At 36.1% G+C, this 1153433-nt stretch overlaps 2 protein-coding genes, 4 long non-coding RNA genes and 3 pseudogenes across 20 annotated transcripts; 6 read left to right on the top strand and 3 right to left on the bottom strand.

The window, feature by feature from the left end:
* Positions 1–168260: 168260 nt before the first annotated feature.
* On the bottom strand, positions 168261–169490 carry LOC105486400 (large ribosomal subunit protein eL6 pseudogene; annotated as a pseudogene).
* A 25057-nt stretch (positions 169491–194547) lies between these two features.
* On the bottom strand, positions 194548–852359 carry LOC105486404 (sperm tail PG-rich repeat containing 2). 8 transcript variants are annotated; one of them, XM_011749285.2, is made up of 14 exons: positions 851930–852359; positions 843319–843431; positions 841072–841230; positions 837487–837651; positions 817728–817840; positions 814483–814594; positions 693602–693709; positions 687750–687909; positions 678819–678979; positions 650254–650364; positions 564740–564899; positions 465145–465260; positions 200854–201002; positions 194554–194876 (listed from the first exon to the last, which is right to left on the bottom strand). In XM_011749285.2, coding segments are annotated over exons 1-14 (1737 nt in total). In that variant the 5' UTR covers positions 852039–852359; the 3' UTR covers positions 194554–194875. The 8 variants fall into 8 exon arrangements, 5 of the variants coding, with proteins under 5 accessions (XP_070949387.1, XP_070949389.1, XP_011747587.2 ...); XR_011621153.1 differs by lacking the exon at positions 194554–194876 and adding an exon at positions 310907–310971 and having other exon boundaries at positions 200901–201002; XM_071093286.1 differs by lacking the exon at positions 837487–837651 and having other exon boundaries at positions 194548–194876.
* LOC139362364 (uncharacterized) lies at positions 223434–275465 on the top strand. Of its 2 annotated transcripts, none has more exons than XR_011621157.1 (3): positions 223434–223566; positions 224582–224698; positions 275332–275465. It is a non-coding gene; the product is annotated as an uncharacterized lncRNA (long non-coding RNA). The 2 variants fall into 2 exon arrangements; XR_011621158.1 differs by lacking the exon at positions 275332–275465 and adding an exon at positions 248116–248244.
* On the top strand, positions 441214–477429 carry LOC139362365 (uncharacterized). Its single transcript, XR_011621159.1, has 3 exons — positions 441214–441244; positions 446304–446377; positions 477370–477429. It is a non-coding gene; the product is annotated as an uncharacterized lncRNA (long non-coding RNA).
* Positions 725316–726227, top strand: LOC105486402 (large ribosomal subunit protein uL18 pseudogene; annotated as a pseudogene).
* LOC105486403 (uncharacterized) lies at positions 813553–821187 on the top strand. Its single transcript, XR_011621156.1, has 4 exons — positions 813553–813648; positions 813809–813943; positions 820284–820445; positions 821063–821187. It is a non-coding gene; the product is annotated as an uncharacterized lncRNA (long non-coding RNA).
* Positions 852360–980253: 127894 nt separating the features above from the next.
* On the top strand, positions 980254–1152937 carry LOC105486397 (Rap1 GTPase-GDP dissociation stimulator 1). 7 transcript variants are annotated; one of them, XM_011749275.3, is made up of 15 exons: positions 980254–980439; positions 1010949–1011056; positions 1051822–1051944; positions 1059467–1059592; positions 1093797–1093943; positions 1106960–1107088; positions 1119816–1119941; positions 1127720–1127863; positions 1128337–1128468; positions 1129612–1129746; positions 1130974–1131099; positions 1132187–1132326; positions 1144575–1144701; positions 1147614–1147742; positions 1152261–1152937. In XM_011749275.3, the coding sequence occupies exons 1-15, from the start codon at positions 980436–980438 to the stop codon at positions 1152386–1152388; spliced, it is 1824 nt and encodes a 607-aa protein (XP_011747577.1). In that variant the 5' UTR covers positions 980254–980435; the 3' UTR covers positions 1152389–1152937. The 7 variants fall into 7 exon arrangements, with proteins under 7 accessions (XP_011747577.1, XP_011747578.1, XP_011747576.1 ...); XM_011749276.3 differs by having other exon boundaries at positions 1010946–1011056; positions 1132190–1132326; XM_011749274.3 differs by having other exon boundaries at positions 1010946–1011056.
* LOC112427500 (U2 spliceosomal RNA) lies at positions 1062157–1062285 on the top strand (annotated as a pseudogene).
* Positions 1095197–1142352, bottom strand: LOC112427472 (uncharacterized). Its single transcript, XR_003019068.2, has 4 exons — positions 1142213–1142352; positions 1109154–1109309; positions 1100736–1100834; positions 1095197–1095343 (listed from the first exon to the last, which is right to left on the bottom strand). It is a non-coding gene; the product is annotated as an uncharacterized lncRNA (long non-coding RNA).
* Positions 1152938–1153433: the final 496 nt, after the last annotated feature.

The raw sequence follows: 1153433 nt of genomic DNA, 5'->3' as shown, positions 1-1153433 counted from the left end.
TTGAAATCATGCAGATATTTAGTTAACTACTCAGAACACAATTGATATTAACTAATGCTTACATATTGCTTTATAGCATGTACAGCATTTTCACGCTATATATGTCTCACATAATTTATGTGAGACACTTGAGAATATGTCTAAGAAACAGGAAGCCCTTCATAAATACTTTTTTGGTAGTTTAATTATCTTCTACAACTCATCAGATGAGGAGAAATAATACTGTAGTTTATAGTTAGCAAATAGAAAAACTGGCTCAAAAGAGAAATCACTTGCCTCAGTTTACACTACTAGGAACTGACAAATTAGAAACTGAACCTAGATGATACAATACCAAATTGCATATCCTTATCATTACTCTGTGTGACCTAATCCACAATTCATGAAAAATGACTAACCTGCAATGGATAGAAGATGATATTAGAAGTTAAAAGACTTCATGTCCTTCTAGTGGCCCGATGTATTACAGATGACACTTACTTTCCCTGATAATTTGTTAAAATTGTCTTGCAAAATTACGTATTGCAGTTCACACCTACAAAAACTATGTTATCCTGTGACATTTTCATCACAGATTTATCTTGTAGATAATTAAGCTACCATTTGAAGAGAACATACTATTCCTGAGGTCCTATAAAGCTAAAAACACTTTCATCATTTTTTAAATTTAATCCTCACCCTACCATAGGTGGTAAGTAATATTATTCTTCATTCGAGGGATAATTGATAAGGAATTTGAGGCTTAGGGATACAAATTGATTTACCAGGTACATCCAGTTAATTAATAGTAAAGTTAGGATTCTAAGCCAAATCTGTTTGCACTGTCACCACCACACTGTAGTACCTTGGGGGAAACAATGAATAAAAAAGTTAAATAAGCTTTTTATTAAATTTTTTAGTAATTCTTAGGTCTTTAATATAAATACAATGAGCCTCTCCAGATGAGAGTATAGAATGCATCATTACTCATATTTCTATGATAGCAGAACTATTTTTTTCAGAACATATTGTGGAAATAGTATTCTAAGACTATCAACTTCAGGAATTAGATGATTTCCAAGAAAACTTCCAATTCTATAGTTTTACTCTTAACTTTCCTAACTGGATCTCTGTTCTCTTTACATCTGGATCTGCTTTTTAACCAAGCCAGATCTCAGGTTTCTCTATTGAAATGATATCACATAAACACAGAGTTGTTGTGAAGATCATAGGTGCCATTTGATACAAATAACACAACAAAATAATGCAAAAAAAAAGCATTTGTTTCTAAAAAGTAATAAGTACTATGTAGATTTAAGTAATATTACAATAGATTGTATCATCGGTTGAAAAGCCAAGATAGATTTTTTCTAACTTGAAACATATTTTAAAAGTATTGTTCAAATAAGTGAAAGATTTTGGCAAGTGACACATGAGATGAAACTTCAACTGAGTTGAGGAGAATTTTAATCTATCTCCAAACTGACAGATCTCTTGACTCAACTTTGTCATTTTTGCTTACTCCCACATGTTCTAACTTTTTTTGACATAAAATTCTGTACCAAATAAATTTAAGGAGTCCAGCAAGCTGAACGTCTCATCTCCGACTTGTGTTCCTTTTAATGAAAGGTTTGAGGGTTTCTGAGACTTTCCCACCTGAGACCTCATGTTGGAAAGGGACACCTTGCTTTTCATTGTCTATACTCTACTCTGATTTGTGATATCACGTGGAGGATCATGACTGATAGAATCTGACACATCTTGTCATGGAGCCAGATGCACCTGCTGGGAAGCCCACTAAGCAACAAGTTTCAGCAAAGGCAACTTGGAGGATAAAAAAGTGTGTGTGTGTGTGTTGGGGGGGCGGTGATTCAACTTCCTAAGTTACAGAGAATCTTTCCCAAATCTAAGCCAAGGAAATGATTTACAATAAAATCAATGTACACTTTTGAATATAACAGGATTCTTGGCTAATCCTACATATATAACTTCTTGTGATTGCTTTTAAAATAAAAATTAAAACATACTCAATATTTTACAAAATGAAACTATTCATCTAGTATTTTTTTTTCAACTTTTATTTTTGACTCAGGGGGTAGATGTGCAGGTTCATTACATGAGTAAATTGTGGGCCACTGAGGTTTGGTGTATGAATGATTCCATCATCCAGGTAATGAGCATAATAACCAAAAGGTAGTTGTTCAAACTTTGATCCCTGCCATGCTCCCCAACCCAGTAGTCCCCAATGTCTATTGCTACCATCTTTATGTCTGTGTGTACTCAGTATTTAGCTCCCACTTATAAATGAGAGTATGTGGTATTTGGTTTTCTGTTTCTGCATTATTTTTCTTAGGAGATGGCCTCCAGCTGCATCCATGCTGCTCCAGAGAACATGATTTCATTGTTTTTATGGCTGTGTAGTATTTTATCATGTATATGTATATGTACCACATTGTCTTTATCCAGTCCACTCTTGACATGTGTCTAGGTTGATTCCATGTCATTGCTATTATGAATAGTATTCTGATGAACATACAAGTGCATTTCTTTTTTTTTCTTTCTTTCTTTCCTTTTTTTTTTTTTTTTTTTTTTTTTGAGACAGAGTCTCACTCTGTCACCCAGGCTGGAGTGCAGTGGCACGATCTTGGCTCTCTGCAAGCTCCACCTCTCAAGTTCACGCCATTCTCCTGCCTCAGCCTCCCAAGTGGCTGGGACTACAGGCGCCCGCCACCACGCCCAGCTAATTTTTTTGTATTTTGTTTGGTAGAGACGGGGTTTCACCGTGTTGGCCAGGATGGTCTTGATCTCCTGACCTCCTGATCCACCTGCCTAGGCCTCCCCAAGTGCTGGTATTACTGGTGTGAGCCACCGCGCCCGTCCACAAGTGCATGTCTGCTGTCCCATTACTGATTGTATACCCAAAGGAAAACAAATCATTCTACTAAAAAGACATATACTTGTTTTTTTCTGGAGAAAACAGAACACTTATACACTGTTGGTGGGAGTGTAAATTAGTTCAGGCGCTGTGGAAATCAGTTTGGAGATTTCTCAAAGAACTTAAAACAGAATCACCTTTCAATCCTGCTGTCCTGTTACTGATTGTATACCCAAAAGAAACAAAACTTGTAATCAGTAATGGGACAGCAGGATTGAAAGGTAATTCTGTTTTAAGTTCTTTGAGAAATCTCCAAACTGATTTCCACAGTGCCTGAATTAACTTACACTCCCACCAACAGTGTATAAGTGTTCTGTTTTCTCCACAACCTCTCCAACATTTGTTGTTGTCTTTTTAATGGTAGCCATTCTAACTTGTATGAGATGGTATCTCATTGTGGATTTGATTTGCATTTACTAATGCTGTGCATTTTTTTCATATATTTGTTGGCCACATATGTCTTCTTTTGAGAAATTAGACTAGCTTTTTTTTTTTTTTTTTTTTTTTTTGAGACGGAGTCTTGCTGTGTCGCCCAGGCTGGAGTGCGGTGGCACGAGCTCAGCTCACTGCAAGCTCCGCCTCTCCAGTTCAAACCATTCTCCTGCCTCAGCCACCCTAGTAGCTAGGACTACAGGCACCCACCACCATGCCCAGCTAATTTTTTTGTATTTTTAGTAGAGACGGGGTTTCACAGTGTTAGCCAGTATGGTCTCGATCTCCTGACCTCGTGATCCATCTGCCTTGGCCTCCCAAAGTGCTGGGATTACAGGCATGAGCCACCATGCCCAGCCAAAAATAATTTTGGGATTACATAGTAGATGTATATATTTATAGGGTATGTGAGATGTTTTGTTACAGGCCTGGAATGTGAAATAAGCACATCATAGAGAATGGAGTATTCATCCTCTTAAGCATTTATCCTTGGAGCTACAAACAATCCAATTACTTTATTTAAGTTATTTAAACAATACAATTAAGTTATTATTGACTATAGTCATCCTATCATGCTATCAAATCATAGGTCTTGTTCATTCTTTCTATTTTTTGTGCCCATTAGCCATCCTCATCCCCATCCCCACCCTCTACTACCCTTCCCAGTCTCTGGGTAACCATCTTTCTACTCTCTATGTCCATGAGTTCAATTGTTTTGACTTTTAGATCCCACAAATAAGTGAGAACATGCAATGTTTGTCTTTCTTTTCCTGGCTTATTTCACTTAACATAATGATCACCAGTTCCATCCATGTTGTTGCAAATGACCGAATCTCATTCTTTTTATGGTTGAATAATACATAAAGCACCCTCTCTCCACAGAGGATGCTATCTCAATCTAACAAACCATCATAATATATATGTACCATATTTGCTTTATGCATTCATCTGCTGATGGATGTCTTCCAAATCTTAGCTATTGTAATTTGGTTCCTTTCAAATCTTAGCTATTGTAGCAAACATTAGAGTGCAGATATTTCTTTGATATACTGATTTCCTTTCTCATGGATGTATACCTAGCAGTGGGATTGCTGGATCATATGGTAGCTCAATCTTTAGTTTTCTGAGGAATCTCCAAATTGTTCTCCATAATGGTTGTAGACTAGTATATTTTCAATAAAGTTCAAACTGCTTTGGGGTCATCCGATACTAGCAAGTTTTTAAAAACAGGAAAGAAATATTGTTTTTCATTGAATTCTAATAGAATATTGCAGGAAAATGGTCACTTTTCTCAGTGACCTATGGAGTAACTTGTGTTTTGTGTATGAGGGTGGGAGTATGTGTTTTCACACAACTGTCAGCCTTAGCTTCCTTCTTTTAGTGAAGCTGTTGATGTTGCCATGGGAAAATGTCTGCCTAGGTATTCAGCTGAGCTGACTTTATTTCTGCAGTCTTAACATTTAAAAAAATATATTTGCATTCTAAGAAGAAGGCCTGACATCTATGAGCATCAGGCAAAATGGGTTTGAACTTTGGCCTTTCATCAACTCATCCATTCCAGTGACACTGAATTCTGCACATGCTTTTTAATTTAATTTTATTTATTTATTATTTTTATTTTATTGAAGCGGATCTCACTCTGTCGCTCAGGCTGGAGTGCAGTGGCGTGATCTTGGTTCACTGCAACCTCCGCCCATTGCAACCTCAGCCTCCCAGGTTCAAACGATTCTCTTGCTTCAGCCTCCCAAGTAGCTGGGACTACAGGCACACACCACCACACCTGGCTAATTTTGTCTTTTTAATAGAGATGGGGTTTCACCATCTTGGCCAGGCTGGTTTTGAACTTCTGATCTCAAGTGATCCACCCGCCTTGGCCTCCCAAAGTGCTGGGATTACAGGAGTAAGCCATCGTGCCCGGCCTGCACATGCTTTTTTAAGCATCAGAGAAGTACATGTTGCTCCCATATTAAGGAGCTGATCTTTTCCTCCACATGCTTTTCCCTAATGCTTATCATCTTTCTTTTTTTTTTTTAGTAGAGACGGGGTTTCACCGTGTTAGCCAGGGTGGTCTCGATCTCCTGACCCCGTGATCCGCCCGTCTCGGCCTCCCAAAGTGCTGGGATTACAGGCTTGATGCTTATCATCTTTCATTCAACAACTGAACCCCAAGAAGGTATCTCTTGTCTTACCCTATTTTCCTCAATCAGCAAAGTAAATGAAATCAACTTTAGGTTAATATGAATGAATTATGCTTCCATAGATAGTTATGCCATTTCTCTAATTCTGAAAACAAAAATTCCTGGTACCTCATTAAAAAGAACATAAAACTTGATCCAGTAGGGTAAAGGTGGGAAATTGTATGGCCCAGAGAAGCAAAGCCCTCTGAAACACTTCTACCAAAGGACAACTCTGACCAGGATTATAAGAAATAAGAACATAGTCCTTGCTGTATGTATTAATTCAACAGAGCCTCTGCCTATACAAATATTTCCCAGTTAAGAGTAAAAGGCTCAGTTTCTGATTGTTTGCAGAATAAACTCTATTCATAATATCACTTTTGCTGTCAGTAAATGTCACCAAGGTGAGAATTGTCTATTTTTATTCTACTTCAGCCTTCAGCTTCAGCAAAAAATTTCAGAGAAAATGTATGAGTTACCTGTCTTGAAAGGCCTTGTTCATTGAGTCTTCTGTATGTGCTCCCTAGGCATCTAGAAGTTTTGCAGTGTTTCATTCAAGCTGTTCAAGGTTGAGCATCTATTCACAGCACTTTGCAATTGAAGCAGTCATAGCTTTTCCAAACCAGCCTGCCTATTAGGTCTAGGCCTTTCTATGCCCTGTCTCAGGGAAAATAATCAGAATAGCTTCCTTTTCTCTTTTCTGTACTTTATTATATGTTTCAAGGTTGACAAAAAAAGGCAGGATCAATGATTTTCCTTTACAATATGACATAGCTATTTCTTGCCCACAGAATAGCTACCATAGATTTTTTTCTCAGAGCACTGGTTGTGATACTAGATGAGGTTGGTTTTAATGAGCCAGTTTGGGGCTGCTTGACTCCCCTACTCTTCATAGGAGTAATTCACATATAGTCTTTACGTATATCCCTGCTGACACTTTAAAACAATGTGCTTGTTTTCTTTTAAGCACAGTACACAAAATGAAGCTCAGTCGCCGCTTCATCCACACAGAGGCCAAGACCGTATTTGAAAAGCTAAAAATAGAAGAATCTTTTTAAAAATATATTATAAAACACAAAGCATTCATTCTGACTGCGTCTAGAATACTCATTAAACATCAGGAACAGTATTAGCTGCATCACCAGAGATTTCTACACCTTGATTTTAATTTACTTTGGTGATATGACTATTAGCAATATTCTTTTTAGGTGTGGCAATTCCCAGGTTTGTGTTGAACAAATCCTAGTCATGTTTCTTGATATTGGGAAGATAATATCTCTGCTCTAGATGAATACATAACCAAGGGAAATAACATTTTCTAACAAAAACTGTAGCTGTCAGTTTTATTAACACATTGACTAGGACAGCAGAATTTCTAATAAACACAGTTGATGTAAGGTGGCTTTTTAGCAGCTTTACTCCAAACTGAGGCCAAGACAATTCACAGGTACCCTGAACTCATGAGGAAGCCAATTGTTTTCTCTTCCTTGAAATAAAAATGAGAAGCTTGAAATACATAGTTTAAGAGCACATACTGAAGTCAGCTATACTCTGCCAGTTATTAACTATTATTTAACCCCATGTGATCTTCAATTTTCCTGCCTCTACTGTAGGGATAAGAACAGGCAGGTGGAGATGATTCCCATGGGATAGCACGTAGCCTGGCACATGATAAACGTATAATAGAGGTAAACTTTGTTGATGCTAAACTATGTTTTCTTAACTTTTGCCAAGAGCATGAAGAGTTCCCCCAATTTCACCAAAACGGAACAATATTTCTAGACTCTTAGCCTAAATTCAATAACATAGTAACCAGCGGATGTTCAGAACAATCACCCCACCTTACACTCTGTGGGTGCAAAACGGAATCATCAGCATTTGAAGCTCCTGTTTACTCATTTTCTAGACTGAAATTCACTTCAGGTGGATTTCCTCAACAGCAACCAAATTGAGACCGTTCTGCCCACATAATTTTACTGCCTATTTTAGTTCTTATAAGCTATGATATGTAAATTAATAATTAATGATATGTAAATAATTTACATATCATAGCTTGTGAGAACTAGACTATACATAAATATATACATGCACACACATACACATTGGTGATAGTAGGACTGAGGTTCTGTGACTTCATGGTGAAAGTGTTTGTATTAAATTACCTGCCTTTAGGCCAGGCGCGGTGGCTCAAGCCTGTAATCCCAGCACTTTGGGAGGCCGAGACGGGCGGATCACAAGGTCAGGAGATCGAGACCATCCTGGCTAACATGGAGAAACCCCGTCTCTACTAAAAAATACAAAAAACTAGCCGGGCGAGGTGGCGAGCGCCTGTAGTCCCAGCTACTTGGGAGGCTGAGGCAGGAGAATGGCGTGAACCCGGGAGGCGGAGCTTGCAGTGAACTGAGATCCGGCCACTGCATTCCAGCCTGGGGGACAGAGCAAGACTGTCTCAAAAAAAAAAAAAGTTACCTGTCTTTTAAACTAATATGTCTCCTAAATAGGCAATTCCTATCATCAAATTTTATTTTCTTTCTTTATGATTGTATTTCACCCATTGCTAATTCCCTATTTTTCCTGGTTCTCATGAACTTCTTCCTTTATATCTTTTTGATTATCAGTTGTATGAGGACTGTGCCCCACAAAATGTTTTAACTAGTAACAAGTTTATATTTATTTACTCACTGAGCAAACATTAAGAAGGCGTGTACTATGTGCAAAAAAATGAGCTAAGGATGGGCAAATATACAAGGATAAACAAGATAAAGTTATTGTCCTTAGGGACCTCACACTTAGTAGAGAAAATAGCAAAGTACTCCCATTAAAGAATACTGTAAGACAAATTCTGGTAAGCTCCAAACATTGTCATCTCATTGGCTTATGGTACGAGATTTCAGTTTCCGGCCTTGCCTTTTTTAATGTCCACCTTGTGATGGAGTCATAATGATCTAAAAAATGCAAATTAGATCATTGCTTACCTTAAAACCCATCAATGGCTTCCATTGCTTTCAAGACAAACTTCAAACACCACAGAATGATGTTCAATGCTTTTCATGATCTGATCTCAGTTTAGCTCTCCAGTCTCCCATTTCTTTCCTCATTGATCTCAACCCTCATCCCACTTTCTGCTTACTTGTGTCCACCACAGAAACAATATCCTGTTTATTGCTCTATCCTTAGCACCTAGCTGTGCCTGGCTCACTGAAGCCAATTGATAACTATTTTAATTAAGGAGGGAAATCATGAATCTTTATTGAAAATATTGAATTCAAAGTTTTGGCATAATATTTAGACTAATATATTCAACAGTTAACTGCACATGTTGAGTTGATGCTTCAGCTAGAAAATGTGGCTCATTATATATATATACTTATATATTATATATATAAGTTATTACAAACACATGCTCCTTTAAAGCATAGCAACAAACCAGAAACCAATAAGAAAGTTTAAAATAGTGCTAGATGTTGAGTTACATATATTTACACATGTTTCTTTATGCTAGGACTTGGGAAAGACTCTACCATGCTATGGTGAATCCTCAAGAAGAGGTTATAATTTGCATATAATTTGCATATATTTTTAAAATATATTTGACCAAATAACATTTTTCTCACTGAATACCACTGATTTATATATGTTTAGAGAGGAAACAAAAAGAGAGGATAAAGGAAACATAGTAAATAAAGGTACCAAGGAAAACTGGTAAGTGAAGCATCATGAAAATAAAAGAATCAAGAATAAAATGGTGTTCAATAAATTAAGTAATGTTGGAGGATCAAAGAGGATTTGACTAGTGTAAATATTTCTAACAAAACAAAATATAACCAGTTTAGAAAATGGGTTGGAATGGAACAGAACGGGAAAAGAGTAGTGAGTAAGAGATGCAGGCACACAATAAAACAGTGTCATAGAGGATAATCCTTTGTGGAACTTTAAAACAGCTATCCAGAATTGTCCTAATGCTATGAAAAGGTGAAACCACCACTTTGACCTTCCAACTACATGAAGCACACCAAAGTAAGTCAAGAATTCTACAGTCTTAATTCAATTCATTTAGTATGTGTAGGCAAAACCCAAAATAGAACCTGGCTAATGTTCGTGTGTGGTGGAATTTTGTAATTGATGGGCCATAGTCTCTAAATTGAGCTTATTTATTTATTTTTGACAGTCTAATTCATTAGAGCAAACACATCGACTGTTTAACATTCCAGAATCATTTGCTGAGGGACACATAACAAATATGACCCCAGAGAGACTACTGACTGCCAATATAAGTGTGCTTACTTTACATTCGCTGTCCATTCACCCCACTTTCATTCCATTTTACAGATCATTTCTCTGTTTTACTTCACTTTTTCGCTTTGGAATCAGGTTTTCGATGAGTCTCATTTTCTGCTTATTTTCCGCCCTCCTTTTTCTTCCCTTCTCCCCGACGAACAAATGCTATAGAACAGACAGACTCATTCATCTCTGGAACCTTATCTGGGGGAGCATATGTTTCTTTTCTTTGAGGTCAGATTAACTATTCCTTATATGCAACAAAAAGACAAAATATGTGTTGGCAACAAATTCTCCTATGGTTAACCATCATTTCTGTCCACTATGTTAAGCCAATTTCACATGCTTAAACATGCCTTTTGTCATCAATAACAAAAGCAAAAGGCAGCTGAACTCTGGTTAATAAATCATTTTCTGAGGCAGAAAGACTGCTTGCGAAATATGATGCCAGACATTCAAGACTATTCTCTACAGAGTATTAGTCATGGGTTCACCCAATTTTCTCATGATTAAAACTGTTTTAACAAAAGACATTTTAAAGAGCACAAAGAGTAATTAAATTTAAAAACAAACTCCCTAAGTAGTTGAGGCCGACTTTATATTTGCAGAGTGGTTTATTGGATAAATCATATTTCCACAGAGAGGAATAAGTAATAGGAAGATGTTATAGAGGTATTTCGTATTTCAAGAAGATAAAACTACTAAGAAATGTTAGAATTTCTATGTTAGCTTGTATATTTTTAAGTCATTTGACCTATTTGAGCTTCCATTTTTATTAATTTGAATTAAATGCATTCATTTACTATTAACAGGGTATCTGAAAGTACATCGTAAAGAATTTATCATAAAAGACAGAATACCTAAGCATAATAAAAGAATAAGCTTGAAATCTTGACATGCTGACAAAAAACTGAAAGAAAATGAAGAAAAGAAAAGAGAGAGAGAGAGAAACCTCTGGAAGCAACAATATATTCAGCTGAAATGGACATATATTTAACCACACACACACACTCACACAGACACAAAGATACGATGACTGTTATGGCAAAACTTTCTTAAAGGTCAAGTTCTAGTGAGACTAGCTATAATTATCACTCAAATATTTGAAATTACAGCATAAACAGGACTAATTATTCATATTCTTGCATTTAATTTTACTATACCATAAAAAATGTGCTGCATTGTACACTCATTCATGTTAGGTAGTACATGCATTCAATTCAGGTAGAACATTTTCGGGTCAGGTGATATGTTTAGAAATTCATCTTCGGGTGGTCAGGGATGAATTTTTCTGGCCTATTATCTTCTCCTCCCACCCAGCTGCTATATGACTTTTAGAGCTTGAACATGCTTCCAAACTCTGAGCAAAGGGGAGTAAAAGCTTTTGAATACAGAGGTGCCACTGCAGGCAGAATTCCCCGTTGCCATGCTTACTGATGAATGTAGGGGAGCAACTAACAGTCCTGGCCAGATGACATAGTCATCTCCAGTGACATCTAAAAATGATATTGTTTCCCAATCAGATGAGCAACATTACAAAATAACATTGTCCATATGGGCACATTAGAGGAAAACTAGGCTGAATGGCTTTTAAGGAGATACAGCAAGCTGTGCTTTGACAGGAATTGTCCATAGCCAGTAGAGACAAGTAGCAAATCTCTGGCTATTATATAGCTTGCTGTAGTCTCTCTAGCAACATGCTCTATTTATATAAGTGCTTTGGCCTTAAAATAGTTGGGTTCTTATTTAGCTGAATGTACTTATAATAACCATATAACACTTAGATGCCAGTTACTGTGCAAAATATTAAACATTCATTATGTCTGTTTTACGTGAGAACATTGAGCTGATAGACCAAATTCTTCAGCATATCCCTTGTTATTATATTTTTATTAGCATTTTTAAATAGAAAAAAACACTACTGTGAGACAACTTCTGTCTAAATTTGAGGCTAGTTCTATTCCATACGTCTAATACTACCTCTGCCATCTTTATAAGGTAATATTTATCAAACACGTACTATTCTACAGGCATTATTTTAAATTCCTCATTCATTTAATGTTCAAAAAAAAATCTTGAAATGTTACCATCTTCAACTTACAGATGAGGAAACTGAGGAGCAAAGGGATTATTTACCAGAAATTTTTCATGTGGTACGAGGCACAGATGGAATTTGTAACCTGGCATTCTGTATATTTTTACTCACTTTAATATACTGCCTCTTCTAGCTAACTATAAAAAGTATTTCTTGTTTTTAAAATGTTGCACATCTTTAATAAAATAATGTTGGTAAAAGGAGCTTTGTATTTTGAAAAGTATTCTGCAAATGGCAGTCATTTATTCACCTATCCATTCATGCATTTATTTATTTTATTGCTTTATTCTACTAAAGAATGAAGTCATCTAAATCAATAGAACACTAATTACCAAACCTCTGTACTGTTTCACATGCTATACTGACTTTTCACCTCTCATCTAGAAACAAAGGATGAATAATATTTATGATAACCTATTCATTTTAAAATTATACCCTGCTAATTCAAATATGGTTTTACATGTGCAAGTTTTGTTCTGGTCACTTTTTAAGGTATGTTTCAGACAGGAATAATTAGATTGAAACTTACAAATATTTATCAATAAGATGGTCAGTTTATATAGTGCTTTAACTTGGCAGCACCTGCTTCAATTTCTCCTAACTTCCTGGAAAAGCTTGGAAAAGAAATACGTCATTCATATTTCTGTTCAAGTAACATTCCTTAAAAAAGCCTTCCTGACCTTCCTGTGAGAAATGATGGTCTTTCCTCTTTCTCCCCACGTTAAGGTACTTCCCAATTTTGCCTTATTTTCTTTAAAATTTGTATATCAATGGGAAATCATCATTTTTGTGTATGTATTATTTACCTTCTATTCCAATAGAACAGAGTCTGACACATGGCTGATGTCCAATAAATATTAGCAGAATGAAGGGTGAATAGAAACTCTTATGTGCCAGGATGAATATAAGGACATGTCCTTCACTTTGTCAAGAACAACTGAGGCATATCAACAACTGGCATCTTAAAGTAAAAGTGTATATGCATATAAAATACGGTATAGAGCACCTAATTATAACTTTGGAAAGGAAAATATCAAAATAATTATTTATAGAAGTCTTGAAGAGATGACACCTATGTGTTAGCAGTGGAATCTTTAAGAAATAATTATAGATTTGCTCTTTTGTTTGTCTCTTTTTAGTCACTCGTTTATATTCTATATTGTCTAGAATAAATTTCTGTTAGTTTTCCATATCCATGTGGGGGTACAGAATATCTACTGACAATAAAAACATTGGATTAGTGTTATAGACTGAAACTTTGTGGCCCCTTAAAACTGTTGAAGCACTAAAACTCAGTGTGGCCATATTTGGAGATGGGGTCTTTAAGCAAGTAATTAAGTCAAATGAAGTCATAGGTTTGGGCCCTGATCCAATGAATTAGTATTCTTATATTTTAAAAAAGACACTAGAAATCTCTCTCTCTCTCTCTCTCTCTCTGGGCATATACCAAAGAAAGACCACGTGAGCACCCAGTGAGACTGTAGCTGCCTACAAGCCAAGAGAAGAAGCCTCAGAGTGAAACAGGCCTTAGTGGCACCTTGATCTTGGACTCCCCAGAGCTGTAAGAAAGTGAAGTTCTGTTGCTTAAGCCTCCCAGCCTGGAATTTTGTTATAGCAGTCTAAGCTAATTTAGACAGTTGGTAAAATAGCAAATCAATCATGATAAAGTTGTTTGCTCTCAAGCTACATACTGAAATAAGGACAAAAGCCATACAAATCTTTGACTTTCCATAATGTTAAAATCAGAAAATCCAAGTAAGTTTTGAATTAAATGTGCTTAGTATTACGTGCATGTCTTTGTATACTACCAGATCACTTGTGGGTATGAAATAAAAATCTCTATTTTTAGATGTGCAAATGAACATCTTATACAGGGCGCAAAATCTCTTCTGAACCTAGTAATTCAAAAAAAAAAAAAAAACACTCAAGAGAGGTAATAAAATATTGCTGTTTAAAGATGTTCAATGCAACATCATTTATAATAGCAATGTCTAAATAAAGTGATAATTCAAGGTATATTACTACAATAGAGGGATACAAGTAATAAACATCACACTTTAAAGAATAATGCTTTGGAAAATCACTGATAACATATAATTAAGTGAAAACAAATAAGAAAGAATATATTGCAGGATTATAATTTTCTTAAAAAATTGTCTATAGTATAGAGATGCATTTGGGAAAAGCAGCATAATAGTAATCTTTGAGACAAGAAGTTGTTAATATTTATATTTTATTTTTATACTCTTCATAATTTCAAAATCTTCCACAATTAGCATCATCAGACAAAACAATTATAGATTATTTTTTGAAGTACAGCATTTCCTCTTACTATAATCTTGAGAAATTCAGAGACACAGTCAATATCAAGGAATATTAAAAAATAACATGCAACAAGAACATATAGGGAAATATATAAGTTATGATTAAGAAGCACAAAAGTGATATTAAAAGATAGAAGGGAAAAAAGTTGATATATTCAGCTATCCAGTAAAATGTTCCATTATTTCTTTCCATGAGACGAAACATAAGAATTAACAGTAATCCCTTTCCACCAATTTAGCACCAATTTTAATCCACAATTGTGTATCAAATTAAATTTATTTTCTTCTTTAGTTTTGCTCCTATCTATACTTTCCTTTGTTCAATACAGTTCTACACTGAAGCCAGTATAATTATTTTTCAAAAAATAATCTTATCCCAGCCCCTACCTCTAATCTCAAACTTTTAGTTATTCTCCACTGATTGTGTAATAACGGCAAGCTTTCTTCTAAGCCTAGCATGATCAAACCCTGTCTGCTTCCTGTATGGCACTCTTTGTGATCCGATTTTCATGATCTTATTTTAGTTGATCTAAGGTACCACGGGCCCTTCACACACACAGATTTGAAGATACTCTTGCCTGCCCACTGTGTGAATCAGTCTTCTAATTTTCTTCACAGGTTACTTTGCCAAAACTTGCCATGACGGATTAATAAGTAGTGTTCCCTTATTAGAAGCACTTTTAACATCATGTGTCTTTTCTTCACAACAATTAGCTTGTAACAATGCATTTATCTGAATGATTATTTTATAAATATGGCTCTTCTTTGAATTCTAAGTTTAAGAAGCTCCATGAACTCAGGACATTATCTACTTTCACTTATTGTTGTACCCTCAGACTCAACAAAATGTCTAGCAGGTGATTAATTAACAAAATATCTAGTAGGTGATTAATAAACATTTATTGAATCCATATCTTCAGATTATTTTAAAAACCTGTCAATCAGAAAGAGAAACATTGAAGCACCCATTAGAAAAATGAACAAAAGACATAGATAAAAACAAGAAAATTGATTGATAAATATATAAAAATATAGTCTTTCAAATCACATATACAATAAATATGATGTGCATATGCAAAAACTAAGAAACTTCTAGTCATACCTCAGTGTTAACAGTGGCATTTCCAGGTGTTGCTGCTACAAATCTTTTTATTTTCTTTCATTTACTTTTCCATATTTTCTCATGTGATTATGACAAACTTCTATTAATGTTATTATTATTTAAAAAAAAACAATTACTTTTGACTTCTAGGTTAAAAAAAGATTCAAACTAACTTAAACAATAAGGGTATTTATCATCTCATGTAACAAGACGCTCAGAAATAAGGAAGTTTTCTAGGTTGATAGATTCATTAACTCAGTGTTATCATCAAGAACCGAGGTTTTTAAAATTCCTCTGCGTCATCTTTCATCTGTTGGCTTTTCCTTACCTTGGGCCCTCAGGGTCCAGGGTTGACAGCATCAAGTGAATCATTGTCCTTCTTTTTCACATCTTTTGAAAGAGTTGGAGAAACCTCTCCCCCAATCATGGACTATAATTGGGCAAACTTAGCTCATATGCCCTCTTCTGCACAAGTAATGTCACCAGGGCAATGCCATGCATTTATTGGCTTAGATAAATCAGGCTCTGGTGGCTCAGTCAGTTTCCTCTCAGTTACACTGGGGACACATGCTTACATGAACAAAATTGGAGTTCCGTAACAGAAGAAAAAAGGTGAGAAATAGATACTAGATAGGCAACTAATAAGATCTGCATTACGCTTCGTTGACACACATAAAAATGTTTAAAAATAAAACAGAGAAGTAGGCAAAACATGATCAAATAACTCTAAGCACAGGAAAAAAATGTCTTATGCACATTTTGACTTTTCGCAATTTATATATTAAGGGAATACATGTAAATTTTCTCTGAGTCCCAGTGATAAATGTCAACTTTATGTCTTCCCAGATTAACACACTCATTCTGGGTAAAGAAAAAAAAATACATTTTAAAGTATACTGTTCTGCTCTGTATGCTACACATTTGATTCAGCCCAGATATCTATGCAGATCTACAAAAAAATAATAAAGTGGAATGCTGAAAGGAGCATCCAGTTGGTTCAACAGCATGGTGCAAATAACTTAGTTAAATGCACCCAACCTACTTTCACAGCTGCACGTGATAAAATTGAGGCTTCCACAAAGATTGTAAACTTGTGTCCACTTGTTTCTAGTACACAAAGGACAGATTTTCTGACTTAATAAAATTAACACAATGGACAAGTGGCAGTATCTCTAGCATATTTATATTGCAGCTACCCATTAAAACCTCAGGAATTAGGCTTTTAGAGGGCAACAGAAATCCAAGAAGTGTACTTTGGAATTCTAGTGTACTTTAAAATTATGGATTTCCTTCATATTTAATGACAGAGTTCCTAAAACATAGATCAGGTTGAAATATATACATACAAATAGTTCTTTTTTATAAAATTTGCATAGTTGCTTGTGTGGGTAGTTTAATTATTTGCACAATATAATAGTTTTGAATACCTTGTCATTGAAAATTTTGATAACTTATATGAATAATTTCCTTTCACATTTATATATTGTGATTAAATGAAGGAATAGTGTTCTCAAGTATAACTGAGATTCTAGTTGGATCAATGTACCTTGGATTTTCTTATAACTGCTGTAGGAAGAAAGAAATACTACTTTTGACCCTCTTCTCAGGAGTTTCTCCATGTAAACTTTGATTCTCAACAGATTTCTCAAGGAAACTGTAAATTACAACAAACCTCTAGATTTGGATATGCTCTCAGGGCATCTAACCCCGTCAAGGTCCTTGAAGTTGCAGATAGACACATTCAGACACTGTTTCTACTTCATGCTTCAGCAGTAAGCAGGAGGAAAGATATGTTCATTTGTGAGGACATATAGTTCAACAGGGATTTTACTTCTTGGGTATCAGTTGAGCACCAGTATTTACTTGCTCAAGCCAATCCGATCAGCAGAGTAGGGAGCCAGCGTCCATGTGCTTCTTGTTAGGTTGCCCTGAATGGATTCTCTCCACATGAGGGTTATTGCACGAGGAATGAAAAGAAAAATAAAAACTTTGTTTGATCTTTGTTTTGGAGTGAACTTACTTTCTATTCATATTACAAAAGCGTAAGTAAACATGGAAAACTACAAATATATACATCCATAATCTCCACATAATTTTAATAAATCCAGGCAAAGAATAAATAGATCCTGTCAAGTTGTAGGAATTTGTCTTTGTATATTACGTATGATATATTAATGAACATTTTTATAAATATTCTGATGAAGGAGTTAATATAGTATATGACTTATTTTAGGCATAAGGTTATTGTCAGTAAAGTGACTATTTGTCATTCCCTAATATGATTTCAGTCCTTTTCAAATAGTTGCTGTTGTCCTTATAAAGTCATAAGTCAAAGAACCTTACTCAAGTACAATTAAGAACAGAAACGTTAAGTCATAAAATGAATTGATCCAAAAAACATTAATAGATGGTATAATAGTGCCTAATTTAAAATAAGCAGTGTTTCTTACAAAGCAGGATGCTGTGGAGAATCAAAGGGAGCTTACAATATGAGTCTCCTTTCAAAGAATTGAATGTGTCACTGTTAGTGGACAAGGCGCTCATAAATGAATTATAGTAAATAGTGATGTTTGTCAGTATTTTGCTACATACAAAATAACTGATTCCAAGTGTAGATACAGAAATCTACAATGCGGGAAAAATTGGAAAATTTTTTTTCTGAAAGAGACAGAATTATAGAGGACTAACAGCTATGATAACAGATTATTAGGAACATACTACAACCTCTAATATACAACATATAGCCACCTAGAATTAAAAGATTACATTTCCCAGCCTACCTTCCTGCGAGATGTGGTCATATGATTAAGTTTTGTCCAATCAAATGTAAGATGAACTTGAAAATTATAAAACTTCTATGAAAATTATAGCACTTGCTTCATAAAACATAATTTTTCTGGAAGAGAAACCCTTTTTCCTCTTGTTTTCTCCTTCTGTGGGCCTGAAATTTAAATATTATGACACTAAGATGGCCATCATTCTAGGAACAGAAACAGAATCAATGATGGCTTCTTTTGTATAAGATAGTAATGAACTTCTATCTTGTTTACATTACCACCATTAACAAATATAGCTAAACCTATAATAGAGACAGGTGACAATAGGGAAAGTAAGGGCTCTTGCCTGGGACTAAAACAAGTTGTTTTCTTTGAAGTGGTTGCTTTGGGAAGAATATGACAGAGATTACATCTGCTATCAGAGAGAGCAGATTCTTCTTCTAGAGAAGAAAAAGATGCTGGGCAAGAATATTGTTTCTTTTCTTGATATCTTTTCTTAAGATAATCTTGAAGGTTCAATAAATTTGATTGAGTTGCGTTCTTTTGCAATGATAAGACAGAGGCTACATTCATATATGTCAGTTTTGCTATGAAACAGAGGTCAGCTGGGCTTAAAGAATTTTCGTTGTTATATATTTTGTCCCAAATATATTCCAAAAGTCAAGAAATAGCTTTGAATTGAATTTTACTTAATAAAGTATGAATATATAAAGGCATAGAGGTGAAAAACAATATATTCAAAGTATTTGACCAATAAAAATGACAAGGCAAGTTTCTTTAAGAGCTTAATAAAGAAAAGGCATGTTAGAAAACAATTTGTATCATCTTTCAACCGTTTATACAATATAATTTCTCTTAGGCAGGGAATCTTAAGCAAACAACAAAATAGAAGAATTTGGAGATTTTTTTTAAATTTGCTTTTTGGAATAAATGTTCCTTAAATGTTTAAGAACCACAGTTACTAAATTATGTTTTCAATGTTCAAAAGAGTTCACATTATCTTCAAAGTAGTGACTAAATTAAAATAAAATTACTATGTGTAAAACTTCAGAAATTATTATGTTTTCTTGCTTTGTTTTGTCTTCATTATGTATCTATATTATATATGTAAATATTGTAAATACATATATGCAAAATTTTCTGTAATAGAAGGAAATAAAAACAACTATGTACTTATAAATATATAAACAAACATGGAAGATTTTACACTCCTCGGATGGAGAGAAACACAAATTTCAAAGGTACTGGTAAAACCAGAAAAGAATTAGATAAATTACAGACACAGTTTGCCTCCCTCACCTTTTATAATTTTCTATCTGCATGTTGGAAAGATAAAATGCAGAAGCATTTTCAAGGATTATCTTAAAATCCTTTCCAAATGCCACTTGCCTTCTTGCCTAGATTAAAGCTACATTTCTAAATTAACACAGCCCCTTGCTTAGATTTAATTTGTGCACTTTCACTTTTTAAGGAGCTCTTCTAGACACTGGCTTAGGAGCCAGACATTTTAGACAAAGAGTTGAGTCCTATTGGGAAAACAGTTGGCAGGGGAGATCCCTCCCCCTAGTTTTTTGAGTATGAGGGTCTGTCAGTGTCAAATCTAATTGTTCTCAGGGTTTCCCACGATTGATGGAGTTGAAGCCAACAAGTCCATAACATATCTCATCGTTATTGCTCTCTCACCGTGGGGTTGATTGGTGCACCTGCCCATGTCTGACCTGCTCTACTTGCAGAGTAGAGCTGCCTCTAGCCCCAAACATAGGTTCTCTTGTCATTTAGATGAAACAGAGATTGGTTAGAAAATTCATGAAGAAACCAATACAACCAATTTAAATATGATACAGGCAAAAGAAAAACTGATCTCTCTATGTGAAGGATAATATGGATGTGTACTTAAACATTAAATAGATGGGCATAAGTATATACTAGCCACAAACTACAGGAAGAAAGACTTAGATGTAATAGCACATCGTGGAGAGGTAAAGAACACACACTGAGAAAAACTGCAGCTCTGATGGCTGCAGAGTCCAAGAGTCAACAAGTTATAGCCTAAGAAGTTCATGGAGATCATTTTATGTAGTATGAAATAAGAATGATAATCACACATCTCATTCTGTGTTCCTGGTGCTATGCTGCTTCTGACACAGTGATCCCTTTGAAAGGGAACTGTATGGAGAAGAGTACGCTTATGTGAGTTAATGAGTATAGCTACAGAGGTCATTTTCTTTTAGCAGAGAAATAATTGCCTATGAGGAATATATCTTAAAATGTTCAGATAAGTCATAGTATAGCAAGTGCAAGCACAAATATGTCTGCGTGCATGTGTGCATGTGTATATGTGTAGTGTGTGTAAAACTACAAAATCAGTAATTTATCTCAAGACCTGGAAGCATGTAATTATTGGTGGCAAATATGTATAGACATAAATGTTTTACTATAAATATGAGTTCTAAAATTATAACACATTTTCAGACTAAAAATCCAGAATGAACAAGATTCTTATAATTGTTTTCTTTTTCTGGCTTGGAATCTTGATTTTAACATCAACAATTAATCAACATAACTTAACATGGTCAATTGGCTTTCCATCCCAAAGGCCATCATATAGGACGGCAGTATGTTTCCTCTTAGAGACCGTGCCAGTTTCACTGCGGAGCAGATGGCAAGTCAACTGGGTTTAGGTGGGTAGTCTAGATTATGTCATATTAAGTGACATCTTCCAGCAGGATGTCAATTTCACCGGACGCTGGTGCCACCTTGACACACCACTAAACTATCTGCTGCTTTCCATCAGACCTGTTGCCACATGAAAATAGAGAATCTCCAGCAGTCATTGGAATATTCTAACAGTGTAATCCTAGAGGTTTATTACAAAAACACTCCAGGCTGCAGGTGAATTTCTGCCCTTTAACTGTTCAGGGGAGTGCGTATAATTTCATCCCACATTCTAGAAGAACTATTGGGGTAGCAAACTAGTATGTATCTTCTCTATACATCAGACATTTAACCCACAACTTTTTGTCTGGTTGAAAAAACAGATAGTGATACTGTATTTTCTTTCTCCCATGAAGTATAGTTGCCTAGGATAATCAAAAATCAGCATGTTCACAGTACAAAAGATTTTTAAAAGTATAAAATTCCTCCTCACTATTAAAGAAAACATATCTGATGCCCTATTTAGTTTAAACTCAGGCTAGGTTTGACCTGAATTTCTATAGTCTTAGAATTAGCTTGGAGCAGAAATAATTTCCTCTTATACTTTCCTAGAGCTCTGACTTTTATTTGACTTTAGCTGAGCACTGCCATTTCTACACCAGAACATGAACCCTCACTGGTATTCAGTTCCCCTGAATTGAAAAAGTGTTTCAGCCAACAATTCCAGTAGGTATCATGTAACTGGCATAGCCATGGCAGAAACAACACTGCGTTCTGCCAACATTCCATTTCATCTTTCCTGGGCAGCTTTATTATTGTGCATATGTTTATGGGCATGAATCTTCTTGTCTAAAGATTACAATACAAAAAAGAGGTCTCTGCCTCTGAAATGAGGACTAAAGCTTTAGAATGTAGTGTCTTTGATAGCAAAAGTTGTTGCTAGGCAATTTACATCCTAGAGCATAAAGGTAGCATACATTCCTATCTTTCTGCCAGATTGTAATCAGTTTTAAAATGGTCTCTATTTCACTGAAAGAAATATGCAGATTACCTTTCATCAGTATCTTTTAAAATTATTTGAATGCTTAGCTATTTCTTTATTTCTTGAATAAAATAGGAGTTTCCCTGGTGCATTTGCTCAATTTTTTATGGTATCCTTGAGGAATGATTGTGACCTTTCAACCTCAGTCTAGCATGCCTGAGTTCATATAATGAATTATCAACATTTTTAGTATGAGAAGAACCAAGCATTTTCCACTGACATCTTTGGCTTTGGGTTTAGCTTTAAAATTCATGTCATAGACACCTGTCACGAGGAGCCGCCAACATATTTCGTTCAAAGTTGACTTGTAGAGCCTTGGCTTGTGGCTAGGGCAGATGACAAGAAGTGATAAGAAAAATTTCAGTGGATCTGTATCTCACCCAGAATTGCCATGTGAACTCAGATAACATACATGTTCCATGTGTCTGTGGTATGGGAACATTTCACTCAACTTGATCTGTCTTTATGTACAGTGCACAGTAAAGCACCCATGCTGAAACAAAGATGGTCACTTTGGTTTACGTGTTTTCTGACATACCTTCTTTTTACCCTCTACTCCCAACCCAAGGCTCAAAGTCAATTTGTTTCTCTGTTTCTTTATTTGGTTAAGGGAAATTTAAGGAACCTACTCAAGGCAGACATGCAGGCACTGTATCAGTACTCGATCTATATGTTCTTATTTCATTCTTGCACCATTTAAAATAGGCATTATTAGCTTAGTTTTATAGAAAAGAGAAGCCAAGAGAGTTTAGGTAACTCTTCAAGACACGAGTTAGAGCTAAGGGCCAAGATTTGAACCCAGGTCCAAATGACTTCGGAACTCATGCTTTTTTCTACCACCAATGATGGCGAAAAAAAAAAAAAATTCAACTTTTGATGGGCAGTCGCTTCCAGGAACTTTGTCTTGAAAAAGATTCTGAAGTCAAGTTAAGGCCTAAGAGGGGAAAGTACTAGGATCTGTTAGTGACACCTGAGCAAGTTGGAAAAGGAACTTTTATGATGGGTGTTGTGTCGCTTACATGAAACCATTTGATCTACCAGTACAAAGCCTGCTTTTTAATCTACAGATTGGAAAACAGGATTTTATGTTTCTTCATGTTGTCACTCACAGATTAAGTGACATTATAGTAGGTTCTGCTATAATGCTTGCTTTGAAAACACAAGTTTGTTACAATAAGATTGCTATGTTAAGAAACAATGTGAGCATAACATAAATTTCATATTTGCTCATCCACAATTTCATCAGTGAAGAAAAGCTAGGTGATGTCAGAAAGCTGCACTTTCCTGAAGCAAACCACATAAGCATATATAAAATGCACACAGGGCTAGGTACTGTGTCTCACACTTATAATCCTAGCACTTTGGGAAGCCAAGGTAGGAGGTTCACTTGGGCCCAGGAGTACAAGACCAGTCCAGGCTACATAGCGAGGCCCCATATCTACAGAAATTACAAAATTTACCCAGGTGTGGCAGTGTGTACTTTTATTCTCAGGTACTCAAGAGGTTAAGATGAGAGGGTTACTTAAGCCTTGGCGGTCAAGGTCACAGTGAGCTAAGGTTGCACCACTGCACTTCAGCCTGGGTGAAAAAGTGAGACCCTGTCTCAAAAAGTAAAAAACTAAAAAATAAAATGCACAAGCATGCACACCTCAAACATTGACCTATTGTCTCAATTCACTGAGTGTGTTAGGAGCCACACATTTCCATATCTGGCATTACAAATTTCCAACTGATTTCAAACACCCTCCTTCACCATGTCACAATAATTCTCAAGCCACAATGCTTCTGAGGTCCATTTCCAAGTGAACTTCAGATCTATCAACGCGAAGTGCCATATTTAACTATTTATCTATTTGTTTACCATTTAAAATCTGTAAACTATGGCACCATTTTATTAGATTCTTATATATTTTTGTATGTATCACTGAAGAGAATTTTCAGTGTTTTGCCTCTAACCTCATTTTTCCTATAAGTACTGAGATCTTGATTATGTGAATTTTTAGTGATTTTTAGGAATGTGTATGTCTCAGTATATAGTGGCACTTACTGCTACGTGCTAAGATAAGACTTTGATAAACAAGTATTTAAAAAACACACCTGGAAAGAATGCAACTGATCCAACAGCAAACCAAGGGTAGGGCAACAGGAACAATCCCCCTGGCGTACAGGCAATAAAGAGAAGCACATCAGCCTGCTTTTCATTATCACCACACACAAGTGACTCTAAAGAATGTTGGGGTAAATTACTCCTCCATGAAAAAAAAACTCTTTTGATAATCTAAATTGTAAACAATTGCTGCAGTTACTGTTGAGTTTTACTAATCTACAAATAAGATTAACATGAGCACATTTTTATGGCATATCCTTTAATAAATACTATTTCCTACATTAAAGTGATTTCAGGCAAATTCCATTTATACAGTTGCCACTGATATGTGTGAACTCAACTATACATATTCATATCAGGTGTAAATTCACAGCAGCTCGGGATTGTTCAAGCTCACTCTCGGTGCTGTTCATTTCTCTATTGCCTGTGAAAACCCTGTGTTTATTTAGACTAGAATTCTTATATTCAGTTTGTTAGATTAGAAATAAACAAAACACAGTGATTTCACAAAGAAATAGAACTTATTTTTTTTTCAATTCTGTTCATTTGTGATTTCAGTGTAAAGCAGTGAGACAAAGAACAAATTATAAATCATAATAATTGGCCGGGTGCCGTGGCTCATGCTTGTAATCCCAACACTTTGGGAGGCCGAGGCAGACAGATCACAAGGTCAGGAGTTCAAGACCAGGCTGGCCAATATGGTGAAACCCTGTCTCTACTAAAAATACAAAAATTAGCTGTGCATGGTGGCAGGTGCCTGTAATCCCAGCCACTCAGGAGGGTGAGGGAGGAGGTTGAACCCGGGAGGCGGAGTTTGCATTGAGCTGAGATCTCACCACTGCACTCCAGCCTCAGCGACAGAACGAGACTCCATCTCAAAATAAAAGAAAAACCCATAATATTTGTAATTGGTATGATAGGCAGAATAATGACCTCCCACAAAATGTCCGTGCCCCAATCCCTGTAATGTATGAAAATGTCACTTTACAGGAAAAAAAAAAAAAAATAGACTTTGAAGATGTACTTAAATTAAAGGTCTTGTGATGGAAAGGTTGTCTGGATTATCCAGATGTGCCCAATGTAAGCACAAGGGTCTCTGTAAGTGAAGAAAAAAAAAATAAACAGAAGTCAGGAGAGTGAGAGGAGCTGTGATAAGGAAAGCAGAGGTTGGAGTGGTGTAATTGCTGGTTTTGAAGAAGGAAGGAGCACAGACTCTAGAAGCAGGAAAACATAAGGAAGGCGATTCTCCTCTGGAGGCTCCAGAAAGAACACAGCCCTGCCCAACAGCTTGGTTTTAGCTTCATGAAACCCATTTTTCATTTCTGGTCTCCAGAAGTGTAAGATAGTAAATTTGTGTTGTTTTAGGTTGCTAAGGGTGTGGTAACTTGTTACAGCATCAACAGGAAACTAATACAATTGGTTAAGTGCAGTTTTTGTTCACACACAAAATATTTTAATAAATTTAAATAGCTTTACAATTGCAAGTAATTCTCTTTCTAAATTTGTTTATTAAGAAGAAGTCAACAGAATGATTATTACTAAATATAACATGTTGTCCCTTAAAATAATTATTGTCACCAATAAGAGAAGAGTGTTGAAAGGAAGATGTCAGGTATGCTTGTATGCTTGGTACCTCACAGCATGGTGCTAACGTTCAAGAATTCTGTTGGCATTAAATAAAGGCATACCTGAGCTCTTCCCTATTCCACCACACTTACATGCCATCTTCTCTGATTCATGAATTTCCCACCTTTGCTGCCTCCATTATCTTCTCCATTTAGAACTCTAATTGAGTTAAAGACAATTTTTAAAAATTTGTATCAATATATTTATACTGCAGGATGAAAAATGAACAAAGATAAATTGCTTCCCTGACTTGAACAGTCACTATCATATCTTTGAGGGCAGAGACCAGGCTTTACCCAGGCTTCCTACCGGCATCTCAAACAGTGTCTGGCATCAGATAGAACAATCAATAAAGCTTGATTAATAAATGAACAACACAAAGAGAAGTTCTACATTTTGAATGTCCCTGCTCCCCAGATATCTCCTATACAACTCTGAGGTGTCTTTTAATATTCTGCTTCAAAGATAGATGTTTACCAAAGTATTCCTAGGTACCCTCTGCCCAGATCCTAACTCCTTCCTTTGCCAAATTCTCATGGCCTATTTGTACTACCATAAAGCTCTTAACATGGCCTGTCACATAGTAAAATAGTTATAAATAATTTTATTTCTTCTGCTAAATTAAAAGCTCTTAATGGCTAAGGGCATGCAGTTTCTTCAAATCTGTGGTCACTATAGAAGCTATAGGATAATTTGAATATGTTACATAATCAGTAAATCATTGTTCAAGTTGAAATTGCCATCTCATCAAAACCAACTTCATTTCTATTCAGTCATGTTTGTAAAGGTATAAACATCTTTACAGATACTTTCAAACCCATACATGTAAGATCATACCTTCCCTCGTTACTGGTACTTTTTTTAAATAACATAGTGTATCAAAGGAAAAAACTTCCCCCAGGGAATTCATTCTTTGAGATTTCAAAATATGTTATATATATTTGTCCATGGCCCAGGATATAAATTAGTTATTTTTCCTTTTCTTATCAAAATTGAACACTTTTAAGCTGTGTCTTTTTTATGTACATTTATTTTCAACACATTTTCAAAACATTTTAATCTCTGTAAATCCTCAATGGGCCCCTCCTCATGTTGCATTACTGCGTGTCATATTCTTGGCTCTTCTAAGTGGCCTATCAAGATTTATGGAGACTAAATGTAAATACCTTAACAAAAGATTTAACGTGAAACTGCCATTGTAATTTAAAAGAGTACATTTCCCATAGTCTTTCTGGAAAACGAAAATAATCGGGGTGTCAACCTTATTTCTCCATGTACAAAGGAGGCAGACAGCTGGAAATTCAGGCTATCAAACTGTCTACATTTTCTCTTGCTTTCCAGACATGCCAAGCTCAAAGCCAGTGCACTACTACCTGTTTGTGGCACTAACCTACTTACATCAAAGGGCCCCAGAGAACTGGCAGTTTTCTGAAGCCTGATGAAAAAACTTGCACAGAACAATCGTTACGAAGAATAGGATCTGGCTCTGGCTCTCTAACATTTCTGTCATCAATAACCCATACAGTGGAATCTTAGATAAACCAAGTCGAACTGTCTTGCAACAAGTAAGTGCTGAGTTTTTATGAAACAATGGGGTTTTTTAGGCTAACACAGAAAGAACATTTGAGAGAAATGAATTTGGCTGGAGGATACTGAGGAGAAGATTAAGTCTTTGCTCAGATGAGGCTACTCTGCGAAGTATGAAAACTCAGTAAAATACAGAAAACATGTCATTAACAAATACAAAACCCATACAAATATCTTGTCACAAAATTCAAAATTTATTTTAAATGCAAATGGTGGTTAAGGCTATGTTTTCATAGATAGTAAGATTTTAAATATCTCAGAAGACATTTGCAAAATTTTTTCCTGAAAAAATATATGAAACATATGACATTTTGACACTTGAATTATCTGTAAAAACACAGCTCCTCACTGCTTTCTAGTAATCCAAATGAGAAGAGATGTAGTAACTCCAAGAGATGATGGAGAGAGTGTTCTTTTAAAATATAGGTGGTAGCATGTGAAAAGGTGTGCAAGAGCATTTATCATCAGGGACATGCAAATCAAAACTACAATGAGATATCAACTCACCCCAGTTAAAATGGCTTATATCCTAAAGACAGGCAATAACAAGTGCTGGCAAGGATGTGGAGAAAAGGGAACTCTCAGATACCATTGGTGGGAAGGTAAATTAGTACACCCACTATGGAGAACAGTTTTGAAGTTCCTCACAAAAACTAAAAATAGAGCTATCATATGATCCAGCAATCCCACTGCTGGGTATATACCCAAAAGAAAGGAAATCAGTATCTCAAAAAGATATCTGCAGTCCTGTGCTTGTTACAGCACTGTTTACAATAGCTAAGATTTGGAAGCAACCTAAGTGTCCATCAACAGATGAGTGGATAAAACAAATCTGCTACATATACACAATTGAGTACTATTCAGCCTTGAAAAAGAATAAGATCCAGTCATTTGCAACAGCATGGATGGAAATGGAGATCATATGTTAAGTGAGATAAGCCAGACACGGAAAGACAATATTGTATGTTTGCACTTATTTGTGGGATCTAATAATCAAAAGAGTTGAACCTGTGGACATAAAGAGTAAAAGAATGGTTACCAAAAGCTGGGAAGGGTAGTGGGGGTCCAATGCTGGGGAGGTGGAGATGGTTAATTGGCACAAAAAATAGTTTAAAGAAATAAATAAGGCTTACTATTTGATAGCACAGCAAGATCACTATAGTCAAGAATAATCAAACATTTAAAAATAACTAAAAAAGTATAATTAGATTGTTTGTAACTCAAAGGATAAATGCTTGAGGTGACAGAAACCTCATTCTCCATGATGTGCCTATTTCACATTGCAGGCATGTATCAAAACATCTCATACGCCCCATAAATATATAAACTTACTATGTACCCACAAAAATTAAAAATTAAATTAAATTTTTAAAAAATTTTAAAAAACATAGTGGTATGCTGAGTTGTAAGTATTAAGGAAATGTTGTCAATATTAAGGAATTCTAATAAACCATTGGTAGTTTGATATTGACCACAGTGGAGATATTAACACCTTAGAAATCAGCAAGCTCATCATGTTAAAAACTCCCAATAAACCAATAAACTAGGTATTGATGGGATGTATCTCAAAAAAATAAGAGCTATTTATGACAAACCCACAGCCAATATCATACTGAATGGGCAAAAACTGGAAACATTCCCTTTGAAAACTGGTACAAGACAGGGATGCCCTCTCTCACCACTCCTATTTAAGATAGCGTTGGAAGTTCTAGCCAGAGCAATCAGGCAGGAGAAGGAAACAAAGGGCATTCAATTAGGAAAAGAAGAAGTCAAATTGTCCCTATTTGCAGATGACATGATTATATATTTAGAAAACCTCATCATCTCAGCCCAAAATCTCCTTAAGCTGATAAGCAATTTCAGCAAAGTCTCAGGGTACAAAATCAATGTGCAAAAATCACAAGCATTCTTATAAACCAATAGCACACAGAGAGCCAAATCATGAGTGAACTCCCATTCACAATTGCTTCAAAGAGAATAAAATACCTAGGAATCCAACTTACAAGGGATGTGAAGGACCTCTTCAAGGAGAACTACAAACCACTGCTCAAAGAAATAAAAGAGGACACAAACAAATGGAAGAACATTCCATGCTCATGGATAGGAAGAATCAATATTGTGAAAATGGCCATACTGCACAAGTTAATTGATAGATTTAATGCCACCCCATCAAGCTACCAATGACTTTCTTCACAAAATTGGAAAAAACTGCTTTAAAGTTCATATGGAACCAAAAAAGAGCCCACATTGCCAAGACAATCCTAAGCCAAAAGAACAAAGCTGGAGGCATCATGCTACCTGACTTCAAACTATGCTACAGGGCTACAGGAACCAAAACAGCATGGTACTGGTACCAAAACAGAGAGATAGACCAATGGAACAGAACAGAGTCCTCAGAAATAATACCACACATCTACAACCATCTGATCTTTGACAAACCTGACAAAAACAAGCAATGGGGAAAGGATTTCCTATTTAATAAATGATGCTGAGAAAACTGGCTAGCCATATGTAGAAAGCTGAAAATGGATCCCTTCCTTACACCCTATACAAAATTTAATTCAAGATGGATTAAAGACTTAAATCTTAGACCTAAAACCATAAAAACCCTAGAAGAAAACCTAGGAAATACATTTCAGGACTTAGGCATGGGCAAGGACTCTATGATTAAAACACCAAAAGTAATGGTAACAAAAGCCAAAATTGACAAATTTTGGAATCTAATTAAACTAAAGAGCTTCTGCACAGCGAAAGAAAATACCATCAGAGCGAACAGGCAACCTACAGAATGGGAGAACATTTTTACAATCTAACCATTTGACAAAGGGCTAATATCCAGAATCTACAAGGAACTTAAACAAATTTACAAGAAAAAATCAAACAACCGCATCAAAAAGTGGGTGAAGGATATTAACACACACTTCTCAAAAGAAGACATTTATGCAGCCAACAGACACATGAAAAAATGCTCATCATCACTGGTCATCAGAGAAATGCAAATCAAAAGCACAATGAGATACCATCTCACACCAGTTAGAATGGTGATCATTAAAAAGTCAGGAAACAACAGGTGCTGGAGAGGATGTGGAGAAATAGGAACACTTTTACACTGTTGGTGGGACTGTAAACTAGTTCAACCATTGTGGAAGACAGTGTGGCGATCCCTCAAGGATCTAGAACTAGATGTACTAGTTCAACTAGTTCAACTAGATGTCAAATCAAATGGTGATTTGACCCAGCGATCCCGTTACTGGGTATATACCCAAAGGATTATAAATCATACTACTATAAAGACACATGCACACGTATGTTTATTGTGGCACTATCCACAGTAGCAGTGACTTGGAACCCAAATGTCCACCAATGACAGACTGGATTAAGAAAATGGGGCACATATATACCATGGAATACTATGCAGCCATAAAAAAGGATGAGTTCATGTCCTTTGTAGGGATATGGATGAAGCTGGAAACCATCATTCTCAGCAAACTATTGCAAGGACAGAAAACCAAACACCATGTGTTCTCACTCACAGGTGGGAATTGAACAATAAGAACACTTGGAAACAGGGTGGGGAACATCACACACCAGAGCCTGTCGTGGGGTGAGGGAGGGGGGAGGGATAGCATTAGGAGGAATACCTAATGTTAATGATGAGTTAACGGGTGCAGCACACCAACATGGCACATGTATACATATGTAACAAACCTGCACGTTGTGCACATGTATCCTAGAACTTAAAATATAATTAAAAAAAGAAAATACATATATAAAAAATAAATCTACTAAAGCATTAATTAAAAAAAAAAAAAAGAAATCAACAAGCTCTAAATTAGGATGTCTGTTTCCACCTCCCCCTGACTGGTTTGTAAGCACAACACTAAAACTAGGAAAAACCTTTTCAATAATTCGTTTTGCTTGTTCATTAAATCTAAGTGAAATGATAAAATATTTTCTCATTTTTCTTCTTTCATTGAGATTATTACGTAATTATATATAAAAGCAACTGGTAGTGTTATTCTAAATAAATTCAGCGATTCTACTTTGTACAGATTTAATTTGTACAAAAAACTGCCTTTAATTGGATTTTACCATAACATGATGAATTATCATTAAATAGAAAGTTTGGGGACTGATGTTTATTTTTCCATAGAAATTATTACTATAGGAATAGAAATCATGTGAACAAGGAATGTGAAAGTATTTGAGGACAGATTTTTTAGGAGCCAGCACTTAAATGGCATCATTCATATCAAAAACTAGGGTTTGAGTATCTAACTAGAGCAATAGGCATGGTTTTGGAATTTGGAAAACATATCCTTACATAGCTTAATATTTTAAAATTAAATCATGCTTATTTATGCATAATTATTTAGCATACTTTATGGAACATTGTATAGCTTCGTGTGAGTTGCTTCATATTCTTGGAAGAAAAATGTATATATTTTAATAATTTAGATTGGCTTCTACTTAGCTCTCTTTGCAGGGATTTTACTGCACAGGATCATTGTTATTTTGTAATTGCTATCATGTTGTTAGGTGTGCCTGTGTTTTATCTCCTTAGCTAGTTTCTAAGGACCTCGTCGTCAAGAAGTATATTTTCTAGTTTCTGTCTAAAAGACCTGCAAGGTTACAAGGTTACAATGAATGCTTAATTGATGTTGGATAATTGGATAGATATTTCAAAGAAAGTTACTAGTATTCTCAAGTGGAAAAAAAATTTTGTTTTATGAATCTTTACTTGAGTTGGAAACTTAGTTTTAAAAGGAATATTGTTAAGAAAAATGTTTTATTATTATATTACATGTAAACACAAAAACTTACTCTCCTTGATAAATATCTTTCTCATTTTACTTGGCAGTTCCCTTAAAGCAAGGCTGATATTTTGTCTTTTTGACAACTTTGTATGCCGATCACCTAGAATGGTGCTTTGCAATATTTGATTATCAACAAATATTCATTAAATGACATATTAGCGCTCTCCTAATAGCTACAGTAGGAACAACAGCTCAGATGTCTAAGTTCCTAAGTGTCAGTTTCTTGTGTTCTTAATTGCAGTTTCTAGTTGCTTAGTAGTAGATTGGAAAAATGCTAATAATATTTGTAAGACTATTTCATATTGAACTAACTCTTTTTTAGCTTTAATTAGTTGTTGATTCTGTTGGGCTACGCAGATAATCATATAATCTGAAGATAAGATAGCCAGGCTCTTCAAACCTGTATTATCCTGTTTCTGTGATGGATATTCTTATCTTGTTCTTAATCTTAAAAAATGCATTTAGCACGGTGTTTGCTTAAAATACTTTGGTAAATACTCTGTACCAAGTGAAATTCCCCTTTTGCTCATGATTTTCTGATAATTTTTAGTATAATATTGATTTTGAACTTTAGCTCATACTGAGGTAATTGCAATTTTAATAAGTTAGACCATGTATATGTTGAATTACATTAATATCTTTTTTATAATGAACCATCAAGGCATTTCAGAAATAAATTCTACTTGGTCATGATATATTAACTTGTAATATAAATATTACAGTCATTTTTCTAATAATTCATTTAGGAATTGTCTATGTTTTTAATTTGAGCAGTCCTGTAATTTTGTTTTCTTTAGAAACTGGTCAGACTTCATTAGCTCCCTATTCAATACCAAACCCTCATGTCTTCTTTGCTAATAAAATTCTAATGTATTCAGTACAATGATCTTGTAGTTCATGAATCTTGATCAATCTAAGCCAGCAGTTCTCAAACCTCTTTTTTCAGGTCCCTTTTATATTTTCAAACAGTATAGAGAATCCCAACGCTTTTTTATTTATGTGGGCTAAGTCTACTGATAGTTGCTGTACTAGAAATTAAAACAGTGGCGGGGCGCGGTGGCTCACGCCTGTAATCCCAGCACTTTGGGAGGCCGAGACGGGCGGGTCACGAGGTCAGGAGATCCAGACCATCCTGGCTAACACGGTGAAACCCCGTCTCTACTAAAAAAAAAAAAAAAAAAAAAAAAAAATCTAGCCAGGCGAGGTGGCGGGCGCCTGTAGTCCCAGCTACTCGGGAGGCTGAGGCAGGAGAATGGCATAAACCCGGGAGGTGGAGGTTGCAGTGAGCCAAGATCTGGCCACTGCACCCCATCTTGGGCGACAGAGCGAGACTCCGTCTCAAAAAAAAAAAAAAAAAAATTAAAACAGATAAATGTTTAAAACACAAAAATGAGTGAGTATACATCCCATAACCATCAGAGCATTGACATGATCATACATGAGGTGATCTCAGGAAACGGGAAAAAAAAAAAAAAAAAACTGAGTGAAAATGGCAAATAACATCTTGGTATTATTATGAAAATTGTTTTGACCTTACAGATTTCCTGAAAAGAGGGGAGATCCCAGATCAGCCTTGGAGAACCTCTGATGTAAGTAAATCAAAATAGTCACGCCCCTAGTTTTCCAAATCTCCTTACAGCAACGTGTTACCCAGTGATCTGATTTTGGCCAATGGGATTTGGGCAGAAGTAAATAGAGGAGATTTATGGGAGAGCTCTTATTTTAGTGATAAAAAGGAAAAAGTGGGAATGTGACTGGCTCACCCTTTCTCCTCTGTCATTGTCTTAAAAGTGGTTATAAGCTGTGGAGCTGCAACAGGCCGCTTGCAACCATAAGACTGCAAAAAATGAGGCTGGAAGTCAACCCGTAAGGTGACAAGAGTAGAAAGTTAAAAATGAGCCCGAGTCTCTTATTTCATCATTAAGTAGCTGAATGAATAAAAGAGAATCATACCTCCCAGTGTCTGATGAGGGAAAATAAATCCCTGTTTATTTAAACCATTGTAAATTATTTTTTCTGTTACTAGAAGCTGAACACACTCCTTATCATTATCTTTAATCAGCTTTGAAATCAAAGTTTTATTAGCATTATAAAATAAGTTCAGGGCATTCCCATTTCTATTTTCTGGCACAACTTACAGAAGACAGAGAATATTTTGCTGAAAAGTTTGGTTGGTACTATGTATTCATAAAAATTGTCTGAATCTGGAGTATTTGTTGTTTAGTATATATTTTACAAGATTTGGCCCTTAATTTATATTCTTGCCTTTTTAGCTTTTTAGTAGTTTCAATAATATCAAGTGTTCATTTTTTGTCCTACCAATTTTGGCATATTTTTTTAAATAAATGTTTTTATACTTTTCAGTTTTCAAATGTATTGCTGTTCTCAATATTTTTAGCATGTTTTAACCTTGTTATGTCTGACTAGTTCTCTTTTAACATTCTCTGCATATTTTCTTGATCTGTCTTGCTGTAGGGTTGCCTCACTTGTGATTCTTTACAAAAAACTGATTTTCAATTTTCTGTATCTGTTCCACATTTTTCTCTATTTCATTGTATGAGTTTATTTTGTTGCTATTTTCTTATTTTTGGGGTTACATATTTGGCTCCTTGGCATTCAATCATTTTAAATACAAACTACAAATTTCTCTCTACAAGCTGATTTTAAAATATTTTATTTTCATTTTATGCACATATATCAATAAGTTTTTATAAAATACAGTTATTATTGGTGTCCAAATACTACAAATGGTTTCTTTTTTAGTTAATTGTATAGCATGGCTATTTTTCTGTGTCATGACTCTACAGCACTGTTGTAATAGCTGTTACTGTTCCATCATAGGGCTATGTTTTAGTTGGTTTAACCAAACTTCTGCTGCTGAATATTTCGGTTGTTTCTAGTGAATTTTTTGTTTATTCATTTTTTTAAATTTAGTTTTAATTGTTGTATTTACATAATAGTTTTACATATGGAGTACATGTGATATTTTGATAAAAGTATACAATGTGTAATGGTCAAGTTGGGTTAACTGAAGTATCTACCACCTCAAGCATTTATCATTTCTTTTTGTTAGGAAACTTTGATTCCTTTAGTTATTTTTAAATATGCTATAAATTATTGCTCACTGTAGTCACCCTATTGTGTTGCAGAACACTGGATCTTATTCCTACTATCTAACTGTATTTTTGTCCACATTAACAATCCCTTCTTTATTCTACCTCCCTAAAACCCTTCCCAGACTCTGAAAACCATCATTCTACTCTCTGTCTCCAAGTTCATTTTTTTATATTTTAGTTCCCACATGTGAATGAGAACATGCGACATTTTCATTCTGTACCTGGCTTATTTCACTTAACATAATGTCCTCCACTTCCATCCAGATTGTCACATACTGTTTTCTCTGTGCCGCATAAGCCCCAAAATTATTAGTGCTTTTTTAGTTCCCATATGTATAATATTTTTTAGTTATCATCTTTTAGCTTCAAATTTTATTGCAACTAAATTATGAGTTTTTAAAGTTATATCATTTTGCTAGTTATTTTTTGAAATTTTATTTGCAAACTTAATCACAGTAACATTTTTGAGTAGACCATGTGTGCTTGAAATGAATATATATTTACTGGCTATAAAGATTTGTTAGTTTGGTTTTATAATTGCTACCCCAGCTTTTCTATTGAATTATATTTGCTTGGAGTGTATTTCTCTATATATTTACTTAGAGAAACATACTGATTACATAATTTTATCAAATAGAGAACAGCTGAATGTAAAAACTAGTATTCGACCAACACTGAGGCAAAGGTCAAATATCACCACCAAATAACAAACGTGATAATGTGATAGTTCATCCCAAAATGATAATTTTATTACAATTTTGTTTAGCGGTCAAATTTGAGAAGTTCGACACTTTAATGTAGAAATAATTTCTTAGCACTGTTAGCTGCTAGACTGCTCCTGCAGGCATGATACTGCACACTTAGGATATTAAATAGATATCCACTTTCCACTGAAGCTAGTAGAAAAGTGAGAGTGTCTGATGCCAGGTATTTTCAGCTGTTAATGGTCATATTACCAAGTTATTTTACCAAATTAAAAACATATCACTCATTGAAATCCCGATTTAGACAATGTGATAGCACAATATAATTTGTGCAATTACTCAGAGGCTTTGCGTACCCTTTGAATATGTTTCTGAATAATTAAAAATACATATTTAAGATCATTGCATACAAAATATATAGAGAGAGATGATCAATAGATAGGTTATAAAACTGACTCTGAATCTTTCTGACAAGAGAGAACCTTTGCAGGTGGACTTATAAAAAAAAATCTGAACGATAAAGGCAGAGAAATTTCAGCAGATACCTACAACTAGCCCATTTTTTTATGCAAGCCACACTTCCTTCTTAATAAGTTCTGTTAAGTTGCTATTAAAGAGTGCATTTGCCTCAAGCAGTCTTTTAGATATGTAAAACCTGATGTTTCATCTTGTTTGAAAACATCGTATGAATATAAATCAAGAAAGGGTGGAAGAATAATATTGAAGCGAACAGTCAGCTATGTGTCCTTCCAAAATGTGAGACAAAACCCAATATCAAATAACAGATTTTGAAAAAAAATGTGGCAGCTAAAGCCGAACTTAAGATCATCCTTCATTTCCAACCCTTCTTCATCCTATATTGTCAATCTGTCTCTCTCGATAAATATACCACTGGACTTATTTTTGGTTTAACATCCAACATGAGAGTTGCTGTTTATTGATCATTGAGTTAATCTATATTGTATATTGTAATTATTGTTTTATTGGGATTTATTTCTGACATCTTATGTTTTCTATTTCCCTTTAGTTTTGGTTTCTATTTTTCTCTTTGCTTTTATCTCTTTAAAGATATATTTTTTAACTGACAGATTAAGTTATACATTTGATTTTAATTTGTGTGATGTTGACAACTTTTTAATACTCATATTTGTGTTATTTGTCTCTCTTAGTTCGTTAAGCTATTTTTTCAACAAAACAGATGTCTTTGCATACAATAATCTTCTTATTCTTCCCTTCCCCTCATGCCTAGATATGCCTTAAATTTTACCCCCTTCTTCTGGGACTCCTATACATGAACATTGACCGTTTCAAGTCTATCCTTTATACATTTTGTAATTACCATCTTTAATCCACTCTAATGCTCCTATTCCTTCTGTGAAATTCCTCCACTGAATCTCTCAAGTCACTAACTTCTTTTTTGGTTTTATCTATTTGTCTTAGTACTTTCTTAAAAAAATTAATGAGTAATAATGCACATAACATAAAATTTATCCTTTGAAGGTATACAACTTAATGGTTTTTTAGTATGTTCACAGTAGTGCAATCATTACCACAATAAATTTAAAATTTTTTCATTATCCCCCCCAACACACCCTGTACCCATTAGCAGTCACTCCCTGTTTCCTTCCAGTTTTGTCAGATCTGGGCAACCCTGATGTATTTTCTGCTTCTATAGATTTACATATACTGGCATTTTATGTAAGTAGAATCATGCAAAATGTGGTCTTTTGTACCTGGTTTCTTTCATTTGGAATAATGTTTTCAAGGTCCATCCATGTTGTAATGTACATCAGGACTTCATTTTTTGTTGCTCAATAATATCCCTTTGTATGGGTATTCCACATTTTAATCCATTCATAAGTTGATCAACATCTGTGTTGTTTCTAATAGTACTGCTATTAATATTCATATACAAACTTTTGTTTGGGCTTGTGTTTTCATTTGTCTTGTAGACAAGAATATACCTAGGTATAGAACTGCTGAGTTATATGCAAACTCCATGTTTAACCACGTTTGAACGGTCTGTCAAACTGTTTTCCAAAGTAACTGTACTATTTTTCATTCCAACCAGCTAAATATGAAGGTTTCAATTCCTTCACATCCTTACCAACGATTATTATCTTTTCTTTTTCTTCTTTTATTTCATTTTCTGTGAACATATAGTAGATGTATAGATTTATGGAGTACATGAGATATTTTGGTATAGATATGCAATGTATAATAATCACATCATGGAAAATGGAGTATCCATCTTCTCAAGCATTTCTCTTTTGTGTTACTAACAATCCAATTATACTCTTTTACTTGTTTGAAAATGAGAAATTAAATTATTATTGACTATAGTCCTCTTGTTGTGCTATCAAATACTAGGTTTTATTCATTCTATTTTTTTTTGTACCCAATGACATTCCTCACCTCCCCCCAAATCCTCCTCACTACTCTTCCCAGCCTCTGGTAACCATCCTTATATTCCCTATATTTATAAGTTCAATTGTTCTGATTTTTAGCTCCCACGAATAAATGAGAACATGTGATGCTTATATTCCTGTGCTATTTTATTTAACATAATGACCCCCAGTTGCATACACATTATTGTAAATGACAGAATTTCATTTTTACTATGGCTGAAAAGAACTCCATTGTGTACATGTACATTTTTTTATCCTTTCATCTGATGATGGACACTAAGGTTCCCTCCAAATCTTAGCTATTGTGAAGAGTGCTGCAACAAACCTGGGAGTGCAGATATCTCTTTGACATACTGATTTCCTTTCTTTTGGGTATATATCCAGCGCTAGGGTTGCTGGATCATATGGTAGCTCAATTTTTAGTTTTTGAGGAACTTTTAAACTGTTATCCATAGTGGTTGTACTAATTTACATTCTCACCCACAGTGTCTGAGGGCTCCCTTTTCTCCATATCCTCACCAACATTTGTTATTGCCTGTCTTTTGTACATAAGTTATTTTAACTGTGCTAAGATGATACTACTTTGTAGATTTAATTTGCAATTCTCTGATAATTAATGATATTGAGCATGTTTTCATATGCCTCTTTGCCATTTGTGTGTCTCCTTTTGAGAAATGTCTATTCAGATATTTTGTCCATTTAAAAATTTTGATTACTAGATTATTTTTTCCTATAGAGTTGTTTGAGCTCCTTATATATTCTGGTTATTAATCTCATATCAGATGGGTAGTTTGCAAATATTTTCTCCCATTCTGTGCGTTATCTCATTACTTTGCTGATTGTTTCCTTTGCTATAAGGATTTCTAACTTTTGATCTCATTTGTCCTTTTTTACTTTGCTTGCCTATGCTTTTGGGGTATTACTCAAGAAATGTTTGCCCAGATCAATGTCCTGGAGAGTTTCCCCAATGTTTTCTTGTAGCAGTTTCATAGTTTGAGGCTTAAATGTAAGCCTTTAATCCATTTTGATTTGATTTTTGTGTAAGGTGAGAGATAGGGGTCTAGTTTCATTCTTCTGTATATGGATATCCAGTTTTCCCTTTCCCAGCACAATTTATTGAAGAAACCGTCTTTTCTTAATGTATGTTCTCAGCACCTTTGTCAAAAATGAATTCACTGTAGGTGTGTAGATTTATTTTTGGGCTTTCTATTCTGTTCCATTGGTCTATGTGTCTGTTTTAGTGACTTTTTATTATGACATCTATCTTGTTACATATTGGTCTGTTCAGGTTTTATATTTCTTTATGGTTCAATCTTGGCAGGTTTTATGAATCTAGGAATTCATTCATTTCCTCTAGATTTGCCAATTTATTGGCCTATATTTGCTCACAATAGCCACTAGTAATCCTTTGAATTTCTGTGGTATCAGTGTAATGTCTCCTTTTTAATCTATGATTTTGTTTTGTTGGATCTTTTTTTCTCTGTTAGTCTGTCTAAATGTCTGTCAGTTTAATCTTTTCAAAAGACAACTTTTGTTTCATTGATCTTTTGTATTATTTTCTTCATTTCAAATTCATTTATCTCTCTCTGATCTTTATTATTTATTTTCTTTTACTAATTTTTACTTTAATTTGCTCTTGCTTTTCCAGTTCTTTAAGATGCATCATTGGGTTATTTATTTGAAGTTATTCTTCTTTTTTGATGTAGGCACTTAGAGCTATGAATTTCCCTCTTAGTAATGTTTTTGCTGTATCCCATAGGTTTAGATATTTTGTGTTGCCATTATTTGTTTCTACAAATTTATCAATTTCCTTCTGAATTTCTTTATTTATCCACTAGTCTTTCAGGAGCATGTTGTTTATTTTCCATGTGTTTGTATAGTTTGCAACATTCCTCCTGTTATTGATTTCTAGTTTTATTCATTGTGGTCAGAGAAGATGCTTGATATTATTTCATTTTTTAAAATGTTTTAAGACTTGTTTTTTGACCCAATATATAGACTATTCTTGAAAACAATTAGGTGCTGAGAAGAAAAATGTGTGTTCTGCAGCCATTGGGTAAAATATTCGGTAAATATCTACTAGATTCATTTGTTCTATGGTGCAGAGTAAGTCTAATGTTTCTTTGTTTATTTTCTGAGAGATCTGTCCAGTGCTGAAACTGGGGTGTTAAAGTCTACAGCTAGTATTGTATTGGGATTTCCCTCTCTCTTTAGCTCTAGTGATATTTGCTTTATATATCTGGGTGCTGCAGTGTTGAGCGCACATATATTTATAATAATTATATACTCTTGCTGAATTGACCCCTTTACCATTATATAATGACCTTCTTTTTCTATTCTCACAGTTTTTGCCTTGAAATTTATTTTACCTGATATAAGTATAGCAAATCTGCTCTTTTTTGGTTTCCATTTAGATGGAATATCTTTTTCCAGCCCTTTATTTTCAGTTTTCTTATGTATTTATAGGTGAAATGTGGTTCTTCTAGGCAACAGATCATTGATTCCTATTTTTTCATCCATTCAGTCACTCTATGTATTTTGATCTTTTCATTGAAGAGCTTAGTGTATTTACATTCAATGTTATTATTGATAAGTAAGAACTTACTCCTACCATTTTGTTATCTCCTTTCTGGTTGTTTTGCAGTATTCTCTTCTTTCTTTCCATCTTTCTTGTTTTCCTTTTAGTGAAGGTGATTTTCCTTGGTAGTATTCTTTAATTTCCTGCTTTTTAATTTTTTTATATCCATTGTATGTTTTTTGATTTGAAGGTACCATGAAGTTTGCCAATACTGTTTTATAACTCGTTATTTTAAGCTGTTGACACTTAATACTCTTTGCATAAACAAAACAAATAAACAAAAAGAAAGAAAAATAATAAAAACTCCTCACTTTAACTTCATCCCCCTGCTATTTCACTTTTTTTTCTCCTTGTACTTTCTATGTAATAAAAATAATAAGACTATTGTATTTTCTATGTCTTGAAAAGTTGTTATATTTATTATTTTTAATTGGTTAATCACTTAGTCTTTCTTCTTAAGTCAATACAAGTTTATATACTACAATTACAGTGCTATCATATTCTGTGTTTTTCTGTGTGCTTACTATTATCAGTGAGTTTTGTACCTTCAGATTGTATCTTCTTGCTCATGAACACTATTTTCTTTCAGAATGGACAACTCCCTTCAGCATTTCTTGTAGAACAAATCTGGTGTAGATTAAATCCCTCAGGTTTTGTTGGTCTGGGAAGCTCTTTATTTCACCTTCATGTTTGATGGATATTTTCACTGGATATGCTGTTATAGGGTAAACAATTTTCCTTGTAGCACTTTAAATATGTCATGCCACTTTCTTCTGGCCTATAAGGTTTCCATTGAAAAGTCCGCGGCCAGATGTATTGGAGCTCATTTGCATGTTATTTGTGTCTTTTTCTTGCTGCTCTTAGGATCTTTTCCCTATTCTTGACTTTTAGGAGGTTGTTTATAAAATACTTTGAGGTAGTCTTCTTTGGGTTAAATCTGCTTTGTGTTCTATGACCCTCATGTACTTGAATGTTGATATCTTTCTCTAAGTTTGGAATTTCTCTGGTATTTTTGTTTTGAATAAACTTTCTATCTCTATCTCTTTCTCTACTTCCTCCTTAAGGCCAATAACTCTTAGGTTTGCCCTTTAATGCTACTTTCTAGATCTTGTAGGTATTCTTCATTTTTTTTTAATTCTTTTTTATTTTGTCTCTTTGGACTGTATTTTCAAATAGACCGACTTCAAGCTCACAAATTCTTTCTTCTACTTGATCATTTTTTCTATTAAGAGACTCTGATGCATTCTTCAGTATGTCATTTGCATTTTTCAACACTAGAATTTCTGCTTGATTCTTTGTAATTATTAAAATCTCTTTGTTAAATTTATCTGATAGAATTCTGATTTCCTTCTGTGTGTTATCTTGAATTTCTCTCAGTTTCTTCAACACAGCTATTTTGAATTCTCTGTCTTGTTTCTCCAGAAATGGTCCCTGGTGCCTTATTTAGTTCATTTGGTAAGGTCACGTTTTCCTGGATTGTGTTGATGCTAGTAGGTGTTCTTTATGCTCTCGGCATTGAAGAGTTTGGTATTTATTATAGTCTTCAGAGTCTGGGTTTGTTTGTGCCTGTTCTTGGGAAAGCTCTCCAGGTGTTCAAAGGGACTTGGGCTCCAAGCCCTATAATGCTGTGGTTTTTGTAGACTCATAAAGGTACTTCCTTGGTGATCCTGGATAAGATCCAGGAGAATTCTCTAGATTATCAGACAGAGACTCTTGTTCTTTTCTCTTACTTTATCCCATGCATACAGAATTTCGCTCTCTGTTCTTATGCATCTGGGACTGGAGATGTGGTGATTCAAGTACCTTTGTGGCCACCACCACTGGGACTGCACTGGGTCAGACCTGAAGATAGCATGGCACTGGTCCTTCCCTTCAGGGTGGTAAGTTTCCCTAGACCCTGTACATGTCCAGAAATGCTGTCCAGGAACCTAGGCCTGGACTCGGTTTCTCCAAGAGCCTGCTTGTTGCTCTATCCCACTGTAGCCAAGCCGGTACCTGATTTTTGGTTCTTTTGACGGTGCTTTTCTGTATAAAAATAGTTGTTAAAATTTGGTGTTCCAGTGGGAATGGAGGTGGTGGAAAACAAATAATATAGGCTTCTACTCTGCGCTCTTGCTCTGTCTTCTTATTATCTTTTCTATTATAGCCATCCTAACGTGTGTGGAGTGATATCTCTTTATGGTTTTAATTTATGTTTCCCTTATGTCTACAGATGTTGAGCACTTTTATGTGCTTATTGGCCATGCGTACATACATCATCTTTGAAAATATGTCTGTTCAGATCCTTTGCCCATTTTAATTGTTTTCATTATTGTCTTTGTCTTTCATTATTGAGTTTTAAGTTCTTTATATATTCTATCACATATGTGATTTAATAATGAGACATATGTTTTGCAAAAATTGCCTCCATCCTCTGAGTTGTCTTTTCAGTGTTTTGATGGATGCTGTACCTTTAACATGATAAAAATAAATAAACATGTATTGGATAAATGCACTAAATCATGAATTCTTCTAATTATTTCTGTCAGTCAGTTCAATTTCTATTTATAAACAAATTTTCTTGGAAACTTACATTCCTCTGAGTGCTTCAGCTTCATTGATTTGTTATTAGTTACTTAGGGGAACAGTTGTACACAGCACAGAGATTTTGCCCCTAGGACAATTTAGCGGAAATATGTGGGACACAACTCGAGGAAGAGAGTCTTTGTTATTATCAGCTACTCACCCACCTCTGGTGCACTCTGTTCCCATACTCCACCCTCACAAAGTTACTCTGTCTCAAACAAAAATTCCCATAACTTGACTCATATGATGTTTTCGTTAGATTATATTTTGTTTTGTTTTAAAATCAACATCAATACTTGCCCTTGAATTGATATTTTCTCAGTATATCTTTTTTGATCCCTGGCTCTGTTCTTTGCCCTGAGCTGCTTCTCTCAGTTAGAATTACTTAGATAAAGAATGGGGAGAAGAAAATTCTCAGGGGCTAGCCCACTTATTTGCTCTAAATATAATCAGTTCAGCTGGACTTCCACATTGTAGTGATGTCACCCTGTCACCTCTGGCTGGTTCTGCTTTGGTACTACCAGTTTTATGTGCACAATAGTGCATATACAAGCAACTGCCCCTTCAGGGTTAAGTAGGGGAGAGAAAAAGGCACAACCATAAAGCTGTCACCCAGTATGTGACATCTAATTCTCTTCTGACCTCAACTCCCAATGTCTCCATTGCAGATAGAGTCCCAAATATTTTCTCTCTCCCTAGGAGTTTATTACCATTTGTCTTAGGTCACAGAACACATCAGTGTCATTCTCTTTTCTTTGTCTGGTTTTAGGTTTGAGGAGTAAACCAGCAGCCATGGCAGTTCATCTTGTTAGGACTCAGAAGAATTTTTTTTTCTTGTTAACTATTTGTTACTGGAAATTTCATATTTAAAAAATTCTTACCCTGTGTCACTGAGTATCCTTGTCACTTTCCCTAAAGGTTACTAACATTTAACTAGCATCTAGAAATAACCTTTAAAATACTATTTACAATAACGTCTCCCAGGATTCACAAAAAAACATACAACATAAAATGCTTTTATTAATAACGTAAGAAAGAGTAAGTGTGGGAAAGAAGAGTTTGGGGGAAAAGTATATAGAGAAAGAAATCTTTTATCATAAATACATTGTAAATAGAATATTTTTTAAATACTGATTTTGGCAAATGCCTATGGTTTTTCTCTTCTCCTGTTTTATTTTATTTTTTTCTTTAGAGATAAGATATCACTTTATTACCCAAGCTGGAGTGCATTGGCATCACAGCTCACTGTAACCTTGAACTCATGGGTTCATGAGATCCTCTTGCCTCAGACTCCTGATTAGCTGGAATTACAGACACACACCACCATGTCCAGCTAATGTTTTAAATTTTTGTAGAGACAGGGTCTCACTATGTTGCCCAGGTTTGTGTTGAACTCCTGGCCTCAAGTGATGCTCCTGCCCTGGCATCCTAAAGCTCTGGGGTTACAGACATAAACCACCATGACTGGCCATGGATAAAACCTTAACTAAAGGTAATATTTCAAGTACAAAGAAAAAAAATTGGGGAAGCAAGGAAAATAACAGCTTAAGAGAATTTGAGACAGGATACCCTTCCAATGTCCCTCGAATGTTGAAAATTGCTTGCGTATTTATCTAGAACTGTAGCTGTGTTATCAGAATTAGAGCAAGTTAGATAATTATCACATATGAGATAAAGTTGATCTCCAGTTTTTCTCCTACAGCTGTTTTAAGAATGCTTCAGTCTATAAAAAAGTTTCAATTGAAGAGTAGTGATTTTCTTATCCAACTTACAAGTAGTATATGTACGAATTTAATGATTTTTGTTTTTCATTCTAAAAAAGTCTCCAGAAAAATCAATCCATTTCAGAATGTTTCTTTTCTTTCAATGGCAAACAACGTGCTTTTCAAGAAATGTTGATGCAATTAATATTGATATAATAAAGAAATTTGAATCATATTCAAGACAACAGAAGAGTTGTCTTGAATGCCAGTTAAAATTTCAGTCTGTCTTCTATTAACAGTAGATGATAAATCAGTTTCAGTGTTGTGATTGCATATTGGTAAAACAAACCTAGAGAGGGAGTGACTTCACTAAGATGGTAGAATAGAAGGTAACCTGCACATATCCCCCAACGACGAGAATTCTGCACCCATCCATAGTCAACAGTCTCTCTACAGGAGTTTCAGGATTCAAATAGAAGTTTGTAAAACCCCAGCGGAGCCCAAAACCTTGGAGGATCATTTTGAAAGTGCAGACTCATATCCAAGTGGCTGATCTGCCAAGCTTGCTTCTGGGTTCAAACGTTGAAATGTCTCAGTCTCCCAAAGGGCTTGGTTATAGCCCTGACTGGCCTAGAGCATGCAACCAAAGCCATCTGCCAAGGGGTCCAGAAGGAACTGCACACACTAGTGCCTTGGCAAAAAGGCTTGTCTGCCTTCAGCTATGAACCTGAAAGTTGTCCTGTGTCTCAGCTGCAGTCACTCTCAGCTGCTCCCTGAGCTCAGAGCTACTCACACAAGAACTCACAGGGAGACTCACCCATATCTTGTAGCCCAGGAGTCTGAGCCTCCCTGATGGGCTCACAAACCTCCATCCCACAGCAGATCCCAAGAGGACTCAGTCTCAGCTCCAGGTCCTCCCATTGTAGTGAGGGAATTATCCCTCTTTGCAGAGGTTTTCTGGGAGACACAATTTCCTCTGAGGCAACAAGACTGTACTCTTCAGCCTCTGCCCCACAGCAAATCTCAAGGGTGGGGGCAGTTTCAGTTTGAGTCCATCCTGATGTAGTCAAGAAACTATCTCATCTATGCTGTGAGAACTTCTGGGAGATGCAATACTGTCTGAACCCATAAGAAGGAAGCTCTAGCTTCTATCCAACAACAGATTCTGAAGGGGTTCACATGCAGCTCCAGCCCCTTCTACTATAGTTGTGGAACTCTCTTATCTGTGTAGGGTCCTCTTAGGAAACACATGCCTTTCAAGCCAATGAGACCAGGCTCCATCCCACAGTAGATCCTGGAGGGACCCAGTCTCAGTTCCAGCCACTTCTACCACAATGAGGGAACTATCCTATCTGTGAAAGTTTGTTGGGCAGCGTGCACCCTTATGAACTAAAACTAGGATCTCCAAACTCTTTCTACAGCAGATGCCAAGAGTGCTGAGTCTCAGTTCTGTTCCCTCCTACTATAGTTAAGGAACTATCCTATCTGTGCAGAAACCTTCAGGGAGATGCACATCCATCTGTGCCAATATGGTGCACATGGCAGCCTGCATCACACAGCAGATCTCAAGGGGACCCAGTCTCAGCTTTGGCTCTTTCCATTGCAGATGGAGAACTATAATATCTGGGCAGGAACTTGCTTAATGATGCACACACCTCAGAGTCATGACCAGGCTCTCCAGCGTCTGTCCTAAGCATACCCCAAGGGAGTGTCACCTCAGCTTTAGGCCCTCCTGCTGAAATTAGAAACCTATCCTGCCTTCCTAGGACTTGCTAAGAGACACATGGTCCTCTGAGCCAACAAGACCAGGCACTCTAGCTTTTGTCACACAGCAGATTCTGAGGGGGCTCAGACTCAACTCCAGACTTTCTGCTACAGCTGGGAAACTATTCCATCTGTGCAATGATCTTCTGGGAGATGAACACCCATCTTGTCCAACAAGACAGTCACCAGCCTCCTTCTCACAGTAGATCCCAAAGGGTCACAGTATCAACTTTATCTCTTCTTGCTACGGTTGGGAACCCATTCCACTTGTGCAGTGACATGCTGGAAAATATGCCCATCCAAGCCACTGGGACAGTCTTCTGGACTTAGTTCTCTGGCCAGCATGTCCACACAGTCCCAGTAACCTACTTGGGTCTTCCCCAGATCTATCTGGGCTGGAAAGCCACATCAACCTCACAGTCTTGCAAGACATCCAGCAAGCCTGGACTTAGAGCATCCTTTAGTGCTGATGCAGGTGTAGTGGTCACAGGTTCAGGGAAGATTATGGTCAATCTGCTTAGAATCCCTGGAAGACCTTCTAAGAATAATCATAAAGTCAGAATTCAGAGGCTAAAATTATTACCTAATCCCTGATGCATATACATTGTCACATATCCACAGTCATAAAGAACATTAGGAAAATATAAACTTATCAAATGGACAAAATAAGGTAACAGAGACTGACCCTAAAGTAATGGAGATAAATAACCATTTTAAGGAAGCTCAACAAATTTAAATAAAACACAGAGAAACAATTCAATATTTTATTAGAGAAATTTAACAGCGAGACTTAAATAATTTTTTAAAAATCAAACAGAAATCCTGGAGGTGAAAAATACAATGAATGGAATGAAAAATGCAATGAAGCACATCAAAAACATAATTTATCAAACAGCAGAAAGAATCAGTGAGCTCAAAGACAGGCTATTTAAGAATATAGAGTTAGAGGAGATAAAGGAAAAAAGAATGAAAGTGAATGAAGTAATCTTGTAGATTCTATAGGACAACATCAAAAAGGCAAGTATGAAGGTCATTAGTGTTAAAGAGGGAACTGAGAAAGTCAGAGAAATAGATTATTCAAAGAGATAATAACAAGAAACTTTCCAAAACCAGAAGCAGATGTAAATGTCCAGGTACAGGAATGTCAAGGGTCAACAAGCAGATTCAACCGAAATAAGAATACCCTAAGACATATTATATTCAAAGGTTCAAAAGTCAGAGACAAAAAGAAGATCCTGAAAGCAGCAAGGGAAAAGATGCAAATAACATATAAGGGAGATCCAAAATGCCAAGCAGCATACTTCTCAGTAGAAACCTTATGAGCTAGAAGGGAGTAGGATGACATACTCAGAATGCTGAAGAAAATAGAAAGCAAAAAAACTGTCAACAAATAATACTGTACTCAGTAAAGCTGTCCTTCAGAAATGAAGGAAAGATAAATATTTCCCCAGACAAACAAAATCTGAGGGAATTGATAACTACCAGACCTGTCCTACAAGAAATGGTAAAAGAAGTTCTTTAAAACGAAAAAAAAATTTAAACAGAATGCTACCAATATTGTAATTATGGTATGTAAACCTCTTATAGCTTTACTAAGAAAGCTAAAACTATTAAAAATACCAATAACAATTTGTTGAGAGGCAATATATTAGTGTAAATCACAACACCAAAAATTCAAAATGTGGGGGAAGAACAGAATTAATGTGTACAGCATTAGTTTTTTTTCTTGTTGGCTTGGTCCTATTATTTTTGGAAATCAAAGTAAAGTTGGTACCATTTCTTAAAAACTTCTTATAACTATAGGATGTTTTTTGTACACCTCATACTAACCTGTAATAGCACTAAAAGTAAAAATCAATAAATTAAAACATACTACCAGAGAAAATTACTTAACCACAAAGGAAGATGGTAAGAAAAGAAGAAAAACAGACAGGAGTTACAAAACAACTAGAAAACAAGTAACAAAATGGTGGTGGTAAGACCTTCCCTATCAATAACAACATTGAATGTAAATGGACTAAATTCTCTAATTAAAAGACATACAGTAAATGAATGCATTTAAAAATAGGACCCAAATACATGCTGCGACAAGAAACTCGCTTCACCTATAAAAATAAATTGAAGGCCATTTGCACTAACACGTGAAACACAATAAGGATGCCCATTTTCACCACATTTATTCAACATAGTTCTGGAATTATTAATGGGAGTAGAGCAATTAGGCAATAGAAAGAATAAAAGGTATCTCAATTAGATAGAAAGATATCAAATTATCCTTGTTTGCAGATGGTACATTATTTTTATATAAACTAGTCTCTACCAAAAACTCTTAGAACTCACAAATGAATTCAGTAAAGATGCGGGATATAAAATCAACATATAGCAACCAGTAGTGTTTATATATACTAACAGCAATCAATCTGAAAAAGAAATCAAGACAGCAATACCATTTACAATAGCTACTTAGAAGTCAATTTCAAAAAAGAAGTGAAATATTTCTACAAGAAAAGCTATAAAACACTGATGAAATAAATTGAAGCGACACACAAAAAATGGAAAGATATCTTAGGCTCATGGATTAGAAGAATTAATATTGTTACAATGTCTACACTACCCAAACCAGTCTACAGATTCAATGCAATCCCTATAAAAATGCCCATGACATTCTTCACAGAAATAGAAAAAACCATCCTAAAATCTGCGTGCAACCACAAAAGATTCAACATAGCTAAAACAATCCTTGCAAAAATAATAAATCTGCTGGCATCACACTATCTTATTTTATATTATACTACATAGCTATAGTATCCAAGACAGCATGGTACTGGCATAAAAACAGACACCTAGACGAATGGAACTGAATAGAAAGCCCAGAAATAAATCCATACATCTACAGCCAACTCACTTTCAATGAAGGTGTCAATAATATATATTGGGGAAAGGACAGTCTTTTGAAAAAAAGTTGCTGGGAAAACTGGGTAACCACATGCAGATGTATAAAACTGGACACTTATCTTTCACTTGGTACATAAATCAACTTAAAATTAATTAAATATGTCCATGTAAAACCTGACACTATGAAAAAACTAAAAGGAAATATTGGACAATGCTATAGTACATTAGTCTGGGCAAAGATTTGTAGGCTCAAAAGCACAGGCAACCAAAGCAAGAATAGACAAATTGAGTCACATCAGACTAAAACACTTTTGCACAACAAAGAAAACAATCAATAAAGAGACAACCTACAGAATGGGAGAGAATATTTGCAAACTATCCATCCAAGAAGTAATTAATAACCAAAATATCTAACAAACTCAAACAACTCAATAGCAATAAGTAATCTGATTAAAAAATGAGCAAAAGACCATAATAGACATTTCTCAAAAGAATGCATATAAATGGTCCACATGTATATGAAAAAAAAATGCTCAACATTCCTAATCATCAGAGAAATGGGAATCAAAACCACATTGATATATCATCTCACCCTGGTTAGAATGGTTATCAACAATACAACAAAAAAAATCACAAATGCTGACGAAGATGCAAAGAAAGAGGAATGTTCGTACACTGATGGTGGGAATGTAAAGTAGTATAGCCATTATGGAAAAGTATGGAGATTCCTAAAAAAAAAAAATAGAACTACTATGTAATCCAAGAATGCCACTGCTGAGTGTATATCCAAAAGAAAGGAAATCAGTATGTTGAAGAGAAATCTGTACTCCCAATTTTATTGCAGTGTCATTCACAACAGCCAAGATATGGGATCAACCTGTCTCCATGAACAGATGCAGAAAGAAAATGCAATATATATACACAATGGAATATTATTCAGCCATACAAAATAATTAAATCCTGTCATTTGCAGCAACATGTGTAGAACTGGAGGCCATTATGTTAAGTGAAATAAGCCAGGCACCGAGACAAATATTGCATGTTCTCACTTATATATGAGAGCTAAAGCAGTGGGTGTCATGGATTTAGAAAGTAGAATGGTGGTTACCAGAAGTTGAGAAGGGAAGGGATGAAGGAGGATAAAAAGAAGTAGGTTAAGGTATACAAAAACACAGTTAGATATAAGAAATAAATTCAAGCATTTGATATTAGAGTGTGGAAATTATAGTGGACAATAATTTATTGTATGTTTCAAAATAGCTAGAAAAGAAGAACTGCAATTTTCCCACCACAAAGAAAAGATAAATGTTGGAGGTAATAAATAAACCAATTACCCTGTTTTGATCATTATACACTGTATACAGGCATCAAAATATCACATGTATCCCCAAAAATATACAACTATTATATATCCATAAAAAATAAACTTAGAAACATCCGGGCATTTCCAAACACAAAGTTAAATCTCATCCATGGTACAGAGTATACTTGGCTATTTTTATACTTCTCTAACAACCTGGTAGGATTTCCATTTATTGTAAACACTTTGATGTGGACGGTATTCATTTTGGGAATTCCTCATATGTTATTTCTGTGATTATAAAGAGGACTAAGAACTAAGGTGAATTATCATCTGATGAGGTTGAGAACAGAAACCATTAGATTTTCCACCCCGAACCCCAAACTATATCTTTTATTCAAATCAACCCAAACTTCTTAAAATCAAGTTAACAGAACCAAGTTTACATTTTTCAAAATTCATAATAACACAGAAACCTCAATTAATCTAAACATTAAATTCAACTTAGTTTTCATTCTTTCTAGTTTCATATCTAAACACCAGTCTCATTTGGTATTGCTACCACTTTGTTAGTTATTTGTTCATGAACTCAACACATTTTCACCAAGCCAGAAATTCTTTCAAGTTCTAAAGATTTTTCTCTGTAGAACAGTTCCCTTGCTTACAGAGCTTACAATTGAATGAAAAAAGACAAAGAATTAACAAGTAAACAAATAAGCCAGATAATTTCAGATCATGATTGTAACTACGTAGAAAAGGAAACTGGATGCTGTATTGGTGTGAGAAGGCAGTGGAGGAGGTGGCATTAGGTAACGTGGTCCCTGAAAGAGCTCTCCAAAAATGAGCAAGCTAAAATTTGAATGATAAGAAGCAGTCATCCATGTGAATATCTGAGGAAAAAAACATTTCAGGCAGTAGAAAAGGCAAGAATAAAAGACGGAAATTCAAGAAATCAAAGAAACAAAAGCTTGAAATGTGGTTGAATTCAATTTAGTCATTAAATACTGTAAGGGCATGACCATAATGTGTTGGTTTGTCTGCAGCAATCTGTGTTTATGCCTATTGCCCAGGCCTAATGACTCATCTAGTCACTCTTAAAGTGGTCTGAATTCATGAGAAAATGATATGGTCACTTGGGTTATAAATATGAGATAACTGTAACTACTCATAAGATAATACTAGAAATTATGAATATAAATTTTACCATATTTATTAAACTTAGAAAACTGGTTTGACACATTACAAATATTTTCTTAGGGAAATTCTCTGACTTTAGAACAACCTATTTTATCATCTTTTTCTATGATTCTTATACTCTGTCCTGTTAATTTTTTACCTATGAGCTCCAAAGTTGAAAAAACAAAATGAAAACAAAGCTGAATCTTAAAACAGACCACTCGGGGGCAGAGCAAGATGGCCGAATAGGAACAGCTCCAGTCTCCAACTCCCAGCGCGAGAGACACAGAAGACCGGTGATTTCTGCATTTTCAACTGAGGTACTGGGTTCATCTCACTAGGGAGTGCCGGACAATCGGTGCTGGTCAGCTGCTGCAGCCCGACCGGCGAGAGCTGAAGCAGGGCGAGGCATCGCCTCACCTGGGAAGCGCAAGAGGAAAGGGAATCCCTTTTCCTAGCCAGGGGAACTGAGACACACAACACCTGGAAAATCGGGTAACTCCCACCCCAATACTAAGCTTTAAGCAAATAGGCACACCAGGAGATTATATCCCACACCTGGCCAGGAGGGTCCCACGCCCACGGAGCCTCCCTCATTGCTAGCACAGCAGTCTGCCATCTAACTGCAAGGCAGCAGCGAGGCTGGGGGAGGGGCGCCCACCATTGCTGAGGCTTAAGTAGGTAAACAAAGCCACCAGGAAGCTCGAACTGGGTGGAGCTCACAGCAGCTCAAGGAAACCTGCCTGTCTCTGTAGACTCCACCTCTGGGGTCAGGGCACAGCTAAACAACAACAACAAAAAGCAGCAGAAACCTCTGCAGACACAAATGACTCTGTCTGACAGCTTTGAAGAGAGCAGTGGATCTCCCAACACGGAGGTTGAGATCTGAGAAGAGACAGACTGCCTACTCAAGTGGGTCCCTGACCCCTGAGTAGCCTAACTGGGAGACATCCCCCACTAGGGGCAGTCTGACACCCCACACCTCACAGGGTGGAGTACATCCCTGAGAGGAAGCCTCCAAAGCAAGAATCAGACAGGTACACTTGCTGTTCAGCAATATTCTATCTTCTGCAGCCTCTGCTGTTGACACCCAGACAAACAGGGTCTGGAGTGGACCTCAAGCAATCACCAACAGACATACAGCTGAGGGTTCTGACTGTTAGAAGGAAAACTATCAAACAGGAAGGACACCTACACCAAAACCCCATCAGTACGTCACCATCATCATCAAAGACCAGAGGCAGATAAAACCACAAAGGTGGGAAAAAAGCAGGGCAGAAAAGCTGGATATTCAAAAAATAAGAGCGCATCTCCCCTGGCAAAGGAGCGCAGCTCATCGCCAGCAACGGATCAAAGCTTGACGGAGAATGACTGACGAGATGAGAGAAGAAGGCTTCAGTCCATCAAACTTCTCAGAGCTAAAGGAGGAATTACGTACCCAGCGCAAAGAAACTAAAAATCTTGAAAAAAAGTGGAAGAATCGATGGCTAGAGTAATTAATGCAGAGAAGGTCCTAAACGAAATGAAAGAGATGAAAACCATGACACGAGAAATACGTGACAAATGCACAAGCTTCAGTAACTGACTCAATCAACTGGAAGAAAGAGTATCAGCGATTGAGGATCAAATGAATGAAATGAAGCGAGAAGAGAAACCAAAAGAAAAAAGTAAAAGAAATGAACAAAGCTTACAAGAAGTATAGGATTATGTAAAAAGACCAAATATACGTCTGATTGGGGTGCTTGAAAGTGAGGGGAAAATGGAACCAAGTTGGAAAACACTCTTCAGGATATCATCCAGGAAAACTTCCCCAACCTAGTAGGGCAGGCCAACATTCAATCCAGGAAATACAGAGAACGCCACAAAGATACTCCTCAAGAAGAGCAACTCCAAGACACATAATTGCCAGATTCACCAAAGTTGAAATGAAGGAAAAAATCTTAAGGGCAGCCAGAGAGAAAGGTTGGGTTACCCACAAAGGGAAGCCCATCAGACTAACAGCAGATCTCTCAGCAGAAACTCTACAAGCCAGAAGAGAGTGGGGGCCAATATTCAACATTCTTAAAGAAAAGAATTTTAAACCCAGAATTTCATATCCAGCCAAACTAAGTTTCATCAGTGAAGGAGAAATAAAATCCTTTACAGATAAGTAAATGCTTAGAGATTTTGTCACCACCAGGCCTTCCTTACAAGAGACCCTGAAGGAAGCACTAAACATGGAAAGGAACAACCGGTACCAGCCATTGCAAAAACATGCCAAAATGTAAAGACTATCGAGGCTAGAAAGAAACTGCATCAACTAACCAGCAAAATAACCAGTTAATATCATAATGGCAGGATCAAGTTCACACATAACAATCTTAACCTTAAATGTAAATGGACTAAATGGTCCAATTAAAAGACACAGACTGGCAAACTGGATAAAGAGTCAAGATCCATCAGTCTGCTGTATTCAGGAGACCCATCTCACACGCAGAGACATACATAGGCTCAAAATAAAGGGATGGAGGAAGATTTACCAAGCAAATGGAGAACAAAAAAAAGCGGGGGTTGCAATCCTAGTCTCTGATAAAACAGACTTTAAACCATCAAAGATCAAAAGAGACAAAGAAGGCCATTACATAATGGTAAAGGGATCAATTCAACAGGAAGAGCTAACTATCCTAAATATATATGCACCCAATACAGGAGCACCCAGATTCATAAAGCAAGTCCTTAGAGACTTACAAAGAGACTTAGACTCCCATACAATAATAATGGGAGACTTCAACACTCCACTGTCAACATTAGACAGATCAACGAGACAGAAAGTTAACAAGGATATCCAGGAATTGAACTCATCTCTGCAGCAAGCAGACCTAATAGACATCTACAGAACTCTCCACCCCAAATCAACACAATATACATTCTTCTCAGCACCACATCGCACTTATTCCAAAATTGACCACATAATTGGAAGTAAAGCACTCCTCAGCAAATGTACGAGAACAGAAATTATAACAAACTATCTCTCAGACCACAGTGCAATCAAACTAGAACTCAGGACTAAGAAACTCAATCAAAACCGCTCAACTACATGGAAACTGAACAACCTGCTCCTGAATGACTACTGGGTACCTAATGAAATGAAGGAAGAAATAAAGATGTTCTTTGAAACCAATAAGAACAAAGATACAACATACCAGAATCTTTGGGACACATTTAAAGCAGTGTGTAGAGGGAAATTTATAGCACTAAATGCCCACAAGAGAAAGCAGGAAAGATCTAAAATTGACACTCTAACATCAAAATTAAAATAACTAGAGAAGCAAGAGCAAACACATTCAAAAGCTAGCAGAAGGCAAGAAATAACTAAGATCAGAGCAGAACTGAAGGAGAGAGAGACACAAAAAACCCTCCAAAAAATCAATGAATCCAGGAGTTGGTTGTTTGAAAAGATCAACAAAATTGACGGACCACTAGCAAGACTAATAAAGAAGAAAAGAGAGAAGAATCAAATCGACGCAATAAAAAATGATAAAGGGGATATCACCACCGACCCCACAGAAATACAAACTACCATCAGAGAATACTATAAACACCTCTATGCAAATAAACTAGAAAATCTAGAAGAAATGGATAATTTCCTGCACACTTACACTTTTCCAAGACTAAACCAGGAAGAAGTTGAATCCCTGAATAGACCAATAGCAGGCTCTGAAATTGAGGCAATAATTAATAGCCTACCAATGAAAAAAGTCCAGGACCAGATGGATTCACAGCTGAATTCTACCAGAGGTACAAGGAGGAGCTGGTACCATTCCTTCTGAAACTATTCCAATCAATAGAAAAAGAGGGAATCCTCCCTAACTCATTTTATGAGGCCAACATCATCCTGAAACCAAAGCCTGGCAGAGACACAACCAAAAAAGAGAATTTTAGACCAATATCCTGATGAACATCGATGCAAAAATCCTCAATAAAATACTGGCAAACCGGATTCAGCAGCACATCAAAAAGCTTATCCACCATGATCAAGTGGGCTTCATCCCTGGGATGCAAGGCTGGTTCAACATTCGCAAATCAATAAACATAATCCAGCATATAAACAGAACCAAAGACAAGAACCACATGATTATCTCAATAGATGCAGAAAAGGCTTTTGACAAAATTCAACAGCCCTTCATGCTAAAAACACTCAATAAATTCAGTATTGATGGAACGTACCTCAAAATAATAAGGGCTAATTATGACAAACCCACAGCCAATATCATACTGAATGGGCAAAAACTGGAAAAATTCCCTTTGAAAACTGGCACAAGACAGGGATGCCCTCTCTCACCACTCCTATTCAACATAGTGTTGGAAGTTCTGGCTAGGGCAATCAGGCAAGAGAAAGAAATCAAGGGTATTCAGTTAGGAAAAAAAGAAGTCAAATTGTCCCTCTTTGCAGATGACATGATTGTATATTTAGAAAACCCCATTGTCTCAGCCCAAAATCTCCTTAAGCTGATAAGAAACTTCAGCAAAGTCTCAGGATCCAAAATTAATGTGCAAAAAATCACGAGCATTCTTATACACCAGTAACAGACAAACAGAGAGCCAAATCATGAATAAACTTCCATTCACAATTGCTTCAAAGAGAATAAAATATCTAGGAATCCAACTTACAAGGGATGTAAAGGACATCTTCAAGGAGAACTACAAACCACTGCTCAGTGAAATCAAAGAGGACACAAACAAATGGAAGAACATACCATGCTCATGGATAGGAAGAATCAATATCGTGAAAATGGCCATATACTGTCAAGGTTATTTATAGATTCAATGCCATCCCCATCAAGCTACTAATGAGTTTCTTCACAGAATTGGAAAAAACTGCTTTAAAGTTCATATGGAACCAAAAAAGAGCCTGCATCTCCAAGACAATCCTAAGTCAAAAGAACAAAGCTGGAGGCATCACACTACCTGACTTCAAACTATACTACAAGGCTACAGTAACCAAAACAGCATGGTACTGGTACCAAAACAGAGAGATAGACCAATGGAACAGAACAGAGTCCTCATAAATAGTACCACACATCTATAGCCATCTGATCTTTGACAAACCTGAGAAAAACAAGAAATGGGGAAAGGATTCCCTATTTAATAAATGGTGCTGGGAAAATTGGCTAGCCATAAGTAGAAAGCTGAAACTGGATCCTTTCCTTACTCCTTATACGAAAATTAATTCAAGATGGATTAGAGACTTAAATGTTAGACCTAATACCATAAAATCCCTAGAGGAAAACCTAGGTAGTACCATTCAGTACATAGGCATGGGCAAAGACTTCATGTCTAAAACACCAAAAGCAACGGCAGCAAAAGCCAAAATTGACAAATGGGATCTAATTAAACTCAAGAGCTTCTGCACAGCAAAAGAAACTACCATCAGAGTGAACAGGCAACCTACAGAATGGGAGAACATTTTTGCAATCTACTCATCTGACAAAGGGCTAATATCCAGAACCTACAAAGAACTCAAACAAATTTACAAGAAAACAACAAACAACCCCATCAAAAAGTGGGCAAAGGATATGAACAGACATTTCTCAAAAGAAGACATTCATACAGCCAACAGACACATGAAAAAGTGCTTATCATCACTGGCCATCAGAGAAATGCAAATCAAAACCACAATGAGATACCATCTCACACCAGTTAGAATGGCAATCATTAAAAAGTCAGGAAACAACAGGTGCTGGAGAGGATGTGGAGAAATAGGAACACTTTTACACTGTTGGTGGGATTGTAAACTAGTTCAACCATTATGGAAAACAGTATGGCGATTCCTCAAAGATCTAGAACTAGATGTACCATATGACCCAGCCATCCCATTACTGGGTATATACCCAAAGGATTATAAATCATGCTGCTATAAAGACACATGCACACGTATGTTTATTGCGGCACTATTCACAATAGCAAAGACTTGGAATCCACCCAAATGTCCATCAGTGACAGACTGGATTAAGAAAATGTGGCACATATACACCATGGAGTACTATGCAGCCATCAAAAAAGATGAGTTTGTGTCCTTTGTAGGGACATGGATGCAGCTGGAAACCATCATTCTTAGCAAACTATCACAAGAACAGAAAACCAAACACCGCATGTTCTCACTCATAGGTGGGAACTGAACAATGAGATCACTTGGACTTGGGAAGGGGAACATCACACACCAGGGCCTATCATGGGGAGGGGGAGGGGGGAAGGGGGAGGGATTGCATTGGGAGTTATACCTGATGTAAATGACGAGTTGATGGGTGCTGACGAGTTGATGGGTGCAGCATGCCAACATGGCACAAGTATACATATGTAACAAACCTGCAAGTTATGCACATGTACCCTGGAACTTAAAGTATAATAATAATTAAAAACAAAACAAAACAAAACAGACCACTAAAAATATGTCTCGTACTATGAGATTTCTTTAATTATTGTTACTGTCCTCTTAATCTTTATTATGTACTGGGAAGCGGAACTATGGGAATGCAAGTGATTGATTAGATTTTTACCATGCTCCTTAATATGTGCTCAGCCATGAGTTTATTTCCCAGTTCTCTGCAGCCAGAAGGTGTGTATGATTTGAAGCCAGTTTGAAGGCTGACTGCATAGACACCCCAGGACCGGACATGGAGATTAACAGTTAAAATGTGGGATGTGCAGTACAAATATGCCAAAGAAGCATTCTTTCCATTTTCAAGCTCTTTTAAATCATTTATACTAAGTGGAAAGCACTGTGAAATACATATATTTTTACATGGAGAGAGAGAGAAAGGTTAGATAGAGATAGATAGATACATAGATGCATAGATGATAGATTAGATGATAGATGGATGACAGACAGACAGATGATAGACAGATAGATATAGATAGATGAGAGAGAGAAAGAGAGAGAGAGAGAGAGAAAATACATACAGTTTCTATCAGACCCCCAGTAAATAACACTAATTGTTTTTATGTTTAAAACCTCAACAATCCTGAGAAACTAAAAAGCATAAACGTTAGACAACAAAGGTCAATGGGGATGTGTATAAAAGTGTTTCTTGTGGTATTTTTAAGGTTTGATTTATATCACCAGCCAAAACATCACTCGCATTTAATTTTTTTTCTTTTTTAAAAAAGAAAATTCAGAGAATTTAAAGACATTCAAATGTGCACTTGGCTCCAAGAGCCCTGGGGGATAAACATGATAAAGTCACATACTTTTATCTCTTTCTAGCATTCCATTTGTGCATATGTATTTGTCAGTGGGCTAAATATTTAGAAGCCAACTGTGAATAGGGAGGTATAATTAATCTAACAATATAATATGTTTGTTAAAGGAGTAATTGATCTTGGAGTGCATCAATCACTATACACTCACCAAAATAAATATTCCTTTAATTCTACATTCTGTACTTTAAGATTAACGTGAACATATGGGGAAAAATTACTTGGAAGGAGATTTGAAAATATAGTATCCAAAACATTAAAAACATAATATTGTGTACTGGAAAAATAGTATATATCTAAAATTCATCCTTCAAAGAATTCGGCATCTACAATATTCCGGGCATTTTGGCTAGCTATAATATTTAGTGAAAGGAAAAATTGCTATTCTCACAAAGCTTGAATATTAAGAAATTGGAGATGTCTTTCATGGGAAATTAAAACTATTTTAAATTAAATGAAAAACTACATGTGCAAGCGGGATTATTTCTTATGTATTGTCTTAGAAGGGAGAACAAGAAAGAAGAGACCTGGGCCAAAACTGGAAGGAAGGGCTGAGAGGAGAAGCTACCTTCAATATCAAATAAAATCAAAAATACTACCATTTCTTCATTTCTTCAACTACAAGGGAGAAAAATTAATATATTTTCCTGAGTCATCACAATTTTCATGGCTGAGACCCCTATAACAAAAAGACTAACAAGAGAAAAGCATACACATTTATTTAAGTTTTGTATGCCACAGTAGCCTTCAGAAATTAAGCCCCAAAGACCCAGAGAACACTGTATTTTTGTGAACAGTCACACACATGTATGATTCGAAGACAAAAGGAATGATCCAATGATACTAAAGTTGGGGAAAGTTAGCAAGGTCTGTTTGTTCAGTTTCTTCTGGGCCTTTTTGTGTAACATTCCTTCCCTCAGCATATAGGGCAGGACACTTGTCACATGAGCGTTTTCAGGGGAGAGGAGAGGAAGAAGGTCAGAGTCACTTTCCTCAGTTTATGGTTTGCTTTGGGGATGAAGAGGTGAGGGGAACTCTCCTCACTTCAGGAGAGAGGGCGGAAGAAGGTCAAAGAGACCTGCCTGCTTCTGCAGTTTTCTCAATTTCCTTCAGCTTAAAATACTCAGTACACCAAGGTGCCACATTTTGGAGTAGCATTTCCTGCGCTCCATCACAATATACATTTGTTAGGCTCATATAAAAGGATCTTTGTAATATACCAGGAAAAGCATTAATATTCTCACATTCGAGTAGTATTTAATTCTTATATTTCTAAAATTAAGTTTTTGGTTCCCACTGATAAACATATGCTACTAGTTATGATTATTAGGCTGTAGGTAGTACAGAAATATTTTTATGAACAGTTTTATATAAGTTTCCTGCTATAAATTTACCTTTTTGAAAGCAAAAGCACTAAAGTAATGCACATCACGTACAGTTATTGTGTCGTCCACATTGAAGTGTCCATATTAGAAGTGTCAATGGTACACCAAAAATGAAACATGTATTCTGGATGTGATAACTTCTAATGGCTATTGTTATTCTGCCAAGATGGTTTGGTAGATTGAAATTTCTGATATGATCCAATGTTTACCTATTTATCCAAATTAACATCTAAATTAGATTCAATGTTTACCTATTTATCCAAATTAACTTCTAAATTACGTAATACGTTGCTAGAAAAATAAAATCAATGCTCTATCCATACTTAAATATAGTATTGGCAAATTCCTAATCATGCCCAGACCTAGTATATTGCTTGACACTAGAAATAATCGATGAGAGTATTTTTCTACTGCCTGAAAGATTCACACACAAAAAATTGTATATGTAGATATGGGACCTCAAGAGATGTTTCTGAAGTCAGAATGCTACTGGGCCACTAAGGAATATAGCTCCAGGCCAAAATCCTGTCATGACCTTTCAGGCATAACCACACACAATCACAAGGCCTTGTCTGGCACATCTCAGACGGGGAAACTGCCCTCCCTATACCACAGCCAGTACATCATAGTTTTCTGGAGCGCGTTACAGTCAAAAACATCCCCCTCCAGCCCCCGACTTCTGCCCTGCCACAGCTGACCATATTCATACTCTCATACACTATCTGCATTCCTAGCCCAGCTTCTTCCACTTGGAGGTCTCCTTGTTGCGGGTCTTGCCTGAGACACTTTTATCCACTTTGACTTGGTACTTTTCTATACCTAAGCCTTCCCCTTCGCTCTCCCCTGCCCCAAACAGGTCCATCAGAAGGAATGAAACTTTTGTTTGGGTCTCCTCGTCAGTGAGATGATTCCCCTCATCTGTGCTGCATCTATCTACTCCACACCCTGTGGCCGTTCCACGGGGGAAATGAAACTGGAGGGAGCAGGGGCCTCTCTTCTTGCCCTTTGTTTGCACTGTAGCAGTAAGCAAAGAAAGACTTGATTGTTACTTTAACTCATTGTCCTAATTGACCACCTGGATATATAATTGCATGACAGTGACTAAAATGGTTTTTGTACTAAATTTACCCTGAAAGTTGTTCATGAAAGGAAGTTGCTAACATTCCTTCTCCAAGAATTAGAAAGGGATTTGCCACCATATGGCATCATGGCACATGTTACTTATCACTATGAATAGAAATTGGCAAATATTAAACATCATACAAGAATTTCAGCATAATCCAGATTTTCTCAGAAGCACTCATTACCCAATTAGCCTAATGAAATGCAAATATTTGTATAATTAATTAAGGAAATCCTTCCTATCTGTTTAAGTCTGGTTCAGGTCATACCATGTATTCTCCACCCCCAATTCCTATGACATTTATAACTGCAGGTGTAGACAATCTATCCTTTCAATGCTATTTTATTATATTTTCCTCACATTTCAACCATATGTTTGCCATTATTTGACATAGAATGTAGTTACTATGCACATCTTTCTTTTTCTCTCCATAGATTGCAAGCTCCTAGAATAAACTTTGAATTCATCATTTCCACTTAACCATTGCAATTATCACTATGTTTTGATTGCAATAAGCATTGAAAAATATTTGTTAAGCCAAAATATTGATGTTAATTTGGAAGTTGTAAGAGCAATTAATCACCGAACAGCTTCAAAAGCAAACCCTGTCCAGGAGTCATTTTCTGGTGGAAATTAAAGCTTAGGCCTTTTAAATTTTTTAATTATGAGATAATTGTAGATTCACATATAGTTATAAGAATTAAAACAGAGATATCCCATGGACACTTCATGCAGTTTCCCCCAATGGTATCACCTGCAAAACTGTAGCACAGCATCTCAACCAGCATCTTAACACTGATACATAACAAATTTCAGCCCCACAGGGATTCTTTCATCCTGCTGCTCTTTTCTAACCACAATCATTGCCCTCCGACTACCCCTTTATCCCCTGGCAAATCCCCTGACAGTAGTTTATTATAATTTCTGTAAGTTTTTCATTTCTAAAAAGTTACATAAATGGAGTTTTATAGACCATAACCTTTTAAAATTAATTTCAACTTTTATTTTAAATACATAGGTTTCATGTGCAGGTTGCTATATGGAAATATTGAGTGATGCTGAGGTTAGGGGTATGGATCCCATCACCCGGGTAGTGAGCTGTATTAGTCCATTCTCACACTGCTATAAGAAACTTCCTAAGACTGGGTAATTTATAAAGAAAAGCAGTTTAATTGACTCACAATTCCACATGGCTGGGGAGGCCTCAGGATACTTACAATCATGACAGAATGGGAAGCAGGCATGTCTTACATGGCAGCGGGTGTGACAGCAAGTGTGTGTCTATACAGAAAAAGCTACCATTCATAAAACCATCAGATCTCATGAAAATTCACTCACTATCAAAAGAACAGCATGGAGGAAACGGTCCCCATAATCCAATCACTTTCCAGCAGGTCTCTCCCTAAACACCTGAGGATTACAATTCAAGATGAGACTTGGGTGGGGACATAAAGCCTAACCATATCATGAGCATAGTACCCAGTAGGTAGTTTGTCAGCCAACATCCCTCTTTCTTCCCATCTCTCCCTCACACCTCCAGTAGTCCACAGTGTCTATTTTTCCCATGTTTATGTCCATGTGTACTCAATGTTTATCTCCCACTAATAAGTGAGAAAATGAGGTATTTGGTTTGAGATTGGCTTTTTTCACTCAGCATATTTCTCTCAAGATTCATCCAGGTTGTCCTGTTTCGATAATTGGTTCTTTTTTGCTGAATAGTATTCTGTGGCATGAGTTTACCACAGTTTCTTTAACCTACTGAAGGCATCTGAGTTATTTCCAGTTTGGGAATATTATCAACTGTTACAAATATTCGTGTACAGGTTTGCAATGTGCACACATCTTTATTTCTCTGGGATAAGTGCCCGTGGGTATAATTGTTGTCTCATATGGTTGCTGTATGTTTAGTTCAAAAAGAAACTGCCAAATTGTTTTATAGAGAGGCTTCACCTTTTCACTTCCCATCAGCAAGTCTGAGTGATCCAGTTTCTCCACATCTTTGTTGATATTTATTGATGTAACGTTTTAGAATCATTACTTTAGCCATTCTTATAGGCATTAGTGATATCTCACTGTGGTTTTAGTTTGAATTTCCCTAGTGACTAATAATGTTTCATGTCCTTATTTGTCATTTGCATATCGTCTTAAGTAAAATATCTCTTGTCTTTTGTCAATTTTTTAATTGAGGTGATGATTTATTTTTATTTATTTTTTGCTTTTGAGATTTGAGAGTTTTTATTGTATTCTACGTACTAGAATCTAGTATCTTTGATCTAGATACTAGAATCTAGTATCTCTAGTGTCTTTTGTCAAATACATGGTTTGAAAATATTCTATCTCAACAGGCAATTTTTCGTTTCATCCTCTGAACAGGTATTTCTCAGAGCAAGTGTTTTAAATTGTGAAGAAGTTCAATTTGTCATTTTTTCTATTAGGGATTGTGCTTTAGCATCGAGTTTAAAAACAACCTAGTGCTAGATTTTCTTCTACTTTTTTTGTTTCACAGTTTTAGGTTTTGTATTTAAGTCCATGTCTATTTTTGAGTTAATTTTTTGCATAAAATGTGAGACTTAGGTTAAGGTGTTTGTTTGTTTGCTTGCTGGCTTATTTCTTTTGGCAGAGGTCTATGGATGTTCAATTACTCAGCACCATTTTTTAAAATGCAGTATTTTCTTCAATGAATTGTTTTTGCACCATTGCCAAATGTCAGTTGGGCATTTCAGAAAGAAAAAAAAATGAACCCTTTTTTTCTTCTATTCTCACACACCACTCAACACATTTCTGATACAAGGTGTTGGAGGGGGTTGTGGTGGATTCTCCCCACAACAAGCAGTTCTCCATCAGATACTAGATGAATGTACTATAATTCAATTCAGTTCTGACTATCCGGAGATAGCATCAGATCCCACAGGCTGAGGGCTCAGTCCCACAAGAATGTCTCCCACTTCAATGCCAATCTCAAGTCCCTGGTTGTGATCTGTGCTCTGTCCAACTGGCTATAGATCAGGATTCCTACAACTGCCTCTTTGAGTTGCATTAATTTGTTAAACTGGCTCACATAATTTAGGAAAACACTTTACTTAGTTTGCAAATTTATTATAAAGGATATCATGAAGGATATAGAGGAGCAGTCAGATGGAAACGGTGCATAGGGCAAGGTAAGAGGGAAAAGGTGTGGAGCTTCCATGCCCTCTCTGGGAACACTACCTCATGTGGCCAACAATCTAGATGCTCTCCAAATCTTGTTCTTTTAGGGGCTTATGGAGGCTTTATTACACAGTCATGGTTGATTTGATTATATCATAGGTCAAGATGGTCAACTCTCAGGACTTTACTCCTTCTCCTGTCCCCAAAGGTTGGGGTGTGGGGCTAAAAGTTCCAATTCTCCAATCGCATGGTTTGTTCCCTTGACCACAAGTCCCCATCCTAAGACTATACAGAATTCCACCAAGAGTTCCCTCATGAAAATAAAAGATATTCCTATCATCCAGGAAATTCCAAGAAATTAGAAGCTGTGTGCCAGGAAGCAGGGACTATTAGCACAATCCCTAATAGAAAAAATGACAAATTGAACTTCTTCACAATTTAAAACACTTGCTCTGAGAAATACCTGTTCAGAGGATGAAACGAAAAATTGCCTGTTGAGATAGAATATTTTCAAACCATGTATTTGACAAAAGACACTAGAGATACTAGATTCTAGTATCTAGATCAAAGATACTAGATTCTAGTATGTAGAATACAATAAAAACTCTCAAATCTCAAAAGCAAATTATATATTTGGACAAATTATATATTGGGACACAGAGACCAAATATAGAATTCTTGTTATATTACAATATCACAGATATATTTGTGTGAGGACATTTATGAATTCTCTTTCTTTTCCATTAATCTATGTACTAACCTTCTGACAATACCATGCAGTCTTTACTCCTGTAGCTATATACCAAGTTGAAATTAGGTAGATCAATTTCACTCACTTTATTTTCTTTCAAAATTGTTTTATTCTAGTTCCTTTGCCTTTACATAAAAATTTTAGAAAAATCTTGCCAAAACAACCTTAATGGGATTTTGATAGGAATAGTGTTAAACCTACACATCAATTTGGGGAGAACTGACATATTTGCTACAGTGAGTCTTCCAGTCTATGAACGTTAACATGTCTCTCCACATATTTATTTGGATTTACTTTTACTTCTTTTATCAACCTTGTGCAGTTTCAGCATATAAATCCTATGCAAGTTATGTTAGAGTTATACCTAAACATTTAATTGAGTGATCATTAGTGGTATTATGTTATTGATTTTGGTGTCCATGTGCTCATTGCTAGTATATGAAAGCACAATTAATCTGTTTCTCCTGTATCTTGTGACCTTGCTGAACTCATTTATTAGTCCTGCAAGTTTTTTGTAGATTCCTAAGAGTTTTCTATGTAGACGTGTCATCTGAAAATCAGGACAGTTATGTATATGTATTTTTCCAATCTGTATTGCTTTGCTTTGCTTTATTATACTGACTAGAACTTCCAACACTGTGTTAAATAAGAGTGATGAGAGCAAACATCCTTACATTGCCCCTGATCTTAAAAGAAAAGTATTCAGTGTTTCACCATTAAGTATAAGGTTAGCTCTAGAGAGTTTTTTTGTTTGTTTCACAGGTGGTCATTATCAAGTTGAGAAAGTTTTTCTATTTAGTTTTTGAGATTTTTTATCATGAATGAATGTTTAATTTTGTCTAATTATATATCTATATCAAAGCCTGATCATTTGGTAGACAACATTTTTGCATATTGAACAATTATTGGATCACTAAAGCAAATATCACTTGATAATGATATATAATTCTTTCTATATATTGCTAGATTTTACTTGTAAATACTTGTAAAGACTGGATCAATTTTCATGAGGAATACTGGTCTATAGTTTACTTTCTTTTTCTTTTTTCTTTTTTTTTTTCCTTTTCTTTTCTAATGCTGCCATTATCTGGTTTTGGTATCAGGGCAATACCAGCTTCATAAAATGAATTGGGAAGTATTTTCACCTTTTCTATTTTCTGGAAGAAATTGTGTAGAAGTAGTGCTAATTCTTCTTTAAACTTTGATCAAATTCTTCAGTTAAACATCTAAGCATGGAGATTTCTTTGGGGGGAATTTTAAAATGTTGAATTATATTTCCTTATTGGTTATAGGTCTCTGAGAGGAGAGAGATCTCAAACAGTTTTTCTTCTGCTCTCCTATCACAACAACAATCAACACAGAAGACTTCTGGGACCAAATGTGTATGTGTGTGTTGTGGGTGGGTAGGGTTCTCCACATACCAAGCAAACAATTAATTCTGTAGCACACACCAACTGGTTGTCCTCTAATTCCATTCCGACAACATCTACCTGAGGATAGCATCAGCTCTCACAGGTTGAGGGCTCAGTCCCCAAGACTGCCCCTCCCACACTTCCAATGCCAATTGCAAGCCCTAGGTTGTTTTACCTGTGCTCCTCATTTACCAGCTCTAAATTAAGGATCCGACGACCTTCTCCTTGGATCTCATTAGTTTGCCAGAGTGGCTCACAGAACTCAGGGAAACTTACATTTACCACTTTATTATGGATACTACAAAGGATACAGATAGAGATGCATAGGGTGAGGTATGGGAAGAAGTGTGGCACTTCCATGCCTTCCTCAGGCACAGCACCCTCCAGGAACTCTATGTGTTCAGCTATCCAGAAGCTCTCTGAATTCTGTCCTCTTGGGCCTGTTATGGATACTTCATTGGATAGGCATGAGTGACCACTATGTAGAAATGTGACTGGACAAAAAGGTTGTACTAATAGACCAAGTGGGGTAGCCTAGCAAGGCCTGTCTGTTCAGATTCTTCTTGGCCTCTCTGTGCAGCATTCCTTCCTCCAGGGTATGGGATAGAACCTCTTCTCAAATGAGGATCTTATGACCCACAATCCGCTGAGAGTCTTGCCTTGGGCTGCTGAAAGGAGGGCAGGAGAAGATCAGAGAGAAAGATTCTGCTTCCGAAAGCTTGCTTCTAAGGCCTAACATGCCCCAACATTATAACAAAGAGTAATAAGGGCAATGGAAGTGTGAGCCAGGAATCGTGGACAAAAAACCTGTGTGCGTGTGTGCGTGTGTGTGTGTGTGTGTGTATAAACACATACATATATACACATATACATATATACATATATACACATATACACATATATACATATATAATATACATACATATACATATATACATATGTATATAATCATAGGGCTATACTGCTTTAGTTGTGTCACACAAATTTTAATAAGTTGCTTTAAATTTTTATTCAGTTCCATGTATTATCTTGCCTAGACTTCTTTGACCCATTGATTATTGAGGGGCATGTTTAGTTTCCACATGTTTGGAAATTTTTCATTTGATTTTTTGTTATTCATTTCTGGTTTGATTCCATCGGGGTCCGAGAACATACTCTGTATGATATCAATTCTCTTGAATTTGTTAAGGTCTTTTATGGGCCACATATTTCTCGGTTGCCAGCATCTTCTGCTCCAAGTCTTGGATATAAGAGGCAAAAAGGAAACCAAGGGTACTCACCACTGTGTTGTTTCTCAGTCCTGAGGTCCCTAGCTTGTCTGTTTTTTCCTACTCCAGCATCTCAGAAGTGAAAGTGAGGCTTTGTTTTATCCACCACTGTTGCTGATTTTCACTATTTTTAATATATTGCTGTCATATTATGAGTACTGACATCGATTAAGGAATGAGAAACATTTGTGAAATCATCAAATCAGTCTTTTAAGGCCTGTGTTACACTCTGCAAAAGGTGAAGAAAATGACATTAGATTGATCTATTGCTTTTCTCCCAACTTTCCTGAATCCTCTCTTGCCTCTCATCATCTCCTTGAAATTCCCACTAATTTCCCAATTCTCCTTCAAACATTTTTATCAATGGCATTTAGTGAGCTACCTGGTGGTAGAGAGTGGTGGTGGTTGCGGTAGGGAGGAGGTAAAATGTGTGTGTGTAGGTGTGTTAGCTTAATATACTCCTATAGAAATTTCATATGTATTAATAATAAAGAATGAATTGGACAAAAAAATCACACCATAAGAAAATGTGAGCTGACAGTAAATTACAGGAAAGGTTAAGGACTAGAAGTACAAGTGATTGAAAAAATCATAAAGAGAAATACAGATAAATGTTACTAGTGTTAAAAATATCTGACGGCTACAAAAAGAGCACACAGAATTAAAAGCAAATGCACACCTATGTATATGTGTATATATAGGACATATAATTAATTATGAGATCAGTAAGATTCGAAGAAACAATTCACAAAAATAGGAAGTATGCATACCTAATCATTAAATGACCAAACTATTAAAATGCTAAAAGTAGAATTAATGATTATTCAGACATAAACCACTTGAATATTTATTGTGTCACATACACACTATATATCAGATCAAAATTTGAATTAGGCTCATTTGATAGAATTTCTTTTACAACAATAATACAAGAAATTCCTTTAGGACAAGAAATATCTATGTAGGTTCTCATAGCTGAGGACCACATACTAGCTGTAGGTCCAGGGAAAATACTGTCTTCAAGGCTCAGTTTCTTTATAAAATAAATAGATTAATATCTATTTCATATGGTTATGAAAACTAAATGGAAAATACATAAAAGGAGTTAGTTAGCACATTCCCTGGCATGTAGTAACCACTAAATAACTATTGGCTAAATTATTGTGTGTAGTTTATTATTTATTAATAAACAGAAATTTTATTGAGCAGTCAATGAAGAAATGTGAATTTGGGTTCTACTAATATCCCTACAATAGATTTAATATCTGCACCTTAGAACATCCCATTTTAATAATGATAATTACACTTAAAAATATGCTTTATAACCAAAAATATGTCCTTATTATTTTGTTCATAATTCTCCAGTAATTCAGAAGAAATCGGCAGAAGTAGCAATTTGAAAGATGCAGAAGATTCTAAATTGGTACTATCATAATATGATATGAATCTAGTGTCCTTTAGTCTGGGCCTCCTAGTTTTATGTAGGGTAACTAGTGACTGAATGTGAATTAAACTAATTAAATTAGAATATAATGAAGTAAATTGCCATGAAGTGCAGGAGAAGCTGATGACATCATAGTCTCAAAACATCCCCAAAAGTCAAAAATGCTTTATTCATTTTTTTCTGTCACCAAGGAGCATTGACAACCTTAATGACATCTAGGTTTATTTCCAGCCAGTGGATTTTGGACAGGGTTGAAAGTTTTTTGTTTGAATGGTTCACAGCCCCAGTTAGAAACAAAATTAGCCACTATCACGGGATGGATGATTATTTTCACAGAAGACTTCTTCTGAGTATATTTGAATTGCAAATATCAAAACCCCTAAAGAAAACGAAGGCACAAAAAGAAATGGTGCAAGTTTCCTTAAAAGTAAGTCATTATCAAGCAATTAGTGTTGTAATAAGCTCCCATTTCTTAGTTTGGAATATTTTGTTCAATATTGGAAATATAATTATGATAAAGGTTGAAGACACAGTACAGTACTTACATGTTAACCATTTATAAACATTTTATCTCTAATGACAGACAGGAGAGCATGTAATTACACTCAGCATTTCCAGAAAGACTGACTATTTGCCAAACAGCACTCCATTTGATTGCCTTTAAAGTGCAATCCTAGGTTGTTAAAGTGAAAATAGGATTTTTGGTTGCAGGTAATTAACTTCCCCCTCGTGCCCCCCACTATTCTTTTCATAGTTCTTAATGAAGGGCTTTTGAAGTCTTCATTAACAATGGGTATTTGTCAATGCCAAAAATATATAAAAAACAGCCCCAAATCCTTCAAATAACCTTTTTCTCTATCATTCTGTGTAAAATCTTTGAAATAACTAATGATGTCCTGAAAGGTGCAAAGGGCAAAGCTCACAGACTGAAATGAGGCAAGTCATCAAGCAGGATGGGAGAAGACAGCCAAAGAAAGGAAAGTAATACCCAACTGAAGGAGGATAGAGAGGAATTATTTGAAATATAGATTCTTTCAGCAAAGGCTCCTTCTTCAAAGCTTTTTGGGAAAAAAAAAATATACTGCAAAAAAATGTATGAAGTATAAGGATAAGTAAAAAATTTTAAAAGCATATTTTGAAATCCATACATGATCATAGGAGTTCATTGTGGACTGTGAATGGGTCCATATATTTGGTGGCATCTGCCTTTAACTAGGAATAAGGCCAAAATCAGTCACAGAGTTGGTCTGCTCTATTTGTCTCGGAGATCACTAGATATATTTCTAGCACTTCTTTTTCTCCTAAGAGTCTAGCATTTATAGTATCTATTCAAAAAGAACTCACAAGTACAGCATTTCATGAGCTATTGATAAGCTGTCTGAATCATGCGCCATTGTGCCACAGATTTCCTCAAGCCCTTTTCTTTATTAAGGTTCATGAACAGACTGTGAATTCCTGATTTGCCTTTGTTGTGTCTCCTCTGTCCAGTTTCTACAGGGTCCTATTTGAGACTAGTCTGCTTAGAGCTCATAATGAGCTCTCTAATGTTGATAGATTTTGGGGTCTCATATTCTTATATCTTTTTCTGAACATTCAGAATAAAGAGAGCTAGTATTAATGGAAAACATACTATGTGTAGTAACATCGTTTTCTCACTTTAACCTTCCAGTACTTGTGAGGATAGAGAGATACTTTTAATTAGTTCATCATTTCCTGGCTTCAATTCCTATTAGTCTAGACTTGGTATTCGATCACTTAAACTACTCTCCCAACCATCACTTTGACGCCGTGTGCAAATATTCTTTGACAAAAAATATCTAGATGAAATCCAAACTTCGGAATAATCTAATCATCTGCTTTATCTGTTATCTCACTCTATAGCTTATCCCATGTTATGACTTGAATACTTGTCCCCTACAAAACTCATGCTGAAATGTAATCCCCATGGTGGCAGTGTTGAGACAAAAGGACCTTTAAGAAGTGATTGGGTCATGAGGGCTCTGCCCTCATAAATAGCTTAATCTTTTTATAGATTAATAGAAAAAGGATTAAAAGATTAATGGGTTGCCATGAAGGTAGAACTGGTGGCTTTCTAAGAAGAGGACAAGAAACGTGAACTAGCAAGCTCAGCCCCCTCACCATGCGAGGCCCTGTGCTGCCTTGGAACCCTACAAAGAGTCTCACCAGCAAGAAAGCCCTCACCGAATGTGGGCTTTGACCTTGGATTTCTCAACCTCCATAACTGTAAGAAATGAATTCCTTTTCTTTATAAATTACCCAGTTACAGTTACTCTTTTAAACACAACAGAAAACAGACTAATAAATCCCACCTATAGTCTGTTCAAATGATGCCTCTTCAAATTTGCCAAAGATGTGCTTCTCTTTTCAACATACATTCTAGACTGGGCGTGGTGGCTCACACTATAATCCCAGCACTTTGGGAGGCCGAGGAAGTCAGATCACCTGAGGTCGGGAGTTCAAGATCAGCCTGATCAACATGGAGAAATCCTGTCTCTACTGAAAATACAAAATTAGCCAGGCGTGGTTGTGCATGCCTGTAATCCCAGCTACTCAGGAGGCTGAGGCAGGAGAATCGCTTGAACCCGGGAGGCGGAGGTTGCAGTGAGCCAAATTCATGCCATTGCACTCCAGCCTGGGGAACGTGAGCGAAACACCATCTCATAATAATAATAATAATAATAATAAAGAAATAAATATAAAATAAAAAATAAATATTCTATAATCTCTGCCATTTTTAATGAATCTTCTTTGATCTCCTCTAGCCATCATCCAGTCTCTTCTTTCCTTAAAAGCCTATAGTTCAGAAAGAGTGCTATATACACACTGTCTCCAGAGTCATTTAATTAGCCCACTGAAATCTGATTTCTGTACTTCACATTCAAAGTTACTATAGCTAACATCATCTATTATTTCCCAGTAGCTAAATCCAAAGGAGAGTTTTTATTCCTTCCCTCAATTGGCCTCCCTATAGCTGTATAAATATCTTTTCTCCTTTGGGTTCCAAGATTCACTCTTTCCTTGCTTTCCCATCTATCTTAGTTTCCTCTTCTAGGATGTTCTTTCTGCACTCATAGCTTGAATTCTGATGTTTCCTAAAATCAGTCCTTGACTTTTTTCTCTCCTTATGCTAACCACTTCTTCAGATCTCTTATTTCACCTAATGGCATCCGTATCTATGACTGAAGTGTGGTCTCTTTTTTGAGCTCCAGACACAGGTTTTAAACTTGAATTACAGGCCCACGAAATCTCTTTGTAAATAACACATAGTCCCCTCTTACTCTCCCCCCTACACATGAATATGTTCATCCTTTATTATTCACACACACACACACACACACACACACACATTATTATCCATAGATGAGCTAGGCCAGATTATAAAGTCTAGTAATAGATGAAAGATTAGAGATGGTAATGGTTTGACCTCGCACAAGTGTACTTTTCTCTGGTCTATTCGTGAAGAGACAATAGGAAGTACAAAGGATAAAACTGGTGAACATGACTGTCTATTTCTTCCCTTCTCTCATGAGAAGGAGCACTGAAAATTTGGTGTTCTTGACCACCCATAGAGAGGAACAAGTATGCCAAGTGAGAGAATAACAGGACTATGGGCCCAAACTCCTGGTTTCAAGTGATCCTCTTGCCTCAGCCTCCTGAATAATTGGGATTATAGGAAGAACACACTATGCCTGGCTCAAACTATGGAATCACTAGCTCTTTATCTACTGCTACCTTAGCACTCTGAAACAAAAGACCAAATAGGGCTACTGTGTTACTTGGGCCTCGAGGCCTTGACTTTCTTGCTGTGCCAGCACTTGAGCAATCCTTCTTGATCTATACTTCTGCTACCAGGCCCTATGAGTTTCCTATTTATGTCCTTTTAGGAGCTATTTGTGGGCAATCCTAATCATGGCCCACCACAATTACAGCAGTTACCCAAGTCAGAAAATTTGAAATAGTCCTTGCTTTTATACTCTCCTCCACCATCTATACCCAACAAACGATTACCTTTCACCACTTCTTCCCATTAAATATATTTTACGTACCCACTCCTGTCTGTTTCCAATGTTATTTCCACTATCATCTCTCTGATGAAATATTGCAAAAGTCTCCAATGTGGACTCTAACCTCAAACTTTGTGCTCTCTCCAGTTCATTCTGCATTCTACTGTCAGCAGGAACATCCTAAAGCATAAATATGATGCTGCCTCATTTCCTTTCAAAAACTATTTAATGACTCCCCACCACCTTCAAGATAAACTCCAAGTTTATCCAACATAAGCTGGGGCCTACTGAGTTCTGAAATCTCATTTGTCATTTCTTCTCCTTCTTCAGAGGATTTCTAATTCCTCAGGCATGCATTATGTCCTTAAGCCCCTTGTAAAATGTGTAGAATGCTGTCTTCCTATCTTCTCCATGATGTTTATGATGTTTACTAGTCTGCCAAAACTCTGCTCAGGTCTACCCACATACTCTCTGCAAAACTTATAACTGCCATTTTCAGAGCACATTCAGACTCCAATCATTTCTTTATCACCTCTTCTCCTATCACCTGAGTTCAAGTCACCATGACTTTTGAAATAGATTATTACAATATTCATCAAATTAGTCTGTTGACTTAGTGTTTTTCCTCCCATAGTAGCCAGAAAGATTCTTGAAATCCTATGTCAGATCATATTACTTCCCTGTTTATAACCCATGGATGGACTCACTCAGAGACAAAGTTAAATTCTTTATAATGATCTACACAGCACACATTATCTGGTCCCCAATTACCTCTGTGGTCTCATGTCACATGTTTCACCTGCTCTCTCACACTACTTAAGCAACACTGGCACTGTTATTCCAGCAACACACTTCCATCTTAGGATGTATTCCCTGTGTCCATAACTCCACCTTCAGATTACATACACACATATGTATATATCTGATACATACATATGTATATATACATTTCTAGCATACTGTCATGGACATAAAAATTCTTCTGTAGCCTATTAGCATCTCTAGCTGGGCCTAAGAATTAAACTAACATATGACAGATTCTCAGGAGAAAAGCATACATATTTTATTTGGTAAGTTTTCTATGTACATGGGAGTCTTCAGAAGGAAAATGAAGACCTAAAGAAGAATTTAGAGCTGAAAGCTTATATACTAGATTGGACAAAGAGCAGTAAATTGTGAAAATATAGCAAGACAAGGGGCTTGGGCTCAGCCGGTTAACTGTGGAAAAATGACTAGGAAGATAAGAGTTAGTTTGAAAAGCTTACTTTGTACAAGTTTCTCTCAGCCTTCCCTCCTCATGTCTGGTGATAAGAATGTCTTCCTTCCTTCCCATGTGAAGAGCAACCTTTACATAGAAGTTTAACCTCCTGCTTTTAGGAAGAAAAAGCAGGTCAGGGTGCCCTTCTTGCATCTACTGTTTTTCAAGTGCCTTTAACTCAAAATAATCAATATGCCAAGATGTCATATTTTGGGGTGGCCTGCTTTCAACCCCTTACAATATATATAACTATACAACCACATGCACACAAACATATAGACACACAGATATACTGATACAGGTAATTTTCTCATTCTATTCAAGTGCCACTATATGAAAGATACCTCACCTGACAACCCCAACTAAAAGAGCAATGTCTCATCAATATTCTCCATCTTCTTATCTTACTTTGGATTTTTCTCAGAGCATCACACAATCTGTTCTTTATTTTAGTGTTTCTGTTTGATTACAATAGAATGTAATCTCCATAAAAGTAGATCTTGACTGTTGTATTCATTGGTGTATCCCTGAAAGACGATAATGAATAAATGAATGAACAGATAAATGAATAAATGGAGAGATTAATCAATTATCTTCCATTTTGTTTTCCTCTCCACTATAGAATCCAAATAAAAATGCACTAAAATATTTTCATTAATTTTGTAATTCTAAAGACAGTTTGTTCCCCATTTTGAGACATTTGGAAACAAAGGTCATTACATTTTATAATATATATGTTATAAATAACATAACATTATATATATGTTGCAAATAACAGCATTATATGTGTGTATATATATACTTTCTATATGTGTGTGTGTGTGTGTGTATATATATATATATATATATCTCCCTTCATTTGTTCACCTCAAGGAGCTCTAACATTCCAGTCAAATGCCGTGTTGGGAGATGCTTAGCACCAGGGAGCTACACAACAGAGGCAATTCTTAAATGTTACATTTACTTTTATTCTCGCTTAAATTAATTCCATTTGAGAGCTAACCCAGAGCAATTAAAAATAAGATGGTTTAAATATTCCACATGTATTAGTTTTATAGCAGCATCATAACAAAGCACCACAAATTGTGTGGCTTTAGACAACAGAAATATGTCCTGCCACAGTCTGGAGGCTAGAAGTCCAAAATTCAGGTATTGGAAGAGCCAGGCTCCTTCAAAGCCCCTAGAGTCCTATTTCTTGTCTCTTCCAGTTTCTGGTAGCCTCAGGTATCCTGTGGTTTGTAGCAGGACGATTCCAGTCCCTGCCTCTGCCTTCATTTCTCTGTATCTGTCTCTCCTTTCTTTATAAGAACACCAGTCATATAGGATTAAGGGCCTACCCTACTCCAGTATAAACTCATTTTAATTAAGTATACCTGCAACAACCGTATTTTGAAATAAGATCATATTCTGAGGTACTAGGAGTCAGGATATCAACATATTATTTTGAAGGACACAATTCAACCTATACACTAGGAAAATAAAACCTCTATGTTCTGCAATGGAGGTTATACTTTGATTCCTTGCATAATCATTTATTCAGCAACTCTTTTGTGATATGCACAATATCAGATTCTGAACAATAAAAATGAATTAAATCTAGTTCTTATCTGTAGAGATATATGGAAACAAATATTTAACACTTAAAATACTACATTTAAATGTGATACGAGTGGTATCATCAGAGTACCCTGGGAGCATAGATTACGTCTGATTAATTCAGCCTATGAGACCAGGAAAGGTATTAGAAAGATAATTTTAAACTTAATATTAATGGAAGTCTAAGATCTAAGCAGGTGCAAAGATCAGAGGGGATCTTCCAGATACAAGTCCATTAAATACACATATATTGGGTATCTGCTGTATGCCAAACATAAGAGTTAGGTGCTGGCATACAGATAAAATTTGTGTTAGTTTCTGGGAATACAGGCATTAAGTGCACTTGTCTTAATGGGATATTAATTTAGTGCGAAAAACAGTAAACAGATAATGATAGAACTATGATGAAGCTGTAACAGAGTGAAGGAAAGAAATAATTAGGCTTGAATGCCACATTAACTGACATGACAATATTATGAAGACTATTCTATAAGAAAGTGAAATTATACATTCTGCTAAAATTTTTTTAAAAGACACCTATAGCGCATGCTATTGCAGAATAAGGAATACTTCAGATAGTACAATATCAATCATTTTTTCATTTTAAGTTCAGATTTTCATGCATTCATATCAGCATGCCCTTTGCTAGGTGTTACTTAGATATTATATGTTTTTTTTCTTTATTTCTTCTAAGAAAATAAAATACAATGGGATACATGTGCAGAATGTGCAGGCTTGTTACATAGGTATACATGCACCATGGTGGTTTGCTGCACCTATTGACCTGTCCTCTAAGTTCCCTCCCCTTACCCTTATCCCACAACAGGTCCTGGTATGTGCTGTTCCCCTCTCTGTGTACATGTGTTCTCAGTGTTCAACTACCACTTATGAGTGACAACATGTGGTGTTTGGTTTTCTGTTCCTGTGTTAGTTTCCTGAGGATGATGGCTTCCAGTTTCATGCATGTCCCTGCTGATACACACAATATCAGATTGTGCATATGAACATGATTTCATTCATTTCGTAGCTGCATAATATTCCATGGTATATATATACAACATTCTTTTTATCCAGTCTGTCACTGATGGGCATTTGGGTTGGTTCCACATATTTGCTATTGTAAATAGTGCTGCAATAAACATACATGTGCATGTGTCCTTATAGTAGAATGATTTATACTCCTTTGGGTATATACCCAGTAAGGGGATTGCTGGGCCAAATGGCATTTCTGGTTCCAGATACTTGAGGAATCACCACACTGTCTTCTTCTACAATGGCTGAACTAATTTACATTCCCACCAACAGTGTAAAAGTGTTCCTATTTCTCCACAGTCTCTCCAGCATCTATTGTTTCCTGACTTTTTAATAGTCACCATTCTGACTGGCGTGAGATGATATCTCATTGTGGTTTTGATTTGCATTTCTCTGATCATTAGTGATGTTGAGGTTTTTTTCACATTTGTTGACTGCATAAATGTCTTCTTTGAGAAATGTCTGCTCACATCCTTTGCCCAAACCTTTTTGATAGTGTTATTGGTCTTTTTCTTGTAAATATGCTTAATTTCCTTGTAAATTCTGAACTTTAGATCCTTGTAAAATAGGTAGATTACAAAAATTTTCTCCCATTCTGTAGATTGCCTGTTCACTCTGATGATAATTTCTTTTGCCATACAGAGGCTCTTCAGTTTAATTAGATTCCATTTGTCATGAAGTCTTTGTCTTTTTGTCATGAAGACTTTACCCATGCCTGTGTTCTAAATAGTATTACCTACGTTATCTTCTAGAGTTTTTATGGTTTGGGGTTTTACATATAAGTCATTAATTCATCTAAGTTAATTTCTGTATAAGGTGAAAGGAAGGAGTCCAGTTTTAGCTTTCTGCATATGGCTAGCCAGTTTTCCCAGCACCATTTACTGAATAGGAGATCCTTTCCCCATTGCTTGTTTTTGTGAGATTTGTCGAAGATCAGATGGTTGTAGATGGGCGTTGTTATTTCTGAGGTATCTTTTCTGCTCCATTGTTCTATATGTCTGTTTTGGTACAAATACCATGCTGTTTTGATTACTGTAGCCCTGCAGTATAGTTTGAAGTCAGGTTGCGTGATGCCTCCAGCTTTGTTCTTTTTGCTTAGGATTGTCTTGGCTATGTAGGCTCTTTTTTGGTTCCATGTGAATTTTAGTTTTTTCTAATTCTGTGAAGAATGTCAATGGTAGATTGATGGATATAGCATTGAATCTACACATTACTTTGAGTAGTATAGCAATTTTCACGAAAATGATTATTCCTAACAATGAGGATGGAATGTTTTTCCACTTGTTTGTATTTTCTCTTATTTCCTTGAGCAGTGGCTTGTAGTTCTCCTTGAATAGGTCCTTCACCTCTCTTGTTAGCTGTATTTCTAGGTATTTTATTCTCTTTGTAGTAATTGTAAGTGGGAGTTCATTCATGATTTGGCTCTCTGCTTGCGTATTGTTGGTGTAAAGGAATGCTTGTGATTTTTGCACATTGGTTTTTTAATCCTGATACTTTGCTAAAGTTGCTTATCAGTTCAAGAAGTTTTTGGGCTGAGATGATCAGGTTTTCTAAATATAAAATCATGTCATCTGCAAAAAGAGACAATTTGAATTTCTTTCTTCCTCTTTGAATACTCTGTTTATTTCTCTTACCTGGTTGCCGTGGCCAGAATTTCCAATACTATGTTAAATAGGAGTGATGAGAGAGGGCATCCTTGCCTTGTGCTGGTTTTCAAAGGGAATGCTTCCAGCTTTTGCCCATTCAATATGATATTGGCTGTGGACTTGTCATAAATAGTTACTATTTTGTGATATATTCCATCAATACCTAGTTTATTGAGAGTTTTTAACATGAAGCACTGTTGAATTTTGTTGAAGGCCTTTTCTGCATCTATTGAGATAACCATGTGGTTTTTGTCATTGGTTCTATTCATGTGATGGGTTATATATATTGATTTGCATATGTTGAATCAGCCTTGTATCCCAGGGATGAAGCTCATTGATCATGGCAGATACGGTTTTTGATGTGCTGCAGGATTCAGTGTACCAGTATTATATTGAGGGTTTTCAGATTGATTTTCATCAGGGATGTTGGCCTGAAGTTTTCTTTTTTTGTTGTGTCTCTTCCCAATTTTGGCATCAGGATAATGCTGATTCTTTTTATCCTAATACTCTTTATCTTCAACTATAAACTAGCTACCCAGGTTCTAAAGCAACAGATGATAAGTAACAAGTAAATAAGACAGGTCGAGTTTCTATCTTTCCCTTCTGTATCAAACTAATGAAAAATACAAAGGGAAGGAAAGCAACAAATCAAAAATGTTTTGATAATATGAACATGAATTTAAATTATTTCTGTGCATTTGTAATAATATAATCTTCTTTTGAATCACTGAGTTCTGTAGTTTGATAAAATTTGGAGAAAATCTTCCTTCTTACCAGAGACCTCTGTTTTTAACAAACACATTTTTTTCATGATTATCCTTTTGTTTCAAGGGTGCCTTAGAAATAGTTGTATATGAATGAATACACATAAAATAAAATAGTTTTATATGAACAAATACATATAAAAATTTTAAGAACTAAATATGAGCATACATATGCCTGTACATGCCATGACTTTATCTCTCTCTCTCTCTCTCTCTCTCTCTCTCTATATATATATATATATATATATCTGTATATATATATATACACACACACACACACACACATAAAATTATATAATACATTGACCACTGGAAGCCAATTAAAAAATTGACAGAATAATTTGCTAAAATTGTTAAACATAAAATTCTATCAGGGAGAAAATCTTTTCCTCTGCCCAAATAGGTTCTTTAATTGAGAGTCTGTGAATTAAATGCATAAAAGACAGATTAGCAAGATAAAAGACAGATTTTAATTGCCTATGTACCTAAGGCAGTTCACAAAGAAATATGACTCAAAAAGACTGGTTAGAATTTGGGGCTTATAAACTTAATAGGTGAAGGGGACAGGAAGAAGATCACTTATGAGGGAAAAATGACTTCACAGAAGTGAGGAAGGGAAAGAAAGGGCACACTTAGGGAAAACAAATGACTTTGGAAAGATAAATGGGCCCTTAGGAGAACGGAGAGGAGATACAACAGTTCCGTGGTAATTTCTGTTTAGGTGTGGTGCCAACTTCTTTTTGTCTTTGATGGTAAGAGTCTATCTTCCCTGGTTGCTCTTTGGGAGGGGATTTAAGATAATTGAATCTTTTGAGTTCTTTGCGGAGTTTCTGCTTTTAAACAGAGAAGGGATTTTGAGGACCTCTAATGCCTTCAATTCAAAATAATTTTTATGCCATAGTAAAATATTCTGGATTCCTTTAATCCAGAGAACAGAAAGATGGGTATAAAGTTTAACAGAAAAATAGAGACAACAGGACCCTCATTGGTGCTGAGCACTCTGCATCTAAGGGAATAATCTATTTGTTTTGTGATCTCACTTTGTAACTGGGTGGCTACCATCTCTGATGGAGCATTTAAGGATAAATAAGTTTCACTTCCAAGTTGTAACTTTGGGGCCAATGGGCTATCTGTGCTGTCCCTCACCTCCCTTATTTCTCTTCAGCTTTCAGAGGAAGAATAAAAACAGGTTAAGTTAGTAAAAATCCTCTTTGTGACTTATTTTCTTTTCTTTTTTTTATTATTATTATACTTTAATTTCTAGGGTACATGTGCATAACGTGCAGGTTTGTTACATATGTATACTTGTGCCATGTTGGCATGCTGCACCCATCAACTCGTCAGCACCCATCAACTCGTCATTTACATCAGGTATAGCTCCCAATGCTATCCTTTCCCCCTCCCCCCTCCCCATGATAGGCCCCAGTGTATGATGTTCCCCTTCCCGAGTCCAAGTGATCTCATTGTTCAGTTCCCACCTATGAGTGAGAACATGCGGTGTTTGGTTTTCTGTTCTTGCAATAGTTTGCTGAGAATGATGGTTTCCAGCTGCATCCACGTCCCTACAAAGGACACAAACTCATCCTTTTTTATGGCTGCATAGTATTCCATGGTGTATATGTGCCACATTTTCTTAATCCAGTCTGTCACTGATGGACATTTGGGTGGATTCCAAGTCTTTGCTATTGTGAATAGTGCTGCAATAAACATACGTGTGCATGTGTCTTTATAGCAGCATGATTTATAATCCTTTAGGTATACACCCAGTAATGGGATGGCTGGGTTAAATGGTATTTCTAGTTCTAGATCCTTGAGGAATCGCCACACTGTTTTCCACAATGGTTGAACTAGTTTACAATCCCACCAACAGTGTAAAAGTGTTCCTATTTCTCCACATCCTCTCCAGCACCTGTTGTTTCCTGACTTTTTAATGATTGCCATTCTCACTGGTGTGAGATGGTATCTCATTGTGGTTTTGATTTGCATTTCTCTGATGGCCAGTGATGATGAGCATTTTTTCATGTGTGTGTTGGCTGTATGAATGTCTTCTTTTGAGAAATGTCTGTTCATATCGTTTGCCCACTTTTTGATGGGGTTGTTTGTTTTTTTCTTGTAAATTTGTTTGAGTTCTTTGTAGGTTCTGGATATTAGCCCTTTGTCAGATGAGTAGATTGCAAAACTTTTCTCCCATTCTATAGGTTGCCTGTTCACTCTGATGGTAGTTTCTTTTGCTGTGCAGAAGCTCTTTAGTTTAATTAGATCCCATTTGCAATTTTGGCTTTTGTTGCCATTGCTTTTGGTGTTTTAGATATGAAGTCCTTGCCCATGCCCATGTCCTGAATGGTATTCCCTAGGTTTTCTTCTAGGGTTTTCATGGTATTAGGTCTAACATTTAAGTCTCTAATCCATCTTGAATTAATTTTCGTATAAGGAGTAAGGAAAGGATCCAGTTTCAGCTTTCTACTTATGGCTAGCCAATTTTCCCAGCATGATTTATTAAATAGGGTATCCTTTCCCCATTTCTTGTTTTTCTCAGGTTTGTCAAAGATCAGATGGCTGTAGATGTGTGGTACTATTTATGAGGACTCTGTTCTGTTCCATTGATCTATATCTCTGTTTTGGTACCAGTACCAAGCTGTCTTGGTTACTGTAGCCTTGTAGTATAGTTTGAAGTCAGGTAGCATGATGCCTCCAGCTTTGTTCTTTTGACTTAGGATTGTCTTGGAGATGCGGGCTCTTTTTTGGTTCCATATGAACTTTAAAGCAGTTTTTTCCAGTTCTGTGAAGAGAGTCATTGGTAGCTTGATGGGGATGGCATTGAATCTATAAATAACCTTGGGCAGTATATGGCCATTTTCACGATATTGATTCTTCCTATCCATGAGCATGGTATGTTCTTCCATTTGTTTTTGTCCTCTTTGATTTCACTGAGCAGTGGTTTGTAGTTCTCCTTGAAGAGGTCCTTTACATCCCTTGTAAGTTGGATTCCTAGGTATTTCATTCTCTTTGAAGCAATTGTGAATGGAAGTTCATTCCTGATTTGGCTCTCTGTTTGTCTGTTACTGGTGTATAAGAATGCTTGTGATTTTTGCACATTAATTTTGTATCCTGAGAATTTGCTGAAGTTGCTTATCAGCTTAAGGAGATTTTGGGCTGAGACAATAGGGTTTTCTAAATATACAATCATGTCATCTGCAAACAGGGACAATTTGACTTCTTCTTTTCCTAACTGAATACCCTTGATTTCTTTCTCTTGCCTGATTGCCCTAGCCAGAACTTCCAACACTATGTTGAATAGGAGTGGTGAGAGAAGGCATCCCTGTCTTGTGCCAGTTTTCAAAGGGAATTTTTCCAGTTTTTGCCCATTCAGTATGATATTGGCTGTGGGTTTGTCATAAATAGCTCTTATTATTTTGAGATACATTCCATCGATACCGAATGTATTGAGTTTTTAGCATGAAGGGCTGTTGAATTTTGTCAAAGGCCTTTTCTGCATCTAAGGATACAACATACAAGAATCTCTGGGACACATTTAAAGCAGTGTGTAGAGGGAAATTTATAGCACTAAATGCCCACAAGAGAAAGCTGGAAAGATCTAAAATTGACACTCTAACATCACCATGAAAAGAACTAGAGAAGCAAGAGCAAACACATTCAAAACCTAGCAGAAGGCAAGAAATAACTAAGATCAGAGCAGAACTGAAGGAGATAGAGACACAAAAAACCCTCCAAAAAATCAATGAATCCTGGAGTTGGTTTTTTGAAAAGATCAACAAAATTGATAGACCACTAGCAAGACTAATAAAGAAGAAAAGAGAGAAGAATCAAATAGACTCAATAAAAAATGATAACGGGGATATCACCACCGACCCCACAGAAATACAAACTACCACCAGAGAATACTATAAATACCTCTATGCAAATAAACTAGAAAATCTAGAAGAAATGGATAATTTCCTGGACAATTACACTCTCCCAAGACTAAACCAGGAAGAAGCGGAATTCCTGAATAGACCAATAGCAGGCTCTGAAATTGAGGCAATAATTAATAGCCTACCAACGAAAAAAGTCCAGGACCAGATGGATTCACAGCTGAATTCTACCAGAGGTACAAGGAGGAGCTGGTACCATTCCTTCTGAAACTATTCCAATCAATAGAAAAAGAGGGAATCTTCTCTAACTCATTTTATGAGGTCAACATCATCCTGATATCAAAACCTGGCAGAGACACAACAAAAAAAAGAGAATTTTAGACCAATATCCCTGATGAACATCGATGCAAAAATCCTCAATAAAATACTGGCAAACCAGATTCAGCAGCACATCAAAAAGCTTATCCACCATGATCAAGTGGGCTTCATCCCTGGGATGCAAGGCTGGTTCAACATACGCAAATCAATAAACGTAATCCAGCATATAAACAGAACCAAAGACAAGAACCACATGATTATCTCAATAGATGTGTGACTTATTTTCTAACGAGCTTTGTGGCTTAGAAAGAAAATCTGCAACTGATTAAAAAAAAAAAAAAGTTAAGGATCTTTAATTAGGACTTTGAAATCTAAACACAACAATATATCCCTGTGTGTGATTACAGACACAGGAAGCATCCAGGGTGTCAGCAGTGAGCCCAGGAATATTAGGTCAGGAAGAATGACTGAATACCAGGTGCTCACCTGAAGAGAGCTGCCTGTCCTTCTGGGCACTGCAGATGAAGGAACCTTCAGACATAGTGCCTGGCAGTCCTGCTGTGGGGATGTGAAAAGAATGAGAAAGGAAATGGTGTCTGCACAATCAGATCATTACCTTCCCTTCCTCACAGGCTAATTTTGATAACACTACCATCAAACATGCTTTGAAATTATCTGTACTAAACATACATGATGCGAATTGTAATCCGAGGTCTTTTTCTATAAAAATATTAAAAACACATTTATCTTTCTTTCATGGACCATTGTTTTCTTGTTCTCTATATTTCTACTACAAATTCTGTGGTTGTAGCTCTATTCTTTTCTATTTTTTACTCACTTTGATATACAGATGAGAGGTTTTAAAAGCCTTCTCTTTTGCTGAATATAAAAACTGAAGTGTCTCTGAAATCCTTAGCAGAGCAAACTAGTCTATCACACACCATTACTTTCTACATTGTTTGTGATTACTGGGCTGACTTTAACAAAAGGCTTCATTAAAAACCAAGGGCAAGATCCCACGTTTGTGAAAGAATCTATTAAACAAAACCAAACCCATGATATTTGGGGAGGAAAGAAAGAAAAAAACAAAGAAATAGCTGACCTATTTTTAGCATGCTGAATAAGCATCAGTACCTTCTATCAGGAGATTCTGAACAGTGGCGTTAGCAGACACTTAATCCAAATATGAAGGCAATTTGAGTTAAGCTGTCTGTATGCCTCACAGTCTTTCATTAATTATTATTAATTACAATATCAGTAAATGCACAGTAAAATACATGTGTTTTATATACACATATGTACATGTATATAAGTGTATGTGTGCGTGGTTAGGACAAATACAAGCACGCATACACACACACACACACACACACTAAAACCACATTAAGTTGAGTCTAAAAAATGTGTATGCTTTTTCAGGTGCTAAATGTGGGGTGTCAGGTACTCAGTGTCAACAAAATAAATATGATCTATTATGAGATTTACAGTCGTCCAGGATTTATAAGCCTATTTTAAGTATTATCTCTATTTTGAATAAAGAAATAACCTCACAGAACCTATAACTACTCAAAATTATGCCACAATGTAGTATTCAACATATCCAACAAGTTTCTATGCATTACCAATGAAACAGAACAGCAGTGACTAAAAGTTAACAGAATTAATCAAGGGTAGGGCATATCCCGGCTGTTACAAGTTATACAATTCTGATGACTGCTGTCTTCATCTGAGTTCTTTGCAGAAAACAAGCTTTGCAAATGAGGGTATATAACACATAAATACAATTATTTGACTTCTGATCTATATTAGAAATAAGCATGATTTTTTTTGTATAAGTAAAACTTTTGGGTATTTTTGCACATTTATTTCTTTTTCATCAATCTCGTCTAAATGTCCAATTTACATGTATCCATCAAATAAACATAGTATAAGTGACTTTATAAGAAATAATCTTTGACCTAGTCACTTATGCCATCTAGCCCATGTCAGTGATTTGAATGCATGATTTTAGGTGACAAGAGATAAGTGAAAACTCTGACACCCCAAGACAAAGCATCCTATTCACTCCATGTATGACCGTCCTCTTGTCATAATTGCCTTGCCAACATTTGGGGAAGAGGTACAAAATAGGACTACAATCCAATATTAGTACAAATATTCTTAGCTGCTACAGCATCTGTTGTAGAGACTGGTTAGAATCAGCAATCAGCACGATTGGTTTTGAGGAAACATCAAAACACAGTCTTTGTCTTTCTTTGGTTCCATATTAAAAGTGAAGTATTTTACTCAGCAATTTTTCTTCTAGTCCTGACATAATGGGACTCATGATGGGTGATGGACAGGTGGATGATTGAGTTGTTTTTGAGATAAGCACTGCTTAGTGGAAGAGTTATGGAGCACAGCAGCCAATAAAACCATCTACAACGACTAATGGATAGTGATGACAGAGCTATAAGCACAGCAGGGAACATTTTTAGCTCCCTTTCCTGTCATGGGGTGTAGTTTCCTCTGCATTAGCAAGGAGTGGGTCAACAACTGCAATATAATGCATTTTAAATTTCAAATGCGAGATCACCCTACACAAGAGAAAAATGCTGTATCAGATTCCACCTTCAGCTTTTTGGAGCCTTTGTTACTGTGTAACCATCTAACAAAACACATGGGGCTAGACGTCACAGGAAGAAAATAACCCGAATTATGACAAATTCTTAACATCTGATAATCCCAACTTGTTTACATATTGGGAGAAAGTTTGGCAAAATGATCTAATCAAAACAACAGACAGAACATCAGTTCTTCCTCAGTCCCATCCACAGAAAAAACTGTTGAATGAAAACGTTTCATTTCTAACTGCTTATTTCAGTTTCATTTCTACTATTATCTTTCCAAGTTATTTCTGAAGAGAAGTGGAGAAAAATAATGGGGGTAGAAAGAAGTCCTGGCTTGAATGTAAGCTGGTTTACTCTTGGTCAAAACTGGGAAACTTAAAGAGCAGAAAAACCTAGTTTTATGAGAAACTAAAAATTTCCTTAGAAAGAATTCAGACTTAGAGACACTAACCAACCCTTATTATTTGGAGGGCCACAGCAAAGAGAGCCACTTATTAAAATTGTCCCACTGGATATGTAGCTAAGTGGAATGTCTCATAAATAAAAACCAAATAGTCTGCTTTACTAAGATCTTGACAAGACACAGGGAGACCAGAGTGGGACATAAGAGTTCTCTGGATTGGTTTTATTTGTTGCCTCTTCAAATAGATTTAAAATATTTTTCCATTCAGTGCCTGTTTCACGGGAACAAGGAGAAGTAGATTTTCTTCTGTATGTTGTTTAATAAACAGGTTCACATGTTATTTCTTTTCATTGCCTGAGTCAGACCTGGTCTTTTGAAAATAGTTTGCAAACCATCTCCTTTTTTGATAGTTCTTGTTCTTCAGTACCATTGTGATTTTCCAAAACTTCTTGAGAGCCATGTTAATAGCCACTTACAATTGACATAACAAAAAATGAAAATTATTGTTAGTATACAGCGCCATACCACGCATTATTGTTTTCAGGTTTTCAGTTGACTGTGACCACTAGCTTTCATCTAAGGTGTGTGACCTTGCAAAATTAACAGAAATAAATCTGCGTTTACAAGGAGCTGTCGTTGCTCTTGCTGTATCTTGGTTCTGTTTGGTTTCATTTTAGCCTAGGGTCCAGTCCGTTTCGCAGGGAGTAAACATCATCATTGATACCCGTAATGTTTTGTTTCTACTACATACGGCTGGCAGAGCTAGGCCCTAGCTGACACACTCTTTTCTCAAACGCTTCACCAGGACAAATCCTATTTCACATGATCGGTACCTTCAATTTTAGACCAACCTTTTAAGGGGAGGCATTAAATAGTCCTCCAATTTGCCTCAGAACACTACAAAGTATTAGGAAATATACTATTCCATGTTTGTATGCGTGTCTTCCTCCAGCCTGTCTGTTCTTCCTTTAGTTCCTCCTTTCCACAGAAAAGGGACTGATTGATTGGATGGGTGAGCTGAGGAGGATCTGTCACCCAGTTGTCCACGTTGCTCAACTGATTTGTGAGGCACATGCCCTGGGACCTCATTCTTTGCCCCTATTATCAGGGATCTGTGGGAATGAGGCTGATTTTCCCTTGCAGCCTGTCTGTGTAAACAACCTGCATATTCTATTCCTAAAAGGACTTTCCCAAAATCAGAACTTAGGCAACGGCTACTAGAAAACTCCATGTACGGTCACAAACCCAAGCTGTGTTCGCTAATCCACTTCCACTGACAATCAAAATGATGTTTTAGTGTATATTTATTGAGCTTCTGTGTCAGTTTTTAATGAGCTCTAAGCTTGAGGGAAAAGGAAGATTGTGTACTATCTTGGTTCCATTTCAACTCTCAACTCACAGGTCCACCACCTTTAAAGCTCCAGGGCATTGTTCCCAGAGAAGATACTGGAAGGGGTAGGTTCCCAGGTACCCACAGAGGGAGGCCAAAGCAGAAGAAAAAGTCAGAAATAGTGGATGGCATTTGGCAGTTGACTGAGAATACTTATGAGAATATGAGAGATAGTCTCTGGAAACTCACAGAACAACTCAGAGGGGGTATTTCAGGAAAAACTCAGAGGTGAACTTGCAAGCTGTGGATCAAAACACTTCAAGTTATTCTATATGAGGTTTCAGCCTAGTGAAACCTGTGAAGTTTAGGTTACCTGTGCATATATATTACAGTTATAAACAACGTATATGTGCAAAGCATTTGGGAGGGGTTTATAACATTTAATTATAAGACCATATCTGTGAAGTAAGGATAACCATAATTTTTCTATTTTACATGTAGCAAACTGAAGCATAGAAGGCTAGAATTACCTCCATGCTATATAGCTGGCAAAAACTGGGGAAGGATTAAAAAGATATACGTTCCCTAATTTCCAGACTGTTTAAGTCTAGAATCATTTAGAGTTCCTTAAGCCTACAAATACTCCTTTAGAGAAATATTTATACAGAATTTTGCAAGAATATGGCATTATGTAGACATAACTAGATTCGAAAACATAGATATACTTTAGGGTTTAATAATTGTGATGGGTAGACTCCTAAGATGACTTCCAATGTTCCCTGCCATCTGTTATTCATACTCTTTTGTAAGCCCCTTCCTTTGAGTTTAGGCAGGATCTGTGACCTCCTTTTAGCTAGGAAAATTCAACAAAAGTGATGGATGTTACTTCCATTATTACATTATATGAAATTGAGGTTTCCATGTTACAGTAGACTTGGATTATTGGCTCTCCCTCTTGCTGGCTTTGATGAGACAAACTGCCATATAAAAGGGCACATGTTACGAAACTAAAGGAAACCCCCAGCTAACAGCCAGCAAAGAACTGAATTCTGCCAACTACCATGTAAACCTAGAAGAGGATCCTGCCTCAGTTAAACTTTGGATGTAGCCCCATCCCCTTTAACGTAGATACTTTAGGGTAGCCTATGCCCTGATTCCTGACCACGGAAATGGTCAGGTAATAAATGTGTGGGTTTTTAAGCCACTAAGTTTGTGATAATTTATTGTGCAGCATTAGATAACTAAAACAGTAATTGATCTATTTTCCTTTCAATAAAACAACAGGAATTCTCTTATAGGTAAAAGCTACCAGCAGGCCTAACAGTTATATTCACTCTTGTCATCCTATTTCACATGCTGCCTTAACTTGTACTGGGCCATATAATAAGCACTTGTGATTTGTGCAGCAGACACTGTCTTTTTACAGTGTTCTCCCTTATCTCCCTTGCAGAATTCAATGCTCGGTTGTCTACAGGCTAGCACTGCAAGGCCAGAATCATTTATTGTAGAGCATTTAAGAATATTTCTGTATTAACAAGTCCTTGTGACATAAACACTAATGGAAAGCATAATTCAGTCTCAAGGTACCTTATAGAACATTTATCCTGAATTGCCTTGCCAAGGCTTGGAAACAGGTGATCAACATTCTCCTCTGATGATGTATGCAGCCCGGGACTATTGTGTCAGAAGAGAAAGAAAGAAAAAAGAAATACATATATATATATACACCTCCCTACATTGTTCCCTGACAGTTTTTCATTTAGAAGGTCTATTTTATAAATATGTGTTTTTATTCGTCTTTTTCCTCATGCAAGTATTGAAAATGAGAAAGAAATTGGTTTAATCATTTTCTGAGAAATCAGCTAAATTCTAATGTTGTTTGATCATATCCAGTAGCAAAAATGTCAAGTGCATTTCCATTTAGAGTGCTTGCTTAAATAGCCGTGCAAATAGGGAACACCGGAAAATCAGCATATATCATGAGAGCGTTTTGAATTTTTTTCCAGCACACCCTTGCATTAATCCACTCTCTTACTCTTGAAAATAATGCATTTTTCCAGCACATCATTCCTTAAATGATGGTGATACATCACCACTGGAGATTCACCAGTGAGGCACATTAATAAAGGCAGACAGCTTCAGTTGTGTCTTTTGGGGAGAAGGTTTGGTTCTCCTGAGTACAATGTTTGGTTGCTTATGCCAAAAATCAAACCCAGATGTTTCAACAACTTCTATTTTCCTTGCTAGAACATTTTCCCAGATAATAATCTATGGGAACTCTCATTTCATTCTTCACTAAGAGTGCTCATTTCAAAATATTTTATTTGACATAGAGGATTAGGATTTTCTCCTTTCTTCTGAAAACTAAGGAATTAAAAAACGCTATCACAAGTAGACATCATATTCTTTGATTAGTTCAGAACTATAAAATGGTGAAACACACACATAAACACACATACACACACACACATTTTCAAACACCTATTTGAATAGTAATCAGTGAGGCTGAAAAATCCAAAATTTAGAACAATTTCTAATTTTTATTAAATTACTTTTAAATCTTAAGTATTTTTGGATTATTTGCTTCCTGAAAATGGGTAATAATGGGACCAATGGGAAAACTGAACACTGAATTTTGATCTTTAATTAGATTAAGAATTAGCTAAGTGATATTTTATTGAATAAAGTTATACGGCATTTTTTCTTATTCAAACCCAATTGTGTAAGTGCATCACATATGTAGGTGATGCACAGTGTAAACTCTAAATTCTCTTAATTCTAATATTTTATAATCTGGGCTATCCATATAGTGGGGTGAACTCTGCAGCATAACCACATTTTAACTTGGATGAAAAGAAGCCTTCATTTTCTTACCTTCATTTGAACAATTCCATACTTAAACTATGTATGATGATTAAAATGAGTATCTATGTTTGTAGTGTTGAATCAGATATTTAATCACCTCAATAATATTGAAAATAAAAAATATCAAATCTGTAAATCAAATAGTGTTCAATCTCATAATGTAGTTATAAAATTTAGAAAAATATAAAAATAAGATATGTAGAAACTCCCTAGAGTAGATTACATTTTTATGTTATTCTTGATTAATGGATTTGATGGAATTCAATTAAAGGCATCTGAGAAAATATATGTTGATTAATCATAGTAACATACTTATATGAGGGATCCACAGGAAGAGAGATCCATGTTGTTATTTGAAACATATCTTATTAAACATTCTTAGTAGAAACCACAGTGAGTATCTAATAGCATGGAATTACCAAGAAAAGGGCTTAAAACAGAAGAGAATTACTGTAAGACCCAGATTTGAGATCAGGAAAAGTCACGTCTTTATATAAAGAAAAGCTAGGTGAAAGAAAGAAACTGTAAATTCAAATTAATTGAGGAAGTCAGCACAAAGAAAAATATTAAAGAAACAAACTGGAATGTTTAAAGGCAAACACTGAGTATGGAAAAGAAACATGGTATGAAACAAACAAAGAGACTGGGAATAGATAAATTTGCATGCTTGATATTTTCCTTACAATTTCCTGAGTTTGACTGTGAATTTCAGTATTCCAGAGCACCAGAGTTCAAATTAGTAATACTAATTTTTAAAGGTTGTCCACAGAAGTTCACTAACTAGAGTTAAGACAGAGAGACTTACAAGTAAGTGTCATTTCATAGAAACAATTAAAACAACCTGGACAAGCTACAAAACTACAGCCTAAAAGAAATAGAAAATGGAGGCACGGTCAAGATGGTCAACTAGAAGCAGTGGCAATTAGAGGGTCCCATTGAAAAGATCCAAAATAGCATGCAAATCCTGCCCCAGCAAGTGAGGCATCCAGGTTCTTAGGACTGACTAGGCAGCTGACATGACCCACGGAGAGGAAGGAAGAACAGTGTGGTGCTGTGGACCACCTGAGAGCCACACAGGGCAGGGAAGCTCCCACCCCCAGCCAAGGCAGGCAGTGAGTGAGTGTGCTACCCAGTCTGGGAAACCATGCTTTTTCCATAGAACTGTGCAACCCATGGATTGAAAGATCCCACTTGGAAGCCAACACCACTGAAGCCTTGGGTCCCAACCATGGAGCCATGCAGATTCTCCACACCTAGTTGGCTAGAATCAGCCTAACCCTGCTAAGTTCCTTGGGGGAGGTGTGGCCATCACCAATGCTATGGCTGCCTGTAGTCTAAGCCATCTGAACTTCATGGAGGAGGGAAAGGAGCCATCACTGTGGCTGCAGGGCCTCCCTGCAGGAACTCCAACTCCAGCCAGGGGCTAAGGGACAGAACTCTGATCTCCCTAGGCCTGAACCTCTAGGGGTAGGGGTGTCTTTAGTCTCCACAAACCAGTAGACTTAGTCTTTCCTCTTGCTTGCTCTGAGGAATCCGGGCACCCAGATGAGTGGGTTTTCCCCCAGCACAGCACACCACCTCCACCAAGGGACAGCCAAACTGCCTCGTTAAATGGATCTTGCTTCCTGTACCACCCAACTGGGTGAGACCCTCCCCAACAGGGGTTGTCAGACATCTTACACAGGAGCATTCTTACTGGCATCAGATTGGTGCCATTTGAGGCCAGAGATCCAAGAGGAAGGAGTGGGCACCCATGTTTGTGGCTCTCCAGCCTCCTTGAGTGACATCTCCAGGCACAGGAGCAAACTAGATGAATAGGGTCTGAAGGGAACCCCCAGCAAACCACAGCAACCCTACTGAAAAGGGACCTGACTATTGAAAGAAAAACAAACAGAAAGTAACAACAGCATCAACAAAAGTCCCCACAAAACCTCATCTAAGAGTCAGCAGCCTCAGAGAAGAAAACTAGACAAACTCATGAAGACTAATAAGAATCAATGAAACAATGCTGAAAACCCATAAAGCCAGAATGTTTCTTCTCCAAATGATCACAACACCTCTCCAGCAAGGGCACAGAACTGGACAGAGGATGAGATGGATGAATGGACAGAAGTAGGTTTCAGAAGGTGAGTAATGACAAACTTCAGTGAGGTAAAGGAGCGTGTTCTAACCCAATGCAAAGAAGCTAAGAACCTTGATAAAAGGTCAGAGGAACTGCTAAAGAGAATAATTAGTTAAGAGAGGAACATAAATGACCTGACAGAGCTGAAACACAGCACGAGAACTTTGTGAAGCATACACAAGTATCAACAGCCAAATTGATCAAGCAGAAGAAAGTATCAGAGATGGAACACTATCTTGCTGAAATTAGGAAGGGAGACAAGATTAGAGAAAAAGGAATGAAAAGGAACAAACAAAACCTCTGAGAAATATGGGACTATGTAAAAAGACAGAACTTACAACTGGTTGGAGTACCTGAAAGAGGCAGGGACAATGGAACCAAGCTGGAAAACACACTTCAGGATATTATCCAGGAGAACTTCCCCAACCTAGCAAGACAGGCCAACATTCAAATTCAGGAAATACAGAGAGCCCTACTCAGATACTCCATGAGAAGATCAACTCCAAGACACATAATTATCAGATTATCCAAGGTTGAAATGAAGGAAAAAATGTTAAGGGCAGGAGAGAGAAAGGCCAGGTCACCTACAAAGAAAGGCCGGGTACCTACAAAGACTAGCAGCAGGTCTCCCAGGAGAAACCCTATGAATCAGAAGAGAGTGGAAGTCAATACTCAACATTCTCAAAGAAAATAATTTTCAATGCAGAATTTCATACCCAGACAAACTAAGCTTCATAAATGAAGGAAAAATAAAATCCTCTCCAGACAAGCAAATGCTGAGGGAATTCATCATCACCAGGCCTGCCTTGCAAGAGCTTCTGAAGGAACCACTAAATATGGAAAGGAAAAGCTATACCAGCTACTGCAAAACAAATGAAAATATAAATACCAATGATGTTATGAAGAAGAGGTATCAACTACTGTGCAAAAAAAAAAAAAAGATAGCATCATAACAATAGGATAAAATTTACATATAACAAAATTAACCTTAAATGTAAATGGGCTAAATGCCCCAATTAAAAGACATGGACTGGCAAATTGAATAAAGAGTCAAGACCCATTGGTGTGCTGTATTCAAGAGACCCATCTCATGTGCAAAGGTACACATAGGCTTAAAATAAAGAAATGGAGGAAAATTTACCAAGCAAATGGAAAACAGAAAGAAGCAGGGGAGGCAATCCTAGTCTCTGACAAAACAGACTTTAAACCAACAAAAACCAAAAGAGACAAAGAAGGGCCTTACATAATGGTAAAGGGGTCAATTCAACAAGAAAAGCTAATTACCCTAAATATATATGCACCAAATACAGGAGCACCCAGATTTACAAAACAAGTTATTAGAGACTTACAAAGAGACTTAGTCTCCCACACAATAATAGTGGGAGACTTTAACACCCCACTGTCAATATTAGACATATTCATGAGACAGAAAATTAACAAGGATATTCAGGACTTTAACTCAGCTGTGGATCAAGTGGACATAATAAATATCTATAGAACTCTCCACCCCAAAACAATGGAATATACATTGTTCTCAGTGCCACGTGGCACTCACTCTAAAATTGGTCCCATAATTGGAAGTAAAACACTCCTTAGCAAATGAAAAAGAATTGAAATCAAAATAAACACTCTTTCAGACCACAGTGCCATCAAATTAGAACTCAGGATTAAGAAACTCACTCAAAACAACACAACTACATGGAAATTGAACAACCTGCACCTGAATGACTCCTGGGTGAATAATGAATTAAGGCAGAAATCAAGAAGTTCTTTGAAACCAATGAGAACAAAGAGACAACATACCAGAATCTCTGAGACACAGCTAAAGCAGTATTAAGAAGGAAATGTATAGCACTAAACGCTCACATCAGAAAGTTAGAAAGATCTCAAATTGACACCCTAATATCACAATGAAAAGAACAGAAGAAGCACAAGAAAACAAATCAAAAAGCTAGCAGAAGATAAGAAATAACTAAGATCAGGGCAGAACTGAAGGAGATATAGACCAAAAAACCCTTCAAAAATCAATAAATCCAGGAACTGATTTTTTGAAAACAAAATAACAAAATAGGTAGACCACTAGATAGACTAATAAAGACAAAAAGAGAGAAGAATCAAATAGACACAATAAAAAAATTATAAAGTGGATATCTCCACTGACCCCGCAGAAATACAAACTACCATCAGAGAATACTATAAACACCTCTATGCATATAAACCAGAAAATCTGGAAGAAATGGATAAGTTCCTGGACAGATACACCTACTGAAGACTAAACAAGGAAGAGGTTGACTCCCTGAATAGACCAATAGCAAGTTCTAAAATTGAGGCGGTAATAAATAACCTAACAAACAAAAAGCCCAGGACCAGACAGATTCACAGCCAAATTATACCAGATGTACAAACAGAGGCTGATAGCATTCCTTCTGAAACTATTCCAAATAATTGAAAATGTGGACTCCTCCCTAACTCATTTTATGAGGCCAGCATCATCCTGATACGAAAACCTGGCAGAGATACAACAAAAAAGAAAATTTCAGGCCAATATCCCTGATGAACATCAATGCAAAAAACCTCAACAAAATACCAGCAAACTGAATTCAGCAGCACATCAAAAAACATACCTACCATGATCAAGTCAGCTTCTTGGGATGCAAAGCTGGTTCAACATATGGAAATCAGTAAATGTAATCCATCACAGAACCAATGACAAAAACCACATGATTATCTCAATAGATGCAGAAAAGGCCTTTGATAAAATTCAACATCCTTCATGTTAAAAACTCTCAATAAACTAGGTATTTATGGAACATATCTCAAAATAGTAAGAGGTATTTATCACAAACGCACAGCCAATATCATACTAACAGGCAAAAACTTAAAGCATTCTTTTGAAAACTGGCACAAGACAAGGATGCCCTCTCTCACCACTTCTATTCAACATAGTATTGGAAGTCCTGGCCAAGGCAATCAGGTAAGAGAAAGAAATAAAAGGTATACCAATAGGAAGAGAGGAAATCAAGTTGTCTCTGTTTGCAGATGACATGATCCTATATTTAGAAAACCCCATCATCTCACCCCAAAGACTCCTTAAGCTGATAAGCAACTTCAGCAAAGTCTCAGGATACAAAATCAATGTGAAAAAAATCACAAACATTCCTTTACACCAACAATAGGCAAGCAGAGAGCCAAATCATGAATGAACTCCCATTCACAATTGCTACAAAGATAATAAAATATCTAAAAATACAGCAACAAGGGACATGAAGGACCTCTTCAAGAAGAACTACAAACGACTGCTCAAGGAAATAAAAGGTGACAAAACAAATGGAAAAACATTCCGTCCTTGTGGATAAGAAGAATCAATATTGTGAAAATGGCCATACTGCCCAAAGTAATGTATAGATTCAATGCTGTTCCCATCAATCTACCACTGATATTTTTCAGAGAATTAGGGGAAAAAAAGCTACTTTAAAATTCATATGGAACCAAAAAAGAGCCTACATAGCCAAGACAATCCTAAGCAAAAAGAACAAGTCTGGAGGTATCATGCTACCTGACTGTAAACTATACAAAAAGGCTACAGTAACCAAAACAGTATGGCACTGGTACCAGAACAGACAGACTGGTACCAAAGTAGATGAATGGAACAGGATAGAGACCTCAGAAATAAGACCAAATATCTACAACCATCTGATCATCAACAAACCTGACAAAAACAAGCAATATGGAAATAATTCCCTATTTAATAAATGGTACTGGGAAAGCTGGCTAGCCATATGCAGAAAACTGAAACTGGACCCCTTCCTTACACCATATACAAAAATTAACTCAGGATAGATTAAATACTTTAAAAGTAAAACCCAAAACCATAAAAACTCTAGAAGAAAACCTAGGCAACACCATTCAGGACATAGGCATGGGCAAATATTTTATGATGAATTCACCAAAAGAAATTGCAACAAAAGCTAAAATTGACAAATGGAATCTAACTAAAGAGCTTCTGCACAGCAAAACAAACTATCATTAGAGTGAACAGGGAACCTACAGAATGGGAGAAAATTTTTGCAATCTACCCATCTGACAAAGGTCTAATGGGTATTAGAATACCAATTCCAATGTAAGCAGAACTTACAAGGAACTTAAACAAATTCACAAGAAAAAAACCAACCCCATCTAAAAGTGGGCAAAGAATATGAACACACTTCTCAAAAGAAGACACTTAAGCAGCCAACAAACGTATGAAAAAAAGCTCAACATCACTGAACATTAGAGAAATGCAAATCAAACCACAGTGAGCTACCATCTCATGCCAGTCAAAATGGCAATTATTAAAAAGTCAAGAAACAAGAGATACTGGTAAGGCTGTGAAGAAACTGGAACCCTTTTACATTGTTTGTGGGAATGTAAATTAGTCCAACCATTGCAGAAGGCAGTGTGGCGATTCCTCAAGGATCTGGAATCAGAAATACCATTTGACCCAGCAATTCCATTACTGGGTACATAGCCACAGGAATATAAACCATTCTAGTATAAAGATACCTGCACATGTATGTTTATTGCAGTACTATTCACAATAGCAAACACATGGAACCAACCCAAATGCTCAGCAATAATAGACCAGATAAAGAAAATCTGGTACATATATACCATGGAATACTATGCAGCCATAAAAAGGAATGAGATCATGTTCTTTGTAAGGACATGGATGAAGCTGGAAGCCATTGTCCTTAGCACACTAACACTGGAACAGAAAACCAAACATTGCATGTTCTCTCTCATAAGTGGGAGTGGAACAATGAGAACACATAGACACAGGGAGGGCAACAACACACACTGGGGCCTGTTGGTTACAGGGTTAGGGTGGGGAGGGAGAGCATCAAGGCAAATAGCTAATTCATGCAGGGCTCGAAACCTAGGCGATAGGTTGATAGGTGCAGCAAACCACCATGGCATACATATACCTATGTAGCAAACCTGCACAATCTGCACATGTATCCTGGAACTTAAAGTTAAAAAATTAAAACATTTAAAAAATTTTTTAACTTGAAAATGGAGTAACAAATAAACCAAAATGAACCAAGGATCCAGAAAGTTATGTGTGCTTGAATAGCCACTTTCACCCTTGACAGAGAAATGAGAGGAGGAATTTTCCAGAGATAAGATCAAGGCATATAGAACATTGACTAATCTTTAATGAATGTTCTCAGCAGTATGTAGACTGTTATAATTGATGAGAATCACTAGAAGCTTTAGCTACAGTCAGTTCATAGCCACTTGCCAAGTCTTTCTCTACTTATTCCCCATGATGGGGTATACTTAAGCCTGAGGCCAGGAAAAGATAACTGAGAGACATTCTCTCTGAAGTGCCTGGGACCTTTTCCAAGGACAAAGCAGCAATGCCCTGAAAGGTGGGTCTGGGGACAGAGCAATGAGATAAATTCATAAAGATGATACTTGACTTTTGTCAGCTGCACTGTAGAATACTAAAGGCTGGGAACCAGGCTGGAGAATAGAGATAAATCCCACTGAGAAATTCTGACCCTTCACCAAGTACATAGCACCAGGCCTCTAAAGTCTAAGGGCACGTGGCAAGACAGAAAGAGATCTTCCAAAGAGTAGAACTGGAACTCCCTAATGACCCAGAAAGCTGGAAGCTGTATATAAATATAAATATAAAGGACATCAGCAGACTCTTACCAGTGATTGGATGCCAAGCCTTGGTAAAAGGAGGCATATTAAGTCAGTTCTTCAAAATGTTTTAAGTCAGTGATTAACTGAATTTAATTAAAACAGCACAAATGTCTAGATGGAAGCAGAATAAGGATTAGACTGATTTAACGTACATCACTGACAAAAGAAGGATAACTTTTTTGGAGATAAATATTATTTACATTAATCTATTAAATACAGTGTCATGGAAAAACAAATAAAGGCAAAAAGGAACAAAGAAGCAGTGTTACCTTTGGTGAAGAGAGGAAATAGTCAATGGAAACAGAACTAGAATTTGCTCTGATGCTGGAACTATCAGACAGGAGCTTCAAAATAACTAGGAAGAGTATGCCCAGAAGAATTGGTAAACAACTTACATGTGCAAATGAGGAATCTTAACAAAGAGGTGGACATTATAAAAATGGAAAATCTAGAAATGGAAAATACAATGTCAGGATTTTTTCTATGAAATTAACAGCAGACAGATGCAACAGAAGAACAAGTAAAATTGAAGATCATTGTCAATAGAAATTATCCAAAGTGTAAACCAAAGAGACGAGAAGAAGAAAAAAATGGAACACCTGAAATCTGTTGAACAATATCAAATGGTATAATACATGTATAATTGCTGTCCCAGAAGGAGAGAAAATAGAAAATGGACCTGAAGAATTATTTTGACAAGATTATGACAGAGGTTTTTCTCCAAACTGATAAACCATATCAACTCATAGTCTGAGAAGAATCAAGAAACTCCAAGCAGCATAAATGCAAGGTAAAGTATAACTAGTTTCATAATAATCAAGCTGCTGAAAATCAAATATAAAAGAAAACAATCTTAGAATGAACTAAAAAAAAATTCTATGATTACATAGAATTAATATTGTAGCTGACTTCTCACCAGAAACAATGAGTACCAAGTATGATTGGTTGACATCTTTAAAGTGCTGAAAGAAAGGAAACAAGAACTATCAAACTGAAGTTCTATATCAAGTGAAAATATTTTTCAAAATTCAAGGCAAAAGAAAGATATTTTCAGACTATTAGATGCTGAGCAAATTCATCCTTAGGAGGCCTGCATTATATGTAATGCTATGAAATATTCTTCAGAATTTTATTCATTATATGTAATGCTAAGAAATATGAGTAAAAATATATTTTATATTTATACGTATTTTTACCCTATCTAGTCCCTTTATTGGTTTCTGCCAAATGTTACCAATTCCTGATTGTTTTTTCTTTTACAAATAGATGTACAAATTTATCTTTAAATGTTTTAAAAAGAATGTTGACTTAATAAAGCAATATACATCTAGCATATAAAAGTAAAATATATGACAATAAGAACACAGAATTATATTATTGTACTTTTTTATCATGTTAATGAAGTAATATGATATTTGAAGGTATGCTGCAGTAAATTAAAGATGCATATTGCAACATATGGAGTTATGGCTATAATACCAGTGAATGTGATAAAATGGCATACTAAAAAACACTTGGTTTACCCAAAAGAAGACAGAGAAAAAGGATACAAAAAACAAATAGGACAAATAAAGAATACAAATAAAGATGATAGACAAACTCAAACATATTGATAAATATACTTACTTAAAATGCATATTTTTAGTAGAAACAGGATTTCACCACGATGGCCAGGATGGTCTCACTCTCTTGATCTTGTGATCTACCTGCCTCAGCCTCCCAAAGTGCTGGAATTACAGGCGTGAGCAAAAATACAAAAATTACCTAGGCATGGTGGCGTGCACCTGTAGTCCCAGCTACTCGGGAGGTTGAGGCAGGAGAATTGCTTGAACCTAGGAGGCAGAGGTTGCAGTGAGCCAAGATCACGCCACTGCACTCCAGCCTGGAGACAGAGCAAGACTCTGTCGGGGGGCAGGGGGAAGCATAATCACTCCACATGAAAGGCAGAGATTGTTAAACTGGGTAAAAAAGAAAAAATCAATTATATGTTGTTTACAATAAACAGTTTAAATAAACAAAAATGGTAAAAATAAAAGCATGGAAAAATATATTATGCAGACACTGAGCACAGGGAAGATGTGCCTTTGTTAATATCAGAATGTATGTCTAGATAATGATTATCATTAGAACTAAAGACATTTTCAAAATAACTAACATGAATTCATTAAAAAGACTTAATGTATGAAAACAAAGTTTTGGGACCGGGCGTGGTGGCTCATGCCTGTAATCCCAGCACTTTGGGAGGCCGAGGCGTGCAGATCATCAGGTCAGGAGATTGAGACCATCCTGGCTAACACGGTGAAACCCCGTTTCTACTAAAAATACATTAAAAAAAAAAAAATTAGCCTAGCGTGGTGGCGGGCACCTGCAGTCCGGCTACTCAGGAGGCTGAGGCAAGAGAATGGCATGAACCCGGGAGGCGGAGCTTGAAGTGAGCGGAGATCGCGCCACTGCACTCCGCCCACTGCACTCTGTCGTATGTCCAGGCATACGACAGAGCCAGACTCCATCTCAAAACACAAAACAAAAAACAAAAAAACACAAAGCTTTCAAGTACGTGAAGCAAAATTTGAATACTAAAGAAAGAAACAGACAAAATCTACATGTGGTAGATATTTTGAGAACCTTTTCTTTAAAATGAAAAGTTGATAAAATTATCAGTTTCATTATAGAAGACTTAAATGACACTATCAACTAAGTTAGCCTGATTGATATTTGTAGAACATTTTACCCAACAGCTATCGATACACACCTTTTTTTACAAGCATACATAGAATATTCACCAAGAAGGACAATATGCTGAGGGAATGTCTCAGTAAATTCCAAAGGACCAAAATAATACAAAATAGGGTTTCTGACCACAATAATATTAATTAAAAGTTACAAACAATAAGATATCAAGAACATCACAAAATATGTGAAAATATAAACACCTTTTTAAATAGCCCATGGTCAAAATGCAGAACTGGATCAATCTGGCAAATTTTCAGATGCTGTTAGGAAACCAGGTTGTCAGTCTATAGCTATATATTTGATGACCTTTCATTTAAGAGCACAAGGAAATGATTGGTCTTTCTAATGTGATGTAAAACTGTTCTTTTATGTTTCATGATCACTGATAGTTCATTGACTACTTCTTGGAGCATAGTTCATTGAATACTTATTGGAGCCTTGATCAACTCTGCTACTCATTTCTGTGCTATATCTGGAGAATCCTTTTATAATTTCTCTGCAATTCCACATCTTATTCTTTATCCGTAGTAAAACAGTGTACTATACTAGTGCAGGAGTCAGAGGGGGCAAATATATTTAGTTTCCCCAGGAATCAAGAATGCAAATGTTATCATTCTAATTACAGAAAAGGTACAGGGAATGTTAGACTCTGGATGTGGTCAAATCGTTCTCACAGTCATAATTTAGGTAATGGAGTGTTGGCATAGCTAAAAAAAATAAATAAATAAGTTCTCTAGTATTAACCGAACATCTTATAATCAAGTAAGACAAACAAATGCAAAGATTGGGATGTTATGCAAATAATAGAACATAAAAGCCATGACGCACTTTTCAAGAAATAAGTGCAGCTGCATGAAACTCAGGTGCATAAAACTATTTTATTTGACTTCCTTAAGAATATTTGATAGAAACTGGTAAAGTACACAAAAATCAAAAGATTTAACATCTGATTGTAACACTTTATATCTACAGAATAATATTGTATCACAATATTTTCCTTTAATTTCTAGTAAGTATTGGGCTTATTTTCGCATATGTGATTTAAGTTTCTCCCTTATTTAGAAGATATCTTTGTTCTTCAGATTGTTTCTATAATCAAAATAACCTTGTTGTTCTATTTTTAAAAAATAATTCATGGAGATTACTCAAAATATCACATATAGAGATGTCCAAACTGAAGAAATATATGGAGGAGAAAATGAAGTTGCTCCTTAAGTCACCCTAGAGACCATCACTGTTTAACAGTCAGTATGCCCTCAGATTTGTTTATATACACAGACAAAATTGGAGATATATGTACTTGTGGATGTTTGTGTATAAAACATTTATTATGTGTGCATATAAGTACAAATGACTATATATAGAGAAATATACATATTGTGTATCATCTGATTTTTTCACATCATTAATACAGTGAAGTTCTATTTTATAATATATTATAGATAACAAACTCCGGTGCTTATAATAGCTGTATGCTGGCCATCTTTTTCAACATTTGACATTAATTAACTCATTTTATCTTTACAATAACTTGTGTGTTAGATACAATTATTATTCTCATACACATGTGAGAAAAAATCAAGTGTAAAGAGGTAAATTGTCCAAGGTGTAGAGGTAGAAGGGGATGACCCCTTTTCTCCCTATCATAAGGGTCATAGATGATAGCCCTAGCTAACAAAAGACAGGTTAACAAGATAAAAGCGAATTTATTTGATCATACTATTATGAGATATGGCAGGCTTCAGAATGAAGACCTAAAGATACAGGGTGAATGATCCATTTTTATACTTAGGTTTGATAAAACACGGACAGCCATGTAGAAATATAAGTGGAGAAAAAGGGTATGATCTAATGCTAATAGACTGAATGCGGAAACTCAGCAAGGCCTGTTCACATTCCTCCATCCTGGTTATAGGATAGGATCCCTCCAGAATGAGAGTCTTAAATTCTTCATAGCCAGTTACACAGAAAGGTGGGAGAAGGTTAGGGTAATATATTCAGGCTTTATGGCTGGCTTTGGGGAAAAGAGGTTCCAGTTTCTATGATGCACCTTGGGAAAGAGGGATTCTCATTTCTATGGCTATCCTCAGAGGAGACTGAGGGGTGAGAGACAGCCAAGGACAAGAGAAGGTCATAGAGAAACTTTGCTTCTGAGGCTGCTTCTGAGGCCTTTACTTTGGTGTATTGTTTTCTGACCCCTCAGGGAAGGTTAACTCACTAAGAAGCAGAATAACAAAGGACCTCCTCCTCTTTATTAGGCACTTTGTAGCCCTAGTATAGATGTGCATTGACTGATTTTATGAATCCCATATGGATGAACATTTAAACTACTTCTGTTACAATCAATGTTGCAATAAACATTCCTTGATTCTCTGGCATTTGGGAGCCTTGTAGACCTGGGAAAGACTGCTCCTCTCAGGGCTAGCTAATTTTCAAACTTATTGGCAAGCAGGTCTTTTATAGGCAAACCAACCGATGGGGAGTCTACAGCCTCAACCATCTCCTTATCTAACTCTCACACACCAAGCCCATATTTTCCCTGCACTATATCATTTTAGCACCAGGTATCAGGCAACTAGATTGCAGGAATATCACTCAAAGCCTGACAGAATCATTCAAACTAGCTAATCTTATTCAAACCTGCCTTATCTTTCCACAGAAATCCTAATAAAGGCTCTGGCCTATGACTTCTCCTAACTCATCCTCTGCCTCCTCCCCATCCTGATGTCCACCAGATGGCCCTATGTAACATGCCTGGTGTCGCCCCTTTTTTCAGTAAATATGAGTAATAAATTCTTTTTTTAAAAAAATGATATTAGCCTCTCTTTTTGCTGTCACTCAGTCACCTCCCTAAATTAAAATTCTGCCATACAAATGGAGACAATTTCTCTCCACATACCCTTACCAACAATCTTTGCAGAGAAAACAAACACACACACACAAACTGTTTCTTCTATTTGTAGTGTTATTATGCATTTTTTTCATACAGTTTATTCGTTATTTGTATTTACTTTTCTTTTTTTTTTTTGAGACGGAGTCTCGCACTGTCGACCAGGCTGGAGTCCAGTGGCGCGATCTCGGCTCATTGCAAGCTCCGCCTCCCGGGTTCCCACCATTCTCCTGCCTCAGCCTCCCAAGTGGCTGGGACTACAGGCACCCGCCATCACGCCCGGCTAATTTTTTTTGCATTTTTAGTAGTGACGGGGTTTCATCGTATTAGCCAGGATGGTCTCGATTTCCTGACCTCGTGATCCACCCGCTTCGGCCTCCCAAAGTGCTGGGCCACTGCGCCCGGCCTACTTTTACTTTTCACAGGAGTATTTATTCTGATTTTCTCTCTGCTCCAGGGAGCTATCATTCCATATTGTGGTTAAAGTTGGGTAACTATGCTTCTAGGCTACTCAGTACTCTCTAAAGGAGAGCACATGTTCCCTATAATTCATCTACAGTTAAAATAAAAGTGCTTGGGAGTTGGCCTTTGTGAGAGGAACACCTGCCTGGAGTGAGAGGAAAATAGGCTCATAAGCCCCACGAGTGATGCGTCTGCCTGTTTTGTAATGCAAAGTTTGTTAATAAGAGCCAGCTGTCTCTTACAGAGCCCGGGTGTTCCTGCTCAGAACATGTTCACTAAAGGCCCCCTCAAAATGACAACCAACTGGGCAAGTATCCTCAAGCTGTTTTTAAATTAGAGAAAAGAAGGAGAAATGGGGTTAAAAATACATTTTATAAAGCTCCTACTGAAAAACTTCACGAAGCTTTCCAATAAATTTAAGGTGGCACTCAATAAAGGAAAAACTTAATTCATTGTAAAAGTTGCTTTCAAGAGCTCATGCAAAGGCTAAGCAGTTTTTATGACCCTTACTGTCACTCATTTTCCCTTCATTTGGGCCATTTCATCAATGCAACTTCTAATCTGGTAATGATGCAGATCTTTTTTACTAGCTTAAAATATATATCAATAATCCATGTTTTTAGTCTCGTGGAAAAGAATTTCAAGATGATGATTATTCCTTGATCTGAAAATGAATGCCTTGAAATGACTTTTTCAAAATGAAGTGTTAACTCTTAACCAGTGCTCTTTTTAAAGCACTTTAGAAAAAGGATACTGTACATTTTATCTGGAAAAATTTAAGAGGCCACTAAGAACTTTTTAACTGTTCACAGAAGAAAAATTGGGAAAGACAAATTAATAGAGTTGTTTAATGTATGGGTTGTAATTTGGAATGTCCTGAAAACCAGGACCTAGTTGAAAGAGATCCTTAAAAGGATTTCATGCATTAAACCATGTCAACTCAAGCAGCATTTTACTCATTTGGAAGTCACAAATTTTGAACGATCTAAAGCAGTAATTCCCAACCTATGGGAATCTGGGAGAATTATGTAGATATACTGAGTTTTTGCATAAAGTTGAATAATATCGAAATGCAAAGCAAAGTGTAGTATGACAGAGTCGTTTTCTTACATTTAAAGAATTCTTGCAAATCAGAAAGAAAAAAACGATAATCAAAGGAAAAAATAGTGGGCAAAAACTAAAAATGGGGATGAGGTTTCGTAAAATACCTACAGGCAGGACATAAAAGTTTTAAATGTTTATTTTCTGTGGGAGAGGTCAAATGGCATAGGGTTGAGAGCACCAGGTCAGGAGGGGAAAAGACCTACAGCAAGGTACTTAAGGTATTCTAAATCTCAATGTCTTTTTTTATAAAAGAAAAACAATAACAGTTCTTACCTTACAGTGTTCTGTGAAAAGTACAAAATGAATGCATTGGTGGCTGGCATACGGCAGTAATTCAAAAAATGCTAGCTAGTATAGAAATGAACATTAAAATAACAATGAGATAGCTTTGTTTATTATTTAAAGATTTAAATAATATGATTTACTGTTAGCATGATTTTGAGAAATAAACATACCTCATGATATGTAGAAGTCCAACTTGAATCATATTGCCAAACTGGAAGGAAACTTGGTGTGTTAGGTTCTCCAGAGAAAAAGAAACAATATGATACATATAGAGATAGATATATATAGGGAGATTTATTATGAGAATTGATTTATGCAGTTATGGAAGCCAGGAAGTCCCACAATATGCCATCGGCCAGCTAGAGAAACAGGAAAGCCAATGGAGTAATTCACTACAAGTCTGGAGACCTGAGAACCAAGGAAGTCAATGGCATAACTCCCAGTCCAAGTCCAAAGGCTTGAGAACCAAGAGCTCCGATGTCAGAAGGGAGGAGAAAACAGATTTTCCAGCTTTAGAAGAGAAAGTAAATTTCCCCTTTCTCCATCTTTTTGTTGTATTTGAGCCCTCAACAGATTGAATGATGCCTACCTATGTTATTAATGGTAATGCTCATTTTGTCTACTTATTTAAAACCTAACTTCTTCTGAAAACACTCTCACAGACCCATCCAGAAATCATGTTTTACCAGTTATCTGGGCATTCCTTAACCTAGTCAAGTTGGCACATAAAATCAATTCTCACACTTGGAAATATGAATCAACAATGAAAGTAATTACACATGTAGTCTCCATAATAAACACAGTTTAAAAAATGAAAAGTATATACACAAGGTTATTAGCTAATTTGTTTCTATTATTAGCTAAAAATTTTCTATTATTAGCAAAATATTAAAATTTTCTAATATTAGCAAAAAGTAATTCTAAGCATATAAAATTCAGTGCTCTAATTCATTGTACATGTATATAATGGACTATAACACACTCATTGCCAATAATATGGTAGATTGATTTAATTACATGAAAAGACTTCATACTAAGTTGTTAAATTTTTAAGAAGATTTAAAGTGATCTTTACACAATGACATCATTTTATAAGAAGTTTTAAAACATAGCATTATTTAAAGTATAGAAAAATATATGTAAAGAATTTTATCAATTGCTGTTTCTATATAGTGAAATTTTAGTTGTTTTATTATTTTATTACTTCCTTTAATTGTTCAATAATAAAGGTGTTTTATTTACTTTTTGAACACTATATAAGTACTTCAAATAGAAGGCAAGTATATATTTCTTAATTATGATAATAACACACTTTACCATTTAAAGGGGTACATGTTAATGCCTGTCAACCTGGATCATACACTCCCTTGACAATAACAGGTAAATTAACAGGTAAATTAAATCTTACCTAATTACTTATTTCTTTATCTTATATTTTATTATCCTTATTGTTGGTAAGGTGACCTACTGTAAAGACGGAGAAAAATGTTTTGAAATCTGAGGTCCTGTCCTAGGTCTACCTTCTCCTTTGAGAAAAATTATTCTGAATATTCCTTTTTTTAAAAAAAAGTTACAAAACACATCATGCAGCTCCAAAGAGTAACATTTATTTTGCTTATTTTGCTAAGGTTTCCCATCTCATTTTTTACTGAAGAAGCACAGCAATCAATGCTAGGTCACTGTTTCATTTATTGATCCAAGAAACATTTATGTAATATCAACTGTGTGCTAAGCATACACCTGGAATTGAAGCCTAAATGTAAATATGGCTAAATATGTCAACTGCTATCTAAAACTAAGTGCTATTAATGATTGAAAGAATCTGATAATGAAAGAAATGCTAATTGCATTACTTTTCTCCTCAATCACTACAGGATAATAACATGCAATAAACAACTGAAAAATAATAATAATAAAATTCTAATCAAAGGACTGTATAGCTCTGAACTCATGTAAGGAAATTTTTTTCTTTTATTTTCTCCTTTATTTTCAACTGATGAAATTTCAGCTACTAGATTTTATTTGAATATTATTTTAAAAGGTTACAATGATAGCATTCCCGTTACTCATCTATAGTAGAGAGAAATAGGGAAGGTAAGATGGAACTATCCTAATACAGACATGTGCCTCGTAAAGATGTTTTGGTCAATGACAAACCATATATATGAGGATGGGCCCATAAAATTATAGTGGACCTAAAAAATTCTTATCACATGGAGGCATCATAGCTGTCATAATATTGTAGCTCAGTTACTTATTTTTAAATAAACCTAGTGTGTCCTAAATGTACAGTGTTTCTAAAGTCTACAGTAGTGTACAGTAATGTCCTAGCCTTTCACTTTCACTAACCACTCACTCACTGACTCACCCTGAACAACTTTCAGTTCTGCAAGATCCATTCATGGTAAGTACCCAAGAAAAGTGTACCATTTTTGACCTTTTATACCATATTCTTACTGTGCCTTTTTTTATGTTTAAATATGTTTAGGAACACAAATACTTGCTGTAGGCAATTGTGATTGCAATTGCCTACAATATTCAGTACAGTAACATGCTATCCAGGTTTGTAGCCTAGGAGCAATAGGCTATACCACATAGTTGAGGAGTATTGCAGGGTATGTCATCTAGGTTTGTGTTAGTACACTCACACAAACATGAAATCACCCAACAACACATTTCTCAGAACTCATTCCAGTCATTAAGCAATACATGACTGTACTTACTTGTTGTATCCTAGATAAAATATTTTACATATATCAGAATTTATATCAAAAGATGTTATGGGTAACTTTAATATAGGTTGAGTATCCCTAATCCAAAGATGTGAAATCTGAAAAGCCCCTAAATCCAAAATTTTATGAGTTCTTACAAGATGCTCAAAGAAAATGCTCATTGGAGCATTTCAGATTTGGGGTTTTCAGAACAGAGATGCTCGACTGGTAATGCAAATATTCCAAAATCTGAAAAAATCCAAAATCTGAAACACTGTGGTCCCAAGCATTTCAGATAAGGTACGCTCAACATGTAATACAAGAGAATACCACCTTATTTAATCATGACTGTCTGAGCTACAATGTGTGAATTCAGAAACACTGTGAATTTTCTTAGCTAATTTGTTGCTTTCTTTATAAAATGAAGATTATGAAGAGAAATGAACAACCCACAAGAGGCTCACTTCAAGTTAATTGAATCAATTTGCTTAATTTCAACAAACGTTTATTGAACACCCATTGAGTGTCAAATCTTGGGCAATGGAGTAATTGATTCATGAAGGCCTGGATGGTTATCAATTAACAGTACTTGCAATGTTTTCATTGTTGTATGTGTGATTAGGTAGGGTTCTGAGATACTTGACGTATTAAACACTATTAATTCTTAGAGGAATGATACAGAAAGTTAAATAAATATTATTTCTCTGTACTCATGACTATCACTTCTTCTGTAATAACCTTTGTTAGAAAATTGTGTATTAAAAACAAATGAAAAATTCATAGCTGATAACAAATGTAAATAGAAATCAAGTTTGCAAATTATTTTGAGACTTTACAAAAATCCTGACAAATCCACATCTGTTCTCAGAAAGTTACTCAGACATGCTAAAAAATAAAGAAAAATGAATTTATAAAATCATAAGGCTAAATGAGATTTCAGGATAAGTGTCTCCCTTTTTTTTTTTTTTTTTTTTTTCGTCTTCTCAGGAAAAAGAGTACCAAATTCTTCATCAAAAAAAAAATTTTTTTTTTTTTCCCAAATAGAGACAAGGTCTCACTATGTTGCCCAGGCTCGTCTTGAACTCCTCTGCTCAAGTGATCCTCCTGTCTCTGCCTCCCAAAGTGCAGGGATGAGCCACCATGCCTGACCAAAAATGGCTATTTTATTCATGTAATCTCCAAAAGAAATTTTTAAAATTGGGATAGGAGAGTAATATGTTCACAAAAGTAATATTTATTGAATTCCATGGAAATCCACTTAATATCACTTAATATGGACAAAACCTATTGAGCTTACCATTTAGCTGAAGATTTCCATTTTTTTAATACTGAATTTTCTTTTGACTTCTCAGATTTTTCTAAAATATTCCACACCCCCAGGCCTCTTTTTAGTATCTACTGTAAAAATTATCACATAGTTATTTTAATATGTACAATATCTAAACATCTATAATTTAACCAGAGTATAATCTTAGTGGATAAACTTTTATGGTAGATAAAGCACAAAAATTCAAGATTTTTATTTTATATCCAGTTTTCCTTGCCACCAATGGTTTATCTGAACTCTAGTCATTGGTGAAGAAAACTACTTACACAGGATGCTCGATGGTTCAGACTTGGGACAAGAAATTGTACTTCTGTTAAGTGAGGTACCCATGGGTGGTAAAAAACTAGAAAAGGAGACTGGGCTCGGTGGCTCACGCCTATAATCCCAGCACTTTGGGAGGCCAAGGTGGGCAGATCACAAGGTCAAGAGATGGAGACCATCCTGGCAAACATGGTGAAACCCCATCCCTACTAAAAATACAAAAATTAGCTGGGTGTGGTGGCACGCACCTGTAGTCCCAGCTACTCGGAAGGCTGAGGCAGGAGAATTGCTTGAACCATAGAGTCAGAGGTTGCAGTGAGCCAAGATTGCGCCTCTGTACTCCAGCCTGGCGACAGAGTGAGACACCATAAAAAAAAATAATAATAACACAAAAAAATTTTTAAAAAGCTAGAAATGGAACCTCAAAAGGGAGTTTTCAGAGTCAGCCCTGAATGGTTCTGCTTGGTCATTTGCTTTCTGTATGGCAATGTGGCTTAGAAAACAGGTCTACTCTCAGGAACGGGCATGTGGCAGATGCAAATCCACACCACCAAAAGTTGTGTGTGTCTGTGTGTTTGGCCATGAGGAATTTCTGATGATACATTGCCCTCCAGTACTCTAGTACACAAACTCTGATAAGTCAAAGTCCCTCTTCCTTCCCACTGGACACTCACTTTCAAAGTCCCAGAGAAAGGAATTTGACTGCCGAGCTTGGCTGCACTTCCAGAAGTGACCACATGAAATGACATTTACTCCAGAGAAAAGGGTGTGTGCATTTTAGGGGCACAATTCACAATTAAATACTGGGCCTCTGTATTAATCCATTTTCGCATTGCTGATAAAGACATACCCGAGACTAGGAAGAAAAAAGGGTTTAATTGGACTTACATTTCCACATGGCTGGGGATGCCTCAGAATCATGGCAGGAGGTGAAAGGCACTTCTTATGTGGTGGCAGCAAGAGAAAATGAGGAAGATGCAAAAGCAGAAACCCCTGATAAAACCATCACATCTCGTGAGACTTATTCACTACCATGAGAACAGTATCGGGGAAACCACCCCCATGATTCAAATTATCTCCCACTGGGTGCCTCCCACAACACGTGGGAATTATGGGAGTATAATTCAAGATGAGATTTGGGTGGGGACACAGCCAAACCATATCATCCCACCCCTGGCCCCTCTGAATCTCGTGTCCTCATATTTCAAAATCAATCATGCCTTCACAACAGTCCCCCAAAGCCTTAACTAATTTCAGCATTAACTCAAAAGTCCACAGTCCAAAGTCTCATCTGAGACAAAGTAAGTCCCTTCCACCTATAAGCCTGTAAAATCGAAAGCAAGTTCGTTACTTCCTAGATACAGTGGGTACAGGCATTGGGTAAATACAGCCATTCCAAATGGGGGAAGTTGGTCAAAACAAAGGGGCTACTGGCCCCATGCAAGTCTAAGATCCAGCAGGGCAGTGAAATCTTAAAGCTCCAAATATGTTCTTTTTTGATGTCAGGTATGACATCTGGGTTATGCCAATGCAAGAGGTAGGTTCCAACGGTCCTGGACAGCTCCACTCCTGTGGCTTTGCAGGGTACAGCCTCCCTCCTAGCTGCTTTCATAGGCTGGCATTGAGTGTCTGTGGCTTTTCCAGACACACAGTGCAAGCTGTCGGTGGATCTACCATTCTGGGGTCTGGAGGAGAGAGGATGGTGGCCCTCTTCTCACTTGCTCCACTAGGTGGTTACCCAGTAGGGACTCTGTGTGGGGGCTCCAACCCCGCATTTCCCTTCCAAACTGCCCTAGCAGAGGTTCTCCATGAGAGCCCTGCCCCTGCAGTAAACTTCTGCCTGGGTATTCAGACATTTCCACAGATCTTCTGAAATCTAAGTGGAGGTTCAAAAACCTCAGTTCTTGACTTCTGCATACTCGTAGGCTCAACACCACATGGAAGCTGCCAAGGCTTGGGGCTTGCACCCTCTGAAGACACAACATGAGCTCTATGTTGTCCTCTTTCAGCCACAGCTGGAGCAGCTGGAACACAGGGCACCAAGTCCCTAGACTGCACACAGCACAGGGACCCTGGGCCCTGCCCATGAAACCATTTTCTCTTGGGCCTCTCGGCCTGTGATGGGAGGGGCTGTCGTGGAGCCCTCTGACATGCCCTGGAGACATTTTCCCCAATGTCTTGGGGATTAACATCCTGCTCCTTGTTACTTATGCAAATTTCTGCAGCTATTGTTACTTTTGCAAATTTCTGCAGCTGTCTTGAATTTCACCTCAGAAAATGGGCTTTTATTTTCTATCACATTGTCAGGCTGCAAATTTTCCAAGCTTTAATGCCCTGTTTCCCTTTTACAACTGAATGCTTTTAACAGCACCCAAGTCACCTCTTGAATGCTTTGCTTCTTAGAAATTTATTCTGCCAGATACCCTAAATCATTTCTCTCAAGTTCAAAATTCCACAAATCTCTAGGGTAGGGGCAAAATACCACCAGTCTCTTTGCTAAAGCATAACAAGAGTCACCTGTGCTCCATTTCCCAACAAGCTTCTCATTTCCATCCGAAACCACCACAGCCTAGACCTTATTGTTCATATCACTATCAGCATGTTTGTCAAAGCCATTCAACAAGTCTCTAGAAAGTTCCAAACCTTCTCACATTTTCATGTCTTCTTTTGAGCCCTTCAAATTGTTTCAACCTCTGTCTGTTACCCAGTTCCAAAGTTGCTTCCACATTTTCAGGTATCTTTTCAGCAACACCCTACTCTACTGGTACCAGTTTACTGTATTAGTCTGTTTTCACACTGCTGATAAACACATACCTGAGACTCAGCAGGGAAAAAGAGGTTTAATTGGACTTACAGTTCCATATGGCTGGGGAGGCCTCAGAACCATGGTGGGAGGCAAAAGGCACATCTTACATGGTGGCAGCAAGAGAAAATAAGGAAGAAGCAAAAGCAGAAACACCTGAGAAACCCATCAGACCTTGTGAGACTTATTCACTACCATGAGAACAGTATAGGGGAAAAAACCCCCATGATTCAAATTATCTCCTACCACATCCCTCCATAACATGTGGGAATTATGGGAGTATAATTCAAGATGAAATTTGGGTGGGAACACAGAGCCAACCCATATCAGCCTCTCTGCATACGTTTTCAAATAATGATTAGGGAAATATGTGATAGGGACTAGATTTATTATCACATAAATGTTTCTGCCTTCTTGGTTACCTTCCCCTCCTCCTTTCCCCCAGGGAAAGATATAAGGTCTTGAATATACATGACAATATGTGTTATGAGTTATGATAGTAATATGTATTATGGGAATTTTTACTTGGTTATTAAAATGTGTACTGTCTTTTTCTATATATTAGAGAGTAAAGAGAAAAGGATATGTGTGTGTGTATACACACACTCCCATATATATCTATATAAAACTCCCAATTAAATATCAATATAATATATGTTACAATTAGGTTCCAAAGATATTTTAGCACTGTCAGCCTAAAAATAAGTAATAAAAAGCATGCTCATATTACCATTCCCTCCCATGCCCAAAATAATCAAACTAAGAGATGCAAAAAAAATAAAGAAACAAAAGACAGCACACCAAAGTCAAACAGGGAGTATAATCCGTCTATGAACTTCTTGTCACTATACAATTACTCTTGAGGTAGTCTAATACAGTTCAGTGGATTAAATACCATCTTTAAGTTCATGTCTTCCAGCCTTCTATATCTAGTCTAGATCATTCCCTTGAATTCCAGACATAAACCAGCTCTTTATTCTCTTCACTCAGGTATCTAGTAAACATCTCAAACCTTTCATGTCCAAAACTGGGCTCCAGAGACAGTTTCTCCTAGATCTGTTCCTCTCACAGTTCATTAGTTCTATTTTTCCCAGGGGCTTAGCCAAAATCCTGGGAGTCACCTTTTTTTTTTTTTTTCTTTTTGTTTCTTTCATATTCATATCTCATCTGTTACTAAATCCTGTTGGCTTTACTCTCAAAATATGTCCAGAATCTGACCTCTTGCCTCTCCCTCCATTGTTATCACCCACCTCTTACCTGAAACCTGGTCTCCCAGTTTCTGTTCTTACTCTCTCCTTATTCTCTTCCCCCAAAAGACACTTGAGTGATCTTGTTCAAACCTAAATCAAGTATCTCATCACTGTTCAAAACTCTGCACTGATTTCCCACCTCACTCAGATTAAAAGCCAAAGCCCTCACAAGGCCCCCAAGGCTCTTTGTGATTTGCCCTCTCCCATCCCTGTAGGGCTTCATCTCCTATTCACCTCATTCTACCTCACTCTGCTCTAATGCATCACTCTCATTGCCATTACTGAAGCAACATGCTCTAGCTTGAGAGCATTTATACTGTGCCTGGGGTTCTTTCTCCTCACGGCCACCTGGCACCCCCTATTCCTACTTTTGATCCCCCCTCAAATGTCCCTTTCTCATTGAGACCTCCCTGGCCACGCTAGCCAAAATTGCAACCCTCACTCCACACTGAAATTTCCTAATGCCCCTCTCTGCTTTAATTTCCTCCCTGGTACTTATTTAGTTATTTTAGTATCCAGCACCTCACTGCCACCCATATATGCTTCATGAGGGCGGGTATTTTTGTCTGTTTTGTTCTAATAGAGATGACCTGCACATAGTGCCTAGCTAATAGAGGTGGGCAGCACATAGTTGATACACAACAAATATTTCTTAAATTAATGAATGCATTACCCATGGAATGATGGTAGTAATCTGGGAAGATATCTGAGTCAAAAAGGAAATAAAGAAAGGGAAAAAAATACTTATTTAAGAACATCTGGGGAGGATAGCTACAATTTGCCCATCAAATGGATTAATGGATGGTGAAAATAAACCACTATCGGCCAATTTTTGTTGTTTCACTTTCTCTACCTACCAGTCTCACTGTAAAAATATCTTCAGAGACCTCATTGTTTTAGTGAGTTTCTAGCAATCTTGTCACAACCAAACTGCTTTCACAGTCCCCTTCTCCCAGCTTATACATGAATTAGAAAGGGAATACTTTAACAGTATCTGGACATGCAGGCTACATTTGTCAATGTCCAGATGTATATAATAGAGATTTAAATTGCTGAAGAGAATAAATACAATCATTGGAGCCATTTACATTTGCATTGCTTTAACTGAACTGGGAAATACGTTTGGAAAAGCAATTGTATATTTAGTGTTGATGTGTCTACCTGTTTCAGTAATTGACTAAGGGCGGGGACAAATAATTAAAAAATGAGACAACACGTGTTACACTTGTTTTTATTTCAACAAGATCACTGGATAGAAATTTTTGACCATGTTTTATAAAAATCATCTGTTCGATGCAGTAAGCTCAAGCAAACATAAATGTAACCTTCCATTTCTCTCTGAGGACCAAGTGACAATGATTCAGAAGTGCCATATTCAGAATATAATTCATAGATAATTATGTTCCATATTTGTAAGGAATCTAGTACATAAATCCTTAAATGGAGCAGTTTAACCAACTTTAAAAGAATGAACAGCTGAATTGAATTGTAATGATATAATGTAGAATCATAAAAATTGAAAGAGTATAGTCACCTTGTAAATTTTCTCCATTTCATATTTATGTTCTCTCCTCTATTTATTGTGTCATATATCAAATGATTCTGCTTCCTCAGAAACCCGTTTTTATAAAACTAGCACTGTGTTACAGCTATGGTAAATGCGGAGTAGGAAGTTAAGGATACATGACCTCATATATGTTCAAGATGGCCTTGTATGATTTCTTCAATCTTTCTGAAATGCAAAGAAGCCCTATGGAGATCATTGAATGGTGATATTTAAATACTCACTAACCTAAGATTTTGTTGGGTGAAGAAGTATGGACAAATATGTACACTTGGAAAGCAATGGAGTCTTAGCTATTTCATAGGGCTGCTGGTAGGAGTCATGGCTAATCCGATGAGTTACCAAATAAAATAAATTATGTTGTACCTTGAACAAATCCCTCATTCTGAGTGTCAAATTAAAGTGGCTAATATATCCATGGGTCTTAGAAATATCCATGATTACTGTTGATAAAACTAGATTATTTAAATTGCCACTGAATTGCGCCCGACAATTACTTCGTCATGATCAGAGAAAAAGCTGGCTGTATTTCACAAGGTGATGTCTAAGCTATTACACAATGTGATAAATGAAGCATTTGCCAGTACCTTTCTAAGAAGAAATTTATTTCATAAGCTTCTGATTTATAATTTCTAAGATATCCCTCTGTTTGTTGCTAATAACTACTTTGTCTACTTGGACTACCATGACAGAATATTCCTATTTATCTCTCTGTCACATATATTTAGGTTTCCTGAATCTCATCCATGTATATTATTTTATTAAAAAAATAAAAATTGTCATTAGCATATTTCACAGAAACATTCAATGCTATCCTTCTTTGTTATCTATGATAAGAACACAGATATGTAATATATTTACAATTTATAAAGTAGTTATATTTACAAAGCAGTTATATGACAGAAAGTTCTTCAAGTCAAACCAAATCTTTTCAGGACATCAATTTTACTCAAAAGTGAATATAAAACAATTTTTTTTTATTATATTTTAACTTCCAGGGTATATGTGCAGAACGTGCAGGGTTGTTACATAGATATACAGGTGCCATGGTGGATTGCTGCACCCATCAACCCATCATCTACGTTAGGTATTTCTCCTAATGCTATCCTTTGCCTACTCCCCTCCCTCGACAGGCCCTGGTGTGTGATGTTCCCCTCCCTGTGTTCATGTGTTTTCATTGTTCAACTCCCACTTATGAGTTAGAACATGCAGTCTTTGGTTTTCTGTTCTTGTGTTAGTTTGCTGAGAATGATGGTTTCCAGCTTCATCCATGTTCCCACAAAGGAAATGAACTCATCCTTTTTTATGGCTGCATAGTGTTCTATGGTGTATATGTGCCACATTTTCTTTATCCAGTTTATCATTGATGGGCATTTGGTTGATTCCAAGTCTTTGCTATTGTGAACAGTGCCGCAATAAAAATACATGTGCATGTATCTTTATAGTAGAATGATTTATAATCCTTTGGGTATATACCTAGTAATGGGATGGCTGGGTCAAATGGTATTTCTAGTTCTAGATCTTTGAGGAATCATCACACTGTCTTCCACAATGGTGAACTAATTTACACTCCCACCAACAGTGTAAAAGCATTCATATTTCTCCACATCCTTTCCAGAATCTGTTGTCTCCTTGACTTTTTAATGATCACCATTCTAACTGGTGTAAGTGATATCTCATTGTGGTTTCAATATGCATTTCTCTAAAGACCAGTGATGATGAGTTTTTTTTCACATGTTTGCTGGCTGCATGAATGTCTTCTGAGAAGTGTCTGTTCATATCCTTCACATACTTTTTGATGAGGTTTTTTTTTTAAATTTTCTTGTAAATTTAAGTTTTTGTAGATTCTAGATATTAGCCCTTTGTCAGATGGATAGATTGCAAAAATTTTCTCTCATTCTGTAGGATGCCTGGTCACTCTGATTGTGGGTGTTCAATCAGACTGATGGGAAAAATATTAAATATAGTTATAGTAATAGCCACAAACCTTCTTGGAAGGCCAAGAACTTTGCATAACTGTAGCAAGGGTTATGGCTAAAGGCAACCTGATCCTTAACTTAAGTGAATAGCTTAAAGTGAGTACAAAGGAAGGCAGAATAGTTTACCTAACTAGCTTGTTTACTCATGTGGTCCAAAGACTAACCTTTGATCTAGTGTGGGTGCTTAATTGCTTTCTACTTAGGAGGTCCACAATGTCAATTACACTCTAGTGATGTTTGCTCACTACTTTTGTCAATTAATCTTTACTAAACAAATGCAAGTCTCACTGACTGATCAAGCCTATGGCTGCTACTAAGTGACCCAGATGCTCAGCTGGACTGGCAAAGCAGAATATCTATGTGTCAATATACATTATTCATCCATCATTGGACCAGGGTCTGCAGGATGAACCCCTGCATCTGAGGAAAGATTCTTTGGCTGTGCAGAAGCACTTTAGTTTATTTCTCATTTGTCTATTTTGGCGTTTGTTGCCATTGCTTTTGGTGTTTTAGTCATGAAGTCTTGCCCATGCCTACATCCTGAATGGTATTGCCTAGATTGTCTTCTAGGTTTCTATGGTTTTCTATGTTTCTATGGTTTTACGTCTTACATTTAAGTCTTTAATCCATCTTGAGTTTATTTTTGTATAAGGTGTGAGGAAGGGATTCAGTTTCAGCTTTCTGCATATGGCTAGCCAGTGTTCCCAACACCATTTATTAAATAGGGAATCCTTTCCCCATTGCTTGTTTTTGTCAGGTTTGTCAAATATCAGATGGTTGTAGATGTGTGACGTTATTTCTGAGGGCTCTGCTCTGTTCCATTGTTCTCTCTCTCTCTCTACACACACACACACACACACACACACACACACACATATATATATATATGTTTTGGTATCTGTACCATGCTGTTTTGGTTACTATAGCCTTGTAGTATTGTTTGAAGTCAGGTAGCGTGATGCCTCCAGCTTTGTTCTTTTTGTTTAGAATTGTCTTGGCTATAAGGGCTTTTTTTGGGTTCCATATGAACTTTAAAGTATTTTTTTCCAGTTCTGTGAAGAAAGTCAATGGTAGTTTGATGGAGATAGCATTGAATCTATAGATTACTTTGGGCAGTATGGCCATTTTCACAATATTGATTCTTCCTATCCATGAGCATGGAATGTTTTTCCATTTGTTTGTGTCCGCTCTTATTTCCCTGAGCAGTGGTTTGTATTTCTCCTTGAAGAGGTCCTACACATCCCTTGTAAGTTTTATTGCTAGCTATTTTATTTTCTTAGTAGCAATTGTGAATGGGAGTTCACTAATGATTTGGCTCTCTGTTTGTTTTTGGTGTATAGGAATGCTTGTGATTTTTGCACATTGATTTTGTATCCTGAAACTTTGCTTAAGTTTCTTATCAGCTTCAGGAGATTTTGGGTTGAGACGATAGGGTTTTCTAAATATATAATCATGTCATCTGTAAACAGAGACAATTGGACTTTCTTTCTATTTGAATACAGTTTCTTTCTTTCTCTTGCCTGATTGCTCTGGCCAGAACTTTCAATACTATGTTGAATAGGAGTGGTGAGAGAGGGCATCCTTATCTTGTGCTGGTTTTCAAAGGGAATGTTTCCAGCTTTTGCCCATTCAGTATGATATTGGCTGTTGGTTTGTCATAAATAGCTACTATAATTTTGAGATATGTTCCATCAATGCCTATTTACTGAAAGTTTTTAGCATGAAGGGCTGTTGAATTTTATCAAAGGCCTTTTCTACATTTATTGAGATAATCATGTGGCTTTTGTCTTGGTTCTGTTTATGTGATGGATTATGTTTATTGATTTGCATATGTTAAACCAGCCTTGCATCCGAGGGATGAAACCAACTTGATCATGGTTCATAAGCTTTTTGATGTACTGCTGGCTTGGGTTTGCCAATATTTTATTGAGAATTTTCACATCGACGCTCTTCAGGGATATTGGCCAGAAATTTTCTTTTTTTGTTGTGTCTCTGCCAGGTTTTGGTATCAGGATAAAACAAAATTTTATTAAAGATAGTGCAATGGATTAAGGAGTAGAATTTTTAAAGTTATATGCATTTTTCATAGAAAAATTAATAAACTAAGTAAATTTTGTGTTTGTGTGGCTAACTCAAATTTAGCCACAGATTCTCAATATTATATATTTATGCCCATAGGACCTCAAGACATACTTAGGTAGAAATTGAGACACATTGAGTTCCTTATGTTGTTTTATTATTCTAAACAATCTAACAACTGTTTATGGTAGTCAGGGCAGAAATTAACAATCTCATTTTTACAGGGGAGGAAGCTGAAGTTAAAAAGAATTAAATTATTACCATAAAATAATAAAATATTAAGTGCTAGACCTGATCCCACATCTTTTAAAAAGTCTAAATCTCCTTTCTGAATTTTATTTGTTTTAATAATAGTTGTGATGGACAAAGAATCAGAAAGGAAAAAGTAGTTAAGGCATAGACAAGAATGGATTTAAATAATCAAATCAGGAATCAATGTTCTTCCCCAATTCTAATATATACTTTTTCTGATTTATGTACATTCATTTTGATAAATTTTATCACTAGGGAACTTTTGATACAGCTCAATTGCCAAAAGTATCTGCCATGAATCACTCACAGGTACTATCTATTATCTATCTATCTATCTATGTATCTATGTATCTATCTATCTATCTATCTATCTATCTATCTATCTATCTATCTTTCATCTACCTACCTATCTACCTATCTAGCCATTTATATGGCTACCATGAGTGAAGTGCAAGAATCAAAAGCTAAAGGAAATATTCCATGATCACAATAATGACTACGATAAAATTATTTTCTGCAAGACAGCAGTGGCCTGGTGTGATCTGTATTGGGTGCTGCAATATGAAAGTAATGTGGCATATTAGCCAAAGGATCTCAGCAGCATATGCAGCTGTTAATTGACAAAAATAAATTCAGCTGGTACATGAACTCATACCATGAACCATGTTTTATATTTCAACAATTTATGTGAAACTGAGTGCAGCCCATATGGCATAACAAAACACTCTCCATTGCCACTTTTTTTGTATCCTAAGTACTTGGATAGTTTTATGCTTCTTGAAGACAAACTCATTACTTAAAGGTGGTCGATAAATAAACCCCTCAAAATTGTTGAGATATTCCGTTATTTTGTATATCTACTAAACAGTCAATCCAGTTCAACTCAAATTGAGGGAATTATTTTAAATTTGAGTTTAAATTTCGTATTTCTTAAAATAAAAATTTGTAAAATTCAAATGTTCAAAAACTAGTGTTAATGGAATAATAATGACTTAAAATGAAATATATAGTCAGAAAAATCTCTTCATAGAGCATATATTTCATCTGTTAAGCAGACTGGGTTATGCTACAGACACTGTTTAAAACAGATACCGTTTCTTCTCAGTATACACATTTTGACTCTTGCCTGAGAATCAGAAGGAAGTTTTTTATAAAAACAACAAAAAAAGTATAAATAGCATTTTTTTCTCAATTTTTGTCTCACTTTACTAAATATGTTAACATGTATTCTATCATTTACTTCTCACAGAAAAACTAGTAAATAGACATTTTTTGTCTGCATTTTTCCATAAGAGTAAGTCCAGGTTTACAGGGGTTGAATAGCCCAAAATCACACATTAGAATTGGTGTTTGATCCTATAATGTTTACTGTATTTGTCTCTCAATGAGTATAGGGAACTTTTAAAAAGCAAAAAAAGGTCTTTTTTTTTTTATTTTCTAAGCATAGACAATCATGAAATTTGACTAGCAGACAGACTCTAAGGTGACTCTGACCTCATAGTAAAATACCCACCTGCTGATATTCACACTCCTGCATAATCCCTCCCCTTGAGTGTAGGTGGCACCTGTGTGACTTGTGCCTAATAGTATATGAAAAAGTGATAAGATGCCACTCCTATGATTACATTACATTATATAAATCTTGCTAGTCGACTGCTTTAGAGCTTCTCCTTGCTGGTTCAATGAAGTAAGCAACTATGTTGAGAAAGTTCACATGGCAAAGAACTCCTGGTGGCCTGTAAGACCTGAGGGCAGCCTCCAGCTGAAAACTGATGGGTAGAAAAAAGTCAGGGCCTTCAGTCTCACAGCTACAATGAAATGAATTCTGCAACAACCTGATTGAGCTTGAAATCAGATGCTTTCTCAGCTAAGCCTCCCGATGAAAATGCAGCTCAGTTGAAACCCTGACTGCAGCCCTGCGAAAACGACCAGAGAACCCAGCCAAGTTGTGACTGGAGATTCCTGACTTATGGACAATAAGAGGTAAGAAATTTGTGTTGTTTTATCCACTAAGTTTATAGAAACTTGTTATTGAGTAGAATAAAACTAATATTCTGGATGTGAAACCAGATTGGCAGCAATATTTCAGAAAGTAAAAAAGACATCTTCATTTCATTTCACTTGCATCTGAATCATATCTGTGTGAATTATCCTATCTTGAAATGTATACTCTAGACCTCTGAGATTACCTTAACTGTCTTGACCTTGAGACTTGGAGCAAATCCCAAAATGAATAGTGTTCACAGTGTCATCTTGTAAAGTGTACAGATAGAAGTTTTCCTTTTTTCAAGTTAAAGTATTTTTATTCTGCAAGTGAGAAATCATCTCTTGAGTCATTATTATTCAACATCAAATATGCAATATTTGAATTGAGATTTTGCTAACTTGCCAGGTAAAAACATAACATTATTCTTTTATTTTTCTTGTTGTCCCTTGATTTTCTTGAGTGCCCTTTATAAAAAGTCAAGATATACTCAGGGAAAAGGTACTGAATTTCGGAGACTTTGGGGTCATGTTGCTTAATTTCAGAAACTATTAAATGTCAGAGAGACACCTGAAAGGAAGGTGAATATGTTTGGTAATGGGGTATTCTTTTGGTTGCTATTACACTTTGAATAATGTTTGGGAGAAATTTAGCCAGATGCATTGACAAGCACTGTGGTGTTTCCAGATATTATCTGTATAGTTTTTATCACTGCCATAACAAATATCACAAACTTAGTACCTTATAACAACACAAAATTATTCCCCAGTTCCATAGGTTAAAAATCAGTACATTTGGCTGGTTTCTTTGCTCTGGGTCCCACAAGGCCAAAATCAATGTGTCATCAGGGCTTTATTTGTTCTGGAGGTTTTTGGGGAGAATCCATTTCCCTGCTCACTTAGAATCCAGTGTTTTGACAGAGTTCAGTTCCACGGAGTTGTGCTACCGAGGCTCCCTCCTGTTACTTTGCTGGATGTTGGATTAAGGTCATTCTGTTTCTAGAAGCTGACTATATTCCTTGGCTCATTGCCGCCTTCCTCCATCTTCAAAGCAAGCAATAATGGCTCAAGCCCTTCTCACATTTCATGTTGCTCTGCCTCATATATCCCCTCCCTTTCTCTTCTGCTGGATCTCTGACTGTTGGCAGAGAAATTTCTCGTTTTTAAGGGTTCATGTGGTTAGATTGAGCAAACTTGGATAATCTAGGATAATCTCCCCATCTCAAGCACTATAACCTTAATTATATCTGCAAAATCCCTTTGCCATATAACCATAATACATTCACAGGTTCTGGGAATCAGGAAGTAGGCATTTTAGGGAGTCAGCATTCTGTCTACCATATTACTCTTTAGATAAAGTTATAATTTAGTACAGTTGTATAGAGCCACAAACATTTTTAAGTTGGGGGCAATTAATTGGATCAGTCTGGAATAGGGCACACAATCTTGATTGCACATAATGTAAAATGTACAAAGCAGAAAAGCATATAATTTCTTATAGCACTTTCTCTCTTTCCTGTACAAAGACCCATCTGAAAGTTTCCCTGCAGTTACAAAAATTTGTAAAGTTTGACTTTACTCTTTTAATAGCTAGTTGTCTAACAATGACACATTCTTCTATTTTTCTCTCTTTACCCTGAATATTTAGTTCACTGACATTTAAAAAATCATAATAACACAAAACTTACATTTTTAACCATTTTAAAGTGTACCATTCAGAAGTATAAAATACATGCACAATGTTGTGTGACCATCACCACTATCTATTTCTATAACAATTTTGTTATTGGAAATAGAAACTATACCCATTGAGCAAAAACTCCCATTTCCCCTCCCCCACCCCACCCTTGGTAACTTCTATTCTATTTTCTGTCCCTAAAGATTTTCCTGTTCTAGATACCTCATGTGAGTTGAAATATATAATAGTTTTCCTTTTATGTCTGGATTATTTCAGTTAGCATAATGTTTCAAAGTCCATCCATGCTGTAGAATGTACCCGAATCTCGTTCCTTTTGATTGTTGAATAACATTCCATTACGTGTATATCACATTTTGTTTATTCATTCATCTGTAGATGGACACTGGGATTGCCCCCACTTTTGGCTATTATAAATAATGCTGTATAAACATGACCACACAAATAACTCTTTGAGATCCTGCTTTCAAGTCTTTCAGGTATATATTCAAATTGCTGGGTCATGTGACAAATTATATTTTTAGTATTTTGAGGAACTATCTTTCGTCGTGGTCACATTATTCAGTGTTCTTACCAACAATACACAAGGCTTCCAAATTTTTCCACATTCTTCCCAATACTTAAATACTTATTTTCTGCTGAGTTTTTTTCTTTTAGTTTTGTTTTTGTTTTTGTTTTTGTTTTTTTGATAGTAGGTATCCTACTGCGTGGGAAATGGTAGCTCATCATAATTTTGATTTGCATTTACCTAATGATTGGAATGATTAGTTCTGTGGTCTCAATGTCTGTGTCCTCCCAGCCCCCAAATTCATATGTTGAAACTTAATCACCAATGTAGCATTATAGAGGTGGGTCCTTTGGAAGGTGATCTAGGTCATGAGGGATCTACTCTCATGAATGGGATTAGTGTTCTTATAACAGAGGCCTGAGGAAAGCTTTTCGCCCTTCTGTCATATGATGACACATAGAAAAGATCATCTATGAAGCTGAGAGCCATCATTAGATGCATGAATATAGTAGTGTGTTGATCTTGACTTTGTAGCCTCCTAGAACAGTGAGCCATAAAATTTCTATTGTTTATAAACTACCCAAGTCTAAGGGTATTTTGTTATAGCAGCCTGACATGGACTGAGACAATGAATGATTTTGAATCCCTTTTTAATTTTTTGTTGGTCATTTGCATGTCTTCTTTAAAGAAATGTCTATTCAGATCCTTTCCCCATTTTTAATTGGGTTGATTTGTTTTTGTTTTGGAATGGTATGAGTCATTTATTCTCAATATTAAACAATATTTAGATATAGTGATTTGTGAAATGTTTCTATCATTCTATGGGTTGTCTTTTACTCTCCTCTGATAATAATCTTTGAGCACAAAAGTTTTTAAATAAGTTCAATTAATCTATTTTTGTTGCTGTTGACTGTGCTTTTGGTATTATATCTGAAAACCCATTACCAATCCAGGGTCATGAAGATTATCCTTCTAAGCTTTTGTCTGAGAAGTTTATGGTTTTAGCTATTAAATCAAGTCTTTGTTCAGTTTTGAGTTCTCACTGATTCTTACGCTTATAGTTTATGCTTCCCGATTTTTTAAGCTTTTGATTCAGACAAAAATAATTTGTTCACATTGTTGTTATATTATTTTAATGGTTTGGCAGCAGAAAGGAATTCCTCCTTATTTAAAAAAATGGAAACGTAAGAAATGAATAGTATGGTATTGGGTTTTATCTATTTTAATAAAGGTAGTGAGGAATGAAGGTTGTAGATATTTTATAAACTATGGCCATCCAACTTTTTCTCTATTTCATTTCAAAATGCACACACAGATATTCCAAAGAGCTTAAATGTTTTTCTGCTCTGTAAGAAAGTTGTTAAATTTTGTATTTACCATTGTGTAATGAAGAATTAGTCTGGCATCCCCATTTCCTGGGAGGTAACCTTCTAACTCTTGAATTTCTTCCTCCTCCCTCCTTCCTTCCCTCCTCCCTTCCTTTCCTTCTTTTCTTTCTTTCTTTCTTCTTTCTTTCTTTCTTTCTTCTTCTTTCTTCTTCTTTCTTTCTTTCTTCTTTCTTCTTTTTCTTTCTTCTTCTCTCTTCTTTCCTTCTTCCTTCCTTCCTTCCTCCTTCCTTCCTTCCTTCCTTCTTCCTTCTTCCTTCTTCTTCCTTTCTTCTCTTTCTTTCTTTCTTTCTTTCTTTCTTTCTTTCTTTCTTTCTTTCTTTCTTTCTTTCTTTTCTTTCTTTCTTTCTTTCTTTCTTTCTTCTTTTCTTTCTTTCTTTCTTTCTTTCTTTCTTTCTTTCTTTCTTGAGACAGAGTTTCGCTCTCTCCCCCAGGCTGCAGTGCAGTGATGCAATCTCCGCTCACTACTGCAAGCTCTGCCTCCAGGTTCACACCATTCTCCTGCCTCAGCCTCCCAGGCAGCTGGGACTACAGGCGCCTGCCACCACGCCCAGCTAATTTTTTGTATGTTTAGTAGAGACATGGTTTCACTGTGTGAGCAGGATGGTCTTGATCTCCTGACTTTGTGATCCACCTGCCTCAGCCTCCCAAAGTATTAGGATTACAGGCATGAGCCACAGCACCTGACCAACTCTTGGAATTTCTTGAGTGATAGGGGTATCTTTGTTATCCCATGATAGACCCCTGATCACATCTGATGTGTATGTTAATGAGGTGACTCATGGCAGGACCCCAGATCGCTTATGCTAATGAGATTACTCAGATGGAGACTAGTTATGTCAGAAAAACCACCCATGTAATTAGAGGATTTTGGGCTTTGAGCCAAGTGATACCAACCCTTCCTCTGCGGAAGGCTTTGAGATTGAGTTTATCCACATGACCAATGTTTCAACAATCATGTGTACTCAATGAAATGTCAACAAAACTTCTGGACACTGAAGCTTGTGTGAACTACCTTGGTTGTCAGTATTCTTTGAGCATTGTTGTACTTTGATACTGAGAGAGTAAGACATCCCTCTGGACAATGGAGGCTTTATAAATAGAACTCTTGCAAACTTGGTTCTATGCATCTCTTCTTTTTTCTGGTTCTCGTTTGCATCCTGTTGCTATAATAAAATTGTACCTCGGTTGTCAGTATTCTTTGAGCATTGCTGTACTTTGATACTGAGAGAGTAAGACATCCCTTTGGACAATGGAGGCTTTGTAAATGGAACTCTTGCAAACTCTGTTCTATGCATCTCTTCTTTTTTCTGGTTCTCATTTGTATCCTGTTGCTATAATAAAATTGCAATGATATGAGTAGCATTTTCAGTAAGTTCTGTAAGTCTTTTCCATAAATTGTTGGACTTAAGAGTGGTCATGGGAAACCCTGAGGTATCTAGTCAGAACCGTGGGTGGCTCTAGAAACCCCAAACTTGGAGCTGATAATTGAAGCGAGAGCAGTCTTGTAGAGAACTGTGCCTGATATGGTTTGGCTGTGTCCCCACCCAAATCTCATTTTGAAATGTAATTCCCACAACGCCCACGTGTCATTGGAGGAACCTGGTGGCAGGTAATTGACTCATGGAGGCAGGTTTTTCCCATGCTGTTCTGGTGATAGTGAATAAGTCTCATGATATCTGATGGTTTTAAAAATGGGAGATTCCCTGCACAAGCTCTTTCTCTCTTTACCTGCTACCACCCCTGTAAGATGTGACTTTCTCCTCCTTGCCTTCCAGCATGATTGTGAGGCCTCCCCAGCCATTTGGAACTATAAGTCCCTTAAACCACTTTCTTTTGTAAAGTGCCCAGTCTCAGGTATGTCTTCATCAGCAGTGTGAAGGCAGACTAATAGAGAGCTTCTGCCCTCCAGTTTTGACAAATTCCAGTACCTATTCAAATACTGTGTGACAAAGGAGATAAGCGGTTATGTGTATGCTAGAAGTGCCCTAGTACTCCACTCTCCCACCACAAGCAACTTAAATTTTACCATTAGAATAATACAATGAAAAGCCACGTATCTCCAGAGAAGTCTTTTAAAATTCAAATGCACCTGTGATTGGTAATGTATCAAATTATTTTAATCACCCATACCTAAGGCTATTTATTCTGTTAGATTAGTAAAAGCAACCTACAATCACATTGTGAAGGAGTAGGAGTTTCAAGAAAGGATAGTAACCTGAGACAATTTTCCAAGTTAGGGTTTCATGAGGAGCCCGGGTGGGCATTACGCACTCTGGAGATGTAGGTGGAAGAATGAGATTGTAAAGAGAGGGGGAAAAATGCTGTAAGAGTAGAGTGGGAGTGTCCCCAAGGCAAATCACCAGTTTTATCATTTTTCCTCAGGCTAGCTATACATTTTGAAAGAAAAATTTCTAGTCTCAAAAGTCCCGTAAGATAAATGGGTATTTGTTTGTTTGTTTTTGTAAAAGAAAGTCCTCTTATGTTTATTGTCCTTAACACAGATAACATGAAAATAGCAGGGCAGTCTCAAGTCATAAACCAACAGTAAAACACAATGAATCTTTATTTGTTGATGTAGGTACTTGCTGAATTATAGACAAATAAACCGAATAACTGTGAAGGAGACTCATGTGATCCACTAAAGGGAGTTCTGAGTTGTGAAACTCATGAATTAAGTATTCATTGAGCAGTACCCATATTTCATCCATGTACTAAATTTTATAGGGTATTCAAAGGAAAAATCAGGATCACACTATTTTCAGGAATCTTATAATTATGTTAGAATTGTATATAATTATATTTGTAATGTATAATTAATTCTAATAAAGATGGTGGAAAAAGATGAACAAGTACAGAAACATCTTAAAACCACTAGTTATTTCTGGAGAGGTGTTTCAGGAAAGCTTTTTACATAAGGTTATTTCTGAGAAAGAAACATGTAGCAATATTATGGGAATATCACAACAGGATACATATTTTGGAGAGACAGAATAAAGTATAGTATATTTGAAGAACAGAAGTAGTAGCGGCACAGATTAAAAGAGAAAGTAGGACAACTCTAGAAAATAGCAGGGCAGTGTATTAGTCTTTTCTCTTGCTGCTAATAAAGACGTACCTGAGACTGGGTAATTTATAAATAAAAGATGTTTAATGGACTCACAGTTCCACATGGTAGGGGAGGCCTCACAATCATGGTGAAAGATGAAGGAAGAGCAAAGGGACATCTTACGTTGTGACAGGGAAACTCTCATTTATAAAACCATCAGATCTCATAAGATTTATTCACTACCATGAGAACAGGATGGGGGAAACTGCCCCCATGATTCAATTACCTCCACCTGGCCCTGCTCTTGACACATGGAGATTATTACAATTCAAGGTGAGATTTGAGTGAGGACATAGTCAAACCGTATCAGGCAGTATCTGGCCATAAGTCAAGAGTTAAACCCATTGACCTTTATAAAGCTATAGAAAAGTTCAATAAAGGAAGCCAAGTAAAGGGTTAACAGGAACAGTAATAACTGTTAAAAATAGAAAAAGACTGACTTTAGTGTGGAAGACAATTAGATGGGAGTGCAACAGAGGCAAGGAAACAAGTTAGAAGTTTATTGCAATAATCTTGCTAAATGATGATGAGTCCATAATTGATTTATTGAAGCAGGTCAATGGCAGTGAAGAAAAGGGTAGAAATTGAAAATAATACAAGGATTTTATTTCTCAGTGATTGGGTGATAGTATCAACCATGAAACATATACACCCACACACACATCAAAAGGTGACTAAGTTATTGTTGTTGGAGGTGGTGGCTACAGATTGAAAGTTTTTCTTCCCTAAAAATGTATGTGTTGAAATCCTAGCTCCCAAGGTGATGGTATTAGGTGGTGGGACTTTTGGAAGGTGATTGGGTCATAAGAGTGGAGTCCTCATGAATGGCATTAGTGCCATTATAAAAAGTGCCTGAGAAAGCTCCCTTCCTTCTGCAAGGACACAGTAAGAAGTCTCCATCTGTGAACCAGGAAATGGGCCCTCACCAGACACTAGATTTGACAGTGCCTTGTTCTTGGACATCCCAGCCTCCAGAAGTGTGAGAAATAAAAGTCTGTTGTTTAAAAGCATCATAGCTTATATTTTGCTACAGCAGTCCAAATGGACACGATCATAGGTAAAAGTGGTCTTATAATTAGTTCACTTTTATCATGTAGTATTTTAGGTATCTGGAAAATTCAAGTGTACATCTTCATAAAACAAATAGAGAGATAAGCATAAAACTCAGAAACAAGAAAAACTACATTGTGACATATTTATTAATAGTTGAGAGTTAATATTAGGTTGATTCTAGTTGAAGCCTAGGAGTAGATTAAATCACCCTGAGAAAATAGATTAGATAAATGGAAGACGAAGAAGAAAATCAAATCCGTAATCCTGAAAAACACTAACTCCAAATGAGAAGGAATAGACAGATAATCCTGCAAAGAAGATTGATATAAAGAACAAGCTAAAAAGTAGAAGGAAAATAAGGAGAAAGTGGGGTGGCAGGCAAAGGAAAATCTTTCCCAAAGTGGCAGCTGACAATGTCAATTACCACATGAAAGTCACATAAAAAACACTGAAAATAGTAAGTTGCATTTAAGAATTAAAGGTTACGGGTAACTTTGTGTCATACAGTCACAACCCGGGGGTTAGCTTGACCCCTATGACTTGAAGAAGAAGTAAATGGAGACAACACAGTCTAGTTTGACTGAAAAGACCAGAAGTTGCTGAAAAGCATGCAGTGAGAGGCTTGAACCTGTGTGTGTAGCAGGACAAGCTGCAGACAAAACCTTTCAGACACTGAGTTGTAGAAGGAAAGGCTTTATTCATCTGGGAGCATCGGCAAGCTACCATCTTAAAATCTGAGCTCCTTGAGTGTACAAATTCTGTCTTTTTTAAGGGCTCACAACCCTAAAGATTTTACATGAAAGGGTCTTGTTTGATTGAGCAATCTAAGGGATATGTGACGGGGGTTTCATGCACTGGTGCTCAGAGTGAAACAGAACAGAACAGGGAGTTTCATAATGTTCTTCTATATAATGTAGTTGATTTGTAACTACTAGGTTTAGGCCAGTCTGGCCTAACACTTCCTTGTTTTTTTTCTTAAAACATGTGCGGAGTATAAAACAATATGAAACAATAAGAGAGAGGGTCTCTCTCTTCCCTCATGTGCACATTACAGAAAAAGACACCCTTGTGTATCTGAAGGACACAGTAATGGATACAGAAAACCACTAATGGAAAAGAGTTGAGATGGATTCAAGAGTTCAGGGGGAGGGTGAAGCCTCACAGTTAATGTGAACATGTGCTGAATATGCGAAAGAAAGATTATTCTGGGCTGCAGGAATCTGAGAGAAATTCGTGGAGGTCTCAAGGCTTGTGCAGGAGCTTAAATGCAGACCAAAGTTAATGGGAAAGAAGATGCGAGAGCATTCCAGGCAAGCAATGCAAAGATGGTCACACAAATTACTCATCAATTTCAGAGAAGCTTCATGGTGTGAAGATCTAAAAGTAAAAACTGAAACTTGAGAAATTTTTTTTTCCATAATGTATCCCATAAATTAAACTACAAGAGTTTTGTAGCTAATGGAATGGCCTGAAAGATATTGCCAGGTTTTCCTTAATTTACTATTGTATCCTTATTTTATTATTGTATAAATAAAGGTAGATTATATGCCACAAAATATAGTACTTAAATTCATCACATGGAACTAGGATACTTACATTCATTTCCTTTCCTTTTATTTTTAAATCATAGGGCAATTATGTTTATTTTTAATTATCATAAAAGTGTACTTGTATAATATAAACATTATTTTTTTTTTCTCTACGTTTAAAACTTTTTTAGAGATAGAGTTTGGCTTTGCCTAGTTCTGTTCTAGAACTCCTGGGCTCAAGTGATATGCCTGCCTCAGCCTCCTGAGTAGCTGGGCCTACAGGCTTGTGCCATCACTCCTGGCAATATAACAGTTATTTTTAATAAAGATAATGTATAGAAAAAAATCACTAATACTATTTCCATCCAAAGATAGTAACTACTATAGATAATAACCATATTTTTTTCTGGTAAAAATCCCTCTAATCTGCACTTCTTACATAATTGAGATGCTACAGATAGAGACATATATAGAGAGAATTCTACTTTAATTACATACATTTATAACCAGTTTTTCACGTGTTTTAAAAAGTCCCATAAAATCTTTTGAAGGACTGCAAAACATACTCTGCTATATTTTAGACATTTGCCTATTATTAACAATTCAGTTGTGTTCATTTCCATAATTCCAAGTAATGTTTATGTGCATAAATTATTGTCTACATTGAATATCGTTACCTTACAATAAATTTACAGGTATTATATTATAGAATCAATGAATGGAACTGACATATCTTGACCATCAACTTCTTTATCAAAATTGTAAAATATTTGTTTTAATGAATGACCAAGGAATCATAATTCCCATATATGCTTCAAACTTCTTTCTGAAGGCTATTTTTTTCCTATTGGTGCTCTTTGATATTGTAATGTTATGAAATTTGTGGGAAATTATTTTGTGAAAGCACTTGGTTTGTTCAGTTGAACTGAGGAACAGAAGTAAAATAGTTACAGTAAATACCTGCAACGGTGGTACACATCCACTGTGATGCATGGCAACTAAAATAAAATATGATTTATAATGGCATTTAGAACACAAGCACATTCTATTAAAGAGTGTATGTGGAAGAATGCTTGCTTGGAACCTGAGTCTGCCTGTGCCTCCCAAACTCAAAGTCAAAATTAATAGGGAACTTCCATTTATTAAATAGGTTAACATAAATTTCATGACAAACCATAGCATTCACTCCTAGAAATAGGAAGAAAGCAAGCAAGCAAGAAAGAAAGAAAGAAAGAAAAAAAGAAGAAGAAGAAGAAGAAAAAGAAAAGAAAGGAAGGAAGGAAGGAAGGAAGGAAGGAAGGAAGGAAGGAAGGAAGGAAGGAAGGAAGGAGGGAGGGAGGGAGGGAGGGAGGGAGGGAGGGAGGGAGGGAGGGAGGGAGGGAAGGAAGGAAGGAAGGAAGGAAGGAAGGAAGGAAGGAAGGAAGGAAGGAAGGAAGGAAGAAAGAAAGAAAGAAAGAAAGAAAGAAAGAAAGAAAGAAAGAAAGAAAGAGAAAGAAAGAAAGAGGAGGAAAGGAGGGAGGGAGGGGGAGAGAGAGAAAAAAGGAAAGAAGAAAGAAAAAGAAAGAAAGAAAAGAAAAGAAAAAAGAAAAGAAAAGAAAAGAAAGAGAGAGAAAGAAAGAAAGAAAGAAAGAAAGAAAGAAAGAAAGAAAGAAAGAAAGAAGAAAGAAAGAAAGAAAGAGAAAAGAAAGGAGAGAAAGAAAGCATGATAATTTTATGCATCAAATTGAGTAGGATAATGTGCCCAAATGTTTGGTCAAATATCAGTCTAGATGTTACTGTGAGGGTATTTTTTAGATGTGATTAACATTTAAATCAATAGACTGAGTAAAGCACATATAATGTTGTTGGCCTTTATTCAATAGTTGAAGGACTTATCTGAGTCCCTTTGAATTGCTATAACAAAACACCTAAGACTAGGTCACTTATAAACAACAAAAATGTATTTCTTATAGTTCTGGAGTCTAGAAAGTTCAAAATCAAGATATTGTCAGGTTCTGTGTCTTATGAGGGCCCTCTTTTCCATAGATGGTGCCTTCTAGCTATGTCCTCACATAAGGAAAAGACGAGCTAGCTCTCTAGGGCTTCTTTTACAAGGGGACTAATAAGACAGAGTCCTCGTGACCTACTCCCTCCCCAAAGGCTTCACCTTCTAACACTATCAAACTGGGAGTTAGATTTCAATGTGTAAATTTGGAGGGGCACAAGCATTTATACCACTGCAGGCCTTAAGAGAAAAGACTGTGAGGTTCTCTAACAAAAAGGGCATTTTTGTCTCCAGACTGCTTTTGGACTTAAGATTGCAGCATCAATTCTTACTGAAATTTCCAACTGCCATACTGCCTTATAAATTTCAGACTTTTTAGCTTCCACAATTGTGTGAGCCAATTCTTAAAAATAAATAAATCTCCAAGAGAGAGTGATCAAGATCCTACTGGATCTTTTTCTCTGGAGAATCCTGACTAATACAGGTAAATGGGTAAGTAGATAGATGGATGGATGGCAAATGTATGGATGGATGTGAATGAAGAGATGGATACATAGATAAAGAAATGCCGCTTCCAAGTGGTTTGAAATTTTATGCTGAAAGCACACTGGAAGAGTAGTGAAAAGATTAGGGTCTAAGTCCTGGTTCTTTCATTTACTAGCTGTGTGGTCCCCGAAAAATTTTTAATGTTTCTGAGTTAGTTTCCTCATCTATAAAATAGATCAATAGTATATTCTCTACCTATCTTGTCAGGATGTTATAAAGATTAGTAATAAAAATAATACACATAAGGACTGCTAATAGTTATTAGGTGCTAACTATAAGCCACGGAGTAATCACTTTGCATACATGATGTCATTTACTCCTCACCAAAAATCTTCATATAGAAAAAATTAATTAAAATTACCTGAATTTATGACACAAAATCTTATGTCAAATATTGTTTCCTCAGAGAATCTTTCAGGTAGATAAAATTATTATCCTGATTTTATGGCACAAAATCTTTTGTCAAATATTGTTTCCTCAGAGAGATCATTCTTGATCATCTTACCTAAAGTAGTACTCCCTCTGTGGAACTCTAATTCCCTCCCTTTTTAATATCTTGAGTACTAATTACAATCAAAGATTATCTTACTTAAATGACTTGTTTACAATTTCACTATTAACATGGCAGACAGTAGGTGCTCATATAATACTTGACAAGTGAATGAATGAATACCTGCATGAATGAATGCATGACTAATTGAATAAATGAGACTTGTTTTAGGGAGGTGTGAGTATATGATAATTCAACATATGCAACCATTCAAAATTTAGAATCAAAAGCTCTAGAGATGAACATAACTAAAGTTTACACCAGTACAAATGTGAAAGAACCTCAAAGACTCATCTCTACTCTTACCGAAGGTGCCTAAGGCTCAAAGCCACTTCTCTGGCTCCCACTTCCACTCCTCTATAGAGCCAGAGGGCTGGGAAGCCAGGATAAAGCAGGAAGATGCACTCATGAATGGTTCTTTCTCCCTGAGCAGTACTTACCTTAAAAATATATATTATTCAATGTATAATGTTGAATCTTGTCCTCCTATATAATAATTATCCTTTTAATGCACCCCAGTCCTTCAATAAAAGAGTTCCTTTGACCTGTACATTTTGGCATTGGTTTTATTTGAAGGATCTAGATGACAAAGAAGAGGATGGATTTCTTCTGCCTCCATTTCTCCAGTAGCTTTCTGGACAACACACTGCACCCTATAGAAAGAAGGAGTTCTAGAAGGTAATCAGTGTTGTCAGAAGTGGAAGCCCAGTGATGTTGGGCACATGTGCAAATCAGAGGCTAAAAAGAACTAGCACCTGAATTTTCTGATCACAGTCTAGGGTAAGCCAACCTCAAAGGAATAAACAGGAGATTGGGGAGGAATGTGAGAGGAGGGTATTTAAAGAAAAATTTTATTCATGGGGGAACTATTACTGGACAGATCATGAATTGCCCAGGTTTACACTTTAATGGCAGAGAAAGGTCTAGAACTCTACTAATTCTTTCTACCATATGGTGTTTCACCGTTTTTCTTAACTAAAAAGAATTACACAGCTTTTTCTCAATAAATACATTAGAATAATAAAAAGAAGAAAATGATATTTCAGAATATGATGAATGAATACTTGCATTTGGCAAGGCATTCTCTTCCCAGAGGCCTAATTTGGTTATAATTTCAAAAGATGATTCTCTGATGGTACCTTTACTATATTTTCACATGTCATATCTTATGCCCCCACCTAAAATGATGTTACAAATGGTCCAGCAGCTGTTGTAACCAGGCATCAACTTTTACCATTATTTAGGATTTCACTGAAATTCTGATTTAGTCGATCTTATCTTTAAATGCAAAGTCAAGTAAAAATACTACTTTCCATTTCCAGGATTAATGTTTTTAGACCCAAGCTACAAAGGACCCTCTCCATTTGGCATCTTATGGGTTGAATTTTGAGATCCCATCAAGCAAAATTAAGCATGACCTGGTAGACTGGTGAGTCTCCTGCTGGAGAAGCTGCACTTGAAAGTTCTGAGGATGATTGTTGAAATGATTCAGGCCCTCAAACTCAGTGAGACAAGCCAAACTCTGATTTGATATCACACAATATGCCAAACCTCATGCTTACCCTTCAGCCTTGGTGGACAGTTTGTGAGCTGTTGATCTCAAAGGACTTATTTATCTTTTTTTATATAACTCAAGGTATTATGAGCCTTTCTTTCCTAAACACACTCTTACCCAGAATCACGGGTTCCTTCCTTTTTCTGGGATATGCTTTTGTGCTCCTTTTGCATTCTTTCTATTGTCATTTTTTTATTTCCTGGACCCTTGTTCTTACTCATTCTTTTCTCAGTTCTTGGACAAAGAGTCCACAAAAGGAAAACTATATTTTAATGCATAGTGGCATTGGCACTCTGTCGTTTTACAAGAACGTAACAAATGCAGACTCTCCTACCAAGTATGCATGTTTTTCCATAGGCCTTAATTATATATTTATGTTAATTGAAGAAAGTGATATGCTGCAATAAACTTTGTCACAGTGTTACTGTAAGAACAATACCTGTGATGGTTAATACTGAGTGTCAACTTGATTGGATTGAAAGATAAATCCTGGGTGTGTCTGTGAGGGTGTTGCCAAAGGAGATTAACATTTCAGTCAGTGGACTGGGAAAGGCAGACCCACCCTTAATCTGGGCAGGCAAAATCTAATCAGCTGCTAGTGTAGTTATAATATAAGCAGGCAGAAATATGTAAAAAGAGAGACTGGCCTAACCTCCCAGCCTACATCTTTCTCCTGTGCTGGATGCTTCCTGTCCTCAAACATCAGACTCCCAAGTTCTTCAGTTTTGAAACTCAGACTGGCTCTCCTTGCTCCTCAGCCTGCAGACAGCCTATTGTGGGACCTTACAATTGGTGTGAGTTAATACTTAATAAACTTCCATATATATATATACACACACATATGTATATTCCATTAGTTCTGTCCCTCTATAGAACTCTGACATACAGATATCGGTACCAGGAGTGGTTCTAGAGGAAGAGAATATTAAGGATTGAGTTCTTTCATTGGTTTGGGGGTTTCTGGAGTTGGCTGCTTTATATGATTACACCCAAAAATGCTAAGGACCCTACTTCTAATAGTATGGGGAGCACTGATAGTCCTTGGCATGAACTGTTTAGAGAGTTATGCAAAATAAGTGCACTGACAATCCTGATTCATCGCTTGTGAGAGGCAAGTTTAGTGACTCCATACATAATACCTTTGACCATATGTGGAGAACCAAGGAACATAATGAAGTTGGTTGGTTGCACCTATGTGGACAAAGTGATGATAGAAAATGATGAACTCAGGGGACCAGCTTCAGAAGCAGACACTGAGCCTCAAATCTGCTAAGACAGACCTGAGTGAGAGTCTTATCTCCTGTAGAGAAAGAGCTGAAATTGTGGAAAAACAGACACAAGCTTCTATCATGTGAGTGGCTGTCCTGCAACAAAAGGTGCATGCACAGTCTAGCCAGGTGTCTACTGTTAAACTGAGGGCATTGATTGGAAAAGAATGGGACCCTGTCACTTGGAATGGGGATGTGTGGAAGGACCCTGATGAAGCTGGGGGCACTGAGTTTGTAAACTCTGATGAACCTTTTTTGCCAGAAGAAACAGCTTCCCCATACCCAGTAGTGGCAATATCCCCTCCACGACCCTTGCTGCCATCAGCTTTCCACATTTGTCTGAGGAGATAAACCCTGCACTGCCTGAGATAACAGTGATGACCTCCCTTGAGGCAGTTGCCAGGCAAGATAATGTTGATTCTCCTCAGGAGCCACCTCCAACACTCCTATTTGCTTCTAGACCTATAACTAGACTAAGTCCCAGCGGGTCCATAGAGATGAGGTTGAGAGTGTGACCCATGAAGAGGTGTGCTACACTAAAAAAGAATTTCTTGAGTTTCCTAATTTATATAAACAGAATCTGGAGAACAGGCATGGGAATGGATATTAAGGGTATGGGATAATGATGGAAGGAACATAAAGTGGGATCAGGCTGAATTTATTGATTTGAGCCCACTAAGTAGGGACTCTGCATTTAATGTGGCAGATCAGGGAATTTAGAAAGGTTCTGATAGTTTATTTGCTTGGTTAGCTGAAATATGGATTAAAAGATGGCCCACTGTAAGTGAGCTGGAAATTCCTGATCTCCCTTGGCTTAACGTAGAAGAAGGGATCCAAAGGCTTAGGGAGATTAGGATGGTGGAGTGGATTAGTCACTTTAGTCCTACTCATCCCAGCTGGGAGGGTCCAGAAGATATACCCTTGACCAGTGCCTTGTGAAATAGATTTGTAAGGGAAGCACCTGCATCTCTGAAGAGTTCTGTGATTGCTGTTCTCTGTATGTCAGATCTAACAGTGGGAACCACAGTCACTCAACTACGAAATTTAAACACAATGGGAATAATTAGATCCCAAGGTGGCAGGGGCCAAGTGGTGCCACTCAACTGTCAAAGGCAAGGTGGGTGTAGCTACCATAATGGACAGCAAAGGCAAAGTGGCAATCAGAATAGTCTGACTCGTGTAGAGCTCTGGCATTGGCTAACTAATTACAGTGTTCTGAGAGGTGAAATTGATAGGAAGCCTACTGCATTCCTACTTAATTTATACAAGCAGAACACTTCTAGGTCGTTGGACAAAAGACTACTTTGAATTATAAAAACAGAATCACAGCCTCAGTCAATTTCCAGACTTGATCCAGTTTACAGACCAAGAAACACTTGAATAAAGGGGAGGCCAGACCCCATTATATTACCAACAATTTAGGCAGTTAATCATTCTCCCATTCTTCCCCAAGGAGACTGATGTTGTTTTACCAGGGTAACTGTGGACTGGGGAAAGGGAAATGATCAGACATTTTGGGGACTACTGGACACTGGCTCTGAGCTGATGCTAATTCTAGGGGACCCAAAACGTCATTGTGGACCTCCAGTTAAAGTAGAGGCTTATGGAAGTTGTGTAATTCATGGAGTTTTAGCTCAGGTTTGACTTACAGTGGGTCCAGTGGGTCCTCGGACTCATCCTGCAGTGATTTCCCAGTACCAGAATGCATAATTGCCATAGACATACTTAGTAGCTGGCAGAACCCTCACATTGGCTCCCTGACTGGTAGGGTGAGGGCTATTATGGTGGAAAAGGCCAAATGAAAGCCATTAGAGCTGCCTCTACCTAGAAAAATAGTAAATCAAAAGCAATGTCACATTCCTGGAGGGATTGCGGGGATTAGTGCCACCATCAAGGACCTGAAAGACTCAGGGGTGGTGATTCCCATCACATCCCCATTCAAGTCTCCCATTTGGCCTGCGCAGAAGACAGACGGATCTTGGAGAATGACAGTGGATTATAGTAAGCTTAACCAAGTGGTGACTCCAGTTGCAGCTGCTTTACCATATGTGGTTTCATTGCTTGAGCAAATTAACACATCTCCTGGTACCTGGTATGCAGTCAATGACTTGGCATTTGCTCCATTCCTGTCCATAAGTTCCATAAGAAACAATTGGACTTCAGCTACCAAGGCCAGCAACATACCTTTACAGTCCTACCTCAGGGATATATCAACACTCTGGCTTTGTGTCATGATCTTATTCAAAGAGACCTTGATCACTTTTCACTTCCACGAGATATCACACTGGTCCATTATATTGATGACATTATGCTGATTGGATCCAGGGAGCAAGAAATAACAAACACACTGGACTTATTGGTGAGACATTTGTGTGCCAGTGGATGGGCAATAAATCCAGCTAAAATTCAGGGACCTCTACTGCAGTAAAATTTCTAGGGATCCAGTGCTGTGGGGCCCATTGAGATATTCCTTCTAATATGAAGGATAAGTTGCTGCATTTGGCCCCTCCTACAATCAAGAAAAAGGCACAACACTTACTGGGCCTACTTGGATTTTGGAGGCACCACATTCCTCATTTCGGTGTGTTAATTCATCGCGTCCCATTTATCAAGTGACTTAAAAGGCTGCGAGTTTTGAGTAGGATCCAGAATAGGAAAAGGTTCTGCAACAGGTCCAGGCTGCTGTGCAAGCTGCTCTGCCACTTGGGCTATATGACCCAGCAGATCCAATGGTGCTTGAGGTGTCAGTGGTAGATGGGGATGATGCTTAGAACCTTTGACAGGCCCTCATAGGTGAAACACAATGGAGGCTTCTAGGGTTTTTGGACAAGGCCCTGCCATCTTCTGCAGATAAATACTGTCCTTTTCAGAGACAGCTCTTGATCTGTTACTGGGCTTTGGTGGAAACCAAACATTTGACCATGGGCCATCATGTCACCATGTGACCTGAACTGCCTATCATGAACTGGGTGCTTTCTGACCCATCTAGCCATTAAGTGGGTCATGCACAGCAGCATTTCATCATCAAATGGAAGTGGTATATACGTGATCGGGCTCAAGCAGGTCCTGAAGGCACAAGCAAGTTATATGAAGTGGTTCAAACACCCATGGTCTCCACTCCTGCCACCCTGCCTTCTTTCCTCCAGCCTGCACTGAGGGCTTCATGGGGAGTTCTCTATGATCAGTTGACAGAGGAAGAGAAGACTAGGGCCTGGTTCACAGATGGCTCCACATGATAAGCAGGCACCATCCAAAAGTGGACAGCTGCAGCACTACAGTCCTTTTCTAGAACATCCATGAAGGACAGTGGTGAAGGGAAATCTTCCCAGTGGGAAGAACTAGGAGCAATGCACCTGGTTGTGCACTTTGCATGAAAGGAGAAATGGCCAGATGTGCAATTATATACTCATTCATGGACTGTAGTCAATGGTTTCACTGGATGGTCAGGGACTTGGAAGAAGCATGATTGGAAAATTGGTAGCAAAGAAATTTGGGGAAGAGGTATGTAGTTGGACCTCTCTGAATGGTCAAAATCTGTAAAGATATTTGTATCCCATGTGAGTGCTCACCAACAGACCTCAGCAGAGGAGAATTTTAATAATCAAATGGATAGGATGACCCGTTCTGTGGACACTACTCAGCCTCTTTCCCCAGCCACCCTTGTCATTGGCCAATGGGCCCATGAACAAAGTAGTCATGGTGGCAGAGATGGAGGTTACGCATGGGCTCAGTAACATGGACTTCCACTCACCAAGGCTGACGTGGTTCTGGCCACTGCTGAGTGCCCAATTTGCCAGCAGCACAGACCAACACTGAGCCCTCGACATGACACCATTCCTCAGGGTGATCAGCTAGCTACCTGCTGGCAGGTTGATTATATTGGATCTCTTCCATCATGGAAAGGGCAGAGGTTTGTCCTCACTGGAATAGACACTTACTCTGGATATGGGTTTGCCTATCCTGCATGCAATGCTTCTGCCAAGACTACCATCCATGGACTCACGGAATGCCTTATCCACTGTCATGGCATTCCACACAGCATTGCCTCTGACTGAGGCATTCACTATATGGCTCAAGAAGTGCAGCAGTGGGCTCATGCTCATGGAATTCTTTGGTCTTACCATGTTCCTCATCATCTTGAAGGAGCTAGATTGATAGAATGGTGGAAAGGCCTTTTGAAGTCAAAATTACAATGCCAACTAGGTGACAATACTTTGCAGGGCTTGGGCAAAGTTCTCCAGAAGGCCATGTATGCTTTGAATCAGGATCCAATATATGGTACTGTTTCTCCCATAGTCAGGATTCACAGGTCCAGGAATCAAGGGCTGGAAGTGGAAGTGGCATCACTCACCATCACCCTTAGTGATCCACTAGCAAAATTTTTGCTTCCTGTTCCCATGACATTACATTCTTCTGGCCTAGAGGTCTCAGTTCCAAGGGAGGAACATCGCCACCAGGAAACACAACAATTTCATTAAGCTAGAAGTTAAGATTGCCACGTGGACACTTTGGGCTCCCTCTACCTTTAAGTCAACAGGCTAAAAAGGGAGTTCCAGTGTTGTCTGGGGTGATTGACCCAGATTATCAAAATGAAATCAATCTACTAGTCCACAACAGAGGTAAGGAAGAGTACACACGGAATACAAGAGATCCCTTAGGGTGTCTCTTACTATTACCATGCCCTGTGATTAAGGTCAATGGGAAACTACAACAGTCCAATACAAGCAGGACTACAAATTGCCCAGACCTTTCAGAAATGAAGTTTTGGGTCACCCCACCGGGAAAAAAGCCACGACCTGCTGAGGTGCTTGCTGAAGGCAAAGGGAATACAGAACGGGTAACAGAAGAAGGTAGTCATCAATACCAGCTATGACCACATGACCAACTGCAGAAATGAGGACTGTAATTGTCATGAGTATTTTCTCCTTCCTTTGTTAAAAACATGTTTGGGCATGTATACAATTGTACTAAGAAAATATCTTCATTTTATTTCATTTCTCCTTTATCATGGGACATAACATTTATTGACTTCCCATCAGCATTTGAGTATTATTAACTTTACGTAATAGTATTTGGGCTGGGGATTGGTGTGTTTCCGGTTGTATGAAGGATAGTTGCATTATGTTAGGTGTAATTATGAACTTATTATTGTCTTTATTTGAAGATTATATATGATCTCAGGAGATGTGTATGGGTTCAAGTTGACAAAGGGTGGACTTGTGATTGTTAATACTGAGTGTCAATTTAATTGGATTGAAGGATACAAAGTATTGATCCTGGGTATGTCTGTGAGGGTGTTGCCAAAGGAGATTAACATTTGAGTCAGTGGGCTGGGAAAGGCAGACCCAACCCTTAATCTGGGTGGGGCATCTAATCAGCTGCCAGTGAGGCTAGAATATAAGCAGGCAGAAAAATGTGAAAAGAGAGGCTGGCCTAACCTCCCGGCCTACATCTTTCTCCTGTGCTGGACTCTTCTTGCTCTCAAACATCGGACTCAATGTTCTTTAGTTTTGGAACTCGGACTGGCTCTCTTTACTCCTCAGCCTGCAGACAGTCTACTGTGGGACCTCGTGATCATGTGAGTTAATAATACTAAATAAACTTCCATATACATATGATTATATTGGATTATATGTATTGGATTATATATATGTGATTATATATTTTTTATATAATTATATATAATTATAAATATATAAAATTTATATATATTTCATTAGTTCTGTCCCTCTAGAGAACCCTAATACAGTACTCATCCAACTAAACCTCTCACTTAAATGAGAGAGACCAGGTAAAAACATCTAGATGGGCTCCAGGTAGTATCCAGTCTGCTGTGGGTTTTTCTTTCTTTCTTTGTTTTACTTTTCGTTTATCTTACTTTAACTAAAGAGGGAAGAAGGAGTACTTACTTGTGGAAGTTTAACGAAAACTATAAAAGTGGCCACTAGTGACCAGTGAAATCTTGTCCATAGGATGAAACTGAATGTACAAGAAACAGCAAGGCCTGAACAATGTTCCTTTTAAAGGTGTTAATAATAGACTAACAGAAGCCAGAAACCTGTGTACCTACTCCGTCTGTGCTAGGAGGAAATGCTTATAAATAAGAATCATTGTTGAGAGAATGTGCATATACAAATGGACTACACTCACATCAATGTTTCCAGGAAACCCTGTTAAGCCTACATTTAAATATACCCTGATTATGATCAGTGCTCACCACCTTGGTTCAAACCCACAAATTCACACCTAGGTTACATCAATGACCTAATTTCCTTTCCTTTCATTCTTGACCCTCACACTGTTCTATCAAATCAGCACTTATATCCTTTTAAAATATAAATCTAACTAAAGCAAACTTCAACTCAAATTTGGCAATCTCTCACTCAGTGTGAAAGCCTTGTAATGACCTAAACATCCTTGCTGGATGTAGACATTTCTGTTTTGATCATTTATTTATGGCTATGTAACAAATCACCCCCAATAGTTAATGAATGAAAGCAACAGTGATAATTTTATTATTATACCTTATGTTTCTAGGGTTAATTTGGCTCAGCTTGGCAGTCCTCTCTCAGGTCCTCTCACGCATTCAGAGTCTGATGGTGGCTAGATGGGGCTGGAATCATCTGACAGGCCTTCTCAATTACAAGCCTGACAATTGATGCTTGCTGTCAGTGGACTGTCGGCTATACCCCTACAGGTAGCCTCTCCATATGGATTGCCCTTCTCACATCTTGCTAGCTGTGCTCCAAGAGTAAGCATCCCAAGGAACAGGAAGTAGAATATGCCATTTTCTTAAAGTCTGGCCTGGAAACTGGCACAGCCTCAAGTCAACCATACAATACTGGTCAAGCAGTCACTAGGCATAGATTCAAGGGATGGGGTCTAAGCCTTCTTCCTCAATGGGAGGAGTGCCAAAGAACTTCAGAGTTATGTTTTAAAACCACTGTAGCTGATCACTTCTCAGATCTCATTTCCCACTTCTTGCTCACTCATTTCCAGCCATACTTACCTCCTTGTTATTCTTTCAAAAGACCAGACACGCTTCTTCTTTCAGAACACTACTATTCCCTCTAGGCTCATACATGAAAATACTCCCTCTCTGAATATGCGCATTGTTTGCATTCAGTAGTGTTCCTGAAAGTTAAATCTAAAATTCTCCCCCTGAAAGTATGCTATTTACTATACTGGGTTATTGGTTTTATAAAGAAACTTGATCTTATTCTTTCCTCGTTTTGCTTAATGGATCAAGTCATCACTGAATATAAAGTGAGTTCACGAGTGATGACACATTGATATTTATAATGAATTAAGGGTATGAAAACATCTTTAACTCATGAAAGAAATTAAATTATGTTTGGTATGGTATAGTTAGTGAGGTATGAGATGAAAAGTTTATTTCTAACACGATTTTCAATAACATATATCGATATAGGGCCGGGCGTGGTGGCTCAAGCCTGTAATCCCAGCACTTTGGGAGGCCGAGATGGGCGGATCACAAGGTGAGGAGATCGAGACCATCCTGGCTAACCTGGTGAAACCCCGTCTCTACTAAAAGATACAAAAAACTAGCCGGGCGAGGTGGCGGGCGCCTGTAGTCCCACCTACTCGGGAGGCTGAGGCAGGAGAATGGCGTGAACCCGAAAGGCGGAGCTTGCAGTGAGCTGAGACCCGGCCACTGCACTCCAGTTTGGGTGACAAAGGGAGACTCCATCTCAAAAAAAACAAAACAAAACAAAACAAAACAAAACAAAAAAATATATATTGACATAAAGAGATAATCTTGGTTAATTTAGGGTTAACCAGAAAATAATTTGAAATACTTCTTTGATTTCTTTTAGTTCAAGTTTCCACTGAAATAAACATGTAAGCTATTTTATGATAGATGGAAATTGCACCTTGTATTTATCTTATGTATACTCGAATATAATGTTCAAAGTTTTGTGCTGTAACGTGATATAATAGTTTGTTCAAAGATACATTTTTTTTTGCTATCGTAGGAACTGACAAAAAATTATAAATGGATGAACATTTTCAGGCTTTTAACAAGGTAATTGAGAAATGCCTGCTTTCATGAAAAAGTATAAAATACAGGCGGGTAATATATAATGTTACAAAAATGCCCTTTGATGAATGATGAAGGAGGAAGGGCTAAAACATAATTATCCTATGTCACTCCTCAAGTCCAATTAACCACTAAGTGCTATTTATTCATTCTCTTGAATCTGTCCTTTTCTCTCCACCTTAGCACCAGCACCTTGAATTATGCCGTCATCATTTCCCAGTCCACTATGGTAACAATTTCCTAAATGGTTTCCAAGACTCCTGTCTTGCCCCCTTAAGTTCACTTTTCACATTGTCACTGGAGTAATATTTCTTAAAATAAAAGTGAATCATACAGTGACACATTTCCCTTCTTAAACTCCGTCAGTATTTCTCCATTGGCTTGAGGGAAATGTAAGTGTGGTGCAGTGTCTGCTCATTAGTTAGTTTCTCAACATGCATTCGTTGGGAATAGTGGATACAGAAAATTATGAATAAGTCAGATAGTTCCAGAAAAAGTAGCTGCAGTACCAAGACCAGGAAGGACTGATCAGCTGAATGGTCACACAAACAGCCAGATCAAAAGGAAGGGCCAACAGTTTTACTGCACCACTGAGCCTTGCCTTTACTGTACTATTGGGCTAAGGGTGAAGACACACTTCCTTTCTCTCAAGTTGGGATAGATGAATGTACTTCCTGTTATGCTGTCTCTGCCTTATTGATAGTAAAGAAGGCCAAAGACACGTGGGGTCTCTGGGAAATTTCTCTGGTTGCACTGGATTTAGTGTTTGTGGTTTGGGACCTAATAGCAAGAAACAATGGCCAGTAGTCAAATCTGAGGATTAATATCCTGGACTCCCGGAAGACTTTCCTTACTTCCTCTTCTTTCCCAGATGAGGTGATGTGTTTTTCTTTGTGCCAGTGGGAGTCTGTGATTATTTCTGTAACAGCATGTGTCAACCTCTATTCTAAATTCTTGCTTATTTTGTTCCTCCTCCACGTGTCTGTATGCTACTTAAGAACAACTGTAAGGACTTCACCTAGCACAGTTCCTGACACATAGTGGACTCTGTATTAATAAAATGAATGAATTATTGAGATGTTGAATAACATCAAGGATTGAGACTATCACTACAGTATAGTGTTATCCTCAAATCCCAGGGCTGCAGGGGCAAGTAGAGGACAAGACACTGCTGGATAAGAATGTCTCAGCTTACTTAGTAAGAATCTTGGTCTTAATATATATGTAAAACAGCTGTAAGTTAAAACATAGTGATCAGAGTTGACACCCTTGCATTATTTCCAATCTCAAAGGAGAGTGATGAATGTTTCATCATGTATGATGTTGGCTGTAGGTTTTTCATAGATGTCCTAAATTAGACTGAGAAAGTTTCCTTCTATTTCTCATTTTCTGAAAGTTCTCATTAAAATGAGTGTTGAATATTACCAGATGCATGTTCTGGTTCTATTGAGGTTATTTTATATTTTCTTCTTAATATGGTGAATTAAATCAGTCAAAATTTTAGTGCTCAACAAAGAGCATTTCTGAGATAAACTCTGATCACTATGCATTATTCTTTTCCTTTGTCATGTGATTTGATTTGCTAATGTTTTGTTAAGAATTTTGTGAGTATGTTTATAGGTTTCAGATTGTATAAGTTCTCTTGACATCATTTCAGGTTCACTGACTCTTTCCTTGTCTGTGCCCAGATTGCATTAACTGATCAAATAAATTCTTCAGGTTTTTTATCATATATTTTTATTTCTAATAAACCCATTTGTTTCATTTCTATAGTTTTCATCTCTCTCCTGTTGGACCCTAATGTTGCTAACCTCTTCTCTAAAGCATTTAGCTTATTTCTCATAGTTATTTTAAAGCTTTTGTCTGAAAATTCCAACATCTAAGCCATCTCTGCATCTGACTTTATGACTGTTTCCCTTCTGAAGATGTACTAATTTTTTTGATGTTTTATTTGTCTTAGAAGTTTGGATCACATGATAGTGATTGTGTGTTAAAAAATACAAAATAGTATAATGCTAAATAAATGTTATTTAGCACCCAGAAAAGTTTACATCTTGTGTTATTCTGTCCTCACACTGCTATAGAGAACTACCGGAGATTAGGTAAATTATGAAGAAAAGAAGTTTAATTGATTCACAGTTCCACAGGCTGTACAGGAAACATGTCTGGGAGGCCTCAGAAAACTCATAATCATGGTGGAAGGAAAAGAGGAGGCAAGCACCTTCTTCACATGGTGGCAGGAAAGAGAGAGCAAAGGGGAAGAGCTATACACTTTCAAAAAACCAGATCTCATGAGAATCCTATCATGAGAAGAGGAAAGGGGAAGTCCGACCCCATGATTCAAGCACCTCCCATTAGGCCCCTCCTTCTACACATGGGGATTACAATTCAACCTGAGATTTGGGTGGGGACACAGCCAAACCATATCACATCCCTGTTCTGTCAGACTGCCAGTATGGGGGCCTAAGTTAATGTAATCTATATTTCATTTTGTCTGAGCTTAGTTATACTTGTAATTAGATTTAGTTCACTACTGGCTTCAATTTCAGGGCAACATGACAGCCTTTCTCTCAGAAGAGGCTGGAAATGAATGACACTGTTTTTGAAAACAGCAATTTGATTTGGGGATGGTCTTTGGAAGATGCAATACACTTTTAATATCCTTACTGTAGAACATATTTTTACTCTTTAAATATACTTTTGGTGTTTTAAAAATAAGTAAAAACCTTTCAGTCAACTGTGTTAAATAGAATTAGTATGACTAAAGGATAAAATGTTATGATTGCAGTAAGGTGGTGTGGCCGCAGTGGGAAGATATTGATTTCTTAGAGTGTTTTCTGCTTTGGCCCAAAGCAAAGTTCATAGCAGATTTCAAGCAATGGCAATCTCTTTGAACTAGGTTACTACCCAAGGCAATTACTTTGAAAAGGGCAACATGTCTGAATTAGTAATTTGTTCTCATCTAGTGCTTCTCGAAAGTTAATGTGCATACAAATTACCCGGGAATTTTATTAAACTATGGTTTCTAATTCAGTATGTCTGAGGTGAGGCCTGAAATTTAGCATTTCTACTAAGCTCCCAAGTGATGTCAACCCTGGGATTACACCTTGAGGTGCGATGGTTTAGTCTCCTGGCCCTAATATCATAATTCGTGACTCCCTACTACGGTAGTTAGCTTCCAAGATGGCCCCTTTGATTCATACCTGATGGCATTGTACACAGACCAATACTGTATCTGGATTTGTTCATGTGATCAATTAAATATCAGAAGTGATGGTATGTCAACTCCAAGATTAAGTTACCTAAGACATTTTGGCTTCTGTCTTGGTTGATCTCTCTTTTTCAGTCTATCACTCACTCTGGTGGCACTAACTGCCACATTGGGAACATTCCTATGGAAAGTCTTACATGACAAGGAACTAAGGCCCAAAGCCAACAGACAGTGAGAAACTAGATTAGATCAGAAGTGGATCTTTCAGCCCTTTTCAAACCATCAGCTGAATGTATCCCCACATGACAATTTGCTACAACCTCATGAAAGATTCAGAGCTAGAATTCTAGATTGTAAGCTACTAAAATTCTAGATTCCTGATCCTCAGAAACTCATAATAATAATAATAACCAATAATAAAGCTTTATTGTTTTAATTTGGTGTGATAGTTTCTTATGAAGAAATAGGTAACGACTAGTGCAAGTAGCTCAACTTTTCTATTTTAAACTCAATAATCTCAGTAGGTTTCAGAACACTTTAGATCACTACTTTTCACTTGGATGCTACAGAGGGTTGAATTGTGTTACTCCCCTCCCCCAACCCCCCAATGGTGGGTCCTGAATTCAATAACTGTTGTCCTTATAAGGAGACACAGAGACACAGACACACAGGAAAGAAGCCCATGTGACAACAAAGGCTAAGAATAAACTGTTGTAGCTGAAAGCCAAAGAATGCAAAGGATGGCCAGCAATCACCAGAAGGTAGAAAGAGGAAAAGAAAGAAAGAGCCTCGAGAGGAAGCATGGCTCTGTCAATGTCTTGATTTTGGACTTCTAATCTCCAAAACTGTGAGAGAATATATTTCTGTTATATTAACCCATTCAGTTTGTGGTAATTTGTCATGGTGGCACTAGGAAATGAACATAGGTGCCCATCAGAATGACCTGTAAAACATATAAAAATATACATGCCAAGTTTATCTTGGAGACACTATGAATAACAGTCTCAGATGTGGGGCTCAGGTACGTGCATTTTTAACTCTAAAGCTTATGATACATAGTCAAGCTTGAGAACCTCTGAACTAGATGACTATGTAGTCCTAAATCTAAAAGTCAATGGCTTCAAGTCCTAGTGAAATTTTTTTAAGTGTGTTAATTTATAAGCCTACCTTGATTATTCATGCAAGTGCACGAAAGACATTTGTAATTATTTGCATGGATACATACATAAACCTAATGAACTGCTTTGCACATTGACATTCTAGGTGTTGAGCTGTTGGCATTAAGTTGTTTGTTTGGAGTTAATATCAGTTTTAAAGACAACTACATTTAGATGTTTAAAGATTTATAATTATCCCAAACAAGAACAACATATGGTTTTGCTCCTATAAGTGCTTCACAAAGAATAACTGCTTGCATTCTGCTGCATTTTTGGATTGTGTAATAAAGTGGAAAATTATGAGGATCTGGCTCGCCAGTTTTGACTAAAATAATTACTGAAGAAATTGAACAGATGCTGGGTATAAATAAATTTTATAAACTTAGATATTTTGGGGTTTTCTGTGGATTCTGGGCACACTTGTGGTGATATATTTATGATGGCTCAGTGAAACAATTAGTTTGTACTTTTCCAGGTCACTGCAGTGAGGTGAATCTCTCACCTCGAAAACACCATAGCAACATAGAGTCTGCATGTCATCATTTTTATCTGGCTGTAGGAGGGAAAAACAAACTCTTATTCCTATACAAGCAGAGGCTCCAGTCAGAAATTACTTCTAAAATAATACTGTGATTCTTTTCTGTTCTCTATTGGCAGTACCCAAAGCACAGGAAGCAAAATTTCCCTACTGAAAATAGAGATTCTAAAATTTGTTTCTATGAGTTTTGAGACAAGAGTTGCTACCAATAGGATATGACCTCATAAATCTCAATACACACAGTTTGGTGAGAAAGGCTGCCACTTCCACATCATCACATTTATCAAAGTGGACTAAGCCACTCATTCCCTAGCCATTACTAGGAAATTAAATTTACAACTGCTATCAATGCCACACTCAGAGTTATTAAGGTAAAATAAGATGACGGCCACCAAAATGGAGAGAAGTATAAGATTATGTTTTTAAACATCAGACACTTACCAGAGGGCAATTCTGGATGTATGATGATAACTGCATATTTAGGCAAAAGGAGTGGGCATGCAGTAGAAGCTGTGATTCACATGTGGGCTTTAGTGAAGGCCATCAAAGAGCATCAAGGGAACAAGATACAGGAGGAGGAAGATAATTAGAACTTATTCTTAACATTCCTTAATTGTCAAACCTTTATCAGTAGCAGATGGTAGGTGAGCAGGAATTTTGGGAAATAACTACCTTTTTGACATTATCTCCAATTAAGAAGTCTTTCTCAGCTATCAAGACAAACTTTGAAATTACTGTATGTTCCCAGGTCAAAATTAAGTTGGAAAGTTTAATGAAATCTGTTTTCCTTCTGTCTATCATTTACTCTTACTGTTTCCATCTGTTCTAAGGTGAAAAGATGAACTTTTCAATGATTCTATTCCAGGCTGCATACTCAGAGGCCCTCAGTGACTCATAAGTGTTACTTCTCATTGGATAACTTTTAGGGGAGAACTATCCTAATTGCACAATTAAAACAGACCTGCGAGAATGAAAATAGGTTCCACTATGTCAGATGGCCATTATGTCATAGCAAGGGAATTTGATATAAAACAACAATGGCACAAAACATTGCTACTTAGCGTTCAGTGTGAGTGCAGTACTCTTTGGAGAAGGAAACCATCCGACGCAAATGCAAGAGCAGTGTAGAACAGTTGAAGGTTTTGTATATCTCTTCACAACTCACATACTCAGCAGGATCTACATAAGACAATTGCTCTGCCAAAAGCGATTAAATATGTCTGATATGTGCATCTGATAAATGTGTCCGGAAAAAAATGACTTCACAGAACTTGATCACTTTTGACAACTTCTGTTTATATAGAACATTTGTCACTTAGTCTATGGCAGTGATTCTCAACATGTGGTCCCCAAACAAGCAGCGTCAGCATCACCTGGGAAGTTATTAGAAATTCAGATTCTCCAGCCCCACCACAGATCCAATGAATCAGAAATGTTGGGGGTGGGTCTCAGAAATCCATGTGTTAACAAGCCCTCCAGTCTTTCTTTTTGTTTTGTTTTGTTTTTGAGACCGAGTCTCTCTCTGTCGCCTAGGCTGGAGTGCAGTGGCTCTATCTCGACTCACTGCAACCTCCGCCTCCTGGATTCAAGTGATTCTCCTGCCTCAGCCTCCTGAGTAGCTGGGATTATAGGCTCTTGCCATCACACCTGGCTAATTTTGTATTTTCAGTAGAAACAAGGTTTCACCATGTTTGCCAGGATGGTGTCGAACTCTTGACCTCAAGTGATCTGCCCACGTTGGCCTCCCAAAGAGCTGGAATTTCAGGTGTGAGCCACCATACCTGGCCTAAGCTGTCCAGTATATCTGATGCAGATTGATGATTTCAGCTATGATATTAGGAATAGACTCCAGTTACTGGATAATGCCAAGTACTATACTAAGTGCTTTATAAGCATTATGTCAGGTAAACATCATGATAACCATGCAAAATATATTCTTTCATTACCCCCATTGCAGAGGTAAAGAATCAGAGGCTTATCAATGAAATGTAACTTAGCTACAGTCTGAAAGCTAACACATGGAAACTAGGTTTCTAACTACATTCTGATTAGTCTAATGCTCATACTCTTAGCTTCAGAAGAATACCCAAGCAGAAAAGGACAAGAAAAGAACTTCCCTAATTTTGTGCAAAGATATACTGTAGGGCCTATAGAAAAGTCAACTGAAGGCCCAACACAAAGAAGGCTACATACAATTTTTCTAGGAGTCAGCAATTGACCCAATGCTTAGAAAAATGACCACTCTTAAAGAAATAAAAGTTTCTATACTATGAAAAAAGAATAGCTGTACCATTTAAAAATATAATGTAATAAGTGTTTTCCAAAATCTCAGTTAAGAAGCAACTAATCTAAAACACATTTTATCAGTTAACATCTTGGAAATTGTGGCCACTAGCTTGGGCATTCTGTCTTCATTCCATCTAATGACCATATGAAGGTTATATGTAGTCTAGCTTCCCTTAGAACCATCTTTAACACATTTTATTTCTATGCTAAACATTCAGTTAAAAATAAAAGAGTGAATGATGGCCATACCATGTAAAAACCACTTTGGCATTTGTTTTATGGATTTGAGTCAAGAAAATGTTGAAAAGATTATTCAATGTTCCTCTAAGGACCCACATTAAACAAGACTTTAGTATTACTTTTCCATAATGGTGATCCGTGATGAGTCATTAGATCTGCAAGATTTTAGTGAATCTTCCAGAAAACATTGTTTTTCTGTCCAGTAGGTCTGCAAATACTACACTGCACCTAGTTACACTTATGTCTCCATTGAATATCCTCTCAGAGCCTTTAGCATGCTACTGTGTTTGTGAATTTCCAAGGGAGTCATAACATGGATAAAGTTTCCTAAATTTTTTGAACTATGGAATCTCTTTTTGGAGGATCACTATGAAAGACCAGGGTTCACGGAATATGTGCTAGAACGTATTTTTATGACTAAATATCAGGATTTCCTGAGCTATCATTATGCTCCATTTTTGTCCTATACCCTAGAACTCAGAAACAAGTCAAACGTTCTGTTGTGCAAACAGCATAGTTTAGAGAAAAAATAATTACTTCCAAAACATGTCTACCTGGACTCAAATCCCAGTTCTGCCATCTGTTAATTGTGTGACTATAGCAAGACACTCAAACTCTCTGTGCCTCAGTTCTCTCATCTGGGAAATAAGATTTTTAAATAAGCAGATTTTTGGGATTGTGTGGATGATTAAAACCTGCAAAGTGTTTAGAAGAGTATTTGGCCCACAGTAAATTCTACATACATATTTGTTAACTAGCAATTAAACTAACTATCATGGCTAATATTGTTGCTCTCTCCTGCATGGCAGCATCTATTTCTGTTTTTTCAATTTAATGTATGTGAGTCATTTATGGATGGCATACTTTTTTAGAACTATATAAATGATAGCATGAGGACAATATAAATGATAGCATGAGGACATGATTTCAAAATGAAGCAGGTGGGATAACAAGCAGTGTTCAAAATAAACCTCATCAGTCAGTATTCCTGAAAACAGTTCAGGAAAATAAATGATCTGTCAGTTTAATGTGAACATAGTTGATGGAGTCCTTTCAGTGGATCTGGCTGGTCACTGGTAGGTGCCAGCTTTGTGACATCCCACCACACTTAGTATTATCTAATTTCATTTGCTCTGACCTTAACAAATGTATGGCATCAAACTGATTTCCCAAGAACACTTTCCTATAGAGATAATGACCTATTGTGAATATATGTTTTCCTCTTAACAGTTTATTGGTGTATGTACTTTTCTGATGGGGGGTAGCATAAATTAATTTACCAGATTAATTGATAGAAGCATGCATGTCTTTATACAGGCAAAAGTGGATGCAGAAAAGGATGCAGAGGAAGCTGAAATAGCAACTACAATGTCCACAACTGGGTGACGTGGTATTGATCATACTAGTGAGTCGGCTCTGCTTTCATTCCTAGGACTGGCACAGACTCTTAATGGCAGGGGGTTGTGCTTTACAAGTAGATCTGGTGATGAAGGCATTATTTGAAGAAATGGAGAAAACCTGATGAGAGTACAGTTGTGAGACAATAATTAAATCAAGATGGAGACCAGGTTCAGAACCTGCCAGTGTTAATGAAGATTTATTCACTAGTGACATTTGATCAGATCTACTGGGTAGATTCTTAGAATTCATTAGTTAAAGACATAAAGTGGTCTCTCTGATTAAAGAGGGGAAAAACAGTAGGGAGCACCCATAAATTACTATAGCTCAATTAGGTGCAGACAGTTTAGTGAGTGTTTATTACTAGTACAAAGGAAGATTTTCCAATTAGATTAAAAGGTTTTGAAAACAACAGTTATAGGCACAGTGATTTAGGCCAATTGCTAGAATAATGCATTGTGAGAAACTTTATTGATTAAAAAGTAAACCAGTAAGTTATTTGTACTGTTCTCATTGTTTGTCAGTAGAATCCCTGCTGTGAGGTACAATTTTCTTCACAAGATCAATGGGAGAACTGGGCTAATTTCTCCTTGCCCTGAAAATTGATAAGCATATAAAGGGCAGCTATATCACTGCTGAAAAGACCAGCATGATTTATTCAGGTTAATCATCAAGAAAGTGACACTGCATAAATCACTGGGGATGTACCCTGCCAGGCTGGGCCCTTCAAGCTGGCTTCACTGTCATAAGTTGGGCCAAAGAGAAACAAAAAGAAGCCTAGGATTTAATCAGACAAAGCCTTTAGCTTGCTAAGCTGCCATGAACTATTGCAAAACATGGAAATGGCAAGAAATCAAAGGGGAGTTGCATAGATGCCTTCTCTGGTAGTGACCACTAGAAGTTACAATAATAGTTTGGTGGAATGCAGCCTAAGATGCTGTCTGGTAGCTCATGTGTCTCTTTGTTTTAAAGTGTCCGTATGGATTCTAGGAGTGCTGAACATGCCGGAAATTGCTCTGCTTGGCCACAGGTTTTGGAGTACACATTTCATTGGCCTCAATTTACTGCTTTCTGTGTTTAAATATGAAATAAAGAAAGAAAAGCAAAGAACTGATAGTTGAGTACCTGAATTCTTCAAATGCAGGAGCTGTTAATGTATGCTACATTATATTGCAACACATATTACAAAATTCTGCATAAATGGGATAAACACATTTTTTACCCTTAAAAACTCTTGTTCTTTTCTTATTATTATACTGTAAATTCTCGGGTACATGTGCAAAACTTGCAGGTTTGTTACATAGGTATATACGTGCCATGGTGGTTTGCTACACCTATCAACCCATCATCTACATTAGGTATTTCTCCTAATGCTATCCCTCCCATAGCCTCCCAACCTCTGAAAGACCCTGGAATGTGATGTCCTCCTCCCTGTGTCCATGTGTTCTCATTGTTCAACTCCCAGTTATGAGTGAGAACATGCAGTATCTGGTTTTCTGTTCTTGTGTTAGTTTGCTGAGAATAATGGCTTCCAGCTATATCCATGTCCCTGCAAAGGACAGCAACTCATCATTTTTTACAGCTGCATAGTGTTCCATGGTGTATATCTAGTCTATCATTGATGGGCATTTGGGTTGGTTCCAAGTCTTTGCTATTGTGAACAGTGCTGTGATAAACATACATGTGCATGTGCCCTTATTGTAAAATGATTTATAATCCTTCAGGTATATACCCAGTAACGGGATTGTTGGATCAAATGGTATTTCTAGTTCTAAATCTTTGAGGAATCACCACACTGTCTTCCACAATAGTGGAACTAATTTACATTCTCCAACAGTGTAAAAGTATTCCAATTTCTTCACATCCTCTCCAGCATGTGTTATTTCCTGACTTTTTAATGATCGCCATTCTAACTGGTGTGAGATGGTGTCTGATTGTGGTTTTCATTTGCATTTCTCTAATGACCAGTGATGATGAACTTTTATTCATATATTTGTTGGACGCATAAATGTCTTCTTTTGAGAACTGTCTGTTCATACCCTTTGCTCACTTTTTGAGGGGGTTGCTTTTTCTTATAAATTTGTTTAAGATTTTTGTAGATTCTGGATATTAGCCCTTTGTCAGATGGATAGATTGCAAACTTTTTCTCCCATTCTGTAGGTTGCCTGTTCACTCTATCAATTTTGGCTTTTGTTGCCATTGCTTTTTGTGTTTTAGTCATGAAGTCTTTGCCCATGCCTATGTCCCAAATGGTACTGCCTAGGTCTTTTTTTAGGGTTTTTATGGTTTTAGGATTTACATTTAAGTCTTTAATCCATCTTGGGTTAATTTTTCCATAAGGTGTAAGGAAAGGATCCAGTTTCAGCTTTCTGCATATGGCTAGCCAGTGTTCCCAACACCATTTATTAAATAGGGAATCCTTTCCCCATTATTTGTTTTTGTCAGGTTTGTCAAAGTTCAGATGGTTGCAGATGTGTGGCATTATTTCTGGTCTATACATCTGTTTTGGTACGAGTACAGCTGTTTTTATTACCATAGCTTTGTAATATAGTTTGAAGTCAGGTAGTGTGATGCCTCCAGCTTTATTCCTTTTGCTTAGGATTGTCTTGGCTATGTGGGCTCTTTTTTAGTTCCACACGAAATTTAAAGTAATTTTTTTTTTTTTTTTTTTTTCCAATTCTGCAAAGAACATCAAGGGTAGCTTGATGGGGATAGCATGGAATCTATATATTACTTTGGGCAGTATGGCCATTTTCATGATATTGATTCTTCCTATCTATGCGCGTAGAATGTCTTCCATTTGTTTGTGGCCTCTCTTATTTCCTTGAGCAGTGGTTTGTAGTTCTCCTTGAAGAGGTCCTACACATCCCTTGTAAGTTGTATTGCTAGCTCTTTTATTCTCTTTGTAGCAATTGTGAATGGGAGTTCACTCATGATTTGGCTCTCTGTTTTCTGTTATTGGTGTATAGGAATGCTGGTGATTTTCACACATTTTGTATCCTGAGGCTTTGTTGAAGTTGCTCATCAGCTTAAGGAGATTTTGGGCTCTGATGATGGGGTTTTCTAAATATACAAACACATCATCTGCAAACGGAGACAATTTGACTTCCTCTTTTCCTAATTGAATATCCTTTCTTTCTTCCTCTTGCCTGATTGCCCTAGCCAGAACTTCCAACACTGTGTTGAATAGGAGTGGTGAGAGAGGGCATCCTTGTCTTGCGCTGGTTTTCAAGGGAAAAGCTTCCAGTTTTTGCCCATTCAGTATGATATTGGCTGTGGGTTTGTCATAAATAGTTCTTATTACTTTGAGATACATTCCATCATTACCTAGTTTATTGAGAGTTTTTAGCATGAAGTGCTGTTGAATTTTGCTGAAGGCCTTTTCTGCATCTATTGAGATAATCATGTGGTTTTTGTCATTGGTTCTGTTTATGTGATGGATACGTTTATTGATTTGAGTATGTTGAAACAACCTTATATCCCAGGGATGAAGTTGACTTGATCCTGGTGGACAAGCTTTTTGATGTGCTGCTGGATTTGGTTTGTCAGTATTTTATTCAGGATTTTCTCATGGATGTTTAGCAGGGATAGTGGCCTGAAATTTTCTTTTTTGGTTGTGTCTCTGCCAGGTTTTGGTATCAGGATGATGCTGGCCTCATAAAATGAGTTAGGGATGATTCCCTGTTTGTCTATTTTTTGGAGTAGTTTCAGAAGAAATGGTACCAGTTTCTTTTTGTACCGCTTGTAGAATTCAGCTGCGAATCCATCTGGTCCTGGACTTTTTTTTATTGGTAGGCTATTAATTGCTGCCTCAATTTCAGAACTTGTTATTGGTTTATTCAGGGATTTGTTTTCTTCCTGGTTTAGTCTTGGGAGGGTGTATGTGTCCAGGAATTCATCCATTTCTTCCAGATTTTCTAGTTTATTTGTGTAGAGGTGTTTATAGTATTCTCTAATGGTAGTTTGTATTTCTGTGGGATTGGTGATGATATCACCTTTATCATTTTTTATTGCATCTATTTGATTCTTCTCTCTTTTCTTCTTTATTAGTCTGGCTAGTGGTCTATCTATTTTGTTGATCTTTCAAAAAACCAGTTCTGTAATTCATTGATTTTTTGAAGGGTTTTTTGTGCCTCTATCACCTTCAGTTTTGCTCTGATCTTAGTTATTTATTGTCTTCAGACAGCCTTTGAATTTGTTTGCTCTTGCTTCTCTAGTTCTTTTAATTGTGATGGTAGGGTGTCTATTTTAGATCTTTCCTGTTTATCTTGTGGGCATTTAGTGCTATAAATTTCCCTCTACACACTGCTTTAAATGTGTCCCAGAGATTCTGGTATGCTGTGTCTTTGTTTTCATTGGTTTCAAAGGACATATTTATTTCTGCCTTCTTTTCATTATTTACTCAGTAGTCATTCAGGAGCAAGTTGTTCAGTTTCCGTGTAGTTGTGTGGTTTTGAGTGAGTTTCTTAATCCTGAGTTCTAATTTGATTGCACTGTGGTCTGACAGACTGTTATGATTTCCATTTTTTACACTTGCTAAGGAGTGTTTTACTTCCAATTATGTGGTCAATTTTAGAATAAGTGTGATGTGGTGCTGAGAAGAACATATATTCTGTTCATTTGTGGTGGAGAGTTCTGTAGATGTCTATTAGTACCACTTGGTCCAAAGCTGAGTTCAAGTCCTGGATGTCCTTGTTAATTTTCTGTCCCGTTTATCTAATATTGACAGTGGGGTGTTAAATTTTCCCACTATTATTGTGTGGGAGTCTAAGTCTCTTTGCAGGTCACTAAGAACTTGCATTATGAATCTGGTTGCTCCTGTATTGGATGCATATATATTTAGGATAGTTAGCTCTTCTTGTTGCATTGATCCCTTTACTATTATGTAATGTCCTTGTCTCTTTTGATCTTTGTTGGTTTAAAGTCTGTTTTATCAGAGACTAGGATTACAACCACAGCTTTTTTTTCTTTTCTTTTTTGCTTTCTATTTGCTTGGTAACTATTCCTCCATCCCTTTATTTTGAGCATATGTGTGTCTTTGCACATGAGATGGGTCTCCTGAATACAGTGTACTGATGGGTCTTGACTCTTTATCCAATTTGCCAGTCTGTGTCTTTTAATTGGGATATTTAGCTCATTTACATTTAAGGTTAATATTGTTATGTGTGAATGTGATCCTGCCATTATGATGTCAGCTGGTTATTTTGCTCATTAGTTGATGCAGTTTCTTCCTAGCATTGATGGTCTTTACAATTTGGCATTTTTGCAGTGGCTGGTACCAGTTGTTCCTTTCCATGTTTAGTGCTTCCTTCAGGAGCTCTTGTAAGGCAGGTCTGGTGGTGACAAAATCTCTCAGCATTTGCTTGTCTGTAAAGGATTTTATTTCTCCCTCATGTATGAAGCCTAGTTTGGCTGGATACGAAATTCTGGGTTGAAAATTCTTTTCTTTAAGAATGTTGAATATTGGTCCCCACTCTCTTCTGGCTTGTAGGGTTTCTGCTGAAAGATCTGCTGTTAATCTGATGGGCTTCCCTTTGTGAGTAACCCGACCTTTCTCTGTGGCTGCCCTTAACATTTTTTTCCTTCATTTCAACCTTGGTGAATCTGAGGATTATGGGTCTTGGGGTTGCTCATCTCGAGGAGTATCTTGTGGTGTTCTCTGTATTTCCTGAATTTGAATGTTGGCCTGCCTTGCTAGGTTGGGGAAGTTCTCCTAGATAATATCCCAAAGAGAGTTTTCCAACTTGGTTCCATTCTTCCCGTCACTTTCAGGTACACCAATCAAACATTGATTTGGTCTTTTCACATAGTCCCATATTTCTTGGAGGCTTTGTTCATTTCTTTTCATTCTTTTTTCTATAATCTTGTCTTCTCACTTTATTTCATTGAGTTGATCTTCAATCTCTGATATCCTTTCTTCTGCTTGATCAATTCGGCTATTGATAATTGTGTATGCTTCACGAAGTTCTTGTGCTGTGTTTTTCAGCTCCAGCAGGTCATTTACGTTCTTCTCTAAACTGGTTATTCTAGTTAGCAAGTCCTCTAACCTTTTTTCAAGGTTCTTAACTTTCTTGCATTGGGTTACAACATGCTTCTTTAGCTCAGAGTAGTTTGCTGTTACCCACCTTCTGAAGCCTACTTCTGTCAATTCGTCAAACTCATTCTCCATTTGGTTTTGTTCCCTTGCTGGTGAGGAGTTGTGATTCTTTGAAGGAGAAGAGACATTCTGGTTTTTGCAACTTTTAGCCTTTTTGTGCTGGTTTCTCCTCATCTTCATAGATTTATCTACCTTTGGTCTTTGAAGTCACTGAACTTCAGAGGGGGTCTCTGAATGGACGTCCTTTTTGTCGATGTTGAGACTATTCCTTTCTGTTTGTTAGTTTTCCTTCTAACAGTCAGGCCCCTCTGCTGTAGGTCTGCTGGATTTTCCTGGAGGTCCACTCCAGACCCTGTTTGCCTGGGTATCACTGGCAGAGTCTGCAGAACAGCAAAGATTGCTGCCTGTTCCTTCCTCTGGAAGCTTTGTCCCAGAGGGTCACCCACCATATGCCACCCAGAGCTCTCCTGTATGAGGTGTCTATCGGCCCCTACTGGGAGGTGTCTCTCATTCAGGATACAAGGGCGTCAGGGACCCACTTGAGGAGACAGTCTGTCCATTATCAGAGATTGAACACTGTGCTGGGAGATCTACTGCTGTCTTCAGGGCTGCCAGACAGGGATGTTTAAGTCTGCTGAGGCTGTACCCATAACCGCCCCTTTCCCCAGGTGCTCTGTCCCAGGGAGGTGCAGGTTTTATCTCTAAGTCCCTGACTGGGGCTGCTGCCTGTTTTTCAGAGACACCCTGCCCAGACAGGAGATAATCGACCTGGAGAGTCAGTCTGGCCACAGTGGCCTTGCTGAGCTGTGGTGGGCTCTGCCCAGTTCGAACTTCCTGGCAGCTTTGTTTACACTGTGAGGGTAAAACCGACTGCCCAAGCCTCAGCAATGGCAGACGCCCCTCCACCCACCAAGCTCGAGCATCCCAGGTTGAGCTCAGACTGCTGTACTGGCAGCGACAATTTCAAGCCAGTGGATCTTAGCTTGCTGGGCTCTGTGGGAGTAGGACGCACTGAACCAGACCACTTGGCTCCCAGGCTTTAGCCCCGTTTCCAGGGGAGTAAACGGTTCTGTCTCTCTGGCGTTCCTGGTGCCACTGAGGTATGAAAAAAAAAAAAAATAATAATAATAATAATAATAAAAACTCCTGCAGCTAGCTGGTGTCTGTCCAAATGGCTGCCCAGTTTTGTGCTGGAAACCCAGGGCCCCGGTGGCGTAGGCACCAGAGGGAATCTCCTGGTCTGTGGGTTGAGAAGACCGTGGGAAAAGTGTAGAATCTGGTCTGGAGTTCATGGTACAGTCCCTAATGGCTTCCCTTGGCTAATAGAGGGAATTCCCCAACCCCTTGCACTTCCCAGGTGAGGCAACGCCCCACCCTGCTTGGGCTCGCCCTCCTTGGGCTGCACCCACTGTCTAACCAGTCCCAGGGAGATGAACTGGGTATCTCAGTTGGAAACGCAGAAATCACCCACCTTCTGCATTGATCTCACTTGGAGCTGCAGACCAGAGCTGTTCGTATTTGGCCATCTTGCCAGAAATGACCAAAAACTCTTGTTCTTTAAAAAGTATTTTAGAAAGGCTGGGCGCGGTGGCTCACGCCTGTAATCCCAGCACTTTGGGAGGCCAAGGAGGGCAGATCACGTGAGGTCAGGAGTTCGAGACCAGCCAAGCCAACAATGGTGAAACCCCATTTCTACTAAAAATACAAAAATTAGCTGGGCATGGTGGCACACATCTGTAATCCCAGCTTCTCAGGTGTCTGAGGTAGGAGAATTGCTTGAACTCGGGAAGTGGAGGTTGCAGTGAGCTGAGATTGCACCATTGCACTCCAGCCTGGCTAACAGAGTGAGACTCTGTCTCAAAAAAAAAAAAAAAAAAAAAAAAAAAAAAAAAAAAAAAGGTTTAGAGAAAAGCAAGATTCCTTTTTCATTCCCTTATCGAAGAGTCTCCTAAATGTGTTCTGATAGAGTTACCCTTTATTGGTTCTATTCTTTCGCTTTCACTTTTTGTAACTTTGACTTTCCTAACCAACACTTTGAAGCAGGAAACAGCAGTTTGAAACATCCAAAGGGCAGAATAAGACAACAAATTAGCACTCCATCTGTTGTGACATTTAATATTTGCTTTTCCTAGGAAACTGCTTATTGAATCAATTTAATATTAGCATTAAGAAATTAAGATCTTAGTTCACATTACACACACACACACACACACACACACACACACACACACACACACACACAAAATTTCCCCTGAAACTGGAATCAGGCTGCCTGATTTGAGTACCTGAACTGCTAGCTTCCTAGCTAGCAGTTCCTAGCTGCATGTGTGAAACACTGGACTAGTTTCTTAATCTCTGATCCTCAGTTGGCTTGTCTATAAAATGAAGATAATAGTCTCTCACATACATGATTGTTAAAAGGAATAACTGGAAGAATATATGCAAAGTGGTCCACATGATACCTGGTATATAGGAAGTGTTCAACATGTGTTAATTTTCTTATTTGTATTATATTTTATGTTTTTCTATAACTATATTAAATAATAACATTGACACAATATAAACATTTTCTTATCTTTCACATAACATCTAACATTTTCATCATTAACTAATTCTGACTGTATTTTTTCGATGTAGAAGAGGAAAACATGTATACAAATGGGAAATTCACTTCTCATTGTTTCTTTTTTTTTAAAAATTTATTTATTATTATTATACTTTAAGTTGTAGGGTACATGTGCATAACGTGCAGGTTTGTTACATATGTATACTTGTGCCATGTTGGTGTGCTGCACCCATCAACTGGTCATTTACATCAGGTATAAATCCCAGTGCAATCCCTCCCCCCTCCCCCCTCCCCATGATAGGCCCCGGTGTGTGATGTTCCCCTTCCTGAGTCCAAGTGATCTCATTGTTCAGTTCCCACCTATGAGTGAGAACATGCGGTGTTTGGTTTTCTGTTCTTGTGATAGTTTGCTAAGAATGATGGTTTCCAGCTGCATCCATGTCCCTACAAAGGACACAAACTCATCCTTTTTTATGGCTGCATAGTATTCCATGGTGTATATGTGCCACATTTTCTTAATCCAATCTGTCACTGATGGACATTTGGGTTGATTCCAAGTCTTTGCTATTGTGAATAGTGCTGCAATAAACATACGTGTGCATGTGTCTTTATAGCAGCATGATTTATAATCCTTTGGGTATATACCCAGTAATGGGATGGCTGGGTCATATGGTACATCTAGTTCTAGATCCTTGAGGAATCGCCATACTGTTTTCCATAATGGTTGAACTAGTTTACAATCCCACCAACAGTGTAAAAGTGTTCCTATTTCTCCACATCCTCTCCAGCACCTGTTGTTTCCTGACTTTTTAATGATCGCCATTCTAACTGGTGTGAGATGGTATCTCATTGTGGTTTTGATTTGCATTTCTCTGATGGCCAGTGATGATGAGCATTTTTTCATGTGTCTGTTGGCTGTATGAATGTCTTCTTTTGAGAAATGTCTGTTCATATCCTTTGCCCACTTTTTGACGGGGTTGTTTGTTTTTTTCTTGTAAATGTGTTTGGGTTCTTTGTAGGTTCTGGATATTAGCCCTTTGTCAGATGAGTAGATTGCAAAAATTTTTTCCCATTCTGTAGGTTGCCTGTTCACTCTGATGGCAAACCGGATTCAGCAACACATCAAAAAGCTTATCCACCATGATCAAGTGGGCTTCATCCCTGGGATGCAAGGCTGGTTCAACATTCGCAAATCAATAAACATAATCCAGCATATAAACAGAACCAAAGACAAGAACCACATGATTATCTCAATAGATGCAGAAAAGGCTTTTGACAAAATTCAACAGCCCTTCATGCTAAAAACGCTCAATAAATTCGGTATTGATGGAACGTATCTCAAAATAATAAGAGCTATTTATGACAAACCCACAGCCAATATCATACTGAATGGGCAAAAACTGGAAAAATTCCCTTTGAAAACTGGCACAAGACAGGGATGCCCTCTCTCACCACTCCTATTCAACATAGTGTTGGAAGTTCTGGCTAGGGCAATTAGGCAAGAGAAAGAAATCAAGGGTATTCAGTTAGGAAAAGAAGAAGTTAAATTGTCCCTGTTTGCAGATGACATGATTGTATATTTAGAAAAACCCATTGTCTCAGCCCAAAATCTCCTGAAGCTGATAAGCAACTTCAGCAAAGTCTCAGGATACAAAATTAATGTGCAAAAATCACAAGCATTCTTATACACCAGTAACAGACAAACAGAGAGCCAAATCAGGAATGAACTTCCATTCACAATTGCTTCAAACAGAATAAAACACCTAGGAATCCAACTTACAAGGGATGTAAAGGACCTCTTCAAGGGGAACTACAAACCACTGCTCAGTGAAATAAAAGAGGACACAACAAATGGAAGAACATACCATGCTCATGGATAGGAAGAATCAATATCGTGAAAATGGCCATACTGCCCAAGGTAATTTATAGATTCAATGCCATCCCCATCAAGCTACCAATGAGTTTCTTCAAAGAATTGGAAAAAACTGCTTTAAAGTTCATATGGAACCAAAAAAGAGCCTGCATTTCCAAGACAATCCTAAGTCACTTCTCATTGTTTCTAAAGTGAACGCTCTTTTTTTTTTTTTTTTTTGAGACGGAGTCTCGCTCTGTCGCCCAGGCTGGAGTGCAGTGGCCGGATCTCAGCTCACTGCAAGCTCCGCCTCCCGGGTTCGGGCCATTCTCCTGTCTCAGCCTCCTGAGTAGCTGGGACTACAGGCGCCCGCCACCTCGTCCGGCTAGTTTTTTGTATTTTTTAGTAGAGACGGGGTTTCACCGTGTTAGCCAGGATGGTCTCGATCTCCTGACCTAGTGATCCGCCCGTCTCGGCCTCCCAAAGTGCTGGGATTACAGGCTTGAGCCATCGCGCCCGGCCAAGTGAACGCTCTTAAGCGAGAAGATGTAATGCTCCTCTAACCTGGCCCACATACTTGGGGGTTCAGAAGTTAGAACCATCTCAAAAAATCGTCTTGAAGACATGCCTGAGGAATCAGCATTCTTCAGAGGATGAGTCAGGGTAACCAGATGCACTAAGTGTACTTAGCACTAACTAAACAATCCTTGAGGCAGACAGAAATCAGTGATCAGTAAAAGCCATTACTTAAGCTAACTAGCCTGCACTGTTTGTATGTGAATGAAAGAAAGGAAAAAAGAAAAAGCTCTAAATAGAAGTCAGCAGAAGATTGAGAGCCAAAGACTCTGACTAGGCATCAGAGAAAACGACCGTTATTCATGTACTAAGTACATGAACAAGGTGCTAAGTGAATGATTGTTTCGGAAGATTTTATAACATGGTTAAGTTGGATGTCCTACTGAGCATTTGGATTTAACACATTTTTTGGTCTTGCTAGTAGTCATGTTTCAGGGAAATAAATCCCTTGCAGAAAGTAGGTCTAAAGTACTTCTACTAATAACTTCTTCTACCTTAAAATGGAGATATTTTGAGTTTATACAATTTAAAAAATGTATTAATTTCATTTCTTATTACAGGTAAGCACTATTTAAGTATTCAAACAAACCATCTAGGACCCATTTAGGTTACAAAAGACCCATCTAGGGCATATTTATTGAGATTTACTGTTTCAGAGAGAATGCCAAATTGATACGAACTCTTCAGATGTCTGTCCTAACAATTTTCAGTTCTGAGAACACAAAATGGCTATGGACAATCAATTGTGGCACTTGAAACTGATTTGGTTCCCTTTCCAGCATCCATCCTGAAATAAAACAAGTAGCCTCATACTGAAAATCATTAGCAATCTGAACAATCAGCTTTGCAACTACCAGTTAACATTCTGTCATGGAGTCCGGTCCATGATGCCCTTGAAATATCATGAGTATCTCTTCATTTGTTCATATGTACAACCTTCATTTTCATTCTGTGTCATTATTTCTTCTACTCTAAACTGCAGAAATTGTCTTCTAAATGGTTCCATTGCTTTTTTTTTCTTTTTATTCAAAACTGTGATCCTAAAATCTTTTATAAGCTACCACTTCCTGAGCATCTACTATATGCTGCATATTCTGTGTCATCCCAAAAGCTTGATACAGAGAATTGAATCTAGTCCTCACAGTAATTCTGGGAATTAGAAGATGATAATGTAGACTGGTTCCTTCAAAGTTTATTCTAATTTTTTCCCAACGTGCCTTCCTGGGCTGAGGTAGGCAAGCTAAATGCCACATTACCCAGACTATTCCAGTCCAGGTTGCGGATGTCACTTTGTGCATTGTTCCCATGTGTTCATGCAAAACTTGAATTAGAACTGAATGAAGTCAAGAGACATACAGAACTTGAAGTCCCCATTTACCTGTTGTAGGGTATGGCAGAGATTTTGTGATGCTGGACCTGAGAGATGTAGTGGTGACTTGTCAATATGACAGTAGCTTCCTAATCATGGCAGGAGCAAACGTTTCTTTCCATGGTGGTCTAGTTCTGCAATGTGGCTTTGGGCAGCATTTTAAAACATTTATTATAAAGACCATTCTCTTCTTCCAGTGCTTCCAAAAGTCACTTAACATTCTGCGTAACTCTCTTCATGCTTAAACTATCCAGAATGGATTATGATAACTGCAACTGAGCAACAACCTGTATATGCAAATATATTCCCACTGTACGTCTGACACAGAATGGTTACATTTCTGTTAAATTTAACAGGTAGTTAATAGTAATTTAGGGTTCAAATTGAGGCAGAACTATCTGAACCATGCTTTTCACCATGATGTTCTAATGTGTGTGTACTTTCACTAGTCCATTCTCCCACTATACATTCCTTACTGCTAAAAGCATCATTTGAATTTTTCTTGTTATCAAAAGCCATTTTTAGTTTATCCCAAGCTCCTTTCTTGTGTTTTTTCTTATTTTTTTGGTCAGATAGTTAATTAGGTTCTTCTTAAGACGTTTAGAACACCCATTTGTGAGGCTAAGTTCCATTTGTCAGGGCAAACACAGATTGCAGGTAGCCCTGGAGCTGAGGAATAGCTTTGATTTTTTGTAAAAATCTGTGCATCTCCAGCTTTAGGATTAATTTTGTGCTGCTGTGTAATCTCATATTTCTCTTTTTCCGTGTTGAAGACCTCACCTTCTTGGTGTCTGGGCTTCCACAGTTTCTTCTTCTGGAAGTAAGCATCAGTAAGGTGTTTAGGGGTTTTTACATTGCTGATATCAATTTTGGTTGAGGTGGCAATGACAAATTTCTGGTGTGTTCTTAGTAGAGCAACCTGATTGAGTACCAGAGGTCCAGTCACAAGTAACAAGCTACTAGCCAGCTGCTTCAGGAAAACCACCCTCTTGCACCTGTGGTGTCCAGTGAGGACGATCAGAATGGTCCCGGGGGTGTTGCTGGCTCACAGTTTTCTCACATGCTGACTGAAGGGTTTTTGCTGTGGATCAATAACTTTCAAGGCACATCTTCAGTAGGACAATATCTAGGCGTTTTGTGAAGTTTAACCACCCAGGTACCACTGTTCTTGTCACCACCAAATGGTTTTGCAACAGTTGCAAGAACCTTCTCCTTCTTTTTCTTTTCACCCTTGGATTTAGCGGCTGAGTACTTCCTCTTGTACATGGCCTTTCTGGAATACATGGCAGATCGACAATACCTGCCAATTCCTCTGACAAGGACAGGATTGCGGCTGCAATGGGGCTTCCCCTTCTTGGGCTTTTTAGCCTTGAGGATACCCTTTTTTACGTTGGCACCAGCATCAGCCTTCTTGGCTTTGGGTTTCTTCTCTTTAGTATCTGGCTTCTCAACTTTTTCACCGGCCATGCAGATGGGAAAGAGTTCGTGTGTGTGTGTGTGTGTGTGTGTGTGTGTGTTTGTTTTGGTTTTGTTTTTTTTCTCCTGCAAAGCACTCTACATTCCAGTGATGCTGAACTTATTCCTAGCCTTGCCCATCTATGTTGTTTTCACCGTAATTCTTTCAACTGGAATCCTTTGCATTCACTTAACCCCCCCAAAAGTCTGTCTATAGCTTGAGGAATTTATTCTCAGATTATATGTTCCTCTGAGAAAATTGTAGTGTGCAATTATCTTTTCTTCTTAATTTCATATCTCATAGTATATCATTTCTTTGATAATTATACATATTATGCCTTATCGTATTTCATTTACCATTATCTTATCCATTGAATTTTTTTTTTTTTTTGAGACGGAGTCTAGCTCTGTCGCCCAGGCTGGAGTGCAGTGGCGCGATCTCGGCTCACTGCAAGCTCCGCCTCCCGGGTTCACGCCATTCTCCTGCCTCAGCCTCCCGAGTAGCTGGGACTACAGGCGCCTACAACCGCGCCCGGCTAATTTTTTGTATTTTTAGTAGAGACGGGGTTTCACCGTGGTCTCGATCTCCTGACCTTGTGATCCGCCCGCCTCGGCCTCCCAAAGTGCTGGGATTACAGGCGTGAGCCACCGCGCCCGGCTATGCATTGAATTTTTAAGATCTGTGTCCATTTTATCTTTGTGGCTAGAAAGAAGGTTATTGGCACATGGACTTCTTATAGTTCACTAAATGCTACTTACCAACATAGATCATAGCAAATCCAGGTGATTGGCTTCTTTTATTCATATAGAAAGTTTAAGATTATGGTTTTCAGTTGTAACTCTCACAAGTGTTCCATGGAAAGCTCCTTAAAACATAGATTCCTGAGCACCACTCTAAAAGTCTTACTCAGTAGGACAGGATCTGAGAATCTGTATTTTTAATGAGCTCCTGGGTAAAGTAAATGCTCCTAATCCTAGGACTACACTTTGGTCCAGTGGTAAGAATAGTGGTAATTTTTATAAAACTTTATATTATTTGTCACAAAACTATTTCATTTGCTCACTACAATAGCTGTTAAATTTCTAGTATTATCCCCAATAAAAAACTTAAGACTTTATCTATGAAGTATAAATCATTCCCTCTGGTCACACTGCTAATAAGTACACGAACCAGATTTCTAACTCACGTTCATTAATTCTATGAGAGAAAAATAAAATCGTGGTACCCCATACTCACTAAGCCAAAGGAAAAAGTCAATCTGGGAGCTGCATCATGCAAAACTGCCCCGCATTTTCTTCCTAAATAGATAGCTACAAAGATAAAAGGCTACATACCTGTCTCACAATTTGCTCACAATTCCTTGTGGGCCTCAAGGTCTTTTCCCTAAAACAGTTCTATTGAATTTCACACTGACAATGTAAGTTAACAGCTTATTTTCACAAGTACTGGACAAAGGACAGGACTTACAAGTCAACCCTCCCCTGTGCACAACTCACCTGAGGCAAATGCACATATGATAGTTTCTTCTGCTCTGTGCTGACTTCTGGAAAAATTCACTGAGTACCAGAGAAATGCATAACCATTTTCCCACTTCCTCCTCGTACATGTAAAATGTGGATTCAGTAAATGATCAAAGACTAAAAGAAATGAAACTGTTTGTGCCTTTTTTCTACCTTATCTACCCTTCCTTTTTCTTTTCCTTCTTCTTTCCCCTACTGCTTGTCCTTTCCCTTTTAATATATATATCCCAAAACCCTCTTTGGAAAAAGCACGAATCAGAGATGTTTCTTGTGGTTTTGTGTTCCTTTTTCCTGGGCATATCCTCAATCTTGATGAAATAAACCTCTAAAATGATGGAGACTCACCTCAGTCATTTTCTTTGATTTACAATTCCAAATTCTATTCTTTTCCTTGATTCCATACTGCCACTTCACTCTCTTAGAGCTTGAATATAATATATAGCAAATACTTTTTCGTTAAAATTAGTTTATTTCTTTCCATCATGAAGATCAGAAATAAAATTTTCTTATCATAGATTTATTTAATAACTTTTGGTTATACTAAATTTATATAAAAGGAGTGAAGAATAAAAGACAGTTGTATACAACTTTGATCAAATAAAAAATCTTACAGAAGAAAAGGGAGGGTGGAACGAAACAGGAAGCATATATTCACATCTCCCTGATAATCCGGAAAAAAGCTAGAAAATTGAATACATGAGTCAAGACCATTTTGGTTGCATATGACAGAAATCTAATCAGTTTAAGCAAAAAATAGAAGTTAAGGAGGTTGAGCTTCATTTAAGGTTGTATCTAGGTACTTAAACAATCCTGTTAATCTTCTCATTTTCTCTTCCACTGTCAGTAATTCTTTTCTCTGATATGAAGTATTCTCATATAAGCTATATTCTCATGGTGGCCAGAGGGTCACCAGTAGCTCCAGGGATGAATCTTAGTAGTTAATAAACCCCCTGAGAGAGACAGTCTTTCCTCATAGTTCCTGTAAAAGTTGTCAGGCTCACATCTGTTTGCTCTGATTAGCTCAATTTGAGTCATATATCTGCCTAAGAACCAATTATTGTGACTCTTTAGAGTGCAGAATACCCAAATGAGACACAAAGACTGAAAATGCTGTTGATACTAAGAGTCTGACTTTGTAAAATATTTGAAGAGATTTATTCTGAGCCAAATATGAGTGACCAGGACCCGTGACACAGCCCTCAGGAGATCCTGAGTACATTTGTCCAGTCTAGAAGGCGGGACAATTTGAAGTGGGAGAATGGGGGTGAGGGAGGGTTCCAGGTCATACTTAGATGTAGATTCAAAATTTTCCTCATTGGCAATTGGTTGAAAGAGTTATTGTCAATAGAAAGGAATGGCAAGGAATGTCTGGGTTATGATAAAAGGCTGTGGAGACCAAAGTTTTATCGTGCAGATGAAGCCTCCAGGTAGCACACTTCAGAGAAAATAGATTGTAAATTTTTTTTTTAAATCAGATTTAAGGTCTGTGTTGATGTTAATGCTGGAGGGTAAATGAGGCATGTCTAACCCCCCATTTCCCATCATGGCCTGAACCAGCTTTCAGGTTAAATTTTAGAGTGCCCTGGCCCAGGAGAAAGTCCATTCAGATGGTTGGAGGATCCTAAGAATTTTATTTTTGGTTTACTTTTGTTAACAGGTAATTTTTTAAATGGGGCACTATTACCAAAAGTCAGGAAGTTTTCCAAAGTAGGCAAAAGCAAAAGATGTCTAACAGACCACTAATTATTCGGATATAAATTACAGGAAAGTCAATATGAATCTCTATATAAGGAAACACTATGTTGGTTTAGGAGTTTGAAGAAAGTAATCATGCATGTGGATGAAAGTATGCTGATTAGATGTTTTTTGAAGAGGCTTCCATGAGGTCAAAGAATTGTAGTCATTTCAACACTACAATTATTGTTTTTCTAAGAGATTACAAATAACAAAAAAAAGCCTAAGTAGAAATAAAAGGGCACACCTATGAAGAGAAAATTACTAATATTGATGTTTTTCGGGTATCAGAATTGTGACTGGTTTTTATGGTAGGCTGTGTTATGTTCCAAATTATTTTCTGCCTCCTCCCTTGTTGGAAGATTACACATTTCTACATTTCATCATGTGAATTTCAGTGTCTTTCTATGGAAGGCATATACTTCCCTATCTCTTACACCATAATTGTTCAAATGATTTGCTCTAACCAAAGGAATGTGAGTAGAAGAAATAGTATGTCAGTTGTGTGCAGAAGCTGCAAGGTACACTGTTGGTTTTGGATTGGTCTCCTTTCCTCTGTCACAAAGATAGGACGTTCTCAATAAGGTCTTTAGGCTCCATTTTCAGCCTGGATCCTGGAATAAGGAAAAAATGTGTGATAGGAGCAGAAATACAGCTAATTGTATTTGTTAATACAATTATTGTATTGTATTAATTGTATTATTAGCTGAAATACAGCTAATACAAAAGGAAAAGAAAAAAGGATAAAGCAAAAAAAAAAAAGTATTTGTTCTTTAAAGCTATTTGAAATTTTGAGAAGGGAGCATTTGGTATAGCAACCTAAAAAAGAAAAAAAAAACTGACACAATCTTATGTAAATTTTGTTAAATGACCTGGAAAAAGGGTTGCATAGTTTTCCATACAATTTGCAGATAACACTTGGCCATCTTGAATAATGAAATAAAAACAAGAAAATTACCTGAGCCAAGTCTCAGCATTATGCTAAGAGTGTTTCCTACTTTATTTTCAGTATCTTATTTGATCCTCTCTAAAACTCCATTAAAACATTATTAATTTATTTACATATACAGAAACTCACTGGTCCAGAATTATATATCTACTGCCAGACAGATTAAAACCTTGGCTTCAAGTGCCTGGCTTTCAAGAATGTACAAATTTTGGAGTGAATAGATAATACATAACACATGTACTAAGTGCTAACCCCCAAAATGGTAATGGAACTATGGACCCTAAAAATGCAGAAATTACTCTAAAAGGCATAGAGAAGAGCATCTTTCCTAAGACACCTGAGTGAAATCAATGAGAACACTATAGACATGAGGAGGGAAATCTGAAAGGAGATACGATTAAAATCTAAAAAGTCATGTGGACTGTCAAAAAATAAACACGGTCTCAAATATAAATTTAACTGTAATCAGTTATGGTCTTTTGTTACATCAATACATTTAATTTAGAGTTAATAAAGTTATGCTATGATCAGAATTATGTCTCCCCTCTCCAAATTCATACTTGAAGTCTTAATTTCTACTACCTCAGAATGTGACCTTATTTGGAAATAGGGTTGTTGCAGATGTAATTAGTTAATGTAAGATGAGGTCATACTGGAGTAAGGTGGGTCCCTAATCCATTATGTTGGGTGTTTTTACATATAGGAGAAATCTGGACACAGGCATGCACACAGGGAGAACACCATGTGAAGATGAAGACAGAGATCAGGGTGATGGAGAAGAAACTCGGGAACTTCAAAGATTGCAGACAAACCACTAGCAGCTAGGAAAGAGACCCGGACGGACCCTCCTTCACAGGCCTCCGAAGGAACCAACTCTGTCAGCAACTTGATCTGGGTTTTCTAGTCTCTAGATCATGAGACAACACTCTCTGTTGTGCAAGACACTTAGTTTGTGGTATTTTGTCACAGCAGCCTTAGCTAACAAAGATAAATGGATTATTAACTTAGAAAATACATTGTAAATGTAAAGAACACATGTCACTTTGTAGTGATAATAATTTAATAGAATAAAAATAAGTTTGTATAAATTCATAAATCATAAAGCTATAATGAGCTGCAAAGGAAAACTGTAATATTATTGTTCATGCTTTCAGTCTTTGATGATTTCAGGGAGGAAAACCTGAAAGAAGGAAAAGATTTCATTTTGTTTTATTTTAAAGGAATAAACATTGGTGATTGCTTCGATAATTACATATTAAGCTATAATAATTTTCTAGACTTAATTTTTAGACTTTGCCAAGACTGTCTAATATCTTATAGTAAATTTTTAGTTATAAAATGTTAGCATAGTGGGAAGGGCAGAAGTATTTTGGCCTCATGTAGGAATAATATACATTTTTATACCCTCCAGCCTTCAGCTAAAAATGGTGCCCTGATGGCGGGAGAGAGTTAATTCACATCCCAGATGCTTAACTTACTCCCTGAGAGTAGATTACTCATTGGCAGGACACGGTAATTCTTCATTTTAACCATTACTATAGCATTTTGTATTGTCAAGTGCTATGTGGTTTTGCAATCCTTAAAATCCCTTGGTGAAGTAAAGGGGATGACAAACAAAATTATGTCTGATTTACAGACTGGGGACCTGGGACTCAGTCAAGAGACAAAGCCGTCATTGGTAAGGGCCATCCCAGAAGGCAGGAGCTCTGGCTCAGGTCTCTGTTTATCATTTGGAGTGCAGGAAAAAAACCTGAGGGATATCAGCTATGCATGCAACTTCTTATATTTCTTGGAACTTTAGCTCCCCACCCAAGCTGATTCTTGGCAACAGCCATCTGTCAAAAAAAAATTAAAGTGACAAAGAAAGTTAAGTACAAATTGTGTACAGTGTGCTAGAATTTTAGCTATTCAGGGTTAGAGATGTCTACAAAAGTAAAACAAAATACATTGTAACTTAACATTGACTCTCCTAAACTATATCACAAAGACTAAGGGCAAATATTCTTTACAATCTGCCACTACTTTCACAAGTTAATCCTGTTAAAAGCGTCAGTGGAAGGGCATTAAGGGGCCAGGAGTTGCTTAGAAAAAATTCAAAGAACAAATTTTCTGTTACTTAGTATAATCTCATCTAAATCCATATGAATTTGAAAAAAATTAATATCTCTACCTTGTCACTTAATGATGAGATCAAACTGCCACTTAGCATTTATTCCACCAAGCATATTTTACCTACTATCACAGCTATAAATTCAGCATTTGTCAAGTTGTTGCTTATAAAACAACGCTGGGCTTTTTGCTGTGAGTGTTTTGAGGGAATATGCTCATATTTCAGCCTGCAACCCAGGATTCCAGTTTTTGAAAACTGATAAAAATTTCAAAATGAAATATCTAAAAAAGAGTTCTTTAGAAGAAATCAACATTTGGCTCTCAATTGGAATCAGACATTAGACTATAAGGTCAGGGATGGCTGGCTAGTTCTCAAATTCCTGAAGTTGAATGTTGGCATTTCATGTCTGCTTTCAGTTGACTTTAAGATACAAGCAGACAAAACAGATATGATTTTATGTAATTTAATGTTTACTTGCTTTGATTTTATAAAGTTTAAAATGTTCTAACCCATTTTCCGGCTGCCAAGCAGAGATCTAGTGTGACCCTGGTGTCCCATTGATTCTAAAATCAATGATTGTGCTACTAGTGCTTAGAGAGCATGATTGCACTTTCTTTTTTTTTTTTTTTTTAATTTATTTATTATTATTATACTTTAAGTTATAGGGTACATGTGCATAACGTGCAGGTTTGTTACATATGTATACTTGTGCCATGTTGGTGTGCTGCACCCATCAACTCGTCATTTACATCAGGTATAACTCCCAATGCAATCCCTCCCCCCTCCCCCCTCCCCATGATAGGCCCCGGTGTGCGATGTTCCCCCTTCCTGAGTCCAAGTGATCTCATTGTTCAGTTCCCACCTATGAGTGAGAACATGTGGTGTTTGGTTTTCTGTTCTTGTGATAGTTTGCTAAGAATGATGGTTTCCAGCTGCATCCATGTCCCTACAAAGGACACAAACTCATCCTTTTTTATGGCTGCATAGTATTCCATGGTGTATATGTGCCACATTTTCTTAATCCAATCTGTCACTGATGGACATTTGGGTTGATTCCAAGTCTTTGCTATTGTGAATAGTGCTGCAATAAACATACGTGTGCATGTGTCTTTATAGCAGCATGATTTATAATCCTTTGGGTATATACCCAGTAATGGGATGGCTGGGTCATATGGTACATCTAGTTCTAGATCCTTGAGGAATCGCCATACTGTTTTCCATAATGGTTGAACTAGTTTACAATCCTACCAACAGTGTAAAAGTGTTCCCATTTCTCCACATCCTCTCCAGCACCTGTTGTTTCCTGACTTTTTAATGATCGCCATTCTAACTGGTGTGAGATGGTATCTCATTGTGCTTTTGATTTGCATTTCTCTGATGGCCAGTGATGATGAGCATTTTTTCATGTGTCTGTTGGCTGTATGAATGTCTTCTTTTGAGAAATGTCTGTTCATATCCTTTGCCCACTTTTTGATGGGGTTGTTTGTTTTTTTCTTATAAATGTGTTTGAGGTCTTTGTAGGTTCTGGATAATAGCCCTTTGTCAGATGAGTAGATTACAAAAATTTTCTCCCATTCTGTAGGTTGCCTGTTCACTCTGATGGTAGTTTTTTTTGCTGTGCAGAAGCTCTTTAATTTAATGAGATCCCATTTGTCAATTTTGGCTTTTGCTGCCGTTGCTTTTGGTGTTTTAGACATGAAGTCTTTGCCCATGCCTATGTCCTGAATGGTACTACCTAGGTTTTCCTCTAGGATTTTTATGGTATTAGGTCTAACATTTAAGTCTCTAATCCATCTTGAATTAATTTTCGTATAAGGAGTAAGGAAAGGATCCAGTTTCAGCTTTCTACTTATGGCTAGCCAATTTTCCCAGCACCATTTATTAAATAGGGAATCCTTTCCCCATTTCTTGTTTCTCTCAGGTTTGTCAAAGATCAGATGGCTGTAGATGTGTGGTATTATTTCTGAGGACTCTGTTCTGTTCCATTGGTCTATATCTCTGTTTTGGTACCAGTACCATGCTGTTTTGGTTACTGTAGCCTTGTAGTATAGTTTGAAGTCAGGTAGCGTGATGCCTCCAGCTTTGTTCTTTTGACTTAGGATTGTCTTGGAGATGCGGGCTCTTTTTTGGTTCCATATGAACTTTAAAGCAGTTTTTTCCAATTCTTTGAAGAAACTCATTGGTAGCTTGATGGGGATGGCATTGAATCTATAAATTACCTTGGGCAGTATGGCCATTTTCACGATATTGATTCTTCCTATCCATGAGCATGGTATGTTCTTCCATTTGTTTGTGTCCTCTTTGATTTCACTGAGCAGTGGTTTGTAGTTCTCCTTGAAGAGGTCCTTTACATCCCTTGTAAGTTGGATTCCTAGGTATTTGATTCTCTTTGAAGCAATTGTGAATGGAAGTTCATTCCTGATTTGGCTCTCTGTTTGTCTGTTACTGGTGTATAAGAATGCTTGTGATTTTTGCACATTAATTTTGTATCCTGAGACTTTGCTGAAGTTGCTTATCAGCTTAAGGAGATTTTGGGCTGAGACAATGGGCAAGCTGCTGGGTAGATGTGGCCTTTTTGAGTTGGACCAGTTTTTACTACAATGAGGCAGAAGAGTTTAGAATCAGTGTAATAACCTATTTAAATTGATGTCATTCAGGTCTAGAATTCTACTGGCAAAAAGACTTAGAGATGAAATTTATTGTTTGAGGAGTAACAATTTTGGACACAGCTACCACAAATCTATGACAGAGAATATGCCAATGTTATTTTAGTAAGTTTGCAATTTAATAAAATAAATACAATAATTAGACCTAATTGTATGATCCAAATCACTGCTTTTAAATCAATTATAGAATTTTTTTATTTGGTGGCACCTCTTAGTATCTACTGAGCTAAATAACTTTCTGAAAGAATAAGCAAATTGATTATCATCATATGCTATTATATGTAATAAAAGGGGAAGAGTCCTCAAACGTTCTTTTACTTCGATTTTTAAGATAAAATCACACCCATTGCAAATGTTTGGCAAGAAGCTTCTACTTTAAGGAGAAACTAAACTTTAAAAGAATATAAATTATCAATTTTGAACAGCATTTTTTTTTTTGAAATTTTTTTCTTTCTTTCTTTTTTCTTGGCCAGCCACCTTGACCTTACAGTCTAAGGCCCAAAATTTCAGTTGAGACTCAAAGGTTGACTAATAACATTGAATTCACCATTTTAACTTTTTTAAAGTGTACAACTCAGTGGCGTTTTTTATATTCACCATGTTGAACAATCATTTTCAGGGTTTGGGGGTAAGGAGGAAAGAGAAGTGACTACATGATGGCTACAGGATTTCTTTTGGGGTGACGAAAGTGTTCTGGAACTAGATAGTGAAAATGATTCCTTACTAGTGTCCCATCAAAAAAAAGAGGTAGAAGGAGCAAAAGGAACTATACCTAAAAGAACCTCAGTCTCTGTGTTCCAGGGGTGTACTCCACCTAGCTGACAGATTAGGGTTGGGGCCAAGGTTGCCTTCACGTGTGAGCAGTAGGAGGCAACTGGAGGCCCCATGTGGCATCCAAAATCTATTGGAGTCCAAAAACAAGAAGAGAAGCTTAGCTTTAGTGGACACAGGTGCATAATGAACATTAACTTGTGCTGTGGTAGATTTAGCTAGTGTCTTTTTTTACCATCCCTTTATACACTGATTCACAGGACCAATTTGCTTCTCCTTGGAGTGGCCACCAATGGCCATTCCAAGTGTTGCCCCAGGGTTATCTACATACCCCACTATTTGTCATGGAATAATTGCTAGAGACTTAACTTGCAGCCCAATGCCACATTCTGTTAAACAGTTTCATTACCTTGCTGATATTATGCTAACCTACAAACACTTGTCATTGCTACAGCAACACCTTGATGCCTTGTGCACTCGTCTCTAATCCAGAGGAGGAGCCATTGAACCACAAAAGATATATGACCCAGGATCAGCTGTGAATTTCCTAGGGGTCACTTAGTCAGGTAAGATGTGCCTTATCTCAAGCATAGTAATTGAAAAAATACAACAATTTTTCACACCTAAAACAGTTAAACAGTAACAAAGTTTCCTAGGTCTTTTGGGATACTGGTGGGCTTTCATTCTATATTTAGCTCTATACCAACTAGTAGAACAGGGATCTAGTGGGTGCTGGAATAAAAAACATGAGGAAGCATTTGAGAAGGTTAATTTACTAATGACTCAGGGAAAAAGTCTTATGTTCCTCTCTTCCCAGAATATCAATGTCTACAAATGGGATCATTATCCCTGAGTGAACCAGTTGTTCCCTCTGACAAGTCCATCAAGGGAAAGCAGTTCCCCTAGGATTTTGATCACAACTATGGAAGGATGCTAAAATCCACCATTCCCCAACTAAGCAACAGATCCTAGGAGTATACAAGTCTTGCAGCAAGTTAAACCCGTAACTACTGCTTTACTGGTAACAGTAAAAACAGGCCTGCCTATCACGGGGTGGATAGAAGGGTTGTTTGCCAGGCCTGCCTCACCTATTGACCAGGCCTCCACTTTACAAAAGTGTCATGCATACCTGCAACAATGTAGCTCCCTCTCCACCAATCCCCTGGGAGATAAACCACATGCTATTTTAGGGCCAGTACACTATCAGACCAGTACTGGTCCTACTCTGGAGCCCCCATAGTACTTCACCCAATTTTTAGTAGGATTGTTTGTCTTTCAGTTGTTGAGTTGTAAGGGTTCTTTATGTATTTTGGATATTAGACCCTATATGAGTTGCAAATATTTTTTCATATTACGTAGGTTGCCTTTTCACTTTCTTGATACTGTCCTTTAATGTACAAATGTTTCAATTTTTGAATAAGTTCAATTTACCTATTTTTTTTCTTTGGTTGCTTGTATTTGTGGTGTCATATCTAAGACTATCAAATCCAAGGTCATGAATGTTTATTTCTGTTTTCTCCTAAGAGTTTATAGGTTTAGCTCCTACACTTAGGTCTTTGTTCCATTTTTTGCTTAACTTTTGTATATTGTACGAGAAAATGCTTCAATTTCATTCTTTTGCTTGAGAGTATCCAATTGTCTCAGCACCAAATAGCCTATTGTTAAAGAGACTACTTTTTCCCATTGAATGATATTGGCACCCTGGTCAAAAATCAATTCACCATGTATTGGTTTGTTTAAAGATTCTCAATTCTATTCCATTGATCTATATGTCTATCCTTATGTCAATACCATACTCTTTTGATTACTGTAGCTTTGTAGTAAGTTTTGAAATTAACAAATGAAGTTCTGTAAGAGTATTCTTCCTTCTTAAGATTGTTTTGGCTATTTGAAGTCCCTTGCAATTCCATATGAATTTTAGAATAAGCTCTTCTATTTCTGCAAAAAAAAAGGTCATTGCAAGTCTGATAGGGATTATGTAAATCTGAACGTTATTTTAGAAAATATTACTATTGGCCGGGCGTGGTGGCTCACGCCTGTAATCCCAGCACTATGGGAGGTCAAGGCAGGCAGATCACAAGGTCAGGAGATCAAGACCATGGTGAAACCCTGTCTCTATTAAAAAAATACAAAAAATTAGCCGGGCGTGGTGGCGGGCGTCTGTAGTCCCAGTTACTCAGGAGGCTAAGGCAGGAGAATAGCATGAATCTGGGAGGTGGAGCTTGCAGTGAGGTGAGATTGCACCACTGTACTCCAGCCTGGACAGCAGAGCGAGACTCGGTCTCAAAAAAATAAAAAAAATAAAAAAATAAAAATATTACTATTTTAACTATATTAAGTCTGCAAATCAATGAACACAGTATATTTTTCTATTTATTTAGTCCTCTTTAATATCTTTAAGCAGTGTTTTCTGGTTGCCAATGCAAAAGTCTTATAACTTTGTGGTTAAATATATTCCTTCTATTTCACTCTTTTGGGCTAGTATAAATGGAATTGTTTTCTTAATTTCCTTTTTGGATAGTTAATTGCTAGTATATAGAATTACAACTGATTTTTTTGTATGTCGAACTAATGTTTTGCAACTTTGCTGAATTAATTTCATGAATCAATTTACATTATAGTAACTAATCAAGCACAGTAGAGAATGGCTTAATAATTTGGGTTCAGTAGGCTAGTAGAAAAAAAAACTACTGTATTTAAAAAGAAGAGAAATATTTTCTTATATTTTTATTTAAATTAATATTATATCTGTCATCATATATCTCTTTCACACAATAAAAGTGTATTTAAGAAAAACTCTCTGGCTGTGACCAAAATAATCATAATATACACTGGCTTTCAGAATGACTATTTTTTATGTCAACAAAACATTGTTTGTCTGGTGGATAAATAATAAACCCGCCAGACCAAACCTACGAATCATTGGATAAATTTTTTTTAAAAACCTAAGAGTTAAGAAAAACATATTTGAATTAACAGGAATAGTTTTAAAAATATTCAAAGGCCTATTTTAACACTCTAAAACTTGCAGATATTTCTTGTGCAAAAAAATTTCAGTGCGTGTGAGGCTATATGCCTTCTCTGCTGATCTATTAGTCAAAACTTTATAGTATTTACACACAAGCTAAAACCAGAGCACCAGAAAATCTACCACCACAAAGAAAACAAATACATGAAATTTAGGTCCTAAAGTGTTAAGAAAATTTGATCAATAAGCAAAGATTATTTATAAAACATTTAAAATCTTAGAGATAAGAGAGAAATGACCAAATGCCATGGAAAGAATCTAGCTCAGAGCTAATTTTATGATTTAGAAAGGGTAGAAATGAGAATTTAATTCTCTAGCAATAAAGAAAAAAAATGAAGGCAGAAATAGATTGCTTCAGGGATAAGACTGATCACAAAGAAAAACTTTAGGAGCTAGATGGTTAATGGCCAAATACAGGAGACAAAAACCTGGGTAGAATCAGATTTCAAATTAAGAGCTTCATAAACACAGTAAGTGATGTATAGGGAGCTTAAACCACATAATTGTGAACCTATAACGTATCTGATTATGATACTGGTAGTACCTGATGTCCCTACACAGTAGTGTGAAGTAACTATGTAAAACACTTTCGTAGATAAATGAAAGTAAAAAAGATGAAGGTTTATGGCAAAAATGGCATGTTGTTTAAAATAACTTTTTGTTAAGGCTAAGTTCCCTTTAATAGTAATAGTAAAGTGACCCGTTAGTTTTTTTTTATGTTGTTGTTTGTTTGTTTCTGGTGTTGCTATATGCTGTTTTATCATGCCGATCTGCTAGTGTTTGAAACTACCATAAAATGATGCTATAAACACCTTTACACAAATAAACTAGAAAATCTAGAAGAAATGCATAAATTCCTGGACACTTACACCCTCCCAAGACTAAACCAGGAAGAAGTCAAATCCCTGCATAGACCAATAGCAAGTTCTGAAATTGAGGCAATAATTAACAGCCTACCAACCAAAAAAAGCCCAAGAGCAGATGAATTCACAGCCGAAATCTACCAGAGGTACAAAGAGGAGCTGCTACCATTCCTTTTGAAACTATTCCAAACAATAGAAAAAGAGGGACTCCTCCCTAACTCATTTTATGAGGCCAACATCATTCTGATACCAAAACCTGGCAGAGACACAACAACAACAACAACAACAAAAACAAAATTTCAGGCCTATATCCCTGATGAACAGCGAAATCCTCAATAAAATACTGGCAAACTGAATCCAGCAGCACATCAAAAAGCTTATTCACCAGGATCAAGTCAACTTCATCCCTGGGAGCAAGCCTACTTCAACATATGCAAATCAATAAGAGTAATCCATCACACAAATAGAACCAATGACAAAAACCACATGATTATCTCAATAGATGCAGCAAAGGCCTTTGATAAAATTCAACAACCCTTCATGCTAAAAACTCCCAATAAACTAGTCATTGATGGAACGTATCTCAAAATAATAAGAGCTATTTATGACAGATCCACAGCCAATATCATACTGAAGGGGCAAAAGCTGGAAACATTCCCTTTGAAAACCGGCACAAGAAAAGGATGCCCTCCCTCACCATTCCTATTCAACATAGTATTGGAAGTTCTGGCCAGGGTAATCAGGAAAGAGAGAGAAATAAAGGGTATTCAAATTGGAGGAGAGGAAGTCAGATTGTCTCTGTCTGCATATGACATGATTGTATATTTAGAAAACTCCATTGTCTCAGCCCCAAATCTCCTTAAGCTGATAACCAATTTCAGCAAAGTCTCAGGATACAAAATTAATGTGCAAAAATCACAAGCATTCCTATACACCAATAATAGATAAACAGAGAACCAAATCATGAGTGAACGCCCATTCACAATTGCTACAAAGAGAATAAAATACCTAGGAATACAACTTAGAAGGGATGTGTAGGACCTCTTCAAGGAGAACTATAAACCACTGCTCAAGGAAATAAGACAGGATACAAACAAATGGAAAAACATTCCATGCCCATGGATAGGAAGAATCAGTATCGTGAAAATGGCCATACTGCCCAAAGTAATTTACAGATTCAGTGCTATCCCCATCAAGTTACCCTTGACATTCTTCACAGAATTGGAAAAAACTACTTTAAATTTCGTATGCAACTGAAAAAGAGCCTACATAGCCAAGACAATCCCAAGCAAAAAGAATAAAGCTGAAGGCATCATGCTACCTGACTTCAAACTATACTACAAAGCTACAGTAACCACAACAGCATGGTACTGGTTCTAAAACATATATACAGACCAACGGAACAGAACAGAGGCCTGAGAAATAATGCTACACATCTACAACCATCTGATCTTTGACAAACTTGACAAAAACAAGCAATGGAGAAAGGATTCCCTATTTAATAAATGGTGTTGGGAAAACTGGCTAGCCATTTGCAGAAAATTGAAACTGGTCCTCTTTTTTACACCTTATACAAAAATTAACTCAAGATGATTAAAGATTTAAATGTATGACCTAAAACCATAAAAACCCTAGAAGAAAACCTAGGCTAAATACCATTCAGGACATAGTCATTGGCAAGGACTTCATGACTAAAACATCAAAAGCAATGGCAACAAAAGCCAGAATTGACAAATGGGATCTAATTAAACTAAAGAGCTTCTGTACAGCAAAAGAAACTGTCATCAAAGTGAACAGGCAACCTACAGAATGGGAAAAAATGTTTGCAATCCATCCATCTGACAAAGGGCTAATATCCAGAATCTATAAGGAACTTGTTAAACAATTTTACAAGAAAATAACAAACAACACCATCAAAAAGTGGAGGATGAAGGATATGAACAGTCACTTCTCAAAAGAAGACATTTATGCGGCCAACAAACATATGAAAAAATGCTCATCATCACTGGTCATGAGAGAAATGCAAATCAAAACTACAATGAGATACCATCTCACGCCAGTTAGAATGGTGATCATTAAAAAGTCAGGAAACAACAGATGCTGGAGAGGACGTGGAGAAATAGGAAAGCTTTTACCCTGTTGGTGGGAATGTAAATTAGTTCAACCATTGTGGAAGCAGTGTGATGATTCCTCAAGGATCTAGAACCAGAAATACCATTTGACCCAGGAATCTCATTACTGGGTATATACCCAAAGGATTATAAATCATTCTACAATAAAGACATATGCACATGTATGTTTACAGCAGCACTATTCACAATAGCAAAGACTTGGAACCAATCCAAATGCCCATCAATGATATAATGGATAAAGAATATGTCACCATAAAAAAGGATAACTTCATGTCCTTTGCAGGGACATGGCTGAAGCTGGAAACCACCATTCTCAGCAAAGTATTGTAGGAACAGAAAACCAAACACTGCATGTTCTCACTCATAAGTGGGAGTTGAACAATGAGAACACATGGACACAGGGAGGGGAACATCACATACTAGGGCCTGTTGGGAGGTGGGGGCCTAGGGGAGGGATAGCATTAGGAGAAATACCTAATGTAGATGATGGGTTGATGGGTGCAGCAAACCACCATGCCACGTGTATACCTATGTAACAAACCTGCATGTTCTGCACATATATCCCAGAACTTAAAGTATATAAAAAAGGAAAGTTCAGGTCAACATCCACCAATGTAGAAAATCATTTAGCACTCAAAATTTCAGAGGGCATTTATACCTAAAGGTGAACTCTGCCTCCAGCAAAGTCAACATAGGAATAGATTGGGTATCTTAAAACTAAAAATGTAAATTAGTGGATGATTATTTCTTTCAGGAAATGGTTTTTCATTTACAAAATTTTTACACATGACATCCTTCTTCTAGTAATTGAAATGATCCCAATGTTAAAAAAATTTTCATAGATTATTAGAACACCTTTTATACTAAGGTGAGATAAACTCAGGAGGATATTCATTCTTCTATCCAGTGGACATTGTAATGCAATCCTGAGGTTCCTTTCAATGAAGGACTTACAGCCTCAGCTGGTGGAGAGTGATGTTGACTGACAGCTTTGAACAGTCAGTGCTTTCAAAAGATTGACTCAGCTGCAGAGAGCCACCTTGCACTATGTCACACTCATTCCTGGATGGCCCACATCCAGTGACTGATCTAGGCAAAGGTATAAAGGCCACCTATCTTAGCCCAATTTAGAACAACTCTGAAGGTCCAGTCTGTCTCCAGAGTGCCCACTAGGATTGACTGAGCCTGCTGTTGAGTTTGTATTACTGCTCAACTTCTGCTCAATCCTTCTTCCTCCCTCTCCGTTTTTAGTGTTGATCTCAAAGATTCCTTTTTTTTTTTTTAATTTATTTATTATTATTATACTTTAAGTTGTAGGGTACATGTGCATAACGTGCAGGTTTGTTACATATGTATACTTGTGCCATGTTGGTGTGCTGCACCCATCAACTTGTCATTTACATCAGGTATAACTCCCAACGCAATCCCTCCCCCCTCCCCCCTCCCCATGACAGGCCCCTGTGTGTGATGTTCCCCTTCCTGAGTCCAAGTGATCTCATTGTTCAGTTCCCACCTATGAGTGAGAACATGCGGTGTTTGGTTTTCTGTTCTTGTGATAGATTGCTAAGAATGATGGTTTCCAGCTGCATCCATGTCCCTACAAAGGACACAAACTCATCCTTTTTGATGGCTGCATAGTATTCCATGGTGTATATGTGCCACATTTTCTTAATCCAATCTGTCACTGATGGACATTTGGGTTGATTCCAAGTCTTTGCTATTGTGAATAGTGCCGCAATAAACATACGAGTGCATGTGTCTTTATAGCAGCATAATTTATAATCCTTTGGGTATATACCCAGTAATGTGATGGCTGGGTCATATGGTACATCTAGTTCTAGATCGTTGAGGAATCGCCATACTGTTTTCCATAATGGTTGAACTAGTTTACAATCCCACCAACAGTGTAAAAGTGTTCCTATTTCTCCACATCCTCTCCAGCACCTGTTGTTTCCTGACTTTTTAATGATCGCCATTCTAACTGGTGTGAGATGGTATCTCATTGTGGTTTTGATTTGCATTTCTCTGATGGCCAGTGATGATGAGCATTTTTTCATGTGTCTGTTGGCTGTATGAATGTCTTCTAAAAACATTCTTCATGTTAAACTGTGTACCAGAGGCTATTTTCCATAGATCCCAACATAACATTATAGAAAATGCATCAGAGATAGTAGAATATTGAAGAAAAATGAAAAAAAAAATGAAGGACTTAGATATTAGGGAGTATAGAATTAAGATTCAAGCTAATTAAATACAGTAGTTTAAAAAATGTTTATGTATAATCTAAACGATATGACTTTCAATTTTTAACATAATTTTTAAATTATGTTACTGGAAGTAAAAAAAAGGTATTCCCTTTACCTCCTCCCATCTATAAGAAAATATAATTTATATGCACTTTATTATTGATGAATAAAATAAGAAATACTAATAAAACTGAAAAAAGTGGAAAAATGAAACAGGGAAAGGGCAAAATTCTATGATCATTTTACTGTACCAGTTCATCTATAGTTCTTTTCCATTTTCACTTCTAATCCTGTTCTATACACAGATGCTTTTTTTCGTCTACTTTTACCAAATCAGACATTTCCTAGAGATTGTTGTTGACTCTGAATCACAAACATGTATTCTTGCCACAGAAAGCACATTGTAAAGTTTAAACATGGAATCCATTCTTATACAGCCTAAGTAGCTATATCCAAGTTTTAAGTTGTTTATGATTCATAGCATAGTAGTTTTCCAGGGCTGCCATAACAAAGTACCACAACTGGGTGGTATCTTAAATGACAGAAATTTACTGTTTAGTAGTTCTGGTGATTAGGAGTTGATCAAGATATGGGAAAGGTCAGTTCCTTTTGAGGGCTGTTAAGGAGAATCTGTACCATTCTCTCTCCTAGCTTCTGGCATTTTCTGGCAATCTTCAGTGTTTCTTTTCTTCAGGAACACTAAGACACCCTGATCTCTGCCTTCGTCCTCACTTGGTGTTGCCCATGTGTGTATGTTTCTGTATCCAAATTTCCCCTTTTATAAGGATGCAGTCATATTGGATTAGGACCCACTCTAATGACCACATACTAACTTAATCATCTGCAAACACATATGAAAAGATTTTTTCATCTGTACAAGTTGCAAGAAGTTCTACTAACATGTACATTGAGAGTAGCCTAATACTTCCAATAACATTGCTATAATATTTGTGTATATATAGTATATATATATTTTTTTCTGATGGGCTTCATCCAAATTGCTATAATATTTAGCCTGAGCAATAAGAAAACATCTTATTTTGTTGTGCAGCATTTCTTATGTTACCAACAACTTGTCATGAGCAAAATTTAACTCAACAAATCAACATATATTGACTGATTGACTGTAACATGCAAAATATTCTGCTATGTATTTTGGGTAATATGAAGACATATAAAAGGAAGACTTTCCTTTTGAAGACTTTATAATATTGTGTTTATATAAACACCAAGGATAAATAAAACAGACACACAGACCAATGGAACAGAATAGAAAGCCCAGATATAATGCCACACCTACAACTATCTGATCTTCAACAAAGTTGAAAAAAACAAGTGATGGGGAAAGAACTCCCTATTCAGTAAATTGTGCTGGGACAACTGGCTAGCCATATGCAGAATATTGAAACTGGATTCCTTTCTTACACCATATATAAAAATCAACTCAAGATGGATTAAAGACTTAAGTGTAAAACTCAAAACTACAAATTCTGGAAGATAACCGTGGCAATATTCTGGACATAGGAATGGGCAAACATTTAATGATGAAGACACCAAAAAGCAATCACAACAAAAGCAAAAATTGACAAATGGGATCTAATGAAACTTAGGAGCTTCTGCACAGCAAAAGAAACTATCAAAAAAGTAAACAGATAACCCATAGAATGAAAGAAAATATTTGCAAACTATCATCTGACAAAAGTCTAATATGCAGCATCAATAAGGAACTTCAAATAATTTACAAGAAAAAAACAGGACTTCATTAAAAAATAGCCAAAGAACACAAACAGACAGTTTTCAAAAGAAGACATACGTACGACCAACAAGCATATGAAGAAAAACTCAACATCACTGATCATTAGAGAAATGTAAACCAAACCACAATGAGATACCATCTCATACCAGTCAGAATGGCTATTATTAAAAGTCAAAAAATAACAAATGCTGGCAAGGCTGCAGAGAAAAAGGAATGCTTATATACTGTTGGTGGGACTGTCAATTAGTTTGACTCTTGTGGAAAGTGGTGTGGTGATTCCTCAAAGAGCAAAAACAGAACTACCATTCGACCCAGCAATCCCATTACTGAGTGTATAACCAAAGGAATATAAATCATTCCACCATAAAGACACATGCAAGTGAATCTTCATTGCAGCATTATTCACAACAGCAAAGACATGGAATCAACCTAAATGCCCATCAATGACGGATTGAATAAAGAAAATGTAGTACATATACACCATGGGATACTATGCAGCCATTAAGGAAGAATTAAATCATGTCCTTCGCAGGAACATAGATGGAGATGGAGGCCATTATCCTTAGCAAACCAATGCAGAAAAGGAAAACCAAATACCACATGTTCTCACTTATAAATGGGAGCTAAGTAATAAGAAGTCATGAACACAAAAAGGGGAACAACAGATACTAGGGCCTACTTGAGGGTGGAGGAGGGGAAGAGAGACAGGATCAGAAAACATAACTAGTGGGTACTCAGCTTAGTACCTGAGTGATGAAATAATCTGTACAACAGTCTTCCATAACACGAGGTTACCTACATAACAAACCCGCACATGTACCCCCGAACCTAAAGAAAAGTATTTTTTAAAAAACAAAACACACCAAAGATACAAAAGACATTTATGTTCACTGTCTGCAGTTTCAGAAAAACGTTACATAGTTCTTCAGTTTGGCCCACATCTCATCATTGCAAAATTTGTTTGTACTCTGACAGCTTAAAGTTGTAAAAATTCCTTGAATCTTGAAATTCTATGAATTTATACAATTAATTACATTGAGAATGACTGTAATAGAACAAGTACTTATCAACTGTTAAATTTAAAAACTGGTTTATTGTGGTTTAAATAAAATAAAATAATAATCTATTTTCACCAAGTTTTAAATTGGTAAACTACTGTGTTGCTCTAAGATCAACAGTTACATTTATTTGACACTCAAGAAAAATTATCCCGAGGTATCAACTTCATGTTTTTAGTTGACAGTGAAGTTTTAGTCATAGAATCTGGGTAACTTCCTGCTAAATAAAAACTTTTTTATTGTGGTTTAAATAAAATAAAATAATGATCTATTTGCACAAAGTTTTAAATTGTTAAATTCATTGTTGCTCTAAGATCAGCAGTTACATTTATTTGACACTCAAGAAAAATTATTCCCAGTTATCAACTTCATGGCTTTAGTTGAGAGTGAAGTTTTAGGCATAGAATCTGGATGAGTAATTTTCTGCTAAAAATTTGCTCTGTGACCCCTTACCAAAAAACATGCAATACATCATTATTTTTACATAAAACACAGCATGATTAATGCTATGCTCAATTTGTTGTCTCACAATTGCTTAAAAAACAATAATAATTTAGGCAAGTAAGAACTACTCTCTAAGAAGATAGGCTTGTGTCATGTTCCACATAATCCTATAGATTACACAGATCCTATTGACTTCTAAAGCAATCTACAAGATTAATTTTAAAATAAGATAACTTTTATTTTTGGAATAATGTCTTTTTTATAAATCACTTTGCTATCAGATTAAAGACATATTTAAACTCTGAGAAGATAAATTTCAGCATTGAACTTTTTTTTTAGGCTTACTAAGTGTCTCTGCTTATATTTATTTATTCACTTATTTATTATACTTTAAGTTCTAGGGTACATGTGGACAACGTGCAGGTTTGTTACATATGTATACATGTGCCATGTTGGTGTGCTGCACCCATTAACTCGTCATTTACATTAGATGTATCTCCTAATGCTATCCCTCCCACCTCCCCCACCCCATGACAGGCCCCAATGTGTGATGTTCCCCACCGTGTGTCCAAGTGTTCTCATTGTTCAATTCCCACCTATGAGTGAGAACATGAGGTGTTTGGTTTTCTGTCCTTGCAACAGTTTGCTCAGAATGATGGTTTCCAGCTTCATCCATGTCCCTACAAAGGACAGGAACTCATCCTTTTTTATGGCTGCATAGTATTCCATGGTGTATATGTGTGACATTTTCTTAATCCAGTCTATCATTGATGGACATTTGGGTTGGTTCCAAGTCAGATGAGTAGATTGCAAAAATTTTCTCCCATTCTGTAGGTTGCTAGTTCACTCTGATGGTAGTTTCTTTTGCTGTGCAGAAGCTCTTTAGTTTAATTAGATCCCATTTGTCAATTTTGGCTTTTGTTGCCATTGCTTTTGGTGTTTTAGACATGAAGTCCTTGCCCATGCCTATGTCCTGAATGGTATTGCCCAGGTTTTCTTCTAGGGTTTTTATGGTTTTAGGTCTAACATTTAAGTCTTTAATCCATCTTGAATTAATTTTTGTATAAGGAAGGGATCCAGTTTCAGCATTCTACATATGGCTAGCCAGTTTTCTCAGCACCATTTATTAAATAGGGAATCCTTTCCCCATTGATTATTTTTGTCAGGTTTGTCAAAGATCAGATGGTTGTAGATGTGTGGTATTATTTCTGAGGGCTCTGCTCTGTTCCATTGGTCTATCTTTCTGTTTTGGTACCAGTACCGTGCCATTTTGTTTACTGCAGCCTTGTAGTATTGTTTGAAGCCATGTAGTGTGATGTCTCCAGCTTTGATTTTTGGCTTAGGATTGTCTTGGCAATGGGGGCTCATTTTTGGTTCCATATGAACTTTAAAGGTGTTGGGTTTTGAGGGTGGATGTCTTGTGGATAGCTTGATGCCTTCCCCTTAGTAAAGAGTTCACAGGAGATCTGGTTATTTAAAGAGTATGGCACCTCCTCCCTCTCTCTCTTGCTCCCTCTCTTGTTGGCTCCCCCTTTGCCTTCTGCCATGATTGTAAGCTTCCTGAGGACTCACCAGAAGGTGGTGGTAGCACAACACTTCTTAAACAGCCTGCAGAACCATGAGTCAAATAAACCTCTTTTCTTTATAAATTATCCAGTCCAGATAGTCTTTTATAACTATGCAAAACAGACTAACATCCTGGGAATAAAATATATTAATGAATCAGTATAATACTATTTTAGTTGTGTTGAATTTTGAGCTGAAGAAGGCAGCTGTTCAGTATTTTTACAAACATTTTTGTCAAAGTTATGGAAATTAGCCATCCCTTTCAACCTTTCTAATTTGAAGCAATCACTGTGTTCTGCAGAATACATTCTCAGAGAATGGGTAAATCATTATCTCCCTTGGGATCTCTGGTTCCAAGCCTTTGAAAAAGGGGAAATCTTCCAGTTTTACAAAAGTTAATTGCCAGTGACTAGTCTACACGGACATGATTAGGAATGCAAAATGGGGCATATCTGGGATCTCCTAACCATCCCAACTTAATCATTATTTTTATTACTTGTTTCCCTGTGAATTCTGTGTTATTAAAGCTGAACTGCTACATCATCGATTGTATTTTATAAATTGTTAAATTTCCCTGTTATCAATAATGTCACTTTTAGTTCAATTAGCTGAGTTTTCTTTGCGTCAACATGTTCCAACTTCAGAATTGTTTGCTCTTTTTTCACAGAGGAAATGTCTTTTGAAAGCTTTACTGACTCCAGGCAGATTTCTTTCAACAATTTCTTGCTTCTTGTGGTAAGTTTGTTCCAGAGAAAGATTAATAGTCTAAGACCCTCTATCTTATTCATATTTTTAATAATATATAATGTTTTCATAGTCTTTCATGTTGTTTGATTTTATTTATATTTTTACTCATCTTTCCAAAGAGATAAATATGTGTGTATATATATATACATAAATATAATGCCTTTTCTATTTTACTATTGTATTTTTTCTGCTTATCTCTTCTGTAGTTCTCTTAAAATTATTAATTTAATATTACAGAAAGGCTATCATTTTAAAAACAAGATTATTTACTCTCCCAAAAATTTCAAAATAATTATGCTTCCCATGCAATGTTCACATATTGAATTCTCAACTTTGTTTTTAGGTGACAAGAAGTTTATATTATTTTGTTATAACAGTAGTATGAAAATTTATATATTTTTACTAGTTCTGGTTTAGAAAATGTTAATATGTAAGAAGATTATAGACATAAGAATTATTCTACTGAATAATTAAAACATTGTCTTAAAAGTTGACTGGCAATTCTCTCCCACGTTCTGAATTTTCATTTTTCTTTTCTTTTTTCATGAACAGGTTTTGCATATTATGTAATATATTATAGAGGAAAAGAATTAAAAATAAGAAAGTAAAAATCATCCCATAAGGTTTTTTTGTTTGTTTGTTTGTTTGTTTTTAAAGAATACATGCAAGGGTGTTGCAACACATGTAATGCACGTTAAATACTCTTGTTTGTCTGAGTTTTCTGCAACAAGAACTACATTTTGCATGGTTTATATGACACATAAAAAGGTAATTTCCAAAATAAATACTATAGGGATGATAGAAACCTTGGGGATCATGTACCTAGAGCTTAACCACATCACATAAAAATCTATAGAAAAATACAGGCTTCAGGACCTATTTCAGAGTACAGGCAATACTAGGTGGAGAGTTGTTAGATGTTGGAAAACTGTGTTATTCTACCACCTCACTTGGTAATTGTGAAACATCCTCTATGTTTGACATCTACTGGTCTAATATACCAACTGCTTCATTTTGGAGCTATAGAACAAAGAACTAGGTGATTAACTAGTTAGTTTAGGGTTATGTAACTAGGAGATGAGCTCAAAGTCTCCTCTCCATCAACCACCAGTTCTGTGCTGTTTTCCCAATTCAATTCAATTCAATTCAATTCATCCAATTCAATGGAAGAGCAAGTATTTATTGGCCATTTGGGGGGGAGGGGTTTATTGTTCCAATCTTGAATGATTGATTTTAGGCACATTAATGGAGATATTTTAGATACAGTTTTCTTAAATCAGAATACATTGAAAATTTCAGGAGCACTTGAATCTTTTAGAATTATGTTAATTTTAGATTTCTTGCATAAATCCACTTTCATCAATGAGGTTTCCATAGCATTTGTTAAAATTTCAAAGAGGATATGCTCCTCTAGAAACATTAAATACTATTGATAAATCCTTATCTCCAACTAATTTGTTTTACTAGACCATGTTAGTAAATGACATGTTAGTAAATGGCATTTACTAACATTTACTAACATTGCTATTAATGTAATAGCATTAATGCCAAAAGTTTTGGGATGTGATATTTAAATTTACCTATCTTCCCCAACTATGTAGGCTATTGAAGATAATTCAGTATATTGCCACAGTTTAATCATTTTTTTCTTTGCTTTCCTATTTGCACATAAAAGTTATACAAAGTAAAACATACTGAATATTCCTTTTATGATTTTTATATTCTACTTTTAGCATTTCAGAGAAATGAAGAGTAAGAAAATAAGTCAAGGGAATACCACATATGCATAACAACATCGTTCACTTTGTTTCAGCATGCCCGGTATTTGGAAAGTAATTGCATTCTCTGGTTAGAGAACGAGACTCTAAAGTAAAAAAGAAAGGCTTTTCATCAGATGTCTTTATTCAGCATTATATTTTATATGGATGCATCAGTAGTATATGCTTAGAAAGAATGCAATGAATATATATACTGCTTTTGTAATAGGAAAATTTTTCTGAAAAAAAAAAACAAATATCATGTAAGAACAGATATTTCTATCTCTAGATGTTAGAAGAGCAATTATGTTCCTGTGAGCAGCTGATGGAGGACATCATCAACATGGAAGTACTCCTTTGTGAGAGAAGTATCAGCTTACCTTTATATTAATAGATATTACCTTTGGATATATCTGTGGGAAAAGAAAAGCTATTTCAGTAAGTGGTATCTCTATTGTACTTCTCCACCTAAGTCAAAATATTCTTTCAGATGGCTTCTCTAGTTAAGGTACTTCCAATAAAAAAGATATAAAATTTCACAAAATACTCTTTTTTTTAACCAAATTAATGTCAGAATTATGACATAATTCTGGCTTCTGTATTTATTGTCCTTTTGACTCTGCTGAAGATTTGAGTAGTTAAAGGCATATATAGAAGTATATATTCTTCAATTGTTTAGACATTACATCATGATAATAGTGAGTCTAATAAGATAAAATGTTACTGACAGAGCAAAAAAGAAATAGAAATCAAATAAGCTGTTAAAACTTCCACAATATAATTTATTACACTATTTTCTCCACTGACAAGTATTTTGAGAATAAAAATCTTTTACAACAAATTTAGTTATAAAATAAACTTGTAACACATTAGAGGCTCTACTAGATATTATCTTAGCAGAAATACCATTTTTTCACTAAGCTTCAGGTATGTGAGACTACCTATATGAAAATATTTTATGTTGATGTCCATTATGGCTAGGAACAGTTGAAGAAAATGAGGCTTAACCCAAGGGCAAACCTGTGAATTGCAGAGAATTTTTTCTGGCTGTATCACTTTTACTACATTTTTTTTTTATTCATATGGTTACTCTTTCCCCATTTTCAATCATCCAACACTCTTCTGTTATCTAGCTTGTTCTTCCTTCATGCAAACATAATTAGAGCTGATAACAGCTATTTGAACATGTTAACTCACTCATTTTCTTTAGAGTTAGTGTAGTAGCTCAGCCAAGCATTAAACTTCTCTCTCATTGTAGAATAAAATTGTTTTTAATTAAAGTTAATTAAAGTAGGGAGACTCCAATGACATCATATTTACTGAAATGCAGAATAATTCTGAATGCAACTCTGGTAGCTTTTTGAGGGTCTTCAGTGGTAATAATATGAGAGTGTAGAAACAGAAAGGATAGAATTGGGACTTTGTGTCCATCTGTAATGGCAAAGTTAGACAGGGGGCTAGTCTGGCTTTGCCTGCTGAAGGCTTATTTAACAGAGGACTTGGAATGTGAGTGAGCATGCCTGGAATACTAAAACATTTCTAAGGGCTTATTTTTGTGTAACACCATGAAAAAATAGTTAAATAATGAAACATACAACCTTAACATATTCTTAGTTTCTAATGTGACAATGGTAATTCTCAAAAGATAAATCTGCAAGTAAGTTTAATAAATAAATATATTTCCTTAAAAATGGTGTGTGCTTTTTATAGAATTATGAGCAAATAGTTACATGGCAGGATACCTCATATCTAGGATATATTCTTTTTTAATTGTAACTATTCATTGAAGATATAGGATTTCATAAATTGAGAGATGAAAGGAAAGGAGCTTGACAAACTGGTAAAGAAATTCAGACATGGCAAAGAATAACTTGTTGCAGGCCATGCAATACATAAAATCTATAGAATTTATTTCTGTTTAAACCTATTTAACTGAATGGAAAACTATACAGACAACCAGGTTTTGAGGGGCCAGAAATTTGGTGAGAATAGTGAGGCAGGCGTAATACTGAGGTGAGCCTTACATTTCCCTTGAGGAATCTTTTAGTTTCTAAATAGCACAAGGCCAAAAGACCAAGAAGACAGCCACAAGGCAGATAAAAACCTAAGCTAAGACTTTGGCCTTATTGGGATGTCTCAAGATAAAACTTGTAGTTTAAGAAAGCAGGATGTCAAGAGACTAAATTACAAAGAAAAAGGGAGAAGAATAAGGGAATTTTAGCATCGTGTCATGTTCCTCCTTAAGACGTTTGCTAAATTTTATCTGGTATAGGGCTAACAGGATATCAAATGGAGTCAAGAGTAGCAGCTAAAGGTATGGGCAGCAAAACAGGGTATTTGGCAGTTTCCCAGGATTGAAGAAGAAAAAATTGGAGAAGGGACTCTAGTTAATATCCCTGACTTCTTATTATAAATAGAATAAAAGAAGGTTATACTCCAAAAACATAGGTAACAAGAATTATATCAACTCTTAACAAAAATGTGAAACTCAGCTCCGGACAAGCACAACCCCACAATGGAAAAGCAGGTCTGCCCCATATTTAAGGTACCTGAGAAAAATCTAAAGGAAATCCTCCCTGAAGGAAGAAAATATGAGACAAAACATCAAATTATATCTATAATTTTTCATTAGCAATATTCTACATGTGATCAAACTTACTAGGCATGTCAGAAGTCAGAATCAAAAAACAGAAAACTAAAACATAATATAAGCAGATACAAAGGTGAATTAGAGTTGGAGATATCCATCATAGATTTTAAAATAACAAAGAATAAAATGCTGAACAAAATTGTTAGCAAGATCAAGAATCTCACTATGCAACTGGAATTTATAAATAATAACCCAATGGAAATTACAGAACTGAAAATGTTAACATTTAAATTAAGAATGCAATAGATGTGCTTAAACAGTTAAAGAGAGGATTTTTGAACTAAGGAGAGATCATTATAAAATATACAGACTGAAGTTCAAAAACTAAAGAGAATCTATAATATACAAAAGAGCATACAAGACACATGAGACAATTTAATATCTGTAATTGTATTTGTATAACAAGAGAAGAGAGAAATGTTAAAGAAGCAATATTTGAAACTATAATAGGTGAGAAACTTTCAGAGCCAATAGAAAGACATCAACCCACACAATCCAGAGCATTAACAAACACCAAGGAGAACTGGGGCATGAGGTAGGAAAATCTAAAAGCATTAGAGTAAAACTGACCTTTTTTTAAATGCATAAAAATGTTGTAAAAGCAGTCAGATAAATAAAAGACATTATCTTCAAAGGAAAGACACTTCATTAGAAACTATGGAGGGCAGAAAACAATAGAATGACATTTTGTAAATGCTCAAAGAAAATATGCCAAACTGTACTTGTTTATTCAGCAAAAATATCCTTCAAAAAGGGAAATTAAATAAAGATGTTTTCAGCCAAACAACTGAGAAAACTCATCAACAGCAAACCTGTGCAAACATACATATTTAAAGGAATTCATTAGACAGAAGACTAATGATCTAAAGAGAAGCACAGAAATGAGAGAAGGAAAGAACAATGAAAGAGTTAAATATGTGGGTAAATCAAAACAAAAATAACCTAAGTAGACCGGGTGCAGTGGCTCACGCCTGTAATCCCAGCACTTTGGGAGGCTGAGGCAGGCAGATCACAAGGTCAGGAAATTGAGACCATCCTGGCTAACACGGTGAAACCCCGGCTCTATTAAGCATACCAACTTTTAATTCAAAACTGCTTCATAATGCAATTTGACCAAAAAAGTCTACATGCTAAAATAAGATATAATCCTACAACAACTGACTAAAGCATAACATTACAAAAATTTATTTGTATTAAAAAGATAGGTTAATTAAAAAGCAACTCACCTGATTAAGGTAACTATTTTATGTTGTTATTAAAGGCAAATGAAAAACAGACTTTATAAAAATGTAAAGATCATGTACTGGCTATTCCTGACCAGATTAGCACTTATCTCTAGAATAATGCAGATTGTCTTCTATTATAATCTGTTAATTATACCTTGGGGCCATAAACACAACCAGTTTCTAGAACAGGGATACAAATATATTGCTTTGAGGACAGAAAAATATATCCTGACCAAGAGATTGTTTATGGCAGTTAATTTATGGATTGTAAAAATGTAGTAACCATATAACTCGGGGAGGACAGGTGTACTCACTGACATGGTTTGACTCTGTATTCCCACCCAAATCTCATCTCAAATTGAAATCCCCATGTATCAACGGAGAGACCTGGTGGGAGTTGATTGGATGATGGGTGCAGTTTCTCCCATGCTGTTCTCATGATAGTGACTGAGTTCTCATGAGATCTGATGGCTTGATAAGTGTTGGCAGTTCCTCTTCCCTCTGTCTTTTCTGCCACATTGTGAAGAAGGTACTTGCTTCTCCTTTGCCTTTCACCATGATTGTAAGTTTCCTGAGGCCTTCCCAGCCATGCTGAACTGTGAATCAGTTAAAACTCTTTCCTTTATAAATTACCCAGTCTCGGGTACTTCTTTATAGCAGTATGAGACTGGACAGTAAATTGGTACAAGAAGTGGGGTACTGCTATAAAGATAACCTGAAAATGTGGAAGCAACTTGGGAACTGGGTAACAGGCAGAGGTTGGAACAGTTTGGAGGGTTCAGAAGAAGACAGTAAGATGAGAAAAAGTTTGGAACTTCCTAGAAACTTGTTAAATGGTTTTCACCAAAATGCTGATAGTGATGTGGACAATGAAGTTTAGGCTGAGGTGGTCTCAGAAGGAGATGAGGAACTTATTGGGAACTGGAGTAAAGATCACTCTTGCTGTGCTTTAGCAAAGTGACTGGCAGAATTTTCCTCATGCCATGGAAATCTGTGGAACATTGAACTTGAGAGAGATGATCTAAAATTGTAACTTATATTTAAAAGGGAAGTGGAGCATAAAAGTTTGAAAAATTTGCAGCCTTACCATGTGGTAGAAAAGAAAAATCTATTTTCTGGGGAGAAATTAAAGCCAGCTGCAGAGATATGCATAAGTAATAAGGAGCCAAATGTTAATTGCCAACAAAATTGGGAAAATGTCTCCAGGGCACATCAAGAGACCTTGGTGGCAGCCCCTGCCATCACAGGCCTGGAGGCCTAGGAGGGAAAAAATGGTTCTGTGGGCTGGGACCAGGGTTTCCACTGCTGTGTCCAGCCTCAGGATATGGTGTCCTGTGTCCCACTGCTTCAGCTCCAGCCGTGGCTAAAAGGGGCAAGGTATGGTCCAAACTGTTGCTTCAGAGGGTGCAAGCTCCAAGATTTGGTGGTTTACATGTAGTGTTTGGCCTGAGGGTGCACACAAGTCAAGAATTGCAGTTTGGGAACCTCTGCCTAGATTTCAGAGGATGTATGGAAATGCCTGGATGTCCAGGCAGAATTCTTTCACAGGGTCAGAGCCCTTTTAGAGAATCTCTGCTAGAGCAGTGTGGAAGGGAAATGTGGGATTGGAGGCCCCCTCAAAGAGTCCCCACTGGTGCATTTCCTAGTGGAGCTGTGAGAAAAAAGCCACCTTCTCCGGACCCCAGAATAGTAGGTCTACTGACAGCTTGCACTCTGCAGCTAGAAAAGCTGCAGGCACTCAACACCAGTCAGTAAAGGAGCTGCCCAAGGCTGTGGGAGTCCCCTCCCCATTGCATCAGCATGCCCTGGATGTGAGACATGGAGTCAAAGGAGATTATTTTGGAGCTTTAGGATTTAATCACTGCCCTGTTGGCTTTCAGACTTGCATGGGGCCTATAGCCCCTTGGTTTTGGCCAATTTCTCCCATTTGAAATGGGAGCATTTATCCAGTGCCTGTCCCCATACTGTATCTTAGTAACTAACTTGCTTTTGATTTTACAAGCTCGTAGGTGGTAGGGTCTTGCCTTGTCTCAGATAGACATTGGACTATGGGCTTTTGAGCTAATGCTGAAGTAAGAGTTTGGGAAGGCAAGATTTGTTTTGCAATGTAAAAAGACATAAGATTTGGGAGGGTCCCAGGGGCAGAATAATATGGTTTGGCTCTGTGTCCCCACCCAAACTCATCTCAAACTATAATCCCCACATGTCAAAGGAGGGATCTGATGGGAGGTAATTGGATCATGGGGGTGGTTTCCCCTATGCTGTTCTTTTGATAGTGACTTAGTTCTCATGAGATCTGATGGTTTTATAAGTGTTTGGCAGTTCCTCTTCCTTCTCTTTTCTGCCACCTTGTGAAGAAGGTACTTGCTTCTCATTTGCCTTCCACCATGATTGTAAGTTTCCAGAGACCTCCCTAGTCATGTGAAAATGAGTCAATTAAACCTCTTTCCTTTATAAATTATCCAGTCTTGTGCATTTCTTTATATCAGTGAGAGAACAAACTGATACACTCACCATTTAGAAGATTCTATTTTGCCTCCTTGGTGTTTTTGTTTGGCTTTTTGTTCTAAAGTAGAAGTGTTTTCTCTATCAATGAAGAAAGAATTTGGCAGAGTTACATTAAATGTTCTCTTCAGAACAGTATGCCTTAAAAACGGACTGAGCTGTGGACATTAAAAAAAAGAATAGCATATTTTAATTGTATCATTCATAAACTTTGAAGTATTATTTTACATTAATCAATAATGAACTCATTAACATATAATAACTTACCAACACCATTTATTGATATCTTACATGTTTGGATTCCTAGGGCTAACATACATAAGTATAATTTAAAATATCCAAAAGTAAAAAATAAAATAAAATATATAAAAGTTATAAGTCATGAACTTAATGCATGTTTAATGTTCTTCTAAAAGTCATATATATTTGGTAGAGGCAAAAACCTTTGATGAAATCTAAAATTTCTTTTAAAAAAAGCAATATGTACATTTTTGCATGTATTAATATCAAATAATTTTTATTCCCAAAATAAATCTTGCTTCCAATGAAAGCAGATATTGACTTTCCAGATGTGTCTTCTCTCAGCATTTATTCTTTCAACAAATGTTTGTTAAATGCATATTATCTGCCTATTTTCCAACTATTAACATGCAGTAACAAGATAAAGTCAATTTACATTCACCATTCAACATACCAATGAAAACATTAAGAAAGACAAAAATTCAAAGGAACTTTTAAAACTAAAACAAACTCTTATTTCCATTGCTCTGAGGACTGTCCACCAAATTTCTTGCAAAAAGGAGCTGATTGAAGAATGAAATTAATGGAATAGTCATTCAATCAATATTTATTTGAGTGCCTCTTATGTGATATGTATTAGTCCTAACATAGCTATTATCAATGATCCTCTTTTTTAAATCTTCTCCTCCACAAGAACGTCATATAATAGGATATATTAAAAAGTTAGAAATTGAGATGCATATTTAGTAGGTACAAGTTGAGAATATTGCATTCTTAGATTTACAGTTTTTCATTGCCTGTCTTCATGTAATAGAATGAGGGTTACAGGTTTAAAGTCAGCTTCATGTGGAAAGATAATTCATAGAAATTTTTGACTCAGATATTTTCAGTGTCTGTGGACTTCAAAATGTTACCTCCCCTTTCTGAACTTAGGTTTCATCACTTTTCAAATGGAGTCAAAGCGATCTATTTTATGTAGGTTTAGGGGTTATAATAATTGAGTTAAAGTATGGAAAGTAGTCCTTTATCTTAAAAAGGCAATATAGCTTAGTGGTCAAAAGCATGAGCCTTTCATTGGTTGAAACCCTACTCCTGCTATCTGCTTTCTATGTGTTCTTAAGCAACTTACTATCTCTGTGCTTTGGTTTTGTAGCTGTTGTTGTTTTTCTTGAGACAGGGTCTCACTCTGTTGCCCAAGCTGGAGTGCAGTGGCTCAATCTCAGCTCACTGCAGCCTCAGTCTCTTAGGCTCAAGCCCGGGATTCTCCCACCTCTGCCACTCAAGCAGCTGGGACTACAGGTATGCAACACCGTACCCTGCTAGGTGCTTTGGTCTTTACACTTGGAAAGAGAAGATGCTAAAATAATAAGATATTTTTATGAGGATTACATGAGTTAATAATGTATAAAGCATATCAAGCATGGCCTATCAAAACCATATGTGTCTATTACTATTATCCTCCTCCTCATCATCATCTTGTGTAATGTCTCCCAATGAGTAAATATTTACATCAAATTAATTAAAAATAAACTTTTATTCTTATAATTAGGGCAGTGGTAAATAGGGCAGTTAGAATTTGCCCTCAGTCCAACAGTCTGTAAAGACAGTAAAAGTTCATTGAGGTAGATTATTTTAGCATATCATTAGGATAAAATTAAAAGGAATAGTATTTCCATGATCAGGGTGAGAGCACAGAGCCAGGGCAATCCACATGTCCTACTGTTGGGAAGTTTTGGTTTTGCACAGACGCCTTCTTTTAAAAGCATAAACAAACAGAAACACAATTCCAATGCAAACAACATATCCTAAAGGAAAGTAGCATTAATTTGAAGCTATATTGTAAAAAGTCACCAATACTTATTTATAATATGAACAAAATTAAGTTTCAGAAAAAATATAAAATTGGAACTGAAGAAAGTTTGTGAGGTAGTCCCTCAATCATTAAAAAATCTAAAAAGAGCCTATCGAATAACTATGGAACTAAAGAGAAATATACATATAAGTCAAATCACTTAGAAAAATAATACAAAAGAAAAAATGAACATTCATAAAATTACCCCCAAGCTTTAGTCATAATCCAAAATATTTCATGATTTATAGAAGGAAAATTGGGAAACTTCCACTTATTCCCTCCTCCTTTTATTTATTCCATGAGTGAACATCAAGTGCCTATTATATATCAGGCACTGTACAGAAATCCAATAATAAAATTGTCAGCCAAAAATACATAATCCCAGGTTTCATAAAATCTATTACCAATAATGAGATAATCATAAAATGCATATAAAATCAAACATTGATAAGAACTCCCAAGAAGAGGTACATGGAGACAAAATAAGAAGAATGGACCAAGTAAAGGAGATCAGAGGGTTCAATAAGGACATGACAATTGAATTGAAATCTGAAGTAAAGACAGGACTTAATCAGGCAATGGTGGGGAATAGCGTTGGGGAGGCACTCCAGACTCAGAGATCAACACAGGCAAAGATCCTGTAGCATGTTGTAGTAACTGAAAGAACGCTAATAAGCCTAGAGTGGCACGGAGCAAGGTAGGCCTCATGAGGGATGATGCCATAGACCTGTGTAGGGCATGTTAAGGATTCTGGTGATGACAAAAGTAATGAGAGGCCATTAAAGTTTATTACAAAGTTGGTAAGAGATTATTGCTTTTGTAAAATCACTTATTATTGTATTTTACATTAATGTTTTTATTGTATAAATATTAAATATCCTACATGAACTTATTTACTAAAATAATTGTGTACTACTAATTTCAAAAGGAATTATTAATATTTATTTATATACATATTTTTAAGTAAGAGTAACTCATCAAGATGTTTTTCAGGTTAGAATTACCTTCTGGAGGCAGGAAAGACACTATAGACCAATGTTCAGAGGGGGAAGTATGGGTAAAAAATGAAAATGTGTGGGTTATCTACAAATAGACTACTGAGAGATTATAGAATGAGAAAAAGATCCAGGTTCAAGACTTTATGAACTCTCAAATTCATAGCCAGATATGGGGTAGGAGCCTATAAAAGAGATCAGAACATCAGAGAGTGGTATGTTAGGAGAGCCAAGAGAAGTGAATGTATATGTCTGGTTTTAAGATTTCAGTACTATTGAAAAGTGAAGTGGACAGAAATATGCCCATTATATTAAGAGAAATGGATATTAATTAGTTTAGTTGAGGTAAATTAAAATGCATATAATCCATACTGGAGAATATTGAGAAGTGAAGGGAAAAGGAGAGGAGAGGAGAGGAGAGGAGAGGAGAGGAGAGGAGAGGAGAGGAGAGGAGAAGGAAGGGGAGGGGAGGGGAGGGAAGAGGAGGGGAGGAGAGGGAAGAGGAGGGGAGGGGAGGGAAGGCAAGGTGAGGGGAGGGGAAGGGAGGAGGTAGAATAGCAACAAACTTCATTTTAAGGCATTTAGTTTCAAAAATAGGAAATAGAGATCTTTCTTACAATTTTATTTTTCTTTTGTTAACAGAAAATATTAGAAACTAAAAGACAACAGGGATTGCCTTGTACTTGAGAGAGAAATAACTGATAGTGAAATGTGCCAGAAAATACAGAAGGAAATAAGATCTAGAGTATATATGGAGGTATCAGAATAAGTGAAAAGGAGTGATTTATTCCAAGAGTTGCGAAGGATTATAAGACAAATCCAGATATATATAAATTATGAATAAAATGTAGTGGAATTGAGAGACTCTCCATCTGATATTGTTTTTCTCTCTTACTGCCATCAAGAATTCTTCCTACTCAAATTCCCATGGAAACTACTAATAAAACATACAATTAGAGAAAATCATGTGTTAAAGTTGAAGAACAGAGATAGTGATGGCAGCAGCTGCTGCAGACAGCCTGAGACTGCCATCAGACAGGCTGCAGCAGGGAGGTGCGGCCAGGGCTGCACACTCCATGGAGCCTGTAGGAGCTGGGGACAAGTGGGAGCCCTACCCCCACTAAGTTGAGGCAGAAGCTCCCTGGGTGCCACTGCAGCTACCCAAACTGCAGCTGCAGAGCCAGGTCTCCCACTCCATAGAGCAGGCAAGAGCCCCACCACCTCTAGGCACAGCTGCAGCTGTAGCTGCCCAAACCCTGGCTGCAGACTTACACATCCCTACACACTTGGGGACCCAGGAAGACCCTCATGCCCTCACAGGCTCAGAAGGCCTGCTCCTGCTGCCTGGCTTCTCCCTGCTCTCTGCACCTTCTCCAATTTTGGAGCAAAGTCAGGTGGAGCCTGGGCACCATGAAGGACAGCTGGAGGCAGACAGATTCCTGGGTGGAATGGGGCAGGTCTCCACAGAGGCCTCACCTTTTTTAGGCCAGGAATAGCCTGAAGGCTGGGTCAGGCTGCCAGTCCCACAAACCAGAGTGGGAACTTGTGGTGCCTTTTCTGGGCCTGCCATGGCTGCCCATAGACAAATTGGCATGTAATGCCTTCCCTCTGAGGCCCATAAAAGCCCCCGACTCAGCCAGACATGAGCAGATAACTGGACAACCAACTGCAGAGAAGAGCAACCCTTACTGTTGATAGAAGGAGATGTCAAGATGACCAATAGCGGAGAGGAGCTACCCACTCTAGGGCCTCCTATCTGCTGAGAGCTTCAGAGACCTGCAGAGTCACTGGGACTACCAGCTGTAGAGAGAAGAAACCCACTCCAGGGTCTCCTCTCCACTGAGAGCTGGGAAGACAATGGGATGACCTGCCTGCAGAGAGGAGCTTCCCAATCCAGGGTCTTCTCTCTGCTATTGGAGCTGAACACTCATCAGAACCCTCTGCTGTGGAAAGGAGCTACCCCCTGTGGGTCTCCCGCAAACTGTTCTATTGCTCAATAAAACTTCCCTTCATCTTGTTCATCCTCCACTTGTCTGTGTACCTCATTCTTCCTGGTCACAGAGCAAGAACTCAGGACCCACTAAATGGTGGAGTTAAGAGAGCTAGAACACAAACAGGGCTGAAACGTGCACTTGCTCACCACCTTGTGGACAAAGAGGAGAGAAGAGCTGTGACCCTTCAGGGGTCCCAGACTTGGGAGATCCCTGAGTCAGAGCTGTGACTCCCTCTTTGGAGTCCTGCAGTACCTGGCATCTCCAAGCTTCCAGGTGCCACTGCATGTCCTGGAGCCAGCAGGGAAAGCTGCTTGTGTACACCTGATCCAGCTGCAGCCTCACAGAGAGCTGACAGCCATGTTGGCACTGGAGCTGCCCACCCCGCTACAGCAGCCAGCATGTCTGACTGCGCAGAATCTGGAGCCCACACTTGCTCACACATCCTTCACTGCTCCATGCCTGACTCTTCCTTGGCAGGCATGGGACCCAGGCCAGTAGAGTGAGCTGAGCACAGCCTGCCAGGCTGAGTGGGCAGAACCAGCCCAGCAAGCCTGAGAAAAGCTCAGGCAAAGGCACCACCAGCCAGAGGTCTCAGGTCAGAAAAGCAAGACTTCAAAGATCCTGTGACAATAGGATACTAATCTCCTGAAATTTTCAAAGAATTACTGCTTGACATAACAGGGACAGCAATGGACTGAAGGGAGGGTAAGAGAGTGAATTCAGGCCTTCTGTTTCCCATCCCCAAATAACTTCCAAGAAAAAATATTGACTTCAGGAAGTTGAAAGTTTGCCATTCTCTAAAAATGAAGAATTAGTGTGGTATCATTGAGAATAGTATACTGGAGTCCGAGCAGTATTGAGAGGTCCCAGGTTTCAGTCCCGGCACCATGCTCAGCACCAACTTAGAAGTAAGCATAGTCAACTTTGTTTCAGACATAGGAATCAGACCAAAAGGAGACACTAGGATGTCTGAATTTGGGCACTACAGAAGTAGAAGAGAGGTAGAGGGATCAGGCTTTATGTAGAGCACAGGAAAGAAATGAAACTCTTCCTAAGTTATTCCCTGCAGCCATTCTCCCTATACTCTTCCCCAAAGGCTCCTAGATCTGAAGGAGACTAAATTGAAGATCGTTCTTAGAAAGATTTAGAAAACTGAGATAGTACCATACATTATAAAACAATATAAATATATAGTATTTAAAACAACATGGCTTAAGCTTAAAAACAGGTGGTAACTTTAATGAAAAAGAAGCTTGCCAGGCTTAAAATAGACATTTAGTGTATAAGCTGGCATTTTAATCAACAGAAAAGGGATTCAAAATTTGCCAGTACTGGAATAATCAGTTTTGCATTTGTAAAAATAAATATATAGTATATCTTCATGTTATGTGCCCATGCAAAGTTACATGTTTAAATCTCTAAAAATCTGGAATATTAGAGTAACTAAAAGAAAATACAAAGGAATATCATGCTTAGAATTTTGTCTTAGGAATATATCCTGACTATATACAAAGAAGTATCTGAGATGATATTTATATTGCTGTTTTATATAATAAGAAAGTCAGTGAAGTCTTTCAAAATGTCTAGAAAGAATTCCTGACGATGTTTTAGAAATTATGCCTAATATAGAAAAAATAGAATGCTGTGACAAACATATAAAGCTGGTATATTTGGTTCTAAAACACGCCTACTGTTTACTATAGAAAAAATGCCTACTACAGCACTTCAAGTCTTACTATAAAGCTGCAGTTATCAAGACAGTATTTTATTGGTGGAAAAAAGAAACAAACAGATCGATAGAAAAAAAAATATCTGGACACAGATCTTACAACCTTCACAAAAATTAGCTCAAAAGAGATCACAGACCTCAGTGTAAAATGCAAAAACAGAACACTCCTAGGAGATAACACAAAAGAAAATCTAGATGACCTTGTACTTGGCAACGACATTGATATAGTAGTGGGGCAGGGAAGGGCTGGGAAGAGAAGGGCAGGGCCCATGGGTAGGGCTCCACCCACAGACCTAGGTAAGGACAGGCATTTGTTTTTGTGCCCAAATGTTGCATTTCCCAAGACCACCCTGGCCCACCATGCCTCCATCCTGTGCCTATAAAAACCCCGAGACCCTAGTGGGCGGAGACACAAGCAGCTGGATGTCAAGAGGAACACACCAGTGGAAGAACACACCAGCAGACATCAGCAGATGTTGGCAGGCCATCCACCAATGGAACAACGTGGAGTTTGCCGGGGCAGTCAGAGGAGAGCCCGGCTGCTGAGCAGCCTGACTCTGGGGGAAAACCACCTTCACGCTACACCCTCTTCTGGCTCTCCCATCTGCTGAGAACTACTTCCACACAATAAAACCTTACATTCATTCTCCAAGCTCACATGTGATATAATTCTTCCAGTACATCAAGGCAAGAAGCCCAGGATACAGAAAGCCCTCTGTCCTTGCAATGAGGCAGAGGGTCTAATTGAGCTTAATGACACAAGCCACGTATGGATGGCTAAACGGAAAGGGCACACTGTAACACACGCCCACTGAGGCTTCAGGAGCTTTAAGCATTCCCCCCTAGACACTGCCATGCAGATGGAGCCCCACAAATTGCCCATCTACATTCTCCTCCCAGAGGTTTGAGCAGTGGGGCACTGAAGAAGTGAGCCACTCCCCCTGTTGCACACCCTGCAAGGGGAACAAGGAAATGTTTCCCATGTCAACATTTTACATACAACAATACCAAAGGCATGGTCCATGAAAAAGCAAACTGTATTTCACTAAAATTAAAAACTTTTGTTCTGCAAAAGACACTGTCAAGAAAATGAGAAGACTAGCTACAGACACCAAGAAAATATTTGTAAAAGACATATTTAATTATATTAGTCTGTTCTCACATTGCTATAAAGAACTACCCGAGACTGGGTAATTTATACAGAAAAGAGGTTTAACTGGCACAGAGTTCCACAGGCTGTACAGGAAGCATGGCTGGGAGGCCTCAGGAAACTTGCAATCGTGGTGGAAAGTAAAAGGGAAGCAAGCACATTTTCACATGGCCAGCAGGTAGGGGAGAGAGAGAGAGAGCAAAGAGGGAAAGTGCCACACACTTTTGAAAAACCAGATGAGAATTCACTCACTATCATGAGGACAGCAAGGGGGAAACCTTTCCCTGTGATTCAATTACCTCCCACCAAGCACCAAGCACCAAGCCCCTCCTCTAATGCAGAAGATCATAATTCATCAGGAGATTTGGGTAGGAACACAGAGCCAAACCATATTACTGACAAAGGAATGTTATACAAAATATATGAAGAAGTCTTAAAACTAAACAATAACAAAATAAAAGACAGGGCCAGGCACGGTGGTTCACACCTGTAATCCTAGCACTTTGGGAGGCCGAGGCGGGTAGATCACAAGGTCAGGAGATCGGGACCATCCTGGCTAACATGGTGAAACTCTGTCTCTACTAAAAAATACAAAAAATTAGCCAGGTGTGGTGGCGGGTGCCTGTGGTCCCAGCTACTGGGGAGGCTGAGGCAGGAGAATGGCATGACCCCAGGAGATGGAGCTTGCAGTGAGCCGAGATCACACCACTGCACTCCAGCCTGGGTGACAGAGCAAGACTCCATCAAAAAAAAAAAAAAAAAAAAAAAAAAATGAGTAAAATACCTGAATAGATACCTTGCCAAAGAAGATTATATAATGGCAAATAAGCATATGAAAAGATGTTCCACATCATATGTCATTAGGGAATTACAAATGAAAACAACAATGGGATACCACTACCTACCTATTAGAATGATCAAAGAGCAAAACACTGACAATACCAAATAGTGGTGAGGACGAAAAGCAAAAGTACTCTTGTTCCTTGCTGGTGGGAATACAAAATGGCACAGCCACTATGGAAAGTATTTTGTCAGTATTTTAACAAAACTAAACATATTCTTTCCATGTGATCCAGTGATCACATTCTTTGTTATTTAACCAGATGAAATGAACACTTATGTCTACGCAAAATCCTGCACATGAATGCTTACAGGTATCTTGTTCATAATTGCCAAAACTTAAAAATAATTAGGAGGCCATTATGCTGAGGCAACTCCAGTGCCTATGTAATCAAACCAAACCCAACTCAGTGTAAACAGTGAAACAAGACTGAAGCTTAACTAGGCATAGGCCACCAACTAACATTTAACTAGGAACATTCCCCTTTAGCCAAGCAAATATTTTCATTGTCTTGCTTCCATGAACACCTTATATAAATTTTCACCTCACACTCCCTAGGTGGAGTTCTGAACTACTTCTGGTCTGGTGCTGTCCAAGTCCCGAATCACTGTTTGCTCAAAACAAACAAACAACAAACAACAAAAAAACCTCTAACATTTTAATGTGCCTAAGTTTGTCTTTTAACAGTTTGCAACAAAAAATAAAGGGTTAAAATCACCATTGCTGCAAATAATACGTGGAAGTAGAATGGTAAGTATATGAAGAGACAGCTTGGGTTTGGAAAAGACTAAAAATCTGGAACTTAAGCATGAAATTTTAAACTGCAGAGCATTTGAGGAATGGGGTGATGTTAAAAGAAACCTAGAGAAAAAATTAATGGCTTAAATAACCATGACGAAGAGGTGCCAATGATGAAAGAACTAAACTTTAACACTCATTACACTGTTAGGTGAAAAAAATAAAGTGAAATGGATGACAGCACATATTCAGAGGTTCATAACTGCAAAAACATTTTCCAATTAACAACTTACTTTCTCTTAAATCATGTGCAAGTGGGAGAAGAAAAAAGACTAGCATTCTTACTAGAGAGATGAAAACAGTTATTTTGTATTCAAAGCATTTTTCACCTGAAAATAGGAATGAATACAAGATGGGTCCTAAGTGTATTTGATCTGCATTGAAACCGTGTTCAAATTGTAGCTTTCAGAATACAAAAGTATCTGAAAGTACTTGTCTGCAGCAAAGAGTGCCTAATGTCCACTTAGAATTTTTATATTCTGTGTTCTATGGATGCAAAATTGGTTTAAAATTAATATGAACTAAAGAACAATTCATTTGTCATTTCATTGAAATTATGATGAATGAGTTTGAAATATGAATTATAACTGAGGTAAAATCAATACCATGTTTAAAAAGCTGTATGTTTTCTTTCTCAAACTCATAATGAAATGAAAGGCAAAATGATTTTCCGTGGTTTATAATTCTCACTGAAATTATAAATATATAGTATATATTAATTATGTGAAGAAAAACACATTGTTTAAAATGTTTCAGTCACAAGAGGTTATTAAAGTGTTTTAATTCATATGTTTGATAGAATAGCAACTAAATATATTTTTCCACTGGAGTGATTAATGCCTTTTCAAAGCACAATGGGAAATTTTTTAAAAAATCATTACATTGTTCCCTGTCAAAGAAGGATGAGAGGATAACGACCGGTTAACTTTTGTAGTTCTGATTAGACACACACGTTAGGACAGAGAATCAACGAATACTGCAACTAATCCTACCAAATAGGTTCAAAAAGGTTGATGTCCCTGAAAGACAAAGAAAGACTGAGCAATTGTTCTAGATTAAAGGATATTAAAGGAACATGATAACTAAATTCAATGGATGACTCTGGGTGTAGAATATCATCAGGACAATTTAAAATAAAGACTATATTCTAGATAATAATATTGTAACAATAAAACATTTCCTGAATTTGATCATTTTTTGTGGTTATATAGGAAGATTATCTTCATTGTTAGGAGATACATGGTAAAGCATTTGAGTGTAAAAGATATCTGCTAGATTCAAACGGTTACACGATATATCTCCTAAGAATATATTCTCCAACAATAATAATAATTTATAAATATGTGTGTATCAGTGTGTGAGACTGAGAGAGAGAGAGAGACACCCACATAAAGAGGCAGAGAGGAAGAGTGCAAATGATACAACATATTAACAATTAGTGTTTCAATATTTGAATTTTTCAAAATAAATTTTGAAACAAAATTTAAACTCTAAACACGAAGTCACTTTTCTAGACATTCAAGTGTTCATCTTCTCTTTAGCTAATATTCTGGTTACAATTCATCTTCCCTAGAAACCAAAGTCCTCTACTCAATCCAGTATCATGCAGTTCAAAGGATGCTTCTTTTGAACAATGTCAGTTTCTACTTTATATGGCTTCAGATTTATTTTTCACTTTGAGTTTTATAAAATCTATATTACTGTGTTGCTTGGGTCCTTCTAATCGCTGAGTTTATTTGCATAAACTCTATCCACACATACTAGAGAGAAGCATTTTCTGTTTCCTGTCTGTCAGTCTTGTTATGTTTCTTTGATATTTCACTCTTTCAGATAATTAGAGAATGATAGTGGAAGCAACATTATGCTTCACTTATGAAAGCTGTACAGAGTCTTTATATAACACCAGGGCATTCACCTCACAATCAGGTAATTAGTAATTGAATTATGGTTTAACTATAGAGAATTAGCCACAATGCCTGTAGAAGGAAGTTTCACTTTCTCTTCTTCCATCAAGCCCCGCCACTACATCAACCCACTTTCCTGTATCTGCACCCCTATATTATGTCCCTTTATACTCAGTAGGGTTTTCCCTGGAAGCCCCATTTAATATTTCAACATTGTTCCTCAGACCTAACATGTGATAGCTTCCTTCTCTGCTTTAATTTTTTCTATTTATTACAATATGCATATTATATATTTTATTGTGTATTTTGCTTTGCTTCTTATCTAGCTTCCCGGAAGCTGTTTTTGTCTATTGGTTATATAGTACTTAGATCTATTCTTGACACAGACACTTGAATTATTTTCCTTTTTTTTTTTTTTTTTTTTTGTAATTCTGGAGACTTTAGGTCTTCGCTTATTTCTGGACAATCTCAGCTAAGATTATTTTGTGCATCTCTTCTCCATTTTCTTCTGTTTTTACTTGGTACTGCTATTAGGCATGTTTAACCTTCTTAAACTATTCTTCATGTATTTCTTCAAGTAAACATTTATTAAAAGCATAACATACATATAGAAAATTGCACAAGTAACTATAATTTAATGAATTTTCAAAAAATGAACACTGCTATGTAACCAACACCCAATCAAAAACAAAGTGTCACCAGTCCTCCAAAACACTCTTACGTTCCCACACCCAGTCACAACTCCCCATATGCACTCCTGAGCCTGCAAGAGCCACAAGAAACTTGACTTCTAATACTATTATTAGATCACCATTGCCTAATATTGAACTTTAGATAAATGGAATCACATAGAGAATTTCCTCTTGAGTCTGGTTTCGTTCATCCAACATTATGCTTGTAATATGGATCCGTGTGGTTGCATATAACATTCATGCTCAGTTCTCCTCTTCATTCCATTTTATAAATACACCACGATGTATTTTATCCACTCTACTTCTGACGACCATTTCTGGGTTGTTTCCAATTCTAGCTATTAAAAATAGTGCTTCTATCCATCATTGCACATGCCTTTTGGTGCACATATCTACACATTCCATTTTGTTATATACCCAAAAGAGAGTAACTCTTGGGTCATAAATTATTCATATATTTAGTTTTACAGAATCTACCAAGTAAAGCATGTGAGAGTTTCCTTTTTCCCCACATCTTTTCCAACATTTGGCTCATTCTCTCTCTCTCTCTCTCTCTCTCTCTCTCTCTCTCTCTCTCTCTCTCTCTCCATTTTAGCCATGCTAACGGGAATAAAGTAGTATAACACTGCTATGGGCAGAATGTTTGTTCTTCACCCAAAATTCGTATGTTGAAATCCTACCTCTTGCAATCTGATGTTACTAGGAGGTGGTAACTTTGGGAGGTAATTAGATCATGAAGGTCGAGCCCTCAGGAATGGGATAAGTGCCCTTATAAGAAGAGGCCAGAGGGCTAGCTAGCTTTCTTTTCAACATGTGAGAAAACAAGAAGTCAGCAGTCTGCAACCCAGAAGAGGGCCCTTACCAGAACTCAACCATGCTGGCATAGTGATCTCAGATTTCCAGCCTCCAAAACTGTGAGAGAAAAAGAATTCTGTTGTTTATAATCCACCCAGTCTTTGGTATTCTGTTACAGCAGCCCAAACTGACTAACAAAGACACTGTAGTTTTAATTTATCACTTATAATGAAGTTGAGAACGTTTTCATATGTTGACTTGTCATTTGCATATCCTCTTTTCTTTTTAATGTGCCTGTTCAAGTCTTTGTCCATTTTTATTGACTATCTGCCTCTTTTAAATCTATTTTTAGAAGTTCATTTCTAAATTCATTTCTAGATATCTGTAATTAGATATCTTCACTCTTCTCTGTGTCATGCTCTTCCATTCATTTTAATGGTATCTTTTAATCAATAGATGCTCTTTATTTAATGTCATCCAATATATCATCTTTGTATTATTAGTTAGCATTTTTTATGTCCTCTTGAAGTATCTGACTAACAACCTCATGAAGATAGTCTCCTACTTCTTCTTTTCTAGAATCTTGATTTTTTTTTTTCATTCTTAGATCAACAATACATCTGGAATCAATTTTGTATGTAGTATAAGATAGCACTCAAGATTCTTTTTATCCCATATGGAAACCCAGCTGAATAAGCACTGGTTATTGATAAGACCAACTTTCCATTGTCCTACATATCTATGGCTCTATTTGTTACTTGTGCTCTTCTCTCTCATTTGTCTCTTTATTTTTATGTCAATGTCATATTACCTAACTTATAGTAGTTTTATATAAATCTTAATATTTGGTATGTAAATCCTCTAGGCTATTTTCTTATTCATAATTGCTTTCATGATCAAATTCTATATAAATTTTCATATAAATTTTTAAACCAGCACGTCAATTTTCACACACACATACAATCCACTGATATTTTTAATTGGGATTACACTGAATTTATTTAAAGGTTAATTTTTGAAAAACTAGCATCCATAAAATATTGAATGTATAATCATAATACCTTCTTCTATTTATTGATGTAATTCCTAGTTTTGGTCAATAATTTTTTGTAGTTGTCAGTTTAGAGGTCTTGTGCATCTTTTGTTAGATTTTTGGTATTCTTTTTTATATCATTGGCATGAAATTTTTAATTTTTATTTTCCAATAATTTGTTGCTGATAGCTATAAATTTTAATTTATTTTTGTTCACCGACTGTGCTAAACTCATTTATTTTCATATAACTTACCTGCAGATTATTTTGGACTCTTAAATTTCAAAATGTGTTATCAACAGACATTTGCAATTTTATTTCTTCCTTATTGTATGGACGAAGACCTCCAGTATAGAATTGAATAGCAGTGGTTATAACTAGCATTCTTGTTGACTTCCCAGTCACAGGCAGAAAAAGCTTTCAATAATTCACCATTATAATTTTTAAAAATTTCTTTATCTGATTATATATTTCCTTATATTTCTTTGTTAATTGTTGTTTACAATGAGCATAAATTTTATTCTTTTATTTCTGAATCTATTAAGATGATCACATAATTTTTCACCATTACTCTATATGCAAATGTGGTAAATTATAATTTTTTCATGTTTTATTTTTGTTAACCTTGTTCTTCTGAAATATTTTCCAGCTTTCAAGCAGTCTTTTACATTTTTCATCTCTTTATCTTTTTGAATTGTACTGTAACTGATACCTCACATTTACCTTTACTTCTTTGCTCAGTTGTGCCCAGTCACTACATTTTTTTTATTTAACTGAATTTATACACATTTATATATAAATTCCAGATGTTTTATTAGCTTTTAATAAACATTTTATTTAGGTATAGCTTTAGGTTTATAGAAAAGTAGTAGCAAGGATATTAGAGAGTTTCTGTATGTACCATACCACTTTCTCGTATTGTGTTTTTGTTGTTTGCTTTTTGTTTTTTGTTTTTTTTGTTTTGTTTTGTTTTTGAGACGTAATTTCACTCATGCCACTTAGGGTGGAGTGCAATGGTGTGATCTCGACTCACTGCAACGTCTTCCTCTCAGGTCCAAGTGATTCTCCTGCGTCAGCCTCCCAAATAGCTGGGATTAGAGGTGTGTGCCACCATGCCTGGCTAATTTTTGTATTTTCAGTAAAGATGGCGTTTCACCATATTGGCCAAGCTGGTCTTGAACTCCTGACCTCAGGTGATTTGCCTGCCTTGGCCTCCCAAAGTGGCAGGATTATAGGCATGAGCCACTACATTTGGCCTCTCCTATTGTTATTATCTTACATTAGTATATTTGTTATCACTAATGAATCAATATTGATACATTACTGTTTAGTAACACCATATGTTTTTTCAGATTTCCTTAGTATTCATCTAATGTTCTTTTTCTGTTCTGAGATCCCATCTTGATACCATATTACATTTAGTAGATCAGGTCTTTCTGTGACTTTATACCGCACTCCTTTCTATTGCTGTGTAGTATTCCATTACACAGATGTACTAAAATTTGATTTTCCATTCACCTACTGAACAACATGTTGGTTTCTTCAAGTCTATGGCAATTTTGCATAAAGTTTTGTAAATATTTGCATGAATGTTTTTATATGGACATGAGTTTTCTAGTCAGTTGGATAAACACCTAAGAACACAGTCATTGGATTGTACAGTAAAGATACATTTAGCTCTGTAAGAAATTTTATACAAAGTTTGTGAAATATGTGGGGGAAAAACATAAAAATGCAATAGACAGTAAAAAATGACACAAATAAAAGTATGCAGTATAACAACTACTTATATAGCATTTACATTGCATTAGGTATTATAAGTAATCTAGAGATGACTTAATACTTTGGAAGATGCCAAACTATCTTCCAAACTAGTAGTGGTGCCACTGTTCATGCTGGAATTAATTCTGTTATAGTCAGTGTTGTTCCTCAACCTCACCAGCAATTCACCCAGTTCTGTCACCCAGGCTGGAGTGCAGTGGTGTGATCTTGGCTCACTAAAACCTCTTCCTCCTGGGCTTAAGCGATTGTCTTACCTCAGCCTCCCAAGTAGCTGGAATTACAGGTGCACACCACCATACCCGGCTAATTTTTGTATTTTTAGTAGACACAGGTTTCCCAGGCTGGTCTCCAACTCCTGACCTCAGGTGATCTGCCTGCCTTGGCCTCCCAAATGTTCCTTATATTTTTACATGCTTATTTACCCTATCACTGGTACTTGCCTGGTACATGTCACCATATAATAGTGGGGATAAATAGTGGGTGAATTGAATTATTATTTATCAGAATATTTGCAAGAAATCTAAATGTATTCTTGCATAGGTATATATCAACAGTCATAAAAGATCGTATTTATGTCCACTCAATTATAGTACTCAACACATGCACCCTTAAAAAAAGTCATTATTTTTTTCTGTGCCTCTGTTTTCTTCAGTTGGAATAGTTTCAGAATTGTATTAGGTTAAGTTCTTTCCCCCAGAGAGTAGAATTTTATTTTGGAAAAGGTTACAGTCTTACTTCATAATGCTTACTCCTCTCTCCTTTGAAGGAATGTTTCCAGGATTCACGCTACAAGAACTTGTGGGTGAGCTACTAGAGAGGAAGCATGTGAATATGTGGGTTAGAAAGTCTGGAGCTTTCTAATTCCCAAGCTAGTTCTGGATCAGCCTCCAGCAATTTGTCAAAATTACCATTGTATTCCTCCCAGTTGATGGATCCAGTGGTTTCAACTCCTGATCTCATTTGCTGTATCAATCTCCATTTGTCTCTGTTCAGATTTCAAAATCATGGCTGTTACTGCAACTTGTTTTTAGATGGATCCAAGTGAAGTCATTATTTTTCATTTTGTCCAGATTTTTCTTATCGTAAAGAGTGATGACTTTCAAGCTCTTTATATATTACAGCTGAACCCAGAAGTCTATTTGGATATTTGAAAAATATATCTGTTCTTTGTGTATATATGCTTTCCCGATTATTCATTCTGTGTTCTATTATATCATTTGTTTAATCATATTAATCATGTATTTCATAATCTCTTATCAGATTCTTTTATCATGTACAGTCTTCTCTTGTATCCATAGGGGATTGGTTGCAGGAACCCCAGTGGATACCAAAATCCTCAGATGCTCAGGTTCTTGATATAAAATGGCATCATATGAGCATATAACCTATGCACATCCTCTCATATACTTTAAATCATCTCTAGATTACTTATAATACCTAATACAATGTGAATGTTACATAAATGGTTATTATACTGTATATTTTATTTGTATCATTTTTTCTGTTGAATTGTACTTTTTGGTGTTTTTCTCCAATATTTTTGATCCGTGGTTGGTTAAATCTGTGGATAAGGAACCCACAGAAACAGGAGGTCCACTGTAATGTTCTCGAATATATTAAATCTCCTGTTGTTTACATGTGTTTATTCTTCCTCACAGTGGTTTGTAACTTTTTGGTGGTTGTTGTTGTTGTTAACTCATTTTCAGAGTTTAGGAAAGAAAAATTTGTTCAAAACCAAAAATAGCCCTACAGAGAAGTTTTGTGTTTGTTTCTATAAGATTCCAGGGTTTTAAATAAATCCTTTCTATCTATGTATTATAATACCAAAAGGTAATAAAGAGTATATCCATGCCTATGATTTACTCAAGCCCATCATTTGAATTTTTCCTGTTCCAAATATCCAGCCACATCCAACTCGTAGCACCAAGGCCACAGAGTCTATTTGTCTGAGATAGAAATGTTTGTGTTTATACAGCCTTAATGAGTGTGTAATTAATAGAAGTTAGGATACATCTGCATCAGTTTTGTTTCTGAATATCTAGATATGCCCTAATCACTTAACTTTTAGTGATAATGGTTAAGATGAGTATGTTTTCTTGAACTATACTGTCTACATTTAGAGTCAAGCACTGCCTCTTAATAGTTTTGTGAATGGGGCTAGGTACTCAGCTTCCTTTTCCATTAATGGGAATGAGCAGTTCTTAGAAGAGGGCTTGGGACATAGCAACTGATCAACACTTGTTAGTTATCTGTGGCATTTACTAATATCCTATTTCTACTTCTTTCTGTGGATGTTGTGTTTATTTTTCATATAAAAGTTTTAACTTTTTAGATGACTAAGTCTATTACATTTTTCTTTTGTGAGTTTCTTCCATCGTTTATGGTTATATTATTCACACCTTCACAGAGTTTATCAAAATCATCCAAAACGTAAGTAAACATAGCAGAAATGTAAGAACAAAAAAATGAGTCATTTGAATAAGTTGGTAAATTAATGAATATTAGAAAAAGAAACTAGTGATCTTTCCCCATGTCATTTCAGAAAACTGGATCATAGATTATTGGAAGCCATATATCATGCATTCAAGTGTGAAATAGGATTACCTATAAGTTGAGAAATAGTTATAGAGTTTGTTAAAGATATTTGCAATAGACTTTCTAGTACCCAAGCTACTATAGTCAAAACCGAGAAATGTGTGAAGAAAAAAAATAGTTAACATTTTAGTGACATTTTTAAAAAGTTCACAACATTCAAAAGAAATACTATAGCTGAGAAATGGAAAATGACTAAGTTATCTCCAGTATCTGAAAAAGGTCACAAGAATTGCATAGCCACTGAATTTAACCCTATCTTCTGGGGAAGCCTTAACCAGACAGTACTTTGACATTATTACAATCAAAATCTGATTATATTTAAAACCTTACTAAATGAACATTTTTCATTTTCATGGCAATTATAAAAGAGGTTTATCATTTCATAAATTAAAATGTTAAAAGTATATGATTTTAGTTTGATGATTTTAATATTTAAATTAGGTAAAAAGCATATAAATTCTTAATCATATATTACCATAATCAAATACTCTTCTTCCTTTATTCATATAGAAAAAAAAATCCCAAGCATCATCATTCAATACTAATGGCAAGAGTAAAACAGAATAACCAGATGATGATTCACCAAACGAAGTTTTCAACTTTAAAATAAATTACATATATAATGAGTTCAAGAATTCATTTTACATTCATACAGTATTCATGTTATATGAACCACAAGGCATATTAATAATAAAGTGATTTTTAAAACCTATTAAAAAGAAACCAGTCTGTTAACTGACTATACTCAAAATGGAAATGGAGAAAAAACCATTATGAGAAAGTAGGCAAATAGGCTAAAAAGTTTAGATTGTTTTGTTGATTGGATCAGGAGATAAATGCAAATGCAGAGTAGGCTAATGAAAAATAATTAGATAGAGAGCAAAGAACACTGCCAGGAACTCTATAAGTCATCTCATAGTTTGAGTAAGAATATGGCTGATAGAGTTTTTAAAGCTGCTTTTCCTTTTTTTTAAAAAAAAAAAAAGATGGCATAGGACTCTACCTACTGCATTAAGAATGGATTTGCTCCTAGGTAAGGTACTTATGTGGCATACTACATAGACTGTAGAGAATAAACATTATATTATCTCTAACAGAGTAAGTTGATAGGAAAAAGAGAGGCATTAGCATGTTTAAAGATTTTGATACATATCCTTATAAAGATTAATCCAGTGATTAAATTATACTTTAACATTCCATCATTAATTTCTTGTTTAAACAACAAAAACTAAAAGAAAAGCTTCTATATCTAGATTAAAGTTTATAAGACTCTAAGAGATTAGTTAGTACACAAAATATTTGTCAAACTTTTTTTCCAGTGTAATGGTTTCTTCAAAAATCTGTGACAGTGACAAACTTGTATATTACATTTTACTAGTCTTTGAAAGCAATGACGGAAAGTTATTTCTTTGGGTTTTAAAAATCCATATCTATGCCCAACCAAGTTTGTTTCTTTTTTAATTAATCAAAAATAAGCACATTCTTTTCTTTTCTGATTGACCATCAAGAAGAAAGGAAAACTCTAGTGCCTTCTGTGCTATCTGAAAATGAGCTTTATTGCACAGATTGCTGTAACTGACGTCACCTAAATGGGAGCTCCCTACAAGCATCAGTCATCTCCTTTTGTGCTTTATTCCATTTTCTTTCTCACATTCCTAAATGTATTGCATGCACTACCATATAAAGCTCTGTATCTGGCACCTTTGATTTTCAGAAGAAAAGGTACTTAAAAGTGGTAATAACCAGTCCGAGCAGCTTTTCTGGAGGTGGTCATGGTAAATAGAATCCCTGGACTATTAAATTTTTCCTATGCTCTATAAACACTATAGAACAGCAAATCAACTCCCTTCCAGTTCAGATGAATCCTATTTCCTTCCCCTAGTCAGAGAAAATTCTTCCATGTGTCAAATAGCCTCATAGTGATTTGGCCTACGCAGTGGAATGGGAAAATGAAGAAAAAGATATCTGAGAAAAGCAGTTTTATTTAGTCAGGCTACTTTAAGGTTTCTCACAGATAACTAAGAAACACGAGCTCTCCCACCTTGACCATCTGGCTTCTCTTTCCACACAGATATAAAAACTACAACAGAACCAAAATAAAAACCACATACAACCAAAGTTTACTGCCTTCAAAATATTATAGTATGCTGGTCTATACAATTGAATTAGCTGTCACTTTTCTATGAAATATGGATGAGAAAAACAAAGGTTGGTAATACTCTCACATATCTGGAAGCATTTTGTTTTAAACTCAGGCAAACATGTGCCATCATGATGTTCAGGTAGTGCTATTAAAATCCACCTGTTTATTGGCTAAAGGGAATGCTCAGTTTTCTAAAATAACAACCCAATGACACCTATAACTTTTTAAAAAATGCATGTTAATATATTAAAGAACTGAGTTCATGCTAAATAATTTGGATTTGAAATAACCGTAGTCATTCTCTACTTTTTTGGAATAAAATGAACCAAAACCAGAAATGAAGGAATATTGATCAAGCTAATCTGTAACAGCTGGAAGAAAATGTTGAGGATCGGCTTGACAGAAACATTGGGTTGCCCCATTATTAATGGTAGTAATGTAGAAGAAGGAACCAAATACAACTTGTAGGATGTTGCCAAGAGAGAAAGTACAGTGAGAGCGCAGAATCAGAGAGGAAGATATTAGATTCGGTTCTGGACATTCTGAGTATAATATGTCTGAGGGATGCTAGGATAAGCAAGAGAGCGGCAGTTGTACATTTGAATCTAAGATTCATGAGATATAAAATTAGTTGTTTCTGACCCAAGACCTCAAGGAAGACAAAAACCAGAGACCCAAGCAAAACCAAGTAGAAAGACCAAGCTCATAGAGCCAAAAAGGGAATCTGAAGAAATGCCACAGTAAGACACAGACACAGAAACTAAAACACAGAGGCAGAAATCTCCATGTCAAGAAGTCAAAAAGGCAAGAAGGAGCATGTGTGCCAAAAAAAGGTTTTGTTTTATGTGCAGGTTAGGACATAGTGAGAGAATGATTGGAGAGTATAAAGGACCAGTAACCAAATGAACAGATGATTAAAGAGATTTTAATTTGAGCATGTCTTATTTCTAGGAGATATGTATATATAAAGAAATAGAAATTTACATGACTAAAAAATATCCTTCTGTAACAATGAATCCTAGTGAAACCACTGTATATGATGAGCTATGATTGTAGATGGTTTATGCTTATTTCCATCTTATAAAATAAAATGAAAGTCAGATTCAGGACAATTATTTTCTGATTTTTAATATCAGCCTTCTCCCTCAGGAGAGAGAGAATTAACAATAAAATAAAGTAAGGAGGCATTGAGATTAGAGAAATATGATAGACGAATCCTCTTAATGAGACTCGGGTGATTTTAAAACACAGTTGACAGACTGAGACTGGAGGCACATTTGCCTTTCTGGTTTGTACTACATTTTCAAATATTTTCACTAAACATTTTCTGTGTTTTATAGTGTGGGGGGAAAAATTATTTTGCAAGGAAGAATTTGGTACAGTATATATTTTTCCTAAAATACATTATATTATCTTTCAACATATATTATATAACATGCAATCTTTAATATATAGTAGTCCCCCTTCATCTGCAGGGAATATGTTTCAAGACCCCTAGTGGATGTCTGAAATCTTGGATGACACCAAACACTGTATATACTATGTTGTTGTTGTTTTTACACACATTCTTATGATAAAGTTTAACTCATAAATTAGGCACAATAAGAAATTAACAACAATAATAAAACAATTATAACAAAATACTATAATAAAAATTATATGAATGTGGTCTTTCTCTTTCCCTCAATATATCTTTTTGTACTGTACTCACAATTCTTGTTATAATGTGAGATGATAAAATGCAATGAGATGAGATGAAATGAGGTGAATGACTGACACAGGCATTGTGATGAGATGAAGTGAGGTGAATGACATAAGCATTGTGATGGATGAAGTGAGGTGAATGACATAGGCATTGCACCGTAGCAGTAGGCTACTATTGACTTTCTGATGATATGTCAGATTGAGGGTCATCTGCTTTGGGTAATCCTGGATCATCAAGCCATGACAATATCGATGGTTGGGTATTAGGAGCAGTGTCGATGTCAATGTCAGTGACTAATAAGTAGGTAGTGTATACAGCTAGATACACTGGACAAAGGGATGATTGACATCCTGGGCAGAATGGAGCAGGGCAGCCTGAGATTTCATCACACTACTCAGAACGGCAATTTAAAACTTACTAATTATTTATTTCTGGAATTTAGCACTTAGTATATTTGGATCACAGTTTACTGTGGGTAAGTAACTAAAACTGCAGAAACTGAAACCACAGACAAGGGGTGGGCAGCTACTGTACTTGATTTATGGTGAAACATGCATCTTTATAAATTTGTTGCATATTATTATGTCATGTACAATATATTGATTATCACAGAGTTTAAACCGTGTCAGTTATCTGAGTAAATGTCTCCTGACCACAATCTCTAGTTGAAACAATAAAAATAGTCATATTCATATTATTAGAAAAATATGCTATTGCTAATATTTCAGTGTTTTGCAAATAATCTTAGAATACTTTAATTGAAGTGATTCTTGTATATGGTATACATTTTATCTGCAGCAAAATACCAAAATACTTCTCTGGAGATCCATAGATATTCTGAAAAGGTGACTCAGGGACCATCTTAGGGGAGGAACTAAATAGAAGTGGCAAAAAAGATCAGCACTCAACTTTCTCCCAGAAAAGCTGCAATTGTGTGTTCATCCCATTGGCTTCTTACTCCAAAATTCATTTTAACACAATGTTTTAATGTTGGGAAAAATAAAACTTAATATTCCAAGAAAAGGTTTATATCAGTTAAGGATTAATATTATAAACACAATATGAATGGAATTTGAAAAAAACATTTTTTGAGTGTTTATAGATTTATCTGAGTAATGCTATCCCTTCAGTTTCACATGACTCAAAAACAAATTTTTACACAGCAGGTACATCTCAATGGTAAATAAATCTTTTTCTTTCTTTCAAATTCACAAATTAGTTTTAAATATACATCACACAAAATCACATGAAGGCTGATTTACTTGAGAACATTTATGTGTATATTGAGTGTAAATAGTATTTTGTAAGAAGCTTATAAGTCACTCCTCCATCCTAACAACAACAAGAAAAATAAGAAATCAACAAGTTTTTTTAGTTTCATCAGAGAATTGAAGTCACAGGACAAACCACTGCCCAGAAAACTGAAGGGATAAATAGAAACAGAGAAATGCAACTTAGTGGGGCAGAAATTCATTCTGAAATTTCCGTAGGAACCAGTGCTACGGTAGGACAATCTGTAATTGATGAATTGCTGGAGGCTCAGTGTGGACAAGTCTAAGAGATAAAAACTCCAGGGAGACGCAGTCCGTGGGCATCCCCCAACTTGGGTGAGTTTCACCTCCAGGAGCTTGCCTTGGTTCTCATAGTGAATATTGGAGAAACATCTAGTGCTTTCAGCAGGGAAAGGGGAAAAGGAACCATTTTAAAATATGTGAGAGTATTCTGTTCTTAGCAGGGCCTGCTCTCAGGAAGAAAATATGTCCATACAAAACCTGCACACAGATGTTTATAGCAGCTGTGTTCATAACTGCCAAAACTTGAAAGCAACCAAGATGTCTTTCAGTAGATAAACTAATTATTAATTATTTTATTACCTAATTATTAATTGTGGTACATACAGATAATAGAATACTATTCAACAAGAAAATGAAATGGGCTATCAAGCCATGAAAAGACATGGAGGAGCCCTAAATGCATGTTACTAAGTGAAAGAAGTCAAACGTTGAGGCTACATGTGATTCAACCTATATGGCATTCTGGAAAAGATAAAACTATGGAGACAATAAAAGGATCATTGGTCCCAGAGGTTAGGGAGGAAGGAAGTGGAGAACAGAGGGTTTTTTTGATCACTGAAACTATTTTATACAACAATGGTGGATACATGTCATTATACATTTGTCAAAACCCATGGAATATACACCAAGAGTGAACCCTAATGTAAACTTTGGACTTTAGATGATAATGTTGTTGTCTCAGTGCAGGTTTATTGATTATAACAAATGTACTACTATGGTCTAGGATGTTGATTGAACGGTTGTCTTTTTGTGGGAACTGGAGTTTATGGGAACTCTCCATACATTTTGTTCAATTTTTCTGTGAACATAAAATTGCTCTAGAAAACAAAATATGTTAACAACAACAACAAAAAAGACCAGAAGAGAGTAAAAATGTTGGCTTTCTTGCATTTTCCATTCCATTTTTTAAAGCAACGATCATGGCTGAAATGAAAACACAAAAAAGTGGTAACTGTGGAGGTTGGGGAGCGGATAGTAAGCATTCCTGTGGGATGGTCGTTTTATCCCTAATATTGCTTAGAATTGCCAGCTCATGGTGGTAATACTCCAACTGACTTTTAGTGGCTTTGAACATGATTTTAAGTTTTTCTACAATATACTCACTTATTGCTTGCATGAACAGCAAATTTTCCATACTATCCCTTGGTATATATCAGGGACAAGGAAGATGGTTACAGAGAAGGAGAAGGTTTAGCCAGAATCCTTTATGACTTTTAGAGAGAAAAGCCTATATTAATGTCAGTACTTTCTTTTTAATTTCTTTTATTGAATTTTTATAAAATTATAAAAAAGAATGCTCACTGGAACCAGTAGAAAAAAACCCCACAGAGCTGTATTTTTAAAAGTTAATAAACCACCAACTCTCCTCAAATACAAAATTCTTACCTAGCAGGTAGCAAATAACTTTCTGTGTAGGTTCACCCATACTTTTCTCTTACTAAAACAAATATACACATAAAGATTTAACTTACATAAATATATGGCATTATGTAGTATGTATAATTCTTTAACATGCTTGTTTACTTAGTGATATATATGGTTCTCTACAAGTTAATTCATATAGGATTAATTCATTCTCTTAATTAATTTATTCATTCAATTAGCATTTTTTTGTTAAAAATATACTACTGTAATTTATTCAAATCTTGCCAATGGATAAGAGGGTGTTGTTTATAAAATATTGAATAAACATCTTTGAAAACAGATCCTCATATATAATTTAATTATTAGGGATAGTTTCTAAAACACAGATTTTGCTGGAGGCAAATAAATAGTTTTTCCAAAAATACTTTAGCACTTAATGTTTTCATTCTTTAATTTGCCTAACTTTTGTTGAAAACAGTATATAATTGTTTTGATTACTATTTCTCTACTAAATAATTTAAATTTCTTATGTTTATAGTCCATTTACCCTTTCTCCATAATGAACTGTATATTTGTATATTAGGTATTTCTTAGAAATCTTCACTTTTTAACTACAATGTGTATTGTATACAATGTTTATAAAAAATTTTCACTTAATCTAACATATATGCATATATGTTATATAGAACACATATATGCATATATGTTATATAGAACACATATATGCATATATGTTATATAGAACACATATATGCATATATGTTATATAGAACACATATATGCATATATGTTATATAGAACACATATATGCATATATGTTATATAGAACACATGTATGCATATATATGTTATATAGAACACATATATGCATATATGTTATATAGAACACATATATATGCATATATGTAAAATATGTATGTATTATATATGTACCATATAGTATATATGTTATATTCCATATAATATTGTATACTGCATATTACATATGTATGGTTGATATGTGTGTACAGGTCCTACATGGGTTTTCTTTTCATTATTCCATAAAATTCATCTCCTGTCATACTATCCCCCTTGTTCACACTGCTTCACTGTTATTGCTCTGCTCTCCCCTAACATACCATGAATACTTTGACCTCAGAGCTTTGCACCTGTTGATCTTGTTGAACAGAGGCTTTTTCTTCAGACTGCTGCCTGGAATGACCCTTGACTGCTTAGATGCCTCTCCTGAAAGGTAGTCTTTACAGAGACTTTCCCTGGCCGCTTACCTAAAAGGCCAGCCAACCACCACCATCAGGATCATTCCTGCGTGATTTTGGTTTCTTTTTCTTTACAACACTTACTACTACCTTAAAAAAAAAGTTAACTTGTTTATATGTTTATTTTTTCTCTGTACCATTAGAATGTAAGCTCTGGGAGGAAGAAATCTTGTCCATCTCTCTCATGCCTGTATACCTAGTGCCAAAGACATGTGGGCACTTAAGAAATTTGTTAAATCAATGAATGTATGAATTAATATATTGTATTTAATTTATAATGTGGTAAATATTTGAATAATATTCAGTTTTCCTGTACAGCATTGTGGCATGTTTTCCATATATGTGCAGGTTTTATTTGGTATCCTGAAACAAAGTTCTATAGTTTTCTTCATATGTATCCAGTAACTTAGTAAATTTACTTCTTAATATATCTAGTTTTATTTGGGACATTATAATGCCTAGTTATTTTTTCATAATCAAAAATTCCTAATTTGTTATTTTAACTTAAAAAATTTTTCTATATATAGCTTGTTCCACTGACTTTGCAATATTCTCCTAATAATGCTAATGGTTTTAATACCGTTTCTTTTTTTCTTTTTGCCATATACATGTTATTCATATCTCACATTTTAACATTTTTTCTCCTTATTTGATTATTTTTCCATATTGCATTGTTTAGAATCTCTAAAACAAAACTGAATGACAGTGATTCAAGAGGATATCACTGTCTCCATCCAGATTTTAATGGAAATAAGATTAGTGTTTTAACATTTAATATTATGCTTGCTATGAACATTTTCCATATAGTCTTTAAATTGTTTTAATGTGCTATCAAATCATATTTTAGTTTAGCTTATTATTAGGACAGGTCCCTGAATTTTGGAAGCAGATTTGCAGCATCCTTTAAAATAATTACATTGTTGTTATCATTTAAGTTACTATTGCAATTAGTTACATTGGAATATTTTCCTTCATCCCAACAATAAATGCTACTTGGTTGCAAATATCATTCTTTTAATTTCTTGATTCAGTAAATATTTACTGATCATGAGTAGACACCTGACACTTTTCCAAATGACATCTTCAAATGGATATATCAAACAGACAGTTGGATAATTAATTTCAGAGTTTGGGGACAAAACTACAGCCAGATTGGAGATATTATTAAGGAATCACCAACATGGAGTAGACCAACCTATAACAATTTCAAGGTGCTGTCACTGGGTTGTGAACAGTTACTCTATGAGAGTCCTCTGAGTGTGTGTGTATATGTTTGTGCACATGCATGTCCATATTGGTATGTAACCCCTCAGTAAATGTTAACTATTATTGGGTATTTTTTCTGGTGTTACTATTTTATTTTACAATAGCTTTTATAGTAACTGTCATTATTTCTATTAATTTATACCAGTCACATTTGTTCTCTGACACAAGGGTCATTTATAATGGCAATTTATCATTTTGTATAACAGTTTCCAATTTTCAGTTCTGAACTCCTAATCACCTGAGTGGATGCCATTAATTCTAGGGGTTTATTTATCCTTATCCTCCTAGAAAAATATGTAAAGAAAAATTTTATATCATTTTAATCTATCTTCAATCATCAGGTGTTCTTTATGATAGCTTGTCTTCGCTTTTAAATGATTAAAACCTCCTCCTTTCCTTGTTTTTATCGTTATTTACTATTTCTTCTCTATATCCTTTGACAAATCTTATCCCTAGTTTATATTAATTCAACACATACTTGTAAATCACCTACGGTATGATAAAAACCAGCATGTTAACAAAATAAAAAAGCATCATACACAAGTAAGGCTTGTGAAGAACAGGAAGTCTAATTAAAGTGATTAAGCTATCACATAAGTAATAATACAAGGTAGAAACTAATACATTTATGATATAAAGGATGAAAACGTTAAACAGAGACTCGAAGGAGATTGCTGATATTTCTGCATGGAGTGACAGGCAAGCTAACATTTAAACTGGGTTTTGAAGCATGGATTGATTTTGGAAATGATAAGTAAGTGATACACAAAGTAGAGTAAACAGAATATGCAAAGTAAATAAAGCAGAAATACTGAGTCAACTAGTATGTGGAATCACAAGTACTTTTATTAAGCTAAAATTATAAATATAAAATGAACTAATAGTTATGTTTAAAAAGCACACTAGAATCAGAAAAATGGAGGGTTTAGGAATAAATTGAGACTTCTTACTTTTTACAGTGACCTGATTGTTTTACTTCTGATAGACTAAAAGGGCAGCAACTTGAAACATGAACTGGAAAAATTAATAAGAGAGGATCACTGTAATTTTCTTATGATAACCTTGATGACCGCCAATTAGTAGGGCAGTATTTGTTTTTATGTTTATACCATTTTGTCCTGAATCTTAAATTATTTCAACATAGTCTCTAAATTATGTAGATTGTTTTTCTAAATGCTACTTTTAAATTATTTTTGTACTCATTTAGTTATAGTTTAGCTTTAATGAAATTAAATAACTGATAAATTTGTTAGGTTTTCTCTTTTGTTAAAATTTTAATTTCATTATGCTATCACGATTGCCTAATAATTCAAATAACTAAAAAAATGAGGAAGGGCTTGTCAACCGTATCTCTAGACTTACTATACATTACTAATTTGTTAAATTGATTTACAAGTATCCCAATGATAAACACAAAATGAACCCTAGAAACCAAGCCAAATATATATGAGTGTGTGTGTGTCTGCATGTGTGTGGACTTCATATGTGAAAGACCAGGCATAAGTAATTGGATGATGGATGCAAAGACAATTGTTCATCCACATTAATAATACTTGGATCCCTACAACAACAGCATACAAACAGACTCAAATATTAGATTGATTAAATAATTAAATATAAAAACAAAAAATTTGAAACTATTAGGATATATAGAAAGCAGAATATGTTTGTGTTTATGCGTGTGTATACACACACACACACACAGGCATAAATAATGATTACTCAAACAGAAATTAAAATACTTAAAATAAATAAGGAGATTGCTAATTTGCCAAATCACTGATCTCATATATATATATAAACACACACATAGTTGATTTTTATCAACTCTAAGGTTAAGGGAGAAAGATTATTCTGAATATCCTTCAGATTACACTTAGCATGACAACCTTATTTTCACCAAAACACACCAGACTATAAATGGTATAAAGTACAAACTCTTCTGTATAAAAGAAAAGATACAAAGCTTTCAAAATCTATCCAAAATCCCCAATTAAAATAGTCTTCATAGAATACTACATAAAGATAAATAATTTAGTGTACTATAAATATCCTTTCGAATCTGACATTCTATATTAAATATTAGATTGCATAATAGAAATAGCTGTAGAATTGATTAGCATCTAGATTTCTCAAATGGAATCCTTAAGATGTTCCACAGATTCTACACTAACCAGATTTTAGAGTCTTTAGGAAGATTTTAGAATTGGATATCTATGACTTATGTAAATAGATTAAGGTTTCCATTATAGATCAAGACAGAATAACAAAGACAAAATTTACCTTCTTTTATTCAACTACTAGAAAACTAGGTAAAATACATGAAACAACAGTCTTCAGCTATTGAACAGAAGGCACAGGACTATGATACTCAAGAAAAGGGAAACAAAGTGATTCCTACAATTGAATCAGCTTATTCTTTTGAAGCAGTAATGGATAATGTGTTTCCATATTTGCTGAAACTATAATTCTGTAGATCCAGGAAGCTGCACAAATAAGCATAGAGCTGAAAAACTATTTTGCACACTTGTAATAAAATATACTTATCAAATTAAATGAAACTGGTTATTTGAAAAGATCAGTATAATTGACAAACTTCAAACTGATCAAAAATATAGGAAAGACAAAAAATAATATAAAGCAAGAGAACCTCAATATGGATCTATAGATATTAGACAAATAAGGGAAAATTATGCAAAGCTAATACATTTGACAATGTATAAAAGATAGACAAATTCCATGAAAGATACAAACCACTAATGTTCACTCAATATGACTGAGTTAACATGAATAGCCCCGTTTACTAAAGAAATTGAATATCATTTAAAAGTCTCTCCCATTTAAAAAAAAAAAGAAAAGAAAGAAACGGGAGGCACAGATTGCTTCAGCAATAAATTTTATCAGACATTTAAGAGAAAATAAGGCCAATTCCACTGAAACTCTTTAGAAAAGTGAAGGAGACAGACTTCCTTACTTCATTTTAAGAGGCCTGCAATACCTCAATACCAAAATCAGATAAAAACATCATAATTGAAGAAAACTAGAGACCAATATATTTCATTAACGTAGATCCAAAACTTTCTTTTCCAAAAACTGTTTAAATCAAATTGCATAACATACAAAAAGAATAATACACTATGACTAAATGGGGTTTGTCCAAGAATGTAAGAATTGTTTAACATTTGAAAAATCACTCAGTGTAATTTACCACAGTCATAGATTAAAAAAGAAAAAAAAAAAGATTATCTTAAAAGATACCAAAACAAATCTGACAAATTTCAATATATTTATGATAAAAATTAGCAGCCAACTATAAATAGACTTATTTTCAAGCTGATAAATGACATATATGAAATGATTACAACTAATATATTTATTGATGAAAGACTGAGTGTTCTTGCCCTAAAATGAGAAGTAAGACAAGGATGCCTTTGTTTACATTTCCTATTCAACATAGCACTGGAGTTTCTAGCCAATTTAATAAGACAAGAAAAATATAAGCATACTGATTGTAAAAGAAGTTGTAAAACTTTTTTCACAGACAAAAATAAAAATCTATGTGGAAAAATAAAACAAGCTTACAAAAAAGACACGAGAATTAATAAGTGAATTTTTCTATGTCACAGGTGTAAGGTCAATGTTCAAAAATTTATTGTGTTTCTAAATACTCGCCAAGAAATGTTGAAATTTGAGGTTGAAATTGTGCCACTGATAATAGCATCAAAATGTATAAAAAACTTAATGATACATTTAACAAAGCATGTTAGACCTGTATGCTGCAAAGTACAAAACATTGGTGAGAAAATCTTTAACATTCCTAATAAATCTTTATTAATAGATTAGAAGATGCAATGTGAATTCTCTCCAAATTGATCTACCGATGAAACACGATAGAAATACCAGCAAGCTTCTTTTTCAGAAATTTCCAAGCTGATTCTAAAATTTGTAAGGAAATACATTACTCAAAATAGCCAAAATGATTGTGAATAAAATTCCAAAGATTTAGGACTTAATTTCAAGATTATACACTATAATTACACATACCAAAATAGTTTGGATATTGATTAAGATAGATATGTAGATAAGGGAAACAGAATTCAGAGTTCAAAAATTGACTATTGTAGATGGTCTGTTAATTTTTTACATAGATGCTAAAGTTATTCAATAGAAAATGGGAAATATTTTCAACAAATATTGCTGTAATAACTTTATATATTGGTATGCCAAAAATGTCTTATTTCTCTATGTCATGCCATGTAAAACAATTAAACTTGAAATAGCTCTTAGATATAAATGTAAGTACAAAAACTATAAAACTTATTGAAAATAAAATTCTGGTAGGAAATCTTTGTGTCCTTAGGCAAAGCCAAAATTATGAACCACGCAATAAAAAATTGATAACTTTGACCACATTGAATTTTTAAAAATTCTCTTCAAAAGAAATCTTAGAGAAAATAATACAACAAACCTTATCCTGGGAAAAAATGTTTTAACAACATATAGCTTATTCAGGATTGTAACCAGAGTACATTAAAAATACTTGTAGCTCAATAATAAGAAGGTAAAAACCAATTAAAGTAAGCAAAATATTTGAATAGGCATTTCACAGAAGGCTATAAACAACAAATGGGCATATGGAAAGGTATTTAACATTATTAGTCACAGGGAAATGCAAAATTAAAACCACATTACACACCTACTACAACAGCTAAAATTAAAAAGAAAATATCCAGTGTTAATGATTAAATGTAGCAACTGATACTCTCATACATTTCTAGTGGGAATTTACAATGTTTCAAACACCATGGAAAATTCTTTCCCAGTCTTTTATGAAGTTAAATATACACTCACTAAGCCCACTCTTACTTATTTACTCCAAAAAAATGGAGATATATGCTCAAATAAGGACTTGTACTTAAATGTTCATAACTGCTTCAATCAAAATGGTCTAAAACTGAAAGCAATCTAATGCCTCATCAATTATTGAATTAACTAACATAATATCGTATAGCTATATAATGTAATCCTACTGGGCAATTAAAAACACCAACCTATTAATGAAACAACATAGATAAATTTGAAAACCATTACAGTAAACGAAAAAAAAAAAAGCAAAGCAAGATCATCATGGTGGACGGGAGGCAGGACTAGATTGCAGCTTCAATTCAGACGGACAGAGCTGTGTGCAGAGGCTAATATCATGAATTTTAGCTCCAGAATGACTGCAAGAACAAACCAAGAATCCCGAGAGGACCCACAGCAGGACCCGGGAGACACCCCAAATACTGTGCTAGTATCCACAGCTGAGAGACCCACAGATAGTTCACCAGCCTGGAGCTAGCTAGACTTGCTGGGTGGCTAGGCCCAGAAAAGAGATAACAATCACTGCAATTTGGCTCACAGGAAGCTACATCCATAGGAAATTGGGGAGAGTACTACATCCCACTACCACACCCCATGGGACAAAAGAATCTGAACAATAGCCTTCAGTCCTAGACCTTCCCTCTAACAGAGCCTACCCAAATAAGAAGGAATCAGAAAACCAACTCTGGTAATATGACAAAACAAGGCTCTTCAACACTCCCCAAATATTACACTAGCTCACCAGCAATGGATCCAAACAATGAAGAAGTTTCTGATTTACCTGAAAAAGAATTCAGGATGTTAGTTATTAAGCTAATCAGGGAGGTACCAGAGAATGGTGAAGCCCAAATGGAAGGAAATGCAAAAAACGATACAAAAAGTGAAGGGAGAAATATTCAAAGGAATAGATGGTATAAACAGAAAACAATAAAAGCTTCAGGAAACACTGGACACACTTAGAAATGCAAAATACTCTGGGATGTCTAAGCAATAGAATTGAATGAGTAGAAGAAAGAAATTCAGAGCTCAAAGACAAAGTCTTCTATTTAACCCAATCCAACACAGACAAAGAAAAAAGAATAAGAAAATATGAACAAAGCCTCCAAGAAGTCTGGGATATGTTAAACAACCAAATCTAAGAATAATTGGTTTTCCAGAAGAAGAACAGAAATCTAAAAGTTTGGCAAACATATTTGGGGGAATAATCAAAGAAAACTCCCCTGGCCTTGCTAGAGACCTAGATAACAAAATACAAGAAGTACAAAGAACATCTGGGGAATTCATTGCAAAAATATCATTACCTAGGTACACTGTCATCAGGTTATCTAAAGTTAAAATAAAGGAAAGTATCTTAAGAGCTGTGAGACAGAAACACCAGGTAACCTATGAAAGAAAACCTAAATTAACAGCAGATTTATCAACAGAAACCCTACAAGCTAGAAGGGATTGGGGTCCTATCTTCAGCCTCCCCAAACAAAACAATTATTAGCCAAGAATTTTGTATCCAGCAAAACTGAGCATCATATATGAAGAAAAGATACAGTCTTTTTCAGACAAACAAATGCTGAGAAATTTACCACCACAAAGCCACCACTGCAAGAATTGCTAAAAGGTGCTCTAAATCTTGAAACAAATTCTGGAAACACATCAAAACAAGACCTCTTTAAAGCATAAGTCAGGCAGGACCTATAAAACAAAAATACAATTTGAAAAGCAAAAACAGAAAGCAAAAAACCAAGGTACACAGACAACAAATACCATGACGAATGCAATGGTACCTCCCATCTCAATACTAACATTGAATACACATGGCATACACGCTCCACTTAAAAGATACAGAACTGCAGAACGGATAAGAACTCACCAACCAATTGTCTGCTGCCTTCAGGAAACTCAGCTAACACATAAGAACTCACATAAATTTAAAGGGGTAGAAAAGGACATTTCATGCAAATGGACACTAAAAGTAAGCAGGGGTAGCTATTCTTACGGAAGACAAAACAAACTTTAAAGCAACAGTAGTTAAAAAAGACAAAGAGGGACATTATATAATGGTAAAAAGGCCTTGTCTAACAGGAAAATATCATAATCCTAAACATGTATGCACATAACACTGGAGCTCCCAAATTTACAAAACAATTACAGCACTAGACAGGTCATCAAGACATACAGTCAACAAAGAAACAATGGATTCTTTGTTGAATCCATGAAACAAATACCACAAAACAAATGGGCTTAACAGATATATACAGAACTTTCCATCCAACAACCATAGAATATACATTCTATTCAAGAGCACAGGGAACTTTCTCCAAGATAGATCATATGATAGGCCACAAAATGAGCCTCATTAAATTTAAGAAATTTGAAATTATATCAAGCACTCTCTCAGACCATAGTGGAATAAAACTGGAAATCAGCTCCAAAAGGAACCTTCAAAACCATGCAAATACATGGAAATTAAATAACCTGCTCCTGAATGAGCATTGGGTCAAAAACTAAATCAAGTTGGAAATTAAAACATTCTTCAAACTGAATGACAATAATGACAGAACCTATCAAAACCTCTGGGATACAGCAAACGTGGTGCTAAGAGGACAGTTCATAGCCCTAAATGCCTTCATTAAAAAGACTGAAAGAGCACAAACAGACTTTCTAAGGTTATACATCAAAGAACTAGAGGAACAAGAGCAAGTCAAATCCAAACTCAGCAGCAAAAAGGAAATATGAAAATCAGAGCAGAAATAAATGACATTGAAACAACAACAACAACAACAACAAAAACAAAATATAAATGAAACAAAAAGCCTGTTCTTTGAAAAGACAAATAAAATTGAAAGACCATTACCAAGAGTAATGAAAAAGAGAGAAAATCCAAATAACCTCATTAAGAAATGAAACAGGAGATATTACAACTGACACCACTGAAATACAGAAGATCATTCAAGGCTACTATGTAAACTTTTATGCACATGAAATAGAAAACCTAGAAAAGATAAATGAATTACTGGAAAAATACAATTCTCCTAGCTTAAATCAGGAAGAATTAGATACCCTGAACACACCAATAACAAGTAGTGGGATTGAAATGGTAATTTAAAAATTACCAACAAAAAAAGTCCAGGACCAGATGAATTCACAGCAGAATTCTACTAAACATCCAAAGAAGATTGGTGCCAATCCTTTTGACACTATTCCACAAGACAGAGAAAGAGGGAACTCTCCCTAATTCATCCTATGAGGTCAGCATCAACTTAATACCAAAATCAGGAAAGGATATAACAAAAAAAGAAAATTACAGACCAATATCCCTGATGAACATAGAGGCTAAAATTCTTTTTTTTTTTTTTGTTAGTATTATACTTTAAGTCCTAGGGTACATGTGCACAATGTGCAGGTTTGCTACATATATATACTTGTGCCATGTTGGTGTGCTGCACCCATCAACGCTTCAGGACACATCAACTCGTCATTAACTTCAGGTATAACATCCAATGCCATCCTTCCTCTCCCCCCTCCCCATAATAGGCCCTGGTGCGTGATGTTCCCCTTCCCGAGTCCAAGTGATCTCATTGTTCAATTCCCACCTATCAATGAGAACATGCGGTGTTTGGTTTTCTGTGTTTGCGATAGTTTGCTGAGAATGATGGTTTCCAGCTGCATCCATGTCCCTACAAAGGACACAAACTCATCCTTTTTTATAGCTGCATAGTATTCCATGGTGTATATGTGCCACATTTTCTTAATCCAATCTGTCACTGATGGACATTTGGGTTGATTCCAAGTCTTTGCTATTGTGAATAGTGCTGCAATAAACATACGTGTGCATGTGTCTTTATAGCAGCATGATTTATAATCCTTTGGGTATATACCCAGTAATGGGATGGCTGGGTCAAATGGTATTTCTAGTTTTAGATCCTTGAGGAATCGCCATACTGTTTTCCACAATGGTTGAACTAGTTTACAATCCCACCAACAGTGTAAAAGTGTTCCTATTTCTCCACATCCTCTCCAGCACCTGTTGTTTCCTGACTTTTTAATGACCGCCATTCTAACTGGTGTGAGATGGTATCTCATTGTGGTTTTGATTTGCATTTCTCTGATGGCCAGTGATGATGAGCATTTTTCATGTGTCTGTTGGCTGCATAAATGTCTTCTTTTGAGAAGTGTCTGTTCATATCCTTTGCCCACTTTTTGATGGGGTTGCTGTTTTCTTGTAAATTTGTTTGAGTTCTTTGTAGGTTCTGGATATTAGCCCTTTGTCAGATGAGTGGATTGCAAAAATTTTCTCCCATTCTTTAGGTTGCCTGTTCACTCTGATGGTAGCTTTATTGCTGTGCAGAAGCTCTTTAGTTTAATTAGGTCCCATTTGTCAATTTTGGCTTTTGTTGCCGTTGCTTTTGGTGTTTTAGACATGAAGTCCTTGCCCACGCCTATGTGCTGAATGCTATTACCTAGGTTTTCTTCTAGGGTTTTTATGGTATTAGGTCTAACATTTAAATCTCTAATCCATCTTGAATTAATTTTCATATAAGGAGAAAGGAAAGGATCCAGTTTCAGCTTTCTACTTATGGCTAGCCAATTTTCCCAGCACCATTTATTAAATAGGGAATCCTTTCCCCATTTCTTGTTTTTCTTGGGTTTGTCAAAGATCACATGGTTGTAGATGTGTGGTAGTATTTCTGAGGACACAGTTCTGTTCCACTGGTCTATATCTCTGTTTTGGTACCAGAACCATGCTGTTTTGGTTACTGTAGCCTTGTCGTATAGTTTGAAGTCAGGTAGCATGATGCCTCCAGGTTTGTTCTTTTGACTTAGGATTGTCTTGGCAATGTGGGCTCTTTTTTGGTTCCATATGAACTTTAAAGCAGTTTTTTCCAATTCTGTGAAGAGAGTCGTTGGTAGCTTGATGGGGATGGCATTGAATCTATAAATTACCTTGGGCAGTATGGCCATTTTCATGATATTGATTCTTCCTATCCACGAGCATGGTATGTTCTTCCATTTGTTTGTGTCCTCTTTTATTTCGCTGAGCAGTGGTTTGTAGTTCTCCTTGAAGACATCCTTCACATCCCTTGTAAGTTGGATTCCTAGGTATTTTATTCTCTTTGAAGCTATTGTAAATGGGAGCTCATTCGTGATTTGGCTCTCTGTTTGTCTGTTACTGGTGTATAAGAATGATTGTGATTTTTGCACATTAATTTTGTATCCTGAGACTTTGCTGAAGTTGCTTATCAGCTTCAGGAGATTTTGGGCTGAGACAATGTGGTGTCTCCATATACAATCATGTCATTTGCAAACAGGGACAATTTGACTTCTTCTTTTCCTAACTGAATACCCTTGATTTCTTTCTCTTGCCTGATTGCCCTAGCCAGAACTTCCAACACTATGTTGAATAGGAGTGGTGAGAGAGGGCATCCCTGTCTTGTGCCAGTTTTCAAAGGGAATACTTCCAGTTTTTGCCCATTCAGTATGATAGTGGCTGTGGGTTTGTCATAAATAGCTCTTATAATTTTGAGGTACGTTCCATCAATACCGAATTTATTGAGCGTTTTTAGCATGAAGGGCTGTTGAATTTTGTCAAAGGCCTTTTCTGCATCTATTGAGATAATCATGTGGTTCTTGTCTTTGGTTCTGTTTATATGCTGGATTACGTTTATTGATTTGCGTATGTTGAACCAGCCTTGCATCCCAGGGATGAAGACCACTTGATCATGGTGAATAAGCTTTTTGATGCACTGTTGGATTCGGTTTGCCAGTATTTTATTGAGAATTTTTGCATCGATGTTCATCAGGGATATTGGTCTAAAATTCTCTTTTTTTGTTGTATCTCTGCCAGGCTTCGGTATCAAGATGATGTTGGCCTCATAAAATGAGTTAGGGAGGATTCCCTCTTTTTCTATTGATTGGAATAGTTTCAAAAGTAATGGTACCAGCTCCTTCTTGCACCTCTGGTAGAATTCAGCTGTGAATCCATCTGGTCCTGGACTTTTTTTGGTTGGTAGGCTATTAATTATTGCCTCAATTTCAGAGCCTACTATTGGTCTATTCAGGGATTCAACTTCTCCCTGGTTTAGTCTTGGGAGAGTGTAAGTGTCCAGGAAATTATCCATGTCTTCTAGATTTTCTAGTTTATTTGCATAGAGGTGTTTATAGTATTCTCTGATGGTAGTTTGTATTTCTGTGGGGTCAGTGGTGATAGTGGTGATATCCCCTTTATCATTTTTTATCACATCTATTTGATTCTTCTCTCTTTTCTTCTTTATTAGTCTTGCTAGTGGTCTATCAATTTTGCTGTTCTTTTCAAAAAACCAGCTCCTGGATTCACTGATTTTTTGGAGGGTTTTTTGTGTCTCTATCTCCTTCAGTTCTGCTCTGATATTAGTTATTTCTTGCCTTCTGCTAGCTTTTGAATGTGTTTGCTCTTGCTTCTCTAGTTCTCTTAATTGTGATGTTAGAGTGTCAATTTTAGATCTTTCCAGCCTTCTCTTGTGGGCATTTAGTGCTATAAATTTCCCTCTACACACTACTTTAAATGTGTCCCAGAGATTCTGGTATGTTGTATCTTTGTTCTCATTGGTTTCCAAGAACATCTTTATTTCTGCCTTCATTTCGTTATGGACTCAGTAGTCATTCAGGAGCAGGTTGTTCAGTTTCCATATAGTTGAGCAGTTTTGATTGTGTTTCTTAGTCCTGAGTTCTAGTTTGATTGCACTGTGGTCTGAGAGACAGTTTGTTATAATTTCTGTTCTTGTACATTTGCTGAGGAGTGCTTTACTTCCAATTATGTGGTCAATTTTGGAATAAGTGCGATGTGCTGAGAAGAATGTACATTCTGTTGATTTGGAGTGGATAGTTCTGTAGATGTCTATTAGGTCCGCTTGGTGCAGAGATGAGTTCAATTCCTGGATATCCTTGTTAACTTTCTGTCTCGTTGATCTGTCTAATGTTGACAGTGGGGTGTTGAAGTCTCCCATTATTATTGTATGGGAGTCTAAGTCTCTTTGTAAGTCTCTAAGGACTTGGTTTATGAATCTCGGTGCTTCAGTATAGGGTGCATATGTATTTAGGATAGTTAGCTCTTCCTGTTGAATTGATACCTCTACCATTATGTAACGGCCTCTTTTGTCTCCTTTGATCTTTGATGGTTCAAAGTCTGTTTTATCAGAGACTAGGATTGCAACCCCTGCTTTCGTTTTTCTCCATTTGCTTGGTAGATCTTCTTCCATCCCTTTATTTTGAGACTATGTGTGTCTCTGCATGTGAGATGGGTCTCCTGAATACAGCAAACTGATGTGTCTTGACTCTTGATCCACTTTGCCAGTCTGTGTCTTTTAATTGGACCATTTAGTCCACTTCCATTTAAAGTTAATATTGTTATGTGTGAACTTGGTCTTGTCATTGTGATATTAGCTGGTTATTTTGCTCATTAGTTGATGTATTTTGGCATGTTTTTGCAATGGCTGTTACCGGTTGTTCCTTTCCATGTTTAGTGCTTCCTTCAGGGTCTCTTGTAGGGCAGGCCTGGTGGTGACAAAATCTCTAAGCATTTGCTTGTCTGTAATGGATTTTATTTCTCCTTCACTTATGAAACTTAGTTTGGCTGCATATGAAACTCTGGGTTTAAAATTCTTTTCTTTTTTTTTTTTTTTTTTTTTTTTTTTTTCTTGAGGCGGAGTCTCGCTCTGTCGCCCGGGCTGGAGTGCAGTGGCGCGATCTCAGCTCACTGCAAGCTCCGCCTCCCTGGTTCCCACCATTCTCCTGCCTCAGCCTCCCGAGTAGCTGGGACTACAGGCGCCGCCACCACGCCCGGCTAATTTTTTTTGTATTTTTAGTGGAGATGGGGTTTCATTGTGTTAGCCAGGATGGTCTCGATCTCCTGGCCTCGTGATCCGCCCGTCTCGGCCTCCCAAAGTGCTGGGATTACAGGCTTGAGCCACCGCGCCCGGCCTAAAATTCTTTTCTTTAAGAATGTTGAATATTGCCCCCCACTCTCTTCTGGCTTGTAGAGTTCCTGCCGAGAGATCTGCTGTTAGTCTGATGGGCTTCCCTTTGTGGGTATCCCGACCTTTCTCTCTGCCTGCCCTTAACAGTTTTTCCTTCATTTCAACTTTGGTGAATCTGACAATTACGTGTCTTGGAGTTGCTCTTCTCGACCAGTATTTTTGTGGCGTTCTCTGTATTTCCTGAATTTGAATGTTGGCCTGTCTTACTAGGTTGGGGAAGTTCTCCTGGATGATATCCTGAAGAGTGTTTTCCAACTTGGTTCCATTTTCCCCCTCACTTTCAGGCACCCCAATCAGACATAGATTTGGTCTTTTCACATAATCCCATACTTCTTGAAGGCTTTGTTCATTTCTCTTTCCTCTTTTTTCTTTAGATTTCTCTTCTTGATTCATTTCATTCATTTGATCCTCAATCGCTGATACTCTTTCTTCCAGTTGATCGAGTCAGTTACTGAAGCTTGTGCATTTGTCACGTATTTCTCATGTCATGTTTTTTATCTCTGTCAGTTCCTTTATGGCCTTCTCTGCATTTATTATTCTAGTTATCCATTCTTCCATTCTTTTTTCAAGATTTTTAATTTCTTTGCGCTGGGTACGTAACTCATCCTTTAGCTCTGAGAAGTTTGATGGACTGAAGCCTTCTTCTCTCAACTCACCAAAGTCATTCTCTGTCCAACTTTGATCCATTGCTGGCGATGAGCTGCATTCCTTTCGAGGCGGAGATGCACTCTTATTTTTTGAATTTCCAGCTTTTCTCCCCTGCTTTTTCCCCATATTTGTGGTTTTATCTGCCTCTGGTCTTTGCTGATGGTGATGGACTAATGGGGTTTTGGTGTGGGTGTCCTTTCTGTTAGTTTTCCTTCTAACAGTCAGGACCCTCAGCTGTAGGTCTGTTGGAGATTGCTTGAGGTCCACTCTAGACCCTGTTTGCCTGGGTATCAGCAGCGGAGGTTGCAGAAGATAAAATATTGCTGAACAGCGAGTGTTCCTGTCTGATTCTTGTTCTGGAAGCTTCATCTCAGGGGTGTACCCCACCGTGTGAGGTGTGGGATGTTGGTCTGCACCTAGTGTGGGCTGTCTCCCAGTTAGTCTACTCAGGGGTCAGGGACCCACTTGAGCAGGCAGTCTGTCCGTTCTCAGATCTCAACCTCTGTGTTGGGAGATCCACCGCTCTCTTCAAAGCTGTCAGACAGGGTCATTTGCATCTGAAGAGGTTTCAGCTGCTTTTTGTTTAGCTATGCCCTGTCCCCAGAGGTGGAATCTACAGAGACAGGCAGGCCTCCTTGAGCTGCTGTGGGCTCCACCCAGTTCGAGCTTCCTGGTGGCTTTGTTTACCTACTTAAGCCTCAGCAATGGTGGGCACCCCTCCCCCAGCCTCGCTGCTGCCTTGCAGTTAGATGGCAGACTGCTGTGCTAGCAATGAGGGAGGCTCCGTGCACGTGGGACCCTCCAGGCCAGGTGTGGAATATAATCTCCTGGTTTGCTAAGACCCTTGGTAAAGTGCAGTATTAGGGTGGGAGTTACCCAATTTTCCAGGTGTTGTATGTCTCAGTTCCCCTGGCTAGGAAGAAGGATTCCCTTCCCCCTTGTGCTTCCCAGGTGAGGCGATGTCTCGCCCTGCTTCAGCTCTTGCTGGTTGGGCTGCACCAGCTGACCAGCACTGATTGTCTGGCACTCCCCAGTGAGATGAACCCAGTACCTCAGTTGAAAATGCAGAAATCACCTGCAGTCTTCTGTGTCACTCACGCTGGGAGCTAGAGACTGGAGCTTTTCCTATTCAGCTATCTTGCTCTGGGTCCTAAAATTCTTAACAAAATACTAGCTAACAAAATCCAGCAACACATCAAAAAGATAATCCACCATGATCAAGTGGGTTTCACACCAGGGATGCAGGAATGGTTTGATATACTCAAGTCAATAAATGTGATATACCACATAAACAGAATTAAACACAAAAATCACATGATCATTTCACTAGATGCAGAAAAAGCATTTGATAAAATCCAGCATCCCTTGATTACAACTCTCAGCAAAATCAGTATACAAGGGACATACCTCAATTTAATGAAAACCATCTCTTACAAAGCCACAGCCAACATAATATTGAAAGGGGAGAAGCTGAAAGCCTTCCCTCTGAGAACTGGAACAAGAGAAGGATGCCCACTCTCACCACTCCTCTTCAACATAGTACTGGAAGGCTTAGTCACAGCAATCAGACAAGAGAAAGAAATAAAGGGCATCCAAATCAGCGAAGGGGAAGTCAAACTGTCACTGTTTGCTGACCATATGATCATTTACCTCGAAAACCGTAAAGACTCCTCCAGAAAGCTCCTAGAACTCATAAAAGAATTCAGCAACAGGATTAATGTACAAAAATCAATAGCTCTTCTATACAATAACAGTGGCCAAGTGGAGAATCAAATGAAGAACTCAACCCCTTTTACAATAGCTGCAAAAAAATAAATAAATAAAAATAGAATAAACTTAGAAATATACATAACCAAGGAGGCAAAAGACCTCTCAAGGAAAACTGCAGAACACTGCTGAAAGAAATCAAAGACATCATGAACAAATGGAAACATATCCCATGCTTATGGATGGATAGAATCAATGTTGTAAAAATAACCATACTGACAAAAGCAATCTACAAATTCAATGCAATCCCCATCAAAATACCACCATCATTCTTCACAAAATTATAAAAAAAAAATTTTTTTTGGAGCCTGCCTAGCCAAAGCAAGACTAAGCAAAAGGAACAAACCTGGAGGCATCACACTACCTGATTTCAAACTATACTTTAAGGCCATAGTCACCAAAATAGCATGATACTGGTATAAAAATGGGCACACAGACCAATGGAACAGAATAGAGAACCCAGAAGTAAACCCAAATACTTACAGCCATCTTATCTTCAACAAAGCAAACAAAAACATAAAGCAGTGAAAAGACACCATTTTCAACAAATAGTGCTGGGATAATTGCCTAGCCATATGTAGGAGAATGAAAATGGATCCTCATCTCAAACTTTACACAAAAATCAACTCAAGATTGATTAAGGACTTAAATTTAAGACCTGAAACTAAAAATTCTAGAAGATTATAGACATTGGCTTAGGCAAGGATTTTATGACCAAGAACCCAAAAGCAAATGCAATAAAAAAGAGTAAATAACTGGGACTTAATTAAACTAAAGAGCTTTTGCATGGCAAAAGGAACAGTCACCAGAGTAAACAGACAACCCATAGAGTGGGAGAAAATTTTCACAATCTATACATCCGACAAAGGACTAATATGCAGAGTCTACAATTAACTCAAACAAATCAGCAAGAAAAAAATAATCCCATCAAAAAGTGGGCTAAAAACATGAATAGCTAATTCCCAAAAGAAGATGTACAATGACCGACACACATGAAAAAATGTTCAACATTGCTAATGATCAGGGAAATGCATATCAAAACCACAGTGTGATACCACCTACTCCTGCAAGAATGACCATAATAAAAAAATCAAAAAACAGTAGATGTTGGCGTGGATGCAGTGAACAGGGAACACTTCTACGCTGCTGGTGGGAATGTAAATTAGTACAGCCACAATGGAAAACAGTGTGGAGACTCCTTAAAGAACTATAAGTAGAACTAGCATTTGATCCAGCAATCCCACTACTGAGTATCTGCCCTGAAGAAAAGAAGTCACTATATGAAAAAGATACTTGCACACACATGTTTATAGCAGCACAATTCACAATTGCAAAATCATGGAACCAACCCAAATGCCCATCAATCAATGAGTGGATAAAGAAACTGTGGTGTGTGTGTGTGTATATATATATACACACACACACAATGGAATACTACTCAGTCATAAAAAAGAATGAATTAACAGTATTTTCTGTGACCTGGATGAGACTGGAGACTATTATTCTAAGTGAAGCAATTCAGGAATGGAAAACCAAACACTGTATGTTCTCACTGATATGTGGGAGCTAAGCTACGAGGATGCAAAGGCATAAGAATGATACAATGGACTTTGGGGACTTGGGAGGAAGGGTGGGAGTGGGGAGAGGGATAAAAGACTGCAAATAGGGTGCAGTGTATACTGATATAACCAAATACCACCTGTCTATATGCCAATAATCTATGGAAAAAAAAAAACCCAGACCAAGAAGACTACATATGGTATCATTTCATTTAAATGAACTTCTAGAAAAGGAAAAATTTAACTACAAAACCCGAATAGTGGTTGTTACAGGTAAAGGGTCACAGAAAGGAAACTTAAAGAGGTGACGAAAATGATCTACTACACAATATAACTATCAAAATTCATCAAATTGAACCTTTAAATTTAGTTTTAAAAATTTTATATAAAACATACTTCAGTAAAGCTGACTAAAAAACAAACTAAATTAAATCTTTGATATTTATGTCTATTGAAGAAATGAAAACTGCTATTAGAAAAAATATATTTTATTATTTCCAACACACCATTTTTTTTACATTTTAACATCTCTAAAATTAGAATGCATCTTATACTTCATGATTTCTTAAAATCAGAATATTTTTCTTTCTTAATGCTATGTAAAATTTTACACTTGATGGTGTATTAGATTCAATAAAATATAGCAATACTAATAGTTGGATTAAGTTTACTATGTCATATTTATACCATCCATGTTTAAGAATTGAATACTTTGGGCTATTTTCAAAACTGCACTATTCCATTAATGGTACAGAAAAACACAAAACTTATAAATGACTTAGAAAAAAGCTATAAATGAGTAAAATGCACGAATTTATATGAAAATTTATTGTTTATTAGAAAAAGGTCATACAAAGTAATTTGCAATTTATTTTAATTATATAGTATTTCAAAATTGGAGAAAATACAGGTATAATATAAAAGAAACCTATGTATTTACCACCCATAATTATCAAAATTCCATCACAATTGCATCCCCTCCCCTCTTTCTTCCACAGAAATAACTACAATTCTGAAGTTGTTACATGTTCTTCACACTTGTGTTCTTATAGTTTGTATTCAAGAAATAACTAAGTCTGGGCCTTAATAAAATGGAATATAATCTAATCATCAAGATAAATGAACTAAATCTACATTTATCTACAGGGATTATTCTTGAAAACTTATCTTAAGAGAAAAATCAAGTAATGAATGTATAATAATAATAATAACAAAGTATTTCAGGCTATTTTCTATGTGCTAGACATTGTTCTAAGCACTTTAAATATATTAATTTAATCTCAAGAAAAGCCCTAAGAGTTACCCCAGTTTACAGATGAGCAAATGAGGAACAGAAAGATTAAGTATTTTGCTGAAGATCGAACAGTTAGTAATTTATTTACATGCAATCTGTCCCTAAAATAAGCTCTTACCCACTCTATCATGTGTAAATACAGTATTGTTCTTAACTGCTCTAGCAAATAGACAAAATAGAAATTTATGTCTCACTCAAACAGCAGTGAAGAATCAATGTTTCTGGCCTGCAAGGCAAAGGAGGTGAGAGGAGTGGGTAAGTAGGCAGTCTTTCAGAAACCCAGACTCATAGCAAATCAGCCATTTTCAAAAAGTGGTTTCCAAGATCGCTGGCAATCCCAGTTGAACAGAAAGAGAAAATACATAGAGGACAAAACAAATAATGTTTAAGAATCAGGCCTGGAAGTGACAGACATCATTTCCACTCACATTGCAATAACTAGAATTCAGTTATTCATCTATGGTAACTATATGATAGTCAAGATAACATGGTCTAGCTGATGGTAAGTCAGAAACTGTGATGGGTCTGAGATGTTACCCTACTTTCACATTTATATATTGATAAATAGATAGATAGATGGTGATATTGTTTGCCTGTGTCCCCACCCAAATCTCATCTTGAATTGTAACTTCCACAATTCCCACAGTTCATGGGAAGAACCCAGTGGGAGGTAATTGAATCATGGGGGTGAGTCTTTCCCATGCTGTTCTCATGATAGTGAATAAGTCTCAGTAGATCTGATGGCTTGAAAAACAAGAATTTCCCTGCACGAGCTCTCTCTCTTTGCCTGCTGCCATCCATGTAAAATGTGACTTCCACCTCCTTGCCTTCTAGCATGATTGTGAGGCCTCCACACCCATTTGGAACTGTAAGTCCATTAGACCTCTTTCTTTTATAAATTGCCCAGTCTCAGGTATGTGTTTATTGGCATTGTGGAAACAGACTAATACAGATGGACAGATAGAGAGACAGATAAATAGATAATAGTAGATATATCAGACATCTGGAACAGAAATCGGAGCTTTATTTTCTTACAATAACAGCAGCCAGAGTAACATTGTAGCAGTGGTCCCCCAAGGCTAGTACCACCTAGGTGACCAGATGAGAGGCCACATATAGTCAAATAGGTAGTTCCACACATATGCAAAGATGGTACCGTGGGAGAGAGACTCTGAAAATACGGATCTAAGGGCTTATATAGTAGAGGGACAGTTGTCCCTCCTTCCCTCTTAAATTAAGGGAGGAAAACCTTTTATTCCTAATGTAAGCATATTCACCTTGGGAAGAAAAGGGAAAGAATTTTGAGTTCTTACACTTTGAGTGTAAATATGCTTCTAGAGGGAAAATAACACTAGCATCTCTGAGTTTACTACTCAGGGTTTTCTCTTCATTTGAAATGTAAACATACATTTTTTTTCCTTCAAAGGTCTTATTTCCTTCAAAGGTCTCTTTCTGAAGAGGGTGAAGGTCCCTACCCCAGAATGTAAGTGTTTGGCTCTGGGTAAATTAGGAGAACGCTTAATCTCTAGATGGGATCAACTGACTACAATTAAGGAGACAAAAGACGCAGATCTAGTATCCATACCTTATGAAGAGAACATTTTTTTCTGGGGCAAATAAAGCAAACATTATCTCATAGTGTATCAATTTCTGTAGTTTAGATGGTCAGGACCTCATAGGAACACCAAGAAATTGAGGGAAGATTCATTTTCCTACAGCTGTGTTGGCTCAAGAAGGATAGATTTCAATGCCAGCTAGTATAGTATTATCTAGATATATAATTTGTAAATTTTTTACAGATACAATCCAATATTACACATTGGTTATGGATACATAAATGTGATAGTGATGTTATTGATATTCCCACTCCTCCCCTCATTTATTCTAATTTATGACAGGCTGATTTCCACATTTTCTACCCTCATCATTCTACATAAACTGTTCTTGCTAAGACCACCAATAGTTCCCTACTTGGCAAACCCAATGAGTTCTTTCAGTCTTCATTCTACTTAACGTCTCTTCAGCCATTGGCAATATTAATTATTCCCTCTCTCTCTTCTTAATTTCCACGCCATTACTTATATTCTACTATTCTGTTTGCCACTTTATTAGATTCTCTTCCTCTGTCCCTCCCAAAAATGGTAGCCATTCTCAGCCTCTATCTGTACATTTCCACTAAGTAATTGGTTACATTATAGAGACACTAGGATAACTTTTTAAAAACTCAGTGAAGGAGTACTTGCTTCCATGTATCTCCTGGTTTCACTGTTATAATCCAAGTAATAACACAAAACAGCTCACAAAGTACTGTCTGCATGTATAGGTTAGTACCAAATAGGCAACATATGCAGCATGAAATCTGAAAACTAACATGCCAATTTCCACTGCCCTTTTTCTGTGTTCCTAACCTTTAATATCTCTAAACATCTCTCCTTCAAAGAGCTTAGATTTAGGACTTCCCATATCCTTTCTCTTTTCTGATGTTGAAGTTCCCATTTCTGAAACACCAGTCATTGGCAAAAAGCACATAATTAAACCTATTAAAAGGCAAGCAAATACATAGCTAAACCCATTTACAGCATAAGGAATTTAGTTAATATGACTTCAGTTTACTTGGCAAATGCATTCTTCTATTCTCTTTCTGATTCACTAACTTGCAATTTTTTGGATTATTTTTTCCTAATTTTTATACCTAAGATTATTGTATTTCTTAACATATTCTAACTTTGGTGAGGTGTTAACCTCATCTTGGCTGAGACCTAAGTCCACCATTTCAAATTTTGGCAGAAAATTTTCTTTTAAAGTTACTCCAAACCCATACTCACTTTAAAAGAAAGTTACTCCACAGAAAGCCCACATATTGGCAATCTTGGGCTTTTTTACCCAAGGAGAAAAGAGCTTATCAGCTTCTTAATTTTCCTCTTTAAAAAACAAAAGATGTTAAATAAATTTCCAGCTTCTTCTTACCTCAACCCCCCAACAGAATTAGATTACCTACCTCAAAGAACTTATTCCTTTTTAAAGTTATCAAACATTTATTTGGTAAAATTTGGGCACCAAATGCTTTGTACTTGGTGCCAGAGTTACAGAAATGCAGAAGACATAGGAGAGAGCATCAAAAAGATCACTGGACAGAAGCTATACGTAGAAAGAAATGGCCTCTCAGAGGAGATAAAGCATCAGCTTTATCTTTGAATAACAAAGAGGCATTATATTAGTTTATATGAAGAAGGGATAGAAGAATGCTTAGCATGAAAGCAACAGTACATGCAAAGGCACAGAGACTTAAGAAGGCATGATGCCCTTAACTAAAGATTTTAACTTATAGCTAAAGAGTGGTGCAAGTGTAAGGAAGCAAGTCAGACAGGTAGGCAAAAGAAAGCATATAATACTCTCTGTATAATGTGAAAACAAGTGTGAAATTTATTCTGAAAGCACAGAAAACCTAATGGACAATTTGAGAAGAAAAGTAACATGATCAGGTTTGCAAAGAACTCTTGAGTGGCAGTGATGAAGATGAACTCAATGGGGCAATGATAATGAAAGCAAGCAATTAAAAGGCAAGAGGACAGTGAAGAGAATAAATGATGCCCCAGGATAAATGGGTAAAAGTCGTACCAACTTTATCATTGCATGTAAAGAATACTTTCATAACTAGTTGCCAATAAAGTACAATTTACAATGCTATAGCGATTTCCTCTTTAAAGCACTCAGTGCACACCTAGATGGTCATCTGGTAAAAATGGTGCTGAATATAGGGTAGATACAAATCTAAAAAATATTTACACTAAAAATTTTCCCTGGTGCCAAATGGAAAGAGAACTCCTTTCCCAACCATCGAAGAACTACTTGTCTTCTATTAGAACACCTGAAATTGTAAAAGTTTTTCTCTGTCTCTCTGAGATATATACAAATCTTTTTAAAATTCAATGAGCCTCTTGCCAGTTTTGATCCCAGGAATGTCTTACATGGGGACCTCTGAAAACATCTTTTTTTGAAATGTAAACATCAAGGAGGGGGCACTCTTTCTCCCTGACTCCTCAGAAGTTTAAGCCTTGATATTTGACTCCAAGATGTAACTTCCTATTCGTTGAAAACATGTAAGTTTAATTTTTCCTTTGAATGGAAACATTTAAACATAAATCCAACATGTATGTAATGGATTGCATCAGCTTGGCTATAGAAGAGTTAGATTCTTTTGTTCTTTGCCATCTCTTTAGGGATCACCTAGAATGTGAATTGTAGTCAGTTTAATGCTCATTCAATGATAAAAACTGTTTTTTTTTTTTCTTTCTATATTTGTGAGGAGAAATTTGGGGGTTGGCAGATTTTATATTTTATTATATTTCCACAAGAAGAAGAGATTCTTGCAATGCATAGGATACTAAATTGAATAACTTATGAGACTATATCATTATAACACCCAATGAGGTTAGAAGTTCAAATATCTATACTAATGTATTGTATTATATATTGGAAGATTGTATTTCTAAGATGGCTACACCAAAATCTCCCATTCCTAATCTTCTCCTGAAATGTGACCTTAGCACTCTCCAGTCAAGAGGTAGAGTCTGCTTTTCCCTTTGAATCTAGAATGCCCTCAGGGACTGTTTTGACAAAGAACATGGCAAAAGTAATGTCCTGAGATTTCTGATCCCAGGCCTTAAGAAGGCCTGAAGACATCAATTTTTCAGTTTTCAGTAGTACTGAGTCATCCTATAATATGTCTAGCTACTTTGCAGGATAGGCCACCTAGAGACCAAGAGACATTTAGTCTGTATAGAAAGAGTAAAACATCAGTTATTACAGCCTCCAAACTGAACAGTGAAACACAGCCACAAGAATAACACTGGTAAGACCCTGAGGAAAAAGCAAAACAAAACAGAACGTAGCCCAGTCCTTATTGAGAAAGTATATACAAATAAACTGATTATTGTTACTGTTTGAAGTTACCAACTTTTGATATGGTTTGTAGTGCAGCAATGGATAACTAAAACATAATTCATATCTGGAAGTGGGATGCTGCTGTAATGGAAACCTAAAACATGTAGCATTGACTTTAGGAATTGTTAGTGGGAATAGGTCTAAAGTTACCCAAGGAGAATATTAGTGGAGTTTTAAGGGAAGTGAGAAAACTACTATTGCATGCAACAGAGAAAATTATAGAAAAAAAGGGATATACAAGCTATTATTTGCTGCTAGTACAGCAAAATTATCAAAAGTGTGGCCAGGAATAACATGGAATATGAAAAGTGTACCCAATGTACTTAGTTCTGGCTAAGATTTTTCATACAAAATGCTGTAAGTGCCAACTGTCTTATTTTAGATTCCCATGACAAAATATATAAGAAATGAGATGTACTAAAGGAGATACTGTTCCATTTTCAAGCAGAATTTGGTGAAAATATTAAAAAGCCAGTATTTGCTGAGATCAAAGATGAAATTGTTTTTCTTCCTTGGTTATCTCCTAACAAACAACTACCTTATTGAAAAAGGACTCTTTGCAAAGATGGAATCCATAATGTTTCAGGAGTAAATATCAAATCAAAGGCCTACTGTGAAATCCTTTGGTAAGTTGTTAAACAGATTTAACAAGGTGCCCTATAGAACAGTTTAGCTGGACAAATGGGCTTCTATCAGTCCTAAGGAATTTCTCAATGACTCACCTTTGATTCAACACAAACAACTTTTAAGAAAATTGTCCCACAGAACCCTGAAGTATAGCAGAGACAAGGTTATCTCAAAGAGATTTGGGGGTATGAATTACATCAAATGGAGTAAATTTATAATTTGGTATCTAGAAAACCCACGAGGTTTTGAAATAACTTATATGTCCATGAGCTGGAGAGATACAGACATTCTAAAATTAAAAAGTTGCCTTTTTGCCTCTAAATTCCTTCAGACAGGTAGCGTGCTGAGAAGCTTTTCAGTTGCACATAAATGCCTTCCTCACAGAAAATGAACATTTACTTAGTGAGCAGAGTGAAGAACAACAATCAATCCAGGGGAGCAGAATTGCCCCAATCAAAGAACTCACAAATTCATTTGCCTGGCTAAAGTTTAGAATTGCTGTGGATCTGTGATGTTTATGTGCCTACAGCTCTGCTCTCTTTTACTTATATGTGTCTAAAAGTCATCTGGTCTTTGCCTCCACATTATATGTTTGATAAATGGAGGGCAAATAAATTAACTTCCTGGTTTGCCTTTAGACTAAGAGAAGCTATGTCCAAGTAGCTAATCCTGAGATACCAGCCCTGGGAAGCATCACTCAGAAATTGATACGACTTAAATGATGAGATTATAGACTTCAAGCAAATGCTGTAATGGGATTCTAGTTTTGAGGAAGGAGTAAGGATTTTCTTTGTGGGAGATACTTGAATATTTATGACCAGGAAGCAAACAGTGGTCAAAGATAGCTACAACAATATCTTTTATTCCACAAGCTTTTACACAATGTGACATTGGCATTTTGCCATCATAATAATTAAATGTATGGAATGATGCAACATTAAGAAAATATATATGCCACATACTTACATTGTCTTCCTAAATCCTAAATTAAACCATACCCATTGCTGATAAAATAAAAAAGAAAAAATGATAATGTAAAATAATTAACAAATGTTTCTGATGTTACTAACAAATGATAGTGTTTCCATTCTTCAGAATTCATATTTTAGTGTTTCAGAGAAGAATTGAATATCTATATTGAATATAGATATATAATAAACAATTTAAAAGGTAAATAAATTGTGACAGACCATATAGCTCTTCTGGTTGAGTCCTTTTCATTTTGTACATAGAATAATTCTTATTCTGCTTTTATTTTTCCTTTCCTTTATCCTATTATTCCTAGTAGTTTCTTCCTATTTTCTTTTTTAAGTCACCAAATTTTATTTATGCAATTCTATTTCTCCCTAAGCTAAAGTATAGCATAAAACCTGATATACAAAAACACAAGACATCAGTTTGTAATGCTCAAATATCAAATTAAATATTAGAAATGAAATATTAGGCTTAAAACCACTACAAACTTTTTGTACAGTATTCGTTTTTATGTGACAAGCTACTCTTTCTGAATTTTCTTTCCAGTATTGCATTTAGTATTCAGATTCTATAAGGCAATACGAGGGAGTAATATATTATGCAGTTCAGTTTGAAAAAATAGATCTCAAAAACTAAATAAATGCAGGTAAACTCCATATTAATGATCTGTATTTACAGTGTTCAAAGGAAACTCAGTTTCTTGGCAGTAAAATAACTTATTTTGCCAAATATTATAATTTTAAATGTTTGGGAAAGGGAAATATTATAATTTTAAATGTTTGGGAAAAAAAAAAAAAAACCAGAACTACAAAGTAAGCCAAATTCTAAAATTTTAACTTTCCATTGAATTCTACATAAGAAGTTTGGTAAAAAAATAAATACATAAGAAATAAAATAAAATAAGTAAATAAATGGCTGAATTAATTTATTGAGCTTATTAACATCTGTATATATCAGTAAGTAGCTATTATCCACATGAATCTAAATATTTGCTGGTTTTTTCTTAAATTTTACTATTGTAAGAAGAAAGAGAGAACTGTTTTTTGTGCTTCCAAGTTTCATAAGTACATTAAACAAATACTCCAAAATGATTTACACACACAAACATGCATACATATGTTGAAAATCAATGACAACAAATGTGTCTTATAAATGGGATGAGTAACACTTTAATAAAGGCAAAATATTTAGTAATATCATTTTCAGCAATTTTATTGTATTGCCTTAAACCTAAAAACATCTTAAAATAATCTATTTATATGCCCCCCAAAAGTATTTTCAATAAGAATATATTGTAAAGAGAATAGCAAATTAATTTACAATTTTTCATTTGCTTTTTACCAATTATAAGTACTTGCCTAGGTCAATATGGAGTTTTAACAGTTGAACAGAATGTCCTTTGTATCCCTAGGCAGACAAAATAGAGCTGCCTCAGGGAAAAAAATTTATTAAATACACTCCCCAAGACACATGCTGAACTCAAAATTACACAGCATGCATCTAGTCTCAAAAGATTGTGATTTGCTTTTCAGTCAAATGTTTCCCGCTGCTAGAAAAAATGTAAGCTTTGTTTCATGAAAAGCTTTAACCTGAGAATTACTGCACTGCCATGGTTACCCAGCAAAATAGATTGCATAATCTAGAAGGTAGCAAGAAAACATTAGGTTTCGAAAATAAAATGATCTTTCTGTTGGAAAATCATACGCGTGCCCCCTATGTTTGTGTAGGCATCTGTACAGTTTAGCCCATTCTCTCTGAAGCATCCTAACTCTGAAGAAAGTTCCCACAGAGCAATATCTGTATCCCGGCAGTGTGTGAATCATTTCTCTTATCTAATAATCTCCTACAAATGTACCTTTGGTTATGCTTTGACTTCGCTGAAAGGTGAGATTCAGCATGGGGCATTCATTTTGTCTGCCAAGTATTTCTTCAGGAGTTGTTTGTTTTTCTGCTGTTATACTTAAGATAGAAGTTCATGACTCCATTAGAAAAGAAAAAATAATATCCATATTAAAATGCTATGAAAAATAACCAAATTTTCATGATTCCATCTTTTCCCTTTTTTTTTTTTTTTTTAAAGCAGAAGTTCCTGTGAGCATGTTACACAGGACAAAAGAAGCATTATTCAAGATGAGTTGTATATAAAAAAAATAAGCATTCTTTAAAATACAAATGAGGAAATAGTTTTGAAATTTACTTATTCCCTTTACTTCTCAAGCATTAAAGAAAATCAGAACAGAAAATAACACAAGCAGGCAGCATATACACTTAGAACTACTTGCCATCTCAATCTGAGAAAAGCTAGAAAATAATTAGCAAAACTCTTGATTAAACACATCCTTTACTACATACCCAATTATAATCATTTCACTATACTGTGTATGGGAATTAGTAACTTAATAAATGTCAATTATTTAACATTATTGATTATGTTACATAAACAAAATATGTGACCTCAATACAAATGCTTCAGTTAAGTTCTAGTATGACAGAAAAAGGCAATATTTTTCTCCCCATCAGTTTTCTATCATCTACCAACAGAAATCTCCCAATTAGTAGAGAAAGTTATACATTCTGTTATTTAAAATCTTTAGTTAAAATAAGCATACATTTCTGCCAATATCTTTTTGTTAGCTAAAATTAATTTGAATTATCCTATACTCAGTATAAGATAATTACTTGGAAACTATAATTTAAAAATTTTTATGCTGAGTTAGAATTTTGAGAATGGGCGGTAATACCATAAGTGTCCATTCCATTATTCACCTTCTGTTTGCAACGCTTTTAGAGAGTCTGTTGGAGAAATGCATATGATTTCAAAATATTAATAAAGAAAACATAAATTAGCAAGTTATCACTAACATTTTTCATCCTTTTCATATTTATACACACATTCTTCTGATGCCTACATTTTTCATTATTCCTAGGTTTTCTATTATTTATTCCATTCTTATGTTATTGCCTCAATGTAAGTTATTGAGGCTGAGGTTCAACAAATTTTAAAGGTGACAGCCTGAGAACCAGTTCCCCTGACTGTGAGCAGGAAGTGGAACAGGAACAAACAGCTATAGACAGCCCTTACTAAGTGAGCTCTAGTGAAACGTGAACATTCAATAAGAACTTTTCTTTTTCCTGAAAACAAGGGTGTATGATTAGACCATTTGTTTAGTAAATTGAAGAACTGCAGGAAAGAAAAACGTAGTCTAGTCCCCATGAGTCCACTGTGGGTCAGGTAGGCTCTCATATAATGACTCAGTTTTTATTTCTGATGCAAACCATGCTGACCACCTTTAAATAGCAGAGAACTTATTAATGAGGCATCTTGTTGCTAGAGTGGCTGAAATTAAAATTTAAAGGTATGTGTCATTTTCATGTAAGATGTTAAAAGAATTTTAATAAAAAGTCCATGTTCCTCAAATTTCATATTAAGTTTAAGATTTAGAAAAATCTCCTCATAAAGATCTGCTTTAGCATAGGAGAAAACTTACTTTTTTCTTGATCATATGTAATACTATTGAATTTTACTATTAATTATAAAAGCTTTTACATATCACAAAACAAGGATGTTCATGTTGAAACCAAAGAAAAGTACATAATTATACAGTTTAGGCAAATATTGCTTAGAAATTTCCACAGTAAAATCTATAGCTGGAAAGGTAAAAAGCAACCTGAAAAAAAAACAAAAAAACCAAAAAACCATAATGATCTTGAAATCTGCAACAAATGACTGCACATTTTAACTAAAATAATAATTAAAAAAAACAAGAAACAAAAATATACCAATAGCACAGATTGTTGATTTATTTTTGACTATTGCTTCATTAAAAAATAATATCTGGATTTCTTGTAAAGATAGGATAAAAGCAGAACTGAAAAATCTCCCTCCCACAATATTTAACAAAATTAAAAAAAACATTAAAAATAACAACAACTAAAGTCACAAGCACAACCCAAATTATGAAAGGAGTACAACAGAATAGCAGCCAGAAAAAGTAGAAAGCCAAAGCAAGAAAACAGATGATCTCAGCATCATCATGTCTTGCCCCATCTCTCAAGAAGCCAGTACGTAAGGAATGATGAGTCACAAAAATCCTGTACATTCTCATCAATACTCTGTAGTTTTGAGTGAACCTAACTGAGGGAGTGACTCATGAGCCCTAGGAAAATCAGGGTAAGTCTAACTACAAACAACTTACATAATACAGGGAAATATCAGTGAGAAAATATCATCAGGAGTTTCTATCTCCAGGCACACTGTACTGAGTTAAAGAAAAGAGCAAAAAACCAAGGGATTGTCAGACTTTTAGATGGGATGAGTGTGCCCTGACATGGAAATTTGTGAAACAATATGAAAAAGCCCAAGTCTCATAGCATGAATTACACTCAGCTTCAGCTAAGGCCTCACCTGTCTGCAATTCATTTTTTCATTGATTTATTTGTTTATTTGACCATTCTTTATTGGAAAACTATTATGTATCGGGCACTGTTCTAAGCACTGAGGAAATATGAGTGAACAAATCAGACAAAAATCTCTGGTTTTATGGAACTTACACTATCATAGAGACAGGTATTAAAAACAAACCAAGTAAATTTTCTTTAATTTTCTTCACAGCATTTATTATGTTCTAATATAAATTTTATATTCAATATTCTTATAGGATATCATATTCTTACTAGAATATTTTAAATGGTATGAAGAAAAATAAAGGAGAAAAAAGAGATTGAAAAGAACTGAGGGGAAAGGGGTTCTAATTTTTAATAGGATGGTCAGGGAAGGCCTCTGGGAGAAGGTGGTAAATGAACAAAGGCTGGAAGGAAGTGAGAGAATGAACCATGTAGCTAGTTGGAGGTGGAGATTCCAGGCAGCAGAAACAGCTGGTGCAAGGGCAAGGATGAGAAACAGTCAGCTAGACAGGGTCACTTAGATGGGATGAGCTAGGTAGAGGTCAGTATCAAATAGAAGATGGGATAAAACAGTAATTGGGCTGGGCCTGGAGGCAGGTCTATTGCATAGGCCTCATATCATTCTTGAGTATTTTAAGTTTTACATGGAGTGAGAAGTGAAGCAATGGAGAGTTTCAAAAACAGGACACTCTTGATCTAACACATTTTAATTGGGCCATTCTGACTATGGTCTCAAAAATAGACAATAGGAGGAGCAAGAATAGAAGCAAGGGGACCAATTAGGAAGATATATCAACAATTCAGAGAAACAGTGGAAGCAAAAGAGGTTATAAAAAGAGGCTGAAATGTGGATGTATTTGGAAAGTAGAGCTAGTAGGATTTTCTGACTGATTAGATGAGGGTGTAAAAGAAATGAGTCAAGTATGTCTGCAAAATTATACCCTGAAAATAAAAATGTAGCCATTAGAGATGGGAAAGAATATTAAAGAAGCAGGAACTGTGAAAAAGATCAGGAGTTTGGCTCTAGATATGTCAATTTTGAAATGCCCATTAGACATCCAAATGGAGATTTGATGTGTGGAGTTTAGTGAAGAGAGTCTGACTGGAGACAAAACATAAGGTCTTCTCAACATATGGATAGCATTTAAAGCTCTCACCAAGGTTGTGAGAAATAGAAAAGAAGAAGTTAAAAGGCAGGGCCTAAGAGCATTACAGCTTTAATAAGTTAAGAAGATCAGAAGGTACCAGAAAAGGAAACTGAAAATGGCTGGTCAGTGAGACAGGATGGTGTCCTGGATGTCAAGAGCAGATGACACTAAGAATGAGTGTCAAGTGCTACGTTAAATATTGCTAATTAATAATCAGATAAGAAGAGGACTGAGAATTAACTACTGAATTTAGCCACCTGGTGATTATTGTTGGCTATGACAAGAGTGGTTTCTATGTAATGTAAAGACTGAAGGCCTACTGAGTTGCAGGGAGAATAAGAGGGAAAGAGTTGGGGAAAGTAAGTATAGAAAATATTTTAAGGAAGTTTGCAGTAAATGGAGATGGGGTATGCAGCAATGACTGGAGAGAAAGAGGAGTCAATCAAGCACTTTTAAAACTATGGCATGTAAGAACCTGTTTTTCTACTGCTGGGATCATCTAGAAGAGATAGAAAATGTTGATGATGGAGGGAGAGTGGGAAATGCTGAAGAGTGTCTTTGGGACCTGATCCAGTTCATAACTAGAGAGGCCTTGGATATGTACAGGAAAGGTTCATGAATACTACCAAATATGCAAGCTAGAGAAAATATGTAGATCAAAATATTTAGCCTTTAAATATAGCAGTGTAGAGAAAATAGTCTTAAAAGGTGGAAAATGTTGTCTAGGATAATTCAGTCACATAAAGTCAGTGCAAATACAAGATCTGAGCCAAGTTGCTCATTTTAAAAATTCAAAGAAATAGCGTAAATGAACTAGGTAAATATATCGCAATAGGAAGGAAAAAAAGGAAAAGAAGGATAAGGTTAGAGGTGGAAGAGAAGAAAAAGAAATAAAACATTATATATGGCAGGGCACAGTAGCACATGCCTGTAATCCTAGCACTTTGGGAGGTCCAGGTGGGCAGATTGCCTGAGCTTAACATGGTGAAACCACATCTTTATGAAAAAAATACACAAAAGAAATTAGCTGGGCATGGTGGCACATGCCTGTAGTCCTAGCTACATTGAGATTGAGGCAGGATGATTGCTTGAGTCCAGGAGGTCAAGGCTTCAGTGAGTTCGAGATCATACCACTCCATTCCAACCTGGGTGATAAAGTGAAACCCTGTCTCAAAAAAAAAAAAAAAAAAAAAAAAAGGAAAGAGTAAACAAGAACATTATATACAAAATAAGGACAAAGAACTCCCTGCATGAAACATAATCCAAAGACTAAAAGCATACTCTAGAGATCATTTTGAAATACAGAATAATTTGATAAGAGTAAGTAGGAGTCAATAAAATGCATCTCAGAGATGAGACGAAAGAGAACAAAAATGAGTTGAAATACAAGATTTCACAACTAAGAAAATTAATTGAAAACCAAAACAGTCAAATTGATTGGATAGATTAGAAATAGCAAGAAACAAGATAAACAAAATAAAAAGTCAAATAAGTGACACAAAGAAAAGATTTGAAGCAAATATAGGAAATTCAGAGACAAGGGAAACAGATTCTCATTGAAAGATGATATATAGACACACAAAGATAATTGAATATATGAAAAACTACTTATTAGAAACATGAGTGAAATAAAAAAATTAAGGGATATAATACAGTAATATTTCTAAGACATGAGGATCTGAATCTGAAGAGGTTATATTATATATCAGGTAAAACCTTTAACAGAATATTCAGAAATTACACAAATCATAATTAAATTATTGTGTGTCCCTGATTAAAAAAAAATACCTTAAGCAAACAGGCAGAAAAAGCAAGTCAACTTCAAGAAGAAATTATTCAAGATGCCCTTAAATTTCATCACAGCAACATTCAATTCCAGAATACAGTGAAACACTGTCTTCAGTTTTCTGATAGGGAAAACAATGTGTGAGTGAAAATTGTTATCCAGAAAGTTGACTTTCGAGTATAAAGGCAAATGGCAATTGTTCACAGGAGACAACTTAAAAGAGTATGCATGGGTTCTTGCATGGCTGAAAAGCAAACTAGTATTGAAATCCAGACATACAAAAGATAATTCAAAAATCAAGAATTCAAAAATTTTAAAAAATGAAATAGCCACGCTTAATAAAGAAATGGTGGTAAATATTGAATTCATATAGGGAACTAGAGCAATCCACCAAGAAAAAACAAAATAGAGTAAAGGCAGTCTTTAATATAAACCCTGACAAAAAGTAATAGGAACAGACTAGAAAGTGGGAGGAATAGTAAAATATACAACTTATAGATCAGGGAATAATTGCATGCAGATTAAATTGAAACACATAGTTTAAAACATTTATTTAATCACTGTTTTCTTGGCCCTTATGCTGTGAATAGCAATCTCTCTCTCTCTCATTCACTCTCTTACTTCCTCCCACGGAAGCTCAAAGCCTAGATCCATTAATACATTGAGGATATAAATTTGTGATATTTAATTTTATTATCTTGTTTTAATTTATAGCTAAAGTAATTATTTATAAAGAGATATTTCCTATATACTATTTGGCTACTCAAGGGATAGTTCAATTATAATAGGATTATAACTATTTGATTCTTTCCTTTTATTTTCCTAGTTTTCAGAATGATTAGTGGGATCCCTGAAATGGTGTGTTAGAATGGCTCATACCAGCTCACAGACCAAATTATTAAATTTTCAGAATCTCTATCAGCTAGCAATTCAAACATTGGTAGTTTAAAATCAGCCATTGTGGAAGTATTTACACCATGGAAATAGTCAAACGCTAAGAACAGAATTTATGGATAATACATTTAATAATAAGTTAAATTTGTTTCCAAGACCACGTATTTTAAAATAATGCTCACTTTTAAAAAAGTACTCATTTGAAAACAAAATATCAGAAAAAGAAAATATATTTAATATTTCAAAATGTACCATCTAATTCTTATTGCAGCCAATATTCTAGTGTATTTCCTTATATGTGTTTAGTATTTTTTTTTTTTTTTTTTGACACGGAGTCTCACACTGTCACCCAGGCTGGAGTGCAGTGGCACCATCTTGGCTCGCTGCAACCTCTGCCTCCCTTCCTGGGTTCAAGCGATTTTCCTGCTTAAGACTCCCAAGTAGCTGGGATTATAGGTATGCACCACCAGGCCTGGCTAATTTTTTTGTAATTTTAGTTGAGACGGGGTTTTACCATGTTGGCCAGGCTGGTCTCAAACTCCTGACCTCAAGTGATCTGCCCAGCTCAGCCTTCCAAAGTGCTGGGATTACAGGCATGATCCACCATGCCCAGCTAGTATGTATGTTTTTAAAAGTTAAAATGGAACTTGTAATTCTGATTTTTATACTATAAATTATAATGCAAATATCTCTTTATATTTAAATATACATTGAGTAGCATTTTAATAAGCTAATCCACTACATGGAAATAACAATGTGTGCAAATTGTCTGGAGTTTATGGAATATTTAAATATTTTCAAAATATGTTTTCATATTGATATAAATATATTTTAAAATATATTTAAACATTTTCAACAATTATTACCTGTTACCCCCTCTTTTCTGGTTATTTCCTTAAAATGTAACCTAGAATTTGGATTACATGGGAAAGGAATGGTAATTCTTTTAAGCTGTTTGTATATATAACTAAAACTCATCTATAGTTTACAGTCTACTCAACTGATTCTAATTTTGACATCAAAATTACATTTCTGCATTAAAATAAACTTGGCAGAACTGGTGGTAGGGAGAGAATGTAGGGGAAAAGAATAGCATTAGAAAATGAGAAAAATTTAATTAGTACCTATGGGAAATAATGTGAGAAAAATAACATCTCTAGTAGTTTTTAAATTCTAAGCTATGTTCCATATAATCAACTATTACACTCAGTTGAAAAATATATTTTCTTGTAAAACTTTCTACTCTTTAAAATCCTGAAGTCTGAATGTTCGATTTTCTCCATCTATAACATGTGAAACATAGGAAAACAACAACCCAAATCACACACAATGCAGCAGATAAGTAATGAAAGTGCTTATAAGGAATTTCCTATGGGATTGTTAAAATGCACACAAAGCAAAAGGAAATTGGCTTGACATTTTACTTAGAAATCCTTTTGTTTTACCAGAATTTCAAAAGAAAAACCTACGATGTCCCAGGGACTATTCAATGGCAATTGTGATGTAAATGTTTGTTTTTTACAATTGTGCCAAAAAGTTATTGTTGTCACCATGGTACAGACAAGGCAAGCTCAATATTTGTAGGAATTAGGCTTGCCCAAATGGTAAGAACGAAAAAGTAGAAATCTGAAGACCAGGCACAAAAGGACAGTCACAAATGGTTGCCTGTTACAGTAGTATTTTTTTTTTTCCATTTAGATAATCTGAGTAGGATCTTTAGCCTAGAAATAGCTAATAAAATAAGACTGAACTCATATACCAATCCAACTTGAGGTCAACGCATTTACTGAAGATGACCTCTAAGATATGTGAAGGAACTAATGCTTTCATTTTTTTGTCTTTTCCTAGTTTGGAAAAACCTTGTATTTAAAATGACTCAAATCACCCCAAATGGCATTTCTACCACTTTTAGCATGATTACCCCTCAGGTGCTGTTTGTTTACCATTGTCCCAATAATGAACAACTTCAGCAAATATGTACTTTTTAAGAAACTTAGTTTATCTAACCTGGAATATGAAAATAGAGGTTAATAGTCCTTGGCTGAAGATTTCTGGGGATATTGATTACTAAAAAATTAATAGAGAGAAAAGAGAAAAAAAAAGCAAAGAGGGACTCAAATACAAAGAGGAGTATAGGATGAGAAAGGCAGATTTAATTGGATGCATGCTGGAGAATGCAAAGGTCCTAAGTTCTCAATGGCATTGCTTTGACTGCTATGCATTGAAATTGTGCACTGATATTGTCCTTATAATGACTTATCAATTTTGAATATGCAATTTTGACACATAGTGTATAACAATTGCATGTATTTTGAATGAACTACTTTCTATTTTTTATTCCTTTTCTCCAAATGTAAAATTAACCTAACTACAGGTCAGTACTACTATATTGTGCAACTCCAGGAGGCATGCTGTATCTTAAGTGGTGGTCCTGACATTGTGCCATGTATATTAATTTATTAGTGGATGTATTAGTGGCTTTTCAACTAATTAATTATTATTTATTATGGATATTTAGTTGTACAATGGCTATGTATTTTCATTTTGAAGAGGTTTTTAAATAAAATTGACTAGCTACTATTTTTACATAGTTTCAGCAGTCTCATGGTCTGAGGACCAGCAAGAATTCTGGACCAGAAAAGAGGAGACCAAAAAAAAAAAAAAAAAGGCTTCCGGCTCTGTGTTAGATCTGTGAATATGTAGGAGTGAGTGTGAACCAAACATCGCCTTAGGTTTACAAAAACTGCAAACTCACTTTAAGACAGCTACCACATTGGATTGAGGTAATCTGTCCTACTTTAGCTGCCTACAATAGAATAGTGTAAATTTTCTCTGGAGAAAGAAAATTGTTATATAGAGACTATAATCTTTTGTGTGCAATCTCTGGATTCACAAAAAGTTAATAGGCTGATCAAGAAATAGGACCAACAGTAAAAAGATATATTAGAGACAAGGCTTACAGCTGAGACATGGAGGTTTAGATTGGAGGCTCCAACCTAAACTTCTACACATACAAAGAAAATAGCCTTCAAAAACGAAGGCAGAATAAAGGCAATTCCAGACAAATAAAAACTGAAAACCTTGATGTCAATAAACTAAGTGAAAAACTAAAAGGCAGAAATGAAAAAACAACCATCCAAGTTGAAAACACAAATGGAAAGTGTTATATACAGTTAAATCTAAATAAATAATGACTATAATAAATAACAATATAAGTGGAGAATTAAGATGCATGACAAAAGTAATACCAATCATAAAAGGGACCATAGTATTCTAAACTCTTAGAATTGCCTAGAAAATGGCAAATGGACTAAGTTATATTAGACTCCAATAAGTTAAGATGCATGTTATGATCTGTAAATCACTAACAAAGTAGTATAAAATGTATACTTAATAAGCTAATAGAGAGAATGAATTTTAAAAAACTTGGTCATTTCAAAGGCAGCAAGAAAAAAGGAAAGGAAAGATAAAACAGATGGAGCAATCGATTAAAAATAATACAAAGGACAATGTAAACACAAATATACCAGTAAATATATTGTCATAATATAATATATAATCCAAACTTGAAAATCACAAGACTTGAATTTTTTTACAATCCAACTATATCCTGCTAATAAGAGACAAATTTTAAAGATAAGGACATCGGACTGGGTGTGGTTGCATGTGCCTGTCATCCCAGCTCTTGGGAGGCTGAGGCAGGAGGATGCCTTGAGCCCAAGAGTTTGATGTAGTCTGGGAAACATAGTGAGATCCCTTCTCTAAAAAAACAAAAACAGAACAAAACAAACAGTACATCAAAAATGGAAAGAAAAAAGTTACAACAAGGTAAACCATGAGAACACAAACCAAAATATTAAAGTAATTTTAACACCAGATTCATTACTAGAGACAACTAGGAATATTTCATAATTATAAAAGAATCACTCCCCCCAGGAAGATATAATAATTCTAAATTGGTATATATCTAACACACCTTCAAAATGTACACAGAACAAATTGACAAAGGAAAATAATGAATCCAAAACTGATTGCAGCTCTTAATACATCTTTCTCAGTAACTACTCCACTTCAGTTGTGTTACAATCTAATTTCAACTGCAATACAATTCCAGCACTAAAAGTTGGTGCAAATCCCACAGGCTTAATTAAGGGCAAAATCCTCCATAGGACTGCCTTCGTTTCAGATGCCAGCTGCAAGTCCCAGTGTGTCCCCATGCCACTTGCACTCTTACCAACTGGCTATGAATTCAGGGGTTTCCATGATTCACTCAGGGTTGTTAAGGGGCTAGAAAGACTCATAGTACTCAGAAAACTGCTATACATATGACAGTTTTATTAATATTATGAAAGATACACATAGGGTAAGGTCTAGGAAAGTCCTGAATGCAGAACTTCCATGTCTTCCCCACAAAGAATCAGGGCATGTTACCCTTCCCACACATCAATGTGTTTGCCAGTCAGGAAGCTCCACTGGGCTTCAACATCCAAAGATTTTTAATGGGGTTGTATTACATCGGCATGATTGATTAAATCACCAGTCATATGATTAAGCTCAATCTTTAGCCACCTCCTACTCCCCAGCCCCAGAGGTCCTGTGGCTGAAAGTCCCTACCTTCTAACCACGTGGTTAGTCTGTGTCATGACCTGTCCCCATCTTGAAGCTATATAGGGGCCCACTATGAGTCACCTTATTTCTGTCACTCGGGAAATTCCAGAGGTTTGTGAAGGAACCTGGAACAAAGACCAGGCAAACTCTTTATTATGCCACAGTAACCAATACAGCAAATACATTCATAAGGGTATAAGAAATCCAAACGAAATAATTTATGAAATAGGCATAATTGAAATACTGAGAATACTGAATCAGTCTATTTAAAAAAAGATACACACTATTTTCAAGTGCATAGAACATTCACCAGAGTTTACCATATATTGAGTTCATGACAGATAATGGACACATGACACATCTATGGCACATTTCATACTACACAAATTATTCAAAATATGGTAATTCACTATCTTAGAATGAATATAGAAATCAATCCATAAAAATAATTAGAATCTTTTCCTCAAATGCTTGGAAATTAAGCAATACATTTCAATATATGTACAGATTTAAAAAAATCAGAATGCAAATTAGATAGCATTTTGGATTGAATGAAAATAAAAATGCAACATACTATATAAACAAATAATTATTAATTCAGTATTGTGTTATTCAAAACAGTTTATTGTTCACCATTTCATTAACTTAATAAAAAAAGTATGTTTAGAATTATAATGACATACTGATGTTATCAAAATAAGCAGAATTTGTTTGTTGAACAAAAAATAATTTTTATTATTACATCATGAAAATACAAAACATAAATTCACTATTATGAACTAAAATTTACCTATTAAAAATAATCAGCACAGAAAATATATTTGAACAGTGCTTTATACTAGAGGGCCAAAGTATTTTGATTATCTGTAGAGAAGCAAATACTCTACCTACCATCTCTTGCATCATAAAAAATTCTTCCCATTGCTACACTGTTTTCATTGTCTTTTTAAAGACTGCATAATGTTCTTCTGAGTCAATTAACATAATTAATTAACCACTTTCTATTTTTCTATTGTTGTGTATTTGAATTCTTTAATGTGTTACCAATGAAAATAGAGCTAAATTCCTGCTCTACAGCATTGTCTTCACTGTTAGGCCCAATCTGGCCCCTACATATTTCTGTGGGCTTATATCTCTCCCGGGTTTTAATTTTGAACCTGGTGTGTTTCTGCCTTTGCACGCCTGACACTCTGTAGCTCCTTCCCAAAGGTGGAAAAGAATTTGACTTTTTTTTTCTCCCAGAATTCTTAAGAGGTCAGTGTGGAAACTTCAGATGGAAATTTATATAATACAGCAAGTTTGCATTTAAGGTTTCAAGATAAAACTTTATTCGTTGGTATGAGCTTTAGACACCCAATCTATAAAAATGACAACTGATGTTCTAAATTTCAATAAGGTTCACAAAAATCTTACAAGAAATTGTAATAATTGTCTTGCCTTAACATAAACCATAAAGAACAGTGAAGTTTCATTAGCACATTGTTCAGAGAATCATAGAGAAGTTACAAATGAGAAAGAAAAGTGTGATAAAGAATAGCTTAATGAGGATTTGTGGTACACATATATAAAAATCTAAAAACAAAGTCTTTTTTTTTTTGGGTGTTAACACTAGAAAGTTACTCACAGAATTTGATTTTAAATAAAGACAAATATGCACTTTTGACATTATGGAATATAAAGGAAAACAAAATAAAAAATACTGACAATGGGTTTCCCCATTTTTGCCACACTTTAAAGAGATGGAAGGAGGCAGCTATTTTGAAGGGGAAAAATAGTGGTTTGTGCTTCAGAATCACAGATAACATCTCATAATAAGGTAATCCAGGTATCAAATGTTATTCAATTGATTATTAGAATTAATTTCAAAGATTTAAGAACACTGAAACCTTAGCAATGACTTTACATATACCATTAAGTGCCTAGTAAGAACAGAACACTCTACTAAGCACTCCTACCAACCCTCCCACCCCCAATCCGTGGAAAAATTGTCTTCCACAAAACTGGCCCCTGGTGCCAAAAGGGTGGGGACCACTGCTTTAGACTATAGAATTTCTAGAGCCGGTATCCCCAGGATTATGTCTGTGATGTGTAGAAGGTGAAGTGTACATGTGAATGAATCAATGATTTGAAATTATCTACATACTAGCACACAGATTATTAGAGAATTTAGAATCTGTGTTCTACACTTTTACTCCTTTTATATGATATGAAGAAGGGTTAACATTACCAGGTAAGCTGATACATTCTTGTCAGGCTCAAAATTGCATCTTTGGCCCTAAATTATACATTGATATGGAGAAAGTGTTCAGAGCACATCATTACAACAAACCATTTAAAATTTTTCTAGCAACAACTAATAAGGGTTTGCATTAGGACAACAGAAGGAAAAGGAAGTAAAAGTGTGGAACATAAGATTCTAAATTATCTAATAATCTGTGTGGTAGTGTGTAGATAACTGCAAATCATTGATTCATTCACATATACACTTTATCTTCTATACATCACAGACACAATTTTGGGGTTAGTGAACTTAGAAACTCCACAGTCTTGAGCAGCAGTCCCCAGTCTTTTTGGCACCAGGGACCAGTTTTGTGCAAGACAATTTTTCCATGGACTGGGGGTGGGAGAGATGGTTTCAGGTTGAAACTGCTCCACCTCAGATTATCAGGCATTAGTTAGATTCTCACAAGCAGCACACAACCTAGATCCCTCGCATGTGCAGTTCACAATAGAGTTTGTGTATGTTGAAATCTTAAGTATAAACGCTAAAAAGGAATACAGGGAAGAAATGATAATATATAGCAATATATAAATTAAAGCTGCTGGGCACAGTGGCTCACATCGGTAATCCCAGTTACTCAGGAGGCTGGGGCGGGGGGATAGCTTGAGCCCAGGAATTTGAGGCTGTACATCGCTGTGATAATGCCACTGCACTCCAGCTTGGGCAACAGAGCAAAATTCCATCTCTAATAATAACAATAGCTAACAAAGGAGAAAAACTGGAATAAAAATATTCAATTAATCCAAAAGAAAGAGAAAAAAGAGGAGTAAAAACGCCAAAGTACATGGAAAAAATAGAAAATGTATAGTAAGATTTAAACACAACTATTTTAGTAATTATGTAAATTCAGAAAGTATGAAAAACTATAATCAAAACAGAGAGACTATCAGAATAGGTTTAAAAAGTAAGACCAAAGGATGTGCTATTTATAGGAACCATGCTTAAATTATGAGGACCCAGAGAAGTGAAAGTAAAAGAATAGAAAAAGCTGTACTACAAAATACTAATTAAAATAAAGAGGTACGGTTATACTAATATCTGATTAAGAAAACTTTATGGTGAAAAAAATACTAAAGATAAAAAGCAAGATAATTCATAATGATACAATAATAATTTCAATAAGAAAATAAAACAATCCTGAGTTTCTTTGTAACTTATAACAAGCTCCAAAATATATAAAGAAAATTTTAACAGAAGAGTAAGAGGAAATCCAGATATTTGCAATCATAGTAAGAGATTTTAGTATACCTCTCTCAGTAACTGGTAGAATAAACAGAAATAAACAACAACAAAAAAACAGTAACACTGTTGAATATTTAAACATGATTAACCAACTTGATTAATTGGCATATATAAAACATCATTATGCATAATATCTGCAGAATAAAAATTATTTTCAAGCATGTAAAACATTTATCAAAATGTATTACTTGAGGATCGCTTACCATACATAGATAATAACAAACAAAATAAAAATATATAGAAAACAGAGCAATTATGTAATTAACGTAATTAATTTCCCACATTAAAAAAATGTGAGTTGGTATGATTTTGCAAGGAAAAAAAAGGAAGCAAAAACCATTCCTAGTGTAGAGAGACGCGTGTGAAAAGCATGCCATATTTGGAGAGCTGCAAGTTGCTTAAAGAGCAGCTGTTACATGTGGAAGGTGGCGAGAGATGAGACTGGAGGGATAGGTAGTGACTCTACTAGGAAAGGACCTGTATGCCTTGCTGGTTTTTTCAACATTTTTTTTTTCTTCTTATAATCTTGAAATTGTATAGGGAAAATGTAAGAAGTTAACAAGTCATATAAGAAACTTGGACTTGCACTTTGAAAGTTTCAAAATGGCAACAGTTTGAATATTGGATTAGAAGTGTGTAAAACCATAGGCAGTGAGCCCATATAGTAGGCCATTATAAAAATCTAGGCGAAAAATAAGGAGATTATGAACTAGAAGGTATAAGAATGGCCATATAAAAGATGACACATAGTAAAATTAAAGAACTACTAGGACTACATGATTGGCCTCAATAACTAAGACAGGAAAGGTAGGTGATGAGCAAATGTGAGGGTAATTGTGAGAAGCATTCACTTCAGTTTGGAGCATGCTGTCTTTAAAGTGCCTATGAAATCCCTAGCTGGAAATGTTTAGCATGGAATGCATATGCAGCTTAGAAGCACTTGGGAAAGATGTGGTCTGGATCAACAGATTTGGGATATCATAGTAGCTAAAGCCAGGACTGTGTTCGAAGTATGTGAGTGTTAATGAAAAGAAACTGAGAAGAGGAGAGAACAGAGGAGAGAAGAGGAGAGGGAGGAAAAAGAGGAAAATGAATAGAAGAGAAGGGAAAGTGATAAAAAAGGAAAGATAGGGGTGGGAGGAAGAAGAAGGAAGGGGGACGAAAGAGTATCTTCATGGTTTAAAAATATTAGTAATAGCTATCACTGATTGAGGGCTCAGCATGCACCAGACATTAAAATAATCCTGCGATATAGGAAAATCCAAAATCTTTTTTTCATACTATACTCTTACAATGAAGAATAATTCTGTGACTATACATGTGTGGAGCTTCCCCGTAACACACACACATCACACAATTCTGCAGATGATTCTGCAGTACACACCAGTTGGATGTCTTCTAGTTCAATTCAGTTCTGACACTACCTACCTGGAGAGCATGTCAGATTCCAGAGGTTGAGGGCTTAGTCCCACAAGACTGCCCCTACTTCAGATGTCAGTTGCAAAAACAGATTGTGGCCTGTGCTTCTTATTGACTAGCTATCAATCAGGCTTTCCATGACTCCTTTCTTGGATTTGATTAATTTCCAAGAACAGCTCATAGAACTACGGGAAACAATTTATTTACATTTATCCATGTATTATAAAGAATATTACAAAGCATAAATCATCAGAGGGAAGAGCTGCACAGGGCAAGGTAAAGAAAGCGAGAAGGGGCAGAGAGCTGTCATGCCTTCTCTAGGCATGCCACCCTCCAGGAACTGCCACTTGTTCAGTTATCCAGAATCTCCTCCAAATCCTGTCTTTTTGGGTTTTTATGGAGACTTCATTACATAGCCATGATTGATTGATTTCACTGGTCATTGGCGATCAACCCAACCTTCATCCTCCCTCTGCTTCCCAAAAGTTGGGAAATGAGACTGAAAGTCCCAACCCTCTAATCATGCCTTGGTCTTTCAAGTGAACAGCCCCCATCCTGAAGCTATCTAGGGTCCCCAGCCACCAGTCATCTCACTCACATACAGAAGACTCCTATCACTCCAGAGATTCCAAGGGTTCTACTGTGTGCCAGGGAACTAGATGAAGGTCAAATACATATATATGCACATATACATATATACCTTATTAGAGATCACCTCTCAAAGCCTTTTAATATTTCAAAAATTTAATTCTAACAACCCTATGAAGTGGGTATAATTATCATCTTCACTTCAAAGAAAAGGAAACTGAGTTTAGAGAGATTAAATTAATGTGACCAAAGTAATCTAGACCATAAGCAGCAAAACAAGGGCACTAAATCCAGATATTTCTGACAGGTTTCATGGTAACAAACTCTATGCAGCAGTGCCTACCTAGCCAACTTCACAAATCTAGGCCAAAATAGGGTCCCCAAAAAAGAATTGAGGAAATTATTAACAGTACCCGGTGCTGTCAAAACAAAATAAAACAAACAAAATATATAAAGTCAGAAAAAATGCTTCAAAAACATGGTCTTCAGATTCTGCATTTAGGAATCATTGCTGGCTTTGACAAAATCAGTTGCCACTGAGTGGCAGAAGACAGATCACAACAGGTTTAAGCAAGCTTGGAAGGTAAACAGATAACGACAGTAAATTTAGCCTATTCTCTAAGGCCTGGCCATGAGGAAAGAGAGGCTGAGAGTTCCTAACATGTTAGGAAAGGAGGTTTTGTTTTTGTTCTAAATGTCCCAGAGTCATGAATATATTGCATTACTGAAGAGAGAGAGTAAACAGCTGGAGAGATTACAGAAATAGGAGAAAGGAGATGAATGAGAAAGAAGTCTGAAGAAACAGAATTTAGAGGAGATTGATAAAGTGTGAGAACCTGGAGGGGGATCATGTCTAGAGGACTGAGTTGAGTATTGTCCTCAAACCCAAGGAGTGAATTTCTTCTCGCTAAGGAAGTAGATGCCCAAAGAATGTTTATAAAAGGAGGAATTGAAGTTCTTCCTGAGACTTCTAATTTCTCATGAAGAAGAAAAGTAAATTGCATTTTATTAGTCATATTAGTATTTTTCATAAAGCATATGATTTAGTATGACTTAAATGAAGAGTATACACAACTGAATCATTTATATATATCCTTATATTTTATTAGCTTCAAGGGTATAGGCTTTTACATACTTGAAAATACTAGTTGTAGATGTTTAAATAAAGGTTAAAATCACAGTTCTTTGTGCCAGCTGGCTCAAATTTTTTTTTTCAGTCTTCAATTACTTTGTGCTTTTATCTTTTTTTTTTTTTTTTTTTAACCACCAGAACTCATATACATAGTCAAGTCTGAATTTCTTTACTTGCAGCTGGCTTCTCCTGAACTTAACATTACCTGGCAAAGTCCTGGGGGCACCAACTGGTATAGCTTATCTAAAAGTTCATAAAATATGATGAATACAAACATTTAAATACAACATTGAGGATGAATTGTTTGAAATATGCATGGGTCTTTAAGCCCAAGATGTTAGTGAAATCAAGCTAAATGCAAAATAATCAGAACTTTTGACAAAATCAAAAATGTATCTGGAATATGATCTCCCTAAGGTGAACACAAGACGTGACTAATAAGTGCTATAAAGATATACAGTTATAATTAAGTGAACTACAAATCTATTTTGTTGTGGTGTAAAACACTTTCAGAGATGAAAACATTACTTATAACAATTTGCACGCTTGTAAATCACGACCTCAGTAAATCTATAAGGTTGCATTATAATAAGTAGTTATGGATATTACAAGTAAGTCATTTTTCCTTCTGGCTTTTCAGATTTAGGGTCTTGTATTCAGAAATGTATACCCGTTTGGGACACAATATTCTGGAATTTTTAACAAGATATAAAATTTCATTTTCACAGAAAGACAGCCTCATTGTAAAGACCACATATCAAGTAAATGAGAAAAGATATGTACATGTGTTTCTGGGTGCTTAGAGGGGGAAAGCAGAAAAGGGAATTGAAATAAGAAACAACTAGAAAATAATCACCCCATAAAAAGTCAACCAGTGTCTCCAGAGTAATAAATTATAAGTTGAGGGAGCAATTTAAAACCGGAAGTTAGGATATAATGCAACTTGTAAAGTTAAAATATTGTAAAGTTAGAATAAGAAATTTAAAGTAATCTTAAGGTGTGAAAAAATTTAGAACTATGCCTTTTTTTTTAACTTTTAAAAAATGTACTTGTGCTACTAAGTATAAAGTTCCTTATGAATTCAATCATCTAGAACATATTAGAAAATATGTTTCCTTTATGTTATATATACACACACACATATATATAGGGGGTATGTATATATGTACACACACACAAACACAAACACACACATAGCACACACAGAGGCAATTTGTTGTTGACGCCTAAATGTTGTGTTGAATATTTCCTACATTTTGTTTTTACATTGTAATACTACCTTTTCAGCCTGATTAAAGAAATTGTTTCAAAAAGTCACCATATTTTTAACACTTAATGAAAACAGAAGATGCAGGTAGTAGTGAAGGAAAGAAATAAGATTAAATGAAGCAACCCATAACTTTTTTGTCCGGCATTGTCCCTAAGCGCACACAGGGAAATTTCAAAGTTCCTCAGGGTCTCCCTTATATTTTCCCTCGCTTGTCATTCACAGTGGAATAAAATCCTTGAGCTATGGAGCTACCTGATTCTGAGGTCAGGTCATTTTTCACTGAAAGAACTATTTACAGGTTCATTCAAAATATCAATTTTTGTAGTAATTTTCATTTTATATATTTGCAGTAACTTTGGCTATGAACTAAATCAGAGTCACAAATTTTAAGGTTGAAAGTAACCTAGGAAATAGTCTAGTCTAATCCATTCATTTTAAGTGCAAATTTGAATGTCAATTGTAATGCACAGTGTACCATACTACATTGCCGCTTGTTCTTTCAACAGCTGTCCACTTGGAGCAAGCTTTAGGAAATATGAGACACAAAACATATGTTCTTACTTGCATTATCCTTTGTGCCATTCTTGGGACACTTATAAAAAATTATTTTTATTAAAATTATAGGCTATGCACGGTGGCTCACGCGTGTAATCCCGGCACTTTGGGAGGCCGAGGCAGGCGGATCCCCTGAGGTCAGGAGTTTGAGACCAGTCTGGCCAACAGGGGGAATACCCCGTCTCTACTAAAAATAAAAATAAAAAAATTTAGCTGGGCCTGGTGGCACACACCTGTAATCTCAGCTATTCCAGAGGCTGAGGTGGGAGAATCACTTGAACATGGGAGGTGGAGGCTGCAGTGAGCCGAGATTGAGCCACTGGTGTCACTGCACTCCAGCCTGGGAGACAGAGCAGGACTCCATCTCAAAAAAAGAAAGAAAAAAAAATTATATGATCTGGCCCTTGAGAGAGCATACATTCATACAATCATTTAATTATGATTTTTTTTTAAGACTGAGTCTTACTCTGTTGCCAAGGCTGGAATGCAGTGGGGCGATCTCTGCTCACTGCAACCTCCACCTCCTGAGCTCAAGTGATTCTCCTGCCTCAGCCTCCTGCGTAGCTGGGATTATAGGCGTGTGCCACCACGCCTGGATAATTTTTGTATTTTTAGTAGAGACAAGGGTTCACCATGTTGGCCAGGATGGTCTTGAATTCCTGACCTCAAGTGATCCACCCACCTTGGCCTCCCAAAGTGCTGGGATGACAGGCGTGAGCCACTGCACCCAGCCCATTTAAAAATATTTATTGTGCTGTTTTTATTGCAGTGTCTTGTGCTTATCTCAGCTACTAGAGAGTCTGAAGCACGAAAATCGCTTGAGCCAGGAGTGCAAAATCAGCCTGGGCAACAAAGCAAGATCCCGTATCAAAAAAATTATTGGGCTTCTAATTTGTTCCGGACATTGATGTTAATCCAGGAAGCTACAATGACAAACATGAAGGAAATGGCTCCTGATCTAACAGAGCTGCCTGAGAGTAAGACAACTTGGCTCAGTTAATAACAATAAAGTGCCATAAGAATCTCTGACTGCTATGTGGAGATTAATACCAGTACATTTTTATCTATAATCCCACATAAAAAAAACAGGTCATTTAGCTTTTGAATTTTGAATGTTTTTAGTTTCATTTTTTTTCACTTTTTAAAACCAATAAATTTTACTTATTTATTACATTATTTATCATAAATTTCTATTTATAAAGTTTCTTTTACTTTTCAAATATTTTTTTCTTCAAATATTCTAGGTGCCGAAAAGCTATTGATTTGACAAACCACATTACTAAATCCATTCCCATTAACCACAAAACAATAACTTAAAAGATTCAACCCATGATTAAATTGCAGTTTAAATGTTAACAACTGAAATTAATTTTAATACGCTGCTACCTTGTTCATTTTCCTATTTGAAATTTTCTATTACTACTTTAACAAAGAGAATATCAACCATGTTGTCTTTATGGATTGCTCACTTATTCAAATAGCTATTACTCATCTACTAAAAATAAGGTGAATAATAAAACAAGGCTTTCTGAAACTATATATCAAGGAGAAAGTTTTATAGCTTTAGTATTGCTTACAAATCAATTCCTTAGAGTTGGCCTGCCATTAGTAGCTTTTAAGACTGCCTAGAGCTGTGTCATTCACTGCTATTTTGACACGTTAATGCACTCATGTTATGTGCAGGCTGACATAACTTCTCTCTAGTTCTATTACAATAATTATCAAGACCCTTCTATGAGACACGCAAAGTTAAGCAAGGTGACAAAGAGTATGTAAATACTCAAGTATTCCTGGAGCATTCATTTAAAAAATGACAGTGAATAATTAAGAAACTATAAAAACACCAAGATAAAAACTATCTGGTGAGAACCTCATCAGAGGAAACAAACCATGAATAAAAGAGACAGTCACTTAGAAATGAGGGCTGGTACATTCAAGTATTCATTTTCTTTTTATAAAACAATGTTAAAAGTTATGACATGATAACACAAATCACACATTAAAACCCTATGACTTACTGGCAGTTTTAAATGCAATGAGTATACATTTAAGAAGTATATAATATGGGAAAAATGAAATTGCCTTCAAAAATAATATCACCTTTGGTGGGAAAATAGACATTATTCTTTTTGTGAAAAGTGAAAGTACTGTATTAATGTAAATTGGTAAATATGATCCATTCAGGGGGACAAAAATTGGCTATTGACAATAAAGTACTTAGTTTGCTTTGTCTATTCTCCCTTCTACATTTCATACGAGGCTAAATGAACAAACATGCTCCAAATGAACTGCCTGTTATGTTACTTCTGTCAAAAATAATAAATGCCTTCCTACTATCCATTTTGTCACATTAAAACAACATTTTCACCATCCTGGCTCTCTACCAGCTCAGGTTCAACACCATCCTTTTTTACTTCCAATCTGATGCTAATGCCAGGGAACATTAACAAGTTTTGATGTTCCCTCATCAAAACTTTTCTTAGAAGTGCTTTTCACTTTCACTTTCTTCTTATTATATGAATGACCCAACTATTTGTAGAACTTTAGATTCTAAGGGACAGTAGAATAAAAAAATGAGATATTTTCTCAACTTTAAAAAATGTAAAGCCAATAATAAAAACAGTGGTTTAGATTTAAGACAGAATAATTAAAAATTATAATAATTACAGAGCTGCCAATACAGATGGGGGAAGTAATTAAAAAGTCGAGCATAGAAGAGATAGAAAAGTGAAACAGAAATCAGTAAAGATCCTGTACCCTGCTTTTCACTATCCACCACAGGGAAACCTTCAAAGATGGTGGGAAGGATGCTTATCATCTCTGATAAGTGTGAGGATCCAGAGTGGAGGAAATCAGTGCTCTCTTCCCATCTGCTTGCCCTGGAAGGTATCAAAGTCTAGAAAGTTCCCCAGAATTTCATGTCACAGGAAAACAGAATTGAGATAGCTATGTGGAGAGATCAGTATAGGCAAACCCACTGAGACACCCAGAACTCCAGCGAGGTATGGAAGGACTGCCAAATTTCCCCTATTGTGAGAATTTTTTTTTGAATGAAACATAGATCCAACAGATATTGAAGCACCCTTATTATCGTAATGAAGGACACTAGAGAAAAATGGGATCAAACACAGATGCAGAAACCTCTGCAAACTCTAGCATACAGGGATGATCCTGGTCAAGAATGTACTAACTCAGTAAATGATAGCTCTGAATAGAGGATGACATTTAAGCAAATATCATGTTGCATCACTAGCCAGGACATGACACTGGTGGGAACTAGATTATTCCAGAAAAGAAAATGAGGGAAGATCAAAAGGGGACAAGAGGAGAGAAGGAAGAGGGAACAAGAGGTGGAGAGATGAAGAAAAAGGAGAAAGGACAAGGGATAGGTAATTCCTGAAATAAACTAGTTGAAGGTTCAGGCTCTTGAGTCAAAATGTCCATTTCAATTCCCAGTTTTATCTTATTTGTTGTGTAAACTTGAGTAAGTTACCTAGTCTTTCTGTACCTCAGTGTCCTTATCTGTAAAATAGGTATAAAAATAGCACCTACTCCAATGGGATGCTAGAAAATTAAATGAATCAATACATATGAATAGGGGGATAAACCATAAGAAGAGTAAAGCTTTTGTGTAAGTGGAGAGGACATTCTGGCCAAGGACAATGGAATGGTTATGGTATTTCCAGTCACAAGTAAAAGACAGTTGGTGGAAGTGAAACAATTGTATAGAGGAGAAAATGAGCTAAGTATGGAGTATTTAGAGTCTGAGTTTAAAGGGTCAGGACAAGGACTTGGCATTACATCGCCAGTGGTCTACATACAGAAAGTCTAGTACAAGTAGGTATGCGTTCAGTGCATGAACAAACAGATGTCAATGATGGCTGTTAATTGTACACTATAAACTAGACTTGACCAATCCCCAAGTCAACAGTATAATAGCTTGTACCAGTCTCTACTTGTGAACTCTGTATGATTAAGTGAACAAGTCAGAAAAACTCAAATAATAACCACCTTTGGATCCTCTTACAAGAATAAAAAAAAAAGGTTCAGATTTTACCATAACATTTAGTCACAAGTAATTAAGTCAGGCTCTTGTAAATTTCTTCTCTGTATATACTGGTTATAGAATCTTTTTAAGTTCCAGGTCTAGAATATTAAAGAATGCTATCCAAACTGCCAAGACAGTTTTAGTTTTGTGCTCTAGAGAAGATGATATTTCAGAAAAAGTGATTACAATATTTCCACTTCACAGATCTGTTATAAAATTTAATTAATCTTCATAGGCACTCACAAGAAACACAAATATTGTTTCTCTTTTAAAAATTATCTTACATGGAGAATACAAAGCTAATGATAATTCAGCTGTACTTAAATGTAAAGGGTAAACTGTATTTTCAAATAACAGAGTTTGGGGTTTTTTTTGGTTATAGAGTACGTGAAAATATAAAAGAAAAATATTAAAACTACTCTTGGTTTGATTAGATAAGTGTGGGGTCAATTTTTTCTTTAAAACAAAGGAGTCTGAAAATTAAGTTCAGACTTTTGATATTTATGTTATTAAATTTTTAAAAATATTCCACTTGTGATTTTATAATACATATATTCTGATAAAAAACACTCCACTGTTTGCTACTATTGTACATTATTAAACAGTATATTGCAAAGAATAAAATGAAATATATCATTTCCTCATATATTCCATAATCAGTACGTCATGTGAAATAGTCTTTTTTACCTTGAGCTGATTAATGTTTGACTAAACAAATAATGAATGACTTAATACAGGGCCAACAAATCAACAGCAGAAGATCAAAGAATTTTAAGAATGAAGGAAACTTAAGAAATGTGCCAGGCCAATCTACTAATTTAATTGATTGGAAACCACTCATATTCTGTTGAGTCAGTTGTCCAGTTTGATATAGTTAGAGACAGACCTAGGATAAGAAGCAAGTATTAGAAGGTTCCCAGTGCCCAGAGCAGTGCACCTCTGTAGAGCATTCAGGATCATTACTCAGAACTGACAAATACATAAACTGATACTCAGAAATGTACTTTAGACAGGATGACGTGAATATGACAGTGAAACTGGTACCAACAACAATGATAATGAAGGCCTATTACTTATTTTACATTATTTTGCTCTCTTTGGAATAACTTGAAAAATGATTAAGAATATCATCTTCAACAGAAATATACTATGATGTAATTTGTTCATATACAGCTTAAAATATGTAAAATAGAACAGAATCCTGAAGTCAAAAACAGGATGAATTGAAATTCACTTTAAAGAAAAATATCTTCCATGTCCCAACTTAATTATCATTAAAAATAGGTAGGTTAAAAACAAGATACCCAAGCTGTTCTCTGTGATGCATGCCTGTAGTATCAGCTACTGGGAAGGCTGAGGCAGGAGAATCACCCAGGCCCAGGAGTTCATATCCAGTGTGGGCAACATAGCAAGATACTATCTCTTAAAAACAAATCCAAGTATATCTTATTAAAAATATTAGTGGTAATGAGATAGCTACCAGTACTACAAAAACACCAAAGTAAATATGCTTTAAAAATAAAGCCTGGGCCGGGCGCATGCCTGTAATCCCAGCACTTTGGGAGGCCAAGGCAGGTGGATCACGAGGTCAGGAGATCGACACCATCCTGGCCAACACAGTGAAACCCTGTCTCTACTAAAAAAAATACAAAAAAATAGCAGTGCGTGGTGGCGGGTGCCTACAGTCACAGCTACTCAGGAGGCTGAGGCAGGAGAATGGTGTGAACCCAGGAGGCAGAGTTTGCAGGGAGCTGAAATTGCACCACTGCACTCCAGCCTGAGTGACAGAGCGAGACTCTGTCTCAAAGATAAATAAATAGATAAAAATAAAAATAAAATAAAACCTGAATTTTGCTGTTTCCTATAATCCAAAAATATAATTTTTTCTTAAACCTGACTCTACCTACATTCATGGGAGTGGGGAAAAGATACAGTAAAACTTGGTAATTACAAATATTAAATTAATTGAATAATATTTATACAAATGATTAGTTCAAGACATTAAAGTCTTATTTAATAATTTGATGCTACTACTAAAATAGGAAAAGAATGTCAGCATTAAAACACATCTTATCATTGCTGGCATTATCATTATAGTTCCCATGTGTTTTTCTTCCATTGAGGAGTAAGAAGAAAATGTTGCTATTTTGTTATAATCATTACTACTTTTCTTGTAGTATAGAGTTTAGAAGGTTTATTTTGTAGGTTTTTAAACTCATAATTTCAACAAGTTAGACACTTTTCCCAGTGTTTTACAAGGGAATCTGGTAGAAATGAAATCATTTTAGTAAACTTAATTATTTTTTTTCACTATGCAAGTAATTAATTTTTTCACTATGCAAGTAATACTCACTTAGCTATTTGAACTCAACATGTCAATATATACTTACTTTTAGGATCATTAGTGGGACTTGAGTCATTTATAATAACACAGATTTTGCTAGGTTAATCTGACAAACCAACCTGGAGAGTATGTGCATCTTTGTCTAATCTTAAGTAATAGTCTTGCTGATTGAAGCAGACACACAGAGATGTTAGGAAGCTGTCTTACACACGGACAAGGAAAAGGTTTCAGTTATACTGGTAAATGTTGTGGTTGGGCAGATGAAGAATAAATGAAATACTAGCATGTCCTGCAGGGGTTTTAAACTTAAGCACAATGGTTCACCATCTATATTGAATAACTTAAACACATTCATATTTCAAGGCAGAGGCTTGGAGAGAGAATCATTCATAAGTCTTCTCAGCTATGATATTACAATTTTAATTTTTTGAAATGTCATGTACTTCTGTATCACCTAAGATGTTTGTCACACGTGAATGGGAGAGTTTCTTCCACTATACTGAAGTAGCTCCTGAAAGGAGCCAGCTAGTCAAACAATTTAAAATGTCATGATTTTTAAAGTTACACCTTTAATGTATTGCAAACTATTTTCATCCACTGTATAAATAGCACATGGTATTTGACATTTTTCTACTATTTTATGGCTTAGACACATAATCTGAACAAAAATTTAGTTCACTGTGCTATAAGAGTGGACAGAGCATTTAGGAGCTTTGATATCAGATAGATTTGGACTGTAATAGAGTCTCTTCTACCTACCAGCTGGATAAATATTTTAAATACTTAGTCGCATTTTTATCATCTATAAAAATAGAGATCATATCTGCACATCCTAGGGTAGTTATAATGATTAAGCAAAATAATTATTATATAAAGTCCTAGCAAGCACATAATAGATCCTCAATAAATATGAGTTCTCTTACTTTACTATTTTTTCAAAACTCTTTCAAGGCAAGGCTATGTAAAATGTAATTTGTGATTATCAGCAAATTAGTAGCAGTGAAGAGTGATTAAACAGTTAAAAATTGTTTATTAGACTTGACAGTCTCCAAGGAGTAAGTGTTTATTAGAAAAAAATGTTTATAAGGTAACAATATGGTTTTCTGTGCAACTATTTGATTTTCTACCAGATTCCACTGTAAAACAGGAAGGTTAGAAAAATATTGCTTAGCATCAGAAGGAAAAAACATTGGGGAGTGAATGTGTCCTCTGTAAGCTGAAATAACTATCTTATTTCATCCAACAACAAATTATGGTAATTCATCCTTTATTTAGAACCTATTATGTGGCAGACACTGCAGCACTTAATGCTGGCAAAACAATGCCAAACAAATATCTATCATTACAGATCCTGAGGGCATACGACTTTCAGTAAAGTGAGAGACACAAACATGATTAAAATAATCACAGTGATAAGTACAGAATTAAAACGTCAGATAAGATACCGGAATCTCTGAAGGAGGAATAAGACCTGGGTTCAAGGGACATGGAAGATTTCTGAATGAAGAGAATTTTTCTGATCAGACATCCAACAAAGTTCTAAAATTTGGTGACAGGAGTAAGCAATGGAAACCCCAGATACACATCCCAAAATACTGGAAAGTTGAACTATAGCAAAATATGTAAGAGGTCTATCTATCTTACAACATAAAAGCCAGCAAAATAGGGAGCAAAGGAAATTAAGATAGACCTGGCTATCTACTGTTTAATGTGTCCAATTTATAATTTTTACTGATATGATCTCCCTATAGTAAAATTATTTCAATGAATTCCTAAACTTATCACTACAGTTATGCCAGACTTGTTTCTTTTTAGTTGGTGGTCTGAACTTTGTAATGCAGAGTAAATAAACAAAAAAGGTACAAATATTTATAGTGCTAATTTTCTTGAAGGAAAATTTAAAATATCTTTGAGGAGCAGCATTCATTTGCTGTTATATTATTGTGATTCTTTTTCTCAACAGACAGCTGCTTGTTTCATCTCCTTAATTTACTTTTGTCTTCTATTTACATTAATGATACCTTGCTTCTTGTAGTTTCGTTGAAATCCAAAGGATCATCAAGGCTCTTATCCCAGCCATCTTATTTTTATGGCATATGAACAAGCCAGTTCATTCTTTTTTTAATGGAAAGACTAACATATTTTCATCCTACAGTAATCCTCTTTGTTGGAGAATAATTTTTCTGAATTTCTTCCTAGTGACGGTCATCTTGTCTCCAATGCTGAGTTTCTCTTTGGAAAAGTTTGTACAACCAGTAACTGGTCTTCTAAGCAGAAGCAAGCTAACATTCTGAGAACGATTCCTCACACTGAGAAGTTTTCTTCTTAAATAGTGGCCTGTGTTTATGTATTTTCTCTTCAAGAATTCAACTTCAGTGCCTCAAACTGATTGAAACATCAAGTCGACTTTCAAAGTATAAAATTGTTTTAATATAGAACCTGCACATTATTTAAAAATTCAACATACTATATTCAAAACATACTATATTTCATAGAGACCTTCTTATATTCTACATTATTGAAATGATCCATTTTTCTCTAATTTCCAGAGTGATTACTTGAAGATATTATTTATAAAAGAATGAACATTTGGACCACTCCAGCATTTTGCTCTAATTGTACTATGATATGCTTTCAAAAGCACAACCATAAATATTAAATTTTATATAAATATTTTTAATTTAATATAATTTACTTTCACTTGAAAATATCCAGTTTTTACTGCTATTTTAAAAATTACAATTGCAAAGAACCATCACAAAAGAAAATACATGGGGCAGCCATAACCTGAATAGTACCCAGAGTTTACGCAGGACTAAGAGAAGTTTACATTTAGACAAGTCAGAGCATATAGACTTCGCTGAACAGCTAGGACATTTGGTAGAATGCAGACGGGTTGTGACTCAGCAGCAAGAACAATAACTGTCAAACAAAGGCTATTGTAATCTAAAAAGGGCTTCAAAACTCCTCAAAAAAAAAAAAAAAAAAAAACCCAAAAGAAGCTGACTTACAAGTAAATTAGCTGCTTGTCAGAATGAACATCTATACTGCTCAAAAAAATATAACAGTATCAAGGTATTAAACAACATAATAGTCATACCGCTCAGGAACCAAACAAAAACTATCGTACGTGTGAATAAGCAGGAAATTGTGATCCATAACTCAGGAAAATCAGTTCATAGAAATGAACCCAGAGTGTCTAAGCTGATAAATTTGGCCCACAAGGACATTTAAGGAGCAACTATAAGTATATTCAAAAAAAGAAAGAAAAAAGTAACTAGATCTCATTGTGGTTTTGATTTGCATTTCTCTAATGATCAGTGATGATAAGCTTTTTTTCATGTTTGTTGGCCGCATAAATGTCTTCTTTTTTTTTTTTAACACGGCAATTTATTTTATGCATTATTTAAATCTGTTGATTAAAAATGTTCAAAAGGCAATTTAAGAAACACTTAAAAATACATTTTTTCTAACTTAATGATAATCACTTAAAATAAGCAAGTCACCAGACATTCTTAAACCATTCATAACACCATTACCTTAAATAATTTTAAAATTCCAAAACACAAATATTCACTATGTAGTACAACACACTGCTTAGCAGTAAGATTAGTTTCCCTCTAATAATATACTTCATGTAGATTATTAATTTGCGGGACCCTTCAAAGTTATTAAAACTTAACTAATATAAACTGAAAACTAGAGAGGCAAGGGAGTTGAAACGGAGCACAATTCAACTCTAAAACTTTATAGTTGGTTTCTCTAAAGAGAATTTGTAAAATTCCTTATTCCAGTCCGTGTTAAAGTTTGTCTTTCAACTATTATATAAAACACATTTTTTTAAAAATCAACAGAGGTAACGTTAACATTTAGCATAAAATCTACCACAGGTTGTCTCCCAGATTGCTTCAGTATGTTTCTGTCAGGCCTACTATAAAGTAGAAAAATAAAGCAAATGAGTTTTGTTTCTTTTTGTTTTTTGGGTTTTTTTTTTTTGAGAAGTATCTATTTATATTCTATGTACACTTTTTGATTGGGCTTTTTTCTTGTAAATTTGTTTAAGTTTCTCGAGATTCTGGATATTAGACTTTGTCAGATGAGTAGATTGCAAAAGTTTTCTCCCATTCTATCGGTTGCCTATTCACTCTGATACTAGTTTCTTTTGCTGTGCAGAAGCTCTTTAGTTTAATTAGATCCCATTTGTCAATTTTGGCTTTTGTTGCCATTGCTTTTGGTGTTTTAGTCATGAAGTCTTTGCCCATGCCTATGTCCTGAATGGTATTGCCTAGGTTTTCTTCCAGGATTTTTAAAGTTTTAGGTCTTAATTTAAGTCTTTAATCCATCTTGAGTTAATTTTTATATAAGGTGTAAGGAAGGGGTGGAGTTTCAGTTTTCTGCATATGCCTAGCCAGGTTTCCCAGTACCATTTATTAACTAGGGAGTCCATTCCCCATTGCTTGTCAGAATGCTGATTATTAAAAAGTTAGGAAATAGATGCTCGCAAGGCTTTTTTTTTATATATATACTTTAAGTTCTGGGATACATGTGCAGAACGTGCAGCTTTGTTACATAGGTATACACGTGCCATGGTGGTTTGCTCCACCCATCAACCCGTCATCTACATTAGGTATTTCTCCTAATGCTATCCCTCCCTTAGCCCCCCACCAACTGACAGACCCTGGTGTGTGATGTTCCCTTCCCTGTGTCCATGTGTTCTCATTGTTCAACTCCCATTTATGAGTGAGAACATGTGGTGTTTGGGTTCTGTTCCTGGGTTAGTTTGCTGAGGATGACAGCGTCCAGCTTCACCCATGTCCCTGAAAAGGACATGAACTCATCCTTTTCTTACACCTGCATAGTGTTCCATGGTGTATATGTGCCATATTTTCTTTATCCAGTCTATCATTGATGGGCATTTGGGTTCGTTCCAAGTCTTCGCTATTGTAAACATTGCTGAAGTAAGCATACATGTGCATGTGTCTTCATAGTAGAATGATTTACTATTCTTTGGGTATATACCCAGTAATGGGATTGGTGGGTCAAATGGTATTTCTGGTTCTAGATCCTTGAGGAATCTGCTACACTGCCTTCCACAATAGTTGAACTAATTTACACCCCCACCAACAGGGTAAAATGTTCCTATTCATCCACATCCTTTCCAGCATCTATTGTTTCCTGACTTTTTAAGGTTTACCATTCTGACTGGTATGAGATGGTATTTCAATGTAGTTTTGATTTGCATTTCTCTAATGACCAGTGATGATGAGCTTTTCTTCATATGTTTGTTGGCTGCATAAATGTCTTCTTTTGAGAAGTGTCTGTTCATATCCTTTGCCCACTTTTTGATGGGGTTGTTTGTTTTCTTCTTGTAAATTTGTTTACATTTCTTGTAGATTCTGGATATTAGCCCTTTGTCAGATGGATAGATTTCAAAATTTTTCTCCCGTTCTTCAGGTTGCCTATGCACTCTGATGCTACTTTTATTTTGTTGTGCAGAAGCTCTTTAGTTTAATTAGTCCCATTTGTCAATTTCGGCTTTTGTTGCCATTGCTTTTGGCATTTTAGTCATGAAGTCTTTGCACATATCTATATCCTGAATTGTATTCCCTACGTTTTCTTCTTGGGATTTTATGCTTTTTGGTCTTACATTTCAATCTTTAATCCATTTTGAGTTAATTTTTGTATAAGGTGTAAGAAACAGATCCAGTTTCAGTTTTCTGCCTATGGTTAGCCAGCTTTCCCAACACCATTTATTAAATAGGGAATCCTTTCCCCATTGCTTGTTTTTGTCAGGTTTGTCAAAGATAAGATGGTTGTAGATGTGTGGCGCTATTTCTGAAGCCTCTGTTCTGTTCCATTGGTCTATATATTTGATTTGGTACCAGTATCATGATGTTTCGGTTATTGTAGCTTTGGAGCATAGCTTGAAGTCCGGTAGCATGAGGCCTCCAACTTTGTTCTTTTTGCTTAGGATTGTCTTGGCTATAAGGGCTCTTTTTGGTTCCATATGAAATTTAAAGTAATTTTTTCCAATCCTGTTAAGAAAGTCAATGGTACCTTGATGGGGATAGCATTGAATCTATAAATTACTTTGGGCAGTATGGCCATTTTCATGATATTGATTCTTCCTATCCAAGAGCATGGAATGTTTTGCCATTTGTTTGTGTGCTCTCTTATTTCCTTGAGCAGTGGTTTGTAGTTCTCCTTAAAGAGGTCCTTCATATACCTTGTAACTTGTATTCCTAGGTATTTAATTCTCTTAGTAGCAATGGTGAATAATAGTTCACTCATGATTTTTGGCTCTCTATTATTGGTGTATAGGAATACTTGTGATTTTTGCACATTGATTGCTGAAGTTGCTCATCAGCTTAAGGAGATTTGGGGCCGAGACAATGGGGTTTTCTAAATATACAATCATGTTATCTGCAAAGAGAGATAATCTGACTTCCTCTCATCCTATTTGAATACCCTTTATTTCTTTCTCTTGCCTGACTGCCCTGGCCAGAACTTCCAATACTATGTTGAATAAAAGTGGTGAGAGAGGACATCCTTGTTTTGTGCCAGTTTTCAAAGGGAATGTTTCCAGCTTTTGCCCATTCAGTATGATATTGGCTATGGGTTTGTCATAAACAGCTCTTATTATTTTGAGATACATTCCATCAATACCTAGCTTATTGAGAATTTTTAATATGAAGGCTGTTGAATTTTATCAAATGCCTTTTCTGCATCTATGGAGATAATCATGTGATTTTTGTCATTGGTTCTGTTTATGTGTTGGATTACATTTATTGCTTTGCGTATGTTGAACCAGTCTTGCATCCCAGGGATGAAGCTGATTTAATCATGGTGGATAAACTTTTTTATATTCTGCTGGATTCATTTTGCCAGTATTTTATTGAGGAGTTTTGCATTGACGTTCATCAGGAATATTGGCCTGAAATTTTCTTTTTTTGTTGTGTCTCTGCCAGGTTTTGGTATCAGGATGATGCTGGCATCATAAAGTGAGTTAGGGAGGAGTCCCTCTTTTTCTATCGTTTGGAATAGTTTCCGCAGGAATGGTAACATCTCCTCTTTGCATGTCTGGTAGAATTCGGCTGTGAATCCATCTGCTCCTGGGCTTTTTTGGTTGGTAGGCTACTAATTACTGCCTCAATTTCCGAAATTGTTATTGTTCTATTCAGGGATTCAACTTCTTCCTGGGTTAGTCTTGGGAGCATGTATGTATCTAAGAATTTATCCATTTCTTCTAGATTTTCTAGTTTGTTTGAGTAGAGGTGTCTTTGTTCTGGCAATAGCTGCTCCCTCATAGGTTCATCCCATGATCTTTCCAGGCTGGTTCCTTAAAGTGTCAGTGTCTCAACTGTCAATTCCTCAAAGAGACTTTTCATTTAACTCAATCCGAAGGAGCTTCTACTATGTCATTCTGTAATATTTTATTTATACTAATTTTTTATTAGTTTACTTCTATTATTTATTTTTCTTTTTTCTTCTCCCTTCACTAGTACTTAAGATTTGTGAGAGCAAGTTTATTAGTTAACTCCTGTGAAATAAATCCCCAAATTATACAAATAGTATAATGTTTTGTACAAAATAAAAATTTAATCCTTGATTTTACAATATTCCAATGTGATATTTCTGGCCAGTAGGAGGGTCTTCCATGTGTTGACTTAGGGACTAGACTCTGTGCAACTTGTGGCTCTGCCACTCCCTAGGAACTTGGAATCCTCTGTTGAATTCTCCTAGTGATAATACAGAGTAGTTTCAGAAAGAAATGATTACCTTGTGACATTGTTATTGTTGGTCACATTCTGTTACTTTTTTATCTGTGATAGTCTGAGAAAGCAAAGGTTATGCTGTACTGTGTAAATAACTGCAAAGGAATGAATATGTTTTATATCACTGAGTCTATAAACTGACATGAAATAAGTCAATCCTTAGGTAAATGTCTTAAACATTCTAAACATTTTAAATCTTTTAGGGAAATTTTGTTTGAAAACCAAAATGTGTGTGTGTGTGTGTGTGTGTGTGTGTGTATTTCAAATTGATGGAATAAAAAAGTGAATATCATTCACTGATTGGTACTTTTTAAAAATCAAAGGCAAGGCAAAGTAAGATGGTGGAGTAGAAGTTCACACCATTTATACCCCTCACAGGAACACCAAATTTTCACAACTACCTGCACTGAAAAGAAAAGCACTGTTATAAGAACCAAAAATCAGGTGAGCAATCACAATACCTGGTTTTAACTTTGTGTTGTTGAAACAGGTATTGAGAAGGGTCAGAGGGACAGTGCTGAATTGTCAATGGTACCCCTCCCCCATTTCCCAGCGGCGGTGAGCTGTGCAGAGTTTGTGCACTTTGCGGAGGGAGAGCAGAGTGACTGGGGATTTCACAGTGAACTCACAGCAAAGCTGTACTGGACTTAGCCAGTGCTCATACATGGAGGATGCATCTGGGTTAGAAGTAGCCAGAGGTGAACCACCATTCCATTGGCTGGATTAATAACCAGAATATTTAAGGAGCTCAAACAAATCTAGGAAAATTTTATAATCTGATTAAAAAATGGACATAAGATCTGAACAGACATTTCTCAAAAGAAGACATGCAAATGGCAAGCAGGTATATGAAAAGATGTTCAACAGCACTGAAATTATCAGAAAAATGCAAGTTAAAACTACAATGATATATCATCTCATCCCAGTTAAAACGGCTTTTATCCAAAAGATAGGCAAAAATAAATGTTGGTGAGGATGTGGAGAAAAGGGAACCCTCAGACATTGTTGGTGGGAGTGTAAATTAGCACAACCACTATGGAGAACAGTTTGGAGGTTCCTTAAAAAACTAAAAATAAAGCTACTGTGCAATCCAATAATCTCATTGCTGTGTATATCCCCAAAAGAAAGGAAATTAGTATACTGAGGAGACATATCTGCTCTCCTGTACTTGTTGCAGCACTGTTCACAACAGCCAAGATTTGGATGCAACCTCAGTGTCCATCAGCAGATGAAATGATAAGTATCACATAGTTACTTAGACACAATAGAGCACAATTCAGTCATAAAAATGAATGGGATCCTGTCATTTGCAACAACACTGATGGAAATGGAGGTCATTATGTTATGTGAGATAAGCCAGGCAAAGAAAAACAAACATCATATGTTCTCACTTATTTGTGGGAGCTAAAAATTAAATCAATTGAACACATGGAGAAAGAGAGTAGAGATATAGTTACCAGACACTGGGAAAGGTAATGGGGAGATTGGTGGATATGTGGGAATGGTTAATGGGTACAAAAATAGAAAGGAGTAATATGTGCTATTTGATAGCACAACAGCGTGACTGTAGTCAGAATAATTTAATTGTACATTAAAGCTATACATTGTATTACTAAAAGAGTACAATTGGATTATTTGTAACAGAAGGATAGATGCTTGAAGTGATGGATATCCCATTTTCCATGATGTGGTTATTACGCATTAAATGCCTGTATCAAAATATCTAATGTACTCCATAAATATAAGCACCTACTATGTATGCACAAAAAAATACAATTTAAAAGTTAAAAAAGAAGAAAGCTCAACAATAATTTATACAATTTGAATTCATTAGGAAATATTTATCTAGGTGTTTTCTAATGATTTTGTATATAATGTTTGACATGAGAAAATTCTAGCCCTGTGGTTAAATAGACTTTTATGTTATTTTAATCCAGTAGTAATAATGCATCATATAGAAAGATATTTAGTGATTTTAGTGATGTGAAATGTCATAGTTCAATATATATTTTATACACTTCAGATTTCTTAAATTTTACTATATTTACAGTTAAAATGTTCATACAACCTATAAAAGAATTTGAAATATGTTATTTCATTTGATTTATTTTGCTACCAACAAAATCAGCATTGTATTCCTTTTAGTTTTAAATAAATTCTTTTCTTAGATTTTTTGACTGTACATTTTCCAAAAAAAAAATCAGAAAGGTTTTCTTCTACTTGATGATATAAAGCGACATACACAAGAAAATGAAATGAATTGCAATGTCATCAGACACATAACCCAAATAAGAATTTGCTTTTCTCAAATTAAGAAAACCAAGTGGAAAGAGAGTTTCTTGAAAGCCATACTGAGTTATAATATAAATTAATTGTATTCATGGCAGTTCAGGAGGAAAATGGAACGTGCCTTAATGGGGTGACAGAAATGATTTGTTTCACTAAAATGTGCTTATACTGGTTAGATATGATGGATATAGATATGCATGGATGTGCTTATGCTACTAAAACAATGGATAAAAAAGCAAATTCAATTTTTAAAGAGAAGATACACATTTAAACACTCATGATAACATTAAAAATGTATGCCTGACACAGTTCAACAACTGTTTAGTAATGCCCATTTTACTTAGCATATTTTCTTTTCTTTTCTTTTCTTTTCTTTTCTTTTCTTTCTTTCTTTCTTTTTTTTTTTTTTTTTTTTTTTGAGATGTAGTCTCACTCTGTCACCCAGGCTGCAGTGCAGTGGCGCAATCTCGGCTCACTGCAAGCTCTGCCTCCCAAGTTCATGCCATTCTCCTGCCTCAGTCTCCCAAGTAGCTGGAGCCACAGGTGCTCACTACCACGCCTGGCTAATTTTTTTGTATTTTTAGTAGAGACAGGGTTTTACTGGGTTAGCCAGGATGATCTCAATCTCCTGACCTTGTGATCCCCCCTCCTCCGCCTCCAAAAGTGCTGGGATTACAGGCGTGAGCCACCGCGCCTGGCCTACTTAGCATATTTTCTTATAGAATTTAGAAATATAATTACATAAAGAGTCAGAAAAGTACATGCTAGGGACTCAAAAAACTATTCATTGAAAAAATAAAAATAATATAATGAAAGAATAAACTTATATGACTTAGTATTTGTATTATCCTGAAATATCAAATTCCTTATGGAATGACATTTTTTTTAATTTACCAAATTACGTTTTTTCTGTGTGTTGTTATTGTTTCTGAATTCATTTTATTAAAGTGTAGTTTATATATAACATATTTAAAATATACAGTTTGATAAGTTTTGACAAATACAAGTATCCCTATAACCATCATTTGAATCATATATAACATTACCTTCACGCCAAAATATTCTCTCACATGCCTTTGCAGTCTATTCCTCTTGCTGCCTCCAGCTATAGGAAACTTCTGATATCATGATTATTATCATTATAGATTAGGGTCATGAAATCACAAAATCTATACTACTGTGTCAATTTTTTGAGATTTTTTCCATATTATAGCATGTATCAATAAGTTCTTTTTATTGCTGAGTAACCCTCCACTGTGTGAACTGACTATAATTTTATTAAGATATCTATTTTTTGTTGACATATATTTGGGTTACTTTGAATTTGGTGATATCTTAACAAAATGGTGTGAAAATCTGTATACAAGTCTTTTTGTAAATAAGAATAAATGAGTAAATATTTTGAATACATACTTTCCTGTCTTTTGATAAATGACTTGAAATGCCAATTGGTAGGTTATACAAGTAATTTTTATTATATAGAAGCTGCAAAAATCATTTTCCAAAGGGGTTGAACTATTTTACATTCCTACAAGCAACATATGAGAGTTTCAATTCTTCCACATTGTAACCAACACTTGATTTGTTACTTTTTAAAATTTTAGTCATATAAGTGGGTGTATAATGGTATATTATTGTGGTTTTTATTTGCTTGTTTCTGCTAATCAAACATATTGAGCATCATTTCATATTTCATATTGTCTATGGTCATACTTTTTGTATTGTTTATTGGTCATACATGGTCATGAGGTATCTGTTCAAATATTATATGTAATTTTTATTAAATTCTGTGTTATTGAATTACAGGAATTCTCTATATATTTCTATTATATGTAGTTTTTCACGCCTGGAGAAATCTTACCCTATATAGACTTACAAATCTTCTCCTACGTCTTCTAGAAGTTATACACTGTTAACTTTTACATTTAAGTTTATAATCCACTTCAAGTTAAATTTAGTATATAGTGTGAATTAAGGATCTGGGTTCATATCCTTCCATATGGATATATATTCAGGATCTCCAGCAACATGTTTTGAAAAGGCCATCTTTTTCACATGGAATTTCCTTTGTACTATTTGCACAAATCAACTAGAGGACTATTACTGTATCCTGCTCTTTTTAAAATTTTAATTTTATTGAGGTATAATTTACATACATTAAACTTTACCCTTTATACATAATTCTATGAATTTTGACAAATCTATGCAGTCATGTAACCACTACCAGAGTGAAGATATTGAGTGGTTTTTTTGACCAAAAATCCTATGTGTCCTTTTACAAACAAGCCTTCTGTACACACGCAGCCCTGACAACCACTACTCTGCTTCCTGTGCTCATATTTTGCCTTTGCCAGATGTTTTATAAATAGAATCATAATGTATGTAGCCCTTTTAAGTTGGCTTATTTCATTTACCACAGTACATTGGAAATTCGTCCATGGTGTTGCATGTTTCAAACATTGATCCATTTTTGTTATTAAATACTTTTCTATTTGATGAATGTAATGCAATGTGTATATCCATTTACTGGTTGAAGAAAATTTGAGTTGTTTACAAGTTTGAGAAATTATGAACAACATTTATGTAAGGCTCATAAACATTTATGTAAAGGTTTTCTTGTGAACATAGCTTTTCATTTCATTTGGGTAAATACCTAGGAGTGGATTGCTAGTTTGTACGGTAAGTAGATATTTAATTTTATAAAATACTGCCAACCGTTTTTGTTAAGTGGCTGTATTATAGTAAATTCCCACTAAAAATTTATGAATATTCCAGTTGCTCTGCAGCTCTCACCAGTACCACCACCAGGTTTGTTGTTTGTGTATTAAAGCAAGTCCATGTGATATGTAGCACTGTCCTCCTTCCTTTGTGTAAATCCAAATTTCCATCCACAATCATTATAAAGAACTTCAGTTTAAAGAACTTCATTTAGCATATCTTTTAGAGAGTCTGCTGGCAGTGAATTCTCTGAACTTTTGTTTGTCTGCAATGTCGTGTATTTCATTTCCATTTTTGAAGAGTATTATCCCCCTATACAGAATATTGGAGTGACTTTTCCTTTTAGCATGGTAAAAACACAGTTCCATTTTCTCTGTTTTGTATTGTTTCTGTTCAGAAGTTGATAGTTACCTCTTTCTTGTTCTGATGTACAAAGTGTGACCCTTTTTCTCTGACTGATTTCAGATATTCTCTTTTACATTGATTACAATTATTATCATGCACTTTGGTGGTGTTTTATGCCTATGTTGCTTCAGATTTGTTGACCTTCTTGGGTCACTTATATTTCATGAAAATTAGAAATTTTCAGTTTATTTATTCTAATAATTTTACATACCCCACTGCTTTTCCATCTGAGGCTATAGTTCCATATGTTAGACTGCTGGATATTGCTCTGCAGGTCACTGGAACTCTGTGATTTTTCACCATCTGTGTTTTTCTCTCTAGGTTTAAGTTGAATAATTTATTTTGAATTTTGAATTTTTCAGTTTTAGAGACAGGGTCTGGCTATGTTTCTCAGTCCAGAGTGCAGTGGTTTTCATCAGTGTAATCATAGCACCCTGCAGCTTTGAACTCCTAACTTCTAATGATCTTCCTGCCTCAGACTGCCCAGCATCTGAGATTATAGGTGTATGCCACCATGCCTGTAAAATTAAATAATTTTTATTGCTTCATCTTCAAGGTCACTGATCTTTCTTTCTGCAGTGTAATTGTACTTAACACGATTTCTTGAGTTCATTGATCTATGGGTGATATGGTTTGGTTCTAGGTTGCTACCCAGATTTCATCAGAATTTGTAATCCCACGTCAAGGGAGGGACCTGGTGGGAAATGACTGGACCATTGGGGCAGTTTTCCCTATGCTGTTCTCATTAGAATGAGGGAGTTCTCACAAGATCTGATGGATTAAAAGTGACAAATTCCCCTGAGCTCTGTCTCTCTCCTGATGCCTTGTGAAGAAGGTACTTGCTTCTCCTTTGTCTTCTGCCATGATTGTAAGTTTCCTAAGACCTCCCCAGCCATGCAGAACTGAGTCAATTAAACCTCTTTCCTTTATGAATTATAGAACAAAGACATTCAAACATCACTGGCTAGTGCACAGTGAGCAAGGAAGAGAAAGTTTCCAAACTTGGTAGGTGTCAGATGACGTGAAGGCTTGAGAGACGTATTTAAAAGGTTGCATTTTATTCTGATCTGTAGCTTCCTCGTAGGAAGAACACGGGCTGGAAGAGGCCTGTGGTGAATCAAAGGACCTAGGCTCGGCCCTTCACAGCCAGTCTCTCTGCTGATAATCTAAAGGGTGCTCCATCATGGCACTCACACATCTTAAATATCTCACAACTGAGAATGAATTATCTGCCTACCCGTAACACTGCTGTAAAGAATGAAGGGTGTCCTTATTCAACTTCTCTTCTGAGGGCATTAGTTCCAGTGTTTCATACATAACCATTGGTTTCTAGCCTCTGTTTTCCTAGAAGTCACATTAAGAGCTTGTGTAAATATATTTACTAGAAGTTCACTATGGAAAACTGTTTTCAGGTTTAGACTTCTCTATTAATAAAGACCAATAAATCCTACATCAATGGTCTGGGGCTTTATTATACCCACTTGAGACATAGTTGCCTGGGAAAGAAATTTCATTTATAAAGAAAAAGCTCCCTATGGCAGAAGCATGGGGAAAAATAGATTTTTCTGACTTATTATTAAAGAGAATAACTGATTATTTGTAGTTTAGAAATACACTTATGAAAAGAGAAAGGCACATAAGTCTATGGAGTCAATTTTCCTACCTAAGTAGCTTCTGCTTTTGCTCTGAGAATATAGTTTTAATGTAATAATAACATGCTAATTTTTTCCTTATGGGGAAAAAATAAAATGCTAAGCTTAAATAAACTTTAAAAATCATATAATCCTAAATATTAATAAATGAAGAAACATGCCAATTATATAGGCTTCTATTTTGCCAGATATTTTGATATTTTTTATTTAGGTCACTATACTGGATAGCAAAATTCTGATGAGAAAATATGTCCTGCCTAGATTTATGTGATAATCAAAATGATGTATGATTTACTAAAACCACCATTCTTTTCATGCTTTCAGATACATTAAGATTTATATAATTTTATTCTACAGCACAATAAATTGATTATACGACCCTTAAATTTGATACAGTCTTTTTGAGAACGTAAGTAAAGGCTTTTAAGGTCATTAAATTTTGGTAAGAATCACCTGGGGAACTTATTAAACTCATAGATGGTTAGCTTCAGTAGATCCTGGTAGAGCTCAAATATTTGCATGATTAGCAGACACTTGACACATGTAATCTACTTACCACACATTAATATAATTCAATGAGAAACACCTCCAAAAGATACAAATACTGAAAAACCTTAATCATAATAGAATGTGGTTCACCAAAAAGAAAACTGTACAAAGAGGTCATGGGAAGTTTAATTTAAAATTAAACATATTTGTAAAATAGGTTCCTATTTTACAAGGAACCTATTTTTTATTTAACTAAGCAAATACACTTCATTAGGAAGTAAATTAAGAAAGAAAACTGTATGCATACAAAATTATAAAGATACAATTCCAGTTAATTACAAGTCAGTATCTCAGAATGCATGATCTCAAAGTTAATGCAATCCAGGGAGATATCCATAAAAGTACACAGACCAGATTCAGATAGTGGTGCCACTGAGTATGTGGGCTTTGCAGATTATATTTATGTTGTATATGCTATAGTGTTTATTGTGGGAGTTACGTGTTAAAAGAAAGTTAGGATAAATGGATGAAGTGATTTAAAAATAGACCATAGGAATAGTATAGTTGTCTTCAAATACTCAAAAAACATTCATGAGGGTAACACAGAAACCATATAAAATGTTCCAGAGGACTAGGAAAATTAAAAAAAGTTATAAGGAACGGAATTGTGTACTATAAATAGCCTTCAGCAATTATAGCAATCCAATAAAGCAAAATCATATAGAAATATTTATGGAAAATGAAGACAAGGTGATTTTTAAGTAGCCAGAATATTATGAAAGCAGGAAATTAACATGGCTTAAAAAATTTCCCAACATATTAAAGGCTGTAAAATACATATGAAACACCAGGCTAAAGGTGACATAGTGCCTAATCTCTACTTAAGCCTTTTACAAATTATATCAGAAAGTTAAACATGCTGTTCTAGATATTACGTTCTTTCAGGCAAGAATTATTTGTGTCCAATATATAGCTTATTACCCAGCAGAAAGCAGACACATCATAGATATTTCAAGGTCTAGATCTAGGTAAACTGGCAAATGCTAAGGGAGAGAAAGGAGTTGAGGAAGAATTAAAATCTGGCACTATAAATGACATAAGTGATTGTTTTCTTACACTGTAGTTTACCAACGTGTGGTCTAGAGAGTGCTTCTCCAGTTTAATGGGCAAGTAATCAATAAGATTATTGTCAAAAATTCAGATTCTGATTCAAAGGCTTGAAAGTCTGCATATCTAACAAACACCTAAGTGATGCTGATTCTTCTGATCCTTGGACTACGCTCTGATAAGTAAAGCTTGGACAACTAGGATCCAGCTAGGCTTTTTTCTTAAAAAGGCAAAGTGAGTCAACCAAATCATGATAGATTCTGATTTAGTGCATCCAAGGAGGGGCATAAAAACATACATTTTAAACATAAAGTGATTTTCTATGAAATCTAAAACTAGAGAAGCATTGGCTAATGAAAAAGGGCTGGGAGGAGGCTTTAGAAATGGGTTTGCAAACTATAAACAACAAGCTTCTTCACACATAGTCCCAGGAGCTTTACACTTTAAGAAATACCCTTAATGTTAATTTTCAAAGGATTTCCTATGAATAAAAATGTTAAGCAATGAGATTGCAAAATGATTTGCTCAGGTCCCTCAACCCCTCTGGTGATGACCCTAAGCCATTAAAAATAAGTTAAGTGGTAGAAATGGAGTGGAAATAAGTTTCAAATCCTCAGAAAGCAAAGAGGTTAATTACCAGGGTTAGTCTAGGACCCAGAACTGTGTATCTTCTATTCAATACTTTTGTTAATGATCTGGAAAGAAGGTGAAGTTTCAAAATTTACAAAAAAAATAATTATTTTAATTTTCTTGAGATTAGGGAAATTGGTTGAATTCCAAAAAAATCTAACAATATGAGGTAATTAAGAAACACAAAGGTTGATGAAATCCACTTAAAATATGCCATTTAAAATATGTAAAGGCAAAGCACATTTGAAAAATAAATTTAAATTACTCATACACATTGATGAGCTCTGCACTAAATGTAATTTTCTCAGGAATAAGATTTATGTATGTCTTTGTGCAATTCAATGAAGACATTTGTTCACTACCTAGAGGCAATAAAAATGGAATGAGGTATTAAGCCATATTAAAAGAGGCCAGAAGTAGAACACACATAGTTTAATACTTCAATTTTGAATCAATAATGTCTTCTTATCTTAAATATAATACTAAGGTGGTCAACTTAGTCATCTCATCTTTAGGAGGCTATATAGAAAAAAATAGAGAACCAGAAAAGCAATGAGAACTATTATACTCATAAGGAAAACGAGGCATACTTTAGGATAAAATGATTGAAGGGCACATTTAGTTGAAAAAGGGAAAATTAAAAAGAAAATGTAATGATATATAAAATAATGAATACTAATGACAAAACCAATTGAACACTCTAATTTACCTATATTTCTAAAGGCCATTTTCTGGTAACAGAAAAAAATACAATCCAATTACATTAGAAAGTAGACAAATATTACAGATAAAGAGTATATTGGCTCTTAACAATGCTTTTCTATGAAAACTCTATTGTAAAGGGTATTATACTATCAAGGTAAATAAAATGACAGAATAAGATTAGCAGACATTGTTTTAAAATAATAACTATAGAGATAGCTGAAGATGCTATACAGTATATTCAGTAATCTGATAAGTTAGAAGTAGGAAGAAATATTTTTCTTTGTTACTATACTTTACAGAATAGAGTAGAAAAAGAAAATGGAGAAAGAAAAACGTTGCTGTATTCAACCTGACAAGCAGAATGGATCTAATTATTTGCATCTCATATTGCTAAAAAACACTTTTAAAAATACATGAACCAAATCTTATAAAGGAAATGATTTAAAATTAAATAGATACAACGGAAAAGCTGATATCAAGATATGATAATCACTAATTAAGTAATACATACTGTATGTCAATAACTGTGCTAGATACTGAAACTAAACTGATGAACAGAAAAGACATTGTTCTTGACTTCATCAAGCCAACTTCACTGGCAGTCATACTACAATGTGAGACGTGAAATAACAGAGGAAGCATATAAGTATATGATGCAATAAATGTAGAAGAGACATATAATCCAAATTTAGGGCATTGTGTAAAGCTTTCTGAAATACCTGATTCCTAATATGGGTTTTTTAAAAAAATATTTTTCAAGTGAAGAGCAAGAGTTAGAAGAGCTAGAAGCAGTTGCATGGTAAATTCTTACAAATGAAAGAAGTTCAGTATGTCCGAACTGAAAATGAAAAGGGTAAAGGGGCTAGGGAGATAAACCAAGGCCCAGTCATCATGCCATAATAAGGAGTTGGACATTATCATGAGAAAGATGAGAAACTTTTAAATGGCTTTAAATCAGTAGATGCATATTTTTAAACTTTAATTTTAGCAACTACTCTGCCTGCAATGTGAAACATAGACTGAAGGTGGGTGATGCGGAGAAAGACTGAAGGCTGGGATTTTATAAAGATCAGGTAGATGATTATGGGTAAGGTATTGACATTGAGGATAGATAGAAGCAGACAAACTAGAGAAATGTTTACTAGGTGGATTAACGATTGAATAGGAGAGTTGGTAGTGAGGATAAAGCATTCCAAGTGATGTGTCAAGGCAGTTAAATTTGTAGTACTCTAAATTGAGGAAGCAAGCTCTATTCAACACAAAGATTTAGCTACATAAAAAGAAACATGAGCTGGGCACGGTGGCTCATGCCTGTAATCCCAGCACTTTGGGAGGCTGAGGTGGGTGGATCACCTGAGGTCGAGAGTTTGTGACCAGTCTGACCAACGTGGAGAAACCCCATCTCACTAAAAATGTAAAATAAGCCGGGCGTGGTGAGGCATGCCTGTAATCCCAGCTACTCAGGAGGCTGAGGCAGGAGAATCACTTGAACCCTGGAGGCAGAGGTTGTGGTGAGCCAAGATCACACCATTGCATTCCAGCCTGGGCAACAAGAGTGAAACTCCGTCTCAAAACAAAACAAAACAAAACAAAGCAAAACAAAAATGAGTAGTCTGCACAGACTCCTCATAAAAATGAAGAGTATGGCGCCTAGAAAAGAGCTCTCTGGGAGATATCAACTTTTTTAGTAAGAAGTGGAAAAGAAGACTAACAAAAAACAGGCAGATAGAAGAAAAATCAGCAGAGTGTGCTATTGATGTCACGAAAGCTGAAACAAGAAACAAAACAAAACAAAAAATGGAGCATCAGCATTGCCAATTATAGAGTCAGGTAGTGAAGTAAGTCAATGTCTCTCCACCAGAATGCCAGCTCCATCGGTCAGTTACTTAGTCTGCTTTGTTCACAACTACAGTCCCAGTGCTTGGGACCAAGCCAAAGAGAGTAAGCATATACTTATTATGAAGTAATAAACTTATCATCATTAATTATTCATTTATTTGGAGTCCATACTCTATTTTACACCATTGATTTAGTTCTTGAATACTTACTATAATAGCAGTACAATTTTTGCAAAGGAAACTGACTTATGTAGTTGTTTTTTTTTAATTAATTAATTAATTTTTATTTAAGTTCTAGGGTACATGTGCACAACGTGCAGGTTTGTTACATATGTATACATGTGCCATGTTGGTGTGCTGCACCCATTAACTCGTCATTTACATTAGGTACATCTCCTAATGCTATCCCTCTCCCCTCCCTCCACCCCACAACAGGCTCCAGTGTGTGATGTTGCACCCTGTGTCCAAGTGTTCTCATTGTTCAATTCCCACCTATGAGTGAGAACATGCGGTGTTTGGTTTTTGCCCTTGCGATAGTTTGCTCAGAATGATGGTTTCCAGCTTCATCCATGTCCCTACAAAGGACATGAATGCATCCTTTTTTATGGCTGCATAGTATTCTATAGTGTATATGTGCCACATTTTCTTAATCTAGTCTATCATTGATGGACATTTGGATTGGTTCCAAGTCTTTGCTATTGTGAATAGTGCTGCAAAAAACATACGTGTGCACATGTCTTCATAGCAGCATGATTTATAATACTTTGGGTATATACCCAGTAATGGGATGACTGGGTCAAATGGTATTTCTAGTTCTAGACCCTTGAGGAATCGCCACACTGTCTTCCACAATGGTTGAACTAGTTTACAGTTCACCAACAGAGTAAATGTGTTCCTATTTCTCCACATCCTCTCCAGCACCTGTTGTTTCCTGAGTTTTTAATGATTGCCATTCTATCTGGTGTGAGATGGTATCTCATTGTGATTTTGATTTGCATTTCTCTGATGACCAGTGATGATGAGCATTTTTTCTGCATAAATGTTGCATAAAGCCTGCATAAATGTCTTCTTTTGAGAAGTGTCTGTTCATATCCTTTACCTACTTTTTGATGGGGTTATTTGATTTTTTCTTGTAAATTTGTTTAAGCTCTTTGTAGATTCTGGATATTAGCCCTTTGTCATATGGGTAGATTGCAAAAATTTTCTCCCATTCTGTAGGTTGCCTGTTCACTCTGATGGTAGTTTCTTTTGCTGTGCAGAAGCTCTTTAGTTTAATCAGATCCCATTTGTCAGTTTTGGCTTTTGTTGCCATTACTTTTGGTGTTTTAGTCATGAAGTTCTTGCCCATGCCCAGGTCCTAAATGGTATTGCCTAGGTTTTCTTCTAGGGTTTTTATGGTTTTAGGTCTAACATTTAAGTCTTTAATCCATCTTGAATTAATGTTTATATAAGGTGTAAGGAAGAGATCCAGTTTAGCTTTCTACATATGGCTAGCCAGTTTTCCCAGCACCATTTGTTAAATAGGGAATCCTTTCCCCATTGCTTGTTTTTGTCAGGTTTGTCAAAGATCAGATGGTTGTAGATGTGTGGTATTATTTCTGAGGGCTCTGTTCTGTTCCATTGGTCTATCTCTCTGTTTTGGTACCAGTACCATGCTGTTCTGGTTCCTGTAGCCTTGTAGTATAGTTTGAAGTCAGGTAGCGTGATGCCTCTAGCTTTGTTCTTTTGGCTTAGGATTATCTTGGCAATGTGGGCTCTTTTTTGGTTCCAAATGAACTTTAAAGTGGTTTTTTTTTCCCCAATTCTATGAAGAAAGTCATTGGTAGCTTGATGGGGATGGCATTGAATCTATAATGATCAGGCAGCAACATTTGCCATTGTGCAATATTTGCTGTTCTGCAGCCTCCGCTGGTGAGACCCAGGCAAACCAGGTCTGGAGTGGACCGCTAGCAAAGTCCAACAGACCTGCAGTTAAGGGTCCTGACTATTAGAAGGAAAACTAACAAAGAGAAAGGATACCCACACCAAATTCCCATCTGTATGTCACCATCACCAAAGACCAAAGGTAAATAAAACCACAAAGATGGGGAGAAACCAGAGCAGAAAAGCTGAAGATGCTAAAAATCAGAGCACCTCTTCTCCTCCAAAGGAACACAGCTCCTTGCCAACAGTGGAACAAAGCTGGACACAGAATGACTTTGACGAGTTGAGAGAAGGTGGCTTCAGATGATCGGTAATAACAAACTTCTCCAAGCTAAAGGAGGATGTTCAAACTCATCGCAAAGAAACTAAAAACCTTGAAAAAAGATTAGACAAATGGCTAATTAGAGTAAACAGTGTAGAGAAGAGCTTAAATGACCTAACAGAGCTGAAAACCTTGGCACGAGAACTATGTGACACATGCACAAGCTTCAGTAGCTGATTTGATCAAGTGGAAGAAAGGGTATCACTGACTGAAGATCAAATGAATGAAATGAAGCGAGAAGAGAAGTGTAGAGAAATAAGAATAAAAAGAAACGAATAAAGCCTCCAAGAAATATGGGACAATGTGAAAAGACCAAATCTACATCTGATTGGTGTACCTGAAAGTGATGGGGAGAATGGAACCAAGTTGGAAAACACTCTTCAGGATATTATCCAGGAGAAGTTTCCCAACCTAGCAAGGCAGGCCAACATTCAAATTCAGGAAATACAGAGAATGCCACAAAGATACTCCTCAAGAAGAGCAACTGCAAGACACATAATTGCCAGATTCACCAAAGTTGAAATGAAGGAAAAAATCTTAAGGGCAGCCAGAGAGAAAGGTCGGGTTACCCACAAAGGGAAGCCCATCAGACTAACAGCACATCTCTTGGCAGAAACTCTACAAGCCAGAAGAGAGTGGGGGCCAATATTCAACATTCTTGAAGAAAAGAATTTTCCAACCAGAATTTCATATCCAGCCAAACTAAGCTTCGTAAGTGAAGGAGAAATAAAATCCTTTACAGACAAACAAAAGCTAAGAGATTTTGTCACCACCAGGCCTGCCTTACAAGAGCTCCTGAAGGAAGCACTAAACATGGAAAGGAACAACTGGTACCAGCCACTGCAAAAACATGCCAAATGGTAAAGATCATTGATGCTAGGAAGAAACTACATCAACTAACAAGCAAAATAACCAGCTAACATCATAATGGCAGGATCGAATTCACACAAACAATATTAACCTTAAATGTATATGGGCTAAATGCACTAATTAAAAGACACAGACTGGCAAATCAAAACCCATCAGGGTGCTGTATACAGGAGACCCATCTCACGTGCAGAGACACACATATGCTCAAAATAAAGGGATGGAGGAAGATTTACCAAGCAAATGGAAAACAAAAAAAAATCAGGGATTGCAATCCTAGTCTATGTAGTTGTTACGAATTTGAAAATGCTTTTTGTTTCTAAACAGAAAAAAAGACACTTTGCAAATTCTGGTGATACTACTAAAAGATACACAAGATATGTTAGAGAAAATTTCATATTTTTACTTATAATTTCTGACATTGAGCTATACTTAACTATTGACATTTTAATTTTAAAATATCCACGTATTAAAATTGCCCTTCTATACCAGATTATAAAAAGTATTTCAGTTTAATACCTGAAAACTCATTTTTATTGTGATATTTTATTATAGTTTAACTATGTCCACCACAGTAATGTTGAATGACATACTAGTATGGTACACAACTTCTATTATCAGATTCTGAGAAACCTCTGTCTCTATTAAAAACAAAATTCAATAAAGAGAGTCAGGTAGATGAATAAGCATGTGAAATGAGTCTGTGGCAAGAGGTACATGATGTGTTCAAAGGAACTGAAAGAGAGTTTAGAGTACAGAAAACAGGAGGCTAGATGAAGGGAGGGTGAGCTAGGAACCACTAGAAGATACTATGTTTGTCTACAGTCAATTGCCTCTGTGGACAAATTGACTTTGAGAACTTCTGAGACATCTAACATATCATTGGACTCAAGATACAAAATGGAATAAAATGAGTTCAGGCATGGTATGAATGACTTTTGTGGTGAACAGATCAGAGTACCAGTTTCATCAGTGCTATTTACCAACTTGTGGCCTTCAAATGTTATTTAGCCCAGCTGAATCTCAATGTCTCTACCTGCAGTTAGGATAAGGTATACATTACATCATTGTTGTGAAAATTAAATAAAATATTTCTTATATATATTGTTTCTCTAGCCTATTGCGTAGACCTAGTTAAAACTAAATGAGTGTGAGAAAGACAATGTAAATTTTCTCTGATTTGCTCAAAATTAGTTTCACTATATCTAAGTCTTTCACTTTCATAGTCACTCTAAAATACTATGTTTTCCCTTGCCATAATTAGCTTTTGGGGCCTGTAAATAGATTTGGAATGCAAATGCCTAGATTCAAGTCCTAAGATGTCTCTTATTAGTATATGTAGGGGGATGACTTGAACTATGGCTTCCCAAAAGATACGTTCCCCCAGAACCTGTGAAATTGGCCTTATTTGGAAAAAGGGTCTTGGCAGGTACAATTAAGGTGAACATTTCAAGAAGAAATGATACTTGATTAGGATGGACCCTGAAGGTAACAATAAGTTCCTTATTAAGAGAAGAAGGAGAAGAAGGTCACAGAAAGATGGAAGCAGAGACTGGAGTTTTGTTTCTGTAATTCAAGGAATTCTGGAAGCCACCAGAAATTGGAAAAAGACAGACAGAGTTCCTCTAGAGCACTGAGAGAGAGTGTGACCCTGCTGACACCTTGACCTTGTACTTTTGGCCTCCAGAACTGTTAAAGAAAATATTGGTTGTTTTAACCTATCAAGTTTCAGGTATAATTTATTAAATAATTCCTGGGGAACTAATACAGTATATTTATGACTTTGAACAAGCCATCTAAGCTATATGAGTTTCAATTTTATCCTGAATAAAATGATAAAATTATATCCTGTCACATTTAATATTGATTAAATAAAAAGATGTATAAAGTATTTTTAATTATAAAGTAGCACTTCACAGTTCAAAAGTTGAAAGATGTATATAAAAATACTTTTATCTTGGTTTATCTCCCTTTTAAATGATACTTTTAAATTAAAAGATGTGTATAAAAGTATTTTTAACTATGAAGTGCTCCTCAGTACTAAAGGTTTATTATGTTGTCTGATCTGCTGTATGGGGTCTTAAAAGTATTTTGCATAGAATGATATGTATAAATGAAGATAAATAGTGTCTTAATGTTTGTAATCTAGTAGGGCAAAGATATAATGTGCCTAAGAAATAAGTGAAGAAAAGAATAAAGAAACACAAAAAAATATTTACAGTAATACAGTATAATCTTATAAGTAATTTCAGTGGTATGTGTGGAGTGAAAAAGGATACGGGGAAGAGTGGTTTGGACTTACAACATGGAATAGCCTAGTTTAGAAAAATCTTATGCTAGTTCTGCATATATTTACCACCTTATATGGAATATTATAACAGTGTTAGTTTTAATTACTTATGTTGTTAAGATTATTTACTGTAATGACTACAGAGAAAAATATTGTTATCTCATGATTTCTAAAAGAGAAGTCAGTATAATGAAAATTAATAAGCCTCCAAGAAAAAAAGAAAATTAATAAGCATCCAAATACTTCTGTAATTGTCAAATAAAAGTAGTAACTAAAGATATTTTGAAACTGAGTAATGTGTATTTAGCTCTATCTATATGAAATCGGGCTTTCAGTTTACTCAGATCATTCACACAACTAAATACAACTTTATGCCATTTCTGATAGTTTTTTACTTAAAATTTTCTTCTGAGAATGTGGCTTCATAATTATTTCTCATCAACATCATCTTCTGTTGATCAGATTGAATTAGAACAAAAGAAATTTTCATCTCTGTTGAATATCAAGGGAGACGTAAATTCTAGTCTCTGCTTTCTAATTGATAACTATATGATTGTAGTTAATGTTTTGCAAATTATAATATCAAGATGAGGAACTCTCACTCGTGTACACAGAAAAAATAACACTCTTATTATTGCTACAAAAAATATTTTTCTAGATGTCTTTGACAATTGTTAAGTATACAGACATAGATTCAGGGAAGCACTCAAGCTGGTACCTAGGACTGGGGGGCATCTCACATCCTAGTTAGGTGCTTATGGGTCCTTAGATAATGAGATTATACACATAATGCGAAATCCAATGAGGATAAATGTAAAGATACATGCTTAAAATAAATAAATAAATAAATAAAACCTAACACATATCAAAATTAGTTCAGTTCACTTCAGAAAGGGTTGAGGATTGGGTTGTCTACAAGTCCTATTAGGGCCAAGAAAATACTGGAATTGACCAAAAAGATAATGTAATCTTACCTACATAAATAGAAAAAAATGTATTGTATAGCCAATATTCAAATTAAGACAGATTTGTATTTCATTCTATTCGGTATATCTCTGACCACACCAGGGAGAATATGGGCAAATTATTTTACCTCTCTTTGTCTCAGTCTTTTATTTGTAAAATATATACAATAAAGGAACTTACAACATAAAGTTGTGAGAAGTGAGTAAATATATGAAAAACATAATAGTTCTTACATAGGATAAGCACCAAAAAAGTGTTTATAAAATAAAAAATTATATTGGCAATTAGAATCATGATGGGTCTAGAAATTTATTGGACAGTAAGTAATTTTTCTAGCTAATTGGTGCTCACTTCTGTCCCTTCCTTGCCACGTTTTCATCGGGTTTAATTCTATTTTCTAAGTAATACTTTTTGGGACTGGATATCATATCATATTTGATAATTTTCAATTATCAAAATATGATTCTTCTGCTGCTGAATTCTTTTCAGAAAAGGTAAACCTAAAAAATGAATTTTATATATATGCTAGAGGACACACAAAACATATATGTTGAAATTTGGAATATTTTTAGAATTTTAATTTTTAAAATCCAAGAAAACTATACACTGAAGTGTAATACTTTTGAAGGCAAACTCTAATGTAAAGAAAAAAATGAAAGATATTGAGTTTCCAGATACAAATACTACTTGTGTAGCAAATATAAGAATAGTTTTTTCAAGTTCTCAAAGCATATGAGCAGTTGTTTTCCATGATACTAGTAGTTCAGTGAAATCATTTTATTTGATATTACTAATACTAGGCCCTAAGTCCTGAGAAAGAACAAGCCATGTTATTTGTTTTAAAGCAAATCAAACCAGACTGGTAGTCTTAACACTTAATCACTTTCTATTAGAGTAATAACTTGCAATCACAAGACTCTTTTCCATGGATCCTTTTTTCTGAATAATTTACATCCATTATAGAAGTAGATGGCAATGTTCCTCTTTATAGTTCTCAAGTACATCTCTAATTTTCTCTATTATGGAAGCAGTTAATGGCTTACATTCTATTTCTTTATGACATGAATGTTAATAGCAAGGATCTGGGAGATAAGTGGCTAAACTGCAATGAGTGGTTTTGTTGAACATATTCCCATTATGGCAGAAAATGAAATTGTTTTTCTTTTTTTTCTACTTGCTTTCACATTGGTATATCATGGCCATTTTATTTTTGTTACATAATAATATGTTGCTGCAAAATTCAGGAAAACAGTCACCAGACTGTTGTAGATGCTGTAAGTGCAAGTCATCCCTTTTTCATCACTATTAAATATTACATTTCTTCCTGTGAAACTGAGATAAAAGTTAGGCAAGCAGTTTTATGAATGTAGGCTCTAAATTGTGACAATTGTCAGTGCCTCCTAGGACTACTTTCACTTAAACACATCATTTATGAGTCTCCTTTTCTATTTCAGATCCTCAGTATTTGCTTATGTTTTAGAAAAAAAGGATTCTAGACATATTGAAAAGAACAGAGGACTCGGTGTCAGCTAACTGGGGTCAAATTTACTCTGCTTCTCAAGATCTGCAATATCTTAGGAAAATCCTTCTACCTTTCTTGACACATTCTCAACTTGGTAAGACTATTTTGTCTTAGCCCAAGTCTGTCTAACAACAGCAGGCACCTCTGATTAACTAGGGGTATAGCCCTCTCTTTGGTTTGGACTATTCTATCTTTGGGTTAGTCTATTCAACAGTATTTGCAAACCAAACCTCATGAGAGTGACAATGACAAGCCATTTTTCTCAGTATTGGCTCAATCTCATTATCTCAGTTTTAAGGCTTGATTTATTGAGTCCTGCTGTACAGACAGACACCTTAACATATTCAAGTTCAAACTTCAACTCCTTATTTTCTAACAATTCTAAGGTCTGTATTTAATTTCTTACCATTATCTTTAACTCTTCTAAAGTGTCATTATAAACAACCTCTGACCTATGTTTCCATTTCCAAACCCATGTTTCCAATTGCTTCAGTTTCATTTTTCTATCCTTTGAGCAGCCCCAGAGAAGTTGGAGTGTTGGATAACAGAGCAACTTCTTCCTCCTCAAAGGAAAGGTGAGAGCTGGGGTTTCTCATCCACTCATACTATGCTGAGCAGTGAGTATGACTTATGGCATCTACCAGTACAAATTATCATCACTGCTCTCCCCTTAACAGCGAGACTATGCCAATCATGAGAGAGGCCCAAGGCTGACAAGAAAGAATCCAGTCTTCAGGGGAGTCCCAAACCAAATTCTTCCCTTCTCTGAGACAGGCTGGAAAGTAGGATATCTTTTTCTGATTGTACAATGTTGTGCCAGGGTAGGCATTCTGGCAGAAGTGTGTCCTGAAGCTTCTTTCTGGCTTTGGTGAGTCTGGTTTGCTATCGCTGCAGTTGCAGGAGCCTTTCCATTAGGTTCTGGATTTCTCACAGAGGGAATTTATCTGTGAATTGTTACTGAGGCAGTGTGGGGGCAGGGGAGCAGGGTTTCTTAGTTCACCATCTTATTGATGTTACTGTCTCATTTCTCTACTATTAAATCTCAGCTTCCTCTCTGTCTTATTTTCTAATTCTCTTTCGATGAAGTGATACAAGTATATAATTTTTTTGAGCTATAAACAACATTCATATCTAAGCCTATGTGTTCTAGAACTTCAGGAATGGAAAAGGAAGAGTATAAAACTCCAATGATAATACTATTAATACTGTAAATAGTTATGCTACCCAACATCTGTTTTTAATGATTTTGTCACTTTTGCTTTGAATGGTGTGGTTGCAAACTATCTTGAACTTCATTTCATCTCAACAGGAGACACTGGCTAGTGATGGGGCTCAGAATATGCCACCCCAAAGTATGACTGTAAGAGGCCAGAATATGTCACTCGAAATAGGCCTTTGCAGCATAAGAATTATTTGAGCTGGTTATTTTGAGAAACTGCAGACACAGAAGAAGCTCTGAAAAGTTACCCTTTTACAAGTAAAATTTACCTCTATAAAGTAAATATCCCTTTGTAATGGTGTCTTTCTAAACAATAAATCACCATAGCCTCTTAATCAAAGGAGAAAGCATCAACTTAAATTTTTAAAACATACTTCTCCCTTGTTCTATGGTGCTTTTCTGGCATGCTTGTCTTAAGCAGATCTTTCCCCATACCTTTCTTTCTTTGTTTCAGAGAACTATGATAGTTAAGCCTGAAGTATAAGTAAACTCTTTGAAACGTACGCTACAGATTTACTCATTTCTTTGGGTTATTTCCCATGTATACAGGAAGTATACATGTCATTAAACCATTTGTTTTTGCTTTGTTAGTCTGTCTTATGTTATAGGGATTCCCAGTGAAGAACTGGGAGGAGAAAATTATTTTTCCTCTCCTATACTAGGTAATGTGATCCTACTGAAGATACCAGTAGGATCTCCTTAAACCTCAATCTGCCTAAGGGTATGAAATTTATATAAGATTAATTACTATGTTAAGTTTTCTCCCTGTAAAATAAGATTACTGTCGAAAGAATGATGGTGAGACATCACATTATCTGTCATTAATAACTTGATGCTAATTTTTTAACCTAAAAGGTAACTCAGAACAATTATTTACGGTTGTGCCACCATAAGAGCAAGGGGGCATAATAATTCCATAGATTAATTTGCAAAATCAACATATATTGAATGTTCACTATATGCTAAGCACTCAACATATGCCAAGTCCCACCTAAACAGAAACCCAAAATAGGTAGTACAGAACAGATTGGGAGTAGCATGAAGAAAATAATCTACTAGAAACAGGTAAATACAATAGAAACCTCATCCTTATAAACAGAAGACACAAAGATAAGCTCTTGCTCTGCATAAGTCATTCTTATCTGCCTGTATCATTCCATCAGCTACATATATTTATCATTCCACAAAGGTCTTTATCACTCCATAAATGTTTTACCATAACACATATCACTTACCTGAGCATTAGAAGGCATAAAAGAATCTTATCTTGCTTTAGATTTGAGTACAATTTTTAAAACCCCTGAAATGAACAGAGTCATTATTAGGTGTCTGAAAATAGCTACTTTGAGTGATAAAAACATTTTTATGAAAGATACAGGTAACATCTCCTACATACATTTGCAGGAATAAAGAGCCTTTGTTGCATAAATATTAGACAAAGCACTCTTCGTCTACTAATACGTAAGCAAGAAAGTGGTCATTAGAGTAAATGGTGAAGTTACTTAGGTTTACATCAGTAATGCATGGAATTAACCATATTTAATGTTATTGGAGAGGAATGAGCCATCTTCCTAATCATAATCATCTTGATCCAATTCCATCCTTCAGAAATTTTAATTTATCTAACTTATAAGAAAATGTATTAAAACAAAGGCACTTCACAATATTAGTGCAATGTGCATCAAATGCACTAGAGAAAATTACCTAATACAATTTTCTAAGCCATTTAGTATCATGAACCAGGCACTAAAAGGAGAAAATTGCATTTTATGATTTGTAGGCTGTTGAAAACATCACACACCTGAATTCACACAATCTGCATATTTTTATTCTGTTCTCTCAACAAAAAAACCCAAGTATTTAATAAGCCAGAACACTAACTTGAAGATTTTACTGCATTAAACTAAAATAGAATGATAAAACATCTAGCTCTATTTGAGAAACAAACAATAACTATAAAAAACTATAATCATTTCTCTTCTACATTTGGAATAAAATTAAAAGTCTCTCCTTGTCTTTATAGCTATTTTTTTATGAGATTGAAAGAATAAAAGGATTAAAGTTACTAAATAAGAGGACCAAAGAGAAAAGACGTGTATACCAATAGAGTACATTAATTTTTCTTAAAAAAATAATCCTGGCCGGGTGCGGTGGCTCATGCCTGTAATCCCAGCACTTTGGGAGCCAAGGCAGGCAGATTAAGAGTTCAAGAGCTCAAGACCATCCTGGTCAACATGGTGAAACCCCATCTCTACTACAAATACAAAAATTAGCAGGGCGTGGTGGCACGTGCCTGTAGTTCCAGCTACTCAGGAGGCTGAGGCAGGAGAATCACTTGAACCCAGGAGGCAGAGGTTGCAGTGAGCTGAGATTATGCCATTTAACTCCAGCCTGGCAATATAGCGAGACTTCGTCCAAAAAAATAAAATAAAATAAATCCTGTCATACCTTCTTAGGAAGTTTGTGCCAGCATAAAACTAAATTGAATAAACTGGATACAGTTCCTCATTTAGAAAATTAAAGTTATAAAGGGGGGCTCTTGATTTGTAATTCTCTAGTTAGCTATCAGAGAGAGAGAGAGAAAGGGGGTCAAAATAGTCCTTGATATTGCCATGATGATAAAGAACAAAAGTTTTTCAGATTTTTTTCAAATAAGATGCACAGTATCTATCATTTCTATCTTATCATCATCACGTAGCATACAAAATCATGAAAATGAAACACTGTGAAGAAAATTATTCCTGAATTTTTGTTGATACAATGGTACTGCAAACATGGCAGGGCCACATTTCAACTCAGCCACCCAAAACTGACTCATCTGGCCAAAATGAATAGAATGTAAAACATACCCTTAACCTTAGCATCACAAAGAGGAATAAGGTGACAGAAAAGACATAAGTGCAGGCATAGATTTCTCAGGCAAGAGAAGGAGCTACAGGGCCAAGCAAATAGACAAAAGTTATTCTTGAGGTTAACAACTAATGCAGGCAGAAAGGATTTTGCAGGGCATACTGGAGCAAAGGCAGCAAAGACTCTGCAGAAATCAATTTATAAAGACTATACTTAAAATGACCTTTGAGCAATTGCATTAGCAGATACTAGGAGTTTCTTGCAAATAGAATAAGAATCCTGAAATAAGATATATCAACACCAAGGAAGAAAGGAATAGTAACAAGAGCAAAGTGACATACACAAATGAGAAATCCAGATTAAAGCAGAACACAGACTACTTCCTAAGCCAAACGAGCCTTTCCTGCATTTTCTTAACAAGGAATAGTTGTCACTTTACATAAGAACCCTCTGGTATATCTTTCAGAGTGGCTGCATATATCTGTGCCGAATACATCCATATACTCTTATACATACCCTTATGATAAAATACATACAGTAGCATATACAGTGACATTGTATGGATTCAGGTTTTCTCAACAAATATTTATAGCATATTAATTAATAAAGTTGAGAATGAATGTGCCAGTCTGGGAAATGTTACTTACTGATTTATGGGCTATGTAAATCCTACTTGATAATTAGTAAAAATCTCAGAGTGGGGAGGAAACAGTAAAACATAGAAAATATGTTGCTCTTTAACACTGGATTGAGGGAGATGAGTGTCCACTGTTAGAGTCTTAGAAGGCAGTCTTCTAAGACAGTTTCCTCCCATCTGTATTTACAACCTTGTGTATTCCCCTCCTTGAGTGTGGGCTGGACCTGGTAACTCGCTCTCAAGAGAAAAGGTGAATAAGATCTCACTTCCGAGAATACATTAAAAGAAAGCCTGACTTCACTTATCAAATTCTTTCTGGCTCTTCTCGCTCACTTCCATGAGGGAAGCCAGCTGCCTTATTGTATGCTACTCTATAGAGAGATCCACATGTCAAGGAACTGAGGACAACCTCCAGCCAACAGCCAAGGAGAAACTAAAGCTTCAGTCTGACAGCACTGGAAGTGGCATTCTTCCCCCACCAAACCTCCATGTGACTGAGCCTAGGAGACACCTAGATTGCAGCCTTGCAAAAGACTGAGCCAGATGACACAGCTAAGCTGCACCTAAATTCCCGGGGCAAAGACACTATGAGATAATAAATGTTACTTTAACATTTAATAAATGTTAATATTAATATAACATTAATATAAGATAATAAATGTTGGGGTAAACTGTTAAACAATGACAGATAAATAATACAATATGACTTTTTAAAGAATTTTGTCTTAACATGGTTTATTTCTCCGTGGTTGTGTCGTATAGTCACTAAAGCCTGAGCAAATGCCTGAACAATTGAAAATTATGCTTTTATTACTCCTAGATTTGGAATAAATTTTGTTAAAACGACTAAGAAATAAACTGACTTCCATGAAGTTGCTTTTTAAGTTTTTGCTATATATTTATGCCACATTATATCAGCAGCCATTTCACCAATGAGATTTCCTTTCTTTTTCTCCTGGGATATCTATTTAATAACAATGAGAAAAAAAAGAGGAAAACATCTACTTACAAAAATAAAAATAATATTCATTATTTAAACATTACCAAAGAATAACAATTCTTACAAAATTAGAAGTTAAATATATAAAACAATATAATCTACTTACATTGATAGAGCTTGTTGTATTACTTCATTAAAAATTAAATGTATTGTGAATATAATCAATATTAATTTTACATCTAAGTCTAGTACTTTTATTTTTTACTTCAAGTAGGATTGTTGTGCACTTACTTCCTTGTAATAGTCTGTTGCCTAGGCCCACATATGTAGCAAACAGCATCAAGTGTGCGAAGGTCAGGTATTCCTACCCTAATAGGATATGGCATACTTTGTGTTTCTATTTATAGATGAAACTATTTCAAGTCAAACCTTTCTACAATCCCTTTTGTTCTTTATTTGTCCTCTGAAATTTGCAAAAGCTGTTCAGCTTCAATTAATTTCCTGGTTTTTTTGATTCAAGTATGACCTCATTGACCTTTGTCCTAACTTTCTGATTTCCAGAACATTAGTTATTTTGCACTGATTACTACAGTATATTTAACCTTCGATTCTCTTTTCTACACTGGAGTTTTGACCTGTTCAGTTTTAGCTCCTGCCTAAGTTATCTTACCTGTAAGTATTTTATGCTATTTCCAATTCCTAATGTCCTTTTGACAAAAAGATCAAAATATTTTAACCAACACTTCATTACTCAATAATAAATATTTAATAAATATACAGTAAGAGCCTACTGTATGCAAAGCATTTTCAATTCTTTAATTTCCTTGCCTTTTCCTTCTCCAACCTTCCTCAACTGATCCAAGTCATTTGTCCTCTGCAAGTCTCAATCTTTTCTACTTAGTAGACAAATCTGAATGGTAGGGTGATCATATTTAAACAGTGTCTGCTCTCATTGATCAGGCCTTAATATCTGACATCCTCCCAGACTACAGATTATCATGCTGACCCTAAGGATAATTTATACTCCAAAGCAGTGTAGTACAGTGGAAATCGGTCTTGGAGGCAGATGAGTCTAAGTCAAAATTCTTATTCCAACATTTTGGAGTTATGACATCATCAGAAAATTACTTTGTTTTGTAACTATGATATAGTACCCTTCTCTGCTGAAATATAACTAGGAATATTGGCTAAATAGAAAATCTAATGTGCTCTCTCATCAAACATATTGTAAAACTTTGTGTACAGCCACAAGACTCTCTCCTTTCCTTCTTGGAGTACTAGAAGTTTCTAGACAAGGGCAAATAAATCTCATGTGAAGAACATGACTGTTGAATGAGACTCCATGCCCTTTGAGAGAGGGAAAGAACTAGGTCCTCTTTGTAAATGCAAGGGAATATTTTAAAAGAGAGGACTTATCAGGCACTAGAGCAATGAAAATATGTTCCTCTTTAACACTGGATTGAGGGAGATGAGTGTCCACTGTTAGAGTCATAGATCTAAATTCTCCTTTTGTCCATTTACAAGAGAAGAGAGAAGTAGCCATAGGCAAAAATCAAAGTAAAACAAAACAAAACAATGAGAAAGCATGAATCCAGAGATTCAACATCTGGTAGCATGGAACATTCGTTTCAAAAGAGCCAGTACAACATAGTAAAGAAGATCAGAGACTTCTACTCAAAATTTATTCACAGAAGGTGACAACACGAATGAGTAAAATTGAGGGGAGGGAACTACTCAGAAAAGCAAATCTATAGGGAAATGTGTTTGACTCTTTCTTGTCATTAGAAAGAAATGGCCCCTAAAATTTCATAAAATTAAGCCAATCCTTACATAATTTATCAGTCTGGATTTCACACTATTTTTATTGCCCCATATCCCAAGTCAATAGCTTACTTAAAGGTAGTCATAGCTATAACACATACACACCCTTTAAATTATATATCTGTTAAATTAAAACTGTACTGAGAAACTATTTCTCAACTACCAGACTGGGAAATTTTAAAACCTGAACAGTACATACTGTTGGTGAGGCTGTGTGGAAATAGGCACTCCCATATATTTCTGGTGAGAATGCAAACTGGTACAATCCCAAAATAGAGGAATATATATATATATATGGAATATATAAGGGAATATATATATATTCCCTTTCTCTTCTGTCCCCATAATCTGACTTTCAGGAGTTTATCCCAAACGTATTAGGCCTACAATAAGTAAAGAGATTTGCACAAGGTTATTAATTTCAGCAATATTTACAATTGCAAAATACTGGGATGTCCAAATATAGGAAATTGGTTAAATAAGCTATGCTGAATTTACACATTGAAGTTCCATGTAGCTATAACAAGAGTAAGGAAGATTTCTATGAATTGATATGGAGGGTTCTTCATTAACACGTGTAAAAAAATCAAAGGACAAAAGATACATTGTGTGTTACATGTAGATAAAATAAAGAAAAAAAGATATACTGCATGTTGTATATGTGTATAGCATATGTATATTATGTGACCTTTGTCTAAGGAAATAGGAGCAAAAGAATATATAGATGTACATGTGCATTTAACAAAAGAAACTGAAGAATGATAAACCAGAAATCAAGAAATTATTTACCTACAAAGAGTAGGAGTCCTATTGAACCAGGTAGGAAAAGGTTGGAGTGAATAAGGTTTCTCTAAGTAGATACTGTTGCATAGTTTTGACTTCTAGAAGCATATCAGTGTTTTTCATATTACGAAGACAGTGGATGCAAACAGTGACAAATGAACCAACTTTCATTTCAAATGAATAACACAGCCACACTGAGAGGGAAAAACAAAAACATAAACAAAACTAATCCCCAGTGTTTGAACATACTTAAAAAAAATTAGTCCAAAGAAAAAGGAAACATAAAGAAATTATGAACTCTTCTTAGTAGGTTGTTTTTTATTTTTCTTTTTCACAAACGTATTGGGTATTACAATTCTGAAACTTGTTTTGCGCACGGTACTGTTGATAAAGTGAATAAATGTGTTGATTTCAGGAGATGGTTAAGCAAATGAGCAAATGTGTTGATGTTACATCTCACATTGGAAAAATCAAGTTATAAGTATGTAATCAGGGAAAAATCAACTTATGAGTATGTAATAGTGGAATGGAGAAAGACAAGAGCCCTGTAGTGGGTATTCATGTGATTGGAGACAAGTACTGACATCTATATGTGTGTGTGTGTGTGTGTGTGTGTGTGTGTGTGTGTGTGTCTCCCTCTCTCTCACACACACACACTCTGCTGAGAGGGCTGGAAACAACCATACATACTGCAGTAGCAATGAGCACATTTAGCACCCAGATCTTAATTTCTAAATACCATTACCCACTAAAAAACAAAGGAACAAAGAGCAACAATAAATAAAAATAATTTTAAAAAAGGCTCCCCAAACGAATTACTGAGTCCAGAACTTGAGCAAGGAAGATACAAAATGATCCCAAACATTCTCTTGTACCAGAAATTACATGCCCCAAAAGTGCTAAAAACAAACAAACAACAACAACAAATGATGGGTAGAGGCAGGTCAAAAGATCCTAGGAGTTATTTGAAGGGGTTAGCATAGCCAAATTTGAATGAACATCAATTTCTTTTCTTTGCTTTCTTTCTTTCTTTTTCTTTTTTTGCAGTTGTTACTGGAAAGGGGTAGCAATCCAGACCCCAAGAAAGGGTTCTTGGACATCGTGCAAGAAACAAGTTGAGGCGAGTCCATGAAGTGAAAGCAAGTTTATTAAGAAAGTAAGGAATAAAAGAATGGCTGCTCCGTAGGCTGAGCAGAGGCATGGGCTGCTCAGTTGAATATACTTGTGGTTATTTCTTGATTATATGCTAAACAAGCAGTGGATTACTCATGAGTTTTCTGGGAAAGGAGTGGGCAATTCCTGGAACTGAGGGTTTCTCCCCTTTTAAGACCATATAGGTAACTTCTGGACATTGCCATGGCATGTATAAACTGTCATGGTGCTCCTGGGAGTGTCTTTTAGCATACTAATGCATTATAATTAGTGTATTATGAGCAGTGAGGACAATAGGACGTCACTTTTGTCACCATCTTGGTTTTGGCCAGCTTCTTTGCTGCAATCAATTTGATCAGCAATGTCGTTATGACCTGTACCTTGTGCCGACCTCCTATCTTATCCTGTGACTAAGAATGCCTAACCTCCTGAGAATGCAGCTCAGGTCTCAGCCTTAACCCAGCCCCTATTCAAGATGGAATCGCTCTGATTCAAAGGCCTCTGACATAGTGATGGATTAGAATCAACTGACTATAACAGAAATCCATTAGTTCATAATGATAATAAACTGATAGTAGATTAACAAATAAAGTGTAAGGCAGGGCTCTTCTTTATAGTAAATAGGTAATAATACAATTGAAATTAGTGGCAGAGTTGGAAAAGATTTTATTTGACAGCCATTATATTAAGGATTGGAGTGGACAAAAATCATCAATTGATGCTAAATATAGGTAAGGAAAGGTTAATGAGGAACAGAATATTTATACAGTCTCAAAGTATCTCCCTATGAATTATTAATTATAAAAGGAAATGATATCTATACAGTGGAGAAAATGAGCAAAATTTTAACCAAATGATCAAAATTAATCTCATCAATAAGAGACAAATAGTCATTATGTGCCTCTATATGTAATATATCCTGAAAAGTACATATATTACTTATATATTATTCCAACAAAAAGTACATAATCTGATGCTAATTATGAGGAAGTAACAGGAAACTCCAAATTGAGAAACATTTCTCAGTTTTTTAAGTATTCTCACTTAAAAGACAAAGCCTCTTTCAGATTAAAGAAAACTAAAGATACATGAAAACTAAATGCAGTATAAGATCCTGGATTGAATATTGTATTTCCCAAAAATGCTTCAGAGAACATTATTTTGATAACAGACAAAATTAAAGTGTGAATTATTAATTACCTAAATCTATTCTATCAGTGTTACATTTTCTAAATTTGATAGCTAAACTTGGTTTTATAATACATATAGCGCCATTCTTTGGAAATGCACACTAAAATTTTAAGGCATTGGGGTGGCATGATGCATACAACTATGGGAAGTCAGGATTTACTCCCCCAAAATATAAATGATTGTTGAGCTGAAGACAACTAAGAAGAAGACACAGGAAATCTCTTTGCCCTTCCTCAATTTGCCTAAAAGCAGGCCAAAGATAAAAGATATCACTCTCTACTCTAGCTATCCCGCCTCACTCTAGGTATTCTAGATTTGCAAAAACACAATTTTTTTTTCCTGCCCTGAATCCCACTGCTACCAGGGGGAACAAAGGTTAACCACTGAAGACAATTTTAGAGTCTTATGGAAATGGAGATGGTACAGAGGAATCTACATTAACAAGGTTTACTAACTAACCTTTATCTGCCATTTATTAGCCTTCCCACAAGTTGCTGCCTCTACAGAGTCAGTTCTTTTCCTTTGATTTCTCACTTCTCTAAAAATTTGCTATTTTTTTGTTGAAGATGCTATGTAAACTGGAATCAAAACCATCTGAGAACTACTCATTCCTTGGGTGTCTTCTGCATATCCGTTAAATACACAAATTTTTAAACTTCTGTTTGTCTTTTTTGTGTTAATCTGTCTTTTGTTACAGGGGTTCATTTCAATCCTATGGGGTTTATTTTTCTCCTACACAACTTAATCTCAACTGGTTCCAAAACCTTTCTACTTTTGTTGCCATTTTTCTGTAAAATATTTCAACATAAATGGTTAAAACATTCAATATAACACTAAAGTTGAACTTCTTGGATGGTAGAATATAGTATTTAAATGTAATTAAAATAATTTTATTTATTTTTAAATTTTTATTGCCCCAAATATAAGTATTAATCATTAAAAGTTTGACAGTATAGCACAGGTTAATAAAATTAGTTTTGTTACTATACACATGTGAAATTCAATCGATGATAGCTTTCGATTGAAGCTGGTGGAAGGACTAGTATCCACAAACCAAAAATAAAGTTCTAAGGCTCCCCAACCATCTGAATGCAGCCCCTGATAGCCAGGGCTCTTAAAATGTAACTGTTGTGGGGTGAGGAGAAGGGGGAGGGATAGAATTAGGAGATATACCTAATGTAAATGACAAGTTAATGGGTGTGGCACACCAACATGGCACATGTATACATATGTAACAAATCTGCACGTTGTGCACATGTACCCTAGAACATAAAGCATTAAAAAAAAAATTAACCCAAGATACTGTTTCAGGCCATGAAGGGAAGTGGAGGTGGAACATACCTCATTACACCTCTACTGCGCTAACATCAATACAGACTTTAAGTTTTGGCCGGGCGCGGTGGCTCAAGCCTGTAATCCCAGCACTTTGGGAGGCCGAGACGGGCGGATCACTAGGTCAGGAGATCGAGACCATCCTGGCGAACACGGTGAAACCCCGTCTCTACTAAAAAATACAAAAAACTAGCCGGGCGAGGTGGCGGGCGCCTGTAGTCCCAGCTACTCGGGAGGCTGAGGCAGGAGAATGGCGTAAACCCGGGGGGCGGAGCTTGCAGTGAGCTGAGATCCGGCTACTGCACTCCAGCCCGGGCGACAGAGCCAGACTCCGTCTCAAAAAAAAAAAAAAAAAAAAAAAAAAGAAACATTTTACAACCTATTCTCTCTGAAGCCTGCCAGCTAAAAGTTACATCTACCTGGTAAAATTTTGGTTTCTACCACCTCTTATAGCAACCCAGACATTCCTTTCTATTGATCCTAGGTCTTCAGATACACTCAACCAATTTTCAAACAGAAAATATTTAAATTTACCTGTAGCCTGGAAGTTCTTGTCTTGAGCTGTCCCACCTTTCTGGACCAAACCAATGCATTTCTTAAAAGTATTTGATAGATGTATCATGCCTCCCTAAAATGTGTCAAACCAAGCTGCACCCCAACCACCTTGGGCACATGTTCTCAGGACCTCCTGAGGGTTGTGTCATGGGCCATGGTCATTCATATTTGGCTCACAATAAATCTCTTCAAATATTTTACAGTTTGACTCTTTTTGTAGACATATCTTTTGGCTTTTTTCTGCAAGTATATGTATGATGTTGTCACCAAGCCTATTACTTGAATAGTAAATATCCAAGGTATATATCTATGTTCTTTTTAAGTCCTGGACTTTACCATTTGCTCCACAATGGTGTGGAAAATTAAGTGAAATAATCCCTCAAAATGAAATTTTGTACACTGCTTGAATAAAATGCTTTCTGAACATTTTCAAGGTTCTCATCAGACTATTGGTCTCAACTATATATTTTATTTCTAATGCTTTTGCATGCACTTGCTTGTTTACATAATCAGTTGTCTGCATTTCAGTTTTCATTTGATTCATTTTTTCAGTATGACCATGGAGTAAAATGGCAGGAGGATCTGTGGACTGTGTATCATGTAAGAAATATCTGTACTCTCAAGGTACAGCCATTTGGTTACTTCAGCAGTTTCCAGCAAACTATTTTCTGTTAGTAACCACTGCTTATTACTCATTCGGGTCATCATAGATTTGTTAAGATTTTCTCTTTCTTTCAAGTAACCTTTTTACATGCAGCAGCTATTATTATTTCTTAGTTGAAGATCTTGTATAAGTTGAACATCTCATATAAGAACAGTTTCTGAAATCTCTAAAGTCATGACAAAATTTCAAAACACAAAGCACATTCTAAATGACATCTTGTATGTTTATTTATATTTGAAAATGTATCTTTGCTTATTAACATAAGGGAAATATCACGCCTTATTTATGCAAATGATTGATAGTGTGCTTTTGTATACCCACATGATACCATGACTACTACTCACAGGTAAATTCAAGGATGTCAGAAATAACTTGGAGTCAGCATTTGCCCATTCTGTCCTCCAAACTGTAAAAGCTGAAGTTGAAGGTGAATAGTACCTTTAGCACTGAACACTAAAACAGAATCCCAATTCCCATTCATTTCTGGTTTATATGGATGTCAAGGTTTTGTGAAACACACTTTAAATAGGAGAAATAAGAAAACATGGTTGGTATTAAAGATGATAAGTTTTTTATAAATTTTACCTACTATAAATCAAATTCGTATGTAAATGAATGCAAAATGAATTCAATAGGCTTTTAACAAGTTTTATCCCATTTAGAGTTCGATATTTGATCTTTAACACTAGAAAAATCCTCAGGGTAATTTGTAGTTGTTGAGACAGAAGCCTAGTTTGTTATCATCCCTCTGCAGTGGCTTCATAAAAATGCCTCAGACATTTTCTAAGCCTAAATGCAATGTGCATTTTCATTCTTCTATGTGGGTAATTTTTAATTTTCTTCTTTACTTCAAGTTTCTGAATTTACTATTTTTCTATAATTCTTCCTAATTTCTATGGCAAACTGTTTTTATAATTGGAAAAGAACTATATACATTATATAAAATTTACTTTCATAAAATGAAAATTGTTATATGTATTGTGAAATAAAAACTACAGCTAATATAAGGCTTTAAATAAGCTCTACAACTCAATAGCAGATTTATTCACCCAAACTGCACAAGTAACAGACCAGCTCTGTCAATTCTGTCAGGTGCCTAAAGTCAAATAAAACAAGAGAGAGCTTTAAATCACCACGTATGAAATCTGAAGAGAAAAGGAGGAAAAATTCAGTGTTAGCTATAAAGGCTGCATGGCAGAAACAAGGCTTTATTATATATTTATGATTAACATAGTAATCATTTTAAATTATAATATAAAGAAAAAATGGAAATATAAACACATTTTAAAGTTTTGAACTTTAAAATTGAAATTGTCTGCACTCTTCTATGAGGAGAAAAAGACAATTAAAACAACGGTATTTGAAATATAAATGAATAGATTTTAAAATGTCCTCAATATCTATGTATCCACACATATTATCATTTTCTTCATCTACAGAAAGCATGGCTTAGTGGAAATTATAGAGCATTATGAACTAATGTGGTAGGCCAGGTCTCACTAACAGCTCAACAGGCAGGACTCTATGACAAATGTTTTGGCACTGACTGAGTGGTTAAGTTAAATATTAAAAGCTGATAGATCCAGTGCCCTTATACAAAGGCTGGAATGTAACAAAAGCCCACCAAGAGTTTTGTCTAGGCTTTCCCTGGGCCTTGACACATGACAGGATAATGAAGGAATTGTTAACAGGACCCCTCTAGGATTAAACAAGCTTTATTATGGATCTGAACAATCTTCCATTTGCCATGGAAGGTAACACATTTACTAATTCCAGGGATTAGGACGTGGATAGTTTTGAGGGGCCTTTATTCTACTTATCACAGGGTATTTCATGTGACTGCAGTTGAGGAATATAATTGTTAATCTCTAAGAAATAATAATTATGTGTTTAAATAAACTCATGAAACTCTCTGTCAAAAAATGTCACTTCTAGAGAGCCAAAGTATACAACTATTGTAGAAGGGAAAATATTTCTTTCTTCACCCATTGCAAGGTTCATGGCTGACCTATCTGAAATAAAAGACAGATTGACAAGAGGAGAACATACAAATTTATGCAATATAAGTTTTATGTGACATAGGAACCTTCAGAAATAAAGATAGAAAAGACCCAGAGAAAATAATGTATCTTTATAGACAGTTGTAAAAAAAAAAAAAGTATGATTGGCAGACAAAAGAGTATGACTTAATGATAATAAACTGAGGGGAACTCAGCAAGGCCTTATTGTTCAGATTCTTTTTGGCATCTCTGTGTCAAACTCCATCTCTCTGGGTATAGGACGGAAACTTGTCATATGAAGGCCTTTAGGAGAAGAGAGGGATTACATCAGAGAGTAACCTTCCCAGGTTTTATGGTTTGCTTCAGGGTGAAAGGGGCTGGGAGAATTCTAGTTTTCATGATCCTTTTCAGGAAAAAAGTGGTGGGAGGAGGTCAGAAAGACCTTTCTGTTTCTGTGGATTTTTAACTTTCTTTCGGGTTAAATGATTAAGTATGCTAAGATGCTGTATTTTGGGATGGTGTTTCTTGCGTCCCACTTCATCACTATTTTAAGAACTCTAAGAAGTTTCCAATGTATATGTAAAAAATTTTATTTAATAGTTAATCTTCAAAGAGAAAAGAGAGAAGGTTCAAATAAGGACAATCAGAAATGACCAAGGTGAAATTACAAATAAATCACATGGAAATATAAAAGATCCTCAGAGACTATTATGAATGTTTCTATGAATTACAAACTAGACAATTTAGAAAAAAATAAATTAATTTTTGGAAACACACAAGCTCGCCAGATTGAATCAGGCAGAAATCAAAATCCTGAACAGACCGCTAACGAGTTCCAAAATTGCATCAGTGATTAAAAAAAAAAAAAACCTATCAATGAATAAAAGCCCTGGACCAGATAGACTCAGAGCCCAATTTTCCCAGACATACAAAGAAGAGCTGGAACCAATCCTTCTGAAACTATTCCGAAAATATCAAGGAGGAGTGATTTCTCCCCAACTCATTCTACAAAGTCAGCATCATTCTAATCCCAAAACCTGGCAAAGACACAATGAAAAAAGCAAACAACAGGCCAATATCTAAATCCTCAACAAAATACTAGCAAACCAAATCCAGCAGCACATCAAAAAGTTAATGTACCAAAATCAAGAAGGTTTCATTCCTGGGATTTAAGGTTGGTTCAACATATATGAGTCAATAAATATGATTCACCACACAAGCAAAATTAAAAACAAAAACCACATGATCATCTCAACAGATGCAGAAAAAGCTTTTGATAAAATCTAACATCCTTTCATGAGAAAAACCCACAACAAATGGGGCATCAAAGAAACATACCTCAAAATAATAAGAGCCATCTATGACAAACCCACAGCCAACAACATAGTAAACATGCAAAAGCTGAAAGCATCGCCCTTAAGAACTAAAACAAGACAAGGATGCCCACTCTCAACACTTTCATTTGGCGTAGTACTAGAAGTCCTAGCCAGAGCAATCAGGCAAGACAAAAAAATAAAAGGCATTTAAATCAGAAAAGAAGATGTCAAATTATCTCTCTTCACTGACAGTATGATTCTATACCTCAAAACCCCTAATGGCTCTGCCAAAGAGCTCCTAGAACTGATGAATAACTTCAGTAAAGTACTAGCACACAAAATCAATATATAAAAATCTAGCATTTTCATATAGCAATAAAGTTTAAGCTGAGAGTGAAATAGAGAATGCAATTCCATTTACCATAGCCACACACACATACACACAAATCTAGAAATATATCTAACCAACGAGGTGAAAGATCTCTATAAGAAGAGTTACAAAATACTGCTGAAAGTAATCATAGATGACATAAACAAATGGAAAAACATTCCATCCTCATAAATAGGAAGAGTCAATATTGGTAAAATGGCCATGCTGCCAAAGGCAAGTTACACATTCAGTGATATTTCTATCGAACTACCAAAGTCATTTTTCATGGAATTAGAAAAAAACTATACTAATATGTATGGAATGAAAAAAAAAAAATCCCAAATAGCCAGAGCAATCCTAACAACACAGAACAAAGTTGGAGGCATCACATTACCTGACTACAAACTATACTACAAGGCTACCAAAACAGTATGCAACTGGCACAAAAACAGGCATATAGACTAATGGAACAGAATAGAGAACCCAGAAATAAAGCCACACACTTAGACAAAGTTGACAAAAATAAGCAATGGGGAAAGGACTTCCTTTCCAATACATGGTGCTGGGATAACTTTCTAGCCATATGCAGAAGAATGAAATTGACTCCTCATCATCTAAATAAATTAACGCAAGATGGATTAAAGACTTAAATTAAAGACCTAAAACTATAAAAAACTTAGAAGAAAACCTAGAAAAAACCCTCCTGGACATTGTCTTGACAATGAATTTATCACTAAGTCCTCCAAAGCAACTGCAACAAAAATAATGATTGGCAAGTGGTACCTCATTAAATTAAAGAGATTCTGCACAGTAAAAGAGACTATCAACATAGAAAATATACAACCTACAGAACAAGAGAAAACACCCACAAATGAGGCATCTCACAGAGGTCTAGAGTCCAAAATCTATAAAAAACTTAAACAACTGAACAAGTAAAAAGCAAATAGCCTCATTAAAAACTGGGCAAAGGGCATGAACAGATACTTCTCAAAAGAAGATCTACCAATAAACATATGAAAAATGCTCATTATCACTAATCATCAGAGAAATGCAGATCAAAACCACAATGACATACCATCTTACACCAGTCAAAATGGCTATCACTAAAAAGTAAAAAAATAACAGATGTTGGTAATGCTGAGGAGAAAAGGGAACACTCATGCACTGTTGATGGTAATGCAAATTTGTTCAGCCACTGTGGAAAGTGGTTTGGTGATTTCTCAAAGAACTAATATTAGAACTGCCATTCAACCCAGCAATCCCATTACTGGGTATATAGCCAAAGGAAAAAAAAAATAATTTTACGAAAAAGAAACACGCTCTTTTATGTTCATTGCAACACTATTCAAAAGAGCAATGTCATGGAATTAACCTAGGTATCCATAAGTGGAGGACTGGACACATAAAATGTGTTACATATACACTATGGAACACTAACAGCTATAAAAAAATCACACTTTTTGCAGCAACATGGATGCAGCTGGAGGCCATTATCCTAAATGAATTAACCTAGAAACAGAAAACCAAATACCGCATGTTCTCAGTTGTGGTAGTGAAACATTGGGTACACACAGACTTAAACATGGGAACAACAGACACTGGGACAATTAGGGGAGTGAGGGAGGAGGTAAGGACTGAAAAACTACCTATTGGGTATTATGCTCAGTATGTGGGTGACAGGATCGATCATACCCCAAACCTCAGCATCACACCATATATCATATAACAAACCCGCCCATGTATTCCTGAATCTAAAACAAACATATAAAAATAAAGAGTTCATCTTTTTCTTTCTTTTCACACCTATTAACCAGGACAGATTTCTCTTAACACTACGTATAAAGTACTTAACTAGACTATTTTAATTGTTAATTGTTAATTTCAACAACAACTGTCAGTAACATATACAATACAGTTAATAATGATCATGGATGTTCAAAAATTATAATCCAAAATATACTAAAGATCCTCAAAAATAAAGTTATTATCTTTGCAGACATATATCCATTTTCAGAAATTTATAGAATTACAAACTGGCAAGAAGACACTACGAATATAACAAGCCTCCTGTAAGATTTAATTAACCTCTCAATTTAGTTTACCAAAGGAAAATAATTTATCCTTTCTCTTTCTTCTTTTTTCTTTTCTTTTTTTTTTTTTTTTTTTTTTTTAGATGGAGTCTCTTATGCTATCACCCAGACTGGAGTGCTGTGCTGTGATCGAGGCTCACTGCAACATCCACCTCCCAGGCTCAAGTGATTGTCCCACCTCAACTTCCTGAGTAGCTGGGACCACAGATCTGTGTCATCACTCCCAGCTAAATTTTTGTATTTTTGGTAAATATGGGGTTTCTAGTAAGTGGGCTGTTTTACTGTTTTCTATGACCAAATTATGTGGCCTGAAGAGGAAGTCATAGGAAGTTTTGATATGTAGCCAACTGAGACAGAAGTAGTGGGTATCCTGAGGACCCAACACTCCAATTGCATCTGAAGTAGGGAGCAGTCTTACAGAACTGAGCCCTTAATCCATGGAATCTAAAGCTAACTCCAGGTAGATAATGCCAGAATTGAACTGAGTTGTAGGACACTCAGATGATGTCTGCACAGAATTGGAGACTTACTTGGTGTGAAAGACAAACACACACATTGTTTTGTGTTTTTTATTTGTTTGTGTGTTTGTTTCTTTGCCGGAATTATTGGCATGAGCATAGTAGAGAGAAAAACAAAGAGTATTGGTTTGTTGTTTTTTTCCCCCTTTATCCACATAATAGCCAATTTCCCTGCAATTTTCAACAAAGATTTAAACCAAAAAGAAAGGGTTCCAGTAAATATTAACTAAACCAGAAGTTCTAATTATGAGAGTAGCTCTTCTTCTTACAGCAATCTAAAAATTAATCTTACCTACATTAAACACCTCGTTACTTAGGTATTGGGTTCAAAGCTATGGCACAGTCAGGCCTCCACTGGCTAGGAACTGAAACTTTAAAAATGTCTGGGAGCAGAATTAATTAAGATTTAAGAATTTTGAAGTTTCCTACTCATTTAGCATCAAATGAACAATATCAGTGCCATCTAAAAAATAAAAAAAAAGTCTGTTTTCAGCTAAGAACTCAATATTGAGAAAAGAAGAAAATATCTACAATAATCAATCTATTTTTTTCTTTAATATATTTATTTATTTTATTTATTTATTATTATACTTTAAGTTCTAGGGTACATGTGCATAACGTGCAGGTTTGTTACATATGTATACTTGTGCCATGTTGGTGTGCTGCACCCATCAACTCATCAGCACCCATCAACTCGTCATTTACATCAGGTATAACTCCCAATGCAATCCCTCCCCTCTCCCTCCTCCCCATGAGAGGCCCTGGTGTGTGATGTTCCCCTTCCCGAGTCCAAATGATCTCATTGTTCAGTTCCAGCCTATGAGTGAGAACATGCGGTGTTTGGTTTCCTGTTCTTGTAAAAGTTTGCTGAGAATGATGATTTCCAGCTGCATCCATGTCACTACAAAGGACACAAACTCATCCTTTTTTATGGCTGCATAGTATTCCATGGTGTATATGTGCCACATTTTCTTAATCCAGTCTGTCACTGATGGACATTTGGGTTGATTCCAAGTCTTTGCTATCGTGAATAGTGCCACAATAAACATACATGTGCATGTGTCTTCATACCAGCATGATTTATAATCCTTTGGGTATATACCCAGTAATGGGATGGCTGGGTCATATGGTACTTCTAGTTCTAGATCCTTGAGGAATCGCCATACTGTTTTCCATAATGGTTGAACTAGTTTACAGTCCCACCAACAGTGTAAAAGTGTTCCTATTTCTCCACATCCTCTCCAGCACCTGTTGTTTCCTGATTTTTAATGATTGCCATTCTAACTGGTGTGAGATGGTATCTCATTGTGGTCTTGATTTGCATTTCTCTGATGGCCAGTGATGATGAGCATTTTTTCATGTGTCTGTTGGCTGTATGAATGTCTTCTTTTGAGAACTGTCTGTTCATATCCTTTGCCCACTTTTTGATGGGGTTGTTTGTTTTTTTCTTGTAAATTTGTTTGAGTTCTTTGGAGGTTCTGGATATTAGCCCTTTGTCAGATGAGTAGATTGCAAAAATTTTCTCCCATTCTGTAGGTTGCCTGTTCACTCTGATGGTAGTTTCTTTTGCTGTACAGAAGCTCTTTAGTTTAATTAGATCCCATTTGTCAATTGTGGCTTTTGTTGCCATTGCTTTTGGTGTTTTAGACAGGAAGTTCATGCCCATGCCTATGTCCTGAATGGTATTACCTAGGTTTTCTTCTAGGGTTTTTATGGTATTAGGTCTAACATTTAAGTCTCTAATGCATCTTGAATTAATTTTCGTATAAGGAGTAAGGAAAGGATCCAGTTTCAGCTGTCTACTTATGGCCAGCCAATTTTCCCAGCACCATTTATTAAATAGGGAATCCTTTCCCCATTTCTTGTTTTTCTCAGTTTTGTCAAAGTTTAGATGGCTGTAGATGTGTGGTATTATTTCTGAGGACTCCGTTCTGTTCCATTGCTCTATATCTCTGTTTTGGTACCAGTACCATGCTGTTTTGCTTACTGTAGCCTTGTAGTATAGTTTGAAGTCAGGTAGCATGATGCCTCCAGCTTTGTTCTTTTGACTTAGGATTGTCTTGGCAATGCAGGCTCTTTTTTGGTTCCATATGAACTTTAAAGCAGTTTTTTCCAATTCTCTGAAGAAACTCATTGGTAGCTTGATGGGGATAGCATTGAATCTATAAATTACCTTGGGCAGTATGGCCATTTTCACAATATTGATTCTTCCTATCCATGAGCATGGTATGTTCTTCCATTTGTTTGTGTCCTCTTTGATTTCACTGAACAGTGGTTTGTAGTTCTCCTTGAAGAGGTCCTTTACATCCCTTGTAAGTTGGATTCCTAGGTATTTCATTCTCTTTGAAGCAATTGTGAATGGAAGTTCATTCATGATTTGGCTCTCTGTTTGTCTGTTACTGGTGTATAAGAATGCTTGTGATTTTTGCACATTAATTTTGTATCCTGAGACTTTGCTGAAGTTGCTTATCAGCTTCAGGAGATTTTGGGCTGAGACAATGGGGTTTTCTAAATATACAATCATGTCATCTGCAAACAGGGACAGTTTGACTTCTTCTTTTCCTAACTGAATACCCTTGATTTCTTTCTCTTGCCTAATTGCCCTAGCCAGAACTTCCAACACTATGTTGAATAGGAGTGGTGAGAGAGGGCATCCCTGTCTTGTGCCAGTTTTCAAAGGGAATTTTTCCAGTTTTTGCCCATTCAGTATGATATTGGCTGTGGGTTTGTCATAAATAGCTCTTATTATTTTGAGATACGTTCCATCAATACCGAATTTATTAAGCGTTTTTAGCATGAGGGGCTGTTGAATTTTGTCAAAAGCCTTTTCTGCATCAATTGAGATAATCATGTGGTTCTTGTCTTTGGTTCTGTTTATATGCGGGATTACGTTTATTGATTTGCATATGTTGAACTAGCCTTGCATCCTAGGGATGAAGCCCACTTGATCATGGTGGATAAGCTTTTTGATGTGCTGCTGTATCCGGTTTGCCAGTATTTTATTGAGGATATTTGCATCGATGTTCATCAGGGATATTGGTCTAAAATTCTCTTTTTTTGTTGTGTCTCTGCCAGGCTTTGGTATCAGGATGATGTTGGCCTCATAAAATGAGTTAGGGAGGATTCCCTCTTTTTCTATTGATTGGAATAGTTTCAGAAGGAATGGTACCAGCTCCTCCTTGTACTTCTGGTAGAATTCAGCTGTGAATGCATCTGGTCCTGGACTTTTATTCGTTGGTAGGCTATTAGTTATTGCCTCAATTTCAGAGCCTGCTATTGGTCTATTCAGGGATTCAACTTCTTCCTGGTTTAGTCTTGGGAGAGTGTAAGTGTCCAGGAAATTATCCATTTCTTCTAGATTTTCTAGGTTGTTTGTGTAGAAGTGTTTATAGTATTCTCTGATGGTAGTTTGTATTTCTGTGGGGTCGGTTGTGATATCCCCTTTATCATTTTTTATTGTGTCTATTTGATTCTTCTCTCTTTTCTTCTTTATTAGTCTTGTGAGCAGTCTATCAATTTTGTTGATCTTTTCAAAAAACCAACTCCTGGATTCATTGATTTTTTTGGAGGGCTTTTTTGTGTCTCTCTCTCCTTCAGTTCTGCTCTGATCTTAGTTATTTCTTGCCTTCTGCTAGCTTTTGAATGTGTTTGCTCTTGCTTCTCTAGTTCTTTTCATGGTGATGTTAGAGTGTCAATTTTAGATCTTTCCTGCTTTCTCTTGTGGGCATTTAGTGCTATAAATTTCCCTTTACACACTGCTTTAAGTGTGTCCCAGAGATTCTGATATGTTTATCTTTGTTCTCATTGGTTTCAGAGAACATCTTTATATCTGCCTTCATTTTGTTATGTACCCAGCAGTCATTCAGGAGCAGGCTATTCAGTTTCCATGTAGTTGAGCGGTTTTGATTGAGTTTCTTAGTCCTGAGTTCTTGTTTGATTGCACTGTGGTCTGAGAGACAGTTTGTTATAATTTCTGTTCTTGTACATTTGCTGAGGAGTGCTTTACTTCCAATTATGTGGTCAATTTTGGAATAAGTGTGATGTGGTGTTGAGAAGAATGTATATTCTGTTGATTTGGGGTGAAGAGTTCTGTAGATGTCTATTAGGTCTGCTTGCTGCAGAGATGAGTTCAATTCTTGGATATCCTTGTTAACTTTCTGTCGCGTTGATCTGTCTAATGTTGGCAGTGGGGTGTTGAAGTCTCCCATTATTATTGTATGGGAGTCTAAGTCTCTTTGTAAGTCTCTAATGACTTGCTTTATGTTCTGGGTGCTCCTGTATTGGGTGCATATATATTTAGGATAGTTAGCTCTTCCTGTTGAATTGATCCCTTTACCATTATGTAATGGCCTTCTTTGTCTCTTTTGATCTTTGATGGTTTAAAGTCTGTTTTATCAGAGACTAGGATGGCAACCCCTGCTTTTTGTTTTTCTCCATTTGCTTGGTAGATCTTCCTCCATCCCTTTATTTTGAGCCTATGTATGTCTCTGCATGTGAGATGGGTCTCCTGAACACAGCAAACTAATGTGTCTTGACTCTTTATCCAGTTTGCCAGTCTGTGTCTTTAATTGGAGCATTTAGTCCATTTACATTTAAGGTTAAGATTGTTATTTGTGAACTTGATCCTCCCATTATGATATTAACTGGTTATTTTGCTCGTTAGTTGATGCAGTTTCTTCCTAGCCTCGATGGTCTTTACATTTTGGCATGTTTTTGCAATGGCTGGTACCGGTTGTTCCTTTCCATGTTTAGTGCTTCCTTCAGGGTCTCTTATGAGGCAGGCCTGGTGGTGACAAAATCTCTAAGCATTTGCTTATCTGTAAAGGATTTTATTTCTCCTTCACTTATGAAACTTAGTTTGGCTGGATATGAAATTCTGGGTTTAAAATTCTTTTCTTTAGGAATGTTGAATACTGGCCCCCCTCTCTTCTGGCTTGTAGAGTTTCTGCCGAGAGATCTGCTGTTAGTCTGATGGGCTTCCCTTTGTGGGTAACCCAACCTTTCTCTCTGGTTGCCCTTAAGATTTTTTCCTTCATTTCAACTTTGGTGAATCTGGCAATTATGTGTCTTGGAGTTGCTCTTCTCGAGGAGTATCTTTGTGGCGTTCTCTGTACTTCCTGAATTTGAATGTTGGCCTGACCTAGTAGATTGGGGAAGTTCTCTTGGATGATATCCTGAAGAGTGTTTTCCAACTTGGTTCCCTTTTCCCCCTCACTTTCAGGCACCCCAATCAGATGTAGATTTGGTCTTTTTACATAATCCCATACTTCTTGCAGGCTTTGTTCATTTCTTTTTCTTCTTTTTTCTTTAGACTTGTTTTCTCGCTTCATTTCATTCATTTGATCCTCAATCGCTGATACTCTTTCTTCCAGTTGATCGAGTCGGTTACTGAAGCTTGTGCATTTGTCAAGTATTTCTCGTGTCATGGTTTTCATCTCTGTCAGTTCGTTTATGGCCTTCTCTGCATTTATTATTCTAGTTATCCGTTCTACCACTCTTTTTTCAAGATATTTAGTTTCTTTGCACTGGGTACGTAATTCCTCCTTTAGCTCTGAGAAGTTTCATGGACTGTAGCCTTCTTCTCTCATTGTCAAAGTCATTCTCCATCCAGCTTTGATCTGTTGCTGGCAATGAGCTGCGCTCCTTTGGAGGGGGAGATGCGCTCTTATTTTTTGAATTTCCAGCTTTTCTGCCCTGCTTTTTTCCCATCTTTGTGGTTTTATCTGCCTCTGGTCTTTGATGATGGTGACGTACTGATGGGGTTTTGGTGTGGGTGTCCTTCCTGTTTGTTAGTTTTCCTTCTAATAGTCAGGACCCTCAGTTGTAGGTCTGTTGGTGATTGCTTGAGGTCCACTCCAGACCCTGTTTGCCTGGGTATCAGCAGCAGAGGCTGCAGAAGATAGAATAGTGCTGAACAGCAAGTGTACCTGTCTGAGTCTTGCTTCGGTCTGAGTCTTGCTTTGGAAGCTTCCTCTCAGGGGTGTACTCCACCATGTGAGGTGTGGGGTGTCAGTCTGCCCCTAGTGGGGGATGTCTCCCAGTTAGGCTACTCAGGGGTCAGGGACCCACTTGAGCAGTCAGTCTGTCCGTTCTCAGATCTCAACCTCCGTGTTGGGAAATCCACTGCTCTCTTCAAAGCTGTCAGACAGAGTCGTTTGCATCTGCAGAGGTTTCTGCTGCTTGTTGTTGTTGTTGTTGTTGTTGTTGTTCAGCTGTGCCCCGTCCCCAGAGGTGGAGTCTACAGAGACTGGCAGGCCTCCTTGAGCTGCTGTGAGCTCCACTCAGGTCCAGCTTCCCAGTGGCTCACCTACTTGTTTACACACTTAAGCCTCAGCAATGGTGGGCGCCCCTCCCCCAGCCTTGCTGCTGCCTTGCCATTAGATCGCAGACTGCTGTGCTAGCAATGAGGGAGGCTCCGTGGGCGTGGGACCCTCCCGGCCAGGTGTGGGATATAATCCCCTGGTGTGCCCATTTGCTAAGACCCTTGGTAAAGCGCAGTATTGGGGTGGGAGTTACCTGATTTTCCAGGTATTGTGTGTCTCAGTTCCCCTGGCTAGGAAAAGGGATTCCCTTCCCCCTTGTGCTTCCCAGGCGAGGCGATGCCTCGCCCTGCTTCAGATCTCGCTGGTTGGGCTGCAGTTGACCAGCACCGATTGTCCGGCACTCCCTAGTGAGATGAACCCAGTACCTCAGTTGAAAATGCAGAAATCACCTGTCTTCTGTGTCATTCGCGCTGGGAGCTGGAGACTGGAGCTGTTCCTATTCAGCCATCTTGCTCCGCCCCCCTCAATCTTCAAATTGCAATTGACCTCTAGACAAAACACCTACTTCTGCAAAGAACTTGCATGAATTTTTAATAAGTTGATAGTAATAATCATTAGTTATGGATATTAAATGATATATAAGTGTGTTCAATGTTGCTTTCCCATTATTAGAAAAGTACATATTGAGATACACAGGAGCTTTATAGTATATACGTGAATACACATAAATACACACCCTGAAAATACAAAACATTGTCCATGTGAGTTAAAATGTTAACTATTTTGACTAATTATCCTATTCAGGAAAGTGTCTTAAAAATTTTTTCTAAACATCTTACAAAAAATTTAATCTCAAAATTTGAAATACATCCAAATAGGAGCTTTGGAATTAATAAAATACATATCTTGTTTGAAAAATTTTCTGCTGCTAAATTTGTTACTTAATTTTACAAGGTCCACTTATATTTAAACTCCATTTTAAAATAATCACAAAGTTAAGAATGGATTAAAATTAAATATTGGTGGTGAAACTTCAAAATTCTGGCCCTTCATCTTCTAAATTGGAAGTTGAGACTTAACTTCTGCCACCTTTACAAAAGAAACAAACTTTTAATTTACTTTTAATTCATGTATTTACTTGCATAGATCACTCTTTGGCTGTGTTTTAAAGTGTACCACACTAAGGTGATCTATATTCATTAAGTTCATGCTCTGGTCTCCAATAATGGAGCTTGATTTTCTCTCATGTAATCAGATTTATAAAATTTTGCAGACTAATTGAGGTAAACTGAGCAATTAAAAAACCAATTATATTTTACAATTGACCACATCTTTTACTGAAACCACTAATCCCCATAAGTTGTAGACTTATACATATAGCCATCAAAATTAAGTGTTATTATATATCAGCACTTTATTTATCTATCATGAATTATAAATGCCCAATCTAACTGATAGAACATAGAAATAATGAAAAAAGCTTGAATTGACAGCTTACTCATGATCTTCATCACTCTGGTAAGTATATTAACTTTTTCAATGGGTACTTAATGCACTGGTGTGTAATAAACCATACTAATTAACTGAAGTCAAAATAATACCATTCCACATAGCCAATTATTACACTATAAGAATTAGGTAACTCTTCAGCAGCAGTCAAAATGAAGACACTCATTGTATTTATTGTGCAATAAAGTCATAAGACAGCATTAACTCACTCATTTTAGAAGATACCTTACCAGAATCACCAGGTGACATACACATGTAATTTATATAATACAAATTATCATGATTATATAATATAATATTATTATCACTGCTATAGAACAAGACATAAAGATTATCTGATAGACTATTACTTAGAATAAATTTTGTACATGTATCTCTAAAGGAAATTTAAAGATTCTTCTACTTATTCACTTGACTGTTTAAGAAGAATCAATCATGAATGGTTTCCTACATAGATTATTAGAATCCATGGTAAACATTTCGCCCTCTCTGTCTCTCTGTCTCTGTCTCTGTCTTTCTCTCTCTCTCACATACACACAGAGTAATTTAAATTCGTCAAAGAAATACTATTTTAATTACTAATCAAGAAAACTTCCAGCCTCCAAATAACTACAAACTGCTTTAAACAAAAAGGAAAGTTTACGACTATAATCCTACCCTATCCTAGCTAAATATTTAAGTGCAAGACAACCACCATTTGATGTGGGTTGGGTCAGTTAACAAAATACTTTATTCTCACTAATTCTTCAGGTATGTTGATGAAGAGTCTGATTCATTATGTGAAATATAATTAAGCTTTCACAGAGATACAGTTATTTCAAATAAACATCAAGGTTCATTTTAAAGTCTACTTTGTAAAAAATATGCGTTCCTTTGGATTTTCCTATGAGTAAACTCAGGTTTTTTTTTAAATCAGAAAACATAAAATTATACATTTTGATTGAAAGTTAAAGTTTTTCATTTATTTATTTATATTTATTTGGATGTGATTGTAATGATGGTTAATTTTTCACTTTTACACTCTAGAGCTGTGGTGTCCAATAGAGTAGCCACTAGCCATCTGTGGCTATTTCCATTTAAATGAATTAATATTAAAATAAATTACAAATTCATTTCCTTGGTCACACTAAACACACTTTAGTCGCTCAATGACAGGTAATAAGAAATATTTCCATTCTCTCAGACAGTTTTTTTGAGCAATGTCACTCCAGAAGCACCACAAAGAGTAAAAAGATTATAAGCTTGGGCGGTTAGCACTTTGAAGTAACATAACCAAGATTCAAACCCAGGCATATCTCTGCTGTCTCTGCTTTTCCCATTAGCCAACTAGTTTTAGGAAAATTTATAACACTTACTAAAAATTATATTTGGCCCAACTCTGTAGCTATGGAGAACAATGCAGAAATCATTTAAAAGTAGATTAGGCAGTAAGTTTAGATTAATTTATATTTAACTAATAATGATGATAGTTACATGTAAGTCTGGACTCAGCCTACTTTCAAAAATAATTTGGACCTATTAATTACACTATAAAGTCTAAATATCTAGCATCTTATTGGAACATTTATCATTTAACTCATCAATTGTTTTCAAATTTCACCTTGCTGTTCACCAGGAGAAAAATGATTTTTGTAATATTATGGTCAAACACAAATGAGACAGGAGAACTGTATGCTCTGAAACCAGATCCTTGAATTTCTTTTCAAAATAGTTATAATGTGCTTAGAAAATATTCAGAAAATCAGATTATTTTATAAAACATCTGTCAAAGGATCTAAAGTTCCAAAGAATTGTAATTGTATTGTGGCTGATCTGATCTGAAATCTTCACATTATCTTTCCAGCCTGGCCATAAATTCCTGTTTCCTACATCTAGTAGGTCTAGGAATCTTTCCAGTGTCCACAATGGGACAAAATTATTCCACTCATTCTGTTCACAGTTTGTAATTATTTTTTATTTGGTCTTATTATTTTATAACTATTTAAAACAGAACTTTAACCTTAAAATAATTTTCTTTTTGCCTAGCATCTGCAGCTACATTCAACACTGGCTCCTGGAACCACCCCCTCTGCCCTAACCCCATCTCCTCCTTCTGCTCTATAGGTCCCCCTCATTATGCAAGAAGTCAGACATTGACTTTAGAATCAATGCTTTCTTCAAATGTCTTCTAAACCACAAACTGCCAATACCTATATAACATGCATATACCTAATCAGTGTATTTGTTGAATACACATTGTTGGTTGAATCAGTTAGTGGATTAGAAAATCAATTCAGTGATAAGTTTGAAAAAATAGTAAACATCATGATGCAATATAGACAAAACTCTTTTGGTAAAAATGTCATGGCAAGCAATAGTGAATGAAGACAAAACTGAGTCAATTCAGTAATAAGTAGAGGATATTATTTTTATTATAATAAAAATTCATTTGCCTATATTCTAACATTTCTCTTTCATCTGCTAATGATACTCATAATTTTACTTTTCTGATTATGTTTTTGTCAACCATCAGTAATCTATTTCTCTGATAAATATGAAATATGATTTCTCAGAAAGAGTATTTTTGAGATATGGGAAAGGAAAAGCCTAAATCAGAGCATAGTCCACATAACTGAGCAAAAGATATAGGCTAGAATGATAAGTAAATTTGTGGCACAATTATAAGTTCAACTGCTGTATTTACTCAATGCGCCCAAATGCCAGTAGTAATCCTAAAGCTATCAAAATATAAATTTTAGGTTAACCGACTCACTAGCAAGCTCTATATTATTTACACTGCAGCATGGAGATAAATGAGGTCAGTGCTATGTGAAATGCTATCATAAGCCTGGAGAAAGAAAGGTCTGCAAACTGCCAAATACTATCAAGAATGTGACAATTTCCTGATCTTTTTGAACACTGTAGTATGCTTATCGGTAAAACATCCTGGGAAATGTATTTTTTTGCAGAAACATACAATTCTTGACATTACTGACGAAAATCCCTTTACATTATTACCGTGATTCTACTTGTTAAGCCTTATCATTTGTCAACTTGTAAGCAAATATAGATTTGATGATTTCAGCTGTCATGATTTCTTGCCAAGACTGCAAAACTGCAAACAGACTTACAGGAAATTTCTAACCACTAGAAGAAGAGATAAATGTACAGAGCACCAGTTTTCATAATAGCCAGCTACCAGCTCCACCCCATTATCAACTATAAAAACTTCTAAAGTAGCAATGGAAGAGGTGTTTTTAGGATCCCTCAGAACAAGTTAAAAGAATAGCAACTGTACACTATCAGTTAACTAGCAGGGCCTTTACAATGCTACACTAAAGTAGAGAACTAGTCTCATCATGATGCAGCCATTAACAGAAATTGAGTTAACAGAACCTTTAAAAATTAGCAACATTGAGACTTCACTTTACAAATTTGGAAAATGTATTTGCTTAACCAAGAGTTCCTGCTATTTTCACATGAACTGACAGAAAAACATCCTAGCGTAATCACTGGTTCTCATAGTCAGCTTAGAGTGTAGGAAAAATTATTCCCAGTGCAATGGGCCATTTAGGACTATTTGGTTGGAGAAAAAGACAGGAAACACTGATGTATTCCAGGGACTCAACTAATGCATAAAAACCCACATAAACTTAAGGTAAAGAGATGTAAAAAGATATTCCATGCAAATGGAAACCAAAAGTGAGCAGGTGTAGCTATTTTTATATCAGATTAAACAAACATTAAAGCAACAATGTTAAAAAAGACAAAGAGACACATCACACAACGATAAAAGAATCAGTCCAACAGGAAAATATCATAATCCTAAATATATATGCACCTAACATGGGAGCTCCCAAATTTATAAAACAAGTATTACTAGACATAAGAAATGAGATACACAGCAAGACAATAATAGTGGGGGACTTCAGTACTCCACTGACAGCACTAGATAGGTTATCAAGACAGTGTCAACAAAGAAACAATGGACTTAAACTATACCCTGGAACAAATGGACTCAACGGATATTTACAGAACATTCTACCCAACAACTGCAGAATGTTCATTATTTTCATCAGCACATGGAACATTCTCCAAGACATACCACATGACAGACCACAAAACAAGTCTCAATAAATTTAAGAAAACCAAAATCATATTGAGTACCCTCTTAGAACACAGTGGAATAAAACTGGTAATTAACTCCAAAAGGAACCCTCAAAATTATACAAATACATGGAAATTAAATAATCTGCTCCTGAAGGATCTTTGGGTCAACAATGAAATCAAGATGGAAATTTAAAAATTCTTAGAACTAAATGATAATAGTGACAAAACTTATCAAAACCTCTGAGATACAGCAAAATTGGTGCAAAGAGGAAAGTTCATAGCTTTAAATACCTACATCAAAAAGTCTGAGAGAGCACAAAGAGACAATCTAAGGTCACACCTCAAGGAAATAGAGAAACAAGAACATACCAAATCCAAATCCAGTAAAAGAAAAGAAATAGCAAAGATCAGAACAGACCTAAATGAAATTGAAACAAAAAAATACAAAAGACAAATGAAACAAAAAGCTGATTCTTTGAAAAGATAAACAAAAATGATAGATCATTAGCAGGATTACTCAAGAAAAGAACAGAGAAGATCCAAATAAGCTCAGTTAGAAATGAAACAGGAGATATTACACCAATACAGCAGAAATCCAAAAGATCATTCAAGGCTACTATGAAGACCTTTACAAACAAGTAAATCTAGAGGAGATGGAAAAAATCCTCCAAATACACAACCCTCCTGATTAAATCAGGAAAAAAATAGAAACTCTGAACAGACCAATAACAGGTAGCAAGATTAAAATAGTAATGACAAAAATTGCCAACAAAAAAGTCCAGAACCATATGGATTCACAGCTGAATTCTTCCAGGCACTCAGAGAATAATTGGTACCAATCTTCCTGAAACTATTCCAAAATATAAAGAAAGGGGGAATCCTCTGAAAATTATTCCATGAAGCCAGTATCCCCCTAATACTAAAACGAGGAAAGGACATAAAATATTCTCAAAAAAATACAACTTAACATCCAACAGCATATCAAAAAGATAATCCACCATGATCCAGTGAATTTCTACCAGGGATGCAGGGATGGTTTAACATATGCAAGTCAATAAACATGATACATCACATGAACAGAATTAAAAACAAAAATCATAGGTGCAGGATATCCAGTGAACACCATCAATGGGATCAATCAAGAACCTTATCAACATTAAGCAACCAAGAAAATGTTCTCCTTCACTGCCAGATCTGAAACTTCTCTCATCCAATGAGAAACACCAAGGTGGCTGAGGTAGCATTAGCAAGAAAAATCTAACCACAACAAGAAGCCCAACACAGAAGCCTCTTTGATCCTGTGGGTCTAACACTCCCCTCCTTTGCTCATCTAAAAAAACTAATGTGGCCCAAGTGTATTGGTAGAGAGAATCTTGTACAGCAAGAACCCAGACTGGAAAGTGTTCTAGATCTTTCAGGCAGCTAACTGTGCCACAGCAAGGGAGCATCCTGTTTTCATATGTTTAAGGTTCCCCTCTCACTCTAGGAGAATGACCATGGCCCAGTCCAGGAATCAGCTCCTATCTTCTCATGTAGAAACAGAAGGCACAAGTAGAATATCCAGTGATACCAGATAAACCAAAAAGCTCAATATAACACTGCAAAGCCTCTAAAAATTAAACTGTTATTAGAGCCTTAACCCTCAAAAACGTATCAGGTACTGTGAGCTGAACCTAAACGGAGTGACTGTCTGCTAAAATAAAAAAATAAAAAAATATAACCCAGACAAAATAGAAAAAAAAAATAGATGAAATGTCTAAGATATAATTAACAATTGCCTATCATACCAAAAACCAAGATGTTCAAAACCATAAAGAGAAAAGACTGATGCCAAACTGAGAAGAATTAGATGTCATAATTAACTGTAAGGATTTTAACAGACCCATCATAAAATGATTCAACAATCAATTGCAAATCCTCTTACAAAAAATAAAAAATATAAAATGTCAGCAAATAAATTATTTAAAAGAATCAAACGGAAATTATAGAACCCAAAAATTCCGTAACAGAAAACTCCCTGGATGGACACAATAATAGAGTGAGATGACAGACGATATAATCAGTGAAACTGAGGACAGAGCGGTATAATTCATCTAACACTAAACACTAAGAAAAATATACTGAAAAAAGAACAAAGCCTAAGGGACCCAAGAGACTATATAATAATAACCAATATTTATATCATCTAAGTTCTGGATGGAAAAGAGAAAGACAATAAGGTTAAAAGCATATTCAAATAATTAATGGCTTAAAACTTACAAAATTTGATGGAAGACACATAATTACATATTCAAAGAGCTTAGTAAATTCTAAACAGGATAAACTCAAAGAAATTACTGCAAGGCAAATCTTAATCAAACTTTTGAAAATGAAAGACAAAATAAAAATCTTTAAAGCACCTATAGAGAAAGGCATCTTATTTATGGGGAAACACAAATTGGAAGGCCAGATTTGTCTTATAAAACAATGGATGCCAGAAAGAAATGGAATAATGTTTTTCAAGTGCTGAAAGGAAAACACTGTCAACATGAATTCTATATTGGAAAAACCATCCTTCAGGAATGAAAGGGAACTAAAGATATTCTCAGGTGAAGGCAAACTAAAAGAATTCGTTGCCAATCAACTTACCATTAAACATCAGGTAAAAGAAGTTCTGTAAAGAGAAAGGAAATAATAAAAGAATCTCGGAGCATCAGCAAGGAAGAAGAAACCACAGAGCAGAAATACGGATACACTCAATAGACTTTCCTTTTCCTCATGAGTTTTATAAATCACATTGATGATTAAAACAAAAATTATAACAAATATTCAAATTTTATGCCACTCTTATGTATGACAATTATCAAAGTGGTTATATAAGTAATGTTTATTTTGTCTTTGTTAGTAAAACACAAGAAGTATCTAGAGAATTAACTTCATAATTCACTCATCTTAATATGTCCACTGTATTTTTCAGAATGATTAACACATATTAGTGTTTAATAAGTATTTAGTAAATGGATGAATGAAATGGGTAAATTTTTATTTACCATCATTTTCCCTCTTCCTCTAAATAACTAGGTAAATACTTCAAATGTTAAAGTAATGATTATGCAAAGCATTTTTAAACCTGTAATTTCCTGAGAAATTATATTGTTTATAATTAGGTACCATTGTAGCCCACATTACTTTGGACCAACATGTTTCTTCGTGTTATACTATTCTAAAGATAACATTCAATAATATTCCATGGATATGTGGCTTTATAGCTTCTTGATAACTGAAGAAGTACAATGAGGATATTTCAGAAATGAGAAAATTTTTAAAAATAATAAGGACCTTCAAGTTTAATAATATAGGTAATATTAACAGTTGAGGTGGGTCATAGGACTTAGCATACAAGTCCTGTGGCCTTATTTTTAACTTAACGGTGTTTTTAATAGTGGCCCAATTCCATTCCATTGTCTGAGATCTGTAGAAGGTTGGAAGTATTTTACAGAATAGTCTTTGTAGTCCTAAAATGTCTTAAATTTCTGTTTCATACTTCTCACAGTCAATTCAAGGCCCCACCTCTATTATAACTCTGGCCCCAACATGTTACAGAATATTAAAATGGATTCGTGTTTATTTTCTAAAGGAATTAGAAACTAGGAATTAAACGTTAGGGATCCTGACCGTCCTTAAGTCTGAATGAATATACTGATAGCTGTGGGCATCAGTATATTTACAGGGATCCCTAAATAAAAATTAACTTCAGAATCCCATTCATCTTCAGGTAGTTTACATCATGGCTGTGATAGCAGGAAGAAATGACCCTGAGATTTGCTTTCTCAAATTAGGCTGAAATTTGCTTTCTCAACTTAGGTAATCAAATGTATGGTATTACAAATAGTAATATGACACAGAAAGAATGTGTGTAAGAAGTGAATCAGAACCAGTCATGGTGACTCACACCCAAAATTCCAGAACTTTGAGAGGCCAAGGCGGGCAGATCACTTGAGGTCAGGAGTTCAAGATCGGCCTGACCAACATGACAAACCCCATCTCTAGAGAAATAATCAGAACCAGCTTCCCCAAAAGATTGATAAATTTGATTTAAAAAAATTAAATACAGGCCGGGCGCGGTGGCTCAAGCCTGTAATCCCAGCACTTTGGGAGGCCGAGATGGGTGTATCACGAGGTCAGGAGATCGAGACCATCCTGGCTAACACGGTGAAACCCCATCTCTACTAAAAAATACAAAAAACTAGCCGGGCCAGGTGGCGGGCGCCTGTAGTCCCAGCTACTCAGGAGGCTGAGGCAGGAGAATGGCGTAAACCCGGGAGGTGGAGCTTGCAGTGAGCTGAGATCCGGCCACTGCACCCCAGCCTGGGCGACAGAGCAAGACTCCGTCTCAAAAAAAAAAAAAAAAAAAAAAAAAAATTAAATACTCTGTACAGGAAAAAAAATACCATAAATGCAACTGAAAAAAAAAAATACATTATCCAAGGAAAGCTTATTTATATTACACAAGACAGATATATTTTGCTTAATTTATGAAGAGCTTATACATCCAATTTGAAGGAGATAAACTATCTTAGTGTGTATTGAATATGAGATATGAACAGGTATTTACAGAGCAAAATGTACAAATCAATAATAAATATCTGAAAAGACAGTCCACCTTTACTACAAAAAGGAAATTAAAAAGGAATCATTTTCGCCAATCCAATTGGCAAATTTAAAATGTCTGATGATATCCACTGCAGGCAAGAGTGCAACAAAAAGAAGCTCATACCATCAGGGAGAATGTAAGTTGGAACACCATTTCTGAAAAATAACTTGGCAATATTTTTTAAAAATTGACAGAGATATCCCTTTTGACTCAGAAAACCCACAACTTCGATTTGTTTTACGGATAGGATTATCAAAGTTTTCCAAGATATATTTTAAAAGATATCTTTTGCAAAACAAAAATAACAGAAATACTGGGAACAACTGAAGTGTCCCAAAATACTATAAAAAAAAAAAAAAACAGCAGCTAGCACTTAGCATTTTCTGCTACCTACTCTTCTTAGCATTTAATTTGTATAGTTTTACATAACCCACACAAAATTTTGGAATTTTACCTGTACTTTGCAGATGAAAAATGCAAACATGGAAAGTTCTTGCCCAGGGTTTACAACTCTGAATTGGTAGAAATGGGATGTAAACCCCTGCAGTCTGATTCCAGAGTGCCTACTCTTAAGTAAATACGATGCAGTTAAAAACAGGTAGAAGATATATATCTATGTGTTAATATGGAAAAACCTCCAAGAGGAAAAATAAGGGATAAAATGTAGTGAAAGGTATGTTCTCTTGTATGTTTTTGTATGTGCATATAATTATACATGAAGTTTATTTTCTGAAAAAAATCACCAAAAAAAACCAATTACCTAGATTTTGCATTATATATGTGTGTTGTTTTTATTTAGCAACATCAATAGCCATTATATGGGGAAACCATTATATAGTAGGGAATAGCCTACTTTTATTAACATCTTTGTAGTTTTGTGAATTAAAAAATATATAAATGCTATATTTTAAAGTAATAAAAGTAATATTAATAAGCCATGATCAGTAATTTTTAACCAAACAATTGTTAAATTCATTGATTCATATATTAATTTAATAATTCATTCCCTTAACAAATACTTATTAAATACTTAACCATAAAACAATTTTCTAGGTCAGGAGTTGGCAAGCTTTTTCTGTAAAAGGCCAAATAGCAAATATTTTAGGCTCTGCAAATCCTATGTCTTGGTCACAACTATCTAACTCTGCCTTTGTAGTGCAAATGCACCGTAGGCAATATACAGTAATGTGCCATGTCATGAATGTTCCTGTCAATTACGGATCGCAAATGTGACTGTGATCCTTCAAGCTTCATTTATAATAAGTGCACATACAAGTGTATCATTTTTAAATCTTTTTTACTGTAGTTCTACTTTTCCCTATGTTTAATTCTATTTAGACACACAAACACTTACCATTGTATTACAATTGTCTATAGTATTCAGTATAGTAACGTTTTATACAGGTTTGTAGCTTAGGAGCAATAGGCTATACCATCTAAGTTTATTAAACCCTCTATGATGCTTGTACACTGGTGAAATTGACTAAAGAGGGATGCATTTCTTAGAATGTTTGCTCATCATTAAGTGATAAAACTTTATTTACAAAATTTAGCATCAGATCATATTTAGCCCACGGGTCATAGTTGGCTAACTCCTGTTATAGGTGCTTAAATTTAGTCTGTCTAGGTGTCTTTAGCCTAAAAATACAATAAATACATATACTTCTATAGAAAACATTCTCATATAATTTATATACGCACAGAGCACACTGTTCCATGGTGGGCAGGTCTATGCAACTTACCCGCAAGAGTCCAAGGAAGCTGAAAGGCTGAAGAAAGAAGCTGACAAATTCAGTTTCTTGGAAACATTTAATAAAGACTTACGAACAGAAGCAATCGTCTGAGTCTCAGTCAGCAGCAAGACAAGATGGGGGATGCCTGTATCATTTTTCCTTGGATCCAGGGCTTATATATACTATAGGGAAAGGGTAAGTGAGAAGGTATGTGTAGGACAACTGAAGCATGATAACATCGAGGTTATTTGCCCTAAGGGCAGGATTTACAGTAAGTGCCTATTCTTACACAAGGAATGATAGACAAACTGGAAATCTTAGAGGTCTTTCTTGAACTAGGGTTATTCAGTAGTCAATATGGTGAATTAGTATCCAAGATGGAGCTGCTTGGCCTACATGCAAACAGACACACACACACACACACACACACACACACACACACACACAGAGAGAGAGAGAGAAACATTAAAGGACCAACAAAGAAGTATACTTGACTCAAGTATTAACATAAATGCAGGTGTAAAAATTAGAATGATATAGAAAACAATAATAGTAATGCCTATATATTGTACAAATAAGTTATTACAACACAAGAAATTAGAGAAGAAAACATGATACAGCTTTATTCTCAGATTTTGCATAAAGAGGGGATGGAAATGTCAAGCAAATTAATTGCTTTCTGGATTTACATTACAATGCATCAGAAAAATAGGCCATTGTTATTTTCAGATAAGTATAAGACATCTGATATCAAAACCAAAAAGTGAATTCTTCACTAAACAATTATATTGAAGTTGTTTCTGGAATATTTATTTTAGTTGCATATCTCAATATCAAAAACATACAGAATAACCCTGCAAGTTCTTGAGAGACCAACAGTAAAAACAGTTCAAAGACAGAAGACACTAATATTATTTGATGAAATGATAAGCATGTAACTAATGAATAACTGTACGATGATAAAGAAATTTAAAACTAAAGAGAGAAAAGATCCACTTATCAGAATACTTAAAATGAATTTAAATAAAAATTTAACATTTTTATTTTATAAATCAATTTCCATTAGTAAACCCTGGATGTGAAATTAGACCAGAAAAAAATAGTTGAATACATAACATAATGGTTTACTCTGGTAGCAATGGATGAATATTTGTAGCTCAATTTTCTTTAACATTAATCAGTTTACATAATAATGAAGGCCAAGTTATATAATATTATTTCCATGTAAGTCATTACATAAGCAGACTTGCTTGATTTTTGAAGGGAAAGGAAAGGAAGTTTTAGCAGTTTGGAGAATTTTTGTACTTACAAATAAATGGTACCCTTTTTGGATAACCCGATTCTTCCACAGATCACCACACTTGAAGATGAAAAATGATGTGAAATAAGAGATAGAGGGATACAATTCTGACCAGTGTACTTTTTTATTTCTTTCAAGCAATGTTGTATCCCAGTCTGCCATGGTTCACTGAAACCAAATTGGTTTTCTCTTCTTGTATCAATATCCAAATCATGATTTTCTCAGAAGGCATACACTAACCTTCTCATTAATCCTGTGAATGTCATCAGTCAGGATGTTGGTAGCTAACCCAAAATGCCTTCTCAGAGGATGTCCATTAAGATTTCCAGAGTAGAATTTGTTGCAATTCATAAGAAATGCTAAAAAATATGCTCTTAACTAGAATATATATATATATATATGCTCTTTTTACAAATTTTCTGTGCATAGTATATCTTTGAAAAATTTAGAAAAATATCCCCATACCTGAAAATCATTTTTGTGATTAAATGAGATGCCTAAAACTAAAAACATGTGAATTGTATAAAAAGGAAATATATTAACATGTAGTCTTCTAATAAGTAAGGGGCATTTAACAAAAGTTGAGAAGAAACAGTAATTCGAAAAGGCAATAGAAAAATCACCATCCTAATAAATATAATTAACACTTAAATAATAACTAAAAATTGGTAAAATTTTTAAATTACCATACTGGGACCGGAGAACCCAAATTAATATTCATTTTTTATTTATTATATAAAAGAATATAGTAATCCACTCTTAAAATCTAATAAATGAAAGCAAAAAAAAATTAGAATGCTCACTTAAAAGGTTTGCTTCATTACAGTTGTTTATATATTACGATACTGAAATGATCATATACATTTTTTTATACCTAGGACCATGCCAATATGTTTTTGAGATCTCAATACATCAAGCTCAAGTAATTAATTCACACATATAAAGCCTACTTTTATTATGAAAATTTTAATCAAATCTTTTTTTATATTAAAAGTATATTCTACAAAGTTAAGAATTTAACTCAGATAGGCAGATTCAAGACAGCCGACTAGCTGTAGCCAGGAAGAACATCTCCCACTAAGAGACTTGAACATCAGGAAGACTGGTACACTCCAAGCAGATATTTGGAAGAAAGGCATTAATAGTCAACAGAGGGAAGATATAGGTGCTGGGCTGAAGGGCAAGGAAGCTAGGAACCCACCATGGGGTTACTGTGCACCAGAACTCATTTTTGGCCACCAGTAACTCCTGGGAAATGGGTGAGTTAAATAGGCAGGATGATCCCCTCTCACCATAGACCACTGGAATCCTGGCAGCTGGAGACTCCACAACCCCCATGGGCACTTGAGGTGGCAGAGAGAGCTGCTTAGAGAGGTGGTAGGGACAGGACTCCAGCCTCTGCAGAGCCCAGAGTGTTTGTGGTGGGAACATCTGCAGGGGAGCATTACCAGGGATGCCCAAGGCTCATCATGCTCCTTTAAGAGACCTTAGCCACAAGGGACTACCTGGACATAGCAGGACAGTATTGTCTTTGAAACAAGGCCAGTTTGATCTGAGAACTCCCTTGTTTGCTGGCCTTCCCCAGGGACCCAGGCTGGCTACACCTACTTTCAGTGCAGCCTCAGATGCCCAACTAGGGTGCTTCCCAGGAGTTCTCATCATAGCTCCTTCACTGGGAGATTATGTCTGACCATCAGGGAATTCCAGCAGAGCAGCCCTTGCCGACAGGCACCAGCCCACCTCCACTCTTCTCCCACAGTAGCCTCCTCATGCTACTTTGCCAGCAAGCACTTGTCCACAGCCAGCTCCTCCACTGCTTTGCCAGTGTACATGGGCAGACGTCACCTCCCCTCTGACAATGGTGTGCGCACGTGTGCACATCCTGCACGACACTGATGCTAGTGTCAGCGCATCCTGTGTCCCGCAGCCCTGACCCCAATTCTTGCCTAGCTATGCCACCATTGCATGTGAGAACTCGTACATGGATGCCAACAACCCCACTCTCCCACGACGACAGCACCATCACTGCATAGGTGAGTGTCGAGTTCAGCAGTCCAATGCCTGTCAGCACCCTGCTGCCACAGTGGGCATGAGCACATGCAGAAATGCTGCAGCCCCAGACCCACTGCAACAACACCCCAGCCGATGCCCCTGTATCCCATCACACTACCACTGATGCTGGAATGCATGAAGGAGCATGGATCCCACTGACACTGCTCTAAAGAAGCACTTTAGCGAGCACTACACATCAGAGTGCTGTGGCCAGTGATACAAGAACATCTCAGCCCCTCCAATGCAGAAGGTTTACAACCTTCAGGAGCCAGAGAACAAAATCAGGGGCTAAGTAAGAGCCCCCCAGATTTGGAGCATGTAGCCCAGAAATGCTGAGCCGAGCCATGGTGCCTTAGGTTCTTTCAGAAATGAAACCAGTCAACTGAACCCACATTCAAAACTCCCAAGGACAGCAAAGAAGATAAAAGCATAAAACCCCATCCAAAGGATAGCACTTTCAAAGACTGAAGGAATATCAGCTCATCCAGATGAGAAAGAAGCAGCAAAATAACTCTGGAAATTCAAAAAACCAGTGTCTTCTAACCTCCAAAACTGTACTCGTTCCTCAGCAATGGTTTTTAACGAGGATGAAATGGCTGAAATGACAGAAATATAATTCAGAATAAGGATAGGAATGAACATCATCGAGATTCAGAAGAAAGTGAAAACCCAATTCAAGGATTCTAAGAAATACAATAAAATGATGCCGGAGATGAAACACAAAATAACCATTTTAAGAAAGAACCAAACTGATCTGATAGAGCTGAAAAACTCATGTCAAGAATTTCAGAATATAATTGTAAGTATTAACAGCAGAATCAGCCAAACTGAGGAAAGAATTTCAGAGTTCACAGACTGGTTATCCAAAATAGCCAAACAAAAATAAAGAAAAAAGATTAAAGAAGAAAGAATGAAACCTCTGGCAAATATAGGACTAGGTAAAGAGACCAAATCTACATCTCACTGGCATCCCTGGAAGAGGGGGAGAGAAATCAAGCAACTTGTAAAACATTTTTCAGAATATTGTTCATGAAAATTTCTCCAACCTCACCAGCAAAGCAAACATTCACATTCAGAAAATCCAGATAAGACTTCTGAGATACTACACAAAATGACCATCCCCAAGGCACAGATTCTCCAAGAATGAAATTTAAGAAAAATCAGTAAAGGCAGCTAAAGAGAAGGGGCAGGTCACCATCAAAGGGAACCCCATCAGGTTAACAGAGGACCTTTCGGCAGAAATTCTACAAGCCAGAAAAGACTGGGGGCATATATTCAGCATTCTTAAAGAAAAGAAATTCCAACCAAGAATGTAATAACCAGTCAAAGTAAACTTCATAAGCAAATGACAAATAAGATCCTTTCAAGTAAGCAAATGCTAAGGGAATTTGTTAACACCAGACCTATCTTACAAGTGGTCCTGAAGGAGGTGTTCAATATAAAAAAGAAAGACAATTACTTGCCACCACAAAAACACACTTAAGTACATAGACTATTGACAGTATAAAGCAACTACACAATGAAGTCTGCATAATAACTAGCTAACAACATGATTACCAAATCAAATTCACATATATCAATATTAACCTTGAATGTAAGTGGGCTAAATGCCATAATTAAAAGGCACATACTGGCAAGTTCAACAAAGAAGCAAAAACCAACAGTACGCTTTCTTCAAGAGATCCACCTCACATGCAATAACACACAAATGCTCAAAGTAAATAAATGAAGAAAAATCTACCAAGCAAACAGAAAACAGAAAAAATCAGGGGTTGCTATTCTAATTTCAGATGAAACAGACTTCAAACCAATAAAGATCAAAAAAGAAGGGCATTACATAATGGTAAAGGCTTCGATTTAACAAGAAGACCTAACTATCCTAAATATATTTGCATCCAAATCAGGAGCACCAGATTAAAATGCAAGTTCTTTGAGAGGTAAGAGACTTAGATTACACAATAATAACAGTACTACACTGACAGCATTAGACAGATCACTGAGACATAGAAAAATAAATTGAAAATATGCAAAGATATTTGGAACCTAAACTTGACACTTGACCAAAGCCACCTAATAGACATCTGCTGAACTCTCTACCCAAACCAGCAGAATATACTTTCTTCTCATTTGCACATAGCACATATTCTAAAATGGACCACATAACTGGCCATAAAACAATCCTCAGTAGATTCAAAAAAGCCAAAATCATACCACCCACACTCTCAGATCATAATACAATAAAAACTGAAATAGATAGTAAGAAAATTGCTCTATACTATGCAGTTGCAGGCAAATGAAACAACTGGCTCCAGAATGACTTTTGAATAAACAATGAAATTAAGGCAGTAATCAAAATATTATTTGAGGCTAATAAGGAAAAGAGATAAAACATACCAGAACCTCTGGGACACAGCTAAAGCAGAGTTAAGAGAGAAGTTTAATAGCACTAAATGCCCTCACCAAAAAGTTAGAAAAATCTCAAATTAACAACCTAACATTACATTTAAAGGAGCTAGAGAAACAAGAGCAAACAAATCCCAAAGCTAGCAGAAAACCAGAAATAACCAAAATCAGAGCTGAACTGAAAAAAAAAAATGAGACACGAAAAACCACACAAAGATCAACAAATCCAAGAGTTTGTTTTTATGAAAGAAGAAATAAAATGGACAGATGCCCAGCTAGACGAAGAGAAAAACAGAGAAGTTCCAAATAAACACAAGAAAAAATGACAAAGGAGACATTACCACCATCTGAACAGAAATACAAGAATTCTGAGATTACTACGAACACCTCTATGCACAAAAACTAGAAAACCTAGAATAACAGATAAATTCCTGTACACATACAACCTCCCAAGAGTGAACTAGGAAGAAACTGAATTCCTGAACAGACCAATAATGAGTTGTAAAATTCAATCAGTTATAAAATGCCTACCAGAGCAAGATGGCCGAATAGGAACAGCTCCAGTCTCCAACTCCCAGCGCGAGAGACACAGAAGACCGGTGATTTCTGCAGTTTCAACTGAGGTACTGGGTTCATCTCACTGGGGAGTGCCGGACGATCGGTGCTGGTCAGCTGCTGCAGCCCGACCAGCGAGAGCTGAAGCAGGGCGAGGCATTGCCTCACCTGGGAAGTGCAAGGGGGAAGGGAATCCCTTTTCCTAGCCAGGGGAACTGAGACACACAACACCTGGAAAATCGGGTAACTCCCACCCCAATACAGCGCTTTAAGCAAACAGGCACACCAGGAGATCATATCCCACACCTGGCCGGGAGGGTCCCACACCCACGGAGCCTCCCTCATTGCTAGCACAGCAGTCTGTGATCTACCGGCAAGGCAGCAGCGAGGCTGGGGGAGGGGCGCCCGCCATTGCTGAGGCTTAAGTAGGTAAACAAAGCTGCTGGGAAGCTCGAACCGGGTAGAGCTCACAGCAGCTCAAGGAAACCTGCCTGTCTCTGTAGACTCCACCTCTGGGGACAGGGCAATAACAAACACAGCCGAAACCTCTGCAGACGCAAACGACTCTGTCTGACAGCTTTGAAGAGAGCAGTGGATCTCCCAACACGGAGGTTGAGATCTGAGAAGGGACAGACTCCCTGCTCAAGTGGGTCCCTGACCCCTGAGTAGCCTAACTGGGAGACATCCCCCACTAGGGGCAGTCTGACACCCCACACCTCACAGGGAGGAGTACACCCCTGAGAGGAAGCTTCCAAAGCAAGAATCAGACAGGTACACTCGCTGTTCAGAAATATTCTATCTTCTGCAGCCTCTGCTGCTGATACCCAGGCAAACAGGGTCTGGAGTGGACCTCAAGCAATCTCCAACAGACCTACAGCTGAGGGTCCTGACTGTTAGAAGGAAAACTATCAAACAGGAAGGACACCTACACCAAAACCCCATCAGTACATCACCATCATCAAAGACCAGAGGCAGATAAAACCACAAAGATGGGGAAAAAGCAGGGCAGAAAAGCTGGAAATTCAAAAAATAAGAGCGCATCTCCCCCGGCAAAGGAGCGCAGCTCATCGCCAGCAACAGATCAAAGCTGGATGGAGAATGACTTTGACGAGATGAGAGAAGAAGGCTTCAGTCCATCAAATTTCTCAGAGCTAAAGGAGGAATTACGTACCCAGCGCAAAGAAACTAAAAATCTTGAAAAAAAAGTGGAAGAATTGATGGCTAGAGTAATTAATGCAGAGAAGGTCATAAACGAAATGAAAGAGATGAAAACCATGACACGAGAAATACGTGACAAATGCACAAGCTTCAGTAACCAACTCGATCAACTGGAAGAAAGAGTATCTGCGATTGAGGATCAAATGAATGAAATGAAGCGAGAAGAGAAACCAAAAGAAAAAAGAAGAAAAAGAAATGAACAAAGCCTGCAAGAAGTATGGGATTATGTAAAAAGACCAAATCTACGTCTGATTGGGGTGCCTGAAAGTGAGGGGGAAAATGGAACCAAGTTGGAAAACATTCTTCAGGATATCATCCAGGAGAACTTCCCCAACCTAGTAGGGCAGGCCAACATTCAAATCCAGGAAATACAGGGAACGCCACAAAGATACTCCTCGAGAAGAGCAACTCCAAGACACATAATTGCCAGATTCACCAAAGTTGAAATGAAGGAAAAAATCTTAAGGGCAGCCAGAGAGAAAGGTCGGGTTACCCACAAAGGGAAGCCCATCAGACTAACGGCAGATCTCTTGGCAGAAACTCTCCAAGCCAGAAGAGAGTGGGGGCCAATATTCAACATTCTTAAAGAAAAGAATTTTCAACCCAGAATTTCATATCCAGCCAAACTAAGTTTCATAAGTGAAGGAGAAATAAAATCCTTTACAGACAAGCAAATGCTTAGAGATTTTGTCACCACTAGGCCTGCCTTACAAGAGACCCTGAAGGAAGCACTAAACATGGAAAGGAACAACCGGTACCAGCCATTGCAAAAACATGCCAAAATGTAAAGACAATCGAGGCTAGGAAGAAACTGCATCAACTAACGAGCAAAATAACCAGTTAATATCATAATGGCAGGATCAAGTTCACACATAACAATCTTAACCTTAAATGTAAATGGGCTAAATGCTCCAATTAAAAGACACAGACTGGCAAACTGGATAAAGAGTCAAGACCTATTAGTTTGCTGTATTCAGGAGACCCATCTCACATGCAGAGACATACATAGGCTCAAAATAAAGGGATGGAGGAAGATCTACCAAGCAAATGGAGAAAAACAAAAAGCAGGGGTTGCCATCCTAGTCTCTGATAAAACAGACTTTAAACCATCAAAGATCAAAAGAGACAAAGAAGGCCATTACATAATGGAAAAGGGATCAATTCAACAGGAAGAGCTAACTATCCTAAATATATATGCACCCAATACAGGAGCACCCAGATTCATCAAGCAAGTCCTTAGAGACTTACAAAGAGACTTAGACTCCCATACAATAATAATGGGAGACTTCAACACTCCACTGTCAACATTAGACAGATCAATGAGACAGAAAGTTAACAAGGATATCCAGGAATTGAACTCATCTCTGCAGCAAGCAGACCTAATAGACATCTATAGAACTCTCCACCCCAAATCAACAGAATATACATTCTTCTCAGCACCACATCGTACTTACTCCAAAATCGACCACGTAATTGGAAGTAAAGCACTCCTCAGCAAATGTACAAGAACAGAAATTATAACAAACTGTCTCTCAGACCACAGTGCAATCAAACTAGAACTCAGGACTAAGAAACTCAATCAAAACCGCTCAACTACATGGAAACTGAACAACCTGCTCCTGAATGACTACTGGGTACATAACGAAAAGAAGGCAGAAATAAAGATGTTCTTTGAAACCAATGAGAACAAAGATACAACATACCAGAATCTCTGGGACACATTTAAAGCAGTGTGTAGAGGGAAATTTATAGCACTAAATGCCCACAAGAGAAAGCAGGAAAGATCTAAAATTGACACTCTAACATCACAATTAAAAGAACTAGAGAAGCAAGAGCAAACACATTCGAAAGCTAGCAGAAGGCTAGAAATAACTAAGATCAGAGCAGAACTGAAGGAGATAGAGACACAAAAAACCCTCCAAAAAATCAGTGAATCCAGGAGTTGGTTTTTTGAAAAGATCAACAAAATTGACAGACCACTAGCAAGACTAATAAAGAAGAAAAGAGAGAAGAATCAAATTGACGAAATTAAAAATGATAAAGGGGATATCACCACCGACCCCACAGAAATACAAACTACCATCAGAGAATACTATAAACACCTCTACGCAAACAAACTGCAAAATCTAGAAGAAATGGATAATTTCCTGGACACTTACACTCTCCCAAGACTAAACCAGGAAGAAGTTGAATCCCTGAATAGACCAATAGCAGGCTCTGAAATTGAGGCAATAATTAACAGCCTACCAACCAAAAAAAGTCCAGGACCAGATGGATTCACAGCTGAATTCTACCAGAGGTACAAGGAGGAGTTGGTACCATTCCTTCTGAAACTGTTCCAATCAATAGAAAAAGAGGGAATCCTCCCTAACTCATTTTATGAGGCCAACATCATCCTGATACCAAAGCCTGCCAGAGACACAACAAAAAAAGAGAATTTTAGACCAATATCCCTGATGAACATCGATGCAAAAATCCTCAATAAAATACTGGCAAACCGGATTCAGCAACACATCAAAAAGCTTATCCACCATGATCAAGTGGGCTTCATCCCTGGGATGCAAGGCTGGTTCAACATTCGCAAATCAATAAACATAATCCAGCATATAAACAGAACCAAAGACAAGAACCACATGATTATCTCAATAGATGCAGAAAAGGCTTTTGACAAAATTCAACAGCCCTTCATGCTAAAAACGCTCAATAAATTCGGTATTGATGGAACGTACCTCAAAATAATAAGAGCTATTTATGACAAACCCACAGCCAATATCATACTGAATGGGCAAAAACTGGAAAAATTCCCTTTGAAAACTGGCAAAAGACAGGGATGCCCTCTCTCACCACTCCTATTCAACATAGTGTTGGAAGTTCTGGCTAGGGCAATTAGGCAAGAGAAAGAAATCAAGGGTATTCAGTTAGGAAAAGAAGAAGTCAAACTGTCCCTGTTTGCAGATGACATGATTGTATATTTAGAAAACCCCATTGTCTCAGCCCAAAATCTCCTGAAGCTGATAAGCAACTTCAGCAAAGTCTCAGGATACAAAATTAATGTGCAAAAATCACAAGCATTCTTATACACCAGTAACAGACAAACAGAGAGCCAAATCAGTAATGAACTTCCATTCACAATTGCTTCAAAGAGAATAAAATACCTAGGAATCCTACTTACAAGGGATGTAAAGGACCTCTTCAAGGAGAACTACAAACCACTGCTCAGTGAAATCAAAGAGGACACAAACAAATGGAAGAACATACCATGCTCATGGATAGGAAGAATCAATATCGTGAAAAGGGCCATACTGCCCAAGGTAATTTATAGATTCAATGCCATCCCCATCAAGCTACCAATGAGTTTCTTCAGAGAATTGGAAAAAACTGCTTTAAAGTTCATATGGAACCAAAAAGGAGCCCGCATCTCCAAGACAATCCTAAGTCAAAAGAACAAAGCTGGAGGCATCACGCTACCTGACTTCAAACTATACTACAAGGCTACAGTAATCAAAACAGCATGGTACTGGTACCAAAACAGAGATATAGACCAATGGAACAGAACAGAGTCCTCAGAAATAATACCACACATCTACAGCCATGTGATCTTTGACAAACCTGAGAGAAACAAGAAATGGGGAAAGGATTCCCTATTTAATAAATGGTGCTGGGAAAATTGGCTAGCCATAAGTAGAAAGCTGAAACTGGATCCTTTCCTTACTCCTTATACGAAAATTAATTCAGATGGATTAGAGACTTAAATGTTAGACCTAATACCATAAAAATCCTAGAGGAAAACCTAGGTAGTACCATTCAGGACATAGGCATGGGCAAAGACTTCATGTCTAAAACACCAAAAGCAACGGCAGCAAAAGCCAAAATTGACAAATGGGATCTCATTAAATTAAAGAGCTTCTGCACAGCAAAAGAAACTACCATCAGAGTGAACAGGCAACCTACAGAATGGGAGAAAATTTTTGCAATCTACTCATCTGACAAAGGGCTAATATCCAGAACCTACAAAGAACTCAAACAAATTTACAAGAAAAAAACAAACAACCCCATCAAAAAGTGGGCAAAGGATATGAACAGACATTTCTCAAAAGAAGACATTCATACAGCCAACAGACACATGAAAAAATGCTCATCATCACTGGCCATCAGAGAAATGCAAATCAAAACCACAATGAGATACCATCTCACACCAGTTAGAATGGTGATCATTAAAAAGTCAGGAAACAACAGGTGCTGGAGAGGATGTGGAGAAATAGGAACACTTTTACACTGTTGGTGGGATTGTAAACTAGTTCAACCATTATGGAAAACAGTATGGCGATTCCTCAAGGATCTAGAACTAGATGTACCATATGACCCAGCCATCCCATTACTGGGTATATACCCAAAGGATTATAAATTATGCTGCTATAAAGACACATGCACACGTATGTTTATTACAGCACTATTCACAATAGCAAAGACTTGGAATCAACCCAAATGTCCATCAGTGACAGATTGGATTAAGAAAATGTGGCACATATACACCATGGAATACTATGCAGCCATCAAAATGGATGAGTTTGCGTCCTTTGTAGGGACATGGATGCAGCTGGAAACCATCATTCTTAGCAAACTATCACAAGAACAGAAAACCAAACACCGCATGTTCTCACTCATAGGTGGGAACTGAACAATAAGATCACTTGGACTCAGGAAGGGGAACATCACACACAGGGGCCTATCATGGGGAGGGGGGAGGGGGGAGGGATTGCATTGGGAGTTATACCTGATGTAAATGATGAGTTGATGGGTGCAGCACACCAACATGGCACAAGTATACATATGTAACAAACCTGCACGTTATGCACATGTACCCTACAACTTAAAGTATAATAATAATAAATAAATTTTAAAAAAATAAAATAAAATAAAAATAAAAACACAACAGTAAAAAAAAAAAAAAAAAAAAAATGCCTACCAATGAAAAAGTCCACGACCAGATAGAGTCACAGCCAAATCCTACCAGATGTATAAAAAAGAGCTGATACCATTCCTATTGAAACTATTCCAAAAAATTGAAGAGAATGGATTCCTCACTAACTCATTCTATGAAGCCAGCATCATCCTGATACCAAAACCTGACAGAGATTCAACTGAGAAAGAAAACTTTTACCCAGTATCCTTGATAAACATAGATGCAAAAACCCTCAACCAAACTCTAGCAAAGAAAATCCAGCAGTGATCAAAAAGCTAATCCACCACGATTAAGTAGGATTTTTCCCTGGGATGCAAGGTTGTTTCAATAAATATAAATCAATAAATGTGATTTATTACATAAACAGAAATAAAATAAAAAAACCACATGATCATCTCACTATATGCAGAAAAGGCTTTTGTTAAAATTCCACATCCTTTCAAGTTAAAAACTGTCAACAAATAAGACATTGAAACAACATACCTCAGAAGTATAAGAGCCATCTATGACAATCCCACAACCCACATCATACTGAATAGGCAAAAGGTGGTAGCATTTCCCTTGACAATCAGAAGAAGACAATGATGCCCACTCTCACCACTCCTGTCCAAAATAGTATTGGAACCCTAGCCAAAGAAATCAGGTAAGAGAAAGAAATAAAAGACATTCAAATAGGAAGAGAGGAAATCAAACTATCTCTGGTTGCAGATGATAAGATTCTATACCTAGAAAATCAATCATATCTATCTGAAAGCCCCTTGATCTGATTAAAACAAACAAAAAAAAAACTTCAGCAGAATTTCAAGATACAAAAATAATGTACAAAATCAGCAGCATTCTCATACACCAAGAACATCCAAGCTGAGAGCCAAATCAATAATGCAATCCCATTCACAATAGCCACAAAAAGAAACAAATACATAGGAATACAGCTAACAGGGCAGGTGAAATATCTCTACAGTTAAAATTACAAAATACTGCTAAAAGAAAGCAGAGATGAAACAAACAAATGGAAAAACAGTCCATACTTATTGATAGGAAGAATCAGTATTGTTAAAACGACAGTACTGCCCAAAGCAGTTTATAGATTCAACACTGTTCCAAACTACCAATGACATTCTTCACAGAATTAGAAAAAAAAAAAAAAAAAAATTTAATTCATATGGAACCAAAAAAGAGCCTGAATAGCCAAAGCAATTCTAAGTAAAAACAAGAAAACACACAACAACTACAACAGCAAAAACCAAAGCTGCAGGCTTCACACTACCCAACTTCAAACTACACTACAAGACTACAGTAGCCCAAACAGCATGGTACTGGTAAAAAAAAAAAAAAAAAAAAAAAAAAAAAATCTTGAACAATGGAACAGAATAGAGAGCCCAATATCAAGCTGCACACCTACAACCCTCTGAACTTTGAAGAAGCTGACAAAAACAAGCAATGGGGAAATAATTCCCTATTCAATAAATGGTGCTGGGATAACTGACTACCCATATACAGAAGATTGAAATTGGGGCCCTTCCTTACACCATATAGAAAAATCAACTCAAGATGGATTAAAGCCTTAAATATAAATTCTAAATCTATTAAAAACCCTGAGAGATAACCTAACAAATGCCATTCTGGACATGGAACCTGGCAAAGATTTCATGAAAAAGACACCAAAAGCAATTGCAGCAGCAACAACAACAACAAAAAATTGACAAATTGGACCTGATTAAACTAAAGAGCTTCTGCCAGGAAAAGATTCTAGAGTAAACAGACAACCTATAGAATGGGAGAAAATATTTGCAAGCTATGCATTCCACAAAGGTTTAATATCCAGGGTCTATAAGTAACTTAAACAATTCTACAAGCAAAAACCCTACTTTCAATGTATCAAAAGAAGACATATTTGCGGCCAGCAAGTTTATGAAAAAAACACTCAATAGCACTGATCATTAGAGAAATGTAAGTCTAAACCACCATCTCACACCAGTCAGAATGACTATTATTAAAAAGTAAAAAAAATAAGAGATGCTGGCAAGGTTGCAGAGAAAAAGCAATGCTTATACACCTCTGGTGGGAATGTAAATTATTTAAGCCCTTGTGGAAAGCAGTGTTTTGTGATTCCTCAAAGAACTTAAAACAGAACTACCATTTGACTCAGCAATCCCATTGTTGGGTATGCTCCCAAATGAATGTAAGTCATTCTACCATAAAGACATAGGCATATGTATGTTCATCACAGCACTATTCACAATAGCAAGAATGGAATCAACCTAAATGCCTATCAATGGTAGATTGGATAAAGAAAATGTGGTACATATAGGCCGGGCAGGGTGGCTCACACCTGTAATCCCAGCACTTTGGGAGGCCGTGGTGGGCAGATCATGAGGTCAGGAGATAGAGACAATCCTGGCTAACACGGTGAAAACCCATCTTTACTAAAGAATACAAAAAATTAGCCAGGTGTGGTGGTGGGTGCCTGTGGTCCCAGCTACTCAGGAGGCTGAGGCAGGAGAATGGTGTGAACCCAGGACGTGGAGCTTGCAGTGAGTGGAAATTGTGCCACTGCACTCCAGCCTGGGCGACAGAGGGAGACTCTATCTCAAAAAAAAAAAAAAAAAAAAAGAAAGAAAGAAAGAAAGAAAATGTGGTACATATACACCATGAAATACTGCATAGTCATAAGAAGAATGAGGTCACATTCTTTGCTGCAACATGGATTGGAGCTGGAGGCCATTATCCTAAGTAAACTAACACAGACACAGAAAACCAAATAGTGCATGTCCTCACTTATAAATGGAAGCTAAACATTGAGTATATATGGACACAAAAGCAAAAACAACAAATACTAGGACCTACTTGAGGGTGGAGGGTGGGTGGAATGTGAGGATCAAAAAGCTATCTATCAGATAATATGCTTTATTACCAGGGAGATGAAAGAATCTGTACATCAAACCCCCATGACATGCAATTTATCTGTGCAAAAACCTGTACATGTGCCCTTAACCCTAAAATAAAAATTAAAACATAATAATGGCACACAAAAAAAAGAATTTAATTCAATGCAACAAGTATTTATCAAATCAATTTTTCCCTAGTACCAGAACATGCTAGGTGCTGGAATATAAACATGCCTAAAATAAAGTCCTTTCTTCAAAGGGCTTAAAATAAAATACTACGCATAAAATAAGCATACATATAGTTATAAAGCAAAAACCAAAAAAAAAAAAAAGAAAGAAATGTTTTGAAAATGTTCAACTAAATATTGATCTCCAGTGACTTTAATACCTATTTTACATTGGCGAGGGCTCATAATGGATTTCATAAAAGAAACAGCATTTAAATTGGGCTTTGAAGCTTGGGTGGGATTTTTACAGAAGATCTATGCAGATAATACTTCTCTGTGGATGACACTGTGTCAGCAACTTAATGAGGCAGCGTCTAGAAGATACAGTCACACACACACACACACATACACACACAAAATAACTATAGCACAGGCTATGCATACGCATAGTGGGGGAAAGTTCAAAAATAGGGGAACATTTTTATACAGACCGTTAAAGTCTAAAATGAGAAATTTAGACGTAGTTTAAAGAGTAATAGAAAGTCAGTCAGTACTTTGGGGCACAGCTAATCTGAATTTCTAGGACTGACAAATCCTAGGATTTGTCTACACATAGGATTCATAAATTGGAATGCAGAGAAATTTTAGCCAAAGGGGTTATTTTGGAGGTTATTGAAATAACCTAGCAAACTGAGGATAACTGTCACATATCAGAAGAATAAATAGAAGGGAAAAGATGATGTGAAAAAATGTGATGAAAATGATTGGGATAGGAGTGGGATGGATTAGATGAAGACAAAATTGACGTTAAGATTTTTCATGGTTTCATTATTCCAGTTGTTGCAGGAACTTCAAAATAATGTGCCTTCGTATTTACTTGTGCTTTTGTTTTTGCTTGCTTTTCCATTAAGTGTACCAGGACATTGGTAGGCTCTTTCACTCCAGAGATGAATGCCTTTAAATCTAGGGAGAATTTTTCATATTGCCTCTTTGTTAAATTCCTTATTTTATTTGCTTGTTCTAAAGCTTATATTAGATACTTGGTATCCCAGATTTCTTCTAACATGTTAAGCATAAAAAAGAATCTTATATAAGGATAGGTTCTACATATTCTTTTGAAAGTTTTTACATTGTGCTTTTCAAGTTATTTAATCTAACCAGAATTGATTTATGCATATGGCATGTTGCAAAAATCTAATTTCTTTTTTTCCTGTATGGATGATTGAATTTATTCTAGTGTAACTCTCAAAGTCCATATTTTTCCCACTGCTCTGTAAGTGGAAAAAACATTTAAGTCTTTGATCCATCTTGAGCTGATTTTTCTATACGGTGTAAGGAAGGGCTCCATATCCCTGTTTCATATCAAGGATCCATATACACATAAATCTGTTTTGAGGAATTCTATTCCATAAGTCTGATATCTCACTGATTTAATTACTATTGCACTATAAAATCTTGTTATGTAGTACGGGAATTTCTCCAGAATGTTCTTCCTTAGGAGTGTGTTATATATTCTTTATAATTTCAAATAAATTTTAAACAAACTTGTCAAGTTCCTTGAGAAATCCTTAGTTACTAAATTTATAGATCAAGGTGGGAGAACTGAAAGAGAATCTTCCTACTCATGAACATGACACATTTCTCCATTTATTTTGGTAGTTTAAATATATGTTTATACTTCTTTTGTTAGATTTATTTCTATGTACCCCATATTTTTTTGCTATTTACATAGTAGGTTTTAAATAATTTACATATTCTAATTACTACCAGGATATAGATATGCAATTGCTTTTAATATAATGATCTTATGACTAAACATTGCCAAAATCTCTTATAAATTGTATTATTTGCCCATAGATTATTTTACTTTTTTCTATGTTGTCAACATCATCTTCAAATAATGTCAGTTGTTGAACTTACTTTTTCATTTTATTAATTTACTAGGTGCCTATCACTAATGTTTCCCACATTTTACCAAATCTAATGGCTATCAATTTTATTTTTCAAAACCTAAAATGCATCTGATGACCCGGTAAGTCAAACGAGAATTTTTGTTCTTTACAATTCTATCCATCCTCCTGCTCCAGTCTGTACAGACCTATTCCACACCAATCTCCACACACACTTATTTTCCCCTTTTCTTACTGCTTAAGATAGTGCCACTATTACTTTGTTAGGTAGAAGTAAAAATATCAGGCATCTTTTTCTCTTTCCTGAATTTAAATAAAATGCTTGTAACATTATAACATTGAATACAATACTCTATGTTTTTGGATAGGTACTCTTAATTACATTAACAAAAATTCCTTCCAACACTGATTTCCTAGGAATTTTTATTAAAAATGTATGTTAAGTTTTATGGGACACTTTTTGTCATTTTTTTTTGGTATCTACTGAGATTACTGCATGATTTTCTCTTATTTCTTCTAAGATATTAATGCACTAATGTATTTTCTAATCCTCCATTATCTTAGTCTGTACATGGATTCGTTCTTTTATGCCTTTATTGTATAGTAAAATCTTGGAATTGAGAGAAGTTAAAGTGTACATAATCAATTGGCCATTTTCAACCAGAAGTCCAGAGATAATTTTTATAAAATGATAAAGACTCAGAGAAGGGAATAAGAAAAGACTAAGATCTTAATACCCAAATTTATAATTTACAGGTACAGATCATTTATAGGAGACTAATAAATATCTGGGAAAACGTTTAACATCACGGCTATTTTTAACATGAACATAAATATGAATAATAAAATTAGAAAAAAATACATATATATATATTTTTTTGAGACAGAGTCTCACTCTGTCGCCCAGGCTGGAGTGCAGTGGCGTGGTCTTGGCTCACTGCAAGCTCCGCCTCCCGGGTTCTTGACATTCTCCTGCCTCAGCCTCCCAAGTAGCTGGATCTACAGGCGCCCGCCACCACGCCCGGCTTATTTTTGCATTTTTAGTAGAGACGGGGTTTCACCGTGTTAGCCAGGATGGTCTCCATCTCCTGACCTCGTGATCCGCACACCTCAGCCTCCCAAAGTGCTGGGATTACAGGCATGGGCCACCGCGCCTGGCTGAAAATATTCTTTTTTAAGCATTAGAAGACATATTGACACTGTATTGCCTTACATACTATGAGTGAGAATATAAATTAAAATAATCTTCTTGAAAGTCAACTTGTCATTGTATGTCTAGGCCAGCCATTACAATTCTAAAAATCAAAGGAATCAATCTTAATGACAGAAAAAGCTTTGTGCCCAAAAATATTCAATGCAGTGTTATTACTAATACCAAATATTGGTACCAAATTTAATGTTCAACATTAATACAATGTAAAACATTGTCAGCAAATCAAAGACTTCAAAAAAACATTGACCAATGTGGCTTATTTAATAATATTGGGACATAATTACCTATTCTATTGAAAGAAAATAGATGTTTCCTCATATCATGAAGTCTTAAAAATACAAAAAAAAAAAAGATTTGTGTTATAATTTTTAATAAGTCAGCTAAATTTTTTTAAAAAGAATATGCTTTTCACTTCATAAAATAGTTTGGGGAAAAAGAAGAGAAGAATATACACTGAAATATAAGTAAATATTCCTTGCCTCTGAGTGATGAGATAATGGAGGATTTGTCCTTTTTTCCTATATTATTCTTTTATCAAAAAATACCTGTATGAAATACATATTACTTTTCTAATCACAAAATAAGTTTTAAGAAAATATGTCTTTTAGAGCAGTAAGCAAACTCATTTGTTGCTTCGGGGTGGAAGAGCATACATATTTTAAGTGTTTGTGTGAAGCAACATAAGTTGATATATAGATATTATTACTGTATGTGTCAGATCACCATATCAAAGACTTTTGTCTTGGTCAGGTACTTTTTTAGAAATGTCTGAAGAGAGCCCAGCACGATGGCTCACATCTGTAATCCCAGCACTTTGGGAGGCTGAAGCAAGAGGATCACTTGAGGTCAGGAGTTCGAGACCAGCTGGGCCAGCATGGTGAAACACTATCTTCACTAAGAATACAAAAATTAGCTGGGCATGGTGGTGGGCATCTGTAATCCCACCTACTCAGGAGGCTGAGGCATGAGAATCACTTGAACACAGGAGGCAGAAGTTGCAGTGAGCCGAGATTGAGCTACTGCACTCCAGCCTGAGCAACTCAGTGAGACTCTGTCTCAAAAAAAAAAAAAAAAGTCTGAAGAGGTAGCCAATGAAAAGGGCATATGAGATGTTCCTATCTCTAGAATTTTTACATAAGAATAGTGTGATTCATTCCACTTTAACTATTAATTATGACTAATGTGTTATTATATCATCAGGTGAGATGAGATCAAGGTGTTACAGTATACTATCATATCCATAACCAGTCAAACTTATGTTTGAAATGAGTGAACTCAACTATGCAATGACATTTGGCTCCCAGAAATGCTTAACAGAAACTTCAACTATCTTAGTAATGACTCTGAAACAGCATAAATTCTCTGAACACCACAAGGTCTTAAGAGTAAAATAATGCAAAATGAACTTTTTTGTGCATTTCGATTTAGACTTCGGTCTCTAGAGTCAAAGCATAAAGGAAAAAAAAAAAGAAAAAAATTTACAGATCTTTTTATTAAGAGTATTATTTTCCCTCAAAAGACCTGAAAATAAGGAGAAAGGCAATTGTAGCACCGATATGAAACTTGAGAGAAAAGCTTATGTTTTTGGATAACGAAATAATTAAATCAATTCTTATGAAATTCTTAGGAAAGGAGCTTTGGAAATTCTTAGGAAAGGAGTTTTACTAGGTAACATTCATCAATGCAGAACCAAAGTTTGATTATAACTTGGATACATATAAATCTAGCTATGTAGTTTGCTCTCATCTTTAAACAGGTCTAAAGACAAGGGATACTTTCTGACTATTAAAGACCAGACAAGTAAGAATTCTAACCTAAGAAAATTTGAATGACTTGAATATCAAAACTTGAATACCAAAAGAAATCGTCTAACCTCTCTCCATAAAATATATATCGGTAGTCACATTATTAAAGTGTGTCCATAATATTCACAAATCTCTTTATGGGAATTCTAGTTATAGGTACTATGTAAAAAGTTCTTGTGCAACAAAGAAATTGAATACCAAGACTGAGTACTTCTGCTTTGTACACATGAAGGACAAAGGAACAAAACTGGATGTAAATGGACAAGCAAAGATTAAATGGGGGCAGAAAAAAGCAATAGGGTTTCAAAACAGTCATTTCATAGTTTTGTTGTTTGTTTTTTTCCTTGAATTTCCAAAACAATGCATGTCTCGTGTTCACTGAAGTATATCAAAGGTTGAATGACATGTCTCCATTTCTCTTGTTAGTGAATATATTAGAAAATCTGAAAAACCAAGGAAAAATGTAAGGAAGATGAGCTGAATTACCCTGCCTTCTCTTTCTCCCTCTCTCATTTTCACATTTAGAATAATGGAGGGCATATTCCTACTCAAAGAAACTTATTTGAGTGAGAAGAGGAGTAGATTTGAGTATACTTTGACATAGAAATATAAATAATTCAGTGGCACAGAGTAGATTCCAGAAACAGATTAAACTAAATACAATAATCAAAATGGGGGAAAATGGCTACTTAAAAATGATCTTGATATAACTGCCTACATATCTCAAAAATATTTTTTACCACAAACCACACCTAAGAATTAACTTCCTATAAAGATATAACAAATCTATTAATTTTTTAATTAGAAAAATATATATATATATTTACTTTTAGAATGAGAGGTTTTCTTAAAGAAATACAAACCAGGAACTATGAAGTAATAGATATCCACAATTAAACATATAAAGTTTTTAAAATATCGAATGTCAAAAGACACCAAAATAAAGAAAATAATTAGTCAATGTTGAGTCAAAATAATATATCTTTACTATATGATGGGTTCCTTATCATTTATGTAAGTTGAAAACAAAGAAATAAAAATGGCAAAAGATATTCATGTAACTTTATAGAAGAGAAAATGCAAACAGGTAGCATATAAAAAAGATATAAAACTTTAGAAAAATTGTAAGTTAAAGCAAGGAGTTTCCACTTTTTACTTGACTGAACCATATTTTTAAATTAATAATATCTAATACAGGTATTATTCTAGGGAAACAGGCACTTTCACACATTCCCAGAAGTTGTATATAAACATAGAACTTGTTTGGAAGGTAATGTAGCTATTTCTATTAAAATTCATACATGCACTTTGAATCAATAGTCCCACTTTTAAAAGACTAGCCCATTAAAATAAAACTTCAGCCTGTAAGTTGTACACACAAGAAACATTGCTAATGTTAACAGAAATACAGAGGCATTTTTAATCACCAAAAATGCAAATTAAAATAAAATCACTGTGAGATATCACCTCATACCCATTTGGATGGCTGTAATCAAAAACACAAGAGATAAAAAAAATGTTGGTGTTGGATGTAGTTAAAAGGAAATCCTAATACATGGTTGGTGGGAATATAGATTGGTGCAACCATTTTATAAAACAATATGAAGATTCCTAAGGAAATTAAAAATAGAACCACCATATTGCCCAGCAATTCCTCTTCTGGTATGTACCCTAAGGAGTTGAAATCACCCCTTCATAAATATATCTCATTATAAGATATCTTTTAATCTTATAATAACTCATACTTATTGCAGCATTATTCACAATAACCAAGATATAAAAACAATTTAAGTATCCATCAAAGAATGAATGAATACAAAAATATGATTTTTAAGGCTGAATAATAAAATATTAATATAGAATATTATTCAGCCTTAAAAAAGGTGATCCTGCCATGTGCTGTAATATGGACGAACCTGAAATTTTTTATGCTAATTGAATTAAGCCAAGTACAGAAATAAAAATATTGCATCATCTCATTTATATGTGGAACTAAAATTAAGAAGCATGAAATATAGAAAAATAGGGAATACAACATTGGTTGCCATAAGTAGAGTGGGAGAGAAAATAGGAAATATTTTTATATCTTAGGTCAAAAACTACAAAAAAGAGGACGTGTAAAATCAACACGTCTCAAAATCTAATGTACAACATGAGGATTATAGTTAGCAAAATTATATTTTACTAATAATTTTTGTTAAGTAGATTTTAGCTGCTCTTATAAAAAGGTATAATGAGAGATAATAGATATGTCAATCTGATTCACTATAGAAACTATTTTACTATCTAGATGTATTTTACAACATTATGTTGTAAATTTCAAATATACACAGTAAAGTTTATTTTAAAAAATAAGAAATGATTAAATGAATTTAGAATACCTATTCTATTAATACATATATGTGATTAGTATGCAGTTATTAAAAATAAGTATATAATGTTATAAAAATGTTCATAATAGAAAATGTGCAAGTTTTTTATGTTTTAGAAAATGTAAATCATAGGGACAGAAAAAGCAAAATAGAAATACATAACATCATCTAGACATAACCCATGTAGTTTTGTTACATTTCTGGTTGGTTTATCAATTTCAACAGTTTATATTAAATTAGTTTTAAAGCATGCTTCATCAAAGAACACAATCAACGGAAAAGACGGCCTATGACGTGGAAACAAATATTTGCAAATAATATATCTGATAAGGAGTTAGTGTCCAGACTATATAAAAACTTTTAAAACTCAACAACAAAACACAAACAAATCAATTTTAAAAATAGGCAAAAAACTTAAATACATATTTCTCCAAAGAAGATATACAAATATCCAGCAGACACACAAAAAGATGCTCAAGATTACATATCAGGGAAATACTCATCAAAACCAAAATAAGATACCACCTCACATTCAACAGGATGGCTACTATCAAAAAAATAGAAAACAACAAATTTTGGCAAGAATGTGTAGAAATTGGAACAGTTGTACACGGCTGTTGGGAATGTAGAATAGTATAGCTACTATGGTAAATGATATGACTGTTACTTAAAAAATTAAAAATAGAATTACCATAAGAGCAAGCAATTATATATCTGGGTATATATCCAAAAGAATTGAAAGCAGGACCTCAAAAAGATAGCTGTACCTCCAGAGTAGCAGTATTCACGATAGCTAAAATGTGGAAGCAACCCAAGTGCTCATCAACATACGAATGGGTAAACACAATGTGATAGATATAATTATATATATAATGCAATATTATTCAGGAAGGAAATTCTGATACATGCTAAATCATGGAAGAACCTTGAGGGGCTCATGGTAAGTAAAATAAGTCAGTCACAAAAAGGCAAATACTGTATGATTCCACCTATGTGAAGTACTTAGAATAGTAAAATTAACAGAGACAGAAAGTAGAATGGTGATTGCCATAGGCTGGCTGACAGGAGAAATGGTGAGTTGCTTAATGGATATAAAGTTTCAGTTTTGCAAGATGAAAAGAGTTCTGTAGATTGGTTGCACAAAAAATGTGAATGTACTTAACATTACTAAACCACTATAAATGGTTAAAAGGGTAAATTTTAAGTTATATATATTGCACCACAATTGAAAATAAAAGTGAAAACTAATCTTAAAGATACTCTCCATTTCTGAAAACTTTACATGGGAAAATCTTTTCCATAGTAGAAAAGACTGAGTCATGAAACTGGGAATCTGGGTATGCTTTTATATTAATTTTTGGACTCAGTTTTACTCTAGGGCAGCTCTGTATTTGAAATAGTAATCTAGTAACCCATATTATAGAAGACTAGCCTCATATCTTTCAAGTCATCTGAGTTTTTGGAAGAAATTCGGAAAAAGGAAGATGACATTTCAAAAATATTTTACAGTATATCCGCATTGAATTGAACTGGAAACTCTTTAACAATTGGCATTTTAAAAAGAAATATATATCTAAACAGACATTTGAAGAGAGCTCCTTGAAACAAAAAGGAGAAAGGAGATGTAGTGGCACCAACAATGTAGGTTTCTAGTTTCCAACACCTAGTTCCAAGGCACAGTCTGAGCATTCTCTCTCAAAACAGATGTGATGTTCAATGACAGGATGCCCCTCTTGAGCAATTATTTGACTGAGGGTCAAAATATTATCTGGATGAGCTTAATCCTCTTGGAGTTCTCCTCTACCCTTCTGCTATCCATAAGAAAAGAACCCAATCTCTACTGGTTCTCTCCAGTGTAAAAGCTCATATTTCGTTGACTCATTTTTTTTCTAAGACCCATTCAAAGAAATAAGACTTTAGAATGTAAAAAGAGATAAATTTGTTAATACTTGAGAAATGAAACATTTTTAATGGCCAGGCCTGGCCGCCAAAAAGGCTGCTTTTGATTTATCTTACATTCTAAACCAAACATACTAAATATCTGAGCATAATCATATTTAATATACCTTTCCCTTCTCCATTTCAAAGGCAAGATAATCTGTCTAATATTCTTTAAGAAATACTACAGAGAGCAAATATCCTCTCCTTTTCCCTCATCCTCTTAAGAAAAATAAATAAAATAGAACTTCAGTATATATCCCTGTACTCTCTAAAAAATAAACCAAAGCTGCTCCTATTGGCCTAAGACCCTGTATTAACCTTTGAACTGCCTTCAGTAACGGAAAATAACCCATTAAAGAATCATGTTCAATTCTATGATGTATACATTTACTTAGTTTGACAATTATACCCATTTGCTTCTTTTCTTTCTTGATAAACAGAAACAATATTCAGCTTTACACTGTACTTCATTACTTTTTTAGCTTTTACAAGCATAGGCATGGGAACTTCTATATCAAATAACTTTCCTAAAGTAAAGAATTTCCAAAAGCATAGGAAACTTTCCAACCTAGTGAAAAATTTACATAAGGTACTTCCATATACAATATACTTAGTAGTGCTGAAAGCGTTTAGAGTTTAAAATATGCTTTCATGCATTTGACACACACACGATCTCTATGAAACATTTAAGAAGGAAATACCAGAAGCCTAAAAAGTTTGTGCTAGTTGTCTAAAATTGCAAAAACACTAATATATAGATTTGTGACTAAGATTCAGTTCATGGTTTTAAGACCCGCACTTTGAATATTGAATAAAATATGTTGCCACTTATTATTAATATCATTCTAACAATTAAATTAATAATTGGGAAATGACGTGATTTGGAAGTTTTGCATAGAGGTATTGTTTTTTAACAGTAAATTATTGATGCTAATATGAAAATTAATCACAATATGTGTAAATATACTAGAATCATCATGATTCCTATACTGTAATCAGGTTGTATTTATAAACTTAGAGAATTTCAATACCTATCAGACAATTTAGACATTTTTCAAAGCCAAATCAGGGATTTCAATAATATTTGCATTAATACAAAAAAAAAGAAAAAATCTGTGTTTAGAAACAAAGAACAAACACACTACAAGTTCCTCAGTCTCATCTCAAAACGTTCCACAAAAAAAAAATATATAAAAAAAACTAGTTCAAAGCCATGAAATTTAATTGCTGTGAGTTTTATAGGTGTCATAAAGCCTCCTGCTATGGAATTTTTAGATCTAATTTTTATTCCTAGATAAGAACTGAAAGATAAGCTACTTCAAAGCAGCAGCTCAGCCCTGTTCACCTGCTTTAGAATGATTTGAAATGATTTAGGACCTTTCAAAATACAGGATGCTGATGATGTCTATTTTTAAATGTTTGCTTTTCCCATCACATGGGGCATTTTGTGATTTTATTGCATGACCTTCGACTGCATCATTGTATGTGTTCTTAAGCATAGCAAATCTTTTTAAAATGAACAATATTTTCTAAATCAAGACTGTTAAGTATTCCTATTTTTAAGTAAGTTTTGTCTTATTTTAGACTTTAACTGGTTTCCTTACAGAATATGAATATAACCATGAGCCTTTAAGAGGCCTGCTCTCCTGTGAATACACATTTTCTGCAAATCCTATAAGTGGTACTCTCTATCAGTGAGCTGCATTGTACCAAAAATACAGAAAGTATAAAAATATTTTATTAGAAAAAAACAAATATATACAGAGAGAGAGAGATAGATCAAGTTCAGAGATACATATAAATTCTGTGTATATTTTCTCTGAGATGTGCTTCAACAAGAAAACTAATTAAAGATAATACAAGTTTGAGTCATTCCCTGGCTGTTTTTATTTCTAGCACAGCAATTTTTGTGAAAGATATTCTTTAAATCACAATCTACTTTTTTTATATATTGTAATTATTTATATTGAGTCCAAATAAATTATTAGATAATGATGGTAACTATTTAGCTTTAAGACTCTTTATGCCATTTTGTCTTTTACCTCTAAACATATGTGTTTTTAAGTACTTCCACTTTACCATCTTTCTTGTTATGTAAAAAATGCCTATAATTCTATAAATACAATTTACAAAGATAGTGCTAAGAGAAATGAAAAACTGTTGGGCATATTTTAAATTAAATTTCAAATGTACTGGCACTTACAGACTAAAATTCATATCAGATGTACTGACATGGAACTACAGTTATCTCCATTCTACATGATAAAATAATAAGAATAAAACTAAGATATAATTATAACTTAAAAGTTTTGGAAATACTTCTGGTTTTCCTTCCAACAGAAAGAAACCTTCACTAAATAACTTCACTGAGATTTTCCTTTTAAAAAGGTATTAATTTTGCCCACAATTTGATCTACGTTATTTTAAAATTTTGTATTACTGCACTAATAGCAGTAGCAGTTGCAACAAAAATGGTAAAATCAGCTGCTGCTGCTGTTGCTACAGAATCCAATGCCTCAAAATATTTTATCTCAGCTATGTTTCCTCTCTCTCTTCCTCTCTTTTTCTCTGCAACTTTTTCTCTCTCTCTATCTCATTAGGATCCCAGATTTATATAAGGAGCAGATTTTCCTGGGACCATCTTGTAGATGTGAGGAATTTGCAAGAACACTGTTGAAGAACCTGTTCCATAACTCTTGGATCCACCACCCAAATCAAAGATAGTAAAAGACATCACAGAGGGCGGAAGAAAATACTGGTGAAAAGAACTATCACTGTTCTGTAAATCCCTCACTCCATTCATTTAGAGAAATGTTAGGGGTGCATCCTTCTAATAAGTCTAGAAAGGAGTCTTACGAAAATGACTTAGAGGTTTTGGAAATACATTGCCCGAACTAACTAGACCCCTAGGTAGGGTATTGGGATTGGCATGTACTGCCAGACCTTGAAGACTAGAAATGCACAAGGTTTTCTCATAAATCAAATATGTGTCAGAAGAGATGGAAAACCATAATAGAATTGTGTTGACTGTTATCTCATAGAGCCATCTAGAGTGGCAAGTGGACATCGGCAGAAAGAGGCTATATGTTACCCAGTTGCTGCAGAGGAGAATAAATAGGTATGTGCCTGGGTCATGAAAATAGAGTTTTAGGAAAGAACCCCTAGGCCCCACACGAGTGCACATGAGGTTCTGTTTTATACATCTGTCAGCCCAGAGGGCTTAAAGCCAACTGATTACTCAATACACGTGGGAACTGTTCTCTTTTCCCTGTCCATACTTCCCATCCCTATAAAGTCCAAACCACAGCTAGAAGGTGCGGGGAAAGGAGGCAAGAAAAAGCTCAAGTCAAAGGAAAGAGATGACAACTACACAATATCCTCTTCACACTGCTGGAGAAAGAAAGGAAAAACAAGTGCAGCCAAGTCAGTTTCACAGTTTTGGGACTGTAAATGGGACTGGAACATTTTAATTTCTCTATGGAGGCTTGTTTCAGGATAAACTGACTACATTGTAATATGGTCTGTTTTCTAAAGCTGGGCAAAAAATTCATGGGCTAGTGTTTACCATTGTATTACCAGTAATGTAGCATAAAATTGAAGGTGCCTTACTGATTAAAAAAAAATTGGCCATCATATTGTAATGCTCAGAGGAATGAACGGTGGCACAGGTATAAGTGGGCGGAGCCCATGTGAGGAGAAGGGAGGAATCACTATATCCTTGCTGTACCTTTGCTGCTGGGCACGTTTCTTTCTTGCCTACCTTTGGTTTTCTTCAGCTGTGTTCAAGTATTTTCTGGAATCAATAGTGTCCTGTAGTTTAAAGCGTCTAAAATGTTGCAATGTAAACAGAGTAAAGCAACTTTCCCTGGGCTTTGCAAAAGTTGTAATTGAGAACACTTACCAGCGTGGGCTGGGACTTTAAGGAGTCTCTTTTTCAGAAAATTAAGCAGGAGAGATATATGTGATGTTTCACTCTCAGTTTTGTATTTGAAATCTTCATTTAAAATGCTAAGATGCAATATCATTCATTTTGAACCAGGAAAAATACAAAATTGTATCACCCTTTTATCTAGGCAATTCCTGTAGAAATGTATTTTTTAAATATGTGTTTTAAAGGGTTTTTGATGCTGCATTACTGCTTTGGCCATGTCGCTCTCATGACTTTCAGTGTACCAGATTCTCAGCTCCCTGAAATGTGGAGAGAACAAACTCTAGAATTACAGCAAGAATATTCCATGAGCACAGTACTGCATCATTAACATTTTTAATGGTATGAATTTTATACCATCTGTTTATGTTTGCAAATATGAAATGATTACATGTCTTAAAATGAACACTTTTTATCCTTAATTCTATATGTTTACAAATATATTTTAATTAAATTTCAAAACAAAGTTTTAATATCTAAAAAACTTACAGACCATTTTGAGTTTTTAATATAGAGGCATGGGAATATTGTTGCTGATTAAAGTTTAAAGGGACAGTAAAAGACAAAATCCACACATTGTGCTTTCTTAGCATCTTCTTAGTTTACCTACTCTGGTAGAGGAAGTAGATAGTATTCCCACTATCTTAAATAGAAAGTTCCAAGTGTGGTGTCTCACAGAACCTTCCCAAGTCATTTGGTCATCCCTACATTAATCATTCTGGACAAGGGATTGTAGTACTCTGACCAAGCATAGATCATTTCCCATTTATTCAGAAGAGACTCTGCTGTCATAAGAAAGGAGGAAGAGGTAAAAGACAGAAACAGCGAATGTCCACTAAGATAAGTATCATTATAATATCCTGAGCATATCAGTGAGTAACTAGAGGCTCAAAAATACCACAGTTCACAGATGAAAGGAAGAACTTTATTGTACACAGCTTTATGGTCTCTCTTGTCCATGGACTCTGTCTAGGGAGATGTTTGTAATGCCCTATAAAAAGTGCCTCTGATAAAATTACTAATAATTTCCATATATTTCTAAATTAAAATTAATTTTTTCTCTTCAAGGGATCTCTGAAAATTCAGAGGATCACAAATATAATTCAGATTAAATCATGTAAGAATTTATATTTGAATTGATGTTAAGTACATGTTGAATTCATTTCAAATTCAATTGCCTGTCCCTAAGTGAGTTAATATTAAATACCATATATACATTTTTATCTTGATTTATCATCAGTAAAAACTGAACAAAAATGTGTATGTATATACATATGTATTTTTGATATTATATGTGTATACATATATAATATCATATAATAGGACCACTTACAGTTCACTAAGCAAATCTTCCATTGAAAAAAAGATAATTTTCCTGAGGAGGTTCAGGCTTAAATGTTGGCTAGCTAGGAAGTCCTAATTTTGCTTCCTCAATTTTCCCAAAGAAAGATCTTAAAAATTAAGAAAGAAAACAAAACCAACAAAGCAGTGAAAATTAGGATGAGTGGCCAGGCATCTGTCTCATTTCAAAGGGAATGTCTGATAATTAAAGGTTACATGTAGCCACTGAGTGGAATCCTTTAGAAAGAAGAAAGAAATTACGTCAATCAAATCTTAATGCATATTCTTACCTCAGAGACATGAAACTATCACTAAGTAAAGTAAACAATTCATTGTTTTAATGAGTAAGAACAGTGTTCTGTGCAACTCAAAGTCATTCTCTGTTGCCCACCATTACTACAACTGAGGCTACAAATCCAGTAATTAACAGGGCTCAAAACAGAATTGTACTGGACATAACAAATTACCAGAAAGAAGCCAGTAGGAGAGGGAAATGAAGGCAAGAGTAGCCATGGGAAGACTGCACACTTTCTAGGCTATAGTTTTCATGCTTACTTCAAATTATCCAAAATTAATTCCAATCTACAAAGTCACATAGCTGATCAGGAAGTGAAAGCAGGAGATCCGGCACCAGTCCAGCACATCTCACTAAAGTAAAGTTTTAGATCAGGCAGGAAGATTGTAATGACAACCGGATATTCATGAGGCAGAGCAAGTAAGATCAATATACTTGATGATTGGCAAATACGACTATTTCCATTAAATGCTAGGAACAAAAACAATAACATGCCAGTTATAATATAAATGAAGGAAAATAGTGCAACTGGGTTGTGAGAATAAAAATATTCTTATTGAGTAATTGGAACTACAGTAAACTAAAAGTAAATTTTAGAAAACACATAGATGAAATTTTTTCCATTCATAATATACTACTATTTATAAGTATACACTAAGATATCTTAAAATTTGAATTCAAATGTTTTCTGGGAAAAAATCAATTGTCAGATAAAATTTAAACATTTATGAAGATTTTTTTTAATGTCACAGAATTTCTGCCTTCACAAGGCTTTTATCGCACAAGAATTTCAACTATGTGTGTTTTTAATCTTTCAAATAACAGATAAAGTACAAACTTAACAAATTCATTCATTCTGTGTTACCTACTAGGTGCTGATAGGCTGCTGGGCACCAATAATAAAGTGGTGGTCAAGAAAACTATGATCCCTATCCTCATGGAAATTGCAAATCTAGTATGTAGAGAGATTCAGAGCACAGAAAAAAAAAAAAAGGAAACCAGATGATGGTCACACACACACACACAAAAACAGATAAAACTCACCTATGAACAGAGATGATAATTTAGGAATTAAAAATGCCAGTAAACAATATCTAGGCTTTTATAATAAAAGACTATACCAAAAGCAAGTTTGGTTTATTCCAATATTAAAGTTGTGGTATAATACTAAAAAATATGATACATATTAGGCCAAACCATGTGTTTAGCTAAGTAGTAAAATAGATTTAGGAAAGCTAAATATGCAAAAGTAATGACTAGAATTAGCTAGAATTTGCAGAAAATAAGGTGTCAAAAAGTAATAACGTAAGAACTAAGCATTTAAAAATATACAATAAATAGATCTAACATAGGATACAATAAAGGTGACATGAATCAGTGGGGAAAATATGAGTCAATAATTAGTTATGAGACTATTAATTATTTATTACCAAAAAGAAAATTAAGTAATTACTTCACAATATAAAATAAAATAAATTTCATATGGATTATAGTTAAATGCAAAAAAGTATATTAAAAAGAGGAGAAAATGTAAATGAATAGGTATTGAATTTCAGGTTATGAAAGGTCTTTGTAAGAACAAAAGTAGAAACAGCACTCACAGAGAGCAAGAGTGAAACTCTGAAATTATGTAAATCATATATTACAAATCAATATAAAATTCAAGTTAGTTATGACAAAATATTTGCAAAACATAAGACTAAAAATGGTTTAACCTGCTTAATATATCTGAAGATCTTTAAAAATCAAGAAAAGAATATAATAGTTGAAAAATGGTGCTAATACAGGACTAGACATTTCACATACAAAAAAAAATTTGCTAGTAAATATTTAAGAATATCATCATTATTTATCCCATAATACCACAGACTTACAACAAGATACATTTTCTTGTTGTAAAATGTGTAAAATGACAAAAAAATCCACATACAACATGCACACAAAGGAAAACAAAATTACAACATTGTGGATTTTGTGAAACAGAAGGATTCATTTGCTGCTGGCCAGAAAGAATCAGTATAAACATTCTAGAAAATAATTCAGCAAAAAAAAAGGAAACAAATTGGCAATATATGTAAATTACACTGTAAATACTCAGACGATTGGCCTTATAATCCTCCTGCAAATGGGTGTACTAAAGTAAACAGTTTTAAATCTTTGGTGTCCTCTCTCTTCAGTCTGTAGACAGGGACAGAACGATGAACATACAGGGGAAGTTCATCAATGGTCTTGGTGTAAACTGGCATTTTATTACCTCTGACCATACTGTGGCCAGAAGGCAGTCATGTAGTCTCACTTACAAAGGAGGCTGGGGAATATGGCCCAGGCGTATGCCCAGAAAAAGGATCAAACAGATTTTAGTTGACACAAAGGAAAATCTGCCATGCCAAGGATCTCAATTATAAGTAGTCAAGAGTAGATATTGTAAATGCAAATACACTTGACTACACTACAGTATAAATAAAAAAAATAATGAGGAGGGAGCAGTACTCCAAAGTAATAATAATAAATGATGTTGTGACCCTTAGGACAACGAGTTATATCAGCTATTTATATAATGATGATTAAAAGCATATTTTATAATAGTAATTCATACTGAGAAATGTTCACCAAACCAATTTTTAATAAACATTTATTTTTAATAACTTTAAATTCACATAAGAATTGCAAAAATAGTAGAGTTCCTATGTATGATCTATTATTTATCCTAATGTTAATGCCTTACATACCATCTGCCAAAACTAAAAAGTTAACGTTGGTACATAACTATGGATTAAACTCCAGAACTTTCTTTTTCAACTGTTTTTCCACTAATGTCTTTTCCATTTTTAGGATCTAATCCAGAATATAACAGTGCAGTTAGTCATTTTTCTTTAGTTTCATCTGGTCTGTCATAGTTCTTCAGTCTTTCCTTACCATGACCTTGGCAGTATTGAAGAGTACTGGTCAGGTATTTTGCAGAATGTCCTTCAGTGTGTGATTGTGTAATGTTCTCATAATTAAACTGGGGTTATGTGTTTTGAGGAAGAAAAATAAAAAGATGAAATGCCCTTATTATCACACTGTATAAGAAAGTACATGATAACTTTATTCTTTGTAAGTGAGTCACTAAGTCTAGTCATCACCCGTGTGTGTGTGTGTGTGTGTGTGTGTGTGTGTTAGGGGATGGGGGGCATGGTTTACATTCTACCTGCTGGAGGTATAAGTATGGTTTACATTCTACCTCCTGGAGGTATAAGTATCTATATAGAATATTTACATTTTTCTCTATGGACAATTTATCTCTTCTGCTTCATTTGTTAAATCATTAATTTATGTCAGTCTGGACTGATGTATATTTATTTCATATTATGGATTATACTCCAGTATAACACAAAAATATAATCTATATTATTATTTATTGCTCAAGTTTCTCCAGTTTTGACCATTTAGATGCCTCTATCCTTTTGAGGTTTCTTTTACCACTTTCTTATTTTCTGGCACTATGTAAGGTGCTCTAGATTTATGTTGTATTGCTTGAGTCCTAGAATCAATAATTTTCCCAATGAGCTCTGGCTTCTTTTATTAAAAAATGGTATTTAGAAACCAAGATCTGGGTCAAGCCTAGCTTCATCTACAGCTACAAGTAATAATGGCTTATTGCTCATTATGGTGAAATAAAATGCAACACCAATGATAATTAGTTCAAATGAATGTGTATTACGTGTATATATTTGTATACCAGGGGATTTCAAAAAGTTTATGGAAAAAGAGGATCAAAAGATAAAAATAAAAAATATAAAATTCATTTATTGATATGAGTTCCATAAAGTTCAACCCACACTTTTAAGTGATAATACCAGCCATTTAGTCCATTCCTAAAGAACTGAGGGTCCTGTGGATTTAACCACATCAATGCAGTGTTCTCTACATTATTAGCTGAAGAAAAATATATGCCCTCTAAAGAGATGTTTTTAGAAGATTAGGAAACAAAAAGAATTGAAAGGAGCCAAATCAGGACTATAAGGTGAATGGCTAAGGATTTTCCATAGAAATTCTTGCAGAAGGAATGAGTAGGAGCATTGTCATGGTAGAGAAGACTCTCTGGTGAAGCTTTCCCAGTCATTTTTCTGCTAGAGCTTTGGCTAAGTTTCTCAAAAGACTCTCATACTATGCAGATGTTATCATTCTTTGGCCCTGTAGAAAGTCAACAAGTAAAATGCCTTGAGCATCCCAAAAAACTGTTGCCATGATCTTCACTCTTGACCAGTCATCCACTTTTGCTTTGACTGGACCACTTCCACCTCTCCATAGTCATCACTTCGTGCTTCATCTTCAAGATCATACTGGTAAAGTCATGTTTCATCTCGTGTTACAATTCTTCAAAGAAATGCTTCAGAATCCTACTGGTTGAAAATTTTCACTGAAAGCTCTGCTTTTGTCTGCAGCTGATTAGGGTTCAATGGTTTTGATACCCACAGCACAGAAAGTTTTTGTTCAACTTTAATTTTTCAGTCAGACTTGTATAAGCTAAACCAATTGAAATGTCTACGGTGTTGGCTGTTGTTCCTGCTGTTGTCAGTCCTTTTCCGTTAGGGCACAAACAAGGTGAACTTTCTTCCTTGCAAATTGATGTGAATAATCTGCCACTATAGGCTTCATCTTCAACATAATCTTGTTCCTTCTTAAAATGAGTTTTCCCTTTGTAAACTGCAGATTTCTTTGGGGCATTGTCCCCATTAACCTTTCATAAAGCATTAATGATTTCACCATTCTTCCACTCAAGCATTGCCATAAATGTTATGTTTGTTCTTGCTTCAATTTTAGCAGAATGCATGTTGCTTTGAAAGGGTCTCTTTTTAAATTGATGTCTTATCTTTTTAACGCCTCAAACTAGATCTTGTTCAGACATATTAGAACAAGTTAGCATGAATTTATTTGAGTGTATTTTTTTTAAATCTATGCATAGTTTTTTCAAAATACACATTTTTCATGAACTTTTTGAAAACCCCTCATATGTAGAGAATCTTTGATTTGACAATATATTGGCATTTTTGATATAATAAAATATTTCATTTACTAATCTTTCCCATTCACTGTTTTAATATAGTATTTAAAAAAAATTTTTAGAGACAAAATCTTGTTATATTGCTCAGGTTGACCTTGAACTCCTAGCCTCATGAGATCCTCCCATGTTGGCCTCCTAAGTAGCTGGGATGACTACTGCATCGGGCTTAATCATAGTATTTTTAAAATCCCAAAACTTGCCATGGTACACGATAAAGAAGATACAATATATAATGTATATTTTTACTGATATGTCAATTGTTTGTGTCCAGATATTGAAGAAATGTCAGAATAGTTCGTGAATTTCATTATACAATGAAATGCTTTGTACCATTGAGCAGACCAAAAATAAAAGATAGTGGCTCACTTCTCTAATCCCAACACTTCAGGAGGCTGAGACAGGTGGATCACCTAAGGTCAGGAGTTGAAGACCAGGCTGTCCAATATGGCAAAATCCCATCTCTACTGAAAATACAAAAACTCAGCCAGGCATGGTGACACACATCTGTAATACCACTTACTCAGAAGGCTGAGGCAGAAGAATCGCTTGAACCTGGGAGGCAAAGGTTACAGGGAGGCAAAGGTTACAGTGAGACAAGATCATGCCACTGTACTCCAGCCTGGGTGACAGAGCAAGACTCTATCTCAAAAAAAAAAAGAAAATATGTATATACACACACACACACACACACACACACACACACACACACACACTCTTATATATATATATAACATGTATACATGTATATGTATATATATTAACATCCTCAATAGTAAGACAAAATAAAGCCAAGCTAAGTGTAGTTTTAATGGAAGATAATATAAAGATGAGATCATTTGGAAAATCATAGAGAAATATGAAGGTTCCTAAAGAAGTCATGATGATTAAAATATCCAATGTTTTGTTTTTGGAAATATTCCATATTATTTCCTATATGCTTTTGGTGAAATCAAGAAGAAAAAAACATTAAGCAACGTAACTTTAATTAGCAAGGAAAGAACGGGATCAATACTTCCTGTCTAACTTTTCATTTCTTTCCTACCAAGGTTTCAACTTTTATACTTCAATTTTCATAGGCAAAGTAGCACTAGAACAGTAACTATTCATAACATATTTTGAAAAATAACATGATTTTTTATCTATCTAGAAACAGAAGGCTTTAGAGTTTCATTTTAATTGTAACATTCTCTTGGAGACTAGGAAATCATTTTTATTTTATTATTGCTTTTATCTTTTTCTATTTGGCATTATTGGTTTGTTTTAGTCTGTGGCCAAGTTTTAGTCTGTGGCCAAGAATTAGAATCAATTACATTTCCCTAATATATAAAAGGAACTAAAATTGCCAGGAAGTACACAGGAACTTTCCCACTTTTCTGGAAGATCTGCTTGCATTGCAAACACTTTTTCTCTTTTAAGATTTTATGCTTTGGTGGCATTAGTAGGTTTGACAGAGATTCAAGGGTTAAGCAGAGAGAACTCCCCAAACCAAAATATTTTTTGCACTCACTCTCTTTTTTTCTCACTAAGTGAAGAACCAGACAGAATAAGAATATGCTAATAAGATTCACAGACTGTTCCTTTCCCTTTTCTGGGCAATGGAACTTTCTTTAAGTAAAAAAGAAAGTGATACACTAGCAAGTTAGTCCAGGAAAGAAATGTGAGTTAGATACCAGCAGTGGATATAGTCCGGATAGTGCTAAGAAAGAGTGCCAGAATAATAGAGGGAGATGCATATGCTAGAAATTGGGAAACCCTACACTACATTATGATATACATCATAGTCTTTAAGAATAGTGGTTAGATAGGTCTCTATTATTATTCAGTTTTGTTGAATCAGCATTGATAGCAGTTAGTGTTTACTGTAAAAGTCTGGACTTATCAACCAAAGTGAGTAACCCTAAGGAACTGCAGCAGAATATATTTTCCAAAGAGCATCCAACATGCTCTTATACAATGTTACCTTGTCAATCCTACATTGAGTTGGAGTTTAACTCCCCTGCCATTGAATCTAGGGTGGCTTTCTTGGCCTGTCTTACAGATAGAATGTTGCAGACAAGATATTTTGGGATTTCCAGAGCTAAGCTATAAAAAATCTACAGCTTCTGCCTGGGTATCTTAGAATGTTTCTTTTTGGGAAGCTTCCTCTGGGGACCCTCTGTTGTGAGTAGCCAGCATCAACTTCCAGTCAGGAAGGTGATCCTTCTTGACTCTGTCAAGTCTTTAGATTATATCAGCTACAGCTCACATCTTTTTTTTTTTTAATTTATTTATTATTATTATACTTTAAGTTGTAGGGTACATGTGCATAACGTGCAGGTTTGTTACATATGTATACTTGTGCCATGTTGGTGTGCTGCACCCATCAACTCGTCATTTACATCAGGTATAACTCCCAATGCAATCCCTCCCCCCTACCCCCTCCCCATGATAGGCCCCGGTGTGTGATGTTCCCCTTCCTGAGTTCAAGTGATCTCATTGTTCAGTTCCCACCTATGAGTGAGAACATGCGGTGTTTGGTTTTCTGTTCTTGCGATAGTTTGCTAAGAATGATGGTTTCCAGCTGCATCCATGTCCCTACAAAGGACACAAACTCATCCTTTTTGATGGCTGCATAGTATTCCATGGTGTATATGTGCCACATTTTCTTAATCCAATCTGTCACTGATGGACATTTGGGTTGATTCCAAGTCTTTGCTATTGTGAATAGTGCTGCAATAAACATACGTGTGCATGTGTCTTTATAGCAGCATAATTTATAATCCTTTGGGTATATACCCAGTAATGGGATGGCTGGGTCATATGGTACATCTAGTTCTAGATCCTTGAGGAATCGCCATACTGTTTTCCATAATGGTTGAACTAGTTTACAATCCCACCAACAGTGTAAAAGCGTTCCTATTTCTCCACATCCTCTCCAGCACCTGTTGTTTCCTGACTTTTTAATGATCGCCATTCTAACTGGTGTGAGATGGTATCTCATTGTGGTTTTGATTTGCATTTCTCTGATGGCCAGTGATGATGAGCATTTTTTCATGTGTCTGTTGGCTGTATGAATGTCTTCTTTTGAGAAATGTCTGTTCATATCCTTTGCCCACTTTTTGATGGGGTTGTTTGTTTTTTTCTTGTAAATTTGTTTGAGTTCTTTGTAGGTTCTGGATATTAGCCCTTTGTCAGATGAGTAGATTGCAAAAATTTTCTCCCATTCTGTAGCTTGCCTGTTCACTCTGATGGTAGTTTCTTTTGCTGTGCAGAAGCTCTTTAGTTTAATGAGATCCCATTTGTCAATTTTGGCTTTTGCTGCTGTTGCTTATTCCCTTTGAAAACTGGCACAAGACAGGGATGCCCTCTCTCACCACTCCTATTCAACATAGTGTTGGAAGTTCTGGCTAGGGCAATCAGGCAAGAGAAAGAAATCAAGGGTATTCAGTTAGGAAAAGAAGAAGTCAAACTGTCCCTGTTTGCAGATGACATGATTGTATATTTAGAAAACCCCATTGTCTCAGCCCAAAATCTCCTTAAGCTGATAAGCAACTTCAGCAAAGTCTCAGGATACAAAATTAATGTGCAAAAATCACAAGCATTCTTATACACCAGTAACAGACAAACAGAGAGCCAAATCATGAATGAACTTCCATTCACAATTGCTTCAAAGAGAATAAAATACCTAGGAATCCAACTGACAAGGGATGTAAAGGACCTCTTCAAGGAGAACTACAAACCACTGCTCAGTGAAATCAAAGAGGACACAAACAAATGGAAGAACATACCATGCTCATGGATAGGAAGAATCAATATCGTGAAAATGGCCATACTGCCCAAGGTAATTTATAGATTCAATGCCATCCCCATCAAGCTACCAATGAGTTTCTTCACAGAATTGGAAAAAACTGCTTTAAAGTTCATATGGAACCAAAAAAGAGCCCGCATCTCCAAGACAATCCTAAGTCAAAAGAACAAAGCTGGAGGCATCATGCTACCTGACTTCAAACTATACTACAAGGCTACAGTAACCAAAACAGCATGGTACTGGTACCAAAACAGAGATATAGACCAATGGAACAGAACAGAGTCCTCAGAAATAATACCACACATCTACAGCCATCTGATCTTTGACAAACCTGACAAAAACAAGAAATGGGGAAAGGATTCCCTATTTAATAAATGGTGCTGGGAAAATTGGCTAGCCATAAGTAGAAAGCTGAAACTGGATCCTTTCCTTACTCCTTATACGAAAATTAATTCAAGATGGATTAGAGACTTAAATGTTAGACCTAATACCATAAAAATCCTAGAGGAAAACCTAGGTAGTACCATTCAGGACATAGGCATGGGCAGCTCACATCTTATTGCAACACAGTATGAAATTCCAACTTCCCAACTGAACCCAGTCAATTCCCAGAATCATGGGAAATTTAAAAAAAATGTTTTAAGCCCCAAAACATTTGAGTGGATAAATACATAGCAGTAGGTAATAGATAGGGAAACATAGTGCTTTTAACACATCATGAATATAAAATAGATCAGGAAATGACAAACCTTGAATAAATGAGTTCTTTTATGGTTCTAGCTCGTTCAGAAAATAGCTCATCCATAACATTTTAATATCATCTGAAGAGTGACCTGTGTATAAATACATAATGCACTGTGTTTCTCAATATAATGCTGTTTTCTTGTTAATCAAGAGTTCTCATTCACTACAAGGAGTTTACTTGCTAGGATCAATTTGAGGACTCACGCTGTGGTGTCTGTTTTGCTGTGTGTTTTATATTCTCATTTATTGTTAGGTAAGTAGAATAGCAGCAATAGCACCCAATACTAGTAAGCTTTTTATTGTTATGAGTTGTTACTTGACATTCATCAACAGAGTGGTGTTAGATATAAGTGGGCAGTAAATTTCCACCTTCATACATATGAAAGATACATAACATAGTTCAATGATTTATTACTAAGTAACTTACAAATATCAGTTCAAAAGTGACATATAATTGGCACAGGACTTAACTAGGGAGTCACTTGTTCTTGTTTTCTGATTTCCTAGGCTGATTACAGACGCTCCTTCTCATCTCCCCTAAAACTACATATACCCCTTCTATAAAGGACAAAAGAGTAAGTGCTGAAGACTATCTGAAAAGCTATTTTTGTATAAATGTCGAAGTATCTCTATTCAAATAGTGGTCAATTGTTGGAATAAAAGAAAAAAATTGAAAGGTTATGTGTGTGTGTGTGTGCGTGTGTATGTGTATTTATATGTGTATTTAATGCCTATTATCTGATTATCTCAAAATTCAAATGAAAACCTCATTTTGTCCAAGAGAAAATATGAAAAAAGCAGTACCTGGACACTACTTTCATGTTCTATCTGGAAGCTTTATTATTATGGTAACCTGCCCAACTTCATAAGCTTATGCAATCCTAAATATGGGTTTTAAATTTTTGAAGCATTAACTAGAGAACTAACACATATTTTGATTTGAGGGCTGACAGGAAGATAAATATTTTGACATGATTCCAGTGTTTTTTTCCTCACCTCTGGGCACCTCTAGGGCCTTCCCATATGCTGTTTCTCTGATAAAAATAATGGTACCCTGTTCTCTTTTTCCTAATACACAAAATGCACCCCATGCCCTACACTCACACATATAATTTCCAGACTAAATATTTCTCCTTCAGAAGCTGTCTGTTAGTCATTCCAAGAAGCTTCCAATATCCCTTCAAGTTCTTCTCTCTTGCCCTTCCTAAGTACTACTAAAGTACCTTGTGCTTTTCACATCAGAGTCTTCCCACATCATTATAATTTCTTATCCACATACTATTTCACCCACTAGGCTTTAAGCTTCATAAAGGTAGGTTCCAAAATAATATTATCAATGCTTAGGATAATAACTGTCATATAACAAAGTCTTAATATACATTTTTTAAAGAGTTATAAAACTTGTAGGAGAACTCCCTTCTTTGTGATATTTTGGTTGGTTTTCCAAAGAAATTATTTTTGAGCACTAATCTATAATTACGTAGTGCTTTAAAAACTTAATGAGTGAGAAAAGACAAGACCTCAATACTTTGATTTCACATTATATTTCCACAAAGATTCTCCCTATTTAGTTGGTTCAGTTTGAGACTTGAAGAATTTTTTTTTTTTTTTTTCGAATCAAGCGTTGCTGGTCTAATTTCAGATAAAGGGGACTTTAAACAAACAAAGATCACAAGTGAAAGAAGGGCAACCCATATTGGTAAAGAGTTCAATTCAACAAGAGGACTTAAGTATCCTAAATACATATGTACCCAACATAGGAGTACCCAGATTCATAAAGCAAGGTCTTAGGCACCTATGAAGAGACTTAGATTTTCAAACAGTAGCAGTGGGAGACTTCAACACCCCCCTCACAATATTAGACAGATCATCAAGGCAGGAAATTACCAAGGATATTCAGGACTGAACTCAGCAATAGACATAATTAACACACAGAACTCTTCACCCAACAACAACAGAATATAGATTGTCTCTCGTCACCACATGGTACATAATCAAAAATTGGCCACACAATCGGATATAAAACAATCCTCAACAAATTAAAAAAAAAAAAAACTGAAATCATACAGGGCATACTCATAGACCACAGTGTAATAAAAATGAAAATCAATACTAAGAAAATTGCTCAAAACTATATAATTACATGGACTTTACACAACCTGCTCCTGAATGACCCAGGGTGGGGAGAGTAATAAAATCAACAGAGAAATCAAGAAACTCTTTGAAACGAATGAGAACAAAGATACAACATACCAGAATCTCTGGGACACACTAAGGCAATGTTAACAGGACAGTTTATTATAGCACTGAATTCCCACATCAAAAAGATACAAAGATCTAAAATTAACCATCTAACATCACAACTAGAGGAACTAGAGACACAAGAGCAAATGAACCCCAAAACTAACAGAAGACAAGAAATAACTAAAATCAGACTGAACTGAAAGAAATTGAGATGTAATAAACTATAAAAAGATTAATGAATCCAGAGTTGGTACTTTGAAACATTACTAAGACTGACAGACCACTAGCTAGACTAATAAAGAGAAGATCCAAATAAATGCAATCAGAAATGACAAAAGATATGTTATTACTGACCCCACAGACATACAAGAACCCTCAGACATTACTATGAATACTTCTATGTACACAAGTTAGAAAACTAGAGGAAACGGATAAATTCCTGGACACACAAACCTCCCAAGACTAAACAAAAAAGAAATTGAATCCTTGAACAGACCAGACCAATAACGAGTTCCAAATTTGAATCAGCAATAAAAAGACTACCAGTGAAAAAAAGCTCAGGGCCAAACAGATTCAAAGTCAAATTCTACCAGATGTATAAAGAAAAGCTGATACCATTCCTGCTAAAACAATTCCAAAAAATTGAGAGGGAGGGACTCCTCTCTAACTCATTCTATGAGGACAGCATTATCCTTATACCCAGGCCTGGTAGCCACACAAAACAAAAAAAGAAAGCTTCAGGCCAATACATTTGATGAACATACATGCAAAAACCTTCAACAAAATACTAGCAAACCAAATCCACAAGTGTATCAAAAAACCAATCAATCATATCAAGTAGGTTTTATCCTTGGGATGCAAATTTGGTTCAACACATGCAAATCAAGAAATGTAATTCATTACATAACTAGAACTTTAAAAGATCACACGATTATTTATCTCAATAGAGGCAGAAAACACTTTCAATAGAATTAAATATCCCTTCATATCGAACATCTCAACAAATTAGGCACTGAAGGAACATACTTCAAAATAATAAGAGCCATCTATGACAAACTCACACCCAACATCATACTAAGTGGGCAAAAGCTAGAAGCATTCCCCTTGAGTACTGGAACAAGACAAGGATGTTCTTTCTCACCATTCCTATTCAACATAGTACTCTAAGTCCTAGCAGGAGCAATCAGGCAAGAGAAAGAAATAAAAGGCATCCAAATAGGAAGAGAGGAAGTCAAACCACCCTTGTTTACAGGTGACATGACTCTATAACTAGAAAACCCCATAGTCTCTGCCCAAAAGTTTCTTGATTGGATAAACAAATTCAGCAGTTTCAGGATACAAAATCAGTGTACAAAAAAACAGCATTCTTATACACAACATATAAGCTGACAGCCAAATCAAGAATGCAATCTCATTCACAATAGTCACAAAAGAATAAAATATCTAGGAATACAGCTTACAAGGGAGGTGAAAGATCACTACAACAAGAATGACAAAACGCTGCACAAAGAAATCAGAGATGGCACAAACATGTGGAAAAACATTCCGTGCTCAGATAGGAAGCATCAATAATGTTCAAATGGCCATACTACCCAAAGGAATTTACAGACTCAATGCTATTCCTACCAAACTACCAATAACATCCTTTACAGAAATTAAAAAAAAAAAAAACTATTTTAAAATTTGTATGGGACCAAAAAAGAGCCCCAAAAGCCAAAGTAACCCTAAGCCAAAAGAATAAACCTGGTGGCATCACATTACCTGACTTCAAACTATAATACAAGCCTGTAGTAATCAAAACAGCACAATACTGGCACAAAACTAGACACATAGACCAATGGAACAGATTAGAGAGCCGAGAACAAAAGCCACACACCTACAACCATCTAATCTTCAACAAAGTTAACAAAAATGAGCAATAGAGAAAGGACTCCGTATTCAACAAATGGTGCTGGAATAATTGGCTAGCCATACAAAGAAGATTAAAACTGGACTCTTTCATACACCATATACAAAACTCAACTCAAGATAAATTAAAGACTTAAAGGTAAAGTCTAAAACTATAACAACTCTGGAAAATAACCTAGGAAATATGCTTTTGTACATAGGACCTGGCAAAGATTTCATGATGAAGACACCAAAAGCAATTGTGACAAAAATAAAAACAGATAAATGGGACCTAATTAAACTAAAGAGCTTCTGCACAGCAAAACAATCTATGGACAACTTGAATAAAACAACCTACAGAATGGAAGAAAATATCTGCAAACTATGCATCTGACAAAGTTCTAATATTCAAACTTTATAAGAAACATAAATTTACAACAGAAAAAAAATTAAAAAGTGGGAAGGTCATGAACATACACTTTTCAAAGGAAGACATACATGTGGTCAACAAGCATATGAAAAAAATGCTTAATATCACTAATCATTAAAGAAATGCAAATCATAAACACATTTCACATGAGTCAGAGTGGCTATTATTAAAAAGTCAAAAAAAAAAAAACAGTGCTGGAGAGGCAGTAGAGCAAAAGGTACTCATTTTTTTAAAATTTCATTTTATTTTAAGTTGCAGGATACACGTGCAGTATGTGCAGGTTTGTTACATAGGTAAAGATGCGCCATGGTGGTTTGCTGTGTTTATCAACCCATCGCCTAGGAATTAAGCCCAGCATGCATTAGCTATTTTTCCTGATGCTCTTCCTTCCACAACACCCCCACTGACAGTTCCCAGTGTGTGTTTTTCCCTTCCCTGTATTCATTTGTCCTCATTGTTTGGTTCCCCCTTCTAAGTAAGAACTTGAAGTGTTTGGTTTTCTGTTTCTGCATTAGTTTGCTGAGGATAATGGCTTCCAACTCCATCCATGTCCCTGCAAAGGACATAATCTCATTCTTTTTTATGACTGCATAGTATTCTGTGGTATATATGTACCACATTTTCTTTATCCAGTCTATCATTGATGGGCATTTGGGTTGATTCCATGTCTTTGATATTGTGAATAGTGGTGCAATGAACATACACATGGAAGAATCTTTGTAATAGAATGATTTATATTCCTTTGGGTATATACCCAGTAATAGGATTGCTTGACCAAATGGTATTTCTGGTTCCAGGTCTTTGAGGAGTCACCACACTGTCTTCTACAATGGTTGAACTAATTTACATTCACACCAACAGTGTAAAAGCATTCCTATTTCTCCATAGCCTCGCCAGTATCTGTTGTTTCCTGACTTTTTAATAATTGCCATTGTGACTGACGTGATATGGTATCTCATTGTGGTTTTTATTTGCATTTCTCTAATGATCACTGTTGTTGAGATTTTTTTCATATGCGTGTTGGCCGCATAAATGTCTTCTTTTGAGAAGTATCTGTTCATGTCTTTTGCCCACTTTTTAATGGGGTTGTTTGTTTTATTCTTGTAAACTTGTTTAAGTTCCTTGTAAATTCTGGATATTAGACCTCTGTCAGGTGGATAGATTGCAAAATATTTCTCCCATTCGGTATGTTGTCTGTTCACTCTCATGATAGTTTCTTTTGCTGTGCAGAAGCTCTTTAGTTTAATTAAGATTCCATTTGTCAATTTTTGTTTTTGTCGCAATTGCTTTTGACATATTTGTCATGAAATCTTTGCCCGTGCCTATGTCCTGAATGGTATTGCTGAAATTTTCTTCTAGGGCTTTTATAGTTTTGGACGTTCCTTTTAAGTCTTTAATACATCTTGAGTTAATTTTTGTATAAAGTGTAAGGAAAGGGTCCAGTTTCAATTCTGTATATGGCTAGCCAGTTCTCCCAGCACCATTTATTAAATAGGGAATCCTTTCTCCATTGTGTTTTCTTTGTCAGATTTGTCAAAGATCGGATAATTAAGGTTGAATGAGGTCATGATCCTAATCCAACAGGACATGTACCTTTATAAGAAAAGGAAATAAAATAAAAGGCCACATTTGAATGTAGTAGAAGGTGGCCATATGCAAACCAGAAATAGAGCCTTCATCAGAATCTGAATTGGAAAGAACCTGCATCTTGGGCTTCCAGCCTTCAGTACTGTGAGAAAACAAATTTCTATTGTTTAAACCATGTAGTCTGAGATATTTTGTAATGGTAGCCCAAACAGACTAATGTAATAGACATCTTAGAAAATTCAGCTTTATGTCTTTCAATATGGAAAAACATTTATAATGCTGGCAGATATACTTGAATAAATTTGGCTGCAATAAACAGGGCTTTGTAATAATTAAAATACATGCATTTGGGAGGTATATAGATGCAAACTGGCCTCTTTGAATCTCTCTCTGTCACCCAGGCTGGAGTGCAGTGGCACGATCTCAGCTTACTGCAACCTCCGCCTCCCAGGTTAAAGCAATTCTTCTGCCTCAGTCTCCCAAGTAGCTGGGACTACAGGCATGTGATGCCACACCCACCTAATTTTTGTATTTTTTTTTTTTTTTTTTTTAGTAGAGATAGGGTTTCACTATATTGGCCAGGCTTGTCTCGAACTCCTTACCTTGGGATCCACCTGCCTTGGCCTCTTGAAGTGTTGGGATTACAGGCGTGAGCCACCATGCTTGGCCACCTCTTCCTTTCTTATTGGGCACAAGGCTGTGACTGTATTTCTCAGTCTATCTGATAAATAAATATGGTCCATGTGTCTATGCTCTCTCCAGGGAAATATTAATGACACAGATGGGTGCAAGAAAGAATCTCTAACTAAGGATTTCTTCTCTTCTTTCCTCTAGCTGAAGTGGAGACGACTGGAGTGATAACCACTGTGATTGCATGAGCCAAGCCTTCGACCAGCCTGAAACATTAGCTTTTAAGCCATTTGTGGGCACCCATTAGATACTGTTATTCAAATTCTGGCCCACAGATATGACTGATCCCGGGTCAAATGATGATTTTATAATACTTGGAAAATGACTTATCACCTAAGGTTGAGCTTCTTAAAGTTGGATGGCAAATTATCCATAATTGCTGTGAAAAGTTAAAGTTTACTCACGGGGTCTGAAGTTATATGGGCAAAGTAGTCATTTTCAAGTACACAATTTACATGAAATCCCATAAATGTTATTCACTCTATCATATATTTATATGTGTCTTAATATAAAATAATATTTTTATTTATTGTCAAAAAAATTATCGTAAATTCTGTTTTTCCAGAAATCCTTAAGTAAATTCACCCAGATATACCATAATGACCCTGGCCATATGCAGTTGTAATATTGATTTACTTGCAGTCCCCAATATACATAATGCTCTTTCAGACTTTACACTTTCTTTTCTTATCTGAAATACATTCTTCTTCTCTATCGGTAAACACCTACTTATTCCTCAAGGCTCAGATTATCATCTCCTTTATGGAGTCTTCCTTAACTAACTCCTGTTTCCACCTAAATATAATTAGTGTCTTCAACCTCTTGGTACACTGCACCCCTTTCTACACATCTCTGCTATGTCATAAGTTGATAATTAGGATTCTTTTTAAGTATACTTCTCCCCAGGGCAAAGTCTGTCTCACTCATTTTGGAATTTGAAATATTCCAAAATATTCTAATATTTATTGGGAGTCTCAATATTTTCAAATATATGTAGATATTTTAATCAAATATATTAGATTTTTCCTCCTCCTTCTCTTCCTCCTTTTCTTCTTTTTCTTATCCTCTTCTTCCATTTCATTTTATTTAGATAATTTTAATCTCTTTCCAAAGATTACTTCCAAAGATTACTTATAATTCTTTTGTTAGATTTATTTCTATGTACCTCATATTTTTTGCTATTTACATAGTAGATTTTAAGTAATTTTACATTTCCTAATCACTACTGGGATATAGAAATGCGGTTGCTTTTTATATAAAGATGTTATGACTACAGGTTGGCAAAATTTCTTACACATTTTATTGTCCACAGATTGCTTTTTTCTATGTTGTCAACATCATCTTCAAATAATACCAGTTGTTGATTTATTCTTTCATTTTATTAATTTTCTATGTTCTATCACTAATGTTTCTCACATGCTCTACTAAATCAAACGTCTACCAATATTGTTTTTCAACTTCTAAAATGCATCTGATAACCTTGTTAGTCCAGTTTTTGTTCTGTAAAATTCCATCTGTCCTTCTGTTCCAATCTTTACAAAGTTATAAAGTTTTAAAACACAGATATCTGGTAAATTGAAGAGTTCATATTTGGAGAATTTAAGAACATTTAAAGGCATTCCCTACTCTGTCAAAACATTAAAGATCACTAATCTTCTAAGAGTTAATATTTGTATCACCTTGAGATTCATTGCATAGTCCTGCTCAATATGGAATTCTAAAAATAGAAAAAATATTTAGTTTAGTAAAGCATCGGGTGTTCCAAAACTGTTTTTACAAAACAAAATCACAAAGTAATTTTTCTATGCTAATGTATTAATTTAAACTAGGATACTTAACATACTTAAGCTATACTTGAAAGAAAAGTATTGATCTGAGGAGAGTTTTGCATTTCTGAAGCTCTCATGTAAGACAGTACAAAATGTAATATAGAGTATCTTGAATAGTTTTCTTATACATACATATTGAGGGACAGCCTGTGATTAGCCAAACATTTCCAAAAATGGGTTTCCTTTCTCTTTTCATTTTCTATAGTAAAATGTTTAAAGGATAGAATTATCTACAGATATGTAGAGAATTTTGGTATTAGTCTGAGTTCTACAGAGAAACAAAACAAATAGAAAACGATTTGTTATAAGGAATTGGCTCACGTAACACTGGCGGCTAAGAAGTACCATGATCTAATCTCTGCAAGATGGAGACCCAGGAAACTGGTTGATGTAATTCTGAGAAACAGGGGGCTGATGGTATAAGTTTTAGTTGAGAGTATGAGAAAACTGATGTCTGAGCTCAAGCATTCAGGCAGACAGTGAATTCCCTCTTCCTCTGTCTTTTTGTCCTATTCAGACCTTCAGAGGATTGAATGAGGCCCGCCCACACTGGGGAGGGCAATCTGCTTTACTCAGACCACAGGTTCGGATGCTAATCTCAGCCAGAAACACTATTATAGACACACCAGAAATAATGTTTATCTAGGCACCCCATGTCCCAGTCGAGTTGACACATAAAATTAGCCATCATAATTTTGCATTCTACTCAGTGCGTAGTATAGTCAGGCAAACAGTATTCTTGGAGAACTGTGTATAAAGAGGTATTGCTCCTGATGTTAGCAGGATTATCAATAAGAATCCTGGGAGACTGAGTAAGACATTGTAACATCTCCTTTTAAAGGTGGATGATAAATTGATTGTATGAGTCTATTTTTCACCAACAATGTTACCTTGCTCAGAAATAAACCTGTGCCAGAGTGAATAACTTAAACTACATAGTTCTGATTGACAAGTCTAGATTTTTGCAAACATTCTCAATAAATATTACCAAAACTAAACTGAAAGTTTGAAAGTCTGAATAAATGGAAACTAAATACACTCCCAATTTGTGATTTGCATTTTAAAATCATAATACTGTAATATTTATTAAATGTTTATTTTATAACTATGCTTAGCAATTAATGTGTTACTATATTTCATCAATTGCAAGAAGCCTATGTTTATATTTTAATGCTTCTAAATATGTATTTACCTTACAATTACAGATAGCAGAATTCAGTTATTACAGCCTGTGTGCAAACAAACATGGCTGTTATTTCTAATGGCATGACTGTATAAATAAAATCCTTCAGTCAACAAACAGTCTAAGTACCAGAGTTAAACTGGTAGCATATTTTTTTCTTGCTGATACATAAAATAATATTGAATTTTACAATTTTCTCACTCATGGTCAATTTGACTCTAGATTAACTCTGTGCTGATAAGTAGAATCTGTACACAACCTGAGGGGTAGCAGTCCCAATTGCTCATCATTTTTTAAAGGAAATGTCTTATTTAAGCTTTCCAAAGCAAAGGCTTTGGGTGTATTTTGTCTCCGTCTTGATATTTAAATCTTTAAATATCACACTGCTGACTTTGATTTCCCATATTTATTTGTATATGCATAAACTTTAATTCGGTAGGTTAACTACCTTAAATAAGTCTTGTGTAGCATAGGTTGCAAAGAGATAAAAAAATAAATTGAAGACAGAATTTTCCAAAAACAATAATAAGAGTAATAGTAATAGACCTTGAAAAGCCATCAATATCATATGTTGTTGAAAGAGCCAAATAATTATTTTAACATGCAAATTTTATATAAGAAAGCCAACTACTTTATGAAGGTAGTATTAGTAAAAAAAAAAAAAAAAAAAAAGCTGATAAAAAAAGCATTTACAATCAATGACTTTTATTAATAATGCAGAAAAAAGTATTTATCACTTTTGCTACTTAAGATAAAAAACTGGACTAAACAGATACACACATGCATGCGTACACTATAGGACTTTGGATAGACAAGTGTGGATTCCTTTAGAAACAAAACAAGATGAAGATAATAGGAAGGGATGGCTTTGTTCCCATATTTACTCAGTTGTGAATCTTGAACATGTATCTTAAGAATGACAGGGCTCATATTAAAAAACAAAAAAATTATAAGAATGATTTGAGCCAATACAGTGAATTCATGAACACATTAACTTTCACCAAGTAGCTATTCAATGAATGTCTGAAATAGTAGAAATTATAACACTAACCTTGAAAAGAAGGAAAATATTTGACAACAATCTAATTTCATGTGTAAAATCTGGGAGCAGCAGCAGCATTTTGAAATATGTCAGGGTATTAGAAAGAAAGAAAGTAGGATTAGAAATTAGGATTGCAAAATAGACAAGGTGGGAATAATCACTAACATGACCAAGATAATAGAAATTTTGTAAGTGAAATAGAATTTGCAAAGGCACAGAAACCTTGGAAAGCTCTATGTGAAACTGACATGCCCATTATTCCATAGACAATATCAAACTGTTAATCAGACAAGAAATCAATCTTTCCTGACACTGAATTGTTATGAAATAAATTAACAATTATCCATGTATTAAGCACCAGCTGTTAGGTTTATAATCCATATAAATATGTAAACAGTTTACAGACAAAACTAATTCAGTTTATCAATGCAAAATAATAATGGGACTCATTGCCTAATTTTAAAAACACAAAATGATGATGCAGTAGGATATGCAAATTTTGCTGTGGAACTACAAAATAATGCTTAGATTCACCAAAAAGATGAAAGTCCAAGGGGTCTATTTGCTTTGTTTTATTAATTTCCTAGAGTTATTATTAATTTTGAAACAAAAACAATTGTGGTTATTTTTAATATACTTTGTATTTTAAAAGTATACTTGAAGCAATTTTAGCTACTGTCTTCTAACTTCTATTATACTAAAAAGCACTATTAGATACAATTTAGTAAAGACAAAATCAGATCAATTTTTTTAAACAACATAAATTACTATAAAGTATTTTGAAAACTGACTCCACTTCTTAGTTTAATATTATATTCTTCTGATTTTTATTGTTAATTGTAGAAAATGACTTTAGCATCTGTTATTTATGTATACATTTAAAACACATTGCATCTCACACATCTTATCAGAAGATTAATCTGAAATTCAGATTTTAAAAAAACACATTTTTTCTTTAGCAAAAATAAATATTAGCTTTATCCATAAAACAAATGGATTGAAAGCAGAAATACCAAAACAATTAGATTAAGTGTATTGTAAAAATATTACAGATATGACAGTGTGCTCTACTAAAGGAGGTAGTCAAACTGAAGGTGGCTTGTCATGTTTGTTTTTTTAACCTAAAAAATTGTGTAAGATACAACAAATAATGATATTACGTAATAACTGATTCAAAAATGCAATTTCTCCAGAGTTAATTGACTACATGATTCATATAAAAAATAAAACATGAAAACATTTTTAAAATGGATTATGTAAAAGTAACGAATGAAGAAAGTGATAAAATGTTTGTCATTCTGTGATCAGATAGGAAGCAAAGACTTTTTCAACTATACTCTTAAAGTATTTTAAAAACTATTCTGAAAATGATAACAAGACACACACACATTTAAGTACATATTGTTTCTGAAACCAGACATTGCTTGCCTTTTTAAAAAATTGATTTTCTATTACATTGGGGAAAAGATTCTATCAAGTCTAAGCAATTACAAATACAGAAGGAAAGTATTACAGAACCACTCTTTTAATGCTATTATTTCCTTGACAAAGAAAGCAAAATATTCTCCAATATTAAATTCAGAAGAAAGAAATTAGTTTAGAAATATTCAAGTGTCATAACTTGTTTAAATTTCCATCAACACAGTGCAAAAATATTCATCAAACACTTAGACTCATTTACTGAATGACTTGGACAATGTTTACAAGACTTCATAACAATTCTGAAGTTAAAAATAGCTTTTTCAACATTAAAAAATATTAGGTTCACACAATCAAAAAGTTTGAGAATTAAGAATATATTCTGTAATTTTTATAGCTCTCAAGTGATACAAATTTTCAAGATCGCTGTAGTTTTAGATAATCATCAGTTTAGTTGAAAGTAAAAGAGAACTCTGTGAATTTGTATTTGATGAGTAATTTGAAATTCTAAAAGCCCTTGCCCTTAATGGAAAATATTGAAGAAACCTAAAGCAAAAAGTTTCTGTACAAAGTTATTACACACTAAATGCTCTCACAGCCACCATATTAAAGGAACAAAGGCTAAGAATGTCACCTAGTCTAGGAAGAATGTTTTTGTTAGATTGTGCTAGGTTGGTTGAGTTGTCAGAATAAGATAAATGGAGCTGAGCAGTACCATTAACCTGTGACATTTTTGACAATGCAAGGGTATGTGCTGTGCAAAAAGTAGACTACTTTTTTCTTTTCTCTCTCTCAATTTATAATAGATGTAAGAAAACATAGATTAAATGTTTTAATGAAAGAAATGATCAGAAAAAGCTTATCTTGAATAATAGATGTTTTTCCACTACAGGCAAAAACACATTCCCAAATCAGAATACATTAATAAAGTATATCACATAGATTTAGTCTATATTCAAAAGAGATAAACATTAAAATACTCTTTAGGCATTTATGAAAAATAAAATCTGTTTCTCCTTATTGATAACTTCAAAAAAGGTTAATTAAAGTTAAAAGTAAGTTATCCTTTTTATGACAATAAACTCCATTTCATCCTTAAAATCACTATCAGACTTAAAATATACAAGCAATAATAGCATTTTTTCGTTTTTAGGTTTACTGAAATTTCACACAAATTTTAACATGCTTATTTTTTTTTTTTTTTCTGAGCTTCCCACTGGCATGGGAAAAGCAAAATAGTTAGATCACAGCTATGTTTTAAAAGGAAAAACTATCAAACTGCAATAAAAACTAAATATCAATTAATGTTCATAATAATAAAAAAATCTAATAAAGTCATCAATTAGTATCAATATTTACTCATAATGTGAGAAGAAATTCTAATACCTAATAATGACTTTATGCCTTTCATGTTTCAATAAAATACCTTTTTTTATAATCCTGAGTTCTTGCTCTGAAATGTAATGTACATATAGACAAAATTTAGTTTTCAAAAAGAATATAACACATTTATTGACTCACAGATATCAATGTTTCATACATTCATAATTAATAGGAACCAACAAAAAATACTGTACCAGGCCGGGCGCGGTGGCTCAAGCCTGTAATCCCAGCACTTTGGGAGGCCGAGGCGGGCGGATCACAAGGTCAGGAGATCGAGACCACAGTGAAACCCCGTCTCTACTAAAAATACAAAAAATTAGCCGGGCACGGTGGCGGGCGCCTGTAGTCCCAGCTACTCCGGAGGCTGAGGCAGGAGAATGGCGGGAACCCGGGAGGCGGAGCTTGCAGTGAGCCAAGATCGCGCCACTGCACTCCAGCCTGGGCAACAGCGTGAGACTCCGTCTCAAAAAAAAAAAAAAAAAAAAAAAAAAAAAAAAAAAAAAAAAAAAAAAAAAAATACTGTACCAGTCACCATGCCAAAGAATGACAACATAAGACTGCAGTGAGATACGGAATGTGTTTTCAATGTGACAGAGACTAGGAAGGGAAGTGGAAATAGGACTAATTTCTGCATCAATAATATGGTGCTAAAATGTTGAAGTGATCAGAATAAGGTAAGGAAGTTTATATCCTATAATTAGAAAGTTATTAAACATGACCTCAGAAATTATCAATTATTCATTCAACAACAATTCAATTGGATGTTTATTATATTCCATACACTGTTCTAATTATATTTAGAAGGGGGATAGAAAGATGGTAGATAGATGACAGATAGGTAGGTAGGTGGATCAACAGATAGACAGAGATAGACATTTCTCCCAAATATTTAAGAAAATATTATCAACCATGTTACAATATACATGTATGTGTATATGTACATGTGTATATATGTATACACACATCAGTTTTTTTAGTTTCTCTGCCATTTGCATTCTTATAATATAATAATTGAATTGATCTAAAACTTATAGAAGGACATACCATTGAATGACAGTCTTTGATGCTTCTAAGTGTTAAATACAAAACTTTAATGTTTTATTAATTTTTTTATTTTTATTGACTTAATTAAATATACAAATTAAAAAGTTGGAATATTGTTTGCTACAAACAAGCTCCCAAAAGAAAATTATATGTCCCTATATTAATGTGGCAATTCAAGTGAAAAATGAAAAAAATACTCAATAAAGTAATGAAATTTAATTCAAATTTCATTTGTTTATAAATGAAATCTATAAATATGTTTAAAATAAAACTGATTCACATAAGAACTTCAAAAGTCTTAAGACAAAATTGTAGAATTCTTTGCTATTTAATGAATTAAAATGGTTGAAATAAAGCATAGCTACATACTACAGTTGAAAGGAATACAAACATTTATAAGTATATAATATTTAACATTGCAAATTATTCCAAAGTTTTCCAGAATTTTTAAGGGTTTCTTTTGTGATAGCAAATTTGGGAAAACATGTGTTTAGTGATTACACATCTAATCTATATTCTTTAAATCCCTATCAATTATTGGTTCCCAAAAGGAACCATTTGGGAATATGGTGATGATAATTAAAAAAGTAAAACCAACAATAACAATACATAATAGTAATGATAACAATAATTATGGAAGTTAATAAGTACTTAGCCTTTATTCTATGCCAGGAGCTCTAATTCACATATAGTAACTCATTTAACATTTTGTAGCAACTATATGAGATAGGTTCATTTTTTAACATGCTAATTATATAGTATAAGAAATAAATATAATGTAAAAATAAAAAATTGTTATTTAGGACTTAACTATGGACTTGGTAGGAAATCTAAAGATGAGCTTGCCATTGATTTGTGACACCAGTAGAAAGGCATATTTATATACAATGTGCTCAGAAAATTTCTTGGCCAAATAACTTTGCTGAGTAAATGAACACTATTCGAAGAGAAGAACTAGAGTATTCTGTGAAACTGTGGTTTCAAAGGAACAATGATCAGCTTTAAATTACTTAAAGTGAAATCACAGATATGTCTGTAATTGCAAAACTGAATGCCAAAGTCAAAATACATTATTGAAAGAAGTAATGCTATATAATTATATATATATATTTTAAGTTTGAAAATAATCTAATTTTAAAGGATTAATTAATTTACAAGCCAAAAATTGGCACAGAAAAGTGAACATTCTCTATAATAAGGAATTGCTTAATAAGTATTTAAAATGAGTCAATAATTTTTAATGTTTAATAAGGGAGATAAATCATATGATTTCATTATTGATATTGATAAGTTGACAAATATGGATTCAAATGTTTTTATGTTCAAATAGTTAATATTAAGACTAGTAGATTGAAAAACAGAATATATGGCATTCAAAACTCTAACTTAGAAGACAAAAGAGCCAAACAAACACAAAAATATTTCAAAAGGCAAAAGAGCATGAATAAGTAAATATAAACAAAAAATTTATAACATATTAAATAGAACACATATAAAATTGTTAAACATTCATGCTGAAAATCGAAGATTTAGATATGTTTCAAAAGACATTTGTAATTCAAAAAAAACAGAGAGAATAAATAGTAAAATTTAGATACAGATATAGTCAAAGGAGGGGTGGGGAAAAAAAGGCACAGTCAAGAAAATAGCTTAAAAACAAGGTTAGGCATAAACATAGACTACATACCCTGCAAGACAAAGAATTATGAGGTACAAAAGAGTTCAGTTTTATAAAAGAAGTAATCTTATAATGAATATATAATGTCTATGTGAAACCTACTTTTAATGAATAAAGTAAAATATTAGCATCTTTCTCTCTAAAATTGGGGGAAAGACAAAGCTCTCACCCTTTCTATTTGATACTGTACTAGACATGATAGCCAGCACAATAAAGAAAGATAAAAGAAATAAAAGGCACACAATATTTAAAGCAAGAGGCAAAATTTCTCGTTAAGCACATATTATTATCAATGCACAAAAACCTAAGGAATATACAAGGCAACTGCTAGAAATAATAAGTTAATTTAGTTAGATTGCAAAATTTAAAATCAACATACACAAATAGGCCATATTTATATTATCAGAAAATAATTAAAAATAAAATAATTCTACTTAGAATATGCATTAATCATATGAATCAATCCTTCAGCATTAATGATATATCATAGCACTTACGTATACATATATGCATATATAAATATACACATAGAGACATATATGAACATTGATATCTATCAGTTCTATTTTAGTATTTCTATTGTGTCTGAAGCAGAACATGTTGTAACCAATATCAAAGAAAGATATAGAACATAATTTTAGCTGATTTTTGAATTCATTATAACTTTTGCTGTTTATTTCACCTTATCAAAGACCATGACAGCAGAGCAGATACACAGATTTTTTTTAAAACCTAAAACTCACTTCTTTCAACCTTTTTATATCCAAATGGAAAAAAAGGGAAAAAAAATTGAACACACATACAAATATACAGTGCTATAATAAAAAGGGAAATTCATTGATGTCTTTTAAACAATATTTTATATTGCTTTATTTCTTATTTTTCTCCTAAGTAAGAAATGTTTGCTAAAAGATGAAATAATGCCTACTAAACATTTCTTCCTTTATCTGTTTATTTGATAGTTCATTGTCATCAATATCTGGAGCAAATATGACATAAGAAAGTTGTAGGCATAGTTTTTTTTGATCAAAGCATGATTACAAGCATAAAATAATAACACCTATTCTTTATTCTCCATGGTTTATTTGGCATTTAACTTATTATGCTCTAACCAATAAATCATAAAGTTGTTTTCTCTCCAAATTATTTTATTGGCAATAATGACAAATGAAAGTGATTTGCTTGTGACTTTTACTATGCAACATAAACAGATCCAAAGAAAATAAATTAGACCTATTTGTAGAGTGTTTTCTAGGAAGACGGAAACTGCAGATAAATATAAAGATAAAAATAAAATGCTCTCATGTAATATATTATTTTGTCTACATTAATGTCAATAAATCTCATAATTCACACATTTTATATATAGTATATACCTTTAAACATGCTTATAAAAATATACTAATATTTTTAGTATCACATATTCTGTGATAAACATTGACATATTTAAGGTTTAGGAAGTACTATTGATAGCATTTATGATAAATAATATTCGGTAAAAATATAAAATGTACTTTGTCATAAATTTTGATCTATAAATATTATTTACAACAAATTTGATAGAAATATTTACATATTATATCAACTTCTCAGAACCAAAGAAGTGAAAACATTTAATGCCTATTTTATCTAATGTTAAATCATTTTCTAGAAAAATCAAAGCAGCATATAACTCGTTTTCATAAAGATCATGGTAAATAATGCCAGGAGAGGGGGGAGGGATAGCATTAGGAGATACACATAATGTAAATGATGAGTTAACGGGTGCAGCACACCAACATGGCTCATGTATACATATGTAACAAATCTGCATGTTGTGCACATGTACCCTAGAACTTAAAGTATAATAATAATAATAATAAAATCATGGTAAAATTTGAAGTTGTTTTACTAAATGTAACAAAATTATTTTACTGATTTTAAGTTATAAACAATTAATGTAGGCACAACGTTAATTCTCCATTTTTGAATTGCTGAACTTATTGAAAATATCACACAACCAATAAAATATAAGAAAATTCATGTTATCTATGAACTTTTCTTACACATTTCTATGTTAGGCTGTAATGGAATATATAAACTGAAATTTTAGAAAAAAATAATCAAAACAAAAAAAGAAAATTAGGCTGGGCGCGGTGGCTCAAGCCTGCAATCCAGCACTTTGGGAGGCCGAGACGGGCGGATCACGAGGTCAGGAGATCGAGACCATCCTGGTTTACACAGTGAAACCCCGTCTCTACTAAAAAATACAAAAAACTACCCGGGCGAGGTGGCGGGCGCCTGTAGTCCCAGCTATTCCGGAGGCTGAGGCAGGAGAATAGCGTAAACCCGGGAGGCGGAGCTTGCAGTGAGCTGAGATCCGGCCACTGCACTCCAGCCTGGGCGACAGAGAAAAAAAAAAGAAAATTAAGCCTTAGAGAACAATTGCCAAATTCAAAACAGCTGAAGAGCTATGGAACTTTTCAGTAGTAAGGCAATATTAGCCACCACTTTGAAAAATATCCAGACCAGAGTGGTAATAAATACTTGATGAATCAATCAATCAATCAAATCATGTGACTATATATTTTTCCTTGGAACGATTATATATTTTGTCATGGAACTGATAAAAATAACTCCTTATTCATTATATAACAGACATTTACTGAATGCATGTTATATGCCAGAAATACTAGAATGTAACCTCATGGAGCTTTTAGTCTAGTAGAAATTTTAACGGAACAATTTTTAAAAAGAGGTTGTTCAATTTCAATGCATAACCTTTTAAAGATATTGCCAAAATTATCTCCATTTTCTAACCGGCTGTTTAAATTATTATGGAGAAATTCTTTGGTGCTGCTCTCACATTTGATGAAACAAACTCTATACATGCATTTAGGCAATAATAACTTTCTCTTTGTACAGCCACATTTTAGTCACACAGCAGTTTCCTGAAGTATATTATCTTAATTGCCACCTAAGTAGTTTAAGTACAGCATTTTTTGAAACAGATTTTAATACTGTTATGGCATCATAGTACAATAGTTTTATTTCATTTATTCTGCATATATAAGAAATCTCCAAAATACAATCATTTAACTCTTTAGTTCTGTAAGTTACTTTAAAAGGCTTATTTGCAACAACATTAAATATACAGTTGCAAGGCTATATATCCAGACATGCTTATTAAGTTAATGTTAAATTAACTTTAAAGTAATTTGCTTGTTTAAAGAACTCTTTCAATTTACTTCTATAAGCATACATATCTAGCAGTGATTGAAGTTGTCTTATTGTGTCTTTTCCAAAAGGGACTTTATAGTACAAGTGTCTGAAATTATAAGAGAATTCGACATAACTTTATTATAAAGAGAATTTTGGTAAAATTCACCTTATTTTTGGGCATAGTTATTTTTCCAACAATACCTATAGCCTACAAACTGGGCCTTATAAACTGGGAATGACCGGGAAATAAGATACAGTAAATTCACCTCAAAGAAGGAGATGAATGTCTTTTAAACATGATTTTCAATCTTTCTAATCTCAAATATTTTAAATTCTGAAAGTCTAGACTTGAATTGATATGGCAAAGTTCACCTACCACCTGTCCAGTGACTTAAGAGAATGAGATTTAAAGATAGTGTGATGCTTATTTGATGTAACCTTTGATCTTTTGACAAACCTATGAAATACAAAATAGCTTTAGGAAAACCTTTCCTTTTAAAATGGGCATGTTTATATATTATTTAAGAGAAGTACCTGAGTGACATATTTCTTTTTGATAAAAAAATGAAAAAAAAAAAACACGTTTGTAAAGCATCTCAAACACATACAGCATCAGGACACATTAGTTTCTTTCCCTTTGAAGGAAAACAAGACACAAATTGTCACAAGAACTCATGGAGAAAATAAGCCTTCTGTCTCCCCCATGTCACTGCTTTTGACAAATGAATTACCTTTTGTTAGTCCCCAGCCAAACAAATAAGCACCTTAAAAGGAACAGATGAACACTCAACAAATGGATCTTTTTTTGTGACAAACTGTCTGGACGTTGTGCTGGAGGAATGTTTTATTATTTGATCAATGACTTGATGTGTCCTACCTTTTAATATCAAATGGAGAGAATCAGAAGACAAGCAAACATTGCCTGGCTCTAACCACTCATGGAAACTTCTAGGGAACATTTGACATTCAGGAGTTTGGGAACCCGAAACATAACATGATCTATTTTTCAATTAGGCAGATATCACTTGGGAAAGGTGCAATGATGTTCAATATTCTTTCATTTTAAGAACAACCAAAGTGATTTGCCAGAGCATAATTAACAGACTAGTAACATACCCTTTAGTATTCTAGTTTTCTAAAGCCTCCTTACTTTGAACTTTTGGTCATGATAGGTAAAGTAACCTTGTTCCCCTCTTCTCAAACACAGATTTAAGAGATATTAAGGCTTTTGTCAGTGACAACACCAGATTTTGGATGCTGTTATGTTTTCCTTCACAATGTCATGCTCAAAATTAGATAAAGTGCACAAGCAAATTGCATGGCTCAGCAGTACGGGAAAGCTAAAGGGAGCTGCGATGTGCTTTTTCTCATATTCTAAAGGTACGATTATGAAATTTCTCTGATAACTTTAAAAACTAGCCTTAATCAAATATTATTTAGAATATAACTTGGAGGTTATAAATAAACTGTTGCCTTTTTAAGTAATCCAGAGGGACATAAAAGACAGATGGAGAACTGAGCATGGCCGATTGTTTTTTATAGCTACGGTTTAAAAAAAAAAAAAAAAAAAAAAAAATCCCACTCACAAGGCAAAAAGCCTCTGCTATATGGCAGCTGCTGACTAGGGTGAGCAGAAAGTATCTTGCTGTAAAAAAAGAATTCAGCAGTACAGCAATGTGATTAGCTAAGCTCTATGGTGTTCTTAAGATAAAGGACTTGAAGCTGGAATTTTAAAGATAGAGTTCATAAAATAATATCAAGAAGGCTTTTTATTTTGCCATTGATATTCTTAGAGGCTGCGGCTATCAGAGTTGCAAATACTCTAGAATCTTAGACTTCACTAGCTGCCTTTTAACCTTTGCCATGTGGCATATGAATGTGGCTTGTTTAGTGAGTTTTATGACATAATTAATAGACATTGTCAGAGATTCTCATTTATGATCATGGGGGGTTGGCAATCCTTTGTTGCTTTCATTCCAGACTCTGAGGAATTAGCCAGATGGTATGTCCTACCACCAAACTGCAATGTGGAAGACATCCTTTTCAGGATACTTTCAAATCCTTTTTGGCCAACTTCATGGCTTCTGCAGTAGTTAAATTAGTTACAGTTTTACTTAATTAGTTCTAACTACATAGGTTGTTTCTAGATTCCCTCTAAAACTTCACTGAGATAAAAATTAGTACTGTAAATAGTTTAGTTTTCACACCTATATTTAACTTAGTGACAAGACAACACAGTATACTACAAAAATTTCATTATACATAAATTCCAAGCCAAACCCTGAAACAAACACACTCCTTGAGCCCAGAGATCACTCTCACTCGGTTGCTTCATCTTTATAAATAAATATTGGGCTCAATGATCTGATTCTTTCTAACTAGAGAAGCCCATGGGCTATAAGTCTTCCCATGTGTAATCCATCATGAGCTCTATACTGCTTTAAGTAGACCTTAATTTGGTTTTCAAAAATTAAAATATGTGGTTTTGAAGATTTGTGAGAGTCCTTGAAGTTCTATGATAAACAGCAATTTTTAGTTTTGCTTAGGAACAAATTTTATGTGCACACAGTGCAAAGCTATATGCAGGAAAGTAGGATTTATTATAAGAAAACATAGCCCTCTATCCACCATTTGCATATCAATGTAGTTTCATGTTATCTTCTTGTTATCAGTCTTATTACAGTTGCAAAGGGGCCACTTAGTTTTTTTCTTTTTTAGTATATCTTCTTTCATTTCATGAAGGAAATCAATAATGTAATATATCCTATTACTTTGAAAAATTAGTCTTTTATATAAAATGTGAATTATACATTGATGTTAACTGAACATAGATCTATAATGGAAACCAAGAACATCAGGACCTTTGGGAAATTCCTATATGCATCAATACATATAATTCATATCAGCATTTGCTAACTCTCCACCCTAAGCACTCACAGATTCCAAAAGCTTTGATACTTTATGTGAACCTATATATATATATATATACTGTTATTAATAAAGTATATTGATTTATATTCTGTAAATTAACAGAAAATGTTATTCAACTGCCTAGTAAATGATATAAATTATAATGCAAGTTATAATAATTTCAAAATCATTTGTTAATATTTAGTAACATTTGGTGTAATCTTTTGTTTGATGTGACTATCACTAAGTGATGCCTCTGTCTAGTCTATGATTTGACATAGAGAACTGCACCAAACCTTTCTAACATTAAATTTCTACCATTAAATTGACAGCTATTATGTGCCATCTGGATAGTCATTAGGTGTCTCAATAAGTAGAGAATTTCTCTTTAGATCAATAACATTGTTCATAGTGCTGACTCTTAGTTCAGCTTCAACTAAATAAATAGCAATGACATTTAAATATTTTCTAGTCCAAGTCTGAGTTCCTTATATATTCAATTTTTCTATCACCCACTAAAACATAACAATAATAAATCTGAATCGCACATTTAATTGGATTAAATGAATCATTCTGGTCAGATGAGAAGTGGCATAAATGCTTGTTGGGAGCATGGGCATGTTGCCAGGCTGCTTGAGTTAAAGTTCTGGCTCTGCCATTTAAGTTATAAATAAGCACTCAAATGCTTCAGTTTCCTTTCCTGTTGAATGAGCAAGACTCAAATGTCTTAGAATTGTGCCTGATCCTGGATTTATTGTTAATATCAATGCTATTAATGCCTGTGACTTGCTTTCATGTAGTGAATTAAATGGAGATGATATTTAACTCAGAATGCTGAAAGCAAGAATTTGCACTTCTAATACCTCCAGGCCTGAAATTACTACTGCAAGCTCCTTCCATCCTCTGCTTCCTCCTCCTTTGCTAGAATCCCCACCCTGCCAGGAAATTCAGCAGTCCCTGGTCTTTGCCTGAGGCTGTCCCATTATCCCCTATCTTTGAGTTTGCTCCATTCTCTACCTGCTTTCTTGGAGTCAAGGTGCCAAAGGGGCTACAGTCTACTCAAGCACAATTTGAGGATGGTCAGGGAAGGGCCAAGCAGTGATGGGTGGCCACAACCTCACGGTGCCAAAATGACATTAAGCATTTGTCCCCCAAGATGCTAGCACTGTCTGTAGGAAATACCACCTTTCCTTTTGGTATTTAGGTCTGTTCTGGGCAGAGGGAAACAGGTGTGAATAAGCCAGTCAAAGAGCTACAGTGGGCCATCCGGTAGTCCAGCAGGCTGGCAGCGGCCAGTGTGGCTCTAAATGGTGCTCAATCTGAGGTCCCTGGAACATGGGACGTAGATTGGACACGGAATAGGCAAGACCCTTGGGCATTGCCAGAAGGGAGATCCCATGTTGTTACCTAAGAGCTAATCTGAGAGTTTGGTCAGCAATGGCACTGACTGACCACTTACAATAGCTTAGGTAAAAAGCAGGGTCCTAAAGCCTCCCCACTTAAGATAGGCATTAACCCTTTAGTTGCTGGGGTGGTCTGAAATAGTCCTAGGGGAAGGCTGGGTGGCAAAGGCCCTGGAGTAAAGTGAGCTTGAGACAATGGCACTTTTCAACGGATATAGACATATTTCAACAACAGGTAAAGCCATCCCAATGTGTGGTGGCTAAACATCAGTCCTATCTAGATGAAGCATGTGCTCTCCACTACTCTCCCATCCCTCAGTCACGGGCTAGTAATCTGCTGCAATATGCAAACCTCAAAGAATTGTAATGCTGGGACCTACCCGACTTTAAAATAGCTTGGTAAATAGAAGGTGCTCAACAGATATTTGCTGAATAAGTGAATGAATAAATGTACCTATAGAAAGAAATCTTTTCCTGTCTTAACTTCCTGAAAGGTTTGGACCACTTACTGTCAGTGTTTGTGTTTACTTGAATCGATCTCATGCTTGCTGAAGACTCTCTCAGCAACAATTAAATTTATTACGACTAAAATGAACATAGGCTTTGAAGTCAGATACATCATAAATCAAATTCCAGTTTTATTCTTACCATTTTTAGTGGTCATGGCCACATAATTTATGTTTTCTGACGTTATGAGACAATGAGACTCATTTTCTCATAATTAAGGGTAATAATGTCTTCCTTATAAGGCTGTTGAGAGATCAAGGAAATGTATACAAACTTATTAAACTCATAACTAGAAATAAAAAATGAATAGTCCTTGTTATTGTTGTTGTATTATTATTATTGGTGATGTTATTAATACAATGCATTATACTGTCAGCATCTCCTTGTCTGGAAAAGACAAGTCTTAACACTCAGGTCAGCTCCCATTACTTTAATTAGCTACATTCTGGTTTTCCTTTCTGTCCTACACATCCAGGTTATAAACTTGCTGCATATATAGAACCAAAACCTAATTGTCTGATGATAATTCAGAACATGGTACTTCACTTCTTTTTTCACTAAAAACTAGATGTAATTAAAGAACTCCTCACTAATTGTCAGAAAATGCTTTGAGGAAAGAACAGGAGCAGGAAAAACATGCTTTCTGATGTATATCCTGCAGATCTGCCAGGCATTCCGACCATTCTTGTTACTACAGAGCAATAACATTTATTATCTTAATTATGTGTAGTATTTTTCTATAAGTCAGATAATTATTTCACCTTGTAGACCTGTGGACCCAGAGTCCAGGTTAAATGCTTCAAGAAAAAGTTATTTTGTTTCCATAATCATATTAACATTTAATGGGAAAAACAGGTATTCTTTAACACTCTGCTTTCTGAAACATTTCTTTCTCTTTAGTTCTTGTTTTGGCTTTAATTTGAAGTGGTCTTAACTGTCACAGGCTGTTTTTAGGGGAAAAAAAATAGTTTTAAAGGTTTTTTAACTTATTTTATTGATGGCCTTAGAGGTATGTTATCAAAGTTGGAAGATTAATCTCTAGCCAGTAGAAGCCGAAAACAGCAGAGGGATTCGCTGGGCTTTGCCTGCAGATGGGGATGGGCCACCAGGGGAGTGAAGAAGCTTAAAAGGTGTTTCAGTACATAATTTGGGGCAGACATTCAGATCACTGTCTTGAGATAGTAAGTTAACCAAGGTAACCATTTGAAATTGAAAATGGTTGTAACAGACCAGTTCAATTGTGTGCTACTCCTGGAGCAGCGATCCCCAACTTTCTTAGCACCAGGGACCAGTTTCATGGAAGACAAGTTTTCCACAGACCAGGGGGGATGGGATGGTTTCAGGATGATTCCAGCACATTATATTTATTATCCACTTTATTTCTACTATTATTACACTGTAATATATAATGAAATAATTATACAACTCACCATAATGTAGAATCAGCGGGAGCCCTGAGCTTGTTTTCCTACAACTAGACAGTCTCATGTTGGAGTGATGGGAGACAGTGACAGATCATTAGGTATTAGATTCTCATAAGGAGCACGCAACCCAGATCCCTCACATGCACAGTTCACAATAGGGTTCACACTCCTATAAGAATCTAATGCAACCACTGATCTGACAGGAGGCAGAACTCAGGCAGTAATGCAAGCAGTGGGGAGTGGATGTAAATACAGATGAAGCTTTGCTCGCTTGCCTGCCAACACCTCCTGCTATGCAGCCTGGCTCCTAACAGGGAGACCGGTGCCAGTCTGTGGCCCAGGAGTTGGGGACCTCTATCCTAGAAGACCAAACAGATGTCAACGAAAAGAGTCAAACTCTGTAAAATATTTGAAGAGATTTATTCTGAGCCAAATATGAGTGACCATGGACCTGTGCCCAATGTGGTCAGGGTGCAGCTTGGTTTTATACATTTTAGGGAAGCATGAGACATCAATCAAATACACTTAAGAAATACATTGGTTTGGTTTAGAAAGGTGAGACAACTTGAAGCAGGAGTTTCCAGGGTACAGGTAAATTTAAACATTCTTTAGTTGACAATTGGTTGAGTTTGTCTAAAGACCTGAGATCAATAAAAAGGAAATATTCAGGCTGAGATAAAAGACTGTGGGGACCAAGGTTTTTTGAAGTCTCATAGTGGCTGCCCTTAGAGACAATAGATGACACATGTTGCCTATTCAGACGTTAAAAGATATTAGACTCTCAGTTAATCTCTTCAGGACTGGGAGGGCCTGGAAGAATAAGATCTAGCTATGCTAACAGAGATCCTTTACAGATGCATATTTTCCCCCATAAAAGAAGATTTTGCAGAGCCATTTCAAAATATGGAAAAGAAACATGTTTTTAGGTAAAGTATTTTTATTTTCTTCTTTGTCACATAATGTTATGCCAGAGTCAAATTGGAAAGTAACTCACGACATATAGGGTTAAATAAAACCCATCTGATGAGAATTTATGGATTGTAGGGCATGGCTCCCCAGGCCCCTTAGATAGGAATTTGGGCAAGATTTAAAAAAAAAAAAAATCAGAGCTTAGTCCTCTGTGAGTAAAGTAAACCATTCTTGCTGAATATATGCAAAAGACTGTACAAAAGGCACAAGACACTCCCATCACTTTTTCCTAAAAATGTAAATAGAGATACAGAGCCCTTAAAATCATTTCAATTTGTTTACCCTGCATATCAATAAGTTTCTTGACTACTTGTGTTAGACCAGTTTTCCTGTTAGACTAGTATAATTTCCCAATACAGACATTATTGTTTATATGTATTTATTTGAAAAAAAAATTCTAAATCTAAAAATATGAAGAAAACTTATAGTTGAAAAAGATTATCACAAATGCTCAGCCTCAGAGTATCCACAGGTTAAATTGTTATTATAAAAATCAATCTTGAGTGTAAAATAGCTCCAAACTTAAAATCATGAGATTTCAAAGTAAATTATTTTGCTATAACTTATATTGCTAATTAAGCTATCTGGAACATTAAAAATTAATATCATCAGGGTAGTAGAATTTGAATTGATCATAAATACCTAAATGATGCAGATGTTTGAAAATAAAAATTTAAACATCTGAATAAAACACTTTGATCAAATAAACTTACATTTCAGACTTTGTTACAAGTTCTTCATTTTCCAACTAACAAAAGCACAATTTCCCCTCTTTTATCACTTTACAGATAACATGATGAAAGCAAAGAAGATAGGAGATGGTTGACAGGATAGTAAAAGATGAGAAATAGTTAAGAACAAACTGATGAAGGTTGTATGAACTAAAACAGAGAAGTTTGAATATGAAAAGTAAATGAAGGAGAAATGAAAAACAAGTTCGCATTATTTAAAATAATTTTCCATACTTTTGAAAACATTGGATGTTGCATAATATAAAATACTTTTGAAGTGTCTTTAATGATTCCTAGTAAATTCATAGAAAATTATTCTTGCCATATGAAAACATTCACGTATTGTGATTATAGTTATGCTAAAAATTTCTTGAGTAAAATTTTTGGTAATGCTTATTAATGTAATTGCACTGCCTGACATATAGTAAAAACAGTTGTATAATCTTAAACAGATGCTCTGATAGTAATACTACTATCACAAATTTGCATAAGACCAAATAAGAGTTTTTATCTAAAGGCTTTGAAACATCACTTATGATAAAAGTTTTATGGGGTTTTAAAAAATATTTCTATTTACACATTGTAATGAAGAAAGCAAAGCAAGAAAAAACAGTTAAAAGTGCTAGCATGTCCTCTAACATGTCCTACAAATATACTTTATTTTAGAGCTATTTTACAACTTTAAGGGAAAAATGAAAATCTGATGAAACTATGCACAATGCCAAGCACCTTGTTTTCCTTATATTAATAGATTTCACTTTTAAAATCGGTCCTTTTTGTCTCTGACCACTAAGTGCTCTCCTCAGGATTTAAAAAATAAAGAGAAACTTGCTAGTATATGTTCTCACAAAAAAATGTACTACAACTTGACACCCATAAATTAATTAGATTAAGATGTATTACATTTTGTAAAATAAAACCTGATTTCAAATCTTCTAAATTTAATCTTTTATCTAAAAACTATAATTTTCCTACCTCATTCTTAGCACTGTACACTGGGGAGATAATCAGAAATAAAATGAAATTATGCCCTAAAGGATACTGGTAGGTCATGGGAGAGGCAACACACATATACATAAAAAAGTAGCAGAAATTCTTCTGTCAACACCTTAATGAATGGTATAGACAATAACTGAAGTTTCATAAGAACATGAAAAGTTTTAAAGACAAGAAAATTTTCAAACATGAGATTAGTCATAGCTAAGTAGATTATGCAACAACTCAGTTTACTAATATTACTAAGGTTGCCCTTAAACTTAGATAGACTAAAATGATCATTGTTTGGTATGAGTTACTGGGTGCTAAGTGGGGAGTTTTTGTCCAAATGTAATGCAGTGATTCCTCATATACCTTTAGTAGGAGATAGAAATTTTTTCAACAGTAGGAGTTAAATTTAAATATGTAAACAAAAGTAGAGATCTTGGTAATAAGGTAACCTAAATTAACAAAGTGATTAGACAGATAGATGATTGATAGCTAGATAGATGATTGATAGATGATAGATAGCTAGACAGACAGATAGACAGATAGATACTATCAGATTCACTTCTATAGGAAGGTATTAGGTATTAGGGACTCAGGTGTTGCAAGTATTAAAGGCATTGCAGACTCAGGTATTAGGGAACCATGTAGCAGCACAGAATGAGAAAAGAAAGATAAACTAGTTTTCCTTATTTGTCTAATTTTTGTTATTTAACAACATATCCAAAGACTAGTTTTGACTTTATATAATATAACATCTCAATGAACAGTAGTGGAACAGATAGCTACCAATATGGAAGAAAAAAAAAAAAAAAAACTTGAATCTCTACTTCGCTCTTCTTCTACCAAAACTCCACATGGAAAGTAAAATAAAATAAAACAAAACAATAAAGTACTAAAAGGTATCAAAAGAATTTATTTTTTATGTTTTAAAGGGGGGGTTTCAATAAATGACTCTAAAGCCAGAAAACATAAAGAAAACAATTACATACATTGGACCCAACAAAAATGCAAAAATTCCCTCCAAGAAAACACTACTTTTAAAAAAGGACAAACTAGAAAAATATATTTAAGTTATGAAACTGACAAAATTATGTTATTGATAATGCAAAAAGTTTGTAGCAGTTAAGGACAAGTAGAATGACTCTTGTCTGAGAATGGTGTTTAGTGTCCAGAGGATGACCCTAAGAAAAGAATTCACATGTGAGTAATTTATGTGGGAGGTGCTGTAAGCAATGGCAGGGGAGGGAAAGTGAGATAGCGAAGGGAAGAAAGACTACTAGATCCCTCTAATAAAGGGAGTTTTATCATATCGGCTACCACTGCAGGTGGTAACAGTTTGATCCACAGGGAAACTTGGGGAAATGGTGTAGAACCCTGGCCTTAGAGATGTAAATGCAAGGGTGAAGGAAGACGGTTTTTTTTTTTTTTTTTTTTTTTTTTTTTTTTTTTTTTTTTGAGACGGAGTCTTGCTCTGTCGCCGAGACTGGAGTGCAGTGGCTGGATCTCGGCTCACTGCAAGCTCCGCCTCCCGGGTTTACGCCATTCTCCTGCCTCAGCCTCCCGAGTAGCTGGGACTACAGGCACCCGCCACCTCGCCCGGCTATTTTTTTGTATTTTTTACTAGAGACGGGGTTTCACCGTGTTAGCCAGGATGGTCTCGATCTCCTGACCTCGTGATCCGCCCGTCTCGGCCTCCCAAAGTGCTGGGATTACAGGCTTGAGCCACCGCGCCCGGCCGAAGACGGGTTTTTATCACCAACTCCTGCTAGCCATTGCTGCAATGCAGCCCCTATGGAATGTTCACTCCAGGGTGCTTGTGTTTTACTATGTGAAAAGGCAGAGTAGCTTTGGAGAATATCTTTAAGGAAAGAGATGCTGGAAGTTGGCTGGCACTCATTAAAATGGTACACCTCCAGACAAAGGGAAGGTATCTACAGCATCTGCTACATGGAGCAGATGACATGAACTGGTAATATACATTAAAAATGCACAAATGTTCAATACTCATGAAAAAATAAAGAACATCATCAATCACCGAGCAATACACATTTTAAAATATTTGGACTTTGCGTATTAAAATTATATTTTCAAAGTTTTTTTTATAATTTGAGAAAAATACACTCTCACACATTATTAGTGGATATCTAATTGGTAAAAGACTTCTGAGAAATAATAAGCCAAGGTGTTTCACAAGGTTTGATATGCATCAATCCAACAATTCCACTTTCACTCTTCACAATTTACAATTGCAACTCTACCCTTTGACACTACTGTTACCCTTCCATGCGTCCTTTTCTCCACAGTACACATCACTATGTACTAATCACATATTTGTTTACTCATTTATTTTGTTTATTGTTAGTTATCTTCACTAGAACATATGCCGCATAAGATCAATGGCTTCTGTCTGCTTTATTCACTGCCACCTAGAACTGAGAAGAGTGGCCAGAACATAACAGAAAGTCACTAAAATCTCTTGAATGTATTTCCATGATTATATCATTAGACAACAACAGAAAAACTGATCAAATAAAGTTCATCTTAATGTTGTTTATAATAGTAAAAAAATCATAAATAGCATAACAATCAAACGATGTGGTATATATAATATACATAAATACAGATTAAAAATGATATAATCTATATATTGGACATGAAAAACTGTACATGAAAAACTATACATCATTGTCACCAGAGCAGTTTAATGAACAGCATATTCAGTATGACTCAATGTTGGCTAAAATACATAGTTTTAGTATAAATCTAAACCTGGAATAATATACAGAGAAACATTAACCCTGGTTATCTCTGGCTGATAGAATTACAAATGATTTTCACTTTCTACTATGTATTTTATATAGTATGTATTTTATAATGAATTATGAAGCTATTTTCACTGATAAAACATGGTTAGTCTAATATAGAAAATCTATGGTGGTTAAAGGGTTGAATCTTAAACTTTTAGAACATAGTGAATTGGCCAAAGAGCAAACATCCGAAAATGATCAAACATTTTTATATATTATCTGATAATACTACCTCGTGAACTCTTAGGAGACCTAGACTTTCTATATTAGAGGTGCAGAAATGGTGGGAAGGGAACTAAAGCAGTTTTACTAAATAAAGCTCTCTAGTGGGATCTACTTTTGTATATTTTATAGATAACACTAAAATTAAGTTGTTGTATTTTATCTTTTCAGGATATGATACTATTAAACAAAAGTAGAACTTTTCACTTTGGTTAGTGTCTTGATTCATATTAATGTCAATTTTTTTCATTACTATTTTGGATGAAGAGATGAAATAAAATCCCAAAAAACATTTCCACTGTTTATCGAGATCAAAAATATATAAAACCCAGTATAACTATATTTTAATAATGCCTACAGCACCAAACAAGAGATTTGAAGTATTCACTTGAAAGAGCTGGCAGAATTATTTATTTCCTGTTTCAGTTTTAATAGCATATCCATGACTGATCTTGCTGCACTATTACAAGCTAGTTTTTCTTAAATTCGGGAATTATACAATTCTTCAAATTAATGTAGCTTCCTAATGCCTTGTCATATTTTAACAAAATAAGTAAATATATACAAATATAGACACTTTTAAGACCAAGTTGTGATACAAAGCTAGAACATAATTTAGGACACACCTTTTGTTCTAAATTATTAAGTAATACTGTTATTTCATATTTTTAAGATGCCACATTTGATAGTAATCAGAAGAGCTACATAAATGTATATCTTAAAACATATTATGAGATCAGGGATCTGTAAGTAGTGGTCACAGCAACCACGCAATAATAACACAAATCTTTAGGACTACCTATAGAAACACAAACAAGAAGGGTCTCTGCCTGAAGCCCTATGCTTAGAGGCCTTGAATTTCTCAAGTCTAAAAAGACAAACGTGTTAAAGAATACATGGGTATCTCAGTAACTTGGGATGCAGTACTCAGTATTGCCACATCCTAACTCATGATATTACACAAATCAACTCATGACTAACACTATTTGCCCAAGGGAAAACATTCACATTTCTTTCCTTGTGTCTTCAAAATAAAAGGTGATTCCATTCAAATGCCAAGGTTTGTGGCATGTACTGCTAACAACATGGAACAGAGATGTGCTTCAGAGTGTGGGAAGGATTTGAGTAGTGTAATTACTTAAGTAAAAGAAAAGGCATATTAATTACCTCTCAAATCTTTTCTCTCCTTTAGGACAAATGCAATAGAGTCTTATATAACAAGGCATTGTTGCTCAGTATCACTGAGCATTCCCCTTCTGTCTTCTCTTTGTGTACCACAAATTAGCATGGTCTTCACAAAAGTTGCACATCACACGGTGGCTCAGGAACATTTTAGAGTATTAACAGCTCATATTACTCTTAAATATAAATATATAAGACATAACATGCACATGGCATGAAATTATTTCTTTGGATTGGCAACTAGATGGACATTGAATACTAGCATTGTGCATAGTTTTATTTTTATGGAAATATTTAATGAGATTTAATTAAACTTTAAAATTACTAAATGAAAATTCAGCTCCATAGATTACATTAAATTTATAAATATTAATTAGCTACAAGTTGTATTTGCCCTGCAATTTTAATAAATAATTTAAATGAGTTTATAAGGAAATTTTTTAAAATATACATGAAAAATAATTTTAATGAGTTATTACACATAATTTAAAATTTTGAAAACAGCCATATTTGGTACATTTTTAATGCAACTGCAGTTTATTTTTTAATCATAGTTTAAATTGTTACTGTCAAAAGAACAAAATTATGTGAAAGATATTGATTATAACAACATAATTAGTGATTTGCCAAAATGATAAGTAGAAAAATAAATTTAATGGAATAAATTTAATGGAATAATGGAATAAAATAAATGGAATAAATTTAATAGAATAAAAAAATAAATAAAATAACTTCCTTTTTGTCATATAATAAATAGTAAGTGGCCAAGAAAAAGTTGAGCCGCTAATTCTAGTAACTTTGAATTATAAATATCTTTATTTTATTACTCAGGCAAATACTACTGCCCAATCATCACTCAGATAGGCAGAGTAATTAAATTCCATCATCTTTGCTATATGCCAACTCTAACATATAAAACTTTACACATATTTCTTCTTTATTTTGGTGAGTATAAAGGAATATCTATTAAGGCAGGATGACATAAAATATTTTATGTAGAAGTTTACTAGCTTGATGTATAACTTTAAAATATTTAGAAAGAAGGAATATTGGCCTCTACTTGTAATCCCCACAGAGGGGTGGGCCTGAAGATCCTAGTCTCAGGTGGTGAACTCCCTTAGGATACTTTGCCTCATTCTGCCTTGCTCAAGAATTGACCGATATCTACTCCTCAACTAATAGGTCACTACAGTGGTTTACCTACAGATTTTAGGTTTACAACATTGCTCAACGGGAACTCAAAGTATTACTCCAGCCAATCCAGTTCAAGTCATTTTTTTTTTATGGTATTCCACGAGTCTGATTTAAATCTAAAACTTGTCAACTAGATCACTTGTAAACAGAATGTTATGCAAAGACATGATTTCCAAATGAACTTGCTAAAATAATGAAAATCTCATCCATGAACACATCTATGAACATCTACTAGTTTTCATTTTGTAGAGGTACCATGTAAACTACTGAAGACTGTGTGAGAAACATGGTCAAAACTGCTTCTTCTTCAGAAAATGTGACTTGCACAAAATGATGAGATTTTACAAGAAGAACATATGTGATTTGTTTAATTGTTTTCCATTCCAATATGGTGAATTCTATGATGACGGATTTTTTTTTAATGTCCAGATTTTACCGCTTCCTTTTTCCCATTTCACAGGTATGTTTTCTAACAATTAGAGTGTCAATATTTCAAGCAATAAAGAAATTGAAGAGATCTACTATAATGTGCTTTGTTTCTTGTGTCAGGATTAAATATGATACATGCCTGCCATCTTTAAATTTGAGATTGTGTTCTTAAAGAAAAATGTACAATAAATTTCAGTCATTGTTCTCCAGTAGATGAATCACTAGTAACTTTACAACACTAGCTCCAAATATATTAAGTTCAATTGAAAACATTTAAAAGATAAAGCAGGATAATTTATGGTTTGACAATATGCAGAAAATAGGTCATACTTTGGTAAAGAGACAGGCGTGGCCTAGTAGGCTGCAGGAAAGTGTGACATAGGTGGAAGGATCAATACCTGGAAATAGATCCTTCAACTCTCAGGGCAGGGTAAGTTGTAGAGTGACTATCCCAGCTGTTATGTTGAAAGAGTCTAGACTCTTCAAAAAGCTGGAAGTAGCCAAGGATATCTCAGCAATAGTCACATTTCCTGCACAAGCAGGGATGCCAGCAGAGACTGGGTACCAGGCCAGACTAAGAGGATATGGACATGAGCGGGACACTTTGTGCTGCAAGGAGTACTTGATCTGCGTAGAAAACTGCTTTTTCTAAGAAATTAAATTTTCTCTAAAAAATTACATACACTTATATATGGGGCACACGTACTAAATTTAAAATCTAACATAGCAGGGCCTATTGTAGCCAGTGAGAGTATTAAAGAGATATATGCAAACACTGAAAAATAAATGCATATGCTGTAGAAATATCATTTAAGAATATAAATCCTAGAGTTCTCTGTCTCTATTATCCTCTTCTACCCCAGGTGCCTCTCCCCTACTTATTTGGTTAGGCATCTCATGTTCCTTTGGGGAGAAAACAATTAATTAATACTAAAAAAAATTCTCTGTTTTGATTCCCACAGTAAATATTAATAGGTATAATCCATATAAAGAAAAGCTCTCTGAAGTCCTCAGTAGCTTTTAAGAGAATAAAGTGATCATGAAAACAATATTTTTTTGTTGGAATCACTTCTCCAGGAACCAAGATGACTCCATATCTTTATTTGGGTGAAACTAAAGAGGATTTGTAGAGACTGTACCTCAGAAATATAAACCCATTAGCCATTTATATATGTAAAAAAATAAAATAACTTTAGTGCATGTGTAACATTTTAATCGTTATTTGGCTTGGATTGAGCATATTCAGGCTCTAGACTAACTTCTACAAAGCACTGGAGATAGAATTACAGCTTAATTCAGGAGTTGTATCATTTCATTTACAAAAATAGACTTTCGATCCCTACAGAACTGGAGCGGGATCTACTTCATTAAAAAAAAAGCAAAGTAGTCTTTTATAAGATGACTCTCAGATGGTAGTGTGTTCTTACACTTTCACACTTTATGTCAGCTCATGAACCTTGCTGGAAAGCTTGGGAACAAATGACCTTTTTATTTTTGAAGTAGTTATTTCAGATAAAGCTTTGTCTGTGCAATAAGGAGAGAAAAAGCAAAGTGCTTTGGCACACTATATAATCTTTGTAGGTTTCAGTACCAGTTCAGTGATATAATAATGACTATTTTGGGCTTCTGAACAGTTTGCCTGTGAGATTGGACATAACTCCCTTTTTGTTACATAATAGATAGCAAGTGGCCAAAAAAAAGTTGAGGTGCTAAAGCTTAGTTGACCTGGGGGACACATATTTTAAAATAACTGGAAAAATAAGCTACAGCCCACTAGTGTGTGTTCTGTGAACTTGGGACAGAATACATCTATCACTTCAGCAACAATTCATCACAATATGGTTCCTTCCAGCCTTTGGTCAGTAGTTTGGACATGATCCTCCTAAAAGAGAGACATTTGTAGTTGAATCTTTATATTATATTGACGGGTCTATTAAATTAGGTTTTGCCTTGTAGCTATTGAGCAACTGAACTACTAAGATACCCCTCTTGCCTTGACAAGAATTATTGTATGCTTCATCACATACAATGACTAGAACCAGAATACTGCAACAATCTTATCAGAATTAAAGAGGAAATGTGACACATTGTATTAGAAACTTCTTAAACACTTTCTAGAATGAATGGGAAAGGATGAGTTCTTTCTTGATAACTCTTTACTGAAATATGTCTACTAAAACATGACAATATTTCCAGATCTAGGATTTTTGCTATAATCATTCAATTCACATACAAGGCAAGTAAAATCTGGTTATAAGATTTATTAAGCACTTAGTCTGGGTCAGGGATGGTACAAAGTGGTTTATATGTATTATCTCATGTGATTCCCAAAGAACTTTAGAAATAGGTTACTGTCATTATCCCAGTTTTATAGAGGAGGAAATGCAGGCTCCAAAAGGTTAAATAAATTGCCTTGAGTCACAAAATTAGTAAATTAAAGAGCTTAGATAGATGATGTTTTCAATCACAATAATTTCATAGATTAATCAGTATATATATTATTTTATTAGGTATATTCTAGCTAGTAAGGTTTGTTCAGATTCGGGGTTCCCAATCCTAGTATGAATGAGCACGCTTGGCTAAGTCAATAATAATAAACAAAAACATGCTTTAGGATAGAAAGATTATTCTCTAAAACTGATGTACAAAAAAAAAAAAATGTTTCCATCAAGACACAAATGACTTAAATGCCAAACTAATATTAAGTGATAAAAGAAATCCCAGATAAAATGCACTTATAGCCAGGACAAATACAGTAGTGATTCCCTGGGTAATACAGAATCATCCTTGATAGTTTAGGAAAACAATTTATAAGAAGAGAAAAAGTTAAATATAGTAAAAAAGCAAAATAAACACAAAAATCGGCTTTGAACTATAGATAACTGGCTTTGCCATTTTTGAGATGAATACACTTGGGCAAGATAATTAACCTTTCTGAGCCCATTACATTATCAATAAAATGAGGATCCCAGTATTTGAACTGCATGATTGTTTTAGGATTAATAGTTGTGTCCTAAGGCCTTTGTGACAGGCCAATCCTCCACAATCCATACCCATCATATCCTTTCCTAAAATAAATTGTATCAAAACAATGCTATATTGTCTCGGTCTGAGAGTTTGAAGAACGACCTAGGATTTCAAAAAATTTACGAACGCTGAATTAGAAGACACAGGATATTGGCCATCAATGGTATCTCTACAAATGGAGATAAAAAAGGGTATAGCTGAAATTCTCTGTACTTCTTATAATCTTAATTCCTAAAAGGGGAATACGCTCCATAATAAGTATTTTAAGTGAAAATAAGTCATATTAATAGGGGAGAAAAGGCCATGGATACAGAAAAGAAAAAAAAAGAACTTCTCCACTTAGACTTACGTTCCATACTTTACTTTTCCCAACCCAATGTTAATTTTCCTAGGCCTGATCTATCAAGAACGAGTATTAGTTGTCTCCACAGAACTTTGGCAAGCATTGCCAAGAATGGTGGATTATAAGGCCTTGAATTAAAACTGAATAAGGAGGGCTCACTCAGCTTGAGCATTATTGGGGTACAGAAGTTCTACTGATTTTCGTATATTGATTTTGTATCCTGAAACTTTACTGAAGTCATTTATCAGTTCTACGAACCTTGACACGTAGCACTTAATTAAACTAAAAAGTTTTTTCATGGCAAAATAATCAATAGAGTAAACAAACAACCTACAGAATGCAATATTTTCAAACTATGCATCTGTCAAAGGTCTAATATCCAGACTCTATAAGAAACTTAAATCAATAAACAAAGAGCAAATAACACCACTAAAAAGTGGGCAAAGGACATGAATAAATACTTCTCAAAAGAAGACACACAAGTGCCAACAAACATGAAAACAATGCTCCACATCACTAACCGTCAGATAAATGCAAATCAAAACCATAATGAGATACCATCTCACACAAGTCAAATGGCTATTACTAAAGAATCAAACATAACAAATGCTGGCGAGGTTGCAAAAAGGAATGCTTATACACCGTGGGTTAGTTCAGCCACTCTGGAAAGCAGTTTGGAGATTTCTCAAAGAAATTAAAAGAGAATTAACCATTCAACCCAGCAATCTGATGATTGGTATATACCTAAAGGAAAATAAATCATTCTACCAAAAAGACACAGGTACCTGTATATTCACTGCAATGCTATTCACAATAGCAAAGACATGGAATCAACCTAGGTCCCCATTAACAATGGACTGGATTTTTTAAATGTGGTAATATACATCATGGAATACTACAAATTAATGCAGGAACAGGAAACTAAATATCGCATGTTGTCATTTATCAGTGGGAGCTAAACATTGACTACATACAGACATAAAGATGGGAACAAGAGACACTGTGAACTACTAGAGTGGGGAGGAAGTGGGGACTGCGGATTGAAAAACAACCTATTGGGGCCAGGCGTGGTTGCTCACGCCTTTAATCCCAGCACTTTGGGAGGCCAAGGTGGGTGGATCACGAGGTCAGGAGATCGAGACCATCCTGGCTAACATGGTGAAACCCCGTCTCTACTAAAAAAAAAAAAAAAAAAAAAAAAAAAAAAAAAAAAAAAAAAAAAATCAGCCAGGTGTGGTGGCACATGCCTATAGTCCCAGCTACTCGGGAGGGCGAGACAGAAGAATCGCTTGAACCAGGGAGGCGGAGGTTGCAGTGAGCCGAGATGGTGCCACTGCACTCCAGCTTGGGTGACAGAGCGAGACTCGGTCTCAAAAAAAAAAAAAAGAAGAAGAAGAAAAACTACCTATTGGGTATTATGTTTACTACCTGGGTGACAGGATCTGTACCCCAAACCTGAACATCACACACTATATCCATGTAACAAACCTGCACATGTACCCCCTGAATATAAAAGTTGAAATTATTTTAAAAATAAATAAAACAATAGAACTAATATGCAAATCTTCAAGAAAAATTTATCTTTTATGATTTAGCACCTACTAACATTTCATGTTGTCATTTTAAATAATGTAATCATATAAATGTTCTGTCACTGTAAATCATACCAAATGGGATCATAATTGTATCTATCTCATAGTATTATTGAGATGATAAACCGAAAAAGTTGGTGAAGTCGTAGCTTAATGCCCAAGCATATTTAATACTCACTATATGTAGGTCACTATTATCATAATTGTTATTGTTAATATGAGCTTGTGTTGGAAATATAAACCCATGTTTTAAAATCTGAGTTGGTACAACAGAGAAAGAAAAAGGAATTTTTCAAAAGTAAAATAAAATTTAAAAAATAAATAATTACAGATATCAAAAACTAATTCAAAATGTTGCAATCATTAGTTCAATTCAACAAATATCCTAAAATTTGTTTACAAGAGAAAATAGCCAACAATTGTTACAATTTTAAATATTGCATTTTTATAACAAAAAAGTAAATTTTTCTTTCTTATAAGGGCTTCTGAAATTTATTTCTTCTCTAACCATTATCAAACCAATCTTTTATAGTTGAATTAAAAACTTCTAAAAATAATATATATTGAAAAGCTTAAGACATATTTAACTCTAATATTGAAAATAATAATCATGAAAAACAGATACAAATCATTGCCAATGCCAAAGGCATTTCTGGGTCATTGGATCTTTTCTGGAAGCTTTTCACTGTATCCGAGAGCGGTTTCATATGTAGTTAGTCTTTTATCTGTAGGCCTGCTGTGCTATTTCAAATGGCCAGCAAAGGCGATGAAACTAAAACAGTAAGAAATTCCTTGCCAAATGATGAATTTGTAATCTTAAAATTTGACACAAATTCTATAGTTAATAATTAAAAGCATTATGTTAATATTTAAATTACTGATATAATGCACCCTACATGCAAAATTTTCTGAATTGTTATTAAAATAGTATACCATGAAATAAAGTTATTATATGCATGGGTATGCATGATGTGACAGTAGGTATATATACATATGGCATACATATTCATATGGTAAAATAGAAAATAATAGTAATTTTTACGGTTCTTAGATATGTATAACTTACTAAGCACTACTATATAGCAGTCCTTTTCTTCCAAGTGTTTTCTATCCTTTATCTCATTTAATCTTCACAAAAGCCCAAAATGTAGATGCAATTATTACTTGCCTTTCACAAATAAGAAACCTATATATATAGAGCTTAAGTATTGCTTAAAGTCACTGACGTCAGCAGTGGCAGCAATACAATTTAAGCTTGTTTCTGTCTGATTCCAAAGCTCATGCTTTTAGCCACTAAGCATATTGCCTTTCACAAGGAGAATAAAATTAATGACAGTCTAATATGAGACAGGCACTTCACACACTCTCTCATTTTCAAAGATGAGGAAATTCACAGAGGTTAAGTTACTTGTAAGTGCTAAAGCTCCAGAGTACGTTTATTAAAGTATAGCCAATGGACTATGCATCTCAGAGTCACCAGACACCATTTAAAGGGTCAGATTTTCAGCTTTAGTTCCAGATTATAGGTTTGATACATCTCAGGGAAGGCATTTTTAAGAAGTTTCCTTGTGAGGTACTCCACAGTTCTCAATTGTGTGTGTTTCTGATAAGAAGCTTTCTATTTTTCACCTCAGTATCTCCTATGATAAAGTAGGATAGTTATGTCATGGGATCCTTGGGGTGATGCCTCACCAGCCAGAAACCTCTGTGGCCAGTGGTGCCTTTGCCCAAGTTTTGCTCAGGCCTGCTGGGCCCACTTGGCCTGGCAGGCTGCACTTGGTTTGTGCTACTGGCCTGGATCCCATGCCTGCCAAGGACAAGCAGAGTGGTGAGGGGTGTGTGAGTGAGCAAGCGTGGGATCCAGCCACTGCACACAGGCAGGGAAGCTGGCTGTTGCAGGGTGCATAGCACCAGGTGCCTGCATGGATGCTGGCTCCCTGCGAGGCTGTGGCTGGACCAGGTGTACTGTAAGCAGTTTCCACAGCTGGCATCAGGGAATGCGGTGGTGCCCAGAAGCTTGGAGATGCCAAGAACTGCAGAGCCCCAAAGAGGGTGTCACAGCACTGGCTTGGGGAGCTCCCAGGTCTGGGCTCCCCAAAGGTCTGCAGCTCTTCTCTCTTTGTTGCCTGGAACATGGCAAGCAAGAGGAGTATTTCAGCTCTGTTTGTGTTACAGCTCTTTCAGCCTCACCATTCAGCGGTTCCCAAGTTCTTGTCCCACACCCAGGAAGAATGAGGTACAGGGACAAATGGAGGGTAGGCAAGGTGAAGAGAAGCTTTATTGAGCAGCTCAGAGGAGACCAACAGTGGGTAGCGCCTTTCTGCAGCAAGGATGTCCCAACAAGGGTTCAGCTCTCAGCAGACAGGAGACCCTGGGGTGGGTAGCTCCCCTCTGCAGCTGGTTGTCCTGTTGTCTTTTTGAGTCTGGCTGAGTCCGAGGTTTTTATGGGCATCAGAGGAGAGGAAATACATGCTATTGGTCCATGGGCAGCCATGGGTGGGCCTAGAAAAAGTACTATAAGTTCTTACTCCAGTCTACAGGGCTGGCATCCTGGCCCCTAGGCTTCAGGCTAGACCACCAGGGACCCACCTTTTTCCAGCCAGGGCCTATCTGCCTCCTGGTACTGCTCATGGTGCCCAGGCTGTTCATGTTGAGGGGTACCTGTAGGCCAGCACTGAGCTGCCCTCAGCACTCCGTCAGCTTCCCTCCCATGCTCATTGGTGCCCAAAGTCTGGAGGGGGCTGAGGTGGCAGGGGGGTGGCAATGTTATCACTGCCCCAAGCATGCACACATCCAGCTAGATTGAGACAGTGCCCAGGCTCGGCCTCAACTTTGCTCCAATATTGATGTAGGTACATACCAGGAGCAGGGAGAGGCCAAGCAGCAGAAGCAGGCCCTTCCAAGCCTGTAGGGGTAGGGGAGACCTTCCTGGGCCCCAGGAGTGCAGAGATGCCTGTGTCTGCAGCAACTGCATGGGTGGCTGCAGTTGTACCCAGAGGGCAGGGCCTCTGCCCGCTCCCAGTCCCTGAGAGCACAGAAATGCCCAGATCCACAGCCACAGCTTAGGTGGCTGCAGCTGCACCCAGGGAGCATAAGATTCCAACCCTGCAAACTCAGAAGGGGTCAGAGCTTCTACCTGTTCCTGCCTCCCACTGGCTTTATGAAGCATGCATCCCCTGCCATTCCTCCTGCACTACAGCCAGCATCATGGCAGTGGCCTCTCCAGATGGCACACCCACCACTGCCATCAGTTATAGAGTGGCAGGAAAAGATGAAATTCAGTTCCCAGAACATGCAATGTTACCATGTAACTCTCTCATTGATTCACATTCAGGACAAAAAACAGACACCTAATAAATAATACTTCCTTAAGAAATGCCTTTTAGATTTTCTGATGTTAAAGGATCAATAAGTAATATATACAGAAATTAGATAAGAAGATGCCCAAATATTTCTTGGCTTTTGTTTATGAGTTTCAGAGACTTTGTGTTTCAAACATATTTATATTCTTCCATAGATAATCCATCCTCAAACTGTTGTTTACAAAATCAGGGAAAAGAACAAAGCCACTTTAGAACAATTGACATTTATTGTGTACTTACTAGAGGGCAGGTATTGTGGTAAGCCTTGTGAACTTGGTAAATTATTATATCTGTTACATAAGCAAGAAGCCTAAAGTTTAAAGAGGTTAACTAATCTGATCATAAAGATATTATTGGAGCTGGGATTCTAACTCAAGACTATTTGATTCCAGAGACCTCAACTATGCCAGCTCATTTCATCCACCACCAGAAACACCACCTCCTAAATCACCATTAGTCCAACCACCTTTATAGTTACCACTACCACCACCATTATCACCATCACTGACATCATCGTGACTACCTCCACTATCACCACCACCATCATCACCACCACCATCCCACTTCTTGCCCCCAACCTATGTTTCTAAAGCAGTCAGTTTCCAGTGCACACTTTGGTGGTGGTAGTTGTGGTAAATAAAGGAAGTTAAAAATTAAAAATAAATATCCCCAAACTACTGAATCAGTATCATCCACAGTGGAAATTAGAAATATAAACTTTTTTCCTCAGGCAATTCTCATACAAAGTAAAACGAAAGGACCATGACAATATGCAATAGTGCTTCAGTTTAATTCAGTGTATTTCAATAACTAAAATACTTCAACAAACATTTTTAAGGCCACAAAAACATAAAGAATAATAAACTTATAGATGCAATTGCTCACTTTTTTGTATTTTGTGGCAGTTGGAACAGTAGGACCTAGTGTAGTTTTCAAGCAAGTGTCTAGCAAGACTTGAGATTAAAACAATTTGATTTGTAAGGAAGGAATGATTCCCAAAGTACTAATTTATCTCCATAATTTAGAACAAAGAAAGCTGTGGATTTTCTGTCCAAATTTTGTATTTTTACCTGCAGGTAAGGCATGTTAATGAGAGTTGGGTAAGATGGTATCTCACACTTTAATATGGCACCAAAAAACTTATATTAAGAGATTTTTTTTTCAAACCCATCCTTCCTTACATTTATTTGCATCATATAACTACATGCCAAACCAAGCATAACCTGGGTATTTTGACATTATCATACTTCACACAAGGACATTTTAAGTAAGAAAATTTGGAAAATGATGGCAGGTGTCTACATTTTGCCATTCTCTCATTACTCTCCACAGGTTCCCAGGTTAGTCATTTGAAACTAATTCATTAATTACTTAATGAATTGTGCACATATGCTCAAAGATACAATGGCAAGATTGCTCATTGCAGCATTTTCTACGCAAAAGAAAAATGTTAAAATAATCTATTTGTCCCTCAGTAGAACAGAAAACAGTGATTTATTTATATAATAGGATATTATTATCAATAATGTAAATTACTAAAATCTACATGTTTTGACATGACTGTATCTCAAAAATATTGCCTCAAAAGAGGCAACTGCAAAAGTTTATTTATAGTATGAGTCAATTCACATAACTAATTAAATATATTAAAAAACAATATATAATGAGTATTTGAGGACTGCACTGAAGAATGAGAAGAGTGTCAGGTGAAGGTATTCAAGGCAACAGTCAAAGCCAAAATAAAGGAAGATAGACACAGAGACAGATACCATATTCTAGAATTAGCCAGCAGTCCTTCATAGGAAATTGTTAGGAAATGAGACTGGAAAGATAGACAAGTGGCCAGACTGTGAAATATCCTGATGGCTATGCTAAGGAATTTGGGATTAACCATATTGGAACTAATACAAATGTCATTTAATGAAGAGCGAAATGACCAAATCTATGGCTTAGGAAGATAACTGTCACTGCCAGATGGAGAAATCTGTAACAGAATGAAAAGTCTGTGCAGTAACCCAGGTAAAAGATTAAAAATGGCTCTGAGAATAGAAAGAATAGCATGAAATCAAGAATAACTGTAAAGACTGAATTCACAGGGCTTAGTGGTCAAGAGAAATGAGAACATGGTCAAAGAATAAAAGAAGAAATGGAAGGAAGGAAGGAAGGAAGGAAGGAAGGAAGGAAGGAAGGAAGGAAGGAAGGAAGGAAGGAAGGAAGGAAGGAAAGAAGGGAAGGAGGGAGGGAGGGAGGGAGGGAGGGAGGGAGGGAGGGAAAAAGAAAAGAAAAGAAAAGAAATTGAAGTTGATATCAAGATTTCTAATTTGAACTAATGTGTGGGAAGATAGAGTAGATTTAATGGAGGAAGCAGAGTTGACATTATCAGCAGGTCATTCTGAAGCTGATCTTAGTAGACCAGAAACATCCAATCCTCATAAGAAGAATGAAATTATATAAAAATGTGTTTGTTTGTTTGTTTGGATTACGTGGTATAAAACTGATAATAAAGGTATAACACTTGAGAAGAAAATAGGACAGGGCAGAATTCTGAGGAACAGTCATAGGCTGGCATTAAGCAGCAGGTAAAGAAGAAAGACATATTACAGAGGACATAAACAACGATCCAGAGGCTAAAAAAAAAAAAAAAAAAATCAGGAATATGTCACATTTCAGAAACAAAGGGAAGAAAATGTATACTTGGCAAATAGAGAAGAGACTAGCCAAATGTATTTTAAGGATGTTTTCAAACATTCTGATGGCTGAGTTTATTTTCATTAAGGTAATACTTCACAAACTCTGACCTAATTAGTCTGCAAAAATATATATTCTCATGTATATTTTTGGGACTCCTAAAGGTTACCTGGATGTCACATGAATGTTATATGTTATAGTCTCATACCCAACATATTAAAAGTTAGGCATATGTATGAAGGAAGTGACTAATAGTGCTTCTACTGAAGACATAATCTTGTAGACTCAAACATGGGGGTATAGTTTAGAGAATAATAAGGAAACCAGTAATGTACTGACAAAATGTAGCTTAGAATTGCATCACCACTGATGTCCTGTTCTATTTTTATTTTTATTTTAAATTTTTCTTTGAAAGTTTATTGCATCAAGTTTCAGCATGAAGTCATTATAATGCTAATGAGGTTATACATATTAAAAGAGTTACAGTAAAGCAACTCTACATGTGCAGCAGCCAAATCTAATATATAACAAATTGGATTTATTCCCAATGTGAAGGGCTTCTCATTATAGATAATTGCTCTGAAAAGCACATTTTTTTATTATTGCTATATTCCTAACAAAGGTAAAAAGGTATCCTTTTTTAAAAAAATTATAAGTATAATTTTTAAAAAACCTATCCAAGAAAAAGAAACTTCATTAAATTGTTGATAACATTTTTTGATGAGCAATAAAGTTTCAATCTTAAGGATTCAAATTGTAAATTATTAACATGTATTGCCTGTAATGGTACATATGCTGCACCTCTGTGGTTTCTCAGAGTGATCTTCCCCATACATTCTCAGTGGGACAATATTGATTAACTAATAAGTGACTATAAAATAAGCCTAAATATATAATTAAAACCAAATATATTTCCTAGCAGTTCCCAAAAGATTCCATAATTTTCAAATAATTATTAAAATGGAATCAATAGTGGTTGGTCACGATTTGGACATTCAGTTATTTTTCTCAAGTAGTTAATTTAAATGATCCATTCAAATGATCTATATCATGCAGTACTTCTTGAAACAGAACTTTGAAACTCTTAATCTCAATAGTGCAACTGGAGAAAGCATATAAGTAAAATGATGAGCTTTAGACTACAAAGCATTCTTTTGCAGCAGATTGAGAGCTCAAATTATGCTATTTTCTCTTACTCAGATAAATTTATTCTTGACCTTGCCTATTATTACATAAGAAACCACTGCTAAGAATTGCAGTTAACACAGCTATGAAACTTTAATATCATCTTCCCTTTTTACAAGTGGTGTGATTTTCTGTCATTACCAAGATAGCTTAGATTGGGATATGAAGGCAGATGTACTGACACATTAGATAACCATATACTGTTTAAAGGACACAGGAGTAGCTTCAAAGAAGGGGAATGAAGCTTCACAACAGGTCCCATGTCATGTCATCAATAACAGACCTGTCATACTAACGACTAAGGAAATGCAGGGAGCTGTGACAATGGGAACATTCATCTTGCTCTTCTCTGGAAAAGGTGCACCTGTATCCCACTGCACTCTGTCTTCTGCTACCTCCCACCTCCCTGACTTTTGTTCTCCGTGACAGTGAAAGCGATCGTGAGAATGTGGTCTATCTATCATCCTCTCATCCTGAAAGGCACCTTGACTACAGTTAACGACTGTAATAAGGCCAAACAATAGATACAATACCCCAACCTCTCATTTTCGGCTTTTCTAAAAATGGACTCAATTGAGATTTTAAAAAAAGATCAAAGGATTCCACTAGAAAAGCAAATAATATTTTTGTAACATCTCACATATTTTGCTCTCCTAGTTCATGTCACACATATCTACCAATATTTAGATAGGAAATGTGACTGAAAAGCAATGAGACTGATATTCTTGGGTAGATTATACAAGCAACAGCAATATATGGCTACATACTTATAAACTTGCATATGTAGGCCCCATATTTACCAATAACATTTTTTAAATTTTGCATGGTGCGATAACAGTGCTTCCCAGCAATAAAGCAATAATGCCTTTTGGCAACAAACTATGCATCTTGTTTTTGTGTTGCACTAGTTATTCTCCACAAAACAACTAAATGTATAGTGTAAGACTGTAAATATAGAAAGAAATTAAAAGAGTAAAGTCAAATACATAATTTGAAAACATGCAGAGATCAATCATTCAATGAATGCTTATTGAGTACTCATTTAGTGTCAGATGGCCTCTGGAGGAGTTGGACTAAAGGAGGCTGAAACCTTACTTTGTTACTTTGTCACCTACATGGACTTGAAAAAATTACTAAAATAATCTGTGCTTCAAGTTCAACATATGTAAGTGAGCATGGTAACAGCACCTATCTCTTAGGATTGTTATGAGGAGAACTTAGACCAGCGGCCTCACACAAAGAAACCCCTGAACAAATTTTTCATTATTGCTATATTCCTAAAAACTAAAGTGTGAAAATATATTCTTTAAAACATTAAAAAATAAAAACTCTATCCAGTAGCAATTGCTTTTGCTGCTGCTGGTACTACTACTATTATTGTCATTACTATTATTTCTGTTGCTGCTGTTTTTCCTGCTATACTACATGCCAGGCACTATAAGGTATTTTCAATTATTTTGATTATCACAAAAAAACTAAACAATAGGTTTTCATTTCCATTTTACATTGTAAAACACTGTCTCAAAAAAGTTAAATTTTTCACACAAAGTAGTAATTCTTTTTTTTTTTTTTTTTTTTTTTTTTTTTTTAGACAGAGTTTCACTCTTGTTGCCCCAGCTGGAGTACAATGGCACAATCTTGGCTCACTGCAACCTCTGCCTCCTGGGTTCAAGTGATTCTCCTGCCTCAGCCTCCCAAGTAGCTAGGATTACAGGCATGATGCACCACTACACCCAGCTAATTTTTGTAACTGTTTAAGTAGAGACGGGGTTTCTCCATGTTGGTCAGGCTGGTCTCAAACTCCCAACCTCAGGTGATCTGCCCGCCTCAGTCTCCCAAAGTACTGGGATGACAGGCGTGAGCCACCGTATCTGGCCACAAACTAGTAATTCTAAAGTATTTCTTTACATCAGTATTAAGAACTCCAGGGGATGTAAAAATTAATGCAAGCTATCTGCTAACAATTAAAAACCTTCCAATATAGCAAGCAGAGTTATGTGGATATATATCCACAAATAGCTATGACATAAGATAGTAATACAGTGAAACTTTCAAGAAGTATTAAGACATATAGGGTCAAAGGAAAGGAATTTTAGGGGTGCATCTCAGGAGAACATGACTGAGTTTATCCCGAGGAGATCAGTATGCATTTAACTGCCAAGGGGAAGAAGAGCGTTATCTTCTCTTGTCACAGGAAGGCTCATGATAATATTGACTGTAAGACGACAATAGAATGTAAAATTCACATTAAAATCCAAAAGAAAAGGCAGTTGGAGGCTTCTTGTTACTTCCTTCTATGTGCTGTTTTTAAAATCAGGAAGTCACTGGCTTTTTGAACTTCCCCAGTTCCCTTCATGTTAGCAGCAGATTCCTGCCCTGAACCTGAGTGATGACCTACATTGTGTACAACACATCCTAATGTCTGAGAAAAAGGTACACTTGTGCTGCTTTCCAGAAGTGAATGCATTAGAAGCATTAGATTTTTATAAATAAGCCTGTAGGGAGAAAACCCTGATGCAAACTGCTAACAAGCAAACTCAAATCACATATATACTAAGAAAATTATGGGAAACAATGTCAGTGATTTTACAGTTGATGTTACAAGTGTGGTGGGTAAAATCTGCATCCAATGAACAACAGCACTTACAATTTTAAACAAAAAGTAGGTATCCCACAACAAACATTTCAGCATGTGGTTATCTATAGAGAATATTTATGGGTTCATGGAAACAAGTCAACAGCCATTAGAACTTTAAAAAATAAACGCTTCAATTATTACTGAAAAGATCTTTTGCCTTCACAGCAAATGGATTTATAGAAAAATTCAAATTCATGATAATTAGATAAAAAATAAACACATATTTAACAAATATTTTAGTAACTAATGTATAAGTATTTGTTGACCTTTTCTTTGTCTAAACTGATATAATTATTCACTCAGGGCTTGTCTTCCCAAAGTACCCAGAATCTCCCCTTCTTTCAAAAGTCTTCATTAAATTGTCAGCTGAGGCTTGTAGCCTCTGGCTTCAGTTATATTTTTTACCAGGATTAAATTAAAGAATATGGGGCTTTATATTGTTTTTTTATGCATTGGCAATGTCCCATAATTAAATATGAAAAGAATAAAAATTCAGAAACATATGTGATTTTTCTATCACATCTTATATCTTTACTCTGGTGTATAAAATATTTCTGGCATTTTGCTATATATATGTATGTATTCTAAGTGTATCTTTTTGTAAGTGGTTTATATCATTGCAATGAAATTTCTCATTTTATGTTTTAAATTTAATTTTTCTTTAAAAGATGATTTATATTACCATAAATTAAAAATGTCAAGCAGTTTATCACAGATTTACCTAAAATGGCCATTGGGATCTATCATTGACCTAAAGGGTTTAACACAAATTATGCATATTATAATGTATCCTTCAAGTCTAGACCGAAATATTCTCTGAAATTTGTTACCAGCCTTAAGCACTCACTAGTGATCTCTCCCTTCTTGGATCTTCTCTACTACTTACCATTCAAGCCTTCTTTTTTCCTCTTAACTACTCCATGCAAGTGTATACACAGTCCCTCTAATCAGATCAAAAGCTCTTTTGAGGGCAAGAGTGAGAGTAATAGTTATTTTACATAACAGAGGTTCAACATTTTTTGAGTCATTGATGATAGTGAAAAAAGAGAAGAAAAAGAGAAGAAACAAAAGCAAAAAATTGGGAAATGTATTATTTCCAGGATATTGTAAATTTTAAATGTGATTCATAATATTCAGAATATGAGGAAGTAGAACTCTAGGTGGTATTTGGAAACCTGATACGAAACAGCAGTAAATTGGTCAAAATAATCCAAAGCGCTAAAGCAATGATTATGTGGGTATGTTTATTCCATGTAAAATTTTCTGGAGCCCAAACTGAATTTTTCCTCACTGTTAAACAGAATAGCATGTTAAAAAAAAAAAAAAAAAAAAAGATGGTGCTGAATCCTCTGCAATCAAACCCTGAAACATTTTCAGAGTTCTAGAATGCATGAACACTCAAATTTCCCTAGATTCAAACACCAGTTGCCTAAAACCACAAAGCATTGCATTGCTATTGATGACATTATTGCCAGTTTTAAAGAGATTAACCAAAGCAAGTATTCATTATTCATATTCAAAATATGTATTTTCCCAATAATTTTGATCTAAGTCCTGAAATTAAAATGTTACATAAAATTCTTACCATATTAATAATTATAATACATGTAGGGGAAACAGGGCACAATAAAAAAGCATTTGAGGGATGAAATCTTTAGTTTGACCCTCTATAATGCCTCTTACTAACCATTATTACCTAAGGTAAAGCCATGTAATCTCTTTTGACCTCAACTGTACCAAGTATATGTTGATAATATTGAAGTATCCATTCTTTTGGGGTTTTTTTATTTTTATTTTTATTTTGAGATGAAGTTTTGCTCTTGTTGCCCAGGCTGGAGTGCAATGGCGCGATCTTGGCTCACCACAATCTCCGCCTCCCAGGTTCAAGCAATTCTCCTGCCTCAGCCTCCCAAGCAGCTGGGACAACAGGTGCAGGCCACCACACCTGGCTAATTTTTGTATCTTTAGTCGTATGTATAGTATATACTATATATATACAGGCTATTACTGTATATATATATATACACACAGGCCATTATTTTGTGTGTATGTGTATATATACACTATATATACACTATATATACACACTGTATATATATAGTATATATAGTATGTGTACATATAGTATATATATAGTGTATATAGTACATATATATGTACTATATATATACACTATATGTACACATACTATATATACTATATATATATACAGTGTGTATATATAGTATATACATTTTTCTTTGGTTAGCTCTGCTGGCACACATAGTTGATACATGTAGTTTTCTGCTGTACAATTCGAGACTATTCAGTAGCTTTATGCATGTCAAACAACAGTTATGAAGTTAGTGATAGTAGCTTACCTACCAGCTATTTCAGATTCCAGTCACTAGTTTTAAAAATGTGAAAATGTGTGGCAGCAGCTTCAGCTCCTCTGCTGGACTATATCATGGTGTTTTGCAAGTTATTTCTGAAAACCCATCCTGGAGTTCCCCACATCAATTTTTCCAACAAGATAATAAGCACCTTATTCCCTGTATTAAATTAATTTTTGCCCAAACAAATTGATTTTCTTTTTCCACATCTGAAACCTGTGTGATACACAACTATTTTTATGCTAATACTACTAAAATGCAGAAAACAGAGTTGGAAGGAAGGAAGGAAGGAAGGAAGGAAGGAAGGAAGGAAGGAAGGAAGGAAGGAAGGAAGGAAGGAAGGAAGGAAAGAAGGAAGGGTGGGTGGGTGGAGGGAGTATGAGCAAGATGCATTAGATTAAAAGGCAGTAAAACCCTTGTCCTGGTTTCAGTACTGCCACTAACTCATTAATATGACCTTACCAAGTCACTTAAAGTTTCCAGACCTCAGTGCCTCAACTATAAAATGACAACATTGGAGGATGTATTCTAAACGTTTCCATGAATTCTAAAATTATATGCCTTGATAAATTAATTAAATTTAAATCATTAGCTGCACTGCCACAAGGTTCCTAAATCCCAACACAAATGACTTGTTTCACTTATAACCAGAAGAGACAAAAACCTGCATTTTTAAACTCTCTGATGACTTCTACTTTTATCAGAGAGTAAGAACAAGCAGATGGTTACTCATATGAACAACTTTCTGAATTAGATAGCTATGTCAATTTAAAGCCTTAACAAATTTATATTCATAGTTGTTATTTTTTGTTTTTTCAAAATTAAAAGTATGAGGTAAAAAAATTACTTTAAAGTCAATTACTGAAGCATTTTACTCAATATAAATATTGTCCTAAAGCAGTACTCCTAATAGACAGTCAGGCACTATCTGCTGATAAAACATAAAATGTTCTTTGAAAATGAAGATTGTTACCTGTTCAGTAAAAACACTTTAAAAGAACTCTAAAATGGTTTGATGTATTGAACAGTTGAGTAGTATGACATGGCACTTACTGTTTTTTAATAGCTCTACCATTTTCTTAGCAGATGATGCAGAACCAATTATAGCTATTATAACAATTTAATCATGAAAAATAAATGACTGGGTTGTTAACAGCCTGACCAATTTCTAATAGTTTATAAACCCAGATTTAATAGATGTCTGCAACACTTTTGAATGTGTACCTGTATTCTCCAAAACCTATATGGCAGAGACTGGTAATTTTAATATTCCAGCTTTTAACTGGGCCCTTTACAGCTGACGGCGGCTATGGATCTCTGAGTACTGGCCATTAGCAAGTAAAGAAAATCACTATACAATTACAAAAATATTTTTTATGGCAAATTTGGGATTATTTCCTTCAAAAGGACAAGAGCTACCCTTTCCTTTCTCTCCCTCCTGACATACAGAACTTAGATGTTATGTCTAGAATAGCCATCTTGAACCAGAAGGGTGAAGACACATGAGCAGGCTTCCTAAATGGTGAGCTGGCTGAAGCCCATGATGCTGGTGACTTCATGGAGCCTCTATATGAGCCTTAAGCTCCCTACTTCTTGTTACAAGAGAAGAAGACATTTCTATAGTTACTTTTATTTTGATTTTATATGCAACTGAGCCTACTCTTAGCATAGGTATTTTTACGATTAGGAGATTGTTGTAGTTCTCATTCAAATTGCATGTATAAATTTTTTTTAATTATGAAAAACCTATATATACATCATTAAATATTGTTCTTTGGGAAAAAAAAAGCTATATAATTGTTTCTTTAAATGTTTTGTAGATGTTAGTAATTATATGTGTGAATATACCAGCAGAAAAAAAAAAACAAACAAAACTGCTACAAGGAAATATACGCTTCAACAAAAATATCCAAGTTAATTTTAATCATATGTATTTTAACACATGATTTAGAATTTACACTTAGAGGATTTTTTCAGTTTTCTAATTGGGATCACTATGAAATCAGGCCAGTAATGAGCATATACAGCTAATTAATAGATGTACATTAAATTACAGATTTCTCTACTAACATTGAAAAGAAACTAAAGGATCCACTTAGTAAGAATAAAATGAGCACACAAACAAAACATTTAAAAACTATATGTAAGTACAATCAAATTCAAATTATTCATTAATACTTTAGGGTAGACATATTCAAATGTCTCCTTTCTTCAAATGGTGCCTACTGATTATAAAAAAAAAAAAAGTATTAATGTAATCAGCACTTACCATGCACCATGCAACCTAGATACTTTTGTCATAACCCATAGTGTCACAGGAATAGATACTATTATCACGCCCATTTTAAAGGTGAGGAATCTGGAGCTCAGTTCTCAAATTCTGTGGATATGAGTAGGGTCAGAAGAAATGGAAGAGCCAGGTGGACCTCCTTTGTCTGTCTTATCAGAAAAGGTAAATTCTTAACCATTACGCTATGTTACCCATGAAGACCTGAGTAATAACAATATATAAAATATGTTGCATTTATTTATGACTTCTTCACCTCCAAGAACATATCCTACTCAGCTAATAATAGAAAGGAAGAAACAACTAAAATAGGAATTTGGCTTTAATGAATTAACCATATAAAGTTCTAATTATTTTGAAAATTTATAAAAATATATGATTTTTGATTTATGTTATTTGTGATTTTATTCAAGCATATATTTGCATTACTCATTTTAAGCTGTTGGAATCTGCATTTCAATTCCAGCTGCATATGTGGTAACACAGTAATTATTAAAACTGAATTTCCTGGTGAAATACAGATGTAAAAAGAAACCCATTAGTGATGAAGAAAATTTTTTTTAAAGTGAAAAGTCTAAGAAAATAATTTTTCCTAACTATAAAATATAAATTTTGAATAATGTTGAGTGTTGAAATGAGTAGTAACTCTGACCTCAGAGGTGAAGAGGTTCATTTCATGTTTGATATAGAACAAGAAAAAAATTTATTAAAATATTTCAGGATGTGTTCTAGTTAGTACAAAAAAACCAGCATTTATGGGAAAAATTCTGTGCTATAGTAGGTATCAGTGAAGCCTCATTTTATAGCCATGTTCAGTGCCCAAAATATAGAAAAATTTTTTAAATTAAGCTGTGACTGATGTCACTAGATTATCTATATATTGGTTAATTGGCACTGTACATTCAGAATTTAATTTTTTAATTCTCCATTTTTATAGTAAATGATAGCACAACAGGAGAAACTGTTTCTTTTCAATTGGAACTAATTGTATAAGCAATTCAGCATTTTACAAAAGGCATGACTTTTGTTTTTAATCAAATTGGCAGTTATCATATTCATTTTAGAAACCCAATTTATGTGTTAAAATAGCATGACGTGAAGATTATTTAAAATAGATTTTCTAGGTGTGGCAGGGATGCTTTAACATTATTCATTATTGTTTATTTAATGTATTTTTATGTCCTGTTGATGTCTGTCTTTTTCTTCTGTGATGTAACAATACAAATCACATAATGATCTGCACACAACACTGTTACCAGTTTAGCATTTGCAGTGTTAGTTCTGCTAATATAATCAACTATCCAATCTGAGTCAAGCAGTCGTGAGTAAGAAACATTTATATCAATTACTATCATTCTAAATGATTACTAGTAATAAGCAATATTATTGAAAATGTTTAGGACCATTTCTGCAGTATCTCTGTAATACAGACATGTGTCTGGTTGATATTTGTCTACTCTATGTATTTTTTCCTACAGGTTAATGTTAAAAGCAGAAAGTTTATGTTACCAGATCTAATGAATTATATAGGTCACAATAAACTCTCTACTAGGCATATAAAAGATTTATTAACCTCAAAAAGTATGTCATTTAAAAAAGAACATAGTCAAGAGAGTCAAGATAACATACTGTGAAAGCTTAGAATATTCTATAAGGTGGTCCTTTCTCATTGCTGAGATTACATCTAAGTTTCCATTACTTTCTCTCAGAATTAAGGTTTCTATTGTCAACTTCCATAAAACCGAAAAATAATTACAAAAATTACATCACAAAGACAACCAGGTAATGTTACGTTTCTAGCTTCCTATAACCATCTGGAATATTACTAAACTAATTCTCCAATACAGATACACTTTGCATAAGCACACAGAACTATGCCATGAATAATATCCTATTTGTAGTTTTTGACCCAAATATTTCTCTTTTACTTTCTCATTTTTAATAGGGACATAATTTATAATAGTAACAGTTAACATTTACTGTAATATATGTCCAGCACTATCCTTAGTACTTATGCATATGGACTTGGTAAATTTTAACAGTAATTATAAAGAAAGCATTATTATTATATCCATCACCATTATTAGATGGGGAAACAGAGCCATATAAACCTTAAGTAACTTATCTAAAGTCATACAGGTTTATGTAGTGAAATTCAGATTTGAACACGGGCATCATAGTTTAAGTCCTTGGTGCTAACCATTACTCTATCATGTCTCTTAATATTGCAATAAGAAAATAAAAACTCAATTAGAAAAAAAAAGTAATTGACAGTGGTTCATAGCAGTAGGACCATGGGAAACTGGAGACTATATGATTCACTGAAAGAAGCAGATGCTATGCAGTTCCAGCCAACTGTTGTCATGTAGAAATGTATTGGGTCAGCATTTCATTTTACCCTATCTATAAGCTAGTAAGTTAGCTGGTAACTATTTCATGATACTGGCAAAAAGAAAAAGAGATTCCTGGGTCAGATACAAATTAACTTTGTTACTCAAAGCACAGCAAGCAATATGGTCAAAAGCATATTTGCATCAGTTCTCTTTTCTTGTCACATTACAATGAGTCCTTGCCCAGATTTAAAGTAAGTGGTTTCTAAATGATGCATACATAGAATTACATACACAAAAGGAAGCTATTCAGTCATTAAAGCTTTGCATTTTATACTCCTCTAATTGCATCAATTAAGTGACATTTCCAGAGAGTCATGCTTCATAAATCAATAATTTCAGATTTATTTACAATTAGCAACACTGACAGAGAGGTACATTCTGCTATAAAAGCATTACTTAGATAAGGACTCTGTCTCTGGTAAATACCACTAGTGTGATTGCAATGATGTCTATCATTAACATATTTATAAAGAGCTTTGATCAGGAAAAAAATCATATGATCATTTCAATATATGCAGAAAAACATTTGACAAAACCCATACCCATTTATAACAAAAGCTTTCTGCAAACTAGGAATAAATGGGAAGTTCCTCAACTTGAAAAATAACATCTACAAAAAACCTATAGATAACCTCATATTTGATGTTGAGACACGAGATGCTTTTCTCATAAGATCAGGAACAAGAAATGTATGTCTCTTCTCACCACTACTATTCTATATAATAGTATAAGTCCTAGTTAATACAATAAAAATGAAAACTAAATAAAGGTATACAAATTGGGAAGGAAGAAGTACAATTTTCTTTTTGGAAAATTACATGTTATCTATATAGAAAATTTCAAAGAAACAAAATCCTTCTGGAACTAATAAGCATCCATAGTAGTGTTGCAGGATACAAAATATACACAAAAGTCAGTTGCTTTCCTATATAACAGTAATAAACAATTGAATTTATAAATTAAAACACAATGCCATTTATATTAGCTTGCAAAAATAGAAATATTTACATTTCAACTTGACAAAATAGGTACAAGAGATATATGAGGGAAACTATGAAACATTTATGAAATAAATCAAAGCTATAAACAAAGAAATATTTCAAGTTCATGAATAAAAACACTTTTTTAAGATGCCAATTCTTCCCAATTTGATCTATAGATACAATGCATTCCCAGTCAAAATCTCAGAAAGTTATCTGGCGGATATCAATAAACATTCTAAAGTTTATATAGAAAGGAAAAAGATCCAGAATAGTCAACATAATACTAAAGAAGTAGTCAGAGGACTAACACTACCCTTCTTGAAGACTAACTATAAAGTATAAAACTACAGTGATCAAGGCGGTGTGGTATCAGCTAAATCGATTAATGGAACAGAATAGGGAGCCCAGAAATAGACCAACACAAATACGGTCAACTGATCTTTGGCAAGGGAGCAAATATTTCAGTGGAGGCAGGATAATCTTTTCAACAAAGAAAATGGTTCCAGAAAAAGTGGACATTCACACGAAAAAATACTAAGTATGAACCTAGACAGAGACTTTACATCTTTTACAAAAAGTAACTCAAAATGGATCATAGACCTAAATATAAGATACAAAACCATACAACGTTTAGATAATAATATAGAAGAAAGTCTAGGAGCAAATTTTTGCATTTGCAATGAATATTAGATACAACACTAAAAACAACACAAATGAGCAAAAAATGTGGTAAGTTGCTCTTCATTAAAACTAAAAACTTCTGCTCTGAGAAAAACACTATTAGGAGAATGAAAAGACAAGCCAAAAACTGAAAGAATAAATTTTCAAAACCTATATATTTTAAATAAAGGACTTTTATCCAAAATATAAGACTTTTTAAAAAATATAAAATGGGAAAAAGATATGAACAGACACCTCACTAAAGAAGATATACAGACGGCAAATAAGCATATGAGAAGATGCCCAAAATCATATGCCATCAGGGAATTGCAATTTTAAAAGAATTAAAAAATGCCAGTACATATCTATCAGAATGGCTAAAATCCAAAACACTGATAATAAAGAACCTTGATGAGGATGTGAATCAACAGGGATTCTTTCATTGCTGATGGAAATGCAAAAGGTACAGCCACTTTAGAAGACAATCTGGCAGTGTCTTATGAAGCTAATATAATCTTATCATACGATGCAACAATTACACTTGTATTTACCCAAATAAGCTGAAAATTTATATAGACAAAAAACCTGCACATGAATGTTTATAAGAACTTTATTCATAATTTTCAAAATTAGAAACAACCAAGATGCCCTTTATTAGGTGAATGGATAAACTATGGAACATCCATCCAGTGGAGTGTTATTCAGTGATAAAATAAATGCGTTATCAAGCTATGGGAAGACATGGGGGAACATACATATTAAGGACAAAAAGCCAGTCTGAAAAAGCTATATACTGTATGACTGTATGATATTCTTGAAAAAGCAAAACTACAGAGATAGTAAAAAGATCATGATTGCCAAGGGGTCAGAGGAAGGGATGGAGGCATGAATAGGTAGAGCATAGAGCTTTTTTAAGGCAGTAAAATTACTAGGTATGATAGTGTATGGGAGATACAGGACATTATGTATTTGTAGAAACCCATAGAACTCTACAACACAGAATAAACACTAATGTAAATTATGGAGTTCATTTAATAATAATGTTTCAATATTGTTTCATCAGTTGTAATAAAACTATCACACTACTGCAAGAATTTAGTAACAGCAGAACCTGGGGGATGTAATATGAAGACTGCGCGTTTCAGCAAAAGTTTTATGTAAATTGAAAACTGCTCTAAAAAGAATGTCCATTTTTGTAAAAAGGCAAAGATAACAGTCAGACCAATACAGTCTGTAACACAAAGAACAGAGAACCGTATTAGGTCAGACTATATTAAATTGTCAATATTTAACATTGTTGACCCTCAAAATTCATAATGTCATATGATTTGTATAATTGAATTGTAGATGAGGTCAGAGAATGTGGATTGTTTAGGGGCAAGAATGGAAGAAAAAGCATATTAGTTAGTTCAGGTAACAGCACTCAGTCTTCACATGCACTACTTATAAAATAGAAATCCACTAAATGTTCTCATGTCATGAACACAGTGTCCTGTCTGAAAATTATTAACGTTGGATTAAAGTTTTCTTCTCCTTTCATGATGTATGTCTTCCAAGATGCTCCTTTCCTTTTTCTTTTTCTTTTCCTCTCTCTCTCTCTCTCTCTCTCTCTCTCTCTGATTTTACACTTTAAGCATATTTAAATCAATAAAGCAGTTACTGAAGCAGTATCACTTTATCTAGACCAGCACTTTTTAAATACAGCTTCCAATAATTAAAGATACAAAAGTAGCACTTTACTTTTACAAGGTGAAAACTATCATCACCTTTTTTCTCAGTAAATTAGAGTAATTGATTTTTTTTACATTTTACTGACAACAGCTACTCAAAATGACTTATATATTTCAGACTCATGATAATTAAGTTCAGGCTATCATATCAGAGTCAATTATCAAGAAATTAATGTTTTCCAGGAAACAAAATGGACGATCTTACAAAACTGTAGGCCACTGATAACAGGAGGTAGCCAGAAGGAAGCCACTTTTAGTCCTCAGGGCAAAACCAGAAATCTATATGGGCAAGTCAGTACTAATATAGTACAACCAAGAGTAGGCAATAGGTCCTATGTATATAAACCAAGGATCATTCCTGATGTATAATGATTACACAAACTGACAGGGACAATCTGCTCCAAGGTCCAACACTCTTAACCAGTATTGAGAAAAGCAATCACCTAACATCTCTCTCCATAACATATCTGGCAACCAGCTCACTCTGGAGAAAGAGAGAGTTTAGGTGCTCAAGCTTGTTTAAGCAACCCTGGTTGAATATAGATGGTATTTGTTTAGATCTGTGGCTGTTAATTTACATGATTCCATTAATATTTCTTCTTTCAACTTCCCCTAAAGCTAAGAAAGAAAGCTGCATTAAGAAAAGAAAGAAAGATAAAGGGAAATAGCAAAACTTGGGACTCTGAAAAACTGTGAGTAGAAGAACACATTATTTTGTTGCCACACCCACTGTTCTTCAAGAGTAGAATTGTTAACCAGGCACTTAAACAGGTTGAATCAATCCTCTCAGAAACGACTAGGTCAATATCAGTGACAGAATCCATGAAGATGAAACATTATTGCACCCAAGTATCAATATCCTGTAAGAACGTAATTAGTGTGACTTTTGAAATGGTAGTTAGGAGGCAGGACTAACTTGCAGCTCCCACTTGGATGGACAGAGCAGCATGTGGAAACCTACATTATGAACTTTTTCTCTAAGAACTACCAAAGGAAGGTATCAGGAAAGCCGAGATAATCCACAGACCCTTTGAAGAAGATGGATTACCACTGTAGGTTCCATGGGACAGCTGAGGAACTGTCCCATGGGAGAGTAAGTCAGTTTGCTTTCTTAGCTGGGAGTCTTACAGCCTGGGGCAAGTTCTAAGCCCTGTTCACCAGCTGCCTGGAAATAAACTGTGCTGTTGTGGGGGCATGCTGAAAGTAATACCAGCCTTTTGGGGTACAGGCTGTGTGGGAGCTTGGTGAGGCCAGTGGCTCTTGGCTTTCCCCAACTTCCTTGGTGATCTGTGTGATGTAGCAGAAGCAGCCATAATCCCCCTGGGAACATAACTCTATTGGACTGGGAACCACAACTCCACTTCTCACAGCAGAACCAGCAAGCCCCCCCACCCCCGCCCAAGGAGAGTCTAAGCTCAGACACACCTAACCCTGCCCCCACCTGATGATCTTTCTCTGCCTGCCCTGGTAGCCCAAGAAAAAGGACTTAATCCCTTGAAAGTTCTATGTCCCCACCCACCACCTAACCCTAGGGCAAGCTTGAATCTTCTTATACAACCAAAGCTGATTTGCTCTTCAAAGCACCAGCTCCTGGCTGGAGGCAAAATGATACAAAACCAGTGCACATAACAAGGTTTAAGGACCCTCCCAGAGGCCACTTCACTTCCTGGCTACCTTCACCAGGAGTAGGCGTTGCTATCCATGGCTGACAGACATGAAGATGAGTCATATCACAAGATTCTTTGCAGACATCCCCAGTACCAGGCCAGAGCCTGGTAGGTTGACTGTGTGGCTAGACCCAGAAGAGAAATAACATGCTCTCAGAAAGCCCCATCCCTGGGGAAAGGAAAGAACACTGCATAAAGGGAGCACCCCATGGGACAAAAAGAAAATCTGAACAGCAGCCCTCAAGTGCCAGGTTTTCCCTCTGATATAGTCTACCAAAATGAGAAGGAACCAGAAAAACAATTCCAGTAATATGGCAAAACAAGGTTCTTCAACACCCCCAAAAGATTACACTAGCTCACCAGCAGTGGATCAAAACCAAGATGAAATTTCTGAATTGCCAGAAAAAGAATTAAGAAGGTTGACCATTAAGCTAATCAAGAAGGCATCAGAGAAAGGTGAAGCTCAGCTTAAAAAAATCAAAAACATGATACAGGATATGAAAAAAAAAAAAAAAAAAAAAAAACCCTCAAGTGAAATAGATAGCACAAATAAAAACCAATCACAACTTCTGGAAATGAAGGACACACATAGAGAATTGCAAAATGCACTGGAAAGTATCAGCAATAGAATTGAACAAGGAAAAGAAAAAAATTCAGAAATTCAAAGACAAGGCTTTCAAATTAACCCAATCTGAAAAAGACAAAGAAAAAAGAATTTAAAAAAATGTACAAAGTCTCCAAGAAGTTTGGGATTATGTTCAACAACCAAACATAACAATAATTGGTATTCCTGAGGAAGAAGAGAAATCTAAAAGTTTAGAAAAGATAATTGAGGGAATAATCAAGGAATTCTTCCCCAGCCTTGATAGAGATCTAAACACTCAACTACAAGAATTAAAAGAATATCTAGGAAATTTATTGAAAAAGATCATTGCCTAGGCACATAGTTCATCAGGTTATCTAAAGTCAGGGCAAAATAAAAAATTGTAAGAGCTGTGAGGCAAAAGCATCAGGTAACCTAAAAAGGAAAACCTATCATATTAACAGGAAATTTCTAAGCAGAAACCCTACAAGCAAGGAGGGATTGGTGTCCTATCTTTAGCCTCCTTAAAAAAAACCAATTATCAGCCAAGAATTTTGTATCCGGTGAAACTAAGCTTCATAAATGAAGGAAAGGTACAATCTTTTTCCGACACACAGATCCTGAGAGAATTTGCCACTACTAAGCCAGCACTACAGGAACTGATACAAGGAGCTCTAAACCTTGAAACAACTCCTTAAAATACACCAAAATAGAATTTCCTTAAAGCATAAATCTCACAGGAGCAATAAAACAATAACATAATGAAAAAAAAAAAGGTATTCAGGCAACAAATAGCATGATGAATAGAATAGTACCTCACATGTCAATGCTAACATTGAATGTAAATGGCCTAAATGCTCCACTTAAAAGATACAGAATGGCAGAATGAATAGGAATTCACCAACCAAGTATCTGCTTTCTTCAGGAGACTCACCTGACACATAAGGACTCATATAAACTTAAGGTAAAGGGGTAGAAAAAGGTATTCCATGCAAATGGACACCAAAACAAGCAGGAGCAGCTATTCTTATATCAGACAAAACAAACCTTAAAGAAACACAGTTAAAAAAGACATACAGGGAAATTGTATAGTGATAAAAGGACTACTCTAAAAGGAAAATATCACAATCCTAAATATATATGCACTAACACTGGAGCTCCCAAATTTATAAAACAAATACTACTAGATCAAGAAATGAGATAGACGGCAACACAATAATATTGGGGGATTTCTGTACTCCACTGACAGCGCTAGACAGGTCATCAAGACAGATGGACTTAAACTATACCACGCATCAAATGAACTTAACAGATATTTATACAACATTCCACCCAACAATTACAGAATATACATTCTATTCATCAGCACATGGAACATTCTCCAAGACAGACCATAGGATAGAACACAAAACAAGTATCAAAAAATCCAAGAAAATCAAATTATAGCAAGTACTCTCTCAGACAACAGTGGGATAAAATTGGAAATATATTCGAAAAGGAACCCTCAAAACCATGCAAATACATGGAAATTAAATAATCTGCTCCTGAATGATCATTGAGTCAATAATGAAATCAAGATGGAAATTAAAAGACTCTGAACTGAATGATAATAGTGACAAAACCTATCAAAACATCTGGGATACAGCAAAAGTGGTGCTAAAAAGAAAGTTCATAGCATCAAACACCTATATCAAAAAGTCTAAAAGAGCACAAATAGACAATCTAAGGTCACACCTCAAGGCACTAGAGAAGTAAGAACAAACAAAACCCAAAGCTAGCAGAAGAAACAAAAGAACAAAATTAGGGCAGAACTAAATGAAACTGAAACAAACAAACAAACAAACAGAAAAGATAAATCAAACAAAAAGCCAGCTCTTTGAAAAGATAAATATAATTGATAGACCATTAGTCAGATTAATCAAGAAGAGAGAGGATCCAAATAAGCTCAATTAGAAATGAAATGGGAGATATTACAGTCAATACTACAGAAATACAAAAAAATCATTCAAGGCTGCTATGAACAATGTTACACACATAAAGAGGAGATGGATAAATTCCTGGAAATATAAGACCCTCCTAGATTAAAACAGAAAAAAATAGAAATGTTGAGCAGACCAGTAACAAGCGGCGAGATTAAAATGGTGCTTAAAAAGTTACCAACAAAAAAAGTCCAGAGGCAGACAGATTCACAGCTGAATTCTACGAGACATTCAAAGCAGAATTAGTGCCAATCTTATTGACACTATTCCAAAAGACAGAGAAAGAGGGAATCCTGCCTAAATCATTCCATGAAACCAATGTCAACCTAATAGCAAAACCATGAAAGGACATAACAAAAAAAGAAAACCACAGACCAATGTCCCTGATGAACATAAATGCAAAAATCCTTAAAACAAACAAACAAAAAAAAAACAAAAAAAAAACAAAAAAAAAACTAGCTAGCCAAACCCCAAAGCATATAAAAAAGATAATCCACCATGATCAAGTGGGTTTCATATCAGGGTTGTAGGAATGGTTTAATATCTGCAAGTCAGTATGTGTGATACACCACATAAACAGAATTAAAAACAAAAATCAGATGATCATCTCAATAGATACAGAAAATCATTTGACAAAATCCAGCATTGCTTTGTGATTAAAACCCTCAGCAAAATTGGCATAGAAGGAACATACCTTAAGGTAATAAAAGCCATTTATGACAAACCCACAGCCAACATTATACTGAATGAGGAAAAGTTGAAAGCATTCTTCCTGAGAACTGGAACAGGACAAGGATGCCCACTTTCCCCACTTCTATTCAACACAGTGCTGGAAGTCCTAGTCAGAGCAATTAGACAAGAGAAGGAAATTTATTTCTTCATTCAAATTGGTAAAGAGGAAGTCAAATTGTTGCCGTTCACTGATGAGATGACAGCATACCTAGAAAACCCAAAAAGCTCCTAGAACTGAAAAATGAATTCAGCAAAGTTTCAGGGTACTACATTAATGTAAACAAATCAGTAGTCTGCTATACACCAACACTGATCAAGCTGAGAATCAAATCAAGAACACAACCCCTTTTAAAATATATGCAAAAAAAAAAAAAAACTACTTAGGAATATACCTAACCAAGGAAGTAAAAGATTTCTGCAAGGAAAACTATGAAACACTGCTGAAAGTAATCAAAGACATCACAAATGGAAATACATTCCATGCTCATAGATACATAGAACCAACATTGTGAAAATGATCACACTGCCAAAGCAATCTACAAATTCAATACAGTTCCCATCAAACTGCACTGTGTGTGGAGACTCCATCATTCTTTATAGAACTAGAAAAAAAAATCCTAAATTTCATATGAAACCAAAAAAATAGCCCACATAGACAAAGCAAGATTAAGCAAAAAGAATAAATCTGGAGGCATTACATTACCCGACTTCAAACTATACTATAAGGCCACAGTCACCAAAACAGCATGTTAATGGCATAAAAATAGGCACACAGACAAATGAAACATAAATGAGAACCCAGAAATAAAGCCAAATACTTACAGTCAATTGATCTCTGACAAAGCAAACAAAAACATGAAGTGTGGAGAGGTCACCCTATTCAACAAATGGTCCTGTAATAAATTGGCAAGCCACACACAGAAGAAAACTGAATCTTCATCTCTTACCTTATAGAAAAATCAACTCGAGATGGATCAAAGTCTTGAATCTAAGTCATGAAACCATACAAATTCCAGAAGATAGCATTGGAAAAACCCTTTTAGACACTGGCTTAGGCCAAGACTTCATGACTAAGAACAGAAAAGCAAACACAACAAAAATAGAGATAAATAGGTGGGACTTAACTAAACTAAAAAGTTTCTACACAGCAAAAGAAATAATCAGCAGAGTAAACAAACAACCCACAGAGTGGGAGAAAATATTCCCAATCTATACATCTGACAATGGACTAGTATTCAGAATCTACAAGGAACTTAAAACAAGTCAGCAAGACAAAAGAAAACAATCCCATCAAAAAGTGGGCAAAGGATGAGAGTAGACAGTTCTCAAGAGAAGATACACAAAGACGAATAGCCAACAAACATTAAAAAGTGCTCAATAGGCATTGTAATTTTGACTTCAAAAGGCCATTTCACTATTCTATCAGTCCAGCTGCTTCAGGATGATGGGGAACATGGTAAGACTAGTGAACTCCATGAGCATGAGCCCACTGCCACACTTCTTTAGCCATAAAGTGAGTGCCTTGGTCAGAGGCAATGCTGTGTGGAATACCATGACAGTGGATAAGGCATTCTGTAAGTCCACTGATGATAGTCTTGGCAGAAGCATTGCGTGCAGGATAGATAAACACATATCCTGAGTAAGTGTCTATTCCAGCGAGGACAAACCTCTGCCCTTTCAGAAGAGTTCCAATACAACCTGCCACCAGGTAGTTGGCTGATCACCCTGAAGAAAGGGGCTATATTGAGGGCTCAGTGTTAGACTCTGCTGCTGGCAAATTGGGCACTCAGCAGTGGCCAGAGCCAGGTCAGCCTTGGTGAGTGGAAGTCCATGTTCTTGAGCCCATGCATAACCTCCATCACTGCCACCATGGCCACTTTTTTCATGGGCCCATTGGGCAATAACTGAGGTGGCTGGGAAAAGAGACTGAGTGGTGTCCACAGAATGGGTCATACTATCTAATTGATTACTAAACTGCTCCTCTGTTGAGGTGACCCATTGGTGAGCACTCACATGGGATACAAATATCTTCACCTTTTTTGACCACTCAGAGAGGTCCATCCACATACCTCTTCCCCAGATTTCTTTATCACCAATTTTCTTATGCTTCTTCCAAGTCCCTGACCATCCAGCCAAACCATTGGTTACAGTCCATGAATGAGTATATAATCGCACATCTGGCCATTTCTCCTTCCAGGCAAAGTGCATAACCAGGTGCACTGCTCAAAGTTCTGCCACTGAGAAGAGTTCTCTTCACTGCTGTCCTTCAAGGATGTCCTAGAAAGAGGCTGTAGTGCCGCAGTTGTCCACTTTCGGGCGGTGCCTGCTTAAGATGCATCATTGCAGGCCTGGGGAGAGGAGGCAGTGTGGCATCAGTGGAGACCATGGGCATTTGAGCACTTCTTCATGTAACTTACTTGTGCTTTCAGGACCTGCTCGAGCCTGATCACTTATATGCTACTTTCATTTGATGATGGAATGCTGTTGTGCATGACCCACTTTATGGATAGATGGGTCAGAAAGCACCCAGTTAATGATAGGCAGTTCAGGTCGTGTGGTGACTTGATGACCCATAGTCAAACGTTCAGTTTCCACCAAAGCCCAGTAACAGGCCAAGAGCTGTCTCTCAAAAGGAAAGTAGGTATCTGCAGATGGCAGGGGCTTGCTCCAAAATCCTAGAGACTTCCTCTGTGATTCACCTATGGGGGACTGCCAAAGGCTCCAGTCACCATCCCTATCTGCCACTGATACCACAACCAATTGGATCTGCTGAGTCACAGGGCCCCAGAGGCAGAGCAGCTTGTACAGTAGCCTGGACATGTCACAGAGCCTTCTCCTCTACTGGACTCCACTCCAAGATGGCAGCTTTTTGTGTCACTCGACAAATGGGCCAGAGCAACACACCCAAATGAGGAACGTGTTGTCTCCAAAATGCCAATAGGCCCGGTAGGCATTGTGCCACTTTCTTGGTTGTAGAAGGGGTGAAATGCAGCAAGTTATCCTTCACTTTAGAAGGAATATCTCAACAGATCCCACACCACTGCATCCCTAGAAATTTTACTGAGGGAGAAGTTCCCTGAATTTTAGTCAGATTTATTTCCCATTCTCTGGCATGCATATGTCTCACCAATAAGTCCAGTGTGTTTCCTACTTCTTGCTCACTGGATCCAATCAGCATAATGACATCAGTGTAATAGACCAGTGTGATATCTTACGGAAGTGAAAAGTGATCAGGGTCTCTCCGAATAACATTATGACACAAAGTCAGAAGTTGATATACCCCTGAGGTAGGACTGTAAAAGTATAATGCTGGCCTTGCCAGCTGAAGGCAAATTGCTTCTGGTGGGCCTTATGGACAGGAATGGAGAAAAAGGCATCTCCTGAGTCAATGGCTGTATAGCAAGTACCAGGAGATGTGTTAATTTGCTCAAATCAATGAAACCACATTGGGTACGGCAGCTGAAATTGGAGTCACCACTTGGTTAAGCTTACAACCAGTCCGTTTATTCCCCAAAGACCACCAGAGACTGCAGTCAAAGCCAAGCGGCAAGGATCTTTATTGCAGGTTCGAACCTGGACCCCCGGCCGAGTGTCGGGCGAGAGCCCAGAGGAGGGTCCGGAACTGTCTTTTATAGTCAGCAGTAAACAAGTACAGAGTCATAGGGGTCTTTTTGAACGACGCAGGCTTGGGATTGGTTGATATTTGAACAGTGCGAGTTGGCTGTTCTTGATTGGTTCCTGCCATCTCCCGCCATCCGAGCTATTTCAGTTACTCTTGTGACATGTTTATAACCTCTGGCAGGGATTTTCCTAACCGGTTTGTCCCGGCTTCAGTTCCGGGAGCCAACTGTATTGTTCCTCCCACAACAACAATCCACTGTCATTCTCCAAGATCCATACGTCTTCTGCACAGGCCAAATGGGACAGGTGAATGGGGATGTGACGGAACTCACCACCCCTGCATCTTTCATATCCTTGATAGTGGTACTAATCTCTGCAATCGCTCCAGGGATGTAATATTGTTTTTGATTTACTATTTTTCTAGGTAGAGGCAGCTCTTAATGCCTTCCATTTGACCTTTCCCACCATAGTAGCCCTCACCCTACCATTCAGGGAGCCAATGTGGGGGTCCTGCCAGCTGCTAAGTATGTCTATTCCAGTTATGCATTCTGGCACTGGGAAAATCTCCACAAGATGAGTCCAAGAACCCACTGGACCCACTGTAAGTCGGACCTGAGCTAAAACCCCTTTAATTATCTGACCTCCATAAGCCTCTACTTTAACTGGAGGACCACAATGACATTTTGGGTCCCCTGGAATCAATGTCAGCTCAGAGCCAGTGTCTAGTAGTCTCCAAAATGTCTGATAATTTCCCTTTCCCCAATGCACAGTTAACCAGAAGTCTCCATGGGGAAGGACAGAAAAAAGATTAACAGCATAAATTGTCGGTAGTGTAGTGGGGTCCTCCCTCCAGGGGACCCGGCCTCCCCATCATTCAAGGGGTTCTGGGTCTGTAAACCTGCTCGAGTCTGGAAATTGATTGAGGGGCCATGATTCTGTTTTTATAATTCAAATTAGTCTTTTGTCCATTCGACCTAGAAGGTTTCTGCTTATATAAATTAAGTAGGAATGCAGTAGGCTTCCTGTCAATTTCACTTCTAGGAAAACCATGATTAGTTAGCCAATCCCATAGCTCTACATAAGTCAGACTATTGATGACTGCTGCTTTGTCTCTGCTGTCCGTTACAGTAGTTACGTCCACTTTGCCTTTGACAGTTGAGTGCCACCACTTGGCCCTTGCCACCTTGGGATCCAATTACTCCCATTATATTTAAATTTTGTAGTTGAGTGACGGTAGTTCCCATTGTTAGCTATGACGTATAGAGAAGAGCAATTACAGAGCTCTTCAAAGATGCAGGTACTACCCTCACAAATCTGTTTCACAACGCATTGTTCAAGGGATATCTTCTGGGCCCTCCCAGCTGGGATGAGAAAGTCTAAAGTGACTAATCTAGTCCACCTTTCCAATCTCTCTAAGCCTTTGGATCCCTTCCTCTACATCAAACCAAGGGATATCAGACATTTCCTGCTCGCTTACAGTGGGCCATCTTTTAATCCATATTTCAGCTAACCAAGCAAATAAGCTATTAGAACCTTTTTAACTCCCTGAGCTGCAACATTAAATGCAGAGTCCCCACTTAGTGGGCCCAAATAAATAAATTCAGCCTGATCCAACTCTATGTTCCTTCCAACATTATCCCACATCCTTAATATCCATTCCCATGCCTGTTCTCCAGATTTCTGTTAAGTTAAAAACCCAAGCAGGTTTTTCAAGTGTAACACACTGCCTCATGGGTCACACTCTCAACCGCACCTCTAGTGACCCGCTGGGACTTTAATCTAGTTATAGGTCTAGAAGCAAATGGAGGCATTAGGGGTGGCTCCTAAAGAGAATCAACATTATCTTGCCTGGCAACAGCCTCACTGGAGGCCCCCACTGTTGCCTCAGGCAGTGCAGGGTTTATCTCCTGAGACAAAGGTGGAATGGCTGATGGCAGCATGGGTCAAAGAGGAGATATTGCCACTACTGGAGATGGTGAAGCTGTTTGTTCTGGCAAAAAAAGCTTCATCAGAATTTACAAGCTCAGTGTCCCCAGCTTCATCAGGGTCCTCCCACACATCCCGGTTCAAAGTTGTAGGGTTCCATTCTTTTCCAATCAATGCCCTCACTTTAACAGTAGACACCCGGTGAGGCTGTGCATGCACCTTTCATTGCACGTCAGCCACTTGCATGATAAGAGCTGTGTCTGTTTTTCCACAATTTCAGGTCTTTCTCTGTAGGAGGTAAGACTCTCACTCAGGGCAATCTTAGCATATTTGAGACTGAGTATCTGCTTCTGAAGCTGGGAGTTAGAATCCCTAGATTCATCGTTTTCTTTCATCACTCTGTCCACTGAAGTTTGGAGCAACCAACCAGCTTCATTATGTTCCTTGATTCTCCACATATGGTCAAAAGTATTATGCATAGAGTCATAGACTCCTTGCTTCTCACAAGCAGTGAATCAGGAGTGTCAAATGCATTTATTTCGCATAACTCTCTAAACAGTTCATGCCAAGGACTATCAGTGTTCTCCATATTATTAGAAGTATAGTCTTACCATTTTGGGATCTAATCATATTAAGTAACCAACTCCAGAAACCCCAAAACCAGCAAAAGAACTCTATCCTTAATACTCTACTCTTCTAGAACCACTTGTGTTACCAAAATCTGTATTAGTCAGGGTTCTCTAGAGGGACAGAACTAATAGGATATATATACTATATATAATACATACTATATATATACTATATATACACACTATATACTATTATATATATTTAGGATATATATAGTATATATATTGTAAATATAGTATATATACACTATATATACTATACTATATATACTATACTATATATACTATTATATATTTAGTACATATATTTTTATATATTTAGTATAAAGTATATATATAGTATATGTAGTATATGTAGTATATACACACTATATTGGCTATATAGAGTATATATAGTGTATATATACTATTATGTATACTTAGTATATATAGTTAGCATATATATATTATATATACACTATATATAGTGTAGTATACATAGTATATATACACTAATATAGTATGTGTATATATACACTATATATAATATATATATACTAAATACAGTGGAGGCTCACTGCAACCTCCACCTCCCAAGTTCAAGCAATTCTCGTGCCTCTGCCTCCTAAGCAGCTGGGACAACAGGTGTATGCCACCACACCTGGCTAATTTTTGTATCTTTAGTCAAGACAGGGTTTCGTCATGTTGACCAGGCTGGTCTAGAACTCCAGACCTCAGGTGATCTGCCCACCTTGGCCTCCCAAAGTTCTGGGATTACAGGCGTGAGCCACTGCGCCAAGCCCAGAAATTCTTAAAGTTCTGGGATTACAGGCATTAGCCACTGCACCCAGCCCAGAAACTCTTTATATAGTGTATATATAAATAATAGTATATATATAGTATATTAGTATAATATATTTGTGTGTGTGTGTATATATATATACATATAAATAGGGGAATTTATTAAGTATTAACTCACATGATCACAAGGTCCCACAATAGGCTGTCTGCAAACTGAGGAGCAAGGAGAGCCAGTCTGAGTCTCAAAACTGAAGAACTTAGGGTCTGAAGTTTGAGGGTAGAAAGCAACCAGCATGAGAGAAAGATATAGGCTGTGAGGCTAGGCTGGTCTTATCCTTTCACATTTTTCTGCCTGCTTTATATTCTAGCTGTGCTGGCAGCTGATTAGATTATGCCCACCCAGATTAAAGGTGGGTCTGCCTTTCCAAATCCACTGACTCAAATGTTAATCTCCTTTGGCAGCACCCCCACAAACACACCCAGGATCAATACTTTGAATAGTCTGTATCCTTCAATCCAGTTAAGTTGACACTCAGTATTAATCATCACACCATGAAAGAGTTTATGAACTCCATGTAAAGGATCCATAACATATAATCATCCAAATGATCTTTCTGGATGGAAAGTTATCCTTAAGATACAAAGAGCTTTCTCTATTCTGATACAAGAACTATTTACATAATATGTCTGGATTCCTCTCAACACAACCCAGAGAAGATCATACCTCTGACAGATATCCCAAGGCCTAATACCATAGGCTGAAAATAGATTTTCCCAGACAGAACATAATATGTCTCCTAAAATTTAATGACTTAGGAAGTTCAAAGGAATATCAAGAGTTCTGTCAGAAGAAATGAAGGAAGAGAATTAAAGCAAGGTTGTAGTCCATGGAGAGTCAAAGACCTTTTTAGAATGACAAATGACAGGTAGCTTTTAAACATTCACTTTGGGGTATTAAGTAATGTGCCATGACCTTTACAATTGAAGTGCAAAACCAATTTCTAAAACTGAAAGTTTAAATCACATTTTCAAATAATATAAAATACTGTCTCACAAACATTGAAACTATAGTATAAAACTGAGTTTGTGAAAGGAGAAGTTTAGGCTACATTCTAAAATATATTTCATAGCTACAATTGAAAATTTTCTACAAAGATAATATGAACAGTAGTAATAAACTTAGAAACTGTCATTCAATATTAAAAAGCATATATAATTTAAATCATGCTTTATCATTCCTTATAAGCAATCTATCAAGAAAAAATATGGAAAAAATATCTTAAAATATTTTAAAAAACACTGGGTATTGCTTGATTTGTATTAATATATAACATTATAATTCTGCTCGGAAATCTTTGGTGTCTATAGTTCAGAGGAGAAAAATTAAAACTGTGTATTTTTGATACGCTTTGTGATCTAATACTATCTACATATCTAATATCATTCTATTCATTTTATATTTTAGTAATACTAACAGTAAGCTTGACAAGGATATTCTATTCTCCAGTGCCTCTTTGACTTTGCATATACTGTTTCCTTTGCCTAGAATAAGCCCCATTGGCTTGTCTAAGTAAAAATATTCCCATTACTCTTTTATATTTCATATAAAATACTTTCTGAAGTCTTACTCCCTTTGTCTAACCTAGAAATTCTTTTTTTTTTTTTTTCCTCTGAGCTGGAGTCTCACTCTGTCACCCAGGCTGGAGTGCAGTGGTGCTATCTCGGCTCACTGCAACCTCCACCTCCCAAGTTCAAGCGATTCTCGTGCCTCTGCCTCCTAAGCAACTGGGACAACAGGTGCACGCCACCACACCTGGCTAATTTTTCTATCTTTAATCGAGACAGGGTTTTGTCATGTTGACCAGGCTGGTCTAGAACTCCAGACCTCAGGTGGTCTGCCAACCTTGGCCTCCCAAAGTGCTGGGATTGCAGGCGTGAGCCACTGCACCAAACCCAGAAATTCTTTATCATATTGGTACCTTTCACCTGTTAACAAACAATAATTATTTTATTATAATTAAAATGCTTATAGTTTCTCCTTAAAAGATTGCTATATATTTGAGAATGGAGATTTTTCATTTTTGGACTCAGAACCTATACCAGACTAGGATCATATTTATAAACTAGAAATAAATGAATATAGCCATGAAACAAAGGTAACAGTAACAATAACATATGGCCCGACTGTATATCAAGTACTGTAATAAATGCTTTCTTCAGTATATGTTTGCACTACATTTATAGTAGTTTTTATCCTTGTATCTGAGCTATCAAGTGATCAAAGTGCAATTTATACTATTTTCTCTTGATCCAATGAATCTACCTTTTCCTTGTAACTGTAGCTTTGAATTTTTATTCGTAAATAGGGGAACTCTTTTTCTAACATAATTTTATGCAAGTATATAATATATGAAGCATAGGAACTGTGGCCCTTCTGATAAAAGCAGATAACAGCAGACTAGATACATATACCCAGCACCCCCTTATCTCCTGCAAGTAGCTTGTAGGAACCAATATAGAGACTAATGCCCTAAAAAATTTGTTCCCATCTCTACTTACTGTCAATCTGTATGTTGAAATCCTAACCCCTAGCGTGATAGTATTAGAAAGCTGGTATTTGTAGATGATTAGGTCCTGAGGTAGAGCCTTCATGAATGGAATTAGGCCCTTATAAAAGAGAGCTCCTTTGCCCTTCTGCCATGTGAGAACACAGCAAGAAGACAGCTGTCTGTGAATCAGGAAGAAGGTCCTCACAAAACACTAAATTTTATCTAGGAGTTTCCAGTGTTCAGAGCTATGAGAAATAAAATTTTGTTGTTTATAAACCACTCAGTCTCTGGTAGTTTGTTAAAGCAGCCAAAACCAACTCAGACACAGAGAGAATGGTAGTCTGAAAACCCAACTCAGGGAAGGGTGAACATTTCCAAGAAGAATTATCCATTATATTAAATGCTGCTGCTAGGTTAAGTAAAATAAGGAGATTCAACACAGGATCTACTGCAGGATTGCACAAAAGATTTATGAAAGTCATTAATGAGCCATTTCTGTGGAGTAGTTGGGGAGAAAGCCTTATAAGTGTCAAATTGAAAGAGAATAAGAAAAAAGCAAATGGAAACAATGAATGCATGCTAGTACTTTGAGTAGCTTTTTAAAGAAAAAAAATATAGAAACAAGGTTTTAATTGAAGGAAAAAATGAGGCTGAGAGATATTTTTAGATTGGACGAAATGCAAAATGGTTGTATGTTTCATGAATGATTTGGCAGAGAGGAAAAAATGAAGTAAAGGGAGAAATTGCTGGTACAACATCATTGAGCAGATGAAGCAAATGAGATCTAGCAGGTAATAAAAGGTATTAGGCTTAAGTAGGAACAATGATCAGGTATAAAACCATCTTTATAGGGGTATTTATAATAATAGAAAAATTGAAAACTTTTTAAAGATCTTTCTGCCATTTTACATTATTTTTCTGAGAATAAGCAATACAGAAAATACTTTTTTCTATTTTTAGTGAAAATATAATTAAATTGCATACATGCTAATGCATTTTCTCATTTCTGTAGTATAAAATTATTGTATTCTGTAATTTAAAAACAAAAAAACAATATCTACTAAAATTTAAAATTTAAATTTCTTTAAAATTACCCAGAATGAGGGTTTTAGACAAGTGGGTAATCTGCTAACAAAAGGATTTTTTAAATAAATTCCTTTATAATTTTTCATTTAATTTGAGTAAAATTTTCTTTTCATAAAAATATATCTTTGTTAATTTCTGTACTACTTGAATAGATGTGTAAATGAAATTAATTGCACTAAAGTTTGTTCTTTTGTGCTTTTTCTAAGTTTTCATATTCATGGGATATTTATCAGTCTAAAACGTGATGTGAAGTCTGAATTCAAACTTCTAAGTGCACAATTTTCGTCAAAAGAATTTCAAAGCAATAGAAAGTAAATGACTCAATTGAATTAATTAGTACTATCACACATATGCATCAATTTCTAGTTTATAAAATAACAGTCAAATAAATGTTTTGTTAAAATATAGTTGACTTTAATAAAAAGGTGTTAATCTATTGTAATAAACAATAAGAATCTCAATTTTTAAATTAGAACTGAAAATAAGTAATAAACTAAACCTAGAGTGTGATTCCAATTCTCGACACGTTCTGGATTTATACATGGTAATATTTTATCTCACTTATATTGTCTTACCCAATTCTGCTATTAAAAATTCACTCTGAAACTAATCTCTAATTGAGATTTTTCAAGCAATTATGTAACCTGCAAAAATTAAAAATTATACTCATAAAATGAATTGTGTTATTGAACTTCAATTAATTTCAGCAGAATTTTTGCTTTTTTAAGAGATATATTTAAATCTTTTCTAATATTTAAAGGATTTTATAACGTGAAATTCATTGAAGTTTCTTCTATTTAGCTTTTTAAAATATTCTCACATAGTCACTATCTAATTTAAATTTCTGAAAATCAATATATTTGAAGCAAATAAAAAGTCAATATATTTGACTTGATCATCGTATTTGAAGCCTTATCTAAATCTTAAAAAAATTTTTTGGTCAGGAGACTGATTCAACAAAAGAATGTGAATGAATCAATAAAATTTACTGTTATTTTAAAAGAATATATACATATTCTTTTCACTGATAACAAGTCAATGAGGAAAATTTTATGTCTAGATAAATATTAGTGATTTATGAAAAGAAAATCCAGCTTTTCCATTTTGCTAATTTATTCAATAAACATTTACTAATATATTATTAGGTGCCAGATTCTATGGGTGAAACCTGAATAATATACAATTAAATAAATCATTGCCTTCTTGAAACTCATAATGTAATACTGAGAGTTCTCAGTTGAAATTATAAGTGAACTTTTATAGATTAAGAAAACCTTCTAAAATTGTATGCACATTTTTTGTTATGAGCATACACACATTTTCTCCCTAGCTTTTATTAGATCTTCAAAAATATCAATGATGGTAATCCAATAAATATCAATAACTAGAAGGAGCAAAAGAGACAAACAGCTTAGCTAATAATTGAAATAAAATGGGCAAAATAAGATATATGCCAAAAGCAACTCTGACCTTCCTCCACCCATCAAAAATGGGGAGAGAACTAATTCTATCTGGGAAACTCAAGAGAGAATTTACAAAAAAAAAGAAAATAGCAAGCAGACATTACAAATGTGGGTGTACAATTTAAGAAGCCTCCAGATTTTTGCAAATATAATTGTATGGGCCACCCGTACTGGATAGTTGGGGATCTTTGTGGACCTAAGACATTAAAAATGTATAACTATCTCAATGGCAGATCATACATTTAAGTAATTTTCAAGTATAACTGAATTGCAATTCTAAATCAATATCATGCATTTCTAGAATTATCTTTTTCTGTTAAAAAAAAAAAGTAAAATGTTTATGGTAAATATGTTCTCAAGAGTCACCAACTTAAACTTACTAAAGTCATGAGAGAGTGCCATATTAAAATGAAAGAACAAGTTAACAATAAAAAGACCTAGTAATTTATTAACCTATCAACTTAAAAGTAATTTCTTTAAAGAAGGAAAATTATCAAAAAAGTATTTATTGAAAAAGGTTTTTAATTATCCAAGGAAATAATTTGGTGTTGAAAAGCCAAAAAAAATTACAGACTCAGTTCTCAACAGAAATGTTATCTTGAGGTTCAGTAAATATAGGATATAATAGTCTGAAATTTCAAGAATACCTTAATAAACAACACTATAAAACCCATAAATGTGTTCTCTGACATGGGAAATAATTTTGCATAATAAATGCCGATCATAAAGTATAAATATATGACATTAAACTCATAAAATATTAAGAAAGTAAAAGCAAGAATATCTTAAATACTAGAAAGATTAGTGGGAACATCCTTTACATAGAATGCATCACAAAATGAAAAAGGATACCATTAGATTGGCTGACATTTATTATTTGTGGGTAACATTAAAATGAGTTTTTTTAAGGACAGAAATTGCTCAACTAAAGATGTAATATGATTTAATATTATCAAACTATGAACAACTAAAATACCCAACTTATCAAGACCAATACCTTATTAATCAATACTTAATGACCTTCCCTTACTGTGCTCATCAATCTAAAGTAAACAAACGTCATAAATTTTGTCCAGTTCTCATCAGTTCCCCATTTACAAGACTTGCCTTAAGTCACCTAGCATAGATCCTAAAATCATATAAATACCCTCCCTTGACTTCTACCTTCGAAAATAGTACTAATACTCTCGAGAGATTCTCCCTTTCTGAAGTAAGTCTAATAAAATTAGCTTTGCTTAACCAGCAGGGATTAGTCATTGTCTTTTGGAGGAATCAACAGCCAACAGGATAACAATTCTTCAGTTACTCATTTTCATTTCTTTTATTTTCTCCTTGGATGGAATGCTGAAAAGTATTTAGATTGTGACATTTTATTTTTATTTACCTTTTTTTTCTTTTTCTTTCTCTCTCTTTTTTTTTTTTTTTTTTTTTTGAGAAGGAGTCTCACTCTGTCATCCAGGCTGGAGTGTAGTAGTGAGATTTTGGCTAACTGCAACCTCTGCCTCCCAGATCCAAGCAATTCTCCTGCTCCAGCCTCCCGAGTAGCTGGGACTGCAGGTGCATGCCACCATGCCTGGCTAATTTTTATATTTTTAGTAGAGACAGGGTTTCATCATGTTGGCCAGGCTGGTTGCAAACTCCTCACCTCAAGTATCTGCCCGCCTCAGCTTCCCAAAGTGCTGGGATTACAGGCATGAGACACTGTGCCTGGCCTTAGATTGTGACATTTTAAGTAAGAAGAACAACAAATATTCAATATAAATAAACTTGTCATTAGCCCCAAAAAGGAACACTCATTTTGGTTTGCACTCAGAATTAATTCTTAAATTAATTGTTACATATCACTATAAAATATTTTACTTTCAATAGTTAGTAGGGTAGGAATGGGGAACCTATTTCATTCTAACTCTCAAAAGGGCAATAAAGGACTATTGTGAACACAGTTTCTAAAATCCTTCAGGTTATGATCAGAAGGTCCATAACTTAAAAGACACTTTTATTTATTATGAACTTAGGTACAGAATCCATGTTCATTAAAAGAAAATAAAAGATCAACACACAATTTTATTCGATCCACAGGGCTTTCTTGTAAGCTATCTGATAAACAATTATTTCAATAAATACTAAGAGATTTCAACGTATGGATACAAACAAGTATGTAAACAAGTGAACTTTAATATTTGTAGGAATATAAATAAATTATATATATGAATACTGTAAAGCATATTTAGAGATAGAAAAGTTGTTTAAATAATTCTTAAATTCTTAAATAATTATTTTTAAATGTCAGACTACATCTTCAAAAATCTCCTTAGTCAAAATATTTTCATTAATCAGCAATGTGAATAAAATATATGGAAATGACTTTAATATATCCATTCATAGTGCTTTCTAGAAATTAATTCTATTCTTGTGTCATTGATAAGAAGGAAATATTGACAAACCTCATATGTTGCCGGGCCTGGAGTAATCTCTTTGGACTCTTCAAAGCGCTTTGATGCTTTCACAAATAAGGGTATGGGGCAAGATTTCCTTAAAACAGGATTGTATGCTGCAGGACCTGAGAGATAACAAATGTAAAAATTATGATAAAGTATGTTTTAAAATTATTGATTTTGGTCATATGAATATTAGGTTTGTGCTCTGAATGTATAAAATTAGCTTTCATTTGAACCCATTATTTTTGAATGCTTAAAATCATTTGGTTTATGTCTTTGAAATATGATAAGCATAAGGTGGTGGCATCTGTTTACCTAATAATTAAATATATTACAGCAATAATTTCCAGAAAAGAGAAAACAGCAGTACCCTCTCAATACACTTTTACATCATGAATGAAGATGCTTCACTCCTATATCCTAAATATTCATTCACATGTTCAGTGAGGAGTTAGGGCTTGAACTGTATTTGGAAATACAGCAGAAGGGTGCTTTAATAGCATTCTGGGCACTAAACATTACAGAAATCCAAACACAAAGAAGGAATGTATATGGAGCAATCAAACGTAGTAAACAGATGGTTTGCATGGAACAGGGCCTAAACCTAAATAAGGATTTCGGTACTTAAGCCAATGGGTTCCAATTTATATTCTTTAATGCCCCCAAGTTCTTACAGAAGTGACCAGAGGATAATTTGTAGGTAAAGTCCAAGTAGAAAATATTTGAATTATTTTCATTCACAACATCTCTAAAAACTTTTGAGAACCACTTTCATAGACAATGGGTAGCTCTTAAAAGTTTTAGATTAAATAGTCATGAAAAGTAGTAGTTTAGAAAGTAAATTCTGGCAGATTCTTGATTCTCATGAAGAGTGTACAACCAAGATCCCTCGCATGTGCAGTTCAGGATAGGGTTCGAGCTCCCATGAGAATCTAATGTCAGGCTGATCTGACAGGAGATAGAGCTCAGGCAGTAATACTCACTTGCCTTCTGCTCACCTCCTGCTGGGCAGCCTGATTCCTAACAGGCCATTGACAGGTATAGGTCCTTGGCCCAGGGATACAGGACGCTGTGGTCTAGTGAATGGAACCTAGCTAGTACAACTTCACAGAGAGAAGACAGGGAGAGGTAATTTTTTTCCTCATTCATATTTTAAACAATACTGTTGAGTGTTTATCACATGCCAAACCTTGTGTTTCAAGAGAATGTTAGAGGTATACTATATCAAATGTTTCAAAAGGAGAGAAGACTTAGGAAGGACACTGTAGAATATGTGGAATATAATTTTAGAAGAATGGTAGTGAAAGAAATTGAATTAGGGGGCATCAGACAGGCAACGTATGGGTAGAGAAAATAAAACCTTTGGTCATAGAATATTGACAATAAATATAAACAGTGAAATAGAAGACTGGATATAATGATATTAATAAAATACAAAATTAATTTCTCTATATTTCCCTAATAAGCATGCAATTCAATCTACCTGCTTTGGCAAATACATTCTTGTTGATGCTTTAAAATCTAAAATATTTTAAAATTAATAGGTTCGTATGAAACATTTTAAATGTTTTTAGCTTCATTAATATAGGACATTTCAAAATTTAAGATAAAGGAGGACATCTAGGCTCTAGCCCAATCATTCTAATATCAGCTCAATGAAGATATAGGTATCTAAAATTCTTTGTGAGAAGCTAATGTATTTTGATATATCAAGTGAAAAGTTGGTATTTAAAATAAAGGAGGACATCCAGGCTCTAGCCCAGTCATTTTAAATTAGTTCAATTAAGATATAGCTATCTGAAGTTCCTTGTGGGAAGCTAATGTGTTTTGATATGCCAAGTGACAAGGAAAGTGTTTTTGCCAATGTCATCTTACTATAAAACAATAGCGTGCACAACTTTGGAATAATATAATTTATATTTACAGTGCAGAGGAATAATGCACATATACATACATAACATCTTTACTGACAGACATTCATACACAAACTATGCAAGGGAAAATATATCATCAACCACAGTACTCAGAATTAAAAAAAACACAAACTATCATCCGAAGCTGGGTATATCATTATTCCGCAGTCAGTTAATTGAAAACTGTAGTTTTAACCATAAAGATTTATAAAGGTTAATGCAACAGGTAAGGTTATTATCCAAACACTATTGTAACTGTATCTTTCATTTTCAATTGTGAAGAAATATAGTCTATTCTCTGCCCTTACCATCAGGCTACAGCAACTGATAATTATTTACATTCATAGTTATAACTCATTAAAAGAAAATAAATTATTCAAATGCAATTGTAGATTTCTTTTTATTGGAATTCCTTTGAGGAACATTAAGTGAAACAAAACTTCTCAATATGCATCTTGCTGCATTTTAGCACTTAGCCTGCTTTAAGCTACAGAATATTTTTTAAATTAAAAAAAGGCTTATCATACTCAGTCTTAAAATATATTTTCAATTACATACGCTATTGCTTATATGATACAGGTCAAAGACTTACATTGCTTCATCAGCTCTGATTCACAGCTAGATTATGCAGAAACTATCTTCTTTTTAGATACCAAAATGTCACATTTTAATCACAGGTCATAAGGAAGAAAACTTCTCATTCCAAATCAAACACCTATGAAAAGTCTGCCTGAATCATGGCTAGTATATAATGGGAAATTCAAGAGTAGGTGATTCTTATAATTGCATATTTTCCAGCCCTGTGCCAACTCAGTCTCTATGAAATGTCAACCAATGCTACAGGGCAAAAATGGAACGTAACAGGAACAGTGAGTAATTTAAAACAAAAACCTATGTTTCTGTCCCTTCAATATGAACATCTTGGTACATTAGAGTGGCCTCAGAAAAAAACAACTTCTATAAATAAAGCTACAAAATCTCAGATTTCATAAGTTGTTTGCTTTATAATGAGCTAAAATTATAAATAATGTAATAATTCTTGCTATGAATACTTTTTTTCATGTGAAGGTGACACAAATCTACTAACAATTAAATATCCTATATATGAGCATACTAAAACCCTGGAAGAAAACCTAGGCAATATAATTCAGAACATAGGCATGGGCAAAGCCTTCATGACTAAAACACCAAAAGCAATGGCAACAAAATCCAAAACTGACAAATGGGATCTAATTAAACTAAAGAGCTTCTGCACAGCAAAAGTAACTATCATCAGAGTGAACAAGCAACCTACAGAATGGGAGAAAAGTTTTGCAATCTACCCATCTGATGAAGGGCTAATACCCTGAATCTACAAAGAATTCAAACAAATTTACAAGAAAAAAACAACCCCATCAAAAGGTGAGCAAAGGATATGAACAGACACTTCTCAAAAGAAGACATTTATGTGGCCAACAAATGTAAGAAAAAAAGCTCATCATCACGGGTCATTACTGAAAATCAAATTAAAACCACAATGAGATACCATCTCCATCTCATGCCAGTTAGAATGGTGATCATTAAAAAAATCAGGAAACAACAGATGCTGGAGAGGTTGTGGAGAAATAAGAACACTTTTACATTGTTGGTGGGAGTGTAAATTAGTTCAACCACTGTGGAAGACAGTGTGGCAATTCCTCAAGGATCTAGAACCAGAAATACCATTTGACCCAGCAATCCCATTACTGGGTATATAATCAAAGGACTATTAATCATTCTGCTATAAAGACACATGCACATGTATGTTTATTGCAGCACTGTTCACAATAGCGAAGACTTGGAACCAACCCAAATGCCCATCAGTGATAGACTGGATAAAGAAAATGTGGCACATACACACCATGGAATACTATGCAGGTATAAAAAAAGGATGAATTCATGTCCTTTGCAGGGGCATGGATGAAGCTGGAAACCATTATTCTCAGCAAACTAACACAGGAACAGAAAACCAAACACCACATGTTTTCACTCAGAAGTGGGAGATGAACAATGAGAACACGTGGACACAGGGAGGGGAACATCACACACTGGGGCCTGTGGGGGTTGGTGGAAGGCTAGGGGAGGGATAACATTAGGAGAAATACCTAACGTAGGTGACGGATTGATGGGTGCAGCAAACCATCATGGCACGTGTATATCTATGAAACAAACCTGCACGTTCTGCACATGTATCCCAGACCTTAAAGTACAATTTTAAAACAGGGGTTAAAAATCATTTAGGAAATTGTCCATTGAAATTTCATGATTTTAAAATGTCATTTAGAAAGTTTATACATTTATGGAACACATTTTCTCATACTGATCATATTGATTTTATTCTTCAGCTTTACAAATGAAGTAATAGCAAAGAGAAAAGACTCGTACACAAAGAAGTATCATCATCAATGCCAGAAACACATTTAGGTTTAATGTTCTTCCACTACCTCTAAGACTAGATTTGATTAAATGGCACTTCAGATTATGACCACAGAACTGCACAGTCTATTAAATTGAACTATAGGTAACAAGAGAAAAAAGAGTCCCAATACTACACAAATTTTAAACAAAATACCCATGTTTATTTTCGCCATCCCCTTAAACTATCTGTTCAAAAACAAAATTACATATTTTGCATATTTTATTTTAATTATGCAATTAAAATATTACATATTTTAAGAAATGAGATTTTACATATTCAAGGATATCTTAAAGTTATTATAGAGTATCTGGAAGTTATCGTGTACAAAGCCCCTAAGAAATTGACTATTTTCATGCACTCCAAACTAAGTAAACTGAGAAATTCATCTCCTGGCATCTACCTAAACCATGCACCTGTTAAAACATGTGTTCCTAGAACCGATTAAGCTATAAGGCTATCACTGTTATGACATATAAATATAAAATCGTATGGATTTGGCTGGACTGAAATATCTCTTCAGACAGCAATGTCTGTTTATCTGTGTACCTCTAATACATACTTATCAAAATGTGCATCCATAAGCTCTGTCAAGTGAAGTCTTTCAACTGCTGCTATAAAAAAGATCCTTCCACTCTGTGATAACATAAGTACATTGTAGGTAAATTTGAATAACTTTCACCAGTCATAAATGTGAGTGTAACACAGTTTCTGTGTGAATTATAGGAACCAGCTGGAAGGAAGGATAAACACCCTTCCCCTAAAACCATTTTGAGTAGGCAGTACCTAAATATGCAACATATGAATTATTTTTAAGAATGAACAGAATTACCAAATAATAAAATATGAAGTTGTCTTCAAGGTAAACAGAATGTTTCACAATTGTCCTGAAATATTAGTAGCAAATTCTCATAATTAAATTTCGGTTTTATACTTCACAGTTCTTATGTAAAGATTTACAGCCATATTGCAAAGAAAATTATCAAGGCAAAAAAATAGAATAAGTCTCAACATATATTTGAAGTTCCCTTAGATCACCATTATCAGGACTAAATTAGCACCACTCTATCAAGGCTAAATTAGCAAGGCATTCCCACTGTCAAGACTGATACTTATCTCTGGGAATATTACATGTACAAATCAGGATAATGCTAAAACATGTCACATCACAGATGAAGTTACATAAAGTCCTTTCAATAAAATATCAACTTCATTTTAAAAATAATTAAAACATTTGATTTAATTAAACTAAATTCTTCACAAACATTAAAGAAAATCACTAATTTATACCATTTAAATTGTGACTACTTGCCATTTTTCTCAACTTGTTAAAAATTGTAAGGCTTCCAAATATGTTTGGATTTGAATCTGCTGCTAACATCTTTACCTGTATAGGTCTGCTAGGAAAAAGCTAGACTCACAGAGTTTAGAGTTTCCAGAAAGAGGAGCCTACATTATTTATTTAGTGAGGAGTCAATTAAGCAAAGATTAATATTTCATTTACAACTTAAATGAGCAACTTCTCTATCCTAAAGCAAATGTATTTTATAGATGAAATGAATGATACAATACTTTTCATGCTTTGATGTCATCAAATATTTTTTACATTCATTGGAGATTAAACAAGAACTGTTAGATTAATCATTGACTATTTCAGTAACCTTTGTCCTCCTTTTTAGTAAACCAAAATCTATATATAGATTGAAATCTAAATAATAATGTTTTTCTTCACCCTTATAGTTTTCTTTGGTCACTATGATCCTGTAATCATGTAATGTAAATATTCTCTAACCTTGTTCCTATGTCCTACTAGAATAAGAGACAGCAGACTACTGTGAGAATTCAGCAGGATTCTTCCCTTTCAAAGCTTCTCATCAACTAAGGTTGAATATTCCTAACCCAAAAATCTGAAATCCAAAGTACTCCAAAATCAATCTGAAACTTTTCAAGCATCAACATGATGCTCAGAGAAAATACTCATTGATGCATTTCAGATTTTGGATTTTCAGATTAGGGATGCTGAACTGTTGAGTATAAATAATGTAAATATTCTAAGATCCAAAAACCTTGAAATCTGAAACACTTCTGGTCCCAGTCATTTTGGATAAGACATACTCATACTACTGGTTAATTTTAATCAAGACTAATAACAGTGGAATTTTTTACATTAATAATGTCTACTTCCAAATAATTAAGGGATTCCTCATCTGGCTTTAGTATCTACAGCTCACAGGGTTTATTGGCTCTCCTTCTATAGCTTTAGAAATGTTACTCCGCTGGCCTCTGGCTGAACTTGTTGTAGGGCATGACATATCAGACTACAAAACAAAAACAATCGTATGCAGCATCATATATTTTATGTTGTTCATGGACCACAGACATCAGAATCATCCCAATTAGTGTAAAAATGAAGATTCCTTGGATTCATCCCAAAATAATAAATCATATTCTCTGAAAGTGGGAAAAAGAAAATAATTTCAACAAAACCCATTGCTTTTGACCTCTAAACTACAATTTAGTGTGTTGCTGTTCTTGAAAAATATTTATACTTTAAATCAGTTTTCTCTCAAATAATCTTGGTAACCAGTGATCCAGACAAAGAATAAACCTTCTGAAATTCTGGATGAGACCATAATTTTCTCTGAAATATATCTGAATCTTATGTGCCTGCCTACGGTAGTAGAGCCTCAATAAATGCTTATTGAGCTGAACTGAACTGAATCAAGAAAGGAAGAATCAATTTATGAGCTACTTGGAATCTACTTCTGTGACTTTAAGCATTTTAACCATTTTCTTGTCATTTTACTTTCTTTTTAGTATGTCCATGAAAAGAAATAGATGGATTGAAATCACATTTCTGTTTATAATATGCAATAGCATTTAGATGATATATCACATAAATATTTGTAATTTGTCATTATTTGTAAATATGTTAGAGCAATTGTCACCTGGGAGGAAAGAGATTAATATGAGACTGGCAGTATTAAGATAGGAAAAAGACTTTCTTTTCAGTGTACATCCTTCACTACAGTATGAATTCTGTTATGTGGATGTCATACTATTTTAATCTTGGACCAAATTTGCAAACTTATTTCATGATCATTGAAGAGGCAATGTTGCAAGTATAAGTATATTTTCATCTCTATGTTATTTTAGCCTATTATTTCTAGAATAAATCTTAACCTAAATTGAAATTCAAGCTTCCTATAACCATGTGACCTTGATTAATTCTCTAAATCATGCTCAGCTTTAGTCTTCTCCTTTGTAATAGAAATAAAAAAAAAACAGTTCAGAGAAGTTAAACAACTTTCATAAGTTATAAAATGAATAAGGACCAAAGTACCTGCTTTTCATCCTTGAATATCTCTGAGAGGGTAGAAGGGGGAAAACTGTTATTTAAACTTCACAGGGAACAGAGTTAAATAGCAGAGCTGTGGCTTCACTTTATGGTTTTAACAGCTCTTTTTACTACTTCATGCTGCCTTCTTAATCTCCATTAGATGTATCAGCACCTCCAAAACTATCAAATTTGCCAAACAAATATCATATTAATCAAATGACAATGTTATGCTTTTACCTCAGCATGACAATTCCCTAAAAGGTGAATTGGGTCTAGGAGATGGATTAAATAAGCATAGTTGATAAATTGAGGGAATCTTTTTCTTGAATTAATTACTAATTCACTAGCATACCAAAAATAAAGGTAATTTTTGTTTTACCCATGTATTTTAAAAGTACTAAGTATAAACACATTTAAGGAAAGCACAAATATCACAATTCTAAAAATCAAGTTGTCTTCAAATCTCCATATTACCACACTGCCAGCTGTCAAGGCCGCCACACACTGCTACTTTCAAAGCCTGTTATAAACAACAATAAAACAAATTCTAGAGTTAAATGCTATTTTTCTAGAATCCAATAGCACTACATCCCATCTTTGGGTGAAGGCTGCCTCTCTGTGGTAGAATGCAATGTGATGTGTTCCCTGAGAGACAATCTTCTCCCTCATATTTTTAACTAGAAATCATCTGTATAATATTAAAAAAACATACAGATTTAAATACAGTGCCTTAACAATTTCTTTCAGGATTATACGTTTGCCTTCATGTTTAAAAAGATCTTTAAACCACAAGGAACAGCCTCATTCATTTAGGCAAGCATGTATAGCAAGAGATGAAAACAGTGTTTTTTGCTAGTAACAGAAATCAAGTAAAAACGAAGTGCTCAAATAGAACAGTCATGTTTGCTGTCTCTTTTGAAAGCTGAAGTCATTATTCACTTTACACTGAGTGACCTCTGCTGGTCAGAAAGACACATATTAATGGACATCATATCTACCAGAAAGCAGCTGTTATCTTAATTTCCCCAAGTAATTACTCAGATATATTGTGTGTCATAAGAGGAAGTTGACTATTCACTTACACTGCAACAACACAGGAACATATCCTATTTCAAATACTGAAAGTCAAGAAGCAAATGTCAAATGGCTACCTCTTACAAACACTGAGTAAATTGTTATTTCCTCACTAATGTCCATTGCTAGTTGAAATAAAAGTAGACTCAAAAGGTCTTCTTATTATAAGAATTATTTTGAAAGGAAGTATGCTCTATAAAAAAAAATTTAAGATTTTGGTATTTTTAACTACATGATGACCGAAAGCTTAGCATTTGTACACTATTAACTGAAATAAACAAAACATATTTCTACGATAAACATATGACTTGTTATAGCTCAGAATTTGTTTAGCTAAGCAATATAGTTACAAAAATGACATTTACATTCTCTAAAACAGAACATGATACACATCAGAAACTGTAAAACCTAATTAGGAGAAGGTATCCAGAGGGTCAGAGTAAACGTTTAAACAACCAGTATCAAAATGTTCGTTTTAAACCATATACCACTGCAAAAACTGTGCAGATTGTTTTTCTTTATAATTTTAATAGAGGTCACAATGTTTGACATGAAATTTTTATATCAATAAAAACACCAAAGAATGTTGTATGCAAAAATTTTTTCTCAAGAAAATTATTATATAAACTGATTGCTAATTATTACAATGTCCCCCTCCCCTCTTTTTTTTTTCCTTTATAACAATGTCCAGGAGGGGGGGGGAAAAAAAAAGCATATTTGTCTTTGCTTCAGCAAATACTGAAATCTATTTATATGCAAATAAGGTATCCATGATTAGTATGAGAAAAGACTTGTGTATAAAGGAGACATAAATTATCACTAGAAGCCATTAATGAAATCTATTTCAAAACATAACATTTTACAAGAGCCCTCACTCATGTAATATTTGTTTAAGCCTCGAGGGGAAGTGGTGAGTTCTACACTTAGATGAAATCTGATACTACGTTATTTCCTATACTAATTTGTTTTAGAAAATGAATGTATCCTTTCCTTAAAAATGACTTGATAATTCTAACTCCAGTGAGTCTTTTTAGAGAACTTCATCATTAAAATCAGAGCCCTATGTGTTTGTCACATAATTGCCACACTTTTTGAGGGGTTTTATTTTGTGTTTGTTAGAATAATTGTCATTCTTTAGGGTTTAAAATATTAGCATTCATTTTTATATTCTACATATATTCATTTTTGTATTCTGCATATAAAAATGAACAAATAAATGAGTCTTAAGAAGGAACATGAGTTTTTCTGGAATAAGTTGAATTTCTATTGAAAATAATAAAATAAGCAATAATTAATAGACCTATAAAATACTTTTGTATACTTTTTTCATTTTCTTTTGGGGTATCTTGTTCTCCTTTTCATCATAAATTTCTTGTTTAGTCCATATTTGAGTCTCTGCCAATTTTTTTTCTTTTTTTTTTTTTTTTTTTTGGGACGGAGTCTTGCTCTGTCACCCAGGCTGGGGTACAGTGGCGCGATCTCGGCTCTCTGAAAAATTCCGCCTCCCTGGTTCACGCCATTCTCCTGCCTCAGCCTCCCAAGTAACTGGGACTACAGATGCCCACCACTACATATATATATATAGTATATATAAATACTATATATATAGTATATATAAATACTATATATATATAGTATATATAAATACTATATATATAGTATATATAAAATATATATATATAGTATATATAAATACTATATATATAGTATATATAAAATATATATATATAGTATATATAAATACTATATATATATATAGTATTTTTAGTGGAGATGAGGTTTCATCATGTTAGCCAGGATAGTCTCGATCTCCTGACCTCGTGATCCAACAGCCTAGGCTTCCCAAAGTGCTGGGATTACAGGCGTGAGCCTCCGTGCCCAGCCAAGTCTCTGCCAGTTTTAAATATTGCAGATATTTCTTCTTTCTGTCATCTACTGAGCTTTTCCTAGGATGCCCAATGTTGAAGAGAAATCATTCGTTTTAAAATAGCTAAGCTCAGATTTTTTATATAAATATATATATAGTTGTTCCTTTTGGAGTTTTTAGTAAGAAGTATTTCCCCACTTTCAAGATTGTAACAGTATTCTTTTAGACACTGAGGACTCCAAAAGGCGGGAGGGAGGGAGGTGTTAAGGGTTGAAAATACCTATTGCATGCTGTATTCACTATTGGGATGATGGATTCAATGGAAATCCAAACCCGGCCATTATGCAATATATTCATGCAGCAAACATGCATGTGTTCCCACTGAATCTGATTTTTTTTTAAAATTAAAAAATCAGTATTCACTGATATTTTCTTCAAATAACTTTGTAGTTTTACCTTTCCATTTAGGTCTTTAATCCATATAGATTCCATTTTTGCACATGGTATTTTGTAAGGATCTAATCCTATTTTCTCTGGTAAGTGTATTGGTCCGTTTTCACACTGCTATAAAGAACTGCCTGAGACTGAGTAATTTATAAGCAGAAAAGGTTTAATTGACTCACATTTCCACGTGGCTAGGGAGGCCTCAGGAAATGTACAAGCGTGGTGGAAGGTGAAAGGGAAGCAGTCACTTCTTCACAAGGCAGTAGGAGAGAGAGCATGAAGGGGGAAGTGCCACTTTTAAACCGTCAGATCTAGTGATAACACTATCATGAGAACGGCATGAGGGAAACTGCTCCCATGATCCAATCACCTCCAACCAAGTCCCTCCCTCAACACGTGGTGATTACAATTTAAGATGAGATTTGGGTAGGGACACAGAGTCAAACCATATTAATAAGTTTGTCAGTTTTCCCAGTATGTCAACTAAATAATTTTTGCTTACCTATTGAGTTGCAGTGACATCTTTACAATAAATTGTCTTCACATATACATTAATCTGTCTCTGAATTTTCTGTTTCGTTATCCATTTGTCTTGCTTTTGTGCCAAAACCACAAAGTTTTTATTAATATAGATTTGCAGTGTGTCTTAATAAATGCTATTGGGATTTCTCCCCCTCTCTATTCCTTTTTTTAGGCTCTTCATATACCTTTATTTTTACACACATTTATATGTGATCATTAATTTCTTCAAAAAGTCCAACTGGAATCTTAAGTGGGGTTACATTTATAGATTAAGAAAAGTAAAACTGATATCTTGATTATATAAAGTCATCACATTCAAGTGCCTAGAATAGCTTTTCATTTATTCAGACCATTATCTATGTCTATTATTAGTTTAAAAATTCTCTATGAAATTTTTTTTCTTATTTAATCCTAGGAACGTTATTTTTATTGTGAGTTGTATGTTATTTCATTACTCTTTTGAAAATGATCACTGCTGGTATTGTAAGCCATTATCTATCAAGCAAGTGTGGCAAATTTTCTTATCAGTCCTAGCAGTCTCTGGATATTTTTTAAATTTGCTATTGATGCTATAATTTGCAGTTTAAAGTAGGTTTATATCTTTTATTCCAACACTTCCTTCTTTTTGTGTTATTAGGTATTCTATCCTTAGGTATTGATGTGAACCACCTACTTCATTAAGAAGGTATGGTAATAGTAGGTATCCTTGTCTTCCTTTCTTCAAGAATAATGCCTTACGGTTTTAGCCTTTATCAAGTTAAGAAAGTTACTTATATTCATAGCTTTCTGAGATTTTTAAATCACAATAGGTTTATAATTTAAAAATTGCTTAAAAAAGAGTACAGTAAAGAAATATGAGAATATCCTACAAAATACTGCTCCCAGAACTCTTCTTGACTCAAATCCTGTTGATTTATCTTTTCTTTTAGGTGACTAGGCAGTTTAGAATGCAATTTTGTTTGCCTATCTCCCCCTACTATGCTTAATACTTGCTATTAAGAGAAAGGAGCATGTGCCAATGAGGATGAGGTATGATAGTGGGAAGGCAGTCGGGTGTTCTATTTATTCATCTTAACGTCCACTAATAAATTCATCCTAAAGTCCAATAATACATACGTCCCTTCCTCTGCTAACCTACACAGAGTTGCAAGTCAGAACTGTTGTTGAAAGGGAGACCAAGAAGTGAACAGTACCACTTTTTCTTTAGTGTACCCAAAGAGCACTCAAACTAGATAAATATTTAGTTTTTGTTTCCTTAAGAATGAACACACCAAAATTTACTTGGTAAATGATGAGAAATAGCCACATGAAAGACAAAGACCAAAATAAATAGAAAAACTGACCCTGAAGAAAAAAAAGATAGTTTAGGAAAATACAGAAAATATATAACTTTCAAAATTGAATAATATCATAAAATATATTCACAATAATATTGCATCTATAAAACAAAGAGCATTCTGAGAACAATGTACTCCAGGAGCATTGGTATCAGGAACTGTTGGTATCAAAAATTTAATTAGATAAGAAAAATAGCTTACAAAAACCCTTACAGAATTTAGAGCAAAAAGGTAGAGAGAGAAAAAAAATATGAAAGATAAAAAGATATTTAAAAAATAAATTCTATTGGAGCCAAAATCCATGTTTCCAGAAAGACAAAATTAAAATGCTGAAAATAAATTACAAAATACAGATTGCTTAAAAAGGATTGAATTCTTCAAATGTAAAAGGACATAAAAAACATAAATGACCTAAGTCCAGGCACTGAAAGATATTCAGCCATAGATATACTACTGTGAAATTGTAGAACACTAAGAATTTTTTAAAATTCTAAATGTTTCCCAAAAAAGGAAGGTAAGTCCCCCACAAAGGAAAAAAAAAAAAAAGCAAAATGCCTTCTGATTGTATTGGCATCAGAAAAACCAGATTCTAGAAGACAATGAAGCAAAATAAAAAAATGTAAGAGCAAAATGAAGATATCTTAAAATATAAAGTCCTGCCATCACCTCTATAAAATGAAAGCACAGGTTTACTACAAATCAGGCCTAGAGAAAAATCAAATCAAACAAAACCAGATAGAGAAAATGTGGTACAAATATACCATGGCATACTACACAGCCATAAAAAGAATGAAATCATGTCCTTTGCAGCAACATGGATGCAGCCAGAGGCCACTGTCCTAACCTAAGTAATGCAGAAAGAGAAAACCAACTTCCTCATGTTCTCACTTCTATGTGGGATCTAAACATTGGGTACACGTGGACATAAAGATGGGTCAATAAACACTGGGGAATACAAGACGGGGCAGTGAGGGAGGAGGGGCAAGAGTTAAAAAACTGCCTAGTGCTTACTATGCACTCTACCTGAGTGATGGGTTCAGTCACACTCCAAACCACAGCATCACACAACATATCCATGTAACATTTGCACATGTACCCCTGAATCTAAAATAAAAGTTGAAAAAAAACCTCTAACGACTTCACCAAGGGACTCTGAGAACTAATAAATGAATCCAGTACAGTTGCAAGATACAAAATATACACACAAAAATCAGTAGTGTTTCTAGGCAATAACAACAAACTATCTGAAAAAGAAATAAAAAAAAAATCCCATTTACAACAGCAGGAACAAAAGGCACTTTAAAATGAATTGGCTTTATGAAGTCTATGCTTCTAAACACTTATGACAAATTGTATTGCTCTTGTCTGGATCCTTTAGTATGTTTCCTATAGTCTTTTACCTTAATTCCTTCTTCGTTGTTCCTTGCTACCACGAAGTAAAAGGCCTCAGGACATAACTCAATCCTCTGGGGTTGACAGATCAGAAAGAGGGAAAGCACCTGCCTCCTTGATTCTTACTGCAGAATCATGTGAAACTGGAAGCACAAACTTAGAGTATTACTGTTATGAGGAAGATAAACTCTTCATAAATACAAATGTTAAGATGTGTCTCATAGTTTTCATGTGAATGTTACTATTTTGTCATTATTTAAACAATTTAGTGAAAAGAAAATCTTATTAAAATGTACTTCAGATGCCAGATATTAGAACCGTAAGTTAGAAAGAACAGAAAGGTTAGTGCACTGAAAGAAAACTGAATTGCTCAGTGACTTATAATACTAACCCAAAGCTTTCTCACAAGACTAACTTCACTTCAGATTTGTGAAAATTTCTGATTATAACAGTCATAGAACAAAAAGAGAAAGGTAACATATCATTTTCCTGACTAAATATATCAGGGACCAACAAGCTTTTGCTACAAAGAGTCAGATAGTAAGTATTTTAGGTTTTACAGACTATAGGATCTCTGTTGCAACTATTCAACTCTGATATTGTATCACAAAAGTAACCATAGACAATTATAAATGAATGAGCATGACTGTATTCCAATAGAACTTTTATTTATGGACACTAAGATTTGAATTTCATATAATTTGACACAAAATAGTATTCTTATTTTGATTTGTTCTTCTTCAAACATCTAAAACTTCAAAACCATGTTAAGTTCCTGAGTTGTACAAAAATAGGTGGATTTGTTTTGCAGTCTTTAGAGACTGCCAACTCCTGGAGTAAGAGAAATAATTCTTGTAGTCCAATTTGTTTTCACCTACTTCTCCACTACCATGAAAATAAATCTAATTTCATATACACCCTGGGCTTTGGAGAAATCTGTTTTGGGTGTCTGATCTCTAGGGAAAGCTCTTATATAAAGCAGATGTTCCCAATCAGTTGCTAGAGGATTCATTACAAGGGACTTCACATTAGTGTTTGCATAAAACAATGTCTATGGACAAAATAAGTAAAATGATTCATGGTTACATGGAAAAAAACTCAAGAATCCTCCATTCTTCTTACCACTACTAATTGTATCTTGCTTTACTTAAACCTAAAAATTTGGAAACTTTTAGCCAAAATAAAGCAAAAGAAGCAAGCACCCTCACCCTTTATATCTTTATTTATCATACTAATTACAGAATATACGTTGCCACTACTTTTTATTATTTGATATCACCATATGAATGGTTTCACTTACCCATTATTCACTGTTTTATTGTGTATATTTGGCTAACTCGTCATCTTAAGAAAAATATGTATTGCAAAGAAGTAACAGCAAGATAGTAAGAACTTACCAACTTAAGAAACACCTCAATCTGAATTAATGGAAATTATAAATGAAAAAGAATAATTTAAGTGAATATACTTTATTATTTTATCAATGTATAAGTAGGCTAAAGTAAAAAAATATTTGAGTGGTTTATTTTAGAGTAACCACAGATCTCAGCTGGCCCGGAACAATGCCAAATTAGAACACTTGTCCTGTGTACAGTTATTAATAAGTGCCCCATTTCATTCTGAAAAGCACATCCATATGGAGAACAAATTGTATGGTGGTTGTAATTTTAGGAAACATAAGAGACTATTTTGTAGTGTCTGTCTGATCATTCTATTTTCTAAAGCTCTTAGAAGAGCCTAATTCTGATGTTTGTTCTTTTTACAGAAATGCTATTTACTTGTTAAATTTTGAATTATGGAGTGTAAACTCATGTCCAGCAGGATTTATTTCTGAGAATCTTGTGAGGCCTTGGTTGAGGGCAGTTCCCTTCCAGACAGGTTTTGCTTCTGCCAAGCATCCTAGGGATGGTACTATCACAAAACTACTTTATATGTTATTTTCTCAGGTTAAAATCTTCCAAAACCATGAATATAATACAAATGCTATTTGAACAAGTGCAGATTTATTATTATGAGTTATCAGAAAATAATTGTATTTTAAATCCAGGCCAAAATAGAATTCTTTCTTGCAGTTTTTCTTTGCTGGTGCGTGGGATTTTTTCCACCAACATATTATTTCACTGATAGAGCCCTTAGAAAATCTTCACTTTATATATAGGCATCAGTTCTACTCACCAGCATCTAGCTGACATGGTTATCAAAACCCAAACAGTCTACATTCCACAAGACAGTCAAAGCGTTAACAACTACTTAGCCCTCAAGACAGGACACCTCTAGAAAGTTTTTGCTTTCTTGAAAACTCATCTCTTCATTTCAAAGGATGCTTGCCATACATTATCTAGCATTTTTATAGTGTGAAGAGTTTCAAATGATCTAATATTCTGTATTTCCAGGAATCAAATGGAACAAAAATGGGAAAGAAAAGCATAAAACTAGCAAAGGACAAGTTGGAGAGGTAAGAAGAAAGCCTAAATAGTGAATGTAATTGATGTTAAGGGAGGAGAGATTTTCAAGAAGGACGTGATCAACCACCTGTTGCAGCAGTAACAAGATAAGAAAGATAAAAAGTCAGAAAAAGAACATTAGCTTCACATAAATGACTTCTAGGAACTTAGGAAAGTAATTTCAGAATAATATTTTGGGTAGTGATCCCTGAAAAATATACAATGTATTAATTTGAAGAAATTAGCAGAAAAGAAGAAGAAAAGAAAAGAAGAAGAGAGACATACGATAATCTCTCGAAGCAGGCAACACTTCATCAATGGAATAATTATAAAAATTAAATAAAATAATTCATGCAAACTCTAAGCAAGGTGCTTTGTGGACACTTCATAATCACAGTTACTTTCACCATGCCTTTCCTTCCTCCATGAGAAAATAATAAAAATACTTTAAGATGCTACAAGGTGAGAACTTTAGAAAATTGAATTCTCACATAAAGTATCATGCAGGAAAGTGTTCACACAGCAGGCCTGAGTTGCTCAAACCCTGCATATTCCCAAGAAAGATCTGTCTAATGTGACTGACCCCAAATAAAAACTCTGAATATCAAGGTTCAAGTAAGCTTCCTTGTTTAACAACACTTCCTTGTTACACATGATTTCTGGGAAATTAGTACATCTAGGAAACTCCACTAGGCGCGAGCAGCTGGAACCTTGTGCCTAGTTCCTCCTGGACTTTGACCCATTTACCTTTTCCCTTTTGCTGATTTTAGTTCATATCCTGTTGTAACAAATGAATAATTTTGTAACTGAGTGTAACAGTTTTTCTGAGTCATAGGAGTCCTTCTAGTGAATCACCAGTATTGAAATTGCTCTCGGGAACCCCCAATACAACTACAAAATGGTTTTGTATGTTTCCTAAAGTTATGGTGACATGCAACTGATTTTCCAAACTGTATGTACTCTTCAGAGTGAAATGAGGCACTATTAATAGTTACATGCGATACAAGGGGGAGATTAAGCTTCAAATTAACATATTGCACTAGGAAATTTTTATCATAAGTGAAAATAAAGACAAAAGAATTTAGTAGATAATTAGGTATCTTAAGGGGAGAGCCAAAACTTTGGAATAGACAGTGTGAAGAGTATTCACTGTGTCAAATAGACAAACATAACTGAATTGCCAAATAGTGGTCAGAGTCCAATTGTATTTATGAGAATCAATTTGGAATGAGTCAGACATGCTCAGGAAATGGAAATTTCTCCATAGGTCCTCTTCAGTAAAGGAACTGAAGGAAAAGAAAGCAGATTGTGAGAAGACTTTTAATTCTCACCTAATTACTAATTAGGACTTCTAATTACTGCCCATTGCCCTCAGATGTTTCTTCAGGTCTCTTTCTATGCATACGTATAACCATCTTCCCACATTGGGTCCCTACCATACCTTGACAATAATACCCTAAAGTTCTGGAATCCCAAGTTCTAATCTACAATAAAAAGAGTATTTTTTCTAATTAAAAAATAGTGCATACTCATTATATTTAGAAAAAATAAAAATATTAAATATAATGAAGAAACCACTTCTTATACAAAACCCTTATGATTTTGCTGCATTTCTTTACATCCCTTTTAAAGTGAAAATATTAATAATTACACATACAAGCAGTTTTAATTTTTAATGGGACTCCTCTACAGAAATTTTAGTGTACAGTTTCCTTCAATTAATATTTACTATAAGCATAATACCAGTAAATTGTAAATATGCTTTAAAGGTATAACCTTTAAATGACTTTATAATATTCTGTCATAATGAAGCATTCAATCCCTTAATTTTATAGATGAGAAATCTGAAGCTTAAAGAGGTTAAGTGACTTCTCCAAAGTCACAGAGCTAGTTTTGTTAGATTTAGGAAGAGAAATCATTTCTCTGAAGTTCTTGTTTAATATTTTATTACTTCACTTTAATCTACCCTGTATAGTGCCACTCATATAACTGTCCTAAAATATTGAACGTATCACATCACCCCTCTGCTTTAGAGCACAGGGACCCAACTGCATGGGAGAAAATGTCCAAACTCTTCACCCTAGTATTCAAGGTCTTTTTAAAAATCAGCTTTATACCACTTTCCATGTCCTAATCTGATACTTTATATTAGTTATTTGCTTATACTTAGCCCATACCATTACCCTGGGATATGGTATGCTAATTACAGAACCCGAGACTTATGTATCTTGTTTCCCTCACCAAGATTTAATTTCCTCCTCTCTCATATGTCCAAATACTAAAACTCTTCAGGGCTCTATTCAGATCCTACATCCTTCATAAAGCCTTTTCAACCACCATAACTCACTCTAAACTCTTAGTTCTCTAAATTCACAAAGCCTTTTTCCATATGAATAGTAGAGTATCTTCCCATCAGATGTAAACTATCTCAATTATTCATTGCCATGTCAATCTCCTCTGCAAATGTGATGCAAAGAAAATATTCAACTCTACTGACTAGACTCACTTCAAATTCATAATAAAAACCTCAGATGGGTTCTTATTTTTCAATGTGGTAAAATATACATAGCATAATATTAATAATTTTAACCATTTGTAAATGCACAATTCAAGGGCATTAAATTCATTCAAAATGTGGTGTTATCACCACCACCACCACCACCACCACCACTTCCCAAAACTTTTTCATTATGCCCAATAAAAATTATATACCCATTAAATAATAACCTCCCTTTTCTCCCCTCCACAGCTCCTGGTAACCTGCATTCTGCTTTCTGACTCTATGAATTTGCCTATTCTAGGTACCTCATGCAAGTGGAACTGTACAATATTTGTTGTTCTGTGTCTGGCTTATTTCATGAAGCATCATATTTTCAAGCTCTATCCATGTTGCAGCATATATCAAAACTTCACTCCCTTTTACAGCTGCATTGCATTTCACTGAATGTATATAACTTATTTTGCTTATCCACTCATCTATTGATGGACACTTGAATTGTTTCTATCTTTTGGCTATGAAAATTGGTATACAAATATCTACTTGAGTTCCTGCTTTCAATTTTATTGGATATAAGCCTAGGAATGGAATTGCTGAGACATATGGTAGCTCTATGTTTAACCATTTTATATTCCCACCAGCAATGCACGAGGGTTTCAATTTCTTTACCTCCTAGCCAGCACTTATTTTACATTTTTTGTATTATAGCCATCCTAGTAGGTGTGAAGTGGTTATCTCATTGTGTGTTTCCCTAATGACTAATGATGGTCAGCATCTTTTCATGTATTTGTTAAACATTTGTATATCTACTTCAAAGAAATATCTATTTATGTCTCCTGCCCATTTTCTTTTTTTTTTTTTTTTTTTTTTTTTGAGACGGAGTCTAGCTCTGTCGCCCAGGCTGGAGTGCAGTGGCCAGATCTCAGCTCACTGCAAGCTCCGCCTCCTGGGTTTACGCCATTCTCCTGGCTCAGCCTCCCGAGTAGCTGGGACTACAGGCGCCTGCCACCTCGCCTGGCTAGTTTTTTGTATTTTTTAGTAGAGACGGGGTTTCACCGTGTTAACCAGGATGGTCTCGACTGCCCATTTTCTTAAATTGGGTTGGGTTTTTGTCGTTGTTTTTGTTGTTGTTGTTGTTGTTGTTGTTTTGAGTTTAAAGAGTTCTTTATATCTTTTGGATATTAATTATTTATCAGATAAATGATTTGCAAATATTTTCCCCCATTCAGCAGATTGTCTTTTAATGAAGGTCATTTATCAATTTTTTCCTTGTTGTTTGTGCTTTTGGTGTCACATTCATGGAATCACTGCCAATGCAATCAAGATTTCCCATAGTGTTTTCTTCTAATAATTTTATATTTTTAGCTAAGTTTAGGTCTTAAATAAACTTTATAGGAGGCCGTTGGTTTGGACTGAGCTCTTGCACTAGGTTCAACAAACCACACCAAATTGGAGTTACTCAGGCAGAAGTTCCACACCACTAAGCTAAAACTGAGTTATTCATCTGACCTTCCAAGAAATTGAGAGAAAGGGATAACAGCCAAATCCTCAAACAGTCCCTGTTTTAGCTGGAATGCTAAGAAATTCCACTCTGCTATAATATTTCCAAGGAAAACTCTGTAATGACCAATCTGCTTTTGTTTTTTGTTGCTGCTTTCCTCAGCCTTTGTCTGTCTATAAAGCCAAGCTCCTATGCTCACTTCATCAGAACACTCATTCTATTTTATAGAATGAGATGTTGCTGGATTCTAGAATTGCAAATAAAAGCCTATTAAGGTATTTGAACTAAATTTGTTATAATTATGTGTTTTAGCAGTCTTTAATTTGAGTTAAATTTTGCATCAGAGTCTGAATCCCCATATTCAGATCGCTAACTCCCACTTCTATGAACTCCAAATGTTGTTAGTCAATTATATAATATCTGTCTGTCTATGTACATGCCCACTCTCCTAAACGACTAATTCACAATTTTTCTCTTCTCACTCCATAAATCACCACTCTCAGCCAATTACAGTACTCCCTATTTTGTCAAAAAAATTAAGGCAATCTGAGGAGGTTTCTACAGACCTCCACTGCCATCTGTCCAACTACCAGCATCTGCACATACCCCATATTCACAGTTAAGAATAAGGGATTATACAAGGCCTTAAATATCAGGAGGTGAAAATCATTGAGGCCATCCTAGAAACCTACAAACCACAACCATGACACAGAAATAAACTCTAGCTCATTTTGCTGACTACAGTTTTCAAAACATCACTCTGATGAATGGATGACTAAGGTTAGTGAGGTCAAATAAAGCAAAAAAGAAAACCAGAAAATAAACTTAAATAAAATTTTCTGCTTATCTTCAAACTTTAAAAAATCCTCTGTGGTAAGTTTGGAGGAGGAAAGAGCATACTTTCTCATATTTGTCAACTTCATTTCTCTAATAAATAACTAATAAACAGGCATCTTTAATTATGTTTTCTCAGATACAAAATATTTCAAAATCTAGCAGAGAATGGTTAGCCATGTCTATCAGAAATTCAAGCATGCCCACTAACAATATACTTGTAACTGCAAGCAGAGTCTAACATATAAAACTTTGAAAAACATTCAGCCTGAGTTACTCATTCATAGATAGCAACCCTAGTTCAAAGAGGGAAAACTGTGCTCTTTTGCAAGCTCTAGTATTATTTTCTGTTGTAAGAATTCATCCATGTTCTGCAACTGAGTTATCTTTAATTACACTGACATATGCCTATTTTCCACAGACATCCTTCATTTTCTTATCTCTAGGACTATAAATTGCCAATTTTTTTAAGAAAAAAGCAATGATGTACTTCATACTGCCTTCATTTCTCTTCAATTTTATTTGATATGTTTACAAACTATCTGGCTCTCAAGAATAGACTGTCAATTGTGTGCATACCTAAATTTGACCAATACTTTCTTAAAGAAATCAGCTAAACCTTTATATTAAGTTGTATTCACTGGGTTCCCTGAATAGGTTGCAGACTGATCAAAAGCTCCAAGTTTATTATCATAGAAAATGACCCTCTATGAAAGATGTGCAAAATTCATGTTATTATTTTATGGGTTCCTGTATCTATTCCATGCTTTTCGGTTTTGAATTTTAAAAAGTCCTTGGATAGAAGTCTTAGGAAAGAAAGCCTGATGAAAAATGCTCTAAAGAGTTAGAATAAATATTCATGGCACTAGCATAGGTCACATGAGTGACAAAAAGCTGGCACCATGACATAGAAAAGCCCTTCAAATTCAGGTTTTATGGTTCCTATTGTACCAATCAAAATTGCCTATCTTTCTGATTGTTTCTAACTGGAATTCTTTTTTCTGTCTCTCTCTTCTCCCTTTTCTCTGTCTGTCTCTCTTTCTCTCTCTCTCTCTCTCTCTCTCTCTCTCTCTCTCTCTCTGTTTTTGTTTTTCTCTCTGTCTTTCTCTTGTTCCTCCCCACAACTAGAATTATTGCAAATTTTTCTATTTGTTGAAGGACATGAATGAGTCACTCAATGACATGTTCTACCTTGGTGCATTATGATGTTTTGTTGTTGAGAAATCATTAGATAAACAAAATTATTGAAAGAGAAAAAAGGAGATTGTGTTTCTTAATAAATTATCCCAATTTCCTGTAGTTTTGTTTTGTTTTTGTTTTATTTTGTTTTGTTTTGTTTTGTTCTTTGAGATGGAGTCTTGCTCTTGTCACCCAGGCTGCAGTGCAATGGCACGATATCGGCTCACTGCAACCTCCACCTCCCGGGTTCAAGTGATTCTCTTGCCTAACCTCCAGAGTAGCTGGGATTACAGGTGCCCGCCACCATGCCCTGGCTAATTTTTTTTTGTATTTTTTTAGTAGAGATGGGGTTGCACTATGTTGGCCAGGCTGGTCTCAAACTCCTGACCTCAGGTGATCCACCTGTCTCCGCCTCCCGAAGTACTGCGATTACAGGCATGAGCCACCACTCCCAGCCTCCCTGTAGTTTCAACAAATGATTTTGCCTGCTACTTCAAGGGGAAATTAGTGTCTTTTAGCAAGAACTCCCTCAATTACTTGTCCCCTCCTATCATTCCAAGAAGCATAGGAGCATTTCTACTATTTCTATTTTCTTCCTTTTTATTTCAATGGGGGAAAAAAAACCTGATTGCAGGTCATCAGAAATAAAGGTAAAGCATATTCAAGAATGTTTCACATATGTCTGATTCAATTTCTATGTGTTCATCACTTTGACTCCCTCTTTTGTTATCTTATTCTCTTTTGGTAGATGCACCCCTCTTTGCTATCAGCAAGTTGCAGAAAAATAATCAAGGCAGCAAGCTACAACTGCAGATTGTACCCTATACCAATCATGTGTAAGAGCCACTGTAAGAAGGCACCCTACCACGTAAAGCCCCCTGGACTTCCCTCCAAGCAGTAAAAACACCAGGTGAAAGATATGAGAAAACATGAATTCATAGATATTTTCTATATTTACACTGATGACAGCCATATTACATGTATTGTCCATGAAGTCAAAAACTTGGTACAGTCCCTCTTATTTACAATTCAAGTCCTTCTCCTCATTATCTCATCCTTTTCATCTTTTCTTGGTAACCAAAACCCTTTGCAAATGCCTCCCAGACCTTCCCCCCATATAAAGTTAATTAGATCCCGAGCAGCTCTTCTAATTAAGCTTACTTCAACCACAAATGCATTTTCTCATTTTATTATCACTAACACTAAGATGAGGTACTGTGATTAACAATTAGGTGAACGCTCTGTTCCATGAGATTGAGTCTCAAGTGCAATATGGTCTTAACTCAGGTTTGTGGTCACAAGAAAGTATCAACACTTTGCAAAGTCCTTGAAATCTTCTTTAGGTCACTCAGTGCATTCCAGAATTCAATGAATTAACACTTTCTATTTTTACTCTTAATCTGAACATATATCCCTAACACAAAACCATAGATCTTCTTCTGATTAATATTAACAACATCTGATATACAAATACACTAAAACCTCCACTAGCTCAAAAATATCAAGTTTCCAAACAAATGTATTCATGCATTATTAACAGTCAGTAAGTTCATCCTGTTTCTGTATGGTGTATGCTTTGTTTGTTATTTTCTTGTACATATTTAATAGAGTTGTAGATAGAAGACAATAGCTTGGAAAAGTTGTGAGGTTAAAATGTGTGACTATATCATTAGTCCTATACTAGCCCCAATCTACCACACAAAATTAGAGAAAGACACTTAAACTTGCTGACACTTAGTCACCTACAATGAATAAAATTTCTGCTTTACAAAGTTGTTGGTAAATGTTGCTAAATGAGATAAATTGCAGAATACTAAACAATTTTAATTAAAATTATTATGGTTATTATTTTCATACATAATTTGAAGGTGTTTAGTCGAGGCTCTAGGGGTTCTGAATTACTGGCCTACAGTCTTTTAACTGGAATAAAAATGGTACATTAAGAGGTAGGACAGGTATTTCAGGAAAAAATAATTTTTGTTTATTAAAGTACCTTAAGGGACCATTTCTGTAAGAATAGAAAGGCCCTAGAAGGTGTTCTGCAAGGAATGTGTAAAAGAAAAGGGAAAGGGGAAGTGGGAGGAGCAAAAGGACTTATAAAATAACAGACATTTATGAAAATCAGTCTACTATAAAGACACATGTACACGCATGTTTATTGCAGCACTATTCACAATAGCAAAGACTTGGAACCAACCCAAATACCCATCAATGATAGGCTGAATAAAGAAAATGTGGCACATATACACCATGGAATACTATGCAGTCATAAAAAATAATCAGTTCATGTTCTTTGCAGGGACATGGGTAAAGCTGGAAACCATTATCCTCAGCAAACTACTCAGGAACAGAAAACCAAGCACCGCATGTTCTCACTCATAACTGGGAGCTGAAAAATGAAAACCAATGGACACAGGGAGAGGAATATCACATACCAGGGCCTGTCAGAGGGGAGAGGGGAGGGAGAGCATTAAGACAAATACCTAATCCATATCGGGCTTAAAACCTAGATGATGGGTTGACAGGTGCAGCAAACCACCATGGCACATGTAAACCTATGTAACAAACCAGCACATTCTGCACATGTATTCCAGGACTTAAAGTAAAATTTTTTTTTAAAATGACAGATATTTGGTTTTATTTTGCTCTGGCATTTCAGATATGAAAAGAGTAAAGAACGCAATAATTAAAGAGACAAGGAAATTTTAGATGGAAAAACAGAAAAAAGAAGAATTTAGCAAGATGGCAGGAAGCTGGGGATAATAAAGATGCCAGGGAAGCCCTGTAAAAGACAGAAAAAATGAATATATAATATTTACATTAAATTCTTGCTGATGAGAAAGACAAAATGCACTGAACAAATAATGAGATGTTTTATTGAAGCTATTACAGAGATGATGTCATTAGTGAGAAAAGTCTCAAAGAAAAGGAAGGGTGCTAGAAGTTTTATAGAGGCAGGCAAACAAAGTCTTCCACAAGTCTCATGGGAGTCATGAGAAAGAATGGAGACTGGTGTTAGAGTATGCGAGGGCAGTGTGGTGGTACTTTGCCATTAGCCTTTATTCTGAACACAAAAACTGGGGGGACATCTTAACTTTCACTGCTTTCCCACAACACAGGGCTCAGAAAAAACAATTAACATTGTCACTTGTCTCTGAAATAATCCCCCTTCTTTTTACCATCTACCTTTAGTAAATTCTGCTGTGTAAGGTACTTTGAGAGAACCAAAGGAAAAGAGAGTTAAATTCTATGTTTTAGACCGATGTAACAGAGGGAAAAAAATAATCCAGGTGGTGAGATAATAAGAATTGAACAGAAAGAGGAAATTAAAACAAGAGGTGGTCAGAAAGAATGTATACCATCAAGAACCTTTAGCAATATTGCAAGGTCAGGAAGTAAGGGGTTGGATGTTTCAATGTATGCAGAAAAGAAAGTTGGAGGATTTAGCAATTCCCAGGTGGTAATATTTGGGGAATTCACATAAAACTAAAAAAATACGTACTCATAAGGAAATATAAAAATATTTAAGGGGCCAGCAAAATACTTGTTTGCTGGAGTTTCAGGTGCAGTATAAAAGTGCACCCTAAGGAAGGAGGTTGCATTCCTTTATCTACCCATAATAAGCCAGAGAGTTTTAGAGATGCCAGTTTTGGAGACTCTAGGAATTATAGGCAACTGAACTATTGCAAGACCTTTCTAACTGTCAATCTGCTTCCACTGTTCCTCTTTCCAATCTATTCTCAACATTAACAGAAGTTTCCTCAAGTATGAATCTGATTGTGTCACTTCCTTATTTACAGCCTCTGATGGCACACCAAGATCATTCATTATTTAAGCCAATATAGTTATAGTATAATCTGCCACTCTCATCACCACTTACCATGTTATATTATGGGCTATCGCTCAAACAGGGCAATTCTTTCATGTCAATCTATTGATTTTCACATCTAAATAGAATGCATTACTCCTAAAGCTTTTTTCACAGTTTATTTTATCAGCAAATTTATCACAATAGCTCCAGTTGCTGAAGTTCAGATTTCCCCACTGGACTAAAACATCAAGGATAAGAACTGTGGTTTAGATTTTACATATCCACCCTACCTTCTATACCCTTCCCAGAATCTAGCTCTAGGTATATGTTCAGTAAATGTTTTTAAATAAATGAACCACAGTGCTATAAGTACCTTTATTCTGATAAGTAAATAAGGCAAGGCAAGATCATATCTGGATATATATAATTCTCATGAAAACATAAATTTCAGTTTATACAATATACATGTTGAAACGTGATAATCTCTCAAGGATTATATAGAGAGGCCATGAGCTTAAAACAGTAGGTTGAAATACATAGTCTTTAAAATTCCATCCAACACTACAAGTCAATAATTCTATGGTTAATAAGTTAGAAATGGAAACAGATGAGAATCAGAAAGGAAATATAATACTAAGCATCTAAAGAAGGTCACCTTGTAAGGGAAGATACTCTAACTCAAATCCTTACTGTCTATGTACATACCTCTTAGCAAGGGTCAGCATGCTTGTTTCCCATTGCTGCTGTAACAAACTACCACAAATATAGTGGCATAAAACAAGACAAATTTATTATCTTATAGCTTTGGAGGTCAGAAGTGGAAATGGGTCTTGATGGGCTAAAATCTGGGTGGCTGCAAAGCTGCATTTCTTTCAGGAGGCTCTAGGACAGCATCCATGCCATGCCTTTTCCAGCTTCTAGAAATCACACGCATTCCTGGGCTACTTCAAAGCCAGTAGTGGCAGGTTGAGTGTTTCTCACAATGCATCACTCTGGCCCTGACTCTGTTTCTTTCCTCTTTCACTTACAAAAACCCATGAGACTACATCAAACCCACTCCAATAGTTGAAGATAATCTTCCCATCTCATAGTCAACCAATTAGCAACCTGCAACTTTACTTCTCCCTTGCCTTATATTACAGGTTGAATTGTGCCCCCCTAAAAGATATCTTGAAATTCCAACTCACAGTGTTTCAGAATGTGACCTTATTTGGAAATAGATTTATTGCAGATGTTATTAGTTAAGATGAGCTTACAGTGGGGTAAGACAGGCCCTTAATCCAATATGACTGGTGTTCTTACAATAAAAGAAGACACAGAGAAATGAAGACACAAACATACAGAGGGAAGATGGCCATGTGATGATGGAGGCAGAGATGAGATTGATGCACCTAGAAACACCAAGGATAACCAACAAACAACAGGAGCTAGAAGAAGTAAGGAAGGATTCTCTCCTACAGGTTTCAGAGTGACCAAAGCTTTCCCAGTACCTTGACTGAGGACTTCTGGCCTCCTGAATTGTGAGACAATAAATTTCTGTTGATTTAAGCCACTCAGTGGTACTAGGTGCTACTTAGTTATGGCAGCCCTGGCAAACCAATACACCATATAATATGACATATTCACAGGTTCTGAGGATTAGGACCACAGATATCTTTGGGAACTATTATTCGGTCTGCTATAGTCCGTGGGGGAAGTGATAAAAATAGAGGACTTTTGCCCTCTAATTAAGAAAGAACAAGATAAATCTCTTTCTGAAGAAATGGAGATGATGATCTTTTTTCCTTTTAATTTACATACTGTCCTGAGGCTTTTATCTTCCTGGAACTTCTATTAAGTATTCCAGATCACTTAGCAACAATTTTCAACCACTGCTTTTTTTTGCTGATTTACTATTATGTTAAGTGCTTACCTCATATGTGTGGATATTTTAAGTTCAGTTTGGGCAAACACGGGATTTAAATGGAAAATGCATAGCTGAAGTATAGACTAGTCACTATGCCAGAGGCTAAGTGGACTGGGAAAAAAATCTATGCCAGCTCAGTGTCCTTGAGTTTTCAGAAAGGAAAAGAAGAAAGGTTCTGCTTTCCATTTTTGGAGGTTTTAAAGTCATCTCTAAATTTGTATTCAGTGAAGCTAATGTCTAACAATACTTTTAAAAGTGGCAAGAGTTCTTTCCTTTACCTTATTTTGAAAGAAATATATTTTTCCAAAGATCTTTTAACCTCACAGAAGCAAAATGACTCATTTTCCATTGTTTTTTTTTCTGTCAGATTTATCTTTTCCTTTCTTAATAGAGCAGGATTAACACATTTGTCTTTTGAGATAAGGCACACTCTGTGCTGTTCCCTAGTGACCAATCTTTACGGGAACATTAGACTCAGATCTGTTCTGCCCACACAACTAGTAGCTGATAACAGAAGGGACAGGAGAATGTGCATGGGGACAGTTAAAAGAATGAGAGCTTTTGGCCTAACAAGAAGCTTTCTCCATATGAAAAGAATCCCATTTGCCTTAGAGATGTGCACACCATTAACAAATATGCACACTTACTTCAATTATGGGACACATGTAGCTAAAAATGCCTCAGGGGAAAACATATAGAGAGAAAAATCTTATTTTACAACAGCAATGGAAAAGAAAATCAAAGCTATTGCCTCTCTGCTATTTGGAAAGTATTCCACAGTAACTTCAAATATTCTCAATTAGAAGCAAAAAAAAAAAAGCTTCAAAACAATAAAATAAGTCATACAAGAATGCTTTGATTTATTGTGATATATTTTCATTTCCTGAGTTATTACTATCAGATTATGAAAAGATATTATTCCTAAAACTATATGCTAAAAAAGAGGAATAATGAGTTCTAGTGTTTGCATAAATATCACTATATCCCCTTTCTCTGATATTTAAAGCTTCCTGATTAAATCTTCCCTAATGTTCTTTCGATTTGACAATCAGAATATAAAATAATCTATGTTATATTTTGGATGTAAATCTTAACATACCACCATCTACCCCAAGTATGAAATAAAGCCCAGCATACAGTTATCTATATAGTGTCAGTTACCTGCGTAGCATAAAGGTGGTACGTAGTCAATTTAAGCATGCTGCCCTAACCTTGCACCTTGGATTCTAAAAAACAAGAGACTAATCATTTTATATAGAAAAATAAGCTAGAAGTCTACAAAACAAGAAACAATTTAAATCCAGCAGGAAGGATTTTAAAGTTTGTGAGCATATTTAAATATCAATTCATCCAACATGTTTTTAATATTTAGTTTACTGGATTTCAGCACATATTTCTGTGACAGATGACATGTAACGAAGGCAAATAGAGAACCTACAAGTAGGGACCAAATATTCCAGTTTGGCCAGGATAGTCATATATTATGCCTATTGTCTGGGCATCATTAATAGAACACAGCTTCACAATTTATTTTGGGGTCTTGTTCCCCTAATACAGATATTTCTGGCATTCTAGAGAGAGGCATTCCCTCCTGAGACTCCAGCCCCATGGAGAAAAACTATGACCAGCCCTAACAGCAAGGGGAATTCATTCCACGTGATATTATGCAAATGTTGCTGATTACTTACCAATAGCAATCAGTATGGATATTTCTACTGATTTTTATTGACATTGCTGGGTTCAACATTTCTTAACTCTAAGATGATAATATCAGCCACATTTTTTATTACATAATGATGATTATCAAACATCCATAATATGGTCTTCAAGGCCTACAAAATTCGGCCCAAGTTCATTTCTCTATCCTCATCTTGTACCACCTTCCTATCCCCTCCCTATTTCAGCCATACGTGCCTTTTTTTAGTTATGTGAATTTCATGCTCAGAATCATAGAACATGGTAGAGCTTCTGCTTGGATCACTCTTCAAATCCAACCTCCACAACACCACACACACACACACACAGGCACAGACAGACACATACATGCACACGCACACACAGAGTGAACTTACTTTTAGAGTCCTCAACTCAAATGGAACTTGCCTGGGGTGGACCACCTTAATTTTAACCTCAAGACTAGAACAGATTCCATCTTATACACTCTCACAGCACACCTTGTTTTTTATTTATAGCACTTACTTCAGTTTACAATTAGAAAATATTTGTATAATACCTGATGTTTTGCCCTTTAAGCTATAAGATACATTAGATTGGGGCTATATGCATTTTGTGCACTATTGTATTTGACACACGCAGCATAGTGTCTATTACAAAGGAAATGCAGCACAAAAATAGTTTTTCTGAAGGTTAAAGGACACAAGGCTGGAAAGATGAGAATATGTCAGATGAGAGAATTTGTACCCAAAATAATCATCACAGATTAGAGAGGTAACCTATCACAAATGAAATACAGCAGAGATAAATTCTAGATACCTCAGTTTAAACCAAAGAAACAATTATACAAGAAGAGGGTGAAGAAATTAAAAGTATACATATGTTTAAAAGTTGATGAGAGGATTTTTTTTACCAAAATAGTAAGAAATATTTCTGTTCTTTTCTTTCTACCCTTTCCCTTATTTCTCCCCACAAGAGAAAAAGTATGTTATTTAATTCATATGATGGACAGAATCTAAATTCCATGGAGTCTCAGTCAGTGACCAAGGACACGGCATTGGAAAAGTATTACTTTCTTTTTCTTTGCATCCTAGACATAGCTGAATCCAGAATAAGGGGTGCTAGAACCTCCTCCACACAGAATGACTATGCAGGGCCCTGTCATAGTTTTGAAGTTAGTTTTAATATCAATATTCTAAGTGCTGACACTCTAATATAATTCTCAGTGGGTACTGTTTGCGTTCAATTTACTTAGCATGGAGGATGTAGCTAACATACCATTACCTGGTGCATAACACAGAAATATTTTTTAGAATGGTCATGAGGATTAGCCATGATCAGTAACAGATATATTCAGTACAATTGCTGAAGAGATGTTAAAATCCTGGATTGAATAATGCAGAATGTAGAACAAAAACAATAATAAGCACATTCTACTCAGAACTGCTCAGAACACTCTTGGCGTACTGTTCAATCCAGGAAACTCCACTTTAAGTAATACACTGAGAAAGATAGAGCATAGTTTGATGCTGTTCAAAATTGCATTATTATTCCTAATTATATGCTGTCCTCCCTAAAAGAGGCTTGTAGATGTCTTAACTTGCTATGTGACAATACATCCCAGTGGGAGGTTTATATTTTCCCACCCCATCTATGATAGATTTGGACACGTGATTTACTTTAGCTTAAAAAATAAGTAAAAGTGATTTATGCCCTTCCTGAAGAAATTTTGCACTATTCCTTCTATTAGATTGGCATAACTTAGGGGGTACTCCTTCAAACTAAGTCCTAAAATGAAGCTATATGGAGAAGAACTTCAACAAACCAATAGCTGATGTGTTATGTGAAGGATAATAAATATTGTTGTAACCACTAAGATTATGGGGTTTTTACTACTACAGCAATGATTAGAGAAAACTGACTAATGCATACAAACAAACTACTTCAGAGTCGGACAACCTGAACAATTAAAGACTTTGAATCTACTTCATATTAGGAATAGTTGAAGGAACTGGGATGTTCTATTTGTCAAATAACAGATGTGGAGACACTGTAGTACTCTTCAAATATTTAATGAATGGGCAAATATAAGAGTAGTAGAACTGTTCTGAGTATTCTTATCAGGTCAAATTAGACCCAATTACTGGAAGTTTTAGGGAAACCCATGTCGGCTCAATATTAGAGGGAACGTTCTAACTTTCAGAGGTGGTCAAAGATGAAATTGGCAGTTTTAGGATGCTATTGAGAGGTACTGACAGCTCAACATATTTAGTCAAGGATGTTTTCGTTGGGTCAATAAACTAATATGGTCTCTATTTAAAACAAAACAAAAGATTTATAACAAAGTACCAAAGACTTTCCCCATGTCCTAAAGACCAACTGTCCATTATGTCTTGGTTTTCTTCTTTCATTCTTTTTTTGTTCAACCATTGTGTATAGTAATTGGCAAAGAGAAGAAAGGATTACTTTTTAAGTCATAGGCTTCAAAAATTAAGTCTCAGACTGGATGCAGCAATCAAATATTGAGAAATATATTATTCCCAAAGACTTAAACATTTAAAATAAAACAAGGAATAACAAATATAAAATTGCTTTTATCTCAAACACTATTCAAAAATAAAAATACTAACGAGTACACAAAGATTTATGAAATGATCATCTATTGCATGTGAGCAGAACATAATTTCTACTTATCTATCTAGAGTCTATATGTATTTGTAGGCCTTATCATAACAACTAAAGGAACATTTTAGAAATGTTGATTTTTCCATCCAATATAGAGTTTGTAAAGTTAAAATGTTTTAATAGCAAGATAAGCCAACTTTGAATTAAAAATCAATGAATCACATCTTCAGAAGAATTTTCATGCTTGTTTTTATGAGAAAAATAACTCTTTAGTAAGTTTTATTTTGCTTTTGTTTTTGTCAAACAAATAAATTCAATGTCATCTTAAAAATTAACATATGAACTGTGGCTGCCAGCATCTGTTTCTTCTATCTCTTCTAATTAATTTTATTATATTTAATTTTTAGTTATTATAACATATGCTTAATTTTATCACCCACCATAATGTATTTTTTTCAAGCAGGTAGTGTACAATCACTAAATAAGTAAACATTTATTAAATCTCAATAACTAATTTAAAATAACTAGAAGAATCAGTATTTTTAAAAAGTGAACAAGATGTTCTATATGTCTGAAATTCCAAAATATTCAACATAAGCAACTGTAATACATTTTTGGTGAGTCGTAAGAAAACTTTTTGGCATCAAATTTAGAAGTCACAGTTATTTTATGACTTAAAAGGCAAATGAAACTCAGTTGTTGATAATTTGAGAAAGAAGCTTTATAGTGTTTATCCCATTACCAATTATGTTTATTTTTCTCTTCTACCAAAATGTTGATTAAATACCAAATACAATGTGTTTGTTTAATCAGCTCTTTCATTTCATACTTATAACAACTCGATGAAGAAGTGCAGTAACTGAAACAGGGAAGATTTGATTTCATTTTGCCTCATCCTTGCTAATTTTTTAAAGATTTTTACCATTTATCCTCAACAAAATAGATTTCACTTGATAGGAAACAATCATATAGAGAGCCTGAATATCTCTGACAATTAAACATGGTGGCATGTTTTAATAATAAACTGGATTCTATTAGAGTTTAAATTTACAATATAAATACAATTTGCTGTACTTAATTACAAAGAGAAGGAAGGAAATAAATATTATATAATTTATGTTTCTCTGCAGTTTGTTATTCATACTTGGCATTTATAAAATTGCAATTTTGGAAGCAGTTTTTAATAAAAATGATTTGCTTTGTCTTCTAAATTGGTAGATTGCATTACATAATGAGCATTTGAATAATGTGTTATTTTAATCAGTTTATCCATATATATATATATATATAAAAAACAAGCCCACAAAAAAATTGTGTCTGATTTGGCTTTTTCCTAACAATCTGGCATTTTTGAGATAACCAAAATTGATTGAAACTCAATAGAGGTTAAGAGTCAAGAGATGAGAAGAGAAAATCAGAAATAATAAAGATAAAACATAGAGTTTGCCAGGCACGGTGGCTCATGCCTGTAATCCCAGCACTTTGGGAGGCTGAGGCGGGCGGATCACGAGGTCAGGATATCGAGACCATCCTGGCTAACACCATGAAATCCCATCTCTACTAAAAACACAAAAAAATCAGCTGGGCATGGTGGCGGGCACCTGTAGTCCCAGCTACTCGGGAGGCTGAGGCAGCAGAATAGTGTGAACCCGGGAGGCAGAGCTTGCAGTGAGCCAAGATCGCACCACTGCACTCCAGCCTGGGAGACAGACAGACTGTGACTCTAACTCAAAAAAAAAAAAGAAAAAAAAGAAAACATAGAGTTAACCTGTTGATTCTAGGTTCATGCAAATGACTTGCCAGGCCAATGAGAATTTAAAGACACAACGCAAAGACTTAAAATGGGTGGATAATGTTAACTTGAATAAAATCCAATTTATAAATTTAGAAAAAAGAGAAATGGAGACTTTATTTCTTATAGTGTTACAGCCTGCAAGATGGCCATTCTGACAGGCTGGGAAGCATAGCCTCTGGCCAGAAGCCAGAAACAAATATTTTATTGGGGGACGGTGGTGGGCAAAGGGAACAGGAATTTATGCTGAGTGGAGTGGCCACATATACTTATTTAATAAGCTATAGGAGGAGTCATTAATATTTATGAAAGGAGAAATGTGCATATGTGCAATTGTGCTTCATGCTTCTCCGTGTTCAAGACTGGCAGTAATAGGAAGGTGTAGTTTTTGGCCCTCCGATGTCAAAAGGTAAAGGACATGAAACCTTTACCACACATTCTCATAGACTGGCCAGAAGCACTCCATAGTTTGGTGGTCTCTCTTTTTGTTTGTTTGTTTTTGTTTTTCTTCCAAGACAGAGTCTTACTCTGTCACCCAGGCTGGAATGTAGTGGCATAATCTCGGCTCACTACAACCTCCACCTCCCGGGCTCAAGCAATTCCCCTGCCTCAGCCTCCCAAGTAGCTGGGACTACAGGCATGCACCACCATGCCAAGCTAATTTTTGTATTTTTAAGTAGAGATGGGATTTCACCATGTTGGCCAGGCTGGTCTCGATGGCAGTCTCTTATCAGGCAAAAGAGGAGGGACAGTGTCAGGCAGTTGTTTGATATTAGTGGTGGCATTTTTTGAAAGGGCTAGTTTCTGTTTAGCCTTTAGAAAAGAAAGCCTAACAGCAGTTAGCAAAGCTGCAGAGGGGGAAAAAGGTGTGTCTAACCTCCTATCCTGACATGGGTGAGAATTCAGTTTCCAAGGTTATTCTGGAGTTTCTATGGCCAAGAGATGGTCTCTTCAGTCAGTTGGTGGACTGAGAGTTTTATATTTAGTTTACAGTATGCACAATGTAGCTTGTACTCTTCCACTTTTGCCAATGACAGAACACACTCGGGTTAACCTAGCACAGAATGAGAGCCACATGGAGTACATATAAGTTGTTCCAGTTGCTGCAGCAATGGGCGGCTTCAATTCCCAGACATGTGAACAAGCCCAGTCAAGATCAGTTGAACTTCCTGATCAACCCCCAGCTTTTCCCAGACAAAAGAGCAATGAATGCATGCCCCCAAATTCTAGGGTAGTTTGTTATGTACTAAAGTAAAAAAAAAATAATAACAGATAATTTGTGATTATCAGACATAATTTTTGGATATTCTGAAGTACAACTGGTACCTTAACTACAATAAAATAGACCTAATACTTAAGCACTAAAGGAGCCTACCCTCACAAAAAAAGTTATTAAAAAAATCATCTTAGTTTCAATTATTATATATATAGAAAATACAAGTTTCTAATGCATATATGAACATGTAAAATTTATGAAAACATATATATGTATATATTTATATTGTGTACATATATACGTGAATACATAGACATGTCAAATTTATGAATATGTATATATTTATATCTATAGACAGCATCTACCACATCCCATGCACCATTTTAGTATATGGAAATGAACTAACCAGACAACATCTTGCCATTACAGAGTTGAAATTCTGGGGGTGGCATACTAATGATAAATAAATTAACAAAAAATATGAAATAAGAGTCCAGGCATGGTGACTCAGGCCTGTAATCCCAGCACTTTGGGAGGCCAAGGCAGGCAGATCACTTGAGGTCAGGAGTTTGAGCCCAGCCTGGTCAACATGGCAAAACCCCACCTCTACTAAAAATACAAAAATTAGGCAGGCATAGTTGTTGGTGCCTGTAATCCCAGCTACTCAGGAGGCTGAGGCAGAAAAGTCGCTCGAACCTGGGAGGCAGAGGTTGCAGCGAGCTGAGATCTCGCCACTGGACTCCAGCCTAGGCGACAGAGTGATACTCTGTCTCAAAAACAAAATAAAATGAAATAAAAGACATGAAAAAAGTATCACAGATAAAATAAAGTAGGGTAAAGCGGACTGTGAGTTCTAAGTGTGGAGTTATCAGGAAAGGCTTCATTGTAAGCTGAGATCTGAACAGAGACCGGAAGGAAATCAAGAACTGACTCAGGTGGATGTTTGGAGGAAGAACATTACAGGGTGAAGCTCACTTGGCAAGCACAAGGAACTGCCATGTGCCTAGAGTGTAAGGAGCAGCGGGGAGAAAAGAAGGAAATGAGTTCAGAGAGGCAGCTGCAGGCTAGGATAAGGATTTTGGTTTTTTAATCGAAACAAGATTGCATACTATTAGAGGTTTTGAGAAAAAATTAACATGAGAATGAACCGTAGAAGCAAGGGAAGAAGCAAGTATACTTGCAGAAAGTTAGCTTGCAGAAATCCATCTAAGATCTTCAGACCAAATGTTAACATTAGAAGTGCTGAAAAGTTCTCGGAATTTGGATGTATTTTGAAGACAGATTCCACAGCACTTGCTGATAAACTGGGATTTGTGATTGAGAGTACCAGAGGAATTAAAACTGAAGGTTCTAAGAAACATGAAGAATGGAATTGCCACTATTGAGACAGGGAAGACAGGGATCAGGATGTAAGAGGCAGGGATGGGATGAGTCAGGCACTTGGTTTTTAACAAGCTCTTTTTTCTTTTTGTCTGTGTTTTGATTTGTGTTTTGAGAGGCCTATTAACCACCCAAACAAATATGTTTCATAGGCACTTAGATATACAAGTCTGGAGCTCGGGAAAGAAATACATGCTGTATATATAAATTTGGAAGTGGAAATCTAATAGTAGTAGTGCCCTAAAGTTCAGCTTAAGCTTTGGTTTTGAGGAAAATTCTATTATTCAACTTTGGAAAAGTGAATATACTGAATGTTGCCATTATTTCTTGTACTTGTGAACAAGGAAGTTGCCATCAAATCCTATTGGCATAACAACAAGGTAATGAAACAAGGCACACCGTGTCAATGTCAGGTCAATCCAGAGGGATAGGAAGCACATGGGGGTTTAAACAGAAAAAGTTTAATATGAAGAATTATTAACTATGATAAAAGAGTAACTCTAGGATATAAGAAAACTCTGTACCATGCCCTAGGACTAAGATAGAGTACCTAACGAAGGACACGACTTGGAAGGGGGACTCTCCTTCCTAAGGTTAGGATTCAGACCTTTTTGGAGAAAGTTAAGTTCAGTCTACTGGATGACAGAGAAATTTATCAGTTTGCCCAGACCGGAGCTGGTCTGTAGGTGGGAAGCAGGAAGCATCCTTTTGGAGCGCAGGAAGGGCACAGAGGAGACACAGGTGGGACATAGGTGAGCATAGCTAGGCATGTGAGCATGTAGAAGGAATGGGGTTTCCGATGAAGGAGGGAGCTTGGAGCCCACATTGCCCATGAGGTGAGCCACTACCCACAGCAAGGTATGCAGACAGGGAGAGGGAATGGGGAGCTGGGGCACAGACTAACGACAGCTAGTGGGGATAGACAAATGGGCATGCAGAGGGAAAGAAGCCCTGGCATGGCAGAAGGCCCTGGAGCACAGAGTGTCCAGGTCAGGAGTACCATGGGAAACAGACCTGGGGTATGGATGTGCAAAGGGAGAAATAGGAGTGTCAGTGTGGAAAAGTAGATCTATATTAAAAGGGCAGCAGGAAACTGATCACTAGGACCGTAAAGGGCAGTGAGATTGCTGAGGGCCTGTACATTCTGAATGGATGGCTGCAGATGCACACTACCCACACCACTGACCCACCACGCAGTTGCCAGAAACTGGAGAGCCCCTTCCTCCTGAAATGTCCCTTCAGCACCCTCTGCTGAGAAAACACAACATCATGCTCATTGTCAAGGAGAAATTCTTAAAGGAATTTGGTCCATTTGAAGAGCGTGTATTAAAAGGTAAATTTTGGAACTGAGAGGCAATAAATTGAGAGCTGGAATATATGCCATTAAGATTTATAATTAATATCTGAATGGCTACTCCCAGGTAAGCATTCTAGAAATAACTTTTAGTAAAATTCACTAACATTCACTATGTGTAACATATGTTGAAATCGTATCATTCAATCAAAATGTAATTGTATGTTTATTGTTGCAAGAGTAAGAAATGGTTGTGCAATTTGTAACGTTTTATACAAAACAATTATTAATAACTGTCAGTTTTTAAGGTAAATAGTGAATATACTGACAGTCAATACCCCTTTTACCAGAGAGTTTGTTAGGTAGATAACTTGAGGAAGAATAAATCCTTTTTTAACAATAAAGGCTTATCAAAATTTAAACAATAAATCAAGAAACAATATTTGTGTATTAGCTTACACTGTAATTTTTGTAAAATGTTTGCTGCCTTAGCTTCAAAACATTAATGAAATAACCTCTCAGTATATATTTATTTTGTCATCATTTAATTTTATTTAGACCATGAGTACTAAAAGAAAAAGTTCTATCTGAAAATTCTTCTCAAAATTATAACAATAAAATAAAAAAAGAGGTATCCAACTTTGTTACCTCAAAATTTAACCAAAAAGAAAACATCCAAAAGCAAATGAATGTATTTTGAATTGTCTTCTACTAAACATAACACAGGATATAAACATAAAGAAAATGTTAGGTGAAAATTCAGAGATAACTTGTCATTTTTTTTAAAATTTATTTCTTATTATTATACTTTAAGTTGTAGGGTACATGTGCATAATGTGTAGGTTTGTTACATATGTATACTTGTGCCATGTTGGTGTGCTGCAACCATCAACTCGTCATTTACATCAGGTATAACTACCAATGCAATCCCTCCCCCCTCCCCCCTCCCCATGATAGGCCCCAGTGTGTGATGTTCCCCTTCCTGAGTCCAAGTGATCTCATTGTTCAGTTCCCACCTATGAGTGAGAACATGTGGTGTTTGGTTTTCTGTTCTTGTGATAGTTTGCTAAGAATGATGGTTTCCAGCTGCATCCATGTCCCTACAAAGGACACAAACTCATCCTTTTTGATGGCTGCATAGTATTCCATGGTGTATATGTGCCACATTTTCTTAATCCAATCTGTCACTGATGGACATTTGGGTTGATTCCAAGTCTTTGCTATTGTGAATAGTGCTGCAATAAACATACGTGTGCATGTGTCTTTATAGCAGCATAATTTATAATCCTTTGGGTATATACCCAGTAATGGGATGGCTGGGTCATATGGTACATCTAGTTCTAGATCCTTGAGGAATCGCCATACTGTTTTCCATAATGGTTGAACTAGTTTACAATCCCACCAACAGTGTAAAAGTGTTCCTGTTTCTCCACATCCTCTCCAGCACCTGTTGTTTCCTGACTTTTTAATGATCGCCATTCTAACTGGTGTGAGATGGTATCTCATTGTGGTTTTGATTTGCATTTCTCTGATGGCCAGTGATGATGAGCATTTTTTCATGTGTCTGTTGGCTGTATGAATGTCTTCTTTTGAGAAATGTCTGTTCATATCCTTTGCCCACTTTTTCAATAAAATACTGGCAAACCGGATTCAGCAACACATCAAAAAGCTTATCCACCATGATCAAGTGGGCTTCATCCCTGGGATGCAAGGCTGGTTCAACATTCGCAAATCAATAAACATAATCCAGCATATAAACAGAACCAAAGACAAGAACCACATGATTATCTCAATAGATGCAGAAAAGGCTTTTGACAAAATTCAACAGCCCTTCATGCTAAAAACGCTCAATAAATTCGGTATTAATGGAACGTACCTCAAAATAATAAGAGCTATTTATGACAAACCCACAGCCAATATCATACTGAATGGGCAAAAACTGGAAAAATTCCCTTTGAAAACTGGCACAAGACAGGGATGCCCTCTCTCACCACTCCTATTCAACATAGTGTTGGAAGTTCTGGCTAGGGCAATCAGGCAAGAGAAAGAAATCAAGGGTATTCAGTTAGGAAAAGAAGAAATCAAATTGTCCCTCTTTGCAGATGACATGATTGTATATTTAGAAAACCCCATTGTCTCAGCCCAAAATCTCCTTAAGCTGATAAGCAATTTCAGCAAAGTCTCAGGATACAAAATTAATGTGCAAAAATCACAAGCATTCTTATACACCAGTAACAGACAGAGAGCCAAATCATGAATGAACTTCCATTCACAATTGCTTCAAAGAGAATAAAATACCTAGGAATCCAACTTACAAGGAATGTAAAGGACCTCTTCAAGGAGAACTACAAACCACTGCTCAGTGAAATCAAAGAGGACACAAACAAATGGAAGAACATACCATGCTCATGGATAGGAAGAATCAATATCGTGAAAATGGCCATACTGCCCAAGGTAATTTATAGATTCAATGCCATCCCCATCAAGCTACCAATGAGTTTCTTCAGAGAATTGGAAAAAACTGCTTTAAAGTTCATATGGAACCAAAAAAGAGCCCGCATTGCCAAGACAATCCTAAGTCAAAAGAACAAAGCTGGGGGCATCACGCTACCTGACTTCAAACTATACTACAAGGCTACAGTAACCAAAACAGCATGGTACTGGTACCAAAACAGAGATATAGACCACGCTACCTGACTTCAAACTATACTACAAGGCTACAGTAACCAAAACAGCATGGTACTGGTACCAAAACAGAGATATAGACCAATGGAACAGAACAGAGTTCTCAGAAATAATACCACACATCTACAGCCATCTGATCTTTGACAAACCTGAGAGAAACAAGAAATGGGGAAAGGATTCCCTATTTAATAAATGGTGCTGGGAAAATTGGCTGGCCATAAGTAGAAAGCTGAAACTGGATCCTTTCCTTACTCCTTATACGAAAATTAATTCAAGATGGATTAGAGACTTAAATCTTAGACCTAATACCATAAAAATCCTAGAGGAAAACCTAGGTAGTACCATTCAGGACATAGGCATGGGCAAAGACTTCATGTCTAAAACACCAAAAGCAACAGCAGCAAAAGCCAAAATTGACAAATGGGATCTCATTAAACTAAAGAGCTTCTGCACAGCAAAAGAAACTACCATCAGAGTGAACAGGCAACCTACAGAATGGGAGAAAATTTTTGCAATCTACTCATCTGACAAAGGGCTAATATCCAGAACCTACAAAGAACTCAAACAAATTTACAAGAAAAAAACAAACTTGTCTTTTTGGAATCCTGTACTATTGCTGTATTTTTAGATCCAAGGGCGGAAATGTTAAAGATAATTTATTCTCAAGTGATCATGTGAAATAGCAGGTGTAGGCAACAATTTTACATTAAAATTTAAATTTAAATATTAAATTTTAATTTTAAATTGTTGCCTACACAACAATATTCAAAAAGAGCCATGTACTGTACATTAATGAAATTGCATCATCACTCCTTTTATACTATGTCAACAAAAATTTCTTTCATATGCTTTTTCTATTTTATGCTTTCTTAGTTTTAAGCTCACTTCTAATTTCCTTTCAGAAATAATTCTTTCCTATTTTCTTTTTTATAAAACATAGTAGTGAACTCCATGATAGAAATGGACTGTACCTTTAATCATGAATTTATTTGATTCAAAACCAAATTACATTATTGGTGCTATTTCTAATGTGGACATTGAAATTAATGTATAATTAATTTATTATTATTATTATTATTATTATTATTATTATTATTATTTTTACAGACAGGGTCTTCTTCTGTTGCCCACACTGGAGTGCAGTGGTGGAATCATAGCCCACTGCAGACTCTAACTCCTAAGCTCAAGCAATTCTTCCACCTCTTAAGTAGCTAAGTGCATGCCACCATGCCTGGCTAAATGCTTTTTCTATCTAAGAGATGGAATCTCACTATGTTGTCTAGACAGATCACAAACTCCTGAGCTCAAGTGATCTCTCTGCCTCAGCCTCCCAAAGTGCTGAGATTACAGGCATGAGCCACCACATCCAGCCTACTTTTAAATAAATAGAAAATATGTTGGCAAAAATAGTCACATTTTATCCTAAAATTACTATACTGTATTTATACTTTGAAAAGTTCAATTAAAGAGCCAAAACATCAATTATATAAACATTTATATAATATTAAGCATTGCAAGGTGATGTAGGAAATGCAAGGAAGAACAATGCCCCACCCCTAAATTTCTCACAACCTATTGAGGAAAGATAGGCACAAATAAACTATTAAAAATATCAGAAAGCTTGGCATGACGATACATGCCTGTAGTCCCAGCTACTTGTGAGGCTGAGGAGGGAGGATTTACAGAGCCTAGGGGTTCAAGTCCAGCCTGGGCAACATGGTGAGACTCTGCCTCTAAAATATAGGGTGTGTGTGTGTGTGTGTGTGTGTGTGTGTGTGTGTGTGTGTGTGTCAGAAAGACTGCAATAAATGCCACAGTAGACCTTCAATAATTATATTCCTCCCATTTTAAGCAAACTGGTCTTTTATTTACAAAAATTTCTTTAAAGATAAGCTTTTGCTTATGAAGCAGTTTTCGGCAGTCCTCAAGATTCGTATTCTATTACATATGATATAGTAACTGTAACTTACTCTTGGAGTAACTTCAGTTCTCTCCATATTACTTTGAGGATTACCTACCCTTTTGAGTTTTAAGCAAATTTGGCATAAAACCATATTTTACAACCTCTGGGGTATAGGACCTTCCTACCATCTCTGGAAATTTTAGGACTTAATTCCTTATAATTTTGTTTTTATGGCCAGTGAACCATTTTATTTTCTTCACCCGCACCTCCTCAAGTCAAAACCAACAAATAAACAGTTTGACAACAACTCGGTTCTACCATTTTGTGACTTGCCTAAGAAATTCACTTACTTACACCAAGCATATCATGGTTATATTCTTGCTATAAAGGTAATGTTTACAGTAAGGACTAGGATGAAAATCAGGGTGTTTGCTGTTGCCCACAACCTCATTGCTACCTTTTGCTTTCTCTTGGTGTTACTTTGTTCACTCTAATAGTTAGGATTAGGTTTGGATGAATATATCTGAAAACCCAGAAGAAAAGTAAATTTTAGCTCATTCTAACACACTCACAAAATCAGCAGTATAGGATCATAGTGTTGGCTCCACACTAGTGAAGAACCCATCTCCTTTCCATCCTCCTTTCCCACCATACACAGAACTTATCTTCTAACCTCAAAACCACATAAGACTGTAAAAATGGCTACTGAGGTTCCAGGGAGAAAAAAAATAACAATAAATAAAAAAGAGGTGGAAGGTGCAAAGTGCATCCTCTGCCAGCTGTCTATCTCCACTTTTAGGAGTCTTCCCATAAGACTGGTGCAGTGATGTCCGAACACAGGCAATGGTTACACCTGGCTATGATTGACCACTAGGTTTGTAGTCTTCTGGCTGGATACATAGCGTTCTGAATAATTAAATTCTGATTAAGGGAAGCTGAAATGTAGTCAGACTATCCTATTTACCATCCTGTTATGATAAAAAGGGCTCATAAATAGAAAGGAATGTAAAGCATATGATAGAGAAAGAGTAGATTACTGGGAATAATAAAAAGAGATGAAGAAAAGTAAATATGGCCCTTGGAGAGTAGCACTGCAATGTAAAGAGAAATTAACTGAGGGATCAAGGTGAAGAGAATATGATAAAAACAGAGGCAATTATTTATTCACCTACTATTTACCAAACACACACTTGGTTGCTGAATGTACAATGGCAAACAAGAGAGATACAATCTCTGCCTCTATGAAATTCATATTCTAGTACTTTGAGAGCAATAAAAGCACAATGTCTCTAAATTGTTAGTTGGAGGACCAGCCGCAGAATACATTGGCCTCAATATTTTATAATATCCACAACAAAGTAAAACAAATCCTCAAACTCTCACTAAAACTTTAGCAGAGAAAGAGTCTTTAAAATTGCTAGTGGGAGCAATATGGTAAAGAAATTAGTATTTATTATTATTATTATTTTTAAGATGGAGTCTCACTCTGTCTCTAAGGCTAGAGTTCAGTGGCACAATCTTGGTTCATTGCAACCTCCACCTCCTGGGTTCCAGTGATCCCCCTGCCTCAACCTCCTAGGTACCTGGGATTACAGGTGTGCACCACCACAGCTGGCTAATTTTTGTATTTTTAGTAGAGGTGGGGTTTCACCATATTGGCAAGACTGGTCTCGAACTCCTGACCTCACGTGATCTCCCCACTTCGGCCTCCCAAAGTGCTGGGAATTACAGGCATGAGCTACTGCATCCAGCCGATTATTACTGTTTTAAAATATGCAAAATATCATTGATGTTTTTAAATTTTGAAAACTGTATTTTAGTAAAAATTTTAAAAAGGAGTTATGTTCATTTTGCTATTTGTATATATACATAATATGTACTTTTACACATGTATATTTAAATGTGCTAGGAACATTATCATAAGTTAACCCTGTAAGGTAGGCACTAATAGTATCATGAAATTTTACAGATGAGAATATTGAATAACAATATATTGGGTAATAACTTGTTCATGGTCATATAACCAATAAGTAACAAAGCTGACATTCAATTCTGGAAGTCTGGTTCCAAAGTCTGTACTTGTAACCAACTAATTATGCTTCCCCTCCATTGCCTATTCATTGTCTCCTTTAACTTATTTTCCACTCCCATTACTTTAATTTTATTACTATTAAATATTCTTTAACCCCAGGAACTATAAAGAGGCTATTCTCTAAACAAAATATTACAGCAAGATGAATGGATTAGGGAGAAGAGTGAAGAGAAAAAAGTTCCATTTGGTGAGATCTGTCTAATGTTCGGAAGAAGCGGCATTTAATATGTTATTGGAATAATAGGTGAAATTTTAATAGGAAATGTGGACAGAAGGACATTGCCTATAGGAAAGAAAAATAGTCTGAAAAAGCACTAAAGCCATTAATATATACTATGTACTTTAATAAAATTAAATAGATAAATCATAGAAAGATAATATCTGAAAAATCTCCAAAAACTAGAAAATGTTCTTTATTACTATTGCTGTCTGTTTTTCGGTATAGTGGGATTTGAAGAAGCAACACTGTGAAACTAAAAGAGCACTGCAGTGCATGCCAAAAGTCTACAATTTTGTGCTGGTTTCCTTCCACTTACTAATTTTAGGAGTAATAAGAGAATAATAATGTCAATCTATGCTGCCTACCTCACAAGTTTCTTTTAAGAATTAAAAGAGATTTTTAAGTACTTTGAAAACTATTAAGTACTATACAAATATAACGTTAGGTTGTGATGATTAATCATTATTATACATGAGCTCAGTAAATAATAGAGGATGGTTAAAATGCACTATCACACTGAAAAATCTATCCAAGAAAAACTTCACAAAAATGCAGTAACAGATGTTCCTATTTAGTTAAAGGAGACAATACTATTGGGCCTTCAGCTTATAGCTTATAGTTAAATTGTAATAACAACAGCTTGTTTAGGTTTGTCAGTTTTTTCTCTGTCAATTTTTAGCCAACATTATACCATAAAATAGTCTCTTTCTTTAAATCAGACAGAAAGGTCCTATTCTGATCCGACTTTAAAAACTGATCCAAGGGGAAATTTAATCATGCCTCCCAGGCAGCATAAAATTGAGCCAACAATTCCAATTCCTATCAGGAATCTCCCATACAGACCCTATGCTATAAGTAAAGCAATGCAGTTTTCTGGTCCAGCACAAGATTTTCCCAGTCATGTTGTTATACCTGGTTCTATTAGCTCTAGGGAATGGGCAAAAGGATTGCAAAATCAATGGAAAACTCTCAGTTTCTTACCTTCTTCTTTCATATAAAAGCTATTCCTTGGTTGGTTTTACAGTCAAATATATGAAGTATTATAAACCCCTATCATTTTGTTGAATAAAAAGATATATTCAGTTAACTTCTTTATTCTAGATTTCATTATTTTAGATTAGATACTTTGGGCCCTAATACTTGCTTTAACTAGGATAAAAATCATTGCTCTTCAGTTGTTTCATTCATAGTGGATTAACCATTCTTCTTTATTTCTCATATTATATCTCTGATAGAGTATCAACCTGCACTATCAAATTACTGTCTATCAATATTCTGCTTTTAGAATCTATCAATCAGCCGAAGATGAAGATGATATGCTATATCTGTGGCCTATTCCTTATTTGTAAAATTAAAATTTAATTGCATTAAATTAGGTCTAAAATAATAGAATAGCTCCATAATTTGGAATATTCTCTACGTGTAAAAAATTCTGTTTTTTACTAAAAGACAGTTTGTTACTTTTTAAAAACCAAACTTTCTTGATTCACTTTTAAATTGCCTCTGCCAATTATTTATAACATTTCACTATTAGAGATCTGAATATGGTGTTTATCTTGCTATAGTAATGCTGTGATATTGAATATGGGAAAAAATCACTAAGGGAATTAAGACACCAAGATACAGTGCCAAAAAAACTTTCCTTCATCGTTTCTGAATATTTTTGTCCCAAATGAGAAAAGTATAAATGGTAGCAGTAAAAAAGAAAACAAAAGTAGAAAAGTATAGTTCTACATTGAATCAATAGGAATACAGCAGAAACTTGACTCTGGAATATTTTGCCCTATTAGTCAATGATACATGTTGCTTAATATTACTATAGTATGACAAACAAAAAACACTAAAAATTAACATAGAAAATAATATTTATATGTTTGGTCTTATAATCAATTGGAAATGATTAAAGAGAACAATCTAATGAGTTAATCTATGCATGAATTCTTGTTAGCTGTCTGTTCTCATGCTGCTAATAAAGACATGCCTGAGACTGAGAAGTCTTATGTGAATCACATCTATAATTTCTGACAAAATTTAATCTTTCTGTATCTCTTCAAAGAACCACCAACTAAAAAAGTATTTTTAAAGAATTCTGCCTGAGATGCTTTTGAGATTTCTAATTAAAGACAAAATGTTTTACATGTGAGAAGACAGAGGTGCTACAATGTTCTTATACTTTTCTGTATCTTGCCTAGCTAACAAAAATATGTATCTTTTAAAATACAAGCAGCCTAATTTTACTAGTCTTTCAAGTACGTTATAATTATACTGTCATATATTTTTCCAGTAAGAAATTTTTAACAATAGAAATTAAATGAAAAACAAATTTGGCATATATTTAAAAACTGTTCACCTAGAAGCATATAGTACCCTAAACAGTAGGCATTGTGAAATGCAATAATAATTCCAAGTCACTTTATTATTATATTATAAAGATGTACTAAATCAAAACATCAGAAAGTAATTACAGTCTATTTTTATTAGAGGGTTTCCCTTTACAGTGTTCTACCACTTACTTTTACCACCATTAAAAGAATAATTTCATGTCATTGATATAAGTTTCCCCAAGCATCTTCTATTTCAAATTATACAATAATTTGTACTAAAACATAATTGTATATAGGTTTGTGTTCATACAAGTGAAGAAGTTGATGACTAGGAGAATGGATCTCTTTAAAAGCTTTGTTCAAATGTTATAGTGGTTATGACAGAAAGATATATGTGAAGAAGAAAATGGAAGAAGATAAAAGTAAAACATGTATCAGGATATAAAAAACTAAAATACAAGAACAAAACAAAAACAACAACAAAAATATCTTCTTTCCCACCTGGTGCCAGACCTTCTCCTATAACTGCTTTAGGTTACAGAAATACTTTGGTTAGCTACTTAGAGTTGGAAAGAGAAAACTCAATAGACATAATCTTTATGAAGACCATAAAAAGAAGACATAGCAAAAGATAAAAAAGAAAAACTATATGAGTTTAAGAGGGATGTATGGAGTATGAGAATCAGCAGGAAGAGTAAGGACTGAAGGTCCAGGAAAAGGGCTACTCCACTTAGTGGTGGTGAGAGTTGCTACCATAGCTGTGACTAAAGAATCAAATAACGTTTAAGAACACAAGTGTCTAATATTCAATGTTTAAAAATCAACTCTGAGCTGTGATTTACACACAATAAAACATTTACCACTTTAATAAGTTTTGACAAGCTTATCTATAACAATCAAGATATGGAATATTTCTACCACCCCAAAAAAGTTTTCTTATGTCACTTTATAGCCAGTCACCCTTTCCCTGCCATAGACATGAGTTTGTCAATTAAAAAAAAAAAAAAAAAAAAAAAAAAAAAATTCTTACCAGGATTTGGATTCAAATTGCTTTGAATTTAGAAAAGAATTTTCATTTTAATAATATTATGCTTTCCAATGCATAAACATGGTATATCTCTCAATTAATTTACTTCCTTATTTTTTTCAGTGATATTCTTTAGTTCTTATTGTTCAGATTTTATATATTTTTTGTAAAGTTTTCCTCTAAATAGTTGACATTTTTGATGTTATCATAAGCCACATTTTAAATTCAGTTTTCAGTCTTTGCATTGCTAGCAAGTTCAAATGCAGTAACCCTCCCTTAGTGCAGTTTCACTTTCTGTGGTGGCAGTTACTTGCAGTCAAGTGTAGTCTGAAAATATTAAATGAAAATTTTCAGAAATAAGCAATGCATCCATTCTAAATTCTACACTGTTCTGAGTAGGGTGAAAGAGTTTAAAGAACTCTGTGTGAAATCTCATACTATCCTACTCCATTCCACAGGGTAGGTGAATCAACTCTTTGTCCAATGCATTCATGCTAGACTGGCTAATATGCCACTCACCTGTTGGTCACTTAGTAATCATCTCAGTTATCAAATCGACTATGGCAGCATTGTTCTACTTTATTATTAACTATTGTTGTTAATCTCTTACAGTGCAAATTTATAAATTAAACTATATATAGGTATGTATCTATAGGAAAAAACACAGTATAGTATAGGTACATTCTAGTACTGTCCATGGTTTCAGGCATCCACTGGGGTTTTGGAACGTATCTTCCTGGATTAGAGGAGACTACTGTATGCCAATATTTTATTTGACCTTTCATCCTGTGAACTTACGGAATTTATTAATTAGTTCTAGCAGCTTCTTTTTAGATCTCTTGAGATTTACTACATACAAAACCATATCATGTGCAAATAAAGACAGTTTAATCATCCTGTGAACATTTCATGCATTTTTTTTCCTTCGGTGCCTGGGTTAGACCCTCACATAAAATGATGGATAAAAATGGTGAGAGTGAATTGAGGAAGACTACTTCTATTACTAATTTGCTGAGAATTTTTAACATTAATTGGAGTTGAATTCTGTTAAATGCCTTTTTCGCCCCTCTGCTCATGGGTTTTTATTTTCTTTTACTCCATTAGTATATTAAATTGCATTGATTTATTTTCAAATGTTAAACAACTGTACATTTCAGAGATCCATGACTTGATGTGAACGTGTTTAACCTTTTTATATTTAGCTAAATTCAACTTGATATTTTGTTAAAGATTTTGTGTCTGTTCGTGAGAGATACTAATTTGTAGTTTTCTTATATTGTAATCTATCTCTATGGCTTTATTATTCAGGAAATGTTGGCCTCATAAAAAGGTTAAGTAATATTTTATTCTTTTCCATTTATAAAAATTAGTAGAATCACTATTTTTTGCTTCTTAAATGTTTATGCTTGATATCTTCTTGTCAGATAACTTTTAATGAAGAATTCAATTTATTTGATAAATACAGAACTGAGCTACTCAGATTTTCTAATGTTTTTGATATAGTTCAGTAACTTATGTATCTTCAGGAATTTAACTATTTTATCTAAGCTATCAAATTCTTTGGCAACTGGATATTGACATATAGCTATTCATAATATTCATTCTTATCTTTTTAATTATATTTTTAATTTTTCTGGGTACATAGTAGGTGTATAGATTTATGGGGTACATAACACAGTTTGATGCAAACACACAATGTGTAATAATCACATCAGAGTAAGTGGAGTATCCATCACCTCAAGCATTTATCGTTTATTTTTGTTATAAAGAATCCAAATAGAATCTTAGTTTTTTTTTATTATTATTATACTTTAAGTTCTAGGGTACATGTGCATAACGTGCAGGTGTGTTACATATGTATACTTGTGCCATGTTGCTGTGCTGCACCCATCAACTCGTCAGCACACATCAACTCCTCATTTACTTCAGGTATAACTCCCAATGGAATCCCTCCCCCCTCCCCCCTCCCCATAATAGGCCCCGGTGTGTGATGTTCCCCTTCCCGAGTCCAAGTGATCTCATTGTTCAGTTCCCACCTATGAGTGAGAACGTGCGGTGTTTGGTTTTCTGTTCTTGCGATAGTTTGCTGGGAATGATGGTTTCCAGCTGCATCCATGTCCCTATAAAGGACACAAACTCATCCTTTTTTATGGCTGCATAGCATTCCATGGTGTATATGTGCCACATTTTCTTAATCCAGTCTGTCACTGATGGACATTTGGGTTGATTCCAAGTCTTTGCTATTGTGAATAGTGCCACAAAGAACATACATGTGCATGTGTCTTTATAGCAGCATGATTTATAATCCTTTGGGTATATACCCAGTAATGGGATGGCTGGGTCTAGAACTTCTAGTTCTAGATCCTTAAGGAATCGTCATACTGTTTTCCACAATGGCTGAACTAGTTTACAATCCCACCAACAGGGTAAAAGTGTTCCTATTTCTCCACATCCTCTCCAGCACCTGTTGTTTCCTGACTTTTTAATGATCGCCATTCTAACTGGTGTGAGATGGTATCTCATTGTGGTTTTGATTTGCATTTCTCTGATGGCCAGTGATGACGAACATTTTTTCATGTGTCTGTTGGCTGTATGCATGTCTTCTTTTGAGAAATGTCTGTTCATATCCTTTGCCCACTTTTTGATGGGGTTGTTTGTTTTTTTCTTGTAAACTTGTTGGAGTTCTTTGGAGGTTCTGGATATTAGCCCTTTGTCAGATGAGTAGATTGCAAAAATTTTCTCCCATTCTGTAGGTTGCCTGTTCACTCTGATGGTAGTTTCTTTTGCTGTGCAGAAGCTCTTGAGTTTAATTAGATCCCATTTGTCAATTTTGGCTTTTGTTGCCATTGCTTTTGGTGTTTTAGACATAAAGTCCTTGCCCATGCCTATGTCCTGAATGGTATTACCTAGGTTTTCTTCTAGGGTTTTTATGGTATTAGGTCTAACATTTAAGTCTCTAATCCATCTTGAATTAATTTTCGTATAAGGAGTAAGGAAAGGATCCCATTTCAGCTTTCTACTTATGGTTAGCCAATTTTCCCAGCACCATTTATTAAATAGGGAATCCTTTCCCTATTTCTTGTTTTTCTCAGGTTTGTCAAAGTTCAGATGGCTGTAGATGTGTGGTATTATTTCTGAGGACTCCGTTCTGTTCCATTGCTCTATATCTCTGTTTTGGTACCAGTACCATGCTGTTTTGATTACTGTAGCCTTGTAGTATAGTTTGAAGTCAGGTAGCGTGATTCTTCCAGCTTTGTTCTTTTGACTTAGGATTGTCTTGTCAATGCAGGCTCTTTCTTGGTTCCATATGAACTTTAAAGCAGTTTTTTCCAATTCTGTGAAGAAACTCATTGGTAGCTTGATGGGGATGGCATTGAATCTATAAATTACCTTGGGCAGTATGGCCATTTTCACGATATTGATTCTTCCTATCCATGAGCATGGTATGTTTTTCCATTTGTTTGTGTCCTCTTTGATTTCACTGAGCAGTGGTTTGTAGTTCTCCTTGAAGAGGTCCTTTACATCCCTTGTAAGTTGGATTCCTAGGTATTTGATTCTCTTTGAAGCAATTGTGAATGGAAGTTCGTTCATGATTTGGTTCTCTGTTTGTCTGTTACTGGTGTATAAGAATGCTTGTGATTTTTGCACATTAATTTTGTATCCTGAGACTTTGCTGAAATTGCTTATCAGCTTAAGGAGATTTTGGGCTGAGATGATGGGGTTTTCTAAATACACAATCATGTCATCTGCAAACAGGGACAATTTGACTTCTTCTTTTCCTAACTGAATACCCTTGATTTCTTTCTCTTGCCTGATTGCCCTAGCCAGAACTTCCAACACTATGTTGAATAGGAGTGGTGAGAGAGGGCATCCCTGTCTTATGCCAGTTTTCAAAGGGAATTTTTCCAGTTTTTGCCCATTCAGTATGATATTGGCTGTGGGTTTGTCATAAATAGCTCTTATGATTTTGAGATACATTCCATCAATACCGAATTTATTGAGAGTTTTTAGCATGAAGGACTGTTGAATTTTGTCAAAGGCCTTTTCTGCATCTATTGAGATAATCATGTGGTTTTTGTCTTTGGTTCTGTTTATACGCTGGATTACATTTATTGATTTGCATATGTTGAATCAGCCTTGCATCCAAGGGAAGAAGCCCACTTGATCATGGTGGATAAGCTTTTTGATGTGCTGGATTCAGTTTGCCAGTATTTTATTGAGGATTTTTGCATCGATGTTCATCAGGGATATTGGTCTAAAACTCTCTTTGTCTCTGCCAGGCTTTGGTATCAGGATGATGTTGGCCTCATAAAATGAGTTAGGGAGGATTCCCTCTTTTCCTATTGATTGGAATAGTTTCAGAAGGAATGGTACCAGCTCCTCCTTGTACCTCTGGTAGAATTCAGCTGTGAATCCATCTGGTCCTGGACTTTTTTTGGTTGGTAGGCTATTAATTATTGCCTCAATTTCAGAGCCTGTTATTGGTCTATTCAGGGATTCAACTTCTTCCTGATTTAGTCTTAGGAGAGTGTAAGTGTCCAGGAAATTATCCATTTCTTCTAGATTTTCTAGTTTATTTGTGTAGAGTTGTTTACAGTATTCTCTGATGGTAGTTTGTATTTCTGTGGGGTCGGTGGTGATATCCCCTTTATCATTTTTTATTGTGTCTATTTGATTCTTCTCTCTTTTTTTCTTTATTGGTCTTGCTAGCAGTCTATCAATTTTGTTGATCTTTTAAAAAAACCAACTCCTGGATTCACTGATTGTTTGGAGGGTTTTTTGTGTCTCTATCTCCTTCAGTTCTGCTCTGATCTTAGTTATTTCTTGCCTTTGCTAGCTTTTCAATGTGTTTGCGCTTGCTTCTCTAGTTCTTTTCATGGTGATATTAGAGTGTCAATTTTAGATCTTTCCAGCTTTCTCTTGTGGGCATTTAGTACTATAAATTTCCCTTTACACATTGCTTTAAAGGTGTCCCAGAGATTCTGGTATGTTGTATCTTTGTTCTCATTGGTTTCAAATAATATCTTTATTTCTGTCTTTGTTATGTACCTAGCAGTCATTCAGGAGCAGGTTGTTCAGTTTCCATGTAGTTGAGCAGTTTTGATTGAGTTTCTTAGACCTGAGTTCTAGTTTGATTGCACTGTGGTCTGAGAGACAGTTTGTTATAATTTCTGTTCTTGTACATTTGCTGAGGAGTGCTTTACTTCCAATTATGTGGTCAATTTTGGAATAAGTGTGATGTGGTACTGAGAAGAATGTATATTGTGTTGATTTGGGGTGGAGAGTTCTGTAGATGTCTATTAGGTCTGCTTGCTGCAAAGATGAGTTCAATTACTGGATATCCTTGTTAACTTTCTGTCTCGTCGATCTGCCTAATGTTGACAATGGGCTGTTGAAGTCTCCCATTATTATTGTATGGGAGTCTATGTCTCTTTGTAAGTCTCTAAGGACTTGCTTTATGAATCTGGGTGCTCCTGTATTGGGTGCATATATATTTAGGATAGTTAGCTCTTTCTGTTGAATTGATCCCTTTACCATTATATAATGGCCTTCTTTGTCTCTTTTGATCTTTGATGGTTTAAAGTCTGTTTTATCAGAGACTAGGATTGCAACCCCTGCTTTTTTTTGTTCTCCATTTGCTTGGTAGATCTTCCTCCATCCCTTTATGTGTGTCTCTGCATGTGAGATGGGTCTCCTGAATACAGCAGACTGATGGGTCTTGACACTTTATCCAGTTTGTCAGTCTGTGTTTTTTAATTGGAGCATTTAGTCCATTTACATTTAAGGTTAATATTGTTATGTGTGAACTTGATCCTGTCATTATGATATTAACTGGTTATTTTGCTCATTAGTTGATGCAGTTTCTTCCTAGCCTCAATGGTCTTTACATTTTGGCATGTTTTTGCAATGGCTGGTACTGGCTGTTCCTTTCCATGTTTAGTGCTTCCTTCAGGGTCTCTTGTAAGGCAGGCCTGGTATTGACAAAATCTCTAAGCATTTGCTTATCTGTAAAGGATTTTATTTCTCCTTCACTTATGAAACTTAGTTTGGCTGGAAATGAAATTCTGGGTTTAAAATTCTTTTCTTTAAGGATGTTGAATATTGGCCCCCACTCTCTTCTGGCTTGTAGAGTTTCTGCCAAGAGATCTGCTGTTAGTCTGATGGGCTTCCCTTTGTGGGTAACCCAATCTTTCTCTCTGGCTGCCTTTAACAGTTTTTCCTTCATTTCAACTTTGGTGAATCTGGCAATTATGTGTCTTGGAGTTGCTCTTCTCGAGGAGTATCTTTGTGGTGTTCTCTGTATTTCCTGAATTTGAATGTTGGCCTGCCTTACTAGGTTGGGGAAGTTCTCCTGGATGATATCCTGAAGAGTGTTTTCCAACTTGATTACATTTTCCCCCTCACTTTCAGGCACCCCAATCAGACATAGATTTGGTCTTTTCACATAATCCCATACTTCTTGAACGCTTTGTTCATTGCTTTTTCCTCTTTTTTCTTTAGACTTCTCTTTCGCTTCATTTCATTCATTTGATCCTCAATGGCTGATACTCTTTCTTCCAGTTGATCGAGTCGGTTACTGAAGCTCGTTCATTTGTTACATATTTCTTGTGTCATGGCTTTTATCTCTGTCAGTTTGTTTATGGCCTTCTCTGCATTGATTATTCTAGTTATCAATTCTTCCATTCTGTTTTCAAGATTTTTAGTTTCTTTGCGCTGGGTATGTAATTCCTCCTTTAGCTCTGAGAAGTATGATGGACTGAAGCCTTCTTCTCTCAACTCGTCAAAGTCATTCTCCATCCAGCTTTGATCCGTTGCTGGCAATGAGCTGCGTTCCTTTGGAGGGGGAGATGTGCTCTTATATTTTGAATTTCCAGCTTTTCTGCCCTGCTTTTTCCCCATCTTTGTGGTTTTACCTGCCTTTGGTCTTTGATGATGGTGACGTACTGATGGGGTTTTGGTGTGGGTGTCCTTCCTGTTTGTTAGTTTTCCTTCTACCAGTCAGGACCCTCAGCTGTAGGTCTCTTGGAGATTGCTTGATGTCCACTCTAGACCCTGTTTGCCTGGGTATCAGCAGCAGAGGCTGCAGAAGATAGAATATTGCTGAACAGCGAGTGTACCTGTCTGATTCTTGTTTTGGAAGCTTCGTCTCAGGGGTGTACCTGGCCGTGTGAGGTGTGGGGTGTTGGTCTGCCCCTAGTGGGGGATGTCTGCCAGTTAAGCTACTCAGGGGTCAGGGACGCACTTGAGCAGGCAGTCTGTCCATTCTCAGATCTCAACCTCCGTCTTGGGAGATCCACTGCTCTCTTCAAAGCTGTCAGACAGGGTCGTTTGCGTCTGCAGAGGTTTCTGCTGCTTTTTTTATTTGTTTAGTTGTGCCCTGTCCCCACAGGTGGAGTCTACAGAGCCAGGAAGGCCTCCTTGCGCTGCTGTGGGCTCCACCCAGTTCGAGCTTCCCAGCGGCTTTGTTTACCTACTTAAGCCTCAGCAATGATGGGCGCCCCTCCCCCAGCCTCACTGCTGCCTTGCCATTAGATCGCAGACTGCTGTGCTAGCAATGGGGGAGGCTCCGCGGGCATGGGACCCTCCCAGCCAGGTGTGGGATATAATCTCCTAATGTGCCGATTGCTAAGACTCTTGGTAAAGCGCAGTATTGGAGTGGGACTCACCTGATTTTCCAGGTGTTGTGTGTCTCAGTTCCCCTGGCTAGGAAAAGGGATTCCCTTCCCCCTTGCACTTCCCAGGAGAGGCAATGCCTCACCCTGCTTCAGCTCTTACTGGTCGGGCTGCAGCAGCTGATCAGCACTGATTGTTCGGCACTCCCTAGTGAGATGAACCCGGTACCTCAGTTGAAAATGCAGAAATCACCCATCTTCTGTGTCACTCGTGCTGGGAGCTGGACACTGGAGCTGTTCCTATTCGGCCATCTTGCTCTGCCCATCAACTTTTAGTTATTTTAAAATGTACAATACATTACTGTTGACTGTGATCACCTCGTTATGCTATCAAAAACTAGATCTTATTCTATTTGACTATATTTCTGTACCCATTAACCATCCCCGCTTCCCCTATGGCCCACTACCCTTCCCAGCCTCCGGTAACCATCATTCTACCATCATTCACTACCCTTCCCAGCCTCCGGTAACCATCATTCTACTACTTCCATGAATTCAATTGTTTTAATGTTTAGCTCCCACAAATAAGTGAGAACATGCAGTCTGTCTTTCTTTGCCTGGCTGGTTTCACTTAACATAATGATCTCTAGTTCCATTCATGTTGCTGCAAAAGACACGATCTCATTCTTTTTTATGGCTGAGTAGTACTCCACTGGGTACATGTACCACATTTTCTTTATCCATTCATCTGTTAATAGACACATAGGTTCCTTCCAAACCTTGGCTATTGTGAATAGTGCTGCCATAAACATGGGAGTACAGATATTTCTTTGATATAATGATTTCCTTTCTTTTGGGTATATATCCATCAGTGGTACTGCTGGATCATATAGTAGTTCTATTTTTAGTTTTTTGAGGAACCTCCAAACTGATCTCCATAGTAACTACACTAATTTATATTCCCACCAACAGTATACAAGAGTTCCCTTTTCTCTATATCCTTGCCAGCATTCTTGTTTTTTTAATATGTGCAGAATATATGATGCCCACTTTTTAATTCCTGATAGTATATGATTTTTGTTATTTCATTTTTAAAATATTTATTGTTATACAGAAATATGTGTTTTGTTGTATATATCCTTTGTATCTTTTTAGTGTGTGTCTTCTTTTTATCTTGATGAATCTAACTAAAGGTTTACCAATTTTACTAACTGTTAAAAATAACTAGTTTGTCATCTTATTTTTCAGTATTACTTTTTGTTCCATTAGGTTTCAAACTGTTTTTTTCTTTTCCAATACAAATGTTAAAAACTGCTGATATGCAGAATGGTGCATGGAAAAATCACTGATTTTGAAGTTAAGATAGGCCTGAGTTCCAAGCTTGATATTGCTAGTTTATAGCTACGTTACCATTTTTTGCTTTCTGCATCATAAAATGGAGAAAATGTTACCTTTCTCATAGGATAGTTGGAGAAATTAAGAGAAATAAAAGAGGTACACCTAGCTTCTTAGTTATTTTGATTATGGTATTCGAATAAAATATGCCACATCAAAAACTAAAATACTCATATACCAATTTTCTTAATTTTTATACTAGTTAAAATATAATGAAAGAGAAATCACAACTCATATAGCATTTGCAATATACAAGTGTTTCATCACCTAGAACATAACATTTTCTAAAGCCAAACATAAAAAAGTTAAGGGTAATTTCAGTCTACTTGAAGACTTCTCTCCTTTTGCCTCTTGGTTTCCATTAACTAGGGAAAATCATTTTACAATTGTTATAGTCTTTTCTTCAATCTACATTTTACATCATCACATCTATCAGTGATAAACTGTAAGTATTATATACTTACTGTATTCAAATTTTATTAATTCTCAAATTCTGAAAATACAGATGATTATATAAGAACTATTTATACAAAAACTAAAATTAAGTCTCACAGTTTTAAGACTGAATGAATGAAAACTTTTACAAACATTTTATAAGGCTTGTTAGATGTCATAATTCTCTAATGTGTTTCTCTTCTAAACTACTAATAAAGACCATAGTGAAAAACGGGACAAAATGGGCTAGGCCTGTACCCATTACACTAAGATTCTGAACTTTGCAAAGACAGCAGGCAATCTTTTCTGATCTCCTTGCAATTTTTCTTTCTTTTTAGTCTTCTCTCCTTTTGCCTCTAAAAATGTAAACATTTCAGGTGATTAAAGAAATAACTGATATTCTACTTAAATGGTGGCACCTTAATCCATGAAAGGAGGTGATACATGAAAAGTTTAAACAAAAAAAAAAAATTTAAATCATTATCAGCCTTTACAGTAACTTGTGACTTTGCATTTATTTCTCTATTTGCTTAGTGTCTGTAACTCCCACCAGTTGTAAACCCATGTAGGCAGGGATCTTTTCTGCTTTTGCTCACGATTACATCTGGAACAACAGGGCACATCTGGAACAAAGTGCTCAGTGCATTATTTCCCTACCATTTCTATTTATTTTTCATGATGAGATTTTTGCCTTTTCCAGAGATCCCTTACCTTTGAAAAATAAAATATTGCCAATTGGATGAGTTTTCTACTGATGCTCTAAGAAATTTCCACAAATTTGCTGGCTTAAAATAATACAAATTTATTATCTCAAAGTTGTTTAAGTCAGAATCTGCTGATCTCAGCTTGTTTCTCTGCCTGTGTCTCACAAGGCCAAAATGAAAGTGTCTGAAGGTCTGTGTTCCTTTCTGGATTCTAGAAGAGAATGTGTTTCAAGTGACATTCAAATTTTTGCCAGGATTGAGTTCCATGAAGACATAGGAGCCCTAATTTCCCTGGTAGCTGTTGACCAGCAGTCATTCTCAGCTTCTAGAGGCTGCCCTCACTGCTTTGATCTTGACTCCCCTCCTCCCTCCTCGAGGCCATCAAGGAAAGGTCAAGCTTCTCTCGTGTTTTCAATCTTTCCTCTACTTCCCTCTTCTGTTGCATCTCTCTCACTACTCTTCTACCTTCCTCTTCTAATTTACAGTGTCTATGTGATTAGATTGGGCCCACCTGAATAGTCCAGGTTAATCGCTCTATTTTAAGCACAGCTGGTGAGCAACTTTTAATTACATCTGTAAAACCTTTTGCCACATAACATTAACATATTCACAGGTTCCAGGGATTAAGGTATGAACATGGAGGCTGAGGGGGACCATTCTTTCTACAAAACCAAAAGCTTACAGCATTCAGTTTTTCAGCATTCCTAATATTCTATCAGTTACTCAAATTCTACCAAACTTTTGCATACTCTCTAAGTAATCCTGGGAGTACAGTTTATGTCCCTACTCTGAAAAAGCAAAGCAGGCTTCTGAAGGTGTGTTTTCATTATTTCTTACTGACATAGGTTCATTCCAATTTGTATTTAATAAAACCCTACGGGTGAGGTATGAGAGCTTTTTGGAAAAGGTGCAATGAGACGGAAAACTGTCTTTCTGAACTTTTTCCCACACTAAAAAAAGTATTGTATAGTTCAAACACATAGGAATTGTTACAATCTCTGAAGGCATGTACCCTGCAATGAATTTAATTTAATCTCTACAAAGTAACTTGACTGGAAAACACAGTTCAGGAGGCCATGCTGAACAATGAATTACATTTAGAGTGAAATAAAATTGCTACGAGTATGACTATAATCTCTACTTCATATACGACACTGATGTTATGATTTTTTGTAACATCATTTTTCTGCCTAGCACTAAATGAAATTTTAAAGTTGTCAAAGTCAAAAGTACTTTAGAATACAAATAATCCCTGTGAAATACAGTTTATATATTAAAGTCATATTGAAATCTCAAGCTGATAGCTTTCCTTACAAATTTTTTACAAATATAGTAGTCTTATTTTTTTCTCATTGTATTCAATTTTGATTAACAAAGATTAGGCAAACTTCAATATCTCTACTATTATCAGGATTATGATTACATATATAGAACTGTTTTGAAGTTAATGACACAGTAATCATATAAAAAACTATTTTAAGATGATCTCAATATACAGGAGCCTATTTTTTCTGCAAATATACATATGCTACATCTAGATCCAAGCATAACGAGTAAACAAAAAAGCACACTGATGAAACCACCATATCTATTCAAGTTAATGAAAACTGAGGACAAAGAAAATTTCCTGAATGATTACAGCAACAGGAAAAAAAATTACCTTGGTAGAAGAATGCTCAATACCACCCCAAGCTGCAAGATGACAAATAAATAATATGAAAGACAAAGAGATATTGAAAATAAGTAAAGACATATCGCCTATAAAGAGATGACAATTAAAGTGTAACAATGGAAGTGACAATGGAAGTCTGAAATCAGTGGAATGACTCTTTAAAGTGCTAAGAAAACTTAAATAGAGTGAAAAAGCCGGTGAAACCATATTGCAAGTATAAGGATGAAATTAAGATATTTTTATGTTTAAAAAGCTATAGTATACACTGTAATAGTTCTAGCTATCTCAAATTTAAATTGTCCAAAAATAAGCTCCTGATAATCCCTCAAAAATCAGCACCTCTTAACGTTTTTCTCTACCTCAGATAATGGCAAATCTCCCCTGCTAGGGAGGGACTAAAACCTTAACTAATCCTTGACTTCTCCCTTTTCTCACAGTCTAATCAGAACCATTGGCATATAGTCTGTGCTTTGCCTTTCAAAAAATACCTAGACTATAACACTTCTCACCACCCTCACTGCCAGCACTCTACTTGAAGACACCATCATCCCTCACTGTTATGACAATAGCCTATATTAATTGCTTCAATTCTTGATCATCTCAGTCTATAATCTACAGCAACCAGAGTGACTTGGCCAAAACATAAATCAGATCTTATCAGTGGTCTACTCAAAACCCTCTAAAAGCCTTCCATCCCACTGTGAAGCAAGGCCTACCAAGTCATACATTATCTAGATATACATTGCATGTCTAGGTACATCTACTAATCTCCAAATCTCCTTTCTGTTGTAACTTTACTAGCTTCCTTGCTATATTATCTTGAACTTGCCAGATCTTCTTGCAACACCTGTTCTCTTTGTCTGCAGTGCTTTTTCATTAGATACCGGCATATTCCCTCAATTCTTTTGGCCTTCATTCAAAAGTCACTTTCCTGGCTGGGCACAGTGGCTCACGCCTGTAATCCCAGCACTTTGGGAGGCCCACGCAGGCAGATTGCATGAGGTCAGGAGTTGGAGACTAGCCTGGCTAACATAGTGAGACCCGATCTCTAATAAAAATACAAAAATTAGCCAGGTATGGTGGCGAGGGGCACCTGTACTCCCAGCTACTCGGGAGGCTGAGGCAGGAGAATCACTTGAACCTGGGAGACGGAGATGGCAGTAAGCCAAGATCATGCCACTGCACTCCAGCCTGGGTGACGCCGTCTCAAAAAAAAAAAAAAAAGTTACTTTCGCAGTAAGACTTTCCTTGCCTACCTTATCTAAAATCTTCATTTTATCTGTTTTTTCCACGTTTTTCTGCTTTTATTTTTCTATTAACAACTATGTAACATACTATATATTTTACATTTTATTGTGTTTATTGCCTATCTCTCAGAATTTTAGCTCCATGAAAGCAGGGATTTATATATATATAATTATATAAATATATAAAGTTTATATATATAAAAATATATATATACACACACATAGAAAGGGAAATAGCATACATATAAATTATTAAAGTTACATATTTATATATCTATGTGTGTATATATATGCACTTATATATATATAAAACTTTATGCCCAGTACACAATATGTACTGCTTTGAATGAGTGAATAAGAGTGCTTATTGCTAAAATCTTTTACTAAAGGGGTTTCTAAAAGATATACATCAAGAATGAAAATGACCCTAGAAAGGTCTGAATGCTAAAAGGAACAATAAATGAAGAAAATAATAAATACAAATGAATCTAAACAGCAATATATTATATAAAATAATTTATAAGGTCAAGTAAAAGTAAAGCTAAAGAACTGTTCAGTCAAAGAACATGGATATTGATGAAATACAAACTATTATGTGTGCATGTAGCAACACCAATAGTATTCACTAAAAAAGCAAAAGTAGAGTATATATGTCCCAAATCAGTAAAGCAAACAGGTGAAATAGGGGTGGAGATGTAGAATGGCGGCAAAGACCTGAATCATTTCAATAAAAAGAAAGAAAGAAGACAAACAGAAAAGTAGAAAACAGAGATTTTGTAACTTGTTTATCAAGACAAATATCTACCTAGTTCCTGAATATGTTAGTAACAAAATAGACCCACTCAAAACATATGGTCAGAAACTACTTGAAAGTAAAAAGATGAAAAAAGATATACCAGACAAACTCTAGCTTAAAAAAAAATAATATGGCAAAAAAGCACAAGTAGAGATAAAAGAAAGTCATTATAATATAAATAAAACATTCAGTTTACCAGGAAGCTACAACATGTAGGCAGCTAAAAATATTGATTCAAAAATTATTAAGCAAAAATAAAACAGAACCATAAGGGGTAACTGTGAAATATGTCATGTGACATAGTTTGGATGTTTGTTCCCTCTCACATCTCCTGTTGAATTGTAAGGGGCCTGGTGGGAAGTGTCTGGATACAGGGGCAGATCCCTCGTGAATGGCTTGAACCATCCCCTTGGTGATGAGCAACTTCTCGCTCTGAGTTCACAGATCTGGTTATTTAAAATTGTGTGGCTCATTCTCTCTTTCTCTCTCTCTCTCTCTCTCTCTCTCTCTCTCACACACACACACACACACACACACACACACACACACTCCTGATTTTGACATGTGACGTGACTGCTCCCTCTTTGCTTTCCACCATGATTGTAAGTTTCCCTGAGGCCTCCCGAGAAGCAGATGCTAGTCCTGTGCTTCTTGTACAGCTGCAGAACTTTGAGCCAATTAAACCTCTTTTCTTATAAATTACTCAGTCTCAGGTATTTCTTTACAGTAATGCAAGAATGGCCTAATATATCATGAGAGTGGGAGTTTTTAACAGATTACTTGAAGTAATTAATATGTTAAGTAGGATACAGAAGATAAGAAAATTTCAGTTAATAAGCTTGATGTAGGTGACATCTGTAAAATACTGTATCCAACTACTGGAAAATACACTTTTTTTTCCAATGCAAATGGAACATAGATAAAATACTAAGTATTAGGCTATAAATCAACAGATTTTTAAAAATGGCAGTGGATAGATCATCTTTCTTGAATACAAAGCATTTAATTAATAATCAGTTATGAAAAGACAGTACGTTTTTTAATAATACTGCAAATAGTTGGAAATTTTAAGCGTGATTTTAGGTAATTTAAAGACCAAAAGAAATAAGATAATGTAAATTAGGATATAGTTGGAGCTGAATGACACTAAAAACATTACAAGCAAAACAGAGATATAGCAAAACTAGCCAAATAAATAATGTCATTGTTTTAAGCCACTGAGGATTTAAAATTGTTTACAAACAGAGTTGATTAAAAACTTCCCACTTTATTTTTTTTGAAACCAGAAAGGAATGAACAAAACCTGATAACAAAGACTGACAAAAAAAAATCAAGAAGAGAATATTCCAGACTAACCTCATTTACAAATAAAATGTGACATTCCCTGAGATAATGTTGTAGATCTAATTGTAAAAGCAAAATACGAAAGCTTCTATTAAAAAAAACTGTAATAACTTTAGAAAGAGTCCTTAAACAAGATGCTAAAAGCTATAACTATAGGGAAATGATGAAAAAATTGGATCATATTAAAATTAATGAATTATGTTCACCAACAGCAATCATTAAGAAATAAAGGACAAATCACAAAAAGACAATATTTCACATGTATAACTGTCAAATATAATCACAATATATAAATAACTATTATAAATCATGAATAAAAATAACCCAACCAATAGGCAAAAGACATGAAGAGGTACTTTACAAAAGGGTAACCAAGTGTCCCAGACACAAATTTAAAAAAATTAAACTTTATTAGTTATCAGGAAAATGCATATTAAAGCCTCAGTGACATACTCCTAAAGCAGAATGGTCAAAATGAAAGAGACTGACAATATCATATGTTGGTGAGATTATGGAGCAATTGGAAGCCTCATACACCAATGGTTGAAATATAAATTACCACATTCCCTTGGAAAAAGAGTTGGGAAAGATCTGTTACAGTGGAACATCCACAAACCCTAGGACACAAAAACTATATTCCAAGGAATAAAATCAAGTGAAATGTATATTCATGTGTACCAAGAAATACATGCAAGAATATTCACTGTAACCATATTCATAAAAGCACCAAAGTGGAAACAACCCAAATTTCAATCCGTAGTCAATAGGATAAAGAAATTGTGAGACATTATTATATCAAAAGTAAACTAATTATTGATTCCTGCAGCAATATGGATTATAGACCACAAATTATAAGGCTGAATGAGAGAAGCCAGACACAAATTAATACACACCATGTTATTTAATTTACATATACATTGAAAAACAGCCAAAATAAACCAGCGGCGACAGAAGTCACAATGGTGATTACTTTGGGGCACCGGTAGTGACTAGGAGGGAATAACAGGAGGGGCTAGGGTCGGGTCGGAGGTGCTTCTGACATTCTATTTCTTGATCTTGATAATGATTACAAGGGTGGTTCACTTAAAGAAATACATTGAGATATACACTAATAATTCATATACTTTTCTATATATATTTTAATGCAATATTTTTTATTTTAAAAAATGCATGGCTTGGAGGTTGTTGATTGTAATTAATAGGTAAAGCCACAAAGCTTTATAGCAATATAAAATTTGAGATCTTCTCTGTTATTGCTTTGTAGTATATTTATCATTAAAAGTTACATATAAAATAATATTCCCCAAATGCTATACTTTAAGGGATGGATATATTGAATCTATGTTAATATAATTTGTCTTTATGTGTTAAAAAAAAGACTTTTAAAATATATTTTCAATATCTTTGCATTTCTTAGAATTTCACATTTTATTACATTTCCTCTAAATGCAAATTCCTCTCTTAGTGAAGAACAAACTGCCTACATAATGTCAAGTTCAGACAATGAAACCTTCTAACAACATAGAATGATGTTTTAAGTTATAGAGAACTATAATGTATTCAGGTAACCAATGCTGACTCTACAAAGTACGCTACTAAAATCAATTTTTATCACTTGAAATCTATTGCAATTAGAGTGCAATGCCAAGTCACTGACACACTAATGGGTTTTAAAATATTTCAAAAAGAACAAGAAAATTGCAAAGTGTTTTAATTGAAATGCAGCTCCAATAAGTATAACAAATTGCATAATATGAACCTTCTCTAAAGCTACCATATAAAACTACCATACCATACAGTGTTGAGTTTTCATAAATGTACAGCATTGTCTAGCTACACTTTATATAACAATTATCCTATATTTAACTATTTTAAAACCTTTATTGTAGCTTCTAATATAAAAGGGGTTATTTCTGTGTTCCAAGTGTTTGATTTTTAATTTCACTTTAGAACAATAGTGCAGTATTTCCAAAGACTGGCTCTACAAAATTAGACATGGCTTGCTTGAAAAGAATATTATATCTAACTGGAACATATTTTTGTTTAATTCAACTACAACAGTGCACTATATGGAAATGATTAAACCTAAATTAGAAACCAGGTTTTGTAATTCCTTAGTTAAATTAATGGTTGCAAAACTGATAATTTCTGGCCACAAAGGTTGTAATAATTACACAGAAAAAAAATAGAGCCACTATAATAATAATATGACAGTCTTTTTGTATCTCCCCCTATTTCTTTAACCATGACTTTTTGTCATTTAGTTAATGACATTTCATTCCTTGATTCTCTTATCTCTTAATTTCTATGATTGTATTTCCTAGGTTTGAAAAGAGCACTTCCTTGCTCCCAAACACACATATTTCTACATTTTTTTATCATTCACCCAGCTCAAGAAAATCTTTCTCCTTCCCTTCCTACTTTCCCTTTCTTCCTTTCTACATCCTTTCATCAACCCTAATACTAATATCACATCATTCTCAAACACAAAAACCTTTCTGTTTGAAGTTGTATTTAAAGAACTTGCACAATGATTTCTTTTGCCAACAATACAGAAGCTATGGTGAGTATGTGAACCAGACACAAATCTAGGGCAGTATTTTGGCCAGTGACATGGCTGGGTGCTGTTCAGAAATAAAATTACAACAGAAAGTACTTCATATTAAAACCCTTTAAAAAATGTTTTTGTTTTTCTTTCTCCTTCCCCATAATATACACTGGGGAAGGCAGTATAAGGATTGTCTCACATTCCCTTTTTTTTTTTACTTTCTTCACAGCATAGCAGCCCGCAACCCACTCTCAGTTTTGCACTAGTCCTTTTTCACTTGCTTCACCTTTCCTATCCTATCCCTTTATTCTCTGCAATGCCATCAATTAGAACTGAACAGATGTTTCAAACTTTAATAAAGGATTGGCATAACAGGAATTACAATGTAAAAATGAAACATGTTAACTTTGTATCAAATAAGACTAAGCTTTAGTTCAGCGGTTCTCAAACTTTAGTATGCATTAGAATCACCAGGAGGACTTGTTACAACAGACTTTGGTTGGACTTCAACTTTAGAGTGTCTGAATCTTTAGGTCAGGTAAGCATCTAAGAATTTGAATCTGTAATAAAGTTCCAGGTGATGTTGATGCTGTTACTCCAGGAACGACACTTCAAGAAACACTGTTTTAGTCTAATTGTGTGCCCTATCCTCAGGCCCACAGCTCTCCATAAAAGCACATTCTTCTTCAAAGCCACTATCCTTTAGGAGACATTTTGAATGATGTGGTTTCACCACAGATTCATCTCTGCATATCTAAATTACTTTCAAAACATATTCTAGAGAACATTTGGCAACTGTATATGGCATTTTCCCATCAGTCTCAAAGCATACACTAAGGATGTCAGAAGTATTCCATTCTGGTCTCCTTTAGTGTTTTCTCCACACTGACAAGGAGTTATAAACATTCCTCATTTTCCTTCTAGTTTTCTATCAAGTAAATATATATATATATATACACACACACACACACACACACACATATATGAAGTTAAATATATATATATATTTTTTTGGTGGAGTTTCACTCTTGTTGCCTGGGTTGGAGTACAATGGCAGGATCTGGGCTCACTGCAACCTCCACCTCCCAGGTTCAAGCGATTCTCCTGCCTAAGCCTCCCGAAGAGCTGGGATTACAGGCACCCACCACCACACCTGGCTAGTTTTTGTATTTTTAGTAGAAACGGGATTTTACCATGTTTGCCAAGCTGGTCTTGAACTCCTGACCTCAGCTTATCCACGCACCTCAGCCTCCCAAAGTGCTAGGATTACAAGCATGAACCACCGCACCCAGCCCTATCAAGTAAATATTAAACCACATACACATATTAACACACACAAGCACACGACCACATATACACTTTCACCACCAATATAAACTCTAGGTGACAGTAATATATTTGAAGTAGAAAAAGATCAACTCAAATATTATGAACTTCCTTTATAATTTGCAAAGCCACCTCTATTACAATGAACTTAGTTATATATAACAGTGTCAGTTCCTTTCAACTAACAATCTGACTCACCTGCCCTCACCACCCCATAAAACACAATGCTCTTGTTTTTGTTTTCAGATTGTGCCAGGAATAAGAAACAAGCCTGTTATCGAAAAATATACCTTCAGTTTGGCTTCCAGGGCTACTCAATACTTATACCCAATATTTGAAATCCATTATTATTTAAAGCTCTATTAATTTAACCATAACCACCATCCTCCAAAATACATGTGGAGGGGGAGGAGGGGTTCTTTCAGTCACTTGATAAGAAATTTGTTTCAAATTCTCTTTAAAATATGTTCACCAAAGATATTCCACTGATACAAGTTACTCCATGTATTTCAAAATGATAAATAGAAGTTAAATATTTTTAGAAACAACATGATTGTATCTGTAAAGGAAAATACTAGGTTCTTAACCAAAAAAAATTTAAAAATTTAAAAATTTAAAAATCGCAATAAAATATTAACTGTTTACTCACAGGATTCAGGTCAGTGAGGGTGGAGGTGGAGGTGGGGGAGGATCTATTCCAAGCAGGTATTTAGGACTCAGGCTGTCAATGGCTCTGCCATCTTCTGCAGGAGACTTTCCAAGTTCTCCTGGGGATGGATGTCCAGTTGACAGAGAGAGAGAGAATGGAGCAGGAATACTGACTTTTCTTTTTTTTTTTTTTTGAGATGGAGTCTCACTCTGTCACCCAGATTAGAGTGTAACAGTGCAATCTCAGGCCACTGCAACATCTTCTTTGACAAAGAAGTCAGAATTTGAAGCATGAGAAGGATTTGATGTGCCTTGGCCAGCTTGAGGATGGAGGCAACCATGTCTCAAGGAATGTAAACAGCATTTATGAGCTCAGAGAGGCCCACTGGCTGACAATCAGAAAGAAAACATGGACTTCTGTCCTAAAGAACTTAATTCAGCCAACAATCTAGTTCAACTTGGAAGCAGACTTTTCCCTAGAACCTCCAGATAAGAACCCAGTTTGATCAACATCTTGATTTCAACCTTTTGAGAGACAAAGAAGGGAACCTTACAGAGCTGCCCAGACCTCTGATCTATAGAACTGTGAGCTGATAAATGGGTGTTGGTTTAAACCACTGTATAGAACTGTGAGCTGATAAATGGGTGTTGGTTTAAGCCACTGTATTTGTGGCCATTTGTTACACAGCAATAAAAAAAAAAAGCACTAGTATTAAAAAAAAAGTACAATAATACAGTAATAATATACAATGCTATGATATTCTGACCCACAGATGTCATGAATAATAATATATCTTAAGATAACTATACATATAGCATAATTAAAGATCAAACAAAACTAATTTTCAAAACTCAAAAACAGAAATAACACATGAATTAAATATCATGGTGAAGTAACAAAAAATGTTCTTCTTCCTGCCCATATGTAAGGACTAAATCCTAATACCTAAAGAATGAAAGCAGGCTGGGTAGGGTGGCTCACGCCTGTAATCCCAGCACTCTGGAAGGCCAAGGCAGGCGGATCACGAGGTCAAGAGATCAAGACCATCCTGGCCAACATGGTGAAACCCCATCTCTACTAAAAATACAAAAATTATCTGAGAGTGGTGGTGTGTGCCTGTAGTTCCAGCTACTCGGGAGGCTGAGGCAGGAGAATCGCTGGAACCCGGGGGGGCAGAGGGTGCAGTGAGCCAAGACTGCACCAATTGCACTCCAGCCTGGTGACAGAGTAAGACTGTCTCAAAAAAAAAAAAAAAAAAAGAAGAAGAAGAAGGGCCGGGCGCGGTGGCTCAAGCCTGTAATCCCAGCACTTTGGGAGGCCGAGGCGGGCGGATCACAAGGTCAGGAGATCGAGACCACAGTGAAACCCCGTCTCTACTAAAAAAAAAATACAAAAAATTAGCCGGGCGCGGTGGCGGGCGCCTGTAGTCCCAGCTACTCAGGAGGCTGAGGCAGGAGAATGGCGGGAACCCGGGAGGCGGAGCTTGTAGTGAGCCGAGATCGCGCCACTGCACTCCAGCCTGGGCAACAGCGTGAGACTCCGTCTCAAAAAAAAAAAAAAAAAAAAAAGAAGAAGAAGAAGAATGAAAGCAATGTACTTATTACTCATCTAATATTTCCTAAAGCCTTCCCATGACTCAAGCTCTGGGACACAAAGATGAACAGACATACAGATCCTGCCTTCAAGGAGCTCACCGTGCCTGGCACAGCACAGGTTACTCAATAAGCCTATGTTAAATTAATGAATTCTAAATGAAGTGTAATAGGAAAGCAAACATGTATCTCATAATGACAATACACTGTGATAAAGACCATAATTTGAATATTATGCTATCTCCACATTTATATAAAATGTTACAGAAAGCTATTCTTTACAAAAATTATCACAGGATAAGCAAGCAATTTTATTGATTTAAGAAACTAGGTACTTAAAACCATTATAGAACATTACAAATCACCAACAAATTTTACAAACATTAGTAAATGGTGGCATAAAACACATATTTTTCCTAAGAATTTTTCATCAAGAATTATGATGGTAAGGATCAGGTTATATATTCTTTTGTTCTCTTCTTAAAAGTACAGGCCTTTTTAGAGACTGACTAATATAAACATAAGTTAGTAAACTAGAAAATTAATCAAAGATTGAAGAAATACAATACCAACAAATGTCACAGTGCTAAATAGTTAAATGCAATGTGAAAAGATAAAAATAAATACTAATTTATCTTTCAAACCATAACACAGTGACAATTAAGAATGCAAATTTGAATCAAGTTATCTTTTCTGTACTTTTTTACTTTCTTATACATTACCAGATCTTACAATGGCCTAAGAGTCAAAAAACTACGGATGATCTGTTAGATTCTGAGTCATAATTTTCAAGTCTTTTATTTCTACTTGAAGATTTTATACTAGTGTTCAGACAGATTTAGGACTCTAAGCATTTCCTTCAAACTTACAGAAATGTTTTCGAAAAGTAAGTCACATTTATAACCTGCTCCACATGTATTTCTAAAACTGGATATCATGAAGTAATTTGTATTCAGTATATCTAAGAGGTTTTTCATACTTATTTTGTATGATGAATTGAAATAAATAATTTGAACATGTTAAATGCTTTCTAGCTCACTAAAACATTAATTGATTTGATTTTGAAAGTTAAAAAAGAGCTTTAAAAGAAAAACTATAGAACAAAATATATGTCTAGTCTATATTAGTTCCTCCTTCCTATCTGAACATTTGAAAGTTGTAATGCCCCAGTAGCTTAGTTCTAGGCCCGCTTTTCCGCCTAATCAATATTCTCCCCACAGAAGATCACCTACAATCTCATGGATATAAGGCATCTGTATTTAATGATTCCCTACTTCTTTTTTCGGGCCAGACATTCTCCCTGAGCTTTGTATTTATATATCCAAATAACTACTTACAATTCAAATAGAATTTCACATGTAACAGGTCCAAAACAGAATATCTTTCCCTTTTTACCTCTGATCTTAAAACATCCTCCCCACCAGTTGTCGCTATCTTAAATGGCAATACCAGTTGCTGAAGTCAAAAATCTTGGAGTCATCTTTCCCTCATTTCCATACACATACAATCTGCTATCAAGTTCTGTTACCTCTACTTTCAAAAATATCCCAATCTTAACTCTTTCACCACTACTGCTTTTTTCAAATTACCATCCTATTTTTTCTGCACTAGTCTCTCATCTGTCTCCCTGCTTCCACTTAAGCCTCCTATCTCTTATTATAAGAATCTTTCCTTGAATAACATGAGGTATAACGTGCAGAGTCAAAGTAAAAACATTTTTAAAACATTTTTTAAAAAATGGGGCCAGGCACGGTGGATCACACCTGTAATCCCAGCACTCTAGGAGGCCGAGGCGGGCGGATCATGAGGTCAGGAGATCGACCTTGAATTGGAGACCCAATTCAAGCAGGACTACTAACATCTGGCACCTTTCAGAAACAAAAGTGTGGGTCATCTCACCAGGTAAAGAACCAGGACCAGCTGAAGTCAGTTTTGCTAAAGGCAAAGAGAAAACATAATGGTAGTGAAAGAAAATAATTACAAATACCAGCTATGACTATGTGACCAGTGACAGAAACGTTTACTGATGTGTGTGTGTGTGTGTTTGTGTACGCGTGTGTGCATGTTTGTATATATAGGTTGAGTATCCCCTATTCAAAAGGCTTGGGATTGAAAATGTTTTGGATTTCAGAATTTTTCATATTTGGGAATATTTGCATTATACTTAGTGGTTTAGGATGCCTAATTAGAAAATTCAAAATCTGAAATTCTCTAATGAGCATTTCCTTTGAGCGTCATTCAGTGCTCAAAAAGTTTCAGCTTTCCAAAAATTTTTTATTTTGTATTTTGTATTTTTAGATTACGGATACTCAACCTATACATATAAAATATTTTGTTTTCTTTCCTCGCTTACTCTTGTCATGTAACATAAGACATAATTACTTTATATTATGGTATTTAAGCATTGCTAATTTTATGTAAGAACATTTAAGTAACAGGATGTTGGGAAGAAGGGTAAATATCACTCAGGGACTTTACCTTCTCTTCTGGGAAAAGGATAGTGCATTTTTGGTTGTACACAGGATAGTTGTACTATGTTAAGCAGAAGTATGACCTTGTTATTATCTTCGTTTGGAGATTAAGTATGGTTTAAGTAGATTCATATAAGTGCCAAGTTGACAAAAGGTAGACTTGTGATAGCTAATTTCATGTGTCAACTTGACTGAATCACAGGATTCCCAATACCTGCTTTTTAATTTACTTTAAGTTCTGGGATACATGTGCAGAATGTCCAGGTTTGTTACACAGGTATACATGTGCCATGGTGGTTTGCTGCACCCATTAACCCATCATCTACATTAGGTATTTCTCCTAATACTATCCCTCCCCTACCCCCCACCCCCCCGACAGGCCCCAGTGTGTGATGTCCCCCTCCCTGCGTCCATGTGTTCTCATTTTTCAACTCTCACTTATGAGTGAGAACATGCAGTGTTTGGTTTTCGGTTCATGCGTTAGTTTGCTGAGAATGATGGTTTCCAGCTTTATCCATGTCCCTGCAAAGGACATGAACTCATCCTTTTTTATGGCTGCATAGTCCTCCATGGTATATATGTGTCACATTTTCTTTATCCAATCTATCATTGATGGGCATTTGGGTTGGTTCCAAGTCTTTGCTATTGTGAACAGTGCTGCAATAAACAGTGTGCATGTGTCTTTATAGTAGAATGATTTATGATCCTTTGGGTATATACCCAGAATGGGATTGCTGGGTCAAATGGTATTTCTGGATCTATATCCTTGAGGAATTGCCACACTGTTTTCCACAATGGTTGAATGAATTTACACTCCCACCAACAGTGTAAAAGCGTTCCTATTTCAGAGACCTGTTTAAAGATCATTTCTGGATGTGTCTGTGAGAGTGTTTCTGAAGAGATTAGTATTTGAATTGGTAGACTGAGTAAAGCAGATTGCCCTCCTCACCATGGATGGGCATCATGCAGTCCTTTCGGGGCCTAAATAGAACAAAAAGGCAGAGAAAGGGATAACCTTCCTTTCTTCCCTCCTTCCTTCCTTCCTTCCTTCCTTCTTTCCTTCCTTCCTTCCTTCCTTCCTTCCTTCCTTCCTTCCTTCCCTCCTTCCCTCCCTCCCTCCCTCCCTCCCTCCTTCCTTCCTTCTTTCCTCCCTCCTTCCCTTCCTGTATTCCTTCCTGCCTCCCTTTTCTCTCTCTTTCTCTTTCTTTTTTTCTTTCTCTTTCTCTCCTTTCTCTCCTTCTCTCCCTCTCTCTCCTCTCTGTCCCTCCCTTCCTTCCTTCCTTTCTTTTCCTTTTTCATTCTTTCTTTTTTATTTCTCTCATATATACACACACACACAAATATAAATATACATTTATACACGTGTGTGTAGAAAATCTATATATTATATATAACTATATATAATTATATATAATTATACATAAAGTACATATAATATATATAAAGTACATATTATATATATATTTCCTATTGGATCTGTTTTTCTGGAGAATTCTGACAAATACAGGGTGTACTCAACAAATAATAAAAGTTAAAAGAACAGGCCCACATGCCAAACTGCCTATACTTGAATCCCAGCTACATTCCACCTTGGACATGTGTGACTTTATCAAGTTATGTAACTTCCCTATGATTCGGTTATCTTTTACGTAAAGCATGGTAATTATACAGTTGTGATGAAGATTAAATTTGTGCGTATATATGTGTATATATATAATATATACATATAATAAATACAAATTTATTTTAAAGTTCCTGCTGGCAATATGAAGTATCTGATAAATTATTGTTTTTACTAGTAATGATTACTCTTCAAAATCTATTACCATAAACTACATTAGTAATAAAAATGGTATTGAATTATTTTAAATAAGTCATGATAAAATTGTAAGAATTAGCAGAAAGATTTCTTACTTTAGAATACTTGCTTAGACATGGTGCCATTTCCCCTTGAATTGCTCTCTATAAATCCAAATTTCCCTTATAAATAGAATAAATTATTTCATTATAGTCTATTACAATTTTTACTGTTGCATTTTACACTGGCTGCTTCCCCATTATCTAGAGAATTATTAGACTTTAGGAATGGTGAAATGGACTTAAAATTTCTGAAGTTCAGCTTCCCACTCTCTGTAGAAAATCTATCCCAGAGCATTCCTGAAAATTAAATTAGATAGCTTATACTTGGATAATTTTAGTGATAAGAAGCCTTTTAACAATAGAGGCAACTCTTCCATTAAAAGGCAAACCTATTTAAAATTTTTTCTATTTTCTTAAAATTTTATTTTCCAAATTTTCACACAGTTTTCTTAGGACTTAATGTGACTAGCTTCATTACATTTGAAGGTCAGTACAAAAGCTGTCTTTTAAATGCATCAGATCTACTCAGAATTATATATATACACACACATATATAATTATATAGGCATATATATAATTACATATATACATATATAGTATACATATAATGCCAGTATATATGATATATATGTAAAACAGTTATTTTGTCTTTGAAGTTATCATAGATAATACCATGTTACCATAATAGCCAAAATATAGTTTTTAAAATATACAGTTATTATTTTTAATGGTACCTACTAAATCTCAAAATTTTATATTACATACAAATAAAATAATTAGAAATTAATATGATTTATTATAATTATATTTGGGTTTCATGAAGTCGTCATTGTATACCTTCCTGCCTTGCCAGTATATTATAAACCATACATGTTGAATGCTTTGTAAACTTATCTTTTATATTGAAAAAGTTTGTATTAACATTTGGACCTCCATTTGCAATTAAATGTATGTAGAATTTTTTTAAGCAATTGTGATATAGGGGAAACTACTAATTAAACTTAGTTATAATTATGAATATTTTTCTCTCTTGCTAGATATAAGAGATTCGAGGAGAAGGATTGAGTCTTATTTATTCACGTATTCAAAACACATTTCATGGCACATAGTATGTGCTCAAAAAGCAAAACAATGAATACGTGAAAAAACAAACTATCTGGGTTTTATTCCTGTTTATGCTATTTTCTATCTGTGCAAGAACAAGTTTTTCTATTTTTAATTGCCTTAGCTTCAGTTTTCTCCCTTATCAATAAGGACAGTAATAGTTTACTGAAAAACTAGTTTTAAGAATCCAGTAATGTATGTGAAATGCTTTGAAAAGTTAAAATTCATATTTGAATGTAAAATATTTCTATTTAATCAATAACATATTTAAATTAAGCTCTTTTTCTCTTTGTGGCTATTATCTACCCAACTTTAACGTACTGCCCCATTTTCTTGGATAATTTTAGGACATGGATCATTTTATTATACCACTCCATCAAACATCATTCTTGGATAGTTCAGTATTATTGTTAATAGCGCTCCTAAACCTGGGCTTGACTTTAACCTTCCTACTTCAACTGTAGGCATGGCTATGTCTTCACTTATTCATTACATACTATATCAACTTCTTATTCTTTGACCACATTACCATTACCTATATTTCAGCCTTGTTTTGCCCACCAGTCAGTCATTCCATATTTTTACTTTGAACAAACGTCACGTGCCTTCCCTTGTCTCCTTGCTCTTCTGAGAACGGGTTCTGGTTATCTACTGCTGCATAAACAACCACCTCAAGGAAACTAATGTCTTGAAACAAGTGTAATCATTTATTTTGTTCAAAAATCTGCACTTAAGCATGACTCAGTGGGAAAGGCTCATCTCAGACACATGGGGCATCATTTGGGGCAGCTTGACTGGAAGCTGGAGGATCCACTTCTCACATGGCTGGCAAGCCCATACTGACTGTTGTCTGGGAGCTAAGCCAGGATTGTGGAGTGGGGACCTCAGTTCCTCTCTGCATGGGCCTCTCTATGGCTGCTGGGCTTCTGTACAGCATGTTGGCTAGGTTCAAGAGTGTACATTCCGAGCAAATTATACAGAAGTACAAGAAATTCTATGGTCTAGTCTTAGAAGTCACATAGCAACTCTTTTTCCATGCACTATTAGTTGAAGCAGTACTACAGGTCCACCGAGCAGGCTGGAAACAGACACCACCACTTGATGAAAGCAGTGTCAATACAGCATTGTGTGAAGAACACACAGGGTCTTTAGAAAATACAATATGCCACCACTTCCTGGCAATATATCACATTTCTCCCACATACAAAATACAAGCAACCCCATTCTGAAGACTCCCGAGTTTCAACCCATTAAAGTATTAATTCAAAGTCTAGGACTCTGATATCTAATCCTGATTCAGATGAGGATGAAACTCCCTTTTTGTGATTCTTCTGGTATAGCTCTTCGCATGTGATTCTCTCCATCTAAAGACCTTGAACTAAAGAGGCAAATTATCTGTACACACATATGCAAAAAACTAATGGTAGATAGGAATAGTACAAATGCTTTAAACACTACTGTTCAAAAGGAGAAAAACAGGAGAGACAGCATTCACAGGTTTGTAGCAATTCAAATTCAGATGAGCAAATGTTGCCAGTTCATAGACAAGGGTTCAGTCCCGCTTTCTTGGAGTTGTTCAGTAGGTTTCACGACTCTACCCTGTGGGTTCTTGGTTCTGTCCTGGGAGTCATCCTTCCTCTTCCATAAAACGTAGCCCATGTTTACAGCTAAAGAGTTTTTTGGCCATTTCTTTCCTGTAGAAATCTGAGAGTCCAAAGGCCTCTTTGCATTCTATATACTGTTTGTACCTCTTAGACCAAGCTGATACAATTATTTTTAAAACTATGTGAGCTTTTATTGATTTATAAATCACTCTATTATGCAAAGCCATACCACAAGATGTTTGAGATAAGCTCTTTTCTATATATTATCTATATAGAGAGATATAAAATATATTTATAGTAGTCTCCTAATATAAAATCTATTTATAGTAGTCTCTTCTTATCCACAGGGATACGTTCCAAGCACTCCAGTGTATGCCAGAAATCAATTATTGTATCAAACCCTATAAATACTATGTTTTTTCCTATATATGCACATCCATAATAAAGTTTAATTTCTAAATTAGGCATAGTAAGATTGACAATAGTAACTAATCATAAAATAGAATAATTACAACAACATATTGTTATAAAAGTTGTGTGAATATGGTCTCTCTGTCTCCCTCTCTCTCTCCCAAAATATCTTATTTTACTGTACTTGCCTATTTTCAGACTGCACTTGATGAAGGTAACTGAGACCATGGAAAGTGAAAACATTAAAAAAAAAAAAAAAAAAAGGACACTGTTGTATTTTCAATTATTCTTGGCACTTAACTTCCCATCTCAATAAATAAACAAAGTTCACTTTATGCTTTGAGGCTTACCACTCTATTTTAGACTTTAATTCTATTATCCTAATTTATGTTCTAAAATACCACTTCATCAGTTTTCTTCTCCCCACTCCACCTTGCATATTCAATCTCTCCTTCTCAAATGAAGCTTTTCCCTGTCTTCAGTTCTTTAATAGTACTCAGAAAGTGAATTACTTTATTCTAAATCAGAAAACTAATAATCTGTATACTATACATGGAATAATTTTATCTATAATATATGCTTCTTACCAAATATAATCATTCTCAAATTATGTATAGAGAATTTACTCTCTATATATATAATTTATGTATCTCTTATATATATACATACATAAATATATTATATATATATAAAGTGCCCAAAGAAACAAAAATAATTTGAGGTTAAAAATTAATAAAGTTAGTTTATTTTTAATAATAAAATTTCTATCACTTTGGATAAAGATATAGAATCCACAAATCCCCAAAACTGATCTCACCAGCTTTTGCCCACACTCAGAATTATCCTGCATTCTATCACCTCAGAAGCATTTCCGGCAGCTATAGAAAAATGACCAAAAAAGTTACACATTTTTGCAACAGATTAACAGCACTCAGCAAGAGTGATGGACTGCGTTTTGAAAAACTTTCTAGTACTTCTGAAGCTAGAATATTATAAGTCACTGAGAAAACAGAATAAATAATTAATTTTTACCCAACAGTGATTTTTACATTAAAGGTATTATTTATGTTTATTGAAAAAGTAAACAAAACTATCTTCATGAGATATGTTCAATTAACTTCTAAGATAAATTACACCTGTTTCCTAAAATAATTTCCTGTGGGAATGTGATACAGAAATCACAATGTTATTTTCATGAGTAATGATCTACTCATTACTGAGTAAAGTAAGTCTCAGTACCTGATAGGTTAGGTCTACAAATGTTGTCTTACATGATAGGCATTGCTGAGTCTATCATTCATTTAAATATTTGGTTTCTAATAAAAATTATGCTGTCAACATCAACCGTTTTTCTTCATTTATTTAAAATCTGAAAATAATTTAATATTTTTACATTTAAATACTTTGCTGTAAAATTTAAACTATTTAAATTATTTAATTTTATTGTTAAAACGTTTAAATTTTTAAATATATTTCTGACTTAATATAAAGCAGTATATGTTCACATAGGGAACACAATGAAAAAACTGAAAAACCAAAACATGACTCTTTAGTAAGCCTAAGGCTACTCAAATACAGGCATACCTCATTTTATTGTGCCTTGCTTTATTGTGCTTTACAGATACTGTTGAGTTTTGTTTTTTGTTTTTTGTTTTTATAAATTGAAGGTTTGTGGCAACCCTGCATTAGCAAGTCTATCAGCTCTCAGTGCCATTTTTCTAACAGCATGTGCTCCCTTCATGTCTCGACGTCACATTTTGGTAATTTTCTCAATATTTCAAACTTTTCCATTATTATTATATCTGTTACGATGGACTGGGATCAGCAATCTTTGATGTTACTATTGTAATTCTTTAAGAGCAACACAAACCATGCACATACAAAATGGCAAACTTAATCTATTAATGTCATGTGTGTTCCTGTGGCTCCACTGACCAGACATTCTCGCATCTCTCTCCCTCTCCTCAGGCCTCTCTATTCCATAAGACATAACAGTGTTGAAATTAGTCTAATTAATAACCCAACAATGATCTGTAGGTGTTCAAGTGAAAGGAAGAGTCATGGGTCTCTCACTTTAAATTAGAAGCTATAAGTGACTAAGTTCAGTGAGGAAAGCATGTTGAAAGCAAAAACAAGTCAGTAACTAGACCTCTTGCACCAAACGGTTACCCAAGTGTAAATGCAGAAGAAAAGTTCTTGAAGAAAATTAAAAATGCTACTGCAGTAAATGCACAAATCAAAAGAAAGTTGTTAAGCCATTCTTCCATTGCTGTGAAAATACACCTGAGACTGGGTAATTTATAAAGAAAAGAAGCTTAATTGGTTAACAGTTCTGCAAACTGCACAAGCATGGCACTGACATCTGCTTCACTTTGGGGAGGTCTTGGGGAGTTTTACTCATGGCAGAAGGTAAGCGGGAGCAGGCATGTCACATGGTGGGAGCAGCACAAGGTAGCACAGAGAGGTTATCACACACTTTTAAACAACCAGATCTCATGAGAACTCATTCTCTATTGTAAGGACAGCCCCAAGCCAGAGTGGATCCTCCTTCATGACCCAAACACTTCCCATCAGGCCCCACCTCCAAAATAAGATTTGGAGGGTACATCCAAACTACATAATTTCGCCTTCTGTCCCCCAAATCTCATGTTCTTCTCACACTGCAAAATACACTCATGCCTTCCAATAGGTTCCCAAACTCTTAACTCATTTTAGCATCACTCAAAAGTCCCAAGCCCCAAGTCCAAAGTCTCATCTGGAGATGCATTCCTTCCACCTATGGGCCTGTAAAATCAAAAACAGGTAGTTACTTTAAAGATACAATGGAGGTTCAGGAATTGAGAAAACATTCCTGTTCCAAAAGGGAGAAACTGGCCAGAAGAAAAGGGCTCCAGCCTCTACACAAGTCTGACACCCAGCAGGACAGTCAGAAAATCTTAAGGCTCCAAAATAATCGCTTATTACCCTATGTCCTAAATCCAGGGCAAACTGCAGTAAGGAGTGGGCTCTCTAGACCTTGGGCAACTCTGCCGCTGTGTCTCTGCAGGATACAGCCCCTGCAACTACTCTCACAGGTTGGAGTTCAGTGCCTGTAGCTTTTCCAGATGCAGGGTACAAGCTGCAAGTGGATCTATCATTCTGGCATCTGGAGAACAATGGCCCCCTTCCCACATTTCCAGTAGGCAGTGCCCCAGCGGGGAATCTGTGTGGGGCCTCCAACCCCACATTTCCCCTCCACATGGCACTAGTAGAGTTTCTCTGTGAGTGTTCCACCCTTACAGCAGGCTTCTGCCTGGGCACCCAGGTTTTCTCATATATCCTCTGAAATCTAGGCACAGGCTGCCAAGCCTCCCTCACTCTTGCACTCTGTGTGCCTACAGACTTAACACCATGTGGAAGCTTCCAGACTTACAGCTTGCACCCTCTGGAACTACAGCCTGAGCTATATCTGGGGCCCTATGAGCCGAGGCTTGGCCTGAGTGGCCCAAATGCTAGAGTAGTGTCCCAAGGCTGCACAAGGCAGCCAAGCCCCCGGCCTGGTGCCCCAAATCATTCTAAGAGGAGTTGCCAAAAAGATCTCTGAAATGCCTTGGAGGCCTTTTTCCCATTGTCTTAGCCAAGACACTTAGCACTTGACTCTTCTTAGCCATGCTACTATCTCTAGCAAGTGGTTGCTCCACAGCCCCTCTGAATTCATCTCCTAATAACGCTTTTTCTTTCTCTGCTACATGGCCAGGCTGCAAATTTTCCAAACTTTTATGCTCTGCTTCCCCTTTAAATATAAATTCAAATTAATTTTTAAGTCATTTTTTTGCTCCTGCATTTGAGCATAGGCTGTTAGAAGCAAACAGGCCATTTCTTAAATGCTTTGCTGCTTAGAATTTTTTTCTGCCAGATACCCTAAAATACAGACAAGTTACTTGCTAAGGCATAACAAGGGTTACATTTGCTCCAGTTCTTACTAAGTTTCTCATTTTCATCTGAGACCTCATCTGCCCAGAATTTACTTCCATATCACTATCAGCATTTGGTTACAACCATTTAAGCAGTCTCTAAGAAGTTCCAAACTTTTCTTCATTTTTCTTTCTTCTTCTGAGCCCTCCAAACTCTCCCAGCCTCTGTCTGTTACTCAGTTCCAAAGTTGCTTCCTCATTTAAAGGTATCTTTCTAGCAATGCTCAACTTCTTAGTATCAATTTTCTGTGTTAGGCTATTCTTGCTATAAAGAAATACCTAAGACTGGGTAATACATAAAAAGGCTTAATTGGCTTAGTGTTCTGAAGGCTGTACAAGCATAGTGCTGGTATCTTCTTGGCTTCTGGGGAGGTCTCAAGGAGCTTTTACTTATGGCAGAAGACAAAGCAGGAGCAAGTACATTATGTGGCGAGCACAGAAGCAAGTAGGGGGTAAGGGCGCCACACACGTGTAAATGACCAGATCTCATAAATCACTCACTATCACAAGGATGGCACCAAGCCATGACCCAAACTCTTCCCACCAGGCACCACCTCCAAAACTGGGTATTACATCTCTGGAGAAAGTTTGAGTGGTCTAAATAAATAACAAACCAGCCACAACATTTCCTTAAACCAAAGCATAACCCAGAGAAAGACTCTAATTCTCTTTAATTCTTTGAAGGCCAAGAGACTTGGGGAAGCTGCAGAAGTAAAGCTGAATGCTAGCAGAGGTTGGTTCACAAAGATTAAGGAAAGAAGCTGTATTCATAACATAAAGGTGAAGCAAGTGCTGATCAGAAACTGGAACAAGTTATTCAGAAGATCTAGTTAACATCATTTATGCAAGTGGCTACACTATACAACAGATTTTCAATGTAGACAAAATAGTCTTATAATAGAAAAAGATGTTATCTAGGACATTCAGAGCTAGAAAGAAGTCAATGCCTGGCTTCAAAGCTTCAAAGGATAGGCTGACTCTAGAGCTCATGCAGCAGCTGGTGACTTTAGGTTGAAGCCAATGCTCATTTACCATTCTGAAAATCCCAGGATCCTTAAAAATTAAGGTAAATCTATTGTGCTTATGCTGTAGAAATGGAAAAACAAACCCTGGGTGAATGCACATCTGATTACAGCATGGTTTACTAAATATTGTAAGCCTGCTGTTGAGACCTAGTACTTAGAAAAAGATTCCTTTTCAAAGTATTACTACTCATTGACAGCTGTTCTGCCTTCGGAGTAGCCATTCTTTATTCCTTTAGTTTCTTAATAAACTTGCTTTTATTTTACTCTGTGGATTTGCCTTGAATTCTTTTGTGTGTGAGATCGAAGAACCCTCTCTTGCGGTCTGGATTTGGACCCCTTTCTGGTAATATCTTTCTGGCGAATCACAGAAGGGATGATGCTAAAGAGACACCCAACCCAAAGGAAAATCATCTGTGTGAAACACCAGTTGGCTAACTTTGGGTAAGTGGGATGCATTTACCCAGGTAAAAGATGGGACTGAATCCGACGCCCAACTTAGGAAAGTTAGAGTCTCTCCTAAGACAGAGAGAGTTAAGGCCCCTCTTACTAAAAGGCAAGGATACTTGACTAAACCTGGGTTTGAGACCCAACTTAGGGAGGTGAGAGTCCTTCCTAAGATTTAGCGGGTGAAGGCCCCATTCGGTAAAGTCCCTCTTGGCTAACAACAGGTTGGCACTATGGGATATGAATTGCTATTCTCTTTGGATTCATCTGTCTTTCACTCTTTGCTGATGGCTATGGGTGACAGGATTAGGCATGTACAGGATCATGGGACATGGGGAGTTTTTCGCCCTAAAAGGAGAGATTTGAGAGCTGACGAGGCTGCTGGGAAAAATCCCTGTGTGACTGACAAGCAGCTGCCTAAACTTTTCAGTGTGGCTGCAGTGAATGGGTCTTTCTCTGGCCTCCCTGAGCTCCTAGACTTCCCCATCCCACTGCAGGCAATGCTTTTCTCCCTTTCCCCTCCTTTCTCTCTCTCTCATAAACAGTGATTTTTACCATTCTTTCAAAGTTGAATGAATGAACTTTGAAAATCATTCAAAATTGAATGAATGGTAAAAATCACTGTTTATCTCCTCTGTAAAGTTCTGATTAATAGGAAAAAGGATTTGTGAGGCTAGTCTTAAACTGCAGCAAATCTGTTGTACTTTGTGCTATGAATTTGTCTTTCTGTATCTTTCTGTCAGAAAGAGGGGTACCTTAGGATAGAACAGGGGCTTAGGGCCCCATAAGCCCTCTGTTCAAGACAGCCCAGCAAACTGGTCAGTTATGTCCTCGGAAGGTTGACCTTACAACCACGTGGCAGTACTTTCTCTTGGTCTCCGCCATCGGGAGGACATAAATTTGGGGGTTCATGTCATAGTTAGCCTTAAAAATTATCTTGAGTAGCTGAAAGACTTCACAAGCTCAAAATTGGCTGCTCTAGACTCCCTCTGGGAAGAGCATAGGAAGCTGCCCAATGCTGTAGCTCAGCAGCTAAAGTTTTGCCATTTTACGGTGGCAGCCTGGGTTCAATTTCTGGCTTAGGGAATGAGTCCGTTCTGAGTTGATACCTGCATGACATTTACCATTTGTTAATTTTCTTCCCCTCCAAAAACCATGTTGAATTGTCCTCTCTCTGAGCATATGGGAGGTTACCTTTAGTAAGGCTCAAAAGCCAGAAAGATTGGCTGTTTGGCCTGGCTAAAATCAGGTAATAAGATATTCAAAAAAAAATTTTTTTAAGGGTGCTATGGTTAAAAGTCAGCTTAATTGAAAGTAGATATTCAAGCTCTAACAGCCTGAGACTCCTTGGTTAAAAAAAACAGAGGAGGCATCACAGATCCCATTTTAGGAAAAACTTCTCTTTTCCTCATGAAATCCAAGAAATTAGAAGTGGATAGAGTCCTCTCAAAATCTAAGGCTCTGTTCTGATTTGTATTGCATTATCTGACAACTTTAACTTTTGGGGTTGTCAGAAATTAGTTCACAAATTACTTCACATTATGAGAGAGCTTTGGTGTGTAATAACTAGGTAGGAAATATACTTTTGGGATATACTAATGGCAGTTATGGGGAAACACTCAGCTCTGCATATGTGGATCAGAGAAGCATGCTCTTGGCCATGTTACGGAAATGTCCCCACCCCACCCCCACTGAGAGATAAGACTCCTGTGGGAGATGGGCTGATTCTCTGTTTTGGGAGACCCAAGATCTGGTTTAAAAATGGGACCCTTAAATTCTAGAAACCTGTTTTACCTCCCAGCTGTGCCTGCTTATTAGGCCCTAGAAACTGTATGCTCTCCTGGCCCTGTTCCTCCAAGAGCTCCACTCTAAAGCCAGTAATCCAATTAAGAGACTGGTAAATAAAAATCTTACAACTACTGAATCTTTTGTCTGTCTGTGTATTTATATATGTTGTGTGTGTGAAATATAAAAGAGCTTTGATCCATTGGTTTAAAATTAATAAGAGCTTAAATCCAGTATTTTATCAGAAAAATAAAAAGTATAATGCCTTTTACTTCATGTAACTTATCTTTGGTAAATAAAGTTTTAAAGATTATTGGTAAAATAAAAGTCTTCAAAATTTAGACATTTTGTCTAAATTAGGCAGGTGATATATTAGTTTGCTAAATGCTTTAGGGTCATAAACTGATTCTGTGACTTTTCTAAATTATTCAATTTACTTAGTTTGGAGCATTAGATTCTATAATAGATAAGGCCTGGGGTCATGTGGAGAGCCATGCCCCCTAGCTATGTGTGGAAGAGTCAGCTTTTACCTACATTTCTGTCTGATGTCCTAGGCTCCACACCTGGTACATAATTACAATCACTTACTAACCAGGTTTTTCACCAAAAGAGAAAGTTGCTAAGAGTTAACAGTATAACATGTATTTGAGACTACTAAGGAAACAGTTCTACATGCAAGGCCCATCAGGAAAGTAGAACGTACTCTTGGTAAAAGATTATAAGAAGACATGAGAATGTGAATTTCTTGCCTAAGTTTAGAGGGTTAAAGGATTGTTTTATGTGAGATAGAAAAAATATATAAAGGTTTCAACAAGTTGTGGAAGGTTTATAAAAAATTAATTGTAAAAGAGATTCTGTGTGTAAACATATTGGCTAAAGTTAAAGGGGTATTATTCAGTTTTTCCATAAATTGAACATAGAAGTAAAACCACAACAATCACAGCACTGATCTGCTCTTTAAAAAAATTGTAAAGGTTATAAAAGGTTTATAAGAACCTTACCTTATGGTCAAACTGATTAAGATTGAATATATTTGTCAACAAGGTTTTATTAAGAATTGAATTTGACATCAATAATGCACTAACACAAAAGCGAAATTTGTATTATTTGGTATAAAAATGATACAGGAACTATTGTCAAATATTAAATGGTGTTTGGCTTTCTTTGGGCTATATTTGTATAAATATGTTATTGGTATGTATTCCAAAATAATGAGAAACTCCTATAATTCTGGTAAGACATAGTGTATATTATCAGTAAAAATTGTAATTGTTACATAAAATCATCGTATGCCACAGAAGTAACCAAATTTCTTTGTCAATCATGTTTTTGACTATGGTTGCCCTAAGACATTTTGTCATTCACAGACAATTGTTGTCTTGTTTTCATCTCCTTCAAAAGGAGGTTTTATAATCAGCTATAGGAATTTAACAGGTGCTCCTAAATGCAGGTTTCTGATAACATTGGAGATTGTAACAATAAAATAGAGGAAAAAACTTAGAGGACTCTCATGGAGAGCTGAAATGTTCATGAATATCAAACAGGGGTTAACTGCATGTACTAAATTAAAATAGAAATCTAAAGTAATCTTTTTGACTTTTTGCTTAAAATGTTGCTGATCGTTTGTTTTGTTTTTCAGAGTTAAGGAAACTTTTGAGCTATAGTTTTTAACAATCAAGTAAAGTATACTCCTGTGAACACAATTTGGGGCATATTTGTTTCTCTCCCCCTGATTTCTCCAAAACTGAAAACAAGCTATGAGTATTCTTAACTTATGGCAACATAGTTACTTGCATAAGTGCAATAAGAATATTTTCTCTTTTGTAAGAGGACACAATTGGAAAAACTGGTTATTTTACCAAGGCTTTGACTGGAATGGCACACTTTCCTTTAACGAAGCAAACTTGACTTATAAAGCCAATAAAAGACCCTTAAGAAAAATGGCCTCATACCTTGTCCACACAATCCCTATCCAGGATTGCTAACCTGTGGTAAGTAAAGACTGTCACTTTCTTACAGGCCCAGGAGCCCCAAGTTATCCTGGGACCTCAAGAGGAGAGGAACTTTCCCAACTTATAGGTATTTGAGGGTAGAAACCCATGACCAGACTTGGCTTTAAAAAAAAAAATAAATTTTATCTGAGATTCCTTTTATGGAACAAAGTTCCATCAAAGCCAATTTAAAAAGCTTCTATAAAATAATTATTCTTGGATTTGCTGGCAAGATGGCCAAATAGGAACAGCTCCGGTCTGCAGCTCCCAGGGAGACCGATGCAGAAGGCGGGTGATTTCTGCCTTCCCAACAGAGGTACCCAGTTCATCTCACTGGGACTGGCTGGACAGTGGGTGCAGCCCATGGAGTGTGAGCCAAAGCAGGCTGGGGGTGTCACCTCACCCGGGAAGTGCAAGGGGTTAAGGAATTCTCTCCCGAACTCAAGGGAAGCCATGAGGGACTGTGCTATGAGGAACGGTGCACTCTGGCCCAGATACTGCACTTTTCCTAAGACCTTTGCAACCCACAGACCGGGAGATTCCCTCCAGTGCCTAGGCCACCAGGACTCAGGGTTTCAAGCACAAAACTGGGCAGGTGATTGAGCAGACACCAAGCTAGCTGCAGGAGATTTTTCTTTTTCCCAGTGGCACCTGGAATGCCAGGAAGACAAAACCATTCACTCCCCTGGAAAGGGGGCTGAGGCCAGGGAGTCAAGTGGTCTGGCTCAGTGGGTCTCACCCCTATGGAGTCCAGCAAGCCAAGATCCACTAGCTTGAAATTCTTGCTGCCCGCACAGCAGTCTGAGGTTGACCTGGGATGCTCAAGCTTGGTGGGGGGAGGGGCATCTGCCACTGCTGAGGCTTGAGTAGGCAGGTTTATCCTCACAGTGTAAACAAAACCACCAGCAAGTTCGAACTGGGCGGAGCCCACCACAGCTCAGCAAGGCCACTGTGGACAGACTGCCTCTCTAGATTCCTCCTCTCTGGACAAAAAAAAGGCAGCCAGTCAGGGTATTCTAGATAAAATCCTCATCTCCATGGGACAGAGCACCTGGGGAAGGGGTGGCTGTGGGCACAGCTTCACCAGACTTAAACATCCCTGCCTGATGGCTCTGAGAGCAGCAGATCTCCAAGCACAGCGTTCGAGTGTCTGCTAAGGGTCAGACTGCCTTCTCAACTGGGTCCCTGACTCCCGTGTATCCTGACTGGGAGACGCCTCTGAGTAGGGGCTGGCAGACACTTCAAACAGGAGAGCTCTGGCTGGCATCCAGTGGGTGCCCCTCTGGGACGAAGCTTCCAGAGGAAGGAACAGGAAGCAGTCTTTGCTGTTCTGCCACCTTCGCTGGTGATACCAGGCAAACAGGGTCTGGAGTGGACCTCCAGAAAACTCCAGAAGACCAGCAGCAGAGTGACCTGTTAGAAAGAAAACTAACAACAGAAAGGGACAGCATCAACATCAGCAAAAAGGATGTCTACTCAGAGACACCATCCGAAGGTCACCAACATCAAAGAGCAAAGGTAGATAAATTCACAAAGATGGAGAGAAACCAGCGTAAAAAGGCTGAAAATTCCAAAAACCAGAACATCTCTTCTACTCCAAAGGATCGCAACTCCTTACCAGAAAGGTAACAAAACTGGATGGAGAATCAGTTTGATGAATTGACGGAAGTAGACTTCAGAAAGTGAGTAATAACAAACTCCTCTGAGCTAAAGGAACATGTTCTAACCCAATGCAAGGAAGCTAAAAACCTTGAAAGAAGGTGAGACGGATTGCTAACTAGAATAACTAGTTTAGAGAAAAACATAAATGACCTGATGGAGCTGAAAAACACAGCACAAGAATTTTGTGAAGCATATACAAGTATCAATAGCCAAATTGTTCAAGTGGAAGAAAGGATATCAGAGATTGAAGATCAACTTAATGAAATTAAGTGAGAAGAGAACATTAGACAGAAAAGGATGAAAATGAATGAACAAAGCCTCCAAGAAATATGGAACTATGTGAAAAGAACAAATCTACTTTTGTTGGGTGTACCTGAAAGTGATGGGGAGAATAGAACCAAGTTGGAAAACACTCTTCAGGATATTATCCAGGACAACTTCCCCAACCTAGCAAGACAGGCGAACATTCAAATTCAGGAAATACAGAGAACACCACAAAGATACTCCTTGAGAAGAGCAACCCCAAGACACATAATCCTCAGATTACCAAGGTTGAAATGAAGGAAAAAATGTTAAGGGCAGCCAGAGGGAAAAATCGGGTTATCCACAAAGGGAAGCCCATCAGACTAATAGCAGATCTCACTTCAGAAACCCTACAAGCCAGAAGAGAGTGAGGGTCAATATTCAATATTATTAAAGAAAAGTATTTTCAACCCAGAATTTCATATCCAGTCAAACTAAGTTTCATAAGCAAAAGAGAAATGATATCCATTAAAGACAATCAAATGCTGAGAGATTTTGTTAACACCAAGCTCGCCTTATAAGAGCTCCTGAAGGAAGCACAAAACATGGAAAGGAACAAATGGTACCAGCCACTGCCAAAACATAACAAATTGTAAAGTCCATCAACACTATGAAGAAACTGCATCAACTAATGGGCAAAATAACCACCTAGCATCATAATGACAGGATCAAATTCATACATAACGATACTAACCTAAAATTTAAACAAGCTAAATGCCCCAATTAAAAGACACAGACTGCCAAAATGGATAGTCAAGACCCATTGGTGTGCTGTATTTGGAGACCCATCTCAGATGCAAAGATACACATAGGCTCAAAATAAAGTGATGGAGGAAGATTTACCAAGCAAATTAAAAGCAAAAAAAAGCAGAGGTTGCAATCCTAGTCTCTGATAAAACAGACTTTAAACAACAAAGATCAAAAAAGACAAAGAGGGCATTGCGTAATGGTAAAGGGATCAATGCAATAAGAAGAGCTAATGATCCTAAATCTATATGCACCCAATACAGGAACACCCAGATTCATAAAGCAAATTCTTAGAGACCTACAAAGAGACTTAGACTCCCACACAATAACAGTGGGAGACTTTAACACCCCACTGTCAATATTACACAGATCAATGACACAGAAAATTAGCAAGGATATTCAGGACTTGAATTCAGCTCTGGACCAAGAGAACCTAAAAGACATCTACAGAACTGTCCACCCCAAATCAACAGAATATACATTCTTCTCAGCAACTCATCAGATTTACTCTAAAATTGACCACATAATTGGAAGTAAAACACTCCTCAGCAAATGCAAAAGAATGGAAATCATAACAAACAGTCTCTCAGACCACAGTGCAAACAAATTAGAACTCAGACTTAAGAAATTAACAAAAAACCTCACAACTACATGGAAACTGAACAATCTGCTCCTGAATGAATACTGCATAAATAATGAAATTAAGGCAGAAATAAAGACATTTTTTGAAACCAATGAGAACAAGGACACAATGTAGCAGAATCTCTGGGACACATTTAAAGCAGTATGTAGAGAAAAGTTTATAGTACTAAATGGCCACAAGAGAAGGTAGGAAAGATCTAAAATTGTCACCTTAACATCAAAATTAAGAGAACTAGAGAAGCAACAGCAAACAAATTCAAGAGCTAGCAGAAGACAAGAAATAACTAAGATCAGAGCAGAAATGAAGGAGATAGAGACACAAAAAACCTTTCAAAAAATCCATGAATCCAGGAGCTGGTTTTCTGCAAAGATCAACAAAATAGATAGACCACTAACCAGACTAATACAGAAGAAAAGAGAGAAGGATCAAATAGACGCAATAAAAAATGATAAAGGGGATATCACCACCACTGATTCCACAGACATACAAACTACCATCAAAGAATACTATAAACACCTCTACACGAATAAACTAGAAAATTTAGAAGATATGGATGAATTACTGGCCAAATACACCTTCCCAAGTCTAAACCAGGAAGAAGTTGATTCCCTGAATAGACCAATGACAAGTTCTGAAATTGAGGCAGCAATTAATAGCCTACCAACCAAAAAACATCCAGGACCAGACAGATTCACAGCCAAATTCTACCAGAGGTACAAAGAGGAGCTGGTACCATTCCTTCTGAAACTACTCCAAACAATAGAAAAGAGAGAATCCTCTCTAACTCATTTAATGAGGCCAGAATCATCCTGATACCAAAACATGGCAGAGACACAACAAAAAAAGAAAATTTCAGGCCAATATCCCTGATAAACATTGATGCAAAAATCCTCAATAAAATACCGGTAAACGGAATCCAGCAGCACATCAAAAACCTTATCCACCATGATCAAGTTGGCTTCATCCCTGGGATGCAAGGCTGGTTCAACATACGCAAATCAATAAAAGTAATCCATCACATAAACAGAGCCAATCACACACAAAAAAAACATAATTAGCTCAAAAGATGCAGAAAAAGCCTCTGACAAAATTCAATACCCTTCATGCTAAACACTCCCAATAAACTAGGTATTGATGGAACGCATCTCAAAATTATAAGAGCTCTTTATGACCAAACCACAGCCAATATCATGCTGAATGGGCAACAACTGGAAGCATTCCCTTTGAAAACCAGCACAAGGCAAGGATGTCCTCTCTCACCACTCCTATTCAACATAGTACTGGAAGTTCTGGCCAGGGCAATCAGGCAAGACAAAGACATAAAGGGCATTCAAATAGGAAAAGAGAAAGTCAAATTGTCTCTGTTTGCAGATGACGTGATTATTTAGAAAACCCCATCGTCTCAGCCCAAAATCTCCTTAAACTGATAAGCAACTTCAGCAAAGTTTCAGGATACAAAATCAATGTGCAAAAATCACAATCATTCCTCTACACCAATAACAGACAAGCACAGCCAAATAATGAGTGAACTCCATTCATAATTGCCACAAAGAGAATAAAATACCTAGGAATACAACTTACAAGAGATGTGAAGGACCTCTTCAAGGAGAATTGCAAACCACTACTCAAGAAAATAAGAGAGGACACAAACAAATGGAAGAACATTCCATGCTCGTGGATAGGAAGAATCAATATCGTGAAAATGGCCATACTGCCCAAAGTAATTTATAGATTCAATGCCATCCCGATCAAGCTACCAATGACTTTCTTCACAGTATTGGAAGAAACTACTTTAAATTTCATATGGAACCAAACAGGAGCCCACATTGCCAAGACAGTCCTAAGCAAAAAGAACAAAGCTAGAGGCATCAGGCTACCTGACTTCAAACCATACTACAAGGTTACAGTAACAAAAACAGCATGGTACTGGTACCAAAACAGATGTATAGACCAATGGAACAGAACAGAGGCCTCAGAAATAACACCACACATGTACAACCATCAGATCTTTGACAAACCTGACAAAAGCAATGGGGCAAGTTTCCCTATTTAATAAATGGTATTGGGAAAACTGGCTAGCCATATGCAGAAAACTGAAACTGGACACCTTCCTTATACCTTATACAAAAAATTAACTCAAGATGAATTAAACACTTAAACATAAGACCTAAAACCATAAAAACCCCAGAAGAAAACCTAGGCTATATCACTCAGGACATAGGCATGGGGAGATACTTTATGATTAAAACACCAAAAGCAATGGCAACAAAAGCCAGAATTAACAAATGGGATCTAATTAAACTAAAGAGCTTCTGCACAGCAAAAGAAACTATCATCAGAGTGAACAGGCAACCTACAGAATGGGAGAATAATTTTGCAATCTATCCATCTGAAAAAGGGCTAATATCCAGAATCTACAAAGAACTTAAACAAATTTACAAGAAAAAAACAAATAACCCCATCAAAAAGTGGGTAAAGGATATGAACAGACACTTCTCAAAAGAAGACATTTTTGCTGCCAACAAACATGTGAGAAAAAAAAAAAAGCTCATCACTGGTCATTAGAGAAATGCAAATCAAAACCACAATGAGATACCATCTCACGCCAGTTAGAATGGTGATGATTAAAAAGTCAGGAAACAACAGATGATGGAGAAGTTGTGGAGAAATAGGAACGTTTTTACACTGTTGGGAGTGTAAATTAGTTCAACTGTTGTGGAAGACAGTGTGGTGATTACTCAAGTATCTAGAACCAGAAATACCATTTGACCCAGCAATCCCATTACTGGGTATATACCCGAAGGATTATAAATCATTCTACTATGAAGACACATGCACACATATGTGTATTGTGGCACTCTTCACAATAGCAAAGACTTGGAACCAACCCAAATGCCCATCGATGATAGATTGGATAAAGAAAATGTGGCACATATACACCATGGAATACTATGCAGCCATAAAAAAAGAATGAGTTAATGCCCTTTGCAGGGACATGGATGAAGCTGGAAACCATCATTCTCAGCAAACTAACACATGAACTGAAAATCAAATGCCGCATGTTCTCACTCATAAGTGGGAGGTGAACAAGGAGAACACATGGACACAGGCAGGAGAACATCACACACCAGGGCCTGTCAGGGGGTGGGGTTCTAGGGGAGGGATAGCACTAGGAGAAATACTTAATGTAGATGAAGGAGTGATGAATGCTGCAAACCAACATGGCACATGTATGCCTATGTAAAAAACCCACATTCTGCACATGTACCCCAGAACTTAAAGTATAATAAAAAAAGTTATTATTCTTGCTGTACTTTATACAGATAATCAGGCCAAATATAATAAAGCAAATTGGTCATACTATGATTTGTCTTTATTAAAAATAGCAGACTGGAGAGAGAAAAAAATATGTTTCAAGAAAAATGGTACACATGTTATTAGATTCTAGTCTCATCAGTTGTTTTTGAGTTTTTTCTACAATTTAGACTAACCCTGCTTATTCCTGTGTACAACCAGCCATCTCTGGCCGCTGCTCAGAAGAAACAAGAGGGATGGATCTCACCTTTTGTTGGTACTGAAGAGTTATGTATTGCCCTGACCATACATACCTACACTTTCTGACTGAGCTCCTCTCTACTCTGAATGCAAGAGACCCAATAGTTAGGCAGCAATATTATTGCCCCTGTTCAGCCTGAAGTTACAGAAGATGGATCTTCATCCCTCTCAAACCCTTAGGATTAAGGGTTCTCTTACAAAAGGGAGGGGGAAAATGTCAGAGGCGTTTAAATCAGAGTGCCTCCATCTTAAGTAATGGTTGGGTAAAATAAGACTGAGACATTCTGGGTTGCACTCCCAGTAAGTTGCTCATTCTAATTCACAGGATTAGACAGGAGGTTGGCACAAGATACAGGTCACAAAGACCTTGCTGATAAAACAGCATGCAGTAAAGAAGCCAGCTAAATCCCACCAAAAACCAAGATGGTGACAAGAGTGACCTCCGGTCATCCTCACTGATACACTCTTACCTGTGCCACAACAGCTTACAAATGCCATGGCAATGCCATAAAGTTATCCTATATGGTCTAAAAATGGAAGGAATACTCAGTTCTAAGAAATGTCAGAAAACTCATGAATAATCCACCCCTTGTTTAGTACATAATCAAGAAATAACTGTAAAAATGGGCAACCAACAGCCCCTGGGGCTGCTCTGTCTATGGAGTAGCCATTCCTTATTCCTTTATTTTCTTAATAAACTTTCTTTCACTTACAAAATAAAAGTGTTACTACTTGTTGATAATTCACCTTGTCACCCAAGAGCTCTGATGGAGATGCACAAGGAAATTAGTGTTATTTTCATGCCTGCTAATACAACATCCATTCTGAACCCATGGATCAAAGACTAATTTCAACTTTCAAGTCTTACTTTAAAAATACATTTTGTAAGGCTATGGCCACCATACAGAATGACTCCTCTGGGATCTGGGCAAAGTAAATTGAAAACCTTCTGTAAAGGCTATATCATTATAGGTATCATTAAGAACATTCATGATTCATGGGAAGAGGTCAAAAGATCAACATAAATAGAAGTTTGAAAAAGGTTGATTCCATTCCTCATGAATTGAGGGGTTCAAGATTTCAGTAGAGGAAGTAACTGCACATATGGTAGAAATAGCAAGATAACTAGAATTAGAAGTGGACCCCAAAGATGACTGAATTGCTAAAATTTCATGATTAAACTTGAAAGGATGGGGAGTTGATTCTTGTGGATGAGCAAACAAAGTGGTTTATTGAGATGGGATTTACTCCTGGTGAAGATGCTGTGAACACTGTTGAAATAACAACAAGGGATTTCGAATATTGGATAAACTTAGTTGATAAAACAGTGGTAGGGTTAGGGAGGATTAACTGCACTTTTAAAGAAGTTCTATTGTGAGTCAAGTGCTATCAAGTCACATTATATGCCACAGAGAAATCTCATGAAAGGAAGGGTCAATTAGTGTGGCCAATTTCATCATTGTCTTATTTAAAAAATATCCAGAGTCACCCCAATCTTTCGTAAACAAAATTCTGACCATTCAGCAGCCACCAACATCGAAGCAAGACCCTCCAGGAGAAAAAGAAGACTCGCCGAAAGCTCAAATAATTGTTAGCATTTTTTTAAGCAATTCAGTGTTTTTAATTAAGTCATTTACTTTGTTTTATTTAGACATAATGCTATCGCACACTTAATAGACTATAGTATAGTATAAACATATTTTATATGTACTGGGAAATCAAAAAACTCATGTGACTCGCTTTATTGCAATCTTAGTTTTATTGCAGCGGTATGTAACCAAACTAAGCCATATTGCCAAGGTATGTCTTTATTAATTTCTCAGTGAAGCCTTCCCCATTAACATTATTTGGAACTGATTCACCATCCACTCTAAACTCTCAATCCTTTTACCTCTTGTTTGTCCCCCCATGGAATTTAAAAGTGCTTGATTTTCCTTCTTCCTCTTTCTGTTTATCAATCTACCTCTTCATTTATTAAATGTCTCTTACATCTGAAATTAAGCTCTATGAAACAAGAATATTTACTGTATCACAGCATATATTATTCATTATTAATTTATAATATTAACAATATTTAATTACTAACTGATAATAATTAATAAATTAATATTTAGTTGATAAAATATATTATTAATTAAAATTAAAAATAAGCTCTATGAAACAAGAATATTTACTGTATCACAAGTCCCTGGAAGAGTGCTTAATATATAAGATAGTCTCAATACATATTTGTTAATTGATTGAATAGATTAATCCTATCTTGTTACCAAGATCTTCCCATGTTTAAAAAATCATATAACATTTGTAATATTTTCATAGGACTCTAGTCAGTTATGTATCAAAATTAACTAAACTCCACTTTTCTTTCCATTTAGGACATTTTGAACTTTTTATTACTCTTTTCATTAAGTCCTTGATGTTTAAGTTTTGGTATTAATAATTGCCTTAGGATGATCTTAGAAGCAGAATTCTAGGGTCAAATGGCATTAATATTTGAAACAGTTTGCCAACCTGCCCTTAAGAAACACTGATATAAATTTACACTTTCAACACAGTGTATGAGGGTCCTCAATTTTCCACACTCTCAATGATGTTTATATCCATTTTCTTTTTAAATTTGTCAAGCATACCCCTGCCCCCAACCCATGACTAAAAACATGTCAATATGAGAGATAAAGTGATGCTTAAATACTTTTCCACTTAACAATTTCACTTTACCTGAGTTGGATCAATCACAAAATCATTTACATATCCATTAATTAAAACTTGGTGTAATAAGAAAAGACTGCTTTATAATGTGATATGCCTAATTTAATTATTTCTTCATTAAACAATTATACTGTGTTTTATTAGTCACACAACACTAAAGGATATACAATTACTGATTGTGGATGTACTATTTCCTTCTTTAATTTAGACTAATGAAAATGACTTTTGTCCCTCTTAAGTATATTCCAAAAAACTTTACTTATAAATAAAACCATTTTCATATTTCTAAATAAAGATCTAAAATAATTTGAAATAAATACATGGCTATAACATGAGTTATTGAATGTCTTATAAGTTCCATAAATCCCATGAGATTATAATTATTCACATATGCATCAACCTCAGTTCTTAACACTTTTACCTAAAAATGTAAGATATCCAGTAATCAATTTTAATTTTCCAATAATTCTCTATATAGATAGAGAGATAACAATGTACATTTTTAAGTTCTATGAGGCACAGCATTCTTTCTAGTAATGTAATGACCCAAGTAACAAATATGCATATCATGCTCTCCAAATTAAGTCAGACAATCTTATAGTTTCATTTATGTGTACACATATGTATACATATAACAATACTAAATAATTTTATCTGATGTATAAGAAATTTTGCATCCAACTAAAAAAGGTCTTTCCATTGCTGTTAAAGCAAAACAAAATTACCAATGTTTAATAGAGAAATAATAGGGTAAAGAAACTTCTTTTCTTATTTTGTTACTAAGAACATTATGATATGAAAGGCCATCATTCATAAGATAAACATTGACCCACAGCATATAACAAATAGAATTATTATCACTGGATCTTTTGATTATATAATGATTTTTTAAAAATAAAATGATGTCATGTATTAGCTGTCTCTAGCAAAAGTTAGAGTCAAAATTACAAACAAAAATGGATTATTTTCATTTTAAAGCAAAAACAATTAGTATGTATATATTAATATTAAAAAGAATAGACAATTCTTTGTTATATTGATCAAAAAAAAAAGTAAAACTCTATTTAAAAATTAGGAACCTATTTAGAGACTTGATAATATCGCACTTGAATCTTGTCCTTGATTAGATCAATGCAACAGAGTCTAGACAAAGGAAAGTTAATCTTCAATTACCAGAATACAGCATGATATTAATTGAACTGGCCCTGGGCACCTACTAAATCTATGTTAGAGCAGTATTTTGGATGGTATACCTTAAGGTAACAGATTAAATTTAAAAGAATAATTCCATAATTACTACAATATCTACATGTCAGAGGATATAAAATTTCATATATCATGATATCAGATAATAGCCTCAGAGGTCCATATGGCTTTTTTTAATGTGTTGATTATAGAGGCATGTGGGGTTTCTGTTATTATCCCTTTGAAGTATGGGCCACTTTAAGATGCAGTATAGCAAACTTCATGAATTACTGGTATTAACCAACGTGATAAGCTCTTTTCATTTCACAAGCTGTCTACTCTGCAGTTGTACAGTGACTTTGACAGTCACTATGTCTTTGACTTCCAAATAATAACTGTCTTCCAAATGAAGATATTTCCCTTACCTCTCAAATTCTGTTAGAAGCTAGTGTTGGCTTAACGTTAAGAAGAAACATGTTTCATATTATGATAAGATCTTATACTTTGAAGGAGCTTCAAAGGTTCTGAAAATGACTTTGAAATATAGTTCTCATTAATCTTTTGTATTCTCATGAGGCAAGTAGGTGGCAAATATCTCAATTGTGAAAAATAGAAACTAATGAAAGAATTAGCTAATTTGCTTGCTCTATGCTAAATACTGAAGCAATGAAAAGTCTTTCAATCCTGGCACTTAACTGAAACTCTTACTTTGCATTCCATGTGTAAGAATTTTTATGCAAATGAGAGTAAAGGAAGACAGACAAAAAATATCAGGAAACATGATACTCAACATAATCTACTTCATGAGACCCTGAGATTAATATTATTTCTTATTTAATTGATTGTGCTTGATGATGGCGATGGTGCTGAAATTTCAAAGAACTTATTTCCCTGGGTAACCACATTTGAGTGTAATCAGGGACACACTACAGGAGTTTGAATCCTACTTCACAGCAAAGCTAAAACCTCACAAAATCAACCATGGTGTAATAACTCAAGAAGAAAAAGAAAATAAAAAGTAAAATTTCAACTTAAAATGGATCTATAGGCTGGCAATATGCCTGATTCTTAAAAGGCAGTGAGAAACAAAGCTCAGTTTCTCAGGCGGTCCAAGTATTATTTGCTGGATAAGTTATATTCTCCTGTTTTAGTTTTTCATTAAAAACTTTGGAAAAAAGAGTTTCTTCATTCTGTTTCATTTTTTTTCTCCATAGTCTCACAAAAATTCATTACAACAGTTTGGTTACATAGTGGGAATACACTTGTAAATTACTGTTGAAAATGATTGTTCTTGTTCTCTATCTAGTCTTCCTGTGTAAAATAGCATAATAACTGACTTACTTTCATTTCCAGCAAAAGTTACTGCATTCATTTTTACAACAAGAATGGTTACTGATAGCTAAGACTATCCAAATTTTAAAAATTAAAATTATTTTTGGAATTGTAAATGCTCAAATAAATGTTTATCTTTTTATATAGTTGCTTTCTTTATATTTGGAAAAAGAATAAAAATAATTCTGTACAACTGGCTTGATGTATATCTTCTATATGACTTATTTTCCAAACGAGGGTAAAGTGCCTTTCTCCTCTTACAACTTTAGCATGTTATGAGTTCTGTTTTTTTTCCCTAATAGAATGCTGGATGACTTTATTAGTTTTAGTAAAAGTGGTAAACTTGTCTTTGGTAAAATTAAGAGACATAACCCACCCTCCCCCAAAATCTTCTTACATTTGAAAAAATAACTTAAATCTTCTACTGAATAAGTATTTTCTCTTTTTGGTTTTTGTCCTACACACTTAAGAGAGGCACAGTAAATGCAAATGTGTGTTTACAATTACAGTAAGTCCTCACATAACATCATGGATGGGTTCTCGGAAACTGCGACTTTAAGTAAAACGATGCACAACACAGCAGGTCCTCAAATAATGTTGATTAATTCAATGTTATTTTGTTAAAGCACTGATGAGAAAAATGGTTTGTTATAAATTATTTTGCTTAACTTTTCAGTCTCCACGAACCTATCAATAATTCTAGCTATTTTAATATGGAAACCTTAGAATTTTTTTTCCTCGTAGCTTTATAAGGACTATCTAGACTTACCTGGCCCATCAGTTATTTTTTCTAGGCACCGAGGAGTTGCACTAAGAAAAGAGGCATGTTTTCTTTTAGCCACTAAACTACGAGGTGGCATATATTTATGCTTAACTTGGGACATCTCATATGATTTGTGTACATCATAGCTGCCTGGCGCTGGAATAACCTGAAAAAAATTTTAATAGATGAGCATAAATATATCTTATATAGAAAATATCCAAGAAGATATCAGATGGATGGTTACAGTAAGTAATGAGTAGAAAAATCCTAAAACTTTTATTAATTAAACATTAAAACTAGAAACTTAAAAAAGAATTCTTAAATCTATGCCTAATAAAAATGTAAATTTACTTGCCAAAATTAAAGTAAAATAAACACAAGTATGAACTTTAGGATCATTTTCTTTAAAAAACAGCTTTCATGATATAAATCAAATATATTCAATTTAATCATGAAAATCAAATTGCTTACAAGAATGAGAACAATGATTACCTGTTTTCCTAAGCAGCAGAACTATTCCTGCTTTACTGTTCTAAGTGAACATACTTTACTTATTCTACAAAATGAGGTTGACTGCTTATTTCATTTTTAATAATTACAATTAAGTTAGAAGGCTTCCTCTTTCATTATTTGTGGTTCTTTATATGAACTGCAGTCATAGTAACATTTTTAATCAACATGAACCCACATGGATATTAATAAATATAATAATAATACTAAACTAAATGAAATATAAGTGCCATGTATTTGTTGGACAAGTAATGCCTTAAACAATTAGCTAATTATCTCAGTGAAAACTTTTTAAAACTAATTTTCCTCAAATTATAACATATTCCTTTGAAATCTGTTCACCTAGATTATGTATAAAGACTAAAACCTTTTAAGTGTTAATGATTTCCCAGTAGGCAGGAAAGTGTTACGGCGAAGCACGTGGACTCTGGCACTAGATTTCCTAGGTTCCAAATATCTGCTGCTGACTAGCTATGTGACCTCAAGCAAGCCACTTACCCTCTGTGATCCTGAGTTTTTGCATATGTAAAGTGAGAAAAATGATCGTACTTATTTCATAATATTATTCTGAGGATTAAATTAGTTAAAATGAGTAAAGTACTTAGTTTGGTACCTGTTTCTATAAAAGGGTTAAGTGAATCTTACTATTCTAGAAAACTTAATTTCAATGCAACAACAACAAAAAAAGGCTGAACAGTCAGGGTTTGAACTAACAGGGAAGTATTTTAAAGTTTCAAATAAGTCAAACAAAATTGGATACTGAGAAAGCATACTTTTGAAGTCCCTCTAGGAGCCATATTTTAGAAAACATATTTTTTCTTGTTCCTTACATCCATATTATCACCCTCGAGCATATGCTAACATTACCTCCCACTTCCAAAGAATCATAAAATATGGTAAGATCATGACTAGGGTAGGGGATTCTTACATGAAACCCCCACTTCTGGTTTGAGTCCCATGTTAAACATGAAATGTCATGATAGGTAAGTCATCTAAGAAATGCTGGAAACCATTTTCTTTTTGCCTGCATCAAGAGTATATAGAGTAAGGGTAGGTGGAAAATAAGCAATAGAGGCAATATTTCCATAGATGATTTGTGTATCTTTTGGGGCTGCCTCTATAGTATGTGAAAAGAAACTGGAAGAGATTATAAAAACACAAAGAGATCCTGTGCATACAATATGCCCAGTGTAAACAGGAAAGCTTTGCGAAGACCTTGATTGTGCCTACTATGACTTTAGTTTTCTTATCAGAAGCCATTATTGTTCCCACTTCCCATAACACCCTACTTGGTGTCACCATCTATTTCTTCTTCCAGTGCCTAGACTGGATATAATTCATAAGTTTGGCTACTGCCATACAGAAACTATTTTTTTAATAACTTGAAGCAAAGACAAGAAACTGCATCAGTGATCAGTATTCTTCAACAATAGTTTGTTCACACCTGGAAAAGTTTGTCAAACTAGTTCCTTAAATTCAGTAGATTCACTGCCTCTCCTACTAATCCAATATATATTACCCTTGTTCATAACAACCTCTACCTATACATATTTATTCTTCTCTGAAATTTATTCCCTGCTTGTCTACTTTACTGATGTTCCTTCCTCTTTCTACTCATCTTAAATTCTCATTTTATTTGACCAAGAGATTAACATTTCAAGTAAATATCCTAAGCTGATGATTAATAGGACAAATCTGAAATTCTGTCTAGTAACAATAATTTAAACAATATCTATGTACTGTATAGTACCTTAAATCAGTTGAATATCATGTCGGGGAAATAGTATTTGTAGATGAGATCATCAAATTTGTTGGTGATTCTTTATACATCACAGAAAATAAAGAAGGGACATGAAAAATGGATATAATAGACATTTCTCATGTTTTTTTTTTCTTTTTGGCTTATTGCATGACTTTTTTCTCATGCCAATATTTAAATCCTGTTCTTGCATTTGGGAAACTCCACATTATACAGCAGAGAATCTGGGTCCCAACACAAAAGCTAAAAATGTCTGGCTCTCATCTTCCTGGCCTCATTTTTTAGCTAGAACATGAATCCTTGTCCTAGGCTTAGTGTCCTGACTTCCTCATCCAGAAAACAAAAGCCCTACCCTAAAATAACATAAGGAAGCATAAAATTCGTATAATTAATGTGCATAAAATTCTTAAAATGTTTTCTGATACATAAGGAGTACCAGTGTTGGCTTTCATTGCTATCATCATTGCCATTGGCATTATTATCTTTATTAGGTATAGGACTACGTGAACCCCTCAGTAATATCTCCCTTGCCTGAAGAGAGATGCTAATGGGATATTAAAAGGGAAGTCTCTAGTATTTTAAGCTACAAACAAATCAAAAGTAGTTAAGTTGTTGAGAATCACATAAAGACAATGTTCCAGGAAGTGTAAAAAAATTTCACTGGTTTCAACTACTTCAAAGGAAGGTGGGTCAGCCTGTTTGTATTTTGGCAAAACCAAATCACACACCTTCTGAATTTATTCATTTCTGTCAAGTCAAAGTCCCTGTAAAATTCTACATGCTCAATACCATGCAACAACTCACTTAAAACTCAAGCCTGACTGACCTGTAACCCCATAGACCAAGAGATTAACATTTCTTTGTCTGATTTTATACAAATTCAGAATTAGTATGAAAAAGATTCAGCATTTCCAACTGAATGAAATTGGAAAAATTCAGTTTTTCCAGAATCAAGAGGTTTCAGGAGGTATGAAACCTCCCAATTTCATACACATTCAGAATTTTTCCAATTTCATTGAATGTTCCCTGCTATTTTGACATATGAAATTACATATACTCTCTGATCTCAGACATGTGAAACTGCATGTAGGCTCTGATCTTCAAAAACCTTGGTTACAAAACATCAACAAGTAAACCCCTCAGCCACAGAAAGGAATGGAGCATTCAATTCCTAAATTGTCTGCCATGTTGTAGCACATTGCAAATAAAGATTGACCTCAAGTTTTAGTCTCAGAATAAAATTTTCCTTTACCATGCTATGGTAAAAGATCTGGAAATATTTTTGTTTCATATTCATTTTGAATAGTAGTTTTACTAAATATAGAATTTTTGCTTGAAATTTTTTACTCTCAGCCTTTTGCATGTCACTTCACTAATTTCTGACTTCCACTGATTCTGATGAGAAGTCTACAATTAGTGATATTGTTTCCACTACATAAGTTTCCTTTTTCTTGTTGCTTTCAAGATGTTACCTTTGTTCTCTTTCACTAGTTTGACTATAATGTATGTAAGTGTGAGTTCTCCTTAAATATATTGTACTTGGAGTTCACTGAACTTCCTGGATTCATAGATTAGTGTTTTTTTATTATATTTGGAGAGATTTCAGCAATTATGTCTTCAAATATTTTTCTGCTCCTTTCTTTCTCACTTCTCCTTCTGGGACTTTTATTATCCATATGCTGAAATACTTGACCTTGACCCACAGGTCTCAAACTACTCATACTATTCAATCTTGTTCTCTGTTTCTCATATTCAATGATTTCTATTGATCTATCTTTCAGTTCATTAATTATGTCTTCTGTCCTCTCAAATCTCCTGAGCCCAGTTAGTAAATTTTTTATTTATGTTTTTGTACTTTACAACTTTAGAATTATTTTTGTTCTTTTATTTGTTTCTTTGCTTGCTTCTATTATCTATTGAAATTCTCTATTGGCTCACTGCTAGCGTGTTTTTCTTTAATTATTTAATTATAAGTTCTATTAATTTTTTGAAAAAAATTTTAATAGCTGATATTTACATATCTAATAAGTTTTGGTTGAAACATGGACACTGTAAGATGAGATAGCAACTCTGGATTATTTTTTTGCTTTAATGAGATTTGTTGTCCATTTCACCTAAGTTTTCAAATTTCAAATTTGTTAATAATGAAAACTGTTTGCTTTTTGCTTTCAGGATCTGTAGAGATGTCCTTTTCATTTCTGAAATTTGTCATTTAAGCCATTTCTCATTTTTTCTTACTAAGTAACATTATAAAGTGGTTTATTCTATTCGATCTCTTTAGAATAGATGTATCTAAATATATATGTTTATCTTTACGCTTGAATTTGTTTCTTTCTCCTTAAAGTTATTTATGTCAGTATTTGCTTTGCATATATGTGGAACTGTGCATACAAATTTAAATTATCATATTATTCTGGTTAATTAAACATTTTAAAAACATTGACCGATCATGACCATTTACTTCTAAATTGCTTTTTGTTTTAACATATTTTATCTGGAATCAAAATAGCTACTCCTGGATTTCCACCAATGAGTAAGTTTTGATAAACCATTACTGATAAACAGTTAAGGTTTGATAAACCTTGGCATTAAATTTCAGAAATAGTAAAATTTTTAAATTATTGTTTGAAAGATATCAGAGATTGGTAATAATAGGAGGATTTTTGTGCTCAATTCCAAAAAGTAGAAGAGACCTTCCTATGTAAATTGAGATTACAAGCTGTGTTCCATTCCTGTGGGCATTTACTAAGTCTGGGCAAGGGCTAAAGACTGGTATTGTCACAGATTATTCAAAGAGAAAAAGGAATTTGTGGGGCGTTTGAAAGTCACATAGTATAGCATGACTATGAGAGAATAAAGGCTGAGAGAAGGGAGCCTGAACTTCTGAACCTGAACCTCAGCCTAAACTCAGAGGAGCCTGAACTCATCATCACTGATTCTTTACTATGAAATATTTACTGAATATTGAAGCAGGCAAAAGGATAGAGGTCTGGACTGGAAAGACAGAGTAAAATCTCCTGTAATCTAGTGATGCCTATGAGACAACGTCACACTAGAGCCATGACTGACAACAAATACAAGTTTCTTCCTCAAGATAGTTGCCATATTTTGAATCTAAATGGGATACAAAGCTAAAGTTGAGAACACTGAAGGGTTGAATATGCAGGAAAGAAGGGAAAGGGAACTTCAGACTCTCAATCAAAAAACCAGGGAGGCGACCGGGCGCCGTGGCTCACACCTGTAATCCCAGCACTTTGGGAGGCCGAGGTGGGTGGATCACGAGGTCAGGAGTTTGAGACCATCCTAACCAACATGGTGAAACCCCATCTCTATCAAAAATACAAAAATTAGCCAGGCATGGTGGCACGTGCCTGTAGTCCCAGCTACTCAGGCGGCTGAGGCAGGAGAATCACTTGAACCCAGGAGGCGGAGGTTGCAGTGAGCCGAGATCGTGCCACTGCACTCCAGCTTGGCAGCAGTGTGAAACTTTGTCTCAAAAAAAAAAAAAAAAAAGGCAACATAGAGGGCACAGGACCACAAAGGCAGAGTGAAATATCAGTCTTTGCTTAGGAGACAAGCAAACTTACTGGCAACTTACTGGAAAGAAAAGCCTGCAACAACATGCAGTAGGTCTAATAGCAAGAGGTATAAGAAAGAAATTCATACAATACACTAGAGTTAAAATTCTGAGCAATTAAACCAGAACTACTTCCTCTTTCAAGTTACGAAATAAATGTTCTTCCACTTCTGTGCATGTATATCTTATAACTTGTTCTAGCTGTTATTTCGTAGTTGAGTATATTCTAGTCTAAAATTTTATTTCAAATTCCTAAATACATAATTTTAAGTCATATATAACTTCTTTTACAATGAAGTTTGTCATTATCATTGAAGTGACTTAAGAAGACTTCAAACTTTCAATCAAAACTTTCAAGCAAAATCTTTAATCAAATATATATGGTAAAAAACTTTATGGGCTATAAATATAGTTACGTTTGCCTAAATATTCAGAAAACTTTCTTTAAGCAATTTGCCAATCTGCTTATCCAAATTGCTTAAATTTGGTTCTATAAAGAAGAAAGGCATTTCAGATGATAATCAAATTATCTTTGTTTTACATGTTGCAAATTATAATTACTAATGTCATCCTTGCCATTTTAAGCATCTCTAATATTCATCATTGTAAACATATGCCTCGTAAAATACATGACTTAGAAAGGAATGTGTTATTTTGATAGGAAAAAAATATTTAAAAATATATACAAAATTATAGTATTAATAGTAAGCAATACGTAAAAACTGAAAATATTGACTTTATTTCCATCCTCTCCTGGCATACTGGAAAAGACCATTTAGGCCAATGTTGTTTAATGAAAGGAATTAGAATTGCCTGGAAAAATGATACTTCAAAGCTCAGTAAAAAATAACAAAAAGTACTGATAGTCGAAATCACATAGGCAATAACACAACGGACTTAACCTAGTTCCTGCAACATAACATTATGCTAGTCATATTTGAATCACAAAGTTTCAGCTGTGTTCTGGACATTTGCACTTCATTATCCTCAGATAGCCTTAAAATAAAACTTATTATCTTCCCTTACCTCCAACTACCAAACGATGTTTCTTTCCTCACTGACTTACAAAAAATTTCTATGTTCAGCCAAGCCTAAAAATACAAAGCTGGCTTCTACTTTTGTTCACCTTTCTCTCGCATAGCTAAAAATGACAAAGGTTATATCTATTGTAACCTCTCTCACCTTAGACTTTTCTGTCCTTCACTACCACAAAGATCCTGGCATGGGCTCCAAAATACTTATTACTTGGCAGTTGGACTACCTGCCTATTTTAGCTTTAGGTCTTTTAGTCCACAACTATTTGCATGCTAGTAGCCAATAAATTATTGCACTAAAAATGACATAAACCTGCTAAAAACCCCCACTGGCTCCCCAGTGCCTATGGGAAAAAAATTCAGGAAACTCTCCTTGGCATCCAAAGCCTCTTTTCAATTTGAAGGCAAATTTACAACTGTAAAAGCCAGTTCAAGTAGAATCTCTTTCATTAAGCATTCTCGAGAACCCTCGCTAGAAGTGATATCTTACTCTTCTGAATTCTTTTATTATTCATTATTTGCATAAATATATAAACATAAATAACACACTGAACAAATATACTATATATATTTGAACATTTACTACTTTGTTTATATAAGGGCAAGAAGTAGATAAAACTGTCTGATGAGAAGGAAGACAAAATTTCCTCGGATAAGATTCAATGTACCCTTCAAATTTATGGAGTAATTTTTCTATTATTCTCTCAAATTAGTGAAAAATGACAGTAGGAATCTAGGGGTATACAAGCTCCATAATATCATCCAGTATTTAGGTCCTTTCATGTTTTTTGCTGCATCGTATTTAGGTTGTGACCCTCATCCTTATATTCTCTCAAGATATTGACTGTAGGTCCTGTCATAATGTTTTTATTTCAAAAATAAAGCAGAGAAAGGGTAAAAAGCAAAAATTGTTTAACAACTATAAAAGTCTTTTCTGAAGTCTTTTCTGAAAGCCTAAGCTAGTAACTTCTGCTTTCTTTGCATTGGTTAAAAGTGTGCCAAATAACCACCCTCAAGCTGCAAGGGAGCCCTGAAAAAGTAGTTGCTTTACCTGGGCACATTGTTATTCTAAATAAAATTGGGTTCTGTTAGCAAGAAAGAAAGAATAAATGAATACTGAGTAAGAAACTAATAATCTCAGTCATAGTAGTTCTCTGTTTTTAAGGTCATTAGAACTGTAAAAAGTTAACTCACTTCAGAAACTATGTGTAATATTGAAATATCTTTGTCAAAAGCTTTCTGACCATGGTTTATTCATTCACTTTAGTGTCTAATTCTTGTTGATTCTTTGGGTCTCAAATCTTCCCTGAATTCATTAGCTCTTTCAGCTCTGATATGTTCTCACAATACAGAACTTTTAACTTTGCAGCAGTTATTACATTTGCAATTAAACAAGTCTCTAATTACTTGTTTACTATCACCCATCACCTTAGGAAAGAGAGAGCTCCTTGAGTGTTCAGAAAGCCTCTATTTTGCATATCATTGTATCTCCCAGAATGGCAAATGTCTTTGCAAACAGTAAGTGATTGACACATATTTTTTAATCAATGAATGAATATGTGAGTTATGAGTGCGTGAATGAGTCTAACAGTATCTGTCTACCTTGAAGCTGTTTTAACCTTGTTGTTGAGTTCTTCCATAACAGTAGGGCTGACACTATGCCTTTAAAATATTTTCAACCCATACAATGCTTAAATTTACCTCAAATGTAATCAGTTCTATATTCTTTATTTAGCAAAGCCTAAAAATACAAAGCTAGCTTTTTCTTTTGTTCACCTTTCTGTGTTGTATAAATATTTTTCAAACACTGCTTTCGCTAAGGATGTTCCTGTTTCTAATAAAGGTAGATATAATTTATAATCTCAGAAATGATATAGAAGTAAGAATATGTCCATTAAAACTTTGATCAAGGACTAACTTTCACAAAATCATTACAGAGTGTCTCCAGATAACTAAATTTGATTAATATTTAATGTGAGATGCATTTTCTTCTCTTTGCTATCAAAAAGTAGACTTTGACTTTTAATGCTTAAGTTTTCATGACCACCTTTGACATTAGGTTTATAGAAAAAAAAATGTGTATCTCAGCATATTAAAGTAAAATACAAGAACAGAAATGGCCTATATAACCTTTCTCTTCCTGCAAATGCTAATGCTACTGAGGCAGAGAATAAGCAGATTATCGCCAATTATAATATATCTAATTGACATAATATCCATTCTTCAGAGTTCTACTTTTAGTCTAAAAGTTAATTCTTTTGTAATGTTGAATGTAAAGACAGAGAAATCCTTTAAAAAGGATATAATTGCTCCTAGTACCAGTTGAACAGATTTGGATATGGCATTAAAAATCACCTTGATAAACTTGAAGTAAATTTTGAACATAAGTTGTGAGAGATGTGTGAATTTAAACAGCAGAGTTAGGAAAATTATTCATTAACCCTAGAGAAATGTCTACAAGTAAGATTCCAATCAATTTATGTTCATACTTTTTAAAATCAAATGAATCTTAACATCATCTACTTTGGTTCAGTATGGCAAGAAACATCCCTTGTACATAAATAGGAATCATTTTAAGGTAGTGCTACTAAAATACCACAGAACTTGAAGTCAGAATTGCTGGGTTATATTTACAGCCTTATTATTAACTTTTAAAAGGCCTCAAGAACCTTACTTGCTCATTTACACCCCCCACCATGAAGTATGTGGAAGGTCACTGTGCACAAGGCATTTCTCTGTATTCTTTATCCTGTGAGATTGTCAGTGAGATGAATTGTAGAACCACTCATATTCGGAACCTGCCTCCACCATAGTAAGGGTAATGGTGGGCAGGATGATCCAGCCTTTCTTTTCTAAGCTACAAATATCTCAACATCCCATTATCCACTTCAAAAACAATTATGTAGTTATATTTAGACAGAGAATAGTAATGGTGGTAACAGGGAGAAATACACTATGCATAAGGTAAAGAGAAAGGAGAAAAATCAAGATGAGTACGACAAGGTATGGAACAACAAGAACAGAACATTGTCTAGACAGAGACATATAGATTCCTGATAATATTCACCATACTCCCAAGGTAACTATGTTTTCCATGTTATGACACATAGATTGTAGATCTCAATAGAAAAAGGCAAATTGCACATTTGAATTGCAGGAAATCTAATTATTCTACCCTAATGTTCCTATAAATAAATATATTTTCTAATGAATGAAATATATTTTCAATACTCCCATCTGCTGCCAGATATATAGTGCTTATGTGACATCAAAAAATTGTGAAAGTTCATGTATACTTTTGAAACAAACCTGCATGTTCTGCACATGTACCCCAGAACTTAAAGTAAAATAAAAAATTTTAAAAGAATATCGAAATAAAAATTGTGCAAGTTAGCTTACATTTCATGTCAAATTTAATAACACATTTTTTAGTGACATTAAATGTTTCTTGATTAAATAAAAAAAAAAAGAAGAAGAAAACATTCAATAAAAAGACTCCAAGGGCGCTATTACTATTTTCCACCATCACATTTAAAAGCTACAGTTATTTAAAACAACCAAAATACTTTTAACTTCGTATGAATCAAAAACAGATCATTTAAAAAAAAATGTGTGAATATCCTTACTTCTTCCTTCCCTTCTCTTGAAGAATTTGGTAGGCTGTTTCCCCTGCTGTATAAACAAAATGCTATGGAAGTGATACTGTTTTTATTTTTTTATTTAGAAACTGGGTCTCATTCTCTCACCCAGGCTGGAGTGTAGTGACATGATCATAGTTCACTGCATCTTCAAGCTCCTGGGCTTGAGAGCTCCTCCCCCCTCAGCCTCCTGAGTAGCTGGAACTACAAGCACATGCCACCATGCCTAACTAATTTGGGGCTTTTTGTGGGGAATTTTGTGTGTTTTTTGTTGTTGTTTATTTGTTTTTTAAATATAACATTTTGTCATCTTTCCCAGGCTGGTCTTGAACTCCTGGGCTCTAGTGATCCTCCTGCCTTGGTTTGCCAAAGTGCTAGGATTATAGGTGTGAGCCACTATTCTTAAATGCTACTCTATTTTAGTATCTGTCTATCAGCCTAACAACAAACATTTGTAGTCTTTCCTATGCACTGGAGTTAATGTCTACCAGTAGTAAAGGTTATGGCCTCTGAAGCTGTGTTTCTGGGATCAAGCCCTGAGTCAACATTTTTGCTGGCCATATAACCATATAACCATATAACCATGGTCAAATTATATGTCTCAATTTTCTCATCTGTAAAATGGGTCTAATAATAATAATAGCTTCTATTTCTTGGGTTGTAAAGATTAAATGAGTTAATATATGTAGCACACAAGGCACATAAATAAGCACTACTTAAACTTTAGTTATTATTAAATAATAATGTAATATAATGTATCATATATTATATATAATTTATATAATATGTATAATTATTATACCTCATTTATTTCGTTCTTTACACTAGTAAATATTCATTCAATTAAAAGTATTTTTAAAAACATGGGGATCAGGGAAAAAAACAGACATGAGAAACACAGTAAAGTACAAAATGGCAGGTATCAAGGTATCAATTCTACCATATCAATAATGATATTACATGTGAATGTATTACACAATCCAAACAAAAGGCAGGTACCAGTTTTATTAGATTTTTTTTTCTTTTCATCAACTTTTAAGTTAAGTGGTACATGTGCAGGATGTGCTGGTTTGTTATGTAGGTAAACAAGTGCAATTTTGGTTTGCTGAACAGATCATCCCATCACCTAGGTATCAAGCCCAGTATCCATTAGATACTCTTCCTGATGCTCTCCCTCCCCCAACCTCCTGCCTCCAATAAGGCCCCAGTGTGTGTTGTTCTCCACCATGTGTCCATGGGTTCTCATCATTCAGCTCCCACTTATAAGTGAGAACATGTGGTATTTAGTTTTCTGTTCCAGGGTTAGATAGCTGAATATAATGGCTTCCAACTCCATTAATGATCCTGCAAAGGACGTAATCTCATTCCTTTTTATGGCTGCATTGTACTCCATGGTGTATATGTACCACATTTTCTTTATCCAGTCTATCATTGAGGGGCATTTGAGCTGATTCCACATCTTTGCTATTATAAATAGTGCTGCAACAAATATACGCATGAATGTATTTCCCTGCTTAATAACAGAATGATTTATATTCATTTAGGTATATTCCCAGTAATAAGATTGCTGAGTCAAATGCTATTTCTACCTCTAAGTCTTTGAGGAATCGCCACAGTATTTCACAGTAGTTGAACTAATTTATACTGCCACCAATAGATGGTATCTCATTGTGGTTTTGATTTCCAGTTCCCTGATGATCAGTGAGGTTGAGCTTTTTTTCCTGTGTTTGTCTTCTGCATTTATGTCTTCTTTTGAGAAATGTCTGTTCATGTCCTTCGCCTACTTTTTAATAAGGTTTTTTTTTCCTTGTAAACTTAAGTTCCTCTAGACTCTGATTATTAGACCTTTGTCAGATAGATTAATTGCAAAAATTTTCTCCAATTCTGTAGGTTGCCTGTTCACTCTGATGATAGTTTCTTTTGCTGTGCAGAAGCTCTTTAGTTCAATTAGATCCCATTTGTCAATTTTGGCTTTTGTTGCAATTGCTTTCAGCGTTTTCATCATGAAATCTTTGTCCATGCCTATGTCCTAAATGGTATTGCCTAGATTTTCTTCTAGGGTTTTTATAGTTTTGGGTTTTACATTTAAGTCTTTAATTCATCTTGCATTAATTTTTGAATATAGTATAAGAAAAAGGTCCAGTTTCAATTTGCTGCATATGGCTAGCCAGTTCTTGCAGCACCATTTGTTAAATAGGAATTTTTTTCTCCATTGCTTGTTTTTGTCAGGTTTGTCAAATATCAGATGGCTGTAGGTATGTGGTCTTAATTCTGAGTTATCTATTCTGTTCTATTCCTCTATGTGTCTGTTTTTGCACCAGTACCATGTTTTGTTTACGGTAGCCCTGGACTATAGTTTGAAGTCAGGTAGCCTGATGCCTCCAGCTATGTTCTTTTTGTTTAGGATTTTCTTGGCTATTTGACCACTTTTTTAGTTGCATATGAATTCTGAAATAGTTTTTTCTAACTCTGTGGAGAATGTCAATGGTGGTTTAATGGAAATAGCATTGAATCTATAAATTACTTTGGGCAGAATGGCTATTTTCATGATACTGATTCTTATCCATGAGCATGGAATGTTTTCCCATTTGTTTGTGTACTCTCTGATTTATTTGAGCAGTGATTTGTAGTTCTCCTTAAAGAGATCCTTCACTTCCCGTGTTAGCTGTATTCCTGGGTATTTTATTCCTTTTTAACAATTGTGAATAGGAGCTTACACATGATTTGGCTCTCAGCTTACCTGTTGTTGGTATATAGGAATGCTGGCAATTTTCGCTCATGGATTTTGTATCCTGAGAGTTTGCTGAAGTTGTTTATGAGCTTAAGAAGCTTTTGGACTGAGACAATGATATTTTCTAGATATAGGATCATGTCATCTGCAAACAAAGATAATTTTACTTCCTCTCTTCCTATCTGAATATGCTTTATTTCTTTTTCTTGCTTGATTTCCCTGACCAGAATTTCCAATACTATGTTGAAGAGAAGTGGTGAGAGAGGGCATCCTTGTCTTGATTTTCGAGGGGAATGCTTCCAGGTTTTGTTCATTTGGTACGATATTGGCTGTGGGTTTGTAACATATGGCTCTCATTATTTTGAAGTATGTTATTTCAATACCTACTTCATGGAGTGTTTTTAACATGAAGAGATGTTGAGTTTTATCAAAGGCCTTTTCTGCATCTATTAAGATAATCATGTGGTTTTTGTCTTTATTCTGTTTATGGGATGAATCACATTTATTGATTTGTATATGTTGAAAAAGCCTGGCATTCCAGAAATGAAGCCAACTTGATTGTGGTGAATGAGCTTTTTGATGTGCTGCTGGATTCAGTTTGCCAGTATTTTATTAAGGATTTTTGCATTGATGTTCACCAAAGATATTGACTTGAAGTTTTCTTTTTCTCTTGTATCCCTGCTATCTTTTCGTATCAGAATGGTTCTGGCATCAAAGAATGAGTTAGAGAGGAGTCCCTTCTTTTCAACTTTTTGTCATGGTTTCCATAGAAATGATACAAGCTCTTCTTTGTAGCTCTGGAAGAATTTAGCTGTGAATCCATCTGGTGTTGGCTTTTTTTTGGTTGGTAGGCTATTCATCACTATCTCAATTTCGGAACTCACCATTGGTCTATTCAGGGATTCCATTTCTTCCTGTTTCAGTTTTGGGAGGGTGTATGTTTCAAGAATCTAACCATTTCTTCTAGATTTTCTAGTTTATGGTCATAAATGTGCTTATAGTATTCTCTAATGATTGTTTATATTTCTGTGGGGTCAGTGGTGATATCCCCTTATCATTTCTGATTGTGTGTATGTGATTCTTCTCTATTTTTTTCTTTATTAGTCTAACTAGCAGCCTATCTATTTTATTAATTTTTTCAAAAAATAGCTCCTGGATTCATTCATTTTTTTCAAGGTTTACTCATGTCTCTATCTCCTTCAGTTATACTCTGATAAAAGAAAATCACCAAATAAACAAAACAAGGCACAAGACAGCAATCCTGGAAAAACAGAGATATGTGACCTTTCAGATAGAAAATTCAAAATAGCTGAGTTGAGGAAACTCAAACAAATTCAAGATAACACAGGAAAGGAAATCAGATTTCTATCAGATAAATTTAACAAATAAATTAAAATAATTTTAAAAATCAAGTAGACTTTCTAGAGTTGAAACATGCAATTGAAATGCTGAGGAATGCATCACACTCTCCTAATATCAGAATTTATCAAGCAGAAGGAAGAATTAGTGAGCTTGAAGAAAAGCTATGTGAAAATATGCAGTTGGACGATACAAAAAAATTAATAAAAAACAATAAAGCATACCTCCAAGATCTACAAAATAGTCTCAAACTGGCAAATCTGAGTTATTGGCCATATAGAGGAGGTAGAGTGAGAGACAAGGGTAGACAGTTTAATAAAAGTGATAATATCAGAGAACTTTCCAAACCTAGAGGAGATAACAACATTCAATTATAAGAAGGATACAGAAAGCTAAGCAGATTTACCACAAACAAGATTACCTCAAGTCATTTAATAAACAAATTCCCAAAGGTCAAGGATCAAGAAAGAACCCTAAAAGCAGCAAGAGAAAAGAAACAAATAACATAGAATGGAGCTCCAACATGTCTGACAGCAGAATTTTTCATACAAACCTTACAGGCCAGGAAAGAGTAGCATGGAATATTATTCATTTTTTAATTTATTTTATTTCAATAGTTTTGGAGAAACAGGTGGTTTTCAGTCACACAAAGAAGTTATTTAGTAGTGATTTCTGAGATTTTGGTGTACCCATCATCTGAGCAGTGTACATTGTACCCAATGTGTAGTCTTTTATCCCTCTCTCCCATCCTACCATCTCTCTGAGTCCCCAGAGTCCATTATATGATTCTTATCTCTTTGTGTCCTCATAGCTTCGCTTCCACTTATAAGTGAGAACATAGACATTTGGTTGTCCATTCCTCAGTTACTTCACCTAAAATAATGGTCGCCAACTCCATCCAGGTTGCTGTGAATGCCATTATTTCATTCTTTTTCATGGCTGAGTAGTATTCCATGGTGTACATAAACCACATTTTGATTATCCACTCATTGGTTGATGGACATTTAAGCTGATTCCATATTTTTGGAATTGTGAATTGTGCTGCTATAACATGTGTGTGCAAGTGTCTTTTTCATATAATGACTTCTTTCCTCTGGGTAGATACCCAGTAGTGGGATTATTGGATCAAATGGTAGCTCTACTTTTAGTTCTTTAAGGAATATCCATACTACTTTCCATAGTATTTGTACTAGTTTACATTCCCAACGGCAGTGTAAAAGTGTTTCCTTTTCACTACATCCATGCTAACATCTACTTTTTAAAATTTTTAAATTATGACCGTTCTTGCAGGAGTAAGGTGGGATCTCATTGTAATTTTAATCTACATTTCCCTGACAATTAGCAATATTGACCTCTTTTTTCAAACATTGTTTGTTTCACACATTGTTTTTTTCATACGTTTGTTAGCTATTTGTAGATCTTTTCTGAGAATTGTCTATTCATGTCCTTTGGTCACTTTTTGATGGGATTAAATGTAGTTCTTTTCTTACTGATTTGTTTGAGTTACCTGTAGATTCTCGATATTGGTCCTTTGTTGAATGCACAGTTTTCGAGTATTTTCTCTTTTCTCCCACTCTGTGGGGCGTATATTTACTCTGCTGATTATTTCTTTTGCTGTGTATAAGTTTTTAATTTAATTGGATCCATCTATTTATTTTGTTTTGTTGCATTTACTTTTTCTTTCTTTTCTTTTTTTTTTTTTTTTTTTTTTTTTTGAGACGGAGTCTCACTTTGGGGTTTCACCATGTTGGCCAGGCAGGTCTCAAAATCCTGACCTCGTGATCCGCCCAACTCGGCCTCCCAAAGTGCTGGGATTATATGCGTGATTATATGCCCAGCCTGCATTTGCTTTTGAGTCCTTGGTCATCAACTCTTGGCCTAAGCCAATGGTGAGAAGTGTTTTTCTGATGTTACCTTCTAGAACTTTTACGGTTTCAGGTCTTAGATTTAAGTATTTGATCCATCTTGACTTTATTTTTGTATAAGATAAGAGATGAAGATCCAGTTTCATTCTTCTACATGCGGCCTGCCAATTATTCTGGCACCATTTGTTGAGCAGGGTTCCTTTCTCCATCCTATGTTCTTGTTTGCATTGTCAAAGATCAGTTGCCTGTAAGAATCTGACTTTATTTCTGAGTTCTACATTCTATTCCATTGGTCTATGTGCCAATTCGTATACCAGTAGCATGCTGCCTTGTTAACTATAGCCTTGTAGTATAGTTTAAAGTTGGGTAATGTGATTCCTCCAAATGAGTTCCTTTTTCTTAGCCTTGTTTTGGCTATGCAGGCTCTTTTTTTGTTCCATATGAATTTTAGGATTGTATTTTCTAGTTCTGTGAAGAATCATGATGGTCCTTTTATGGGAACTGCATTAAATCTGTAGATTGCTTTGGGCAGTATGGTCATTTTCAGAATACTGATTCTGCTCATCCATGAGCATGGAATATGTTTCCACTTCTTTGTGTCGTCTATAATTTTGTTCAGCAGTGTTTTATAGTTTTCCTTGTAGAGGTCTTTCACCTCCTTGGGCGGGTATATTCCTAAGTTTATTTTATTTTATTTTATTTTAACTGTTGTAAAACAGATTGAGTTCTCGATTTGCTTCTCAGCTTGGTCATTGTTGGTGTAGAGCCATGCTACTGATTTGTGTACATTGATTTTGTATACTGAAATTTTACTGAATTCATTTATCAGATCTAGATGCTTTTTGAATGAGTCTTTGGGGTTTTCTAGATATATGACCATATCATCAGCATAAAGATAGTTTGATCTCCTCTTTATCAATTTAGATGCATTTTATTTCTTTCTCTTGTCTGATTTCTCTGGCTAAAGTTTCAAGTACTATGTTGAATAGAAGTGGTAAAACTGTACATCCTTGTCTTGTTCCAGTTCTCAGGGTTTAAAATGGTTTCAGCTTTTCCGCATTCAATATGATGTTTCATTGGGAAAACTCTCCAGGAATTGGAATAGGCAGAGATTTTTTGAGTAATACCCTACAAGCACAGACAACTAAAGCAAAAATGGACAAATAGGATCACATCAAGTTAAAAAAGCTTCTGCACAGCAAAGGATACAATCAACAAAGTGAAGAGACAACCCACAGAATGGCAGAAAATATTTACAAACTATCCATCTGTTAGGGGATTAATAACCAGATATAGGACCTCAAACAACTCTATAGGAAAAATATAATAATCTGATTTGAAAATGGGCAAAAGATTTGAATAGGACGTTTCTCAAAAGAAGACATACAAATGACAAATAGGCATATGAAAAAAATGCTCAACATCACTGATCATCAAAGAAATGCAAATAAAAACTATAATGAGATATCATCTCAACCAAGTTAAAATGACTTTTATCCTAAAGATAGCCAATAACAAATGCTGGCAATGATGTAGAGAAAAGGGATCCTTTGGCCACTGCTGGTGGGAATGTAAATTAGTACAACCACTATGGAGAACAGTTTGGAGGTTCCTAAAAAAACTAAAACTAGAGCTACCACATGATCCAGCAATCCCACTGCTATGTTTACACCCAAGTACACCACAGAAAAGAAATCAGTATATCAAAGAGATATCCGCACTCCTATGTTTATGGCAGCACTATTCACAATGGCCAAAATTTGGAAGCAACCTAAGTGTCCATCAGGAGACAAATGGATAAAGAAAATGTGGTACACGTACACAATGGAATATTATGTAACCATAAAAAAGTGAGATTCTGTTATTTGAAACAACGTGGATGGAACTGGAGGTCATTATGTTAAATGATAGAAGCCAGGCACAGAAAGACAAATATTGCATATTCTCCCTTATATGTGGGAGCTAAAAATTAAAACAATTGAACTCATGGAGATATCGAGTAAAATAATGGTTTTACCAGAGGCCAGGAAGGGTAGTTCTGAGTAGAGGGAATGGGGAATTGTTAGTGGGTAAAAATATGGTTAGAGAGAATGAATAAGATCTATAACAGTATTTGATAGTACAACAGGGTAACTACAGTCAACAATAATTTATTGTACATTTTAATATAACTAAAAGAGTATAATTGAATTGTCCATAACAAAAAAGGATAAGTGCTTGACGTGAAAAATACCTCACTTACCAGAATTTGATTATTATGCACTGTATGCCTGTATCAAAGTATCTCATGTACCCCATAAATACATACATATACTACGTACCCACAAAAACGAAAAACGTTTTCTCTACTAAAAATACAAAAAAAAAATTAGCCGGGCGCAGCAGCGGGTGCCTGTAGTCCTAGCTACTCAGGAGGCTGAGGCAGGAGAATGGCGTGAACCTGGGAGGCGGAGCTTGCAGTGAGCCAAGATGGCGCCACTGTACCCCAGCCTGGGTGACAGAGCGAGACTCCGTCTCAAAAAAAAAAAAAGAAAATCATTTATTCTTACATATTTCTCTTCCTCTGTAGGTTTGATATCCTTCTTAATGAAGTATATTATTTAGTAGTTCTTTCAGAACGGGTCTGTTAGGGTAAATTCTTTTAAAAAAAAAAAAAAATCTGTTTCCTTGGCACTCTGAATTGTCTTCTGGCTGATTTTTGGTACTGAAAATCATATTGAGCTAATTATCCTTTTTTGATATGTGTGATGTAGAATATAGATGGGATCATAAACTTTTTTTCAACTTCCTTCTACTCTGTCCTGCTGTATTTTGGAGACTATAAAGCTGAAAACTGTATTTCCTGGAAATTTTCACAGCTAGTGATCTAAGTAAGATTTTTTGCTAGTCAAATGCATTTGTGTAAGCTTGAATTTGGAACTGAGTTATGTGAAAGAGGAGGCAGGGCATCAGAATTTCGTTGCTAGGGGGAATAAATTAAAGGCAGCGTGCCTCAAACTGACAGTTGCAGCAAGGTAAAAATAACTTGGGCATTTGGCTTTCTGATCAAGCAGCAGTAGCTAGGTCTGGGGTCCAGCAGCTATACTGGCAACCTCTCATTCAGACAAGTAAATAATTAATTGTGCAGGAGCAGCAAGCAGGTCCCATGCTGGCCCAGGTCTGAGGAGTAGCTTTGGGTGCATTCCTGAAAGTGCAGCCTAGAATCTGTTTATTGATCCATTTAGTACCGACACAAGCCCGTGATATACTGCAATAAACTTTCTGTTTAAGCCTTCTAGAGTGTATTATTTTCTCCTCAACTATTGATAATCTTTTATCTTTGGCTGCTTTATTTTTAGATAATCTCCTTTCCCTTTGGCATTTTGCTATCTCATTATGCTGCATCTAGATGTGTACTTTTTACTTATCTTTGTTGGAACTAGATTCAGCACCACTGAATCTGAGAAGTCACATTTTCATTTACATTAGAAAAATGTCAGCTATGACCTCTTCAGATATAATCTCTCGCAAATTTTCAATTAACTCCTTGTGAGATTCTTACCAGATGCATTCTGTAAATTCTCATTCTTTTCTCCTAATGTCTCCAATACATTTTCCAACTGATTATCTCTGGTATATTTTGGGAACTTACTTCAAATCTGTCTTTCAGTATATTAACTTTCTCCTTGTCTTTTGTTTTACCCATTTTAGATGTTATAAAGCTACACATAACAGAAGCCTATTACAGTATTGACCAAATAGGAATTTTTTTTTTTTTTTTTTTTTTTGAGACGGAGTCTTGCTCTGTCGCCCAGGCTGGAGTGCAGTGGCCGCATCTCAGCTCACCGCAAGCTCCGCCTCCCAGGTTTATGCCATTCTCCTGCCTCAGCCTCCTGAGTAGCTGGGACTACAGGCGCCCGCCACCTCACCTGGCTAGTTTTTTGTATTTTTTAGTAGAGACGGGGTTTCACCGTGTTAGCCAGGATGGTCTCGATCTCCTGCCCTCGTGATCCACCCGTCTCGGCCTCCCAAAGTGCTGGGATTACAGGCTTGAGCCACCGTGCCCGGCCAGGAATTTATTTTTATCACACAACATGACAACTGAAAGTTGGCAGTCCAGGACTGATGCAGCAGTCCCATAGTAATACCAGTTCCCAAGCTCTTCTGTTTTCTACTCTACTTAACATGTGGTTGATACTCATGATTGCCTTATGATAGCAAATTGGATACTTCATTTTATTCCTTCTGTTGCCTTTCAGGAAATAAGAATAAAGTAACAAAGAGGAAGGAATCATCAATAGCAATTTGACCAAAATATTATCACATGGATACACTGCTGTAAGGATGCCAAGCAATGCAGTCTCTGTTTGTTTAATAATTATATTGCCAATCCAAACAAAATCAGGGGTTTTATTTTTTAAAAGAAACAGAAAATGGGTATTGTAAAAGCAACTTGAAGTATCTGTCACACATATTCATTGATCTTTTTAAAAAACATTATTACTATAATTTCCATATATTTTAATTCTTAAGGTCTACTTGATTTATCTTCAATTTCCCTGTTCATTTTTCATAGTGTCTTGCTTGCCTTATATTTCAGTTTTTTCATTTATGCCTTTAGCCATTTAAAAATATTTTTATAGTTTTTATCTGATTCTTTTGTCTACCTCTGCTACTTACTGTAGCATCTGAATCAGATTTATGGTGGATTATTTCATCATTGATACTGTAATTTTGATGGTGAGTTCATCTTTGGCAGAGGTTCATCTGTGGATATGTTAGGCATCCAGGCCTGAGGTCATGTCTTTTCAGGATACTTTCATATTTTTATCACAGGAACTTCCTTTCAGGGACAATTTTTATATTAATTTCTTAGCATATGGATTCCCAGACATTAGAGGTAGCATAAGTTAAGATCAAAAGCCTGTGTGAGGCATAGGCCCACGGTTAAAATTCTCAGGGAAGTTATTTTTTAATTATTGGAGCTCAGATTCCAACAAAATGCTCTCCTGTTAAATTTTTGTTTTGGCTAGTACATTTTGCTGGTCTGCTTTTTCACATAGAGTGCACTCCTTTACAGTTTCTGGGTTCGTGTTGTCTCATTTACAACTCCCCATCTCAGACAGCTCCAAGTCTACATCTTTTTTTCCTGCACAGCTGTTAGAATGTATATCTGAGATCTGTAACTCTCCTACTCCCTCCAAAAACAAAGATAAACATAGTATCAAACCATGTGTTTACCAAACCAATTTTCAATTGCCTTTTTTTGTTGCCTGATAAATATCTCCACTTTCTTTTAAAAGGTCATCCTTACAATTTTTGTTATAATTTATCAAGCATTTCAAAGCTTTTGTAGTAAGAGAAATTTCGAGTTATCTTATCTCACATTATGCAGAAGCAGAAGTCTTTTGATACAGTTTTCAGTATTAATTATTTTTGTATCTCGAGCATGTGACTTTTCTGAAAAATATGCCTATGGTCAACAAATCGTAGGACCAGAAACAAAGACAATTTGAAGAGCTCATAAGTTATTTTGCTAAATTGTTTGTTGATGAGTTTAACTGTCAAAAGTGTTACTAAGTCCCCAATGCTCAGTTTATATACAAAACACCTTAATATTATTTTCAAAAATTTAATAAGTAGTAAATTAGAATAGAATAATCTATATTCAATTAGTTTGGAATTTTAAAACTAAAATTAGCTCTAAAATGCCCTCTAAAATGTCATCTTTATTTATTAATGAAAAAATTAAAAGTTAAAGGCTCTGTTACTTGCTCTAGGTCAGAACTAGACTGAGAGTTGTACAGAGCCCAGGTAGACTAATCGTTTAGCAACACAAGAAGGTAAATATTTTGGTGCATTTTTAAACAGATAAGCTTTTGACATTTTCAGCATTTAGGTATATTGATGCATTTAGATTTTTAAAAAATATTTATTTAGATTATGAGTTGAATGCAGTATAGGAGATAACTGGAAAAGACAACCCTTGATTAGCAGGGTTCAGCCTTTCTTTTTCATCTAGAATGATGCATCTGTAACCTTAAACTTGTATGTCTGCTCAGCAGCCAAGCTCCTGTAGTAAACCAGACCCTGCCACTTTAGAAAGCAGTTCTGTCATTATCTACTATTACTCAAACATAACCTTTAGAAGTATTGTCCTGCCCTCCAATAAGAAGCTAATCAAGTAGTATTCAGGAATTTCCTGAGAGTATTTCAGATAATATAATTTTTAATTTCTTTTCACATCTAGTAATGGTTTGAGCCTCAAATATTTGTCTAGAAGTTGTAGGTCATCTTCCCACCAATAATATGACTTGCTTACATCACTGGTTGACAGAATCAGGACAAGAACCCAAGTCTTCCATTTGTGATTTGATGCTCTGTAAATTACATCTCCTTCATTTAAAATTCTGCTCAGGTATTTCTTTCAACCAGTACACAATTATTTCTCCTTATATGCTAATTTATATTTAATATCATCATAATAATCTGATGTGTCTTATTCAAATATGACAACTTCTGCCCTGTCCTCTCTAAAAATCATGTCATATCCTAAGGGATTAATATTATTTCTCCCAGAAAACACAGTATGTATGTTCTTGATAATACATTCATAGCTAGAGGGATATCTAAGCCAAAAGGTATGGACAGGAAAAAGAAAACTCCTTCCTATACATTTTCATGAAAATGTAATATAACAAAATATGATGACAGAATAGAAACTACATATATTACTTACAGAAATAAGTGTGAATAAACTTAACTCACTTGTTAAAATAATTTTCATATAGGTAACAAAATAATAACATACATACGATTCTATGAACAAAACTACATATATGAAACAAAGGGATTTCAAAAGTCTGGGAAAAATAAAAGGGTAAGCAAAGATGAAGGTACACCAGGCAAATGTAATCAACATTATAATAAAAAGTCTGTGATCATAAATTATAAAAATTAGAATTCAATCCAAAAAGTATTAATTATAATAAAGAACATTTTCTGAGCTAAAAGGCAATCTATGACTTCATGGATCAAATAATGTATCTCTGACAATTATAAAACAAAAATTGCAGGAGACTTGAGAATAATAGGTAGAAGCACACTAATAGGAGTCATTAAACTCAAATATTCAGTTCAAGACAGTTCGAATGGTCCCAAAATAAAGAGAGATGTAGAAATAAACAATACACCAATAATATAAATCTTAGGGATATATGTTGAACTTTACAGCCTGATAATATAAAACACAACTTCTCAAACACACATAAAAAATTCACCCGCCAAAAATCATACATTTTACATTACAAAGAATGTGCCTACAGTAAGGTACATAAAATAGAAATATTAATGACACTTCCTGATCATAATGAAATAAAACAAGAAATTTTAAAATAGAAAAAATAGCCATAAAGACCTTTCCATCCAAAATTTAAAGAACTTAATACTAAATAGTGCCAGTAAAAATGAAAATACAAACTCAAATTATAGAATTTCTAAAAACAATAGTAACACTACTTTATCATAATGTATGGAATATAAAAAGTGGTGATTAAAGTCTTAAAAACTCAATTAAAGGAAATAATAAAAATAGATTATCATGTAAAAGATGTAGGAAAATGACAACCAAATAAAGCAAAAGAAAGCAAAGAAAGGAAATAAAAAGGGCAAGAAATTTGAAAGTAGACCATTTTTTTAAATAATAAATCTAATTTTAAAAGATGAAAATCCTGGTTCTTTGAAAGAATTAACAAAATAAACACACCAGTAGCTAATCTAATTTTTTTTAAAAAGGGGGAATCATAATTTTTTTAAAATAAGGATTGACAGTTGACAACAGGGAAATAATTATTGAATCAGAAGAAATGAAAAAAGTCACACTAGCCTACTTTTCAGACCTCGATTTAAATAAATTTGAAAACTTAGATAAAATGCATAATTTCTTTAGAAAGTACAGTTTACTAAAATCTGTTTTGTTAGAAATACAAAGCTAAAAAATGTCAAATTTTGTATAAAAAGAAAAAACAGTTATCAAGAAAGCATCAGACCCAGATTTCACTGGGGAATTCTAACTATGAAGTTGTTATTACTGTTAAACCTAGTCTAAAGCTACATAAATTATTCTAAGGCATAGAAAATGAAGAACAAACTTCCAAATTCTTTTCATAAAGGAAATATAATGTTGATTCTTAAATCTTATAAATGTGATATGAAAAAGAAAATTATAGGCCAAATACACTTATGAAAATGATGCAAAAATCCTAGATAAAATAATTGTGAACAGAATTCAAAAAAACATTAAGAAAATAATAAACCATGAACAAATGGGGCTTATTCTAGGAATGTAATGCTTATTTAAGATTATAAAATTGATCATAACACACCATATTAATATCTCTAAAAAGAACAGTCATATGATTATCTCGTAAATGTTAGAAAGACATTTAACAATGCTTAATAAATACCTACTCACGATTTTAACAAAAGCATCCAATAAAATAAGAATAAAAAATATTTTCTAGATAACAATATATATGCTTAGTTATAAAGTTATCAATTTCACTCAATCAGTAAATACTGGGCGTATTTCACTAAAATCAGGAAGTGAAAAGGTAAGTGTTACCTCCAATAATATTTAATTGTACTGAAAGTACTGTACTGAAAGTATTAGCCTATGCAGGAAAACAAGAAACATCACTAGAGGCTTAAACATTTTTAAAGAAGTAACACTGTATCTATTTGCAAATTATATAATAGCACATCTGGAAAATCCTAAAGACTCAATGATAATACAATAATTTAGTAAGGTAGAAAGATACAAAATCAACACACAGAAACAAATATCCTTCACATACACAAACAATTATTAATTAGAAGACACACTAAGTAGAAAAACCCTATTTATAATAACAACAAAGAAGATGAAAAAGCACATAAGTATTCAAAAAAATCTGGAAAACACACACAAAAATTAAAATATTTCTGAAGTATGCAAAATTATATTTCAAAATATGGAAACACATCTTTAATCTATGTAAAATGAATGGGCTTCATAAACATAACAGATCTTAGGTTAATAAATTTAATAAAACAATCATTTTTATGAATCTATACATGTTGACTCACAGATTCCTGTTTTTTTCTATGTTATAATTCATTACAATTATTACTTAATTTTGATGCTTAAATTACCCCAGATATAGTCAGTGGGGGCACCTTCAAGCTAATTCTTGTGTCCTTTTGTCATATTCCAATTATTTTCTAATGTGCGCTAATTTTTAACACTGCAAGATATTCCTGTCCCTGCACTGAAAGCAGTAATTTCTCTAAGGATCTCTGGAAACTTTTAAGTTATGAATAGATTTCAGAACTCAAAGTCTAAGAACTAGGGATGTTCATTGCTATTGGGACCCTTTCAGCACACGGAGCTAGTTAAAAATAATACACATATACATATGTACACACCTATTTATTACCTATATCTATATCCCCACGTACCCACACATACACCCAAATTATATCTCCAATTCCTATTTAATTATAGTTTTCTTTCTTTCTCTTTCCCTCCCTTCCTCTCTTCCTTCCTTTTTTCCTTCCTCTTTTCTTTCCTTTCTTTCTCCTTTCCATATTTATAACTCCTTTCTCTAATAAGAAACAGTTTCCATTATTTTCAAAATATTTACTCTTTCATTTATTCCTGGATCACAGAGAAAGTAGCTTAAAATTGCTAACCTAAACCACTGTGAAAACCAGACCTCCTAAAAACAGTTCAACATTTGTTTATAGTTCTTTATTTTAGTCTGAAAACACAGTGTTCAAAATTTTTATATTACTACTAATATTTTAACTGCAGAAAAATTACACTACAATAACAAAAAGCACTATTGAACATGAAAGCTTTCTCTCATATGTGTCTTCTCTTTTAAGTAATGTTGTACAATCCTAAAAAATGTCATATCATATAGAAGAAACAATATGTCAATGTGTCATGCCTTTTCATTCAGTTCAAACTACTCAAAAGTATCCCAGTACTAAGATCCTCATATCCTTACATCCAATTGATTTTCCCAGAGACACAAACAGAAACAAAAACAAAATCATTCCACTCCAGCACCCTTTCCATGTTTGAATTGAAGATATTTTCATCTTTTGCAAAATTAAAATTCCAGTTAGTAACTTAACACATTAATTATATTACATACATGGAGCTTTTCAGTTAATAAACAGCCTTGGGCTCCAATAGGTTCACAGTGCCTTTTTTTTTTTTTTTTTTTGAAAGTTTCTATTACTGAAGCTAACCAAGAAAATTGCATTTTTGAAAAAAATGTCAAAGTATTTTCTTTATATTATTTTTCTCTAATTATGTAATTAAAATAAAACAATGGATAACTATAATGGAGATAATGAAAGAAAAGCTTAAAACATTAAAATAGCCTCTTTTGCAGTGAAGAATTCTCCATCAGAAACAAAATAGTAAAGGCATATATCAAAAGTAAATTCTATCAATCAAAATAAAGGGATAATTTTAAAGCTCTGATCATCTGAAATGAAAATTAGTTATTTAAAACTCCACTGGAAACACTTTAGGGAATCCATTATTTCCTGGGGTTGACTATTCATGTTCATTATCATTTTTAATAACTTATTTTTGCTGGGCATTGCTGTGGTTTTCTCCGTGTTTTTATAACATACATCAATTTCTCTTACCTCCCAAGTAATTTTTTTGCAACTTTGCTCATGTGTAATTGACATACAGTAAACTTCACATATTTACAGTATACAACTAAGTTTTGACATATGTCATGTGCATGAAACAATCGCAACAAACAAAATAATAAAAATTCTTCACCCCTTTTAATAAAAAATTCCTTATGTTCCTTTGTAATCCATCCCACCTTCCATAGCCATCCACATGGAAACAGTGATCTGCTTTCTAGGGCTGTATGTAAGTTTGCATTTTCTAGAGTTTTATAAAAATAGAATCAAATATTTCATAGTATTTTGTTTCTGATTTCCTTCACTCAGCATAATGATGCTGAAATTCACTCATGTTCTTCTGTATACCTATATCGAATGGACTGAACGTGCCCCCCCAAATTCGTACATTAAAGCCCTAATCCCAAATGTCACAGTATTTGGAAATGGGGCCTTTAGAAGGTGATTATGCCATGAGGGTGGAGCCCGTATGTTGTGACTAGTGATCATTTAAAAAAAAAAGAGACATGAGAAAAGTTATGACTCTCTCTACCATGTGAGGATACAGCAAGAAAACTCCTTGACCTTGAACTTCCCAGCCTCCAGCAATGTGAGAAACAAATGCCTGTCATTTAAGCCATCCCATTGAAGGTAATTTGTTATAGCAGCCTAACATAAGACATTGTATTCCATTCATTTTAATTGCTGATTAGTATTCCATCATATGGACATGCTAGTCTGTTGATCATTCACTAGTTAATGAACATTTAGATTGTTTCCAGTTTTTGGTTAATGATAATGGCTTTGGTTAATAAGACTGCCATAAACGTTCACCTAGATGTTTTGTGGATATTTGCTTTCATTTCCCTTGAATAAACATTTAGGAGTAGAATATATGGGTCTTTGATAGATGAAATTTTAACTATTGGACTTTTGAATAAAACTGCCTGCTTTTCCAAAGAGGCTATACATAACTGACTCTTTATATACTTAACATATATTGCAACTACATACATAATTTTACATATTTTTTTAAAGGCTGAAGACCTCTGAAATGCTGGGCTAAGAAAAAAAAAAGATCAGAGCCTAATGACTTGTAAGGAAAAAAGACACACTGGGAATTCATCATGACATTAAATTATAGGTAGAATATACATATAAATGAAAAGCAAAATTATTTCAGATAATAACTTAAAAAACAAGTTATTTTTCACAGAATTTTTTAAGGCATTAATTCCACTTTTGGATGAAATTCTTCCAGAAAAATAATTATAGTTATCCTTGTATCCCCAATGCTAACACAGTGATTACAGCATAGCAAGGTCATAACAGGGTTTTTTAGAATTATAAATTTTTTTTAAATTTATTTATTATTATTATACTTTAAGTTGTAGGGTACATGTGCATAACGTGCAGGTTTGTTATATATGTATACTTGTGCCATGTTGGTGTGCTGCACCCATCAACTCGTCATTTACATCAGGTATAACTCCCAGTGCAATCCCTCCCCCCTCCCCCCTCCCCATGATAGGCCCCGGTGTGTGATGTTCCCCTTCCTGAGTCCAAGTGATCTCATTGTTCAGTTCCCACCTATGAGTGAGAACATGCGGTGTTTGGTTTTCTCTTCTTGCGATAGTTTGCTAAGAATGATGGTTTCCAGCTGCATCCATGTCCCTACAAAGGACACAAACTCATCCTTTTTGATGGCTGCATAGTATTCCATGGTGTATATGTGCCACATTTTCTTAATCCAATCTGTCACTGATGGACATTTGGGTTGATTCCAAGTCTTTGCTATTGTGAATAGTGCTGCAATAAACATACGTGTGCATGTGTCTTTATAGCAGCATAATTCATAATCCTTTGGGTATATACCCAGTAATGGGATGGCTGGGTCATATGGTACATCTAGTTTTAGATGAATTATAAATTTAGATGAGCTAGTATAAGACACAATTGGACAAAAATTATAATTAGTATGTAAAATATTAATAACTTATAAAACAAAATGTAGTATGCCGCAATTGGACTCTAATATATAATTTTTCATATTGTTATTTTCCAGCATTGTCTTCAAATCAAGACTGATTTGTCTTTTTTTCATTTCACAGTCATAAATATACAACAAAATGTTATTAAAGTGTTTGTGATGGGACATATTAGAAAGAGAATTACAACTGAAAAAAATATAAAACCTACAATGGGCACTTTGAGAAACAACCTTATATGCAAAATAAAGAGAAAAATTTCAGGAAAATGAAAGTAAAAAGTTGACTTCATTAAAAATTCAGCCAGTACACAGTTCTTCTACTGTATGCACTGTGGCAAGCCATCAAAATAATTATGATTCCATGAATGCAATCTAATCTCAAGCGAATGCTAAAAAGTCTGTCTTCCAATTAGGACATTAGTGGAACTTGCCTAATTAAATCAATTGAATATCAGTAGAAGAAAATCCCCTTAAGTATGCACTATGAGACTCAAATGAAGAAACAGATGTAATCATGTATTTACAATGCACATTAGAAAATTGTTGGCAAATGTTTAATATACAGTTTTTTATATAGCAAATCAAAGGTCTAGAAAAGGTCTTAAACCCTAGTGGAAATGCTCAAATGTGCAAATTCAGATTTTAAAAGTCTACTTTGTTAATGCTTCTTTTATAATTAAGCAATGATGTCTTAAAAGCATATTTCTAGAATTGGATGTGGGACCATAAAAAGGAGTAAATTAATTTTCTAAATATAAATGCCATATTAGAAGGTAATTATAAAGTCCTCAGAGATATTTATCATTAAATTACATGCTGCTTCCTTTGTTTTCCAGTGTTTAGGGAGCTGCTTTATTTTCTTTGAACATCTTTTCCATACTAATCATCACATACATAAAAAGCTAAGGATATTCTACTCTCCGTAAGTTTTAAAACATTTTTTAAAAAGTTTTTTAAAATTATTTAAAAGAAGATGAAATACTAGAATGCATAAATCTCATTTTTTCTTAGTATTACTATATAAACAATATTTCATTAAAGGTTGCATTTTATATAGATGAGAATTTTGAATATATTTATTTTCTGCAAAGAGACTCTTATGTTTTCTTAGCCTGGAAAAAAGCAAGAGAGAATAGAAAAAAATTGGGCGCAGTCATAGCAGAATTTTAAAATATAAGTAAGATCTTCCATAAAAGATATGATGCATTTTCAATTTATTTTTATTTATTTTAGTTGACAAATAATAATTGTATATATTTATGGGGTATAATGTGATGTTTTGATCTATGTATACATTGTAGAAACATTGATAAAACTAATTAACAAATCCATCACCTTAACAATTTATCATGTTTTTGTAGTAATAATATTTAAAATCTATTATTTTAGCAATTTTGAAATACACATTTACAACTATGGTCACCATGCAGTTCCTCCAGTCTAACTGAAACTTTCTACCCTTTAATCAACATCTTCCCTTTTCTCATCCCTCTCCCTTTTCTCCTAGCTTCTGGTAACCACCTATCTACTCATTTCTATGAAATTCATTACAAGGAACTCAACTCAAAAGCAAGAAAACAAATCACCTGGTAAAAAATGGGCAAAGGACATGAACAGATATTTCTCAAAAGAAGACACATAATGTATTAGTTCGTTTTCACACTGCTGATAAAGACATACCTGAGACTGGGTAATTTATAAAGAAAAAGAAGTTTAATGGACTCACAGTTCCACATGACTGGGGATGCCTCACCATCATGGTGAAAGGCAAAGGCATGCCTTACATGGTGGCAGACAAGAGAAAATGAGAATGAAGTGAAAGGGTATTCCCATTATAAAACCATCAGATCTCATGAGACTTATTCACTACCATGAGAACAGTGTGGGGAAACTATCCTCATGATTCAACTGTCTTCCATTGGAACCCTCCCACAACATGTGGGAATTATGGAAGCTACAATTCAAGATGGGATTTGGGTGGGGACACAGCCAACCTATATCATTCCACCCCTGGTCCCTCCCAATCTCATGTCTTCACATTTCAAAACCAATCATGCCTTCCCAACGATCCCCAAAAGTCTTAACTCATTTTAGCATTAACTCAAAAGTCCACAGTCCAAAGTCTCATCTGAGACAAGGCAATCCCTTCTACTTATGAGCCTGTAAAATCAACAGCAAGTTAGTTACTTCCTAGATAAAATATAGGTACAGGCATTGGGTAAATACAGCCATTCCAAATGGGAAAAATTGGTCAAAACAAAGGGGCACAGGCCCCATGGAAGTCTGAAATCCAGCAGGGCAGTTAAATATTAAAGCTCCAAAATGATCTCCTTTGACTCCATGTTTCACATCCAGGTCACACTGATGCAAGAGGTGGGTCCACAGGGTCTTGGGCAGCTCCAACTCCATGGCTTTGCAGGGTATAGCCTCCCTCCCAGGTGCTTTCACTGCTGGCATTGTCTTCAGCTTTTCCAGGTGCACAGTGCAAGCTGTAGGAGGATCTACCATTCTGAGGTCTGGAGTACAGTGGATCTCTTTTCACAGCTCCACTAGACAGTATTCCAATAGGGATACTGTTGTGCAGGGGCTCACACCCCACATTTCCCTTATGCACTGCCCTAGCAGAGGTTCTCCATGAGGGCCCCACTCCTACAGCAAACTCTTGCCTGGACATTCAGGAATTTCTATACATCCTCTTAAATCTAGGCAGAGGTTCTTAAACCTCAATTCTTGACTTCTGTACACCCATAGGCTCAACATCACATGGAAGCTGCCAAGGCTTGGGGCTTGCACCCTGTGAAGCCACAGCCCAAGCTGTACTTTGCTCCCTTTTAGCCATGGCTAGAGAAACTGCGACACAGGGCACCAAGTCCCTAGGTGCACAGAGCAGAGGGTCCCTGGGTCAGGTCCATGAAACTATTATTTCCTCCTGGCCTCTGGGTCTGTGATGGGAGGGGGTACTCTGAAGACCTCTGACATGCCCTGAAGACATTTTCCCCATTACCCTGCATTGTCTTGGGGATTAACATTTGGGTCCTCATTACTTATGCAAATTTCTACAGCCAACTCGAATTTCTCCTCAGAAAATGGGTTTTTCTTTTCTATTGCATCCTAAGGCTGCAAATTTTCCAAGCTTTTATGCTCTGTTTCCCTTTTGAAACTGAATCCTTTTAAAAGCACCAAAATCACCTCTTGAATGCTTTGCTGCTTAGAAATTTCTTCTGCCAAATACCCTAAACCATCTCTCTGAAGTTCAAGGTTCCATAAATCTCTAGGCATGGGCAAAATGCTGCCAGTCTCCTTGCTAAAACATAGCAAGAGTCACCTTTATTCCAGTTCCCAACAAGTTCCTCATCTCCATCTGAGACCACTTCAGCCTGCATTTTATTGTCCATATCATTATCAGAATTTTGGCCAAAGCCATTCTACAAGTCTCTAGGAAGTTCCAAACTTTCCCAAACTTTCCTGTCTACTTCTGAGGCTTTCAAACTGTTCCAACCTCTGCCTCTTACCAGTTCCAAAGTTGCTTCCACATTTTCAGGTATCTTTATAGCAGCGTCCCACTCAACTGGTACCAATTTACTGTATTAGACCATTTTTGCTGCTGATAAAGACATACCTGAGACTGAGTAATTTATAAAGAAAAAGAGCTTTAATGGACTCGCAGTTCCACATGGCCAGGGGAGGCCTCACAATCATGCTGGAAGGCAAAGGCATGTCTTACACTGCAGCAGACAAGAGAGAATGAGAATGAAGCAAAAGTGGTTTCCCCTTATAAAACCATCAGATCTCATGAGACTTATTCTCATACCATGAGAACAGTATGGGGGAAACTGCCCCCATGATTCAATTGTCTCTTACTGGGTCCCCCCTGCAACACATGGGAATTATGGGAGCTATGATTCAAGATAATATTTGGGTGGGGAAACAGCCAAACATATCAGAGTGCCAATAGATATATATAAAAATTCTCAACATCTCTAATCACCAGGAAAATGCATATTAAAACACAATAGGGTATCATCTCACACCTGTTAGAATGGTCATCAAATGAAAGACAAATGATATCAAGGTGAGGAAAAGGGAACCCCTGTATACTGTTGGTAGGAATATAAATCAGTATAGCCATTATGAAAAAATAACGTTGAGGTTGTCCAAAAAACCAAAAATAGAGTTACCATATTATCCGTCAATTCCACTTCTGAGTATATATCGAAAGGAACTGAAATGGTTATGTTGAAGAAATATCTGCATGTCCATGTTTTTTGCAGCATTATTCACAACAGCTAAATTATGGACCCAACCTATGTGTCCATCAATGAACAAATGGATAAGGAAAATGGGGTACATATGGAGAATACCATACCATACAGCCTTCTAAAAGAAGGAAATTCTATCATTCATTATAACACGGATGGAACTGGAAGACATTATGCTGAGATAAGCCAGAAACAGAAAGACAAATAATGTATGATCTCACTTATATGTGAAATCTAAAAAAGATCCTTTACATTTTGTTCCAATGGCATCAGGTTCATTTGGAGCTTCTCATTTTGCATGCATAGACTTTTTAAATAATGAAAAAAAGCAGACCAAGCAAAATAGCAACTGGCAAAGAGAGAGGAAGCATGCCCAAATAGGAAGTAGTACAGAATGAAAGAAGATTGTCTTCACACATCATGAAAAATGGCAAGATCTAATTCATTTAGAAGCAGCAGAGTATAGAAAATAAACCCTTGAGAAGGGTATCAGAATTCCTGATTTCTAGTATTTCTAGTTCAGGGCCCATTACAATATAACTAGAACACTAGGGAAGTCCCCAAATTAGATAATCCTACATTAAAAATGATCTTGGTGGTTAAGAAAATATGTCTTAAGAATTGATCATATATGAGATAGATAAAGACTTGACATCACTAGAAGTCATTTCTAGGAAATATTACCCACTTCAGCTAAAGAACATTTTTTTTTTCCTGAGAATTTTTGCATTTTTGCATGCTGGTAAGGGGAGCCTTCAAGGAGAAAGGGAATATACTGAAATTGAAGAACAGGATTGAATATATCACATACTTAGGAGTAACTGAGGTATACATCCACCAAGACTTCCAGTAACAGTTCAGAAGGATGCTGGCATTATTGTTAATGTAATTTTAATATTTGAGAGCTTAAAATATTCTTTGTTATTGCTGCTATTCTAAAACTGTTCTCCTATAAAGATTATTCTTAATGAGGAAAGGATTTATTTACCAATTTTGAAGAAAAAAAAAGAAGAGCAAAACTGAGAAGATAACAGGTGATCTCAGTCACAAAGAAGGCCCAGGAAATAAAGGAAATGGGTATACATGTAAAGAAAAAAAAAAAGTGGGATCTAGTCCCCTGGATCTGGTAAAAAAAACTAGTAAAAAGCACCAAGTGAATGAAATAAAGCCTGAGAAGAGGCCATTAAGTCTTACAAATTAAAAGACAAAACAAAAAGCTTCTTCTCTAACAGAGGTCAGCTAAGCCAACCCTCTCATTTTTTTTAAATTTATTTTTTATTATTATTATACTTTAAGTTCTAGGGTACATGTGCATAACGTGCAGGTTTGTTACATATGTATACTTGTGCCATGTTGCTGTGCTGCACCCATCAACTCGTCAGCACCCATCAACTCGTCATTTACATCAGGTATAACTCCCAATGCAATCCCTCCCCCCTCCCCCCTCCCCATGATAGGCCCCGGTGTGTGATGTTCCCCTTCCCGAGTCCAAGTGATCTCATTGTTCAGTTCCCACCTATGAGTGAGAACATGCGGTGTTTGGTTTTCTGTTCTTGCAATAGTTTGCTGAGAATGATGGTTTCCAGCTGCATCCATGTCCCTACAAAGGACACAAACTCATCCTTTTTGATGGCTGCATAGTATTCCATGGTGTATATGTGCCACATTTTCTTAATCCAATCTGTCACTGATGGACATTTGCAACCCTCTCATTTTTTACAAGAAATCCTTTTCCAATATTTTCCATAAGTCACTTCACCTTTTTGCCCCTTAATTTTTTCATCTATAGAAGGTAAAAATGTTACTTTAAAAGTTCCCTAAGGTCTATTCCATCTCTAAAATGCTGTTATTTTAGTAATTACTCTTCCCTTAAATACTCATTAATATGACCTTGCAAAAGCATTTTCTATACTTTTGGCTAATACTCTTTAAGGAAGTAACCAAACTCATAAATGGGCAAGTAAAGAAATATCTCAGGGTTTAAAACATCCCTAGAGTCATAAATAAAATGACTTAGATGATTCTTTGGGAAATGACATAAACACTATTCTGCCTCATTTACCATGGGAAAATAACATTCAGAAACAAACTGTATGGTTTAAAAGACTGGCTTTATCAGAGAAGATTTAGACTAAAATATTTCCTACTTAAGTGCACTTTAAAATGCTACATCATAAAAACTCCTCAGACTTTCATACTTTTCTCATTTCTCTGGTTTCAGCCATCATTGTCCAACATAAAGATTACTGAAATAATATCCTAATAGTACTCCATCATAATCTCCAAATCTATTCACCCTTGGTTAGTCAGACTTAATGTTTTTAATGTCAAAACTGATTTTCAGCATCTATTTAGGGTATCAAAAGCTGGAACGAGTGTCACTACCATCCTAACAGAATTTACTTGACTTTAATTTTTCTCAAACCTATAGAAGAGTTTATTTCACAGAGCAATAAATTAGTCTGAAATTTAATGAAAGGCAGGTGCCCCCTCCCGCCACACACACAAAAAATACAATGTCACAAGTACCTGTTCATCTGGAGTGCAGTACAGAAGGATGATGAGAAACACCACATAAGCTGGTATGAGAAATTCTCAGTGGGTTCCTTAAGACTAAGTGCGGGCTAGCTAGTGTAAGAATATGGAATGCCGGGGACCTGAAGATACAAGGAGAATTAGCACTACACTATGGACTGTATGCTCACAAGGAATATTAAGGGACAGGGTAGAAAACTAGAGAAAGCATTTCTCATGGTGTAGATCTTGGGGAGGGAAGTAGCTGCCACTGTGAAACAAGCAAAAACTCCACCCAGGTCATTCTCCCACTTGACACAAAAGACTCAACTTACAGGAAGAAGGGCAGTAAAGCATGTTGCCTCCAGGGCACAGGCACAGATCCCTTATGGGTGGGGGAAGGTAAATTTGGAGAAAAGAAAACTTTCCTCTGAGGGAGGACTGGGAAATGATAGCATTTTTGCAGAAGTTCAAAACAACAGTGATAGATCCAGCCAGATACCCAGGGTCATGGATTTGACTAAAACTATGGCTAAGCTAGGACAATGTAGACTACCTACCCTTGCCCCTCACACCACTAGCAAGACCTAAGTAAGAAGTAATATGAGGCATAGACTAAAACTGAGGGTGGAAAAGAAATATTGAAGAAAAATCTTCTGGCAACGAACAGCCACCCAAAACATAAGGTAATGATAAAGAAACATGAAATTAGCAATGCACTGAGATAAATTCCAGCAACAACATGCCAAGCCTCCAAACCAACTCAAATCCTAAACCCTCCACGTTAAGCCCTATCAGAAGAAACGATAAGGCAAAGGTATGCAAATCGAACCATAATTATTGTGTACTTTATTCTTTACTCTGCTACACACCATGTCTAGTTTTCAACCAAAATTTATAAAACATAAATAAATTTTGTAAAGAAGCCACATATACATACCACATACATACACACACACACACACACACACACACACACACACAAGTACGCACAAAATTATCAAGAGAGAAAGCAGGCCAGTCATGGTGGCTTACACCTGTAATCCCCACACTTTGGGAGGTTAAGGTAGGAGGATCGCTTGAGCCCAGGAGTTTGAGACCAGCACAGGCAACAAAGGTAGACTTTGTCTCTACAAGAAAAAAAAATAAAAAATACATATATACACACACACACACACACACGCATATATATACACATACACACACTATATATATATATATACACACACACACACACATATATATATTTTTTTAATTAACTGGCCATGGTGGTGTGCTCCTGTAGTCCCAGCTACTCAAGAAGCTGAAGCAGGAGGATTGCTTGAGCCTGAGAGGTGTAGGCTGCAATGAGCAGTGATTGTACCAATACACTGCAGCCTAAGTGACAGAGCAAGACTCTGTCTAAAATTTTTAAGAAAAAAAAATAGAGAGAGAGAGAGAAAGCATTCAGATACAGTTATGACAAGATGTTGAAACTTTCAGACAGGGAATTTAAAATAACTACGACCAATGATAAAGGCTTTAGTGGAAAAGGTGAATAACACGAATGGACAGATGAAGAATTTTAGCAGCAACATGAAATTATAAACAAAACAAGTGTTAGAAATGAAAAAAACCTGAATGTACCCTATTAATTCATCATTAGACTCGACAAAGCCAAGGAAAGAATCACTGCATTAAAGATGGATCAATAAAAATTATTCCAAGTGAATTACAAGAAGAAGAAAAAAAGTTTTAGACAGAATCCAAGAGCTGGACAATAGTCAATGTTCTAATACTCATGTCATTGAAATCCTCTTAGAAACGGGAAGAGAGAGAAAGAAGGCTCTCCTCATATTTCAGAAGAAATAGTTAAGAGAGAATAACCAAGAATTTTCAAAAAGTAATGATCAAAGAACCTCAGAGAACACCATGCAGGATAAATAGGAAAAGGAAGGACAAAAGGAAGGCAGATAGGAACGGAGGATGTGGTGGCTGAGAGGCAAAGATGGGGAAGAAGATTTTGTGGGGGCGGGGAGAAGTGCTCTGCACATTCATGGGCAACTGCAAGGAGTCCACAATAAGTTCTAGAGACTGAATCAGTCCAGGCCCAATAAACTCATTCAAAACAAACCAAACTATTATGGGAAGAGAGGAGAGGAGGGAAAAGGGAAGGAGAATTACTTTGCACATTCATGGGTAATTGCAAGGAGTACACAATAAGTTATAAGAGACGGAATCAGTCTGGGTCCAATAAACTCTTCAAAACAAACCAAACTATTATGAGCTGAAATGTGTCTCCCCAATATTTTTATGACGAACTTAACCCTAACCCCCAATACCTCAAAATGTGACTATATTTGCAGATCAGGCATTTAAAACGGTAATTAAGTTAAAAAGGTGTTGTAAAGAGAGGCCCTAATCCAATAGGACAAGTTCAGAATGAGGTTATTTTTATAAAAAGAGAAAAAGGACACAGACAACAATTTATAGAAGAACCATGTGAAGACACCAGACAAAGATGACCACTGGAAGCCAAAAAGAGAGGTCTTAGAAGAAACCAATCATGACTACACTTTGCTCTTGCACTTCTAGCCTCCAGAATTGTGAGAAAATAAATGTATTTTGTTTATGCCATCTGCTCTGTGGTATTTCTTCAAGCAGCACTAGCAAACTAATACACAAACAAAGCTTCATTTGGGGACACAGCCTATATTGAGTAAAGACAAAAAGAAGCAAAGAAAAAGTAAAGGCCAAAAAAAGAGGAGTCTAGAAAAAGAAGGGTTATAGAGCTAAGACATTACAGAAAAGACAAGGGAATAGTTTTAAACCCTTCTAAAAAACAACCAGAGGAGGAACCTTAGTGTTATAAATTAAAAAGCTCTTCTGACCCACCTCTTCCTTCTCAAAGTTCAAATTTGTTATCATAATGACCAAAAAAAACACAAAAAACAAAAAACAGACTCTTATAGAAACCTACACAAAGATATTAAGAAACAAAAGAAAACAAGATGCAGAAAGGCATCCCTACAGATGAAGATAGCCTCTAGGAAAGACATAATTATAAAAACAATTTAAAACTGTACCCTAGCATATGTCTGGGTTTGATTTAAAAAAAAAAAAAAAGAGCTACTAAAGGTACTACAGAAATGTAAGTCTTAACATAGAAATTAGAGCTTACATCAATATGGGAAAGTCTAGACAGTATACATCTAGAAGACTTCCATCAGTGAACTGGAGAAATAGTAACTAACAACTTCAGCCTGAAACCCTGGAGTTAGTGAAGGTATCAGAACTCACAACAGTGAGAACACAGACAGAATTTAAAAGTGAGAGACAGCTGGGTCCAGCTGCCGCAACTATAAAATAATATGTGAAAAGATCTCTAATGCCACTGCAACTGGGCATCATGACATCCCCAGAATAACAAATTCTATTTTACTTCCACTTTCTAAATATCATGTGATACTATAGTCAAACTCTTACCTAAAGACAAAGTGAAACTATAATTGTGAAAAATGTATTTTCCAGCCTAGTAGAAAATATTGGTGATATTCAGTTGACGACAGTAAATCCAGGATACCTAGTATTTCAAAGCAAGCTAAAGATGAAAACCGCATAATATATAAAAGAACGATATTATCATTGCCCACTGAATAACATGGGTTTGAACTGCACAGGTGCACATATACACAGATTTTTTTCAACCAAACACAAATTGATAATACATTCATGAATGTGAATTCCACAAATACAAAGGGCCAGCATTTGTAAACATAGTTTCTGGAAGATCAGTTGCGGGAACTGCATATCCATGGACGCTGGTATTCGCAGGAGGCCCCGGAACCAATCTCCCATGCATATTGTAGGACAACTGTAAATCAAAATTAGCAAAACTCACAAATAACTTGAGAAAACTCAAGAAAAATATGAAGATAAGACTATTTAAGAAGAGAATAAACTTAAAGAAACACTAAGATAAATAAACATGTCATAAAATGTTCTAAGATTAAAACGAAGTCAATTTTTCACAATTAAAAAGAAATGAACAAAGTGTTCAAGGTGAAATGACAAAATATGCAATAGGCAAATATCAATGTGCATATATAAAATAAATAATCAAAGCAGTGGAATAGAATACCTACTAAATACTTACAATTCAAGAAAATCTTCTTGAGGAAAAAACTTTATAACTACATATGTAAAGAGCATAGTACTTATCTGAGAAAATCTTACTAGAGTGGCAAAATCAAAGTATATTCTAGTAGAATTACTGAACTATAGAAAAAATAATTTAGGCATTGAGGCAAAAAAGATTAAATCAATTAAAAGAAAAAAAATAAGACATTTATTTGACTTCTCAACAGTAATGCTTTATGCCAGTAGAAAGGACTAACATATTTAAGATAGTCAAGAAAAGAAAACAGGAACCAAAGATTTTAAATGCAATCAATATTATTTTAAAGTAAAAAGGCAATAAAATGTGTTGTCAACATGCAAAAACTAAAGGAATAAAATCCCTGTGAGCACTTTCAAAGAAATCTCCTGAAGAACAGGCTTCAAAAAGCCAAAATGAATGGAGATATATCCACAAATGAACAAATGGAAAGTGTGGAAAGCATGAAAGAGTATGAAGGGCTCAGAAGGAGACAGGAAGATGAGGGAAATTTTAGAAATTACTAGAGACTGGTTCAATGGTTATGACCAAAATGCTGGTAGTGAAATGAACAGTGAAGGCCAGGTTGACAAGATCTCAGATGCAGATGAGGAACTTATTGGGAACGGGAGTAACAGTCCCTTTTGTTATGCCTTAGAAAAGAACCTGGTTTCATTGTGCCTCTTCCCTAGGGATCTATGGAAGTTTGAACACAGCAGTGATGATTGACGGTATCTAACAGAAGAAATTTCTAAGCAACAAAGTATTCAAGATGTGGCCTGTTTCTAAAAACCTATACTCACATATATGAGCAAATACATGACCTAAAGTTGGAACTTACATTTAAAGGAAAATCAGAGCTTAAAAGTTTGAAAAATGTGTAGTCTGACGATGTGATAAGAAAAGAAAAGTCTATTTTCTGGGGAAAAAATTAAGCAGGCTGCAGAATTTGCATAAGCAAAAAGGATCCAAGTACTAATAGTGAAGACAATGAAAATAAGACCTCTAAGGAATTTCAGAGACATTTGGGGCAGACCATCCCATCACAGGACCAGAAGCCTAGGAGAACAGAATGGTTTGGTGAGCCAGGCCCAAGGGCCCACTGCCCTGTGCAGCCTTGGGAAACTGCTCCCTGCATCACAGCCACTCTAGTCTCAGTTATGGCTCAAAAGGGTTCAGGTACAGCTCAGGCCACTGCTTCAGAGGATTTAAGTCATAAGCCTTAGCAGCTTCCACATGGTGTTAAGCCTGTGGGTACATGGAGTGCAAGAGTTGAGTCTTGGGTGCCTCCACCTAGATTTCAGAGAATATATGGAAAAGCCCTGGTGTCCAGTTAGAAGCCTGCTGAAGGAGCAGAGCCTCAAAGGGAACCCCTACTAGGGCAGTGCAGAGGGAAAAAGTGAGGTTGGAGACCCCAAACACAGGCTCCACTGGGGAACTGCTTAGGGGAGCTGTGATAAGAGGGCCACCATCCTCCAGACCCCATAATGGTAAATCCACTGACAGCTTGCACCCTCAGTCTGGAAAAGCTACAGGCACTCAATGCTAGCCCTTGAGAGCAGCCATGGGGGCTAAGCCCTTCAGGCCAAAGGGGTGGAGCTGCCCAAGACCTTGGGAGCAGACCCCTTGCACCAGTGTGCTCTGGAGGTGAGACATGGAGTCAAGTCAGATTATATTGGAGCTTTAAGATTCAATGACTGTCTTGCTGGGTTTCAGATTTGTACAGGGCCTGTAGCACCTTTCTTTTGGCTGATTTCTCCCTTTTAAAACAAAAGGAGATTTAGAACAAAATTGTATCTTGGAAGTAACTAGTTTTTGATTTTACAGGCTCATAGGTAGAAGACACTCGCCTTGTCTCATATAAGACTTTGGACTGTGTACTTTTGAGTCAATGCTGAAATGAGTTAAGACTTTGGGAAACTGTTAAGAAGAGATTATTGTATTTTGCAATGTGAGAAGAACATGAGATAGGGAGGGGCCAGAGGTGGAATAAAATGCTTTGGATTTTTGTCCCTGCCCAAATATCATGTCAAATTGCAATCCCCAATGTTGAAGGTGGGGCCTGGTAGGAGGTGACTGGATCATTGGGGCGCATTTCCCATTTTGGTATTATTCTGATGATAAAGTTCTCACAAGTTACAGTTATTTAAAAGTGTATGGCACCTCCCTCCACCCCTTCCTCCTTCTTCAGCCATGTAAGATGAGCCTGCTTCCCCTTCACCTTCAGCCACTGTAAGTTTCCTGAGGCCTTCCCAGAAGTTAGCATCATGCTTCCTGTACAGCCTGCAGAACTGTGATCCCATTAATACTGTTTTCCTTATAAATGACCCAGTGTAAGGTATTTATTTATAGCAATGCCAGAACAAACTAATACACACCTATTATCAAAAAGACAAAAGATACTAAGTGTTTGCAAGCATATATAGAAAAGGGAAACCTAGCACACTGTTGGTGGCGATGTAAATTAGTATAGCAATTATGGAAAACAGTATAGAGGTTCCGCAAAAAATTAAACCTACCATATGACTCATCAGTCCTAGTACTGTGTATATACCCAAAGGAAAGTAAATCAGTATGTTGATGAAATAACTATATTCCCATATTTATTGCCACACTATTCACAATAGTCAACATATGGAATCAACCTAAGTATCTATCAGCAGATGAACAGATAAAGAAAGTGTGGTATATATACATAATGGAATACCATCCAGAAATAAACAGTAAATCCTTCTATTCGCAGAAACATGGATGAATCTCAAAGACATTATGTTACACAAAATAAGCCAGGCACAGAAATACAAATACTGCATGATCTCACTAATATGTGGAATTGAAAAACTTGATCTTATAGAAAGAGAGAGTAGAACTGTGATTACCAATGGCTGGTAGTGAGGGAAAAAGTTTGGAGGAAAGAGAGTTTTGGGGAGGTGCTGGTCAAATGCTGCAAAATTTCATTTACACAGTAGGAAAAATTCAAAGGATCTATCATATAACATGGTGACTATAGTTAATGTGTAAGTCTTGAAAAATCCTAAGAGAGTGACATATAACATTTCTCTGTACAAAAATGATAATGATGTGAGGTATTAACCGTTAGTTAGCTACATGATAGGAGATTTGGTGTTTTATTATTAAAAGTAGTTCAAGCAAGGCTTGCCCTCCCTCAAAAAGAGTTGGAAGATAAAATTTTCAGAAATCTAATTAATTTGAAATACATTAGAAGATAAAGGGAAAATTAAAGAAATAAGGAGCTATTAAAAGCAATCCATTTTTCCAGATTGGTGGCATAATTCTCAAAAGAGCAATCTGTTTCTAGCTAACTTTTTTTCTAAGCTTCTCAAACCAAGAACTAGTCACAGAGATCCTGTGAGTTACCATGATAATCCTGAATGTTTCCCACAAAATGAAGAAATGTGGCAAAAATCAGGTCTACCATGATTACCATGAAAAGACCACTAGGAGAGAGATTGATGGGTGAAGGTATCTTAAAAGGGCCTTTAAAAGTATTATCATGTCTAAAAACTAGAAAACAAAATAGAGCATTACCGCTCACAAGACTTGCCAATACCAAATTTTTAAAAATTAATTGTTTAAAATTATTTTGTAAAAGAGTGAAAAGCATGCTAGCAAAAGAACAAGTCCTTACGATTCTTTTGGAGGCCAGAACTTCTAAATGTTACATAAATTTTAAAAAATTATTTAATTATTATTTTAAAATCCAAATAGGAATGATAAAATCAGCTTAAAAGACAACCCACATTTAATACAAAGTTAAGAAAACTGAAGAGAAGTTGGTAAAAGGGTACAAAAATGTAGCTAGATAGAAAGAATAAAGTCTAATATTCAATAATACAGTAAGGAATTATAGTTAATAATTTATTATATATTTCAAAATAGCTAAAAGAAGACTTGTAATGTTCCACAAAGAAAGGTAAATGCCTGAAGTGATAGATATCCCAATTACCCTAACTTTATCATTATACATTATATACAGGTATCAAAATAAATAGCATGTATGCCCCCAAAATATGTACAACTACTACATATCAATTTTTGAGAGTGAAAAAACTTATGACAAGATACGAAACATACACCAGCACATGTACAAACTATATAAACAGATTAATATATAAAAACAAAACAATCAAGTCACATTTTTCATAGAAATATGTCCAGTACACAATACTGACTCTTGAAAAAAATTAGGAATTAATATTATAGGCATATAATTTAGAAATATATTGGTAGGAAAACAGAAACCAAAAACTGCTAGAAATTATTGTCTCTAAAAATTGAAAGCTGAGAGAGAACAGAACAGGGGTTGGCTGATTTTATAAAAAGACTTGTACAACTATTAGACATACTAAATTATGTAAATGCATTACTTTGCTAGAGTAACTTTTAATAAGCAAAACCTACTTAAATGTCAAAAAATAGTTTATTACTTAATCTCACTTTGTGATCATTAAAAGTTTATCTGTATAAGAACATAAGTTCTTAAAAATAAGTAAATAAATAAATTGACTTTTATAAAATAAAAATGTGAGAAACTCAATCAGCTGGAAGCTAAAAACACATGCCAAATTCTCACTGCTATAAAGGTTATGAGAGAACTTTGCATTACAGACATTTTGAGAACAGGAATATCTCTAATTTTTCATATATTCTCCTGAGTGCATGCTTAAGAAGTAAAGCTTTATTTATCAAAGCAGGTAACTAAAATAAAAATGACATGTCTAAATAGCAAGAACAATTGATAAGTAAATAGTATGTTGTTATTTTATGAAAATTATAAATTTATTGCTTGTTGGGGTCTTTTTATATTTGCTTAGGTATTTCTTTCAGTCCTATCTGAAAGCCAAAAATATATCTTGCTCTTATTCATTTTCTTACTGTAAGTAGAAAAAAATCTTAAAGAAAATATAGAAAAATAATGTAAAAATTTGCATGCACTCCATTTCTAGTCTTGCGTTTTGAAGAATTTTCTGGATTGGAATTACCTAAATCTCTAAAGGAAGAAAAAATTTAACTATAATACAACAATATTTCATTTGAATGGAAAGAACAATAAATGTAATTACAAAACCAGAAAAATGTTTAAACTCCATGAAGTCAGAAACCATTACGGCTGTGTTTTTCAGTAAATCAGCCAATCCCCCACTGCTGGCTATCTGGTATGTAGTAGAGGTTTCCTCATCCTGAACTACCTTCGTATTCCCATGGTATCCCACTCCAGTGCGCCTCACTGCCAGAAGTCATCTACGTAACTCCCACTCAGGTATCTACTTTTCTCTAAAATTTTCTCTACCATCGTACTTATCACACCCTATTATAATCTTTGTGCAATAAAATATACAGGTATAATCATGGGTTTTAGAATCAAATGAATCCAAGTTCAAGCTCCAACTTGGTCATTTACTCAGTGTAAAAATTGGGCAAGGTACCCTTAGAACAGTAAGTCCATTTTTGAGAAGATGAAAAAATGAGGCCAAATAAGTAAGGTCAGGAGTCCATACTGATTTGTCCCCTTGTGTGAAGCCCTGTGAGCTCCTTTCACATCACTTGCACTCTCATGCATCAGCACTAATTCTTTTGCAAGATAAGCAGTCCTACAGAATAACAGTCTATTGCCAGATGGTTACAAGTTCCTAACACCCTATGCAGCCCAAGAAAGAGAACAAAATGTCTTATTTATGTTATCGCTTCCCTAATCTCCAATCAGCACAAAAGACTGAATAAGCCATCAGCTACAAATTCCTGTTTTGGGAGAGATAGGGACTTCTCCTAGGTCCCACATGCGCAGTTAAGCTTAAGGTTTACCTTATAATGACCTTTTCCTCATTTAATAGTTAAAATAAAAAAAAAAAACCCAAGGTGAAAATTGCATATGCTAATGATACCTGTGACGTGTGTTAGGGTATGTAGATGTTGAGCACACACACCAACCACAGGGCTGCCTTTGCGTATTTGGTCTCACCAGTATTTTATGAATATGTATGTACAGCTCCCATAAAGGGAATCCCCCTAAGGCAGTAGGGGCTGTCACCTGCTTTGAGCAGCCCACTCTGCCTCTCAGAGTATACTTTCACTCTTCAATAAACTTCTTTGCCTACTTCTACTTTGGACTAGCTCTCAAATTCTATTGTATGCCAAAATCGAGAACCAGAACCAATCCACCAACAACAGAAAGAGATGAGTATTCAAAAGAGAATTAAATTAAAAAGATAACTGATGGAAAGATCAAATTATTCATGTCTGAAAGTCCTCAGCCTTACCCTTCTCCTTTTACCATAACATTCAGATACCACCTGCTTAGCTTCTTCCAGTTAAGGAAGGAAACTAACTACATTCCTCATTAGGTTCCATGTAGCAGGGGTACTGCATAGCCTGTATCCTAAGTGCTATACGGAGGGTGTTGGTGAAAGAGAGAATTATTCTGGGAGTAGGAGGATGAGTGAGATTATATAAAGAATTATAATGGACTATTCATTTGGAACCACAAAAAAAGACCCAAAAAAAGGATCAAAATGATATTTTTGAACTGAAGCACTTTGACTAAAATATGACTCACATTGAAACATTTGGTAATCAAAATATAGATTTCATTAAATATAGAAATACAAAATGCAGTGGCTTAAATAAAATAGAAGTTTATTCCTCTTTCATTTAAAATAATTCCAGAGGTAGGCAATTCGGGGCTGACATAACACTCCTAGAAGTTATAAGGGATCTAAGCTCTTCCAACTCAGTGCTTTGCAAGGGTCTAGGTGAGGCCTTTGTCCTCATTGTCTAAATAATGGAAAAGAAAACTCACCTCCTCAATTTTCAAGAAATTTCTCAGAGTAAAAAAACTCACTGCTGTCAGCAAGATGCAAGCAAGGAGACTATTTTCCTAAAGAGAAAACCAGGTTCAGAGTTACTAAGTAAATTAAAATTACCTTTCATTGGCCAAAACTTAGTCTGCAACTGTATGTAGTTACAAATGGTACATTATTACATCAGAAGATTCAGAGGTTCTGCCAATAAGAAGAAGGGAAAGAATGGATGTTGAGGGAAACAGGTGGCAATCTCTAGCACACCTGTGTTACATTTGTCTGAGTCCCCTAAAATCTATTATTTATAAACTTGGAAAGCAAAGATAACGGAGTCTGGTATCAGGAACAGAAAGGATAAAAGTCGATGGGGTATGAAACAGAATGCAACAGAGGAAAATTAAAATATGTTTTCTTCCTGTGCCAATAACAACAAAGTAGCTATTCAATTATACAGAGTATAAAGGTCTATGTGTTTAGAAACAAAGTATAAGGTACTTTGCAGAAGTCTAGATTTGTAAGTTTGGCCTATGTAACTATGAAAAATGAACCATATTCTAGATTTGTGGTAGGAATGAATCCATTTCTAAATGTGAATTCATTTTTGAAATTCACTTTTCACATGCCTTTTTTGTAACATATATGACTCACAAATAACTTTGTTTAATATTTATTTATACATCACCTTATATCAAATGAAATTTAAGGTGTTAAATTCTTATATTAAAATATTACAATTTTCCTCACAACATTCATCTATGAAAAAATGCAACGTAGTATAATTTCCCATTGTAACTACTCTGAATATAGGTTATTCAAACAAAAGCAACTGCTTCCGCCTCCTAGTTTCAAAAATAGAAGAAAATGTCCTTTCTAAGGTAAGAAATTCCTTCTGTCTACTTTGGCTGTAACTTTGCCTTTCAGCAACTCCCATTTCTTATGATCATTTCTGATGGGTTCAACTTTTCCCTTCTCAGTTCATTTATCTCAGGATTCCCAATTAACTGCTCTACTCAGTCTTAACCATGCTTTTCAGCTGTCAGCTTATCTTAATGTTAAGCATATTTAAATGCTCAATATGATCTTCAGTTGTCACTGTCCCTACTAGTTTACATGTCTAAACTGAAATCTTGCTTGATCTAAATTTATGTCAATTTAGGAAACTTGCACAAATTTTCAAATACTGGTAGCCTGATTCAGAGACTGGGGTCTCAACAATAACTCTCAGCCTGAGGCTAGTGAGCAAAAGCAGCTCAGAGAAAGAGTAAGAAATGGATTTCTAAATTTGTTTTAAAAATTATTGAAGTGACAGTGCCAAGAAAAAATATTCAAAAAGTAGCAAGAATATTTGATCTATCACTTGCAGTCTCAATTTTATGATTTTCAACCATTCTCTAAAGTTTTAAAATAAATATGACCAAATGTTAAATAAAATCACACAGCTCAAACAGAACATAAGAATACAGTGTTTTGCTCAAGGTATAACCCAGAAAGAAAATTCAGTCTAGATATAGGGTCAGGCAGTTGCAATAAAGTATGATAGTGATGACACAGTAGTAATAATAATAAAAGAATCTACCATTGCACCAGTAAAATGTAAAAACAGGGCTTGTTGCTAAGATATTACCTTTAAACTGCCTAATCTACACCTAAAACATGACAAAGGAAACAAAAAGGCAATCTATAATGTAAAGAGTAAAAGATTATAAATCAACACTGATGTTACATAAACTTTCAAGAGATAAAGTCAAATTTATGACAAAGTATCGCCTGTGCTACCAAAAAGAGCGTGGAGCATGTAGGTCGATTCTGTATAAACTCCATTCATTAGCCAATATGAAATGAGTCCTTTTATAAAGTCATAATTATTCCTTCTGCAATATGGCTTGACATGTACTTATCTCATAGCAATGGTTTGCATGATTCCCTTTTTTTCCCAATTTTGAAATTGGACTTAATAATTGAACTTAATTATTAATTAATAGCTACTAGAATTTTTAATAAATCCTAGACCTAGATTTTACATGCTGGTATAAGAATTCTGTAGTGATGCTTTCTTTCCTAAGTTCTTCTAATAAAATCCCCTTTCCTTGTCTATCAGTGAGATTTCTTTTGGTTGCATAAAACAGACAAAGAAACAAATGGACTTAAATAATACAGTAAGTTATGAGCTCATATATGGAAAACCCTAGAGCAATGGTTCTCAGTCCTGCCTGCTGGAATCACCTGGAGAGGTTTATAAATAATATCCTTGCCAGTATCCCAATATATCCTCCCCATAAATTATTTAAGTGGTCTTGGGTACTTTAAAATATAATTTCACGTGTTCCTAGATAACATCAAATGTAAACACAAGACTAAACATCCCTGCTTTAGAAGAAAGGAAAGAGGCTTCAGATGTGACTTTAAAAGTTTTTAAATTCCTTTTTTCTCTGAGTCTCTAAGCCCAATTTCCTTCCAAGTGTCATCTCCTGTAGGCAGGCTTTCCTCATAATAGTATAATGGATGCAGCCTTATATCCATATGTTACACAATTCAGAAAAAAATCAAGCTTTTTCTCCAAACATAGAACGCAATCTTGGGTTATTCTCTGGGCCAACATAGCTCCTATTCCACCTGAACCAATCACTGTGGCAAGAGAGACAGAATTATGGTAATCATCATAACTAACCCAAATGAAGAAACATAGAATTAATATAAAATTTTGTGTCTAGAAGGAATGAAACCTACTACATACAAACAGAAGCAAACATGTCAACTACCCCTTAAGGATGCCTATATAATTTAGAACACAAATGGAAAACAAGAGAAAAATCCCAAGTAAACTGTCAAAAGTAAACAAGGGCAGTTGCTGCAAAATGCATTACATAAGTAGGTAAGGATGATAGAAAACTTAAAAAATTAAACCTGTGGGAGATATGGCTCAAAAATCTATGTTACTAATCTATTCTTAAGTTATAATGGATGGTTGTTGAATTTAAATATACCCATCACTATATATTTATTCCTACATAAATGTAACGATTAATTTAATTGAGCATTGAATTATGGGAAATCTTTATGAATGCAAATCTCACATCAAATAATTTCTGTATTTTGTAAAAGTTAAATAATGTTAATGAAAATGGTTTATAGCATAAAATGTTTATAGTATAGTCTTAACTGAAGAAAAACTACAAAAAAAGATATTTTCACATTATTACAATGAAAGAAAAATTCAGGGCTCCACGCCGAGATGGCTGAATAGGAACAGCTCCAGCCTCCAGCTCCCAGCTGAGTGACACAGAAGACGAGTGATTTCTGCATTTCAAACTGAGGTACCAGGTTCATCTCTCTGGAGTGTGTCAGACAGTGGATGCAGGACAGTGGGTACAGCCCAATGAGTGAGAGCCGAAGCAGGGCGAGGCATCGCCTCACCTGGGAAGTGCAAGGGGGAAGGGAATTCCCTTTCCTAGCCAAGGGAAACCATTACACACAACACCTGGAAATTCAGGTCACTCCCACCCTAATACTGCGCTTTACCAAGGGTCTCAGCAAACAGCACACCAGGAGATTATATACCACGCCTAGCTCAGAGGGTCCCACGCCCACAGAGCCTCCCTCATTGCTAGCACAGCAGTCTGAGATCTAACTGCAAGGTGGCAGCGAGGCTGGGGGATGCGTGCCTGCCATTGCTGAGGCTTAAGTAGGTAAACAAAGTGGCCAAGAAGCTCAACCTGGATGAAGCCCACTGAAGCACAAGGAGGCCTGCCTGCCTCTGTAGACTCCACCTCTGGGGAGAAGGCATAGTCAAACAAAAAGCAGCAGAAACCTCTGCAGATGTAAATGTCCCTGTCTGACAGCTTTGAAGAGAGTAGTGGTTTTCCCAGCACAGAGTTTGAGATCTGAGAACAGACAGATTGTCTGCTCAAGTGGGTCCCTGACCCCCGAGTAGCCTAACTGGGAGATATCCCCCACTAGGGGCAGACTGACACCTCGCATGGGCAGGTACACCTCTGAGATGAAGTTTCCAGAGGAACAATCAGACAGCAACATTTGCGGTTCAGCAATATTATATCTTCTGCAGCCTCCGCTGCTGATACCCAGGCAAACAGGGTATGGAGTGGACCTCGAGCAAATTCCAACAGACCTGCAGCTGAGGGTCCTGACTGTTACAAGGAAAAATAACAAACAGAAAGAATATCCACACCAAAACCGCATCTGTACATCACCATCATCAAAGACCAAAGGTAGATAAAACCACAAAGATGGGGAAAAAGCAGTACAGAAAAGCTGGAAATTCTAAAAATCAGAGTGCCTCTCCCCCTCCAAAGGAACGCAGTTCATCGCCAGCAATGGAACAAAGCTGGACAGAGAATGACTTTGATGAGTTGAGAGAAGAAGACTTCAGACAATCAAACTTCTCTGAGCTAAAGGAGGAATTACGAACCCAGCGCAAAGAAACAAAAAACCTTGAAAAAAGATTTGATGAATGGCTAACTAGAATAACCAATGCAAAGAAGTTCATAAACTAACTGATAGAGATGAAAACCATGACATGAGAAGTACATGACAAATGCACAAGCTTCAGTAACCAACTCAATCAGCTAGAAGAAAGGGTATCAGTGATTGAAGATCAAATGAATGAAATGAAGCAAGAAGAGAAGTTTAGAGAAAAAAGTAAAAAGAAATGAACAAAGACTCCAAGAAATACGGGACTACATGAAAAGACCAAATCCATGTCTGATTGGTGTACCTGAAAGTGACAGGGAGAATGGAACCAAATTGGAAAACACTCTTCAGGATATCATCCAGGAGAGTTTTCCCAACCTAGCAATGCAGGCCAACATTTAAATTCAGGAAATATAGAGAATGCCACAAAGATACTCCTCAAGAAGAACAACTACAAGATACATAATTGTCAGATTCACCAAAGTTGAAATGAAGGAAAAAATATTAAGGGCAGCCAGAGAGGAAGGTCGGGTTACCCACAAAGGGAAGACATCAGACTAACAGTGGATCTCTCCACAGAAACTCTACAATCCAGAAGAGAGTGGGGGCCAATATTCAACATTCTTAAAGAAACGAATTTTCAACCCAGAATTCCATATCCAGCCAAACTAAGTTTCATAAGTGAAGGAGAAATAAAATCCTTTACAGATAAGCAAATGCTTAGAGATTTTGTCACCACTAGGCCTGTCCTACAAGAGCTCCTGAAGGAAGCACTAAACATGGAAAGGAACAACTGGTACCAGCCACTGCAAAAACATGCCAAAATGTAAAGACCATCGATGCTAGGAAGAAAGTGCAGCAACTAACGAGCAAAATAACCAGCTAACATCATAATGACAGGATCAACTTCACACATAACAATATTAACCTTAAATGTAAATGGGCTAAATGCTCCAATTAAAAGACACAGAATGGCAAATCGGATAAGGAGTCAAGACCCATGAATTTGCAGTATCCAGGAGACACATCTCACGTGCAGAGACACACATAGACTCAAAATAAAGGGATGGAGGAAGATCTATCAAGCAAATGGAAAACAAAAAAAGGCAGGGGTTGCAATCCTAGACTCTGATAAAACAGACTTTAAACCAACAAAGATCAAAAGAGACAAAGAAGGCCATTACATAGTGGTAAAGGGATCAATTCAACAGGAAGAGCTAACTATCCTAAATATATAGACAACCAATACAAGAGTACCTAGATTCATAAAGCAAGTCCTTAAAGACTTAAAAATAGACTTAGACTCCCACACAATAATAATGGGAGATTTTAATACCCCACTGTCAACATTAGACAGATCAAAGAGACAGAAAGTTAACAAGGATATACAGGAATTGAACTCAATTCTGCATCAAGCAGACCTAATAGACATCTACAGAACTCTCCACACCAAATCAACACAATATACATTCTTCTCAGTACTACATCACACTTATTCCAAAATTGACCACATAGTTGGAAGTAAAGCACTCCTCAGCAAAGGTAAAGGAACAGAAATTATAACAAACTGTCTCTCAAATCACAGTGCAATCAAACTAGAACTCAGGATTAAGAAACTCAATCAAAATCACTCAACTACATGAAAACTGAACAACCTGCTCCTGAATGATTACTGGGTACATAACGAAATGAAGGAAGAAATAAAGATGTTCTTTGAAACCAATGAGAACAAAGATACAACATACCAGAATCTCTGGGACACATTTAAAGCAGTGTATAGAGGGAAATTTATAACACTAAATGTCCACAGGAAAAAGCAGGAAAGATCTAAAATTGACACCCTAACATCAGAATTGAAAGAACTAGAGAAGCAAGAGCAAACACATTCAAAACCTAGCAGAAGGCAAGAAATAACTAAGATCAGAGCAGAACTGAAGGAGTTAGAGACACAAAAAAACCCTTCTAAAAATCAATGAATCCAGGAGCTGGTTTTTTGAAAAGATCCACAAAATTGATGGAATGCTAGCAAGACTAATAAAGAAGAAAAGAGAGAAGAATCAAACAGATGCAATAAAAAATGATAAAGGGGATATCACCCACAGAAATACAAACTACCATAAGAGAATACTATAAACAATATGCAAATAAACTAGAAAACTAGAAGAAATGGATAAATTCCTGGACACACATACACTCTCCCAAGACTAAATCAGGAAGAAGTTGAATCCCTGAATAGACCAATAACAAGCTCTGAAATTGAGGCAATAATTAATAGCCTACCAATCAAAAAAAGTCCAGAACCAGATGGATTCACAGTCGAATTCTACCAGAGGTACAAGGAGGAGCTGGTACCATTCCTTCTTAAATTATTCCAATCAATAGAAAAAGAGGGAATCCTCCTGAACTCATTTTATGAGGCCAACATCATCCTGATATCAAAGCCTGGTAAAGACACACACACAAAAAAGAGAATTTTAGACCAATATCCCTGATGAACATTGATGCAAAAATCCTCAATAAAATACTGGCAAACCAAATCCAGCAGCACATAAAAAGCTTATCCACCATGATCAAGTGGACTTCATCCCTGGGATGCAAGGCTGGTTCAACATATGCAAATCAATAAATGTAATCCAGCATATAAACAGAACCAAAGACAAGAACTACATTATTATCTCAATAGATGCAGGAAAGGCTTTTGACAAAATTCAACAGCCCTTCATGATAAAAACTCTAAATAAATTTGGTATGGATGGAACATATCTCAAAATAATAAGAGCTATTTATGACAAACCCACAACCAATATCATACTGAATGGGCAAAAACTGGAAGCATTCCCCTGAAAACTAGCACAAGACAGGGATGCCCTCTCTCACCACTCCTATTCAACATAGTGTTGGAAGTTCTGGCCAGGGCAATCAGGCAGGAGAAAGAAATAAAGGGTATCCAACTAGGAAAAGAGGAAGTCAAATTGTCCCTGTTTGCAGATGACATGATCGTATATTTAGAAACCCCCATCGTCTTAGCCCAAAATCTCCTTAAGCTGATAAGCAACTTTGGTAAAGTCTCAAGATACAAAATCAATGTGCAAAAGTCACTAGCATTCTTATACACCAATAACAGACAAGCAGAGAGCCAAATCATGAGTGAACTCCCATTCACAATTGCTTCAATGAAAATAAAATACCTAGGAATCCAACTTACAAGGGATGTGAAGGACCTCTTCAAGGAGAACTACAAACCACTGTTCAACGAAATAAAAGAGGACACAAACAAATGGAAGAACATTCCATGCTCCTGGATAGGAAGAATCGATATCGTGTTAATGGCCATACTGCCCAAGGTAATTTATAGATTCAATGCCATCCCCATTAAGCTACCAATGACTTTCTTCACAGAATTGGAAAAAACTACTTTAAAGTTCATATGGAACCAAAAAAGAGCCTGCATTTCCAAGACAGTCCTAAGCCAAAAGAACAAAGCTGGAGGTATCATGCTACCTGACTCCAAACTATACTACAAGGCTACAGTAACCAGAACAGCACGGTACTGGCACCAAAACAGAGATACAGACCAATGGAACAGAACAGAGCCCTAAAAAATAATACCACACATCTACAAGCATCTGATCTTTGACAAACCTGACAAAAACAAGAAATGGGGAAAGGATTCCCTATTTAATAAATGGTGCTGGGAAAACTGGCTAGCCATAAGTAGAAAGCTGAAACTGGATCCCTTCCTTACACCTTATACAAAAATTAATTCAAGATGGATTAAAGACATAAATGTTAGACCTTAAACCATAAAAACCCTAGAAGAAAACCTAGGCAATACCATTCAGGACATAGGCATGGGCAAGGACTTCATGTCTAAAACACCAAAAGCAATGGCAACCAAAGCCAAAATTGACAAATGGGATCTAATTAAACTAAAGAGCTTCTGCACAGAAAAGAAATTACCATCAGAGTGAACAGGCAACCTACAAAATGGGAGAAAATTTTTGCAATCTACTCATCTGACAAAGGGCTAATATCCAGAACCTACAAAGAACTCAAACAAATTTACAAGAGAAAAACAACCCCATCAAAAAGTGGGCAAAGGATATGAACAGACACTTCTCAAAAGAAGACATTTATGCAGCCAACAGATACATGAAAAAATGTTCATCATCACTGGCCATCAGAGAAATGCAAATCAAAACCACAATGAGATACCATCTCACACCAGTTAGAATGGCAGTCATTAATAAGTCAGGAAACAACAGGTGCTGGAGAGGATGTGGAGAAATAGGAACACTTTTATACTGTTGGTGGGACTGTAAACCAGTTCAACCATTGTGCAAGACAGTGTGGTGATTCCTCAAGGATCTAGAACTAGAAATACCATTTGACCCAGCCATCCCATTACTGGGTATATACTCAAAGGATTATAAATCATGATGTTATAAAGACATATACACACATATGTTTATTGTGGCACTATTCACAATAGCAAAGACTTGGAACCAACCCAAATGTCCATCAATGATGGACTGGATCAAGAAAACGTGGCACATATATACCACAGAATACTATGCAGCCATAAAAAAGGATGTGTTCATGTCCTTTATAGGGACATGGATGCAGCTGGAAACCACCATTCTCAGCAAACTATCACAAGAACACAAAACCAAACACCGCATGTTGTCACTCGTAGGTGGGAACTGAACAATGAGATCACTTGGACACAGGAAGGTTAACATCACACACCGGGGACTGTTTTGGGGTGGGGGGAGGGGGGGGGCATAGCATTAGGAGATATACCTAATGTAAATGACGAGTTAATGGGTGCAGCACACCAACATGGCACATGTATACATATGTAACAAACCTGCACGTTGTGCACATGTACTCTAGAATTTAAAGTACAATAAAAAAGAAAAAAAAAGTGAAAAAAAAGAGAGAAAAATTCACTAAAACATTAACAGTTGCTACTGTTAGATGGTAGGACTATGTAAACTTATCATTTTCCTTCTGCTTTTCTTTATTTAATTTTTATTTTAAGTTCTGGGTACATGTGCAGGATTGTTATATAGATAAAGCTGTGTCATGGGGGTTTGTTGCACAAATTACTTCATCACCCAGGTATTAAGCCTAGCATCCATTAGTTACTATTCCTGATCCTCTCCCTCCTCCCACCCTTCATCTTTCAATAAGTCCCAGTGTGTATTGTTCACCTCTATGTGTCTATGTGTTCTCATCATTTAGCTACCACTTATGAGTGAAAATATGCAGTATTTGGTTTTCTGTTCCTGCAATAGTTGGCTAAGAATAATGGCCTCCAGCTCCATCCATGTTCCTACAAAGGACATGATCTCATTCTTTTTTATAATTGCATAGTATTCCATGGTATATACGTACCCCATTTTTTATCCAGTCTATCACTGATGAACATTTAGGATGATTCCATGTCTTTGCTATTGTGAATAGTGCTGCAGTGAACATATGCATACATGTGTCTTTATAATAGAATGATTTATATTCCTCTGGATATACACTGAGTAATAGGATTGCTGAGTTGAATGGTATTTCTGTTTTTAGGTCTTTGAAAAATCACCACCTTGTCTTCCACAATAGTTGAACTAATTTACACTCTCACTAACAGTGTATTAGCATTCTTTTTTCTCTGCAACCTTGTCAGCATCTGTTATTTTTTGACTTTTTAATAACAGCCATTCTGACTGGTGTGATATGTTATCTCACAATGGTTTCAATTTACATTTCTCTAATGATCACTGATGTTGAGCTCTGTTTCATGTGATTGTCAGCTGTATGTATGTCTTCTTTTGAAAAAGCGTCTGTTCGCTTTCTTTGTCTACTTTTAAATGAGGTTTTGTTTTTCTCTTGTAAATTTGTTTAAGTTCCTTATAGATGCTGGATATTAGACCTTTGTCCGATGCATAGTTTACAAAAATTTCCTCCCATTCTGTAGGTTGTCTGTTCACTCTGTTGATAGTTTCCTTTGCCATGCAGAAGCTCTTAAGTATAATTAGATCCCTCTTATCAATTTTTGCTTTTGTTGTAATTGCTTTCAGTATCTTTGTCATGAAATCTTTGCCCACTCCTATGTCCAGAATAGTATTCTCTAGGTTGTCTTCAAGGGATTTTACAGTCTTGAGTTTTACATTTAAGTCTTTTATATATCCTGAGTTATATTTTATATATGGTGTAAGGAAGAAGTCCAGCTTCAATCTTCTACATATGGCTAGCCAGTTATCTCAGCAGCATTTATTGAATACTAAGTCCTGTCTCCATTGCTTGATTTTGTCAAAAATCAGACAGTTGTAGCTATCCAGACTTCTTTCTGGGCTCTCTATTTGTTCCTTCGAAATATGTGTCTGCTTTTGTATCCTTCACGTTTTTCTATCTTCAAAAATTTCTTCAATGATCATGTGTTACTTTTATAAATTTAAAAGAATCTTAATTACCAATAAGTTGTCCAATTATAGAATTCTTGGAAATGAGGAAAATAAGAAACTCTTAAAAATCCTTCACTTCATTTTAATACTTGAACTTCTAGAATTTTCTTTTCCAGTAATGGAATAATTAATTAAAATCTGTGTGAATGTTCTTTGTATAAATGTCAAAGGTATGTTATTTCTATGCTTAAAACAAATGAAAATATCAATATCTAGAATGCTTCTACAAAAGAAAATGCTTCACAGTACCCTTAGAAACCATCATTTAGCCCTTGTTTAACATAATCTCCATGAGGAGGCATTTAGTTTTACATGACACTGCCTACCGTACAATTTAAAATCTTTAATTATTAGATTACAAACAACTTAAGTGGAATGATAGAATCATATACTTAGAATTGAAATGCTAATAAATTAAAATTTTAAAGTTCTGAAAAGATATGGGGAAGATAACAACAATAAGCAAAATTTGTATCTTTTATAATTGAATTACATTTTACACATACAAAAATTCCATTATTATTTGTATTATGAAAATGAAAGGAAGTGGAAGAATGATTTTGAAAAGAATAACTTTAAGAGGTGAACTCCTATTCAACATAGTATTGAAAGTCCTAGTCAGATCAGGCAAGAGAAAAAATAAAGGGTATCCAAAAGGAACAGAGAGGAAGTCAAACTATCTCTGTTTGCAAATTACATGATTCTGGATCTAGAAAACCCCATAGTGTCAGCCCAAAAGCTCCTTCAGCTAATAAACAACTACACCAAACTTTCAGGATATGAAATCAATATACAAAAATCACTATACACCAACAACAGGCAAATCGAGAGCCAAATCAAAAAGATAATCTTATTCACAATTGCCACAAAAAGAATAAAATACCGAGCAATACAGCTAACCAGGGAGGTGAAATATCTCTACAATGAGAATTACAAAACACTGCTCACAGAAATCAGAGAAGACACAAACAAATGAAAATGCATCCTATGCTCATGGATAGGAAGAATCAATATCGTTAAAATGGCCATACTGCCCAAAGCAATCTACAGATTTAATGCTTTTCCTATCAAACTACCAATGACTTTCTTCACTAAACTAGAAAAAAAATATTTTAAAATTCACATGAAACCAAAAAAGAATTCAAATAGCCAAGACAATTCTAAGCAAAAACAACAAAGCTGGAGGTATTACACTACCCAAATTCAAACTATACTACAGGGCTACAGTAACCAAAACAGTGTGATACTAGTAAAAAAACAGGCCCATAAACCAACAGAACAGAATAGAGCACCCAGAAATAAGGCTGCACATCTACAACCATCTGATCTTTAACCAACCTGACAAAAACATGCAATAGGGAATGAATCCCTTCCCCACTGAATTGAATCCTTATTCAATAAATGGTGCTGGGAAAACTGGCTAGCTATATGCAGAAGATTGAAGCTGGACCCATTCCTTATACCACATACAAAAATGAACTCAAGATGGAATAAAGACTTCTGTGTAAAATCCAAATTATAAAAGCCCTTGAAGACCACCTAGGCAATATCATTCTGGACATAAGAATGGGCAAAGATTTCATGACAAAGATCCAGAAAGCAATTGCAACAAAAGCAAAGGAAACTATCTACAGAGTGAATAGACAACCTACAGAATGGAAGGAAATTTTTGCAAACTATGCATCTGACAAAGGTCTAATATCCAGTATCTATAAGAAACTTAAACAAATTTACAAGAAAAAAACAAACAACCCCAATAAAAAGCCATCAAAGGATATGAACAGATACTTTCTTCAAAAGAAGACATACATTCAGCCAACAAGCATTTGAGAAAAAAATTGCTGAGTATCACTAATAATTATAGAAATGCAAATCAAAACCACAATGAGATAGTGTTTCACACCAGTCAGAATGGCTATTGTTAAAAAGTCAAAACATAACAGATGCTGACAAGGTTGCAGAAAAAGAAATGCTAATATACCGTCAGTGGGAGTATAAATTAGTTCAACCATTGTGGAAAGCAGTATGGCAATTCCTCAGTGAGCTAAAAGCAGAATTACCATTCAACCCAGCAATCCCATTACTGAGTATATTCCCAAAGGAACAGAATCATTCTACCACAAAGACAGATACGCATGAATGAATCACTGCAGCCCTATTCACAATACCAAAGACATAGAATCAACCTCAGTGACCATTAATGATAGATTGGATAAAGAAAATGTGGTGTATATACACCATGAAATACCATGCTGCCATAAGAAAGAAAGAGATCATGTCTTTTGCAGAAACACGTATAGATCTGGAAATCATTATTCTTGGCAAACTAATGCAGAAACAGAAAATCAAATACCACATGTTCTCACTTTTAGGTGGAAGCTAAATGATGAGAACTTATGAACACAAAGAAGATAAAGCAGACACTGCAGTCTACTTGTGGGTGGATGGTGGAAGGAAGGAGAGGAGTAGAAAAGATAACTGTTGGGTACTGGGCTTAATGCCTGGGTAATGAAATAATCTTTACAACAGACCTCTGTGACACAAGTTTACCTATGTAACAAACCTTCATATGTATCGTCAAACTGAAAATAAAAGGTTTTTTTAAAAATAAGAGGTGAAAATAACCTTCTTCAAACTTTCTTATTTTGTTTTGATTTTGCAGATCAGGCAATATTCAAAGAAACAAACAAATCCACATTGCAAGTTCCAGGTTTTAATGCAGTTGTCCTTGTAACATATTGAATAAACAAACAAAACCCATGTAAGTATATGGAAAGCTTGAATAACAGAATGAACAAATTTAGGATGAATGACATATTTACATCATTGTATCCCATAACTACAGAATGTACCTCCAAATTAAAAAAAAAAAAAAAAAAAAAAAAGGCCATGTATGAAAAGCCCAAGACTAACATTATTCTCAATGGGGAAAAGCTCAAAGCTTTTCCTTTAAGATCAGGAACAAGACAAAGATGCCCACTTTGCCACTTCAATCTAGTACTAGAAGTTCTAGCCAGAGCAACTGGGCAAGAAAACAAATAACAAAAGGCATCCAACTCAGAAAAGAAGAAGCAAAATTGTTTCTGTTTAAGGATGACATGTTCTCATATATAGAAAGCTCTTAAGACTGCTGCCCCCCCAAAAAAAGTTAGAACTAATAATTCAGTAATGTTGCAGAATACAAAATAAACATACAAAAATCATGTGCATGCACTAACAACAAACTATTTGTTAAAGACATTAAGAAAACAATCTCATTTCTTATAGTATCAAAATTTTATTTAGGAATAAATTTAACCAAGAAGGTGAAAGATCTGTATAGTCAAAACTATAAAATACTGATAAAAGAAACAGTAGATACAAATAAATGAAAAGATATCCTATAGTCATGAATCTAAAGAATTAATACCGTCAAAACATTACTGAAAGTAATATACAGATTCAATACAATCCTTATCAAAATTTCAATGACATTTTTCACAGAAATAAAAAAAAAATCCTAAAATTCATATGGAGCCACAAAAGACTCCAAATAGCTAAAGCATGCCTGAGTAAGAAGGACAAAGTTGCAGGCATACAGTTTCTTCTTTCAAATATATTATAAAGCTATAATAATCAAAGAGTATGGTACTGATATAGCAGATACATAGACAAATGGAACAAAATAGAAAGCCTAGAAATAAACCCACACATATACTATCAACAAATGTTTGGCAAAATCACCAAAAATGAATGATATAAAAATGATACTCTTCAATAAATGGTCTTGGGAAACCTGAGTATCCATAAGCAAAAGAATAAAATTAGATCCTTAACACCATACAAAAAGATCAACTCAAAATCAAGTAAAGACTTAAACGTAAGACCTGAAACCATAGGATTTCTAGAAGAAAACAAAGGGGGAAAGCTCTATGACACTGGTCTTGGAAATAATTTCATGGATCTGAGACCATAAGCACAGGCAACAAAAGCAAAATTAAACAAGTGGGACTATATAAAACTTAAAAGCTTCTGTGCTGCAAAAGACACAATCAACAAAACAAAAAGGCAACCTACAGAATAAAAGAAAATATTTGCAAACTACATACCCAATAAGGGTTAATCTTCAAAACATACAAAGAACTCATAAACTCAATAAAAAGAAACATATAACTAACAGATGGCAAAGTACTTGAATAAGACATTTATCTAAAGAAGACATTTGTATGGCCAATAGGTATATGAACTAATGCTCAACATCACTAATCATCAGGGAAATGAAAATCAAAACCATAAGGAGATATCACTTTTAAGGAGATATCTCCACAAAGAGATAATCATCTTTAAGAAGGATTATTATCAAAAAACTCAAAAGTAACCTGTGTGGCCGAGGATGTATAGAAAAGAAAGCTCTTACATGTTTTGGTGGGTATGTAAATTGGTACAGCCATTAAGGAAAACAGTGTAGAGGCTCCTCAAAACATTAAAAATAGAACTACTGTATGATCCTGCAATTTCACTTTTGGCTATACATCCAAAGGAAATAAAATCAGTATGTTGAAGAGATTATCAGTACTTCCATTTTCATTGCAGCATTATTCACAACACCCAAGATATGAAATCAACCTAAATGGCCACCAATGGATGAACAGGTAAAGAAAATGTGATATATATATGAATAAATATTAATGCCTTTAAAAGGAAAAAGTTTGCATGATCTCACTTATATATAGTCTAAAAAAGTCAAACTCATAGAAACAGAGTAGAAGGGTGGTTATCATGAGTCAGGATATCAGAAAAATGAGATGTTGGTCAAAGGGTACAAACTCAAAGTTATAAAATGAATATATTCTGGACACCTAATGCACAGCAAAGTGACTGTAATAACAACAGTGTATTGTATACTTGAAATTTGCCAAGAGAATAGATCTCAATTTTTCTAATTACATACACACAAAAAGGAAAGTATATGAGATAATGGATATGCTAATTTGATTAATTGTGGCATTATTCTACAATGTATGTGTATATATATGTGTATCTCAAAACATCACATTGTACACTTTGAATATATACAATTTTTTTGTCAATTATACTTCAATGTAGCTGGAAAAAATTAACATTAAAAAATGGCCAAAAATCAAGTATCTAAGCATATAATTAAGAATCTAAAAAACAACAGCAAATTAAATAAAGTAGATAAAGGAAAAAATAATAGACAGTGAGTACAATAAATACAGAATCAAAAATAAAGCCACAATATGGTTATTTTTAAAAGACCAATAAAACTGATGTAGTAAGACTGATTAACAAAAAAAGAACAGTGAAAAGGCATAAGCTACCATTATCAGGAATTTTAAGAAGCAATTGTTAATTATACATCCCAGAAACATTAAAAATAATAAAAGCATATTATGAACTTTATGCAAATACATTTGAAAATTTAAATAAAATGAAAACAAATTGGCAGAAGAAAAAATTGAAAAATAATTTCTAAATCTACCAAATCTACCAAATTTGATCGTTATTAAAAACTATCTTACATAAAGAATCTAGCCTCAGATGGTTACACCAGTAAATTCAACAACAATCTCACACAAATTCTTTCAGAAAATGGAAAAACAGGCAACACTTACAAACTTTATGTCTTGACCATAACCATGACATCAAACCCTAACAATGAAATACTAAAAAGAAAATTACAGACCAATGTATCCCATAAACATAGAAACAAAAGTCCTAAATAAAATATCAGTAAATAGTGCTGTGACATATTAAAAGGATAATACATTAAAAAAGCTAAGTTTTATTCAATACATGCAAAAATAAATTTGCATTTAAAAAGTAATCAATATTATTTACTAGATAAGAGAATTAGAAAATCATAAGTAACCCAATAGATGTGAAAAATGCTTAATAAGATTTAGAATATATTACTAATATAACCCTTGATAAACTAGAAATAGAAGCAGACTTCTTTAAATCATAAATAATATTTTTAAATTACTAAGCATATTATACAATATAGTGAATTGTTAAAACTTTCCCCCAGAAACAAGCTAAGGATACTCACTTGCACCAGTTTTATCCAACATCCTACTGATGCCAATGCCACTACACTAAAACATAATAATAATAATAATCATAGGATTTGTAAAGTCACTTTCCATAGATTATATGACTTTGTATGTAAATATTCTGAAGTAAGTTCCTGCAGAAAAACTTGTGACTATACTCTTTCTCCTCCACAGAAATACCACAAAAGGAACTTCACCCAGCCCCTTCCCCACCAAGTTTTGTAGAGATTGTGGTGCAGAGTCCTGCTGACTCTCTATGCACTGTACTAACAAGGTGACATTCCTCCCACTCACCACCGGGTGCTGCAGAAACTCTTGGGCACAGTCATGTCATCTAACTCATCCTGTACTAAGTAAATAATAGCAAAAGGCAGCACCTCACCTCTTCCCAGCTAGATAATAGCTGAGAAGGGGTAGATTATGGAATGGTGGGGGAGAAGAAAGGAAATGTTCAAATCTGTGTATGAAATCTTGCATATACTCCCAAAAGACTCATAGGTGAAACTAAAATCAATAAAGCAAAAGCTCTGAAAATTAAATTATCATGTGGAATACTGTCCAGGTTTCGAAAATGCCTCTGGGTACCACATAAACAGAAGAGAAAAGTACTGTGGCACTTTTAAGCACCAAATTGACATCTGAACCACAGCCCACAAAAGTGGTCCAGGATATATGCTTTAAACCCAAATAATCTGACTTTCTACTAAAACAGAAGATGTAAATAGAAACTGTAATTTCATAACACAATACTGAAAATGTACAGAACTCATTTCAAAATTACTCATCATAACAAGAAAAAGAAAAAATTTCAACTAAAATGAGAAAAGACAGTCAATAGATGACAACACCAAGATGGAGCAAATGCTAGAATTATCTGATAAGACATTTAAAGCAGGTATCATACAAAAGTTTCAACAAGCAATTACAAATTCTTGGAAAAAATAAAAATTAGGGGGCAGGCCAAGATGAAGAATTAGAAGGAGCTGCGAACTGCGGCTCTCACAGAGAAGAACAAAAATAGAAAGTGAATTCTACACCTTCGACTGAAGTATCCAGGTTCTTGCTTGGTACTGACTACGCAATAGGTGTGACCCATGGAGAGCCAGGAAAAGCAGAGTGGGGCAATAGCTCACCTGGAAGCACAAGCTGCATGGAGCAAGGGGAGCTCCCAGCTCCAGCCAAGAAAGGTGGTGAGTGATTGTGCGATCCTGCCTGGGAAACCAGGCTTTTCCCACAGATCTTTGCAACACACGAATAAGATCTCCTCAAGCCCAGGCCACCAAGGCCTTGGGTGAAAAGCACAGAGCTGTGCAGACTGTCAGCGGTTGATCTGGCACACACGGAGACACAGGAGTTTTTGCAGACTCCGGTCCTGGGAATTCCAGTGAAGCAGGAGATCCGTCCATTCCGGTAGAAAGGAGGCTGAAGCCAGGGAACCAAGCAGGGTCGTTCAGCAGGCCCCACTCCCAGAGCTCCTCACAAGTTAAGACCCATTGGCTTGGAACTCCAGACGCCAAGTGGCAAGAGGTTGGAGACTGCCTGAGACTACCAAGTTCCCAGGGCGCACGGGCAGCTGCCATCTCTGCAGCCGGAGTCAGCCATCCTGGCCTGCAGCTCCTGGAAGTCTGGGTGGTCCAGATTGGGAGGAATTCCCCACAGCACAGCACAGCTGCTCTGGCAAATCGTGACCAGACTGCTTTTTTCAGTGGGACCCTAATCCATCCCTCCTCACCAGGCAAGGCCTTCCTGGGGGAATTTCAGCAACTCTAGCAAGGGTTTTACCCAACAGAACTCTGATCTCCCTGGGAAGGAGCCCCTGGTGGGGAGAAGCAGCAAAGGTCTTCACGGTTCAGCAGACATAGCTTTTCCTGCCTGCCGGCTCTGGAGAGTCTGGGTGGTCTGCAGGAAAAGGGTTCTCCAGTACAGCACAGTCACCCCGCCAAGAGGCAGCCAGACTGCTTCTTTAAGCAGGTCCCTAATCCCATTCTTCCCGACTGGGTGACCTCCAACAAGAGTCTCCAGACACCTCCTACAGGAATGTTTGAGCTGGCATCAGGTTGGTACCCTTCTGGGACAAAGCTCCCTGAGGAAGGAGCAGGCTGCCATCTTTACTGTGTTGTAACCTCCACTGGTGATACCTTCAGGTGTGGGAGAGACCTGGGCGTTTAGGGTCTGGAGTGGACCCCCCAAAACCCACAGCAGCCCTACAGAAGAGGGGCCTGTTGGAAGAAAAACAAACAGAAAGAAAAGAAAAAAAAAAAAAACCCACAAAAAAAACCATTCAAAGATCAGCAGCCTCAAAAATCGAAAATAGATAAGCCCACAAAGATGAGAAAAAAATCAACACAAAAACACTGAAAACTCAAAAAGCTATAGTGCTTATTCTTCAAATGATCACACTGCCTCTCCAGCAAGAGCACAAAACTGGGCTGAGGCTGAGACCCCTGAATTGAAAGAAGTAGGCTTTAGAAGGTAGGTAATAATTAACTTGGCTGAGCTAAAGGAGCATGTTTCAATCCAACGCAAAGAAGCTAAGAATCAAGGTAAAACAATACAGGAGCTGATAGCCACAATAGCCAGTTTAGACAGAAACATAACCAACCTGATCGACCTGAAATGCAACACAAAAACTTCATAATGTACTCACAAGTATCAATACCAGAATATATCAAGTGGAGGAGCTTGAAGACTACCTTTCTGAAATGAGACAGGAAAACAAGAATAGAGAGAAAATAATGAAAAGGAATGAACAAAAAAGAATGAAAAGGAATGAACAAAACCTCCAAGAAATTTGGGATAATGTAAAAAGACCAAACCTATGAATGATTGGGGTGCCTGAAAGAGATAGAAAGAACGGAATCAAGTTGGAAAGCACACTGCAGGATATCATCTAGGAGATGCCATGCATTGGCATTTTGTAAAGCGCTCTAGATGATTCTAAGAAGCTTTTTAAAAGTTGAGAAACACTGGCCTAAAGAAGTGACAAATAATTTTGACCTACCATCAAATGGAAAATCTAGTTGTACTAATGACCCAATAATACAATTCTAAAGAAGAAAGGGATACCTTTATGATAAAGCTTAGAAGGAGCTTATTTTAAAAAGTTCTTTTAGCAGAACAAATTTACACTGATGTCTATCTTCCAAGAATGCTAAAAACATAATAGGTATTTTTATAATTGTGCTAAAATTCAGCTTTATCCTGAAAATAGTTTGTATAATATAAGCTTCAAGGAAAATTCAGAGAGTTGTGACAGAGACAGAAACAGGCAATGAAGGAGAATAAATAAGCTGTCCTGGGAAGTTAACTAATGATTCTATTTTTCTTCATCTCTATCAATCACTTCATTAACTTTAAGAACAAGCTCAAAGTTTACTTCCCTCAAAACCTTTATCTGCCTAATCCATCACTTGAGCTATACTTTTCAATACTTACATGCTGTTTGTCTGGAATTAGAGTAAATAAAGAAGTTACAAGAACTGATTGGTTTTGGATGCATTAAAATTAGAAATACCAATAGAAATCCAAACTGAGACATCAGAGAGACAAGTTTGCATATGTCTGAAGTCAAGGAAGAGGATAGGCTACAGACATAAATAACTTATTGGGTTCCTGACCTATAGAACAGCTGTTACTCCTTGCACATATAATAATGATAGTATAGCTTTAAATTATCAATTAAGATTACAGTACACAGTGATAGGTAATTCCAAGTTTGGCAATATTCCCAAGGGTGATTAGTAGTGGAACACATACCTCCTTATTATGGAATAAAGAGTAAAAATCCTCATTCCTTATAGGGGATTCATCATGTTGCTAAATATAACAAATATCAGAATCAACAGGTTTCAAATTTTAAAATTTTCTAGTGCATACATAAACCCCAAAATGTTCTACATAATCTGATGCTAAATTTGAAATTTAAGTGTGAATATATTAAATGTAGTAAGCAAATTTAAATGAGCAAGTTGAAGAAAAATTGTAACATTTACAATAATATAATTTTTAGATACTTCCCGATTTTGAGTGTTTATTTCAATCAGAAATAACATAAAATTATAATTGCAAATCCTGAGAAATATTCAAGCTCAAATCAAAGCTGTACATTCAGAATAAAGTACTAAAAGTAAAATTTCTAAGATATGTAACAGCTATGAAATATAGACCTACACATGCAATACAATCAATCCTTTGAAATGATTTATCTGAACCGGATACACATAATGCTTGACACCAACAAGCAAGAAAATCTCCCTCTGTAACTCTACAGAGTAATCTTTGTCTGAAAGTAAATTATTATCTCAAGTTAAATTGATTGTTCATCATATATTCCTAGAAATTTCTTTTAAGGTAAACATAACTAATCTGAGGATTCTCTGAAGCCCAATTAGACACACTGTAATAGTGACCCACCATCACAGTAAAAAAGAATCAGCACACTGAACTAAACTCAAGAAAACAGGAATAAATAGCTCACCAGGAAAATAAAATACCAGGCCAAGAAAAGATTTTTTTAACGTTTTTTATTGTTGTAAGACATACATAAAATTTATCATTTTTATCATTTTTAAGTGTACAGTTAAGCAGTACTAAGTACCTTACCATTGTTGTACAATCATAACCACCACACACCTCCAAAACTTTCCATCTTCCCAAACAGAAACATTGTACCATTAAACAATAACTCTCCATTCTCTCCTCCCTACTTGGAACCACCATTCTCCAAGTTGCACCTTGAGTATCCTTTATCCAAAATTCTTGAGACCAGAAGTGTTTTGGACTTCATATTTTTTTTTTGGAGTTTGGAATACTCGCATTATGCCAGTTGAGAATTCCAAATCCAAAAATGCAAAATCTGAAATGATCCAATGAGCATTTTCCTTGAGCATCACATTGGCATTCAAAAAGTTTCAGATTTTGGAGCGTTTCCCATTTCAGATTTGGGATGTCAACGTATACTTTGTTTCCACGAATTTCACTACTCTAGGTACTTCATGTAAGTGGAATCATATAGTATTTGTCCTTTTCTGTCTCGCTTATTTCACATATAATGTCTTCAAGGTTCATCATATTGTAGCACGTCAGAATTTCATTCCTTTTTAAGGCTGAATAATATTCCATTATGTGTATACCACAATTTGTTTATCCATTCATCCAGCGATAGACATTTGAGTGTTTCCAGAACAACATATTCTTAATTTAATCCCACACCTTAAGACTTACAGGTAATTTAAATTCAATTCAACTTACTGAGCAGTTACTAAGGGTAACTCACTATGGGAAGTACTGTGGGAAGTACAAGGGTAAATCAGACACGGTGCCTGCTCCCAACGAATTTACGATACACTGGGAAAAGAGAAGAGAAGGGAGTAGAAATAACCAGCATTTGCTAATTGCTTGCCATGTGCTGAGTGCTTTACCCAATCGCTGCATGTATAGCTCGCAATGACTCTGTGAGGTAGATAAACTCACTATGGGAAGTACTGTGGGAAGTACAAGGGTAAATCAGACACGGTGCCTGCTCCCAACGAATTTACGATACACTGGGAAAAGAGAAGAGAAGGGAGTAGAAATAACCAGCATTTGCTAATTGCTTGCCATGTGCTGAGTGCTTTACCCAATCACTGCATGTATAGCTCGCAATGACTCTGTGAGGTAGATATTGTAATATCCATTTTATATAGGGAGAAAAATGAAGGCACTGAGACCTTAAGTAACCACCTCCAAAACTGGGATTTAAACTCACATCTTGGATTCAGAAGCGTGTGTTTATTCCACTACACATGTTGTTCCCTATGATTCAAGGCAGAATGTGACAAATCCTGGGGAAGCTACAGGAAGGTAGAAGAGGAAAAGAAGAGATTGCCCCTCGTCTGAGGGCAAAGGCACATGACAAAGGTAGGTCTTAGAGGTCAGGAAGGCTTACGTTTGATAGAGATAGAGGGTGGAAAAAAAATTGCACAAGCAGAACAAAATGAGGGAAGCAGGAAAGTTCGCTACATACTTAGGGACCAGTAGAATTGTGGACCATAAGGCTGGAAAGTTATGTGGGGAAAAATCATGGTCATAATGAAATGCTAGCTCAAGGAGTATACTCCCTGGGTCCATTCTAAGAAATAATTCCTTTAAGTAATTAGGTCTTTAAAGGATTTTTGTTGTGGGGTTGTTTCTGTTTTTGTCTTTGGTTTGGTTTAGTTTTGTTACATGTACCATTACAAGTTTAATATAAGGCCTAATATTGATTTGTGAATTTTTAACATCTGTTAACTCTGCATTATGAAATGATAAATGTGGCACATACACTATCTCCCAATCTCTTTATTATTTTATTATTAAGGCTTCTAAAATTTATATTCTGTCTTATAATTAAGTCCTCTTTTATTTAGTTGATTTAAAATAAACCAATTTTATTTTTTTAACTGTTACTTTAGGTTTGGGGGTCTATGTGAAGGTTTGTTACGTAGGTAAACTTGTACCACAGGGATTTGCTGTACAGATTTTTTCACCACCCAGGTATTAAGCCCAGTACCCATTGGTTATCTTTTCTACTCCTATCCCTTCTCCCACCCTCCAGCCTCAAGTGGACCCAGCGTCTACTGTTTCCTCCTTAGTGTTTATAAGTAATTATCATTTAGCTCCCACTTGCAAGTGAGAACATGCAGTAGTTGGTTTTCTATTCCTGCATTAGTTTACTAAGGATAATAGCATCCAGCTCCATCCATGTTCCCACAAAGACATGATCTCATTCTTTTTATGGTTGCATAGTATTCCATGGGGTAGATGTACTACATTTTCTTTATCTAATCTGTCATTGATGAGCATTTGGGTTGATTCCATGTCTTTGCTATTGTCCATAGTGCTGCAATAAACATTTGCATGCATGTGTCTTTATGGCAGAATAATTTATATTCCTTTGGGAATATACTTAGTAATAAGATTGCTGGGTTGAATGGAATTTCTGTTTTCAGATCTTTGAGGAATTGCCACACTGTCTTCCACAATGGTTGAACTAGTTTACATGCCCACCAACACTGTATAAGCATTCTTTTTTCTCTGCAACCTCGCTAGACTCTGTTATTTTTTTACTTCTTAATAATAGCCTTTCTCACTGGTGTGAGATGGTATCTCAGTATAGTTTTGATTTGAATTTCTCTAATTATCAGTGATATTGAGTTTTTTCTCAGATGATTGTTGGCCACATGTATGTCTTCCTTTGATAAGTGTCTGTCCATGTCCTTTGCCCACTTTTTAATGGGGTTTTGTTTTACTCTTGTAAATTTTGTTTAAGTTCCTTATAGATGCTGAACATTAGACCTTTGTCATATGGGTAGATTGCAAAAATTCCCTCCCATTCTGTAGGCCGTCTGCTCACTCTGTTGATAGTTTCCTTTACTGTGGAGCTCTTAAGTTTAATCAAATCCCATTTTCAATTTTTACTTTTTTTTTTTTTTCTCTGAGACGGAGTCTTGCCCTGTCACCAGGTTGGAGTGCAGGGGCATAATCTCAGGTCACTGCAATCTCTGCCTCCCAGGTTCAAGCGATTCTCCTGCCTCAGCCTCCCAAGTACCTGGGACTACAGGCACGCACCACCACGCCCAGCTAATTTTTGTATTTTTAGTAGAGACAGGGTTTCACCATGTTGGCCAGGATGGTCTTAATCTCTTGACCTCGTAATCTACCCACCTCAGCCTCCTAAAGTGCTGGGATTACAGGCATGAGCCACCACACCCAGCCCAATTTTTACTTTTGTTGCAATTAATTTTGGTGTCTTTGTCATGAAGTCTTTACCCATTATTATGCCAAGATACTATTGGCTAGGTTGTTCTCAAGGATTTTTAGAAGTTTGGGTTGCACATGTAAGTCTTTAATCATCTTGAGTTGTTTTTTTGTATGTGGTATAAAAAGGGGGTCCAGCTTCATTTTTCTGCATATGGTTAACCAGTTATCCCCGTGCCATTTATTGAATTGGGAATCTTTTCCCCATTGCTTGTTTTTATCAGATTTGTTGAAGATCAGATGGTTGTAGATGTATGGCCTCATGTCTGGTCTCTCTTTTTTGTTCCATTGGTCTATGTGCCTGTTTTTGTACCAGTACCATGCTGTTTTGGTTACTGCAACCTGGTAGTATAGTTTGAAATCAGGTAACATGATGCCTCCACCTTTGTTCTTTTTGCTTAGGATTGCCTTGGCTATTCAGGCTCTTTTTTGGTTCCATATGAATTTTTAAAGATTTTTTTCTAGTTCAGGGAAGAATGTCATTGGTAGTTTCATAGAAATAGCATTGAATCCACAAATTGCTTTGAGCAGTATGGCCATTTTAACAATATTGATTCTTCCTAGCCATGAGCATGGTATATATTTCCATTTGTTTGTGTCTTCTCTCTTCTCTCATTTCTGTGAGCAGTGTTTTGTAATTCTCATTTTAGAGACCTTTAACCTCCCTGGTTAGCTGTATTTCTAGGAATTTTATTCTTTTTGTGGCCTTTGTGAATGAGTTCATTCGTGATTTGGCTTTCAGCTTGACTACTGTTGGTGTGTGGGAATATTAATGACATTTGTAGATTGATTTTGTATCCTTAAATTTATCTGAAGTTTTTTTATCAGCTGAAGGAGCTTTTAGGCCAATACTAACAGATTTTCTAAATATAGGGTCTAAATATAGGGTGTCTATTTGAGATCTTTGTAGCTTTCTGATGTGGGCACTTAGTGCTGGAAGTTTCCCTCATAACATTGCTTTAGCTGCTTTTCAGAGATTCTGGTACATTGTCTCTTTGTTCTCATTGGTTTCAAAGAACTTCTTGATTTCTGCCTTAGTTTTATTATTTACCCAGGAATCATTGAGGAGCAGGATGTTCAATTTCCATGTAGTTGTGTGCTTTTGAGTGAGTTTCTTACTCCTGAGTTCTAATATGATTGTTCTGTGGTCTGAGAGACTGTTTTTTATGATTTCCATTCTTTTGCATTTGCTGAGGAGTGTTTTACTTCCAATTATGTGATCGATTTTAGAATAAGTTCTGTGCGGCACTGAGAAGAATGTATATTCTGTTGTTTTGGGGTGCAGAGTTCTGTAGATATCTATCAGTTACACTTGATCCAGAGCTGAGTACAAGTCCTGACTATCTTGTTAATTTTCTCTCTTGATAATCTGTCTAATGTTTACAGTGATGTGTTAAAGTCTCCCATTATTATTGTATGGGACTCTAAGTCTCTTCGTAGGTCTCTAAGAACTTGTTTTATGAATCTGGGTGCTCCTGTATTGGGTGCATATATATTTAGGATAGTTAATTATTATTATTAAATTCATTCCTTTACGGTGATGTAATGCCCCCTTTGTCTTTTTTTTTTTTTTTTTTTTTTTAATCTTTGTTGGTTTTAAAGTCTGTTTTGTCAGAGACTAAGATTGCAACCCCCGATTTTTTCTGTTTTCCATTTGCTTGGTAAATTTTCCTCCATCCCTTTATTTTTAGCCCAAGTGTGTCTTTTTGCATGAGATGTGTCTCTTGAATACAGCACACTGATGGTTCTTGACATTATCCAATTCACCAGTCTGTGCTTTTTATTGGGGCATTTAGCCCATTTACATTTAAGGTTAATATTGTTATGTTATTAAATTCAATCCTGTCATCATGATGCTAGTTGGTTATTTTGCCCACCAATTAATGCAGTTTCTTCACAGTTTCATTGGTCTTTGTACTTCAACATGTTTTTTACAGTGGCTGGTACCAGTTTTACCTTTCCTTCTTTAGTGCTTCCTTCAGGAGCTCTTGCAAAGCAGGCCTGGTGGGATGAATTCCCTCAGCATTTGCTTGTCTGAAAATGATTTTATTTCTCATTCACTTATGAAGCTTAGTTTGGCCGGATATGAAATTCTGGGTTGAAAATTCTTTTCTTTAAGAATGTTGAATATTGGCCCCCACTCTCTTCTGGCTTGCAGTGTTTCTGCTGAGAGCTTCCACTGTTAGTCTAATAGGCTTCCCTTTGTAGGTGACTTGGCCTTTATCTCTGGCTGCCCTTAACGTTTTGTTTTTCATTTCAAACTTAGAGAATCTGACCATTATGTGTCTTGGGGTTGATCTTCTCATGGAGTATCTTATTGGGGTTCTCTGGATTCCTGAATTTGAATGTTGGCCTGTCTTGCTAAGTTGGGGAATTTCTCCTGGATGATATCCTGAAGTGTGTTTTTCAACTTGGTTCATTCTCCCTGTCTCTTTCAGGTACTCTAATCAGTCATAGGTTCAGTCTTTTTTCATAGTCCTAAGGTTCTTGGGGGTTCTGTTTGTTCCTTTTAATTCTTTTTTCTCTAAACTTGTCTGCTTGCCTTATTTCAGCAAGACAGTCTTCAAGCTCTGATATTCTTTCTTCCACTTGATCGATTCAGCTATTGACATTTGTGTTTGCATTATAAAGTTCTTGTGGTGTGTTTTTCAGCTCCATCAGGCTATTTATGTTCCTCTCTAAACTGGTTATTCTAGCTAGCAGCTCCTGTTACCTTTTATCATGGTTCTTAGCTTCTTTGCATTGGGTTAGAACATGCTCCTTTACCACAGCAAGGTTTGTTATTATCCACCTTCTAAAGGCTACTTCTGTAATTCATCTGTCTCATCCTCTGTCCAGTTCTGTGCCCTTCCTGAAGAGGTATTATGATCATTTAGAGGAGAAGAGGCACCCTGTCCTTTTGAATGTTCAGCGGTTTTTTGTTGACTCTTTCTCATCTTCGTGAGTTTGTCTAGTGTCAATATTTCAGGCTGCTGACCTTTGGATGAGGTTTTCGTAGGAACTTTTTTGTTGATGCTGTTCTTGTTGCTTTCTGCTTGTTTGTTTTCCTTTGAATAGACATATCCCTCTTCTGTAGGGCTTCTGTGGTTTGCTGAGGGTTCACTTAAGGCTCTATTCATCTGGATCCCTCCTGCACATGAAGATGCCACCCGAGGGGGCTGGAGAACAGCAAAGATGGGTGCCTGCTCTTTCCTCTGGGATCTCTGACCTCAAGGGGCACCAACCTAATGTCAGTAGAAACACTCCTGTATAGGGTGTCTGCTGACCCCTGTTGGGGGCTCTCATCCAACTGCAGTGGGCGCAGGAACCAAGACCCATTTAACAAAGACACTTGGCTGCTGCTTGGTTGAGGGGGTGTGCTGCACTCCGGGCAAACCCACTCATTTGGGCTGCCAGATTCCTCAGAGCTAGCAGGAAGGAAGACATAGTCTGCAGGTCCACAGAGACCATGGCCACCCCTTCCCCTAGGGGCTCAGACCCAGGAAAATCAGAGTTCTGTCCCTAAGCCTCTGGCTGGAGTTGCTGGAGCTCCTGTAGGGAGGCACTACCCAGTGAGCAGTGATGGGTCAGGATCTGGCCTACAAAGGCAGTCTGGCCATGATCTGCCACAGCTGGTGTGCTGTGCTGTGGGGAATATCCCCTGGAACCAAGTAGTCCAGTCTCCCTGGCACCAGCAGGAAAAAAACAGCTGCCTGGAGCTATAGTGATGGCCACTGCTCATTGCCCCCGAGAGTCCAGTGTCTTAAGTAACTAGCAGCCACAGTGATGGCTGCCATCCCTCCCCTGGGAAGCTGAGTTGTCTTAGGCAGCCGGCAGCTGCAGTGATAACAGCTACCCCTCCCTCAGGGAGCTCAGTTGTCTTAGGCAGCCAGCCGCTGCAGTGATGGCTACTGTCTTTCCCCCAGGGAGCTCAGATGGCTTAGACAGCAGGCAGCCACAGTGATGATAGCCACCTTCCCCGCCAGGAACTCTGTAGTCTTAGCCAAATTCCAGTCAATTGACTGCTGAGAATCTGCACAGCTCTGTGGTTGGGACCTAAGGCCCTGGTGGCCTGGTCTCACAAGTGGGATCTTCTGATCCATGGTTTGCAAAGATCTGTGGAAAAAGCAGAGCTTCCCAGGCTAGATGGTACGCTCACTCACTGCCTCCCTTGGCTGGTGCTGGAGGTGCCCCTTGCCCCGTGTGGCTCTCAGGTGGGCTGACAAAACACCCTGCTTTTCATTGCTCTCCACTAGTCATGTGAACCACTTGGTCAGTCCTGATGAGAGAAGCTGGATACCTTAGTGGCCAGTACAAGATATGCATGCTGTTTTGGTTCTTTTCAGTGGGAGCCTCCGACCACCACTGCTTCTAGTAGGCCATCTTGGGTCTGCCCCTCCTTTTCAACTTTTTGATGTGGAAATTCAGTACTATGAATTTTCCTCTTAACACTGCCTTAGCTGTATTTCAGAATACTGGTATGTGTTATCTTCTCATTATTTTCAAAGAACTTCTTGATTTCTGCCTTAATTTCATTATTTACCCAAAAGTCATTCAGAAGCACGTTGTTTAATTTCCATATAATTACATGATTTGGAGTGTTTTTTTTTATAGTCTTGGCATCTATTTTTAACACACTGTGGTCCGAGGATGTGTTTAGTATAATTTCAGTTCTCTTACATTTGTTGAAGATTGTTTTATGTCCAATGATGTGGTCAATTTCATGGTGTGTGCATGTGGCAATGAGAAGAATATATATTCTGTTGTTTAGGGGTGGGGAGTTCTGAAGAGGCCTATCAGATCCATTTGGTCCAATGTTGCATATAACTCTTGAATATCTTTGTTAATTTTCTGACTCAATAATCTGCCCAATACTGTCAGTGGGGTGCTGAAGTCTTATTGTAAGGGGGTCTATGTCTCTTTGTAGGTCTCTAAGAATGTGCTTTACAAATCTGGGTTCTCTTACCAAGTTGGAAAACACTCTTCAGGATATTATTCAGGAGAACTTCCCCAACCAAGCAAGGCAGGTCAACATTAAAATTAAGGAAATACAGAGAATGCAACAAATATACTCCTCAAGAAAAGTAACTCCAAGAAACATGATTGTCAGATTCACCAAAGTTGAAATGAAGGAAAAAATGTTAAGGCCAGCCAGAGACAAATGTCAGTTTACCGACAAAGGTAAGCCCATCAGACTAACAGTGGATCTTTCAGCAGAAACGTTACAAGTCAAAAGAGAGTGGATGTCAATATTCAACATTACTAAAAACAATTTTCAACCCAGAATTTCATATCCAGCCAAACTAAGCTTCACAAGTGAAGGAGAAATAAAATCCTTTACAGACAAGCAAATGCTGAGATATTTTGTCACCACCAGACCTACCTTACAAGACCTCCCAGAGGAAGCACTAAACATGGAAAGGAACACCCAGTACCAGTCACTGCAACATGCCAAATTGTAAAGACCATCAACGCTATGAAGAAACTGCATCAACTAATGAGCAAAATAGTTAGCTAACATCACAATGACAGGATCAAATTCACACATAACAATATTAACCTTAAATGTAAATGGGCTAAATGCTCCAATTAAAAGACACAGAATGACAAATTGGATAAAGAGTCAAGACCCATCAGGGTGCTGTATTCAGGAGACCCATCTCATGTGCAGCGACACACATAGGCTCAAAATAAAGGGATGGAGGAAGATCTACCAAGCAAATGAAAAACAAAAAAAAAGCAGGAGTTGCAATCCTAGTTTCTGATAAAACAGACTTTAAACCAACAAAGATCAACAGAAACAAAGAAGGCCATTACGTAATGGTAAAGGGATCAATTCAACAAGAAGAGCTAACTATCCTTAATATATATACACCCAATACAGGAGCATCCAGATTGATAAAGCAAGTCCTTAGAGACTTACAAAGAGACTTAGACTCCCATACAATAATAATGGGAGACTTTAACACCCCATTGTCAACATTAGACAGATCCACGAGACAGAAAGTTAACAAGGATATCCAGGAATTGAATTCAGCACTGCACCAAGCAGACCTAATAGACATCTATAGAACTCTCCACCCCAAATCAACACAATATACATTCTTCTCAGCACCACATCACACTTATTCCAAAATTGACCACATAGTTGGAAGTAAAGCACTCCTCAGCAAAGGTAAAGGAACAGAAATTATAACAAATTGTCTCTCAGACCACAGTGCAACCAAACTAGAACTCAGGATTAAGAAACTCACTCAAAACCACTCAACTACATGGAAACTGAACAACTTGCTCCTGAATAACTACTGGGTACACAAAGAAATGAAGGAAGAAATAAAGATGCTCTTTGAAACCAATGAGAACAAAGACACAACATTCCAGAATCTCTGGGACACATTTAAAATAGAGTGTATGGGGAAATTTATAGCACTAAATGCCCACAAGAGAAAGCAAGAAAGATCTAAAATTGACACCCTAAACATCACAATAAAAAGAACTAGACAAGCAAGAGAAAACACATTCAAAAGCTAGCAGAAGGCAAGAAATAACTAAGATCAGAGCAGAACTGAAGGAGATAGAGACATAAAAAATCCTTCAAAAAATCAATGAATCCAGGAGCTGGTTTTTTGTAAAGATCAACAAAATTGATGGACCGCTAGCGAGACTAACAAAGAAGAAAAGAGAGAAGACTCAAATAGACACAATAAAAAATGATGAAGGGGATATCACCACCAATCCCACAGAGATACAAACTACTATCAGAGAATACTATAAACACCTCTATGCAAATAAACTAGAAAACCTAGAATAAATGGATAAATTCCTGGATGCATACACCCTCCCAAGACTAAATCAGGAAGAAGTTGAATCCCTGAATAGACCAATAACAGGCTCTGAAATTGAGGCAATAATTAATAGCCTACCAACCAAAAAAAGTCCAGGACCAGATGCATTCACAGTCAAATTTTACCAGAGGTACAAGGAGGAGCTGGTACCATTCCTTCTAAAATGATTCCAATCAACAGAAAAAGAGGGAATCCTCCCTAACTCATTTTATGAGGCTAGCATCATCCTGATACCAAAACATGGCAGAGACACAACAAAAAAAGAGAATTTTAGACCAATATCCCTGATGAACATCGATGCAAAAACCTCAGTAAAATACTGGCAAATAGAATCCAGCAGCACATCAAAAGGCTTATCCATCAAGATCAAGTTGGCTTCATCCCTGAGATACAAGGCTGGTTCAACATATGCAGATCAATAAACGTAATCCAGCATATAAACAGAACCAAAGACAAGAACCACATGATTATCTCAATAGATGCAGACAAGGCCTTTGACAAAATTCAACACCCCTTCATGCTAAAAACTGTCAATAAATTAGGTATTGATGGGACATATCTCAAAATAATAACAGCTATTTATGACAAACCCACAGTCAGTATCATACTGAATGGGCAAAAACAGGAAGCATTCCCTTTGAAAACTGGCATAAGACAGGGATGTCCTCTCTCACTACTCCTATTCAACATAGTCTTCGAAGTTCTGACCAGAGCAACCAGGCAGGAGAAAGAAACAAAGGGTACTGAAGTAGGACAAGAAGTAGTCAAATTGTCCTTGTTTGCAGATGACATGACTGTATATTTAGAAAACCCCATCATCTCATCCCAAAATCTCTTTAAGCTGATAAGCAACTTTAGCAAAGTCTCAAGATACAAAATCAATGTGCAAAAATCACAAGCATTCCTATACACCAATAACAGACAAACAGAGAGCCAAATCATGCATGAACTCTCATTCACAATTGCTTCAATGAAAACAAAATACCTACGAATCCAACTTACAAGGGATGTGAAGGACCTCTTCAAAGAGAACTACAAACCACTGTTCAATGAAATAAAAGAGGACACAAAAAATGGAAGAACATTCCACGCTCACAGATATGAAGAATCAATATTGTGAAAATGGCCATACTGCCCAAGGTAATTTATAGATTCAATGCCATCCCCATCAAGCTACCAATGACTTTCTTCAAAGAATTGGAAAAAACTACTTTAAAGTTCATATGGAACCAAAAAAGAGCCTGCATTGCCAAAATAATCCTAAGCCAAAAGAACAAAGCTGGAGACATCATGCTACCTGACTTCAAACTATACTACAAGGCTACAGTAACCAGAACAGCATGGTACTGGTACCAAAACAGAGAGATAGACCAATGGAACACAACAGAGCCCTCAGAAATAATACCACACATCTACAACCATCTGATCTTTGACAAACCTGACAAAAACAAGCAATGGGGAAAGGATTCCCTATTTAACAAATGATGCTGTGAAAACTGGCTAGCCATGTGTAGAAAGCTAAACTGGATCTCTTCCTTACACCTTATACAAACATTAATTCAAGATGGATTAAAGACTTAAATGTCAGACCTAAAACCGTAAAAACCCTAGAAGAAAACCTAGGCAATACCATTCAGGACATAGGCATGGGCAAGGACTTCATGACTAAAACACCAAAAGCAATGGCAACAAAAGCCAAAATTGACAAATGGGATCTAATTAAACTAAAGAGCTTCTGCACAGCAAAAGAAACTACCATCAGAGTGAACAGGCAACCTACAAAATAGGAAAATTTTTTTTTGCAATCTACTCATCTGACAAAGGGCTAATATCCAGAATCTACAAAGAACTTAAACAAATATATGAGAAAAAATCAAACAACCCCATCAAAAAGTGGGTGAAGGATATGAATAGTCACTTCTCAAAAGAAGTCATTTATGCAGCCAACAGACACATGAAAAATCGTTCATCACCACTGACCATCAGAGAAGTGCAAATCAAAACCACAATGATATACTATCTCACACCAGTTAGAATGGCGATCATTAAAAATCAGGAAACCACAGGTGCTGGAGAGGATGTGGAGAAATAGGAACACTTTTACACTGTTGATGGGCCTGTAAACTAGTTCAACCATTGTGGAAGACAGTGTGGCGATTCCTCAAGGATCTAAAACTAGAAATACCGTTTGACCCAGTCATCCCATTACTGGGTATATACTCAAAGGATTATAAATCATGCTGCTATAAAGACACATGCACATGTATGTTTATTGTGGCACTATTCACAATAGCAAAGACTTGGAACCAACCCAAATGTCCATCAATGATAGACTGGATTAAGAAAATGTGGCACATATACACCATGGAATACTATGCAGCCATAAAAAAAGGATGAGTTCATGTCCTTTGTAGGGACATGGATGCAGCTGGAAACCATCATTCTTAGCAAACTAGCGAAAGGACAGAAAACCAAACACCACATGTTCTCACTCATAGGTGGGAATTTAACAATGAGAACACTTGGACACAGGGCATGGAACACCACACACTGGGGCCTGTCATGGGGTTGGGGGAGGAGGGAGGGATAGCATTAGAAGATACACCTAATGTAAATAACAAGTTAATGGGTGCAGCTCAACAACATGACACAAGTATACATATGTAACAAACCTGCACTTTGTGCACATGTACCCTAGAACTTAAAGTATAATTTTAAAAAAGAAAAAATAAATAAGTAAATCTGGGTTCTCTTTGTTGGATGCATATATATTTAGAATAGTTAGGTCTTCTTGTTGAATTGAAACCTTTACCATTATGTAATGCTCTTCTTTATCATTTCTGATCTTTGTTGGTTTGAAATCTGTTTTGTCTGAAATTAAGATTGCAACCCCTGCTTCTTTTCTGTTTAACGTTTGTGTGGTAGATTTTCCTCCATCCCTTTATTCTGAGCCTATGAGAGTCATTACATGTGAGATGGGTCACTTGAAAACAGTATACAATTGGGTTTTGCTTTTTTATCCAGCTTGCCTTTCTGTGCCTTTTAACTGGGACATTTAGCCCATTTACATTCAAAGTTAGTATTGATATGTACAGATTTGATCCTGGCATTGTGCTGTTACCTGATTATTATGTTGGCTTGTTCATGTGGTTATTTTACAGTCACATTGGTCCTGTGTGTTTAAATGTGTTTTGTACTAGTTGGTAGTGGTGTTTCCTTTCTATACATAGTGCTTCTTTCAAGATATCTTGTAAGGCAGGTCTGGCAATAATGAACTCCCTCAACATCTGCCTATCTGAAAAGGACCTTATTTCTCCTTCATTTAGGAATCTTAACTTAGCTGGATAAAAAATTCTTGGTTGAAGATTTTTTTCTTTAAGTAAGTTGAATATAGGCCCCCAGTCTCTTGGTTTATATGGTTTCAGCTGAGAGGTCAGCTGTTAGCCTCATAGAGATCCCTTTGTAGGTAACCTGCTCTTTCTCTCTAGCTGCCTTTAACATTCTTTCTTTCATTTCAACCTTGGAAAATCCAAGAATTCTCTATCTTGGGGATGATCTTCTTGTGTGGAATCTCGCAGAAGTTATCTGTATTTCCTGAATTTGTCCATTGGCCTCTCTAGCAAAATTGGGAAAGTAGTCATGGATGATATCCTTAAATATATTTTCCAAGTTGCTTGCTTTTTTCCCTTCCCTTTCAGGGACGCCAGTGATTCATAAATGTCGCCTCTTTACATAATCCCATACATCTTGGACATTTTGTTCATTCCTTTTTATTCTTTTTCTCTGATTTTGTCTGACTGTCTTATTTCAGAAAACCAGTCTTCATATTCTAAGATTCTTTCCACAGCTTGGTTTATTCTGCTATTAATACTTGCAATTGCATTGTGAAATTCTTGTATTGTATTATTTAGCTCTATTAGACCTGTTAGGTACTTTTTTATACCAGCTATTTCATCCTTCAGCTCGTATATCACTTTATTGTGATTTTTAAATAAACCAATTTTAAAGCAGGATTTATATTATCATTATTATTCCCTACAGAACCAAGTAATGTGGCCATACACAAGTAATAAATTTTATGTCATCAAACTCCTGCCTCTTGAAGAATATGTCATACATGAGCTAAAATGACTTCTTCATTAATGAGTTTTCACTTTACTTTGTCTAGGAAATTCATATTCATATAAGAATTCATATTCTTCTTTGTCTTTATGTCACCCTTCTTTTATTTCCTTTTTTTATTTTGCTGAAGCAACTCCACATATGAAGACACAGAGTTACTAAACTTTCTGAACTATTGCATGTTGGAAAATTATTTTCTTGATTCATTTAATTGAAACTTTAGGCAGAGGGAGAACTCTATATCCAAAATCATTTCCCCTGAGAAATTTAAGAAAATACTACTTCATCATCTCCTAGCCTTGAAATGTGGCTAATGCTGCTAAGCAAGTACCTGACGTAAGTTATATTTCTCATCCCTTTGTGGGTTACCCAATGACTTTACTCTGTGGAAGCCTCAAGGATATTTTATTTAGTTAGGATCTTCTGAAAATGCAAAAAAAAAAAAAAAAGTGAGAAGGACAGAGGTATTTTTATATTTATCCTCCTTGGCATTCTGTTGAGCTCCTCAAATCAATAACTTATGCTTTTATTCAGCTTGAAACAACATTGTGTTTTCTACATCAAATAATTATTGTCTCTACATTCTGCTTCTAGAATGCTCAGTAAACAGATGTCTGTGTTCATCCTCCATTTGTCATATTTTCTTTCTATTTATAATCAACTAATGCTTATATCATAGCTTTTTTTAAAAGAATAAAAAATATTTCCCTGGGATGTTGTACAAGAAATAAGTCTTTCGTATGAAATCAGAAGTCTGGAAGGGAGCTATATTTTGTATGTAAAGATACAATTTGGAAAATTAAGCTATCAAATCATCCTTTAAGACTGTGGTATATCCATAAGTAAAATACCTGGGAGGTAAATTTTATTTTTATTTAAAATAAATAATGAAATTAATTCAATTACTTCATAAATTTGAGATATTATTTCAATTTTATTTTGAGATCAATGATTTGGATTTTTCATTACATGCACATTATATACCCACCTGTTTGAAATGTATTGTCATTTGCAAAAGAGATTTAAAAACCAAGCTTTCTATGTGACTAAACTATTCTGCTTCTTGGGTAACCAGAGTCCCACTGAATAATTTTAATTGCAAATGTTTCATGCCAGAAAAGAAAACACTAAAAAGAAGTTTTCAGATCTAAAGAGGGACAAAGTTAAAAGAAAAATATGTAAATTAAGTCAAAAATATTGGTGAAGCAACTTGTCTTCCTTTAGAGCAGATGTGCACCATCTTTTTTCACTACAAACAGAAAGTTTAACATATATACATATATATGCTGCCTTCCTATGGATGCTTTCAGAAATTTCCCTTGTTTTTTCCTACTACCTGTGATATTATGATAGAAATAACTTTGAATCCATTCAATGATTTCTAAGCCTAAAAGCATTATATTAGTAATAAATTAGTCATGGCATACCTCCCAATGGATCCTGAGGTGTGTACAACAATGATTCACTTGAAAAATACAGTTGAACTCTAAAATTCCTCAAGATGAAGAAATAATCCATTAAAACAGCACAACTAGTTAAAAATTACTCAGAATCTACTACATGTAAAGAATATTGCTAGACGATTTTAAACTGTCTTTTGAATTTATAATTACAAAAAAACTCATAGAATAGAACCTGATGCTAATTTTGACTATATCTCAGATTCCAATAATGCCTCAGAAAAAAATAGTAAGTTCATTCCTGAATAGCTTTCACCAAATTAATCTAATTCCTATGATTTCCAAGACATTCACAGTTATATTAACTAGCATTGCATTTGTCATTCCCTTAAATTAGTTCATCCTGATCTTGTACCAGTTATTTCACAATCAAAAGTATTACAAATCAACTGTTGGCATTATCTCACGTAGCAGAATTTTATTTCAGCAAGCTATACTCTGTTTTTATTGATTAGCTACATTTTAAACCTTGTTTAATAATCCTGTTTTGAAATGTGCTATTAACATTATCTTCTCAAGATAGTCCAATTTCTACAAAAATGTATTTTAATAACACCTTGTTCACAAAAGGCTACACTGTAACATTTGCCTTTGTCTGTTTGGAGTGCTATAACAAAATACCATAAACTGGGTAGGTTATAAATGAAATTTATTTCTCACAGATCTGCAGGCTGGAAAGTCCAACATCAAGGCACAAGCAGACTCAGTATCTGGAGAGGCCCTGCTTCCTCAAAGACAGTACCTTCTCTGAGTCCTCATGGTAAACGGGGAAAACGAGCCCCCTTGGACCTATTTTATAAGAGTACTAATCCCATTTATGAGGTCTCCACCCTCATGACATGATCACCTCCCAGAAAGTGCCACCTCCTAATACATTATCTTGGGAGTTAGGATTTCAATATATGAATTTTAAGGGGATACAAACATTTAGACTCCAGCAACATTACCATTGGGTCCAGCTTTTTAACTCCAAATTTTACTTTGATATATTTGTAAATTCAATCTGAATTAATCAATTACCCATTTTTTAATTTAATCTGCTTTACTGTTTTCAATTTACTCACTATTAGGTATTTATTTAAAAAAGGAAATTCAGAAAAATTTATAGCCATACCATTTAACATGCAGGTCAATAGGAATAAAAATAAATCACTGAGGAGTCTTAGATTTCAAGATGAATTCACATTGAAAAGAGAAAACATTTGCACTATGAGTAAAATGAGTTAAACCTAGTAAATATTTTACTCCATACACAACACAACAAGTTCAGCTTTTCTATATGTCCTAAGAATGAATGTTCTCTGACCCTACAAGGGATATTCCATGTAATAATCTCTCATATAGCAATTCTAGAGTTTGGCATAGCTTGAAGAATTTTGTTGAACTTTAAAAATATAAAAGTATCAGTCTAGCCAAGGAGGCTACAGCAGGCTATCAGTTACCTCACTCAGGTCCTAATATAAAGTTTATGTTATGCAGCCTCCTCCATGATTTCTAGATAATGAAAATATTTGATTGTAGGAGTCTTCTTACCATATCTGATACTTTCATAGTTCTTTCGGCTCTTGACAAGAAAGCCGCATATTTGTTAGTCAGGTTAGGTAATTCATCAGCAATTCCACCACCCTGTGAATGCCAACATGCCTGTTGAAAGAAGGGGTTAAAAAGAGTACATCATTTATTTTTATCAATACAAGAAGCACTATAAATAATAAGTTTGTGATGAAGGTCGTCAATATTATCTGGCATTAAAGACACATATTCATAAAAAAATAAAATTTTCAAATGTGATACAGAAATAAAAAGCTGTAAGTCAATGAGATATTAAAATAGAAAAAGAATTAATTATATGAACCTCTAGGTAAGCATAATGGATCTGCACACATCACTTAAACATATTAGCTATGTTCTATTTCATAACCAGCAAGTTCTATCTCAATAATATATTAAGATTTTTAGCCAATTATATAGTATTGTTTTACAATTTATTATTAATAAAAATATATTCACAATTAACCATTTAATTATGTGGCAATTCTGGGTTAATATATTTTCTAAGTGAAATGATCCACTCACTTTTATATATCATAATTCTTTATATGCATTGAAGATTTAAATTAATAGGTTAGAGGAATATAGTAATGTAATATTTTAATGAGCAATTAATCCTTGTGATACTCTTTCTAATTTGTCATACAATTTATTTGTATTCATTTAATTAAATAGAATAAACAGCAGCAACATCCTTTGTATATGCAAAAGGGATAAGAATCTATTTTCCCATATTTTACACATTTTATTGTTTTTGTTTCAGAATTTGATATTCACAGTTAATATTTCAGAATTTGACACATAGTAGAGAATAGACATCTTTCTTTCTTTGTCCATTTTTTGGTAACATTAATTTACTAAAATATCCACTCCAGATAATATAGGTACCTCCTATCACTTTCAAAAATAGAACAATCACAGTCACGTCTTTTAAAAAATGTGAAAGCCTTTGAATATAGAACATCTAAGCCAGCATTATTATTTTTGCGTAGTTTTTAAATTGTTTGAAGCTGAAAAATAACTTATTTTTGTGATAATTTTTATTTCAATAGCTTTGCTTTTGGGGTACAAGTGGTTTTTCCTTACATGAATGAATAGTATAGTGGTGAATTCTAAGATTTCAGTGCACCCATCACCCAAGTACTGTACATTGTACCCAATAAGTAGTTTTTTATCCCTATTCTCCTCCCACCCTCCCCTTTCTGAGTCTTCAAAGTCCACTATATCACTCTGTGTGCCTTTGTGTACCCATGGCTTAGGTCTCACTTATCAGTGAAAACATACAGTATTTGGTTTTTCATTCCTGACTTACTTCACTTAGAATAATGGCCTCCAGCTCCATACAAGTTGCTGCAAAAGATATTATGTTATTTTTTTTATGGCTGAGTAGTATTCCATGGTGTATATATACCACATTTTCTTTATCCACTCATTGGTCAGTGGGTACTAAGATTGATTCCATATCTTTGCAAATGTGAATTTGGCTACAATAAACATACACATGCAGGTGTCTTTTTAATGTATTGACTTCTTTTCCATTGGTTAAATACCCAGTAGTGGGACTGCTGGATCAAATCATAGATCTATTTTTAGTCATCTAAGAAATCTCCATACTGTTTTCCACAGAGATTGTACTAATTTACACTCCTACCATGAACATATAAGCATTCCCTTTTCATGACCCCAACATCTATTGTTTCTTTGTTTTTTTGTTTGTTTGTTTTTACTTTTTAACATTGGCCATTATTGGATGGGTGAAGTGGCTCACACCTGTAATCCCACCATTTTGGGAGGCCAAGTTAGGAAGATCACTTGAGCCCATGAGTTCACGATCAGCCTGAGCAACATCGTGAAATCCTATCTCTATAAAAAATACAAAAACTAGCTGAGTGTGGTGGCACATGCCTGTTGTCCCTGCTGTTGGAGAGGCTGAGGTAGGAGGATCACTTGAGCCTGGAAGATCAAGGCTTTAGTGAACCATAATCACACTACTGCACTCCAGCCTGGGTGAGGGAGTGAGACCCTGTCTCAAAAAAATAATAATAGTAATAATGGTCATTCTTGCAGGAGTAAGGTGGTATCTCATTGTGGTTTTAATTTGCATTTCCCTGATGACTCGTGATGTTGAATATTTTTTCATATGTTTGTTGACCATTTGTATATCTTCTTTTTATAAACGTCTATTCACGTGAGTTGCCCACTTTTTCATGAAATTATTTGTTTTTTTCTTGCTGGTTTGTTTGAGATCCTTGTAGATTCTGCATATTAGTCCTTTGCCCAATGCATAGTTTGCAATATTTTCTCTCATTCTGTGGGTTGTCTGTTTATTCTGGTGATTATTTCTTTTGCCATACAGAAGCTCTGTAGTTTAATTAGGTCTCATTTATTTATTTTTGTTTTAGTTCCATTTGCTTTGGGGACTTAGTCATTAATTCTTTGCCTAAGCCAAAGTCCAGAAGACTTTTTCTGAGGTTATCTTCAAGAACTTTTATGGTTTTAGGTATTAGATTTGTCTTTAATCCATCTTGAGTTGCTTTTTATATAAAATGAGATGTAGGGATCCAGTTTCTTTCTTCTGAATTTAGCTATCCAGTTTTCCCAGCACCGTTTATTGAATAGGGTGTCAATTTCCCAATTTATGTTGTTCTGTGCTTTGTCAAAGATCAGTTAGTTGTAAATATTTGGCTTTATTTCTGCATTCTCTATTCTGATCCATTGATCTATATGTCTACTTTTATACAAGTACTACGTATTTTGATAACTACAGCCTTGTAGTATAATTTTAAGTACAGTAATGTGCTGCCTCCAGATTTGTTCTTTTAGCGTTGCATTGCTTTGGCTAAGCAGGCTCTTTTTTGATTCCGTATGAATTGTAGGATTGTTTCCTTTAATTCTGTGAAAAATGATATTGGTGTTTTGATAGGAATTGCACTGAATCTGTAGATTGCTTTGGGCAGTATGGTCATTTTCACAATATTGATTCTCCCAATCCATGAGCATGGGATGTGTTTCTGTTTGTTTGTGTAATCTATGATTTCTTTCAGCAGTGTTTTGTAGTTCTCCTTACAGAGATCTTTCACCTCCTTCGTTAAGTATATTCCAGGATATTTTATCCTTTTTGGAGCTATTGCAAAGGTGATTGAGTTTATTTCATTCTCAGTTAGGTCATTGTTGGCATATATCAGTGTTACTGATTTGTATACATTGATTTTGTAACCTGAGACATTACTGAATTTGATTATCAAATCTAATCTTATCTCTAGGCTTATACAGCCAACACTTTTGAGAAGTCTCTAGGGTTTTATATGATATATAATCATATCATTGGTGAACAGCAATAGTTTGACTTTCTTTTTTGCAATCTGAAGGCACTGTATTTCTTCTCTTGCCTGATTGCTCTGGCTAGGACTTCTGGTATTACGCTGAATGGAAAGTGGTGAAAGTGGGGATCCTTGTCTTGTTCCAGTTCTCAGTGGGAATGATTTCAACTTTTCCTCATTCAATATAATGTTGGCTGTGGGTTTGTCATAGATGGTGTTTATTAATTTGAATTAAGTCCCTTTTATATCTAGTTTGTTGAGGGTTTTTAATCATAAAAAAGATACTAGATTTTATCAAATGCTTTTTTGCAGCTATTGAGATAATCATATGGTTTTTGTTTTTAATTCTTTTTATGTGATGAATTATATTTACTGACGTGCTTATGTTAAACCATCCCTGCACACCTTGAATGAAGTCCACTTGATCATGATATATTATCTTTCTGATATGCTGATAGATTCAGTTATCTAGTAGTTTGTTGAGAATTTTTGCATCTATATTCATCAGGGATGTTGGTCTGTAGTTTTCTATTCTTGTTATGTTCTTTCCTGGTTCTGATATCAGGGTAAAACTGGCTTGATAGAATGAGTTAGGCAGGATTCCCTCTTTCTCAATCTTTTGTAATAGTTTCATCAGTAGAATTGGCACCAATTCTTTGAATGCCTGGTAGAATTCAGCTGTGAACCCATCTGCACCTGGGCTTTTTTTCTTTGTTGTCAATTTTTAATGACCGATTTAATATTGCTGCTTGTTATTGGTCTGGTCTGGGTTGCTATTTATTCCTGATTTAATCCAAAAAAGTTGTATGTTTCCAGGAATTTATCCATTTCCTCTAGATTTCCTAGTTTGTGTGCATAGTTTGTGTTTCTAGTTTGTGTTCATGGCACTCTCAAATGATCTTTCGTTTTTCTATGGTGTAGGTTGTAATGTCTCCAGTTTTATTTCTAATTGACCTTATTTGAATCTTCTCTCTTCTTTTCTTGGTTATTCTAGCTAAAGTTCTATCAATTTTTTTTTGCCTTTGCAAAGAACCAACTTTTTGTTTCATTGATCTTTTGTATTGATTTTTTGTTTCAAATTCATGTAGTTCTACTCTAATCTTTGTTACTTCTTTTCTTCTAGTTTTGGGCTTAGTTTGTTCTTGTTTCTCTAGTTCTTTGAGGTGTTACATCAGGTTGTCAGTTTGTGGTCTTCCAGGCTCTGATGTAGGCATTTAGTGCTACAAATATTCCTCTTAGCACTGCATTTGCTGTACCCCAGAAGTTTTGATGACTCATGTCACTATTATTCATTTCAAAGAACTGTTAAATTTCCAACTTGATTTCATTTTTAACACAAAAATCATTCAGGAACAGACTGCTTAATTTCTACGTACATGTATAGTTTTGAGGGTTTCTTTTGGAGTTGATTTCTAGTTTTATTCTGATGTGATCTAAGAAGATACTTGCTATAATTTTTATTTTTTAAAATTTATTGAGACTTTTTTGTGGCCTGTCATATGGTCTATCATGGAAAATGTTCCATGTGCTGATGAGAAGAATGCATATTCTGAAATTCTTAGGTAGAATGTTCTGTAAATATCTGTTAAGTCCATTTATTCTACAGTGTTTAAGACCATTGTTTCTTTGCAGATTTTCTGTTTCAATCGTCTGTCTAGTGCTGTCAATAGGGTGTTGAAGTCCCCCACTATTCTTGTGTTGCTTTCTATCTCCTCTCTTAAGTCCGGTAGTAATTGTTTTACAAATCTGAGAGCTCTAGTGATAAGTGCATATAAATTTAAAATTATAATATCTTCTTGTTGAATCGATCCTTTTATCATCATATAACAATCTTCTTTGTCATTTTTTACTGCTGTTGCTTTAAAGTTTGTTGTTTTATCTAATATAAGAATAGCTACTCCTGGTCACTTTTGGTTTCCATTTGCATGGATTAATTTTTGCCATTCTTTTACCTTGAGTTTATACAAATCCTTCAATGTTAGGTGAGTCTCTTGAAGACTGAAAATATCTAGTTTGTGACTTTTTATCTACTCTGCCAATCTGTATATTTTAAGTGGACCATTATGCCATTTACATTCAACATTAATATCAAGATACTGTTCCAGTCATCATGTGAATTGTTACCTACTTTTTTTTCTTCATTGTGTTATTGTTTTATAGGCCGTGTGAGTTTTATGTTTGCAAGACATTCTATTCTGGTGCATAATGGTCTTTTGTTTCAAGATTTAGAACTTTCAGCATTTCATGTAGGGCTGGTCTGGTAGTAACATGTTCTGTCAGCACTTATTTGTCTGAAAATGACTTAGTTTTGCTGGATACAAAATTTTTGGCCAATGGTTATCCTGTTTAAGGAGGCTACAGATAGGACCCCAGTCCCTTCTGGTCTGTAAGGGTTCTGCTGAGAAGTCTGCTGTTAGTCTGAAAGGTTTTCCCTTACAGGTTACCTGATGCTTTTGCCTCACAGCTCTTAAAATTATTTCATTCACATTGACTTTAGATAGCTAGATGCCTATATGCCTTCGTGTTTTGTTTTTTGTTTTTGTGTTTTTTGTTTTTGTTTTTGTTTTTGCAATGAATCTCCCAGTTATTTGGGTTTCTTGTATTTGCATATCTAAATCACTAGCAAGGCCAGGGAAGTTTTCCTCAATTTCCTCAAAAAATTATTCTACTTATTTTAGTCTATTGTTAAAACCTCCACTGCATTTTGTAGTTCCCTAAATGTGTCTTTCATTTCCAGAAGTTCTGATTTGTTTCTTTTTAAAATGTCTATCTCTTTAGAAATGTTTCCATTCATATCCTGAATTTTTTTTAATTTCTTTATGTTAATTTTCACCTTTCTCTAGTATGTGAAATAAATTTTCCAAACATTTTACTTTTTATTATCCCTCAAAACACCAATTATTATTAGGTTTGGCCGTTTTACATAATCCCTTATTTCCTGGAGACTTTGTTCATTTCTGTTCTTTATTCTTTATTTTTCTCTGACTGGGTTAATTTAAAAGCCTTGTCTTCAAGCACTGAAACTCTTTTTTCTACTTGTTCTAGCCTATTGTTGAAACCTCTACCATTTTGTAATTCCCTAAATGTGTCTTTCATTTCCAGAAGTTCTGATATTTTTTCTCTTTAAAATAGGTTCTTCATTAATACGCTGATCTTTTCAGAATTTCTTTATGTTGGTTTTCACCTTTTTCTGGTATCTCCTTGAGTACCTTAATAATTAATCTTTTGAATTTGTTTTCTGGTATTTCAAAGATTTCATCTTGGTTTGGATATATTGCTAGAGAGCTAGTGAAACTTCCATTGCAAAATTATAACTGAGAAAATTATTACAGTGAAAGAGATCTGACCTAACCAACTTCACCTTTCTTCTAACCTCCACACTGTCCATGTTCATTCCTGGGCATAAGCTGAACTAACTTCGGGAAAACTTAGTTTATAGTTTAACTTTGAAACAAAGACAATAACAGCCCTTTTCCAAAACAAATTCCCTTCCTGTTTGGAGAACAGATCGCCTTTGTAGGACTAACAAATTAGCCACAAGATTAGAAATCATGGTTTAGGAGTCATGCAGCTGGACTCCTCTCATGCTACGTCTACACAATTCTGACCCTCCCTAAATTGCTCCTGGGGATAACATCACTATTATAAAACCTAAGATCAGTGTTTGAGATATTTTGCAGACCCTGCACTTGATGAATCAGCTGGCACCATCCAGATCAACAAACTGGTTCATCTGGTCTTGTGGCCCCCACCCAGGGATTGACTCAGCACAAGAAGACAGCTTTGACTCCCTATGATTTCATCTCCGACCCAACCAATCAGCACTCCTGACTCACTGTCCCCTACCCACCAAATTGTCCTTAAAACCCTCAATTTCCAAGTTTAGGGGGAGACTCATTTGAGTAATAATAAAATTCTGGTCTCTCATACAGCCAGCTCTGCATTAATAATATTTTCTCTACTGCAGTTCCCCTGTCTTGATAAACTGGCTCTCTGCAGGCAGCAGGCAAGGAGAACCCACTGGGTGATTTCACTAGTGTGAACTTTTGGGTGTATTGCAGAACCTTGTTTTGTCATATTATCATAATTATTTTTCCGGTTCCTTCTCATTTGGGTATACTATTTCTTCTAATTATTCTTGAATTTATGTTATAAGACTGTGGTTTTTTCTTTATTTCTTTTTCCCCCTTAAGACTGTGGCTTTAAAGCTTATAGTTTAATGTAGCCTAAATCAGTTATTGGTGCATTCAGGAATGAAGACCCTGTATGAGAGCTTTAGTTATAGAGTCTTTGCATGATAGCCTTCTCAGACGCTTGTTGTAGTAGCAATGTGCTCAGTGTGTCAGCAAGTTCACTGTCTCCTATGGAGTTGGAATAGCAGAGGTCTCTTGAAGCCTACTTTGTTCCCCCAAGATGTGTGCTTTTAATTAATTTATTTATTCCCCAGCATTTTATTTACTGGGTTGAACAACTCAGGCTTCATGCCAGTAGGATAGGTGTCTCAGGTTAGAAACTGGTTGTGATTAAAGCAGATGGGTAAATGCAATATGTAATGGCAGGCAGAGAGGTCACAGCCTTGACAGAGCTGGCTGGAGGTTGGGAGAAGTTCTCAGAGAAGTACACTGAGGTGTTATCAGGGGTGAAGAGTGGGAGCCACTTCAGCACCTATGTCAGGGCAGCAGGAAAGCAATCCACATTCAAGACACACTAATGACCCAGTGTTCCAGTATTCCTGCTATTCAATCAGACAGGCACCTATTTTCATCTTCAGGAATGTTGATGTTCCAAGTATAGAGGAGTTGTGACTCTACCTCTCATCTACACCTGAACCTGGAAGGTGCTCCTCCTGTGGGGATGCAGTCACCCTGAAATCTTTGAAAAAGGTTATCTTTAGGAGCACCCATGCTGAGCACCTATAAGAGAAGACCCGGTTGTGTCTGCAGTGGTGGATGGGAGGAAAAAGAATTCCCCTTCTCCAAGACCCTTGATGAGCACTAGAGCTGCCTGACTGTTGGAGTACAACTGCAGACTTTCCCTTCGAACCCAGTACTGCAACTGTGCCTCCGCAGGAAGAAAGAAACTTCACAAGAGCAGAAAGATCTGGGACTCAAGACCTGTCATCTGGATTCTTTTGTCCCATGGAGTGTCCGCTTAATGTGGTGTACTTTCCTTTCCCCTAGGACTAGGAGTCCCCGAGAGCCAGGCTACTATGAATGCTGCTGTTTCTCTGGGTCTAGTAAACCAGTGGAGTTGCCACACTCCAGGTTGGTGCTGGGCAAAGTCTGCAAGAGATCCACTGATGTGACAATTCCTCAAGTCTCCCAGCATCAGGTACAAGCACCATCTCTGATGGGGATGGCAGGGGAGGGTCACAGACTCTGTGAGGTTCCTTGGTATAAACAGCCTTAGTATATTGGCTTTCTCAAATGCTGGTGGTAGTAGTAATGAATTGGTCACATGGAGAGGCTCAGGATCTCTGGTTAGCCAGGATGGTAGCCAGGATGATACAGACAATAGTGATAGCAGAGGTCATGCACGAGTTTTCTCCTTCCTGAACACAGTGTTGTTCTACTTGGAGTTACTGCAATGCATTGTGTCAGTCGGCCTCCAGCCAGGAGGTGGTGCTTGCAAAAGAGTGCCAGTTGTGGTAGTAGTGGTGAGATTTGTACTTGCCTTATGTTACCCAGGGGAGATATTGTGGTTTCTTAGGTGACAGGTGGAGCTATAGAGCTCCCAAACATTTCTGTCTTTTGTGTTAAGTTATCAGGGCAAGTGGAGGGGCAAAGCCATGTGGGGGCTCCGCAAGGCAGCTCCACGCTCTGCCTCTACCCATGCAGGGCAGCAGTGGCCCCAGTGAGGATCAGAAGAATTCATTGGCCACTAGAATAATGTTCTATGGAGAAGCATATCTGCCTCTGATGTACAAATGAGTTTATACAGGGAGTCGGAAGTAGCAGGTGGCAGTAAACCCCATCCAGCACCCATGCACTTGGCAAAGCAAATCTCACCGGCTAGCAGCAGCTATCTATCTTCTAGGCACTTAATGCTCAGAACTCAAAATGCCCCAGGTCATAAGCCTTCCCCACAGAGACTGCAACCACAGCTTTCAGGCCATGCTTCTCCCAATCTGCCTGGAAAGCTAGAATGTGCAGCCTCTGCACTTGTAGCCGCAGCACACTTCCCACCTTCTCAATGCCTGAGTTAGCTAGCAGATTTTTGCAAGATTCCCCCATGACACAGAGTCAGAAATGGCTTCCCTTGGTTCACACTGGAGATCGAAAATGCCTGCAAGGCTCTTCCCACACTGCTCCTACTTTCATATTCCCCATTGCTCCTTAAATCAGTTCTAGCACTGGGTAGATTTAAGGCCTTCCCCCATGGGCAGATTGCCAGGTTGCCCAGTGGGGGTGTATATCCTGGAGGCATTCTCTCCGCTTTTCACACTCTGAAGGCTTACTTTTTCACATGGCTCACAGTGCGGGCTGCAGCTGCCACATCTTTCAAAGGATCTGTGATTTATTTCAGTTTTCCTGTTAAGTTCCTGCATTGCTTCTCAGAAAAAAAAAGTTCACAGTGAGAATCGCTATACACTATTTTGTCTTTTCAAATAGAATAGGCATTGTAACACTTGCCTCCAATCTGTTATCTTGGGAAAAAAAAAAACTACAATAATTTTATTACTGTCACATATATGGTACTAGGAATTATTACATTAAAAAGTTCCAAAACGTTGTGCAGTTTTTAGTGCTTAGGGGGTAAAAGCTACCAACTTTGAATGAAATTACAAAGAAATTAATTACTCATTGGATGGTTTTGGCTCTAGAGGAAATGAGTAGTTTACAAAAGACCACATTTCTACATGAATAATTAAAAATAAATCCAGGCAGTTTTTTCCAATTCTGTGAAGAAAGTCATTGGTAGCTTGATGGGGATGGCATTGAATCTATAAATTACCTCAGGCAGTGTGGTCATTTTCACAATATTGATTCGTCCTATCAATGAGCATGGAATGTTCTTCCATTTGCTTGTGTCCTCTTTTATTTCACTGAGCAGTGGTTTGCAGTTCTCCTTGAAGAGGTCCTTCATATCCCCCGTAAGTTGGATTCCTAGGTATTTTATTCTCTTTGTAGCAATGGTAAATTGCAGTTGACTCATGATTTGGCTCTCTGTTTGTCTGATTTTTGCACATTGATTTTGTATCCTGAGACTTTGCTGAAGTTGCTTATCAGCTTAAGGAGATTTTGGGCTGAGATGATGGGGTTTTCTAAATATACAATCATGTCATCTGCAAACAGGGACAATTTGACTTCCTCTTTTCCTAACTGAATACCTTTTATTTCTTTCTCCTGCCTGGTTGCCCTGGCCAGAACTTCCAACACTATGTTGAATAGGAGTGGTGAGAGAGGGCACTCAGGTCTTGTGCCAGTTTTCCAAGGGAATTTTTCCAGTTTTTGCCCATTCAGTATGATATTGGCTGTGGGTTTGTCATAAATAGCTCTTATTATTTTGAGGTATGTTCCATCAACACCGAATTTATTGAGAGTTTTTAGCATGAAGGCCTGCTGAATTTTGTTGAAGGCCTTTTCTGCATCTATTGAGATAATCATGTGGTTTTTGTCAGTGGTTCTGTTTATATGATGGATTACGTTTATTGATTTGCATATGTTGAACCAGCATTGCATTCTAGGGATGAAGTCCATTTGATCATGGTGGATAAGGTTTTTGATGTGCTGCTGGATTTGGTTGGCCAGTATTTTACTGAGGATTTTTGCATCAATGCACACCAGGGATATTGGTCTAAAATTCTCTTTTTTGTTGTTGTGTCTCTACCAGGCTTTGGTATCAGGATGATGTTGGCCTCATAAAATGAGTTCGGGAGGATTCCCTCTTTTTCTATTGATTGGAATAATTTAAGAAGGAATGGACCAGCTCCTCCTTGTACCTCTGGTAAAATTTGACTGTGAATCCATCTGGTCCTGGACTTTTTTTGGTTGGTAGGCTATTAATTATTGCCTCAATTTCAGAGCCTGTTATTGGTCTATTCAGGGATTCAACTTCTTCCTGATTTAGTCTTGGGAGAGTGTATGTGTGTCCAGGAATTTATCCATTTCTTCTAGATTTTCTAGTTTATTTGCATAGAGGTGTTTATAGTATTCTCTGATGGTAGTTTGTATCTCTGTGGGATTGGTGGTGATATCTCCTTCATCTTTTTTTTTTTTTTTTGAGACGGAGTCTCACTCTGTCGCCCAGGCGGGAGTGTAGTGGCCGGATCTCAGCTCACTGCAAGCTCTGCCTCCCGGGTTTTACGCCATTCTCCTGCCTCAGCCTCCCGAGTAGCTGGGACTACAGGCGCCCACCACCTCGCCCGGCTAGTTTTTTTGTACTTTTTAGTAGAGACGGGGTTTCACCGTGTTCACCAAGATGGTCTCGATCTCCTGACCTCGTGATCCGCCCATCTCGGCCTCCCAAAGTGCTGGGATTACAGGCTTGAGCCACCGCGCCCGGCCTTCCTTCATCATTTTTTATTGTGTCTATTTGAGTCTTCTCTCTTTTCTTCTTTGTTAGTCTCGCTAGCGGTCTATCAATTTTGTTGATCTTTACAAAAAACCAGCTCCTGGATTCATTGATTTTTTGAAGGTTTTTTAATGTCTCTATCTCCTTCAGTTCTGCTCTGATCTTAGTTATTTCTTGCCTTCTGCTAGCTTTTGAATGTGTTTGCTCTTGCTTCTCTAGTTCTTTTCATTGTGATGTTAGGGTGTCAATTTTAGATCTTTCCTGCTTTCTCTTGTGGGCATTTAGTGCTATACATTTCCCTCTACACACTGCTTTAAATGTGTCCCAGAGATTCTGGTATGTTGTGTCTTTGTTCTCATTGGTTTCAAAGAACATCTTTATTTCTGCCTTCATTTCCTTATGTACGCAGTAGTCATTCCGGAGCAGGTTGCTCAGTTTCCATGTAGTTGAGTGGTTTTGAGTGAGCTTCTTAATCCTGGGTTCTAGTTTGATTGCACTGTGGTCTGAGAGACAGTTTGTTATAATTTCTGTTCCTTTACATTTGCTGAGGAGTGCTTTACTTCCAACTATGTGGTCAATTTTGGAATAAGTGTGATGTGGTGCTGAGAAGAATGTATATTGTGTTGATTTGGGGTGGAGAGTTCTGTAGATGTCTATTAGGTCTGCTTGCTGCAAAGATGAGTTCAATTACTGGATATCCTTGTTAACTTTCTGTCTCGTGGATCTGTCTAATGTTGACAGTGGGGTGTTAAAGTCTCCCATTATTATTGTGTGGGAGTCTAAGTCTCTTCGTAAGTCTCTAAGTCTTTATGAATCTGGGTGCTCCTGTATTGGGTGTATATATATTTAGGATAGTTAGCTCTTCTTGTTGAATTGATCCCTTTACCATTATGTAATGGCCTTCTTTGTCTCTTTTGATCTTTGATGGTTTAAAGTCTGTTTTATCAGAGACTAGGATTGCAACCCCTGCCTTTTTTTGTTTTCCATTTGCTTGATAGATCTTCCTCCATCCCTTTATTTTGAGTCTATGTGTGTCTCTGCACGTGAGATGGGTCTCCTGAATACAGCACACTCATGGGTCTTGACTCTTTATCCAATTTGCCAGTCTCTGTTTTTTAATTGGGGCATTTAGCCTGTTTCAATTTAAGGTTAATTATTTAAAACTGAAAAAAGACATAAACCCACAGATTCAAAGGTTCTGCAAACCTCAGGCAAATGTATTAAAAAGAAAACTATACTTCAGACACATCAAAGGTTAAAAATCAAAGATAATTTCTCTGGAAGGAGAAACAATAAGCTGGACAGCTTACTTCTCAATGGAAAAGATGGAAAGTCTAAAACAACAAAATATTATTAAAGTACTGAAAATAACTACCAACCTAAAAATCTATACTCAAAACTAAATCATTCAAAAATAACAAAATACATTTCAGACAAACAAAAACTGTAATAATTCACAGCAGACCTGGACCAGAAGAAATGCTAAAGGAAGTTTTTCAGACAGAGGAAAAATGATTCTCTTTTTCATAAAAATGAAAATGCAAAAAGGAAAGAAGCACAATAGAAAAATAAATAAATAAATGTAATCCACACAACAAAATAATAATATTCAAAAAACTTAAAATATGTGGCTTTAAAATGTGTGACAATAATTAAACAAAATACAAGATAACAAAATGGAGTTAAAATGTTCTAAGTCAGTCTTACTGAGAAAGTGGTAAAGGTCATCCTTTTTATTGGATTGCAGTAGGTGAATGCTTATTATAATTTTGATGGCAAAAACTAAAAGAATAATAAAAAATACTAAAAAATATAATAGATATTGATGAAATGGAATAAAATAAAATATTTGATTAATATTTTGATTATAATATTTGAATAATCCACAAAATAAAGAAACAAGAAAAAGTGGATAATGGGAATCATGGCAGATGGGAGGCAGAACTAGATGGCATCCCACTTGGAAGGACAGAGTAGTGTGTGGAATCTCAGATCATCAACTTTTGCTACAGACCTACTGCAGAAATAAATCAGGAAAGCTGAGAAAACACACAGACCCACTGAAAAAAGCAGATTGCTCCTGCAGGAGACAGGAGACACCCCAAATATTGTGCTGGTATCCATGGCTGAGAGGTCCACAGATGGTTCACATCACAGAACTCTGTGTAGACAACCCCCAGTACCAGCCCAGAGCCTAACAGACCTGCTGGGTGGCCGGATCCAGAAGAGACATAACAATCACTACAGCTCGCGGGAAACCACATCCCTAAGAAAAGAGGGAGAATAATATGTCAAGGGAACACCCCGTGGGACAAATGAGTCTTGTTTCCCTTGAAAACAGCTTGAATCCTACACCTTTCCTCTGACAGAGCCTACCCAAATGAGAATGAACCAAAATCTCAACTCTGTAATAAGACCAAACAAGGTTCATTAACATCCTCAAAAAATCACATTAGCTCACCAGCAATAGATCCAAACCAAGAAGAAATCCCTGATTTGCCTGAAAAAGAATTCAGAGTAAAGTTATTAAGCTAATGAAAATGGCATGAGAGAAAGTCAAAGCCCAATTTAAGGAAATTATATATATATATGTTAAATGAGGGGAGAAATATTCAATGAAATAAATAGTATACATAAAAAAAAATCAAAACTTCAGGAAACAATGAACACACTAATAGAAATGCAAAATGCTCTGGAAAGTCTAGCAATAGAATGCAACAAGCAGAAGAAGGAACTTCAGAGCTTGAAGACAAGGTTTTGTAATTAACCCAATCAAAGAAAGACAAGGAAAAAAAATAAGAAAATATGAACAAAGCCTCCAAGAAGTCTGGGATTATGTTAAACGACCAAAGCTAACAATAACTGACATTCCTGAGAAAGATAAGAAATCTAGAAGTTTGGAAAACATAGTTGAGGAAATAATTGAGGAAAATGTTCCCAGCCTTGCTAGAGACCTAGACATCCAAATACAAGAAGCTCAGAAAACACCTGGGAAATTCATCGCAAAAGATCATTGCCTAGGGACTTTGTTATCAGGTTATCTAAAGTTAAAACGGAAAAAACAATCTTAAGAGATGTGAGGCAGAAGCACCAGGTAACCTGTAAAGGAAAACCTATCAGATTAACAGCAGATGTCTCAGCAGAAACCCTACAAGCTAGAAGAGATTGGGGCCCTATCTTCAGCCTCCTTAAACGAAACAATTATCAGCCAAGACTTTTATATCCAGTGAAACTGAGCTTCAGAAATGAAGGAAACATACAACCTTTTTCAGACAAACAAATGCTGAGAGAATTTGCTACTACCAGGCCAGTACCACAAGAACTGCTAAAAGGAACCCTACATTTTAAAACAAATCCCAGAAGCACATCAAAACAGAACCTCTTCAAACCGTAAGTCTCACAGGACCTACAAAACAAAAATACAATTAAAAACAAAAAACAATGGCCCAGTGCAGTAGCTCACACCGGTAATCCCAGCAATGTGGGAGGCAGAGGGGGAGAGATCACTTGAGGTCAGGAGTTTGAGCCCAGCCTGGCCAACATGGCAAAACCCTGTCTCTACTGAAAATACAAAAATTAGCTGGGCGTGATGGTGAGTGTCTGTAATTCCAGTTACTTGAAAGGGTTAGGCACAAGAATTGCTTGAACCTGGGAGGTGGACATTGCAGTGAGCCAAGATTGTGCCACTGCACTCCAGCCTGAGTGAGAGAGTGAGGCTGTGTCTCCAAAAAAAGAAAAAGAATAAAACCAAGGTATACAGGCAACAAATAGCATGATAAACGGAATAGTACCTCACATCTCAATACTAATGTTGAACGTGCATTACCAAAATGCTCCATTTAAAAATACAGAATTTCAGAAGGAATAAGACTTTACCAACCATCTGCTGCCTTCAAGAGACTCACCTGATACATAAGAACTCATATAAACTTAAGGTAAAGGGATGGAAAAAGACACCCGATACAAATGAACACCCAAAGCCAGGAGAAGTAGCTCTTCTTATATCAGACAAAACAAACCTTAAAGCAACAGCAGTTTAAAAAGACAAAGAAGGCCTTGTCCAATATCACAATCCTAAACATACATGCAACTAATACTGGCGCTCCCAAATTTATAAAACAATTACTACTAGACGTAAGAAATGAGATAGACAGCAACACAATAATAATGGGGGGCTTCAATACTTCACAGACAACACTAGACAGGTCATTAAGACAGAAAGTCAACAAAGGAGCAATAGATTTAAGCTATGCCCTAGAACAAATGTACTTAACAGATATTTACAGAACATTTTACCCAACAATTGCTGACTATACATTCTATTCATCAGCACATGGAACATTCTCCAAGAGAGACCATATGATGGGCCATGAAACAAGTATCAATAAATTTAAGAAAACCAAAATTATTACAAGCACTCTTTCAGACCACAGTGAAATAAAACAGGAAATCAATTCTAAAAGGAATCTTCAAAATCATGCAAATAGATGGAAATTAAATAATCTGCTCCTGAATGATTATTGGGTCAACAATGAAATCAAGATAGAAATTAAAATATTATTCAAACTGAACAACAATAGTGACACAACCTATCAAAACCTTTGGGATACAGCAAAGGTGGTGCTAAGAGGAAAGTTCACGCCTACACCAAAAAGTCTCAAAGAGCACAAATAGACAATCTAAGGTCACACCTCAAAGAACTAGAGAAACAAGAACAAACCAAACCTAACCCCAGTAAAAGAAAGGAAATAACCAAGATCAGAGTACAGTAAATGAAATTGAAACAATACAAAAGATAAATGAAACAAAAAGCAAAAAGAAATATAAAACTGATAGACCATTAGGAAGATCAACCAAGAAAAGAAGAGAGAAAATCCAAATAAGCTCAATTAGAGACAAAACAGGAGATATTACAACTGACACCACAGAAACACAAAAGATCATTCAAAGCTACTATGAATATCCTTACACATAAAAACTAGAAAACCTAGAGGAGATGGATAAATTCCTGGAAAGACACAACCGACCTGGCTTAAATCAGGAAGAAGCAGATACCCTGAACAAACCAATAACAAGCAGTGATATTGAAATGGTAATAACAACTTACCAACAAAAAAAAAGTCCAGGACTGGAAGGATTCACAACTGAATTCTACCAGACATTCAAAGAAGAATTGGTACCAAACCTTTTGACACTATTCCGAACGATAGAGAAAGAGGGAAACGTCTCTAAATCAGTCTATAAAGCCAATGTCACCCTAATACCAAAACATGGAGAGGACATAACAAAAAAAGAAAACTACAGAAGGATATCCCTGATGAACACAGATGTAAAAATCCTTAACAAAATACCAGCTCACTGAATCCAACAACACATCAGAAAGATAATCTACCATGATCAAGCGGGTTTCACACCAGGGATGCAGGGATGGTTTAACATACACAAGTCAATAAATGTGATACATGACATAAACAGAATTAAAAAGAAAAATCACATGATCATCTAAATATATGCAGAAAAAGCATTTGACAAAATCTAGCATCACTTTATGATTAACATTCTCAGCAAAATCAGCATACAAGGGACATACCTCAATGAATAAAAGCCATCTATGACAAACCACAACTGAATGGGGAAAACTTGAAAGCATTCCCCCTCTGAGAACTGGAACAAGACAAAGATGCCTATTACCACCACTTCTATTGAACATAGTACTGGAAGTACTAGCCAGAGCAATCAGACAAGAGAAAGAAATAAAGGGTATACAAATTGGTAAAGAGAAAGTAAAACTGTCACTGTTTGCTGATGATATGATTGTATACCTAGAAAACCCTAAACACTCCTCCAAAAAGCTCCTAGAACTGATAAAAGAATTCAGAAAGCTTCCAGATACAAAATTAATGTACACAAATCAGTAGCTCTTCTATATACCAACAGTGACAAGCTGAGAATCAAATCAAGAACTCAAACTTTTTACAATAGCTGCAAGAAAAATAAAATACTTAGGATTATACCTAACCAAGGAGGTGAAAGACCTCTACAAGGAAAACTACAAAACACTGCTGAAAGAAATCATAGACAACAAAAACAAATAGAAACACATCCCATACTCATGGATGGGTTGACTCAATATTGTGAAAATGACCATACTGCCAAGCACAATCTACAAATTCAATGCAATTCCCATCAAAATACTATCATCACTCTCACAGAACTAGAAAAAAGGAATCCTAAAATTGATATAGAATCAAAGAAAAGCCCACATAGCCAAGGCAAGACTAAGCAAAAAGAACAAATCTGGAGGCATCACATTACCTGAATTCAAAATACACTATAAGGCCATAGTTACCAAAACAGCATGGTACTGGTATAAACATAGGCACATAGAACAGAATAGAGAACTTGTAAATAAACCTAAATACTTACAGTCAGTTGATCTTCGACAAGGCAAACAAAAACATACAATGGAAAAAAAAAAAACCCATTCAACAAACAGTGCTGGGACAATTGGCAAGCCACATGTAGGAGAATGAAACTGAATCCTCATCTCTCACCTTCTACAGAAATCAACTCAAGGTGGGTCAAGAACTTAAATCTAAGATCTGAAACTATGAAAATTCTAGAAGATAACATCGGAAAAACCCTTCTAGACTGGCTTAGTCAACGATTTCATGACCAAGAACTCAAAAACAAATGCAAATGCAATAAAAGCAAAGATAAATAGCTGGGATTTAATTAAACTAAAGAGCTTTTGTATGGAAAAAGGAACAGTCAGCAGAGTTAACAGACAACCCACAGAGTGGGAGAAAATCTTCATAATCTATATATCTGACAAAGGACTAATATCCAGAATCTACAAGAAACTCAAACAAATTAGCAAGAAAACAAAGAATCCCATCCAAAAGTGGGCTAAGGACATGAATAGACAATTCTCAAATGAAGATATACAAATAGCCAACAAACACACACAAAAAATGATCAGCACTACAAAGTGATCAGGTAAATGCAAATCAAAACCACAATGTGATCACCACCTTACTCGTGCAAGAATGGCCATAATCAAAAAATCAAAAAAAATAGACTTTGGTGTGGATGTAGTGAACAGGGAACACTTTTATACTGATGGTTGGAATGTAAACTAGTACAACCACTATGGAAAACAGTATTGAGATTTCATTTAAAACTTAAAGTAGAACTACCATTTGATTCAGCGATCCCACTACTGGTTAGCTACCCACAGGAAAAGAAGTCATTATATGAAAAAGATACTTGCACATGCATGTTTATAGCAGCACAATTCACAATTGTAAAAATGTGGAACCAACCCAAATGCCCATCAATCCATGAGTGGATAAAGAAACTGTGGTATATATCTACAGTGGAATACTACTCAGCAATAAAAAGGAATGAATGAATGGCATTCACAGACACCTCGATGAGACTAGAGACTATTATTCTTAGCGAAGTAACTCAGGAATGGAAAACAAAACATCTTATGTTCTCACTCATATGTGGGACCTAAGCTACGAGGAAACAAAGGCATAAGAATGACACAAAGAATGTTGAACACTCAGGGGAATGGGTGGAAGGAGATGAGGGATAAAAGACTACAAATTGGGTGCAGTGTATACTGCTGGGACCATGGGTGCATCAAATCTTACAAATCACTGCTAAAGAATTTACTCACGTGACCAAACACTTCCTGATCCCCAATAACCTATGGAAATTAATAAAAAAAAAAAAAAAAAAAAAAACTACATGGCAAAACAAATGGGCCAATACAATACATAAAATAGTGTAATATGTATACACACAAACACAATCAAAATTAAACATGAATCAATTGATACTACAATTAAATACAAGGTTTACTAGACTTAATTTTTAAAAACCAGACATGTTTAGGGTCTATATTTCACTCTTGATTTTAGACTTTGTCAAAGACTCTATAAACTGAGTCTTAGTTATACCTATAGGTAGTTTTAAATTGTCAACAAGAATAGCAAGTTTACTGAGTCCTTACTGTGTGCCAGAAGATATTCAAAGTGTTTTTTGGTTCACTTAGTATTTGCAACAACACTTTTAGGTATGTACTATTATGGTATTCATTTTGCTAAGCACAAAGAGTTTAAATAACTTGCCGAAGATCAGTGGCAGAGCAAAAACATATATTCAAACACTCTGAGTCTAGAGATTATGCTAATAATCACCATGCTAGGCTTCTCAATATCTACAGTGAAGAATAAATACTATAATTCTGGCTGGGTGTAGTGGCTCACGCCTGTAATCCCAGCATTTTGGCAAGCTGAGTCAGGTGGATCACAAGGTCAGGAGTTTGAGATCAGCCTGACAAACATGGTGAAACCCCATCTCTACTAAAAATACAAAAATTAGCCAGGCATGGTGGTGCGTGCCTCTAATCCCAACTACTCAGGAGGCTGAGGAAGGAGAATCGCTTGAACCCAGGAGGCAGAGGTTGCAGTAAGCCGAGATCGCACCATTGTGCTCCAGCCTGGGCAACAGAGCAACACTCCATCTCAAAAAAGAAAAAAAAACTATAATTATTTTTATCTAAATGTCAGGTTACTAAGAATAATGAGCTGTTAGTACATTTTAAACAAAATATAGCAGAAATGTTCTAAAAACTATTAACATTCATAATAGATTTAAAATATACTAGGCACTTAAAATAGTTAAGATGATAAATTCAACATTACGTGTTTTTTACTACAATTAAAAATATATACCGGGTATGGTGGCTCACCCCTGTAACCCCAATGCTTTTGGAAGCAGAGGCCGCGGGATCAATTGTATCCAGGAGTTCAAGATCATCCTGGGCAATAAAGTGAGACCTCGTCTCTATGAAAAATGTTTTAAAAATAGCCAAGTGTAATGGCCCATGCCTGTGGTCCCAGCTACACAGAAGGCTGAAGCAGGGGGATCACTTGAACCCAGGAGGACAAGGGTGCAGTAAGCCATAACTGCACCATTGCACTCCAGCCTGGGCAACATAGTGAGACCCTATTTCAAATACATACATACATACACACACACACACACACACACACACACACACACACACACACGAAATATATACACACATATATTTATGTATACCTATATCAGACTAAATGAACAACAGAAATAGAACAATAGACTAAAGAGAACAACAGAAATTAAAGACAAATATCAAAGGTTGATGACAGAAACTCAAACTGAAAGTCTAGAAATCTCACAACTTAAAAAATTAATTTAGAATACATGTAGGCATGTTAAACTTGTTCATTATTAAATGAACTGGTAAGTTTAATGAAAAATAAATTAAATTGACAGAAACTAGAGAGCTGTTTTGAGGAGGCCATCAGATGCACTACTAGGAGCTGTGGGAGCAAAATACAGTAAAAGAAAAATGTCTATAAGTTAATTATATGTGAATAGGAAGTACTGTGATGGGTCTGAAATTTTGCCCTACTTCATGTTACTGAGGTGACCTGCCACAGTTTTACAGAAAAATGCAAAACTCCTGAGTCAGAGACAAAGGACTTTATTCCTCATGGCATAAAAAACAGCATGAGAACAGCACACTTGCATCAGTCCTCCTTGCCCTAAAGTCCTACTGGGGACAAGGCAGATGGGGCAAAATAAATACCAGCACACAAAATGGGAGAAAAACTATGAGCTCTGGGAACCTCAATCTTTTATAATGAGCAGTAAGCACACCCTTTGCTGAGGAGGGAGACACTGTATCTCTGACGGCTGTTTGCTGTACAATCATCCTTAAAAAGGAGGTGCAAGCAAAGGTGTGTAGAAACACAAAACACACGGAGAATTGTCTCTTAATGATTAAAAAAAGAATAAAAATAGATGTTTACACAGAAAATAAACTTATTTGAGCACAGTTACATAGAAAACCCTCAGAAAAATAAGTTTTAATAAACATTAAAAGCCTGAAAAAATTAATATCTAAATTATAAGAATTAATCCCACAAATATAAATTGTATGTATAATAAAACAAATAACAATTCATGTATCAGCAATTAAGGGCAACAGATTTCAAAGTAGTTATATAACAATTCTTACCTTTAAATGGTTACACATATTTTTTCTGGTTTTTGTTTTTCATTGTTCTCTTAAAATCACACTATACATCTTAAAACTGCACTACATAAAATTCAGTTATAACTTTCACTGAATTGAAATATGAATGTCTACAGTTTTCACCTATTGGTCTTGACAGAATTCCATATGTAGTGCCATTCCAAGATGGTTGAATAGGAACAGCTCTGGTCTGCAGCTCCCAGCGTGACTGATGCAAAAGGTGGGTGATTTCTGCATTTCCAACTGAGGTACCTGGTTCATCTCATCGGGACTTGTTGGACAGTGGGTGCAGCCCATGGAGGGCAAGCTGAAGCAGGGCGGGGCATCGCCTCAACCAGCAAGTGCAATAGGTTAAGGGATTTCCCTTTCCTAGCCAAGGGAAGCCATGACAGATTGTACCTGGAAAATCGGTTCACTCCAGCCCAAATACTGCACTTTTCCCATAGTCTTAGCAACAGGCAGGCCAGAAGATTTTCTCCCATGCCTGGCTCAGTGGGTCCCATGCCCACAGAGGTTTGCTCACTGCTAGCGCAGAAATCTGAGATCAACCTGCCAGGCTGCAGCCAGGCAGGGGGAGGGATGTCCACCATTACTGAGGCTTGAGTAGGTAAACAAAGCAGCCGGGAAGCTCAAACTGGGCAGAGCCCACTGGAGCTCAGCCAGGCCCACTGCCTTTATAGACTCCACCTCGGTGGGCAGAGAATAGTGGAACAAAAGGCGGCAGACAGGTTCTACAGACTTAAACGTCCCTGTCTAACAACTCTGAAGAGGGCAGTGGTTCTCCCAGCACAGCATTTTAGCTCTGAGAATGGACAGACTGCCTCCACAAGTGGGACTCTGACCACTGCATAGCCTAACTGGGAGACACTTCCCAGTAGGGGCTGACAGACACATCATACAGGCAGGTGCCCCTCTGGGATGAAGCTTCCATAAAAAAGATCAGGCAGCAATATTTACTTTTCTACAATATTTGCTTTTCTGCAGCCTTCGCTGGTGATACCCTGGAAAACAGTGTCTGGAGTGGACCTCCAGCAAACGCCAACAGACCTGCAGCTGAGGGACCTGACTATTAAAAGGAAAACTAACAAAAAGGAATAGCATCAACATCAACAAAAAGGGCATCCACACCAAAACCCCATCTGTAGGTCACCATCCAAGACCAAAGGTAGATAAAACCACAAAGATGGGGAGAAACCAGAGCAAAAAGCTGAAAATTCTAAAAAGCAGAGTGCCTCTTCTCCAAAGCATTGCAGCTCCCTGCCAGCAACAAAACAAAGCTGAGTGACTGACTTTCACGAGTTAACAAAAGTAGGCTTCAGAAGCTTGGTAATAAGAAACTTCTCCAAGTTAAAGGAGCACATTAGAACCCATTGCAAGGAAGCTAGCTAAAAACCTTGAAAAAAGGTTAGACGAATGGCTAACTAGAATAACCAGGGTAGAAAAGACCTTAAATGACCTGACAGAGCTGAAAACCATGGCATGAGAATTTCATGATGCATGCACAAGCTTCAATAGCTGACTCAATCAAGTGGAAGAAAGGGAATCAGTGATTGAAGATCAAATTAATGAAATAAAGTGAAAAGACAATTTTAGAGAAAAAAGAAACAAACAAAACCTCTAAGAAATATGAGACTATGTGAAAAGAACAATTCTACATTTGATTGGTGTACCAGAAAGTGATGAGGAGAATGGAACAAGTTGGAAAACACTCTTCAGGATATTATCCAGGGGAACTTCCTGAACCTAGCAAGGGAAGCAAACATTCAAATTCCCACAAAGGGAAGCCCATTAGACTAACAGCGGATCTCTCCACTGGCAGAAATCCTACAGGCCAGAAGAGAGTGGGGGTCAATATTCAACATTCTTAAAAACAATTTTCAACCCAGAATTTCATATCCAGCCAAACTAAGCTTCATAAGTGAAGTAGAAATAAAATCCTTTACAGACAAGCAAATGCTGAGAGATTTTGTTACCACCAAGCCTGCCTTACAAGAGCTCCTAGACAAAGCACTAAACATGGAAATGAACAACTGGTACCAGCCACTGCAATAACATGCCAAATTGTAAAGACCATCAATGCTATGAAGAAACTGCATCAACTAATGGGCCAAATAACTAGCTAACATCATAATGACAGGATCAAATTCACACATAACAACATTGATCTTAAATGTAAATGGGCTAAATGCCCCAATTAAAAGACACAGATCGGCAAATTGGATAAAGAGTAAGATGTACCAGTGTGCTGTATTCAGGAGACCTGTCTCACATGCAGAGACACACATAGGCTCAAAATAAAGGGATGGAGGAAGAACTACCAAGCAAATGGAAAGTAAAAAAGGAGCAGGGGTTGTGATCCTAGTCTCTGATAAAACAGACTTTAAACCAACAAAGATCAAAAGAGACAAAGAAGGCCATTACATAATGGTAAAGGGATCAATTCAACAGGAAGAGCTAACTATCCTAAATATATATGCACCCAATACAGGAGCATCCCAATTCATAAAGCAAGTCCTTAGATACCTACATTAGACTCCCACACAATAATAATGGGAGACTTTAACACCCCATTGTCAACATTAGACAGATCAACGAGACAGAAAGTTAACAAGGATATCTAGGACTTGAACTCAGCTCTGCAGCAAGCAGACCTAATAGACATCTACAGAACTCTCCACCCCAAATCAACACAATATACATTCTTCTCAGCACCACATAGCACTTATTCCAAAATTGACCACATAGATGGAAGTAAAACACTCCTCAGCAAATGCAAAAATAACAGAAACTCTAACAAACTGTCTCTCAGACCACAGTGCAATCAAATTAGAACTCAGGATTAAGAAACTCACTCAAAACCGCACAACTACACAGAAACTGAACAACCTGCTCCGGAATGACTACTGCGTAAATAACAAAATGAAGGCAGAAATAAAGATGTTCCTTGAAACCAATGAGAACAAAGATACAACATACCAGAATCTCTGGGACACATTTAAAGCAGTGTGTAGAGGGAAATGTATAGCACTAAATGCCCACAAGAGAAAGCAGGAAAGATCTAAAATTGACACCCTAACATCACAATTAAAAGAACTAGAGAAGCAAGAGTAAATACATTCAAAAGCTAGCAGAAGGCAAGAAATAACTAAGATCAGAGCAGAACTGAAGGAGATAGAGACATAAAAAAACTTTAAAAAATCAATGAATCCAGGAGCTGGTTTTTTGAAACGATCAACAAAATTAATAGACCACTAGCAAGACCAATAAAGAAGAAAAGAGAGAAGACTCAAATAGATGCAATAAAAAATAATAAAGGGGATATCACCACTGATCCCACAGAAAATACAAACTACCATCAGAGAATACTATAAACACCTCTATGCAAATAAACTAGAAAACCTAGAAGAAATGGACAAATTCCTGGACACATACACCCTCCCAAGACTAAACCAGGAAGAAGTTGAATCCCTGAATAGACCAATAACAGGCTCTGAAATTGAGGCAATAATTAATTAATTATTGAGCCTACCAATCAAAGAAAGTCCAGGACCAGACAGATCCACAGTTGAATTCTACCAGAGGTACAAAGAGGAGTTGGTACCATTCCTTCTGAAACTATTCCAATCAATAGAAAAAGAGTAAATCCTCCCTAACTCATTTTATGAGACCAGCATCATCCTGATACCAAAGCCCGGCAGAGACACAACAGGAAAAGAGAATTTTAGACCAATATCCCTGATGAACATTGATGCAAATATCCTCAATAAAATACTGGTAAACTGAATCCAGCAGCAAATCAAAAAGCTTATCCACCAAGATCAAGTTGACTTCATCCCTGAGATGGAAGGCTGGTTCAACATATGCAAATCAATAAACATAATCCATCATATAAACAGAACCAAAGACAAGAACCACATGATTATCTTAATAGATGCAGAAAAGGCCTTCAACAAAATTCAGCAGCCCTTCATGCTAAAAACTCTCAATAAACTAGGTATTGATGGAATGTACCTCAAAATAATAAAAGCTATTTATGACAAACCCACAGTCAGTATCATACTGAATGGGCAAAAACGGGAAGTATTCCCTTTGAAAACTTGCACAAGACAGGGATGCCCACTCTCACCACTCCTGTTCAACGTAGTGTTGGAAATTCTGGCCAGGGCAGCCAGGCAGGAGAAAGAAATAAAGGGTATTCAATTAGGAAAAGAGGAAGTCAAATTGTCTCTGTTTGCAGATAACATGATTGTATATTTCAAAACCCCATTATCTCAGCCCAAAATCTCCCTAAGCTGATAAGAAACTTCAGCAAAGTCTCAGGATACAGAATCAACATGCAAAAATCACAAGCATCTTATACACCAATAACAGACAGACAGCCAAATCATGAGTGAACTCCATTCACAATTGCTACAAGGAGAATAAAATACCTAGGAATCCAACTTACAAGGGATGTGAAGGACCTCTTCAAGGAGAACTACAAACCATTGCTTAACAAAATAAAAGAGGACACAAACAAATGGAAGAACATTCTATGCTCATGGATAGGAAGGATCGATATTATGAAAATGGCCATACTGCCCAAGGTAATATATAGATTCAATGCCATCCCCATCAAGCTACCAATGACTTTCTTCACAGAATTGGAAAAAACTACTTTAACATTCATATGGAACCAAAACAGTGCCTGCATTGCCAAGACTAAGCAAAAAGAACAAAGCTGGAGACATCATGCTACCTGACTTCAAACTATACTAGAAGGCTACGGTAACCAAAACAGCAAATATAGTACTGGTACCAAAACAGAGATATAGACCAATGGAATAGAACAGAGGCCTCAGAAATAACACCATACATCTACAGTAATCTGATCTTTGACAAACCTGACAAAAACAAGCAATGGGGAAAGAATTCCCTATTTAATAAATGGTGCTGGTACAACTGGCTAGCCATATGCAGAACAATGACATTTCATCCCTTCCTTACAGCTTATACGAAAATTAATTCAAGATGGATTAATGACTTAAAAGTTAGAACTAAAACCATAAAATCCCTAGAAGAAAACCTATAGGCAATATGATTCAGGACACAGGCATGGGCAAGGACTTCATGACTAAAACACCAACAGCAATGGCAACAAAAGCCCATATAGACAAATGGGATCTAATTAAACTAAACAGCTTCTGCACAGGAAAAGAAACTATTATTAGAGTGAACAGGCAACCTACACAATGGGAGAAAATTTTTGCAATCTACCCGTCTGACAAAGGGCTAATATCCAGAATCTACAAAGAACTTAAACAAATTTACAAGAAAAAAACAACACTATCAAAAAGTAGACAAAGGATATCCTCAAAAGAAGACATTTATGCAGCCAACAGGCACAAAAAATTGGTCATCATCACTGATCATTAGAGAAATACAAATCACAACCACAATGAGAAACTATCTCATGCCAGTTAGAATGGTGATCATTAAAAGGTCAGAAAACAACAGATGCTGGAGAGGATGTGGAGAAATAGGAAAGCTTTTACACTGTTGGTGGGAGTGTAAATTAGTTAATCATTGTGGAAGACAGTGTGGTGATTCCTCAAGGAACTAGAACTAGAAATACCATTTGACCTAGCCATCCCATTACCGGGTACATACCCAAGGGATTATAAGTCATGGTACTATACAGACACACATGCACACATATGTTTATTGTAGCACTATTCACAATAGCAAAGACTTGGAACCAATTCAAATGTTCATCAATGATAGACTGGATTAAGAAAATGTGGCACATATACATCATGGAATACTATGCAATCATAAAAAAGGATGAGTTCATGTCCTTTGCAGGGACATGAAGCTGGAAACCATCATTCTCAGCAAACTAACACAAGAACAGAAAACCAAACACCACGTGTTCTCACTCATAGGTAGGAATTGAACAATGAGAACACTTGGACACAGGGTGGGGAACATCACACACTGAGGACTGTCGTGGGGTGGTTGGCGGGGGGAGTGATAGCATTAGGAGAAATACCTAATGTAAATGACGAGTTGATGGGTGTAGCAAACTAACATGGCACATGTATACCTATGTAACAAACCTGCACATTATGTGCATGTACCCTAGAACTTAAAGTATAATGAAAGATAAATAAAATAAAATAAAATCATAATAAAAAAAGAATTCCATGTGTCACACAGAACTTTCTCCAAATTAGAAAGCTTTCCATTTTAAAATCAATTGTCTAGTTTATTCTCCCTAAGTCTTCACTTCCCTGTATTAAGCATCTTCATTTTTTTCAAATGTTCTTTGGGTTACATGGTTTAAACTTACGTGCCTTCACCATTCTGATCACCTTCCCATGAGCACATCCCAAGAGCATATGTTTTCAAACACTATATTTTTCATCTCTAGAAATTCAATTTGTGTTTTTTATTTCTGCCATTTCTCTATCACTTAATATGTTCAATATTTCTTCTACTTTCCTTAACATATGGAATATGGTTATAATAACTATTTTACATCCTTTTCTATTAATTATAACATGCAATTTCAAGAGAACCCTAAGAGCTTGATAGTCAACATAAAGAATATTATTTTGGTATGAATGTATTACCTGATAATCAGCAGGCCCAGGGGTAGCAGAAGCTTCTTTCTGAACCAAGAAGAAAGTCCGAGGAGCAGAAGAACCAAATGCACTTTTCTTCTGTTTCTTTGAGCAGATATTTCTAACACTGGCAATTATAGTATTGTTCAAGATATTATAAAATCCAGGACCTAAAATTATTAAAAGTATCATATATAAGAATAAGCATGCTTTTATATGCATCTTTTGAACTGAGTAATTTTTAATTAAGGGTTTTTTATTTAGAAAAAACCCGCACGTATTTCTGGCATAAATGCAAAATGGCATAGTCGCCTTTTAAAATTTAGTCAAATTTTTATACAGTTAACATATACTTGCAGATATGGTTTGGCTGTGTCCCCACCCAAATCCCAGCTTGAATTGTTTGTAGTTCCCACAATTCCCATGTGTCATGGGAGGAACCTAGTGGGAGGTAATTGAATCAAGGGGGTGGATCTTTTCCATGCTGTTCTTGTGACAGTGAATAAATATCATGAGATCTGATGGTTTTAAAAATAGGAGTTTCCCTGTACGACCTCTCTTCTCTTGTCTGCTGTCATGTGAGACATGCCTTTCACCTTCTGCCATGATTGTGAGGCCTTCCCAACCATGTGGAACCATAAGTCCATTAAACCTCTTTCTTTTGTAAATTGCCCAGTTTGGGGTATGTCTTTATTAGCAGAATGAAAACAGACTAATACAATAAATTGGTACCAGTAGAGTTGGACACTGCTGTAGATACCCGAAAATGTTGAAGCAACTTTGGAACTGGGTAACAGGCAGGGGTTGGAATGGTTTAGAGGGCTCAGAAGAAGACAGAAAAATGTGGGAAAGTTTGGAACTTCTTAGAGACTTCTTGAATGGCTTTGACCGAAATGCTGATAGCAATATGCACAATGAAGTCGAGGCTGAGGTGGCCTCAGATGGACAGATGGAGATGAGGCACTTGTTGGGAACTGGAGCAAAGGTGACTTTTGTTATGTTTTGACAAACAGACTGGTAGCATTTTGCCCCTGTCTTAGAGATTTGTGGAACTTTGAACTTGAGAGACATGATTTAGGCTATCTGGCAGAAGAAATTTCTAAGGAGCAAAGCATTCAAGATGTGACTTGGGTGCTGTTAAAGGCATTCAGTTTTATAAGGAAAGCAGAGCACAAAAGTTCACAAAATTTGCAGCCTGATAGAAAAATGTGATAGAAAAAGAAAAACCCATTTTCTTAGGAGAAATTCAAGCTGGCTGCAGAAATTTGCATATTTAATGAGAAGCTGAAAGTTAATCCCCAAGACAATGGGGAAAATGTCTCCAGGGCATGTCAGAGGTCTTCATGGCAGCCCCTCCCATCACAGGCCCAGAGGCCTAGGAGAAAAAAGTGATTTTGTAGACTGGGCCCAGGGTCCTGGTGCTATAGGCATCCTAAGGACTTGGTGCCCTGCATCCCAGCCACTCCAGCCATTGCTAAAATGAGCCAACATAGAACTCAGGTTGTGGCTTCAGAGGGTGCAAGCCCCAAGCCTTGGCAGCTATGTATGGAAATTCCTGTATGTCCAAGCAGAAGTTTGCTGCAGGGGTGGGGGCCCTTATGGAGAACCTCTGCTAGGGCAGTGCAGAAGGAAAATGTGGGGTCAGAGTCACCATACAGAGTCCCTCTTGAGGCACCACCTAATGGAGCTGTGAGAAGAGGGCCACTGTATTCCAGACCCCAGAATTGTAGATTTACCGACAGCTTGCACCATGTGCCTGGAAAAGCTACAGACAAAACACCAGCCCATGAAAACAGCCAGAAGGGAGGCTGTATCCTACAAAGCCTCAGGGCTGGAGATGCCCAAGACTGTAGGAACCTACCTCTTGCATCAGCATGACCTGGATGTGAGACATGGAGTCAAAGGAGATTATTTTGGAGCTTTAGGATTTGACTGCCCCGCTGGATTTCAGACTTGCATGGGGCCTGTAGCTCCTTTGTTTCTGTCAATTTCTCCCACTTGGAATGGGTGTGTTTACCCAAGGCCTGTACCCCCATTGTATCTAGGAAGTAACTAACTTGCTTTTGATTTTACTGGCTCATAGTTGGAAGGGACGTGCCTTGTCTCAGATGACACTTTGGACTGTGGACTTCTGAATTAATGCTGAATGAGTTAAGACTTTTGGGGACTGTTGGGAAGGCATGGTTTGTTTAGAAATATGAGGACATGAGATTTGGGAGGGGCCTAGGGTGGAATGATATGGTTTGGCTCTGTCCCCACCCAAATTTCATCTTGAATTGTAGCTCCCACAATTCTTATGTGTCTTGAGAGGAACCGGGTGGGAGGTAATTGAATCATAGGGGTGGGTCTTTCCCGTGTTGTTCTCATGATAGTGAATAAGCCTCACAAGATCTGATGGTTTTAAAAACAGGAGTTTCCCTGCACAAGCTCCCTTCTCTTGTCTGCTGCCATGTGAGACATGCCTTTCACCTTCCACCATGATTGTGAGACATCCCCAGCTACATGGAACTGTAAGTCCATTAAAACTCTTTCTTTTGTAAATTGCCCGGTCTTGGGTATGTCTTTATCAGCAGCATGACCACAGGCTAATATACTTGCCATATGACCAGAAATTCTATTTCTAGGTATTTTCCCAAAAGAAATGAAAGGAACCCAAGTGTTCATCAGCTGATGAATAAGTAAACAAAATGTGCTACACCCAAACCGTGGAATACTACTCAGCGATAAAGAAGAAAGATAAACACAACAATATAAATGAATCTCTAAAATATCATAAGTAAAAAAAGGCAGACTCAAAAGCTTGAATAATATATAATTCCATTTTTATGTAAATTTAGAAAAGATAAAATCATAGCAGTAGAAACAGTTCCTAGGGCCAGAGTGGGAATAGAGATTAACTGCAAAGGAACATGAAGAAACGTTTTAGGAATGATTAAAGTGCTCCAAAACATTACTGTAATTGTGATTGCCTGACTACATACATCTACCAAAACTCATCAAATTGTACATTTAAATGAATAATTTTTATTATGTATTTGGTATACCTCAATAGAGCAGATATAAATAAATAAATCTCAACACTAAGTTTTCAAAGAATAATACAGCAGCATTAAAATAAATTTCACAAAAAAATTAATATATCCTATCACTTGACCTCCCTATCACAAAAGTTATTTTAATTTTTGCCTTTTACTTTTCTGTGCATATTCATAACCTGGAATATTTTCCACAGTGGTAGTCTGAGTGAATTTAGGTTCATATATTTTTCATTCAAAATAATACAACTTTCTATGCTGTTGAAAAGTTTTTATCAAGACAGTCAAATACTTAAAACAAATACTTGAGTATGTTGTTTAAAAAATCAATTCTAGTGAGCAGCAATATCTATCAGATGCAATATAATATGCTTAAAGAACACTTAACTTGGTTGTACTCATGTTATCTGCATTCTGCTAAATTAGTCCTGCCACTAAATAGATATGAAACTTCACTTAGATCTCATTTGTTTTTCTGGGCTTCAAGTTCCTCATCTAAAAATAATAGGAATTGATTAGATCAGTATCTGTCCAAGAACAATCTACAAGATAAGGGGTTTACAACTAAATGTAAATTGACTATTTCACTAAGCATTTTGTAACTAGTCTTTCCGAATGAAGAGAGTGCTGTGTTGATTTATGTTCTGGTAGGACCTCTTCTCATCACAGGCAGGAAACAGTTGACAAAAGAGTGTCATTGGTTAGTACTAGGTTAGATGTCACTTCGGTTTATTACAGATCTAAAAGTGATTAAATCTTTCTGCATAGAAATATCCTTCATACTTCTGAGACATATAAGATTTCTCTCTAACTGTAAACAAACTCTTTCCAATTTTTCAAATATTCCAGTTCTATTCTATTCCCTAAAAATATCTATGAAAATTCTGTTGTGCCAACTCTCAAAAAACCTAAGCACTAATACATGTTATTCCTGCCGCCTTTCAACATTCTTCCAGTGGTAATGTTTAGGAAAATGATAAACAGAAAGTATAATGAAAACTATTTGAGCCACCACTTAAGATATACAAATAACAAGTAACTATGTCAAATCTATCTCCCTTCTGGCTCAAGAGCATAACATAGCACTTTGCAGGAGAGCTTAAGTACTTAATATAGCATCCTCAGGGCTAGGGACCTCAGACATACCCATCTCAGGTACTACCTCATTAAGCTTCTGACTTGGAAAGCCATTCTGATCATATGGTTCACTCACATTAGAACTTTCTTATATTTATCTTAGAGTTATTAAGTGTAGAAATGCCCAGGAACCCCAGATGAGATCTGCTATGGGAGAGTTAAAAGGGTTAGGGGTGCCTTATAACAGCAAACATTCTGGAGCTCCACATTAGGTGGTCAAAACTGCTCTATGACTGCTTTACAAGTCCAATTCATTACTGTACTCTAATAATTACATGAAAAGAAATCATATTTCCATGACGACCATTCTTACTAATCCTTAAAACATATAAGATTCTAGATTACATTTTAGAGTTCATTCTTAATTTAACTTGCCCTTTATAAATAAACTAACTTTGAAGAATGTATAATATTTTATTTGTAATATACTAGACCATCAAACTGACAGTAAGACCCAATCTTAGAGTAACTGGGCGACGCAATAAGTTAATATTTAGAAATAATTTGGATTTCAGATTCATGATATATAAATAAGTAACTCAAAATCAAAGCTGTTGGAACTTTAAACTATTTTGAGCCTTAAAGGATTGTGTTTATGCAACCTGAATCACATGACAGACAGCTGTAACTTTTGTTCCTCTGATTATAGATTCACCTTTTCTTTATCCACATTTTTTTCTAAAATACTGTAAAATACTAAAAAGTGCCAGAGAAGACCCCTTGCCTCTCCACTATTGATCTTCATTATAGCTTAACTTTCCTTTTACTTCTCTGACACAAAGATCTCATGACTATCGCATTGTCTAAGATGGAATATTAAATCCACTCTTTTAAATTGGAAAAGAAAAACAGCTATAGCTAAACTGCTATAACTAATCAAATTGCTATAACTCATAAACCAGCTTTTTAAGAAATGTTATAATCCTATTAAATTTCTTTATTATCTGACTATAAGAATATAAGAGCAAGACCTTTTCACCTTTGGAGCACTGACCCCATTCCTTTGGAGTCTGTGTTACTTAAATAGCTATTCTAACCTTTGCACTTGAATAAACTCTCTTAAACTAGATTCTGACCCTTTTGATTATTTCAACTTTACAATGATAAACACTACTGAGCTAACCTCAAATGGCACTCTTAAAGTAGTTGTACTTCAACATAGAGGCTCAGGGTTCCAAGACCAACTGTTTCAAGAGGCCCAGGTCAATCTGTAAAGCAAATGGTTTTATCTGAGAAGTGCTAGAGTATCACTTCCACTCCATGCATTGGTCAAGAAAGCACCAGGGCTAGTCAAAACTGAAGGGGATAAGAGAGACTCAATCTCTCCATGGAATGAGTAGCAAACAATTATACCAAGTGTATTATTATAACCGAACTCTAAAATTTGTGGCAGTGACTTTGGAATCAGGCAGTCGATCAGAAAGTAGAGCAACCTGATGAGTTAGAAAAAAGGCCTTGAGGAGACTGTTGGTGATGACTTGAAAGACAGTGAGGAAAATGTTATTAGAGGATGGAGAAATGCTAACTGGTATTATGCAATGGCAGAAATTTTAGTAACACTAATGCTTGAGGTAATGAAGAAAATACCTAATGAACTGCTGGATTCTAACTAAGGAAATGTCCAGGCTGAATGTCAAAGTGCCAATAGTTCCTTTTATCCATGTGTGAGAAGGTATAGATAGAAGGGAAAGAGTTTACAGTGTTCAGTTTTCTAGAACTACCATTTGATCCAGCAATTCCATTACTAGGTATATACCCAAAGGAATACAAACTGTTCTGTTACAAAGACACATGCACGTGTATGTTCATTGAGACACTATTCACAACAGCAAAGACATGGAATCAACCTAAATGCATGTCAATGGTAGACTGGATAAAGAAAATGTGGTACATATACACCATGAAATACTATGCAGCAATAAAAAAGAATGAGATCATGTCCTTTGCAGAAACATGGATGGAGCTACAGGCCATTATCCTTAGCAAACTAACACAGAAACATAAAACCAAATACCACATGTTTGCACTTATAAGTGGGAGCAAAATAATGAGAACACATGGACACATAGAGAGGAACCACAGACAATGGGGCCTAGCAATGGTGGAAGGTGGGAGGAGGGAGACAATCAGGAAAAATAACTAATGGGTACTAGGATTAATATCTGGTGATTAAATAGTCTGTACAAGAAACCCCCATGACACAAATTTACCTATATGACAATCCTACACATGTGCCCCTGAACCTAAAATAAAAGTTAAAAATAAATAAATAAAAAGTAATAAACTGTTAACTTTTCAAGGAGAATGTATAAGAAATAGAAAGGAACTAGAATTTCCTAGATTTGAAAATAAACTCTTTTTCATCCCCAGTCTATCCAGACAACAAAAATCTCTCAAAGAAAGAAGTGGCTTAAAGGCAAAGACATAAAGCAGGATTTGGCTGTAAGATCTTTTGTTTAATTTTTAGAAATAGTTATGGTAATCCCTCATAGAACCTCTCGAAAAGGGGCCTTAAGAATCTTAAGGTCTTGTATCCTAGACGCTTTTCACTTAGACAATGATGCCCTAACAACCTAAGGGTGTTAAAAACAATAGTCTCAAAGGTGATACAAAAGAGACAAAATAGACAAAGGTGATACAAAACATGTAACAGTCTCACAGGTGATTTTAAAAAGTTTTCTAAGAAAATGTAAGTGTGGCTTTTACCTAGTGGATTTGATTATAAATTAATACAATCAGAAATTCAAAGGTTTTATAAGAATAAAAGAGACAATAAGAGTAAAAATGAAAAGAAGCTGATAGAAGCAGGCTGAGAAAGCTACAGCTGCAAACACAGCCTATTTCATAGAGAAAAATGATGACTCAGAGAAGAACCAAGAGCCTAAAAGGCAGAATAAAGAACCACAGAAAATCATTCCCCCCAGAGAGTCTTACTGGATCCTCATCAAGGAAATGCTAATATGTACCCAGCTGAATTTCAGAATTGCTATGGTACTGTGACTGTTGTGGGCCTCCAGTTTTCCCTTTTCCTGAATAGGAGTGTCTGATTGGATCATCCTATATCTCTCCCACCACCTTATGGTGAATGAAACAACCCTCTCTTTGGTTCACAGTTCTGCTTATAGAGAAGGAGCTGTACCTTAAGAACCACACACAAGGATCCTCATCTGTACCTACACCTAACTTAGATGACAAGATCCGGGGCTGGGAGTTGTGGCTTATGCTTGTAATGCCAATACTTTGAGAGCTGAGGTGGAAAGATCATTTGAGGCTAGGAGTTAAAGAACAGCCTGGGCAACAAAAGGAGGCCTCATTTCCACATTTTTTTTTCTTTCTTTCTTTTTTTTTTTTTTTTTTTTTTTTTTGAGACGGAGTCTTGCTCTGTCGCCAGGCTGTAGGGCAGTGGCACGATCTCGGCTCACTGCAAGCTCCGCCTCCCGGGTTCAAGCGATTCCCCTGCCTCAGCCTCCCCAATAGCTGGGACTACAGATGTGCGCCACCACGCCCAGCTAATATTTGTATTTTAGTATAGATAGGGTTTCACCATGTTGGCCAGAATGGTCGCTATCTCCTGACCTCGTGATCCACCTGCCCAAATTATGGGATTAAAGGTGTGAGCCACCGTGCCCGGCCAAATTTTTTTTTAAATAGCCAAGCATTGTAGCAGGAGCCTGTAGTTCCATCTACTCAGAGGGCTGAAGCAGGAGGATCCTTTGAGCCAGGAGCTGGAGGCTGCAGTGAATTATGATCTCACCACTGCACTCCAGCCTGGATGACAGAGAGAGAGAGAGAGATCATGTCTCAAAACATTTTTTAAAAAATTATCCTGGACTGTGAAATTATGACATAATTACATGAAACTTTTGGGTCCTTGAGAAGGAGTAGGTGCATGTAGGAACAATGTAAATATTTTTGTGGCCAAGGAATTGGTCATATAGATTAAAACTGGCCATCAATTCTTTGCTACTCTTCTCACTGAAAGATAAAGTTTCATGTCCTTCCAATCAATATGTGCTACTCTGAGTGACTTAATTAACTAACAGAATGCAGAAGACATGATATCCTGAGAGTTCTGCGGCTGGGTCATAAAAAATCTCGCAGCATCTGGTCAGGTCTCATGGAACCCTAGGCCGCCGTGTTAAATGTCAGGCTGCCCTGAGGCAGCCATGCTGGAGCTAAGTACATACTTTGAATAATGGACCCATCTGAGCCTTGCCTTCTAGCCATCCCACAAAATAATGAGATATAAGAGAAAAACCTGTTGTTTTAAGCCACTAAGATTGTTGTACAGCAATAGATACCCAGAACTGTATGTCAGCAATTTTATAATTTATTTTGATTCTATATTCTTAGCTCTGAACACTAGAATATCCACTGAGAATACCAGAACATGTGATTGTAAACCTCTGAAATAAAAAGTTTAACAAAACTGAACATCATAAATTATATTACTAATAGTGACCACATAGTTGATATATTACGTTGTTCATCTGCCAAGAAAAAGTCAGAAAATTTACCAAATAAAGAAAAACAATAGAAAATTATAATTAAGATGTGCAGAATGTTAAATTGAAATCTTACTAAAACTGTGTATTATTTTTATTTATCTGTGTTTAATGTATAGTGAATGCTTTAAAAAATGTTGACTTAAAATGACACCAACCATAGGACAAAAAAGAAAACATACTCTCTGGTGTATCCATCTTGTTAAGAACATTAAGTTACTTTATAAAGCCAAAGAGTAGACATACAGAGATAAATTGCTAACCTGGCATTTCCTCTGTCCTGATGTCCTGTGTGAATCGAACAGCACTTTGACCAAATGGAATATTTTTCAGTCCTGATGTTTTCTTCAAGGACTTGAGAGCAGTTCGAGGCTCATTATATGTGCCTGGAGCCGGGGTGATTGATTTCACAGGTAAAAATCTCTAGTGAAGAACAGGAAAATGTGCCAATAAGAAACTATAGTACATTTTGATACTTCATGAGTTAAAAGCTGCCTTTTGAGTAATATAACATCTGTACTTAATTTATTTCTTAATGGAGTGAAGAAAATGTAGATGAATTAAGATCTTGTACCCATCAAAACATAAAATATATAGCTTTTAGTAAAATCACCTAAATACTAATATAGTAATGTATTACGTGCCTTACTAAGGCAGACAGACTTTTAGAAGGAAATAATCTCAACATGAGATTCTAGATGATAGTGTAGGGATAATTATCATACTCAAAATATTCTGCCAGTTAATATAAATAAAAAACTATATGATCTAACCCTTTATTTTATGTGATCAAATTATATTTATTGAAAAAGTTCCTCAACATGTATATTCAATTAACTCAACAATATCATTAGATATCTCAAAAAAAAAATCTTAGATTCAGTGGTTTATCAATTCAGTTGAACTTATAAACTTATTAACATATATATAAAAATGTTATATATATAACTATGAACTCATGAGATACAGCGTTGTATAATCTTTTTTTTTTTTTTTCTTTTTTGAGATGGAGTCTCATTCTGTCACTCAGTCTGGAGTGCAGTGGCGTGATCTCGGGTCACTGCAAGCTCCACCTCCCAGGTTCACGCCATTCTCCTGCCTCAGCCTCCCATGTAGCTGGGACTACAGGTGCCCGCCACCATGCCCGGCTATTTTTTTGTGTCTTTGGTAGAGCGGGGGTTTCACTGTGTTAGCCAGGATGGTCTCAATCTCCTGACCTCGTGATCCGCCTATCTCAGCCTCCCAAAGTGCTGGAATTACAGGTGTGAGCTAGCATTGTATAATCTTTTTAACTTTTTATTTGAAAATAATTTCAAATTTACAGAAAAGATGAATGAATAAAAGTAATACAGAAAATATGTGTATAACCTTTACCCAGATTCATCCATTATCATGTTACCTCATTTGCCTTTTTTTCTTTGCCAGCTCTATCTCTGTTTTGTCTGTTTGTCCTTCTCTTCCAGTCTCTGTCTCTCTTACTCTATACACACACACACACACACACACACACACACACACACACATATTTTGAAAGTTACATATGTCATGGTTCTTCACCCATAAATACTTCAGTATATATTTAGAAAAAAAATGTGGATATTTTCTTACATATCCACAGTACAGTTATCAACTCCAGTAAATGTATCAATGATCTAATGCTTTCATGTAATCTAGGATTCATATTCCAAATTCGTCAGCTGATCTAATAAGGCCTCTATTGCATTCTTCCCCTTCAGTACATAATGTAGATTAGAGTCATATTGCTTTAGTCATCATGTCTCTTTTATCTCCTTTAATGTAGGAACATTTCTACAGCCTTCCTTTGTGTTTCGTGATTTTAACATTTTGGGAGAATCACCCTTTTGTATAATAGAATCTTACTTACTTGAGGTTTACCTGATATTGCCTCATAATTATATCCAGGTTATACATTTCTGGACAGACTACTTGGTAGGTGATGCATGGCTTTCCCAGGATATCATATCTGGAGATATGATGTCTGCTGGCCTTCACTGGTAATTTTAATTTTGATCAAATTCAACACTGTCTCTATATTTATAGTAAGTACTTAACATTCTACTGAAAGCAAGTGCTCTCCCTTCTCCTTCAATTATTTACTTCATTATCTAGCTATCTACTTACCTATCTATAGTCGACCCTTGAACAACATGGGTTTGAACAATGTGGTTCCACTTATATACAAATTTTCTTCACTTTCTGCCACCCCTAAGATAGCAAGACCAACCATTCCTCTTCTCCTTCCTCCTAGTCTATTGAATGTAATGACAAGAGCTTTATAGTAATTTACTTCCATTTTATAAATAGTAAATACATTTTCTCTTCCTTGTGATTTTTAATAACATTTTCTTTTTTCTAGCTTACTTTATTGTAAGTATACAGTACATAACACATATAACATACAAAATATATGTGACTTCACTATGTTATTGGTAAGGCTTCTGGTCAACAATGGCCTATTTGTAGCTAAGTTTGAGAGGAGTCAAAAATCATATGCAGATTTTCAAATGCATGGAGGGTTGGCATCCCTAATCTGTGCATTGTTCAGAGGACAACTGTACTTAGTTGTCTGTTTATTATCCATATTGACTCATGAATGCCAACATTAATGATTTATAATTTATTATTGAACCAATGGGGGGCACTTCATGTTGTTTCCTATGTCACTGTGATATGCTCTCATCATTATTTTGTTTAGAACTTACTTTCTGACATAAAGTGTTACACTTTCCTCTTCCACCTACCATGGAATCAGTTATTTCTCTGAGGAATCCTTTTTCTTTCAGTAGGAACAGAATTAGAGACCAAGATCTGGGCACAAGATGTGTCCCTTGCTACTGGGGTATCTTTGCTTCTTGGTTCATTTAGCAGACAGAGCTAGAACATACACACATTCACAGAGAATGAGAGAGAGAAACACACACATACATATATACACTCATACATAGACACATGAACATACATACATTTACATGTGACATATATATGCATATATTCATACATATAAATATATATTAAAAATCATGAGTTCATGCCGGGCGCGGTGGCTCAAGCCTGTAATCCCAGCACTTTGGGAGGCCGAGACGGGCGGATCACGAGGCCAGGAGATCGAGAGACGATCCCGGCTAACACGGTGAAACCCCGTCTCTACTAAAAAATACAAAAAAACTAGCCGGGCGAGGTGGCGGGCGCCTGTAGTCCCAGCTACTCGGGAGGCTGAGGCAGGAGAACGGCGTAAACCCGGGAGGCGGAGCTTGCAGTGAGCTGAGATCCGGCCACTGCACTCCAGCCTGGGTGACAGAGCAAGACTCCGTCTCAAAAAAAAAAAAAAAAAAAAAAAATCATGAGTTCACATAAAAACCTTCAAATCCATCCCACAAGGTCCTCTTTCACCTCCTCCAATCCATTATTGTATGCACCTTCCTTAACAATGAAAACCATACCTCAGAATATCAACTTTTTTGCTCAAACTTGTGATATATCTAAGATAGTTTTATGATTGCTTTATCCATACCATCTCAATAAATCAACCTACTAAAAATAATTAAGAATTTTTTTCCAATTCTTTTTTTTCTTTTTTCTGAGACAGAGTCTCATTCCTTCACACAGGCGGGATCTCTAGACTCACTGGAACCTCTGCTTCCTGGGTTCAGAAGATTCTCATGCCTCATCCTCCTGAGTAACTGGAATTACAAGTGCATGCCACAATGCCTGGCTAATTTTTGTATTTTTAGTAGAGACTGGATTTTGCCACGTTGGCCAGGCTTGTCTCAAACTGCTGACCTCAAGTAACCCACCCGCCTCATTTGTTTCCATTTGCTTTCAGTTTAGTTATTAACTTTTCCCATTCTTACTGATTTATTTTTATTTTTGAATATATAAAACATTGAAATCTTTCCAAAAGATAAAATACGTATTTTTTTAAAGTATAGTCAAAGAAGTGTTACGCCTCCTGTTGGGGATGCTGCACCACTTGGGACAGAAAAGTCTCAATTTGCAACATTTGCTGATTTCCATGGTGTAAATACACCCACAGCAGTGGCTAATTTCACACTACCAACGTAATGTCAACCAGCTTGCAAAACTCCTGGAAACTTAACAGTTGGCTCTTGCAAGCCAGTACAAATAAACAGCAGCATACCAGTGCTTGCACTTTACCTCCTCACCATCCCTTGTAGATAACTAACATCATTATTTTCTGGTTTATCTTCATCGTGTTTATATAGCCAAGTAGTTATGTGTATGTTTTCCTATTTTCCTATATTTCTTAGACAAAAATATAGTACAACATATATGTTCTTTTGAGTTGTGTAAAGTAGGTAAATATTAACACTACTAAAATAACAATTTATTACTGGAAGTACAAAAAAGGAGTCTCAAATTTATTTTCCTAAATACTATCTTATTATTTTAGATGCTAAGTGAAATTTTAAAATGATAATTTTCAACCGTGACTGCATATTAGAATTACTTGAGGAATTAAAACATATATATTGCTGTTTAGGCCCTATTCTGAACCACATGAATCAATCTCTGGAAGGAAGAACAAAGGGCATGTTGGCACTTGGGTATCAGAATGTATTTAAATTCCTCAGATGTTTTTAATGTGCATCCCGAGTTAAGAGCCATTGCCATAAAGGAAATACTATGTATTTAAAATTAATAATTGAAGACATAAGGCAATTCGGTGCATTTAGATAAAATGCCTGACAACTCCTAAATCAATAACTAAAATAAGCATCTCAGAAATGTATCTGTCTTTATTTCTACAAACCAGAAATTCTGTGCTCTAAGTCTACTTTGTTAATTGTGTTATTTCTTTTTCTATCATAATCATATACATATATATATATATTCACATTCAAATAAACATTAACACTACCCCTAGTAGGTTATCCTGTTTAGTTTTAATTCTTCCATATCTTTTACTGCAGAACCATTATTCTTTTTCCCATTATCCCCTTAAACCAAATTGATATAATATTCTTTTCTATTTCTAAAAATATATTTTTAAATATGATTGTGTCAAGTGATATAAGGTTAGGGCTATATATCAGATTAACAGAAACAGTATAAAACCTGAGATTTTATTTGTAAAAAGAGCACTTTTAAAAAATCAAGGGCACACATACATGCACAGGCACATGCGCAAGCGCACGCGAGCGCGCGCGCGCACACACACACACACACACAGAAAATATCCTGTCTTCCCCACATCCATCTCTTGTAGTACCTTAAGTATCATTAAGTTGCTTGATGCAGAAATCTAGTATTCATTCTTGATTCCTCCCAGTCCCTCATAACAACATCTAGCCCATTAAAAAGTCATGTTAATTTTAGCTCCAAATATACCTGCAATCTATCTACTTGTCTCCAAGGAGGTGTCTCTTAAGTACAATAAAATCAAAGTAGTCATCTATAGTCATCTGAAGGATAATAATCTTCCCAAGTTAAATAAGATAATTACAGCTGTACATACCATAGGTGGATAAATTTCACAATTACTTTGGTCTGGAGGCTGCCACATAATAAAGGTTTGCTAGTATTATAATTGTCTTGCCTTGCAAATATGTCAGATACCTTCAAGTGCTCTTAGTATATTCCTAGGAGTATGTGAAATGGTTACTGCAAAATATATTCTATGACTGTTGTATCACTAGTGAAGGTCCCAGTGGCAATTGTAGAAATGACCTATTGCCAGGCTCCACAGAATGCCCTCAGAACCTTTTCAGAAAGAGATGCAAGCCTATATAGCTTACATGTTAACACTCCACACTTTCATTAACAAAGCATATTTTTAAAAAGACTAAAGAAGACATTTCTTATAAACTGAATTGAACATTCATATATGCAAATTTGCTTAATAGAAAATGTTTAATAGATGGTTCTATTCAAATATTCATCTGTGTATTTCTAATTTTATTTCAGTTCATTTTACCAATATGTTTTGGTAATATATTTTTCTCAGACCATGTCTATTTCCAATTTGCTTAAATATCACTTTTCTTCTTATAACCTTTAAACATCACTGAATGTGTTGCTGGCCTCACATTATGCCTATGAGACTCAATATATGAAAATGACTGTAGACCATTACCTGGGATTGAGAAAGAAAAGCAGGGGATGCATCATTTGCATTTGGTGTCATACTTTCTGTCTTCTGAAATTGACTTTTAATGTCATATTTTCCAGGCCCTGGTACTCCCTAAATCACAAAAAGAAATACATGTTCTCATTAAGAAAGGATCTATAGCACCTAAGGGAAGAGTTGGCTAAATATCTGAACCACAGTCACAGAGTTTTTAAGTGAATTCCTATATAATATTACCAAAGCACTACATTAAAAGGCAAGCTGGAACAAACTTAAGAGCAGCAAAAAAAAAAAAAAAAATATTTCCTTAGCGAAGCAGCCCTTGAACCCAAAAACACACTACCTGAAACTTTGCTGCCCTCTACTGATAAAGCTCAGAAAAAAATTATCCAGTTCTTCACATGATTAAATACTAAAATGAAAGAAAAATGACTTCTCTTGTTCTTCCATTTAAAAGTATACAGCTAGCTCATCTCTAAAAAATTTTGTACTGTCTTTTTTAAATGTATGTAAATCAATGTGTTTTTTCCAACAAATAGGCTTTAGGAAATAGTTTCACTACATATGGTAACTGTAAGAAATTAAGCTTTTAACTAGATACTTTATAACAGATAAGAATTAATTCAGTAAGTTCTGAGGTTGAGTTTTTTATTTTCTTAGTCATATAAATAAATATTAAGAAGTACTATTTATTCATCATCAAATATTTTAAGTACATTGATAAAGTACCTTTTATACTAAAAAAACAAAGTTAGATTCAAATCTTCTGCTTCATACATACCTAAATTATTCTTCTTTGTCTGAAAGAATTACTCCTTGATTTACTAATTGAATAATTGGCTTATAAATTAGACGTATAATGAAGTTCTATCATTATATCCTGTCATTTCTATCTTTATAATATTTCCAAATCCAACCACTTCTCCACCTCCACAACTACCACTCTGATCAAAGCCACCACCATCTCTTACCTGAATTACGGTAAAAGTCCCCTAACTGTTCCCTGCTCCAATCCTTGTCCATCTTCAATCTACTGACATAGCAGCTAGTGAAGGAGCTGTTGCACAATCCGAGTCAGATTGTATCACTCTGCTTCTCAAACCCACCCAGTGGTTGCCAATCTCAGAACACAAGCCAAATCCTTAATACGGTCTGAATTACACACACATACACACACACACACACACACACACACACATACACACACACACACACATTACCTCTCTAGCCTCATCTCCTACCTCTCTCTCCCCTCATTCACTTTGCTACATCTCTTCCTTAAACAGATCAGGCATATATTCGCTTCAGGACCTTGGTGTTTGGCTGTCTGCTTCAAATGTTCTCTGCAGATTACTCCTTCATTATAATCAGGTCACTACACAATGTCACATTCTCAATGAGTCATTTCCAGGCCACCCAATCTAAAATTTCATTACCACCTCCAAACAATTTATGTTCCCTTCTCTGCTGTTTTTAAGCGTATCATTTATTACTATCCAAAATAAGATTTTCTGCTATACTCTAAGCTCCAGAAAGGCCGGGTCATTTTCTTTTTCTGTTTTGCTCACTGCTATATCTCTAGAGTATAGAAGAGTACCTGAAACACAGTAGGGTTCAGTTAATATTTGCAAGAAGACCGAGATCATGCCACTGCACTCCAGCCTGGGGCACAGAGCAAGACTCCGTCTCAAAAAAAAATAAAAAATAATAAAATAAAAAATAAAATAAAATATTTGCAAGAAGAATCGATGTGTACATGAATTGAATCCTACATTTCCACTGACTACATTATGAATTTGATGATGAGTTCCTATTGAAAATAATCTGGCTCCAAATAAGTGCATTAGCCATTTCTAATTCTTATTTTTTGTTGTTTTTGTTTTTCATTTTTTGAAATGGGGTCTCACTCTGTTACCCAGGCTGGAGTGCAGTGGCCCAGTCTCACCTCACTGCAACCTCTGCCTCACGTGCTCAAGAAGTCCTCCACCCCAGCCTCCTGAGTAGCTGGAACCACAGGCATGCGCCACCAGGCCCAACTAATTTTTGTATTTTTGGTAGAGATGGGTTTTTGCCATGTTGGTCTTAGGTTCCCCAGGTTGGTCTTGAACTGAGCTCAAGCAATCTGCCCGCCTTGGCCTCCCAAAGTTCTGGGATTACAGGCGTGAGCCACTGTGCCTGGCCAGCCACTTCTAATTATGATAAAATATGTAAATCCTATGTATTTTTTTAACCTGATAATTTGGGGGGAAAAAAAAGGAGAAACTAAAAATTTATGAAAAACTAATACAGAAGTATCTTTTATTTTAAATAGGTTAGATTCTAAAAAGTTATCCAAAAGTTCATGACACCTTGGCTCAAATGAGCAGATTCATGCCATTATTTGCTGGCTGGTAGAAAAGATGCACTTCAGCAATGATACATAAGATTTTTTTTATCTACCAACTTGTAGTAAGTTAAGTTCAGAAGAAAAGAAACTTCTACAAAATTCTGTGGCTACATAAACCTGCAAAATATGCAATAAATATAGAAATATGGGGTGTATAAATTCAAATACATAGCGTTAGCCTGTTTTCTGAAGCTATACAGATATGCAATATCCTTCTTCTCCCTATACAGTAGTCCTTCCTTATCCAGAAGGGATAGGTTTCAAGTCTCCCAGTGAATGCCTGAAACTGAGGATTGTATGAAACCCTATATACACTAAGTTTTTTTTCCTGTACATACATATCTATGATAAAGTTTAACTTATATTTTAGGCACAGAAAGATTAATAACAATAATTAATAATAAAATAGAACAATTATAATAAATACTGTTCACAATTTCACAGATAGAAGATTCATACTTACTGCAGATCTTAGCAACCTCAACATGTAATTTGTTTCTTTCCTTATTGTCAATAACTTTCACCTTTCCAAAGAAAGCACTTTACAACTTCTCTTTGTCATATCCCACTTGATAGCATCACTATTCTTGCACTTTGGAGCCATTATTAGTTAAAATAAGAGTTCTTTCAACACAAGCACTGGAATACCCCAACAGTCAATCTGATAACCAAAATAGCTACTAAGTGACTAACGGGCTTCACCTACCAGGTGGGACAAAGCAAGAAGTTGACATATTTCATCACACTACACAGAATGGTGTGCAATTTTAAACCAAATTGTTTACTTCTGGAATTTTCCATTTAATATTTTCAGACTATGGTTGACCACAAGTAACTAAAACCACAGGAGGTAAAGGTGCAGATAAAGGGAGAGTGCTATACAGGCCAACGTGATCAAAATGATCAGCTACTAACAAACCAGAATTACTTTTCTACTATTTTCAACAACCGTATAAGTGGTCACTACTAGGGATCATAGGGAAAAGATTACATGTGAATTATAAATGAATATACTTCAACTTAAGAAGACTTTCTTGCATAAAAGGACAAATGAAATCTTGAATCCTTCAAGAATACTTCCTTTTTCTTTTCTTCTGTTTTTTTGTAAAGATCCTAATGTTATGGAACTTTCCTTCACTAAAATAACATAGAACAATCAAATGAGGTCCTTGCTTCTAAAAAGCTAGGTTTCGGATTTAATAAGCCACTTAGAAATAAGCTCCAAAATAAGTCTGTGAGAACTGACCACTAAAGGACAGGTTTCGACTTATGACATTATAAAGAAAGTAAAAACACTTTGAAGAAACCAACCCTAGGCAAAGGTTGAAAATCCTGTTTTCCAAATTGTGAGCAACAGACAACCTGCATTAATATCAACCTATTAAATACATAGCCCCCCAGTTCCCATCTTAGACCCAGTAAATCAGAATCTTGTTGAGTATGGGAATCTACTTTTTAATAAGCCCCACAGATGATTCTCAAGCACAGTAAAGAACCACAGACCGGAACAAAAGGAATCACTACCATAGCATCTTTTACTAATCACATCTATTCTAAGGAAGAAGACGCAGATCTTAAAAGTATTCTGCTGTGGAAACAAAGCTTAAAAATTATTGAAACAGGTTATTTATGGCATCTTTTCATCTGTAACCTAACAAAAAATGGTTTTCTTTCTTTAAAAGCTGAAGTATGATCTTCCATTTGATCACATTATGTGCAGGGATTGGAAAACTGGGAAAAACATACAGCTTAAACTTTATTCCTACACCATCATCAGTAATGATTATTACTATCATTTTTTTTCTTAGGTTTTGGGGAAGCAGATGTTATTTGGTTACATGAATAAATTCTTTGGTGGTGATTTCTGAGATTTTGGAGCACCCATCACCCAAGCAGTGTGTGCATTGTACCCAATGTGTATTCTTTTATCCCTCACCTCCATTCCACCCTTTCCCTCAAGTCCCCAAAGTCCATTGTATCATTCTTATGCCTTTAAGTCCTCATAGCTTAGCTCCCACTTATGAGTGAGATTGGGTTTCCATTTCTGGGTTACTTCACTTAGAATAATGGTCTCCAATTCCATCCAGATTGCTATGAATGCCATTATTTTCATTCCTTTTTATGGCTGAGTAGTATTCCATGGTGTGTGTGTGTGTGTGTGTGTGTGTGTGTGTGTATATATATAAAATATCACATTTTCTTTATCCACTCATTGATTGATGGGCATTTGGGCTCCGTCCATATTTTTGCAATTGCAAATTGTACTGCTATAAACATGTGTGTGCAAGTATCTTTTTTGTACAGTGACTTATTTTCCTCTGGGTAGATACCCAGCAGTGGGATTGCTGGATCAAATGGTAGATCTACTTTTAGTTTTTTAAGAAATCTCCACACTGTTTTCCATAGTGGTTATATTAGTTTACATTCCCACCAAACAGTGGGAAACTGTTCCCTTTCCACCATATCCATGCCAACATCTAATTTTTTTTTTATTTTTTTATTATGGCCATTCTTGCAGGAGCAAGGTGGTAACACATTGTGATTTTGATTTGCATTTCTCTGACAATTATTGATGTTCAGTATTTTTTCATATGTTTGTTGGCCATCTGTATATCTTCTTTTGAGAATTGTCTATTCATGTCCTTTGCCCACTTTTTGATGAAATTGTTTGTTTTTCTTCTTGCTGATTAGAGTTCCTTATAAATTCTGAATATTAGTCCTTTCTCAGATGTATAGATTGTGAAGATTTTCTCCCACTCTATGGGTTGTCTATTTACCCTGCTGATTATTACTTTTGCCGTGCAGAAGCTTTTTAGTTTAATTAAGTCTCATCCATTTATCTTTGTTTATGTTGTGTTTGCTATTGGGTTCTTGGTCATGAAGTCTTTGCCTAGGCTAATGTCTAGAAGGGTTTTTCCAATGTTATCTTCTAGAATTTTTATGGTTTCAAGCATTAGATTTAAGTCTTTGATACATCTTGAGTTGGTTTTTGTATACAGTGAGAAATGAGGATCCAGTTTCATTCATTCACATGTGGCCTGCTAATTATCCCAGCACCATTTGTTGAATAGGGTGTCCTTTCCCCACTTTACGTTTTTGTTTGCTTTGTCAAAGATCAGTCAACTGTCAAGTTTTCTGGGTTTATTTCTAGGTTCTCAATTCTGTTCCATTGGTCTGTGTGCCTGTTTCTGTATCAGTACCATGCTGTTTTGGTGGAGATAGCCTTGTTGTATAGTTTGAAGCTGAGTAATGTAATGCCTTCAGATTTCCCCAGATTTGTTCTTTTTGCTTAGTCTTGCTTTGGCTATGTGGGCTCTTTTTTGGTTCCATATGAATTTTTGGATTGTTTTTCCTAGTTCTGTGAAGAATGATGGTGGTATTTTAATGAGAATTTCATTGAATCTGTAGATTACTTTGGCAATATGGTCATTTTTATAATATTGATTCTACCCATCCATGAGCATGGGATGTGTTCCATTTATTTGTGCCATCTATGATTTCTTTCAGCAGTGCAGTTTTCCTTGGAGAGGTCTTTCATCTCCTTGCTTAAGTATATAACTTAAATTTTTTTTAAGCTATTGTAAAAGGGTTGAGTCTTGATTTGATTCTCAGCTTAATCACTGTTGGTATAAGCAGAGTTACTAATTTGTGTACATTAATTTTGTATCCTGAAACTTTGCTGAATTCATTTACCAATTCTAGGAGCTTTTTGAATGAATCTTTCAGGTTTTCTGGGTATATGAAAATGCCATCGGCAAATAGCAATAATTTGACTTCCTCTTTACCAATTTGGATACCCTTTCTTTCTCTTGTCTGATTGCTCTGGCTACGACTTCCAGTATTTTGTTGAGTAGAAGTGATGAAAGTGGGAATACTGGTCTTGTTCCAGTTCTCAGGGAGAATGCTTTCAACTTTTTCCAGTTTAGTATAATGTTGCCTGTGGGTTTATCATAGATGACTGTTATTACCTTAAGGTGTGTCCCTTCTATGCCAATTTTGCTGACGGTTTAATACTAAAGGAATGCTGGATTTTGCCAAATGCTTATTCTGCATCTGTTCTGATGATCAAGGGATTTTTAATTCTATTTACGTAATATATCACACTTATTGACTTGCAGATGTCAAACCATCCCTGCATCCCTGGTATGAAACCCACTTGATCATAGTGGATTATCTTTTGTATATGCTGTTAGATTCTGTTAGCTGGTATTTTGTTGAGGATTTTTGCAGCTGTGTTCATCAGGGATATTGGTCTTTAGTTTTTTCTTTTCTTTTCTTTTCTTTTTTTTTTTTTTGTTATGTCCTTTCCTAGTTTTAGCATTAGGGTGATACTGGCTTCATAGAATGATTGACAGATGATCCCCTCTCTCTCTATCTTGTGGGATAGTATCAGTAGGATTGGTACCAATTCTTCTTTGAATGTCTGATAGAACTCATCTGTGAATCCGTCTGGTCTTGGACTTTTTATTGTTGGTAGCTTTTTAATTATCATTTCAATCTTGCTGCTTATTATTGGTCTGTTCAGAGTTTCTCTTTCTTCCTGGTTTAATCTAAAAGGGTTGTCTATTTCCAGGAATTTATCCATCTCCTCTAGATCTTCTAGTTTATATGCATAAAGGTGTTCAAAATAGCTTCGAATGATCTTTTGTATTTCTGTGGTATCAGTTGTAATCATTCCTGTTTCATTTCTAATTGAGCTTATTTGGATCTTCTCTCTTCATTTCTTCATTAATCTCACTAATGATCTATTAATTTTATTTATCTTTTCAAATAACCAGTTTTTTGTTTCATTTATCTTTTGTATTGTTTTGTTGTTTTTGTTGTTGTTTCAATTCATTTAGTTCTGCCCTGATTTTTGTTACTTCTTTTCCTCTACTTCTATATTACAGAGGTATTGAGAGGTTGTATCATTCTTACCGTTTAGTTCAAATAATTTTTTAATTTCCAACTTTATTTCATTGTTAACCCAATGATCATTCAGGAGCAGGTTATTTAATTTCCATGTATTTCCATGGTTTTGAGGGATCCCTTTGGAATTGATTTCCAGTTTTATTCTACTGTGGTCTGACAGAATACTTGCCATATTTTCATTTTTTTTTAATTTGTTGAGACTTGTTTTGTGACCTATCATATGGCCTACCTTGGAGAATGTTTCATGCGCTGATGAATAGAATGTATATTCTGCAGTTGTTGGGTAGAATTCTCTGTAAATATCTGTTAAGTCCATTCATTGTAGGGTATAGTTTAAGTCTATTGCCTCCCCTATCCTCTAGGGATGTGACTTCCTGAGACCTGAGCTGCAGTGATTATTGTTTCTCTTCCAGGTCGAGCCACCCAGCAGAGTTACTGAGTTCCAGGCTGGTACAGAGGAGTGTCTGCAAAGAGATGTGACCCATCTTCAGGTCTCTCAGCCATGAATACCAGCACCTACTCTGGTGGAGGTAGCAGGGGAGTGAAGTGGACTCTGTGAGGGTCCTAGATTGTATTTTTGTTAAGTGTACTGGTTTTGTGTTGGTTGGCCCCAAGGTAGGAGCTGGCGCTTTCAAGAGCACATCAGCTGCAGTTGTATAGGGAGGATCAGGCAGTGGGTGCAGCCATAGAGCTCCCAAGAGATTATGTCCTTTGTCTTTGGCTACCAGGGCAGGTAGAGAAAGATCATCAGGTTGGGGCAGAGCTAGGCATGTCTGAGCTCGGCCTCTCCTTGGGTGGGACTTGCTGTGGCTGCTATGAGATATAGGGATGTGGTTCCCAGGCCAATGGAGTTATGTTCCCAGAAAGATTATGGTTGTCTTTGCTGCATCACACAGGTCACCAGGAAAGTGGCAGAAAGCCGGCACCCACAGCACTCCCATGCTGCCTGCACCCTGAAAAGCCAGTCTCACTCCCACCATTACCCCTACACCCCCCAACCCCCGCCATAGAACTGAATTTATTTCCAGGAAGCCAGTGAACAGGGCTGAGAACTTGCCCGAGGCTACAAGCCTTCCAGCTGAGAAAGCAAGCTGACTCACAGTTCCTTGGCTGTCCCACAAAGCCTGCAGTGGCAATCACCTCCTTCAATGTGTCTGTGAATTCTCATGACTTTCCTGGTATGTTTCTGTGGTAGTTCCTGGAGGAAAAGTACACAATGTGGGTCTCCCCACACTGCTCTGTCTCTCCAAGTGGAAGCTGCAAGTTAGTCCTGCCTCCTATCCACCATTTTCCTTCTGGGTTGTTGTTTTTAAGTCAGATTACATTTTAAGAAGATAAACTGATAGGAAACTAAGATGGCTGACTAGACACAGCCAGGAGGAATATCTGCCACTGAGAAACCAAGACATCGGGAAGCCTAGCACACCCTGAGTAGATGTTCAAAGGGAAGGCACTAAAAATGGACAGACAGAGAATACAGATGTTGAGCTAAAGTGGGAGGAAGCTGGGAACCCTGCATGGGGTTACCACACACCAGGACTCATTTCTGGTCCCCAGTGACTCCTAGAAAACAGAAATGAGGCCAGTCCACTGAACCCACCTGATATGGTTTGGCTGTGTCCCAACCCAAATCTCATGTTGAACTGTAAACCCCATGTGTTGAAGGAAGGCATGGTGGGAGGTAACTGGATCATGCAGGCAGATTTCTTTCTCTACAATGAGAACTACAAAACCCTGCTGAAACAAATCAGAAATTACACAAACAAATGAAAAAATATTCCATGCTCTGAGATAGTAAGAATCAATATTGTGAAAATGGCCATACTGCCCAAAGCAACTTATAGATTCAGTACTATTCCTATTAAATTACCAATGACATTCTTCACAGAATTAGAAAAAAAGCTATTTTAAAATTTATATTGAACCAAAAAAAGAGCCTGAAATGTAGAGTAATTCTAAGCAAAAGAACAAAGCTGGAGACATCACACTACCTGACTTCAAGCTATACTACAAGGCTACAGTAACCAAAACAGCATGGTACTCGTACAGAAGCAGACACATAGACCAATAGAGCGAAATAGAGAGCCCAGAAAGAATGCTACACACCTACTACCATCTGAACCATCTGATCTTCAACAAAGTCAACAAAAACAAGCAATGGTGAAAGAACTCCCTATTTAATAGATAGTTCTAGGATAACTAGCCACATGCAGAGGATTGAAACTGGATCCCTTCCTTAAACTGAATCCCTTTCTTATACCAAATGAACTCAAGATGGATTAAAGACTTAACTGTGAAATCTAAAACTATAAAAATCCTGAAAGACAACTCAGGAAATATCCTTTTGGACATAGGACTTGGCAAAGATTTCATGACAAAGATACCAAAAGCAATTGCAACAAAAACAAAGATTAACAAATGGGACCTAATTAAACTAAAGAGCTCTGTGCAGCAAAAGAAACTATTAACAGAGTAAACAGACAACCTATAGAATGAGAGAAAAATTTGGAAACTATGTATATGATCAAGGTCTAATATCCAGAATCTATAAGGAACCTACCTAAATAAACTAACAAGCAAAAGAAAAAACAACCCCATTAAAAAGTAGGCAAAATGTATGAACAGACATTTTTCAAAAGAAGACATACAACACAGCCAACAAGCATATGAAAAAAATGCTCAACATCACTAATTATTAGAGAACTGCAAATCAAAACGACAGTCAGGTACCATTTCACACCAGTCAGGATGGCTATTACTAAAAAGTCAAAAAATAACAGATGCAGGCAAGGTGGCAGAGAAAACGGAATGCTTATACACTGCTAGTGGGAATGTAAATTAGTTCAGCCATTGCTGGAAAGCAGTTTGGCAATTTCTCAAAGAACTTAAAACAGAATTATCATTCGACCCAGCAATCCCATTATTGGGTGTCTATTCAAAGGAATATAAATCATTCTGCCATGAAGACACATGCATGCATATGTTCACTGCAGCACTATACAGAATAGCAAAGGCATGAAATCAATCTAAATGTCCATCAATAGTAGACTGGATGTATTAGTCCATTCTCACATTGCTACAACGAAATACTTGAGACTGGGTAATTTATAAGAAAAGAGATTTAATTGACTCACAGTTCTGCAGGCTATTCAGGAAGCATAGCACTGGCATCTACTTTTAAGGAGGACTCTGGAAGCCTACAATTATGGCAGAAGGCAAAGGGGGAGGAGGCACTTTATATGGCAAAAGTAGGAGCAAGAGAGCAACAGGGAAGGTGTTACACACTTTTAAATGGCCAGATCTCATGAGAACTCACTCACTATCATGAGGACAGTACCAAGGGGACGGTGCTAAACTATTCACGAGAAATCCTTCCTTATGATCCAGTCACCTCCCACCAAGTCCCACTTTCCAACATTGGAAATTTGGGTGAGAATGCATATCGAAACTATATCACTGGACAAAGAAAATGTGGTACATATACACCCTGGAATACTATGCAGCCATACAATACAAGAATGAGATCATGTCCTCTGTAGCAACATAGATGGAGCTAGAGGTCATTATCCTAAGTGAACTAACACAGGAACAGAAAACCAAATACTACATGTTCTCACTTATAAGTGAGAGGTAAACATTGAATATACATGTACTCAAAAAAGGGAACAAAAGACACTGGGATCTACTTGCATCAAATACCTGTGAAACGCAATTTACCTATATAACAAACCTGCCCATGTACCCCGAACCTAAAACGAAAATTTTAAAAAAAGATAAATCTGACTGCCTATGAAGATATTAAAGAATGGAGTATGAATAGAAGTAGAGATACCAATAAAAAGGCTATTTCAAAAATGCAGTCAAGAGACAACATCTTCTTTGACTAGAAAATAGTTGGGTGATGATAATAAAATAATTAGAACAATAATGAGTCATGATAGATTGTCTACAAAGGTGGTCACCAAAAATGCCTCTCATCCCTGTAATTCCATGCTTTCATTAGAAGATGGAATCCATTTCCCTCACCTTGAATCTGACTGGCATTATAACTTGGCTTGATAAAAAGAACACACTGAAAATTATAACTTGGCTTGATAAAAAGAACACAGTGAAAAGTACCACTTCTGAGCCTAGGCCTTCACATGCATATGTTCCACATTTGCACTCTCAGAGCCTGGAGCCTCCTTACAAGTAGTCTAACTACCTAGACAAAAAATGAGGCCCAGCCAGCTCCCAGTTATTACAGCCAACCCTTCTGACATGTCATATGTATAAATATCTTGGATGTTCCAGCCCCAGTACCAAATGAATGCAGCCAAATGAGTCACCCCAGCTGATAATGACATGAACCAGAAATACTACATGCATCAGAAAAACTACCTAAGCCCAATGAACCCACAGAAGCATTCTGAGAAGGTTAATTCCAGTAAGTTTGGAATCAGCATGAGCCACTTTGCTAAAGTACCTAAAAGGCACTGATCCCTGATCAAAATATGAAACTACTAATTAACATTATGGTTTTGTAATTATGGGTCCTATAAGTTTTGGAGTGGTTTGCATCAGCTTGTGAGCACGGCTCATCAATAATACTGAAAGTGATCATTTGTACCTGGTCTCAGTGAGACCCATGGAGGACTCTACTGTTGGTGCTAGTTATGAATAATATGCCAACATGTCCAGCAGAGTGTAAAAAATCCTGGCAAGACTCCATTTTGTGCTCCCTGATTCTGTGGTGTTCCATGTACATGTCAGTGGTTCCTGATCCAAGACAGAAATCATGTCCTGTTATGGCCTTAGAGAGGGGAGAAAAAGTTCACTCTGGCCTCTCTGAAACCCTATAGCCTTTGACTATAAAGAATACTCTTAACTTTAATGCTGTTTCTATTTGTATTTTTTCTGTAATAAACTACAGAGCTAAGCACTGTCATTTTGCTTTAGTAATCGAACCCTGTCTGACACTATTGGGGCAATCACGGAAAATAACAATTTGTTTTAAGGCACTACATTTTGGGGTGACTGGCTATGCAGAAACAAATAACTGAAACAATATTTACCAAGAACATACTATTTGCCAGGCACTATTTCAATTCACAGATTTTTTAAAACTGTGCCACAAAGAAATTATTTCAAAAACAACATAGCTTGCAAGTGGTCGGGAGAGATATTATCGGTTTCTAGCACAATCCTAGTTACCAACTTCCCGTCCTAGCCATCTTTCACACAGAGGTGACTATGACACAGTCCTGGCTAATGAATGTTAGCAATTATCAGATAGAGAAAACAGAAGCCAGGGCAAGGCCAGGCACAGTGGCTCATGCCTGTAATCCCAGCAGTTTGGGAGGCCGAGGTGGGCAGATCTTTTGAGGTCAGGAATTTGAAACCAGCCTGGCCATCTCTACTGAAAATACAAAAATTAGCTGTGGTGGCATGTGCCTGTAATTCCAGTTACTCGGAAGGCTAAGGCATGAGAATCGCTTGAACCCAGGAGGCACAGGTGGCAGTGAGCTGAGATCGTGCCACCACTCACCAGTCTAAGTGACAGAGTGAGACTCTGTCTCAAAAAACAAAAAGGGAGAAAAACTAGTTTAATTTTGAAATGTTAGTTTTGTAGTTCCTGTAAACCAAGGGGCAGGTGACATATAGACAATAACTCATGGAGGTCTGGAGCTCAGTGGAGAGGTCAGGGTTATAAATACACATTGGAAATGATCTATATATTTGGAAGTGATTGTTGTATATACATGGCATCTGAGGCCATGAAATTAAATGTGGTGTCCAGAGAATTTGTGTGGAGAAAAAAGTGAAAATGGCTAATAATATTATGTAATATTTATGTGGTTCTCAGTATTATATTCATTTTAATACTATATTGTTAATATCACTAATCTCTCTTTTTTTATTCATTTATTTTTTATTATTATTATATTTTAAGTTCTAGGGTACATGTGCATAACGTGCAGGTTTGTTACATATGTATACTTGTGCCATGTTGGTGTGCTGCACCCATCAACTCGTCAGCACCCATCAACTCGTCATTTACATCAGGTATAACTCCCAATGCAATCCCTCCCCCCTCCCCCCTCCCCATGATAGGCCCCGGTGTCTTTTTAATGGCCCATATGAACCTGTGGATCATTATAATCTTTAGACTCTAATATAATTTTGAGATCATTTACTATATTTTTCAGCTAACATCTAGATTGAATATTTTCATCGGACTGATAACTATTCAATTTTCCAAAGCTAATGAAAACATATCAATTTTAATTCCTAAAAACAAGATAATATTCACCATCCTCTTTCTGTTATGTCATCTTATAATAAGGAAAAACAAACTTATAAGCAACTTAAAATGAAAGTTTGCAACTTATAATATTTTCAGGCTACTTCTATCAACCTAATTTTTGCTATATGATTATACTTGACACTATCTTCTTAACAAAAGAAAATAGTTCTTTTATTTTAAATGGATTATATTTTAAAAGTATGTCTTAGATACAGTTAACTCTTTAAGTGATCTAATCCTCATGATGGATTGAATACAGAAATATATAAATTTGACTTGAAACTGTAGAAAAGAACGTATATCTATTACAATTATTTGCATAATTGCAACATAAATTTTGGTTGATTTAGAAAGTATGATGCATTCTTTGTTTCTGTTCTCAGTAAACAAACATGCTCTATGTGGTTTCTTTTAAACTAATTAAATTTAAACAACAAAATCAAATAAACATGGTAAGGGAAACTCTAAGTAAAAAGAAATAATTTGAAAATTAACTTTGTATTAACCAATAATACCATTGCAAGTGTCACTGGGTCTCAGATGCAGCACTTACGTTATATGCCATTCAAATGAGAAAAATTTAATTAGTGACAAGACATGTTTTGCAGGATAAATCATATACTAGTTAGCCGACCATATGTTCAGTAACAGAAATGGAAACCAAAAGTAGCTTTTCCACATAAATTTAGGCAAGTAAATCAAGAGAGGCAGAATTTAAACATAAGCTGCTAGGTTTGACTACATATTAGTATTGCATTGGAGTTAATGGTTAACTTATGCAGTTTTAACCAAACACGAAATTGAGTAAAACTAATGAAAAGCCACCTAGAGTCCATATTACATCTGCTGAGTAACAATTCGTGTCAACACTGGTATTAGTAATTCAGCTGAATCAAAAATTCAGTATCATTTAAGTCTGAAGCTACACTCCCAAGTTCTGAAGTAAAGTAACTATGAGTAAATGTGGCCATCCTGAAAATCTCACCACAATGATCAAGAATTATATAAGGCTTTTGTACTCAAAATTTTTTCACCAAGAGGAAATCTATACAAATAGTTTATATAGTTTTCCTGTAATTACTATATCCTATGTGGTGCATTATCTAGTAGCAGTCAAGATTTATAATGTCTATTTTGGTAAATTGGTGCTATGTAAATGTTCAGAGTTCATTAACATTTATTACTATGCAATGCAACGTGAACTTCCACAGAGTTACTTAATGTCAGTATAGTCTTCCTGCTCTTTATAAGTCCAAATTCCTCTTTTTAAAAGGAAAAGAAACATTATCACTTAATGAATAATACACAGACAATTAAACACATCCAAATGAAATAATGTTAAGGGTTATAAATCTCAAATGAAGCTAAAGTACCCATATAAGATTAATTATTATTACACTTGCAAAGATAGAGAATTCAAATGCCTGCTAGGGCAAGGCAGGCAAATAAGTGCTAAATGGAAAATGGTGTAGAGGAAATCACTCATCCTTATCCTCAGGAGCAGCATTTAATCAGCCCCAACTGGCTATTATTAGATTGTTTTGTTCACTTTTAAGTCAAACTGAAAGTCTGGATTTGTATATGAAATTTCACGAGTTACAAACGTTGGCAACTAACTCAATTTTTAACAACTATGAAATAACTATAAAAATACACCTGTGGATTAAATTCAGCCTGTAAGCCACTAGATTCCCCACTTAGCTCTTTAATATCTTAGAGTATAAATATATTTTAAAATAGTCTTCTACCTGGATGACGTAAGGGCTGACAAAAAATATACATTAGTCCACATATAAATTCCTGCACATAACTCCAGATCTAGTGAAATCAAAGTCTAAAAGAGGTTTTGTCGTGAGTTGGGGTTTTCTAAGCCTAGTTATAGTATTATCATGATGAAATTATAATGTTCATAAGTAGTAGCAGGGTTTCATGATCTTTACACACACTGATAGCTCTGAAACTAGGATTGCATTGGTCTGAAGGTATCTCTGAAGTGCTGTATAGGAAAAGGGCCCAATTACTCATATTCATTTAAGTAAATTATTATGTGGTAATAAGACTACTGAGTGACATCAAATAATACCTGATAGTATAAAAAGACTGATTTTGTCTTTCCAATTCTCATTGTTATAAAACATAATATGTAACTTCCTATTACAGTCACAAGTTAGTGAACATAATAAATTAGAATTTCCCATATCTTCCGCTCTAAGAAGTATATGGAGGATGGGCAATGACAATCAGAAAAAGAAGAAGGAAAGTAGCTCAGCTGGCCAGATGTATAGACCCCTCAAGCAGATGAATAAGGTGGTAGAGGAGATTAGCAAGTAGTAAAAGTACCAGAATAAGAACTTTCTCTGACTCTGTGTGGTGGAATGTCAATATGAATTTCATATGGATATAGGGTCAAGAAGATGATAGAGAAATTCTCATTCCCTAAATTGAGATTACTTGTAATTACCTAAGAACATTAAGACAAACAACAAGGAAATTAACACTCAAAATGTCTTTAATAACAGTGTGTTCTAAAGTTTTTTAAACTACACACTCATTAATGGGTAATTAGTGCACATGAAGATCATCAATTTAGGTAAGTTTTTTTAAATGTTTCTTAATTTTGGTAATAAAAATCAGCCATGCATTTTTAAATTAGCATAAAAATAAGTTTTATTTCAATCAGAAGGATAATATTGTTTGCAGTCTTTCACCGAGGCAGCTATATGCAACTCAATGGTGGACAGCTTAATTTATAATTTAGGTTATATTTGCAGTTCATTTCTCTTGCTAGCTTCTACTTAATTAGAAAATTTTGAATTCACAATCGTTGATCATTATAAATAGTGCCAACAGTTTAATGGCTGTCTGAAAAGTCTGGATATTCATATTAAACATAAATGGCCCAGAAATTATGGAGTGCTGGCTCGAAGACTACTGTCAGCACTCTAACAGATGAAAAGTTGTAATTTTTACAGGCAGAAGCTGGAAGGTTGGGTGTTTCAGCTCGGAAGACAACAATGAGTACATTACTAATCCACTCTTAAGTGGTTTTCAGTCCTGAAAATTAGTTCTTCATGCTCTGTTGGAACATTTGGAATTGGTTTGCAAATTAGCTAAATAATACATCACCAGTTGTTTTTTTTTTTTTCTCCAAAGACAAGAAAAAGACATTGAGCAGGGAAAAAGTCCAAATTTCAGACTCAAGCTATTTGTATTACAGTTTGATTTTTTAAAAAAATCCTGAGAAAATATTCTCAACATTAAAAAGCACAATATTTTGGCTTGGAGGTAGTGAGTTCAGGCCACTCATGATAATAATATATGCCACTTAAAAAGATTACATGAAATCATAATCTTCTTCACTGGCATTAGATTTATATTTCATTTCAAAATCTCATGTGATCGTGTGTTTTCTGGACAAGATTCTTACTTCAATGTGGTCAAAGGGTTGTATCAATTATTCATTTCTTCATTATCCTTTAAACTTTACCCATATACTTTAAAATCCCAACATACTGAATGCAATCTGAATGTATTCATACTTTTCACTTTTTGTTTCAAATTCAATTTTTAAAATCAGAAGGCATATAGGTTTGGAGTTTTTATTATTTTTTCTATCTTTATTGAAGTATAATAGACAAATTTAAAATTCTATACATTTAAGATATACAATGTGATGTTCTGATGTATGAACACATTGTGAAATTATTATAATAATCAAGCTAATTAACATATACATCACCTCACATAACTACGTGTGTGTGTGTGTATGTGTGTGTGTGGTGGAACAACTAAGAGCTACTCTTTTAGCAACTTTCAAGTGTAAACTGTATTAATAGAGTTACTATGCTTTAACATTAGATCTTTAGAACTTATTAATCCTGCATAACTGTAATGTTGTACCCTTTGACCCATATTCCCCACCTCCCAGCCCGTAGAAACTACTATTCTACTATCTGCTTCTTGAACTTTTTAATATTTCATGTAAGTGAGATCATGCATCTTTCTGTGTCTGTCTTATTTCACTTAGCATAATGTCCTCCATGTTCATCATGTTATCATGAATGATAGGATTTTCTTCTTTTTTAAGTCTGAATAATATTCCTCTGTGTGTATATGTGTGTTACACTTTCTTTATCCAGTCATTCATTTATGAACATTAGGTTGATTCCATATCTTGACTACTGTGAATCATATTGCAATGAACACGGGAGTACAGATATTTCTTCAACATATTGATTTCATCTCCTTTGGCTATATACTCAGAAGTGGGATTTCCAGATCATACGGTAGTTCAATTTTTATATTTTAAAAAACATCCATACTGTTTCTCATAATGGTTGTACCAATTTACATTCCTACCAACAGCATACAAGCATTCTATTTTGTTGACATCTTTCCCAACACCTGCTGTCATTTGACTTTTTGATAATAGCTATTCTAAGAGGTGGGAACTGCTATCTCATTTTGTTTTTGATTTCCACGTCACTGATGATTAGTGATGTTAAGCATTTTTTCATATAACTGTTGGCCATTTGTATTTCTTCTTTTGAGAAAAAAATCTATTCAAGTTATTTGCCCATTTTTAAAATCAGGTTATTTGTTTTGTTGCCATCAATTTGAGTTCTTTCTATATTTTGGCTATTAAGCCCTTATTGGATGTATGGTTTTAAAATATTTTTTCCTATTCTGTAGGTTGTCTTTTTGCTGTGTTGACTATTTTCTTTGCTGTAAAACAAAAAAAAAAAAAAAAAAAAAAAGTTTTTTTGTTTACTGCAATCCCATTTGTTTATTGTTGGTTTTGTTTGCTTGTGTTTAGGGGACAATAGCCAAAAAAAAAAAAAAAAAAATTATTGCCCATACCAAGGTCAAGAAGCTTTTATCTTATGTTTTCTTCCAGTAGTTTTTTTGTTTTGGGTCTTAGATTTAAGTCTTTAATCTATTTTGAGTTGATTTTTTTATGTGGTGTGAGATAAAGATCCAATTTCAGTCATTTGCATGTGGATATCCACATTTCCTAACACTATTTATTGAATAGACTATTATTTATCCCATTATGTGCTCTTGGCAACTGGGCTGAAAATCAATTGATGATAAATGTGTAAATTTGTTTCTGGGCTCTCTATTTTTGTTCCATTGGTATTTATGACTGTTCTACACCAACAGTATGTTTAAAGTCATACTGTTTTAATTACTGTAGCTTTGTAGTACATTTTGAAATCAGGTAGCATGATGTCTCCAGATTTGTTCATTGTGTTCAAGTTTTTAGTATTCAGGATCTTTTTTGACTCCATAAGAATTTTAGGATTTTTTTTCTAATTCTCTGAAAAATACTATTGTAATATTGATAGCAATAAAATTGAGTATGTAGATCAATTTTGGCACTATGGACATTTTAACAAAATTAATTCTTTCAGTCAATGAACATAGGATATCTTTCCATTTATTTGTTTCTTCTTCAGTTTCTTTCATCAATGTTTTATGGTTTCCAGTGCATAAATCTTTCACTTCCTTGGTTAAGTTTACTCCTAAATTTTTTCTTGTGTATTTCTTATCCTATTGTAATTAAAATGATTTGGGGGAAGAGTTCATTATTAGTGTATAAAGACACAACTGAGATTTGTAGGTTGATTTTGAATCTTGCAGCTCTCCTGAATTTACTTATTATTTTAAACAATTTTTTGGTGGAGTCCTTTAGGCTTTTCTATTTATAAGATCATTTGGTCTGCAAATACAAATATTACATCTTCCTTCTCATTTGGATGACATTTATTTATTTACTGCCTAAAAACTAAACAATTTCAACAAATTAAATACAGAAAGATGTAAAAAGTCTTCTGTATTAGTCAGGGTTCTCTAGAGGGACGGGATTAATAGGATAGATGTATATATTTGAAAGTGAGTTTATTAAGGAGTATTGATTCACACAATCACAAGGTGAAGTCCCACAATAGGCCATCTGCAAGCTGAGGAACAAGAAAGCCAGTCTGAGTCCCAAAAGCTCAAAAGTAGGGAAGCCGACAGTGCAGCCTTCAGTCTGTGGCCAAAAGTCCAAGAGCCCCTGGCAAACCACTGGTATAAGTCCAAGAGTCCAAAACCTAAAGAACTTTCAGTCTGACATCAAGGGCAGGAAGCATCCAGCACAAGAGAAAGAAGGAAGCTGGAAGACTCAGCAAGTCAAATCCTTCCAACTTCTTCTGCCTTCTTTATTCTAGCCACACTGGCAGATGATTAGATGATGCCCACCCAGATTGGGAGTGGGTCTGCCTCTCCCAGTCCTCTGACTCAAATGTTAATCTCCTTTGGCAACACCCTCACAGACACACCCAGGAACAATACTTTGCATCCTTCAATCCAATCAAGTTGACACTCAGTATTAATTACCACATGCTCTAAAGAACAAACAGCTCTGAATAGGACTTCCAATACTACATTAAATAGAAGTCATGATAAAGAATATCCTTGTCTAGTTCTGGATCTTGAAAAAAATGTTTTCAGCTTTTCACTATTGACCATAATGTTAGCTGTGAGTTTGTCATATATAGCCTTTCTTATGTTGAAGTACATTCCTTCTACACTTAATTTGCTGAGACTATTTCATCATAAAAGAATGCTGAATTTTGTCAAATGCTTTTTATGCATCTATTGAGATACTGTGGCTTTTTTCCTTTATTCTTGTAATGTGATATATCTCATTTATTAATTTGAATATGTAGAACCATCCTTGCATTCAAAATAAATCCCACTTGATCATTGTGTATAATCCATTTGGTGTGTTATTTCATCTGACTTGATAGTATATTGTTGAGAAATTTTATATCTCTCTTCATCAGAAATGTTAACCTGTAATATTCTTTTTCTGTAGTGTCCTTGTCTGGCTTTGCTATCAGGATAATTCTGGGCTCACAAAATGAGTTGAAAATGGTTCCCTCCTTTTCCATTCATTTTTTGAAAGAGTTTAAGAAGGGTTGGTGTTAACTCTTTAAATGTTTACTAGCATTCACCAATTAAACCATCAAGTCCTGTGCTTTTCTTTGTTGAGAGGTTTTTAATTAATTATTCAATTTCCTTACTCCATATTGTTTTTCTTCCAATATGGCAGATTAGAAGGTTCTCCAGCATGCTTTGCTCACCTGGTAGTGTAGTGATTCACACTGTGAAACTTTATTCATAAAGAATCATAGGAATTCAACCAAAAAGTAAAGGATACTTCACATCCCAGAGAAAAGAAGTTTGTCAGACAGCCTGCATGACAGCATATGGCTGAGAACTGTGAGTAAAGTTCCAAAGAGAAGAGAGGAAAAGAGTGTCCCTCTGTGATTTACCCTTCTACTGGGGAACAGTGCAACCCAGGCCACAGGAAAGCACCTTGTCTCTCCCAATCCCTAAAGCTAACATGGGGAGAGGCTGTGAGAAGTAAAGGCTGTGAGAGACTGTGAGAAGTAAAGGCACTAGGAGGTTCCCTATGCATTCTCCTAGATCTGGAAACTGACAGGAAGAAATCATTCTCAATCCAGCCTCATATCAAGCTTGGCAGAACTCAGCAACCTAGCAGCAGCAACTATCATCAGCATTAAAGTCTCATGCTGGAGATTGGAGTGCTGAGTCTGGAGCAGGGGAGAGGACTCCACACTCAGAACTGAGAGATGAGTATGGAATATATTCCAGCTGTGACACTATAATTGAATTCCAGCACTTCACAGGACCAGAACAGGAAGAGATTTGCTGACAAGCTCTGGTTTCACCTAGGTAGCAAGATTTGAGGTCAAAGGTAGCTTTGTGATCTAAAGCCAGACTGTGTATGACTCTACTGAGCTTCCCAACTCACTCCCTTGGTCAGGACAGGGGAATGAGCCCAGCTAGTTCTGAAGTGTGAGAAAGAGGTGGGTCCCACCCCTGTTCACACGGACTATGCATTTGGACCATCCTTCCATTCCTGTGCAAAGAAATTGGTGCAGCAGCAGTTTCTCCAGTCCTCACCTAGGCTTATCTCCAGGCATCTGGCAACTGCCCCCCAGATCCCTGTCAGAGCCAATTCCCTCAGCTGCCATTGGGGAATCTGAGTATGGATTTGCCTGGTCCATTTCTGTCCAGCTTCACCCCCTGCTCCAAGGCTGAATGTAAAACCCAAACACTGAGTGATCCACAGCAAGCCTATGCCTGGGATACCAGACACTTTTTCTGATAAACAAAGATCAAACATAAAACCTATTGTACCACTGCAGCCAGATCTTACCTGCAAGTGCGACCTACTGTCCTGGAGGTCAATCTACACAACCCAGTGACCTCTGCCACTCCAGTTTCTCAGGAAGCTGTGAGCCTGCTCACCTGCCTGGTACACCACCACTACAATGAACATTTGAGAAAGCCATCACACTAAATCTACCAATAATCAAAAAATTTGTAGATTCTTCACCACCAAACATACCCAGAAGCAAAGCAAACACCCCTACTCAGCATACATTATAATCACATCCTAAAGGAAACAAAGTCCTGTCACAATGAAAGTGAATTCAAAAATAAGAAGTGATTGTTTCTCTTGGGAGGGCGCCCAAGATGGCCGAATAGGAACAGTACCAGTCTCCAGCTCCCAGTGTGAGCGACACAGAAGATGGGTAATTTCTGCATTTTCAACTGAGGTACCGGGTTCATCTCACTGGGCCTGTCGGACAGTGGGTGCTGGTCAGCTGGTGCAGCCCGACCAGCAAGAGCTGAAGGAGGGTGAGGCATTGCCTCACCTGGGAAGCACAAGGGGGAAGGGAATTCCTTTTCTTAGCCAAAGGAAACTGAGACACACAACACCTGCAAAACCGGGTAACTCCCACCCTAATACTGCGCTTTACCAGGGGTCTTAGCAAATGGCACACCAGGAGATTATATCCCATGCCTGGCCTGGAGGGTCCCACGTCCAAGGAGCCTCTCTCATTGCTAGCACAGCAGTCTGAGACCTAACTGCAAGGCAGCAGCAAGGCTGGGGGAGGGGCGCCCGCCATTGCTGAGGCTTTAGTACATAACCAAAGCCACTGGGAAGCTCGAATTGGGTGGAGCCCACCACAGTTCAAGGAGGCCTGCCTGCCTCTGTAGACTCCACCTCTGGGGACAGGGCATAGCTAAACAAAAAGCAGCAGAAACCTCTGCAGATGTAAAAGTCCCTGTCTGACAGCTTTGAAGAGAGCAGTGGTTCTCCCAGCACGGAGATTGAGATCTGAGAACGGACAGACTGCCTGCTCAAGTGAGTCCCTGACCCCTGAGTAGCCTAACTAGGAGACATCCCCCACTAGGTGCAGACCGACACCACACACCTCACACGGTGGGGTACAGCCCTGAGACGAAGCTTCCAGAGCAAGAATCAGACAGCAAGAATCAGTGTTGCTGTCTGTTCAGCAATATTCTATCATCTGCAGCCTCCGTTGCTGATGAGCAGGCAAACAGGGTCTGCAGTGGACCTCAAGCAAACTCCAATAGACCTGCAGCTGAGGATATTGACTGTTAGAAGGAAAACTAACAAACAGAAAGGACACCCACACCAAAACCCCATCAGTATGTCACCATCATCAAAGCCAAAGGCAGATAAAACCACAAAGATGGGGAAAAGCAGAGCAGAAAAGCTGGAAATGCAAAAAATCCGAGCGCATCTCCCCCTTCAAAGGAATGCAGCTGATTGCCAGCAATGGAACAAAGCTGGACGGAGAATGATTTTGACAAGTTGAGAGGAGAAAGCTTCAGTCGATCAAACTTCTCAGAGCTAAAGGAGGAACTACATACCCAGTGCAAAGAAACTAAAAACCCTGGAAAAATAATGGATGAATGGATAACTAGAATAATCAATGCAGAGAAGGCCATAAAAGAAGTGACAGGGATGAAAACCATGACACGAGAACTACGTGACAAATGCACAAGCTTCAGTCACTGACTACATCAACTGGAAGAAACAGTATCAGTGATTGTAGATCAAATGAATGACATGAAGTGAGAAGAGAAGTGTAGAGAAAAAAGAGCAAAAAGAAATGAACAAAGCCTCCAAGAAATATGGGATTATGTGAAAAGACCAAATCTATGTCTGATTGGTGTGCCTGAAAGTGACGGAGAAAATGGAACCAAGTTGGAAAACACTCTCCAGGATATCATCCAGGAGAACTTCCCCAACCTAGTAAGTCAGGCTAACATTCAAATTCAGGAAATACAGAGAACGCCACAAAGATACTCCTCAAGAAGAGCAACTCCAAGACACATAATTGTCAGATTCACCAAAGTTGAAATGAAGGAAAAAATGTTAAGGGCAGCTTGAGAGGAAGGTCGGGTTACCCACAAAGGGAAGCCCATCAGAATAACAGCAGATCTCTCGGCAGAAACTCTACAGAAGAGAGTGGGGGCAAATATTCAACATTCTTAAAGAAAAGAATTTGCAACCCAGAATTTCATATCCAGCCAAACTAAGTTTCATAAGTGAAAGAGAAATAAAATCCTTTACAGACAAGCAAATGCTTAGAGATTTTGTCACCACCAGGCCTGCCCTACAAGAGATCCTGATGGAAGCACTAAACATGGAAAGAAACAACTGGTACCAGTCATTGCAAAACCATGCCAAAATGTAAAGACCATCGATGCTAGGAAGAAACTGCATCAACTAACAAGCGAAATAACCAGCTAATATCATAATGGGAGGATCAAGTTCACACATAACAATATACACCTTAAATGTAAATGGACTAAATGGTCAAATTAAAAGACACAGACTGGTAAATTGGATAAAGAGTAAAGACCCATCAGTCTGTTGTATTCAGGACACCCATCTCACATGCACAGACACACATAGGCTTAAAATAAATGGATGGAGGAAGATCTACCAAGCAAATGGAGAACAAAAAAAAAGCAGGGGTTGCAATCCTAGTCTCTGATAAAACAGACTTTAAACCAACAAAGATCAAAAGAGACAAAGAAGGCCATTACATAATAATAAAGGGATCAATTCATCAGGAAGAGCTAACTATCCTAAATATAGATGCACCAATACAGTAGCACCCCAATTCATAAAGCAAGTCCTTAGAGACTTACAAAGAGACTTAGACTCCCACACAATAATAATGGGAGACTTTAACACCCCACTGTCAACATTAGACAGGTCAACGAGACAGAAAGTTAACAAGGATATCCAGGAATTGAACTCAACTCTGCACCAAGCAGACCTAATGGATATCTACAGAACTCTCCACACCAAATCAACACAATATACATTCTTCTCAGCACCACATCACACTTATTCCAAAATTGACCACATAGTTGGAAGTAAAGCACTCCTCAGCAAATGTAAAAGAACAGAAACTCTAACAAACTGTCTCTCAGACCATAGCGCAATCAAACTAGAACTCAGGACTAAGAAACTCAATCAAAACTGCTCAACTACATGGAAACTGAACAACCTGCTCCTGAATGACTACTGGGTACATAATGAAATGAAGGCAGAAATAAAGATGTTCCTTGAAACCAATGAGAACAAAGATACAACATACCAGAATCTCTGGGACACATTTAAAGCAGTGTGTAGAGGGAAATTTATAGCACTAAATGCCCACAAGAGAAAGCAGGAAAGATCTAAAATTGACACCCTAACATCACAATGAAAAGAACTAGAGAAGCAAGAGCAAACACATTCAAAAGCTAGCAGAAGGCAAGAAATAACTAAGATCAGAGCAGAACTGAAGGAGATAGAGACACAAAAAACCCACCAAACAATCAACGAATCCAGGAGCTGGTTTTTTGAAAAGATCAACAAAATTGATAGACTGCTAGCAAGAATAATAAAGAAGAAAAGAGAGAAGAATCAAATAGACACAATAAAAAATGATAAAGGGGGTATCACCACCGACCCCACAGAAACACAAACTACCATCAGAGAATACTATAAACACCTCTATGCAAATAAACTAGAAAACCTAGAAGAAATGGATAATTTCCTGGATGCTTACACTCTCCCAAGACTAAACCAGGAAGAAGTTGAATCCCTGAATAGACCAATAGCAGGCTCTGCAATTGAGGCAATAATTAATAGCTTTCCAACCAAAAAAAGTCCAGAAACAGATGGATTCACAGCTGAATTCTACCAGAGGTACAAGGAGTTGGTACCATTACTTCTGAAACTATTCCAATCAATAGGAAAAGAGGGAATCCTCCCTAACTCATTTGATGAGGCCAACATCATCCTGATACCAAAGCCTGGCAGAGACACAACAAAAAAAGAGAATTTTAGACCAATATCCCTGATGAACATCGATGCAAAAATCCTCAATAAAATACTGGCAAACTGAATCCGGCAGCACATCAAAAAGCTTATCCACCATGATCAAGTCAGCTTCATCCCTGGGATGCAAGGCTGGTTCGACATATGCAAATCAATAAACGTAATCCAGCATATAAACAGAACCAAAGACAGAAACCACATGATTATCTCAATAGATGCAGAAAAGGCCTTTGACAAAATTCAACAGCCCTTCATGATAAAAACTCCCAATAAATTCGGTATTGATAGAACATATCTAAAAATAATAAGAGCTATTTATGACAAACTCACAGCCAATATCATACTGAATGGGCAAAAACTGGAAGCATTCCCTTTGAAAACTGGCACAAGACAGGGATGCCCTCTCTCACCACTCCTATTCAACATAGTGTTGGAAGTTCTGGTTAGAGTAATCAGGCAAGAGAGAGAAATCAAGGGTATTCAGTTAGGAAAAGAAGAAGTCAAATTGTCCCTCTTTGCAGATGACATGATTGTATATTTAGAAAACCCCAAAATCTCCTGAAGCTGATAAGCAACTTCAGCAAAGTCTCAGGATACAAAATCAATGTGCAAAAATCACAAGCATTCTTATACACCAGTAACAGACAAACAGAGAGCCAAATCATGAATGAACTCCCATTCACAATAGCTTCAAAGAGAATAAAATACCTAGGAATCCAACTTATAAGGGATGTAAAGGACCTCTTCAAGGAGAACTACAAACCACTGCTCAGTGAAATAAAAGAGGACACAAACAAATGGAAGAACATACCATGCTCATGGATAGGAAGAATCAATATTGTGAAAATGGCCATACTGCCCAAGGTAATTTATAGATTCAATGCCATCCCCATCAAGCTACCAATGACTTTCTTCACAGAATTGGAAAAAAATGCTTTAAAGATCATATGGAACCAAACAAAAGCCCGCATTGCAAAGACAATCCTAAGCCAAAAGAACAAAGATGGAGGCATCATGCTACCTGACTTCAAACTATACTACAAGGCTACAGTAACCAAAACAGCATGGTACTGGTACCAAAACAGAGATATAGACCAATGGAACAGAACAGAGTCCTCAGAAATAATACCACATATCTACAGCCATCTGATCTTGACAAACCTGAGAGAAACAAGAAATGGGGAAAGGATTCCCTATTTAATAAATGGTGCTGGGAAAATTGGCTAGCCATAAGTAGAAAGCTGAAACTGGATCCTTTCCTTTCTCCTTATATGAAAATTAATTCAAGATGGATTAGAGACTTAAACCTTAGACCTAAAACCATAAAAACCCTAGAAGAAAACCTAGGGAATACCATTCAGGACATAGGCATGGGCAAGGACTTCATGTCTAAAACACCAAAAGCAACAGCAACAAAAGATAAAATTGACAAATGGGATCTAATTAAACTCAAGAGTTTCTGCACAGCAAAAGAAACTACCATCAGAGTGAACAGGCAACCTACAGAATGGGAGAAAATTTTTGCAACTTACTCATCTGACAAGGGCTGATATCCAGAACCTACAAAGATCTCAATCAAATTTACAAAAAATAAACAAACAACCCCATCAAAAAGTGGGCAAAGCATATGAACAGACACTTCTCAAAAGAAGACATTCATACAGCCAACAGACACATGAAAAAATGCTCATCATCACTCGCCTACAGAGAAATGCAAATCAAAACCACAATGAGATACCATCTCACACCAGTTAGAATGGCAATCATTAAAAAGTCAGGAAACAACAGGTGCTGGAGAGGATATGGAGACATAGGAACACTTTTATACTGTTGGTGGGACTGTAAACTAGTTCAACCATTGTGGAAAACAGTGTGGCAATTCCTCAAGGATCTAGAACTAGAAATGCCATTTGACCCAGCCATCCCATTACTGGGTATATACCCAAAGGATTATAAGTCATGCTGCTATAAAGACACATGTACATGTATGTTTATTGCGGCACTATTCACGATAGCAAAGACTTAGAATCAACCCAAATGTCCATCAGTGACAGACTGGATTAAGAAAATGTGGCACATATATATCACGGAATACTATGCAGCCATAAAAAAGGATGTGTTCATGTCCTTTGTAGGGACATGGATGCAGCTGGAAACCATCATTCTCAGCAAACTATCGCAAGAACAGAAAACCAAATACTGCATGTTCTCACTCATGGGTGGGAACTGAACAATGAGATCACTTGGACACAGGAAGGGGAACATCACACACCAGGGCCTATTGTGGGGAGGGGGGAGGGGGGAGGCATAGCATTAGGAGATATACCTAATGTAAATGACGAGTTAATCGGTGCAGCACACCAACATGGCACATGTATATATATGTAACAAACCTGAATGTTGTACACATGTACCCTAGAACTTAAAGTATAATTAAAAGAAAAAAAAAAAGAAATTTGAATATTTAAATTTTGGAAAAGTAAACATTGCTTTACAAAGAAAAAGAAAAAAGAAAGTGTGGCACATATATACCATGGAATACTATGCAGCCATAAAAAAAGGATGAGTTTGTGTCCTTTGCAGGGACATGGATGAAGCTGGAAACCATTATGCTCAGCAAACTAACACAAGAACAGAAAACCAAATACCACATGTTTTCACTCAGAAGTGGGAGAAGAACAATAAGAACACATGGACACAGGGAGGGGAATGTCACACACTGGGCCTGTGCAGGGGTGGAAGGCTAGAGGAGAGATAGCATTAGGAGAAATACCTAATGTAGATGATGGGTTGATGGGTGCAGCAAACCACCATGGCTCGTGTATACCTATGTAACAAACCTGCACATTCTGCACATATATCCCAGAACTTAAAGTATAATTTAAAAAAGAATTTGATTACAATGTATTTTGGTGACTATCCATTTGTGTTTAATCTATTTGAGGTTATTTGAGCTTCATGGATCTCAATGTTTGTGTTCCTTTCCAAATTCAAGAATTCTTCTGTGTAGTTATGTTCTTAAACAGTTTTCTGTCCCATTCTTTTTCTATGCTCCTCTGGAACTTCATTACTCATATATTGTTCTATTTGACTGTATCCCACAGGCTTTCTTTACTCTTTTTCATTTTTTCTTTTGGTTTCTCTAACTGGGTGATTTCAAATAACCTCTCTTTGCGTTCACTGATTTTTTTTCTCCTGTTAGATCAAGTCTGCCATTAGAGTTCTCTGTGGAATTTTTTAGTTCAGTCATTGTGTCCTTTGGCTCCACAATTTCTGTTTGGTTTTCTTTTATACATTCTATCTTTTTGTTGAACTTCTCATTTTCTTCATGTATTGTTTTCCTGATTTTGTTTAGTTGCCCACCTGTGTTCTTTTGTAGGTCACTAAGCTTCTTTAAGACAATGATTCTTTGTCAGGCTATTCATATATCTCCATTTCATTAGGGTTAGTTCCTGATGTTTTATTTTGTTCTTTTAGTGGTATGACTTTTTCCTGATTTTTCATAATTGCTGTCTTTCACTGGTGTCTGTGCATTTGAAGGAACAGGCTCCTATTTTAGTCTTTACATACAAGCTTCAGCAGGGAACATCCATCATTAGTCAGCCCATCACGATATTCAGTTGGTAGGCCCATTGGTGAAGTCCACAGGTCAGGTAGGCTTACTGCTGAATCCTTGGTCCATTTGGCCTGGTTCCTGAGTAAGTGGGCCTGTTGCCTGTGTCCACAGATGCTGACCTGGTTCCTGAGTCTGCAGGGGCTGGCCTAGCACTTTGGTGGGCCTGGAGCCTGAATCTGCAAGGGCCAGACTGGTACCTCAGTCTACTGAGGATGGCTTGGTGTTGGGGCAGGCCTGGAGCCTGGATCTGCAAGTACCAGCTTTTTTCCTGGGTCTTCAGTGGCCATACTAGAGTCTGTAGCCATCACTGCTACAGACAGTGCTACAGACAAGTACTGGAGCCTATACCCACTGGGGTTGGCCTGAAGCCTGGATCTGCCGGGGTGACCTGATGCCATGACAAGATTGAAGTGTAGGTTTGTGGGGGACATCCTGGCACTGGGGTTCACTGGGTTGGACCTGATGACATAAGTCTGAGGCAAAGTGAGGTCCTTACTTCATCTTCCTTTCCCAACACATCTGCCTGCACTGTGCTGCTCAGGTTGGGGTGAGGGGTGATGGCAGTAATGTGAAACTGTCCTTCCTACCCTCTTTAATGCATCTTTTCTTATTTATGTGCCCCACCTAGATACTGTAATCTCTCATCTGGAATCCTTAGCTCTTGTGAACATATTTTTATGCATAGATGATTGTTTACACTGATGTTTCTGTGAAGGTGATATGGTTTGGCTCTGTCCCTACCCAAATCTCATCTCAAATTCTAATTCTCACATGTTGAGGGAGGGACCTGGTGGGAGGAGATTGGATCATGGGGGTGCTTTCCCCCATGCTATTCTCATGATAGTGAGGGAGTTCTCGTGAGATCTGATGGTTTTAAAAGTGGCAGTTTAGCCTGTATTCGCATTCTCTCTCTCTCTCTGTCTCTCTCTCTCTGTCTTTCTCTCTGTCTCTCTCTCTCTCTCTCTCTGTCTCTCTCTCTCTCTCTCCTGCTACCTTGTGAAGAAAGTACTTGCTTCTCTTCCACCTTCTACCATGATTGTAAGTTTCCAGGGAACTGTGAGTCGATTAAACCTCTTTCCTTTATAAATTGCCCAGTCTCATGTAGTATCTTTATAGCACGGTGAAAACAGACTAATACAGAGGGGTGTGCATTGGAAACTCCTATTCTCCCATCATGCTATCATCATTCCTCTTGTCTAGTAGTTTCACTGCTGATTATCAAACGTTTTCCATGAACAAAGCAGAGTATGGATAGCTACTCAGCTGGAATATCTATTATTTACATAACACCCTTCCATAACATTAACATGTCATTGCTGATCTCAATGAAAGTTTTCAAATCCATATGTCCTATAAAATTAAATCAATGAAACACCACTTCTCCCATTGCTTGTGTTTTCAATGATAAATATAACCAAATGTTGCCAAAGTCGTCTCCACATATATATGTAGCACACATAAGCAAGGGTTAATTTATACTCTGAAATTAGTAGTTTAATACAAGAACAAATGAAAGTATCTACACGTTTGTTCAGATATTTGACATATTTGTAAATGTTATTGTAAACATATGCCACTGATATTATATAACATTTGATAGTATCATTTCATGACAAAATTTTACTTTCACTGTGCTTTCTCTCAATATAATTACTTTCACTGGCTTTTCAATTTGTTTTATAAGAATATCTAGAAGAAATGCATTTGGCCGCAAATATCAACAAACCCAATATTGCTTTTAAAAATAAAGTTTTATTTGTATTATAAAGCAAGAAGTCCAGAATAGCCTATGTAATTAATTCAAGAATCAACAATGTCTAAACTCAGGTCTTTAGGATTCTCTTGAACATCTTTTCTTTTTCATATATCAAGGTCATAAAATGACTACTGCAAATTTAATTACCCCCATCTGTATTCCAAAAGGTATAAGAACAAAAATGGGGAGGATAGCAAAGAGGCCCTCCTTTATTATCAGGGATTACTTTAGTTTACTCTTTTTAAGAGTATTCACTTGCAGTTCAAGTGAATTTAAGGATTAATTAATATAGCTGGCAAGTCATTTATACAACAACTACTGGAGATGTATATCTCCTCATGAAGAAAGTGTCAAAACTTTTTAATTGTATAAAGAATAGCTTTGCTTTGTTAGGTGGAAACAGAGTTGTTTTGTTGTTGTGTAAAAGGAAACAGAAGCTGACTGATAAAAGGAGTGTATTGGCTGTGGCCCTTTCCACCCCCTAGTGCTACTGGGCCTGCAGATCTCTGTCGAGCTGCAGATGCAGGTCTCTGTTCCACAGGATGAGTTTTGTCAATGTTGTTAAGAATAAGGCCTACTTTAAGAGATACCAAGTGAAATTTAGAAGACGAGGAGAGGGTAAAACTGATTACTATGCTTGGAAACACTTAGTGATAAAGGATAAAAATAAATACAACACACCCAAATACAGAATGATAGTTAGTGTAACAAACAGAGAATCACTTGTCAGATTGCTTATGCCCATACAGAGGGGGATATAATAGTCTGCGCGGCATATGCACACGAACTGCCAAAATATAGTGTGAAGATTGGCCTGACAAATTATGCTGCAGCATATTATACTGGCCTGCTGCTGGCCTGCAGTCTTCTCAGTAGGTTTGGCATGGACAAGATCTATGAAGGCCAAGTAGAGGTGACTGGTGATGAATACAATGTGGAAAGCATTGATGGTCAGCCAGGTGCCTTTACCTGCTATTTGGATGCAGGCCTTGCCAGAATTACCACTGGCAATAAAATCATTGGCGCCCTGAAGGGAGCTGTGGATGGAGGCTTGTCTATCCCTCACAATACCAAATGATTCCCTGGTTATGATTCTGAAAGCAAGGAATTTAATGTAGAAGTACACTGGAAGCACACTGTGGGCCAGAATGTTGCAGATTACATGCACTACTTAATGGAAGAAGAGGAAGATGATTACAAGAAACCGTTCTCTCAATACATAAAGAACAGAGTAACCAGACATGATGGAGATGTACAGGAAAGCTCATGCTGCTATACGAGAGAATCCAGTCTATGAAAAGAAACCCAAGAAAGAAGTTAAAAAGAAGAGGTGGAACCATCCCAAAATGTCCCTTGCTCAGAAGAAAGATTGGGTAGCTCAAAAGAAGGCAAGCTTCCTCAGAGCTCAGGAATGGGCTGCTGAGAGCTAAACCAAACAATTTTCTATGAAGATTTTCAGATAAAGACAATAAACATATGGACAGAAAAAAAAAAAAAAACCCGGAGTGTATGGTGTTAGTTACTGATTTATTCCTCTGCCTCTGCATTCATCCTCCTTGACCTAGGTTTTACTGGATCTGGACCCCGTACAAATTTCTTTTGCCAGTTTGTCTAATCTTAGTTGGCAAGAGAGGGTACCAGATGGACATTGTATGTCATGGTAGAGGAAGGGGTTTCACTTCCTAATTCTAGCGTATTTTCTTCCGTCTGTGGTGTGCCTGCTAGTGACATGCTGCAGCCCCATTGAGTTTCTCAGGAACCCTCAAGGACAGCTTCCTGTAGACAAGCCCCAATCTGCCATTACTCCAGTAGATAACGACATACAGATAAACTCCGGTCCACTGACTCCAGTGAACTTCTTTGCCACCCAGTGAACCATAGCTATGCCCTCTCCAGTGAGGTCTCAGTCTTGGGAGTAGGAGTAGGAGGTGATTCTTCTGAGTTCTTAGTGTACTTCTTGCCCTTCTCTTTCTCTGTTTCTCTTTCTCTTTCCCCAATCCCACTAAAGGCAGTACATTTGTAGATGCTTCCTACATAAGCTGTTTTAGTGTAGAGTCTAGTTTTCCATTATCAGTAGTTGACCATTTTTAACTAATTTTTTTAATATTAAATTATCAACATCTACATTATTGGCGTGCTTTCTATCTCTTGACTGAATCTTAACAGATAAACAAGGAACATTCACCAGGTTGTGCCCTCTGGACCACATGAGTCTGTCAAACTTACCAGGCAGCTGCTCAGACTGGTAAGATGCAGAAGCCTCTTCCTTTGAAAATGGCCAATGTTCCCAGGGGACAGGCAATTCCAAAGACAAGGTGTATTTGTTTCTGTTGCTCTTCTAATGAATACCAAAAATTTAGTAGCTTAAAATAACATACACTTATTAACTTAATCCCATTGGGAAGTCTCTTTTACCATGTCAAATAACATATGCACAAGTTCCAGGGATTAGGACATGAACATTGTTAGAGGGATATAATTCTACCACAGTAAGCAGTCTAGCCCACAAAGATTCATTCATCCCACATTCAATGCATTCATCCCATCCTAATATTCCCAAGAATCTTAACTCATTACAACAGCAGCTCAAAGTCTGAAATCTAATCTAAATCTCATCAGCTCAAAGGACCCAAATTCACATCAACTGAACCACAAAAATCAGATATGGATGAAATTTTGGATATGATCCATCTAGGGCAAAATTCATCTCCATCTGTAGACCTGTAAAACTAGAAAACAAGTTAACAGCTCTCAAAATAGAAGATGGAATAAGTGTAGAACAACAAACATTTCCATTCCAAAAAAAAAAATGGGAGGAAAAAAGAAATCAGCCATCTCAAGCAATCTCAAAACCCTGTTAGGAAAACTCCATTGAGTTTCAAGGCCTAGGAATAACCTGTGTGGCTCCCAGCTTCACCCTCAGAGAATAGGATGACTCTGCCTTTGGAGTAAATCTTCCTTTTTCATGAAGAGTAGCATTGCTTTCAGCTAAGTAGTTTTATCAGCCTGCTTCCTGCCTTTAGAATTCTAGAGTGTCAATAGCCTTCTTTCATTTAGCCTTCTTTCTGTCCCTTTCAGTCCAAGCTGGCAGTGCTGCTATTGATATAAAATCTCATGAATATTTTGAGTCTCCTACATCTGTCATGGGAATTCACTCCACACAACAGCTCCTCCACAGGTCTTTTCTAGATAATGCCAGGTCTATTTTTGGCCGCTTCAGAGATGACTGAGTCATACACCTGATTTCTTCAAAGAGCTTCTGTGTGACTGAACACAGTCTCTAGATCCTTCCAAGGCACTAGTGAAAGATAATTCAACCACAACCTCAGTAGTCTCCCCAGAACTGACTTTCCTGGAAGTGAATCTAATTTGAGTGTCTTTTTCTAACTGGATAGGTTGGAAATTTCCCACATCATCAAGTCCTGGTTTCTTTTGGCTTAACAGTTCTTCCTTCAATTTGTGCTTTTCATCTCACATTTTACTATAAGCAGAAAGAAGAAACCTCAGCACACCTTCAACACTCGGCAGTCTCCTTACGTAAATCCAAGGACATTCCTTACAAAATCTAGTTTCTACATAATCATGTAGGACACATTTTAGCTACACTTTCTACCACTCTATAACAAGAATCCCCTTTCCCATAGTTTCCAACAATGTGTTCCTCATTTTCTTCTGATCCTTCACTAGCAGTAAGTATCTTTAACGTCCATATTTCTACCCACAGTCTGCTTAGGATAATTTACTTTTCAGAGATATGAACAAATTAGTCTTATTTTCTTATAGTAGATGTTTTGAACCTCATTTAATAGTTTCTTGTTTCCTTGTGGAGAACAGAGCTAGAGAATTTTATTTCACTTGCTTCACTCCAGTTATCTCTCTTCCTCTTTGGAGTTTAGTTTGTCCTTTTTATTTTCTATTTCCTAAACGTGAAAGCTGAGTACACTGATTTTACATGTTTCTTCTTTTCTAATATAAGCATTAATTCTATATATTACCCACTAAATATAATATTTTATCCTACAAATGTTGATATGTTGTGTTTTCATTTTCACATAGCTTGAAATATTTTCTGATTTTCCTCATAATTTCCTCTTTCACCTATGGTTTATTTGGAAGTATGTTGCTCAATTTCCAAATTATAAGAATTTTCCAGATATTCTTCTGTGATTTATTTTTTGCAAACACTGTTGTGATCAGAGAGTATATTTTCTGTTATTTCAATACTTTAAATATATTAAAACTTGTTTTATTAACAAAAATATGTTCTATTTTGGTAAACATTCTATGTGCATGTAGAAATATGTGTATTATGCATAAACATATTGGGTGGCATGTTCTATAAGTGCTTATTATGTCACACTAGGCTAACAGTCCTGTTCAATCTTCTATAACCTCACTGAGGTCTTGCTCTATCAATTATTGAGACCAGAGTAGTGAAATAGCTAGCTATAATTGTAAATTATTTATTTCTCCATTCTGTTTTGTCAGTTGTTCCCTCAAGCATTCTGAATCTCTATACATGCATATACCTTTAGGATTACTGTGTCTTCTTGATGATCTCTTTCTTTTTCATTATGAAATATCCCTCTTTATCTCTAGTAATACTCTTTATTCTTATATGTACTTTATCTGATACTAATATAGCCACTACAGCATTTTTATTGATGCTTACATGATATATCACTTTCCATGCTTTTACTTTTAGCCCATGGGTATCTACATATTCAAAGAATATTAATTAGAAATAGCATAGTTATATCATCCTTTTATATTTTATATTAGTTATCTGTAGAAGAGGACATAGAAGTATTACAAAATCCTAGGGTTGCGTGCTCTTATTCTCATATCGGTACTTTCCAGAGGCTTTCTAAAGCACCCCAGTTTGCAACAAAACAATTCAAGTATTATTTAATCTGCTAAATCATAAGGTTGGAATGAAAAAGTAGCTTGCAATGCAGCCTGGACCCACTGTAGAGCTTTGTCTTGCTCTATGTCCACTCAAAATTGGCACACTTATCAGTATCTCAGTAGATAAGCCAAAGCGACACACTCAAATGCAATATATATAATCTCCAAAACCCAGAAAGACCTACCAAGAGTTATAACTCTTTTTCATGGTAGATGGTGGAAGGAATAGAAACTTGTCTTTCACCTTGGAGGGGATATTTTGACATTATCCAGACCACTGGACCCCAGGAACTTCACTGCAGTAGGAGGCCCCTGAAATTTCACGGGGTTTATCTTCCATTATCTGGTTTGCAAGATTCTTCCTACTTCCAGCTATTCAACTCTAATCAGCATAATGCCATCAATATACCAGACCACGATGTTTTGCTCCAGTAAAAATACTATAACTGAGACAGCAGCTGCAAACTCCATCAACACCATCTGATTAAGTCTATAATGATCCACAGTCACCCCCCAAAATTAATCTGACTTCTGCACAGGTCACATCAGCAAGTTACATAGAGATGTGATAACTATCTCTACTCCTGAGTCTTCCAAGTCTTTGGTGGTGGCAATAATCTATGCAATTCCCCAGAAATTCAGTATTGCATCTGGCTTTATACATTATCAAGGAAGAAATTTCCATGATATTGTTAAAATGGCCATACTACCCAAAGAAATCTAGAGACTCAATGCTATTTCTATTAAAGTACCATTGATATTCTTCAGAGAACTAAGGAAAACTAAAATTCCTTTGGAACCAGAAAAGAGCCTGAAAAGCCAAGGCAATCTTAAGCAAAAAGCAAAAAGCTAGAGACATCATGCTACCCAACTTCAAATTATAGTCCAGGCCTATAGTAACCAAAAAAGCATGATACTGGAACAAAAAACAGTCACATAGACCAACAAATCAGAATAGAATACCCAGAAACAAGACCACACACCTACAACTATCTGATCTTCAACCATCTTGACAAAAACAAGCAATGGGGAAAGGATTTTCTATTCAATAAATGGTGCTGGGATAACTGGCTAGTCATATGCAGAAGACTTAAACTGGGCCCATTCTTTACACTATGTACAAAAATTAACTCAAGATGAATTAAAGACTTAAATTTTAAAATTCATATGGAACCGAAAAAGAGCCTGCGTAGCCAAAGCAAGACTAAGCAAAAAGAACAAACCTGGAGGCATCACACTACCTTATTTCAAACTGTACTTTAAGGCCAGAGTCACCAAAACAGCATGGTACTAGTATAAAAAATAGGCACATAGATCCATGGAACAGAATAGAGAACCCAGAAATAAACCCCAATACTTAAAGCCAACTGATATTCAACAAAGCAAACAAAAGCATAAAGTGGTAAAAGGGCACCCTTTCAACAAATGGTGCTGGGATAATAGTCTAGCCATATGTAGAGAATGAAACTGGATCCTATCTCTAACTTTATACAAAAATCAACTCAAGATTGATTAAGAACTTAAATTTAAGACCTGAAACTAAAAATTCTAGAATATAACATTGGAAGAACTCTTTTGGATATTGGCTTAGGCAAGGATTTTATAACCAAGAACCCAAAAGCAAATGCAATTTTTAAAAAAGTAAATAGGCCAGGTGCAGTGGCTCACACCTGTAATCCCAGCATTTTGGGAGGCCGAGGCAGGCAGATCACAAGGTCAAGAGATTGAGACCATCCTGACGAACATGGTGAAACTCCGCCTCTACTAAAAATACAAAAGATTAGCTGGGCGTGGTGGAGTGTGCCTGTAGTCCCAGCTACTTGGGAGGCTGAGGTAGGAGAATCACTTGAAACTGGAAGGCAGAAGTTTCAGTGAGCCGAGATCGCACCACTGCACTCCAGCCTGGGCAACAAAAGTGAAACTGCATCTCAAAAAAAAAAAAAAGTAAATAACTGGGACTTAATTAAACTAAAGAGCTTTTGCATGGCAAAAGGAATAGTCAGGAGAGTAAACAGACAACCCACAGAGTGGGAGAAAATCTTCACACTCTACACAATTGACAAATGACTAATATCCAGAATCTACAACGAACACAAATCATTAAGCAAAAAGCAAACAATCCCATCGAAAAGTAGGCTAAGGACATGAATAGACAATTCTCAAAAGAAGATATACAAATGGCCAACAAACAGATGAAAAAATGCTCAACATCACTAATGATCAGAGAAATGCAAATCAAAACCACAGTGTGATACCACCTTACTCCTGCAAGAATGGCCATAATCAAAAAATCAAAAAATCAAAAAATAGTAGATATTAGCGTGGATGTGGTGAACAGGGAATACTTCTACACTGCTGGTGGGAATGTAAACTGGTACAACCACTATGAAACACAGTGTGGAGATTCCTTAAAGAACGAAAAGTAGATCTACCATTTGATCCAGCAATCCCATTACTGGTATCTACCCAGAGGAAAAGAAGTCATTATACAAAAAAGTTATTTGCACACGCATGTTTATAGCAGCACAACTCACACCTGAAAAACCATGGAACCAACCCAAATGCCTATTAATCAACAAGTGGATAAAGAAAATCTAGTATATACAAATTTACTCATGTAACCAAACACCACCTGAACCCCAATAACTTACGAAAAAAATTAAAAAATTAAAAAACCACACGATACCAACACAAGTCAGAATGGAAGAGACTGAGACTCCCACACAATAATAGTGAGAGACTTTAACACCCCACTGTCGATACTAGACAGATCAATGAGACAGAAAATTAACAAGGATATCCAGGACTTAAACTCAGCTCCAGACCAAGGACCTAACAGACACCTACAGAACTCTCCACCCCAAATCAACAGAATATACATTCTTCTCAGCACCACATCGCATTTATTCTAAAATTGACCACATAATTAAAAGCAAAACACTCCTCAGCAAATGCAAAAGAATGGAAATCATAAAAAACTATCTCTCAGACCACAGTGCAATCAAATTAGACCCCAGGATTAAGAAACTCACTCAAACCCACACAACAACATGGAAATTGAATAACCTGCTCCTGAATGACTACTGGGTAAATGAAGGCAGAAATAAAGAAGTTCTTCGAAACCAATGATAACAAAGATACCATGTCCCAGATCTCTGGGACACATTTAAAGCGGTGTGTAAAGGGAAATTTATAGCACTTACTGCCCACAGGAGAAAGCAGGAAAAAACTAAAATCAACACCCTAACATCACAATGAAAAGAACTAGAGAAAAAAGAGCAAACAAATTCAAAAGCTAGCAGAAGACAAGAAATAACTAAGATCAGAGCAGAACTGAAGAAGATAGAAATACACATGCGCACACACACACAAAAACCCTTCAAAAAAATCAATGAATACAGGAACTGGTATTTTGAAAAGATCAACAAAATAGATAGACCGCTAGCCAGACTAATAAAAAAGAAAAGAGAGAAGAATCAAATAGACACAATAAAAAATAAAAAATAACAATGGGGATATCACCACCAATCCCACAGAAATACAAACTACCATCAGAGAATACTATAAACAACTCTATGCAAATAAACTAGAAAATCTAGAAAAAATACATAAATTTCTGGACACATACATCCTCCAAGACTAAACCAGGAAGAAGCTGAATCCCTAAATAGACCAATAACAAGTTCTAAAATTGAGGCAGTAATTAATAGCCTACCAACCAAAAAAAGTCCAGGACCAGATGAATTCACAGCCAAATTCTACCAGAGGTACAAAGATGAGCTGGTACCATTCCTTCTGAAACTACTCCAAATGATAGAAAAAGAGGGAATCCTTCCTAACTCATTTTATGAGGCCAGCATAATCCTAATACCAAAACCTGGCAGAGACACAACAAAAAAAGAAAATTTTAGGCCAATATCCCTGATTAACATCGATGCAAAAAAATCCTCAAAAAATACCAGCAAGCCAAATCCAGCAGCACATCAAAAAGCTTATCCACCATGATCAAGTCAGCTTCATCCCTGGGATGCAAAGCTGATTCAACAGAGGCAAATCAATAAGTGTAATCTATCACGTAAACAGAACCAACGACAAAACCATATGATTATCTCAATAGATGAAGAAAAAGCCTTCAACAAAATTCAACGCCCCTTAATGCTAAAAACTCTCAATAAACTAAGTATCGATGAAATGCATCACAAAATAATAAGAGCTATTTATGACAAACCCACAGCCAATATCATACTGAATGGGCAAAAGCTGGAAGCATTTCCTTTTAAAACCAGCACAAGACAAAAATGCCCTCTCACACCACTCCTATTCAACATAGTATTGGAAGTTCTGGCCAGGGCAATCTGGCAAGAGAAAGAAATAAACGTTACTCAATTGAGAAAAGAGGAAGTCAAATTGTCCCTGTTTGCAGACGACATGATTGTATATTTAGAAAACCCCATCGTCTCAGCCCAAAATCTCCTTAAGCTGATAGGCAACTTCAGCAAAGTTTCAGGATACAAAAATCAATATGCAAAAATCACAAGCATTCCTATACACCAATAGAGAGCCAAATCAGGAGTGAACTCCCATTCACAATTGCTACAAAGAGAATAAAATACCTAGGAATACAACCTACAAGAGATGTGAAGGACCTCTTCAAGGAGAACTACAAAGCATCACTCAAGGAAGTAAGAGAGGATACAAACAAATGGAAGAACATTCCATGCTCATGGATAGGAAGAATCAATACTGTGAAAACAGCCATACTGCCCAAAGTAATTTATAGATTCAATGCTATCCCCATCAAGCTGCCACTGACATTCTTTACAGAATTGGAAAAAACTACTTTAAAGTTCATATGGAATCAAAAAAGAACCCATAAAGACAAGACAATCCTAAGCAAAAAGAACAAAGCTGGAGGCATCACACTATCTGACTTTAAACTATACTACAAGGCTACAGCAACCAAAACAGCATATTACTGGTATATAGCAGCATATATACCAAAACAGATATATAGACCAATGGAACAGAACAGATGCCTCAGAAATAACACCACACATCTACAACCATCTGACCTTTGACAAACCTGACAAAAACAAGCAATGGGGAAAGGATTCCTTATTTAATAAATGATGTTGGGAAAACTGGCTAGCCATATACAGAAAGCTGAAACTGGATCCCTTCCTCACATCTTATACAAAAACTAACTTAAGATGGATTAAAGACTTAAATGTAAGACCTAAAACCATAAAAACCCTAGAAGAAAACCTAGGCAATACCATTCAGGACATGGGCAAAGACCTCATGATTAAAACACCGAAAGCAATGGCAACAAAAGCCAAAATAGACAAATGGGAACTAATTAAACTAAAGAGCTTCTGCACAGCAAAAGAAACTACCATCAGAGTGAACAGGCAACCTACAGAATGGGAGAATAATTTTGCAATCTATCCATCTGACAAAGGGCTACAAAGAACTTAAACAAATTTACAAGAAAAAAACAAACAACCCCATCAAAAAGTGGGCAAAGGATGTGAACAGACACTTCTCAAAAGAAGACATTTATGCAGCCAACAAACGTGAAAAAATGCTCATCGTCACTGGTCATTAGAGAAATGCAAATCAAACCTACAATGAGATACTATCTCACGCCAGTTGGAATGGCAATCATTAAAAGTAAGGAAACACAGATGCTGGAGAGGATGTGGAGAAATTAGAAAGCTTTTCCACTGTTGGTGGGAATGTAAATTAGTTCAACCATTGTGGAAGACAGTATGGTGATTCCTCAAGGATCTAGAACTAGAAATACCATTTGACTCAGCAATCCCGTTACTAGGCATATACCCAAAGGATTATAAATCATTCTATTATAAAGACACACACGCACATATGTTTATTGCAGCATTGTTCACAGTAGCAAAGACTTGGAACAAATCCAAATGCCCATCAATGATAGACTGGATAAAGAAACTGTGGCACATATACACCATGGAATACTATGCAGCCATAAAAACGAATGAGAACATGTCCTTTGCAGGGACAAATGGGATCTAATTAAACTGAAGAGCTTCTACAGCATTGTCCACAATAGCAAAGACTTGGAACCAACCCAAATGCCCATCAATGATAGACTGGATAAAGAAAATGTGGCACATATATACCATGGAATACTATGCAGCCATAAAAAAGGATGAGTTCATGTCCTTTGCAGGGACATGGATGAAGCTGGAAACCATCATTCTCAGCAAACTAACCACAAGAACAGAAAACCAAACACTGCATGTTCTCAATCATAAGTAGGAGTTGAACAATGAGAACACATGGACACAGGGAGGGGAACATCACACATCAGGGCCTGTTGAGGTGGGGACTAGGGGAGGGATAGCTGGAAACCGTTATTCTCAGCAAACTAACACAAGGACAGAAAACCAAACACCGCATGTTTTCACTCAGAAGTGGGAGAGGAACAATGAGAACACATGGACACAGGGAGGGGAACGTCACACACTGGGGCCTGTGTAGGAGTGGAAGGCTAGAGGAGGGATAGCATTAGGAGAAATACCTAATGTAGATGATGGGTTGATGAGTGCAGCAAACCACCATGGCTCATGTATACCTATGTAACAAACCTGCACGTTCTGCACATGTAACCCAGAACTCAAAGTATAATTTAAAAAAGAAAGAATTGGATTACAATGTGTTTTGGTGACTATCCATTTGTGTTTAATCACATATATACCATGGAATACTATGCGGCCATAGAAAAGGATGAGTTCACATCATTTGCAGGGACATGGATGAAGCTGGAAACCATCATTCTCAGCAAACTAACCACAAGAACAGAAAACCAAACACTGCATGTTCTCAATCATAAGTAGGAGTTGAACAATGAGAATACATGAACACAGGGAGGGGAACATCACACATCAGAGCCTGTTGAGGTGGGGACTAGGGGAGGGATAGCATTAGGAAAAATATCTAATGTAGATGACAGGTTGATGGGTGCAGCAAACCACCATGGCATATGTATATCTCTGTAACAAACCTGCACGTTCTGCACATGTATCCCAGAACTTAAAGTATAATAAAAATAAATAAATTTTAAAAAACACAATACTCAAAAAAAGAGAAAGAAAAGTCAAAAAAATAACTGATGCTAGTGAGGTTTTCAAGATAAAGAAATGCTTATACACTGTTGATGCTACTGTAAATTAGTTCAGCCATTGTGGAAGAAAGTGTGCTGATTCCTCAAAGACTTCAAGACAGAATACCATTCAACCCAGCAATCCCATTACTGGGTATATACCCAAAGGAATATAAATTATTCTATTATAAAGATGCATGCATGCATATGTTCACTGCAACACTGTTCACAATAGCAAGAACATGGAATCAACCAAAATGACCAACAAAGATAGACTAGATAAAGAAAATGTGGTATATATATACCATGAAATACTATGCAGCCATAAAAAAGAACAAGATCATGTCCTTTGCAGGGACAAGGATGGAGCAGGAGGTCATTATCCTCAGCAAACTAACATAAGAACAGAAAACCAAATACCACCTGTTTTGTCTTATAAGTGAGAGCTAAATGATGAAAACACATGGACACAGAGGGGAACAACACATACTGAGGCCTTTCAGAGGATGGAGGGTGGGAAGAGGGAGAGGATCAGAAAAAAATAACTAATGGATACCAGTCTTAATACCTAGGTGATAAAATAATCTGCACAACAAACCCCCTTGACACAAGTTTATCTATGTAACAAACCTGCGCTTGTATTATTGAACTTAAAATAAAAGTTAAAAAAGAAAAGACACAAAGATTAAAGATATAAAAAATTATCTTAAGAATAAAATTTCTACACAACTAAAATTATAGTTTTCTTAGTCATAAAAATTGCATGCATTAAGCCAAGAAATTTTTGAAGTTAGTGAAAATCGACCACTTTATGCAAACTAGAATTAGCAAAATTAACTAAAAAAAAAAAAAAATAGAAAAGCTGAATAAATCAATGTCGATTAAATAATCTGAAGTAATAGACAAATATCTCTCCTAAGAAGAAACACCCAGGCCCAGGTAGTTTTATAAATAATTTCTAATAATTCTCCAAGGAAGAAAATTTCCCTATTTATGCTAACTTTTCCAATGAGTGAAAAAAAGAGGGAACACTTACAAAATCTTCATACTAAAACCAAAAATGGAGAACACAAGAAAAGTCTGTAACAATTCCACTTATGAACACAGATGCCAATGTACCAGTAAATTTAAAAATTAGTAATATATAACAAATGCAAGATGCTTTAATATCAAGAAAAATGTATTCACATAATTTATGACCCAAACAAATTAAGGGAGAAAAATCTTATAATCATCTTAACATATATAAAAAAATTAATAAATTTCAACACACATTAATGAGTATTTTTAAGCCAACAAAATAAGGCTAGAAGATAATAAAAGATATGTCCCAAAAACCTACAGCATCATGCCTATAGTAAAATTTAATAAGCATTTCTATTTATCAGAAATACAAAGATGTCTATCACTGATACACAACATAGTATGTCTTAGTGGATGTTATGAAAGGAAAAAAAGAAAGGGAAAGAGGAAAGGAGTAAGGGAGTGAGAGAAAGCATAGAGGAAGACAATTCAAGGAAAACACAAAAGAAGTAGAAAAGAATATTCAAAGTTATTATTTTAAGGAACTTTTCCTATAGAAAAACCATAAGCAAGTTAAACAGCTGCTGGATCAAAGAACAAAATATATAAATCAACATTGTTCCTACATACCAACAATAATTCATAAGAAAATACAGATTTAAAAAGATATAATGTACAACAGCAAATAAAAGCCTACATGGTGTCTAGAAATAAATTTAACAAAGATGTACAAGACCTTTGTGGAAAAATTAGTAAATATCATGAAAGAAGATAAAAATAGATCCAAACAGAGAGATATAGCATGCTTTAGATGTGACGATTATATAATAAATATGATCCCAATGACACTTTTTTTTTTTGCTTTTACTCTTTATTTTTTTAATTTTTCTTTTAAGACAGGGTCTTACTATGTTGCCCAGGCTGGCCTTGAAGTCCTGGGCTAAAGCTATCCTCCCACCTCAGCCTGCCAATACCTAGGACTATAGGCACATGTTACTGCACCTGGCTTGTTTTTGGTTTTTAGACTGACACAAACAGATTCTAAAATTAATAATGGAAGACCAAATGTCTATGAAAAGCCAAGAAATATCTCATATGGAAGAATTAAAGGTGAGGGCAGTATAGGGGATCTTAGTCCAACTGATACAAGATTTGTTAAACTGTAAAGTTAAAAAATAGTGTGGTATTGGTTTGAGATTAGAAACGGATCAGTAGAACCAAACAGAAATCTCAGAAGTAGACACAAGTATTTTTTTTAATTTTATTTCATTTACTATTACAATGTATATGATAGAGGCACCATTATAAACCAGTGGAGAAAAGAGTATGTAACTTAGGCATATTTTGGTAACTGCCTTTAAACACAAATAAGAGAATCCCACACCCCATACACACAAAAACGTGTTCCACATACATGTAAAATCTCAGCAAGGAGATCAAAAGAAAATATAAAATAGCCTTATTTCAACAAGGTAGGAAAAATATTTCTCAAAAAAGATACCAAAAAACAAAACCTGTGAATGAAAATATTAATAAATTTGACCATATTTAAAAATTCTGTAGAGAAAGTCCATGAACAAAGTAAAGTGAATAGCCAAAGATTCGAAAATATTAAACACATCTGACATTAGGACTGGTATCCAGAATACATAAAAACTGCCTAAAAATCAATGGGCAGAGAATTCACAGAAGAGGAAACAGAAACAGCAAATAAACATAGGAAACAATGTCAACTTACAGAGTAAAAAGAGAAATAGAACCTAAGAGATACATATACTCATCACCCTGAAGTCAGAAAATACTAAGTGTTGATGAGGATTGCTGAGACAAGAAGTCTGCCCAATGTCAAAATAATATATAAGTATAACCACATTAGGAAAAAAATTAGTAATATCTAATAAAGTTGAAAATGCACATACCTTATAAACCAGCAACCACTGACTGGTTATATACCCTTGTACATCAGAGACACAGGCAAAGATGGTTAGTGCAACAATATTTGTAATAGCAAAAAATTAGAATCAAACGAAATGTATATTAGTATGTATATATATAAATGAACTGTACTAGTCATACAACAGAATTCTACACTGGAGGAAAACCAATGAAAACAATCCTACTTGTATGAATGTGAATAAATCCCCCGTGGGATAAAAAAGGTTTTAAAAATATTTAAAATATGACCATTTATTTAACTTTCTAAATAGATCATTTGTGAATAAATATCTATCCAGTAAAAATGTACAAGGTGTACTGGAAGATATATCCTAAATTATTTTATTTGTATAATTTTAAGGGGTATAAGTGCAGTTTTGTTACATGGATATATTGTACAGTGGTGAAGACTGGGTTTTTAGTGTAACCATCACCCAAATGTACATTGTACCCATTAGTAATATTTCATTCCTCAGCCCTCTCCCAACCTCCCACTTTGTGGAGTGTCCAATGTCTGTGTACATATACATATTTCTTGTGTGTATATATGCATACAAGAAATACATATATATATATATCATATTTCTTTTGTGTATATATGTATACACAAAAGTGAGCAGGTGGAAGAGGGGTGAGGGATGGGTATAATGCACATTATTTGGGTGACAGTTACATTAAAAGCCCAATCTTTACCATTGTGCAGTATATTCATGTAACAAAACTGCCATTGTACCCCTTTAGATAGATAGATAGATAGATAGATAGATAGATAGATAGATAGATAGATAGATAGATGGATCACATTTTCTTCATCCAATCATCCATTAATGGACACTTAGGTTGATTCCACGACTTCACTATTATGAAGAGTGCTGTGATAAATATATAAGTGCAGGAATCTTTTTATATAATGATTTATTTTCCTTTGGGTAGATATCCAGTAGTGGGATTGCTGGATGGAATGGTAATTCTAATTTTATTTATTTAAGAAGATTCCCTATTGTTTTCCAGAAAGGCTGTACTAATTTACATTTCTACCAATAGTGTATAACTGTTCCCTTGTCTCTGCATCCTTGCCAACATCTGTTATTTTTTGACTGCTTAATAACAGCCATTCTGACTGGTGTAAGATAATATCTCATTGTGGTTTTGATTTGCATTTCTCTGATGATTAGGGATATTGAGCATTTTTTCATATCTTTGTTGGCCACTTCTATATCTTCTTTTGAAAAATGTATGTTTTTGTCCTTTGCTCCCTCTTCATTGGGGCTTTTAGAGTTTGTCGTTCTTGTTTGAGTTACTTGTAGATTATGGATATTAGTCCCTTGTCAGATGTATAATGCGAAAATATTTTCCCTCATTCTGCAAGTTGTCTGTTCACTCTGTTGATTATTTCTTTTGCTATGCAGAAGCTTTTTAATTTAATTAAGTCCCATTTGCTTTTTTTTTTTTTTTTTTTTTTGCTGCTTGTGTTTTTAAGGTCTTAGTCATAAATTCTTTGCCTGGGCCAATGTCCAAAAAAGTTTTTCCTAGGTTTTCTTCTAGGATTTTTATAGCTTCAGGTCTTACATTTAAGTCTTTAATTCATCTTGGGTTGATTTTTTTATACAGTGAGAGATATGGGTCCAATTTCACTCTTCTAGTATGGCTAGCCAATTTTCCCAAAACCATTTATTGACTAAGGTATCCTTTTCCCTATATATGTTTTTGTTTACTTTATTAAAGATAAGTTGGTTGTAGGTATGTGGGTTTATTTCTGGGTTCTCTATTCTGTTCCACTGATCTATGTGTCTATTTTTATACCAGTACCATGCTATTTTGGTTACTTAGCCTTGTATTAAGACTATAATTTGAAGTCAGGTAATGTGATGTCTCCTCCTTTGTTCCTTTTGCTTAGGATTGCTTTGGATATTCGAGCTCTTTTTTGCTTACATGTGAGTTTTAGAATTATTTTTTCTACTTCTGTGAAAAAAGACATTGGTATTTTGACAGGAATTGCATTAAATCTGTAGACTGCTTTAAGAATCAATATTGAGAGGGGGCGGAGCAAGAAGGCCGAATAGGAACAGCTCCAGTCTCCAACTCCCAGCGCGAGCGACACAGAAGACCCGTGATTTCTGCATTTTCAACTGAGGTACTGGGTTCATCTCACTGGGGAGTGCCTGACGATCGGTGCTGGTCAGCTGCTGCAGCCCGACCAGCGAGAGCTGAAGCAGGGCGAGGCATTGCCTCACCTGGGAAGCGCAAGGCGGAAGGGAATCCCTTTTCCTAGCCAGGGGAACTGAGACACACAACACCTGGAAAATCGGGTAACTCCCACCCCAATACTGCGCCTTAAGCAAACAGGCACACCAGGAGATCATATCCCACTCCTGGCCGGGAGGGTCCCACACCCACGGAGCCTCCCTCATTGCTAGCACAGCAGTCTGTGATCTACCGGCAAGGCAGCAACGAGGCTGGGGGAGGGGCGCCCACCATTGCTGAGGCTTAAGTAGGTAAACAAAGCCGCTGGGAAGCTCGAACTGGGTGGAGCTCACAGCAGCTCAAGGAAACCTGCCTGTCTCTGTAGACTCCACCTCTGGGGACAGGGCACAGTAAACTGTAACAAACGCAGCAGAAAACTCTGCAGATGCAAACGACTCTGTCTGACAGCTTTGAAGAGAGCAGTGGATCTCCCAACACGGAGGCTGAGATCTGAGAAGGGACAGACTCCCTGCTCAAGTGGGTCCCTGACCCCTGAGCAGCCTAACTGGGAGACATCCCCCACTAGGGGCAGTCTGACATCCCACACCTCACAGGGTGGAATACACCCCTGAGAGGAAGCTTCCAAAGCAAGAATCAGACAGGTACACTCGCTGTTCAGAAATATTCTATCTTCTGCAGCCTCTGCTGCTGACACCCAGGCAAACAGCGTCTGGAGTGGACCTCAAGCATTCTCCAACAGACCTACAGCTGAGGGTCCTGACTGTTAGAAGGAAAACTATCAAACAGGAAGGACACCTACACGAAAACCCCGTCAGTACATCACCATCATCAAAGACCAGAGGCAGATAAAACCACAAAGATGGGGAAAAAGCAGGGCAGAAAAGCTGGAAATTCAAAAAATAAGAGCGCATCTCCCCCGGCAAAGGAGCGCAGCCCATCGCCAGCAACGGATCAAAGCTGGACGGAGAATGAATTTGACGAGATGAGAGAAGAAGGCTTCAGTCCATCAAATTTCTCAGAGCTAAAGGAGGAATTACGTACCCAGCGCAAAGAAACTAAAAATCTTGAAAAAAAAGTGGAAGAATTGATGGCTAGAGTAATTAATGCAGAGGAGGTCATAAACGAAATGAAAGAGATGAAAACCATGACACTAGAAATACGTGACAAATGCACAAGCTTCAGTAACCGACTCGATCAACTGGAAGAAAGAGTATCAGCGATTGAGGATCAAATGAATGAAATGAAGCGAGAAGAGAAACCAAAAGAAAAAAGAAGAAAAAGAAATGAACAAAGCCTGCAAGAAGTATGGGATTATGTAAAAAGACCAAATCTACGTCTGATTGGGGTGCCTGAAAGTGAGGGGGAAAATGGAACCAAGTTGGAAAACACTCTTCAGGATATCATCCAGGAGAACTTCCCCAACCTAGTAGGGCAGGCCAACATTCAAATCCAGGAAATACAGAGAACGCCACAAAGATACTCCTCGAGAAGAGCAACTCCAAGACACATAATTGCCAGATTCACCAAAGTTGAAATGAAGGAAAAAATCTTAAGGGCAGCCAGAGAGAAAGGTCGGGTTACCCACAAAGGGAAGCCCATCAGATGAACAGCAGATCTCTCGGCAGAAACTCTCCAAGCCAGAAGAGAGTGGGGGCCAATATTCAACATTCTTAAAGAAAAGAATTTTAAACCCAGAATTTCATATCCAGCCAAACTAAGTTTCATAAGTGAAGGAGAAATAAAATCCTTTACAGATAAGCAAATGCTTAGAGATTTTGCCACCACTAGGCCTGCCTTACAAGAGATCCTGAAGGAAGCACTAAACATGGAAAGGAATAACCGGTACCAGCCATTGCAAAAACATGCCAAAATGTAAAGACCATCGAGGCAAGGAAGAAACTGCATCAACTAACGAGCAAAATAACCAGTTAATATCATAATGGCAGGATCAAGTTCACACATAACAATCTTAACCTTAAATGTAAATGGACTAAATGCTCCAATTAAAAGACACAGACTGGCAAACTGGATAAAGAGTCAAGACCCATCAGTCTGTTGTATTCAGGAGACCCATCTCACACGCAGAGACATACATAGGCTCAAAATAAAGGGATGCAGGAAGATTTACCAAGCAAATGGAGAACAAAAAAAAGCGGGGGTTGCAATACTAGTCTCTGATAAAACAGACTTTAAACCATCAAAGTTCAAAAGAGACAAAGAAGGCCATTACATAATGGCAAAGGGATCAATTCAACAGGAAGAGCTAACTATCCTAAATATATATGCACCCAATACAGGAGCACCCAGATTCATAAAGCAAGTCCTTAGAGACTTACAAAGAGACTTAGACTCCCATACAATAATAATGGGAGACTTCAACACTCCACTGTCAACATTAGACAGATCAACGAGACAGAAAGTTAACAAGGATATCCAGGAATTGAACTCATCTCTGCAGCAAGCAGACCTAATAGACATCTATAGAACTCTCCACCCCAAATCAACAGAATATACATTCTTCTCAGCACCACATCATACTTACTCCAAAATTGACCACGTAATTGGAAGTAAAGCACTCCTCAGCAAATGTACAAGAACAGAAATTATAACAAACTGTCTCTCAGACCACAGTGCAATCAAACTAGAACTCAGGACTAAGAAACTCAATCAAAACCGCTCAACTACATGGAAACTGAACAACCTGCTCCTGAATGACTACTGGGTACATAACGAAATGAAGGCAGAAATAAAGATGTTCTTTGAAACCAATGAGAACAAAGATACAACATACCAGAATCTCTGGGACACATTTAAAGCAGTGTGTAGAGGGAAATGTATAGCACTAAATGCCCACAAGAGAAAGCAGGAAAGATCTAAAATTGACACTCTAACATCGCAATTAAAAGAACTAGAGAAGCAAGAGCAAACACATTCGAAAGCTAGCAGAAGGCAAGAAATAACTAAGATCAGAGCAGAACTGAAGGAGATAGAAACACAAAAAACCCTCCAAAAAATCAATGAATCCAGGAGTTGGTTTTTTGTAAAGATCAACAAAATTGACAGACCACTAGCAAGACTAATAAAGAAGAAAAGAGAGAAGAATCAAATCGACGCAATTAAAAATGATAAAGGGGATATCACTACCGACCCCACAGAAATACAAACTACCATCAGAGAATACTATAAACACCTCTACGCAAATAAACTGGAAAATCTAGAAGAAATGGATAATTTCCTGGACACTTACACTCTTCCAAGACTAAACCAGGAAGAAGTTGAATCCCTGAATAGACCAATAGCAGGCTCTGAAATTGAGGCAATAATTAATAGCCTACCAACCAAAAAAACTCCAGGACCAGATGGATTCACAGCTGAATTCTACCAGAGGTACAAGGAGGAGTTGGTACCATTCCTTCTGAAACTATTCCAATCAATAGAAAAAGAGGGAATCCTCCCTAACTCATTTTATGAGGCCAACATCATCCTGATACCAAAGCCTGGCAGAGACACAACAAAAAAAGAGAATTTTAGACCAATATCCCTGATGAACATCGATGCAAAAATCCTCAATAAAGTACTGGCAAACCGGATTCAGCAACACATCAAAAAGCTTATCCACCATGATCAAGTGGGCTTCATCCCTGGGATGCAAGGCTGGTTCAACATTCGCAAATCAATAAACATAATACAGCATATAAACAGAACCAAAGACAAGAACCACATGATTATCTCAATAGATGCAGAAAAGGTTTTTGACAAAATTCAACAGCCCTTCATGCTAAAAACGCTCAATAAATTCGGTATTGATGGAACGTACCTCAAAATAATAAGAGCTATCTATGACAAACCCACAGCCAATATCATACTGAATGGGCAAAAACTGGAAAAATTCCCTTTGAAAACTGGCACAAGACAGGGATGCCCTCTCTCACCACTCCTATTCAACATAGTGTTGGAAGTTCTGGCTAGGGCAATTAGGCAAGAGAAAGAAATCAAGGGTATTCAGTTAGGAAAAGAAGAAGTCAAATTGTCCCTCTTTGCAGATGACATGATTGTATATTTAGAAAACCCCATTGTCTCAGCCCAAAATCTCCTTAAGCTGATAAGCAACTTCAGCAAAGTCTCAGGATACAAAATTAATGTGCAAAAATCACAAGCATTCTTATACACCAGTAACAGACAAACAGAGAGCCAAATCAGGAATGAACTTCCATTCACAATTGCTTCAAAGAGAATCAAATACCTAGGAATCCAACTGACAAGGGATGTAAAGGACCTCTTCAAGGAGAACTACAAACCACTGCTCAGTGAAATCAAAGAGGACACAAACAAATGGAAGAACATACCATGCTCATGGATAGGAAGAATCAATATCGTGAAAATGGCCATACTGCCCAAGGTAATTTATAGATTCAATGCCATCCCCATCAAGCTACCAACGAGTTTCTTCACAGAATTGGAAAAAACTGCTTTAAAGTTCATATGGAACCAAAAAAGAGCCCGCATCTCCAAGACAATCCTAAGTCAAAAGAACAAAGCTGGAGGCATCACGCTACCTGACTTCAAACTATACTACAAGGCTACAGTAACCAAAACAGCATGGTACTGGTACCAAAACAGAGATCTAGACCAATGGAACAGAACAGAGTCCTCAGAAATAATACCACACATCTACAGCCATCTGATCTTTGACAAACCTGAGAGAAACAAGAAATGGGGAAAGGATTCCCTATTTAATAAATGGTGCTGGGAAAATTGGCTAGCCGTAAGTAGAAAGCTGAAACTGGATCCTTTCCTTACTCCTTATACGAAAATTAATTCAAGATGGATTAGAGAGTTAAATGTTAGACCTAAAACCATAAAAACCCTAGAGGAAAACCTAGGTAGTACCATTCAGGACATAGGCATGGGCAAAGACTTCATGTCTAAAACACCAAAAGCAACAGCAGCAAAAGCCAAAATTGACAAATGGGATCTCATTAAACTAAAGAGCTTCTGCACAGCAAAAGAAACTACCATCAGAGTGAACAGGCAACCTACAGAATGGGAGAAAATTTTTGCAATCTACTCATCTGACAAAGGGCTAATATCCAGAACCTACAAAGAACTCAAACAAATTTACAAGAAAAAAACAAACAACCCCATCAAAAAGTGGGCAAAGGATATGAACAGACATTTCTCAAAAGAAGACATTCATACAGCCAACAGACACATGAAAAAATGCTCATCATCACTGGCCATCAGAGAAATGCAAATCAAAACCACAATGAGATACCATCTCACACCAGTTAGAATGGCAATCATTAAAAAGTCAGGAAACAACAGGTGCTGAAGAGGATGTGGAGAAATAGGAACACTTTTACACTGTTGGTGGGATTGTAAACTAGTTCAACCATTATGGAAAACAGTATGGCGATTCCTCAAGGATCTAGAACTAGATGTACCATATGACCCAGCCATCCCATTACTGGGTATATACCCAAAGGATTATAAATCATGCTGCTATAAAGACACATGCACACGTATGTTTATTGCGGCACTATTCACAATAGCAAAGTCTTGGAATCAACCCAAATGTCCATCAGTGACAGATTGGATTAAGAAAATGTGGCACATATACACCATGGAATACTATGCAGCCATCAAAAAGGATGAGTTTGTGTATTTTGTAGGGACATGGATGCAGCTGGAAACCATCATTCTTAGCAAACTATCACAAGAACAGAAAACCAAACACCGCATGTTCTCACTCATAGGTGGGAACTGAACAATGAGATCACTTGGACTCGGGAAGGGGAACATCACACACTGGGGCCTATCATGGGGAGGGGGGAGGGGGGAGGGGGGAGGGATTGCATTGGGAGTTATACCTCATGTAAATGACGAGTTGATGGGTGCAGCACACCAACAAGGCACAAGTATACATATGTAACAAACCTGCACGTTATGCACATGTACCCTACAACTTAAAGTATAATAATAATAAATAAATTTTAAAAAAAAAAGAATCAATATTGAATCAAAAGAATCAATATTTCAACAATATTAATTCTTCTGATTTCATGAGCATGGGATGCTTACTCATTTGTTTGTGTCATCTACAATTTCTTTCATCAGTGTTTCACCATTTTCCTTATTTTTCACTTCCTTGGTTAAATATATTCCTAGATATTTTATTATTTTTGTAGCTATTCTAAATGGGATTGATTTCTTGATTTGGTTCTCAGCTTATTATTGGTATATAGAAATGCTACTGATTTTTGTACACTGATTTCATGTCTTGAAACTTCACTGAATTCATTTATCAAATGTTAGGAGTCTTTTGGAGAAGGCTCTAGGGTTTTCTATGTACAGTTTCATATCAGCAACCAGAGATAATTTGAAATCCTCTTTTCCAATTCTGATGTATTCTTTCTGTCTCTTGCTTGATTGCTCTGACTAGAACTTTCCATCCTATGTTGAATAGAAGTGGCAAAATTGAACATCCTGTCTTGTTCCACTTCTTGGCGGTGGGGGGGGGGGGGCGGTGGCGATATTTTAACTTTTCTCTATTCTGTATGATGTCGGCTGTGGGTCTGTTGCATATGACTTTTATTATTTTGAGGTATTTGTTCTTTCTATGCGTAGTTTTTGAGTGTTCTTATCATGAAGGGATGCTGAGTTTTATCAATTGCTTCTGCATCTATTGAGATAATCATATAGTATTTTTTTAATTTTGTTTATGCAATGAATCACATTTATTGATTTGTATATGTTGAACCCTCCTTGCATTTCTGGAATAAAACCCACTTGATTGTGGTGTATTACATTTTTTAGGTGCTCATGGATTCGGTTTGCCAGTATTTTGTAGGAGATTTTTACATCTCTGTTCATCAGAGATATTGTTCTGTAGTTTTCTTTTTGTGTTATATCCTCGTCTGGCTTTGTTATCAGGGTGACACTGACTGTAAAATGAGTTAGGGAGGATTTCCTCCTCTTCAACATTTGGGAATGATTTCAGGAAAATTGGTACCAGTTCTTCTTTGCATGTTTGGTAGAATTTGGCTATGAATCCATCTGGTCCCAGGCTTTTTTTTCTTAGGAGAATTTTTATTACTGATTCAATCTCACTACTTGTTATTGGTCTGTTTAGGATTTCTGTTTCTTTGTGGTTCAATCTCGACATAATATGTTTCCAGGAATTATCCATTTCCTCTAGGTTTTCTAAGTGTGTGGGCATATGGTCATTCATAGTAGTCTCTGATAATCTTTTTTATCTTTATGACATCAGTCATAAGTGTGTCTTTTTTCATTTCTGATTGTTTACTTGGATTTTCTCTATTTTTCTTGGTAAGTCTAGTGAGTGGTTTATCAATTTTGTTTGTCCTTTCAAACAAACAACTTTTCATTTCATTGATTCTTTGTACTTTTTTTACTTCAATTTTATACAGTTCTACACTGATCTTCGTTCTTTCTTTCCTTTTGCTAGCTTTGGGTTTGGTTTGCTCTTGTTTCTCCAAACTTATAAGGTGTAACAATAGGTTGCTAATTTGTGGTGTTTCTTTTTATGTTTGCATTTAACACTATAAACTTCCCTCTTAACACTGTTTTTGCTGTGTCCCAGAGGTTCTTGTATGTTATGTCCCCATTTTTATTCATTTGAAAAAATATTTAATTTTTATCTTAATTTTGCAATTGATTCTTCAGGAGCCTGTTGTTTAATCTCCATGTATTTGTAAAGTTTCAAGAGCGCCTATTGTTATTGACTTCTCTTTTAATCCAATATGTGTTAAGAAGATATATGTTATAATTTTGATTTTCAAAAGTTTATTGAAACTTCTTCTCTGACCTGACATAAAATCTATCTTGGAGAATGTTCCATATGCTGATGAGAAAAAATATATATATTCTGCAGTTATTGAGTAGAATATTCTATTAGGTCTAAAGTCCAATTTAAGTCCAGTGTTTCTTTGTTGATTTTCTGTGTCAATGATCTGTCTGGTGTTGTCAGTGGGGTGTTGAAGTCCCACACTATTATCGAATTGTAAGAAGGGTATTGAGTCCTACTATTGTTGTATTGCTATCAATTTATCATTTCAGATCTGTCAATATTTGCTATATATATTTAAGGACTCAAATGTTGGGTGCGTATATTACAATGGTTATATCTTCCTACTGAATTGACCCTTTCATCATTGTGAAGTAACCTTTTTGTCTCTAAAGATAGTTGTTTTACTAAAGCCTACTTTTCTAATATAACTACAATCATTATTCTTTTATTTCATTTACAATTTGCATGGAATATCCTTTTCCATCTTTTCACTTTTAGCATTTGTTGAATCTAAAGTTAGTTTCTTATAACAGCATGCAGTTGGATGTTGTTTTTAATCTAATCAGCACTCCGTTATCTTTTTAATTGTAGAGATTATTTTATATACATCTTTAATAATTATTAATAAAGAAGGATTTCCTATTGCTATTTTGTTAGCTATTCATTAATTATTTGTCTTGTACTTCTTTTATCCCTCTTTTTCTCTTGCTGTCTTTTGTGTTTTTTTGTATTGACAGTTTTGATTACTTTCTCTTTATCTGTTGCGTAACTTTCATAGGTATTTTCCTTCTGGTTACCAAGGGGCTTACATAAAATACCTTATAATAGTCTATTTTAGACTGATAACAACTTAAATTCCCTTGCATTCAAGTACTCTCCAATTTACCTCTCCTGCCCCATATTATATGCTATTGATGTAAAATTTACATGTATTTATATTATATATGCATTAACATATTTTAGTTATCATTGTCTTTAATACTTTCATCTTTTTTCTTTAATAAAAATTACTTAAAACAATTAAGATTATTTTTCTAAATTCTTTTATAAATTTACTTTTATTTTTATGTTTTACTTTTAGGTTTGGGAGTACATGTGCAGGTGTGTGATACAGGTAAACTCATTCATGGGAGTATGCTGTACAGATTATTTTTTGTCACCCAGTACTAAGTCTAGTACCCAGTGGTTATTTTTTCTGCTTCTCTTCCTCCTCCCTACCTCCACCCTCAAGTAGGCCCCAGTGTCTGTTGTTCCCTTCTTTGTGTTCATGAGTTCTCATCATTTAGTTCCCACTTATATGTGAGAACATATGGAATTTGGTTTTCTGTTCCTGCATTAGTTTGCTAAGGATAATGGCCTCCAGCTACAATTTACCTCTCTTCCCCTCACATTATATGCTATTGATGTCAAATTTTACACATATTTCTGTTACATATGCATTAGCATAATTTAGTTACCATTGTCTTCAATACTTTTTAATTTTTATAGTAGAATTAAAAGTGATTTACTCATCACTATTATAGGAATATATTACTCCCTTTTGACCTATATATTTACTTTTACCAACAAGTTTCAAACTTTCCTATGCTCTTGTGTTTCTGTTTAGCATCCTTTCATCTCAACTTTGGAAATTCTCTTTAGCAATTTGGTCACCACAGTGAGAAATTGCTGGATAAGCAAAGTGCCACTGGGTTCTTTGCCCTCCCTTCACACCATGGGATAAATCTGTATCAAGACGGTTCTTTTCCAGATTTCCTCTACCTTTCTGCACTTACCTTTCTGCTCTGAGAAGCACAGCTACCTGCCTTCACTGAAATATACTTCAGGCTGAGAGATTTGGGGTAGGATAGCAGGTCAGTTCATCTTCTGCAGGATGGCGCAGCTTTTCCATATCAGCTCAACCACGCCGCCAATCCATTCTTAAGGAACTGCTGACCAGGACTGATGATGCATTTTAGCTTTGAGTTTTTGGAGGTTATTCTACTAACAAACAGTCCATTGGGAAGAAAACAGTCCCAGGAATTAACAGATCAGAATGTTTACACTGGTTAATCTTTTTCTAACAATCGGCATGAAGGTAGCAGAAGCTGGTATGTTTCCAGATGGTTCTTCTAATCAAACTAATTTCTCACTGTTGACAAGTGAGGCAAGGGTGGCACTGGACTGAAGGCCGAGGCTTGGCCATCTAGCATTCCATGCAAAATGGTTTCCCATAAGCATTCCTTTTATTCTCTATTCTATCCTGGGTCTGCCTCAACCATGAGATAGGAGAGCCTCCGGTACTAGCTGCTGTAGCAGTGCCCTTCATCCAGGGCAGTTAAAGGAGTCTTGGACCCTTTCATTCTCTGGGATACCTGCCCAGCACCTTCCTACAGAGATGACTTTAAAAAGAAAAAAAAAAAAAAAAAGGAAAAACAACACACCATTCCAAGGAGTCTGGCATTCCTGAATCCTCCTTCCCTGCTAGGTGCCTGTCACCTGTCTTTACTGCCTCCTTTTCCCTGTCATGCTCATCAGCTTATGGCTTCTGTCCAAGCACCTGAACAGAGGACTAAAACATCCACTGCAGGCTGGCTTTAGGTCTTGATTTATGTCAGAATCTTGCACAGCACTGCTAATGTAATTTTCAGTTTTTTCCCTCTAGGACAAACACCAAAATATCCAACTTTTTTCAGTGGGAAGAGAGATTGTACTCTGATTTCTACCCATTTCCTGAGGCCTGTGGAAATAAACATTATGTACTTAAAGTTATACAGAAAATAGAATAAACTTAATACCACACTTGAAAAAACGATTCCCTTTAGCATTTCTTGTAAAACAAGTCTGGTGGTGATAAACTCCCTTGGCTTTTATTTGCCTGAAAAAGTCCTTATCTCCCCTTCATTTTGGTAGGATAGGTTTCCTCATACAGTATTTGGAGGTGACCATTTGTTTCTTTTAGCATTTTGAGTATATTACCCTACTCCCTTCAGACCTGCAAGATTTTTGCTAAAAAAATTTATTTATTTATTTATTTATTTATTTATTTAATAAATCTGCTGATTGCCTTATGGAGCTCCCATGTACACAAGTTGCTTTTCTCTAGTTGCTTTCAAAATTTTCTGTCTTTAACATTTGACCATTTGTATATGTTGTGCTTCTTTGCATTCATTTTATTTGGTATCCTTTGGGTTTCCTGGAGCTGGATTACTATTTTCTTCCCTAGGTTTGGAAATTTTTCAGCCATTATTTCTTTGAATAAGCTTTCCATCCCTTTCTCTGTCTCTTTTCTCCTTCCTTAATTCAAATAATGTACACATTGTTCTGCTGAGTGGTATCCATAAGTCCCTTAAGTGATTTTCATAGTTTTTTCATTCTTTTTTTTTTTTTTTTTTTTTTTGGCTCCTTTGATTTAAAAATTTCCAATGACCTGTCTTCAAATTCACTGATTGTTTCTTCTGCTCTCTCTAGTCTGCTTTTGAACATCTCCACTGAATTTTTTCAAATCAGTTGCTGGATTCTTCAGCTCTAGACTTCTGACTTTTTTCTATCTCTGTTGAAATTCTCACATTGTTCATACAAAGCTCTCCTGACCTCAGTAAGCATCATTATGGCCATTATTTTGTATTCTTTGTTAGATAAATTACTTATCTAAATGTCATGAGGGCCAGTTTCTGGAGCTTTGTTATTTCATTTGGAATATATTTCCCTATTTCTTCATCTTCCTTGACTCTCTTTATTGCTGTTGGCATGTTAGATGAGACTGTAACTCTCCCAGTCTCATCTGACTGGCCATGTGTAGGAGATGAACCTAACCAATCAGCCTGGCCAGAGATTCTGGGTGCCTCTGAAACCACCGAGCTTGTCCAAAATCTCATCTTTGCTCTTACTGTCCCCCAGGAGATTAGGGTATGCCAAGCCCATTCGGTGTCCCTAGAAAGTCAGTATGGAATTAAGTTCTTCAAGATGCCGCTGAAAAAGTGGAGGAGTTAGACATGTGTTCCAGTTCCTCTTCTCCTCGGGAGAAACTGGTAGCTAATTTTATCTCACTCACTCTGCACTAAGATGGAGACAGGATCAGTGGCAAATATCTCCACTCTCATTCAGACCACACACTCTTTCAACCCATTGCTTTGCTTTTTGTCACCCCTGGCTTCCATCTGCACTCAGAGACAGGTGGAGTAGCTGGAGTTTTGGTTCTATCTCTTGAGTGAACCATGAGGAGGAGCTACAGGAATTTCTTACACACCCATTTAGTCTCCCAGAGACATACGAATAGCCTGCTTCATCAGCTGCCAGATGCAAGCTAATTAAAGGCCTGACCTCAGCCACAGACGGCAGCTGGGAATGTTAGGACATTAGGTATGTAGTCAAACCCCTTCAGGGAGAAATTGGGAGCAAGGTGTTGTAGCCTTCTTGCTCTGCACTGAGCAAGAAGGAGTAGCCACTTAGAAATGTTCACACATCCATTTAAACCCACCTCCTCGTTCTATGTGGTCTCAGGGAACTCCCAAATGCCAAGAACCATTCAGCCCCAGAGCTAGGTGATTCAAGTAGCCAGTCCCTCAAGTAGGAGCTTTAAAAGCTGCATACTTATGTGTGGATAAACTAACAAGGAGAAGCTGGAGACCTGATTTTATCACTGAAGCAGGACAGGGATAAAAGGCATGAGGAGTACCCACATACTCATTTAAACTTCCCTAGAGGTCTACTAACTACCTGTCTCATCAGCTCCCAGATGCAGGCAAGTTAGAAGCCTGACCCACAGGCAGCAGCTTGGAAAGTGTGCAGGCAAATCCCTTCCAGGGAGAAACTGGGATCTAGGAGTTTCTGCCTATTCACTCTGCATTAAATTCATGGGATAGCTGCTGGAAGCGCTCATGCACCTGTTTAAATCCACATCTTTATTCTCTGTGGTCCTAGAAGACTCACAAGTGTAAAGGCCTATCAGTTCCCACAGCTAGATGGTTTAGAAGCCAATCCTTCATGTAGGAGCTATAAAAGTTGGCCACTCAATATGTGAACAAACTCCTTTGAAAGAGAAGCTGAAGACCTGGTTTTATTGCTAGAGCCAGCTGCAAGGAAAAGGTAGGTCTTGTATTTTTAGAAATAACCAAAAGAAACTTCTGTATTTAAATATAACACTTTTTATATTATTATTCTTATTTCTCTGCATTGCAAACTTTTCAAGAATTTATTCTGAGATTTTAAAATGTTAATAAAGTATAGATTAAACATGAGCTCAAAAACAAATGGATATGTGATACATAAATGTAGATGACAACATTTTTCCTGATAAAAAGAAAACTCTCACAGAGATTACACAGCCAGGAAACAGTATTTCTCAACTAAACATAGTATTAAGGTCACCAGAAGAACTCTAAAACTATATACAAGTGACTACCAACCCTACTGACTCAGATGCTAGGGACAAAAGTATGGTTTCTTTAAGTGTAATTCTAATGCACATAAATATCCTGGGGACTGTACAGACCAAGGGGGCAGAAGGCATAACTCTCCAGGTTGGAAAGGATGAAGCAATATATTACCATCCGCCCCAGATTCTCTTGGCTTTCTCTTTTAATCTACAAGATAAAATAAGATAAAATAGGCACAAGAATTTACAGAGGAACTCCCGATTTTCAAGAATAATAAGACACTATCTCAGATTATAGTTCATATAATTAGAGAAAGTAGCAAAGCAACTAATCCTAATCGAAGAACAAAGTTTATCTTAAATTAAAAAGAGCAGTTAACATTATATGTAGGCTTTTTGATGTAGAAAACAAAAGAAAGTAGACATAAAAATTTCTGAGAGATCTTGGTGGGTTCCCTGCAGCGGTGCCCATCCTGCGCTCTCTTGTTCCCTGGGCTGTCTCCTCCACTTGCTTTCTGCCTTTACCATGCCCTGCTCTGAAGACACACCTGACATTTCCCTCAAGAAGCCGGCCAGCCTGTGGAGGAGAGTGGCATGCAGCCCCCCTTTGCCTGGCTCCCCGAGCACACTGCAGACTCAACTCAGGGATCCACAGGTGCCATAGGCTATGATCTGTACAGTGCCTATTATTATACAATACTACCTATGGACAAAGTTCTTGTGAAAACAGACATTCAGATATGTCTTGCAACTGGATGTTATAGAAGAGTTGCTCTACGGTCTGGCTTGGCTGCAAAACACTTTATAGATGTAGGAGCTGGTGTCATATAAAGACTATAGAGGAAATTTTGGTGATATACTGTTTAATTTTGGAAACGAAAAGTTTGAAGTCAAAACAATGATTCAATTGCACAGCTCATTTATGAATGAATTTTTTATACATAAAGAGATATTCAAGCCTTGGATGACACTGAAGGGGGTTCAGAAGATTTTGGTTTCACTGGAAAAAATCAAAAATTTATGTCAAGAATAGTAAATGAAAAAATTGTACCTTTTTCTTAAAAGTAAAGAGTTTTTGCTTAAAATGAAAAACAAAAAAAAATTTCCTTTTTCCTTTAAAGCAGAATTTGTCAAAACTATAATTAGTTAAATAATGCTAAATAAGAATTAAATTTGTAGGGCAGAAGGGTCTCCAATGAACACTTGACTTGAAGTTTTAGAATAAAATACAGCTGGGTCAGAATATCAAGCCCATTGTTTACTACCTGTAAAACTTTGGTTGAATTACTTAACCTGTACGAGCTTGAGCTTCCTCAGCTTTAGCATAAAAGTAAACACTAAGGATAACACTAAACATTTTATTCTACCAGAAAGCAAGGAAGCAATCAAAGATTGCTTGGTTTATGTAAAAAGAACCCAGGAGCTAAATCAAATGGCTCCCAACTGTCAAAAATAGAACAAATTGAGCAGCAGTAAGAATACTGATTGAAACACATATATTTAATTCTATGAATCCATAATGATAGTTTTTAAAAAATAAATGATCACCATTGGAGGATGCTAACTAACAATTTACCTTTTGAAAAGCAATAAATTTTCTGTTCTTGTGATAGTTTGCTAAGAATGATGGTCTCCAGCTGCATCCATGTCCCTACAAAGGACACAAACTCATCCCTTTTTATGGCTGCATAGTATTCCATGGTGTATATGTGCCACATTTTCTTAATCCAGTCTGTCACTGATGGACATTTGGGTGGATTCCAAGTCTTTGCTATTGTGAATAGTGCCGCAATAAACATACGTGTGCATGTGTCTTTATAGCAGCATGATTTATAATCCTTTGGGTATATACCTAGTAATGGGATGGCTGGGTCATATGGTACATCTAGTTCTACATCCTTGAGGAATCGCCATACTGTTTTCCATAATGGTTGAACTAGTTTACAATCCCACCAACAGTGTAAAAGTGTTCCTATTTCTCCACATCCTCTCCAGCACCTGTTGTTTCCTGACTTTTTAATGAACACCGCATGTTCTCACTCATAGGTGGGAACTGAACAATGAGATCACTTGGACTCGGGAAGGGGAACATTACACACCGGGGCCTATCATGGGGAGGGGGTAGGGGGGAAGGGGGAGGGATTGTATTGGGAGTTATACATGATGTAAATGACGAGTTGATGGGTGCTGACGAGTTGATGGGTGCAGCACAGCAACGTGGCACAAGTATACATATGTGACAAACCTGCACGTTATGCACATGTACCCTAGAACTTAAAGTATAATAATAATAAAAAATAAAAAATAATAATAAAATAAAATAATTAAATTAAATTAAATTTTTAAAAAAAGAAAAGCAATAAATTTTAAAAATCAAGCATTGATCTTGCCTTTTCTATATGAACTGTACCACAGTTCCAACAGTAAACAGTTTTATTTCAACTAAGACTAAAATTTATAGGCTATGATGATTCTGCAACTCCTAATAAATAATTAGGTCTAGATTTCGGTCATCAATGGCCACCAATATTACAAAGAGGGAGAAAACAAACATTTACATGCCTCCTGATTTTTTTAGTACACAATACCATTTATGAAGCAGTCTTGCTGAAAGGATTGAGCATCAATCTGATTATGCCTCTAGTCTATGAATTTATAGAAAATACAAAAGACAAAGAAACATTCTAAAAGATACCACTGGGAAATACTCAGAAAAGCCAGACTAGGAAATTCAAGAGAATAATAAACTTATTTTGATAAATATAATGAAGAGATAAAGAGGAAGCATATATATTTTTACAAATTAAGAACTATATCAACCAATTACAATGTATGGATCTTATTTAGATTCTGATTAAGACAAAATTTATTAAAAATATGAGGCAATTAGGAAAATTTGAACACAAAGAAGCTAGTTGAGGATATTAAATTTTTTTCATTTTGTAAGTATGATATTGGCATTGTGATGATGTTTGAGGTATACATATTAAAATGTTTACAGATTAAAATATATATCTGGTATTTACATCAAAATAATTGAAGTAGGAAAGTAGAAATAAAACATTATTGACCATGAATTGAAAATTATTAAAGCTGAGTGATGGGCACATGAGGATTCATTATAATAGTCTCTCCACTTTTGCGTTTGTTTTGCATTATTCACATTAAGTTTTTTATTTTTCTTGAAAAAGGGGGTTTGCCCCTCTCTCTTCCTGGAATCCTTGCTTATACTGGCCAGGCTGCTTTTCAGTGAGAAGGCATCTGTTAGAGAGCTCATTACAGCCACTGACCATACTCAGAGCAGTTGAGGAACATTGAATCCAAAGGAGAGCCTGAGCAAAAGCAAAAGCAAAAGCAAAAGGAGAGCCTGAGCAAGAGCAAAAGCTCATCTCTAAGGTTTCCGCCTTGAGCTAGATCTGATAAAAGACAATCATCAAAAAAGTGAGGCTAATAAAAGAGAAAAATCATACCAATGTTTTTAACAAAAAGGAGAAAAAGTGATGTCAGCAAGATGGCAGAATAGGAATTCTCTGGTCTCACTCTCCCTCAACAGAAATACAAACAATTGCTGAATCCTGTTCACATCTTTGCCTAACTAATGAGAGATCCCACCTTAGGTAGCTGGCTAGAAATGCCAAAGGAAGTTAGTTCCCTAACCTGCCAAAGTTAAAATTAATTCTATCAAAGTTAAAGATGATCCTAACAAAACTGAAGTACCTACCTGAGATGTTTGTGTTATATCATAATATGGTGGAAAGTATCACATGATGAGAGCAGGGAGCATGTCAGCTCAGGTCTGTCTTCCTTCCTGTAAAGCCACTAGTCCTATCATGGGGTTCCCACCTTGATGACTTTAATCCTGATTACCTCCCTAAAGCCCCGTTTCCCAATGCCATCAACATATGAATGTGGGGATTAAATTTTCAGCTGAAAAAATTGGAAGGACATATTCAAACCGTAACAACCTTCATTTAGTGGTTGTTTTTCTTCTGTTCTAGAAAAAATTTTTGCAAATATTGATAAGGTAGCATCAATATAGACATCTCATCAGATGCTCGTGCTATGCTCTTCAACTTCCCAGTCTCCAGAATCATGAGCCAAATAAACTTATTTTCTTTATAAGTTACCCAGTTTGTAATAATCAGTTATAGCAATGGGAAACAAAGATTTTGGAGGTTCTGCAGATTGTCAAGGAGAAGAAGAGAGGACACATTGCTTGAGAGCATCATAGAGGAACAGAAGCTTTGGCCAATATATATAAAGAGGAAACAGGCTGGGCGCAGTGGTTCACACCTCACTTTGGGAAGCTGAGACAGGTGGATCCCCTGAGGTCAGAATATCGAGACCAGCCTGACCAACATGTTGAAACCCTGTCTCTACTAAAAATACAAAATTAGCCAGGTGTGGTGGTGCATGCCTGTAATCCCAGCTACTCGGGAGGCTGAGGCAGGAGAATGGCTTAAACCCAGAGGCGGAGGTTGCATTGCACCGATATTGCACCATTGCACTCCAGCCTGGGCACAAGAGCAAAACTCCATCTCAAAAAAAAAAAAAGGAAACAAATTCACATTCAGCTATAAAATCTATTATCTGCCAAAAATTTCTCAAGTGGGGAAAAAAGATACGATAGAGATTGAAACCCTCTATCCCCAGAAGCCCTTCTTTTTTGGCAATCCATGTAATTTATTGCTTAAGGCATTTATTGGAGAGAACTTTCTTATTGCTCTTATTTGTTTATCTCTTGAGATGAGGAATATACTTAAACTTATCAAGTCAAGCTAGTATTCACTGACTTTAGTTTTCTGTATTACAATAAAAATAGCTCATTAGTTTTTTCATTTTAAAAGTATTATCTGTTCATTGAATTCTCACACCTCCCTCCTGCTCCACCCAAAGGGGTAACCAGCCACTGTTAATATTTTAGTAAACATCCTTTCAGATCTCTGTCTAAGGATATACATATGTATGACAGAGTTTTAAATTAAATATGTTTCTATGTTTTGTTGATGACTTTCTAAAGTTCAATAATATGTTCTTCAAATTTAGCACTCCATTTTAATAAATATACATCAGTATAAATGTGAAAATAATAAAGGCTAAAAATATACACCTTAGGCAGTAATTAGGATAATTAATAGAAGCAAACATTTGGTGACTAGAAAGCATTAAATAAAATCACATATTTAAAATGCTTTAACACAGTGGCTATCATTTACTTAGTAGGCATTGAACCAATGACCCATTCTGGAGAAGAACCTGTATATTATGTCTACATACTCATAAACAAGCATCACCTATTAAAAAATAGGTAGTAACAACCACCCAATGCTAAATTTGACTGGCTTTCAAAGAGACAGTAAATTCAGTCATTGAATCCTGTCCTATCCCTCCCTAACCTCACTGAGGAAGGGAAAAGACAGTCTTATAAAGAAAGCACCTCAAGGTATGCCTTACCTCTCAAGTTTTGGGGAATATAAAAGGACTGATGAAACATTAGACAACAGTAGTTCTCAATGGCTGGCTAGTTGGTTAGTTTTCCCGACCGTTTGTTAGGCCAGACAGAAGGCCTGAGGCCCATTTATACCATACCTTTCCAATTTCTTACAACAAAATGATCAAAAAGAATTTGAAAAAATAATTAAAGTGGTATAGAAATCTAGGTATATTATAATTAATAGAACTTAGTCTCTATTAACCCCCAAAATAACATCAAAATAGTCAACCAAAAATATAATTGATTTTTATGAGAACTTAATGTAAACATGCAATGAGAGATCCACTCTCAACCCTTCATGTAAACACATCTGTTGCTAATCATACTTTTGAGAATCCCTTGCTTAGAGCATAGGCATAGTCATCCTATATCCTTTAATATTCTGGATTCTATAGACACTTCCAACAGAGACAAACTCTATTAGAGGCATTAACTATAGCTATATAAAACCTTTAAGAATCAATCTCTAAATACTTATAAGAGCAAACAATTTTTAAAAATCTAAATTGGAGTAAAAGTAAACACAGTTTCTCTGACTTTAGGCTTTTATTTGGTGCCTGTGTTAAAATGTACTTCCTCCTCCCATTTTTTTCTGTACATCAGTTTAGATGACCAATGATTTTATCTTTGTCCTTCACAAGAATTGCATTAACTGTCTTGAGACATAATCATGGAAACATTAACTGGTTTCTTTTGGCAACATTTTATGATAAATACATTGTTCATTCACTGAAAGCTAAAGATATATAAATCCTGTGTATATATCTCATGTCACAAAATAAACAAAGATAGTTATATATTATTTTTTTCAGATGCTTTAATCTGCAAATTCATTTGTTGGATGATATGCTTCTAATAAATAAACTATTAAAGACTTTTAAATTAGTCCTGAATTTTGTAGCAGTCCCATTTTTAGCTTTGATCATAATTCAAATCAAATTTATTATCTACTTATCTGGTTTATCCTGAAGCCTCTAACTTCTAGCTAAATATTTCTCTGGTCTCTTTAAGACATATTCCTTATAAATAAAATAAATTTTTATGATACAGGGGAAAATATCATAGTTCTAGAACATAAATTTTTAAAGATAAAAATAGCTTAGGTTATGCCCAATTTTTATGTTTCACCATCCCTTTATGATCACTATGTTTTTATAACTTTGATGCAAAACAGCTGATATTTACCAATAATCAAATCACAATGCATAACCTCATGCAACAGGGTGCAAAAAGCACAGGTGTTACTCCACATAATGTTTAATTTTGTACTTTACATTTCTTACAATTTACTCCAAAGAATCAAAATACAAATGAGAACAGTTCTTCTTCAAAAGGAACACCCCTAAATGATTATGAATGTGAGGAAAAATAACCTTTGCATTTATCTAATTTGGATTATAATTGTGAGCAAAAATAACTAATATAACAAGCTTGTTTTGTTACAAACTATTAAATGTGACCACTCTAGATACTTAGAGCTCAAAATTCTTTGGCAAATCATCTTTATTTTATCTGCTAATGTTTTAACTCAAAAATTGTTATTAAAAAATTTAATCTTAATAAATTCTACATTTACTGTAAAATGAAATTCTTAGATCCATCTTGCATCCATCCAGAAAGTTTGTTATTGAAAATATTAACAAATCACTAGCTCTAAAAATAATTAAAATAATGAGGCTTGTGTGTATTCTATTCAGTGATTTGATTGCAATTTTCCTTTGGTGGAGTTTCTTTCACAATATTTCAGTAAGTTATAAGTTCAGCCATAAAATTAGGAATTAACAATTACAGTGATTGAAACATGCTTAATATTTAATAAATTTTTATTATAATTATGAACAAAATGTCTTATAGTCAAAAATTTCTGAAGTCTACAGCTAGGACAAAGCTAATGTCTTACATTAAGTGTATAGCACTTACTCCTTTACTCTCCAGAAAAATGTATAGTTGTTAGCCCTTCACTCTCCAGAAATAGAGTCTATAGCTAGGACACTCCTACTGGAATGTTCCTAAAAGTTACGCTGAGGTAGGGAAAGCTGAGACTAAGCTGAACCACAAAAAGTCTGGGAGAGGACTAGATCATGGAGACCTGAAACAGCTAATGGGAGAATCCTAGACTATAGCAGAGAAGCCAAAAGAGAACTGCCAATATAATTTTGGGGCATAGTGCAACAAGAAAATGTGGAATTCCTTGTTCAAAACTCACTAAGAATTTCAAGACATCAGTGGAAGGGATTTAAATTAAGTGTTTGCATGGGGAGGACAAGGTGGCCGACTAGATACAGACAAGTGGAACAGCTCCCATGGAGGGACTGAGATGACTGGAGTGCTTTTAACAGATCTTCAGAGGGAAGGTGCTGAAAGTGTATGGAGGAAAGACACAGAAGCTGGGATGAAGGAGGAGAAAGCTAGGAACCCCACATGGGCTACTGAGCACTGGACTCATTTTTGAACCGCAACGGCACTGAGGGAATGGGTGAGTTGAACTCGCAAGGAGCAACCCACTCTCACCATGCGCCTTGGAAACCATCACAGGAGGGGACCCCTCAACCACTATGGACACTTGAGGTGGCAAGAGAGCTGCTTAGAGAAATGGTGGGGCAGCAAGCCAGCTGAAGTAGAGCCCAGAGGGTTTGGTGCCAGAGCATCTGTAGTAGAACACAGCCAGGGACAGCCATCCCTCTAGGCTTGACTTGCTCCCATAAGAGACTTTAGCCCTAGGAAAACTGTCAGACCTGATCTGTTCAGGACAGTCTTGGAAATCAGAAGGGCCTGGTCTGACCTGAGCAACCCTTGGTCTGCTGGCCTCTCTCAGAGCCCCAGCCTGGTCATGCCTGTTTACAGGGCAGTTTTGAATGCTCTGGGGGCCCACACCATAGCTTCTGCCCTGGTGGACCATGCGTGACCAGTGGATAGCTCCAGAGAGGCAGCCCTTACAGCCATGCACCAGCCAACACACTCCCTCCCCATATGACAGCTTTCCCCCAGAGCCCATGGCAACTCCCCACATCACTTCGCTGGCATGTGTCTGCAAAGGCAGGTTTTGTTTTACTTGCAACACCAGGGAGTGCAGTCTGCTTCACTCTCCCCCAAATAAACAGCTATTGCAGAGGAAGCCTTGGCAGGCAGAGCCAACAAGCCCCACCACCACTAGCACCACACCCTAGTGCTAACACTGTACAGAGAACTCCCACACCCTGAGTGACCGCTCCTGCTTGCGGGGAACAGCGAAGGCACCCAGAGCTCTCCAGCCAGCACCCATCCTCAAGCCAACACCACCTCCAGTGCAACAGCACACAGTCTCCAGCAGAGGCCTCCTGCTTCCCCATCAGCTGCCAGGCCTCAACCACTGTGGTGAATGCCCACAAGGAAGCAGGAACCCCTGCATCAGCTAGCACTCTGCTGCACCTTGGTGCCCCCAGTGCAGTGAACTCCAAGCCTCAAGAAGCCAAAGAACAAAGTCAGGGACCAATACAAGTTCCCCAGAGTGAGAGCACACTGTCCAGACACTGGGAGCTGTGCGCTGGTCCCCTAAAATCTCCCATAAATGAAGCCATATCTACCTTATACCATCAAACCCTCCTTATATCATCAAACAGGAACAACAACAAAAAAAAAATCTGAAGGTCAGCAACTGATAAAGTTTGGCTCCGTGTACCCACCCAAATCTCATGTTGAATTATGATCTTCAGTGTTGGAGGAGGGGCCTGGTGGTTGGATCATGGGGGCAGACTTTCCCCTTGCTGTTCTCACGATAGTGTGTAGGTTCTCATAAGATTTGGTTGTTTAAAAGTGTGTAGCACTTACCTCTTCACTCTATCTCTCTCCCACTCTACCATGTGAAGAAGGTGCTTGTTTCCCCTTCACACTTCTACCATGATTGCAAGTTTCCTGAGGCCTCCCCAACCATGCTTCCTGTACAGCCTCTGGAGCTTTGAGTCAGTTAACCTATTTCTTCATAAATTAACCAGTCCCAGGTAGTTCTTTATAGCAGTGTGCAGAATGGACTAACACAGTAGGCAACCTCAAAGATTGAAGGTAGATAAGCCCACAAAGATAAGAAAGAATCAGCTCAACAATGCTGAAAATTCTAAAAGCCAGAGTGCCTTCTTTTCTCCAGATAATCACATCACCTCTCCAGCAAAGATTCGGAACCAAGCTGAGGCTAAGATGGCTGAAATGACAGAAATACAATTCAGAATATGGATAGGAATGAAGTTTATTGAGCAGCAGGAATACGTTGAAACCAAATGCAAGGAAGCTAAAAATCATAATAAAACAATGCAGGAGCTGACAGACAAAATAGCCAGTATAGAGAAGAACATAGGCAACCTGATAGAGCTGAAAAACACACTACAAAAAAGTCATAATGCAATCACAGGTATTAATAGGAAAATAGACCAAGTGAAGGAAAGAATCTCAGAGCTTGAAGACTTGCTTTCTAAAATAAGTCAGGCAGACAAGAATAGAGAAAAAAGTGAAAAGGAATGAACAAAACCTCTGGGAAATATGGGATATTGTAAAGACATGAATTATATGACAGATTGGTGTCCCCAAAAGAGAAAAGAAGAATGGAACCAACTTGGAAAACATAGGACATCATCCATGAAAACTTCCCCAACCTAGCTAGAGAGGCCAATATTCAAATCTAGGAAATGCAGAGAACCCCAGTAAGATACTTCATAAGAAGATCATCCTCAAGACACATAAACATCAGATTTTTCAAGGTGGAAATAAAAGAAAGAATGTTAAAGGCAGCTAGAGAGAAAAGTCAGGTCACCTACAAAGGGAAGTCCATCAGACTAACAGCAGACCTCTCAGCTGAAACTCTAAAATCCATAAGAGATCAGCGGTCAGTATTCAACATAGTTAAAGAAAAGTAGTTCCAACCCAGATTTTCATATCTAGCCAAATGAAGTTTCAAAGTGCAGAAGAAATAATATTCTTTTCAGACAAGCAAATGCTGAGGGAACCAGACCTGCCTTACAACAGTACCCCAAGGAATTCCTCTGGTATTAAATATGGAAAGGAAAGACCATTACCAGCCACTACAAAAACATGCTGAAGTACACAGACTAGTGACACTCTGAAGTAACCACATATACAAGTCTTCAAAATAATCAGTTAACATCATGATGGCAGGATCAAATCTACACACATAAACTAACCTGGAATATAAACAGGCTAAATTGCCCAATTTAAAGGCACAGAGTGGCAAGCTAAGTAAAAAAGCAAGATACATTGGTATGCTGTCTTCAAGAGACTCATCTCACATGCAGTGACACACATAGGCTCAAAATACAGGGATGTGGGAAAATCTTCCAAACAAATGGAAAACAGAAAAAAGCAGGGGATGCAATCCTAATTTCAGACGAAACAGACTTCAAACCAACAAATACCAAAAAAGACAAGGAAGGACGTTACATGATGGTAAAGGATTCAATTTAGCAAAATCTAACTATCCTATATATACAGGTACCCAATGCAAGAGCACCCACATTCATAAAGTAAGTTCTTAGACACCTACAAAGAGACAGAGACATTCTCAAATAAAAATAGTGGGAGACTTCCTACACTCCAGTGACAGTATTAGACAGATCATTGAGACAGAAAATTAACAAAGATATTCAGGACCTGAACTCAACATTGGACCAAATGGATCTAGTAGATGTCTACAGAACTCTCCACCCAAAAACAACAGAATATACATTCTTCTAATCACTCCATGGCACATACTCTAAAATTGGCCATATCATTGGACATAAAACTTATAGTCCTCAGCAAGTTCAGAAAAACCAAAATCATACCAATAGCACTAAACGCCCACATCAGAAAGTTTATTAAGATCTCAAATTAACTACCTAAAGAATCACATCTGAAAGAATTAGAAAAGCAAGATCAACCACAAAGCTAGCAGAAGACAAAAAATAATTCAGAGGTGAACTGCAGGAAATCAAGACACGAAAACCCATTCAAAAGATCAATAAATCCAGGGCTTGTTTTTCTGAAAAACTTAATAAGATAGGCCGCTAGCTAGACTAATACAGAAAAAATAGAGAGGATCCACATAAAAATAATTAAAAATGATGAGGACAATGTTACCACTGATACCACAGAATTAAAAATAAACAGTAGAAACTACTATGAACACCTTTATGCACACAAACTAGAAAACCTAGAAGAGATGGATAAATTTCTGGACATACACATCCTCCCAAGACTGGAGGGAGGGTGAAATTCTCCAAGAAGAAATTGGAGTTTTCTTCTCTAAGAAGAAAATTCCTACAAGAAGAAATTGATTTCCTGAACAGATTGAAAATGAGCTCCAAAATTGAATCAGTAATAAATAGCCTACCAATAAAAAAAAAAAAAAAAGCCTAGTACCTGATGGATTCACAGCCAAATTCTATCAAATTTACAAAGAAGAATTGGTACCATTCCTATAGAAACTATTCCAAAATATTGAGAAGAGACTCCTCCCCCAAATCATTTTATGAGGCCAATATTATCCTCATACCAAAACCTGGAAGAAACATAACAATGAAAGAAAATTTCAGGCCAATATCCTTGATGAATATCAATGCAAAAAAAAAAAATTCTCAACAAAATACTGGCAAACGGGATCCAGAAGCACATCAAAAGGCTAATCTACCATGATCAAGCAGGTTTCATCTCCAGGATGCAAGGTTGATTCAACATACACAAATCAATAAATGTGATTCATCACATAAACAGGATGAAAGACAAAAATCATGTGATTATCTCAATAGATACAGAAAAGACTTTTGATAAAATTTAACACCGCTTTGTGTTAAAAACTCTCAATAAACTAGATATTGAAAAAATATCCCTAAAATAGTAAGAGCCATCTATGACAAAACCACAGCCAATATTATACTGAATGAGCAAATGCTGGAAGCATTCCCCTTGAAAACCAGCACAAGACAAAAATGACCTCTCTCACCACTCCTACTCAACCTATTACTGGAAGTCCTAGCCAGAGCAATCAGGCAAAAGAAAGAAATAGAGGGCATCCTCTCTTCAAATAGGAAGACAGGAAGCCAAACTACCTTTGTTCGCAGATGACATAATTCTGTATCTATAAAACCCCACAGTCTCAGCCCAAAACTGCCTTCAGCTGATAAACAACTTCAGCAAAGTTTAAGGATACAAAATCAATGGCAAAAATCACTAGCATTCCTATACACAACAACAGCCAAACCAACAGCCAAATCAGAAAGCCAATCCGATTCAAAACTGCCACAAAAAGAATAAAATACCTAGCAATACAGCTAACCAGGAAGGTGAAAGATCTCTACAATTAGAGTTACAAACGCTGCTCAAGGAAATCAGAGAAAACACAAACAAACAAATGGAAAAACATCCTATGCTCATGAATATGGAGAATCAATATCGTTAAAATGGCCATACTGCCCAAAGCAATTTACAGATTCAATGCTATTCCTATAAAACTACCAAAGACATTATTCACAGAACTAGAGAAAACTATTTTTAAACGGTATAGAGTCAAACAAGAACCCGAATAGCCAAGGCAATCTTAAGCAAAAAGAACAAAGATGGAGGCATTACACTACCCAAATTCAAACTATACTACGAGGCTACAGTAACCAAAACAGCATGGTACTGGTACAAACACAGACACAGAATATACCAATGGAACAGAATAGAGAGGCCAGAAATAAGACTGCACACCTACAACCACCAGATCTTCTGCAAAGCTGACAAAAACAAGTAACGGGGGAAAGACTCCCATTTTCAATCAATGGTGCTGGGATAACTGGCAAGCCTTATGCAGAAGACTACAATTGGACCCCTTCCTTTTGTCATATACAAAAACCAACTTAAGATGGACTAAAGACTTGAATGTAAAATCCAAAACTATAAAAACCCTGGAAGACAACCTAGACAATACCATCCAGTACATAGGAATGGGCAAAGATTTCATGACAAAGATGCCAAAAGCAATTGCAATAAAAGCAAAAATTGACAGGTGGGATGTAATTAAACTTAAGAACTTCTGCACAACAAAAGAAACTATCAAAAGAGTAAACAGACAACCTACAGAATGAGAGAAAATATTTACAGACTATACATCTGACAAAGGTCTAATATCCAACATCTATAAAGATGGTGTATTAGTCTGTTATCACACTGCTATAAAGAACTACCTGAGACTGGGTAATTTATGAAGAAAAGAGGTTTAATTGACTCACAGTTTCACAGGCTGTACAGGAAGCATGGCCAGAAGACCTCAGAAAACTTGCAATCATGGTGAAAGACAAAAAGGAAGCATGCACCTTCTTCATATCGCAGAGCAGGACGAAGAGAGTGAAGGGTAACGTGCCACACACTTTTAAAACATCAGATCTCATGAGAACTAACATGAAAACAGCAAGGGGGAAATCTGCCCCCATGATCCAATTACCTCCCACCAGGTCTCTCCCCTAACATTGGGAATTACAGTTTAACATAATATTTGGGTGGGTACTCAGAGCCAAACCATATCAGAACTTAAACAAATTTACAAGAAAAAAAAACATTAAAGAGTGAACAAAGTACATGAACAGACACATCTCAGAAGAAGACATACATGCAACCATTTTTTATTTTGTCTATTTGATTCTTCTCTCTTTTCTTCTTTATTAGTCCTGCTAGCAGTCTATCAATTTTGTTGATCTTTTCAAAAAACCAGCTCCTGGATTCATTGATTTTTTGAAGGGTTTTTTGTGTGTGTGTCTCTATCTCCTTCAGTTCTGCTCTGATCTTAGTTATTTCTTGCCTTCTGCTAGCTTTTGAATGTGTTTGCTCTTGCTTCTCTAGTTCTTTTAATTGTGATGTTAGGGTGCCAATTTTAGATCTTTCCTGCTTTCTCTTGTGGGCATTTAGTGCTATAAATTTCCCTCTACACACTGCTTTAAATGTGTCCCAGAGATTCTGGAATGTTGTGTCTTTGTTCTCATTGGTTTCAAAGAACATTTTATTTCTGCCTTTTATGTACCCAGTAGTTATTCAGCAGCAGGTTGTTCAGTTTCCATGTAGTTGAGCGATTTTGAGTGAGCTTCTTAATCCTGAGTTCTAGTCTGATTGCGCTGTGGTCTGAGAGACAGTTTGTTATAATTTCTGTTCTTTTACATTTGCTGAGGAGTGCTTTACTTCCAACTATGTGGTCAATTTTGGAATAAGTGCAATGCGGTGCTGAGAAGAATGTATATTCTGCTGATTTGGGGTGGAGAGTTCTGTAGATGTCTATTAGGTCTGCTTGGTGCAGAGCTGAATTCAATTCCTCGATATCCTTTTTAACTTTCTGTCTCGTTGACCAGTCTAATGTTGACAGTGGAGTGTTAAAGTCTCCCATTATTATTGTGTGAGAGTCCACGTCTCTCTTACACTGTTAGTGGGACTGCAAAGTAGTTCAACCATTGTGGAAGACAGTGTGGCAATTCCTCAAGGATCTAGAAGTAGAAATACCATTTGACCCACCCATCCCATTACTGGGGATATACCCAAAGGATTATAAATTATGCTGCTGTAAAGACATATGCACATGTATGTTTATTGCAGCACTATTCACAATAGCAAAGACTTGGAACCAACCCAAATGTCAATCAGTGATAGACTGGATTAAGAAAATGTGGCACATATACACCATGGAATACTATGCAGCCATAAAAAAGGATGAGTTCATGTCCTTTGTAGGGACATGGATGAAGCTGGAAACCATCATTCTCAGCAAACTATCGCAAGGACAAAAAAATAAACACTGCATGTTCTCACTCATAGGTGGGAACTGAACAATGAGAACACTTGGACACAGGAAGGGGAACATCGCACACAGGGCCTGTCATGGGGTGGGGGGAGTGGGGAGGGATAGCATTAGGAGATATACCTAACGTAAATGATGAGTTAATGGGTGCAGCACACCAATATGGCACATGTATACATATGTAACAAAACTGCATGTTGTGCACATGTACCCTAGAACTTAAAGTATAATAATAATAATAAAGAAGACATACGTGCAACCAACAAGCAAATGAAAAAAGCTCAATACCACTGATCATTAGAGAAATGCAAATCAAAACCACAATGAGATACCAATCTCATACCTGTCAGAATGGCTACTATTAAAAAGTCAAAAAATAACAGATGTTGCCAAGGTTGTGGAAAAAAGGGAACACTTATACATTGTTGGCAGGAGTATTAGTTCAACTATTGTGGAAAGCAGCATATGGTTACTGCTCAAAGAGCTAAAAGCAGAACAGTCATTTAATCCAGCAATCCCATTGCTAATATATACCCAGAGGAATATAAATGATTCAACCATAAAGACACATGTGTGTGAATGTTCGCTGCAGCACCATTCACAATAGCAAAGACATGGAATTAATCTAAATGCCCATCAATGATAGACTGGATAAAGAAAATGTGGTACATATACACCATGGAATACTATGCAGCCATAAAAAAGAACAAGGTCGTATCTTTTGTGGGAACATGGATGGAGTTGGAGACTATCATCCTCAGCAAACTAATGCAGGAATAGAAAACCAAATACCATGTGTTCTCACTTATAAGTGGGAGCTAAATGATAAGAATTTATGAACACAAAGAAGGAAACAACAGACACTGGGGTCTAGTTGTAGGTAGAGGGGGGGAGGAGGGAAAGGAGCAGAAAAGACAACTATTGGGTACTTGGCTTAATTCCTAGGTGATGAAATAATCTACACAACAAACCCCCATGACATGTTTACCTATGTAACAAACTTTCACATATGCTCCAGACCCTGAAATAAAAGTTGTATTTTAAAAAAAAAACAAAAAAAAACTTGTATTTGGAATAAAGATATAATAGTCGAGAATCCTTCACAGGGGAAAACGTAACTTCAAAATAGATAACACAAAAACTATTGGAAATACAAAAGAAAATTCACATATCCAAGATTATTTGGAAGATACCCACAACTTTTTCAACCTTTCACAGATACAATTTAGAAATTTTATAATATAAAAAATAAGATTATTAGGTTGGTGCAAAAACAATTGCAGTTTTTGCCATTACTTTGAATTAAAAGAAGACGATGGTAACTATATAATTAAAAGTAATGACAAAAACCGCAATTACTTTTGTATTAATCTAATAATGTGCCACTTCAAGCATCCATTGGATATTAGTTAAATGAAATATATTTCAAGCCACAAAGAAGAATTCATTAAACTCCTTAAAGTAGTAATTATATAGTTATCATCTTCTTTTTTTAATTTTATAAAAATTTTTTATAAAGACTAGGTCTTGGCCAGGTGCGGTGGCTCACGCCTGTAATCCCAGCTCTCAGGGAGGCAGAGGTGGGAGGACAGCTTGAGCCCAGGAGTTGGAGACCTGCCTGGGTAATATAGCGAGACCCCGTTCTCCACAAAAAGGAAAAAAAAAAAAAAAAGACAAAAAAAAGACAAAAAAAAAGACTAGGTCTCACCATGTTGCCCAGGGTGGTCTCAAACTCCTGAGCTCAAGTGATCCTCCCAATTCAGCCTCCCAAAGTGCTAGGAATACAGGCATCAGCCAGCACACTAGTCCTTATCTTCTGATTATAACACAGTAAAATCAGAAATAACAAAGTTTCTTTTTAATAACAAAAAATACAACCTCTTTGAAAATCAAAGTCTTTTATATTCCTATTGTTTAAAAAAAAAAAAAATCAATCTAGGCCGGGCACAGTGGCTCACGCCTATAATCCCAGCACTCTGGGAGGCCAAGGTGGGCAGATCACGAGGTCAAGAGATCGAGACCATCCTGGACAACATGGTGAAACCCCGTCTCTACTAAAAATACAAAAATTAGCTGGGCATGGTGGCAAGTGCCTGTAGTCCCAGCTCCTCAGGAGGCTGAGGCAGGAGAATTGCTGGAACCCAGGAAGCGGAGGCTGTAGTGAGCTGAGATCATGCCACTGCACTCCAGCCTGGTAACAGAGCAAGACACTGTCTCAGGGAAAAAAAAAAAAAAAAGTCAATCTAAAGTAGAACATTTAAATAACACTGAAAATAAAATCACAACCTATCAAATTTTATACAATGTAGCCAAAACTATTCCAAAACATTAAATCATAGAATTGTACTTTTATGGAAATAATTAAGAAGCATTCAAGTTACGATGTTTAAAGCAGGAAAAAGAAAATGATAAGAATAAATCTCTAAAATTAAGCAATTAGTAAGTAAATTCACCACTTTGTTCTTTGAGGGAAAAAATATAGACAAGTCTATATTGAAATAAAATAATAACAAAAATAACAATTAAGAAATGACAAGAAGCCCAGGAACTGTGGTTCACACCTGTAAGCCCAGCACCTTGGGAGGCCAAGGTGGGAAGATCACTTGAGTCCAGGAGTCTGAGACCAGCCTGGGCAACACAGTGAGACTACATTTCTACAAAAAATATATATTTTTTTAATTAGCTGGGTGTGGTGGTGTGCACATGGGCAACAGAGTGAGACCCTGTCTCAAAAAAAAAAAAAAAAAAAAAGAAAAAGACAAGTAGAAGAAAACAGATACCACGAATAAACACAACTAAGAATGAGAAAGGTGATAAAAGATATGGAAATTTTTAAACATCTAGTCTATATAAAGCTATGGTAATAAAACTGAATATGTTAAGTTGGATATTCTAGGAACAACTTTCTAAAATTGCTTCAAAATTAAGTAGGAAAATCTGCTTAAATAAAAAGCAGATGTAAAGGTTAAATTACAAAAGTCAAAAAATAATTCAAAAATGACTTCGGTAAGAAAATTTTGCCATGAAGCTCTCTGAAATGTTCATGAAGTTATCTAATTTATTTTATGAAATAAACAACTTTGATACCATAGTCTGATATTGTTGTTATTGCTACTACAGACTAATATCACAGGTGCAAAAATCCAAATAAAACACAGGCATCAGCTGCATAACATTATTAATTCTTTCCTAAAAATTAGATGTTCTGTGCTAAAAACAATTATAATCCATTATACGTCAACCTGAAACCTACATTTTTTGTGTAGTAACTAAGACCCTATATATAACAAACTATATTTAAGATGTAAAATGTTAACATAGATTCCTTTTCCTGCACATCATCTTGTTTAAAACTTCCTATTGGGTTTACAGGATACATATTACATGGCTTTCAAGTATTCATAAACATGAGACATTCTCTATTGGGAAAACAATATCCTGGGAGACCTTCTTCAAGAAAGTTGCATACTTGCAAAACGAATTCAGCAGTATGTTGCCTACCATCATTCAGGAATTCAAGAGTGGCTTAATGTTAGAAAATTCCTCAATGTATCTGTCGTATCAGCAGGTTTAGTGAGATTCATGATTCAACACATGATGACCTTATTAGATAACAAAAAAGCACAAAACATACATTCCAAATTGAAAAATTTTATAAAATCAGTACTAAAAGTTTATTTATTTATTTTAGATACAGGGTGTCACTCTGGCACCCAGACTGGAGTGCAGTGGTGCAAACATAGTTCACTGCAGCCTGAAACTTCTGGGCTCAAGCCTTCCTTCCACGTCAGCCTCCCAGGTAGCTGGAACTACAAGTGCATGCCACTATGATCAGCTAATTTGAAACGGTATTTTTTAAAGGAAGGATATTCATCTTAAACTAGAAGCAAACCTTATGCTTAATGCGAAAAACTAAAGGCATTCCCATAAAAAAGAGAATAAATACCAGATAACACCATTATTATTTACTATTATCTATGCTATAATTTCTATTCAAGGCAACAAAATAGGAAACCAAACATAATACTGATAAGGGTGAAAGGCAAATTATCATTTTAATGACAGGATTATCTAGAAAAGCTACGATAATAATTTAAATATTTCTTAAAATTAAGAAAAATAGTTTGTGAGGGGTCCAGTAACTGGATAATTATATAAAATAAAATCTTTTTTCTATACCACTTATGGCCACTTAGAAGTTATAATGACAATAGAAAACAGATTTCTTCCACAATAGCCCTGCCCCATATTCGCTGCATGAACAATTCAAATAGCCCAGAAACTAATCCTAATGTATATTAGACCTTAATACTCTAATATATCTGATATTCATGATGAATGAATATCACAAACAAATAGGATATTAACTTATTCAAAATGGACTTTTGTTTGAATTAGCCAGGAGCCAGACTCACTCTTTTCAACTATACTTGAACAATAGAGACTGTGAGTCTATCACTGCAACAACCACCTTGCTACTATAAGGAAAAATCCAATCTATGAATAAAACAAGTACAGAAGAGGTTCCCAGAAGTGACAGAGAGAAACCCAGATCCTGATGCCTTCTTCAGGGCCTGAAACACGGCCTGAGCTAAATTTATCCAAAAATTTACCAATAAATTTCCTTTCTATTTAAGATGGACTAAGCTCATTTTACTGTTACCTGATACACCTATCAAGTATATCTTGATACAACTACCAAGAGAAGTATATTCTAGGAAAAGCTTTCTAAAATTGCTTCAAAATTAAGTAGGAAAATACATATTTTAATAAAGTAAATAAATACATACTTTAATAATTCCATTCATTGTAACATATAAATCAGAATCTCCCTCACCACCAATCTTTCATTTCAACAACACAGAGCCACTTTGCCTAAATAACTGCTCCAATCTCTAGCTTATTCCTGCTATTTAGTCACAATAAGACAACACAGTTTAAACAAGGATGTACTCAGAAGACTATTATTATGACATTGATTTATACAGTTACAGTGCTTAAACTACACGTTTTTGATACCAGCAACTTTCTCAGTATGAGAAAATTTGCTAATGTATGTATCCAAGTTTCCATCTGGATATCTATCTGTAGTTTAGTAAAGTATTATATTTTAGCGTGTTTTGTCATAAAGGAGTAGAAGTTGATACAACTTCATTTAATGTTTTCTACTGGATTACATTATTACTTCAACATAATGCAACAATATGATGCCTTAGCTCTTTAGAAGTGAAAAAATAAAGATTTGATATACCTATCAAGTAGGTATATCAAATAGGTATATATACCTATCAAGGCTGAGAGAAGTTTGTTTCATATATTCAAAATATATTGTCTATAATATATTTAAATATATAACCTATCTAAGTACACAAAGTACTTTGGTGGCTAAAAATTTTACAAAATTACGTATTTGGCAAATGCCATCCAACCTGACTCTCACAAAAGGAAAATTCAGTATGGGATATAGTATGTATTAATGTAGAAGTTATTTGTCAAAATATAAAGAGAAAAGTCACACTTTAATATTTATTCTATTTGGAAAAGAGCTTGGCCGGACATTGTGGCTCACAAAGTGCTATAATCCCAGCACTTTGGGAGGCCAAGGCGGGTGGATCACCTGAGGTCAGGAGTTTGTTACCAGCCTGGCCAACATGGTGAAACCTCTAGTACAAATACAAAAATTAGCCAGGTATGGTGGTGCATGCCTATAATCCGAGCTACTCGGGAGGCTGAGGCAAGAGAATCACTTGAACCTGGAAGGCAGACATTGCAGTGAGCTAAGATCATGCCACTGTACTCCAGCCTGGGCAACAGAGCATCTTTAAAAAAAAAAAAAAAAAAAAAAAAAAAAAAAAGAGCTTATGTCACATTCCCTTACCATATCTAACAAGAAAATATATCTTCATCTGAAGGAACACTGAAAAAAGACAGCAAAAATGACAGTAAATATATACTTCTTTCTACTAGAGCAACTACTGTTACCATTCGTGAGTCAAAAAGATGTAATATCCATAAATCACTTTCACTATTAAGTGTATTGCATGTATTCAAATTGCCTAATTCATTTTCTCTACCTGTAACTGTTCGAGTGACTGCTTTATTTATTTACAAGCTTATTATTTCTGACAATCAATATCAGTTATGGTTCTTTTTATTAAATGTATAATATGTATTCAGAAACATAGAGAAATCCAATTCTCTTTTTAAGAGGTTGGCATTTATGGATGTCAAAAGATTCAACATTCAAACATGGCCTCATCAATTAAAACAACACATTGAGAAAATATTTTCAACATTCAAACATGGCCTAATCAACTAAAACAACACATTCAGAAAATGTTTCCTTCTCACCCCTCTCTTTTTTGGGAATCTAAACAATTAGTGTAGTTCTCTAAGAGTCAATCATTCTCTTTATATGAAAACACTTACACAATGGAAAATTAAAGTATATGTGGTTATTTGAGAGAGGTAGGCTTTTTACAGAAAGCAAAGGTGGAACTGTACCTTAGAAGAGTGATTGATAAAGCTCTGAAACTCCTCAATGTAAACACTAAAAAAAATCATTTGAGCTTGAAGTAAACTTACGGCAGAAATATGGATATAGCTCCTATATATTCAATTTTAAAGAAAATGCCAATCCAATGAGTCAACCAGGGTTATTTAGCTATTTAAAATAGGTATTTAAATGATTTAACCTTTTAAATAGTATTTTTGATTATTATACAGCCAGAAGCCAGAGAGCCTGTGCTTCTGATACTAAAATAAGTTAATGTCTTAACAGTCTTTCAAACAACAATATCAAGATTTATTTGCCTCATAAAGTTTTTGGAGCAGGAAAGGAATACAATATCAATATGAAAAATATGTTTAATGTCTTACTTTATATCTTGAAAGAAGCTTCACCCAGATAATGTATTGTTTCTACTAAATTATTAGGCATAAAGTTAAAAGAGATGAAGGATAGGGCTAATATATTTTTTAAAGGTTTCAACAATAAGCACTGAAACAAAAGCAGTTTCCTGATAAACATGTATCTTTAAACTTAGTTTTGGTGGTTGAAGTCTTGCTCATATCATGCTTTATTGGTTATTATAAAAAAGAACCCTCTCGTTCTTAAGTCTATATAGTAAGATATTTTTTCTATCATTATCCCAAATCCCATCTGTCACTTATCATTGAGTTAGAAGAAAACAAAAGCAGGGCTTTGTTTTGTTTTTTACTTCTCTGATAAGTTTTCCTGATTGTGTATCCTAGTAGATGACCCAGGCGTCCAAACCTAATCTTTATTTCACAAAACATTGTTGATTTTTCAAAGTAATTCATAATCTTTTGTATACCTCCTTATTTATATGAACATCAAGTAACATCCAGGCTGTGCACCCTCGGCTATCCTATCCCACTTGCCACCACAGGGCCTTGGATGTTCCCTCTACCTGGAATATACTTTCCTTACCTCTTCCTCTATTTCAAGTTCTCCTTGAGATCTCAGTTCAAATATCACTTCTAAAGAAGAGCCTTCTTTTCCTTTTCTTTGACTATGTCAAATTCCTTCATTTAAACTCTAAAAACCCTAGAGTATCCCTTCTTAGCATTTGTTTCTGTTATGCTTTTTCGCTAGACTGATGATAAACCTCTAAGGACAGAGACTCCATGTACATTTCTTCACTATTGTATCTCCAGAGGTTAGCAGAGTACCTAGGATTTGTTAGAAGCTTATTAAATATCTGTTGAATAAATTACTGAATGAAGCACAAGTATTTAAAAATGACCACTAATCTTAATGGCTCCTGAGTTTCATGATAATATTAAAATGAACCAAAATCAGGAGAAGAAAATTATTCATTTCTTCCCTTAGACGTGTTTAGGCGCTCTCTAGGTCCAGACTCAAACAATGAGTTCCAGAAGTTGTGTGTAGGAGTCTAAGTACAATCATGTTCACTTAACGCTAGGAATACTTACTGAGAAATGTGTCGTTAGGTAATTTCATCACTGTGCAAACACCATAGAGTGCACTTACACAAACCAAGATGGTATGACCTACTACACACTGAGGCTGTACAGTATAGCCTATTTCTCCTAGGCTATAATCCCAAACAGCAGGTTACTGTACTTAATACTGTGGGCAATTGTAACACAATAGTTTTCTGTATCTGAACATATCTAAACATAGAAAAAGTAGAGTAAAAATACAGTATTATAATCTTATGGGACCAGCATCATATGTGTAGTCCATTGCTGACCAAAATATCATTATGCAGCACAAGACTGTAGGGTGACAATCACTTTATGCCACTTAATTTCAGAATATAAGTAACCAAACATTTTTACATTTTTAAAAATGTATTAAAATGTATAAATAAAGATATGAGTATGTTTGTTCAATTTAGTATAATGGATCATCTATATAAATATATTGGTCAGAAGTTTTAAAACACTTGCACTGTACTATCTAACTTATTATTCATCATAGGAGAATCTGGTATTTCACATACGTATATTCTACATGTAATTGAAAAGAATCCTTTGAATAATTGTTTTTTATTTAAGTTTTTTTAGACATTGAGTAGTAATTATCTTAGAAATGACTGATATGCAAACTCTTACACGACAATAAATAACTCTAGGAAATTATATTTTAATTTTTGTATATATTATTTATAAAGTTTTGCCTTTTCCCCATCTGTCATCATGATTTGTTGCAATTAGTGTGCCCTTAATCAGCAATTTTAATTGTCTGTGTGCTGGGATATCATAGCACAAAATTTGTTGACAGATGCCTAAAGAGCAGTAAGTCCTAACGGCCCCTCTTAAGCTAAAAAAGCATGAAAAATAGAGGCTAAAACATTTGCTGCTTATAGAACACAGTTTGAGTTCTAACTGTTGAGAGACAATTCTCCATGAATCTCTCACATTTCCATATACATCTAGACATTAACAGTCAATATGCTCCAGGATTTTCTTTTCAAGATTTGTATAAGCAGATGGCCCTAGAAAGATGATGACAGTAACTTATGGCACATATTTATTTATGTTCTCAGATAGTAAATATAGAGCCACCACCTCCCCCAAAAGCATTTAAGGGTAATGAAAGCAGAAATACCTACCTCCACTTCCAAAGGTAGAAGTGCTACATTCCAGGTTAATAAAGATAGTATGTCATTCTCTGGAAGTAAGGATGGACAGGTTTGCCAGCAGCTCTCATATAAAATGAGAGTCAGAGGTACAAAAAAGAGTTAGTACCATTTCTACTGAAACTATTCCAAAAATTGAAAAGGAGGGACTCTTACCTAACTCATTTTATGAGGCCAGCATCATCCTGATACCAAAACCTCGCAGAGATACAACATAATATTCTTGATGAACATCAATGCAAAAATTCCTCAAAAAAATACTAGCAAACCAAATCCAGCAGCATATCAAAAAGCTTGATCTACCACAATCAAGTTGGATTCATCCCCAGGTTGCAAGGTTAGTGCCACATACACAAATCAATAAATGTGATTTATCACACAAACAGAATTAAAGGCAAAAACCACATGATTATCTCAATAGATGCAGAAAGGGCCTTCAATAAAATTCAACATCCTTCATGTCAAAACCTCTGAATAAACTACATATTGAAGTAACATAGCTCAAAATAATAAGAGAAATATAGGACAAACCCACAGCAAATATCATACTGAATGAGCAAAAGCTGGAGGCATTCCCCTTGAAAACCAGCATAAGACAATGATGCCCTCTCACCACTCCTATTCAACATAGTATTAGAAGTTCTGGACAGGGTAATCTGGCTAAAGAAAGAAATAAAGGGTATTCAAATAGGGAGAGAGGATGTCAAATTATCTTTGCAGATGACATAATCCTATATCTAGAAAAACACATCATCTCAGCCCAAAACCTTCTAAAGCTGATAAGCAACTTCAGCAAAGTCTCAGGATACAAAATCAATGTGCAAAATTCACTAGCATTCCTAGACACCAACAACAGGCAAGCAGAGAGCCAAATCATGATTGAACTCTCAATCACAATTGCTACAAAAAGAATAAAATACCTAGGAATACAGCTAAGAAGAGAAGTAAAGGACCTCTTCAAGGAGAATTACAAACCACCGCTCAAGGAAATCAGAGATGACACAAACAAATGGAAAAAATCCCATGCTCATGGATAGAAAGAATCAATATCATGAAAACATCTATACTGCCCAAAGTAATTTACAGATTCAATTCTATTCCAATTAAACTACCATTTACATGTTTAGGGACTCTCTGGGTCCAGACTCAAACAATGAATTCTAGAAGTTCTTCCAATTCTTCCCAGAATTAGAAGAAACTATTTCAAAATTCATATGGAACCAAAAAAAAAAAGCCCAACTAGCCAAAGAAATCCTAAGTAAAAAGAACAAAGCTGGAGACATCATGCTACCTGACTTCAAACTATACTGCAAGACTACAATAACCAAAACAGCATGGTACTGATACAAAAACAGACTCACAGACAAATGCAACATAACAGAGAAGTCAGAAATAAGACTGCACACCTACAACTATCTGATCTTCAACAAAACTAACAAAAACAAGCAATGGAGAAATGATTCCCTGTTTAATAAATGGTGTTGGGAGAACTGGCTAGCCATATGCAGAAAATTGAAACTGGGCCCCTACCTTACACCTTATACAAAAATTAACTCAAGATGGATTAAAGATTAACATGAAAACCCAAAACTATAAAAATCCTAGAAGAAAATCTCGGCAATACCATTCAGGACATAGACACAGGCAAAGATTTCATGATGAAAATGCCAAAAGCAATTGAGACAAAAGCAAAAATTGACAAATGGGATCTAATTAAACTACAGAGCTTCTGCACAGCAAAGGAAACTATCATCAGAGTGAATAGACAACCTATAGAATGGGAGAAAAAATTTGCAATCTATCCATCTGACAAAGGTCTGATATTAAGGGCCCACAAGAAACTTAAATTTACAAGAAAAAAACAACACCATTAAAAAATGGGCAAAGGACCTGAACAGACACTTCTCAAAGGAAGACATTCACGTAGTCAACAAACATATGAAAAAAAGCTCAACATCGCTAATCACTAGAGAAATGCAAATCAAAACCACAATGAGATACTATCTCATGCCAGTCAGAATGGCAATTATTGAAAAGTCAAAAAACAACAGATGCTGGCAAGGTTGTGGAGAGAAAAGAATACTTATACACTGCTGGTGGGAGTGTAAACTAGTTCAACCATTGTGGAAGACAGACTGGCAATTCCTCAAAGATCTAGAGGCAGAAATACCATTTGACCCAGCAATCCCATTACTGGGTATATACCCTAAGGAATGTTAATCATTCTGTTACAAAGATACATGCACATGTATGTTCACTGAAGCACTATTCACAATAGCAAAGACATGGAATCAATCCAAATGCCCATCAATGATAGACTGGATAAAGAAAACGTGGTACATATGTACCACAGAATACTACGCAGCCATAAAATGCAAAGAGATTACGTCCTTTGCGGGACCTGAATGGAGGTGGAAGTCATTATTCTCAGCAAACTAACACAGGAACAGAATACCAAACACCATATGTTCTCACTTTTAAGTGGGAGCTGAACGATGAGAACAAATGGACACATGGCGGGGAACAACACACACTGGGGCCTGTGGGGTGGAGAGAGGGAGAGCATCAGGAATAACAGCTAATGAATGTTGGGCTTAATACTAAGGCGATGGGTTGGTCTGTGCAGCAAACCACTTGTTTACCTATGTAACAAACGTGCACATCCAGCACATGTACCACAGAACTTAAAATAAAAGTTGAAGGGAAAATAAATAAAATGAAATAAAATAAAATAAAACAAAACTAGAGTCTACTAATTTCAGTAATTCTCTCCTGTAATGCATCCCCAATTGTGTGTGCAGACAACATTTGACCCTATTCACATTGCCCCATTAGGCTAGGAGATTAGGACACCAGAGCCAAGATGTTACTATTGCTGTATTAAACTGTCTAAATCCATGTGGGCTTATTATCTCCTTCTCAGCCAAATCTATGGAAGAGTAGCAAGCCAACCTAGCAGTTCTAACCACACTACTACTTTGAACCTGCTTCATTGCTTGAATTTAGTTCCACACTTATTAGTCGTGTGAGGTTGAGCAAGCTATTTAATCTCTTTTTCTCGAGTAATCTCATTTGTAAAATGTATACAACAATACCTCAAAAGACTGCTGTGAAGAATGAATGCTATATGAGATGCAGGTAGTTAAAATGCCTGAAAAATGTGGTGGTTATTACAGGTATTATTATTTATGTATTCATTCATGCTGCTTAAGGAGTTTTTTTATATTTATTTCCAGATGTCTTGCTATGTTTCACATAGTTAATACTGCTAGCTAAAAGAGGTATTAGAATTTTTTCCACTTGTCCTGTCTTGTACATTAATATAAAACACATATTTAAAAATTATTTCTCCTACTCCTTTGTAATCCAGTCATAGAGTCTAATATACAGATTCTAACTCAGCTGAGTTAGAATATAGTATATATACATGACAGGCACTATGCTAGAATTTTCATATTGTGTATTATCAATGCATGTCTAATACTCATAATATCACAGCAGTGTTCATAACATTGATAATTCAATAAATAATTTTGATGACAGAAAAAAATAATAAAATTGTCCAGGTATGGTGGCTCATGCCTATAATCCCAGCACTTTGGGAAGCCAAGGCAGGTGGATCACCTGAGGTCAGGAGTTCAAGACCAGCCTGGCCAACAGGATGAAACCTCGTCTCTACTAAAAATACAAAAAATTAGTTGGGCATGGTGGTGGGCACCTGTAGTCCCAGCTACTCAGGAGGCTGAAACAGGAGAATTGCTGGAACCTGGGAGGTGGAGGTTGCAGTGAGCCAAGATCGCACCATTGCACTCAGGCCTGGGCAACAAGAGCAAAACTCCATCTCAAAAAATATACATCATAATAATAATAATAAAATTAAGGATAAAATACAACACAAATTTGGCACTGCATATTTTAAAGTACTATTGCCTTGTTACAGGAACATTGCAAGTACATTTTAAGTAAAATTTGGAAGGAGACAATATACATCACTGCTTAAAATAGAAAAAATCAACTTCTAAAATAGGAGTAAAGCAGAATAATATCAGAATCATTGGCAAATCTCTTTCAAACTATCGAAATCCTCTCCCTTCAGATCTCTGCTCCCCTAGATAATTTTGGTTTTTATTTAGAGGTGCTGAGGATCTGTGTGTATATATTTGATATGTTCTTTTCTTTCAGTTCCCACTGAAAACAACTGACACAAAAATAACTTTCCTACTGAAATTACTTTGCCTGTTATAATTCTTTAGATTATTAAAATGTAATTCATGATAAACAAACATCCTTACTTCACCTTCATTTCTGAATGATGTTATCTCTATTGTCTTCTGGTTTCCCATCATTTCTGTTGAATAGTCATCTAGAGGTTATATTTGCTCCTTTGAAGACAGCTGTCTCTTCTCCGATCATTTTTAAGAATTCCTTTTTGTATTTGGTTTTTAGCAATTTTAATATGTTATGCCTTCACGTGGTTTATTATGTATTTATCCTGCTTAAAGTTTGTAGAACTTCGTGAATCTAAAGGTTGATGTCTTTCATCCCTTTTTGGGTATGACCATCCCGTATCTTTTCATATCATGCTTCTGTCCCATTCTCTCCCTTCTCTCCTTCTGAGACTCTAACTACACATATGGTCCAATGTCTCTTGCAGTCATTTCTATACCTTCTATTCTTTTACTCAGTTTTTTAGTCCAAATATTTTCTACTGAACTTGTCTCCAAGCTTACTAATTCTCTCTTTGGCACCAGGATTAGTAAAAAGACAAAGAGGTCTCCAGTTCTAATCTTCTGTTAAAACCACCAATGGCATTCTTCATTTTATGTATTATAATTACTAAAATCTGTTTGATGTTTTTATAAACTCAGTTATCTGTTAAATTCTTTATCTCATTCCTAATTCTTCAGCAGATTAATCACAATTATATTAAAGTTTGAGAAGTTAAATATCTTGATCAACTAGGGGTTCTGGTGTCTTCCTGGATTATAATTAAGTGCTGTATATTATATATAGAAAAAATATAAACTCTGAATTATGTTATTTTCCTCCAGAGAGGATTTAACGTCTGTCTTGAGGTTAAATAGGGGCAGAACATGTTAGGTCCATCAGGGATTGAGAAATTTTGACACTGAGTTTAAATCTTTGTGATTGCTGATGTATTTCCCATTTGTTCTTATTCCTGAAAATCTGAAGTGTTTACCAGGATCCTTCTTTCTGGGCAGTGCCTCCTCCTGTTCTCTGTCTTCCCAGGAGCACCATGAGACCACCAAATCTAAGTCTACATTTTTAGCTTCCACTTTCTTTCTATTTGAATTTGTAACTTCCTGCCTACATAGCTTAGAAATTAACAAATGTCCCAAGGTGAAAAGCAGCACAGCATGTGAGGATTGCTCTTCTGTACTTCCCTTTACTTAACACTCTTGGTTCCTGAATCATTGACTAAATTTCAATTTTTGTTTTCCTAACCCTGTGAAACTGCTGAAAGATTTTACTAGCCTTTTCTGCTTAGTATCTTAGCCATTTGTCCTATGCCACTTACAAATTAAAAGATGCCTTGATAGAAAAAGTTCCAGAGAATGTCAGGTTAACATCAATGCATGTCCCCTCCTCTCTGGAATCTTTATTCCTTAAGTCTTATCTCCTTTATTTGCTTCTGCTGCATTCAGCTATTTTGCAGTCACATAATTTATCCAGCGTCTACAGTTGTTCTCAATGGGATATTTGGTCTGATACAAGCCACTCCAGCATCACCAGAAACAAAAACCTTCACCACTCTTTTTAAGATACTTAAGTATGTAACTGAATAGTATTAAACGAGAAGGAAAAAAATAGTTACATAATAATAAAATACAGCTTCAATAATGGGAATATACTCTGGAGATTATGAAAAGTAAGTACTCTATCCTGCATAATATCACATAAAGTTATATTTTTGGAGAGTTTAACTATGAAGTCTGAAACCCTGGAGGGCACTTTTAAAATCTTCAAAAAGAAAAGACCATACAATTTTTAAAAGCATTAAAGAAGCAAATGAACAGTGAAGCATCCAAATAATCCAACATGAAAAACTGTAAGAACTAAAAATCCAGATTAATTTGTAAGAGAAACATCTTTCAAATTGTTATTAAAATTGATATAACCTTAATCTCATAAATAGCTTGCTATTTTCTGACTCATATTTGTAATCACAATTGAAAATATCAACATGTTTGTTTCCATATAAACATTTGATGGAAATTAAGTAAGAAGATAATCCTTAAAGTGACAATTTTTAAAATTTGTAGAGATTTCAGAAGCATTAAAATAAATGTTGAGATTGCTCATGTGTGATTTTTGACATTAAAAGCAGTTATAGATATTTCAAAGTTTATGTCCTTCCCTAAGACTGCCATTTCAAACTAGTCAATCCTCATGTTCCCTGCTGACAGTATAATGTTGGAAGACATTTGATGTAAGAGTCGCAAATGCCAGCAATATCTCTAAAGGTCACTATAATTTTAACAGGTATAGTTAGAAAAGCTATTCTTCTTCCAAATTACAACTTCACTATATGTTTAAAGAAAGGATACAATCTCACATTTTTAACTAAAAAACAGTTCGATTAAAACCTACATATACATTAAAACTACAACCTTATAACAAATACAGTAACAGAATTGTTGCTACTATTACTAATATGCATTAACTACTTTCTGGTCTAGACATTTAATCAACAAACAAAATGATGCTATTTTTAACTTTAAACACCCTACAATCATGGTTCTCAGGTATCTCCAGTGACCCCTCAATATTCCTGATGTCCTTTCAGATAATCCTCAAGATCAAAATTATTATCATATTAATACTAAGATTTTGTTTGCCTAGTTGACTTTTGTTCTCTCATAAACACTTGTGTATTCTTGTATGTTAAACGTCTCTCATTTTCCATTTCTAATACAATAAGAAACACTAGATGTAATCTACATAAACTTCTTTTGAGTTCTCAATAGTGTTGTTGTTGTTGTTGTTGTTGTTGTTGTTGTTGTTGTTGTGACAGAGTTCCCCTCTGTCGCCCAGGCTGGAGGGCAGTGGTGCGATCTCAGCTCACTGCAACCTCTGCCTCCCGGGTTCAAACAATTCTCCTGCCTCAGCCTTCCGAGTAACTGGGACTACAGGCGCGTGCCACCACGCCCAGCTAATTTTTTGTATTTTTAGTAGAGACGGATTTTCACCGGGTTAGCCAGGATGGTCTGGATCTCCTGACCTGGTGATCCGCCTGCCTCAGCCTCCCAAAGCGCTGGGATTACAGGCGTGAGCCACCAAGCCCGGCCCTCAATATTTTTAAGAGTATAAAAAATCCTGGGCCGGGCGCGGTGGCTCAACGCCTGTAATCCCAGCACTCTGGGAGGCCGAGGCGGGCGAATCACGAGGTCAGGAGATCGAAACCATCCAGGCTAACACAGTGAAACCCCGTCTCTACTAAAAAAAAAAAAATACAAAAATATTAGCCGGGCGTAGTGGCAGACGCCTGTAGTCCCAGCTACTCGGGAGGCTGACGCAGGAGAATGGCGTGAACCCAGAGGCAGAGCTTGCAGTAAGCCGAGATCGTGCCACTGCACTCCAGCACTCCAGCACTCCAGCCTGGGCGACAGAGCAAGACTACGTCTCAAAAAAGAAAAAAGAAAAAAGAAAAAAGATCCTGAAGCCAAAAAGTTTGAGAATTAGTGCCCCACAACCTAAAAGATAAATTTAGACAGAAAAATGATAAACAAAGAAATATTACTACATATGTAGAACTATTTTTTAATATATCACACAAGATAAAAATAGTAAAAAATTATTACATGTTGTGTTGATAAATCCTAAGTGTCCAATTATACCAGTCAAATAGAATAAAAGTTAAAAAGCAAAGTTCACCAATGCTAAAATTCCTACCCTCACAGCACCAAAGATTTTCATATTATTGATGTGATGTCCTATTACATTTAGCTATTTCAGAGAGAATCACTACGGTAGAAAAAATATACTGTGCAAGTGCCCTCCAACATATTCTTAATTCTTTCATTCTCTTTGTTCCTGGATAAATTGAATGTCAATACAAGGACAGTTTCCCCAAAATAAAACAAATTTTATCTCAGACACAGAATTTGAATGTCATTTCAAATATGATCCTTAAAAAATGTTTGTCTCTCTCCAACTGTAAAGCAAGTTGATTACTACAAAATGAAAGAGAGAAAAAAGAAAGAAAGAAAGAGAGTGCTCATGAAGAAAACTTACATTTTTGAACAAAAAGTAGAGAACTGTGTTTCTACTAAACACTCATTAAACTCCTTAGGCAAGTATCTTCACCTAGGGATACTGTTTTAAAGGAAATCTGGTCCTTTGTTATTATTATAATTTGGGAATTCTCATACTATATTTCTCTTGGAAACTTACATGAAAAAACATAAATTCCACCACTAGTTAGCAGATGACATTTAAGGAAAAAATAAATTCCTTGAATAGCTAAGTATTCCAATTCCCCAGGACCCCAGTCTTCAGATTTCTAAATAAAAAATACTATATTTAAAACAATATTCTACAGTATTATGTAAAGAGTAACTATCTCATAGAATAGTTGTCATGATTTCAGTGTTTTAAGTATATACAAGTGGCTGGCACTTGTGGTGATCCTGAACGTTAATGAACAAAGCCTTGCAATCGATTTAAAAAAAAAAAAAAAAGGAAAAGCAGGTGTGCAAAGAGTGCAAAGATAAATGTGCACAGTTGATATCTTCCCATCATTTACACCCAGGATGTTACAACAAATGTAATTAATCTGCTCTTACAAAAGTGCTTGCTACCACAGAAAGAAATAGACAATCTATTTCTTTGACAATCTATATCTTTTTAGCATTGAAAGATATAATTCAATGCTAAAATTGCGTATTTTAAGACTAAGAGAATGATTTCCCTTTCATATTAACCAATTAGACTGATTATATATACATAGGTCTTTAAGCTTCTAAATATCTTATATTTGGAATTTAATATATGTTAAAAGGTATTGTAAGTCTATTAGATAATGGAAGGAAATCTTGAAATATATAGTATTTATGATGTAGAAGCACCAGTAATAACCGTATTATTACACATTATGCTTCTACTAAAGCCTTTCAATATACTACTAAATTCAGATTATCTGAATGAAAATTTATGATTGGCCTATGCCTAATCTACAATTCAATTATATCCCAGCTTTTTTGGATGCTCACAATAATTATATGTATACATTTAAATAATTTCTCTCTCTGCCAAAATAATACTTTTGCATAAACTGTTTACAAATATTAATATATACATGGGCAGCCTGCTGATTAAAATAAACAACATATCACCATTACTAAAAATATTGTTCTCATACCATAGTAGGCAAATGTGGATATGTATCCTGTATAGGATGACTTTGCATGTCCTCCAGGTAGACCCAAAGGGCATTGTTGGCAGTAATGATCCATCTGTTCACTACTGGCAATAAGAAAACTTCTAATGAAGACAGATGTGGGTCATCCAGTATAAGCTGGCTGCAGGGTGTTAATGAATCCTCCTAATGGTCACTACCTGCCACTTTTGACTGACTGATAACCTAAAAGGTTGAATTTGAAAAGCAAAGATGAGTATTTCAGGTACTCATTAGTCTTACCAAGACATTCTTTTCACTTTCTCTTACATACTCACTCTTTACTTACTTGTCTTTATTAATTCTTAAACATTATTACTATTGTTTATTAGATTCTGTCTTTAAAAATAACCTTGCTAGCATTTTTGAGAAATTAATTCCTCCAAAATTTCTCCACTGACTGACCCACAAGATATCAACTTCATAATGTGATATAGCAATATTCCATATGAGAAACAAGGTAACATTTTCCTATGTCATAAAACTCTTTAGGTATATTTACATGTAATTTTATAATCAATATCATCTCTAAAATGTCGCTTTTAAAATATTTTTAAATGTCAATATAAAATTATTTTACTCAAGATTCCAAAAAGAATATTCACTTACAGATACCAATCTATGAAAAATTTATATATCTATTAAAAATTTATAGAGATGGTCATTTTACTTTCTGAAAGATGCTGTGGGTAATACTCAAGAATCATAACTTATGCAGTTGTTTTTGTGAATAAAATATGTATTACATTGTACCAAAGCTCTAAAAGAAAATCTAATGTTAAAATAGGTCCTTAGAAAAATTAGTATGTATAAAAAGTAAATATATAAAATCTGAAAGTAAAAACATAACAGAAAAAGCACATTTCACATATAAAGAAAACTATGTAAAAACTGTTTAATGTAAAATAATTTTCAACTAAGTTTAAAGTTTTTATAGTTTATAAACTATATTGTTATAAATTTTACTTTATTTACCTTTTTTTTTTTTTAGAGATACGGTCTCGCTACATTGGCCAGGCTGTACTCAAACTCCTGAGGCTCAAGCAATACACCTGCCTCAGTCACCTAAGTAGCTAGGACTACAGGCATGCCTCACCACATATGGCTAGTTTCACTTTCTATGTAAAGACTTAAGATAACCTATTGTTGCTTCAGTCACAAATGGACTACTTATTCTTATAGCAAATCAGTTTACTGAAGTAGGTACCCATGACTAAACTTCATTACCTGCCAATAATTAACAGTCACAATTCATGTGAACACATGCACCAAATATACATACGTATACACATATATACTACATGTATGTGTAGCAGGCTATCAACAAGGGAGGCCCATCCCAAATGATAAATGGAGTTGGAAACATTGAAAAAATAAGTTGATATGTTTGTACTTTTCAAAAAAAAAAAATCAAGATGAAGTGCCAAGTTCAGTGGGGTGATATAAGCCCATCTTCAAAACATGCAGCCAGTGATATAAGCCCATCTTCAAAACATGCAGCCAGCAGTGCATTAAAAGGGACTCAACATGTTTACACAATTCATGATCTCCATTCTGACTCCTTGCCTAAGCCACTTCTTATTATGTTTACCAACCAATTATTGATTTTCCTAAATACTAAACTATTTCCTCACTTTCCTACTAATAATCTAACCTTATTCCTCAGACTCAATAATCAGCTTCTACCTTTGAACTTTCCCCTCTATTCTTATCTAAATTTTAGATGCTGCATTGGGCACTTTTATGTCTTTGTCCTGCCTCTCAAAGCTGCTGCCCTCTACCATGACCTTTCAGCTCTGACAGCAGGAAAAAATTAATGATTGCAAAACTTCCAGATAAGAGAATCAACTGAAAGGAAAGGTATTCTGTGAGGTTCAAGTCGTCTGGAGGCTAACCAAGGGTGTTGACACAGAATTAAGTGTTCTAGATTAAAAGCAAATACTTCAATTTTTTAAAGGAACTACTATACTGATTTATCTGTGAGGTCAGTTTGGAATATCAGTGTGTGCTGAGCCCTCCTCCTGATAGTAATCCCAGGCTGACAACTACTTCTAAGTCAGAAGATGTGGTGTATTTTTTCCTAATACAAGGTAGTCATTGTCCATTTTCCATTTCTAGATGCATGAGGTAAGGGAAAATAAGAGATAAAAGCTAATGGGGTTCTCTTGTGAAAAAATTATCAATCTTTCTTCAAAACAAATTAAAAAAAAAAACTGGTGGAAGACCATTATTTGAAGAATCCCAGAATAAGCAATGGAAATAACCATGAGAATTTCCTGGATAGCTTTGATTCAGCTTTACAAGAACTATTATTCTGACATGGCATCAGATTTTATTGAAAGTTAAAGACGTGGCTAAACACTTAATTTTGCTTAGAGGCATGACTTGTGTTCATGGGTCAAGGCTCCCCATATCTTTGCCAGCAGGATCAGATTCTGTGTCTTAAAAGTCAGTATTTTCAATCTTTGAAAACATTTCAGTCTTGAGGATGGCTAGAATCCTGCAAACTCCTCTAATGCATAACACTGAGATAAAGGAGACTGAGTAGGGATTAAAGCTTGAGTTTTATAAACTTAGCAAAGGAAGCAAAAAGAAGGTATTAATTAGTCAGCCCAAGACTGATAAGCAGGGCCATGACAAATAGTTTAGTTCAACAGAGGCTAGGATAAAAGAAAAGTTTAAGTGCAGTAAATACTAAAAGCCCTTACCAAGAAATACAAGAATTAAATATTAAGAACTGAGAAGCATTGTCTCATAGGAATAAGCAAGTTTATGAGAAAGTTATGAAGTCAGTCAGACATCCTTACCAATATATTTCCAACCCACCAATGAGGTCACTTGAACCCAGTGCAAACCCCATGCAACTATGTTCTACTCTAGTGTCTCAGGGAATTTCTCTAGGCCTTTATTTTGAAACTACTTCCTATATTAAGAGACACTCACCTCATGACAGCACTCAAGCCAGGATACATCTCGGTTTAGTCCTACCCCACTTTATAACCACTACACAGATGGAGCACCTCAAGACCTTGTTTATTTTAAAGGAAGTATGAGAAAACTACTGCCACAGACAGGAGACCCAGAGCTAGAGCATTTCTTACCTGGACTACTAAAGAAACGTGTACCTGGTCGCTTTTCTTCCCATCTTTCCCATATGCAGGTCCACCTTTTTTTTTTTTTGAGATGGAGTCTCACTCTGTCACCCAGGCTGGAGTGCAGTGGCACCATCTCCACTCACTGCAAGCTCCGCCTCCCGGGTTCACGCCATTCTCCTGCCTCAGCCTCCCGAGTAGCTGCGACTACAGGCGCCCGCCACCACTCCCGGCTAATTTTTTTTTTTTTTTTTTTTTTTTTTTTTTTTTTTTGTATTTTTACTAGAGACGGGGTTTCATTGTGTTAGCCGGAATGGTCTCCATCTCCTGACCTCGCGATCCGCCTGCCTTGGCTTCCCAAAGTGCTGGGATTACAGGCTTGAGCCACCGCGCCCAGCCGGTTCACTCTTAATACATCAAACATTTCCTAAATAACAAATCTAATCATGCCACTCTCTTGATAAACTCTTCATTGACTCCCTTTTGCCAGTGCAGTAAAGCACAAAGACCTTACATTGGCACACAAAGCACTTCTACTACAATCCAAATGGTATTCTAAATAAATGTACTCCATCTGTATTGCCACTATTGCCATAATCTTCTACTTTAGATCTCTCCTTTCTAGTGTCCTTATAGTATAAATATCATGTTTCTCTTCTATGTAAAACCCTTTATTGTCCTAAGAATAAGATCAAAACTTCTTATCAAGACCTATAAAGCCCTATTTTGGCCTCTGTCTACCTCCCAATAACCTCCTGTACCTTCTCCTTCACTTCTTCTTCTCCTTCACCCCACTTCCACCGGCCTTCTCTCAAGACCTTAATCAGTCCCATCTCAGAAAACTAACACATGTAATAATGGTTCTTAAACACTAAAAATCTGAAAAACAAATAGAGATCTTCTGTGAATTTAAATTCTGATGAAAAGATAACTTTGGAATTCGCTACTAAATAAGAAATTAGGTATCTCAGAATTAATTTTTTCCAAATAATTGGAATATCACACTGATATAAATTTCCCTTTAGTGTAAATAGGCCAACCAAATCTTTGGTGGAGCTTAACCCTTTCATACATAAAAATTCTTGGAAAAGATGAAAACACTATTATAATGGGGAAAATATCCAAGATTGACAAGCAGAAAAAGACTGTATAAAAATAGTGCCAAAAAGAAAGTGTTTATAGGTTATCCAACCCAAATTTCTATCAGATTTATCAATTCATTCTTCAAATATACAATTATATTAATATTGGACTATTCTAAGAAGAGGGGATACCACAGTGAACAAAATATGAAAAATAAAAATCTATGCCTTCTCGCCACTTATATTCTATACATATCATACAATTTACATACAGCACAAATGTAATTTGCAAACAATATGAGTTTTGACAGATTCATAATTTCTATTACCATCACTGTAATGAAGATATAGAATGTGAATATCACCTCAAAAGTTTCGTTGTGCCAATTCTCAGACAATTCTTCCACAGGTAATCTTTTTTCTTTTTTGTTTTTAAAACTGTCTTACTCTGTTGCCCAGACTGACATACAGTGGCAGGAGCACAGCTCACTGCAGCCTTGAACTCTTGGGTGGCTCGAGCAATCCTCCTATCTCAGCCTCCCAAGCAGCTGAGACTACAGGTATGAGCCACCCCACCCAGCTCTTTTGTTGTTGTTTGCTTTTTTGTTTGCAGAGGCCGGGTCTTGAACTCCTGGGCTCAAGCAATCCTCCTGCTTCAGTCTCCCAAAGTGCCGAATTACAGGCATGAATTATCATGCCTGCCCTGTTTTCTGCTATTATGAATTTGTCTTTTTTAGAGTTTTATATGAATGAAATCATACAGTATTTTTAATGTCTGATTTATTTTGCTCGAGTATATTTTTGAGATTTGCCATGTGGTTTTATGAATGAGTCATTCCACAGGTAGTTCTTTGTAGTGCTAAATAGTATTACATTGTACGAATATCCCACAATTTGTTTATCCATTCCCCTACTGATTAACATTTGGGTTGTTTTCAGTTTGGGGAAATAGTCATCATAACAAATAAAGCTGCTATGAAAATATTTGTATAAGTATTTGGTGAACATATATTTTCATTTCTGTTACATAAATATTTAGGAGTGAAATTGTGATACAACACAGTATGTATATTTTAACTTTAACTGTCCAAATTTTTCCAGAGCAAGTTTATTATTTTACATTCCCATAAGAAATGTATGAAGATTTCTAGTTGCTACATATTGCTATGAGTATTTGTTATTTCCAGTCTCTTTTACTTCAGCTGTTTAAATGTGGGTGCCTTGGTATGTCATTGTCATTTTCGTTTGCATGTTCCTAATGACAAACGGTTTACAGCAACTTTTATTGTGCTTATTTGTCATTCTTATGTCTTCTTTTATAAAGTGCCAGTTCAAATATTTGCTCATTTTTAATGAGTTCTTAGTCATCATATTGAGTTATAAGAATCCTTTATTATTCTAGATACAATTATTTTGTCAGATAGATATGTTGCAATATTGTCTCCCAGTCTTGGCTAGACTTTTCATTATCTTAACAATGACTCACTGAGCATTTTGAGTATTCAATTTTGATGAAGTCCATTTTATCAATTTTTTTCCTTTTATGGTTCATGCTTTTTGTACCCTATTTAAATAACACTTTCTTACCCCAAAATTGTACAGATTATCTCCAATATTTTTCCTTTCAAAAGTTTCATAGATCTATGACCCATTTTTAATTAATTTTTTTGTGTGGGATGAAGTATGTTTTAAGGTTTGGTTTGGTTTGGTTTGGTTTGGTTGGGATATCCAGTTGTTCTGGCACTATTTGTTGCAAAGTCTTTCCATCCTCTTTGAATTATTTTGGTACCTTTGTCAAAAATCAATTAACCGGTATGTGTGCATCTATTTCTATACTCTCTAACCTTTACTGTCTATATGTTTATCCTAATACTAATAATACACTGTCTTGATTATCTGATTGATTATAAATCTTGAAATCAAGTAGTATAAATCTGCCACCTTTCCATATTAATATTACAATCAGTTTATTTCTGCAAAAAACCTCTGCTAGGAATTTGATTGGGTTGATACTATTACATTGAATCCGTAGATTAATTTGGAAAGAACTGACAACTTAATAGTATTGCATCTGTCAATCCATAAACATATGGCATATATCTCAACTTTTTTAGATCTTTTCAGAATCCTCTCAGCAATGTTTTATACTTTTCCCGTACAGGTATTGCTCATATTTTGATAAATGTATTCCTAAGTATTTTATGTTTTGAGGTGCTACTTTAAATGGTGTTTTAATTTTATTTTTCCATTACTAGAATATTGAAATGAATTTATTTTTCTATGTTAACCTCATATTGTGTGACCTTCTTATACTCACTTATTAGTTCTGGTAGCTTTTATCTAAGCAATCATATGTTATTTCATTAAATCAAAAAAGGAATCCAAGGAAATGAGTCTATAATATGGGTTTTACAAGAGTATTAAAACTATCACATCCATACATATTGATGAAGCCTAATCAGTAGTTATCACAGTCCTCATGTTCCTTTTATAAATATTTTGTTCTAGTATAAAGATGAAACAGTTTTGTGTTAAGGTAGGCAATGGCTCAGATGAACGCATAAAAAAATTTAAAACTGAAAGAATTTAAATGTATCACCTGGACTCAGTTAAGTTAAATGAATGCATATCAGTGGAGTACAATCCAAAAGAAAGGCATTATATGTACCATTAATTTAAACTTGGTATATTTGCAGAATTATAGAAAATATAAATTATTGAATAAAGTAGTAAGCATTATCACTATAATATATACTAAAGTATGCACATTTGCATTGGTTGAAATTAATTCTCACAAGCTATAAGATAATCTTCATTTCACAGAAGAGCCTTATAATAGTTAAGTAATTTGCCCAAGGGCCCACAGCTAGGTAAAATTAGAGCAGAACTCAAACCAAAATCCGACTTCCATAAAGTCCGTGCCATAGTTTTTCAGTGCTGATGACTTTAAATAAAAAAGGAAGAAAAATATTTTTTAAAAATACACAATAGCAAGAAAGCACTTTCTGCTTTATATATATATATATAAATGTACATATAATAACATTTAGAAAATTTTAAACACCTATAACTCCACCAAAAAAAAATTTCATTTTTAAAAGAAAATAATTAAATATAGGTCTCAATCACTATCTAAATACTCGCTACCCGAATCCAAATATTTAAATAATGATTTGCCAAACATCTTATCCAAAATTTAATATACAAATAGAAACCTGCTATAATGAATCTACAGATGCATGCCAGCAAAAAAAAAAAAAAAAAATGTGCCCTGCACAAATCTAAGCAGGAAATATAAAGTAGTTTGCAGTCTTATCTCAACCGTTGTCTTGATGATATTGCCACTGGTTTTGTTTAAAGTGTAGTGCATTATTGCAATCATCTTATCATATTTCTTCCTCTTCCCATTCCTTCCCTGCTCCCCAGGCTTAGCACCTCATTGTTCTGCCAAATGACTAAGGATACGACCAACCCAAACAATCTAGATACTTTCACTATCTATAACATACTATTTTGTTGTTTACTTACATTATAGAATTTTTTTGCAAATTACAAAATAATATCTGATATAGAACAGTATCATTGTCAACAGCATACAAACATACTAATGAGCTCAATAAACATTTTTGAAAAATTAAATAACATGTCTTAAATAGCTTTCAGAAATCCTTGGGTGATTGTTATACAGACGTAAAAGAGCATTTTATTTAAGAAATCAACCTAGAATCTTGCATGGGCTGGCTATATTATTATCGTCTCATTTAAGATAATAGATTACAGGTTCCTGCTACCCAAAAATATGCTATCCAACATGCTTTCAAGAATGCATTAAATTTGAACAACAAGAGAGTTCTGTAAAATGAACAACTATCAGAATAAATAACCTAAAAACTTCACGTTTTCCTGCTTAAGAATAACTAATATAATTTACATAGAATCTGTACATCTCCAGCTTCTATTAAAAGCCCTCCATTATTTCTTTAATCAGGGTTCTCAGTACTCACCAAGACGGTCTCACTAGCCAACCATATTAGTCTGCCAGCTACACGTTATGTTTTCTACTTCTACTCAAAATGCCCTCATCCAGTATCTCCATCAATCCAATATTTTCTTTAAAATTCAGATCAATATAATTTTATTCCTTAATTAAATAATTCTTTTAATCCATCTTGTGTTTGTGATTTAAAATTAATAAGCCCTAATCCCTGACCCCAAGAATGGAATGATGTGGTGGCAGAAACAGACATGGAAATAGACCATGATAATATAACACCATAAATGCCATGACTGGAATATATGTAGAATACTAGCAGTTGAATCTCAAAGAATGAGCAGGAATCAGCCACCTGACAAGAAAGGGGGCATTTGAGATCAAAGACTGGCTTATGCAGAGGGAGAGGGACAGGATGAGGGAAACAATGCTAAGTTCAGGAAACTGAAGATAGTTCAATATGACTAAAATGTAGGATGCATACAGAAAAACTGTGAAACAAGAAGTTGGGGAGATAATTAAGGGTCAGATTACAATAGCTTAGTATTTCATGATAAGAAGTATTCTCTGACTAAAGCCTGTCTCACTCAGTATAGCCCTATATTTCATATATATGTTCTTTTTAACCCTTAGAGATTTAAGTCATTCATTCATTCACCAAATGTTTAAAGGAGACACTATGTATTTTTTCTAATTGTTTCCTGTATGTGATGTATGTCTCCAATTAGATGACAAATAAAAACAAAGTTTCTTTTTAACTTCTAAAACCCTAATACAACTAGTGTAATGCTGAACAAAATACTCACTTCAATAAATGCTTCTTGAATTGAAAAAATAATAATTTAATTATTATCAAGTTATTTAAAATCAAAAACCTAGATTTTATTTTGGCAGTATTCCTAAATTAGCAAAAGGTAAACAATACATGTAGAAAATTATACTGGTAAGGACTATAAAATCTCTCCTTTAGGGGGGGAAAAAAAAAAAAAATCCAGCCATTCAAGAGCTTATTCTCTGCCTTCCATCTCAGGCAAGCTCTCTGAAAGAGTGAGCTGTCTGTATTCATAGGATTCTCTTCTCTACCCTCCATCCATTCTTCAACCTAGTCCAGGGCTTTGCTAAAGTAACCAATGATCTTGAAATTCTGCAAAGTTCATTGGATGCTTCTGGATCCCACGTTTTTTGTTTTGTTTTGTTTTTTGTTGTTGTTGTTGTTTTCTTTTGTCTTGTTTTGTTTTTTGAGACGGAGTCTCGCTCCGTCACCCAGGCTGGAGTGCAGTGGTGCGATCTTGGCTCACTGCAAGCTCTGCCTCCCAGGTTCATGCCATTCTCCTGCCTCAGCCTCCCAAGCAGTTGGGACCACAGGTGCCCACCACCACGCTTTTATTAACTAACCCAAGATATTAACATATAAAACAGGTAGTAACAACTCTCTTGAAATTCAACCTCCTTTGGTTCCTATAGCCTTGTAATATAATTTGAAGTCTGGTAATGCAATGCTTCCAGATTTGTTATTTTTGCTTAGTATTGCTTTGGCTATGCAGGCTCTTTTTTTGTTCCATATGAATTTCAGAATTGTTTACCCTAGCTCTGTGAAGAATGATGATGGTATTTTGATGGGAATTGCACTGAATCTCTGGATTACTTTGGGCAGCATGGTTATTTTCACGATATTGATTCTTCCCAACCATGAGCATGGGATGTGTTTTCATTTGTTTGTGTCATCTATTAATCCTGTCACTTTTAATCCTTCTTCTTTATTTCTTTCTTATGTCCCCCTTCCTCCACTTACCATTACATATCCCAGATTAAGTCCCTAATCCCTGTAGATTGTGTAATGTAATACAAAGGTTGTTTCCTAAATCTCCAGTTGAGATCCTTCTCAATTTTCTGACTGCCTTCAAGACACTTATGCCTATATAATAGATGCTAAAAATAATCTGATTCTCCAGTGCTACACACACACGCACACGCACGCACACAAAATGTCACATGCTTCTTATATTCTCTCTCTATCCAAATCTCCATATCATTATTCACTTGGTATTCTAAGCAAAAAATCTAACAGTCATCATCAATACTTCTTTCTCATTCATCCTCCCAGATCAAATTAATCACTAGATAAAATCAATGTTAACACCTAAGTATTTGTCACTTTCCCCTCATTTTCAGTCTCATTTAACTATTTTAATACAGGCATTCACTATGTGAACAACTATGCATTACCTCATGATTTCCCTCTCTCTCTCTAATATCGATCCCATCCATTTGCCTCACAATTACCTGTTTTAACTTTCTGAGATTACAAATCTGTTCACGAATCAACTGCTTAAAATGTTTACTGGTCCATAATCTCCTATAGATACAAATACAAGTTGCTTTCTCACACCTTCATGGATTTACAAATCCTCATTGCCTGGAATGTTGTACTCCATCTGACAAACAGCTACTTGTCCTTCAAAATATAACTCAAACACACTTCAGAATCCTTTCCTGATTTCTATCAATCCCCAAGCAAAATCAATGCCTTTCTCCTTTTAAGTCTCATTCACTTTATTTGTATCTTATTGTATAATTGTTTAGGTATTTGTATCTTCCATTAAGGAATGTGAACTCCTTGATTCAAGAAGCTTTGCCCTATTCATCATCTTTCTATCCACAGCATATAAAAGGTATTCAATTAATTGTTCATTAAATGAGTAATAATATATATCATTTACTGAGTATTAACAAATGTCAGACACTGTGTTAAGCATTGTGTGTATATACATATATATTCAGACGTCATTGGGTTCTCACAGTAACGTTTTTGTAGAGTATTATTATTCATATTTTAGAGACTTAAAAGGAAGAATATTGAGGCTTAGAATAGCAAAATATCACACACCTAGTATGTGATGGAAGAAGAAGTTGAATGCAGTGTGATTCCAAAATCTGAATTCTTTACCACTAAACCATAAATAAACACAAAAGGCTTTATTTATTTTATACAGATCTTAAAATTTTACCATGAATGAGTATGACTTCGGTACATAAAACTCACTCACTGCAGTACAAACTATTTTACAATAAGACTTGAAGACATAAGGTGCTCTCTCAAAAGATACTGAATCATTGTTTAAGCAATAACTAAATACTTTCAATCTCTTCTTCACTCATTCTCTCACATACAATTTTGTCCATTTATCTTTTAATAATTCAACCCTTTCCTTCCATCTTTATTGATACTTTTTTCACCTCTTTAAAACCCATAGTTTAAAAATTGAAAAACTTGCCTTAGAAAATGGGAAAAGTGAGCAATCAGTATTTGAGATACAGTAACTATAACATGAACAACTAATTTAGGTTTGGGGGGGAAAGCATGTTTAATTAGGTGCAAGTCTTCTTAAGTCTCTGTTCACCCTCAGAACCAAGGCCACTACCACATATTACTAACAGTAATAAATTGCCAAGTGCCTGTTATAAAACCAAGTAACCAGATAATTTAATAAATATTAAAGCCTAGCAATGATAAGGAAGAAAGTAAAAATGTTTGCATCAAAAATAATGGAATAATCCACCCATTAAAGAAAAAAACACAAAAAGTTTTAAATTATTTCTGCCTTTCATGTCCTTATTATTAACCTGTTTAGCATAATTTTACTTATTTGAAACTAAAACTTTCTATTTAAGATCTATGATATTAGTAAATTATTTTATGTAAACTTATACTAACCAAGAGAATAACCTAGTTTATAAATAACATATCTTAATATAACTTTTAAAAGTCTAATAATTTTGAAAAATTTATATAGATGAATAGAAATAACTTAGTTTGCAACCAGAATTTAAATAATATTTTTAAATAGTTCCAAGGTATTTTCATTTGGCAGAACTGCCAAAAGAACTAAAATTTCCAATTTAGGATTTGCTCAAATGAACTTCAAGGCAAATTTTCATATCTTGCCACAAAATTTTTAGGCATTTGTTTTAACAAATTTGAGAAATCAGTGAATAAATAAGGTATTATGTCTATAAAGATTCAAAGTATTGGCGCCACCTAGTGAAACTGTACTCAGTGATTTGAACTAATACGAAGCTAATACAGCAAGTTCATATATTCTGTATTACCAAATTAAAGAACTTCAATAGAAACAATTACTAAATGTTTTTGCATAGTAAAGATGTATCTTAAAGACTTTATTAACATTAAGAAAGATACTAAAAAATTTTTCATTACCAAAGGCAAGACATTCCTGAGTGAACTATTCAGGTCGCATAAAAGTTAACATCCGTGTTTTTTAATAGGAATTCTCAGTAAATTATAATGTAATGAATATTCAAAAGATATATTAAAGCAATACTACATGTACAAATTAAGAAAATTCAAGGACAGTTATGATTTTAAAAACTCACATTCATTAAAATATTATATTCATATTATTACATATTTTGTTGCAATATCAGAAAATGCTTAAATCCAAAGATACTATAGGAGGGGGAGAAAGATGATGGAACAGAAGCCTACACCATTCATCCCTCCTGCTGGAACACAAAATTTTAACAACTATCTACATGAAGAAAAGCACCATCACAAACACCAAAACCCAGGTGGCAAACACAGTACCTGGTTATGACTTCATAATGCTAAAAGAGGCATTGACGAAGGCAGGGGATATAGTCTTGAATCATCGATATCACTCCTTCCCCATCCCCCGACTGTGGCCATGCAGCACAGAGAGAGAATCAGTGCATTTTGGAAAGGCAAAGCACAGCAACTGGGGGACTTTACATTGAACTTGGTGCTGCCCTGTCACAGTGGAGAATAAAGCCATGTTGAGCTCAGCCAGCAACCATGCAGTGAAGGAGCATTTGGACTAGCCCTAGCCAGAGGGGAATCACCCATCCCAATGGCTGGAACTAGAGTTTCTCAGGAAGTACATTTATAAAGAAAATTTATAAATTTAAAAAGGTAAACTTGAAAGACAGTCTAGGACAGAAGGACTGCAATTTCTAGGCAACTCACAGTAGTAGACTGGGTTTAGAGCCAGGAAACTAGGATAGCACAGAACCTAGGGAGACACCAGCTGGTGCAGCTAAAGGAGAGCTTGTGCCATGCCTCCTACAATCCCAGGCAGTACAGCTTATAGCAATGAAAGTGACTCCTTCCTTCTGCTTAAGGAGAGTGAAGAGTAAAGAGGATTTTCTCTGGATAGAGTATTGAACAGAGTTGTGAAGCCTCCATTCCAGGCCCCAGCTTCTGAATGATATATCTAGACACATCCTGGGCCAAAAGGGAACCTGCTGTCTTGAAACGAAGGCATGATTCATCACCTGCTGACTAAAGAGCTCTTGGGCCCTGAATAATCAGCAGTGATAACTAGGGAGTTTGCCATGTGCCTTGGGTTCTGAAATATCTGCTGGGCTTCAGCGATAACCTAGCACATTCCCAGCTGTGGTGGCTACAGTGAAAGACTCATTCTGTTTTTACAAAGCAGAGGGAAAAGCAAAGGGGACTTTGTCTCGCACCCTAGGTACCAATTCGACCACAGTGGAGTAGAGCAACAAGCAGGATTTTGGGGTCCCCGAGTCCAGGCCTAGGCTCTTGGACAGCATTTCTGGACATGCCTTGGGCCAGAAGGGAGCCCACTGACCTGAAGGGTAAGGCCCAGGCCAGGCAGCATTCATCACAAACTGCCAGAAGAGCCCTTGGGCTTTAAGTGAACATTGGCAGTGGCCTAGCAGAACTCCTTACCCCCAACCCCCTATGGACCAGTGGTGGTAGTGGGCACAGGGAGAGGCTCCTCTGCCTGTGGAAAGGGGAGTGAAGATCAAGAAGGACTTCATGTTATAGATTAAGTGCTAGCTTAGCCACAGTAGAATAGAACATCAGGTAAATTCCCAAACACTAAATTACAGTGTTATACTTAACTAAGTATATAGTTGTTTATGCTTGTTAAAATAAGCTTATACTTGATTAAGTATAAAGATCAAATGATGAACCAATCAAAAATAAAAACTACAAGACATAGGTAGTACAATAGGACATAAGGAAAAACAACAAAAAGTTAAAAAACAGATGAAGTTAAAGTGTAGTGTTTTTATTAGTTTCTTTCTGCATGCTCCTTGCTTATGTAATTAGTATTACATCAGTTTAAACTAATGGGTTATAAGATAGTATTTGGAAGCCTCATTGTAGCCTCAAATCAAAAAACATACAACATATAAGCAAAATACTAAAGCATTCCACCAGAGAAAATCACCTCCACTAAAAGGAAGACAGGAAGGCATGCAAAAAAGGAAGAGAAGACCACAAAAAAAAAGAAAACAAATAACAAAATGGCAGATGTCAGTCCTTACTTATCAATAATAATATTGAATGTAAATGGACTAAACTCTCCAATTAAAAGACATAGAGTGGCTGAACAGATGTTTTTAAAGAAAAAACAGATGTTAAAAAAAAACGATGCTATCCTGCCTACAAGAAACACACTTCACCTATAAAGATGCACAGAGACTGAAAGCAAAAGAATGGAAAAAGACACACCATGCCAATGGAAACCAAAAAAGAGCAAGGTAGCTATACTTATATCAGTCAACATGGATTCCAAAACAAAAACTGTAAGAAGAGACAAAGAAGGTTATTATATAATGACAAAGGGGTCAATTTAGCAAAAAGATAAAATGATTATAAATAGATATGTACCCAACATGGGAGAACACAGATATATAAAGCAAATATTATAAGAGCTAAAGAAAAGACATACCCCAATACAATAACAGCTGGAGACGTCAACACTCCACTTTCAGCACTGGACCAGATCTCCCAAAGAGAAAAGCCATAAAGAAACATCAAACTTAATCTGCACTATAGAACAAGTGGACCTAGAGATATTTACAGAACATTTCACTCAATGCAGAATACACATTCTTCTCCTCAGCACATAGATCATTCTCAAGAATAGATTATATGTTAGTCCACAAAAAGTCTTTAAAAATTCAAAAAATGAAATCATATCAAGTATCTTCTCTGACCACAATGGAATAAAACTAGAAATAAGTAACAAGAGGAATTTTGGAAACTATGCAAACACATGGAAATTAAGCAATATGCTCCTTAATGATCAGTGGGTCAATGAAGAAATTAAGAAGAAATTTTAAAAATATCTTGAAATGGGCTGGGCAGGGTGGCTCACACCTGTAATCCCAGCACTTTGGGAGGCCAAGGTGGGAGGACTGCTTGAGCCCAGAAGTTTAAGACCAGCCTGGGCAACATGGGGAGACTTCATCTCTACAAAAATATAAAAACAATTAGCCAGGCATGGCAGCACATACCTGTAGTCCCAGCTACTCAGGAAGCTGAGGTGGGAGGATCACCTGAGTCCAAGAAGTCAAGGCTGCAGTGAGCCATGATTATGCCACTACATTCCAGCCTGGGTAACAGGAGTGAAACCCTATCTCAAAAAAAAGAAAAAAAAAAATCTTGAAACAAATGATAACGGAAATACAACATACCAAAACCTATGAGATACAGCAAAAGCATTAAGAAGAGGAAAGTTTATAGCAATAAGCACCTATACCAAAAAGTAGAAAAATTTCAGATAAAGAACCTAATGATGCATCTTCAAGAATTAAAATGGCAAGAGCAAACCAAACCCAAAATTAGTAAAAGAAAAGAAATAATAAAGATCAGAGCAGAAGTAAATAAATTTGAAATGAAGAAAACAATACAAAAGATTAATGAAACGAAAAATGGTTTTTTGAAAAGATAAACAAATTGACAAACCTTTAGCCAGACTATGAAAAAGAGAAGATCCAAATAAATAAAATCAGAGGTAAAAAAGAAAATTCAAAGATCATTCAAAGGAATGAATTTGCAGAAAAATCTGGAAGAAATGAATAAATTCCTAGACATATACAACCTACCAAGGCTGACCCATGAAGAAATCCAAAACCTGAACGGAACAATAACAAGATCAAAGCCATAATAAAAAGTATCTCAGTAAAGAAAAGCGTGGGACCTGATGGCTTCACTGCTGAATTCTACCAAACATTAAAAGAAGAACTAATATCAATCCTACTCAAACTATTCCAAAAAAATAGAAAAGAAGAGATTTACTTCCAAACTCATTCTATGAAGCCAGTATTACCCTGATACCAAAATCAGACAAGGACATATCAAAAACACAAAACTATCCCTGATGGTCAATATCCCTGATGAACACAGATGCAAAAATCCTCAATAAATACTATCAAACCATATTGAACAATATATTTAAAAGATCATTCATCATAATCAAGTGGGATTTATCCTAGGGATGCAAGAATGGTTCAACATATGCAAATCAATCCATGTGATACCTCATAGCAACAGAATGAAAGACAAAAACTATACAGTCATTTCAATTGATGCTGAAAAACCATTTGATAAAGTTCAACATACTTTCCTGATAAAAACAAAACTCAACATAGTAAAAGCCGTATATGACAGACCCTCAGTCAATATCATACTGAATAGGAAAAACTGGAAGTCTTTCCTCTAAGACATGGAACATGACAAGGAAGTCCACTTTCACCACTGTTACTCAACATAGTACTAGAAGTCTTAGCTACAGAAATCAGACAAGAGAAAGAAATAAAAGGCATCCAAATTGGAAAGGAAGAAGTTAAACTATCCTTGTTTGCAGATGATATGATCTTATATTTTGGAAAACCTAAAGACTCCACAAAAAAATGACTTGAACTGATAAATTCAGTAAAGTTGCAGGATACAAAATCAACATATAAAAATCAGTAGCATTTCTATATGCCAACAGTGAACAATCTGAAAAAGAAATCAAAAAAAGTAATCCCACTTACAATAGGCACAAATAAAACTGAATACCTAAGAATTAACTTAACCAAAGAAGTGAAAGACCTCTGCAATGAAAGCTACAAAACACTGATGAAAGAAATTGACGTGGACACCAAAAGATGGAAAGATATTCCTTGTTCATGGATTGGAAGAATACTGTTAAAATACCCATGATACCCAAAGCAATCTACAGATCCAATGCAATCCCTATCAAGATACCAATAACATTCTTCACAGAAAAAACAAACAAACAAAAAAAAAACTAAAATGTATATGGAATCACAAAAGACCCTAATAACTAAAGTTATCCTAAGCAAAAAAAACAAAACTGGAAGAATCACATTACCTAACTTCAATATTACAGAGTTACAGTAACCAAAACACCATGATGCTGGCATAAAAACAGACATATAGACTAAGGAAACAGAATAGAGAACCCAGAAAAAAACCCACACACCTACAGTGAACTCATTGTTGACTAAGGTGCTAAGAACATACATTGGGGAAAAAGCAGTCTCTTCAACAAGTAGTGCTGGGAAAACTGGATATGCACATCCAGAAGGATGAAACTAGACCTCTCTCTCTTGCCTTACACAAAAATCAAATCAAAACGGATTAAGACTTAAATCTATGACTCCAAAGTATGAAATTACTAAAAGAAAACACTGGAGAAACTCTCCAGGACATTGGACTGGGCAAAGATTTCCTGAATAATACCCCACAAGCACAGGTAACCAAAGCAAAAATGTACAAATGGTATCACATCAAGTTAAAAAGATTTCTGCACAGCAAAGGAAACAATTATCAAAGTGAAGAGACAGCCCACAGAATGGGAGAAAATGCTTGCAAACTACCCATCTGACAAGGGATCCATAATGAGAACATATAAGGAGCTCAAACAACCCTGCAGGGAAAAAATCTAATAATCCAATTCAAAAATGGGCGAAAGATTTCAATAGATAGTTCCCAAAAGAAGAAATACAAATGGCAGCAACATATGAAAAGGTAATCAACATCATTGATCATCAGAGAAATCCAAATCAAAACTACAGTGAGATATTATCTCATCCTAGTCAAAATGCCTTTTATCTAAAAGTCAGGCAATAACAAATGCTGGTGGCGATGTAGAGAAAAGGAAACCCTTGTACACGTATGGTGGGAATGTAAATTAGTGCACCACTATGAAGAAGAGTTTAGAGGTTCCTCAAAAAAAAAAAAAAACTGAAAATAGAGCTACCATATAAACCAGCAATCCCACTGCTACATATATAGCCAAAATAAATGAAATCAATATACCAGAGAGATACACGCACTCCCATGTTTATGGCAGCACTCTTGACAGTAGCCAAGATTTGGGAGCAGTTTAAATATTCATCAATAGATGAATGGATAAAGAAAATATTCACAATAGAGAACTATTTAGCCATGCAAAAGAATGAGATTCTGTCATTTGCAACAACATGGATGGAAGTGGAGGTCATTATGTTAACTGAAATAAGCCAGGCACAGAAAGACAAACATCACATGTTCTCACTTATTTGTAAGATCTAAAAATCAAAGCAACTGACCTCTTATAGATAGATCGTAGAAGGATGAATACCAGATGCTGGGATGGCCAGGGGATGAGGCTCATGGGGAGGTGGGGATGGTTACTGGGTACAAAAAATAAACCAAAAGAATGAATAAGACCCACTATTTGATAGCACAATAGGGTGATTAGAGTCAATAATAGCTTAATTATACGTTTCAAAATAACTTAAAGAATATAATTTGAGGGCCAGGCGCGGTGGCTCATGACTGTAATCCCAGCACTTTGGGAGGCCGAGACAGGCAGATCACGAGGTCAGGAGATTGAGACTATCCTGGTTAACACGGTGAAACCCCGTCTCTACTAAAAATACAAAAAAATTAGACAGGCGTGGTGGCAGGTGCCTGTAGTCCCAGCTACTCGGGAGGCTGAGGCAGGAGAATGGCGTGAACCGGCAGGCAGAGCTTGCAGTGAACCAAGATTGCACCACTGCACTCCATCAAGCCTAGATGACGGAGCGAGACTCCATCTCAAAAAAAATAAAAAGAAAAAGAATATAATTTGATTGTGTAACTCAAAGGATAAGTGCTTAAGGGATGGATAACCCATTCTCTGAGATGTGCTTATTTCACATTGCATGCCTGTATCAAAACATCTCAGGTACCCCATAAAAATATATATACCTACTATGTACCTGCAAAATTTTAAAATAAAAATAAATTCTAAAAAAAATTTTAAATATTTTTACATACCTAGTATGTAATAGCACAACAAGGGGACTGTAGTCAATAACAACTGGCCTGTACATTTTAAAATTACAAAGAGCATAATTGGATTGTCTATAACACAAAGAATAAACACTTAAGGAGATGGATACCCAATTTTCCATGATGTGATTACTACACACTGCATGCCTATACCAAAATAGCTCATGTACCTATAAATATATCTACCAATGTACCCATAAAAATTTCAAATTAAAAACATATACAAAAAATGAAGATACCATAGCACTTTTTAAATTATTTTACTACTTTAAAATTTATACTGCTTAGGCAATGGGATAAGTACAAAGAAAGGAAAAAACAAGAATTATTTCTCTACATTCCAAATTTTATACAAAACTGCCTATTTCTCAGATCTGTAATTAATTCATTCAGAAAGCATTACTAAACATAAGTACCTCACTTCACTATATGTTTTAAAAAGAGAATGTAAGATACTTGTCCTCTAAGAACTATGGTTTAATTGAGGATGTAAGATAAATATATCAAAAACATTCCATATACAAGAAATATTATTATTCAAATTAATCGTAAGTTCAGACAAAAACACCATTAAGCATTATAAGGGTCAATACAACCTGGAAATCTGAAATCTTGAGAAACAAGAGAAAGAGGAATGGGTTCAATATAAGCAAAGAGCATTCCAAGACAATTTCAAGGACTTACTACCTATAACTCATTTTTATGTACCATCTATTGTAAGGGTGCATCTGCTGAACTTAAAGAGCCAAGAAATGGAGTGAAGCTATTAAGCCTATCACACACCAAATTTACCAGCCTTCCCAAGTTATATCTTTTTTTCCTTTTTTTTTTTTTTTTTTTTTTTGAGACAAAGCCTCGCTCTGTTGCCCAGGCTGGAGTGCAATGGAGAAAATCTTGGCTCACTGCAACCTCCACCTCGCAGGTTCAAGTGATTCTCGTACCTCAGCCTCCTGAGTATCTGGGATTACAGGCACATGCCGCCAGCTGAGCTAATTTTTGTATTTTTAGTAGCGATGAGGTTTCACCATATTGGCCAGGCTGGTCTCGAACTCGTGACCTCAAGCAATCTGCCCACCTTGGCCTCCCAAAGTGCTGGGATTACAGTCGTGAGCCACTGCACCCCGCCTCCTTCAGCTGCTCTTAATGTGCAGGAGAGGTACTCCAAAGTGTTGTTTCCCTTGGACCTTTAAACCTGGTTCTTTCTTCTTGCCCCTTTTCCCATCCCTGAGACCCCACATTAAGACATTTCTCCAGTTGGCCTATCAGATTTTTTCTTTGTTCATAGCAGCTATTGAAAATTCTGCAGCACTTTACCACTGAAATCCCTTCCCATATCCTCATTTCTATTCAGCTGCATTTGGCAGCTAAGACTATGAAAGAGATACAGAATAACAGACAATTTCCAGAAATCATAAAAAGTTAGGGATCGAGCATCAAAGCAAAAGAAGAAAGCACCATGAGAGAGATATTTTTCCCATGCATTTTCTCTCCTTGCCTAGAGAAAGATCCCGTGAGTAAGGGAGTTGGAAGAAAAGCAAAAGATTCAAACACAGTAATTTGAGAATGGGCCCTAAGTTTTATACTTGCCCATCTCAAGGCTAAGTGCTAAGTTGAGAGGTGTGAAGGAGTGATCTATCCAAAATAGGCTTGTGATTCCGAGAAAAAAACAAAAGAGCTTGAGCCTCATTTTCTAGGTAGCAGCCAGAAAAGTGGCAAGTCATGAGAATCACCCCACCTTAAACACAGCCCAGTACAATGCAAGAGCAGCAGAGTAGCAATTCCTGCAAGAGCTTTCTAAACAGAACTAAAAAAATGTTTTACAGTTCCCTTATCACCTGATTACAAATTTAATCTCCAATTCAGCTACCTATAGACAGAAAACACTCAAGATTTTGTGGCCACTAGGAACAACCTCTTCTCTATGACATTGAACTCTAACATTTACCCTTAGTGACCATAATCTCCTATCCTTTCACCTCTTGTGCTCCCTTCTCTCCTACCTACCTTCTGTTGACTCTCATTTTTATCTCTCAATTCTCAGTTCTTCCCTGTTCTTACAAGCCATGAATCCCCTTATGATTTCTTTATCCCCCCCACTTAGCCTGGATTCCAAGATTAGCCATACTGGCCTCGGAAACCCTGATTCTCTCAAACCCTTGCCGCTTAACCATACTTATAGCTCCAACCTCTGGCGATGCTTAGCCATACAATACAGGTTTCTACACTTGCGCTCTTATTGTCAATAATGAGCTTGTGCTAACCACTATAAAATGGGACCTTTTTCTTCCACCTGCAACTATTTTATTTATCTTAACTATTTGTCACATTCCTTATGATTCATTATGATATACATTCCATTCTTCTCAATTACTGAATACCTACCTCCCTCACCTCTGAAGAGGACTTCATTGAATACATCACCAAAACAACATAGTTCATTGAAATAAAATTACTTGATCTCCTATACGCCTCTATATTTGTCTTTAGGGATCTGCAAACTATGGCCTGTAACTCACATCCAGCTAGTCTGCTTTCGTAAATGAAAGTTTTACTGGATTACTATTTATCCATATATTGTCCATGGCTCCTTTTGTGCTACAACAGCAGTTGACTAGTTGTGAAAGAGATTATATGGCCCATGAATTCTAAATATTTAATACCTGCCCCTTTATAGAAAAAGCTTTCTAATCCCTGATCTATTTCATCATCCATTCTTTCTTCCTTTTCGTAAAAAAGAGGTATTTCTGTTCGTCTTTAATATAAACTAGCTGTTTATACCTTGCGTCCCTTTGATCATCTGCTCCTGAACCTTACTCTATTAATTATCTCATTTATGCATTTCTGTAACTCCTCTATTCCCACTGGATCCTTCAACTATTCTAACAATATGCTCCCTGCAAAATTAAAATGTCTCTCATTCTGTTATCTTTTCAATCGACCATCTGATTTTTCTTCTTCCCTTTACCATCAAAGTTCTGGTGGTAGAAGGTGGTAGAGGCATTGAATATTATATATAATATTGTAATATAATATATAACATATATATAAATATTAATATGACATATAACAATATAACAATGTATATTAATATGGAATATATCATGTAATATATTAACATGTAATATAATATATAACAAATAATTATATATATTATATATTCAATGTTTCTATTGTCTGGCCCCATTTCCCTCATTCCATGGAACCTAACTTATCTGCTACCAAAACTGTTCTCTCAATACTCACAATAATTAAAATACTTACTCTCTCAATACCTTTTATTAACTAAATACAAAGCCTTGTTCTTGTCCTGCATTCCTCTCCATTATTTCTTCTTTTAAACAGTTATTTCAACTTCATTATCTTTTTAAATAACATGTTCATTATAAAACAATAGAAAATTCAACTAAGCAGAAAAGATAAATAAAAGTCACCCATAACTTCACCAGTTTGAATTAAACAATATAAATATTTTACTATGACTAAATGTATATATATCTATTAATAGTAATCAAAATCATATTATGCATTTGCTTTTTATTTACTAATTTATCATGACCATCTGTCTATTAAAGTATTTCAGGGCCAGGAGCGGTGACTCACACTTATAATCCTAGCACTTTGGGAGGCTGAGGCAGGTGGATCATCTGAGGTCTGGAGTTTGAGACCAGCCTGACCAACATGGAGAAACCCTGACTCTACTTAAAATACAAAATTAGCCAGGCATCATGGTATACGCATGTAATCCCAGCTACTCAGGAGGCTGAGGCAGCAGAATCACTTGAACCCGGGAGGCAGAGGTTGCAGTGACCCGAGATCGTACCATTACACTCCAGCCTGGGCAACAAAAGCAAAACACCATCTAAAAAAAATAAAATAAATAAAAATAAAATCTCTATCATTGGTATCTACATTCCCTAACTCACTTCCTACTTCACTAATTAACTCTCCTCTAGCTCTTCTATCATGCCTCACTCCCAAAAATCTGTGTTCCTCCAGGATCTGTTCTTAATTTTCTTCTCATCTCTGTATTCTCTTCTGTAGCAACTTCATCACTTCAATTATCACCTTCATGAGTATAACTGCTAAATCAGTATCTCTACCCATAATTTGTATTACAAATTATATTTTCAAATTTCTACTGTGTGTTGGTAATTTTTCTCCAAATTCAATTGTCTAAAGCTGAACTCATAACTGCTCATCATAATGAGTAGCTTCTGTGATGACCACCTCTGCTAGTGACACAGTCATCCAATTCATCCACTTTTAAGTCGTCCCTGCCTTTTCCTACTTGCTTGCCTATACACACACGCACACATGCACAATCAGTGTCAGCATTTAGTTGTATATATAACAAAACAATGAAAATTTAATGGTTCCATGTCAAAATAATCATGGGAAACTACCATTTAGCATTATATAAGCCAAAAAATTTGGAATTTAGGGAATTAATAAGGGTCCATCTTCCCTCATTGCCTGAAAATTTAAATTAAAATTTTTTACACCTTAGGAACAAATATTTGCTATGACAATAAAGCACTGAGAAAATGCTACATACAATAAAGCCCCTATATTTCAACCAGTTCACTCAATTTAATTCCTTATTCTTTATACTATGTATAAGGTAAAGAAATAAAAAGTGATTCTTCTAATTTTCTCTAGTTTTAAGATACTGTGATAGAAAAAGTCATTGAACAAATCTTCAATTTTAAGCAAAGCATTTATTTGATATTATACTAAATATGCAAAAATAACAATACTTTCCCATTTCTGCTTTAATTATAAATTCTCTTTGATACTTCAAAATTCTTATTTTATCAGACTTGTTTTCACAGAGTTGATTTTCAAAAGAAAGAGTCACATTACATTTAATAATAGATAAATAAGCCTCTGGGTAGGCTCACATTTTTTTAATTGTGTAATTCAAAGCATATATGTAATTAGAGATAAATTACCCTTATGTAAGGTCAAATTTAAACTGTATATGAGATCTCACTAGAAAGGAACACAGTAAGAAGCAATCAAATCTTCAGCTCTTTAGAACATTCACATCTTTCCCCACCTATTCCCCTAACACCCCAAGATATCTAGTATTACCACTGTTAAGGCAAATTAAATGTGGCCCAAGAAGGACTCTGTACTTCTGTACTTGAGTCCTTGTGGACAAACTGCAACCTAACTTAATAGGTAGACAAGACTGAAAACCTAACTTAGTAGTTTGCACCTGTAACAATGGCTGAGTCTTGGTCAATCCCAGCAGCCTTACTTCAACCACTCATACACTGTTGAGTGTTCAAATTGTGTTCAAATAACGCAAATGTCAAGCTATAACCAATCCAGTTGTTTCTGTATCTCACTTTCAATTTCTGTATGTCATTTCCCTTTTTTTGTCTATGAATTTATTCTGACCAAAAGGCATCCTTGGAGTCTCTCTGAATTTACTGTGATTCTGGGGACTGCCCAATTCACAAATCATTCATTGCTCAATCACACTCCTTTAAATTGGGCTAAAGTGTTTCTTTTAACAGATGGCGTCAGAAGCGGGGTCCAAAGTAGAGCTTCTAACGACCCCCAGGAGCACTGAGTGAACAAGCAAGGTAGCTACAAGGACCCTGCAAGGACCCACTTGTGCCCTTGATTCCTCAGAGAGGCTGAGGATTGTGGTAAGTTCTCTCTCCAAGTTCAGCGCTCCAAGGATTTGTGTTTTGAGCTCTCCGAGTTTCTTTGAGCAAGTTTATCTTCCAAATTGAGTTTGGAAGTTGTAACAGAAATGGAACTGGGTCCAGGATGGGATTTGATCCTATAATTAACAGGCTTGGATCCAGTTAGAGGCCTCTTACATCTGACTGGGTCAGAAAAAAAAAAAAAAAAAAACCAGTAGTAAATGTTAATATTGTAGGGATTGTAAAATTTGGCTTTTGAAAATTCACAGCGATTTTTGTGTTCTACCCTTTGTTTCATTTTTCTTGCATTTAAATAATTTAAAAAATCAACTTAGGAGTCATGAGTTCTTTGCAAGAAGGTTTTCAAGCGGAGACAGCAACCACTTGACAGAGATAATAAGTAGTTCCTTCTACAATATTCATTGAGTGACAATTAGCTATCAGGCACATTAGATCAAAGAGCACAGTAACCTTGTGATAATAGGATTCAATTATCTTAAAATTGGGAAAACATATGCAATAGCCACTTTTCAACTTACCTTTTTTTCCTCCTGTAATACTATTATTTCATATAGTCGTGGGACAAATGAGCAATAATTTTGTTGTTGATCTCTCTGGATGTTAACATTTTCATAATATGATGTCTTTTTCCTTTAGAAAATTCAAATAGAAATTAAGAGTTCTCAATTTTAAACCTATAAATATTTATGTAAGCAAAGAAGTTCTTTCTACAGCAACATGTGCTGGAATTAAAGTATGGAATAAGAAGATTATCTAGGTGTATTAGATCAATATATTCAAAATTCTGTAAAATGTATTTGTTTTGTTGGTTAGTTACGATTTTTTCCAATTCAGAACATTATTATAAACCTATCTGAATAATTATCACAAAAAGAAAATAAGATCTGGTATTTACATCGTGAATTGAAAAAAGAGCTAACACTATAAAAAGTTTCCTGTGTATTTTATGTACCATTAAAAGTCTAAAATTCAAAATCCCTTGGTATTTCAATATTACCAAAATAAGAGGAAAATAGCCCTATGCTATTTACATCATACAATAATCAGAAAACATCACTGTAAACGAAAAGGAAGTTTCTTTTCATTGAAATTCAGACAACCTCAAGAAAGAATCACAAACTAAATAAGCAGTAAGTAAGAGCCCCAGCTTTGAAGTTAGACAGCCTGATAAGATTCCAGCATTGCTACCTACTGCTACCTACTGGTTATATAACCTTATGCAAACTAACTTCTCTAAGCTTCAGATTCATCACTTAATGAATCTAGTGATTGGAATCTGGTAACTGGAAATAGTAATAACCAATTCTCAAGGTTGCATTGATTAAAGTAGATAATATATATAAGGTGGTTAATGCCATACATGGCTCATAATAAGCACACAATAACTGTTAGCTATTATTATTACAAGAATCACATTTAAACAGGCTATACAGACCACACTACTATTTTTTCTATTTCTTAAAGAGAATTTCAAAAAAAAATCTGATACCCAATATTTCCAACAAACTATACTAAACATATGCGGATTAAAATATATATAATACAAAGTTATGTAATTGCTATTACTTTCTTCGTTCAGCAGTGCTATGATTTAATATGCATTTACCATCCCTGCTCACTGCTAAAGGCTCACTTCCTCACTGATTGTTATTTGCTAAAATCTCAACAAATAAACTTGCTTTCAAACCTCAAAAAGGTTTATGGATAAGAAATTTATATATGGAATAGCAGAAATATCACATATCATTTAGGTCTGTATCTTTACCAAAAAGAGACCTATACACTTATCTTTCATTTAGAGCAACCAAATATCTCCACTTTTACACTGAATCAAGCCTCCCAGAATAATTCTGACTCACTAAATAAAACAAAAAGTGCAAGAAAGAAAAAAAAAATAGAAAATGTCAACTGCCAGAAAGAACTAAGACAACTACAAGTAAAAGATACAGTGAAAGCAGCTAACTCAAAGAGCAAACAAATTACAAAAATGGTGAAATAACTGAAGCAGTCAGGAATGCAATCTATATTAACACATATCTTCAGGTAAAAGTTAAAACACAAATGAAAGAAGAGGAATAACAGGAGAAATAACAAAGATCAAATAAAGCAACAGCACAACAAATGGGGGTAGAATGAGAATGAGACAGGGTTAGGGAAGAAAACAGACTGGTAGGAAAAACCACCAAGCAGAATCAGTTAACACTACTTAGAGTCCCAGTTATGCCTGGGGTACTCAGTCAGAAGTATAGTGAAATGGATGGAAAACAATCATCACAGAATGATACACATTTTAAAAGATGAATTTTGACTTATGTTATTTAAACCTCAATAAAACTGAGAAGAGGGGAAAGAGAGAGGGTGAGAGAGAGAGCATGAGCACAAACCAGCCAATCTGGCAGAAGAAAAGATTAGGATTAAAATATTGAAGAGCAAAAGCATATGTCAAGAAAACCATGATATGTGTTAGAGTATTCTAAAGACCTCGTCTTGTTTGGAATAATAATAATAAGTAAAGACTTAATTAAGCTAAATATGCATGTTAAGGTTCTAGCGTAACTACTGAAAGAATAAAAATACAAAGGTATATTCATATTAAGGGAGTGAAAAGTGAACAGGATAATGGATTAGAGTATAAATTCCCAAAAACAAGGGTCATGTTTTATTCTTGTTATTCTCAGTTATTAAGTTCAGAACCGGTACATAGCAATAATTCAAACAACGTTTACTCAGTGAATGAACAGTAGCAGGGGAGTCCAAGCAAGATCCTAAAATATATCCACTGCTAGTATACAGATATGTCTGATCTGTCTAGCAAATTAATTGAGTATGTAATCACTCCGGGGCTTTTTGGGAGAAAAAAAAAAAAACCTATGAAAGAGAAAGACTCAAGACAGATAAGCTGGACTCTTAAAAAATTAATTATAAGAAAGGGTAGTAGATTCTGAGGACAACATGGTATTTGATACTCAATTTTGCCTTCCATAAACTCATGTCTAAAACCTCACTGTAGGAGTAGGAGAAAATAGAGTTATTTTGCCAGAAATGTATTTCTTCATAAATATTCTCTGACCTACACTGACTGAGAATGCCATCTAAATCCATCATGTAGTCAGAGGAATGAAGATGAGAGCCAGGGATAAAATGGAGAATTCTGGGTCACCTTCTTTTACATTTTCTCTGATCTTTTATCTACTTTATAATTAAGGACAGTATATTTTAGTACATGGATACATGGACTGTGTAATCAAACAGGCTTCAATTTAACTTTAGCTCTGCCATTTAATAGTTGCATGATCTTGAATATGTTATTTATCCCCTCTAACCCTTGGATTTTTTACTGATAAAATAGATATAACAATATTAACTATGCAAAGCTTTCTGTGAAGATTAAATGAGTTAATACATATATGTAGATAGCACAAGATTTGGCTTATAAAAAAACAATAACTTGGGGGGATGGGGAACTAGGGGAGGGATAGCATTAGGAGAAATACCTAATGTAGATGATAGGTTGATGGGTGCAGCAAAACACTATGGCACGTGTATACCTATGTAACAAACCTGCATGTTCTGCACATGTATCCCAGAACTTAAAGTATAATTAAAAAAAAAATAACTTTCATATATGTTATGCCAAAATATAATACTTCTTGGAGTTTTTCATACTAATTTTCCTTCCTTTACAGCATAGCCTAGTCTGAATTATTAGAATACTTTTCTAGTCAAGAGCTACATTAAAGGTATACTATATTTTTTTACTTACTGGACTATATCATACTCTCCTGGACCAGGACCTGACTTTTTAGGTAACTCTTGTCTTCCTGAAGAGTTGCCAAAATGAATACCTTTGTATTTCAAAGTTGCATTGGAAACATTCTAAAAAATAAAAAGTGAGGATGAAACATAGTTTAAGCAAGTCATGAAACAATGCTTGGCTTTACCTAAGTCTAAATCTAAAGCAAGGATAGCCTCAGTAAGGGGGTTCCACTGGTAAATGCTAAAGGGCTCTTGGACAGATCCCAGGCTAAGTTGTCACTGTTGGTTCCCATCCCACTCCTGAGTCAGCTAGGGTTCCCAGAGAAGTACCTCTAACATTAGCATATTCTCAACCAATAAGAACAGTTTTGGTCTTGGCAGTACACCCAGTAATCTAAAACCTTAAGAAAAATGAAAATTAGCTCCTCATCATTTATAAAAGACAGAGGGGATAACATTATTTGGGAAATAGAAATACCTATCAAAATGATACCTATTATGACAGAGAAATTATTTGTGACATGAAAAATAATCATCTTTTCTTTATACCCACTACAATAAATGTCAAAATTAAGCATGAACCACAAAAAGTTTAAGCACACTGTTTCACCAGAAACTAAAACAATAAAGCATAACACAACAGTAGCTTTTTTTTTTAATATAGGAATCCTCTTCTCTTGACCTAAAACATTCTAAGTTGAGAAATCATTTAAGAATATTTTAAAACATATTTTTAAACTAATGGTATTTACTACAATTCTCATAACATATAGTTTAACAATGTGTCAGGTTGTTACAGCAGGCAGTCTGACATGAGCAGGGTAGGAGAGGGCCCCCCCAACCAAGAACGTCAGACGACCATCATGTGATGGTCAGGCAGTTGTTAACAGTCTCTCTAAAATAATAAATGATTGCAGCTTGCACCAGGGAAAGGCAGTCTCCCGATAGAAAAATCTTGAAGCTGGTGATCAGTAGCTTCCAGATAACATCTCAGGAGTTGGGCGAATGGGCTCACGTATGCGCACTAAAAGGCAAAACGGCTGTGTTTAACTGGTATATGACCCTTAGGGGCATTCAACTGGAAAGGTAAGAATGCCTCAAGTGAGCATGTGTACAACTCAACTCCAGTAAACACACTGCACACGTGGCCCCTGTCAAGTGCTAGCAGGCCACTGAGCATGTGAACAGCCCACCCCAAGGAAAGAATCAGGGGGCAAGTAATGCAAGACCCTGGAAGCATGCCAACATACAAAACCCCAAATTAAAAGGTCAATCCACGCACTTGATCTCTCAAGTCACCTGCTTGGCCCTCTTCCAAGTGTTCTTTACTTCCTCTCATTCCTGGACTAAAGCTTTTTAAAAAACTTTTACTCCCACTCTAAAACTTGCCTTGGTCTCTCACTCTGCCTTATGCCCCTCGATCGAATTCTTTCTCATGAGGAGGCAAGAATTGAGGTGGCTGCAGACCCATACAGATTCGTCACCGCTAAGTTGTTCTAGATGGCTATTACCATTCTACAGCAATTGAATCAACCTCTCTCAGTTACCATTATAAGCAAGAATAATGCAGTAAGTAGCAACATTAGTGATAAAAAGCATAATTTCAGTTCAAAATGGTGAATCAAATCCATACCTGCCCCACCCGACTCCAAAATTTCAAAAGAAGTATATCAAATAGACACCAGTAAGTGCTAGAAACAGTATGATTCACATGCCAGAAACTTTAAGGACTTTCTGGAAGATATAGCACAGCAAAGACTAGAACCCGAAAAGGCCCTCATTGCATATGAAAAGTCTCAGCTGAACCCTCTTAACATCCCCAGAACCAGAAAAGGACCTCATTACATATGAAAAGAGTCTCAGCTGAACCCTCTTAACATCCCCAAAAAGACAGAAACTGCAGATAAACTCTTGGGTAGTGAGTAGGGGGCAATTGTCAAAACTACTAGCACCTTTGGAGATGTGCGCCAGTGCCATTACATTAAGTGATGAGGAGAATGCTAACCTCCACTTTATTCTTGACAGATGCAGTTGAAACTAAATTGAAAGCACTTTCCCCTGTCCCTAGTGACTTTCTAGCTAGAGAGGCACCACTCCAGAAAGCTTTGAGGTGTCACAACAAAATTCAAAAAGAAGCTGGCACACACTAAAATTCCTTGAACTTACCACTAACACCTAGCTCTCAGACATTATAAAATATAAGCACAATAGAATTAACTTGCCCTTCTACATCTGCCTGGTCTGAAAAAATTAAACGCAGACTGTGATGGTCAATTTTAGATGTCAATTTGACTGAGTTAAGGAATACTCACATAGCTGATAAAGTGTTATTTCTGGGTATGTATGTGAGGCTGTTTCCAGAATAGATAGGCATTTGAATCAGTGAACCATCCTAACCCAATGTAGTGGGCACCATTCAATCAGTTGAGGGCCCGGATAGAACAAAAAGGCAGAAGAAAGGTAAATTTGTTCTCTTTTCTGGATCTGAGACGCCCATCTTCTCCTACCCTCGGACATCAGAACTTCAGGTTTTCTAACCTTCGGATTCTTGGACTTGCTCCAGCAGCCACTCAGGTTCTCAGGTTTTTATCCTTGGACTGAGAGTTATACCATCAGCTCCCATGGTTCTCAGGCCTTCAGATTTGAAATCAGCTACTCCACCAGCTCCCTTACTTCTCCAGCTTGCAGACAACATATCATGGGACTTCTCAGCCTCCGTAATCACGTGAGCCAATTCCCAGAATAAACCCCATCTCGCATATATAGTTATGCATCACATAATGATGTTTCAAGGATAGACTGCATATATGACAATGGACTGCATATACAATGGTGAGCCCATAAGATTATAACACCATGTATTTACTGTTCTTTTTCAATGTTTAGATGTATTTAGAGACACAAATACCATTGTGTATCTGTATCTTTGTAATCTATACCAGACAGTATAACAACATGCCATACAGGCTTGAATCACAGAAACAATAGGCTATACCATATAGCTTAGGTGTGTCATAGACTATACCATCTAGGTTTATATAAATATACTCTATGATGTTCACATAATGACAAAATCACCTAACAATGCATTTCTCAGGACGTATTCTCATCATTAATTGACACATGACTGTGTAAGCAGTGGTTCTGTTTCTCTGCAGAATCCTAATACAAAGACTAACCCAACCTCTGACAGAACTTTAATGTTTGCATGAAGTAAAATGAGACCTTTGTTGATTCTTTTTTCCTAGATGCAAACTTGTAGAGAAAATTATAGTTTTCCTAAAGAGTTACTCTGCTTTGATTTTAGTAAATCACCTTGATTGTTCCTTTCTTTGGTGGTAGAGAATATTGGAGCTGACAAGAGAGAAACAAGATTGTTCCTTTCTTTGGTGGTAGAGAATATTGGAGCTGACAAGAGAGAATTCAGACATGTTTGGAATACCTAGTGAACAGAGCAAAACAACCAAAAGGCAAATGTAAAAATTAAGCCTATGAGAAGCAGCAGCTAATCATGATGGCCAACACCTAGTAAGAAAATCTTTGTGTCAAAAGAGTGGCAATGCTAAATACTGGGGATTTTCTGTCGACTGGGTTTGCCTTTTAACACAGACAATCTTCAATGACTTTAGGCCTCATATCCTTTTGAGTGTGAAGAAACTATGAAAAAAAATAACTAAAACAACTGTTTCATTAAAATATTGGCTTAAAAAAAAAAAACCTGCACTACTTTTGAAGTCTTCTAATAGAGTATAACATGAAGAAAGACATCATCCTCCTCCCCCTACTCCATCCCAGCTAATCCGGCAGCTTTAGCTGTGAAAGAGAACATTGGCGGAAACGCCCAGCAGAGAGCACCATATGGCAAGAGACCGAAGTGCCTGGTGGAATAGCAGCTGTACTCAATGGAAACAGACTTATTCCAGGGCATAGCTGAGACAGCCCCCGGGGACATCTAGAAATACGTAGGTAGAGGAACTTTGCAAAAGGCTGTATGTCCTCTACATTGATAGTTACAGACCAAAAAAAAAAGGTATTAAAGTTATTAACATTATTGCGACTCTCTTTAGTACCTCCAATCCAATGAAGCCTGGGAAAATGTGTTATATAAATAAAAAGGATGAATCCTTATTTCCTCTAGGAATATTTTCAGCACTATACGTGGTCTCAGTGTGCTTGAATTATTGATCTGCAAATCCCTTCTATTTAACACAAAGAGCAGAAAGGTATTTGCCTTTCTTCACTATGGACATTCAGCTTTAACAGTGAGTGATGAGTGATAGTCTTATAAAGCACTATCTCAAAGTAATATATTATTATTCTCAATAGTATTATTGTTACAAGTAAGGATTCTAGTTTGACACACAATTCCAAAGCCCAGCCCCTTGTCACGTCCTTCAAGGAAAAAAGCTATGAATAAAAACTGAAAAAGCTATCCCACAAATCTCTGTAACACATAGGTGTCACGCGCGTCCGTGTGAAGAGACCACCAAACAGGCTTTGTGTGAGCAACATGGCTGTTTATTTCACCTGGGTGCAGGCAGGCTGAGTCCGAAAAGAGAGTCAGTGAAGGGAGATAAGGGTGGGGCCGTTTTATAGGATTTGGGTAGGTAAAGGAAAATTACAGTCAAAGGGGGTTGTTCTCTGGAGGGCAGGAGTGGGGGTCACAAGGTTCTCAGTAGGGAAGCTTTTTGAGCCAGGATGAGTTAGGAAAAGGAATTTCACAAGATAATGTCATCGCTTAAGGCAAGGACTGGCCATTTTCACTTCTTTTATGGTGGAATGTCATCGGTTAAGGCGAGGCAGGGCATTTGCACTTTTGTGATTCTTCAGTTACTTCAGGCCATCTGGGCGTATATGTGCAAGTCACAGGGGATGCAACGGCTTGGCTTGGGCTCAGAGGCCTGACAATAGGTTATATATACACTACTTTGGAATTCCTAAGTATAACACAAAAGGAAATAAGGGAGTCAGACCATCCAAAGGCATTGGGTCTAGTGGGTGTAGGGGGGAAGAGACAAATGCTATAAAACCTAGCAGAATGACATACAAAAGTGGCAGAGCCTGGCATGTCCAGCAGAGCAGTACATGCCAATAAAAGAGCACTGGGAGAAACCCTAGCATCCACTAGAATAGCTGAAAACAGACTCTTCTTACAGGGTCAGTGGCAATTCCAAAGACTGCTGTGCCCAACAGAACTTCAGGAAAAAAGAGAACCTAGCCAACCAACACTTTCTCTTGCTAAAATAAGTGCTCCAGACCACCTTTCCAATGCAATTGCCTAATACAACCATGGACTTTAAAGTACATAGGCAGTTGTGATGGTAGAAAGAATGAAATTTCCCATTTATGTTATATTATTTTTAACTTAGAAATAAAGCAGATTATAATCGTGCATATTTTTTTCTACTATATTATAACCATAACAGGCAGTGAAGTACAAAATGTGAAACTACATTCTAATATAATATAGTCATGCTGGATATTTTAGACATTGTATACATTTCATACAAGAACATATCTAATATACTGATTTACTATAGCCTATACATTTGTCAAAAAATCAGTATTTTAAAATAGAGCATCTTGATGTCATCTTTTACATCACATTTTTATAGCCTAAAATCATGTTAAGGTTTTATATTAACTCTTTTAATACAACGATTCAAGACCTTGAGCAGGATTCCATCCAAGAAGCTTTCTTTAAGTGAATTTACATTATTGAGATTTTATGATTCAATTGTTTCACAATTCTAACGGTAATCCAGTAAGAGGAAAGATTACATAGGTGTACATGCGCGTGTGCGCACACACACACACAATTTAAGACACTAGCAATATCCTTTTCGTGTGTCTACAATAAAATCCATTTCATGTAAACCACGTTAATTGACAACTACTAAACTCATTAACCTCTGCGGTACTCAGGTAAATGTTCAATCAGAAATGTAAAAGCCTTTTTAAAATACAGATAGAAAACAAAGGATAAATTGATGCACTTTTATCTCTAAATTACAGTTTCTTTTGTGTCAAGAAGTGTTGGCAATACCAACTTCAAGGTCACTGTCAATTTTGAAAATCATTAGCAAATAAAATATGACTTAATTGAAGCAAACTCAGCATGGAACTGCATTCTTTTAAGTAAATGCTACACTATAATTTGAAGAAGAATTACTAACTGCCACTCTCACTGACAATTAAATAAATGAAGATGGGGCTATGCAACTTTCCCCCGTGTCTTTCCATAATTAAATATGGAAATAGAATTTGTGAAGAATTAAAATGCCCAAAGTGCATCAATTCAAACACTAATAGACTGTTTTCCAGTGTGGCAGCACACAGGTAGTTCCCATCATGTTATCATTAGCAAATATGTCAGTATCTTTCCAATCACAAACTTTGCTTGTGAAATCCACCTCTGAAAAATAGATTTCTAATAGTTACCTGGGCTCTTCTAAAAGAAGAAAGAAGCTAAATTTCATCATTCAAAATGTTATATAAAATAACTTTTTTGTAGGATTTCTCTTTACAAATTAAATTTAGCTAAAGTTTATCATTTGTCACTTAGAGTCTTATACCTCTTAATTCTGTATTTAAGCTTTATTAGACACCTTCAGCAGATGTGATTCACCAGTTAAGAAAGAATCACAATAACTCCCATTTATTGGATTATTTTCTTAATTTTCTATCAATATGCACCTCTGGTAACTAAACCCACATATAGTATTAAATATTATTTCAAAAAGCAAGCAAAGAGTTACACAGAATTATCAGAAATTTGGATAAGATTTGAATTAACATTATTACAGTATCAATTTGGCAGTAGTTTGTGAAGAACCTGTGTTTTTCTACAGGAGAAACAGAAGAAAATAAAGCTTTCAGCTACTGAGCTTTGCCACCCTATCTCTAGTTCTCTCAAATCCAAGAAATCCAAGACGAGAATTTCAAAAAATATCAAAATTCAGTTTGTACTAAACTTTGCTGAATCTTCTTGAATATTATGAACTATGTCTTTAACTGATATAGAAAACTGTTTTTATATAACATTTTTTAAATAGCATCTAGATTTTTATTCCAATAAATACAAGTTACATTGATTCAATAACTATTAAATTAGGCCATCAAATAAATTAGGTCATCAAATAAACATCTTCTTATTATTATTTCTATAAATAATAATTTAGCCAGGAAGTAATCTAGTTTTATATGTCAAAGTATGCTTATTCATGTGGGAAAAGGATTTTATATATGCAGGGAAGCTCGAAGGCATTATTGTGGCCTTCTAATAGATGATACATTATTCTGAAACCAAAAAATTAGCTTAAAGCAAGAATTACACTTTGAGATTTAAGTTAAGAGTGATTACAGAATTATTAAGCTAAAGTCAAGAATCTACAACTAATTGTGAAGAATAAATACTAATTCCAAAATATTAGACCATAGTTTTTTTTCCCAGGATATTTTAGGTAAGGAAACTGAACACAAAGATTAAGTAACTTGGCCAAGGACAAATAACTATTAAGTGGTAGAGTCAAGACACATAACCAGAAAGTCTGGCTCCATTACACTTCTTTGCATAACTTGTTCTTCACCTTGGGGAGAATATCCTAATATCAAACCATAAGACCATTTCACTGGAATTTTTACAGAATTGAACCTATTGTTCAGATAAGCATATATTACTCAAATATTTAAGATATTTAAATATCTTAATGAAGACTAATTTGTCACATTGTTAGCAATAGGATGATGGGACAGTCAAGGCCTGGAAGACCAGGTATGTCATAGAAAGGGAGAATGAAATATTCTTGAGACAAAAATTCCCATGGCCAGAAAGAAATGGGAATTCTCATGGTTAGAACAGGAAACATGTAACTTACATTATCCTTAATTTCCATGTTACCAGAATTAATCTGGTCCTTCATAAGTTTTATAGCATGAAACAATCCATTAGTCTTAAAATATTTGCCTACTACTGTATTTAAACACAAAATTATTATTTCTACTTTGTTCCACAATCAATAGGAATTTTTCCAAAAAGTTACAAATCAAAAATTAAATAATACTGGCTTATATATTTACCTTTACCATTGTTCTTTAATTCTTTGTGTGAATTTCAGTTATTGTCTGATAACCTTTCATTTCAGCCTGAAGACTCCATTTGTTATTTCTTTTAGGAGGTGTGCCAGCAACAAATTCTGTCAGCTTCCATTTACTGAAAATGTCTAATTTCTCCTTTATTTTCAAGGAATAGCTTTGCTGATTCTAGAATTCTTGATTGGCAGTCTGTTTTTTCAACACTTTGAATATGTCACCCCCTTCCCTCTGACCTTGTGATTTCTATTAACCTTTTGGCGGATTCCCTCTACATGATAATGTCACTTTTTTCTTGCTGCCCTCAAGATTTTCTCTTTGGCTTTCAACAGCTTGACTGTGATGTGTCTGTGTCTAGGTGTGTATCTCTTTGCATTAATCTTACTGACAGTTTGTTAAGCTTCTTTCTGTAATGTTTTTTTCATCAAGTTTGGGAGGTTTTCAGCCATGATTTCTTCAGGTATTCTCTTTTCTCCTTTCTCTTTCTCCTCTCCTTCTGGGAGTTCCACTATGTGTATATTGGTATACTTGATGGTGTCCCCTAGATCTCTGAGGCTCTGATTCCTTTTCTTCATCCTATTTTCTTTCTGTTCATCAGACTGCATAATATCAATTGACATGTCTTCAAGTTCACTGATTCTTTCTTCAGCCAATTCAAATCTTCTTTTGGGCTCCTCTAGCAAGTTTTTCATTTCCATTATTGTAATTTTCAATTCCAGAATTTCTACTCTGTTTGTTTTTATAATTTCTATCTCTTTATTGATGCTCTCTATTGGATGAGACACTATTCTTATACTTTCATTTAGTTCTTTAGACATAGTTTGCTTTATTTCTTTGAACATATTTAAAATAGCTAATTTAAAATTTTTATCTAAGAAGTCTAATGCCTTAGCTTCCTTAAGAACAATTTCTTTTTCTGTGTATGGGCCATTTTTTTATTATTTGCATGTCTCATACTTCTTTGCTGAAACCAGATACTTTGTATGACATAATGTGACAACTATGAAGATCTGAATTCCTACCCTGAGGGTTTAGTGATTTTCCTAGACTAATTCTCTAAACTCTGTATTCTTTGTCATGTATGCACACTGAAATCTTAGCCTAATTAGCTGAGTGGTCAGGTAATGTTTGGACAAAAATTTTCTTAAGTGCCTTGAACCAATACATCTCCAACCTTTGCCAAGGCTCTCCATACCTGTGTTGGGGCATAATTTTAATGCTCAAGCAGTCAGTTTACAAATTTGTGTTAGCCATCACTTCCTGCTTGTGTAGAGCTTCAAGGTCACCTGAAGGTAAGAGCTTGTACATTCTCAAGTCTGTTTTTTGCAGTGATAGTTTACCAATTCTAAAACCACTTTCAATGTACTATGGGATTAAGCAAATAAGTACATAACTGAGGATAATGGGAGCTTGGTTTATCACTGTGGAAGCAGCGAGTCAAATATGGAAAGAGAAAGCCTAAAATAAACCTGTGGTGTTAGACTGAAATTGGAGGTATATGTATAAACTAAAAGTTTTTAATAGACAACTAAGTATAGATGTATTACTCTGTCCATTGAGATGACCTAGAAGCCCTAACACCCAGTAGCAATGCGTGTACCTCGTATACTGAACTTACTTTGAAATACATTCTGCTGCTATGGAAGTAGGGCTCCTTAAAGAAGTGGCTGATTGCAAGGCTCAAATAAGCAAATGAATAAAATGAACCTGGAATATCTTTTTATGCCAGAAAGCAAGGAAATTTTCAAAGAATGATATGAACATGTCGAAAGGACACAAGGATAGCCTAAAAGGCTCCCAAGGGTCAAATCTGGAATCACCAATGCCTCAAAATAAACAATAAAAAAATAAATTATAACCCTTTGAGTAAAACAGGAATTCATAAATCTATACTGATATAAATATATAAATGGGGGAAAAAAATCTCTTCCTTATAGTAAAATGCCAACAAATAAAGGTTAAAAATTAGAGTTAGAAAATCACCATTTGATAAACATCACGGTAAAACTGGTTCAGGAATCATCAATAGGTGTTAAAACTATTAAGTGAGAGTTTGATGAGAAATAGGTTAAGAGTTTGATGAATGAAATATCTATTTAGTCTTAAAGTAATCCTCAAAAAATATTTACTTTACATGAGTTAAAACTAGAAGTCACCTCAAGTTAACATAATCATTTATGAGATAAATACCTTGTTACTCTTTACATGATGTATTAAGAACCTATCACTGACCAGGCACGGTGGCTCACTCCTGTAATCTGAACACTTTAGGAGGCCAAGGTAGGTGGATTACGAGGTCAGGAGATAGAGACCATCCTAGCTAACACAGTGAAACCCCGATTCTACTAAAAATACAAAAAATTAGCCAGGTGCAGTGGCAAGCACCTGTAGTCCCAGCTACTTGGGAGGCTGAGGCAGGAGAATGGCGTGAACCCAGGAGGCGGAGCTTGCAGTGAGCTGAGATAGTGCCACTGCACTCCAGCATGGGCAAAAGAGCGCGACTCTGTCTCAAAAAAAAAAAAAGAAAAAAAAAGAAAAAAAAAAAAAACCTATCACTTCTATAGTATTCCTGCCAAAATATTAAACAAACCTTCAGATATTCATAATATACACAAACCCATAACTGAAACATGTTCTACAAAATAAACAACCTGTACTCTTCAAAAAGAAAGTAAAGATCAAAGAAGACAAATACTGAAGAACTGTTCCAAATTAAGGGATTCTAAAGAGACATGCAACTAAATGCAACATCAGATTGAACTCTGGACCAAAAATCTTTTTTCTATAAAAGATATAATTGAGATAATTAGCAATTTTTTCATAATAATGAATGAAATGCCATGATTTTGATAACTGCATTGTGGTTACAAAAAAGAATGTCTTTTTTTTTTTTTTTTTTTTTTGTAAGTTCCAGGGTACATCGACAGGATGTGCAGGTTTGTTACATAGGTAAACATGTGCCATGGTGGTTTGTTGCATATGAAGCCTCACATGCATTAGCTATTTTTTTCTGATGCTCTCCATCCCCCAAAACTACCCCCAACAGGTCCCAGTGTGTGTTGTTCCCCACCTTGTGCCCATGTGCTCTCATCATTCAGCTCCCACTTATAAGAACATGTGGTGTTTGGACTTCTGTTCCTGTGTTATTTGCTGAGGATAATGGCTTCCAGCTCCATCCATGTCCCTGCAAAGGACATGACATCATTCCTCTTTATAGCAATCCTTTTTATGGCTGTATAGTATTCCATGGTGTATACATGCCACATTTTTTTTATCCAGTCTATCATTGATGGCAGTTGGGTTGATTCCATGGCTTTACTATTGTGAATAGTACTGGAATGAACATACTCATGCATGTTTGTTTTTGTTTTTGTTTTTGTTTTTGTTTTTTGAGATGGAGTCTCACTGTGTCACCCAGGCTGGAGTGTAGTGGCATAATCTTGGCTCACTGCAACCTCTACCTCCTGGGTTCAAGCGATTTTCCTGCCTCAGCCTCCCGAGTAGCTGGGACTACAGGTGCATGGTACCACGCCTGGCTAATTTTTGTATTTTTAGTAGAGACGGGGTTTCACCATATTGGTCAGGTTTCACCATATTGGTCTTGAACTCCTGACCTCATGATCTGCCCACCTTGGCCTTCCAACATGCTGGGATTACAGTCGTGAGTCACTGCACCTGGCCACATGTATCTTTATAATAGAGTGATTTATATTCCTTCTGGCATATATCCAGTAATAAGATTGCTGGGTCAAGTGGTATTTCTGCTTCTAGATCTCTGAGGAATCACCACACTGTTTTCCACAATGGTTGACCTAATTTACATTTCCACCAACAGTGTAAAGGCATTCCTATTTCTCTGCAACCTTGCCAGCATCTATTGTTTCTTGACTTTTTAATAATTGCCATTCCGACTGGTGCGAGATAGTATCTCATTGTGGTTTTGGTTTGCATTCCTCTAATGATCAGTGATGAGCTTTTTTGCATATGTTTGTTGGCTACATAAATATCTTCTTTTGAGAAGTGTCTGTTCATATGCTTTGCCCACTTTTTACTGGGGTTGTTTTTTATTGTAAATTTGGTTAAGTTCCTTATAGACTTTGGATATTAGACTTTTGTCAAATGGATAGATTGCAAAAATCTTCTCCCATTCTGTAGGTTGTCTGTTTGCACTGGTGATAGTTTCTTTTGCTGTGCAGCAGCTCTTTAATTAGATTCCAGTTGTCAGTTTTGCTTCTGTGTCAGTTACTTTTAGCATTTTTGTCATGAAATTTTTGCCCATGCCTATGTCCTCAACGGTATTGCTCAGATTTTCTTCTAGGATTTTTATAGTTTTGGATTTTACATTTAAGTCTTTAATCCATATCTTGAGTTAATATTTGTATAAGGTATAAAGAAGGGGTCCAATTTCAATTCTCTGCATATGGCTAGCCAGTTCTCCCAGCACCATTTATTAAATAGGGAATCCTTTCCCCATTGCTTGTTTTTGTCAAGTTTGTTGAAGATCAGATGTGCAATCTTATTTCTGAGTTCTATATTCTGTTCCATTGGTCTACATTTCTGTTTTTGTACCAGTACCAAGCTGTTTTGGTTAATGTAGCCTTGTAATATAGGTTGAAGTCAGCTAGTGTGATGCCTCTAGTTTTGTTCTTTTTGCTTAGGATTGTCTTGGCTATACAAACTCTTTTTTGGATCCATATGAATTTTAAAATAGCTTTTTCTAATTCTGTGAAGAATGACAATGGTAGTTTAAAGAAAACAGCATTGAATCTATAAATTACTTTAGGCAATATGGCCTTTTTCATGATATGGATTCTTCCTATCCATGAGCATGCAATGTTTTTTCATTTGTTTGTGTCCATTCTGGCTTCTTTGAGCAGTGGTTTGTAGCTCTACTTGAAGAGGTCCTTCACTTCCCTTGTTAGCTGTCTTCCTAGGTATTTTATTATTTTGGTAGCAATTGTGAATGGGAGTTCATTTATGATATAGCTCTCTGCTTGTCTCTTGTTGGTGTATAGGGACGCCTATGATTTTTTTTTTTTTTTTTTTTTTTTGAGATAGAGTCTCTCTCTGTCACCAGGCTGGAGTGCAGTGGCACAATCTCGACTCACTGCAACTTCCACCTCCCAGGTTCAAGCTATTCTCCTGCCTCGGCCTCCTAAGTAGCTGGGACTACAGGCATGTGTCACCATGCCCAGCTAATTTTTGTATTTTTAGTAAAGAAGAGGTTTCACTATGTTGGCCAGGATGGTCTCGATCTCTTGACCTCGTGATCCGCCCACATCAGCCTCCCAAAGTGCTGGGATTACAGGCATGAGCCACTGCACCTGACCAAATGCCTTTGATTTGTGCACATGGACTTTGTATCCTGAGATTTTGCTATAGCTGCTTATCAGCTTAAAAAGCTTTTGGGCTGAGACAATGGGGCTTTCTACATGTAGAATCATGTTACCTGCAAATAAAGATAATTTGACTTCCTCTCTTCTTATTTGAATGCGCTTTATGTCTTTCTCTTGCCTGATTTCCCTGGCCAAAACTTCCAATACTATGTTGAATAGGTGTGGTGAGAGAGGGCATCATTGTCTTGTACCAGTTTTCAAAAGGAATGCTTCCAGATTTTGCCTATTTAGTATATTGGCTGTGGGTTTGTCATATATGGCTCTTATTATTTTGAGGTATGCTCCTTCAATATGTAGTTTATTGAGAGCTTTTAACACAAAAGGACATTGAATTTTATCAAAGGCCTTTTCTGCATCTATCAAGATAATCATGTGATTTTTGTCTTTAGTTCTGTTTACGTGATGAATTACATTTATTAATTTGCATGTTAAACCAACCTTGCAACTTGATCATGGTGGATAAGCTTTTTGATGTGCTGCTGGATTTGACTTGCCAGTATTTTTTGAGGATTTTTTGCATTGATGTTCATCAGGGATATTGGCCTACAGTTTTCTTTTTTTGTTGTATCTCTGCCAGGTTTTGGTATCAGGATGATGCTGGCCTCAGAAAATGAGTTAAGGAGGAGTCCCTCCTTTTCATTTTTTTTGGAATAGCTTCAGAAGTAGTACCAGCTCCTCTTTGTACCTCTAGTAGAATTTAGCTGTAAATCTGTCTGGTCCTGGGCTTTTTTTGGTTGGTAGGCTATTCCTTATTGCCTCGATTTCAGAACTCATTATTGGTCTATTCAGCGATTCAACTTCTTCCTGGTTCAGTCTTAGAGGGTGTATACATCCAGGAATTTATCCATTTCTTCTAGATTTTTGTAGTTCATTTGCACAGAGGTGTTTATGGTATCCTCTGATGGTTGGTTGTATTTCTGTGGGGTCAGTGGTGATATCTCCTTTACCATTTCTGATTGTGTCTATTTGATTCTTCTCTCTTTTCTTCTTTATTAATCTAGTTATCAGTCTATTTTATTAATTTCAAAAAAAACAGCTTCTGGGTTCATTGATTTTTTGTAGGGTTTCTCATGTCTCTATCTCTTTCAGTACCATTCTGATAATATTTCTTGTCTTCTGCTAGCTTTGGGGTTTGTTTGCTCTTGATTCTCTAGTTCTTTTAGTTGTAATGTTAGAATGTAGACTTGAGATCTTTCTAGTTTTTAATGTGGGCATTTATTTCTATAAATTCCCTCTTAACACTGCTTAAGGCATCTCAGAGATTCTGGTACATTGTCTCTTTGTTCTCTTTAGTTTCAAAGAACTTCTTGATTTCTGCCTTAATTTCATTATTTACCCAGGAGTCATTCCGAAACAGATTGTTCAATTTCCATATAGTTGTGTGGCTTTGAGTGACTTTTTAAATCTTTAGTTCTATTTTGATTACACTGTTGTCTGAGAGACTGTTCATTATGATTTCAGTTCTTTTAATTTGCTGAGGAGTGTTTTTTTTCCAATTACATAATCAATTTTAGATTAAGTGCCACGTAGTGCCAAGAAAAACGTATATTCTGTTGTTTTGGGGTAGAGAGTTCTATAGATATCTATCAGGTCCACTTGATTTAGCCCTCACTTCTGGTCCTGAATATCTTTGTTAATGTTCTGTCTTGATGATCTAGTATTGCTAGTGAGGTGTCAAAAGTCTCCCACTATTATTGTGTGGGAATCTAAGTCTCTTTGTAGGTCTCTAAGAACCTGCTTTATGAATCTGGGTTCTCCTATATTGGGTGAATATATGTTTAGAATAGTTAGCTCTTCTTGTTGACTTGAACCCTTTACCATTATATAATGCCCTTGTCTTTTTTTATCTTTGTTGGTTTAAAGTCTGTTTTGTCAGAAACTAGGATTACAACCCCTGCTTTTTTCTGTTTTCCATTTGCTTGGTAAATGTTCCTCCATCACTTTATTTTGAGCCTGTGAGTGTCTTTGCATGAGATGCATCTCTTGAATACAGCACACTGATGGATCTTGACTCTTTATGTGGCCTGCCATTCTGTGTCTTTTATTGGGGCACTTAGTCCATTTACATTTAAGGTTAATATTGTTATGTATGAATTTGATCCTGTCATCATGATACTAGCCAGTTATTTTGCAGACTCCTTTATGTAGTTACTTCATAGTGTCATTGGCCTGTGAACTTCAGTGTGTTTGTATAGTGGCTGGTTTCCATATTTAGTGCTTCCTTCTGGAGCTCTGGTAAGGCAGGCCTGGTAGTGATGAATTCTCTCAGCATTTGATTGTCTGTAAAGGATTTTATTTCTCCTTCACTTATGAAGCTTAGTTTGGCCAAATATGAAATTCTGGGTTGGAAATTCTTTTCTTTCAGAATGTTGGCTATTGGCCCCCAATCTCTTCTAGCTTATAGGGTTTCTGCTGAGAGGTCCGCTTTTTGTCTGATGGGCTTCCCTTTGTAGGTGACTTGGCCTTTCTCTCTGATTGCCCTTAACATGTTTTCTTTCATTTCAACCTTGGATAATCTGATGATTATATGTCTTTGGGTTGATCTCATGGATTATCTTACTGGGGTTTCTAGATTTCCTGAATTTGAATGTCAGCCTGCCTTTCTAGGTTGGGGAAGTTCTCCAGGATGATATCCTGAGGTATGTTTTCCAACTTGGTTCCTTTCTCCCCATCTCTTTCAGGTATCCCAGTCAGTCACAGTTTTAGTCTTTTTACATAATCCCACATTTTTCAGAGGTTTTGTTCATTCCTTTCCATTTATGTTTTTTCTCTAATCATGTCTGCCTGTCTTATTGCAACAAGATACTTGTCAACTCTAAGATTCTTTCCTCCGCTTGGTTTATTTGGCTATTGACACTTGTGATCGCACTGTGAAGTATTCATGTTGTGTTTTTCAGCTCCATCAGCTCACTTATGTTTCTCTTTAAACTTGTTATTCTGGCTAGCAGCTCCTGTAATGTTTTATCGTGGTTCTTAGCTTCTTTGCATTGGGTTAGAACATGCTCTTTGAGCTCAGTGAAGTTCATTATTGCCCACCTTCTGAAGCCTACTTCTATCAATTCATCCATCTCAGCCTCAGCCCAGTTCTGTGCCCTTGCTGAAGAGGTGTTGCAATCATTTGGAGGAGAAGAGGCACTGTGGCTTTTTGAGTTTTCAGCATTTTTGCATTGACTCTTTCTCATCTTTGTAGGCTTTTCTTCTTTTGATCTTTGAGGCTGCTGGACCTTTGGATGGGGTTTTTTGTGGGGTCTTTTTTGTTGATGTTGTTGTTGTTGCTGTTTGTTTTTCTCTTAACATCAGGGACCTCCTCTGTAGGGCTGCTGCAGTTTTCTGGGGGTTCACACCCTATTTGCCTAGGTTCCTCCCCCACCTGGAGGCATCACGAGCGGAGACTGCAAAACAGCAAAGATGGCAGCCTGCTTCTTCCTCTAGAAGCTCTGTCCCAGAGGGGCACCAACCTGATGCCAGCTGGAACACTCCTACATAAGGTGTCTAGTAACCCCTATTGGGAGGACTCACCTAGAGAGGAGGAGCAAGATCAGGGACCTGCTTAAAGAAGCAGTCTGGCTGCTCCTCGGCAGAGCAGGTGTGCTGAACTGGGACAAATCCCCCTTCTCTAGACTGTCCAGACTCTCCAGGACCAGCTGGCAGGAAAGACTACATAGAGTGTACTGCAGAGACTGTGGCTGCGCCTTCTACCAGGGGCTCTGTCCCAGGAAGATCAGAGTTCTGTCCATAAACCCCTGGCTGGAGTTGCTGAAATTCCCATGGGGAGGCCCTGCCTGGTGATGAGGGATGGCTCAGGGTCCCACTTAAAGCAGTCTGGCCACAGTCTGCCACACCCACTGTGCCATGGTGTGGGGAATTCCTCCCGGTACAAACCACTCAGTCTCTTTGGCACTGGCAGAAGAAAACAGCCAACTGGAGCTGCAGAGATGGCAGCCACCCCTCCCCTGGGGAACTCAGTCATCTTAGGCAGTCTCCAGCCTGCTGCTGCTGACCAGCAGGGATTCCAAGCCAATGGGTCTTAGCTAGTGAGGTTCCATGGGAGTGGGGCCCAGTGAATGATGCTGCTTTGGATCCCTGGCTTCAGTCCCCTTCCTACAGGAGTGGACGATCTCCTGCCTCACCGGAATTCCCGGGGCCAGAGCATGAAAAACAACTCCTGCATCTCAGTGCCTGCCCAAGTGGCCACATGCCTGAGTGGCCGCCAACCTGAGTGACCCCAACAGCCTGCACAGCTCTGTGCTTGGGGATCCAAGGCCCTGGTGGCATGGGCTCACGAGGGGATCTCCTGGTCCATGAGTTTCAAAGATCCATGGGAAAAGTGTAGTTCCTGGACAGGATAACACGATCACTCACTGCCTCCTTCGGCTAGGGAAGGGAACTCCCCTTGCCCCATGCTGCTCCCAGGTGGGCCATCATCAACCCACTCTGCTTTTCCTCACTCTCTGTGGGTTGTACCAACCGCCTAGTCAGTCCCAATGAGAAACCTGGATACCTTAGTTGAAGGTGAATTCACTTGCCATTTTCATTCTTCTCAGTGAGAGCCACAGACCACAGCTACTTCTAATCGGCCATCTTTGGCTAGTGTTCTGAGAATGTCTTGTTATTAGAACACTTACATTGAACTACTTAGGGGTAAAGAGGCGTCATGTCCAAAATGTACTCTCAGATAATTTAATAAAAATAATAATATAAATACATGGGGAGAAAAAAATGATACAACAAATGTGATAAAATGTTAACACCTGCAGGATGTGAGTGAAGGATAAGATTATTATAGTTTTTCTGTAAGTCTGAAACTATTTCAAAATATTAAATTATTTTTTAAAAAGAAACTTATCTAACTGGGAACAATGAATGAATTAGATCTAATATATTCATATGGTTAAATCTGGAAAATATAACAGTAAGCAAAAAACCAAGCAACATATACACCAGATAATATTTATTTAAATTTTTAAAATCATAAAACAATATATATTATTATTCATATATGAATATGTAATAAAGGTTTAATTATTGTGGCAAAGGGTGAGGAATGAAACATCTTAATAACATATTTCTTTTAAAATAAAGCTAATTGTAATGTGACGAAATTTTAACATGTGTTTTATCTGTGTGATGGGTGCATAGGTATCCATTATTATTTTCATACTATCTATGTGTTTGATATATGTTACAATTAAAATATTTTAAGAAAAAAGATGTTAATGCTTCAAAGGATCTAAAACCCCCAAAACTTCCCAGTGTACCTACTGCCACAAACCAAATAGTTTTTGAAGGTGCTTACATCTAAGCCCAAAGATGGAGTCATATAACAACAAATAACTATAGAATACTGGGAATAAAGATCAAGATAAATACTGAGAATGCCTTTTCTTCAGCCTTTCTTTAAATCTATACTTACTTTTAGAAATTTCCTCACTAGAATTACTTCTTCTATACCTCATTAAAGTATAAAAGTATCATAGGTTCAAAGTACTATGTATTTCTGTCTTATAATTGAGTAAAACCAGACATACCATCTATATTCATTGTCTGTATTCATGGATAACACATACATTTCAACTGTCTCAACAAAATCTTGACAAGTCTGGTCAGGTTTGAAATTTAAACTCTGGATGAAATGAATTAGCTACATTATAACTGATATTTCAGTCAAAGAGAAGCTCCTTATTTTTTAAATAATCATTTCTGGAATAAATGATGTTTACATTCTCAGATTCAAATTCTTTTAAAAATAAAATGTTATTTTTTCTTTTCAAATTCAGAAAAAGAATATCTATGTATTATTTATGATTATTCATTGTGGCAGAGACTCCTAATAATTTACTCCCATTTCTTCTTCTGAGATACACAGACTGTATTTCCCATCCTCCCTGGCAGTTAAGTATGGCCATGTGACCGGCTATAGCTGCAAGCCTGGCCTACAAAAACTTCCAATGCATAATTCCTCATCCTCTTCTGCCAGCGGGATACAGATGACAACAAGTCCCTAGAGGATGACAGAAACACAACTGGAATAATCCTGTGTCCCTGGATCTCAACATGAAGGAAAGTCACTTAATAAGCATGCCCATATGAATGAGGAAAAAAAATTCTACTGTATTAAACCACTAAAATTTGGGGGTCTATTTGTTACCACAATTAGTGCTACATTAACTAAAACATGTAATCATTTTTTTCTTGGAGAAATAAGCCAGAAAAAAAAGAAACCCATATGTAAATCATAAACAATTTTCCAATTGTCAATATGAAATACATTATACTTACAAATTGAGGTTTGTAATATGCTGGACCAAGGGTACTGTCACTAGCAGGTGGAAAACATTTTATAATACTGCCATCATCATTAATATGATAACCATATGACTTTCCATAAGAAGGAATTGAAGGAACATCAACACTTCTGGTAAGTGTAGGTGCTCTTGAAATTTTCTACAAGGAAAACATTTTATATTATTTATTCCAAGGCAAGAGGAAGGGGAATGAAGAACCAAATATTAAAAGTTACTAAAACGCAACTATTAAATATTGATTTAATGAGTTTCATGATATAAAACAAAAATGACTGTTATTATTTTTTTGAGATAGTGTCTCACTCTGTCATACAGGCTGGAGTGCAGTGGTACAACTTGGCTCACAGCAACCTCTGTCTCCCGGGTTCAAGCGATTCTCCCCACGACCTCACCCGCCCAAGTAGCTGGGACTACAGGCGTGCACCACTATGCTTGGCTAATTTTTGTATTTTTAGTAGAGATGGGGTTTTGCCATGATGGCCAGGCTGGTCTTGAACTCCTGACCTCAAATGATCTGCCAGCCTCGGCCTCCCAAAGTGCTGGGATTACAGTCATGAGCCACTGTGCCTGGCCAAAAATGTTTGTTTTGTAAAAGTAATTTAAAGGAGTGAATTCAAGCCTGTTGCTTCATACTGTAAACCAAGAGAATGTATTTCTATTAAATTTAGAGTAGAATATAATATAATAGGTAACTAGTAAAGTCATCATAAGAAGCAAAGATTTTTTCTCATTTGGGTCAGTTACTTATCTTGCTTAGTAAAACCATCATTACTAATTCTAAAAACAGGCAATCCTATTCACATCAACAATCATGCTATTACACTATCTGCTATGCAAAAACAAACTTTGCATTTTTCAGTAATACTTTCTGGCTTCATTCATTCCCAGCTCCTGACTTTTGCTTCCACATTTCCTGAGTCTTGTATAAATATCCTAAGTATGCAAGCTATATAGCAGGAAAATGTCTATGATGTAATGCTAAATGGAAATAGCAAAATATAAAAGTGAATTATGAATATAGCTATGTGAAATCATATATAAATGTATAAAGTCACATACATATATAATTTAACACCAAAAGACGCTATGCAAAAATTAACAGAAAATTAATGTTAGAGTCAGGAGTTTTAGGGTGATTATCCTTTTATCAAAATTTGGTTTAATGTAAAATATTTTATAATTTAAATTAAAAAATGAAGGTATAACATACATTACAAATATTAACATAAGATATATCAACTAAAAGTACTGGCATATAAAGGACTTAGTTATTGGGAAACTGAAATTATTAAGAATATATTGATTCCTGAAGTTTCTGTATGAATAAATTAATGCTATAGTTGCATATTCATGTGCCCATGTACAATTATGTTATAAACATACTCTCAGTAGCAAATTTTCTTTTTCTTTTTATCTGAGACAGAGTTTTTGCTCTTGTTGCCCAGGCTGGAGTACAGTGGCATGATCTCTGCTCAATGCAACCTCCACCTCCCGAGTTCAAGCAATTCTCCTGCCTCAGCCTCCTGAGTAGCTGGGATCACAGGCACATGCCACCACACCTGGCTAATTTTTTTGTATTTTCAGTAGAGATGGGGTTTCACCATGTTGGCCAAGCTGGTCTCGAACTCCTGACCTCAGGTGATCCGCCCACCTCGGCCTCCCAAAGTGCTGGGATCACAGGCATGAGCCACTGTGTCCAGCCGTTTTTCTTTCTTAATATAATTTGGGAGGGGGGTGGGAGAAAAGTCTCACTGTGTTGCCCAGGCTGGAGTACAGTGGCATGATCTTGGCTCACTGCAACCTCTGCCTCCCGGGTTCAAGCGATTCTCATGCCTTAGCCTTCCAAGTAGCTGGGATTACAGGAGTGTACCACTATGCCTGGCTAATTTTTGTATTTTTTTAGTAGAGAGTGGGTTTCACCATGTTGGCCTGGCCAGTCTCAAACTCCTGGCCTCAAGTGATCTGCCCCCACCTCCCCGGCCTTCCAAAGTGCTGGAATTACAGGTGTAAGCCACCACACCCAGCCAGAATTTTATCTTTTATCAAATTAAAGACAACCTTTAAGTAGTTTCAGTAATACCTATGAGATTAATTACCAAATTAAAATAAGAAACCATTGAATGGCTTTCCCTCCTTTCAGTACATTTAAAAAGTATTTGTGTGATGTCAAGACTTTCCAAAACATAGCCCCTACCTCCATTCTCTATTCCTACAACTCTCCCTTCACTCCTGTACTCCAAACATTCCAAAGAATTTTGTTCTTTCCGGTAATATATCATACTATCAAACACTTCAGTTTCTTTATTCATGTGGATTTTTCTGCACATAAAGTGGGGAAAAATATTTTTTCCCATTCCTTTTAACTACTCGGTGAATCCTTCTTCAAGATCAGGTCCAATTTGTCTCCCCTATTCCCTCCAAAGACTCTCTACTTTGAGCTACTACTGAACACTGTATTATGGCTCTAAAATAGCATTTCATTAACAGTATTATACTGAATTTCATTCATTATTTTCCTGTTAAAATTATACATCTCAGGAAGCAATAATATTTTCTATGTACTACCAACATCTAGCATTATATGTATGGCCATATAGTCACTCAAAAAATATGTGATAAACCCCCAAAGTAAATGAACATTTACTTTGTCCCCACACACGAAATATCTGATATTTAAATATGCTTACCAAATTTAACCTCAATGTCATTGCACTGATATTATTCAACTAAGTACTTAGCCTTAAAATATATCTTCCAAAACAAAAAACTGATTAAAATGTAATATGAGCTACATGAAAGTTATGACAAGAGAAGGGAACCACTCTAAACAAACAGTGACCAAATCTGCTCGATAATAGTATTTATTTCAAAGAAATTCTTCATTTCAGTTAAAATAACCTTCTCATTATCTTCCATAAAAATCTCACTTCTGTATCTTCACTCATGTAACACTCCAGTTTGGAATCCATATTCCAACTCTGTTCTTCAATGTCATGTCAAAACCTCTATAAATCTTCCATAAATTATGCCTTCACATAATACAGTAATCCACCTTTAAATTCCTATGGCATTTCATTACATGATCATTCATTTAGCAACTGTCACATCTTGTCTTGAATTAACAGCTACCTATTTGTCTATCTCCCATCTAAATTTTAAGCTTTTTTATCTCAGGAATCATATTTTTAACTTATTTTATTTATATTTTTTCCTTCCTTGCGAACAGGAAGGAAATATATTATTAACAGTACTTAACACAGAGTTTCCTCTATACATAGGTAAACCACTCAGGTAGTTTGTAAAATCTCCCTTACTTTTTATTCACCACAGATATTGAAAGTGACTATAGATTTATTAGGAGCAAATATGAAGTTAGACATGAATACAGTTAAAAACTAAAGTTTATTTACTTATAAAATAACTAAAATATAAATACTAACAAATCTAATTTTTATAGGAAGGCTTTTTAAATGTACTTAATATCACATAAAATATTAAACCTTGACTATTTTAACTTAAAAAAATGTCATTACAAGTATAATTTAAAATAGAAACGTACTGACTGAAGATGCTCTCTGGTCTCTAATACTTTTCTGTTCATGATATCTTGTGTTTTAGGATAAGACTGATTATAGCTTGCTGGTCCTGGATTATCTGAAATAAACTTCTTAAAACGTTTCTCCCGGTTTTGTAGACTATGGCCTCCTTTTATGTTACACTAAAATGGAGAAGAAAAAAACCTTCTGATATATAAAAGAAGCACTTTACAATTAATTTCTACTTGATAAACATTAATTATTATCAGAAAATAGTTTTTAAATGCAAGCTAAGAAAGTTCACCCTTTGACTGAAGACATAGTTCTAGTAAAAGGGGATAGCAAGAGCAGATAGCAATTATAGTTGTCAGTTTTAACTTGAAACTCAAAACTGAAATTTGCTGTACTTGGAGAACTTTGAGAGAGTGCAAGAAAACTCTGTTTTAAAGAAGAAATCAGAGATGGGAATTCCCAAAGCTGTAGAGCAAGAATAAAAGCCCTTAGAAAAAATTTTACCCCTGAAATGAACTGAAAAAAAAAAAAATGTTGGCATTCATATTGAAGGGGAAAAGCAAACCCTTCGAGGTTGTTTATTGATAATTATTTTCACAAATAACATTTTGGTCGTTTCCAGAAAAAATTATTAAGACTTATTAGCAACAGCTTGGTTTTATGTTCAGATTAACTTTAAACATTGTTTATTAGAGAGCAAACATTTGGGTGGAATCTTCCAGGGCTCTCCATGCTACATATCTGGATTTTCCAGAATCTGAAAATTACCAATTGACAAATATCCAATTAATTTGGGTAAAATTACATCATAAAGATTCCTGTAAACAATTACAGTGCAATCATTTCAAAAAGATGAGTTATGATAACAGTGGCTGGCGTCTGATTGATCAGCTAAGATTTTAAGTCATTGATCTACAAATAGCCCTTTTCACATGTCCAATTGTTCACAGTCACTGTTCACAGAGCCTGTCTCTAGTGGGCACCTTATTCAACTTCACTCAGCTTTTAAGAAACATACAAAGGAGGTCTTCTTTTAAAAATTGAGTCAAATTTTATTTTTAAATAGGCAATTCACTACTTGATTACTATTTTTAGAAGATCAGAATTTCTATGTTTAAAGAGTAGATGTATAAAAATAACTTTAATGATTTATTTTACAAAAACACTAACAAGTTGAACAAAAAGTAAAATCCTGTGAAAAGAGAAGAACTTTTCAAATTTTGATAATTTAAAAGCCATTACCATAGGCTCTATGATCATACAAATCAAACTGCAATCTGCATCTATATCGATCACTTCAACAAGGACTTTATCTGCGCCTCCAACAGGTGAGTTAAAGGTTCTGCTGGGATCAGCTAGCAGCCAATACATATAAAGGCAAAATTTATGTGAAAATGGCAAAAGGTGGTACTCATGACTATGAAGATATCAGAGTTATATCTACTATTTCTAAACATAAATGAACCATTGAAGATAATCTGGTCACAGACTCTTGAGACTGTGCAGAAACAGGAGACAGATGAGACAATGGCAATGGCTATAGCTTTAAAGCATGGCACAAAAACCAATTCTTTCACTCTACTGCAATTCCTCTTCTACACATTTTGACTATCTGCACAACTTCCATGGGCAATAATTCATTCAAGAGTCCTATTCTCTCATTCTCAAGGACCATACAGCATGTAACAATGTTTTGTGTCTTATAGAGTATGTAGAATAATGAAAAACATCCAACCCAATCATGCAACCAACATCGAATACATTTATTTTCTATTATTCAAATTATAAAATATAATTTGAAAGGAAAAGACAATATGAGCAGAAAATAAAATATAACAAATGACATTTGATCTATTGAGGGAAGAAAACATTATTATTATTATTATTATTATTTTTTTTTTTTTTTTTTTTTTTTTTTTTTTGAGACGGAGTCTCACTCTGTCGCCCAGGCTGGAGTACAGTGGCCGGATCTCAGCTCACTGCAAGCTCCGCCTCCCGGGCTTATGCCATTCTCCTGCCTCAGCCTCCTGAGTAGCTGGGACTACAGGCGCCCGCCACCTCGCCCGGCTAGTTTTTTGTATTTTTTAGTGGAGACGGGGTTTCACCATGTTAGCCCATGTTAGGATGGTCTCGATCTCCTGACCTCGTGATCCACCCGTCTCGGCCTCCCAAAGTGCTGGGATTACAGGCTTGAGCCACCGCGCCCGGCCCAAGAAAACATTATTTTATTAAGTCAATTATAGTAACTATAAAGTTACCTGTGCTTCTGAAACATTATAGTGTCCTGGACCTGGAACAGCTTTCTCAATGCTAGAGGCAATGGTAAAAGTACTTTCTCTGGCAGTCAAAGAAAGAAATGGTGCATAACTACCTATAAAAATAAAATCATATGAACAGCAGATAAGATAGGAGTCCAAGGATTTCAGGAAAAAAACACTCAAAATATATATAATCATGAGTATCCTCAATTGTTAAGACTTTATTTTCAGAACTAACGGCTAGTCAGAGAAGTTATTACATTTTTTAAAATCTGATATAAGATAAGAATTTTTTATTAATATAAGAACCTAAAGACCTGAGACTTATTGAACAACAAAAAAACTAAAGAAAATAAAACCCTCTTGTCTTCTAATCATTTTTGATGGGGACGAAAATAGCAGTTATATTTAGCTGATAAAACATTTTCATCCTCAGAAGACCATTGTTTTATATTTTGAAATAGCATATATTATTTGTAGAAAACATCTTATATAAACTTGTAAAGACAGCCTAGATAGAAATAATTTAAAGTGGGTTTACAGCAGATCATTCATCATGTCTCCTTGCCTAGGCACATAGTTGGTATCAGTAAATATTTCTTGATTGGCTGACTCTAAACAAAGGTTCACAAATAGAAGACACAAATTTCTTTGGAACAAATAATCATAAGATAATACAAACTTGAATACTGAAAAACTGATTCTAAAAAATTCAAGATCTGTATTGGAAAAATTATTAGCATTTAAGCAATGTGGATATCAAAGAAGAGAAGGGAGAGAATAGAGCAGCAGCTATATTCAAATAGGTAATAAAAGAATGCAAGTGAAGATTCAAAACTTTTACTCTAAATCTTGTATACTAAAGGAAAATGTGTGCTACTGTAAGAATGTATGGTGATAATATAGTAAAAATCTTGCTAATCTGGACTAATAATAAAAGATACTCTATTTAAAATAAAATAATGTGTTTCTTTTGAGGCCCACATGTATTAAAATGCAACCAATGTCAAGAATTATTTATTTGTGTTAGATATTGCAACATAAAAGAGGTGAGCAAAATATAGATCTTACCTCTAAAAAAGTAGTATCTTGAAGCATTAAGAAAAGTATTGTAATGATTTTAAACAAGGAAAAACATCTCTAATGCCATAATGGAAGACATATGCAAATTCAAAAAGAAGAGAAGTTCTCATCCACATTGAGATGATCAGGAAAAACTTCATGGATGATGTTAAAATTCTAGGTATTAATTTAGTGACTGATGGTTTTAGCTGGTTATCCCAAATCAGAGAAGAAGGGAAGAGAAGAGGGAAAGACAAAAGAAAGGGAAAGGGAGGAAAGAAGTCAGACTGACCTTAAATTAGTTACAAAGACCAGAAGACCAGAAATCCTTAAAAGTAAGCCAAGGTTCATTTTGAAAAGGCAACAGTTGTCCGGTAGAGCTGAGAAATGCAGGACACCAGTGAAACATTCTACTTACTCAGAGTAAATAGCCAGAGAACAAGAACCAGATTTCATTCCAAATACACATATAAATACACACACATACCCACTCAAACTACATATAAAATGAATCATACAAATTACCAGAGAGTGTACTTTCAAGATGCAGGAAAATATGACCCATAAAGAGGAGAAAAGTCAATGAAAAGAAACAGATTGAGAAATGAAAAGGTGGAATCAGCAGACAGAACACTATCTATTATAAATATTCTTTATATATTCAACAAGGTAGAGAAAAGATGAACATGATGACAAGATAAAGGGAAGGTATAAAAAAGACCCAAATCAAACTTACAGAATGAAAAATACACTGGATGGAATAACAAATGTTTGTGGATTAATAAAATATATTTTTTCTCAATTCTTAATCTCTTTAAAAAATATAGATGCTCGATGACTTGTGATGGAGTTACTTCCCTATAAAATAATTGTAATTTGAAAATATCATAAATTGAAACTGCATGTAATATACCTAACCTATAATAGCATAGATTAGTTTACCTTAACATGCTCAGAACACATTAGCCTAAAGTTGGGCAAAATTACCTAATATAAAGACTATTTTATAATAAAATGTTGAATATCTTATGTAATTTATTGAATACTGTACTGAAAGTGAAAAATAGAATGGTTTTGTGGGTACTGGAAGTTTGGTTTCTACTGAATGCATATTACTTTCACACCATTGTGCAAAATTTAAACAAATGTTAAGTTGAATCATCATAAGTAAAGGACTGTCTGAGATTGCTTAAAGCAAAAATAGTCTCAATTTATTGAGGCATTATAGCAGATGTAGAAGTAAAATGTATAACCACAATAGTACAAAGGGTGAGTTGGGGGAAATGGAAGCATACTCTGTAAAGTTTATTTACTATATACGAAGTGGTGCAATATTATTTGAAGGTACACTGTAATAAATTAGAAATACATATTGTAAACCCTAGGCAACCACTTAAAAATAAAACAAGAGAGGTATAGCAAATAAGCCAATAGTGGACATAAAAAAAGAATTATGTTTTAAAAACCTTTATTCCTGCAACAAAAGTAAGGAAAAAGGAAAAAGAACAGATGAGATAAATGGAAAGCAAATAGCAAAAGAGTACATTAAAGCCCAAAGATATTGATAGTGAAATTAACTATAAAAGTTCTAAACACCTCAATTAGAAGGCAGAGATTGTCAGATTGTATAAATAAGACCAAACTTTATGCTGTCTCTAAGTAACTCTCTTAAGATATAAAAACAGAAATTAAAAGGATGGACAAAGTTATAACATGCATGCATGAATTCAAAAAGCTGCAGTGCCTATATTAAAATCAGACAAAGTTGGCTTTAGAACAAGAAATAACAGGGATAAAAGATACATTTCATAACGATAAAGGGGTCATTTCATCAACAGGATTTAACAATCTATAAAGAAAAGCAAGGAAGTTATTACCATAATAATCAGGATAGTGTTTAACTGTAGGGGAGAAGGAAAATGTTGAAATAAAAAATACCAAAAAGAACTTTTTGGAATGTTCTATCTCCATTTTTTTTGCTTTTTGTTTTTAGTTTCCTGTACCCACTGATGGCAAATCTATTTTTTAACTGAATATCTTCTTTTTAAGGTCTACATTTATATTTTATGTGGTTTTCTATGTAAGTATTCTATCTCATAATAAAAGGGTTTTAAGTTTAGGTTCATATGAACATTAAGGTAATCTGAGATAAATATGAAAACTAAGAAAGTGAAACCCACGCTACTTCTGAGGTAGTTGGCATCAGAACACAGCAGGGCCCCTAAATGAATCTACCTTAAACAAATGTAAAATTAGTTGGAGAGTACTGAAATTCATATAAAAGTTAAAAAAAACACACACTAGGCATGTACTCAATGTATTATTAATACTATTAATGGTAGAATATATATATATATATATATACACACACACACACACACATACATATATGAAATAATTGGGCAACAAAGAGAATCAAGAAAGCTGGCACTCATAAAATCTTCATTGAAGTTTTCCAAAATTAATTATATAGAATCTTTTGTCAATAAAAGTATACAAGAAATATTGAGCACAAGTAAAACTACAGAAAAATTTAAATGTTTATAATGATACACTCCATGAGAAGGAACTTACTTGTTTATTTATTCATAACTGTGTGCCTAATGTTTACAGTGAGGGTGACCAATTAACAAATGATCTTCTAAACTAGTCATCCATTCTGTAATAGTGAATGTTCTATTATGTATGGGAGACATGCATGTATGACAGGCAGTGAGGGTACAATAATGAATAAGATAAAACCCTGCCTTCAAATAGTTGGTAAGCCTGACAAATAGACAATTATGCTACAAAAAGCACTGCCAATAATTAAGGTATAAAATATAGAAGAGGGTTCTGGGGAATTAGAGATGGTAGAGTTTGATATGGGACATATGGCTATATTGACATGTGAAGTGCCAACTACAAATTATAAATCAAACTGACAGAAAGAAGAAATTAAGTATATAGAAGAAGAGATTTGAGAAGAAAGAAATGAGTTCAGTTTGGGATATATTGAGTTTGAGGCACCAACAGAGAAAGATAAATCAAACTGGTATGAAGCAATAGTCAGTCTATGCTGAAAGAGAAAGTGGGCAGTATGTGATTAAAGGACAAATACTATAGCCACAACTACAGCCACAAAAGAAAGAAAAGGACATTTTTCACATATAAGCAGTAATTAGATCTTTGAAACATGTACTCATCTTCAGGACAACAACATATACAGCAATCACATACATATTATTATCTAAACTTTAAAAGAGACAGATTGCATTCCCTGATGCAGCTATATTCTGATAGGCTAAAAAGATAAAATTATCATTGTTGACATAAGCACATGGGCACAGGTATGAGGCCATAGCCAACTTATCCTTCTGTGGCCAATAAAGCTAACCACTCCCCAACCAAAAAAGAAATCTGGGAAAGAATATTTTTAGGAGATGATGGCACCCAGCTTAGCTAACTAATAGAAAACCAAGAGATATATACAGCTGATATTTATTATATAAATAAGCCAAAAAGCAATGAAATACTCCCTGGCACAATAATGCCAAGAGTAGTCACATTAGTAAAAGGAGTATGTTTTTATCACATGATACTAGGCTGGTTGTCTCTGGGGAATATTTACTTTAATAAGAGATGTTTGCTTCTCAGGTAATCGTGAGAAAATCAGGCATAGCTCTCACTAATCTGGAATTTGAGTATCCAATCTCTCCCACCTCATGAAAGCAGAAAGAAAAACAGCTTAGTCCTGTCCCCTCAGGTTGCAATTCCTGGGTAGAAGAGAGTCTCCCTGATCAAATGGCCTACAGCCAATGAAATAGTTTCAATTAAGGTAAAAAGAATTTCCTGAGGAAAATGTAGAGCCAATATCCTGAAGGACTCGCCTGGCCAAGCAGGCTACAGTGAGGGGACAGCGGCAGAGCAGCAGTTAGGGGAGAAAGGTTGGGAATAAAGAGTATCGGTATCTAGGGCTCTAAGGTATTTTCCTCTTGCGAAATTCAAAGTAACAAGTAAGTTATATAAAGCCCCTACATCTGTTCTTCCCACACCATGCTCCACAAAATGAACCTGACCCTTAGCTAAAATAGTTGTACACTTCTGCATAGTCCCATGTGTTACTGGTCCTAAAGGTAGATGAGGTAGTATATACCTAGGAAAGAGATGGTAGCTCCTTTTAAATTATCTTCCAGAGAATCCAGCAGAGAAATCACCAAAGAGACACCTGTTCCTTCTACTGATTTTCAGCATATTCTCTCTTAGTATTGCTAAAAAAACATACAGGATGCAGCTGCTCAAATTTCCCCAGCATGGAATTTCATACTTTATCTCACAGATCAACAAGACACAATCCTATAAAACAGTAAAAGGGTTTTACCACACGCTCCTTACTTCTCTCTAAGCAAAGTTACAAGAGTTTTAAATTACGCTATATGTGGCTCATTATATTTTAATTTTATTTCAAGATTACTGTTTGTTTTTTAACTTACGTGTTATGGTATTCAGCTAAAAACTAGGAATAATGGAGTAAAGATCATGGTTATTGCCCTCAAGCAGCTCACATTTTAGTGGGTCTGCCAGATAAGTTAACATTAATTACAATATAGAATCAAAGTGCTATAAAAGCCATTAAGGAGTCAGAGAAGAAAAACCTGAGAAAAAGTAGAGCCCGTGAACAACTTCATCTTAGCTGAATCTCAAAGAAAAAATAGGAATTAGCCAAGTGAAGAAAGAAAACAGTGTACTGGGCAAAAGTATCAGCAGATACAGAGGCACAGAGGTGAGTGAGCATGAACTTAAGAAAACCGTAAAGTTGAAATTGCTGAAATGTAGGTCAGGTGGAGGTGGAGGTGTGGGAGATGAGGTCAGGGTCCAGAACATGAAGAACATTATAAACCATGTTAAGGAGTTCAGATTTTAACCTTGATGTTACAAAGGATTTTTTTTCACAAATAACGTAATATATCTTAGAAAGATCACTCTTGCCACAAGATAGAAGATGGATTGAAGACTGAAGTAAGGAAAAACAAGTAATATTTTATAGGTTTAATTCAAAATAGAAATAATGAGAGCTTGAACGAAGTCAAGGACAGCTAAATGGAAAAGAGGAACTAATCAAAGAGGCACTGAGAAGATAGAATCATTAGGTGTTAATGATCAACAGGAGTAGTCAGGGAGAAAAGAGTCTAGAATAATTCCAAAACTTAAAAGTTTATCATAAACTAATAGGGAATTTTCAAAAAGGGACCGGTATTGCTGGAAAAAATTATGAGCTCAGACACTTAAAACTTTGATGCCAGACTATCTAGGTAGAGATGTTCAAAAAAGTAACTGGTTATGACTCAAGGACATCAACAGCAACAACAACAAAAAAAGAATTAAAAAGAAAAGAAAAACAAACAAAGGTGACTAGCAGTGTTGAAGGCCGAAAGATTAGGAGAAAGCTCATCTTAGAGACATAAATCACCTATATCTCTTAAGATTTCCTTCTGGGAGTCATCAGAATCAGAATATGGATAGTAGTCTATGAACACAAATGAGAAAGTACATATGACAAAAGCAACAAGCAAAGGATGGAAAGTACAGTATATAAACATTTAAAGATGTTTCAAATGAGAACTAAGTTCTGATTTTTTTTTTATCTTGCCCAAATTCCTATCTAAGGGGTCTAGGGAGTCATGCCTTACAAACTATAAATTCTCATCAGATGGGTTTTATTTAACCCTATATATCACGACTTACTTTCCAATGTGACTCTGGAATAACATTATGAGACAAGGAAGAAAGTCAAAATGTTTTACCCAAAAATATATTTCCTTGCCATACCTTGAAATTGCCCTGCAAAGTCTCTCATGGGAAAAATCAACATTCTATAGAGAATTCCCTTTCCCCTTCATTTTCTTTCCTTTCCAGACACAGGAGATAATCAACTAAGAGCCAGCAACCCTTTTGGGTCTGATAAGAAGCATTTTACAACCTGCGCTTTCTCTCTGAAGTCCGCTATCTGAGCGATTCCTCTGCACAACAAAACTTGGTCTCCACAATCCGTTATCTAACCTGAACATTCCTTTTGATGCCAGTCTTCAGATAAACTCAACCAATTGTCAACCAGAAAATGTTTACATTTACCTATAGCCTGGAAGCCCCCACTTTTGAGTTGTCCCACCTTTCTGAACGAAACCAATGTTATTTATTACGTGTATCTGATTCATGCCTCATGCCTCCCTGAAATACATAAAACCAAGCTGTACCCCAACCACCTTGGGCATATGTTCTCAGGACCTCCTGAGGGCTGTGTCACAGGCCATGGTCACTCATATTTGGCTCCGAATAAATCTCTTAAAATATTTTACAGAGTTTGACTCTTTTCATCAACAAGAAACATAAAAACATTTAAAGAAGGCCATGAAGGACTGCTTGGAGAGGGGGAGAAAATGTTGCCCTGATTCAGCATTTAACAAATGTTTATTAGGTCCCAACCACATCCCAGACACTCTTCCAAGACAGTAGTTGGAAAAAAAAAAAAAAAAAAAAAAAACAGGAGAAAATGATGTTACATTTTGGAAAGAAGTGTTTCCAAGAAGCAAGTGGTCAGTTGTGTCAAAATGAAGGATTGCAAAGTGTCATAGGTGGTCACTGTTAGCCACCTATGACTATTGTTGGGGGAATTAATGCTTATAATGCCCAACTCCATTAAAATAAAGACATAGAATAAGCTGCAAGAATAGCGGATATCAGATGCTGTGAAGCAGTACAATTCAACATGTGAAACACTGACAGAAGTCAAATTTGTACTCCACCCCAAGAAACCTAAACCAATCCTTATCTGATCAGTCATGTAACAGAATAATGGATCCTGGCATTTGCTGGAAAACACATAGCGTAGGTATGGGGAAAATACAAGTTAAGAAAAACTATCATTTGGACGGTATTAAGCTCCAGAAAATCATCAGAATAGAAAAAGTAGAAAGCAAAATCGATGTATTTATTTTTGCCCACTTCACTGGTCAAAAATATAGATTTTCTTTACAGAATATGGAGAAAAGGGGCTCCCCTGAAGTGTGTTAGAAGATGAGGATGGTCAGAAAAATCTGTCTGGAAAAAAAAAAAAGGAACTATCTTTAAATAATACTGCAAAATAGAAATATAAGCTGCATCTTAGTAAATAAATGTCTCCGGTCAATGGGAGGAAAGGTGTGAGGCAGGCAGGATTACAAAGCAATGAGACAGTGGGAGGTAAGGGCACAGGATTTGGGGACTCATGTAGTCAACAGAGCCAGGAAATCATCCTAGACCTAAACTGCACAATCAAAAGTAGGATGTAAACAACTATTGTCGAAACAAAAGTCCTAGACATATGCTCACCAGCCTTTTGAAATGGGACAAGTGATACCACCAATCTCAACTGTAAAATAAAAGTATAGTGTTTTCCCTGCCTACTTCATGTTTTGTTACATTTACAAAATGGTGCTATTCCGCTCTATGTTTAACTCACAAACACGCAGAAGGGGAGCGCGCTGAAGATGGGATGCCTGTCACAGGAGATCTGCCTCTCCCTACATCTTACCTGTCGCCTGCTGCTTCAGGAAAGGTACCTGGTAGGATCCAGGACCCACATGGGCCTCAGTGCTGCCACCTTCAGCCAATTTGAGCAGGCGGGGAGCCCGATCATACATAGTGCTCGGGGTGGTGGGGACGCTGGGGAAGGGCAGGTGCCGAAAACGATAAAAACAAGGCGGCTACAGGTGTGGAGAAAAAGGAAGCCGACACCAGTCTGGGGAGGCCGGGACAGAACTTCTGTAAATAGAGAAATTAGCATTGGGGTTGTCTCCCCGCCCGCTCATTGGTATCAGATTTCCTCAAATCGATTTCTAGCCCTGTGGTAAAGTAGAGGGGTGAGCGACTAGAGATTAGACGTCTCACACAATCACCAGTTTGCCAGGCACGCTCCACCAAAATTAGGGATTAGGGATTAGATGCTCGCCCTGGTGCTTCCGGCCCTGACTCCGCCCACTTCTCTCCGCCCGGAAGCCTGGGGAAGAGGCGGGCCCAGTCTCTAAGGAGCTAGGTAGAGGCGCCTCCCTGGGCCGAGCCCTCGGAGCATGCGCGGTGAACCGTGAGCCTTCCACAGCTCTCTCCACCCGGAGCCCGGCGCACCTTGAAGAAGGCAGGTCTAAACGTCGTAGCTCTTGGGATCCCGGTAACTACTTAGGTCTTGAATTTTTTAAGTGTGCAGAAGAACCTTAAAAAACGCGTTAGGAAGGGTGAGGACTAACTTGACCTTGATCTGCTTCCCGACTCAACAGAACCTAGGAAAGAAAAAAGCAGTAGCATGAAGCAGAGAGCTTGGGGTTCCGCAAGTTCTCCCCGGATGCTACTGCAACTCCACTCGTACTCACAGAGGAAAAGCACCTCTGATCTTAACCCGTAGATAGTCCAAACTAAGACAAACCCAGGGGTTAGGGCGGTGACAAGAAATGGGGAGCCCAGAAAAAAAATCACAAAGAAGATAAGGGTAAAAAAGAAAAAAAAAAAAGAAAGAAATGGGGACCCCAGGAAAGGAGGCGAAAAGCTCACCAACTGAAGCCGGGCAAGTGGCGAAAACTGCCGCTTTTGTCGGATGCCAGGCAACCACAATATTGATTCATCTCTTTATAAAGCAAAGCGAAGGCACTGAAAAAGCTCAGTCCACCCCCACTAAACCATGGGTCTCAACCTTGGGCAAAAGAAACCTAGCTTGTCCTTGGGAGCTTAAGGAATCTATGTCAGAATCCACCTCTGCTTCTCGCAGGCTGTTTTTCCCGGGAAGAATTCTGTCCAGATTCTAAATATCCTCAAAGGCTTAGACGAATCCTACCTTGATCATACCTCACCTCCAAATGATCTACAGTACTTTAATTTGTTCCTACTACAAGTTTTTATAGTTTTCATATTCTGTAGTACATACACGATTTGCCACTCAATTCTATGCAACATTTACTGTGGCTTCATTGTGCCATATATGTCAGAACCCACTCTTTGCGAGGCTATATGCTTCTCAAGGATGTATCTGTAATACCTTTTTTCCTGTTCAATAGCTAGCTAAATTATTTATGCACTTAAAAAACAAGAATTGGTGTATACTATAGGTTCCATCCCTGCTAAGTTATGAGGATGCAAAAGCATAAGAAAGTCCCTGCCCTCAGGTGTTCTCTCTCTAATGAGGAGAGACGTATAATCCAAAACGAGAGGTGGCAAAGATTTTTTTTAATGGCAGGAAAACGAATATTGTAATATTTTGGAAACATCTCACCAACTTCGATTCTCCCTGCATTCTGTCAGAAACCCTCATAATTCTCTCAACGTTATTTTAACCTTATTTTCCAAACTGCCACCTATACCCATTCAGAAGAGCTAGATATTTACTATGACATATTAGAGTCACAGAGATGAAAGAGAAAAATTCATGTGCTCTGTATGACAATCCAGTGGTGCTTGTAAATTTGCCCGCTATGTCCTTAAGGACATCATTTGCCCTTGATGATCCAAACAAAGCTATCAACCCAAACTGCAAACTCAGGTCTAGGCCATGGTTGCCGTAGGCACTGATGCAGAATTTCATGCCCCGTCTGGCCATTCTGTCTGCAGCAGTCTGCATTATTGTTTGCTGGGATATACATATTTTTGGAGATTGGAAATGGAAATGGTAAAGCCGACTTTATATGCTTTCTCTGTGATTTGATTTCAGCCATTGAACGTAACCTAACTTAGACAAAGGGAGTTCTTCGTTGCACCCCCCTAGCTCATTTGCAGGCCTCTAAGGGAGAGTTTCTAACTGAGTACCACCTAGGAATACATTTACCTTGCCTGCCTCCTGAGTGAATGCTTTTTCCTCAAGGCTTCACAGAAATGGGTAGTCGATCAGTGGCAGGACTCCAGCGTTTCTGGGTCTTCTGGCCAGATCCTACCTAAATATTACACCACTGACGTACAACCTATATACTCTTCATAATTTGGTAATAATTGGTCTCTCAAAATTCTGCATTCTTAACAAAAAAATCTTTCTTTTAAAAGTTTCTATGAGCCCAGGTGCAGTGGTTCACACCTGTAATCCTGAATCCTAGCACTTTGGGAAGCCCAGGGGGAGGATTGCTCGAGGCCAGAAGTTCAAGGCCAGCCTGAGCAACATAGGGAGATTCCACCTGCACAAAAAGAAAAAAAAAAATTTAAAATTAGCCAAGTAGGAGTTTGAGATTACAGTGAGCTATGATGGTTCCACCGTACTCCAGCCTGGAAGACAAAGCAAGACCCTGTCTTAAAAGAAAATTGTTTTAGTATGAAAATTTCTATTTCCTTGATGACTGTGGCTATGCTCTCTATATTTCCCAGCTATTATTTCCTCCTTATGGTTCAGTAATGAGAATGATACACAGTATTTCAAGATTGGAAAATATTTTTTAATGAGAAAAATAAATCTTTCTCATTTTCTCATTGTAAATATTTATTCAATAGTCTGGAATTAGTATACTACTAAAAAAATTAATATGTTAACACAGAATTATAATTACATATAAATATGAAATAATGTGGTTCAGCATTTCTAAATTCCTACAAAAGTTTTGATGCTAATTAACCACACTATATATTTTACTCTATATATATATATATTTTACTATATATTTAAATTTTACTATAAATTTTACTATATATTTAAAATATATTTTACTATATATTTTACTATATTAGTAAAATTAGTACCATATATTTTACTATATTAGTAATTCTATAGATGGAACCTATGTTTGAGCTAAGATTTATTTGAGTTCAAAATTTGAGTTCTTTCCATGTCTCCCTGCTGGCTTATACCAGAATAAACTTCAAAATGAAGCTTGAACAAGAACAAGGCCCAAGAAATTAAACTAATTCAATATTGAATATGTTGGCTGCAATGAAGAACAGAAAAAGCATATTAGGTAAAAACTAAAATCCAAATAAAGTATGGAGTTTAGTTAATAACAATGTATTAATATTGCTTCATTGTTTCTTCCTGCTTGCTAATTCCATCTGCACATACACACACACACACAAATTTTTTTGAAGACAGGGTATTGCTTTGTCTTTCAGGCTGGAATACCATGGCACTATTATAGTTCACTGTAATCTCAAACTCCTGCCTGCTATAGGAGCAAATAGCAGAAACTCTCTGTGGGTTATAGATTGGGTATCTCTCTGTACTTTGTAATTTTTCTAAAAATCTAAAACTTTTCTGAAATAAAATATTAGTTAAAAAACAGGCATGAATACCAGATGAAAATTACAACTAAGTCTTGCATAACTTAAAAAAGAAATAATTCCAATGTTATTTAAAATATTCCATATTATAAAGAAAAAATTCCTTCCATTTTATTCATGAATGTATATAACTTTAATACTAAAACATGTTTAAGAATCTACCAAAAAGGAATAATACAATCAATCTCTATCACAAATATGTATCTAACAAATAAAATGAAACAATAGCAAACAGAATCTGGCAATGCTTTTATAGGATAATATGTTAAGACCAAATAAGTAACTTCTCTAATTGCCCGGATAATTCAGTTTTAGAAAACACTACATAATCTTCTACATTAATAAATTATCAAAGAAAATAATATATGTTCATATCAATAGATGAAGAAAAGACAGTTGAGTGATCCTCCTACCTAGGCCTCCCAAAGTGGGGGAAAAAAAAAAAAAAAAGCATTTGATGAAATTAAAGAGCTATTTGTAATGATAATTCTACATTTAATGGAAATTGAGGAATACTATTTTAATATAATAAAAAATACCTTAAAAATTAAAATCAATATGTGTTATCCCAACCAGGAAATACTAAAACTATTTCAATTAAAATAAAAAATAAATAGAAATGCCTCTATTATTATTAGTATTATCTAATAATGGTGTGTCATGCTTGCTTTGACAGTACATATACTAAAATAATGGTGTGTCTATTGAATACAACAAAATTAAGTAAAATAACTGATAGTTGGAAAGAAAGATATAAAAATATCTCTTTTTGCCTATGATGTAATTGGACGCCAAAATAGTACAGGAAAATGTAATAAATTACCCTAGGATTACAAGAGAATTAAGTATAGTGACCATATTAAAGTTAAACATATAAAAATCAGTAGTTTTCATCTATCCTAACAATGACCTAAAAAGGAAATTGGAAAAAAATCTCATTTTCAATAAAGACAAAAATAATGACAGAATTACTCAAAGGAAACGCATAGAATATAAACAAAGAAGATAGGAACAAATGGAAAGACATCAAAGTTAAATAGGAAAACAATATTAAAATATCAATTCTCCCAAAATTGATATGTGATTTCAATTAGAATTCACCTTTTTTTTTGATATAATAATGTGGGGGAATAGAGTATGAGAAAAAGAATGGTGAAGAATAACTCTGATTTCCATGAATCAGAAGATATAGTGGCTGTAAAGCCATTATAATCAAATCAATGTGGCATTGGCATAGTAAAAGACCAGGAGAACTAAAGAAAGAATCCAGAAATGTTTTCTAGTGTGTGTATGTTAATTTGCTCATGTGTGTTTGTCTGTGTGGTGTGCGTGTATGTTCCAATAAAACTTTATGGGCACTGAAATTTGAATTTCATGTGAGTTTCACATGTCATAAAATATTATTCTTTAAAAAATTTGTTCAACCATCTAAGAATGTAAAAAACATTTTTGTAATGGTATGAGAATAAGGAAAACAATAACAAATGCAGTACTTTCTTTTTAAAAGTATGAATGGAATGGTAAGGCATTTTACTTTTCCTTCTAAGAACGTCAAATGAATAATAAATAAAAAGTCTTTTTAAAGTATGGTGTGTGCTTTTAGAAACTGAAAATTGATGAATTTGGCACTGCTCATTCTTTTTATTCAGTATGTTAAAAATGGAAACTGTATTGAGGTTCAAATCTCAGTAGCTCAACTTATAAATTGTTGACAACAAAATTTAAGAATATATTTACATGGCATTTGTCAAAAGCTACCCTCTTGCATAATGGTCCCAAAGGAGTTTATTATAGTTTTAGGAGATTCTCAGTTGTTGGGATTCTGTCTCAGCATGGTACAGTGTTTTATTAAACATAGGTAACTATATTTTTCTATTATAGATACAAATCACATTAAATTGATTTGTAGTTCTCATTGATTTAGAGGCTAAAGCTAGCCTGACTTCAGCTAAGTACTTTAAAAATCATTACCTTGAATAATATTCAGCCTTAAAAAGGAAGGAAATCCTGTCACATGCTACACTTATTTTAATCTTCAAACTTTGAGATTCTAGGAACTGAAAAATAAATCTTAAAAAAAAAAACAAGGGTTTTTATTTTTAGTAAAAGGCACTAGATGGCACAATTCCACCAACTTATGCTAATAAAATCACTCATCCTTTTATTCACATATAAAATAATTTAGCTTTATAGTTACACCTAAATAATTTAACAAAAAACCTATATAACAAATATAAAAGTTCTTGAAAATATAATATTTCTAATATACAACATTTTATATCCTTATTCATGAACAGAATAACCAGAATCCCAACCCTGCATGAATAATTTAAGTTACCCAAAGTAAATAAGTGTCTCTCTATAATAAAACGCACCAAAAACTTACAGATATTGAACATTGATTTGTATTAAATATACATTTTATATAATAATATATTAAATAATATTTATTAATAATATAAAACTATCAAACAATAAAGTAGATTTAATAAAGTATATTAAATATAATATAAAACTCTATCAAACAATAAAGTGAACTGGTGATTCCATTGACTACAAATGCTTAAAATAAGGTACCAGAAAGACTATCTAAACGCTCACAAGTCTCATTTGTTTTTACTAACTGCTTGCCTTAGACCTTAGTTTCCTCAAGCCTAAAAATGAAAAAGCTTATCTAGAAACAGTAGGAAATGATTAAAGTCTACTTGATTTACCATTCAGTCGACTTGTTATTCCTTTAAAGTACCATATTTACCACAAAAGTCCCAGATCTGTCCAGTGTTTTTACTATCACTTCATTTCCTAGGATTACTTATAGTTCAGAGAGCTTATCAGTTCTTGAACTACGTTTTGACATATGAGACGTAGCACATCAGCCAAACAAACAGAATATACACTGCACTTGTACCATCTTCCAACTGTGGCTTAGGATCTTGGAGCAGTCCTGCCTTGCCATTAGATGGCAAACACTCCTGCTAGGTGGTGCAATCAACAGCAGTTGAAAGAGGTTCTAAGAGAGAAATGCCCCTACTTAGATATTCTTTTCCAATGAAAAAGAATATCTTAGGAGGAAAGTCATCATCTTGGGCAAAGGTAACAGCTTCTAGAAGGTCACATATAAAGAGGGAATAGAGAAGATGACATCTACCTTGCTAGATACACTGTCGCAAGTTAGTCTACGTATTAATGGAGGGACATGGTATACAGCTAGATTTCTTTTTACATTGCAACAAACTAGACAGAGCAGGGTGGTGGATGTGGAGGGGACTGGGAGTGAAAAGAAGTTACAATTCCCACAGAGGAACTCTTAAAGAAGTAAGGGAGACCGTTGTAGGTTGTGTCTATAAATGGTTTCTCAATGGTAATACTAAGTGGGCAGCGATTTCTTACATGAAGTTGTTCCCAGGTATCTAAGGCAGCTTATCTATAACAGGTGGACTAATATTCTCTCTATATCTGCCATAATCCTATTAAATGTTTTACAGAAAGACTTGTAAGAAACCCAAATTTTAGCCATAATGCTGCTGTTATCAGCTCAACAAGTTAATCAGCTCTCTCTCTCTCTTTTTTTTTTTTTTTTTTTTTTTTTTTTTGAGACAGAGTCTTGCTCTGTCACCCAGGCTGGAGTGCAGTGCCGTGATCTCCGCTCACTGCAACCTCTGCCTCCCAGGCAGCCTCCCGAGTAGCTGGGACTACAGGTGTCCGCCACCATGCCCGGCTAATATTTTGTATTTTTAGTAGAGACAGGGTTTCACCATGTTAGCCAGGATGGTCTCAATCTCCTGACCTCGTGATCCGCCCACCTCGGCCTCCCAAAGTGCTAGGATTACAGGCATGAACCACTGCGCTCAGCCAGCTTTCTTTTTTTAAGATAATTTACCATGACAGGATGGGGAAAATTTTTTGTTCTTGAATACTAGAACTGTACTTACACAGCCTCTTTTTTGTCTTTCCTAAGATAATTTTTAACCAGTATTCTAGCCAACATGTATTAAGCATCATGAAAAATAATGAGGAAAAGAGTACTATCCAGATGATAGTATTCTTTGTGAAAATAAAATATCAATATATTGTATAGAGAATATATGAACCCATTCAGCACTCTTAAGAGAAGCATTATAATGTGGTTACATAATGGACATTGTGGTTTATTCCCCAACATTTCCATTCCATCCCAGAAGGCTATCTGAGCAAATTATGGTAATTCATTCCCCTTGTCATTGATTAATTCAGAAAAGGACATATGACCCAACTGTGGCTGTGGTAGGCATCACTCTAAAATGACTCCCCAGAGATTTCCCATTTAAATTCCTAAAAACTACAGATAAAATGAGATGTCATTCTCATGATTAAGTTTTGTTATAAGGCACAGCTTACCTAAAAATAGGGAGATTATCCAGATGGGCCACATCTAATTACACAAGCACTCAAAGCAGAGAGGTTTCTTCAGCTGATGGCAGAAGGGAAAGTCAGAGAGAGTTGAAGCATGAGAAGGATTCGAGGGAACCACCGGCTGAGGGATGCAGAGAGCTGCAAGGGGCTGAGAGGAATCCCCAGCTGAGAGCCCATGAGGAAACAAGGACCAAATCCTACAACCACAAAGAACAGGATTTTGTCAATGAACTTAGTGAGCTAAGTTCTACTTAGGAGGTAGATTCTTCCTCAAATCCTCCCAGCCCAGCCTAGCCTCCACTTTGGATTGGGCATTATAAGGCCCTAAGTAGAGAACTCAATTGAGCCCACCAGGACTCTGACCTACAGAACTGTGAGATAATAAGTAAGTGTGGTTTTGTGCTACTAAATGTGTAGTAATTTGTTATGACAGCAGTAGAAAGCTAACACAGTAGCCAAAGAGTTGTAAAATAGAGCCTTCTAGGAGTTCTAGGGAAATTTTACTTATTTCTAAGTAAGTATTTCTAAGTATTTATTTTACTTATTTCTAAGAAAGAGCCACGGGACAAAATGGTGTCTCTTCTTTTCTCTAGATATTGCATTGTCTAGGCATAATGACTAGAGCTGACTTGTTGATGTAGAGGATTATGTTGACAGAATTCCTGAAAGCTAGATCACCCTACAATCACATAATAAACCTTATGTGGCAATAATGTATAGGACGTAGGCAGAATAGAAATTGGGCAACTTTAGATCCTCATGCCATTGAAGAGATTAACCCTGGAGCTACTAATATGTGAGATAATAAATTTCTTTATTGTCTACATGAGTTTGAGTCGGGGTTTCTATTACTTACAGACAAAATATTTTAAATGATGGGCTTGTTGACATAAAACTAGTCAAATTATATCCAGAAACACAGTTTCAGGTGAAAGAACACTGGGCATAGAAATGAGACACAAGGCAATACCATAGTCTGTGGTCTGGTCGCTTATTACCTATATAACCGTGGGCAGGTTACCTAGTCTCACTGATCCTGTATTTCCTCCAGTAAAAAGCAGAAGTACTAATACCCAATTCACTGAGTTATTGTGAGAATCACATATGATACAAATATGAAGTTATGTAGCATAGCATCTGAAATACCATAATTATTCAACAAGGGGTCTTTGTCCCAAATAATATATAAAGCAAAAGAGGAAAATTTGTTCAGGAAGAAAAAAGTTAATCAAGAAAAATGGAAAGTTTTTTTTAAAAGATTTTTTTCTTAAAGGTATGGTAAGGGATGAATTTAGAGAATGTTAAATATGAGAGCCAAGTAATCTAATTTTATTGTTTTATTGTCTGGTATGATTCATATTAAAGTATACAAAACTTTCAGAAAGAGATAATTTTAAAATATGTTCACTATGTTATAAACCAAATTATAATGTTAAAAGAAAGATAAAAGATTTTCTTAAAGTCATAAATACAGTTTGCAACCAAAGCAATTAATGTAACCAATTTACATTGACTATTTTGTTCCATCATGTCATCTGATTGATCTAAATTTTAAAGGATTCACTAGTTGTTCTGAGATTAAAAGAGATATCTCATATTAAAAATAATCAGTTATGAAGCACCTGTATGCTTTAAGAACTGAGTCACCAGATATCTGTATTAGTTTGCTAGGGTTGCTGTGACAAAGTAACCACAATCTGGGCAGCTTAAGCGACAGAATTTATTGTTTCACAGTTCTGGAGGATAGAAGTCCAAAATTAAGAGGTCAGCAGGATTGCTTCCTTCTGAGGGCTATGAGGGAATGATAAGTTCCAGGCTTCTCTCCTCGACTTGCAGATGACCCTCTTTTCCCTATGGTTCTTCACATCATCTTCCCTCTATGCACACCCATGTCTAAATTTCCTCTTCTTATCAGTACCCCAATCATACTGGATTAGGGACCACTTCGAATGCCTTATTTTAACTTCAGTACCTCTGTAAAACCCTTCTCTAAGTAAGGTCACATTGTGAGGTACTGGGAGTTAGGACTTCAACACATAAATTTGGGAAGACACAATTCAACTCATAACGCTATTTGAAACACATTCTCTGCCCTCAAGGAGCATTCAGCCTAATGTGTGATATACACATTTATTCTTTATCTTCTATTTATTCAACTTTGAATTTAAAGAAAAAACACTAAGTTGCTTTTGTAATGATGATAATATGTAGTACTCACATTGCATGAATTTTAGTTTCAGGTGTGTTTGGTGTAATACCAAGTTGGTACTTTCTAAAAATAATTCTCTTAAATACATGTCTCAATATTCACTTGAATTAAATTATTTTTTCCTTTATCTTGAGAAATTGATTTAAATCTAATATATCCAGCTTAGTTATATATTTATTTAATTTCTCACACATGTAAGTATCTAATTTTCTTCGCTTTTAAATCTGCATATCTAATTAAATTGAACAATTCAAAAAATATTATAAGGAAGATATCTCTGTAATGACATGAAAAAATTCTACGTAATGCCAGTTTATATGGTTACAAAATGTAAAGTTTTGTCAACAAAAGTGAATTTTTATTTTCATGGTATGAAATGCCAAAACATTGACAATACTCAGGAATTTGTATCCAGTTAGTTAAATGAGTATAAATACGGGAAAGGTCAGGGTTGCTCTACAGACTTGGAAGTCAGCACACAAGATATATATTAAAACCATGTTAGCAGAAGCTGAGTGCAGTGGCTCATGCCTGTAATCCCAGCACTTTGAGAGGCCAAGACAGGGGGATCATTTGAGCCCAGGAGTATAAGACCAGCCTAGGCAATATAGCAAGAGCCTCTCTCTACAAAAAAATAAAAAACGTTAGCCAGACATGGTGGCACATGGCTGTAGTCACTACTACTCAGGATGCTGAGGTGGGAGGATCACTTGAGTCCAGGACTTTGATACTGCAGTGAGCTGTGATTGCCCTCCTGCACTGCAGCCTGGGCCACAGAACAAGACCCTGTGTCAAAAAAATAGAAATAAAAACCATGTTTGGAGACCGATTTGAGTAATAATAAAACTCCAGTCTCCCACACAACCAGCTCTGTGTGAATTACTCTTTCTTTATTGCAATTCCCCTATCTTGATAAATCGGCTGTCTAGGCAGCAGGCAAGGTGAACCCACTGGGTAGTTGCAAATTTGGGGACTTGTCTAGGATTGCCCTTGTGGCTACCTGACCGTGGTTCAGTAGCCTCCCTGCAGTGATGGATCCAGAGGCCAGCCCAAGTGATTGAGACATGTATTTAAGATAATTATTTCTAGAAAGTACCAACTTGGTATTATACCAGACACACCTGAAACTACAATTAGTACAATGTGAATACTTAATATTATCATTATTACAAAGCAACTTAGTCTTTTCTCTTTAAATTCAAAGTTGAATAAATAGAAGATAGAGAATAAATGTATATATCACACATTAGGCTGAATGCTCCTTGAGGGAAGAGAATGTGTTTCAGATAGTGTTATGTGTTGAATTGTGTCCTCCCAACTCTATATGTTGAAGTCCTAACTCCCAGTACCTCACAATGTGACCTTACTTAAAGAGGGGTTTTACAGAGGTTCTAGAGTTAAAATAAGGCATTCAGAGTGGTACTTAATCCAATATGACTGGGGTATTTATAAAAAGAGGAAATTTAGACATGGGGGTACACAGAGAGAAGATGATGTGAAGAACCATAGGGAAAAGAGGATCATCTTTAAGTCAAGGAGGGAGGCCTGGAACTTATTCCCTCACAGCCCTCAGAAGGAGCCAACCCTGCTGACACCTTGATTTTAAACGTCTATCCTTCACAACTGTGAAACAATAAATTCTGTTGCTTAAGCTGCCCAGATTGTGTTTACTTGTTACAGCAACCCTAGCAAACTAATACAGATAGCTGGCAACTCAGCTCTTGAAGCATACAGGTGCTTCATAATGGATTATTTTTAAGATGCAATATTTCCTTAATCTCAGAACAACTAGTGAATCCCTTAAGTGGCCTAGTTGTCTTGGACTAAGGCTGACTCTGGTACTGTCTCTACTGGCAGGGTGCTGCTGACCTAATGTGCATGGACTTAATTGATATAGAGAAGTAGTCCTGGAAGACATCCCATAATTGTAGCCATGGTGGGATGTCTGTCTGTAGCCCCACCATGGGGTATGGGTAACTGTAGCCCTATCACAAGGTACCTTTCTATAGCCCTGTCATGGAGTGTCTGGTTTCGTGAGTATTTTAGGTGCTGCCAATGCCTCCTCCCTTCTCCAATTGGTTTGGCCCCCTCGGAAGTCTTGGTTTTTCTGAAGCCCCATGGTGAGATGTCTGTCTATGGCCCCATTCTGAGATGTCTATCTCACTTTGGCCCCTTCCGGTGTCTCAGTTTTTCTGTTCCCCCATGGTAAGGTGTCTGTCTCAGTTTGGCTCCTTCAGGAGTCTTGGTTGGCTCTCTCTGATTAGTAGTAAGAGTCTTGGGAGACTTCTCAGTCAGGAAGATTTCAGGGAGATTTCTCAGATGGAGAATAGGAGAAATAGGAGGATAGTTTGGAAGGGATACTCTTGGAATTCTTGGATAAGGATCTTGATTTGGAAGTCCTTCTATTTTATTTTTTTATGTGTTTGTGTATGTAGAGGGAATTTCAGAAGAATTGCTGACAGAACTCCATCAGGCCTAACTCAGAGAACCGTCCTTACTTGTCTAGTCACATCTGGTGAACCCTGAAGAAAGTTCACCAGGCCTGAATTGGGGCAGCTATCTGTTCTTCATCTTGCCCAGAGGCCAACTATTGAATTACCAGTCAGAGATCATCCCTCTCAACCTGGAGTGGATCAAAGACAACAGGGACCAACGAGAAAGTATGAGCCTTGCCAGGTCCATATTGTGTGCTGAACAAGGTGACTAGTGTCTGTTTTGTTATGTGCATTTTGCTTTGACTGGGATGAAAAATGCTAATTCAGTGCCCCATGCAGCCCGTTGGGCAGCATCTTGCAAAATTGAGAATATTTTGCCTATGGTTTCATAAAACAGAAAAGGGTGATTTTATTTTGTAAGGTGGCTTGAGCACAGCAAGCAGGGCCATCAAAAACTTGATCCATTATTCTGGAAAGGGCAGAGAAAGGAAACCCGGAAACCTGGTATGCCAGCAAAAAGGGTAAGATATTCTTACCAGCCAAGTTTCTAGTTTCTCTCCCTCTCTCTCTCTCTATCTCTGTCTCTCGTGTGCGTGTGTGTGTGTGTGTGTGTGTGTGTGTGTGTGTAATGATAAACATCATTATTTGTCTCCTCTGCAAGGGTTTGGTTAATAGAAATAAAAGGATTTCTGAGACTCGTCTTAGGCTGTAGCAAATCTGGTTTACTTTGTACTAAGAATGTGTCTTTCTGTAATGCAGACAGGGGTATCATAGGATAGAACATGGGCGTAGGACCTCTATAAGCCTGCTTTTCTTTTTTTATTATTATTATACTTTAATTTCTAGAGTACATGTACACAACTGAAGGTTTGTTACATATGTATACATGTGCCATGTTGGTGTGCTGCACCCATTAACTCATCATTTACATTAGGTATATCTCCTAATGCTATCCCTCCCCGCTCCCTCCACCCCACAACAGGCCCCAGTGTGTGATGTTCCCCACCCTGTGTCCATGTGTTCTCATTGTTCAATTCCCACCTATGGGTGAGAACATGTGGTGTTTGGTTTTCTGTCCTTGCGATAGTTTGCTGAGAATGATGGTTTCCAGCTTTATCCATGTCCCTGCAAAGAATATGAACTCATCCTTTTTTATGGCTGCATAGTATTCCATGGTGTATATGTGCCATATTTTCTTAATCCAGTCTATCAGTGATGGACATTTGGGTTGGTTCCAAGTCTCTGCTATTGTGAATAGTGCTGCAATAAACATACTTGTGCATGTGTCTTTATTTATTTATTTATTTTTTTTTTTTTTTTTTTGAGACAGAGTCTCGCTCTGCCGCCCAGGCTGGAGTGCAGTGGCCAGATCTCGGCTCACTGCAAGCTTCACATCCCGAGTTCACGCCATTCTCCTGCCTCAGCCTCCCGAGTATCTGGGACTACAGGCGCCCGCCACCTCGCCCGGCTAGTTTTTTTGTATTTTTTTAGTAGAGACGGGGTTTCACCGTGTCAGCCAGGTTGGTCTCGATCTCCTGACCTCATGATCCGCCCGTCTCGGCCTCCCAAAGTGCTGGGATTACAGGCTTGAGCCACCGCGCCCGGCCACATGTGTCTTTATAATAGCATGATTTATAATCCTTTGGGTATATAATGGGATGGCTAGATCAAGTGGTGTTTCTAGTTCTAGATCCTTGAGGAATTGCCACACTGTCTTCCACAATGGTTGAACTAGTTTACAGTCCCACCAACAGTGTAAAAGTGTTCCTATTTCTCCACATCCTCTCCAGCACCTGTTGTTTCCTGACTTTTTAATGATTGCCATTCTAACTGGTGTGAGATGGTATCTCATCGTGGTTTTGATTTGCATTTCTCTGATGGCCAGTGATGATGAGCATTGTTTTCATGTGTCTGTTGCCTGCATAAATGTCTTTTTTGAGAAGTGTCTGTTAATATCCTTCTCCCACTTTTTGATGGGGTTGTTTGATTTTTTTTCTTGTGAACTTAATAAGTTCGTTGCAGATACTTGATATTAACCCTTTGTCAGATAGGTAGATTGCAAAAATTTTCTCCCATTCTGTAGGTTGTCTGTTCACTCTGATGGTAGTTTCTTTTGCTGTGCAGAAGCACTTTAGTTTAATTAGATCCCATTTATCAATTTTGGCTTTTGTTGCCATTGCTTTTGGTGTTTTAGTCATTAAGTCCTTGCCCATGCCTATGGCCTGAATGATATTGCCTAGTTTTTATTCTAGGGTTTTTATGATTTTAAATCTAACATTAAAGTCTTTAATACATCTTGGATTAATCTTTGTGTAAGGTGTAAGGAAGGGATCCAGTTTCAGCATTCTACATATGGCTAGCCAGTTTTCCCAGCACCATTTATTAAATAGGAAATCCTTTCCCCATTTCTTGTTTTTGTCAGGTTTGTCAAAGATCAGATGGTTGTAGATGTGTGGTATTATTTCTGAGGGCTCTGTTCTGCTCCATTGGTCTATATCTCTGTTTTGGTACCAGTACCATGCTGTTTTGGTTACTGTAGCCTTGTAGTATAGTTTGAGGTCAGGTAGCACGATGCCTCCAGCTTTGTTCTTTTGGCTTAGCATTGTCTTGGCAATGCGGGCTCTTTTTTGGTTCCATATGAACTTTAAAGTAGCTTTTTTCCAATTCTGTGAAGAGAGTCATTGGTAGCTTAATGGGGATGGCACTGAATCTATAAATTACCTTGGGCAGTATGGCCATCTTCATGATGCTGATTCTTCCTATCCATGAGCATGGGATGTTATTCCATTTGTTTGTGTCCTCTTTTATTTTGTTGAGCAGTGGTTTGTAGTTCTCCTTGCAGAGGTCTTTCACATCCTTGTAAGTTCTATTCCTAGGTATTTTATGCTCTCTGAAGCAATTGTGAATGGGAGTTCACTCATGATTTGGCTGTCTGTTTGTCTGTTATTGGTGTATAGGAATGCTTGTGATTTTTGCACATTGATTTTATATCCTGAGACTTTGCTGAAGTTGCTTATCAGCTTAAGGTGATTTTGGGCTGAGACAATGGAGTTTTCTAAATATACAATCATGTCATCTGCAAACAGGGACAATTTGACTTCCTCTCTTCCAAATTGAATACCCTTTATTTCTTTCTCCTGCCTGATTGCCCTGGCCAGAACTTCCAACACTATGTTGAATAGGAGTGGTGAGAGGGGGCATCCTGTCTTGTGCCAGTTTTCAAAGGGAATGCTTCCAGTATTTAGCCATTCAGTATGATATTGGCTGTGGGTTTGTCATAAATAACTCTTATTATTTTTGTAATAACAGGGTATAATTCTTATATTTTGAGATACGTCCCATCAATACCTAGTTTATTGAGAGTTTTTAGCATGAGGAGCTGTTGAATTTTGTCGAAGGCCTTTTCTACATTGGTTGAGACAATCATGTGGTTTTTGTCTTTGGTTTTGTTGATATGATGGTTTATGTTTATTGACTTGCATATGTTGAACCAACCTTGGATCCCAGGGATGAAGCTGACTTGATCGTGTTGGATAAGCTTTTTGATGTGCTGCTGGATTTGGTTTGCCAGTATTTTATTGAGGATTTTTGCATCAATGTTCATCAGGGATATTGGTCTAAAATTCTCTTTTTCTGTTGTGTCTCTGCCAGGCTTTGTTATCAGGATGATGCTGGTCTCATAAAATGAGTTAGGGAGGATTCCCTCTTTTTCTATTGATTGGAATAGTTTCAGAAGGAATGGTACCAGCTCCTCTTTGTACCTCTGGTAGAATTTGACTGTGAATCCATCTGGTCCTGGGCTCTTTTTGGTTGGAAGGCTATTAATTATTGCCTCAATTTCAGAGCCTGTTATTGTTCTATTCAGGGATTCAACTTCTTCCTGGTTTAGTCTTGGGAGAGTGTATGTGTTCAGGAATGTATCTATTTCTTCTAGATTTTCTAGTTTATTTGCATAGAGGTGTTTATAGTATTCCCTGATGGTAGTTTGTATTTCTGTGGGATCGGTGGTGATATCCCCTTTATCATTTTTTTATTGCATCTATTTGATTCTTCTCTCTTTTCTTCTTTATTAGTCTTGCTAGCAGTCTGTCAATTTTGTTGATCTTTTCAAAAAACCAGCTCCTGGATTCATTGATTTTTTGGAGGGTTTTTTGTGTCTCTGTCTCCTTCAGTTCTGCTCTGATCTTAGTTACTTCTTGCCTTCTGTGAACTTTTGAATGTGTTTGCTCTTGCTTCTCTAGTTCTTTTCATTGTGATGTTAGGTTGTTGATTTTAGATCTTTTCTGCTTTCTCTTGTGAGCATTTAGTGGTATACATTTCCTTCTACACAATACTTTAAATGTGTCCCAGAGATTCTGGTATGTTGTATCTTTGTTCTCATTGGTTTCAAAGAACATCTTTATTTCTGCCTTCTTTTCGTTATATACCCAGTAGTCATTCAGGAGCAGGTGGTTCAGTTTCCATGTACTTGTGCGGTTTTGAGTGAGTTTCCTAATCCTGAGTTCTAATTTTATTGCACTGTCTGACAGACAGTTTGTTATAATTTCTGTTCTTGTACATTTTCTGAGGAGGGCTTTACTTCCAACTACGTGGTCAATTTTGGAATAAGCGGGATGTGGTGCTAAGAAGAATGTATATTCTGTTGATTTGGGGTGGAGAGTTCTGTAGATGTCTATTAGGTCCGCTTGGTGCAGCACTGAGTTCAATTCCTGTATATCCTTGTTAACTTTCTGTCTCTTTGATCTGTCTAATGTTGACAATGGGGTGTTAAAGTCTCCCGTTATTATTGTGTGGGAGTCTAAGTCTCTTTGTAGGTCTCTAAGGACTTGCTTTATGAATCTGGGTGCTCCTGTATTGGGTGCATATATATTTAGGATAGTTAGCTCTTCTTGTTGAATTGATCCTGTTACTATTATGTAATGGCCTAAATTGTCTCTTTTGATCTTTGTTGGTTTAAAGTCTTTTTTATCAGAGACTAGGATTGGAAGCCCTGCTTTTTTTGTTTGTTTGTTTGTTTTTCATTTGCTTGGTAGATCTTCCTCCATCCGTTTATTTTGAGCCTATGTGTGTCTCTGCATGTGAGATGGGTCTCCCTAATACAGCACACTGATAGGTCTTGACTCTTTATCCAATTTGCCAGTCTGTGTCTTTTAATTGGGCCATTTAGCCCTTTTACATTTAAGGTTAATATTGTTATATTTGAATTTGATCCTGTCATTATGATGTTAGCTGGTTATTTTGCTCATTCGTTGATGCAGTTTCTTCCTAGCATCAGTGGTCTTTATAATTTGGCATGTTTTTGCAGTGGCTGGTACCAGTTGTTCCTTTCCATGTTTAGTGCTTGCTTCAGGAGCTCTTGTAAGGCGAGCCTGGTGGTGACATAATCTCTCAGCGTTTGCTTGTCTGTAAAGGATTTTATTTCTCCCTCACTTATGAAGCTTAGCTTGGCTGGATATGAAATTCTGGGTTGAAAATTCTTTTCTTTAAGAATGTTGAATATAGGTCTCCACTCTCTTCTGGCTTGTAGAGTTTCCGCCAAGAGATCCGCTGTTAGTCTGATGGGCTTCCCTTTGTGGATAACCCAACTTTTCTCTCTGGCTGCCTTTAACATTTTTTCCTTCATTTCAAACTTGGTGCATCTGACAATTATGTGTCTTGGTGTTGCTCTTCTTGAGGAGTATATTTGTGGTGTTCTCTGTATTTCCTGATTTGAATGTTGGCCTGCCTTACTAGGTTGGGGAAGTTCTCCTAGATAATATCCTGCAGAGTGTTTTCCAACTTGGCTCCATTCTCGCTGTCACTTTCAGGGTACACCAATCAGTTGTAGATTTGTTCTTTTCACATAGTCCCATATTTCTTGGAGGATTTGTTCATTTCTTCTTACTCTTTTTTCTCTAAACTTCTCTTCTCACTTCATTTCATTCATTTGATCTTCAATCACTGATACCCTTTCTTCCACTTGATCGAATCGGCTACTGAAGCTTGTGCATGCATCACGTAGTTCTCGTGCCATGGTATTCAGCTCCAACAGACCATTTAAGATCTTCTCTATGCTGTTTATTCTAGTTAGCCGTTGTTCTAATCTTTTTTCAAGGTTTTTAGCTTCCTTGCAATGGGTTCAAACATCCTCTTTTAGCTTGGAGAAGTTTGTAGTACCGATCTTCTGAAGCCTACTTCTGTCAACTCATCAAAGTCATTCTCCGTCCAGCTTTGTTCCATTGCTGGCGAGCAGCTGCGATCCTTTGGAGAAGAAGAGGCACTCTGGGTTTTAGAATTTTCAGCTTTTCTGCTCTGGTTTCTCCCCATCTTTGTGGTTTTATCTACCTTTAGTCTTTGATGATGGTGACCTACATATGGGGTTTTGGTGTGGATGTCCTTTTCCTTGATGTTGATGGTATTCCTTTCTTTTTGTTAGTTTTCCTTCTAACAGTCAGGACCCTCAGCTGCAGGACTGTTGGAGTTTGCTGGAGGTCCACTCCAGACGCTGTTTGACTGGGTATCACTAGTGGAGGCTGCAGAACAGCAAATACTGCAGAACAGCAAATGTTGCTGCCTGATCCTTCCTCTGGAAGCTTTGTCTCAGAGGGATACCCGGCTATATGAGGTGTCAGTTGGTCCCTACTGGGAGATTAGGCTACTCGGGGGTCAGGGACCTACTTGAGGAGGCAGTCTGTCTGTTCTCAGATCTCAAACTCCATGCTGGGAGAGCCACTGCTCTCTTCAAAGCTGTCAGACAGGAACATTTAAGTCTGCTGAAGTTTCTGCTGCCTTTTTTTCTGCTATGTCCTGCCCCCAGAGGTGGAGTCTACAGAGTCAGGCTGGCCTCATTGAGCTGCGGTGGGCTTTCTACCCAGTTCGAGCTTCCCGACCACTTTGTTTACCTAGTCAAGCCTCAGCAATGGCAGACACCCCTCCCCCAGCCTTGCTGCCACCTCACAGTTCTATCTCGGAGTGCTCTACTAGCAACAAGCAAGGCTCTGTGGGCATGGGACCTGCTGAACCAGGCATAGAATATAATCTCCTGGTGTGCCATTTGCTAAGACCATTGGAAAAGCACAGTATTAGGGCTGGAGTGTCCTGATTTTCCAGATACCATCTGTCATGGCTTCCCTTGGCTAGGAAAAGGAATTTCCCAACCCCTTGCACTTCCTGGGTGAGGTGATGCCCCGCCCTGCTTTGGCTCACACTCCATGGACTGCACCCACTGTCCAACCAGTCCCAGTGAGATGAACCCAGTACCTCAGTTGGAAATGCAGAAATCACCAGTCTTTTGCATTGCTCAAACTGGGAACTGTAGACTGGAGCTGTTCCTCTATAAGCCTGCTTTTCATTTAGCCCAGAAAGGTAATCGGTTACAATTTTTGCTCCAGGTCCCTGAAACTAATACCAAATGAAATTTCTCTGTCTTGTTTTGTGTCCTTAAGGGCTTGACACTGTGACCATATGGGGATACTTTCTCTTGGTTTCTGCCATCCACAGGACAAGAATTTGGGGGTTCATATCATAGTTAGCCCTAAAAATTACCTTGAGCAGTTAAGAGTCTTTGCAAGATTAAAATCAGAAACTCTAGACTTCTGGGAAGAGCAATAGAAACTGCTCAATGCTGTGTAGCTCAGTAGGTAAGCCATTGTCTTTTGAGAATGCTGACCTGGGTTCAATTCTTGGCTACTGGAATGAATCCTTTCTGGTTTTTCATTTGTGTAACTTTGCCATTTCTTGAGGGTTTTTCCCCCATGAATAACTTCTGATTTCCTGTCTTGGGTTTTCCTTTCTCTAAACTACCATTGGGGAGAATCTAAATCTTGTAGAAAGAACGAAACTGCTTACCATCTCTTTGAGGCACCTTATACATCCATGGTTAGGTTATAATCTTTGTTAAAACTTAATAATTTCATGTGGGAAGTTACCTGTGGTAGAATTCAAAAGCCAGAAATATTGGCTGTCCTGGTTAGAGTCTGGTAATAAGAGATTTAAAAGAATTCTTTTAAGATAAAAAACTCTTTGGTTAGTATCAGCTGAATTAAAAACAAATATCCAAGCTATATCTATGTAAGAGGATTTTATCATTTTTTCTTCTTGAATCATGTTTTTCTGAAAAAAAAAGATTTTTCTTTTTAGTAGACTAAATTGTTCTTCTCCTTTTTGTCTTCTTGCCACTCTTGATACCCACATGACGGAACCTAAGATAAATTCTAACAGCCTGGGACTCCTGGGGAAAAGCAGAGGAGGCACCACAGACCCCATTCTGGCAAAAACCTCTGTTTTCCTCACAGAAGCCCAAGAATTGAATGAGAATAGATCCCTCTCAAAATCTAAGACTCTGTTCTGTTTTGCATTGTGTTAACTGATGCTTTTGACTTTTGTGGGTATCAGAAATTACCTCACATTATAAGGGAAACTTGGTGTGTAATAATTAGGTAGGAAATATACCTGTTGGGATGGCTAATGGCATTTATGGGGGATACTCAGCTGTTTGATGTTTCAATTAGAGAAGCATGCTCTTGGCCACCTAAAATATATGGAAACATCCCCAATCCCCACTGAAAGAGACTCCAGTGGAGGACGAGCTGATCACAAAATGGGCTGTTTGGCTTTGGGTTGCCTTGAAATGAAATGCATGGTAGAAGCGCTGCACTATTTTCTCCCATACTATTTCCCTCCTTTTGGGGGATCCAGGATCCAACATAAAATGGCACCCTTAATTTTGGGGATCTGTCTTTGCCTTCCAGCTGTACCTGCTTATTGGACCCTAGGAACTACATACTTTCCTCACCCTGTTCCTCCAAGGGCTCCACCCTGAAGCCAGTAATTCAATTAAGAAACTACTAAATGCACTAGATGCGGTAACTTACACCTGTAATCCCAGCACTTTGGGAGGCCAAGGCAGATGGATCACCTGAGGTCAGGAGCTCGAGACCAGCCTGACCAACATGGAGAAACCCTGTCTCTACTGAAAATACAAAATTAGCCAGGCGTGGTGGCACATGCCTGTAATCCCAGCTACTCAGGAGACTGATGCAGGAGAATCACTTGAACCCGGGAGGCAGAGGTTGTGGTGAGCCAAGATTGCACCTTTGCACTCCAGCCTGGGCAGCAAGAGTGAAACTCAGTCTCAAAAAAAAAAAAAAGAAAGAAAGAAACTGGTAAATGAAAAATCTTACAAGTGCTGAATCTCTCTCTTTCTATGTATTTATATGTGTTATGTGTGTGGTATTTATATAAAAAGAGCTCTGATTAATTATCTTAGAAAAATAAGCACTTAAGTCAAATATTCTGTCAGAAAAATAGAAACTTTAATGCCTTTTTGTTCATGTGACTTTAGTAATCTTTTGGAAAAAAAGACAGTTTTAAAGATTATTGACAAAATGAAAATGTCTTCCAAATGTAGACATTTGGTCTAAATTAAGGTCAGATATCAGATTTACTAAGTGCTTTAAGGTCATAAACTGCTTCTTTGACTTTTGAAATTGTTTCATTTACCTACTTTAGAGCATTAGATTCTAGATGAGACCTGAGGATATGTGGAGTTAGCCATGCCCCCTGGCTATGCTGGAAAGGGACAAACCTTATCTTCATTTCTGTCTGACATCCTAGGCTCCACACCTAGAACATAATTTAAATAGCTTACTTATCAGGTTTTCCCCAAAAATAAAAGTTGCTGAAAGTTAACATTGTAATATGTAATTGAGACCACTAGAGAGAGAGTTTTACATACAAGGTGCATAAGGAAAGTAGAATGTGTTTTTGGTAAAAGATTATAAGAAGGCATGGGAATATGGCTTTTGTTAAAATGTAATTTTGTCTAGTACAGAGGGTTTTAAAGATTGTCTTAAACTAAAAGAGTAATGGGACAAAGCTGAAGGTTTAAGCAGGGTGAAAACGGTTTGTGAAGGGTTGGTCTTGGAAAGAAAGTTTGGTGGATATGAGCAATTCGGCTAAGATTTAAAGGGGATTATTTAATTTTTTTCATAGATTGAACATTAAAGTAAAAGCACATTAATGCAAGGCCAGAATCTGGGCCCATGTGTCTGAATAACAGGGTTTTCTTAGAAAATTGCTCTACTGTTTAACAGAAATTTGTAAAGGGTTCTAAAAACTTTATGAAAATCTTACCTTACAGTCAAACTAATTTTTTTTTTTTTTTTTTTGAGATAGAGTCTCACTCTGTCACCAGACTGGAGTGCAGTGTCATGATCTCGGCTCACTTCAACCTTTGCCTCCTGGGTTCAAGCAATTTTCCTGCCTCAGCCTCCCAAATAGCTGGAATTACAGCCATGTACCACCATGCCCAGCTAATTTTGTATCTTTAGTAGAGATAGGGTTTCTCCATGTTGGTCAGGATGGTCTGGAACTCCCGACCTCAGATGATCCACCCGCCTTGGCCTCCCAAAGTGCTGGGATTAAAGGTGTGAGCCACTGCGCCCAGTGGTCAAACTAATTAAAACTGCATAGAGTTACAAAATTTTATTTAGAAACTAGTTTTAGCATTAAAAATGCACTAAAGCAAACACAAAATTTGTTTTTTCTTTTGAAAAAGATTTTTATATAATATTAAAAGGTAATGAAAGGTTTTTGTTTGCCCCTTTGGGTAAATGGCAGAGGAATAAAAGAGGAGGAGAGAGAAGAGACACATTTAGTTGGCCTCATTCTGTCTTCATTGGGTCTTGTTTGGAAAGCTAAGTCTCTTCTATCAGAGTAAAGGTTTTTGCCTTTTAAAAAAAAATTTTTGAGTTACCACTTTGGATAAATGGATAACCTGTTATTCTATTTTGTGATATTCAGTGTTGTAAACCTTCGATAGTTGACAGATTTTCTAAAATCAAATTATAAAGTGTGTTATTTTCTGACCTAATTAATCCTTTAGACATTAGGTCCCCAGAAGTTCAAAAATGATATGTTTGGCTTATTTGGTATAAAAATTGTATAGGAAGCATTGTCAAATATGAAATGGTGTTTGGCTTTATTTGGACTGTATTTGTATAAATGTGTTATTAGAATGTGTTCCAAAATTATGGGAAACTTCTATAATTTTGATATAATTTAGTATATGTTATTAACAGCTATAGTTATGTAAATTTGTTGTATGTCACAGAAGTAACCAAAATTCTTAGTCAATTGTAGCTTTAATAGTGGCTGTCCTAAAACTTTTGTCATCCATAGACATTTTGTCTTGCTTTAGTCCTTTTCAAAAGGTAGTTTATAATCAGATATGGGACCCTAAGTGCAGGTCTCTGATAACTTTAAAAATTGTGCTATTGGAATAGAGAAAATAAATGGAACTTCTAGGACTGTCATGGAGAGCTGATGTTTTAAACATTACTAATCCTTTTGTTTTCAGAGTCAAGAGAACTTATTTCTTTTGACCTATTTGCAACTTTTAACAAGTGAGTAAAGTGTACTCCTGGGAACAAAATTTGGAGCATATCGCTTTCTCTCTATCGGATTTTTCCAGGATTTAGAAACTATCTATGAGTATTGTCAACTTACGGCAGTATAATTATTTGCATAAGTGCAATAAGAATCTGTCTTCTTTACTTACAGGACACAATTGGAGAAACGGGTTATTTTAGCAAGGCTTTCACTAAAATGTTATTCATTCTTTAAGGAATCAAAGTGGACTTATAGAGCCAACAAAAGCCCCTCAGGAAAACTGGCCTCATGCCTTGTCTACGCAGTCCCTGTATAGGGTTGCTGACCCGTGATAAGTGAAGAATGTCGCTTTCTGATAGGCCCAGAAGGCCCAGGTTATCTTGGGACCTTAAAGTGAGGAGTTCACAGGCATTTTCAGGCATAGATAAGTCTGTAGCTGGGCTTCAAGGCTTTTAAAAAGTACTTTTTTTTTTTTTTTGGTCAGGCATGGTGGCTTTTGCTTGTAATCCCAGCACTTTGGGAGGCTGAGGTGGGTGGATCACCTGAGGTCAGGAGATCGAGACCAGCCTGACCAATATGGTGAAACCCCATCTCTACTAAAACAAATATACAAAAATTAACCAGGCCTGGTTGTGCACACCTGTAATCTCAGCTACTCAGGAGGCTGAGACAGGAGAATCGCTTGAAACTGGAAGGTGGAGGTTGCGGTAAGCTGAGATCATGCCACTGTACTCCAGCCTGGTTGACAGAGAAAGACTCCATCGCAAAAAAAAAAAAAAAAAAAAAAAAAGTACAACCTGAGATTCCTTATAGAATAAAGTTTCAGCAAAGCCAATATTAATAGAGCCTATGTGAAAAATAATTATTCTTGCTGCACTTTATGCAAATAATCAGGCCAAGTATAAGACTGAAGTTTGGTTTGCAAATGAATCAATCCTATCATGACTTGTTTTTAATAAAAACGAGGACTGGAGAGAGAAAAATTGTGCTTCAAAAAAAAGTTATAATATATATTGTTAGCTATTCTTTTTTTTTCTTTTCTTTTCTTTTCTTTTCTTTTCTTTTCTTTTCTTTTCTTTTCCTGCAGTTTGGAATAAATCCTAAATTCTTTGTGGGCTAAAAGTCCCCTAACTAATGCTTTCAAATCTTTACTCTAAACCTGGAAATTCCACTCCTTACTCTCATACCCATTATTTATCCTATGGTATGCGCCTGCCTTAAATGTGGTCCTAAAACTATAGGTGACAATACTAACGTTTTTGCCATGCAAGCCTTGGAACCGCAGCCAGGCCTGTGTGAGTGTGCTCAGACAGTTGCAAAGAGGTTCCACTCCTCTTACCTTGGGGTCAGCACCTACCACCACTATGCCCTGATCAGCAGAAAGAAGTTAGGGCAGTCTTTGCCCTTTTTTCATCTTCTTTAGCAAACACCTTGAGGTTAAAGTTTTATAAAACCCACAGGGCGGGATTGAAATGGCCATTGCAAAATTATAACTTAGACACTGAAAGAGACCTAACCTAACCAACTCCATCTTGCTTCTAATCTCTAAGCTGTCCTTGTTCATTTCTGGGCATAGGTGGAACTAACTTTGGGAGGAACTTAGTTTATAGTTTAAAACGAAGATGGTAACAGTGCTTTCCCAAAACAAACCCCCTTCTTGCCTCGGGACTAGACTGCCTTTGTAGGATTATCAAATTTAGCCACAAGATTAGAAGTTATTATTTAGGAGTCATGCAGCTGGAGGATACAAGACTCTGACCCTCCCTAAACTGCTCCTAAGATCAGTGCCTGTGGTTTTTTTTGCAGACCCTGCCATTGATGGATCAGCTGGCACCACCCAGATTGATCGATAAACTGGCTCATGTGATCTTCTGGCCCCCAACCAGGAACTGACTCCGTGCAAGAAGACGCTTCAACTTCCTGTGATTTCATTTCTAACTTGACCAATCAGCACTCCTGGTTCACTGGCTTCCTGTCACACACCAAGTTGTCCTTAAAAACTACGATCCTCGAATGCTCAGGAAGATGGATTTGAATAATAATAAAACTCAAATCCATAATAATATGGTCTCCCCCCACCCAAAGAAAATAAATAAAAACCATGTTACTGGTCATCTGACATGAGGAGACAAAGAGAGAAAAGCAGTGCCTGAAGACAGAAACAAATCATGATTAATGATTTGGCAGCAAAAGAGGAGGAGCCTATCAAGGAAAATAATAAAATTGTCCAGGGCTTATCGGCATATATGGTTAGAATTAGAATAAATAATGGCAGGGAAGCCAGGAGCAGAAAGGATAGAGCTCTTGAGAAGTGCTTGTTCAACAATCAGAAATAAAAAGAGATTTGGTAAGATAAAGATTGACAAGACTACAATGAATTTGGCAATTTTAATACACTATTTCAATAAAGATCATTTCAGTCTTGAGGTGGGGAAAAGACAAAAGGCAAATGGCAGTGGGTTGAGCAGTAGGAGGGTCACTTCATTTTCTAAGACAGGAGGAAAGAAAGTAAAGATGAGTGCAGATGTTTATCACAATGGAAATATGCAAATGCAGGCACATGGAAATAATACAACAGCAGGACACCTAAGCTCAAGTGAAATAATTACAATGAAAAGCAATGCTTAAGAGATTTCCCAAACATCATCTTACACAATTGGACTAGCCATTGATGTCTAGGAAATGTCTGGTGTATCAACCTCAAATGCAGCTATAAGTAAAACATTAATTTAGTTTCTACTGTCATTAGTACAGAGTGCTGCAGTGATGGTCTCACAAGAATTTGAATATTGGGTAAACAAGATTGTCCTTGAAGAGGTAAACTATGTGCTTACATATAATCAATTTATAGGCAAAGTCACTCAAAAGACAAGAGTTCCTGCCAAGACAAGTAAGCAAGAGTTGACTATTCCTTATTGACTATATTAACACAGTTGATGAAAGAATGTATCCAGATAAAGGAGAGGGAGATACTGATTGGCCATGGAAGTAGACTAGAAGAGGAATCACCAAGGTAAGCCCAACTAAGCACTGGGCATGTCCATTTGTCTTGCTGGCAAGGCTATTCCTGTTGAGAGAACTATGTAAGTCAGGTTTCTCTAGAAACAAAAGCAATAGGTGTGTGTGTATGTGTGTGTGTGTGTCTGTGTCTGTGTCGAGAGAGAGAGATTTATTGTGAGGCATTGGCCTACACAGTTGTGGGGGTTATTACCTCCAAAATCTGCAGGGTAGACAAGCAGGCTAGAGACTCGGGGAAGAGTGGCAAGGAATAATTAGAGTCCAAAGGTAGTCTGCTACCAGAATTCTCTCTTCTTTGACGTACCTCTGTCTTTTTCTCTTAAAGCCTGCAACTGATTGGAGGAGACTACCACCCATGTCCCCTTAAGGCCCAAGGGTTATCTTTGGTTAACCTGTGATGAATGCTACCTGGCCTGGGACTCACCCTTTAGGTCAGTGGGCTTCCCTCTGGCCCAGGGAAGGTCCATAAATGCTGTCCAGGAGCCTAGGCCTAGATGCAGGGACCCCAAAAGCCTGCTTCTTACTCCTTTGTGGTTAAGCTGGTATCTAGGGTGCAATACAAAGTCCACTTTACTTTTCCTTCTGCTTTTCTCAAACAGAATGAGTCTTTCACTGTAGCCACCACAGCTGGGAATGTGCTGGGTCACCACGGAAGCCAGCATGTCTCAGAGCCCAAGGCATATGGCATACTCCCTAGTTATCACTGCTGGTTATTCAGGGTGCAAGGGCTCTTTAGTCAGCAGAAGATGAATCCTGCCAGGACTGGGTCTTTCTTTTCAAGGCCTAAGGTTCCCTTCTGGCCCAGGGTCTCATCTGGCAATGTCATCTAGGAGATAGGGCTTAGAATGAGGGCCTCGCAACTCTGCTCAATGCTCTATTTTGCTAGGACTGAACTGGTGTCCAAAATGCAAGACAAAGTCCTCTTTACTCTTCTTTCTCCTCTCCTCAAGCAGAAGAAAGGACTCACTTTCTTTGCTGAGAACTGTGCTACCTGGGGTTGGGGGAGAAGAGATGTAAGCACTCCGTTAGCCACCCTGGCTGGTGTCCCAGTAGGTTGTATGCCCTCCAAGTCTGCTAGCTCCAAGTCCAGCTCAGCACTATGACCTGCCTAGGAACTGCAGTCCCAATGACTCAGACTGCCCTTCACGTTTATTTACAGTCCCAGAGCACTTTTGCCAACAGTGGCAGGGCTTGCTGGAACTAGATTCCAACTGCTGGGATAGGCAATTCCCCTCTGGCTAGGGCTGGTCTAAATGTCCCCTCCATAGGTAGGCTTCAGCTGAGTTCAGCCCAGTTTTGCTTTCTACTGTGGCAGGACAACACTGAATTCAATGTGCTTTCCCTCCCCTAAGAGCACGGATTCTCTCTCCTTGCCACAAAGCTACTGCCAGGAGACTGGGGAGGGGTGACATCAGTGATTGAAGACTGCTTTTCCTACCCCCTTCAGTGGCTCTTTCAGTGATATGAAGTTAAAACTAGGTATTGATTGCTCACCTGATTTTAGTTTTTTATGAAAGTGTTTTTTGTGTCAATAGTTGTCAAATTTGGTGTTCCTGTTGGGAAAATGATCGGTGGAGGATTATATTCAGCCATTTTGCTCCACCCCTCCCTCTAGATTTATTTGAGCTTTCTTTCTTCATGGTTTCATTAAGGTTGTGTATCTTTGGCTGGAATACTCTATGAGCGTCATGTTGTTCTTAGCAGTATTTCTCATCACTTGATGACTATTTGTCACTGTGATATTATAAAATATATGCTTTATTTGGTCTCCAACCCATACAACTACTAAAATCCTTAGAATCCCCAAAGTATTTTTGTATGCTAATGATTGACTGATGGTTGGCAGCTTCTAGGTAGCTTCAGGACGGGCACTGGTCACTACAAAAACCAAGGCAGGATTAGGAGGTTGAGACTTTCAGCCCAGCCTGCCCCCAACCTCTGAGGAGGGTAGAGGAAAGTTAAGTTGATCATTAAAGGCCAATGATTTAACCAATTGTGCCTATATTATGAAGCTCCCATAAAAACCCAAAAGGACTGGGTTCAGAGAGCTTTCAGGTAGCCAAAACCATAAAGACTCCTGGAGGATGGCTCACCTGGGGAGGGCACCCACACCCCCTTCCATGCCTCATCCTATGCATCTCTTTATCTGTGTCCTTTGTAATATCTTTTATGGTGAACTAGTAAATGTAAATGTTTCCCTGAGTTATGTGAGCTGCTCTAGCAAATTAATCAAACCTGAGGAGGCAGTTGCGAGACCCCAATTTATAGCCAATTGTCAGAAGCACAGGTAAAACAACCTAGGACTTGAGATTGGCATTTGAAGTGGGGAGTGGGAGGCTGTCTTGGAGACTGAGTCCTCAATCATGGGATCTCCAGGGAGATACTGTCAGAAATGAATTGAATTGAATTAGAGGATATTCGGCTGGTGACTGCTACAGAAATGCTTGGTGTGGCAGGGAGAGGGGGATCCCACACATCTGGTCACAGAAATATTCCGTGTTGTTGTAGTGTGAGAGCAGAGAAAAAACCGTTTGAGTTTTCTCCACCCAGTTCCATTATTGGTGATGTTAACTTTGATCACTCAATTAAGGTGCTGTCTGCCAGGTTTCTCCACTATAGAGTTACTAGTTTTCCTTTTATAATTAATTGGAAATTTGTGATTGGATAAGTTGAGACCATGTAAGTTTCCTGTTGTGTATGGGATAGTTTAGCGTCCAACTGATTACCTGAATCAGTTGTCACCTAATAATAGACTTTTTACTTTCCATTGCAGAGAAATAATTAAAAGAGGCAACAGTCAGAGACTCCTTGAACTCATGGTATATCATCTGTCTCTGAAAGACAGCTGAGCTGAGAACTCTAGGAACCATTCCCTGCAGACCAAAAATGAAAATTATGCTAGAGATTTTAAAGGAAGCAAATATTTCAAATTTGGAAGAACCTGCTTCTACTATGGGCTATTTGACCATTTGTGAGAAGAGGTTCACACACTAGTTTAAATCAATTGTTCAAATAGCTGAAATCAACCCGAAAAAAAAAAAAAAAAAAAAACACTCACATAAACCTCTGGCTAAGGAACATTCCTAAGACAAATCAAAGGGAACAGAAGATATACTAAGACCAAGTGTTAGCTTAAGATGCTCTGAGCCTTAACATCTATCAAAATAGAAAAACAAGTTGACTACAGGTCTAGGGTCAGTATGATCCTGACCTAGATTGAGAAGAGGCCCGTCTGTGTTTTGTGCTCATAAAGGAGGAGACTACCCCTGTCTTATGCCCAATTTCTGCCTCCAAAGAAAGAAGAAGTAAAAAATAAAAGGCAGAAATGAAATCCATAGGCAGACAGCCCGACCCTACACCCTGGGCCTGGTTAAAGATCAACCCCTGACCTAACCGGTTATGTTATCTATAGATTCCAGACGTTGTATGGAAAAGCATTGTGAAAATCTCTGTCCTGTTCTGTTCCGTTCTAATTACCAGTGCATGCAGCCCCCAGTCACATACCTCCTGCTTGCTCAATCGATCATGACCCTCTCACACAGACCCCCTTAGAGTTGTAAGCCCTTAAAAGGGACCGGAATTGCTCACTCAGGGAGCTCGGTTTTTGGAGACATGAGTCTTGCTGAAGCTCCCATCCAAATAAAGCCCTTCCTTCTTTAACTCAGTGTCTGAGGGGTTTTGTCTGTGGTTTGTCCTGCTACCTTTCTTGGTTCCCTGACCGGGAAGTGAGGTGATTAACAGACAGTTGAAACAGCCCCTTAGGTAGCTTAGGCCTGCCTGTGGAGCATCCCTGTGGGGGACTCTGGCCAGCTTGAGCGACATGGATCCTGAGAGTGCTCCTGGGTAGGCAATTGCCCCAGTGGAACACCTCACCAGAGCAACGCATGGCAGACCCCTGTGGAGGATCAACGCAATGGCTGAACACCTGGAAGGAAGTGGCATTTGAAGTCCAGACATCTGAAACTTGGTAAGATTAGTCTTTGGAACTTGCCCACTCCATGTGAGTGGAAGCATGGCCTGATCACCCACGACATGCCTGTACCAGCACTTTGGTTTTTGTTTTTGACTTGACTTGGATTGCTTGATACTTTGGTTTTAGTTTTGACCTGGCTTGGATTTCTTGATACTCTGATTTTGGTTTTGATTCTGGTTAGGTGTAAACTGTAAAAGTGTGTGTGTGCCCTTTGTACCTGTTCTTTGTTTTGTGGTGTGCGTGTGCTGTGAGCATGATGTTTTGTCTTGAGGAAGCATGGGTCAGGCACAAAGTAAGCCCACCCCACTAGGAACTATGTTGAAAAATTTCAACAAAGAATTTAAGTGAAATTATGGTGTTACTGTGACACCAGGAAAACTTAAAACTTTGTGTGAAATACACTGGCCAGCATTAGAGGTGGGTTGGCCATCAGAAGGAAGCCTGGACAGGTACCTCATTTCAAAGGTATGGCACAAGGTAACCTGTAAGCCAGGGCACCCAGACCAGTTCCCGTACATAGACACTTGGTTATAGCTGGTTTTAGACTCCCTGCCCCTGGCCCCACAGTTGTTGAGAGAACAGCAACATAAGTGACTGGCAGAGGCAGGGAAAGACCAGCAGAGAGAGAGAGAGAGGAAAGAGACAGAGAGGAAAAGAGGCAAAGAGAGAGAGGAAAAGACAGAGAGACAAAGAGGGAGTCAAGAAGAAAAAGAGAGAGAGAGAGAGACAGAGACAGAGGCAAAAGGAAAGTCAAAAAGAGAGAGAGACAGAAAGTCAAAGAAAGAAAAGAGAGAAATACACAAGTAGTTTAAAAAAAAAAAAGTGTAGCCTATTCCTTTAAAAGCCAGGGTAAATTTAAAACCTATATTTGACAATTGAAGGTCTTCTCTATGACCCTACAACACTACAATACAACCTTGTTGTAAGTGTAAACAAGGGCATAGCCCAAAAGCAGTGAGGCCACTGACAACCTGTAGTCTTCCTATCAAAAATGTTTAACCCAGTAACCCACAGATGGCCCAAATGCATTCTATTTGTAGTGGCAACTGCTTTGCTAACAGAAGAAAGTATAAAAATAACTTTTAGAAGAAACCTCATTGTGAGTACACCTCACCAGTTCAGAAGTATCCTAAGGGGGAAAAAAAAAAAAAAGATGATTTAACATTAACCACTGAGAATTCCCTTAACCCAGCAGGTTTTCTAACAGGGGATCTAAATCTTAATTACCATACAAAGTTCCAACCAGACCTAAGAGGAACTCCCTTCAGGACAGGATGATAGATGGTTCCTCCCAGGTAACTGAAGGAAAAAAAAAAAGCCATCTATACCAATTCTAAATTAATTTGGACTAAACAAGGTCTTATTAATAGCAAAGAGCAAAGGATAATTGAAATTCCAAACTTACAAGGTTTTCAATAAAAATAAAGTTTGCTAAAAGTTAACAGTGTAACATGTATTATAGTAACTTCTAATCTTGTGGCCTTAGACAGTCTAGTTGACAGACATAAAGGAAGTTCACTTTGGAAAAGAATGTTTATCTTCAAAAATAAAAGGGGGGAAGGGGGGGCAGAATTTATGTAAAAAGAATGTTATAGGGTAAATTCTTGTCCTGAAATAAATTAACTGGTTGTTTAAGAAAGAAATGTTTGTCTGAAAGTTGAGGCAGGTAGAAGAATTGTCTGCGAAAGTCATTAAAGAGAAAAAAAAATGTTATAAAAAAAATTATCCAAGAAATGTTGTGTAATTTAAAAGTAACTAGGCCTCCTGAATGTAAAACTATTGAAAAAATAGTTTATGTGCAAAGTGTATAAGGAAAGTAAAATATACCTTTGGTAAAAGGATTATAAGGAGGCATAAGAATGTAAATTTTTGCCTACATTAAAAGGATTTTAAAAATGTGTTTTGAAAGTTTAAGCAAGTTTTAAAACATTAATTGTAAAAAAAAAAAATCTGTGTGTAAACATGCTAGCTAAAGTTAAAGGGGTATCATCCAGTTTTTCTGTGAACTGAACGTTAAAATAAAAACACAATGGGTTTTTCTTAAAGCACTAACCTGCCCTTTAACAAGATTATAAAAGGTTAAAAAGAGTCTATAAAAATCTTACCTTATGGCCTGACATTAAAATTTGAATAAATATGTCTACAAAGTTTTATTAAAACTAAGTTTAACATTAATAACACACTAATATAAAGGTGAAATTTAGCTTATCTGGTATAAAAATCATACAGGAAGTGTTGTCAAATATGAAACGGTGTTTGACTTTTTTGGTCTGAAAACTAATAAAAATAGGTGCTAAAGGAAATTTCTCAGTAGAAAGGCACCAAGGACTATAAAGTCCACTACTGATGTCCCCACATTTAAAACAGAAGGTCAATTTCTTAAAAATTACGTACTTGGTTTATCTTCCACTTTCCTTTCTCTCAAAACTAAAAGTCTTTTAGCACTTGTACCACCCCTAGAATTTCCGGTAAACCAGCACCAGGCTGAAGATCACATTCTCATCAAAGGGTGAAAAAAAGGAAACTTGAGCCAACCTAGGAAGGACTCGACCTTGTGCTGCTAACCACTGAGACTGCTGTTCATTCAGCAAAAAAAAGGATGGGCTTATCACACCCAAGTCAAGAAAGCACCACCCTCTCCAGTGTCATGGGCCATAGTCCTGGGAAAACCCTACCAAACTAAAGCTAGGAAGAATTTAACTCTTTCATCTATTCTATTACTCTTTCTCCTTTGCTTGTTCTATTGCTGACCATCTAGTTATTAACATAACCAAGTCAATTTCACCTCAAACCATTGCATTTAATGCTTGCCTTGTTATACCCTGTAGGGACTTGTCAAGTCAAAGACAGCTCTCTACTTCAGAAAAGTACCTCTGTCCCTCCTGACTCTCCTCAGACTGGGCACTAGTAAATTAGGACCATTTAATCCAGGGAAATTTTGATAAAGTCTCCAGTGTCAACCAGGAGTCTTGCCCCCCAATGTAGAGCTTTTATGCTGTAGTTGGTCCAACGTTCTGTGGACCCCTAAAGAGCAAGGATGGACTGCCTCAAGAGGTTTTTGTAATTTCTTAAAATCATACATTCATTTTACTAGAGGATCATAGAAGTTAAAGACTTAAAACAAATTTTGGCAATAAAGACAGGATACCAAGATGTAAACACCTGGTTGAAATGGATCAAATATTCCATCCGCAAGTTAAACAAAAACAATTGTTTTGCTTGTGCACATGGCAGGCTGGAGGCCCAGATTGTCCCTTTTCCACTGAGGTGGTCCTCCCAGTTGACCAGGCATGGGCTGCATGGTAGCTCTTTTCCAGGATTCTACAGCCTGGAGTAATAAGTCGTGCCAAGCTCTCTCTGCTATATCCCAAAGTCTGCCACCCTGAGGATCAGCCCATGAGGGCCATCAAGCTTCCATCTCCCCACACTAAGTTCACTTCGTGTCTTTCATGACAGGGAGGAAACTTAGAGTTCCTTGGAGACCTGAAGGGATTCAGTAAGCTTAAGAATTTTCAAGAGCACATCAATCAGTCAGTCCCTTGCTCATTCCCGAGCAGATGTGTGGTGGTATTGTGGTGGACCTTTACTGGGCACTCTGCTGAACAACTGGAGTGGCACTTGTACTTTAGTCCAATTGGCTGTCCCTTTCACCCTGGCATTTCATCAACCAGAGAGAGGAAAAATAAGACATTGTAAAGCGAGAGAAGTCCCTTATGGGTCTTTTGACTCTCACATCTATTTAGATGCAATTGGAGTCCCATGGGGAATACCAGATCAATTTAAAGCTTGAAAACAAATGGCTGCAGGATTTGAGTCAATATTTTGGTGGGTGATAGTTAATAAAAATGTAAATTGGATAAACTACATCTATTACAACCAACAGCAACAAGCTTTGCATGAGTTAAAAGAAAAACTCATGTTGGCCGCAGCCCCAGGGCTACTTGACCTGACAAAACCCTTTATATTCTATGTGTCAGAAAGAGAAAAAATGGTAGTTGGAGTTTTAACCCAGACTGTGGGGCCCTGGCCAAGGTCAGTGGCCTATCTCTCAAAACAACGAGATGGGGTTTCCAAAGCCTGGCCCCCATGTCTAAGGGCCCTGGCAGCAATGACCCTGTTAGCATAAGACGCAGATAAATTAACCCTTGGGCAAAACCTGAATATAAAGACCCCCTATGCTGTGGTAACTTTGATGAATACCAACATCGTTGGTTAACAAATGTTAGATTGACCAAGTACCAAAGCTAGCTATGTGAAAATCCCTGCATAACCACTGAAGTTTGCAACACCCTAAACCCCGCCACTTTGCTCCTGGTATCAGAAAGCCCAGTTGAACATAACTGTGTAGAAGTGTTGAATTCAGTTTATTCTAGTGGACCCAACCTCCGAGACCATCATTGAACATCAGTAGACTGTGGGTGGGTATGTGGGTGGGAGCAACTTTGCCAACCCCTGCAAAGTGATTCTGAAGAAGATGACAAGCCCTACTCCAGTCACACCCAGAAGATGACTGGTCCACACATGGCTGAAGCGTGACAAAACTCATCATGGGACTCATTTTCCTTAAAATTTGGACTTGTGCAGTAAGGACTCAACTGACCTTCCTCAGACTGAGGGCTGTTCCCAGTGTATACATCAAGTCATTGAGGTAGGACAAAAGGTTGCTATGGTCCTATTATTTTATGGTTATTATAAGTGTACCGGGACTCTAAGAAAAACCTGTTTGTCTAATGCTATTCTATACAAGGTATGTAGCTCAGGAAATGACCAACCTGATGTGTGTTATGACTCATCTGAGCCTCCCATGACCACAGTTTTTGAAATAACATTAAGGACTGAGGAATGATGTGGGCTCATAAATGATATGAGTAAAGTGTTAACCAAAACAAAAGAAAAAGGGGTGCCCAAACAAGTCACCTTGAAATACGATGCCTGTGCTGTCATTAACAGTAATAAGTTAGGAATAGGATGTGGTTCTCTTAATTAAGAAAGAGGCTATATGGCAGAAAATAAGTACATTTGTCATGAATTAGGACTGTGTGGAAATGAATGTGGATACTGGTCTTGTGTCATTTAGACTACTTGGATAAAAAATGAAAAAAATCCTGTCTACCTTCAGAAAAGGAAAAGTGGCCCTTCCCGTACCAGTGGTCAGTGTAACCCCTTAGAACTAGTAATAAGCAACCCCCTTGATCCTCGCTGGAAAAAAGGGGAGTGTGTAACCCTAGGAATCAATAGGGCTGGACTGGATCCTTGAGTAAATATTGTGGTTTGAGGAGAAGTTTATAAATGCTCTCCTGAGCCAGTATTTCAAACCTTCTATGACGAACTGGATGTGCCAGTGCAAGAAATTCCAGGACTAACAAGAAATTTGTTTTTGCAATTATCCAAGCAGGTAGCCCAGTCTCTCAGTGTCACTTCATGTTATGTATCTGGAGGAACTGTAATAGGAGATCAATGACCATGGGGACCCAGAGAATTAGCACCTACAGATCCAGTGCCTGATGAATTCCCAGCTCAAAAAAACCATCCTTATAACTTCTGGGTCCTAAAAGCCTCAATCATTAGACAGTACTGTATAGCAAGAGTGGGGAAGGACTTCACCCTTCCTGTGGGAAAACTCAGCTGCCTTGGGCAAAAACTGTGTAATAGTACTACAAAAACAGCCACCTAGTGGAGTTCAAACCACACTAAGAAAAATCCATTTAGTAAATTCCCAAAGTTGCAAATTGTGTGGACCCACCCAGAGTCCTACCAGGACTGGACAGCCCCCACTGGATTATACTGGATAGGTGGGCATAGACCTTACACCAAATTACCCAACCAGTGGGCAGGTAGTTGTGTTATTGGAACTATTAAACCATCTTTCTTCCTACTGCCCATAAAGACAGGTGAACTCCTGGTCTTCCCTGTCTATGCTTCCCATGAAAAGAGAAGCGTAGCTATAGGAAATTGGAAAGATAGTAAATGGCCCCCTGAGAGAATCATACTATATTATGGGCCTACTACTTGGGCACAAGACGGCTCATGGGGATACCAGACCCCCATTTACATGCTCGACTGAATCATATGGTTACAAACTGTCTTAGAAATAATCACTAATAAGACCGGCAGAGCCTTGACTATTCTGGCCCAGCAAGAAACTCAGACAAGAAATGCTATCAAAATAGATTGGCTGTTGACTACTTGCTAGCAGCTGAAGGAGGGGTCTGTAGGAAATTTAACCTTACTGATTGCTGTCTGCACATAGATGATCAAGGGCAAGTAGTTGAAGGCATAGTTAGAAATATGACAAAACTGGCACATGTGCCTGTTCAAGTGTGGCATGGATTTGATCCTGGGGCGATGTTTGGAAAATGGTTCCCAGGGCTAGAAAGATTTAAAACTCTTATAATAGGAGTTACAATACTAACAGAAACCTGCCTGCTGCTCCCTTGTTTGCTACCTGTGCTTCTTGAAATGATAAAGAGCTTCATTGCTATCTTAGTTCACCAAAATGCTTCGGCATAGGTGTACTATATGAATCACTATTGATCTGTCTTGCAAGAAGACATGGGTAGTGAGAATGAAAGTGAGAACTCCTGCTAATGAGTGAGAGTCTCAAAGTGGGGAATAAAGAAGGAGACCACACCTCATATTGTCTTCTGCCCAATTTCTGCCTCCAAAGAAAGAAAAAGTAAAAACTAAAAGGCAGAAATGAAATCCACAGGCAGACAGCCCTACACCGTGCCCCAGGCCTGGTTAAAGAACGAATCTGACCTAACTGGTTATGTTACCTATAGATTCCAGACATTGTATGGAAAAGCATTGTGAAAATCCCTGTCCTGTTCTGTTTCATTCTGATTACCAGTGCATGCAGCCCCCAGTCACATACCCCATGCTTGCTCAATCAATCACGTGGACCCCCTTAGAGTTGTAAGCCCTTAAAAGGGACAGGAATTGCTCACTCGGGGAGCTCAGTTTTTGGAGATGTGAGTCTTGCAGAAGCTCCCAACCAGATAAAGCCCTCCTTCTTTAACTCGGTGTCTGAGGGGTTTTGTCTGTTGCTTTTCCTGCTACTCTCAGAGAGAAAAAGGGGATGTCTGCAAGGGACCAGTGATTCTGTTGGTTCACTAGTTCAGCGGTGGGACCCAGAATTCATGTCAGGCTGTGAGAATCTAGTTTTGCAAATAGTATTGGATGTTCTTCGTCCTTTCCCTTCATGAGATGGGCAGCAAAGTGCCTACCTACAGGGCTCTTTCAAGTCATACCCACTGTGTTAGGCAAAGCATGGTGCTGGAAAACAAAAAAGAGATAACACAAATAAGAAAACTGAAAGAAATTTTAGGGATAATTAGTATTTGTCATTTTCAAGAATTTTTGTAATTTCTTAAATTCCCCTTTGCTTATTATAAGGTTTAAATTGTGTTGGTTTTGGTCTGCAGTTAATTAAGCATTCCTATGAGTTGGAGGCAGCACTGAACAAAAAGGTAAAGGTATTTCAAGTATAGATTATAGCCTTTAATAAAAGGGCAGCCTCACATGTGCTCAGGAAAGCTGAAGTAAGAATGGATTTTTTTTAAAACAGGATTTTGTTCTGTGGCCCAGGCTGGAGTGCAGCAGTCTGATCATGGCTCACTGCAGTCTCAACTTCCTGGGCTCAAGTGATCCTCCCACCTGACCACCCAAGTAGCTGGGACTACAGGCATGTGTGCCACCAGGCCCAGCTAATTTTTTATTTTTTGTAGAGATGGGGTCTCACTATGTTGCCCAAGCTGGTCTTGAACTCCTCAAGCAATCCACCTTAGCCTCTCGAAGTGCTGGGATTACAGGCATGAGACACTGCGACTGGCCCAAGCATGGATTTTTTTGCATTGATCATTTGGAGTACACCCATAAAATCAATTCATAAGTCAGTATAAATGATTATCATGTTTAAATACCACCTGTGGAATAAGAGAGAATTACATTCACTGTGTATTTGATCTGTAATTTGGCCCTATCTAATCCTTAGAAGAATCATGTAATTTTTTATTTATGGAAGAGAAAACTAAAGTTCAAAAAAATGCTATGAACATGTGATTTGTAAGTTACAGGGCTACTGTAAAAGCCCAGATCTGATTTCAGAATCCTTTTCACAGTGCTATAGTGCTTACATGTTACTTTCATACTAAGAAGTATTTGAGAGTAACGAAAGAAAAGAAAATGAGAAAAAAAATTATTTGTAAGGTAATTAAAAGATGCTAATTATACATGATTCAAATTTGAGTTTGGGTTATAAAAATCTTTGGTCCATGGAAAAAATTGTAAGTCCTTTGTTGCTATGATCTTTGCTTACTGTACAATAAATAAACACCAGGAAGAAAAATATTACCATGGAGTTTGCTTATGAATTGCTCTTCTAGTCTTATTTTTAAAATTATTTTCCTGAGCTTTTGAACTGATTGAATTCTGGAGGAATTTATTCTATTCCTTAGAATTAAATCTTTAGATTCTTACAATGCAAGTCCTTTGGTCTATGCTGAGTCAGTAAATTCTGTCTCCCAGGCAACTTTGTATAAATCAAAGCTGAAGGTCAGACCAAAGTTAATGCATTACATTAAAGTAAAATAGGATTGCTTTGCATTTCAATTTGTTCTATTTGGTTTTCAATGTTTAAATGCCCCTATTGCCATTGTTGGTTATTCTCAAGAGTTTGAATCTCTCATCATTTAAAATCTAAAGAATTTTATGAAAGAAAAATTAAATTTTAAAAAGTTAAATAGTAGTTAAGCAAAATAATCAATCAAGTAATAAATCTGCATCTTCATGAGTAATGAGTGATTAAAATCTAAATAATGAAAAAACATTGCTCACCTATCAAGTGAGCAGATTTAGAAAATAGTATCCAGGACTGGTCAGGTGCAGAGATATTATTTCCTGTTTTGGCTCCACATTCCTATAGCCCTACACACCCCTAGTTCAGGCCCTCATTATTCCCTGCCTGGACAATCACAGTAACACACTTCTAACTTGTCTGCCTGATTACAGTATTGTATTTTTTAAATCCCATCTTCACGTTGCAGCCTGAGATATACAGTATACCTGAAATAAATTCTAGCCATTTTACTGCTGCTGTTTCTCAGCTTCTCAGTTTCCAGGGTGGAATAGTTAATAATGTATCTGTAAAGAAATAGCTAAATGCATGGTTGCAGTTCAATTTTGCCATGGTTAGTACAGACAATACAAATCTCACTAAGTCCAAGATTTGTTGCTCTGGCAGCCACAGGAAGCCAAATTAGAATTACAATGTTGCTTAATAAGCATGGAATTAGAATACGAACATTCGTTATAGAATTCAAGTGGTTAATGGGATCAGGTTAAAGAAGCTTGGCGCTCTCACCTCATCAGGACACTTTCATCAGCCTGATCATTCTCTGCCCTGACAATGCTTGAGTGGGTATTAGCAACTTTTCATTTTGGGTTTCCATTTTCTCTACTCCAAATAGAATTTACCTTTTTGTTTATACAGTCTCTCCAAATAGGGCATAATACCACTGCTTAGGGTTTTATTATTAAATGTTAATCATATTCTAGACCTGCCTCTTGAGACTGCAGCCAGGTTATTTTGATTGGAGTTTGGAGTATTCTCAAATTCTTTAGTTCTGCAATTATACAAAGTCTCCAAGTCGATTCCTACAAGGTCACAAATTTATGCAAATAGTGCTTTGCATAGACTAGGTACTCAACTATTGCTTAGGTCTGGGGATAACCTAACTGGGGATGACGATTGCTTAGGTCTGCGGATGACTTAGACAGACACTGTTCCTGGTTTTTTGTTTTTAAGCCACTAAGAATAGCTTTCTCAGAAGGCAATCTTATTTTTCTTATTGATAATTTCTTGATGTGCCTCTCACTGTTGACACTATTACCAAAAATAGACCATTTGGGAGGCTAGCTAAAAATTTTAAGTAATCATTTTGTATTATAATCACTTCTCAATTTTTTTTTTTTTTTTGGCTTTTTAAAAAATGTAGCAGTGAGAATGACCCTAAGTAGATAGTTTCAGTTAACTTGTAGAATAATAACCCTTAATTCAAGTCAAAAGGTTTGAATTAGGGGTGTAGAGTTTGAAAGTTTTCATGAAATTGTATGCTACATTCATACACTCATCTCATTCTTCCACTGCCTGATAGTGTTCTGAGACCTGGGTTCTAAGCAGCAATTGTTAAGAAATCCTTGTACTGGGCCAGGTGCAGTGGCTCACACTTGTAATCCTAGGCCATGGGAGGCCAAGGCAGATGGACCACGAGGTCAGGAGATCGAGACCATCCTAGTCAACATGGTGAAACCCTGTCTCTACTAAAAATGCAAAAATTAGCTGGGTGTGGTGGCGTGCACCTGTAGTTCCAGCTACCAAGGAGGCTGAGGCAGGAGAATCCTCGAACCCAGGAGGCAGAGGTTGCAGTGAGCCAAGATCGCGCCGCTGCACTCCAGCCTGGGCGACAGAGCAAAACTCCATCTAAAAAGAAAAAAAAGAAAAAAGAAATCCTTGAACCCTTTTGTGTTTGAGGAAATGGCTAACTACAAAATACAACCCTGGCCTCACATGTTGGAAGGTGTCTCCATCCTTCCTCATAACTCCCATATGGCTCCCTTGTTTATCTGCATCTATAAAACCCCAAACCTCTCCCTGTTCTTTGAGATGCTTTAATGTTTTTCATTAATAAATGTTTTCCCTATTGTAATCACCCAAATAAAATCATCCCCTTAATTGTCCAGCGTTCTTTGTCACAAACCAAATCGTAATGCTCAATGCCACTTTAACATAAAATTAATTGGGTTAAGTGAGTTAATACATGAATGTATAGCACTTCGAATGGTGTCAGACACCTATTATATGTTCAACAATGTATTATCCATAATGCCTAAATTATCTATAGATATATCGGTGTATATTATACATATATTAATTATATATGTATAATTATAATGATTATTATTTTTAATTGTTATTAACTCCTAATCAGGAAAGACAGTTCAGAGAAATCTACTTATCCATATATTTTATTTCCAGTGCTGCAGTCTGAACTAAATTGACCAGAGAAGGAGGAGCAAGAAAAGGTCAAGTGAGTGACTGGGAGAACAAGGGAAGGAAAAGTAAAAATATATGGTTGGTTTTCTCCTATATTCCCAATGCTACTTCCAGACAATAGAGTCAGCACCCTCCCTTCCAGTCTCATCATTTGAAATGTATATCTTCAGCTGGGCACGGTGGCTCAAGCCTGTAATCCCAGCACTTTGGGAGGCCGAGGTGGGCGGATCACAAGGTCAGAAGATTGAGACCATCCTGGCTAACACGGTAAAACCCCGTCTCTACTGAAAATACAAAAAAATTAGCCGGCATGGTGGCGGGTGCCTGTAGTCCCAGCTACTCAGGAGGCTGAGGCAGGAGAATGGCGTGAACCCCAGATCTCACCACTGCACTCCAGCCTGGGTGACAGAGCGAGACTCTGTCTCAAAAATAATAACAATAATAATAAAAGTATATCTTCAGTCAAAATCTCTTCTCCCACTTCAAAGCATTATAATTCTCCTCTAGCAAAAACTTCTTCCTTCTCCTTTGATACCTTCATCCTTCAACAGCATATTCTTTCTGTACACCAATATCTTCTACATTCTGAGGGAATGTCACAGCTCCAGTTCCTTTAGTTCATATTTCTTTCCTTCCTTGACTCTGTAGACCTTCATCCCCATTCCTTAGTCAAGCACCTGCAGAGCCTTTACTTTGTTTTTCTCTTCACAATAACTGACCCCTGGATTCTTTAAATCAGAAATCCTTCTCCTTTAAGATAATTTCTTTTGTACATGCCACATTTCCTGCTTTTACCTCACAAAGATTAACTAGGTAGTTACCTTCATCATGACTTTAAGTTACTGAAACATTCCCTCTTTCTCAGGTTAACATTTACCTCCTTGCCTCCCAACACCCTATTCAAACTCCATTGTGTTTGTGATGCATTCAGCTTCAGATAAGAGAAACCATAAGTAAAAGAGGCTTAAATCAGGCTAGTCTGATAGTGGGTTATCAGAATTTATTAACACTGGTGTCACTAAAGTTGGTATATAACCCCCCCATTGCTAAATTGGACTGGATTTTAAGAAGAAAAAATAAATAAATAAAAATTTTAAAAATAAAGTGGCTCAAATAAAAATTCTCTGAGAATAGGAAATGATTAAAAGTAAGCTGAGATACTGATCATTTAGTCTTGAGTAGTCACTTGAGGCACAGATTGTCTCCAATACTAAGCAGCTTTGTCCAGCTACCCACATGTAGCACATAAGTATGTGTGGTGAGACATGGAAAAGGGTCAGAAGCATTGGCCTACAATAATAGGAGTTTACTGGCTCATTTTTTTCCCGGACCAAACCGAGGGTCAGGCTGCTTATTCTTATGGCCCCAATAACAAGATGCAGATGAACCTGGAGAGAAGAGAGTTTATTTCTGTAACCGGTTACAGGGAGAAGGCCTGGAAATTGTCACCAGACCAATCAAAATTAAGAAGTTTTCCAGAGCTTATACATATTCATCTAAAGACATAAGTGATTAACTTCTTTTAATCTATAGCTAAGATCTGAATCCTGAAGACCTTCCTCGGTAAATTTACTTCATCTAAATGGGTCTAGATGTTGGGGTGATTACCCTTATTTTGTCTACTGCTAAGTCATGGAGGTTTGAGGAGTTCCTTTAGTCCTCAGTAAACTTGTTTGTGGAAGTCTGGGGAGTTTCTTCAGACCCCCAATAAAAGTTGTTTAATCCTAAATGGGTCCCATTAAGAAATTCCTTCATTAACTTGTCATGCTTTAAGGCCCAGGAAAGGCCTAGGCAAAATTCTTGGTGGGCTTTTGCTACATTCCAGCCTTTGTATAAGGGCACTGGCTCTATCAGCTTTTAATATTTAACTTAACCACTCAGTTAGTGCTGAAACAGTTGTTACGAAGAGCTGTGTTAGTGAGACCTGGCCTGCTACAATGTGACGCAAGTCCCAGGGCAGACAGTTCTGGGCTGATACTTACAATGCTATTGGGCACCTATGCACTCTCTACCTTTTTGGTCTGCCATCCTTACCATACTGTCATTTTTCTTTTACTCTTTGCCTCATGGTACCAAATGACATCAGTGCCTCTAGGCCTCAAAACCACAAACCAGGCAAAAAGAAGAGAGGGAAAGTAATGGCACCAAATCACATTTGCTTATAATCCATTCACTAGAAGCATATCACATGACCACTGTAGTTTCAAGAAACGCTGAGCAATTGAGATTTTAGGCTTTACAGACACCATAATAAAGTAAAGAAAAGGCAGGTATGAAATGTGGAGTGGGCGTTATGGGAGCTGTGATGGTTAATACTGTCAACTTGATTGGATTGTAAGATGCAAAGTATTGATCCTGGGTGTGTCTGGTGCCAAAGGAGATTAACATTTGAGTCAGTGGACTGGGAAAGGCAGACCCACCCTTAATCTGGGTGGGCACCATCTAATCAGCTGCTAGCATGGCCAGAATGAAAGCAGGCAGAAGAATGTGGAAAGCCTAGAATGGCTTAGCCTCCCAGCCTACACCTTTCTCCCATGCTGGATGCTTCCTGCCCTTGAACATCAGACTCCAAGTTCTTCAGCTTTGGGACTCGGACCGGCTTCCTTGCTCCTCAGCTTGCAGATGGCCTCTCGTGGGACCTTGTGATCATGTGAGTTAATACTACTTATTAAATTCCCCTTTATATATACATCTATCCTATTAGGTCTATCCCTCTAGAGAACCCTAACACAGGAGCCAACATACAGAATCTGACACACCATGACTCCAAAATGGCAATATTTAATACAGCCATCTCTAGCAGAAGTTCTACACCCTAGATTCTCCTAACCATGCAATGTACCTATGGCATCACACCCAACTCTGAATGTACCTGAGTGTGTGCTCCCAGCCTCTTACTAAAGAATGAGATGATAATGAAGAAAGACTGAGGTCAATTCCATTATTAATTCTCACACTCTAATTGAAATCCAGTCTATTTTAAGCTTCCCTTCCAGTGACATTCTAAAATAAACTTAATTGTAGTTATTATGCATCTTTCTTTTAAATGCCCATTGCTTTTCATCATAGGAAATAAAAACCTAATATTAAAGCTGTGTTGTGTCATATGTCATGCCAGAATCTCTTCTATGTGCTTAATGCCAATAGCAAAAGCAGAAAGAGCAGTAGGGCCATTTCAGGAACCCAAGCAAGTGGCAAAAACATAAAGACTGAGGAGAGGGCTATTGTGAGAACTCAAGTTGAAAGGGGCTGATCAAGATTGCAGCTATTATTTGGCAATGATATGAAGAGGTGAGGCAAGGAATTAGGAGGCCTTGAAGTCCAACCAAGTAGAACTAATGAACTGCATTATGTCCTAACCTGGTCTCATTTAAAGGCTTCTGGATCTGTCCCCAAAAGTGTGCCACAATTATTCTTAAAGTCACAGTACTCTGAACCCACCACATGACAGATTAATTCAACTCTTACCTCCACTGGATTTGCTCTTAAATTTCTCTTTCTTACCTTGGCATTTCATGATATTTCAATATTACATTTCTAACTAATCACAGAATAACCCCACTCAAATGTTTATCATCTTCCCGGGAACATTATAATGATATCTGGAGCAAAATGGAAAAGAAAGTCACCTACACTACCATCCCTATGAGCTCAGTTACCATTTGTAGAGCATAAGCTATGAAGAACTTCTTGCACAAACTCCTAAGGGGAAGAAAGGTGCATGATGGTACCTTGAGCTCGAGCTTGAACTGAATCTTGGCACTTTGCTTTAGAAGAGTAGGAGCTGAAAAAACTGCCATTTCAAAACTGCCAACAGTTTTTTGTTTCACAAAAACATGGAAATAGATCAGAGACAACTGGCTACTTTGACCTGATTAAACTCTTGAATGATTTGTTATGTAAATGTACGGCAAAGGCAGAATTAGAAAAAGATGGGATTTTGTTTAATTATGTAAAAGCTTTTTTACTTGGTAGACAAGAGCTGCATTTCCACAGATTTAGTTCCCTTGAGGGAATGTCTCTCCTGAGATTAAGACTCCTCTAAACCTGAAAATGGTTGCCTTTCTTGGGAGATGTGAATTGAGGACATTGCTGGTAGCAGATAAGGACCTAGGGACCAGAGGTTGAAGGAACTGCTTATGTAAGATACATTCAGTGCCCTGGGCATGAACAGTGCTGCTTTGAGCTCCAGATGGTGAAGTGTGATACTGAGTTGAAGAGAGAGCCTCCTCTGTCCAGAATCTTTAATACACTAACAGTAAGGAGTGTCAGGTTTTAGAACCTCAGACCTGGAAACAGTATTCAACGCATTCTCTCTCCTGTTGTCTCTTTTTCTCTCTCTCTCTCCCATTGTCTCTCTTTCTCTCTCACTCTCTTCCATTGTTTCTCTCTCTCTCTCTCTCCCCCCCCCATTGTCTCTCTCTCTCCCTCTTTCTCCCATTATCTCTCTCTTTCTCTCTCCTTTGATCTATGCCCTCTCTGGTGTTTTATTATCTCCTACTGCAAATAGGCATTCTCCACAAGACCAAGAAATAAAACCATTGGCATCTATTTTCATAAAATTTTAACTCTGGTATTCAAAAGTTAGTTCCATTTACAACAATCCTGGTAAAATACTGACTTGGGTCACATGACCTACCTCACCATAGGGAGAGGTATTCTCATTGACCTGGTCTGAGCCATACACCCAAGGAAATAACCTTTGCCACTAGAAGAAGGGATGGGAGTTGACCAGTAACCTGACTAATGTACTTGACAACTAAAAACAATAGCTAGCCCTTGCAGTATGTGAAAAGCTGAGAAAATATTTTATCCCAAGTCTGGGCATATATCCATAGCTTCAGAGCCCCATCTGTGCTCCCCTGTACTCTCAGACAGGCCCTTAAGGAAGGAAAGAGCAGGCATGTTATCCACCAGTACTAAGAAGGACACACACATATTTGTGAATAAAGACATGAATAAAAGTACCGAATGCATTGTTCCCTAACCCTGGACCTTCCCCTTCAGCCACTTTGTTCACTCTGCTCTTTTTCTTCATGTGATGAGGTCACCTAGGGCAGAGGAGACAGGTAAGAGCAGTGTGGTCTTGCCTGTCCTGAGTCGTGGCTCAAAAATAGGTTTGAGAGACATAATTCATCTTCAACAATATAAACTTGAACAAGTTAATCCTTATAAGTCTGTAAAGCAGAAATCCAAGATTTTGGATTTTTAAATGCATTAGTTGGCATGAGTGTGATCAAATTTAAACTGCCTATAGAGTCAGATAAACTTAATATTTATCATTTGCACTCAAAAATATCAGGAAAACTAATTTTTTAAAAGAAAGAAAAATAGTTTGATTTTATAACAATAATATAATTATAGTCATTAAAAAATGTTTTACCACAGATTCCTAATTATCATTCAGGACAATAAAAATTATTGCATTATGATTAAGTATGTGTCAAGTTTATGTTTGCAATTTATATGTGCTTGTGATGCTTAGTTCTGAAATCTTGTCAAGATTTAAATCTGCCCACAGTTGTAAAATGAAACAAAACAAAACAAAAACCCAAAACTGGAGAAAGCATAGGTTAGTATCTCGTGAGTACCTCATTGTTGTCTAATGTTACATGTCTTTGTTTTACCTTCCAAACTAGATTGCAAACTTCTTAAGATGTTTTACATTTGGGATGAAATAATTCTAGGTTGAGAATGGATACCAAGACTATTTAGAATTCCTGATACAGATAAGAAAAAACATCCTTCAAACCAGTGCTTCTTAAGCCTATCAGACCTAACACCCTGTGTTTAGAATAAATGCTTTGAAGTAACCATTTTATTATCCTGAAATGTAACTCATTGTTGGCATGACGAAGAAGCATATAATTTCACCACAAGAAGACAATCTAGTACCCTGTCTATAATACAAAAAAAGGAATTTAGTCTAAAATAAAAAAATACATTTTATTGTTGTATATTTATAAGCACAGCTAAACAAGAAGACCTATAAAGTAGGTCGATTCTTTTTTTTTTTTTTTTTTTTTTTGAGACGGAGTCTCGCTCTGCCACCCAGGCTGGAGTGCAGTGGCCAGATCTCAGCTCACTGCAAGCTCCGCCTCCCAGGTTCACGCCATTCTCCTGCCTCAGCCTCCCAAGTAGCTGGGACTACAGGCGCCCGCCACCTCGCCCGGCTAGTTTTTTGTATTTTTTAGTAGAGATGGGGTTTCACCGTGTCGGCCAGGATGGTCTCGATCTCCTGACCTCGTGATCCGCCCGTCTCGGCCTCCCAAAGTGCTGGGATTACAGGCTTGAGCCACCGCGCCCGGCCTAAAGTAGGTCGATTCTTGCACCTATTACCATGAATAGCTTGCAATTAAAAGACGTAAGAAAATATTCAGCTGAATATTGTGGATACTTTTCTTTATATTTGTTTGACATTTGAAATCACCATGAAAGGGGCAATAAATGCCAACTGATCAGAGTAAGTTATACCAGCAATTCAAATATCAGGGGTAGAGTTGGATGTCAGTGACAGGATTTTCCAAAATGGTGAACAGCAGTTGGCAAGATTTACAAGAAAAAAGCTACAATTTTCCCTAGATTTGCCCCATAGTTGCATTCCTAAAAAATTTCAAGCATACAAAAATCTTCTGAAAATGCTTTTGTTTGTAGGTAGAATGGTATTGGATTCTAGGCTCAGAAAATTATAAACAGGCTTTCCAAGTCATAAATATGCAGTGAGACATCTAAAAGTGGTACAAGACACAGAGCAGTCTTACATTTAATGAGACTGTTTCTCACAGTACAGGATATTTAAGATGCATAGCTCCCAGTCACTAAATGCCAGTAATGCCACCCAATCATTGTGACCAAAAAAAACATCTCTCACAAATTCTAAATACTTTCTAGGAGAGTGCCCTTTGAGAATTACTTCATTAAAGTTTGCAATAAGTTTCTACCTACTAAAAGATGGAAAGTAAAACCCCTCAGCCTGAGAAATTAGGAGTTCTGTTTGCAATGTAAATGGGGTATATCTTTTGCCAAATCTATGCCTGCGGCAGATTGTTTCCAATGAGATAAACTTGTACACAATATATTACTGCTAGTTCTGTGTGTGTTAGAGAGAGAGAGAGCTTATGTTGCTCAAATGAAAAGAAGTCAGGAAGACAAAGCAAGAGCTGGAAATTTGTGCAGACTCGTTCCCACTTCAACAAGATTGTAAAGCAGTTAGATTGGGTTTGGCCCACACTGATGTAATGTAGTAATGTGGTCTCACACAAGTCATTTTTCAAGACCAAATAACCCACATTTGGAAATTGTACTGTCTGCTCCACCACAGGGCACTCATTTTGGGGAAGCCAAAGAATAAGACCACATATCAGAGGGTAGGGTTTACTGCACCATGTTCCCATTGTTAATTTTCTTGGCAACAGGCCATCATGACAAAGGAAAAGACTTAAAAGGTAGTTCTTAGAAGAGGTGAAAGGAAAAAGTTTTTCTTTTATGGCAGACAGAAGTTAGGGGACTTGGCTTTGGAAAGGGGCAGCAGGTTTCTGTTGAGAAGAAGTAAACGGTTTCTGCAGAATTAGAGCAGGCAGATGCTGGACAGAAAACAAACATCTGCCACAATATATTAAGCCAGGATATCAGAAAAAGGAGCTCAGCAGGATATACTTAGGAAAGGACTTCAGTCTGCTTATTTTGAGAACTGCCAGTTATCCAGTGTTAAGTTATCTGTGTTGTTATCAAAGTCAAACATTAAAAACTTACAGCCTAGTCTTATGCATTGTTTTGGATAACTGAGAAAAGGTCAGCATGTTGGAGAACTGAAGAGACTCAACAGATCAGATGAGAAGGCTAATACTCTCATCATGGGCAGAGGGTTTAAAAGCTAAGACCAATAATTCAAACTTTCGTGTATTACTTTCCACTTCACAACTGCTGGAGCAACAGAGTTTTGGGAGAACTGCTCCATGATGAAGCACCTTCATTAGCTTCTTTCACTTGGAATTCCTAAAGTGCTACCCAGAAGCACAGAAAATCATTTAAGTTCATCCTAATACCAATAGAAATAGAGATAGAAAATAGTTTTTCCTTTGCTATGGTTTGAATGTTTGTACTGTTCAAAATTCATGTTGAAATTTAATTGCCATTGTAACAGTACTAAGAGGTGGGACTTTTGAGATGTGATTAGGCCACGAGGGCTCTGTCTACATGAGCGGGCTTAATGCCATTATAATAAGGCAAATTTGAACCTCTTTTGTTTCTTTGTCCTTTTGCCTCCCTCCATTTGATGATGCAGCAAAGGCCTTGCCATATGCCAGATCCTTGATCTTAGGCTTCCCAGCCTCCAGAGCTGTGAGAAAATAAATGTATGTTCATTATAAATCACCCAGTTTCAGGTACTCTTTTATAGCAGCACAAAACTAACTATGACATCCTTCCTCAACACAAAGTTAAGAATTAGAAGATTCTTAACTTCCCTTTGTCTTGCATCTCTATATTTAGGTCTTGAATAAAATAGAAGTAGATGAAAGGAGGAATAAAAATCACTTTTTTTTTTTTTTTGAGAAAAAATCTTGTTCTGTCACCCAGGCTGGAGTGCAGTGGCATGATCTCGACTCACTGCAACCTCCGCCTCCTGGGTTCAAGCGATTCTCCTGCCTCAGCCTCCCTAGTAGCTGGGATTACAGGTATACGCTACCATGCCCTGCTAATTTTTTTTGTATTTTTAGTAGAGACTGGGTTTTGCCATGTTGGCGAGGCTGGTCTTGAGCTCCTGACCTCAGGTGATCCGCCCGCCTCGGCCTCCCAAAGTGCAGAGATTGCAGGCATGAGCCATCATGTCTGGCCTAAAAAAGCACTTTTTAAAGAACTTAATGGCTTCTAACTTTCTTCCTGAGCCCTAAATATTCTTGAAGAAAAATATTAAGCTAAATAATAGGATTAAAAACATTAATTGGAATTTTAAATGAAGCTTAAAACAGGAAAAGTATATTTCTTTTTTTTTTTTTTTTTTTTTTTTTTTTTTTTTTTTGAGGCGGAGTCTCGCTCTGTCCCCCTGGCTGGAGTGCAGTGGCGCGATCTCGGCTCACTGCAAGCTCCGCCTCCCAGTAGCTGGGACTACAGGCACCGGCCACGGCGCCTGGCTAATTTTTTGTATTTTTAGTAGAGACAGGGTTTCACCGTGGTCTCGATCTCCTGACCTTGTGATCCGCCCGCCTCGGCCTCCCAAAGTGCTGGGATTACAGGCGTGAGCCACCGCGCCCGGCAGGAAAAGTATATTTCTTTGTTAAAGAAAAAATTTAGTTAATAGGTACAAAGAAGAGGTTTCAAGTAGAAATGTAAAATGAAAAATAAAACCACAAAAATATTTTTCACCTATTAGATAGATCCTTTAAAAGATTAATAATGCCAACATTGCTGATAGGAATAGATTAGCACTGTATATCAGATTTTAAATGAGTGGCAATTTTAGTATTGAGAATGTAGCCTAAGGAAATAATTGGACATTGTGTTGGAGGATCCCCAAGACCACCTTCAGGTTCAGTAATTCACTGAGAGGACTCACAGGGCTCAGCATATGCTCATACTCATAATTTATTACAGTGAAAAAAGACTAAGCACAATCAGCAAAGGGAAAACGTGCACTGGGCAATGTCCAGGGAAAACCAGGCACAAGCTTCCAAAGGTCATCTCCCAGAGGAGTCACACAGGATATGCTTAATTTCCCCGGGAACCAGTTATCGTGACGTATGTGAAATACCAACCACAGAAGCTCTTGAGACACTCAATGCCCACGGTTTTTATTGGGGGTGGATCACATAGGCAACTTTTCCTTGGCATGTACCAAAACTCCAGACACGTAAGGAAAACAAGTATTCAGTAAAAACCATATTGTTTATACAAACAGATTAGGCATAGTGAGCTACTATTATCAGTTAATGGTAGGAACCCTTGCAAAATGTAAGTTACCAGACATCAACCAGAAGCCAAATTTACAAGCAGGCCTTTCTAAGGACAGGAATTCAGTCCTGTTATATTAACTACTTTCAGGAAGGCAAATATAAAAATAAATGTTCAAAAATATTAATCAGAGCACTGTTAATACTAGTTTTTCTAAAAACTGGGGAAAAACTATATTTCCATTAAAAGGTGCTTATTAAATAACACATTAAGTCTCCATAAAATAAAAAAAAGTATAGCTTTCTCAAATGAATGGTACAAATATGTATTCGTGGCCGGGCATGGTGGCTCATGCCTGTAATCCCAGCACTTTGAGAGGCCAAGATGGGTGGATCACCTGAGGTCAGGAGTTCAGGACTAACCTGCCAACATGGAGAAACCTCATCTCTACTTAAAAAATACAAAATTAGCCGGGTATGGTGGCAGGTGCCTGTAATCCCAGCTACTTGGGAGGCTGAGGCAGGAGAATTGCTTGAACCCAGGAGGCAGAGGTTGCAGTGAGCTGAGATCACACCATTGCACACATGCCTGGCAACAAAAGTAAAACTCCATCTCAAAAAAAAAATTTTGTATATATACATATAAAACATATATTCATTAACATATAATATTCAACTTTCTACTTCTCATCTTCATGTATATATTGAATAGACATATATTTATTATATCTAAAACCCATAATTTTTCTCCTTGAAGCGCCAGCATCACCCATACTCTGCTCCATCTCAGTTTTAGTAAGTCGAGTATTTTAGTTGCTCAGGCTAAAAACGGTAGACAGGTTCCTAATTCTTCTATATTTTTCATATATCACATGCAATTTATCAGCAAATCTTAGTGGATATAGCTTCAAAATGTATCCAGGATCTGACCACTTCCCCTTATCTCCTTTCCTACCACTGTAGTCCAAGACACCATCATGTACTAGGATGTTATTGCAATGGTGTCCAAGGCTTCCTCTGGTTCTATCTTTATTCCTTGTAGCATAAACTTATAGTCCTCCAACCAATTTGTTTCTCTTTTTTTTTTCTTTTTTTTTTTTTTAATTTTTAAATTTTTTTGAGGCGGAGTCTCTCTCTGTGGCCCAGGCTGGAGTGCAGTGGTGCGATCCCGCCTCACTGCAACCTCTGCCTCCCGAGTTCAAGTGATTCTCCTGCCTCAGCCTCCCAAGTAGCTGGGACTACAGGCATATGCCACCATGCCCAGCTAACTTTTTGTATTTTTAGTAGAGACAGGGTTTCACCGTGTTAGCCAGGATGGTCTCAATCTCCTGACCTCGTGATCCACCTTCCTCAGCCTCCCAAAGTGCTGGGATTACAGGAGTGAGCTATCACGCCCGGACCTTTTTTTTTTCTTAAAAAAAATTTAGGCTATACACATGGTCATCATCTCCTCCCCCATTAGGGACTGTATTTTCAGTCTCACCTGAAGCAAGATGTGGCTATATGATTAAGAAGGATGGGATGTGAGCAGGGGTGAAATGTACAACTTTTGGTTCATCTCTAACATATAAAACAAGCCATTTACCCTAGAAACTCTCTCTTCCTCTTTTCTGCAAGATGTCATGATCCTGTGAACACAAGCAAGATAAAGACATGATTGAAAGGATAGGGAACAACAAAATAGATGTTGTTAATAGATTAATCTGGTTCCTGATTGACCACATGGAACAGAAGCATACTACCAACATCTCAAGAAGTAAACCTTATTCAAGCTTCTGTAATTTGGCAGTTCTCTTTGTTCAGCATAACTACTGCCATGACCCCAATACACTCCCCTGTATTTATTCTCAAAACAGCAGTTATATGATTCTTTAAAATGTTAATTGAATCATGTTATTTCTCTATGCAAAATTCTTGAATGACCATTCAGCTTATTCAGAATAAAAGCCAAGGTCTTAACTAGGTCCTAGGCAATCTTGTCCTCCCAGGTCTGTTTGGCCAGTTTCTGTTCCTACTCACCCATTCCGCTGTAGCCACAGGGGTCTGTTTGGTACTCTTTGAAGGTGCCAGGCACTCTCCCATCCCATCACAGCTCCTTTGTAGTTGTCATTCTCTCTGTGAGAATGACAGAAACTCTCTGTGTCTAGAAATCCACAAAGCTAACTCCCTTACCAACTCTGATTTTTTACTCAAACATTATTTTCTCAGTGGACCTTCCCTGACCAACACTTGCACACTCCGTAAGTATCTTTCCTGTCTTCCTGCTCTCTGTAGCCCCTATTGCTTTCTAATATATACTATAACTTCCTTATGATATAATTTATTTATTTAATATGACTTTCCCTTCAAAAGTAAGCTGTATGAAGGCAAAACATTTGATTATGTTTGCTGATAAATTCCCAGCACATGAAATAGTGCCTGACACATGGAAGATGAATAATAAATGCTTTTTGAATAAACATCATTAGGAATGCTTTTGTCCATAAATAAAAAAAAAATAGCAGGAGCTTAAAGCATATAAATACACTTACTGTTTTTTGTTTTAGTTTTTGTTTGAGACGGAGTTTCACTCTTGTTACCCAGACTGGAGTGCAATGGCTCCATCTCTGCTCATCGCAACCTCCGACACCTGGGTTCAAGTGATTCTCCTGCCTCAGCCTCCCGAGTAGCTGGGATTACAGGCATGGACCACCATGCTGGGCTAATTTTGTATTTTTAGTAGAGACAGGATTTCTCCATGTTGGTCAGGCTAGCCTCTAACTCTCGACCTTAGGTCATCTGCTTACCTCGGCCTCCCAAAGTGCTGGGATTACAGGCGTGAGACACTGTGCCTGCCCCACTTATTGTTTATGTTACAAGAAAACCTGGTTAGTGTCACAGATTGTCTACATTAGGTCATCACTACAATGCCAATAATATTTCCCTTTTTTTCCGCAAGAGGGCTGCTATAGCTCCAAACAGTACATCTTCATACAATACAACCTCGAGCAGAAGAAACTGAAAGAGGGAAAAAAAAATGATCCTCTTACATGTCTTTTTTCAGGATGGTAAATCTTTCCCAGGTATCTTCAGTAGACTTCCTCTTAGGTCTCATTGACCAGAGTGGCATTACACTGTCATTTCTAGACAAATTATTGGCAAAAGAGAATGGATAGCTATAATTATTATATATACCAATCAAGATTTATCCCAGAGGCTGAATGAAATGCTATCTAAACAAAACTAGAGTTCTGTTAACATAAATGTAGGAGAAATGGTTGTTGGGTTGGCAGCCAACAGACTGCCTGAATGACATATAAATGAATATTGTTTACTGCAAAATTATAATTATATAATAAGGTGACCTTTTATAATAAGCATTTTAAGGTTATAAGGTTATCTTTCAATGTTTAATGTAATTAAATAGGAAAAAGCACCCCAGAATGATAGTGTATCAGTTAACATTGCTTTTAGTTGCATGTAACAGAAATTGGATTAAAATTTAAATGCTTAATCAGAAAGGTTTTTTTCCTTATAACAAGAATTTCCAAATTAGGCAGTTCAGGACTGATCAAAGGGCTTCATGATGCCACAAGGAACTCAGACTTCATTATGCCAGACAAAAAAAGGACAATTTTTGTTCTTTGGGCCAAAGAAATGACTTCACTCCTAGCATGTTTGCACACCATGCAGACTAGAGGTGGTTGCTAGGCAAGTCAGCCGCCTTCCCAATAGCACCTACTCAGTGATTTCTGCTTGCATCTCCTTGGCCAGAACTGGTTCTCAGGGCTTGTCTGGGGAGGTGAGTATTTTAGCTAGATCCAAACAGAAATTTGGATCTGTTGTTAAGAAATAAGAAGAGAATGGATATTTGATAGGCAAGTAGTGTCTGCAATTTATGTTTACCAAATATATTGACTGTGACTACCACTGAGTGGTTAAATTATAAGGGATTCTTGTATTGCCTCAATTGTTTTCAAAATGCATGTTCTTTTAAAAAAAAATATTGGAAACAAGCATAATAGAGCTATTTTCATTTGGCAGGGGAAAGTAGAAAGTTTAAAGACTTGTTCCTATAGACTGTACCAAAATATTCCTGACCTTAAAATATCTGCTCCAAATGATCATGTCGGAATATCCTTACCAAATATATAATTTTGGACATATACTCTCAGAGCCTCAGTTAACTTGTCCATAAAATAAGGACATTATAACTACTCCCAAAGTTATTGTAAAGTTTAAATGAGATAATGTATATAAAATATTTAGCACAAATCCTCACTATATGGTAGCTTTCATGAATAGTACTTAAGATCGAGTGCAGTGGCTCACACCTGTACTACTCGCACTTTAAGAAGCTGAGGTGGGAGGATCACTTGAGCTCAGGAGTTTGAGACCAGCCAAGACAACATACTGGGATTTCATCCCCACTGAAAATAAAAAAAAAAAAAAATTAGCCAGGTGTAGTGACACCTACCTAGCTACTCAGTAGGCTGAGGTGGGAGAATCACTTGAGCCCAGGAGGTCAAGACAGCAGTGACCCGTAATCGCACCACTGCACTCCAGCCTGGACGACAGAGCAAGACCCTGTCTCAAAAAATAAAAGTAAATAAATAAATAAATAAATAGTACTTAGATACATGGTAGTTGTAAAATAGTTTTTAAATTAACTATATGTTTTATTGACTTTATTTAGCTATATTTGTTATATTACCTCATCTTCGAGTATTTACTATGTAACAGAAACTATGCTAAATATCCTGTTAATATTGTCATTTAAACCTCAAAATAATCTATGAAATAGATAAATTATTATCTGTATTACATAGATGGAAAAAACTATGGCTTAGGGAAGTTAAGCAAATTGTTCAAGATTATATAGGGCAAAATGTGGCAAAGCTTGAATTCAGATCTAGGCAGTTTGACACAAATTTTTCATCCTTTAACCGATCTCCTACAACACAAATCTGAAAGTCCTCTATTTTAAAATTACGAAAAATCATTAGCCTGCTTATAAATCAGTTCATCTAAGAAATTACTTTGGGTATTTTAATTTGCAAGTCTAGCAAAAAGAACTGTAGAATCAGCCAAAACATATCCAAAAATTCAAACCTTGTCATTGCAGCTTTTATTAATGACGGCACCGTGGTTAATAGTTCTGCTCTAAACAATTTTTATAAATTCTCAAATAGTATGAATTCATACATTTTATAAAAATACATACAAATGCAAAATTTTCAAGTTAATTTATTTACTAATTACAATTTGGCTAAATCAGTCTAGAAAACTAACAATGTTATGAAAAAGAGTCAAGTAATCCATAACAAAAGAGCAATATAAATAGATACTCTTTTTCAATTATTGTACTGGCATAACTAGTCGTATTAACTGCTTGTATGACTTCATTCATAAGTATAAAATTAATAAAATGAGAGAATAACAGAATAATGAGGTTTTAGTTTTAAAAATACTAATTAAAACCATTAGACAAATAATTTATTAGTTATCTTAACTGAATCTAAAAGAAATATATTTCTCAGCAAAATACAATGTTTAAAAATTCAGACAATTTTATAGCAACGATCTCTCTAAGGCTACTGCAATTTACCAACACAAGTAAATTGAGTTCTGTAAAAGTTAATGAGTGTCTGATACTCCCTGCTGGCTAGAAGAAAAGGCAGAATATAGGAGCAAATACATTACAAAAAAATGATTTTTAAAAAATGCTTATGAGGTATAGCGGTATACGGAAGAGAGAAAGATTATATGCGGGAGTCAATAAGAAAAACTTTAGATAGGATATAGCAGAATACATCTCTGAAAGATAAATAGGACTTTTTCAGATAATTTCCACGAAGAAAAGCAGTCCAGGCAGAGGGACCAATATAAGCAAAAGCATAGAGAATATATAAAAGAATGTGGCGATTTTGAGGAATTGCACGTTCTTCAACACTCCTAAGCATAAATTTTGAGGAAAAAAATGACATGAGCTGCTAGAGATGAAGCAGGTGATTCACAGAGGATCTTTTTGGCCATATTGTAGTTTAAGCCTTATCCAAGGTCAATGGGAGAGACACTGAAAAATATATATCGGTGAAGTCATATGGTCATATGGCATTTTAAATAATCACTTCTATCATACTGATGGAAGACCCTTGCATCATTATGAACTTTTTCTTTTTTTGCTTCTAGTAGTAGTACATTTTGCCTTAAAATGTTTTTGATATAGTATAGCTTTACCAGTTTTGTTTTGGTTAGAATTTGCATGTTCTGGACTTTTTAACCATTTTACCTTCATCTTCACAGAAAATAGTTAGAGACCTTTTCCTCAATCTAACAATGTATTTTTTTTCCAGATGGAGTCTCACTGTCACACAGGCTGGAGTGCAGTGGGATGATCTCGGCTCACTGCAACTTCTGCCTCCCGGGTTGAAGTGAGTCTCCTGCCCCAGCCTCCCAAGTAGCTGGGATTACAGGTGCACGTCACCATGCCTGGCGAATTTTTTAATTTTTAGTAGAGGCGGGGTTTCACATGTTGGCCAGGCTGGTCTCGAACTCCTGACCTCAGGTGATCCGCCCGTCTTCGCCTCCTAAAGTGCTGAGATTACAGGCGTGAGTCACCGCACCTGGCCTCAATCTAAAAATTTTAGTCTTTAACTGCAATATTTATCCATTAATATTTAATGTAATTTTACCAGTATTATTATAATTTATTTTCTATTTGTCCCACCTGTTCTATATTCATTTTTTCTTTCCATTCTTTTACTCTTTGGAATTAGTGAAGTAATTGTTGCTGTTTATTTCCCCCTTCCCACTATTTGCTTATTGGTTACATACTTTTTATTATTTCATGGGTTATGCTATAGCAGAGTTTATCAACCGTGTTACAAGTGACATTTTGGACTGAATAATTATTTATTGGGTTTGGGGAGGGCCATTCTGTGTATATTGTAAGATTTTTAGCAACATTCGTGGATTCTACACATCAGATACCACTAGCACCACTCTCCCTCCCCTAATTATAATAATAAAAAATGTCCTTAGACATGAATGAAAGTCCCCTGAGGGACAAAATATCCTCTCTTGAGAACCACTGCTCTAGATCTGGGATGTTCAATATGTTAGCTAGTAGTCACACGTGAGACCTTGACATGTGGTGAGTACAAATTGAGATATGTTATAAAAGGTAAAATGCTCTAGGTTTTGAAAACTTAACATGATTGAAAAAAACAGAACTCTCAGAACACCTCACTTTAACTCCGTTAACTATTCCTTTCCTCTTTTTGTGCTATTGTTGTCAAGGGGTTTTTGGTTTGGTTTTGTTTTCAGAGACAAAGTCTCACCCTGTTACCCATGCTGGAGTGCAGTGGTATGATCATAGCTCACTGCAACCTCAAACTCTGGGCTCAAGGGATCCACTTAAGCCTCCTGAGTAGCTAAAATTACAGACACACTGCCATGTCTGGCAATTTTTTCTTTCTTTCTTTCTTTTTTTTTTTTCATAAAGATGTGTGTCTCACTTTGTTGCCCAGGCTGGTCTCCAGCTCCTGGCCTCACTTTGAGAGGCCAAGTTGGGAAGATCCCTTGAGGCCAGGAGTTCGAGACCAGCCTGGGTAACAGACTGGGACCCTGTCTCTACAAAAAAAAATGAAAAACTTTTCTGGGAGTGGTGGTAAATGTCTGTAAACTCAACTACTCTGGAAGCTGAGACAGGAGGATTGCCTGAGCCCAGGAGGTAAAGGTTGCAGTGAGCCATGATCACATTACTGCACTCCAGCCTGTGTGACAGATTAAGGCCTTGTCTCAAAAAAAAAAAAAAAAAAAAAAAAAGAAGCCCATGTGCAAACACAATATGTGGATCTCTATGGAATTGTTTACCTGTTTCTTTTTATATATTTATTTATTTAAGACCACAGGCACATGCCACCATGCCCAGCTAATTTATTTTCTTTAGAGGCGGGGTCTTCCTATGCTGCCCAGGCTGGTCTTGAATTCCTGGCCCCAAGCAGTCCTCCTGATCCTCCTGCCTCTGCCTCCCAAAGTGCCGGGATTTCAGGTGTCAGCCATCATATGTGGCCTGTTTCTGTTTTTTTCTTGTGATGTGGTCATTTAGTCTGTGCTCTGGTATGCCTACAATTTTCTACTAAGTATTGGGCATTGTGTATGAAGAGTTGTAGTAATAACTTGAAGCTTTCAATGATGTTTTCTTTCTCTGGAGATTACTTTTTATCTTTTCTGGTAGGTGGGCAAATAGAGTTCGATCACCTGAATATACTCTGGGATTGTACTGATTCGAAGCTGAGTTTCTTTTTTTTAAATTAAACTTAATTTAGTTTAATTTTTTTGTAGAGATATGGGCTCGATATGGTGCCCAGGCTGGTCTCAAGCTCCTGGCCTCAGGCAATCCTCCCACCTTGACATACCAAAATGCGGGGATTACAGGAATGAGCCACCATGCCCAGCCTAACAGCTGAGTTTTGGTCTTTGCAATGGCTCTATATTTTCAGTTTGCACTACTCCTAGGATTATCCTTCCAACAAAAATCTGGAGTGTTTATACAAGTCACTTGCCTCTGATGGACCCTGAACTCCAAATTTTATCTCCCCAGCATCATAAGATTGAAAAAAAAAAAAAAATCCTGCTTAATCAACTTCTTGGTCAGTGCTTTCTGTTTGATTTCTTTCCTTCCTTCCTTCCTTTCTTTCTTTTTTTTTTTTTTTTTTTTTTTTTTTGACAGAATTTTGCTCTTGTTGCCCAGGCTGGAGTCAATGGTGTGATCTCAGATCACTGTAACCTCCACCTCCAGGTTCAAGCAATTCTCCTGCCTCAGCCTCCCGAGTAGCTGGGATTACAGGCATGCACCACTATGCCTGGCTAATTTTGTATTTTTAGTAGAGACGGGGTTTCTCCATGTTAGTCAAGCTGGTCCTGAACTCCCGACATCAGGTGATCCACGTGCCTCAGCCTCCCAAAGTGCTAGGATTACATGCTTGAGCCACCATGCCCGACTTTCTGTTTAATTTCTAATCCCCTCATTTTGTATCACCCACAATCAGCAAATTCCTTGAGGGGATAAACAACAAAGACTGTTAGGATCATCTCAATTTCTGTGTCTTCTTTCCAAGATCTTGGTTGATAGGTTCCTAGTTCCCAGTTGCCTAGCTCTCTGATATTTTCAAACCAATTTTCTCAGCAAGGCAATTTTACTTTCTGCAGAAAGCGTGCTTTTTGGAAGCCTGACTGTCACGAGAGCACCCTGAACAAAGAAAAACAGAGATTTTTATTCCTGACGCATTGGGTCCTTAATTCTATGACCTGTCTCCATTGGCTGGAGCTGGACCATACAATCTAGACTGATCCCGATTGGCTAAAAGCTTAAAACTTTCCTAAAAAGGCAAATGTGCAATGGAGAACAAGGAGAGGAAGGGGATTGTTTATGGGAAATTAGGAGAATAATAACATTTCCAAATAAGGAAGGGGTGTAGGCTGTAAGCTGGGAAATGCCTGGGCATGTTCAGACATGTTTGAGCAGGTTATAGGCCAGAATAAATAACTTGGTTAAAGTACAAGGACATAGAATGTACTTGTTCCCTTACTATATTTAACAGCTACACAGGGCTTAACAAAAAGTTATTAGCAAAAAGCAAGGAAGCTTGAAGGAAGTTAGTTTTTAAAAGAAACTATTATTCCTAACACTTACTATTTATTCTTTAACAAAAAGGGAATCTTTAAAGAGGAACTTTTTACTTTTCACACTAGTGACAGAGCCTTTTGGGTACAGTTGTTCCCAATTGTGTGGTTTATACAAATAGAGATGACAAAAAATATTTTATTGATCACTTTAGGACAAATTGCTAGAGACAACAAAACCCATTGCAGAACAACAAACGTCTCTAAATTCCTTACCTTTAATGTTTTAGCAAAATGGATATGTTTTGTATAGCTAATTGCTACAAATCTAACTAAAACCAAGATGATAGTAGCTCAATGCATGGACTTTTTAGATAAGTCAACTTTGTAAACCTGTTTTTGGGTTTAGTTTTTGACTCCTGTGTTGCTTAAAAGGTTTTAAGTGTTCATGAGTGCCTGTCCACCTCCATTCCCTTCTAGCCTAGAATGTTTAATTTGCTGTAAGTCTTTTAGCTCTAAGTCCGTTGACCTTCCAGGCCACTGAGGGACAGACTGGAACTGGAATAGGTAGATACACCACCCTGGCAACAATATGGGAAAAAATAAAAGTTTAGCTGTAGATGCTGCGTCTAGAAAATATCAGACAAAGGGGGAAAATGAGAAATAAAAATAAAATTCTAACCCCCCAACAGACTGAACAGACCATCTCTTGGCCAAGAAGACACCAGAGTAACCTTGAAAACTGGGTTCTCAGCCATGATAGTATTGGAAGTCAGACACACTTCCTTATGCCTTATCTCCCTTGCTAACCACCACTAGCCTTTTTTTCCCTAAGGGGTAAACAAAAACCAGCCCTTTCAAAAGGCTGCACCACTGATCTCAACCAACCTCCTGAGACTGCCCTTCTTTTTTGCCTAAGAGACCACAGACTAAGAAGTGGTTCTTGCCAGTCTTTGAAGGATGTGAGAATGTGTAGTAAGGGATTTTAGTCCTCTGCCTCACTTTCTGACATCACAGGGCGGAAAACTCCACCCTTGAGTTATGCTAACATCGCCATCTTTTAAACATGTTACCCGTGAAGATGAATGAAGCTCAACTGCGCAAGTGCATGTGTTTCTCCTTTTATAAATATTCATGACTCCTATAATCTATTGAATATGTACAGTCAGCCACCTAGTTCAGCATGAATTCCCTTTTCCCCTCCCTCCAAGTGTTGATTTTTGTCCGGAGGCTCTGCACGTTTCCCAGCCTATTAGAATGGCCACCCTGCCACCTACAATCTTTTATAAGAAATAAAGCTCTCCTTTCAAAATTAAAAACAACAACAAACACAAGATGAGTCTGCCTGGTCAGAAGTAAAATATCCTCTAGACCTATCTCTATGCAGGATGTCTGTGAAGAGGAAAACAGAAAACAAAATCTACTATAGAGATAATGAAAATATGAACTACTAAATTTTCTTCTATTTCAGATTTTTAAAAAATAGGAAAATAAGAGACACATTTGGAAGGTAGAATTATTAGAATGTAGTGATTGGATATGTAAGAAAGATGTGAAAGAGATGAGAGAAATCAAAGATGCTTAGATGATGGATAGTGGCCACACTAGCTGAAAAGGACATGCAGAAAATAAAAAGGGATTAAGAGGGTAACAAGGCCAGGTGTGGTGGCTAACACCCATAATCCCAGAACTTTGAGATGCCAAGGTGAGAGGACCACTGGGGCCCAGGAGTTTGAGACCAGCCTGGACAACATGGTGAAATCCCCATCTCTACAAAAAATACAAAAAAATAGTTAGGGGTGGTGGCACATGCCTGTAATCCCAGCTATTTGGGAGGCTGAGGTGGGAGTATCACCTGAGCCTGGGAGGTTGAGGGTACAGTGAGCTGAGACTCGGCAACTGCACTCCAGCCTGGGCAACAGAGTGAGACCCTGTATCAAAAAAAAAAGGGGATTCACAATCAAAAAGGATGTGGTCCAGGGGGAAGGGATAATGAATTCTGGTAGGTGTCTATGGATCTGCTAAGCAGAGACAATCATTAAGCAACTGGATTGAGGGGAGATATTTGGGCTATTGAGACAGATTTGTAAGTTATCTGAATATAAGTGGTGGCTAAAATTATGAAGTCAAATGCAATCACGCAGGTAGCATTCTGTAAGTAGAATATGGGAATAAGCCTTGGACACAACCCTGGGAAACTCAAATATTTAAGAAGAAGGAGGTATATAAATATCAGTTTAGAATCAAACTCAATTAATTATATAGAAAAATGGTAAGTAGTCCAATTTTTAAAAATGATTCCATGAAAAATAATTACTTGTGGATATTAGGTCCTTTATGATATTTAACAAATTAGTATATTTGTAGGTCCATAGGACAGTTATTAGTCATGTATTTCCACAAAGATGTATATATCTAGAACATACAGCAGAAACACCAGAAGGATAAAATTGAAACAAAGGTAGTATATATAATTTCAAGCTGGAGTTGGTCTGGTATTATTGGTTTAGGGAGTAGGCTCTGAAGTACAAACTGTAGAATCCTACTGCCCACATTTGCAACCTACCTTTTCCACTTCTTAGTTGTGTGATACTGGGAAAGACTCTTAAACTCTTAAAGCTTTAATTTTATTATTTTTACAATAAAAATAAAAATAGTTGCTATTCCATTGGGTTGCCATGACAATGAAATGAAATAATGTGTAAAGTTCTTGGCATAGTGTCTGGCATATAGAAGCTATCAATAAGTATGAAAAGTTATATAACTTCAGACCAGTTAAGTTACATGAAAGTAAAATTAATATGAACATTTAAATTGCTATTGAATTCAAGTTTAAAACACCCTTTACCTATGTTTAAATGGCAGAGTAAATCTAGTTGTAACACTTTTCATTCTTTTGATTATCAAAACTAATTCAACCTGGAATGTTTTCTTTTTCTACGTGTTGTCCCCCAAAATGAAAATAAATACAAACTTCCCACATAGAAATAAACCATTTTTTGTCAAAGTAAATATGTACCTGTGTTCCTTTGCTTGAATTGCTTTTGCACATATAACTGAAGTAATAAATGCCTTCCAAACTAAATAAAAGTTCTATTATCTAAAGTGACTTATTAATGTAAAACTGTATCCTGTATTTACCATGTGTTGGGCTGCAATCAATCATGCTACCTAAAGATCTAGGTACTGCTCTATTTTAAATTCCATATCAGTCAAATATTTCTGGGAATTGAATTCTCCTAAACCAAGAACAAAATTTGTATTTGGCCAAGATACCAACTTCGTTCTTGAAGTCAGTGATCTTTAATGATTCACAAGGTAAGTGCTTGCTATTTTATCCAAAGACAATAAGCAAGTTCAATTCAGTACTGAAACATTGACTTTGCTTTCTCTTGCCTGTAGAAATCTTTTTAGCATTTTTCATTTCTAATACTGTCTCCATCTGAATGATCATAGTTTGAATATACTAATGCATTCAGAAAACATTTTTTCAATTAATCCATTTTACTTGTGTGCAAGGGAGAGAAGAAAATTGTATCCTTTATGCTCTCATTTTCCTCATATATATATTTTTTCACCCTGTCTTATGGTGATGATCCTTATGTTTTACAAATTGGAAACTTTGAAAATGAAATAGCTACCTTGTGCTGTCAAGACTCTTTTTGTTCTAGGTAGTGGAAATATAATACAAATTATTTGTCCCTTAAAAGAAATGTATAGGCTAACTAACTGCAATGTGCAGAGATGGTGCTAGCTCAGACACAACTAAATCAAGGGTTTCAAACTACAGTATCATCACCATCATTATTATCATATTAATTGCTCTCTCTGTGCCTCTTTCTCTTATCATTCTGGGAAGAAGATGTATTAGTTTTCTTGTTGCTGCTATAATAAATGACCACAACCTTAGGGACTTAAAACATCAAAAATTTATTCTCTTAAAGTTCCAGAAGTCAGAAGTCCAAAATGAGCTTTACAGGGCTAAAACTTGAGATGTGGGCAGGGCTAGTTTCTTCTAGAGGTTCCAGGGGATAATCTATTTCTTGACTTCTCCATGGTCTAGAGGCTGCCAGCATTCCTTGGTTTGTGGCAGCATCATTCCCGTCTCTACTTCCATGGTCATGTTGCCATCAACTAACTCTGATCTCCTACTTCTCTTTTGTAAGGACTCCTATGATTATATCAAACACATCCCAAATGAAATATCCAGATAATTCAAGACAATCTGTTCATGTCAATATTCTCAATTTAATCATATCTTTAAAAATTTGTTTTATGGTGTAAGGTCACATATTCATAGGTTCTAGGGATTCAGATATCAACATATTTGGGGAGGTGATTATTCAGCCAACTACAGAGGGTCTCTTAGAATGCTAACTTTAGCAAAAGTACCAGGAAGAATTCCTATTGACCCAGCTTGGGTAATATGCACATCCCTAAGACAATCACTATGGCCAAGGGGATGAGGTCGACAGTCGGACAGCCTAATTTGCACAACCACTCCTGAAGGATGTAATGAAAATGTTGTGACAGTGGTCCCACTGGGTCTATATGTATTTGGAGAGGGATGGCTTTCCAAAGGAAGAGTTACTATTACCAGAAGAATAAAGAAGGGATTATGAGCAGACTCCCCTCTCCCCTCACCAAAAACCCACACAAAAAGCAGAGGCACACTATATATTCCCATTTGAACAACACTGTCAATACTCTTTGGTAATAATAACAACTGTGAACTGTTCTTACTTTAAAATTCCATGTATGAGGATGTATACCTGTCTATATGTTTTTGGTTTGGACCAAAAAAGCAATGAATAAGAGTGCGAGATTTAAAGTCAGACAGACCTGGATTTATAGCCTGACTCTATCCCTTTCTGGCTATGTAACATTTTAGACATGTTATTGAAATTTCCTGATTTTCAGATTCCTCACAGGTAAAATAAAGTTGCTTACTATATTGGACGTGGATATTTGTGATGTTTTCTAACTACCCAGCATATTTTGAAAACAATTTTACCACACCAGAAAATCCTCGGTCTTTAGAGTCCCACTTCCACAAGGTAGAATGCAGAAAACTGAATTCTCAGCCTCTCTTACTGCTGGATCTAGGGATATGACAGTGGCTTTGGCTTCTATGAGTCTCACACATGTAAGAATTTGACAGGTAAGTAATGGAGTTTATGTGGACTGTTTTAAAATCTTGCATACAAGAAGAAGAAGGCTCCAGTCAGAATCCATTTTTCTGGTACGGTGGACAACAATGCTGCTGTCTTGTGGTGGTAGCAACAACATTGTATGCAGTTTAGTTTCTTGGTGATTTCAAGGTCAAGTTCCAAGCACAGATGTGGCCCAGGCAGGGAGTTGGGAGTTGAGAGTTGGCAACACCTTCCCTAGTGCTCTGTGGGACAGCAAGAGAAGCAGCAGTTTCCTCTCTGTGCCAACTTTGCCGTGTGATTTTCGGAATTGTTCCTAGGAGCTTAACTTCAAGTCTAGCTCTCCAGGCCTCCAAATGCTTCTGTGAGCTAACCAAGTCTTTTTAAAAACTCCCTTTTCTGCTTAATCAGCTAAAGACAGTTAGCTTTAGTTAAGTAATATTAAGAGTGATGACTATATATTTACCTCAGAGAGTGGTGTTGCAATTAAATAAAATAATATATTGTTATGCAAAAAGGGACCAATGGCCAGTCAGTACACATACCAGATCTGCTAGAGCAAAATTTGTTGGGGGAAATTCATGGAGACAAGAACAGTAACAAGCATGCAGTCCCCTGTTGCATTGTAAAGTGGAACACAGAGTGCTAGCATGGTCTCATGTCACGTTATGGGATAGGGCCCCTAATCCCTAGTGTGCAGACTTTTAAGATGACTGATTGGAAGCATTGGCTCCTACTGTCAGGTGATCAGGGATCAGGATACTATAACAAGATGACATTGCAAAACCTTGGCTCCAGCCCTAGTCTGTAAAGTGAGTTTTTATATTTGCAGCAAACATGAGCCCTTCCCCTGGCATAATCAGGAACCTAAGTGCAGGTCTTATGGTTGACCAGGATTCACTGTCTTGATGTTTGGCTGTGGCCAGTTTTCATACAGCTTTGTAGAAGGCCAATTGCTTTTTTTTTTTTTTTTTGGTTTTTTTTTTTTTGGAGGCCACCCTGCAAGGAATCATATTTGGGCAAGTTAATTCTTACTTCCTGGACTGGGTTGAATAGTTTTCCCCCAAAATTCATGTCTACTTGGAGTTTCAGAATGGTCCTTATTTGAAAATAAGGTCAGGCAGGGTGCGGTGGCTCATGCCTGTAACCCCAGCACTTTGGGAGGCCGAGGCAGGTGGATCACAAGGTCAGGAGTTTGAGACCAGCCTGGCCAATATGGTGAAACCCCGTCTCTACTATAACTACAAGAAAATTAACTGGGCGTGGTGGCACACACCTGTAGTCCCAGCTGCTTGGGAGGCTGAGGCAGGAGAATTGCTTGAACCCAGGAGGCAGAAGCTGAAGTGAGCTGAGATCATGCCACTGCACTCCAGCCTGGGTGACAGAGTAAGACTCTGTCTCCAAAAAAAAAAAAAAAAAAAAGAAAAGAAAAGAAAATAGGGTCTGTGCAGATGTAATCAACTTATGAATAGGTCACCTGCAGGAGACAATTTCAACATGTGGACAGCTTACCACCTCAAACGTTGTGTGTCTCTTCTCTGCCTTAGGGTTTTTTCTGGGACAGACTGTGGGAATCTGCTCTACCCAAGTCACTCAAAGCAACAACAATCAATACGAGCTTGAAGTAGATTGATAAATGCCCCAGGCTTTCCAGCCTCCCACAAGCTAGTTTTAAAGCACTGGAGAGACTCTCTCTCTCTCTCTCTCTCTCTCTCTCTCTCTCTCTCTTTATATATATGTATAGACAATGGCTAGACCATATATGAAGATAGAACTCTGACCTACAGTCTGTAGCAACCACCCTAGGAAATCATACCATATCTACTGAAAGCCAGGCTATTATTTATAAGTCAGATTTGTAGGAAGTCAGACCACTATCTCCAGTAATCAGTCCAGTAAATCAAACAATAATCCCTATAACAATTGGCCCAAAATGGCCAGGACTTGATTGATAACTGACAGCTTCCCTAATTTTTGTCCCTGCTTCCAAATTAGGATGAGTCAGAGAAAGCCAAATATGTACCCCTAATCAATCACACAGAAAGCCCCAAATCTGGTTAGCCCACCTATAGCTTTCTTAAGCCAACAGCTTCAAATCAGGGCATACCTGAAACTTCCTCTTTTTTCCACTATAAAGCTTTCCACTCCTATGTCTGCCTCTACCAAACCCAAGTGATGAGTCTAGTCTATATCAAAACACAAGTGATGATGCCTGACTCTCTTGCTATATCAAGGTCTGAATATATGCTTTGTTCTCATTTGGTCTTCATTTATTTCCATATATGGGGTACAGTTTCTCTGGGGATCCCAACAAAATTAAGCCCCAGTTGCCCACTGCTGTACTTTGCTCATTGATGCACTTTTTATTGGCTTTCCCTGCTTCTCTATCTCAGTTTGGTTTCCTCAATTTGCCTACCATGAGGAATTATCTCCCAAATATATCATCTGCATCTAAGCTCTTGTTCCAGGGTCTGTTTTGAAGGAAACCTAATGAAGATAGACCATATTAATGGAAGCACAATTTTAAGACAATTATATATATTAACCTTGAATATTTCCTATAAAAAGAGGCAATTAAAACTAAAATTCCAAAGTGAATGCATCAACCATTGTTTTCTTCTAGTCAAAATGTTAAAATACTGAATATCACTTTTTAAATGTTAGGATTATTCCAATGCCTTTCTATGCCATTAATGTATTTGGCATACGTTTTTCATTTTCTAAAAAATTTGGCCGGGCGCGGTGGCTCAAGCCTGTAATCCCAGCACTCTGGGAGGCCGAGGCGGGCGGATCACGAGGTCAGGAGATCGAGACCATCCTGGCTAACACGGTGAAACCCCGTCTCTACTAAAAAAAATACAAAAAAAAACTAGCCGGGCGAGGTGGCGGGCGCCTGTAGTCCCAGCTATTCGGGAGGCTGAGGCAGGAGAATGGCGTAAACCCGGGAGGCGGAGCTTGCAGTGAGCTGAGATCCGGCCACTGCACTCCAGCCCGGGCGACAGAGCGAGACTCCGTCTCAAAAAAAAAAAAAAAAAAAAAAAATGTTGAAAAAATTCCCTAAAGTGAATAGTCATTTAAAAAATTTTTTAAAAATTTTTGTTTATCCCACATGTTAGATATGAGTTCTAAATTTCTTTTCAAAGAATCAATATGTTAGTAAATCAATTCTTTGCCTTCTACTTTTAAACTTAACTTCCACATAAAGCAACCTTTTTCGATTACCTGCTCCACCATGACTCGTTTCAATCACCTGCTCCACCCTGATTCATTCCGATTACCTGCTGCTACCTGCTCCACCCTAACTCATTCTCCACCCTGCATAACCATTTTTCCCGCCAAACCACTCACCCCGTCACTCTCTTTAGCTAATCCTAATTAGTTTAGCCTGTGCGACCTAACCCTAGCCAATAGGGGAACAACACAGCAGCAGGGGCCACGTGCATCAGGGATAAGAACCCCTTCCCCTCCTTTGTCCAAGTGTGCGCTCACCATTGCTCTATCTGTAAGGGCACACCCTTCTATACAAGTAACTTGCCTTGCTGAGAATTAAAAAGAAAATTTTATATTCAAGTACTATTTCTTTTGCAGCACCAAAACTTTATTTATAACACACAGGTAAAGGTTTATTTATTTATTTATTTATTTTTTTGAGACGGAGTCTCGCTCTGTCGCCCAGGCTGGGGTGCAGTGGCCGGATCTCAGCTCACTGCAAGCTCCGCCTCCCGGGTTTACGCCATTCTCCTGCCTCGGCCTCCCGAGTAGCTGGGACTACAGGCGCCCGCCACCTCGCCCGGCTAGTTTTTTGTATTTTTTAGTAGAGATGGGGTTTCACCGTGTTAGCCAGGATGGTCTCGATCTCCTGACCTTGTGATCCGCCCGTCTCGGCCTCCCAAAGTGCTGGGATTACAGGCGTGAGCCACCGCGCCCGGCAGGTAAAGGTTTAATGTGTGATTGTACTAAAAATAGGACTGAAATTTGAGAGTGCATTTAAAGGAGAAAGAATAATATTCAATAATATTCTACTGGTTGGAATATAGTTTATAAGAAAAGCTAATTACATTTACAGAGTAGTTGAAAACCTGGGACTTAGAATAATGAATGATATTCATTTGAATAAATTAAGAGAATTGAATCATCTTTCTTGCAAAGTGATCCAGTTACATTTAGTCAGGGAATATTCATGTTTAGGCTCAGTGTTTCTGGAAACCCAAAAAAACTAGAGCACATTTGCCCTGCAGGTTCTAACTTGGAAATTCAATTACGATTTATTGATAAAAAGACTGCACCAGTGAAAATATGTTATCCTAATTTAGGAATCAGTAAGCATTTCTGTGATTTTTATGCCCTACAAATTACATACTTTAATTTATGCCTATCTGATGTCCAAGTATGTTGGTAAATGAGATGCCTAAAACAACATGTGGGGTTAGAATATAATTATGTTAATGCATAAAAAAGGTGGCATTTGTAGTCTAATCGTAACAGAGCTTATGTGAACTGTTTTAAAAACTTGCGCACTAGGCCCATTGCAGTTTCATAGTGTCCCTTCTGTCTGTTATCTTTTACACCTGGCTGATCCACCCACACACCATAAAGACAAAGTGAAAGCACGAAGAGAAGTTTTAGGCAATTACCTCCACACATTTCCATTTCTCTCTCCCAAAACTCTCATCTCCGTCTGGCCTGCTCTAATTTTTGATGGCCTGCATGTATAATAGAGTTCCAAGTGAGGCTGAATTTAGAACACTGAGTGACAAGCTGGCAGCATGTACTGCTTTACGTACCTGTAGCCTGTCCTCTTGGAGATTTTCTCTGTTTTGCTCTTAGTTGTGTAAGATGTTCAGGCACCTGTTCTCTTGCCGGGAAGTCCCATAACCTGATGTTTGTCAAGACTTCTTGGTATGCAGAGCTTGCGTCTAGGGTAGGGTATGGAAAATTTGCATACTAATGAAGGAGCGTTTTAGGGAAAAAATGAGTCAAGATCTGAACGACTAAATTCCCTTTTGAGGTTTAACGTCGTTAGAAAATTTCTGACAGATTGAGGTGGCTTTGCTCAAGATTTTTAATTGGAAAATGGCATCAAAGGTTTTGAAATAGAAGTCTCCCTCAGTGCTTTGGGCTTAAGACCCATCCAACTCATGAGCCTAGCCATCCAGAATAAGCAGTTTCAGTTAAAGCACATGTGAGAAGTGGGAAGTTCCTAAGCTACTTCAATTCCTAAGAACCTAGCACGTGGTCAGTTTTGGAGATTCAAGGCTAAATGTGTGTCTGTATAAACTTGAAACCTAACTATGGTATAACTGTGCAGTGCTAAAGAGATCTGAACAAAGAAAGGATATCATTGCAGCAGTAATAAATAGGCATTCCTTAGACTGCAGAACAAGTGCTTGGTAGAAAAACCAAGTGCAATAATAGAAAACCTTTGATGTTAAAGGCCTTCATGGAATTTTCAGTTCTCTCTCTTCACTCCTTTTTATGAACAGTTTTTTTGTGGGGAGGCAATAGGAGGCAGACATTGATATTTCTGCAAATACAAGAAGGAGATTGCTAATAGATATAGACCAAACTGATAAATTAAGTTGTGGTTTCCAGCTCTGCTCGGTTTTAGAGTTTTGGCAGACTCCCTGTATTCCTGTGTCTCTGAGTATAAGCTGCATATATTGCAAAACTTAGATAAGAGTTCTGTGGATTCCATGGGAGCATAAAAATTGAGCAGAAAAATAGTTAATTAATTTATTTTTTAAAAATCCACATAACTCGAAGTATTAGAAAACATAATAAATTAAAACATAGAAATCAGTATGTAGATTTACAATGTAGCCCGTTTTGGCCAGGTGCAGTGGCTCACGCCTGTAATCCCAGGATTTTGGGAGGCCAAGAGGGGTGGATCAACTAAGGTCAGGAGTTCAAGACCAGCCTGACCAACACGGAGAAACCCCATCTCTACTAAAAATACAAAATTAGCCGGGCATGGTGGAGCATTCCTGTAATCCCAGCTACTCAGGAGGCTGAGGCAGGAGAATCGCTTAAACTTGGGAGGTGGAAGTTGTGGTGAGCCAAGATCACGTCATTGCACTCCAGCCTGGGCAACGAGAGTGAAACTGCCTCTCAAAACAAACAAACAAACAAACCAAAAACACAACAATGTAGGCTGTTTTACAAATCTCAAAGATTTAGGTGGCCAGTAGGGAGTTGGCTAATTGGGAAAGATGCTGAGATACAAGATTGGCTGAATAATTAGAGAAGGCATTCTTAGTTTTGGAATGGGGAACTGGGAAGTAGGATAAGAGCTAGACCAAAAAAAAAAAAAAAAAAAAAAAAGACCAAATATAGCCCAGAAACTCTAACTGATGTCTTAACTCTGTGCTTTTAAATCAGTTTCACACTTCTATTCCTTATGTGCCTGGTACCCAGTCAAAAACAAAAAAAAAACAAAAAACCCTCTGGACAAAAATGTGTTGGAAAATAAAATGAAAGAAAGCATCCCATTTACAAAATCAGATTTCATAACTAAAATACTTAGGAGTAAAAATTGAGAATCTACTTGGAGAAAAAATTAGGGAATTTTTAAAACTTTAAATAAATGGAGATATGTTTTGATCTGGTATAGAAAGACCAATCTTATAAACATGAAAATTCTCCCAAAATTTAGTAAGTTGATTCAATGTAATCCCTAGCAAAATTCCAAAGAGTTGTCTTCTTTTATTTTTTGATTTGCAAAAGCAATACAAGAGCTCACCTATAAAAATAAATATATGAATAGAGCCAGAAAATTTCTTAAAAACAAAATTAATGTGGGGAAAATATTTCTATCTGGTATTAATATGTATAAAGCTTTAATATTAATGAATGTTATTAATAGCCAAAGAACAGGCAGATCTGTGAAACTAAAGAATTCAGAAGTAAGCTCAAAAACAAATGGGAATTCAGTGCATTAATAAATATATCTCCTTAAATTACTGAGAGAAAAATCAGTTGTTCAAAAAACCAATATTGAAAAACTGGGCTAGCAATTTAGAAAGCTCTCAAAATAAAACCCAGATATATAAATACTTGATTGTAAAAATGAAATCATAAGAGAACTAAAAGAAAAAACAGAGGATTTTTTTTAACAATCTTAGACTAGGAGGCTTTTTATAGGAAGACTGAAAATCCGAAGTCGTTAAGGAATAGATTACATTTGACTGCATGAAAACTAAGATCTCCTGTAAGACTAAGTCCTGTAAGAAAAAGAGTCTTACCACAAAGACAAAATACAACAAACCACCTGAAGAAAGCATTATTTGCAACATATGACAATAAAATTTTAATTTCTTTAATACACAAATAAGACTTGCTAATCAATAAGAAAAAAGGCAATCAAATAGACAAAATAAATGGCACTGTCTATAGACCTGTAGATCAATTTAAAATACTTTACTTCACTAAGAAATGACACAGGCACAGAAAAAGTCTCCTTCATGAGTCTTAATTCTAGTAGGAAGGCTGACAGTTAGCTGGTGAACACTTGTATAGCCATACTAGTTGCTTATGACTTGTGCTTACTCTTATTGGTCAATGCCCATGCCCCTTTTAGTTGTTAAATATTTTAGGTATCATCACTGCTGGCAGAGTGTAGGCAGACAATAAACCAACAAGAATGTATAGCAGAGTGTCTCAACCTCTGCAGTACCGACATTTAAGAATGGATAATTCTTTGCGTGAGAGCCTGTCCTGTGCATTGTAGGATGTTTAACAGCATCCCTGGCCTCTACCCACTAGATGCCCACAGTAGCAATCACCCTCCCCATTTGTGAAAACCAAACATATTTTTAGATATTGCCAAATACCTCTCTCCCCTGTTGACAACCACTGATATATGAGTAACATTTCAGGTAGAGTGTTATGAAGAAGAATAAAGGTGGGTGAGAAGAGACAGAATGAAGGAGGCATAGGCAACTTTCAGTGGGATGGTAAGGTAAGAGCTCTCTGAAAAGTTGGCACCTGAGCAGTGAGCTGAAGTGAGTGAGCCATGCTGCTACAGAGGAAGAATTCCAGGCAGAGGGAACAGCAAGAGCAAAGAACCTAAGACATGAACATGTCTGACATGCTTGAAGAATAGTGAGAAAACCAATATAGTTGGAGCAGAGGGAGAAAGAGTGGGATTGAAAGACAAGGTCAGAGAGGACGCCAAGAGCTGGTCTTTTAGGGTCTTGTAGAACACAGTAAGAACTATGAATATTACTTTGGATAAAATGGAAAACCATAGGATGGTTTTGAGAGAAGATGGATGCGGTCTATCTTACTCCTCTATTTTAAAAAAGGAATAAAAATAGCTGAGAATCTTATTAAAAAATAATCAACCAGTTGCTATTAATTCAAAAGACTTTTAAAAATTGATATACCACCTTTCTCTCTCAGGACATTAGCAAAGAATTGGAAGTTGAAATACCCCGTCATGGGGAAATTTTTGGGAAACAGGCACATTCCTCCGCATTAATGGATGTAAATTGGTACAATTTCTTTGAAGGACAAGTTGTTAATGTCTATCTATCTATCTATCTATCTATCTATCTATCTATCTATCTATCATCTATCTATCTAATCTATCTAGTTTTTTTGTCGTTATTGACAAGGTCTCACTCTGTCACTGAGGCTGGAGGGCAGTAGTGTGATCATGGCTCACTGCAGCCTCAACCTCTCCGGGTTCAGGTGGTTCTCCTACCTCAGTCTCCCAAGTAGCTGGAACTACAGTCATGTACCACCATGCCTGGCTAATCTTTGTATTTTTTGTAGAGAGCGGGTTTCACTATGTTTCCCAGGCTAGTCTCAAATTCCTGGCCTCAAACCATCCCCCCAATCTCCGCTGCTGAAAGTGCTGGCATTAATGGCATCAGCCACCCCAGGCCCAGGCAATTTTTTTTTTTCTTTGAAACAGTGTCTCACTCCAGCTCAGGCGCGAATGCAGTGGTGTGATCATGGCTCACTGCAGCTGCAACCTCCTGGGCTCAAGCAATCCTTCCACCTTAGCCTCCTGAGTAGCTGGGACCATAGGCATGCAACACCATACCTGGCTAATTTTTTATTTTCTGTAGAGACAGGGTCTCACTATGTTGCCTAGGCTGGTCTTGAACTCCTGGGTTCAAGAGATCCTCTCACCTTGGCCTCCCAAGTGTTGGGATTACAGGCATGAGCCACCACACCTGGCCTGTTAGAATTTTAAATTTTAAGTGTTAAAATGGACACAGTAGGCCAGCAGGGCGCAGAGGCTCATGCCTGTAATTCTACCACTTTGGGAGGCCGAGGTGGGAGGATAATTTGAGCCCAGGAGGTGGAGGTTGCAGTGAGCCGAGATCCAGTCACTGCATTCCAGCCCAGGTGACAGAGCAGGACCCTGTCTTAAAAAAAAAAAAATTGACACAGTAATTGCATTTAAAAGGAACTTATACAGATATACTCACACAAATGTGCAAAAAAAATGTAAAATTATTTATTGCAACATTGTTTGAAAGCGAAAATTGCAAATTTCGCTCAGTGTTCACTAGTATTGAACTGGTTGTAGAAATTGCAGCAAATCTATATAACAGAAATGGTTCAGTAATCAAGAAGTTTAAGATAAATCTATATAGGCTGATATGGAATTCTCCAAAAACAACATTGTTAAAGAAAATAAAGCTTGGTACAAAAGCAGCTTATAGCATGATTCCATTGTTATTTAAAAGAATTTAAAAGGCACATGCGTGTTTGCTTTAAGGATATTTAATGTCTTTATATCTGGTTTCAATTAACTGGTTTGTTCCCTATAATTTTCATTGAACATAATAAAAAATGATCAGTAATGAATGCTCCATTCTGCTTGGATTTTGATTCTCAGGACTATGCTTATTTTGTAGATTTTCATTGGGGAACTCTTCATGGGTTTTGTGTGTGTGTGTGTGTGTGTGTGTGTGCGTTTGCTTTGTTTGTTGAGGTATTATCTGACTTACATTTACACTTTAATATAACTTCATCATAAATATAATAATTTTTAAAGTAAAAATTCCATATTTCCATGTGGATAGAAAGTTTCTGGGAGGATATATAAGAAACTAGTAATGATGATTTGGAGAGTGGAAGTAGAAATGAGACAGGGGTGGGAGACTTCACACTTCATTTCACAGTTCTATGTACTTGTTTAATTTTTTATCATGTGCCTATTTTCTATAAAATTAATAATTTAAATTAAGCAAGAGAATCTTCTTCAATACCAGTGCCATCTTATAAGTGATCCCTATACTAGTGGCCCTGAACTTTTGTCTCCAGGGCCTGTCTCCCATTCCTGGCCTAGGATTATCTCTTGAAAGGCATAACAAATTTGATTTTCCTGGTTTTTATTTTCAATTCTCTGAGACTCCACTTGCTTTCACTCTGGCTCCTGTTCCTCCTAGTACTTCAGGTAACCATCGCATGATCTAACCTGTAGTCCATCTGTCTGCTTAACTAGCACCCAAACCTGGCCTTCCATAAAAGAGAGTAAGATAAAACTTTCATAAACCTGCCCAATATAGGCAACACTATCATGCAGGAAATGCTACTGTAATATTTTGTGGAAATAGACATCATTAAGATGCTCAATAACTGCATTACATCCAATTTAGAATTGGTGTTAGTTGTCATGTTTTTGTTTTTCTGTTTGTTTTTGTTTTTGAGACAGGGTCTTGTTCTCTCACCCAGTCTGGAGTACAGTGGTACAAACACAGCTAACTAGCCTTGACGTCCTGGGCTCAAGTGATCCTCCTGCCTCAGCCTCCTTTGTAGCTGGGATTATGACAAAATGGCATGACACCATGTCTGGCTAATTTTTTAAATTTTTTATAGAGACAGGGTCTCACTTTGTTGCCCAGGCTGGTCTTGAACTCCTGTGCTCAAGAGATCCTCCCGTCTCAGCCCTAAAGTGCTAGGATTACAGGTGTTAGCCACTGCGCCGGGCCATGTTTTTGTTATGGAATGGTAATATTATTATGGATTTTATATGCTTTAGGGCTTTGTAAGCAGATGCATGCTTAGTTCAGATTTCTACCATATAACATGCATTATTGCAAAAGAGTAGCTGAAGTTGGTAATTTTTTTCTTACTGGTTTTCAATGGGCCCATTTTTGGTGCATCCCCGGTCAGAGAATATATGGGAATATTGTTTCACATAGACTTGAGATCATATGTAGTTTGCAAGGGAGAGTTTCTCATCTGTCTCTTACCCATCCCTCATCTCCATGGTTTGTTTTCTCTCACCATTTTTATACACTACTTTCCTGACCATTACTTCCACCTCCCAAGTCTAGGGTGAGTACTTTTTATCTCTGCTACTGTGATAGGTTACCCTGAGTTGTTAACATGTAGCCAATAATAAATGATGACATTCCCGACATTTTCACAAGGAATAAAACAATGTATATAGGTGTACATGTCAATTTTTGATGTCCAATCTCATTTCATGCTTCTTCTAACCTTTATTTTGTGCCATTATTTCTAACATCTATTTCTGGGCAAAGTTTTCTAGATGAAAACTTCCCGATTTGTTGACATTTTCTGGTTGAATAACTGTCAGATTCTCATTTGGCCTTTACACTTCATTCAGCTCCAAGTGGGTAAACACTAGAGAGGAAAAAAAAAGCAGATATTCAGAAGCAGCCTAAATAACATATGGGTTTTTTTTTACTACTGACTCTGCCAATGTCAGTAGTAGTATTGCAGCTTCAATTAATAAATGTGGATTGTTGCAGCCAAAACACAATTATTATTTTTCCAGTAACTGTATTAAAAGAGTATTAAAATGATTATTCAGGTACCCGACTCTTTAAGGACAGATGGGATTCTATAAAACTGTCTGAAAAGCTAATTTGGCAAAATGCTATTTGTTATTTTAATTACGGAATTGGGGAGATAGTACCATGCAAAACAAATTCTCCATTTGGCTGAGTCCAGAGCTTTCCAGAAGGAAAAGATTGCTATGGTGATCATCATTGTGCTTTGCTGGCTATCGTCAGATAATAGCATTCCAGATGAGCAAGGCACCTAGTGATGAGCAATTTTTGCCTTAGGTTTTTGAACATTTGGGCAGATCTTAGCAATGCCTTCTCTACTTCATGATCTACTCTTTCATTATTTCCTTCTATTGCAGAATCTGTTTTGCCTGAGTATGTCCTGGTTCTTCATAGAATTCTCCTACCTTTTATACTTTTTAAATGTTAAAAATTAAAAATGTTAAAAAATAATAAATAAAATAAAATATGTTAAAGGACCTGAACAGATAGGTGGCTAATACATGTTGTATTCCTCCAGCAAGTATCTTAACTTCAGATAATGTGTTAGCTCCCTATTTTGTCAATTTTGTAAGTGTGAAGTTTCATTTATTAAGTAATGAATGACATCTATGAGTAACATTTCATGTATAATAAACTTCACTATTAATATAGAAAGTATGGATTATTAGCAACAGAATTTTAATTAATACTCAATTAGCCTGGAGTCTCTCTGAACCTACTCTGGCTCAGGATGCTGCCTGATTTTAAAAAAAAAGAAAGAAAAATAACCTTCCAGTTCGCCTTAGAAGAACTGCTACAAATATTTTTTAATGTAAAGATCTGTTTTCACTTGAGATATAAAAGGAAAAGACTGAATTTTACTTGTTAGTGTAATAATTATTGGAAAATGACAATAATGCTTTCAAAATTATGGTTACATAAGAAATCAGAACGTTTTTAATGTTTTTAAAATAAGCGTTTTTTTTTTAGACAGGCTGTCACTCTGTTGCCCAAGCTGAAGTGTAGTGGCATAATCATGGCTCATTGCAACCTCAACTTTCGGGCCTCAGGTGATCGTCCCACCTCAGCCTTCCTAGTAGCTAGGACTACGGTTGTGTGCCATCACACCCGGCTAATTTTTGTGTTTGTTTGTTTGAGACAGAGTCTCGCACCGTCACCTGGGCTGGAGTGCAATGGCGTGATCTCGGCTCACTACAACCTCTGCCTCCCAGGTTCAAGCGATTCTCCTTGCCTCAGCCTCCCAAGTAGCTGGGATTACAGGCACCCAACACCATGCCCAGCTAATTTTTTTGTATTTTTAGTAGAGACAGGGTTTCACTATGTTGGCCAGGCTGGTCTCGAACTACTGACCTTGTGATCTGCCCATCTCGGCCTCCCAAAGTGCTGGGATTATAGGTGTGAGCCACCACACGCAGCCAATTTTTGTATTTTTTTTTAATGGGGTTTTACCATGTGGGCTAGCCTGGTCTTGAACTCCTGGATTGAAGCAATCCTCCCACCTCAGCCTCCCAAAGTGCTAGGAATACAGGTATGAGCCATCACACCCAGCCTAAAAATAAGTTCTTAAAGTTAAGCTACAATATGCAATTTGGATGAGAAGTTTCTTGAAATCTAATTTTAATTAATTGTTTTGTTATCACTATATTTTGTGATCAAATGTAATAACTGATGGGGCCGGGCACAGTTACACACGCCTGTAATCCCAGCTACCGTGAGGCTGAGTGAGCTATGATTGTGCCACTGAACTCCAGCCTGGACAACAGAGCCAGACCTTGTCTCTAAAAAAAAAATAATAATAATTGATTACTACTAATAAATATGTAACTGTCAGTTTTTTGCTTCTTTAATAACTGTATCGTATTATCAGCTCTCACAAAGAAGAATTACTTTCGTTACATTTTTTTTCTTTTCCAATGTCTTTATAAAACAGGTTCTCTAAAGCTATAAATGAATACATAATTTTGAGCCAGATCTTCTTTCTTACCTCAGGTATCTTCTTTTTAGAACTTCCTTTGAAGGGATGACAGGCCAAAAGATGGAAATGGGAAGCAATAGAGGGAAATCAAAATTTCTCTGCTGCTATTTAACATTATTGTGAAGTCAATTCACCAACTTCAAAGGAGCCGTGATAGGAACTGGCAAAAAAAGAGAGATCAGACAGAATAAGTAAACAGAGGTTTGAATGAAAGACTGAGAAACTTGGATTTAATTCTACAAGTAAAAGTAAGTCAGTGAGAGTTCCTGACCAGAGAATTGACCCAATAAAAAATTACTTTTGCAAAGATTAATCTGCAACTCTGCTAGGAATAAACAGGAGTCAAGAGATGGAAAACAAAATTAATATAGGAGTTTGATTATAGTTATTCTAGCCAGAGGTCCTGAACACCTGGAGTAAAGTGGTTATTATGCAGAAGACAGACAGTATTTAAGGAATGTTATAAAGAAGGAATGGGCAAAGTTTTGGGACTGATTGATATGGGTAACAAATGATGGGGACAGATAAAAAGGATTCCCTGATTCTGCCCTTATTAGGGTAGCAAAGTCAACAAATATTTTCTGTGTAAGGACATCTTTTTAAGAAACTCATAGTCACCTACAAGATCATAGTCGTAATTTAAAAATCCAATCATGGAGAAAAATATTTAACAAATAATTGCTATTAACTCAATAATGCTTTTAGTTGAATATATATTTATAAATAACATCCACTATATGTCTGTTCACACTGTGCACTGTTTGACTCTTCTGCATATTGACATTGATATAAATGTCAATTATAGCACAACCTAGAGTTGTGCAGTATACAACCTACCCTACTGTACACAGTAGTCATAGACTGTAGCATTTATGTATCTCTGAAAACAGTTAAGCAAAACTTGAGGAACTCCCACTTATTCAGTCCTCGGATATTATCCAGTTCAAGATGACTTCAGGGATGTTTTCGAAAGACTCTATAATTCACCAGGGACAGTCATCTATATATCGGATAACAATAAGAGGAAGAAAAACAAGAGGACTATATTGCTATGAACAGTGATGGGAAAGTTCATAGAAAGAAGAGTTCTTCTTCCCTACAAAATCCCTTAGCCTCTCTGCTTTCTTTTTTTTTTTTTTTTTTTTTTTTTTTTTTTTGAGACGGAGTCTCACGCTGTTGCCTAGGCTGGAGTGCAGTGGCACGATCTCGGCTCACTGCAAGCTCCGCCTCCCGGGTTCCCGCCATTCTCCTGCCTCAGCCTCCTGAGTAGCTGGGACTACAGGCGCCCGCCACCGCGCCCGGCTAATTTTTTTTGTATTTTTAGTAGAGACGGGGTTTCACTGTGGTCTCGATCTCCTGACCTTGTGATCCGCCCGCCTCGGCCTCCCAAAGTGCTGGGATTACAGGCTTGAGCCACCGCGCCCGGCCTAGCCTCTCTGCTTTCTAAGATAACGTAGGGACTAAGAATTATCTACTCCACTATATTAGTTTCTTAGGGTTGCTGTAACATTACCACAAACTTGGTGGCTTAAAAAACATAAATTTATTTTATTACAGTTTTGGAAGCTAGAATTCCGAAATCAAGGTGTCAACAGGGCCATGTTTTTCCTGGAGGCTCTAGGGAAGAACCGTTGCTTGCCTCTCCCAGCTTCTGGTGACTTTCAGCAATCCATGGCATTCCTTGGCTTGTAGCTGCATCACTCCAATCTCTGCCTTCCTCTTTACATAGGTTTCCTCTCTGTGTCTTTATGCATCTTCACATTTTCTTATAAAATCACTTATCATTGGATTTAGGATCCATCCTAATCCAGTATGATCTGATCTTGGGATCCTTAACTAATTACATCTGCAAGGACCCTTTCAAATAAGGTTACATTTTGAGGTTCTGGGTGAACACGAATTTGGGGGGAACTTTATCTAATCCACTACATATATCTATGTGAAAAACCTAAATATTTTGCAGGCCATGCTTTCAAGTCTCTTAAATAAAATGCTACCTCTTACAGTTGCTGAATTTTACAAAGGTAAAAACGCAATATGTTCAGATTCAAAAGCTCAAATAAAAAAATAACAGCCTCAAGACCACAATAGGGGTGGGTTACAGCAAAAATGCTTTGGTTGAACAAAGAAGCACAGGGCATCAAAGAAAAGTCAATGTCTCCAGGCTCCTGCTTTAACAAACTCTTGAGAACATAGCCTTCCCTTGAGTAATGACTTTCCCATTCATTGTTTTGACATACTTTTTCCTACTTGTGTTAAAGTCCTGCTGTTATTTCATTATGAAAGAAGAAAACGAAGGAAAGAAAATAGGATATAATTCTATGGGCATGTTATCTGTTTTCATAAAACAAAACCTTTTATTTTGTTGTTAATTGATGTTTACATTGTACAATTAGTTATTATATTGATTTTTCCTTTCTTAATCTAGTTTCGTATATTCATTCATTGAAGCATAATTGGAATATTTTATCGAAAACATTATGATTGTTTATTAATATAGAATAGAATATTTGAGACTTTTAAAATATTAGTTTATAATTCTTTTTGAAGTTTGTATGGAATGGTGAATTTTTAAAAATTCATCACGATGTTTTTTCCTAACATGAATTATTTATCCTTTGCATAAAAAGAGGTAATTTTTTATTTATAAAACTATCTTTCTTCTTATTCTTTGTTGCTTTCACATTTTTACATAGCAAATTAAAGGAAAAATTATATTATTGCAGGAATTCAGTAATCTTTTCCTAAATAAGGTTACATTTGTTCTGCTACCTATATTAAATAATAACAGAGGAGATAGGTTTCACCAGAATACTAGGGGCTGATGGCAAAAAGATGGGAGAAACTGTACCCCTGCTATTAAAGGACTGAACAAACTAGTGGTAAAGAAATAATTATAGGCTGGGTACAGTGGCTCACATCTATAATCTCAGCACTTTGGGAGGCCAAGGAGGGAGGATTACTTGAGGCCAGGTGTTTGAGACCAGCTTGGGCAACATAGCAACACCTATCTCTACAAAAAAATTTTAGGAAAATTAGCCAAGGCCGGGTGCAGTGGCTCATGCCTGTAATCCCAGCACTTTGGGAGGCCAAGGCGGGTGTATCACCTGAGGTCAGGAGTTTGAGACCAGCCTGACCAACATGGAGAAACCCCATCTCTACCAAATATACAACATTAGCCAGGTGTGGTGACACATGCCTGTAATCCCAGCTACTTGGGAGGTTGAGGCAGGCAAATCGCTTGAAATGGGAGGCAGAGGTTGCGGCGAGCCGAGATCTTGCCATTGCACTCCAGCCTGGGCAACAAGAGTGAAACTCGGTCTCAAAACAACAACAACAACAAATTAGCCAGGCGTGGTGGCTCATGCATGTAATCCCAGCACTTTGCCAAGGCAGGCAGATCACCTGAGGTCAGGAGTTCAAGAACAGCCCGGCCAACATGGCAAAACCCCTTCTCTACTACAAATACGAAAATTAGCTGAGTGTGGTGGCCCATGCCTGTAATCTCAGCTACTCTGGAGGTTGAGGCGGGAGACTCTGTTGAGCCTGGAAGGCATAGGTTGTAGTGAGCTGAGATGGTGACACTGCACTCCAGCCTGGGTGACAGAGTGAGATTCTGTTCCACATTAAAAAAAAAAAAAAAAAAAAAAAAAGAAGGGACTAGAGACTGTGGGTTTGCGTTGTTGTCATGGGCAATGGGGTACAGTGACCTTTACTGACATGGAAGGCTTGGTAGAAAATGAGATGCAGAGGAGTCAAGAGTTTTGCCTTGTCTGTGTTAAGTTTGAGATGCTAATGAATCCAGGAGGAGATACCAAGTTAGGAGAAAGATACACAAGTCTAGAGAAGAAGAATTTAGAATTGGAGATTGGAGATCAGTCTACAGGTCATCTGCAGCATAAAAATGGCATTCAAAAAAAAAAAAAAAAAAGCCAAGTGTTACCTATGATGGGTTCAACTACACAGGGAGCGAGGAACTTCTTTCCTCACTACCAAAGGCTGTGTGAAGTGCACAACCTTCTCCTCCCACCTTAGAGACTCTTGGAGAGGAATAGTAGAGAGAGAAGAAACCTGAGAAACTAAGCATGCTACCTTAAGTGACTACACATTAATCCAAAGAGATATTTAAAATTGTTTTACTAGATTATGTCCACAGATTTAGAACAACATTTTTACCCACCACACAGTAAGTGAGGGCTTATGGGAAATATAGGATCAGCCCTAGAGAAAATAAAGAAATTCCATTTTCTTTGCTCATCTTTGCTCACCTGAGTATAATGTGAATAAATCTAAGCTCTTTTATCACATATAGTTTTAAACGCAACAATTCTTACTATTAACAAATATCTGCTCCTATTACTCCCCTGAAATGAAATTCATGTATAACAAAACTAACCTATGCAGAGTTTCAAAAATAATCAATATAATATTTAACATTATATCTTTATAAGAGAAATGAGAAAAAAGTAATTTGTAATAAAATAGTATGTGTTTCAGTATGTCAATGCTCAGGCACAGCTATACTAGAATACCTGAAGCAGTCAGATGCTTGCATCTATTTATAGTTACATGCCATAAATGTGACAGCCACAATGCAGGTACATTTTTGGCAACTCAAATATCCCAAGCAGCATCTACCGACAGTGGCAAGATTCTCCAAAATAGCTAACAAATTTTGTAAAACTCTGAACAAAAGAAAAGTATATGCTTCCCTCAATTTACACAATACTTCCATTTCTAGAAAATTCTTGTTTATATGCTGAAATAGATTTTCACCTATATTAATTGCTAGGGAGACATTTGAAAGTTGTGCAGGATGTGGAACAATATTTTGTTGAGAAAGACTGTTCAAGCACTGCAGGATCTAACCTCCCCGGTCCCCGCCCAATAAAAGCCAGTAGTACTTCTAATCTCTGGGACAACCAAGAATGTCCCTACACATTAGCAAATATCCCTAGGGAACAGTCTCATTCCCACTGAGGACCACTCTTTAAGTGATGTAAAACTATGTTTTAGTTAATACAGAATCGATGAAAATATGATAAGCAGAAATGTGTCCACACACAAATGTTTTGGAAGATGCTACCAATGGCATCATATAGACTGAAATGGGTGGAAATTAATGGCTAACAGTTCCATCCAGTGACTGTTGCAGTGCTTCAGATAATAGATTATAAAAGCTAGATTAAGATCATGGTATTATAAAGGGAGAGAAGAATACAAATCTAGAAACTGTGTAAAGCAAAATGAAAAATATTTGAAGGTCAATTAGGCATAGATTGGGGAAGACCTGGAATGTAGTATGGCTCTGAGCTTTCTAACTTAGAAGACCAAAAAATTATAATGCTATTAATCATGTTAATAAATACAGAAAAAAAAGATTTGAAGGACATGGGGGTAGAAGATAAGTTAAATTCAACTTCATGCACATATAGCTTGAAGGAACTGCAGGGTGATTTTGCTTCCACCTAATTCATTATCATTAATTCATTCAGCAAGTATGCATTATCGACTGTCTGCCTGGTATTGAGTCTGTGGCAGCAAGACAATCATGTTCCCCATCCTCAAGGAACATAGCATTTAATGAGAAAGACTTACCAATAATTATACACATAATTATCTAGTTATAATTGCTGTGAGTGAAGTTGTGATAAGTGCAATAGTTTGACATCCAGAGAAAGGCTGATCTACGTTTGGGCAGTAAAGAGATGATCCTTGAGTGGAAGACACCAGCAAATTTTATGCTATCCAGTTTCTCAACCATATTTCTTTATGTCCCTCTGCATTGGTAGGATATGACATTGATTGAAAAAATTATCGAAATGACCTATTGTCTAATTTCCTCACCCATTGTCTTGTGATCTTTGAGCCAGGCTTGCAAACTTTATGATCCATCATGGCTTTCATGTGAGAATAGAGTTGTTACATCTTCTACAGCAAAAAATGCCCACAATTGAACCCATTGGGAAAAAAATAAAACAAATCTTTCTCCCCGTGTAAATTCAGACTCTTTATTACCAAACACTCCTAACTCTTAGCGGGGCCATAAGAGTAACTGGTCTTTTAAAAGACTCATGTACTGCTGGGCATGGTGGCTCATGCCTATAATGCCAGCACTTTGGGAGGCCAAGGCAGAGGGATCACTTGAGCCCAGGAGTTTGAGACCAGCCTGGGCAACATAGTGAGACCCTGCCTCTACAAAAAAAGGAAAAAATTAGCTGGGTGTGGTGGTGCATGCCTGTGGTCCCAGCTACTCGGGAGGCTAAGGTGGAAGGATCACTCGAGCCCAGAAGGTGGAGGCTGCAGTGTGCTGTGATTGCACCACTGCACTCCAGCCTGGGTGACAGAGCAAGACCTTGTTGCAAAAAAAAAAAAAAAAAAAAAAGAACCCTCTCATGTTGGTTCTTTGGTTCTTTCAAAAATTGTATGAGACCAACAATCTTTATAAGGCCAGGAAAGCAAACACCCAATCTAACAAAATTGCAGATCAGTTCCAGCAAAATTAGCAGGTCCTCAGCCCGAATCCTGAGTGCCCACACCAGTACACAGGAAGGCTGAGATTACCCAGGGCTCCTCATACCCCAGCGGAGACTGTATCCCAAGGGAATCCTTCCCTCTTCAGCCATACCTTGTGAAGAAAAGCTGGTGGAGCAATTTTTGAATAAGATAAAGTCTTTAAAAATATCAGAACAAAAGGGAGGGTGTTACGTAAAGTGAACTTTGGTGAGTTATAAAAATCTATGGATAAATTAAGTTTCTTCTTCCTATAACATGGCCAAATGATGTTCACAACATGCATCCTCAAATCACTCAATATTGAACTGGCCAGGAGTCATAGCATCAACTCAGGACAAATGGGAAATATTTTCCATCTTTTGCAATTTTCACTGGAAAACTTTTAATAAATAAATCACTACTCTTCTCTAATTCGCAGTTTGAAAAACCAAAATTTGTGTGAACTTCTGCATTTTACCCCTAGACGCAAGTCCTAGTTAACATACACACTCAAACTCTCTACTTTTATTTAACAGGAAAATCTAAAATAATCCAGCTGGGCATGGTGGCTCACGCCTGTAATCCCAGCACTTTGGGAGGCCGAGGCAGGTGGATCACCTGAGGTCAGGAGTTCGAGACCAGCCTGACCAACATAGTGAAACGCTGTCTCTACTAAAAATGCAAAAATTAGCCAGGTGTGATGGCATGCGCCTGTAATCCCAGCTACTTAGGAGGTTGAGACAGGAGAATCGCTTGAACCCGGTAGGCGGAGTTGCAGTGAGCGAAGATCTCACCAGTGCACTCCAGCCTGGGTGACAAAATGAGACTTCCTCTCAAAAAAAAGAGGCCAGGCGCGGTGACTCACACCTGTAATCCCAACACTTTGGGAGGCTGAGGCAGGCAGATTACCTGAGGTCAGGAGTTCGAGATCAGCCTGGCTAACGTGGTGAAACCCTGTCTCTACTAAAAATACAAAAAAAAAAAAAGAAAAGAAATTAGCCGGGCATGGTGGCATGTGCTTGTAATCCCAGCTACTTAGGAGGCTGAGGCAGGAGAATTGCTTGAACCTGTGAGGCGGGGGTTGCAGCGAGCCGAGATCACGCCACTGCACTCCAGGCTGGGTGACACAGCAAGACTGTCTCAAAAAAAAAAAAAAAAAATTATAATCCAGGCTATAGTGAAAACAAAAATTTAACATCTATCTTCACTTAAAAAATATCTGAGGACCAAAAGACCATGAATTCATAAAGCTTCCAACCATCTTGCAAATACCTGGTAGTTCTGTTAAGAAAATCTAGGTGATTAGAAGTTTTTGGAAACTTAACTGAAGAGGGGGGCTCCTAAAGATGAAGACAGTTTTGCATCTGTGACATGCTGTTTTCCTATCATCCTTGATAGTTTGACAACTACAGACACATGCATCTGTTCGTAGCGTAGACAGGGTCTATGGAACATCTACAGAAGAGTAATTAATTTGTGTAAATGTCTAATTTGGAAGTTGTTCGAAATTATGTACTAAAATATTCTGAGTATTTTTAAGAAGTTGTATGATATATACGTGATTAAACAGTGTAAGTCACCAATTATTCTCTTTTAATGACAGTTCTAATGCAGATAGAATTCGTTGCATTTCTGATGGTAGGTGTGCTTTAAAAAAATTGTTTCTGCTAACTAAAAATGATAATTGTGGAAAATATTCAGCCACCTTGATAATTGGGGCCAGGAAAGAAATGATGATAAATAGATTCAAATCCTAGGGCATACATTCAAATCAAATGTATTTCGATAATGAGGTCTCACTTAGCTATAATCTCTTTGGGAGCCTCTATTCAAATTCTCAGATATGGGAACTTGGAAAACACAAGCTGATGCGATATTCTGAAAAATCCTCCAGGGAAAAGAACATCTACCTAACAAGCGTATCAAACGAATTTTGTTCAAGAATTTAAACCAAAATGTTAAAGCTAAAAGAGCAATAGTGGATTATGAAAGTAAAATTACTTTGCATTATCATTTTAAATCATTCTCTCTGTTTGGGAACTGTAGTAATTCCTTTCAAGAATATATTCCTTATCTGAAATGAAAGCTACAGTTATTTTGTCTGCTTTGGGTCAAAAACAGTGTCATTTTCATGATAGCATTTAGCTTAATAAGAGTAATAAAACAAAAGACTCCCATAAATGCATAGTAGTATATAAATGGCTCCTACTTTGGCCACACCCACCTAAAAATAAGGAAAGATTAATGTTTATAATAAATCCCACTGGATTTGAGAATATTTTTGAGTTTGAATATGAAAGTTCCTATGAGAAACATTTGCATTTTGCCACTGCAATAAAATAAAGCAAATTGTAAATAAGATAGAATTTAATTAAAAACACTTCACTAAATTGTAATTCTTAAATGCCTACCAAACCATTGTGATAATACTCTCACTGACTAGTTAAGATGGAAAAAGCTTTTCAATTTTAAGTAGTTTTCTAAAAGTGTAAGGAATCCTCACACTAATCTTGGTTTACAGTTTAAAATGTTAATTAGGCTACCTTCTAAATTACTATTAGAAAGTAATCATTGTGATATTTGTGTGTGTATGTGTGTGTGTGTGTGTGTGTGTGTGTGTGTATGTATAGGCCAGAAAAGAAATGATGATAAATTCAAATTTATCAAATACAAACATTATAGAGAGAGAGAGAGAGAGAGACGGAGTCTCGCTCTGTCACCCAGGCTGGAGTGCAGTGGTGTGATCTTGGCTCACTGGAAGCTCTGCCTCCCGGGTTCACGCCGTTCTCCTGCCTCAGCCTCCCGAGTAGCTGGGACTACAGGCACCCGCCATGACGCCCGGCTAATTTTTTTTTTGTATTTTTAGTAGAGATGGGGTTTCACCATGGTCTCGATCTCCTGACCTCGTGATCCACCCGCCTTGGCCTCCTGAAGTGCTGGGATTACAGGCGTGAGCCACTGCGTTCAGCCTTTGTTTCTATATTTTAATGTATTCAATAAAAATTTAGTTCTATGAATTTAGCAAGATGTAAATACTTGTGATTATGTAGTCAAAATTATTATACATTATTCAGTAGGTATATACTATCTTCTTACGTTGGTACAAATAGGAATCTCATAGAATACTTATAAAATTTAGAATCTTTGATAGACCAGGAAGGACAATTATAAGTTACCTACTATGAAATCTACGCTAAAAATTTGTTTCTGAATTATAAAATCAAACATGGTCAAAGCAAAAGTTTTAAAAAGTTTGTTTGGTATTCATTTATACTTCTGTGACTGGCTTCATTCACTTCTATTCTTCTATTGGGTTGAGTGCCTTTTTACTATCGATTTTAAGAGCTCTTTGTTTATTATGGATGCTGGTCCTTTGTTTAGCAGATGTTTGGCAATTTTTTTTCTAGTTTTTGGTTTATTGATTATTTTTTACTATGTTTGAGATTATTTTTCATACAAATCTTTATATAGTAGCTTCAGAATTATTCATTTAGTACCTTCTAATTTTCATGATATTCTTTTAAAAGTCTACCTTATTCAGCCACATTTTCTTCTTATATATTTATAATTTTGTTTAATAAAACTTAAGCTTTTTATCCAGCTATTTGGATTATGTTGTTAAGAATAAGGTAGATAGCCCTTTTTCTAATTTCCCAAGTGCCTAGCCACTTATTTCAATATAATTTATAATCACTTTTTTCTTCTCACTTGAAGTGATAATATCTTCTGCAGTAGACAGAAGATATATATCACAGATGCCCACATCCTAATCTCCAAAAACCTGTAAATATGTTAGGTCACATGGCAAAGGAAAATTAAGGTTGCTAATCAGATGAAACTGTGATGTGGTGTGTACCCTGGATTATCCAGGTAAGCCCAATGTAATCACAAGAGTGCTTGTAAGTGGAAGAGGGAGGCAAAAGGGTCAGAGTCAGAGAAAGAGTTGAGAATGCTATGACTTTGAATATTGGGGCAAGGGCCATGAGACAAGCAAAGAAGGCAGTCTCTAGAAGCTGGAAAAGGCAAGGAAACAGATTCTCCCCAGAGCCTTTTGACGTCACCTTGATTTCAACCCAGAGAGACCCACTTTGGACTTCTAATTTCCGGAACTGTAAGATAATAAATTTGTATTGTTTTAAGCCAGTAAGTCTGTGGTAGTTTGTTACAGCAATATATGGCAGATGCACCTGTCAACAATAGCTTAACTTAAGCCTACCCTGAGAATGACCTTATAATCTAAGAAGAGGGTGTGTTTCAAGTTTCAAGTTAAGGAATCCAGGAGCGGCCAACCTGAAGATTTATTCCTTATTCTGCGAAGAACATCTGAACCCCTAGTCCATTCCATGGAGCACAGGCCATATTGAAGATCAAGGCCCTTTGTTTTGGGTTAAAGGAAGGTTGCCTGGTGGAGGCTGCTAGGGGGAGGGTGCTAAGTGAAAGTGCAATATAAACTGCATGCTTTTTATACTTGGTTGCAATCCTCCCATCCTGCCCACCACTACTGCACCGCCCTGTATGTAAGTCCTCTCAATAAGCCCTATGTCTCGTTTGCTGGTTCCAGGTCTCCTCTTTGGCCTCTCGAACACGGTGGCATCCATATTGAAGTCAATAGATGTCTGGCAGAAGAGCAGCAATAGAAAACTAAAATGCCTTCTTTTACAAACAAGAAAATAGATAAAGTGACATTAATTTTCTAATTAATAGTAAACTTGGTTAATATAGAGGGCTGCTTACTTTTACCTATGTACTTACAGTTAAAGCACTTATATTTATAATTAATAAAGGAAAAAGGAGAAAGCTAAAACTTAAAAAAAAGGACAAATATTTGAATTGAACTACAAATAAAACTATTAAAAGATAGAAGGCAACTACTACAAATAAAACTATTAAAAGATAGAAGGCAACTACTATGCCATTCAACAGTACTATGGAAAGTTATGGCAGATAACTCTAAGGACTGGACAATCATATTGTTTTTTAACTTTAGAGTATAATTTACTTTATTTCTTGGGACAGAGCCTCACTCACATCCAGGCTGGAGTGCAGTGGTGCGATCATGGCTTATTGCAGCCTTGACCTCCAGGACTCGAGTAATTCTACCACCTCAGCCTCTTAAGTAGCTGGAACTACAGGCACACATCATCACACCCAGCTAACTTTCTAATTTTTAGTAGAGACAAGGTCTTGCTATGTTGCCCAGGCTGACATCAAACTTCTGAACTCAAGTGATCCTCCCACTCTGGCCTCTCAAAGTGCTGGGATTACAGGTGTGAGCCGCTGCATCCGGACATAGAGTATAATTTGTATGGATGCACTTGACACTTTTAGAATTTCCAGAGTCCCACAATAAAGGCCACAATGAGGATGCCATAGAATGAACTTTTGCTTATAAGAAATAATGAAACTTTCTAGATTATGGTACCTTACCTTTCCACCCAATGTATGATTTCCTTTCCACACAAAAGTTGGACAGAAGAACTTACACAAGTGAATAGTGTAGTTTATGCAGAGAATCTTTCTAAGTGTGCTGCCTTTCTCATCTCATCCTTCTGGTGCAGAGAAAGCATGAAGTTTTAGGCTTTAAAAGAGTGTTGAGAGATTTACAGTTAAGATGACACTAAATATAGGTGTTCATGCAACATATGGAACCAAAAATATATATGTAATAGATAAAAACATTAAGAAAGAAAACCAAAAAGACTTAGTCAGATCCAAATACAAGATAAATATCCACGGATAAGAAGCAGAAGAGAAATGCCACCACCTCTGCTAGATTCTAAACCAAGACTAGGCACTGGTGGCTGGAATTTGGTTTTTGCAGGCTAAAAGGTCAGAAAATATACCGTGCAAGATAGAAGACTGACACTACATCTATTGCTCAAAGCTAAAACCTGAGATGGAACTCACCTCCTAAAAGGAAATAAAAAATAATTGTTGTATCTGCTGCTTTGTTCATAGTTCATTTGAAACTTTAGGCTCAGGCAGGGAGAACAATAGGCACAGTTCCTTGAATATGAGGCAAAGCAAGCCACCAGCTGGCTTGATAAACAAATTTGCAATATTACCAAGTCAATATTTGCGTACCAAAGACTCCAAACTCATATGATGATGCCTGATTTTGGCCTGGGAGCCAGGGCATCTGAGCAGAGGTAACCATACAACCACCAGACAAGCAGATGTGAACACAGAGGTTGAGAGAGTAAGAGAGAAATGCAAAGTGAAACTTCAAAATACGTATTTGTATGTGTGTGTGTGTGTAGCCAACAGCAACACCTAATAAAAAATCAGATGAATCCATCTCAGATGAAATTAGAGAGCAGTCTAAAAAAGATATTAAAATAAATTCTTAGTAAGTTAATTGATATGAAGGTAAAGTTTCAAAAATGAAAAATTTTAAACAAAAGGAGAAAAAATAAAGGATACAAAGATAAAAGAAGAAACAGATACATGTGACAATTACAGAACTTACAAAAATTAAAAATAGAGGCCAGGCACAGTGACTCATACCTATGTAAGCCAAGGCAGGTGGATCACTTAAGGCCAGGAGTTCCAGACCAGCCTGGCCAACATGGCGAAACCCTGTCTCTAAAAAAAATACAAAAATTAGCCAGGGATGGTAGTGCATGCCTGTAATACCAGCTACTTGGGAGGCTGAAGCAGAAGAATCACTTGAGCCTGGGAAGCAGCGGTTGCAGTGAGCCAAGATTGCCCCACTGCACTCCAGTCTGGGTGACAGAGTGCGACTCTGCCTCAAAATTAAATAAATAAATAAATATAATAAAATACAACTGCACACTACTAGCATAGCTAACTAGAACCCTCCTACATTATTGATAGCAATGTAAAATTGGACAAACACTTTGGAAAACTTCTTCGCAATTTCTTATACAGTAAAACAAGCATTTCTTGTATGACCCAGCAATCACATTCCAAAATACTGGCTCCAGAGAAATAAAAACATATGTCTACACAAACTCCTATAAGAGAATGTTTATAACAAGTCTATTTCTAATAGCCTCCAAACTGGATAAAACTCAAATGTCCATCAACAGGTGAATAATGAATGGATAAAAAAATTGTGGCACATTCATACAATGAAATACAACTCAGCAATAGGATGTCACAAAGTACCAATACATGTAAGAACATGGATAAACCTCCAAAGCATCATGCTAAGAGACAGAAGTCAAACACTGAGTTCTATATGATTCTATTTACACAACATTCTGGAAAGCGTAAATCCATAGAGATGGTAATCAGATCATTGTCAGAGATTGGAACTAGAGGAGGGATTAAATAACAAGGAGCATAAAATAATTTTTTGGGTTAATGGAAATGTTCTATATTATCACATTATCCAGTTTACACATTAGATAGTAAACTTCATTCTATGTAAACTATACTTCAGTAAGCTTAAATTTTAAAAACAAGAATAAAGAGAAAATATTAAAAGCTACCAGAGAGAAAAGGAACACATTTTGACCTCCAGCGGGCCTCTCCTCTGTGATAATAGGTGCCAAAAAGCAATGAAGTAATACCTGTAAGCAATGAAGAAATATAATTATGAACCTAAAATTTAATATCCAGTTAAACTATTATTTGGGTTAAAATACATTTTCAAATATACAAAGACTAAGATTTTTATCCATGGATTCTCACTAAAAGAATAAAGAATGTCCTTCAGCAACAAATAAAACCAGCAGGGATGCAAGATTTATTTTTTAATGACATGCTCAAAAATTAATAAAAATAAAGTTAATTAATATTAGTATTGACTGTAAAAAAAAAACCCACTACTTTTGAAACCCCATTTCTACCAAAAATACAAAAAATTAGTTGGGCATGGTAGTGGATGCCTATAATCCCAGCTACTCGGGAGGCTGAGGCAGGAGAATCACTTGAACCCGGGAGGCAGAGGTTGCAGTGAGCTAAGATCGCACCATTGCACTCCAGCCTGGGCAACAACAGCAAAACTCACTTTCAAAATAAAATAAAATAACAATCATAACAGCATGGGAGAGTGTAATCAGTAAATAACTCAAGCATGCTAAGAATATTTTCATGTTTGGAGAAGCATAGAAATGGCAAATAAATTAAAACGTATAAAAAATTATAGTTAAATATTATGTGAATAACTAAGGGTTACCACTAACATATATATGTGTATGTAATACATATATATAAAATTAGTATAATTTGTATGTAATACATATATATAAAATCAGTAATACCTGACTCAGCAGAGGAAAAGTATGAAAATAGAAAACTTTTGGTCCAAGAGAAGACAGAAAAAAATGTAAAAGCAACAACAAAGAAGTAGGGAGAAAACGTAAAATAAGATAGTAAAAATCAGTACAAATGTACCAGAAATAATAATAAATAAGATTATTAGATTGGATTAAATAACAAAACCTTACTCTATGCTGCTAGTAATACACTAAACTGAAATAAAGACCATAGACACAGTTAACAAGAAAAGATAAAGATATACTATGCAAATACTAACCAGAGGAAGGTTATTTTAGCAATATAATAAATAAAAAATAAATTAAGGGCTATAAAAAAATAGAACATTAATTGAAAAAAATGATATAACAAAATAGTAACAGAAAACAGCCACCTGAATGTTAACAATAATTACGTTACAATAACAAAACAGCCATGAAACACATAAAATAGAATTGCAAAAACTAACAAACTCTATAGTCATTATAGAAGATTGTAATGCCTCCTTATCAGAAACTACTATGACAAACAGGCAAAAAATTTAGAATATAGAAGATTTGAACAACAGAATTAACAACATGATGTATACAGTCCTGCTCCCTATGGGTTTACATATCCTTTTCTTGCATGCTTAGAACATTTATGAAAATTGACCATTAGGTGACAAAATAATAACAACGTATATTAAATTATAAATTAATAATGGCAAAAATAGATATACATTTGTAAACTAAAGGATGTACTCCTAAGTTCTTCATAAGTTAAATAGAAATGGAAATGATGAAATATTTATAATTAAATGAAAATAAATGTAATATACTAAAAAAAATCCTGTGACATACAACCAAAACAATAATTGTAGAGTAATTGTACAGTTTTAAATGCATTTATTTAAAAATAAGTGAAATTGATTTTAAAAGTCTTAAGTTGACTCAGGAAGCTAGGGAAAGAACAGTGTCTTAAAGTTTCTAAAAAGCAAAACTAGGCTGGGCGCGGTGGCTCACCCCTGTAATCCCAGCACTTTGGGAGGCCGAGGCAGGCAGATCACCTGAGGTCGGGAGTTCAAGATCAGCCTGACCAACGTGGAGAAACCCCATCTCTACTAAAAATACAAAATTAGCCGATGTGGTGACGTAATGTAATTACATGCCTGTAATCCCAGCTACTTGGGAGGCTGAGGCAGGAGAATCGCTTGAACCCTGGAGGCAGAGGTTGCGGTGAGCCAAGATTGTGCCATTGCATTCCAGCCTGGGCAACAAGAGCGAAACTCAGTCTCAAAAAACTAAATAAAAAGCAAAAGTAATAAAATAATGACGATAGAAATTAATAAAAGAAAAGAAAAAAATTTAAAGCAACATATAAAAATCAATAGCATTCCCATATACCTATAAAACACTAGAAAATGTAGTAGTCACAAAAGTCACTAAAGACATATATTAGGCCTAAGAATACATATTAGCCTAAGAACATATAAGAATAAATCTATCAGTATATACAGAGAATAATTTTGGAGGAAATTGCAGAAAACTATTAAAAAACTTTCATTAACGAATTTCACTGTCTTACTGTTCAGGGAACAACAACAACACAAAACAACCAAGAAAGATGACAAAGGCCGGGTGCAGTGGCTCACACCTGTAATCCCAGCATTTTGGGACGCCAAGGTGGGCGGATCACGAAGTCAGGAGATCAAGACCATCCTGGCTAACACGGTGAAACCCCGTCTCTACTAAATATACAAAAAAATTAGCTGGGCGTAGTGGCGGGAGCCTTTAGTCCCAGCTACTCGGGAGGCTCAGGCAGGAGAATGGCGTGAACCCGGGAGCGGAGCTTGCAGTGAGCTGAGATCCGGCCACTGCACTCCAGCCTGGGCCACAGAACGGGACTCTGTCTCAAAAAAAAAAAAAAAAAAAAAAAAAGGTGACAAAGAAGACCTGATTCAATGGAGAAATATGCCATGCACATATCAGAGAATACTCAATGTTGTTAAGATGTCAACCTCACCCAATTAATCTATAAATTCAATGTAATTCTAATGAAATTATCCAAATGGATTTTTCATGGACCCTGAGAACTGATCTAAAATTTCACACAGAGAGCAAAGGATTATAATTAAGCAAGATAATTTTCAGGAAGGACAAATTGGGAAAACTTACATTCCCAGATAGCAAAAAAAAATTTTTTTTTTTTTTTTTTTGAGACGGAGTCTCGCTCTGTCGCCCAGGCTGGAGTGCAGAGGCCGGATCTCAGCTCACTGCAAGCTCCACCTCCCGGGTTCACTCCATTCTCCTGCCTCAGCCTCCCGAGTAGCAGCGACTACAAGCGCCCGCCACGTCGCCCGGCTAGTTTTTTGTATTTTTAGTAGAGACGGGGTTTCACCGTGTTAGCCAGGATGGTCTTGATCTCCTGACCTCGTGATCCGCCCACCTCGGCCTCCCAAAGTGCTGGGATTACAGGCCTGAGCCACCACACCCGGCATAACTTCTTATGAGAACATGATTATTAAACAGCATGCCATACACACAGCGATAGATCATGAAATAGCATAAAGATCACAGAAACAGATTCATGCCTAAATGGAAACTTAATTATGACAGAAATGGCATTACAAACTACTGAGGGAGTTATGGGCCCATCAGTGAGTTTGTTGGTACAATTGCTATCCATATGGAAAATTAAAATTATCATGCAACATACAGAAAAATCTGTTCTAAGTTAAAGAAGGAATACTATGAAAAGCAAAACTTGGAATAAAATAGAGAGAGAGGACAGGGAAAGACATTATCAAAAGCCAAATTACAGACCATGAAGGAAATGTTTGATACATTTGACGTTATTAAAATAAAAAAATCTTATTTTACAAATGTATATAAACTGTATAAGAATATACATATGTGTAAAACATATATATGTATGTGTAAATACTCATGTATCTTAATAAACAACTCAGCAGAAAAAAGTTGTAGGTAATTCAAATAAAAGAATCATAGAAGGAATAAGACATAAGAATTAAAACAACACAATAAGAATAAAACCAATAAAATAAGAAAGCTCAAAACCAATAACAGACAGTATATAAGCCAAGGGAAGAATATGAGTGGGTGAGCACTGTGTACAACACTGTATTCCCCCACAGTTTGTAAGTGCAGTAGCATCAGTGTAATTTGCATTCAGCTGCTATTACTTGATGACACAAAACATTAAAAGATTGGAGAAAATGTGATTTGATTTTACTGACATCATTTCTTTATATACCAATTTATAAATCTAATTCATGTCACAGAAACTTGAATGGTAGCAGAACAGGCTAAATCTAAAGCTGAAGATGCATAAACCTATCAATTACACTTTTATTTATATGCTCTAGAGAAAATCTCAGATATGTGCACAGGGAGACATGTTCAAGGATGTCCATTGCAGCATTCTTCATAATAGTAAAAAAAAAAGACAGGTACAAGGATGTCCATTGTGGCATTTTTCGTAATAGTAAAAAATGTGAAAAAAGTATCAATATAATTCATCAGAGGAATGTAAATTCAAGTGTATATTCAAATAACAGAATACCACGTCAATTAAATTGAATGAACTACAGCCACATTAACATACGTAACTTTTAAAAATCTAATGTTAAATGAAAAGAAGTTGCAGAATGATACTACAGAGACCATTTATATAAAGTTTTAAAATATGCAAAATACATAAAATTGTTTATGGATGCATATATATATAAAATAAAGATGGATATAATTATATAACTATGGATATATAAATTTTACATAAACTAAGTTTCTTTAATTAAATCAAAGGTTATTTGTCTTTTCAGGGCAGATAGAGGCACTTTGCTCCGTGAGGTTACCCAAGGACACTGACTGGCACGGTGGCTCTGCCTTAACATGTGGCTTCCAAGGCTGTTTCAGTTACCACTTTCCAGCCAGTGAGAAAAAGGAAGCATCTTTAAAGAGGTTATCCAAAGTTGCATCATCACTTCCACTTACGTGCAATTGTCCCTAATTTAATCTTGCCTTGCTGCAAGGGAGGCTGGGAAATGCAGTTTATTCGTGTGGCCACATGCCCAAGGAGTAAATAATGTACACAAGGAGTAAATAAGGCGCTGAGCCCACCAGATAGATGTCTCAGTCACAATAGTAAAAATATAAAAGCAGACATGGGAATGAGAGTTGTTGTCTCTAGGAAAGAAGAGAAGGAAAAGAGATGAGGGAGGCTACACAGAAAGCTTTAAACGTGATGTTTAAAAAAATAATGAATATCAAGTTCAACAGAGCTTAAAGGGAAAAAAAAATAAGTTTTTAGAAAATGAATAAAAATCTGACAAAATGTTAGAATTTCTTAAATCCGAGTGATGGAGATAAAGGTATTCATTATCCTATTTTTCACAGGTTTGAAATATTTTATAAATAAACAAATAGCCTTTAAGTACCTCTAGTAAGTGAATAATAATATGCAAAAGAACAAATAAGTAGATGGTAGTTGTAGTTGTCATATGATACAGTTTTCATCTACATTAAGTGTTTACCAAATATATTGTAATAATTAAATCAACAAAATCAGCATTACAGGCTTTCTAAATAATGAACGGTGCGTACTAAAAACATTTTACATATTTTCACTTTTTTGAGAGAGGATTTCACTCTGTCGCCCAGGCTGTGAGTGCAGTGGTGCAATCTTGGTTCACTGCAGCCTCAACCTCCCGGGCTCAGTTCACCTCAGCCTCCCAAGTAGCTTGGATTACAGGCACACGTCACCACACTCAGCTAATTTTTTGTATATTTTGTAGAGACAGAGTTTGGTTTAACCATGTTGCCCAGGCTAGTCTGGAAGCCCTGGGTTCAAGTTATCTGCCTGCCTCTGAAATCCCAGAGTGCTGGGATTACAGGCATGGGCCACCACACTCAGCCCCCCCATTTTAAGTATTTTAAAAATGCTGAAGTTAACCTGAATTCCTTAAAGCGCAACTACCGCCTAGCCTTCTTAGGGAATCTGAGAAGGCTGAACTGCCCTAAGCACACCCACTCAATCTGTATCTTGGCTGCATCTCTTTTTGGTGAGTGACAGCTGTTTTAAGGGGCTATATGCAAGGCGGGTTGGAGGTAGAAAACTAAGAGGATCTAAGAAAAGAAGCGTATCCAGTCCATATCACTTAATTACAGGGGACAAATCAATTACTCAAATCAAACACATACATAGTTTTCTCTAACGAGGTCTAATTCATAAATTTTAATTAAAAAGGAAGATTTGTACAGTCCTGTCATCAGAACTGAGTTTTCTCATAAGAAATCAAGAAACTGGCAGATACATATGTTTAATTTACTATATTGTAATCAGTGAAAACGTACGCTTTTAAACCAGCTACAAATTTTAATCATGAAAGTACTTATTTAGATTTGGAAGGATTACAAAATGCAGGGGAGGTAAGACTGTTTAATAAACTAACAGAAACTGTGTTAAGCTCTATTACACAAACAATTGCCTCATCTTTTGAATTGTACATAATAAAGCATATTAATTTATGTGTAAACAAACACATTACTTGATATGGTATGATTGTATGTTTTTAAATAAATGATAAATAAGTAAACTATGTATTTATCACTACATGCTTCCACAGATCTTATGGATTTTACATTTCTTCGTTTTCTTTGGGGATATATATCTCTATCTCAATGAAAAATTTGACACAAATCATTGATTCTGAGCTAGATACTTTTTTTTTCTAAGGATAGAAGTTCCTAATTTGCCTATAATTCTTACTTTTTGTACCAAGCAATTAATGTGATGGCTTAAATGTAATGGGTAAGTTAATACAAATATTATATATTAAATACTTTATTAACTATGTAGCCCTGGATTGCTTAGAACAATGTTGCTCAGAGTGAGTTTTGTGTACTGATGCTAATCTACAAACTGTTAGTGGTTGTGATGTAGTAAGCTCAGAAACTCAGAATATAGCTTTGGCAACTGTTATAGCAATTTGACAATAATTTTATGTCTATTAAATCTAAAAACATTATTTTTATTGAATTTTTCAAGTAATTCATTTCTAATGTGTTGGTATTGGTCCACGACTAACTGGAAATTCAAAAACTTGGTTGTCCCCACAGATAGTATGAGAAATACCAGCCAAAAAAAAAAAAAAAAAAACAAACCTAGTAGCTTTGACCTAAGAGCCTTAAAGCTCCCAGACAGATTGATTTTATATAGTACTGAGAAAAGTCATTTTAAACAATGTTAATAAGAGCTTATATTTATTTAACATTTAATAGTTCACCAAGCATCTAAGTCCGGTAGGATAGGGATCATTATCTCCACGTTATAGATAAGGAAACTGAAACTGAGGTAAGTGATCTGGCCAAGGTCACCTAGTTACTAGATAAAAGAGCCGTAAATGGAACATGCATCTTACAACGCTGAGCCAATATTCTTTCTGGTACATCATGCACAAGGGTAAAATAATGCTGGTTTGATAGAAAAATTGAAACCATGATTGTATCACTCAACTTTGAAATGAAGTTATTCATGCTTTTAAATTCAATTGTTCTTGGGGATACAGAGAAACAAAAGAACCTATTCAGATCTGAACTTGATGTTTTAGACTGCAGCCTTTAATGTCGAGGAATCTTAGACTTTTACTTCCATTGTGCACACAAGCTCAGGGGTAATAAAGTGTTAATATTTTGTTGATGTATCAAGTTTGAAATGCGAAGGAGTGAAATAGAAGGCCTACATTTAAAAAACTAACCTTTTTTGCTGCTATGCAATAGATGTACATAGTTCCAAATAATAAAGTTATTAGAGGTACACATGATAATTGAATACATTTATATAATTTCCAATGATCAAATCAGTGTGATTAGAATATCTATCACCTTAAATATTAAATATTATGCCAGAAACATTCAAATTATTGTCTTCTAGCTATCCTGATATATACAATAGATTATTATAAATAGATTATTGTATAGTCACCCTACCGATCTATCAAACACAAGGTCTTATTTCTTCTAGCAAAATTAACTTTAGAAGGCATGTTCTAGTCAGTGCTGTCTAATCATGCCACATATGGCTATTTAAATTTAACTTAGTTAAAATTTTAAGTTAAAAATTTGGTTTTTTAATTGCTTGGGCCACAATCCAACTGCTTAATACCCACACATGACTGATGGTTACCATATTGAACATCATAGCTATGGAACATTTCCATCACTATAGAAAATTCTACTGGACAGTGCTGTTACAGTTTTCCAGACAGACACTTACCTTTGATGAATTTAAAGTAGAAAGATACAGAAATTAAAATCAAGAGTCTCCTACAATAAGAAAAATCTAGTTATATATATGCAACAATTATTTCCAAAGCCAAATTGTTTCATACACTATAGGCGGTCAGTTAAGATAGTGAGGGGAATTTTATCCTAAATTTATTAGATACAGATTAACATAAAAAACATAAAACTTGCATTGAAAGAAGTCTAATTTTGAGATAGCAATTTATCATGAAAGTAAATAGTCAGTATGCCTCACCTTTATAATTTAAAAAAAGAAAAGAAAAATATGTAAATAAGATGTAATTAAGGCGAAATAAAAGAAACATTTGATGGCTCTCTGAGAATTTATAGCAATGCCACCATAGCAAATCAGAAAATTAGGCTCAATAACACAATTAGGACACATTGGAATTATGGTGGTGTAACCTTATTATTTGGTAATAGAAATTAAAAATGCAGAGTAGAAAATCTAAAGCAATAAGACAAAATGAGTTTTTTGTAGCAAGCAAATCAACCATGATTTAGAGTCCAGGAAATGGAATGTGTTTTTAGATCCATCTCTGAAGAAAGACATATGGCCAGCATCCTGAAGGTTGCTTCCTAGCCAGCTGCCATGCTCAAATCCTAAGGTGCATTTCAGGCAAAGGCACTCTTCATCGTGTATGATCTCGTCTCTCACTCTGATGGAGTATGCTGGACTTACGTGAAAGCCTCAAAAACTCCTTTTACTGCTTTATCTTAAGGCTCACATCAAAGGTAGGCCAACACTGTGTTCCACATTGCCTTTCAAGGTCAGGGAGGTCTGAAAATGCATCCAGTCTCCATTTTATTATTCCAATGACATGACAGGAAGAAAGCAAAGCACTAAGGAAGGACCAAGAGGGATGACAATGCAGAAGAGTGCTGCAGGAACATGTGTTGCAGTCCAAGGGTATTTAGAGTAACTTTACTCCTGGCATGTTACATCGTTGACCCATATGTAGGCTCCTCCTCTTTTAGGGTAGATGGAGAGAGAAAGGGAAATTTTTTTTTAATGTCTCACAAAAACAAAATATATTTACTTCCAAAATATCTCTTCTGAAATCAACTGAGATAACCATAGTTTACCCATTTTTTTTGAAGGCTCTGTGAACAACCTATCTGATTCTTGCTAACAGAAAGGAATTAGTTGGAAATTTAAAAGTAGGTGTCAGTGCTGGAAGAAGTGATCACAGCGCTCACAAAGTGATGACAAGAAGCAAAGAGGTGTTGAAGGAGAACTGGCTCTGAAGGCAGGTGGACCTGTGTTCGAATTGAGCCTGGACCTCTTACTAGCTCCATAGGAGGAGTTGATAACATTCAATCAGCTACATTACCCGCAATTATCTAGGGATAAAGGTATCTATCTTGCAGAAGAAGATAAACAATGTGGCTAAATAAAAGTAATTTTTAGAAAATCTAAAGTTGCCACAGTTGGAATCCAATGGAAAGGCAATAAAAAAGCCAAAGAACATAACATTTTTACATAATCATTAGCAAATTATCCCAAGAATGAGAAGGGTAATTTTAAAAATCAAGTTAGCTACAGACTAATATCTAATGGCAATTGAGTCTAACTGCCACAATGTGGAAAGTGAGATCTGATCACTGCAGATTAGCATTAGCAGGGGCCTCTATGCAAAGGCTTTCAAAGATCAAAGTGGAAAACATAAATGCGTGAAGCAGCAGAGAGTGGTACAGCCTGTAAAGAAATGAAGAGGCTACGCCAGTCAAAAGGTATTCAGATTTTAAAATGTTAAAAACCACGTATGCTGCACAAAACAAATCTGAAGGCAGAATTTGACTTAAGGGATGCCAGTTTGGAACTTCATACACAAAGACAAATTCCCATCTATGGATAACTTATACACAACATAAAACAAAACAAAAAAATCCTGTCAATCCAATATAATTCACTTTGCACCATAAGGGGATGAGGATGTGGGAAAACAAATACTACCTACCTTTCTAAAAAAAATTAGTATTTATTGAATATTGAATTGAATTGAATATTGTGGTCACTATTCATTCCACATCCTATCCTTTCATTAACTGCAGAAAAGGGTGAAGGAAGAAGGCATTAAAATCACTCAGTAGAGGAAGGTATGGAGAGAGGAGTATGGAGTCATAAAATATCCCAAACCAGGAACAATGGTAAAGGTGAGCCTTAGGAGTAGGAAAACATCCTGAAAAGCTGGGGGAGAACACCTTGCCTAGAAGAACAAGGAACAGATATTTTCCTTTCTTCTCCCTTTGTCTCTTTCGTTTAAAAGATTGGATTAAAACTTTTATAGGAGCATTAAAGGAAGCTGAGGGAGTCATGGATTTTTGGTCTGTCGGCTTTTGTGGCTTTAAATCTTTTAGCCTGTGAGCTTTCAGGATTTTGCCTTTTGGGGCTGAGGAACTTCATGGGTCTTTTGGACCTTTGGAATTCTGGGGCTCTGTTGTCTCTCTTGGACTGAGGAATGCTATTGTTTTACAGATACAGGGATGGAAAAAGTACAGAGCGAATTGTTTGAGATTGACTCTCAGCCTCAGGCTGAAGTAAGAGAAGCGAAGGATAACTGTATATGTCTTTCTGAATTCCTTTAGCAGATGCTTGTCATTTCTTTTGACTGCCCAGCATTGGAGTCCTTTTCTGGATTTGGGGAATTCTCTGCCTTATAAATCTTGATGGGAGACAAAGACTCCCTGCCCCATCTAGAAGCTAGATACTCTCTTTCCTACTTTCCTTTGCAGGTAGAAAGAAATGTATCCAGGCTCCACTTTGACTCAGGAGTTAGTGGCACAAGGAAGCAGGCACTCTGCGGAATCCAATCCAGAAGCTGCAGTGGTAGCAGTTCTATAGTAGCCATAGTTAAGTGTTTCTTATATGTTGGCAGCTATTTGAGATGCAGCATCTGGGCAGTGGTGCCTTCATGGGACTAATTTGGCTTCAGACTTCAGAGTTGGTTTCTATCTGTGTAACCTCCACGCTTGGTTCGACTTCCATTCTAGAGATTCTGGGAGGTAGCCAATATCCTTTATGAAAATCCTTTTCTACTTATTCTTAGCAGAGCTGGTTTCTATTGCTTACAACTAACAATTCTTACTGATACAGCTCTGAGGTCCAATCCACCAGGGAATTAAAGAAGAAGTTCAACAAACAAGCTCTATTGAGAAACAGACTGCTGTCATACTGTGTTGGGAATCTGAGCATAGTAGTATAGGTGAGGGTATGAATAATTTAAGAGTTATGTCCACTTATACTGATACTCTACTAAAACTAACTCTCTCTGAGGTCACCTATGACTTTCTTATTGCTAAATCTAATGGCCTCTGTTAATTTCTCACATTTACATTTTCTGCCATATTTGACACTGTTGACCATTCCTTCCTCCTGGAATCTTTATTATCTATTGACAGGGAACATCTTGAGGGCAAAAATTTATCAGGACTGTCTTTGTACTCCCAGCACATTGCATTTTGCCTGACACATCGCACTCAAGATTTCAATGAATAAATGCATGAATACATATTGTATTTTTAACTATGATGAAAAGAGAAAGGCTAATTGAATAAAGCACACAGAAAATATTGGTGAAGAGTGAAAAAGTGATGGTCACCTATTTTGAGTATTTTAAGCCCATTTTAATGCAGTGATCAGCAATAGATATTATATAAGCAATGTATTGATTAATAATACAAACAGGACAAGTAACTGTCATCGAACTAATATTTATCAATGGAATTGGTCTATTTGTTAAGACACATTGATTTATCAATTAAATTGAAGACTAAAAACATAATGAAGAGTCACAAAAACTGCATGTAGTTGTCAGAATCCCAAGAAACATCAAAGGCCTGTGAATATTTAGTTAATCAAACAGGTTTTTACCTCAACAAAGTCAAAAGTTCTCTTGTCCATGTAACAAGATCATCACACTTTCTGGATCTTCAGAGATCACCAGATTGATGTTTACCATACTTACATGAAAATCTGAAGATAAAAGTGATTTTTAGCTGGGCAAGACTGAACCTCCTCTGTAGAAGACCAATAGTTAAATAGGAAAAATCAAGATCAACATGTCCCAACCTAACCAGATATCAATCTCTCTGCTATTACTGATCAAGAACCGGGATCACAAAACTGTCATCAGTGGGACAAATCCAGCCCATCATCCGTTTTGGCAAACAAAAGTTGATCAGAACACAGCCATACCCACTTGTTTATATATTGTCTATGGCTACATTTGTTCTGCAATGGCATAGTTGAGTAGTTGGGGGACAGAGTATAGCCCAAAAAGAGCCTAAAATATGTACTACCTGCTCCATTATAGAAAAAGTTTGCTGACTTTTAATAAAAAAGATATGGAGAAAGAAGAGAAGTCTAATTTAGATTTCTGGACCTACACAAAAGTGCCCTGAAAATGAGAATTCTTTTGCTCCATCCATCTCACTCTCAGAGCTGAAACGTTTCCTCTATCCTCCCTCTTCCTCACTTCACCACAATCAAGGCTTACAACTGTGAACAGTTTATTTATTTTTTTCCATACTTTGGAACACTTACATCAAAAGTAAACAGTTTATGGTAATTAAAATATGTGATTAAAAATCTAACCACTTCTAAATTATCCCAGTTCTTTTCCTTGAGTTCTCACATTGTTCTCTCTTTTTTCAAAAGTAATAGTTTCCTTTTCATTGACAATCCTTCTCCTGACCACTCCTCGTCAACCTGTCTCTTTGCTCTTATTTTCCCACAGATTTTTCTTTTTTCTTTTCTTTTCTTTCTTTCTTTCTTTTTTTTTTTTTTTAAGACAGTGTCTCCCTCTGTCGGCCAGGCTGGAGTGCAGTGGTGCCATCTCAGCTCACTGCAACCTCCTCTGCATCTTGGGTTCAAGTGATTCTCCTGCCTGAGCCTCCCGAGTAGTTGGGACTACAGGCGCATGCCACCATGCCGGCTAATTTTTTGTATTTTTAATAGAGATGGGGTTTCACCATGTTAGCCAGACTGGTCTCAAACTCCTGACCTTCTGATCCACCCGCCTCGGCCTCCCAAAGTGCTGGGATTACAGGCGTGAGCCATTGCGCCCGGCCTTTCCCACAGATTTCTTAAATGCAATATGTGTTCTAAGCACTATATTCTTCCAGCTCCATACTTGCGCATGCATCATTTATCTTTTTTCTAAAGCTTTCACCATCATTCCGTACAGCTAATTCCCGTTCACTTTAACCTTTACTTTAAACCCCACACCTGCATTTCCAAACGCTGTAAATCTTCATGTGGGCGTGTTGTGTTCCTATTCACATTTGTCTGGCTTGACATCTAAATCATTATCTCTGCCCACAAAAACAAATCATAAAATATACACAAAAATAGTACAGCTGCCGGGTGCAGTGGCACACGCCTGTAATCCCAGCACTTTGAGAGGCCAAGGTGGGCAAATCACAAGGTCAGGAGATCGAGACCATCCTGGCTAACACGGTGAAACCCCGTCTCTACTAAAACTACAAACTTAGCCAGGTGTGGTGGCACCACCTATAGTCCCAGCTACTCGGAAGGCTGAGGCAGGAGAATCGGTTGAACCTGGGAGGTGGAGGTTGCAGTGAGCTGAGATCCCACCACTGCACTCCAGCCTGAGCAACAGAAGGAGACTCTGTCACACACACACACACACACACACACACACACACACACACACACACACACACAGCGCTGCTGTTCATTGTCTAACATTCTCTGGGTTAATTACATCACTCTCCTACCAGTTGCCAAAACTAGAAACAAGAGAACCTCTCACCATCTACATCTAACCAAACATAAAATTCTAAAGATTCTTGAGTTTAAAATGTATCTGGAAATTTTCTCCTCCATGTAATTTCCAATACTCTATTTTATAGTCTCATCATTGAATACCTTCAAAATAGCTGCAACTGTATTCCTGTTTTGCTTGGGCTATTTCTCTAATTCATCTTTCATGTTGCTCCCAGAATTATCTTCCTATAATACAAATCAGATCATGAAACATCTCTGTTCAAAAATCTTCAAGATTCCCCTTGACCTACAAAGTCCAAATGCTTGGAGTGGCATTCAAGGCTGATCATGGTCTAAGCTACCTTTTCAGATCTATTATCAACTTACCTCCATCATAAAGTTTGAACTCTGATAGCACTGGATTATTTTTCATTTTCTGAACATAGCTGTAACATGTTCATATATTTCTATTATATTATGTTCCAAAGAGTTGAGCCATACTCCCCACCCGCACCCCTAGGCTAACCATCCTACAATGCACTTGAGGAAAAATAGGTGGCCATAGTTTGGCTGGCAATTAGATTTTGCTTGCTGAGACATGTATGCAAGGTGGCTAGATTTTCAGAAGGGGGAAAGGGAAAAGGGGACCTCAGTAAGGTGGTTAGAAAGGCTGCTGAGGAGGTTCTGAGCCAGAACCAAAAGAAATAAGGCAATTATATGAGAAAAACTTCACAGAAAGAGCAGTTTAATGCTGTTTGCTGTATCATTCCCTCCTCTGTTTTCCCACTAAACTTGTAGTGAGTCTATATTTCTAAGCAGTATTCTCACAGTTGGGTTTATTTAAGAGCTAAAACCTAGTGGCCTGGCCTGAAGATATGTGTGAAGTGATTCCTTTGAACTATGTTAGCCTCAATTTTTATGTTGAAAATTTCTTTAAAGGCATGAATCATATTTTATAGTAACTGATCTTTGTTTATGCCATTGATTTCAATTCTATCCAGCTCTATCCTGTTTTTCTCTTGTACCTAGTTCCCCCTTATCCACAGTTTCACTTTCTGTGGCTTCACTTACCGGTGGTCAACTGTGGTCCAAAAATATGAAATGGACAATTCCAGAAATAAAAAATTCATTAGGTTTAAATTGCCATCATTTTGAGTAGCAGGATGAACTCTCTCATTTTCCTGCTCCATCCCACCTGGGATGTGAATCATGCCTTTGTGCAGTGTACCCACACTGTAGATGTTACCCACATGCCCCTTAGTCAGCTTGTCTCAGTTATCAGATCAACTGTTTCAGTATCGGTATGGAAATGCTTGTGTTTAAGTAAGCCTTATTTTATTTAATAATGACCCCAAAGTAGAAGAGTAATGCTGCTGGCATTTCAGATATGCCAAAGAGAAGCCAAACATATGCCAAGGAGAAGTTGTTAAGCTCCTACTGTGCCTAATTTATGAATTAAACTATCATAGGCATATATTTACAGGAAAAAAACATAGTACAGTATATACAGAGTTCAGTACTATTTGAGGTTTCAGGTATCCACTGGGGTGGGCTTGGAATGTACCCTTTGTGGATAATGGGGGGACTACTGCAATTGTTATTTTAGTACTATTTCTGTGGTCTTTTTCTCCCAACCCCTTATAATATAAGAAGCTGGAAAAATGAGGTGCTCCATTCCACAATGGTATCTCCTGTATAATCTTATCAACGTCATCAGCATGGCACATGCTCAGAAGTGCTCCTTGAGCCTATTCATTCTTTCTCTGAAACAGAAGTCTAAAGCTATGAAGACATTTTAGAAAACAGTTATGTCATTAGACATCTCTCCCACTACCAAACAAATGTTGTTGAATATGGTCCATTCTCCCATTAAATAACATTAGATTTGAGATACTTTTTAATGAGGCTTATAATATTATTTAATTCTTTAATAATTCTTTAACCTTTAAAGCTGTCTCTTCCACTGCAGTCAATTAGAGCATACAATTGATGTTTAAAAGAAAATCATGCCAGGCACTGTTCTAACAGTGCCAGTTAACAAGAAAGACAAAATCCTTGTTTTCATTGTTATCCCACTCTAGTACAGAGAAAAAACAAGCAAGCAAATAAAATAACAAAATACCAGAAAAGAATAAGGGTGTAATACAATAAAACAGGATGATGTGATAGAATGACGATTTTAGATTTGTTTGTGTGTATACATTATACAAATGAGGCAACTGAGTTCTTCCAAGATACTTGATCTGTGATGGGAATGACCAGAAGGAGGCAGTTATAGAAATATCTGAGGAAAGAACATTCCTCACTGAGAGAATATGTAAGGTAGGAATGTGCTTGGCACGTTCGAGAAACAAAGTGTAAGGGGAAAAGATTTAAAATGATGACAAAAATAAAAGCATAGCATAGAGCACTTGAGGTCTTACTAGCAGGGTAACAAATTTCAGTTTTCTTTTAAGTGAGTGTATTAGTCTATTCTTGTGTTGCTATAAAGGAATACCTGAGACTGGTAATTTATAAAGAAAAGAGGTTTAATTGGCTCACAATTCTGCAGGCTGTACATGCACAGCTCCAGTATCTGCTCAGTTTCTAGGGAAGCCTCAGCAAGCTTTTACTCATGGCTGAAGGTGAAGTGGGAGTAGGCTCATCACATAGCCAGAGCAGGAACAAGAGAGAGAGAGAGTGGGAGGTGTCACACAGTTTTAAACAACCAGATCTAGTGTGAGCTCACTCATCACCAAGAGGATGGTGCAAAGCCATTCATGAGCGAGATTATCCAATGATCCAAATATCTCCCACCTCCAGTGGATTACATTTCAACATGAGATTTGTCAAGGACACAAATCCAAACCACAACAGTGAAGTAGGAGGTTTTTGGAAGATTTTAAGCTTGGGAGTGATGGACCTGATTTTATAATGATGGTTCTGACTGTTCTATGGAGATTAGATTGTAAGTGGGCAAGATAAAAGGAAGGAAGACTAGCTGGGAGGCTCTTCAAAAAGTATAGACATGAGAAGATGGTGGCTTGGACCAAGGTGGTATAACAGTAGAAGTGGATAGATGTGAAATATGTTTTGAAAGAAGGAGGAATTCAATGGATCAAATGTGAGGGCAACAGAGAAAGAAAAAGGACAATCAACAGTGACTTCTAAGGTCAGGTACGGTGGCTCACGCCTGTAATCCCAGCACCTTGGGAGGTCAAGGCAGGCAGATAACTTGAGGTCAGAAATTCAAGACCAGCCTGACCAACATGGTGAACTCCATCTCTACTGAAAGTACAAAAATTAGCTGGGCGTGGTGGCGCATGCCTGTAATCCCAGCTACTCAGGAGGCTAAGACAGGAGAATCACTGGAACACAGGAGGCAGAGGTTGCAGTGAGACAAGATGGCGCCACTGCACTCCAGCCTGGGAAGCAAGAGAAAAACTCTGTCTGAAAAAACAAAACAAACAAACAAAAAACACACAAACAAACAAAAATCCCAACAATGGCTTCTAGGTTTTTGGTTTAAATAAAATGACATAGTAAGGAATGGGAAAGGAGCAGATTAAGGAGGAGAAGATAATCAAAATTTGTCTTTTAGCCACATAAAAATTGAATTGTTTATGACATGCAAGAGGAAGTATCATTATAGGTAACTGGATATACACATCTGGAGCTCAGTGTCAAGATCAGAGATGACATATAGTCTTGGGAGTAAATGGAGACATTCAGGGAAAGTGTGTAGAGGAGAGAAGAGAAGAGAAAAAAAGGGGACGGGAGGCCACCAGTATTTAGAGGACAGCAGAGAAGGAGCCTCTGAGTTACAAGAAAAAACAGAGCATGAACTCTTCTCCACTAAGCTGCAGACTTCTACATCCAATGCCCATTTTATAATCACTACCAAACAGCCAACAAGATCTTCTTTTCTTATGTTACTGTATGTAGAAGTGCTAGGATTTGCCTATAAGATGCTGGTCCAATGTGCTTATTTGTTTTAACAAGACAAACATTTCCAAGAACTTTCTTATTTTGAGTGATATTTCTAGTGCTGCAAGCCACCCACCAGTCATTTCTGAACTCGGCATACTGTTATCTGACTTCAGCAATTGGATGTCATGCTTTTCCCCCAATGGCACAAGTCCTGTTGCGCATTTTTGTTCTGGGGGGATGTCTCTGTTTTATTTTGAGCATTTTATGCCTGATTAAATTCCATCTCAGCAACTGAAGAACTTCTTAAGAGAAGCATTTTTAGGTAGAAAACCTGGGAGCTTAGCTTATTGTTCACTACTAGTGTAAAATTTGGTGAATCCTTGAAACACATTTGTCTCACTTCTAAAATGTGTACTTTGAATGTCATTCTGTACTATAAAAAACAAAACAAATACAAAAAATAAAAAGTATGCCAAAAGTTCTGGAACAAACATTAAGTGAATGAGTGAAAAAATAAATATATGCATGTAATATACACCCAAAGAGTAGGAGTTAGACCAGATCTCTTTATCATCCAGAGGTCTTGTCAAATACTAAGAGTTTTCATTCTCCCTGATTTGGTGGTTAAAAATTGTGTGTGAGATAGATAAACCAGTAGTATCAGTTTCTTTATTCTTCTCTCTCCTGTCCAGTTCCTTTCCTTCAATGTAAAAGTCATTGGCTGGGCATGGTGGCTCACCCCTATAATCCCAGCACTTTGGGAGGCCAAGGCAGGTGGATCTCGAAGCCAAGAGATCGAGACCATCTTGGCCAACATGATGAAACCCCATCTCTACTAAAAATACAAAAATTAGCTGGGTGTGGTGGTACGTGCCTGTAGTCCCAGCTACTCAGGAGGCTGAGGCAGGAGAATCGCTTGAACCTGAAGGTGGAGGTTGGAGTGAGCCGAGATCATGCCACTGCACTCCAGCCTGGTGACAGAGTGAGACTCCATTTCAAAAAAAAAAAGTCATTGTTTAAACAATTGTCTGTATGTAGTTGGTGCTTAATAATTGTACTGCAGTGAGACTTTTTGGTATGAATTCTCTATCATGCCAGGTGTCTTGAGAACCTGGAACCATTAGTCACCCAAGTCACTGTTTTACTGAGCTGTTTTACAGTTTTAAGCAGACCATGTTGCTAGAGCAAAATATCCACTCTCCTCATCCTTAAAGAATGTAGTTTCTAACATGGGGTGTGCAAAACAAAACAATGGGAAGCAAGAAGAAAATATATACTTTATAAATATAAACTTTATACTTTATTTTGTATAAATTTCATATAAAGTATAGACTTTGTACTTTATTTTGTATCTAGAAAATATGGAAGGATTTACGTTTTTCTAACACATAATGTAATGACTAACACTTGTTCTCACATGTTCCAGAAGTCAAATATAGTACAGTGGGTAGCCCCAGTAGGGCTTGGCAGCAAGACACTCATAAATTCATTCCTCTTCTATGTATTACACTGCACCACAGTTTATGTTTATACTGTACCACAGTTTATGTGCTACACAGAACATTGTCAATGTGATTATTTTTTATAAAGTAAAATCTTTGAAATAATAATAGAGTCATTGTGATACTTTGTAATAAGACAAGGGCTGATCATGAACTTTTTTTTTTTTTTACCACATAGTAACCAGCTCACCAGTTATCTTGCAGAAATGACTGTCCAACTAAAAGCTGAGTAGCAACACTTATGCTTTAAAAATTTTAATAAGTGTTCCTAGTATGCTGACCTTTTCTATGAATACAAGTGACTGTCAGATTTTTAAAAACAATATTATTAATCAGTTCTTTCAAGGTAAAGGTGACATTTTTAATAATGAAGGAGAAAATGGCTGCTGTTCAAAAGACATTTGTGCTATGGAGAGAGAATTTTTAAAATAGAAACTTGAAAATGTTCCAACATTATCTAATTTTATTGCTGAAAGCAATTTAAATGTAGAAACTCTTAATATCTGCACATTTAAAAACTTGGAAAAATAGAGTTTTAAAAACTGTTTGTAAAAGATCTTCCAAATGAGTAGTTTCAATATGTTTTGAACCCATTTCTTAAAGACACAAAAATGCAATAACTTCTGATTAGTCTGCAAGAAAAAGTGATGATATTGGGGATGATATATATTTGCTAGCTGAATTTCAATAAAACTCTTTGCATAATTGGGGATGGGATTGAAAAAAAATGAATATCATGATTTAGCAAGCACAACTAATGGTGCACTTCTTCCATCTGGCTGTACTTATTTTTGTGAGATAGCTATTTCAGCTAAAATAGCTATTAAAACCAACATGGGAATACACTGAACTTAGAACCAGACTTCTGAGCCACAATATCACAAGGTATAAAATCAAGATTTTTTTAAAATTGATGACGCATTTTTAGTCAAATTGTTCTCACCAGAAAAGGCAAAAAAGTTATTAAACCATTGATAAACAATATGAAATAATTCAAAAAATATTATTTAATCTTTATCTCACCATTCTTAATCTTTGTTTTTGGTTGTTTTACAAAGTATATATTATAGCAGAATATTTGTTTGCTTGTTTCTTTGAGATAGAGTCTTGCTCTGTCACCCAGGCTGGAGTGCAGTTGCGCTATCACAGCTCACTGCAACCTCTGCCTCCTGGGTTCAAGCGATTATCGTGCCTCAGCCTCCCGAGTAGCTGGGATTACAGGCATGTACCACCATACCCTGGCTAACTTTTGTGTTTTTAGTACAGGCGGGTTTCACCATGTTGGCCAGGCTGGCCTTAAACTCCTGGCCTCAAGTGATCCACCCACCTTGGCCTCCCAAAGTGCTGAGGTTACAGACATGAGCCACCAAGCCTGGCGAAAATATTAAATATATATAATTAATAATTATTTAATTATAATATTTGAGGAGTGTTCAAAAATTTTAGTAAGGGGTGCACGATCATAAAGAAATTTGGAAATCACTGCTTCAGTAGAACTAGTCCTGTCATGCCTCAAATTTCTGTTTACTTCTGTTATGTTGGGAGGTACAAGTCCCTCTGTCATCTACTACAATTTGCTTTTTCATTCCCATACTGCTTTGTAATCTTCTAAACTGAACCCCCACTTCTACCTCAGTCTTTCCAATTGACCCTCAAAAAATTCTGGATCTAGGATCAATACACTTCCTGTTGTAGCTAATGTCCACAGATGTTTCCCATTGGATCACATCTCCTGGTATTGATATCATTGTGAGTCCCTTCTCTTGAATCTGGATTGGCCTCATTCTTCAATTTAATCAAGAGAAAAAGGCAGAAGTGATGCTGTGCCAATTCTGGGTCTAAGTCTCAAGGAGGCCTAGCAGCTTCCACCTTTGCACTTTTGCAAGCCCTGAGCTGCCATGTAAAATGTCCAGCTGTACTGCTGGAAGGTTCATGTGAAGAAAGAGAGACTTTGAGATGAGAGAGAGAGAGAGAACTAGCCATCCTGCCTGAGCCCAGCTATCCCACCACCTCCACTAAAGCAGGTACCAGTTATGTGAATGAGCCATTTTGGCTGTTTCAGCCCTGTCAAAGCCTCCAGTGATTTCAGCTCCCTCTAATATCATGTGAATCAGAAGAATCACCCAGCTGGGCCCAGTCAACCAAAAGTATCTTGAGGGATAATAAAATTGTTATTTTAAAACATTGAGTTTTCACACGGTCTATTGGACAGCAATACACAACAAAACCCTCTCTTACATACTCAATCCTCTGGGAACTTTCCCTTCAAATTTTTGACTTGTAAGTAACTCTCCATTTGAGGACAAAATTTTACCCAGTAGTCCTCTCAAGTGACATTTGTGTTTTCCCTCACACCCCACCTACTAAAAGCCCAATACATCACACCCATGTGATGACTCAGCTAGTAACCTTTCTCTCAGTTTCTAGACTTCTTAGTTCTTACCCTACTCCTCCTTAACCACCTGTTCTCATGGTCACACCCTAAAACTTATAAACTGAAATACCTCTGAAATACAAATTTTAAACATTTTATCCTTTCAGTTCACATGTGCTATTACTTGCACTGCAACCACTCCTTGGCCACATCAGGACCTCAAATAAACAATGAAAGTTGTTGAGGAAAATAACACAACCAGGCTGACATATTAAACTCTTCGTCAATGATTCCAAACCTTAAATGGCCATTCAACACAGCCCAGCAAATACTATTTTATTTCTGCCTTAGGTTTGCAATCACAATTTTGGATACAACAGCTTCATGATCTCTTCTCTCCTCAAATCGTCTATCTCCCATGCCCCTTCTCTTACCTTCCATTAATGACCCCTTCTCTTGCTTCATAAATATAATCGAAGTTATTCAGTGGGGACTTTCCATCTTCTTGCCATCAAATCTACCAACCCTCCTGTGTATGATGGTCTTCATTTCTGTTACAAAGGTTCATGTTGGGTGTCCTTCTCTCAGGACCTTCACCCACTCTTGCCTCTCCAAAAGTTTTGTACCTCTAGTTATTCTGTCTATCCTGTGTCACCAAAAGATCATTTCCTTCAGTGTAAAACAACAACAAAAATATTTTAAAATATCGAATTTCCCCTCCTATGCCATTTCTCTGCTCACCTCCACAGCAGAACTTCTTTTAAAAAGTGTGTGTATACACAGAATCATTTACTAGTTCTTCAAACTCTAAATCTAGCTTCCCTTCACAGTATTCACAGAAATCATTCTTGCTAACTGACCAACAATTTTCACATTGACAAATCCAGAGTACGATTCTGTTGCCATCTTATTTCTCTCCCAGTTTTCCTTATTTCAGTACATGACATCATCATTCATCCAATCACTTAAACCAGGAATTTAATACTTAACCTGAACTCCTCCTTTACATTCTCTTCTAAATCCAATTCATCAGCAAGCCCCAGCTTTTCTACCTGTAGACAACCAAACCTCCGGTTTTTCTCCTTCTCCACCACAACTGCCCTGGTACAGCCTCAGCATGTCTCACCCTGATCTCTGCAACAGCCTCCTGGAAGCTCACCTTATTTCCACTTATCTCCATAGCTGCCAGAGTGATCTTTCCAAATTGTTGGTCAGTCTATGTAGTTTCATGGGTAAAACACGTTCAATGCTTTCTTTTAGTATGTAGAATGAAATTCTGATTCCAAATCATGGCCTATAAGACCCATCTGATAGGAGTGTAAGGATAATACTTATCCTCACTCCACACATTTCATAGAGAGGCAAGAACTTTCTATCAACAGGAAGAAGATCATGGAAACATTCCTGGTCCCTCTCATTAACTGCCTCATCTCCTCTCATCCCTTAGTACTCCTTTCTCTCCCTGAGAGGAAAAGATAATCCTCTCATTGGTGAGAGGCGAAGAGAAATTGAGCATGTGTGTCTTACTGGGTTCTTTCCCTTAGAGTGGCTTAATTCTCTGCCAGTTACTTAGTAGCCTACCCTGGAAGGAAAGCCTGCAGTTCCGCTCTGCCTGGGTCAATAGAGAGGTAAATTGACTCAGGGTGATGACAGTGGGAGGAGTATTTGGAAGACCATTTGGCTGCAATTCTCCAATCAGCAAACTCAGTAATAAGGCTGTCATTTTGATCTTCATCTAGTGACTCTTGAGTCTCATCTCCCACCTTGGTTCCAAATTCTGGAGTAACACAGAGGACTTTTATTTACTGGCACCCACTAAAGTGCCAACTTTCACATTATTTGACTTTTCACTGCCTCTGCAACTTCATTTGTTGCCATTCTCCCCTGTTTACTAGGCTTCAATTACTCTGACATTCTTTAATTTCCTAAAACATAGCCCCAATTTTCTTGTTGCGCTTTGCACTTGCAGCTCCCTCTGCCTAAAATGTTTCTCCTCTGGCTTTTTCATGATTGGCTCTTTCTCATCTTTGGGTCTTAAATTAATTATCATGCTCCAAGAGTGGCCTTCAAACACAAAATGTTACATAAAGGTGCTTCTCCACTGCCATTTTTGTCAATCACAGCTCCTTATCTGCTTTCCTCACAGTATTTATCATATCACATCTTCATGTGTAGTTTGTTTATTTGCTTATTGATTGTCTTCCTCACTCAAATGTACTCAATGAGGGAATAGGTCTTTCTTGTTCACTATTGTATCTTCAGGACTTAAATCACAGTAGGGTAGTAATAAGTAGTTGTTGAATAAACGAATGATTACATGGAACTAGCAATTTAGAATTAATACCTGGTTTTCTGACTTGATAATTACAAAGTATTTATTTCAATTCATTTCCATGTGAATTTTTCATGTTTCAGTAATTGTTTTGTTCCCACGTAAGCAGAAATTGTTTCTCTTTTTGCCATAAAAACCAAGTTCTAAAAATACAAATGCCTTAGAGAGACGTTACTTCAAGAATGCGGGGGTCAATTTAATGATGTTTATTGAAAATTACATTGTGGAACTTTGACTAAGTTTTAGGAGGGAAAAAAGGACATAAAAAGGAAATTTATGGTACATCTGAAAAGACAAAAATGTATGTCACTGACATGATTAAAGCACACATATAAAATAAAAAGTAAGAAAAGTCTATTTTCCAGCATGATTAGAGAAAGTTAATACATTTATTAAGTAAATTTACATATACATATCACATATGTATCATTTATACATATAGGTTCTTACTAATTTTTAAAAATTGGAACAAAATAAATTTGATATTAACTACTGAGGTAAGCAAAATAATGCCCTGTCCCACTCCCCTAAGATGTTCATATGCATGTCCTAATCCCTAGACCCTGTGAATATGGCACCTTATGTGGCAAAAGGGGTTTTGCAGATGTGATTAAATTAAGAAGCATGGGATTATCCTGGATTATTTGGGCAGACTGGATATAACCACAAGGGTTTTCATAAGTGAAAGAAAGAGGCAGGAGGGTGAAAGATGTGATTACAGCAGCAGAGGTTGAGTGATGCGATTGCTGGCTGGCAGGGGCCACAAACTAAGGAATGCAGGCAGCCCCCAGAAGCTTGAAAGGGCAAGTAAACAGATTGTCCCCTAAAGCCTCCAGAAAGAAGCCCTGCCCTTCCCACACCTTGATTTTAGCTCAGTGAGATCCATTTTGGACTTCTGACCTCCAGAACTGTAAGATAATAAATTTGTGTGGTTTGAAGCCACTAAATCTGGGGTAATTGTTAGAGCAGCCATAAGAAACTAACACAACTACATTAAGCAAACTTTATTCAGCCTTTAGTATTTTAGAATCTTGCAGCCCCTCAGGATCATCATATGAGAATCAATTATTAGTGAACTGTAGGTAAGTAGACATGCTGGTTAATGAGGTTTTCCTATTCAGAAGGCTGAATAAGCCAGCTTTTATTACAGAACTTTTGTAAATACTAAGAATTGCTTAATCAGGACTGGCTGAGATTCAATTAGAAAATGTCTCCTAAAGGAAGTGAGTCTTCAGGTGAACTTTCAAGGAGATAAAAGAGGATCCTTGAAAAGGAGATGGCAGAGACTTCAAGAGGATCTAGAAAAACTCTAAGAGATGGGAGGATGGGTAATTACTGGCAACTGGAGCTACATAGAAGTATGTGAAGGAAGTAATATAATCTCATCAGAAACACCGTTTTGAATTACAGCTGACCCTTGAACAATTTAGGAGTTAGGAGCACTGTCCCCCAAATCCCCATCAAAAGTCTCCATATAACTTTAATTTGACTGCCTTAAAACTTAGCTACTAATAGCTTACTTGTTGACATTACTGATAAGATAAACAGTCAATTATCTCACAGTTTTGAGTGTTTTATATTATATACTGCATTCTTACCATAAAGTGAGAGGAAAGGTTAAGAAAATAATAAGGAAGAGAAAATATATTTACTATTTATTAAGTGGAAGTGGATGATCATGAAAGTCTTCATCCTTATTGTCTTTGCACTGAGTAGACTGAGGAGGGGGAGGAACACAAGGGGTTGGTTTTACTCTCTCAGGTGTGGCAGAAGCAGAAGAAAATCCAGGTATATGTGGACCCATAACATTCAACCTTGTGTTGCTCAAGGGTCAATTGTACTTTATTTTTGCCTAAAAGACCACTCTTAAAACACATATACCTATTTCACAAGACTTTGGAAGGGATGGTTATAAGCCTATTGGCATAGATTACTTGACTAGCTTCCTATTGCTCTGGAAAGGAAAGCACTTCTAGATAGAAACTGAACCAGACAGGTAACCATGCCAGTGTGGATAAGTAGGTAAGATAGACTTCTCTTTCTCATGGAATGTCACAGTGGAGGTAAGCTTAGGGGTGAGAAACAAATTTACCCAAGGCAGTATGATGAAATGGAAAGACCATGGACTTTGAAATCAAACAGACCATGTTCAAATTCCAATTCTACATTGTATTGGTCATGTGACATTAGACAAATGAATTAAAATATTTTGATTCTCCATGTCCTTATCTGTAACATAACTAACTTATGTGGTTAGCATTATATGAGAGTTTCTGATACAAATAATTCCAAGAGCATCAAGGACAAATTTCAGTTACTTCCCAGTTTTCCCTTAGGCTAGACCGAGGTAGAAAGAATGGAATGCTTTAAGACATGGAGGATGTCTTCAGTGAGTCTGTGAACATGTGTACATGTAGGTAGGTAGGGTGGAGGGTGGAGAGTGGAGATGATTTTAGGTGGTAGAACTAAATCCCTCTACTAGAACCAAACTCCATGAGAAATATATTTCTTACATTTGAAAGACAATTCATGGCTTCTCCCCTTGACATGCAGATATTATAATTCACAATTTTTACCAACAGGAAATATGAGAGCCAGAGACAAAGTCAACTGCTCAGAGAAACAAAATTAACTATCAGAGGTAGTTAGCGGTGGAATGAGACTCGATATTCTCATTTCCTGGACTCTCTTTCCCGCTATGGTAATGTTGTCAGCCATCAGGTTTCTTGGTGTTCTCAAGCCACCTCTTATTTTACTTTGGCACAACTTTACTATGAAATGTGGAAGATACAATGATGTGAGAAAACTCAGTAAGGCTCCTTTAAAATGAGAACTCATTCTTCTCTGAGCAGATATCACTCCTAAGAACGAGTTAAGAACTGAGGTGGGCAGAATGGCAAAGCCAGTTGAAATTATTATAAAATAGGCTAAATATTATTTCAAGAATAACTGAACCTATGTCTTAATCAAAAGTATCTTTGTTAAACATCCATTCATAAAATGATATGATAGTAATACAGAGATTCTTCTTACATCTGTAAATTTAAGAGAAGTAGGAACAAATATTAATAAATCATATTTTAAAGGCATGAACATCTTTATTGAAATAAAGATATTTTACAACATTGTATTATTTTTTAATGTGTGGAGGTCACACAATATATAGGGCATTTTCCCTCAACACATTTATCTGCATATTATTTTTGCTGTGAGGATCTGAGCCAGAGAGGCTTAGAAATTACTTCTGCTTTTTTTACTTATTAGTTATAGATCCTAAGTTAAATTATTTAATCTCTGAGCATTTTTCATTATTTGTAAAGCTGACATAATAATACTTCACACATAGCACTGTTATATTATTTAATAGTAATATATGAGAATTTCTGACACATAAATAATTCCACACAACCTCTAATCAATCATCAAGCCAATACTACTTCCTTAATATTTCTCAAGACTGTCTATTACTCTCTAACCCCACTGCTTTTAATTTACTTCAGCTCACATCTGGAATATTACAAGAGTCTCTTAATAGTCTCTCAGTCTCTGGTCTACACTCCATTCTTAGCCATTTTCTTTTTTTTTTTTAATTATACTTTAAGTTCTAGGGTACATGTGCACAACGTGCAGGTTTGTTACATATGTATACATGTGCCATGTTGGTGTGCTGCACCCATTAACTCGTCATTTATATTAGGTATATCTTAGCCATTTTTTACTTCGCAATTACTAAAATATAAATTTAACAATGTCGCTTTTAAACTTAAGACCCTCTAATGGCTCCTGATTCCCTTAGGATACTGTCCAATATCTTAGGTCAGATGTCAAGGCCCTACAAGATTTGATCCCTCTAACTTCTCCATTCTTGTCCCATGACCTTCTCTCTTTCCCTACATCTTTGCATGCTTCATGCTAGCCAGAAAGCACTGCTTGCAGGTTTCTTAAAAATTCAAACTCTTGCCTCCAGGTCTGTGTACATTTAGCCCTCTGCCTAGTTGACTCTATTCATTCCTCAGGTCTCTGCTCAGATAGCATCTTCTCCAGGAGGCTTTCTATGATACAGTTAAATGTTATACCCATATTCTTCCACACTACCCCAGTGTGGTAGTTGTAGCACTGTATTTTAACTATTTACTTGTCTGTCTCTATCACTATACTCTTTCGGTCCCAAAAATTCACCGTGTGTACCTAATTCCCAGACAGAATGACACATCTCTCAATATTACTTAAATTACAATAATTACGGCCGGGTGCGGTGGCTCACACCTGTATTCCCGACACTTTGGGAGGCTGAGGCAGGCGGATCACGAGGTCAGTAGTTCGAGACCAGCCTGGCCAATATGGTGAAACCCCATCTCTACTAAAAAATACAAAATTAGCTGGGTGTGGTGGGGGATGCCTGTAGTCCCAGCTACTCAGGAGGCGGAGGCAGAAGAATTGGTTGAACACAGGAGGTGGAGGTTGCAGTGAGCCAAGATCACACCATTGTATTCTAGCCAGGGCAATGGAGTGAAACTCTGTCTCAAAAAAAAAAAAAAAAAAGAAAGAAAGAAAAAGAAAAAAAGACAATAAATTACAATAATTACTAAAATTATAATATTATTAAATAACAATAAATATTACTTTCTTTGATGCACTACTTCTCCTCCTTCAATTCTGTTTTTGCCACGGTATTCCATTTCTCAAGAAACTTTCAATGGTTTCTTATTTCCTAACTTACCAAGTTTAAATTCCTCTGGCTGGCTTTTCCAGCCCCTCACAATCTGTTCTTCATAGTACATTTTTAATCTTATTTCTCAAGATGCCACAATAAGTACCCCTGCATCTTTTTTTTTTTTTTTTTTTTTTTTTTAGACAGCGTCTCACTCCCTCACTCAGGCTGGAGTACAGTGGTGCAGTCTTGGCTCACTGCAACATCCAACTCCTGGGTTAAGGTGATTCTCCTGCTTCAGCCTCCCAAGTAGCTGGGGACCACAGGTACGCGCCACCAGGCCCAGCTAATTTTTGTATTTTTAGTAGAGATGAGGTTTCACTATGTTTTCCAGGCTGGTCTTGAACTCCTGACTTCAAGTGATCGGCCTGCCTTGGCCTCCCAAAGTGCTGGGATTACAGGTGTGAGCAACCACATCCGGCCAATATGTACTCTTTTTAATGGTCTTATGAATATGGCATATAGGTGTCTTACCTCATTCTGTTTCCCTGTCTTGGAGTAAATTATTTTCTTCCCATCCTTTCTAGAAAATTATATCCATTCTTCAGGTATGTTCTCCTTATACAGCTATCTTTGACTAGTAGGAAGAGATTTTTAAGAAAGATTGGTCTTACTCTCTTGTTTTGCATGATATGTACTTACAGCGATTTTTTTTTTTTTTTTTTTTTTTTTTTTTTTTTGAGAGGGAGTCTTGCTCTGTCACCCAGGCTGGAGTGCAGGGGCAGGTTCTCAGCTCACTACAAGCTCCGCCTCCCGGGTTCACACCATTCTCCTGCCTCAGCCTCCTGAGTAGCTGGTACTACAGGCACCCGCCATCACGCCTGGCTTATTTTTCGTATTTTTAGTAGAGATGGGGTTTCACTGTGTTATCCAGGATGGTCTCGATCTCCTGACCTCATGATCTGCCCACCTCGGCCTCCCAAAGTGCTGGGATTACAGGCATGAGCCACTGCGCCTGGCCCTTATAGCTATTTCTTATAGTATCTAGCACAGTACTGAGCTCAGAAGAAATGTTCAATAACTACATGACTGATTTTAAAGTGGTATGTCCCATCTAAAAATTGTATGTAATCTAGGTCTGTAGTTGCTTGAAATATGTAGACATTAGTTTGAGGTGACAGCCTATGAAAACAATTTAGATTTTACAACATTTAGAAAATGGCTACAATATTAAATAAATGGAGAGCGGGGGAGAAAGAGGTTACATTGAGGTTAAGACATTTCAGTTGTTCAACCTGGACTAACTGGATCTCACCAACGAAGTCTTTGAAAAATAAACAGTTTAGGCAGAAGGCTGTTCATTGCCAAATCATTTTCTATCACTGCAAAGTTCAATTAACTACTCCAGTGAAATTCCCTTAAATGATATTCAGAACATCTTGGTGAAGAGGAGGCAATCAGTTCCCTATTATACTTTTATAGAACATTCTCTCTTCTCTTTCTACTTCCTGTTGTGTTGCCCCTCCCAATAGATTTCCTCTAAAGAATTTAAATCACCTTCTAACCTCTTTAAAGCTTACATGCATCAATGAGGTGTTAAGTCTTGCCAAAATGTACGGCTTCTGATCTTGTCTAAAAGACATTTTCCTTGATACTCCCCCATAACAGCTATTTAGCTAATCATAAACCAATTTTCAACAGAAATTGTCATTCAAATAAATCTGATACTTTATAAATGACATTTCCTAGATTGAAGTTGAAAACCTTTGCACTGGGCCAGAACTTCCTTTGCTTTGTAGCAGGCCTGATAAAATCCTGACCATTGCCTAACCTGCAGTTTGGGTATCAGTAGATTGATTTTGGAAGAGTCTCTTCACATCCCTGATGTCAAGAGATGTAGATATAAGGTGTTGCTGTCTTGTACTGGCTGCTCTCAAGATCCTGACCTCAAGTGATCCTCTGATCCTCCCTCCTCAGCCTCCCTAAGTGCTGGAATTATAGGCGTGAGCCACCATACCTGGCAAATGTTTATTAAGCACTTGCTATGTGCTAGCACTGTTTAGGCATGGGGGTTATAATGGTAAATAAAGCAGACAAAAATTATTTCCCTAGGAGAACTTACATTTAAATGTGGAAGACAGTCCAAAAGCAAAATATATATTATTTTACTGATAAGTGCTAAGGAAAAAAATAAAGTATAGAAGTGGGCATATGAAATGGCAAGGAATGTTGAAATTTTAGATAAGATAATCAGGGAAGATCTCATGCAGGTAACTTTTGAATAAACACATAAAGGAAGAAAGTAAATATATGAGAAAGAAACGTTATATTTTTATAATAGAACAAGAAAGGAGAGGGGAAGGGAGGTGGCATTGTGTGTGCAAGGAGTAGGCAATATACCAGTCTGGAAGTAATTCACTTCTGCATGTAACAATCAGTATTGGTTCTCACTATGGTTACACCACCATTGCATTAGAACTCAGTATATGCACTAAGCCTGAACAACCCTTTGGTTTTAATTGGCAGGAAGGCTAAGGAGATGGCTTGTAGATTGAAGTAGAACAAAAAAGGCACTTAAACTAGTGTCAGATGGGAGCTGAGAAAGCCACTTCAGCTGCTTTTGCTAATTTCAGTGCTTGCATCCAAATAAATGATAGAAGATACTCTATGAAATTATTGTAATATGTAATTAGATAAGGAAGTAGGAAAAATAAAGCAAGTTAACTTGAGAATCTGGAAGAGGTTAATGAAGGTTAAGGAGAGATGAACAAAAAATGATGAGCAGCAATGCAAAGGCCCAGGCTGGTCTTCTGGAGGAGTAACAAAATGAATGTGTGACATGGCAGATGTGGGGGCAGTGAGGGGCCCTGAGGGTGGGGTCTGCGTTGGTATATTATGCGTTGAATTGTGTATCCCTCCCTGATTCTTTTTTTTTTAAATTGAAACAGGGTCTTGCTCTGTGGCCCAGGCTGGAGTGCAGCGGTGCGATCTCAGCTCACTGTTACTTCCGCCTCCCGGGTTCAAGCGATTGTCCTGCCTCAGCCTCCCAAGTAGCTGGGATTATAGGCACGTGCCACTACGCCCAGCTAATTTATTTATTTATTTATTTTTTAGTAGAAATGGGGTTTCGCCATGTTGGCCAGGCTGGTCTCCAACTCCTCACCTTAAGTGATCCGCCCGCCTTGGCCTCCCAAAGTGTTAGGATTACAGACGTGAACCATTGTGCCTGACCCCGGCTAATTTTTTGTATTTTTAGTTAGACATAGGGTTTCGTCATGTTGGCCAGGCTGGCCAGATTCGTATGTAGAAGTCCTAACCCCTAGTACCTTAGAATGTGACCTGATTTGGAAATAGGGTCATTGCAGATACAATTAATGTTCATGAGGTCATACTGGAGGATGGTTCACCCCTAATACGTTATGACTGCTGTTCTTATTAAAAAGGGAAATTTGAACACACAAGAACACTGGAAAACAGCCATGTTCAGATTGGAATTATGCTGCCACATACCAAGAAACTACCAGAAGCTACGAGAGAGGCCTGGACGAGATGCTTCCCCAGTGCCCTCAGAGGGAGCACAGCCCTGCCTACACCTTGATTTCAAACTTCTGGCCTCCAGAATTGTGAGATAATAATTTGTTGTTCTAAGCCACCCAATTTGTGGTATGTTACAGCATCCCTAGGGAACTAGGGATTATTTTGAGAAGCAAACAAGAAGAGCATCCTAAGAGAGTGAGATGCCTGATAGTCTCGTGCATCAGAAAAGTCCCATATAGTTGACTTCAGCAGTTAAATTGTATTTTCCTGTTTTACCAAACCTTTTTAATTATCGTTTCTTACTGTAGAAAAATCACATAAAATCTGCTCTTTGCTTAACAAATTACAGGGCCCCTTCGGATTTGTGTGCTCGAAATACCAGTCACCCAACAGAAACTGATGACTGTGACAATAGGCGACTAATTAAAAAACAAACAAACAAAAAAAGCCCTGTCTCAGCATTGGATTGACCGAGTGAAAGTTGACAGGGGAAAGACACCTCGATTCAGCTATCTTTCTCCCACAGGTTGTACTGCTGACTGCACCCTCTCCCCTGAAGGACTGCGGTCGCTGCGCCTCGGAGAGCGACCAGATTCCGCACCCCACCCAGGAGGAGCCAGGGCAAGATTAGGGTTTCCTCCAGCCTCCTCCCACAGGGCAGACGACCGAAGCCAGCCCCGGCCTCACGCGCATGCCAGGTCGGGAGGACGCCCTCAGTGGGAGCGCCCTGCTCAGGTTCTCCCCGCGGCCGAGTGGTGGTGGGAGCGGGCGGCGGCCCCGGGATCACAGGACCTCCGCCGGGTTAGCTTGGCTGTGCCGCCGCCAACCCAGCAGGACGCCTATTTTCAAGCCTGGGGAACGTAGTTCCTCCCGCTTTCACAGAAAGCAGGATGGAGCCCGACGGCACCCCGGTTAAAGGGCCTTTCCAGCGCCCTCCGGGGAACGGAAGGCCGCGCTCCTCCGGGAGGGAGAACGACACACTCTTCAAGGAAATCCTGGGGCGGGCGCTCTCCTGGCTGCCGGGACCTCTGTTTCTAAGCTGGCTACTGCTACAGCAGCCTTAACTGTCCCAATGACACGCCTGCTATAGAGCACCCTCCCGGCGGCCGCTCCTCGGCCAGCTGCCCAGCGGGCGTCCTCAGGTGTCCCCAAGAGGCGCAGGCCTAGTCGCCTACACGTCCTTTCCAGCTTCGTGTCGAGGCGTCAGCTTTGGCTTCCCACCACCCCTCCCGGCTCTGCGGCGGCTCAGCCTCTTCTCCGGTTAATTCTGGCCTGTGCGGCCGGGTCGTCCCGTAAAGAAGGCGGGCCCGGGTTCCGGGTAGGGGGTTGGTGGGTCAGGGTGGGAAAGCAAGGCAGCGGTAAGTCCTCTGCTAGCAGATCGGGCTCAACAGCCCCATTCCCTGCTTTCTCCGGGCCCACCCTCCGCCCCTCAGACGGCCGCCATGAAGATCCTCTGCCGCGGCTGCAGCCGGTCTGCGAACACACGCCCACCCGCACGCTTAGCCTAGCTCGCCACAGAGGGAGGGGTGGAAAAGGCACTGAGCATGCTCGGTGGGGAGGGCGGGGCGCTCGCGGGCCGCGAGTCGGAGCCGGCGTTCTTCAGGCCGGCTACCGCGCCTCCGCCGCCCGCCGGCTCGGAGCCGCGCCCGCCGCAGGCTGCGCCCGCCAGCCCCGCCCCGCCCCGCCCCGCCCCTCCCCGCCCCCCGCCGCTCGTCCCCGCCGCGGCCGCGCCGCCTGCAGCAGCACCAGCTGCTCCTCCCCGGCGGCCGCCCCCCGCGGGTCCCTCCCTGGCTGCGGGAGAGACGGAGGTAGAGGGAGGACACAGAGCCGCGCCGCCCGCACCGGAGACCTTCTCCTCGCCCCGCCGGTTCCTCACCCTCGGGGAGCAACATGGGTAAGTCATCCTTCCTCCCCCGTCATCGCCTGACATTTTTTTCTTTCTCGGCGTGCTGCAGGGTGGAAAGCATTTCTCGCGCAAAGTTGCCGGATTTCTCCAGTCCCCCGGTGTGAGACTGGCTGTTCCTCCGGGGAGAGTCAGCGCACGCGGAACGCACGCCGGGTGCCGGGGCTGGGAGGGTCCCGAGCGCGGGCTGGGGTGGGGTCGGCCGCGGGCCGGACCGCCGCCCGGCTCCCCGGCACCTCGCCGTCTCGCCTCCCCTCCTCCATTCTTCCTGCCGGTGCCCGGGCACCACGGAGCCTGCCTCGCGGGCTCGCATCCGCGTCTCCATCCCCGTTTCTCCCGAGGCCGCCCGCTTCCTTTTCCCCCGCGTCTGCTGAGCTCGAGGCTCGGGTCCGACCACGACCACTTAATGTAACTTCCTTCTCTGTCAGTGCGACCTTTCCTGGTCGTGGAGACTCCTCATCCCGGGCGGGGAAGTGGAAGCAAGTAGTTTGTGAGGGAGATCTTACAACCTGCACGGAAATTATTTTCCAAGGGGGAGAGCGGACAGCCCCATAGGTTGAAAGGATGACTTGTCAGAGGCCACGAGGAACGTGAGGAAGGATAGAGCAGCTCGCTGTAGAATTAATGCTGGGTGACTACAGTGTGCAATATTCCTGTACTCAGCCTATTTTTTGGATTCCTTCGTCTGTCTTCTGTAGCAGGAAACTGCGCCCTGTAACGTTGTTACCGAACTTACATGGTAGTTATTCTTTCCCAGCTTCCCCCTGTCTAATCTACATAATCTGATTTTACTTCTTTTGTATTTATAGTTAATCTGAAGATACTGGTTTGGATGAGGTATTTAAGAGCAAATATGTTTTATAAAACGATATATAAATTTAACCTAATTTTTTTACATCATCTATTGCTTAACTGTTACATTCAGTAATCACAGAAACGTCTGATGAATGCTGTCGTGTAATTAAGAGCTCAAAGTTTCTTTTAATAGTAGCGACTTGTACTAAGTTCCCCAGTTTGCTGCCACTCCTGTCTGTCATAATTTCCTCTTTTTAAAATTTGCTCCCTTGGCATCTGTCAACTGGGACTTTTCCCACCCCTTCTGTGCGAGTTATTTAAAGATTGAGATGAATGTGATCCTTTCATCTGTTAATACAGTGCTCAACACGTTCAAAGTTAGGTTGCGCAACTCAGAATCTTCAAGAAGTATCTAAACCTGGGAATGGTGTCCATAGAGTTTTCTGGAACAGCAAATACTTCAGGCTTTGATCGCGACCTTTGGCCATATATCTGGAAGAGGCCAGGGTTGATGGAGGAGGTGGTATGAATCAAAAAAGGTCTACGGCTCTGAATTTTATTTTCAGTTAAGTGTTTTTTTTTTTTTTTTTTTTTTTTTTTAATGTGAGTACTCTTGATATGCTGAACAAATTTCTGTAAAAATTGGGTGGGCCGTTTATGCGTGTCTACCCTTTCTCTTAAAGTAGAATTTTAAATAGGTATTATATCAGATTATTGGACAAGCTGTGTATTTCCGTCGAATATACACACGTTTATGTATGTTTCCTTTGAACGTACATACACAGATAAATGTGTGTACGTTCAAAGGAAATACTCAGTATGTCCAATAACCCTATGTGATATTGGACTGTAAGTTCAAGTTTGGCTTGAAAAATACATTTTCCTATGTTTCCAGGTGAGCCTCAAACCATTTAACATTTTAACTTACATGTTAAATCCGTACTTTTTCAGTGGAAAAAATCCAATTTCGTTACAACACTAGTGAATAAAAATACCTGAAAGAGATGAAATTATCTACTTAAATATCATCTTCAAAATCTTGAATGCTATTGCTTGATTTTTAAAAAGGGCCAAATAGAAACCTATCTCTCACTTTGAAGCCATCTCTGATACTCTTTGGTTAATCTCTCTCTCTTCATAAGCACTGTTTGTACCTTGTTAGAAGCTTTTTAGCACTTATATAATCTACCATATAATGGAGTTGTTTATGTGTGTGTGCTGTGCATTTAATCATGAGTCCCAGAAGATGAAAAATGTCCTATTATTTTTTGTGTTCCCCACACTGCTTTTCAAATAGGAATTCAGTAAATCTTTGGCAAATTGTTGAACTTAAAACCACCTATGATTTTCAGCTTTTGCATCTGAAGATTTAGTCTCTGAACAAACATTTGGATTGGCACATAGTACCTAGTTGGGGGATAAGCAGAAACAGAAAGGTATAATTGTACCATGCTTCCCAGTACACTGTAGGTAGGTTTTGAGTCAACCTCAGGCAATGGTAAGGCAGTTTCATGTGTGATCAGTAGGTACATACGATAATTTAAAATTGAAACCTTGGGTAACAGTTTTATATCTGAGCCAAGGAAGTTAGTATTACAATTCATGTACACATAAGAAGGTAGAAGGTATACTGGTTAATGATGGGGGGAGGGAGAAGTGCTTTTTAATTTGTCTCAAGAAATAAATAAGGTTGATTTTTAAAGATGTGCTCGGCTGGGCGCGCACTTTGGGAGGCCGAGGCGGGTGGATCACCTGAGGTCAGGAGTTGGAGACCAGCCTGACTAACATGGTGAAACCCTGTCTCTACTAAAAATACAAAAAAAAATTAGCTGGGCATGGTGACGGGCGCATGTAATCCCAGCTGTGTGGGAGGCTGAGGCAGGAGAATCACTTGAACCCGGGAGGCAGAGGTTGCAGTGAGCCGAGATCATGCCATTGCACACTCTAGCCTGGGCAAAAAGAGCGAAACTCCGTCTCAGAAAAAAAATATATATATATTTTCTCGTAGCAATAATTTCCTACACAAGAGAGTGAAAGAAAATTCCTATATGACTTTATGGCCATAGCTACTATTTTATGTATATGTCATATTTCAGATTCAACATACGTTTAGTGTTTGTTGGATATCAACAGTGTGCAGTGTACTGTACTACAGTGTACTGGGAGGACAAAGATAAAAATATATTCATGTTTCATGTTTATAATCTTAGCGGGAACAATATGACACATACACAAATTATAATAGAAGTAAATATATGAGTTATATAAAAGACTTTTACATATATTATAGATTCAGAGAATGGAGAGAACGTTTTAGAGAAATGGTGTTATTTGAACCAAAGGTGGATTAAACTTCTTAAAGGTGGAAATGAGACTGTTAATCAGAATGGAGTTGGTCTGGGGTTGGAGGAGAAGTGACATAAATGAAAATAGAGAGATAGGAAACATTTTATGAGTTTCCAGGATATGATTAAACAACATTGTTTGGCTAGAGCAAAAGGTAAGGAAATAGTGGGTAACAGACATGAAAAAGTAGTACAGTGATAGCTAATGACCAGATAAGGGAGGATCTAAAATGCCAAGCTGAAGAATTTTAACCTGACTTACCTATTGAGAGACCACTAAACTTTTTTATGCAGTTAAGTGATGGATCACGTCTGTGGTATAGAAAAATTTGTCAGTTGAGTGCAGGGTGGCTTGGATGAGAAACTAGAGAACACTTCAGAAGATTGTTGTTGGAGTTCGGACGAAAATGTTTAATGACTTGAACCAGGTTATGGCAATGGGAATAGAATATTGCAAATGAAGAATAGGATTCACTTGGCAACCTATTGAGTATGGAATTGAGAGTCACAGGTTTTAGCCTGGGTGATAATGAGGATATGAGACTCTCCTGATACATACTCAGTTAACAGGAAGAGGAAACATAGATACTCAATTTTGTACCTATTGAGTTAGACTATTTGGTCTGTCCTTTAGTCTCTGCTCCTTGATGACAAGGACGTTGTCATATTGGGATTTGAATACATTTCTAACACTAGTGTCTGGCACATAGTAGCTACGTAGAAAAATTTGTTGACTGACTGAAACTAGATAAAAAATAGTTAACAAACATTTATTTTAACTTTTGAGTGTACAATTTGAGTTAGAGATCTGGAAGTTATCCACAAATATCCTGAGGTGATACTTGAAGTTACATCAGAGGATGAGAGTCAACAAAGAAAAAAAGGAAAATTGTCCATGGTAAGAATCTTGAGGAATGGGGTTCCTTAAGTTTCCCGTAGTTAGGGAAAAAGGAATGATATGATTTCACACTGAAAAACACAGAAGTAAGAGTGAAAGACTGGCATTGGTATATGGTTGGTTTTAAGAAAGAGTGAATAGTCAGTAAGGTCTGTTTTTTCAGAACAGTCAGGAGGCAGATAAGGACTGAGAACAGGCTCTAAGTGCTTTGGTTAGGATATTACCCAATATATTTTTCTAAAAAGCCACTTTAAGAGGTTTAGTAGATATGGAGGTCAGTTGTAAAGGCTAGGTGAATAGTAAGTGGAAACAGTTCACTAGGTGTAGTCATGCTGTATTTCTCACCTTGTTTAAAAATCTGTGAGAAAACATAGATTTTTAAAAATATTTTTAACTCACTCTGCTTGACATATTACATTTTAGAAAATATTTTAAAATTTTAAATGTATTTTAATTTACAAATATTAAAAAATTATTTTAATGTTCCATTTTACATGGACTGACGTGCTGTTTTCTTGTCTAAGAATAATTTTTAATTTCACCATAGTGCCTCACATTTCTTTGACATTTCATTTTTAATGTCTTTGTGACTTAGTATAGTACAATTTTTATTTTTATAATGTCTGTCATGCAGAGTGAGTCTAGAATGATTTTATAATTTTACACAGCATTTTACCTAAGTAATACTCTTTACTGATGAATGGTTTTATCACTTTTACTCTTAGACTTTGTGAATTTGAGACTTCTTTAGATTATAGGTATACTTCTAATTATATTTTTAATTCCTGGAGTTGTATTTTTCTCTGTAAATGTGTATCAAACTTACAGTCATTTTATTTTGCCTATATTTCCAAGTCCAGGAATGGTTTTCATAGCTAAATAATAAATATGAATTTTGCCTGATCTTTGCAAGTCTAGGCAGGGTGATAAAATATTTTTGAAAGCTAGTAATTACTAAAATTTGTGATTTCAAAAAAGCATAGCTGCTAGATTGGTAAATTTAAAAATGTTTCTTCGGTTGGCATTATATCTGTTTTGTATATGTCTTTTTTCATATGAGAGAAGGGTTGAATTCACTATCCTTGGTAGTCATATTCTGAAGCCTATACTACTACTATTTGAAAAGTTAAAATAGTCTTAATTTGTTTTAAGAACCAAAGTGATTTTGCTTTCATAGTGGAATCTTGGAATTTCTAGGTGACTTTGGGGAAATAGTGTGGATGTTTTCCAGAAATTCCTGATTGAACCTCAGATTGAAGATAGCATTTCTGGAGTTATTGGTGGCACTAACAATAGCCATCAGAATTACCTAAATTTTAATATCCAGTCATGAACATCAGGAGGAATGAAGGAGGAAGATCCAGTCCTTTGGGAACCTGATGTAATTTTATATAGCCAAATGTTTGGATAACTGATGGGGAAAAAGTTTAATTTAAAATACATGTTGATGTTGAGTTCAGTTTGCCAGTATTTTGTTGAGGATTTTTCTATTTATGTTTATTAAGGATATTAGCTTGTAGCTTCTTTTCTTGTAGTATCGTTGTCTGATTTTGGTATCAGGGTCATGCTGGCCTCATTAAATGAGTTTGGAAGTATTTCCCTTTCTTCATTGTTTGGAAAGAGTTTGAGGAGGATTGGTATTAGTTCTTTTTTTAAAATAATTTCAACTTTTGGTTTAGGTTCAGAGGGTACATGTGCAGGCTTGTTACATGGGCATATTACTTGACGCTTTGGAGTATGAATAATCCCATCACCCAGGTAGTGTGCATAGTACCCAATGGGTCGTTTTTCAGCACTTACCTCCCTCCATTTGTCCCTCTCTAGTAGTCCCCAGTGTCCGTTGTTCCCATCTTTATGTCCATATGTGCACCTAGTGCTTAGCTTCCACTTATAAATGAGAACATGTGGTATTTGAGTTTCTTGTTTCCATGTTAATTTGCTTAGGTAGTGGCCTCCAGCTCCATCCATGTTGCTGCAAAGGACATGATTTCATTCTTTTTTGTGGGTGCATAGTATTCCATGGTATATATGTGCCACATTTTCTTTATCCAGTCCACTATTGATAGGCACCTGGGTTGATTTCATGTCTTTGTTATTGTGAATAGTGCTGCGATGAAGATCCAAGAGCGTGTGTCTTTTTGGTAGCATGATTTATTTTCCTCTGGAAATATACCCAGTAATGGGATTGCTGGGTCAAATGGTAGTTCTGTTTTAAGTTCGTCGAGAAGTCTCCAAATTGCATTCCACAGTGTCTGAACTAATTTGTATTTCCACTAACAGTGTAAAAGCATTCCCTTTTCTCCACAGTCTTACAGCATCTGTTTTTTGTTTTTTTTTTGTTCTGTTTTTTGTTTTGTTTTGTTTTGTTTTTGCTTTTTAATAATAGCCATTCTGACTGGTGTGAAATGGTATCTCATTGTGGTTTGATTTGCAATCTCATCACATTAAGAGGATCATACATCATGATCAAGTGGGATTTATCCCTGGGTTGCAAGAATGGTTGAACATACACAAATCAATAAATGTGATACACCACATTAACAGAATGAAGAACAGAAATCATATGATCATCTCAGTTGATGCAGAAAAAGCATTTGACAAAATTTGACATACTTTCATTTTCAAAACTCTCAACAAATTTGGTGTAGAATGAATATGCCTAAACGTAGTAAAGGTCAAATATGACAAGCCCATAGCTAACATCACACTTAGTGGTGAAAATCTGAAAGATTTATCTCAGTTTGAGGAAAAAAACAAGGATGCCCACTCTTGCCACTGCTATACTAGAAGTCCTAGCAGAGCAAATAGACAAGAAAAAGGAAAAAAAAAAGCATTCAAATTGGAGAGTAAAATGATCTGTTTATAGATAGCATGGTCTTATACATAGAAAGCCTTAAAGACTCCTTGAAAAAAAAGACAAAAACTATTAGACCTGATAAATGAATTCAGTAAAGTTTCAGGATACAAAATCAGCATAGAAAAATCAGAAGCATTTCTGCACACTAACAACAAACTATCTGAGGATGTAATCAAGAAAACCATCCTATTTACAGTAGCTATAAAAATATAAAACATTTAGAAATAAATTTAACCAAGAAGGTGAAAGATCTCTACACTGAAAACCGTAAGATATTGATAAATTTGAAGAATTAAATAAACATATCCCATATTCATAAATCGGAAGAATTAATATTGTTACAATGTTCTTATTACTGAAAGTGATATGCAGATTCAGTGTAATCCTTATCAAAATTCCAATGAAACTTTTCACAGAAATAGCAAAACAATTCTAAAATTTGTGTGGAGCCACAAAATATCTGAATAGCCAAAATAATCTTGAGCAAGAAGAACAAGGCCCGAGGCATCACACTACCTGATTCAAGTCATGTTACAAAGCTATAGTGATCAAAATAGTATGGTACTGGCATAAAAGCAGACACATAGATCAATGGAACAGAATAGAGAAGCCAGAAATCAACCCAAGAATTTACAGTCAATTGATCTTAAAAAAAAAAAAAAAAAAGCCAAGGAAACACAGTGGGGACAGGACAATCCCTTCAATAAACACTGTTGTCAAAACTAGATATGCACATACTGAAGAATGACATTGGATCCTTATTCACCCCATACACAAAAATCAACTCAAAATGGGTCAGAAATTTAAACAAAATATTTGAATTTGAAAAGCATAAGATGCCCACAAGAAGATACTGGAGAAAAGCTCCATAACATTGGTGTTGGCAATGATTTTTTGTTTATGGCACCAGAAGCACAGGCAACAAAAGCAAAAATAAACAAGTGGGACTTCATCAAATTAGTAAGTTTCTCTATAGCAAAGGAAACAATCAACAAAATGAAAAGGCAGCTTACATAATGAGGGGATATATTTGCAAGCCATATATCCGATTAGGGGTTAACATGTAAAAATAACCAGGAACTCATACAACTCAATAGCTAAAATAAAAATAGAGGTTGAGGATCCCTAATCCAAAATCTGAAATGCTTCAAAATCTGAAACTTTTTGAATGCTGACGTGACGCTCAAAGGAAATGCACATTGCAGCATTTGGATTTTTGGTTTCAGATTTTTGGATTAGGGATGTTAAACCAGTTAGTATCATGCACATATTCCAAAATCTGAATAATTTCAAAATCTGAAACGCTTCTGGTCTAAAGCATTTTGCGTTAGGGATACTGAACCTGTATTTACCTAGATGTAAATAATAAATGAAGATATTAGAATAGGTTATTGTCTCAGTCCATTTTGTGCTGCTATAAGAGAATGCTGGAGGCTGGGTAATTTATAAAGAACAGAAATTTTGTCTCTCAGAGTTCTGGAGTCTGGGAACTACAAGATCAAAGTGCCCGCAGGTTTGGTCTTTGGTTTCAAGATGACGCCTAGTTGCTGTGTCCTCCAAAGAGGAAAAACCTTGTGCCCTCACCCAACAGAAAAGCAAAAGAGAAAATCCATTCTGGTAAGCTGTTTTTATGATGCCATTAATCTATTTATGAGGACAGAGCCCTCATGACCTAAATACCTCCTATTAGGCCCCACCTTCCAGTACTGTTGTATTGGGGATTAAATTTCAACATGAGTTTTTGAGGGGACAAAAACATTCAAACCATACTAGTTATAAAGACTTTTTCAGTTATAAAAGCCTGTGATTCCCTGAAACTAAAGTTTGAAATATACTCTGTATCATTGGTATCTTAAATATAATCTCTGTATAACTTGTTTTTCTTTAGTGTTCAAATGGTAATGTATACTTGAGGTAGCAACTTAAGGTTCGAACCAACTTATTAGCTTTGTCTAAATAAATGACCTAAAAAACCATTTCCCATGCTGGCTAAGATACGGATGCTGGATTTAAATTGCAGATGAAATAATTCTCTCAGTGCTTCTATTTATACCACTTTGGTTACTAGAAGCATTTCAGGAGTTAAAACCAAGGACTAGGATAGTGATAAATGGAGGTGGTTAAATTGAGCTCCTAGCTATGATTGGTTGTACAGTTGACCCTTGAATAACATGGATTTGAACAGCACAGTTCCACTTCCATGTGGATTTTTTTTTCAATAAAAGCTATACCAAGTGAGTCTGCCTCTCCTGCCTCACCTTTCACCTTCTCCACCTATACCACACCTGAGACAGCTAGATGAACCCCTCCTCTTCTCAGCCTACTCAGTGTGACTGTAATAAGGATGAAGACCTTTATGATGATCTAATTCCATGTGAAGAACAGTAAATAAATTTTCTCTTCCTTCCATTTTCTTTTCTCTAGCTTATCTTATTGTAACAATATGGTATTTTATGCATATGGTATATGATGCATATAACATACAAAATATGTGTTAATTGACAGTTTATGTTATTGGTAAGGCTTCTGGTCAGCATTAGGCTATTAGTTAAGGTTTTAGGGAGTTAAAAGTTATGTGTGGATTTTTGACTGAGTGAGAGGGGGATTAGTACCCCTAGTGCCTGCATTGTTCAACGGCACTTGTAAATTCCAAAGTCCTTTTTGTTCACAAAATGATTTTAGGTTCTTATTGGTACTGAAATATATTTATTAATATCTGGGCTACATCTTTGTATTTAGCAGATTAGTAGACCTCTCTACATGTATAGTTAATTAAAACTCATTGAATTCAAAATATAACTCATTTTATAATTTTTAATAATGATAATTAGAGGGGTGCTGGTAAATGTTTAACTAAAAGCCTTTCTCCAAAATAGCCCTGATTTGTGATGGCTGTCAATTTCCTGTGGTGTAAATACTCCCCCCATGGCCAATTTCAAGCTACTAAAATAGTGTCACTGAATGCAGAGTTGAGAAGAGATAAGAGGTAGCACATCATTATATACCGTATTCACCATATAGACATAATCTCATTAGCACATATAATAGTAACATGTAAAGTAAGTAGTGATGGTTTTGAGTGTTAATTCTTGTTTTAGTGTAACTCATTTATGTTTATATAATTTCAGTAATGGCTGTTTCAATAACTGCCTCATAAAAATCCTGAAAATTTAATAATTATATCTCATGGGGTAGTACAGGGGGCTCTAGTACACCATTGAGTTCGTAATTACCATTTATTAGGAATTATTGATGTCAGTTATGCTACACTTTACATATTTTTAAAACAATTTTAATCCTTTCAACAATTCTATGAAGTAGGTGACACTGTCCCCATTTTACCAAATCAAAGAATTAAATAATTTATTCAAGGGGACAACTAACACTCCAACATCCTGATTTAGAGCAATGGTTCTCAAACTTTAACTTGCATAGAATAACTTGAAGAGCTTGTTTGTAAAAAATACTGGGCCCACCTTCAGAAGTTCTGATTCAATAGATGTGGGGTGGGCTGAGAATTTGCATTGTCAAGACCTTCCCATGTGATGCCACACTGGGAACAGCACCACCATCAAGCATAGGCTGACAAGCTTTTTCCATAAAGGATCAGATGATAAGTATTTTAGGCTTTGTAGCCCATGAGGTGGAATCAAAGATATTACATATTAGGTTGGTGCATAAATAATTGTGGTTTCAGACTGTGCATTTTAAATAATTATTGCTGGGCGCAAACACATCTTTATAAAATAGGAACATTAAAATCAACACATTTTTGCCAGTGAGAAATAACTTTATTCCTGTAGCGTAAAAATCCATGCTTCAGGATTTGACAAACCCTTGGAAAGCATTTTCTGCATCCTGCTGATTGTGGAAGCATTTTCCCTGTTAAAAGTTGTTGAGATGCTTGAAGAAGTAGTAGTCAATTGGCGAGAGGTCAAGGGAATATGGCAGATGAGGCAAAACTTCGTAGCCCAGTTCATTCAACTTTTGAAGCTTTGTGCGATCTGTGGTCAGACGTTGTCATGAAGAAGAATTGGGCCCTTTCTGTTGACCAATGCCGGCTGCAGACGTTGCAGTTTTCAGTGCATCTCATCAATTTGCTGAGCATACTTCTCAGATGTGATGGTTTCACCGGGATTCAGAAAGCTATAGTGGATCAGCAGCAGACCACCAAACAGTGACCATGACCTTTTTTTGGTGCAAGTTGTGCTTGGGGAAGTGCTTTGGAGCTTCTTGGTCCAACCACTGAACTGGTCATCTCCAGTTATATAAAATCCACTTTTCAGTTGTCATATAAAATCCACTTTTTGTTGCATGTCACAATCTGATCGAGAAATGGTTCATTGTTGTTCTGTAGAATGAGAGAAGACAACATTTTAAAACAACGATTTTTTTCTGATTTCGCTCAGCTCATGAGGCACTCACTTATTGAGCTTTTTCACCTTTCCAATTTGCTGCAAATGCTGAACTACCGTAGAATGGTCGACATTGAGTTCTTCAGCAACTTTATAAGAGGATCAGCTTTGATGGTTGCTCTCAATTGGTCATTGTCTACTTCTCATCTCCCACTACACTCCTCATCTTCTAGGCTCTCATCTCCTTTGCAAAACTTCTTGAGCTACGACTGCACTGTACGTTTGTTAGCAGTTCCTGACCAAGTGCGTTGTTTATGTTGGAGTTGTCTCCGCTGCTTTATGACCCATTTTGAACTCAGAAATAAGAAAATAGCTTGTAAAGAGAACTGTGCATTAAAATGATGTATAACATAACCACATTTATTTAAGCATCTAACAGCAAATTTCAACAGTGCAAACACTGAAGTTATGTTTGCACCAGCTTAATAGAAAAGGGAAAAAATATATATAAGAGAACATAAATGTTCATAATTTTTTTTACTGCATTTGAAATATGATAACATTAATTGAACACAATTTATTGTGATGCAAAATGAAAAAACTTTCATTTTTCATTTTCAAATGAAAAGAAATTTTTTTATTTATATTTTTTGTTTTGAAGTTTTTTTGGGATAACATTTCACTTACTAGAATTCAAAGTTATCCTCTTATCAGAATTTATTATAGATGTTCATCTGTTAATGCAGACCTGTAATGCAATTTTACAAATTTCATCTTGGAGGCATTTGTTTTTCCTCAAACAAATAAGTACTGCCAATTGTATATGATCTTAATGAGCATATTCATTGTATGGAAGGCACTAATAGAATTCTCTCAGTACAGCTGTAATTGTTGGCAAAAACATTGTTTTGTTTTGTTTTGTTTTTTTCTAGACTTTTTTTGATATTTGCCGTTTAGTATGCAATTACATTGCAGAGTAACCACTTCCAATTTAAGGTTAGGTGGGAGCTCCTTAATTGTTTGGTTAAATGGATTTTGAGATATAGAAATTTCCTTTGCACTTGCAGTGAGTTCTGAAAAGCACTGCAGGAACTATAGTTTGAGCTTGCAAAACATATCTATTGCAAATTTGTGTATGGAGGGAGATCTTTTTGTTTTAACATTTGACAACACAGGAAGTATATGTAAAGCCATTATTACTTGTAATTGGAACAGTGTTGTCAAAATGAGTTTTATTGCAGTATTTTCTCATATAAGCACTGCTTTGCCTTGACTTTTAAGTCAGATTCATTAGGAAACTATCAAATTTGCAGCAAATTTTAATTTCCAAAGCCATAGTAGTAAAGGCATTTCTTTTTGTTCAGAAAATTTCGTTTGTGCCCTTGAGCTCAAAAAAATCACAATAAAACTCTGTAACCACTAAGCCATTAGACTTCTGTGTCATAAGGCAAGTCCGGATTTTGTTTCCATTTCTGATCAAAATTCACGGAACTTATGATGGTTAAATCTTTGAGAATAAATGAAGTTCACTGCTGACATTACTGGTTCAGTGATATATGATAAATTAATGTTTTCCCTACTGGTTCAATGATACATGATAAATTGTTTTTCCTATTGATGAATAATAGAATGAAGTACCATAGCTTTAAATACCTATGCTTTCACAAACTTAGTACATTTGTTCAACTAAACCTTTTTCTGGTCTTCATTTATTTTTGTCACCATCAGTTGCAACACATCTTAAGAGATTCCACTTCAGGTTATTCTGAATTGGTGCTTTCTCAACTCGGTAAATATTCTTGCTTATTATTATTTTACGGAGACTCTTCGGAGAGTCTAACTCTTCCGTGATTTCAAGCTTGGAATTGACTTCCTCAGGAAAAACTAAGCAGTATCATTAATATCTGCCAGCTCATCAAGAGCCAAAGAAAACCTCTACAATTCTTTTGCCTTGTTCTTTAGTTGAATGTTGGTATTGCTCCCCGTGTCCTCATCTCCAATAGTGTTATTCTCTCTGAAAGATTATTCTTAAACAAGTTTATTTTCTCTGGAAACATTGGTTGCTACAGCCAAATACAATTTAATTAACTCCCCATGGGTAACTGGATTTCCTTGCTTGGATAATAAATGAGACACCCAGAAACTTAATTTGTTTGCAGCTGTGAGTGTGTGTGTCTGTGTCTGTGTGTGTGGAAATTCTTGTGATGAGATACTTTGTTTTATATTTTCCTGATTTCTCTGATGATAACTCTCCTTTGTCTTGGGAATGTGATGTGTGCTTAGTCTGGTAATACTGATGTATATTGTATAGTACAATGGTTTGCCATCTAACTCAATAACAAAACAATTCACGTACTACTTTAAATGCCTTAAAGGCGTGACATGCTTCTCTTATTTTGACAGGATGATCAAATGTGGTATAACAGTATACTATGGTTTTTGAAGCACTTGACAAGTCATAACTGTCACTGCAATTTGTAGTGCATCCAGCAACAGTGTAAAGTGAATCATTCTGTTACAACCCCTCAACTCTGCTATCATAATGCAAACACAGCTATAGGCAGTGCACAAAGGAATGAGTTGTATCCCAATAAAATTTTATGGACACTGAAATTTAAATTTTACATAATTTGCGTTTCATGAAATGTTCTTCCCTTAATTTTATTCAACTGTTTATAAAAGTAAAAGCCATTATTTTTGCATTACTTTTACTTTCACTATTACATAAAAGTATGTATGGGTTGTGGACTGTACAAAAATTTTACATGGGCAATGGGCTGTAGTTTGCCAGTTCTTGCTATAGAGTAAAGCTGTGCTACTTCACCTTTCCACAAGACTTTTTCTCTCTATGAATTCCCTGTCTAAGTGAATGGTATCATCGTTCATCGTGCAACCATTCCTAAAATCTGGAGTCATTCTTTGAACATCATTGGGTTCCCTAAGTCTTAACAATTCTACTTCTTTGAATTAATCCTCCCCACCCCTTTACTGTAAACATGTAAGTTTAGGCCCTTATTACCTCTTCTTGCGACTATACTACTCTTTTAACAGATGTTCTTTCCCCTGGCATCCCTCTTCTTGACCAGTTTTTACATGTTGCTAGAGTACTGTCTTAGTTCATTTGGACTGCTGTGACAGAATACTATATATATTGGGTGGCATATAAACAACAGATTTTTTTTTTTCTCACAGTTCTGGAGACTGGGAAGTTCAAGATCAAGGTGCTGACAGACTCAATGTCTGGTAAAGGCCTGCCTCCTGGTTTATAGGTCGTCTTTTCTCTGTAACCTCAGATGGTGGAAGGAGTGAGGAAGCTCTCTGGAGGTTACTTTTATAAGGGCACTAATTCCATTAACAAGGGCTCCACTCTAATGATCTAATCACCTCTCAAAGGCCCTACCACCTAATACTATCACATTGGGAGTAGGATTTCAACATATGAATTTTTAGGGGACATAAACATTCCGTCTTAACAAGTACTCTTTCTAAAATATAAATCTGATTGTTTTACTCCTTAGACATATTTTGTAATGATTTTCCATTACCTAGAGCAAGGTTCCTAAACTCAAATGAAGCTGATTAAAGGTAATTAAATGGTGATTTTTTTTTTGACATACTGTTCTTTTTTTTTTTTTTTTGCATGTTGAGTAAAAGAGAATATTTTTTATTTCCATGAAGATGACTTTCTCTTATTTTTCTTGAAGTATGTCTTTCTTTTTGTCTTTCATTTTCTTACTTTGAATAAAAGAGAACAGCTTAGAAATACATTTCTCCACTGTAACAAAGACAGCAGCAAAAACATGATGAATGGCATCTAACACTGGACGTCATTCTAAGGATACAGAAGGAAATGCTGGGACTTTGGCAACTAGAGCATTTGCCCAACCTGGAAGAGGATTCCCTGTGCAACCGCAAGTTTTGCCCTAGGAATGTGGGCCCAAGGAAGTCAGATTTTTGACTTTTCAAAAGAAGTCAGAAACCAGATTTTTAAGTCTGAAATCTTCAGATGGCTGGTTTTGGACATGGAAAAATATGAGATCTGGAACCTCAAATGATGAAATTATGGTTCTCTCTCTATTTGGCTAGATTAGGGAACTGAGGATCAGTAAGGTCAAGAGACAGGTCTGAGTTCATGTCTTTAGTTAGGAGCAGTGTCAGGCCTAGAATGTTGATCTTTCAACTCCTGTACTAATGTTCTTTTTATTATACCAGGCTAGCTCCAATTTGTTGCTGGAAAAAAAGCAAATGCACACATACATACACACACACAAACATGAACAAGCTAATACTAAGGATTCATTCAAGTGAGTGAGTTAATGGAAAACTCTTGACCCTTTCAGACATTTCCACTAACAGAATCCAGGCACTAATCACCTCATTCCTGTAGTGCTGAGATACTAGACTTTCTGCTCCCCAGTCCTTTCTGTATACTATGACCAGATTAACATTTTAAAAAAGATCAATTGTATTACTTTCTTATACAAGAATCCAATATTGTTTCAGTTGCTGTCATGTCAAGTCTAAACCCTGCTGAGCTTTCAAGACCCACAGAAATTTGCTATCTCTTATTTCTCATTACTCTCTGAAATACATCTTCCTTTGATATTTCGCTGTCCCCTGTATTCTTTGTCATAACACCAGTGATAACACCAGTACATCTTTGATCCTGTTATTATATTACTTCTTCTAGAATAGCCTGTTTTGTTCTGTCTTCTTAATCATTTTTCATAGTCGAACTCATTAAGACGGCTTCTGAGTTCTACTCACCTCTCATTTTTGTGGTATCTACTACTACTTGGATTTCACATCTCATTGAGTGATGTAGTTCTATTCACTCAGTGTTTCATATTTCTTTTTGGCATTCGGTAAATACTTGTTTGTAGATGTTACAAAGTCACTACAGGTTTAGGTCATGCTCCTACTCTTAACAACAGTATCCTACAGTGATAATAGAAATGTTTGTAATAGAGTTTTCAAGCAGCAACCTGTGGGCCAAATATACCATGTAGATGGATTTTGTTAAGGAAATTTTTGAAATTGGAATTAGTTGTCAACACTTAAATATCAAGAAATTTCTGATGAAAATATGCTTTATAGCCGAGTAGTGGCTTATGCCTGTAATCCCAGCACTTTGGGAGGCCAAAGCAGACGTGTCACTTGAGGCCAGGAGTTCAAGACCAGAGTGGCCAACATGGCAACATGAGTACTTTGTACTCAAAGTACAAAAATTAGCCTTTAGTCCAAGGTACTCAGGAGGCTGAGGCATGAGAATCACGTGAACCCGGGAGGTGGAGATTGCAGTGAGCCAAGATAGAGCCACTGCATTCCAGCCTGGGCGACAGAGCAAGGCTCTGTCTCAAAAAAATAAAAAATGTACAGTCCCTTAGGCTGCATTTCCATTAAACAGTGATCTGTAGTTGTCTTTTAGACAGGGTATGAGGTCCCCCTAGTTTTCATCACTTCGTATTATCTTATATCCTTCAAATTTCACTCATTAAAACTCCTGTTTATCTGGTTCCTGGAGGTATCTGAATTGCTAAAGATTTAATTATGTTCAAAATTATTGTAAAGTTGGATTTATGTTACTTTTTGAAAATGAATATTTTAAAATTAAGAAGTTAATTATGAAAATTTAATCATACAAGTAGTCAAGAGCACAGTTAACTACTTATGATCTATATAGTTAGTAATCATGGTTAAACTGAATTTTTAATTAATTAGAATCATATAAGAAATCATAGAGATATGGGATAGAATCTCTGCTCTCCCTTGAACTGTGTATAGCCTTTGGTAAGTTACTTTAGCTCTTTTATATCCTCATTTTATATATACCCATAAAATATCATTATCATTCATTAAGAACCACAGAATAAATTCCAGAAGAAGGAAATGAGGGCCCTATTTTGTAAGGAACTAATACAAATTTTAATATGGAAACTTTCAATCTCAGTTACTTCATAAGGACTTCACTAGCCCAAACCAAGATCTGTTGAATTTTTTCTTTCCTTATTTTTGGCCTTGTAGCATTAAATAAATTTTATAGGGAAAATGATGGCATTCCATTTTTAAAAGTCATAGTATAATAATAGGGCCACTATATTTTTTCTAAAGAACACTATTTTTTTATATCTTAGCATTTTATAATATATAAGAGTTCTATAACTATTTAAAATAATTATATGCAAAAGAATTACATAAATGATACATAATTTTAAAATTTTAAAATAATTACATTTAAAAATTTTTTTAATGACATAAAAAAGAATTGTACAAAATAATTTCAGATAGCTGGTACATTCTCTTTGGAATTTTTTTTTCCTAGTCAGGGAAAAAAACAGGAATTGAACTTTTTTTGTGTGACTTAGTTTTTTAGAGATGTAAATTATTTATATATACTTACATGTATGCACATATTGTGTAATTTATATTTTTGACATTATAAAATATTTTCTGAACTTTAAGTTCTGTACTTTAAGTTCTAGGGTACGTGTGCACAACGTGCAGGTTTGTTACATAGGTATATATGTGCAATGTTGGTTTGCTGTACCCATTAACATTAGGTATTTCTCCTAACGCTATCCCTCCCCCTGTCCCCCCACCCTACAACAGGCCCCCATGTGTGATGTTCCCCGCCCTGTGTCCAAGTGTTCTCATTGTTCAGTTCCCATCTATGAGTGAGACTTGTGGTGTTTGGTTTTCTGTCCTTGTGATAGTTTGCTCAGAATGATGGTTTCCAGCTTCATCCATATCCCTGCAAAGGGCATGAACTCATCCTTTTTTATGGCTGCATAGTATTCCATGGTGTATATGTGTCACATTTTCTTAATCCAGTCTATCATTGATGGACATTTGGGTTGGTTCCAAGTATTTGCTATTGTGAATAGTGCCGCAGTAAACATACGTGTGCATGTGTCTTTATAGTGGCATGATTTATAATCCTTTTGGTATATATCCAGTAATGAGATTGCTGGGTCAAATAGTGTTTCTAGTTCTAGATCCTTGAGGAATCGCTACACTGTCTTCCACAATGGTTGAACTAGTTTACACTCCCACCAATAGTGTAAAAGCGTTCCTATTTCTCCACATCCTCTCCAGCATCTGTTGTTTCCTGACTCTTTAATGATCACCATTCTAACTGTTGTGAGATGATACCGCATTGTGGTTTTGATTTGCATTTCTCTGATGACCAGTGATGATGAGCATTTTTTCATGTGTATGTTGGCTGCATAAATGTCTTTTGAAAAGTGTCTGTTCATATCTTTTGCCCACTTTTTTGATGGGATTGTTTTTTTTCTTGTAAATTTATGTAAGTTCTTTGTAGATTCTAGATATTAGCCCTTTGTCAGATTGGTAGATTGCAAAAATTTTCTCCCATTCTGTAGGTTGCCTGTTCCCTCTGATGGTAGTTTCTTTTGCTGTGCAGAAGCTCTTTAGTTTAATTAGATTCCATTTGTCTATTTTGGCTTTTGTTGCCATTGCTTTTGGTGTTTTAGTCATTAAGTCCTTGCCCATGCCTATGTCCTGAATGGTATTACCTAGGTTTTCTTCTAGAGTTTTTATGGTTTTGGGTCTAACATTTAAGTCTTTAATCCATCTTGAATTAATTTGTGTATAAGGTGTAAGGAAGGGATCCAGTTTCAGCTTTCTACACATGGCCAGCCAGTTTTCCGAGCACCATTTATTAAATAGGGAATCCTTACCCCATTTCTTGTTTTTGTCAGGTTTGTCAAAGATCAGATGGTTGTAGATGTGTGGTGTTATTTCTGAGGCCTCTGTTCTGTTCCATTGGTCTGTCTCTGGTTTGGTACCAGTACCATGCTGTTTTGGTTACTGTAACCTTGTAGCATAGTTTGAAGTCAGGTAGTGTGATGCCACCAGCTTTGTTCTTTTTGCTGAGGATTGTCTTGGCAGTGTGGGCTCTTTTTTGGTTTCATATGAACTTTAAAGTAGTTTTTTCCAATTCTGTGAAGAAATTCATTGGTATATTGATGGGTGTGGCATTGAATCTATAAATTACCTTGGGCAGTATGGCCATTTTCATGATATTGATTCTTCCTATCCATGAGCATAGAATGTTCTTAGATTTGTCTGTGTCCTCTTTCATTTTGTTGAGCAGTGGTTTGTAGTTCTCCTTGAAGAGGTCCTTCACATCCTCGTAAGTTAGATTCCTAGGTATTTTATTGTCTTTGTAGCAATGGTGAATGGTAGTTCACTCATGATTTGGCTCTCTGTTTGTCTGTTACTGATGTATAGGAGTGCTTGTGATTTTTGCACATTAATTTTGTATCCTGAGACTTTGCTTAAGTTTCTTATCAGCTTAAGGAGATTTTGGGCTGAGACGATGGAGTTTTCTAAATATACAATCATGTCATCTGCAAACAGGGACAATTTACCTCCCTCTTTTCCTAATTGAATACCTTTTATTTCTTTCTCTTGCCTGATTGCCCTGACCAGAACTTCTAACACTGCTGAATAGGAGTGGTGAGAGAGGGCATCCCTGTCTTGTGCCGTTTTTCAAAGGGAATGCTTCCAGTTTTTGCCCATTCAGTATGATATCGGCTGTGGGTTTGTCATAAATAGCTCTTACTATTTTGAGATACGTTCCATCAATACCTAGTTTATTGGGAGTTTTTAGCATGAAGCGCTGTTGAATTTGGTCGAAGGCCTTTTCTGCATCTGTTGAGATAATCATGTGGTTTTTGTCTTTGGTTATGTTTATGTGATGAATTGCGTTTATTGATTTGCGTATGTTGAACCAGTCTTGCATCCCAGGCATGAAGCCCACTTGATCATGGTGGATAAGCTTTTTGATGTGCTGCTGGATTCAGTTTGCTAGTATTTTATTGAGGATTTTTGCATCAATGTTCGTCAGGGATATTGGTCTAAAACTCTTTTTTTTGTTGTGTCTCTGTCAGGGTTTGGTATCAGAATGATGCTGGCCTCATAAAATGAGTTAGGGAAGATTCCCTCTTTTTCTATTGATTGGAATAGTTTCAGAAGGAATGATACCAGCTTGTCTTTGTACCTCTGGTAGAATTCGGCTGTGAATCCGTCTAGTCCTGGGCCTCTTTTGGTTAGTAGGCTATTAATTATTGCCTAAATTTCAGAGCCTGTTATTGGTCTATTCAGAGATTCAGCTTCTTCCTGGTTTAGTCTTGGGAGGGTGTATGTGTCCAGGAATTTATCCATTTCTTCTAGATTTTCTAGTTTATTTGCCTAGAGGTGTTTAGAGTACACTCTGATGGTAGTTTATATTTTTGTGAGATCGGCGGTGATATCCCCTTCATCATTTTTTATTGCGTCTGTTTGATTCCGCTCTCTTTTCTTCTTTATTAGTCTTGCTAGCGTTCTATCAATTTTGTTGATCTTTTCAAAAAACCAGCTCCTGGATTCATTGATTTTTTTTTGTAGGGTTTTTTGTCTATCTCCTTCAGTTCTGCGTTGATCTTAGTTATTTCTTGCCTTCTGCTAGCTTTTGAATAGTTATTTCTTGGCTTCTGCTAGCTTTTGAATGTGTTTGCCCTTGCTTCTCTAGTTCTTTTAACTGTGATGTTAGAATGTTGATTTTAGATGTTTCCTGCTTTCTCTTGTGAGCATTTAGTGCTATGTATTTCCCTCTACACACTGCTTTAAATGTGTCCCAGAGATTCTGGTACGTTGTGTCTTTGTTCTCATTGGTTTCAAAGAACATCTTTATTTCTGCCTTCATTTTTTAAATTTACCTAGTAGTCATTCAGGAGCACATTGTTCAGTTTCTATGTAGTTGTGCGGTTTTGAGTGAGTTTCTTAATCCTGAGTTGTAGTTTGATCGCACTGTGGTCTGAGAGACCGTTTGTTGTGATTTTGTTCTAGGAATTGAACTTTAAAAAAAAAATGCCTTCAGAGCTGTGAGAAACACATACCATGAAAGATATTTTTTCACAAGAAATTTGTCAGATTTTAAAAACATTTTTTTAACTCTTTTGAAAATTATCCCCATTTGAAGATTATTCAAGTAACTTCATGAAAGATGAAACTGATCATTACAAAAACACAAAACTTACATTGATGTAGTTATGTTTCAGAGAAATAAAAGTGTTGATTTGTTTTTAATATTATAAGCTATATTTGGTGTCAGAAATACAGTTAAAGCAAAGAAAAAATTGTATGAACTGATGGTTTTCCTTTAGTTGCAGAAATGCATTTCTGGGGATGGTGGTGTGGTCTTAAGCTCTAATAAAAACTGTCCAGTGTGTCATATTTCTGGCTTTACTGTGTTGTGTACAAAGCACCATCAGTCAAATCAGCAACACAAGACTACCATATTAGGCATAATAAACAGTGACAAAGTAAGTAGTGCAAGTAGTCATATTTTCTGGTTTTGAAATGCTTAAACTCTAGTAGATAAAGAATAATAGAAAATGAATGATAAAAAAGGACATAATTTAGATTGTCAAAAGAAAGCACAGAGCCCTAAGAATTTAAATAAGAGGACAGATTATATTTACCTTTTCAGCACCTAGTATGGCTTCTTGGACGTGTATAAGTGCTCATTATTTAAAATGATCTGGAACTTTTTTCTAGAATTTATTATTTATTCAGTAAAACACTTATTGAAAGCTAAAGTGTGTATTCAGCATTGTACTACCCTTGAGATACTATGCAGACTGCTTCCTGGTACCTTTCATTGTGATTTTTTTTTTTAGTCACATATTCAGATACATAGACGGTTGTTACCTAGTACATCTAGCTAACGTGTTTGGATTATAAATTCATTTTTGAAGAGCTTACATCTATATAAAGGAAGGTACAGACAGTCCTTCGCACAGTTCTGATTAGCACAGTATCTGTGTAACTTTCATTTAACTGAGCAAAGTTCAACTGCCTATACAGAAGGAAGAGCCTGTACTTGCAGGCACACGTATATCTGGATTTATTTGAACTTTGGCATTTATTCTGAGCAAGTTATTCAGCCTCTGAATTCAGCTTTCTTATTACAGTCAGATAATAATATCTGTTTCACAAGGGAATTGGAAATAGTACGTAAAGTGATATCCATATAACTTTTAAAAATAATGTTATCTGTAGGTTTTTTCCCCCTAAATTTTATTTTAAATTCAGGGGGCACATATGCAGGTTTGTTACCTGGATACAAATGATCCCATCACCCAGGTACTGAACATATTAAATAATACAGAGTAGTTTTTCAACCCCATGTAATTTTAAATTTCTGTTTCCAAAGCTAAAAATATAATCGTTTTTAGAAAACTTTATCTTGTATTCGGAGCTAAAACCAATCAAAGAATATAATGCTGTTTATTGTACTATTTTAACCAAACCATGTGGTGAATATTAAGTTATGGTAGCCGATTATATTTTCGGAAGATGATCACAACAATGTCTCTTGCCCCACATATTTTTTTAAAACTTCCTACCACTCATTAAGAATTGGGGTCTAATTCTCCTATTGAATCTGAGCACACTTATGTAACTAGTAGAATGCACAGCATGTGACTTTCCTAGCTTAGGTCATAAAACGCAATGCTGCGTCCACTCTGATTGTTGGAATACCAGCCTGCTTGGAGCCCTGAGAAATCCGAGTACCTGGAGGCTGCTGTGTCAGGAAGCTGAGCCTTGTAGGAAGGTCCCAGGTCTCAGGTATCAGATTTCAGATCAGAAATACTAGTCTTCGAATCCTTTCATGCCAGTGACCAGCCATGTGAGTGAATGAACTATTAGATGATTCACATCATGCCAGCTTCAGCCACTGAGTCACTCCCAGTCACCCCTAGCCTTTGAGACTCTGCATCAAGGCCTTGGATTTTGTGAAGTAGAGACTAGCCCTTTGTGATTCCTGGTTCACAGAATCTATGAGCATAATAAAATGGCTTTTGTTTTATGCCAGTAAATTTGGGGTGGTTTGTTATATAAAAACAGTAGCTGAAACAGTTATAAAATTGAAAAGATACATTTTCTCAGTGAGCAATAGATTGCTGTTAAAATTCATCAAAGTAGGAACTACCTGCTGAATAAATGTTAACTGAGCTTTTCTTTCATTTCAAAAGAAATAGCCTAAACAGAAGTTTGCGTAGAGAAATTTGGTTTCTCTACTTGTTCTTTATTCTGACATTAATTGTCTTGAAGAGATATTAATTGACTCTTCTAACAGCCAGGAAAGAAATATGTATATTTAAAGAGTGCTGTGGGTTTTAACATAGCTTTATGATAATTTTTTTTTACCAGTTTGGCTAATGAAAAATGTCAATTAGTACTTTTAAATTAATAAGAATAGTTTCCACAAAAGTTTAGTATTTTTATTAACACAGGAGCCTGATAAAACTTTGTAGGAAAAAAGGAATATCTGTACTGATCTCTCCAACTGAAAATTGTTATCCCTGATACTAATTTAGTGTTAATGTAAAATATTAGCGTCATCAGTAGTATATTTGGCAATTGTTTTGAGTCATATCTTTCCTGTCACTTCTTAGAAGACAGTGGATTTTCTAGGTTGATCACCATTGAATAAAATTATAGCTCTGTCATAAAATTATCAAGGGATTTCTGTTATGTAGTACATATTATGATTTCCTAAAATGATATAATAATTATAATAATGGGCACTTTTTATTAAGATGGTTGCCATGGCTGGGCACGGTGTGCTCATGCCTATAATCCTAGCATGTTGGGAAGCTGAGGCAGGAGGATGGCTTGAGCTTAGGAAGTCGAGACCAGTCTGGGCAACATAGAAAGACTCTGTCCAAAAAAATAAAATTAGCTGGGCTTGGTAGTCAGCACCTGTGGCCCCAGCTATTCAGTTTGCTGAGGTGGGAGAATCGCTTAAGCCTAGGAGGTTAAGGTTGCAGTGAGCCATTATTGTGCCACTGCACTCCAGCCTGGGTGACAGAGTGAGACCCTGTCTCAAAAAAAAAAAATTTATTGCTGTGAGTGCCAGGAACCAAAGCATTGTAGGCCTGTCACATACAGACGCAATGTATGTGTGTCACAGAGAGAGCCTAATCACATACAGACATAATTTTTCAACTTTATGGGAAAAGGTCTTTAGGTATTGTGTGAAATAAAATATTACAAATTGTATTTTGCTCTTATTTATTATAATTTAGTATTGTAGCTATGAAGATCATCTGTCAGACTCTTCACCCTCTAATCAAACAAAATAAGTAAGACTAGAGTGTTTCTAGTTCAGACTAAAATAGATTTTTAATTCCATTTAAGAATGAACGAGGCCGGGTGCAGTGGCTCACGCCTATAATCCCAGTACTTTGGGAGGCCTACGCAGGCGGTTCACCTGAGGTCAGGAGTTCAAGACCAGCCTGGTCAACATGGTGAAACCCCGTCTCTACTAAAAATACAAAAAATTAGCTGGGCGTGGTGGCGGGTGCCTGTAATCCCAGCTACTAGGGAGGCTGAGGCAGAAGAATCCCTTGAACCCAGGAGGTGGAGGTTGCAGTGAGCCAAGATTGCGCCATTGTGCTCCAGCCTGGGCAACATGAGTGAAACTCCGTCTAAATAAATAAATAAAAAAGAATGAAAAATGACAGCTCAGAAAATTATTATCACATTTCTAAAATAATTAGAGAAGATAATTTAGAGCGAAATAAAGTCACTGTTTTTAGTATAGCCCGTTTTAATAAAATTATTTCTTAAGACAGTTTATGTCATAATTTCTTAGAAAACATGCAAGTGCAAGTAACTCAAAAGTAATGTAGGTTTTCAGGATTTACTAAATTTTCACTATAGGGAGTAGCGTGAGTATCCTAGAATAATTTCCTGTCCTAGAGGAATTTTCAGTCTAATAGTAGAACTATACAGGTAGGGTTTTATTTACCTAGAACTATAAAACTAGCAAAATGAAAAATACAGAAAAAATAGAACTGTATAAAATTCTACAAAAATAATCTCATAAATAGATTACAGGGTTATTGATGAAGTTAAGTTTTGGGATTTAACCACTTGGTGTAGAGTTCAAACTGCTTGACTCACACATAGGACAGGTTGATTACATTCATATAAGCCCTTATATTGTATGAAATCTTATAATTAATTATAATTAACCTGGAATGAAAGAGATGTATCTAGTGGATAGATGTGTGCGTAACTGGTGAATAGGCACAGAGTTACAATGTCATTGCAACCTGGAGAGTCATCCTGGGTGCAAAGCCGATGTGTATGAATAGGTATGACCACATGTTAAAGTAATAAATTAATGAATTAAGGTAGAAGTTAGGTGTGTAACATTTATGAAATTTAGTTTGGAGTTTTCATTAAATAGAATAGTTTTTAGCTCTTCTGTTTCTCTTCAAATATTAGAAATATTTTTAATTTTCCAAGTACTGCGTGAATTGCCTTTGAAATATTGCGCACATGCACCCTGAACAGTTACGTTTTTGCTCAGATATTTCTTTTTCAGATCACGTGTACATAATGTATATTCACGAAACATATTTAGTATTTAGGTACATTCCTGTTAGATCTTGCTTCTGTAGAACTTAATCGTGGAAACTAATTTATCAAAGTAGCCCATTCACATTGGCTTCATATTCTTTTTGATTTTCAATTTTATTGGGACCAAGTAATAATTATGAAGGTAGTGATAAATGATTAAACTTTAAATACTTTTTCTAAGCTCTCAGTTTTCTTAATTTTTTTTCTAGTTTATATCTTAACAGCAAGCTTCTGTAGCAGCAGTAACAATGAAGAGAGGCATGATTTTTATTTCATATCATTAGAAGTCAGTGAAATGGGGAATAACTGGAGAATTAGATTATAATACAGTAGTCTCCCTTTACCCACAGGGGATATGTTCCAAGATCAAGAGGCATAATTTTTGTACTTAAACCTTTTTAGCTTGCTAAGAAATAAGATAATTTGAATGGTGACTGAATATGTGATAATTAGACAAGGTAGCCCTTTTTTTACTGTAGATATGTCACCTACCCATGAAAATGGGACAACTTATTCTCAGCAATGACAAAATTCTAAAATATGTTGGAATAAATTTAACGTTAAAGAATCTATATAAAAATAGAAAATTTCATGTTTATCAAGGTATAAACAAAATATGGGAGCCTAGAAAAGGAAGGTTCCTCTGACTGCAGGAATACAGAAAGCTTCATGTAAGACTTGGCATATTATTTGACTTTGTCAAGTAAGTAGCCATGCTATATGTGGAAAATGCACAGAAAGGAATTTTAGAAAAGAATTTAATTCTCACAATTGTAAAAATGGAGGTGTGCTTGGGAAAAAGCCAGTAATGTAGTGGGACTGACATACATGATGTTGTGTAAGAAAGTAATGGGAGATGAGGACATAATGTGAGTTGTAAAAGTTTCTGATTGGTTTAGGACCAGCTCTGGTAAACAGGGAAAAAAAAAAAAGAAAAGAAAAGTAGGAAACTGAAATACAACATAGTAAAACTGAAAATATTATAATTTTTAAACACAGATCTTTCCCCTTGACATGCTAACAGAAACTATTATTCCTACTTCGTTAGACAGGCTTTTAAAAGTATCTTCATTCTGTCAGATACTAAGCCCTTTAGATAAGTAAAACATAATATTCAAGAGAGATTGCTATTATTTCCAGCTGCTAAGCCAGGTGCCCCAAATTGACTTAATGCCATTCATTTTGAGATAAACTTGAAATTCTTCCATTCACGCATTGGCTGTATTCTAGGTACTTGAAAACCACATTAGCACAGAAATAATTTTGTTTTTTAGATTTGATGTGGATAATGATGCTTTTAAAGTAAAGCTTTGTTACTAGATAGTTATGTGAAAATTATAAATACAGAAAAAAATTGAGGGACATTTGAAGTGAGGTAAAAATGTCTTGAACTTTTATAAGCTCAGTTAGCAGTTCTTATGTACTTGTCTCCTGTCGGTTTTATCATCAACAATGGTATAATTGTCCAAAGATAACAAACATGTATCTATCTATATACCCATGTATCTACTTACTAGTATATAGTAAAGTGATAGAATTCATTAACATTTAAAAGTACAATGTTTTAGATCCAATAACCTTGAAAATAAAGCTACAATTTCTGAATAATATTGTGAGGAAGATAAACTGAAAAATGCCACCACAAATAACATAAAGAATTTCACGACTTCCTAGTTTAAGATGACACTGTCTTGAGATTGGTTCTTTGGGAAAATCCTTTCTTCGCAGTCAAGTATATTCTTTGATGATGGTGATGATCTTAAGTACTTTTATAGTCAAATTATTTAAATATTAAAACAGCCTCACTTTCCTCATTAGTTTTTCTTAGATTGATGTTAAGAAAAGAGAGGAAGTGATAGCTAAAAATTTAGGTCTTATGAAAACTATTCCATTGCAGCAAGTAATTACAGACCAGTAAATAATTTGTTTCTGGTTTATAGAAGAGAGAGATTGGAGTATAAAGAGCCTCTGGTGCCTAAGATAAAAGAATAAAAAGGCTTGGCAAAGTTTGAAGGTTTTAGTGGGAAAGTATAGCTGTCTGTCTTTAACAGGTACTTTTGAGAAATGTAAGGAATGATAGTTAGCTGTTCATGGTTACCAGAAGTTGCATCAGGTTTTATGCAAATGTAACAAGGCCTAAAATGTGGCAGTTCTTTATATTGATAGGAAGATAAAGCAAGTGGTCTGTCCAGCTGGATAAAAGAAGGAAGGACAGAAGGAAAGAGCATACCGTCCTAATATTATGAAGGGCATACATATGTTATTCAGGAAGAGAAGAGGCTGTGTGCACAACTGGGGTCACACTAATTTCAAAGGGGCAGATAGAGAAGGAAGATCTATTGAAGAAGACCAAAAACAAGTGTTGAGACTGATGTTTCTAAGTTAAGAGGTGTTTCAGAAATGGAAAAACAGTCTGTTGCTACAGAGATATCAAATAAGAGGATTGAGAAAAATTCATTGGCTTTGTCAAGGTATCATTTAAGACCTTTGACAGAGTAATTTTGATAAGCTTTTAGAGGACTTGGTTAGATCAGGTTTTAAGGAGTGGTTGAGTGGGTAAGAAGTGGGAGACTCAGAATTAATGACCACGTCAACTTTGCTTTAACCCTTTGAAGATGTCGCATATTTCACAAGACAAGCTAGACCATATGTTGATATATAGGAAAGAAATTGTTTTAAGAAAAAATTTTATTTGTTAATACTTCTCCATTTCTATCTCTGCTTACTGCCTCATTACCAGCCAGAGGCTGACAAATTTTCATTAGAACAATTTCAGTGTTTTTAAGGAAATATAAAATACAGGTGTCTGGAATTACACAAAAAGTAATTTGGATGCTAAGGATTTGCTACTGAAATTTACTCTCATGGTTTGAAGGAGTACAAAAATAATATCCTCTGTTTCTCACCCAAGTTTAGAACCACTGGAGATATAAGCAGATGAGTCGTCTGCTACAATTTAAAATATCTGCTTTGAAATTGATACAGTCTAGAGTTAAGGCCTCTATTTGTAGACTCATAATGGTATTACTTACAATTTACTGCTGAATTACCATATTTACTCATTTTGTCACTGGTACACCTGGACAGCCACAGGTTTAGAACAGAAAGTTCTTGTTCCTTCTGAAAGAACAGGAATGCAGAAGGGGTTGAGCCATACATGTCCAGTAGTCCTTCTCAGCCTTAATCAGATAAATCAGATAAATCTTTCCTCTTCTGGAGAATGGAAACTTTCATATTGTTTCAGCTTAGCAGGACAACTAACCTTTAAGGAACTGCCAGGTGTCCAGTTTTAGTGTATCAATGAATATCTGCAATTATCTGAAAAGGCTGTTAAAAATACTCACCTGTTTTCCGACTACGTACATATTGAGACTAAATTTTCTTCATTTATTCAAACCAAAACAGCACATTAACCAAGATTGAATACAGAAGTAGATACAAGAGTCCAGTTGTCTTCTGTTAAACCACATTATGGAGATTTCTTTTTTTTTTTCCTTTTTTTTTTTTTTTTTTTTTTTTAAGAGATAGGGTCTTGCTCTGCCGCCCAGGCTAGAGTCCAGTGGAGCAATCCTAGCTCACTGTAGACTCAAACTCCATAGGTTTAAGTGATCCTCCCACTGCAGCCTCCTGAGTAGCAGGGAATACAGGCACGTGCCACCATATGCAGTTAATTTTTTTTTTTTTTATTTTTCTTAGAGACGAGGACTCACTTTGTTGCCCAGGCTGGTATCAAACTCCTGGCCTCAAGTGATCCTTCTACCTTGGCCTCCCAAAGTGATGGGATTACAGGCATGAGCCACCGGGCCTGGATGAAATTTCTAAAAATGTAAAACAATGCCTTATGTAAGTGACAGGTGGGTGGGTGCGGCAACCCACCATGGCACATGTATACCTATGTAACAAAACTGCATGTTCTGCACATGTAAGCCAGAACTTAAAGTATAATAAAAACAAAACAAAAACAATGCCATTCTTCTTGCTAAATTTTTTTGTTAGGAAATAATACTTTTTTCATTAAAATGCTAGTTATGTTGATATGCAATAGGTTTATAATTGTTACAGTAAGTTACTAAATAAATTGAAAGAAGTTTCAGTTTTGATTTTTTAATATGTTAAATGTCTATAGCAATAATATAAACAAAAGCTCTTTGGGATTCTCAATAACTTTTAATAGTGTAAAGAGGTTTTGAGAATCTGTGATCTAGAGGAATTTACATATAATTTAGGAAGAAAACATAGCTTTATAATCCAAAATATGCATGTTAGGGCTTAAAACAGTACTTTGATGTAAAGTGTTTTTTAAATGACAGTGTAAGTTTTGTAGTTATCACAGTTTGTATTATTTGGAATTTTTCATATTATTCATATTATTTTGAAATTTTTCTAAACTTTTTTTGTGTCTTTAATGTACAACAGAGGAAGTGAACAATGAAATAAAATGTTTGCAAAACTATATAATTTTTTTGTGAACATTTAATTTTTCTAAGCTATAGATGCTTTCCTGAACAAGCTCAGTAAGTTGTAAGAATATGGAAAAAAGATGTTCATTGATAATCTTTGGAATATTCCTGGTATCTTACACCTAACAGAATGAATATTTCATATCTGAGTTAAGTGAACAAAGTGTATTTAAAATTTTTTTTTGATAGTACAGTCTAATGCCATTTTGGAATGTATGTGGAGGTTAATTTGCTATTATAGGAAGCTCTCCAGTTTAGTGGTACCTGTTTATCCTTTTATCGTGTGACATATGGTGGTCATAAGGTTGGTGAGTTTCTGATTTTTCTTTTTTTTTTTTCTTTAAGCAGATAGTCTCAGTGATACCTTGAAGAAGCTGAAGATAACAGCTGTTGACAGGACTGAGGATAGTTTAGAAGGATGTTTGGATTGTCTGCTTCAAGCCCTGGCTCAAAATAGTAAGTTTCATTATGTTTACTCAAATTCCAAAGAGGAAAATCAAATCAGTAGTCATTCAGAAACTGGTATGTAGTTAAGCACATAACTTTGTATTCATATAACTTGAATTCTTTTGAATCATACCCCTGAATACTGAGATTGTTTTACGTGTTCTACCCTCCTACTTACCCTCCACGCCCCCACAAGATCCTCAAAGCCAAGTTGATAGGCAAAGAAAGGAGGAATTGATGGGTAGTGATGACATTAATACCAGTCCCAGAGAGAGGCCATTGTTTCATTTCTAACAGTCAAGCATCATAGTTGTTTTTCTTAACACCTACGTCTGTGCTTTAAAAATAGACTGTCTTATATGTTGGGAGAGTGGGGAGGGATAGAGAGGAGAAACAGAGGGGGAGCTTAAAACACTTAACATTTTTTTGGGATCTTATATTTTAAAATAATTGTACCTTAAAATAATATGTATGCATAGATAAATTTGGAAGGAGCCATTAGTAGTCATCAAAAATCTTTTGAAATTGGGGTAAGATTTCATCTTTGATGTGATAAATAATGCTAGAGATAGAAACTGTACAATTCTTCATTGACTAACACATTAAATTGCATTTTATTTATCCTATTTCTATGCACTAATTTCTGTGTTATCACCATTAATAGATCAGTATAGAGTGATTTTCATTTGTTATGTTAATTCTACTTGGTTGTGCTGTGGTTTGTTCTGTACTTGTTTTTAATTATGCTCTTATCCTATCCTGAAACTAATGATGTAGCTGACAAAGAATCAAGGGGAAAGTACATATTGTTAAGGTTTTAATTGTAAGGTTTCAACACTTGTTGATGCATGTGTTTTTTTTTTTTTAGTAAATCTTGATTAGAAAAATCTAAAATAATTGCAGTACTTTTCATCAAAAAAGCACATTTAAGAGCTAGCTTTTAAAATTATTTTTCAGTAATTATTTTGAGGTTATAACTGTCATGCTGTTTAATCTTAGAGATAACAGGAAGGGATTTGAAACAAGGAGTTCAATAAGAGCATCTGGGTAAGGCTCAAAATGGTAAAGAAAAAGGACAGGAAAGCAGAATGTCTAAGACTGCTATCCATTTTAGTAGACACATGTGGCTATTTAAATTTAATACAAGTAAATAAAATTTAAAAGTAAGTTCCTTAGTCTTACTTCTCAGTAGCTGTATTTGGCAGATAACCACCCTCTTGGGAATCACAGATATAAAATATTCCCATGATCACAGAAAATTCTTATGGATAGCACTGGTCTAAAAACTGGAAAGAACCGCACGATGACCTAATTTTTTTTTCACATGTGCCTGTAATAGGCAGCTTTACACAGTAACGTAATTAGCCTAAGTAAATTGAGTATCTCAGGTATATTTTTTTGAGCAGTTTTTTATTATAACCTTCGTCTGTTTTCAACGACATTTTTTTTCTCTGTTAGACAGTAAACTTTTAAATAGACTGTTTGCTTTAGGTACTGAAGGACATGAAGGGTCATATTCTTGATCATCTTTAGAGGTTGCCCATTTGTCTCCTAGAGAAACTAGAAGACAGGATGAAGTTGAAGGGAAATGAAGAAAAAAGGGAGTAAAAAGTTCATAATTTTAAAAGAACAGATTTAAGAAACACTGAGAAATTCATAATTATTAGATTAAATTAGCTTAGATTAGAATAAGCCCATTGCGGGCTTATTCACTATACCTTTTGTTGAAAATGGTCTTGAAATTGTGTATCACAAAATGTTAAGGCCACGTAACCACAAGGGATTAAAACAATAAACTCTCACCAATTTAATGACATCCCAGAAAGGGAACAAAAGGAATGTCTTGTTAACAATCTGAAACAAAATTTATAAATGTCCTCATGCCTAAGACTACTGACAAAAAAGAATTGGACTTTGGAAGAAGGAGTTCATGCAGATGTTCAGTCTTTGATTTAGGAGTTACACCTGTCATTGGATCACTTACTGTATGTTTAGCCCTGGGCTGGGGATTATAGCCACTATCTAATCTTTCCTATAGTCCCATGAGGTAGGTATTATTATCACCATTTAAAGGATGAAGTAACAGATTAATAAGCTTATTTGCCTTGCTCTGGAAGAAGTCGGAGTTTGGATTTGAACTCTTGATTTACAAAATAAAAAATTGTAATCTGAGTAAAGTGAAGCTTTTTTCTGAGTTCATGTAACGTGAAATCATTCCAAGAAGCTAGGTTTTAACATTGTGTTTTAAATTTTTGTTTTTTCTTTAAAACAGTTCCAAATTTTTATTAAAGCAGATAAGCCTTTTTTCTTGAACTATAAAGTGATTCATGTATTTTATAGGCATTTATTGGCATACTTTATAAAGTTAGCATATAGCTTTTTAACAAGAAAAAGTAAAATATATTAGTGAGATGTTAATTTTCTACAGTTCTTCCTTGAATAAGGTGATTGAGCCATTGCTACTTCTGTCCTCCTAAATGTAAAATTATAAAACATTTAACTTAGAAGAATCTGTACTTGCTTTTTTAAACAACAACAACAACAAAAAAAACACAAGAGCTTCTAGTTTCGTATTTCTTCCTTAAAAGTGTCAGGTGTTTTAACTAAAAATAACACTGTTTCCACCACAATTGCACCTGATCAGGAAAGAAAGATTTCTCCATTCTGTACAAATATAAGATGGTAATGTGTGTAATGGAAATATAAACAAAATTTTATTTTATAATCTACTACCCTGTTATTGGAAAGGTTATCTCTGAAAGGAACAAAATAATGCTTTTGAAAGTTTTACACTGTGTGAATTTAGTGTATTTGAATTGCATATTACAAATGACTGTAATCTGAAATTAGAATTTTTACTTTGATGTATGGCTTTAGAGTGGTTTTCTTTTTTTACCATTGGCAGTATTTCTCTCTGTAACATTTATAGTATATGTGTCTATCTTAAGAGACAAGAAGTTTTGAATACTTACTAGATTTTATGAAAACATTTTGTTTAAGCAAGCATTTTGTGTAAATCTCTGATCTAAATTAATACAAAGTCATTCATTCACTCATATAAATACATCAGATCTCAGTTTTAAAATGTTTTTGGTAAATGTGTGAAGGCTACCAGCCAATAAATCAGCTTCTGTTTATTTTGGTCTCTTTTGATTCAGATTATAGTTAGAAGATTCTCAGTAAATGCTTATTTGATTGTAGTATGGTTACTCTATTTTATGCTTATTTGGAAATGTAAAAGAATAGACACCTGTTTTCATACCTAAACATTAAGACAGGAATTGTCTTTGGAAAATGTGGCATCTAAATCATCTTGCAAGAGAAACTATTAAATTAAAGTCCCAAAGGCAAGAAAAAATTAACCTATTTGTAATACAAATTCTATTCACTTTATTCCATTTTGTGGATGAGGACCATTTTGTGTTGCCAGGGGGACCATAAAGTGATGCCATACAGCTTTAAATTCTCTTCCTGAAGAAGTAAGCTGTCTTCTCCTGCCTCGTTCTCTCTCTCTCTTTTTTTTTTTTTGTTTTTAACGTAGTTTCTTGCTTGATGGCAATTCCCATTTCATATGAGAGTCATGTAATTGTTTATTTTTTATAGAACAACTCTGTGAGATACTGTGTGTTTACTTGTCTTCAAAGAAGAAAAGCATTTAATGTCTAGTTCCACATCTCTAACCTTCTATCATAATATTCACTCACATGTTGAATTCTTGGTTTATTTTCTAGCCCTAAGGTAATTTGCTAGCCCTTATTCTTTATTTCATTTGTTGTATTGATTTTTGGCTCCCTTCTAGGCTACAATCCTAAGCATACATAATTATAGGCACACTTCATTTTATTGTGCTTTACTTTATTGAGCTTCAGAAATACTGTGTTTTTTACAAATTGAAGGTTTATGGCAACTCTGAGTTGAACAAGTCTTTCGGTGCCATTTTTCCAACAGCATGTGCTTACTTTGTGTCTCTGTGTCACATTATGGTAATTCTTGCAATGTTTCAGACATTATTATTATATCTACTTTGGTAATCTGTGATCAGTGATCTTTGATGTTACTATCATGATTGTTTTGGGGTGCCGTTAACCATGCCCATATATGATGGTAAACTTAATTGATAAATGTTGTGTCTGTCTGACTGCCCCACCAACTAGCTATGCCGTATCCCCTACTCCCCATCTCTATTCCGCTCCTCAGGCCTCCCTATTCCATGAGACACAATGTTTAATTTAGGCCAATTAATAATTCTACAGTGGCCTGTAAGTGTTCCAGTGAAAGAAAGAGTCACATCTCTCTCACTTTATATCACAAGCTAGAAATGATTAAGCTTATTGAGAAAGGCATGTTGAAAACAAAGACAGGCCAAAAGCTAGGCTTCTTGAGCCAGTTAGCCAAGTTGTGAATGCAAAGGAAAAGTTCTTGAAAGAAATTAAAAGTGCTACTCCACTGAATACATAAATGATAAGAAATCAAAGCAGCCTTATTGCTGATAGGAAGAAAGTTTGAGTGATCTGGTTAGAAGGTCATACTAGCCACAACATTCCCTTAAGCCATGTCCTAATCCAGAGCAGGGCTCTGATTGTCTTCAGTTCTGAGAAGACTGAGAGGTGAGGAAACTGCATAAGAAAAGTTAGATGCTAGCAGAGGTTGGTTCATGAGGTTTAAGGAAAGAAGTCATCTTCACAACACTAAAAGTGAAAGATGAAGCAGCAGCTGCTGATGGAGAGGCTGAAGCAAGTTACCCACAAGATCTAACTAAGATCATTGATGAAGGAGGCTATGCTAAACAACAGATTTTCGGTATAGATGAAACAGCTTCATATTGGAAGAGATGCCACCTAGGACTTTTATAACGAGGGTGGAGAGGTCAATGCCTGGCTTGAAAGGACAGGCTGACTCTCTTGTTAGGGGCTAATGCAGCTAGTGATTTTAAGTTGAAGCCAGCATTCGTTTACCATTCTGAAAATCCTAGGGCCCTTAAGAATGATGTTAAATTTCTCTGCTGTTCTCTGAAGATGGAACAACAAAGCCTGGATGACAGCACATCTATTTACATCATGGTTTACTGAATGTTTTAAGCCCACTGTTGAGACATACTGCTCAGGAAAAAAGATCCCTTTCAAAATATTACAGCTCATTGACAATGCACCTGGTCACCCAGGAGCTCTGACAGAGATGTACATGGAGATAAATCTTATTTTTGTGCCCGTTAACACAACATCCATGGATGAAGGAATAATTTCCAAGTCTTATTATACATTTCATAAGGCTGTAGCTGCCATAGATAGTGGTTTCTCTGGTGCATTTGGGCAAACTAAATTGAAAACATTCTGGGAAGGATTCACCATTCTAGATGCCATTAAGAATATTCGTGATTCATGGGAGGAGGTCAAAATATCAACTTTTTTTTAATTATTATTATACTTTAAGTTCTAGAGTACATGTGCACAACGTGCAGGTTTGTTACATAGGTATACATGTGCCATGTTGGTGTGCTGCACCCATTAACTTGTCATTTACATTAGGTATTTCTCCTAATGCTGTCCCCCTGCCAGCAACCCATCCCACAACAGGCCCCCATTTGTGATGTTCCCCACCCTGTGTCCAAGTGATCTCATTGTTCAATTCCCACCTGTGAGTGAGAACATGCAGTGTTTGGTTTTCTGTCCTTGTGATAGTTTGCTCAGAGTGATGGTTTCCAGCTTCATTCATATCCCTGCAAAGGAGATAAACTCATCCTTTTTTATGATTGCATAGTATTCCATAGTGTGTATGTGCCACATTTTCTTAATCCAGTCTATCATTGATGGACATTTGGGTTGGTTCTAAGTCTTTGCTGTTGTGAACAGTGCTGCAATAAACATACGTGTGCACGCGTCTTTATAGTAGCATGAAAATATCAACATTAACAGGAGTTTGGAACAAGTTAATTCCCTCTCTTATGGATGACTTTGAGTAGTTCAAAACCAGTGGATGAAGTAATTTCAGATGTGGTAGAAACAGCAGGAAAACTAGTATTAGAAGTGGCACTTCAAGATGTGACCGAATTGCTATAATCTCACGATAAAACTTGAGCAGATGAGGAGTCACTTCTTATAGATGAGAAAAGAAAGTGGTTTTTTGTTTTGTTTTTGTTTTTGTTTGTTTTTTGTTTTTTTGTTTTGTTTTGTTTTGAGACGGAGTCTCGCTCTGTCGCCCAGGCTGGAATGCAGTGACACAATCTCAGCTCAGTGCAACCTCCGCCTCCCGGGTTCAAGCGATTCTTTTGCTTCAGCCTCCTGAGCAGCTGGGACTAAAGGCGCAGGCCACCATGCCTGGCTAATTTTTGTATTTTTAGTAGACATGGGGTTTCACCATATTGGCCAGGTTGGTCTCGAAACTTCTGACCTTGTGATCAACCCGCCTCTGCCTCCCAAAGTGCTGGGATTACAGGCGTGAGCCTCTGTGCCCGGCCTTGAAAGTGGTTTTTTGAGATGGAATCTACTCCTGGTGAAGATGCTGTGAACATTGAAATGACAGGAAGAATTTAGAATATTACATAAACTTAGGTGTTAAAACATTGACAGGGTTTGAAAGAACTGACTTCAGGCTTTAAAGAAGTTCTATAGGTGAAATGCTATCGAACAGCATTGCATGCTACAGGTATCTTTTGTGAAAGGAAGAGTCAATCAGGATGATAAACTTGGTCTTATTTTAAGAAGTTGACATAGCCACCCTAACCTTCAGCAACCAGCACCCTGATTAGGTGGTGGTTAGTCAGCAACCTTCAACATTGAGGAAAGACCCTCCAGCAGCAAAAAGATACGACTTACTGAAGGCTCAGATGATTGCTAGCATTTTTTAGCAATAAAATATTTTTAAAGCAAGCTGTGTACACTGTTTCTTTAGACATAATGCTCTTGCACACTCAGTAGACTACAGTACAGTGTAAACATAACTTTTTTTTTTTTTTTTTTTTTGAGACAGAGTCTTGCTATGTCACCCAGGCTGGAGTGCAGTGGCATGATCTTGGCTCACTGCAACCTCCTCCTCCCACGTTCAAATGATTCTCCTGCCTCTGCCTCCTGAGTAGCTGGGATTACAGATACCCACCACCACACCTGGCTGATTTTTTGTATTTTCAGTAGAGACGGGGCTTCCCCATGTTGGCCAGGCTGGTCTTAAACTCCTGACCTCAGGTGACTCACCTGCCTCAGCCTCCCAAAGTGCTGGGATTACAGGCATGAGCCACCATGCCCAGCCTGTAAACATAACATTTATATCTACTGGAAACCAAAAAAAAAAATGGTGTGATTTGCTTTATAGGGATATTCACTTTATTGAAGTGATTTGGAACCAAACTCACAATATCTCTGAGGTATGCCTTTATGTACGTACATAAGGTGTTAATCTAGATTACTCCATGAGTCTTCTCCAGCAGTAAAAACTTTTGTTGTCATTTACTTTAGTCAGCTTTATGCATTTACTATTTTTGAACAGACTTACTTTCAGGTAGCAAAGTTACTTCCTAAGTAAGAGACTTCTTATTATCAACTGTTTTTTTTTTTTTTTTTTTTTTTTTTTTTTTTTCAGTGTTTGCAATCTCTGAACTACTCCTGCTGTTTTAGTAGAGATGAAAAATTATTATTTTATTCTTTCATAGTAGTATCTTGAATAGATTTTTACCTTTTTATCTAGAGTTATCAAATGTTCCGCAGAAGTGATGTATTTCTTTTGTGAACGGAATTCATTGGGTTTTTTTTTTTTTTTTTTACCTCCTTTACTTTTTTTCATATTATATGCCTCTTTTAGTGATTGTGTTCATTGTCCCTGAGGACTTAGCACTGGTGCTCCTTATGAACTACTGAAGATTCAGTTTTTACCAAATAAAGATAGCATTTGAAGAATATAGGGGATTCTCAACTAAAGTGTCAACTAAAAAGACATTGACAATTCCTGATGAGTTGAGACTCCTGGATTGCCATAGGATGGTGATGGCCTCCTAAATCTGTATCTTTCCATGCATTCTCTAAAAGTCCACACAGATCCACGAAGAGATAAAACCAACTAACAATATTCTGTGTCTTCAGCATAACTAGGAGATGGACTTCAGATTATTACGGAGATAAATAAATATCCAAATTTAGCCTACTCAGCTTCAGAGACCACTGCAGAAAGAGTTACGACTGCGGAGACCACAAGGACAAGAGGAGAGGGAAATGGGGAACCAGGAGCCCAAGGGTAATAGCACACAATGAAAATTACCTTTAAAAGAAAAAATTCCTACCCTAATAGGAAAATAGTATGATCTGGTCTTAGATTAGATTCTAACATTGGCTACTCAAAAGTACATGGGACTCCAGGTGACAAGTCAAGAAAGCACCACTTTGGGGATGGAGTTGTTCACCTTTATATACTTGGTGATGAAAAGAAAGAAGCAAGAGGGAGAAATGAAGTGTTCTGTAGAAATAAGGAAACCACAAAATCAGAAGACATACTAATCACCCCACTTTGGCCTCAGTTCAGAAGAGGGAGCATTTGAACTAAAAATCCTGGGTATTTATCCCAAATTGTTGGCTTTACTGCATTCAATTTTTATTACTAGTCAAGGAAAATAAAAAATTATACACTGAATAGGAAATTTCAGATAAGGTACATACATAGGTGCTACAAAAAAGAAAGCAGAAAATAAGAATCAAAACATTTTAGCTATTAAAATTTTTCAGTCTAAGCCATCTGTGAGGCAGTTATCATTAACAGAACACTATGACCCATGTTAAATATTCTTAAATAAGCCTTTGCAGATATGAACAGAAGAAACCTTCAAGTTATAAATTCAGAAACTTAGAACCAAAGTAAACACCAGGAAGATGTAAAATTAGAGTTGACCAGAAGAAATTGAAGAAAATGACAAAATTGTTTTAAAAATTAAGACTAAATTTCAGGGTACCCAAGGAAGAGTAGAGGTGATTGAAAATTTAATAAGAGGCATTGAGGAAAGAAATGCAAACAGGCAAATGAGAAGACAAAGGATCAGAGAAAAGATAATACAGAAGACAGTCAAAAAGATCCAACATACATGCAATTGGAATTCATAAGAAGGAAAACAAAATTGTGAAACAGAGATAGTATTTAGAAGTATAAGCTTTCTGAAAGTAAAAGAAGACCAGAATCTGTTTATTGAGAGGGCCCACCATATACTTGTGAACATTGATCTGAAACAGTCAACTGAAAGACATAGTGTAGGAAAACCTTTAGACTTTAAAGATAAAAACAAATACAGAGGAAAAAATCCTTAAGGCCTCCATGCAAAAATATTATTTACAAAGGAAAGAAAGGCCAGGCATGGTGACCCACACCGTAATCCCAGCACTTTGGGAGGCCAAGGTAGGCGGATCACTTGAGGACAGGAGTTCGAGACCAGCCTGGCCAATATGGCAAAACCTCATCTTTACCAAAAATACAAAAATTAGCTGAGTGTGGTCATGCATGCCTGTAATCCTAGCTACGTGGGAGGCTGAGGCATGAGAATTGCTTGAGCCCAGGAGACGGAAGTTGCAGTGAGCAGAGATTGTGTGACTGCACTCCAGCCTGGGCAGTAGAGTGAGACTCAGTCTCCAAAAAAAAAAAAGGAAAGAAAGTCAGATTGGCATCAGACTTCCACAGAGCAATACAGAATTCAATAGTGGGGCAGTATTTTCAGGTAACTGAAGGAATAAGAATTTTATATTGAACCAAGCTGCCCCTTAAAAATCAAAGCTGTAGAAGAATCCTGTTAAAGGTAAAAGAATCCAGGGAATGCTGTACTCTTACCCTTACAGAAGAATCTTCTTAAACTTGTACTGTTTAATACAGTAGTCACTCTTCAACATGGCTGTTGAGCATTTGAAATGAAGCTAGTCTAAATTGAGATGTGCTGTACATTTAAAAAACATAGCAGATTTCAAAGACTTAGTACAAATTTAAAAATGTAAAATATTAATAGTTTTAGAAATATTGATTACATATTAAATCTTATTTTAAAAATTTTGTGAAATATTTACAAATGCTTTGTTTCTCCTGAAGCTTTATAGGCCAGCATTTCTTGGATTGTGGGTACTAGCTGATCAAAGTGCTTTTAAGACTTGGGCCAGTCACTGTGATATGATGGAAAATGCAGGTTAGAAGAAAATAATAAGTAAATTAATTTAATATAATATATAATATAATTGGGGTATTCAGTAGAGGAAGAGAACTTTTTTAAAAAATTATTTTAAGTTCTGGAATACATGCGCAGGGCATGCAGGTTTGTTATATAGGTAAGTGTGTGCCATGGTAGTTTGCTGCACCTATCAATCCATCACCTAGGTATTAAGCCCCACGTCCGTTAGCTGTTTATCCTGATGTTCTCCCTCCCCATAACCCCCTCTATAGACCCCAGTGTGTGGTGTTCCCCTGCCTGTGTCCATGTGTTTTCTTTGTTCAACTCCCACTTATAAGTGAGAACATGCAGTGTTTGGACTGCTGTTCCTGTGATAGTTTGCTGAGGATAATGGCTTCCAGCTCCATCCATGTCCCTACAAAGGACATGATCTCATTCCTTTTTATGGCTGCATAGTATTCCATGGTGTATATCTACCACATTTCCAGTCTGTCATTGATGGGCATTTGGTTCCATGTCTTTCTATTGTGAATAGTGCTGCAGTGAACATACTCGTGCATGTATCTTTATAATAGAATGACTTATATTCCTTTGGGTATATACCCAGTAATGGGATTGCTGGGTCAAATGGTATTTCTGGTTCCAGATCTTTGAGGAATCAGCACACTGTCTTCCATAACAGTTGAACTAATTCACATTCCCACCAACAGTGTAAAAGTGTTCCTGTTTCTCCGCAGCCTTGCCAGCATCTGTTGTTTCTTGACTTTTTAGTAATCACCATTCTGACTGGCGTGAGATGGTATCTCATTGTGGTTTTGATTTGCATTTCTCTAATGATCAGTGACGTTGAGCTTTTTTTCCTGTTCATTGGCTGCGTGTCTTCTTTTGAGAAATATGTTCACGTCCTTTGCCCACTTTTAAATGAGGTTCTTTTTTCTTGTAGATTTGTTTGTAGTTCCTTGTAAATTCTGGATTTAGACCTTTGTCAGATGGATAGATTGTGAAAATGTTTTCCCATTCTGTAGGTTGTTGGTTCACTCTGATGGTAGTTTCTTTTGCTGTACAAAAGCTCTTTAGTTTAATTAGATCCCATTTGTCAATTTTTGCTTTTGTTGAAATTGCTTTTGATGTTTTTATTATGAAATCTTTCCCCTTGTCTGTGTTCTGAATGGTGTTGCCTAGATTTTCTTCTGGGGTTCTCATAGTTTGGGGTTTTACATTTAAGTCTTTAATCCATCTTGAGTTAATTTTTGTATAGGGTGTAAGGAAGGGGTCCAGGTTCAGTTTTTTGCATATAGCTAGCCAGTTTTCCCAGCATGATTTATTAAATAGGGAATCCTTGTCAAAGAGCAGATGGTTCTAGATGTGTGGTCTTATTTCTGAGATCTCTATTCTGTTTTACTGGTCTGTGTGTCTGTTTCTGTACTAGTACCATGCTGTTTTGGTTACTCTAGCCTTGTAGTGTAGTTTGAAGTTGGGTAGCGTGATGCCTCTATCTTTGTTCTTTAGCTCAGGATTGTCTTGGCTATACAGACTCTTTTTTGGTTCCATATGAATTTTAAATTAGTTTTTTCTAATTCTGTGAAGAATGTCAATGGTAGTTTAATGGGAATAGCATTGAATTTATAAATTACTTTGGGCAGTGTGGCCGTTTTCATGATAATTGATTCTTCCTGTCCGTGAGCATGCAGTGTTTTTCCATTTGTTTATGTCCTCTCTGATTTCCTTGAGCAGTTGTTTGTAGTTTGGTAGACAACATTTTTAAAGGAACCTTAGGTTCATTATTCTAGGGTTACATTCTAAGGAGAAGGCAGTATATAGGGTCTAAAATATGTTCTATGTACTTAATCTAAAGCAGAAAGGAGAGAACAGTGTATATCCAAATATATTCTTACCTAAGAGTTTATAGAAAAGGGAGCACGGAAGAACTTGAATCTGGGAGAGTGAGAAAGACCATCTTAAAATCAATCCCTCACAAACCATGAGATTAGTAACACAAACAAGATATATAACAGTGATACTGGGTGCTGTTTGCCTTCTGATATGCTCTGAAGCACCATACTTTATAAAAGGCAAAAAAGGACTCTCATGATGTGCAGTTGCCAGAAGGATATAAATCTCCATTGGTATTTGTAGTTGGTGATTGAAGCCTTGGCAGAAGATCTGGGTTTGCTAACATTAGCTAATGAATGTTACCATTTTTGCTTCTTAAGTTTGCTACATTTGAAAAACTTTTTATGTTCCTAACACAGAGAAAATGTGTAAGAGAGAAATGTGATATGAAATGATGCTGTATGCCAAATACATACTGAAGAAGATTTGCCAGTCTCAGTATTTATAGTACCAGTACTGATTTACTATCACTAAGGACTTCACTTTAAATTATACCTGGGGAAGAAGAGATGAATTTGTTCTGCTGTGTCTTTCTAACATTATTTTTCATCAGGGTTCCATGTCACTGCACCTATAGCCAGCTGTGTGAGTAGTCTATGGACATATACTTGATTGAAGTTAACTGGCTTCTCTAATCGTATAAGCAGTATAAGACTGACAATGTGTCAGTCCATTTGTGCTGTTATAACAGTACCACACACTGGCTAAATTACAGATAGTAGAGATTTATATTTCTCCCTGTTCTGGAGGCTGAGAAGTCCAAGATCAAGGTGCTGGTAGGTTCAGAGTCTGGTGACATGCCATACCTCATTGATGGCACCTTGTTACTGCATTCTCACATGACAGAAGGTGGAAGGGAAAGAGAGTGAGAGAGCGAGGCAGCTCTCTGAGGCCTCTTTTATAATGGCATTAATCCATTATAAAGGCCTCACCTCATACTACTGTCATATTGGGGATTAAGTTTTAATATATGACTTTTGGGTGGTACACAACTTTTAAACCACAGCACCCAGTATGTTGTGAATGTGTTCAAGAATATAAGACATGTAAATTGGCATATTAATTGATATAATGAATTGGAAATGAATTAATATTTGTATCTGAATAAGAATTAGGTATTCTCAACAGAAAGCTAGTTTGATACAAAAGAAAATAGCTTAAAGTAATAAATAGATTAGATAAATGTGTTTTCATTATCTTTACTGTGATTGTAGATGTTTGAATTTGAAATTAAAGGCAAGGGTAGTATCATGCTACTTTTTACTTCAGTAGTACTTGAAAGTCCAAGTGGGTTGTATTCACTCTAGAACATCTAAATGCTTTCATTTTTACCTCTTTCTTTTCAGATTTTCTGAAAAGTACCCATTTGGTATTGTAAAACAGAGAAGATTAAAGTTTCATCATTAAGTATACCTTGGAATCTATAATGAGAGATTTTTTGGAAATAATAAAATTTAGTGAATCATTTTTTTCTAATGGAAGAGTCTTTGTAAAATATATGTATTCTTGTTATTATAATTTATCTGTACTATATGTTAAAATTCATTTTTACACACACACTTTTGAAGCTATACATTACTAGATTAAGAAATATCCTATGTTTGTCAGACGTTTTAATAGTCATTTTTTCTAAGATATACACATTCATATTATAAATTCCAGTCATTCTTTACATACTAATTCTCATTAGATAAATATTTGTCCCTGAATACACAAAGGAGGATATAAATTATACTGAACTTCACTAGTATACTAAATGACCTTGATTCAAAGATTATAAAACTTTGTTGTATTTTCCTTCTTATAAAAAAGTTCCCTTATTATTAATGCTCTCAACAAATAATTTTTTTATAAACAAGCTTTACAGCAATAAAATGGTAGAGACTTACTACTTTCAACACTTATAAATTAATAATTTCAATACTTATTAACATACACTATGTGTGTGTGTATGTGTGTATATATGTACACACATACATATACATATATACACACACATATACATATGTATATTTGTATGTATATATATATGTTCCAGGCATGGTGGTATGTGGCTCTATTCCCAGCTATGTGGAAAGCTGATGCTCAAGCATAGAAGTGTGAGGCTGCAGTGAGCCGTGATTGTGCCACTGTACTCTAGCCCAGGTGACAGAACAAGACCCTGTCTCAGAAAGAAGAGAAAGGAAAATAATTAAAGCACAATTTCTTAAAAAACAAAAAGATTTTAAACCACAAATTTTTTGCCAAATTAATAAGTGTTGAAAGTAGTAAGTCTCTACCATTTTATTGCTGTAAAGCTTGTTTATAAAAAAATTATTTGTTGAGAGCGTTAATAATAAGGGAACTTTTTTATAAGAAGGAAAATACAACAAAGTTTTATAATCTTTGAATCAAGGTCATTTAGTATACTAGTGAAGTTCAGTATAATTTATATCCTCCTTTGTGTATTCAGGGACAAATATTTATCTAATGAGAATTAGTATGTAAAGAATGATTGGAATTTATAATATGAATGTGTATATCTTAGAAAAAATGACTATTAAAACGTCTGACAAACATAGGATATTTCTTAATCTAGTAATGTGTAGCTTCAAAAGTGTTTAAAGCTACATTCAATAAGGCATTGCTTTTGCCACCAGAAAATTGTTTACACTTACAAGGTCATGTTATATCAGCCTTTAAAGTATATCTATATGCCTTTAAATTACTAAGTATTCATTTATTTGTTAGTTTATATTCAACCCTGAAAATGTGAACTTAATTGCTTATGATTTCAGTTACTTTAAAAAATGTAGTTTTACACAGATTCACATATTGAGTGCATGATGCCAAGTGAATTTTGGTATTTCAAGATTTAATAATATATGAATAGAAATTTTTAATAAATTAGTACAAAATTTTTTAAATACTTGGCCTTAAAGACTGTTTTTTGGCCCTAGAGGAAAAGAGAAACACATTTAACTGGGAAAAGAGGTAATTGAATTGGAAAGAATTTTGAATGAATCTTACATTCACACAAATCTGTCATTTATCCATTATGTTAAATTGTGTGGTTCATGGTCATTTTATTCTCTCTTAAATCTCTAATAACTGAAGAAATGTGAATATTTCATGTTTTTAGTAAGGTAGGGTTGAGGTATAATTTTCTAGGGTAATATATGTATATATATATGTATATAATGGGTTATATAATTAAGAGTCTTATTTGAGTTAACTTTTTAAGAAAGAAATTCACTTACTAAATGTAGGTCGGCTCATTAGAATATTTGGTGAGTATTCAAACAGAATTGAGCTCATACTGTTGTGCTGTGTCATACTGCTATTAAATACTTAGTTTAACGTTTAACATAAATGTTAAATACTTCATTTAATCAGAGATTGGGAGCATTTTATACAGTTATATCATGCTTTGATGAGGTAAGATTTAGACTACACACCCCTCCATCTTCAGGTCTCATTCATTCATTTATTCAACACTTAGTATTTATTTATAAATGAAAAAGGCATATACAAACAATGAATACATATTGTGCCAAACATTGTGCTATCTCCCAATAATGACAGAAGCTTATTTCTTTCGATCAGTAGATCGATAAATGTTATAATTTATCATAATAAGTGCTATCATAGGGGAATGTTCAGTGTCTATACTTGATCTTAGCCAGACGGCTGAGAAGCAGTGAGGTACGTTCAGTATCTAATGGGACTACATATTTACTGACCTTAAAGTAAAAATTGTGATGTCAAAAAGGAATAATCATAAAATAATGAAGGGCAAAAGGAAATGATCTGACTTTGTACTTAATTCAGCTTATTAAAAGTTCAAATCTTTGATTTTTGATTGAATTGGTTCTTTAAAAAATTGTTTTAGAAGACCCCAGAAGTACTGTATGTAAAGTAGAATGAACTAACTTATATTGTATTATACTCTGAATTACTCTGATAACATGCATGCTGATGTTTTTGGATCATGTACCAGTCTTTGAATAACAAGTTCTAGATGTATGCCAAACAGTCCACTAGCCACCAAGCCACATGTGGTTATTGAGCACTTCAAAGGCAGCAAGTTGAAATTGAGATAAACTATAATCTCAAAGACTTATTGCTAAAAAAAAAAAAGATTTAATTTTTATATTGATCAAAACTTAATTTTATGTGTTTCTTTTTACCTTTTTAAATATTGCTGCTAGAAAATATAAAGTTATATATGCAACTCACATTATATTTCCCTTGGACAGCAATGGCTCAGACAAATGCTTCTCAAATTTTAGACTGCATAAAATTATTTGGAAAGATTGTTAAATTATAAATACTTAGGCCCTATCCCCAGAGATTCTGATTCAGTAGTTTTGGGGTGGGGCTCAGGAATTTGCATGTCTAATAATTTTCTAGAGGATGCCAATATGCTAATTTATGGATGGCACTTTAAACCATAGGTTTTAATGTAGACAGTATCTTTTCAGTGGGTTGAAAAGAATGCTGCCTAGAATGAATCAAAGGCAATACTAGTTTTCACACAGTCTGTTATCTGGTCTAATCTGTAAATAAGATACTGTCATACTGTCTAGAGGAATATAAATGTAAGCGTTTTGCTAGGCCTCTGAAGAAAAAATGCAGAATTTTGTCAAAGACCATAAGTATTTTTTAAAATAAGTATGTGTTTGTTGTTGTTATTTCTTATAAAGAGAAAAGAAAATAACTCTTTGTAAAATGGGAAAGTAAGACCTAGTTTGTCATTTCCAAGACAACAGAATTTACTTACATTCTAAGCAAAGGAGGGGGAGAACGTTGTAGGAAAAATCTTACATACCTATGAAAGTCCCATTGTGTGTGAAATTAGAGAGAGAGATCTTTCATTTAAAGTATTTGCTTTTTCCTATTTTCTTGTCATAGATACATATGGTAAGAAATATATATGTATATTTATGTGTGTGTGCACACGCGTGTGTATGTTTTGAGACAGGGTTTTGCTTTGTTACCCAGGCTGGAGTGCAGTATTGGGATCCATGCTCGCTGCAGCCTTGAACTCCTGCACTCAAGCAGTCCTTCTGCCTTAGCTTCCTGAATAGCTAGGATTGCAGGCATGCCTCACCATGTCCAGCAATTCATTTTTACTTTTTGTAGACATGGGGTTCACTATGTTATCCAGGCTGGTCTCAAACTTCTGACCTCAAGCAGTCCTTCTGCTTCAGCCTCCCAAACTGTAGGGATAGTAGGCATGAGCCACTGCAGTTGGCTTCATTTTTATGTTCTTAAAAACACTTAAGCAGGGGATGATGAAATTGGAATGAGGAGTAAGATAAGGCAGCAAGAAGTCAGAGTGACAGGAGGAAGAAGATAGAGGATAGTAAATAATGGAAAGCAGTGAGGAGATAGATGATTTTACTAAAGTTGGGGAACAAGGCTTATGGTTTCTTCTACTATGATACTTGTAGACCTGTTTAGCTACTATTCTCAGGGCCAGGGAAAGCATTTTAATGATAGTATCGTCTAATCTTACAATTCATAAACACCTTAGTAACCCAGTCTCCAGCTAATAATTCTGTCTCATCCTTACCAAATAGTTACTCAGCCTTTATGAAGAAGGAATCTTCCATCATTCTTTATGAGGGGAACTGTTTCATTTTTTCATAGCCCTAAGACTGGAAGACACTTTTTAATGTTGATCCCTAATCTTCTTTCCTTCAGTTGCTGCTCATTGGTCCTATTTCTAGCTCCTGGATAAACATACAACGTGCTTTCTCCCTAATAAGTCCTCTATACTTGGCGATAACTGTCATATTCCTTATTTCCTCATTTGGCCCTCATATGATGACAAGGAGACAGTAGATGGTAGAGCAGAGGTTGATACTATTTTTTCATAATACTTGTGTGGTATGTTTGTGTTCTTACTTGGAAATATTTGTTGGAAGGGCTAAGATGATCCTTTTTCTAGGAGCAGTGGTATATTAGGGTTCTTCAGAGAAATAGAACTAATAGAATATGTGTGTGCGTGTGTGTATGTGTATGTTTGTGTAGCTATATATAGATGTATAGATATATATGTAGAGATAGATAAGTATGGGCAGTGGGGAGAGAGATTTATTTAAGAAATTGGCTCATGCAAATATGGGGGCTGCAAGTCCAAATCTGCAATGTGGGTTGTCAGGTTGGAGACCTCGGGAAGAGCTGATGCTGTAGTTCAAGTCTGAAGACTGTCTGTTAGCAGAATTTCCTCTTCTTTGGACAAGGTGTATTGTTTATTCTATTCAGTTCTTCAACTGATAGGGCAGTGCCTGCCCCAGTGTCCTATATAAAGGGCAAATCTGCTTTACTGAAAACCTACTGATGTAAATGTTCATCTTATCCAAAAACACCTTCACAGAGACATCCAAAATAATGTTTGGCCAAATGCCTGGGCACTGTAGCCCAGCTAATTGATAGAAAATTAACCATCAGAAGTGGAATATATATTTCTGGGTATCAAGATGGATTGTATTGTACAATAGTTATATGTTGGGATAACTGCTAGTGAGGAATACCTTAGCATTAGAACTTTACACACAAGAAGCTACAGTTGGGCCTGGTGTGGTAGCTCACACCTGTAATCCCAGAACTTTGGGAGGCTGAGGCCAGGAGGATCTTTTGAGCCCAGGAGTTCAAGATCAGCCTGGGCAACATAATGAGACCTCATCGCTACAAAAAAATTTAAAACATTAGCCAGGCATGGTGGTAGGTGCCTGTGGTCCCATCTACTTGGGAGGCTGGGGTGAGAGGATCACTTGGGCCCAGGAGGTTGAGGGTATAGTAAGCCATGATCGTGCCACTGCACTCCAGCCTGAGCGACAGAGCAAGACCTTGTCTCAAGAAAAAATAAGAATCTATAATTGATTTTACTGAGATTTTTCATGATCACGACCTACTTTTTAATCATTGAAGTAAACCTCACAAGGAGGCTGCAAAAGGCAGAGAAATTGGGTGGTTGTTTTGTTTCTTAAGAGATATAAGGAATCATAGTCTAGGTTTTAGCACACAGTGTTCCATGAGGTGAGTTCATTTTAGATGCTTATAATTTTCTTTTCCATGGTTGGTTATACATCTTTTCATTGTACTAAAGGAGCAAGCAGAATGTTTTTATTTGGCTCATAGTAACTTAGTTATGGATTGATTATATTTTCATTCTGATGTGTGCATGTGGGAGGGATAATATAAAGGCAAGGTAATTTTCTGCAATGATTTCTGAAGCTTAAAGAACATTTTTGCATACATTTGCTTATGAAAAAACTGTAATCCAAGACCTGATTAGCTTAATGCAAAGTAAAAAGTTTAGTCTCTGCATGAGCTAGTAACTGGTAATTATATGAAAAACTTCTATTCTTAACTTCAGAAGAAATCAGGGTTACTTGGTGAGAGAATCTTATCAAGATGCTTGATGAGAGAATCTTAAAATATAAGACAGTCTCTTTGTGAACTCAATCCTCTTTCCCTTAGGAGTAATTATAACTATGACAACATCAATACATGTAACTTGCTTCATCTTTAGTATTCCCATAGCAGTTTATACATCCCTCCAATTGAAGTTACGTCAGTGTGTATTCATTGTTTGTATATGCCTTTTTCATTTATTCTGTTATAACTCTGTAAGAGGAGGGATGCAGTTCTATTCAACTAGCATTAATTGTGTACCACTATGCGTTAGTTGGTAATCTTGCCCTGGAGAGTTTAGTGGTCTACATAGATAAGTAATATATAAGTTTTAATATAGTATAATATATTATATAATGGAGCTGATTACAAAGTGTTGTAGAAACAGAGAGATGGATTCAACTCACATTTTTAAGAGTCTTTCAAAGTGTCACAGAGGGGATGACATTTTATCTGGATCCTGATGGGTAAATAGACATTTTATAGGTATATTGTTGTCCTTTTCCTTCTACCTAGCTTTTCTTCAAATCTTGGATAATACCAGTCATCTACTTTTTACGGCTTCTCAATACTGGTAGCCTTCAACTGTTGGCCAAAAAATTACTCAATGGTAGAGAATGTTGCTTTTAGATATTTAGTGTCTGTAGTTTCAGCTGATAGTGCTTTTACATATTCCTTGCTTGTAGAATGCATTTTTCTTTTTGGCTTAGAATATGCTTTATTGTCCTTAATAACTCAGCTCAAATGTTATCTTATTTGGAAACTTCGTGATATTTATACATCTTTGATTGTTTATCATTATAGCTTGTACATAGCCTCCATAGTGGTATCAATCACATTGAATTGTGATAATTTATTAACCTCTCTCTGTCTCTTACTGGACAGTTAGCTCTCTGAGGATATGATTTGTGTCCTCTTTATTTTTATTCCCAAGATAGTAGCGACTCAGTTAAAATACACTTTCCTTGGATGATCTCGTTCTCTCCATGTCTTTGACTACCAAATATGCTCTAACAATTTGGAAACAATTACAATGCTGTGTGCTAGTATTGAAGGTGGGGGTAAGTTTGATAAGCAGAACCAAGGAATGCTGAATTTTGAAAACACAATGTATTTTAACCAGCTAAATGTGGGGGCCTGAGGATTATGGGAAGAAGAACATCCTAAGCAAAGGGAGAGCATGTACAAAGTCATAGTGGTGAGAAAAGAATCTAGTCCATTAAGAAACTGAAAAGCTTGGTATGGCTAGGAAAAAAGGTACATGCAAAGGAGGGTCAAGAGGTGAAAAGTGGAAAGGGCATAAGGGATCATATTATGAAAGGACTTTTATGTCATGCTAAACATGATTTTTTACTTGAAAAGCCAGTAAAAATCAGATTTGTGTTTTAAAAAGATCAGTGTGGAGACAGTGTGAAAGGAACAAAATGTTGGCACACCTAATTACCAGGAAAGGTGATCTGTTGACAGTGATGGAGAATATGGCATATAGAGAGAGTAATAAATGTTTAGAGTGTAGGAATATGGCGTACATAGAGAATAATAAATGTTTAGAGTTCCAGGGCCTAGGAAATGTGAAAGGAAAATGACTAAGGGTGAAAGGATAACTGAACAATGTTGAAGGGTCCAATTAAGATTATAAATTATGAATTTGTAGTGATACCAGCTAACATATTTAATAACATAATTTACTGTTTTAAAATCACGGAACAGGCAAAGTATATGGCTAGATTTATCCAGTGCTAGAATTTAATAGCAAGGTGAAATAAATAGATAGGGTTTGGGGTACTGCAGTAATACTAGAGTTGTTGAAATCATTGGTCTTTTTTTTTTTTTTCAGTGTAGGTAAGCATGACTTGAATTATGGAAAGAGGGCTGATAGGGAAAGAAGGAGGAGTTGAAAGAATATAGGTTTCAATGAGGCTTAAAAAATGTTTAAGAAGTATAAAAGACATGGTAGAAGAGAAGACTAATCAGAAAGTGATTTCCAAATAAAAGCTTTCAATCATAGGGTAGTTCTACCTATGATTATAGGCTTTGGGTGTGATATTGTGATGGATTGTTAAAGAGCAGTGGAAGTTATTAAAGTCAGGGAGTGTGAGGCCAAGTTATTAACCACTCTGTGTAGATTCAGAGTTGTTCAGGACGATGGCAGGAGTTGAAGGGGAGAGACAAACTGGAAGTAAGCTCCAGTGTACTGGAGGGTTGTTGTGGTACTAATGATGAGAATGGGGAAAATATGTTACCAGATGGTAGAGGTTGAAAAGAGAGAAGCTGTCTTTGAGTGAAGCCAGAAGACAAAATGTCTCAGATATTTTTGAGCTAAGAAAATACAACTTCAGCTCCAAGCCTGGGTCTTGGGGTAGAAAGTGAAAAAAAGAGAGTTGAGAAGTTTTTCATGAGAGTACTTCAAGGGAAGTCTCCTGAGAAGAATTAATCTAGCTAAAAGTGAAAGGTAGGGCCTAGAGTTTTGTGAGTGTCTGGCTTTAAGAGATTCAAAGGGTACAGTAAAAAGTGTTCAAAACTAGGTCTGAGGGGAAAATTCCAGTGGAAGGATGCTGCTATAGGGTGGGAAAGTCTTTTGTCGTGCAGTTAATCTTTTCCCAGTTGCTTTGCTCTGTCCGTATGGTTTGGGAGATTGTGATCTGTTTTGTCATTATAATCTTTTCTTTTCCTCTCTGCTTGGGAGGGTGAATTCTGGTTTGACTATTATTTCCCTCTTTGTTCCCCTAAATTAGGTACTGTTAAGGGGCCTCCATCACACTTTTTTACCCTTATCATTTAAATAAGGCCAGCTTGTGATACCATGCATTCCCTCTTACCTTAGAACATCTTGCCTTGGCCTTTCCCCGTGCCAAATTGTAGGATTTTTACAATTTCAGCATTTGTCTTAGGTATTAGGGAGATCTAAGTAATTACTCTAGTGCCATGATATTTAGTAAATCCAGGATCAATATGAAAACCTTTCAGCACTCATGTTAGGCTGCTGTGTATTACTGTATCTCCACAGTCTACAAAGAACATTATATGTTTTTAGAACACAGACATCTCCAAATTCAGGGCTAAGGTCATATTGCCAGTCTGGCTTCTACTGTCATGGGGTAATTAGATGTTAAGGTGATAGAGTTGGAGGAGGAGGAAGTATGGGAGTGTAGTGAAGAATAGGAACTAAATGCAGTTTTTGAAGACGAGGCTGAACTGATAGATGATTGTGAAATATTGCATGTGGGAAGAGTTTTTGATATCTGCAAGATTCTGCAAGCCACACTAAGTGTCTTTATTCCTTAAGCTATCATGGAACCTTAAGTAGCCACAGGAGTCGTGCCTTAGTGTGGGGTGTGGAGAGGGAGATAGTTTTTTGGTGAGCATCCTAGTGGTTTTAACAGATGTGATGCTCTGTGCTGTTACCTCAGCCCTAATATTTGACTATGTTCTTTTTTTTTTTTTTTTTTTTGAGACAGAATCTTACTCTGTCGCCCAGGCTGGAGTGCAGTGGTGCAGTCTTGGCTCACTGCAACCTCTGCCTCATGGGTTCAACCGATTCTCGTGCCTCAGCTTCCCGAGTAGCTGGAATTACAAGCGCATACCACCACGCCCGCTTTTTCTTATTTTTAGTAGAGATGGAGTTTCACCATGTTGGTCACGCTGATCTCGAACTCCTGACCCCAAGTGACTTGCCGGCCTTGACCTCCTAAAGTGCTGGGATTACAGGTGTGAGCCACCATACCCAGCGATATCTGGCTATGTTCTTGAACGCTGAATGTAGCCACTCTGGATAAATACCTTGCTTAGTCTAGCTTAGTCTCTAATACCTTTCATTTTAGCATGGGACCTACAAAAGGAAAGAGTACAGAGATCCTCAGGGGATGCATTCCTAGACCCACAGTGGATGCCTGAGACTGTGTGGGTGGTTCTGAACCCTCTATATACAATGTTTTTTCCTGTACATACATACTTGTGATAAAGTTTAATTATTAGGCACAGTTAAAAGAGTAACAACAATAACTAATGATAAAATATAATTATTATAACAATATACTGTAATAAAAGTTACATGAATGTTACTCCCTCTCTTCCCCCATCTCAAAAATACCTTATTGCACTGTACTTAACCTTCTTGTGATGTGAGATGATAAAATACCTTCTTGATGAGATGAAGTGAGATAAATAATGTAGGCATCGTGATGTAGCATTAGGCTGCTGGTGACCTTCTAGGGATATGTCAGAATGAAGGTCACTTGCTTCAGGTGATCTGAGACTGTTGAGCCATGGTGATGTTGATGGTTGGATTTCAGGAGCAGATAATGTTGATATCTATGTCAACGACTAATGGACAGGTAGCATTTACAGCATGGATAAAGGACAAAGGGATGAGTCACGTTCTGAATCAGGTGAAAGTGTAAGATTTCATTATGCTACTCAGAACAGCATGCAATTTAAAACTTATGAATTGTTTATTTCCAGAACTTTCCATTTAATATTCTCAGACCACAGTTGACTGTGAAAATTTCCAAAACCATGAAAATGAAATTATGGAAAGTAAAACTGCAGATAAGGGGCAACTACTGTAGTTCTCTGGGGAAAATGAGGTTCTGGAACCATGGCTGATCATCATGCAGGTTAGGCTGATAGAAACCTAGAACAGATTAGGTGCCTCTGTACATTAAGTATGTTGTGGAATTTTTGTCAAAATATTAAAACTGCTTCTATACATATCTGTCTCCCTTACTAAACTATAAACTCTCTCAGAGCAGAGTCTGTATCTTGTTAGCCATTTGCTTAGCATGTGCTAGGCACTTAACTAAGTATTTAATGATGAGTCATTGCATGAATCTAGTAACTTTCTTTTGAGTGGCTAACCTCTCAAAATTAATAATGTAATTGAAATGTATGTGTAGTGGTAATATATCATATTCCCTCATTAGCATGTATTTCTTTGAAAAAGCAAGAAATTTTCTCAAGAAATACGGTATAGGTTTCCTCATACTTTTTATGATGTATTAGTTTACTGATAGTTTTTCAGTCTCATGTGTATTTTAAAAGCCATTATAGTCGACTGTTGGAAAATTGGGTTTTGTGGCTGGGCATGATGGCTCACGTCTGTAATCCCAGCACTTTGGGAGGCTGAGGTGGGCAGATCACTTGAGGTCAGGAGTTCAAGACCAGCCTGGCCAATGTGGTGAAATCCTGTCTCTACTAAAAGTACAAAAATCAGCCTGACATGGTGGTGCATGCCTGTAATCCCACCTACTCAGGAGGTTGAGGCACAAGAATCACTTGAACTCGGTAGGTGAAGGTTTCAGTGAACCAAGATCATGCCACTGCACTCCAGCCTGGGCAACAGAGTGAGACTGTCTCCAAAAAAAAAGAAAAAAGAAAAAGAAAAATTGGGGTTTGAACTACACAGGTCCACTTATAAGCAGATTCTTTTCAATAAAAGTTGCACCAAGTGTGCCTGCCTCTCCTTCCATCTTCTCCACCTCTTCTGTCCCTGCTACCTCTGAGCCTGCAAGACCAAGCCCTCCTCTTCATCTTCCTCCTCATGGTGTGAAGACCGTGAGGATGAAGACCTTTATGATGATCCACTTCCACTTAATGAATAGTAAAATATTTTGTCTTCTGTATAATTTTCTTAATAACATTTGTTTTTCTCTAGGTTACTTTACTGCAAGAATATGGTATGTAATACATATACAAAATATGTGTTAATTGTTATGGGTAAGGCTTCTGGTCAATAGTAGGCTATTAGTTAAGTTTTGGGGGAGTCAAAAGATACATGCAGGTTTTTGACTTACAGGAGGGGAACTCTTGTATTGTTTAAGGGCCAACTGTATTTAATTTATTTACTATTTTATCAGCAATAATTAAATCCAACATATATACTTACTCGTTTTTATTGGTTGACTTGGTGGCCTAAAGTATGTTTCTCTTTTTAGATTAGTGTTGATGGGTTTTGTGTTTTTTGTAGCCAGAGTATCTTGCGAAGAGCTGTTTGAAAATGTTTACATGATTCTCTTTTTCTTTTCAGAATGATTCAGTGCGGTTGTAGTGCTAGATATATTATATGGAATTGTCAGCAGTTTACCGGTTGGTTCTTTATTAGTATTCCTCATGTCTTAAACAAAAATGAATAATTGTTTATCTTTTCTCAAAGTCTCTCATCTGTTCAGTAACAATCACAGTTTTCTCTGACGGTCTTGTGTATTACTTTTTCTTTTAAGTGCTTTGGTTTGATATTTCTTTCATTCATTTCTTAGAATAGAACTTAACTCTTCCCTCTTCCAAACATACACTTTTTAAACACTGAACTTCCTCAAAATACTTCATAGTTAGCACAGCCAGTATCTTAGCCATCCTCCCCAATAAATCAAAAACGTCTACCAAAAGTTACATTCATTGTCATTTCAGCATTAGGCCATCTTTTAACCTTTGGGTAATTAATATCAAATTTCTACTTGATCAGTAATATCTCCTTTTTTTCTTCCCCATTCCCAACCCCTTTCTTGAACCTCATTTGGTAACTGTTGAATTTCTTTCTAGGATTATACTTGAAAGGAAATTGTGATTTATTCCCATTAAACTTTAAAAACTTTTCAGCTTTACTTAAACCAACATGATTCTATTTGGATTTGCTTTCTTTTTCACTACAGATCTTAATCACTTCTGTTTTTTATGCCCTGTGTTTCTATATTTATTTATTTTTTCTTTATTAATACTTAAATTCTTTCCCTCCTCAGCTCCGGCACCCGTTTCCCTTCCTTTTCTTGCTTACAACCCTTCTCCTTTGGGGAGGTTATAAGATTAGAGTGAGATGACCCTCAGCTCCACTCACTAGGTTACAGGAGCCATACTAATTATACAAATTAGTTTAGTCATGTGAGCTATGGTGGTTTTGGTCTCTTCTTTTTTGGAGGGTAGGTGGAAGAAAAGACTTTTGTGTTGCTCTGAATTGTGTGTTGTGTGTCTGTAAGAGCTCGAATTAGTATAGTCGTTTTTCTACTGTGGTATAAGCTAGTCTGATGACAGTGCCACACACAGATGAGGAGAAAGTTGAGAAGATCTCAGAGAAATGAAGCAGGAGCCTTGATTAACCTGTTTACGAAGCTCCTTCTACTTCTAGACTTTACAATGATGTGATCTCTGAGCTAATAAATTCTTCTACTGCAGCACAGTACAGTAGTTTCTGTTACTTCCAGTATATCCTAACTGGTATATACAAATTGTAACTTTTTTTAAAAATCTAAAGTACAGTGAGCATCTTGTTGGTGAGCCTAAATAACAGAGAGAGGCTCTCTTAACGGAAATGATATTTAGGAATAGGGCATTGCCATGGGAATATATGTGCCATGATAAACTCTGTGTGTTTCAAGGAAATAAAGGAAAGCAAAGGTTTTTAATAGAAAAAAATGAGGAGGATTACGTAATTGTCTTGACTACAAGGATCAGTAACAAGGATCACACTGGTCTGAGGTTGGACAGGCAGTTGCTGGGCAGATGTCTTTCCAGAAGTATTTTTTGTGTAAGGTTGTGACGGCCTTTGTGTAAGGTTATAGTTTTTGAAGAATGTTTCGTGACAGTTTTTGTCAGGCATTTATGCATGAGAACCCTATTTTCATGGTCTTTCCTGACTCTGTTTGTTAGGGTTTTTTTGGTTTTGTTTTTAACACAAGTGACTCTTGATTCCAAGAGCTTTCATTTTCTCCCTTTTGATCAAGATCTTTCTCTGAAAGCATTGATGATCAGTCTTCCTGTAATTAGGTTTTGATTGTCCCTTGGTGCTGAGATGGACTGGTTTGGTCCCACATTGGAGAGGGTGATTGGTGACTAGGAATCAGTGTTAAAATTCTTATAGCCACATTTGAGCAACAAGGGACGTTAAAGGTGAGTGGCTCTTGGTCTAAGCGTATCTGGAGACCATCATTAAGTTTAATTTTGTCTGTTTTGTAGGTGTTTGCTGTCATCTCAAAGTGCTGAACTAGTGTTATTTTGTTAGGAGTTATACTTCTGCAAAAATTTAACAAGTAACAGATACAAAATTTAAGAAAGGAAAATACAAAGTAAAATTCATAATAATATGGCAATCCCAGTTTGCATAATGGTTTTGAGCCATGAAACCTAACGTAAAGACAACTAATTAAATTATTCCAATGGCCATAGAGAATTCAGTGAGACCTATTGTAACCATGTGGCCTGTTTTCTTATTTTACGTATATGGGGTCTCAGTTTTCCCATAGGAATTTATCCAGTTACAGCATGTAGTATTAGCAATAGCACAGGCATTTTCTTATTTAACCAGTTGATACAAAAAGATCTCTTAGGTTGCATTCTTTCAAACTACCAGCAGAAGCCACTGATTGTGAAGTTTCAGTTATGGCATTCTCCTATCAAGTGAAAAAAGTAGCATTGAGATGGATAAGAGTCTTATTATTAAAGTCTTGTTCCAGCACCTTGGGAAAAGCTGTCTACCATGTAAAAATGTCAACTTCTTATCTTGGTTTGTAGTTTGAATGTCTCTAGTTAGGGCATCAGGTGGTTTGGTGAACTTCCCATGTGACTTGTACATCAGGCCCAGAACTTGTTCCTTCAGATCCATCTAGTTTCAGTTTATAAAGCTTTAGGAAAATTTAGGATTCATTCTAGTCTACAGGTAGATAAGAACTATTTTAAGACAATGCACAGAGCTACAATCTAATAACAAACATGTGTTTTATAGTTTTTTTTAATAAACATAACTTTCTCTGTATAGTCATCCTGATTGATTGATTTTTTTTTTTGAGACAGAGTCTCTGTTGCCCAGGCTGGAGTGCAGTGGTGCAATCTCAGCTCACTGCAACCTCCACCTCCTGGGTTCAAGTGATTCTGTAAGTCATACTGATTTTTATCAAAGATAATCAGAGTAAGACAAACTTGTTTGTAAAATAAGTTTAGTTTTATCAAAAATTGCCTGTAAGAAGTGATTTGATTACATGATGTTCTCAGATTTAAAAACTCTTAAGGCTACAAAACTAAACCAAGGCAGACTTTAGATTTTATCACTATGAGACTGGGAACCCTTGAAACCAAGCATTGTATATACATTCTCAAATATGATATTGCAGTCAAAGCCTTGGTAACACAATCAGTGTATTTTATTGTATCTAGATAGAAAGATAATAGATTTTTTTATTGAACCTTTCAGTTAACCATATTGCCATAAGAATACTCACAAATAATTTTTGAATGGTAGGGGCAGTCAAATAAAGAGAAAATGCAACTGTTTCTACCTTTGTTCATAAAAGTGTACTTTATTAAATTGCCTAAAAGTTTCCTTAAATCTGGAAAACAAAACATTTAAGTAAAGAACTAACAGTGTTTCAAATAGAAGTCATGGAAACATTATCTTTATCTTTTATTTAATCTCATGTGTTTTTATTTTTGCTTCATCTTAGCAGTCTTTTGAACCTATCAGTTTATTAAAAAAAAGATTTAGTCCATTAATCTTAAAGTTATTAGAAACCTGCATTTAAAGGACCCATTAGGGCCAGGTGCAGTAGCTCATGCCTGTAATCCCAACACTTTGGGAGGCTGAGGTGGGCGGATCACGAAGTCAGAAGTCCGAGACCAGCTCACCAACATAGTGAAACCTCATCTCTACTGAAAATACAGAAAATTAGCTGGGCATGGTGGCAGGTGCCTGTAATCCCAGCTACTCGGGAGGCAGAGGTAGGAGAATCACTTGAACCCAGGAGGCAGAGGCTGCAGCGAGCCGAGATCATGCCATTGCATTCCAACCCAGGCGACAGTGTGAGACTCCATCTCAAAAACTAAAAGTGCCCATTAGGGTCTTTTCTGTTAATCTGATTGTAAATACTTTTAGAGAAAAATTCAAAACAATTAACTCTGAATGTCAGAGACTTAGAGTGGCTATGGTTAAAAATCCAGTGGAAGTTTATTATAATTAACAGACAAGAAAATTTAGTTATATTTGTGGCATATGACATATTATCTAGAATTCTGACTGATTACATTAGATTTCTGCATTTTATATCGTTTTGGAACATTCATTATCAATAACATATACGTTCATGTAACTGAAAGATCTAGTATCACGTACCATTTGACAATGTTTCTTATTCAATTTATCCAGTAACCCTAATCGCTTAATATCTCTACAAGATGAGAGAGACATTCGTTGATGCTCTCTAGGAGCGCAATAGGAAAATCCCAAAGTTAACTCTAGGTCAAAAAATCTTAATTTAGAATTTTGAGCTTGGGAAAGCCTGCCAAAGATGTCAAAAGGTTCAAAACACTTGAACAAAACAGTAGCACAGGTCACTGTGAAATCAATCTTGTTTATTATTATTATTATTATTTTATTTTAACCAGAGTAATAAAAGACTTCAAAAGCAATACAGGAAGTTACGTGGATTTTTAAAATCTTAACCCTTACAAAGATCAGTTTCCCCAACCAATCAAAAATCTATTAAAGACCACATGAAGTTATCTTGATAAAATGCAAAGTGTTTGTTTCTTTGGCCAGTTACCAAAAAGATAAAGAGAATTTTTCTGCAGTATAATTGCTTCTCCTTATGGTAAACCCATTTAGATAGCCTGGAAGTTAAAGCTGATTAAAAAGGTACTTCAGGTTAATCAGACAAAGGAGAAGTGTATCTAAGGTTATGACTCTATACTATATTATAGAGGAATGTAAACAATAAAATTAGTACCTTGAGCAGGGGAATACGTGGATCTTACCAGCAGCATGAGAAATTTCCTGTTTACATGGAATAATTCAGATACATCAAGAAAAGACAAGAGTGCAGAATCAGGTTTTACTAGGAAGCATTGCTTTTCTAGACCTTCAAGAAAGAACATTTCAGTTTCAGGTCACAAAAGCAGTGTTGGAACTCGAGAAAAAAGGAGCTGATGAAAAAATTAGAAAGAGAGAGTCCCAGTTATTGTTCCAGCTAAACAAAAAGATGTATTTTTCAAGAGGAGAAAGGAGGAGAGCAGAAGGCAATGATGCATGACCTGCAAATCATGTGCAGTGAGATACAGCAGAATTTAAACTTCTGAGCTTGAATATGAGAAGCTTTAAGAGGAAAACTCTACCTCAAGAAATGAAATTACCATTCTAAATGAAAAATATGGCATTTCCAACTTGAAACTAGGGAAATTAGATGGAATCTGTTAGAAGATTTTAGAAGTAAAAATCAAAATCTCAGTACTTCAAGAAAACCTTGTTCTAACATAGGGGACAAAATTTTTAGTTTTGTATCTGTATTTTTAGTATCAAAGCTCAATCTTTACAAAGACTTGGAAATAATTCCCTTCTAATTATAACCAACTTGATCACACACCATTTCTTTCCTAAATTCATCTTTCTCAAACCTTTCATGAGCTGCATAAACCTTTGACCACATGGTTAGACTTCTTGTTTTGTCCTATACTTCCTCTTTCTTAAATAATACATCATCTTTAGGGCAAAAATTTACAAGATTTTTTCTCATACAAAATTATTCTCTTTTTCTTGTTAACCTTTCTTACCAAAAATATAACTTCATACCTGTAATTTTTTTCATAGCTCTCTTTCCTACTTACTGTACTTATTGGTTCCTTTTCTGTCTTATTTCCTTCTTAAATCATATTTTGAAACAACCTTTAACCTCTGAATTAGACAAAATTATTGTCTCAATAGAGAATACATTTTTATACTTTCATTATTATTGAAAACACATTTTTGTGTACTTTGTTTACAAAATTATATATATTAGAATTTTAATTCTTAGTAACATTAATTTTTAGTGAAACATAGGAAGCAAGATATTTTGAACTGTTCATCGCATATCAGTATTTTTATAGATGAGAATCATTTTGTAATTTCAGAAAATGTTTCCCCATAATTTTTATGTTATAAGTAGACCCAAATGTATTTAGTCTTTTTATAAAATTTAAGAAGCTAAGAGCAAATTTACAATTATGTTCAGCAATTTATGTTTTAATGTTTTTTTAAAATCTTACTTGGAAAGACCCAGACATTTAATGAATATCTATTACTTAATTTAACATAACATTGGGAATTTAGATTGCCTGAAAAGTTCAAGGGTAAACATTTATCCTGTCTACATTTACCTGGCTTATCTTTAGCAGTTATACCTAGATTACTTATGAAAGTTGAGATACTGGGTAAAACTAGTCATCATTTCAAGTTATTTTTCTTTTAACCATTTATTTAGACTGAATATCAGGCATTCACCTAAGTAAGAAACTTAAATGTATTGGTATTTTGCCAATAACTCAGAACACACAGCTGTTTTTATTAAACTAGTGTTGCGTTAGTCTTACCAAAGAATTATACCAACAAAAATTATTCTGTTTTAGGTTGGGTTTATAGTTTTATGGCCTTAAAACATCTAGCAGAGACAAATATAATCCTGTCTGACCAGTACACTCAGGCAAAAATGTATGCTGATAATTTTGAATACATTTTTAATTAAGTTTTAAAACCAGCTTATTTATCAAAGTTTTTTTTAAGTCATGTGAACTAAAAGACATTTGGCTTAATTACTGTGTATTTCATATAACTGCTTATTTGTTTAATCCGATCTGAATAGAATTCCTTAAGGGATTTCTGGCCAAGTACACCAGATTTTACTATGTAGACATAACATACAACATAATATATATGCATATGCATAAAACACATAAGCATATATACATACACACACAAAATTTAGGGGTAAAACAGTTTCTGTAGCAGCTTAAAAAAAAGAAAAAACTATTTTACTCTCCCCCGACCTTTGACTCAGTTCCACATGAGTTTAGGGTTAAATTTTCAATGTTTCCATTTTTAGCTAGGGATGGCCGAATTGTATAAGAAAAACAAAATTTCTAAGTGGCATTGAATTTTCGGTAACAAGTCTGTCTTTTGTTTGCCAGTCTGATTTGCTTGACTAGTCAGTGTAGCAGGGAAATTGTTTAGTGGGTTTTTGGTTTTTTGTTTTTCGCCCCCACATGACAGAAAAAGCAATTTTTATGCTGGACAGAGATACTTTATATTATTTCTTTGAGCTCAAGACTTTCAAGTGTTTGATCTGAGATCCTAACTTTTGTGAACACTATGTAGTTCTTTTTCTTTTAGACTATGAATCCTTCAGTTAACTGTTTCTTTACCCTAAACAGTTGTTAGTCAAGCAAACCTAAATTTACATTTCCAAAAGATACCTGAGTCGTTAGTTGTCATCGAGCTGTTATACTTTGTAAAGCTATTAATTTGAAAGTCGTTTAAGACATTTATTTATTTTATTTATTTATTTTTTAATCTTGGCTGAAATTCCACAAGCAGTGAGTTTTTTTGTATCAACGCCAGTAGGAAAATCAACAGAATCAAAGTAGACAAAAAAAGAGAGAGAGAGATAGATAAAGAAGGTAGAAGCCTTTACTTGTCAGCTTAATATTTGCAGGTTTTTTGTTTTTTTGAGAGGAGAGTTTGAATAATGACCATTTGAGCTCTAGATTTTCCTGGATATACTTGGGCCATCAGTTAAAGAATGAGAATAGGCCATAAGATGTAGCCCGCTGAAGTCCCCTAGAACCTGACATGCCTTAATGTTTGAGAATTCCGTTCCTTTTCTTATTAATCTCTCAAAAGTAAGGAAAATCCCATAAATTCTGTCAGGGAGTGTCAGGACTGTTGTTTTAGGTGCTGGTGACTGCCCTACTGGCTTTTAATTAATCATTCTGTGTCCATTAGGCTACAAGGAGCAATAATAAGAGTGATGCCAGTCTGAGGCTGGTCATGGAGATGCTGGGCAGATGTCCTCACTGAGGTTGCAAGTTTGTGATGGTCTTTGTGGTTTTTGCAGTCTTCTGTGATAGTTTTCGTTATCAGGGATTTATGCATGAGAACACCCTCTTCATGACCTTTTCTGGCTCTATTAGGGTTGTTTCTTTTTAAACACAGGTGACTCCAGTTTGATTTGGATAACTTTCAAATTGTATAGAATTTGGAAAATATGAAAAAGTTTTTTGTTTTATTTTACAAATTTGAATTATTTCACATAAATGTAGCTTCTTTTAAAAAAAACTTATCTGAGCATTTATCATATTAAATATTATTTTAAAATGATATCTTAATGATTATGTAATGTTGTTTTAGATTGCTAGACCATAGTGATAGTTATCTTTTAAGATGATACTGTGAGCCACTTGACTTTTTCCTTTGGCCAAGATTAATGTTGATTTTAAGTGACTTCTTACCTTTTTTTTTTTTTTTAACTTTTCTGTTGTCTTGTTTTCCTGGAAAAGTGGAGTAAATTTTATATCACACTTGTATAAAGTAGTATTTCCTTAAATAGATTTCTTGGGTTACTCATTTTCTTAGATGCCCTATTAAGAAGTGACTTACTTGATAAACAGTGTGTAATCACATTGGCTCACAGTAAACATTAGCAAATCGAGGACTTCAAAGAATCTTGCAGATGCCAAATCTGTTTATCTTTATTTACTTCATATTTTCCCCCAGAGTATTTGACAATAAAATGGAGATAGATCTTTTGCTGAAAATAGTTTTTCATTATGTTTTACTGTATCCTCATTCTCTTAGTCTGCAGTAAGAAATCCATATTTCTTATAGGTAAATATTCATATCTTCAGTAATTCAACTTCTTGGTGAACCATCTAGTTATATACTCTGATTATACCACAATCATTAACACGTTTCCTCATGGTGTTTACATTCTCAATAAATATATCTTATTTTTTAACCATGTAACTCCTAAATTTTTTAGCAACTGCTTTATGACCTACTTAGTGGTAATTTTAAAGAAAATAGTCAAACTAGCAGATCTCCCTGCTTATTCTAGTAATGATTTCCACACACATAACTTCTCCCACTCCCACATCCTACATTATCCCTTGAATTGAGATGAGTACAAGACTATCAAAATCGTTTACTGTAATTTTATAAAACTTAGTTTTTTAGTGAATCTATTTCTGATGGTGAATCATGGTATAAATGGGTTTTTGTTCTGCTCTCTTTCTTTTCATGACTGCATATATCCTTTTTTAAACTCTTGCATTTCATGTTCCTTTTGTTTATTTAAGATCCTCAAACAATTTTCTTCACTGGAGGAAAAGTTGTCATCATTGAAAGAATTGCCATTTTTTAAAATTTCCATCTCTGCCACCCCCACTTCAAACACTTTCATTTTCTTTTAGAAACATTAATTTCTCATTTGTCTGGCCCATACTTTAAGCTACTTATACTCAGCATATTTCTAATTTCTCATTTGTCTGGCCCATACTTTAAGCTACTTACACTCAGCATATTTCTCTTCTGTGTTTTCATTCTGTTTTTTGTTTTTGTTTTTGTTTTTCTAGAGGCAGAGTCTCGCTTTGTTGCCCAGGCTGCAGTGCAGTGGCATGATCTCAGCTCACTGCAAACTCACCTCCCGGGTTCAGGTGATCTTATGCCTCAGCCTCCCGAGGAGCTGGGATTACAGGCATCCACCACTATGCCCAGTTAATTTTTGTATTTTTAGTAGAGATGGGGTTTCACCATGTTGGCCAGGCTTGTCTCGAACTCCTGACCTCAAGTGATCCACCCACCTCGGCCTCCCAAAGTGCTGGGATTACAGGTGTGAGCCACTGCACAGATTCTTCAGTCTGTTTCAGCCTGCTTCATTCTTTGTATACGCAGTTGCCTGTCTCTCATTTAATCACTGCCTCAGTTTAGCTATCCCAAAATACTATACATCTCTTTCTCACTCAGTTGTCTTACCTTAGTTCTTACTCTTGTAAAATGTGTTAAATAACAATATTTTTCACAAAATAGTTTGGCAAATCAGGTCAAAGTATAGTCAGCAACATGTAACTTCTGAATGACGGTTGTAGTGGGAAGAGCTTTGGAGAAGAAATCACAAAAGCTGGTTTCCTATTCCTTTTCCAATATAATCTTTTTATATGGTCTTATTTGTAATATGAAGAACATGACCTATCATCCCTATCTCAGATGACTTCTAAAATGAAGAGATTAATGTGTTTGAAAATGCTTTGAAATTTTTACAAATGCTCTTAAAAAAATGAAGACACAGTGTTTATGGAAGTAGATAACATTAAAAAGATTGAATAGCTTTCAATCAGGTACCTTTTAATGAGGACAATGTGAGTCTAATGAGTAGGAATTAGCTAAAATGGTAGGGTGAGGGGGGTGGCATTTCAGAGAGGGAACATTATATGCAGAAAGGAGTTATGAAATAAGGTGATTAATATAGATTACTATAAGTAATTTAGTGTGGCTAGAGTGTAGGATGTCCATGGAGGAGTATCAGGAGAAAGGATTAGGAAATACGGATATGCTTGAATGTTTAATGAAAAGATATGGAGGGATTGCTTAAAAATTTAAAAGAATGATATAAACTTTACATGTCCAGAAGTTAATTCTTGTACTATTGTAGATGAAAGATGGCGAATGGGGTAGGGGAGGCAAACTGGAGTTAGGGAGACTTGAGGAAGCTGTTGCATTTAACAAAGGTCTGAACTGAGAGCTTGAAGTAGTATGAATGTAGAAAGGGAGGAGATAGATGCAAAAAACAATAGTGAAATGGAATCTATGGGACCTATGTTCTGATTTAAAGTAGGTAGCAGGAAGTTATTCACTAAAAGAGAAAATTTTATAATTATTCTAGGGCTCCTGGCTTAAATGGGTTTCCTACCATTCACTGAGATAGAGACCAAAATGAATTTAAAGGAAAGAGGGTACATTTGATTTTGATTTTGTTAAATTTGAGGTATTTAGCGTATACCCAAGTGCAAATGTTTTGTTTACTGTTGCATAAAAGGAGAGAGAATTGGGGATCTGTCTCTTTGGTAAATGAAGCCTTGGGTTTAGATCAGATCACCCAAAGCAGCATAGGGCTCTCTTTGTTACACCCTATTTTTAAAATCTACCCCTTGAGAGATATACAGTTCCCCAGAAATCTTGATACCCATGGCCCCGCTTTGATTCATATTTCTGGTCCTTGTCGTTAATCCCAAGTCTGAGCCTTCAGTGAAAACCTGTCTTCTCACAATCTGCCATAAGGATCCCTAGGCCACTATTTTACCATTCTTTATTGTTCTTACAACTCTAAGTAAAACTTAAATGTTTTTTATTGCTCTAAAGCTATATTACCAATCTAATCCAAATACACTTTTAACCTAATAGAGTCTTAGTAATAGCAGTCATTATTTTTATTTTTCTAACTTGGGGTTTACTATAAATTGATTATCACTTGCTTTTCATTAGTTTATCCTCATGAAACCTGTATGCTAATATAACATCATAAATTCAGTTTATTGTAGTAGCATACCTGGAAATCCCCTCTTGGTATTTAACTGTAAAGCCAATTATTTTAATATATTTACTTGGCAGTTGTGTTTGGAACTTGAGCCTTTCTCAAGCTATAACCTTAAATTATGAGCTCCCTCCCATTCTCCGTACTCCCTCCTTTGTAATACTTTGTATTGGCCTTGAGGAATTGCGTGAGTTGTGCTTTAGCCTCTGCTCATATGACATTATAGCCTGGCTTCTTGATTTACTCTTCTTTCAAGTTTCTCTGGCCTGATCGCCCAATTTTCCTTTTCTTTCCGATATCTGGCAGTGTCATAACTAAGCTGCCTCCTTGCCACCAGGAGGTCAGATGGAGTGAGGACATAGGGCTTCAGGGACAGAATGAGTGCTAGAAGAACTTCAAGGGCTATTGTGATGGATATGACTCCTGCCCCAGCTCCCACAGATACTATTTTAAAGTAGCAATTGCCCGTCATATATGGGTCCTTCAAAATTCAAAAACTGCCAGCTGCCTAGAATTTGTAGGCATTCTCAAACGTTTTTATGACTGCACCTAGATGCGAAGGAGGAGAAAGATGTTGAATTGATTCCTGCAAACATTAAAAAGGAATGTGGTTAAAATGTCAATAGTAGTCTGGCTACAGATAGTGAAGAGTCCTGATCACAGTGCATGGTTTTTTATCTTGTTTTTTTGTTTGCTTGTTTTGTTTTGTTTTAACAAGTAGGCATTCATTTGGACATGTAAACATCAACCTCTGACTACTCCTTAGTGCCATTTTAAAATTGTTTCAAGAGTTTTCACAGATAACCTGAGAACATCCTCAGTTCACAGGTCAGTGTACATTTTGAAATACAGTGTAATGCCAGTGCAAAAAGTATATATGAAATGAAGTTAAAACTTTGTAGTTTATGCAAGTTGGAACAGCTATTAAAAAGTCAAAAAATAATGGGTGGTGAGGTTGCAGAGAAAAGGGAATGCTTTTACACAGCTGGTGGGAGGTAAATAGTTCAGCCATTGTGGAAATTAGTTTGGCAATTTTACAAAGAACTTAAAACAGAACTACCATTCTACCCAGCAGTTATATTATTGGGCATGTACCCAAAGGAATAGAAATCATTCTACCATAAAGACACACACATCACAGTACTATTCACATTAACAAAGACATTGAATCAACTTAAATACCCATCAACGATATACTGGATAAAGAAAATGTGGTACATATACACCATGGAATACTACACAGTCATAAAAATGAATGAGATTATGTCCTTTGCAGCAACATGGATGGAGCTGTAGGTCATTATCCTAGGCAAACTAACGCAGGAACAAAAAACCAAAGACCACACATTCTCGTTTAAGTGAGAGCTGTCAGGCATGGTGGCTCACGCCTGTAATCCTAGCACTTGGGGAACCACTTAAGGTAGATCACTTGAGGCTGGGAGTTCAAGACCAGCCTGGCCAACATAGCAAAACCCCATCTCTACTAAAAAATACAAAAATTAGCTGGGTGTTGGGGTGCACACCTGTAATCTCAGCTGCTTGGGAGCCTGAGGCATGAGAATCACTTGAACCCGAGAGGCAGAGGTTGCGGTGAGCTGAGATTACACCACTTCACTCTAGCCTAGTTGAAAGAGCAAGACTCTGTCTCATCAAAGAAAAAAATATATATATACACATATATATGTGTGTGTATATATATATGAAGTGGGAACTAAACATTGAGGATATATGGACACAAGGAAGGGAACAGCAGACATTGGGACCTACTTGAGGAGGGAGGGTAGAAGATGAGTATTGAAAAACTTCCTGTCGGGTACTATGCTTATTACCTGAGTGACTAAATAATCTTTACACCAAACCCCCATGACACGCAATTTACTCATGTAACAAACCTACCCATGTACCCTAAACCTAAAATAAAAGCTTAAAAAATAAAAAAGAATACACTTTGTAATTAATTATTGGACAGTGGTGTTTTTGTGATAAAGTACAAATTTGTTCTTTACTTTTTTATGTCAAAGAAAAATGGTAGTTCCCAGACATTTACATTCTAAACCTATATAGAAATCTATATGCTAGCAGGTAAAAATAATCCCTGTTAGATTTTTCTAAATTGTAAATCAGATTTATATGAAAAAACAGGTTATATTTTTCCCTTTTATTTCTTTGGTAATAGCAGTGAAAGTACTATTTTCAAATTCTGGATTCCTGTTTAGTACAGCTATTCTCCCAGCTCCCTGGATTTAATCTGTGGAAAGTGTCATTGGAGTGCAAGAGTTAGCATTGTTTTGTTTGGTTTTCCCCTTGCCCCTGACATTCTACTCTGATATTAAGCCACTCTTTTAGTTATAGTTAAATGAGACATGCATGGGTGATTTGCAGTTAACTGCTCGCCTCCACACACAACAAATGCCTCGGCTTCATATCTAATCATGATTCATGCCTTATGCCAGACACTTGCTGTCATCCCAGTACCAGCAGATGGTGGGGCTAGACCCCTGGGGCAGTATGACCCAATGTTCTAAGGTTATATATCTTCTGGTAGCAATGGTCAGAAAAGAAAAGATTGTAACATGGCAAATTAAGTTTAGCTCTTTATGGCTTTTTGCTTAAAAAAAAAAATAGGTGTCACATTTTCAAGTGGTACCATAAAAACGTATTTTTTAGTCCAATAAAATAAAAGCATAAACTGGAGTGTTATCATTCCTTAACTCCAAATCCTGGTAGTCAAGGGGTACATGGAGCAATGGTTTTTCGCTTTCCTCAAACCCATAATTAGAAATACATTTTACATATAGTACGTATATATTTACAGTTACATATGCATATGCATATACATAATTCATACCAAAATTTCAGTAGTAGTGTTTGACCTTACCATGTGCAATTTTTTTTCTCTTTTTTGTTGTTGTAGATGTTGTTAATTCTTTCTCTCTTTTTAACCACTTTCTAGTCTTCATTCCCCAAGTAGATTTTAGTGCTCACTAATGGATTGGGACCCACAGTTTGAAAAACTGTATTAAACAATCAGCACTTATTATAAAGAAATATGCTGCTTACTTTTTTGTGGACTTTCTCAAATTATAAAAAATGATTTTCCTACTCTTTACTGATCACATCAGCTACCATTTAGTTAACAAGAAATTTTTAGGGTTCTCTATTACTTGTATGTATATCCAAGGACCTAAAGGACATAGAGGAGCTGCATATAGAAACAAATTTCAATTGAATGTTTTAATGAGCCTTATAACCCTCTAGCTTTAAACACATGCCATTTCTCTTCATTGTTCACAAGTAATCACTTTATTTCTTTGAGCTTTTCTTTATTTTTATCTTATATTTTAATAGGTCATTCTTTTTAACATACATGAAGTAGCTTGTTTTTAGGCCCGTTATTTGTATTTTAAAAAGAAGGAAAGGAAAGAAGTAGGGCCTTTTGAATTTCCGTGTCACCAAATAGAATTCAGAATACTATGGGTTGTTGCAATGTGCTATTTCCCTTCTTCATTAATGGTGATGTGAATGAGTTGTATGAAAAACATAGTAGTCATAGGAACCGTGTAATCCCTTGACTATCACTTTTCATTCCATATAAAATGATAGGAGGTGAGTTTTTTTGCCTATATAATTGCCATTTTTAAAAGTTGCCTATGGCATTGTAGAGAACCATAGAGTTTATATAAAGTGATAGCTCTTAGAATTCAGAAGAGATATAGAAAAAAAGCATTTATATTCTGAATAGACAGGATTAGAACTAACACTGAGAGGAAGTTTGGTACACAAATGATATATTCAGAGAGAACTTTATAGTCTGGCTGTAAATAAACAAAATATATTATCAGGTGTTTTGTGCAGATTAAAACTCAAGGTGAAAGCAGCTTGTGGAGCAGAAGGTAATTTTATATAAACACATATATTTGAATGTATACTGAAACTAATTTATATTATGGGTGGGAAAAATTCTTGAATAATTTATTGTAGATAACGGTTGTCAGTCTTACCATTAAAGATTTTCATTGAAGCTCTTTGTGTGTATCTCTTTTAGATACGGAAACAAGTGAAAAAATCCAGGCAAGTGGAATACTTCAGCTGTTTGCAAGTCTGTTGACTCCACAGTCTTCCTGCAAAGCCAAAGTAGCTAACATCATAGCAGAAGTAGCCAAAAATGGTGAGGTTTACCTCAAGAACTTTTCTGCTGGGAACATCTTCAGTTTTACATCTTACTTGTCAGTATGCTTTATTAATTTATGTTTTAATTTTGTAGATTAGATGTTTTTTATTTCTATCTATCTTTTGTTTGACTCTTCATGTAATTGTTTTAAATGGCTATAGTTACAGTCATTCATACATGTCTCATTTGATAACCCATTCCTTCTCAGTAGAATTATGGGAAAGCTCTGCTGCCCTCAGCTGTACCTGTGTTACTTATTACTTTTGGTATAAGATTCTTGAACTTGCCACCGAGTCATTCATCTTTATTGGCATAAGAGATAATATATTTTTAAATATTTATGTTTGTTTGTGTTATGCCCACATAAACTCACTGTTCTTTTTTAGTTTTGCCTATTGTTCCGACATTGGCACTTCAACAGTATAGTTGGAATATATGTTCTATTTTCTACACTTACCTTTGTGGAAAACATATATTTCTTAAGTTTCCATGTAAGAATACTTTGGAAAAACAATAATGACAACAAAGTTTAGATTATAGAATACTTAATCCATCCCATTGTGTACTATTTATACACTGAGAGATTCTTTGGGTGAATTATAGCATAAATATTTGCAAGTGGTTTTAGTTCAGTCAGTTTAAGAAAAACACTGAATTCCTAAAACAATTTTTAAGCATAAGAGAAGGCCATACTATATATAATACCTTTAGTGTGCCTCAATTTGTCAGTTTTACATTATTTTTTAGCCTTTTATTATAATATGATTCATATATTATTCTTTAAAGGGAAGGAATTTAAAAATTCTGGCTTCATCATGGCAGGTGACTTTGTAAAGTATCAGTCAGTATATGTTGGTTTGGGCTGGTTAAACAATGTATTTTTAGGTGTGTTGCCAAAAAGAAAATTGTATGAAACTGTCATTTGTGTAGAGGTTCTGAAAATGCATTTCAAGTTAGATTCCATATTGGTATATCATTTTTTGGTGGTTGTTAGAAAATTGGCCACTTATCACTCTTATATGTCACATCTAAGAAGCAGATCTAGTTTGAAAATGAATTCTTTCCAGACATTGCTTGTTAACCTGAACCAACCCTTATCTGAATTTTCTTAGATACAAGCATCTTGGTTTTTAAGAACAAGTCTTTTATTTTTAACTTTGTTAGAGTCACAGTATAGAGTTCCAGAAATCAAGGTAGAGACTCCACAATTTTTATCTTAAAATCCTTTTTCTTAAGCATTCTTGTAGTGTAAAATCAGAAATTTTGGATAACAGATTTTTGTGAAATGGATTGCCATTCCTCTATTGTCTTACTTAATAAAATTCCTCATAATGCTCTGTCACAATTTTATGACAACTCTGCTTTGAAGAGTTTCTTGTAGTAATACTCTAGTAGATGATAGCTATGTTCTAAAGACATCATAGAATTTTTAATGTTTATGCTTTTAATCAGAGGCTGATAAAGGGCATATCACTAACCTCCACTGGTTAAAATAAATACGATACATTGGTATGTTTATTACTCCATGACCACAGCCAATTACTTTTTTAAGTGATTGGCTGAGAAAGTGGACCAGAATCTTGTTGAGTGGTTTTTTGTTTGTTTGTTTGTTTTTGAGACAGGGTCTTACTGTGTCACCCAGGCTGAATTGTAGTGGCAGAATCACGGTTCACTGCAGACTTGACCTCCCGGGGTCAAGCAATCCTCCCACCTCAGCCTCCTGAGCAGCTGGACCATAGGCATGTGCCACCATGCCTGGCTGATTTTTAAATTATTATTATTTTTTGTAAAAACAGGGTCTCCCTATGTTGCCCAGGCTTGTCTTGAACTCCTAGATTCAAGGGATCCTCCCACCTTGGCCTCACAAAGTGCTGGGATTACGGGCATAAGCCACTGAGTCTGGCCATTGAGTGTCCTTTTCAAAAGAAATACATAACTTCAGAAGTGCAACCTGGCACAACATAGTATACTGATTGGGCATGTATTTCTTGGTAGAAATTGACGATGAAAAAGATTGTATGAACCAGAGAATATGAGGTTGGAAGGTAATTAGTTCATCTTTACTGTGCACAGAGGAGAAATATTAGCATACACTTCTTCGATTCACGTAAACCCCAAATAGGTTTTTGTACATAGGAAAAGAATCTTTAAAAATTAACACACCTTTATGCTGACATTCAAAATTTAGAGGATTTGTAAGAAGTTCCATGGGCGAGTTTAATGTGGGAGGGTAGCTTTGACCATAAATTATAGTAAAAGATTTTTTAGACCTTTTAAATGTATTATTCCTTTATATAATAGACTTAAGACTGATAGGAGGCAAAGGACAGATAAGCAAGATATGACATATCTGTGAATATTTCAGAATTGGACTCTCAAAAGTATTTAATAATAATAGTAATACTTCCTAATGCTAGCTATGATTTTGTGCTCACATAATTTAAGTGTTGTCTACATTATTTCAATCCCTTATGAGATAGGGTTATTTTATACACATGAGAAAACAGAGGCTAAATATCTTGACTGTCGTCACACTTAAGTGATAATAGTTGGATTTTATTCACTAGTTTGTTTCTCTCCTTTCATTTCTTTTCAGTAAATGAGATTTTATGATGGCAGTGGAATGTGTAGAAGTGGTCTGAGTACAGGGGTAGCAGCATGTAACATGAAAGACTGGGCTGGTAACTGATGTGAAAATGTGTAAAAACCAGCAAAAGTTGAACTGCTGTTTGTCTGTTCTTCTATAGCAGTTCCCTGCCTTTGACCTGTAGCAGCAACAGACTCATCCGGGGACTTGTTAGATGCAAATTCTTGGATCCATTCACCCAGACTTACTGAATCAGGGACTCAGGAGTGGGCCCAACCATCTGTTTTAACAAGTCCTCTAGGTGATACTGATGAGTATAAAGCTTGAGAACCAAGTTTCAGTCTAAAGCAGTACAGAATCAGGAGTTTCGATTAACATTACGCTTTTTTGTTCTTCTATGTACTTTATCATATTGCAAAGTGTTTATCAAAACTTCCACCTGAGTGCTCTTAACAACAAAAGAGTGAACGTTTACACCCAAGAGGACCTGGGAAGAGCACTAACCAGAAATACAGAAGTCTCCTGTTCTATTTTATTGATTTTAATTTTGCCCTCTATTCCATAACAGGTACATGTACGTGTTTATTTTAGTATGAAATGCATGTGTGCCCTAGAAAAATCATTGAATAAAGTTGAGACTCCAGAAGAATGCACTGTGTTGTCAAGTAGTTGAAAGTATACCTTCAGACCTCAGTGTTGGAAGCTTAACCTCCGTCATTTTGTAAGAATTATCAGTACGTTTTTTTTCTTTTTCTTTTTCTTTTTTTTTTTTTTGAGACAGAGTCTCACTCTGTTGCCCAGGCTGGAGTGCAATGGCGCGATCTCGGCTCACTGCAAGCTCTGCCTCCTGGGTTCAAGTGATTCTCCTGCCTCAGTCCCCCGAGTAGGTGGAATTACAGGTGACCACCACCACGCCCGGCTAATTTTTTGTATCTTTAGTAGAGATGGGATTTCACCATGTTGACCATGCTGGTCTCGAACTCCTGACCTCGTGATCTGCCCCCCCTCAGCCTCCCGAAGTGCTGGGATTACAGGCATGAGCCACTGTGCCCGGCCAGTACTTCTTTAAAAACAAGGGCAGTACAAAGTGTGAATGAAAAATATAAATGTCAGTTTGACAACCCACATATAAAAGTGACTCATTCTTTGTATTCATGCCTCATGGTTTTCCTTGTTTTTCAGAATAAAAATATAAAAAGCTAAGCGTTAACACAGGGAGGTTATTAGAGAAAATTCAAACGTGAATATAATGATTTAGTCTAATAAACACTGAGGTGGACTCTACTACTCAGTGTTTTTATTTGGCTTGAAAATTTTGGTTTAAAAGAGTTTTAATAAAATAGTTTCTTCAGGTAGCTGAAAGTGGAGAAAGTAGACATTATGTTTTTTAATATTTGAGGAGATGTGAGGGGGATATAAATCTCAGTGTATATAAAAGAAGATAATTTTATTTTGTGGTTTTCATCACAGCCTGTACTTTATGATGCTGCTGAATAAATGTGTAATTCAAGTAGGTTTGAGAAAGTAAAAGCAAGAAAGTAAAACGTTAACACTCTAGATTTAGAAAAGAATAGAAATAATCAACAATTATTTAATGAATATATTACTACAGTCAAAGGGAACAACATTGGTCTTAGGTGGAAATCAACTTTTTATTTTTATTGATATTGAAATAGAGCAGTACCTATTTCCTTAAAACCTCTGTATTGAATTTCTACATTAACCTACACATGTTTTGCAGAGAAAAAAAAAAAAGAATTCTGTGTTGTGTAGGCAAATACAAATATGCAGAAATACTTAATGGCTCCTGCTTTCTGTAGCATAATGGCATCCACTAACTTTGATTTCTATTCGCTGTCATTCTGCATGTATCTTGGTTTCAGCCTCTTTCCCTTGCAGTACTGCCCCCTCCCCGAACCAAAATTTTCAGTTCTCTGAGTTCAGATTACCTAGAGAGAATCTGATTTTTTGCCTGTTTCTTTTTAAGTTCATTGCCATTGTTCTTTAGGAAATCTTTCGAAGTAGACCATTTTTTAGGCTATTGAGTCAGAATCCAGCCAGCTGTGAAAGGTAGCTGATGTGAAACGCAGAGGTATAGGTAGTAGGAACCCCTTTGAAGAAAGATGACTGTTAGCCATTCTGAAGCTTCTCTAATGTAGTATGTATAACATTTTAAACATATTCTTACACATCCTTGGCATTTTTTTTTTAATATATCTGCCTGAAGCATGATAATTTTATGTCTTTAAAATTAGAAAGCGAGGGCTACCACTCTTTGGTTAAAAAAGTAAATTAGCTGAAAAGCAAAAGATTTTTAGAAGAAATTCTTTTTTACTTTATCCAGAGACTGACAGTGACTAAAAGCTGAGGAATATATTAGCTTTGTTTTATCTGTATATGTTTTTGAGTAAAAAATGGTTCCAAAGAGTTTGATTCCATAATTTTTCTGTAATTATTTACCCTCTACTATTCCAAGAATACTTGAAGCTATTGATTGTAGAGTCAAAATTTTGAAAGATTGGTATCATATAGGCAAAACATAAAAGAAACACAGCAATTCATCAATGTTGCCATTGCCTGAAGAATAGCAGTAACAAAACAAGTAAAATAATAAGATAAACAAGTTTTATTTATGAATGAGTGCAAATCAGACCATTCCTAAATTTCTTGTTTTAGTAATCAATGAAATCACCTTACTGTTGGGAACCAGGCATACTTCAGTGAAAAGGATAATGAACATCTGTCTTTAATATGAGTTAGTAGCATGTTAATTTAAGATTTGAAATCTAGACCAGGCCTGGTGGTTCTCACCTATAATCCTAGCACTTTGGGAGGCCACAACGGAAGGATCACTTGAGACGAGAAGTTCAACACCAGCCAGGGCAGCATAGTGAAACTCTGTCTATAAAAAAATTAAAAATTGGCTGGACATGGTGGCTCATGCCTGTAATCCCAACACTTTCGGAGACTGAGGCAGGTGGATCACGAGGTCAAGAGTTCAAGACCAGCCTGGCCAACATGGTGAAACCCCATCTCTACTAAAAATACAAAAATTAGCTGGGTGTAGTGACACTAGCCTGTAGTCCCAACTACTCGGGAGGCTGAGGCAGGAGAATCGTTTGAACCAGGAGACAGAGGTTGCAGTGAGCCAAGACTGCGCCATTGTACTCTAGCCTGGATGACAGAGCAAAAATCCGTCTCAAAAATAAATAAATAAATAAAATTATCTAGGCCTGGTGGTACACGCCTGTAGTTCCAGCTACTCAGGAGGCTGAGGTCAGGGAGGATCCCTTAAGCTCAGGAGTTCGAGGCTACAGTGAGCCATTATCATGCCATTGCATTCCAGCCTGAGTGATAGGGTAAGGCCTTGTCTCAAGGAAAAAAAGATTTGAAATCTATGAAGGGTGTCAAGTAACAATTAACTAAAGAGGTCGATAAGAAGATTGGTGTGTCCTCTCCTATAGATGGTCATTGAATTCATGAACATGTATAGGATAATTCATTTTCTTAGCATGAGTAGTAGGATACTTAATACTATTGAGTTTGATAACATCAGTGATAAACTCAAAGCTTAGTTGTTGAGATAGGAAATAATCTCAATCAGAAGTTTACATGACAGGGGATTTTTCAGTGATAGAGTAAGAAAGAAGGAGATGATAGGAATTAAATCCTTTATTTAGGGAGAGAGGAATACCTCTGTGATTTACAGCTATTTTAGGCGGAAAAGAAGTTGTCTCAGAGGTGACAGCTGACAGAATATCCTATATGGTATGCTCTAAGAATTTGAAAATGAAGGGAAAGAGAGGGAGGATTGCTTATGAGGGTACCTGTGGAACAAAGTAAGGGGTAGACCACCTTGATAGAGGGAAAAGGTAGTGATTTTTCTAGTAGGACAAGCTATAGATGGATAAATTAGTTCTTTGTTAACTAACTTTATTAACCAGAACATCCTTATGGTGAGTTGTGATGTCCAAAAAGGTAATTCAGTTATTGGTTATTGGAGAAATTTCACCAGTTACATATTTCCTTATGTTTTGTAGTAGTCCATCATGAGACACTGTAAAAAAAAAAAAAAAGTTTTTCTAATCATGACTGTGGTGGTATCATGGGGAGTTAATACATAAGAGAATGGCATGCCATAAAGATAAGGAAAAAATGAATTTGAAATTTAAGAAATCTTAACATTTGATTCTTTAGACCTGTAAATGTGTGGGTATAGCAGCAGATATGAATGAGCCATAAAATGGATTTTAATAAAGGACGGGAGTGAGGATAAGAAGAGGATGATTCCACCATATCTTACCAATCAAAAAGGACATATTATTTTTTAACGGTTCACTGAAACCTTTTTTAATATATATATATATATATAGGCTATATATATAAATATATGTTTATATGTATTTAATAACATATATTACATATATAAACAAATATATAAACATATATATTTATATGCATATAGCCTATATATATATATATATATATAGCCTTTTTTAGAAAACAGTGAAAAATTAGACATTATGATGGCTTAGCTTATAACTCTAGTACTTTAATTATCAGGCTCATAGAAATACATTGCCATTGTTTCCATCATCACACATAATGCTTCCAAAGCACATCCAGTTATTACGAGAAGATAGTGATAAATTAGCTATGACATAACTTAATTAAAAATCCCTTTGGTTTATGGCAGAGACTGTCAGCAAACAAAAATATGACCCCAGTCAGTTTTGTGTATTTTATGAAGCATTTAGTAGGGCTATAACAGGGTACTTTTGAACAGAAATGTACTCTTCAAATATTCAGCCACCTTTTCAAAGTGACTTTTAAATACTACATATTAAAAGTAGGTATTTATTTTATTAGGGGAGGTGATTTATGTAAATTGTGAATTGTTAGATTTTTAATTAATATGTCTCTTATTTTCAGAGTTTATGCGAATTCCATGTGTGGATGCTGGATTGATTTCACCACTGGTGCAGCTGCTAAATAGCAAAGACCAGGAAGTGCTGCTTCAAACAGGCAGGGCTCTAGGAAACATATGTTACGATAGCCGTAAGTGTTGACATCTCAATAATATACATATATTTTTAAGAATTATGATATTCAGACTAATCTACTTTGGTGTTAGCAGTGACTTTTCTAGGCTAAAACACTAACATGGGCCAGCGTGATTTAGCACTGCTTATTTAGCAGAATTTATGGAGATTCGGGTCATTGTATTCTTATCTAAGAAATCACAGGAAATAAAATGTTTTCCTCTATTATCACAAATGATATTTTCAGAGGAAATTAAGTCAGTTTCTAAGAAATTGGGGCTTTAAGTTTAGACAAAATACATATGTGCATCTTCTCAATTAGGTTTCATTGAAGTATTATCTCTGAATGGGAATGCTTATGGACACAATTTTTTAAAGTTTCTACATCTGTCCAAATACATTTTTAATTACTTGCAATTCAGTAAAACCAATCATAAAAACCATTCTCTTCTCAAAAGCTAGATTGGCCCATTGCATTCGCATTGACTCCATTCCTATTTGTCATTATATCATTGTCATCCTCACCACCTTCTATAATATACTGTTCTACTAGGCAAAAAGAAAGCAAGAACTGGGGTATGGGTATATTGTAACAGCGTTACAATTTCTACTTAACAAAATACAGAAAAATATTTTAAGTATATTTAGCTTAACTAGGCTTATTCTGATTTTCCTTAGAGTTCTATTTGCTGAGCCAAAACACATATTTTATCATTCACCTGTAAAGCCTCCTAGGAATTTAGTTTTATTTCTATAACAAGGATAACTTTTAATGCTTATTTTTCCCATTGAGTGTTTAACTCAAATGAGTTTTATTTTGTTATAAACACACAAGATTTGGCGCTTTTATAATAGGCAGTCCTTCAAAAAGTGATTTGTGCATATGAGCCAGAAAGAAAGGACATAAATATATTCATTTATGGTATAAGAAAGAAGTAGGGAAAAAGATTGAAACTACAGTTATAACTTATATATAGCAGTAAAGTGGTAAAGCTAGCCTCATTTATTCTCCTTTTCTTACTTTTTCTGAAATAGGAGTTACAATAGCCATAAGTATTGAAATATCAGTAATTAATCTGAGGACATAGATGTCTTAATATGAATTTTAACTTCAGTTTTCAGTCCCCAATATAGCCTGCAAATCTGCCTATCTGCTCCTTCATTCCAGTTCTTTTTATCATAGGGTATTAGCTTTATTTACAAAATTCTATTGCTTTATGTTTATAATTTTGTGTTTTCTTATTTAGGATTTTTATTAAGCACCATAGTTTATAATATCAACTTTCAAGATTGAATCATTTATTATATATTTATATGATTAATGTTAGCAGTATATATTAGACCTCAGCTGAGTAGTAGTCAAAGGTTAGTTACATGTACTTGGAGAGTATTGATTATTACTGTTTTTATTGTTACTTTTCTGTGTTTGTTACTAGAATTTAAGGGTACCAAAAGTATTCTTTAAACCTTGTTCATTTTAGTTATTCTTGAATTATACATTGTTTGGACATAGAGAATATTACCTGTTTTGAGAACTTTTGTCCTAGAGTTTTTCCTATTAATAAAATAGGAGAAATACACACAGTGATATTTTGTTTCATATTGCTTTGGTTTTTAATGGGATAGAGTAATTTTATTTCCTGTGTATTCTAAAGAACCTTGAAGTTAGGGTAATAAATGTCTAGTTAAGATTATTCTTTTGATGAAACTGAAGTCCATTATTATAGTATTTATTATATCTATTTACTTTATCTTATGGGATATACAATATAAAGTTCTATGGATATCCTTTAAGTTATGAAGTTAATTTGTTTCTTATTATAAATATTTATGACCAACTTATCTTCATTTAGTTCAATGGAAGTCATAGCTAAATGATTAATTAAGCATAGTAAATACAGGCCATATTTTTATACTTTTAAACTTTAGTTCAGGAAATGAAGTTTGAAGTCTTAAAAGTGAATGTAAGAAGTGATTTATTACTTACTATAAATCAGGTGATGAAAATGTATTGTGCTATGCTTTCATATGCATATAATTTCCATAGACTGCATGCTTTCTTACCCTTTTATCCTGTGAACTTCTTAGTGATTTCTCTAGAATGATTGCAGGACAATTACAGTGTTTATACTTGAATTACAAGAATAATATAAAACCCTGTAAATGTGATGGTATGTGGTTGATTGGGGAATTTACTTGAAATGCATTTCTCAATTTATTTTGTGACAACTGGATAGTTTTCCTTTTTAAACAAGTTTTTAGTGGCTTTTATTTTAATTCATCAACCTTCTTCACTATCGGGAATGTAATGCTTCGTTTTTAAAAGGAGTATAGAAAACTACATGATAGCCCTGTGATCAATACAAATAATCTTTTTCTTTCAAATAAAGTATGTTTTAAAGAGTTCATATATTTGTGTTTTATCAAACTTACCTATGGGGCTAATCAGTTGATTTCCATTTTGTTAATGTACTCCAGATGAATAACTTTTTTAACGTAGGTTTATTCAGTATGATCGTAGGCTTACAGTGATAGTAAAGTTGTTGTAAATAGAAAGTGGTATAAAGAATTCACTGTTAGATCACTTCTTGGCCTTTTGGCTAAGATCAAGTGTAGAATTCACTATTGGAGATAAAAATTTGACAAATTCATACATGTTCTGTAGATTTTTACTTTGACACATGAAAAGTAAAGCATTTGCTAGCATATTTCAGTTAGCATAGTGTATTTGAAAGGAAGTGAGCTCCAACTGTAGAAAGAATTACCATAAAATCCGTGGAAATCTTTGGAGAAAAACTAGGTCAGATTTCAATTTTACCAGCCTTGACAGTGCCCATTTTAGGAACTTTTCCTAATGAAAGAAAACGGTCTTATGTAATCCTAACTTGAGGTAACAAACTGGCATACTGCTAAATGGGACGGAGTAAAGTTTTGTTGCTGATGAACTTTGAATCCCAGTCTCCCTCTTGCATATAGAGATGAAAGAATCACTGGCTGGGAACGTTTTTCATTTAAAATGCTTGATCTTTTTTCTTCCAGAGAGCTGCAAGGCACTTCATTTATGGATTTCTCTTTCGAATTATCCAAACAGACTTCTGATATAAGCAATATTTTAAAATTCTTCTGCCCTTTAACTTTGCCAAAATAACTCTTTTTATGAGAATTTTGACATCTTTCAGATCAGACAAGAAAGGAAAGTTGTATTTCAATTTGGAAAGAAATAATCAAAATTGTGTGTTTAATGGGATATACCAGGGAATGTGGTTTTAAAGCGCAGTAGTATCATATTTCAGAAATGCGTGCCTTTGGCCTGTTTACACTTCCATTTCAAAGGTGTTGTGAAAAAGAGGATTATGTTCTTATATAGCTGTCTTTGTGGCATTCCTCATTTCATTGATTTGTTTATGCAACTGTGCACATTTTAAATTGCTGATATACTTTAATGGCCTTATAGTTTTAAAAAGCTTTTTGTTAAATTCCCATCCTGTATTTATAATTCCTGGGGATAAATTGGTGATTTGAGACTAGTGTTCTGTTTGTGGATATTACTGCTTGAGGTAAGGAAATAATTGTTACTTGATCTACTAGTTGAAAGATATTAGTAGAGGCCAGAAGAAAATGATTACATGAAATTAAATATTTGTGCCTTTTTATACACGTAGGAAGAATAATGTACAAATCAAATAAAGATGTTTTAAAATTAAACAAATATACCTCTTTATAGAAATAAAGTGAATGCTTACTATGTAACTGGTACTATTATTGGAAAGATATGCACACTTAAGCTTATATGATATGCTTGCATACATGAGATAAAAAGTTGTATTCTTCCTCGCTGATGAGTAAATAAATATTAAAATGAGGTGGTAATCAGGCTTGCCAGGGCCAGTGTTTATGACGTGAAATATTGTTTATTCATTGACATCAAGTATATATGGGAAGGATGCTGAAACATATGCATGTATCCATTTGTATATTGGTGATTCTTGTGCTACACTATTTTAATATAAAGGCTTTATATATAAAAATTCTTTATATAAAAATAGTGTAGAAGGAATCATAGTTCTTACTGCAAATGCTGAAAAATAGTTACCAATAATTCTACAATATTTTATCATGTAAGTTGGTCAGAAAAGTATATACTAATATAATGCAGACATACTTTGAAATCGCCAAAGTAATCAGAGTATATTTGCAACAGTTATATTCAGAATGGAACTATTTATATCCATCATTTAAAATAAATGCTTATTTCAGTGATATCAATTAGGTTATTTGATGAGTTATATTAGTTACGTTATTAAAGTCTCATGTAAGTCTTTGTATTTACTCTATTTTCTGTGTTACTCAGTTTTAGAATAAAATAGAATTATCAGTCAATAAGTAGCATAAAAATAAGATTCTTCAGTTTTCATCAATCTGTTGTATTTTATGAGTTTTATTATTTAAGTACATCATGTATATAAGAATAAACAACAATATGTTACTGCTACTTTTAAAGATAGTAGTTATGACTGTTATCACGTGAAAGCATTCCACTATAAAGACATTCTAAATATAGATTGAAGTAGATGTTGTTTTGTGACACTGTCGTAAGCTCTAAAAGCAAGCATATGCCATTAAAGAACTTTTTAAATGGTAGACAAAGTAAAATGAACAAAGGAACACAACTTGAGGACAATTACAGAGCACACATTATATGTATTTTTTTATCAGAATGAAAATAAATAAGAATATTAACTGTAGCTGTTTTTTAAAGAAATTAACCAAATAGTGCATCACTTAGAAAAGAATTTGTTTACAAATTAATATAATTATAAATGTATAAAATTTTAATATAACCCCTAGAAAGTGGATATTGCAAATGAATGTGATTTACAGCTCTACCATTCACTAAGTTGTCATTTAATTTTTCTGATTTTAGTTTCCTTATTAGTAAAGTAAATTTGTTTGGATTAAGTATGTTTATATGAAAAGTGTGTGACTCAATGTAATACATACAGCAACATAGAAAAGATATTTACATAAAGATATTAAAGCCAGAAGCCATATAAAGAGAAGCAAAGATAAATCTGGTGGGAAGCAAGGATAATATGCTTAACTGTGTATAAGCACTGATTTCACTTGAGCTTCTTGGCAGCTTATGTGGAAAAAAAAAACTTGATATACCTTGTAATTTTTATTTTATTATGGAAAGGAATATTTTAGTTCTTTAATCAAAAAACTTTTGAGACAAAATAGTAGGAGGGACTTATCAGGGTGTCATTAATACCCCAAATGATTCTGTGCACATACCTAGTTACAATATGTAAGGATATTTACTGGCATTACAGTGTCCCTAGTGACTGTTCTACAAAAGTTGCCCAGATGTTTTCCATGTGATTGTTTCTTGTACTAATCTTCAACAGAATCTGGGAAATAATACTGAGAACATTACAGAAGGTTGTTGTATTTGGGTAGTATATCCCAAGTGTGTTGTTTTTTGGTGGCTAAACTTGCTTAAAGGATTCAGTTTAAAAATTTGAAAAAGTTTTGACTTGAATATGTTTCCTAGTTCATTTTAAAACCAGAATACAATTCTGGTTTCCATTCATTGTACTTTGTCCTTTACTCTCTGTTGTGTGATATATCAAGTTGTATTTCTTGAGACCAAAAACCATGTTTATCTTTGATTTTTGAGCCCAGTATCAGTTTGATGGAAACCTGACTAGCATGAAAGTGAGTATTTTAAAATACCACTTTAGTTGTGGTACACAAATCTGTACATATGTTAGAATTGCTTAGAACCATGCATGGCCATACACATACACTAATGCATATAAAAACTGATGAAATATGAATAAGGTCCAACATTGTACCAATGTCAGTGTCCTGGTTGTGCTATTGCTTAGTAGAGTTATGCAGTGTTACCGTTGGAAGAAGCTGGATAAAAGATATGTGAGACCTTTTTGTGTTTTTTTTTTCTTTTTTTTAAATAACTTCTTGTGAACCTCTAATTACTTATAAATAAAAAGTTTTAAAACTTCACCTATCCAGAAAGCATAGATATTCTCTTCTCTATGGGAAATGACCTTGTTGTTTCAGCAGTACCTGAGGTAGGAGGTGGGGGTAGCAGGTATATATACACATACACACAAAAATTTAAAGCGTAGCTCACAGCAATAATTTTAATGAGTTTGTGCAATTAATGTGAAAGACAGAATTCCCTGTAATTTTTTCTCCCTCCAAATTGGACTTTTATGGAAAAAAAATCAACAAAAACCTAACAGCCCTAAAATAAGATTTAGGGAGTAGGAATTCATATTTTTTGGGTTAGGACCCAGGGACAAAAGCAGAGTAAATTTCTTAGAAGGGGAATAACTGATAGGGAAATAATATAGACCAAAAAAGTGAAATTATGAACTCAAGTAAACAAGTTGGTGTTAAAATGAGAAAGGACATTTCTGCCATAGAGAAAAAAGAAGATAAATGAAAGTATTGAAAAAACCTTAATTAGTAAAGAGGGCACTCAAAGGTGTTTCTGGGTATAGTTCTATCTTCCCAGTAAGGTAGACGTCAAGCTCATCTGTTAATAAAAGTCAACACCAGAATGATGGTAGGAAGTGTGTGGTTTTGGGGGAAAGTTCAGAATTGGGGCTGTGGAACATGTAAATCATGAAGATATGATTTTTTAAAATAGCCAAATAGTAATACAGGTGTGCTATGGTAGAGATCTTGATTGTGCATCCATTAATGTATAGTGTGCACTTAAAATGTCTATAGGCTAAGGAATTATTTTGACTTTATATGTGGACAGGAAGGAGCCTCTGAAAGTAACTTGAAGAAATTGATATTTTCAGTTTTGTAGCATCATATAGTCTAGTTTTGGAATGGACAGAGATGTGAGGCAGAGATTTCAGGAAGCCGTTATAGGAGGCCAAGTGTGGTGTGGTAAATAGTGACTGCGGCAGAGAGAACGGAATTATAATGTGAAGTGAGAGACAGTACTCAGATAGTTATCAGTTTGGCTGGTTCTTACATAGCACTGTACCAGGTTTAAGCAATGTTCAGTACTCTCTCTCTTCAGATAGTTTACACTTTGAGAAACTATGATCTTTCCATTTTTGTACTTGGTATTAAATTTAAATCCCTCTTTTATTAAATGGTATTCAGAAATGCAAGATTCTATAAAGTTTACCTTAAAAATTGTAGGACAAAGAACACATATTACTGCTTTTTTTCCCATGCTTGATTACTTTCCAACTACTATTTTATAAAAAGCTAATGTCTTAGAGAATACATGAAATAGTAATTTCTGAGTCATTGTTCTTAATTTTATAGATACGAAAGTAGAAGCAACCTGTGAGAGAGTATTGCATATACCAAAAATATTAGATGATTTTTCTTGGATTCAGTAAGAAGTCATATATGATTGCCTTCCCCTGCCCCACCTCACCCCCATTCTCTGAGTCAGAAGGCTGAATGGCTTTAGAATTTTCCTTTCCTCATTAACAGGACTTAGGTAGGGTGGGAAAAAGTCTAATTATAGAGGCCTATTTGGGGGTTTAAAAACATTTTTGGTCTAGATCTGTTTTTTCTCCTTACCTTTACCACTCTCATTTCACCTATTAAAATTTAGATATGTGAAACGTAAGATTTCCAGTTTGCTTGTTGAAACCCTATCAACACATATTATCCACTGCTCTTTTTAATAGGGTTTTGTTTAAATTTTTAAAATTTTCTTATTTGTAAACAAGTTGAAGTACTGAGAACTTTCTCAACTTTTGATCAACATTTTCCTTGCTACAAGTAGGGTTCATTTTCCTTGGTGGTGAGGAAATATGAAAAATAAATGCTAGTAAAAGTGAATAATTCGGCCGGGCGCGGTGGCTCACGCCTGTAATCCCAGCACTTTGGGAGGCCGAGGCGGGCGGATCACAAGGTCAGGAGATCGAGACCACGGTGAAACCCCGTCTCTACTAAAAATACAAAAAAATTAGCCGGGCGCGGTGGCGGGCGCCTGTAGTCCCAGCTACTCAGGAGGCTGAGGCAGGAGAATGGCGTAAACCCAGGAGGCGGAGCTTGCAGTGAGCCGAGATCGCGCCACTGCACTCCAGCCTGGGCGACAGAGCGAGACTCCGTCTCAAAAAACAAAAAAAAAACAACAACAAAAAAAGTGAATAATTCAGTGCCAGGCATAGTGGCTCGCACTTGTAATCCCATCATTCTGGGAGGCCAAGGCAGGTGGATCACTTGAGATCAGGAGTTCAAGACCAGTCCAGTCAACATGGTGAAACCCCATCTCTTATTTAAAAAGAAAAAACTAGCCAGGCATGATGGCATATACCTGTAATTCCATCTTTGGGAGGCTGGGGCATGAGAATTGCTTGAACCCAGGAGGCAGTGATTTGAGATCACAGCATTGTACTCCAGCCTAGGTGACTGAGTAAGACTGTCTCAAAAAAAAAAAAAAAAAGTGAATAATTTACATTTTTCCTGCTGAGTAAAATGTTTTTACCCTTTGAGAAACTATGCTGTCGTCAGTTCAGATTAAATTCTATATCATAACTATATATACATTTTACATTTGCTCACACACACGTATATATAGTCTAGCATAATTTAAGTATGAAGTAGTTTGGTACAAAAACAGCTTTTATATTTACAATATTTATAAAAGCTTTTGATCTTGAACAATTGGAGTAATAAATTGGAACAATAAATTACATACATTATTATTTAAATGCTATGTAAAATTCACTTTCGGTAATTTTTGGAAATAATTGAGTTAAATGACTTTATGATTTGTTTATAAACTAAACATATTCAGTCTTTTGCTAATAAAATGATACAGAAATATAAAAATATAGGAAGTAAAGAAAGCTTTAGCCATTTCTTTAGGAAATGTATTGCCATTTATGAATCCTTTATTAGATAAAGGGTTTTTTAAAAAGTAGAATTATTGAACAGTTTAAACTGATGTGAGAAATCTGTTGGACTACAGAAATTAATACTAGTATCAGCAGGCACACCAAAAACTGTGTCCATCAAATGCTGGGCCATAACCTCATTTTATGCTGTATCCTTGGTACTAGTGCTTTGGGAAATGAAAGATTTAATTCATTTTCTTTTCCTGATCTGGCATTACAAGTGTAAATGTATATACACCTTGAAATTTTCCCACCTAAATGCAGGTTTTTAAACCTGAATATAATATCAGAAAATTGCAAGTTGCATGCTTCTCTTCTGATATGTGTGCACTTAACAGTCATGGTGGCTTTTTCTTCATGACTCACTTTTGTAATTTTACTTATGTAATATGTTACAGCTTTTGCTTTTATATCTAGTCTTTCAGGGATTTTGCCTGAATCTGGAAGGTGAATAAATTGTGTTTTGAGTTTTAGAAATGATACTGGTGAGCTTTTTTATTTGAATGCTGAAAACATTCAATTATGTCTAAGGTACGTAATGGAAGTTCACTGTTGGCAAAATTATAGGGGGAAATGTAAGCATTAGAATTTAATTTTCTTTCCTAGTAGACTTCATAAATACATTTTAACTTTGTCTTGAAAAACATCGTAGGGTCTGGATGTGGTGGCTCACAGCTGTGATCCTAACATTTTCGGAGGCTGAGATGAGAGGATCACTTGAGCCCAGGAGTGCAAGATTAGCCTGGGCAACATAGCAAGATCCCATCTCTACAAAAAATAAATTTAGCTGTGCATAGTGGAGCACTTCTGTAGTCCTGCTACTCAGGAGGCTGAGGTAGGATGACATGAGCCTGGGAGTTCAAAGCCGCAGGGAGACATGATTGTGCTACCACACTCCATCCTGGGTGACAGAGCAAGACCTTGTCTGAAAACAACAACAAACCCAATGTAGGTATGTCTATTACTGGTTCCCTGCTCCAGGAACTTGGCAAAATTAAAAGCAGTATATTTAATAGGAATGGAAAAAAAGTCTTCATAATCATGCAGATCAGAATGGCCACTATTTCAGACTTAGAAAAATACGTTGCTGCTCATGATTTACATCACTGGCTTTTAATCTCTTTGAGTGTGAAAACTTCCTTTTTAACACCACAAGTTATTGTTCTCCCCCTTTGAGGATGTAGGTCACATATTTTATAGTAATGACTATACTTACAAATGTATGTACTGAGAAGATATGAAATAATGAGTAAATGCCAGGAAATTCTCTGTGTCTTTGTATTCTTTGGTGTATACGTACAACGATTTAATCCACAAATATTGATTGAACAAACTGTTTAGGGGACACTGCCTGTGATGGGGATTATGGGGGGAAATATGAGTAAGATGTCTCTATCCTTGTGAGGCTTTCACAGGAGGAGGTAGATAATAAACAAATACTACAGAAAAGATATTTATAGATCGTGATGATTGACATCAAGGGAATACAAAAGGTGATGTATAATAATGGAGTGTATTTGAGTGTGAAGAAAGTTCTCTCTGTGGATGTTAATTAAGCTGAGGTCTGGAAAATGAGAATGAGCTAGCTAAGAAAAGAGGAAGAATATTCCTTATAGAAGTGTAGTAATTGAGCTAAGTGTGGTGGCTCACATCTGTAATTCCAGAACTTTGGGACCCCAAGGCTCAAGGTTGCACGAGGCCAGGAGTTTGAGACCAGCCTGGCCAACACAGTGAGACTCTGTCTCTACAAAATAAAAAATGAGCCGTTATGGTGGCACGTGTCTGTAATCCCAGCTACTCTGGAGGCTGAGGTGGGAGGATCACTTGAGCCCAGGAGTTCTAGGCTGCAGTGAGCCATCACACCACTGCACTCCAGCCTAGATAACAGTGAGACCCTCTCTCAAAAAAAAAAAAAGTGTAGTAATTGTAAAGCCCTGAGAGGGGAAGGGATTTGGTAGAAATTCAGAAAGGAAACCAAGGTATGTGAGATACTATGAACAAGGAGTTTTGTGTGATAAAGTTCAAGAAACAAAAGTGTAGATGATAAAAAACCTTGTGAATCATCTTAGAAGTAGTGAGAAGTTGTTGAAGGCAAGAAGTGACACGACCTGATTTGGATTTTAAAAACATCACTGTTGGAGCTGCATGGAAAAGGAGTTGAGAAGGATGGAAATTAAGAGTTAAGAAGGGAAGCATTGAGACTAATTGAAAGACGTTTGTAATTGTCCAGGAACAACATAATGGTAACTTGGATTAGGTTATGGTAGTGTGGAAAGAGGAGGAACTTGGAAAGTGTTTAGAGTGATGAATTGGATTGGGAATATGAGAAAGGGAGAAATCAAGAGTGATTTCTAGGACTTGAGTACCTGGACAGAAGATGGGGCAATTTGCCGATGTAGGAAAGAACAGAGGTTGTTTTTTATTTCTGGGTTTTTCAGTTATTGCTGCTTTATATTTTGTTTTGCTGCAGACATTATTAAGTCTGAGATTCTTCGCAGAGGCACAAGAAGAAATGGCACATAGGCAATTTCACTATCTTTATATTCTTTTACATTTGGGGAATAAACATTCAAAAAGTTAAAGTAATCTGCATTTAGCAAAATGTTAACTGTTTCTTAGATAGTATGTGTAGATTCAAGGGAACCAAGAGAAATTAGAAAGCTTAAGTGAATAAAGCTACCTTGAAGTCATAGTTTTTTACGTAGGAGGGAATTTAAAAGTCATCTTAGCCACCCCTGCCAAATTTTATAGATAAAAAACTGAGACCTGAAAATTCAAGTGACTTTTCAGAATCCACAGTTAAATTGGTGATAGTGTTGATCTAAAAACCAGGTCTCAGGTTCATTGTTTCTGTAAATATATCTGAGGAAGTTATCACTGTCGAATACATAAATGCACTGTCATTAAATACATTTATGCTGAATGTGAATAATTCTGAGCATGCGGGTTTTGGAATATGTTTTAAGGATTTTACTAAAAGCTGTTCTTAAGCCAACATTTTGTTTAATTTGTTTAAAGATCACAAAAATAAAATTAACCTAATTGAAAGAACATAGAGTAGAACCAAGTGATAGAGGAAAAACTTTTTACATTTTTCCAAGTATAAAAGCTTTATTTAAAAAAAATATATATATATATATGATGTGAGGGCTGGGTGTAGTGGCTCATGCCTGTGATCCCAGCATTTTGGGGAGGCCAAGGCTGGAGGATCACTTGAGGACAGGAGTTTGAGACCCACCAGAGCAACATAAGGAGATGCCATCTCTACAAAAAAGTAAAAGAATTAGCCTGGCGTGGTGGCACACACCTGTAGTCCCAGCTACTCCAGAGGCTGAGACTTGAGCCCAGAACGTCAAGGCTGCAGTGAACTCTGATCAGGCCACTGCATTCCAGCCTGAGTGACAGAGCAAGACCCTGTCTCAAAAAATAAAATAATACTGTCCTAATTGTTCTGAATAAATTTGCTCTTTCCTGTGATAGTGATATAAGGAATTTATACACATCTAATATTTTTTAAAATGTAATTTTATCACTTTTGTTCAATTTTTCTGATTGTTAATATGCCCTTTTAAATATATCTAATTTATTGGCACAGCAAAGTAAGCTTTTCAATTTAGTAGCTCTCTAACAAAATATTTTCTCATTCTCTGCTTTAAGTGAAATAGAATGGGGATGAAAGTGGCAAAACCATATAAACATGTCCATGAGCAGCAAAAAAGTCTTTAGTGACCTGAGAAACCTTAACATAAACAGTAAGAAGCAAATAATAGGACAGAAACGAACAGATTCTTTACTCAGAATGTTTGTCATTTGAAGTGAATACTAAGTGATTGTTCTCTTTCTCTCTTTTTTCAACATAATATGAGTCAGTTAATAAGTATTTAATATATATGTAGTATGGTTTAGCTAATATATATGTGATATGGTTTAGATTTAGCTCACCCAAATCTCATATTGAATTCCCCCATATTGTGGGAGGGACCCAGTGGGTGGTAATTGAATCATGGGGGCAGATCTTTCCCATGCTGTTCTCATGATAGTAAGTCTCATGAGATCTGATGGTTATTATAAGGGGGACTTTTTGCACACAAGCTCTCTTTGACTGCTGCCATCCATGTAAGACATGACTTGCTTCTCCTTGCCTTTGAAGCCATGATTGTGAGGCTTCCCCAGCCACATGGAACTGTAAGTCCAATTACACCTCTTTCTTTTGTAAATTGCCCAGTCTTGGGTATGTCTGTATCAGCAGTGTGAAAACAAACTAATACAATAAATTGGTACCGGGAGTGGAGCGCTGTGGAAAAGATACCCGAAAATGTGGAAGTGACTTTGGAACTGGGTAACAGGCAGAGGTTGGAGCAGTTTGGAGGGCTCAGAAGAAGACAGGAAAATGTAGGCAAGTTTGGAACCCTACAGACTTGAATGACTTTGCCCAAAATGCTGATAGTGATATGGACAATAAAGTGCAGGCTGAGGTGGTCTCAGATGGAAATGAAAAACTTGTTGGAAACTAGAGCAAAGGTGATTCTTGTTATGTTTTAGCAAAGAGACTGGCAGCATTTTGCCCCTGCCCTAGAGATTTGTGAAACTTTGAACTTGAGAGACGATTTAGGGTATCTGGCGGAAGAAATTTCTAAGCAGCAAAGCATTCAAGAGATGACTTGGGTACTGTTAAAAGCATTCAGTTTTTTTTTTTTTTTTTTTTTAATTTATTTATTATTATTATACTTTAAGTTGTAGGGTACCTGTGCATAACGTGCAGGTTTGTTACATATGTATACTTGTGCCATGTTGGTGTGCTGCACCCATCAACTCGTCATTTACATCAGGTATAACTCCCAATGTAATCCCTCCCCCCTCCCCCCTCCCCCCTCCCCCCTCCCCCCTCCCCCCTCCCCCCTCCCCATGATAGGCCCCGGTGTGTGATGTTCCCCTTCCTGAGTCCGAGTGATCTCATTGTTCAGTTCCCACCTATGAGTGAGAACATGCGGTGTTTGGTTTTCTGTTCTTGTGATAGTTTGCTAAGAATGATGGTTTCCAGCTGCATCCATGTCCCTACAAAGGACACAAACTCATCCTTTTTGATGGCTGCATAGTATTCCATGGTGTATATGTGCCACATTTTCTTAATCCAATCTGTCACTGATGGACATTTGGGTTGATTCCAAGTCTTTGCTATTGTGAATAGTGCCGCAATAAACATACGTGTGCATGTGTCTTTATAGCAGCATAATTTATAATCCTTTGGGTATATACCCAGTAATGGGATGGCTGGGTCATATGGTACATCTAGTTCTAGATCGTTGAGGAATCGCCATACTGTTTTCCATAATGGTTGAACTAGTTTACAATCCCACCAACAGTGTAAAAGTGTTCCTATTTCTCCACATCCTCTCCAGCACCTGTTGTTTCCTGACTTTTTATACCGTAAAAATCCTAGAGGAAAACCTAGGTAGTACCATTCAGGACATAGGCATGGGCAAAGACTTCATGTCTAAAACACCAAAAGCAACGGCAGCAAAAGCCAAAATTGACAAATGGGATCTCATTAAACTAAAGAGCTTCTGCACGGCAAAAGAAACTACCATCAGAGTGAACAGGCAACCTATAGAATGGGAGAAAATTTTTGCAATCTACTCGTCTGACAAAGGGCTAATATCCAGAACCTACAAAGAACTCAAACAAATTTACAAGAAAAAAACAAACAACCCCATCAAAAAGTGGGCAAAGGATATGAACAGACATTTCTCAAAAGAAGACATTCATACAGCCAACAGACACATGAAAAAATGCTCATCATCACTGGCCATCAGAGAAATGCAAATCAAAACCACAATGAGATACCATCTCACACCAGTTAGAATGGCGATCATTAAAAAGCATTCAGTTTTTAAAGGAAAACAGCGTAAAAGTTTGGAAATATGCAGCCCGACTATGTGACAGAAAAGAAAATTCCATTTTTCTGAGGAGAATTTCAAGCCAGCTGCAGAAATCTGCTTAAGGAAGGAGGAACAGAATGTTAATCCCCAAGACAATGGGGAAAATGTCTCCAGGGCGTGTCAGAGGTCTTCACAGCAGCCCCTCCCCTCACAGGCCTGGAGGCCTAGGAAGAAAAGATGGTTTTGTGGGCCAGGCCTAGGGCCTGCCTGCTCTGTGCAGCCTAGGGACTTGGTACTCTGCATTCCAGCCACTCCAGCCATACCGAGCAGGGGCCAAGGTACAGCTCAGGCTGTGGTTTCAGAGGGTGGAAGCCCCAAGCCTTGGCAGGTTCTACATGGTGTTGAGTGCACAAAAGTCAAGAATTGAGTTTGGGAACCTCCACCTAGATTGCAGGAAATGTATGGAAACACCTGGTTAGCCAGGCGGAAGTTTGCTTCAGGGGTGGGACCCTCATGGAGAACCTCTGCTAAGGCAGTGCAGAAGGGAAATGTGGGATTGGACCCCCACACAGAGTCCCTACTGGGGCATCACTAATGGTAGATCCATTGATGGCTTGCACCATGCACCTGGAAAAGCTGCAGACACTCAATGCCAGCCCATGAAAGCAACCAGGATGGGGGCTATACCCTGCAAACCAGAGGGCAGAGCTGCCCAAGACCATGGGAACCCACCTCTTGCATCAGCATGACTTGGACATGAGACATGGAGTCAAAAGAGGTCATTTTGGAGCTTTAAGATTTGACCACCCTGCTGGATTTCAGACTTGCATGTGGCCTGTAACTCCTTTGTTTTGGCCAGTGTGTCCCATTTGGAATGGCTGTATTTATCCAATGCCTATAGCCCCATTGTATCTAGGAAGTAACTAACTTGCTTTTGATTTTACAGGCTCATAGGCAGAAGGGATTTCCCTTGTCTCACATGAGACTTTGGACTGTGGACTTTTGAGTTAATGCTGAAATGAGTTAAAACTTTGGGGGAGTGTTGGGAAGGAATGATTGGTTTTGAAATGTGAGGACATGAGATTTGGGAGGGGCTGGGGTGGAATGATATGATTTGGCTGTGTCCCCATCCAAATCTCATCTTTAATTCCCATGTGTTGTGAGGGACCCAGTGGGAGGTACTTGCATCATGGGGGCAGGTCTTTCCTGTGCTGTTCTCATGATAGTAAGTCTCACGAGATCTGATAGTTACCATAAGGGGGAGTTTTCCTGCACAAGCTCTCTTTGCCTGCTGCCATCCATGTAAGATGTGACTTGCTCCTCGTTGCCTTCTGCCATGATTGTGAGGCTTCCCCAGCTATGTGGAACTATAAGACCAATTAAACTTCTTCTTTTTGTAAATTGCCCAGTCTTGGGTATGTCTTTATCAGCAGCATGAAAACAAACTTAACACTGTATGTATCACCTAATCTTGATTAATTGAGATCCATATTATGCACTGCTTTATAATGAGAAAGGAATGGAGCTATGCCAGATTGTTTTGAGTTGGTATGTATTTCAGGAAATCATAAATAAATGAGAATGATGAGCAGTTTTCTTAAAGGTGACTTTATGTTAAAATTGATTGACTAACAACCAAGCCTCCAGGTAAAATATTTAATTTTTTATGAGTGAAATCAATTGCATTATTTTTACGTGAAGATCTATATTTAACAATCCTTATTTCTTTTAGCCTTGAACTTTTTTCATCATTTTATGATTTGTATGATTATGTTATTGTTAAGTTAATTAGAAAAGTTACACATTTAAAATTTGTTTCATAGAATGGGGCCGATTCTTTTCTGTAGCTCTGTTGATTTCAGAGAAGGAGAAGCCCTATGTTTACCTGTATAAATCAGAAAGTTCCAGTTCAGTTTGATATGCATGGACTGAAGTCCTCTTATACACTTAGGTATACACTTATTGTTTTAAGAATTTTTCATTTTTACAGTGTATTAGTCTGTTTCACATGCTAATCAAGACATATCCAAGTCTGGGTAATTCATGAAGAAAAAGAAGTTTAATAGACTCACAGTTTCACGTGACTGGGAAGGTCTCACAATCATGGTGAAAGGTGAAGGAGGAGTAAAAGCGTGTCTCACATGGTGGCAGGCAAGAGAGCTTGTGCAGGGGAACTGCCCTTTATAAAACCATCTGATTTCATGAGACTTATTCACTGTCACAAGAACAGCACAGGAAAAACAAGCCCCCATGATTCAATTACCTCCCACTGGGTCCCTCCCATGACACGTGGGGATTATGGGAGCTATAATTCAAGATGAGATTTGGGTGGGGACACAGCCAGACCGTATCATACAGTATATGAAAACTTCTTAAATATAATTTTTCAGTGGCACATCATTCTTTTAATGCTTAATAACCATATACTCACAAATACACACTTACAGTATGATCTAGCTGTTTTATTCCTAGATACTTGCCCAAAGACTTATACATGAATGTTCAATGCAGCATTATTCACAGTAGCCTAAAACTAGAAACAACCCAATGTCAATCAGTATATTTGAGTGGATAAAAGATATAGTGGTGTATCCAAACAATGGAATACTATTTAGCAATGAAAAAATACTTATATACGTGATGACATGGATGAATCTCAAAATCATTAGATTGAGTGAAAATAGACACATAAAAGAATACTTACAGCTTGAAGTCATTTCTATAAAATGCAAACTAATCTATACTGACAGAAAACAGTGGTTACCTGGGACCAGAGGTGGAGGGAAAGATGGGTTACGAAAGGACTTGAGGGTTCTTTTGATTGTGATGAAAATGCTTAGTATGTTGATTGTGGTGTTGGTTCCTAAGGTATATAGAGCTGTCAGCACTCATCAGTTACACACTTTATGTAGTTTATTTTACCTACATTTTTCCTCAGTAGAGCTAATAAGGAAGGGAATCTAATTAGAATCTAAACAAAAAGGTGCACAATTTTTGTTTCTTTTTACATACATGTTAAATTGCAATAAGGGCTTGAAAGACACTCTGGAAAGCATGGCTATGAATCTCTTTCTGACTCCTCCAGGTAAAAGTAATTTCCTTATTTGTGCTTCCATTTTACTCTGAATACTTAATTGTGTTCACTGCTTAAATTATATGTTTTCCCTCACACTTCCCTCTTTTTCCTGTCACCCAGATAAAACTGAAATGTCTATCTTTGTATTCTCAGGACCTAGTTCAATGTGTGCAACATAGTAAGCATTCAGAAAAGTGATAAAGGAGGGAGAGAATGCTAATTTGGTTGCAGATTTTGAGATATATTGATGAAACTGACTATGTAATACATTTCATTAATCAGTATTTAAAATAAGGAAATTTTACTCCTATTAAACAGGATTTAACTTAGATTACAAGTGAACTAGAGAAAAATGTGTTAATTTTACCATGTAAATCTACCTGTTGTGGATTCATTATTTATAGATATTAGGTGAATGTATTCATGTTTATTATGAACATTTTATTCCTGTGCAGTTTTATATAAACCCCTTTCTCCTTTTTTCTCCATTCATTCCTCCAGAAGAGGTATAGTCTCTTCTCTGTGCTTCTATAACACACTGTAAAAATTGTTTTAGAGCTTTTTTTTTTTTTTTTAACGGAGTCTTGCTCTGTCACCCTGGCTGGAGTGCAGTGGCGCGATCTCAGCTCCCATCTCACTGCAACCTCCATCTCCTGGGTTCAGGCGATTCTCCTCCCTCAGCCTCCCAAGTAGCTAGGACTACAGGCGCATGCCACTATGCCCGTCTAATTTTTGTAGTTTTAGTAGAGATGGGGTTTTGCCATGTTGGCCAGACTGGTCTCAAACTCCAGACCTCAGGTGATCCACCTACCCCAGCCTCCCGAAGTGCTGGGATTACAGGAGTGAGCGGTCACACCCAGCCATATTGAAGCTTTTATTCTGTTTACTACTCTGTCTTCCTCATTGGAATAGAAACTCTTTGAAACAAGGTCTTATATTGCTGTTTGTGTCTACTGTACCTGACACAAAGGTTAAGTTAAAACTTAATAAGCATCTGTTCTGTCGTTGTGAATGTGTGGATTTATTCCTAGTTTTATCAGTTTTGTTTTATATATTCTGAAGCTCTGTTTATAGGTATTTGTATATCATTTGGGATTGTTATACTTTTTTTTTTTTTTTTTTTTGAGACAGAGTCTCTCTGTGTCACACAGGCTGGAGTGCAGTAGCAGGATCTCGGCTCACTGCAAACTACATCTCCTGGGTTCAAGTGATTCTCCTGCCTCAGCCTCCTGAGTAGCTAGGATTACAGGCATGTACCACCATCCCCAGCTAATTTTTTTTTTTTTTTTTTTTTTTTTGTATTTTTAGTAGAGGCAGGGTTTTACCATGTCAGGCCAGGCTGGTCTTGAACTCCTGACTTCAAATGATCCACCTGCCTCAGCCTCCCCAAATCCTGGGATTACAGGTGTAGGATTGTTGTATCTTCTTGTTGAAGTAACCCTTTTGTTGTTTTATAATGTCCCTCTTTTATCCCTGATAATACTGCTTATTTTTTATTTTTTATTTTTTTAGATGGAGTCTTGCTCTGTTGCCCAGGCTGGAGTGCAGTGGTGCGATCTTGGCTCACTGCAACCTCCACCTCCCAGATTCAAGTGATTCTCATGCCTTACCCTCCCGAGTAGCTGGGATTATAGACACACGCCACCATGCCTGGCTAATTTTTGTATTTTTAGTGGAGATGAGTTTTCACTGTGTTGGCCAGGCTGGTCTCAAACTCCCACCTTGACCTCCCAAAGTGTTGGGATTACAGATATGAGCCTCCATGCCCAGCCAGTACCACTTGTTCTGATGTCTACTGTGTCTGACAGTGTAGACACATGAGTTTTCCTTTGATCAGTGTTTGCATGATATATCTTTTAGCAATCTTTTCTTTTTATTATTATTTAATATTCTTAAAGTGGATTAATTATAGACAGCATGGTTGGGTCTTGCTTTTTTACCCAATCTGACCATCTCTCCCTTTTAAGTGACATTTAGATTATATGTATTTAATGTGATCTTTCTGTGGTTGGCTTGAAATCTACCATCTTCCTAGTTGTTTCTTTTTTTCCTCCCACAAAGGTGGGTTTATTTGTGAACCTTAGTTCTTTTCTGATAGTCTGAACTGTTCTTTGTTCCTGTTTCCCTCTCTGTCCACAGTCTTTTGGATTCTTCACATTTATCTCCATTACTGGTTTCTTGTGGTTTTTGTTTGTTTTTGAGGTGGAGTCTTGCTCTGCCACCCAGGCTAGTGTGCTGTGGCGCAATCTTGGCTCACTGCAACCTCCACTTCCTAGGTTCAGGTAATTCTCCTGTCTCAGCCTCCTGAATAGCTGGAACTGTAGGTGCACACCACCATGCCCAGCTAATTTTTATATTTTTTAATAGAGATGGGGTTTCACCATATTGGCCAGGCTGACCTCAAACTCCTGACCTGAAATGATCTGCCTGCATTGGCCTGCCAAAGTGCTGAGATTACAGACATGAGCTCCTGTGCCCAGCCCATTATTGGCTTCTTTTGCCTCTTTGTAAGTTTTTAGTGGTTGCCCTGTGGCTTGCAATATTTATTCCTAACCTATCACAGTTTATCTTCAAATATTATGTCATATTAGTTTAATAACCTTACTGTATACTTCCAGTTCCTCCCTTCCATCTTTTATGCTTTTGTCTTCTATTTCATTTTTACATATGTTAGAAATCCCAAATACATTGATGTCATTTTTACTTAAAAATTTGACTCATGGTCTTGCTGTGTTGCCAAGGCTGGTGTGTAGTTGTGCAATCATGGCTCACTGTAACCTTGAACTCCTGGGCTCAAGTGATTCTCTCATCTCAGCCTTCTGAGTAGCTAGGACTACAAGTGCATGCCACAGTGCCTGGCTAATTTCTTTTTTTCCTTTTCTTTCATTTTTTCCTTTTGAGTAGAGACAGGTTCTCACTATGTTGCCCAGGCTGATCTCAACCTCCTGGCCTCAAGAAATATTCCTGCCTTGGCCTCCCAAAGTGCTGAGATTATAGGCTTGAGCCACTATACCTGGCCTGTTTTTACTTTAGACAGTCAATTATCTTCTAAAAATAGGAGAAAAACTGTCTTCTGTTAACATACTTTTATCATTTTCAGTGCACTACATTCTTTGGGTAGATCCAAATTTTTGTCTAGTATACCTCTAACTGAAAAACTTCTACTAACGTTTTTTGCATAACAGGTTTATTGCAATGAATTATCTCTTCGTTTGCTTGAAGCAATTTTACTTAACCTTACTTATTGGCAGATATTTTCACTGGGTGTAGAATTCTAGGTTGGACTTTAAAGATGTTATTTCATTGTCTTCTAGCTTGCATAGTTTTTGATGAGAAGTCTGCTTTATTTCTTATTTTTTCTCTTCTTTTTTTTCCCCCTTCTGGCTGCCTTTAAAAGATTCTCTCTCTCTCCCCCTTTGTCCCTCCCACCCTTTTTCCCTCGTTTGTTTTCAGCAGCTGGCTATGATAGGTCTAGGTGTGTTTAGTTGCTTTGCTTTGCTTGGAGTTCTCTAAGTCTTAATAGATTTGTAGCATGATGTCTTTCATTTTTGGAACAATTTTCAGTCATTAACTCTTAAAATATTTTTTCTACCCTGTTCTCTAGCACTTCATGCTCTGAAATTCCAGGTACAGTAGTTCCACCTTATCCACAAAGGATACATTCTGAGACCCTTAGTGAACACTTGAAACCAAGGGTAGTACCAAACCTGTATATGTCATGTCTTTTTTTAATATATTTTCACACCGGTAATAAAGTTAAACCATGAATTAGGCATGGAAAGAGATTAATACAATAACTAATAGAACAGCTATAACCATATGTCAGCATCACTGCTCTTACACTTTGAGGCCATTAAGTAAAATAAGGGTTACTTGAACACAAGCACTGCGATACTGTGACAGCTGATCTGACAGTTACTTAAGTGACTAATGGGCAGGTAGTGTATCCAGCATGAATACACCGGGCAAAGTTGGAGAGTTCATGATTTGAATGGGATGGTGTAAGATTTCTTGTTACTCAGAACAGCATGCAGTTTAAAACTTTATTTTTTTATTTCTGGAATTTTTGTATTATTTTCGTGCTAGCATTGACCATGGGTAACTGAAACTGCAGAAAGTCAAACCATGGATGAAGGGAGACTACTGACTACTATACACTTAGGGTAGACTATTTGCTGTTTTCTTTCCTTCAGCTCTTGGGTGCTCTGGGTTACCCCACTCCTACTTGTTTAGTTTGTTCATGTTTCAGTTTGTGTAATTTCTATTGATCTATGAGTTCACTGAGTCTTTTCTTGGTTTTGTTGAGTCTGCTATTCAACCTGTTGAAATAGTTCTTTGTGTTGCTCCTTTCTAGCATTTCCATTTAACTTTCCTATAGTCTCCATTTTTCTCCAAATTTTCACATCTGTTCATGGATATTATTCACTTTTTCCACTAGATCCTGTAATATAGTCATCATAGTTACTTTAAAGTCCCTGTATGATAGTTTTAACATCTGGCAACCTGTGAGTTTTGTTGGTTTCATCTTTTGACAGTGAGCTATTTTTTTCTTAAAATGCATCTCAACTTTTTATTGCAGCTGGATATTATTGTAGGAAAACAGATTAACAGTACTTAATCTCTGGAAATGAGCACACTTCCTTTTATTTTAGGGTGTTCGCATACGGTAAAGGTCAGGCCAGTGTAGTCGGGAGTTGAACTAGGTTCACATTTTGTTGTTGCTCACCTTACTTCAGTGCAGTATGTTCTTCAGATTCCTTTAATAGTTAGCTGTTCTTACTTTATGCTTAGAGTATGGGTGCTGGAGGACTTTCCTTAGTGTTCTTGCTTTGCCTTCAGGCTTGGACCCGTTCCTGCACAACTGTGGGCTTTTTCAATGCTCTTGCTCCTCTCCCAGTGGTAAATTGTTGTTAATAAGGAACATTACTATTACAATTAGCCTGTAGAGCAAAATCCCATTTCTAAACAATACCCAATTAAAAAAAAAAAAAAAAAAAGAAACTTAAATATTTCACAATGTTGTATTATATTGTATTATATGAAGTGGTGTATTAGTTTCCTAGGGCTGCTGTAACAAAGTACCACAAACCAGGTGGCTTAAAATAAGAGAAGTTTGTTGTTTCACAGTTCCAGAGGTTATAAGTCTGAAATCAAGATGCTCACCAGGGCATGCCTCCCTCTGAAACCTATAGGGGAGGAGGACATTTTTGCCTCTTCGTAGCTTCTGGTGGCCCCAGGTGTTCTTTGGCTTATGGTAGCATAACTGTAATCCTTGTCTCTGTCTTCACATGGCATTCTCCTCTGTGCATCTCCCTCCTCTTATAAGGACACAAGTCATATTGAATTAAAGATCTGCCCTACTCCAGTAGGACCTCACCTTAACTAATTATATCTACAATGACCCTGTGTCCAAATAAGGTCACATGCTGAGGTATTAGGGATTAGAACTTAAACATAGATTGAGGGAGGGCACACAGTTTAACCCATAATAAGTAGAAATGACATCTGTGTCTCCAGAACATTACTCTCATATCAGTAACATCTCCTACAGAAAAAGATACTAAACTACAGAATATAAAAGCCAGGCTAAGAATACACTAACATATTAGAAATATTTTTGATACTTGATTCCTTTTTAATTCAGATAAAGATGCAACTCAGTTTTTAAAAATCACATTTTAATATGAAATTTACAAACTCTATCCCATTTGTCACTAAATTGGAACATTCTTCACACACAATTCTGGTAAAAAATAATTTAGTCATTTCCTTGTGATATGATAGTTTTGGGATTTTTCATTAATATTTCTCATTTAGCTTTATAAGACATCTAGATTTTCTAATGTGTGGCTAGTGTACACTGAGAACCAGTGGGCTGAAGTTTAAAATGTAGGACTGTAGCCTCAGTTATAAAATCAACTGATATTGACTACAAAGACTGAAAGTAGTATTTGTGTCCTTACATTTAAAATGAATCTAATTTGTCTTGCCCATTGCTTTAAAATCCTTGTTCAGAATATATCATACATGTTCAAAATCTATCATAATAAACTGTTTGTTCTTGGAGACTAAAAAGTGGGATACCAGTAGAGTCTAAAGGAAAAACTGTAATTTTACCAAGTTAAAAGATTATATAATTTGTTCATTTTATTTTTTTTATTTCAATAGGTTTTTGGGGAATAGATGGTGTTCAGTTACATGAATAAGTTCTTTAGTGGTAATTTCTGAGATTGTGGTGCACGCATCACCCGAACAGTGTACGCTGTACCGAATGTGTCTTTTATCCCTCACCATGCCCCACTCTTTCCCCCAAATCCCCAGAGTCCAATGTATCATTCTTAAGCCTTTGCATCTTCATAGCTTAGGTCCCACATGAGTGAGAGCATACAATGTTTGGTTTTCCATTCCTGAGTTATATCACTTAGGATAATAGTCTCCAGTTCCATCCAGGTTGCTGCAAATGCCATTATTTAGTTCCTTTTTATGGCTGAGTAGTATTCCATGGTGTATATCTATATACCACATTTTCTTTGTCTACTCGTTGATTGATAGGCATTTGGGCTGGATATATATTTTTGCAGTTGCAAATTGTGCTGCTATAAACATGCACATGCAAGTATCTTTTTTTGAATAATGACTTCTTTTCCTCTGGGTAGATACCTCGTAGTGGGATTGCTGGATCAAATGGTAGGTCTTCTTTTACTCTTTAAGGAATCTCCACACTGTTTTCCTTGGTGATTATACTAGTTTACATTCCCACCAACACTGTAAGTGTTTTCATTTCACCACATTCACACCAACATCTATTTTTTGATTTTTTGAATGTGGCCATTCTTTTAGGAGTGAGGTGGTATCACAGTGTGGTTTTGGTTTGCATTTTCCTGATCATTAGTAATGTTGAACATTTTTTTCATATGCTTCTTGGCTATTTGTATATCTTTTAAGAATTGTCTATTCATGTCCTTAGCTCACTTTTTGATGGGATTGTTTTTTTCTTACTGATTTCTTTGTAGATTTAGGATGTTGGACCTTTGGTGGGTATATAGATGGTGAAGATTTTCTCCCACTCTGTGAGTTGTCTGTTAACTCTGCTGATTATTTCTCTTGCTGTGCAGAAGTTTTGTTGTTTAATTAAGTCCCATTTATTTATCTTTGTTTTTGTTGCTTTTGGGTTCTTAGTCACAAAGTCTTTGCCTAAGCCAATGTCTAGAAGTGTTTTTTCGACGTTGTCTTGTAGAATCTTTATGGTTTCGGGTCTTAGATTTAAGTCTTTGATCCATCTTGAGTTGATTTTTGTATAAAGTAAGAGATGGGGATCCAGTTTTATTCTTCTACATGTGGCTTGGCAATTATCCCAGCACCGTTTGTTGAATAGGGTGTCCTTTCCCCACTTTGTTTTTGTTTGCTTTGTCAAAGATCAGCTGGCTATAAGTATTTGGGTTTATTTCTGGGTTCTCTATTCTGTTCCATTGGTCTGTATACCTGTTTTTATACCAGTACCATGCTGTTTTGGTGACTGTGGCCTCATAGTATAGTTTAAAGTCAGGTAATGTGATGCCTCCAGATTTGTTCTTTTTGCTTAGTCTTGCTTTGGCTGTGCAGGCTCTCTATCGGTTCCATATGAATTTTAGGATTGCTTTTTCTAATTCTATGAAGAATGATGATGGTATTTTGATGGAAATTGCATTGAATCTGTAGATTACTTTTGGCAGTATGGTCATTTTCACTACGTTGATTCTCCCCATTCATGAACATGGATGTGTTTCCATTTGTGTCGTCTATGATTTCTTCCTGAAGTGTTTTATAGTGTTCCTTGTTGAGGTCTTTTACATCCTTGGTTAAGCATATTCCTAAGTATCTTATTTTTTGCAGGTATTATGAAAGGGGTTGAGTTCTTGATTTGAATATCAGCTTAGTCACTTTTGGTGCATAGGAGAGCTACTAATTTGTGTACATTAATTTTGTATCCTGAAACATTGCTGAATTCATATATCAGTTCTAGGAGCTTTCTAGATGAGTCTTTAGGGTTTTCTAGATATGCAATCATATCATCAGCAAACAGTGACAGCTTGACTCCCTCTCTACTAGATTTGGATGCCCTTTATTTTTTCCTTTTGTCTGATTGCTCTGGCTAGGACTTCCAGTGCTATATTGAATAGAAGTGGTGAAAGTGGGCATCCTTGTCATGTTCCAGTTGTCAGGGGGAGTACTTTCAACTTTTCCTCATCCAGTACAATATTGGCTGTGGGTTTGTAGTAGATGGGTTTTTATTACCTTCAGGTATGTCCTTTCTATGCCAGTTTGGCTGAGGATTTTAATGAGAAAGGGATGCTGAATTTTTTCAAATGCTTTTTCTGAGTCTATTGAGATGATCATGTGATTTTTTAAAACAAAATCTATGTATTTTAAACATTCTGTATATGTATTATTGATGTGTGTATGGTTTTTTTTTGAGACAGAGTCTCACTCTTGTCACCCAGGCTGGAGTGCAGTGCCGCCATCTCGGCTCACTACAACCTCCACCTCTGAGGTTCAAGCGATTCTGCCTTGGCTTTCCAAGTAGCTGGGACTACAGATATGTGCCACCATGCCTGTAACTTTTTGTATTTTTAGTAGAGACAGGGTTTCATCATGTGGGCCAGGCTGGTCTCAAACTCCTGATCTCAGGTGATCTGCCCACCTCAGCCTCCCCAAGTGCTGGGATTACAGGTGTGAGCCACCGCGCTCGACCTGATGTGTGTGTGTTAAACCATCCCTGTGTCACTGGTATAGAACCCATTTGATCATGGTGGATTATCTTTTTATAATGCTGTTGGATTCAGTTTCCTAGTGTTTTGTTGAGGATTTTTGCATCTATGTTCATCAGGGATATTGGACTGTAGTTTTTTGTTTTTTGTTTTTGTTATGTTCTTCTCTGGTTTTGGTAATAGAGTGATACTGGCTTCAGAGAATGATTTAGGAAGGATTCCTTCTTTCTCTTTCTTTTGGAATAATATCAGTAGGATTGGTACCAGTTCTCCTTTGAATATCTGGTAGAATTCAGCTGTGAATCTGTCTGGTCCTGGACTATTTTTGCTGGCAATTTTTAAATTACCATTTCAATCTCACTTTTTGGTTTTGGTCTGTTCAGGGATTCTGTATCTTCCTGGTTTAATCTAGGAGGGTTGTGTATTTCCAGGAACTTATCCATCTGCTCTAGGTCTTCTAGTTTATACGCATAAAGGTGTTCATAATAGCCTTGAATGATCTATTGTATTTCTGTGGTATCAATTGTAATATCTCATTTCATTTCTAATTGAGCTTGTTTTCTTCATTAACCTCACTAGTGATCTATCCATTTTATTTATCTTTTCAAAGAACCAGCTTATTGTTTCATTTATCTTTTGTATTTTTTGTTGTTTCATTTAGTTCTGCTCTGATACTGGTTATTTCTCTGCTGGATTTGGGTTTGGTTTGTTCTTGTTTCTCCAGTTCTGTGAGATGTGACCTTATATTTTCTATTTGTGCTGTTTCAGACTTTTTGGTGTAAGCATTTAATGTACAAACTTTCCTCTTAGCACCACTTTTGCTATCTCTCTGAAGTTTTAATAGGTTGTGTCACTATTATCGTTCAGTTCAAAGAATTTTTAAATTTCTATCTTGACTTCATTGTTGACCCAGTGGACAACATTGTTGACCCGCTCATTCAGGAGTGGGTTATTTAATATCCATGTATTTGCATGGTTTTGAAGGTTCTTTTTGGAATTGATTTCCAATTTTATTTCACTGTGGTCTGAGAGAGTCCTTGATATAATTTCAGTTTTCTTAAATTTACTGTGACTTGTTTTGTGGCCTATCATATGGTCTGTCTTGGAGAATATTCTATGTATTGATGAATAGAATGTATATTCTGCAGTTGTTGGGTGGAAGGTTGTATAAATATATTAAGTTCATTTGATGTACAGTATAGTTTAAGTCCATTGTTTCTTTGTTGACTTTGTCTTGATGACCTGTCTAGTGCTGTCAGTGATGTATTGAAGTCCAATCCCCCCGTGTTATTGTGTTGCTGTCTATATCCTTTCTTAGGTCTAGTAGTAATTGTTTTATGAATCTTGGAGCACCAGTGTTAGGTGCATATATATTTAGGATTGTGATTTTTCCTGTTGGACTAGTCCTTTTATTATATAATGTCCTTTTTTGTTTTTAACTGCTCTTGCTTTAAAGTTTGTTTTGTGTGATATAAGAATAACTATTCCTGCTCACTTTTGGTGTCCATTTGCATGGAATATCTTTTCCTACCCCTTTAAGTTTATATGAGTCCTTATTATTAGCTGAATCTCCTGAAGACAGCAGAAACTTGGTTGGTGAATTCTTACCCATTCTGCCAGTCTGTATGTTTTAAGTGAAGCATTTAGGTCATTTACATTCAATGTTAGTATTGAGATGTGAGGAACTATTTTATTCATTGTACTGTTTATTGCCTGAATACCTTTTTTTTTTTTTTTTTTTTGCGTTGTGATGTTGTTATATAGGTCCTATAAGAGTTACGCTTTAAGGAAGTTCTGTTGGCGTATTTTGAGTATTTGTTTCAAGACTTAGGGCTCCTTTTAGCAGTTCATGAGTGTTGGCTTGGTAGTGGCAAATTCTCTCAGCATTTGTCTGAAAAAAGCTTGTCTTTCCTTCATTTATGAAGCTTAGTTTCACCGGATACAAAATTCTTGGCTGATAATTGTTTTAAGGAGGCTGAAGATACAACCCCAATCTTGTAGGGTTTCTGCTGAGAAATCTGCTGTTAAGATGATAGGTTTTCCTTTATAGGTTACCTGATGCTTTTGCCTCACAGCTCTTAAGATTCTTTCCTTCATCTTGACTAGATAACCTGATGACTGTGTGCCTATGCAGTGATGTTTTTGCGATAAATTTCCCAGGTGTTCTTTGAGCTTCTTGTATTTGGATGTCTAGATCTCTAGCAAGACTGGGAGAGTTTTCCTAATTATTCCCTCAAATACATTTTCCAAACTTTTAGATTTCTCTTCTTCCTTGGGAACACCAATTACTTTTAGGTTTGGACGTTGAACATAGTCCCAGACTTCTTGGAGGCTTCATTCATTTTTAATTCTTTTTTGTCTTTGCATTGGTCTAACACAAAAGCCTGTCTTCAAGCTCTGAAGTTCTTCGGCTTGTTCGATTCTATTGTTGATACTTTCCAGTGCAGTTTGCATTTCTCTCACTGAGTCCTTGACTTCCAGAAGTTGTGATTATATTTTTAATTATGCTATTTCACTACTAACCCTTTCATATCCTGTATCATGTTTTTGATTCTTTTAAGTTAGACTTCATTTTTATCTGGTGCCTCCTTGATTTCAGCTTAATAATTGACCTTCTGAATTCTTCTGGCAATTCATAGACCTCATCTTGGTTTGGATCCATTGCTGATGAGCTGGTATGATCTTTTGCATGTGTTATAGAACCTTGTTTTGTCATATTACCAGAACCGTTTTTCTAGTTCCATCTCATTTGGGTAGACTATGTCAAATGATTCAAGTGATTCTCCTGCCTGGAGGGAAGAGCTGGGATTCAAGGGCTACTGTACATATACTTTTGTCCCATGGTGTGCTCCCTTGATGTAGTGTTCTCCTCCTACCCCTAGGAATGGGGCTTCCTAAGAGCTGAACCGTAGTGATTGTTTTTGCTCTTCTGAGTCTAGCCACCCAGCAGAGCTACTCAGCTCCGGGGTGGCACTGGGGAGTGTCCGCAAACTGTGTGATTTTATGATGTGATTCATCTTCAGGTCTTGTAGCCATGGATACCAGCACCTGCCCTGATAGCAGGGGGGTGAAGTGGACTCTGAGAGTCCTCAGTTGGGTTTTTGTTTAGTGTGCTGGTTTTGTGTTGGTTGGCCTCCAGCCAGGAGGTGGCACTTTTAAGAGCACATCAACTGCGGTCCTTTAGGGAGGATGCAAACTTGCTTTAGGGACACCTGGTTAAGTATGGTTTCTTGGGCAGTGGGCAGAGCCATAGAGCTCCTAAGATTATGACCTTTGTCTTCAGCTCCCAGGGTGGGTAGAGAAAGACCACCAGGTGGGAGTCAGGGATAGGTGTGTCTGAGCTCAGCCTCTCCTTGGGTGGGGCTTACTGCGGCTGCTGTGGGGGATGGGGGTGTGGTTCCCAGCCCAATGAAGTTATATCTCCAGGTGGATTATGGCTGCCTCTGCTGAGCCATACAGGTTGCCACGGAAGTTGGGGAAAACTGGCAGTCATGGGCCTGATCCAGCTCCCACACAGCCCACAATCCTAAAGGCTGGTCTCACTCCCACCATCCCCTAACAGCACTGAGTCTATTTCCAGGCAGCTGATGGCCAGAGCTGAGAACTTAGCCAAGTCCATGAGCCTCCATGTTGAGAAAGCAAGCATACTCACAGTTTTTCAGCATTTCAGATAGTCTGCAGTGATGATCCAGTTCCTTCAAAGGGTCTCTCAGCTTTTCTGCTATGTTCCTGCAGTAGTTCTTGGAGCAAAAGTTTGTGTTGTGAGTCTCCATGTCTGATTGGGAGCTGCAAGCTAGTCCTGCCTCTTATCTGCCATCTTCCCAATATCTTGTTCATTTTTTGTTGTGCTTCGAAATATTGTTATTTAAAGTGTAAGAATTCTTTATAAATTTTAGAAATTTCTTTCACTCTCAGTGAATGGATTTGTGACTCTCCATGAGTTTTGATATGGATATGAAAATTGTTATTATACTGTGCCACTTTAAGCCCTGAACCGATTATATATGAAATAGATCTTATCAATCAAATCCTCTGCTTAGTGTACATTTTAGACAGCTATTGTGTGATATAAGTTGGTCTTAATATTTAAGTTACAAATACTCTGTAAAGATTTGTTGGAAAATATACCAACAAGTTTTCACAAGTGAATCTTTAAAGATAGATTCTCAATTAATGCTAAGAAAGTGCTGTTACCTTGCTTGACTTAATGGCATAAGTAATATACATTTTTAAAAAGTGTGTAGGCCGGGCGTGGTGGCTCACACCTGTAATCCCAGCACTTTGGAAGGCGGAGGCAGGCAGATCACGAGGTCAAGAAATTGAGACCATCCTAGCCAACATGGTGAAACCCCATGTCTACTAAAAATACAAAAATTAGCTGGGGGTTGTGGTGCATGCCTGTAGTCCCAGCTACTTGGGAGGCTGAGGCAGGAGAATCACTTGAACCCCGGAGGCAGAGGTTGCAGTGAGCCGAGATAGTGCTGCTGCACTCCAGCCTGGCGACAGAGCAAGACTCCGTCTCAGAAAGAAAAAAAAAAGAGTGTGCAATGAGGGAACATTGAACTAGACTTAGACTTCCCAAGTTGCAATTCAGAATGCTGATATTTAATCATCACCATTTCTTTAAGCAAATTCTTCTCTCTGCATGTATGTGTGTGTGTCACTCTCACAATCCATCCTCAAGGTGAATAGTAATTTATCAATATCTGTCAAAAGCCCCATTCATTAAAAAATTATTGAGTACCTACTATATACTAGGCATTTACCGTCCACAAGGAGGAAACATAGTAAAATCCAAAGTTAGGATACACTGTAAGACATGCCACAATAGTTAGATTCAGTGGTTGTATTTTAGGTCTTTTCCTCACCCTTGGTGTACCTGATAATAGTGTTTAACGTGGTAACATTTTTTTTTTCTCATTTGTGAGACATGATAACCATGACACAAATTTTATTGCTGCTTGCTTTTGATTACAGGAGGGTAATGGAAGTGCAGTAACTCTTTAGATTTAAAGCCCTGCTCTTACCTAATGTGAAGAATGATCACACTTGTGCTGGAAACTACTTTGTGTGAAAGATCATCATTAAAGGATTTAATAGGACTTCAAAGAGTGGGCTGCACTTTTTCCAGTGGTTAGATGCTTCATAGTTAAATGAGGAAAATTGAGATGTAAATTATATTTTTAGAAGTGACAGCTCAGGATGCTTCATAGGTTAGCTGTTACTTACGAGAAGAGTGAAAGGTGAGCTTACACTTAGGGATACACAAGTTTGGATAAGGAACCTTTCAAAAATTATTTTTAAGTGAACAATACTCTTGATAATGTAACATGAAGTATAGAGTTAACTATGGAAAACCAATTTATATGGACTTGTGCAATGATAGCTGTTGTATTTAAAAATGATTTGTTATCTAAATACTACTGGAAAAAGTGAGTTGTAAGATACTTCTAAAGATGACTTATGTCACTGGTTTTGCTAAAGGAACATAATATTATCATTTATTCCTTTGAATCTTTAAATCCTGTTAAATATTTTAATAAAATGCTTTTACTTTGTTTCTCAGGCTGATTTGTCCAAAGAAAGAAAAAAGCTGTATAATCATTCCTATAGTGGTGGTTAATATTTTTTGAACCCAGATCACTATTATTGTAATACATGCTTTGCTTTTCTTCTCATATTTGGTAATAACATAATTTCTAGTATAGAGATTGTGTTTATGCCTTGCAAACAATTCTCAGTAACACATGAGTTAAAAAGCTATGTTATAGACAATTCGGAGGAGGGGGGTGGAAGGAAAGGAAGAGATGAAAAGCACTGTGACTCTGAAACATAAATAGGTAATTTGCTTTGAATTGTATTGTGTTTTTATTGCTTCAAATTTGTTGAATAAGTTTGTACTGTATACCTTCACATTATTGAAGGTCTGAACATTTAAATTTGTAATCCTAATGTTCAGTTTTCTGAGACATCATCCACATTAAAATTGCCCAGTAATTTAGATAATTTACATCTATGTTATGGAAAACAAAAATTTGGAAATTAGATTTCTAACTGAGATTTGACCAGTGTTCTTGGCTGGTTCCTCTAGCTAGTTACTCTGGCGGTATAGGAATTTTCTGTGATCTGATGAGCTGATTAGCATATGGTCCTGTTTTCTGTCTTTATAACAATACAATAAAACTAAGTGGATAAAACTGTTTTGTTTCATTTTAGTGTGGATTTCCTCAAAACTTTTCAAAATTATGAACATAGTATTTCTGAGGTCTTACTATATAATTTGTGTGTGTGTGTGTGTGTGTATATACCATAAGAAATTACCTATTTTAAGTTGTATCGTCTAATATGATTCAGCAACAGTAATAAAGATATGACCTAGTTTCAGTTCTTATATTTAGAAAATGAAAATCTTTCAAATTGTAACTAACTTCATAGCTATAATTCCTTTGTGAGTCACTTCTTTTGCTGATCTTTGTTCTACACTTCTGTAGCTGAACAGTACAGTCCACGTGGTAGCTACTAGCCAAATTTAGCTGCTGAGCAGTTTAAATGTGGCTAGTCTGAGTTGAGATGTAACTGTAAGGGTAGAAAACAAACACTTGGATTTTGAAGATATATTGTGAAGATGATAATACAAAATGTTTTGTTAATTTATTGATTTCCATGTCAGAGTGCTATATATTGAATTGAATAAAATATTGCTAAAATTAATTTTTCATCTGTTATTTTTTAATGTGGCTATTAGTAAATTTAAATTACACATGTGGCTCACATTTATGGCTCACACATTTCTCTTGGACCTCTTCTAGAGGGCGGTTATATTTTATATAAGGTATCATTTAGAATGACACATATTCTTCTTTTAATTTCTTTTCATTCTTATGTTCAAAAGTTAGAAAGTAGTCTAAAGCTATTTATATGTTCCAACAGTTAAGTGACATCTGTTTTATACAGTGTAGATGGACACATAATGGAAGTTATGTTTCACCATCACTTGACCACTTTTTGTAATGTTGAATTATATTGGTGTGCCCTAGAAGAGAGGGAATAAGGAAAAAAGAAACAAATCAAGCTCCTGGACTATAGGAAATGCCATTAACAAAGACCATACTACTAATATTCAGGAATTACATATTATGATTTAGAGTTATACCATATGGTTTTCTTCGATAATAGCTGATTTTGAAAACCAATGGTAAAAAGTTGTATTTAGTGATTTTTCAACCTGAAGGACAAAAACTTATACCAATAGAATATCACTTAGTTTCTATTTTTTTCTCTAACACAGCATTGTCATTTGTGAAAGGAGTGAAAGTTTTCACATCATAAACTTCTAGGACACAGGGAAGTTCTGTTAGTTCCTGTATGATGCCAATGAGAATAATCTTATTTTGCCTAAAAAGTGATTGTCTCTTTTCCCCATCCCACCCCCATTTCCATGTTTATTTCTTTTGTTTTGTTTTTTCTGAAAAGACATATTTAATGTCCTGCCTAGGTTTATTTTCTATTTATTCACAAAATAAAGAATAACACTGTTATGTTTTGTATTTGAAATTGTAAGGTACATTTCTTTTTTCTTTTATTTTTAATTTAACTCTTTGTTTTACAGATGAGGGCAGAAGTGCAGTTGACCAAGCAGGTGGTGCACAGATTGTAATTGACCATTTAAGGTCACTGTGCAGTTTAACAGATCCCGCCAATGAGAAGCTCTTGACTGTCTTTTGTGGCATGCTGATGAACTATAGCAATGAGAATGGTAAACAAAACTGAAAACTTGCTTTATCTCTGGGGGAAAAATTAAAAATTATCTTTACTATAGTGCAAAACAAAAATATTTGAAAAATGATGAACAAATTATTCATAAGTGGCATATAAAATTAATAATTAGCCAACATTAAATTTCATGTTTCAAAAATGTAAAATGGTTAATTTACTAACTGGGACTAATTTTTGAAGGGCTGCCAGTGTTGATCATTATCAAAAACAAAAACTCCACAGCCATATAGTATGATTTAAGCATTCTTACTATGAACATTTTAAAAATAAACAATATTAAAATAGTTTTATGTTCATTATATATATACCAGTAGCTTTAAAATATGAACACTGTTTGCAAAAGTAAAATTATTTTATCTAGATGCTAGGTTTACTTTGAATAATTTTTTAAAACTCTAATAAAATCTGGCTTTAGAAACAAGTTCAGAGCAGTTGCAGAGATCTCATTTTAGAAATTTAATAAATTATTGTAAACAGCAGTTTCTTTTCTCTGTAAAACACTTTTAGACCCTAGCAAAAAGTGACATGTCAATAATTTTCAGACAGCCTATATGGTTAATTAAATGAATATAAATCTGTGATATTAAGACTTCACAATACATTTGTGTCACAGAATATCCATTTGTTTGTTTATCATCTTATATGAATCACTGTGTGGATCAGACATTCAAATTTTGTTATGTTCCTGGTATGTAACAAATAAGGTCTTTCTGTGGTTTGTTTCATAATGGCATTTTAAGTTGTGATATTTTGGCAGAGACGTATTTTATTTGTATATTAGACATGCAGTATTATTCTTTACTTTCATGTGTTCTAGAAACACATGGCCCTTTTGCCATATTTTTTTTTCCACATTTGATAGTTGTGGGTCCAAAGAAATATTCTCAATAATTAAAAAAAAAGATAAACCTTGACAATAAATGGCTACTGACATTTGGCCCTTGATGTTAGTGATGACAGTGAATGGTAGGGACTGTGGTAAATTGAAGAGCCCTTGTCGTGTTGAAAGGGGAAAACCACCACTCTTCTCTAGCCAGTTGTTTCTGTATGATGATTTGGCCAAATACTGCCCAATCTTTTTATTTTGGGGATGGGAGGTGGGGGAGAAAGCTGAAATATCTAACTTGTTACATGACATCTGAGTTTTAAATGTTGGATGGCATATTTTTAATACTATAGAAGCTAAACAGAAAGTACCTTCAGGTCTCATCCTGTCCAAGGGCTTTCAGTTTTAAGTCTTTGAATTAGGATAATAGTGTTTTTATTGATCACATGGCTTACCTATTACACTTGAGCTAATAATAAATGGTAGTCTTCATAGGATCAGTTACATCTATTTTTCCTGTCTTCTGGTGGAATCAATTTTGAAGAGCAAATGCCCTAAATATAAACATGAGAAACAGAAACGACAGAGCCTGAGAAATCCACAAAATACATACATATTTCCTAAATAATTGAAATTTAACCATAATACACAGGTATCTGAATTGCATTAAGAAATCATTGGTCAGATTTTCATATTGTTTCCTTTGCTTTTAACTACATTTGGGCTTGGACATTTGAGAAAGTAGGAAGAATGCTAAATGGGAAAAGGTTTTAGAAATATAAATGAAAGAAATTTTATGAAGTTATTCCAGTTTTGGAAGTAGTAGAATTAGTCTTGTTATGCATCTAAACTAGCCGTTAGTTCTTTGAGGAAGCTGTTAAAAAAAAAATCTGTATAGAAGTAGTAATATATCAGATGGCTGGTCTTCAAATGCATCACTATTTCCAATCCAAAGCAGTGATTAAGTCCCTATTATAGTGTATCCCAGTGTGTAGAGAAGTGTTATGATTAACAGCATGTGGAGTGCACAGTCTAACTGTATAATATATATGTGTTTTTTAAAGAGTAGGCTTTTTTCTAGAGCTCAGGCATTCCCAAGAAATAACTTAGAGATTTCAGAAAGCTATATTAACTTTTCTCTGAATATTATTGGACAAATGGTCTTTTTCTTCCATTATTTCAAAAGCTGCAGTTTGAATGCAGCTTTTAAAACTTATCGAATAAAAAAGACATAATCTTGAGTATTTTTAAGAAACAAATGCGAAACTTGTAACTATCATCATCTTTCCTCTACTTCCTTTTTACATTTTGTCTGTCATGAGTGTCTTAGTTTGTGAAGTGATTTCTTTTTCTTCTAATGTGCTTTCACTGAAATTATATCCTTTTTGTTTGTTTGGCATAATTATTAAAGTATCTTTATTGTTATGTCCATTATTTGCTTTCTCTTTTCCTTTAAATTTATGTTTGAAGACTTAACTATTACATCGTCTTTACTGACTTCAGATTGTTTGTGTCCCTAGATAAGTCCCTGAAACAAAAAATAACAGCTTTTTGAAACTCAGGAGGCACTTTCTATTAGCACTAATAAGTGAAGTTTCTTTTTATATGTATTTACTATGTAGAACATCAGTATACAACACTCTGCTAATTTATGAGTAAAATATTTGAGTGACAAATAGCTTTTTCCTGCTGTAGCAGAAAAGCTAACTGTCCTTGGACCCAATAACTTAAGCCTTATCTGTGGTTATGAAGTTATTGTTCTTTAGCTGTATATATAAAATGTTTTAAATGTGCTGATTTAAAAAAAAGTACTGAGAGTATTCACAAAAATTCACCAACATAGTTTCCCTAAAGAGAATATTTTCAAATTATTTATTAGTCCTAAAATTGAAACTTAGAATGTCTTGATTCAGATGCTTCCTGTTCATACAGTAAAACTCAGAACATATCTACTTTTTAAAGCCATTAAATAGGGAATAAAACAAGTTTCCTGAACACATGCAAGTCATTATATGTTATGAAAATACTCAGTAAAGTCATTTTTGTACCATTTGCTAAAGCTGTATATGATTCATAATTTATCAGTTTCAAAAGTTTTAAACTAGCTCAAGACTCTACACTTTCAAGCTATGAGCTAGATATATACTTTTGTTTCCCTATTGATGAAGCAGTTAAAACTTAATACTCAGGTAAGTGTAGAATAATCTGAATAGCAAAAGTTATAATTGCTTAGCCAAAGACTTGTATCAATAATATTGTATAAATAAAATAATATTTAAATAACACAAATAAAACTTTCTTTCGTAAAAATCATTTAAATTCATCCATTTTGGAAAAAATTATACATGTTTTTCATGTGGCGAAAAAGCACTCTTTGATTCTGTGGCTCATGAAAATAGCCTGAATATTTGACAATTATGGCTATAGAAAAGCATGTTGACAATTTGACGTTCAGTTTGAGGGAATGTGTTGAACTTGCTATTTTTTTTCTTCATTTAATTACAACTTTAGTTACTGTGTAAACCAAAGAACTCAAACCTTTAATTGTAGGTATTTTAACCTCATTAGTTTCTTAACTTATCTGTTTCCTAGCTTTGGTTACCCAATGCCAAATCATTACAGTAATGACTGAAAATTTTGTTCAGTCATCCAGCTGTTTTCAAATATAACACTGTTTTAGCACATAGGATTTTGGAAAATATTCATTGATGGACTTTTCTGGATACTTATTATTGTCTAAAATTTTCATTAGCAAATTCAATACTTGGAAGAAAAACATGTTATTGGAATGCATTTGCTTCATTAAGTAAGTTAGAAGCATTACAAACTCTTTCCCACTGTATTAGTTGATGCTCCTTATCTACATATGGTACACGGTGGCAGCAGAAAGGGGCATTGAAAACACACTGGTAGTAACAAGTACCAGATCTGTAATTAAAAATTTCCCATCCACAACTTGTTGAGTCTGCATATGTACACTTGAATTAATTGCACCTTTGAATAGAAACAAACCAGGGATCTAAAGCAAAGTGCTAAAGACCAAAACACCACCTTGTTGAGGAATCTATTGGTAGTCACCATTGTTGTACGTAGACGTAATTAATCAATAAATATCTCATGGAAAGTGTAATTGAGGGTTTAACTCTTTCTCTTAATATAGTTGTGCTAGAGATACAGAGAGAAGGAAAATTCTTTTATAACTCTAAAGAAAGTGGTAAACGATAAACATTAAACACTAAAGTTACTTATTTTACATAAGCTATGCCATAAGAGAGAAAAGTAGAGGCAACTGAAAGATGCCATCAGGAAAGGAAAAAGTATCTTCTAAAATTATTAACATATGCAGTTTATGGCTTCTTCATCTGACCTATATTTTATATATACATGTATGATATGTGTATATATGATTTCTACAAATAGAGCCGATTTTTCTAATATTTTAATTATTCCTCATTATTGAAAAACTAATTTCTCTTTTTTTGTAGTTGCTGAAATCTCTCTGAGATACCTACATGGTAATTCTTATATTTATTTGCTGCATAGGCTGATGATAACTAAGCTATGGTTGAAGGGAGGCCATGTATGTAATTTAGGAAATGTAACACCTGTGGTATATTATTGAAGCATGACAATTGAATTTAAATATTAGGCTCATTGTTTAAATTCACTTGTTTAAAAAAGGCCTGTATTTCTTCTCCCCATATTAAAGATTGTTTAATGTGTAATTAACCTTAGCTGCTACTTTCATTTCAGTCAATAGCAACAATTTCTTAGTTCGTGATTAAAAACTAAAAAGCTTGTTGGCCTGAGCTGCATGTTTATCCTTATCTTTCAGTATTACAATACTTTATTACAGGTGAAAAAGAGCATTTCCTAGATGTTAGATGTTTAGAAAAATGATTGGCTTTGCATGAGTGAAGAACTATTTTTAAAGTTTACTTACTATGGTTACAAGCTAATTAATAATGTATATATTTCCTAAATAGTAAAATATTTTTGCCTTACTCTAAGGAAAAAGAAGAAAACAAAATTTAAAAGGTAAAATTGTATATTTGCAATTTATTCTTTTGTATCTTATTTAAAGTTTTACTCTCTCAGAGATCCTTGTTCTGATACTGTCTTTTTTTCTTAATGAGACTAATTTTCCATCATACTACCTTACATGTATTTTCTGGGGTTTTTTTCCCCCTCTATTTATGAAGACATGGGAGACGTACATTTAAGTTCACATCTTTTGAAGCCCAGTTTGTCACTTTATACTCCAGTGAGCTAAATGAAGTGTGTTGAAGACTTACTGGACAGCTGAAAAGTACTTAGGCTTTTTTATTCTTTCTTTATTATACTGATGTTGTTCTTTATTTACTGTTGTTCTCTTTTTTAAAAATTTCTGAATTTTTGCTGTTTGTCCAACAGCTTTCTAGTCAGTTTGCTGAAGCAGGTTGCTTTCATAAAGTTCTACCACAAGTGTTATTTTAAACGAATTGTTTCACTAAGGAGTAGAGCAGTTAGTTATTCTGGTGCCTCTTGCTAATTCAACCTATTAAATTTGACCAGTTAGACCAGGTTAGCTTTTAGTGATAATCTTCCTAGACTATTACTATAATAATGCTGTTACTTAATGAACAGTCTGAGAGCTTGATTTTCAGTAGAGGTGTATCAAATGCACATTTTGGTCTAATTCCACATGGTCAAGTATTGGCGTTTATATTCAGCTTCATCTATTAGAGAATGAACTTATAAATGTAAGAAGCTGAAATTTTATCAGAAAAATAAATTATTATAGTCTTTTTGTAATTTTAGTAGCCTAATACTTAAAATTTGACATTATATTATTACAAGAATAATACTTTCTCAGCATTGTTAGCTTCTAGATTGCTCCTGCAATTATGATAGTACATTTAATATCATAATACCACATAGATGCCCACTTAGCTGAGGGCAGTGAAGGGGCAAAATATGTTTGGAGTTCCCCATTCTTTAATATGGTTTTCTCATTTTTATTTGCTTTATGTCTGGATTGAAGATTAATCATAGCTGTTATCAAGTATTATTTTCAAGATTTTTCTCATTGTGAAAATTTGAAGTGGAAAAGTTGGTTTTCTGATTTTGATTTCATCCTTACAGGATGTATATCACCATTAATTATTGGTGCATTTTAATATAATAATATACATTTACGTTTCAACTGATAGAATTTCAACATATAAAGCATATAGGCAAATTTTCTCTTTACATGAAATGCTTACCTATATTTAAAACTAAATATTCAGATAGTAACAAATCTGAAAGACCAGCTCTTTACTGTAAGTGTTCCTATACTAGTTGAAATATGATGATATGAGGCACATAATCATTGATCATGCACAAAGTTTTAGGTTCCATAAATGGTGTTGAAGTAAGCATTGAGCTGTTTTTGGCCTTCCAAAAGCTGAGGCTAAAATCAGAGGTAAATAATAGATTAGAGCCAAATATCTGTATTTGCATGTCTAATTTAGGCCACTTACAAATTCCATTCAGAGAGGTGCTGAAACCAGAAAAGCATCCTGTACAAATTAACTTTTATAAAGATTATTAATCCTGTTTTAACTATAAGTGAAATCCAACTAACACTGAACTGCCTATATTGTTTTATTTACCAAAAAAGTTTTTAAGTCCTACTTGAAAAACTAAAAAGTGAAATGCTTTTGGATATGCAGATGTATCTTGTTAACAGAATTTGTGCCTTGCAAATAACTTCTGTGCAATTTTAAACTGTAAAATCCAAATTATAATAATGCCCCTTGTTAACTAGAAAAGATTTTTTTTTAAGCTAATATATTCTTTTGTAAAAGAAGGGATTTCTATGTTTTTAAGCATGTGTTTGCAAGATACACATGTTGGGATATAAATTAATTTGACATTAGCTTAATTTGCTGTACCAAAATTCAAGCTTAAATTTATACTTACTGTAGATGTGATCTTTATCTCAGCAGTGCTGTATGAAAGCAGAGACTGGATTGGTTTCTCTTAATAAATGCTGCTTAAGCAACAGCTGGCAGTAGTCCTCTTAAAAAAAAAAAGACCACATTTAACTTAAAAGACCAGTTTTTTTCTGAGATGAAAGCGTAGAGTTTTCTTTAATCAGAATAAACATATCTATAGAATTTTTTTTGTAGCAGGATTCATTGTCACAAAAGTTGATCTGTAGCAAATAATTAACCTGGAGTAAATACAGGGAAAAATTATCTACTAGATTAGGGCATAATCACTCTAGTTGTCATTGTATTGAGAACAGTAAATGAGTAAGTTTCTTAATAATAAAATATTTTTACTATCTCTCATGATTTTTGCTTTGGCATTTTTTTGTTGTTGCTTCTGTTTTACATCAATCTCATGCATATAATTTTGCCATTTATATTTAAAACCTTTACAAAAGGGAAATTTTGCCATGTAGAGACAATTTTTATTTTCAGAACCCAGAAAGAACTTTAGAACTACCTTTTCTAGTTTTTTATTGTTAGCATGTAGGAAGAAATGTGTAAATGTATTGTTTTAAACCTCCAATATTGTCAATATCAGTGAATCTTGACTTTTTTTTTTTTTTTGAAATTTCTATGTATCATTGAAATGTATAATGGGGCTTAAATTAAAGCGATAATCTGGATGCAAAACACATGCATGTTTGACATAAAGAAGGCTTTAAAATAATTGAATTTTAAACACATATAAATAATCTAGTTTTATATCCTCCTTTAGAATAAAATTCTCCACTTTATAAACATTTGAGTATATAAAGTTTTTAACTACTAATCATCCCCTTGGTAGCCACATTTAAGTCAGTTTACTTTTCAGTGTTAGAACTAAAACTCGCTTGAACTTGAAGCTCTACTTCACTATTGTATCGTTTCTAATTTTTAATTTTCATATCCTTTTTTGGAAATACAGATAAGTCATTAAGTCAAAGGTAGTTTTCTTCAGTCTTTATTATGCCCAAATCATTTTTAGCCAATTTGTATTAGAACTTTTCATCAAGAGTTTTATTTGCTTCCTTCACTGTTTCAACTATGCTCAACTCATTTGACTGTAGATGGGATTTTTAATGCAAGCCTGTAAATGGCAATATCATATCATTATACTGTGAATAATATATCTACGTACTAATGTAGAGACTGTATTTTGAATTGTGTTGTCTAGTTTTGACAATTTCATTCTTAAGTTCTGTTTACCAAAAAGCTTAATAATCTTACAATATTGTCTATCTGTAAGAGCCCTAGGAACAAGGTAAACCTGTTATAATCTTCTTAAGAAACTTATTTTTAGTAACTTCAGTTGAGCTACTGGAATTCTCAGCATACTTTTCTGGACCTATAATCTAGTTATACCAATGTTTTAAACATTAAACTTAAAACTCAGGGGGGAAAAGGTTCCTCAACTTGAGATCTTCTCTCCAGATCTCCATTCTTTGGAGTTTCCATGAGTGTGACCTGAAGAACTTGGAACCATTGAAATTCAAATGTAGGTAGGTAAGTGTTCACACCAGCGCATGCGTTGATTGCCTTATATCTCTTTGTATATGCATCTGTATTGCACCCCCTCAGTGCCTTTCTTCCTCTTCCTTCCCATAGATCATGTAGGGCCTGTGTCATTTTGATATTATGTAATTTTGTAAATCTGTATTTGGTCAGTATTTGTCTGTGATGTGTGTCAGGAGCAGTCAAAACAGAGTCTTCAGACATTTATGACATTGTGCTGTCTAAAGACTGTCTTTCACACATAAGTGTTTGCTATGTATGGGCCTGGGTTACATTTTTGTGAATTGCTGTGTTTGTTGAGCTCTGATAACATTCCCCTGGAGTTGCTGATATTCACTGAGGGAGGCAGAAGTCATAGTCTTGCAATTGCTTCACTTAGTCTCCCTAATGTATCTAGAGAACAAGAACTATTTCTAGTTCTAAGAATTTCTTCCTGTTTGTCTTTCACTTAAAAGTCATACTCTTGATAACATTCTTGATATCATGGATGTCAGCTATTATCCTCTGAAAAACATTTGCAAGCTTTCTTTGGGCAGTAAACAAAAAAGATGATCAAATGAATCATTTATTTCTGTCAATAAGAATATCAACTTATCGTACACAAACAGGACCCCTGCTTAATCTTTTCAAAAAACAACTGCCACCACCTACTGAATTGTAATATCTACATAGTAACTGAAACAGGTAGACTCAATCTGGAATAATCTCTTAGGCTTAAATAGAGTTTCTACTCAAATAAGCAAGATGAGATGTTAGGAGCTTTATTAGTGTAATTTCTCTGAAAATATCAGAGTGCCAAAATCTAGGATTCCTACTAAGCTTTTATCTTATTTTTTTCCTGTTGTCACTTCTGCTAAGCACATCATTGAACTTCAGAATATTTTCCATGTTTCCCACCCACCTCCCAATCTCTTATAAAAATTAGGTAGTCCTGGCAGGCGCGGTGGCTCACACCTGTAATCCCATCACTTTGGGAGGCTGAGGCGGGTGGATCACCTGAGGACAGGAATTTGAGACCAGCCTGTCCAACATGGTGAAACCCTGTCTCTACTAAAAATACAAAAATTAGCTAGGCGTGGTGGCAGGCGCCTGTAATCCCAGCTACTCGGGAGGCTGAGGCAAGAGAATTGCTTGACCCTGGGAGGCAGAGGTTGCAGTGAGCTGAGATTACGCTACTGCACTCCAGCCTGAGTGACAGAGCAAGACTTGGGCTCAAAAAAACTGTTTTAAAAATTAGGTAGTCCTTTGACAGTGGTTCTTAAATTTTTGGTCTTATGATTTTAGATGTCTAAATATTATAGAAGACCTATAAGACTTTTGTTTATGTATTCGGGTTATATCTGTCAATATTTACTGAATTAGAAACTTAAATCGAGAAAGTATTTAAAATTATTTAGTATTTCATTTTAAAATAACAAACCCATTGTGTGTTAACAGAAATAACATTTTTATGAAAAATATTTTCCCAAAAAAATTGCTGCAAAGAGTAGCAGTTTGTTTTACTATCTGTAATGGTGAAGAAAACAATGGCTACGGCCAGGCATAGTGGCTCATGCCTGTAATCCCAGCACTTTGGGAGGCCGAGGCGGGCAGATCACGAGGTCAGGAGATCGAGACCATCCTGGCTAACACGGTGAAACCCCGTCTACCAAAAATACAAAAAAAAGTTAGCTGAGCATGGTGGCAGGCGCCTGTAGTGCCAGCTACTCCGGAGGGTGAGGCAGGAGAACAGCATGAACCTGGGAGGCGGAGCTTGCAGTGAGCCGAGATCATGCCACTGCACTCCAGCCTGGGCCACAGAGTGAAACTCCATCTCAAAAAAAGTAAAGAAGACAATGGCTATTAATACAATTTGGTGCCACTGCTGGTGTTCATGCTAAAGTGCCAGCAGTTTTACCTACCATTGCTTTCGAACCATTGGTACCAATGTCAACACAGTGGCAAGAGCAAATAAAATCTTGGCATTTTTATGAAAATAGCTTTGATTGTGTGATCCTCTGAAAGGGTTCCAGGGACACTTTGAGAACCATATTCTAGGATGCCTCTTTGTCCATAAAATGGAAATTTATATCAAGCTGTTTCTGTTAAAAGTGTTTTTTTTTTTTTCTCTCCTCCTCTGGGCCTTCATTATACAAGTAGAATGGCAGGCCTGCAGTCAGTGTGAACAAATTTTAGAATTATTTGAGTATGATGATTGTTTTAGTTAGCATCATAGAAGTAGATATAAAAGAGAGCACCCAGTTGGTCCACAATGAGTTCATCCAATTGGATGGCTATATATTTTTCTCTTTTGTGTGGTATGTGTGTTATATGTGAGGATATAATGAATTTGGCTCCTGGGTAGTTATAAAACACATTTTCGTGAAGCAACATGATTTTCATGAATTATGGCAGTACCTACAATGTGCCATTTGGCTATGCTAACTTTTTCTCCCAGTCTGCCACAATTTCAAATATTACTGCTTCAATTTGTATGCCAAAGATTGTATTAAGCACTATAACATTTCTTGACTTTTCATCCCTCTTTTACCTGGAACCAAAATTTGTAACATTGTAAAAGCAGTCCAAAAAAGTGATAGATATGCCAAGTTAGCAGAACATGAAGAGCATTATCTTCTAAGTGGTATTCTTCTGTTATCTTCTTCATAAAATGTGTTATTCCTCTGATGTCCCTGGACTGTTGGATTTTTTATAGTTCATACCAACAGAACTGAGGGGGTGTGTGATGCTTACATATATGCAGACATACAGTGGAGTTTGACTCACATTCAATGCATGCGCTAGTGCTCACGCTTACATACCCGAAATTTAATGATTCATCAGCTCTGCAGTATTTGACAAAGTAATCAAAATGAATACATTTATAAATAAAAATACTGCTAAAGAACAAGGATCTGCAGAGGTGACCCTCTAATAAAGAGCCCTATCTACTGGTAAGTAACCTAAATAATTTCTAACTTGGAAAGCTCCTTGGTGCATGATTATTACAAATACTATAACCATAATGCAACTATTCTACCAATGTAATATAGATATAACACTATTGTTTAAGTATTTTACCTTTAAGTGTTCTAAATTATTAATTACTAAATTGCATATTCAGAAAAAAAATTTAACATCAAAAGTATAAATACAGATTACCTAGTTGAGTATATTTTAATTCTTATCTCCTTTTAGAGTTCGTAACTTCATTACAAAATTTGAAATTGTTTTATTAGAGTATTTGAACTCCAAACATAGAATCCCATTTTTTCCATGTTTATTTTTTATTCTTATTTTGGTAAGAGGCCCATTTCTATTATAGATGGGCTTCCACAACCAAACCAGATAATTATCTGTAATTAGCCAGTCATCAGTTTTCAGGGACAATAAGCCTCTGTTGACCATCTCTCATACTTCACTCTAAAAGCAGGAATAATTAACAACAAAGACCACCAGGCAGTGATGAACTGGCATATAAGATAGCTCAACTCTGTATGTTCTTTTCTGAAAATCACCCACCTACTTCCTTATCTATAGATTAAGAACTATAAAGAGTAATAATAATAAAAAAAAAAAATAGCAGGCCAACCCTGCCAAGGGATTGGAGCTATGAGGAACATGTGTTTTTGTAAGAAAGAGTTTTGTCTTTAGATTGCAAAGAGATAACTTAAAAGAATTTGGGGAAAATTATTAGCTTGAAAATGGCATATCATTTTAAAGAGAAAAAAATTTTGAAAGAGCGTTTCTGTATCTTTGGATGAACCAGTTGTGGACAGTTATAGTGTTTTGCATAAACATATGAATTTTTGTATTTCTTTCTTAGCTTATTCTAAAAGGCAGTACTTCTGGTTTTCATTTTGGTTCATTTACCTTCAGCTTTGCTACAGGTATTCTATTATTGCCATGAAGAACCCTTGTGGAAATCCAAGGCATGTTTAGTACTTCAAAGTCAATTAGTTTCTTAGAAAATGAAGGCAAACAATGATGACAAGGCCATGTTAACCTCATTCTCTTCACCTCTCTAAGCCAAACTTTCCTCTCTCTCACTGAGATGATCTGTCACTATAATTAAAAAAAACTTTAAAAAGAAAAATATTTTAGGTAACTTTTTTTTTTTTCTGGTATATCTCTTCCTAGCAGTCATCAGGAATGCTCTGGTTGCAAATATTCAGAACCAGTCATTTTTGTGTATTTATTATATACTTTTAATTTTGTATTATGAAAAGTGTTTTTAAAGGATTCTAAGATTTTTTTCTTTCTTGGTCTTTATTAAACTTGCTACTTTTCTCATGCTTTTCATATTCTGTGATTTCCTGTAATGCAAATGTTACTCTAACTTTTTCACTCAAAAATTAGTGGTAATGTTTGTTTATACTTATTAAAGGCCTGCTTTTTAATGGTGTAAGACCCCGTTTAAAAAACTAATGATTTGATAGTCTTCAAACTATTTTTATTTCTAAATGCCTTTTGGTTATTCAAAGGATTCAAAACTAAACTCTTCTGAACTAATGTTTAAAATGTTCAAGACAATCATGTGAATGGACTTCATTTTCTATTACTGTAATTTAAATAACTTTGAGTTTCCAGTAGGGAAAATAAGAGTTGTTTTCTTCTTATAATGTTCATTTGGCATGTCAACACTTTCTTTTCTGTTGTTGTTGTTTTTTGTTTTTACAGATTCACTTCAAGCTCAGCTTATCAATATGGGTGTTATTCCTACCTTAGTGAAATTACTGGGCATCCACTGCCAAAATGCAGCTCTTACAGAAATGTGTCTTGTTGCATTTGGTAATTTAGCAGAACTTGGTAAGTCTTAGTAATGAACCACAAATGTAATTAACTTATTCATGTGCTTACAATAAATTTTTCTTTAGATATTAAGAAGCTAGAAATCCACTTAGATTGTATTAATTTTTTGAAGCATTTGAGATATTTGTGTCAATATTTTTAAAAGTAAGTCCAATTAGATCTTATGATTGCATTGTTTATAATGAGAGCTATTTTGTTTTGCTAATAATTTTATGTATTAGTGTTTAAAGCTTACACTGTACATTATGTAATAGAGTTGAATATTTAAAATTGTCTCCACATGGCTTTAATATTTTTACATGAGGGATGGCAATTGTATGTCCGTGGGTAAAAATAAGATTGAAGTGTGTTGCATAGTGGCTCATGCCTATAGTTCCAGCACTTTGGAAGGCCAAGGTGGATGGATTGCTTGAGCTCAGGAATTCAAGACCAGCCTGGGCCCATCTTTACAAAAAAATACAAAAATTAGCTCGGTGTGGTGGCTTGTGCCAGTAGTTCTGGCTACTCAGGAGACTGAAGCAGGAGGATTGCTTGAGCCCAGGAGGCAGAGGTTGCAGTGATCCGAGATCACACCACTGCACTCCAGCCTGGGCAGCAGAGCCAGACCCTGTCCCAAGAAAAAAAAAGAAATTTATTACATTTCATATAAATTGCATGCTTCTCAGGTAAAGAGGAATCTAACAGACTAAGGTTCTTCATCCTCTTTTCATAAAATCTCAGAACATGACAGAGGACTTTTTTCTATGAATGTATGTGTTACAGTATTAGAAAACAAAATCTGTGGAAGCCTTGAAATTCAGAAGGCAAACAGAACCAGACCAATGATGGAAACACATCCTAGTCATAACACAGAGGAGGAGGATGGCCTCAGTACCTCCATCTCTTTTCATTTTTCTCTTTGTTATGGATTACCATTTCTTTCTTCTTCCCCCTGCCCCCCGCTTCTTATCTTCCTTCACAACTCTAGGTCTGAATCTACTCCACAATCATGTTAATAATAAATTATTATGGGCATAGTGAAATGAAATGGTGTTTTGTCATAGCTAAATACAGTAGTTACAACAAGCAAATATATCAATTCTGTTACGTACCACATTTTATAAATAAAAGCACAAAGTCACTAATCTTGGTTTTTCTAACTGAAAGCTCATCTTGATTTTAATATTTTACTTTTGTTTTGTCTTCCAGCAAAGGGAATAGAAATTATTTATTAAAGATATTTAGTAAAAGTCGTTCTTACTTAGTGGGTCAATCCTAGTATTTGTGAATGTTTCTCATTTTCTCTCTTCATCTGTTTTTTCTTTTTTATGCTAGCCTAATTAACACATTTTTTCTGTCATCCAAGTGAGACCAAGAATAAAAGAACATTCATTTAGTATTTGACAAAGTTATTCTTTTTTGTGATTAAAATGGAATGTAGGAGTTTGTGTTCAGTATGGTTGGCAGAAATAAAACAGAAATAGTGTAACAGAAACATGATTGGTTCAAATCTTTCTTCATTTGCCTTTGGTTTTATGAAAATCAAAGAGTGCAGGTCCTTCGCTGTTACATTTTAATGTGAGTAGTTTCTAGAACAGCACTGTCCAATACAGTAGCTACCAGCCGTGTGGCTTAATGGGCATTGAAATATGAAGTCTCAATTGAGATGTGTTCAGTATAAAATACACAATCGATTTCAAAGACTATGAAAAATACAAAATATCTCACCAATATTTCATATGTTGATTGCATGTTGACATGATAATTTGAATATATTGGGTGGAATAAAATATTAAAATGTTTAACCTTTTTAGCACATCTTACTAGAAAATCTAAAATTATATATATGGTTTCATTTTTGGCTCTCATTATATTTATGTTGGACAGTGGTGCTGTAGAAAATGAACTGCAACAGAGTCATCCTTCACCCTGTTAAGGCCCCTCCCTTTTGAAGTTTTAGGAGAGTACATGGAAGAAAGCAAAGATTAATGAAATTTATCTCACCTAACTTTAAGGGAAAAGTCAGTACCAAGTAAGGAAATTACAATAATCCTTGGATAGGTTGTGCTGAATACGAACTTACGTAATTGTAGTTGTTTGCTGAGGAGTATTTCATCTCTTTTATGGTTTTGTGTCTAAATCTTATAAATGCTTCAACATCAGGAACTGTGCAGAAATCCTGCTTGACCTCGTGAGAAGAGAGTTGTTGTTTGTTACCCAAAACAGTCATCGTCCACCTCTCAAATGAGAGTCAAGGAAAAGTATTAGTCATTATTACCTCCTCTTGTGAAAAGAATGTAACAAGAACTGTGGCAGTGGAAGAGCGTGGGCTTTGAGTTTAGTCATAGGAGTTACAGGAGTCTTAAAATTTTAAAAAACTTATTCCATGTAGTATGTCCATATAAGGAGTCTTATATTTTACAGTAAAAGAAGATCTTGGATCTGTATCAAACCTTACTCAGCTTTACAGCACCCCTATGAAGTAACTTGGGCCTAATCCTTATAGTTAACCCAACCCTGTGATTTATTTAGTAATACTAATTTAGGATCATACATACAGTTGAGAGCTTCTTTGAGAAGAAAATTCATTTAAGTTATGAACACATGAATATCGAAGTATTTTAGAGTTCTAAGACAACTTACATATTTGAACCCCAAATACTTCAATATGTAAATATTGGTATAACTCTTGCTCTGTTTAAGACATTATAATAATATAAATACAAAATATTAACATTTCTCCAAAAATGCCTTGCATAAACCCAGATTCCAAATTGCTCACGTTAGGGCAATAGTTTTCAAACTTTTTGACTATGGCCCATAAGAAGAAATACATCTTCATATCACCACTTACTGTATTACCTGAAACTAAACAATACTTATTATCCTTAACATATTCAGTGTACTCGTCCTAAACTGATCACATGACTTGTTAGTGGATCTCTGTCTGGCATTTGAAAAAAACAGCATTATAGGATTTCTATTAGTCATAAATCATTTGGAAAGCAGTTTTTTGTATTAGAGAAAAATAATTCTTGATGTACATTCTTTTTAAAAGAGAACTTGAATTCTCACACAAAGCATCTTTAAGTGATAGTTCAAATAGTTTCATGTCTGATTTTAGTGTCCATAGTTATTTTTACTATGTACATAATAGGCTTAGCTTGTCTTACAAGTTTAATCAAAACGTTTGGTTGTTTTTTGTTTGTTTGTTTGTTTGTTTTTGGAGACAGAGTCTCACTCTGTTGCCCAGGCTGGAGTGCAGTGGCGAGATCTCGACTCACTGCAAGCTCTGCCTCCCAGGTTCACGCCATTCTCCTGCCTCAGCCTCCCGAGTAGCTGGGACTACAGGTACCCGCCACCACGCCTGGATAATTTTTTTGTATTTTTAGTAGAGACAGGGTTTCACCGTGGTCTCGATCTCCTGACCTCGGCCTCCCAAAGTGCTGGGATTACAGGCGTGAGCCACTGCGCCCAGCCTCAACTTTTAAAGTAATTAGGCAATTAAAAATTTTAATGGATATAACAAATTCTCAGTGATTATGTTTGCTTTGCTGAGTATTTATAAAAGTTTTTCTTAGATAATAAATATATACTTGCTAACTGATGTTTTAAAGTTTCCATAATGTATACCATGCCAGCCTGTGCTTTCTCACTAAGCAGTGTTTTTACTGAGCCCTGTGAACTCTAGAGATACCTGCAAAAGTATTGTTGGAAGAGTCAAAGGCGGGGAATGGTTTAATATTTAATTCAATCATTTTATCCTTTGGGAAAAAAGTGAAAGGTTTTCCAAAAGCTAAAACCCCAGAAATAAGCAGAAGTATTTGCCCTGTAACTGTTGGTCAACTCTGTTAACCAACCCTTTTTAAACATAAATACTCTTTAGGATAGCCAAAGTTATCAACCGTCCACCTCTTATACTTTCCAGTCTTACACTTCTTTTGGGTATCTCGGTGGATAGTGCTTGGCACATATTATTAAATGGATAATAATATGAATGACCAGATCAATACTGTGATATCAGCGACATTTGGGAAATGGGAGTGTATTAATCCGTTTGCACTACCGTAAAGGAATGCCCAAGACTAGGTAATTTATAAAAAAAAGAGGTTTAATTGGCTCATGGTTCTGCAGGGTGTACACTAAGTGTGGTGCCTGCATCTGCTTCTGGTGAGGGACTCAAGAAGCTTGTAATCATGGCAGAAGGTGAAGGGGGAGCAGGCGTGTCACATGGTGAGGCAGGGAGCGAGAGAGAGAAAGGGGAGGTCACAGACTCTTAAACAACCAGATCTCACATGAACTAACTCACTTATCACCAAGGGGATGGTACTAACCATTCATGAGGGACCTGCCCCCATGATCTAATTACCTACTACCTGGCCTCACCTCCAATATTGGAAATTACATTTCAACATGAGATTTGGAAGGGACGAACAGCCAAACCATATCAGGGAGTTTTAATTGACCAGATAAATAAATAAGGAAAAATAATTTGAGGATAAAAGCAGAGCACTGTATACTGAGAGAGCCCTGACCTGGTAGGAGAGATAAGAGGTAAGTAAAGAGTTGCAAAGACAACCTTGTTTACCTTGCTGATTTCTCTAGTATACCGGGAAAACATGCCATTGAAAAACTGCTTCCAAACACTTTGATACGAGTTGCTGTGTTAAAATACCAGGTTTGTTTGAGAGGCTGCATAGACCACCTCTATTCAGCCTAGTCTCCCCCAATCTATGTTAAAAGATAATTATGCACCCAATTTAGGTTCATACTCTAATTTCAGTGGTTACTGCCCTACACCCCATTTGAAGGAAGAAAGGATAAAAGAAAAATAAGTTTATCTAAGACTTCTGAAGTTTATATCATGAGTCTGTTATGCCCATGTAATAACTAGGCTGTATACATCGACACGTGGAACATGTATGCCCCAGAATAATGTTTCCCCTTTCAGAGTGAGCTTTCTTGCCTCTTAACAAGTACTGTATTTTTATTGACTCATGTAAATATCAAGTGTTTAAAATTCATGTCACATACTTCTGAATATGACATATTACTAAATGCTACAGTTACTTTTTGTCAATGTTTTTAATAAAAGTGTCAAATTTGTGTACTTTTGCTGGCTAGTGATGAAATGTAGCAGCTTAAAGATGAAATGGAAATAATTTAACAAGTGCAGTCTATTTCGGAGTTGGGACAGAAAGGAAAATACAGCTCTGCTTTATTAAGCTTCATAAATTTTATAGGATTAAAGATGTTTTCATTTTTTCCATAATAATGAAAAAAGATTGTTTTCCTCCTGATTGTTATTTATGCACACATAATGTTAAAGAGAAATTGGCCTTTAACCCAACACTCTTTAATATAACCATGGAATTTTTTTTGTTCTATTCAAGTCCCAATTAATGTGTGTACATAATTTTTTATACTTAAAAATCTTAGCATGAATATGGTTTTAAAGTATGCATTCTTATTTAACATGGAATAAACAGAATGAGACTTCGCCTCTTTTAAAATTTTAGTTGGAAACTAACTAAAACTCTACGGTAAAGAGATTTCTTCTTAAAGGCTTAAGACCTCAAGGATTGGGAGCCCAAGGCAGGAAGACTGATTGCAGCAGGAGTTTCAAGACCAACCTGCACAATATAGTGAGACCTCCCCCCTACCCATTCTCTAAAAACAAAAAGCAAACAAACAAGAACAACCTCAAGGAAAGGGAATAACAAAGAAAAGCAGGAGAGAGGATTGTGCAAGAACATCTTGGGACCTGGGAAGAAAGGCAATAACTTACATAGCAAACCTTTGACATCTAAATCCTGGATAAGAAACCAAGAAACCCAGTTTGCATTTCACAATCTTCAAAGAGCTTGGGATTTGGTGGCATCAAGATTTCTAGACCCTCTTTCCCCTTCACACCTTGTGATGACTACCCCTTGCCTATCCAAGGAGAATACTATGCTTCTTGTCAGGATAGAAGAAAAAGAGGGTTTCTTGATGGGGGATATCACACTAAATTGAAGTAAAAGGTACCACAGTACCAATCCATAAACAGGTTAAGTGAAATCTGAATGCTGAGAACCACAGTTTTATTGCCCTATTTGTCTCCCAGAACATAGACTTAAAGTTCTTTATATTGAGGGTTCTCTACAAAAGGCCAGCAGATTACCCTATAGGGAATCTTGCAGTCAATAAGACTACTCATACTCATAGCTCATAATCAGTTTTTTTTTTATTATTATTTTTTTAGTTCCTAACTTCTTCAATGGCAGACAGCTCAAGAGGTGAGGGCAACTTCTAAGATGGGAGATAGAGAAAAGCAACAGTACACTATTCTTAAGGAGAAAGAAAAGAGCTTGAGCATTAAGAACAGTTGCTAAAATGAAAGACAAAAACTGGAGAAATATTTGTAAAAGTAAAGAAAAAAAAAAAGAGAAAAAAAATATAAGAGGATCAGACCAAGAGTATTAGAAAAGTTAACAGGAGGAAACTGCCAAATAACTCAAGTATCACAGAATTGAAATACAAAATTTCCTACATTGCTGCAAGTATCTGTCAAATAAATGTCCTAGTGAACGAAAATACACCCAGACCATAGCACATCAATGTGAACTTTTACAATGCTGAGGACAGAACATCTTACAAGCTTCTAGAGAGGATGGGGGAAGTAAAGTTGAATGCAAAAGATAATTCTGTGGAGAAGCTTCTAGAGAGGATGAGGGAAGTAAAGTTGAATGAAAAAGATCATGATTCCGTGGACATATGTCTCAAAACAACATTGGCAGCCAGAAGAAAATGCAATATTGCCTTCAAAAGTTTTAGGGAAGCCAGATCAATTAGGCAAGAAAGAAAGGGTGTCAAAGTTGGAAAGGAAGAAGTCACATTGTGCCTGCAAACATAATCTTACATCAAGAAAAACCTATAGACTCCACCAAAAACCTCTTGGAACCAAAAAATGAATTCAGTAATGTTGCAGGATACAAAATCAGCATACAAAAATCAGTAGCATTTCTACACACTCACAGTAAACTAGCTGAGAGATCAAGAAGGCAATCCTATTACAATAGCTATAAAACATAGGAATAAACTTAACCAAAGAGGTGAAAGACCTACAAGGAAAACTACAAAACACTGATGAGGGAAACTGAAGAGAATAGCAACAACTGGAAGAACATCCCATGCTTATGGATTGGAAGAGTTAATATTGTTAAAATGGTCATACTACTGAAAGCAACCTACAGATTGAACGGAACCCCTATCAAAATACCAATGATTTTTTTTTTTTTTTTTTTAGAAATAGAAAAAAAAAGTAACTTAAAGTTTTCATGGAACCACATGTAAAACCCAAACTATGAAACTAGTAGACAAAAAAGAGAAATGCTTCAGGACATTGGTCTAAGAAATGTTTATGAGTAAGACTTCAGAGCACAGGCAATATAAGCAAAAATAGGATCATATCAAATGAAAAAGCTTTTGCAAAGCAGAGAAAACAACGGAGTGAAAAGAGAGGCTACAGAATGGGAGAAAATATTTGCAAATTATTCATCCAACTGGGGATTTTTTCCAGAATATCCAAGGGACTCAGACATCTCAACAGCGGGGTCTCACTCTGTCTCACAGGCTAGAGTGCAGTGGCCACCTTAGCCTCCCAAGTAGCTGGGACTACAGGCACATACCACCATGCTTCATTTGTTTTTGTATTTTTTGTAGAGGCAGGGTTTTTACCATGCTTCCCAGGCTGGTCTCGAACTCCTGGGCTCAAGCAGTCCACCTGCCTCAGCCGCCCAAAGTGCTGGGACTATAAGCATGAACCACTGTGTCTGCCTCAATCCTGTTTTTAAAATGGGCAAATTATCTGAACAGATGCATCTCAAAAGAAGACATACAAATGACTAACCAATGTATGACAAAATGTTCAGTATCACTAATCTTCAGGGAAATGCAAATCAAAACAATGACATTATCTCACCTCAGTTAGGATGGCTATTATTAAAAAGACAAAAATTAACAAATCTTGGTGAGAATGTGGAGAAAAAAGAACTCGTACACTGTGAGAATGTCAACTAGTACAGCCACTTAGGAAGGTTTCTCAAAAACCATAAATGGGCCAGATGTAGTGGCTCACACCTGTAATCTCAACACTTTGGGAGGCAGAGGCAGGAGGATCACATGATGCCAGGAGTTTGAGACTAGCCTGGGTGACATAGGGAAACCATCTCCACAAAAAATTTAAAAATTAGCCCGGCATGGTGGCACAGGCGTATAATCCCAGCTACTTGGGAAGGTGGGGTGGGAGGATCGCTTCAGCACAGGATGTTGAGTAAAGTTGCAGTGAGCCATGATCACACCACTGCACTCCAGCTTGGGTGACAGAGCAAGACTCCATTTCAGTTTTAAAAAAACACAAATAGAACTACTGTATGATCCAGCTGTCTCCTTACTGGGTATTTATCAAAAGGGAAGAAAGTATATTGAAGAAACATTACACACCCGTGTTTATTGCAGCACTGTTCACAATAGATGTGGGATCAACCTAGGTGTCTAAAAACATGAACAGGTAAAATGTGGCATATATATACAAAATGGAATACTATTCAGCCACCAAAAAGAATGAAATCCCGTTTTTTTTTTTTTGTTTTTTTTTTGTTTTTTTTGTTTGCAACGACATGGATGGAACTGGAAGACATTATGTTAAGTGAAATAAACTAGGAATAGAAAGTTAAACACTGTATGTTCTCACACATGTGGAAGCTTAAAGTTTTTTATAGAAGTAAAAAAAAAAAAGGATACTAGAGGTTGGGAAAGGTAGAGAGAAGAGGAATAATAGGGAAAGATTAGATACAAAAGATACAAAATTACAGCTAGATAGGAGGAGTAAGCTTTAGTGTTCTCTACCACTGTAGGATAACTACAGTTAACAATAATATATTACATAGTTTCAAATAGCTAGGAGGAGAATATTGAATGTTCCCAACACAAAAGTACTTGAGATGATGAATATGCTAATTACCCTGATCTGCTCACTATTCATTATATGTAACATCACAGTGTACCCCATATACAATATTATTTGTGAAATAAACTTTTTTAATTTTTTGAGGGAAAATGACTTCCAACATAGAATCCTATACTCTGTCATACTGTCAGTCAAGTGTGAGATTATAATAAGGATATTGTCACACATGAACATCTCAGAAAATTTATTTCTTAAATACTTTTCCTCTGGAAGCCACTGGAAGTTCAGTTCCACCAAAACAAGGGATTTAAATGAAGAAAAACTACATAGGAACTGAGAACGAAATCCAACAGGAATCCCAAGTATTACAGTGATGTTATTGTCCCAAGTGGCATGTTTTTAAGGAGCAACCAGTCCAGGTTGGGTTAGGTCAAAAAACTGATGGGATGGTGCTTAGGAGAGTTCTTACAGGAAATGAAATTGATTAATATCTAAAGTGAATGTATTAAGAGAAGATTAGACAACTGATGGAGTGTTGGGAGTTGCATTAATAATAAGCACATAGAAAACTACGCAAATGAGAAAACACTATTCCAGGAAGAATGAATTAGTGTATTGCTGAAACACAACTAGTGATATAAACAAAATTACATATAATTAGAAAGATGGAGAGTATGATGAACACAGGAAAGAAAGAAAACTAATGTTTCATCTTTCATAGTAGAAATCTGATGAGAAATACCAATTTTTAGCAGTACAAATATGTAATTTAGATATATGTAAGTAAACAGTATGAATTAGCTAAAAGAGCTTTATGTATTTGTGAGGAAGAATAAATGGAGGAGAGGAAACTGGAGTCTGCTGGTAATAATATTAGGCCAACTCTTTGAATTCATAGAGTTTTAATAAAAATAAAACCTTAGTAAAAGAGGCTTCTTGCCAAAGGCCTGTTGAGGTCTGTGGCACTTAATTGATAAATATAATGTCCAAATTATACTTCATGCTGTCTTTTCACTCTATTCACCTGCAGGTTAAGTACAGATTTTGTTCTATAATTCCTGTATTAATAATGATGCATAATTTCCTTGTGCTGGCAAACAGAGCCTGAGTTACATAGCAGCAATGACTCGGTTTCCTTTTATTAAATGTTTGGAGGAAAAGAATGTGGATTAGAAGGAATAGAGTGCCAACACTGTTCTTTTAAAGAAGAGTAAAAACATGTAACTAGATGAATAATGATGTCTATATACTTTACGTATGATTTTATGTTTTTGAAATTCATCTCACTTGGACAATTCTCTGAAGCAGAGGAATAACCAACAAAGTTCCAGGGATAAATCATCTCTACTTATTTTTTATTTTATTTTTTTCTTTTGGGGACAGAGTCTCACTGGGTCACCCAGACTGGAGTGCAGTAGCATGATCTCTGCTCACTGCACCTCTGCCTCTCAGGTTTAAGTGAATGTTGTGCCTTAGCCTCCTGAGTAGCTGGGACTATAGGTGCATGCCACCATGCCTGGCTAGTTTTTGCATTTTTAGTAGAGACGGAGTTTTGCCATGTTGGCCAGGCTGATCTCGAACTCCTGGGCTCAAGGGATCTGCCCACCCCAGACTCCAAAAGTGTTGGGATTGCAGGGACAAGCCGCCATGCCCGGCCTCATCTCTAAATGAAACCTCCTCTTTGGGTGGAGTTTGCTGACATTTGCTGAATATGATCTCTGAGAGTTTCAGTATCTTATCAGAAAAGACACCCTACCCTGACTTTTCCCCACTCCCTTGGCATGTGAAGAGCTAAAGCCGTAGTGTTTTATGGCATTAAAGAATCATACTTAAAGTCTTGGAGTAGATTTTTATCATTTTGGAATAGATCCATTGATATGTACACCAAAGCAGTGTAATAAAATGTTGATCAAAACTATATTTAACCATATTAATGTGTGTTTCTCCTCTTTTAAAATTGAATTTGCAATATATTTTACTTGATAGTAACACAAGAGATTTACCAGAGACTAGCAAGTGGAGTGTAACCCTTATAATTCATTTACATGTTCATTTAGTTACTCATAAATAACTTCATTCTGGACACCTGCTTTATACCAGGGACTATCCTGTGCACTATGTTTCTGGTGGTTGAAGCAGTATGTACTGTCCTTGCCCTCAAGGAGCTTATAGTTTAGTGTATAAGATGGATATTTATTTTTAAAATAGTTCGCAAATAAACTACCGTATAATTACAATTTATGATAATTGCTAGTATGAGAAAGTAACAGAGTAAGGTAAGGGACTGATTTAAATTAGAAGCATCAACTCTAGGTGGGAAAGATCATTTTCAGACAATATTTTCAAAATGTCTACCTCCCACATACGTATTATACAGTAGCTTTCTCACGACGCTGCTGGAGGATGCTGCCACCAAAGCAAAACAAATGAAAGAGAAAAGGCATAGATAACAGGATATCTAATACAGGAAGGAGAGAAGTGATCCATCAAGATAATGATAAAGAGAACCCAGGATGCCAGCTGTGCCACCAGAGAGACCAGTATATATTAGATTAGGTCAGAATTCACTGAAAGAAATTTCTAGAAAATAGGATAATGCAACCAAAGACATTGAGAGGAGAATTGGAGAGAAATGGAATGGATTTGGGTTGGATTTTGGAGGTAGATTGGTGGACCTTGGTGATTGATTAGGTGTGGAAGTTGAGTGATAAATGAGCTATGACTGCTAGATTCCTGCCTGTTCAGATAGACGTAGTGTTCATATACTGAGTTGAGGGAACACTGGATGAAGAAGATTTCAGAGTATGTCGAAAGCCCCTTTTCGGTATTGAGTTTAGAATGCTAGAGAGATACTCAAGTAGAGATGTCAAATGGGCAGTTAAATAAATAGCCTGATGTCCAGAAGAGGGTTGTGAATATTTATGTTGTATAAATATCAACACAGAGATGCTGTTTGATGCCATGGAAAAGAATTAGATAGCCTCAGGTGAGAATAAGGACTGAGAACGTAAAGCAAAGGACGAATCCTAAGGAACTAGAATTTATAGAGGTCTTGTGGAGAAGGAGGAACGATTATTAAGAGATTGCTGAGTGTAGAGGCAGGTAGGCCAAAACTAGTAGATTTAGTAATGCATATGAGTTGAGAGAGTAGAGGCAGTGTATATAGACAATGTTATCAGAAACTTGTTTGTAAAAGTGAAAATGAGATTGAATGGTAGTTGATAGAGGTTGATTGGGGGAGGATGTTTGTTTTAAATATATTTTATGTGAGAAATACCAAAGTATATATAAATGCTGATCAATGGTGAGGCTCTAGGAGAGTTTGGAGATGCTGAGAGGCAGGAAGGAATGAAACTCCAATTACTCATGCAGAATTAGTCTTCAATAGTAGATACGTCAGGACCAGGGTAGAAAACATGGCACTTTAATGATACTAAAGATAAGTCACCTTTAATTCATCCATATAGAATATAATGTTATGAGAAATTTTTCATCTTTGACTAAAATCCTTAAAACTGTGAATTTATGACTTAGTAATTTTATTGTTGCCGTGATTACCTATATGTTATGCTAGAGAACCTTTTTTTATAGCCCAAATATAATTAGGTCAGAACATTTTCTCTAAAGCCTTAGACATTTTTCCTTTTCAGGGACATTAAAAATGCATTTGATTGTTCCTATATTTGAAGAGTATTTGTATTTATCAGTAATGGTACAAAATGACCAAGTATTGAAAGTAATAGAAAACAGTTCCTGGGCTTAATTTGGTTTAAGTTTTTCTTTTTTATTTTACAGAGTCAAGTAAAGAACAGTTTGCCAGTACAAACATTGCTGAAGAGCTAGTAAAACTCTTCAAGAAACAAATAGAACATGATAAGAGAGAAATGATTTTTGAAGTTCTTGCTCCATTGGCAGAAAATGGTGAGAAAAATAAATGCACCTTTGGATTTTCAATCATGTATACTTTAAATTTTTTTCCTAATATTATTTAATTGCCAGCCATTTGACTCAAAACCATTCTTTATTAGTGATATGTTTTATTTTGCATATCTCTAACTTTAGATAATTAGCTATGTTATCTACTCCATAACTATATCTACATTGGCCAAAGCAACTTTCCAGGTTCCTTTGATTTTAAAATCTTAGAAAAGATACTTCTGTAGCTAACACATTCTTGTGCCATTCTGGAAAAGGCAGCTGCGAGGCTGACCTCTACTTCTATACACTTGTAAAGCAAAGGGGATAAAAGTTGGAGTCTCAGGCCTGCCAACAGCGAAGATAGTGGTTAATCACTCTCTTCTTTGGGCACAAAAATCTTAAGAGATGCATCGCAGAAATAAGAATGAATCAGAGGAAACAAACCATTCCATATTAGTAATTTTTCAAATATAATGTCTAGCACATACTCAAAGAGGATCAGATGTTAATACATGAGACAAAACATTATAAGCAAGAATAGGCAGCAAATCTTCAGATACTGGAATTATTAGACACTGATTCAAAACAGGTATACTTATTGTGTTCAAAGAGGTAAAAGTAAGCTTAAATAATTTAGAAGGAAACTGAAAACTATTTTTAAAAAGTGACGTAGCAGATTTAAGAATGAAATAAATGGAAATTTCTGAATTGAAAAATACAACCAAAGTTAAGAATCCAGTGCGGGGCTTAATAGCAGACTTAATAGATACTGTTTAATTAAAGAACCAGTGAAGTGGAAAATGGGTTGGAAAGAAATCCAATATGAACTAAAATGAAAAAAGAACCTATTTACATAAAAGAGAATAAGAGGTCAGAGGATAAAGTGAGACATTCTCATATGCATTTTTTGGAGTCCCAAAAGGAGAGTAGAGAAGGTGGGGAGGGGAGTGTGCAGAGGCAATATTTGAAGAAATTTTGGCAGGGAATTTATCAGAAATTATGAAAAATGCAAAGATCCAAGAAGCCCTTTAAACCCAAAATACGATAAACAAAAAGAAATCCATATCTAGATTCCTCATACTGAAAATGTAGAAAACCAATCACCAAAATCATTATCTTCAAAGTAACAACAGTTTGTCTGACAGCTACCTTCTCAACAGCAACAATGGAAGCCAGATGTTATAAATGTGGTTTGTCAGAAGGAAAGTGATACAGATGCAGGGGAGAATAAAGACCAAAAAAACCAGTGAATATGTAGGTAAATCTTATGAACATTGAATATATTTGAAAAATAACTTATTGTGAAGTTTACAATGTACATTTACGGTGGCTCAAGCCTGTAATCCCAGCACTTTGGGAGGCCGAGATGGGCGGATCACGAGGTCAGGAGATCGAGAGACGATCCCGGCTAACACGGTGAAACCCCGTCTCTACTAAAAAATACAAAAAAATAGCCGGGCGAGGTGGCGGGCGCCTGTAGTCCCAGCTACTCGGGAGGCTGAGGCAGGAGAATGGCGTAAACCCGGGAGGCGGAGCTTGCAGTGAGCTGAGATCCGGCCACTGCACTCCAGCCTGGGTGACAGAGCAAGACTCCGTCTCAAAAAAAAAAAAAAAATATATATATATACCACAAACTGAGCATATAAATAAGAAGAGAGGTAAAAGGAGTTAGAGTCCTAAGACACTTGTGTTATCTGGAAGACTCTGGTTATTTAGTCACTTCAACTTTTAAGGTGACTACTAAAGTAATTTTTAAAAATCATGTATAACTACCGAACAAACTGAACAAATGGAAGGGACTTACAGAAAGATTTTTTAATACCCTAGCAATGCAAAACAAGAAAAAAGAAGAAAGAAAAAGGAACATGAATTATAGAGGACAAATAGAACATAAAAATGCAGTTTTAAGACACAGTATTTCAGTAATTATGTTAAATGTGGCCTAAATGCTCTAATTAAAAGACCATTTGTCACTTGTGTTTTAAAATAAACAGTTATACTACTTAAGCAATACTTATTAAATAGGAGATTTAAAAGATTGAGAATAATAGGATGGAAAAAATGTACCACTGAAACCTAAAGAAGGCTGGGGTAGTTATATTAATATCAAGTAAAATATTTTAAGATGAAAAGATTTGCTAGAGATAAAGAGGGTGACTTTAGTAATAAAAGATCCAATTTACCTAGAAAAAAAATGACCATCATACATTATCCCAAAACATACAAAGCAAAAACATTCAGAACTATGAAGAGAAATAGACAGATCCACAGAAATTGAGAAATTTTAATACCTCTTTCAGTAATTTATAGAATAAGATAGAAGACTAAGGTTATAGAAAATTTGAAAATGATTAAGACAATTGATTTAATGGACTTATTTTAGAACACTTCAACTACAGAGTTCTTTCAAGTACATATGAAACATTTAAGAACATGTATACTTGTCATGAAAGAAAGAAATTTCAAGATTGCTATCATACAAAGTATTTCTTTGACCTAAGTGAGTTGTCTAGTAACCATTTATAAAAAGAAAACCAGGAAATCTCTGTATGTTTACATAGTAGGAAATATACTTCCAATACCTCAGAGGTCAAAAAAGAGTTGTAATGGAAATTAGAAATTTTTCTAGTAGTGAAAATGAAAATAGTCTATCTCAAATCTTACATGATACAAGTAAAGCCCTATTCAGAGGGAAATATTTTGCTCAAAATGCTTTTATTAGAAAAGGAAAAGAACTAAAATCAATGAGCTCAGTATTCATCTCAGGAATTTAGGGGAAAGAAAATATAAACCCAAAAACCCAAAAGGTAATTTTTCAATCCTCACCTCCCAATTTGTGTGAATATGCTCATAGTAGTCTCTGATAATCTTTTGTATTTCTGTGGTAGCAGCTATAATGTCACCTTTATCGTTTCTGATTGTGCTTATTTGAATCTTCTCTTTTTTTTGTTAATGTAGCTAGTAGTCTATTAATTTTGTTAATCTTCACTTGTACTCCCTAAATCTACAAAAAAAAAATTTAGTAGTTAACTGGAATAAAATACAACAATGTTGACAAAATCCACAAGTAATATATATTCTTTTAAAAAGCAGAAGAAAAGATAGGGAATCAACCTAAGTGTCCATCAGTGGATGAGTGGATAAAGAAAATGGGGTGTGTATACACACACACACACACACCATGGAATACTACTCAGCTATAAAAAAGAATGAAATAATGTCTTTTGCAGCAACTTAATTGGAGGGCATTAATTCTAAGTGAAGTAACCAAATGTCACCTATTCTCATAAGTGGGAGCTATGCTCTAGGTACACAAAGGCATACAGAGTGGTAGAATGGACTTTGGAGACAGAAGGATGGAGGGAGTGAGATGAGGGGGTGAGGAGTAAAAAACTACTTTTTGGGTACAGTGTACACTATTCAATGACGGGTGCCCTAAAAATCCTAGACTTTGCCACTATATTATTCATCCATGTAACCAAAAACCACTTGTACCACTAAAGCTATTGAAATTTTTAAAAATAATAATAATAAGCAGAAGGAAGGAAATGTAAAGAGCTGAAATAAAATGGAAAACATACAGTGCAACACAAACATATAATTGCTACAGTTGAGTCTGAAAAGACATTGGAATTGATAAACCCCTAGTCAGATTCATAAATGAAAAGAGAGAGAAAGCATAATTAACCAAAATTAAGAATGCAAGAGGAGGAGACCTTACCACAGGTCTTACAGCTATTAAGAGGATATTATGAACAATTTGATGCCCATATATATGTGTATGTTTGTGTGTGTGTGTGTATATATACACACACAGGAATGTTCAGAGCAGCATTATTTATAATGAAAAATTGGAAACAACCAATATCCATTAACAGAATGAATAAATCATAGGATATTAATATAATGGAAAAATATAGAGTTATGAAAAGGAATGAAGACAGCTATAACTATTACTGTGGATGAATCTCATCATGTTGAAAGGAAAAAGCCAACACTGAAAAATACATATTGTATGATTCAATTTATATAAAGTAAAAAAAAAAAGTAAAACTAAATTGTAGTTTTTAGGAATGATTGTTTACTTGGTAAAACGAAAGTATAGAAGTGATTGCCATAATAATCAAGATAATTTGAGATGAATGAAGGAAGGGGTTTGTTATCAGAAAGAGAAATGTAGAGATAGGCTTCCTGAGTTGTTGGTAATGAATTTCTTGATCTAGGTGATAGATCCATGGTTATTTGCTTTCTAATAATATATTAAACTTAACTTGCATATTTTATGCACTTGTCCACATTTGTGGTTTTCTTCCACTCTTTAAAAAAAGTTTTAAAATACCTGTATAGGATGCATACGTGATACATACATGTGTACATTTATACATGTGTGTGTAAACAGTGGTGATAAAGATACATGTCCTTGGACAGAATGGTTTTGGTAAATGTGCTGGGCTGTCTGCTTTGGCAGAATGTGTTGCTAATCCTATTTAAGGTAGTTTAAGCCTTCCATATATTTGTTTTCAAGTATTTGATTTCAGTCAAATTATGAGATCATCTGTAAACTTTAACATTGACACATTTAGGCTGGGTGTGATGGCTTATACCTGTAATTCCAGCACTTTCAGAGGCCAAGGCAGGAGGATTGCTTGACCCCAGGAGTTCAAGACCAGTCTGGGCAACACAGCAAGACCCTGTCTCAAAAAAAAATAATTGATTAAAATTTTAAAACTACAATATTGACACATTTAAAATTTCTTAAATGTCTTAGGTCCTATGTTTTAGGGAGAAATTGGTTTTTCATCTCATTGGTGTTTTGGCAAAGTGAAAATTTTATTGTGACCTTCAGTCACTTTTATGCCATAAAATTACCTGTAACTTTCCTTGCAGTATTTCAAAATAACAATATGTTTATTACTGTTTTCCCCTGTGCCTTCACATCTGTTTTATAATTGCACAATGGATAGAATGATACCATTGAAGGCATATTTTTGGACTAATTTTTTGCATGTATCATCCTTGATTTTCTCAGTACACAAAGGAGAGTGATTTCAGCATTAGAAGTAGGGATTTGTGTAGTTCAAGGGTTTTAGTATTTTTAAGGTTTTTTCATCATAGTTTTTAATTCTAGTCGCCACACATCTCTAGCCCTAGCATTCTGTAACCAAGGAAACGCCCTACTTTTAGCATGGCACAGTGCAAGTATACCTTTTAAAGAAATATTCCAGGTTGAATACTCTGTGTATTCTGAGATAATATTCAAAAGAAGATCAGTGATCCTAGTGATTCAAAAACGCCAAATTTTAACACATTAAAATTGCCTGAAAGTCTTAAGTATTTATTTTTACAAGTCTTTATTTTTCCTAAATGATAAGGTGAAGCTGCCATTGCCATATATGGATGCATATACAGCTTAGGGAAACCAATGACTAAAATAAAATCCAACTAAAAAAATAAAATTTAAATTTAAAAGTTTCTGGCCAGGTAGTGGCTCATGCCTGTAATCCTAGCACTTTGAGAGACCGAGGCAGGAAGACTGCTTGAGGCCAGGAGTTCAAGCCCAGCCTAGGCAACATAGCGAGACCCTTTCTCTACAAAAAAGTTTAAAAATTAGCCAGGCATGGTGGCATGCACTTTTAGTCCCAGCTACTCAGGAAGCTGAGATAGGAGTATTGCTTGAGCCCAGGAATTCATGGATGCAATGAGCTATGATCACACCACTGCACTGCAGCCCGGGCAACAGAGCAAGATGCTGTCTCTTAAACAAAAAATTTGTGTTGCAAATGTATTTTTCATGTCAGTTGATTAGCATTTATCTTAAGGCGTATCAAGTACACTCAAAGCATTTAGATAGGCCAGTTTAGGTTAAAATACAAAGATGAGTAAGGTGTATCTATCTGGGGAACCAGCCCCCAATGTTTCAATGTAGGTTCTTTCTGTTTTCCCTAAGTGTTGGCCCATCTGAGAAATAAAGAGAAAGAGTACAAACAGAGGAATTTTACAGCTGGGCCTCCACATCCCATATTGGTAGGTCTGTGATGTCTCCTGAGCCACAAAACCAGCAAGTTTTTATTAGGGATTTCAAAAGGGGAAGGGGTATACAGGGAGTAGGTCACAAAGATTAAAGGGCAGTAAAGATCACAAGGCAAAGGGCAAAATTAGAATTACTGATGAGGGTCTATGTTCGGCTGTGCACGTATTGTCTTGATAAACATCTTAAACAACAGAAAACAGGGTTCCAGAGCAAGAACTGGTCTGACCTCAGATTTACCAGGGCGGGATCTTTTCCCCACCCTAATAAGACTGAGGGTACTGCAGGAGACCAGGGCATATTTCAGTCCTTATCTCAACCACATAAGACAGACACTCCCAGAGCGGCCGTTTATAGACCTCCTCCCAGGAATGCAGTTCCTTCCCCAGGATATTAATTATGAATATTCCTTGCTGGAAAAAGAATTCAGCGATATCTCTCCTACTTGCACATCCATTTATAGGCGCTCTGCAAGAAGAAAAATATGGCTCTATTCTGCCCGACCCCGCAGGCAGTCAGACCTTTGGTTGTCTTCCCTTGATCCCCAAAATCGCTGTTATTCTGTTCGTTTTCAAGGTGCACTGATTTCATATTGTTCAAACACCCATGTTTTACAATCAGATTTCATCTTGTTCAAACACACATGTTCTACAATTGATTTGTACAATAGTGGTCCTGAGGTGATGTACATTCTCAGCTTATGAAGATAACAGGATTAAGAGATTAAAGTAAAAACAGGAATAAGAAATTATAAGAGTATTATTTGGGAACTGATAAATGTCCATGAACTCCTCACAATTTATGTTTTTCTGCCACAGCTCCAGCCAGTCCTCTGTTCAGGGTCCCTGACTTCCCACAACATATATCTGCTTAGGAGATAGTTGGAGACAGATATGGATGCAAATATAAGCTCTTCAATGAAATAAGTGTTATAATGAAAGAATACTTAAAGATATTAGAAGTATAATAAAAAGTTTTGATGTGGGGGTGGAGTTTCCTGTGAAGATCAGTTTTAAAAATATAATTGGGATGTAAATTCTGTCTCTAAAATACCTTATGCTATGTTTAGCCATCAGAAAGGTTCAAAGTTATTTTCTTTTAACTTTTATTATGAACATTTTGAAACGTATTCAGAAATAGCATTTAGTAAACCACCATGTATCCATCGCCCAAAAGCTTTAAATCAAAGAAAACCTGAAGCCCTTTTTAAAAACATGACTTTATTTATTTATTTATTTATTTATTCATTTATTTATTTATTTTTATAGACAGGGTCTTACTCTGTTGTCCAGACTGGAGTGCAGTGGTACAGTCATAGCTTACTCTAACCTTGAACTCCTGGCCTCAAGCAATCTTCCCACCTTGGCCTCCCAAGGCACTAGGATTACAAGCGTGAGCCACCATGCACAGCCCTATTTTGTAGTATTTTATGGCTTGCCCTTTAAACATGAGCATAGTATCTAGAGTAATAGTGGAGTGACACTAGTTGCCTTCAGAGCTGAGTATCAATTTGTTTAGATGCTGCAAGACATTGTGAAAAATGTGACAATTTCAAATGGAAACATGAAATAAAGTTTTTTGTATGTTTAAACTGAAATGTCAAGATAGTTTACTTTGAAGATTTGAGTTTCAAAAATGTATTATCTAAATCATGCATTTTCTTAGTTTCTTATAATTCTTTATAATGGATTTCTTATACCAGAGCTCCTATTTTATCTCAAAGTTTGATTATTTTGTTCACATTGTTCTTTAGATGCTATTAAACTACAGCTGGTTGAAGCAGGCCTGGTAGAGTGTCTACTAGAGATTGTTCAGCAAAAAGTGGATAGTGACAAAGAAGATGATATTACTGAGCTCAAAACTGGTTCGGATCTCATGGTTTTATTACTTCTTGGAGGTGAGCTGTAATTTATGCCAGCCAAAGAATGTTGTTTTCAGATTTTTTTAAATTTATTGTCTCTTCTGTAAATACTACCCTAGGCATTTTCTCATATTCCTATCTCACCTGCTGTTGAGGTGATGATTTTGACGTCTTAAACATGTCATTGATAGAACCAGACATAACGAACCCGAAAAAGAAGTGTCTTCACCATCTTCCAGCGTTTGAAGAGCTGTCCCATAGAAGAGATAGCTTTGGCACCAAGGGACTAAAGAAAAGCTAGATAGCTCACTAGGACTTGGACTAGAAAAATGCTAAACTCTATTGTCTAGTATCTATTAAAAGTTTATTATAAAAAGAATCATTACTTTTCCCATTATGAATGTAATAGTTTGTGAAGTATGAGTTTCCCAGTTGGATATTCACCTAAGAATATGAATTTGTTACTCTTAGTTTTCTCTTGCTTAACTATTTGTTTCATTTACCTCCAGATGAATCCATGCAGAAGTTATTTGAAGGAGGAAAAGGCAGTGTATTTCAAAGGGTACTTTCTTGGATTCCATCAAATAACCACCAGCTACAGCTTGCTGGAGCATTGGCAATTGCAAATTTTGCCAGAAATGGTAAGCATATTAGTTCCTCCTTTGTTAGTCAAATACTCTGTATTTGTTTATTTTTGCTTTGCCGTCACATATACTAAAACTGGAACAGTTTAGAAGTTCTGTAATATGTGTATAATGCTGCTAACTTTTCAGAAATCTGAAATACTTATAGTGACATTCCTAACAAATTACATATTTTATGCAATTCAACTAAATTCTAATAGTTTAAAGATCATGAAGTGCTTCTTTTGAATACTTGGCACTTCAGAGCTTAGTAAGTTTGAATCCCATTCTAGTATACATATGCTTTCTTTTGCCTAGTGATTTTATTTTGGATCTAATTATTGAGTATTCATTCTAGGATTATTGTGCCTCAACTTATACTTTTATGGCCATAAAACTTAAGTATGAATAATGCCTTGGCTTTGTGTAGAATGTTTAATTTAGTTTAATAGTATTTTAGGGGGCACCAGACTTCTATGTTATGAAATCTGGCACTACTAAAAAACTCAAATACAGTCTAGAAACTCATTCTTATGTTCCTCATGAAATATACTATGTCTAGGAAATACAGTTTATTTTTCTTTTTAGTTTAATCATCTTCCAATACGAACTGTTGGTATATATTATAATGGCTGACTTACTCTATTTTTACTCCTCCTTTTTGGGAGTGACTCCCTAATAATGGAGGTAAGAGTGCCATAATATGGATAATTATTGAAACTAGATATGGGGTAAATAGTGGTTCATTATAATATTCTGTCTGCTTTGTAAATGTTTGAAAAATAATTTAGGTATCAGCCATGATAGCAAAAGGTAGAGTACTATCACTATAACATTGGGAGAACACAAGCATCACAATAAATGAAAAATATTGGACATTCTAACCATGTGTTTCTACTTCTGATATATTATCTGGCTCTAAACTGAAGATTTTTCTGGTAATTTTTCTGATTTTTAAAATTTTATGTAGTTTAAGAATTTTGATAATACTTCTCACTCAGTGAACAGAAAAACCTATAAATCTGATGGGAGAAAGATTTGGAATTCATTTTATTGTATACCTCCATTTTCCCTAATGTAGATAATAGCCAGACATCAGTATTATAAGATATTTATAGATATTTTAAAGAGGAAGAAAAAGATGTGTGGGTTTTTTTTCAGATGGAAATTGTATTCATATGGTAGACAATGGGATTGTAGAAAAACTTATGGATTTACTGGACAGACATGTAGAAGATGGAAATGTAACAGTACAGCATGCAGCACTAAGTGCCCTCAGAAACCTGGCCATTCCAGGTAAGACTTAAGAATAGAAGGCAGCTATGTAAAAAATAAAATCCATCATTTGGGGAAGCTATTTACTGTATGTGATTTGTGAACCTGCTCTGATGAAGAAAATTAAAAAGAAAAAATAGTCTTCACATTGTTTACATTTTTTCATGCTAATAAATGGAGATCATATGTTAAATAAGTTTTGTGAGACTGTACAAGAATAATCTCTGCCTTCATTCAGATATCCTGTTACCTTTTGTGAATTCTTAGATTTTCATCATGTTGTATAGTTAAGCTTTTTTGCGGTTTTTTGTTTTTGTTTTTTTGAGATGGGGGTCTCACTCTGTCAGCCAGGCTAGAGTGCAGTGATGCAATCCTGGCTCACCACAGCCTCTACCTTCTGGGCTCAAGTTATCCTCCCATCTCAGCCTCCTGAGTAACAGGGACTGCAGGCATGTGCCACCATGCCCAGCTGATTTTTTATTTTTTGTAGAAACAGGATCTCACTATGTTGCTTAGACTGGTCTTGAACTCCTGGGCTCAAGCAGTCCGCCCACCTTGGCCTCCCAAAGTGCCGGGATTACAGGTGAGAGCTACTGCACCAGGCCTTAAGTATCTTTAGTTGAGGTAGAATAATGACATCAATTAACAGAATCCCCTCAAGAATGACTTTCAGTTGTTGGTGGTGTTTTTCCATAAGCAGACGTACAATATTTTAAAATAGCCTTAATGTGCCTTTGGAAGTCATGAAATCACATTATTATGGAAAATACAACAAAAAATAGTTAAAACTATTCTTTTATTCTACTTTCTAAAAATAAATTTTTGGTTAGATGAAATAGTACAATTACATGATGATCTAATCCATTTGAATTGGTTTATATAGGATAGTAACATTTATTAATGTCTATAACATTTATATCAACACAGTTGGATCAAAAACGGAATTGTGCTTTATTGTTGTAAGAGGGTAACTGTGTAAGTAAATGTTTCGGATTGGGTTTAAAAAGCCATGATATTGTCATAAAAATTATGATATTGTCTGTTACCCGCTTATACACAAATAGGATACAGACACACACATAAACAACTGAATTCCATTCTTAAAATTGACAAAAAAGTGACAGAATTGTTTCTAAATGGAAAAATATAACATGGATCTTAAAGACACTCAATAAACCTGTATTGAATTGAATGTTTATCAACAGGAATGCTAATACCATTTTAACCATAGTCTCTCTTTTTCTACAGTTATAAATAAAGCAAAGATGTTATCAGCTGGGGTCACAGAGGCAGTTTTAAAATTTCTTAAATCTGAAATGCCCCCTGTTCAGTTCAAACTTCTGGGAACATTAAGAATGTTAATAGATGCACAAGGTAAAAGAAATGTTTTCCCCAACTTGCATTTTTGGTATGATAGTCTTAATGTGCTTCTAGTTGAAAAAAGACTTGTTTCTCGCTTTCAGGATTATGTAATCATAAAAAATAGCAAATAAAAGATTAAAAAATTAGTTTTGGAACTCCATTTGTTAATTTTTGTGCTTGTTATAATTGACTATTTATTTATAACTATTATTTATTTATTTTTGAGACAGAGTCTTGTTCTGTCACCCAGGCTGGAGTGCAGTGGTGTGACTTCAGCTCACCGCAACTTCCACCTCCTGGGTTCAAGCAATTTTCCTGCCTCAGCCTCCTGAGTGGCTAGGATTACAGGCATGCTCCACATATCCTGGCTAATTGTTTTTGGAATTTCACTAGAGATGGGGCTTGTTGCCCAGGCTGCTCTTGAACTCCTGGCCTCAAGCGATCCTCGCACTTCAGCCTCCCAAAGTGCTGGGATTACAGGTGTGAGCCACCACGCCCAGCCTATTATTGACTTTAAGTAGAAATTATACCATATCTCTCCTTATTAATTCTTATAATCCTGGTTTTAGTTTGCTTTATTATCAATTTCGGGGGAGGGCGTTGTGTTTTGGCATTCTATACCCATTTTCACCTTGGCTTTGAAATCAAATTTCATTATTGTGACAGTCAAAAATCTTTAAAATTTGTCTTGTGGCAGGGAGAGCATTTTTCTATTTGCAGAAACAGCAGTCAGAACCACTCCTAGGAATGAATTATGTTTATTTACTTATTTCTAAATTCTAAACCCTTTTCTATATTGATTGCATAGAGTCCTTCTAAGAACCCTGCATTATAGTCTGCCAGAGCACTAACAGACTAGCAGGCTTAACCAAAAGACTATGAAATCATTTGTTTTTGTATTTTCTATAAAATTTCACAATGTTACAGAAAAAGGCAAATAGCCCGTCACATAAGGAATATTTGCAGTTCTAGCTTTAATGAAATTGTTGTGCTGTGTTTTTTTAGATGTATTTCTCCTTCACACTCTTAAATCTTTACGAATTACTTCAGCTGATTGTCTGTTAGTGATTCATTCCTTGGTTTGCCTTCTTTCCTATAGCAGAAGCTGCTGAACAACTGGGAAAGAATGTTAAGTTAGTGGAGCGTTTGGTGGAATGGTGTGAAGCCAAAGATCATGCTGGTGTGATGGGGGAGTCAAACAGACTGCTGTCTGCCCTTATACGACACAGTAAATCAAAAGTAAGTTCCAGAGGAAACTGTTCACTAGAAAACTTCAGAGCGTCTTTTTCAGAAACCCAGCATTGTAGGTCCTAACAACTGGGATAATATTTACCTGAAAGTATTGTGAAGATTCAGTGAGATCATGTGTATAATGTGCTTAGCTGGTACATGGGATATAGGAAACACTCAGTAAATGGGGGTTGCTGTTGCTGCTGCTATTGTTGTTATTACTTTTACCACCACCATTACCAGCATTAGTGTCAAACATTTCTTTGTGCCAGGCATTGACCATGCAGGCTACTGATATTTAGAATTTAGAAATTAAATGATATCTAGATAGTATATGATGTCCAGAGCTCACAGAGTTAGAAAAAAATCCATTCTTGTGACTGTGCAGCTTTCTGGCACATGGTAGATAACCAATAAATGAACAGATGAGCTGTTTCAAAGATCACAATAGTGAGTACCCAGGCCAGCAGTTCAGCAGCTGATTTAGTATCTAGATTATATGATTTTTAAATTTTTTAAATACTGTTTTTTTCTTTTCTTTCTTTTTTTTTTTTGAGACTGAGTCTTGCTCTGTCGCCCAGGCTAGAGTGCAGTGGTACAACCTCGGCTCACTGCAACCTCTACCTCCCAGGTTCAAGCAATTCTCCTGCCTCAGCCTCCAGAGTAGCAGGGATTACAGGCAGGCGCCACCACCCTCAGCTAATTTTTGTATTTTTAGTAGAGATGGGATTTTACCATGTTGGCCAGGCTGGCCTCGAACTCCTGACCTCATGATCCGCCTGCCTCGGCTTCCCAAAGTGCTGGGATTACAGGCATGAGCCATCATGCCCAGCCTTTAATACTGTTTTCTAAGGTGACCCTTTCAGTCATTTCTCTTGTACAACTTCAGTAGTGATTATATATGAGGAGAAAGTTTAGAACTCAAACCCACCAGCTGTTTTCATTTATTTTTAGAACAGATAAGAAGATGCCAAGAGAAAAAGCGTAAAACTAAAACTGTTCTTGACTTGTATAAATCTCTTTCATATAAATAATTCACTTCACCATAATAGCCATCCCAGCTGGTTAGCCTCAGGAGTGTTCTTCTCCATCAGATGCTAAATCTTGAGAACTTTCCCTGGGGAAAAGCAGCTGTTAACTAGGACCTTCCTATTACCTGTCTCACCCAGACCACCCTAAAATCTTATACATTTTCCCTGACACAGGACCAAGTAGTATGTTGGCAAAGCGAAAGTTATCAAGAGAGAATAGCAAAATGGCTTCGTTGGTACCCCTTTCACCCCTTCTCCATCATAACTGTTCTCTCATGCCCATTTGTTCATTTAACAGTTAATATTTGAGTTCTTGCAGTGTAAATACTACAAAATAGTGTTTCTATAAAGGAATTAACTATCTATTGAGGGGACAGACATAAAAACAGCTAGCTTAAGTACAGCATTAAAGCTACATATGCTATTCGGATGTAACAGAGGAAAGAAAGACTAACACACTGTCTGAGTGGTCTGGGATGGTGTCATAGAAGGAGTGCTATTTTAGGGGCTAACTAGGAATCTCTCAGGAGGAAAGGGAAAGAGAATGAAGGAAAGGGCCTTTTCAGGCAAAGACGACAGGATGTACAAAAAGTACAGAGATGTAAAACAGCATAATTTTAGAAGGAAACTGCAAATAAAGCAGCATTGCTAGAACATAGAGTGTGGAGAGAGACAGTGGCCAGAGAGGTTGAAAACTGGGAATTAAGTGAATTATATGCCAAGTTAAGGTGTATGGACTTGATTCTGTAGAGAATTCTGGAGCACTTAAAGGATTTTAAGCAGCAAGTTGCCATTATTTGGGTTTTTGTTTTTTCGGGGTTTTTTTGAGACAGAGTTTCACTCTTGTTGCTCGGGCTGGAGTGCAATGGCACGATCTCCACTCACTGCAACCTCCTCCTCCCGGATTCAAGCAGTCCTCCTGCCTCAGCCTCCTGAGTAGCTGGGATCACAGGCATACACCACCATGCTCGGCTAATTTTGTATTTTTAGTAGAGACAGAGTTTCTCCATTTTGGTCAGGCTGGTCTTGAACTCCTGACCTGAGGAGATCCGCCCACCTCAGCCTTCCAAAGTGCTGGGATTACAGGTGTGAGCCACCACACCCAGCCATTTAGTTTTCTTTAGAAAGATGTCTCTAGGGTTTAAAGGGGGTAGAAAGAACAGTTATTGCAAAAATATATATGAGAGTTGATAAAGGACTGAATTAAGGTTTTGAGTTAAGCAACTTGAAATTGCTGATACTCAGCCATTTTTGAAACAAATTTCATATGGGTTATTCAACTAGAAGCAGTGAGGATGGAAAAGAAGAGACAGAATTGAGAAAGATATGGGTGGTAGAATTGACAGATTCAAAGTAGAATTAAAGGAGGAGGTAGTTTTAGAGCTAATTCCAAGTTTGGGGTTAACCACCAGATTGGATTATGCCATTCAATAAAATAAAACATGATAGGAAGAGGTGCAGCTAACACTCCCTAAACTTGCCCGCTCACCCATGCTCTTTGGAGTCATTACCCTTAATCTTTTTGCTCTACTCCAAGAGAATCTCCACCATTGGTTTGCAGGGGTGTATAATCATTTGGATTTCCCTGGGCCATATTGGAAAAAGAATTGTCTTGGGCCACACAAAATGCATTAACACTAACAATAGCTGATGAGCTTAAACACACACACACACACACACACACACACACACACACACACACACACCCCGCAAAAAAAATCTTAAATACCGTTGGCATTTGAAGAAGAAGAGAAATCTAAAAGTTTAGAAAACAGGCTGGGTGCGTTGGCTCACGCCTCTAATCCCAGCACTTTGGGAGGCCAACGTAGGCGGATCATTGTGGTCAGGAGTTCCAGACCAGCCTGGCCAACATGGTGAAACCCCATCTCTACTAAAAATACAAAAATTAGCCAGGCATGGTGGCACGCACCTGTAATCCCAGCTACTAGGGAGGCTGAAGCAGGAGAATTGGTTGAACCCGGGAAGCGGAGGTTGCAGTGAGCCAAAATCGCACCACTGCGCTCCAGCCTGGGTGACAGAGCAAGACTCCCAAGACTCTGTCTCAAAAAAAAAAACTTGGAAAACATACTTGGGGGTATAATCAAGGAAAACTTCCCTGGTCTTGCTAGAGACCTAGACATCCAAGTACGAGAAGCTCAAAGAACACCTGGGAAATTCATTGCAAAAAGATCATTGCCTAGGCATATTGTCATCAGGTTATCTCAAGTTAAGACAAAGGAAAGAATCTTCAGAGCTGTGAGGCAAAAGCACAAGGTAACCTATAAAGGAAAACCTATCAACTTAACAGCAGATTGCTCAGCAGAACCGCTACATGCTAGAAATTATTGGGTCCCTATCTTTAGTCTCCTTAGAGAAAACAATTATCAGCCAAGAATTTTGTATCCAGTGAAACTAAGCTTCATAAATGAAGGAAAGATACAGTGTTTTTCAGACAAACAAATGCTGAGAGAATTCACCACTACTAAGCCAGCACGACAAGAACTGCTAAAAGGAGCCCTAAATCTTAAATCCTGGAAACACATCAAAACAGAACCTCTTTAAAGCATAAATCTCACAGGACCTACAAAACAAAAATACAATTTAAAAAATTGGGGGGTGTACAGGCAACAGATAGCATGATGAATGGAATAGGACCTCACATCTCAATACTAACATTGAATGTAAATGGCCTAAATGCTCCACGAAAAGATACGGAATTGCAGAATAGATAAGAATTTACTAACCAACTATCTGCTGCCTTTAAGAGACTTACCCAACACATAAGGACTCACTTAAGGTAGAGGGGTGGAAAAAGACATTCCATGTAAATGGACACCAAAAGTAAACAGGAATAGCTATTCTTGTATCAGGCAAAACAAACTTTAAAGCAACAGCAGTTCCAAAAGACGAGGGACATTATATAATGATAAAAGGCCTTGTCCAACAGGAAAATACCACAATCCTAAATATATATGCACCAAACACTGGAGCTCCCAAATTTATAAAATAATTGCCAATAGACCTAAGAACTGAGACAGACAGCAACACAACAGTGGGGGACCTCAATACTCCACTGACAGCATTAAACAAGTTATCAAGAGAAAAAGTCAACAAAGAAACAATGAATTTAAACTATACCCTAGAACAAATGGACTTAACAGATATTTACAGAACATTCTACCCAAAACTGCAAAATATACATTCTATTCATTAGCAAATGGAACTTTTCTCCAAGATATGCCATGTAATACTCCACAAAACAAGCCACAATAAATTTAAGAAAATTGAAATTATGGCAAGTACTCTCTCAAACCACAGTGGAATAAAACTGGAAATCAACTCCAAAAGGAGCCTTCAAAACCATGCAAATACATGGAAATTAAATAACCTGCTCCTGAATGATCATTGGGTCAACAATGAAATCAAGATGGGAATTTAAAAATTCTTCGAACTGAACAACAATAAATGATACAACCTATCAATACCTTGGGGATACAGCAAAGGTGTTGCTAACAGGAATGTTTATAGCCTGAAATGAAGAAGTCTGAAAGGTCACTAAGATACAATCTAAGGTCACACCTCAAGAAACTAGAGAAACAAGAACAAACCAAACCCAAACCCAGCAGAAGAAAGGAAATAACCAAGATCAGAGCAGAACTAAATGAAATTGAAACAAAAAAAGACAATGCAAAAGATACATGAAACAAAAAGCTGCTTCTTTGAGAAGATGAATAAGATTGATAGACCATAACCAAGAAAAGAAGAAAGAAAATTCAAATAAACTCAATTAGAAAAGAAATGGGAGATATTACAACTGACACCACAGAAATACAAAAGGTCATTCACAGCTACTATGAACACCTTTACATGCAAAAACTAGAAAACCCAGAGGAGATGGATAAATTCCTGGAGAAATACAACCTTGCTAGCTTAAATCAGGAAGAATTAGATACCCTGAACAGACCAATAACAAGCAACAAGATTGAAATGGTAATTTTAAAAATACCAACAAAAATGTCCAGGACCAGACAGATTCACAGCTGAATTCTACCAGACATTCAAAGAATAATTGGTACCAATCCTATTGACACTATTCCAAAACAAGAAGAAGGAATCCTCCCCAAATCATTCTGTGATTAGTATCACCCTAATACCAAAACCAGGAAAGGACATAACAAAAAAAGAAAACTACAGACCAATATCCCTGCTGAACTTATATACAAAAATCCTTAACAAAATTACTAGCTAACCAAATCCAACAACATATAAAAAAGATAACTCACCATGATCAAATGGGTTTCATACCAGGGATGCCGGGATGGTTTAGCATACCCAAGTCAATAAATGTGATATCCCACATAAACAGAATTAAAAACAAAAATCACACGATCATCTCAATAGACGCAGAAAAAGCATTCCACAAAGTCCAGCATCTCTTTATAATTAAAAATCTTAGCAAAATTAGCATACCAGGGACATACCTCAATATAATAAAAGCCATCTATGACAAACTCACAGCCAACATAATACTGAATGGGAAAAAGTTGAAAGCATTCCCTCTGAGAACTGAAACAAGATAAGGATGCCCACTCTCACCACTTCTATTCAACAGTACTGGAAGTCCTAGCCAGAGCAATCAGACAAGAGAAAGAAATAAAGGTCATCCAAATCAGTAAAGAGGAAGTTAAACTGTTGCTATTTGCTAATGATATGATTGTATACCTAGAAAACCCTTAAGAGTCCTCCATAAAGCTCCTAGAACTGATAAAAGAATTCAGCAAAGTTTCCAGATACAAAACTAATGTACACAAATTAGCTCTCCTATATACCAGGAGCAACTAAGCTGAGAACCAAATCAAGAACTCAACTCTTTTACAATAGCTGCAAAAAATAAAATAAAATAAAATAAAAATACTTAAGAATATTCCTAACCACGGAGATGTAGTTTTACAAGGAAAGCTACAAAACACTGCTGAAGAAAATCATAGATCACACCAACTAACGAAAACACATCCAGTGCTCACCGATGGGTAGAATCAATACTGTAAAAACGACCATACAGCCAAAAGCAATCTGCAAATTCAGTTCCCGTTAAAATACTACCATCATTCTTCACAGAACTAGAAAAAACAATTGTAAAATTCATATGGAACCAAAAAAGAGTCTGCATAGCCAAGGCAAGACTAAACAAAAAGAACGAATCTGGAGGCATCACATTACCTGATTTCAAACTATACTATAAGGCCACAGTCACCAAAACAGCATGGTAGTGGTATAAAAATAGGCACATAGGCCAGTTGAACAGAATAGAGAACCAAGTAATAAACCCAAATACTTACAGCCAGCTGATCTTTGACAAAGCAAACAAAAACAAAGTGGCGAAAGGACACCGTATTGAACAAATGGTGCTGCAATTATTGGCATAGAATAAAACTGTTGCCTCATTTCTCACTTACACAAAAAAAAATCAACTCGAGATGGATCAAGGACTTAAATCTAAGACCTGAAACTAAAAATTGTAGAAGATAATATTGGAAAAAAATCCTTCTAGACATTTGCTTAGGCAAGGATTTCATGACCAAGAACCCAAAGCAGATGCAATGAAAACAAAGGTAAATAGCTGGAACTTAAGCTAAAGAGCTTTTGCATGGCAAAAGGAACAGTCAGCAGAGTAAACAGACAACCCACAGAGTAGAAGAAAATCTTCACAATCTATACATCTGACAAAGGACTAATATCCAGAAGCTACAGTAAACTCAAATTAGCAAGAAAAAAACTAACAATCCCATCAGAAAGTAGGCTAAGCACATGAATAGACAATTCTCAAATGAAGATATACAAATGGCCAACGTATGACAAAATGCTCAGCATCACTAATGATCAGGGAAATGCAAATCAAAACCACAATGCCATACCACCTTACCCCTGCAAAAATGTGCATAATCAAATCAAAAAATAATAGATGTTGGCATGGATGCAGTGAATAGGGAACACTTCTACACTGCTGGTGGAAATATAAACTAATACAACCACTATGGAAAACAGTGTGGCGATTCCTTGAAGAACTAAATGTAGATTTACCATTTAATCCAGCAATCCCACTATTGGGTATCTACCCAGTGGAAAAGAAGTCATTATACGAAAAAGATACTTGCGCACGTGTTTATAGCAGCACAATTCACAATTGCAAAATGTGGGACCAACCCAATGCCCATCAATCAACGAGTGGATAAAGAAACTATGGGGCCTGGTATGGTGGCTCACGCCTGTAATCCCAACACTTTGGGAGGCCGAGGCAGGCAGATCACAAAGTCAGGAGATCAAGACTATCCTGGCTAACATGGTGAAACCTCGTCTCTACTAAAAATACAAAAAATTAGCCAGGCATGGTGGCAGGCACTTGTAGTCCCAGCTACTCGGGAGGCTGAGGCAGGAGAATGGCGTGAACCCGAGAGGCAGAGCTTGCAGTGAGCCGAGACCGCTCCACTGCACTCCAGCCTGGGTGACAGTGCGAGACTCGTCTCAAAAAAAAAAAAAAGAAAAAAAAGAAACTATGGTGTGTGTATGTGTATATATATATGATGGAATGCTACTCAGCCATAAAAAGGAATGAATTAATGGCATTCGCAGCAACCTGGATGAGATTGGAGACAATTATGTAACTCAGGAGTGGAAAACCAAACATCATATGTTCTCACTTATAAGTGGGAGCTAAGCTATGAGGATGCAAAGACATAAGAATGACAATGGACTTTGGAGACTCAGGGGAAAGGATAGGAAGGGGCTGAGGGATAAAAGACTACAAATATGGTGCAGTGTATACTGCTTGGGTGATGGGTCCACCAAAATCTCACAAATCACCACTAAAGAACTTACTTATGTAACCAAACACCACCTGTTCCCCAATAGCCTGTGGAAATTAATTTTTTTAAAAACTCACAGAAAAATTTCATAATGTTTTAAGAAAACTACGAATTTGTATTGGGCCACATTCAAAACCATCCTGGGCCACAGGTAAGACACGCTTGGTTTAGAGTTTTGGCAAACCATAATTGTATTAACTGATTTACAGACATGATCCTGGCACCTGAATTTCGAATGCTCAGATAAATTCCTGTTACATGTAGTAGTAAGGCTAATGGAAACCTTAATTAATCTAGTATCTTCAGTATCAACTAACAGAATTATGTAACCAAACCATTCATGGACACAAAAATATGTCCAGAGGAAGATGCATCCCAGCTTCTTACAAACATCTGAATTTAGGAGCCAGAACTATTTAAATGCTATAATATTTAATAAATTTGAAGATTTTGAGGCTCTTCTGTGAATTTTATCATAGATCCGCCTTTCCCTTATCTAACCTCCTACTTCTCGCCCATCCCCAAAAGCAGAGTTCAAATGCCCATCACCATGCAGGTTCTTTGAATGATGAGAGCTATGGCATGGTACCCTTTTAGGAAAAGGTGGGTGGGGGTGTGTGTAGCAGAAAACAACTTGAAATTATATAGGATTGTAACTTTATAGTTACATATTACAACTTTAGGATTACAATTCAATACCTTTATATATCTTTCCTACAATTGAGAGTATACTGCTGCTAAGCAGCAGAGGAGCCTTGATTCTCACACTTTAATAATCAGAACTATAAAGTATATTAATTGCGTGAGTTCCAGGTCTGAGCTGTTATTTTCAAACTTAACCAACATTAAAGTAGACATGACTACTTTTGAGCAGCAGTTCAAGTTTGTTTCATCAAATTATAATCCCAAGAAATCTTCCACAAAGAAAGAGTTGCATAGGTAGATTAGTTATGGAAATAGTAAATTATTTTTTCTTTGCCTTTGAGATTCGCAGCACACATTAATACTAAAGAAGCCTTTTTAATTTTATTTGAATCCACTGATTCCCAAACTGTTTGACCATGGATCCTTTTTGCAGGTGGCATCTATTATTACACTGGACATACTTTGGAAAATGCTGTTCTGGAATAAGTTTTTAAAATAATTAAACACCAGGTTCAAATGTATTACATTCCTATAGATCCTTAGCCAGCTATGTGAATCACAGCTCTCTCCTTGTGTTGTTCTTAAACTTTGAAGATCATGCCCCACGCTGAATTCCGTCTTAGAGTTCAACCCTTCAAAAGTTTGCACTGACTCACAAGGTTTCGTGCCGCTTAGTCATCTCAGCCCTTTGCAGTGTATTCCTGTGCTGATGCTCTTAAAGTCCCACCTTTCTTTGAAAGAATGCCCTAGTCTAGGACTGCTGACCAACTACCTGAATCTTCCAGTTATAGACATCAAAAATGTAAAGAGGAATATAGGTTGCCTTTATACCAGGAATATAAAAACTCCCTGCTATCAAAGCCAGCACTTTTCTTTACCCTTTAAGAGTAGAGAATTCTTTATCAGTTACCAGGCTAAAAACTTGTTTAAACCAATGTATTTAGTCATTTGCTCATTCATCCAACAAACATTTATTTAAATCCCATATTGAAAAGGCTTTGATGATACAATCTTGAAAAAGAAAATTTTTGTTAAGTGGCTCACCAACTTAGTGGCTATGCCAACCTGCAATCTTATAAATTACGTCAAATCAAAGCCTATCTGAAAATATTCCATTGTGATCAATATGACACAGTTTTCAACAGTCTTAAGCTGGGTTGATTTCACTAATCAAGGGCAAATTGACCAAATGCTAAATAGATGAAACTGTTAGCATGAATAATTTGCCTTAGTTTTATATTATACTAAAATTTAGCTTTCTATAAGAATAGAACTATGAAATAAAATACTGTTTCAAACTGCACAAAGCATCTCCAGAATTTTTAAGAACAAAGACCCAGTAATCAGCCATCCTACCTGGGCTTGAGCGTTGGCTTTACCACTTATGGTCTGAACTTGGGCAGATGACTTAATCTGAGCCTCAGTTCCTTCATCTATATGAACAGGAGATGATATCTAGCTAATGGGATTTTCTGCAGGATTAAAATGTACTAATATCTATAAGCTACTCAGTACAGTGTCCAGTTTGAAGTTTTTGCTCTATAAAGGGTTGCCATCAGTATTATTCTGTCACATATGACAAATACAATGTTTTTTCTGTTTTTTATCCCATATTCTGTAAGGCAAAGTGATTCCATAGAGTAACTATTCAATAAACATTTGTTGAAGTAGTTGATGAGAGGGCAGGAAATTTTTTTAAGTTCTAGGGTACATGTGTACAGCATGCAGGTTTGTTACATATGTATACATGTGCCATGTTGGTTTGCTGCACCCATTAACTCGTCATTTACATTAGGTATTTCTCCTAATGCTATTCCTCTCCCCTCCCCCCACCCCATGACAGGCCCAGTGTGTGATCTCCGGAGGGCAGGTATTTTAAAAACGAGATACTCAGGTGTCTGTTCTGGAAAAGTGAGATGAAAAGAAGCTATGCCTGGCCAAAGAGAGGGCACTGTTCATTTCTGATGTACACATTTCCTTAGTTCATTCCCTGCTCTTCCTTCTGCTACACTGGTCTTTTAAGTGTGATTAGAAATGTAGAGGACAAAATGACAGTTCAAGCATCTTCCCTAAATGATTGCATATGTATCTGTTCATCTCTTGTGGTATTCTTTTCTCAAGCTCTGTTGTGATTTTTATAAAATTTTTTACTAAGAATTCTGTATCTGTTTCACATAAACTGTTGCTGAGTAAACAGTAAATTGGGGAGGTTAGAAAAAGCTTTCTAAAACAGATGGATGGGAAAAAGTGTATTAGATGCCAGAACACAGCTACCATAAAAACTTAGTTCTTGGACTCTATTGATTTAGCATGTTTGATCACTAAACAAGTTTGAGCTCAAAGCAAAGATACTATCTAAAAATAGTTTCCTCAAAAAAATTTTATGAAATGGAAGCATAAAGGAAACCCTTTAAAAATATTTTAGCAAATTTGAAAAATATTTGCTAAAAATATTTTAGCAAATTTGAAAAATTTGAAAAATACAATTAATTTTGAAGCTGACTCAGAGGCTGCTTTTTTAAAATATCCAGACCTTCAAATTATTAAAAATGTGAAAATAGAGAAAATTATTTTTAAAATATTTCTATTATTGAGACCTCCCACTAAATCAGATTTAGTTCAAGAGTTCTAAAACAATGGAACCCTCAGTGGAATGAAGACCAAAATGGGTACTAGAAATAAAGGTGGACATTGTTTTTTTCCATCTAACTTTTGCCAGATGGTCTTATATGTCTTTTGTGTAATAACTTTGTAATAACAAAAACCTATGAGATATATACTTACATCATTCCAGTGACATGGAGATATTACTGAGATAAGAGAGGTTCAATAATGTGCTCAGTCAGTGGTATTTATTGAATCCAGAGCTTGATGTCTCCTCTGCCATGGAGAGAAGACAGAGCTCTAAGCACCATGAGAAATGAAGGCAGATGGAGAATTTTAAGTTCTGCTCAGTCCTTTTGCATGTAATTCAGTTTTCATATTTGTAAGATTAAATCAAGGGGTAAAAAGTACTTTACCCTGGAACATCTGCAGAACAACTACCTGGCACTATCATGAAAATTTAAAAGTAACTTTTTTTTTTTTTTTTTTTTTTTTTTAAGAGGCAGGGTCTTACTCTCACCCAGGCTGGAGTGCAGTGGCGTGATCATAGTTCACTGTAGCCTTGAGCTCCCTGGCTCAAGCAGTCTCCCACCTCAACGCCCTGAGTAGCTGGGACTGCAAATGTGTACCACCATGCCTGGCTAATTTTTTTATTTTTTGTAGAGATGGGGTCTCACTGTGTTGCCAGGCTGGTCTCAAGTGATCCTCCTGTTTTGGCCTTCCAAAGCACTGGGATTACGTCCTGAGCCACCATGCCCAGCCGAGAACTTTTTTAAATTCCAAGTTTTATTCTTGTTTGTCGATCCCAAGGTAGGTCAACATTTGAGGCGATGGCACTTTTACTTCTTTGGCTTTGGTAGCTTCTAAGCCTTCTGTTTTTTTAATATGAACGGCAGTGGTCTTTTCTACTTAGGCAATTTAAGTTGTCATCTTTTGATGAATGTATTTAAAGCTAAAAGCTTTTTCCTTCTGTGGAGAAAAAACTATGATTAAATCAAATGATTCATACAGGACACTGTCACAAAACCACTCAACAATGAGTTGACTGATTTTAATGCATGTTCCTAATGTTTAAAATTAACGTTTATAATTCTCTGATATTTATTTATTGTAGGATGTAATTAAAACCATTGTGCAGAGTGGTGGCATCAAGCATTTAGTTACCATGGCAACTAGTGAACATGTAATAATGCAGAATGAAGCCCTTGTTGCTTTGGCATTAATAGCAGCTTTAGAATTGGGTAAGTACCCCAGTGACAAACTTATTTTCTTCTATTTTTATCTTGGATGAAAGGAAGCATAGAAGTGGAGTTGAAGTCAGACAGAACCTTGACTGGAAGCATTTTACTAGTGTCTGTACCGTTCTCTGAATCTATGGAAATCATTCCGTACAGGTTGTTACAGCTGTCCCCTTTGGCTGTGTTTTTGGTAACATTTTTAGGGCAATGTGTTAAGGTAAGTTTAACTTTTAAATAATGTCTCAAGTTACAGCCGCTTAGAGAATAGAGAAAACATTTTCAGCAGGCTTCACAGAGAAACCAAACAATATTTAGAATACGACAGCATATGAAGAGTCTGCTACTCTCCCCGTGACCCAGGCTTTCTCTTCCATCTCTGCTCATTCTCTCTACTACCGGTTCTTTCTTGCTGTTCTCCTTCTTCATCACCGTGACTTCTGTTGCTTGGTAGCATTGCCTTACTCTAATGTCTTATCTTCTGTGTTACACTTCTGTGTGTTTTGCATTCAGAACTCCCCCAAAGCAGAGGCTAAATAATTTCATTAGTTTCAGTTTAACATAGCATTTTTTGTTTGTTTGTTTGTTTTTTTGAGACAGTCTTGCTTTGTCACCCAGGCTGGAGTGCAGTGACGCAATCTCAGCTCACTGCAACCTCCGTGTCCTGGGTTCAAGCAATTCTCGTGCCTCAGCCTCCCGAGTAGCTGGGATTACAGGCATGCACCACTGCGCCTGGCTAATTTTTGTATGTTTTGTAGAGACGGGGTTTCACCATGTTGGCCAGGCTGGTCTTAAACTCCTGACCTGAGGTAATTCACCCACTTCAGCCTCCCAGAGTACTGGGATTACAGGCGTGATCCACCATGCCCGGCCCTAACATAGCATTTCTAATGGGCAGAATTCATCATGAGAAGCTAATTCATAGGCATCTACTTTATGAATAGCATCAACTAGATGGCTTAGGAGCCAACCCAAGACAGTCAGCCAGGGATGGTATAATAGAGTCACATGGCCTGTGGTTAAAGCCTAAGGCTGCTTTACACAAAGAGGACTTTACACTTAGTAGGGATGTCCTATCCAATTCAAAGCCATTTGGATAAATACTGTTAACTGATAGCCTCTTAATTCCCACTGATGACTTATATCCATAATTCTCACACTGGGGCGAATGGACCCTCCAACCCCAGTTCCAGGAAGAGGAAACACTCGTGTATTTTTTTATGTGCATAGAGTGTGTAATGATCAAGTCAAGGTGTATAGGATATCCTTCTCCTTGAATGGTCTATTGTTGACTGGAAGCCTTACCACTAACAGTCAGTGAACACATATTTTGTATATTATATACTATATTCTTTTTTTTTTTTTTTTTTTTTTGAAACGGAGTCTCGCTGTGTCTCCCAGGCTGGAGTGCAGTGGCGTGATCTCGGCTCACTGCAAGCTCCGCCTCCCGGGTTCACGCCATTCTCCCGCCTCAGCCTCCCAAGTAGCTGAGACTACAGGCGCCCGCCACCACGCCCGGCTAGTTTTTTGTATTTTTAGTAGAGACGGGGTTTCACCATGTTAGCCAGGATAGTCTCGATCTCCTGACCTCGTGATCCACCCGCCTCGGCCTCCCAAAGTGCTGGGATTACAGGCTTGAGCCACCGCGCCCGGCCTATATTCTTATAATAAATCTAGAGAAAAGAAAATGTTAAGAAAATCATAGGGAAAAGAAAATATATTTACTATTTATTAAATAGAAGTGGATTATCAAGAAGGTCTTGATCCTTGTCTTCACATTGAGTAGGCTGAGGAAGGGGAAGAACAGAAGAAGGGGCTTAGTCTTGCTCTCTCAGAGATGGCAGAAGAGAAGAAAATCCAGGTATAAGTGAACCCACACAGTTCAAACCTATGTTGTTCAAGGGTCAACTGTATATTCTTTGGTGAAATGCCGATTTTTGTCTTTTACCCTGTTTTGTTTTTTTGTTTTGTTTTGTTTTGACTATTGAGTTTTGAGAGTTCTTTATATATTCTAAAAGTTTATAGTTCTATATTTTACATTTAAGTCTGTAATCCATTTTGAGTTAATATCAGTGTAAGGTATGAGGTTTAGGTTAGGGTTCATTTTCTTTGTCCCATGGATGTCTAATTGTACTAGCACCTTTTGTTAAAAAGCTTTCTTTCCTCCACTGAACTGATTTTGTACCATTATCAAAAGTCAGTTGAGTGTATATGTGTGAGTCTGTTTCTGGGTCTTCTATTCAGTGCCTTTGACGTAAGTGTCTATGTTGCCACCAATAATACGCTATCTTGATTACTGTAGCTATAGAGTAAGCCTTAATACTGGATAGAGGAATTTCTCACACTTTATTCTTCTTTATCAAGATTGTTTTAGCTATTTTAGGGCCTGTGGCTTTCCATATAAGTTTTAGTGTAAGCTTGTCTATTTTCTATAGAAAATCTTGCTAGGATTTTGATTGACATTGCATTGAGTCCTTATCTTTTACTTGTGGAGGAAATTATGTGATTTATAGGATTTGTTCCAAAATAATTTGAGATGGTTGAAAGTAGGTGAATGAGACAGATTGGCCATAATTCTTTAAGGTGATAAGTGCATAATGTATATTATTATACCATCTTTTCTGATTTTGCATGTGTTTAACATTTTCCATAATAAAAAGTTTAATTGTCTCATATTAAAAGAAATGTGTTAGTATTAAATATTAAGCTCAAACACCTGAAATGTCTACTGAAATCTAGTTCTGTTTATTCTTTTCACGTGGTCTGAATTTAATATTATTTTTCTGGGTCATTATTATTTATCAGTTCCATTTGGAAGGTTTCATATGGCCAATTTCTGGAAAAGGAAGCAGCTTTTATCCTGAGGGTACTGGGTTCATACACAGTAGATATAACTTATACTTTGTTTTATTTTGTAGGCACTGCTGAGAAAGATCTAGAAAGTGCTAAACTTGTACAGATTTTACATAGACTGCTAGCAGATGAGAGAAGTGCTCCTGAAATCAAATATAATTCCATGGTCCTGATATGTGCTCTTATGGGATCTGGTAAGTATTCTTCTGTCATCTGATGTCCATAAACATATGGTTCACATTAAATATTAAACATGGAGTAATAGTAGATGATGGCTTTGGGTTTTAAAGCCATTAGAAATTAGTTTATGGAGGTTGTAAGATTGCTTTTTCCCCCGGTTACTATAACCACTCATTTCTTTATGGTGATAACATTGAAAATCTCTTCTAGCTGTCTTGAAATATACACTACATTGGTATTTTCTAGCCATCCAACTGTATAATAGATAGAATTACTTTTCACTTAAGATATTCCCAAAAGATTCTTACTACAATAGAAAGTGTCATATAGTGAATCTAGACAACATTCAGTATTGCAAAATCAGTAAGTCTCATGAACCCTAAAATGTTATTTTATAGCAAGCACAGGTTCTGATTTTGTATGCCATAATATTAACTAAGGAATTTGTTTAGGAGGCCAGGCACGGTGGCTTATGCCTGTAATCCCAGCACTTTGGGAGGCTGAGGTGGTGGATCACTTGAGGCCAGGAGTTTGAGACCAGCCTGGCCAACATGGTGAAACCCCATCTCTACTAAAAATACAAAAATTAGCCGGGAGTGGTGGCACACGCCTGTAGTCCCAGCTACTCAGGAGGCTGAGGCAAGAGAATCGCTTGAACCCAGGAGGCAGAGGTTGCAGCCGAGAGATTCTGCCACTACTCCAGCCTAGGCAACAGAGCAAGACTCGGTGTCAAAAAAAAAAAATTGTTCAAGAAATCATTGGTATATCTTCTATGGACATTGGCATATCTTAGTATATGTTCTGTGGACACTTGAAAAGAGTGTGTATTGTGCAGTTATTGGGTACTGTTGTATAAATGTGAATTTGATTCTGTTGGTACTAGTGTCAAGTTTCCTGTATTCTTGCTAGTTTTCCAGTTAATTGTTCTGTCAATTGTCAAGAGGAAGGGTGTTGAAGTTTCCCGCTATAATTGTAGATTTGCCTATTTCTCCTTTCTGTTCTGTCCATTTTTGCTTAACATAATTTTCAGCTCTGTTGTTAGGTACCTACATCTTTAGGATTGCTGTGCTTTCTTGAGGGATTGACCCTTTTATCATTATATAATGTACCTCTCTCTGGTATTTTGCTTTGCTCTCATCAACTTTATCTGACTTTAACATAGCTACTTCTGCTTTTTATTATTATTATTATTACTATTTTATTTTCTTTCATGTGCCACTACAAGAAGCCATCCTATTTTCTTTTGAATAACATTCACATGATCTTTTCCCACTCTTTTAGTTTCAGTCTGCTGTATTGTATTTGAAGTGAGTTTCTTGTATGCAGCCCAAAGTTGTATCATTTTCTAATCTACTCTACCAGTCCCTTTTGTTTATTTAGACCATTTACATTTAATGGGATGACTGATATGGCTCAAGTCTACAATCTTATTTTTGTTTTCTGTTTGTCCCATTTCTTCTTTCTTTTCTTTTTTCTTTTTTTTTTTTTTTTTTTTTGAGACAGAGTCTCACTCTGTCGCCCAGGCCGGAGTACGACGATCTCGGCTCACTGTTCTTTATTTCTGACTTCCTATGGGTTAAACATTTTTTAGTCATTTACATTTATTCTTCCTCATACGTGTGTATGTATATATATATATATATATATATATATATATATATATATATATATACAATTTTTTTTTTTTTTTTTTTTTTTTTTTTTTTTTTTTTTTTTTTTGTGACAGAATCTTGCTCTGTTGCCTAGGCTGGAGTGCAGTGGCGTGATCTTGGCACACTGCAACTTCCGCCTCCAGGGTTCAAGTGATTCTCATGCCTCAGTCTCCTGAGTAGCTGGGATTACAGATGCCTGGCACATCACACCTGGCTCATTTTTGTATTTTAGTAGAGGCGGGCACTCTGTTGCCCAGGCTGGTCTTGAACTCCTGACCTCAGGTGATCTACCTGCCTTGGCCTCCCAAAGTGCTGGGATTACAGGTGTGAGCCACCACGCCAAGCCTCTCATATATATCATTCTTAAATATTTCTTCTACATATATTAGAATCACATTAGACAGTGTTACAACTTTTCTTTCAACCACCAAACATATTTCAGAAAACTCTTTGAAAGAGAAGGGAAGCCTATTGTATTTACTCACATTTTTAGATTTCTTATTTTTGTTATATCATTCCCTTTCTGTTTAGAGAACTTCCTTTAGCCATACTGCTAGCAACAAATTTTTAGCAAAAAAAAATTTTTTTCTTTCGTAATGAAAGGGAAATGACATTCTCAAATGAGAGAAAATGGGTATAGGATTCTGGATTCACAGTTCTTTTCTTTCTTTACTTGAAAACTATTGTGCCACTTTTTTCTAGCCTCCCTGGTTTCTGATGAGAAATCCACTGTGTTCCTATGTGTGTTTTTTTCCCCTGTAGGAAACGTGTCATTTTTGTCTCTCAGGACTTACTTTGCGTTTAGTATTCAAAGGTTTGACTATGATGTGTCTTGGCATGAATTTCTTTGGGTTTATCCTGTTTGAGTTTGCTCAGCTTCTTAAATTGATAGGTTTATGTCTTTTGCTAAATTGGGAAGTTTTGACTGTTACTTCTTCAGGTACTTTTCAGCCCCATTCTGTCCACTCTTTCCAGACCTCTGATGACACGGATGTGAGATCTTTAATTATAGTCTTGTAGGTCCCTGAGGTTTTGTTCTTTTTTACCCCCAGATTATTTTCTTTCTGTTGTACAGACTGAGTAATTTCTATTGTTTTATCTTAGAAGTTCTCTGATTACTTTTCTTGTCCCCTCTATTCTGATGTTGAACCTATTTTTATTTCAGTTATATATTTTAGTTCAAAAATTTCCATTTGCTGCTTCTTTATATCTTCTATTTCCTTGCAGAGACTTTGAGTCTTTTCCATTTGTTTAGGCATTTTTAGAATTGTGGTAAAATATACAAAACATAAAATTTACTGTTTTAACCTTTTTTAAGTATATAGTTTAATGGCGTTAAGAACATTGCTGTGCAATGACCACCAGCATCCATCTCCAGAACCACCTTCATTTTCCCAAACCGAAACTCTGTACTCATTGACCAATAACTCCCCATTTACCCCTCCCCACAGCCTCTGGCAATCACCATTTATTTTGTGTCTCCATCATTTGACAACTCTAGGCACCACATATATGTGGAATAATCAACTTTTGTCCTTTTTTGTCTAGCTTATTTCACTTAGGTCTTTAAGGCTGATCTGCATTGTAGCACATGTCAGAATTTCATTTCCTTTTAAAGCTGAATAATTTTCCATCATACGTATATATCACATTTTGTTTATCCATTCATCAATCCATGGACATTTGGGCCATTTCCACCTTTTGGTTTTTGTGAATAATGCTGCTGTGAACATTGGTATACAAATATCTCTGAGTCTCTGCTTTTAATTATTTTTGGTATATACTCAGAAGTGGAATTGCTAGATCATATGATCATTCAATGTTTAATTTTTTGATTAAATATTGTTTTTATTAATTAGTGTCATACTCTTTTTCACAGTGGCTGGACCATTGTCCATTTCTACCAGCAGTACACATGGATTATAATTTCTCAACATCCTCATCAATATTTGCTGTGTTTTAGTAATGGCCAAACTTATGAGTGTGAGGTGGCATCTTACTGTGGTTTTTATTTGCATTTCCCTAATGATTACTGATGGGAATCTTTTCATGTGTTTGTGGGCCATTTGTATATCTTCTTTGGAGAAATGTCTATTCAAGTCTTTGCCCATTTTTAGAATTGAAGGGTTTGTTGTTGTTGTTGTTGTTGTTGTTGTTATTGTTGAGTTGTAAGAGTTTTGGTTTTTTGAGACGGAGGTTCGCTCTTGTTGCCCAGGTGGGAGTGCAATGGCGTGATCTCGGCTCACTGTAACCTCTGCCTCTCAGGTTCAAGCGATTCTCCTGCCTCAGCCTCCTGAGTAGCTGGGACTACAGGCATGCACCACCATGCCCAGCTAATTTTGTATTTTTAGTAGAAACGGGGTTTCTGCATGTTGGTCAGGCTGGTCTCAAACTCCTGACCTCAGGTGATCCACCCACCTTGGCCTCCCAAAGTGCTGGGATAACAGGCATGAGCCACCATGCCTGGCCCAAGTTGTAGGAGTTTATACCAGTACCCCACTATTTTGATTATTATAGCTTTGTAGTAAGTTTTGAAATCAGTTAGTATGAGAACTCCAGCTTTGTTCATTTTCAAGATTGTTTTGGAGATTTAGGAGCAAGGTCCCATCTTTAAACTTTTTTCTTTTAATTAAAAAAAAAAGGAAGTTTTAATTATTTTTTTTAATTATAATACATTCCTAAGAAAGACATTGCTAGGCTACTGCTATGTCTTTTTCCAGAGTTGTTTCTAGTTTTATAGCTTAGTCTTGCCAAAATAAACATTTTGGGTATATGTTTTGGATAGATTGTATAATAATATTAGAACAACCTAACAGAATCATATCTGTTTTTTGTTTTGTTTTGTTTTTTGTTTTTTTTTTTTTTTTTTTTGTCTTCCAGAATCTCTACACAAGGAAGTACAGGATTTGGCTTTTCTAGATGTCGTATCCAAACTTCGCAGTCATGAGAACAAAAGTGTTGCCCAGCAGGCCTCTCTCACAGAGCAGAGACTTACTGTGGAAAGCTGAGAACTGCCCGATACACGGCATCATCCCATCTCTAATTTCCCCTCTGTCCTCCATCCAGCGGCTTCTTCCGCTTCATTCTCTACCATACCACTTGTGCATGCATGTAATGTTCTAATACCGGTTGAAGAACTGCTGTAGGTACCTCCCTAATAAGATTTCTAAACCCATAGTTAGTGTGATCATGACTTTGTCAAAGGCAAGTCTCCACCCATAACTGTTCTCTTGTATCCCTGTTGCTTGAGCTACATTAAGTAGAATGTGCATGTTGTAGTCCTATGATGATGTAAACTTGGTACTACATAATGACTTGCTCCACACATGCAGTAAACTACATAATGATGTACTGGTAAACTAGAAACAAAGAATGCAGCAGGATCTGTCTAGCATATTAAAGATGAAACTGAATTGGAAAAATAGCTCCATTTTTTGGTGCTTGGGAAGCACAGTGACCAAAAAAGCTGTATGGCTGCTTATTCATTAGTCTTTCCTACTAATGTCAAACCCATGGTACCTAGAGTTAAATAAAATTCCAATGCCCTTACTCTTTAACCTATTGTTTCTCCTTTTTCCTTTGTAGACTATTGAAACTGCCACAAACTTGGCAAGACTTTCTGAGGTTTCTGATTCCATATTTAATTGACTATTATCAATAGCCTGATATTGAAAAACATTTGTAGTTTCAGTGTGAAACTAAGGGGTTGAAGAATCGCTATTGGGTTTTGCCTGTATTTTAGATTCTGATACATATGCTGTTTCACTCAGGAACTACTTCTACCAGTTGATCAGCATTATCCAGCACTTGTCTTTAAAAGTCATTTGGCACTTGTTTGTTTTCAACAGAGACAATTGAGTATACAATTGAGTATAGTTTATTGAAGAATGGATTTTTTTTTTTTTTTTTTTTTTTTTTTGCTGTTTTTCATCATTCAGCTAGAAAGTGAGAAGTTTTATCTTCCATGGTCCTTTTAAATCTTGTTAGAACTAGCAGGACGTAGGTGGAAAGATGAAGAAATAAGCTTGTCTAGACTAAAGAAAGGAAAGCAGG

This window comes from Macaca nemestrina, chromosome 3 (genome assembly GCF_043159975.1).
Source record: "Macaca nemestrina isolate mMacNem1 chromosome 3, mMacNem.hap1, whole genome shotgun sequence".
In the NCBI taxonomy this organism is placed as follows: Eukaryota; Metazoa; Chordata; class Mammalia; order Primates; family Cercopithecidae; genus Macaca; species Macaca nemestrina.
The sequence above is the reverse complement of the archived record's forward strand: the minus strand, read 5'-3'. Positions and strand labels throughout refer to the sequence as shown.

Excerpts from the sequence above, each read along its gene's own strand:
- LOC105486404 (XM_011749285.2), bottom strand. The coding sequence starts at position 852,038 with ATGTATGATCGGGCTCCCCGCCTGCTCAAATTGGCTGAAGGTGGCAGC. Across the intron at positions 843,432-851,929 it reads CCTGAAGCAGCAGGCGACAG|GTAGTTATGCACCATTTCTT; the intron begins GTAAGATGTAGG and ends TTATTTTTATAG. Across the intron at positions 814,595-817,727 it reads GGAGAGTATGATATAGTCCA|GAAAAAGACATCATATTATG; the intron begins GTAAGTAAAAAA and ends AATTTTCTAAAG.
- LOC105486397 (XM_011749274.3), top strand. Across the intron at positions 1,011,057-1,051,821 it reads TCAAGCCCTGGCTCAAAATA|ATACGGAAACAAGTGAAAAA; the intron begins GTAAGTTTCATT and ends TATCTCTTTTAG. Across the intron at positions 1,144,702-1,147,613 it reads AATAGCAGCTTTAGAATTGG|GCACTGCTGAGAAAGATCTA; the intron begins GTAAGTACCCCA and ends TTTATTTTGTAG.